At 37.0% G+C, this 1,153,433-nt stretch overlaps 3 protein-coding genes, 2 long non-coding RNA genes, 1 other non-coding gene and 1 pseudogene across 11 annotated transcripts; 5 read left to right on the top strand and 2 right to left on the bottom strand.

Annotated features, from left to right (window-relative positions):
• The first annotated feature begins 30,199 nt into the window (after positions 1 to 30,199).
• CREB3L2 (cAMP responsive element binding protein 3 like 2) lies at positions 30,200 to 195,524 on the top strand. Of its 2 annotated transcripts, none has more exons than XM_007504387.3 (12): positions 30,200 to 30,787; positions 116,790 to 117,006; positions 147,039 to 147,199; positions 151,214 to 151,301; positions 155,302 to 155,477; positions 159,816 to 159,962; positions 167,143 to 167,201; positions 170,596 to 170,664; positions 187,926 to 188,025; positions 188,334 to 188,460; positions 190,361 to 190,595; positions 192,397 to 195,524. In XM_007504387.3, the coding sequence occupies exons 1-12, from the start codon at positions 30,686 to 30,688 to the stop codon at positions 192,470 to 192,472; spliced, it is 1,557 nt and encodes a 518-aa protein (XP_007504449.1). In that variant the 5' UTR covers positions 30,200 to 30,685; the 3' UTR covers positions 192,473 to 195,524. The 2 variants fall into 2 exon arrangements, with proteins under 2 accessions (XP_007504449.1, XP_001367831.1); XM_001367794.4 differs by having other exon boundaries at positions 30,211 to 30,787; positions 155,299 to 155,477.
• LOC103102610 (calnexin-like) lies at positions 160,947 to 162,803 on the bottom strand (annotated as a pseudogene).
• Positions 195,525 to 249,403: 53,879 nt separating the features above from the next.
• On the top strand, positions 249,404 to 872,893 carry DGKI (diacylglycerol kinase iota). Of its 2 annotated transcripts, XM_003342025.4 has the most exons (34): positions 249,419 to 249,851; positions 422,091 to 422,199; positions 443,825 to 443,920; positions 493,922 to 493,996; positions 498,173 to 498,229; positions 512,239 to 512,304; positions 522,815 to 522,886; positions 526,797 to 526,913; positions 532,570 to 532,644; positions 532,933 to 533,031; positions 553,620 to 553,702; positions 558,336 to 558,396; positions 565,464 to 565,577; positions 567,310 to 567,447; positions 571,254 to 571,332; positions 594,222 to 594,277; positions 598,577 to 598,639; positions 599,953 to 600,026; positions 602,410 to 602,521; positions 617,075 to 617,274; positions 624,004 to 624,066; positions 667,634 to 667,734; positions 698,545 to 698,624; positions 704,412 to 704,456; positions 734,443 to 734,512; positions 738,706 to 738,746; positions 740,078 to 740,205; positions 740,787 to 740,909; positions 788,804 to 788,829; positions 815,433 to 815,470; positions 830,400 to 830,520; positions 847,268 to 847,304; positions 849,309 to 849,408; positions 860,778 to 872,893. In XM_003342025.4, exons 1-34 carry the CDS (start codon positions 249,430 to 249,432, stop codon positions 860,892 to 860,894), a joined length of 3,258 nt encoding a protein of 1,085 aa, XP_003342073.2. In that variant the 5' UTR covers positions 249,419 to 249,429; the 3' UTR covers positions 860,895 to 872,893. The 2 variants fall into 2 exon arrangements, with proteins under 2 accessions (XP_056655720.1, XP_003342073.2); XM_056799742.1 differs by lacking the exon at positions 624,004 to 624,066 and having other exon boundaries at positions 249,404 to 249,851.
• Positions 269,184 to 279,670, top strand: LOC103102069 (uncharacterized). Its single transcript, XR_473125.3, has 2 exons — positions 269,184 to 271,069; positions 279,431 to 279,670. It is a non-coding gene; the product is annotated as an uncharacterized LOC103102069 (long non-coding RNA).
• Positions 617,292 to 620,846, top strand: LOC130454598 (uncharacterized). The gene is made up of 2 exons (XR_008912314.1): positions 617,292 to 619,345; positions 620,012 to 620,846. It is a non-coding gene; the product is annotated as an uncharacterized LOC130454598 (long non-coding RNA).
• Positions 872,894 to 912,847: 39,954 nt separating the features above from the next.
• PTN (pleiotrophin) lies at positions 912,848 to 1,073,351 on the top strand. Of its 4 annotated transcripts, none has more exons than XM_056799741.1 (5): positions 912,848 to 913,726; positions 1,038,464 to 1,038,579; positions 1,039,116 to 1,039,289; positions 1,041,094 to 1,041,252; positions 1,068,664 to 1,073,351. In XM_056799741.1, exons 2-5 carry the CDS (start codon positions 1,038,465 to 1,038,467, stop codon positions 1,068,714 to 1,068,716), a joined length of 501 nt encoding a protein of 166 aa, XP_056655719.1. In that variant the 5' UTR covers positions 912,848 to 913,726; position 1,038,464; the 3' UTR covers positions 1,068,717 to 1,073,351. The 4 variants fall into 4 exon arrangements, with proteins under 4 accessions (XP_056655719.1, XP_056655718.1, XP_007504448.1 ...); XM_056799740.1 differs by having other exon boundaries at positions 912,889 to 913,726; positions 1,041,091 to 1,041,252; XM_007504386.3 differs by having other exon boundaries at positions 912,890 to 913,726; positions 1,068,661 to 1,073,351.
• A 53,732-nt stretch (positions 1,073,352 to 1,127,083) lies between these two features.
• On the bottom strand, positions 1,127,084 to 1,127,189 carry LOC130454881 (U6 spliceosomal RNA). The gene has a single exon (XR_008912667.1). It is a non-coding gene; the product is annotated as a U6 spliceosomal RNA (small nuclear RNA).
• Positions 1,127,190 to 1,153,433: the final 26,244 nt, after the last annotated feature.

Raw genomic sequence — 1,153,433 nt, 5'->3', positions numbered from 1 at the left:
CATTGTTTATAACCTTTAAATTAACTTGAAAATTTGGGGGGAGGGGGAAGTGGAAGTAGTGAATACAGAAAACTTTCTGGGAACTTGGAAAAGGATTGTTGTAGGATCAAGTAAAATTTTTTTCATAATAGAGATCTAGGGAATTAGAGTGGCCTGGCATTGTTTGGAGTATGTGATAGGGATGGCAATGGTGGCCAGGAATTTCAAGTGGCAAAGAATGTGTTTCTATGGGATTTTACTGAAGATGGGAGAAACTGAAGGATTATTTCTACTCTGGTTGTAGGGCAGAAAGCCCCATACAAAACTGATAGCATAAAAAAAATTTTTTTTTAAACTCTTACCTTCTTTCTTAGAATCAATACTTTGTATTGATTCCAAGGGGATAAAAGCAGTAAGGGCAAGGCATGGGGGTTAAGTGGCTTGCCTAGGGACACACATCTAGGAAGTGTATGAATCCAGATTTGAACCCAGGACATTTTATTTTTAGGCCTGACTCTCAATCCACTGAGCCACCTAGTTGCTCTCTAAAACTGATAGCATTTGTAAAGGATTTTGCATAATGTATGAGAATTTCTTCAAATCAGAACCTCTCTTATTTTTGAATCTTAATCACTCATGAAAATATTATTCTGGAACCATAGATAACTAGAAAATTCCCAAGGTAAATAAAAATGAAGATGGATGAGGGCCATTTAAATCAAGGAGAGCAGACTGTGAATTGGTTTAGCAATCCTGAAAAAAATTGGAACTATAACAATAAAAAACACTAAAATGTATATTTTCCTAGACCTTCAAGACTCCTCTTAAGCATATATCCCAAATAGATTAGGAACAAAAAGAAAAGAAATATTTATGCAAGAAGATTTATGGCTATACTTTTTGTTGTAGAGTTATGTCATATTTTCACTCCGATTACCACCAGCCCATAACACTGTTCTCCCATCATCTTCACACCGTTCTTATACTTGTCAACTTCTACTATCTTGGCATGACTCTGAAACTTCTCTGTATTTCATGTTTTTCTGGCTCTTTGTCTTCCTTTCCAAAAAGCCTGATAGCCAGCCTATAATGATATCTCCCCAAATGAATCAAGACTGAGGAGGAGCCAGTAGGATGAAAAACAGGAGAAAGGAATATTACAAAAGCAAAGGAGGAAAAGCTATAAAAGGATGAAGAGGTATTCAATGGCTTTCAGAATTCCAGAGTTCAAAGAAGATAAAGCCCCACAAAATTCATTAGATTTAGCAACCAATCAAGACTTAAAAAGACTGATGATGAAGTGTCTCTTATATCTCTTGGTAGAGGGGTGATGGACAGTCTCAGATATGTCAACTATTTGGATTTATTTTACTTGACTGTAGATATTTGTTATAACAAAGAGCTTTTACTTAGGAGAAAGGAAGAGGTAGGTGGTGGGCAGTGATAGATATGGAAAAAGAGTAACAATAAAGCATTTTAAAGTGGGAATGAAAGAGCGATATAGAATGAGTTAAAAAACAAAGTAAAATTTTACTCTCTGGTTAAGGTATATATACATATTTACATATATGTATATTTTAATTTCTATTATATATGTATGTATTTTTAAATCCTCAAACATTGTTTGAGGTTGAAATTTGTCATATCCTTTGAAGACTTAGTCTTTGATCTTTGTGTTTTGAGATGTTTATTATTGTTGATAATCATCAAATTTTTTTTAAATAAGAGATTTTTTAATTAATAGGGAAAAATACCTTCCTATGACTGTCTTTTGTTTAGAAGTAGGGTGACAGAATTAAAATAGCTATTGCTATTGTAACTCCACTATTGCTACACTCCACTATTGCTACCAGGGGGCAGTAGCGTATAAGGAACAGATTGATTTCCCTTCTAGAGAAGAATGCTAATTTTAAGGATCATTTCTCACTGCACTATTTTTCCAAGTTAAGCAAGAAGTTAACAAATATTTAAGCATTTGCTATGAGCCAGGCACTATGCTAATGTATAAGCATACAAACAAAGGCAAATCCAATCCCTGACCTCAAGGAATTCACAATCTAATGGGGGAGACTTAATAACTCTCTTTCCTTCTCTCTTTCTCTCTCATCTACTTATGTATCTATCTCTGCTGAGATTACATTCCATTTTGTAAAAATTAAAATTAATTTGTAATACTAAAAATAAAATTAATGTGTAATACTAAAAATAAAAATGTGTAATACTAAAAATAAAAATACTAAAAAAAACCTACATATATATATATATGTAGTCACTGCCACAAACACAACATAGACTTGGGGTATGATTTGCCAGAGGTAATTCACATCTAGATAATTCATTGGTAACTGTGTCCATCACATAGTCATATTGGTTAATGTTCCCAGAACATTGTCTATCATCCCTACCACTATATTATAAATTATACAGTAGGTAATACAAAGGGAATGACTAGCATGGAAAGAATAGGAAAAGGAAAGTGGGGAAAGGGGGTCCCTGTCTCTACCTAAACTCTTTCCCGTCCCTCCTTGAGTTTGGGGAGAACTCAGGCCTTGGTGGCCTGAGCTCCCTCAGAAAAAGACAGGTTGACTTGCCCCTGGGCAACAGGAACTGAGGTAAAGTCTGCTCAGGTTTCTCTTCAGAAAGTCCCTTCAGTTGGGAAGTGTTGGGGGAAAGATTTCCAGGCACCAGTAGGAAAAGTGGGTAATCCTCAGATGAAAGTCTTTCCCCAACTTCTCTCTTTGGCTGCTCAAGATTGAGAGACCAACTCCTCTACCAGCCAGAGTCTTCCCCTCCTCCAGATTCCAATCCCTTGAGGCCCCTCCCCCATCAAGGTGATCAGTTTCACACACTCTTCAGACTGGCACTTTTTCTTTAATGCCAGCCTCTGTCACAGAGGACAGTCACTGCAAAAGCATAAAGTCAAGAAATTGATTGTTTTGTGAGAGGAGCAATAAGAATATAGATATTAGTGAAGTATAAGAAAACTGGAAAGACAGGAAGGGACCACATTGTGAAGTGCTTTAAAAGCCAAATGAGATTTTTATTTCATTTTATTTTAGTCAATTTAGAACATTATTCTTTGGTTACAAGAATCATATTCTTTCCCTCCCTTCCTTCCCCCCACCCTTCCTGTAGCTGGCGTGCAATTCCACTGGGTATTACATTTATCCTTGATCAGAACATATTTCCATGTTGTTGATGTTTGCACTAGGATGTTCCAAATGAGATTTCATATGTTGTCCTTTAGATAATAGGGAGCCATTGGAATTCATTGAAGAGGCTGAAAGTTGACATAAGTAGACCTATGTTTTGGTAAAAATGACAAATGGCCATTAAGTTGAGGACAGAGTGGAATGGGGAGCAACTTGAAGCAAGAAGACTTACCAGAAAACTATTGACAATAGGCCAGGTGTGAGGTTAGCTTGAAACAGTGTCAGCTATGTGAATGAAAAGAAGTGAGGAATATTCTAGAAATGACAAGATTTAGAAACAGATTAGATATGTGGAGTGAGTGGAATTGATGGGTTGAGGATGTAAGCTCTTGTGACTGGGAGGATGGTAAACCCTTTACAGTAATAAGGAAGCTCAGAAGAAGAGAGGAGTTCTTAAGAGGAAAGATAATGAGTTCTGTTTTGGTCATATTGGATTTGAATTGTATAAACCTTAAAATTTCTTAGACTTATAAATGTTGGAAATTTCACCATTGGGAAATTTCATACTTGGAAAATTTCCTACTGATAGTCTATTGGAATGTGAACCCCATTGGCATGGGAGGGTCATTCTCCTCCCTTCTTAAGATTACTTTAGGACAGAAACCTTTTGCTGAACAATGGAAAGGGCTTTGACCTATGCTTAAGCATAGATCAAAATTTAATTATTCCAATCTCCACCCTACTCAGGGTAACAGGATTTAGGAAGGGCTGCAGCAAAGGATCAAAATTTAATTATTTGAGAATATGACCTTCAACAGACATGTGCAAAGCCACAGACCTCTGGGCGGTCCTGGGTTAAGCTAGAGCCACCATTGGCACAGGGAAGACATGGACAGTGATTGGTAGATGTGAGAACTGAGAGGAGGGAACTTGGATGGTTTCCTTAAAGATAGCAGGGTCTGAGGACTAGAGGAGGTTGGAGAGCTTTTGCTCTGAGAGGTTGTGCTCTGAGAAGCTTGCTCTGAAGGAAGCTGGAAGTGGAGGCCCCTGAGACTGTTCTCCATTTTGGTCACATGAGTGATAGGGACTGATCTCTTTTCTTTGCCTCAGCTATCTAAGGGCTTGGGCCTTTTGGCCCAGCCTAATCAGAGGGGGTATTTAAGCCCTATTCCCTTCTCTCCCCTTTCTCTCTCTCTCTCTCTCTAATACCTTTCTTCCTCCTGTTTGTAATTAAAACTCCATAAAGGGTTGATTGCTGACTTGAGTTTTCATTTAGGAATTACATAGCTGAATTCCTTGGTGACCTTAAATTAATATATATCAGTCTTTTAAAGTGATTTCCTTGTCACAATTGTCTGCAGTTTGAGATCTCAAAGTGGCAGTTGGTCATGCAAGACTGGAGCTTAGGAGAAAGGTTTGAGCTAAAATGGTTTTGAGACTCTTCTGCATAAATATAATAATTGAGGCTATGAAGGCTGATGAGATTATCAAGTGAGATAGTATAAAAAGAGAAGATCAGAGACAGACTTTTAGAGGATACCAATGGTTAGTGAGTATGAAGTAGATAATGGAGAAGCAAAGGAGACTGAGAGAGGTGAGACAAGTTATGAAGAAAAACAGGAGAGAATTGTGCCATCAAAATTTAGAGACAGAAAGTATTCAGGAAGTATTCTCATTGGCTATACTGTACCCAGTAATAGTTCATAGAGTTGGGGAAGGAGAAAAGATTTGGACCTGGTTACAACTATGATAAGAATATGTTAAAGTCATGATATTTTTTCAGCTTTTCTATTATTCTCAGATTGTCCAAATTATGAAAATGGATATAGGATGGGGTTTTCAGCAATAAATATACCTCCTTATCAGAGCCAATCAAATGTAAATAGATACTAGTTCCAAGAAATCCTCATTTGAACCTCCTTCTTTTCACTTTTTAGCCTTGCATACCTCTAATCTACTACAAGCCACTGCTTTCACATTGCCCTATGCATATACAGAATCCTCTACTCATATTCTCCCTACTTGTAAGGGCAGCACCTCATGGCATAGATTTCCCCTAATAATGGCTCTTTCTTTCCCCTAATAGCCATAAAAATTCTAATTCTAACACCTCATCTCTTTTTCTAAAACCCTTCTTCCTGGCTTTGTCAGGTGGCTGAAAAGGGTAATTCTTTTTTATCCTGATGAATATATAGTTGAACATTTATGATGCCACCCCACTGTGAAAAGATAAACATTTCTATCTCTGATATTTACTGTATTGATTTTACAATGTAATTTATTTTATGCTATGTTGATTTTTATAATTGAGTTAGTATCTGTTTGAACTCACCTTGTTCAGGAATGAAGTTTTCTTTCAGAGTCGGTTTAAAAGAGTGGTTAAAAAGAAAAGCTGATATTATTTATGCCATTAGTCCTAGGGATACCGGCTTATTGTTGTTAAGTTCTAACTGGCTTAACCCGGTGCCACTCTCCAAAAAAGATGTGCCATCTGTCCTTGTACAATTAGGGGAGGTTTGATTTTCCCTAAGGGGACAGCAAACCTGGTGGTAACATCCCCTAATATAGATTGCAGGAGGCAGATTCATCCTACAAAACAATTAACATTTCTCAGTTGTCAGAAAAGAGTATGATTAGCCACACCTAAATACCAATCCACTTTTCCCAGTATAGCCAATTATAATGTACCACAACTATCCAGACCCCCTTCTATACCTGTGTGTCAATAAAAAGGGCTCCTCCTATCCCTTTGTGGTCACTGACCTTACTGTGGTGGCCAGTCTGACCCACTTTGTTAACAGTTATATATGCCACTGTTAATAAAATGATTTTGCTTAGAGTATGTACTTCAGTTTACTTTGTTTGCCAGTTATACCACCAAGATCTGAATCTTAGCAACTAATCTGGCTAGCTAATTTTTTTTGAATACAGAAAAAATTATTTGAAATTTGACAGTTATCAGGAAATATATACCTTCAGAATGAAAATCTAATTGCTATCCTCCCCCAAAGATTGCATATCAAATCATAAACTTATATCACTTGTAAGTTGTAGAGTCAAATTTGTGTCTCAGAAAATGTGGCTCTTCTTCCTCCTCTGAATCACAAATGCTGAGAGGAGCTTCCCAACCCTTTTCAGTTGCCCCCAGGAGAATTGTGAGACTGAAAAGCAATAGGTAAAAAGATTCAGGAAGCTTTCCAAAATCCATAAAAATCATGAAGGGGTACTGACATAGGCATGTATGCCAAATAGGGCAGATGAACTCTAATCTGGCCAGGAGTAGGAAATGGAGATTTGAATATCTTAATCATTCTGCACTTACTGCTTCTATCTCAGCCTCTCCTCCATTCTTACCGCCTTACAATCTTGCTTCTGACCCCCTCCCTCCCTTTTCTATCAATAAGCATTTATCAAATTATCAATAAGTGATTATGCATCTACTTTGTGGTAGGTGATGGGGATACAAGACAAGAATGTAACAGTACCTGATCTCAAGGAATGACTTTCTTACCATCGCCACCTTACAACGGCTTTCTCTATGGTTATCAATAATCTCTTAATTAGAAAGTTAGATGAACTTTTTCTCAGTTCTTTTAGACTTTGAACTCTCTGTAACTTTTGACATGATTGGTCATTCCTTACTTCTCAATTTTATCTCCTTCATAGGCTTACCTGATTGTAGTCTCTGCTTTTTCTCTTATTGAACTGACAGATCCTTCTCAGCTCTAATGGGTACATTGATTACATCTATGCAGCTGACTTCCAAATTTTTATATCCAGTTTGAATCTTTTGATATCCAGCCTTATCCTGTCAGACGCCTGCTTGATAGTTGCTTATTTCCTCCTAATCTCTACCATCCCAAACTCAGTATGTTCAAAACAGAACTCTTCATCTCTCCCCATACTTAACTTCCTTCTAGTCTTATTAGTTTATTTGGCTGACATGATAATCATCCCAGTAGCCCAGATTTTCAATCTTAGAGTCATCCTCTACAGAGGCAGCTGGTGACACAGTGGATAAAGCCCCTGCACCTAGAGTCAGGAAGACCTGAGTTAAAAATCTAAATCTAGCCTCAGATCCTGACTATCTAGCTATACATGAAATTGAACCTACTTAAAATGGGGATGACAACAAAAACTTTGCAAGGTTGTGTGAATTTTAGATTTACTCCATCTTGCTTAGTCTTTATAATTCTAGCAACCAGGAATGTATACACCCCCCAGTTAAGGATTAAGTGTGGGGGAGGAAGGTCCATGACCCACATGTGCTAGCAAGTGACAAATCAGAAACAACTCACTGACCCCCTGGGTCATCCAAAGCCAAGTTTAAGCCACCATTGGTAAGACACATGTAAGACACAGGAAGTGATATAAAGAACTGTCTTGATATTTCACATCACTTCTTGTGAGAGGGTCTTGACCCTGGAACTCAACCACAGAGGAGCTTGAGCATGAGACCTGAGACTGCTTCCCTTAGATGATCACATGGTGAGTGATAAGGCTGACTGCCCTTTCCTTGGTTTTTCTGGAGGCAACAGCCTCTGGAAAGGCTCATCTCTTGGGACTCCCTTTCTCTTGGCTTTCTGGAGTCACTAGCCTCTGGAGAGACCCTTGGTTGAGGCCTCTGAACTCCTGCCAGGTTCAAACCAGGCCACAGCAGCTATCCTTCCCTTTTTCTTCTCTCTCTCTCTCTCTCTCTCATTCTTAATTTCTTCTTTCTAATTGTAAATAAACCACCATAAAATTCCATCTTGACTTGAGTATTTCATTGGGATTTAGAATTTAAATCCATGGAGACCAACTAAAAATTATATATATATGTATATATATATATTCAGTCCAACCATAAAATTTACCCTTTACAGTTGTTGTGAGGATCAATTGAGATAATATTTGTAAAGTGCTTAGCACAGTGCCTGACATACAAAAGGTGTTATAAAAATGTTTGTTTTCTTCTTCCCCCAGCTCTTCATGCTCATCTTCCCATATTTACACAGTTGCTGAATCTTATCAATGCTACATTCAAATCCTCCATATCTCTTTCCTTCTTTCTACTCACACAGCAAATGCCCTAGTTCAAAATATCATCTTTCTTGACTAGACAGAGTATCTTTATTGGTTTCCATCTCTGTCTCTATTTTTGAATGCATTTTCCATATAGCTACCAAAGTAATCTTCCTAAGGAATTGCCGTGATTAAGTACTATAATTTCCCTATTCAAAATCATTCCAAAGTTCCCCATAGCCTTCAGGATAAAATAAAATGGCTCTACATTTAAAGTAAATAGCAATCTGGATCCAACTTAATTTTTCTGTCTTATTTCACAGTCCTCAGACAAAAGGTTTACTAGATGCTGCATGAATTCAACATTCCATTGCCTCTATGTATGTAATTGCACAATTGATTGAATGAATAAATGTAAAAACTCTGTCCAACTGTAATAATCACACAAATTGCTAAGCCATCCCTTAATATGAGCATCTTTTGGCTCACTTTAAAATTTCCTAGACTATGCTTCTTCCTCCAATGGACTTCTTTTAGGATATATCTTTGTTCAAAGTCCATTTATTCATTTGAATTGGCAGCATATTATCAGAGGGACTTTCCTGTCTTTCCATAACCCCTCATCACTGACTCTATGGGATTTAGAGTTGTAGAAAGAACAATTAATGAGCTTGTATACCATATGCATCTTCAACCTTGGAGACTGAAGTTATATTTCCTGATCTGGATTTTTAAGAAGTTAGTACAGGATCCAACAAGTCCTGCCACAGAGTGTTAAGGGTAAATTTTAGGGTTGAGACTGAATATAATTTTAGTGGTCGCCAGGGATTTAATTCTAAATCCCAATGAAATACTCAAATCAGAATATGGTGGTTTATTTTTAATAGAAGGGAGAAATTAAGAATTAGGGAGAAAGACAGAAAAGGGAATTAGATCTATTCCGACCTAGTCTAAGCCGGGGGGATTCAGAGGCCTCTCAGCCAAGGGGCCTTCCCAGAAGATTAAATTTACCTCATCTCCCAGCCATGAGGCCTCTTCCAAGATGAGGGGCCTCCTTGGAGACTGGCGCCTTCAGAAAAGTCAAGGGAAAAGTGAGTCAGCCTTATCACTCACCATGCAGTCACCTAAGGGAAGCATACTGAGGTCCCATGCTAAAGCTCCAAGTCCTGTTCCACCACCAAAGTCCCTCTCACAGGAAGTGACACAAAATATAAAGGCAGTTCTTTATATCACTTTCTGTGATGTACCAATGGTGGTTTAAAGTTGGCTTAGGACAGCCCAGGGGGTCAGTTAGTTGTCTCTGATTTGTTGCTTGCTAGCACACTCAGGTCACAGACCATCCTCCCCCACACTTAATCCTTAAGTGGAGGGGAATACATTCCTGGTTGCTAGAATTCTAAAGACTAAGCAAGGTGGAGTAAATCTAAAATTCACAAAAGATAGGAGAGGGGAGGGAAAAGGGAGGTGAAGAGGTACAGGAAGAGTATGATATTTGATATTAAATGTCAAGATTATCTACCTGTAACTGCATGACTGACAATAGACCATGTCATAGATAGTGCTATAAGATTTGCACTCGAGCTTTAGACAAAATTCAATATTCATTCGTGTTAAAAACACCAGAGAACATTGGAATGAATGGAATATTCCTCAAAATGATAAATAACACTTATCTAAAATTCAGCAAACATTATCTACAATGGAGATAAACTAGAAGACTTCCCAATAAGATCAGGGATAAAACAAGGATACCCACTATCACCGCTCCTTTTCAGTATTGTACTAGAAATGGTAGTTATAGGAAAAAGGAAGTGTACAATTGAAAATCCATTACCCTAAAAAGAACTACATTTCCCAGGAGCCCACTGACTTCCTGTCATTATGTACTTCCTATAGACAGGGAATAAATTGAGTGGGTGGTGTGATAATTAAAATGTTTTGGGAGCAAGGGAAATATATAACAATTATGACCGCTGAAATATGTTTTCTACTGTGTCTTGGTTTTATATAAATATAAGATGGTCGCCAGGGAATATATTCCCAATTTATGAATATGCCCAAGCCAACTGGGTTTTATAGAGAAATTTAATTTATAATACACTGATTAATCAATAGAAAAAGAGAGAAAGGAAGAAAGGAATAAGAATGAATAAATCAGTCAGTTGGTTTTGTCACTTACCCCAGATCTCTCTAGGTAAGGCTTCTCATGCCAACCTCAGGCTCCACCTTCAAGAGAGCCTCCTTTCAAGAAATGTTCCAGAGAATTCTCCTCCTTCAGAGCCAGGCTTCTCTCCTGGTCCTCCAACAGAGCAACCTCCTCAGTCCTCCTTCAGAGCCACCTCGCTCAGAGCAAAACCTCCTCCTCCCTCTCCTCAGACCCCGCTATCTTTAAGGAAACCATCTAAGTTCCCTCCCCTCAGTTCTCACATCTACCAATCACTGTCGATGTCTCCCCTGTGCCAATAGTGGTTCTAGTTTAACCCAGGACCGCCCAAAGGTCTGTGGCTTTGCACGTCTGTTGAAGGTCATATTCTCAAATAATTAAATCTTGATCCTTTGCTGCAGCCCTTCCTAAATCCTGTTACTCTAAGTAGGGTGGAAATTGTATTTTCCAAGACCTGGTTCTGTCATTCCAAGTATCTCTATTGTATCAATTCTAAAATCAATCATGACTCAAAGAACTTCTTGTTCTATGCTTAAGCATAGGTCAAAGCCCTTTCCATTGTTTAGCAAAAGGTTTCTGACCTAAAATAGTCTTAAGTAGGGAGGAGAAGGATCCTCCCATGCCAAGGGGGTTCACATTCCAATAGAGTTCTTACTATCAGTAGGAAATTTTTTCCAAGTATGAAATTTTCCAATGGTGAAATTTCCAACATTCATAAGTCTAAGAAATTTTAAGGTTTACAGTGGTCCTGCTCAGGCTCTCTTTGGGCTTGATGTCACAAGCATGGTGGTGGTAAACATGGGGTTTTTTGAACAGGCTAATTAGCCATGGGCACGTGGTTTTATTTTGTATCTCTTTTATTCCTTTATTTTCTAATGATTATTAATAAATCTCCTAAAAATAATATTTTTATTATTTGAGATTAATTTTTACTTTTACAGAAGAAATTGAGGGAATTTGAATAGGCAAGGATGATATACTTGGAAAATCCAAGAGAATTAACTAAAAAAAACTTACTGAAACAATGAACAACTTTAGCAAAGTTGCAAGATATAAAATAAACACATAAATTACCAGTAATTTTCTATATTGCCAATAAAGTCCAACAGCAAGAGATAGGAAGAAAAATCCCATTAAAAATAACATTAGACAATATAAAATACCTGAGAGTCCACTTGCCAAGACAAACCCAGAAAACTATAGGATCAAAATTATAAAACACTTTTTACATAAAGTCAGATCTAAACAATTGGAAAAAACATTCATTAGTCATGGATAGGCTGGGCCAATATAATAAAATGAAAACTCTACCTAAATTAATTTAACTATTCAATGCCATACCAATTAAACTACACAAATTTTTTTTCATAGGCCTAGAAAAAATAATAAAAGTCATCTGGAAGAATAAAAGGCTAAGAATGTCAAGGTAATTAATGAAAAAAAAATATGAAGAAGGTAGTTTAGCTGCACTAGATCTCAAACTATTTAAAGGAGCAACCATCAGAACAATCTGGTATGAGATAAGAAATGCAGTGGTGAACCAATGGAATAGATTAAGCACTCAATACATAATTGTAAATGATCATAGTGGCCTAGTGTTTGTCAAACCCAAAGGCCTAAGCTTTTGGAAGAATTTACTATTTGACAAAAACTGTTGGGAAAAGTGGAAAACAATAAGGCAGAAACTAGATATAGAATAAAGCCTCACAACATATACTAAAGTAAAGTCAAAACATATATGATTTAGAAATAAAAAGTAAAACTGTTAAGATGAAAATTTTCTAGAGACTGTATATTTCTTCTCTTTTCCTCTTATCCTCAAATTGTTGCAATTTCAAAGTTGGTATGTTTATAACACCCACTAGAGAGACTAGTCTTCTGTGGGTCTCAGGGGGAATATATGATTGAAAAATCTGTTACCCTTAAAAAAGAACTACATATCCCAAGAGCCCACTAACTTCTTGTCATTATGTACTTCCTGTAGAGAAAGGAAAAAGGGCATGGGCTTTGGAGACTACCTCTCTTGGATGGAGAATCAGCATTGATGGTGGTGAGTGGAGTTGACTAAAAAAATGGCTAACCAGCCATGGGCATGTGGTCTTTATTTTGTATTTTTATTCCTTGATTTCTAATGAGCATTAATAAATCTCTTAAAATATAATATTATTATTGAAAGTTAATTTTAACTTTTACAATATGAATTTATAATTATTTATTAAATAGTGAAAAGTGGGTCCATTGTATGACCAGTCACACAGCTAACCTGAGATCGCCACTCACTTCATATCTCTGTTCACCAGGAAAGAGGAGTGCCAACTTCTCTGATGCATAACTTTCATTGTCCCCCACATCACTTTTTCTGGGTCACTCCTATTGAATGGACTTTGACCTCAGTCTAACTCAGAGGCTGGTCTTCAAGAGCCAGGAGGTTTCTGGTTGGAGTCCTCCTTATACAGATAAGCCTTAGCCCCTTTTCTTAATCCAATCAAAGGGTGGGAGGCTGAATGTGTGAGAATTAAAATTAATATATAATAACTCACATATTATATTTATAAGATTTATTAATAACAACTTGAAATAAAAAGCTAGAGTAAAAACCTGCCTAACTGGATTATGACCTCAAGAAAGAAGAGGAAGAAGGAGGAGCCACAGAAAGTTATAAACAAGCACTTAACAAATGCAAAAGTGAGGATGCAGGGAAAGGGATGCTGGGAGATGAAAAAGAATTCTGGGGAAAGTAGTCCTGGGGTTCAATATTTTCCTACTATACAAATGGAAACCCAATTCACTAGAGAAACATCCCAAGACTGATATTAGAATACCAAGAAAAGGGGTACAAACTTGGGTTTAATTCTCACAAAACTATAAACAAATTAGAGGAGCAGAGAATAGTTTACCTATCAGATCTAAAGAAAAAGGATGAATTTATGTCCAAACTAGACATATTATGTCTCTAGGTCTGAGACAACTTACATTTTCAAGTGGGGCTCTAAGAGTTAGAATTAGACTCTACTGAGTCTGTGGACCTTACCTGAAGTAGCATCTCAGGGTGAGTTGGTCCCTGCCCAAACCAGAGAAGATTAAAGAATCAGTTTTATATTTCTATTTCTGATAGTGATGGTGAGAGGAACTTTTTGGGGGGCAAGGAGTTCCAGTAGTGTTTGCATTTGCATCTACCAACCATATATATTTAGGCAACAAACCCTTTCCTCTACTTACTATTTGGGTGTCTATGGATGGATTACTTTTCTTAGCCTTGATTTCCTTAGCTATCAAATGCAAAGGTGTGACTAGAATGCCCTATGGATCTCTTCCAGCTCTGAATGATTGCTATTGAAAAAAGTCAAGAAGAAAAAGTTCAGGGCTCTGCATATCATATCCAGATTCTCACAGACCAGCTCCTTATTGCTAGTGTCCTTACCCCTTTGCTTCTTTCTCTTTTTCCACAGTGAGAATGGCTTGAATCCACTTTGTAGAGGGAACACTATCTTAACATCTGCCCCCATACAAATTAGCCTAATCTTCCTTAAAAGACATTGAAACTATCTTAGAGACTTGACTGGCTTAGTAAACTAGCTATTGACATTACTTACTGGTTACTTGAGCACAAAACAGTCATGATGAGTTCCAAGCACTCTCTGGTCTCTAATATTCCATGATAGGTAATTTAGGGAAGGGAGTTTCATTCAACGGAATCAGTTCAGAATGTGGTCAATGTATAAACTTGTTGAAAAGTCTTCTGTTATGGATAAATGCATCTCCTTTTGCTAACCCAATGAATTTCTCATTTTCCAGTATCATATATAATCTACCAGGGAACTGATCTCAGTCAGGCCAGGGGGTATCCTGGCAAATATTTAACAACTAACTGAAAAAAAAAAGAAAGAAAGGAAAATATGTGCAGAGTACTTTAAAGTTCATTTGAATTTTGTATTCACATTTTTTCCATGGTTTTCTTAAGTCTAGGAAATCATTGAAACAATAAGTCAAGGCATTATTTGTGGCATTTGACAAATTTCAGAGGTAGAAATGTTCACACTGAGAGTTTAGCAATTGACTGTCATGAACCAATTTGAGTTGGTTCTGGCACCCTAGCCTATGGCCTCAGCATCTTCTGCTTCTTTCATCCCATGTCTTGCTTTTCTAAATTGTTTAACACCTTTACCTGGCTGTCTTCCCAGTGAGGGTGCACTGAGAGTGGATGAGGTAAATTTCTAGTGGATTTGGGCAGCATTAATGTGATTTCCTTCATCTATGTTTAGCAGCAGGCCTTTAGGAAAAAAGGTGGTTGTAAAGGCGATCCAGTTTTTTAAGGTAGGAGAAGAGATTTGAGCAGAGAACAATCTCTGATGGAGACTAGCTGAAGAGAGAATGGGGGAGGAGCAAGAAGAAAAAATGGAAAATTCCAGGAGAGAATCAGAAGCTTGAAGGCCCAACTGGCTACTTCACTTCCAGCTGGGAGACTAAGGAGGGAGGTGGATCTCTGAGGCTAGGAAGAAGCCTGTCTCTTTGGAGATCAACTATCTCTTTCTGAACCCCTGGATACCTCTCACTCAACTCTCAATAACAGCCATCTAAAGTCATCAATGGATTTTGTGGACTGGGACTTTGAAGAGAGCCATCCACAGGTCCCTTCCAAGGATTTCCCTCTCTATCTTTCTCTCCCTTACCTGTCCCTGGATGCCTATATTCAAGTTAGTTAGCTTAGGAGTAGGGACTAACAGGCAGTTGGCAAGAAGAGAGATCAAGGCTGAGAAGCCTTGAACCCTTACACTTTGGAAGGCCAATCTGCCAGAGGGGACAAGTTGTAGAGCTTCCCTGTTTACCCATTTTCCTACTTGATACCCTTACCATCCCTTCCCTGCTTGAATCCAAATATATCACTTATTCAAGATTTAGGTCTGGGCCAGTTTCTAACAATAGTAAAGGGGATTGAAGATTTGGGGAGGGTCACACCTCTCCCCAAAAGGGAGGTTGACTTCTGGATCCCAGTCATCTAAGCCTGCCAGACCCAAGGAATAGACATCTCTCCTTGGCAGTGGAGTAGCCCTAAGATCCTGAAGGGGACTGACAGTTGATGTGCCCGGGGAAAACAGAGGCATAATAGTTCATCTTTCCTCTCAAGGATAGATTGGACCTCAAGGGGGACATCTTGTCATCTTACTAAGGCTTCCCTCTCTAGTCTCTTGCCCTCCATTTCCCCCAAAAATATACTCTGAGGAGACATACTCCCTCTTTCAAGGAGTCAGGCCTTGGCTATCTCCTCCCAGAAGGAAGGGAGGGGAAGAACAACAATCTCTTCACCCTCTCAATCCCATTCCCTCTTTCTCTCCATCATCCTTTCCCTTCCATTCCCTATATTACAGTTTGCTGTTTGGAAAGGGATGATGACAAAAAGACAAGAGGCCATGGAATCCAAAAGGACATTGAAAAGTAGAACTGGTTAAGACTTTGAAGACCAAGAGATTCTGAAGTGAGGCCAGCACAGGAGTGATGGCTCTGGAAAACAGGAAGGGGTAGAATGACTAGAAGTTGTCCAGACAATTAATAGGATTAGGAGAGATAAGGAACAGGGATATGGACCTGGAGGAACAGAGCTGTCATAGATGAATTGAGGGAGAGTAGGGAGTGGTGTCCAGTGAAGGAATCTTCATCCTATGATTCAGAATCTTAGAGATTCTAAATAGAGTTAGTAGGAATAGGTTGTCCTATCCTTCAGAGAAGCAATGATAATGTTGATTTAACAACCAAACAAGCAAACAGAAAGGAGCAGGATACAGTAGATGGCATGATCTCACTGGATCCTCACAACAACTCTGTAAAAAAAGTGTCATTATCATCCACATATTACAGAGTAGAAAATTTGAGGCTCAAAGAGTTTGTATGACTCATCTAGAATTAATTGGCTAACCAGGAACTAAAGCAAACATGCATTCAGACTTTCTATGTGCAAGACTCTCTCCCTAAATGCTTTTCTGAAATCTAGCTATACAATTTCGACGTCATTTTCCTAAGTTACTAGTTTAGTAAAATCACCCTTCTCCCCACCAAGAAAAAAGGAGATAGGGTTATTCTGGTATAACTAGAAATTGTCATGCTGTCAGGTTCTAGATTTCAAAGAACATTGAGAAGGCCTGCAAGTGGCGTTGTTAGAGAGTTTATTGAATAATATACAAACCACAAGGACATATTCACTTATAAGAAAAGATTATAAGAAAATATTCATATCCATTCCACTGCTACCTGCTGTGTTCTTGATCTAACCCAGCCCAATAAAACTGTGTACTTGACTACCACAGTGTTTACATCACATAGTCTAGATGATGGAGAAACAATTTAGAGAAGCAGGACATAGGATGAAAAAAGCAGAGGATGGTGAGGCCATGGGCTAGGGTGCTAGAGTCAGCTCAAATTGGTTCATGACAGTCAATTCCTAAACTCTCAGTGTGAATATTTCTACCTCTGAAATTTGTCAAATGCTACAAATAAGGTCTTGACTTATTGTTCCATTGCCTAGATTTAAGAAAGTCTTGGGGCAGCTGAGTGGCTCAGTGGATTGAGAGATGGGAGGTCTTGGGTTCAAATGTGAATCTCAGATACCTCCTAGCTGTGTGACCCTGGGCAAGTCACTTAACCCCATTGCCTAGCCCTTATCGCTCTTCTGCCTTGGAACCAATACATAGTATTGATTCTAAGATAGAAGGTAAGGATTAAAAAAAAAAAGTCCTAAGAAAGTCTTCCTTCTTTTTCATAGCCCATGCAGATTCTTAGAGGCTGAAAGGACTCCTTTAGTGGAACAGATATAAAAATTTCCTCTACTTAGAAAGAGAAGAGTTGCCTAATAGGAATGTATGTGTTGGAAACCATAATCATCAGTTCTACTAAAATGAACTTAATGAAGATATGTGGGAATGATAATAGCACCTACCTCATAGGGTTGTTATGAGGATCACCTGAGATAATGAGTAAAATGTTTTACTAACCTTAAAGAGCTACATAAATGCTAGCGGAAAAAAAATACTCTACTTTGTATCTGTTACTCTGCTTGGAAATTTCATGGTTGCCTATCTCAGGTTAAATGTATCCTATCTTTTTTTTTTTAATGTAAACTCTTACTGTCTGTCTTAGAATCAATACTAAGTATCAGTTCCAAGGCATAAGAGCAAAAAAGACTAGGTGATGGGGATTAAGTGACTTGCTCTGTCACACTGCTAGGAGCTGAGGCTAAATTTGAATCCAGGACCTCTCATCTATAGGCCTGGCAAGCTCATCACTTTTAATCCCATTTCTATAGGCTAACTCAAGCCTTGACTGACACCATCTTCCTCAGCCTCCTTTCCTCTTTGAAGAGCTGAGTACTAACCTCCTCCAAATGCCTTCCTTTATATTGTGAGATTTAAAATTGTTGAGGTCTTAAACTGTAGTGATTAAAATAGTGGAAGATATAAATTATGATAGATATAAGAGAGGGTGAGCAAATTTGACCGCAGAAATATGTTCACTACAGTGTCTTGGGTTTTAAAATCAAATATAAGGTGGTCGCCAGGGAAATATTCCCAATTATTCAAATACCCAAGTCAATTGGGTTTTATAGAGATTTTAATTAACAATACAATGAGTAATCAAAGAAAGAGAGAGAGAGTAAGAAAAGAATAAGTATGAAGGGCCTCAAGCCAATATGGCCTAGACCTGAGTCTTAAAAAGAGAAATTAGTCAGTTTTTTAACACTCACCACAAGGTCTGACTAAACAAGGATTTTAGTGACACCAGGCCAGCGTCCTTCCTCAAAGAGTCTTCCAGCCAGAGATTACTTCAAAGGGCCTCTCTCAAGAGCCTCCAGAGCTCCTACCCCAGAGGGACAGAGTCCCTCAGAGGAGCTCCTCAAGGAACTCTCCTTCAGAATGAGAGTCAGAAATCGAGAATCTCAGAATGAGTCTTCTCAAAATGAGCTCCCTCAGAATCTGCTCTCCAATCTGAATGTTTCAGAATGACTTCTTCAGATCTTCCCTGAGCTCTTATTTTTAAGGGCAAAATCTTCTCTGTCACCTCCCCTAAGTCCTTACATCTACCAATCACTGTAGATGTTTCTAAAGGACTGCCCATTCTTAGTCCACTCCTAAGAAGGTGTGGATTTTTGAGTAATCCACACCAGGAAAGCTCTGAGTAAGTTTTCCAGTTCTTTGTTCCTTGTAAATTCACAAGTTGTTTGACCTTTATAGGTACTTAGCTTAAGAAAAGTATGGGTTTAAGTACTTTTCATTGTTCAGAAAAGAGTTTACAACTTTATCTTTCCCTAGGTCGACCCAAGTAGGTAAAGTAGAATTCTCACATTCCTGCTTTAAGTAGAGTTCACTGCCCAAATGGGGAATGGTCTTAATCCAATCTTATAAAGTAGGGTCTGGGAAATTTTAAGGTTTACAATATAGGGCAGATACTGGACTCTGAGATCACTCTATTTTGCACCTATCATTCTATTTGGTTTCAATTCCATGGATCAAGAAGCTGTCTGTAACAGTTAAAATTCAACTGTTATGATTAAAATTTAAGGGAAACTGAGGCAGGTAAAATTAGTTTCTCTCTGCAAGGAGTATTATATTTTTAGAGTTTTATTAAAGGTTAAGAATTTAAGAATATACAAGTAAGAAAAGCACATGCTAGGTGGGCCAAGAGGCCCATTCACAACCTCACCTACATCATGAAAGAGACCCGTCTGCTTGCAAGCGGAAATAGGAAGAGCCCTTCAGTAGGCAGAGAACTCCTTTAAATAATAATTTGTGATCTTGCCCAGGTGAGAATTCAGTGTGATTACAAAGCATTCTGGGAAGTGAGCAAGGACTTCTGGGGACTGGAGTCCTGGGTTCAAGTCTCCATTTTTTTACAATACCCCATTTGATCCTCTGGGAAAAAGGGTTTTTCCCAAAGGATCATGAAAGTACAATCAACCTAAAGATTACAATAATTTGAGGATAAGAGGGAAAAAAAGAACAAAACCAATAATTGCTGGAGGCATTGACAAAAATCCAGTTAGGGGGCAGTCCCCTTTGGGATAAATGTGTACATTCAAAATAAATGTTCAATCAACTACACCCAAAGTTCATTCTTGATCTTCTTGTGCAGCTTGTGGTCTGGAGGCTTCTTCATGGTGTCTTCTCCAACAGTTCAGTTTCTGGATTCAGAGAGGTAGCATCTTTCTTTACCTAAAATTCTTCTCAAAAGGAATTTAAACTTTGCAATTTAAATAATAATATTTTTTACATGTCCTTCTGGGTATCCCCTGGTCTGCCTTCTTCCTTCACTCCACTTCCCTTCCTCCTTTCATGTATTATTTCACCCCCATTAGACTTCAAGCTCCTTGAGGGCAGGAGACATATTTTTATTAATTACATGTTCAGTGCTTAGTACAGTGCCTGGCACATAGTAGGCACTTAATAAATGTAGATTGGATTGGATCAAAATCTAAGAAGAGAATGTAAAATCCTTGGGAGCAAAGACCACTTTATTTTTTTCTTCATCTCTCTAGTACCTAGCACAAAGTACACTAAATAAATACTTGTTAATAATTGACTGATTGATGTACTTCAGGGATTGGATATGTTTTTTAGATCAACAGATTAGTTTTTGAAGAAAACACTAGGAAAAGAAAGGACTAGGTTATTGGAAGAACTTGATAGCAATTTTGTGAAATGGGCACAGGCTAAAGATGTTGCTCATTTTCCCCATAAATGAAAGAATGGCTATAAAAACACACAGGACAAGTAAAGGTGATAAACAAGTTTGATGTTGAGAGTAGATAACTTCAGTGTGAAATAAAGCAGTGGCGAGGAGAAATTGAGGCTTACCACCTGACAAATGCTTTTAGGGATAGAGAAAGGCTATATCTGAATGGCATAAGGAATATTGCCAAGGACATGCTATGGCTTTAACTTAAGAAGAACCCTTTAGAATGTATTGTATAGTTAGGAAAAGTGTATAGATGGCAAAGACATAAGAATGTCTCTTTTATAAATGGGGGAGAGGAGACAGGATCGTTTATAATCTTTGTAAATGGCCCAAAAGCATGATGGCTGAAGAGGAAGGCAGGTACAGCTGGAGCAAAGTCAAAAGTCAAGAAAGAAAAAGGAAATTGAAGCAATGAATTGATAACTTTGGCACCAAGTAGTCAAGGAAACCACCTGTGTTTTCTAAGAAAAGGACTACAGTGCCCAGAAGTTTCAGGAAGAAAGAGGGCAAAGGAATAAAGTAGCTAAGATTAATAGGATGTAGCAAGAAATCAACAGGGAGAAAGATTCCTGTTCTGAGGAGAAGAGACAAGTTAAACCTGCCATAGAAAACAGGTTTGACAGTAGAATTGAGGGAATGCAGGTATATTGCTGAAGAAAACCATTAACCACTGAGAGGTGGCATGGTGATAGGGGGTGGAAGGATGTTGGGTTTAGAGTCATACTATCTAAATTCAAACCAACTACAACTATTATGAGAAGACAGTTAACATTTATATAGCACCTACTGGGTTGCTGGCATGGTACTAAGCACTTTACTCATTTGATTCTCATAACAATCCTAAGAGGTTAGTGTTGTTATTATTTTTACCTTTGAGTTCACTGAGGCAAACAGAGATTATGTCACTTGTCTTGGATCATGCATCTAGTACATCTCTAAAGATAGATTTGAACTCAGGTCTTCCTGACTCTAGGCCCAGCACTCTATGCACTGTACCACCTCAGCTATTCTCTAACATTTATATGGCACTTTTAGATTTGCAAATCATTTAAAAATATCATCTCATTTTATCCTTGCAATAACCCTGGGAGGTAGGTGCTATTATTAGCACTATTTTACAGATGAGGAAACTGAGGCAGGCATTATTTAAGTGACTTCCCCTGGGCCACCAGGCTAGTAAGAACCAAAGAGTTCTATCTCTGTCATCTAGCCTAGGAGGTTATTTAGTCCCTTGGACAAGTCACTTAAGTTCTCTATTTCTGAATTTCCCCATATATGAAATGAGGACATTAGACCAGATGACATCTAGGCAGAGGTCCTTTACAGTCTATTAGCCTATGACTCAAACAGAATGACAAAGAGAAAGCCCATTGGGTGGATACTACTACTACTACTACTACTTAATAATAATAGTTAGCATTTATATGGTAGTTTAAGGTTCACAAATATTTTGTCTTTTTATCTCATCTTAGTAGGTAGGAACTATTATTAATCCCATTTTTCAGATATGGAAACTGAAGCAGATAGAAGTTAAATAAATTGTCAGTGGACCCAAAGTTATAAATGTCTTGGGCAGAATTTGAAATCAGGCCCTGCAGACTTCAAAATCCTGCCTCAGATGCTTACTAACTGTGTGACCCTAGGCAAGTCATTTACCCTCTCTCTGCCTCAGTTTGATCATCTATAGTATGAAGATAATAATGGCTCCTACTTACCAGGATTATTGTGAAGATCAGATGAGATAATAGTTGATCAGTATTTTTCAAGCTTTAAAGTGTATTGTATATGTATAACCCAGTTCAAATTGCTTACCAGCTCTGGGAAGGGGGAGGAAAAGAGGGAGGTAGACTGTTCAGATTCTTTAACTTCAAAAAACGTATGTGGAAAATTGTTATTACATGTCACTGGTAAAGTAAAACATCTTTACAAAAATAAAGTATATTGTCATTATAATTCAAATGTGAGTAAAGTAATTTTAAATAGGAATGTATATAGTACAAATACTATAAAAGCACATGAGACTAGAAATGTAATGTAAGAAGTTCTGAAAAAAGAAAAGTGAATAATTTTTTATCATAAGCCCGAATTAAAAAGAGAAATGTATTATATATGAGTGGGGCCTTGAGGCTCCAAATACTGGGCAGTAAAGGAAAGGAGCCATGAGAGGAGCATGGAAGGCAGAGTTTCTTTTGTTTTAACAGTCTGATTAAGTCTGTGTAAGTAGAGTATGATATTGGATTTGAAGTGGGAGGGAGAAAGGACAGATTTGTGACTATGTGACTCTCAGAAAATATGTGAAAGGTCAGTGTTGTTTAAGAATATGGTATGTTTAATAAATGTAATGGGTCATTTTGGATCACATTTAAAAACTGTTATTCGGATCCACAGCCCAGTGGGAATGTACTTGTAAAATAAAGGGGAATGGGCCAATATAATTGTTTATATGCAAGAAAGAATGTCATTTGGTAGATTGCTACTCATGCAATGTTAACTGGAACTTATTTCTAGAAGGCTTATAAATATGACAGAGGAATATGTAGGATGGCAAAATTCCTTTGAGAATAAGAAAAGTGTTAAATGCGGTAAGAGAGAAGACTGAAAGGGAGCATAGCCTGAGTAAGACTTTCAAGAGGTGAGGAAGGGTAAAGCTGAGTGGCTCAGTGGATTGAGAGCTGGGTCTCCAGCTGGGAGTCCTGGTTTCAAATCTTGACTGAGACACTTGCTGGCTGTGTGACCTGTGGCAAGTCACTTAACCCCCATTGCCTAGCCCTTATCACTCTTCTGTTTTGAAACCAATATGTAATATTGATTCTAAGAGAGAAGGTAAGGATTTAAAAAACACATATGTGAGGGAATGGGACATATTTTTAAGAAAATGATAAAAAACTTTCTCAGAGGAAGGACTAACGATAAAAATATAAGGAGAAAATTGTTACATCTATTGATAGAAGGAATTAATGAAAAATATCATTTTATCATTTGTTCAAGGGCTAATAATTTTTATCAGTATTATAGTGGTATTGAATTTAAGAGATATGAGATAATGGCCCCAAATTTAAAATAAAGTTATCGGAGGGACAATCATAGGATCATGGAGTTAGAGGAAGAAAAACCTTAGAAGTAATAAAGTTCAGCTATCTCATTTTACAGGTAAGAAAACTGAGGTTCAGTAATGTTAAGCAACTTGTCAAGAGAAATTGAGGATATAAGGTGAGATCTGAACCTAATCTTTATGATTTCAAGTTCAGTTTTATATATTATGCCAATTCATCATGGAGCTATTTCTGGCACAATAACTAGTATGGAAAATTCAGTAAAGATATAAGCTAAAATTATAAACTAAGATAGATATTAGAAAATAAAGCAAATTATTTCATAACAGAGAAAAGGACCAGTCAAGAAGGTTCAAAACCCTAGATGATTTATTTCCCATGGAATTGGCTTGTATGATGGTTGAGTTGCTCTCAGTGACATTGAAAAGTAGTTTAGAATTAGTAAGGTGCCATGGGATTAGAAACAGCAAATATTATTCCTATTCTTAGAAAACAAAAAGACATAAACCCTTTTAGAGATATAAATCTGGGTCATCAAGGTAGCTCAGGGGATTAAAAAGTCCATCCTGGAGATGGGACATCCCGAGTTCAAATTTGTCCTCAGACACTTCCTAGTTATGTGAACCCACGCAAATCACATAACTGCAATTGCTTAACCCCGTGATAGTGAACCTTTTAGAGACTGATTCCCCAGACTGTACCCTCATGCCACATGTGAGCTGCCCCCTTACCCCAGACAGGGGAAGGAGAAAGCATTCCCACTGGGCTGCTGGGCAGAGGGGCCTTAAATGGAAAGGCACTCCAGGCATTCCACATAGTGCTGACCAGCATATGGGAAGAGGAAGACATGCCCCCAGAATTCAGAGATGCCTCCATCGTAGCCCTATACAAGAACAAAGGCTCACAAATAGCCTGTGACAACTACAGAGGCATCTCACTACTCTCCACTGCTGGAAAGATCCTCGCCCGTGTTATACTCAACAGACTCCTGTCATCTATTTCAGAGCAGAACCTGCCTGAATCACAATGTGGCTTCCAACCAGATCGCAGCACCATCAACATGGTCTTCACGGTAAGGCAAATGCAGGAAAAATGCCTTGAGCAGAACCTGAGTGTCTACATTGTCTTCATAGACCTGACAAAGGCACTTGACACAGTGAACAGGGATGCATTGTGGGTGATCCTCAGCAAGCTCAGTTGCCCATCAAAATTTGTCAAACTGATTCAGCTCTTTCATGTCGACATGACAGGGGAAGTCCTATCTGGTGGAGAGACTTCCTATCGCTTCAACATCTCCAATGGCGTGAAACAAGGCTGTGCCCTCGCTCCGGTACTATTCAACCTATTTTTCACCCAAGTATTATGACATGCTGTGATGGATCTAGACCTGGGCATCTACATCAAATACTGACTGGACGGCTCACTATTCGACCTTCGCTGCCTGACTGCAAAAACAAAGACAACAGAGAGACTCATCCTGGAAGCTCTCTTTGCAGATGACTGTGCTCTCATGGCCCACCAAGAAAATCATCTCCAAACCATTGTGGACAGGTTCTCCACCGCAACAAAACTGTTTGGCCTGACTATCAGCCTCAGCAAAACAGAGGTGCTGTTCCAACCTGCACCAGGGAGGCCAACTAACCAGCCATGCATAACTATCGACAGCACGCAGCTTTCTAATGTCAACACTTTCAAGTACCTGGGCAGCACCATCGCCAACGACAGGCCCCTAGACCATAAGATTAATGCCAGGATCCAAAAGGCCAGCCAGGCACTCAGGCGGCTGCGCTGCAAAGTCCTCCAACACAGAGGTGTAAGCACTGCGATGAAGCTCAAAGTGTACAACGCAGTGGTCCTCAGCTCACTCCTGTACGGTTGTGAGACATGGACACTGTACTGGAAGCACATGAAACAGCTGGAGCAATTCCACCAACGCTCCCTCGGGTCAATCATGAGGATCCGATGGCAGGACTGAATCACCAACCAGGAAGTCCTCGACAGAGCCAACTCCACCAGCATCGAAGTCCTGGTCCTCAAAGCCCAGCTACGATGGTCTGGACATGTCATCCGCATGGACCCACAGTGAATACCAAGACAGGTATTCTAGGGTGAACTGTCAGCTGGACTCAGGAAACAAGGCTGACCAAAGAAAAGATTCAAGCATCAGCTAAAGTCCAACTTGAAGTGGGCTGGCATTACACCAAAGCAGCTAGAACTCGCTGCCTCTGACAGAAGCAGCTGGCGAGCCCACATTAACCATGCCGCCGCCACCTTTGAAGATGAGCGACGTCGACGTCTTGCCGCTGCATGTGAACGCCGACACCAGGCCACAACCGCACCTCCCGTAACAACTGGCGTCCCATGCCCCATGTGCCACACACTCTGCGCCTCAGCCTTTGGACTCCAAAGCCACATGAGGGCACACCGTAGATGATAATGCACAAAGACAATAGTCATTCTCGGCCACTGAGAGACTACCACTGATATATATATATAAATAAATAAAAACATCAAATTTGAGTAATGACTTGACTAAAGGTATAGATAGATGTCATGCTTATCAGATTTTCAGATATTCCAAAGCTTGGAGGGATGATGAGTATTTTTGATGATAAATGTATGAAAGACCAAATGGAATAAAGGAAAATTTAATATATATATATATATATATATATATATATATATATATATAAAGTAAAAAAATAAAGCCCCATAAGAACAGGATGTGGGAGGCATGGTAGAGAATACCTCCTATGAAAAAAATTAGAAAAGTTTTAGGTGACTGCTCAATATTAATCAATAGACATAGTATCCACAATAAGAGAGATAATAGTCCTTCATCATTCTGTCTTGATCAGGCTATATCTGGAATATTGTGCCACAGAAAAGACAACAAGCAGTTTAACTGCTTGCCAGACAAGGGGGATTAAGAGAGCGAAGGGACAGATTGGATACCATGTTATACACAGTTTGATTAAAGGAACTGGGTATATTTATCTTAGAGAGAAGCTAGCTAGTGCAGTGGATAGAGTTCCAGGCCCAAAGTTAGGAAGACTCATCTTTCTGAGTTCAAATGTGACCTCAAACACTTACTAGCTATTTGGCCCTGGGGAAGTTACTGAACCCTGCTTGTCTCAGTTTTCTCATATACAAAGTAAACTGGAGAAGGAAATGGCAAACCCTTCCAATATCTTTGCTGAGAAAAGTCCAAATGAAGTCATGAAGAGTCAGAAATGAGAGGTCAACAACAATAAATATTTCTCTTGGAAAAGAGAAAACTTTGGGGAAACTTAATTGCAATTGCTGTTTTCAAGTACCTGGAGGTCTAGGATTTAGAAGCCATATTAGATTTATTATGCTGGGCCCCAGGAGACAGAACTAGGCACAATGGGTAGAAGTCTCATAGTGGGTAAACTTCAGCTTATGGTGAGAAAAAACTTCCTAACAATTAGTGCCATTCCAATTCTTGGTCCTAGAATAATAAAGACGAAACTCTCCTCCTTCTTCAGCCAGAGAGGTAATAGACTATATACATGGTAACCTTGCAGGTACTCAGACTAACTTGTTGTGTCAGTTTGTTTTGCTTAACTTTTTTCTTTGTTACAAGGAAGCATTTTTATAAGAGTAAAGAAACTACTGAAAAATAGTCATGGATTTTAAAAAATCAAAAGGCAACAATAAAATATTTTTTAAAAATTCAAGTAATCCAAAATCATTTGACCAAGTATTTTATTATATTATTATATGTGCTAGACGCTGAAGATACACAAAGATAAAAATAAATCTGTATCTGCCCTCAAGAAGCTTACATTCTCTCAAAAATGGAATGGGAACTGCCTAGAAGGTAGTGGGTTCTAATTCAATAGGGATTTTCAAGTAGAAACTGGAAATTTGATTGTTGAAAATTTGTAGAGGGTTTTGGTCAGGTTTTGCCTAGTGAAGATGGCCCCTGAGGTTACTTTTAATTCAGATATTATGATAAGCTGATGTAAGGACCCTAGATGAGTTGAAGATTACAAGTTTTCCCAGTCTGGTGGTCTCATATTGAAATCTAAAAGACTTTTGAGGACTGAGGTTTGGTATAAATTTTGGGCTGCTATTTTATTGACCTTTGGGAGAAAAGTTTCATTAAGCTAATCATTACCCAGGGTGGAATAACAGTGATATTTTTAAAAAGATAAAAGTAGAAATGGATGAAGCTAGTATGCTTGTGACTACTATCCCAGAACCAGATGGCTAAGTCTTTCTCTAGGGTTCCTACGAGTACCAGGAAGAAACTTGGGGTATTTTTTTTTCCTAATACCATTGGATTAAGCCTCTACTGGTTGTATTTTCCTCATTGTTAGGTGCTGATGAGTAACATCCTAGTTCTATTTAACCATTTAATTTAATATCAATTAACATTTTTTTTAAAAAAGGTATTTATTTCAAAGATATCAAAGGAATAAAAGTTCAAATATTTCCCCCAACAGTTAAGGGGCATATTCTCTCTTACATTACCTCATACTCTAGGAAGAAAGGGTTTAAACTTAGCACAGCTTCCACAGGACATTGATCTCACCAAATTCATGCCCAGTTGTAACATCCATGATAGATGAATCTTCATTTTAGCTACTTCTGGCTTGGGTCTCAAGTTATTCCCAGCTTCTTAGGGCTTGGATGCTGAGTTGGGTTCAACAGCTAGATGCTCATAAGACCATAGACTCATTTTCCTGACCTTTTGAAATTCACTGGATTGGAGTTTCCAATTTTTTCACCTAAAATAGAAAATATAAGCATAGAGTCAAAGGACTAAGATCTGTTTCATGGAACTAGACATCAGACTGTGGGAGGAGGGCTCAAGGCATCTCCTCTTAAAGAACTATCTCTCACTAAATGTCATCAATGAAATTAGACCAAGACAGAGAAGCTGAAAAGAAAAGGCCAAGGCTAGTACACTTGGAAGGCAACCCCAGCTCCAGCTATGTAACCAATCAAAAAGGCTTCTTTTAATCACTTGCTTAGCAGACCAGGACCACTACAGAACATATACACATCTTCAAATCTTTCCATGGCACTTCCTTTATACATCATCAAGACTCTCCTAGATGCGAGTTCCCCAGGCTCACCTAAGCAGGGAATTACATCAGCAACTGTTATACTGATACCTCTAAACGCTGATTAAATGATTAATTCCAAATCCTTCTAGCAACTTTGATTAGAGCAGGGATTAGAGACACAAACTGCTGAAATATCTCATAAAGGTCAGGAACATAACTGCCTATTTGGGGGAACTCAAAAGAGCATTGTCTTGACAGACTATGACTTTCTCAAGGCTGAAGCAAATATAATGACCAGATAAATTGCTGAAATATGCTTTCCCAAACATTTTGTAATAATGTTCTTGGCATCTTCACCCTCTAGGGAGAAATAAGAAAGACCAGGCAAGTCATTTAACATTTCTTAGGGAGAAAGAGAGAGAGAAAAGAGATCACATTGGAAGTAAACTGCTAGAGAACATGGGAGAGATGGGCTCATTTAGAAAGCCTGGCTTTGGTAAGGAGAAATGAATTTAATGGCATCATCAGATTGAGTTGAAAGGGGATTTAATGGGCAATAATGTCAAGGGGATTTGAGATGGAAGGAGGGAAGAAAATGGAGCTCAAGAAAGATGAACTTTGTGTGTGTGAAATATGATATGAGGACCTTAGGTGAGAAGGTAAGGAGAGAGATTTTGTAGGGGGTTTGAAGAGAGAAAAAAAGGTCCAAAAATCAGTTCAAATTAAAGTGATAGGGAAATGAACAAAACAGTATATTTAACCATTAACTGTGTGTGTGGAATTGGACAACCGTTTCATCAGACATTAATCTAAAACATGCTGTATAGATTCTTGGGAGGGAGTATCTAGGAGAAGGTAGTTAGTTACAAGTGCTACAGAGAGTCCAAGAAGAAAAAAAAATAAAAAAGAGAAAAGGTCTTTGGACTTGGGAATTAGGAGATCATGTTAATCTTAGAGAGAAGAATTTCAAGGATGACCTCTTACTTATCCCAACCCAAATGCCCCTCTTCTGTGTAATCTCCCTGTCCCCACCACTTTCTAACTTCCCTTAATGCATTGTCTTCACCCATTATTCTATTGGGCAAAATCTTTGAGGACAGGGACTGTCTCTCTTGCTTATATTTATATCTCCAGTGCTTCATACAGTACCTGGAACACAGCAAGACTTAATAAATGTCTCTGTTTGTATCTCTTCTCTTTCTCTCTTCATCCATCTATCCATCTTGAATTCCCTGGTAGAAGGGAGCTATTATATTTCTCACACTCTTCTTAGTCATTTTTCATCTTTTAATTTGTATATATTTATTCACAAATTTTTATAACTCTTGCTGTATAGAATATAAGCTCTTTGAGGGCAAGGATCCAGAGCCTTATTAATTGTCCCCTTTCCTCACCCTATCTCCTTTCCCCATTGAATGAAGGGGAAAAGGTCCTGGAAGAGACAGAAGGAAATGAAAAGGATATTTGAAGGAGGGTGTTCACAATAAATTTCAGTTTATTGTGGATATTGTCTAACTCTGGGAACAAATTGCAAATGTATATTATTTTGATAAAATTTTAAAATAAAATAAAATATTTAATAAAATAAATTAATTTTAATAAAATATATGAGTTAAAGGGAGCCAAATGTCTTTGAAAACCATAAGATGTTAAAGAGGATATAAAATTAGGATGATTAAACTAATCTCAGACCCCTGTTGTTTCACAGCCATCCGCATTTTCTCTTACTGGATTAGTTTAATTCCAGCGGAAGCACAACTCGCCCCTGCTCTTTTAAAAAAATGTATTCTTGTCCCTATTTCATTGGCCGTAGACTCAAAGCTTTCCGATCTCCAGTGGCTTTCTTCCCTGCCAGTTACCTCTGGATCGGGTTATTCCATTGGCCCTCAGTGAAAAACTCCGCCCCTCAAATGGGCTTCCAGGAGAAGGAGTTACCCGGTGACGTCAAACCGGGACTCCCCTCCCACATTCCTAGGTCGGGGCGGAGGAGCGGCTTCACCCCCCGCCCATGTAGGCGGGCCGAGGAGAAGAAGTAGATCACTGATTGGATTATATCTACAAAGTGATCATCCGATTGGTTCTACTTGTAGGAGGGAGGAGAACCCTCAGCTAGGGTTTGGGGCTGGAGCAAAGTAAAGTAGGGAATTAATTTCGAGTTTGGACCAGCTGTGGAAAAGTTAAGGGGGGTGAGGAGAGAGGATGTTGCTGGGCGCAAAGGGAATCCTTTTGGGATGAGAACCCTACTCCTCACTGCATTTTGGATGGGAGTCCCCCCTTAAGTTCTTCCATCCTGCGTCCTGGGTTGAGGCAACCTGTCTCCAGCCCTTGGCACTTTTCTTTCTCGAGTGACCCCGAGAGGGACATTTTTCTTCTTTCTCCTCTGTCAGGGGGAAAAGGTTCTTTTTCTCTTCAAGGGTTAAAGCCCTCACCCCGCACCCCCACCCCAGGCAAGACACGCTCACGCTCGAATCTGGTATTCTTCGTGCTTGTCTGCCTCCAGTTGCGCCAGATCCCGTCCCTCCCCCGCCCCCCTTCCTCGCCGAAGCCTCGGCTCAGCAGGCTCCCCGTCCCACCATGGAGGTGCTGGAGAGCGGGGAGCAGAACCTGTTGCACTGGGATCGCAAACTCAGCGAGCTGTCAGAGCCCGTGGATTCCGACAACCTGATGTACAACACGGTGAGAAAGCAGACGAGGGCCCATGGAGAGATTCCACGGGGTCCCTGGGTGCCCACGGGGCCGACGGCGCAGGGACTGCTCGGGGAAGGAGGAGGATGCCTCTAAAGGGAACAGCTGGAAAGAGAACGAGTAGGGAGCAAGCTGGGCAAGGGTGCATTGCAAAGGGGGAAAGGGAAAAAACAACCTGGGAGAAGTGTGATTTTACTTATTTGAGTAAAATAAAGGTAACTGGCCTGCTCAATCACTATACCTTGCCTTTGTCAGACAGCTGATACTCTTCTTCTCAAATCACTTTCACATCTGGAATCTCACTTTACTGCTCTGGAAAACCCCTCAAAGGCAGGGATAGTCTGGAATTATTAACAGTGTTTTAAAAGTAATATTGCAACTTTGACGAATGTTGGTAATAGGAAAATAGGAAAGGAAAAGAAACAGTTCAACTATAACCAAATGAAAGCTTTACTAAGGCGGAAAAGTAGTACCACTCCGCGGTTCCTCTCATTCTTCCTCTCCGTCCCTCCTTTTAATATAATTTTCTGTGTTTGAAGAGCCTGCCTCGTTTTTTGGGCGAGGCTGTTCTACTTTTGGCTTTTGAGGTTCCATAGCCCAGAAAACTTCTTCCTACCCAAAGTGGAAAACCAGAGCAGAAGTATGGAAAATCTGAGGCAGCTGGAGAGTTCAGAAATGCTTTCCCCTAAGGTTTTGCCAGTTCCCTTACACTGGGGATTTTGTAGACCCTGTTAGGGATTGTCACTAGACATGGATTTTGTTTTGAAATTTATGAAATGAGGCTCTTTGAGCAGCTCACATAGAGGGCACTTGTGATCTCTTTGTTTCTTTCCTGGTAAATACAGAAGTTTGTAATTCAAGGGGAGGGGAAAATATAAAACACCAATAAGAAAATAAGAGATTTGGGCCACTTCCCCTTCATAGTTCTTTTAATAGGATCAGTGCCAGGATATTTGAAACTTTTTTTGCAAAATGACCCCACAGGCTCCACCTCTCTTGGGTCTCTGCCTCTATCTTAAGTTTCTTTGGAAAAAAAGATGAGGCCCTCCCAGCAGTTCTCACTAGTGTTTGTGGTGGATGAGTAAAGCCTTGTTTGAAAAATGTACAGTTCTGGGTTTCCACGGAAGAGTCAGTTTCAGATGGGGTGGTAGCCAGATGTGCAGAATAATCTGCTGAATTTATTGCCATATTCAGGTCCTGAGAAGACCACTCCAGATGCCTTTGTTTTTGGTCCCCTCTGCATTTATCATGTTCTAATTTACATTATAGTTGCTACTGTCTTTTCATTTTTCTCTACTAAGCTCCAGGAGTGTAAGCATTATCTTATTTTTGTATTCTGATTCTAGCACAATGATGGATCAGTTTTTTAGAATGAATGAATTTAGATGGGTAATTCATTATTTAAGCATTTAGGGAATTGTTGACTTTAAGTTATTTTATTTTGATCTCCTTAACTTCCTAGGGGCACATAGGGTGCTTCAGAGCACCTCTAATAGTATATTCTTCAGATAGAATTCCATTTTAGTCATCAAGGAGAGGCTGTTGAACAATTCTTAAATAGAGAATGTCCCAGACATTTGGGACTAAGACTTTGGGACACTCTGTGTGCCATTACCTCCTAAGAATGTAAAAATTTAGGGGCAGCTAGGTGGTCAGTGGATTGAGAGCAGGGCCTAAAGATGGAAGGTCCTGGATTCAAATTTGACTTTAGATTCTTCTTAACTGTGTGAGTCTGGGCAAGTCACTTAACCCAATTGCCTAGTTCTTACCACTCTTCTGCCTTGGAACCACTATGTAATATTAATTCTAAGATGGGAGAGGTAAGGATTAAAAAAAAGAATATAAAAATTTTTCAGCGTCTGTGTCTATAATTAGTGTCAAATGCTACTTTCAGGAACAGACCTTTTTAAAAGTTGCCATTCTAGATATTGTTAGGACCTTTCAGGTATTGGTTTGGCTTTCAGACAGTCAAGGAGAATGTGTGGTTAAAGTCTATAAAACCATGAAAGATATGAATATAATCAATATCAATCAAAGTCAGACATAAAATGAGCATTTCATTTACTCTCGTTTTGTTACTGCTTGACAAAAGTGTTTGCCCTTGCCTTGGAGAAGGTTCAGTGAAGAGGATGAATGGAATAAATTACTTATAGATATAAATAAATTACCTATAGATATACCCAGATCCTTCTTTTTGTGGATGAAATTGTACTGATTGCATCAAACCCTGGAACATTGAAGAGCCTCTTAAATAGTCATAGGATTATAGCATCAGAGCTGAATTGCACCTGAAGGTTCATCTAGCTCAACCTCCTCATTTTTTAAATAGATAAGAACACTGAAGCTTTTTTCTCTGGGCTTCAGGGTTCTCATCTAGTAGTGAGCAACAAAAACTTAGGTCTTTACCTCAAACAATTGAAAAAGATTTGGTTTGTCTACAGAGGAAGAACCAAATGGATAAAAAACACCTATTATCTAGGCTATGATATACATACACATATGATATGTATAAATATGTATGTGTATAGATATATCTTAGATAGTATATATATATTTATATGTATATAAACTCTGGCTATGATATAGATCATACATACATTTGTGTGTGTGTGTATATATACACAAATCAGCATGTCCATATGTATATATGTGTATATATATCGTTATTGATATCAATACATATACATGTATCAGCTCTTTGAGTTGTGCACCCAACTATACAAACCTGGGAGAGGAAATATATATGATCATATAGAATATATAAATATGATATGTATAAATATATAAACATTATACAGACACATTACACAGATGAATGGTGAACTAGATTCAGAAGAAGAGAGAGTGGTCTGATTGCATTTGGGAAATTGTGTGGTGCTTTTGATGATCTTGAGACTGTCCCTACAAAGGTGTATCTTTTTAATACCAATATTACATTGTATACTTGGTGTTTTTTTTAAAGCTTACATTTACAGCTCTTCAGGTTTTTCACAACCCTTTTTTACATTAAATCATTTGATTCTTACAATCTTTTGGGAGTAGGCATTATTATACGTAATTTTTAGATGAGGAAATTGGGACTCTAAGACAGCATTGGCAAACATTTCAAGTTTGAGTGCCCAAACTGCAACTTCAAGTTGCCTGTGAGTACCCCATAGAGCAGAAGTGCTTGATTTGGGTGGCTGGACAGAGGGGTGGGGAATGTAAAAAAAATGTCCTCAGGCACTGGGAAGAGGGGGACCAGAGCAGCTCCCTCATGCTGGCCTGGCAAGTGTGCTGATACTTCACCAATGCTGCTCTAAGAGGTTAAAGGACTTACCCAGGGACACATAGCTATTTAGTATGGAAGGTAGGATTCAAACCCAAGTCTTCCTAACTCCAAGTGTGGTTTTCTATGGGAACTATTCCTTCAAAAGGTATTAGTGGGGGGCAGCTGGGTGGCTCAGTGGATTGAGAGCCAGGCCTAGAGACGGGAGGTCCTAGGTTCAAACCTGGCCTCAGACACTTCCCAGCTGTGTGACCCTGGGCAAGTCACTTGACCCCCATTGCCTAGTCCTTACCACTCTTCTGCCTTGGAGCCAATACACAGTATTGACTCTAAGACAGAAGGTAAGGGTTTAAAAAAAAAAAAAGGTATTAGTGAACATATAGATAGATTCAAAGAGGTCTTAATTGTTGGTCTGCTTATGTGTCACCCCTAAATGTTGTGTGCTAATTTGTCTGAGATATGTAGGATTCCCATTGGTTTGGAATACATTATTAGTATTTTTTGGCTCAGAATTTGTTTCTCATGTTATAAGTTTAGGAGTGGGGTGATTGGAGTAAGGGAAGGGGAGGGAAAGCCAGTTTTACTTGATGCAGCCCTATTGGTTGAGAATTGAGCATGGAGAGAAGGTGTCATTTGTCATTTTCCCCATTAGCTTAAGATTTCCTGACTTGATCACCTCCTAGGAAATCTGAAAGCACTCATGTGTGGATGCTGATGTTACAATGAAACTGCTAGTATACACATACTTTTTAGTCATCCATGAATTAGTTGGATCTGCCCATGCTATTTATCTTGAAATAGCATGTCAGTGCTAATCCAACCATGAGGACACTGAGCCTCAGAGAAGGGAGGTGAGTTCCTCAAGATGTATATCAACTCATTGGCAGAACTGGAACTAGAATCTGAGTTTCCATAAAATGGCCTGATTACTTTCCTCCCAGAATTAGTTATGGACTAGACAATTGGGGTTAAGTGACTTGCCCAGGGTCATACAGCTAGGAATGGCATCTGATGATATTTGTTCTCATCAGAAAACTTTAGCTCATCCAAAGTGTTAAAAAACTCCAAAGTCCATCACAGTTTTAATAAAAACAATATTTAAAAAACAGCTAAATGTTGATTAATTGAAATGAACGACTTAGTCTAAGAGAACAGGTAATGAGGCCCACTTCCCTCTTAGTAGAACAATGGATGCAATGTACATACATATGTAGTGTACATAATTTTGTTTGATGTTCTTTCTTATGAGGGAATGTTCAGAGTAGGCCTATTTCTATGTAGAAATTACTGTAGCATTAAAAAAAAATCTGAAAACATAAGAATGTTAAATCAAGAATGGCTTTTCATGGAATGAAAGTTAGGTAGTACAGTAGATTAAGCTCAGCACTTAGAATTAAGAAGACCTGAGTTCTAGTCCTGCCTCAGATCCTGACTACCTTTGTGACCCTGGGCAAGTCACTTAGTGTCTCAGTGACTCAGTTTCCTCATCTGTAAAATGAGGATTAATAAAGAGTACCTGCCTCACAAAGTTATTGAGAGGATGTAAAGTGCTTTATAAACTTTCAAGTCCTATGAAAATGCTTTTTTATTATTATTAAACTCAAACACAATTTATCACTTGCCAGGCTCATCAAATAGTGCTGAGTTGTGCTAATAGAACCCAGGGGCAGGAGCCTTTTTATTAACAAACCAAGGTCAGATCTGGAAGTGGGGCAGGGAGGTGTTATAGGGAAAACCTGGCCGGCTGCGACATTCCAGTGAGGTCTTCACAAGACACTCATATATCCTGACACACTGAAGACATTGCCCTAGTTTACTAAAATATCTAGGCTTTCTGCTTCTGGATCAAATGGCAAAGCCTGAGGCAGCAAGCTGAGGCCACAAGCATGCACGCCATGATGGACAAGAATGACTTGTTCTGCTCAAAGCATCAAGGAAGGCAGATGCTCCTTTATCAGAGAAAGTTGATGAGGCCAGACATGCCTTCCTTTTTCTTGGTCCATTGGCTTTAGGCCTTTGGAATTGACTAGTGTGGCTAGTGACTTCCTCAAAACTATTCAGGTGTGTTCTTTTGGGGAGAAATGAATGTAGTTTTGCTACTAGAACACCTACATTCTTCTGTAGGGGCTTATGGGATATGAAGGGAGAGCCAGCATCTCTGATGGGAAGGCTTGACAAGGCTGTCCACCTATGGTGTCCACCTATCGCCCAGCTTTGTGGCTGCAAGAAACTGTAGTAGGCAAGAAAGTAGGTTTTCCCACCAAATACTGCAGGAGGGACTTTTTTTTTTCCTTTTGATTCTGACCACAGCTGCTTCATCAACAGAAAAGTTTGTTGTTGTTATGATTTGTCCTTCATTTTGGACCAACCACAGTACAAAATGATATCTTGACTTGCCAGTGAATTAGATTTAACTGAGGCAGAGTTGCAAAAAGTGACAGCCTCATTCTCTACCAGAAATTCAGTGGTAAGACAAAAGTCAGGACAACTGGCATTGGCCCAGGATGCAGTGGATGACTTTGGCACATCTTCTGTATTTCACCCAGAGCTCCACTATGGCTGCTTCAGCTGTCTTCAGCGGTCTCACCCGCCTTTTTTTATGTGTTTGGGGTACACAGCCCCCTCACTCCCAGACAAGTTTGAAGTCTGTTGGTTACCATTGTGTATGTACAGTTTCTTGCAGCCACAAAGCTTACCTTGATGCTTTGAGCAGAACAAGTCATTCTTGTCCATCATGGCGTGCATGCTTGTGGCCTCAGCTTGTTGCCTGAGACCTCCCACCTCTAGACCTGGCTTTCTATCCAATGAGAGCCATCTAGCTGCCCCTCTTTACCCTCTCTTACCTACTATGTATTAAAAGATTTGTGGGACTTCAGTCTTCTCAGGCAATCTGCATCTCTGTACCCATGAAATAAATGAGGAGTTATCTCCCCTTGGGAGGATTGAGGGAGAGAAGTTTTGTCTTTGATAGCAGGAGTTGTGCTTTTTGCTAATTTTTTTTTTCATTCTTATGGTGCTTAGAATAGGGTAGGACACACTGTGGTGCTTGAGAAATGCTTTTTGAAATGATTATAAAGGTCTACTAATTGTGAGTGCTATTGGTAGAAACCCAACTCATTCGATCAATAAGCATTTACTAAGCAAGTGCTTTGTGCTGGCAATACTAAGCCTTGGGGGTACCAAGAAAGACCTAACAACTACAACCAAATAGTCCCTGTCCTCGGGAGCTCACAGTCTAATAGAGAAGATGACAGGCAAACAGGCATGTACTATTAAGATAGAGATAAGCTCAGATGGAGGAAATCCATATGGGGGAAGCCTGAGCAATAAGGGGGATTGGCAAAGCTTTCCTAGAGAGGATTAGATCTCAGCTAGTTCTTAAAGTGTAGAGCTTGGTTTCTTCGTCTTTTAGGGGGTCATGGATGCCATTTGTTGTCTGGTAATCCCTTCTTAGTTTGTACACGTTATAAGATAAAATATATGTTTGGAAGTTATATTGCAATATAGCTCTCAAACTATTATGGGAAAAAGTTAATGGATCCTAGTTTAAGAACTCCTGAGCTAAGTAGCCTTTCATACTTTTTAAAAATGTGGTCTCTTATAGATAGATATTTGAATTTTGTGGATAGCTATGCAAATCTCATAGATGGATATGGTTAGTTTAAAATATGTTTGGGAAGGAGCAGATAGGTAGCTCTCAGTGGATAGAGTCAGACTTGGAGACAAGAGATACTAGATTCAAATTTGGCCTCAGATACTTCCTAGCTGTGTGACCCTGGGCAAGTCACTTAACCCCCATTGCCTATTCCTTACCACTCTTCTACCTTAGAATCAATACAGTATTGATTCTGAGACAGAAGGTAAGGGTTTTAAAAAAAAAGAAATATGCTTGGGAAAATTAAGTACAATCAAGCCTTTCTCATTTGGATTTGATCAGAAACAGAAACCTTCATCTTGACTTCTCTCCTTCACACCTGGCAGGTGACTTTGCCTCTTGCATAACTGAAAAGTAGAAGTTATTCAGTGCCTGCTTCCTCATCCACCCTTATATTCAGCTCAGAATCTCTCCCTGGTGTAATCTGGGACCTTGTACTCTTTACAGATCTGTCATTATAGGTAGTATTTTCCCAAACTTCTTTAGTTTCCCCCTCTCCACTGCCTCAAGTCTCCCTGACTTAAGCAAATAGATAGGACCCTTCTATATTGAAAACAAAACAAAATAAAACCCTTCACTTGACCAGGCTGTTTCTTCAAATCAATGTTCCATTTATCTTCTTTCCACTATCGAACTTCTAGAAACAAAGTCTACACCTTTTGTCTCCATTTCCTTATCACTCATTCTCTCATTCATTAACCCCCAGCAGGTTTGCCTTTGAGCCCCACTTCTCATGAAACTGCTCTATCAAAGGTCATAATGGGATTCCCTAATAATCAGGTATAAAAGGCCTTTACTGATCATTTTTTTTAACCTCATGGAAGCTTGTGACTCCATTGATCACCCTTTCTTTTTATTTCTCTTTCCTTTCTTGGCCACTGAATTTCCACTGTTAGTATTGCTTCCCAGGTTCCTCTTTCTCCTCTTACCCTCTAAATGTAGTTCGGCTTCTCAGTCCTGGCTCCTTTTTCCTGGTTCAACTCTTATGCCTTTGAAGAACTTATCCATTTTTGAGACTTCAGTGATTACCTCCATGCAGATGAAGTTTAAACCTGGGGATCCCTCCAATTCAACAAGAAGACCTTCCATAGTAGGTCTTGAAGCAAAGCCAGCTATACCATTTCTTCCCCCACTTTCCTTAGCTTAGCAGACCTTTCATTTGTCAAACTTATTATTCGTGTGGCTAATAAAAACTGAAGAAACTTTAAGCCATCTTTATCTTTGTAAGAAATTTATCTTGGGGATATTGACTCATTCAGAGTCTGTTATGTAAACATGCACACACACACACACACAGAGGGAGGAAGGGAGAGAGAGAGAGAGAGAGAGAGAGAGAGAGAGAGAGAGAGAGAGAGAGAGAGAGAGGGAGGGAGGGAGAGAGAGAGAGAGAGAGAGAGGGAGGGAGGAGAGAGAGAGAGAGAGAGAGAGAGAGAGAGAGAGAGAGAGAGAGAGAGAACGAACACGAACATGTAAGCTGGTTTAGTGCTTTGGTATTCCTGAAGCATCAGTGTGTCTAAGTTAAGGGTTTTTACTGGTTTCCCTGCCTAGCAAAGTTATCATTGTCCCATCTTCCCTTAGCAGAGGCTCTACCCTTTTACTAAAACAAGCCAGTTTAGTTTTGCTGGTACTTTTCAGAACATCTAGAATAATTCAATATATGTGCCCACAGGATTTATATTTCATCATGACAGGTGAACCAAACCTTTGAGCTATCTGGTATATGTAAAATCTCTTTGGTAATTTTGTTTTTCCTGACTCTCTAACATACTGTCTTTCATATATAAAGATGCTCCTGACTCACTAATAGTGGGAGACAACTCTTGAATTCTTTCCCCAAGATTTAGAATGGCTCAATCTAAGCTAGTCACACTTTCTTGCCTCCTTTCCCTGGTGGTAAGTACAGATTGTGACTTTTATTTAAATGGATAGTTTTATTTTTGGTTTTGTTTTGCCTCATGTGAAGTAAATTGGCCCCTAAAAGTATCATATCAAATCACATAGTTGGAAGGGGTCTAAGAGGCCATGCATACTTCTGCCCATTCCTAAACAGCTCCCACTAACATTCCAGACAAAAAGTCATCAAGTCTTTGCTTAAAAGGCATAAGTGATAGTGAATCTTTTGACCAGGCCATTTCATTTTTTGGAAAGTTTTAAGAGTTAGGAAATTTTTCCTTATGCTAAACTAATATCGAACTTTCTGGAATTTCTGTCCCTTGTTTCTGTTAAAGCTACATAACTTTCTTGTCTCCATCTAGATTCCCTGTTTATGTTAATGTAGCCTCTACTTATATTGATTTCTTAAAAACATATGTCATAAAGACATATCAACTTTTCAATAAAATATTTATCCATCCTCCTCTCTACAAACTAAAGACTTGCCATTCATCCTCATATTTGTGCGGTTGAGCATTTTTAATTGCATTTTATTTTTTTAATTTAAAATTTTGATTTTTTTATCACCCCATCTCCATCTTCCTTTCCTACCACTGAAAAAAGAAAAAGAAAAAAAGGGAAGGGCAAGGTCTCCTTGTAACAAACATACATGGTAAAACAAAACAAATTCTGGTGTTGACCATGTCCAAAAAAGACATGTCTCAATCTATATTTTTCATCTGATCACCTCTCAATCAGGAGGTGGGTGGCATGTTTCATCATGAATTTCTTGGAATTCTGGTTGGTCATTGCATTAATCACAGTTCTGATATCTTTCAAAGTTGTTTGTCTTGTCAGTGTCATTATTAGGAAAATTGCTGTTCTGATTGTATTCACTTTACATCAGCTTATGTCTTCCAAGTTTTCTCTGAGACCATCCCCTTCACTTTTTTTATTTTTTAAAACTTACATTCTGTTTTAGAATCAATACTAAGTATGAATTTGAAGGCAGAAGAGTGGTAAGGGCTAGGCAACTGGGGTTATGTGACTTGCCCAGGGTGACATAGCTAGAAAGTATCTGAGGTCACATTTGAACCCAGGACCTCCCATTTTTTGGCCTGGCTCTCTATCCATTGAGCCATCTAGCTGATACCTCCCCTTTCTTTTCTTATAACACAAAATTATTCTATTACATCTATATATCATAGTTTGGTCAGCTATTTCTCATTGATGGGTATCCCCTTAATTTCTAGGTCCTCTGGTGGTGGAAAAGAACTGGAAGCTAAGGTGGGGGTAGAACTAATTTTTCAAAATGGAAGTGTAGACTCAATACCTATTCACCATTGTCTTGTTATTAAAGAGGTCTCAGTTGTTCTAGACCATCTAGATTTTTTAAATTCTGATTCTGTGTTTCCGTAGATTAGCTATACTACCTAATTTACTGTCTGAAAATCTGGCAAAGATACTATCAATGCCTTTGTTCAGATCAAATGAAAATCGGATCAAGGACAGGTCCTTGAGACACATCTCTAGAGATTAATTTCCAGATTGACGTCAAGACTTTATAGACTATTTTTTTTTAAACCCCAAAGTGCTGGAGCACTTTTTATACCACATAGTTGTGTATTTGGTTTGTTCAACTCAACTGTCAGATATAGTTTTGGGATTTTGTAGTCTCTGCTCCCTAACCTACTAAATCTTTAAAAATCCAGACAAAACAAGGAACTAAAAAAGGCAGACACTGCAGTGGGAAGCCTTAAAAAAAATTTTTTTTATTTTTAACTTCAGAAAGAAATCTCTTTAAAGTTCTTGGCACATGAATGGAGACTGGGGGGGGGGGGCCTGGGGGGAGACAACTACCACTTCACCTTCCAGTAATTTGTGTGGAAAATCCTGGTCTTTTCATATTTCTCTATCTTGGAAATGTCTGAATAGCTTTATAAGGGGAATTCCTTTTGGCTGAGGACCCTATATTTATAACTTAGTTGATGGGGAAGAGTGCTTTTGAGAAAGTCTGGAGAAAATTAAATTGTCATCTCACTATTAAATTCATGTTTGGATTTTAGCCATGGTCTTATACCCTTTCCTCAACCTATTGTTCACAAATACATCTTACCTTCTGTGGTCTTCCAGGTTCTGCAAGCTTGTGTATTAGCTTACCTAGTCAGGAATAGTAGTAGGAACTCACTGGTTAGTGTGTGTGTGTGTGGTGTGTGTGTGTTTCTGTCTGTCTGTCTGTGTGTCTGTATGTAATGGGTCTTGTCTCAGTGAGACCATGGGTTCAATGAAGATGGGCTAGCTTGCCTCATGTATAATGTCCAGCATCCTGGAAGTATCTAAAAGTTTATCATAATAATCTAAATTGACTTATTGTTGAGTTTGTTTCAGCGATGTCCAATTCTTTATGATCCAATTTGGGTTCTTCTTGGTAAAGATCCTGGAATGGTTTGCCATTTCCTTCTCCAACTCATTTTACAGATAAGGAAACTGAGGCCAACAGGATTAAATGACATGCACAGGGTCATATAGTAATAGGTGTCTGAGGCTAGGTTTGAACTCAAGAAGTTGAATCTTGCTAGTTCCAAGCCTGGTGCTCTATCCACTGTGCCACTTAACTACTTCAAACAACAGCAACTGACATTTTTAATAGTACTTTAGAAGTAAGTAAAACACTTGAACCTTACAACAACCCTGTGAGATAGGTGGTATTCTACCTGAATTATACCACCATAAATAATTTAGGTACCAGACAGTTAAGAGATTTAATCATGGTCATTCCAGCAAATGGCACTTGAGCCCAGGTCTTTTGGATCCCAGGTTTAGCATTCTATTACATGAATTTATAACAAGTATTTTCATCAGTGTTAAATTTTTGTTGGAGACCCGGTCCTGGTGCTAAAGTGTGTGCTTAGGTAGGCTAACCCCTACTTCCTCTTAGTAGTTTATGCTAAGATTTTAGCATTTCATTCTTTCATCACTTCATTTAGTTGGAAGAATCTTGGACCTTTTCAGTTTCTGTTACATAAGGGCTTCTAGGCTGGAGAACTTGAGATAATCATGGAGGAAAACATTCCCCCTGACTTGCTTGACATAGATACAAGGAGCCTTGCAGAGTGTATAGAAAGAAGTCTCTAGTAGAATAGTTTAGAAATCCATGAGGGGAGGGCAGTTAGATAATGGATAGAGCACCAGGTCTGATATCAGGAAGTCCTGGGTTCAAATCTAGCCTTAGAAATTTCCTAGCTGTGCCGCCCTGGGCAAATCACTTAGCCCTGGATTACCTCACCTTGCAGTTCTTCTGTCTTAGATATTAAGACGGAAGGTAAGAGTTTAAAAAAACAACAACAAAGGAATCCATGATAGGACCTCTTTTGTTCAGCATTTTCTCCAAGTGATTTGGATCAAAGTGTAGATGGGATGCTTTTCAGACATGCGGGTGAAGCAGAGCTTGGAGAGGTCTAAGAGATTGGATGGGCAGGATCTGAGGCCAAAAACAATGGGCCAAAGCAATTAACATGAAACCTCTTCAGGGTAAGTGTAGATTTCCACACTTGGAATCCCCAAACCAATTTTACTAGCACAGGATGGAGGAGGTGAGGCTAGAGAATAGTTTATTTGTAAAAGGTCTTGGGGGGGGAGTGTTATTGAAGATTGTAAATTTCTCTTGAGTCAGGGCTATATGGTAGCCAATCTAATGCTAGGCTGAATTAAAAGAAGCATGGTACCTAGAACTACGAAGACAGGTGATAGAACTGTCATGCAATGCCCTGCCCTTATCATATCTGAACTACTGTGTTCATTTCTGGGTGCCAAATACAAGCCAGAGCATGTCCAGAAGAGGGTGACCAAGATGGCATGCCACAAGGGAGGTTGAAGGAAGTGAGAATGATTAGCCCAGAGAAGAGAAAACTTAGGGTGGGGATAGCTTTAGGGTATTTTAGTGTATTTGAATTGAGAGGATTAAAATATATTCTGAGTGCCCTTAGGTGCTGAGCTAGAGGCAATGGATAGAAGGTGCAAAGAAGCAGATTTATTATTGATTTAAGGAAAACATTCCATCAATTAGAATTATTCAGAGGTACAGAGGGGATGGTTGAATTCCTCTCTATGGAGGTCTTTAAGCAAAGAATGGATGATCAACCATTTGTTGGGGATATTGTAGAGGGGAACCTTGTTCTGGCAAAGGGTGGGAGTGGGCATCCTCTGAATTAATTTCCAACTCAGAGTCTTTGACTCTGTGACTATTTTTTTGAGACATATTTTTAACAAAACAATGATTTGGGGGTGGAGCCAGGTTGGGAGAATTATATGCAGTGATGATTATTTATCATTAGTTGTTCCCTTCAGGTACACAAGAGGAAACTGAAATAAACACAGGAAGTCAAGTCTTTGACCTTTTCTATCCTGTTCCTTCTGCTTCCTCCCACTGGGGCAGTGAGTGGTGGTTTGTTCAACTAAATACCTAAGATAGACTCAATCACAAGTGAATCATTGCTCTAGGGAAGCAGTAAAAGGGAACTGGTTCAGTTTTCATCTGAAGGATTTGCTTTCAAAGCAAGAAGAAGGAGGTCTTTGAGAGATGAAGCACTATGGATCCAGAAAGTTATATTCATTGTCAGATGTGAGGATTTCATTGGTCAATTTTGCTAGACTATTTTTTTTTTTGTTATACAAGAGGGCTCAGGGTGTATTGTGGGGGTCATTATTGAAAAATGATCTGTAAAATAACAAAGATATCAATAGAACTTTTAAAGAACATTATAGTCAGGAAGACACGAATAGAAAACACACACACACATATACACGTACATAAATACACATACAAGTCCCAAAGAAAATTACCCTTATGGTATGTGTAGATAATGGATCTCATTTAGCATCATCATCATCATTAGTATTTATAAATATATAACTTTTAAGATTTGTAAAATGCTTTATGTATATTATCCCACTTAATCCTTACAACAATCCTTGTGATATAAGTGCTGCTTTTATAACCCATTTGACAGATAGAGAAATTGAGGCCAGGAGAGGTTTTAAATAACTTACCTAAGGCCACACAGCTAGTAAATGTCTCAGTCAGGATTCAAGCTCAAGACTCCCCTAGCACTCTACACACCAACTTATTTTGCTCTAGTCATGTAGCATTACACTCTACAGTTTAAAAAGCTCTTCTCAATGAAAATGCTTCCAGGAAAGATGCTTAAGGGATATTTTTACAAAGGAGAAATTGAGCTTCAGGGAAGATAAACTGACTTACCCTAGGCCATGTGGCAAAATCCAGGTCCAGATCTTTCAATTCCAAGTCCTGTGTTCTTTCCACTTTTCAGGCTGTCAGACACAAGCATCTATCTGACTTACAGATTTCTCTTGCATCTAGATTGCTTCTGTCCTCTGTCTATACCTGAGGCAGTTTTTCATCACTGCCCTCTAACACAGGAATTGCTTCTTGCTGCTAATACTACAGGACAAGCAAGGAGAAATAGACTTGAAACTCAAGATGCACTAGTACTTCTATTTTGCAAATGAGGAGACTGAGACTCCAAGAGGCTAGGTGGCTTGCCAAAAGGCACATATCCATTCAATGGCAGAGCCTACCCTTGAACCTGGGCCTTCTGATTTCTGTTTTGACGTTATAAATTATCCAAGGTTTTGGTGGGCTAGCTTGGGAACCTAAGAACTATTTATACCAGTGTTTCTATGGGCAATTGTGTTTTGAGCTCAAGCAACTGTCAGATAAATGAATTTTTGGAGCCTCTCTCATTCAGGAGCTGGAGGCTACTTGTAGAAGGCCTGGATTTTCACATTTCTTCCTCAAGTGAAGTATCTGTTTCTCACTTGTGGCCCAGGAGGAAGATTGAATGCAATTACTGGTCATGCCTGCTTTATTATAGCTCCAGATTTTATGGGTGGCACAATATGGGGGTGTCATGGAAGAAGGGGGGGGGGAAGGAAGGGAAAGAGAACTGTGCTGAGTTGATAACATCTTAGTTATTTGTATTTTTTAAATTAAGAAACTATCTACCTGTTTCCCTCCCCAAACTGATTTCTGAACCCAAGCTAGATTTTTAGTTTCAAGTCTCACTTGAGAAAATATAATGCAAAATCTTAAAATATTTCCTGATTCCTCACTAATGGCTTAGGAAGAATTCTTGAGATGGAAAAAAAGGAGCAGGTCCAACATCTTGCTTCCGAATATGTAATGAAAGCAATTTTCTTGGCTATCACATTCAATTTGCATTTGCTCTTATTTGTACATGTATATGCCATGTCTCATCCATTGCCAATAAAACATCCTTTTAAAAATTGCTTTTCCATTTCAACACCTGTATTTGCATAGATTTGTCCTTATTCTCTTGGCAGTTCCTCTTGAGACCAAGGACGTACAATTTGGACACAGCTGGCTACAGTTAAGGGGGCCAGCCATCTGTGAATTTGGAACAGAACAAGACTAATTGTTCTCTACTTCCATATTTCAAGGATCTCTGATTTTTCTGATGTGAGTACTTTCTCCATAGCTAAGTTTGTCTTCAAAAGACAGATCTAGAGTCATACCACAGTCATAAGTTCAACACTTTCTTAGCTGGGGACAAACTTCCATAGCTTTTTCTCTGCAATCATAGCCTCCAAGAACACAGGATCCACTCCACCTACAATATGGCATCCAAAGAAGAGGCCCATGTGGAATCTGGGCCTCTTGAGACAATCTTGAGGATAGCAATTATAAAACCTATCTTGAAATTTTATTCCCAAATTGATATTTCAGGGTTCTCTCTCTCTCTCTCTCTCTCTCTCTCTCTCTCTCTCTCTCTCTCTCTCTCTCTCTCTCTCTCTCTCTCTCTCTCTCTCTCTCCCCCTCCCTCCCTCCCCCCCACAAGGTCTAGGCAATGGGGGGTAAGTAACTTGCCCAGGTTCACACAGGAAGTGTCTTGAGGGCACATTTGACCCAGGACCTTCAGTCTCTAGACCTGGCTCTCAAACCACTGACCCACCTAGATTCCCTTCCCCCTGCTCCCCCCACCCTCACTTTTGCAGTCTCTTTGTAACTCCCCTCTTCATATCTGGGTGCAGCAACCAGATGGGGAGTTTTGCCTAGAGGAAATGGCAGACATGGCTCTGGGGGTCTCCAGGCACCTAGGCTATAATGTTTTCTCTGAATATGTGCTATGGTTCTTCCTGATATTCTGGATATTTGGAGGGCCAAATGCCTGGGGTGGGAGGGGGGTGGAATTGAAGGAATGTCACAGTCAGCTTTCCCTTCTTATAGTAATTGTAAATTACCGTGGTTGTTGGGTAATTGAACTTCACTCCTAGATCCCTCCTCTCATAAAACCCTTCCCCTTCACTGGGGAGTCCTTATTTCTGTACTTATACCCTTTCTTTCTCTTGTTTTGTTAACCTCTCCATCCCCACTGACACCATTCAACTTTTAAATCTATGAAAGTAATCTTTTCATTGTGCTGCCTCTCCTGACTATGTATCATCCCCCTTTTTTGCTGCTCTTTTTTAGATGATTTATACTAATTTTTTATGTATTCTCTTCTTAAAGTCCTACTCTCTGACTTCTGTCCTGACTACTCTTTTGAAACTGATCTCTGGGCAACTTTCCGATTACCCAACTACAATAAATAGGCCATCCCCTGGTGAAAGATCCCTGGCTTTGGAGTTTAGGGAATATTACCTGTGTGACCCTGCACAACTCATCTCTCAAATTGAGATGTTTGGATTAGATCATCTCTAAGGTCCCTTCTAGTTCTAAATCTTATGATCCTATGGTCTCTTTTAGGTTATCATGGGAAACTCCTCCTCCTCCCTATATCTAGAGAGGCAGTGTTGCATGGTGAATGAAATGCTGGACTTGAAGTCAGAAACATCTAATTTCAGATCCAGCTCTTAATAAACTGTGTGTCCCTGGGCAAGTCACTTAAATTACCCAAGCCTCCATTTCCTTATTTATAAACTGAGGAGGTTGGAGTAGATGGCCAGTAAGAGCCCTTCCATCTCAAAATCTAATCTGATGATCCTATGACCTCCTTAGCTCAGTTCCATGTTAAACCAGTCTTATTACTGTATGAGTTTTGTTCTGTCTTCTGGATCATGAAGAGATAGATAAATCTCTTTTCTTTTTGCAGTAGTGCTATTAAAGTTCCCCATTGCTACTCTTCAGTATATGATTGTTGGTTCTTTATTTACCTCCATTTTGATGGGGAGGAGAAAGTGGGTAGGCAGGGAATAGGTTGTCAACCCATTCATTCATGAATATAGCTAGACCTGTCTTGAATAGGCAGAGGTGGGAGTAAAAGGATTTTTTTCTTCATTCATACCCAGGTCATACAGCAATTAAATCTATAGATAGCATAAACATTAGCAATGTTGACTTGTTTTCTTATCATTTTTACTTCTCTAGTACTCTGATTCTTATCTTTGGGCTAACTTCTTTCCACCTGTGGTCCTTTGCTAATTTACATGACTATATTAAAATATTTCTTTTTCTGTTATCTGCTTCCAAGAAACTGAAACCTTTATGATAAGATAGGGAAAGGAACTGGCAGATGTCAGGTGTTAAGGACTTCAGGACCTGAAATAGAAAACAAAAGTGGATTAGGACATCAGTTTTCATCAGTTTTTAATCTCTTCATTCCATGGGGGGGGGAGGGGGGAGGAGAGAGAGAGAATATTAACTTATAAATAACTGAATATAAGCATATAATTCCCAGGAAGACCAGCCTCTGGCTACAGCTTCTTTCCCCAGCTTGCTTGCAACCTGTCATTGTATGTCTGTGGTATTTAATTCCCCAAAAGGTATATAAGACCCCTATGTTCTATTATTCTTTGAAAAATCTTCTTTGGTGGTGGATTTTCCTAGAGACACTGCGACGAGAGTGCCAGAACTTTGACTCTATCTACTTAGTGGTTCTTTGTTTTTCCATGTTGACACTACCATAGAGTTATTTTATAGCTGGTTAAGAATAAGTAGTTGAGCTGAAATTCATACTGATTCCAACTGTTCTTACCAGAGGACTACAATGAAAAATCCAAAAATGTCAAAGCTGAAAGGGCCTGTGGAAATCATGTAGTCCAGGGATTCCTAACCTGGGGACTATGAACTTCAATGATTTTTTTAACATCTTTATTTCAAAATAATTGGTTTCCTTTGTAATCCTATGTATTTTATGCATTTAAAAACAGTCTATGAAGTGGCCCATAGACTTTACCAGATTGCCAAAGGCACAAAAATGGTTAAGAACCCTTACTCTAGTTTAATTTTACAGATAAAAGAAATGAGGGTTATAGGGATGTAGAACAGACTTAGCTAGTGAAAGTCCCTTCCTCTTCATAAATATGGGACATTCTGGTTCTAAGAAGGTACTATTATTTGGAATGAGACAAGGTTGGGCTATAAACCAATCCAGTAGTAGAGCTTCAAGGATCAAAGATGTGGCTGGCTGTTGACAGGTTTCATTATCCCCCCTTTTACTGCCTAGCTACATTATTTCTAGAGCATTTTCAAAATTTTGAGACTTTTTTTCCTTGGGTTGATGGCTAAGGATCCCTGCATGGATAAGACTGTTTTTAACATTTGCCGATGGAAAAGAAAAACTTGTAGGCATTTCCCCTCTTCCTGATGAGCAATCCAATATGCTTTTAGGAAAAAAAAAATCTCCCTAAATAATGTTTATGTACTTATTTTCACCACTTCTACCCTCAGTTCCATTGAGTGTCAGTGCAAAGGCTAGTGGTGCTGTACTAGTCTTCAAGCTATTTCTAAGATGTCCATGTGATCCTTTAAGAAGGGTGGGAGTTGGGAATGGAATGTAAGAGAGTCAGTAATATTATTGAGCACCTCATAAATTCAGAGCACTGTTTCAGGTACAGTGGAGTGATCTCTCTCTCTCATACACACACACACACACACTCTCTGTCTGTTTGTCTGTCTGTCTGTCTGTCTGTCTCTCTCTCTCTGTCTCTGTCTCTGCCTCTGTCTCTCTGGCTGGCTGGCACGATCTCACTTTCCAAGAACTCTTAAATCAACTGGGAGCAATTACATAAAAGAAATGTAACACAGAGAATAAACACATGCAGACTTACCAGGGTGGTGCTGGAGTGAATGGTGTGACAGAGTTGGTTGAGATTAATCTAGAAAAGGGTCATGGAGGAAGGTGAGTTTCAAACAGGAATTGAGAATGACTTGTGAGTGTCCACCTCCAGAGAATGAAATGAAAAATAGAAACATGAAAGGCACAATCTATATATGCATAGCTTTTTGTCAGATAATATCTCTATGGTGTAGGGAGGGGATGGAGGGTCTGAAATACCTGGGGATAAACTATTAAGTAAACAAAATTTTAAAATAAAAATAATGTTTTTTAAAGAAAAAAAGAAAATAGTTTAGAGTCCATGGGGTGGGGAGGGGATTCACTCTAGGTATTTGAGGAATGATAATAGAGAAAATTTAGCCTAGAGGCAAGCAGCTTCTGAGATTAAATGCCTCTAGTTATGGGTTTGAGTTTCTATAGATCTGGAGATCAGTTAGTCAGTCTTTCCCAATTACTTGCTGTGTGTAGACAATTCCTAAGATCCGAAATCTGGAGCTCCTGTAAAAAGATGACCTTAGGGGATCATCCAGCCCACAGGTATAAAATGCCCTGGCCACTTGTCAAAATTCCTGCCCTATTGCCCAAACCAGATTAAAGTATAATTGGGAAATATAAAATAAATAAAATACAATAAAACACCGATAAGATATTTTTTTTAAAAAAAAGTCAATATGCTGCCTGTGGGGCATATGTGGATTAGTGGCCTCCTTTTCTTTTCATTTATTTATTTTTAAACTCTTACTTCCTATCCTAGTAGCAACTCTTAAGACAGAAGGGCAAGGGCAAGGCAAACAGAGTTAAGTGACTTGCCCAGTTTGACACAGCTAGGAAGTGTCTGAGTCCAGCTTTGAACCCAAATCTTCCCAACTCCAAGCCTGACACTCTATTCTCAGAGCTATCTAGTTACCCCTAGTGCCCTCTTTTCTATTTGAGTTTGACATCCCTTATGTATTCCATTTATTCTAATTTTACTGATGAAGAAATCAAGATCTAAAGCCACAGCTAGGTAGGGTCAAGTTACATCCCTGACATATCCTGGCTATGTGACCATGAACCAGGCCCTTAACCTCTGTGCCTAGAGGCAACTCTCTAAGATTGTCTAAATCGGGGGGCTGATGATCTGCATTGGTAGAGGTAGTTTTCTCATCAGATTTACCCTATACCATGAAAGCTCAGGTTCAGTCCAGAAAGTCTGTGCTTTCACATTCAAGGTTCTTTACACATCAAGAGTATTGGACTAGGAAGAATGGAAAAGTGACAAAAGAGAGAAGACTCCTAATGGCAATTCTTTTCTTTCTCAATTGCGGAACTATTCTGACTTTGCAACTCCCATTATTGCTAGGTAACAAGGTGGCACCGTGGATAGCGCGTTGGACCCGAAGTTAGGAAGATCTGAGCAAAAAATCTGGCCTCAGTACTAGCTTGTGATAAGCAAGTCACTTAGCCTCTGCCCTGGTTTCTTTGTTTGAAAATGGGGATAATAATTATTTCTGCCTCCCCAAGTTGATGTGAGGATAAAATTAGATATTGTTTCTAAAGCACTTTGTAAATCTTACAGCACTTTGTAAATGCTAGCTTTTGTAGTTTTGCAGGGATTCTTAACCTTATTTTTGAGGCAGAGGCCCCTTCGACAGTCTGGTGGAACTATGGACCCCTTCTCCAAATTATGCTTTAAATGCATAAAATAAAATGCACAGGAATGAAACCAAAGATGAGTGAAAATAAAGATTTTAATTATTTTCCCATCCAAATTCGTGAAACCCTTAACATTTATCCACTGATTTCTTAGGGATCTGTCAACCCTAACCTCCTCTCTGCGTTGGTAAACTCTTGTCCCACATGCATCTGACTTTTCCTCTTTGAAGTCCCCCCCTCTGGGAACTAGACCATTCCAGCATCAGGCTTGATTCTTGCGACCTAGAGCAGATTTTCCTAGGTGTTCCTCAGGGTGAGGGTGACAATCTGGGTGGGAACGGAAAAGCTGAGGCTTCTCAAAGATTTTTAAAGGCCAAGCAGGATTAATCTGTATCTTGTCATTTACTCTCTTGGGGTCCCTCAAATTGTAGAATGTCGAAAACTGAAAGAGACTTTAGGGTTTAAGTAATCCAACCCCACCATTTAAAAAATGAAGAGTCCAAGGTCCAGGACAATGAAGCATCTTCCCCAAGCTCATACACTTTCTTAGTGGCAATGATGTGTAATTTGAAGTGCTTTGGACTAGGACCCAGGAGACCAGAGTTCTAGGCCTTTCTTGGCCACTAACTAGCTGACTTAGCGGAATTACAATGAAATGACTGGAAAGTGATTTCACTTCTCTGGGTCACAGTTAATTCATCCATAAATAGGGGGTGTTGAGTGAGTAGATTAGTTTGTATCTGATGTCTTTTCCAGTTCTGATATCTATGTCTTAGGCCTCATCCGACTAGAAGCATTTCATGGCATCCGTTAAATTCTAAGTGAAAAATCAGGCGAAGTTTGAGGGAATCTCTTCTGTCCAGTGAAATACAGGCCTCTGACTTGCAGAGCGTCTTGCCAAGTAATCATGCACTTGGCTGCATCACCTGGTGAGACATCGCTTCCAAAGCAGCCAGATTTCACACAGGGGATTGGGGGCCAGCTGCGTCTGGGTGGATGACTTTGGGAAGTGGAGGAGTTTCCCAGACACAGATTCCTTCCTCCATGTTCCTCCCCTCCCCTCCTCCCATTGCTCTGTGCACACCTCCCCAGAAGATGTGGGAATAAGTGCTCAGTATGACCCAGAGCTGGAGGGAGATCTCCCCAAAGACCATTCATCATTGGCTCCTGCCTTTTCTACCATACGCTTCTTTCTCTTTCTCCCTTTCTTTCCTCTTCATTTTTCTCCCTTCTCTTCCTTTCTCTTTTCTTTTTCCTTCTTTGTCCTCAACTCTAACTTTCCTGGTTCCCTCATCTGTACGATGGGAGCAGTAGGTAGAGATGGACTCTAAGGCCCCCGACAGCTAGCTGTGAACTGACAATGTTGCAAAACCGAGTGCCCTTCCTACAGCATCATGGGAGTGAATAAATAAATCATTTTGTAGATAATTTGGGGGAGGACTACCTGTGTCTGAAAGGAAGCATGCATAATGATAGGGAATTGTGTTTAGAGCCTGGGAGACCTGGGTTCAAATCCTGCCTCTGAGACACACTGTCTCTTTGACCCTGGGAAAGTCATTTTAACAAATTTCTAAGATGGGAAATTGCAGAGCAGCTGTAGAGGTTCCTGGATAAAGAGAATTCATGCCTGGAAGGCTCTAACACTGATGAAATGATTGATCTTTTAAAAAACAGAAATACCTGTCTCTTCTTTCTTTCTATTTTGGTATGTGTTAACCTAGAACAGTGTTACTTGCCTCCCACACTATAAAGTTGTCAGGGTTTGTTTGCGCCCAAGTTCCTAGATTTCATCCACTCCTTGAGCCTTGGGCTGATGGTAAAGTGATGTCTGAAGCTGGAATATTTCTCTATCTCCAAAGCACATTTTCACAGAATTTTTTAGGATGCATCAAGGGTGCCTCTACCTACTTCCCCTCTGCATGTATGTTGCTGGTGGCTGCTGGGGGAACAGACAGTTCTGTTCTTCCTGTGGTACCCCTATCTTGTTTGTCAGTGCTTTCTGGGGCCTTAGAGAAGCTCTTACACTCATTGGCCTGACCAGGGGCCTCTCTGAAGGACTAGTGTAAAAATGGAGAGTTGAACCCCAGACTTCAATCCCCAGAAGTCTTTGGCATTTCCCAGAATTCCCTATAATCTCACCCGAGTCTCCGCCTGGGTGAGATCACAATTAGTATTTAACAGGCTCTCTGCTTCCCAAGAGCGCTCTTCCTCTACTCGGGCATTGCAAGATGTAGTTAGTAAGCTGTGAATGGGCTAATCAGCTCTAGGCACGTGGTTTATTATTTTGTATCCTTGATTTCTAACAATCTTTAATAAACTTCATAAAATATAATACTTTTATTACTAGAAACTAATTTAATTGTTACACTAGTGAATGGAAATTCAGCTCAGGGGCCATCCAGAAGTCCCCAAAGCCTCAGTGATAGGTGCTGCTGCCCATGCATTAGAGGGGGGGATCTGAGGGGGGCCAGCTTGCTCTGATATAAACAAGAGAAAATAGGAACTTTTGGGGTAGGGGCTATGGAGAGGAAAAGCAGAAGGTCTTCACTGGCCAGAGGCATCTGACCCTGATCTGTGTATCCCCAGCACCTAGCAGAGACCCTGGCATATAGGAAGCTTGTAATGTGTGCTACATCAAAGGACTGAAAGTCTTTAATTAGCCCAGAGCCATTCTAGTCTTTACTGTTTTGTTCTGAAAAAGATGTAACAGTCTGGGAGAAGCTGACACACCACTCTGAGCAGGAGATGGAGCAGGGCAGCTGGGAGTTAAAGCAGCAAAGCCAAATGGAGGAACAATAATAGTAACAACAAACAATAATAATGTCCACAATTAGGCTTCATGTAGTCTTTTAAGGTAGGATTGGCAAAGCATTTTTCATGCGATCTCCTTTAACCCTCATGACAATATGGTAAGGTTGGTGCTCTGATTAGCCACATTTTTTGGATGAGGCTGAGTGAGGTTTAGTGACTCACCAAGAGTCATACAGCTAGTAAAGGGTCTCTTCATGCCAAGGCCAAGGAATACTTGGGCCACTTTTTTTACTGCCTCAAAAAATAAATAAAGCAGTTAAGAACAGTCACAATATTCACTGGGGAAAGGTGGACATCCTCCAAGAGTTGGAGAGAGGGGCCACAGTTCAGGAGTCAGAGCAGTGAAGCAGAGCTGGGACTAGTGAGAATGGTAGTGAGCATCCCTCAGAAGAGAACCAAACAGCAATGGACCGGTGGGGGTGGCAGGGAGAGGTCAGCATGACCAGGAGCCCTCGCAAGGTGGGGATGGCGCTGGAGCAGCAGAGAGCCTCTTGGAGCAGGAGGAGGAGACCTGCATCCCCTCTGAGCTTCATGGTGGGCAGCACTGCTCCACAGGGACAGGGGAGCTGTCTTATCAGGACCTCAACCCATGGTGGCACCATAAATCATAGACCGCCATCACAACTCAGTGTGTATAAGTGCCCGGACTGCACAAGAGAATGAATGGGACTGCTTCTCTTCCCTGACTTATCCAGGTGTTTTTTTTTCAGTGTTTGTTCAAAAAGAGTTTGGTGAAGACTTTTTTGGTATGCCGAGCACAGCACAGAGAGAAGACTTGAGGCCCTGGGAGAGAAAATATAGACTTGCTGTCCTTTTAGGTCTGTAGAAGATAATACGGCTATATGCAGGCTAGATTACACGCTACAGATAACCCATACGTGCTGGGAAACAGAGCCAAGTGTGTGATTTGTTGTGGGCTGAGCTTAGTTGGGGCATCAGAAGGAAGTGCACGATAAACGCCACTCCTTCGCTCATACAAGTACCTTGTCCAAACCAACTAACCAAATAAAAAAACCCACCCCAAAATGTAAAATCTTTTAGTGGCTTCTTTTCTAGTGTTTAGGGTTCAATTTCCTTAAGCTGGCATTCAAGGTCCTTCACATTCATTGCTATTTGCTTTTCCATCTGTCCCTCCTAATGAGTCTGCTCATTCTCTCTCTTTTTTAAACCCTTACCATCTGCTTTAGAATCAGCACTAAGTATCAGATCCAAGGTAGAAGAGGGGTCAGGGCTAGGGTTAAGTGAGTTGCCCAGGGTCACACAGCTGAGAAGTGTCTGAGGCCAGATTGGAACGGAGGACCTCCCGTCTCTAGGCCTGGCTCTCAATCCACTGAGCCTCCCTGGAAGGGATCTTGAAGGCCATCTCCCCCATCTTACAGTAAAAAAATTAGATAATGAGAGATTAATTGACTTGCCTTGAGTCACACAAGGCACAAGTATGTGAGGAAGAATTTGAATCCCCCTCTTTTTGATTCCAATTTTAGTTTCTTATCCACTTTGTTACAATAAGAAAAGGCAGAGAGGTGGGGCATAATTAATGCCTCTTTTTATATATGATGCCTTAATATGGTGACAGTCCTCTGAGTCCCTACCCCCACAACATTTTTGGTTTAGTGAAACTAAAGGGAAAAGGATAGGAACCACCTCCATATGAAAACTGGCAAAGAAATGGAGATTACTGCTGCCAGTGTTCACTACTTTGTTATTGGTCTGGAAAATGCAGTCAACTGTTGACTTCAAAAACAGCCCTCATCCCATTCCCAGACTTTGAGGAAGTCTGCTGGCTAGAATTCCAATTTCCATTTAGTTTAGGCCAGTGCTGGGAAGGTGGCAGTTTTATGGAGGAATGGAAAGGAATTGGGAGTGAAGGATGATGGGATAGATTGATATAGATATAGTTTTTGAAACCCCAGGGAACAATTTGGAACCTGCAATTTCTCTGCTGATGTCTCAGGTTCTAACAGATGAAGGAAAATATCTGCCTGCCCCTTTTTACCTCCTACAGTTTCTTAATGGAGATAGAGAACATTCAGTGTTCTTTTTTGATCCCCCTGCCTCTTCTTGGTAGGCAGTTAATTCTAAGAGGATTAATGGAAGAAAAGAAGTTTTGAAAAGATATTTGATTGTTTAATGGAAGACATGCAGAATAATTGGCTTCTCTGCATGGAGATAGATTCTCCTTACATCTTGTCTTTTGAAGGAAACAAAAAATCTCATATGATCTAATCTCAGCTTTTTTCCTCTAAGCTGAATATTCTTTTGTTTTGAGTAACTGAACTAAATGATTCAATAGACATATTTGAGGGAGCTGCAGGAAACTTCTAATCAAATTTATAATGGGTTAAAATGTGTTTTTAAAGTTGATTTGTTCATAGTCTGCCTCCCTTCTTCTGTCTATCTCCATTTAAGTTTGTGAGGTGGTGATATCTTTAAGGACGTGTGTATTTGTTAGTTGCCATGTTCATACTTCATTTTTCCTTCATCTTCTCCTCTGAGTCACAGAAACTCACTCTGAAATTTTTGAGAATGAAGCTTTCTCTTCTTCTCTGTTCTGAAATCCTTCCTGATCTCTTTAGGAGCTGAGAAGCAAAGGCCATTCTGTCTTCATCTGTGGGGCTAGAGAACAAATGACAAAAGGCCCTTTAGTGGGCAGGGTTTGGGGGGAGAGTGTGGAGAGGAGGAGGGTAGGAGTCAGGGCCAACAGGCGCCTGCAGAAGGCCTCCAGATGTGAGATTACATTGTGTTAGGCCAGCCCCTGGGATCTCCAGCCAGCTCATTTCATGGGCAAACTGAGAGCTTTACTCATTTGCGGGTGCTGGAAAAGAAATATCATACTTGTTGAGAATAACTTTGAGTCCTTTGTCAGAAGCCCTTGGGTCTCATGGTGAGATGCTAATGTGGAGTAGGGGAAAGAACTCTGGATGGCAGGACAGGAAAAAGCCGGTTCTGGTCTCCTTTCTTTTTAGCAGCCTTGCAGTCTTGGGTGAATCACTTCCCTTCTGGACCTTATCTCCCAAAGGAAGAGGAGGTGGACAGAACACTCTTACGGTCCCTTGAGCTCAGACTTCTGCTAAAACAGTCTGGCCAAAGCTGGCTGGGGACACTGGTGATCCCTAGATTCAAACTTCTCTTTTTAGAGATGAAGAGGCTGAGGACCAGTGATTTCCTGAAGTTCACAGAATAGGGTTCCTGACACCCAGGCTATATCACAATACCGTTTTCCTGATTCTTTGCGAGAAAGATGCATGCTTTTGTCTATTCTGTTTCTGCCTCTGCCCCTGCACTTAAATGGGAATGACTCCTAGATAGTTCACTGGTGGAAAATGGAAGTTATAAAATACTGTTTCTTGGCAGAACCCTGGCTCAGAAGTTACAGCCTCTAGGTTCAAATCCCAGCTCTTCCGCTTACTACTCATGTGATCCGTCTCTGAGAGCTAGTTTCCTCACGTATAAAATGAAAGGATGAGGCTACATGACCCTTAAGATTCCTTGAAGTTTTAAATATTCAAAAGAACTTGAGATACTTGAGTTGTGGGACTTAGATTTGAATACAAATGTTATTAGTTCTGTAACCTGAGGCAAATCCCCATACCTGTTGAGCCTCTAAACAGCTATTGTTTCCTGGCACAGGACTAAGCCTGGGACTCTGGGAAAGACAAAAACAAAAACATCCTAAACAGTCCAGGCTCCCAAGAAGTTCAGAGTCTAACAAAGGACACAGCATGCTAACAACTAGGTACAAGCAAGTCACCTACAAGACACTTGGGGGTAATCAGCAGAGGCAAGGCACCAAGATGAAAGAAGCCAAGACAGCTTCTTGCAGACAGTGAGATTTTAGCTTAGAATTTGAGGAAAGCCAGGAAAACTAGGAGGCAGTGAAAAGAAGGCTAGTTTTCCAGCCCTAGTGGGGGAATTGGGAGACATCTTATGTGAGAAAGAGCAAGAAGGCCAGTGTCACTGGATCCTAGAATAAGTGAAAGGAGTCAGGCATAAGAGTCCTGGAAAGGGAGGAAAAGGGCAGGTCATGAAGAGTGTTAAAAGCCAAATATTTGATTCTGGAGGCCATAGGAAACTACTTGCTCATTCTCTTTCTCTCTCTCTCTCTCTCTCTCTCTCTCTCTCTCTCTCTCTCTCTCTCTCTCTCTCTCTCTCTCTCTCTCTCTCTCTCTTTCTCTCTCTCTCTCTCTCTCTCTCTCTCCTTCCCTCTCACCCCCTCTCCCAAGAGGGTTCTTGCTCCCTCTCCCTTTCCTCTCTGTCCTCTTTTTCTTCTCTTTTTCTTCCCTCTCTCCTCCCTCTCCCAACACATGGCCAGACCTATGCTTTAGGAAGATTAGTTTGACAGCTGAGTAGAGGATAAATGGATGGAATGGGGTGAGACTTCAGGGAGGGGGACAAATCAGCATATTATTGCAATAATCCAGGCATATGGAAATGAAAGCAAAGGTGGTGGCACTGTCGGAAAAGAGAAGACTTGAGAGATGTAAAAAAGAGAAATGTCATGAAGGCAGAAATGACAAACTGATGGGCTATGAGCCTGAGAAAGAGTGAGGAGTTGAGGATAACCCTAGCTTGTGAATGACTGGGATGATGGTGGTACCCTCAATAGTAATAGCAAATTTAGGAAGAAGGGCAGAGTTTGAGGGGAAAAATAAAGAGTTCAGTTTTTGGACACATTGAGTTTAAGATGTCTATGAGGCATTCAGCTGAGATGTTCATAGGCAAATTGAGAATCATTTTTATAATTGAATTTGTTGGAGGTTATGAAACCATCAAGCAGGAGAACAGAAAAAAACTTAGGGTAAAAAGCCTTGATGAAGAGCCACCCAAGTGACATTAGTTACTGGATGAAGATCCAATAAAGGAAACTGAGAAGGAACAGTTGGATAGGTAGGACGGAAACCAGAGGAGAGTACTATCATGAATCATGGAGAAAATAGAATATCAAGGCAAGAGGGTTTTTGACATTTCAAATGCTGTGGAGGTCAAGAAAGATGAGAGAAAAGGCCATTAGATCTGACACTTAAAAGATCATTGTAACTTTGAAGGGAGCAGTTTTAGTTCTTTATTCCGTCAAATGAAGCTATTGGATAGATGTAAGATGTCTTCCACAGTCCCTTCTGGCTATGGATCCTCAGACTTTTTTGACTTGAGCTGGATCATTCATTCATCTTTAGTCGGTCATTAGTCATTGGACTAGAAATAACCTCTAAGCCAATGAAATATCTGCTCAGGGATGGTTTGGGGGCCAATCAGAATCCTGTATGTCAAGAATGTGCAAATTCACATATTTGAGAAATACAGTTAAGGGCCTGTGGGTATTTCTCAGACTTGGCTCTTTGTAGGTATTTCTGAGCAGTCTTGCTAGGCAGTGTCATGGCAGGATTTTGTGGCTAGTCTGCTTCAGCTAAACTTGAAAAGAGCTGATGACTCAAACTCAGTTTGCAATCCCTAATTGGTACCTCCTGGATTTTCAACTATCTGCCTGAAAGCTCTCTTGGTATAATTGCTTAACTGGGTTAATATTTCAACCAGGCTCCAATGCTCGTGGATCCAGTGTCCCAGTGGGTTCTTGCTGACATCTCTGGAGAGTACAGAAATGCCTATAACTTGCCTGCAGCTCAGAGCTTCTTAGCCTTTCTTGTGACTTGAGCCACTTTATCAGTCTGGGGACACTCATCCACCCCCTCTAGAATAATGGTTTTCAGTGTATAAAATAAAGTACATGGGATTACAAAGGAAATCCATTAAGCTGAGATAGGGTTATCAAAATACATTTTTAGAAAGTTCTTGAACTACAGGTTAACAACTCTGGCCATAGATATTTTCCCCCTGAGCCCAGTACCTTGCTAGTGGGGTTCTACTGATAGTCTTTGTTTTTATAGAATACTCCCTGAAGCCTCAGATATGCCTCTTGCTGCAGTTGTCCAACCTGTTTCATTATGGTTAATCTACCTTGAGAGTAAACCTGCTCTGGGTGTGATCCAGAGAATGCCCCAGGGCATTCCCTCCCCCCACTGTTCCTCTGCATTTGTATCAGTTGTGACCAAGTTAGCTCCCAAGGCTTTCAAATGACTTGTGGCACCCACAATTGTATACATGTGTACACACACACACACACACACACACACTCTCCCCTGTTGGGATTCTCTCTGTACAAATGGCTCCATCTAAGCTCTATTCATCACTGTGATTTCTCCCAGTGGGTATGTTAACCAAATCAAACAGAAGGGTTGTGTTGCCCAGGTGTGTTTACATTCGTGTGTATGTGTTAGGGGGAAGGGGAGGTTTCTGCCTGAAAGGATTCCCTGTGTGAGTTTATGCATAATTTACTTCTTGACGGATGCTACAGACACCTTGGTTTTTAGTTTCTTCACATGATTATTCAACCCCAAAGAGCAAAGCTGCCTTCCTGCTCAAGTTCAGGGTTTTTAAATATAGTTTAGAGATATACTTTTTATTTTGGATCTTACAGGGAATTAAATGTGAGAACTAAACACCATAAAATATATTTTAGTATTATGTTCAGGGCATAATCCTTTTTCCCATAGCTTTCTCTTATGACAGAGGAAAAAAATTAAGCAAATAGGTAGTTTTTAATTTGCCCAATGTATTCTCAATACAAGGAAGATCCATAGAGAAGCCTACAATAGCAGAGAGTTAGGTTGAGATCAGTAGATCTTTTGAACTTTGGGTATTCTGAACTGCAGCTGGGAGTAGCCTCTACACTTCCAGTCTGGTAGAGAAAGGGAAACTCAGTCTTTGAGAGAGAAAGACAGACACAGAGAATTATAGAGAGAAAATAAGAGACATGAAGAAAGAACGAGAGAGAGAGACAGAGAATAAAAATGACAGCCCTGTGACATACAGATCAAGGTAAGTTGGAAGTCTGCTCAGAGGCCAGTTAATTCCATGAACTGCCAACAAATTGAAGACTTCCAAAGAGTAAAGAAAAGAGGAATTCTGCAGAGATTGCAAACATACTTAAAATAGTTTTCAAAAAATTTGCACTATTGACATCAAATCGCTTTAAAGCTTAGAAGCCTCCCTAAGGCCTTTTGTCACAACTTTTGAAGTCACCCCAGCTGCAGCTATGGTGAACCTCAGAAAGCCTCAGACCTTATAGTTCGCCTGTCTTGATTTTTGAACAGGTTGGATAGACACTGCTTAGGTAGCCACAGAGGCAAATGGCGATGCCTTTTATCAACATTTAATATGAAGGATAGTGTGATATTAAGCAATGGTGAGTCTCAAACAGAAGTGTATTGAACAAGAGAAAAAACAATTCCCCATATGCCACAGTTCACAAGCTAGTTAGATTCCATACAATATCTTTAGGAGGCTTTGGGAAGACAAGACCGACATGTTTGATTTGTGCTCCTTTGTCAGGTTTCTATCTCTGTGCATACAAGGAAGTGGGATGCCAGAAATTCCAGCTTCCAAAAACACCTTACTCCTGTGGTGCAGTTACCTGTGAGAGAAGAGGGAGGGATCAATTCTATTTGTCTTCCTTGTTCTGAAATACCCTTTTGTGGGTGTGTATGTGGAGGGGGATCTGTTTATGGCTTAGCTGATGATAAATCAGAAAGGTTGCTTAAGCCCCATATTCAAGTGGAAACCAGCATTCAGAAATGGGTCAGCAAGAGGGACTCCAATGTTATGTGGCCTCAGTCCCTGAAAGTGAAGCAAGCAGTGGGTAATTGGGGGGTGTGAGTGGGTGAATGGATTTGGTAAATGGGAGGAAGTGAGAGGGTATATTGTGTAAGAGTTTTCAGGGACTGGGCAGCAAAATGATCAAAAGACACTAAGTAAGAATTCTACTTGAATGGAAAATTGGCATCTACAGTCTGAATTGCAAGGACAGAGCATGTTCCTAGAAGTGATTGTCCAAATTTAGTGACATCATTAAGCTTTTAAGAGTACATGAAGAACCTTAAGGGGGAAAAAAAAACACAACAAAAACCAAAGTCAACCAACCATCCACTTTTTTGAACAACACTTATTTGAATGGTAAAGAATTCTGGCTTTATTTTTGCTATTGACTTGGTGTTCATTGGAGCAAGACATTTCTGATTTGGGGGAGGGATGTACACACTGTGGTGAAAATAATTTGCATGTAGACAAACATTTAAGGATGAGAAAGAGATCAAGAGTTCTCCAGGAGAGAAGGCTGTCCATGACTGGACATGACTGTTTTCTCTTAAACTTCCATTAGTCTCTTTAAAACTCTCCATGTACTTGTTATCTTAATTCAGGCATTAGGTTAATGCTAAAGTTGGAAATCCCTGATGCTTGAGGCCTTTTCTGAGAAGACAGATATTATTATCAAGTCTCTCACAATTAGACACTGAGATATAAAAATGCAGGTAGATGTGCACTGTGTTTACTTTGTAGGCAGACAGGCAAGTAGCTGGGGGAGAAATCTGCTATTGGAACAAGGCTCATGCTGTTGCTCCCAGACATTCTTTCTTGCTGGAGGATACAAAAGTGGTGTTTAACTGCCACCTGGCCCCCTGCCATCTCTCCTGCCCAGTGGAATGCACTCTGTCTGGGCTTCTCACTTCCTCATCAGCATAGTCACAGCAGGGAGAGAGAAAGGGAGAGGGAGGGAGAGAGCCAGAGAGAGGGAAGAGACGGGAGAGAGATCATCCCAGGCCTTTATCTCTCTGAGTCTCTCCTGTCCAGGGAAGGAAGCTATTTTACAGATGCCTGAATTCCTTCCAGCCTCATAGTCCTTGTCCTACCATACTATTGAATTACCCTATGGAAAGGTGAAGTTTCTCTTCTGTCCCTTGCAAACTGCGTGATCTACAGATGCAAAACTGAGTTTCTTGGGAGTCATGTCTTCTCTGTTGTAGATAGATAATTTCTGTTTATTAATCTGCATTTGTTGGAATGCACTGCATTTATGAAACATATTTTATTATCATTTAGCAATCAGGAGAAGAGATATTCCTAGGAAAATTATGAAGACAAAATGAAGAAAAAAAAAGAAAATTTCTTTTCCTCCTTCCAGCTCAGGTTTGGGGTCGGTAACGTTTTCCCCACTTTTCTCCTAGCCTTGCAGTAAGGGTAATCTAATAAGGGACTGTGTACCCTGAGGTGCTATAGAAATACCAAATGACAAAATTGCATATACCTTTGAATGATTTTGTCCTTTTGATATATGCATTTTCTTTTCATGGCTTCAGAATAGTTTCTTTTGTCTTAACTAGGCTAACAAGAAATCTCCCTAGGTTTTAGGTTTTTAACTCCAACATACAACGAAATGGAGCAAACATTTTAATAAACAATCATTTATTACACATCTATTGTGTTCAAGACATATGACCCCAAATGTTTCTCAGTAATCCACTTCATTTTTATTCCTGTACCCACTTTCTTTTCTTCCTCATTTAAATAGGATACCTTTAAAAGGGTTTAAAAAACACAAAAGTAGTTTCTACATTTGTTCTGTCATTCCTTATGTTGCTCTTTTCTAGGATAATTTCATTGTTTGGCTTTGTCTTCCCATTAATTCTTCTCTCCCTAGACATACTCATATTTTCTTTTATTCTACTTACTTTTCCTGTGCTAGACTCTTAACACTTCCTAAAATTCCCAACTCTTCTGGTAAATAGTGATGATATAGAGGAACCCCTTTGTGGGTGCTTAGTCTGATCAATTGACAAGCATTTATTAACTACCTGCTACATGTCTGGCACTGTGCTGGGCACCAGGCATACAAATGAGAAAAAAAAATGAAACAACATTTATTGTTGCAGGGGAAAGCTTACAGGAATTAAAGTCAAAGCATCTAATCTGAATCCCAGCTCTATCACTTACTACTGAACTGTGTGGCCTTGGGCAGCTCACATTATCTCTCTGAGATTCATTTTCTCCGCTTGAAAAATGAAAAGGTTGGATTAAACCTGTAATGTCTTTCTAGGTCCAAATCTACAATCCTGATTCTGATACAAAGTTCTACGTTCAATTAATCAAAAAACATTTATTAAGCACTTACTGGGTGCCAGGCATTATGCTGAGTACTAGGGGTACAAAAAAAGACCAAAACCATGATTCTGCCAGCAAAGAGTTTGCAATTGAATGGAGGAGATAGCTTACCAATGAATATGTGTATATGATGCATGTAAATATGTACACAAAGCACATTCATGTAAATATGAATTATACACATTTTTATTGTATATTTGTTCTATAAGATGGCATATTCATATTTATATATATGTACATATTTCATAAATACACAGAGTAAATGGGAGATAATCTCAGAGGGAAGGCACTAACAAGATTTGGGGTGGGAAGAACACCTGGAAAGCACAAGGTAGGATTTGAGCTGAGGCTTGAAGGAAGCCAGGGAAGTGAAAGTTGGAGGTGAGGAGAGAGAACTGTAAAGATTAAAATTTAGGGGAGATGGGTGACTGAGGCAGATAGAAATTAGTTTCTCTCTGCAAGGAGTATTATATTTTTTAGAGGTTTATTAAAGGTCAAAGATTAAAGAATATACAAGAAACATGTGCCTAGGCCAGAGGCCTAGACAAAATAACCTCACATCACGCAAGAGACCGCCTGCTCCAAAACAGAAGTCCAAAAAGAGCCAAGAGAGCCCCTCAAAAGCCTTTGAATCAGCTTAAATACCTTCTCAATCTTGGCCCAGGTGAGATTACAAGGCATTCTGGGGAAGTGGAGCAAAGGCTCATGGGGATTGTAGTCCTGTATTCGAGTCTATTTTTCATAGAATTTCAGACAGGAGATAACTAGTGCAAAGGTATTATCAGCAGAAGTATCCTGTGTGTGAGCAATCAATCAGGCCAGCATGGCTAGATCATAGAGAACGTGGGAGGGAGCAAAGGGGAAGAAAATTGGAAAGATGGGAAGAAACCAAGTTGTGAATAGCTTTAAATGCTAAACAGAAGTGTCTATGCTCCATTCTGGGGGTAATAGGGAACAACTAAGAATTTATTGAGGAGATGGGGGCTCATGACATAGTCACACTTGCTTTTTTTTTTAAAACATTTACCTTCTGCTTTAGAATTGATGCTAAGTATTGATTATTTATCAGTTAGGAGAGGATATAGTCCTGGGAGTATTGTAAAGAAAAAATAATTTCAGGGTGGATTGTTCAGATGGAAGATCGATAAGAGCTAAGCAGTTGAGGTTAAATGCCTTGCCCAGGGTCACCCAGGTGGGAAGTGTCAGAGGCCAGTTTTGAACCCCTGAAGGACCCCCTGACTCCAGGCCTGGTGCTCTCTCCACTGAACTACCTTGATGTCCTGTCACACATGCTGTTTTGGAAAATCACTTTAGGAGCTGAGTGAAGGATAGATTGGAGAAGGAAGAGACTTGAAATAGGGATACCAAATTAGGAGACTATTATAATAGTTCAGGCAAGAGTTAATGGGAGTTTTTATTAGGCTGGTGACTGTGTGAGACAAGAAATTTCTGAAGGCAGAAATGTCAATATTTGACAATAGATTAAGTTGGATGAGTAAGAGAAGAGTAGAAAATCCCACTGAAGTTGTGAGACAGTAAATGGGAGGAGGGAAAGGGAAAGGTAATAAGAAAATTGGGAAGGGTGAACAGTTTGGGGTAAGAACTGTTTAGGACCTATCGAGTTTGAGGTTCTGTGGCACATCCAGTTTGAGATTTTGACAAGGCAGTTGGCGCTAAGGAATTGGAGTGTGGGGGAGAGGTTAGGTCTGAATTTATAGATGTGTAGAGAAGTGATAGGTAAACCACCATCTAGTGTCCTCACTGACATATTCATGATCCCCTTTCTTTAACCTTGTCTCTCCAATCTGATGCCTTTTAGTTAGTGCTTTCCAAGGCTTTTTATTTTTTATTTTTTTAGATTTTTGAGAATGACAGCCGTAGAGACAATTAAAGGACTCTCTGGTACACAGGGGTAACAGTAGCCTGGGTAATCTTCATACCATTTCTTTGCTCCAGATATTATTTGGATTCAGAAATCCCTAAATGTTTATGAATACTACTCTTGTTATTCTGCTGTTTTATTTTCAAGGAAATACCAAATGACCCAAATTTATGGTTCTCTGCACTCCCTTCTTTCCTCCCTTCACCCCCTTTAGAGATTGGAATTTAAGTTCTCCTGTGTTTACTCTGCTTTAACATGTGAGTGTGGAGAGAGAGAATAGGTGAGAGAAAGAAAAGTGTTCATGAGAGTGTGAGAGAATGTATGTCTGTGAGAGAGAAAAAGAGAAATTGTGAGAGATTGTGTGTTTGAGAAAGTGTATATGCATCTGTTTGTGTGTAAGAGAGAATGTATAGACAGAATATGTGTGCGAGTGTGTATTCATAGGTGAGAGAGAACATAAGCACAAACTAATTTGCTCCTTGGAAGAAAATTTCAAGGAATCTCAGAGAAGAAGGTTGTTCTTTCAGCTGGCAAAATAACTCTTGGACTGTTTTGAGTGAGGCCAATTGTCTTGTCCTGTGATCAGATCTTGTACTTTCCTTTGGAGGTGGTTGACCTAGGTTACCTGGACTATTTCTTCATTCTTTCTTAGACAGAGTGAATGTAGAATAAAGCTATATTGGATATTTGGAGTCTTAGAAAATGGAACTAGGGGCAGCTGAATGGCTCAGTGGATTGAGAATCAGGCCCAGAGATTCAAATCTGGCCTCAGACACGTCCTAGCTGTGTGACCCTGGGCAAGTCACTTAATCCCCATTGCCTAGCCCTTACCACTCTTCTGCCTTGGAACCAATACCCAGTATTGATTCTAAGATGGAAGGTAAGGGTTAAAAAAAAAGAAAGAAAAAAAAAGAAAAGAAACACAACTCTAGTCTCCATTTCCTGTTGGATTGCTTTCTTCTCAGAGACTGAAATAGATGATACACTTTGCTGGTAAATGTTTAACAACTGACCCTCCAGAGGAAAAAAAAAAGTACCTATAGGCCACAATTTTTAATTTAATTTCCATTTCTCTATCATTTTTCTAAATCTAGACAATCAATAAAAGAATCTGATTTGTAGCATTTGCCAATTTCCAAGGTATAAGTGCTGACCCTAAAACTTTCACATTGACTCTTGAATTGATTCTATCATACCCCTGGTCTTTTCCCACTTTGTGTCTTTGAAACAGTTTTAGTAATAGAATATATTACTTATGACAGCAAAATGGAGGTTTGTAATTAAATGAATTCAGAATTAAGCACACATCCAGTTCCAATAATTCAAAACAAATAAAACAAAACATTGATCTGCCTTTACTCATAAATATCCTATATCATACCTTGAATTGTTTGTTTGAGTATGTCTCACACACACACACACACACACACACACACAATTTTGCAGGGTAGGTTTAGGCTCATAGTGTTTCCAGTGAAAAAAAAAGTTGACTGTGTGGAAAAAATATAGTTTTCCTAAAAGCTATAGTGTTTTGGGGAGGTGCTTAGCCTGTCTGGAGCCAGGAGAGGGGAACTATAATTTTAAAGGCAGTTAGCATAAAAGAGGGTTTCTTTAACATATCTTCATGTTAAAGTCATAATGATTCAAGACTTCAGCGATCCTGACATTTGCTAGAAGCCTAATTTTGTTCAAAAGAAAGAATATTTGATAAATTCTTGACTTGCTTTGCAAGGCAGTTACACTTCTCAGAAGGAAGAAACAGCAAAGAAACAAACAACTACTCAGAACTTAATTCTGGTCAGCTGGAAAGATTTGGTGAGCGATATCAAAGTAGCAACAACCTTGAAAGATATGAGGGATGAGAAATGTTCTCTTTGTAGGGACAGAAAAGGGAATGTTGGGCATGCCAGATAGAATCATAGATATTAGAAAATAGGACTTTAATAATATTCAGAGGAAAGATTGGTATGATCTCATGCCAAGATGCTATAAAGCAGGAGCTCATACATTTTGTGTCACTGATCTTATTGGCAGTCTAGTGAAGAATTATGGACCCTTTCTCTGAATAATGTTACATAGGATTGCAGAGGAAAGTGAGAGTTGGTAAAAATGAAAATGTGTTTTTTTTCTATCAAGTTCAAGGATTCCCTTGAAATCCATGCATGGACTAAGGACCCCAGGTCCAGATCTTCTTCTTGAAAGGGAATATAGTTCAAGAAGGATTAGAAACTCTAAAAATTAAAATTCTTATTCTTAGAAAAATCATTTTGGCTGCACAGGAATGTTGGCTCAGTATTCAAAAAGGATGCATATGGAAGGTGGAAAGAGGGGCATACATTCAGGAGTAATTCTTTTTAAAGGAAAACAGTTTTACAAATAGTAACAGGAAGGTTGAAGTTCAAGGTGAGTGGAGGATTGTGAAAAACGTGAAAGGTAATGAAGAAAGCTTTTAAAGCTGTATTTAGAGCAGAAAAAACTAGGAAGGGAACCTATAATCTAGTTGGAGACACCAGACATAAACAAGAATAAAGGAAAATTACAATACAATTAAGAAATCCTATAGAAGTTTATTATAACAATAAAAGAAATGTCTGAAGGATGTGTGTGTACTCAATTCCATCATTCAATCAATAAGCAGGTATTGATTTTCTATTGTGCATCAGGCACACAAAGACAAAAGTGAAATAGCTCCAATTTTCATGGAGTTTCCTATATTAAGAGAGGTGACATATGCAGAAAGGAGGTAATTGGTAGAGGTTGATGTCACTATAACCTGGGGGTGATCCAAAAATGTCTCATATAGAAAAGAAGTGGCTTGGGTTGAGCATAGGGGGAAACCAAGTATTCTAATAGTTATGGGTGAGGAGGGGATGGATTCCAGATGTAAGGGGGACAACCTGCATAGAGATGGAAAGTAGATGTTAGATCATGAAAAATAGCATTATGCCCTGCTTTCCAGGCCACATTAGGAGTACTGCACTGTTTTATTCAGTGCCCCATGTTTTAAGAGGGATGGGGATAAACCATACTACATACAGATGAACAGGATGGTGAATTATCCAAGAATGATACTATGTTGAAGAAGGTGATAATGCTTAATCTAGAAAAGAAAATGCTAGGAGAGGCAAAGGGAAAGAACAGCTGTCTTCATTACTTGGTTCTACTCTTATTTAGAAGAGAGACTAGACTTGTTCATTGTGTTCTAAAAGTCAGAAGTTGAATTGGTGTACAAGACAAGAAGGTTGATTTAGCTCTGTTTGAAGGACTTTATAACACTAGAGCTATCTAACCGCAGAACATGCTGCTTTCAAAGTAGTGAACTCTCCATCACTGAAAATATTCAAGCAAATATTTGTTGCTCACCTGTGATGAATGCTACAGGAGGGATTTTTATAGAGAGAAGGAAATTTGAATAGATGGTCTTTTGGGTCAATTTCTTATCTAAGATTTGATTGTCCCACAGAGATAGAGAAAGGTGAGTTTTATTACCTCTCTCCACAACTCATCTAACTGGTGAGTGGGGGCCCTGGGGAAAAAATATGGTATTTTTAGTCCTCCTGGAAATGGATCATGGCATTTGAAAATGTGGGATGCATTAGGAGGTAGTCAAGAGTAGATATACCAAGGTAATCACCAGGCCAGGAAAATACTAAAAGAAAGGACAGAAAGGAGAAGAAAGAGAAAATTGGGAGGTATGGGGAAGACCTAGATTATTTGGGCTGAGATAGCTGAAAGGCTTTTTATTGTTGTTTAGCTATTCCAGTCTCTCTGACTCTTTGTGACTCCATTTGGAGTTTACTTGGCAGAGATATTAGAGGTTTGCCATTTCCTTCTCCAACTCATTTTGTAGATGAGAATTATTGTATAGGCTGCAGAGCTGGACCATCTGATCCATCCTCCCTCATTTTTACAAAAGAGGGAGCTGAGACCCTTGAGAGTCTCAGTGACATCAGACAGCTAATAAGAAGTAGGTCCAGGACTGGAGCCCAGGGCTCCCTGCTCCAAGTCCAGTTCTCTTTCAACTGATAATGCAGCCCTTCTCTTCCAGGAACTCCCAGCTTCCTTGTTCTTTCTAGCCCTTTAACTCTTGGTATCATCGCATTTTCCTATTATTTTGTCACATTTCCACACCTACGTCTAGACTGAAGCATTTCTCTCACTGACTCAGGGAAGCAAAATATTTTCTCCTGTTGGTCTTCACCTTGGCATTCAGTCAAAATTACCTTCTTCGTGGCCGCCTGAAACTTGTTTCCTTTGGTGTCCTCCAGATTCCACTATCTTGGATAGTAAATAGATAATGCCTTCTTCACGAGAGCTGATCAGCTCTTATAGCTGCTGACTCTTCATGAAGTTCTAGCAAGTAAATTAATTGCATTTTCCTCATCCTCCATAATTTTACTGGTTCTTAGATTTGGATTTGCACTGGGAGTGGTTTCCTCTTGCACACTTGACTTGTAATTAGGGTAAGTGCTCATCAGGGGGACAGTGGTACCTTGGCACCACCTCCAAGTCTGAAGAGGATTTTAGATGCAGATCTCAGACCTTCCATTGAAGGGGAATGCCAGGCCAGCCGTACTTCTCTGAACATCATGGTGGCTCTGAGGTGCCCCATACCTTCCTTTCTCCCATCTGGTATAGCTTTTTTTTTTTAACATGTTATTTTCTCCCATTAGTTTGTGAAATCCTTTAGGCTAAGGATCACCTTTTTCTTTGTACCCCTGGCATTTAGCACACTATCTAACACACAGTAGAGTCTTAATAAATACTTATTTTAAAAACTTAATACTAACTGACCAGAACTGGAAGGGATCTTGGGGATCTCTACATGTTACTTCAGCCTTTCTTTCCATAGAGGGAGAGAGATTGGAACTGTAATTTTATTGGCATGGGAACTTCCAGATGAGGAGACTCTCTCCAATAATGCATGTTGCCACCTCCTCTGCAATTTATAGTTTTAAGGGATTGCTTAGGACACTGAGAGAGCAAATGATTTGCCCAAAGTCCCACAATCAGCGTCAGAAGTGAGACTTGAATCCAAGTGTTCTTAGCTCTAAGGCAGCTCTCTATCCCATCCTGTTAGACTGCCTCTCTAGGTATAATTAACTCTCTAGACTGGTATACTTCCCCACTCAATTAGACTTTTTCCAAATTAAAAATAAGAAGCTATTAAAATGGTTGACTTGCCCCATTATAATTACCAAAAAGAAATGTTGAGGAAAATATTTATTAAAAGAATAAGCAATTAGAAAAAAAAAGTTAAGAAAGTACAATGTAGGCCCATTTTTTTTTTTAGAATTGAAAATTTTTAATTAATTGATTTAGAATATTTTTCCATGGTTACATGATTCATGGTCTTTCTCTCCCCTCCTCTTACCCCCCTCCCATAGCCAACAACCAATTCCACTGGGTTTTACATGTGTCATTGATCAAGACCTATTTCCATATTATTGATATTTGCATGAGCATGATTGTTTATAGTCTATATCCCCAATCATATCCCCATTGACTCATGTGATTGAGCAGTTGTTTTTCTTCTGTGTTTCTAATGTAGGCCCATTTCTTAATAAACCTTAATTATTGTGAGTCACCATTTAATTTAACTCTGATTTTATCCTAAGCTGGAGTTAGAACTACCCAACCCAGGGAAATCATGCCTAGAATACGTGCAAGGCCCCAGGAACAATAGCAGGGTGACTGAGCTCCAAATGCTTGGGTAGACCATTTCCTTCCAGATTTTGATATGTCTAGCAGGAGATAATAGACCTTTCTTTTTTTCTTACAGTTTATCAGAGGCATAGGCCCAACTGTTGGCCCAAAGCCCTTCCTCACAGTTTCTACTTCCTTTCTTGTTTCCTAAAACAGAAAATGAGAGAAAAACTTTAAAAATTCATCACACTGCTGGGCCCAGGGAAAACTCCATTCATTCTTTCCACATAGTTTCCTATCTCTCCTCTGACTGATTAGCCCTTGGCTTCCCTTTACCAGAAAGTAGCCGGCTGTCATTTTGTCCATTGATTCATAAAATACACAAATGCTGTGAAACGTGCATTCTCATAGAATTATTAACTATTAGAGCACAATGGAACCTTAGCCATCCTCTAGTTCAGAAGGTCTTAATTTGAGGTCCACAAAACCCTTTAGATTTAAGGGCATCGGTGAACTCTAGCATTACATCTTTATTTTTACTAACTTCTCACTGAAATATAGCATTTATTTAAAAACATGACTGAGAAGGGGTCCAGAGTTCATCATACACACACACACACCAAAGTTAAGAATTTCTGTTCTAGTCCAACCCCTTCATTTTTGGAGATGAGCAAAAATGAATTACCTAGTGAATGAGTGGTCGAGCCAATATATTTTTACTTTTTTTCTCTTTTTTCTCTTAAGAGGCTTAAAGCTAGAAAAAGACACCCCCCCCCCCACTAACTACACAATGCTTTTTAACCACCATTTCACAAACAAGGTTTCTGAACAGATAAAAGAAATTTCTCCACAGCCACCATTCAGAATTCTCAGTTTTCTAGTCTATGGCATCTCCTTCTCCCTCCTGGAGGGAGTTCGCATCCCCAGGTCCTTCCCTGGAGGGGGGACCAGCTTCTCTTCTCACACCACATTAATAGAATAATAAGGCTAGGCCCAGAATGAAATGTGGCTTCATAAGTTCTTCTGGTCCCAGACAGGCAACCCCCCAGGTCCACATCAATTTCAGAAAGTTTTGCTCTTGTCACAGAACAGTGGTGTGGTGGATTATTAAAAATGTTGACCAAGCCTTGGTTCTTTGCGATGTTGGGTATTCTGAATTCTGCACAGATCTTTATCTTTTCCTGCTTCAACCTCTCCTTTAGATGGGTTTTCTATCTGATGAATGTGTAACTGATACTGTCTTGTAGTCTTTTGTATGACAGAGAGTCTATTACTACCCAATTTCAATGATTTAAAAATATACAATAAAAATGCTATAGTTCCCTTTTGTTACATATTATATAATACAGAGAAACATTTATACTTTTCTCTCTTCCTTTCTTCTTCTGTTAACATAAGAAACTCCTGATGAGGAAATGTCTCCTGATGCTGGCGATCTCCCACCTGCTTCTCAGGTTATATCTTAGTTACCTGGGAACACTACAAGGTGGAGCGACAGAGGACCACATACTCTCAGGATCACACCAGCAACATCAATCAGTAAACACTTATTACGTGCCTGCTCTGCCTCATGCGGGCTGTTCAGCCCGGGGAATGCACAGAGAGACAAAAGATAGCCCCTGCCCTCATAGGAGCTTAAGACCTGCCTGGGAAGATAACAGGCAAAGAAATATGTACAAATAATCCATATACAGGATAAATAGGAAATACATCACCCAGGGAAGATGCTGGACTTAGAGGGTTGGCCAGAAACAGCAGGACTCGAGCCCAGGTCCTCTGGATTCCAAGGGCAGCCGTCTCTCCACGATGCTACAGGGCTTCTCCATGTTTATATAATGAGGAAAATACTCATAGAGGGTTCTTTATGGATGGTCTCACCATAATCCCCCCATTCGCCAGGGGGGAGCACCTGGAGGCTTGCTGTATTTCCCATCGAGCTCTATGCCATGGGACAGCTAGATAGGTGAAGCTGTTTTCATAATGAGGTTCTTTGGATAATTCAGTAAGCAAAGCCACCCAGAATGGTGATCCTGACTTCTGCCCAATTCTGTTCGAAAATAAACTCTGTTCTAGGGAAATTCTGGTGATCTGAGCTCAGAGGCCAGGCCATGGGGAGAGGCGAGTGTGGAGAAATAAAGAGTGTCTCTGAGGCCAGCGGGAATTAGGATTTTATTCTTGAGGTAAAGGGGAAGTGCTGAGGATTTTTAAGCAGGGAAGTGATATGATGGACATCTTATTTTTAGAAAGATTCATCTGGTGCTGATACACAGGATGATCTGAAGAAGGGAGAGATTAGAGGCGGGGAAACCTCTTAGGAAGTAGTGTAAAGATTAAAATTTAGGAGGGAACTGAGGCAGGTAGAAATTAGTTTCTCTCTGCAAGGAATATTATATTTTTTAGAGGTTTATTAAAGGTTAAGGATTAAAGAAAATACAGAATAAGAAAAACACGTGCCTAGGCCAGAGGCCTAGACAAGATAACCTCACATCATGAAGGAGACACATCTGCTCCAAAACGGAAGCCCAAAAAGGGACACAAAAGCCTTTGCAATCAGGTTAAATACCTTCTCGATCTTAGCCCATGTGAGAATTCAGTGAGATTACAAAGCATTTTGGGGAAGTGGAGCAAGGGCTTGTGGGGATTGAAGTCCTGGATTCAAGTCTATTTTTTACAGTAGTGATATTAATTCAAATATGATGTTTGGATTTGGGTGGTAGCAAAAGGGGGTAGGTGGGAATCAAAGAAGAAATAAGGCTTACTAAGGTAACTTGTAGAGCTTGAGATGCTGAGAATATTATGGAACAACTGACATTGATAGTTTCAAAAGATATAGTGATCCTGGGACAAGCTGGGTTCAGATTTGACCTCAGACACTTTCTAATTGTGTGATCTTGGGCAAGTCATTTAACCCTGGTTTCCTAGTTGTTGCCTTTCTTTCTTAGAGCTATTAGTAAGACAAAGGAGGGGGGGAGGGGAGAGAGAGAGAGAGAGAGAGAGAGAGAGAGAGAGAGAGAGAGAGAGAGAGAGAGAGAGAGAGAGGGAGAGTGCACTTTATCCAGGTAATTACGTTTAAGTTAGATTATCCAAATGAGTTAGTTCATTAGTGTAGGGGAATGACATTCACCTATCTTAAATTCTAGGAGTTTGGCAGATTGATTGAATCTATTTTTCATGGAGGAAGGCAGCCCAGAACAGGACACCAAGTAGAAAATAATACTTATTTGTGTTTTCTCACAAATAGTACAGTGACTCATGTTTAGAAGTGTAGACCAACATACTCTAGCCATGATGTTTGGGCAGTGTTCACATTTATAAGTAAATACTCCCTCCTTTCTATTAAATGTCTTTAAAAAAATACTCTAAACAGCTGTTTAGTAAATTAATTGCTCAGGGTAAAAGGACCAGGTCATGTGAGGCAGACTATAAACAAATTTGTGTTGCCCATAAGGAGAAGTGTATTCCAGATGTGAAATGATGAGGATCCTACTTGGTCTGTCCTTTGTTTGTGAAGTCACTATAAAACATTTTGTCTTGAGGCTGCCAAATCCCCATTCTTGGTTTTCTGGGGTTAAGAGTCCTGGCCTTGTTGTTGGCTAGCTCCTATTGCTTTATGAGAAGATTGCTTCCTTCAATCTCTGGGTCTACAGGCTCTTTCTCTGCTTTCTACAATCAAACCCATGCCTCCCTCATCCTTAAAAAACCCCAGCATTTGATATAACCATCCCTACTAGATATCTTTGTCCTCCTGAAAAAACTCTTCACTTCCTCTCCTCTCTCTTCTTACACCCTTTGTGGGCTCCCTTCTGACTTCATGTATCTGAAACTCCTTCTCATTAGCTACTCATGAGCTCTTCTTTGCCTTTTTTCAGTCCCCATTCCTCTTGACCTCTTTTGCAGCTTTTGACATGGTTAATCACCTCTTCCTCAATACCCACACTTCCCTAGCTTCTCAGGACTCTAAGCTCTCCTGGTTCTTCTATATGTCTGACAACTCCTCAGTCTCCTTTGCCAGGTCTTTATTTATATTATGTACACGGTGGATATAGGTATCCCAAGACTCCCTCCTGGGGCATGTTTTCTATTTCCTGTCTACTATCTTACTTGGTGACCTCATCAGCTCTCTTGGGTTCACTTATCTCTAGGTAGATGCTTTGTATATCCAAATATCCAGCACTAATCTCTCTCCTGAACTACAATCTTGCATTTTCATCTGCCTTTTTTTGGATGTCTGATATGTATCTCAAAGTTAACATGTCCAAAACAGAGCTCATTATCTTTCCCACTTCCAAATAAACCCATCCTTCTCTCTAGCTTCTCTGTTACTGGTAAGGGCATCACCATCTAGTCATCCAGGTTCCTGTCCTTGCACCTCACACATACAATACTTTGCCCTTTGTACCTTCACGACTTCTCTTGTATATGTCTCCTTTTCTACTCATACAGCTTCCACTCTGGTTAATAGCCTTCAAATGGGCATCCCTGCCTACAGTCTCTTCCAGCTCCAGGTTATCCTCCACTTAGTTGCCAAAGTAGTTGTGCTAAAGGCCAGATCTTGCCATGTAACCACCAGTACCCCTGAAACTCTGGTGGCTTCCTTTTACCTTCAGGATCAGTCCTTGTCATTGAGAGCACTTCCCAACTCGACCCTTCTTTCTTTCTTTCCAGTCTTCTTCCTCCTACACCAGCATCCTCCATGACTACAATGCTCTCCCATCTCACCTTTACTTTGGAGTAGTAGCTCACTGGACTTCTTTTATTAGTTGGCTCAAAGCCCCCCCTTCTGCTGGAGGACTTCTCCTGTCCCTACCACTCCACCCTCAGCTGCCTGTGCCTCCTGCCTAACATTAGCATCCTTTTTAGTCTCAAGGTAGCTTGTGTTTCTTTTGCTCTGCAAAGAGGCAAGGTTTTTTACCTTTCTTTGTATCTTTGGTGTTTTAGCATAGTGCCTGGCATCTAGGCTACTTTACTTAACAAATGGTTGTTGACTGACTGTTGATTATAAGTACATAGCTTCATCCTGCTTTGTGGAGGGGAATACATTCCACTAAATATTCAAAGTGGACCTTTGGATCAAATGCAAAAATCAAACTGTATTTTCCCCACAGTACTTTACTTAAACACTGTGCTAGGCACTGGAGAATAAAAAAAAAAAAACAAAAGCATGGGAGTCCTGACCCTAAAGGAACTTATGTTCAAACAGAGCAAATAATGTGTGTATATATGGGTAGAGTATATGCAAATCTGACTGGGAAAAAACCCCAAAACTATTACATAGTCAGAAGAACCACTCCTTAATCAAGGGAAAGGGGTTCAATGCGGTAGTAGGCCTCACACCACACAACTGCACAGAGTCCGAGGATTGAACTCTGGCCGCTTTGGACACTGACCCCTGGGAAAGCCAATCCTGCTAGATTGGACAATGGACAATTCTGCACTACTTGGGACTCAAACTCAGAACCCTGAGATTAAGAGTTTTATATTACACCCTCCCAACTGGGCTAGGGGATGCTTTGCCATGGACACAAAAGGGAAAGACCCAGCCCTGGGCTGGGCCACCTTGATAAAGGACTTTGGCCTAAGGGGAGAAACCATTGGGACCAAAGAGATACTTAACATCTCAAAGTCTATTGTTAGTTTGAGATCCCTGAAGTAGGACTTTCCCTCCAGGAGGAACTCATGTGACAAGGTCAAACCTGGGGTTTCTACCTCCAAACTAAACAAACTGGGGGTCACTAAATCCTTCTAAGCTACAAGTTTGGGGACTTCCACGTTGACCCAGATTAGGTACAGAGTGACCTGGAGGGGGAGTGGAAGAGGGAAAGCACTAGCAACTCTTGTGGGGGTCCCAGGAAAGGTCTCATGCAGAAGAGAGTCCTTGAGCGGATCCTTGAACAAGACCAAGGATTTCAAGGAACCAAATGAGAGAGAAAGCATTCCAACCTTGTGAGGAGGGTGATTAAAGGCACCGAAATGAAAAATAGTGTGTTTAAGGAACTGCAAGATGGCCAGTTGGGCTGGATTATGGAGTGAGTCAAGGGAAGTAATGTCTAATGAGGCAGGATAAATGAGTTGGGGATGGATTTCGAAGAGCTTTAAATGCTAGACAGAGGAGTTTTTATTTTATCCCAGAAGCACTGACTGGGGAGCCACTGGAGTTTATTGACTAGTAATGACATGGTCAGACCTGCACTTCAGGAAAATCGCTGTGTAGGCTTTAGAGTGGGGAGAGATGAGGCAGGGAGGCTGTATTAGAAGGCTGTTGCAGGGATCTAAATAAGAAGTGATGAAGGCCTGAAATAAGGTGGCTGCATCCATAAGTGGAGAGAGAGACTCATAGGAAGGCCATGTGGACACAAACAAGATTTGCCCACTGATTGCATATGTGGAATGAGTGAGAGATCAATGAGTAACCTTGTAAGTGACCTTTGTTTTCTGGCTTTGATAAATTTGTATTGTGCTCAGAAATACTCACTCCCCAAAGTAATCCTATCTAATAAGTTAGTGTGAAGTGAATGCTGCCTCAGTGGGCATTTAAATTCTGAGTTAGCTTGGATCTACTAATCTGTAGTCCTCCAGGATTATTTATTTGTTTCAGACATGTGATTTCCTTCTCATGTAGGAATAATTAATCTTCAAAAATCAACATTGCTGAACTTTCCTATAAACTATTTTAAACTTGGCTGGGAGGGTGAAGTTGTCCTTTATTTATGTATTTGGGAAAATGGGTGGGGAGGGTCTGCAGAATCAAATAGAGGCTTTGTGGGTTTAGAGGACTCAGCTCTTGGGGAAAAGGTTAATACAACATTGGGGTCCACTGGATGAGTGGGAAACAAATTCATATCTTAGGAGCATAGGCTGTTATAGCTGGAGGGTGTGCAGAGATTTTTATTCCAGGTCTCCCCATTTTACACATGAGGGAACTAAGGCTGTGTAAGTTTAAGCCATATGTTCAATGTATATAGTTAGCAAATGGCAGAACAAGGATCTGACACCAGGATCCCTGTGGCCCAGGCTTCTACTAGTAACTTGCACCCAAGCAAATTCCAAGAATCTAGCCCCTAATTTATTAGGGATGGAAAGGTGGTTTGGGGAGTGTGGATAGGGCAAGTAGGGAAAGAAGCAGCTCCTCTTTTGGCTTATTTTTTTAGATCACAAAAAGAACCACAAACATACAGTGAACTGTTTCTGAAATATAAATTCTAGACCTCTAAGTACCAGTGTTCTAATGCTTACATTTTAGAAGACCTCTTCGAAGTTAGCTGATAAACATCTAGCAAATTGATTGCTATTAGAAAAATAAAGTAAAAATAAAAATCAGGGGTTTGTAAGTTTATAGCTAGAAGGGATAAGAACTAGGGACTTTTTCTCTTTTCTTATATGCTCATTTAGTGATCTGGTAAAGCCTATGGACCTTTTCTCAGAATATTGTTTTTAAATAATTGGAGGAAATGCTAAAATTCAATTAGAGATTAGTGAAAGTAAAGGTGTAATTTTTTCCCATCCAAATTCAGAGACCTCCTTCAAATCTGTTCATAGACCCTAGAGCTGGGGTGGTCTACATACCTCAGATCAAGAGCCTCCGCTCTAGACCAATTCCTTCACTTTACAGAGGAGCTCACATAGGATAGGAAACATGCCTAAGATCTTTTAGGCATGAAATAAAAGAGCAACAATTTTAGTCCCAAGTCATCCTAGCTCTCGTCGGTGCTTTCCCCTACTTCACTATGAACCCTTCATCTTAATAGGAATGGTAGCATCAATCTTAACCTTCCACATTAAGTTCTAAATACTCAGGGCCTCTCCCTGATTCTATAAACTGGGATGTCTCCCAACTAAAGTAAGTCATGTGTGATGGCATGGTTGCTAAGATCACACAGAGACTTTGGATCTCTGAACTTGGGCATAGACAAAGTATTCATATTTAAACTGAGTGAAACAGGTCCTTTTTTTTTTAATCATGTAACTTGTTTGGAATTTCCTTATTCTTGGATTAATTTTCCTTTTCTTTCCTTTTCTTCCTAACTGCCAAGAGGCATGCGTTTGTAGGTGTGTTCATGTACAGATATCTCCGTAAGTTGTAACTCATATCTGGTGATGATTAGATAGCAGCAATCAGAGAATGTTGGAACTTAGAAAATCATCTGGTTCAAACTCCTCACTGTTTAGATAAGGACCTTCGCCAGCTACTCAACTTCAAATTCAGTGTTCTTTCCCATATTCCATCATTCCAAAACAAACAAACTTAGGTGGCCAGTTGCATGTAGCATTGTCCTGGGTGCAATACCAAGAAGCTATGCAGGCTCAGTACAGTTCCCTAAATTCCTACTCCAGTGTTTTGTGGTGGTACAGGTGTGAACCCAGTTTCTTGGAAGTGAGGCAGTAGAACACAAGCTCTGGCAGCTGCTGTTAAGCTGGGAAGACTTCAGGGCTGGACTCAGTGATGGACTTTGTCATCCATACACCAGTATTGCTAAATTTGGAAAGGGTGCTGGTCAGGTCCAGGATTTCAAGGAACAGAGTTTCTCAATCAATTACTCTAACTACAAGATTTGTTGATAGTACAAGTAGATTTGGTGACTTATACCCATTTGTTCTTGTCTGTCCTTCCTTTCAAAGGATTTGTCAACTGAATCTGGGAGATTAGGGAGAAAGAAGAGTCCCAGATTACTCCAACGTTTTGAGCCTGAATGACTAGAAGAATAGTGGTGTCTTTAAGAAAAGTAGGAAAATAAGGAGAACTGTGAGTGGTATATGGAGGAAGAGATAGATGTCCCATACATAGACAACTGGCAATAAAGGTTGGAGGCTCAGAAACTAGAGATTTGATTTTTTAAGGGACAATATAACTAGTTTGGCCATTGATTCCCTATGGGACAATGTTCTAAATTTATTACCTAGAGAATAGAAATCTTTTTTTTCACTCCAGGACTGAACCAGCAAGTCAAAGAACTTTTTGCCTTTATCATATACACAGTTATCCACAGGCATTTCTGTCTCCAGTCTGGAATGCCAGCCTTTGGCCAGAAAGTCTGATAACCAAATTCATAGCCAGTGATTCTCCTTGGCTGCTTTTCATACTGCTCTAAGAATGCCCTCCAGTGCATAGGTCTATGGGAACTGGAACTTGCTAGTGGTCAGTTTGCCATCAGTTAGCTTCTCAAGGTCAAAGAGAAGGATTTGTTTTGACAGTGGCCCCTGGAAATTAATATCTACTTGTTCATCTTTTGCTCACCAGGGCATCAAAACAGTTCCCAAATCTGCCCTGGTCACAGTCCTTCCCCCCTCCCCAAGTTATTACACTTGAATGTTTTCCTTGGCCTCTATTCCATAATGGACCAAATATATCAACCAATTTCTCCCACTTCTCTGCCCCAAATTCCAAATCAGTGATCTTTTTATCTTGATAGTAACAAAGTCAGCACCCTTTGGCCATCTTACTGGTCACTCACTCTGCTATTTTGCCCAGCCCTACCTTCCTCCTCTTTATGCATTTACCAAGTTTAATCTCATCTCATTTCTCTCTCTCTCTCTCTCTCTCTCTCTCTCTCTCTCTCTCTCTCTCTCTCTCTCTCTCTCTCTCTCTCTCTCTCTCTCTCTCTCTCTCTCTCTCTCTCTCTCTCTCTCTCTCTCTCTCTCTCTCTCTCTCTCTGTCTCCTCTCTCTCCTTCCCTTCCTCCCTCCCTATTCTCCTATTCCAGCTGTTCTTAGGATGGAAACAGTCAGGGGCTGCCCAGCTGTGTGAGGTCAGCCTGCACCAGAGCAACTTACTGGGCCCTGGCCAACAAGTCTACCTCAGCAGAGGCCAAAGAGCAGGGCCTGAAGGAAGAATGAGTCAGAATAATGAATTGTTTTCAGACTATCTTATTCCCCCAGGACTTTAGAATCTGGCCTGTACAACAGCTGGTTTCAGGCTCATAATAATAACAACAACGACTTGGATGTATTTTGAATTTAAAGGTTTCCAAAATGCTTTCTTCCCAAGTCTGTGAAGAAGATGGTGCAAATACTATTGTCCTTATTTTATAAATCAAGGAACTAAGACTTGGAGAGATTTAAGTGTCTTAATGGTCATACAGCTAATAAATGTTCAGACTAGACTCCAAGTTCAGGGCTCTTTCACCATACCACAATGCTTCCCTTTAATCTGGAAAGGACTTTTGTCCAACTTTCTCAATGAACACATTTGAGAACTAAGGCTTATCCAAGGCCATACAGAAAAATTAGTGGCTGAGTAGAGACATGGAACCCAGCTCCCAGTTTAGGGCACTCATTGCCCACGATAAAACATAGTATTTTGACTATTATCCAGGACTTCTTGAATTTCTCATGCATTTTTCCATTAAAATTATAGCCTTTCTTTTCACAAGAGAATGGAAACAACATTATGCCCTTATGCTGAGGTGTGTGTAATGGTTCCCTTAGGTTTTTCTACACAGAAGAAATTGTCTAGTTAACTCTATGTACTCTCAGAAGCGTGGGAACCAGAGCTGGAAGGGACCTCAGGGCTCATCTTGTCCAACTCCTTCATTTTACATATAGGAACCCCAGGCCTAGGAAGTAGTGACTTATTCTAGGCACTGAAGTAGAAAGCATCAAAGCCTTAATAGGAACTGAGGTCTCAGACTCCAAGGCCAGAGTGCTTCCCACCAGTACAGCCTTCAAATTTGATAAACTAGTTGTTCATTATTACTTAACTATTGCTATCATATTTCCTTGATAGTTTTCTAAAAGCTAATCTTCTTATTCCAACTGTTTCTTCTTACAACTAGGTCTTAGTATGTATATTTTAGCAGGAGTTTTTAGCCTTAGTTTAGTCCTAAAAAACCCATGTTAATGTTTCTAGTTATCGCTAAGAATGGAATAAAAATCATCCTGAACTTTCAAAACAAAATTGAAATTAATTCTCTTAAAATGTATGCCACATAAAACAATCTTTGGGAATTTGAGGTTGGTAGGTTATAAAATAGAAGGGATAAAAAATTAGGAATAATCTTCTAGTTAGAGTCTGGCTTCTGTAAGGGCTCCCAAAATTGTACTCTTTCAGGAAATGTCAAGACTTATTTTGCTTTTTTTTGTGTGAACTTGGGCAAAGTGTTTCTGATTAGCCCATTTTAATGCCTGGTCTCAGATCTAACACTTTTACTTTTCTGTTTTCTTGGAAAGGGATTCCAAAGTATTTCTTCCTTGACCCATATCTAGTTCAGATTTCTAGTGTATTAGAGGCAGCTAGCTGGCACAGTAGATAGAGCACTGGGCATGCAATCAAAAAGATTTGAGTTCAAATTCACATCTAGACATTTGTAGCTATGTGACCCTGGGCAAGTCACTTAATCTCTGTCTGACTATAAGTTTCCAGTGCAAAATATATATATATATTTTATATATATATATATATGTTTATATATATATATATATATATATATAATAGCACCTACTTTCCAGGGTTGTTGTGAGTCTCAAATGGGATATTATTTATAAAGTCCTTATCACAACAACTTAGCACTTAGTAGATGTGTGATAAATGCTTATTTTCTTTCCTTCTGAGATAATATTTATAAAGCATTTTATAAATGCAAATCTTTTCAAAGTGCTATAAAATGCTAGCTGTTACTATTTTCTTGGATAGCTCAGTCTTCTTTTAACTTTATTTCCATATTTCAGAATGTTACTTATCTTGCTAACCAGCCCAGGTTAGTAACGTGACTCAATCCAGGGTCACTGTTGTCTTGGAAAATCTGTTTGCATGGGAATGTACATATTAATCCTAACTCCTCACATACCCCAGATAGGTAGTTAAGATAGAGATTTTGCCCAGCCAGAGTGGATGTCTGTTTCCTTTATGTGGGATAGCATTTTGTCAGGAATTTTATTTTATTTTCATAATCAACCATGGCTTATGTGACTTTTTCCTCTACTAGACTGCAAGTGCCATTAGGGCAAGGATCATTATTCATTCATTCTTTGGAATCTTCCAGAACATCTTAAATATATTTATTGAAAAAATGAATACATTAGGTAGAATAGACAGAAAAGAGCGAAATCTGCTCTTGTCTCGGTATATAAAACTTTTTCTCTGCCTACTAACTCTCACATATCATGTCTTGGGAGCCAACTGTGGCTTTCTATTTTGCCTGGGCCACCTAGGGGGTCAGTCCAGGGGGCAGTGCAGGGGACATTCCTTCCTGTCTCTGCCTCCTGTCTCATTATCTCTTGATTCTATTGCTGCCTTTTTCTGGTTGCCATTCTATCCTTGTGACCCAATCCACTCAGTGATTCCCTTCACACAATCCTCACCTCCCGGTCAAGTTAGGGTATGCAGATAGCTGTGTGACCCCAGAAGGGGGGGTGGGTAAATTTCCTTTGTACAATGTATATTAGAATCAAACAATAATTGGCCATTGAATGGGACCTTGGAAATAATCTCCTCACTCACTTGAAACTGACCATAGTCTTCTTAGATTGCTAAACCTGATGGTCTAACTTTACAGAGGAAGAAACTGAGAGACAGAGAAACTCAACAACCTGCCCATTTATACATCTACTTGATAATAATATTATCTGGTGTGGAGGAGAGAGATTAGGATCCAGGACTCTCAGGCCATCCAGTCCCTCAAATATTTTCTGCCTCATAAACTTGGATCATTTAGACATTTTAGCTAGGAGCCTTAGGGAAGAGAAGGAGACATCAAAGAGGGTAAGAGTTCCTTTGCCTCAGAGGTAGGAGAAGAGCTGAGATTGATTTGATTTAAAGCTCTCCCATTTTTGAAACCCAGGCCTTCTAGTTCTCCCAGTTTGGTAGCCCAAGGGAAAACTGGATCTAGTTGGGTTAGGGGCTAGTGACCTAGTTTACTTGTTAATGATACATTCTCTGTATATGTAAATAGTAATAAGGGTGTCATGAAGAAGTCTTGAGCACTTTCCTCTCTATTCCAATAACATGGGGATCAGATGATCTCATTAATGCTTATAACATATTTGGATGGAAGGCAGAAGGCAGGTCTTCCAGTAAACAGAGAAACCCTTTAGAGCTCTTTGTTGCTTCAGTTTCAGGACTCTTCTACCTTCATACGCCTTGGGTGAGAAGGAATCTACTAAGAGGCAGAATACTCTTTCCCCATCTTGGACATTTGTGTGCTTGCTTGTTTATTTATTCATTCAATAAATATTTCCATGTCTTATGTGTTCAAGGCAGGGCAGATGGTGTCCTATTCAAAGAGGGAGGGGGTAGAGTGTCCTTAAGGGCTTTGTAAACTATCAAAAGCAAGAGAAATGGGAGTTATTTACCACCATTGTATTAGCATTACTCATGTCAGGGTTTTATGCTCCCTTATCAGAATTTTTTAGCTATGTAGTTGATAGCATGGGGGATGTTGTAAAAGGGCACTAGATTGATGGTCAGGATACCTGAGTTGCAGTCTTGATTTTTCTAATAAATAATCAATTAACCAACATTTATTAAGGCCCTATCTAAAGGAGGGAACAATATACAAACAAATATATTAAAGCAAACTATATACAGGATAATTGGGAAGTAATCAAAAGATGGAAAGCCCTAGAATTAAGAGGTATTGGGAAACACTTTCAGTAGAAGGTAGGATTTTTCAATGGGACTTAAAGGAAATCAGGAAGGTCAGTACTTGGAGCAGAGGAGGGAGAGTTTTCCAAGCATGAAGAACTGTCAGAGAGAGTTCCTGGAGCACAGAGATGGAGTGTTTTGTTCAAAGAGCAACAGCTACCTGGATCAAAGTATACATGGTGGGAAGTAAGGTATAAGAAGCCTGAAAGATAGGAGGGGACTAGGTTTGAAGGGTTTTGAATGACTAACAGAGCATTTTGTATTTTTTTACTGGAGGCAATAGAAAGGCACTGGAATTTCTTGAGTAGGAGAGCAATATCAGAGCTGTACTTCAGGAAAATCACTTTCGTGGTTGAATGGAGAATGGAATGGGAAGGAGAGGACTTAGGGCAGGTACATCCATGAGTGGGCTAATCATAGTTTAACCTTGGTGTATCCTTGACTTCTCTAGGCCTAAGCTCCTTTGAGGCAGCTGGGTAGTGCAGTGGATAGAGTGTTGGACTTGGAGTCAGGAAGTTAAAATGCTAAGTTTGAATGCTACCTCTGACATTTTATTGGTGAGTGATTCTGGACAAGTCATAAAACCTACCAGCCTTAGTTTCTTTGTCTATAAAATGGGAATAACAATAGTAACACTCACATCCTATGATGGCCATGAGGACCAATCAAAAAATTTTTAAACATTTACTATGTGCTGGGAAACTTGCTAAGCTTTGGGGATACAAAAAAGGCTAAAACATGGTCTCTTGCCATTTTTCTGCTCTTAAGGAGCTCCCATTCTAATGGAAGAGACAAGATGTAAATAATTGTGCATATGAAATGTGTACAGTATAAATGAAAGTTGACTATCAAATATATACAGTATCATAGAATATATGGTATTAAGATATTAAATATATAATATATGATATGTAGTATGAGATAACATGTAAAAATGAGATAATATGTATGTGAATTGCTTTGCAAACCTTAAAGCATTATACATGTATATAAAATAAACTTACAATGTCTGAAATTCTTAGTTCAAATTTTAGCTTTTTAACAGCTTAAAACTTTGGCTTTGGGGACAAGTTGTAGGCTAGCTATTATTAAATGAGAAGATTCAACTAGATGATCTCAAAGGTTCCTTCTTTAGGCTATTTTGTCCTATATTTGGATGTCACAAATATGAATGTTCCCAAGATGATTAATACAAAAAACCATATTGTAGACATTGAAGTTCAGGCTATGGTTAATGACCTTGTAAATCTTGTTTCCTCAGCCAGAGGAGTAGACAAGAGTACTTACCCCTAGATGCTCACTGATAGGGTAGGGAATGGGTAGGGTCTGCTTTGGAAAATGTAAATAGAGCCAGAAAGGTAGATATGGCCAAAGAGAGATGGATCAGATAGGAGGAGCTGACTGGATGAATCATAAGATTCTCTGGCAAAGTGGGAATTGGAAGAGGCTTGGCTTAATAAGAAAGCATGGTTCTTATGGAATAAAGAAAAATGGGCATGAGGGAGAGGAGAATGAAGAAGTCAGTAGAACTTAAGGTACTCTGTGTACCTGAACCAGAATCCCCTTCACAGTCTCCCTGACAAGTAGTCAATCCAGCTTTTGCTTTGCAATCTCAAGTGAAGATCTCTCCAGAGGGAGCTCATTCCACTTTTTTGTTAAAAAAAGAATTTTTCCTCACATTGTCAGAATTTACCTCTTTGAAACTGTCACTCCTTCATCTCAGCTCAAACAGAGCAAATTGAATTCACTTTCCACAGGACACACAGCCTTTCAGATATTGGAAGACAGTTATCATTCTTCACCCCAAAGCAATTCTCTTTTCTAGGCTAAACATCCCCAGTTCCCTAGAGTCATATGACCTGGCCTGTAAACTCTTCACTATTCTGGTTGAGTCTATTCTGATTGAGGTCTAAATGAGAGATGAAACCTAGAGTTTTCTTGCCTAAGAGAAGAAAATGATTATTTTAAGCTTAACCTTAGTCCAGGATTCTATTATAATACTTTCAAATTTAAGCTTTTTCTCTTCAGAAGTTTGCTTAAGCTGAGTTCTATAACTTATTTTATTCCTAACATGCTAAGGTGTTGGGCCATTTGGTTTATGGCTTCTTAGAAATTCTTTTCCTATAGAAATTAGTTATAGGAAAGGGAAAGGAGGGGAAACCATGTAGAAAAGTATAGGCAGAGTTGGGGATCATGGAGAGAGATTAAGTTTCAGAGAATCATAGCTGTTGATTTCCCCTTTGGCAGGTATTCTTACAACACATATACCCTTTGTGAAAATGAAGATTCAGTATATTTGACATCTTTTGGTAGAGGACTTTGGTAGGGAATTAATTGATTAAGAAGATTCTTTTGGAGTCCTATCATAATAAATTATAGATACTATGTGATCCTGAGCAAATCACTTAACCTCATTTGCCTCCGTTTCTTCATGTGTAAAATGGGTGAGAAATGAAAATGGTGAACTATTCCAGTATCATGACCCCAAACGAGATCATGAAGTCATACAACTGAAAAAATGACTGAACTACAATAAGATAATTAAAAAAATTATCCTCTTTATAAGTTGTTAAGATATTTAGAGAGGTAGTGTGACTTAGTGGAAAGAGAGTTGACCTTGAAGCCAGTTAGACTGGAATTTAAATATTGATTCTGATCTACACTGTGTGATCTCCAGTAAGTAATTTAATTTATCAGTGTTGTAAGCCAGTCTTAACCAGATTAAACAACATTGGGGAAATACTAAACAAAATAAGTAAAAATACAATAGAAAATAGCATATGTGAATGTGGTTTTCTAAGTCAATATGTGGTCCATGTGGATGCTTTTGTATAGTTTAGTAGCCCTGCTTCTAGTTGAGTTTTACACCACTATTCTAGACCATTTGCTAAGGTTTCAGAAAAGGACCTAACCCATTTTGATAAAAAGAATTTCTTCTTCTGGGAGTTCCTTAGAGCAATGAAATTGCAGTTATTCCTATTCCTATCCTTATCCCCAAGGGAGATGCAAGAACAAGGCTTTCTTCTTAAACAAAACTTTCTTTTAGAAAAGCTTGGCAAAAACCAAGTAATAATAATAATTTCAGCCCATGGCAAAAATATTTTGGGAATATATTTGTCTGGCTCTGGGCCTAGGCATAACCAGCTTTGTTGTTCATGTGGTAACTTATGAGGCTAATTTCTCTGGGCGAGAAGCCCCATTTACCCAAGGGGAGGTGAAGGGCTGAGTCTGTGATGCTCTAAGTGCCTACATCTACCAGGGCGAACTTCAGATTCTGAATCCTAAAGGGCTCAGCCTCAGGAAGGGGCCAGCCACATTCCAGGAGGAAATCACTGCCATACAAAGAGCTCTCTGAGACCTGATCTCCTGGGCATGTTCTTGCCAGGTCTACACTTGGACTAACAACAAGTGGCCATTGTCCAAGGCTTGGGGAGGGGCAGCAAAGAGGTGAGAAGCTAGAATAGCATTATAAACCCAGTACTGTCTCAGTTCTAAATGGCAGATTTGATTATGATTTTTGAGAATCTTAATTTGCTAGTGAGATTAGATGATTTATGATGGAAGGAGGAGAGGAGTAAAGTGTTAGGGAGAAGTATTTGAGTTTTTAAAAACCCCAAAGACAACCCTTTCATTTATTTTAGAATTTCATATAATGGATTAATTTTAGATTGGACCAGTTTTTCCTTGAAGGGAGGAGAGAGCAGATAAAGAAGAGAGATTGGGTTGAGTGGGGTAGAATGTGTGCACAAATATAAAGATCTCTTCCCATAATAAAAAGGAAATAATTTTTTTTAAAATGCAAGAGTCATTCAATAATTACTAATTCTTTGCTATCTCTACCTTGGTGTAATAAAAAGAATATTAGACTAAATTATGACAAAGTCTTGTGTTTTAGTTGTGGTTCCATAATTCTCTACCAACTAGAGCCAGAGAAGAAATGGGTATAACATTAAATTTACAGGAATAATCTTAAAGCTATAGGAATGCCCAAGCCAATCTTTTTTTTTTAAATCATTTTTTCTTTTGTTTTTACTTTGATTAGATATGTCCTTATATCCTCCTTCCTTCCCTTTCCCAATAAGCCAGTGTGTAAAAGAAGTTAGTGGGTACCAGAGAATCTGTCAGAAAAAAAGGTAGGACAGTACCTATCATAGCTCTCTTGAGGAAGAGAAATAATAATTATTGCCTCTGGCTCTTGGGAGAAACTGGTGTAGCAGAGAGAATGCTAGGCCTGGAATCAGGAAGACCTGGGTTTGAATCCAGCCTGAGGCATTTACTCACTGGGAAAAATCACCTTATGTCTTTGACCTCAGTTTTCTCAGCCATAAAATGAGGACTAACAGACATTAAAGGTTCTTTCTAGCTCTAAATTTGTAACTCTGTGATCTGTGTAACTTGCCTTAGCCTCGTTTTTTTCTCCTCTTGACAGAGTTGTAAAAATCAGATGAAATAATGATTTGAAAGAAATCTGTAAATCATAGTTTGCCATCTTTCTTGATTCCCTTTCCAGGGTTCTTTCTACTGGAAAAAGCCCTGGACAAATTACTCCTGAAATACAACTAGCTTTGTTGGGTAGTCATTTTCAGTCATGTCCAACTCTTCATGACCTTCTTTGGGGTTTTCTTGACAAAGATATTGGAATGGTTTGTCATTTCCTTCTCCAGCTCATTTTATAAATGAAGAAACTGAAGCCAATAAGGGTTAATTAAGTTCCTTGTCCAGAGTCTCACAGCTAAGTATCTGAGACTAGATTTGAACTCAGGAAAATGTCTTCCTGATTCCCTGATGAATCAAATGTAAGCTCCTTCAAAGTAGGATTCCCCACCTTTTTCCCCTTTTTGGTGTTTGTACCTTTGCACTTGCTATAAAATATGTGGAGGTGTAGTTCTGGCAGGCTACTGAGGCTGGTTATGGTCCAGAGAAAACCAGTGCCATGAACTTGTGTACTTCCAGCTATTTAAATAAGTCAAAAAATATGCAGATTGAATTACTCTGCAATCCCATTGACTTTGAATTTCCTGGCCTACATTTGTCTGTTGGGAACCTTTTTCATCTGTGAGATCATTTGTGTTATGAAGAATAAAAATATTCAGGTAGTTTTCTTGTTTGTTTTCTTTAAAATAAACAATCTATTTTCCACAATAAATAGTGAGGAATTTGTTTACTATTACTTTAAGGCTACATTATACTCTGAAGAAGACTATTTAAATAAGAATTGCATTTATTCTTCTTGATATGGGGTAGGAAGTTAAAAGAACTGATTGTAATGCATGTGACAGTTTAAGCAAATCAGTGAGGAGAAACTCCAGATTTATATTCGAATGATTTTAATGGCTTGGAGAAAGTCATGCTTGTGGTAATAACACAGAGCTAGGAAAGATGTTATTCCTCCTTTTTCCAAAAAGGACCAGTGACATCACAGGATGATGTCATGATTTTCCCTTGGATTGCATTTAAGTGAAGCAGGGTTGCACAAAGTCCTCAGCTTCATTCTCTCTCTTCCAATATCATCCAAGTTCAGAGGCAAGTCAAAAGTCAGGATGACTGGTGATGGGCTGGGATCCTGCGGATGACCTTAGTGTCTTGGATATCCAACCAAGCTCTAAGCACTTCAGCGCCTCCTTCAGAAGGTTGATGGAACAAATTGTTCTAATCTCTTTATTCTGCTAAGGGAAGTCTTCACCTTCTCAGAGTAAACATCCCCCTTAACTCACCTACTGGTTTGGGACCCATTGTTGACCCTGAACCTGGTTTAGCCCATCTGATGAGGGGATTTTACCAGGGTGTGGCTGCTGTGCATGCTACAGTTTCTTGGAGTCATAGGTGAGAGATAGGTGGATGAGTAGTTCAGAAAAGGGCTTGATGAGCCCTCACACCAGAGGTGTTTGTCCTCCCTGAACACATTGGATGACTGAACTAGGACTGAAAAATATCTCTGTGGTATAGTATTGTTCCAAATTTTTAACTTTTTTGCTGTTTTGTTTTTATATTGCACACATTTATAGATTACTCCCATTTCATGAGAGTTCTCTTATAATGAATTCAAACAGTCTCATAAAACTAATAATAGAGTGACCTTATCTGAAAGTGCATGGAACATTTCACATCTGTGATAAGACAAAATTTAACAGAGATAAATGTAAAGTCTTAGATGTGGGTTGCAAAATGAATTTTCCAAATACAATATGGGGGGGGGGGTGGGAGTGTAGTTAGCAATTTGGCTGAAAAAGATCTGGGAGTTTGAATAAACTGAAGGTTTAATATGAGTAAACAGTGTGATATTAGTACCAAACAAAGCTTATGTAATCTTATGCTATATTGAATGAGGCATAGGGTCTGTCTCGCATTAAGGAGATGACAGCACCACAATATTCTGTACTAATCGAGCATATATAGACTATTATGTTCATTTCTTTGTATTATAGTCTAAGAAACATATGGAGAAGTTGGAGAGAAGACAAAGGAGATCAACCAGGATATTGATAGGCCCTGAGATCATGCCATATAAAAATCAGTAAAAAGACATATTTAGTTTGAAGAGACGTGGTTGGGCAGAGGAGAAGGGTTAGAAAACGTGATATCGATCTTCTAGTATTTGAAGGGCTTTTATGTAGAAGAGAGAATAGATGTGGCCCCAAAGAGTAGAATGAGGAACATTTGTTAGAGTTAAAAAAAGGCAGATTCAAACTTTATAGGAAAAATTGCAAAAAACTAGAATTAATTAAAAGTGAAGGGTAAGCACTGTCTACGTAGTAGATTTCCTATTTGGAGAAATCTTTAAGCAAAAGCTGGATAACTACTTGTTGCTTAGGCTGTGCAGGGGATTTCTTTTCAGTTAGAAATTCTTCCAGATAGCTTCTGAGGTACCTTCCAACTCAGTTTCTGTGAGTTTCTAAAGGGTGGTTATTCTCCTTACAAAAAAATAATCTTAAACTACTTACTTTACGAAAGAATTTATTATACTATTCTTTTAAATGACAGAGTTACCTAGTGTATTAAAGAAACAAAACTCCAGTTCAGAGAAAATTAATATGCCTATTGTACAGAGTAAAGCCCACTTGTGTATGGAAAAGCAGGAGGGTAGTTGAGTTAGGAGGTTCCTTTAAATACATATACAATTTCAACTTCCTACATGTTCCAATCCTACACATATATTTTTGTAACAATAAATAGATTGTTAGGTCTCAAGTGAAAAGCAGCCTATGTAGAGCAGCATTTGATAAAAGCAAATTCCAGCACCACAAAATAATTTGGGCAGTCCTTTGAAGTCAGTTGTCATAATAGTAGAGCATTTTCTTCTTGTAATGAATTATCAGAGGTTGAAGAGAAAATATTTTGATGATAACCAGATAGTCTTATCTATGACGCATGGCCTTTTCAAGCTTAGAACATGATTTTATAATCTTGTTGATAGAGCAGAGTGAATTATACATAGGTTATATGTTCTTTATGTGACAGGATTTTAAATCATGTCTATTCTTTTTGATCCAGGAAAACTACCTTTGATCTGATAGAGTAGTATATGTATATAGTGTGTGTATAGACACATTTACATATATATGTATATATATGTGTATATATATGTATATATATATGCTATATATAGATAGAATACTATACACTCAAAGGGAAGGCACTAGAATTAGGACAGATGGGAGGAGACTTGCAGAAGTTGAGACTGTTTTTGTGGTGGCAAAGAACCAGAAAAGGAAGGAAGGAATGTCCATCCATACCACAAATTGTGGTATATGATGGTGATGGGATTCTATTGTGCTGTAAGGAATAAGCAGGATGATTTCAGTAAGAGCTGGAAAGCCCTACATGCAGAACTAGGAGAACATTGCACACAGAAAGAGCAATATTATACTTTGATCAACTCTGAAATTCGAAGGAAGCCAGTCGGCAGAGATGAGAAAGGAGAGCGTTCCCAGCATGGAGGGACAGCAAGTGAAAATGCACATGGTGTGTTATATTCAAGGAACAAGAGAGAAGCCAGTCCCTGGATTGTAGAGGGTCGTAGTAAGGTGTAAGAAAACTAGAAAAGTAGGAAGGAGCCAGGTTATGAAAGGCTTTAGAAGACCAACAACTTCCAGCTTTCAAAGTGTTTCCTTCATTGCATTCCAATAGGTAGACAGTTCAAGCTTTATGCTCCTGACTTTACAGAGGAAGAAACTGTCCCTTCTCCAGTCTGCCAAACGGGGCTGATGAGGACATCGCAGCAGCTCTCGCTGCCCATGTGCATCCACCTGGTGGGGACCGCACGGTTAGAGAGCAGTTGTGACCTGTGTGGTACATTTGAAGGACATTCTCTTCAGTTCCACCCCATCTTCCAGGCTTTTATGTCATTGTGCTTTCTTTGGCTACATCACCTCTGCTTTATCGGAATCTCTTACTTGTTGCCCTTGTCACACCGGGCTTAACTGACGCCTTTATTTCTCCAACCCAGAGGGAGCAGTTCTGCCATAGCCAGCGGAATGGAAAGATTTCCTTGAGGTTGCTAGTCTTGAGAAAAGAGCTTTGTTTGAGAAGAGCAGTGAGAGGCAGTAAGTTGAGAACTGCAGCCTGGGGCGCCCACTGGCCAGCAGCCAAGTTTTGCTTTCTAAGTTCCTTTCTCCACGTTCCCAAAGTGCTCCACACTGGCATGGGTGCTGGGTTTTAAGGGAGATTCAAACTGCTTCTTGAAGTGGGAGAGGGGTGTGTGGAGTCTTCTCTTTCTGGAACTCAGGATTTTCAGTCTCTTGGCAGGATATCATGGACTCTTAGAAGGTCAGAGCTGGAAAAGGGGAGATCACTGTGAGTCCTTTTTTAGGCTGTGGAGGATGAGACAGTCCTAGAGAAGGGAAGTAGTCTACCCAAAATAACGTTGCAAGTGAAGGAAGAAGAGGTAGTGCTAGACTTGACTTCAGGAAGATCTGGGTTTGGATCCTGCTCGGACACTTAGTAGATATGCGACTGGGCAAATCACTAACATTCTATTCAAGCCTTAATTTCCTTACCTCTGAAGTGAGCAGCTCAGATTTCATGACCTCCAAGGTCTCACCCAGTGCTAAATCCATGAGCCCATACACTAGCGCCTGTCACAGGCCTCCTGAGGACCATTCCTGTGCTTTCCTTTGAAGACATGTCACAACGTAAGGGAATTAATCATGACAATTGACATTTATAGAAAACATAAAGTTTGCAGGGCATTGTATACACATGATTTCATTTGGCTCTTCCAACATCCCTCTGACATTGGTATTGGAAGATTTATTCTTCTAAGAGTGCAGAACTTAGAAGACTTGAGACTGAATCTTTTCCTGCCTATTAGGCAATATGATGGACAATTCACTTCTCTTAAGGTATGATTTCTTCCCCTTGAAAGTGAGGCGCATCACACTTGCACTGTCTACCTTATAAGAATGTAATGAAGGAAATACTATGAAAGCTGTCATTGACACTTGTTGATGCTATTATGTATAGATGATAGTTATTGTGGGAAAAGGGAAGTACTTACATCTGATGCTAGGAGTCTCTTCTATGTGGTCCAACCTGGGTACCCAATACCCTTTTATCAACCAATTCACTGCAAATTCATTTTCCACATATAAAAGCATTGTCTTTTCCAGAAATCTTTTTGTCCTTATAGGACTTAGTCCAAGACCATCAGAGGGAGTAAATATTGAATACATATTTATTGAATGTAAAAATGAACTTTAGGGGAGATATATATATGGATAAGAGAAGTTGGTGAAAAGCCATTGATATTGAATAATGAATTCTCCTTTCTCCTCTCTCTATCTCAGTTTCCAAATTCAGCTTCCTGTTTTCCTTCTCTATTCTGTATAGGACATTTCTAGAGATCCACTTCAATTATGTAGGAGCAAATATCTCACTTTTGCCACTAAATAGTTGTGTCTCTAGGCAAATTACCAAACTTCTCTCAACCTTAGTTTCCTCATTTGTAAAATGGGGAAAATAGTAGCATCTACACCATGGAGGTGTTGTGAGCCTCCAGAGATAAGGTTTGCATTTTACAAACTTTGAAGCCCTATATAAACATCAATTGTTATTATTATCATTATAATTGTATATATAAAGATCATTCCCATATCTCAATAATAATTAAATGTTTACCAAGCAGTTTCCTAAAAGCTTTCCTGGGGGTGGGGTGGGGTGAATAGTTTTGGTATTCTTTCTCTGGGATTAGAGGTAAGGAAACTGAGTTTAGAGAGGGTCAGTAACTTCTGTATATTAGCCCTCCATGGTAAAGAAAATTCTGGGTACTTACCAAAGGTAGCCAGTATAAAGATGAAGTAAACAGAATGTTGGGATATATATATATATATATATATATATATATATATATATATATATATATATATATACACATATATAAAGGTATATATAAAGGTAAGCTGAAAGTATATGTAGATGGAAGACACCTAGGGATGTGAAATACACAATTTTGGAACCAGTTAGAGGTGCCATAATACAACAGAGCTCTAGGTCTGGACTCAAGAAATTGTGAGTTCAAATTTGGCTTCAGATACTTAATAGCTGTGTGATCCTGAGGTGACTTAAAATCTCTGTTTGATTCAGTTTCCTCATCTGTAAAATGGGGATAATTATGGAGATAATCCCTGGAGATAGGGCCTATTTTCCTGATTTTCAAAAGGAAAAAAATGGTATATTCTTCCACAAACTAAGTAGTAGTGAACTTTGACTTTAGGCAGAATTCTAGGAAAGATTATTAATATTAAACAGTAGACTCATGAACTGTTAGTAATAAAATCGAGGCTAAGATAGTGTAATGAAAACAAAGATAGGAACTTGGACAATCTTTGCGAGTTAGTGGAGGATAGAAGGATCTGGAGTATTATGGTCCATGGGATCATGAAGAGTCAGTCAGACATAACTAAACAACAACAACAATAGAAACAGCATAGATTCACTGAGAAGAAACCATGCCATATTTACCTGTTTCCTCCTTTGTGTAGGGCTACTTGACTATTAGTTCAGGATGCTGTTAGGCATCAGACAGCTGGATTTTGTCAAGGCATATATGTCTTATGAGAGAGAAAGCATTGTATTATGCATAGAGTTTTTGCCTTGGAGTCATAAAGTCCCAAGTTCAAGTCCTTCCTGCTGTTGACACATACGAGTTGTGTGACCATAGATCAATTTTCACAATTCTCAATGTTCCAGGCAATTCTAAGACTGTAAGTTACAAATGGGCTGTTCTGTATTAGTGTGTGTGTGTGTGTGGGGGGGGGGTTCTACTTCTCCACACTGATGAAATAGAGTCCAGATCTTTCCCTCTCCTTCCATCCTCCCCCACAAAATCTTTATGGTAAAGATAGAGAAATATGGGCCAGATGATTTTACTGTTTAGGTGGATTCATAATAGTTTGAATAACTATAAACAAAGTAGGGATGGTCAGTGGATTAAAGGTTGCCCCTAGTCATAAATTCTCCATGGGACTCTGTCTTTAGTCCCATTCCATGCAGCATTTTAATCAATGGACTTACATGAAGATATAGATGATATGCTTATCAAACCTTTGAATTATATGTTATAAGAGACAGATAATACTCTGAGTGACAAAACCAGATTCCCAAAAGAACTTAACAGGCCAGAACACATTTTAACAGCCTGGGTTGAACCCAATCAAATGAAATGTAATGAGAATAAATGTTAAGTTCCATACTTAGTGTTTAAGAAGGAAAAAAAAAGGAAACTATACAGGTCTAGGATAAGGAAGACTTTCTGCTAGATAACAGTTCATATTAAAAAGACTCAAGGATTTTAGTTGGCTACAGGCTCAGAGTGAGTCAACAGTGTGACTAATTGATGTTAGGTTGCACTAATGGAATTATAGCTTCCAAAACAAAATATGTGATAGCCCTATTTATTCTGTTTTTGTTAGATCCCATCTGGAGCATTGTTTAGAATTTTAGACCCCTCATTTTAGGAGAGACGTTGACTAAATAAAATGTGTCTAAAAAGATAGTGACTAATATAATGAGGGGGATCACTGTCATATGAGGATAGATTGAGGATCTGGGGATTTTTACCTTGGAAAAGAATAGATTTAGGAGACAGATGATCATTGCCTTTGAATATGTGAAAGGCTATTATGTGAATAAAAGACTAGTTGACTTCTTATTAGATCATTTGTTCATTCAGAAAGCTCTAGAGGAATTAAATAAGACCAAATATGTATAGCCAGGTTTATGTTTCATGTAGTTATGGCATGTTTTAGAACTCTGGTCAAGCCCTTATCAACTTACATCTAGACTATTACAATAACCTTCTAAATTGGTCTTCAAGTCTACTCTCTGCATTTTATCCATAAAGTTGCCAAGTGGTATACCTAAACTAAGGTCATAGACATAGGCTCAAAAGGGAAGAGAACTCCAAGTCTCTCTTCTGCCCAAAACATTCCTCTGGCTTTTTTTCCTCTAAGGATCAAATATAAACTTCTTAGTTGGACATTTAAAGCCCTTCACCACTTAGTACCCAGCTTGTATTCCAGTCTTATCATTCTTTACTCCACTTTGGTTACTCTATAGGTGAGTTGGACTAGCCTTGCTGCTATTCCTCACACATGAATTGTATCTCATATCTCTATATTTTTTATAATCCCTGGCTTCCTTCAAGGCTTAGCTCAAGTTCCACCTTTTGTAAGAAACCTTTTTTTGACTCTTCCAGACTCTTTGTCTCTTTCCTCCCTCCCCACCATTACCTGGCATTTACTTTGAATATATTCTCTATATACTTATATGTATATGTTGTTTCCCTCAATAGAATATAAGCTCCTTAAGGGAGCTAGGTGGCTAAGAGAACCAGTCCTGGAAATGGGAGGTCTGGGTTCAAATCTGACTTGAGATACTTTTTTTTCCCCCTCCATTTTATTTTATATTCTTTTAATTTTTTTTTAAATTTAGAATATTTTTCTATGGTTACATGCTTCATGATTTCCCCACTGTCTCTTCCCTCCCCCTCCTGGAGCTGAAAAGCAGTTCTATTGGGTTATACATGTATCATTGTTAAATCTATTTTCATGTTATTCATATTTATAGCAGAGTGATCTTTTAACATCAAAGCCCTAATCATATCTCCATCCAACCACATGATCAATCTCATGTTTTTCTTCTGTGTTTCTGCTCCCACAGTTCTTTCTCTGGATGTGGATAGTGTTCTTTCTCATAAGTGCCTCAGAATTGTCCTGGATCATTGCCTTGCTGCTAGTAGAGAAGTCCATCACATTCAATTGTACCACAGTGTATCAGTCTCTGTGTACAATGTTTTCCTGGTTCTGCTCCTTTCACTCTGCATCAATTCCTGGAGGTTGTTCCAGTTCACGTGGAATTCCCCTTGAGATACTGGGGAATTAAAGATTTTGATCTTGAATTAGGATCCTGATTCTGAAATTTCTGTCCAGAAATACAATGGCTGTTGTTGCCTGCATCTTGTGGTCCTGTGGTCAAGGTTAGAGATTCGCAGAGCCCAAAGTAGTCAAACTTTTCCAAAAGCAACACTATTCTGTCTCTTTACAGTTTACTGCTGACTTCACAAAGTACAAAAACAAGAGAATCAGCAAGTATAGAGCTGGTAGGGCCCTTCATCTAGAAGTCTTCACTACTCCAACCCTCATATTTTACAGATAAGAAAATAGCCCCAGAGGTGTCATATTATAGTTTAAATGAATTTCAACCCAGATCTGGTATGAAATTCAGGACCCATTCTTAACATTTTTTTCTGTCAGATATATGTGAATCTATCTTCTTCCACCCTCAGCAGTTAGGTAAACCAGTAAATAGAGTTCTGGGCCTGGATTCTTCCCGACTCATGAGTTCAAATCTACCCTCAGACATTTACTAGCTTTGTGACCCTGGGCAAGTCACTTAACTCTGTTTGCCTCAATTTCCTTATCTGTAAAACGATCTAGAGAAGAAAATGGCAAGCTACTTCTTATATTTTTGCCAAGAATTCCAAATGTGATCATGAAGAGTCAGACACAACTGAAAAACGACTGAACGACAACAATTCTACTTCTCCCCTTCTCATAATCAATACTGCATATTGGTTCCAAGGCAGAAGAGCAGTTAGGCTAAGCAATGGGGGTTAGGTGACTTGTCCAGGATCACACAGCTAGAAGTGTCTAAGGCTAAACTAGAACCCAATTACTACCACTACCACTACCACTACCACTACCACTACCACTACTACTACCACTACTACTACTACTACTACTACTACTACTACTACTACTACTACTACTACTACTACTACTAATTTACATTGGCATGATTTTTTAAAAAAGTAATGCCACACACACTCATGACATTTGATTTTCAAACAACTTTGGAAAGTAACATAAACATTATGATCCCAATTCAACAAATCAGAAGATTGGCATTCAAAGAGAAATTCTTATCAGAATAACTCTGAGAAACCAGTTTTTTGAAAATTCTAGTTTTAGCAGAAGGATTCATTTGGGTAATCAAAGCTTTGAGTGATCAAAAGCATGAACACTTTGAGAAAGTTGGACTGGTATGCCTGTCTCTGGGGTGACTCCAGGCAATATCTGTAGCCTAACCCTAGTGGTTAAGTCATCCAGAAGAGTCTGACTCTAGAATAACCACGAGTGTTGCCTATTCACAGGTTCACAGGCTTTTGTTTTGGGGTCATTTAGAGTGTTTGGACCAAGGTTCTTCTACTTGAGTCCAATGTATTTTCCATCATGGCCTAATGAGTGATCATCAGTTTAGCTCAGAGTAAACATCAGCATGGTCATTTCAAGATAATGAATTTAATAAGTAGATATCTTAAATCATTGGTCTTAGTAGCCCAGTCTTCATTTTCCTATAAGTTGATTTGATAGCAAATAGGTTATACAGGTACAAAGTGCTATGAAAGTTCTGAGAAGAGGGAGAAATGCATTGTGAATAGAGAAGATCAGAGAAAGCTTCAATGAGTTTATATTTGAACAGAGGTTTGGAGGAATGGTAGGATTTTAATAAACAAAAGTAAATTCTGGGCATGTCAGAGTTTGAACAAAAGGAGAGAGAGAAACAGTGAAGAGACAGTGAGAAAGACAGAGACATACTACATGATATGTTCAAACTGGGGTCCATGAGGGAGTTTATTAGATATAGGAAGCCATGAATTTGGATGGGCCAAAAAAAATTCATCTTTATTTTCATTAAGCCCTACAATGATTCCCTTAATTATTTAATAAAATTATTTTGAGGAGTCTGTAGATTTCACCAGACTGCTGATAGAGGTCAAGAACCCCCTGTATAAGGGCATGATTTAGGTACAAAGTAGTTTGGGAAGAAGCTGGGAAGGTAGGGTGAATTCAGATTGTGTAGAATGCCAGGCTAAGGAATTTGGACTTTATATGGTAGACTTTAGGGAGTTACTGGAGAGTTTGGAACTGGAAAATGATTCAATTATAGCTATGTGTAGGAAGATTGATCAGTTGGTAGAATGCAACTTGGTTGGGAATTGTTGTTATATAATCAATAAAGTTTATTTTGTGGACGTTAGATACTAGCTTTCATGTAGAAAATATATGTCTAGATGACATTTATGATGAGAAGATACCTAGTTGAGGCTTGCATGATGACATTCTTAGAGTGATGTTAAGCTTTCTTCTCCACCCCTGAAGCTAATAGCTGCTAAGGAGACCCAGCTGGAGCAAATTTTCCTGGCTGAGTCATGGTAAGAGACTAGGAGAGGGAGGAGACCCGTACTTTGGGCACAGTCAATAAGTACACAGGAGGCAATATCATGTAAGTTGAAAGAACACTGGATTTGGAGTCAGACCAAAATGACTTTAAATCTGGATTTTTATATATTTCTGTTTCAATATTGTCTGCTCCTGGGCAAGTCTCTTAAATCTCTCAGGACCTTAGTTTCCTTATCTATAAGATGAAAGAATTGAACTAAATGACCTCTAAGTTCCTTCTAGCTCTTTTATGAAAATCTTATGATGTTTTTTGAAGATCTGAAAAACCCCAATTCCAACTCTAAATTCTGTTATTTTTAATGTATATTCATTTGGTGTCCAGGCTGAGTGGAAGAGGATAACCCATGATACTTTCCCTTCCACAAAGAGTTTAGGAACTGGTAAAAAAAAAGACAAGCCTAACCCAAATAATGGAATTAAAGAACAACTCCAATCACTAAGACCTGCCTCTTTTTCAGATGTTGAGAGAAGGAAGGGACCAGTGAAGCCTAACTGATTCGGGAAGAGCTTCTTGGTTAGCCAGGGGCAGCTGATAAAAAAAACTCAACAACTTTATTTGTACTGCAGAGAGGGAACAGATGTTGCTCTGGAGAAAGGGAGAACCATGTCAACAAAACCAGCTCCGTTTATATAACCTCCTCACCATATCCCAGGCAGATAGATATAGCCTTGCATTGTAGCCCAACCCTTTCAAGCCCTTTCCCTCCATTACAGATAACACAGCAGTGTTCCTCAACCCCAGCAGTGAATGGAGAATATCAAATCACAGTGAAGTATTTCTAGAGGAGCTGCCTGATTAAGTGAAAGCTGCCTGTGTGACTAATACCAGTGGGACTGTGTTCTGGCTACTTCCTGCTGAACTGCCTGGGCTTGTTTTTAGTCAGGCGGGTGATGGTGGTTGTGTGGGTGGCTCAAGAGGATTAGTGGATGAGAATTGGAGAGCTAAAATATTGCTCTTACTATTTGTATTCTTTGTAGTTCCAGTTTCCCAAAGAATCATAAAATTCTAGAGAAAGGACTCTAAGATGCTGCTAGTGTTGAAAGAGACTATAGAAATCATCCAGTCTGATTCCCCCCATAATACAGATGTTGAGTTCAGAGAAATAAAAGTTCAGAGAAATAAAGAGACTTACTTGTTTAAGTGACACAGTTAGTTTCATTAATTTCCTCTGCCCTAATATAAAACTGACGAAACATTAAAGGAATATTTGAATCCAAGTGATGGATAGACCTGTTCCTTTGCGAGGAGGTTAGAGAAAGACAAGAGTTGAATGTCTGCAATGATGGAGAACTTTTCCTCATTTACTAATTTCCTATAGTAATGAAATTGCAGTTCCAGACCAAAAAAAAAAAAAGAATTAGTTTTTTTTTTAATGTATAAAAAACCTCATCTAACAGTATTATTAGGCAATGGAATTTAAATGGATTTCATTAGTATAGGGAACTCCCAGGTGAGGAAATTTCCTTTGCCAGGACAAGTTGAATTCAGTACCTTCTCTGAAATTTATGCCTATAAATTTATGACTTAGAGAATGGCCTAGGTAGAGGTGTCAAATTCCTGATATGTGACTGGCACAAAATCCTGAGTAAGGCCTAAAGCTTGTTAAAATATAATTGGGAGATGTTTAGTGAAATGAATAAATATACAATTCAATGTAAATGATATCTATTTGTCGTCTTGTGAGTCAGTTTGGGACTGGTACTCATTCCGATCAGAGTTTGATACCATTGACTTAGAGCACCAAGAAGTTAAGTAATTTCTATCAGTTTTTGATTACTATTTGTAGGACTTTAAATCACTTGAACTCCTTTGGGATCTATCTATAATAATGGAGTGTGCATGTTGTGTTACAGGGACAAAGGCACCTTAAGATATCTTCTGAACCTAGATCTGGGAACTGATTTCAAACTGTGCCAACACATCTATGATCCTATCTATATTGTGCTCAAAGTACTTTCTACACAATAGTCAGTAGTCAATCAGTAAACATTTTTTAAGTGCCTACTTCATGCCAAATACTAGAAGATGTATGGCTATATACTAGGATATATAAAAGAAAAGGCAAAGAATAGTCTCTGCTCTTAAGGAGCTCACAGCCTTATGGGAGAAACACTGTGCAGACAAGCTCTATATAGGAGAAATTAGAAATAATCATCAGGGAGAAGGTACTAGACTGGCATAGGCTTCATGTAGAAGATAGGATTTTATTCATGACTCACAGGAAGCTAGAAGGGAGAGATGAGAAGGGAGAGCATTTCAGGCATAGGAGATAATGAGTAAAAATGTCTGGGATCAAGAGATGGAATGTCTCGGTCGAGGAACTACAAAGAGGACACCATCACTGCATCCTGGAGTGAGGAGGGGGCAGGAGAAGGTGTAAGAAGCCTGGAAAGGTAGGGGAAGGGGCAGGTCATGATCAAATTTGAAGGACAGAGGATTTTATATATGATCCTGGAGGAGAAAGGGAGCCTAAGTGGGTAACATGGTTCAGCCTGTGCTTTAGGAAGCTGAATAGCAGATGGATTTAGAGTGGGGAGAAATTTGAGGCAAGGAGGTCAACCAGAATAAGACTGTAAAAATTGCAAGGATGGGGAGAGTGCCAGAGGAAAGGGGTGGTGGTGGTGGGGGGGGGGGGTAATAAGGGAGAGACATTGCAAAGGGGAAGTTGACAGGCCTTTGGCAACTGATTGGATCTGGGTGGGGAGAGGGAGCGAGCCCAACAACAATGTGGAGGAAGATAGTGTGAATGTTATGGAGCCAGCTATGGTGAGCTGTGTTGCTTCTTCATTGCATGTATGTGAAGTTGACACCTAGCTGGGATATTTGAGAGAGAAGGGAGGCAACTGCAGCTGTTGAATTATTAGATTGGCTGCATTTTAGGAAAATTTGGTCGGTTGCAAGGTAAGGTTCAGCCTCCAGGCTCAAAAAGGGCATGGCTACCCTGTCTGGGTTCTATTTCCATGGGTTTTTGCCATGTTGTTGCCTGGAGGGAAGGCAGCCAACAAAAGTGCGTTGTTTGCATTTTTTACCTGAATACTTTGTGTTGTGCCTGTCCTTGGTATCTTTTCAGATGAGAAGGGTTCTATTTTCCAGTGCAGATAAGGCAAGAGGGTTATAGATTTAGAGTTGGATACACTGGATCTTTTCATTTTATAGGAATGGGAGCTGACTCAGTTTCCTCAACTGTAAAATGGGGATAATAGTAGCATTTACCTCACAGGGTGTTATGAAAATTGAATGAAATAACATTTGTAAAAAGGGTTTATACAGTGCTTGTCATATAGTAGACATTATATAAATGCTTACTCCCTTTGCTCTCTTCTTTCATTATCTTTCCCCTCTTTCATTTCTTCTTTGGTCCCTCTTTCTCCAAGGCATCTACTTATTTTATTTTTTAAACCCTTACCTTCCATCTTAGAATCAATACTAGGTATTGGTGCTAAGGCAGAAGAGTGATAAGGGCTAGGCAATGGGGGTTAAGTGACTTGCCCAGGGTCACACAGCTGGGAAATATCTGAAGCCAAATTTGAGCCCAGGACCTCCCATCTCTGGGCCTGGCTCTCAATCCACTGAACTACCCAGCTGCCCCTATCAAGGCATCTACTTATAGAGATGACTAGCCAGATGTTTTCAACTGTAAAAACTATATATAATAGAGATAAATGGTAGGTATGGTCTTCCATGACTGAATTAATTTAATTTGGTTTAAAGTGTTATTCAATCTCTTCTAAATTCTGTTTTACTCTCCAGGTAAGCTGAATGATCTTTTAATCTGATATTTTGAATCTTTCATCTTTCTTTGTAGTTTTTGGTCAGAATTGTTTTCTTTCATCTACTCAGTCACAGGGAGAACAATGGAATGAATCCTAGACCCATTCCTCAATTTTAAGGATATTTAATTAGCAGCTTCCCCTAGATTTTGCTTACAGAAATACCCTACCTTAGCTCTGTCAGGTCCTACCAAGCTTGTAAAGCTCCAAGAATAGTCTAGTGACAGACTTGTCTAGGAATCAACCTAGCGAAGTCTGGAAATACTGGCAAGCAGGTAATATGTTGTTTTATTTGTTTTGTTGTTTTAGCCAAAGCAGTTTATGAAACTTTAAGGTACTGAGGAATTGCTTCGGGAATACCCACATAAATGATGTTTAATTCAGCAAATATTAAACACCTACTGCATATAGAACAACATCCTTTGATTTGGTTAAAAGGATATGTAGGAATTCGGTAGATAAGCTTGGGAAAGGAGAACTTTGCAGGCATCAAAAAGACATGAAGGGAAAAAACATACGTTCAAGGAATAGAGAGTAGTTTTGAAGGTAAGACTGGAGAGGAAGGTGACATAAGAATGTGGAGGCCTTTCTGTGCCAGGAAATGTACTTTGATCTTGACTAGGTAGGCAATAAGGAGCCAGTTTTGAATTCATATAACCAGCACAATGTGTTAGCATTATTGGTAAAGGATTTCTTGTGCTAATTTTTGGAATAATAAGGTAAGTGACATTAAAATCATATTATTTGCTCTCTTTAGTGCACACACATATGCTATAGATGGAGGACTCCCATTCTATGAGAAATAGATCTGATTTGTATGTCTTCTACTGTAAAGATTAAAATTTTGGGAAACTGATAGAGGTAGAAATTTAGTTTCTCTCTGCAAGGAGTATTATTTCTATGAGGTTTATTAAAAGTCAAGGGTTAAAGAAAATACAAGCAAGAGAAGCATGTGCTAGGTGGGCCATGAGGCCCACCCAAATTTCACTCACATCATGAGACCCGTCTGTTTGCCAGAGGAGCCAGGAAGAGAAGAGCCCTGCTGTGGGCAGAGACCATTTAAATAATGATTTTTCTCTCAGCCCAGGTGAGAATTCAGTGAGATTACAAAGCATTCTGGGGAAATGGAGCAAGGACTTTTGGGGATTGAAGTCCTGGATTCAAGTCTATTTTTAAACTACCTTGGAGGTAGGTGTAGAGGTAAGGTTAGTGGGAGACAGAAGGGAAATAGCAGAGCTCTAGTTAAGTTCTTCACAGTGTTTCACATTAAACAAATTCAACTCAAAGCATGCTTCTGTACCTCCAGCATACCAGAAAAAAAGCATCTAAGGCTCCAAATCATTCACCAGGAAAACAAGCAAATTTAGATGCCTTCCAGAAGCAAAAAAAGGGAATTGAGAGCCTTGGTCCAATAAACTGTGCTTTGGGACTCTGTGCAAATGGAAAACATGTATGAATTACCTACTCATTTCCCACTTGGGTTTATAGTCGCATGGAAGAGAAAACATGTTCAAATATAGGTATAGAGAATATGCATGTATCGTCATATAGAGTATATGCAAATATTAGAGAACTTTGGAAGGAAAGCTAGCAACCCAGGGAAACTGGGAATGGCCTTGTGCAGAAGGAAGTTCTGGAGCTGAAGATTAGAGGAAACCAGGATTCAAAAAGGTAGAGGTGAGGAGAGAGTGGATTCCAGACACAGAAGACAGATGGATGAAGACTGAAGATAGAATGTCATGTGTATGTATGTGTGTGTGTTGTTAATTATAACTTGGTATTAATTGGTTATTTAGTCTAATTAGGATCAGGGATATAGATCAGAAGAAAGGGTTTTTTTTACATTTTATCCTGTCCCCTTTAAGAAAGAGAGGAAAAAGGTACTGTGGGCTCTTTAAGAGATTAGCATAAAGGAGTATACCTTGGAAAGGCCGGGGCCTGTCTGTTGGACTTCCTCTCAAGAGCAGGGAGCTGATCTATTTTCTCTGACAGAAAAGAAGATTTGTTTTTGCTTTAGACTGCTTATTTGAGAGATGAGAAAAATACTGAGATTCATACTAAATTAAGAGATTTTTACTGGGTATTTTTCCCTTCTCGGCCACAGGGGGAGCTGAAGAGCAATTAAACTGTCTCTGATAACTTTGACAGGCTGGGAAATCTTTGAAGTGAGAAAGGAGACATAGGTGCTGCTTTCAGATTTGTGAAGATTTATATATATATATATATACATATATATATATATATATGCACACATATATATTTAAGGATTAAGAAGATTAATAAATTAGTAAATTATTAGATTATCATATTTAGACAGTGGAGAGTAGTTTAAGGAGACCTTTTTACATTCATGCCAGTTCAATATACAAGATTTAGAGTTACCCAATACCAATACTAGTTTAAATATTGACTATTATATCATCTAACCTAGTGTTATATTATACTGTTACATTTGAAAAACAAGTTTTAATTATATTATTACAATGTACACATATTTAATGGTACCCTAGAGGGAATAGCCATTGGAGTTAACCTAATAGAAGAGTGACATGTCCATCCAGCATTCAAAGAAAATCACTTTGGCCACAACTATACTTGGTCTTCTGAGAAGTCCTTTTTCACCTGTAGAATATTTTCTTTGCTATACTAAGACATAACAAAGTTGAACATTGCAAAGTATAAGGTTCATTGGGCCTAGTGGACTTTGAGATGTTCAGTGATTGCAGACATATTCCTATTTCTGGTGATCTATGAAGATATGTATTAGTTGTATTCATGACTCCTAGCATGGTACCTGGAGGATAGTCAATATTTAATGAATTTTTGTTGATTTATTGATCATCTGGCAGATATTTGTTTCACAGAGATTTGTGAAGACCAAAGCACACATTTTGTTCTGTAGGTGCCAGTCTTTCCTAAAGATGAAAGTGAAAAGACAGGAGGCATATTTTCCCATTCTAGGTTTTCAGGAAGAATGAAGGGTTCCTTACAAGAACAAAAAGGCAATCTTTAAGGGAGGAAACAAAGAAGAAAGAAGATATGAATGGACAGAGAGGAATTCTTACCTATATCAGGAGGTTAGAATATAAAAAGGCATGACAGAGAAGAGTAAAGGGAAGAAGACCACTAAACAGTTAGAGCCATGTAATTTGGATAAGGGTCTTCCAGAAGAGGTGGGAGTTGCTCCATCATAGGAAGAACCAATTTCTTGTATTTCAAGAAATGATATTATGGAATCATTGATGAGAGGTACCCAATAATAACCAGAAGACACTGTGTTATGTTAAAATGCACTAGTGGCAATGATTGTTGACTCTCTGCTAAGAAGTACTGAGGTAACTGGGATATGTCATTGGACAATGAAAAAGGTCTTCCTAAGACTTTTCAGTCTTGCTAGTGGTTATGTTTAGAAAGATGATACCACCAGAAGGAGGCAGAAGAATATTGTTAAGGATTATTAATTCATAATGATATTTTCATTCCTATTAATGATTTAAAAGGAGAATTCAGGACAAAAATCCATTATTTGATAAAAACTGCTGGGAAAATTGGAAGACAGTATGGGAAAGATTGGGTTTGGATCAACATCTTACACCCTACACCAAGATAAACTCAGAATGGATGAATGACTTGAATATAAAGAAGGAAACTATAAGTAAATTAGGTAAACACAGAATAGTATACATGTCAGATCTATGGGAAAGGAAAAAATTTAAGACCAAGCAAGAGTTAGAAAAAAATCACAAAATGTAAAATAAATAATTTTATTACATTAAATTAAAATTTTAATGTAATAAATTGTAAAATGTAAAATGTAAAAAATTATAAAACAAAACCAATGCAACCAAAATTAAACGGGAAGCAACAAATTGGGAAAAAAATCTTCATAACAAAAACCTCTGACAAAGGTCTAATTACTTACAAAGAGCTAAATCAATTGTACAAAAAAATCAAGCCATTCCCCAACTGATAAATAGACAAGGGACATGAATAGGCAATTTTCAGATAAAGAAATCAAAACTATTAATAAGCACATGAAAAAAAGTATTCTAAATCTCTTATAATTAGAGAGATACAAATCAAAACAACTCTGAGGTATCACTTCACATCTAGCAGATTGGCTAACATGACAGCAAAGGAGAGTAATGAACGTTGGAGGGGATGTGGCAAAGTTGGGACATTAATTCATTGCTGGTGGAGTTGTGAATTGATCCAACTATTCTGGAGGGTAATTTGGAACGATGCCCAAAGGGTAATAAAAGACTGTCTGCCCTTTGATCCAGCCATAGCACTGCTGGGTTTATATCCCAAAGAGATAATAGGGAAAAAGACCCGTACAAGAATATTCATAGCTGCACTGTTTGTGGTGACAAAAAATTGGAAAATGAGGGGATGCCCTTCAAATGGGAAATGACTGAACAAATTGTGGTATATGTTGGTGATGGAATACTATTGAGTTCAAAGGAATAATGAACTGGAAGAATTCCATGTGAACTGGAACGACCTCCAAGAATTGATGATGCAGAGCGAAAGGAGCAGAGCCAGGAGAACATTGTACACAGAGACTGATACACTGTGGCACAATCAAATGTAATGAACTTCTCCATTAGTGGCAATGCAGTGATCCTGAACAATTCAGAGGGATCTACAAGAAAGAACACTATCCACATTCAGAGGAAAAACTGTGGCAACAGAAACACTGAAGAAAAACAACTGCTTGATTACATGGGTCAATGGGGATATGATTGGGGATGTAGACTCTAAATGATCACCCTAGTTCAAACATCAGCAACATGAAAAAAAGTTTTTGACCAAAGACACATGTAATACCCAGTGGAATTATGAGTTGGTTATGGGAAGGGGTGGGGGGAGGGGAGGGAAAAGATATGATTCTTGTAACCAAGGAATAATGTTCTAAATTGACTAATTAAATAAAATATAAAAAAAAATAAAAAGAGAATTCAGAAAAATTAAGTGGGCTAGACTACTGAATTTGGCCCAAAAATAGTGTTTGAGAAAGAGAGTTGGGTTTCTAGACTACAATGTAGAATATGGGAATGAGGAACTCTGGATCAGGAATTATATGCCCCTAAGAAGAGCTAAGAAAAACACATATTTGTCTGAAATCTTGCAAGTCTAATCAGCAGATTCTTTTGACTGAAGATGTTAGTGGGGGAGGAGACAGAGAGAGAGAGAGAGAGAAAAACACATTTTGCTCAAGGCTACCTACCCAATTATTGGCAGAGCCAGGTATCTTGGACTCTGTCCAGTGTTCTTTCCTTTAGATTACAAAGCCTCTGCTGTCTTGTACACGATGTGATAAACCTTCAAAATACTGTACTTTTGTTCTAAGGTGTATTTTTTTTTTGAGTTTTACATCTAACTGATATTCTTTGAGGCCCTGTAGAAGGTGTTTTCAGGTAGCCTGAGGTGGGTGTATGGGGAGATCTGAGTCTTAAAATTATGAAGTAGTTGGGGGGATCTTCAGGTAATCTGAAAGAAAAATTTGCAGCCTCAAAGTATGCAGTGGTTGAGAAAAGTCTCTGAGGACATCATTACCATAGTGCTGAAAGATTGCTGGAATGTTACAGAACCTTCCATTCAAAGTATTCATATACTGCCTGGAAAAACGTTTTCTAATCAGGCCAGACTTGGGGGGGGGGGGGCTTGGAAACATGATTTTAAAAACCAGAAATTATAAATTTGGAGTTCTGAAGTCTCTACTTTGGGGGTCATGCAGTCGTCCACCCTCCTCATCTTACAAGTGAGCTACTATGGGAAGCAGGGGAGCAAAAGAGAGGACTAGTTAATTCATGGGAGATAATATCCAAAAAAGAGCCAATAGTAAATCTGTAGCTTTAGAGGTCTTTGTACAAACGTACAGGTCACAATTAGCATGAACTAGAGATCTTAATGAATGGAGACAAATTTGACCTTGAAGGTCTCTCTCTGAGCCTTCATGGGATGGGAATCATGACTAGAATAAGGGAACAAAATAAATAAAAGGAGCAGTAGAATAGCATTGTATATTAAGAAGATTGACTTAGAGGCAGAAAGGTAGCATAGTGGATGGAGCACCCGGGCTGGAGTCAGGAGGACTTGTGTTCAGATCTGGCTTTGTGACCCTGAGCAAGTTAATTAACCTCAATTGCCTAGCCCTTGTCACTCTTCTGGACAAAAAGTAAGAGTTTAAAAAAATAAGAAAAAGGATAGGCCCGAGTCAATGACCTAATAGTCTTCTTTTGTTGTTCAGTTATTTCAAACAATCATGTCCAACTCTACTTGACCCTACTTGGAGTTTTCTTCACAAAGCAATTGGAGTGGTCTGCAGTTTCCTTCTTCATATTCTGCAGAGGAGGTTGATGGGAAGTTCCTAAGAATGAAGTTACTCTAGATGATAAAAATAGGAGATTCTGGGGTAATGAAAGGCTAATATTAGAGAAAAAGGTACATATGATCCTGTAAGACTAAGGTCAAGGACTCTAAAGGTCATAATCAGCTGAGACTGGTGATAAACAACAAGGCATTATTTTAAAAAATTAAACAAGCTTTTAAAAGCAAGAGGAGAGGACCAAAGAAGTAATAGCATTGCCATTTAGGGTGAAAAGGATAAGGTACCAAGACGAGGATGGTCAGCTAAGTGGAACAGTGGATAGAGTGCTAGGCCTTGAATAAGGAAGACTCATTTTCTTGAGTTCAAATCTGGCCCTGGACATGTCACTTAACCCTCTTTGCCTTAGTTCCTCATCTGTAAAATGAGATGGACAAGGAAATGGCAAACCACTCAAGTATTTTTTATGAAGAAAATCCCAAATGATGTCAAAAAATCAGACATGATTAAACAACTGAAAAAGGATGAGGATAATTGGTGAGAAGAGTGAATTATTCAACTTTTTTTTTGTTTTGTTTTGTTCTCTTTTCCACTGAAAATGACCTTTCAACTAGGAAGAATGGTCGTAGGGTGTGGAAACTTGGAATCAGTGAAGCAGATAGCATTTAACCACTCTTAATGATTTCAAGTCACTAGTGCATCACAAACCATCAGTATCCTCTGAAACTGAAAAAATGGGCAGGTATGACTTTGAAACTGGGGCTAGTGATCCTTGAAGTGTTTTGGAGAATGGGAAAGATGTCACATGACTAGAAGAAAGCAAATGTTCTGACTTAAAAAAAGTGGGGGAAAGAAAAGAGCCCATTGATCTTAATTTCTATACTCAGCAAAATTCTAGAACATTATATTTAAAGAAATGGTTTGTGAGCATTTAGAAAGGGATACACTAAACCAGGGGTCTCCAAACTACCACCTGAGGGCCACATGCAGCCCCCTGAGGCCATTTATCCAGCCCCCATCTCACTTCCGGAAGGGGCACCTCTTTCATTGGTGGTCAGTGTATGTGGTCACGTACAGTATTACTTCCGGTGACATAATCCTTTGCGTGGCACCTTATTCTGAGAGTAACTGAACAAGAATAAGGAGCTGTGCAAAGGATTATGTGGCTGCACAGTGGAATTCGTCACTTTGGTGAGCGGCAATCTGTGGGGAGGGGATTCCGCACTGTGTATACTGATGCCCGGTATTTTGGTTGGCCATGAAGGCCTGTGCACGGTGTGACAGGACCATCACAGCCAGCCAGCGCTGCAGCCTCTGCTATCCCAGACAGCGGTATACAGATTTGTTCATAGTTTTTCTTATAGTCTGGCCCTCCAGTGGTCTGAGGAACAGTGAACTGGCCCCCTGTGTAAAAAGTTAGGGGACCCCTGCACTAAACACTAAAAGCTAGCATAATTTCAACAAGTCATGCTATACCCAATGTATTTCTTTGAGTGGGTAACTAGATTATAGCTCAGAGGGAATATTGTAAATATAATATAATTCAGTTTCAGCAAAGCATTTAACATAGTTTCTCCTGCTATCCTTGCATACAAGATAAATATGGGCTAGATGATAGGTGTATTCAAAACTGATTTCATGGCTAGATCCTAAAAGTAATTGTTGTAAATGAGGAGAAATTGCTCTAGTGAAGTACCTCGGAGATCTTTTGACTGAGCTTTTTGGCATTTTTATCAATTATTTTGATGAAGCTATAGTTGTTATATAGTAAAATGACATGAAAGTGGTAGGGATAGCTAGCAAATTTGGATTACAAAGTTAGCATTGTTAAAATTTCAGCTAGCCAGACTTATGAGCAAAATTGAATTGGAGGATGTTAATAGGATAAATATGACCTATACATGGATTAAAAATAAATTTCACAAATATAGAGTAGAACGAGATGTAACTAGATTAGAGCTCCTATGAAAAAGATCACAGCTTCATAGATACAAAGTTAAAAGGATTCTAAATATGCTGAAAAAGAAAGGACAATATGTCATTTGAGGATATGTTAAGAAATTGGGGCTGATTAGAGAAGAGATGGCTCAAAGCAATCTTTAAGGATCTGAAGGGCTCCACATGGAAGATGAGTTAAACTTATTCTGCTTGGCTCTATGAGCCTATGATCCTCTCTTTTTCTTGACAATATGTCTTTATTAACATAGCCTAAGAATTCATTAACTTTTTTGGCTCTGCCATGTCATACCATTGACTTATAATGAGCTTGTAATCCCCTAAGAGGCTTTGTGTAGAGTGGAAATAACTCTGGACTCACAGAACATAAGTTCAGGCTTCATCACTGACATTTACTGCCTGTGTGACCTTGGGCAGTGATCTTAATTTACTTCAGTCTCAATTTCCTTCCAAATAGTTAGAGCTAACAAAAAGAAGCATGGGTCATCTTACTAGTCGTTGAATTTCCTTTCACTGGAGGTCTTTCAAGTAGAGGCACCACATGGGGGAATCATGTTGAGATATCATCTGAAATAAATGATAGCTGAGATTCCTTCCAATGCTAGATTCTTTGATTGTCAGGAGTAGGAGGAGCATTGTGGTGCCAGTGCCTCTGGCTATAGGCATTTCCTTCCATTATAAATGATCAGATAATTATTTATCTAATGATTAATTATCTAACAATCTGTAATAACAATTGTTTTACAATCTAAAGATCCAACAGGAGATCAAGTTAAAGGCATTCTAAGTTGCCTTAAGGTGGCTTTGGTGTCCAGGATCTACAAAAAATAGCTTTTTTTTCCCCCCCAATAGACCTTTTAAGTTCCATCTTTGAAAAGAAACTATCTATAAAGTGACAATAGAAGTGGATGAATTTGATGAACTGTTCCCTACATACACAGATGGGTGATTTCAAGCCTCTTATATGATACCTCTAGAATCATAGAATGATTGCACTGGAAGGAACCCTAGAAATCATCAAATTTATATATGAAGAAACTGGAAACTCAGAAAATTGGAATGACTTGCTCAAGGTTATAGAGCTGATTATTGACAGAGTCAAGACTCAATCTAGGCCTCTCAGTCTAGTGTTCTTCTATATTACAAAGCCTTTCTGTTCTATGAATGATGTAATAAAAATCTCAAAATTCCACACTTTGCCTTCAGTGCATTTTCTTTTCTTTTCTCTTCTTTTTTAGAGTTTTGCATATAGTTGATGTAGTTGGAAATTTTGTGGAGGGTATTTTCTATTAGCTTAGGGAAAAAAAGATTTGTGTCAGAACTATGAAGTGGTTGAGAGTATTTTCCTGAAGCTTAGAGAAGTGTATTAAAGGTAGAGAAAACCATGGTGTCGGTAAGTTGTTAGGGCATTGCAGAATTTCTCATTCAAAATATCCACAAGGTGCATGGAAACAAAATTAGAGGCTTCATGGAAGACTAATTTATTAAATCACAGATCACAGAAATCTAGCTGAAAGGGACTTTTGACATTGTCTTGTCCAACTCCCTCATCTCTTTTAAAAATTAGGAACTTGAGGTCTAGAAAGGACGAATGACTAGCTACAGATCATGAAGGGAAGCAGTGGTAAAGTTAGGATTTGATTCCAAGGCTTCTTGACTCCCAGTCCAGCATATCATCCACAACACCACATTATCCCTAATTTTTACAAAGATTCTGAGAAGTTGGCGGGATTTAATGCTTATTTTTCATATTGAACTGATTGATGCAATCAATGCAGGGAAGACAATTTTCTATCGGTCTTTTTATTTTCTTTCTTTTTTTTTTTTAACCCTTACCTTCTGTCTTGGAGTCAATACTGTGTATTGGCTCCAAGGCAGAAGAGTGGTAAGGGCTAGGCAATGGGGGTTAAGTGACTTGCCCAGGGTCACACAGCTGGAAAGTGTCTGAGGCCAAATTTGAACCTAGGACCTCCTGTCTCTAGGCCTGGTTCTCAATCCACTGAGCTACCCAGCTGCCTCCAATTAAATGATTTTTAAATTTTAAACCAGCATTGAACATCAGTACAACTAATCACACTAAGTAACTATTGACAGCTTAACTACTTAGGACAAGTGAAGTGTAAAATAACTACTTTTTCATCACTCCCTTTAAGTTTTCCTCAGGATACTTTGTTTAATTAATCTCATTCAATTTTCCTCTCATATAGTCATTATAAGTATGTAATCCATTCTTATGTCTCTACTTTAGCCACTGAATTATTTTATAAAAATCTTTTGAAATTTATCTTATACTTATTGGTTTTACTGGTATTATAGAACTTCATTACATGAACATGCCACAATTTAACTCTCCCTTATTATATATTTAGGTTATTTCTGGTTTTTAACAATTTCTATTAGATATATATTTTTAAATTTTAAAAAAATTAAGAATAGTTTTCCTTGATTACTTGATTCATGATCTCTGCTCCCCCCCCCCCCCCACTGCTCTTTCTTGCCCCCACCTGAAGCTGACAAGCAGTTCCACTGGGTTATACATGTCTCATTATTCAAAACCTATTTCCATGTTATTCATATTTGTAGTAGAGCGATCATTTAACAAGAAAACCCTACTCATATCCCCACCAAACCATGTGATCAATCACATATTTTTCTTCTGTGTTTCTGCTCCCACAGTTCTTCCTTTGGATATGGATAGTGTTCTTTCTCATAAGTTCCTCTGGATTGTCCTGGGTCATTGCACTGCTACTAGTAGAGAAGTTCATTACATTTGATTGTGTCACAGTGTATCAGTCTCTGTGTACAATGTTCTCCTGGTTTTGCTACTCTCACTCTGCATATTAGATATTTTCTAAAAAGAAATAAAGTTTTATTTAGGATTGAGCTAGAGTTATTATAATTCTAAAATTATCTTTCTTCAGTCTGCTTTCTAGGACAATTGTTTTTCCCATGAGATATATCACATTTTCTTTTTTTGATTTTGATTATTTATTAATATCTTATGGATTCATTAGTATCTATTGGTCAATTCTAATTTTCAAGAAGTTGTTTTCTTCTTACATCACAGTGCATAAATATCAGGCAAGAGCTGTAACTAGGAATTTTAGTTCCTGGGAAAAATTTAGTTGAGGAGAAAGCTCATACTTTGGGACATAAAGTCCTTCAAGGAGAAAAGTCTAAGGCATTACTGTGGGTTGGAGGAAGAAAGAAATCCCCAGAATGGCTCCTTTGGGTAGAAAGTCTGGATACCATGGTTGGAAAGACTGTCAGAGAAAGGGAGAAGATGGACTTGTTGACAAAAGTTCATTCAGGGTTCAGGAAAATTCTTAATGGCATATCTTAACACTAATGGTAATCCTGAATAAACTCGTGAAAGATATAGTGTGTGTGTGTAGGCCCAACGGTATAACTCAGAGCAATGAAAAAATATCCTGCTAAATTGAATAATGGTGACACTAGGAAGAAGACTAGGTTGTTCTCCAGAATTTAGCCTGTGCCTTTGACCCCTGGTCCTTTTTGGAGAAGTCACAAATGTAGAGGAGAAAAATTGGAGTTGCAGTGGTTGATCTTGAGGGAGCAATGCTATGGCGGGGGACTCTGAGGGTGGCATCTGGATTGATAGGTTGGAGTCCTGTTGCAGTAGGAGTTATGTACCCTTGATGTCACTGACATGGGGCAAAGCCCCATTGCCCCACCCTAACTGTGGCTCTGCATAAAAGGATTGATTAATCAGAAACTGAGTTTTACCCTCCTTTGTTTCACAGCATTTCACAGAGCTTCTGGATGAGTTTTCCCAGAATGTCCTGGGCCAGCTTTTGAATGACCCCTTCCTCTCAGAGAAGAATGAGATGATGGAGGTGGAGCCATCCCCAGCCTCCCCTGCCCCTCTCATACAGGCTGAACACAGCTACTCCCTATGTGGGGACTCCCGGCCTCAGTCCCCACTCACTCACATCTCTACTGAGGATACATTCAATGAAGGTAAGGGAAAAACAGAAAAAAGCTTGTCTGTACTGAGGTATCTAGATGCAGTAAGTTTTGGGGAGAGTAATGATGAGTTGGGTTTTCTCATTGGCTATAGTTCCTTTGTTTTAGTAATCTTTTTGAAAGTGGGACCATATCTATTTATTACTATTTGTAGACTTACCTATAGACCCACTGTGTGTAAAATGACAGAACTGGATTATCCCATAGATATACCAGGAGTGTTTCCAGGGACCTTTAGGATCCGGGGACCTCAAAAATGAGAAGAGCCAAAGCTAGCCTGGAGTCCCTGTCCTTCTTCACAGGTAAAAGTCTGGGAACCCCAAGTTTGTGGCATAAGAACCAGAATAGAAGCATCTTCCTCCGCCTGACCCCTGAGGGTCTGGGATTATAATGAATGATGGATGGATCTTTGAGGTCCTATAATATTAGAAAAGGTGCATTTACTGTACCACTCAGTAGTGCCAGCTCTAGGTGGGAAATAGCAGCAACATACAGATAGAAATTTCCTATACCCTGATGAATTTCTAGAAATTTTCCAAGAATCTTTATTCAGCTGATTCTCCTGGTTAGTGTTGTATAATGTGCTAGGTAGGAGAGGAGAAGGAAAATGGAAGAGTTAGGGAGTAGATCTTAGGGTCTTCTGCCTAGGACTCCCTGAGCAAGGTCTAAATTCATCACTATAAGGATCCATTGAATATAGAGTCCTTATTTTTTTTTTGAAGGGCCAAAAGCATGATATTTTGAAGGGCTTATTTCCTTTTCTTATCCCCTTCTTGCACATAGTATGGCCTTACTGTAGAATTGATATATTTGATGCTTTTGCTAGTCTTGCTCCCTGTCTGGATATGCCTTGCTGTTCAGACTGTCACTTGTGTTTTTTGGCAATCAGGATATGTCACGTGGATTTTCTCAAGTTGAAATACTGTGCCTTTCAGATTCCTTTTCTGAACTCCCTTTCTACACTTGTCATATTTCTATAACTACTTATGAATCCTGCTTTCTCCTGTTCCCAGTATACCACAGCTGTTCCTTCTAACAGCATGGTATGGATTATTGGAAGAAAATATTTCCTCACAATCAGGGGTTGTCCAGAAGTGTAAACACCATCAGTTTATTATCATTAGACATCTTCATGTGAAAGTTGGATGACATCTTGGGGGAATCAGTGTGTTTTAGTGGAAGGAATACTGAAAGAAGAGGCTTAAATTCAAGCCATGACATTTAATAGTTGTGTGTCCTTGGACAAATCATTTCCTCACTCTGGGACCTAGTTTTATTATGTGTTAAAAGGAAAGATATAATTGGATTTGATGAGTATAACTCAAATACAATGCTTTCAGGATTTTTTGTTATTGTTCACTTGTTTCAGTTGTGTCTGGCTCTTTATGACTCCATTTGGAGTTTTCTTGGCAAGGATACTGGAGTGATTTGCCATATCCTTCTCCAGCTCATTTTACAGATGAGGAAACTGAGACAAAGAGGGGAAAGTGACTTGCTCAAGGTCACACAGCTAGTAAATATATCTAAGAAAACATTGAATTCAGGTCTTTCTGACTTCAGGCCCAGGCTCTATCCACTATACTACCTAGCAGTTCTTTCACATTTACCAAGTACTTTTCTCCAAGTAAGTAGTTCACATATTGTTATCCCCAGTAACAGTTGAAGAAGCTGAGTCTAAGAGATTAAATGAGTTGCTCATGATAACCTACACCTACTGAGTGTCCGAGGTCAGATTTCAAACCCAGATCTCTTGACCATAGGTCTACTTTATCCAGTGTACTGTGTGGTCTCTTGAATGATTTCTTAGTTATCATTAAAGTTCCTCCTAACAAAAATGCTTTGATTGTTTGCAAGGAAATTTGTAGAAACAGGTTCCTAATTTCATAAGAATGAATTCTGAGATCCTATAATAGGGGCTTAGCCTTTGTTCTGAAAGCAATAGGGAAACATAGGAGGGATAGAGCAGCGCTGATCAGGCATGATCAAAGCTGTGCTTTAGGCAGATTATTCGAGCACTGCTGTGCAGGTTTGGAGGGGTGGGACACTGGAGACTAGTATATCAGTTAAGGAATCACTGTAGTAATAATTCTAGGCAAAAGGTATTGACAATGTACATTTGAGAGATGGCAATTAGAATAGAAAGGATGCATATGATTTATTGCACTTGATTTTACACGATTTTGTATATGTGTATGCTTATATGTAAAGGCAGGATGGGTAGCTAACTAGGGCAGTGGAGAGAGAACTAGGACTGGAGACAGGAAGACCTAAGTTTTAATCTAGCCTTAGACACTTACTAGCTCTGTGACCCTGGACAAGTCATTTAATCCTATTTGCCAAATGAGCTGTAGAAGGAAATGGCAAACCATTCCAATATCTCTACCAAGAAAATCCTAAATGAGGTCACAAAAAATCAGACATAACTGAAAATGACTGAACATGCACACACATGGACAGGCAGAATGGCATAGAGTATCTGTAGGGCTGTCCATCGAGTCAGGAAAACCCAGGTCTCATTCCTACCTCTGATACTTCCTAGGTATGTGACTATGGGCAAGTCACTTAACTCCTCAGTGCCCCAGAACACCCCCTGCAGATTCTAAGTTACAGAGGAGTTGCCTATTTGCATTAGTGGAGGCCATTTCTACCCAGTTCCCTGCTGATAACATCTTAGGTTAAGACATGTCTAGAAGAAGATATAATACACAGGTACAAAAATATCTGTGATAAAGAGAAAGAACCAAGAAGCCTTTTCTGATCCCTCTAGTTGTTAATACAGTCCTGTCCCTGAACTTACTTCATATTTATTCTGCATAGATTCTATATTTACTTGTTTCTGGATATTTTATAATTCCCCACTAGAATATAAACTACTTGAGGAAAGAGACTAGCTAACATGTATTTGTATCCCAAGTACCTAGCACAGTGCCTGGTTCACATTACACAATACTCATTGATTGATCGGATAGAATGGATCATAGAGATATAGGACCTAGGAACTGAAAGGAACCTCAGAGCCCATCTAGTCCAACCCACTAATTTTTAAAACTGAGGAAACTCAGGTTCTGGGGACTTAAGGAACTTGCCCAAGGTCACACAGATCATGTCAGAGACAGGATTCGAATCTGGGTCCTCTGGTTCCAAATTTGGTGCTCTCTCTTGTATCAATATTGCCTCTCTTGGAAGATAGTTTAGAAGATTTTGTTTTAATCTTTAATCTTGCCTTTGGTGCTCTCTGGCTACATGACTGTGGACAAGTCACTAAACTTTTCTGGACTTCAATCAACTCTCTGAGAGCTACCAAGTCATAGATGGGTTTTGATATGTGTATGTGGAAGAAATGCCTATTCTGAGAATTTTGATTCTAAACTTCTGTCCTGATGAAATCACAGATCTTAAGCATTTGGCAGGAAGTATGTCTTTGAATTTCACTCCTATCACATGTCCAAGTTAGTATAGTGCTGGGCATGAATGAATAATTATCAACTTTAATAAATATAATGAGGAAGTGGATGGCTAGATATAAGGTTGGTGTTATATCAGGAGACAGATAGGTGGCAAAGTAAATAGACCCATGGGCCTGGAGTTACTAAGACCTGGGTTCAAATTCAGCTTCAGATACTTACTGGCTATCTGATCTTAGGTAAGTCACTTGACTGCTGTAAGATGGGGATAAAATAACTACCTACTTCTCAGGGCTGTTGTGAGAATCAAGTGGAACAATATTTGTGTAAGTGTTTAGCACAATGCTTGGCACACAGACATTTAATAAATGCTAGTTTCCTTCCTTCCTCTACTATATTTTAAGAGGTATAGGTAGCTCCTAGGAAAGTTAATGATTTAATTCAACAAAAATTTGTTAACTTCCTGCCATTTACAAGACACTCCATTAAGTACTGAGAGTAAAAAAGGTGGAGAGAGAAATAGCACTGCCCCAGCCCTCTGAGTGTTTACATTTTGTTGGAAATCAGGCAGATAGGGAACAAAACTTTAAAGCTTCAAAGTTCTGGGTCTATTGTGTTAGTTTTAGGTCTTCTAACTGCAAATGTAATATGAAATTGTTCAAGGGAATTTAGCCAAATATATGCAACTGGTCTATTCCAGTAAGAGTGTGTGTGTGTGTGTGTGTGTGTGTGTGTGTGTGTGTGTGTGTGTGTGTGTATGTACTTAATCTTATCAAGAGTCAGATGATTCTTTTTACAGGAAGTGGTTCACATCATCAATGCAAACAAAGCATATGCAGTTTAGTTGTCCCGAGTAGGTGTCCACCTCCACTTGGGATTCTTATGGGACAATGCTAGGGTGCAACAGATTTTAGTGATTCTTTCCAGAGGATAGTTGCAACATGTCAAATATTTAAGCAATTTGCTCCAGATTTAAAAAGATAACATAGAGTGGTAGAAAGAAGACTGGTCTCGGAAGCAAATCTTGTATCTGGCTGGTGGAAATGGATGTCTCATGTATTTGTTATGACCACTTGGCAAACCTTAAGAATATTCATAAGTGGAGGGTTGTTATTATCACTTTCTAAAACTCACAGCTCCCTATAATCCAAAATATTGTGTATCTGGAGTAGAAGCCTTTTACTTCTATATAAGTATGTCTACTTATAGGAGTCAGAGGCAGCTAGGTTGTGCAGTGGATAGAGTGCTAGATTCTGGCGTCAGAAAGACTTCTCTTCCTGAGTTCAAATGTAACCTCAGAAACTTACTAGCTGTGTGACCCTGAGCAAGTCACTTTACCCTGTGTGCTTCAGTTTTCTTATCAGGAAATTAAAAAAAAAACACTCCAGTATGTTTGCCAAGAAAACCTCAGAATGGGGCCATGAAAAAATCGGACACAACTGAAACAACTGACAGAATCTTATAGGATTTGGGAGAATAAAGCATAAAGAGAAGAACTGAGAAGGTATTTAATAAATTTGTGTTAAAAAGGTAGAAAAAGTCTGCCTAGGAGACTGAAGGTTCTTGTTAAGTTCTCAGATGAACCAATAGTTTTTTTGTGCCTGTACATGAACCAGTATTTGTAAGGTCATATCTCAGTGCCCCAAATCCACTTCCTTATAAAATGAGTGAAAATGCCTTCTCTTTTCCCCTCTCCTGTCTAAAATCAGAAAGAAAGCTTTTAATATGATAGTATTTTTATTGAGACAAATGCAGTTCTGGGAAAGAACACTCTAGTATCACATATAACCTCAAGACCCCCCCAAAAACCAAGCAGCCAGAGGAAGTCAAAGAGAATAAAAACCAACCAGTGCACCCGAGCACTCCCTTGGCATGGAGAACACAGCCTCAATGAGGATTTAGGAGTTCCAGTGTGAATGTTGTATCTGAACCTGAGCCTATTGGAAGAAATGGGTACCATGCATCCTAGAACTTGCTACCTTGTGTTTGGGTTTATTTCATCTTCCTTCTAGTCAGACCATTTTTTTTCTCATGCTATAATAGTCAGCATGTTATAGCACAAGAAGAAAAAATTGGTCTGAATATGTGAATCAGAAGGAAAGGTGATACACTGTGACTACTTTCTCTCCTATTCGGAAAAGCTTGGAATGCAGGGGATAGTATCTCCTTTTGGAAAGGTCATCATTATATGACCCCAGCACTGTCCCATAAGAATCCCAAGTGGAGGTGGACACCTACTCAGGACAACTAAACTTTGTTGTATGCTTTGTTTGAATTGATGATGTGAACCACTTCCTGTAAAAAAGATCATCTGACTCTTGATAAGATAAGCATCATGCTTTCTCTTTTCAGGCAGAGTGAACTGGCATTCACATTGGCAAACATTTGAAGTAACCAGACAGTTTGTTAAATTACACAACTGTTGATGAAATGTATATTTTGGTTTTGAGGAGAAATGAGCACAAAGAAATAAGGGATAGAGATTGCAACAAGGCCAGGCACACGTCCTCCTAACCTTGATCTTCTTTGCAAGGCATTCCTTTTCCATTCTCTGCCTGTTCAACCCTGTCCCCCTCTAACTCCCAGGCTACAATTCAGGGCAGGACCTTTCAGTAGGAAGAAGACACAAACCAGTAGTCATTTGCAGTTTGATGATGTGATGCTGCATTATTGGATGTTTGAAATCATTAAGCATTTATTATGCACCTACCCTGTGCCATCATCACACTGACTTTTGTCTTGCCACTGGACTTCTATGACTCTGTAAGAGACAGTGAGGCTGATGACTTTGTGCAACTTTACCTCACTTAAATTCGGTTCATCCTGCAATGTCATTGGTCTCTTTGAAACAAAGGATCTTTTAAAATATTTAAAATCAGTTTATTTTAATTTTTCCTGCTGAATTAAAAAAAGACTAGGAATATCATACGGTCAATATAATTTAGAAATGGAGAGAAAACTTCCAGACCAAACCATTTACAAACCCAACTGTATCCCTCCCCCCAAAAAAGTTCTGATAATAACAGTATTGTGTTTTGTAAAGTTGGTGGCAGCAGTGAATTAGGTTCAAATTCTGCCTCTGATATTTAGTAGTTGTGTGATTGTGGGGCAGCTTCTTAAGTTTTTAAGCTTCTCATTCCCCTCATTTATATGGGTAAAATGAGTTTCAGCACAAACTCAAGTCTTTAAGATTCTGAATCCATTAATATTGAGACAATAATTCTCCTATAATTGCACTACAGCCCTGAAAAGATATCCCAAGTAGTCCAAGAAAAAGGTATGCCCATCATAGAAGGATTTAAAAAGACTTTTCCCTTTATGGACCTATAAAAACTTACCAAAAAAACTGTCATAGAAACCAGACTCCTCTATATTTAGGGATGAATTGAGGCCACAAATTCTTCTAAAACATAAAAACCACAGAATTTGATGTGGCCAAGAAACCATGGGAGCCAACACTGGGAAGACAGACCCACCAAAAAACCACTAGGAGCCTGTGAGAAAGACATTAACCACATCGTGTCACTGTATCCATGACCACCAGCTAGTTTCTAGGTAAGCTTTCCCCTATAAGGAAGATCTAGAAAAAACCAGCAAGGGTCTAGGCTAAGATGATGTAGGTTTATATGAAATATTTTGCACTTTCTTTTTGCTTTGTATCAGAAAATGGATCAAGCAGATTCTCGCTGCTCAGCAAGTGTAGATTTACTTGTGGCACCACTATATAACTTACTCAAGCTTCAAACTGAACGTAGACTTTGGAGAAATTCTAGATTTTAGTCAGAATCAGAACCTTTCTTCTCAGTTAGTATTCTGTGGTGGTGCACATACTTATGGGTTAGCCTTGCCATTTTCAGAGTTTCTTGAAACTCATGCTCAGTAATCACCTTCCCTCCTCAGACCTCACATAGTACTCAGTTTTGCACCTCTCAAGTATACTATGTGTGCATTATTGTGTATGATAGTGATTAGTGCCTTTGTTTTTCAGTCATTTGTCACATATGACCCTTCACTATCTCATTTGGGGTTTTCTTGGCACAAGATACTGGAGGGGTTTGCCATTTCCTTCTCCTGCTCATTTTACAGATAAGGAAACTGAGGCAATCAGGGCTAAATGATTTGCCTACTTTGGGTGACTAATTTGAACTTAGGAAGATGAGTCTTCCTGATTCCAGGTCTGAAACTCTATCCACTGTGTCACCTAACTGCTCCAATTAGTGCTTCATCAGTCCACAAGCATTTATGAAGTGCTTACTGTGTACCAAGTTCTATAATCGGTACTGATAATAATAATAACTTGCTCCATGGTACTTTAAAGTTTACAAGACACTTTACAAATTTTATCTCATTTTAGCTTCACAATGATGGTGGGAGGTAGATACTATTATTTTGCCCATTTAGCAGCCATAGGTTAAAGAATTTTGGGGGGGCCATACAACTAATTAAGTTTCTGAGACCTGGTTTGAACTCAGGTCTTTTTGACTCTACATATGTTGCTCTATCCACTTCTACTAGCCAACTATCTCTCTCTCGTCTCTCTGTGTGTATACACATATGGGAGGGACAGATTTCAAATCATGATCTAGTTTTCAAAAACAAGAATGGAAAAATTACAATGTGATCCTGAGATGAGCAAGAGACAAGGGCTGGTGGGAGGTAGAAATGAACATTTATTAAGTCATACTATATGTTTGGCACAAAGGTGTCTAAGGCAGTTAGGTATCTCAATGGATTGAGCCCTGGTTCTGGAATCAGTAAGACCCAAGTTCAAATCTGGTCTCAGATACTAGCTGTGTGACCCTGAGCAAGTCATTTAATTTCTGTTTGCCTTAATCCATTGGAGAAGGAAATGGCAAATAACTCCAGAATCCTTGCCAAGAAAGCCTCAAGGACAGGAAAGGTAAGCTATGGTCCACAGGGTCATGAGGAATTGGATATGGCTAAATAATTGATCAACAACAGTGTGCCAGACACTGTGCTGAATGCTTTACAAATATCTCATTTGCTCCTCACAACAATTCTGTGAGAAGGAGGTGTAATTATTATCCCTATTTTATAGAGAAGGGAACTGAGGCAGACATAGTGACATAGCTAGGAAATATCTGAGGCTGGATTTGAGCCCAGATTTTCCTGATGACATGCCCAGTAATCAATCCACTGTGCTACTTGTAGCTGCCTATTTGGTATAGAGGGTGGCAGTTAAGAAGAAACAGAATTTTTAAAAAGGACAGAAGATCACTATGAATTTAGAGCTGGAAGGGAGCTGAGAAATCAGCTAGTCCAACTTTCTCTCATTTTACAGATGAGGTAACTGAGGTCCAAAGAGATTAAGTGACTTGTTGAGGTCACACAAATAGCAAGCTGTGGTTAGAATTCAAACTCAAATACCATGACAAGTTCAGCATTCTTCCCAGTACACCATGATTTCCTAGTGTAGCTTTTTCTAGCATTAAGCAAGGAAACTGATTTTTGATTAAAAGTATATTTAATTCAAGGCCCAAGCCAGTATTCTCAAAGGCTCTGCTACCAGAGAGTGAGCCCCAGAAGCCTATAGCTGGAAAAACTTTGATATGGAGCCAATTATCAATTGTATGTCATCCAAGGCCAGACCAGTTAAGTTTGGAGTGGTTCATTGCCAGAAAGTTGGCTACAAGGTAATGTGGATTTTGTTGTTGTTGTTTTGGCCATAACAAGTCATGAAGATAATCCACTAAAAGGAAAAAAGGCTGCATTTTGCCAAGAAAGGGAGTTCCTACACTGAAATCAAGTTTTAAAATATACATGATGGAAAATTACTAGAACCTATGTTCTGGGGGAATGGAAAATGGAAAAAACTTGGCAAATGGTGGTAAGGTGAGTGGAAGAGGTGGGGTGTTTAGGTGAGGTAAAATAGTCCAGATGACAGCAGCATGGATGTCAAAGGAATGAATGGCTATAGGAAGTGATCCAATTGTGATGCAAGCAGGATTTGACACTTGATGGAGTGTGCCCAGAAGAGAATAGAAGTGATTCATTGTATCCTCAATTTTTTAAACTTCTAGTAATGAAGAAATCTGGATTTTGCTGACATTACTTGGAGAGTAGGAGGAAAATATGGGTTAGGAGGAGGGAAGATGAACATCCAGGGCTAGTTTGACTTTTCCAGTCCAAGATGTTTGGCAGACAGAACAATGTGCAGGACTGAAAAAAGGCATTGGGGTGAGGATAGGGAGAGGGGGAAGGGAGAGAGAAGAGGGGAGGAGGGAGGATGTTGGGGAAGGAGGAGATGAGAATGATTCATCAGCCCAAGCATGGCAATTCAATCTCCTGGCACAGATGAACCAAAGGAAGAGCCTGATCAAATATCTACTGTGTTGAGTGATGACAGATTTCTGCCTTTGAATCTAGACATGGCCTTTCATCACTTGCTATTCCTTTTGTTTGTGCCCCACTTTCCTTTTCTATTAAGCAAGAGACCTACAATGTTTCTTCTCTAATAATGTCTCTTATCTGCTTAGAGCTCTGTGTTCTATTACTTTAAACAGCCTACAAAACAAAAACAAAGTCCCAAGCTGTACCATTACAGACACTGGACGTTTTCAGATGAAGCTCGCTTTTCCACTTTCTGCAGAGGCAAGGGAGAGAAGTCCTTTAGAAGAGGATATCTCGTACTGAAGATTCTGCTTATATGCCAATACCACTACAACTGATACTGTGTCAAATACTCAGTTAATGTTCAATAAATAGTTGGGGGATGAATGAATAAATTAACTTGAGGTTAATACAATTTAGTTGGAGAGATGTACCATAGATGCTGGAAACAGTACATCATCATAGACAAGCAAACATAATGTAGTATTTGCTATATGCTTAAGTACAGATGAGAGGAAGTCCTTTTTGATGAGATGAATCTGGGGGCAGCTGGTTAGCTCAGTGGATTGAGAGCCAGGCCTAGAGATAGGAGGTCCTAGGTTCAAATCTGTCTTTAGACACTTCCTAGCTGTGTGACCCTGGGCAAGTCACTTCACCCCCATTGTGGGTCTAACCCTTCCCACTCTTCTGCCTTGGAACCAATACACAATATTTATTCCAAGACAGAAGATAAGGGTTTAAAAAAAAAGAAGAAGAAAGAGATGAATCTCTAGGTAGGTCTTGAATTAAACATTCTCCTGCACAGAAAGAATGATGTGGAAAGGGATCCTATACCTGCATAGTTAAGTAATATTGTGTGTATCCTGTTTAATAAAAAGTAATCAGTGATGATCACAATGACCCAGGATTCAAAAAAACCTAAACAACTACTAGGGGAAAATCTACAAGTTTGGCAGAAAGTAGATTCAACATTCATTTATTCCATGTGGAACAATAAGTGCCTACTAGACGAGTAACCAGATATAAGAAGTAAAATCATTTTAAAAAATTAAAGTAAAATAAAAGGACATATTTTTCAGAAATTTGACTAATGGAAGAATTCATAACCAAACAAGTTAGAAATGATGACAGAAAAAAACAGCAATTTTTGTTATATTAAATTAGGAAAAATTTTGTATGAAGGAAATCAGTGCTTAAAATAAGAAACTGTTGGTTTGATCAAAAATCTTTATATCAAATATCTTTGATGAAAGTCTGGTATCCAAGATATATGGAATTGATACACATATATAAGAACAAGCGCCATTCCGCAGTAAATAAATGGGGCAAAGGATATTAACAGTTTTCAAAAAAGAAATATTAGGGGGAAGCTGGATAGCTCAGTGGATTGAGAGCTAGGCCTAGAGATGGGAGGTCCTGGGTTCAAATCTGGATTAAGACACTTCCTAGCTGTGTGACCTTGGGCAAGTCACTTAACCCCCATTGCCTAGACCTTACCACTCTTCTGCCTTGGAACCAATACACAGTATTGATTCCAAGAAGGAAAGTAAGGGTTTTACTAAAATAATAATAATAATAATAAATACATAAATATTTAACAAGTATATTAAAAATGTACCAAGTACTCTTTAGTTTGGCCATCAAGATAAAAGCCAAATAGTGTTGAAGAGACTGTGAGAAAATAGGAATATACTGTTGGCAAAATTTTGAATTGGTCTAAGAATTTTTAAAAAGTTGTTACATGAATTTTATTTTATTTTTTCTATTATCAAGCATTTTTTTCTCCCTCCCAAATCCCCTGTCCACTGGATTGTGGGAGGGGAAGAGAAATATAAAATTCTTGTATCAAAAGCATAGTCAAGCAAAATTAATGTTCATATTGGTTCCATACAAAAATGTGTTTCTCATTTTGCGTGTTTCTCTGTCACAAAGAGGCAAGTATTCATCATCAGTCCTCTGAAATCATGGTTGGAACATTGTGTTGATCGATATTATCTTTTTTATTTTTTCAATGTTAATATTATGGGGTAAATTCTAGTTCTGCTCACTTCATTCTGAGTCAGTTCATATAAGTATCTCTAGGTTTCTCTGAAGCCACTTCTTTTAAAAAAGATTTTTTTTATAGCACAATGTAAAAATGGAGATTTTGAACACCGGACTTCAATCCCCAGAAGTCCTTGTTACTTCCCAGATTGCCCTCTAATCTCCCTGAATCTCACTTGAGTTCGAGAACACAATGGCAATTTATACTGACTGTATCCGCCTACCCTCTCTCTCTTGGTTTCCGTATCTGGGCACACATGGCTCTACCAGGCAGGATGTAGAGTGAGTGATTGTGAATGGGCTCTCTGGGCCTAGACACATGCTTTCTTATTTTGTATTTTCCTTAATTCTTAATTTTAATAAACCTCATAAAAATATTATACTTCTAGCAGAGAAAGTAATTTTAACTGCTACAGTATGGCAAACCACATGGGTTGTAACGAAATACCCTCAATCTTTTTAACTTTCCTAAATCTTTGCTAAGTTCAACCTTTAATAGCTAGTGCCTAGTTTTTTGGGTTTTTTTTTGTTTTTTTTTAAGCCACGTTTCTCCAAGATGCTTTTTTAGAAAAGTCACTTGATCAGCTCTGGGCCTGTACTCTTGCAATCTGGACCTGTGCTCTCACTCACCTGGTCCCAGCCCAGCTGCTGCCTACCTGCTTATGCGCCCCAGCAATCTCCCAGCCCCGGCCCGCCCACCTGCTGCCTGAAATCTGGACCCAGATGAACCGCCCAGCCCAGCAATTTTGGCTCACTGCCCCAGGCCCAGTACTCATTTCTATCAGCTGGTAAAAATGGGGATAATTTTCCCTTAGGCTACAATTAGCCTCCACGTGGACTAGGGGCAAGGGATAACAGGAGGTGAGAAAGAAAGGGAAAGAAGGAAGAGACTTTTCCAAACAGGAACTTAAAAGCATGGCTACTTTAAGAGGATATCTTTTAGTGCACTGATTCTGTTACTTCAGGGGAAAAAATCAGCTCCCTGCAACTCTTTAGCCAATTTTGGAGGGGAAGCTGGGTGGCTCAGTGGATTGAGAGCCAGGCCTAGAGAAGGGAGGTCCTCAGTTGAAATCTGGCCTCAGATACTGCCCAGCTGTGTGGCCCTGGGTGGATCATTTAACCCCCATTGCCAACCCATTACCAATCTCTGTAAACCTCAAAATTTCTCAGACTTATGAATGTTAGGGGTTTCCCCCCATTGGAGAATCTTCTACTTAAAAAAAATTCCCTAGCAGATGGTGAGAACTCTACTTGAGTGTGGGGGCTCCTAGCTATGGGAGTGTCCCTGCTCCACCCTACTTAAGACTGCTTTAAGACAGAAAACTGTTTGATAAACAATGAAAGTACTTTGATCCATGCTTATGGAAGGGACAGGAAGTTCTTTGAGTCATGACTGTTTTAGAATTGATACAATGGGATACTAAGTACCTATAAAGGTGGGGAAACTTGTAAACTACTTAAACCTAAAAGGGGATAACTTATTCAGAGGTTTTTTCTTAATGAAATTTGTCAACACAGCAGCATTTTTTTCTGACTTACTAAAGAGATTAAAACTACTCAGCTGTGAATTCAAAATGGGCGGTCCTTTAGATATATCTACAGTGATTGGTAGATGTAAGGACTTAGGGGAGGTGACAGAGGAGATTTGCCCTTAAAAATAAGAGCTCAGAGAAGAGCAGGAGAAGGATCTTGATTTCTGACTCTCATTCTGGAGGAAAGCTCCTTGAGGAGCTCCTCTGAGGGGCTCTGTCCCTCTGGGGTAGGAGCTCTGGAGGCTCTTGAGAGAGACCCTTTGAAACAATCTCTGGCTGGAAGACTCTTTGAGGAAGGACGCTGGCCTGGTGTTACTAGAATCCTTGTTTAGTCAGACCTTGTGGTGAGTGTTAAAAAAATGACTGATTTCTCTTTTAAGACTCAGGTCTAGGCCATATTGGCTTGAGGCCCTTCATACTTATTCCTTTATTACTCTCTCTCTCTTTCTTTGATTACTCATTGTATTGTTAATTAAAATCTCTATAAAACCCAGTTGACTTGGGTATTTGAATAATTGGGAATATTTCCCTGGCGACCACCTTATATTTGATTTTAAAACCCAAGACACTGTAGTGAAACATATTTTTGCTGTCAAATTTACTCACCCTCTCTTATATCTATCACAATTTATATCTTCCACTATTTTAATCACTACAGTTTAAGACCTCAACCATTTTAAATCTCACATCTCCTGCCTTCTGACAATAGGCATTTAAATGGATAAAAGAACCCAAGGAATTTTAAAGAGACTGAAGGTTATATTTTTAAGACATTTCAGACTCCAATGTCTTATAAAAATCTCTGTATTTCATTGTATTCTGTTGATTTTTTTGTTTAAGGTTTAACTTTGTGATTTTAAGTTCATATATTACTGCATTCCATACTATTCTGTTACACTGAATCATTTTAATGTACTGAGTTTTAACTACTGTTAAATTCTGTTGCTTTTCCCCTATAACCATACTGAACAAACATTGAGTAGGTCCATATAAAAACAGATTTTCTATTTTAGACTTTGTAAATTGTCACATAGATGATGATGGTTGGACTTCATCGAAAGCTATATACAACTTAAATAAGCCAAGAATTTAATTGTAATTTTAAGCGTTCTTTAGACATGATTTTTAGAATTTTTCTTAACAATCTCTGGTCATTTTTGCCTGCCCCTAACATGTGGTAAGGCCCATTCTAGTAGCTGAAGTGAAATACAAATTTAACCCCCAACTCCTGCATTTCTAAAAATGTGAATGGAAGTTGGGCAGTTAATCCCAGGGCATGTATCCCTACAAGCCTCCAAAATAGGAGCACCCCTCATTTATAACTCTTCATCTCACTACTTAACTTCTACCAGAATGATATTTAGATTCTTGATGATTTTTTTCTAAACCCAAAATGAGTTTTACTTTGTTTAAAAATATGTTTACTAAGGTTGAAAGATTTTCTATGATTGTAAAAATTGTGACAAATATCCATCAGTTCATAGGCTTTTAAAAATGCCATACATCAACTTATGTGAAAAAATGATAGTGGTTTGTTTGTTATTGTAATTAATTGGATTGAGAATTTTGGGGATACTGATATCTATATATTTATACTATTGTTCTTTATAAAAAAAAAACTGTTACCTTGTGAAATTCACAGTGGATCATGGCCACATATGAAGAGGAAATGGATCTCATTTTTAGTGAGGAAGCCTTGTATTCTATATTTTCTTAGCCGACACAGTGTGTTAATGATTATAAGCTATATTTTTGAAATTTTAAAACTTTTTAAAGTTTTTTTTGGGGGATTTTAAAATCCCCAGGTCATTATATTTTCCTTGCATGTTCAATATACTATTTCAGTTTTTTATTTTTTTCTCTCATTTTTATATTTGAAGCACATGCCACCAGTATTAAGATTTTCTTTAACTTTTTTTTTTGTTTTACAGTACTGTAAGTTTAAAATACATTTGCTAATGCATGCCCTAAAAGCTTGAGACTATAAAAATGATGCCACTAATTGTTTAAAAAAAATTTATGGGACTTTACTTAATAATTCTGTCTGATTCCAGGACAAGATATACACAATAGAGCCATTGCATAGGGCCAAAGATAAGCCAATCCAGGACATATTGATGCACTACCAAGCCAATACAAAGAACTTGAAACTAGTGTGAAGAGTGTTAGATTTAAAATGGTTGAGGTCTTAAACTGTAGTGATTAAAATAGTGGAAGATATAAATTGTGATAGATATAAGAGAGGGTAAGTAAATTTGACCGCAGAAAGTATGTTTCACTACAGTGTCTTGGTTTTTAAATCAAATATAAGGTGGTCGCCAGGGAAATATTCCCAATTATTCAAATACCCAAGTCAACTGGGTTTTATAGAGATTTTAATTAATACAAATGTGGAATTAAAGAAAAGAGAGAGAGAAAAAGGAAATAAGTATGAAGGGCCTTAAGCCAACATGGCCTAGACCTGAGTCTTAAGAGAGAGAGATCAGTCTTTTTAACACTCACCACAGGGTCTGCCTAAGCAAAGATTCTAGTAACACCAGGCCAGCATCATCTCAGCTGCTTTCACCAGCTCTCTCCTCCATCTGAATATTTCAGAATTAGTCCTTCCTCAATCTGAATGTTTCAGAATGAGTCCTTCCCAATCTGAATGTTTCAGAATCACTCCTAAATCGGAATGTTTCAGAATGAATCCCAGCTCTTCTCTGAGTTGTTATTTTTAAGGGCAAAATCTCCTATGTCACCTCCCCTAAGTTCTTCCATCTACCAATCACTGTAGATGTTTTCCAAAAGACAGCCCATTTTGAATTCACAACTGAGTAGATTAATCTCTTTAGTAAATCAGAAAAAAAATGCTGCTGTGTCGACTAATTTCATTAAGAGAAAACCTCTGAGTAAGTTTTCACCTTTTAGGTCTAAGTAGTTTACAAGTTTCCCAACTTTATAGGCACTTAGCATCCCATTGTTTCAATTCCAAAAATAGGCATGGCTCAAAGAACTCCTTTCCTTTATAAGTATAGTTTTCAAGTACTTTCATTGTTTAGCAAGGAGTTTTCTGCCCTAAAGCATTCTTAAGTACGGGTGGAATAGAGGTCCTCCCATAGCAAGGAGTTTTCTCCCCTAAAGCAGTCCCAAGTAGGGATGGGGTAGAGATCCTTCCATAGCAAGGAGTTTTCACATTCAAGTAGAGTTCTCACTATCTGGTAGGGAATTATTTCAAGTAGGGAATTGGAGGATTCCTCAATGTGGAGTAAAATTTTTAACATTCATAAGTTTGTGAAATTTTAAGGTTTACAAGACTCAAGGTTGCTATGTTTAACATATGTTATGACATAGGCCTCCCTTGTATCCACACTCACTCTTTGTAAAAATACTTACAGATAAGTATTTCAAACTTGGCTCCTATAATCTAGTCCCTTTTCTGTCTTTCTTTCTGTAGTCCTGGCTACTGACTGGGTAAATGCTTACTTGGTTTAGATCATTTTAATTGCATCCTGATTCAAGGACATTTTATAGATTTACTTTTCCTTTACTTAGAATTTTTACTCATAAGACTTTGATAGTCTATATTTTCATCCAAGAATTTTCTTTTTTATTTGAATTTTTCTGATGTCTTGTTAATTTCTCTACCCAATTGATTCATATACCTCATAACTCAGCCATGCATCCCTAAATGATCCTGTGTTTTTCAATTACCCTTTTAACGGGGAAATGTAAAAATATTATTACTTTAAATTGCTAAGTGTAAATTCCTTTTAAGAAGAATTTTAGGTTAAGAAACAAGCTACCTCTCTGAATCCAGTAACTGAACTGTTTGGAGAAGACACCATGAAGAAGCCTCCAGACCACAAGCTGTACAAGAAGATCAAGAATGAACTTTGGGTGTGGTGGATTGAACATTTATTTGTATCTATACGTTCATGCCAAAGGGGACCATTGCATTTGTATGCCATAATTTCAGCCATTCTTCAATTGATGGGAGCTGCCTTATTTTCTAGTTCTTGAACACAGTTTGAAGTTATGTGAGATGTCACAACATAGTTCATAACTTTTGTCCAAGTAGTTCAGTTATTGGAAATTTACACTAAGGATTTCAAAAGTAGGAGGAAAAGTTCTACATGCAACAAAGTATTCATAGCATCACTTCCATGGTAGCATTTTTTTTAAAAGCTAGAAACAAAGTGAGTGTTCGTTGATTGTCTAAACAAATTGTAGTATATGAATGTAATGGAATGTTATTGTGTTATGAGAAATGATCAATGTGAAAAATTAATAGAATCATATTACTTGTATTACCTGAAACAGAGCAAAGAAAGTCGACCTAGAGAATAATATGTAAAATCACTTTAGTAAAGTTCATGAGACAACACCAAAAGGTTATTGTACTCAAATTGCTGTGGTAGTCTTTGTCTGTTCTTAAAGAACAGATAATGAGGCATATTTCTCTTAAGAACAAAAGAGGAAACTGTGAATGTAGGATGTGTTCTAATCCTGTTAAGCTTTGTTGCTTCCTTTAAATTTTTAATTATTCTTTTATTATTTCAGCATTTTTTACACAGCACTTGGGGCATGATAAGCATTTAAGAAATGCTTGTTTTATTGTTGGAATTGAGGATTCTGTGAAGGTAGAATATATTGGGATATGCCTATAGTATAAAAAAAATGAACAAAAGAGATTAATAATTTTTTTTTTTTTAGGAAGAAAATTAGCCAGTGAGTTTGTGCATTTTCAGGCAAAAGTAATCCTTTCTTCCTCTGGACTTAGACTTTCTCACTGAAAGGGCATTTTCTTATTTCCTTAAAAACTCTTTGAAGATAAGGACCTGGTCTTATTCATCTTTTTGTTTGTTTGTTTTTAGCCCTTGCCTTCTGTCTTAGAATCAAATCAATCAAAGGGCTGGGCAATGGAGGTTGTGACTTGTCCAGGGTCTTGCAACTAGGAAGTATCTGAGGTCAGATTTTAATCCAGGGCCTCTTATCTCCAGGCCTGCCTCTCTATCCCTGGAACCACCTAGCTGCCCCTAAAATGTTGATCAGTCATTTTTCAGTCATGCCTGACCCTTTGTCAGCCCATTTGGGGTTTTCTTCGCAACGATATTGGAATGGTTTGCCATTTCCTTCTCCATCTCATTTTACAGATTAGGAAACTGAGGTAAACAGAGTTCAGTGGTTTGCTCAATGTCATATAGCTATTAATTTCCTGAAGCCACATTTGAACTCAGATTATCCTGACTTTGGATCTAGTGCTTTATTCACTGCACCATTTGGCTGGCCCCATGTCATATCTATATTTGTATTCCCCATAGAGACTACCATAATAAGGATTCAATAGCTACTTGTTGAATAAATATTATTAAACACTATCAAACATTTTGGTAACCTATATAAAAAAGACTTCCATCACTGTCCTTAATTTCAGGCATTGATCTTAATAACTCAAAGATGTTTCCACTTTTTTATTTTTCCAAGTTAACAAAATTTAAATCCTGGAATAAGTCAAAGAACAAATGGAAGATCCATTTATCTATTTATGAGAGTCCCCTTGATTTTAAACTGATTAAAGCCAGTTTTTTTTTTAATCTGTCAACTTGTCTGAGAAAAGGGATATTTGTCTCCTACAAGTATGCAATGAATACACCCATTTTTTTTCTCATTTTGGTAAGCTGACTCCCAATTTGAAAGCCCATTAGTAGTGTAACAAATTTATCTTGGAAGTTTTTGAAGATGACAGATAACGTGGGACAAATAGCATTCATCTTTCCTCATACACACTTCCATTTCATGCCTTCTTTACCTTTTTTTGCTTATGTCTGGAATTCCTATTGGCCCATCAGTGCTCTCCTTTACTGAAACCAATTAAAAGTCTGTCTTCTTTAATATACTGCTCACATTCCTCTCTTGCCATGAAAACTTTCTGAATTCTCACTCATTTAATAATGGTCTTTCCCCATTTTAACTTCCAGTGATACTTAGCCTTTTGTCATGAACTTATCACGTCATTTTTTCTTTTTCTTTTTTCTTTAAAAAAAAAAACAAACCTTCTGTCTTGGAATCAACATTCAGCACAAATTGACTAAGCAGTGTGTCCCTGGAAAGACTACCTTTTGGCATTTGTTTATTCTTTTTTTTTTTTTATAAAAACCCTTGCCTTCTGTCTTAGAATCAATATTGTGTATTGGTTCCAAGGCAGAAGAGTGGTAAGGGCTAGTCAATGGGGGTTAAGTGATTTGCCCAGGGTCACACAGCTGATAAGTATCTGAGGTCAGATTTGAACCTAGGAACTCCCATCTCTAGGACTGGCTCTCAATTCACTGAGCTACTCAGCTGTCCCCTCACATTTTTTTTTTAAAGCCTTTGCCTTCCATCTTAGAATAAATTCTATGTATTTATTGGTTCTAAAGCAGAATTGTAGTAAGGACTGGGCAATGGGGATTAAGTGACTTGCCCAGGATCTCACAACTAGGAAGTGTCTCATGCCAAATTAGAATCCAGGATCTCCTATCTTCAAGTCTGGCTCTATCCACTGAGTCACCTAGCTGCCCTGCTCCATCAATGTCATATTGTACTACTTTTACTAATATATATCTGCTTATAAAATATCCAGATACTCTTTAACTCCCCAATTTAAGATTTCTCTAAATTCTTTATTCAGAAGGTTGGCATTTCTCCAATGTAATTATCCAACCAGTTTTCATGAGAATAGCAGAGGATGCATAGCCTGACTTTGTCTTTACTCTGGATTCAATTTCATTGGTAAATTTTATTTTATGTAGCCGCTGCACTTACCTCATTCCAATTTTCCTGCTTATTAGGGTTTTCATTGTGCTTATATATCATGATTGAATTGCCCACCAACAAGTTATTTTTAGCTTTAAAAGAAGATGAAAGACTGGCACTTTTGCTTAGAATTGATATATTCTTATGTAGATAGTTGAGTAATGTGGGGAAAAGGTGCTAATTAAGTCTGAATTTTGGCAAGAGATTTTGTTTAAGTATAAAATCAAACAAAGTAAATAGCATTTATTAAGTGCCTACTGAATATCAGGCATAGCACTAATTACTAGGAATACAAGAAAGGTGAAAAATAGTCTTTGCTCTTAAAGAACTCACTATCTAATGGGAGAGACAATTTGAAAAATGACACTGTACAAACAAGATATAAAGAGGATAAATCGAATATGATCAATAGTGGGAAGGTGCTAGCATTAAAGGTGATGGGGAAAGGAGAAAATTCTAGGCATGTGGACTGCCAATAAAAATGCACTGATTCAGGTGATGGAGTGTTAGAGGAATAACAAGGAGGTCAGTGTCACTTCATCATAGAGTACCTGGAGGAGAATAAGGTGTAAGAAGACTGAAAATGTAGGAAGGGGCCAGATGATGGACTTCAAAAGCCTAACTCTGATTTTTTTTTTTTTTTTGGATCCTGGAGGCAATAGGGAACCACCAAAGTTTATTGAATTGGAGGCAGGAGGTGACATGGTCAGACCTATGCTTCAGTTCTGTAATATAGGTGGTGGATGGAGATTTTAGTTCCATAATATAGTTAAGTCTTTAGTTCCATAATATGGTTTATGGAGGAAGACAAAAACAGAGATCAGAGTGAGATAAGATGAAAAAATGGGGGTAGTATGATGGTGAAGAAGGTCATTACATAAAATCTTAGGACAACTTGGGAATGAGACTAAATGGTGTTCATGAAAACAGAATTTTATATCTGAAGGGCACAGCAAGTATCCTATAGCTCTATCTCTCATTTTATATATTGAATTTTGAGAGGCAGCTGACCCAGAGAACTTCAATAACTTAGGAGACTGCATGAAATACTAGATATAGTGCTGTACTTGGAATCTGGAAAATTTTGGTTCAAATCCTTGCCTCAGACACTTTCTAATTATGCGACATTAGACACTTTCTGAACCCCAGTTTCCATGTGTGTAAAAAAAAAAAACAACCCCTAAGTTCCCATCAAGATCTAAATCTACAATACTATGAAAATACTATCAAGAGAAAATATGGCATAATGGACAAAAGTGTTGAATGGACCACTTATTGTCCATGAAGAATTGGAAAAGTTATTTAACTTCTCTGGCCTGATTTCCTTATTTATAAAATGGAGTTAATAATACTTGTATCAGACAGCTCACAGGGTTATTGTGGGGATCAACTGGGATGATGTATAACCATATATAGATGACCTTTGTTCATTTTCCAAAGTCAAACAGCTAGTGGCAGAGTGGAAAATAAGATTCAGCTCCCCTGACTGCCAAGATAGTATTCATTCCATTATACTAAACATTGCTTTTGACCCTTAAAACAATTGATCTAAAGCAACAGATGATGTCACCCCTAACCTCTTATAACAGCTTTATCAACATTATTATTGATTCAACAACTCAACCCAATTCAGCAAAGTTTTATTAAGTGCCTACAACATATGAGATACTGTAGATATAAAGATACACACACACAGAGTCTCTCTTCAGGAAGCTGATATCCTTTGGGAAGAAAAAGAAAGTTGAAAGTTTAAAAAAGTAAAGAAAGTAGATACACAGTATATATAACATAAGTGCAAGTAGGCAGTTCAGTAGATAGAATGCCAGGCCCTGGAGTTCAAATCTGGCCTTAGACTTTTGCTAGCTGTGTGACCCTGGGCAAGTCACATAACTGTTTGTTTTGGTTTCTTCATCTGTAAAACGAGCTGGTAAAAGAAATATTAAACTGCTCCAGTATCTTTGCCAAGAAAAACTCAAATAGGCTTATGAAGAGTCTGACATACCTGAAAAAACCTGACTGACAACATATACAATAGAACTTCAGGAAGGAGAGGGTTCTAATTCCTAGGAGAGATGAAGATAAAAATCATTATAAAAAGGACTCAAGTCTATGTAGCATTTCTAGTTTACAAAGTGCTTTTCTTATAAAAGCCCTGTGTGGTAAGTAGTACAAATTATTCAGAGGAAACTTAAGTTCAGAGAGATGATAACATGATGAGCAGCCATACTGGAAATTCCTACCATATCAGTGTCATTGGGTGGTAGTTTTTGTTTGGAAGGAAAGCAAAACAAAAGCATATTTTAAAAAAATATCCTCCTTTTATATTTTTAAAAGATGGTTCTTTTCCCTTTAATTCTGCCTCTTCCCAGATGTTTAGAAATGAGAAGGCCCTGTGCTGTGTTAAATACTTGATGTTTCTTGCTTTTGTAGGGCATCCAGGAATTTAAATCTCTAAGTGATAGTTCGCATTCAGAGCTATTATGGCTTTTTTGGTCTTTATGCCAGTAAAACTGAAAAAGAAAAAAGAAAAAAAGGGTTTGGGTAGAAAAATTATAGTTAAATGCAGGGTTCCTCCCTTTTCCTGCCCTCATCTCCCACTACCCCTAAAAGTTTCACCTCCCATCTTCTTTTCTCTAATTCCATATCTATTTGTATGGAAGCACAAAATGGAAACCAGCACCCAGTAGCTCAGCCAGAGAACTCATTTTCCAATTTTAGTTGCCAGTTTATTGCTATTTTCCTCAAACCACTCACCAGTCCTAGATTTCTGAGTCTAAAGTTAGAATCATAACACCATCGCATAATGCATAGATCTGGAAAGGAGCTTAGAGATCTTCTAGTGAATGAGTACCCTCATTTTACAGAAGAGGGACCTAAGATCCAGGGAGATTAAGTGACTCGTTCAGAATCACTAAGAAGGTTATCAGTAGAGTCAGGCCTAGAATACTTTATTTTGTGATATATTTGGTGGGATCAGTTAATTCAAGAATATTCATTTATAGTATCTTCAATGTAATGGCTTAAATGTGATAGTTTAGATTAGATGACATGGTTGAATTGGTGAATAATCAATCTGTAAATGGTCTGTGATGTGATCAACTTATATAAATTTAAAAACCCCAAAACAAACAGACTTTCAAAGCCATATCTTTTAGGGTACTAGTCATTTCCAGGAACCTGCTGCACTAAGACATGGTTCCCTTTGCCACTGTGCCCTTTCTAAACCCACCAACATTCTAGGGATTAAAGTAAAATGTGTTGGGTTTGGTTGTTTTTCAGTAATGCCTGACTCTTTGCAACCTCATTTTGGGGTTTTCTTGGCACAGATACTAGTGTGGTTGCCATTTCTTTCTCCAGCTTATTTGACAGATGAGGAAACTGAGGCACATAAGAAATTAGTGATTTGCCCAGGGTCACACAGCCAGTAAATGTCTGAGGATGGTATGACTAAAATTGATTGAATCAGGCAACTATTTCATGCTATAATCACATGAGATCAATCAAGGATATGCCCCATAAGGCATGATCCATGACAATCTTAATGCTGTGGCTTACTATGAATTAATTCCAGCTTAATTTCTCCAAGATTGACTGTGACTCTCATAGGCATCCTCCTTGTTTTTTGACCTGTAAAATCTTCATGATGATGATAATAGTAATAAGAGCTTACATTTATATAGTGCTTACTGTGTTCCAGAGACTATGCTAAACTTTAGACATTATTACCTCATTTGTACCTCACGACATCTTTGGGAGGTAGATGCTTTTATGATCCCCATTTTACTGATAAGGAAACTGAGGCTGACAGGGAGTAAGTGGCTTGTCCAGGGTTAAATAGCTAGGAAGTGTGAATCTGGATTTGAACTCAGGTCTTCTTGACTCCAGGCCCAGCACCCTACTGTACCACTTGGATGCCCTTATCCTCTGCTGTAATGCATTCCCCATACTCCTGTCATAAATGAGAAGTAAACTTTGATCACTATTTGCAGGTAAGCAGAACTTCTTAACAAATGTATGCATTGTGCTTCTTATATAGCTTTATATTCCCCTGGATGATTACTTGTAAGTAATAGTAAGAACAACAATAGTAATAATAGTAATAGTAATTATATGTTTCTTTAGAGTTTGCAAAGAATTTTGTGAATATCTGAAGAAACATATAATGCTAGCTATTTCATTTTTGAATATGCTATTATTATCATCCTCATTTTATAGGTAGATAAATGGAGGCAGACAATAGTTAAATGACTTGTCTAGGATCACATTGCCATCCAATGTCTGAGACCTAATTTTATATCAGATCTTTCTGATTCTATGTCCAGGGCTCTATTCACTGCACCATCTAGCTTTTGTATAATATGAAAATGAAATGTATTTTAAATTTTCTGAATGTGAAATATAAATGTGCAAGACTCCTAATTGGTACACACATAGAGATTTTTTTTTTTTGTTTTGTTTTTTTTAGGCATGGCATTGAATATTTCCATTCACTTTATTTTTATACTGCAATAATTTTCCCCTATTCTCTTTCGATTTCCTCCCTTGTAACAAGGGGAAACATTTTAAGTGGAGATTGCTTCTGTTAATTGATACTGAATTTTGAATCTAATCTCCCAGCTCTCTCCTGAGAGAAGGGCAGTATATTTCTCTTAGTTTTTTAATCTTTTCTTTTTTTAAACCCTACCCAACTGCTTTAGAATCAATACTAAGTATTAGTTCCAAGGCAGAAGAGCAGTTAGAGATGGGCAATTGGGAGTAAATTGGGAGTAAGTGACTTGCCTACAGTCACATAGCTAAGGAAATATCTCAGGCCAAATTTGAACCCAGGACTTCTTGTTTTCAGGTCTAGCTCTCAATCCACGGAGCCATCTAGCTGCCCCTCTTTATCAGTTTTCTAATATCATTATAGTTCTGACTTTGGTTTAGATACAACATTATAAGTGACAGTGGGTACAATGTACAGTGAACAATTGAATTCCCAAATCTTCTTTCCTGGGCTCTACATGGCACCAAAGGCCATAACCTGCCAGATATTCCCTCCAGAAAGAAACATATTAATGCACTTTATTTTTAATAGTGTTCCTCTGTGAAACAAATTCCAGTCTTTTAAAGGAATAGCACAAACCTTATGTCAAGGGTTCTTTACTAGTTGTGTGTGTGTTATGGACCCCTTTTGCAGTCAGGCAAAGTCTATGCCTTTTTTTATTAAGTGTTGAAATAGTTTTCAAACTAGTTAAACAAAACAAGTTCCTGTGTCTTAGCCTAAGAATTCCTTTTGCCCTGGAGAAAGGTTTGGACACAATGTTTGTAATATTAATGGTACTAGCTAAAAATCCTTAGTTCCATCAACTAGTCTTTATATGGCTTGGCCTCTGTTATCTCCAAAATCTTGGTTGCTCCTTCTCTGGATATACTCCAACCTATTAGTGGATCACCTCCATGTTTTGCGCATCCAGAAACATCTCCTCTTGCTGTTATATGGAGGAAGAAGTGGATTAGGGCTCCCCTAAAATGAGGCAGGTTTCTTTGGAAAACAAAAGAATAAACAAAAGCCTTCCAGAGCCACTCAGCCATGTGTTTGTATGGTGGAAAGAGTGAACCTCACTGGTTGGAATAATCAGTACATGACTTCTGGTTTGTCACATTGTTTCAGAGAAAGACTTTATTTTATTTTTTTTTAGTCAAGGAGAATTCTGGGATTCTGTTTCACACTATTCTGTCCCCTCAGGCACTAATGATCTTATCAGTATTTAAAGTTGACCCTAGGACATCTGGGCATTTAGAAAATAAATGCAAAGGCTTATAGGACCCCAAATTTAGAATGGAGAGCTTAGAGCTTATGGGTTTAAACTTCCACACATAGCAAATGACCAAGACAAGATTCTAAGGTCCCCAGATTCTAAATTCAAGTGCTCTTTCTACCGTTCTAGGATTTATCCTTCTGTGATTGCTACAACCTTTCTTCATGAGTCAGCTCTGTGGCTCAGTGGATAGCATGATGAACCTCAAATCAGGAAGACTTTGAGTTCAAAAAAGAATTTAAATCGTACTAGCTAGTGAGCCTGGATAAGTCATTTAACCTCCATTTGCCTCATTTCTTCAACTATAAAATAGGCATAACAGAATATATTTGGTAAAAATCAAATGAGGAAGTATTTGTGAGAGGCTTAGCACAGTGACTAACACATAGTTGGTTCTATATAAAGGATTATTCTCTTCCCTCCCTGTGCATGGCTAGGATAGATTAGAGGATCTAATTACAGGCTCTGTATTAATTTTCATCTTCAATTCTCCATTTATTCAAATTGCATCTCTTCTTGCCAGCCATTTAGATTAGGTTTCATCATTGTAACTTAACCAGCAGCAGAGGGGCCTGTCTTCATCTCGCTATCACAAAGGAATTGTGTTCAGGGCTGCTGCTTTATGTTTTAAATATGGAGGAAGGTTGTGTTTCATTCATCTTTCTTGCCGCATGATGGCTAAGCATATTGTTCCAGAAAATAAAATCCTGAAATGAGAACAGTAATGCTGCCTATGAACAGTGGGTGACATCACAGTTTTTTCATGAACAGAGAAATGGTTGTCCTGTTAAGCTTGAAAGGCAGAGGAATTCAGAGTTGGGCTTAACGTCAGAAGACTTGGGTTGGTGTCCTGACTCCACCCCTACACCCTGGTTGTGTGACTGTGGGCGAGTTAGTTAAGCTCGTTGGCTCTGTTTCCCCATATGCAATACAGGGGGTCTAAGAGTTATCGCAATCTGCAGATTCTTGTAAAAAATGCTTTATGAATGATGGAGTTTTGTGTAAGGGAGACTTGCTGCTTTGGGGTGTCTTCTTCTATCTTTCTGAACTTCCTATCCCTGGGACCTCTCTTCCAAACTTTACCCCTATGTCTTTGTAGCTTGTGGATTCATTTGCCAACAGAGAATTCAATGGACATTGCCCAAGTAGCTACATTGTACAAGGAACTGAGAAAGCTAGGGGTACAAAAATGAAACAATGGCACCAGAGAATCAAGAGGAAGATTGTTTCTAGCTGAGGGTTTCAGGGAAGATTTCATGGAAGAGATAGACATAAAGGAAGAGAATTCTAACATTTGGAGATATCTGGGGAGTCTGCTGTAGGCATAGAGGGAATGGAGCATCAAAAATTCACAAAGAAAATTTGTGACAGGACAGGTGTAGGGACTAGATCTCTGATTTCCACTGAAACAAGGACTTCTCATGTGAGGAATCTTCCTCTCTCTAAGTAGGTTGGCACTTTCACTATGACATAGTTTTAGAGAATTGCCTAGAGCACTTAGAGGTTTTGACTTGCCTAGGGCCCCACAGCCAGTATGTGTTGGAAGGAGGAATTTGAACCCAAGTTTTTCTAGCTTCAAGGCTGGCTTTAAGCCATGAGCAAATAATCATGCAGGTAGAATTGAAAGGTTTTGGCAATTTACTGAAGGTGGGGGAATGAAGGAGAAGAAACAAAGCTGACCCAAAGGTCATGATGCTCCATAGCAGAGAAGATAGTGGGCAAGTGGGCAGGTTTTATAGGAAAAATGATGAGATTTAGACAATTTGAGTTTGTGTTGTCAAGACAGCATTCAGATAAAAGTGTATATAGTATACAGCTGGAAGTTACTGGAGTTGGGGGAGAGACTGAAGGCAGGAGATATAGATTCAAGTATTTACAGAAGTGATAACTGAAGCTATTTAAGTAGATGAGGTCCCCAAAGACACTAGGATAGAGTCTTGAGTATACTAACCCTTAGAGAAAAATGGAAAGAAGGGAAAAAACAACATGAAAAGAGTTGGTTAAAAAAAAACGAGGAAGGAGGAAAAACAGGAGACAGTATAGTCATTAGAATTTAGGGAGGAGAAAAAATATCCAGAAGGGGAAAGGAAGGTAGTAGTATCAAAAGCTGCAAATGGGTTGATGATGGATTTGATGAGAAGATTTGGATATATATTTCCTAGGGAAACTCCTTGATTCCCTCTATTGGGAAAAAGAGAAAGGTATCAAGTTCTGCTTTGTCTTCTAGTGCTTCCCTAAACTAGAAACTTAAGTTTCTACTTGACTTAGAACTCAATTGGAGTATAGTGTGGACTGACTCTTCCAGTCTCCATCAAAAAGCCCTTTGTTTCTTGCCCCTCATCCCTCTGCCAGGTTGTGATGTATATTTTGTGCAAGTCAGTGGAAATACCCATGAAACACCAGGAGGTGCAACAGCTCCATAAACTTGGCTCTAAAAGTCCAGACCTTTCCAACCAACAAAACTCTGGCCCATGTTTTTGTTGCCTTAGAAAATAAAGTGGAGGAGAAGAAGTGCTAATTGAGGTAAGATACATTCCAAATTTATCTCAAGGAAGAAATCATCCACCTCCATTTATTCAGATGGACTTTGTTCTCAATAAAGTAGATTTAGAAAGCCTAGAGGCATACTTTATCATGTACACTGTAAAAAAAGGTGCATTGAAATTGAGTTTTTAAAAATTGAATGAAATCTTTGACCTAACAGGTCTTATTTCAGAGATGCTTTATTTCTGATTGGTTGCTAATTACTAGTGGTTCCTTGAGCATTTCCTTTTAAATTCCCAAGCAGTTCATCAGATATAAAAAGCAAAGGGTGGTTAATTGAAGAATAAAAAAATAATTCAATAATAGGACAACATTTACCAGAATCCTTCAATGAAACTATAGTGATAATATGAATGATTCCTTTTGTCTACTTAACCATCTCACTTTGTCCCCTCTCCATCTTTACTCCCAATGCTTCCCTTGCATTTAATTTATTTACCATTTTTATTTTTTCATTTTGTTCTTAAATTGAAATTTGGAATTTTTATCTCACTTTAAAACCAATTGTAACCAGTCTTAAGTTTGTCCCTGCCCAAAAGGTTGTTTTTTCTTGCTTGGAAGCTTATTTACTACTCTCCATGGTTTAATTGTTACCTTGTCTTTCTCCTTCCTCCTCCCTGTCCTCCCTGTTTCACCAAGACTTTGTTTAGGTCCTAGCTTTGAACTAACCAGGTAAGAAACAAGAGAAGCTTTCAAAATACATTACAAATAAAATGATGGTTCTTCCTATTTGCTTCCCATTGTTTTGTTGCAGGCTTTGGACTTTGGTGGAGACTGAGGGAGGCATTAGGGATGAATGACTCAGTTCTAGAAATCAGGGACAGTAAGGATCATGGCATCCTGATGCTTCGCCCAGCACTTTTCTGTGAGGAAAAGGGGGCCATGCTTTCTTGAGATCTTTAAGATTCTTATCATCTAAGGGATAGGTAGAAGAGGAGGAAAAACAGGGAGGAGAAAGGAAAGAAGAGAAAATGGGAAGAAGGGAAGCAAGAGAAACTGGGAAACTAAATGGTACAAGTGGCTGAGGGATCCACCAGCAGTTGACTGAGGCATATTTGAAAAGTGACAGTGTTTATTACACTTACTCTATTTTTCTTTCCTTCCTTCCTTCCTTCCTTCCTTCCTTCCTTCCTTCCTTCCTTCCTTCCTTCCTTCCTTCCTTCCTTCCTTCCTTCCTTCCTTCCTTCCTTCCTTCCTTCCTTCCTTCCTTCCTTCCTTCCTTCCTTCCTTCCTTCCTTCCTTCCTTCCTTCCTTCCTTCCTTCCTTCCTTCCTTCCTCCCTCCCTCCCTCCCTCCCTCCCTCCCTCCCTCCCTCCCTCCCTCCCTCCCTCCCTCCCTCCCTCCCTCTCTCTCTCTCTCTCTCTCTCTCTCTCTCTCTCTCTCTCTCTCTCTCTCTCTCTCTCTCTCTCTCTCTCTCTCTCCCTCCCTCCCTCCCTCCCTCCCTCCCTCCCTTCCTTTCTCCTCCTCCTCCTCCTCCGGAATATTTGTCTATGGAGTGGAAAGTTGGTAATCATGTTTGTTCATTTTATCTGGAACCCTCATTGATTCTAACTTTTGGGCATTATCTTTCTTTACCAGCTAATCTGGCAGGTGAGGAATGGTGCCTGACTTCAGCAACCATCAAGACAGAGCCCATCCTGTGTGAATCTCCTGGCCTTGTTCCATCTGTCACTCTGACCATCACTACAGCTTCTGCCCCTCTAGGCAGTGAGGATCCCCAACTGCAGAATGATGCTGAGGTACACTCTTTCCATTTCACAAGCTAAAATTTAAAAAAATGCAGATTATCTTTCTTCAACAAGACTTTTGATTTCCCTTTCCACCCAGATTTGAACCTAGAATATTCAAGACCCAAATTGTGTTGATTTGTCTTTTGTGATAAAGGTATCCATTTTCTGACACCCTTATGCCCCATAAAAGGTGATGGTTGGCAAATCCTATAGCCTCCATTAGTTTCCACTCTAAAACCAGAGATTTGTTACCATGGAGAAAAATGATGTCTCAATAGATTGGAATGAAAAACTTTTGGTGAGAGAAGGGTCCTAGTGGGGCAACCCCACAATACAAATGAATTCATTTCTATGATTGTTAGGAATTGTCACATTTCTGAAAAGAATTTTATTTTGTTAAACGTAGCACTTTGGAGGACTTTGTTGACTTGATGTTTCTATCACTGGCAACTGTCCTTCTGCTTTCATGAAAGCATAATTGATTTTCTACTATCTGACTCCATAACCATAGGTTCTTTTTTTTTCTTAATTCAGTTTTATTTTATTTTTGATTGCAATTTTCATAGCTTTAATAACTTAGCTCTTCTTGTTTCCCATCTAGGTAGTTACCATGTTTAATGGGGGTAGATTGCAGTGCCATACAAACAGAATCTTAGAATTGTATGAGATTATAGTAGAGATCACCAAATCGAGCTCTCTCTCTCTCTCTCTCTCTCTCTCTCTCTCTCTCTCTCTCTCTCTCTCTCTCTCTCTCTCTCTCTCTCTCTCTCTCTCTCTTTTTCTCTCTCTCTCTCTCTCTCTCTCCCCTCTTCTTGGGAGGAAGGGAGATGATTTGGATCTTATAATTTTTGAAAATGTATGTTGGAAATTATGATTATATGTAATTGGGAAAATAAAATATCTTTGAATAATTAAAAAAAAAAGAATGGCACTCAGTCCTATATAGATCTTTTCTGCTTCTGTAGTAATGGTAGTAGAATGCCAGAAAAGGGGGAAGAAGTTAGTAAGAATTACATAGCGTTTAGACCATCTATAAACATTAGCTTAGCTGTTGGCATCTAAATGTAAGCTCCTTGTCCCATAACCAATGAGTCAACATGCTACCGGAGAAATGGAATCTTATAAATATTGACATTTTGACTATAAATGTAATCAAATTCTAAAAGGGACCTGCAGATAAATGGATGGGTGGATCACAAGTTCTCTTTGGAAAGGCAGTTAGAAATGTTAGTGAAGTTGCTTTTATTTGGTTTCCAAAGGCAACAAGAAACATAATTTCATAGGCTATTTGGTTGTGTGCAATCAGTGCTCATGATGAACATTTGCAGAAAATGATAAAGATAATTGAAGCTTAGACAGCAATGTTTAACATCTGTTGCAGAGGATGAGGAAGGAAATAAGTTCTATGTGGAACACAGTAAGACCCTCAAAATGAAATGAGCATATACTTTCACCAGTAGGGACTTGGAGGGAAGGAAGGAAGGAGATAGCTTGGACCTTATAATTTTTGAGAATATGTGTTGAAAATTATTATTACATATAATTGAGAAAATAAAATATCTTTAAATTTAAAAAAAGAAATTGACAGTCACTTAAAAAAAAAACAGGCCTCATCTATTATGAATATTTTCTTCAAGAAAAGAGTTAGAGGGGGCAGCTGGATAGCTCAGTGGATTGAAAGCCAGGCCTAGAGACAGGAGGTCCTAGGTTCAAATATGGTCTTAGACATTTCCCAGCTGTGTGACCCTGGGCAAGTCACTTAACCCCCATTGCCTAGCCCTTACCACTCTTACCACAGTATTGATTCCAAGACAGAAGGTAAGCGTTTAAAAAAAAAAGAGAGTTAGAAGGTGCTGGCCATGGTGAGCATCACACACTTATGATGAATGAAATTGACAATGTCTTAAAAGGTAGGAATTGCCTCATTACCCAAGTAGGAGTCATTTCTAAACCAGCTGTCTGTAAATACCAAGACTATCACTTTCTTATCACAAACATGCCAAATTAGACGAAAGAATAAAAATGAGAAGAATATTTACTATACTTCCTCTGCCAATGAAGATCAGGACATTTTCTGCGACTGATAATCTTGCAGAATTGCTTGGAACATTGAAACATTCATTTACTTGCCTGCAGTCATATAGCCAGTATGTGGCAGAGGCAAGACTTGAACCAAGGTCATCCAGGATATGAAGCCAGCTTTCTATGCTGCTTCTGTGAGAAGAATTTATGGAGTGCAATTAAAATAGCTACAATATTATAATGTTGATTCTCAAAAGTTGGAAATGGATAAAAGAATTGACATCAGTGGAGACTATAACCATTTCCTGAGGAAATTTAATTTAAATCAATTGCCACTTTTAGGAAGCCAAAATAACCTATAAATTTCCTTAACCAATAAACTCTTGATTTCCTTGCCAAGCAAGGAAAGAGAGTCGCCAAGGTCAGCATGAGTTTCAGAATATAAATTCATTTGTAAAATATTGCAGAGGAGAGTAGTATAAGATTATGAGCAGTATCACCTCATAAAACAGAAAAAAAGAAATGGAAAGAGAGAGACAAGTTTATGAAAAGCCTAGCAAAAGAGCCAAATTACCCAAAGAACAGGAAAAGATGAACTCAAAGGAGGAAAACAAAACCAAAATGGAATGGATTTTAAAAGATTTCTTTGACCATTTTCTTTATCAGTGATAGTTTTTATTTTGGTCATCAATACATATTTACTTCTTCCAAGGCAATCAAGAAAATATTATCTACCTACTCATACCTATTTTCTTACTTTTACAAAAACTTTGAGAATTACACAAAATATTGTACAAAAAGCATAGAAATATTACAGAAATATGTGACTAGCAGCTGATCCTATCTTATATAGGATAATCACTTGTCCTAGAAGCTGATAATCAAGCAGGAGTAGAATTATAGTTTCACATTATCAGACAAAATAGCTTTAAATCTTTTTCTTCTACCTTGTTGGCACAGAAAAACATCATGAGAGGAAAAAAAATCTATGAATATCTTCATCTTAGGCAGCAAAGTGGCATGGTAGAGAGAGTTTTAGACTTGGAATTAGTAAGCTGTAGGTGCAACTCCTGTCTTGATCACTTGCAAGTGACCCTGGCCAAGTTATTTAACCTGTCTGGGCCTCTTTTCTCATTTGTAAAGTGAAGTAGGAAGACTTCATTCAGTTCTGTTAATCAATCAATCAATCAATACTTATGAAGTATCTGCTTATGACAGGCCCTGTGGTAGGTCTAGAGGCTACAAATATAATATATGGATATAAACTCTCAAGAGCTTATATTTTAATGGAGGAACTTACCTTCTCCAGCTTCAAATCTTTTATCCTAGGATCCTTTTTAGAGGTCTAGGTCTCTGACTTGTTTATAAGCTATTTCCTTGTTGTCATTGCTAAGGTGCTATTAGTTCAGGGTTGGTTTAGATCATGGTGCTTATAAGGCCAAGGACAAAAGCTTGATCCCTTGTTTGGGTCATTAGCTTGGTTCCATGACCACAGACCATTTCTTAACCTGCTGTTTCACCAATGCATGCCATTTATTATGTTGGAGAGACTGTGGATGGCTCAGTGCACACTTATCTCTGCTGCTGCTGGGTGGAAAGTCAGCTGTATTGTCTTATATAAAAGACAGCCACTAAAAGCTTTATTATACTTTCTCTGCAATAAAATTCTACTGCAATGTTGTACCTCGGGGGTGGGGGTGGGGAGGTGGCCCATTGGTAGGTGACCTTTAGCTTTCAAATTTTTCATTTGGGGGTTCCACCTACTTTTTAAGATTTTGTAAGGGATTAAGAAAAAGAATTTGTAGTGAATCAAATGGCTTTTGAAAGAAGCAGCTCAGTCTCTAATAGTCAGCTTTCAGTGGAAGTTGGGTGGGGTGTCCCCAGATAAAGAAAAAGTAGGACAAATAGCTCTTCTATGGCTATGCCCTATGTTGCTATTCTTTTGTTAAAAATGGAAAAAAAAAAACAAACTCAAAAATTTGTTTGAAATTCTTTCTTTAGGTCAAGTCCCCAAGTCTGAAAATTCTGCCCAAGATTAAACTGGAGCCTCATGAAGTGGATCAGTTCTTAAACTTCTCTTCCAAGGAAGGTCTGTTCATTCTCAGTGTTTCATTTGTGGTTGTAAGTTCAGGTTGCACAAGGGCTGGGGAATAAGGAGTTGGGACAATGTGTAATAGGCCTCATGGGGCAGTTTAGCTAAACCTGACCTTGTGCAATAGATGTTTTACTGAAGAGCTTCCTTTAAAATCCCATTTCTGAAAATCAAATCCCACCTTAGCATAGACTGACATAATGCCAGTATTATGTTCACTTTAATCTCTGTCTCCCCCCCTCCTTTCCCCAGTGGACAATGGCTTTTAATACCTTTACTTTTCTGATCCCCAGGGCTGTGAGAATAGTTAATCATCTATAAAACATCAGGGCATGAAGGTGAGAGGAGGCAAGAGTTTAGTTGGGTGAGGACACACAGCACATGGGAAGGAGATAGAATGACATATGGCTGAGAAGTTAGATTGGAATCAGATTGTTCTGTTTATCCTGGAGGCAATCAGGAGTCATCAAAGATCAGGTCAGATTATACATACTGTGTGAAGAATTAGATAGGGGTTAGCCTGGAGACAGGAAGACTAATTGAGAGATTATTAACATTAGTCTTCACAGGAGCTAATGAGAACTTGGAGCTGGGGAATGGCTTCAAATGATACTAGACAGGTAAGATCAGTAAGACTTGAGACCTGATTAGATATGTTGAAGGAAGAGACTAGAGTGGCTCCCAGGTCTGAAGACAGAGCAACTGGAAGGAGAGATCAAAATAAAGTCTTTCTTGTCTTCAACCTTCTACCACACTGCTGCAAAAGGGATTTGATGAGCACAGATAAATCTGACCATGTCTCTTAACTTTGAACCTGTTTCCTCATATATAAAATGAGGGTTATAATACTTGCATCCCATTTCTCATAAAAAATGTTGTATGAAATGACATGATGCATATAGAGAGTGATGTAAACTTTAAAGTACTATATAAATTTAAGTTGTTACTTTTTGTTGGATTAGACCTTTGATTTCACTGCTATAGGAAACACCTATTGAGGAAACTTTCTCTGTCTATACAAATAAGCACCTTTTCTTTTCCTATAGTTTTATAGGGCTGCCTGGGGCACTGGGAGATTTCGACTTGCCCAAGCTCACACAGCCAGTATGTATCAGAGGCTATACTTGGAGGCTTCCTGCCTCCAAGGCTCGTTCTCTGTTCACTATACCATGGACTGCTGAGCAGCCATTGTTGATATTGAGAACGTTAAACTTTGGGATCTATATATCCTAACAATAATATGATATAAAGTAGAATGTCAAAGGTGGTCTTGTAGGCAAGGCTGTTTGTAGCTCTTAAGGAGGTAGCAGAATTTACAATAAATCTTATCTTTTGAATTTGTTACGACACATTATACGAAATGTCAAATGTATCCCATGCTGACTGATAATTTAGGTGCTTTGGAGAGGAATGTTTCCAGGAGAAATAAAATGCATATAGTGAAAAATAAAGTACCTGAGCACCTCTTCATGCCTTGGAGCCTCTTCAGTAACCAGAGAACTACTTTTCTTTTCAAATGAGATTTAGAAACCTGATGCTGAGCCACCTGGGGGCCATTGGATGGCTTTCATCACACAGGAAACAGTGGAGTCACATTTGGCCCATGTTTTCCCTATTTCTCTTTCTAAGTGAATAAAGTGAGTGAAGCGTCTCTGTGTGGAAAGGAGAGTCATAGAGGAATGGTTTAGTAAGAGTCAAGTAGATAAAGCTGCTGGCCCTTGGCTGATTGTCCCAATTCAAATTGAGTGATATTTAGGGGAAATTGCAAGGAACTTGGTTGGGCTGATTGATTCTGTGTTTTTCATTACACAATATGATGAGTATTTATGATATTGTGAAAGCACTGAATAATGGTAAATCTCCCAGTAGTGCCTGAGTTCTGACCAAGTACTCCATTTTCTTTCTTGAGTGAAGGACTGTAGCCAGGATTGTAGGCTGCCTGGAATTAAAAGGCATAAAATGTTGTAGGAAATAATTTTAGTCTTGGGGGTCATTGGAAAACATAAGCAGAGGAGGCATAAAAGGAGAAGATAAAATAACAAAGAGAGTGTGATAAAGAAGGGACAACAAAGAGAGTAAGAGAGACTGAAGATAATAAGAAAAAGAAATAATGATGAGGGCTAGTGAAAGGAGAACCAAAAGATGACTGGGTGTACCTCAGCAAGGGTACCCAGACCATACAAGGCCAAAGACTGAATCACAACAGTTCACAGTTCAAAAAATGATTATGCAATAGGATAAGCTGCCTCCCTATCTCAACAGTGTTCTTAGAAATAAATAATCATGTGTCTCAACAGCTGGTGTTTGATAAGATGGAGAGAACATATTTAGGTACTCAATAAACTCCTGCTGAATGGATTGATGGATGGATGAATGAATGATGTCTCCTTTGCACATAGCATAGAACACTTAATAGGTTTTTGTTGAATGAAAATATGCTTTCCTTGGGAAATTTTATATTCATTGTAATATACCCCAGACACCTTGCTTCTTATTTGGGTGTACCAAGTTCTTGCCCTTAAGGAAGTCTGGCTTTCCCCCAATTCATGACTTAAATGTTTTAAATTTGGCTTTAGATTTTCAATTGTTGAGTCTTTTAAAAAATATTAAATGTGTATTTTGATTACTAGCTAAGATTATCACAATCCTTGAGGTTTTCCTTTAATTTTATTCTTCTGTATAGCTATCAAAATCCATCTTATTTATGTGGTCTCCCAGAATTTCAAATTTGTAAGGTCTATAATTCAGGCTAATAGCTCTTTTTTAAAATCACTTTTGGGTTTATAGATGCTCTCTTCATATACTATTTGAGCTGAAAGAGACCACAGAAACCACTGATTATGCCTTACCTTTATTTTTATAGATGAGGGAACTGGGAACCAGAGAGATTAGGTAACCTGTGCAAAATTGCATGATTGATGATGATGATGGTGATAATGATAATGATGATGATGATAGAGAGACAGCATAGCATAGTGGATGGAAAACTAACCTTGGAGTCAGGAAGACCTGAGGTCAATCCTTACCTCTGATATATCCTGGCAATTAGAGCTGATTAAAAACAGAATTTGTTGACTGGAAGGGTAATATGTTCCCATAACGAAGTCTTTAGCTAGGGGGTACAGCGCTTTGTTTTGGACATATTTTAGGAGAGCTTTATAAAATCCATGTGATAGGGGTTGAAGTAAATAACTTTTAAGGGTTCTTCTAACTCTTGTCTATTCATCTAACTTTTACTACTGTTTTGGCAGTGGAAATTTCAAAGTTGAGACTCTAACCTCAAGCCAGTCCAGTACTTTTCCTCTTCTGTCTGCTGCTTTGTTGCTTACAGGATTTGGATACATCGCTATTAACCCTAGCAGTTTCCAGCAGCCATGGTGTCAAACTCTGATAGATGAATTTGAGAGAAGTAATTTTGGAATTGTCAGAAGAAGCTCAATTGGCTTATTCTTTTACATTTCAGTCCCATTAGCAAAATTATTTCATGTTTCTTTTGTTCAAACAATAGCCCTGGTAGCATTATTCCCATTGAAACTAGTTGATAGAACATAAGACTTAGAATCAGGAAGACCTGAATTCAGATCTTGTCCCAGATGCTTACTTGATATGTGACCACAGGCAAGTCACTTTAACCATTTCAGACTTCAGTTTCCTCATCTGTAAAATGGGGATAATAATGATAATACCCATTTCAAAAGGTTATCATAAGGGTTAAAAGGAGATGTGTGTGAAGTGCTTGGAAAAACTTAAAACACTATAGAAATGATGATCATGATGGACCTCAAAGCTCAGAGAAGACAAACAATTGTTCATGGTCAAGTGATGACTAAATGACTGACAAAGGCTAGAACTCAAGAAATGTGAGCCAAGAATGCTCTAGACACCACCTTCTCCTTCTTCCTAACTGACTGTAGGGGAATGAATAAGGTCCTTTTTTTCACTATCATTTTTCTTGTTTCCTCCAAGAGAGAAACATCACTTTCTTTTCTTCCAGCAGTGGTGGAACACTTGCATCTACCCCCTACCCCTCCCAGCAGTCATGGCAGTGATTCTGAGGGGAGCCAGAGCCCTAGCCCATCCCTGACACCATCCAGTCCCACCCAGGGGCCAGGGAAGGTGACATCTCGTTCAGCTTCAGCCCTCTCCAATTCCCCTCTCCTGACAGCACCTCATGTAAGTAATAATGAGAAAACTGTGCATGTGAGTTTTTCTTATTTTTGTTCTTAGTATCCACATCAAATCAGGTCCCACTTAATACTTGTTTTTACATGTTGTACAAGTGATAAACATGAAATTTTTTTAAAAGTTAAAGTTTCAGTGAATTAAAAAAATTATCTACCTCATGAAAATGTTTTCATAAAGAATTTTATATCTTTTGTATCTTATATCTTTTATATCAAAGGGACCTTTGGGATCACCACTTTGATTTTCATTTTACAGATTATAAAACTGAGGTCCAGGGTGGAAAATGATTTGTCCTTTCACAAAGTGGTGGATGTAGAACTCTGCTCTCTTTATTTCAAGCTTAGTGCTCTTTTTTCCCTTTCTCTTCTGTGTGAACAAAGTCAAGTTCTAAAATATGTAAAAATCTCATTTCTGTTGGCCACCTAACCACAGTGTTGTTGTGATCCAGGACTGGGGCAGCTTGAGATAACTTCCACACCAACAACTATGGAACTGCCTCACAGAGCTTGAGTTAGTTTTGCCCCCAAGCAGATTGATCTGAATCTCAGTTGTAGGTCCATTGGGTATGGAATATATAAGGACTTCTGTGTAGTTCCTAAAGAGAAAGAGCTTTTGACGCCCAGGTGTGACATTCTTGCCAGCTGCTTTTGGGAGGAGGAAGGACTCCATTTACTTGAAGGTCATCCCATGTGTTTTTATTAAAAATAATTTCCTGGACCTTCAGTTCTATTTCCCTGGACTGCAGAGGAATGAAAAAGGTTCTTTTTTTCACTTATTATTATCAGGACACTCCATCTAAAAATCTTGAGTCATTCTGAGTTTTCTGTCTCCTTTGTCTCTTGTATCCAATTTGTTATTAAATTCGGCCCCCCCCTTTTGTTTTTTTTTTTTAAACTGTCCCCTTGGATTTGCCCGTCTGTCCCCTTGTCCAGAATAGGATTGCCTTACTCTTGGTTTTATTGCCACAGTTTTCTAGGTAGTCTTTTTATACTCAAAATCTCCCTTTCCCAGCCACCTTTCACTCCCACTCCCCCCAATTTTAATGTATTATCTTTTTTGATACAGACTTGTGATTTCTTTGGGATAAGGAGTAAGAAACACTTTCTACCAATACAGATCTTGAATTTAGTCTTTGAGAGGCACACGGGGTGCTGAGAGATTGTGACTTACTCAGTCATAAAGCCAGCATGTAACGGAGGTGGGATGAGTAGCCTGGGTCTTTCTGATTTCAAGGCTGTTCTCTATTCATTGTATCAAACCACTTCACATCATGCACCATTTGATACTTAATTATTCTTCTCTGAGAGAGGCAGCATGGCATGGATAGAGTTGCCCATAGATTCAGAAAGACTTAGATTTGAGTCCTTGCCAGGGTACTCTGACCAGGCAAATAATCCTATAAATTCCAAATGAGGAGCTGATCTGCATTGGCAGAGGTCCCAACATGGTCAGCATATACATGTACACATGTATATAAAAACACATCTACTTAGAGTATCTGTGCTTTTAATTGCACACATACATATAAGTGCACACATGCATATCTGTATATTTAAATCTAGGTATGTCATGCATATTAGTTGTTTCCTGACCTATATTGTGAGCACCTTTGAGGTAGTGACCACGTTTTACATTTGTGTAACCTCGTAAGATTCTTGGCACAGTATTACAGCTCAATAAAAAATTATTTTTTAAAAAAGTACTTTGTTAAACCACATACTTAGTTAAAATACAAGCCAACTCAATCATTTAATCAAAAAAACATGTTAAATGCCAGCTGTGAGCCAGGCATTGGGTTAAATGTCAGGGATACAAAAGAGGCAAAAAGCAGCCCCTGCCTCAAGGAACTTACAGTCTAATAGGGGAGATAACATGCAAATAAATATATAGAAATAAGCTATATGTAGGAGAAATAGGAAGTGATTACTGGAGGGAAGGCACTAGAATTAAATGGGGTTGGGGCAGGCTTCCTGTGGAAGGTGGGATTTTAGTTGGGATTTAAAGGAAGTCAAGTTAGTCATTCAGTTGTCAGATCAGAGGCAGGAGAGAGTTCCAGGCATGGGGAGCTTGAGAGAATGCCGAGAGCCATGAGATGGAATGTCTTGTCACTTTTAGTGGCTGAATTTAGGAGGTTGGATTGGAGTGGGGAGAAGGTTGAAACAGGCAGCCTCTCTGTAGGCTATTGGAACAATGGAGGCGTGAGATGATGAGGGCCTGCACCAGGGTGGTGACAGTGTCAGAGGAGAGAAGGGAGCGTATCAGAGAGAGGTTGCATAAGTAAAATTAGCAGATCTTGATGACAGACTGAAAAAGGCGTGGGGTGAGAAATCGTGAGGCTTCTAGGATAATTCCTAGATTTGACCTTGAGGGACTGAGAGGTTGTAGTTTTCTTCCAAAGCAATAGGCAAGAAAAATAAGTGTAATAGTTTAGGTAGAGAGTGGGGAGGGTGGTTTAGGGGGAAAGATAATAAATTTAAATGTCTACTGAATGTTTTGTCTGAAAGGCAGTTACAGATAAGAGATTGGAGGTCAGCAGAGAGGATGGAGCAGGAAAGACAGATATGATCATTATCAGTATAGAGGCAATCATTAAATCCATGGGAGCTGATGATATCCCCGAGTGAAGTAGAATAGAGGGGGAAGAGAAGAGGACCCAGGACAGGGCTCTTACTTTGTTTCCCCGTGGCCACACAGTAATACATGTTATGATTCTCACTCTTACACAGCCTATTGCATCCTGTGTTATATTTGTATTCTGCTGAATACAGATTCTACAGAACGTTTCTTGTCTAATATTTCCAGAAGTATTAAGCTAGGCATGACTATCACATGTCCATGAACTTGTTTCTGAGGTTGAAAAGAAGGGAAGGTGACCTGAAGCAGCAGAAAACTTGCTGGGTTCATCTTGCAAGGATGCATTTGGAAAAGTATAATAGTGTACTCCCTTGTGTTTGTGTGGTACAATATAGTTTACCAATTGCTTGCACACCCATTATTTCATCTGATTCACAGGGTCACACTGTAAAGTAGGGCAGGTATTATTGCCCCTTTTATAGATAAGGAAACTGAAGTTCAGAGAAAGTAAGTGAATTTGTCCTGGATCTTTAAACGTCCAGTCCAGTGTCCTTTCCAGGATCTCTCCTCTTTCCACCTCATCTTCTTCCTTCTCCCACAGCTATTTTTGTAAAAGAAGTTTCAGCTGAAACTTTCATTCATCCAAGGTCTTGAAAATCACTAGGAATTCTGGCTCTGCCCAAGATTCCACTCATTTACTTTTCATATTTTTCCTTTGTCCTTTAGGGGAAATGTTCATAAACACCCTATATTTTTAGAGATGGAAGGAACATCAGATCATTTTGTCCAGCCCACTGTTTTATAGATAAAGGAACTGAAGCCCAGTAAGTTAAATATTTTCTCCAAGGTCACACAAGAATAAAGGGCAGAGCTGGAATGTAAGCCATCTCAATGGATTCTGAATCTTCAGTGCTCTTTTTTATGAGTGGAAGGCCCTTTATTCCATTCTGTACTTATCAAGGAGGTAGAAAGAAATGATCTTCTCATCCATACCCCTAGTTAGGATAAAGCATGGTCTTCTTTTTTTCTGTTCAATTTTTGAGACAAAGTTGAAATCAGAGCAGTGCGTCGATTCTGAGGCAGAGCAAGAAATGATTGTAGTCTGGTGCTGACCACATGGACTGTGGAAGATTCGACTTCTTTCCTCCATGGTGGTTGGTTTCTCACAAGTCTTCAGATTTCTGTTATACTGATAGCCACATATTCACACAGCAACCACAAAAAGGAGCTGATCATTCCCCCCACACTGATTACTAGATATTTCCTCAATTCAGTTTGACAAATGCTCAGTTAAATATGCAGGATGTGTAAAGTGCTGGTATTCTTTAATACCCTGGGACTGGACTTGGGCTGGGTTGGCTCCTATTTATTTTTAAACATAAGAAAAATCAATGCAAAATAACATGTTTATTCCATGCTTTGAGGCTTAGAAGAGACCTGGAAGGAGAGAAGAGGAGACCCAAGTCCCTTCTTCCATTCAAGTACACAGGCATTGTACTCATCGTATACAAATAGGGGTCCATTTTGATTTTTCCTTTAAGTCAAGTGAACAATCACTTATTAAGCACTTGCTACACTCCAGGCACCATACTAAATGCTGGGGATACACAGGGGGAAAAAAAGTCCCTACTCTCAAGGAACTTATAGACTGATTGCAGCATCTATCACTTTCTTTGCTGACTAGTTCAAAGATATGATTTTGTGTGATCAATGAGTTTTGTTTGCCTCTTTTTTGTCCCTGGGCCTTCATAGAAACTCCAAGGGTCAGGCCCCCTGATCCTGACAGAGGAGGAGAAGAGGACACTGATTGCTGAGGGATACCCTATCCCCACAAAACTGCCCTTGACAAAAGCAGAGGAAAAAGCCTTGAAGAAAATCAGGAGGAAGATCAAGAACAAGGTGAGGGCCTGGGTTCAGAGTGACACCAGGAATATGGCTCTGTGGGCATTAAGATATTTGTATACATAGCCAGAAGAGGTCCTTTCCAACTTCTTCTCACTGATATGATTTAGATGATAATATAATTAGAAGGGCTTTGAACTGATTGGATGGCCAGATTCAAAAGAGTTATTGTCTGGGATCAATGGGGTGGAGAACTCTAGGGAATGTTCTTTTCCTTGTGCCAAGTGACTTGGATAGAGGCATAAAAGGTATTCTTATCCAATTTGCAGATGACAAAAATTGGGGAGAGATGGCTAACACACAAGGACAGAGTCAATATAATCAAAAAGCTTAGATTGTTGAGCTGAATCTAACTAGAAAAAAATTCAGTAGGGATAAATGTTATCTTAGAATTGGGTATAAAAGGTCAGTTCCATAAATATGTGATGGAGGAGGCATGTAAGGGTGGCATTTTCTTTTAAAAGATGTAGGGATTTTAATTGACTGCAAGTTTCTTTTTCTTTTCTTTTTCTTTTCTTTTTTTTGGAATATCAAAGTTTATTAAAAAAAAAAAACTATGTTATAAAAACTGCAATTCATCACCTAGCATTTTCTAAACTTTGCTATTATTTTTCCATGGATAGATTAATACATTAAATTAAGCTAAACCAAGGGTCTTGAAGATTGGCAATATTCTAGCATTCTAAACCAAAAACTATAAACAAAAAAACCCTACCAGGTTAGTTGCTTCATATTACATCCAGAATCCATACCCCATACATTAAATGCTTTCTTTCTACAAGAATGGGGTTCTTTATATCACAATTGCAATTAATTACTGCTAGATGCTCAAAATTTCAGTGGATAGTGTTTGACTGGAATCTGTTGATAGTGAAGTATTGAGTTTTTTCTGGGTTTCAACATATAAAGTGTATCCCAGGTCCTCTTCCTAGGATCACATCCAGGGGTAGGGGAAAAAAGGGAATCACAGAGCAAGTTCTTTCAATCTCTTCATGGCTTTCTGTTTCTGGGTGATGTGTTCAAAATTTCATCTTCCTCTGCTTTAGGTTTTCTATTTTCATCCTCTTGACTTAAAAGTACCTGCATCCTCTTCAGCATCACTTATTTGCTTCTCTTCAAGTTTCTCTTCAGTCTCTTTTTCTTCTTCATCTTTCTTCTCCTTTTCCTCCTCTTTCTCCTCTTCTTCCTTTTCTTCCTTCACATGTGGTTGAGGAGCATTTGTCTTCTTATACTCTGCAGCACTAGGTTGTTTCTTTCCAGAACAGCAGAAGAGGACCACAAGTAACAACGACAAGGCCACAGTGAGAATATAGACCACCCAAAGACATGGACGTTCTTCAGCTGCTTCAAGCATTTGCCCCATTACAACAGATTCTGCAGCCCCATCAGCAGCTTTCTTCAGACCCCAACCATCATTGACCCAATAGTCTTCAACTGCTCAGTCTGCACAAATAATAAAGTTGTCAAAAAAGATATCTGATGCCATGGACCACAGCTCCAGATCCACAGCACTGAAAGGAGTCATTTTGAAAGGCTCTAGATCTTCAAAGAAATCTGTGTTTGGAATCTTCCTTGGTTTCCAGATTCCCTGGTAGTTAGGATTATCAATCATAGGTGCTTTCCATTTGCCCTTGTAATTGGGATTGTCAATGGAAGGTTTTTGCCAGACGCCACAATCAGGGGCTGATTCATATTTGGGTTTTGCAATTTGGGGAGCTTCCCATTATCCATCCATATCTTCATCCCAATCCTCTGGCTTCTCTGCATCTGGGTCAGATACATATTCAGGCTCATCATCCAACCAGCCTTCAGGTTTTGTAGCATCCTCATCTGGAATCTTAGCAGGAGCAGTCTCATCCCAGTCATCTGGTTTGACAGCATCAGGATCTGGTATCTTTGGCCTCTCATCCCAGTCCTCAGGCTTCTGGTCATTTGGATCCTCAATTTCCCAGGGAAGATTCACAGGAGGAGTCATATTATTCAGAAGCTTCCATCTATTTACAACCATTTGATCAACTAATATTTCAAAGCTATTATCTGGATTCAAGACTATGTATACAGATGTGTTTTCTTATCAGTAAAGTAGGCCTTCAGAACCATATCTGGTCTCTTAGCATGCTTTTCCTCATAGATGCCTGTCTTTGGGTTTTTATGCCTGAAGATGAAGTGCAGCTTATAGTCCTCTCCACATTTATCTGCACCAAACATTATTGTGTAATGGAACTGATCCAGATTTAATTCTGGAGTTCTTGAAAGCAGTTTCACATAGGCTCCACCACATTCTATTCCACTTTGGAAATTTACCTCATACTGAGCAATGAGGGGATTAGTGTCAAATGTAAATGGCTTGTTCAACCTTGCAGATATGGCATGATGTTTGGCTCGTGACAGCAACACAAGCCCCTTATCTCCTGGAAGTTTAGATTCCTTCATTTCTTCCACTTCCCATTTACCATCATATTTGACAATTTCATCATCAGTATTATCCTTCTTGGCTTTGGATAAAACCCATCCAACTAGCATTCCCTTGTCGAAGGCATCAACAAAGTAAACGTCTCCTGTTGGAACTGGGGCTTTGTAGGTAACCTTTGGTGATGGAGGAAGAGTGGCACCATCTCCAGGCTTTGAGTCTTCTTCCTTAATGCCATCTTCTAGGTCTTCTTCTACATCAATTACATCATTGTCCTCCTCCTCCTCATCATCATCACCATCATCACCATCACCATCACCATCACCATCATCATCACCATCATCATCACCATCATCATGTTCATCACGTGCCTGAACCACTGTTTCAAGGAGCAGCAAAGTCATAAATAACCACCACTTTGGTTCCATGGTCTCATGCCTCAAGGCCGGCACCGGCGCCTCTTCCTACCCCCTCACCCCACATCCAGCACCTTGGCTGCAGCAGCAGATCAACCCAAAGCAAATGTCACATGCCTCAGGACTTGGACTGCAAGGTTCAACATGTGTCAGTAGTATGATGTAGCAGCTAAAAAAGCTAATGCAATCCTTGATTTTAGGATTATCAAGAAGAGGCATCCTTTCTAGGATAGTTACTGACTGTACCCTCAACAAGTCACCTAACCCTGTTTGCCTCAGTTTCCTCATCTGTAAAATGAGCTGAAAAAGGAAATTACAAACAAGTATCTCTGCCAAGAAAATCCTAAATGGGATCACAAAGAGTTGAACACCACTGAACACCAACACATTCTAGGAACAGGGAAATGATAAGCCCATTGTGCTCTTGTCAGATTTTATCTAGAGTTTGTGTTTAGTTCAGGGCGCACACTTTATGGACATTGGTAAGTAAGCTAGAAGGTGTCCAGTCAAGTGCAGCCATAGCAAAGGGCCTTTAATTTGTCTTATGAAGATTGATGAAAGGAACTGGATCTATTTATCCTGGATAAAGGAAGATTCATGATAATTACTTTCTTCAAGTGTTTAAGGGACTTGTTATTGAAAGAAGGATTAAACTTATTTGGTTTGGTTCCAAAAGGAAAAACCAGGAGCAAAGGGTAGAAATTTCAAGGGAGCCAATTTAAATTTGTTGTTGCAAAAAATTTCCCCCAACAGTTAGAGCTGTCCAAAAGTGGAATGGGTGGTTACATAGAGAGTTAGGAAGTTCTCCTTCTTTGGAGGTCTTCAGACAGAGGCTGGATGACCACTTATCAAATATGTTTTCATAGAGATTGCTTTTGTGTATGGGTTAAATTAGATGGCCACTGTAGTCCCTTCCAGCTCAAGTCCTGTAATTCCTTGATAGTGACTCCAGCTTCCCACTAAGACTGGCAGACTAACACTGACCTGACATTTAGGTGACTTGGTGGATAGAGAGTGCTAGGCTTAGAGTTGGAGCACATAGGTTCAAATCTGGCCTCAGATAGTTTCTAGCTGGTTCTGTTATTCTTCCCTAAGACATTACATTAGGAGCATTCTCAAGACTTCTCACTGTCCATCATCACTCTCTGATAGCCTATTTTCCATTTGTATTCAATCCTTCCTCTTGACTTCAGAAAACTCTTCAGCACTGAAGGTTGCCAGTGAGCCTCAGTGGTGCCCATGAAGGAGGAAAGAGCATAGACAGAGGAGAATCTGCAAAGGGAAAAGATAAAAGAAGGAAGGAGGAAGAGGAGAAAAAAGACATGCTGATCGTGAGGAGGAGAGGTTAAGAGAAAGCTGAGAACAGTACTCTTTAGGGGTTCTTCTCCTTCCCTCCCCTAGCATTGCTAGAGAGAATTTGATTATATCAGAGGGGATGGTAGAGAGCATCTTGTAGAGGAAACCAGAATCACTATTCCTAATTCCACAGGTAAGGACAGGATTGAAGAAGAAAAGACAGGATGGAAAGCCTATTTAGCCAGAGGTCTCTTCATATAGGAATAGGGCCAGATAGCTTCAAAATAGTTTTTTTAGGGGTTAAAGGTGAAGGAGTTAAGATAGGTCTCACTCTCTAGTCTGAAACTTATTAACAGAGTGCACGTACACCATAAACACATAACACCCATACTCAATAGCATGGATAAAAAAATTTAGTAGCATATAGAATTCTATGCCTCTATGAATAAATCACTTTATTGTTTTCTTAAACATCCTTATGTCTAAATGTGATTTTAAGATGTTTTATTTTTATGTAGGATTTTAACAACTTCAAATCCCATCAATAGAAACCTGTTTGTGTTAAATACTTGTATATAAAATTGGTATTAAACTTGACTACTAAGGAAAAAGTTTAATGAGTAAATTTAAATGACCTTTACGTTGGAAAGTTAGGAATATGCTGTAGAGAATTATAGCCCAAGTTAGGGTAGGAGATAATTAAAAGGAACACCTAGCTATTTTTAAGGTATTTCAAATCTTTAGGCCCAACAAATCAAAGAGGAACCTGAAAACAGTGAGAATTATGGTCTGTAAATCTTTGAGAAGTGACAAAGAATGTTGTAGGTGTTGCTGTTCAGTCATTTAATCATGTTTGACTTTTTGGGACCCCATTTGGGGTCTTCTTGGCAAAGATACTGGAGTGATCTGCTATTTCTCTTTCCAGTTCATTTTAGAGATTAGGAAATTATTTCAAACAGGGTTAAATGACTTTCCCAGGGTCACACAACTAGGGAGTGTCTAAGGTTTGATTTAAGCTTAGATCTTCTTGAATTTAGGCCCAGCACTCTATCCACTGACCAATCCATCTGGCTTCATGAGGAAGAATAGATGATGGGAAAATATTGTCTTGATTTTTAATAAGGAAAAAGTTCTGGAATCTGGAAACTATAGGTTAAGCAGTCTGATATTAACCCCAGCAAAATTCCAAAGTGATTTGTTAAACAAATGGTCCATGAGTATCCAAAAAAGGACAAACATAGGGTCAGTAATTCATCACATACTTTATTGATAAGTTTCTTTTTTTTGGTGAGGAGGGGGGGAATAGGAAGATGGAGAAAGGTACAGCCTCAAACTTACACATTCATCAATGCAGGAAACCTATTGTGAAATTCCCACTGAGGAATATCAGCAAGTATAACTTATTCTCTTAGAGAGTTACTTGGGACACAGAGGTAAAGTGTCCATGGAGGTCACACAGTGCCACAAATAGAATGTTTGTTAATCTATGTCTTTCTGGCTCCAACACCAGTCTTTTATTCACTCTATCTTGCTGATTCTTACAAATAGGTTTTCTAGGCTAGAAACATTAGAGAGATCTTTAGGGCATCTTCATTTCAGTAAAGCATCTGAACAGGTTATTTCTAAAATCTGTGTAGACAAATGACCAAATGTGGGAAGTCTGACAGTATTCATAAATGGGTTTGCAGCCAATTGAATAGCCATACTTATAATGTGTTGATTATTTGTACTTTGTCATCCTGGAAGGAAATTTCTGTATTCAACTGGAACACCACAAAACCTTGTAATTAATAGTTTAACCAGTGGCCTGGATAATGACACAAAATATTAATTCATTCTTTTGATACAAATTTATTAAAGTACCAAAATTCCAGATGAAAATAAAGCTTGAAATGATAAATAATGGTAATCTATGAACTCAAGAGTCATAGAACAAAGATATCAACAGTCTAGAATGATGGAACAAAGCCAACAAGATAGGATTTAGCAGAAATAAATGTAAAGATGTGAATTTAAGCTAAAAAAAAATCAGTTGCACAAATATAGGGAAAAAAGACCTGACTTGGACTTATTTTATATATGAAAAGAAATCTGGAGGTTTCAGTTTCCCACAAGCTTGATATGAGCTCAGTGATCCTAAAAAGTTAAGACATTCTCAGGCCATATTAACAGTAGTCTAGTGTCTAAATTACAAGAAGACAAAAATACTTCTGTGCTAATCAGCTCATATCTGAAGTACCAAGTACAATTCTGGATGTATATTAAAAAGAGATATTAATGAACTAGAATGATTAGAGGAAAACAACTAGAATTGTTAGTCTGAAAACCATGTAATTTGAGGAGCAGTTAAGATCCTGGTCATTCTTAGCTCAGAAAAGAGTAATTCAAGAGAAGAAATGCTAATTGCATTCTCATATCTGAAAGAATATCATAAAGGATGTCAAAGGAGGCAGAACTAGGTCTAGTTCAGTAATCATTTATTTAATATCTATTGTTTATAGGTGCTATAATAGGCACTTTACATAAGACAGCCATATAAGACCAATGCATGGAAATTATAGGAAAGTAAAAACCTACCTTGGCTCAAGATTCAGTAGAAGGAACATTGGACTTGGAATCACAGGATCTGAGTTGGAATCTCACCTTTTACTTATGACTAGTGCAACCTTGGACAAATCACTTTGTTTGAGTTTCCTCAGTTGTAAAACTAAGGGACGGAATGCTTCAGAAATAATTGACAGGAAAAGGATGTGAACCCAGGTCTTTTTGACTCATTTAGCATTTTAATTATTAGACCACCATGGGAGCTGGAGAAAAGAGCATTTTAATTATTAGACCACCGTAGAAGCTGGAGAAAAAAGAATAATTGTGTATAATTTAGGTTAGGGGTAGAAGAGTGGAGGTAGGCAAATTGCCACTGAAGTGTGATATTGAATTGAGAACTTGAGTAATCTCTTTGATTATGACATATAACCATTTCCCATATGTAGTATTGATTTTGTCATGAGTTCTTAATTCCATACATGCATTTTGTGTTTTTTTTCTTTTGTCTTAGATTTCTGCCCAAGAAAGTAGGAGAAAGAAGAAAGAATATATGGACAGTTTAGAGAAAAAGTAAGTCCAATGTGACACCATAGTGTTCTCACTAACAGCAGTTGGGATGGAAAGGAAGCCTGAAGTTTGGGTTTCTATTCTAGAAACCCTTATTTTGTCATTTTCTGTATTAAGTCACATATGCTATTCTTTGTGTCACTGTGCCAAGATCCTTGGATGGTTATCTGTGTTTTGCCTGACGCCTAGTGGTAGTTAGGAGAGGAAGCAGAAATCTATTCAGGAAAGAAGCAGAAATGCTGTCAAGTTTCTCCTTTATGCTTCCTCCAACCAAGCATCTCCTGGTCCTTGAAACCTTCCTCATCAACAAGCATGAAAAAAAATACTCATGAAAGCTCTGTATTTCTTTAGTCCTATAGATAACTGGTCTCCTCAGTTAGAATTTAAGTCCCAGTAAGGCAATTAGTGTGCACTTGCTGATTTATTGAACTCATCAATATAGATACTTCCACCAGTAAGGCTGATTTCAATCCATCTATGTCCTCTTTCCCTATGCAATTGATGTCATTATCTTGCTATCAGTCCCCCATATCAATGTTGGGGCCCCTCCTCTAGTTCTCATGACATGGAATGGGTAGGAGAGGAATAAATGGGTTATTAAACAGTTAACCTTCATTCTTGCCACATGATTGATTAATTTTCTTTTAGACTACCAGCAAATAGATCTTAGATGGGTGCTGAGTATGGACAATTAAAATTTTATGTCCAAAGTTGAATAAGAGGAGAGTCAGTTGGATCTTTTTTTTTTTTTTAGAAAAGAAGCAGTGCTTTTTATGACCTCATTTTTTCCTGAAACAAGGGGCTATTTTTTTATTTTAAATTTTTAAATAAACCATTATTTTCTTCCTTAAATATATATATATACATATATATACTCACTAAGTATTAATACCAAGGCAGATGAGTGGTAAGGGCTGGGGAATTGGGGTTAAGTGGTATGATTAATGTAATACCACCAAGGAGTGTCTGAGGCCAGATCTGAGGATTGTTGAGGGTAAATTTAGGGTTGAGACTGAATATAATATTTAATGGCCACCAGGGATTTAAATTCTAAATCCCAATGAAATACTCAAGTCAGAATAGAATTTTATGGTGGTTTATTTATAATAGAAGGAAGAAATTAAGAATGAGGGAGAGACCTCCTCAAAGATGAGGGGCCTACTTGGAGGCTGGTGCTTTCAGAAAGGCCAAGGGAAAGGAAAGTCAACCTTAACACTCACCACGTGGTCACCTAAGGGAAGCAGTCTCAGGACCCATGCTCCATCAAGTCAAGTTCCACAGCCAAAGACCACAAAAGCCCACAAAAGTCCCTCTCACGGGAAGTGTGCGAAATATATAGGCAGTTCTTTATATCACTTCCTGTGTCTCACATGTACCAATGGTGGCTTAAACTTGGTTTAGGACAGCCCAGGGGTCAGTCAGTTGTTTCTGATTTGTCACTTGCTAGCACACATGGGTCACAGACCATCCTCCCCCACACTTAATCCTTAAGTGGGGGTGTATACATTCCTGCTTGCTAGTATTCTAAAGACGAGGCAGGGTGGAGTAAATCTAAAATTCACAGCCCCTATCTTTTTAATAACAACATTCCAGTATTATTGTATCATGGTGAATTATGGAATAGTGTAGCCTCTGAAGAATTATAGCTGAGGTCACTAAAAGGGTACTGAAAAGGTCACAGCTATCATGTACCTCTTTTGTTTTTGCCAAACAAAAACTGCAGAGAGAAACAACATAAATCATGTTATCTGGATGATATACATTGAAAAGAAGGCGAAACACTTAAAAATGTATCACTTTGGTCATATAAGATTTGTTATTTCACCTGTTCTCATTTGTACCATTATCATACATAGATCCACAGAATATGTTAGAGGCACTATAGTTAGAAGGGAAATAAAAGATTGGCTACTAAAGTGATAACATCATTTATGATGAGTTTCTTTCTTGAAGTTCTTACTCTGGGTGAGTAGCTATTGATAAAACACCATTAAGATGTTTTCTTCTTGTGATATTAATTAATATCTGTGGCATAAGGCATCAGGGCAGTAATAAAAAAATAATCTAAAAAGAAGTTATGCCTAACAGACCTTCACAGTTTCACATATAAATTATCCTTTCTGTTCTACATTATATATATATATACATATATATGTGTGTGTGTGTGTGTGTATATGTATATGTATATTCCTTTTATAAAATGCTTGTTAAATTGAAAATTAAAAAAATAATAAATATCATCTAGTCTCTGTTGGACCTAAAGAGTATTTCTTTAGCTAGTTAGTGAAACTGAAGGTGGTGTTCCAGATCCTGGAAAGGAACTATTACATATTGCTAGAAATAGGAGTGGTTCTGGTATTCCTGTTGAAAACTGGTATTCCTGAGGCACATTAATACATTATTAATAGGGCTGGGATTTTGAACAAACATTCTGGTAAACAAATATGCAAGAAAACGCATAAACTATTCATATTTTTGACCCAGCAATCCTACCATTCAGCTCAATTTAAGATCACAAATATGCAAAAAATATTTATAACAACATTTTCTATAGTAACAAAAAATTGGTCACAATGTTGGTCACCCATCATATTGAGGACTGAATATATTATGACTTGGGGATTTGTGGAATATTATTGGACTAGGAGAAATAGTAAATTTAAATTAAAAAATGGGATTTGGGGAAGCATATGATGACTTATATGAACAGATGAAGACTGAAGCAAGGAGAACCAGGAGAGTAATATATACATGATGAAGAAACCACTGAAAAGGAGTTGACTTCTAATTCATTATTATAACCAATATTGGTTCAGGAGAACAGATAATAAAACACTTTCCTCTGAAAAAGTTGAGGACTATAGATACATAATGTTGAATACACTTTGTTAGTTGCAACCACTGGTTTGGTTGATTTTATTTCATTTCCCCTGCCACTCTCTCTTTTGCATTGGAGGTCAGGGTTCAGTGAGGGCAATATTTTTAGAAATGACTAATGTAAAAAAAAAATCCTTTTTTGAAAGCCATGAAATACAATACAACACTTTCCCTCCTTTAAACTTTTTAGTTTAGAAAAAATAAATATTCCAATCAAACAGTTTGAGTATTACTATTTTAATGGTGGGCTGCTATTTTATCCCTTTCATTGTCTTTCCTTACTCATGCCTAGGACCCAAATACATGTGAATGCCTTTTTCCTGATTCTTTGAGAGTGTGTATTTCTTCTGTGCTTCAGATCTCAAGGCTTTGTGATTCACTCCTCCTCATATTTGAATGTGACCTAGCTATAACCTTGTCCAAGTAGGAGTGAACAGTTGTCCTTCTTTAACAGACATGACAACTAAACTTGGTTTTCTCTGTAATAACTATTCTTGCCTTTCTTCCCCTTTCTCTGCAGGGTAGAATCTTGTTCAAATGAGAACATGGAGTTGAGGAAGAAGGTGGAGGTTCTGGAGAATACTAACAGGTAAGCAACTGAAGGGAGAACTGAGTTTTTCACCAGGTAGAAGAGATGGAGTAGGACTAATAACAACAACAAAAAAAGGAAGTGATGAGATTTTACTTGGGAATAGTGTGGGACAAAAGAAGGTCTAGACTGTTATCCTTCTACCACAACTCGGACTTCTAAGACCTTCAAGACTAAGTAATAGGCAGAGACCAAGTCTGGCTAGCAGAGGCAACTACAGGAGCTTAGGCTTAGGGAGGAGATATGGAGCAAAAAGCATGGAAAAAATGGGGGCAACTGATTTCCTTTTATGACTTGTTCATGAGTGGGAAAGGTGACACTAGCTATGTCACTATAGCTCAGTTTTTGTAATTGGAGGTCTGCTATGGAAGTAAGAAAAGTGTTTGTTGTTTCTGGAGATAGTTTTCTTTGACCCAGTTCCTAAATGTGCCCATTTCAGGAATTGTTAGGAGTGTCCCTTCATTATTTATCCATTTACTCTTCATTTAGCACATTCTAAGTAGAAGTTGGATTTCTTAGTCCCTAAAGGATTATTAAATCCTTTTTTAATATTTATATATATATTTATATTATATATATATATATTTATATTATATTATATTATATTATATTATATTTTATATTAAATAACCCATGATGACAAAGTCATTTTTAAAAATAGATTTTAGGTGGACAATTTTTCTTTAAATTCTATACTGTGGTCAAAAGTGAGAGAAACACTTCTTCTTTAACTTGGCATCTGGCACAGTACCATACACATGGTAGATAATACATATTTGTTGAAAGAATGAACCACTGAATCCCATCAACTACTATGTAGGAGAAAGAGCATTGGATTTGGAGTCAAGAGACCTAAGTTGGATTTTCAGTTTGGTCACTTACCTCAGGTGATTCTGGGCATTATTTAGCCTCGCTGTGCCTCAGTTTCCTTATATATATAAATTGGAAATATGAATACTTGCACTCTATGTCAACAGAGTTATTATGGTGATCAAATGAGATAAGGTAAATTACCCTCTTTGAAAGCCTGTGCTATAATAATAACTAATCTATATATGGTGCTTTAAGGTTTACAGCGTGCTTTCCAAATATTTAATGAAACCCAACCTCAAGCACAGACTAGCTATGTGACCCTAGACAAGCCATTTAGTCTGCCTAAGTTTCCTCAACTGTAAAATGAAGATGATAGCTTCCTACCCCACAGGGTTGTTTTGAGGATCAAATGAGATACTTGTAAAAATGGTTGGCATAGTGCCTGGCACATAGTGGACACTATATTAATGCATAGTTTCTTCCCCAATCATTATTACAATCCTACATTATTATCACTCCCATTTTACAAAGGTGGACACTGAGATTGAGAGAGCTTTAGTGGCTTTGTCCAGGGCCACACAACTAGTGTCTGACTCCAGGTCCAGGGCTCTATTATACCACCTAGCTGCACCTAGCTTGCAGTTGGGCAAGCTTTCTGGCTCTCAGTTTCCTCTGTTTTAAATACAAAAGGTTGAATTTGATAGTCATCGAGGTCCCTTCTAGCTCAAAATCTATAACCTTATGCTCTCTCCTTAATTTTTTCCAATGCTTGCTATCCTTTGGAATTTAAAAGGAGAGGAACAAGGTCTTTTTTCTTCCAATTTCAGTTAACCAGGTCCGTATCTGTCTTTCTCTGTTTCTCTCTTTGTCTCTATCTGTCTGTCTCTCTCATTTCTCTTTCTCTATTTGCCTAGCTGTCTTATCTCTCTGACTGGAGAAGTAATCACTTGGTCCCTCCCAAGGATATGGTTTTAATGAATGGGACATATTGTTCCTCTGTAAAATAAATCCAGTGTAGAAAAGGGAAAAGCTATTTTTAAAAAATGATTCTGAAATTTGCTCTAAATTTTAATCCCTACTAGATGCCATTGTTTAATTATCCTTCTTGCCACAGGGGGGCAGAAAGAGTGAAGCTATGAGCTGGGCATTGTCACACTGGACTAAGGAGGTTGCGTTTAGCCTGGATCTTAATACAAGCAATGGAATTTCATATGTAAGACCACAAGATTTAGAGATGAAAAAGACCTGTAATGATTACATAGCACAACTTTCTTATATAACCTCCTTCTATTATTACAAATGAGGTAATGGAGAGGTTGAGACTTGCTTAAGATCAAAGGGTAATAGACATAATTAATAATACTAGGAATAGGAATGAGGATTGAACCTGAGATTTCATTGCTACAGGCAATAAATCAATAAGCATTTTTTTTAGAATCTACTCTGTACCAAGCTCTATGCTGAGCACTGAGGACACAAAGAAAAGCAAAAGACAGCTCCTATTCTCTCAGGCTAATGGAACTCTACGGTGAGGAATCTCCCTCTACCAACACAAATAAAGAGCCTTTGCTACAATTTAGTCTTAGAGAACTAGTTGCCTAGAGCCCTTTGACATTAATTCATCTGCCTGGACAGAGCCAGTGTGTGTGTCAGAGATGAGACTTCAAACTTAAGTCTTCCTGTCTTCTAGGTCCCTTACCACTGTGCCATTCTTCCTCTCTAATACTAACTCATAATCATGTAGCACTTTTGAAGTTTCCAGAGAAGAAATGCCAACATATTCTCTCCACTTTATGAATGAGATCACCAGGGTTCTTCATTAAATTTCCTGAATAAGCCAAAGTAGGGAGTGAACATTTGCTCTTGTCTTAAAGTCGAGGAGGTAGCTAGGTTGGTGCAGTAAGTAAGAGTTCCAGGTTTGGTTAAGAAGATTTGAATTCAAATCCTGCCTCAGCCATTAACTGTTCTTCTGGACTGCCTCTCTGGTACTCAGTTTTAGACCTGATGGTCTCTAAATTCTCTTCCCACTCCAAATCTATGATCATTTGACACAGAACCCTTTCAACTTTACTACATTCATACAGGCAACCACTATGATATAACAAAACTGCTTTATAAGGCAGAAGAGGAACAACATCTCTATGTCGTAAACAGGGATTGTGTCTTCTTAGCTATTATTCCATATTATTGCTGTTGGGAAAACTGATTTGACCTAGGTTATATGCAGATCCATGCTTTATTAGGGAACATTCTTCTTATTGTCGTTTTCCAAAGCAGAATGATGCAGTGGCAGGAGGGCTAGATTTGAACTTGAAGGACTGAAATTTCAATGCTGGCTCTAACCCTTAACAAGCTGTATGACTCTGTGCAAATCCCTTAACCTTTCTTCCTCAGTTTCCTCATTTGTAAAATAACATGCATATATGAACACTAAGGTCCATTTCAGCTCTAAATACATGATCCTGTGAATGAACATTATCCTATAAGAAGTTATTAGTTCAGATAGAAACACAATTAATAGGAAAGTATTACTTATGTTGGCTTAGGGATTATGGTCTGTGAGGCGTATAGACTAGAATTTTAGACAAGAAGTCAATCTAGATTTTACTTTTGACTGTTACTGACTCGTGTAATGTCACACAGCACAAGCATTTCTTTTAAATCTGTTATATTCTTTTTGCATTACTTTCATTTCTTTTTTCCCATTTTTCTTTGACCTCTCTTATTTGATTCTTGAATTCCTTTATGAGTTCTTCCAGTGCTTCAGACCAATCTTCATTTTTCTTTGAAGTTTTGCATGTGATTACTTGGATCTCACAGTTTCCTACCAAACCTGTGTTTCACTCTTTGTCTCCATTAGAAATTTTCCAGGGTTAGATTTTTGTTTTGTTGTTTGCTCATTTCCCAGTCTTTTTTTTTTTTTGCCTATGGCATGGGAATTCTAAAAGCTGTTTATTCTGGCTCCTCTGCTGCTGACTTGCAGGGTTCTGCACTGTGACCTATTTTGCCCTGGAACTAAGTCTTCACCAGAGCAGTTTGAAAGGGCCAAGTGCTATGGATATCTGGGCATCACTGTGGGCTGGTACCAGGGCCTGCAACTTAAAGGAGTTGGGTATGAGGTTCTCTGTTGTTGGTGTAGCCTGGGAGGATCCCAGATTTGGCCTGTTCTCAGGCTTGGAACCTAATGCAATAGGTATATGTGCGTGATTGGTTTACCAGCATGCCTCTGTGTGCAGTTTTGCTTCCATTTTCCCCATATCCCATGAAAATTAACTCTCTTTGCCTACCTTTCAAGTTGTGTTCAACGGGAGAGCCCCCTCACTCCTCTTTGTTGGTTTTTGACTCCTGTCATTCATTGTGAGGTACTTTTTAAAAGATTGGTTTGGAAGGATTGTCAGTAATTTAAGCTTTTGCTGCTACTAAGCTGCCATCTTGGCTCTATCCCTCCAGTACAAGCATTTCTGAGTCTTGTTTTTTCCTTTGTATTCTGATAACGATTGTGTCAAAGCTTCTCTCAGTGACATTGGATTCTCTTAAGTCTTTGAAATCAGGGTCAGCTTAGGGCTAAAGTGAGATGTAAGAAAAAATTTTTCTTGGAGATTCTATTTCCCCTATGGCTATTTCTCTTCTTAACTCCAATGCCTATTGCCTATTTCCTTCTATCTCAAATGATTGGTCCCCAGTATCACTGGTACCACACTCCAGGTTTCCCTCCTCAACTATTTCTCCTATTATCAGACTTTTCTCAGTTCTTCTCCACATGAAAACTTACCTGTCCTGATAAGTAGTGTCTCTAAAGTATTAATGGCTGAGGAGGGGTGAATGGAATACCCATCTCAGAGGAGGTGTTTTTTTGTTTTTGTTTTTTGTGAAAGAGGGTTGGAGTGCTATCCAGTCTATGATTTCATGGTTATAGGGAATTCCTAATGGGGAAGTCAGAGGAGCTAAGTGGTATAGGTTTTAGAGTACTGGATTTGAAATTAGGAAGATGCATCCTCCCGAGCTCAAATCTGACCACAGACGTTATAGTAGCTGTGTGACCTTGGGCAAGTCACTTAATCCTAGTTGTCTCAGTTTCCTCATCTTTTAAATGAACTGGGGAAGGAAATGGCTAATCTCTCTAGTACCTTTGCCAAGAAAACCCTAAAATGGGGTCAAGAAGAGTTGGATGTAAATTGAATGGTGAATAATAAAAATAGTGAAATCAATCAATAAACATTTATTAAGCTGTTTAGCATCTTTAATATAATACTACTATGTGCTAAACACTGTGCTAAGTACTTTACAAATAATAATAAAGTATCTCAGGTAGGACTTGAACTCCTGTCTTCCTGATTCTGAAGCGGGCTCTCTATCAACTAGATCAGTGATGGCAAACCTTTTAGAGGCTGAGTGTCCAAACTGCACCCTCATACTGCTTGTGAGTCTCTCCTTTACCCCAGACAGGGGAGGGAGGAAGTGTTCCCATTGGACTGCTGGGCAGAGGGGCAGGTCATGTGAGAAATATCCTTAGGCATGTGTGGAAAGGGGGAGGGGAGCAGCCCCCTCAGGCATATGTGCCAGGTTTGACAACAAGGAACTAGATAATCCTTTTATTTACCTCAGCAATGTTGGGTTTAAACAAGGAACTCCTAGAGGATGGAATGCTTTCACTGAAAGGTCTCTGTTTGGATTCCTGGAAACTGAGGAATCCATAGTGGGCTAGTGTGAGGGAAGAGTGCCTGCTATATTTTTTCAGTGTTCCTCAGATTGCACAATCTGAATGGCTCCTCCTCTGCCTATGAGTGCTGATGCTTCTGAATGAGAATTATATCCATGTATTCTGTAATGGGGCAAGAAGAGGAAATTTCCTTAGGGTATTTTATTGTATGGCAGCATCGAAAGAAGAGTGGTTCTGGTGTCATAGGACATGGATTAGAATCCTGCCTCTGACCCTTATTACCTTCTTATGAATCTAAACAAGCTACTCATCTTCTCTTGGCCTCAGGTTCCTCTGCTTTAAATGGGGATAATAATAACAGCTACCTACCAGGATTGTTGAGAGGTTGTGAAAATCAAATGAGATGTTATTTGTAAAATGTTTAGTGCAGAAAATAGGTGCTTAATAAACGCTCATTCCCTCTTCTCCTTCTGTCTAGTATGTTTATGAGAGAGGGGTACAGGAAGAGAGAGGATAAGGAGGCAGGGAGAAAGAGTTCAGGAACAAGAGGTGGGTGAGGTCTGGAGGGCAAGATTGCAGTGATGGTGAGCCCTTTAGAGATGGAGTGCTGGGTTGCCCTGTCCCCTCCCCCTTAACCCCACACAGAAGAGGGAGGAAGCACTCCTATTGTGCTGCTGTGTGGAGGGGCAGGGGAAGTGAGGAATGTTCTCAGCATATGTAGAGAGGGGGAAAGGAGCAGTCCAAAGTTCTCTGCTCCCCTTCAGCTTGCCTCCTGTGAACTGCCCACCTTACCCCCTGTGCACTCCCATTGGTCTGCTAAGGCAGAGGGGAGGCGATTTGAAAAAATGTTGTCAGGCACAGTAGTGAGGGGGAAGGGAGCAGGGTCCTTCCCTTTCTAGTAATGAACTGGGGGTGGGTGGGGGAGGGAAGGGGCACACATGCCCACAGAAAGTACTCTGGGTGCCATCTTTGGCACCTGTGCCATGGGTTCACCATCACTACTCTATAGAATGGGACTGGGGGAAATGGATGGGCCAGAAGTATCAACCAACTGTCTTGGGGTTTGGCCACTGAACCAAACTTGCCATGTTGAGAATCTTACAAGCAGTGGTTTCTCAGTGTATCTGTCAGGGCAGTAGCCAATGAGCACGTTGATTCACGCCCAGGTGAGATCAGACTTCCCAGCTAAGCTTGAGAGATGTGGACTGTGGACAGTGCTGGGAACTTGGAGGAAAATGAGGGAGAAGCAAGGCAGGAAGGGGTGGGAGGAAGCTTTCTAACTCCTCCATTCCCGGCCCCAGAGGAGCTTCCCTCTGTAGAGAGAGTGTGAAATCACATTCACGCCTCTTCTGCTAAGGTGATCTACTAATTGAATGTCATCAGGAAATGTGTAAGATGGGAGGGAGGCAGCTCCCCAGGCCCCTTCCCCCTTTCCTGAAGGCTCTGCACTTTCTTTTGTCTTAATGTTGTCAGTGCCTAAGCTTGACTTCTATGACAAAACTCCCATCCTTGAATCATTCACTTCCATAAACCCTTAGTTTAGAGTCATCTTCTTCATCCCTGCCCCTGACTATCTTCTCTTGAAAGATTCCTTTTTTCTATTTTCATGTTCTCTCTTTCTTTCTCTGCTCCCATTCCACTATGTGGCCAAAATCTGAATGATGCACTCCCTCAGCTCAGAATGTTAGCCATTGAAGGGCAATTATTGAAAGACTTCAACAAGCTTATTTGAAAGTTGATGAAATCAGATGTGAGAGGTATATTGACTTCCCCAAAGTTATATAGCTTAATTGGTGGCAGAGCTAGGGTGAGAGACTTCATTTTTCTGCTTCCCAGTAGAGCCTTTTCCTATCATATCATATTGCCTCTCTGGCTTCAGTCCTGATATAATGGAAGGAGCACCAGATTTGACCCTGGCAGATCTGGGTTCAACCTGACTTTTTTGTATCTTGGATGTGAGCCTCAGTTTCCTCATTTCTAAAATGAGGATGTTGTAGTTGACCTTTAAATTCCTTTCTAAATTGAAATCTATAAAACCGTGTCTTCTTATCTCTTCCACTCTTCCACCCTCTTTACTTGAAAACTGATTCATCTGTCCCTTCTATGTTACCATTCTTCCCAGTGGATTCCCCCATTACATATCATGTTTTGAAGTTTTTCCAAGGCCAGTAACCTTTCCCCAACTTTTCTATTTGTTGTCAGAAATAAGAAGTGTTTGCTCAATTTTGCCTTTGTACCTTTGCCCACACCATTCTCACTACTCCAAATATACTCTCAGTGCTTCTCTTTAGCAAGCCTCTGTTCATTTGAGAGAACAGTTATGGAGGTGAGACTCAATGGGAGATCTGGGTTTTAGTTCTAACTGCCCCATGAACTTAGTTGTGTGATCTTATTTGTGGTGTTCACCTTCCCTAGACATGTGTTTCTTCAGCTGTAAAATTAGTAGGTCAAATTAAATGATACCTAAGGTCCCCTCTCTCTTTTGAGTTTCTAAAACTAGCTTACTTGTCTTGTCCTTTTCAGTGTAATGTAGTGGACAGAGGACTCTGTCCAAAGTCACAAAGACATTCTCATTTCACTGTTTTTCTCAGCAAAGAATGATCTTTTACACTGGAAATGACAAAACAAAATGACTAATAGTTATACCCAAACTAGGAATGAAGAGAGTTAGAGGATATATCTACCTACATTTAATGAATTCAAGTCACCTCACCCAGATGAACTATATCCTCAGGTCCTGAAAGAACTAGGATATGTATTAGTAGAGGTATTGTCAGTAAATATTTGAAAGATCTGGGAAAACAAGAAGTACTATAAGACTGAGAGAGGTCAAATATTGACCTTATTTTAAACAAAAAAGAACTGAATCTGCCAATCTTAAGCCAGTGAACTTGACTTGGATCCATGGGAAAATTCTTGAAAGGAAGGGAAGCAGTATTACGAAGAGCCATCCTGACTTCATCAGGAATAGGTCATGTAGGTCTAATCTCATTTCTCTTTTTTAAAACTAGTAGATCAAGGGAAAGCTACACATATAGTTTACTTAGATTCTAATGAGGTCTTTGATAAAGAATATGATATTATTCTTGTAAAGAAGATGGAGAAATATCTATTAGACCAGTCAGCTGAAATAAAAAAGGGAAGGGCCCTAAACCATACTTAGAGATCTTGGTATGTTGCATATTGACTTAGAAAACCAAATATTAATATTATCTTTTTTCAATTGCATTTTTATTTATTTTGTTAGATATTTCCCCATTACATTTGAATTTGGCTTGGGCCCAGTGTTTGACACCTATAGATTAAATGATGATAAAATCAGTTGGATACAGAACAGTTTGGATAGCCATACTTAATTGTAAATGATTTGATGCCAGCACAACAAGAAATCTCCAGATGACTATGCTGGAGGATCTATGCTTAGTGCTGTGCCATTTAATATTTTTATTGATGACTTAGATAAAGGCATAGGTGATATGCTCATCAAACTTAGTGAATGACACAATCTGGTAGGATTGGTAATATATAATAGATGATAGAGTCAGTATCCAGAAGGATCTTGATAGGCTAGAATATTGGATGGAATCTACCAAGATGAAATTCAGTAGGCATAAATAGAAAGTCTTAGACATGGATACCAAAAAGTCTTGATAAGGGAAGTATGAATAGATAGCATTTGTTCTGAAAACAATATGATGTGACAAAAAAGTTAATACTATCTCAGGCAGCATTAAGAGGGGCAGAGCTTCCTGAAAAGTGAGATGATGATCCCAGTATACTCGGCTGTTATCACACTTCATTGGGAGTACCCAGCTGAATTCTGGGCTTCATGGTTTAAGAAGGATATTGTAAGCAAGATAGTGTCTGCAGAGAGCAACCAGGAAGGTGAATAACTTTTAGTTCATGACATATGAAGATCAGATGAAGGAAAAGGGCATGTTTAGCCTGAAGGAAAGATTCAGAAGGAACATATTAGCTGTCTTCAGTTGTTTGATGAGCTATTGAGTGAAGGAAAGATTCTGTTTGGTCCCAGAGAACCAAACTGGGAATAGTGGGTGGGACTTCATTGCAAAGAGACTTCCATAGGCTCAATGTTAGGGGAGGGGGGGAGCTTTCTTTTCCCTCCTTGTAAGTCTTTAAGAAAAGAGTTGAATGACCTCTTGGGAAGGTTCCTTTGTATATGGGTCAGAATAGATGGTTTCTGAGGTTCCTTTTAGCTTTCAAATTTCTATGCCTTGGACACTTGGCAAGTCACATAATTTCTCTGAGCCTCCATTTTTCCATATGAATATGTGATACTACATATTTTTTAAACCCTAACCTTCCATCTTGGAATCAATACTGTGTATTGGTTCCAAGGCAGAAGAGTAGTAAAGGCTAGATAATGGGGGTTAAGTGACTTGACCTGAGTCACACAGCTAGGAAGTGTCTGAGGCCATATTTGAACCTAGGACCTCTGATCTCTAGGCCTAGCTCTCAATCCACTGAGAATGGAAAAAAAATAATAGAGTGCCCAGATATACCCTTACAGGAGCAAGCAATGAGACTCTAGTTGTTCACATAGCTATTATATTCACATATCAGATTGTGAGCTCCTTGAGGGCAAGGACTGTCTTGCCTCTTTTTTTATCCTTAAATTGCCTGGCACATGACAAGAGCTTAATAAATGCCTACTGACTGAGTGGTCTAGATAAAATAAAAGAAACTAAGTAGACAAAAAGGGTACTTAGCTCTATCTAGGGTGCGCAATGTGTACTTGATGGTTTATTGTTCAGTCTGGGACAAGGATCAGTCAGGGGGTTTCTTGAAGGCAAGTTTTCAAGGGACAAGGATAAATTTTAGGTTTCATAAAACAAGGTTGTCCTCTCTTTACCCTTTGTTAATTGCAAAATAAACAGATCTTCTGCAGTGGAAGATCTATGTGGGTGATAATTATATTTACAAATGGAAGATCATGACTATGCTTTCCACTTGAAGACCAAAGTCTCATGAGTAAAGAATCCTAAACAAATCAAGTAAATTTTTTAGCAATATTCTTTTTAGGTAAGATATGTTGACAAACCGAAGTCAGATAATAGGAGGGTGTCTATGATGGCGAAGAGACTCAAACATGTGTCATGGAAGAAAAAGTGAGGGACTTTGGAATTTTTAACACAGAGGAGAATTGAGTTCTGGGCACAATACCTAGCTTTGAAATGTTTGAAGAATTATTCTGTGGAATAGGGATTAGATTTGTTCCATTTCTCCCCAAAGAATTAAGGGAAAGAATTAGGACATATTGGTAGCATTGGGAGTGGGAGACAGATTTCCACTCTTAACTTAAGAAAAACTTTCTAACAATTAGAGCTGTCCAAAAATCACATGAGTTAGGGAGATTGAGGATTCCCCATTGCTAGACTGAGAAAGTGTAGGAAGCTGGATGACCACTTGTTGAAGAGATCACAGAGGACTCTTCTGCTTTGGTGGTGACAGACTAGATATGTGGCCTTTAGGGGGCCTTTACAAGGTCATCATTTTTCAAACAATTGTCTTTAAATGGAATGTCTACTACCAATTGATAGGGTTTAGATGGAGTAAGCATCCTCAGAAAAATGCCTTATTTAATGGAACTTCAGAGAGTTCTGATAGTGATAGGGATTGGACCTATGATTAGCAAAGGAAATTCCTTGATGAGGAAACTTAATTTACCTGAGTGCCTTTTGGCAGTGCTTATCTAGCCTTTGAAAGTTGTCTACAGTACTGAGAAACAAATTGGTTTGCCCAGAGCCATTGTGAGATGCTTTGAGGTTGCCACTTGGCAACTTCTATACTTAATTCTGTCCTCTGGGACCAAATGGAACAAATCTAGTCCCTCTTTCACATGATGATATTTCAAATATTTGAAGAGAGCTCTCATGATTGTCCTTTACCCTCCTGACCTCCGTCCAAGTCTCCTGTTCTGCAGGGTCAACATTTCTAGTTGCTTCATCAAATCCTCAGTGATATTAATGATATTAGGTCAAAGGGCTGCCATCGTACTCTTTTGCAAGCTCTCACACTTACTACTTATCCCCTCTTCCTCTGATTTTTCTTAGATGATGTTTTACATGTAGGCACCTATGGATCTTCTGTTTTAAGGACAAAGAGCTGCCTCTTTAGAGGGTCCAGCTCTCCTTTTGGCACAGTCTTTATCTGTTGGTTAGCTCCAATTGTTCAGTAGTCCTTTTTCCCCCTTTCTCTCCTTTGTTACTTTCATCCACTATCTCACTTCATGATATTTTCTTCAGATTCTTATTCTTCTTTGTTTCTACATTGAAACTTTTCTTCTATCACTTTTTTTTTAATGGAACACTTTGTTATCCCCAGTTCCTTGGAAAATAGAAAACTGCTCTTTAAGCCCTTTGTCTTCTCTTCTAAGAGGGATTCTAAACTGTTCTCTGAGCATAGATTAACAGTTATTTGATTGTAGGAAAGAGGCAGCAAACATCCTACATTCTCTTGGGGGACACTGCAGAAATTCTTCCTGCTTTCAGGGCTTACTGGAATCAAGATCCTCTTGCTAGTAGCTCTTGTGACAAATTTTCCTGGAGCACCTTGGTAGCCACCCAGCTTCCTTTCCCTCATTTCATCGACTTATTTCTCTCTCTTCTTACCCTTCAGCTCAATTCTGGGTCTTTTTTCTTCAGTTTTCTCTTTCTTCTTTTTCTTTTCCTCCCAGTGTCCCTTAAGCCCTTAATTAATAATTAAGAAATAACCATATTTATTGTCTTTGATAGATAAAGATTGCTGATATAATAGAAGCAACCATGGGTCAGCATTCATAGTGATTTCTCAAACTATAAACCAGGAAAAACATATCAAGTTCTGTACTATGTCTATTACTTAATATAGGATTAAAACTCACAATTTTTTTTTCTAATCTTGAATGTTTTACAAAATCTCTTTTGAAACATCTCCCAAGATATTGGATAATACTTTATTTTGAGCCAGAATGGCAGCTGGCTTTGACTGCTCTTTTGTAAGGACCTAAACAAGGAGAGCTACTTATTTATTTCTTTTATACCTCATCATGGAACAGCATTCATATTTTCTACAGAGTGCTGGACATCCCTCCTTAACAAGTTGTGGAAAATCTGCTTGAAAAACACGTGCTGGGATTGTTCTGAGAGCGTTCCTTATGCTAAATTAAGACCATGCTTCCGGAAGCTCATGAATTCATTAAGCCTTAATTAGTAATGATTGCTGATGATTAACAATACTATAATAAAGAAAAATAAGTATATATTGAGCTTTAAATGCACCATTTGGTCTGCCCTACAATTGGCTTTTAATAGCTTTACTTTAAAAAATAATTTTGTTCATTTTATCTGATCTTTTCCCATTCCTCAATCTTTCACTCAGGCAGGCTAATCTCATGGATCTCTTAGCTTCAGGGTATTACATATCTACTCTAGTGGCATCACCAAAACAATTATATCATCCTACACTTACTTAAGATATGTGGTCAGCAGCTCTCCATTACTGGATTAAGAAGCTTTTGTAATGGACAAACAATTCAATTCAACAAACATTTATTAATAACCACTCTGCAAATAATTGTGCCGATTGTAGTAGATTTTAAGATGGAACCTGATGCATGAGAATTTGATTCTAGATAGGGTCCCTGAAATATATCATTGGAAAAAGAGATGGCTAGTCAGTTAGCAAAGGTGAGACTTGAACAGACTTGTGTTCAATTTCTAAAGACCTAAAGGAAGATCTCCAGCCTGTTAGACAAATCTTTTGTAATGGATTTTTGAGATGTGGATCACAGTCACATGGGAGGAGAAAGTATGGATAAGTTACAATTTGCAGTGTTGGAGGAAATACACACATTGATTAGGTTTTGAGTACACAGAAATATTGAAGCATAAATGTGTTTTCTGCTACTCCATACACTAATCATTCTTTGAGATTGCCTGAGAAATTAGTCTTTACATGGAGTTTATTATTAACATGTGCATTAATAAATCCAGTTGGGTAGTGGTAGTAATGATGAAGCTATAGTTAATATTTGGTATCTATGTAGTCATTATGCCTCAGTAATTCAGAAGATTGTGATTTCATCAGTTTGGGTATTTATTTCACTAATATAGATGATAACCCTTCCATAACTTAATAGATAACTTCATGAGTTGCTAGGGTAAGAAGAAAGTCATCATTTGCTGGACAGCCTTCTGATAAACAAATTTCTTTGAATTTAGCCAGTAAAATCCTTATATGGGAGGCTCAAATTTGCCAGTAGCAGAGCTTTCCCTTTAATACCATGCTGCATTATTGTTTTGTTTAGTTTTTATTTATTTTTGCCTGGATCTCTGATTTCCTCAATGTTGGTAACTCCCTGGATGAAAACTCCCTTTACCATCAAAGACTGATAATTTGTCAGTAACTTGTAGTTTTGGAGAGTTTTTTAAACTCTTTCAGAACACAGAAAGGATTAAATACTTTGTCTTTGGTAAAAGAACTAGTTTGTATCATAGACAGGACTTGGAACTCAAATCTTTACCTCCCCTAAAATGGTTTTTATTCCATTATGCCATGATGCTTCTAGTCTTTGAGTGCCTAAGGTCAGTTCTTATATGAGATCAGAGTGGGAATTAGGTTGTCATCAGTGGGATATTTTGGCTAGTCTTTAGGCAGTTGTTCTTGGGCTGGTCAACACTAAGGTTGTTTGAGTGTATCATGCTAATGCTAGAGTTTCTGCTTCCCATATAACTGCTTAACCTGGGTTATAGCCCAGCTACATATAGGCACCTAAATAACATATGTCCTTTTTCAATGGGATCGGGGTGGAGGTTGGCAGGGAGAGTCATCTGCCCTTCTAGTAGAACAACTAAAAAGCACATTGTCTCTTGAGGGTGGATTATCAAAGCTACCTTATATATGAAATTTCATTAGGCTATTTTTAGTGTCAGTTCTCTTCAGATGCTTTCAGATTATTTTGTGTAGTGGTTATCATATTATTATCAATATTTTGATTATGTAATTGGATTTGGGGGGAATTACTGGTTAGCATTTGGGTTATTTCAAATTGATTTAGATCATTAGAAGGTTAGAGCTGGCAGGAACCATGGATATCAACTAGTCTAATTTCCTCATTTCTCAGATGAGAAAACTGAGGCTCTGTTAGTGCTATGGAGCCCTATTCCAGATCATGGCCAAAGTGAAAGCATTGCTATTTGTTCATGCTTTCCATTTCAGAGTTTGGATTTTGGGGCTCTGAAATGTGAATGTGACAGGATGAGAGTCCTTAATCAGAGCCAGAATACAAATGCCAAGACTTCTATTCCTAAGTTCAAGGAGCTTTTTATTGCTCTGTGTTGCCTTTTGAAGTATGGAAAGATGTTCAACATTGAGTTCCCTACTAAATATTGATCACATCTCATTTATGAAGCTTTCTTAGATCCTCCTGATTTGGAAATGAATAAAAATCTTTCCTACCTCTGAACTAAAGGGTGGGAGGGAGGAGGTAACAAATATTTATTAAGCACCTACTATGTGCCGGGCACTGTGCTGAGTGCTTTATAAATATTATCTCATTTGATCCTCAAAACAGCATTGTGAAGTAGGCACTGTTATTATTTACATTATACAGGTTAGGAAACCGAGGCAGATGAAGTTAAGTAACTTGCTCAGGTTCACACACTATGTCTGAGGCTACATTTGAACTTGGTTCTTTCTGACTTCAAGCCCTAGAGTTCTATTCACTTTACCACCCAGCTTCCTGAAAAGCTTTCTGTTTCAGTGGTAAATACCATGCCTCTAAGATTTTCAGAAGGGCATTCATTAAGTTCTTTAGAACTTTACTTTAACACTTTTTGTTTATGATCCTTCTAAATTTTTCCCTTTTCAGCATAATCTTAAGCAGAGGACACTAAATGAAACTTAATTTTTTTTAATGAATCAAGATAATTTTGAACATCTGTCATCAAGGGTGAATTGTAACTATAAAAGCAAATGTAGGTGGTGAAGTGTTCATAGATTTGAATGGGCACTAATTCCAGAAATGATCCTAGTGCTTGACTTCTTGAAAACCTGCAGATAACAGCTATTTTTTGTTCATTTGCCCATTTCTCAGAAAGGAAAATTAGTGAACTCGGGAACACTGTAATGTGACTGCCTTTCATCAAAATTAATTACTGAGTCAGAGACTAGAGAAACTTTCTCCCAAGTGATTTTCCTTCCCTCCAGAAAATGCATACTATCTTCACATGTATCATCATTAGCCAAAATAGTGTCTTTGATTTTGGCATCACTACTGTGAAGGACCACTAGGTACATCTTTGTCTTTGTGTACCTACTCCTCTCTCATGCTTTTTATGTGTGAAAGAACAGCTCTATTTGCCACATCAAAAATAAATTATAGAATGTTTTAAGGTAGGGACTTAGCTCAATTCAATTCAATGAATGTTTCTTAAATATCTACTGTGTAAAAAGTACCATATTGAGGCAGCATGGTAGCACAATGGTTAGAAAGCCAGGCTGGCCATAGACAACTTCCTAGCTATTTGACTCTGGGCAAGTCACTAAACCTCATTTGCCTTGTCCTTGCCCTTCTTGTCACTAAGTCAGAAAGTAAGGAATTTTTTTTAAGTACTATGCTACCCCAAAGCTCATTTTAATTTTTTTTATCAAAAGATGACTGCAAATAGACAGCTTGAAGAAATAAAAGCAAGGCCACAGTTTTCTACAGGCCTTTCTTTTAATATTTGACTTTTAACACAATTCCAGTTACGAGCAACATTTAAAATGCATCTTTATGTTAGATTGAAAGCCCTGTATGGACCCTGTGTCATGGATTAACTTTCACACAAAATCTTTTCTTTAATAGTTTCTTGTATTCAGAGCAGCATCCTGGTCCATAGGCTGACTTGGTGAATATATTCCCTGGGGGTCCCTGAGCTCCCTAGGGGTAGGCTTTATATATAATAGTTTTGTTATCCTTTGATAAACCTAACAGTCTGGAATGACCTTTATCTAAAAGTACAAAAAGATGATAGAATTAGTTACTGTAGAGATGCCTTATGTCTTCTGAGGTGCAAGGATGATACTGAGTTGCTGTTTCCCTACATATTCCTAACTAAATACATGGAAAATTTTGAGGTATAGGAAGCCCTGGTCTGTCATCATTGATGGCTTTTCTTTGCAGACACTGTCTATTGCTTACTACCAATATTCACAGCCATTATGGATCAATATCGTCTTTCTATTTGCTACAAAAAGGCTGACTTAAAAAAAAAAAACATATATTGCCCATCAGTTTTAGTTTGCCTTTCTGCCTAGGAATCAGTCCCTAAGCATGTCTACTCTGGGCTGTCCTGGTCATGTTTGCATGCTTCTATATGCCTAGGAGTGTCTCCTTTGTCTCAAGAAAGGGAACTATTACAGAAGACTCTCTGGATAGCTGAGGTTTTCCTAGACCATTATCATGATCCACAACTACCTTGGGTTATAGTTATTTGCATGCTGGTCTTATGTTACCTGCAGAATCATAAACTGTTGCACATAGGTGCTAGGTCTTCATTCCTATTCCCAGAACTCAATATCTGGGTGGCAGCTGAGCTGGAAGGTATTAGCTCTTCTAGAGCTTGCTTTTTAGGAAAGAAGGTTGTTTTTGTGTTTTCTTTGTCAGAATCACTATGTATTCTTTGTTAAAAACCAGGCACAAAACCATAGGGAACAATCATTTCCCTGAAGCACAGCAGGAAGGGTGCCTGCTTATCTTTGCAATTCCTTTTACAGTTCTTTTTCTTACATGTCACCCCTACAGAACTCTCTTACAACAGCTACAGAGGCTCCAGTCTATGGTTGTGGGCAAAGTTTCCCGTTCTTGCAAAGCAGCCAGCACTCAGACAGGCACTTGTCTCATGGTGAGTCCCAAGGGGTAAAGGCTTTTAAAAAAAAATCATAAAAACTCTCCTTGTCTTACTCTTACGGTCTAAATTTCCTCCACATGCACTATCTCAACACTAAGCGGATAGAGAAGAGGGAAAACCATCCTCAAGGTTGTTATTGTTTCTGTACATGTTTAATTGTCTGATCTTTGACCTCGAACCTATTAGCATCTAAGTATCTTGTTCTAAGGAGATGAGTCTCGTTTCCTCCTCCATGCATAAAATTTGCTCTGTGGATTTTCTTTTTATAATTATAAGCTCCCTATGTTTTCCTTCTCATTCAGGTCGTTGTGCTATGTTTTGCTGTTGTGTTTGGCAGCTTCTCTCAGAGCTATGGTCCCTATCCCTCTGCTACCAAGATGGTACTTCCAAGCCAGCATTCTACTCCAGAGTCATACACAGCCTCTATTGGTAAGGGAAGATACTGTGCCACTTCCTATTAGCTTTCTTCCTTCCTCTTTTCTCTTTCCCATTTTTCCTTCCCCTTCCACTTATTCTTTTTCTTTTCTTCTTAGAGGGTATCCATGGGCAAATCCTTAACTCTCCTTCCTGAGCTATGATGTGAATTTTCTGGTATTCTGGGGACCTTTCCTCTTTTCCTTGATCTTTGAAAGAGGAATTCCCACCTGAAGGCCCTAAAGTTAATAGGTATTTCTCCCTCCCCCCTTCACATGAAAAGATTCTTAAAATGGGAGTCTAAGAAGATTTGGGGCACATGGTAAGGTTCTCAGGTTTAAAGGGTGCTAGGTACAATATAGGGAGAAGATAGAAAGAACAGTGGCTCAAGAATATGGGTAAAATGAAGAAGCATGATAAGTTAAGGGATCTCCTGTATGAAGACCATAGATGAAGGGTGGTAGAACTAAAAGACAGGTTGAAGAATAAAGTTTCCTATTGAGTGGAGAAATGATTAATTTATTTTTTGGGTATCATATCAAAGACCAAGTAAAATACCTAATCCAGTCCATCAGAAAGAGGATTTGCTTCTGCTCATCCAGTTTTACACTGAAAGGAAAAGAAGTCCTAAGGGGAGGAGTAAGTGTTCCCACATTTTTCTTGTTCTTAAATCCCTAGTTTTGGGACCCCCAAACCTCCTCCAACTCCCCTCCAGGTGTTTTTCTGATTAGAAACTGAATATATGCAATAGTTTAAATTCAGAAAAGTTAAAAGCAAAATTAAAAAATCATTTTGTAGAATAAGAAGTTTGGGTCTTAAGGAATTTCCTATTCTGAATATATAGTGAATGTTAGAATGACCAGAGTTTAAGAACACATCAGAGGACCAAGATGCATCACTTGGCACAATGCATTTTTTTGTCAAAGAAAATAGAAATAGAAGAATGGAAATTTTTAAAGTAAAATTATAACACTTTTGCATCAACTAATGAGATTAGTCCTACCTAGAATTAAGTGGTTACATCTATTGGTAAAATGTGATATTCCAACCTGGTTATATTAGCCATTATAAATAACCATAAAAAGAATAGAAGGAGAAAAACCAAAGTGCTCATAAATGCAAGTGTGAAATTAGAAGATCTGGGGCTAGAAAAATGTACTTATTGTGAGGGAAAGGATCTTGGAGTCAGAGAAAGTGCTGTTAAGCTCTAAAAGTGACCAAAAGCCCTGCAAGCAAGAGTGCTGCTGTACCACCATGACAAGATTACCACAGGAAGGAGCAGCAGCTAAGCAACACATGTTAAGTGGTCTTTTGGGAAATTTTCACCATCACTGCTTCTATCCACTCACCATGAGAATGTTGCTACAAATTTGTAAGGGAAGTTAACAGGAAAAATCAGATGTCTTAGGGAAATATTGTTAATCAATTAAAAGTGATGGATGCTTGACCTGCAATTTATATAGCCTTAGCTCTTTGTCCCTTGGTCAACAGAGATGGCCCTGATAACTGTATTGTCATCTCTCTATCCTATTTTCCTCTTTGAAGTATAGAATAGAGGTGCCCTGACCTCTCTGGGTTTGGTCTTCCCCAAATCCATGGTTGTTCACTACCATCTACACAGTGCTCCCCAGAGTCAAGGATGAAGTAGACCGATGGGGGAGAAGAATTAAGAAGGTATTGGTTTGACAACTCCCTGTATTGATATGCTTTTTGCTTTTCAGTGGAGTATATAATTTGTACATACAGAAAACATTAGGATTTCAGGGTCTGTCTTGAATAGCAGTTGCCATTTTTTGAAAAAGGGGACAGTATCCAGCCCCAAGTTCTCTATTGCCTGTGGAGACCTGAATTGTGAGATTGACTTTGGCTGTGGTGCTTTTGGTCATTTTTTGTCTCTGTTCCCTTCTATCCTTAGTGAGATCCAGGAGTCTGCTGATTTATGAAGAACCTCTTCCACTAGAGGAGGCTCAGAGCCTAGCTTTACCTGGGGATCAAGGGGACCTTGAAGACAGAGAAAGAGGGCCCCCAATCCTTGAGACATCCATGTTGGAGCCAAGACCCAGGGCTGAAGAGGCCAGTGTCACTCAGTTCAGGATATCAAATGAGACGAGGTTAGAGAAGTCAGTGCTGTTGGAACTTGGGCAGCATCGGTGAGTGGAATGGAAACAGGTTTATTTTCTATTACTTTGGGGTTCGCAAGACCATTTCTTGGAGTGTAGCTGGAGACATCATTTTGTGACCTCTGATGACCATGTGAGCTCAGTCTGGTCCTGTTGCTGCTCTCCTTGTCTACTAATGGGCAATGGCTGTCCTAGACCCCTTTCTAGCTCAGTGATGCCAGGACTGAGGCTGCAGAGATCTCTGTTGCCTGTCACTTGCTGCTCTGAGTTGGGAATAGGAGCAAGGACTGCAATGAGGCCTCCACATTAGTAGCTACTTAAGTAACAGTGGGGAGCTGGAACATGGAGAACTCAGCTGCCCACATACCCAGCATATGTCAACCTCCAGCTTAAGAAGTTTCAGGATATTTTTTTTGAAACCTTAAAAGCTTGACTTTTTAATATCAAATTACATTGGAATTTGGTTTGGCCTAAGCTGGAACTTACCTTTTTTCCTGATTAAAAAAAAACAAATGGATGCTACGAATGCTGCTAATTTCATATGACTCATCTCAATAAAACAAATGTTCCAGGACCCTGTACTTGCTGGTGGTTTTTAAAGCAATTAATACAAGTTACAATAACAATCAATCAAAAGCCCTTGTGGGAAACTTGCAAGGCACTGTGGCAGATAGAGAGGAAATGAGGAATGAGAAAACGTGTGTGTGTGTGTGTGTGTGTGAGAGAGAGAGAGAGAGACAGAGATAGAGAGAGACAGAGACAGAGAAAGGAGAGAGAATGGAAGGGGAAGGGAGAGTAGAAAAAAAAGAGAGAGAAATAGAGTGGAGAGAGACACACACAGAGACAGATAAGACACCAGGGTGGGAGAGAGGAGAGAGAATACACATAATGTGAATGAAGCATTGAGTTTGAAGTCAGCCAGAACCAGCCTCAAATTCATGTTCTTTGACTAGCCATGTGACCTTAGGTATATCCTTAAGTCTCTCTGGGCTTTACTAATCTTTTTTCATCTGTAAAATGGGGATAAAATTCCTGCCTTGCTTACCTTACCCCACAGGGTTGTTGTGAGAACCAATTAAGTAATGTGACTATAAAATGCCTTAAAACCTATAATTCTGTATGGTTAATTTTCATTACTAGTTAAGGCAGAGTAGGGCAGTGGAAAGGACATCACTCTGAAGAGAGAGGAACTTAGATTTCTGCCAGTTATTACCCATGTGACCTTGGGCAAGGCAACATGGTGCAATGGGTAAAGAGCTGGGCTTGGAGTCAGGAAGACCTAGGTTCAAATACTGCCTCAGAATCTTACTAGTTGTGTAACCTCTGGGCAGCCTCAACTTCTGGGCCTTGATTTCCTCATCTATAAAACAAAAGGGTAGGACTAGATGGCCTCTAGATTCCATTCTAGCTCTCTGTCCTATCATCCTGGGCCACTTAATCTCCTTAAATATGCTTCCTTTAATGGTAAAAGCAAGGAGATGGGACTAGATGGCCTCTATGGAACTTTCCAGATGGAGATCTAGTGCCCTAGGAGTATTATTCTAGATACAGATATGTAAACAAATGTACCTGGATTCAAACTCTTAACAGAAGATCACTGGATAAAGAAATGTTTGGGCCAGAAGGAAGGTGCTAGATGTAGTGTATAAGCGGGTGGATGGGAGACTAGTAAAAAGTGGGAAAAGCCTCAAACATGACAGTAGCAGGGAAAATGCCTGGATTAGTCCACAAAGTTAACTGCCAAACCTTGAGTGCTAGAGGGCAGGGGAGGGAATTATAGCTGTTAGTAAGTAATGACTAATATAGAAATATATATATTTCCCCCTTACAGGATCAGCTCCAAACTGGAGGCAAATGAAACCCTCAAAGTCATTGAAATTGACAGAAGAGTCAATGCGACTTTTTAAGGAGCTTCTCCACCTCTTCCTCACCTCCTCCTTGCCCCGCAAATAGAGCCCGACCAACCAACTTCAACCAAAGCGATGAAAAGTGGTAGTTTGGGCCATGAAGAGAGGCTGAGAGACTTCCTCAGACATCCTGAGGGATCTTCATCTCCTTCTCAAATTCCCCCTCCTCCCCCACCGTCCCCGTGTTTCTCTTTCCCTCATTGCCACAGAAAATTATTTTAGAGTTAGGATCAGGGGGTGGGTCATGGGCCTCCTTCCAACCACAGTGCCAAGAAATTGTTCCCCAACCCTCATAATTGTGGCAAGATCAATGTTAGAGGAGGAGATGAGTCTCTTTGAGTAGAGTCCTTAGTCTTGGCAAAGAGAACCTCTTTTTGGGAGGTGACTGACCACCATCTGTCTGGTTTGTCTCAGTGTTTAACCTTGGTAGAGCTGGGTGGCAGGTCAAACTGAAGTCACCAAGAAGAAACCCCAATAGACTTTAAGAGAAGAACTGCCAGGAAAATCAGCCTTCATTTTCCAACCTGTTCTCTTTCTGCTCTCCCCATTGGGGCTCTCCTTTACCACCATCCCTTTCTTCTTCTCAAGACTCCAGGTAAAACACCCTAGGGAATGTTTATCCTCCTCCAGATCTCCTTGTCGTTGCTTATAGGTTCCCCCATTAGCCCCCCAACCCTCATCCATGTACTCAGAGTTCTACCTCCCAAACTCCTCCTTGTTGTAAATAGTATTTATTAGCTTTCTGAGGCTTCCCTCTGGCAGCCAAACTGAAGAGATTAGATGCCTCCCCCTCAATTTAGCCAAAGACTTGAACTGAGCTTTGGCATTGAGAGGTTGGGGGAGGCTTTAAATCTTGCCCCTTCCCCACTCTTCCTCCTACCCCTACTTCCCAGCCCTAGTTTCATTCCTTTTTTCTTTTTCTTAAAACTTTTTTAAAAACCCTAAGCCTGTAAGAAAATTACAGGTCATGAAAAGCCCCTACGCCTGTAACTTCCAGATACAAAACACCAAACTCTTGTCTTTGTCTAGGCAGACTCATCTGGGCTCCTGTGACCCAGCAATAGGGCTCCTTCACTCTTTCTTTATTCAGGAAGTTTAAAGCCTTATCCCTGGGACCAGGGACCCTGAGCATTGCCTTTCTGGACCCTTGCTTTTGACTTTTCTTGGACTTTCTGCTCTATTGATTTTACCTGTGCAATAAGGACTATTTTGAAGTTCCTTGTACTGGTGGGGCAGATAACTTTGGCACGTACATATTTGTTTGCTTTCCCTTGGGAGCCTTTGACTCCTTTTCCCCTCTAATCCAAAGAGACCTATTTTAATTGACCTTTGCAACTTTATTTTTTTATGATTTAAAATAAACTTTTTATAAAAGAAAAAAAATTCTGCCCCTTCTCATATGAATAGGCAGTGGAAATTGCCTTTTAAATTGTACAATGTAACAAGCTCTCCTTAATTTTTTCCCCCTAGCTTGTAAGATATTTTTGTAGGAAAAATGTTTTCATTTTGTATTTACATCTGTAATCGCTCTTTCTCTGCTTCTTTTGTCCCATCTGTCCATTCTATTATTGCATGCTTTATACTTAAGAGGGATTCTCAAAATGATCCATGGACCTCCAATCCAATAACAGGTAACAGGATTTGGCATCATTAACATTCCCTATTCTATCTTGCAAATGAATTCCTGTTTTGTCTGTTCTGATACATTTGGGGATCACAGGTGTATTTCCCCTGACCCTACTTTATTGCCCTAAGTTCCTGCATTCTAATATCAGAAGTCTGATTTTAGATCTTAGAATCAGAGATTGTTAGGCCTGAACAGGTTCTTAAAAATCATCTCCTTGGGCCCTGGGTGGTATTGGTAGGAATTGGAGAGAAGGGAAGAAGAAAGGTCACTTTTGAACATCTTTACTCTGAATTTTAATTGAACACATGGACTTTCAGAGCTTGGGAGTGATCTTAGACATTATCTTATCTAACCCCCCAATTTTTACAGATGAAGATATTGAGGTGAAGTTAACTAATAAGCCACATAAGTAGGACTGGAATTAGAACCTATGTTTCCTGGCTCCTGAACTAACATTCACTATGCCATATTACATCATTTGGGTGATAGAGTTAAACAAGATGAGGCTCAAGTGATTTTTGAAGGAGTAAAGTGAGAGGACAACCCAGTGCAATGATCTCCATCATTCCTGCACCATCTTGGATGTCAGTGATCACTAGACATGACTAACAGTGGAAGACTCATTACTTTGTGCAAAAAGAAGCAGATTTCCAGCAAAGACTGGCTTTAAGGATTTCCCCTATTCTCTGTTTTGACCCCACAATACCCTTCTCTCTCATATATCAGTATGAGGAAAGCCAGAGAACAGTCTTGCCGGCCATAAATTGGATGGACGGAATATGCTTTGAGTCTTAATCTGCTTCTGGGTGCCTTTAGGTGGCCTACCACATAGTGGTATCAGGGAAAAGACCTTCTACTTGGAGTCTGAAGACTGCTGATCAAGTAGGCTCTGCCACTTAATAGATGTGTGAGAATGGCAAGTTCCTTAATAGCTTTCTGGCCTCTGTTCCCTCATCTGTAAAATTCCTGCACTGCCTACCTCACAGGGTTGTTGTGAGGATCAAATGAAATAATGTATGTAAAGTGCTTTATAAACCTTTAAGTGTAATGTTGTAAATGTAAGCTATTATTATTATTGCTATTGCTATTGTTATTATTATTATTATTATTATTAAGTAGCTTAACAAGCATTTTATTAAGGGGCACCATGGACTTCATCAGAGCAGATGCAGAATGACCAGGCCAGAGAGAATGGATTGTGTAATTCTGCCTGTTCTTTAGCTTCACCCAGAACCACCAGTGGGTTTGATTTATGTTCATTTCCAGTAGCATAGTCAATGTCCAAGATGCCTGCTTTGCCCTGATGATTTCAGCAGCTCCCAAGTATTGGCAGGAGTTGGAGTCTAGGGAGTTTCAAGTGTTGATGAATCAGGATATTAGAGGAGCCATAAAATAAATAAATAAACTATATTTGTGGAAATCAAACATATGGCATGTGCTAGCTTCAATCATGTTTTCAGCATGTGGATAAGTTTTGTTTTGTTTTTTCTCTCCCAACCCCTTTGGCTACACTTGTGAGTGATATAGAATATCACACTGTAATTATCTAGGCTGTTACCAGTCAATCCTTTTATCATTGATGCCTTTCTGAAACACAGCCACCTCTTCTACTATCTTGCTTCCCCCCATTTCCTCCCCCCAGGCACTTCCACTCCCCAATCCATTTCTTCCACAGAGTTGGAGTGGTTTTTAGAGAAACCACTCACACTTCCAGTAATCAGTCTCTTCAGAGTAGCATTTCTTTTTATTGGAAAAGGAAGACCATAAATGAGAGGCATCTGTGCCATTTTAAAAGGGATTTTCATGGATCTTTTGGGTTCTTGCTAACATCAGAAAACTTGCCTTTCCTCCCCACCCAGATCCCCTCTACTACTAGAAATGGTGTGTGGGTTTGGTTGGTCTTGGTATTGGAGAGCTCCTTATTAGTGCCAAGCATCTTCATTGGTAAGGAACTAATTTTTTTTCCTTTCAAGGCAAAAAATTATAGATATTTGTAGTTCTCCCCACTAGGATGCCTACAGGCCCTGGCCACCCCTTTTCTACCTTCCCACCCCAACCTTCTCCCAGTCTGTTTAACTTGAATTCTAATAGATAACTGTGAATTAATCCTTTGTTCCTAGGAAGTCACTGTTTCAGGTGATATCTTTTTGACCCTGCATTTTATTGCCCAACTTTCTTTTTACTAAGATCCATCTGCTTCTCTACTTTGTCTCTGCCCTCCAAGCACCTAGGATCAATTTAGACCCCCAGCAGGGACAATCTGTTCTGTACAGAAGAATCCTGGTAAAATCAGTGTTTTGGTATCAGATATAGCACTGTATGGGAGTGACAATATCCTCTAGACTGAGGAAAAGACCAGTCTCAGGGCTGGACTTATAAATCAGACCGAGATGGGAGGAAGGTGAGGAATGGGTAGCTTCCTACATGTGTGACCTGAGGCTTCTCCTAATACCACCCCCTTCCACTTATCATGATATGTGAAATTGAGTCTGGGGAACTCATTTTATCTCCAAAAATCCTGTAATTCAAGTTAATAAATGTTTTTCTCTGGAAAGGATACTCCATGAAAGATAGTCCCTTCAACAGTTCAAAAGATTTGCAGTTTTATTGGTGTAGATTTCCAAACCTTAGTAGATATTTCCATGATTTGTTTTGCACCTCTTAAATTCATCACCTGGTCCCTGACTTTAGAGGCATTAATTTATCAGTGAGCTGCAAAGGAAAGAGATGCCAGGAAGGAGAAAAGAGGCACTACAATAGGAATTGGGAGGATGCCAAAAACAAAATGCCTAGTTCTAAGTTTTTTTGAAGAACAGCTTTGAGTAAGCTTCTAGAGGACAGAGAACATGAAAAAATAGCTCCCAAAGCTAAGAGCTGCCTGGCCTCAAAATATAAGGCAACTTGGTAACACCCATCTCCTAGCTTCACACAAACCCCTTTCTATCTTTCAAGACAAAAACTTGCCTGGATTTGCCTTGGCCCTGGCAGATCAGGACCCGCCGGGTTTCATGTCATTGCTCAGAAGTCACTCTAAAAATAGGGTAAGGAAGAAATTTTGTTTTTACTTTGTTGTGCTTGTGTGTTTTAGTTCATTTGTTTCAAAACAATTCCCTGAAAATGAGCTTGTAGCAGTTAGGAACATTAAGAGAAGAGTGGGATTTTTTTCCATCAGGAAAGATCCTTGTTGATGTGATCCAATTCTTAAAAAAGTTAAAAAGGCAGGGCAAGATAAAATGTGTCCATGACCTCACCACCGAATTTTTCTCTGGGCCAAATAAGGTGAATCACTTGGGGACCAAACTCAAAATCTGACCTTTCCCTCAGTCCTCCTGGTGACTAGGAACAGAGAAATGCCATTCTGTTGGCTCACCACAACTGATTATCTTATTGGAGTCCTGAGATGACTTCATTCTGAGGACAAAACCTTTCCTCAATTCCTCATTCCTCAATCTAAACAAACCTACCAGATCACATCCTTCCAATCCCAATGATTTTGCAACCTGATTGCTATCATTAAAATTGCATCTTCCCATCCCCTATTTGCCCACTCTGATCCCTTATTCCTATATTCTTCAACATAATGTCCTAATTTAAAGTTATAAACTCCTTCCACTCTGCTCTCTAGAATGCCTGCTCTGTTGGTAACAAGTTTGCACTTGTCTTAAGTTGTTTTCTTTTCCCATTTCTTCCATCTTTTGGGTCTTGTTGAGATGTGGTAACTCACTATTCAAGGTGGAGTCATTGTAATACTCCTTGCTCCCTATTGTCATTTCCAAGTTCTCCCTCTACTTTAATCTCTCAGTAATCTTTCTTCTTTTGAAGTTTACTCCATTCATATCTACCATCCAGTCAAAATTCTTAGAGCTATTAACTACAAGCCTCCAAAATTCTTCCCTCTTTTCATTAACGAGTTCAATGCCTGGTTCACAGTTTTACTCTCTTCCCCAGCCCCTCTCCTTTTACTAGAATGCTTCAGCATACTTACTCATATTCCCTTAATCTTCCAATTCTTCAACTTGTTTCCTATAGTTTTCTTCAACATATTTCAGCTACACATAGAAATAATCATATCCTTGACCTTGCCATCACTCACAAACACACCACTTTTATATTAATGAACTCTGAAATGAACTTATCTGATCACAATCTGTTATCATTCCATTTCTTCCTCTGCTTTTCACCCTCAAATTCCATTCTTTGTCCTCACCATGACCTCTAATAGTTAATTCCTTAGTTCTTTCTCATGCCATGATCCCTACATGCTTTTTCCTTTTCCACTTTGACCCTTTGGTGAAACACTTCAACTCTACACTGTTCTCTCAAATCCTTTGCCTTCTTATCCTATAACTGATAGAATAACTAACTTATCCACCCTTAGCCTTGAATTTCTTCCACCATCTCTCAGGAGCCTTCTACTCAATTGCTGTTGAATGAAGCTGGAGGAAAAAACACAAAACCACGCTGATTGGATTGACTACAGATTTGTGTTCCATAATCTCAAAAGGATCCTCATTATAATAAGGTAATCCTTTTATGTTTCCCTAATTAATTCACTATCTCACAGGTTGTAGGAGCTTTCCCAAGCTCTTATCTCTCCTCCAACCTCTCATAGCCCATCCATTCTGTCAAAAACTTTGCTTCAAATTGCACTGAAAAATTGAGGCCTTTCACTCTTCTCCCCTCCTCAGTTCACATCATTTAAACATCTTCTGCTACTATCTCCACCACCCCTTGATTTTTGCCAAAGAAAACCCTTCTACATGCATAAATGATCCCATTTTAGTTTCTTCTTATGCAGCATATTGCCCTCTATCATCCACAATCTTATTTGCCTTCAATCTCTCCCTATGTACAATCTGCTTCCTCTTGCCTGAAAACATGCCCATATGTTCCCCCTTCCCATTCCCCAAAATCTTTACCAGATCCATCTAGGCCTCCTAGCTATTGTCTGATATCTCTTTTCCTCTTTGTGAATAAAGTAATGACTAAGGGCTTCTAAAATCCATTTCTTTTCGTCTCACTTTCTTAAGTCTCTATAGTCGGACTGAATTCTTTATCAATCAACCACAATTTCTTTCTCCAAAGTTACTGATGATCTCTTAATTGCCAAATCTAATGACCTTTTTGCAGCCTTTATCCTTCTTAACTTCTCTACATCCTGTGACAACCCTGTGATAACCCTCTTCTCCTTTATGGTCTCTTCTTTTACTCCATCATGGTTCTCTTCTTATCTATTTCCCTGCCTGCTCTCAGCCTCCTTTGCTGGATTTTTCTCCAGGTCACATCCTTTAGTGTTGAGTGTCCATTAGGGACTTGTCTTAAACCTTGTCCCCTTTTCCCTCTAAACTATTTCAGTTGGTAATCTCATCAGCACTCATGGATTCCATTCTCATCACCATGCAGATGTTTCTTACAATCTATTTATCCAGCCCTAACCTTTCTTCTGACCTCCAGTCTCACATCTCCAACTGCTTTTTTGGACATCTTGAACTAGATTCCCTATAGATATATTAAACTTACATGTTCAAAACTGAACTGTGAAAATTGGATTTGGCTATCTCCTGATTATAACAATGAAGGTACTTAGCTCTTCCTTGAGAGTAAAGATAAAATTGTAATCCCTGGTCTATTTTTAGATTTTAATGCCCCAAAGTATTAACTCAGTATTTAAAGTAGATCTACCCATTTTTACTACAAGAAGGTGTGAACTAACTACAAAAAGGTGTGAACACCAATTTCATGCATTAAGTGGGAGGTCTGTGACCCACTTGTGAAAGAGTGGGCAGTCCTGGAGAGGAATGTTTGCTGTGATTGGTAGATGTAAAAATTTAGGGGAGGTGACACAAGAGAAAAAGGTCTTTAAATAGAGGAAACAGGCACACAAGGATATAACAAATCGATAGATCAACAGATCAATCAATATAGAGAATTCAGTCACTTGGAGTTGGACTGTAAGAATCAGTCACTAGAAGCTGAACTGGAAGACAGACACTCAGACTTGGAGTGAAGACACTTGGCTGTGGAACTGGACCCCAGGAGGAGACCATGCAGGACACCTCAGACTGCTTTCCTTTTAGATGGTCACCATGGTGAGTGTAAAGGCTGACTTAGTTCCTTGCCCTTTCTGGAGGTATGAACCTCCAAGAAAGGTTCGTCATCTTGAGACTCCTTTTTCCTGATTAAGGTTTTAGAATTTCTACCTGGCTCAGAGGAAGCTGGAGTTTTCTCCCCTTTTATCTCTTCCTTAATATCTTCCCTCTATTGTAAATAAACTACCATAAATTCCATTTATTTTAGTAATTCAATTTTGGATTTAGAAATTAAATCCCTGGCAACCACCAATTAAATCTATTCAGTCAAAACCATAATATAAATGTAACAGAACTCAATGTTTTTTCCCTCACATTCCTCTCTATCTTAATTTCTCTATTACTATTGATGGTGCCACTCTCCTTCAAGTCACCCAGGCTTGAAACCCAAGTATCATTCTGAATTCCTCATTCTATTGTCCTCTATATCCAATCTTTTGTCAAGACCTAGCATTATCTTCTCTTGTATATGTCACCTTCTCTCCTCTGACCTGCCACCACCTGGTATAGGCTTTCATTACCTAATGTCTGGACTACTACAATAGTCTTTGTCATTTGCTGTCCCTCATGCTTGGAATTCCCTCTGCATCTTTGCATCAGGTTTTCCTGATTTTCTTTAAGTCCTAGCTAGAACCCACCTTTTACAAGAAGCATTTCTATTCCCCCACAATATGAGTTCCTTCTTTCTGTTGTTTATCTCTAACATCCTGTAAATATCTTGTACATACACAGCAGTTTCCCCATTGTCTCCCTCCATTAGCTTGTGAGCTCCTTAAAGGTAGGGACTACATTTTACTTTTCTTGGTATCCAAAGTGCTTAACACAGTGCCTGTCACACAGTAAGTCCTCAATAAATGCTTATGACTATCTGACTGACTGAATGCTCTGTTCTGTCCACTAATCAATGGGAGACCAGAATCCTACCACAGAGTGCAACTCCCCTCTGGGCTTCATGTCATGGTAAAGTGCCAGAAATTTTAGGAAACCATTGTTTGGATTCTTCATTTTGGGGACTATAGAATCCAGGGCTGGTCTTTTTTGTCCCTTGGCCTGATTGTCTTTAGTTGGATAGGCTGCTCCATGTTCTTGCTTTTTTAGGGCAAATCGTGCCAACTTTCTATGATTAAATTTGAAACTATGTAATCATTTTAAATTAGAAAACTAAGTATACAAGAAAGTAATGAAGAAGCATTTATTAAGTGCTTACTATGTGCCAGGAAGTGTATTAAATGTTTTCTGAATATCTCATTTGTTATCATAGCAACCCATTGAGTATTATGATTCCCATTTTACAATTGAGGAAATTGAAGTAAAAAGAGATTAAGAGACTGATCCAAAAACTAGGTGTCTTAGGCTAGATTTGAATACGTGTTCCTGATGCCAGATTCATATTCCTAGTGACATCTAGCTGTATCTCTTTACATGTAAATATAAACTGCTTTCATTGTTAGACAGTGTAATGGATTGAGTTCTGGATCTGTGGTATCAGATACTATCAGTGTGACTCTTGGCAAGTCATTTAACCCTTTTGGTCTCAGTTTACTCATCACTAAAATGAGCTCCTTTACTTTACAGATCTTAGAACAGTGGAAAGATTTCCCTGAAGTTACAAAGGAGATTAGTGGTAGAGTTAAATAAGAGTGGTAACTTGGCAAGGAAGCATACTGGCTTCACAAAGACTCTGAATTGAAAACTTTGCCCTGATAATTACTCTCTGAATGATCTGGGGCAAGTTATTTAACATCTCTGGGTCTTAGTTTCCTTATCTGTAAAATGAGAATGATGACCTCTGAGCCATCTTCTAACTCAAAATCTCTGATCTTATGAACCCAATTCTCTTAACTGCTAATCCAGAGATCCTGACATGACATCATGATGTCACTCTGTGTCTTTTATTTTCATAAATTGGCACAAGGACTTCTCCTGGAGTAATGGATGGGGAGTCAGACACCTTAGATCTAATTTGTCTTCTTTGACCCAGGTTCAACTTAACTCAAGGTTACTCAAGAAACCAATCATAAGAAATATCATAAGAGTTGTTTTTTTGAGCACCCTTAAAATATTATCAAGATTAATATATGCCTGGACTGCCACACTAAATTACCTGGAAATTCTGGATACTATGGGCCTATTTGCCCATCCCTGACACAGAAGAGTTCCGTTGGTCTAGGAATTACAATGAACTGACATTTCATTGGTTTAGAGAGAATTCTCAAAAAGGAAGAAGTAACAATTGAGAATTACTCCTCCAAAAGCAGAAAAGAAAAATGAAGAACCCCCTCCCAAAACAGAGAGCTCATTATAGAGGAACAGGGGAAGAGAATGCCTAAGTAGCCCAGAGAAGGAAGAGAACAGTGGTTAAAGTGACTACCACAGTCAAATTTATGGAACACATCATGACTCTCTGCTCATCGAGAAAGAAATAACTGATTTCCTAGAGACCTGTTTTTCCCATTTGCTCTTCTGAATTCCTCACCCGCAGAGTCAGATTCATTGCAAGAGATTTCTCTTTTTTCCAGATAACCCTGCATCTTCCACCTCAGCTCAGGCCAGTAAAAAGTTAAATGATGTTCCAGGATAGAATAAATTGACATTGAGGCTCAGGATTGCAATAGGAATAAAGAAAATTAAATGGTATGAGTGTGTTGACCTTTATCAACAATTTTATCAGAATTTCTGGAGCATTAAACTATGCTGGGCACACTCCACAACTGTTCATATGAAGGATTGTTTCTTCTTGAATAAAGCATCAGCATCTAAAAGCAGAGGAAATGTAAAATCAAATGCAGGGAGAGGCAATATGTTAGAGGAGGGTGGGGGTTACAAAGCACTGAATTTGGAGTCAGAAGAGCTGGGCTCAGTTTCCAGTTCTACTTTTTATAACCCTTTGTCTTTGGGCATATCCCTTTCACTCCTTGAATCCAGATTTTCATGTATGAAATGAGGGATTCCATGACCTCTAAGATTTCTTTCATTCTTTCAAGTTTAAATTCTATGATCCTATGAAAACTAGTTAGAAATCCACTGCAGGAGATGACTAAAATAGCATCCAGCTTGCATAAATCCCTAGGATCATACTAATAGTTTTTTCCCATGACTGAGTAAAATAAATTCTATTTCTCAATACTCCTCAGACAGAGATTTAGACTTATAATACACCAATTGCTGGTTTTAGACTCCTTTTACAGTTCAGTAACCAAGAGAATCAGATATAATTTATTGGGTACTCAAAGAAACTTAAACACACTGTTTTCAGTAACCTGGGGAAAAGGACTGAAATACCTGAGCAGCATTTTTACCTTTTTAATGAAAAACATTTATCTGGGGAAAATGTAGCAGAAAATACTATTGTTAAGGTAGTTTTCCTTCAATCTAGCTAAAGTCATGCTACACATTCATTTATGCTGCCATTTACCTAGCTTTAATAACCCCTTTATTCTCCCAGAAAACAATTCATTATGATTGGACACATGATCAAGGGGCATCATGCTAGGATATGAGTAGCATAGTTTTTCAATCTATCACAAAGGAAAAAGGAGCCACAGATATTATGTATTTAAGAAACACAGAAAACCATGCACCATAAAAATGCTCATGAGCTATATTAGGCATTATTTCATAGAGGGTCACTCATAATTTACAAAGGTGGCACCACTTACAAACCCAATCTAGTTATGTCATTAATGTTAAAGGAGTATTCTGATTCATGCTACCTTTTGAAATAGACCATAATGGAGCAGTAACATTATTGAAAAAGTGGGAAAGAGGACTATAAAGTGTTCACAATGAACCTAGCTAGAATGCCCCAAAGGCAGAGCCAGAACCTATCTCTGGCACTGTGGATCCCATGTCCAAACTCTGGATTGCCTCAGGACGTTATCAGATAGCAGGAGAGGTCCAGAGAAGTAGTTAACAAAAGTCTCAATACACATAAACTGAAACCATTGGCTAGCTACCCCAAGGTCAAATGTTACTCATAATAACCCTTTAAAAATTCAACGGATAAGACATCATCTTTTAAGAAATTATCCAGGAAAGCTGACCTGATATTCTAGAACCAGAGGGCAAAATAGAAATAGAAGGAATCCACTGATCACTGACTGGCAGAGATCCCCAAAGGATAACTCCCCCAAATATTATAGCCAAATTCCAGAACTCCTAGGTCAAGGAGAAAATGCTGTAAGCAGCCAAAAAAAAAAAACCCAAAACAAACCACAATTTAAATATCAGGAAGCCACAATCATAATAACACAAGATTTAGTAGCTTCTACATTAAAGAATCAGAAAGCTTGGAATATATTCTAGAGGACAAAGGAGTAGGACTTCAACCAAGAATCATTTATCCAACAAAACTGAGCATATTCCTTCAGGTGAGAAAAAGAGCATTCAGTGAAATAGAGGACTTTCAAATATTTCTGATGAAAAGACCGTCACTGAATAGAAAATTTGGTGCTCAAATATAAGACTCAAGCAAAGCATAAAAAGGAAACAGGAAAGAGAAATCAAAAGACATTCAAAAAATAAAGCATGAGAGAGGAATGTATTGCAAGGAGGAGGAAGGGAAAATAGAATGGGGTAAATTACCAAACATAAAAGGCATGAAAGAGAATTTACAGTTGAGGGAAAGATGGAGGAAGAGGGGAGGAGAGCACATGAATCTACTCTCATCAGAACTGGTTCAGTGAAGGAAGAACATACACAATTAACTGGATATGGAAAGGAAAGTAGAAGGGGAATAGTGTAAGAGAAAGGATTGTAACTGATAGAAAAGAGGGCAGATTGGGGATGGTGGATGTCAGAAGCTAAACAAGAATAAATAGGATGCAAAATAATACACAGTAATCATGGTGCAAAAATCATTTTACAAGTCTCTAATAAAGGTATCATTTCTCAATACACAGAGAAATAAGTTGAATATATAAGAATACAAGACATTCCCCAATTGATAAATGGAAAAAGGATATGGATAGGCAGTTCTTCTCAAAGTAATTAAAGCTCTCTATAATCATGTAAAAAATGCTCTAAATCAATATTATTTAGAGAAATGTGAATTAAAACAAATTAAGTTACTACCCCACACCTATCAGATTGGCTATTATGTCAGAAAAAGAAAATGACAAAAAACTGGAGGGGATATGAGAAATGTGAGACAGGAAAGCACTGTTAGGGGAGCTGTGAACTGATTTAATCTAGAGAGTAATTTGAACCCATGCCCAATGTGCTATAAAACATTACATATCTTGTGACCCAGCAAAACCATCACTAGGTTTGTATCCCAAAGAGATTTCTTAAAAAGAAGTGGAAGAACATATATATATTCAGAAATATTTAAAACAGCTCTCTTTGGAGAGGAAAAGATTTGGAAAGTGAGGTGATACCTATCTCTGGAGAATGGCTGAGTAAGTTATAATATAAGACTGTAATGGGATACTATTGTGCTGTAAGAAGTGACAAGCAAAAGGAGCTCAGAAAAACCTGAAAAGATTTACTCAAAGTGAAACAGAGTAAGCAGAACCAGAACATTGTACACAGTGAAAGGAATACTTTATAATGAACAGCTTTGAATAACACAACAGTACAATGATCTAAAACTGTCCCAATGGACTTATGATAAAAAATGCTATCTACTTCTAGAAAAAAAGAATTGTATGAATCCAAACCAAAGCAAACTTTTTTCACTTAAATTTTTTTTCTATTTTAGTTTTGTTCCACAAAAGGATTAATATGGAAAAATGTACACATGTAAAATCTATATGAGATTTCTTATCATCTCAAGGGGAGTGAGGGTTGGGGTGAAGGGACGGAGGAAGAGAATTTGAGACTCGGTATTCTTTGAAAAACTTTGGAAACTGTTTTATATGTAATTGGGGGAAATTAAAATTTTTAAAAATATTGGGGGGCAGCTGGATAGCTCAGTGGATTGAGAGCCAGGCCTAGAGACAGGAGGTCCTAAATTCAAATCTGGCCTCAGACACTTTCCAGCTGTGTGACCCTGGGCAAGTCACTTGACCCCCATTGCCTAGCCCTTACCACTCTTCTGCCTTGGAGCCAATACACAGTACTTATTCCAAGACGAAAGGTAAGATTTTAAATAATAATTTTTTAAAAGACCACAGTTTCATAAAGCCTGTAAACCACAGAACATTATTGGAATATGGCTTATTATTGTTATTATTATTATCTTAATCTCCCTATAATGAAGGTAGGGCAAGAATATATCCTTGTCATCTCATTTGTAAAGTCAGGATGCTGAGAGGCTGTGACTCACTGAAGGTCATTTAGCTACTTAGAAACAGAACTGACACTCAAACCCAGGTCTTGTGTCTCCCATTCTTGTACTCTTTCCATTAGGTCATATGACACAGTACATACAATACCTGTCAAGTGTTGATAGATCTAGCATTCCATTGAATGGTCACTGTGAAAAAGATCTTGCTTTACAAGATGACAAAATAACAGTTTGTATTTCAAACCTCCTGTGGATTTGAGCACAAATTCCAACTAATTATCATGTGGTAATTTTATAATTTCACATTATTAATTTACATTAATCAATAATATATACTGTTGATCCAAATATAGGCTGACATTAACTATAGGCCACACCCCTTAAATATGATTTCTTTATGAAAGGAAAAAAATAAACACAGGAAACAATAGTTGCAATGAAATCATCAAATATATTTTAACCATGAAATTTTAAAATTCTTTTCAATTAAAATAATTATTATATTTACATTATGTCCCTTCATTTTTGTCACTTCTGTTCTCTTCTTCCCAGTTTTCCTATACTGGGCCAACCACTAGTGCTCAAGGAATGATTTGGGGTATCACTTAGATTTTGTATCAGCTGTATTTGAAAGGGGGGGAATGCACAGTTTATATTTGGACCAATGCAATAAATAAATTTTCAGTATGTATGAATAAAAATGAGATTTGGACCCTCTCTCTCAGCAATATCTATATAGCCACTAGAAGAATTCACATGTATTGTTTTAAAAATAATGAAGTGCTTTCTTCACAAAAAGCCTGTGATTTAGGTAATACAGAGTTTATCCTCATTTTTCAGAATGGAAAATCTGATACTCTGAAAGGTTGTAATCTTAATGTGATTAAGTTAGGATTTGAACTCACTTATAATTCCAAGTCTAGTATTCTTTGCTGTTTTCCTGGTATTCACTTTATTTTCAGGGATCAGAGATTTTGTTGGTATGGATACTGCTTCTGCCAAGGAAGACTATAATATCTCTATATGGCATTTTGTGATTAAAACGAAAGCAAAATAAAACAACCCTCCAAAACCTTGTTACTTAATAGTGAACCACTGAGGGGAAGAGCCTCTGTAAACTTAGGTATGTTCCTTTTAGGAAAGTGATAGTCAGTCACCAGACCCAGAGTCAAAATTAATAAGACCTTCCAGATCAGGTCATTCTCTGGAATAGCATTGGCTAGCTCTGTGTCTTCTTCACAATATGATGAGACATTAAGTTAGGGTCTTAGTGGAGTTTAGATGCTTGATACTTATGTTGAAATTTAAATATTCAACCAAGATTAAGCTAGTCTAGAAGTCATCTCTTTGCTGGTCTCATGTTATTAACAGTGCCTTGGAATGATGCCATAACTGAATAATAATTTGGCCAGTTATGCGAAGATTGTAGCATATGAAACATAGAAGATTCCATCCTTGGCTATAAAAACCACATATTAAATTTGAACTCTAGGCTCTGAAAACATGGCCCATATGGATCCACTCCTTCTTCAGAGGTAGGATGAGTGTCTTAACTTTGATGTACCTGGAAATGAAGCAAGTAGACTTTCTATAAGGGTGGTTTTGATGAATAGATCCAAGATCACTTGGCAATTCAACAATGAATGAGAATGTGGATGTAGAGTTCTGGAATCTGGAAGTTAAAGACTATTTTGTTCTACACCTATCAAGACCATGACTCCCCTCTACATCTTGACAAGTGATCCAGCTGGGTTATTTTTCTTCCTTTAAAAAAATACGAAGAGAAAAAAAAAACCCAATTGGATTTTCCATTTCTTGATGAGTTGACGGCTGACAACTTTACAGGAGATATGTGTCCCCACGAGAAGTCCATGTGTAAGTCTCTTCCCCCACTCTGCTGTTGCTTTTAGACAGTAGTACAAAAATAGTCTTTGTGGAATGCCATAAAAACTGCCAAGGGGCTGCTGGGCTGTTCTTCAAGAAGACTGTTTCAGAATGTTTCGTGTTTCTTAAAGCAAAGGATTTCAAAAGTGGATCAATCAAAATGATCCAAACTAATGTCCTCCCTTTTATCCACTATTGGATAGTCCATATGTCAACAAACATTAAGTTCTCATTATACAATAGATAATGTGTTAAGCACTGGGAATAGAAAGAAAGCCAAATCCTTAAGGAGCTTACAATAAAATTACATATGAAAATGACTATGTGCATACATGGTCATTACAGTGTAAATGAAAGGCTTTTTTCAGAAGGCAAGCATTGGATGGTTGCAGGGTGGGATTTGAACTCAGTCTAAAAGAAACCAGAGAATCTAGGAGGCACAAATTCAGTTTCCTGATAAAAACCCAAGGGGATGATATATGACAATACCAGCATGGGACCAAGGAAGAAAGCCATCCTGCTGAAAGTTTTTCCATTGCTACTTCTAGGATGTTCAAATTCAAATTCAGGTGAAATTAATAATAAAAGAGTTCTCTGCTATTTCTAAATATCTTCCACTCCCCCAATTTGCTCATGGATTTTATTAATTTCTTTAACTTTTCATGAGAGATAGAGAGATATTTTTGGGAGAGGTAACAAAAATACCTTTTAAAATATTTATAGTAGAAAATAAATGACTGTTTTTTTTTTTCTTTTCTTCAGAGAACAGGTTTTGATAAAGGAGAAAGAAGTAAGAAATGACATAGAGATGGGACACTTGAGGATCCAAAACCCAAACTTACTTGCTTCATAATTTGGCAGAAGGCAGGTTCACTGGTTAATAATCCACTTGTCAGAAGGCATTAAACTTTTTCATACCATGTGCTTGGTGGCCAGAGTTACTGAGAGGACAAGGAAGAGAGTAGTTGGTACAGATCACAGCATATATCAACTTCTTAAGATTATTCAACCTAACAGAGATATAACTAAGCAGGGACCAGGGGTTCAGTTTGCCAAAACCAATCCACTCATCTTAAAGCTTAGTTAGTCTTTTACTGAGCTCCTAAATTCCCCCTTGTGTCCTTATGTCAAATTCCTTCATAATAACAGAAAGACAGTAAGCATAGTGGAAAGAAACTTAGGCTCCAATCCTAGTTCTGCTATTATTATCTATGAGACCCTGGGTAAGTTGCTTAAACTGGTTAGAACTCATCTTTCTCTTCTTTTCCCCACACTTCACATAAATACAATTTTTAATAGTGTTTTTATGACATTTTGTAATTCCTGTTCTCTCCCTTCTTCCCACCTCTCTCTGCTTCCAAGATGACAGGTAATATGATAAAGATTGAACATGTGTTATCATATAATATGTACTTACATGTTTATTGTGTTGTAAAAAAATAAATACATATCACTTACAGTAGAGAAAAATTCATGGATGAAATAAAGTTAAGAATAGTATACTTAAATCTGCATTCAAACTCTGTCAGTTTCTTCCATGCTGGTGAATAGCCTTTCCTTTTTCACCATAAGTCTTTTGGAGTTCCAGATCCTTGCTTGTTGATAATACTTGCCACTCATAGTTGATCATGATACATTATTGCTGTTATTGTGGGTAATTTTCTCCTGGTTCTGCTCACTTCACTTTGCATCATTTCATTATAACTCAGTTTTATTGTTTCTAAAATGAAGAGACTGGGCTTAAAGATATCAGAGGTCACTATCAACACTAAATATATGATCCTGTAACTAGTGATTTGCCTGAAATCACAATCATTTAAAATTTTATTGATATTTCCTATAACCTGGTGAGGATGAAGGTAGAAGAAGAAGATAGAGGCAAAAGGTAAACACAGTTCTGAAAATCTGTACCAGGATTAGAAGTGCATAATTATGCCTCTGCCTCTTAGAAACATAACATTATTGATCCTGGAAGTTGGAGGGAATATTAGAGGCTATCTTACATATTACATGCAGAAGTCCCCCCATAACATCCCTGATAGATGGTCTTCCACCTAAATCAGCGGTTCTCAACCTCTCAATTTGTAGCAATGAGAACACATAATGCATATCAGGTATTTACATTCCGAATCATAACTGTAGCAAAATTACAGTTTTGAAGTAGCCACCAAAATAATTTTTTGGTTTGGGGTCATTGCAACATGAGGAACTGTATTGTGGGGTCACAGCATTAGAAAGGTTGAGAACCACTGCCCTAAATAATTCCAGTAATGAGCAACTCATTACCTCACATGAGGGTCCATTCCACTTTTAGTTATTCATAATTATCATAAAATTACCTGGCATATTAAATCCAAAACTACTTCCCCATCATTTTTGTATATGTCCGTTGTACTTCAATTCTCTCTAGTTGTCTCATAACTTGTCATAAGATAGCACTTCAAAGATTTGAAAACAGAAAAAAAGAAAATATATCTATGCTATCTTCTCCTTCTATTCCTACTCTCCACCACCCCTATGTGGAAGAGCTTTAGGAGTACTTTTCATGGTCTTCTTTAGCTTGTCCATGTGTCCTATATCCTTATTTCCTGCTTGTTTAGGCATTTGGATATATTGTCCCCATTTTGGGGGAAGCAATAGAGGAAAAGAGAAGGTCCCTAACCCTGGCAAAAATACCTCATCTCTTAAATATTATCTTTTCAGCCTAGACTTACATTAGTGGAATGGGTATTTATACACTTAGTGTAAATAAAGACTTCATTTCATCTTTCTCTCATATCATACAACAGTTTCTCAAATTCCACAATTAGACATAGAATGAGCACTGAACTTGGAATCACGGGACCTCATTCTAAATTTTGACTGTCCCTCACTGTACTTTTCTGTATCTCAGTTTCCTTATCGTAAAGTGAGAGGATAGATTAAATGGCCCCTATGGTGCCTTCTAGTAGCACTAGATCTCATGATCATTTGCCAGAGAACATTATTATATGGGATTGAAATCTAGTTTTTGAGTTAGAGGACCAGAAATTTAAGCCCAACTCTGCCATTTACCAAGACTGATTTTTACATAGTCACATCAGGTTTTTTGAGTGTCAGTTTCTTCAGTTGTAAAATAAATGAATTGTGATTCAATGACCACTAAGTTCATTGATTTAGAATTGAGAGGGACCTCAATGGCCATCTAGTTCAAAGCCTTCATTTTATAGATGAGGAAATTAATATCCAGAGTTGCTAGGTAGCTTGCTCAAGAAAGTGGCAGAACAAAGGTTCAAATCTGAGTCCACTTACTCCAGAAACAGGACTCCTTCCTCAGGGTTGCACCACCTTAATCTTCTTCCTTAGGAGATCACTTGTTTCCTCTTAGATTTCTTTAAAAATGCCAACACCTCAATATAACTGTATTTATCAGAAGATGTAGTCATTTGAGGTGTAAGAGGGATACAGAACCTAAGACAAAGCTTTGCCCCTTTCAGTGTTGTGGCCAGATATAACACACTTTAAGTACCAGTGAGTGGATTTAACCATATTTCTCACCATCCATTGGTAAGTTACTTTGTGAAGTGCATTACTGAGAGCAAAGAAAGGTGAACAAAGGGAATGATATTGTGCAGAGGGGATATTATCCCCTCCCCCTCCTGAGTATACTAAGTGGTCGCCCAGCAAACTTTAGCCTCGGAGCAGACCACTCATTGCCCCAGGCCCAGGACTCACTTCTACTAGCTGGTTAAAAAAACGGGGATGAATTTTTCCTTGGGCTACAATTAGCCTCCACGTGGACTGGGGGTAGGGGATCACAGGGAGGGAGAGAGAAAGAAAAGAAGAGGCTTTTCCAAACAGGAACTTACAAGCATGGGGTATTTAAGAGGATATCTTTTGACTGTATTGATAATTTCATTTGTTTTACCTGCGTGCCAGGGGAAAATTTTAATTCCCTGCAACTTTTTAGCCAAATTTGGGAAGGCAGCTCAGCGGTTCAGTGAATTGAGAGCTAGGTCTAGAGACAGGAAGTCCTTGGTTGAAATCTAGCCTCAGACACTTCCTGGCAGTGTGGCCCTGGACAGGTCATTTAACCCCCATTGCCTACCCCTTACCAATCTTCTGCCTTCTGACAATAGGCATCTAAATAGATAAAAAAAAACCAAGGAACTTTAAAGAGACTGGTGGTTATATTTTTAAGGCATTTCAGACTCCAATGATTTATAAAAATCTCTGTATTCTATTGCATTTTCTGATTGTTTTGTTTAAGGTTTAACTTTGGGGTTTTAAGTTCATATATTACTGCATTCAACACTATTCTGTTATACTGAATGATTTTAATGTACTGGGTTTTAACTACTGTTAAATTCTGTCGCTTTTCCCCTATAACTATACTGAACAAACATTATTGAGTAATCCCATATTAAAAAAAAAACAGCTTTTCTATTTTTGACTTTGTAAATTGTCACATAGAGGATAGATGGACTCCATCAGAAAATTACTATAACAACCTTTGGAAAATGTAATAAGCTAAATACCTCAAATTGATTTTAAGAGTTCTTTAGACATGATTTTCAGAATTTTTCTTAACAATCTCTGGTCATTTTGCCTGCCCCTAACATGAGGTAAGGCCTATTTTAGTAGCTGAAGTGAAATACAGTTATAAACCCCAACTCTCGCATTTATAAAAATGTCAATGGAAGTTGGGAAGTTAATCCCAGGGCATATAGAACCCTCTAAAAAGCCTCCCAAACAAAAAAAGGGAGAATCTCTCATTTATACTCTTCAGCTCATTTTACTTCCATCAGAATGATATCTAGATTTCTTGATGATGTTCAAAAACCCAAAATAAGTTTTACTTTGTTTAAAAATGTTTACCAAGGTTGAAAGGTTTGCTACATTTGTAAAAATTGTGACAAATATCCATCAGTTCATAGGCTTTTAAAAATGCCATACAGCAACTCGTGTAAAAATGATAGTGTGTTTGTTTGCTATTGTAATTAATTGGGCTATTGAGAATTTTGGGGATATTGATAACTACATATTTGTATTACTGTTCAACTCATTTGCTTGTACTCACAGTGGATCATGGCCAGATATGAAGAAGAAATAGATCTCATTTTTGGTGAGAAAACCTTGTATTCCATATTTTCTTGGCTGACACAGTGTGTCAATAATTATAAGCTACATTTTTGAATTTTTAAAACTTATATTTTTATTGCATGTGCAATATACTATTTCAGTATTTTTTCTCTCCTTTTTATATTTGAAGTGCATGTCACCAGTATTAAGTTTTCTTTAACTTTTTGATTTTACAGTAATATAAGTTTAAGATACATTTGCTAATGCATGCCCCAAAAGCTTGAGACTATAAAAATGATGGCACTAATTGTTTAAAAATTATGGGACTCTGCTTAATGATTCTGTCTGATTCCAGGACAAGATATACAAAAGTGCCATTGCACAGGGCCAAAGATAAACCAATCCAGGATGGATTGATGCACTTCCAAGTCAATACAAAGGATTTGAACCTAGTGTGAAGGCTCAAGGTTGATATGCTTAACATACATTAAGACATAGACCTTCCTTGTATCCACACTCACTCTGAAAATACTTACAGACGAGTATCCCAAACTTGGCTTCTAATCTGGCTCCTATAATCTAGTCCCTTTTCTGTCTTTCATAGTGTGGCAACTTTCTGTACCCCTGGCTACTGACTGGGTAAATGCATCATTGCTTATATCATTTTAATTGGGCCCTGATTCAAGGACTTGTTATATATTTACTTTTCCTTTACTTGGAATTTTTACACATAAGACTTTGATAGTCTATATTTTCATCCAGAAATTATCTTTTTTATTTGGACTTTTCTGATGTCTTTTTAATTTCTCTTACCAATTGATTCATATACCTCATAACTCTGCCATGCATCCTTAAGTGATCCTGTGTTTTTTCAATCACCCTCTTCATGGGGAAATGTAGAAATATGATTATTTTAAATTGCAAAGTTTAAATTCCTTTTAAGAAGAATTTTAGGTAAAGAAACATGATACCTCTCTGAATCCAGAAATTGAACTCTTTGGAGAAGACACCATGATGATGCCTCCACACCACAAGCTGCACAAGAAGATCAAGGATGAACTTTGGGTGTGGTTGATTGAACATTTTTTGTATGTCTACTTTCATGCCAAAGAGGACTGGCCCGTAACTGGCTTTTTGTCAATGTGTCTAGCAATTATTGGTTTTGTTCTTTTTTCCTCTTATCCTTCAATTACTGTAATCCTTAAGTTGATTATGTTTTCATGATCCTTTTGGGGAAAATCTTTTCCCAAATGATCAAACAAGGAAATGTAAAAATGGAGATTTGAACCCCGGACTTCAATCCCCAGAAATCCTTGGTCACTTCCCAGAATGCTCTGTAACCTCACCTGAACTCCCACCTGGGCCGATAACAAATTATTATTTAAACTGACTCCGCCTACTTCAGGCTCCCTCTCTCAGCTTCCGCTTCTAGGGACAGGTGGCTCTCTACCTAGCCAGTGAAATGTAGGTTGCACGTGCTTTCTTATTTTGTATTTTCTTTATTTCTTAATCTTTAACAAACCTCATGAAATATAATACTTTTATTACTAGAAACTAAAATTTTTAATCTTAACACTTCCACATTTAACCCCTCTCCCCCCATTCCTTTAGTGCAGAAATGGGTGGGATGGTAAAGAATGAAGTGCTAGCATTTTGCACACATGGAACCAGAGTCCTTCCCAGCCCCATGTCTGTCTGACTCCTGGTGTACCACACTGGGCAGAATACTGACTCAGGCTCCTAGCTTACATGAGGGTGGGGCAGTGGAAAACAGAGCCCAAGCCTTTTTGCACAGATTGGAGTAAGAAGTCCAAGCCTTTTGCACAGATGGGAACCAGCCCAGCCCCTGACTTCCCCTGGCATGCAAAACCAGGCAGAATGCCTAGCTGACATGAGCCCAGTGCCCGGGGAACTATGAGCTCAGCTCAGAGAGTGGATTGGAACTAGAAAGTCCCTGGGTTGGTAGAGAATGGGGAAGAAGCCTTTTGGACAGACAGGAACCAGCCCTGATTTTCCCCAGCAGAGAAAATGCAGGCTTTTAGCTGCCTGACACAAAGCCCTACCTGCTCCCACTGAACTCAGCACAGCATGACCCTCGTGGACTAGGGGAACAGTGGTGACCCCCTAGGACTTGGTGTAAGACCTTGTCCCACCCCCACCCCCACCCCCCACTTTAGAATCTGGCAGCTAGTGACTGAGGTGTTGGGGATGCCTGTGCTTCATTTTGAATCCTATTTTTACTTAGGGGTGGTTGGGGAATTCCCTAGCTCAGTACTTTAAGAGCCAAACCTGTAGATCCTGAATTAAAAATTTGGCACTGATTGAACAGGTCCCTGGCAGTTACCAGCACCCCCAATTTTTAAAAGAAACATGTGGCTTTTACCTCAGGGGGAAGGGAAGGACTAGACCCTTCTCTCTCCCTCCCCCCCCTCCACATTCCTTCAGACTGACTGCTTCCTCTAAGCACATCAAAAGCCACACCTTGTTTTTTTCTCTCTTCCTTATCTCCCTGTGAAAAAGAGATAAGGCTGAACCTCAAGTGTCTTACACTCTAAATGCAGTTGCAGCACCACTTTGTGGTGAGAATTAAAACTGCAGGAAATTTTAAAGAAAGTTCCTTTGCTACTATTAGTATTTTAAAATGATATTAAATTGAATACATTTAAATAAGAGGATTATTAATAGTTAAATATTAATAATATTGAATTAAAATTAAAAACAAAATTAATGAAATTGAACAAAGCCAAAATTAAATCAAATTAATTAAATGCAATATTAATAATTTAAGGACATAATATTAATAATACTACCAATAACAATAATTGTTAATTTTCAATAACTATTATTAGAAACTACCAACTATAATTAATTATTATTGATAATTGATATATATTTATGATTGTTTACTATTATTAATTATTAATGACAATAATTATAATAAATACACATTATTAGTACTATTACTGGGCAACAATAATTTAGTTCCTCATATTAGCTTATTTTTCTTTAAACCTACTCTCATTGACTTCCACAATAACACTGAAGAAATTTGTGTCTCCGTTTTTTTATGGTTTAGGAACTTTTCATTGTTTAAGTTGATCATTTAGCAATACTCATACTAGCTTTAAAAGGCAGATTAAGGCAGACAGACTTGACACTATGGGGAATACTGCAACAAATCAAGAGAAATCAGGAAATATTCCTCCAGATTCACTACTGCATAAACTTTTTAATTGTTGGGATGATCCTAATCTTTCTAAGGAGAATTGTACGACAAAGGAAGAAACTAGAAAGCTTTGTAAGGCATGGATGGAAAAGTCATTTACCTGGCCAAATTATGGCTCCTCTGACTTCAAGATCTTAAAAGATTTGAAATTAGCCATTAAAAAAGATTCCAAAGATTATGAATACTGGCTCTTCTGGGCATAACATGTTGATAAATCAACCATTCCCTCCAGTAAAGAAACCATTCTTTCTTTGGAACCATAACATTTTGGCTTAACTCCTCCAATTCTTCCTCCTGAACCCTTGATTAGATCTAGCAAGAAACATCCTATGTCACCTCATCTGGCCTGTGAGGAGGTTCATCTCGTACTGACCCAAAGTAGGACTTGAACCCTTCAGCTCCTTTCCCTATCATACATCACTCATTCCCTACACCTCCCATCCCCTTTCTTCCCAGTCCATCTCTCTACCCTTCCTTACCATCCTACTCACTACTCATACCCTTGAGAGTTTCCTTCTTCTCACTACCCAGTGCCCGCCCATCTACCCTATCCCCACCTGTACCATCTCTATCCTTATTCTCTTGGCTATTCTCTTCCCTCCCTTCCTCCCCCTGACCCATCCCACCCACAATTCTATGACTCCTCCTCTAGAATTCACCTATCCTATTCCATTCCTCCCCAGCCCCACCCTGGTTCCTCTCCACCACGCCCCTAGCCCCACCCCTGTTCCTCTACTCCCTGCCCTCAGCCCCACCCCCAGTCTTTTTACTCTGCCTCCACATCCCCTGACCAACCCCTCCTTCTCCATTCACCCATCCCACCCCCTATCCCTACTAGACTCACTACAATCTACTCCACTGAACTCTTGAAAACAGGCCAAGCAACAGTTACCACAGATGATTCAAATAAAGGTCTTTTTCCTCTAAGGGATGTCCCTACATATAACAGATGTGGAGATTTAGTAAACATTAGACATCATATACCTTTCTTTCCACAAGACATTGAGAGATTGAAAGAAAAATTACCTTCCTTTGAATCAGAGCCTGTGTTGCTCATAAATAAGGTTGAGAGCATTTTACTCATATAATCCCACATGGATTGATGTGGAAGATTTGCTCCAGGCCTTTCTCATGGAAAGGGAAAGAAATAGGATCTTTCTCTTGTTAATCAGACCCAGAAAGAGGGAACAATTCATTTGCCAGCTGAAGATCCCAAATAGGACCCAAATTCAGATCAAGATTAGTAACAACTATGCCAGGCTAGAAATGCATTGCTTTAAAGCTATGGTATACAGTATGACAGGCATGGTACATGGACTAAATTTGAGAATCTGAAACAAGAAGATAATGAAAACCCCTCTCACATTATGGAATAGGCTTATTGAACTGGGAGGAAGATACATAGAATTGAATCTTGCTAGGGAACGGGATATTAGACAAACCAGGATACAATTTGTAAAAAAAAACAAAAAAACAGTTGTAAGATAGTTAAGAATTATTTTATGACTAGCTGTCCAAACTGGCCTAATATGGACCTTGAAGAATTGAAAAGAGTGGCAGTTTATGCTTTTGAGGGACATAAGGAAAAGGAGGAGAATACTGATTTAATGGAAACATTAAGGAAGGAAATAAAGGAATTAACTACTAAACAGGTAGAGAATGATAAAGAGAACACTACTTTAGTAGAGACATTGAGGAAGGAAATAAAAGAATTAACCGAAACAGTTGGAAAGGCAAAGCAAGGAGAGGTCGTAGATCCCTTATGAGAATCCACAAAACAACTACTAACATGTTATTTTTGTGGAAAAGTGGATCATGTAATTATGAATTGTAAGAAGAGAAATCAGGAAAATAGGAATAGAAGTTTCAGCAATAATTATATTGATGGGAGGAATACTTATTTGGATGAGTCACATCAAAACTCGCACCCAAACATCTGTACTCTGTGTGGTAACCCCTCTTAGTATGGGGGATCCTAGAGGTGTGGACAAAGGAATCTAGATGACTGATGGTACTTGGGAGGTGTATTAAGGAAGAGAAAAGACTGCATTTTGATTGACAGAGACATGTGACACAGAATTATATGGGACTCTGGGTCAAGATTCCAAGCAAGAAGGTTGGGGGAGGTTTTGTTCCAATGGCCAATAGTCATTCTTTCTAGAGCAGAAATAGGAGCAGGAAGTTTGGCTGTTAGCTGCAATTTCAACCATACAAAGATACAACTAGCCCTGGAAGTCATCAGCTATTGAGAGACTACTTCAGCCAGACTGCAGGTCAGCTGGACTGGAGAATATAAGGAAGATTCATCTACTTGACTGGGAGCTGTTGTTATAAGCTCTTGGACCTTGACCCATCTTGGACTCAACCTTGTGAGATACTATTTATGTGGGACTTAACTTATTTAGTTTAGGAAGTTAGTTAATAGAATAGTTATTAGGGGATAAGATTTAGAAATTTCCCTCTCCTTGTTACCCTCATTCCTATCCCATTTCCCATTAATAAACTCAAAATATTTATACGTTTACCTCTTGTTTCTTCCCCTTAAACATTCCATAATAACAGAGGAAAAGGAACTTCAAAGAGTCTGGAGGTGAATTTTAAACCTTTACAGACCTCATTGCCTTATTGATGTTAACAGTTTCAGTTTATTCCCTTCCCCATAATGAAGAAGTCTCTGTAACACAATTCTAAATACAAGATGCATGTAATTTACTATTAATCATTTCATAAGTGATCAAAATAGAAATATTATGTTACACTGTTTTTCTTTATTTGTACCTCCTCTATGCTTGTACTGAGGAACATAGCATTGTAAAAAGTCCACAAAGAATCTTTTTTTGCCTTTGTTAATTGTTACACAGAGGTGGTGGATGGACTCCATTAAACTGGTTTCAAACTATATACAAGTTTTGGAGAATTTAATTACTTAATAATTACTCTGATTTTAATGAGTCTTCAAAAGTGATTTTCAGAGATCTGGAAGCATCCCTACCTCTGACTGATCATTTGCCTGCCTCTGAGTTGTTTGTAACAAGAGGTAGGGGTCCATTTGTAGCTGAAGTTAAATGCAATAGCACTGTTGTATTTTCCCATCTCTGCATTTATTGAGCATGTACTAGATGAGACATCTGAAGTGATTTTCACTCTTTAGTCCTCAGCCCTACATGAAAACAGGTGAGATATATTGGAGACAGTTATGTTACACTGTCATAGTCTTATACCAAGAGGGAGGGAGGTACCCAAGTGGCTTAGTTACCCTATGATGTGCTATAATCTCATCTGGGAGGTGGGAATGATTTTTCCTGTGAAGCCTAGTAGCTTTGAAATGGATTTATTATATTTGTAACTCTTCATCTTATTCTACCACTTCACCAGGTGTGGCAAGGAAATCACTTTTAAAAGACTGATATATATTAATTTAAGGTCGCCAAGGAATTCAGCTATGTAATTCCTAAATGAAAACTCAAGTCAGCCGTCAACCTTTTATGGAGTTTTAATTACAAACAGGAGGAAGAAAGGAATTAGAGATAGAGAGATAGAGGTAGAGAGAAAGGGGAGAGAAGGGAATAGGGCTTAAATACCCTTTCTGTTTAGGCTGAGCCAAAAGGCCCAAGCCCTTAGATAGCTGGGGCAAAGAAAGGAGATCAGTCCCTATTACTCACGTGACCAAAATGGAGAAACAGTCTCAGAGCCCCCACCTTCAGCTTCCTTCAGAGCAAGCTTCTCAGAGCACCACTGCAACCACTCCAACAAACTCCTAAAACCACCATCCTCAGTCTTCAGACCCCTCTCTATTTAAGGAAACCATCCAAGTTGCCTCCCCTCAGTTCTCACATCTACCAATCACTGTCCATCAATTTCCCTGTGCCAATGGAGGCTCTAGCTTAACCCAGGACCACCCAGAGGTCTCTGGCTTTGCACATGTCTGTTGAAGGTCATATTTTCAAATAATTAAATCTTTGATCCTTTGCTACAGCCCTTCCTAAATCCTGTTAACCTGAGTAGGGTAGAGATTGGAATAATTAAATTTTGATCTATGCTGCAGCCCTTCCTCAATCCTGTTAGGACTGAGTAGGGTGGAGATTGATTCCAAGTATCTCCATTGTATAAATTCTAAAATCAATCATGACTCAAAGAAATTCCTGTTCTATGCTTAAGCATAGGTCAAAGTCCTTTCCATTGTTCAGCAAAAAGTTTCTGTCCTAAAGTAATCTTAAGAAGGGAGGAGGGGGAAACTCTCATGCCAAAGGGGTTTACATTCCAATAGCCAAGACCCACTATCAATAGGGAATTTTTCAAGTATGAAATTTCCCAATGGTGAAATTTCCAACATTTATAAGTCTAAGAAATTTTGAGGTTTACACAGGATAATCTACACTCTTGGTGACAATTTTGGACCAAAAAGATTTTTATAAACAGTACAGAGGTTTTTTCTGGGTTTCTCTCCCACCAAATTTTGGAAAGATGGTAAAAATAGACTTTGTTAATATCTCATCCAAGGTTGAAAGATTGGCTAAATATGTAGAACTTGTGACAGGTATTCATATGTTCATAGGTTTTTTGAAAGTCATACAGCAAATGGCTATGTAAAAACCCATGTGAATCCTAACAACAGTGGGTTTGTTTGTTGTTGTCATTTAATGGGCTCTTATAATTTTGGGGATTTTGGTACTTCTTAGACTCTGTATTAGTTCTTGTACTACTGTTTTTAAAAGGCTTTTACCTGGTGAAAAAAAATTATGTACACTCACACTGTTGATCTTGGCCAAGTTAAGAGGGATATAAATCTCATTTTTGAGTGAGCACCTTTTGTGTTGTGCCTCTGCCTAGTTAACACATTGTTACATGGAATGTGAACTATGAAATTATGATTTTTATTTTTCTTTATTTTTACATAGGATATTTAATTTTTTTCTTTCTTTTTTCCTATACTTGGTATTACTTGAAGGACATGAAATCAGTATTAATATTGTTTTACTTGAATGTTAACATTTCCAGTATAAGTTTCCAGTATCTATTAGCCCTAGTAACTATGCATACCCCAAAGCTTTAGACTATGGAAACCTGCCCTTTATTGATAAATGTCATGGGACTGTGTTTAATGATTATGTCTCATTCCAGAAGAAGGGAACAAAAGAGCCACTATACAGAGCCAAGTAGCACTTATACCCTCCCCCTCCTGAGTAGCCTAACTGGTCCTTCAACATATTTTAAATACTAGAGTTATGTCTGTGAACGTGCTGTAGGTCAATATAAGAGAGGGGGCAGGTCTTGTCTGGGCCTTCTTGGACAGACACAGTGCTGGAGAGACAGGTAAAGGGAGAGAAAGGTTAATGAGGCTAGGATAAAAGTGGTCTGAACTTAGAGTAAGAATGGCATTTAAACTATGATTGTCTACCCTTTCTAATACACTTTATAAAAATTAATAACTGGGTAGATATATTAATTTTCACTTATAACAATGTTCACTATATCCTAAATAATGTATAGGAACGCAAGTCTAAAAAGGGCATCAGGATTTAACCTAACAATGATTAATCTCAATGCCAGAGAGGTGATAATGAAGTCTATTTCTGTCCCTCAATAGAGATGTGGGAGACTATAGGTAATAATAAAAATGATAATAAAGAACAATAACAATAACTATAATTTATGTAGCATTTACTAGATGCCAGTAACTTTACTAAGTGCTATAGAATCATTCTCATTTGATCCCTACAGCAATCCCAATAGGCAGATACTATTATTATACCCATTTTCCAGATAAGGAAACTGAGGCAAATGGATATTAGGTGACTTGTTCAAACTTTCACAGCTAGTAAGTGTCTGAGGCCAGACGTGATTTCAGGTCTTTCTGACTCCCAGTGAAGTCCTCTATCCACTTAACCACCCAGTAGCCTCATGAGAGTAGAATATTATTTGCCAGACATGTTTGACATTTTTGCTTTTCTTAATTGTTTGTTACAAAGGAGGGATCTGGAGGTATTCAAATAGATTTCTGGATATAGTGCTGAATGTCACCTTAGAAGTCGTTTAATCCAAACTCCTCACTTTATAGATGAAAAACTGAGCCCAAGCACTGTTAAGCAATTTTCTTCAAATCACTCACTCACACACTAGGTAGCAGAGCCAGGATGTGAACCCGGAATTTAAATAGAACCACCCAGAAGAAAGTGAAAATGATTAAAAAATATATCAATGAGACATTTTTTAAAGAAATGTATTGCATGGTGTGAAGGGTGAAATATGGTTGAGACTGAAAAAAATCTAAATTTAAGTGATCTCCAAGCAAAATCCCAAATAATAAAATACCCAAGTCAGTTGCCAAATTTTATGGTGGTTTAATTGATATAGTAGAGAAGATTTTAAGAAGGAGGAAGGAAGGGGCTAGTACTGGGTAGGATGATAGGAGATTTAGAAAGTAAGGGTTTGAGTGTGAAGGAGGAAAGAATCATCTTGACCTCCAAAGAGGCTTAGCTAAGATGCCCAAACCTGAAATCAGCTCCAGGGCAAACTCACCATGCTTAGCACGCTGCCAACCAGAGTTTTCTCTCCAGGGAAAAAAGAGAGGCAGAAACTGACATGTGTTATATGGACGTTTTAACATCACTTTTCTGCGTCTCATCTGTACCAATGAGGACTTAGCTTGACTTAGGACAGCCCAGAGGTCTGTCCTTTTTCTGCACATGTTTGTTGAAGGCCATCTCCTCAGATAATTCAATCTTGAGTTTGATGCAGACCTTTCAAAATCTTGTTAAACTGCGTAGGGTGGAGAATGTGGGTTTCCAAGACCTGATTCTGTTATTCCAAGTATCTCCATTGTTATTGACCAGGCAATAGCTAAATCAGATCTTCTAAAGAATAGTCTTATTAGGGTGCAATAGTTTTAAAATTCACAATGGATGCTATTGTCATTATCACAGAAGGATGAGTTATCTGTCCCTACTTGTATCCTTTTCTGTGCTTTCTGCAGGAAGTCGGTCATGTAACTACTGGGCCTGAAGCTTTTAAGCCAGTGACTAGTCTATTATCAATCAGTCAATAAATGACCTACAAGGATTTATTTAGCACTAACTGTGTGGCTAGGTGCCCAGCTGTGCTGTAAGTGTAAGGTCAGTGCCCATAATGAATGATAAACTATTGTCTCACCTTCCCCAAACTCCCATCCTGCTTTGATCTTCCCTAAACCCCTGAGGGGGATATCTGTCCTAATATGAGTGAGGAAACATTTTCTACTTATGTTTTTATATATGAAAAAAATAGATGTTAAGTCTACTCCTCAGAAGACTTGGAAATAGGTTTTTTTCCTTCTCTTTTTTATTTAGAATATTTTTCTATGATTACATGATTCATGAGCCTTCCCCCCTCCATTCTAGCCTTTTAGTTGATTTTCTGGGATTCTTTAAGTATATCGTCATATCACCTGCAAAGAGTGATAGTTTAGTTTCCTCTTTGCTTACTTTAATCCCTCCAATTTCTTTTTCTTCTCTAATTGCTATCACTAGTGATTCTAAAATAATATTAAATAATAGAGATGATAATGGGAATCCTTTCTTAACTCCTAATCTTATTGGGAAGGCTTCTAACTTGTCCCCATTGCACATGATGTTTGCTGATGGTTTTACTTGTTTGTTTGTTTGTTTATTTTTCTGATTAGAACTTTTATTAGTCAAACAAAACCCAATATAACAACTGAAAAGTAGTCCCCAAAGGTTTCAGTAAGCAGGATGACTTTAGAGAATTCATCTATCATCCTCTTGAAGTTTAGCTTTTCTTTATTTTTAGTGAAGGTAGTTTTCTATTTTATTATTTTTGAAATTTTTATTTAATTAGTCAATTTAGAACATTTTTCCTTGGTTACAAGAAACATACTCTTTTCCTCCCTTCCTCCCCACCTCTTCCCATAGCCAATGCATAATTCCACTGGGTTTTACACGTGTCTTTGATCAAAACATATTTCCATGTTGTTGATATTTGCACTAAGGTGATCATTTAGAGTCTACATCCCCAATCATATCCCCCTCAACTCATGTGATCAAGCAGTTGTTTTTTTTTCTGTGTTTCTACTCCCACAGTTTTTCCTCTGAATGTGGATAGTGTTCTTCCTCATCAATCCCTCTGAATTGTTCTGAATCACTGCATTGCTATTAATGGAGAAGTCCATTACATTCGATTGTACCACAGTGTATCAATCTCTGTATATAATGTTCTCCTGGTTTAGCTCTTTTCACTTTGCATCAATTCCTGAAGGTCACTTCAGGTCCCATGGAATTCCTCCAGTTCATTATACCTTTGAGTACATCACCACCATATACCACAATTTGTTCAGCCATTCCCCAATCAAAGGGTATCCCCTCATTTTCCATTTTTTTTGCCACCACAAAGAACACAGCTATGAATATTCTTGTACATGTCTTTTCCCTTATTATCTCTTTGGGGTACAAACCCAGCAGTGCTATGGCTGGATCAGAGGGCAGGCGATCTTTTATCGCCCTTTGGGAATAGTTCCAAATTGCCCTCCAGAATGGTTGGATCAATTCACAACTCCACCAGCAATGCATTAATGTCCCAATTTTGCCACATCCCCTCCAACATTCATTCCTTTCCTTTGCTGTCATTTTAGCCAATCTGCTAGGTGTGAGGTGGTATCTCAGAGTTGTTTTGATTTGCATTTCTCTGATTATAAAAGATTTAGAACACTTTTTCATGTGCTTATTAATAGTTTTGATTACTTTATCTGAAAATTGCCTATTCATGTCCCTTGCCTATTTTTTAATTGGGGAATGGCTTAATTTTTTTGTACAATTGATTTAGCTCTATATAAATTTGAGTAATTAGACCTTTGTCAGAGGTTTTTGTTGTGAAGATTTTTTCCCCCAATTTGTTGCTTCCCTTCTAATTTTGGTTGCATTGGTTTTGTTTGTACAAAACCTTTTAATTTAATGTAATCAAAATTACTTTTTTACATTTTTTATTTTTTTCTAACTCTTGCTTGGTCTTAAAATCTTTCCTTTCCCAATGATCTGACATGTATACTATTCTGTGTTCACCTAATTTATTTATAGTTTCCTTCTTTATATTAAATCCATTCACCCATTCAGAGTTTAGGGTGTGAGATACTGATCCAAACCCAATCTCTCCCATACTGTTTTCCAATTTTCCCAACAGTTTTTGTCAAATAGTGGATTTTTGTCCCCAAAGCTTGGATCTTTGGATTTATCATAAACTGTCTTGCTGAGGTCTCTTACCCTAAGTCTATTCCACTGATCCTCCTTTCTGTCTCTTAGCCATTACTATATTGTTTTGATGACTACTGCTTTATAGTATAGTTTGAGATCTGGTACTGCTAGGCCACTTTCCTTCATACTTTTTTTCATTATTTCCCTTGCTATCTTTGATCTTTTGTTCTTCCAAATGACCTTATTTTATGATTTTTTTCTCATGCAGTAAAAAAGTTTTTTGGTAGTTCTATGGGTATGGCAATAAATCGATAAATAAGGTTGGGTAGAATTATCATTTTATTATGTTAGCTTGTCCTACCCATGAGCAATTAATATTTTTCTAATTATTTAGATCTAGTTTTAATTGTGTGGAAAGTGTTTTGCAGTTGTGTTCATATAATTCCTGTGTTTGTCTTGGAAGATATATTTCCAAGTATTTTATATTGTCTAGGATGATTTTAAATGGAATTTTTATTTCTAATTCTTGCTGCTGATGTGTATTGGAAATGCATAGAAATGCTTTTAACTTATGTGAGTTTATTTTGTATCCTGCAGCTTTGTTAAGTTGTTGATTATTTCTACTAGCTTTTTAGTTGATTATCTAGGATTCATTAAGTAGGCCATCATATCATCTGCAAAGAGTGATAGCTTGGTCTGCTCATTGCCTATTTTAATACCTTCAATTTCTTTTTCTTCTCTAATTGCTAATGCTAGTGTTTCTAGTACAATGTTAAATAATAGAGGCGATAATGGGCATCCTTGTTTCACTCCCAAGCTTACTGGGAATGCTTCTTTTATCCCCATTGTAGATGATGTTTGCTGATGGTTTTATATATTTATATATAAATACACACACACACACACACACACACACACACATATATATATATAAGTATATATATATAGTTTATTATTTTGAGGAAAGACCCATTTATTCCTATACTTTCTCGTGTTTTCAATAGGAATATGTGTTGCATTTTGTCAAAGGTTTTTTCTTCATCTATTGATATAATCATGTGATTTATGTTGGTTTGATTATTTATATGGTCAGTTATGGTTTTCTTAATATTAAATCTTCCTTGGATTTCTGGTATAAATACCATCTGATCATAGTGAATAATCTTCATGATTACTTGCTGGAATCTTTTTGCTAGTGCTCTATTTAAAATTTTTGTATCTATATTCATTAAGGAGATTGGTCTGTAGTTTTCTTTCTTGGTTTTTGGTCAGCCTGGCTTTGGAATCAGTACCATATATGTGCCATAGAGGGATTTTGCAAAACTCCTTCTTTGCTTCTTTTGTAAAATAATTTGTATAATATTGGAATTAGTCATTCTTTAAATGTTTGATAGAATTCACTTGTGAATCCATCTGGCCCTGGGGATTTTTTCTTGATGGCTTGTTCAATTTCTTTTTCTGAGATGGGATTATTTAAGTATTCTATTTCTTCTTTTGTTAATCTAGGCAATTTATATTTTTGTAAAATTTCACCCATTTCACCTAGATTGTCATATTTATTGCCATATTATTGAGCAAAGTAGTTCTTGATAATTATTTTTATTTCCTCTTTATTAGAGATGAGATCACCCTATTCATCTTTGATACTGTTAATTTTATTTTCTTCTTTCTTTTTTCATTAGATTAACTACTACTTTATCTATTTTATTTGTTTTTTTTTCAAAATACCACCTCCTACTCTTCTTTATTAGTTCAATAGTTCTTTTACTTTCAGTTTGATTAATTTCTACTTTGATTTTAAGGATTTCCAATTTGGTTTTTATCTGAGGATTTTTAATTTGTTCTTTTTCTAATTTCTTAAGTTGCAAGCCCAATTCATTGATCTCCCTCTCTATTTTGTTGGTCTAAAAACTCAGTGATATAAATTTTCCCCTGAGTACTGCTTGCTTATCCCATAGTTTTTAATATGATGTCTCTTCATTGGGATTCTCTTTAATGAAGTCTGTATTTGTTTCTTTGGTTCCTATTTTGATCCACCAGTTTTGAAGAATTAGATTATTTAGCTTTGAATTAATTTTAAATTTGCCTTTCCATGGATCCTTGTTAATTATAACTTTTATCACATTGTGATCTAAAAAAGTGACATTTATAATTTCTGCTTTTATGCATTTGTTTGCAATATTTTTGTGCCCTAATACATGGTCAATCTTTGTATGTGTACCATGTATGGCTGAGAAGAAGGTATATTCCTTTTTATCCCTGTTCAGTTTTTTCCAGATATCTATTAGCTCTATTTTTTTTCTAGCATTTAATTTACTTCCCTGGCTTCTTTCTTATTTATATTTTGGTTCTTTTAATCTAGTTCTGAAAGGGGAAGGTTGAGACCCCTCACTAGTGTGATCTCATTATTTATTTCCTCCTTTAGTTCCTCAATTTTTACTTTAGAAATCTTGATGCCATACCATTTGGTGCATAAATATTTAGTAATTATATTACTTCATTGTTTATAGTACTTTTTAGCAAAATGTAATTTCTTTCCTTATCTCTTTTAATCAGATAAATTTTACTTTGGTTTTGTTTAGTATCATGATGCTACTTCTGCTTTTTTTTATTTTACTGCAGATGATGCATAATAAATTCTGCTTCAGTCTTTTACCTTGAATCTCTGTGTGTCACCCTGCCTCAAATGTATTTCTTGTAAACAACATATAGTAGGTTTCTTTTTTTTTTTTAATCCACTCTGCCATCCCCTTCTGTTTAATGGGTAAGTTTATTCCATTCACATTTAGTGTTATGATTACTAACTGTGTATTGCACTCCATAGTATTATCCCCTTTAGATCCTACTCTATTACTTTTCATTCTGTTCCTCCTCACCAGTATTGTGCTTTTTATCACCCCCTCCAGATCCCCCTCCCTTTAATTATCCTCCCTTTCCCTTGTCTTGTTCCCCTTCTACTTCTCTGTAGGGTGATAGAATTTTTTACCCCACTGAGTATACTCGTTTTCCCCTCTCTGGGCCAGTTACAATGAGAGTAAAGTTTAATCATTGCCTGTCACCACCCTTATCCTCCCCTCTTTGTATTGATTTTTCTTGCCTCTTTATGTTATATAATTTACCCCCTTTCTATCTCTCCCTTCCCTTTTCTCTCAGAACAACTCTCTCTTTTAGCCTTTAATTGTTTTTTTACATGTCATTCATATGCATACATATCATTCTATATCATTACATTTACATATATATCATATCATCATATATCAACATATGTATCATATTATCATAATCAGTTTACTTTTCCACCTTCCTTCTGGATAAATTTCTTCTATCTTCTCTACTACTGAGATTAATTTTTGCTGAGGGCTGAGAGCTCTGAGAGACCCCTCCCACTGATGATTCAATTGACCATTGAGATGCTGATAGCTTAAAGACTTCTCAGGCTTGGGTGTAAACTTTTGATCTCAGTCTGAACTTGATCAGGTCAGGTGATGATCAAGTTCTAGCCTCAGGTGTAGGTTCAAGTTTTTGGTCTCACTGTATACTTGATTCAATCAGGCACACCGTTGATTGCCCACCTAAACTGGGATTCCTGGCTTTTCCCTGGGCCCATGAAGATGGGCCCCCTCCAGTCCAGATTCCCCTGGGCTAGGACTCAGGACTTCTCCACAGGTTTGAAATTTCAAGGGATATGAGTTGGCTTGGACCACTACTTGCCCTGGAAGGATCTTAGGGTCTGACTTAGCTTTTACTTAAATTTAGAATCTATAAGAGTTGATTTAGGGTGGGTGGCGTAGATTGTGGTTTGCTCTTAACTTGCTTTTCACTTGCTGCTATGCCTCCTGATAGCTCTTCTCTCCTCTTACTCAGTTCTCCAGATGGTCTCTGCCTACCTTTTTGGTTTTACTTTTTTTAAACATTGTTTCACTTTGTCTCCTTGTTGGTTCTTTCACTTCCATATTTATTTTGTGTTGATATTTTACTCTTGGTCAGAGAGAATATTTGTGGAAGAAACGTCCTTTTGCTTCCCTAATTACTCCTCCATCTTGGTTCAACCCCTGGCAGTCTGGAAATTGTTTCAAACAGGTAACACAACTGATGAGAACCATCACTAGTAATTTCAGCATGTGGGGCAAAAAGATGTCCAGGTGGGAAGGTAGGAGAAATAGACTCATCTGGGTAGGTTCAGCAGTAGCCTGTCTTCAGGGAAAACAGCTTTCTGCTCCCTCATTGACTCAGTTGCCAGAATACATAGTGACTTTATATGAAGATGAACAATATCCAGTTCATATATCATTGAATGAAATGGCATTTGCAGACTTCGATGAATGATGTGTATTCTATATCATGCTGAGTACATGTGGAAGCCCAGCAGACCAGAAACATTTTATTTCTATTTAGAGCAGTTTAGGCTTATTTTTGTTTAGTTCTTCAACATGATAATTTTCATATACTGTATTTTGTTGGATTGTTAGTAATTCATTTTAAAGTTGCTAAAGAATAGACTTAATAAATGTTTGTTTGGATTCTTAGAAAAAAGAGGAGATATGGCCTGGGACACTGTAAGATTTCCAAACTGAAAACAGAGGAGGAAATGCCCCCAGGATGATATGACTATAATTCTCCTATAGCAGCAGAATGGGGAGGGAAGGAAGCATTCTGAAAGTGTTGCTTTTGGAACCCTCTAATTATTGTTGCCCTACCCAGTTACAGCTTTTGGCACTAAGAAAAGGTAGATTGAGCCTGCAGGGGTAGTAATGGGAAAGAACATGGAAGAGTTCTAGAAATGACTGCCCTTGTTTATGATCACGAGTTGTATTCCTTCAGAAAATTTACTCTAGTGCCTTCTCTTTCCAGGTTTTTGGGTTTTTTTGGCTACATGGAACAGTTGTGTCACAAGTAGGTAAATGGTATTGAAATGGGTGGGAGGCTGGGTTGGCAGGGTGACCACTTTGTTCCTGGTCACCTTAAATTAGCATCCTTCCTCTCCCTTGCCCCCTTCCATACCTGCTTAGGAGATCTGTTATGACAGGAACCTATGAGGCATAAAACACTAAGGGACTCAAAAGTAAAGCCCAGCTTGACAGTAGTTCAGATGGAAACTGATCTGGGTTTTGGTGGATTGCATGTTTAATATGAGTCAACAGAGCTCACAATAATATGGCTGCAAAACCTAAAAAGCTTGCACCATCCTGGACTACATTAAGGAAGGAACAATATCTATAACAAGGAAGACTGCAGTTGTGTTGTACTTTGCCATAGATTCAAAGTGTAAGATTGTGCTTACTTCTGGTAAATGCATTATAAGAGGAGAATTTACAAATGAGCATGGCCAGAGAAGGGTGACTAAATGCATGTGCTACCGGGTAGAAGGAAGTGGAAATGTTCATTTTGCAGAAGAAAAAATATTAATGGGAGATATATTGTCTTCAGGGGGTAGGGCAAAAAGTCCTGGATTGTTAGGGACTTGTTTAGGTCATGTATGTACATGTTCTAGCTCTAGAATTGCTCCTTGGGCACTCAGAAGATGTCTTTAATTTTAAACTAACATTTATTACCTCTTCCTTCCATTATACTCACTCTCTCTCCTAACTGAACAAAACAAAAAGAGAAGAAAGGAAGAGGGAGGAAAGAAGACTGGAAAGGAGGGAGGAAGAATAGAAGGAAGGAAAAATGGAAGGAAAGAAAGATACAACCAAGATCCTTATGCCAATATGGATAGTCCAGAAAAACAAATTTCCACATTGCCCATGTCTGAAAATCTATGTCTCATCCTACAATTTAAATCCATTACTCTTTGACAGGAGATGAATATTTATATTCAATCCCTTGGATTTGTGGTTTGTTATTGCATTGATCAGAGTTCTAAAGTCTTTCAAAATTTTATTTATAATGTGGTATAAATTGTTCTTATTCCACTTTCTTCATTCTGTGACAGTTCATAGAGATCTTCTCAGTTCTCACTGAAATGGTCCTTTTTGTTATTTCTTAAGGTGCAATAAAAGTCCATCACTCTTCTTAAACTGTAATTATTTAGTCATTCCCCAATGGATAGACATCACCTTGCTTTCCTGTTTACTCTAAAAAGAATTGCTATAAGTCTTTTGGTACATATTGGTCCTTTTCCTTTCTCTTTGATCTTTTTTTGTGTCTGTTGGCCCAGGTGTGATACAGCTAGGTCAAAGGATATGAATATTTTAGTGACTTTGGTGTCATAATTGCATAATTTCTAGAATATCTGGGCTAATTCATAGTTCCACTAACGTTTTATTAGTCTCAGGTATCCAGAATTGCCATAACAATTGGATATTGTAATAGATGATATTTGGAGGTATATTTGATGGATACTAGATAACTAATAGATCAGGAGTTATCTTCCTTTGCTTACTCTCCTCCCTCTATATCTCCCTTCCTCCCCTCTGCTTCCCCTTCCCTTTTCTTCTTCAGTCTCCTAAGTCACTCAGGGTGAGCTGTGAAGTTTCAGAGGAAATACTCCTTTCTCTTCTTTATCTCAAGTAAGGATTTATTGGAGAAAACAGGAAAGATAGAGGATGAAGAAAGAGGGATAGGGTTTTCCCTATTATCTACAGTGAGTGTTGGGTTGGAGGATATTGAGAGAAATGGTAATTCAGTCACTAGCATGAAACAGAGCCAGTCAAAGAGAAATATAAGGTCTATTGTCCTTCTTCTGCCTTCAGATCAGCCAGGCCACCTCCAACTTGATTATTGCAAGTCCCAGAGATAAACCCAGCTTCTTCCTTCAGGGTCAACACCATCAGCCCCAAAGACTCTCCAAAAGCAGTCAAGCAGTTGACTCTTGCCTCCAACTGTTTCCCAGTCACATTCCAAATGGAATCTTCCTTTGATTGACAGATGATCAATCTCCAGCTTCTGTCCTTTGCATGTATGCCTCTGCCACACTATCCAAGATCTCCTTAAGGATTCGTGTCAGCTTAGCATGGTTAATGCACTTCATGGTCCTTGCACCTTTAATTACCACCCGAAGAGTTTTCTCCCAGGCATCTAGGTGGCAGAGTGGATAGGACTACCTAAGGCCTGGAGTCAGGAAGGCTGATCTTCCTAAGTTCAAATCTAGCCTCAGGCATTTACCAGCTGTGTGACTCTGCACAAGTCACTTAACTCTGTTTGCCAGTTTTTTCATGTGTAAAATGATCTGGGGAAGGAAATGACAAATCATTCCAGTCATTCTTTGTCAAGAAAACCTCAATGGGGTAAGAAAAAGTCAGACACAACTGAAAACCAACTGAGCAACAACTTTCCCCATATCTCCAGCTTGAGACCTTTTTATCCTCTTAGGCTATAGTTAGGAATTCAACACAAATGGCTTCATCCACCTAGACATAGACACATATGTCCCTTTCTCTCAATATCATGAAGATACTAAAATATTTAAAAGAACAGAGAGGTAGGTGAGAGGATACAAGATATAATGCATAAAGGACCTGTCTTATAGTCAGGACAGCCTGGTTTTACCTCTGACTGGTTGAATCGTTGTTATGTGCCAGTAACTTGGTACTAAGTAACTTGGATTTAAATCTCTCAGATACATTTCAGAACTATTGCCTGTCTGCACTGGCAGAAATGGTTTTCTCAACAGGCACTCCCTATGCCAATAAAGTCAGAGGTCAAGACAAAACAAGCAAAAGGAAGGAGGATAGGTAGGAGGATACTTGGCTCAGTGATTGATAGGAGTGGAGAAAATGAGACCTGAAGGATTAAAGAGTTCTAAGGTAGGATGGTAAAATTTGGGGTGAGGAAGAAAGAAAGAAAATGGTCAAAGATGAGACCAAAGAATCTGTGCTCTTATTCAATCTCTCTGGATTTAATTTAAACTAACTTTTACTTGTTTTATATTCTGGAAATAGAGATCAAAGCTGAAGAGTTGAATGCAGTGGAAAGAACATTGAGCTGGGAATTTAAATCCTACTTTCCCTCCTTACTGTATGACCTTGATCAAATTTCCCAGAGCCTCAGTTTCTTTATCTGTAAAGAGGGGATAATAATAGTTATATCTTCAACACCAACCTCTCAGTTGCTCTGAGGCTCAAATGAGATAATATACATCAAGTACATGCAAACATCTTAAAGGTAAAAAAATTCAGTTATTGTTGTTGGTGGTGGTGGTCTTGCCTCTGCCTCTAATTAGCTGGCTGACTTTGGGCAATAATAATAATAACAACCAGTATTCATATGCTGTTTTAAGATTTGCAAAGCACTTTGAAAATTTTGCTTAATCCTTATAATAACCCTAGGAGACAAGTGCTATTACTACCTTTGTTTATAGATAAGGAAATTGATACAGACAGAAGTTAAATGACTTGCCAAAGGTCATATAGCTAGTAAGTATCTGAAACTGGATTTAAACTCAGGACTTTCTGATTCCGAATCTAACACTGTCTACTAAATCATCTAGCTACCTCTCAATATTTCACTTAACTTCTTACCTCCCCTTACTCCAACTAAAGTCCTCATTTATAAAATGATGGAATTGGGGGCTAGAAAAATACATGTCCTAGGTCTCTTTGAACTCTAACATTCTATGATTGGCATCCTTTTGTGTCTCTCCTGAACCTTTCTGTATGCTGATTACAGTGATCAAGTTACCCTTTTGCTTTGATCTTTCTAAGGCAAAACAACCTGAATGTCTTTCATCTTTTGCTATTTTCCCATTCCTTTATGAGGCCCTTTGTTCATCTCTTCCAAACTTTTACCATCCTCTCCATATCCTTTTAGAAGTTCAATGCCAGGCACTTGTCAAGGACAAACAACAATAACTGGACCCTTTCTGAGAGTATTGGTTGCTTCTCTGCCTTATTCTTTCTGTCTCCTCAACTATAAGTGAGAAACTTTGAACCTCATTTAGTGTCTGAAAATCCAGAGTATCTTTGCCTATAGCACCAAGTCAAGGTTATAAGCTGGGTCTACCAATGGCAAATGCCCCCCTCTCAGAACAAAATTTGAACTTCCTACATTATGTTCCCTCCACTCCTCCCTCCTCTGCCTGCCCTCCATCACCTCTATCACTGCAGAGTACTTTCTTAATATCATTGCTGTTATTGTTATTTAATGTTTATTGAGTGATGGGACAGGAACTACATCAATGAACTTTTGTCTTATGGATAACAACTCTCCATTAGTGTCAATAAAGCAGTCTCTTGGAAATGTTTCAAAGTCGGGGCTGGTAACTCAGAATTACTTTCTAAGACAGGAAGGCAACTTCAAAGTGACTCCTGGGAGTTCTTGAAAGGGGAGTATGTGTGAGGAAAAGGTATCACAATGGTAGGAGCAAAGACAGACTGTATATTCCTTCTCCATACTTTAGGAACTCCTGGAATTAGATGGGGGCCCCTGCCTTGACTTACACCAGAGATAGAAGAGATTAAAACACCACCACGGAATGTTCTGGTGTGATTACAAACAGGCAGGATGGCATTATATACCTTCCCTACATCCTCTCAGTTTAAGTCTTGATATGTACTACATATGATCTTAGAATATTAGAAAGGGTAGAGACTAAAAAGAGGAGCAAGATACATGAAGACCCCTTTGACTAGATGGCAAGTTACTTCATATCTCTAGGCCTCATTTTCCTCACCTCTAAAACAAAGGAGTTGGATTAAATAAGAAGTCATTTCACCTTTTTCTGGCTCAGCCTCCTTACCTGGAAAATGAGGGAATTTGACTAAGATACTTTCCATATCTACATCTGTGATGCCAGGATTTCCCAACTATCATCATCATCATCGTCATCATCATTGTCATCATCATCAACAACAATACTGTCAATGTCATCAACATCATCATCAACAACACAATTATCATCATCAACATCAACAGTGTTATCAACATCATCATCATCAACAACACCATCAATATCATCAACTTGTAATCAATATCACTGTAATCAACAACAATGTCATGAACACCAACATCATCATCCTCATCCTCATCTTCATCATCATGTCTGTTGATGTATCTCTCATTTTCATGCCTTAGTAGACTTTCTTCACAAAATGTCACTAAAAAGCTCATTATCCAGCCACCTCCATGAGTATGAGTTTTTCTGAAACTAACTAGGTTAGTCTTTAGATAATCCCCAATATGTTACTTAGACCCATAGAATCTTGGCTTGGTAAAAATTGCCAGAATCTGGATACAGCTAGCCTCAGAATTGAGAATCCAGGATGACCTCTATATCATGATGAAGCACCCAAAGAGGATTTAAATGTGTGTAGTTTTATATAATTAAAACCTTTCTTCTAGTTGTAAATCATCTTGTTGTGGAGGTGACCCTTCGTCCTTGAAGGCTATGGCAAAGGATCTCAGATTCAGCTTGGTCATTGCATATTGTAAAAGCAACCTTGCTTTTTGTTGTTAAAGGGACCAACCTATCTCCTGAGGAAGGGGCTGGGACTTGTGACAGGGGAAGGATTGATGAAGATACAGGTATTAAAAGAGCATTAAAATACAAAGAAGATGATAAAGTGCCTCCATGCACCCAGTCTAGTTCTCTTTTTACCCTTCGTACCCCTTTATCCACTTGTAGTGCTCTGGTCTATGCCCCTCACATTTTCTCAGATCACCATCACAGAATGGGAAGGCAGGACCAGACTAGATATATGCTTTCCTTAGTATGTATGGAACTACTAGTGAGGAAGCTCCCCTCTACCAATGGAGATTTGGACCTTTTTTTTTCTTTCTAAAAACAATAATTTTTCTTTTTTTTCCCCCCAAACCTTAATCTTCTTAGTATCAACCCTAAGACAGAAGAATGGCAAGGGTTAGGCAATCAGAGTTAAATGACTTTATCAAAGGTCATACAGATAGGAAGTATCTGAGACCATATTTGAACCCAGGTCCTCTTGACTCCAGCCTGGTGCTCTATCGACTGAGCCCCAAATCACTATTTTTTCAATGAACAAAAATCCATGTTACATTTCTCTCCTAGTTTCATGCTCTCTTTATATAGTTATATAGTTTTTCTGTTTCTGGGGTGGGGACTGAGAGATCATGACTTTCTTAAGGTCACAAAGTTACTATCTATCAGAAGAGGACATTGAATGTGTGCCTTTCTCTCTATTCACTACATTGTGCTGACCCTCCTCTCACCCCATTTTAAGAGCTGAAAGAGACCTTAAAGATTATCTAGTCCAATGCTTTTATTTTATGGCTGAGGAAACCAAGGTTCAGAGAGAGGGCAGGGTCACCCAAGTATTGAACATGTGAGTGGGAGTAGGCTCCAGGTCATCCCATTATTATTTGTGTCTTCTTATTACTATGTCCATCCCTCTGAAACCTGACCTTTGATTGTGTACAATTTGGTGGAACTCCTCTAATACCTGCCCATTTTATACCTCATTTCTTTCTTCTTAGCTGGACTTTTTGTTGAGGTGATGGAAGGAAAGGGGAAGGAAAGCTTGATGAGTGCTCAGATAATGCCCTGGTGTCCAATGAATTAATTAGTGATTATAAAATGGAGCTTTGGATTTGAGTTGGGCTAGGCTGAGTTGGGAAGCTCCCCAAGAGGAAGCTTGGAATAGGAGAAACAGTGATGGAGACAAAACACAAGATTCAAGTCATGTTTTGCCATTCTAAGACAAGGAGGTAACCTCAGAGTAGCTCAAGAAAGTTCTTGAAATGGGAGTATTGCAGTATGAGTGTTCTTGTCCTAACCATGGTGAATCTTATCCCTCACATCCTCTGCTTGAAATGGGAGCATTACATAAACGTTAGCTATTATTATTCTCACATGTACTAGTGTCCCCCCCTCCCTTCCCCACTATACTTGGTGTACAGTTTGAATCTACTTTTCTATGGGCATACAATTCCCCCCAAAAAGACTATAAGCTTTTAAGAGGGCCATGACTATTTGATTTTTATTACTTAGCATAATATATCTAGTACTTCGGTGTTTAATAAGTACTTGTAAGGAGCTTAATGGACTTTTACCTCATGAAACTTAGAGATCATTTAGTTCCCTGACTTCCTCCCCTCCCCATTTTTTAGATGAGGAATATGATGTACAAAGAGTTTAAATGATTTGCCAAAGGCTACAAAGTTAAGAACCAAGTCCAGAACCCCTTCCTCTACAATATTCTGCTCTCTCTATAATAGAGTTCTCTGGTTAATAGGTGTGAGAAACTCTACTTTCTGAAATCTTTTCATTTGCTCAAAAGAGGCTTCCATTTCGTGAAACAAAGTGCTGTCTTGATTGACTCTCTTAACCTTTATCCCCATTTTGAGGTAGCAAAGGTTCTTTTGCCTGGGAGATTTCTTTTCCCAAAGAACTAGCTTAGGTTCTGGATACCCCCAACCCAAAACATGGGGCTATCAGGTATTTTCCCCACTTGGCCACTTGCATTTTCAAATTTTCTGTAGCAGGTTTGGGGAATGGAAGCCCCTCTCTCTGACACCACTTCTGTTTTATGAAGGTAATGCCACCTTGAGGCCAACTATGCTCTTTGTAGGAAAGAATACAGAGCCCAGGAAGCTCAGTTGGTAGGAGTGGGAAGGAATGGTGGGATTATGCCAGGTGCACCTGACATTTCTCTCCCCTACTCTCCCTCTGCCCTTCCCTCTCTCTGTGTCTCATATATATATATATATGACATATATGTACACAAACATACACATATAATATAACATACACATGTACACGTACTTGATGGTGTGTGTGTATGTGTGTAAGGTGTATTGCCCCTTTAAGGCCTTTTTCTTATGGAACAATTTAATGAGAAAATGGCCAGAATAGGTATTTTTGTAAAAAGGGAAAATTTTTATAATCTGCCAAAGTATATTGATATTGTTATAGGTAAACATTTTAATGCCTAAAAGGATTAGGAAAAGAGCTTTAAATAAAATCTGAGGACATAGGGATACAAAGACACACAGATTTAAAATGGCATTTGAAAAGTTTTTGACAGAAAATGAACTCTGAAATAAATATAAAGACTCAAATCCCCTTGTAAACACTGTAGAATGATGAGAGAACAAAGGCCAAGAGAGTGAAAATTCTTTGAATTAAATTGGATTCCCCTTTCTCAGATTGTCTCTCATATCTGAAATATATTTTACTCCTTTTCCAAATTTCTATTTGTTTTGGCCCCACTTTTAATACCCAGCTGAGTTGACAGTTTCTCTATATCAGCTGATCCATCTTTGGTTCTACATAATTGAAAAAGCTCTTTCCCTTCTCAATTGTTTCATAGCATAAAAACAAATAACTCTTACTTTATATTTTAGTAGGAATTCCAAGACAGAAGAGAAGCAAGGGTTAGGCAATCAGGGTTAAATGACTTGCCCAGGATCACATAGTTAGGAAGTATCAGAGGTCAGAATTGATCCCAGGTCTTCCCAATGCCAGATCTGGTACTCCATCCACTGTGCTACCTAGCTGCCCTTTCATAGCATTTTAATTGAATCTTTTCTTTGTATTAGTTATAATCTCCCTCAGAGCTCATTTAGTTCTGTTTATGTTCCCTTTTTGTCCAGCTTTGCCTCAGTACTACCTCCAGTAGATTGGTTGCTTCTTGGGAGCAAGGTCTGGGACTGGTCTGTCTGATTCTCAGCATCTAGCATGCACATAGGAGGCAATGAATGAATATTGAATTCAATTGATCAAACATACCTAAGAAAACTGTCTCCTGGTAGATTCCAGGTCCTAACAGTTTAATGAACTCTTTGGGTCTCAGTTTCTTCACTTGTAAAATGAAAAAGACTAAATGTCCCACTTCAATGTCCCATAATTCTTTGATTCTATAATACTGTGGTTATAAGGTTTCTCATACATACTCCTTTGTATTTCCCTTACCTTTCCCCTATTGATTCCTCTTTTAACATCAAGTTTATTGTGTATAATAATACGCTTTATATTAGAAAAAAAACATACTTCTGACTGTCCATGGAACATGTTCTTTGAGTTAATTTTCTCCCAGGGGCTAAGAGAACTGGATATAGTTGAGTGCTAGTCCTTAGTCCACTAAAACTTTCTAAATGACCTTGAGCAAGTCATTTGCTCTCTATTTTTCCTCTTAAGGGCTCAGTTTCTCTAGGCCACCTATAAAGCAATCATCTTCATAGGGCTTAAGGGACCCCAAAAGTCACCTAGTCTAAAACTTTTACTTTACAATTGAGGACTCTCCAGGCCAGGGGGCAAAGTGATTTCTTAAACTTTTACAGGTAGCCAGTGACAGAGGAAGGATTTGGCTGATAGTCTATATCTGCCTGAGGAGCTTTGGGTGGTCAAGCAATCATTTTTTTTTCTATTTATGTAAATGTCTTATTCAGGAGTCCAACTCCATGACCTGGGATTATTTGAATCATGATCTGATAAAAAGTACCAAGGACTTAGATCTCAAAGGCAGTGCTTCATCAACCAAACAACCAACAACTTATTAAATTCCCAGCACTGTAATGGAGGGAGTGCTAGACTTGGATCCAAGAAGCATTGAATTCAAATTCTCCTATTCCTCACACTATCTATATGACCATGGGATAATCATTTGACTTATCTGAGCCTCAGGCAACTTTCTAATACCCATCGCTGTGCTAGAAACCATGGAGAACATAGAAATTATGTTGGAGAATATGTCAGAGATTATAGAATTCTGTATTGGAGACTATAGAAAAGTATTGAATAGGGCGTCTATTCTCTAGGAGGTCATAGTTTTGGTGGCAAAGATAATGTGAATGTTATTAAATGATTAGAGAGCAATAATAATGGCATAACATATTGACTTCTAAGGCTGACAAAACACTTAGAAAACTAAGTCTGAATATGGAAATATGTTTTGCATGATAGCATATGTATAATCTATATAAAATTGTTTATTGTCTCAAGGAGGGGGGGAAGAATTTGGAATTCCAAATGTTAGTGAACAAATATTAAAAATTGATTTTCTATGTAATTGGGTAAAAGAAAATATTATTGAACTAAAGAGAAGGCAATTAGACCTGTGAAGTAGTAGCATTTTTACTATTTTCAGTCCTAGACATTTAAGAACATCACATGTTACTGCTCAATCTCGAGAAGCTGAATGGATGTCATTTGTCCTTTTTAGGAATTTGACACTCTGACCACTCAGGAATCACAGAGCTGGTTAGGCAGAAATAAGAAATTTACTGTTATTTCCCCCCATTTCATAGAAGAAACCAAAGCTCAGTAAGAGGAAATGATGAAGCTACACATCCAGCTAATAATGCATTTTATGCCTCTAAAGGATAGAAAGAGGGTTTAGGCAATAGAACTTTAATATAAATGCAACAGGATTTGCTTTTGAGCTTTCTGGATGTGGTAAGCAATGGTTGCAGTCTTGAATTATAGCTGTCCAAGTAAAGATCCGACTCCCTTGAAGCAGAAGGGGAAATGCACACTAAGTATGTGCTTGTCTCTAGCAGGGGCTGGTCCAGCTGAGTGGGGCTAATTGAACTTGCCTTTCCCCGAGGAACTGTATAGAAAGAATTCTGAGCGCTGTTCTTCTCAACACACTTTTGACCTGGGAGCATGGGCGATGGTCCTTGGAGAATTTCCTTTATGCTGCAATCAGCAATATTTTAGCAAGGGAGAAAATGGAGGGTTCCTTAGTAAACAATAAGGTCCTTTATCTCTGATTAATGAAGAGGGAATGGCAAGCCTCTAAGCCCCCAGAATGCAGTGCAGTGATTGTCACCTACAAGCCTGAACCATCCAGTGGAAAATCATTTATCTCCATTGCCCTGCAATTGTCTTCTCTTTTCTTCTTGTCAATCAGCTCCAGCTATTTAAGAGGTTTTGAGATGCACAAAATATTGGAGCTGGGAGCGATTGTAGAAAGCATAGGATTGAGGGTTGGAAGGGGTCATAGAGATAATTTTATCTAGCCCCGTTATTTGACAGATAGGATACATTCAAGGTCACACCATTCATTCATGACAGAGCTTGCACTAGGACCCAGGTCTGCAGGATTGAACATAATTTATTTTTCTTGACTATTTTTTATGTATTTTCAATAAAGAGATGAATGCATTTTGAAAACTTTTTGGAATTAATGCAGTTTTATTATTTCCTGTAATATCTTTATTTAGTTTTGCTACAAAGACCAACTTATGCCACCCCCATCCTCCTCCTCCCAAACACTATTGTTGTCTTCATTCTCATTCTTCTTAAAATATACATGATATGGATAGCTGGGATTGACTCTGTTAAACCTGGTAGTTTTGCATGAATATTACTGAACCAACCACCAAGGTAGCATTAGTATTGCATTATGATTCTGTGCCCTTAGAAAACCTGTCTATATTTTTATTCTTTTTTCTAGAATTAACTTAGTATTTCTTTTGCATATTTAATTTTTTAAAAATTCATCTGTGTTGGGGGCAGCTGGGTGGCTCAGTGGATTGAGAGCCAGGTCAAGAGACAGGAGGTCCTAGGTTCAACTCTGGCCTCAGACACTTCCTAGGTGTGAGACTCTGGGCAAGTCACTTGACTCCCATGGCCTAGCCCTTAGCACTCTTCTCCCTTAGAACCAATACTTAGTATTGATTCCAAGACAGAAGGTAAGGGTTTAAAAAAAACAAACAAAAAAACTCATCTGTGTACATGATGCTTCCCTGTTTAGAATATAAGTTCCTTGAAGAATGGGACTATTTTGTTTTGTTTTATGACCCTGGGCAAGTTATTTCCCCACTCTTGGCCTAAAATTTATGCTTTGTCAAAATGGAGGTGTCTGGGGATGGTGGACTAAGTGATCTTCAAGGTGTCTTCCAATCAGACATTTCTATAATTACTTTTCTTCTTTTTTTCTTATAAAAGAATAAATAATAATTTTAATCATTCATTTAAGAGCCTGAATTACAAAATTAATGTGAAATCAAAACAATGGCCTGGAATGGCTTGTCAGCTCCAGGAGGGGAGAGGAAAAAGGAAGAGAAAGAACATACATTATGTAACCATGGAAAAATACTTATAAATAAATTAATTAATTAATAGTTAAAAACAATAAAGAATTACCATATGTTAAAAAATGGACTGTTGTAAGTCTACAAAATTTGAGGTTCATCTTCTTAGGAGTGTAGGGGAGAATTTAAGTATGAATGAATTATAAGAAAAAAGTGAGAGGTAACTATGATTATTTTTTTTCAAATTTGAGGGACTTTCTTGAAATTACTTTAGTTAATATTTGGGAGGAATATTACAATGCCTACTCAAAAAAGGAAAACATACTGAGATGTCATGAAACTAGAGTTAAGGGTCCCTGTGAACTTAAGAATGATTACACTGGGCCAGTCCTATTCTTGGTTCATCTAGTCCCATTTTCTATATCAGACAGTGACATTGAGTGATAGGGCAGGGTAGGGCATACTTTTGCAACCATTCCTCTTCATAACTCATTAGGTAGCTGCCATCCAAAAAAACTATCTAAGCCTTTTTCAGACTCCATTTTATTCAGCCTGCCATAGAGATTACATTTTCCAATGAACTTTTAACACTGAATATTTCTCACTCTTTGCCATTCTTTCTGTAGCCCTGAAAATGGCCAAGTATGATCTCACCCTCAAAATCCTCTTATTCCTTAAGCATGAAGACACTGGCCTAGCTGAGTCATCATTTACCTTTTTCTGGCTCATGGTTCTATAGTATCACATTTCTAATGATGGCTGACATTTATATAGTGTTACATAGTTTATCCAACTATCCATTATTTAATTTAATTCTTACAACATCTCTGTGAAATAAGTAGTTGAAGTTATTTTTATCCCCATTTTACAGATGAATGCCAAAGTTCTCTAGGGATTTGTCTATCCCCCTCTTGCTTTTTTTTTTTCTATTTGTCTGAACTCTAGATACCTATCTGCTCTGACATTTGTTATCATCTTCCTATGGATGATAACATAAACTTATCCTTTTACCCATTCATTCATTTATAATTCACTCATTCATATTCACAATAGAAGAAAGGAGAGATGCGCAGGAATTAAAAGGAAAAGGCAAAGAGAAGAAAGAAGAAAATGGGGGAAAAAAGGATTTATTATCCACTATATGCCAGGCACTGGAGACACAGCAACAAAAGAGGAAAACTAGCCCTGTCCTCAAGGAGGGTACCATTTACCTCTAAAACTAACTCTTTTTTTTTTCTAATTCCATGCAGTTCTCTAACCATGAGATATCTTGAGATTGGATGTTATAGACATGGGAATATGAAAATAGGAGTTAGTTTAAAGGAAGTTAGTATACCCCAATATTTCAATGTAAGCTCTCAAACAGAAGATGACAGCATCCAAGCCAGAGCTGCAGTATCTTCCCTTAAATACATTTTACCAGACCATGTCATTTCAAATAGCTAACTCCAAACTCCAAAGTCTGTCTCCTACTCATTCATCTAGTTTTTTCACTCCTGACTCTCCTTGTATCCTGCCTGCTTTTAACAAGACTATCAATGTAACTTCTCTGAGAATTGGTGTCAAGGAACCACACATATCTGTGAAAACTTTTGGCTTTGCTTAAAAAAAAATAACATTCAGAAGGAATAAAAAGTCTAACTCCTTTGAGAATATTTTTCTTGAAGTATTGAGTGTTCAGAAGGGAAAGAAAAAGCATAATCTCTTTAAAAAGCAGCTCATATCAGCAGTCTGTGACAGGACATAAAACTCCAGGCGGGAGGCAGCAAAGAAATATTTTATTAAATTTGTTGTCTGCAGGAAAAACTACAAATACCTCAGCCTGGCATTTAAGGTCCTTCTTTAACCGGAACTCAATTTCCTTTCCTATCCTATTTCACTTGATTTCCCTTCTTTTCAAGTCAGAGTGGCTTTATAATCAATTTGAATCTTTTTATAAAGCATTCTGGAAATACATGGTAAAAGTTATAAAAAATAATCATACCCTTTGACCCAATAATTCCATTGTTGGGAATATACCCAGAAAGTGGTATCCAAAATGATAAAAAAGGAGCTATTCAAAAATGTTCATAGCAACATTATATGTAATTACAAAAAAAATTATAAACAATGGAAATGCCCACAAATAGAGGAAATGGCTAAATTGTGATACATTAATATAATGGAGAGCTCTAATGTCAATAAGAACAACAAGTGTGAAAAATGCTAAGAAATTTGAAAAGGTTTTTATGAAATAATATGAAGCAGCAACAAATGGCACCAGAAGAATAGAGTAAACATTGTGACTAAATAAAAGGAAATGTGACTAAGACTGAATGGATGAACCTGATGGTGGGAGTGAATGAGAAACCATGATGATCCTTTTTTCATTGAAATTAATTTATTTAAAAGTAAATAGCTATGAAGTATATTTGTTTGGTTATATTAATGTTCAATGTCTAATTTTAATAAAATATTTAATATCTATATCTTTAAAAGAAACTGATCTGCTAGATAAGCTTGGCATATGATATTCCATCTTTGCACAAGTGTTTCTATATGTCTCAAGCATGTTACCCTTTTACTAGAATTCTTCCCTAGGAGCCTTGAATTTCCTTTAAGCAATAGCTGAAATGAGACTATGTTTGTAAAGCATGTTGTATACCTTAAAGTGCTATATAAATGCTATTATTATTATTATTTTTGGTAGTAGTGCAGTGACCACTACAAGGCATTTTATGCACCCAAATGTTAACACCATCTAACCCCTTGATATTTTGAATACACTTTTTATCTATATATTTCCTCTCCACCGTCCACTACTCTTAAAAAAAAACAAACAGCTTTTTGAGAGCAAGGAAGACTCTTTTGAGAGTCTTCCTTTTCTATTTGTATTCCCAGTGTTTAGTAAGCACTTAATAAATGTATTTTCCTTTATTCATTCATTCGAGTTACCTAGGACCTTGAAAAGGTAAGTCACTGACTTAGGATTATGCAGTCAGTATGTCTGAATAAGATTGGAACTCAGGTCATATTGACTGTAAGCTCATAACTCTATCTTCTGTGCCACCTAGTTGGGGCTTCAACTTCCTCATCTGTAAAATGGGGAGGCTGGAGTAGATAATTGCTAAGATCCTTTCCAGTTCCAAATCTATGAACCTATGAGAATCAACCCCTGCCATTGTCCCATCTGCTTGTAAGAGACATTTGATAAATATTAGCTTTTTGCCTTAGCAAAGTGCTTTGTTTAAAAAAAATGTTTATTGAATTTAGTTGTTTTAACACCAATTCCCATCTGTCCAAGAACCTTGAAGATATTTACACAAATTATGGGGTCATCAGAGAAATTTGTGAACAAATAGGAAGACAGAATAGTTATGAGGTAAGAAAGAAAAATGAATAGCCTGTAGATTTCACAGGCTGGGATTTTCACAGTGAAAAGAGAGAACAACTCCAGCATTTTGGGTGGACTCCCTTTGATGAGTTTATGGAGTGACATGGACAAGAAGTTGCATAGGTGATAGAGTTTCACTCTGCATCAGAGTAGGAAGTACCTACATGGATGAGATCATATCCATTTTGAGTACTTGAATTGAGATATTCAATAAATACTTGCTGATTGATTTTTTTTCTAATCCTTTTAGAAAACACCCCAAAGTGGTTTTCAAAGTTCCACCATCCACTTCATCAGGCCACTATGGAATAGAATATATCCTTTTCATTTTCCTCATCCCATTCCTTCCTCTCATCTCAGGCCAATTTAATTGAAGCTCCTTTCCTTTTATCAGGAATTCTCAAATGTTGTGACTTTCCTCAAAATGGTGTGCTTCTCTTTACTTAAGCAGGTCCTAAAACCCTACTTCCTCTGGAAAGTATGTTATGTGTTACTACATAGGTCAGAAAGCAGGTTTTCTCCAGTCAGGCTACTGGTAGATGAGTTAGGCAACTGCCTAAGAATATAACAAATAGTAATAGGGATGGGAGAGTGTATTGACAAGTACATTTCAAAACAATTCAAAGATATTTTTTTCCTAATTTCTCGTAAAAACAATTTTCAACATATTTTCCAAAATTATAAGATCCAAATTGTAGTCCCTCCCTCCCTTTCTTCCCTCATTCCAGAGATAATAAACAATTTAATCTCATTTATCATGCAAAACATAGACAATACATTTTTAAAAATTAATTTATTTAGTCAATTTAGAACATTATTCCTTGGTTACAAGAATCACATTATTTCCTTCCCTCCCCTCTCCCCCAGTTCTTCCCAGAGCCGATGTGAAATTTCATTGGGTATAACACGTGTCCTTGATCAGAACCTATTTCCATGTTGTTGGTGTTTGCATTAGGATGTTCATTTAGAGTCTATATCCCCAATCATATCCATCCTGACACATGTAATCAAGCAGTTGTTTTTCTTCCGTGTTTCTACTCCCACAGTTTTTCCTCTGGATGTGGATAGTGTTTTTTCTCATAAATCCCTCCAAATTGTTCAGGATCACTGCATTGCCAATAATGGAGAAGTCCATTACATTTGATTGTACCACAGTGTATCAGTCTCTGTGTACAATGTTCTGGCTCTGCTCCTTTTGTTCTGCATCAATTCCTGGAGGTCATTCCAGTTCCCATGGAATTCCTCCACTTTATTATTCCTTTGAGCACAATAGTATTCCATCACCAACATATACCACAATTTGTTTAGCCATTCCCCAATTGAAGGGCATCCCCTCGTTTTCCAATTTTTTGTCACCACAGAGAGCGCAGCTATGAATATTCTTGTACAAGTCTTTTTCCTTATTATCTCTTTGGGGTACAAACCCAGCCATGCTATGGCTGGATCAAAGGGCAGACAGTCTTTTATCGCCCTTTGGGCATAGTTCCAAGTTGCCCTCCAGAATGGTTGGATCAATTCACAACTCCACCAGCAATGCATTAATGTCTCAACTTTGCCACATCCCCTCCAGCTTTCATTACTTTCCATTGCTGTCATGTTAGCCAATCTGCTAGATGTGAGGTGATGCCTCAGAGTTGTTTTGATTTGCATTTCTCTGATTATAAGAGATTTAGAACACTTTTTCATATGCTTATTAATAGTTTTGATTTATTTAACTGTAAATTGCCTATTCATGTCCCTTGCCCATTTATCAATTGGAGAATGGCTGGCTTTTTTGTACAATTGGTTTAGCTTTTTATAAATTTGAGTAATTAGACCTTTGTCAGGGATTTTTGTTAAGAAAATTGTTTCCCAATTTGTTGCTTCCCTTCTAATTTTGGTTGCATTGGTTTTGTTTATACAAAACATTTTTAATTTCATGTAATCAAAATTATGACTACATTTTTAATGCATATATTTTTGCTATCAAAATTTCCTTTCTCCATGCTGGATAAGTATTTATCTTGGGAAAACCTCTGGTATAAAGTAACAAATAAGAGCACAAATTTCAACAGGAAAAATAAATACAATTATCAAACCTTCCTGGCCTTCTCTCATCTTCATGGAGGCTAGGGGGAAGCTCTAGCAATGACTGCCATTCTCTTTAACTTACCCAACCTTACACTTAGCCTTGGTTTGTATGAAATGTAAATATTTATTCTCTTCTGAGTCTTTGATGGATATTTATTATTATTCATCTCATATCTTCTTCACCTTTATCTGCAACTATATATATATATATATATATATATTGTTGTTGTTGTTGTTGTTCTTTTGTCTGAGATATAAGGTCATGGAAGATGTCTTTTTAAATCACTGCACATAGCTCCTTTCACATCATGGGCAACTTGTACTTAATTTTAAAAAAAATCTTTATTAAAAAAGAAGTTGGGGATGAAGTAAGCTATGAAATCCTATAAATTAATCAGTTCAAATTCTTGCTGAAATTAGTCTGATCCAGTTCACTATTTCTTGGGTTAAAGTCCCAACCTCCCCTTCTAGCCTGACTCTTAGTCAAATTTCACTTTGTATCTGATAACCCTCCCTGGATATTCTTTTTCTTCTGCTCAGTTGGAGGATGTGTGGGTTAACCTATGATATGCACATAACCAAACAAACAGGTGTGGAGGCAGAATAGGATCTTTGCCAAGTAGAGATGTTTTAAAATAGAGCTAAGGAGAAAAACAGTATTCTACACACACCTGAATTTCCCTACTGTTAATTAAGAAAAATCAAGGAAAGCCCCCAAAGTAAAAATTGCCTTAAAAAATGTTCCCAGATCTTACTCCCTACAAGTACTTCTCACTATACAGAGAAATCTTCATCTCTTACTCCAAATGTGTCACATTGACCACCTTAGCAAAAGAGCGCCCTGGACTTAGGAGTCAAGGAGATACGTGTTCTGTCTAGGGACGTTTTTCTAATTAGATTTGCAAGCTTGGAGAAATCACCTAGCTCTTTGGGGACTAGGTCTCTAAATCTGTAAAACGATGGGGCTGAGTATTTGATCTCTAAGGCCTTTTCCCAGGTCTAAAATTCTGAGGTTCTAGGATTCCCCCTTAATCCCGCCTTCACCCCGCCCCCCTATTCTTTTTTCCTTAGTTTCCCTGTCTCCTCTTAGGGAAGGGTTTATATTTACCTCCAAGGTTCTTTTTCTATCCTAGGGAAGACAGTGGGCTTGGGGCGTGTGTGTTTGTGTGTGTGTGTGTTTGTGTGTGTATCTGTGTGTATGGTGGGGGAGAGGTCGGTAGAAGGGGGGTGTCGGGGAGGGCTAAGGGAGGCGGCCCCTGATTGGCTGGGGAGGGGGAGTGGAGGCACGGAGTTTCCCACAATGCCCCGGTGCGGTGCAGCCGCGGATGGATGCTGCGGGAAGGGGCTGCCATTTGCTGCCCCAGCCAGCGGCGCGCTGACCTGCCTATTCTCCTGCAGTCGCTGCCGCCTGGCCCTGGCCCCGTTGCTTGCAATCACTCCAACCCAGCTCGGTCCGTGGTCCCTGGGTTCGCTGACATGAACACTAGCTCAGGGAGCGGAGAGGAGAAAGGGGCTGCCGGCAGCAGCAGCAGCGGAAGCGGCGGCGGCGGCGGTGGCGGGAGCTGCTGCCGCGGAGCCGAGGGCGGTGTACCGGACACGCGGAGCGCAGGAGCTGGAACAGCGGCGGCGGCGGCGGCGACTGCTGCAGCAGTTGCCCTGGAGGAGCCTCAGGCAGCCGGTCTGAAAGAGAAGGATGAGGCTCTGGAGGAGAAGCTGAGAAACTTAACTTTCCGGAAGCAGGTCTCTTACAGGTAGGAGAGGGAAGCCCAGGACACCCAGTGATCTCCGAGTCCCATTAAGGAGCCACCCAAACCTACTCCATTCTCTCTCCACCAAAACGAATGTCAGGAAGTTGGAGGCACCTGCCCAGCTTCCCTTCTCTTCCCCTCCCCCGCCTCCCCTTCCTGGAATCTTTACCCTCCGCACAGCTTCGATCCTGGAGTCTGAGGCTGTTCCTTTCCCACCCTGTCCTTGGGCTGAGTTTCTGATGCCAGACTGGAGAGAGGAAAGCATGCCTAGGTCCTTTAATTCAAAATTGGGGTGGTGGGAGAAAATCCAGGTAACTTGAAAGTCTTCCTTAAAGTTGCCCAGCAGTCATTGCCTCTCTCAGTCACCACTCCTTCAATCCCCCAGATTTCTCTAGATGGCACCTTGGCACCAACTTAGGAACTGAGATCACTCCGACAGGTAGAAATGAAGAACAGCTTTATACTTAAAAGGAAACACTTTGGTCACAAAACCTGCAACTACCAGATGCATATATACATATATCTACACATACATACATACATACATGTATCTGCCTAATAGAGACATATCCTTAGTATGCTGATCTACATACCTGCTTATTCTGTGCAACAGTATGGTATGTGCTCAGCAGTTTACTTTCTGTGTCACCCCGGGGAGACCCAATATCAAGGAGAAGTCCATCATAATCACTCCTAGAACTATATAATTGGGGTTGGGGGAGGCAGGGCAGGAGGAAATGCAGGCTACTCTAGCCTGAGTGGGGTGGAAGGGAAGCTCTCTACAGTAATGCATCACACAAAAGCCAAGAGCCATAACAGGGATAAATGTTATGCAGATAAGGTCAAGATTTTGTCTGGGTTGGGCAACTCACATGGAGGAATTAATAATTTATCTTATGATAGATCAAGGTTTAGGGAAGACTGGGGATGATAGATTATTTACTATTTCTATTTCTTATTGGGGTTTAATGTGTTACTTGAGAAAGGGTCTAAAAAAAGCAAACTTCTTTATTATTTTTTTAAAAAAGCTTACATGTTCCCTTCCAGAAAATCATAGTCTGAAGCCTGTTACCCCATGTACTGTTATGTAAGCAAAGGCAGATGACAAAGGTGTGTGGGTTTGAGAGAGAGAGAGAGAGACAGAGAGAGAGAGAGAGAGAGAGAGTATATGTATGTTGGGGGGGGGGAGTGGAATAGATAGGTGAATCACTAAGCCCTACAGAGATTGTCCCTGGCTGGGGTCCTCCAGATTTCAGACTCTGTTTGCTCTAGTCATTTATTGAGTGTAGATAAAGTGATTTTAACTTTTTTACTGTTGCAAAATTGCTGGTGAAATAGTTGCATTCCAGAATTCCTGGGTTGCATTTTTGTTCCCAGTAGGCTGAGGGAATTTCCCACCTGAGTTGCTCTTTCAGTTACTCACTTAGATGAGGACCAATCAGATTTCAATCTTTATATTTTGGGTTTCTAAAAATAGGATAGGAGGGGGTGGGAGTGATGGGGAGTGAAGGCTCTTGGAAGGCATGTTAGGACATAAAGCATGCTACTTCTTAGTCCTTGAGAAGCTGGAGCTGCTTGGCAATCCAATGTCGTAATGATCAGGAGTTAATTTATGTGAAGCAATACTGGCAGGTCTCTGTTTCCATGGTCCAAAGCACCTCCTGGCATGGAAGAATCCAACCTAGTCATTTGTATTAGCTGCTCTCTGGGTAGGTCTCAGACTAACATTTACAAGGGAAAGCAGGTCCAATCCCTAAGGGATTTTTCTGTCTGCTTCGGTTTTTTTTTTTCTGGGAATGTATTGGAGAAGATAGCCAGTGCCAGTGGGTCCTCACATCATTTTTATTTGAGTACATAACAGCAGGCTTTTGAATTCCATTTCAGTGAGGTGGGTGCTGCTCTTTAAGTTATATTTCACTTCAAAAATTTTATTTACTCATTTTCTGAAGTCCCTATTGTTTTGAGACTTGTGACCTTTAACCTCATGCTTTATGGCCCGCAAAGAAGGGTCATCAGTAGGTGGAAGATGTGGAAGCAGAAGAGTGAAGGCAAAAGACCGTTACAGCTCCTTCTTGCTCCAGGTAGCTTGGAAGGGTTACCATCTGCATCCGAGTCATGTACAGCTGGCCTGAGCCCTGAGCATGTTTACAGATGGTCTGAAAGGAAGGGAAAGCAAGCCTCTTTGGGAAGTTTGGGGTTTGCTTGCCTAGGAGGAACTCTTTACTTCTTTAGTACCTGTGGGAAGAGGATCACAACACTATACGATTATATATTTAGAGCTGGAAGGGGAGATTATTGAATTCATCCCTCTCATTTAACAGATGTAGAAATTGAGACCTAGAGAGTTTAAGTGATTTATCCAGGGCCACACAGCTGGTAACAGCTGAGGCAACTTTTGAACCTGTCTTCCTTTCTGAGTCTAAAGGTAGCACTCCATCTACTTTTTTCCCGAGGAAAAAAAAAATCTTTGAAGAAGCTCACAATATGGCTCCAACTTGAGATGGTTCAGTAGCTGTGTATGTGCTGTGGTTGGGGATAGGTGAGGTGGGAGACTATACAAGGATCCTAGATAGGGTTCTGAGTTTGAAGGAGAGAAGTAGAAACATACCTAAGGACAGAGCAAGCAGTGAGGAGTGGAGCTAGGCTAGGAACCTGAGTCTTCTGACTCCAAATTTAAGACTTTTCACAGCATCACTTACAATTGTTCAAGAATATCGATGTGGATGGAGGCTTCAGTTACAAAGTAGACTCTACCTTAGAGAAAGGTTGGTTTACTCAAATATAGACTGAGTCTTCTATTTTTAAACAAGTTAATAAACTTATGATTGTCAGAGCATTTAAAGTATGCGTGCCTTACCTGCTCTCTGGCTTTTCTGTGCTTTTTTGAAGAACACGAGCTTCTTGGGAAAAGGCACTTGACAGAGTGAGGGAAGGGGGTTATGTTTTGGGGGAGCTGTATGTGTGTGGGGGTCTCATCATCTATTTCTGTTGCTAAGGAACATATAAGCCAGAGTTTAAAAATAAATGAGGAGTGGGTGGGCATGCAGTGACTCCTGTCTTTTTAGAGACCAAAGCCCTTTTCAAAAGCCTTTAAATAGCCATTTCTGGAGGCAGATTATTCATTTTGCTCGACTTAGACTTTGTTAAGGAAAATAAACTCCTTTATACCCCCAGATTTCCCCTCATTATCTCTTCTTTCTTGAGTTTTTTTTTTTCCGGGGGAACCATTTTTCCATGAGGAATTTTCCTTTCTTTCAATTCTTGCTTCCCCAGAGCAAACAGGCTTTTTAGACAGCTGAGCTGAGGGTTTTATAAGGCAGTGTTAGTGAGCCAGTACTTTTCTCTTAAAATTAGTACCTTTTTTTCTTAACAAATTATGGTGCTGCAACAGATACATACATGCAAAGGACTATGTCAGTGTAGGAGACTATTTTTTCCTTCCATTTGGATTAGCATAATAGAAGTTATTCTCAGAAATACACCCTCTTTCAAGGGATTCATTTTGGGGTCTGCTCTGTGTGTATGTGTGTGTGTGTGTGTGTGTGTGTGTGTGTGAGAGAGAGAGAGAGAGAGAGTGTGTGTGTGTGTGTGTGTGTGAGAGAGAGAGAGAGAGGGAGGGAGAGAGATATTTTTTGTGTGTTCACTGCTTTTTCTCTTTTCTACCATTCCAAATGTGGTTCTGCATAACCTTTTATCTCTTTACAGATCACATTGACTCCAACACCTTTGGGTACCTGTACTCTTTACATTTTTAAGTTGAAAAAAACACCTTTGCTGATTTGCAGTCAAGCTTATACATTTTAACACATGGCAGGGAGAAAAATATAATCGTTCAGGACTGCTGAGAAACATTCTTTCACCCACATGGCACATGCCATCTCTATGAAGATACTCTTATGAGATTTTCATATGGTGATAAAAAAAATACTACCCAGGTGCAATGTGGGTGAGTATAGATTCCAATGAGAAATTCACACTTCTGCTATCATATGGGCAACCAAGTGTGAGAATAAAGTATGATTCTGAGATGGAAGAGTCCTGGGCTATACTTCTTGTGTTACCACCTACTTGTAAGGTGTTTCATTGCCCTTTACCTTGGTTTATCTATTTGTAAAATGAGAGTTGAAATACTTCTCTCTTGTTCTCTTTGGAGGGGCAAGAGGAAGGTGGATTAAAAACCATTTGCAGGTTGCTTTATACTGCTTAGACTAGGATATCGTTCATATACAAAGTACTTCAATGCCTACTTTGGTTTTACCTAACTTGGCAATAAAAGCATTATGTTAGCATTTCCTTTCTTTCTTTCTCTGTTTTTTAAAACCCTCACCTTCCACCCCAGAATCAATACTATATATTGGTTCCAAGGCAGAAGAGTGGTAAGGGCTAGGCAATGGAGGTTAAGTGAATTGTCCAGGGTCACACAGCTGGGAAGTATTGAGGCCAGATTTGAACCCTAGGACCTCCAATCTCTGCACCTGACTCTCAATCCACTGAGCTACCCAGTTTCCCCCAGCATTTTCTCTCTTCAGTCCCCCAAACAGGACCATAAAGATTGATAAAAGGCTAATGTAGATATAGAAAGAAGAAAGTGGACCCAGTTTTTACTTCTTCATTATTGTATGATACATATACAATGTATCACTTTCAGAAAGTCAAACGGGAAAATTGAGGATTTTCTGTTTTGTGCAGCATTTTGGAAAAGGGTTCCTTGGCTACCTATGAATTGCAGTTGTTTAGTTACTTGTAGGTAGTCCTATGGGAATAGCCACAGGCTAAGTTGAGAGACCTGGGTTCAAGATCTAGGTGTTGAACAAGTAACTTCCTTTCTCTAGGACAGTTTCTTTACCACTAACAGGACAGGACTAGGCTAGATGACTTTTGAAGTTCATTCTAGTTTTAGAATTCTATGTGGTGGGGGAAGCTGGGTAGCTCAGTGGATTGAGAGCCAGGCCTAGAGATGGGTGGTCCTAGGTTCAAATCTGGTCTCAGACACTTCCCAGCTGTGTGACCCTGGGCAAGTCACTTAAGCCCCATTACCTAGCCCCTACCACTCTTCTGCCTTGGAACCAATACATAGTATTAATTCCAAGATGGAAGGTTAAGGTTTTTTAAAAAAGGATTCTATGTGGTATTCAATAGCACATATTATGTAGCTAAACTTTTAAAAGTGCCTTCCTTATGAGATATTATTATGACTATGATTATTATTTTGGACTAGACCTGTGATTGCATTGGTTAAAGGGACTCCCTGTGAGGAAATTCCCTCTTCCAAGACAGATTCTTAACTATTTTACAACTTATAATAGTCACAGAATTGCCTAGGGACATTGAGAAGTTAAGACTTAACAATGGCCACATAGTTAGAATCTGTCCAAGGTTGGACTTGATCCCTGGAATTTCTGATTCCTGTCATCCTATTACAGATGAGGAAACTGTGTCTTTGAGGTGAAGGTCCTTGCCTTCAACCCAGATCTCAAGTTCAGTGTTCTTTCTACTGCACTATCTTGCCTCCTCATCTATGAGTCATCTGCTTTTCAGAGATGATATGAAATCTGATCAATTTAAACAAGCAGAAAAGGAGCCACTGCCAATGGAAGATATTTCAGAAATGAAGAAAAAGGAGATTTAAAATAAGATTCTAAGGCAATTGGAAAATTGTATTTGTTTTGCCAAATGATTGACTTGATTTTTCTAGACCCCAACTACTATGCAAAGTGAGGTTCATTTGGATAGTATGATAGAATATATTTAGGATAAGACTATCACCACTGATCTATTAAGAGTTTACTTGGCCCTAGCTAAGCCAGATAACTTACAACTATAAGACTTCCTTCTCTGGAAGATGAATATGCTCTTGTTTAGTCAGTTCAGGCATGTTTGACTCTTTGTGAACCCATTTGGGATTTTCTTTGCAAAGATACTGAAATGGTTTGCCATTTCCTTCTCCTGATTATTTTACAGATCAGGAAATTGAGGCAAACAGGGGTAAGTGACTTGTCCAGAGTAATATAGCTAGGCTGGATTTGAACTCAGGTTTTTCTGATTTCAGTCCCAAACCTCTTCCTACTGTGCCACCTAGCTGCCTCAGGAGTATTACTATGTAAGATTTCACAATTTTATACTTTACATCAAATAGGAGTTTCACTTAGAAAGAGAATATTGTTCTTCTGGTAATATGTTTTTTCCCCTCTAGGACTGCTTAGACCCTAGGTGAGTGTTGACTATTAAAGAACCACACACTTTTCCTGGGACATGCCCTCAAGTTCAGTGGGTATGGGAAAGGAGGTTCTGGAGGCCCTGAGACATTAGATTGAAATTATGTCTAGAGGCTGACATGAATGGGGGGGGGGTGAGAGAGAGAAGCCTGCCCCAGTCTGCCATCTGGAAGCTTCCTATTTTAATTACTTTTTTTTACTAAGTGCTACGCTTTGTTGTTTCAGTGCTGGTGAAGGACTTCAGCTGCTCTCAGGGCTGGATAGATTCAGCTCCCTAGGGCAAAGTCCCTTTATAGTTAAGGCAAGAGTGTTGATTTCCTTAATGTGAAATTTAAACAAACATTTTATTTTATCAGCTTTTAATAGTGCTTCCTTTAGTACTCATCTTCTGACCATTGCTTCTAAATGGGGTAGCTAAGGAAGCCTACTTGGGCAAGGGTAGTGGAAATGGGGAAGAGATGATTTTCAGGCATGCAAAGCTGTATCCAGGGGAGTTTATTCAACATGGATTTACTGTTAACAAGGCAGGATGATGTAATAGAAAAAGTACTGTATTGTCTAAAGACTTGTATTCAAACCCTACCATCTCCATTCATTAGTTATGACATTTCTGGTAAATCACTTAATCCCTCTTGGCCTCATTTTCTGTAAAATGAAGCCTCTGCCTATCCTCTCTGGCTGTGACAATCACATTGGATAATGTATATGAATTTTGTAAACTCTATAAAGTGGCTAATGTTGGGCATGATGAAGTCTGGTTGTTCTTTGCCCCTTTGAGGGGGTTTGCTTTGCTCTCACATTTTTGTTTTCATTATTCCAATGCATTTATTCATGCAATTGAAATTTATTTTTTTCTTCAGTAATATTTCATTGTATTTTTTCTCAATTACACATAGAAACAAAATTTAGCATTTGCTTTCTAACATTTTGCTGTCCAGATTCTTTCCTCTTCCTTTCCCCTCTCTGAGACAATAAGTGATATGATATAGGTTATACATGTGCTATCATGCAATACATATTTCCATGTTTGTCATGTTGTGATGGAAGGCATATATCACACCTACAAGAAGAAATTCATGAAGAAAAGAAATGCTTCAGTGTGCATTCAGACTCTATCAGTTCTTCCTTTGGTGGTGGGTAGCATTTTTCATCATGAATCCTTTGGAGTTGCTTGGATCATTGTATTGCTTACATAGCTAAGTCATTCACAGTTGATCATCATACAATATTGGTGTTACTGCATACAATGTTGTCTTGGTTCCATGCAGCAAACATTTATTTCATATCTGTCATGTCCCAGGTAATGTGCTAAGTGTTTGGAATATGAAATAAAAATGAGATAGTCTCTGCTCTCAAGGATCTGACATTCTCATGAAGGCATAGGCTAGCTGCTTTCTCAACTGTCCTTTCCAGGGCATATAGCTAGGGCATGGGCTCACTGAACAAATCTATTTTCTCAGATATTCAGAGGTACCTTGGGATGAGAGGTTGATGTAAAAAACATAGGCAAGTCCACAGAGATTTTGCTATTTATTGCCAAATTGATAGTTTACTTTTTAGTAGATAGTATTTATTTCCTGCTAAGCATTCATTGCCAACTATAGTGATTGCTATGGAGTGACATGGATTTTAGTAGCATGAATAGGCCACTTTCATCAGATCTAAATAAATGAGATATGGGGAAAGAAGAGAAAATGATATAGCTTATTATGCATTTTTCTAAAAAATGTAACTCATTAAAATAATGCTATATATAATTAGCCAATGTCTAATGGCTAGTTATTTCAAAGGGATACAATATAGAGCAAGATTAAAGAAATACAAACACATAGGTACAAGTTAAGTAAATTGGTAAAATTCTACCAATTTTCTTCTGTTATCAATCCCTGTGTAGTTTATCTCTTGTTTTCATTTGTACTTGAAAGAAAACCTCTAATTCTCTCCCACTTATAATTTTGGTGTCCTAATGCCTCTGGTCTTGTGTATGTTCATAGCTTCAGCTATTTTGCCAACCTCTTGGGGGCTTCAGAATGGTATCAAAAACCTTTAACTATCTATTTGTGCCTATCAAAGAGAAGGCATTAATTTGCCTCCAAACACTACCAATTAGCTCTGGAACACTTTAATCCAGCCAATCCTTCTCCAAGGGAGAATATTGATTTCCTACTGCATGTACTTTGTATTTAGTTTTTCTCTCATGGTTAGACTAGAAAGAGAGAGAGGGGAAAAGTCGTGGCTACTTAATTTTCCAGGAGACTGTGTAAATTCCTGCAACTGTCTTTTGTCCAATTCAGATAAGGTTGCTCTGACAATTGTGCTTCTGTACTAACTCCAGCTTTCTAACTGATCTAACAGCTTTAGTGTAAAAGTTCCTGTATAGAGTTGCTAAAGAGAATCCTTTAACCAGATCAGTAATTCTCAGTGGTTTTTAAAAATCTAGCTTCTTGCATCTTTTAAAATGGGACAAACCCTTTTTTCTTCTGAATGTTTTAAACACATTTAAACATAAATGGCAAACCACTCCTGTATCTTGGCCAAGAAAACCTCAAATGGGGTCATGAAGCATTGGGTATGACTGAAATGATGAATAAAAACAAATAGATCATACTTTAGTATTTAAATGGATTTATGAACTTATCCTCTTGTGTGTTCCCTCCAACAATTCAGATCATGGCTTTTCCATGCCTTCTCATTTTCCATAACTCTTGTCAAAGTCCTCCCATTAATCCTCCCCTGGGGATCTCTCCAGGATGCTAGATCTTTTGACATGTTGTGGGTACCAAAGTAGCACACAGGCTAGCTATCTGTTCTTTCTTACTCTTGCTATAGTATAGGCCCACCTTCTTTTTGGGGCATGCATCTCTTTGATAGTATTTTTGACTCAGCACTGAGTTGCCATTTGAGATTAGTAAATTCTATTGCCTATTTATACCCATCATATGTCTCTCCATTATCCTTTGGGTGATCAGCAATTTCTATTTCTCAGAGATTGTTTTATTTTATGATTCTCAGACATATAACACCACCAGAAGAATATTGGTTTGAAAAATATGAATTATTGTTTCAGGAAGAAGGTTAGGGTGAGAGAAAGTACTTCTTAACTCTGCAAATATAACCTAGCCCATTCTCTTCCTCCCATTCAATTCTGGGCCTAAGTCATTGTCTATCTGCAGACAACATAGATGACATACAATGTTAAAAAGAGGTTTGTTTTCTTTCAAGGAGACTGCTGGTTGCACAATGGATAGGGCACTGGGCCTGGAACCAGGAAGACCCAAGTTCAAATCTGCCTTGAGACAGTTACTATCTATATGATCCTGGACAAGTCACTTAATCTTTGCTTCAGTTTCCTCAACTGAAAAATGGGGATGGTAATAGCATTGCCTCCAAAGTTGTTGTGAGGATCAAATGAGATAATTATTTGTAAAAGCACTTAGCACAGTGCCTGGCATATAGTAGGTACTATATAAATGCTTAGTCCTTACTCTCCCTCTTCCCTTACAGGGTCTTATATAGCTTTTGCATTCAGGCCTATGTGATTTCCATAGAAAAGAAAATTCTTTGGGTCAAGATTAGCTGAGGACATTAATAGAGAGTGTTATGATATAGAACAAATCTTGATATTAGCAAAAAAAAGTCTAGCTACTGTTAAGCCTAAGAACAAACCAGGACTGGCAATGACTCTCACAAATTGATATTTTAAAAAGAATACTTCATATGGGTAGGCTCACTTTTTAAACCTAGTTAGTAAAGACATCTTCTACTTGTTCTTTGAAAGCTTTAAATTTTTTAAAAACTTAATTCCTTGAAATTTGTCATTTTTACCCATAGTTGGTAAAGTTTAAATAAACTATTTGTGCTGTTCAGAATCCTCGAAAAATAAAAGAATTGAAACCTTATTTTCCTATTTTTGAATACCTATAGAGAATCCCAATAACAATTTAAAAAAGTCAAATTCATTTTTAGATAGCTCTAACTGTTAGGAAATTCTCCCTTAGATTGAGTTGAAATCTACTTCCTATAACTTTTACCCATTTGCTTTTCATTCTTCCCTTTAATTTTAAGGATCCATGAGTTTGTAGCAAGTGGTTGAAAGAGTCCGGTTAGGAAGAACCAGGTCATTGTTCATGGGAGTAGGGAAGGTCAGGCAGCTGGAATCAAAAATTTAAGGTAGTATCCCAGGAAAAAGGAGAAGATAGTATTCAGACACATGGAGCTCTCACCTCTGAAAGACTGAGTAAAATAGTAAGAAACTGAAGAACAGAAGGTCTGGGTAACAAGTGTAAGAAAGGAATAAGCCACTAAATAGAAGTGGTTTGATCCAAAGTCTTCTATTTTACAAATCACATCAATTAGATCAGCAAAACTTATGGAAATTGCTGTAAAGAAACAAATCTCTTTCCAAATTATTCATGTTGATTCATTTTTTTGATGTTCAGGGGAGGTAAAAACCAAGTTCATCCCTTTAAAAAGTTTCTGTCAAGAACCTGGGATAGAACAAAATTACCTAGGGTTTTCCACAAAGGCATGAACATTGATCCAGGAGGAAAGAGCAGATACCTTCTTGTTTAGTTTGGAAGGGATAAGGGATGAGCAGGCATGTTTTTGCTATGAGAAGCAAGAATGACTCCAGGGGTCCAGCTGTCAGTTGGTTACTTAACTAAAACTTGTTAAATGCCTACTATGCACCAGGCAAATGCTCTAAGCATCAGGAATACAAAGAAAGGCAAAACAGTCCCTGCTTTCAAGGAACTCACTCTCTAATAAGAGAAACAACAAACTTTGAATAAACAAGACATGTGGATAAATTGGGGTAATCAATAGAGGCTTCTGGGAAATTCTACTTTTTAATAGAAACTCTGCAGGCCAAAAAGCTGAATTTTACCTTTTTTTTTTCTTTCTCCCAAACTGTATGCATAGATGCTTAGCAAATATTTGAGGGAGGGTTGAAGGAAGGCACTCCAAACAGTGAAATTAATGCTGGCTCTAACTGGTATCTTCAGACATTGTTGAATGAAGCAAACATAATCTCTCAAAGGAGGAAGATAAGGCAATCTGACAGGTTTTGAATGCCAAATGGACTTCTAGGCAGTAGCTAGGAAGCAGACAGGTTTCTAAAACCTGAATAATTCTTTCACACATGAGGACAACCTCCAAGATTGTACAGGAAAATAAAACTCAATTTCAAAAATAAACGTCGAGTCTATTTAAAAGTAAAAGAACTTTTTATGAGTCAATGCTGGAATAGTTATAAAGGACAACCAGCATTTTGGAATCAACTTTTGGAGAATTCTTCAGAATATTAAAGGATGTTGTTTTATTCCCTGTCTTTTTCTTGAAATAGCTTAGTTCCACTGGATGGAATTTTGCTTAAAGACTGTATTTGAAAACACTTTGGCTTAAATTTAGTGCTTTATTTTCTTTTTAGGCCTCCTTACACAGGCAGACCTGTAGCTTCCTAAATTCATACTTTAATCTCTCTGCCTTTAGGGTCAAGTCATATCAACCCAATAAGCTTTATTAAAAGTGTTTACTATGTGCTAATTACTATGCTAAGCACTGGCAGTACAAAGAAAGACAAAAAGAAATCATCCTTGCCTTAAGGAGCTCATATAATGAGGAGGCAACATGGAAACAACATGTACATATAGGATGTATACAATGTAAGCCTAGAGGTAAAAGTGTATCTTTCCTCTTTAACCTTCTCCATAGTGGAGTTTAAGACAGCAGAGGTTGCAGTGAGCTCTGTTTTATACACATCTAATTGGCCCCTGACCTGTCAAATCCCAAGGTATCCCCTTTTACTCTCCCAGTAGAATTTGCCTACTAAGGATGGGGACCATTTTGTTTATTCTTTGTATCTCTAATATCTAGTTCTGTGCCTTGACATGGTAGGTGCTTAATACATGTCTGTTGAATTGAATTCTCTTCATACTAAAGCATCCCTTGTAACTTCAAGTTCTTTGTTGGCAGCTTTGCAGAGAAGCTCATCTTTGTTAAGCTGATAGCTCAAGGGATCCTTAGACATCCCTACATCCCTACATGGTCCTGATAACATTCTTTTTTTGAAAATTTTATTTAATTAAGTCAATTCAGAACATTTTTATTTGGTTACAAGAATCATATTCTTTCCCTCCCCTATCCCCACCATTCCTGTAGCCAATGTGTAATTCCACTAGGTTTTACATGTGTCTTTGATCAAAACCCATTTCCGTGTTGTTGATATTTACACTAAGATGATCATTTAGAGTCTACATCCCCAACCATATCCCCCTTGACCCATGTAATCAAGCAGTTGTTTTTCTTCTGTGTTTCTACTGTCACAGTTTTTCCTCTGAATGTGGATAGTGTTCTTTCTCATAAGTCTCTCAGAATTGCCTGGGCTCATTGCATTGCTGCTAGTAGAGAGAGAAGTCCATTACATTCAATTATACCACAGTGTATCAGTCTCTGCATATAATGTTCTCCTGGTTCTGCTCCTTTCACTCTGCATCAATTCCTGGAGGTCGTTCCAGTTCCCATGGAATTCCTCCACCAATTCCTTTGAGCTCAATAGTATTCTATCACCAACATATACCACAATTTGTTCAGCCATTCCCCAATTGAAGGGCAGCCCCTCATTTTTCAATTTTTTTTTTGCCACCACAAAGAGCACAGCTATGAATATTCTTGTATAGGTCCTTTTCCTTATAATCCCTTTGGGGCACAAACCCAGCAGTGCTATGGCTGGATCAAAGGGCAGACAGTCTTTTAGTGCCCTTTGGGAATAGTTCCAAATTGCCCTCCAGAATGTTTGGATCAATTCACAACTCCACCAGCAATGCATTAATGTCCTGACTTTGCCACATCACCTCCAGCATTCATTGCTTTCCATTGCTGTCATGTTAGCTGATCTGCTAGGTATGAGGTGGTATCTCAGTTGTTTTAATTTGCATTTCTCTGATTATAAGAGATTTAGAACACTTTTTCATGTGTTTATTAATAGTTTTGATTTCTTTATCTGAAAATTGCCTATTCATGTCCCTTGCCTATTTATCAGTTGGGGAATGGCATAATTTTTTTGTACAATTGATTTAGCTCTTTATAAATTTGAGTAATTAGACCTTTGTCAGAGTCTTTTGTTATGAATATTTTTCCCCAATTTATTGCTTCCCTTCTAATTTTGGTTGCATTGGTTTTGTTTGTACAACAGCTTTTAAATTAAATGTAATTAAAATTATTTATTTTACATTTTGTAATTTTTTCTAACTCTTGCTTGGTCTTAAAATCTTTCCTTTCCCAAAGATCTGACACATATACTATTTTGTGTTCACCAAATTTACTTATAGTTTCCTTCTTTATATTCAAGTCACTCACCCATTCTGAGTTTATCTTGGTATAGAGTGTGAGATGTTGATCCAAACACAATTGCTCCCATACTGTCTTCCAATTTTCCCAGCAGTTTTTGTCAAATAGTGAATTTTTGCCCTCAAAGCTGGGATCTTTGGGTTTATCATAGACTGTCTTGCTGAGGTCACTCACCCTAAGTCTATTCCACTGATCCTCCTTTTTGTCGCTTAGCCAGTACCATATTGTTTTGATGACCACTGCTTTATAGTATAGTTTGAGATTGGGTACTGCTAGGCCACTTTCCTTCACACTTTTTTTCATGATTTCCCTTGCTATACTTGATCTTTTGTTCTTCCAAATGAACTTTGTTATGTTTTTTTTCTAATTCAATAAAAAAGAATTTTGGTAGTTCGATGGGAATGGTACTAAATAAGTAAATAAGTTTGGGTAGGATTGTCATTTTTATTATGTTAGCTTGTCCTACCCATGAGCAATTAATATTTTTCCAATTATTTAGATCTAGTTTTAATTGGGTGAAAAGTGTTTTGTAGTTGTGTTCATATAGTTCCTGTGTTTGTTTTGGCAGATAGATTCCTAAGTTCCTGATAACTTTTAAACCAGGTTTAATAGTGGTATTTCTAGGTCAAAAAGTAATCAAAAGGTACAAACTGTTTTGTGACTATGTATGACTCCTGATTGTTCTCCAAAATGATTGGATCAATTTGCAATTCCAACAAGAGTGCATTATTGTTGCCATTTTTTTATGTCCCCATCAACATTCTCATTTTGCTCTTTTATTATTTTAGACAACCTGATAGGTGTGAGATGATCAGAGTTGTTTTGATTTGCATTTCTTTAATCAATAATTTAGAAATTTTTTCCCTAGAGTTATAGATAACCTATAAGAACATAGTCATGTTCTTTGTTATTGAAGGTCCTTTTTGAGATTCCTCCCTCTGCTAGAAACACTCTTATTTTCAACCACCATAGGATTTTGGAGTTGGGAAAGGGTCTCAAAGACCATTTAAACCCATGCCCAAAAAAGAATCTTCACTCTAACATACCCCCAAAATGATCATCTAGCCTGTGCTTAAAGATAACTAATAAGAGACAATCTACTACTATTTCATAGGGTAGCCCATTCCACCCTTGGGAAGCTTTAATTAAAAAAAAATTGGTATCTTAAAAAAATATATTCTTCTTTTCTCCTCCCCAGAGATTTATCCCTCATAACAAAGAATGAGAGAATAGAAAAAGCAATTTACTGAGATTAACCTTCACATTAACCAAGTCTGAAAGTACATGTAATATTCCACACCCATAGTATCCCACCTCTGAAAAGCAGGGAGAAAAGTATCTTTTCTATTTTCTTCTTTAGGGTAAAAGTTGATGATTATACTAGCTTTTAGTGTTAGGAAGACTTCTTTTTTCTACCTTCTGAAACTAAATTTATATTTGCCGCTCTAAGATTTTAACCCACTACTCCTGCTTCTGCCTTTGGGGGGCCAAATGGAACAATTATAACTCATCCTTTATATGATAGTTTTTTAATTACTTAATGACAGCTATCATTTTTTCTCTGAGTCTTCTTTTCTCTAGGCTAAATACCCTAAGGTCTTTCAATCAAATTTCATATGACACGAACTCCAGACCTTTGACCATTCTGTTTAATAATAATAATGGCAAAGATTTATATATTAATTTAAGGTTTGCAAAATGCTTTGCATGAATTATCTTCTTTGACCTCTCCTCTGAACATTGTCCCGTTTATTAATTTCTTTTCTAAACTATGGTATCCAGGAACTAGACATGATTCTCTGAATGAGGTCTGATGAGGGCAGAATACAGTTAAAGTTTATTATTCCTTGGTTCCTGGATGCTATCAATACTGTAAATTGGTTCCAAGGCAAAAGAGCAGTAAGGGCTAGGCCATGGGGGTTAAGTGACTTGCCCAGGATCCCATTGCTAGGAAGTGTTTGAGGCCAAATTTGAACACAGGACCTCCTGTATCTCAATCCACTGAGCCATGTAGCTGCCCCCAGTGTAGATCTCTTAATGAAGCCTAAGGCTATTACCTTTTTTTGGGCAGCTACCTCACATTACTGATTAATATTGAGGTAGCATTCCAACAAAACCTTCATATTTTTTTCCCAACAAACTGGTGTCTAACCATACTTCCTCAATTTGGTATTTACAAAGTAGTTTTTCCAAACCAGTTGTAATATTCTAACATCTCAAGAATGTTATTGATCCTTGTTCTGTCATCCAGTGGCTTGTTATCAGTTTTATACCATCTGCCAATTTGATAAGAATGCTATCTATTCCTCTATCTGTGTCCTTCAAGAAGACACCTCCTTCTGAGCTGATATTGAACCATCAATGACTATCCTTTGGCCATTCAACTCATGAATCCATCTAGTTGTATTATCTTCTAATAGACTTTCTCTAGATCTTTTCCACCAGAATGGCATGAGTTACTTTGTCAAACCCTTGGCTAACATCTAGGTAAATGATAGCTACAACAACATCCCTTTCAGAAAAAAGGGATAGGGGTGGGAGAAGTTTTATTTGCCATGATTTTCTTGAAACCATGTCAACTTTTTATAATTATGACTTCTTTTTCTAGATGTTCATGAACATCTATTAATAATATATAATATTAATAAGTATTAATATTAATAAAATAATTAATAATATATAATTATATATTAATAATATAATAATAATTTTAGAATCTTACCAGAAATCAAAGTCAAGCATACCAGCCTATAGTTTTCAGATGCACCCTTCTCTTCATTTTTTTTTGTTGTTGTATTTGAAAATTGGGACAAAATTTTACCGTCTTCAGTCCTGAGGTAATTTCCTTATTCTATATATAGAGTCTTTCAAATTTCACAGACATAGGCTCAGAAGTCACATCACTTGGTATTTTTGGAAACAGAGGATGTAGTTTATCTGGCCCAGATGACTTGAATTCATCTAGGGTAACTAAGTGTTCTCTTGTTATTACTTGTCTTCGGTTTTAACTCCCCACTAGCCTCTTTGTTCTGTCTTTACCAATACAAAGGTCATTCTTTTGGACAGATAAATAGAAACAAGATTAGACTTGAGCATACTGAGAAGTCCAATCTCTTCTTTGAAAGTCTGTTTTTTCCTAATATAGATTAAAAAAAATACACACGTCTTTTTTGTTGTCTTTAGCTTTCTTTACCAGGCTCAGTTGATTTCTATCTTTTGCATTTATAAAACTGTTCTTAAAGTTCCAACCTATGCTTTTGCATTTATCCTTATACCTGTACTTGTTCCTATCTTCTGTGCAAATCCTTTAAAACTTCTAAGTTGCCTGAGGAGTTATTTTTTTCCAAGCATATTAGGCATGCATCTCCATCAATCTCTCCAAGCAACTCCCATTTCTTTTCATTGGAATTGTTTCTTTTTCTGTCTCATTTCCTTCCCTTATAGAATTTAGTCCATGGGGTCTTACCTATCCTTCTTTAGAGCTTTTTGAAGTATACTTTCGAAAATTCCAAGTTGAATATCAGGCAATGATCGACTTTCCTTTCCTTTTTTATCTAGACTCTAAGAAACAATGGTCACTTCCCATAGAAATCCTATTATTCTTACCCAAGCAACCATTTCCACCTAGCTGATGAATCAGATCCAGAACAGCATTGTTGGTTTTTAACCTTTCACCTTTAGAAAGATAAAATTATCATAAAGACAAATCAAAAACATATTACCTGCTCTGTTTTGGGCAGATAGAGGTGTAATTGATATCTGCGCAATTAGCAGTATGAGAATATTGCTCTAGCATGCTTCTGTACCATATTTGTAATGTTTTCTCAACTCCTTATCTATTTCTTCCTTCTGTCCAGGTGGTTTGTAGTATATTCAGATAGTTAAGTCTCTTCAATTTCTGCATCTATTGATTTTCACCAAAATGCTCTCCACCATGTTTCCCTCTTCTGTATTTTCTCACATGAAGATACAAGTTTTATCTTCCCTCCTCCCTCACCTAATCTATCTTATTTTTTTTTAATAAAGCACATCCCATCAGAACTATATTCTAATCATAAGTCTCATCCCATCAAGTCTCAACAATACTCAGGAGGTTAGGTTTACCTCTTTTGGATTAGGAACTCTAGCTCCTCTGGCTTACCTAACCTTTGAGCACTTATGTATAGATATTTCAGGTGGTAGGTTTTATTCCTGGCTCCCTTTTAAAAACAATTGTCTCCTGTCTCAGTTGCTATTCTTTCTGCATTGTAACTGTTCTCTATGGCTTCTAGGGTGGAAGATGAATGTACGAATATACATGACAAATTTCTTCCCTGACCATCTTTTTTGAGTTTAAAGTCCTTTTGATAGATTTGAAAAGCACCAGGCAAATAAAGTCATAGTAACTTTTATTAGGTACATCCTATCTCTCTGCCTGGGAAGCCATCAATCTAACATTTTATGGATCAGAAATTCAAATACCATTCTCAGAAATCTTCTAAGTCAGCTATATCAGTCAGTAGGGTAGGCATTTATTAAGTCCTGTTATGTGCCAGGAAATGTGAGGATACAAAAGGAGGCAAGACAGTCCCTGCCCTCAAGGAGCTCACAATCTGATATGTTATGTGAATATAATAGATATGTGAACAACTATAGTCTCATTGCCTGCTTCTGTAAGGGTATATATCTGGGTATTCTTATTTTTTCCATTCTTTGCGAGTGCTGGGCCTGAAGTCATGAAGACCTGAGCTCAAATCCCATCTGTGACATTCACTAGCTCTGTGAACCTGAGTGGGCAAATCACTGAACTGCTCCATTGCTTAGGTAACTCTTTAGGATTTATCTTCTCATCCACAGACAGTTGTGATTTGTATTGAGAGGATGTTTCCTTTCTGAGAGTTCCTTTACACTTAAAAAAATCACAGAACCTTTGTCTATTTGTGTGTGAGAGCTGAGAAGAGCATGTCTTGGGAGTTAGAGAATCACTATGTTTATGTTGTCTTGTCTATGGCTCGGCCCTGCTCCTTCTAATCTCTATGTTTTAGTGTGAATACTTGCCATATGTTAGGATCTGTGTGCAGCTAATGGATTCTCAAGGGGACTGGAGGAGTAGGTTGGTTTATAACAAGATGCATACATTTATGACTTTAGGACCCTAAAAGGGTATTACCAACCCTAATTGCTTTTTATCTTTCTAGAAGAAGAAGGCTCCCCAACATTAATTAAGGGGTGGTTGCAAATTAAGAGTATATCAATTATATAGTTACATATCAATATGCATATACATATTGTACATATGAACAATAATCCCTTGCATTTACAGAGCACTTTCCTTACAATGATCTTGTGAAGAAGGAAAGAGGTGAATAGAATTATGCTGATTTTACAGACAAGGAAGATGAGAATCAGAAAGGTTAGCATGATCTAAGGTCATAGATAGCAAGTGGTAAAGGCAGGATATCAACTCAGATCTGTTGATTTCCAATCTAGCACTTTACCCCTCATATTACTCTGCTTTATCTAGTACTATATGTCACAGCTGGTATATAAGAAAGGCTAAGAGCTACAGAATCAATGCTTCAAATTGTGGTATTGGAGAAGACTTAAAAAAAAGTTTATTTATTTAATTAATTTAGAATATTTTTCCATAGTTACATGAATTATGTTCTTTCCCTCCTCTCCTCGCACCCCCCCTCCCATAGCCAACAAGCATCTCCACTGGGTTTTACATGTGTCATTGATTAAGACCTTTTTCCATATTATTAATATTTGCACTAGGGTAATAATCATTTAGAGTCTGCATCCCCAATCATATCCCCATAGACCCATGTGATCAGGCAGTTGTTTTTCTTCTGTGTTTCTGCTCCCACAGTTATTCCTCTGAATGTGGATAGTGTTCTTTCTCATAAGTCCTTCAGAATTGTTCTGGATCACTTCATTGCCACTAATGAAGAAGTCCATTACATTTGATTGTACCACAGTGTTTCAGTCTCTGTGTACAATGTTCTCCTGGTTCTGCTCCGTTCACTCTGCATCAATTCCTAGAGATCATTCCAGTTCCCATGGAATTCCCTGGAGGAGACTTTTGGGAGTCCCTTGGACAGCAAGGAGATTAAATCAATTTAAAGAAATTAACTCACATTATTCACTAGAAGGTCAAATCCTGAAGCTGAAGTTTAAATATTTTGGCCACATAAAGAGAGGATAGAACACACTCATTGGAAAAGACCCTGATGTTGGGAGAGATTGAAGGCAAAAGTAAAAGGGGAGGGCAGAGGATGAGATGGATAGATAGTGTAATGGAAGTAATGAACATAAACTTGGACAGTCTTCAGGAGATAGTGGAGGAGAGAAGGCATTGGTGTGCTTTAGTCAATAAAGTCATGAAAAGTCAGATACTACTGAACAACACTGTGTGTTTGTGTAACATGTATTAACCGACTTACATGCTATTTTCAACTTTGTAAAGTACTTTATAAACCCTATCTCATGGGAATTCCAGAAACTTGATAAGCTACAGTCTCAAGGTGAACAAACATTTATTAAGCACTTACTATACATCTGGCTGGGTGATAAGTACTCAGGATGCAGATACAAGCAAAAAGAAAGACAATCTCTGCCCCCAAAGTATGTACATTCTAATAGAGAAGAGAGTACCTAAAACAGATAGAGAGACTGCAGTACCCATGAGTAGTCATGGTGACAAAATCCAGAGAATCAGAATCAGAGCTGGGATGGGAATGAAGGATGGGTAGACCCTTCCTCAAAATGGAGTTTCTGTAAGGAATTCATCAATGGGAGAAGGAAATCACAAGGGTAAGAGGATTGTAGGGGATAAGAGAATGCTTATTGATGCATAATAATAAAATCTGGAGAGTCATATAGTACACTTTCTTCAGTTTACAAAATTTAAATTACTTGCCCAAGGTGACAAAAGTCATGATTTGAATCCAGGTCTTCTGACTCCAATTTTAATCTTCTATCCTCTTTGAGATACTGCCAATCATATATCCATGTGACATGGGCATAGACACAAATATAGTTAGGGAGTGAATATTATAAGTGCATGCATATGCATTTACAGACATATAATTCTTCTCCATGGAAGTTATTTAGCAGTACTGTCACTCAAATAATTCAATTTAAATTACTTTATCTGGATTGAGAGGTTATAAGTTGGAACAAGGTTGAAACCAGGTATTTATTGTTCTACCCAGTTCAAACTGTAGGAAGACGAGCCACTTTATTGAATCTCCAACTTGATTACTCGAAGAATATAAGAAAGAGTGTAATTTAGGCTGTTTAAGTTTAGTCTTTTCCCTCTCAGAGAGCCGGAAGAAAGGAATGTTTCCCTTTTCCTTAGCTTTAGTTGCTAGGCAGCTGCAGTTTCATTGTAAGGTAGATTCAGTTAAGGTAATGACATCGCAGCTCTAAGAATAGCATGCTAGCTTTACAGGAATTGCGTTTTTAGCCTACATATAGCATATATTCATGTGTTCAGGGTATTCCAGGGGAAGAAATACTCATTTAACCAGATTTGATGAGTGTAGCGAGGCAATGGAAAATAGGCGAGCATCTTAGAGCCTCACCTCTGATCCAGCAGTGATTCCAACTGATAAGCAGGCTACTTTTGGTTTTAAGGATTTAGGAATGACGTCTGAACATACAGCTGGACAACAGGTAAGCAATGTTGGTTGAATCTCATTATAACAAAGGCCATTTCCATGGGGAAGGAAAAAAATCTCTGTTAATCAGATTGCTTAACCTCGATCGATTGTTCAATTATTTTGAGCCATATTTCATATGACACCACTGAAGGTCCTACTCTGGTATCTTGGAATAATAATAAAATAATGATAATACTAGCTAGAATTTAGATAGTGCTTTAAGATGTGCCAAATTCTTTAGCTATTTTATTTTAATAGATCCTTACAGCAACCTTATGAGTTAGAGATTATTCTTTTACTTTTTTTAGACATAAGGAAACTGAGGCTGATAGAAGTTAGGTAACTTGCCCAGGGCCACACACTGGTATGTCAGAAGCAGGATTTGAACTCAGACTACAAGGTCAGTTCTTTTGCCACTGAGTCACGTAAGTGTCTCACCTTAGTGTAGAGGAGACAATGGATTCTCAAAGATTCTGTCTGTAGGGGACAAGTTTTGTCAGGTCCTACCAAGCTGGAGAAGCTTTGAATATGGGCTCAGTGGTGAACTCTGTATGCCTTCTGAGTATCTACCTCGCTGAGTTCGTGGGAGAAAAGAAAGTTGGCTATGGGAGGGATAGATTTTTTTTCCCCCAGCTATTGCAAATAATTAAGCTAGTCAGCTAAGAGATGAATACTGTGAGCTGCTCTGGCAGAGAGAGAGTGAAAAAATCACAAATCTTCAAAATAAGGATTTGATACATCTAAATGTTGATGTTTGAAGATTTGGGCAGATATCCTGAATTTATTGTAGTGACATTTAGCCAGTTCTTAGATACCTTGAAGACTAAAAGTGCACTAGATCAGTTTACTTTGTACTTTTATCATATACAATTTATTAGGATATGCTTAAAAAAAAAAACCAAAACCTTTCCTTCTGCCCTAGAATGGGTACTAAGTATCAGTTCCAAAGCAGGAATGTTAAGTAGTAATTGGGGTTAAGTGATTTGCTCAGGGTCACAAAGCTAGGAAATGGCTGAGGTCAATTTGAACTTGGGACTTCCCATCTCCAGGATTGGTTCTCAATCTACTAAGCCAACTAACTGCCCCTAGCATATATATATATACTTTTATAAGTATACTTGGATTTTGGATAAATGGATATGAGTCTAAAGGAGTTCTTAACCTTTTTATGTTATGGGCCCCCTTGACAGTTTGGGAAAGCCTGTGAATCCTTTTGTAGGATAATATTTTTAATGGATAAAAATAAAGTGCATAGGATTATAAAGGAAACCTGTTATTAAACCACAAGGATCAAATGCTTGAAGAAAACAAGTTTATGGCTCTCGTTAAAAACTTCTAAACTAAACAGATAAAAGTATTACTTAGATTTGAAAGAGTGTAGAGGAGATAACAAAATTATGCAATTACTTATTGGCATAATCACAATATATACTACATAAATATCACCTAATCTGGCCAGAGAGGCTTAGATCTATCCTTTCAGAGAATCAGTCCCCTGGTGGAGAAGGCTTCCTCCTCTTCTGCTATAGTCCAAACTAATTGTCATAAAACTCACAGTTTGTTATGAAAATATATTTTGAGGAATGTTTGAGGGTAATGTTGATTGGGCAAACTCCATTCCCCCTTGGGAGGGCAAGAATCCCCCCATTTGAGATAGAATGCTTCTTTCTGGGAGCAGATGGTCTGCCTGGAAGAGGTCTTTTGCTTCCAGTAAATTTCCCTCCCAATTGAGGCAAAGTAATTCTTCCAGGAACTAAGCAGAATGCCTGGAAGAGGCAATTTGCCTCAAATGGGTGAACCCACAGAGGTCTGGCTCTTACTCCCACTGAGGCATTGGGCTTATGGTTTTCACTGTGATTGGTCCTCTCTATGGTGGGGTGCTGCTCTAGCCTTTTATTGTCCAAATATTTATTTCCAGTTCTTCACAGCATCGGTAAGGGAAGTGAGAGTCACAATGCCTGATATGTAAGTGGGAAAATTCAGTCATGGCAACACTGATGGGGCTCAAATATGTGACACAGACCTGGGACTAGGTTTTGAGTTTAGGTAAAATAATCAATGTCTCTCAGAGAAGGCGATTATGTTGGGAGGTAGAAGAAAGAAAGTTGCAGGTTAAGAACTTTCACCTCTTCTTTCTACCCTCTCAACTCCAGACATGGCACTCTATCTGTAGTGCTATCTAGTTGCCCCCATTCCCTTGGTTTTTAATATATGGATAGATAGTTAAATCAGATAACCAGACAATATGCATTTATTAAGCACCTGCTAAACACCAGGGGCTGATGTAGAGTCTAAAGACAGTTCCTGCTCTTGAGGAGCTCACAGTGTAATAGGGAAGACAAAATGCAACAACTGTGTCTAAATACAAGCTATATATAGGATAAATGGGAAGTAATCAATAAAAGGGAAGAAACTAGAGTGGCCTGTGGAAGATGGGATTCCATCTCCATCTTAAAGAAGCCAGAGAAGCCAGGAGGCAAAGATAAGAAGAGAGAGCATTCCACACATGGGGGACTCTTTTGAATGAAGTGTTCTGGGCTTTATTTTGAAGTTTCTTCAATATTCCAGAGCTTAATAGAGTTACTGCAATGTCATTCATAAACAAAAGCAACTGAAAGACCACATCATTTATATGCTGTGTGGTATTTCTAATAGAGTGCTGATTCTTGGATTCATAGAACCAAGGTAACCCTTCTATTTACTCTGTGTCACCTTGGGTAAGTCACTTAAATTTTCTGGGTTTCAATTTCCTCATTTGTAGAATGAGGCAGAATGGGATAGTGAGTGATAGCCTTACCTTGAAGTCAGGAAGATGTTGGAGTCTGGGTAGGCTAGATGATCTTTTATGACCCTTCCAGTTCTCAATCTATGTTCTTTCATATTGGCTCTGTATTACATATCTGATCATTTTTCTACATCATTTGATATTGATAAGCAGACAATTATGAAGCAAATCTTTGGAAATTTTTGAGGGTAAATTCAGGGATCAACTCCTCAATGAAGCCTTCCCTGGTCCTCACCATTGTTCATATTTTCTCTTGCCTCCCTATTTGACTCTAATATTCCCAAACACTAGAATTATTTTGTTTTTGTTTTTGCATTCTTATTGTCTTGAACATAAAAAAGTGCTTTTTATATGGCTGTTGCATTTTGAACTGAATGTCTGTTGAATGTCTTAATTGTTGAATCCGCTGAGGAGTCTTTCATGATTTTAACAAATGCATGAGAGGTGACTTGTTGGAGAAGAGCATTTAGGCTGATTTTGCTCTACTGAGTCAGATGCCTTTTTGATATTCAACATACAATAATCATGGTAGGAGCTGGTATTCTCTGCTCCTTTCATACAATTAATGACTGTGAAAATATGGTCTTCTGTAGAATATAATTTACAAAAATCTTTTTTCTTGTATTTTTATCAATTCTCATCCTTATGAAGATTTTTTATATTACCATTGTCACATGTGTCTATTATAATATTTTCTCTAGCATCCCATTGTTCCACATGTATACAGTGTGCAAACTGGAGAGGGAACTTCTTTCTCCTTGCTATAACATTTAATGCTTTTTAAAAAATCCTCAACTTCTATCTTAGAATTGATACTAAGCTTCAGTTCCAAGGCAGAAGAGCTGTAAGGACTAGGCAGTGGGGGTTAAGTGACTTGCCCAGGGTCGCACAGGTAGGAAGAGTCTGAGGTCAGATTTGAAACCAGGTTCTCCCTTCTCCAGGTCTGACTCTCTATCCATTAACCCTCCTAGCTGCCCCTATAGAATGCATTCTTCATTCAATATTCCTAATTAGTGTAAAACTTTGCCTACTACTTGTTATAATTACTATTCAGCCTAAAGGAGTTAGAATTATTTTATGGTCCATTATATCATTTCATTAATCTACTTCTCTTATAGACTGGTTATAATGTGGATGCAAAGAGTGGAGGAACCATATTTACTATTCTATCCTCTTATCACTATTCTTTGCTCATCACTCAGTATTTTGAAAATAGAAGCTTGAAAAGGCTAAGTAGCTAAAAAGAACAATTTTTTAAATTTTTTTTTTTATAAAAACCCTTACCTTCCATCTTGGAGTCAATACTGTGTATTGGCTCCAAGGCAGAAGAGTGGTAAGGGCTAGGCAATGGGGGTCAAGTGACTTGCCCAGGGTCACACAGCTGGGAAGTGTCTGAGGCCAGATTTGAACCTAGGATCTCCCGTCTCTAGGGCTGGCTCTCAATCCACTGAGCTACCCAGCTGCCCCCTAAAAAAGAACAATTTTAAAAAAATAACAGAGAAACCTTTTCCCCCTCTTGATTCCCACTCTGTAGTTCTGGACTCATAAAATAGTCAAGGTCTTCAGTACTTGATCTATTGTGGATTGATGATATGGGGAACAGTTATGAGATGTGATATATTTATATCTGACATCTCACAGGCTCTTACCCATCCTTGGAATGCATGCTTTTCTTATCTCCACTACTTAGCATCCTTAGCTTATTTCAAGGCTCAATTTAGGAGACACCTCCTACATGAAGTCTTTGCCAATCCTCATAGTCATTAATGCTCCATCCCTCCTCCAGTTGCCTTGTATTTACTTATGTAAGGTATGAGATTTATCCTCTTCACAGAAGCAACTGCCTTCTATGGACCCTAAAATTAGAAAGACAAGTAGGTGGGTAGGTGGGCTTAGAATTCTCTGAATAAGCTGAACTCAAGCTGCCCCAGCTCCTGTGCTCTCTTCAGACCCTCCAATACACGTGTGGACACAGGCTGCTTGCTTGGATCTTTGCACAAGTGGGAATAGATCATCCTACGTTCTTGTTTCCCAGTCCCTTACTATTTTAGAAACCAGGTTAAGGCCATGGTGGCAATCCTATGGCACACATGCCGGGGGGGGGGCACTCAGAGCCCTCTCTATGGGCATGCCAGCTATCACCCCAGCACAGAGTTTGCCATTAGAAAGCCAAAGGGACATAGAGCTGTGTTGTTCCTCTCCTCCTCTCCATGGGTGCCTGAGGACATCACCCACCCCTCCAAAAGGTTTGCCATCACTGGATTAGGGTCTATCTTGTCTTAATTGAGGGCAGAAAATTTGAACATTATCAACACTTCATGAATTTATTCAAGTGGCTCAGGAACCACCCCATCAAGATTCTCATCTTCCTTGTAGCTTAAATGACCCAAAATATTATGCATTATAGATTATTGCATTATATATTATAGATATTTATTATATATTAGTCACTTAATTAAAAGGAATAAAGGTAAAAGACCCAACTTTTGATGTATCCTGAGGGGTTAGCAGTTCTCCTCTTCTTGTGAGGTCTGAAATCTCAACACCACATCATTATGTTAAGATCTAGTTTTCAATTTCAGTTTCTCCAGAAGCTTTTTGTGGAGGATGTCATAAGATATATGTATACTCCCTTGCCTCCCAATCTCAAAATTACAAAGAGAAAAAAGCAGAACAATCTCACTAGAAGGTAGATATTGATTCTCCACCCTGATTTGATTCACATTCATTCATTCATTTATTCAGTAAAATTCCTAGATGAAGACAAAAATCTGAAATCCACTCATTATCACATCAGTCTGTCCTGCCCTAGGCTTACATTCCCCTTAAATTCACATTTTAATCTCACTTCCTATGCTGTATTTTATGGCATATAGAATCCATTTCCAGGTGGCTATAGTCTCACAACTATTTGAATATTACCTGTTCCAACATGTTATTTCCCTCCAATAGAATATAAACTCTTTGAGGGCAGGGTTTTTAATGTTTGAATTTATATCCCCTGTACTTTGTACAATGTATTGCACATAGCAGGTACTTGATAAAGGTTTGTTAAATAGTATTGTTTTTAAGAATCCCTTCAGCACTTTCTTTAGGGCTCTGTTCCAAAGGGATCCTCAGAAATATTGGACCATTCTAGTTTTGGAGCATTTTAATTTCTTCCATCCAAAGGTGGACAGTTCAGTGAGGGTACAGAGATTTTCTTAACAATGGTTTAGTTGTATAAATTTGAAATGGGGAGAGGGAGAAGAGGTGCAGGGAGATGTAGCTTTCAAAACTCACCTACAACTTAGAATTCCCTAGGTATGACCTATGCTTTATTCTTGGCATCGACCTTGCTATTTTCAATGATTGTTTGGGAGCCCTGGGAGATTAAAGAATTGAAAACAACTAAATAGACCTAGATATTCCAAACATTAATTACCTAGGGAATGGTCACAGTCAACATTGCAGAGGGCCCCAAAGTCAAAGACTGAGTCCTATGAGCATTCATTTGTGGTATTAGATCCCTTTGGTATGATCAGCTCTCCAAACTTCACATGAGTACCCTAAAAATCTGTGCATCCTCGACTGAAAAGGGAAGAGAAAATTCATTGGCATATTGATGGAATCCAGTTACATAGTTAAAAAAAAAAAAACAACCTTTATCCTCCATAATAGAATCAGTACTGGGTATTAGTTCCAAGGCAGAGGAGCAGTAAGCCTAGGCAATGGTGGTTAAGTGAATTGTCCAGGGTCACACAACTAGGACATGTCTGGGGCCAGATATTAACCCAGCATCTCTAGTCTCTAGCCCTGACTCTTAATACAGTGAGCCACTTGGCTTCTTCCAATCCAGTTACATCTTGATGAAAATAGAAGTTCTTTCCAGGCCTTGAGTACTTTTCTCAGATTAATGAGAACTGTATCACATGTAATCTAAATTTTAAAAATCTGCATTCTCTTGTATTTTCTTATACTTTTGTTCTACAATTTCATATGTCTGTCATCATGGATTTGTCAACATGGATTATTATCATGTGACATTTGCTGAGATAATAATAATAACTAATATTTATATAATGCTTTAAGGTTTGCAAAACACTTTACATATGCTCCTGTATTTTATCTCACAACAATTCTATGAGGCAAGTGCTATTATAATCCTTATTTTATTGATGAGGAAATTGAGGCTGAGAGCAGTTAAATGTCAGTTGTTTAGGGTTGTAGAGCTACAAAATTCCAGAGATAGAATTTGAACTTTGGTCTTCTTTGCCAGCCCTTTATCCACTATCAATGCTAGGGCTCCTTAGCTAGATCACACAAGTAGGAAAAGTTTCTATGCCCAGCCCCAGTTTCCCCCCTTCATACCCCCTTCAGTGATTGGACCTGTTTTTCCTCCCGCTCAGATGGAATTGCTATTGCATTAAGATATGCATGAGAGAGTTCCTGATTTCTGTACAAAGAGAGGGAAAATGGAAAGGGCAGATACTAATAACTAGACGAAGTTGCATGGATAATGAGTTCTTTGGTACCAAAGATCTTTTAGCAGAGACTGGATGATACAGAGCTATGATGTTATAGAGATTCATACTTTGAATAGGGAACCAATTAGACAACCTATTCAAATTCCCTTCCAACCTTGAGAATGCATATGCTTACCTCCTGAATGTATTTTTGTAGAGAAAGTATTATCAATGGTGGTTAGGCCCTGTAGGTGATTAACCACCAATTATAACTTGTTTCTATGTGGAAAATTCATTCTGAGTTTTTAAATTTACTAATAACTCACCATTTCTAAATTGGGGACTGGAAGTTATTTCTTTGTGGGGCTGCTTTTCCCTCAAAACTCACTTCTTTAGGGGCAGCTGGGTGGCTTAGTGGATTGAGAGCTTGGTCCATAGACAGGAGGTCCTGGGTTCCAATCTGCCCTCAGACACTTCCTAACTGTGTGACCCTGGGCAAGTCACTTAACCCCCATTGGCCTGCCCTTACAGTTCTTCTCCCTTGGAACCAATACTTAGTACTGATTCTAAGACAGAAGGTAAGGGTTTGTTTTTTCTTAGACTCACCTCATTAAAAATTTCCAAAACCCCCTCCCCAGTTCTGTTGAAAAGCCAGTTAAACCCATCAGGGAATTTATGAGGATTAATATCTATTCTGAATTTCTTGGGAGAATAAGAATGAATCATCTTAAATGTTTACTATTATCCCTGAGAAATGTGTTACTGATTAAGAAAGAAGTATATAGCCATTTATTTGGGATAGCACTGTGGGGAGACAAGGGAAAAAGAGGAAAGTCACACAGATAAAGCTTAGAGATGGAATGTAAACTCAAGTCCTCTGATCTTCAAGTCAATGAGTAATTCTGCTGTATCATACTGCCTTTATTTTGCCTTGGAAAAACCAATCTGGTTTAAAAAAAAACTGTTTTAGGACAAGTAAATTATTAAGAAAGCTGGTGTGTGTGTGTATTCCTTTGCATTATTATTATTATTTTCATAGTAGTTCAAGAAGAGGATAGGAGGACAGGGCTGAGAAAACTAGCTTAGACAAATACAATCAGAAATATTTTTTTTCTAATTAAAATTAATGACCATTAAATCCTAGATGATGAAGATGATGATGATTGGCCTCTAAGTGCAACTGGTCTCTGTTGGCTGACTCTTTCTTTTAGATTCTGCCCTTGGAAGTAGTAGGGAAGGAAGTTAATATGGTGATTTTCAAAAAGACTTGAACTAGACCAATGAAAAGAGAGATGATTCTTCAGCTATAAATGCTTTACTCTCATAAGCAAAGTCTGTGTTGTTCTCGATGAGTTTGAAATAAAGTCATCTTTGAAAAACTGAATGTGTACATTAATTATTATGGAAAATAATTTAAAAATTATATATATAATTATAAAATAAAAAATTATAAAAAATATAAAAACAAAATAGTTCCATAGCATATACCTCTGTAATTATCATGGAACTGGGATTTTGGAAGGGAGCTCCAGGGCCATCTAGCCCAGTCCCTGTAACTCAAACAATTTTCTCTACAATCTGCACAAGAAATGATCACTTGGACTTTTCTTGAAGATGTCTAGGTGGACAGATTTTCCTGGAAAGATATTCCTCATACCAACTCTGTTTACTTCCTTTCAACTTCTACCAATTGCTTATTAGTCTGCTTTCTAGGGCCAAGCAAACACATTCCCAAAAGTCAGATCAATCTTCCACATTCCAGCCCTACAAGTTCTTAAATATGCCTTTCATAATTCTATTGAGTCTTCACATTTCCAGGCTAACTATGCCCAGTTCTTTCTACTGATCCTCTGACCAGGGAAGACTATAGCATAACAGTCATATTCTTTATTACTGAGATGATATTCTTATTTTTGGAAACTATGTATATATGCTTTCCCACATATATTTCTATATACACATGTACATTTATATTCATATTTATGTAACCCCTGCCCTGGGCTACTCTCCCAAATTGTCATACTCATACTTGGAAGTGGTAAGGAATTCTCTAGGTTCCCAGAGGGTGGCTACTATTTTTGAGTCCAAGGGTCACCATTTCCTATAATTATAGTTGAAGAGCCCCCACTAGTGAGCTTTCCCTTAACTATCATACAGTAGATACAATGAACTCAAAGTAAACTATTTATTAGAATAGCATAGCAAGAAAAATAATTAAAAAGCATTCTTCCCCCAAATCTTGGGCATTTGCCCTCAAATACATGTAGCATGTATGGAGAAAATGAGAATAACCCCAGATTATGGCACACATATCCTCAAGGAACACATGTACTCTAATACTACAGGACCTCGATTTCCTTCCTTTCTCATACTGTTTCCCCTGGTTGTACTGTTTTGGTTAAGCAAGTCATCTCCATCTAAGATCTTGGGATCAGTTATCTGTCCTTTACTATCTGTGATTACATCCTGGACTAAGAGTTGGTAAGGGATCAATTCCATTCCTCTTTTACCAATACATAAAGATAATTAATTTAGGGCTCGAAAGTTATTTGAAGATAATGTCATTCAACTCTCTTATTTTATGTGTGAAGAAATGAAGAGCCAAAGAAGTTAGGCAGTTTGCCGAAGGTCAAAATTCACATGGTGAATTGTTGGAATATTTAGGATTCAGTTGTTCCTTTGACTCCAAATTCACAGCATTACATTGTTTTGTAGTACCTGACAGCTGTTTCAGTGGCTTACCATATGGAAAATTATCACATTTCCTAAGTGAATTCAAGATAGAAAAGGAGAGAGAGAGATAGAGAGACAGAAACAAAGAGGCATAGAGAGACTGAGAAGGAGGGAGAGAGTGTGGCAGAACTTTTAGATGAAAATAATATATAAGAAATTGAGACAACCTCCCCATTGTTAAAAAACACATAAAAAGTAGTGAAATTCACCAATTTGTTAAAACATGATGCTCCCAAGAATACTTAGGCTCTTTGTGTGTGTACACATGTGGATATGTATGTAAGGGAAGAAGAAACCTGACTCATGACCAAGACTCTTCTATTTAACATCTGCATAAGGATTGGTTCTTACTTTGCTACTATTTAACTGTTGGAGCCAGGCCACTGTTTGCTCTTGTGACCCTTCAGTTCATGGTCAGTCTGAAACCTGAGTTGAAGAGGAATGTTCCCTTTCTTCCACCTTCTGATCCTGATAGCAGCACTTTAGGATGCTCTATTTGCTTGTCATACTTTGTACTGTGCACAGATGTTCCAGGATGCTCCTTGTATTTGTCCATAGGTTTCCACATGTTTCAGTATCTCTTTGAAGGATTTCTTCTAAACACCTTGTTTATGACTATATCGCATGGATTTGACATAACACCAGCTGCTTGTGTATCATTCCTTCATCTATTATCAGTCAAGCCTAGGAGAGTTTCAGTTTTGCTTGAGTTCCAGCAGCTGGCTCTTATTGTTGAGGACCCTTTTTTATCATCTGACTTTGGCAGAACTGATGAAACTTTAGAAAGCCAGATAAATTACCTCTTTGGATTTATTTACTTATACATGTATTATATCCCTCTAAGACATTGTTAGTAACTTGAGATCAAGGACTTCTCAAATTTTTGTCTTTGTATCTCCAGCATCTAGCAAAGTGCCCTTCCCATATATATGCCTCTGTAATGGAGTGTTTAGCAAGCCGAGTCTCAGTACTTAGAACATGCACAGATTTTCTCTTCTTAGTGGATCATATAGAGAACAAAAAATATTTAACTTCGTTTCAATCTAACACATGAAGGCTTGGGAAATCTATTTCTAGCCATGACTGACTGGTACTGTGCTGAGAAGAATATTCTAATGGTCTGAGGAGCTTTAACTGATGGTATTTATAAAAGGTTCAATCAGCCAACCTTTCTGTTTCTTCCCTGGCAGCTTTTGAATGAAGATAACTGTGGGCTACCAGGCAGGGCACAGGAAAGCAGCCCTACGTCCTACCTGGTAACTCTGTGTCCTGAGCATGTGTTTGAAACAACTCCTTATCTTTTCCAGGTTCACATTTTCAATGTCATACTCAAACCCGGGTTACAAGAAGCTTATTATTGTTGTTGTTCAGTTTCAGTCATGGCCAACTCTTCACCACTTCATTTGGGATTTTCTTGGCAAAGATACTGGAGTGGTTTGCCATTTCATTCTCCAGCTCATTTAACAAACGAGAAAAGGGAGACAAACAGGATGAAGTGACTTGCTCAAGATCATATAGCTAGTAAATGTCTGGGGCTAGATTTGAATTCAGGAAGATAAATCTTCCCAACTCCAGGCCTGGTGTTTTATAATTGTTCCACTTAACTATAAGGAAATTCAAAAAAGGGAAGGGTTTAGGGGGAAGGATGATGGGTTCTGTTTGGAACATGTTGGGTATAAGATGACTAACAGACATTCATTTTAAGATGTCTAACTTATAGTCACTGATGTGGAACTGGAAATCAGGAAAGAGATTAGGGTTGGATAAATGAATTTGGCAATAATCTGAATAAAGATTGTTATTTAACCCATGGGAATTGATGAGATCACCAAGAAAGAAAAGAGAAGGCCCTGCAAAGAGCCTTGGGGACACCAATAGTAAATGGGTATGCTATGAGTGATCCAGCAAAAAAGACTGAAGAGATAATTTGGAAAAGAAGGAAAAGCAATGAGCCAATAATGGCAAATATTTTAGAGACTGAGTGCCCAAATTACAACCTTCATGCAGCATATGAACTGTCCCTTTATTCCAGACAGGGGGCAGAGGGGTGGATGGTGTAAAAAATGTCCTCAGGCTCAGTGGAGAGGGGAAGGGGAGCAGCCCCTTCTGGCACATGTGCCATAGATTCACCAACACAGGAATGAACATTTATATAGAGTCCATTATGTGCCAAGTACTGTGCTAAGAATCTTCTTGGGTTGTTAGGAGAGAAACCTGCCTCTGGTTCATTATATAAATATGAGCTGATATTATTACAAGGTCTCTCCCAACACAGACAGGCATATGATTTCATTTATATTCCACCTCATCACACTCTTCAGAGGAGCTCCCAGCAATTGCATCTCTCTTGTCTTGGGGGTATAGATGTTTCAAGAGTGTAGTACCAGCATAAACCAATTCTTGGATGACTCTCCCCAAGGCTTCATGGTATTAGCAGCTGATGGAGTTGGTTGAATTCTGTACTGAAGCACAAACTTATAGGCTCCTTATGTCTTCAAGCATAGTCTTTTAATAACCTAAACAGAACTATTTCACAACTATTTCACTTGCTATTTTCATACCTGTGTTTATGAGGAATGAATCAGGCACCATCCATTCTGGTCACTCTGGTGAACATCATGGAGTAATCTTGGTTAAAGCCATAATAAAGTCAATTCTGTATGGGTGAGGGTGAAGATAGTATAACTGTTGGTGTAATCATATTTGCATATCCCTCAGAGTCTGACCTTTGGCTCTGGAGAGTCAGATGAAGGGAAAGATAGATAGCACCAATAGGACCCTGGTGGTGGTAGCCCAAGGTCTGCTACAGGGTATATAATGCAGAGTGGTAGATGACCATGAAGTGCTAAGCAACAATAGTGATGACTGAAGAGAGGAAGCACATTTCCTTTCTTCTTGGCACCCTTGGTAAAGCTCTGGCCTTAGTGAATTATCAGATTAACAAAATTTACACAGTTCTGCTAGAGTACAGATATGTTATGGTCCCTTATCAATGGTCTTTACTTAGATTGGTCAAACTCTCCTTTCTTTCAAATAAGATGTTATTTTAAGCAAATTTGTATTTATAAAATTTTAGTTTTGACACATTTTGATTTTTTCTCTCTCTCTTCCCTTTCCAGAGAATTGTCCCTTTTGAAAGAATTATTTTAGACAAAAAAGGGAGAAAAAATCAGTACAACTGCTCAAGTTGAGAAAAATCTAACATATGCAATATTCCAAACTTGTAGTCTCCCCATCTCTGCAAAAGAGGAGGGAGAACAGTCTCTTCATATTTCTCTTCAGATACTGAACTTGTTCCTTGTAATTTTGCAATGTTTCCTTTTAATTATTTTGTGGTGATTGTTTCTTCCATTTCCATTTGGTTATCATTGTGTATTGTCTTCTGATGACTTCACCTTCATCAGTTCATATAAATCATTCCATACTTTTTTGTATTCACTATGTTCTTCATTTCTTTTAGCATAACAATATTCTATTACATTCTGTGCCACAATTTGACTATTTTCAAATTGAAGGCCATCTACTTTGAATTATCGATTTTCTTTTGAGAATATATGGTATCCTTATGTCTAGGCTGAAAGTGAAACGGCCACTCAGAAACTTGATGTCTAGGCTGAAAGTGAAATGGCCATCTAGAGACTTGATCTTACTATGGCTGGGCTTTCTAGACCCTAAGCATTGTAGTATTTCCTTTTGTCCCCCTTTTCCCATCATCATATTAGTGTTGAATTTAGTATAGATATCCATTTGACTTTAGATGTTGCATCTCAGAACTCCCAAACTCAAGCAATCCACCAGCCCCAGGCTTCCCAAGAGGAGGGATTACTACAGATGTATGCCACCTGGCTACTTCATTTATTCTCATTCAGTCTTTGTGAGGGTGGCAAAGTAAAAGTATTCCCCATATGCCATCACCATTTTACTTCCTTTTCTCTCACCTTCATCTTTACAAAGGAGGATACTAAGTTCAAGTCAACTAGTAGGATAGACAGTATGATAAAAGAAGAAATTTACTAAGAAATCACAACTTTCTTGCTGTTACTTGCAGCAATTCAGTGAAGGATTGTACAGTCTCATTTGTAGACATCATCTAAAGCCAAGTTGTTACCATTGGTTTTAAGATGCCACTCCCCAAGATTTAGTGCCTACCTCTCATGGGACTGTGCTTTTTTTGCCAGGCACAAGTGCTGGTCCTTGGACTTCTCCCATGCTCTGCCAGAGCTTGTGGAACACAATGAAATGGAAAAAAAAGCACTGACCCAAGAATTAAAAATTGTGGGTTCTAGACTCCACTCTGCCATTGACCTTAGATATTTACTTACTCTCCCTAAGCCTCAGTTTTCCCACCTGTAAAATCATATGTAGCATTCTTATAATGCTTTAAGGTTTGAAAAACTCTTTGCATCTCATTTGAGCCTTAGAACAAGACTAAGGTAAGTGCTATTATTATCATCATTTTACAGACTGGGAATCTGAGTCTGAGAGTGGTCAAATAACTCGCACAGGGACATAAAGCTAGCAAGTACCTAAGGCAGGATTTGGACTCAAGTCTTTGTGATTCAAATATTCTATCCAATGTACAACCTAGGCACTGGAAACATTTGAACCAGATGATCTCTAAGGCCCCATAAAGCTCTAACAATCAATGAGTATTTCAGATAATTATGGATTCTGCTTGCCATCCAGGTACCCCAGTCCATTTAGCACCAGCTGGTTACTCAAACTGTGATTTCTCATGGACATTCACAAGAGAGAAACTGTTACTAAGAAAGTACAAATTGGTAGCTATCAGGGAGGGGCTGCCCTCTCTTCACTTATTCTCTTGGAGGAGAGATTGAGACTGGCCTTCGATTGTGTGACAAGGCATCCCTCCTCATCCCAAGTCTAGCTCCTGTTGTGAGGCCAGTCTGGACACTAAACAGGCCGCACACAGCATCCCCCTGTGTGTTCCTTTCCTCTCTCTAATCTTTTGGCTGGATTTCCTGGAACTCTACCTTAATACAAGCATGAGAAACTAATGATCAAGTCACTGGATTCTTCCAGATATTGCAGGAACAGAGGTGAGAAACTGCCACTTGGGAGCCATGCTGTTGTAGGGACTGAGATGGCATGAAATTGAAGAGTGGAAGGGCAGGGAAATAACATCCCTTAGAGTATTTGTTCTTTACTCTTTGGTTAAAGAGACATATTAGCTCAATTACATTCTTCACCTGAGTTGCTCTCCATAATCAATTTTTTTAATGCTCTAGCAAGTTCACAATGTTCTTCCAGTATGTCCCCAGCAGGGTGGAGGAAAGGATAAAGTGGGAGGAAATGCAGAATGAAATCTACAAAGAAATCATGGAGGTGGGTGTGGGAAGTTTTCCACTTGGTTAGGTGATAAAGTCGCTTCTCTTTAGTAGCAGAGTGGGAAGAGATGGGGGCTTCTTCCTCTAAACTCAGAGTATGGTGTTGGTCCTACTGTCTACACACAACCAGTTCTATTTTCTCTTGTGCTTCTTTGTTCATACTTTTGATCCCTTCTTCCTTTCTCCTAGAGGTCTCTTGGTCATTTAATTATCATTTATAAGGTGGGCTCTGAGACACGGTCACCTCAGAGGAGCTTATTGTAGGGACACAACACATATGCAGAAAAGTAAATGAAAAGTTTATAAAAAGTTAATACAAAGTGATTTCTAGGAGTGAGGTGAGGTGAGGAGTACTGACATCTGGGGGAAGGAGGAGGGATCAGAAAAGGCCCTGTGTAGGAGAAGGCACCTGAGCTGAGACTTGGGAACAAGGGCTTTAGAGAGACAAAGAAAGAGCATCCTAGGCATAGCAGACTGGCCTTGTAAAGACACAGAGGCAGAAGATGGAAGGTCATGGACGAGAATTGGCAGGTAAGCCTATTTGCCTGGAACATTGAGTGTGTGAGGGAGTAAGGCACCTGGAATCCCAGGCCAGCTATCTTCTTCATAGTTGAATTTCAGCAACCATTTCCAGGCTCAACAGGCTGCCTCACTGTACCCACTCCCTGCTTTACTAAAGGGTCCTTCTACTCTGTGTCCAAACATAGTCAGATCAATCAGGTTGAGCTCCAAAGAAGCCAGAATTTCAATGGGAAGGACAAAGTTCCCCCTTTTTACTCTTTTGGTTGATTACATCAGCCACCCAGCACCCTAGAGAAAAATTATTTAAAGCACATATTTTTGCTCCTGTTTAATATCTCCCTGAAAGGGTCAGAGTACAAAGGTGATCACTCAATGCACAATATGAATTAAATATGGGACAGGTATTTATCTCATACACACAAAAGAAATGCTAGGCACAAAACACTTATGACTATGAATTGATAGAAAGAATTAAGGTAGAATTAAATGATAACTATTTTTGCAGGACGTTGAGCCATAAACAATGAATCATGAAACAGTTTGTGGGATTGCTGAATAGGCTTTCTTGTTTTCACCTTGACTTTGTACTGTCCCCAAAGCTCCAGATCTGTGTTTTCTAATTGTTAATTTTCTCTTATGAAGAATCTCCTTCCTGCCAGGTAGCTCCTCTCAGTGGATCCAGTCTTTTGAATTCAAGTTACCTCCAAGCCTGCTCACATTCATCTTAAAAACAAACATGGGGGTAGGTAGGTGGCTCAGTGGATTAGAGGGTCAGGCCTAGAGATGAGAGGTTCTGGGTTCAAATTTGACCTAAGACACATCTTAGTTGTGTGACCCTGGGCAAATCATTTGACCCCCATTGCCTAACACCATTCTTCTGCCTCAGAACCAATATACAGTATTGATTCTAAGAGGAAAGGGAAGGGTTTTATAAAAGCCCTTTATAAAAGGGTTTTATAAAAAACAAAAATCAAAACTCAACCAAACAAACAAAAAACAAAGTGGAAAAGGAAGCATGGGTACAAACTCAAATAGTTGAATCCATGCTCTGTGTGGGAGTGGCTATGTGTGCAGGATGAAGGCAATTCCTCCACCCCTTCATGAGAAGACTAGTGATAGTGCTATTTGCCAAATAGGAGGGTCAAAGGAAGAGTGAGAGCTGGAAAATGTCTGTCCTTTTAAAATGACAAAGCTCTGCAGGCTCCTGCCACTGTCACAGAGTGGGGAGAAGACTGAGGGACCACTCAGAGTTCACTGCATCATCCCAAAGTGCCAAGTCCTTTTGGTGCTGAGTCATACATGTCTGGCAGAAGCAGGCTTCGTCATCTCAGAGCTCCAAGCCCCCACAACACTGAGTCATCCACGTTTGGTTGGCCAGAAGCAGCCAGGGAACCTTTACCCATGTTCTCTGCAACCCTTGTCATAAAGGAATATTCTTCAGTTGGATCCTATTTTCATAGAAATACATTACCCCTATCTATTGTTGCTTCATGTATATGATGCCCCTGTTTGTGTCTATCTATACAAATATACTTAGGCAGGCTTAGCAGATGCCATAGGCAGGGTCCAGCCCCACCTGTGGCTTCAGGGGTTCTTGGCAGGTAGCGATAACTTCATTAAAAAAAAATTAAACCCTTTCCTTCTGTTTTAGAATCAATGCTGTGCATTGGTTCCTAGGCAGTAGGAGATCAGTAAGGGCTAGGCATTGGGGGGGGGGCGTAAATGACTTTCCCAGAGTCACACTAGGAAGTGTCTAAGGCTAGATTTGAACCCAGGATCTAGTCCTGGTGTGCTATTCACTGAGCCACCTTGCTGCCCCTAAATATGGACTTCTAATTCTGATTTTGATGAGGCAGTTAGTACTTAGAAGCATCATTTCTAGTCCCTTTTCCATTTAGAGTGGTTGGTGTTTTCTGAAATAGGGCTGTTTGTTAGACAGTAGGATGTGACTAAATGGAACTCTTGCCCTGGCCATAAATAAATGGCCAATATGTAGAACCACTGGCTTGATTTTAGCATAGACATAATCTATGTTGACTTGTCTAGGAAGAGAGATGGCTCGGTGAATTTAAGAGCCATCTGAAGCCTTGAGTGAGACTTTCTGTATATATTCTGCTTAATGCCAGATATTCACTATACTCTTACCTGCAAAAATATTCTATGGGGTTGATTGAGAAACTTATATACTAGGAGATTAATAAGAGTCTGTGCCACCACACAACTTGGAGCAAGAAGGGGATACAGTCTCTGGGTGAGCAGTGATTTTGTTTCTTTCCACAACTACACATTTCCCACTTAACCCCAACCACCAGTTTGGCTGGATAAGACCTAGCAGATATGAAATTGTAATGAGCCTTATTTGTCTTTGGTTACAAAGGGATGCTGGAAGAGAAAGTCAGGATGGAACAATACAAATTCATCCCTATCCTCACTCCTGGGGATTGAATGCCCTCCATTCAGGAGTCAGCAACATGATGTTCATTGATGAAGGGCAACATGCTATATTTCCTGGGTTTGCAACTGAACAAAATATTTTTATCTTGTGCTTATAGCAGAGTCATGGAAAATATGTTAAATGGCTTTCTCAAAACTGCAGGGGAAGTTAATTCTGTGATTAGAATCTGAGAGGCGCTTTGTCCTTGTGTCAGGATGTAAGGTTCACTTCATTTTTTCCCTATCCTATTAGATCTATGTCTGTTGGCCACCTCATTTTGCCTATCCTAGGTCTGGGCCAAATGACTATGAATGTATGGTGCTATGCAGAGGTCTTTAAAGAACACGTCTGCTTAAACTATAGTCTGTTAATATTGGAAGGAATTTTGGAAGGAAGTAAAGAAGGAACTGAAACCCAAGAGAAGTGAGAAGAGAGTAAGAGTACCTGTGGCTATCATCAGCAAATTCAAGAAATCTGACACTGGTGAACTATGCCCTAGCCAGGGTGCTGATTGAATTTTTAGATGTGATTATTGATGTTATATTGGAGAGATTATGGAGGAGAAGAGAGGCACTACATGGTTGGAGACTGGCAAACACAGCAGAATTTGAGAAAGGAATTCTCAAATTGTAGCCTGGGGAGCTTATTTCTTAGAAAAGTTGCAGAACAGATAAAGCATGTATGTGAAGCATTAGTAGTGGCAAGCACTGTGAGCCAGCAAGGATTGACTAAGAACAAGTCTTACCAATATAAGCTCATTTCGTTGTTTGGCAGGGTTATTAGGTTGAAAGACCATGGAAAACATTATGGGTGAGATATATCCAAATTTCTACAAAACTTGGACAGAGCATCTTATGACAGTCTCTTTGGATGAGACAGAAAGAGATATGGGCTGTACAATAATAGCATAGATGGATTTAGAGCTGGCTTAAAAATCAGATTTTGAGCGTATTGACTAACAGATTAATGTCAAGGTAGATTCAGCCTTTGGTTCTGTTGTGTTCAATGTTTTTGACAATGATTTGAAGACAAAACAACACACATATCAAACTTGCTAATGACACAAAGCTGGAATATTTAGCCAATCCAATGGATAAAAGATCAGGTATCCCAAAAGATCTCAACATATTGAAGTGGCGAGTTGAATTTATTCATGGGGAGATAAAAATTAGTAAGGTGAAATTTAATAGGAATAAAAATGTAAAGTTCTATCTGAGATCATAGAGCTAGAAGTTTGGTGGCAAATTGGATAGAGCACTGAACTTTTGAGTTATGAAGATGAGTTCAAATACTACCCTGAATAAGTCATTTAACTTCTTCTGCCCTAGTTTCCTTATCTGTAAAATGAGGGAAATAATAGTGCTTATATTTCAGGGTTATTGTGAGAATCAGATGAGATAGTATATGTAAAAGTTCTTTGTGAACTTTATAGCACTATATAAATACTAACTTCTTATTACAGATTATTGAACCCAGCACCTTCATTTTATAGATGAGTATACTGAGACACAGGATTTTCACTTAGGTCTGTTTGGCTCCAAGATCAGTGCTCTATCCTTTACTAGTCCTGTCCCTGCACTTAGATATGGCAGGCATAACCAGATGGAAGTTCATGTGGAAAAATCCCTGGAGGTTGGATGGACTACCTGCTTTGGGGAATCAACAGTATGAAGTGGCCACTGAAATTCAAATTTGACCTTATTTTCCATTTAATAGAAATAGATTGTCCAGAACACGCAGCTCATAATACAGTGTCCCGAACCAAGAACAGCAACAAAACAAAACAAAACTAAACTAACAATAGTTTGAACTGATAAAAATGTAGAATCTTCTAGAAGAAATCTGACAAAGTGTATATACACCTTGGGGGTAGAGAGGACTATATTCAAGTCTTGCTTCTGTCATCTACCTGTTGTGTGTACTTGATTTGTGTATGTCTTACACATACTCTTATATGAATGTGTTGTCTCTCTAGGTAGAGGCTTCTGTAGGGAGCTTGTTTTACTTTTGCAGCTGCAGAGACTGTTTTCTTTTGTCTTTAAAGCCACAGAACAAAACAATGTCTGGCAGTGAGTTGGTCAGTCACCAAGCATTTATTAAGGGTGTGCTATGTCCTAGATCCTAGGTTGCCAGGGATGCAAATACAAGCAAAGAGAAAAATGGTTGCTGCCCTGCTGAAGCTTACATTTTAATGGGGGTGCACAACACATAAAAGGGGAGGTGAAAAAACAAGATTGGGATGAGGTCTGTAGTATCAGAAAATCAGTGATGGTTCATCTGGTATCCTCCAAAATAGAGGTGCTAAGAAAAACACATCAGTGAAAGAAGGGGATGCAGGCAGGGGCACAATGGCTAGAGGACTAAGCTCAAATCTGGCCTCAGACATTTCTAACTATGAGATCACAGGCAAGTCACTTAACCCTGTATGCCTGGCCTTTGCACTTAAGTCTTAAGAATTGTTACTAAGGCAGAAAGCAAGGGTTTAGAAAAGGGTGGGGGGCGCTGTAGGAGAGAAATCAGGGGGAAACTGATGCATAGTGGCTAAGGCCAGAGAATAAGGAAGGGCAGATTTGAGGTCCTTCACCAAAGTGGAGGCTCTGGGAAGAACTCACCAATGGTGGAGAAGGGGTCCAATGAAGCTGGTAAGGTGCAAGCAGCTAAAGCATATCCTATTGTCTGGAGAATGAACACATACTCAATGCTTTAAAAATGCTTACTGATTGACTGGTTGACTGAGACAGTTTTGACTCAACATAAGGGAAAACTTCCTAACAATTTACTCTGTCTTAAACAACAATGTATTAGCTGTCACTGGATTTCAAGGAGGAATTGAGCAATCATTTGTTAGGGTTGTTATAGAAGGGCTTAATATTTTAGATAGAGGTTGAATAAGGTTAGATACCTATCAAGTTCCAATTATGAGATTTTGATGTTCTTATTCAGTCCTCTCCTTTTGTGGATGAGAGAAGTAAAGTACAGAGATGTTAAATGAGTTGCCCAAGATCACTTAGTTATTTAGTGGCTGAACTTGAGTTATAATCTAGGTCTCTAGACATTCAGGTTCAGTGGTTTCATACTATGCCCCACTGTCTCATCCCTGAGAACATTCATCCATATCTTCAGAGAGGCAGTGGGATGTAGTTGATAGAGTATGGAGCTTACAGTTCAAAAGACAATTCTTTTCAAATATTCCTTGATCATGTAGAAGTTGCATGATCACGGTCAAGCCATTTAATCTCTGATCCTCCATTTTTTTCATTTGTAAAATGGAATGAATAACATTGTATAAGGTAGCTGCCTCAATGATAATTTAGTTATTAGCTTCCAATGAAATAAAATATGCAGAACAATTAGCAAACTTGAAAGCATTGTCATTGTCAACTATTGTTTTATACTTCTGTATATGAGGTAAGATGTTCAATAACTCAAGCTGATGCTCGTTGTTCTTTTGCTAAAGCTTGGATACCTTCCCATCTTTGAGAGTGTAGGAGCCAGGAAGTACTTTTCTCTTGGGAAAATTGTATTTTAAGCCTAAATGTCTTTTTGAACTAAACATAGTATGACATTTTAATTTTTAAATAGCTCTTATATGTGAAGTTGGCCCTTTATCTGTGAATCCTTAGGCACAGGCTTCAAGGTCAGAGGTCTCTGAACAGAGATTGGTGCCACTTTAATAATGCCTGCATAGTGAGGATACTTGCTCATCCAATGCCAAACACTAAACAGAGATGATAAATGGGGACATGGTAGTGGAATTCAAGGACTTGAGACCTCTGACTTCTGAAGCCCCTATTGGATTTTGTGATTCTGGAAGTTTTAGGTTAGACAGTGACCATACTTGGAACCAAAGAAGAGAGAAATTGTCAAATATTTATGTCTACAGGATATTTGTCCCTTCAAAGGAGAGAACTGGCAATAATGATTCTGAGCAATCCTAGGCATTCCTCTTCTTTCTAAAGACGTTCCAGACAGAATAGTATACATGTCAGACCTTTGGGAAGGGAAAGATTTCAAAACCAAGCAAGACTTAGAAAGAGTCACAAAATGTAAAATAAATAATTTTGACTACATCAAATTAAAAGGTTTTTGTATAAACAAAACCAATGTAACTAAAATCAGAAAGGAAGCAACAAATTGGGAAATAATCTTCATAAAAACCTCTGACAAAGGTTTAATAACTCAAATTTACAAAGAGCTAAATCAATTGTACAAAAAATCAAGCCATTCTCCAATTGATAAATGGGCAAGGGACATGAATAGGCAGTTTTCAGATAAAGAAATCAAAACTATTAATAAGCACATGAAAAAGTGTTCTAAATCTCTTATAATCAGAGAGATGCAAATCAAAACAACTCTGAGGTATCACCTCACACCTAGCAGATTGGCTAATATGACAGCAAAGGAAAGTAATGAATGCTGGAGGGGATGTGGCAAAGTTGAAACATTAATGCATTGCTGGTGGAGTTGTGAATTGATCCAACCATTCTGGAGGGCAATTTGGAACTATGCCCAAAGGGTGATAAAAGAATGTCTGCCCTCTGATCCAGCCATAGCACCACTGGGTTTGTACCCCAAAGAGATAATAAGGAAAAAGACTTGCACAAGAATATTCATAGCTGCACTCTTTGTGGTGGCCAAAAATTGGAAAATGAGGGGATGCCCTTCAATTGGAGAATGGCTGAACAAATTGTGGTATATGTTGGTGATGGAATACTATTGTGCTCAAAGGAATAATAAAGTGGAGGAATTTCATGGAGACTAGAACAACCTCCAGGAAGTGATGCAGAGCGAAAGGAGCAGAACCAGGAAAACATTGTACACAGAGACTGATACACTGTGTGGTACAATCAAATGTAATGGACTTCTCCATTAGTGGCGGTGTAATGTCCCTGAACAATCTGCAGGGATCTAGGAGAAAAAACACTATCCACAAGCAGAGGATAAACTGTGGGAGTAAAAACACCGAGGAAAAGCAACTGCTTGACTACAGGGGTTGAGGGGATATAACTGAGGAGAGACTCTAAATGAACACTCTAATGCAAATACCAACAACATGGAAATGGGTTCGAATCAAGGACACATGTGATACCCAGTGGAATCGCGCGTTAGCTATGGGGGATGTGGGGGGGGGGAAGGAAAAGAAAATGATTTTTGTTTCCATTGAATAATGTTTGGAAATGACCAAGTAAAATAATGTTAAAAAAAAAAGATGTTCCAGAAAGAAAAGTCAATATCTTGCTTAGTAATTCCCAATACAAAATTATATGAAAATCTATTAATTCCTAATACAAAACAGTATTAAAAGTGTTTCTTGAAATCAAACCTAAACGTCTTCCATTGGTATTAAAGCTAATTAAGTTTTGTTCTTAGTGGATATGGAGAACATCTGGGTCACAGTTCTCCATTAGTTATGTGTTCTTATGGTTTCATCTTTTATTTGTCTCTCCTTTCTATCCCCTTTTATACTGTGATAGAAGCACAATCACAATACCCTGTAAGTCTGGAGCTCCATTAGCCAAGGAGAATTGAAAATAGGACCTATTGATTAAATAGGGGCTGAGAATATGGCATTTGAGGTTTCGCAAAATGTCCTGTGCTATTTTTGTGTTTCGAGAAACCCATTATACCCCATTATAAATACTTTCCCCCTTAAGCTTATAAAGCTTGTATTTGAAGGGATATTATGTCTCTATGTTAGATTAACTTGCTTTTATCTTAAACAATAATTATTTAGGGCTATTGGATATCCTGAAGCAGGAAATTGTGTTTTTCTAGCACCAAATACAGCTTACAAATGGCAAGATATGTTAAAACTTAAGTTAAAAAATCCTTAAATATGAGTGGATTTGAATTTGAAAAAAAAAAATCTTCCAAACTTGGTTTCAGAGGTCTTTTAAAGGACAAAGATTTTCAGATAGCCAGGAAATGGCAGGATGCTACATCCCTCAATATATGATATTTCCATCTATCCGTCCAACAAGTAATATTAAAGCATTTATTAAGTCCTTACTATGTGCCTGGTACTGTCCTAGGTTCCAAGGTTTAAAAAGACAGGAAATGAAATAGCTTTTGCTTCAAAAGAGTTTATAATCTATCAGGCGAGACATGTATGTAAATAAACACATGAAATATATACAAGATGAATAGGGGAGGAAGGCACTAACAGCTAGGGTTGTGAGGGAAGGAGAGAGTGGGATGTTGTTATTCAGTTGCGTCTGACTCTTTGTGACCCCATTTATTGGAGCGGTTTGCCATTTCCTTCTCTAGCTCATTTTGAGGAAGCCAAAGCAAATCGGGTTAAATAACTTTCCCAGGGTCACGCAGCTAATAAGTGTCTCAGGCTGAATTGGACCCAGGAAGATGAGTTTTCTTGAGTCCAGGTCCAGCACTCTGTTCCTTCTGTCAGGATGTAGTGGATTAAGTCCTGCTTTGAAAGTCACGAATACCTGCGATCTAATGCTGCTTCAAAATGTACTAGCTTTGTGATTATGGATGGAGAAGTCACATACTGAGATTCAATTTCCTCATCTGCAAAGTTGGGGATTCTAATATCTCTTGATGCTATCTACTACTATGAAGGGTCATTTTGAGCCTCAAAAGTACTTTGCAAACTTTAAAATGCTGTGTAAATGTCAGTGATCAATAATTTCCTCACAATCCAGAATGTTGCTAGATGGGCCATACGAACAGTTGTCCTGAAAGCAGTCTGATCTAAGAGATGCATGAGTGGATTTAGGAGGATGGGTCAGGAAATCCAGCCCACCCTTGACATGCTGAATGTCATTTCCTTGGCAACTAAACAAATATTGATGGAGAAATGTGTTATTACATCAACAATAATAAATGGATGTTAAGTTGTCCTTAGAGCAAGTCAGCATCCCCAGACCATGGAGATTCGAACACTTAATATTAGAGCAAAGAATTGGTAAAGACCATTCTACATCCAACCTCAGTTTTAGTCTTTGTAGCTACTCTCTCACTAAAAGCATCAGAGATAGGCTTGATGAACACCTTGACAGGGAACTCTGGCTATGGTATAGAGTGGCTAAACCCTCATGTGTTTTGATACTGTATGCCATAAGTAAGCAAACTATCCTACACCCCAATTGTTGCCAAGCTGTGATTTCTCTTCTGCTGCCAACACAATAAGAGAGCATTCCTTACAAGATCCAGCAAGCCAACACTGCCCCTTCTTAGTAATCATGTATACTAGCCTTACCTCCTCAGCATGCAGACTGATTTCTTCAGAGTGGATGTTCTAGGAAACAAGATTTCAAGAACGCCTATGTTGGAGAACCTCAACTCTGTAGTGTGGAGGGGTTGATCCCTCCTTTCTGATGCTTCCTCTTTGTGAATTCTGTACTTCCCACTCACAAATACAGCTGTTTCTCTGGGGATTGGCATGGCTTCTGCAGTCCTCTTTTAATCTCAGGGGACACTTTTTCTGGTATCAGAGAAGTGATCAATGTACGATGAGTGATGACTTTTAGGCCATTTCATTCTTAGTGCCCTTTGGAATTAGAGCATCACAAGACTTCACCATATTTCACTGGTAGAGGGAGTAAAATTGGGGAGAGATATCAGTGGTCAAGCAATGTCAATCATTTAACCCATTCTGGATCTCAGTGTAATCATCTGTAAAAATAAGATTAGATAAGCTCTAGGCTGCCTTTTGGAACTAACAGTTCTAATTTCATTTTGACCAAATTGGGAGAATTAGTGCCCGTCAAGATTTCAATTTGTGTCTACACCTGCAAGGACATGATGGTTCTTTATTTTAGATGTAATCTTTCTATCTGTATTTGAATATAGCTGTAAAGATGAGAGAGCCTGGAGGAAGCATGGTGGAAAGGCCTCTGTACTGAGAGTCAGAGGTTCCCGGTTCAAATTCTGCTCTTTCACTTGTGTTCACTTATCCCCTCAGGAGCTTCAATATCTTTGTGTAAAAAATGAGGGGGATAGACTAGGTAGACTATAAGGTCCCTCTAGCTTTAAATCCATGACCTAATAGCAAGACCCATTGGGGTGACTCTCTCTACCAATGCTATCACTTTTCCTAAACTCTAGTCCTGTGGATTAAGCAGAATCCCACAGGGAGTTAGTGGCTAAGGGAAGATTTAAATGTGTACACAGAAACAAAGAATTTTTCTTTGTTTTGAAGACAGTCAACCTCAACCTATTATGCTGCCTATAATGGAATGTAACTGTTCTGAGGAAGTGATAGAGGCAGTCCAGTATTGGGACACTGGAAAAATAATTAGTTCAGGAATCAGAGGTGGTTGTTGTTTCAGTCATATTTGACTCTTTGTGACCAAATTTGGAGTTTGCCATTTCCGTCTCCAACTTGTTTTACAGATGAAGAAACTGAGGCTAACAGGATTAAGTGACTCACCCTGTGTTAGACAGCCAATAGGTGTCTGAGGGTAAATTTGAATTTGGAAAGATGAGTCTCCCTGACTCCAGGCTCAGCATTCTACCCACTACACCACTCAGTGGTGGTCAGAGGATCTGGTTTCAAATCCCAGTTCTGCCTATGTGACTTTAGGTAAGTCCCTTAATGATCCTGGACTGCCTTGGAGATCCTTCCCCGCTTTAGATCTAGAATCCTGAGATCTGATTTGTCTCTTGATGAATGGCATAGTGTGGGGGGAAGAGGTTTGAATTTGGCATCAGTTAACTCAGGTTTGAAAATCATTGCTGCCATTCACTCTTTTTGTCATCTTGAGCAACTGACTTAATCTGTCTCCCTCGTATGTTGCACTACTGACTTTACAGGATGGTTGATAAAGTTCTCTATCTTTTACTGGAAGCCTTCCCCAACCCTTCTTAATTCCAGTGATTTCCCTTTTTAAATTATTTCCCAATAATCCTTGCTTGGTGTCTATTTGCATGAGGTCTCCTGTATTAGATTGTGAGCTCCCTAAGGGAAGGGACTTTCTTTTCCTTCTTTTTGTATCCCTAGTGCTTAGCACAGTGCCTGGCACATAGCAGGTGCTTACTCATTCTTATTGTTGTTTTATTAACATCAATAGTTCATGTTCAAAACACTTCTAGTGAGTTTCAATTCTCTTAAATATTTGGGTGACTGGTTCTTTCTTTAAAAAGAAAAAGTCTTAGGGGCAGCTAGGTGGCTCAGTGATTAAAAGCCAGGTCCAGAGATAGGAGATCCTGGGTTCAAATATGGCCTTGGACACTTTCTAGCTATGTGACCCTGAATAAGTCACTTAACAACATTGCTTAACATTTATTGCTCTTTACCTTGGAACCAATACTTAGTAAAAATTCTAAGACAGAAGGTAAGGTGTTTGTTGTTGTTGTTGTTATTTTAAACAGACAAAAACAAAACAAACACAGACCTCACTCTTCTTCATTCTTCTTATTGGGTCAATTGTCAAATCTTGACAATTTACCTCCACAACATCTCTCATATTCATCTCTCTTTTTCCCCAGTCACACACCATAAGCCCAGTTCAGTCCTGAGCCACTTCTCACCTATATTATATTGCAGTAGCCTCCTACTGGATCTTTTCCCCTCAAATCTCTTCCTTTCTGCATCCCTGATTCCTGGAATTTTCTCCATCATGATACAGAAAAGCACATCTTGGAAGTTCACTCTTCTAGACTTTTCACACTGAAATACCTTTCCCATCTGTGGCTTCTTCCTCTGATTAACTGGTTCCTCCCAGAGCTTCCATTTTAATGTGGATGCCAAGGCCAGTCACACCTTCAGTTCCATTCCAGGCTATGCTCCTAATTCTAAGGACTTTTCCAACCATATCCCATTAGTTTCTCCTTCCCCTAAGTTTTCAGCTTCCTCTTATATTGTCATCTCTTCCCACTGGAATAGAAGCTCATTGAGGACTGGGACTGTTTTTGTTTTCTGGTTGTTGTTATGCTTTTATCATTTAGCACAGTGCCTAGTCCATAGTAAACCACTTAGTCACTGCTTATTGGCTTGATCTTATAATTGCCAAGGTAATATTCTGAAAACATAGGTCTGATTGTGTTATTTTCTTGTTCAACAAATTATAGTGGCCCTAGAATCAGATACAAACTCATCATTGGGTATTTGAAACCCTTTACAGCTTTACTCCAATCTATTTTCCCATTTTTCCCCTAATTCCCCCCCTTTTAAATTTTAAATTTTTAAAAATTTTATGTCTATGATCATGCAAAACACACTTCCCCAAATAAAACCATAAATACCCTGATGTACAAGATAGTATGCTTTGATCTGCATCTGTCTGACATCAACAGTTCTTTCTGTGGAGGTGGATAGCATTGTTTGTCAAAAGCCCTTCAGAATTGTCTCAGATCATTGCATTGCTGAGAGTAGATTTTTATAGTTTTCACAGTTGATCATACAATATTGCTGTTACTGTGTACAAGGCTCTCCTGGTTCTGCCCATTTCACTGCGTTATTTCATGCAGATCTTTCCAGCCTTTTCTGAAATCATCCTGTTCTTATTCTTTATAGCACAATAGTATTCCATCACCAATGGGTACTGCGATTTGTTCAGCCATTCTCCAAATGATGGACATCCCCTCAAGTTCCAATTCTGAAAAGAGTTGCTATAAATAGTTTTGCACAAGTATGTTGTTCCCCTCCCCCCATTTTTTTTTTTGTCTCTTTGGGATACAGACCCTGTAGTGGTATTACCACATCAAAAGTTATGCACAGTTCATAGTTCCAAATTGCCCTCCAGAATGGTGGATCAGTTCCCAGCTTCACCAACACATCATTTCCTAGAGTCTAGCCAAATTGGCCTTCTTATCTTTCATTTTTTTAACCCTTCCCTTCTGTCTTAGGACTGATAGTTAGTGTTGGTTTTAAGGAGGAAGAGTGGTAAAGGCGAGGCAGGTGGGGGTAAGTGACTTGCCCAGGGTCACACACCAGGAAGTATCTGAGGTCATATTCCAACCCAGGTCTGACCCTCTCTATCCACTGAACTACATAGTTGCTCTACTTCTTGTCTTTCTTTATGCATGACATTCCACTTCCTGGCTTATTAGCATTTGTAATGACAGTGCCCTTTGTCTTAAATGCCATCCCTTCCTACTTTTGCTTCATGAATCCCAAATTTCCTTCAAAGCTGAGCTCAAAAGCTACCTCCTATATATGATCTCTCCTGATAAACCTAGTTGCATATTCCTCTTCCTCTTTCCAAAATTATATTGTATTTACTTCATTTATGATTTATATTTATTTGCATCTGCATACAGTTTCTCCTGATCAAATCTAAACTCCCTGAGGCCAGAAACCATTTCAGCTTTGTGTACCTAACTATAAGCACAGTGCCTGATAAATAGGTGGTACTTAATAAATTATTTTTTGGTTGTTTGAAGGGCTTTGTAAGAGCAAAATGCTATACCTAATTGAAAGAGATGGATAAATGAATGAATGAATAAATATATATTAAGTGCTTACTATATGCCAAGCACTGTGTTAAGGACAGCTCTTACTCTCAAGAAGTTCTCATTGGAGAGATACCAGATGGAAATCTTTAGCTGCAAGTCAAATGGAAAAGTCCCATGATTCCTAGGGTATGGCAAAACAGATGGTATTGACTCTTCAATACTATTTACACTAATAACATCATATCAGTTTCTGAGGTCGAACCATTTAACAGTGTCAAGGACTTTGGCGGCAAAGACTTTCTTTTCTGGGTCTAAACTAAACTGTAAGGTCCTTAAGGGCAGGAACTGTCTTTTGCTTTTTTTTTGTATTCCCAGCCCTTAAAAAATAGCTGTTGCTATAGAATCTGCAGGAACAATTGCCAGGTTCTTGGGTTTCGGGTTCTGGGCTATTTCTGTGAAAATCTGAGGGGAGATGATGATCAAGGTGGAGATGGCAGTGATTTGACTTGCAGGTACTTGCTGCCTTTTGTCTTTCCCTCAGGTGCCTTGCTGCTGCAGCTAGGCTAGTCTGCCTCTAGTGGGGTGGCAGTTGGTGGGGGTGGCTTATGCTTTCTCCATGGGAATTGCTTCCCTAGATGGCTCCCATGTTTATCTCCCTGTTGGTAGCGCTTGGTAGGCAATTGTTGCTGGCACAATTGAAGAAGGCAGGCCCCTTCTTCATGATGACTTATGCCCTTAATAGTTTATGTGGGGACTGGGCAGGAAGCAGGACTGATGGTTAATAAAGAATTTATTGAGTGCTTACTTTGTGCTAGATACCGAACTAATTGCTGGAGAAACAAATACAAGAAAACAAGATTGTCTCTACTCTAAGAAGCTTAAATTCTAAGAGGAATTCAATATATAAAGGGAAACTGGAAAGGGAGGATACAGAGGTAGGGGCAAGCTTGATGGCAACTAGGTAGAGAGAAAATCTGGAGAGAGATTTGGCCAGGAATGAAGAGATGGCCTGGGGTCTACATGAAATGATGACCTAGGAGAGGAACTCACCACTCAGGAGAATGCAATTTTCTTCTTATTAAGAGAAAGATATCAAGATAAGCTTTTCCTATCATTAAGAGAAAAGTCATCAAATCTGGCCTTAGATTATTCTTAACTGTGTAACCCTAATCAAGTCATTTAACCTCAATTGCCTAGCCTTTACTGCTTTTCTGCCTTAGAAGTGATACTAAGTAAGACAGAAGGTAAAGGCTTTTGTAGTTGTTATTAAAGATAAAGGTCTCTAGGTCCATCCCAAGTGTTGCTTATTCATGAGGCAGGTATAGGAATTCCATTAGATCAGTGAGGGTGAACCTATGGCACAGGTGCCAAAGAGGGCATGCAGAGCACTCTCTGTGGGCATGCAGCCACCCTTTCTCAACTGCTTCCCACCAAGAGTTTGTTACTAGAAAGGCCAAGGGACTTGGGTGGAGCTTCCCCTCTACCCCTCTCCACTATGCCTGATGACATTTTTTCACTGCCCAGCAGCACAATGGGAGTGCTTTCTACCTCCTCTGTGTGGGGTAAGGGGGGGCATGGCATGCCCAGCATGTGGTGGTGGGGAGGGACATAGCACTCCATCTCTAAAAGGTTCACCACTGCACTAGGTAGAGCACTACGCCTAGAGTCAGAAAGATAGTAGGTTCAAACCCAGCCTCAAATACTTGCTGCCTATGTGACCTTTAAGCAGGTTGTTTACTTTGCTTTATCTCAGTTTCCTTGACTGTAAAATGGGGATAATAATAATACCTATCCCTTGGGATTGAGGATAAATGAGATAATGTTTATAAAGCAATTAGAATAGCACCTGAGACATAGCAGCCACAATATAAATATTATCTAGTGCTATGATCATTTTTGGCCTGGAATCACAGATATTTGAATTGACTAGGAGCTTATCTTTCCCTGCCCATCAGAACCCAGAAAAATTAGTGATATGGAAGGGAAACTCAGAAGGATTAAAGAGAAACATATACAATAGCAGGAAGACTGACTTAAGTCATTTTAACTATTGAATATTGGCAAAATTTCTAGCAGGGCCTCCTGCTTATTCAACCAGCTGTATGCTTATAGGTTACCTTCATTCAGCCTTGAAGAACCTATTTTTCATCTTTGGCTTCAGTGGGGACATGTTCAAGCCTGAGCAAATGTATCTAGCCTAGGAACAATTAAATCAGGTCCCTGTTCAGGGAGTGGGGGAGCTGCTTCCCCCTAATTCCTCAGGGAGAATCTGCTTAGGCTCCTCCATGGTTAGGGCATCACTTCCTCCCTCCACCTTTCTTTCCCCCATTCCATTCCCAACCATTTAATCTCTGTTACCCAGGTAGGATTTTCCCCTCTAATCACTCCCTTGGCCCCAGGTGTATGGATCAACACTGCTGTTTAGGGATGGAGAGTAGGATTCAGCTTGATGGAGTTGTTGGGCCCATCACGAATCAGTGTTAACAGCTTTCCTCAAAGCACAGCTGTAAGACAAAGAGATGGATTTACCAGAGCTGCACACAAACCAGTTCCTATTATGTTGGAAAACATAAATAAAAGAAAGGAAAAAAAGCCTAAAAGAGAGAAATTATCTTATAAAGCACCTCAGCAAAATAGCATTCAGTGCACACCGACAGCACAATAGTGTAGTCATCCATGTGTGTCAACCTGTAGTTTTTAATGACAGAGATGTATAAACAAGGAGGCAACACACAAACCCAATGACTGTTTCTTTTTATTTTACTTAAAAAATTCATTCTCTTAGAGGCTGGGTTGATGGAATGACAAAGACAGGGCAAGAGGTTTTCAGGTTGAATAAGCAAGAGGAAAAAGAACATTGATATTTGGGAAGAATACTCTCTCCATCCCACCTCCCAATTGAGACATTTTCTATACATTGGGCAAAAGTAACCTTCTATTCCCCATTTCTAAGGATAATCATCACTCCCTGTTTCTCTGTGGATTTCTAATAGATATAGTACTGAGAGTTGGGTGTCTGAGGGCATCCTCAAGATTGCTGATCCTTTCATTTGACAGATGAGGAAACAGAGACTTGCAAATGAGAAGTGAGTTGCCTAAAACCCTTCCTAAGGACTTTCCCTACCCTACAGTCTTCTTACACCTTATTCCTTGATACTTACTTCATGCTCTGGAAACCCTAGTTTCCTTTCAGTTTCTCACACAAGTACCTCAGTGCCCACCTTCATTTATTTTCTTTGGTTGTCCTCCATGCCTAGAATGCTGTCTTTCTTGTCTCCATCTACCAGCTAACTTGGCTTCAAGTCTCAATTAAAATCCCTTCCACAAGAGGGGGTTCCCAGTTCCCCTTCATATCAATGCCTTCTCTCTGAGTGTGTCCAGTTTCTCCTTCACATATCCTGTTTGGAGGGCTGGAGTGTATTTTCATTTCTTTGTATCAATGCTTAGCAGACTTCCTCTTAGTGGATGCCTAATAAATGCTTGTTGACTTTTGCTTGATTCAGATTGCAAGTACTAAAGTGTTCAAACTCTACTGCAGAGGGCACAATTCTGATGGGCTGGCACATTGTTCAAATGTCTAACACACATTTACCTAAAAGACTATATTTTACAGAGAACATACATGAGGCAAGTGCTCCCATGGAGATCAGAGGAAGGGATTCGAGGACACTCCAAAGTTCTCTGAAGGACCTTGGTATCTGTCAGGTGTGGGGTGTATGAAACCAGCACAGTATTCAGCATGGTGTGCCTAAACCGAAGAAGGCACTGTGCTCTATAAGCAAAGCAGAACTGCAATAGCTCAGAAGCAATGTGTCCAAAGCCTTTTGATGCCCAGCCTGTGGCAGAGCCTTCCCAGATTATATTGGTCTGATTAGCCAGAGTTGGACACACTCACTGTACGTTGACTTTAATATAGTCATGTCGTTTTGGTCCTCTCCAAGTTTTCAAAATCATTCTATCTTTGAGACACGATAAGATTTCTAATATAGACTTAATATGGCATTTTCCTTTTCACCATACTCTCCCTTCCCCTACCCATCCACAAAAATCAGACATGTTTAGTGGAATGGAAAGATTGCTGGGTTTGGCATCAGAAGAACTGTTCTGATTCCTGGCTCTTCCATTTACTGGCTGTGTGATTTAGGTAAGTAACTTAATATCACTGGGACTGGGGTTTCTCGGTGAAAATCTAGCAGCATTTACTTGATGGCCATAGCCTTCTTCTGGCTCCAAATAGGATTCTGTAGCAATGCTACAGATTAAGCAGTTAACAAGCATTTATAGAATTCCTGCGATGTTCCAGAGATACAAAGATAGCAAAATGAAACAATCCCTGCTCTCAAGGAGCTTAAATTCTATCAGGCAAAGAAGTAGTAGTAGTAGTATGTATGTATGTATTTTAATTTAAAATCTAAGAATTTTTGAATTTTTTGTTTGAGATTGTAATTTTATAAAAATCCAAGAATTTTGATTTTTTGTTTAAGATTGTACTTTTATAAAAATTCAAGATTTTGATTTTGTTCGAGAAAAGATCTTCAAGAAAGAAGCTTGAAACTTTTATATCCAGAGAATGAACTGTTGCAGAAAGATGCCAGAAAACCTACACTTCATCAAGAAGATCAAGAATGAACTTTGGATATGATTGATTGAACTGAACTTTGATTGAACATTTATTGTAAATGTACACATTTATGCCAAAAGGGACTGCCCCTAATTTGGCTTTCTGTCAATGCGCCTAGCAAAACATTGGTTTTGAGTTCTTTTCTTTACTATTCTTCTCTCACTATTCTAATTCCTCTTAGAAATTTGAATATCGTGTATATCTATAGTTAGAAGTACATTTAGGATTACAAATTATGTTGAATGATCAATGGGGAGACTAGTCTCCCAATGATCATCAGGGGGGATTGTAAATCTTGAAATCTCTCAGACTTGTGAATGTTAAAAATTTCCCCATCAGGGAATTCTTAATTGGAACAAATTCCCTACTAAGAAACATTCCCCATTTTGATGTGAGAACTCGCCAGGATCAGAAATGGGAGGACCTCTACTCCAACCATACTTAGGACTGCTTTAGGGGAAAAAAACTCCTTGCTAAACAAAGAAAGTACTTGGATCCATGCTTATGGTGGGGCAAGGAGTTCTCTGAGCCAGGCCTGTTTTTAGAATTGATACAATGAGATGCTAGGTACCTAAAAGGGTTGGGCAAGTTTTGTCTTAATGAAATTAGTTGACTCAGCTGTGTTTTCACTGGTTCAGACTTACTGAGGAGATTTGTCGACTTAGCAGGAATTCAGATGGGCAGTCCTTTGGAAAGCATCTACAGTGATTGGTAGATGTAGGGACTTAGGGGAGGTGACATGGGAGAAAAACCCCTATATAAGAAAAAGCAGAATCTCTTGAGGATATATCCTTTTGGAGAAATCCTTTTGGAGGATCTCTGATGAGGATCCCTTGGGAAGAATCTCTTGAGAGAGGCTCTGGAGAAGGGAAGCTCTTGGAGGACAATCTCTAAGGAGGTCTCCCTGGAGCTCCTCTAAGGGGACTCTGTCCCTCTGGAGGCTCTGGAGAGGCCCTTGTAAACCTTAAAATTTCTTAGACTTATGAATGTTGGAAATTTCCCCATTGGGAAATTTCATACTTGAAAAATTTCCTACTGATAGTAAGAACTCTATTGGAATGTGAAACTCCTTGGCATGGGAGGATCCTTCTCCTCCCTACTTAAGACTACTTTAGGACAGAAACCTTTTGCTAAACAATGGAAAGGGTTTTGAACCTATGCTTAAGCATAGAACAGGAAGTTATTTGAGTCATGATTGATTTTAGAATTGATACAATAGAGATACTTGGAATGACAGAACCAGGTCTTGGAACTTCCAATCTCCACCCTACTCAGTCTAACAGGATTTAGGAAGGGCTGCAGCATTGATCAAGATTTAATTATTTGAGAATATGACCTTCAACAGACATGTGCAAAGGAAACAGACCTCTGGGCGGTCCTGGGTTAAGCTAGAGCCACCATTGGCACAGGGGAGACATTGACAGTGATTGGTAGATGTGAGACCTGAGGGGAGGGGACTTAGTTGTTTCCTTAAAGATATCGGGGTCTGAGGAGAAGAGGAGGAGGTTTTGCTCTGAGAGGTTTTGCTCTGAAGGAGTCTGAGAGGAGAGAGGTCCTGGAGGGAGAGCTCCTGGAGAGATGGGTGAGGAGGGCTTGCTCTGAAGGAGGCTAGAGGTGGAGGCCCCTGAGACTGTTTCTCCATTTTGGTCATGTGAGTGATAGGGACTGATCTCTTTTCTTTGCCTCAGCTATCTAAGGGCTTGGGCCTTTGGCCCAGCCTAAGCAGAGGGGGTATTTAAGCCCTATTCCCTTCTCTCCCCTTTCTCACTCTCTCTCTCTCTCTCTCTCTCTCTCTCTCTCTCTCTCTCTCTCTCTCTCTCTCTAATACCTTTCTTCCTCCTGTTTGTAATTAAAAACTCCATAAAAGGTTGACTGTTGACTTGAGTTTTCATTTAGGAATTACATAGCTGAATTCCTTGGCGACCTTAAATTAATATAAATCAGTCTTTTAAAGTGATTTCCATATCACACCCTTTGGAACAGTCTCTGGCTGGAAGGCTCTCTGGTGAAGTCAGCTGAGATGGAGCTGGCCTGGTGTCACTAGAATCCTTGTTTAGGCAGACCTTGTGGTGAGTATTAAAAGACTGACTGACTGATTCTCTCTCTTAAGACTCAGGTCTAGGCCATATTGGCTTGAGGCCCTTCATAATTATTCCTTTCCTACTCTTTCTCTAATTCCTCATTATATTATTAATTAAAAATCTCTATAAAACCCAGTTGACTTGGGTATTTGAATAATTGGGAATATTTCCCTGGCGACCACCTTATATTTGATTTAAAACCCAAGACACTGTAGTGAAACATATTTCTGTGGTCAAAAATTTACTCACCCTCATTTATATCTAACACAATTTATATCTTCCACCATTTTAACTCACTACAGTTTAAGGCCTCAACCATTTTAAATCTCACAAGTAGTAGTAGTAGTAGGAGGAGGAGGAGGAGGAGGAGAGAGAGAGAGGAATAGACCCTGGTAGGGAAGGAGGCCCAGTGGTGTTATTTAGGCTTAATGCAATCTCTCTGCCTTCACTCATGGTTTTGGATAAGCATAGAATGGCAGTCTTCCCTTCCTGTTCCAGGTTATTTCTAATTTGATTTCCAGTTCCAAGGTTTCTACCACTAACTATTCCAGACTCTATTGAACTCTGAATTCTAACAGCACTTGGTGGCTACAGCATACAAAACAATAGAGAACTTGAAAATTACAGAATTAGAATGAGAATGTAGATATGATCTTATCCAGTGGTTCCCAAACTTTTTGGCCTCAGGATGTCTTTACACTAAAAAATTATTGAGGATATCACTTACCACCCCAAGTTTTATTTATTAATTATATCTACAGACATTTACCATGTCATAAAATAAATATCTTAGTATTATTATAATAATTTTGACTTCTAAGACAGCTTGTAAGGATCTCAGAGTCCCCCAGGTGTCCCCAGACTGCACTTTGAGAACTATTGATCTAGTCCAATCTCATTTTACTGATGAAGAAACTGAGGTCATTGAGTACTTGAAACCTAGAACTAAGTGGGTCTTTAGAGGTCATTTAGTCCAGTGACCTTCCTTATTTTATAGATGTATAAACTGAGGTATAAAATGTGGGCAGCTAGATGGCACAGTGGATAAAGTGTCATCCCTGGAGTCAGGAAGATTCATCTTCCTGAGTTCAAATGACACTTACAAGCTGTGTGACCCTGAGCAAATCACTTAACCTTCCTCAGCTTCCTCATCTATCAAAAATGAGCTGAAGAAGAAAATGGCAAACCATTCCAGGATCTTTGCCAAGAAAACCCAAAAGGGGTCATGAAGAGTTGGACATGACTAAACAACAAACAGGTCCACATAGGTTAAGTGACTTCCTAAAGCTCACTGAGGCAAGTGGGCAGTAGAGCCAAAATTTAGTGCAGGAACAAATCTGGTGATGTCAAGGTACTTTCTCTTGGTGTAGGCAAGACAAAAGCCAGGTCTCTGGCTCCTTTTACTGAGTTCTTTCCATGATATTATACTGCCTCCTACTGTTATATGTTTATTAATTGTCTCATCATTTTGTAGCAAGCCTTACTCTACTCTAGTCTTGTTCTCCTCTGGCCTCACATTGCCTAGAGTGGTATTAAACATACAATCGGTGCTCATAGATACTCACTCATTAATTTTCTATTCTAAAACCTTTGAATGTAAAGGTTTGTATAAGCACAGTAGTAACCTATATGGTTGTCAGGGCCAGAGACCAAACCCTGCCCTGAATTCATTTGTCTTTTCTCTTCACCAATAAGACTTACCCATTCTTTGTTCTCTTCTGTCTGAGGGAGCTGAGCTGTCACAGTTGAAAAACAAACTGATGAATGAATATAATTTCAAATGGACTCCTAAGGATTGCTAAGGCTCTGTTGCCCCTAGGGAATATTTACCTTTTTAACTTAGGACCCCAGAAAGTCAAAGGACTTAGCCTTAAAGATGGAAATCTTTAAATATATATATATATATAACAATAATAATGACCTGAGGTCATTTGGGGGCATATTTGGGGATCTCTTGGCCTTTCTTTCACCACTCAAAATGTAGTTAATTGTGGATTTTGTCTAGGTATGATGATATTGGCCATAAATGGGACTGTGAAGGGAAAATGTTTTTAGGGTTTTTTTTGTTTTGTTTGTTTGTTGGTTTTTTTCATTGACTTGAAAAGAAGGAAAACTTTCAGACAACATAAAATGAGGGCAAAGCCATTGTGGAATGTGGCATGGCTAGGAGTCATCAAAGTGTCATTTAAGTAAAACTATAGGCTCATAGATTTAGGATTAGAAAGACCAACTCCTTCATTTTATAAGTGGGGAAACTGAGGTTCAGAGAAATGAAGGCACTTGCCCACAGTTACATATCTGGTGATTGACAAAGGGGCATTTAAACACACTTCTTCCAGGCTCCAAGGCCAATACTCTATTCACTCTGATATGCTGCCTATGAAGAGATATATGAGAATAAAAAGGTATAGGGCATCCCCAAAGTTTTAGATCAGTGTTAATCTTTAAAAACTCTTATAAAGAATTTCATAGTGCATGTAAAGAACCAGAAAGTCTAGGTGCTAGAAGCTCTTGACTTTCCATGACATCTAATAGGATAATACTCATGGATGATAGGAATGGACGTACAAAAAGGAGTTTTTGTCAGAAGGTGACATCAGGACTATTGGCATATAATTCTGTCTAAAAAGAGGAGGCAGCTTGGGGATAATGCATAGAACACTAGATTCATATTTGAAAGATCTAGATATTTTAATCCTGGCCCTGCTACTTATAAGCTGTATATTATCATAGCTGGACTTATTTGAGTCTTAATTTCCTCATCTGTAAAATGGGAAAATATAATGTTACCTACTGCAATGGAGTGTTAAATGGGAAAATATAATGTTACCTACTGCATTGGAGTGTTAAATGGGAAAATATAATGTTACCTACTGCATTGGAGTGTTGTAAAGAAATTATGTAGCAAATTACAAAGCACTAGGTAGATATGAGTTGTCATTATTTATTTTCAATCCTGGTTTAGCCTGAGGTCACTTGGGCTGATCTATTTACTTCTCTAGCTCTGATTTTCTTCTCCTCCAAAATGAAGGAGGTTGCCAAGTTGATTCAGTTCGAGGTCTCTCCAGCCCTCTTTGCCTCCTGTTCCCTAATGCTTCCTTTCCCCAACTAATGCATTTGGTTTAGGAGAATCTATATGGAATGAGATATCATCCTCTCCAAAGTGTCCTTTACAAACAGCAGCACGCCTGATTCTCTTAGGTCATAATCCCTTTTGCGACATCATATTAGTTTACGGTAGAAACAATCACGGTGTCACCAAGGATGGGTTATTTTGATATTGGGTGTGGGGAAACAGGCAGCTGGAACAAAGGGGCCCTTCTGTAACAAAGGGTCTGTTTTCCTACTGACACTGTTTGAAGTCAAGAACAAAGGGAGAGAGATGTGGCAAATACACAGTTGGAACAGGGATACTGCTAAAAAGGAATTATTTGTTAAAGTTTTCCATGAGGTGTCAGGCAGCTGCTCCCAGAGTCAAAGCTTCTCACCCAGAGGGAGGGAGCTGTGACCTGCCTTCTTCTTCCCGGCATTAAGTTTACCAGACCAAAAAAATCCATGCTTATTTCTTCTAGGACATTTTTTGTATCCACTTTTTGCTTTTGTATGTAGAATATTATCCCTCATCAAAGAAAATTATTTTCATTTTTGGCTATCTGAACCCCAAATGTTGCGTACAGTACCTTCTTGAAGAGATTAGGGCACACAATAACTCAAAGGCAGTGTGATGTAGTAGGAAGAATTCTACAGCTAGCTCATGTGGCTGCTAATTGGTGTGATGGAGTCAGGAAGACCTGAGTTCAAATCCAGCCTCAGACTCATACTAGCCCAGTGACCCTGGGCAAGTACTTACCCCCATTTGCCTCAGTATCCTTATCTATAAAATGAACTGGAAAAGGAAATAGAAAACTGCTCTAGTATCTTTGCTGAAGAAAACCCCAAGGAGGGCCTTGAAAAATAGGATGCAAATGAATCACAACATGACTTGTACTCTGCCTCCTGGTTGTGCTATTATTCAGTTGTTCAGTCTTGGCTAGAAGAATACTGGACTGCAGTTAGGAGAGCTGGATTGAAGTCCTGGCAGGCATTTTTGTGTGAATGACTTTCTACTCGGTTTCTTTATCCATATTCATTATGCAAATAGAGAGCATATATGAAGATATCCTTTTATTTATGGAACAGATGTTTTGGCTAGCAATACAGTATTGAAAATGGAATCATCCTTTAAATTAACTTCTGTTATGAAATTAGAGATATGTTACCATGTGTAGGGGGAAGGGAGGAGTGGTAATGTGACAAAAGACAGAGTTGAAAACTTTTGGTAAGGAAAGATTTTATTAAGAGTTTGATCTAAACCCTGGGAAGCAGGGTAGGGTACGGACAAGAATAGGTTGTCACTTTTAGAATTGTATATACTTTTTTTCCTGCCACCAGGATCTCTACTTTACTTTCACACACACATAAACATACCCACACCTATACTCTTCTCCCGCTACCCCTCAGTTTCCCTCATGTGAGAGTATCCCCTGATTCAGCCTTTCTGAAACTCAGTTCTCCTTCTACTGGATATAATATTGTGGGTTTAGTATACATTCAGGAAATGGTTATTAATTTCAGAAGATACCTGCACCATACTACCCAGAGTCATGTTCCCAGTGAAGGAGATCTCATTCCAGTTATGGAAGGTAGGGAGATTTGAAATCATAGTGAATGAGGATTGGTTGAATAAACTGATACTGAGTCAGAAGATTAACAGAAGGAAATTATTGCTGTCTTCTCCTATCTGAAGGAATTGAAGGTATACAGAAGGAGGTTCATTAGCCTCATAAGGCAGAACTAGAACTAACAAGTAGAAATTGTAATCTGCTTTGTCCATTTTTCTAGGTTCAATATAGGGGAAAAAATTCTTAATAATTAGAGCTGCCTACCATGCAGAGAGAATGGGCTTTCTGAGGAGGCAATAAATTCTGGGTTAATGGAACTCTTCAATAAATCAACCAACAGACATTTATTAAGTGCCTCCTGTGTGCCCAGGCACCATGCTCTGCATGGAGGATTCAAAGATCAAATTCTTTGCTTTCAAGGAGCATATACTCTATCTAACATGAAGCCAGTTAACCAATAAACATTTATTGTGTCTACTATGTGCCCAAGCATTACAAAAAATAAATACAAACTAAATTTGGGGTGAATTTAGTGGAAACTAAATGATGACCTGTCAGACATGCTATTTGTTGTTTGGAGACTAGACAACCTTGGAAGGTTCTTTCCAACTTGGCACTTCCTTGGTTCAAAGTTTTGTTTACTTAATAGTCTTTTAAACATATATCCCTTATGGAATGTTCGCTGGCGTGTTTGGTAGAACTATTACATTGGTATGTGGCTAACCTGCTATAGCCTAAGTATCTGTGAGGTACTAAAATAAAACTCAATGTGCGAGTGTGTCTGTTGTCTGAAAGTTTCATGACTAATTGGCAGAATAATTAACTGAGGGGGGAAAAGAAGTGAGTGGCTCATGATACACTAATATTTTTTCGCCCACTTCTGAAAAGAAATCTCCTTAAAGCCAAGAACCTTTTATCCACCCCGTCACATCGTGACATTAGATTAGAAAAGAGAAAAAAAATCAGGTATAAAGTTTAATAAGTGATTCTTGCCCCAAACTCCAAGTCCTCATTCATCATCATGACATTCCTGTGACAGAAAACAGATGTTCTCACCCTTATTTAGGGTGAGAAAGCTCAGTGAGTTATGTGGTTAGCATTAAAGATGTAAATTTCTCAGCATGTTCTGCTATTTTCTTGGGCACCCAGTAGCATCCTTTACATTAGAAAACAAGAATCAGGAGAAAAGGTCCAAATGGCCTAAATTTTTTTATAGCGGCTCTTTTTGTTGGCAAAGAACTAGAAATATTAAGGGAGGCCCATCAGTTGGAGAATGGCTAAACAAATTGTGGCATGTGATTGTGATGGAATACTACTATGCTGTAAGAAAAGATGAGCTGGCTAATTGGGAAAAATGTAGAAAGATCTATATGAAATAATGAAGAGTGAAACAGGCAGAACCCAGTGAATATATACAGAAATATTGTTCAAAGAATGACATGTGTATGCTCACCTCTGGAGTAAGAACTGATAAATAGAAAGAAACAAGACAACATTTTATATGTATTTATGTATACATATATGTATATATCTTAAAAATTTTTTTTTTACCTTCTGTTGTATAATCAATAGAATGTATATTGGTTCCAAGGCAGAAGAGCGATAAGGGCTAGGCAATGGGGGTTAAGTGACTTGCCCAGGTTCACACAGCTAAGAAGTATCTGAGGCCAGATTTGAGCCCAGGACCTCCTGTCTATAGCTTGGCTCTCAATCCACTGGCTCTCAATTCAGCCACTCAGCTGCCCACTATGTATATCTTTTTGTTAAATGATGCCTTCTCTAGTGCGGGGTAGGGAAGGGAGGAGGGAGATACCTGGGACTTTTAATGTAATAGAACTTAAAAAAATTAAAAATATAGAGAAATAAATTAAAATTACTTTATTATTCTTATAAAAAGAAAACAGTAATGTTCATCTCCTTGAGTTATAATTTTTTAAATGTAAAAACAGTTATGATTTCTCCAAATATGGGTAGAATAATATCAAGTTGGGGGAATAGGCACTGCCTATAAAACACTGATTAGTTGATTAACAGCTATGCCTTCTTCCATATGCCTTCTTCTTCTTTTCCCCAGATATCCATAGCATGCCCCATTTTGGGAATCTCTGGTTTATATTTATTTTCAGGGTTAGAGCAGCAGATGAATCTAAGCCAAAAGATGGACTTCATTTCCCAATCCAATTCAATTCTTTGAATAATGGAATGCTAAGGATTAGAAGGAATTGAGAAAATAATTTCATTCCTTGCAACTTGGATTCCACCCACCCTTCTCAGACAGATGGTTATCTATTTTATTTGCTAAGTTCCTTTAGGAGAGGAGTCCCACGGTGTCCCACAGTAGTTGGTTACAGCCATTTTCACCACATGCCATGAATTCTGATTTAGTCTCAGACAGGTCACTGTGTCCTTTGCCAGTTCTGTTGCTCTCTGCCTCCTCTACTTATTTTTCCCTTCTCCTTGCTTTGGGTTCACTGGTTTATGAAGGTCTTTCCTATGCTGGTGGTGATTAGACTTGACAGAGGATAACATATAGTCACAATCCATTGGTCCCCAGACCACTTGGAAGCTGAAAAATGTCATGGAAATCCTTTGGGTTCCAGATTCATTAGCAAATTAAGAAACTCAGAGGAAAAAGGGGGCATTTGCAGTGCCCAGATATGTCACTCCTTGCATGGTGCATTCTTGTTCTCTGTATGATTTTCCCTTAAGCAACTCCTGTGGATTTGGGAATGGGGTGGGGTATGTGAAACCTGAAAAAGTGCTTTTCCACCAGGATCTGTGTGAAAGTTTCTGGTATTAGAGGAAAATGATCCCTATGCAAATGTGGATTGATGACCCCAAATTCCAAATTGCACCATTGTGTTCTTCCTACAATTCTAATCTAGACCAGTTTGGAAAATTGTTACTTTCTAAAAAGGAAAAAAAAAATGAACCAAAGCCACTAAGCGTGCCAGCTGATGTTTGTGAGTTTTTCCTTCTTCTTTCAATAAACTTTGTAGAATCTTTTTTTAGCCCTGATTAAATATTCTGTTTTGAAACATTTAATTACCCAGGTTACTTAAATGGGAAGGCCTGATAATTGGTGCTATAAGAGCCTGTTATTTATTTCTTTGGCAAAATTTTATCTTTCATTAAGGGAAGGGTTGAGGGTGGTTGCTATAGGGACCCTCTCAAAACAGCAGTTCAATTATGGCTGCTAAAACTATTGCCATTCAGGTGGGAGGGAAGTAGGGGAAGTGGGTGGTAGCCTTAATATCTTGGCATTATTTTAGCAGAATGATTCCCCTGCCCCCCTCCCCCATCCCTACCCTCAACTTCTTTGCCATTATTTATTTTAAGTTCTGCAGCTTGGCCACATCTAGACCATCAGCTGATATGAGCTCTCTGATGGTGTGTGAATTCAATTTTAAATTGATCTTAATAGTTATTATTAGAAGAAGCAAGGTAGCTGAGTGAATAGAGAGACAGACCTGGAGTTGGGAGGTCCTGGGTTCAAAGATGACTTCACATATATACTAGTTGTATGACCCTGGGTGAGGCATTTGAGCCCAGTTGCCTAGCCCTTGCTGCTCTTCTACCTTGGTACAAATATTCAGCATTAAGTAACTCTAAGAAGGTAAGGATTTTTTAAAAAAGTTACTATTAATAAAACGTGTCTTTTTAGAACAAATATCATGCTATAGCCATCTATCTATGTGTAACCTGTGCTACTCTGCATCTATATAGGGCTAACTATGCAAAAATTGGACCATTTTTTCAGCCATTATTGTCCTAATACACCAGGTACACTAATCTTTCCATATTCCTTCACTGAGTCCTTCAAATCTTCTTCTGTCCTTCTTCCATAGCCTTTATCCAAGTATCACTCCTTTCTTGACTGAACTATTGAAACCTCCTTGCTAATAGGCACCTACCTCTGGGAAGATGACAATGACCAGAACACAATCTTCAAAGAGCTCATGATCTGGTAATTGCAAAATGAGAAGCAGAGATTCCAAATGAAGAGAATTGATACTTCTTGAAGTCAAAGAGGTTAGGTATTGAAGTGCTTTTAATAATGATATCTGCTACCATTTTTTCTCTTTTTCAAGGTTATATGTTGATACAACTTTCAACAATCATTTTCTGACAATTCAAGATCTATGTTCTCTACCCCATCCTATTCCTACCTCCATCCCAAGACAACAGATAATACAACCCAGGTTGTAAATGTGCTATTCTACAATACATATTTCCATGTTTATCATATTGTAAAAGAACACATATCACTTACACTAGAGAAAAAATTATGGAGAAAATAAAGTGAATAATGAAATGCTTCAATCAGCATTCAGACTCCTTCAGTTTCTTCTATAACCATGGATAGCCCTTTTCATCATGAGTTCCTTGGAGTTGTTCTAGATCCTTGGACTACTGATAATAGCTAAGCCATTCACAGTTGATCATCATACTTTATTGCTGTTACTCTGTGTAACGTTCTCCTGGTTCTATTTGCTTCACTTTGCAACACTTCATATAAGTGTTTCCAGGTTTTTTGTGTGATAATCTGGTTTGTCATTTCTTCTGGCACAATAGCAATCCATTATACCACAACTTTTTCAGTATTTTCCCAATTGATGGGCATCCCTTTATTTTCCAGTTTTTTACTACCACAAAAAAAGCTGTTATAAATATTTTTGTACAAGTAGGTCTTTTTCATTACAGACCTAGTAGTGCTGAGTCATAGGATATGTACAGCTTTATGGCTCTTTGAGCATGGTTCTGAATTGCCTTCCAGCATGATTATATTAGTTTACAGCTCCACCAATAGTGTATTAGTGTCCCAACTTTTACACATTCCTTCCAACGTTTGTCATTATCATTTTTTGTCATATTAGCCAGCTTGATAGATGTGAGGTGGTATCTCAGAGCTGTTTTAATTAGAATTTTCTCCAATCAGTAGTGATTTGGAGCATTTTTTTAAATGATTGAAGATAGTTTTAATTTCATCTGCGAATTGCCTGTTCAAATTCTTTGACTACTTGTGAATTGGGGAATGCTTTGTGTTCTTATAAATTTGACTCAGTTCTCTCTATATTTATGAATAATATCTGCCACCATTGTTGCTAATATATAATATGTGTGCTTTGTAAATTTCATATAGTGCTCCACTATTAAGATGCTGAGGGTAGTGGGAAGGCCTGTCCTCAGGGCAGTTCTGCCTTATTTGATATTGTAAATGGGAGGCATCAGGCAGGCAGTCAGTCAATAAGCATTTACTCTGTGTCAGGCACTATAGTAAAGGCTAGAGATACAAAGAAAGGTTAAAAGCATCTGCTGTAAAGAAGTTCACATTCTAATGAGGACACAAATGTAAATAACTAAGTATATCCAAGATGCCTAACACAGTGCCTGGCATGTAATAAATGCTTATTGATTGGTTAATTGATGTGTGTGGAAACCTTATAATTCATTATATCTGTGTCTCAGCTTTTGGGCAGGAACACTTGACCATTCCCTCATCCAGGCCCAGATTGCCTTACTTCAGTGGAAGCTCAAACATAAAATGATGAAGATGGAATTACAGTGATGCCTCTTGCTATCTAGAAGTCAACCTTTTAGAAACTCTGGAATAAAACTAAAACCCTGTTACAGTTTGGAGTTGTGCCCTCCTTCACCTCCAGAGTCTACTCTGTAGCTGTCTTTCCATGTACATGTTTAAAACATTTCCCAACTTCTCCTCTTCTTTACTGCCACAATAATCTCATTAGAAATGTGGCCATTTCTAATTTGTAATAACAGTTTCTCATGGACTCCCCACTTGCAGGGGAGTCTGGAGTCATTTTTTAATGTTACAAAGTTTTTTTCCCCTTTTACTTATAACTCCAGTTCTTCCACTCAGCTTCCTCTTGACCTATTGTGGCATCCTATGACAACCAACTCTAGTCCAAGTCTCTCACTCTCTATGTGTAAGTCCTTTAGCAGGACTTTATTTCTTCTGCTTCTCCTCTAACCTGTCTTTGATAGCCTTTCTGGATTGATCTGCTTGGTTTCTCCTTCCACATTTTACCTTAATTCTGCCTCAACTCCTTATTCCACATGTCAATTTGTCCCTGCAACGGTCACTCTTACATGGAGGTCTCTTCCTTTATTAAAACAACTCCTAAAATCCAACCTTCTCCATGAAGTCTTCCTGCATTATTTATAGACCCTAATAAGGTCTCCTAAGCTTTTACTTTCCAAAGTAGGAAATAGCTGTCTCCCACATGCTTAAATCTATGTACATACATATGCAATACAGGTATCATTGCTTTAATATGTTGAGAACACGTGAAGCATCACGTTTTACCTTGATTTGCTGCATTGAGTTGAATGCACATGGATTATCTACTCTCATTTGGGGGTAGTTGTTTTTACAACATTTATAGAATCTATATGAGCCATGGTGGCATAGGCGCAAAAGATTCGAGTAGCATGTAGGTTGGTAGAGATAAGGATTAATCAGTCACTATCAGAAATAGTCAGAGAGAGATAAGAGGCAACTGGCACCTCTAAGACTGACTGAACCCCACAATCCTTTGAATGGCAGAGTAGAAGAGAGTAAAGATGTTTAAACAAGTTATTTGTGGAGTTGTGGTGATGGCTGTCATTGCTTGTTTCTGGGTCTACAGCATACTTTACAGTAAAATGACCCACATGATCTTTGATTCTATTGACTACATAGGGAACATAACCATGTCTATTTTGCAGTTGCCATTCCAAACAGACCCTATACTCTGGCAGGTTTTAGTTCAAGTTTATGTGCTCTTAATGGCAGCCCTTCAGACTCTGACCCTACACGTGAGACCTAAAGCCACAGAGCAGAAATTCCTCCAAATATTGAGTGAAAATCTACTCACTATTCCTTTCCATCAACTAAGAAGATTTCCCTTTTATTTTTTATTTCGATTTACTAACTCTGAGTCTTCATCCCTATATTCTAGCTGCTCACTAATGTCCTAAGGACCCAATAAGCGATGACTCCTTTTTTCCTCTGGACTTTGTTCCTAATTCTTCTTATCTCTTTTTCATCTATCTCTTTGTGGATGATCGCAGATAGCTCTGTCCTTGATTCAAGGTGTCTTCTATGAACAATGCCTTGTTTCCCACAGAGACATGCAGAGGCTGAGTTTAGATATGTGTCATAACCAAGAGGGAACCTGTCTTTGTTAGTAGCAGGCCAGCAATGCATAGAGCAGATGGATTCCTCCAAAGGAGGTAAGCAGACCTTTAAGCATCTATGAAACTTGTGCACAGAAGTTTATCTTTGGGCATGACTTGCCAAAAACCTAGCCACACTCTTGCTGTTATCATTATTGAAGAAAGTTCTTTGATAAGAGACTGAGACATGATTGTTCCCACTCTTAATATATTCTTAATAGAATTTTCCTGAGCTCTTTGTAGTTTCCTGCTTCAGAAATCAACCACAGGGGGCAAGTCCTGTTTTTTTGTTCTCCAGGGGAGTAAAGAATACTGTCAAGCTTTCACTAGTCTATGCAAATAAGATATAGGAATAAACTAAGAACTAGGTCCAGGTTGTAATATGCCAGTGGGGAATACTTGCCCCATGATCAGCTGATGGGCACCTATATAAGAGTTTTATTTGACATGGTACCACCTATTAAGTCAAGGAGACATAGATGGAAGTAGAGTTCAGACATCCCGTGAAGCCCCCAACAACCTAGATGGCAAAATATGCACAAAGATAGCCCCATCCATGTATATAATATGCCAAGATAAACACAATAAAAAGCTCAGCTATGAGTAGAGGTCAAAGGGTATGTAGCTTGGTAAGAGAGTGAGTGAGTGAATACCTGGGTGGGACAATATAATATGATGAGATTTTGTGAGTGAGAGAGGAAAAGTAGCCAGTGAAATTCTGACGTTTTCTTAGCTTCCTGGCAGGTTTATAGTGGACAGAGGACTGGTCTTGGAGTCAAGAAGGCCTGAGTTCAAGTCTTGCCTCAGACACCTCTAATTGTGTGACCTTGGGAAAACCACAACCTCTCTGTGCTATAGGCTATTTTCTGAGACCTGAAGTTATTAACAAGTTGCCAATCTATCTTGGTGGTAGAAATAAATCTCCACACTAGGAGGTTTTTCACTCTGATGAAACCATTTATACCCACCCCCCACCCTGACAGCAAAGAAAAACCCCACCAATAAGTGTTGGATAAATTCTTCTGTTTATCCCGGAGTTTTCTCCAGTGACCCTGATATAACTTTTGCCATTCTTTTAACACTCAAACTTTTCAGTGCCTGGGGCAGCCTTGAATTGAAGTTTAAATCTCTTTAATGGGAAAGGAACTGACTCCTAGGAGAATCAATCTTCCAGGGGACAAATGGTTAAAAAAGAAAAGTGAGTCAGAGAACTCCTGCTTATGCAACTGAGTCAGCTTAGTGTTTTAAAAAAGGGAATCTTAGAGATCCTGCTTGGGAAAAAATGCTGCTGAATGGAAACATATCAGAATAGCTAACTGACTTCAATAGAAGATGAGAGATTTTCATTTTTTTTCCAGAAAGGTTAACAGACAGGAACAACACTTCCATCACAGGAGAATTCTCTTCCATTTCCCTTTTCATCATTATTTTTCAAAACCTCCCTATTCTCTCCTCTCCATTGTTGACTAAGAGGGCAGTCCAAAGAGAGAAATAGGGAGGACACAGGACACAAGACTTGCCCATGATTTTATCTGATGGCCACATACTTCACAGATAATGTGATCGTCTAGGAGAAGAAGCTGTCTGGTGAGACAAGTTCCTCCATTTTCAAGTCCTTCCAGTCCCTCAGGCATGTGGGACCGCTGGAAAGACAAGCACCCCTGGATGGGGAGAAGGTTGGGCTGGATTTTATCTTCTTTGCGTGTGTGTGTGTGTGTGTGTGTGTGTGTGTGTGTGTGTGTGTGTTTTGATGGATAGAAAGTTATCATTTGTTAAAATATATATACATATATATGTCTTATTAGCCATCTATCTACCATCTATCTGTCTATAGGGAGACACAAAAAATGAAAGAAAAATAATTTATTAAACTCTTACCATATGCCAGGCACTGGACCAAACATTGGAGAGAGAAACAAAAGAAAACAAGACAGTCTCTGCCCTCAAGGAGCTTACCAATAAAGAAGGATAACCCACAGAGGGAGGCTGAAAGAGGAGTGGAGTCCTTGATTGGTATCATAGTTAGGGTATTATTGGGACATTATATAGAAACTTTGTTCTGGACAAAGTATGGAGAAAACTGATCCATCAGAACCCAGGGTCTGAAATCTGAGTTTTGGTGGGAAGAGGATAAAGAGGATAGGTAGAATGAAGGGAATGTATGGAAAAAAGAAAAGGGGAAGGAGAGAGAATGAGAGAAAAAGGAAGAGTGAGGGGAGAGAGAGAGACAGAGAGAGTCAGAGACAGAGACAGAGACAGAGAGACAGACATACTGGGAAAGGGTCAGAAGCCATAGAATCAGTAATTAAGAAGGGAATCTCAGAGACCATCTTGTCTAATCATTTGATTTAACAAGGAGATCCAGAGATTAAGTGACTCACTTAAGGTAATCTAGATAGTAAATGGGAAAGACAGGTATTACTCATTCTATCTCAAGATTTGTTTCTGCCACTAAGTGGCTAAGTCACTTATCTTCTCTTGGTCTGTTTGCAAAATGGGGCTAAGAATACTTGTATTACTTTCATACCGAGTTGCTTTAGAAAAGCACTTTGTAAAATGCTCTGTAAATATGAACAATTATTATCAGAAAGTTATAGTGGAAAGTTACCAGAGGATCACAAAGTTGGCATACAGGAAAGTTCATGAAGAATATTAAATAGCTTCTCTTACAATTTTCCTTACCCCATTCTCCCCAACACCTAGCTTTCTAAAGTTTTTCTTTTTTGATTAAATCTTTCAAAGCTGGCTTAAAAAAGTTGTTTGGAAACCTGGAACTAAAATTCATATAACTTTTTTAAAGCAAACAAATCAGAGGATCATAACTTTAGAGCTAAAAGGTATTTCAGAGGCTAGTTCAGCACACTCACTAGAGCCTGGGTACTTTAAATCATATGGTTATGGGGACCAATAGCTTCAGAGGTAGAATTTGAACCCAGATCCTCTGACTCTAGAGGCACTCTTTTGTCTGTGATGCCACACAAAATTTGTTTTTTTAGGTTACCCAAAATACAAATTCCATTTTTGAAGATTTCAGGATCAAATTAGTTCTAGTTGAAGAGTTTGAATCTAGCAAGCTTAATGAATACTTTAAAGATAAATGAATTTGGGTTTTTAAAAACTAAAAGTTTACCTTCCCCAAGAGGATAAGGATTGCAACTTTTTAAGTAAATTTTTCTTAGTACATAGGGCTAGTACACAGTAAGTACTCCACACCACTTACTTTCAAAAAAGGTATGTGATAGAATAGTATTTGACACATAGTAGGCACTTAAATGTATGTTGCTTAGTGGAGTAGAGCTCTAACTAAAGTGGGGACTAATTGGGGCTTTACCCTGGGCATAGAAATTTGAAGGACACTGATAGCACTTGGGCTTGTTCAGCATCATAGAAACAACTGAGTTTAATAATTATTTATTAAGATTTTTTCTGATTCAGGTTCGTGATTTTATCACCATAATGAACTTTGGGTATAGAAACTTCTGCCATTACAGATCAGGAGTTAATATTCTTAACTAGTAGGGCCTTGGTCATATAGTTTGTAGCCAAAACAGGGCTTCTTGACAATGAAGTCAGTTCTCTATTATACCCAAGGTTGTTCAAAGGATCAGATGATATATATGTAAAGGCACATAATAGGTATCTAATAATTACTTGTTCCTTTCTCCATTTAACCCCATAGTATGACACACTGTCTCTCTGTTACCAATAATCTTTGGGCAGACCTTTGGTGTAGGGACTCCCAGTGAGGAAACTCTCTCTAGCATTGCTTGGCAATTTAGGGTGCTAAAGGGTTGCCTGGGTCTTACATGATTGGCTCGGATCACTCAGTCAGCATGTATCAGAGAAAGGACTTGAAACCAAGTTTTCCTGCCTCTGAGGCAACATCTCTCACAATAATACTATATTACCAAGAATAATTAGTTAAATTAAAAGGCTACCAGAGCGTGCACTTCTTTCCTCCATGGCTACATGCTAGATGATCTTCTGGAAGACCTCTCTGATCCTGCATTGCTTACACTGCATCTCTAGATTCTTCAGCTACAACCTTGAAATATCTGCTGACCTTTGCTTTATGGATGCTCTTGGTCTCCTATCCCAATTGAATTTGTATTAAAAATTCATTTAAGGCTATTTTTCATGCTGTTTGCTTCAAACACCAGAATTGCTAGTTTGGGTTCTACTATAGAACATCACATGGCAGAACCCCATGTCACATTCACACAGTGAATCTGAGTCACTAAGAGGTTGTGACCTATCTGATGTCACCTGATGGTCTGGCCACCATCCAGCTTTGTTATTATTTATATTATGTTTGTATGATATTGGATGGACAGTTGGATAATGATGCTGGATGCTAAATTTTAATTGAACCATATATTTATAGAATGTGAGAATTGGGAAGGGCCAAAGAAATCACTTAGTCTAAGCCACCTCACTTTCCAGTTGAGAAAACAGTGTTGTAAAAAGTCTGCATTTACCTAAGGTCACTGACTAAAAATCTACTTCTCCTGGTTCCCAGCCCATTGAATTCTGAGTACCTCTTAGAAAAAATCAATAGGATTTTAAAAGCATTGGCTAAAACATACACCCAGGAAAACGGAAATTAAATCAGACCGAAGAGAGATGAGGAAAATCTGCAATAAACAGTGTTCAGGAAATTGCAATGGAGGTAGAGCCAATGCACATCTGAATTGTTTTTTTTTTCCCAGAAAGATATTTTCTTCTAGGAATGACAAAAAAGAAGAAAAAACAAACCAACTAGCTTAGGGAATAGGAGCATATCTTTTCTCATTATAACTGTAGAAAGAAAGAAACTTGCTTAGCTACATCTGTGCCTTGTCTTAAAAAATTTCAGATTTTTTAAGTATCCCTGTGGCACACTCCTCCTCCCTGCTCAGCTGAACCATTTTCAGTAGACAAAATGGTCTTCTCATGGGCACCTGACCTTTTCCTTCCCCTCTTTCTGTTTCCTCAGCTTTAGTACCCTTCCTGGCTTCTTGACCCCCTCAGTCTTTCCAGTCTCTTTAGAGACTGTGATGGGGAAGTAAGAGACTTTGATTCATGTCTTAGTCTTGTCACGAGTTATAGAAGATGCTTTTTCAGAGACACACTCTGATGAGGGTAGTGTTTTTCCAGAGTAGTCCCCAAGGCCTGCATAACCCATAATGGAACTGAAATATTATACATTTGGGACATTTTCTATAATTTTCATTTCAAACGTATCACTAAGTTTGAGGATGTTACTATCTTTTCTGAGACAGAAATGACAAGAACTGTATCCTCTTTCCTTTTGAACTAATGGTCACATAAACTGGTCTTAACCAGAGTTGTTTAGGAACCTGTAGTTAACAGTTCCAACCCTCTTTGTTAGAGGTAGGAAGTTTGGGATTGCAAGGAGGGAGCGGGAGTTTGCAGAATTTGCCTGTGTGTGGCTTACCACAGGCCATCTCTAATGAAATGACCTTTTACTATGGGTGGAATTCTGTTTTTAACATTGTAAAACATTCTGAAGGTGGGTTTGGGGAAACTCTTCCATGGCATGGGAAGAAGGGCCATTTAAAGCTAACCTAGGAGGTGGCTTGAGTTGGCAGCCTGCACTAGGAAGGATGTCAACATTCACTGGGTCCAAGACACATTGGTCCTTTCACTTCCAGGCTACAGACTTCCTTTAGTCTGAAAACAGGAGTTGAGTGGGAGGTCTTGAGAGGGGCATGGGATTACATGGTGCTTTGCTTTTCTGCTGAGAGAGACAGGGAGAGATGTGTGCATGCACACATACACATCCAGACAGAAAGGACACAGAGAAGCAGAAAGAGAGACATGCAGAGAGATTGAGAGAGCTTCTATAGGGTCATGAAAGTGAGCAGTTAGCTGTAGAGGCTGCATGGATAGAAGGCTGGGTTTGGAGTCAAGAAGACCTAGATTTGGAGGCAGCTGGATGGCTTGGTGAATTGAGAGCCAGGCTAACAGATGGGCTTAGATTCAAATCTGACCTCAGACACTTCTCAGCTGTGTGACCCTGGGCAAGTCACTTAACCCCCATTGTCTATCCCTTACTGCTCTTCTGCCTTAGAACCAAAAGACAGTATTAATTCTAAGATGGGTTTTAAAAAGGGTTTAAAAAAAAAGACGTAGATTGAAGTCCTGACTCTCATACATATTAGCTATGTGTCCCTGGACAAGTCACTTGATCTCTCACAGGCAGTTATCCAAATTCTAGATGGGCTTTTGATATAAACTAGTGAAATCACAGGTCCCTCTCCCCCAATAACAATGAATATTATTATTAATAATTAAACTGTTAATTAGTACAACCAATTTGCATAATTTGCCATTTGCAAAGTTTTCCTCTTGGGGAGATTAAACATTGCTCTCCCTTTAGTCATCTTGTTTATATGCACATTCTTAAAACCTTTTCTTTATAGACAGCTAGCTATAGTATAGCTCTCATCATCATCCATTTAAAATCTATGCAGTCTGATTAGATGAAATATTAGTCTACAATAAAGTGGGTAAATAAAGTAAACATCTTCTTAGTGTGCAAAATTTTCTAATCTCATTAGGGTTATTCAGTCTGATTCTGTGACCCCATTTGGGGTTTTCTTGGCAAAGATACTGGAGTGGTTTGCTATTTCCTTCTCTAGCTCATTTTATAGATGAGGGAACTGTGGAAAATAGGGTTATGTAACTTGCCCACAGCCGGTAAGGTGTCCGAGTTCATATTTAAACCCAGGAAGGGGCATTTTCCTGACTTCACGCCTCGCACTCTATCCACTGGGCCACCTAGCTGCCTGCCATAAGTCAGGTCAACCTGACCTCAAAAAACAAAGCTTCATTGCTGTGGAATGTGAAACACTGGGGCATCTTTTGTCCCTTCCTAAATTTCCTACACTGTGTTTTTAAAAAATGGGTTTAAAGTGGTAAGAGTAATAAAATAGATGCACCTGGAATCAAAGAGTTAGCATGCTAGAGTTGGAAGGAGCCATAGAGGCCCAACCATCACATGCCAATTATTTTACATATGAGGAAAATGAGGTCTAGAAAGAATATAAGCTCCTGGAAGGTAGGAAATATTTCTTTTATGTCTTTTTCCCCCTCAAGTGCCTAGTATATAGAAGATTGTAATAAATGCTTTTGGAGTAGAATAGAATAGAAGGCAGTGACATTAAAATGACTTGCTCAAGGTTACACACCTAGAAAGTGAGAGAGTTCAGTGTTAGGACCCGGGTCTCCTGACTCCAGTCTAGTGTGTGTGTTTTTTTCCCCACATAAATCCATACACAGTACATTTTTGGCTTGATTACTTAGTGAGATTCTTTTTGCTTACTGCATGACAAAAATAGTTACTTTGGAAATGTGTTTTGTTTTTCAAGAAATATTTCTTTTACATCTGCTATGTGCAATCCAATGTGCTAGGTGCAAGGGATGCAGAGATGAAAAAGCAACTCAAGCCCTTTCTGCCCTCAAGGAGCTCACAGTCTAGTGAGAAGAAAAATGAAATGTATTCTAGTGCGATACAAATTGAAGGACATTTAAATGCATGGAAAAGGCCAGTGGCATGTGGTATTCAAGGAGGATTGGATTACTTTTGTCTGAGTGGCTCAGGGAGGCTTCTTTAAGGAGATGACACTTGAATTGATGTTTTAAAGAATGGAAAGATGCCACTAGGTAGTTAGAATGTATATGCCAGGTGGTGATTTCAGGAATTATCCTGTGGGTGTGGAGGGAGATTGGAGGGGGAGAGAGGACGCCTTCCTGAATACCCTAAAATCATCCCTCATACATAGGTACAGATAGGCCACTCTGCCCACTCATAAAGATCCCACCAGCCCCAAGAGCTGCTTGAGCTGTGTAGTATATTATTTCACTTTCATTCCTCTTTGTATGCAAGCAGGCTAACACTGTCATACTTCTCCAAGTAGGGAGAGCAGATAAATTTGACCATATTGTGTTGGCAGGACTTTTTTAAATTACTGAAAAAGAATTTGGAGAAGAAAGATCATGGTGTGGAACCAGTGACAAAAGTGAATATTCAATGCATTTAAAAACATTTTGAGGTCTCTAGCATAATGACTCAGGGGCCTTGGTGACCCTGTTTATCTAGTTTTCAGACATGAAAATTGGCAAGGATTGCTAATAGGACAGATGACAAAATTCAAAATAATTTCAAATGGTCAGAATGTTAGGACTACAAAAAAAGATAACCCTTAATAAAGACAAATGCAAGCCCTGTATTGAGGTAGGAAAATTATTTCCATCAGCACAGGGGAAGACTACTGATAGTTATTCACAGGAAAAAGTTCTGGAAGGTTAGTTGAACTTGCTCTAATGTTAACTGTTTTACAAGAGAGTGCACTTATTTTTTTTCATTTATTTTAAAATTTTTATTTATCTATTTAGAATATTTTTCCATGGTTACATGATTCATGTTCTTTCCCCCCTTTACCTCCCCCATTCCAGAGCTGACGAGCAAACCTACTGGGTTATACATGTATCATTGTTCATAACCTCTATATATATATTATTCATATTTGAAATAAAGTAATATTTTAACAACAATATTCCAAACGTATCCCCATTGAACCATGTAATCGATCACATATTTTTCTTCTGTGTTTCCGCTCCCACAGTTCTTTCTCTGGATGTGGATAGCATTCTTTCTCAAGAGTTCCTCTGGATTGTCCTGGATCATTGTATTGCTGCTAATAGTTCATTACATTCAATTGTGCCATATTGTATCAGTTTCTGTGTACAATGTTCTCCTGGTTTCTGTTCCTTTTGCTCTGCATCAATTCCTGGAGGTCTTTCCAGTTCACATGGAATTCCTCCAGTTTATTATTCCTTTGGGCACAATAGTATTCCATCACCAACATATACCACAATTTATTCAGCCATGAGGGCATCTCCTCATTTTCCATTTTTTTGCCATCACAAAGAATGCAGCTCTGAATATTTTTGTACCTCTTTTTCCTTACTATCTCTTTTTTTGTACAAACCCAACAGGTTGGATCAAAGGGCAGGCAGTCTTTTAAAGTCCTTTGGGCATAATTCCAAATTGCCTTCCAGAATGGTTGGATCAATTCACAACTCTACCAGCAGTGTATTAGTGTCCCAATTTTGCCACATCCCCTCCAACACTTATTATTTTCAAGGGAGTACATTTAAAGAAGTTTAGAATCTTTGATTCTGATCTTCTTTTTCTCAAACTCTTTATTCTTCCAAATTTTTGCTTTTCCTCTTCAGCTTATCAAAATCACTCAGCAGGCATTTGTTAAGTTCCAGGCAATAGGGTAAAATATGGCTACCCAGAGATAAAAATGAAATAATCCTGCTTTCAAGGAGTTTATGTTTCAGTGGAGACAACATGTGCATGCACTAGGTGCGCTTAAAGTCATAGTGTGTTTTAAAGCCTTATGAGTTTAAGAACACACTAAGACTTTTGGAATACCCTTTATATGTATGTATAGAATGTAGAAAAAATGAATACAATGGAGTTTGGGGAAGGAGAGAACTCCACTAGCAGCTATAGGGATCAGCTAAGGCATCCCAGAGGAAAGGAGGGATTTTAATGCATGTAGATGAGGAGAGGACATTACAGACATGGAGCAGGATAGGTGGTCAAATGCTTAGGCAAGTGGTGGAGCATCCTATGTGTAGATGAGTATCCTGAAATCAGAAGATGGGAAAGGACTTGCCCAAAGTCAAAAGGTGAAATTGAACTTGAAGAGCTGAACTTGAATCAACCCAAGATTCTCTGATTCCACATCAATTTTCTTAAAACCCTTACCTTCAGTCTTGGAATTGATACTAGTGTTGGTTCCAAGCCTGAAGAGAGGAAAGAGTTTGGTAATTGGGGTTAAGTGATTTGCCCAAAGTCACTAAGCTGGGAAGTTCTGAGGCTAGATTTGAATTCAGGACCCCCAAATTTGCAATCCAATGCTATTTTCCCTAAATAACTCTGCTTCCTGTTAGAGAACCAATTTCAGAAAGAATTTTCTAGGTGCTTTTGCTTTTATGCTTTATATAAGAATGAAAACATACATAATTTATAAAAATAAACTTTATAGCTAATGTTATATACATAGTATCATTTTCTTTTCTTTATAACTCTTATTTTCTAATATTTTATTTTTTATGAATTAAAGCTATTTCTAGAAATATGTGTTACCAACCTAGAAGCTTGACTTTTTTTTTTAAAGAAAGGAAGCACTAGGCAATTAGTGAGATCTTTGACTCTTTGAAATTTGTCTAAAAATCACTTTCCTTTTTTATCCATTTGCATTTCTGGAAATGGCACTTTAAAAGGAGGTTTCTGCATTTTTCTTCAGCTATTTGAAGTGAAATTGAAGTGAGAGTACAGGGTCAATTTGTTTTTATGCTTCTCTGTAATCATTTTTCACACATCTTTGTCCTTAAGAAGGATGCTTTTATCATCTATTTGTAGAACTGGGTAGTTGTAAATTCCCTGAAAGCCACATAGCTCTAATATTCCAAAAAAGGGGCCAAAACAGATATTAAAATTATGTGTTTTACCCAAAAGAGTATTTACGTACCATCATGCTTTAGGGTACAGGTTCTTAACTTAAGGTCATTCAATCTTCCTTTACCTAACCCACCAGAGTGTTTATGGATAGATTTCAGGTAGTTCATGAACCTGGAGGGAAACATTTTCCATCTTTATTTATTTGCCTTTGATTTTCCTTACAATCTCATGATTTTATTTTAGACATTTAAAAACATTATTCTAAGAAGAGGTCTATTGACATGCCAAAGGAGTCCATGATCTAAAAAAATGCTCAGGAACTCCTACTTAACTGGGGGGGGGGTGTTTCCAAAAGCTAACCATTACCAGATGCTACCTGAAAATCTAACCATCCAGCAGGGCAGTTTCCTAATGTGTTTTCCTGTGAATGTGAGACTAACTCCTTGCTCCCAACCATTTTGAGGGATTCTAGGTATTTCTAGCACAAAATATTCACCATTTACTTAAATTGTCAATGTGAAATCAACAATATGAAGACACAGCTGTGCCTTTCACATACAGTGTCAAAGACAACCTTTGCAATAAGTAGTGGCTCTGCCTAAGATCTCTATGATTTGGTCACCATTAACTGGGCTTGCCCTGGGAGAATGAGGAGAGACATGGGACTTAGACCTGGGGTGCCGTTAATTGCAGGAGAGCAGAGTTGAGTTGTAAACTATTGGACAATGTGTACCAAATTTTGCTGCAAGAGAGGGCAGATATGGTTTTGTTAGCAAACCTGTGAGATTGCTCCACAGAGGAGGCAAGCAGATGCTTCAAAGGATTCTGGATTATCTTGCTGTCATGTTCTTCTCATATAGGTGTAGGTGGCATCCCTCCTTTGCAACTTCTGGCAGCTGTAGCCTGGGAAGCAGGGGACATAAACTGACATGTTGCTGATTTGAACCAGCTGTCTTTTGGCAATATTAATAAAAGCGATGACTTTAGGGCCAGTGATAAAGAGACACCAGGGATGCAGTGGCCCCAGGAAGGCAGTGGCTCACCCTTGTGGGAGGGGGAGCTGGAGCCTTTCTGGGAGAAAGGCAATGGTAATATCTGATATTATCTGAGCCATTTAATTCCATGGAGTGCTAACCTGTTACTGGGGCAATTCAGATGCATATTGGGCTAATGTGACCCTTTTGGCACCTCTCTACTCTTTGGGAGCTGGTAGGATAGGTTAACTATAATACTATTCAGGTGGAAAATGGACTCTGATTATGCTTTAGTCATAAGGAGCTCAACAAACCATTAAATAATGGGGAGGTGTAATTAGGGAACATTTTCTTCCAGGCACCTGAAAATATGAATGGGAACAAATCCCTACTCTTGGCAATAAAGCTTAATTTTGAGAAACTAAGCACTCCTATCAAGCAGAAAGACCAGATGGTGAGTGGATCAAGCCCTGAATTTTGTTAGGTGACTAAAATTTGAATGTAGTCTGCCATTTGCAAGATGCATGAATTGGGACAAGTCACTTCTTTTGAGTCCCATTTCCTTCATCTGTAAAATGGGAGTGATACTTGCATATCTTACCTCTCAGGATGGTTGGGAAAGGAGTTGATAAAATTTAAGTGGTAACTATATGTTCTCCCAAACTTTATTCACTCTGCTTCATTGAACTTGGGAATTAGAAGAACCAAATTCAAATTGAGTCTTCTGTTCAGCTGCTATATTATCAGTGAATTAATTTGGCAGCTAGATAGCACAGTCATTATAGTGCTGGTCCTAGAATCAAGAAGATCTGAGTTCATATTCTGCCTCAGATGTTTACTAGTTGTGTTACCCTGGGCAAGTCACTTAACTTCTGACTGCTTTAGTTTCCTCATCTATAAAATGGGTATAATAATTAAAAAGCACCTTCTTTCTAAGGCTGTTGTGAGGATAAACTGAGAAAAACTTCACACAGTGCCTAGCTCATGGTAAGTACTATTTAAATATTAGCTATAAATTCTCTTGGAAAATGAGGTGCATACTTGTACTACTAACATACATATCATTGTGAAGAGATGTATTATCAACTGTAAAGAATTATATAAATATGAGCTAGCATTATCAGTGTCTTTGATTTTCTTAGGGATAATGCCAATGAGAAATTCAGTTAGAAAATGTTTTATTCACTCATTCTCAGTGGCAATTTCTCCATGTTAAGGGCCAAGCTTATAGGAAAAGAGAAATGTTTGCATCCCCCCTATTTTACTTCTTTTCCCCCCCACAAATCAAACAGCAAATTCTTTCTTTTTCAATGTCTAAAATCTCTTATGAGTACTAAATCCAAAAGAAATGGAAAGACGCATCAAATAATTATCATCTGTTCCAATGCTTCTCTTTTGCTCTAAGGTCTACTCCTTTCTCTATGAGTGTCCTTAGGCAGTTTACTTAAACTCTCTTGGCCTTAAATTCTTCCTCTGTTCCCTACCTCTGGGGGTTAAATATCCTGGTATAGTGGAATAAGCATTGGTTCTGAAATTAGTTACCAGTTTCAAGTTCCTGCTTTGTCTTTACTGCTTGTGACACCAGATAAGTCATCTTACCTCCAAGGGCCTCAGTTTCCTCATCCATAAAATGAAGGGATTGCATTAGAATATCTCTGAGCAACCTTCAAGCTCTAGACATGTGATTATGACCATCAGGGTTAGTATAATGCTAGGAGGTGCTTGCTTTTTAGCTCAGGGGCCACCATGCTTTAGAAGCTCACATTTTAAGAAAATTCTGCATCTTTTCTGTCTTGGGCTTTATTTGAAAGCATACTCTATAGTTGCCTTTTTACCTTTAAAAGAAACATTTTAGTAGAGGCACTTTTAAGCTGAAGTTCTTTCCTGGCTGATTTTTCCCTGTCTATTTGGATAAGAACCTAGAAATTGAAGAGTACAAGAATTGATGTTTTCCCTTTTGTCTTATGTCCTAGAGACCCGAGCTGCTGCCCTTTCCATTTTGGCTAATTAAGGAGTGAGGCCACTAAAGCATAAGTTATCTTGATGAGGACCAAGAAAAAGTAATCGTAGAAGAAGAAGAGAAGAAAGAGGGAGAGGGTCCATGTTCAGGAAGGAGTAAAGTCTGTCATGGAAAGGGCTGTTTGTTTAGAAGAGGCCAGGTGTCTTTGCGACTGGCAGCACAGTGGTCTTGACACATGATGAGATAAGAGGCTTCATACACACACGCTGTCCTTGAAGCATTGCCTGTTAACTTCAGGGTCTGGACATCATTTTCTTGCTCATTAAACCCTTGACTCCCAGCAGGCTGTGTCTGAAAGTCCCTAGACAGACCTGAACCCAACTGGCCTATTTCTGAAAGTGCCGGACTCTTTTCTATTCCAGCCATATCTCTCTTTCTTATCTATTACTCCACACAGTGATGTTTATTGAGGCAAATGGCAGGGAGAAGGGTTAGAATGAATGTAGTAAGACTTTCAACTGGGTTGAATTGAGCTGCTTGCCTTCACTGCTCTAGAAAGATAAGCAACCAATTTATTGAGCATTCAACAAATGCTAATAAGGATTGTGGGGAAAGCTGTGGTCTCTTTTCTTCAGGACCTGCCATTCAGATTGCATACACACAGTGACTGAGGAAATATCAGAAATGGTTGGTGATTAAAAGATATCATCTTACAGTATAGAACTTTTGTACCTTAGTCATTTACTCCATCATGGTAGTGTCATTGTCTTCTATTCTATTCCTGAAATTCCCCCCAGCAGGTTTGAATTAGGATGTGCCAGCAAAATACATCAATAGGCTCAAGATTACTTTGGAGAAATTCATAGGGCCCTAAGATTATAGATCTAGGCTTGTAAGAGGCCTCAGAGGCTATCTAATTCCACCACCTCATTTTATATATAAGAAAACTGAAGAAAAAGGACGTTAAATGATTACTTGAGAACACACAGGGAGTAAATATCAGGGCCGAAATCGGAACCTAAGCCCTCTCACTCTAGAGCTTCTTCTCTTTCCTCTATTCCACACCACTTCTGAATTTAATTCATAGATTCGTTTCAATTGAACCAACATTTATTAAACATTTAACTTACAGAATGGTATAATAGAGGGCTGGCCTCAAAGTCGAGAAGACTTGCTTTGGACTCATACTGTTATGTGACCCTAGACCCTCTTCCGGTAACCTTTCTATTTCCTAGGCAGATCCCTGAGACTTTAAATTTAAGAGCAAGTGCTGGTCTGCATTGGTTGAAGGAGTTACTCTGACCACTGAAATCACAGGATTTAGTCAAAGGAGAAAAGATATACAAGTTCTGGATCTGTCATTTCTTTAGTGTGGACACTGTATCCATTGATGTAGGTCTGAACCCTACTCTATTCTTGTCCAAAAGTGACTGGGAATCATGGACACAAAGATGAAAAGCAATATTGTCAAATACCGCAAGGAGAAATATACATGGATAAGTAGAATATAGAATGGAATCTGATGAAAGAGGGGCTCAGTGAAGTTCTATATGAAATTTGAGGGAGGAGAGATCAAATTCAACTGTTGAGGGAGAGCTGGAGAGATTAGGGAAGGTTTCATGAAGTGGCAATGGACCTGGACCTTGAAGAAAGAGAAAGATTTCAACAGAGGTGAGGGGTGGGTGAAACCAGGAAGTGACTAGTAGTTCAGTTTGTCTAGAATTGAGAATATGTGAAAGGGCAGATCAAATTCCAGGCTTCCTGACTTCCAATTTCAGGCTCCCTGTATTATCTATGTTTTATGTGTATATATATATATATATGTATATATATATATATATATTTATATATCTATGTATTATCTAATGATATGGTTAAAAGTAGTAACTTGTGATCTCTAAGAAAAACATGGATGTTTCTGAAAATTTAATTTTAATTTTGACTAATAATTCTAATATTAATAAGAGTTTCCAGTTAAACAGTTAGTTTGGATATAAAGTACTTTGCAAAAATCATATTTGAATTTTTCCACATATCCCTATTCTCACTATTTTACAGCTGTGGAAACTGAGGTTCAGGGCAATGAAGCAACTTAGTTATGTAACTACAAATTAATGTTTTGGGGGTACATGCATAATTTTTTGAAAATAACATCTGGGAGGACAACTATTGTTCATATTCTCTCCCAAACTATATCCATGAGTGTCACTTAGAAAGTTGGCCATTGGTGGCTCTTTTAAGTCATTTGGTACAAATGCACAATGATTATGGTAATGTGGATTTTTTCCACCTTCAAATGGATCATGGATTTAAAGCTGGAAAAAACCTCAAATTGAATCTAACTCTCTAATTTTAAAAATGAGGACCCGAGGCGCACAAAGATTAAACAGTTTGTCCAAGATCATATAAGTTATAAGTGGGATAATTGAATAATTAGAACCTAGTTTCTCAGATCCCAAATCCAGACTCTTTTTACTAAATCATGCTGTCAAATGCAAATTAGCAAAGAAGTCCAATATGATATCTGAGAAAATCCTATATAGGGCTAGAGATGTCTATATCCTGACCTGTGCTTTTATATCCTTGCATTTAAGTACCCACTAAAACCCTGTCCTCTCATATATACTCTCTCCTTGATAACTAGAACAATGTGTGTTGAAAATGGAGTGCTTGAAGGAAGTGGGGAGACTAGGGATTTGATTTGAAATTCTGTGGCATCCCAAGGTTTACAAAGTATTTTGCTTATATGTCATTTAAACCTTGCAAAAAACTTGTTGATTAAGAAACACAAATATTATTACTATTTGACAGAGAGGTAAACTGTGGCAGAAAGAGATTAAGGGTTTTGGTTGAGGTCACATAGTGAGCAAGTTGCAATTTGCCTTCCAATTTCAAGTGTAGTGCCCCTTCTGCCACTACCCTGGAATTGCCTAGGCTCCTTTCAGCATTAGCACAAAATGATGTTATGGTTGCCTCCTTAATCGTCAGAAGCTAGGCATAGCTTCTAAAATGACCTGACAGGATGTTCGAGTCAGTTCTCCACATATTTGGCTTTCTGTATATTCTCAGTTGACCAACCTGTTTCTCTCCTTCATCTTTTCTCCCCTTTTCTTATCTATAGAGCTCCCCCACCCCCACTGCTGCCTGTTGACACATCACTGCCAATACTAGTTGTTCCTATCAACCTTTTAGTTTGATTCAAGGAACCATAATAGAAAGCCTTGCTCTTTCAAAGTGGGTAGATTTGAGGGGAGGGAGTCCTGGCCAGTGATTGCCTCTTTTATCTCTCAGGAGAGAAGGAAATGGTGGAGGGGGAGGAGGAAGAGGAAAAGTGTTAGTGGGGAGGGATGCAGGCAAAAGAAGAGATAGGAGAATGGAACTGAGGTGAGGGAGCAAGGGAGGACTGGAGTCATGCCAGCTTGTTAAACAAGCAAAGCAGATAAAGATTTGGGTTTCCATGGTGACATGCTGCTGGAGGAGGCACTCTAGATTTGGGGTGGAGTGAGTTGGCTGAGTATAAGCCCAGAATTTGGGAAGAAGCTGTCTCTTTGCTCCAGGACTTCTGGCTGTCACAAAAGTACAGGTAGATACTAGGCTTGTTGGTAAGAAACAGAGAAGAACAGAGGTTAATAGGTTAAATAGACTCTCTCGAATGGTAGTAGGATGGATACAGGAAACTCAAAAATTTTCCAGAACATTTGGGGAAGCAGAATAACACTTCAGTTCTGAAATCTGAACTCCACAGCTGAATAAGGAGAAAGAGAAAAAGAATATTACAAGTGGAAACATGGAGTATCCATTGTTATAGAGCAATGATGGCAAACCTTTTAGGGAGTGGATGATATCCTCAGGCTAAGTGGAGATGGGGAGGGGGGCAGCCTGGCCCCACATCCCCCTGGATTTCTGGTAATAAGTTCTGTCAAACTCTGTGCTGGGGCGATGGCAGGCATGCCCACAGAGAGGTCTCTGAGTACCCCCTCTGGCACACATGCCATAGGTTTGCCACTATAGCTATAGAGGAAGGTGAAGAAGGACATAGCAACTATGCAGTGTTTTCCTTTTCCTTTCCTCCATCTGTTTTGACACATGTAGCTTCTAGCAGTCCCCATTTCTTCATTTGCTCTGTGATGATAGGGGCTATGTAAGCTCAGGGGTAGGACCAATATGGAGGAATTTAATTTTTATCATTTTTTGGTATCAGCAGATTCAACATAGGGCTGAACCCATTTCCCCCTCCTACCTAGAAACTTAGAGGAGAAGGACCTTTCTGCAACCATGATGTGTTAGCATGGAGTGATCATGTACCAAGAGAAATGAATAAAAGAGAGAGCCTGAATCGTGTCCACAAAATGATAGACCCAAGTAAGGCCTGTGGTGTATTGAGTATGTTGTTTAAAGAGGAATTATGGAGAGATGTGGATAAGAATTATACAGTTTGAGAAGGTCTAGAAAGGTAATGATGTGCAGTGGTAGATAGAGCATGGCAAAGGGGAAGGAGCACAGGCTCTGAAGTCAGAGGACCTGAGTTCAGTCCTGCCTCTGACATTTACCATTTGTGTGATTGTGAAAAGTTACTAAACCTCAATTTCTATATCTGTAAAATGTAAGGGTTGGCCTGGATGACCTCTGAGTTTTTTCCAGCTCTATATCTAATATCTTTTATCAATAAAATCATGGATCCACTGAAATTTCCATGTAAGTTGGATTATATGTGTTGACCCCATGATTGGTCAAGAATTTCTTAAGGAGAGACTTCATGAGTCATATTTATAAAGTTCAAGAAACTCAGTTTCCTTCAGCTTATCCTTCCTATTGCTGCTTTAGTTTGTCTGGATAGGGCCAAGAAGAAGGTGCTAATTTTCTGTTTTATTCTTAATGTCTCTTTTCTGAAGAAAGCCCAAGTATCAGAACAGAGAAGAGTGGAGGGAGGGGTGGTTCTGCAACAAATTCCCTCATACCTGTCCACCTAAGACACAACTAATGCCTTTTGCCCCTAACCTTTCCCTCTTGTACACCATTATCTTAACTAAGGAAAATGGAAGAAAGGGGATGGTGACCAAAAATAAGAATAAAAAAAGGAAATAGGGCCAAACCCCACTATGTGGCACAATCCCTTTATGTAGAAACAAAAGATTTTAAGAGGAACTTAAGAGTTAGAAGAGGTCTTAGAGATCATTTAGTTCAACTCCTTCATTTTACAGAGAAAGAAATTGAGGCCCCAAGAGCTGAGGTGACTTTTCTACTTGTTTTCATACAGGTCCTCTGATGACATAGTCAGGATTCTATCAACTCTATGACACAACTTCCATTGTATGATGCTGCCTCCAATCCTCTTTAGAATCTTACTCTTGAGAGAGAAGGGAACAAACTTTAAGGTGGTCCTTCCTGAGGCTTGATGATATAGCATACCACATTGCCCTCCTCTATATTTTACAAAGCCTATCTTCTTACCAGTATCCTCATAGTGGGTCTCATTCAAATCCACATTCACCCAATTATGTAGTAGACCTATAAACCCACACAAACACATATGGAGTGCATCCCCCAGCTGCATAAACCCAGATGCAAATTGAAACCATTCAAATGTACACCCCCAGGGAAACACTATCAAAAGCCTAGGTGGGTTGAAGGTAAGGGTACTTTGGTAAGTGGGAAGGATAGTGGGTAAAAGGATAGCTATCCAGAGAAGAGGACTGGAGGAGAGAGAGTGAATAGGTACATAGGTAAAGAGTTTGTGGGTGGGAAGGAGAGTGTGGGTGGTCCACAATATGGTCTCAGTTCCTAAATCTACATCAAGTTAATTTTTTTTTTTTTTGTGGCTAAGTATGCTACTTTATTTTCAAATTGGAGTTTCAAAGAAAAAAAAATCACATAAGCCTAAATGATTAGTCTTTCTGATCCTAGAGATGGATGAAGTTAAATAGCTCTTTTAAGAGCAACACTGCATGGAAAATAACTGGGTTTACTCAGCTAAGTTTAGTGTAGAAAGCTCACACTGAATAGCTTCTTTGTCATTCCTGGGCTGGAGGGGTTCAGTTCCTTTTGATTTGATGATTTCCTTAATTGGATTTTGTTTGCTGATCTTACTTTCTCACACTGTATACTTTTAATAAATCATTATAATCATTTCCTCATGTCTAGCAAAAATAGCTTTTGTGAAGGCTCCCAAATGCATTTTTTTGCCTTATCTTTGCATCATTGGTTTATTAGTGTAGCTTACAAATGAATAAAGGAAGAGCTGTGTAGTGAAAGGTAGGTTCCCAGTAGTTCTTGGGCCTCTGCCCCAGGATGCCCAGGAGCCTTGGAAACCAGGCTTAGTTTAGCAGGCACCACATAGCTTGGCAAGTGAGCTGGTGTCTATAGTAACTATTGACTTGTAAAATTTGAATTCAGGGATGGAGGGCACAACCCTGTAGGATATCAGTATCTCAGAATTGGCAAGGCAATGAACTTTATATATAAAGGGATGCTTCATGCTGCAGACATACTCATTCAAGTCCTATTTTGATCAGTTCAGGAAAAATCTTCATGACTTCTTTTTTTTTTTCCTACTTTCAAAATTTTAATGTCATTAAAAAAAACATCATAGCCACTTCTGGATATATCCCACCCCAGCCCTGTCTTTCTGTCATTTTTTTAATCATGTCTGACTCTTCAAGATCCTTTGTGAGGTTTTATTGACAGAGGTACTAGAATGTTTTGCCATTTTTTTTCTCCAGCTCATTTTACAGATAAGGAAACATCTTCCTTTTAGGACTAATTTGTAAAATTTTATTTGATTCAGCTTGGTCTATATAGAGGGTTCAATATTCACTTCTTCCAAGAAGTTTTCTTTGACCATCTCAATATATCTAAAGCTGAATTCATCACTCAGATCACTCCTCTAAGCTGTACAGAGTTGCTAGGGTAGGGTTGGTGAGTTAATGGGGCTGGAGATGAACAATTAAGACCTCCTGTGGGCCAGGAGTTTCTAAAGGTAAGGTTTGAATCAGCAACAATTGATAATGGTGGGAACAAGGAAACATACCAAAAGGAGACATGAATGAGAACTGAAACAGCAATCTGATTGCCCTGAGATACAATGAGACAAGCTGTTCAAACCAGTCGAAAAGGCATGAAACAACCAAGATGTAAGAGCCCAAAGTTTCTATCTTTTAACCTAGAGACATCCATGACAAGATGTTTTTTTTGATTGAGTGCTAGAGCATATTAAACTATACTATGACCCCTCAGGTCAAGAAATACCAATCCAGATGACCACAGCAAAGAAGTTAGCAATTTCTGAAAGAGGAACTTTATGTTATATATATCAAATTATAGTGCATAAATGATTATAAATAAGTCATGAATGAAGTCATAAGGAAGTCTTGGTGTCTAAGTCAGTTTCCATGAAAGAAAGTGAAGAAAATGATGATTAGGGAGAAAATCATGGAAGAAGAGAGGAAGATGAGCAAGATATGGTAATGCTAGCCTATATGCTGCTGCTGCTTATAGCAAGAATCTTTGCTTTCCTGCTTATCATCATCCAGGAAACAGTTCCCCTGGGTAGGCATCATGTAGTTTATACCGATTTCCTTCCATTTATATTACAGAAGAGTTGCAGCCTTGGTGTGGTGGATAGCAAGTTGGATTCAAGAATCCTAGGCTCAGATCTTGGCTCCAATACCCATTTCTTAGGTTTTTATGATATCACTTCTATACTCACACCTTGATTAAAGCAGCTTCCTCTAAGGTCTTTAATAATGTTTGTATTGCTATATCCAGAAATATTATTTTCTGTCCATATCCTCCTAGACTCCCTTGCGGCATTTACACTAGGAAATGCCTCATGCTTCTTGAAATTCTCTCTTCCCTTGGCTTCTGTGACATTGGTCTCTCATAGGTCTTCATATGCTTTTATGATTACTCCTTATCTGTATCTTGTTGTTTCTTTCTCATCTCCCTACCCATTAAGGACAGATTTCCCAAGATTCTGTTCTAGTTTCTCTTCCTTTTCTATACTCTCAGTCTTAGTGATTTCATTCAGTTCTGTGAAGGTAACCCTCAAATCTTTATCTCTACCTCCAATGATCCCTTGCCTACCTCATGATCCAGTCTCAATTTCCCAATTGCCTGTTAGATGTTTCTACAACAAGAACATTAAACTCAATAGCTTTAAAACAGAACTTCTCAGATTTGTCCCCCCACCTAATTCTGTCCCTCTTTCGAACTTGAATTTTTTCTTTCCTAACTTGAATATTTCTGTTAATGGTACTGTTGTCATCTCAATATCTCAGTCATAATATAACTTCTTTGACTCTTTTACAATTTATATTTAAGCAGTTGACAAGACATACTGTTTTTCCTTTTTCTTGCATCTTGACATTACAACCATAATAGTTTAAGATGTCTCTTTTTTATCTATGCTATCTAATGGCTTCCTAACCTGGCTTCCTGCCTCCAGTTTATGTTTCCAATCCATACTGTATATCATGGCCCCCCAAAATCCCAGCCTATTACATACTGTCAAATATTTCTTCAAAAGCCTTCAGAGACAAAGTATAAATTCTTGACCTTTTTTATCCAAGACCTAAATAATCTGGCTCAAATTTATCTCTCTAGATTTATTTACTACTACAATATTTCAACCAAACTGGACTATTCTATTTTTTTTTTAAATATATTTTATTTGATCATTTCCAAGCATTATTCGTTAAAGACATAGATCATTTTCTTTTCCTCCCCCCCACCCCCCATAGCCGACGCGTAAGTCCACTGGGCATTAGATGTTTTCTTGATTTGAACCCATTGCTTTGTTGATAGTATTTGCATTAGAGTGTTCATTTAAAGTCTATCCTCTGTCATGTCCCCTCAACCTCTGTATTCAGGCAGTTGCTTTTTCTCGGTGTTTCCACTCCCATAGTTTATCCTTTGCTTATGAATGGTGTTTTTTTTTCTCCTGGATCCCTGAAAGTTGTTCAGGGACATTACACCGCCCCTAATGGAGAAGTCCATTACGTTCGATTATACCACAGTGTATTAGTCTCTGTGTACAATGTTCTCCTGGTTCTGCTCCTCTCACTCTGCAAACTGGACTATTCTAAATTCCCTATCACATCCTTTCTTCACAGGAGGAGAGGGGGGTGCTAGGTAATGTAGTTCAAGGGTTCAAGATTTCTAATTACACATATACCTTTGTATTCCTCATGTCTAGATTTCTCTTTCCATACACATTTCTGAATTTGAAGTTCCTCCTTTCCCTAAAGACCCAACTCTGTTGCTTTTTACCTTTGTGAAACTTTCCCTGTATAGCTCCCCTTTCAGGTGAAAAGAATCTTCCTATCATTAAATTTCTCACAAGGTGTGGCCTGTATTTCTCACTTGAACTTCTTTCTTTCCTTTTTTTTAAATTTATCTGCATAATTATTCTTTCCTCATTAGATTATAAACCACTTGGGAGCAAGCTCTGAGTGGTTTCTTTGTTTCCCCAATGCCTACCAGAAAGCCTTATAGATACTTAGTAAATATTTGTTAAAGAAATTACTAGTTGTGTAAACAGAAAGCTCACTCTTTGAACCTCAAATTCCTCATCAATAAAATAGTAACAGGGCCTTGCTAAGGCATTATAAGAAAAGCCATGTATAAACCTTAAAGTATAATGGAAATGTGAATTGTTATTCAATGCTTCCTTTTAGAAATATTCTCTGCTTGTTTCAAATATGTATATTCCTTATTCCCAAATAGGTTGTAAACCTCTTGAAGGGAGAAACCAATTCTTCTTTGCCTTTAATATTTTTTCTCTATGCTCTGCCCCTCAACCTTCCCCTCCTCACTAGTAATTACCTTAAGGTTCTTTTTATATAGATATTTGGTAAATGTACATACAATTAATGAAGTGAATAAATTTTAGTGTTAATAGATAAAATAGAACTAATAGAAGTGCAGAGCTAGAAAAATATCTTGAAAGAGATGAGGCAAGAGAGAGAAGCAAAAGAAAGAACCCCTGGGGGAGGCAAGGCAAGAACTAGGCAAAAGATTTTACAATGTATTTATTTTAGCCAAAAAACAAAATAAAATAAACCCTAATGAAATCTTAGAGTGTCTTAAGAGAATCACCATGTCTAGGTGTAGAAGACAATTGTTTCGCTGTAATTTGCTCTGGATCAGACATCTAAAATAATTGTGTTTAGCCCTAAGCACCACATTTTAGGACATTTAGAAAGATAAGATGAAAATATCCAGAGGAAAGTGAATAGGATGGTGAAAGGCCTCAAGGTCATGCCATACAAAGCTCACAGAATTGCATCATATCATAGTTCCAAGGGATTTCTGCAATCTGTACCTAAACAGAAATCTCATCACAACATATATGACTAATGACTAACTAGCTTTTACTTGAAGAAATTAGGGAGAGAGAGCTCACTATCATCAGAGCAAACAATTCCACTTGTAGAAAGCTCGCCTGTCTTTGTGTCTGTATCCTTGTTGTCCCTCATGCCAGGGATGTTCTCCTGGCTCCTTAAAAGAAGCTCCAATACTTTCTTTAGCCAAAAGCCTTTTCTGTTTCCCTCCCTCTTCAGTAACTAGTGCCTTCCCCTCCAAGACTATAATATATTGGATTCATATGTCTTGAATATTCCTACATATGATTATCTTCTCTCACCTATTGCAGTGTAAACTCTCTGATGACAGAGACTGTTTCCCTGTTTGTAGTCCCAACACTTAGCACAGTACCTGGCACATATTAGTTGCTTAGTGAATGCTTATTGATTAATTTATTTATTCAGGTAACAATAATGAATTATACTAACTGGTATTAATAAACTAATTTGTTAGGAAGATTTTCCTGACACGAAGTCTAAATTTATGTACTTTTAACTTCTATCCTTGCATCCTGTGGGATTAAATAGAATATTGACAACCTTTCAAACACTCGGACAGGTATCCTCTCCCCTCTCCACCCAACTTTCTCTTCTTCACTCTGAACATATTGAAGAACTGATTCTCACATGGCATTCTTTCAAGACCCTTCTGTTGTTCTTTCCTGTATATTTTCATGTTTATGAATATCTTTCCTGAGTTATGGCATGTAGAACTGAACATAATTCTCCAAATGTAGTCTAAGTGGTACAAAATACAACAGGGCAATCATCACTCTAGCCTTGGACACTCTCAGTAGTGCAATGGATACAGTTTTGAGCTTACAGCCAGGAAGAACAGAATTCAAATCCAACCTCAAACATTTAGTAACTGTCTTACTCTGCGCAAGTCTCTTAATCTCTATGTGCCTGAGTGTCCTTATATGAAAAATGGGAATTCCTTCCAGGGTTGTTATGAGGATCAAATGAGGTAATTTTTGTAGAGTTCTTAGCACAGAGACTAACACACAGTAGGCACTTAATAAATTCTTCCTAATATCTCATTAGTAGTTTTGAACTTCATTTATCTTTAAGATGAATTTCTTACTCTCCCTATAGTCCTCACCTATCTTGTATATGTGAAATTGATTTTTGAAATCCAAGATTGATGGAAGGAACTGACGATGTTTGTTTTGGAGAAAAAAGCACTTGGGAGCAGGTGTTTTCATAGCTATGGGATGGATTATATTTATTCTTCTTCGCCTCAAAAGGTAAAAGTAGGGGAAAAGGGGGTACAGACCTGAGTTTGATGCAGGGAAATCTTCCTAACCACCAGAGGTTTCCCCAAACTGAATGGATGCCTTGGGTGGGAGTAAATTTCCTCTTCTGATATATTCAAGGAAAGACAGACTTGCCATTTCACTTTGTTATAGAAGGGATTCATGTTCAGATATGAATTAGTCTGGACAGCCTCTGAGATCCCCTCCAATTTGGAGATCCTGTGATCTGTCAAAGCAATTTTCCTGTCAGGATATTGTGATATTTCTCTCTCTCTCTCTCTCTCTCTCTCTCTCTCTCTCTCTCTCTCTCTCTCTCTCTCTCTCTCTCTCTCTCTCTCTCCCTCCCTCCCTCCCTCCCCCCTCCATCTCTCTCCCCTTCCAACCCCCCCCTCTCTCACACACACACAAACACACAAATGAGGGGAGCTCATTTTTTACAGTCCTGTGCATTAATAGAAGCAGCTTACACAGGCAAGCTCTCTCTAAAGCCAGCTCTCCCCAGGACCCAGGGGGATGCTACTGCTGCCTTTCTTTGCTAAGAAATTGGCAAATGCTGGTCATGTCGTGGGTCTATTTATAGTAGGCTCACGTCTAACCACCTTTTTCTTTTCTTAGCATTGCCTTGACATGCTATCAATTATCTATGAAGTGAATGACAACAGAAGGGAAATTATTTAAGACAGCTGCCCTGAGGTGAGAGAATAAAGGGGTTAAGGACAGATGGGGACTCAGCTGTGGAGGTGGAAAGGGCAATGAAGAGGTGCTGTTTTATTAAAACCTTCAGATCCAACATGTTGATCAAGTCCCCAAATCTGGTCAGTGGAGAAGACACAGCTTTTGGGTCACACTCCTTTCCCTGCATCCCATGGGCATTTCAAATGTTCACAAGCCACACACATGGAAAGGGACAAGGCTTTGGGGGTGGCTGGCATTTCTAGAATCCAGGAACTAGAGGTAGGGTTTGTGGATGAAGCCTGCTGGCAGGGGGATAGAATCCCATCCTATGTTCTCCTTGGGCATTTCCTGTGGGAGAGCAACATGACAGGAAGTCATTGAGGTTGAAATGCCAGATGCAGCCAGAAAACTGTGGTTTACCTGACAAGGTTTTCCTGCCAAATTTGGTTCCCTCTCCAAATACAACTTGTCTAGTTCTATCCAGTCCTCACATCCTCCTAGATCCCTTCCCCATGTCCTCAACCCTTCTCTTTCCTTGGACAGTCACAAAGTCACAAGGCTGTAGATGAATGGTTGAGTAAATTTTCCCAAAATGAATTGGGGATCATTTCTCCTATATGGTAATAATTTGTGTGTGTGGGAGCTGGGGGGGGGGAGATTATGTCATATCAATGTGGCAGATTCCGGCTATTGCTCTTTATTTCTTATTTATCAGATTTTAAGACTAATGCTTTATGGTTGACTTGTCCATTATATAACATTTTTTTTCTACTTGGTTTTTTTCTTTAAGCTTTAGGTCTTGGCTATTTTTGTTCACTGGTTCAGGTGAATACAAGCTGCCTTTGATCACAGAGACATGCTTTCTACCCTCCTCTGCCAACTTTCTTCTCCATTAAATCAACTCCAAAATCAGAGAATCATAGGAACATAAGATTTGAAGATGCCAAGGGGCCTCGGTAATTAAGTCAGTCATTACACTCCCTTATCATCCCCTCAAAAAGAGGAGGAAGGAGTAGAGAGAACTGAAGTGAGAAATCAGGTGGATGATTCAGTAAGATTTTTCTCAGTCTCGTCTCAAGTTGTAAACTAGCACAGAAGTCCCCATTTTCCATTTCCCTGAAGTGTGACATAATAGAAATAGCACTGAATTCTGAGCCACAAGAGCTAGGTTCAAATTTTGCCTCTGTTATTTGCAATTTGCACAACCTAGGGCAGTGATGGTGAACCCAAACTATAACCCTGAACAGGAGGGAGCAAGTGCTCCCATTGGGCTGCTGGGTGATGAGACAAATGTCCTCAGGTGCAGGTGGAGAAGGGCAAAGGAGCAGCACCTTCCAGCATGCAAGCCATAGGTTTGCCAACATGGACTTAGGGCAAGTCATTTGACTTGTCTCCCAGGTTTCCCACTGAAAAAATGAGGGTTCTGAATAAGATGGCTTTATTTTGCTTTCCATTTCTTTTTTTTTTTCATTTCTAAATATATAATCCCATGTTTTACCCCTTTCTCATGCAAAATTTTGACACCGAGGAGCTAAATTATCCATATTGAATAACTTTGTTCAGTCTTCCTACCTATATTGTAAGGTCCTTGAAGGCAGTGACCTTTGTGTGCTTGATGCCTCCCTACCCAGAAGACACCAAGGGAAGAACTCATGGTGGGGGCTCCATTTTTGTTGACTGACTGACTGATTGACTAGGATAAATCAGCTTTAGAGCAGCTCAAGGTTTGATACCATCTGCCAAGCTAATCCACTTTCCAAGAGAGTGTCCAGGATCAGAGAATGTCTCTGTCTGTAAGTGTCAGAGAATATATGTGTCTGAGAGTGCCTTTGTCAGTTCTTGCTTCCTAAGGATCAGCTTGCAGCTTCCATTATCTTGAAACAGATCAGCCTTCTCTTTTCCTTTCTCTTTTCCCGTGTGGTCAGACCACTCAAGTTCACCTTGGTTTATTATTTAGGGCCCTGATTATGGTGACTTGAGGTCTCCCTGGAGACAGAATGCCCATATGGCTGGCTGCTGCTGGGCGTGTGGCTTTCCCTTTTCTCTTCTCTTCCCCTCAAATACTCCCCTTCTCATAGCAAACATACACTTGGCTTTTCTTGAAAGGATGAGAGTAAAAGAAAGTCTTTTTCAGAAGGTTCTGGAAATGGATAAGATACAAATTGCTGGTGTCAGAATCCTCAGGTATCTGGTAAATGTGTGAAGAGGGTTGCTGTTTTGCTTTTACTTTGTGTAATGTGGTGATTAATCTTCTACCTCCTGTGTCTCTGTTCTCTCTTCTTGGATGAGTCTAACTAAATATGACCTGGCGACTGAACTAGGGTAGGATTTCTATCTTTCTATGAATTCATATAGAATCACAGAATGTCCAAGTTAGAAGGGTACTTAGAGATCATTCAGTTTAACAGCCATCAGGCAATCAATATTAAGGCATTGGACTAGGTACTGCACTGGGGATACAAAGACAAAGAAAAGAAATAGACTGGGCTTTCTAGGAATACTTTATCTAATCGATAAGGAAACTGAGGCCCACAGAAAGCAATTGACGTGCCCAAGGACATGGGTTGAGTTAGTGGCAGATCCAGGACAAAAGCCAAGTCTCTTGACTTCTGTGCCAGGGTTATTTCTACTACCTCTGAAAATGTGCTACTGCGAATGACAAATAATACAATATTTAGTGCAGAGGTGTTAAGCTCACAGCCTACTGCTATAGAAAGCCAAAATTCCCTAGTATAGTTCAAAACAGATTAAAATGTAGTTAGAAATGTTTAATAGGTTAAATGAAAATACAATATAATAAGAGCAGCTAGATTGCTCAGTGGCTAGAGAGACAGACTTGGCGACAAGAGGTCCTGGCTTCAGATTTGACCTCAGACATTTCCTAGCTGTATGATACTGGGCAAGTCATTTAACCCAGGTTGCCTAGATCTTATACTCACTTCTGCCTTGGAACTGGTTGAGTTTGAGACAAAAGGAAAGGGTTTTTAAAGAAAAAGAAAGAAAATATAATATAGATGATGTCAATCTGTGGTTTTCTCAACCATTACGCATCTCAAAGGACCCAAATGAGTTTGACACTGCAGCTGTAAAAGATCACAAAGAAAACCTGGTTTAATACTGGCTAAGATTGGTTAAATGAGTCATTCACCTCATGACATAAGGTGGGTTGTAACTTATGGAAGACTACAACTCATTGTACTTTGAAGGGAGATAAGGGGTGTTGTGAATTTTAAATCAGATAGTAGATGTAAAGTACTTTGCGAACCTGAGAGTATTATTTTATTATTATTTATCATCATCATCACTGTTATTATTCATCATCATTATTCTAGTCCCCAGTCCTTTGGCATTGACTTCAATTCCTGTGCCTTCTGCTTCATTCTTGTTGAATTCAAGCAGTGTTTATAGAGCAATATAGGGTTGTGATAGCAAATATTTAACAACCAAATTGGGTGTATGTGTGGGAACATGCACATACAATTTAAAGAAAAAAAACCCTTTACCTTCTGTCTTAGAATCAAAACTGTGTATTGGTTCCAAGGCAGAAGAGCAGTGAGGTTTAGGCAATGGAGGTTAAGTGACTTGCCCAGGATCAAACAGCTAGGAAGTGACAGAGGTCAGATTTTGAACCCAGGACCTCCCATCTCTAGGTCTAGCTTTCAATCCACTGAGCCACTTAACTGCCTACTGCACACACACTTTAAAGTTTGATCCCCATGATTACCCTTTTTTAGGTCAACCAAACAATAAATCAGACCCCAATTTACAAGATTGCTGATTTCTGAGATGTTAAAGCTCAGACTATTGATTCAACAATCAGTGTTTGAGTTAGTTCCAGCATATCCTTAGGAAGATCACTTGATTGGGAATAAAAAAACTTAATATAGGCCTAGATGATCAATTTGATGACTGAGAATCTACAAACAAATCACAGATAAAACAACAGATAGCTGAGAATGAGAGGACAGTAACAGTCGCCTTCCAGACTGATATAAGTTTTATTTATCCCATCATTACTAGATGAGTCTCTTAACTCCTAATTCAATTCCTGGTCTACAATGCCATCGACATTTTTTTCTCTTCCTTTCTTCTTTCATTTCCTGGAAGGTCTTGAGATCTGAAATCACCAGTGGTTTCTTCTGTTATATCAGGCTCTCTACTGTGTCTAGAATAAAATTCTCCACCCTGCATTTGAAGAGCTCCACAAAATATGGCCCTTGTCCATCTTTCTATGAATATTTCATTTTATTCCCTCTTTTACATTTTCTGTTATAGTTAAAGGAGCCTAGTAGCTAACTATTCCCCATACATTTCATTCTATCTTCCACTTCAGTGCCTTCCCATAAACCATTTTCATTTCTGGAAGATTTTCTTCCTTGATTCTGCTTCACTGAATCCGTGATTTCTTTTAAAGCTCAGCTCAGGTGTCACTGCTTATATTCAGGGCCTTTCCTGATTTGCCCAAATGTTAGTGCTTTCTTCATCATGAATTCTCTTTCATGTACTTTGCTTTTGCAATGCTTCTTTGTATTCCTGTTGTTTCCTCCAGAAGAATGTAAACTTCTGAAGGGCAGGGGCTGTTTCATTTTTGTCTTTGTGTCCTCAGCAGCTAGCACAATGCCTTGCCCAGAGCAGGTGCTTATTAATACATGTTTGTGGAATTGTGAATTGAATTGAGAGATCAATTCGAGGTAAATGAATAAGGGACAGAGAAGAGATGCTTGCTAATTTAGGGAGACTACAGGAACCTGGATACTTTGGTATTTTTGCTCCTGGTAGGTGATTCCATTAGAGATCAGAGGACACAAAGCTGCAGGGGAATTCAGTTTCCTGGGCTCTACCCCCCTTCACCAGTTGTCTTTGACAAATAACCCTTCTCTATTCCCCCATCCAGTTCCTTTATACACAAGAAGTCAACTGCATCAGTCACCACAAATAGGCCTACAATCTATTTCTAGAGGTAGGGAGGTCCAGGTCTCAGCCGGATCTTTTTTTTTTCCTTGGATGAGAAAGTGATGAATTCTCCTGATTTTTCATGCTTTTGCAGAACTTGAGGATGGTACCATCCCTTGTGTGGTATGAAAAAAATACTCATACTTTTTCAGTTTTATCATTTACCCCAATTCCCAAACCCTTCTGGCATAGTTAAAGGAGACTAGTAGCTATCTATTTTGTACTCTATTAGACCATAAAGTAGTGTTTCTAGGCTTTATAAATTACTAAAGGAAATTTTTTATATTCCCAATCATTCTTCAGACTTACATGTTTAAGCATTCACATATGTGTCCATGTATTAATGTTTGAGTAGGTCAAATGACAGATATCCATTTACAGACATCAAACTGATGGCTTGATCCTATATTGAACTTCTCTTCCTAATCTTGCATGTTATTTATTTAACTAATAACTGCCTTCCACATTGGGGGCTGTCAGCACATCAAATAATGTTTGCCAAGGCTGACAATGATGATTAAAAAATGTAAATTTGTTCATTCTCAAGTTCTCAAGTTTATCTGCTCATTTAATAAATAAGCAAACAAATATAACTTCCCTTCTGTCAATAGCACCACTGAAGGAAGAAGTAGATATTATACCTGCCCTAGGGGAATTCCTTAGAGAAAAGGAAGGATAGAAATTGGGAATCAGACAGCAGTTTCATGCTAACTGTGTAACCTAGATCAAGTCACTTTAATAATCATTCCTTACTTTCTCTCTCTATGAATTTCTATTAAAACATTCTAGTTGTATATGGCCACAGTGGGGATAAATAACCCAAAACTCCTTCTCAAAAGAAAAGTGACAAGTTTCCCATCTTGAAAAAATCCTTAATTGATGGGAAGACCAAAAAAAAATCTTAATTTGCATTACTACATCTTTTTTATTTTTTTGATTTCACTATCACATTTTTAAAAGCATATGGCTCTGAATTCTTCATTATTCATGTACTCTTTAGCCCTCTGCAACATGACTTGTATCCCAACCACTCTACTAAAATTGTCTTCTAAAAAGTTACTGGTGTGTAATTACCAAATTCAAAGGTCTTTTCTTCATTTTCACTCTCCTTCTTGTCCTTGAAATATTTGTGGTATGCTCTAGCTTCTAGAGCCATTATCAGGATCCACAAAGATCTGGATAGATTAGGATATCAGGTCATATTAACCAAATGATCATTTAGTAAGGATAACTGTAGCCTTGTCTTAGAGTTCCCAAAAGGACCCTAAAACCTGGAGGAGGCATGGTTAGAAAGAACTTCTGGGAAGGAACTGGAGTTTTCAGTGGACTTTGAATTCAACAACAAAAGAGTGTAAGAGGAGAGAAAGGAACAAGTATTTATTCAGAAATATTAATACATCTGATCCTCATATCAGCTTTGTGAGTTAGATGCTATTATTATCCTTACAGAGGAAACTGATGCAGACAGAGATTAAGGGACTCACCCAGAGTCATACAGTTAGCAAATATCTAAGCCCAGAATTGAATCTAAATCATTTTAATTCTAAGATTCACTTTATCGACTCTGACACCTAACTGCAAGAGTCATCCATGTGGGGTTGCCACACCAAAAGCTAATGGGATCTCAAACTTCATTAGGAGAAGCATGGGTAGTGTCCAGGTCCCTAGGGAATTCATAGTTCAGTTCTGATCTTTCTGGGTCAGATCACATCTTGAGTATTAAGTGCTGTTTTGGTTACCATATTTTAGAAAGAATTTTGCTCAGCTGCAGAGCTTCCTGAGGAGGGCTACCAGAGTGGTAAAGGACATAGATTTCTTCATCAGATCCTCGCATGGAGATCACTTAAAGGAAGTGGCGATTTTTAGCCAGAGAAGAAAAGACTCAGGAAGGATGGTAGGGAATTTATCTTTAAGAATTCAGTGGTTCATATAGAGAACAGAGATTAGATGTGTTCTGTCTGACCCCAGGAAGCAGAACTGAAAGCAATGCATAGAACTTGTAGAGGCAAATTAAAGCTCTATTTAAAGAAAAACTTCTGGAAAAAACTGGAACTGACTCAAAAGGGAACAAATTGCTTTGAGAGGTAATGAATTCCCTTTCATTAGAAGCCTTAATGAAAAAAACAACTTAATGGTCTGTCAGTTATATATTGGAGAATCCAATATGGATTCATCTAACCTTCCTTCCAATTCTGAGGTTTTGCAATTCTGTCTCCTTAATTTTGGTCAGATCCTGCCCTTTCCCCACACTCTTCTGTTACTCTTATAGAGTTCTCTTCTCTCAAGGAACTGAGGGCTGTTAAGGAGCAGTCCTAGCTTTGCTAAAGGTCTCTCTTGAATTTCAAGGTGTTGTCCTCTAGCTCATGTGGAAGGACTTCCTGACTCCCAGAATATATGTCAATTTTTGTTTGTTTTTAATATTACTTTCTGGGGGGGGGGGGCAGCTGGGTGGTTCAGTGGATTGAGAGCCAGGCCCAGAGATGAGAGATCCTAGGTTCAAATCTGGACTCAGACTCTTTCTAGCTGAGTGACCCTGGGCAAGTCACGTGACCATCATTTCTTAGCCCTAACTGCTCTTCTGCCTTAGAACCAATGCATAGTACTGATTCTAAGACAGAAGGTAAGGGTTTTAAAAAACTATAACTTTCTGTCTTAGTATCAATCCTAAGAGAGAATTCTGAAACCCAGGACTAGAATTTCTAGGCTGGCTGTGCTACCCACTATACTATCTAGTTGCCCCAGAATACTCCTTAAAGGTTTAGTGATATCATTCTTTGTATTCTTATCCCCAGTGCCTAACACAGTGTCAGATATACAGTTGGTATTTAATAGATGCTTCTTTGCTTGAGGATAAGAGAATGTTGTTTTCTCCTTTCTATTACCCTATACTTGACTCTGATTTATCAATGCTACTGAACCTTCCAGACCTGTGTGTCAGTCAGTCAAGCCAGTCAGCCAATTAGCATTTGTTAAGTGTTTACTATATGCCAGATATTCTGCTAAGTCCTGGTGGTGTTACATTCAGCTGCTCTCGTTTTCTGGGGCTATTAACTTGTGGTTTAAAAAAAAATATTTTCTGATATCTGTGTTTCAACATAATTAGTTTCCTTTGTGGTTGTATGTATTTTACTTCCTACATTTAAAAAATATTCTCCTAAGAATGACAACATTACCATTTTATTATACATTCAAAGGAGTTCATGAGATACTCAAAAAGCTTCAGAACTCCCGTTTGAGAGGAAGCATATCTCCATTCCACTGAACTCAATCTGGTCACTGTTCAGATCATCCATAGAGGTAGTGGTATGCCAGTGAATACTATTGTGCTATAAGAAAAGAGGATATAGATGATTTCTCCTCTCCCCCTTCCCAAACACTTACCTTCCGTTTTAGAATCAATACCAAGTACAGGTTCCAAGGCAGAAGAGCAGTTAAAGATTGGCAACTGGTGTTAATTGACTTGCTCTAGGAAGTATCTGAGGTCAAATTTAAACCCTGGACCTCCCACCTCCAGGTTTTGCTCTTTGTCTGGTATGCCACTTAACTCCTCCAAGGATATAGATGATTTCAAAGAGACATGGAAGATACATTTGAACAGATGCAGAGTAGAATTGGAACAATTAGTATTAGAACATCAATATCGTTTTTTAAAGGACAATTTGAGGATATCTGGAAACTAAAGAATGATATGGGCAGAACCAGCAATTTATACAATAACAACATTGTGAAAACAAACTTTGAAAAAGGTAGGAACTCTGATCAATATGATGACCATCCATGATTCCAGAGGACTTATGGCGAAGTATGTTATTTACCTACTAACAGAGAGGTGGTGGGGTCAGGTTGCAGAATGACACATATGTGTATAAACATATATATTTATACACACATGTATATGCACCAATGACAATTTGTTTGACTATGCATATTTATTATAAGTATTTTTTTTCTTTTAATCCCCCCCATGGTGTGGGGAATGGAAGAGATAATAGATTTCTATTAATTTAAAAAATACGTTTAAATTATAATATTACTAACAAAAGACCCATCAATGAGCTAAATATTCTCTCTCACCCCATTCAAATATATATTTTGGTTGACCTACTCTGGTTGTACCTTGGGGGTCAGTATATTTATGGTAGTGCCACGACTTTGTGGAAAGGAATTAGAGTATAGTTCAAGGGAATTTTTTAAGTATAGAGAATTAATATATGTGCAAAGTTTATAACTCTAGTAAGTGTGGTAGGACTCAGTGCAAATGAGAGTCTGTGTGTGGGGACTGGGGCTGTGTTCTAGTTCCAATGCCCCCCTAACACGGGTCTCAGCTTTGGGAAAAGGGGATGCATATCCCTTTCTTATTCTCTATTTTACCACACATTGGAATGACACATTTCTGAGCTCCCTTTATGTAATTTCTGCATGAGAAGAAAGATCCTTTTGGGAGGTAGGCAAGTGAATATGAGTGATCGCAGTGTGAGCATATAATAAGAGATGCCTAACAATAGAATTCCTCCATAGATTTAAAGATACTATCAGTAATGATGACAGTTTATTGAGCTAGTTTAAAGAAGGACATGCCAATTCCTAAAAGAAGGAACCAACCTAGGAAGAATTGAAATGTCCAGATTCAACCTATTCTTTCCTTTTCTCCACCTTCTATTCCTCACTTTGTCTATGGAGAAAATGTCATTTTAAACCAGGGCTAAGGAAAATTAGGAGAGAAATAGGTGAGAAGAGGGAAGACTCCAAGAAAATTGGAAAATTGGGATGGAGAAGAAAGATAAGAGGCTGAGAAATGGAAGTCCCTAGAGCACATAAGTAATTCCCACTATGGACAAGTCATTTGAGGAAAATCCATGATGGATCACAGCAATAATAGAAGAAATGGTTGGTAGGTAAAGGAGTAGAGAAAAGATGAAAGCATCTTATGTTCTATATTCCTTGGGTAATTAGTCTGTAGTTTCTCAATTATTGTTGAAAAATACAACACTCCCCACTCAACATTTATTTATTTATTTATCTACCTACCTATCTATTTATTTATTCATTCATTCATTTATTTATTATTAAAGCCTTACCTTCTGTCTTGGAGTGAATACTGTGTATTGGAGTCAATACTGTGTATTGGCTCCAAGGCAGAAGAGTGGTAAGGGCTAGGCAATGGGGGTTAAGTGACTTGCCCAGGGTCACACAGCCAGGAAGTGTTTAAGGGCAGATTTGAACCCAGGACCTCCCATCTCTAGACCTGGCTCTCAATCCACTGAGCCACCCAGCTTACCTCCCCCCCACTCATCATTTAGAAGACACTTGGATGGTGCAGTTTAAAGGACAAAGAAAAGTGCTACTCTTTGAGTTGAGCCGAGGTCATTTCTTCCAAGATTCATGTTTAAAATTGTCAGATAATAAAGGAACAGTTAAAAGTTCTGCAGAGTGGGGGCAGGGAGAGAGTTGAGAATGATCAAATAATGATTTCAGACCTTCTATGTGCCAGGAATTCTAAGTTATCTTTTCACCCAAGTGATTCTTCTCCAATTGTTGTTAGGTAATTCTATTGTGGGGGGAGGGGAAGGGAACTGATTGACCATAAAGGAGGAACAAATTACTTAAAAAGCAAAGCCTATAGATATGTATAAAGGAACATGCAACACATTTAAATTATGTCCAACCACCTACACATTTCCTTATATATACTCTTATACATGCTTTGCCCTTTAAGTAGTGTTCATCTTATGAAAAGCCCCCATTTGTCTATATTTCTTACATATGTATTTATATATACATATCTTACATATATGTGGATATAACACATGCACATACACACATATACATATGTACTCTTATTCACTGCCACAAATGTATGTGTGTTTATATATGTATATGTTTTTGTTTTTTGTCGAACTAGTCCTATGAACATTCCTCAAAATTTTGAATTTCTCTTCCTGAAAATTTTCACAAAATTAGTCCAACCAACATGTTTTGGGGCAGGAATGATAAGCAAGGAGCATGAATAATAGTTTTTGTTTCCATTTACAGTTTGTGGTTCCTTGGTTTCCACATTTGTAAAAAAGAGGACAATGATACATTTTTTGTGACAAATTTGTGCACAAAATTCTTGGCAAATTGTGACGCATTACGTAATTGTGAACTGTTATTATGTAAGGGATGGGGAAAGGGGGTAATTCCTCGGAATAGGGTTAGTTCAGTTCTGTTAACTCCATCATCTTTCATTAATGCTGGTAATCTGGAAATAGGGGTAGACATTGAGTAGAGAGGATGAGGAAATATGAAAGAAAGCTGTCACTCTACAAACATTCTGCCATTACAAAATGTCTTAAGCCCATAAAAAACAATGTCTTTTGTTTCTTGTTAGAAGGTGCAGATTGCTATAGTGGAAAGACTATTGGATTTGGAGTCAGGATACCAAGAATTGGATCCTACCTTAGATACTTAATATAATACCTATTGACAGAACTAACCTCTCAGAGACTCAATTTCCTCATCTCTACATTAGAAATAAAAATACTTTAACTTCCTGCCTTGAAGTATGGTAAGAAAAGTGCTTGGCAATCAATCAGTAAATATTTATTAAGTTCCTGTTATGGGACCTTGGTGTGAAGTGCTGGGCAGAATGTAAAACTCTATCCAAATGGGAGATATTTAGTGTTTTATAAATGTGATTTAGACAAGTGATAATTCCCAAGAAAGTTATTAATTCCTTCCTTCCTTTCATCCTTTCACTCTTCCTTCCCTTTCCCTCCTATCTTCCCCCCCTCCCACTGGGCCTGTTTATTGGTATAGTAGATTCTTTTGGGGGAAACTCATTTTATGTAGAAGCACATCTTCTAGGCTATTTTTAGGCTTAGAGAATTACCTAGGACATTAAGAAGGCAAATTGTCTTGATTATAGTAATAAAGTCAATGTGTGTCAGAGGCAAAACTTGAATCCAGGTCTTTGTGACTCTATGATTGGACCATTATCCATTTTTAAATGCTGTTTCTCACCCAACAAATGGTAGTTTTACAATGCAGAATTTGTTGAATTTGCTCTGGGATAATTTGTGGGAAAAGTCACCAGAAGCTTTGGGGAATAGAAACTTTTCTTGAATTATTTTTAGGGGGCAATATAAAGCCTTTATAGAAGATTTATTGTTAAGCAGCTTATAGATTGTTCTGCCTTGCTGGAAGAAGGAATTACTGGAAATCTAACCATTGAACGTGTTCTTCCAAATCTTAACCTAATCCTGCAAATTCGTTAAGTTTGAACGAGCATCCAAATTTGGGGAATTAGTGACCTCAGCCAAACCCTAGTGCCAAGCCTATAAAATATTACTGTCTCTGGCCATTCAAATCACTATTTGGGTACAGGTGGTGATGTTTAGAAAGCAGGTTTCTGTTCATCCATGGCACCTGGAGCTTGTTTAGTCAAATGGCTTCTCCTCACATTCCCCTCCTCCTCCTTCTTCTTCTTATTCAAGGCCCAGTGCATCCAGTTCCTTGCCACAGTTTCTGAAGAAGACTGTGTATAAGCAATCACCTCTTTAAGATCTAGGCAGAAAAGAGCCTGTGAAGAGAGGGTTAGGGCATACTAAACAAGAGAAGCAAGGATGAAGACCCTGGGAGCAACATGGGTTTCTATTTTTTAAAGGCGAGATCATATTTTCCATATATTCCATTTTACAACTCAGCATTTCCTTTGTCAATCTGTCTCCTCTCAATATAGCCAACAGCCAATGTGTGGGGAGGTCTCAGTGAAATTCTATGGGAATGAGTAATGCTTCTGGCAGTCAGGTATAAGAGAAAGCACAACCTACAGCCTTCAGTAAACTTTAGTTTTCTTATTTTAATTTAAATCACTTGGGTATTCATTGATACCTTGGGTTGATAGAATATTACAATGATCATTTTTTTCTGATAATTCCTCTGCATGGCACGGAGTGATCTTATTTCATACAGGGAGAGATAAAGCCTACAGAGGTAGAAGGACAATTTGCTTGGAAATAAGGAGATTTGGTTCATATCCCAGCATTTTCATTAACTAGGTATGTGACTTTGGACAAATCAATTTGTTTTTCTGGGCCTTAAAAAAGTTTATCTGTATGGGGTATCTGGGTGGCTCAGTGGATTGAGAGCTAGGCCTAGAGATGGGAGGTCCTGGGTTCAAATTTGACCTCAGATACTTCCTAGCTGTGTAACCCTGGGCAAGTCACTTAATCCCTGCTGCCTAACCCTTACTACTCTTCAGCCTTGGAACCAATACACAGTATTGATTCTATGACATAAGGTAAGGTTTTTTTTTTGGGGGGGGGTGTTAAGTTTATCTGTAAAATGAGAGAGTTGGATTAGCTGACTTCTTTGGGCCCTAGCTCTAACCCTTTATAAATCTACAAATATCTCACCTCAGGAACCACAGAAACAAATTATAGGACATTGGCCTAAAGGCAAGTTTCCTTCTTTTCAATTGAGTGATTGTTCTATTAGCCTGCCTGTCATTCACATGAACTATATATATATATTTACATATATTTTAAAAGAATCTGGCTCCTTAAATAGGGTAACACAGTAGGGAGAACATCAAACCTAGAGCCAGGAAAACCCGAGTTAAAATCCATCCTCAGACATTAATTTTGTGACCCTGGACAAGTAATTTAACTCTGTTTGCTTCAGATTCCTCATTTGCAAAATGAGCTGGCGCAGGGAATGATAAATCATTCTAGTATCTTTGCCAAGAAAACTCCAGAATGAGGTCATGGAGAGGTGGCTATGATTGAAAGACTGAACAATGGCAAAAGCTTCTTAATGATAAATTTATATCCTTGAATGCTTATATTTATAAAAGAGAAAAAAGTTAAGGATTTGTGAGGGCAATTAAGTAAATTAGAAAATACACAAATTAATATGCTGAATGCAAGCATAAAAGAAGAAATTGTCTGATTAAAAGAGAAATTTGTACAATAGAAGTATAAAGGTAAAAATTAATGTATGGACAATAATTTTATGAAATTATGTGGTCCCCCAAATTTATTATATTTTGAGTCAGAAATCTATTTACAAAATAGAGAGGAAACAATAAAGTAGAGAAATGTGAAGGGGATAGAAAAGTTATCTATCCCATCTTAATCCAGGCAGATATTAATTAACTCTCAACCAGGAAGGCCAGTAAGTTGTTAGATTTATATGGTTGGACCTGAATATTAAAATTGGTGGATGCCAGGGATTTAATTTTGAAATCCCAAAAATGAATTACTAAAGCAAAATGGAATTTATGGTAGTTTATTTTTACAATAGAGGGAAGATATTAAGGAAGAGAGAAAAAGGGGAGAGAGAGATCTGCTTCCTCAGAGCCAAGTAGAAACTCTAAGCCCCAGATAGTGGAAAGAAGTCTCAAGAAGATGTTTGTCTCAGAGGTTCACACCTCCAGAAAGGGCAAGGAAAGGAGTCAGCCTTTACACTCACCACAGTGATCATCTAAAAGGAAAGCAGTCTGAGGTCTCCTGTGCAATATCCTCCAGGGTCCAGTTCCACAGCCAAGTGTCTTCACTACAAGTCTTCCAATTTCTCCTCTGAGTGACTCTTCTTCACTCCAAGCCCAAGTCACTGATCTCCAGTCCAGCTCTGAGTGACTATTCCTTTGATCTATCTCTGCATGCCTTGGTTTCCTCTATTTAAAGTCCTTTTTCTCTTGTGTCAACTCCCCTAAATTTTATGTCTACCAATCATAGCAGATGATCATCTCCAGGACTGCCCACTTAATGTATGAAATGGGTGTTCACACCTTTTGTAGTTAGTTAACACCTTTTTGTGGTTAGTTAACATCATTTTTGGTTAGGTAACACCTTTTTGTAGTTAGTTAACATTTTTTGGGTTAGTTAATACATTTTTGTAGTTAAAAATGGGTAGATCTACTTTAAATACTGAGTTAACACTTTGGGGATTAAATTCTAAAAATAGGGGGTTATAATTTTATCTTCACTATCAAGGAAGAGCTAAGTACCTTTATTGTTACAATCAGGAGATAACCAAATCCAATCTTCACATAGTGAGTAATCATGAGGCCTCCTCCAAGATGGAAGCTAGTCTCTCCAGAAACTAGGAAAAAAGTCAGTCTTTCACTCATCCCACAAAGTAGTCCAGGAGTCAGAATCCAAGTTGATGCTGAGCTCCAAGCCCAGGATCCAAGCCATAGTCTCCAACTAAGCTCCCTTAAAGACTCTTTCCAGTCAGGAGACTATCTCCCCAAGACTGACCCAAACCACATGGCTTTTTATGGTGATTTCTTGTCCCTGCCCCTCTCCACAGGGGCAAATCACAGTTAATAAATTGTCTAGCATTGCCCAAGGGGTAGTGTTTGTGGGAACCAGTTCTCACCTTTTGGAAGATTGAATACTCATCCAAAAGGTTCACAGATTCCTGGCTGATTGAGTTTGAGTTTCTGAGGGTGTAAACTCTGATCATAGGATTCACAAGTTTGGGACTGAGTTAAAAGGGTGGAGTTCTCTAAGTGACTTGTGAGTTTTCTTAAGTACCTTGCTAGCTTTTCACTTAGTACTAAGTAAGGTGTTCCATCTTTTGCTGATTTAATTCAAAAATAGACAAAGGAGAGTTAATCCTGTCTTCACAATCTAAGTAGGGGTACTTAAGTCAGTGTTAACTCAAAATAGACAAAGGGAATAAAGAATTCCCTTTCACAAGTGTAAACTCAGAGAGAACAAAGAATTCCCTTTAACAGAAGATAAAACAACACAAACTGGTAAAGAAAACTCTAATATATATATATATATATATGTATATATATATATATATATATTTTGCTGAGGGTCTTAGTACAATACCTAATGGCCAAAGATATGAGAGACTAGATGGTCACCATTCAAACTTACCCAGTGAGATAGTAGAAGCAGTATAGTGACTGTTGATCAGTGGCTTGGGCAGTCATCCTTCTTAACCTTTGGTCTTGTAGCTTCTCTTTCTCTGCTCAGATACTGCAGCCATTGCTATTCTTTGATGGTCTGTAATGGAAAGGGCACAAGCCTAGAGCCAATTAGGTAGTACAGTAGATAAAAGTACTGGTCCTAGTCAGAAAGACCTGAGTTCAAATCCATCCTTATATACTTACTAGCTGTGTGACCCTGGAGAGGTCCGATTAGCTCAGGGCTGACCAAGACTTTGCACATGCTTATAAATTCATAAATGTCTTGGCCTTATGTGTCTAATTATATCATTAGTTACATTCATCATCTTTGTTTTTTAGCCCCTTATCTTCCATCTTAGAATCAATACTGTGTATTGGTTCCATGACAGAAGAGAGGTAAGGGCTAGGCAATGGGGCTTAAGTGACTTGCCTAGGGTCTCCCAGCCAGAAAGTGTCTGAGGCCAGATTTGAACCTAGGATTTCCCATCTCTGATCCTGGCACTCAATCCACTGAGCTACCCGCCTGCCCCTTATATTCATCTTCACTTACAAATGCTACTTGGTCCTAACCTGCCACTTCCATGCCTCAACTGTGGTGGTGGATACTATGGAATATCAATCCTTACATGATAGCTGATAAGGTTAAAATATTGCCAAAAACATTCTTTTTCTGTCATTTGTATATTGAAATCTGCATGTTTCTCAAGTCCATAATGAAAGAGAAAGTTTAAAAACATTGTTTAAAATACTCTCTTCCTGAGGTTCAAGTGGGTGACATTTCAGTGCCCAGCTATGGTTTGGATAGCACGAAATGAGCCTTAATGTCCCTTCCAGCTCTGACATTTCCTGGGTTCTGTGGGGGTAGGGGCAGAGACAGATTTGCAGTGGTTCCTTCCCCCTGGCAAGCTTTCTGACTCTTCTTTGTACTCTTTCTTCTCTACCTTCCCTCAGCCTCTACTGGCCTCTGGGGCCATAGATGGGTGTTCATGGATGGTCCCAGGAGCCTGGTGGCTAGCCAGAATTGGATGGGGGGAGTGAATTAGAATACAGTAATTTCCTGCTTTCTTAGTGAAGTTTGAGCATCTGGTGAGCTTGAGGTGCAGACCCTTAGTCATCTGTACAGCAGGACTTCAATAACAACCCCATTTCCTGTAGGCAACCTTACTTTGGGCTCCTTTAGACTGGTATAGAAGAAGGAAGCTGGTCCCAGCCTTGCTCCCAGCCCAATGGCATCTGAGCTCAGCTGAAGTAAATCTGTCTGCAAAGGAAGAAAATCTATTCAATTCAAGTCAATGAACATTTACTGGTGCTTGCTATGTGCCAAGAACTGTGCACAAAGCTTATTTCTTTCTATTTCTCACTGGTGAAACAGGAGATAGAAGTGATCTTGGTGATCTACAAATCCAAATCTTCAGCTGGCTGAACTGGAGTCTGTGCCCTCATCCCAGTGCTACTATTTACTTCTTGATTTACTTTAAGCAAGTCAGTAACTTCTGTGAGCCTCAGTTCGATCACCTGTGGATGGAAGGAGAGGACTGAGCCAGATGACCTCTGAGGTTCCTTCTGGCTCTAAACCCAAGATTATATGATTCTTAAATTGCCCCTATCTATCAAGTCTAAATCTCTCCATATGAACTTACTGAGGGGATATCTCTATTTGATTTCAAAATATTGAGAATAATTGTTTTCTTTAGGCCTGTTGGGAAGCAGCTATTCAGTTGGCAGCCTCTGAAAAAAAAATCCCATGTTTTATGGAATCTGTCTGTCTCTTAATCTGTTTTTCTTCCCTCCCCCATGCCTTGTGATTTCCTCACTTGGAGTCATGCTACAGCAGAGTCACTGAGAGTTTTGAGGTGGAAAAATTGAAACCTAGATCATTTTTTTCTGAAGAGCCAAACCCAAGTATCAATCTCCTCCTCACAGTTCCCTTTAATGCTCTTGAAAACACACTGCTAATTATCATGTGACTTATCAACAAGTAGAAAAAGGAAGAATAAAGACCTATAGGGCCATAGATTAAGAGCTGAAAGGCACCTTAGAAGCCAACTGGTCCATTTTACAGTTGAGAAATAGAGGTTCATGGTGATTAAATGATTTGCCCAAGATTTCCTGGATAGTAGGATCAGCTAGGTGGCTCAGTGAATAGAATAGAATCGGAAGACCTGCATTTATAACCAGCCTTAGACACTTGTTGTGTGACCCATAACAAGTCATTTAACCCTGCTTGCCTCAGTTTCCTCATCTGTAAATGAAGTATAGAAGGAAATGGCAAACCACTCCAGTATCTTTGCCAAGATAGCCCCAAAATAGAATCACAAGGAGTTGGACATGACTGAACAAAAATAAACTCGGATAGTAAAGAATAAAGCTAGGATGTGAATCCATTCTCTCCAATTTCTAAACTTATACTCTTTTCACTACACTCTGTAGGATGCCTCCCAAAGCCCTAGTGATTTAAAATTTTAAGAGTTTGAAACTTCAATAGGACTTTTGAGACTTAAAACTACTAAGTTTAATAGCTCTAAACCACCCACACTAAGACCTTCTGCTTTAATAGCTTAAAATTGGACTAGGACTCCTAGGATATAATCTGTTGTTCAGTTGGTTATTACAGCTGGAAGAAAATGGAATTAGTATACATTCAATCATATCGATGCTGGTTTGACTGAGGTTGAAAATGGCAAATGGTGTAGAGAGAAACAGAGACTGGAAGAAAAGTCTGACAAGTTTCAGTGAGGAACATGTGAAATAGCTGTAGAAAAGACTGGAAAATTTGGTGGTGTTATGTGCAAAGAAAAGAAAAAGAGAAGAGAGGAAGGAAGGGAAAGAGAGAAAAGGATGAAAGGCAGGGAGAAGAGGATGAGAGAAGAGAGGGGAGAGGAAGAGGAGAGGAGAAGAGAGGGAATGGAGGGTAGAGGAGATAAGGGAAGAGGAGAGGAAAGGAAATAGTTCATTAGAAATAAAGCTTGATAAAATACCATCTGGATTTTACCTACATAAGGATCAAAGGAAGTTTTCTCTTTGGGAACAAAAACAAATACTGATAAATTGGTATCATTTTTTGATCACTATATAACTTAGTGGCTAAGGAGTTTGAATTGGAGACAGAAAGATGTGGATCTTTTAACATCTCTGATCCTTGGTTTCCTTATCCATAAATCAAGGAGGTGGGACTATATGATCTCTGAGGTTCCTTCCAACTCTACATTTATGATACCATGGCTCTAGACCAGCTTGTTCAACTGCTCAATATACCCCTGGGCCACCTTCCCATGTTTCCATCTTGTAAAGCCTCCTACCTGCTTTTAGCCTCACTTGGCCTGAGGAAGGCAGTCTCAAACTGACCTGGGTGTTGCATGTGAAACTGATCCCACTGTGGCCAAAGTTAAGATGGAGTATGGCTAGTCCAGTTATGCCACTGTTAACTGGGAGGGGTGACCTACCCTGACCCAGGGATAGTAATCTATGGGAAACTGTAAAACCTTATTTTAAATAGAAAGCTTATTGCCTTATTTTAAATATTTTTAATTTAATTTAATATTAAATATTTTAAATAAATAAGTCAGTTTTGGGGGCAGCTGGGTTGCTCAGATTGAGAGTCAGGCCTATAGATGGGAGGTCTTTGGTTCAAATCTGGCCTCAGACACTTTCCAGCTGTGTGACCCTGGGCAAGTCACTTAACCCCCATTGCCTAGCCCTTACCACTCTTCTGCCTTAGAACCAATACACAGTATTGATTTTAAGACAGAAGGTAAGGGTTTAAAAAAAAAGAGAATAAATAAGTCAGTTTCTTTGGGCACCTTCAAAACTGTAGGACACAAAGGGAAACAGGTCTTTAAAAGAATCCTAGTATATTTAGCTCTCACTTTATGCAGATAAGTTCCCTAAGAGTTGCAAGTAAATTAAGACTTTGTAAACTAAGAGATACTTTAAATATCCTAAAGAGCATTCTAGTGAAAGGAATCCTGGGGTGAATATATATTGTAAATCTAGGAGCCCTTTTGTAATGCAGATCATCCCCAACCCCCAACAACCCTTCACAATTTTTTTTTTGCTTTGAATGTTTTCATTTTAGAAGCACACAATTTAAGAATTGGTAGGGCTTTGGAGAACATCTAGTACACTCTCCCATTTAAAAATTATGGAAATTGAGGACCAGAAAACCATAGCGATTTGCTCCAGGTGAGGTTCAGAGATAGCACCCGAGTTAATGACAGCTCATAATGGAACCATACTTCCTTACTTCCAGTTTACAGTTTTTTTCCTCCAAATTTTTTTGTATATCTGTTTTTTTTTTAACATGAGGTATTCACATTTCTGGTAATTAAAACCCCCCTCACTTTCTGGCAATATAAATTCTAAAAGAGAAGAGTGGCAAGGACCCATGCAATTGGAGTTAAATGACTTGCCCAGGGCCACATAGCTAGAAAGCGTTTGAGGTCACATTAGAACCCAGGTCTTCCTGACTCCAGCATTCTATCCACTGTGCCACCTTGTTGCCCCTCTGGCAAATAATTCTAATGAAACAAGTATGGGTATATCACAAGCATATGAGAAATATTAGGGAATTTGGGGTACTAACTGTTAAAAAATAGAAATATGACTCCTGGGATAATGTCACCACCCTGCTCAATAAATACAAGTGGCTCTCTGTCATCTCTAGGATTAAATTAAAATTCTTCTAATTAGCTTTGAAAGCCCTATACCATATGAAACCAGCTAACCTTTCCAGTCTTATTAGAAATTATTTTCCTTTTCACACATACTATAGCCCAAACTGGTTTTCTTGACATTCCTTATGTGTAACACTTAGTCTCTCACCTCTGTGTCTTTGCAAAATTTAGCCTCTTTGCTCTGAATGCACCTCCTGTTATACCTTCTTTGGTTAAAATTCCCATTTTTCTTCAAATCTTAGATGGTGTATACCACCTATTACATGAAATCTTTCTTGTTCCTACTATCCTTGATGATAGTACATTCCCATCATTATTCCTAATATAATGCCTATATATTTTATATATACCTTATATGTACCTATGGAAGCATATGTGTTTATGCAATTGAGCAATCAATCAACAAACATGTATTTGACACTTATGTGCTAAGTACTGTGCTAGGCACTGGACAAAGAAATGAGACAGTTCTGCCCTCAACGAGCTTACATTCTATTAATTATATTAGGGAAGTTATGTGATGTGTGTGTATGTGTATATTTCCGTGTATATGTGTATACATATATGCATGCTTGGCATATACTAGGTATTTAATAAATGCCTGTTGATTGATCCCTGTCTTCAAGAAGTTTATAGTTTACTGGAAAGACCTACCTGAATGGATGCAGATTGAAGTGAGCAGAATCAGTATCAACATTGCTCATGGTAACAGCAATGTACTGCAATGAACAACTATAAAGGATTTAGCTATTCTTAGCAGTGCAATCATTCAAAATAATCCCAACAGGCTTATGACGAAAAATGCCATCCATCTCCAGAGAAAGAACTAATGGAGTACGAATGCAGATTGAAGCAGACCAGTTTTGACTTTATTTTCTGCATGGTGATAGGTGTGAGGTAGTACCTCAGATATTTTAATTTGCATTTCTCTAATCAAGAATTATTTAGAACATTTTTTCATATGATAATCGATGGCTTTGATTTCTTCATCTGAAAATTGCTTGTTCATATCCTTTGAGCATTTGTCAGTTGAGAAATGATTTCAATTCTTATAATTTGACTTAGTTCTTTATAAATTTGAGAGATTAGACCTTTATCAGAGACATTTGTTATAAGTTTTTTTCCCAGTTTGTTGGTTCCCTTCTAATTTTGGTTGGATTAGTTTTGTTTGTACAAAAGGTTTTTAATGTAACATAATCAAAATTAATCCTTTTATATTGTATAATTCTATCTCTTATAAATTCTTCCCTTCTCCAGAGATCTGCCAGATAAACTATTCTGTGTTCCCTTAAATTAGTTATGGCATCACTCTTTATATCTAAATAATACATCCATATTTTGACCCTATCTTGGTATAGGCTATGAGAAATTGGTTTATACCTAACTTCTGCCATACTGTTTTCCAGTTTTCCCAGTAGGTTTTTTAGTAAGTTCTTATTCCAAAAGCTGGGATATTTGGGTTTATCAAACACTAGATTGCTAAGGTTATTCACCCCTGCATATTGTGTATCTAAACTGTTCCATTGATTTACCATTCTATTCTTTAATCAGTACCAGATTGTTTTGATTGTTGCTTTATAAGTACAGTTTTAGAGCTGATACTGCTAGGCCTCCTTCCTTCACATTTTTTTTTCATTAGTTCCCTTGATATTCTTGACCTTTTGTTCTTCCAGATGAATTTTGTCATTTTTTCTAGTTCTTTAAAATAATGATTTGGTAGTTTGGTATAGCACTGAATAAATAAATTAATTTAGGAAGAATTATCATCTTAATTATATTAGCTCAGCCTACTCACGAGCAATGAATATTTTCCCAGTTGTTTAGATCTGACTATATTTGTGTAAAAAGTTTTATAATTGTGTTCAAATAATTCCTGTGTTTGCTTTGACAAGTAAATTCCCTGGTATTTTATATTGTTTAGAGTGATTTTAAATGGAATTTCTCCTTCTAACTCTTGCTACTAGACTTTGTTGGTAATATATATAAATTCTGATGATTTATGTGGATTTATTTTGTATCCTAAAACTTTGCTGAAGTTGTTGATTATTTCCACTAGCTTTTTAGGATTCTCTAAGTATACCATCATATCATCTACAAAGAGTGATAGTTTAGTTTCCTCATTCTGCATGGCTTTTTAAAAAGTGTGTCTTCTACCACAACATGATGAATACGTAAATATATTTTGTATGATAACACATGTATAACCAATTGCAAATTGCTCACTGTTTCAGGAAGTGGGCAGGAAAGGGAGGAATAAAGAGAATGTGGATTTCAAAATTTTAGAAAATAAACACCAAAAGTTATTTTAGCATTTAAGTGGGAAAAATTAAGTAGGAAAAAATAAATAAAACAGAAAAAGTAGAATCTGGATCCCTATTTATAAATCTCTAGCTGTATGGCCATGGGAAAGTCACTTAACCTCTTGGATTCTCAATTTGCTCATGTAAAATAGTGACTATCATACTAATTGTACTATTTTCCTCTGGGGGTGCTAAAAGGAAAACACTTTGTATTGTGCTATATAAAAATGAATTATTACCTGCCTACAGCAAGCAATGAATTTTAGGATTAAAATTTTTTTGATTTAATTTGTTTTATAAGTGGAGAGAAAAGAGCTACCTGTGATTTCTGCAATCTTTGAAGGGTAGCAGACCTTGAACAGAGAGGACTTTCATCTCTTCCTATGATTGATGTGACCCAAGATTAATTTAGTTGATTTATGTTTCTGTAACTAATGTACAAGGGCTTCAACTTGGTCTGGATTGGAATAATCTGTTTGTCTTGGCTGCTTGTTTAAACCACTTTGGAGCTGGGGTTTTCTGATTAAATTAAGCTATTTTTGTGACATAAAGATGGTCTGTAAACACAAATTTTTTTGATCCCAATAGTTTCCTTTCCTCTCCTCTATTTTCCTTTTTTAAACCCTTACCTTCTATTTTGGAATCACTATTATTCATTGGTTCTAAGGCATAAGAATGGTAAAGATTAGGCAATGGAGATTAAGTGACTTCCCCAGTCACATAGCTAGGAAATATCTGAGGTCATATTTGAACCCAGGACCTTCCCTCTACAGGCCTGATTCACTAACCACTGAGAAAATTAGATTCCCCCCCAAATAGTTTTTGTTAATCAGAATCCTTTTTAAACATAGGATGTTCTTTGTGAGTTTTTTGCTTTGCCTTTCCTCATATAGAGGTACAAGGTGATTAAATATAACCAAATGACTTTTATTTTAGTCATTTTTTCCTTTTTAAAAAAAAATTCATGCATTTGGGTTGTTTTTAAAATCTCAGTCATTTTCCAATGTCATATTCCTTCTTCTACATTGAAACCTCTCTTGAAACAAAGGAAAATATTTAAGCAAAACCCAGTAAACAGTGTATACAACATTCCACACCTATAGATCCCATTGAAGATGTGGGGTAGATATTTACTTTTCTCTTTTCTGTAACTAAGATTGTTTTTTGGAATCAATCTGAGTTCAGCTGCATTTTAGTATTGCCTTTACTTACACTTTTGTAGTAATCTTGTATTTTGTTTACTTATGCTTTCTTTGGCTGTATCACTTCATAGAAATCTTCCTTTGTTTCTCTGACTTCCTCCTATTCATCATGTATCACACACAGTTCAGAAGAGAACATGGGACAAGAGCGATGCAGCCTAGAAGGAAAGAACTAGAAGGATTTAAAAATAGTATTATTTATTTTTAACATTTAAAAAATGTGAGTCCCAAATTCTTTTCCTCCTTCTAGTCTCCCTGAATACTTTGGGAAGGCTAGCAATATGATATCAATTATACTTGTAAAGCTATGCAAAACATATTTCCATATTAGCCATGTTGCAAAAAATAGAAGTAAGAAACACAAAGTGAAAAAAGTATACTTCAGTCTGCACTTAAAAGTTCATCAGATCTCTCAGGAGGGTAGATATTTTTTGTCATAGGTCTTTTGGAATTGTCTTGAATCATTGTATTGATTGAAATAACTAAGTTTTTCACAGATGATTATGTTGCTGTTACTATGTACAATGTTCTCCTGGTTCTGATCACTTCACTTTGCATCAATTTATATTAGTCTTTCCAGGTATTTCTGAGAGCATCCTGCTTGTCATTTCTTTTGGCACCACAGTATTCCATCACAATCACTTACCACAACTTGTTTAATCATTCCCTAACTGATGAGCATCCTCTCCAATTCCATTTTTTTTTTGCCACCACAAAAATGCTACTACAAATATATTTATACATATAGGTCCTTTATGTAAGGGTTTTGATCTGCATTATTGGCAGCTATATTCAAATTGATGAGATCACAGATCTCTTTGAAGAGGGTAGAGTGGTATTCCATTACATTTATACTGCACAATTTGTTCAGCCGTTTCCACTAATTGATGGGCACCTACTTTGCTTCTAGTTCCTTGCTACCACAAAGTACTGCTATGAATACAATATAAGCATTTGAAATAAGAGAGTGCTTTATTTTTATCCTTGTGAGGACCTACCACACTGACTGGAACATAGTAGGAACCCAATAAAATGCTCAGTGAACTGAGGTAATTCATACACGTACACTTAATTTCTGCCACCTATCTTCTTGTAAATCTAATGCTAGGTCAAAACTAAGTGGTTATTCTTCTAGGATCACCTAATAGGACTACAAATGAGGGTGTATGTGTGTGTGTGTGTGTGTGTGTATTGTTAACCTACATAATTTCCATTAGAATGGGAGCAGTGTCCATGCTCATTCAGAACTAGATGTTAGCCATTAACCAATGAATGATGTACTTTATCCTTTAATGTTTCTGGGTGAAAATCTGGGGAATATAGCCAATTGGGGAATGAGAGAGGGAAAAAGAAATCAACTGGTTGGGGGGTACCAATGACAAGACTCCCCAAACATAAATAACAGACAAGCTATATACAATATAAATAGAAGATAATTACAGAGGGAAGCGCTTAGCATTAAAGGAGAACAGAGAGACTTCTTGCAGAAGGTAAAATTTTAACTGAGACCTAAAGGAACCCGGAGAATCCAGACAGAGATGCAGGAGTGATTTTCTAGGCATCGGGGACAGAGAAGAGGGAATTGGAATGGGAAGAAAGATAAGAGGGCAAAGGAGAGAAATTTAAAAAAGCAAGAAAGTCAGAAAACCTTACAATAGGTTTGGCAAGGATGAGAATCATGATCTAATAAAGCTTCATTTTAAGATTCACTGTCCTCAGATACTTGACGTTCTGAAATAGGTCTCAAAGACCTTTCTTTATACTTGTCCAATGGCAAAGTGGCATGTCATTAGGTCTTTGTCTTTAGAAAATGAGGACTGAGGGTTCAACAAAATCGTTAATGAAAATGAGTTAGGTTAATTATTGGATTTCTTATAGCATTTCACTGTTTCATGGAGTCTTAGATTATGAGAGGCAGAGGGGACATTTGAGAGACTGAACTCCAAGTTCCTCATTTTACAAGTAAGGAAGCAGAGGCCCAAGAGACGGGGCAGTAATGTATCCAAATAGGTATGAACTTTTATTATAGAGTACACACACACACACACACACACACACACACACACATATACAGTCTGTTGATAAAGCATTTATAACTAGAGGTGTGAACACATTTTATGTGATGATTGCTGGTTGGTTTTGGTGAACAAGCCAGTGGCAGGGTAAGTTAAAAAATCAAAATGCTGAAATCTTATCTCATATTCAAACTAAGAAGGTTTTTACAGTATTGGAGACAAGAGTGAAAAACTTTGCCAGGAGCACATATCAACATTTTGGATTGACTAGATATATGCTACCTGCCTCTTCTGAGATATAAGGCAACCTGGGATAATAGAACAGTTGCTAGATTTGGAATCAGAGGTCCATGATTGAATTCTGGCCTCCTTCTTTCCTACATCTCTGACTTTCATAATTTAACATCTCTGGACCTTGGTTTCCTGTTTTGCAAGATGAGGTGATTGGAATTGAGCACTTCTGAGACCTTTTCTATCTCTACTTCTTTGGTCCTTAGATAGACTGTAATATTATGGAGTGAATTGATTTTAAACAGTTGCCTTTTTAGCTCCACTTAAAGATGTTGCTCTCAGTTTCTTGGAATTTTGAGTTCATACAAATCTGAAAAATCCTAAAATAACATTTCTGTAGTCAATTTCCTAAGTTATCTTCTCGTCTTTTAAATGGTCACAGTTTTTAAAAAAGCCCTTACCTTCCATCTTAAAACTGATACTCTTTATTTGTTCCAAGGCAGGAGAGTGGTAGGGGCTAGGCAATGGGGGTTAAGTGACTTGTCTAGGGTCACAAAGCTAGGAAGTGTCTGAGGTCATTTTTGACTCAGGACCTTCCATCTCTAGGCCTGGCTCTCAATCGTAGTCTCAGCGTTTTATTTTATTATTTATTTTAATAATTAAAAAAATCATTTAATTAATTTAGAGTATTTTCCCAGGATTATAAAAATCATATTCTTTCTCTCCCCTGCCCCCAACCCTCTCCCATAGCCAACACACAATTCCACTGGGTTTTACTCTCAGTGTTTTAAATGGAGTCATAGGATCATAAATTTAAAGGAATCTCAGAGGCCTTTTGTTTCAACTTCTTAAAATTTTTTTTTCACAGTTTAGTGACTTACCCAAGAACATATGGTAAGTGTCAAAAGTAAGATTTTCACTCAAGTTCTCTAACCCCAGACCTAGTATTCTTTCCACCTTATTTTGTCCTTAATAAGATTTCCAGAGAGGTAGAGGGAGAATGATATAGATGTCTGAATGGAACCAGAAAACTTCAGAGACACTAATTGTATCTACTTCCCTCTGATATCTATCCTAAACCCCTGCGCCAGTGGTTCTTCATCTTTCTTGTGTCATGGATCTTTTTAGTAATCTTGTGAAGCCTATGGAACCCTTTCCAGAATAATATTTGCAAATATATATGATCACAAAGGAAATAATTTATATTGAAATATAGTCATCAAAATATTAAAAGAAAAAGTTCAGTCAGTCATTCAAGACCCCCCTGGCGTAGATGCAGGAAGATAGTTCTAGTTTCTGAATGTAGACTTTCATTTATGAAGCCAAGATGAAAAGGTTATAGAACCCCAAGGTTCGTTCTCTCTCTCTCTCTCTCTCTCTCTCTCTCTCTCTCTCTCTCTCTCTCTCTCTCTCTCTCTCTCTCTCTCTCTCTCTCTCTCATAATTAGGCCTGATTGTTCATAGATTTACACCTGAAAGAGACCTAAGAAATCACCTAATCCAACTCTCTAATTTTATAGAAGAAAAATCAGAGGCCAAGAGAGATGAGGAGACTTGTCCAAAGTCAATCAGGATGACAGAGGTAGGATTTGAACCCAATTTCTCTGACTTTAGCTCCAGAGCTCTTTTTTACTGTACCATTTTAAATTGCTTATTCCTTACTCTTTTTATAGGGCAACTAGATGGTGAAGTGGCTAGAATGTCGGACCTGGAGTCAGGAAGACTCATTTTTATGTGTTCAAATCTGGCATCAGACCCTTACTACCTGTGTGACACTGGGCTAGTCACTTAACCTTGTCTGCCTCAGTTTCCTCATCTATAAAATGAGTTGGAGAAGTAATAAACTACTCTGTTATCTTGTCAAGAAAACCCCAAAGTCCCAAATAGTAGGGTATGACTGAAAGGTAACTGAACAGCAAACACAAAAGCTTTTTTTTTTTTTTTTTACAGAAATTGCAATTCCCTAGAGGAGCTCTGAAACCTTAGATAGTTTGGCTTCTGGATGCTCCCTTCCTCATATTTTTTGAATTAAGTTGGATTGACTTAAATTTAATTACTAAGACCCAAAGTTGTGTCAAATATGAGAAAAAAACATCTAGGTGGAAAATGAAAAATTCAGTCATACAAGTTTGATCTATAGAATGTCAACTGTTTAGCTATTTGGAAAGCTCCAGATTTTTGACATTTGTTTTTTTCTTTTCATCTGTTTGCTTGCCATCATCTAAACCCAGATTAAAAGAGATGAAAAGGGGAAGGTACTGCATCCCTCAAACACACTTTTCTTTTTTTATCCCAAGTATTTGATGGAAATGCTCTGATCTCTTTGCTTGACTATAAATGGTAATGCTGAGCTTGTGTGGACTTTAGAGTAGAACAGGAGGCTAGCCTAAGATTCTTTAATTTATATGAAATCATACCCTGTTGGATCTGGAAGGGACACAAGAGAATATTTAGTTTAACCCTTTCACTTGACAGATGAGCAAACAAGCTGAAGTGAAATGGGCCTTCTGGCTGGCCAGGGGCAGGACCAGGACATGAATGCATTTTTCTAACTCATGCTTTTCTAGCCTCCCTCATGGCCAGCCTGAGAAGTTTTCATTATAAAATTGTTAGCAATGCCAAGTTTTTCTTACCATTGGTTGGCAATGAGAGCGATTAGAAATAAAAGTCAAGTTAAGTGAGCAGAGCCCCTTTTCTATTCTGAAAACAAAAAGGGGCTCTTGAAGAACATTTACCCACATCCCACTTTGGATTCTCCTCCCTTGTATTCCCCAGTGACGTAAGAAGGAATAGCTGGTAATTTCTGTCCTTTTCCCTCCCCTTTGTGCGACTATAAACACCTGATTATTAATGTCATTTCTGTTTAGGAGCAAGGACCCGTTTCCATGGAAATAACAGGAAGTGGCACTAGGAGCTGAAAGAACCTCTATTTAGTAGATAAGTTTGTCTCCCTTCTGTAGATCTTTGAAAGAACAACAAAACCCTTCAAATTCAATATGTATAAAGGGATATTTTGGTGAATGAAACAAATAGAAATGAACTTTTGTTGGTAGATTTTTTCCCTTTCACTTCGTAATAAGAAAATAGGAACATAGGATCATATATTTAGAGCTGGCAATTGAGTTCAAACCGTTCATTTTACAGATGAGAAAGGAGGTATATAATTGATTAAATGACTTACTTGCTCAGGGTCATACAAATAGGAAATGTCTGAAGCAGGATTTGAACTAAGATCTTTCTGATTCCAAGTCCAGTGCCCTAACCACTTTAATGAGAAACTATCTTTTAGACAGCTATACCTGACTCACCATGCAATGAAGATATTTGCTTGGTTCTAAGGCAGGGGCATTGGAGGACTGTAGGCAATTTTCATGAATCTGTTACAGAAAGACTTGGAGAAAAGATATATATATTTTTTTCATTCTTAAGAATGTTTGGATGTCTAAGATATCTTACATCTGATATTTCAAATAAAAAATGTCAAATAAAAATGTTTGGCATAATCAAGAGATATTGAGACTGGGCTTTGTTTGAATGTGATTAATTTTTTAATGTGATCAATAGATCAATTAACTAAGCATTTTTAAAGCATTTACTATGTACCAGGAACTATGCTAAGTGCTGGGGACACAAAGGGTAAAAATGATCCCTGTCTTCAAAGAGCTGACATCCCATTGAGGGAGACAAAGTCTCTTTGTCTCTCTCATCAGGGAGAAGAGAAAAGATGAATTAAGGAGAACAAATAAATACCTAGTAGATGGGAAGGTAACCATACAGAGGATGGCCCTACCAGTAAGAGGAGACCAGGAAAGGTTTACTATAGAAGGTGAGATTTGATCTGCATCTTGAAGGAAACCAGGAATTCTTTTTTTTTTTTAACCCTTATCTTCTATCTTAGAATTAAGACAAGTATCTAGTCTAAGATAGAAGAGCAGTAAGGCCTAAGTAATTGGGGTTAAGTGATTTTCCCTGGGTCACATAGCTAGGACTTGTTTAAGGTCAGATTTGAACCCAAGTCCTCCTGACTCCAGGCCTGGCACTCTATCAACTGAGCCACTGATATGCCCCTGAAGCTAGGGATTCTAAGAGTTGGAGGTTGAGGAGGAGAGCATCCCAGACATGGGGGGAATAGCTATGTCTTGTGACCTTCTTTGGAAGCTTGGAAAGTGACTTATACATTATGATTTTAGCTGAGAAAGCTAAAGTAATGAAGAGGAAAGGACTACTTATGTAGCCAGAGAATTATCAGCATCTGGGATATTCTTCTTGAATGCTAAGATATTAAACACCCTCCTTGTCAGCTAACATTTTTGCAATGCTTTCTGTACATGGTAATACCTGAGCCATGACTTCCTCAACTTACAAGGTTGTCTTTGGAATTAAGGAAATTACTTTATCTGTTCAAATTGACATACTTTGGAATAGAACCAACAGGATGTGAAAGTAATGATGCTATCGTGATGTTGTGTATGTAGGCTTTTGGTTTTCCAAAATCATTTTGCATATGTAATAATATTCATCACCTCATGCCTGGACTATTAGAATAGACTGCTGGTGATCTTCCTGCCACAAACCTCTCCTCAACCCAGTCCATTTTCCACTCACTTGTCAAAGTGATCTTCCTCAAAACTGACTATGTTACTTTCCCCCCAACTCAATGAACTCTAGCAGTTCCCTATTGCTCCAGGAAAAATAAAATCTTTAGACTTTCAGTACTCTTTATAACCTGCCCCACAACTTTACAGTCTTCTTATACCTCCCTCCCCCCCTCTTCCTTCTCATTTCTGCCTTTGGATTCCCAGAAGTTCCAGGTAAAATCCTCCCTTCTACAACAAGCCATTCACAATCCTTCTTAATTCTTTTTTTAAAAAAAATGTATTTAATTAATTAATTTAGGATATTTTCCAAGGTTATATAATTCATATTCTTTCCCTCCCCTCCTCCCTCCCCCCTCTCATAGCTAATGAGCAATTCCATTGGGTTTTACATGTATCATTGATCAAGACTTATTTCCATATTATTAGTATTTGCAATAGAGTGATCCTTTAGAGTCTACATCTCCAAATCATATCCCCATTGAACCATGTGATCAAGCAGTTGTTTTTCTTCTGTGTTTCTACTCCCACAGTTCTTTCTCTGGATGTGGATAGAAGTCTCTCAGAATTGTCCTGGATCATTGTATTGCTGCTAGTAGAGGAGTCCATTATGTTTGATTGTGCCACAGTGTATCAGTATAATTCCTTCTTAATTCTAATGCTCTCTTTACATTTTTCTTATGTTCACCAGTCATCCCGACTTCTGTCTTGCTACTGAAATTGGATGGATTTGGAAGAGAGTGAAACCAACGATTTAGCACAACTCTTCCTCACTTAAATCGAATTTATGCATGAGTCCAAAGACATCATCAGTAATGTCATTTTGCTCCTCTTTGAGCACAAAGGATAACCAACCAATTCTAGTGTTTTCCATCTCTTGATTATTTCAAATTTATTTTAGGTATAATGGGTTTGGAAATTGTTTGCATGTTGTCTCCTCCATTAGAATTTGATCTCCTTAAAGGTAGGGACAATCTCTTTGCCTTTCATTTTTTTGTCTATTCCTTAGTATCATGATTGGCACATAGCATGTACTTAATATTTATTGACTGACTATTCATCACAATGACCCTATGTGATACATATGTGATACATAGGGTAGTTTTTGTTATCATCATCATTTTTTAACTCACAAGATTATAGTTTTAGGGTCCGAAAGTAAATCTTTTTTTTTTTTTATGGATGAAGAAAATGAGATCCAGAGAGAAATGAAGTAAATAGAATAAAATCATATGGGTAGAGGGAACCTCAGAGATCATCTAGCCCAATCCTCTAGTTTTACAGATAAGGAAACTGAGGACAAGGCAAGGAGTGTTCAGTGAATTGCCCACTATACCACATTACTTTGTGACTTTCACTGATAAAAAGTTTCAGAGCAAGGATTCTGATTCAGTACTCTGGCTCCAGAGCCCTCTATATAATATGAAGAAAAGCTTTTGTTATTGCCATTTAGAAACAAACAAATAATAGATTTAGAGCTAAAAGGGCTTTAGAAGCCATCTTTCAGAACATCTAAGTAATGCAGTGTCTAGAGCACCAAACCTGGAGTCAGGAAAATATGAATTAAAATCTGGCCTCAGACACATCCTAGCGGTATGACTTTGGACAAGTCATTTAATCCCTTTTGCCTAGCACTTGCCATTCTTCTATGTTAGAATTGATACTAAGACTGTGAGAACTTATTTTTTACATACTGTTTCAGAGTCCTGGATTAGAAAGAATTCCTGTGTTGGGGTCCTCGATCAGGATTCCATCCAGTCTATTGATTTTTATGTTTCCTTTGTTCTTAGGAATTCCAAGGAATGTTTTCATTTTAATAGATCTGGCTAACAGGTAAAGGAGACAACAATTCTCTGCTTGTGTATGTGATCTCCATAATCTGTGGGGTGAGTTTGATGGACTGTCTCCAGATTATACCAATTAGAGATCTCTTGGGCTAGTTATGGATGAGACTGAATAATAAGCTCCAAAACAGTATTTATAGATCTTTCTGGAGAATCTCTACAGTCTTCGGACATTGAGGGGGGCCATTGACCTATCAATCTATTGGTTGTATGTTAGTCTAAACAGTAAATTGATAATCTTAGCCCCATACAACAGTCTCTTGAATTGAAATGAGACAGAAGGTAAAGGTTTTAAAAATTATTGTTGTCTTGGGCATTCGTAATAGTAAGGGACTAGTAGATTTCTACATGGTATTGCTGAAGAACTGCACCAGGCAAAACAACTCCATCCCAGAAATCCTTGTAGTAGAAAGACTCAAGCACTAAGAAAAATAAAACAAACTCACTCACTTTTTCTGTGTGACCTTGGATGAGTTATTTAACTTCGCTGAGCCTCATTTTTCTCACTAAAATGGTATATCTTAGAGATTACTTTTAAAGTATACGTTTCAGCTCTCCACTCATGTTACTCTGTGCAATGATGGAAAGGAATAGAGAGGAGAAACAGTACTTCACAGTTCCCTACCACCTCAGCCACTGGTACATCAGTCTCAGCTAGAATATTTGGTTTTATCCTCAATTTCTCTCTCTGTGTATCTAATTTGCTTTTAAATCTTGCCAATTCTACCTGCCATCCACTCACAAAGCCACCACCTTGGAACAGGCTCTCAATATCACACTTCAGCATTCAGCACAGCCTCTGACAGATACATAGTAGAAGCTTAATACATGTCCATTGGCTGAAAAATTATGGGTGATTTTTTTTGTTCTGTGTATCATTTGACTCTCAAGGTAATGGTTCTCATATAGTTCTGGAATTCTCTGAGTGCAGAATGGAAGCTTTGGTAGATAGGTGTTGAATTGCAGCTATTCTGAAAAATTGCTTCTAAATAGATGATAATATAATATTCCTAACAACATTATTTGTGATTAAAAAAAAGAAACTAACCTGAAACAACCTAAGTATGCAGCAATAGGAGAATGGTTGACTTAATCCCAGTGTATTAATGTAAGGGATTAATATAATACAATTAATACTAATAATTATAAGGAAATACAAAGAAATATAGGAAATTTATAAAATGATACTAGGCAAGAAAAGAAGAACTAGAGAAAGAGAGAGGAAGAAAGAAAGGAAGGAAGGAAGAAGAGAAGGAAGAAGTATTACCATAAGAATAAAATATATACTAGCACTGTGCAAATCAAAAAGTGAATAGGAATAAATTATAATGAAGAATCCTGAAACTTGGAAATCATGCAAAGTTAGAGCATTTTATATGTCAAAATTAATTTCAGTATAATTATATGCAAAAACAAGTTAAATTTGCTATGTTGGCATTCAATATTATTTATAATATTTTGACAAGAAAATGATTAAAGATAAGATTCATTCTTTGTGAGATGTCTCATATCTCATCTCAGCTATAGCTTGAACAGGTTTGGTCACTCAAAGGAACATAACTATCCAGGGGCCACTAGGCCAACCCAGATCCTTATTTTACTAAACAGAGAATATGGGGTCACATTTACAAAATGTGGAGATAAGCTACCACTTGTATCCAGGATGAAGCTGCATTCCAAGAATATTGCTAGGCTCACATCTCCTTCCAGAAAGACAGCATCTACAAAGGATAGGCCACTGAACTTTTGCTCTCACTTAATAGGATTAAACTCTGGAGCTATTTTTGGACCTTCACAGATACCCCCAGCTAGAGGCTATCCCTCTGCTTCCTATCAGAGTCCTTCACTCTGTGTCTCTGTTTAATTTCTAAATCTACTTTTCTCCTTTTAATTGTTATGAGAGTACTGTGAATATTTCTCACCCCACCCCTACATTGTAGATTATCATGAGCCAGTACGACTTCTTGAACAACAGGTCCTCCCAGACTAACTTCATTTCCTAATTTGATGTCAGAGTGATCTGTCATCAGATCTATAGATCAGAGAAATGCTGTGGGTTTGGGTTGCAAATCCTTTGGTTGGTTTAGCAAAGCCTTTGGAAAAATGTCTCAGGCTAGCTTTGTGGGCTACTTCAAGACCTATAGATGATATGATAAAACAGGAGGATTTGGAACTAATTGAATAAATGGAACTTCAGAGTAGTTATCCATAGTATCCCTCTCAAAGGAAGATGTCTAGTGGAGTGCCCAAAGGATTTTTCATTATCTTGTGCTTTTAAATATCTTTCCCCCAAAAACTTGGATGATGACATTAGGTAGTATACTTATCAAATTTTCAGGTAATATAAAATTTTGGGGGGGGCATTAATATATGCCAGGGCCAGGATCCAAGAAGACTATGACAAAGTGCAAAGTTAAACTAAATACAGCAAGATTAACTTCAATAGTGATAAATGGAAAATATTTTACTTAGTGTTAAAAAATCAATTTTAGAAATATAAGATTGGGGAAGAATGACTAGATAGAAATTTGGCTGGAAAATATGTGGGGGGTGTAGGGAACTGCAGGAACAACAAGAATCAACAACAGTATGATATGGAAGCCAAAAAAGGCTACCGTTATCTTAAGCTTCATTAAGAGAGGCAGAGTGTCTAGGAGAGAGGGACGATATTTCTGCTATACTCTGCCCTGATAAGAACATGTCCAGAGTACTTTATTTAGTTCTTGGTGCTATACTTTAGGAATGTCTTCTCTATATTTCATGGGACATAAAGATTTACCCATATAAATTGGAGAGTGTCCTGAAGAGGATGACTACTAACATGATGAAAAGACTCAAGCTCATGTGGAGACTATTCAGTAGGAAGAAGAAAAGATGTAGAGGGAAAAAAAGAGTTGTCCTCAAGTATTTGAAGGGCTTTCATGGGGAATAATTAGATTTACTATTTGCTTCCAGAGTACAGAACTAGTAATGGGTGGAAGTTACAGAAGGGCAGATTTAGACCTCTTATAAGAAAATATTTCCTAATACTTAAGACTATTTAAAGGTGGACTGGGATATCTTAGAGGATAATAAGTTATTCCTACTTAAGGGTTTTTTAAAAATCCTTTCCTTCTGTCCTGGAATCAATACTATGTATTGGTTTCAAGGCAGAAGAGTGGTAAGGACTAGGCCATGGGGGTACAGTGACTTGCCCAGGGTCACATAGCTGGGAAGTGTCTGAGGCCAGATTGGAACCTAAGACCTCCTGTCTTTAGGTCTGGCTCTCAAACCACTGAGCTACCCAGCTGCCCCCCAAGGGCTTTAAGAAATGGATGGATGACCTTTTTATAAAGGGACTCTTGTTTAAGGCATAGGTTGAATTAGATGGTCTCTACAATCCTTTCTGTCTCTGAGATTTTGTGATTCTCCAGTTGGAAACTTCTAGATGGCAAAAAACTGATTTTTCTTCTGCATATTCAAAGTGACCAATACATTAGCCAGCAAATAATGAGAACTTAATGTTTGTTGAATCAAATTATGTGATGGAACTGCAAGTCTAAGGCAGAATTTAATTTACTCTGCAAGTGTAGTGTGTATGAATAGTGTGATATTTTGGTATATCACTGCTAAGGAAATCGAGACTTCTGGGATGATCATCCTGAAGTGTAAATAGAATGGAAGAGGTGAATCAGTTAATCACCCAGACATTTATTAAGAATTTACCAAGCACTGGGGATACAAAAGCCAAACAACAAGAAGCTATTCTCTAGGAATGTCTGTCCAACTTTGGTTAAGAATATCTAGAGCAGGAATAATATTTCATGCTTCTAATATGCTCAGAGATTCATTTGTGTGTTCATCATTTTGATTATTTCCTTCCATTGATGCAGATTCCAAACTCTTTTTCTTAGTAGACAGCTATGACCCCCTACCACAACAGAAAATTAGCACCTAGAAGCCAACCTCTCCAAATTTAGCTGAGCTAGCCACTGACAGATAGTTAGTGTATTTCCAGCTCAGCAGGAGCTGCCAGAGCTTGTGTGCCACTGATAAGGAAACTAGGGTCGCTTCTTGGCTAGGGAGTGAGGGGGGGCTCCTTCCTGAGACATTGTTTGATTCAGTGCAAATCCCCATAACGATTTCTTACTTCTGGTTTTCTCCTGGGTATTTTCCATGTTGTATATAACTTGTGCCTTGCACAGAACAGATGCTTAGCAAATGTTTGTTAAATTGAATTAAGACTGAGTTAACTTAAGAACACACTAGCCATGATTCTCCAGGCAAGCCTTAAGAGTGAGTGATGAGGGTGTGGAGGGGTTGACATATAGCAGCTTTGGATACTTCAGGGCTCGGAGGGGAGGACAAACAGAGGTGGTGCTTCTTCCATGGAAACATTTCCTCTCCATTTCTTGACATTGTGTGTGGGTGGGTGGAACATGAGGGACATTGAAATTCTAGGCTGAGGAAAGGGAAGGAGAATCACTTAGGGATGTCAGGAAGCAGCCAGATCCGAACTTGCTTTTTGGAGTGTTTGGAGGTCAGCTTGAGTTCTGTAAACACAGCAGTGGTTGTGGAGAGTTTGTTTTGATTGTGCATTCAACCTTACAGTAAAAGATGAGAAGAAACAGGTTGTATTGACCACGAATGAGTATTTTTTCATAATTTCATAATTCATGATTTCATAATTCATTCATTTTTCATTTTTCAAAGGAAGTATGTTTCCAGTAAGACTAGAGACTAAGTAAAAAGAAGAAGTAGTTGCCATAAGCGGGTATTTTCAGAATGGCTTAATGGGTGAAAGTGGTGCCTAGAGAAGGTAGAAGATAGGAGCCCTCAGCACCACAAGGATTGCTGTGGAGATCCTTTCTCTGGAGGGAGGTTGTTCTGTGCACATAAAGATAGGGCTTGAGGCCTAGTTGTTATTCTCAACACTCCCCCATTCCCAGCCTAGTGTCTACCAGTATGGAATGAGCAGCAATGAAAGCAAGATCATATTTTGTCTGCTCTAGTTGATATGACTCATGAATAGCTGAGCTGGCCTTTGGATATCTTTTTTTACCTGGCAATGGCTGAACAAGGGGAATTGGGCAAATGTACATATGGTTGCTAGAATTCTGGAATGGATAGAACTCAGTGGCCTGTAGGGACTGGTAGTGAGTCAAACCTGGCAGATTGTCTAAATTGGGGAAATTTGAAAGTCTCTAGAGGAGCATGTGATATGAGGAAAGGCACGCTGGACTGAGAGTCAGAAGACCCAAGTTTGGTTTCTAGCTCTGCCATCAGCTCCCGCTGTGGCCTTGTACATCTCTAGCCCAATCAGCATCTGCACAACGTGCCAGGAGAATGGCCACAAGTCATTTAACCTCCCTTGGGATCAGTTTTCTTGTCTACAAAACAAGGAATCTTCAAAGACTCTTCAATCCTAACTTCCTTCTATGACTTAGTATATGAAGGAATTCTAGTGATAGCAGGGACACCATCTATTCTTAATCTCCCTGCATATGGGAACAAGAGAAATAGGATAAAAACTTACTCAGGAAGGCATTTGGGCCAGACCCAAGGGTGAATTCCTCACAGTGAAGGGTGTGAAAACAGTTAGGTGTTACTAAATAATGTTTTAGTAGCTCTTTCTTCTGAGTTCTTTACAAACACTATTGACTCTCATCTTTTTTGCAGTGGTATTTAAGTTTGAATCTGCCTGAAGGCAAGGTCAGACTAAGTATCTCAAAATTAATTTCGTGGATGGAATATGATCTCATCCAACCTCTACTAGAATAAGGAACCCTTCATGTTAATGCAGGAGTCTTTGCTTAAAAAATGCACAATAAAAGAACCCTCTACCTTTGAAAGCAGCCTGCTCCACTTTTGGAGAATTCTAAATATTGAAAGATTTTTTTCCTTTTTTATTATGAAATTGATCATCAACAAACACAAAAATCTCCCAAAAAAGGAACAAAAAGGAAGATTGTATAAAAATCTATGATCTTATGTAGAAGTTTTTAAAACATGCATATAATTTAATAAGGCAGTGAATGTATTGCTTTATTTGGATCACCTTATGTACTTTTTGTTTTCTTTTGTGCATTAAAATTGTCTTATTGTTCTTCTTTCCCTCTCTCATATGAGAAACCCTCCATTCTACAAATGTGTTTGCCTAGCAAAACAAAATAATCCATTGGTCATGGAGACATCCGATTCTTAACAAGTTTTCCTTCATGTTGAACTCCTATTTTCCTCTCTGCAGTTTCTACCTGTTATTCTTAGTTACTCTTCTGAACCTAACCTCAATACATTTTATCTCTTTTAAAATATAATAGTCCTTTAAGAAATTGAAGACAGTTTTTTTCCTACAGGTCATTTCCATTCCAAACATTTCTATAAGATTTCCAAGTGAAATCAGTCAAGTTAACAAGAATTTTTAAAGCATTTATTATGTACCAGGCATGGAAATGGAGGGAGAATAAGCTTGTGGTGACAAGAATTGGGAGTAAGCTTAGAGAACATGTGAGCCATTCAGCTTCAGTAAAAAGCTCAGATGTTGTCCATTTTTAAGGAAGAATATATTTGTATATATGAGAGAATCTCTCTCTCTCTCTCTCTCTCTCTCTCTCTCTCTCTCTCTCTCTCTCTCTCTCTCTTTCTCTCTTTCTTGCCCTCCCCCCCCTCTCTCTCTATATATATACATATATATTTCCTTACATGTATTTATTCTTTCCTCTGTGTCCCAAAAACAAAAAAGAAACTAACTATATGGGTTTTATATACAGAGTTGGAGTGACATCATATTTCCTATATCCAGATGTTTAAAAATGATCAGAAAAATGCCTATGAAACCACCCTTGATCCCTTTTTCCACCCAGAGGCAAAGATCCAGGGAATAAGATAACCAGGGAAAGTGAACATGGTATTATCAAAATGGTCTTTGAACAGGGTTCGAAAAGGGCAGAGGTGTATGAGGAATAGATTTGGGCACTGGTTCGTAGGGGAAATTCTGAGTAAAAGGGGTGGTATTTGCAAAGGAAGAGAAATGAGAGCATCATAGGATTATTGATTTAAAGCTAAAATGGACCTTAGAGGCTATGTGATCTAGACTCAATAGAGATGTGCCGAGATGTACACATAACAACATGCACTGAGGTAGTAAGTTGCAAAATCAGGATTTTGAACATAGGTTGTCTGACACCAGAACCAGAACTCTAGAGATGTAACTACTTAGTAACAATATTGTTTTACAGGCATAACAGAATGCATAATTCCAAAAACATGTTTTTCCTTTCAAAGTAATTACCTTAGGAGTCTAAAGGTCCATTGCTCAAAATACTTTGGGGTCCCTACTACTGACATTGGTATAGTAAGTCCTATGTTTGCAAAGCATTCATTTGCATTATTTCATTTGAGCTTCATACCAAGCAACCCTCTGATGTAAGCAGGGCAGATGTTATGAGTAGCATTTTATGGATAAGGAAATCCTTTTGGAGAGAACATGTAGGCCTGCTCAAAGTTTTAGCCATTTGGGAGTGAAAAGTGCATCTTCTTACATTAAAGTTCTGCGTTCTTTCCATGCACCACTTTAAGCTCTCGAGGAGTAGTAATCATGTTAGAAAATCCTTTGCACTGCCACACACCCTAGCAAGACTTGTGTAGGAGAGATGAAACAAGGTAGTTTCCCTCAATCATAGTCAATTTGGGCACATACTGAGGAAGAAAGAATAAGGGGAGGTGTTGGGCAAATGAACTTTGAGGCCCAGACTAAAGAGTTTGGATTTGCTATTATAGACAATAGAAATCTTCTCGATTTCTAAGCAAGAGGGTGATGGATCAAAATGTTATTTCATTTGAACCCTACTATGTGTTGAACTGATCATGACCAAGGACACCTCCTCACAGGTTATCCCAGTGACCTAGAAGTGGTGTGATAAGGGTTGAGATTGGACCAATACTTGGGAAAAAAGAAATTATTTTTCTATATCTTGCTCTCTAAACTGACCTGACATGTTAGCCATCTTTCTCCTTTCCCCTGTAATTCCATGCAAGAAATTTTTGGTAAAGGGAATTTGTATCAGTAATTAAAAGTGGATATGAATAATGCAGATGAGAAAATGCACAAGTAAAGGGCCCTATAGCTCTTAGCACATGATCGCATAGGCACAGTTTACTTATAAATTAAGCATAAACAATTCAGAACAACACTTTGCTACATGATAGGATACAAGGATGGAAAATGTCATAGGCCTTATCCTCAGGGAGTTTACAATCTAATGAGTTGATAAGGCTATGTTGTTCATAATAGAATGCAATAAGGACAAAGAACCCCATGAACTTCCATGAGATACCATAAAAGAGAGAGATCACTTTCAAGGAAGGTAAAGAGGGAGACTGGGAAACTTTGTGAGAGAATGTGTTGAAGAGGTGATATTTAAATTAGACCTTCAAGGAAGTGGGGAGGGCACCATAACAAATGGAGATTTGAGGTGGGGCTCAGTGTGGGAGACAGCATGAATAAATATAATCACTCCTTTATTTCCATGTTTAAAATATAGATTATAATTCTGGGGACCTTACCTTCTTTTCCCTTTCTGTCTTCAGGTCAAATCCTACTAAGAGATAATAATATTTGCCTTAGAACTTTAAGGTTTTAAATATATTATCTTTTTTCCATATGTTATCTTTTTTGCCCTTGACAAAATTCCTGTGAGGTAGATGCTAGATGTTATTAGTAATATTTAAAATGGAAGCAAAGCCATGAGGAATTATATTCATTTTAATAAGAAGGTAGCAACCCCACAAGATATGGTGCTCCACTCTTTTAGAGGCATTGATTACTTCAAGACAGTAGGAAGAGCTTTGAATTCAAAGGTCTTGGTTTAAATCCTATCTTTGATACTTACGTGTGACCTTAAACAAATTACTTAATCTCTGTAGACCTCAGTTTCCTCATCTGTAAGAGATTATTGGATCAGTTGGCTCCTGAAGTTCTTTCCAGCTCTGTTTCTGTATTCTTTTATTTCCTTAATATAAAATAAGTGCTATTAAGCAACAAGTATCAATTCTCAGAAGGATTTTTTTTTAGTTGAAAGATAATTGTGGCAAAAAATGAGAAAACAGTATTTATAAGATGATAGAGACAAAGGACCAGGGCCATCCATTATGTCACCTTGATTGCCACATTCTCTAACCTTTCTTTTTTGGGGGAATGGAAGGCTTAGATGTGTGATTCCCTTTTTTGTATGGAATTCCTGAGAGATTGTTGTTCAGTTGTTTTAGTCATGTTTTTACTCTTTGTGACCTCATTTGGGGTCTTCTTTTTTAAAATGTTTTATTGTTGTGCAAAACACACTTCTATATTTGTAACTGTTGTAAAAGCAAATCCATACAAAACCCCAAAATAAAACAAAAATTACACTGATTTGAAAGATGATTCCAACAGTTCTCTTTTTGGAGGTGGATAGCATTCCTCATCATAACTCTTTCAGGATTGTCCTAGATCATGCATTGCTGAGAGTAGCCAGGTTTTCACTGATAATCATCATCCAATATTGCTTTTATTGTGTACAATGTTCTTCCAATTCTGTTTATTTTGGTCTGTATCAGTTCCTGCAGATCTTTCCATCTTTTTCTGGAATTGTCTTGCTTATCATTTCTTATACCACACTAAATACCATTGCCAATATGTACCACAACTTGTTCAGCCATTTCCTCACTTGATGGACATCCCCTCAGTTTCCAATTCTTTGCCACTACAAAAAGAGCTGCAATATTTTTGTACAAGTAGATCTTTTCCCCTTATTTGGGATTTCTTGGCAAGAATGGTAAAGTGATTTTACTATTTCCTTTTGAGGCAAACTGAGGCAAACAGCGGTAAGTGACTTGCCCAAGATCACATAGGACAGATTTGAACTCACGTAGATGAGTCCTTCTGACTGCAGGCTCAATCCACTGTGCTACCTGCCTGCCATGTATACTGTAAGGTATAATGGTGTGGAAAGCTCTTTTAGTGTTGCATATCAGTAATTTATCTATAATATACAGCCTTAAAGGGTTGCTTGGAAACCTTGAGGCATTAAGTGACTTGATTGATTACACATTAATATATGTCAGATTTAAGACTTGAACCTAAATCTTTCTTACTCTACTTCTATATATACTACCTTATGTTGTCCCCTTCCCCCTCTATTTTATTTTGAGCTAGTAATTCTATAGAATATTCGAACCCAAATCTATGAAGTTCTCATCTTTAGAAACTCCTTTGGAAGAAATAAAGGGCAGGAAATAGGTAATGTACATCATTAGAGATGATTTTTTGACTTTTCACTATGTCTCTTCTCAGTTTTATAACGTTCCCAGATCATTAATAAATATTGTTCTTTGCCTTCTATTTTTATTTCCACTTTCAGGAAAGTGGAACAGAAAGCTATTTTAGGTTTAAGATATTCTATTAGTAGCTTATATCTATTTATAGTTTTTAATTATAACTATGCAAGTCCTTATTTTAACAAAGGAAACTGAAATGTACACATGACTTCATTCACTGTGGGAAATAAGTTACAAAGGCAACATTTGAACCCAGGTCATCTGACACAAGATCCAGGGCTCTGTTCAGCAACAATATGATTTTATAAGCATAACAGAACATATATATATATATATATATATATGGATATATATATATATATATATTCTTTCAAAGTACTCACTTTAGGAGTCTCAAGTTTTATTGCTTGAAATATTTTGGAGTGTCTGCTGCTGGCATTTATACAATGCCTTATGTTTATAATGTAGTTTCACATATATTTCATTTGAGCTTCATAACAAATAGGCCTCTGATGTAAGCAGGGCAGATACTGTGACCACCATTTTATGGATAAAAAATACTCTTGAAGAGGTCACATAGGCTTGTTCAGAGTCACAGACATTTGGAACTGGAAACCCTATCTTCTTACATTAAGTCCTATGTTGTTTCCATGATAACATGTTAACCTTTCAAGTAGTGGTAATTGTGTTAGGAAAGTTGCAGCCCATAATGAACTCAGCCTCAGTACTTCCATCTGCAAAATGAAGGAGTTGGACAAAGTGACCTCTAAGATACTTGCCAACTCTAAATCTATGATCTTAAGATGAAGAAATATACATTTAAAGACAGAGTACCTAGGCTTTAGCTAGGTTCAGATTAGTGCAAATAATGAATCTGGTAAAGTGGTCAGATTTATTTGTACCATTAAAACTTATAATTAATATGTGAAATATGGTCATTGGTTCCAACCCAACAGAAATGTGCTTTGTGAATTCAAACAATGCAGCCTACTCCTTAGGATTCATTACTTGCTGAAATTGAAACCCAGCTGTTTTGGCTTTCCTTCTTCTTTGAGTATTTAATTAAATTAATTTTGTTAATAATTTAATTGATCAATTTCAGCTCTGTTTATTCCATTGTCAAATGCGTGGATTGTACTAGATGACCCCCAAGGTCCTTTTTAGTCCTAAATTCTATGACATGGCAGTTCTGAACACTTTAAAAAGCTATGTGTATGTCAACAACTATAGTAACTCAGGTTTATATAACTCGTTCAGGTTATACTTTCTTTAGAAAATATAAGTAAGTAGTATAAATATCATTATCTTCACTTTTTTAATTAGAAAACTGAAACTCAGAGAGATGAAATGATTTGCCCAGGGTTGTAAACCTGGTAAGAACTCAGTAATAGGTTCTTATCTTGGAAAAGATATTTTATTGGTAACAAACTACAGGTCAGCAGAACTATTCAACTCATGTTTTACTTCTATTTTTCTCTACCAAGGAGATTTGCCTTAAATTTGGGAAAGGGTATTGAGAAGAGCAAATTAAAATCAGATTTCCTAGCCCAGATAACTAAAGACCCAAGATGTTGAAAAAAATTGAATATGAAATCTCAGAAACACTTTTAATTTTTGAGAAACTGTAGCTAATGGATATTTCAGTTTTTTTAAACTTACTTAGGTTTATTATAATAAAAAGCAAGGAACTCCCATTTGAATCCCCATTAAGGAACTTGAAAAAAATGCATGCTAGTTGTTTACATACACAGACACTCACATATACACATATGTTTGTGAAAAAGGGATCAGAAGAAGAGAAGGCTCTCTTTCCCAATGTGCTGTATTCACTCAGTTAGGAAATGTACTTCTTATGAGGCTCAGGACACCAAGAACTAGGCTTAATGACAAGGGACTATGGCTTTGATGCCTTCAAAATACCATGCCATCAATGAGGGATTATTATCACAGAGAAGCTCATGAAAGGAAGGAAGTGTGAATAGAGCCATACAGGGTAGGATAGTGAAGGTTACCAACTCATGGAGACACCAAACATTGTCTTAAATGCACAGACTTCTAGTTGGACCTCAGAAAACATGGAGCCCTGAGAGCCCTGAGTTTTCTGAGTGTTCAAGATTCTTGGTCTGTTCATCTCTGTTGTTCCTGAATGTCTCTCAGGTCCTGACACTATCTGTTGCCCAACTAGCTCACCCCTTTATAATTTAGTTGACAGCCTACTTATCTATATAATTCTGGAGTCTGTCTCTGTGGTTAAACCATCTCTCTTTCCATCTCTCCTTATGTGGTTTGAAGTTATTATCTCTCTCTCTTATTCTTCAGTGTGATGACAACATTCCCTCATCAGCAAGAGTACCTTAAGTGATTTTGAAGTCTAGGCCAGTTGTCATCAGATTTGATGTCTGAGGCAATCCACAAGCCAGGTTTATTCTTGGTACACAGCCCATTGAGAAGTATTGGCTTCTTTTCTCTGACTCCTATTCTTCTATTTCACCCCTGAAATTATGTGGAATTTATTTTGTATATACTTGCTTAGGTACAATGCAGGGTCTTTGAGGGCAGGGACTATTTCATGATTGTTTTTGTGTTCTTGGCATGCAGAGTACTGGAACATCAAAGGTCATTAATAAAGGATTCTTGATTGATTGTTGTTGGATAGCTATCAATATGTCAAGGATGGGATATAGTTGTTTAAGAATAAAAGAGCCTGTAACATGGGAGGATACCAATTTCAGTTGGGTTGTAAGGTTGGGTGCCCATATGTCTAGAATAATGCTTACTTATTCTTGGCTGAAAATTCCTACACAGCCATCCTAGACTTCAGCCTGCTAGACTCTGGAAAATCCTTTGGATCAGTTGGGATTCTAGGGTAAGCATCATACAGGTTAGTGATGGAAAGCTGAATGGCTTTACCAGGCTGCTGTGGAGTTACATTTTTATAGTTCTGCTGCAGGCTATGGCAACATCTAATTAGTCCTTTCAAACATGGTAATTGACTCCTTAATCAACATCCTGAACTTGGAGAATATTCTAATGGTTGAAAAGCCAGCTAAGTGAACTCCTGGTGTTAGGCCTTTACCATTCCAATGGGTTGGGATTCAGGTAGGTGTTGGTGTGGGAGAAATGCTTGAGTGAAATTCTTCCACTGGCACTGCTGAATATTTTAATGTGCTGAGCACAAAATGGTAGAATGTAAGTGTGTCTGCATTGAATATATTGAAAAGCTCAAGGTTTGTTGTCCATTAGAATGGAAGAATTTTCCAGCTGAAGGCAAGTGCTGTTATAATTCACTGGGATGGTAAAAAAATGAAACCAGTAAATATGACATCAGTTTCCAGCAAAATTCACAGATTAATGGAATAGAAGAGTTAGAACCTATTAATTTTATAGGAAACTTGTGATTAGAGAATTTTAAAATATCTTGTCTAAGTACACATAGCTGGTCGATAGTTGAGTTGAGATTAGAACACAGCTTACCCCAAGTTGTCATCTAGTGCTTTTTCTAATGGAAGTATAAAATAGATTATTAAATAAAAAATATTAAAGTATAAAATAGATTATTACAAAGATGATCTGAGAATACTTATAAAAGAAAGCAGTGATTGATCACTTAAGCCAAGTTGTAAAGAGTTAAAAAAGCAAACACTAGGGGGCAGCTGGATGCCTTAGTGGATTGAGAGCAAGGCCTAGAGACAGGAGGTCCTAGGCTAAAATTTGGCCTCAGACACTTCCCAGCTGTGTGACCCTGGGCAAGTCACTTGACCCCCATTGCCTAGTCCTTACCACTCTTCTGCCTTGGAACCAATACACAGCATTGATTCCAAGACGGAAGGTAAGGGTTTAAAAAAAAAAGCAAACACTGTTGGTCAGTGGTGGAAAAACCACAAGATAACATAGTTTTTGTTTTCAACAAAACATTTGCTAAAGTCTTCCATGGTATTTATATAGACAAATTAGAGAAATTTGAGCCAGATGATAATATGCTTAAGTGAACTCATAGCTGATTAAACATTACCCAAGCACTGTTGATTAATGGATAAATGTCAACTTGGAGAAAAGCCCAGAGGGGTTCTGCCCTCTTCAACATTTACATCAATGACTTGGATAAAGACATAGAAGACATGATTTATTAAATTAGCTGGATAACAATTTTTTTTTGGATAGCAGAATGAGAATTCCAAAATCATGATAGTTTAGAATGGCCTACCAAATCAGTAACAAAATTAAATAAAAAAAAAATTAGAACCCTCTATTCACAATGAAAAAAAAATTATCAGTACTAACTTGACAAACAGTCCATAGGAGAAGAGTACTTTGTAGACTTTAGTTATAGAAATGTGAATGATCTGTAAAATGGGCTTAGTACTTTATACTATGTATCTCATAGGGTTGGGAGAAAAATACTTTGTAAATCTTAAAGCACTATACAGGATGTTCCAAAAGGTAACTAGTTATTAGTTAATTAGTAATTAGTTATATAAAAAGGTAATTAGTTATATAAAAAGTAACTAGTAATTAGTGCTTTAAGGTAAGCTATACTAAGACTTTGGTGAGCTATTATTATAAAATGTGAACTATTATCTTAATTTTTAGACACTGAAGCCTTAATAGATCTTATGACTTAGGATGCTTTCTGCATGCTAGCTTTTGAGGTGAAAACATAGAACAAGGCATTTTTTGGTACTTCAAAAACAAAATCCACTAAGATAAAATCTAATACCAACAAGTCTTTTGTGATTTCTTCTCTTTAGTGAATGAGATTCCATTGTATTTTATATTAACATAAAGTGAGGCCAAAGTCCCAAAATTTCCTTGGGCAGCAGAAATAATCCTCCTACCATGGAACTTTTCAAATGTGATTTGAAACTGTTTTTAAAATGATAGAAGAGAAAACAGGATCTTGGCAACAGGCAAGAGGATTCCTTAGTGGTCTTGATACCCTCCCTCATAGATACCCTGCTGGGGGTGCTAATTGTGTGTAAGAAAAGATGACAGTGATCCCTACAATACCTGCAGCTTTTAATTATACACCACCTTTCTTAAGAAAAAGGAAGTGTTTTTAAATGCTTGCTAAACTGCAGGGGTGATATTGCTAGTGTACTTAGGATTGTGTTCAGCTTGGCCATTACACTGGGTCATGGATGGCACCAAGCCAAAGGAGCCAGGCTAGATGTCTGGAGTGGAGGAGCAGGACCAACAAGAAATGCAGAGAGAGGTGTAGGCAGTCATGAGTCAGAGGCCAGATAGGCATCAGAAAGCAAGGATATTGCCAATATGAGAGGGCTGAGTTTGATGAGTTTTCTAGGTACAATTCTATGCAAATAGCCCATATAAATTGCTGATCTTTGCTCTATACAATAACAGATAGATGAGGATCTGTCCCAAAGGGGGAGATTTCACATCTTCTCTCCATGTCAAAGAACTCTTAATGTCTGGAAATTTTTCTTTATGACCTAAATTTGCTATACAGTAGCCTGCCCTCCAGTGAAATATCTCAGGGGCATGTTTTCTTTTATTAAGTCCTCTCAAGTAGCAAAGCCACAAAAGGAGGGTAAGATCACTCACACTGCGAAATTTTTGACCAGTCAGACATATTTTACATAGGGGCAATATTAATTTGAAGTATTCAGCTGAGCATGACACAATAAGGAATTCTAATAGGACTAATTCCATGGATTGTTTGAATATTTGGGAGATTTGGGGCATATCCATAGGGATGACTTTCCTTTTTTTTAAAAATATCCATTTTTGAAAGATAACATGAAAGGAGAAAGACAGGGTGGTGATGAATATGGATAGTCAGCCTTGTGTCAGGATGACCTGGGTTCTAGTCACCTCTGACATGTTTTGACTTTGAGCAAGTTATTTAAACTCTCAATGCCTCTAGATAATTCTCTAAGACTTTTTTGAAGTTTCTGAACAACTGCTTGTCTGCATTGTTAGAAGACATTTCTTATGACTTGATCTCTGTGATATCCCAGTTTTAGAAGCTAGATATTTAAATAAAGAAATTGATGGGTAGACACAAGAAGAAAGATAAATTGGGTTTTATTGGATAAGTGATAGAATGAATGCAAAATTTTCTGGATAGCTAAATTACACTGAGCCAAACCTAAATCTTCACAATGGATTCAGCTTGAAATTGTGAATGCTTTATTTCTTTTCCCCAAGTATCTATTCCTTTATGTTAAATGAACCCTTAGTAAGAATTCCTTTAACTATAACACAATATCATTTTAAGTATTTCTACTCATTCTTGTATAATGAATATCTTTCCATGTTCTAGCATGTATCCCATAATAATGTATTTCCCTGATGGCGTTTTTGTAATGAGTTATGGTTGAAGGAGAAATGTTGTTTAACAAATGGATGTACAAGTCCCTATCAGTTTAATTGTAAAGCCATTTAACAATATGTTGTTTTTGGTGTATGTTATTTATGTATCAGAAACAGTCACTATGTGACAGTGAACCAGTCAGTAAAGCTCTCAATGCCCTAGCCATCTGTCACAAAATATAAGTTACTGAAGGGTACTTATTTGCATTGATGGAAGAATTTGCTGCACTGACAATTCCCTATACAAGTGAAATCACAGATGCAGACTAAATCTATTTAAATACCATGCAGTAAACATATTTACTGTACAATAAAATTTAACGAATTTTTCAACATGTGTTGATAATTTGGCTGAGTAGGATAAAGTGGAAGTTTTCACGAAGTAGAAAGAGTTCTTTCCCTGTGAAGTAGAATGTCTTTGAGGAAGTTCTCATTCCCTTTGACAGGGTATCTGTTCTATCTGAATACTTTTTGATTGCTACAATATTTGTTGTTCCGTTGCTTTCAGTTGTGTTGGACTCTTTGTGACTACATTTGGAGTTTTCTTGGCAAAGACACTGGAGTGGCTTGCCATTTTCTTCTCCATTTTATTTTATAGATGAAGAATCTGAGCCAGCACAGGTAAGTGACTTGCCCAGGGCCACCCAGCTATTAAGTGTATGAGGCCAGATTTGAACTCAAGAAGATGAATCTTCCTTCAGGAAGTAAAGTACTTTATCTACTGTGACAACTAACTGCCTGATGGATCAATATTAGACAGCAACATATGGAGATTCAGGAGGATGGGGAAAGGGCATGCACTCAGAGTGAAATGAAATAAATACTTTGCAGACTTTGAAACACAATATAAATGAAGGCTTCTGTGACTTGGTGGTAAAATTCAGAGTATATAGCAATTCAACCCATCCTTTTTTCCCTCTGAATCAAGGGATGTGGGAGAAGGAGCAATGTCTATTAGAAATTGTTGCAAAAATTGTATTGCCATTAGCTGAGAACTGCTCAATCTTGGTGGTGGGAATATTACAGAAAGGTGAAGGATGATGGGAAATTGGTTTATAATGGAATGGGAATTCATTCAGCACAAAGGAAGGGAAGAAGAGTGGAGCAGAGAAGGGCCTTGTGGTCTTGATCCTTTTTTTAGTGACCAGAGTTGGTTAACTACCTATCCTTACCAACTCCTATTTCTTGGGGTTTAGTAATTTTATATTGAAAGAATATGAAAGGTTAACTTAACCTCCAAAGTCTAATAACTCTTTTTTGTCATCAAGCTCTGTAGGTAGCCTTTTTTTTTTGCTTTCAGCATTCACCTCCCCATTTCTCATTCTTCTCATACCCTCTTCTTTTTTTAATTGAAATTTTTTTATTTAGTTAATTTAGAATATTTTTCCATGGTTACATGATCCATGTAATCCATGCCCCCACCCATAACTGACATGCAATTACACTGGATTTTACATGTATCATTGATCAAGACCTATTTCCATATTATTGATATTTACATTAGGGTGATCTTTTAGAGTTTATATCCCCAATCCTACCCCATTGACCCATGTGATCAAGCAGTTGTTTTTTCTTGTGTTTCTACTCCTACAGTTCTTTCTCTGGATGTGGATTGTGCTCTTTCTTATAAATTCCTCTGGATTGTCCTGGGTCATTGCATTGCTGCCAGTAGAGAAGTCCATTACATTTGACTGTACCACAGTGTTTCAGTCCCTGTGTATAAGCTTCTCCTGGTTTTGTTCTTTGCATTCTGCATCAGTTCCTGGAGGTCATTCCAGTTCCCATGGAATTCCTCCAATTCATTATTCCTTTAAGCACAATAGTATTCCATCACCAACATGTACCACAATTTGTTCAGTCATTCCCCAATTGAAGGGCATCCCCTCATTTTCAATTTTTTGCTACCACAAAGAGCGCAGCTATGAATATTTTTGTACAAGTCTTTTTCCTTATGATTTCTTTGGGGTACAAACACAGGAGTGCTATAGCTGGATCAAAGGGCAGACAGTCTCATACCCCCTTCTTAACACATTGTTGTTATGTTGTTGGTTGTCTCTCGAACCGAGGATGACGATTGTCTTTGTGCGTTTTTGTGCACAAAGACACCTGTGCATGAAGATTTAAGTGGAAAAGTCGATGCACAGAGACAGTCCCACTCTCTCAGCATTGGAAGCCTGGGTCCATTGGCACGAAAAGTCATTACACCTGGAGACTTCCTCAGCTGCATTGGATGGCCATGTTGTCTTTTGTGCTCCATCATGCCCTAATCACTCCACAGTGCCTTGCTGCATCGCTATCTCAGCCATTGAACCTTCTTGTTGGTTTCTTCCGCCTGTTCCGCCGAAGCAGTCTTCACATGCTGGGTGAGCAAAGCCCTAGTTCACCAGGGGTCGACGTCGACCCGATGGCTACCCTCACAAGGTTTAGCCGGCCTGTGGAAGCCGTTGCCCGGGGTGTGGCCGCTGCCGCATGCTAGCAGCTACTAGGAGCCACATTGTTAAGAAGCAAGGATAGGGCCAGGGATGGGGGCTGTGATTTCATTGATATACTCACTTGACTAATACAAGTCAGCACCTGATCTTCAACTCATACACTTACAGAGTCTATGCCAAGGCAATAATCTGTGTAGAATACTGAAAAATTAAATGACTTGCTCAGGGCCACATTGTCTAGATGTGACAGGGGCAGCACTTGAATCTGGGTCTTCCTGGTTTTGAGACTTGTTCTCTATCCACTCAATAAGCCACATGGACTTTTTGGTCAGAAATATGGTCTTTTAATTTGGGGAGGCAGCTAAGGATAGTAATGTAGCCCTAGTTTGAGACTAGGAAACTTAACAGGTGAGTTAAATTAGGAATGAGGGAGAGAGTATATTCAGAGAAAAATGAAAGACTGCTTGGTAGTCTCAACCTCTCCTTTCTGTCCAGTTACATTAAAGTTGATTTTGAACAAGAATATAGGAAGGTGAAGAGAAAATATAGAATCAGAGGATTTTTAGTGTTGGAAGGGACTATGGAATACCAGAAAGATAAAGGGGTCTGAAACAAAGAGGACAGAAGTGACCTTTAAATTACAGAGCTCCTTATCATAGCTTTGAGCTTCTTTTGAAAGTGGGTTCTTTTGAATTCATGTACACTATCTGTAACCATCCCAGGTCATTTTAAGACCTTTGTTTTTCCAGGGTTTTTAATATTCCTAGCACTAAAGCATTGTCAGAAGACACTGATATAGGAGAGGAAATAGGATGGGAATGAGGAGCCAAAAGGTGAGGGGCCTCTGTGATCTTTTAGCTAAGTTGATATCATGGTAATAAATAATGTTTTATAGGTCCTTGTCATTCTGCTATTCTGTTGCAAAATATGAAATTTCCACCATCAGTTGATTTCTTGAGTCAGCAAGCAACCTGTACATTAGAAAAAAAGAAAGAAAAGGAAAAAAGTTCCACCCTAAGAATCACCAATCCCAAAGCATGTTGAGAATATCTTATAATAGATTCAAATACAGTTACAGCAGAAAGGATAAATATAGAAGCAGCTTTAGAACTAGCAAAAACGTTTCCTTTACTCCCCCATCAATTTGTTGCTATTTATAAATACAGTGTACAATGAACTTTCGCTTCATGTAAACCAATAAGCCATAAATGATACAGAACACCCTTTTTGGGTACTGTAGCAGCAATAAGCTTTTATTTTCAAGTGGGTTGGCTACAGTGTAGTCATTTTTAATGCCCCCTTCCAGCTGGTTAAAAACAGATTTTTCTCTGTGTTTGCCTTTTTCTACTGTGGGGATTTAGTAGGAGTTTTGTTCTTTGAACAGCTCTGTTGGAGGATTGATTTCTGGGCATCTGCTAGAAGAGAGAAGGTCATGGAAACGAAGTTCTGGGATAGAAACTAAATCTCCCTATTTAATTTTGCTTCCTTTGGCGAAATCATTAAGCCTTTATTGCTTGGATGAAGTTAATTCATCAATTCCCTAAGCTTTTATTGAATGCCTGTGTGTGCCCAGAAAGGTGCTTAGGGAGGGATAACTTAGGCCAAGTCAACAAATATTTATTATACACCCAGTCTCTTTCAGGCACTATGCTAAGAAGGAGCCCACAATCTAATGGGAGAGACAACATGCAAACATTTATGTCCTAAATTATATATGTGTGTGTGTGTGTGTGTGTGTGTGTGTGTGTGTGTGTGTGTGTGTGTGTGTAAACTAGAGATATTCTCAAAAGGCAGGTGTTAAAATTAGTAGGACTAGGAAAAATGTCTTGCAGAGTCAGGGGAGGGTCATAATGAAAATCAGACATAGGAAAATAAACCTGTAAGATCTACTGCTTCCTGTTTATCTTTTGACCAGAAGCTGGTCAACTATGTAGGACACTGAATCACAGCTCCTTACGTCTTGCATTACATAATTACTTGTATCAGTTTTCTCATCCTTTAAGTCTACATTGCCACAATATCCACTAGATGTGTTTGTTACAATAAAGCCTTGTTTAATTTCTATATGCAGTCTCTAGGGAACTAAAGCTGAGCTCCTCTTCCAGTTCTCCAATTTATCCCTGCCCCCAGGACTGTTAAACAAATTTTTCATTTGCTCATTAAGTCAACATGCAATTATTAAACAATTATAATGTGCTGGACACTGTGCTATGTATCAACCACTCAGTGGTCCTTGTTGCCACAAATGAAACATTTATCTCTTTCTGGAAAGATATTCTTACCCCTGAGATAAATTCTACCCCCCTCATTTTCAGTGTCCCAGTTGTCCAATTCTATATATAAAAAGAGAAATAGCAAGAAAAGTATAGATTCTAAGGAGGCAGTATAGTGGACACCCGGGGAAATAGAGATTCTGGCTGATTTGTGGAAAATTAAGCAACAAATAAATGGCTCTCATTGATATCACCTTCTAAGTTTTCAAACATTCTCCTTGTAACCACCCTGTGATATATATATATATATATATATATATATATATATATATATATAAATTCTGATTTTGAAGATGAAGAAACTGAGGTTCAAAGGGGAAGTATCCAAGGCTGCCCAGCCAGTAAATGACAGAGATAGAAGCTGGACCTGGTTTTACTCCAAATCCGGTACAGCACATTATGTCCCCTTTGTTCAATCCTTTTTTTTTTTTTACATCACCACAGTCCAAATAGCCTACTTCTAGTGTAAAAGAAAGATATTCCACACTTGAGAAAGCAGAAAGTATCTTTGCTCTTGAATAGCTTTACTATCCAACTCAGGGCCCTTTAAGATTTCTTGTGTTATGGACTCCTTTAGCAGTTTGATTAAGCTTCTGTAGTCCTTAGAATAATGTTTGTCCCTTCCCTCCTGTCTTAGAATTGATTTTAAATTTCAGTTCCAAGGCAGAAGAAGAGAAAGGACTAGGCAAGTGGGATTAAATGACTTGTCCAGAGTTATCCATCTTGGAAGTGTCTGAGGTCAGATGTGAACCCAGGTCCTCCTATCTCTAGGCCTGGTGCTCTATCCACTGTGCTATCCTGCTGCCCCAGAAAAATGTTTTCAAATAACTGAAGAGGAGTCTAATTTTCAGTTCAAAGTTAGTGAAATAAATGAGATAATTTTTTTTTCCCCATCCAGGTTCATGGACTCCTCAGATTAAAAAGAGCTCCCAGTCTACTGAAAAAAATAAGAAGAGAATAACATTTTTAAAATGCATAGATAAGGGACTTAGAAATTCAAGTCAAGATGATTTCATTGGTGAGGTTGGCATCAATCATAACTAGATCAAGACAGATTGATAAAGTGGATAGAGAGAAGAGGAAAGCAACTAGAACTTCACAGGGCCTTTATAAAGATCATGATTCTGTGAGGATCTATTGGAAGGAAACTGGGGTTTTTAGCCTGGGCAAGAGAAGACTCAGGAAGAACACGAAAGTTATCCTCAAATTGTTAAAAGGCTATCAAGTTGAAAAAGAGTTTAGATTTGTTTTACTTAACCCCAGAAGATAGTAGTATAAGCAAACAGATTTATTGAATTTATTGACAGTAATTATTATACTTAGTGTTTTTCTGGTTTGAATCAAAGGAAATGAGTCAGAGGAAAGGAATATAAAGAAAATATTCTTGTTTTAGTTTGTTTTACTTTTGAAGCAAATTGTAGTATAGACTTTCAGTATTCTTGAACATTTGGGTGTCATCTCTCATAAACAAGGGTAAACCCAATCAGAAAAAATAATTTGCATTTATTTTATTTCAGGCTCTGATTCATGAACACTTTTGGATGTATGTACATGCATACACTATTATAAAAAACAATTTAGATCCTAAAATTTAAATTAGAAGAAACTTTAGAGATTATTTAGACCACCCCACTCATTTTACAAACAAAGAAACTGAGACTTCCAGAGGTTAAGCAGTTACTCAAGATTAACTAGCTTGACTCTCAGCAATATACTGAATGAACTAGGATGATTGCGGAGGGTGGGGGGGTGGGGTGGGGAGGGACTTATGACCAAGAATGCTATCCACTTCCAAAGAAAGAAATGTTGGAGTTGGAATGCAGATCAAAGCATTTGATTTTTCCCTTCAGTTTATTTGAGTTTTAATTTTGTAGTTTTGGTTATATATGTATATGTATATGTATATGTATATCTACAAAAAATGAACAATTTGGAAATACTTTTGCATCATAATATATTTGTAATCCAGATCAAATTGTTTGTCAGCTCCAGGAGGGGAGAGGGAAGTGAGGGAAGGAGACAATTTGGATCATATAACATGTAGAAATTTGCTATTATATGTAATTGGTTCAATAAAATATTTTTATTAAAAAAAAGATTACCTAGCTTTTAAGTGACAACATGTGTGCTACTAACATTTACAGCACTGAGTTCTCTGATAGTCATTGGAAAGAACTTAGTCATGTTTATGGAAAGCCGTAATTAGTGTTTAATTATTCAGAAGTCTCCTCTAATTTCTTAGCTGTTACTTCTTCAACGTAATGATTTTTATGAGACATCCTTTGTTTAAATAAATAGTAGCACTGTGTTTAGAATTACTTGTTCATTTCCCCTGACTTGTTCACTAATTCAGAAGATCACTGGTTCCATGTTTGAGTTCTCTATTGAGCAGCACATATAAATGTATTCTAAATTAAATATATATGTATAAACCAAGGCAGAGTACTTTGAGTTGTAGGAGGAAGTATTCACTTCCAAATGAGACAATAAGAGAATGTTTCAAAGAGGAGGTGGCATTCAATTTAGCCATGATTTAATGGAAGCAGCATTGAACTAAGTAAGGGGTAGATCACCTAGATTCTAGTCCTACTTCTACCCCAAACTTGCTGACCTTTGGCAAGTCACACAGCCTGCTTCCTCATCTATAAAATGAGGTCTTTGAACCAGCTTCAATTGTCCTAATTCTTGTGATTTTGGATAGGTATAATAGAAGCCTGCAGGGCAGTGTGAGCAAAGACATAGGGGATAGAAAGAGTAATATATGTTTGGGAGACTGTAGAGTATGCATTAGTTAAGATGTAATATTTGAGAAATGGATGGGAACCAGATTATAGAGAGTTTTAATTCTAACCTAAGGGATTTCCCTATAATAGTATTCTTGTTCTTAATTTTTTCAATAAAAAGCATTTATTTTCTCTTCTTGCCATCCTTACTCCAAACGAGGGGGAAACACTCATAAAAATATGAAGAGTCAAGCAAAACAAATTCTACATTGGTTGTATCCAAAAATGTATGTTTCATTCTTTAACTTGAGTCTATCACTTTTCTGTCAGGAGGTGGGTAACCTTCTTTGTTCTCCCTCCTCCAAACTGTGAATTCGTCATTACACTGATAGAGTTTTTAAAGTATTTTGGAGTTCTTTTTTTTTTTAAAAGAATGATTTTGTTATTGCATAAATTTTCTCCTGGTTCTGCCTGCTTTACACTGAAGCAGTTCATGAAAGTTTTCTTAGGTTTCACTGAAACTATACCTTTTATCATTTCTCGTGACACAATATCATTCCATTTTAATAATATATCATGATTTATTCAGTTATTCCCCAATTGATGGGCACTCTTTAGTTTCCAGTTCTATGCCACTATTTGATTTAGAAATGCTATCTAGCTGTGGCAATGATAAGAAAAATAAACTGAGAGAATACACATGCAACAAGGAAGCACAGTTACCACCTTTGCAGATAGTTTGATAGTTTAGTTAGAGAACTCTTGAGCATCAATTAAAATTAATTGAAATAATAACTACAGAAAAGTGGCATAATATAAGATAAATATTCAGCATTTCTGAGTATTACCAACAAAACCATGAGAAGAGATAGGGAAGTTCCATTTAAAATAGCTACTAATGTATAAAGTATCTGGGGATTTTCCTACTAAGATATACACATGAATTATATGACTAGAATAACAAAATTCTTCATACAAATGATAGACCTAAGCAATTATAGAAATATTAATTATGGGTAAGATGAGTCAATATTATGGAAAAGACAGGGCAATATAAATTAATTTACTCATTCAGTGCCATACCAATTAAGCTACCAAAGGTTGCTTTATAGAGCTGGGAAAAAAATAATGAAATTTCTCTGGAGGAAAAGAAGGTCAAGAATGTTGAGAGGTTCTTCCAGTCAAGATGGCGGCTTAGACAGAGGTAAAGTTCAGATCTCCGAAAACCCTTCCTTACCGATCTCAAACTGTATGCTCCTAGGGCACTGAAATTCAAAACGAACAACAGGATAGACCCCGGGAACCCTCCTCCTGGACCTAGATCAAAAGGTATGGCCCCCCAAAAGCCAGAACCCTAGATCACTTGGATCTAAGGGGTAGGCAGAAGGAAGGTCCCAGGACCCATCCCCCCCAACCCAGAGCAATGAGTCCGAAGCAGCAGCGGGAACCTCAGAGATAACAAAAGGACCTCAGGGCCGGCTATTCTGAAGGCCACATCCTGGAAACAACCTGACCCAGTCGCAGGGGCACCCAACACAGACAGCAGGGGAACAGAGAGAGACGGGGGGGGGGAGCCTGTAGCCCCCTGGCTGGATCCTTTCATCTGAGTCTCACAAAAGGTCCCTGCGTCAGGGCATACTCAGTCCAACCCAGCTCAAGTTAATCCTATCAGGAGCCCTCGGAACTCCGGGAAGCCACTGCCCCTCCCCCCTCAGAGTGCAGGGTCTTCTGGCCGGCAAAGGTACTGAAATACCTTGCAGACAGTGCCAAGCCAGGTTCAGAGCTTGGAAGTAAGGTAACGGAGAAGCATCGGGAGGGAACTGAGGAGAGCAGTAACACCAAAACACGAGAAAATTCCTGGCTTCCCCAGGAAGACAGAACAGCTGCGGAGAACGGACAATTTGCCTAGGGCTAAAGCCTCTGAACACCAGACAGATATAAGAAGAGCTAGTCCTCCCCACTCAGATAGAGATGGCAAACAGCACAGAAGCACAAAAGCCTCAAAACACCAAGAAAAACAAAAAGAAGGGGGCAACTTTGGACACATTTTATGGAGCAAAAATACAAAATACAGAGGAGATAGAAGAGGAAACACAAGCAAATGCAACGAAACCTTCCAAAGGAAATGGAAACTCTCCACAAACTCTTGAAGAATTTGAATCGGAAATAATAAAAAAGATGGAAGCCTTCTGGCAGGGAAAGTGGGAAATAATGCAAAAGGAATTCACGCAACTACAAAACTGGTTTGACCAAACTGAAAAGGAGAACCAGGCTTTAAAAGTCAGAATCAGACAACTGGAAGACAATGATCTTGAAAAAGAGCAAGAATCAATAAAGCAAAGCCAAAAGATCAAGAAATTAGAAGAGAACATAAAATATCTCACTGATAGGTGACAGGCTTAGAAAATAGAGGAAGAAGAGATAATTTGAGAATAATTGGACTACCAGAAAAGCCAAAAATAAACAGCAAACTCGACATCGTAATACAAGATATAATCAAAGAAAATTGCCCAGAGATTCTAGAACAAAGGGGCAATACAGGCATTGAAAGAGCTCACAGAACACCCTCTACACTAAATGCCCAAAAGACAACTCCCAGGAATGTAATTGCCAAATTCCAAAGCTTTCAAACAAAAGAAAAAATCTTACAAGAAGCCAGAAAAAGACAATTTAGATATAAAGGAATGCCAATCAGGGTCACACAAGACCTTGCAAGTTCCACTCTGAATGATCGTAAGGCATGGAACATGATTTTCAGAAAGGCAAGAGAGCTGGGTCTTCAACCAAGAATCAGCTATCCAGCAAAACTGACTATATAGTTCCAAGGGAAAGTATGGGCATTCAACAAAATAGAAGATTTCCAAGTTTTTGCAAAGAAAAGACCAGAGCTCTGTGGAAAGTTTGATATCAAAAAACAAAGAGCATGGAATACCTGAAAAGGTAAATATGAAGGAAAGGGAAAAGGAGAAAATTGTTATCTCTTCTTTTATTCAAACTCTCTTCTATAAGGACTACATTTATGTCAATATATATATATATATGTATATATATATATATATTAATATGTGGAAAATGTAATGTGTAAATAGGGGGAAAAGAAAAACCAAATAGAATAATCTTTCTCACACAAAGATTCACATGGGAAGGGGAGGGGAAGAAAACTCCTTTAAGAAGGAGAGGAAGAGAGTTTTCACTTAAACCTTACTCTCAGGGAAATCAACTCTGAGAGGGAAGAACATCCAGATCCATTGGGATTGTGAATTCTATCTTACCCAACAAGGGTAGGGAGAAGGGAAAACCAAGGGGGTAGGGGGAGAGGGAACACAAAAAGGGAGGGAAGGAGAGGGGGTAGGGGGAGCAAACAAAAAGGGAGGAGCTAGAAAGGGAAGCATATCAAGGGAGGGGACAAGGGGGACTGATTTAAAGTAAATCACTGGAGTAAGGTTAGAGCTAAAGAAGAAAAGTTAGAATTAGGGAAGGATATCAAAATGCCAGGGAGTCCACAAGTGACAATCATAACTTTGAACTTGAATGGGATGAAATCATCCATAAAATGTAGATGAATAGCAGAATGGATTAGAATCCAAAACCCTACCATATGTTGTCTTCAAGAAACACATATGAGGCGGGTAGACACCCACAAGGTCAGAATTAAAGGGTGGAATAAGACCTTCTGGGCCTCAACTGACAGAAAGAAGGCAGGAGTTGCAATCATGATATCTGATAAAGCCAAAGCAAAAATAGACCTGATTAATAGGGATAGGGAAGGTAATTATTTTTGCTAAAAGGGACTTTAGATAATGAGGAAATATCACTAATTAACTTGTATGCACCAAATAGTATAGCACCCAAATTTCTAATGGAGAAACCAGGAGAATTGAAGGAAGAAATAGACAGTAAAACCATATTAGTGGGAGATTTGAACCAACCATTATCAAATTTAGATAAATCAAATGAAAAAATAAATAAGAAAGAGGTAAAAGAAGTGAATGAAATTTTAGAAAAATTAGAGTTAATAGACATATGGAGAAAAATAAATAGGGACAAAAAGGAATACACCTTCTTCTCAGCACCACATGGCATATTCACAAAGATTGACCATACACTAGGTCACAGAAACATGGCATACAAATGCAGAAAAGCAGAAATAATAATTGCAGCCTTTTCAGATCACAAGGCAATAAAAATAATGATCAGTAATGATACGTGGAAAACCAAATCAAAAATTAATTGGAAATTAAATAATATGATACTCCAAAATCGTTTAGTTAGAGAAGAAATCATAGAAACAATTAATAATTTCATCAAGGAAAATGACAATGGCGAGACATCCTTTCAAACCTTTTGGGATGCAGCCAAAGCAGTAATCAGAGATAAATTCATATCCCTAAGTGCATATATTAACAAACTAGGGAGAGCAGAGATCAATCAATTGGAAATGCAAATAAAAAAAAACTTGAAAGCAAACAAATTAAAAACTCCCAAAAGAAAACCAAACTAGAGATCCTAAAAATTAAGGGAGAAATCAATAAAATCGAAAGTGATAGAACTATTAAATTAATAAATAAGACAAGAAGCTGACACTTTGAAAAAACAAACAAAATAGACAAAGCACTGGTTATTCTAATTAAAAAAAGGAAAGAAGTAAAGCGAATTAACAGCATCAAAGATGAAAAGGGGGACATCACCTCCAATGAAGAAGAAATCAAGGCAATCATTAAAAATCACTTTGCCCAATTATATGGCAATAAATACACCAATCTAGGCAATATGGATGAATATATACAAAAATACAAACTGCATAGACTAACAGAAGAAGAAATAGAATTCTTAAATAATCCCATATCAGAAAATGAAATCCAACAGGCCATCAAAGAACTCCCTAAGAAAAAATCCCCAGGGCCCGACGGATTCACAAGTGAATTCTATCAAACATTCAGAGAACAGTTAATCCCAATACTATACAAACTATTTGACATAATAAGCAAAGAGGGAGTTCTACCAAACTCCTTTTATGACACAAACATGGTACTGATTCCAAAACCAGGGAGGTCAAAAACAGAGAAAGAAAATTATAGACCAATCTCCCTAATGAATATAGATGCAAAAATCTTAAATAGGATACTAGCAAAAAGACTCCAGCAAGTGATGAGAAGGGTCATCCACCATGATCAAGTAGGATTTATACCAGGGATGCAGGGCTGGTTCAATATTAGGAAAACCATCCACATAATCGACCATATCAACAAGCAAACCAAAAAAAAATCACATGATTATTTCAATAGATGCAGAAAAAGCCTTTGATAAAATACAACACCCATTCCTATCAAAAACACTAGAAAGCATAGGAATAGAAGGGTCTTTCCTAAAAATAATAAACAGTATATATCTAGAACCATCAGCTAATATCATCTGCAATGGGGATAAGCTAGATGCATTCCCAATAAGATCAGGAGTGAAACAAGGATGCCCATTATCACCTCTACTATTTGACATTGTACTAGAAACACTAGCAGTAGCAATTAGAGAAGAAAAAGAAATTGAAGGCATCAAAATAGGCAAGGAGGAGACCAAGTTATCACTCTTTGCAGATGACATGATGGTCTACTTAAAGAATCCCAGAGATTCAACCAAAAAGCTAATTGAAATAATCAACAACTATAGCAAAGTTGCAGGATACAAAATAAACCCGCATAAGTCGTCAGCATTTCTACACATCTCCAACACAGCTCAGCAGCAAAAACTAGAAAGAGAAATCCCATTCAAAATCACCTTAGACAAAATAAAATACCCAGGAATCTATCTCCTGAGACAAACACAGGAACTATATGAACACAACTACAAAACACTATCCACACAACTAAAACTAGACTTGAGCAATTGGAAGAACATTAACTGCTCATGGGTAGGATGAGCCGATATAGTAAAAATGACCATCCTACCCAAACTTATCTATTTACCCATTGAACTTCCAAAAATTTTCTTTACTGATTTAGAAAATACCATAGCAAAGTTCATTTGGAATAACAAAGGATCAAGGATATCCAGGGAAATAATGAAAAAAAAATTCAAAGGAAGGGGGCCTTGCAGTCCCAGATCTCAAACTATATTACAAAGCAGCAATCATCAAAACAATTTGGTACTGGCTAAGAGACAGAAAGGAGGATCAGTGGAATAGACTTGGGGCAAGTGACCTCAACAAGACAGTATATGATAAACCCAAGGATCCCAGCTTTTGGGTCAAAAATTCACTATTCCATAAAAACTGCTGGGAAAATTGGAAGACAGTGTGGGAGAGATTAGGTTTGTATCAACATCTCACACCCTATACCAAGATAAATTCAAAATGGGTGAATGACTTGAACATAAAGAAGGAAACTATAAGTAAATTAGGCAAACACAGAATAGTATACATGTTAGACCTTTGGGAAGGGTAAGACTTTAAAACCAAGCAAGACATAGAAAGAATCACAAAATGTAAAATAAATAATTTCGACTACATCAAATTAAAAAGCTTTTGTACAAACAAAACCAATATAACTAAAACCAGAAGGGAAGCAACAAATTGGGAAACAATCTTCATAAAAACCTCTGACAAAGGTTTAATTACTCAAATTTACAAAGAGCTAAATCAATTGTACAAAAAAGTCAAGCCATTCTCCAATTGATAAATGGGCAAGGGACATGAATAGGCAGTTTTCAGATAAAGAAATCAAAACTATTAATAAGCACATGAAAATGTGTTCTAAATCTCTTATCAGAGAGATGCAAATCAAAACAACTCTGAAGTATCACCTCACACCTAGCAGATTGGCTAACATGACAGCAGAGGAAAGCAGTGAATGCTGGAGGGGATGTGGCAAAGTCGGGACATTAATTCATTGCTGGTGGAGTTGTGAATTGATCCAACCATTCTGGAGGGTAATTTGGAACTATGCCCCAAGGGTGATAAAAGACTATCTGCCCTCTGATCCAGCCATAGCACTGCTGGGTTTGTACCCCAAAGAGATAATAAGGAAAAAGACTTGCACAAGAATATTCATAGCTGCACTCTTTGTGGTGGCCAAAAATTGGAAAATGAGGGGATGCCCTTCAATTGGGGAATGGCTGGACAAATTGTGATATATGTTGGTGATGGAATATTATTGTGCTAAAAGGAATAATAAGGTGGAGGAATTCCATGGAGACTGGAACAACCTCCAGGAAGTGATGCAGAGCGAAAGTATCAGAACCAGGAAAACATTATACACAGAGACTGATACATTGTGGTACAATAGAAGGTAATGGACTTCTTCATTAGGATCAATGCAATGTCCCTGAACAACTTGCAGGGATCTAAAAAACACTATCCACAAGCAGAGGATAAACTGTGGGAGTAAAAACACCGATGAAAAGCAACTGCTTGACTACAGGGGCTGAGGGGAAATGACTGAGGAGAGACTCTAGATGAACACTCTAGTGCAAGTACCAACAACATGGAAATGGGTTCGAATCAAGAACACATGTGATACCCAGTGGAATTGTGGGTCGGCTATGGGAGAGGTGGTGGGAGGGGGGCGGGAGGAGGAAAAGAAAATGATCTTTCTTTCCAATGACTAATGTTTGTAAATGACCAAATAAAATAATGTTTAAAAAAAAGAATGTTGAGAGAAATAATATGTATTTAAAACAGGAAATGAATCTAGATGTACCAGATCTCAAAGTATACCAAAAAGCAGTAATTATCAAAACTCTTTGGTCTAGGTTAAAAAATAGAGATGTCAGTCAGTGGACCAGATTTGGTATGCAACATATCGAAGAAGATGAACTTCATAGCCAAGTGTTCTTATCCTATTCTTATCTTGATTAAAAAACAATAACCAGGTTTCAACTGCAGGAGCACCACAGGGTGTAAGAATTATCCTCATTTGCCCTCTGGTGCTTTTTAATACTTGTAGATGTTCTTTTCTTTTGATTCCCATTTCTGGAAAATGTAACCTTTTCTTTGCCATGGATATCACTGCTGTGCCCTTAACCCCCCAAATTTTTACCATCTCTAATATTTTGCTCCATTGATCATTTTTTCTTTCATCTTCAATCTGTCTTCCTCCAACTGAATGCTTTTTTGCCTTTCCTCTATCGATTGTCTACAGTTTGTCTTGTATACATCTTGTTTGTAAGCAATTATTTTTTTATGTGTTCTTTCCTATTATACCATGAGAAGTTCTTAAGAACAAGGACTGTCTTTTGCCTTTCTTTATGGAACAGTGCCTGAAAGAACGTGGACTTAATAAATGTTTACTAAATGACTATTTCACAGCAACCTATAAATAAACACACTTCAGTTTTCCTTGCCCCCCAGAAAACCTTTATTGACTTACCATTCCCTCAAACTACCATTCTATATCTAGCCTATATTACCTATCAAATTCCTGGAAAGCAGCAAATACACTCACCTCCTCCAGTTGCTTTTTACCTACTTCTCTACTCTTCGTAGTATGAATTCCAATTCATTTGAAACTCATCTTTCCACAGTTACTAATCTGGGAGAGGAAGGTAGCTCAGGGGATACAGACCCAGACCAGGAGACAGGAGGTCCTAGGTTCAAATGTGGCCATAGACAATTCTTAGCTGTGTGACCCTGGATAAGTCACTTAACCCCAATTACCTAACCCTTATAGTTATTCTTTATTGGAATTGATACTTACTGTTGATTCTAATAAAAAGATAAGGTCTTTTTAAAAAACAAAAACAAATAAAAAGAAAGCAAAGTTACCAATGTTCTCTTAACTAACAAAGCTGATGGTCTTTTCTGATTCTGCATTTTTTCTTTTATCTTTATTTTATTTTGATAACAAATTTCCACATGTTTTCCAAAGTTATAGGATTCATGTTGACTCTCGCCCTTTTTCCTTCCACCATCCCAGAATTGACAAGTAATTAAATCTGTACTTGTATTATCACACAAAACATTTTCATAGTATTCATTTTTTTTAAAACCCTTACCTTCTGAAGTTTGAGTGAGACAAATACCTATACAGCCAAATCTTGAACTAATCTTGCAGAAATTAATAGACTGATTCTTGAGTGAAGCGAATTTTGCTTTTTGTCACTATAAAATGAGAGGGCAAGAAGCAAGTACATGGTAAAGTGGATGAAGGACTAGAAATCAAATTTAAAACCTGAGTTGGAATTCTGGCTTCTACTGTGTGAAATTAGAATCATAGTTGGAAGAGGTCATCTCATTTCTGGACAAGAATTCTTTCTTGAACATTTCCAAAAAGTTATCATCTAGGATTCAAACTATCGTGGAATTTCAAACTATCTACTCTATTGAGAAAAGTAGCTATCCATAGCTATCAAAACAGTATAGTCCAGTCCCAAGAATTCTGAGGTTCCTGACAGTAGATCCTTTAGATTCAGTTCTGAACTTTTAAAAATCCAAAGAGGCCTAATCTTAGGATGTGGAGGTCAATGCCAGAACACATGGGCTCCAAGATAAGACCCAACATAAGCAGTCAACATACCCAGAAGGTCTATCTGTGTCATAACTCAGTTCCAGGAGAAAATCCCATTTCAGGAACAAAACCTGGAGAGATGAATAAATTAAAGATGAAAATAACATCCAGAACCAAAACCAGAGATCCTCAAGATGAAGGAATGAGCAACTCTATAACAACTCTAACTAGAGACTTTAAGGAAAAAATAAATTTTCCACAAGAATTTCATCAATTCTTAGAACAAATGAAAGAAGAGATAAAAAGTGAAATACGAGTCCTAGAGGAAAGAATTGGAAGTAAGTTAAATAGCTTAGAAGAGAATGTGGAAAGCCTTGCCCAAAAAGTAGAGTTCTTGGAAGCAAGAATAGATCAAACAGAAATCAATGACTCCTCAAGACAGCAAGAAATATTGGAACAAAATCAAAAGATTGAAAAACTGGAAGAAGAAAATGTAAGATATCTGGTATCAAAAACAACTGATTTAGAAAACTGGTCAAGAAGAGATAATATTAAAATTATTGGGCTCCCTGAAAACACTGATCTAGTAAAAAACTTAGATGCTATTTTTCAAGAAATCATAACTGAAAACTGCCCAGATTTATTAGGACCAGAAGGAAGAGTAAAAATTGAAAGAATCCATAGATCACCTCCTATAAGAAATCTTCAAATGAAAACTGCCAGGAATGTCATAGTTAAGATTCAGAATTCCCATATCAAGGAGAAAATATTGCAAGAATCAAGAATGAAACAGTTCAAATACCAAGGAGTTACAATTAGGATCACACAAGACTTTGCAGCTTCAACAGTAAATGAGAGGAGATCTTGGAATACAATATTTAGAGAAGCAAAAGACCTGGGTTTACAACCTAGAATAATTTATCCTTCAAAACTCGGTATAATTCTGTATGGGAAAAAATGGACATTTGATTCAGTAGAAGATTTTCAGGCATTCTTGATGGAAAGACCAGAACTGAGTGTGAAGTTTGGAATAGAAACAAAGGAATCCAGAGAAATGTAGAAAGAATCCTGGTAGTGTGAACTGATGCTGAGTGAAATGAGCAGAATCAAGAATTAAAATCAACAATGTAAAGAGAAATAATGCTGAAAGTAATGAAAAAAACTGGACAACCAAGTTTTGAGACAGAAGAGATGGACTCGAATGGATAAAGAAACCTATATTTTTTTGACTACGGTGACTAATCCCAATATGGGGATTAATTTTGTTGGTGTTAGAAATCCTCTCAACACTGTTTTGGGTTTAGCAATAATGATGTCTTAATGGCCATTGCAATATTGTAAATTCACATAAAGGAAGAGAAGTTCAAATAGCATGACAAATATTTTGAAATGAAAGTAAAGAATTTTATACTTAAAGAAAATGGTATGAAGTTAGCATTCCTGGTTTCATATAAAGTCCACTTTTTTGTGTTTACATATTTTGTTTTAGGTTTGGAAGGGCTTTTTATGTTTATTAGTAATAAACAATAAACATTAAAAGTCCCCAACAAGGTGCAATTCACATTGCCTTTGAAGATGTTTTATGACTGACAACCTGCCTTCCAAACCATCATATTTTGTTATAGTAGAAATTTGGAAATTTTCATTACAATAACTTGTCTGATCTCCAAAACTTGGCTCACTGGTTCTAGTTCTTTTCTGTCCCTTCCAACCCACCTCTTTTAAGAAATAGAAGCCTGATTCTTACTCTTCCCCATGATCTTTCTTTACTGCTACTGTCAATCCTACTTCAATAGGTTTAGAGGTTTCCCCATTACCTTGAAGGAATAAGTTCAACCTGTTTACCTTGACTTTCATCTCCCTACATTTTGACACTAACTCAGTCACTCCAACTACTCTCATCCACTGAAGACCACCAGCATTCTTACCTTTATTCCTTTCTCTTGAGAAATTTGCTGCCCTCTCCTTCCTTCATTCATAGAAAAAAGTTCCTTGAGTGAGTTGAGGATCCTTAAGTATACCTTACCTTGTCTAAAAGCTTTTTTTATGCACATAATAAATATTTGTCAATAAAAAAAAATAAAACCCTTACCTTCCATCTTGGAGTCAATACTGTGTATTGGCTCCAAGGCAGAATAGTGGTAAGGGCTAGGCAATGGGGGTCAAGTGACTTGCCCAGGGTCACACAGCTAGGAAGTGGCTGAGGCCAGATTTGAACCTAGGACCTCCCATCTCTAGGCCTGGCTCTCAATCCACTGAGCTTCCCAGCTGCCCCCTCATAGTATTCATTTTTGTAAGTGAATAATCTCATAAAACCAAAATCCTAAATCATATACCCAAATAAACAAGTGGTAAAACATATTTTTATTTTCATTTATACTCTACCAGTTCTTCCTCTAAAGGTGATAGCATTCTTTTTCATAAGTCCCTCAGAATTCATAAGTCCCCCTGGATCATTATATTGCTATTAGTAGCAAAGTCTATCACATTTGATCTTTCCACAATATTTTAGTTACTGTGTATAATGTTCCCCTGGATCTGCTTATTTCACTCTGCATCAGTTCATGGAGGTCTTTCTAGTTCTTTCTGAAATCATGTTCATTATTCCTCATAGCACAATAGTATTCCATCACCATCATAAACTATATTTTGTTCAGCCAAATTGAAGGGCATTGCCGTGGTCAGGGTCCAGCCTCACTTGCAACTCCAGGGTTCCCGACAGGTGGCAAATGATCATTCAAAATAAATAAAATAAAATAAATAACAAACGGAAGACAGCTTAATCATAACAGCCATGGGATTGCTTTGCATCTCAGCTGCTCTGACATTCCCAGACCTGGGATTTATTTTTATACCCATTTTCTTGGCATGCAGATCACAATACCTAACACACATGTTCAAAGAGAGATAATTGGAAAAGTGATACATTAACTTTTAACAAATCACTTGATTAACATTCTATATTTTTGTATTGTGATTACAGACAGAATATAAGATACATGATTTCATCACAGGTGGCTTACTAGGGAGTTTGAGTTACTGATTTGTGTAATTGAGTCACTGAGGCATATTGAAGCTTAATGTACCTTTACTGTACCTGTACGTATTGTATGGGTCTCTATGATTGATTTGTGTGCTGGCTTCATGAGAAAGTTTTGGGCTTGGTCTGTAGCTGCAATTTTGCTGTATATTATGTACCTAAGTAAAAGTTAGCCCACAGTAGTCTTTTGGGATTGGGTTTGAGGGTCTGATCTTTTGGTGATGTTTTGGAGAATTGGGATACAGGTGTTTTGCTCTTGCATTATTTCTTTTGAGACTGGGGGGAATAATAATCATGTCTATTCATAGGTAAGGGGCATTGATGAAAGAAGTCATGCAAGGGGGATAGAGTGGGCAGTCACATCTCTCCAAGGACCGCTCTGTGGTCTCCCCAGCTACCATGTGTGACTCTGTCAAGGTGTCGTGGACTGATGGCCCCCAGCAGAGCATCCCTTTAGTTTCCAATTCTTTGCTACCACAAAAAGCCCAGCTATAAATATTTTTGTACAAATAGGTCTTTTCCTATTTTTTTTTATCTCTTTGGGATACAGTGCCAGATAAAAAAGTATGCATTCTTTTATAACCCTTAGAATATACTTCCAAATTTCCCTCCAGAATTATTGAAATAATTCTTGACTCCATCAGCAATGCACTAGTATTTCAATTTTGCCACATCTCCTCCCATAGTGATTATTTTCCTTTACTGTCATATTGGCTGATCTGGTAGGTGTAAGGGGTATCTCAGAGTTGTTTTAATTTGCATTTCTCTAATCAAGAGGGATTTGGGACATTTTTTCATATGAGTATTAATAGTTTTGATTACCTTACCAGAAAACTTCCTATTCATTGGTTTTGTTTGAACAAAACTTTTAAAATTTAATAGAATCAAAATGATTAATTTTACATCTTTCATATTCTCTGTCTCTTGTTTTCTCATAAATTCTTTCCTAGAAGGTTTTGCCAAATAATGAGTTCTTATCCCCCAAGGTGGGATCTTGGGTTTATAAAACATTGCTGAGGTCATTTACCCTTAGTGTATTCCATTGACCCACCCTTCTATTTCTTAGTCAGTAACAGATTGTTTTGTTGATTACTGTTCTATAGTACAGTTTAAGATCTGGTACTGCTAGGCCACCATCCTTCGCTTTTTTTTTTCATTAATTCCCTTGATATTGTTGACCTTTTGTTCTTTCAGATGAATTTTGCTATTATTTTTTCTAGTTCTATAAAATAGTTTTTTGGTAGATTGATTGGTATGGCACTGAATAAATAAATTAATTTAGGTAGGATTGTTATTTATATTATATTAGTTTGGCCTACTCATGAACAATTAATGCTTTTCTAATTGTTTACATCTAATCTTATTTGTGTGAAAAGTGTTTTTTAATTGTGTTTATATAATTCCTATATTTGTCTTGGCAAATAGATTCCCAAATATTTTATATTGTCTAAAGTGATTTTATTTATTTTTATTTTTACTTTATTTTTTTGAAAATTGTATTTAATCAATTTAGAACATTATTCCTTGGTTACAAGAATCATATTCTTTCCCTCTACTCCTCCCACCCCTTCCCATAGCCAATGCACAATTCCACTGGGTTTTACATGTGTCCTTGAACAGAACCAATTTCCATGTTTTTGATGTTTGCAATTAGGATGATCATTTAGAGTCTACATCCCCAATCATATCCCCTCGACCTGTGTAATCAAGCAGTTGTTTTTCTTCTGTGTTTCTACTCCTATGGTTTTTCCTCTGAATGTTCTTTCTCGTAGATCCTTCCGAGTTGTTCAGGATCACTGCATTGCCACTAATGGAGAAGTCCATCACATTGGATTGTACCACAGTATATCAGTCTCTGTGTACACTGTTCTCCTGGTTCTGCTCCTCTCACTCTGCATCAATTCCTGGAGGTCGTTCCAGTTCACATGGAATTCCTCCAGTTTATTATTCTCTAGAGTGATTTTAAATGGAGTTTCTCTTTCTAACTTTTGCTGCTGAGTTTTGCTAGAAAAAATAGAAATACTGATGATTTATGTGGGTTTATTTTGTATCCTGTAGCTTTGCTAAAGTTATCAATTATTTCAACTAGTTTTTTTAGCTGATTTTCTGTGATTCTTTAAGAATAACATCATATCTACAAAGAGTTATAGTTTAGTTTCCTGATTCTGATTTTTCTTCAGAATTCTGTAGCTTTTGATACTTTTGACCAATTATTTCCTCCTGGACACTTACTCTTCTCTTGGTTTCTTCTCTTATTTGAGTCTTCACCCACCTGTATGATTTTTGTTGTTATTCAGTCATTTTTCAGTTGTGTTTGACTGTTCATGACAGCATTTGGGGTTTTCTTGGCAAAGATACTGAAATGATTTCCTTCTCTAGATCATATTACAGAGAAGGAACTAAGGCCAATAGGGTTAAGTGACTTGCCCAGGGTTACACAGCTAATGTAAATGTCTGAGGCCAGATTTCAACTCAGGAAGATGAGTTTGTACTAGTACTCTATCCACCGTGCCACCTAGCTGTCCTATGTGTATGACTACTCTTTTTCAGTTTCCTTTGTTGGATTATCATCCATCTCTTGACCCCTTAGCAAGAATGATTCCTGAAAGGGCTTTATCATTAGCTCTGTCTCCTTGGTGTTCTAATCTACCTACACAATTTCAAATATAATGGCTTTGCAAATGACTCCTCAATTTGGATATGCAGCTATAATTTCTCCTTACCTAAAAGCAGTCCAATATCCCCAATTGAACATCCATTTAATAGCTCAAACTCAACCTCTCTAGAATACAATTCATTATCTTCCCCCTTAGTAAATTCTTCCTCCAAATTTTCCATATTTTTGTTGAGGGTACCTTGATTTATAAATTCAAAATTTATAAATTTTGAAATGATTCTCCTCCTCCTTCTCCTTTTCTTATTCCTTTTCTTCTTCTTCTTTCCTCTCATTCTCCTTTTTATACTAAGAGTAATAAGTATCCACTTTGGAACTTGGAGGAGATAGAGGATACTGTAAGGTGGCTACTAGGGAGGATACTGCTAAAGAAGCCACAGGAGGGAAAGCATCCTGGGAAATGTGGACTACTGAAGAGCTCACGCAGGGTGAAGTTGTGATGGGAGAAGATATGTGCCATTTTTTAATGAAATGGCATTCTATTTTTTTAATGAAATCTCACTAAGTAGATGCTTGGTTCAGTTATTTCTGTGCTATAAAATAAGTGCAAGGATTGTCAATACTTTCCATATGTCAGTACCTTTGGGGCAAAGCCCAGTCACTCTACCCAGTTTTCTGCTTTGACAATACTTATTTGTGTATATATATATATATATTGTGGAGATACACACACACATATTCTCCCATTTGTTTTTGTTGTATCCTCAGTGATTGATATAGTGTCTTACCCACAGTAGGTGCTGAGTAGATATTTATTGAATGCTCATAAAATGACAGAATCATAGTTTTAGAGCTAATCTGGACCTTACAGGCCATTTAATTTTTTATTTGGGTAAAGAGACTGAAATAGAGGAATGTTGTATAAGTTTCCCAAGGTCACACAGATTATATAGCAAGTAACAGAGCTAGAATTTGAACCCAGCTCCTCTGACTCCAAATTTGGCACATTTTCAACTAAACCATACTGTGCTACCTCTTTTTATTCCTAAAAAATCACTTCCTCTCTTTTTTTCATCTCCCTCCTTTCCATTTTATCAGAGTTTGATCAGCCTTTCTCAAGCTGAAAATATAGCTGTTACATCATATTTAATTTTGTCTGTTCAGCCATCCTAATTTAGGTTGAAGTAAAGTCTGTACAACTAATCCTGATATCTCCAGATTCTGATCCCATGGAGACGTGGCCCCTTGCCATGGATGGCATGGCACAATATAATTATATAGAGTTTATGCAAGTCAGCCAACTTGATGGTGTAACAGAAAAGATAAATGGGACAGCTTGGTGAGACATTGGCAAAAGAGAAGTGAGAAGAGGATCAGAAAATTTCATTCTTCTTTTCTTATTGCTCAGTCATCAGAAACCCTCCTCTGCCAGAGGGGACTGAAATGATTATTGTCAATGCTTCTACCTCTACTGAGGGTGAAGAACTAATGAATATTATCATGAAATCATCTTCATTAAGGTCTCACATCCATTTCAAAACTATTTGGGATCATTATAGAAATCAGGCTCAGTGAAATTATTGTGGCTCAAAAAGAAGCTAATAAAATAAGCCCAGTAGAAGCTTACAGCCTTTCAGTGAACTTAGTCCAGTCATACCCCAATAAGAAAGCCCATCTATTGCTCCTGTACTGCCCTTTGTGACCAGCCACGAAATGGTGTTAACGATAGCTGGGCTTTTTCATTAGATATGGCTCCAAATGGTATGACTATTTCAAAAATTGAATCCATTCTCATAAAAATCTAAGAAGATTTTAGAAAATATAGTAAAGGAAATTGCAAAAGAAGTTCCAAAATGTGTTGGTCAATGACAGCATAGACATATCATAGTTCATTGATTGCTGGAATTGTGAGAATTAAAATTAATATACAATAACTCAAGTATTATAAGATTTAGTAAGATAAAAAATAGAATTAAAAAGAGCTAACTAGCTCGACAGTGATCTCAAGAAAGAAGAGGAAGAGGGAGAAGCCACAGAAAGTTATATAAACGTGACCATGCAATGGTGGAGAGAGGAGAGGAATTCTGTGAAATACTGAAGGACTTCTGGGGGATGAAGTCCAAGGGTTCAAAATTCTAATCCCCCAAGCTAGGGATTTCATAGGATCATTGATTTCTAGGTTGAAGCTAGATGTTATCCAATCCAACTTTCTCATTTTATACATGAGGAAGCTGAGGCACAGAGAATTGAAATGACCACCTAAAGTCAGAGGGAGTAGATGGCAAGGATAGGATTTGAACAAATATCCTAAAATTCAGCACTTGAAGTGCGTACCGTACTTTTCTCTTAGATGTTAGCTTGTTTGCTATTCTTCCCTTTTTGTTCTCTATTTGAGGACATGGAGGCCTAGAGGTTAAATGTCCTATTAAAGGTCCTACAGATAGGAAGGAGGGGAAGTAAGTGTAGTAAGCATTTATATAGTGCCTACTAAATGCTAGGCACTATGCTAAGTGCTTTATAAATATTATGTCATTTGATTTTCACAACAACTTTGTGAGGTGGGTACTGTTATCTCCATTTTATAGTTGAGGAAACAGAGTAGACAGAAGTTTAGTGACTTGCCCTGGTCCTGAAGCAAGGAAGTGTCTGAGGCCAGATTTGATCTTGGGTTTTCCTTGCTGCCAGGCTCATCACTCTATCCTTGTACCACCTAACTGCCTCAATGTCAGTATCAGAGGTGTCATCTGAACTGAGGTGTTCTAACGCCAAGGCTATGATGGTTCCACAATAGCATGCTGTCCCTGTCCTCCCTGAAGTTAGTGTGAATCTTCTCACAGTGAGGTTTGTTTTGTTTTTAAAGGGACAGTCTTTATGTGGATAATTGTTTTAAAAAGCAAAAATCAGTCTCCACATGGTAGGGATCACTACTCTTGCTGTTAGAAGTTTTGAGTTTCAGTCCCCGCTTTGATATCTTTTATAATTCTTCTGCTCTTCTTGATACCTGAAGTGAATTCTGAGGAATTAACACCTCCAACCCCTGTTATGATGTAACTGTCAGGGCTGTCAAAGATAAGAGTTCTCATCTTCACTTTTACAATGACCAGATATGTTACACAGGGACAAAACTGTGAAGAAGGTTACGTTTGTTGTCAGTGACCCCAACCCCTTTGGGTTTGGTTCTTCTGGATCAATGCTTCATCTTTCTCCCATTCATTCACTCCTTTTCATGCTCATTGGGGGCTTTCTTGTCAATATGCACTCTACTGGGGCCAGGCTTTCCTGTGTCTTCTGAAGTAATCCTAATCTACTCTAATAATGTATTTGTCAGGAGATTGAGAGCACAGTTCTGGGTGCATATAAGCTTTAAAGAAATACTTTTTGTTCGACCCACTGCTTAATTTGTCCACTCTGCGTCCTACCTGGCTTTAATGTAAACTGCCTGTTTAGTTGGGGATTGCTCCATTAAATTTCATTTGCATGGCTGAGTATATGCATGTGGGGAGGGCACAGAGTGGCTCTAAAGAGGCCAATGAGACCTTTCTCTTATGGCATTTTTCTTTGAAAATCTTCTTAAGAGCCTCTAGCCTTCTTCTCTTATTCCCTTTCCCTTGGCAACTGCTGGCCCCTTTTCTCGGCTACCACCCTCCTACACTATTCCCATCTGTTACCTCCTCCTCACAGCCTCACACCTGACGCTGTCCCATATTCCTCTTGCCACTAGGCCCTTCTCTTTCCTATCACATTTGTAGTCACTGAAAAAATGGAATTCCCTTGCTCTCCTCAGTGTTCTGCCTACTGACACATCTGAGGAATTAACCTCACATTCCCCTAACCCTGTTCCCTGCTATAACTGGAAAATAGGTGAAATTGATTTTCATTGCTTTCTTCTAGATCAGTATTTTCTTCTCCTCCCTATTACTTTGCTCTCAATCTCCTTTCCCTCTAATTTGTACTGTTGATATTCCACCATATACTGGGGCCAGGCTTTCTAGATCTTCCAAGGTGAATTAGCTAATCTAATAATGAATTTGTCAGTTTGAAAATTAGACACTGATCCTTCTGAGTACTCAAGATTAGCTTGAATTTCAACCTTCTGTTTATTTGGGGTTGCACACATTTTGTGATGCTTATGGGGTTCAGCTTTTTCATTTTTCCCTTCTTCTTATTCTCCTTTGTGTTCCCTCCCTTTCTTTCTTCTCTGTCTTCCTTCTTTCCTTAGCAAATGTCATGTTTACTTTCTAAACCACAGACTTGTATTGATCTTCTCTCCATTTTATAAAGGCAATTTATCTTGGTCCCATATTCTATCCTGATGAATTACCTCTTCTTTTGCCCATCTCCTCTTAGATTCTGGCCACCAAACCAGAAACTAAGTTAGTTTATCTTTATTTTATCTTCTTCAGTGGAAGTTAGACAGGAGTTATCAAGGCATAAACGTTTCATATTAAGGTGATTAGACAGCCAATACTGTGGACAGAGTCTCAAAAAGGAGTCTGCATTCTAACATCAGCCATTTCTTGAGGTAGCAAATTGTCACAGGGAGTGAGTTACATAGAAGCTGGGAGCAGAGGCTCCCTCTGCATAAATTAAAGTGAACTAAAGTCAGATTTGGAGTTTCTGTTCATATGTGGAGTTGCAGGAGGACAGTTCTCAAACCTCACTTTGGAATCAGAGGACCTGGGTTCAAATGCTGGCCCTGACACTTAGTACCTATATGATCTTGGGCAAATCACCTGAACCTTTGGGAGCTTCAAATGTAAAACAAAGGGTCTATATGAGATGGCCTCTGAGGTCCATTCCAGTTTTAAATTATGATCCTGTGATCTTCTTTCCATTCCCTTCTTCTTGCTTGCTTCCATGTTTGTGAATACCATAGAGCTAACCACAGCATCGTGATCCACTAGGACTGGTAACTTGTAGCTTCATGCAAGTAGCTGTATATTCCTCTCCTACATTCCTGTTCAATGACTTACATTCACATCCACCCAACTCTTTCCCCCACCCCATTTGGTAACCACTGCCTCCCACCCCTTTACAATTTCTCACAAAATCATTCCTGGACACATGGGAGGTGTCTTTCTTTTCCTAGGACATTTACTCTGCCAAGGCAGCTTAACTGGAGGTGAAGTGTACCTATGCTTCTCCTGAATTCATCTCCTTTCCTAGATTTTCACCCTCCTCCCCCAAAGAAAAACAAGCAAACCTGTGGCAGCATCCATCCAACTGGAACCTATGAACTATGCAATGTCTTCTGATTTTCTTTTCTCTGTGTGTTTTCTCTTCTTGCTGCAGGAAGGCAATCTCTCGGTCAGGCCTCCAGCATTTGGCTCCAGTGCATTCCCTCAGCCTACCCATTGCCAATGGTCCAGCGAAGGAACCCAGAGCAACACTAGACTGGAGCGTAGGTGTTGGTTTTGACTTTTTTAAAATATTAAAATAGTTCTCCGTAATTAAATGCTTCTCCTATTTTCTAGACTGTGATACCTTTGGCCTGTATCCACTGCATATTTTTCAGGTGGTAATGAAGGTGATTGATGTTCCCTGACTCAGATCTATATATGCTATCTCACTTAATGAATCCCTTGGAAAAGATCATTTATATAAATTTAGCCCTGTTTAAAAAGGCTGACCAAAATAATTCCAAGCTCTCACATGGCCTTCACTTTATAAATCATTATGGCATTACAGAATTTAGTGCTGGAAGGGGTCTTAGAGATCATCTGAACCCACCCTTTCCCTACCATTTTGCCACTTAGGAACTCCTGAGAGTTCAGTGAGTGTTGGGAAGGGTTTCATTTCTTTAACACAACAACAAGGATAATAATAGTACCTATCTTCCAGGATTGTTACAAAGATGAGTTGAGATAATATCTCTAAGCCTAGTTCCTGACACCTAGTAGATGCTTAATACATACTAGATTCCTTCCTCTTCTTCAAAAGGAAACTGTTCTATTAATGATGCTAAAGGTCTTGACCTGAGTCACAAGTAGTAAGGGGCAGAGGCAAGACTTGAACAAGCCTTCTGACCACAGAGCCAGTGCTTTTTGCTGAGAGTAGGCTGCCTCTTTGGAAGACTTGCATATGTTTGCAGCTGCTGCTCAGAATCCACTGGGTGAAACTTATATTTGTTCCCATCCAGTGGAAGAGAAGTAGTGCTCACCAGGGCAAAATTGTGAACTGTTCTTTCTCGTTCTTACCCTTCTTTTTTGCTTACATTTTCCTTTTATTGGGCACCTCTTCCCCTAGCACTTTTTTGTCCTCTCTTCTGGCAAAACAGTCATTGATACTCGTTGACTGATAGACTGACTGATCATTTAGTGAACAAAGACTCCATCTTCTATAAAGAGATTTTAAGTAACATTATTGGAGACATAATAATTGGAGACATGTTTTTGGAGTGGGGAGGGCAAAAGACAAAATTGAAATCATGCCAACTCTACTCAGCTGGTACTGAAGATAAACTTGATTTAACCCATTTGGCTTGGGGATGAGAGATTTTCAGAAGGGATGGCTCCTTGACTCTTCATCAACAGAAACTTCCCTCCTTCTTTGGGGAGAATAAATGGGGAAGTAGCTTTTGCAAAGGCTGCTGTAGATTTAGTCTCAGGGTTGACTGAAAGGCAGGAAAGTTTTCTTCTAAGACCTAGAATGAATATGCCTTTCTACAAATCCTCTCTAGTCTAGACTGACCTACTTTCAGATTCTCCTTTTCCCCCTCACCTTTCCTTTTCTGATTGAGTTTCTCCTCCTTAACCTAGTCCTTTTCTTCCTTCCCTTTGTTCCCAGATAGAGCTTATAACATTATTTTAGTTAAGGTTCAGAGACTTTCCCTATTATGAGTCGTGCTTTTCTGATGTCCTGGAATACACAGTCAGCATTTTCTCTTAGCATTACCCCTGGTTATAAAAGTTCCTGGCAAAGGAAAAAGCATGTTGTAGAAAAGCTTGCTCTTTGTTAATGGAGTTGTTAGCAGTAGTGAGGCTCAAGAGAGCTCAGAGGCTGCTTGGCTTTTTCTGAGAGTTTTCAAGTAGGAAGTTGGCCCTTCCTCCTGTAGTTGTCCAGTATTTCAGGATTGTTATCTAATGAAAACTTAGATCATAATAACATGCATTTTGACTGGGGAGAATTTCAATTAAATTCAGTAAACATTTAATAAGCACATACTATGTACCTGGCATTGTGCTTGGTGCTAAGAAAAAGAGGCAGCCCCTGAAGGAGCTTAAAGTCTAATGGGGAAGACATCCCACAAAAAGAAGCTATAAAGGATATGATAGAGATATGAAGAGAGAGAGGTTTTGCAGGACTTGTGGACCAAGATGCAAGAACCAGGGTTCCAATGGAATGTCCCCAGTTGGTGGCAGTTTGAGCTGACTGGGGGGGAGGGGACTTTGTCTCTGACTGGAAGTCATACTCTCTCTCCCTAGAGGTTTGAAGCTGGCTGAAAGACCTTTGTGAGGCTGACTTGATTTTTTTTCTCAGTCAAGGGGTTTATTGGTATAACAGGATGGGAAACTGAGGTAAGAGGGATGAGGATTTCCCTTAACTATGGGGATAAATTTAGAAAGGTTTGAGGAACTATTCCAGTCACAAGCTGTGACTGAGACAGTTAGGGAGATGGAGGACAACAGCAGTTCAAAATCTTCTTTCTTCTTCTGCACAAATCCACCAGGTCTCTTAGCTTAACCCCAGAAAGAAACAAAGTTCAAAGTCTCTCCTTTTCTTCTGGTCAGCTCAACTCTCGAATAGATGACCTTTGAGGACTTTCCCAGTGTTAATAATCCACAATTCTGTAACTTTCTGCATGTAGATATTAGTGAATGTTTAGGTTAGCTTACCAAGATACAAGTAGGCAATGACTTCCAGACTCCACAGTGGCAGTTTGGTTCATTAAGGTTATCCTATGGTTTGCATGCCATGAGTAACAATTTCTCTATAGATCTAAAATCTTTAAGGTCTCAATAAGTACCAGATCTTGAGCTCCACCCTCTTCCATTCAATAATCTTTCCAGGTCATCACACTACCTATTAGTTTGTTGGTCAGTTGAAATTAGGAATATTTGGATCCTGAAAAGAACTATTTCTGACCATTAGGCATCTAAGTGGTATAGTGGAGGGCACTGGACTTAGAGTCAGGAAGATCCTTATTTAAATCTGGCCTCACATATTTCCTAACTTTGTGATGCTGGACAAGTCATCTAATCTCTGCCTGCCTAATTTTCATCAACTGTAAAGTGGGAAGGAATAATAGTAATAGCACCACTTCCCAGAATCATTGTGATCATTAAATGAGATAATATTTATATACAATGTCTATTACATAAGAGAAGCTTAAAAATGCTTATTCTCTTCCCCTTAGGTTAGAGTTATTTGCAAGTATGTATTTTGTTTTCTGAAAGTACAGTGGATGCTGCAGGAAGTGCATTTTTATTTGTTTCTGGAGTATAGGAGCATTGATTTAGAACTGACAGAGACCTTAATGGTCATCTTGTCAAACTGCTTAATTTTATAAATGAAGAAACTGAGACCTAATGAACTGATTTGTTCAATGTCATATAGGAAGAAAGTAGTAGATCTGGCATTTAAATCAAGATCTTGTACTGTTTCTACTACTGCTTCCCAAGACTTTCCCTGATTGAGAATGGGAAAGCCAGGCCAAGATAGTGAAATCTTCAAATCCTAGACTATATCCCTACAGAGAACAATCTTAGAGTCTAAGAAATGGATTCTTATATAATCTTTCCGGTCCTCTCACCAGTCTCTAAATGTACATAGCTAATGTGAATATTAAAATTACTCCACCCTATTCAGACAGAGCCTTAGGGGAAGATAAAGTTGTAAACTCCTGATTGAACAATGAAAGTCCCTAACTTATACCTTATAGTAAATCTAGAACCTTAAGCTAGGTCTATTTTTAGATCTAATTCAAAAAGGTGTTAAATACCTGTAAAGGTTAAATTAGTACCTAAAAAGGTCAAGTAACTTACAAAAGGCAAGCTTAACAAAGAGGTGTGAAGTACTCAGAAGATTTAATCTAACTAGAGAAGGTTAAAACCAAAGAAGGTGAAAACTAAGAATGGGCAGTCCTGGAAGCATCTACTGTGATTGGTAGATGTGAAAATTTGGGGGAGGTGACAAAAGAGAAAATTTCTTTAAAAGGAAGGGGTAAAAAGTCAGGAGTCAATTGAATTCAGTTTGGAGAGTAATTTCAGTTCGGAGTGGAAGAACCCAGCTTGGAGACAGTCTTGTGGTGAGTGATAAAGACTGACTCACTCTCCCATTAGGCTAGGCCATTTTGACCTAGGCCTTTTTCTACTGCTTGGCTCAGCCTGAGCCAGAGCAGTTTAAATTAACTCTCTCTCTCTCTCTCTCTCTCTCTCTCTCTCTCTCTCTCTCTCTCTCTCTCTCTCTCTCTCTCTCTCTCTCTCTCTCTCTCTCTCTCTCCCTCCCTCCTTCCCTTAATTCCTTCTTCCTTATTAATTAAAATCTCCATAAATCTCCGATGACTTGGGTATTTTCATATTTGGGTATTTCCCATGGCGACCACTTTGATTTTAAGTCAAAACACTAAAAATTATCCTTACAGTTTTGGCGTTTACACTAATCCATAGAAAATCAATGACTCCTGCTTCCTGTATTACACTAGCACCTCCAACTTTATCCTGAATGAATTAAAATTACTCAAATCCCAGTAATATCTCTTCTGGGAAGATCCTTATAATAAGAACTAATTGGATAGGAGTTGGAATTAAAATGCCAAGAAAATGGAAGAAATGGCTGATGCCTTTGACTTCAGGAAACATTTCCACAATTTTGCTAAAATAACACAAGTGAGGGTCATGATCTTAGTTAGGACATGGAACTACAGAAGTGTCTAAGTGACATTGTAGATAGTATACTAGACTTGGAATCAAGATGATCAGAGTTTGAATCTTGCTTTGGATATTTACTTTGGATCCTTGCTTTGGATAGCTGGCTGGGCAAGTCCTTTAAACTCTTTTCTGCAGTTTTCTAATCTGCAAAAAGAGGAACCTTACAGATTATTGTGAAAATAAAATGATATTTGACATTTGAAATACTTTCCAAACTTGGTCCTAGAGGACAATGGGTTCAAATAATGCCTCTATCACTTATTACTTGGTGACTTTAAGTTGGTTAATCTTTTGGAGTCTTACTTTACTCAACTGAAAAACTAGGGTCTAGACTGAATGATCAGATAGATGACTTCTGAGGTCTCTTCAGATGATCTGACTACAAGCTTGATTGGGGCTGGAAGCTGTTTTCATCACTAGGGGATGTAATACTATGGCACTATGGAAAGTGACATTCTTCCATCCTCAGTGAAGTGACAATAGTAATGCTATTTTAAAAAAATTATAGAGAATTTATTTTTTGTTGTTCTGTCATTTTCAATTGTGCCTCTTTGTGACTCCATTTGGGGTTTTCTTGGCTTCAAAGGTACTGGAATAGTATGCCTTTTTCTTCTCCAATTCATTTTATAGATTCGAAAACTAATACAGATTGAGGTTAATTGACTTACCCAGGGTCACACAGCTAGTAAATATCTAAGGCTGAATTTGAACTCATGAATATGAACCTCATCTGATTCCAAGCCCAGTCCACTGTGTGACTGAGACATGTATAAGATTTCATGCTGTCAGGTTGTCTTGACACATAAGAAAGCTATACTCAAAATAGTAGAAAGGGAATTAAACCTAAAGTCACTGAGATCTGGATTCAAGTCCTATATTTAACATTGACCAGATCTGTCAGTTCAGTAGGACATTTGGAAGCTCTGTGAGCCTCCTCTTTCTCATCTGTAAAAAGGGGATAATACTGACTTGGTACCATTTAATCTTAAATTTAATTGTGTAGAAAACAATTCTGAAACTAAAAAAAGCAATGTGTCAATATTTTTAGGCGTGACTAGATCCAGACTAAAATATAATTTGGAAATAAATAACAAAATAAGTTAAAATAAAATAAAGCATTGATAATATTAACATATCACTTTCTAAATCAATATTCAGCACACAGGGGTCATTACACAGTGCCCCTCTTTCTATTTGGGTTTGACACAGTTCTTTTAAAGTTCTACATAAATGTGAGTTATTTGTCTCTAAAAGGTTATTTTGGGGGTGTGATCTTCTCTGAACACTTGAATATAGAATTGGATTGTTAGTTTGTTTTAGGAAATCCAGAATGAGGATGGAAGGGAAATCCTGATTTCTTAGGCTCTGCAGGGCAGGGAGAATGTGAGAATGAACCTGTGGTTCCTAAGCCCATGTGTCTGTGCTTGCTGAATCATGAATACTTCTATCATTAGGAAGAGGACTTACTGAGATCATTAAAGCCAAGTCCCATAAGAATAGCAATTGCAGAATATTTCATGCATATTATTTCATTTGAGTCTCACAGCACTGCTCTGAGATAGGAAGTGTATTATAATGATTACAGCCTCTATTTTGCAAATAAGCAAACAGTGGTGGAGAGAGGTCAAATGATTTGTCCCAGCGTTAGAGCCAATGAATTCCTAGAATTTGAACCTCTGCCTTTTGACTCTGTCTAGTCCTATTTCCATTACATTACCCTGTTTCTCTATATGATGAATGAATGTATAATTTATTAAGTATTATTAATTTCCAGGTCCTGTGCAGATATCTGGTTAAACTCTAATATTGATATACTGAATATTGTTCCATTAGGTAAACCAATACCAAAAAAACCTTTTGACTAGACAAGTATTTTCACTGTTATAAGGCTACTATTATGAGATATGACTCATATGTCATTCTCAGATACATTTCTTCACTGCCCAGGGGTTGGGATGCAAGTCCACTAGGAGCAAGATATGCCAGAAATCAGGAGAATGCCAAAGCAAGTGAAATTCTGAGTTCTACAAAGGGCCTTTTCAGGGCATTTTGCCTGTGACCTAGTGCTTCTGATTGGGTTGGGGTAAGGAGTGGGATGTTGGTGGAGACCTCACTGCTTCTCTTAGTGCAATCTGTGTCCTAGCCAGACTTGACTCTTAGCTAGGAAATTGATCTCTTGCACTATCTGGCCGCCTTGAATCTGTGCGCCATGGCTTTGATTGTCATGCCACTTCTTTCTCATGTTGTTTTATGAAAACCCTTTTTTCTCTAGCTCACATGCCCCTTCCTCCATTAAAGAATGCAAATGCCAACTTTTATAAGAGCTTTTTCCCAATTCCCTCCACTCCTATCATCATCTGCTATAGCCTTTTCCCCTTGAGAGACCTTCCATCAATTCCAAATGTACCTTTTATTTACCTGCTTATTCAGTAGTTTTCTTCTTTAGCACTTAGCACAGAGCTTCACACCTAATACTTAGGGACTGATGAAGCCTGACCCAATCCCTTTCACTCCTCTTTAAATTTTCTTAGACCTCTTTGTCTTGACTTTCCTTTATATCTTCCTAAAGTAAAAGCATGGCTATAGCATTAAGCTTCTTAAGATATTTCATCGCCTCCCTATCATATCTAGTATAAAATATGAACTAGTTAGCTTAACTTTTAAAGCCTTCCCAGTCTGGCTCAAGGCTTATTTAATAGCATTGCCTATAATGACATCTCCCCATAAGCTGATCTTCAAGCTTAGTATCTGTTCCTGACTTCTGTGCTTTTCACAGACTCTCTCATGCCTGGAATGTAAGTCTTCCTCTCTTCCATCCACCTCTTAGAAGCCTTTGCTTCTTCTGGGATTTAACTCTGCTCACTTTTTTCAGGAGACTTTTCTCCATCTCCTTAATTGTCCTTATTTGCTCCCTTCCTAAATGTGCATGTATTTATCTATCTACATACATATTACATACTTCAGCCCACAGCCTTGTAAAATGTTAGCTTACAGTGGGCAGGAATTTGCATTTGTATCCCCATCATTCAGCATAGTGATTTTCATTGAATCATTTGGTGTTTTTGTTCACTCTCTTCATCTATATTATAAACTCTTAGAAGGGAAGAATTACATCTTTTGCTCCTTTTTTTCTTCCCTTAGATCTTAGTACAATACTGTGGCTCTACCTGATTCTAAGTAACTCATATTGACATATTGATGAAATCTATACCACTGAATCAGGCAAGAGGGAAATTCCTTGGAAGGTTGGCAGGTGGGACTTCAACACCTTTTATTCATGGCTTTACTTCCTGGTAATTTCATTCTTTAAAAAGTGGAGAAGATAATAAAAATAAATTTGATTCTAGATATCAATCTCACCAAAAGGAAATAGCTGATTTGGGTTGGCATTATTGAAAACTTGGGGAGAAGTAACCATCTTAGAGTTTATAATAAGAAAGGTAAGGTAATTGGGGAATTTCACATGGGAACTCTAGATTTTTGGAAAGCAGATTTCAAAAGGCTTAGAGGAAGGACAATCAGAGTTCAGGATCAGAATTCTATAGAGGAAGTTATTCCAGGAGGGATGGAAAGCAGTGAAGAATGGAATTTTGAAGATACAAAGGGAAATAATTCCAATGAGAAAAAGGGGGAATTTTCTGGAGACAGGTATAGATTCATAGAGAATCCACCAACCAACTTAGATTTGAAAGGGGCAAACATAAATGATGGGATCAAGGGCAAATTAGAGAATAAATACAAAAAACAAGTCATTCTTCTGTAGCAATAGTATTGGGAGTACAGAAGCATAGAATGAACTATTGAAGAAAGCTAAGGAGAACAAAAAGCTTTTAACTAAAGTTATACTGGGGAAAAGAAGAGGATCAAAGAAGGGATGACTGATAAGTAGTGTAAATGGAACTATGAAAAGAGATGATAAAAGAAACAGAGTTTTTGAACTCTCATTTTGTTTCTGCTTTCTCTGCCAGAGAGACTGATCTTTGGCATGGACAAAATAAAATGAAATTAGCTAATAGAAATTTGATAGCTGAGATGAGTATGGAGATAGAAGGAGAGCATCCAGCTCCCCTCACTGCATTCAACTCATTAGGTTCAGATGAACTGTATCCTTGGATACTCTTAGACCAGATAGATGTGACTGCAGAGTTTCTCTCTATAATCTTTGAATGATCATAGATGATAGGAGAGTTAACTGAGGATCAGAAGCCAGATGTCCTGATTTCCAAAAAAGTTTGGGGAAAAGAATAAAATTTATAAACTCTATGGCAGTAAGCTTGACTTTGATTCCTGGCAAAAACTCTAGAATATATTGTTTAAGGTATGCTTAATGCACATCTACAAAAGAAAGTGATGATTACCAGGAATTAGTGTGGTTTCATCAATATCAGGCCATACCATACTTGCTTTATTTCCTTTTTGAATAGGATCATTAACCAGACAGATAGATCAAGGAAATGCCATAAACCATAGGGTCATGAAACCAGAACTTAAAGGGATTATAGAGTTCAACTAGTTCAGCCCCTTTATTTTGTTAATAAGTAAACTGAGGTTCATAGAAATGAATTCCCTAAGGTCACATGAATAAAAAAAGGTGGTAAGTGGCAGAACTAGAATTCGAACCTAGTTCATTATCATCATCATCATCTTTTTTAAATCCTTACTTTCCATTTTAGAATCAATACCAGGGATTAGTTCTAAGGCAGAAGAGCAGTATGACTAGGCAACTGTGATTAAGTGACTTGCTCAGAGTCACAAAGGTAGGAAGTGTATGAGGCCAAATGTGAACTTATATCTGCCCATCTCTAGGTCTGGCTTTCTATTGAGCCACCTAACTGCCCCTCAACCCAGTTCTCCGAACTCCAAATATACCACACATATAAGGTTTATCTAGCTTTTAACAAGGCATTGACAGATTTTCTCATGCTACTTTTATGGAAAAGATGAAGATCTAGTATAGTTAGGTATATACAGAACTGGCCAAATGATTGAACCCAAATGATTCAATATCACCTTAAATGGAGTTCTACAGTGGAATTCCCCAGGGGTATGTGCTTGGTCTTGTGCCCTTTAACACTGTTATCAGGAACTTGAATCAAAACATGAATGACATGCTGATCTAATGTATAGATGACATAGCACTAGAAGGAATAGCTGACATACTGAAATGATAATCAGGATTAACCAAGGTTAGAATCAAATAAAATGAAACTTAATACCAATAAACATTTATACTTAGATTTAAAAGAGCATTTTGACAAGTATAAGATGAGGGATATGACAATTCACCTGAAAAAAGATGGTAAGCCTGATATAAGTAGAAAGGCTGAGAAGTCCACCATGCATTTTTATGTGATCATAGGGTATTAGAAGTTTAAGGCATCTAGAGGAAGGCAGCAACTAGATGGCTCAGTGGATAGAGAGTCAGGCCTAGAGATAAGAGGCCCTAAGTTTAAATCTGGGCTCTTCCTACCTATGTGACCCTGGGCAAGTTACTTAACCCCCATTGCCTAGCCCTTACCACTCTTCTACCTTGGAAACAATGCACAGTATTGATTCTCAGCTAGAAGATATGGGTTTAAAAAAAAAAAGACTACACAGAGGAGAGCTACTAGAATTGTGAAGGACTTTGAGTTTGTGCCAGATGAGGACTAATTATTTTTTTTGAAAAATTTATTTAATTAATTTAGAATATTTTTTTCCATGGTTGCAAGATTTATGTTCTTTCCCAGCCTCCCCCAACCCCCTTCCTATAGCCGACACTCAATTCCACTGGGTTTTACATGTGCTATTGATCAAGACCTATTTCCAAATGATTGATATTTTCACTAGGGTGATCATTTAGAGTCTACATCCCCAATCACATACCCATCAACCCTTGTGATTGAGCAGTTGTTTTTCTTCTGTGTTTCTATTCCCACAGTTCTTCCTCTGAATGTAGATAGCATTCTTTCTCCATATGAGGACTAATTAAAGAAAGTGGGTATGTTTGCTCTGGAAAATAGAAGATATTGGGAGATATAAACTATCTTTAAATATATGAAGAAATATCATTTTAAAAAGGGACTACATTTTATCCCTAGAAGGGAGAACTTGGATCAGTGGAATGAAATTTTGGAGGCAAATTTAGTATTTATGTAAAAAAAAGCCAACACCTATTACTACTGTCCAAAAAGGGAAATGAATTAATTGCCTATGCAGTGCACTCCCCATTCCTGGAGGTCATCAAGTAAAGATTGGATAACCATTCATCCAATGTTGGAGAAAGGATTCTTGTGAAAGGATTCATGAATGGGAGGAGAATGATTTCTGAAGTCCCTTCTAACCTAAAGATGCTATTCAAATGCATAGTAAAGTTTTTCTTTTCTAAATGGTACTTACTATATTTCTCTTTTGACAACATTTTATTTTCATTTAAAGATGAACATTCTTTTTTTTTTAAATGGTGACAAATTGGCATTCTGGGTTGATAAAACTCTTCCTCTCAAGTCACCTTCATTGTGACATTGACTTTGGTCTGAAGTAGTTAAAACAGGAAACTCTAGAGGAAACAGACCAAATTACCAGATGAAAAAGAGGCAATGCTCAAAGGGGAAACAAAAAGGATTATCTCCTACTTTGACTCTATGTATTCCTGGTTTGGAGTGTTTAACTACTTTATAATTATACCTGTTCTGCTGATACTATGTGTGCTAGTAAAGCTGATATGTTTCACCTTGGGAATGAAATTTGGACTGACAGTGTTTCGTTTGCTGTTTGAATAGTGTCGCAAGGTGTAGCAGATGGCTTTTGACTCCTTTCCCATTGTGTTTACTCATTAGCTTGCCTAAAAATGGAGTAAGACCATGGCAGTAACTACCAATGTCATTCCCAAAGAATTTTAATCCCAGCTTCCCACAATGTTACCTCATCTTCCCTTCCATATTAGAAAACCTCCTCAAGCCAGAGAACTGTGAAAAACACATCAACACCAAACAAAAAACCCTAGATTCTAAATCGAGACTCCCTTTGCTTTTCCTCCTCTCCCTCCTGTTGCTATTTCTAAAAAAAGGGGCCTCTCCCTGGCAGGTAGGAAGATAACATCATTTGGATGCTGCTACTCAGGTTAGTTCAGGAACAAGATTGGGGAAACAAAGTCTCAGTGCTGGGATTGGCTTAAAGTGGGTTATGAAACTAGGGCATCTTATCTTTAGAAACCTTGAATGAAAAGTCAGGAGGAGGAAGGGTTTTTTTAAACGTGTGTGTTCTCATTTCAGCTGTCTTTCAGGTGGCAAGCCCAAGGAGACCTGAGCTTGCTCTTCAGGCTCTGGGCCCTGTCTTTATTGTCCTTATAGCACTTTCCATATCAGAATGGATTACAAAACCAGCCAAGCAAATTCCTGGGATACTAGACCCTTGGGCAGAGCCATGATGAACAGACTTTCGAGGGATTGATGTAACTCTTGTAACCTAACTGAACTGACAGCTCTACTGGGGGTGGGCCATAAAGATAAGGGAGCAGCTATCAGTCTCTCTCTCTCTCTGTCTCTGTCTCTGTCTCTGTCTCTGTCTCTCTCTCTCTGTCTCTCTGTCTCTCTGTCTCTGTCTCTCTGTCTCTGTCTCTCTCTCTCTCTCTCTCTCCCCATCTCTCTCTCTCTTCCTTTCTCTCTCTCTTCCCCCTCCCCCCTCTCCCTCACACCTTGGTCTTCCTTCCATTCACTCAACACCATAAACTACAAGGGAAATCTCTAGATCCCAAAGCTGCAAAATTCCTCAAACAGATCCCTGGGTCCAATTTCCTGTTTTCAGGCATGTGAACTCCTAAGTACTTGCATTTTGAATTGAATCAACCAACCAATCAGCAGGCATTTATTAAATACACTAGGATAAGAAGACAATATTCTCTGCTCTTAAGTTTACATTTTTATTAGAATATTTTAGGATGCACTATTTGTTTGCTAGGAGAGAGTACAGGACCTGGAGTTAGGAAAACTCACCTTCCTGATTTCAAATCTGGCCTCAGATATTTTCTAGCTGTGCTATCCTGGGCAAGTCACTTAATTCTGTTTGCCTCAGTTTCTTCATGTGTATAATGAATTGGAGAAGGAAATGCTAAACCACTCTAGTGTCACTTCCAAGAAAACTCCAAATGGAGTCACAATTTGTTAAATACAACTGAAAAAACTTAATGAAAACTTGATTGCTAGAGTAAACATACACACATATATACACACACACACTCTATAAATATGTAAGCTCTGTAGCTATTATTTGTAATTAAAAATGGGTTCTTAAGTTGCATCAAGGTTGTGTCTAGAAAATAGACATGATATAGTGAGAAGAACATTGATTGACTTTTGAGCTTGAAGAGAACCTAAAGATACATTTTACAAGTGAGGAGACTGAGGTACAGAAGAGTAAAGTCTCTATCATGGTATATTGAGTAATGAGCAGAGTTGGCCTTCCAATAAGGTCCTTGGACACTCATTGGTGCACTGCCTATGATTGTGTGTCAATTCTCCAAAATCAAAAACTTCATCTGAAAAAACATTGTCAACATTTGTTTCCTACCAACAAACAAATAAAAACTATTTTCCCAAACCTTAAATTAGTCACACATATAAATATATACACATATATATTTCTTATGAACATCGTAAAGCCAAAATTTCACTCTCTTTTCTTCCATTTCTTGTTTTTGGTATGGTATCTTTAGGAGCAGCTGTTGCCACAGTATATAGTGTTGGTCTGGAACTCCGAAGACCTTAGTTTGAATCTTGTCTAAGATTTTAGCTGTATAACCTTGAATATGGCACTTATCCTCTCTCAGTCTTAACCTTTCTCATCTGTTGTGAGGATCAAATGAGATAACATATGTATAGTTCTCTGAAATCCTTGTGGTGCTATATAAAGTCCTGTATCTTCTGCTCCTACTAATATTGCTATTATCACTACCATTACTACTACCACTACCACCACCACCACCACCACCACCACCACTACTACTACTACTACTACTACTACTACTACTACTACTACTACTACTACTACTACTACTACTACCACTACCACTACCACCACCACTACCCCACCACCACCACTACTACTACTACTACTACTACTACTACTACTACTACTACTACTACTACTACTACTACCACTACCACCACCACTACCCCACCACCACCACTACTACTACTACTACTACTACTACTACTACTACTACTACTACTACTACTACTACTACTACTACTATTGCTACTACTACTACTACTACCACTACCACCACCACTACCCCACCACTACCCCACCACTACTACTACTACTACTACTACTACTACTACTACTACTACTACTACTACTACTACCACCACCACAACTACTACTACTATTGCTACTACTACAACTACACAGTAGTAAATATATATACATAGATATGTATTTTTTATTATTTATATAAGAATCTGTGGTTTACAAAGCATTTTTCTTCCCAGAGCTCTATTAGAAAGGCAGTGATTAATTCACATTTGGTATGCAAGTGACTGATATTATATTTCAATAAAACTTCTTGACTCTATTGCTTACCTATGCAGGTGGGCTTGGAAAAGTCAGTTAATTTCTATGGGCCTCAGGTTTCTCATCTGTAAAATGATAGAGTTGGACTTGATGATTTCCAAGGTTCCTTTCAGCTGGAGATTTTATCATTCAGTTATATAGCTCATGTTTATGTTGTTTATAAGTATTATCTTCACAACACTCTATAAAGCAGGTGTTTTCTCCAGTTTGTAGATGAAGAGATGGAGATTCAGAAAGTCAAGTGATTTGTGCAAGGTAACACAGCTTGGAAATCATAGAATAGTGAAAGAAATCTAGGTCTTCTAGCTCCAAGCTTAGGACTACACTCTACTGTTTCTCTGATATTGATTAATTCATATATCAGGAAACTGGACCTGCCTGGGTGCCTGCCCATGGTTTTGGGGTTTCCCCCTATTTTTTCTCTTCATCTTCTTTTGTTTCACAGTCCTTTTAGTTGTGTCTTACTTTTCATGACCCAATTTGGGATTTTTCTTTGAAAGATACTGGAGGGGTCTGCCATTTTCTTCTCCTACTCATTTTACAGATTAAAAAAGTAAGGCAAACAGGGTTAAGTGACTTGCCCAGGGTCACACAGCCAGTAAGTATCTGAGGCCATATTCAAACTCGGTTTCTGATTCCAGGCCTGGTGTTCCACCTACTACCACATAATATGCCCTTCATCTACTCAGGAATATATATATATATATATATATATATATATATATATATAATAATTGGAAAATGTGATAATTGTTCACACGACTCCCATAGCAGTGATAATAGGGACAGTGATACATGTGTAGGGAAGGGCAAGGATGTGTATGTATATGTGGACTTAGATGCATGAGTCTATAGCTACCTGTATATAAGAATCCCAAATAGACATATTAATGAAAGATGATTTTTCATGATAAAAAGATTCAGGACAAAGTCCTAGTAAGCTGGCCTAGATCTTTTAAGGGTTTCTTAATAAATCATCAATTGCCTGACTAAAATACTAGGGGTGCAGCCAAGAGGCAAGGAGATAAGAGATTTTTTTAAAGTTAAGATGTTAGGAACTAATTCTAATTGAAAGTCTGACTGGAAATGAAAATAAGGCACCTCTGATGTGAATTCTTCCTTTAAAACAAAAGAGAATCATAATTTAGTTACAAAGATATGACTTTACTCATGGGGGCAGCTGGGTGGCTCAGTGGATTGAAAGGTAAACCTAAAGACATGAGGTCCTGGGTTCAAATCTTCCAGTTGCATGACCCTGTACAAGTCACTTGACATTCATTGCCTAGCCCTTACTACTCTTCTGCCTTAGAACAGTATGCAGTATTGATTCTAAAATGGAAGGTTAGGGTTTAAAAAAAAAAAGAGAATCTCTTTTGTCTAACTCTAGGCTTAGTTATAGATCAGAGGTATCAAACACACTATGGCTTTAAAACTCCTTCAATGATGGCCTTACCAGATGAAAATACAATTGAGAAATATTTAATAAAATACAATATAACACAGATAATGTTTATATGTGATTTAAGAAATCAATACACAGTCATTGGTGATCCTTCTATAAGGTTTAGTAGTTGCTGTTTCTATTTGAGTTTGACATCACTGATATAGGTTATATCATTTCATCAAACAAAAGTTTTTAAAGAATGAGCTAAAGATGAAATAATATATTAAGTAAGGAGCCAGTGGCATTTACCGAGTAAGGGAGTGACATGGGCATGTCTGCTGGCTTTGGCAAATCACTGTGGTGGCTATGTGGGAAGCTAAATTAGAGAAGGGAGAGATTTGAAGAAAGGAGGAATTTAGGAAGTTTTGACAACAGTGAGAGGTGATGAGGGTGGTATTGTAAGGGTTAAAATAGGGGTTTTGACAAAAAAAATTTTTGTCAAAAATAAGGTTTTTTGACAAAAAAAATGTTTTAATGAGAATATAGTAGAGTTGTTAATTAATATTATCTCTTTAAGCCAGAGAAAAGAAAACTTCTAGCAGTTTTTCTGAACAATTTAGTTTAATTAAAATAGAGATAGTAAAAGAATATAATAAAGGAGGGAAAGATAGAATAGAGGAAAGAGAGATTACTAATCTTATACCCTATAAATATACCTAAAATTCCTAATAACTACCTCTAACTGCCTTCTGAGGACAGATTCTTCTTGCCTGACAAAAACCAGGCTTATCTAACCTACACTATCTATAAATGATTCACTAACTCCCTAACTCCCTAAAATAATGGATAGCCACCACTCACTCATTCACTCCTTCAATCAGTTTTCTATAGCAGCCCAATTGTCAGTAGTCTGATAGTTGGTCCTTGTCTCAGAGACAGACCTTATGCTCTCTAGAGATCCCAAAGACAAAAAGCCCTCTAAAGGCTGAAGCCAAAAGCCCTCTCAGTAAGCTCAGGCCCACCTTTATATTCCAGCAACTAAATGCCAATCCACACTACCAGCAATCAACCCCCAACCACCAACTCATGCCCTGCAACAAAAGCCAGCTTTAACTGTTGGCAACTGCCCAACTAGCTGTCAGTAACTGATGTTGGCACAGCAGGGGCCTCCCAGTTTCTACTTCCTGTAACTGTGGGCTGATTAATCCCTACACATCTCTATGGCAAGAGGACCACCACATTCCCTGTTAAATTAAAACAAAGAATAAGGAATTTCTTTTTATAATATCAATGTGAATAGAGTGAAGGAGTCTGATAAGAGAGAAATAGAGGGAAAGTAGGTAAGATTTAGCAATAGATTAGTCACAGGAGTGGGAGAGTGAAGAGTTAAAGGGATGCTGAAGTTGAGAAAACTTGGGTGATTGCAAAGATGGTGGTACCCTCAGCAATAAAAGAGAAGTTGGAAGATGGATGAATTTGAAAAGCAATGGCATCTGTGATCCAGATCACAATACATATAGGTTTCTCAATCTATAGACTTCATTCTGTCCCACCTAGAACAAAAAAGCTTCAGAGGGATAAGAACAAGTCCTAAAAAGATGACCTAGTACTTCTAAAGATTTCTTTTTAAGCCATCAATTGCTTGACTTAAATACTGGAGATGAGGACAAGAGGTAAGGAGGCAATGACCTATCTCTGATCCAATTATCATTCAATGGGAAAGGTAGGGGAGAAGGGCAAGAGACATCATCTTGGACACAATTACTCTATGACTAAGGTTCTATTAAAGTTATAGGAGAGTGCAATGGGTGAAAGATGAAATTATTGAGGAAACAAAGGCTTGAGATTCCAGGCATAGCAATTTATTAAGTAACACATGCCTCAGCTTTGGCACTGGACTCAAAATATAGGAGGAGACAGATTTTTATACATTAAAAACAATTTATCAAAGAAGATCAATTCATTAAAAAAATAAACATAATACAAAATTAGGTAATCTGGTTTCTTGAAAGATTAGAGACTTTCCAGTTATGAGAGGAAGAGTAAATTGGTATAATTTCCTGAAATCAGGAAAAGAGGTATCCTATTACACCCAAGAATCTATATTTAGTCAAGGACCATGGAAACAATAACTGATTAACCAGTTTTTAATAAGACAAATTGGATGCTTGAGGAGTATAATAGTGAGAAAACTGCTTGCATTAGTCTTTGGATCTGACTGAGTTTCTGGTTAGCATATTCTAGGTCCTTAGTTAAGGGTCTCTAAGTGGCAGATAGATAGTCCAACTTCCTAGCTGGGCAGGGATAGGTAAAAACAATGCAGTAAAGTTTTCTCACAATTCTCACAATTGATTACAGATTTCTCATTAGATAGAAATTGAACTAGACTCATAATTGAATGGAAAGGGTTCTGAGCTAGACCCAGAATTGAGTCACGAGATGAAGTCAATGTGGTTCATTCAGTTCAAACACTACAACTTACTGTTCTAATTTTCTCAAGAGAAACTTGTGAGCTAGATGACTTGTCTTCACCAACACAAGAAGCACAGAATATATATGTAATGATTATTAATAATGCTATCAAGGCTTCCATTATCATCACAGTCATCACCATCATCATCATCACTACCACACACCACCATCATTACAACCCATCATAGCATTGCATTAACTTTTTAAAGCTAGAATATTGGGACCCATTGCAGTGATAGTTGAATACCATTTGAAAGAAGAGCATGATTCTATGAGATGGAGGTAAGGAGAGAGTATATTCCAGGCATGAGGAATGACAATATAAAAGTATACAAATGGAAAATGAAGTTTTATGTTTGAGGGACAGAGACAAATCCAGTTTGGGTGGATCACAAAGTGATGGGGTGTGAATGATATGAGGAAGGTTAGTTGAGGACAAGTTGTGAAGGGCTTTAAAAGTTAAACAGAGAAACTTATATTTTACCCAGGAGATAATAGGGAGCTGCTAGAATTAATGGAGTAGAGAAATGACATGGTCAGATCCCAATGACACTTGCACAGCTGCTGTGATTAGCAATTAGCTTAGGTTATAAACATACTAAGAGGCTCATAAGGGGGCAACTGGGGAGTTTATACAGAAGAGAGAAAGATTGTTGGAGGATAAGGGTAACTATGCTTGTGTTGTGTTATATTTAAAATTAATATCTCTATCAGTTATTCTTTTTCATAAGGTTTATTAATAATTGCTTGAGATAGAAAGCATATATTTAAAGTCTCTTCCTTACTTTAACTTCTGACCATGTGTAACACATCCTCCAAGCATCCCTCTCCCTCACCTGTCCACTCCAGCCAAGAGTTCCATGCCAAAGACTCAGGTGGGCTCCACCCACCATAAATGTCAATATAAGAGAGTGGGTATGAGGACTGAAGGAAGAAGCTAGGTGATTTTTCATTTAAAGAACAAATGACTTCAGGGAATACATAATTGTTTTTAATTGTTTGAAATGCTATCAAATAGAGAAGAGATTAGACTCATTCTGCCTGGTTTCAGAGCCAACAGAATTGCAATACAGGTATTAAAGTTGCAGAAAATTGTCAATTCAATATAAGGAAGAACTCAAAAATTAGAGTTATCAAGATGTAGAATGGGTCTCCCTGGGAAGAAGAGTTCCCTATCCCTGTAATTGTTCAAGGAGAGGCCTGATGGCCTCTTGCAGTGCTGTTATAAATGGGGTCCCCGTTTGTGCATAGGTTTCACTAGATGATTTTTGAGGATCTTTGAAACTTTGAGATCTTACAATTCTGTGAAACTTAACAAACATCTATTGAGCATCAGTATGTCATTCTAGATTGGAAAGGGACTTCTTGTTTTTCAGTCATGTCTGACATTCCATGATCCATTTGGGGCTTTCTTGACTAAGATATTGAGTGGTTTACCATTTCCTTCTCCAGCTCATTTTACATTTTAATAAGATATGGGATGCTTGAGGAGTATAATAGTGAGAAAACTCCTTGGGGAACTGAAGCAAAAATGGTTGAGACTTGCCCAGGGTCACATGGCTAGTAAGTGTCTGAGGCTAGATTTTAAATTCAGGAAGGTAAAGTCTTCCTGACTCCAGACCGAATCCTCTAAGGAACTTCAGAAGGTATTTAGTTCTGCCTCTTAATTTATAGTTGAGAAAACTAAGACTCATATAAACTAAATGACCTGCTCATTATCACATAGGTTTTAGCAGAGGTGAGGAACCCAGGTGTTCAAATACCAGAGGCAGTGTTCTTTCTCTTATATGACATTGCTTCCACAATCCACTAGTCTTTCCAGAATGAATGTGATTTTGACAACTTGGTAATTACATGAGAATGAGACTAATGGCCCTACAACAGTATTTTAGTTCACTACTTGAATCTAGGAAGTGGGTTTGCTTAAAAATAAAGATAACTGTTTTCAGAAATTGAATTTGAGTTATGTTTTCACTTTTACCAGGTGAAAAATGGTTCACTCTTTACTAAACTAAACTTCTTGGAACCAGAATCAGAATGGGTTCTGCTAGGAAAACCACAGTGTTATCACTTGTACATTTTAGGGGTGGGATAGATTCAAAGTGGCTTAGGTAAAGTTGACTATATGATTTCATTCAAGCCTGTACAAGGTTTCCTACTATAACCATGCCAAAGGAGGAAAATAATGAAAAAAAAGAAAAAAGAAAAAGTGATCATCATGATGCTACAGAAAAAAAGTTTAATTTGGAGAATTAGGGCTTAGATTCAAATTCTGGCTCTGTTACTTATTACTATGAGAATTTGGGAAATATTTCTTGATCTCAGTTTGTAAAGGGAAGGATTTAGACCAGTTGACATTTTAGATTCTTTTCTGTTCTAAACCCACAATACTGTGACATGTTGTGGTAAAAAAGAAATGAGACTGATTTTCTTGCATGGTTTATAGAATCATTCCCATAATTTTAAGGTATATTTTATAGAATGCCTTTTGTTTTTGTTTTTGCCTGAGAAGCTGTTCTTTTTTTAGCTAGCAGGCCTGATTCAGCTGTCAAGCCAGAGCAAATAAATTGCTGATGTTTAGTAGCCATGACTAACTCTTTCATTGGCTTAGGTTTCCATTTAGCAAGTTGTAAGAGGAATTTATTTCAGTGAATCCCAGAACTTCAAAACAGTTCATGTGGCACTTCCAAGACCCTTCTCATGTATTTTGGACAGTAGAATCCCAGAGCTATAATTTCTTATTACTCTCCTTCTCTTCCAGTTGGAGGAGAGAAGTTTTTTTTGAAGAAGCAGTGAAAACACACAGTTTTGATTGAATCAAGGAAATTCCCATTTGACTTAGTAAAAAGTCTGAATTGCAGACCATTTCTAAGGACATGGAGTATTGTTGTCATTGTTTTGAATTAAAGGCCATGTGGTTAATCTGGTGGTTCAAAATTGCTTTGTCAAATAAATGCTTCATCTCTTCTTTGGGGAAGGGTTCTTTGTGTCATGAATGACCTTGAGCAGTCTGGTGAAATCTATGGAATTCTTTTTAGAAGAATGTTTTTAAAGCCATAAAATGTATAAGATTACAAAAGAAACCCTTGATACTGAAATACAGTTGTCAAAATAAGTTGAAAAGATGGTTCTAGGGTTGGGTCAAGAACCCTTGCCTTATGGCACTTGCTTTAATGGACGGCTAAGAACACTTGGTTATTCGCCAATATTTATACTTCTTAAAATTGAAATACTATCAAAGTGTTGAAAAGTCTCTTTCTCTCCAAGCAATTTAAACGTCATTTCTCTAAGATATTTTACATTATGCAGTCATATTTAACATCAGGAGTTTGCTAGGCAAAGGCAAATGAGTCCATCTGCTCTCTGAAGGGTGACAGATTCCGAATTAGTGAGGTCCACGTGAATGAGGTTTACTCTGCTAGTGACAGATTCCATTGTTTCTTGGTAATGTGGTTAAAAATACTACTTTTCCTGAAGAGAAACCATTTTAGGGACGTAGGGCTATTTCCATCCCAAAACAAACACAGCCCTGCAACTCAGAATTTTTGTATTTCTTCTTCCCACTTTTCAGAATTTTGGAAGAACCAAGTCTGAAAATTTTATAATGTGGTCAAAGCATTTTCCTATTCATTAACTTTTTTTCCAAATAAAGGTTAGATTTGAATTTTTTTACTCTTAGTTCTCATGCCTGTATCTCCCCTCATCCCCTGAAAGGAAAAACCAAAATAAAACTGGTCTTTTCTCTCCAGGAGAATGCTGTGAATGGAGAACACCTGTGGCTGGAGACGAATGTCTCAGGAGACCTGTGTTACCTCGGGGAGGAAAACTGTCAAGTCAAGTTTGCAGTGAGTGTTAGCCTCATACTTTTCTGACCTTTTTGTAACCTTTTTTCTCCCTGGAAGAATAGTTATGAGAGTGTTTGATTAGGTAGACATGAAGGGTTTTCTTTCCTTGTATTCCAAGAAGCATCTTAACAACCTTTTCTTGAAAAAGGAAGGCCACTTGTCTCTCGGAGTATCAAGGGTCAGGGTAAGAATACAGTTCCTCCCATCAAGAGGTCAACATAGTATTCAAGAGCTGAGGATAATATTTATGGTTTGATTATGCAATACCATGTTATGTACTGCTTTCTTTTTGGGACTAAATCAACTACATGTGATAAGGGCATGGGGCAGGACAAGAGAGTGGAATCACTGAGTTAGATGCCAACTCAAACCTTCCACATTAACAAACGCATACACATAATTTTTCTGTGGTTGGGTCCACAGTAGGATGGAATGTGAGTACTTGTCTGTGCCAGTAATCAGTTATTTTTGCAGAGAATTTTGTGAGATGGAGGGGAGAAAATGGCTCAGCTGGAACTGAGGAGGAACATTGAGTTACCAGAAGCTTTGTGACTCCTGATAGGCCAAGACATATGTGGTGACATTATCATATGAAAGAGGGGGGTGATATGCTTTGTAAAGTACAACAGCATGCACAGATGCTTGAGGTCAAATGAGTTTTAATTCTTTTCACATTCTATGGAAAAGGACATGGTCCTGTTAAAAGAAGGCTTTCGCTGTTGTCAACAGCTTATAAATGTTACAGGGGAGCTATAGCCCTTAATGTCTAATTAATTAAATAAAGAATTATGTATATTCAAATTATTGATAAAAAATGTGGAGGAACCTTTAACTAGTTTAGTCAGAGAGAGAGAAAAAGAGGGGGGGGAGGGCAACATTCCCTTCTGTATGGGAAGAAGACAATCCTGTGTAATAGGTGATATTTGGAGGTATATTTGATGGATACTAGATAACTAATACATCAGGTTATCTTTCTTTTGCCTACTCTCCTCCCTCTATGCCTCCCGTTTTCCTCCCTCTTCAGAAGCCTTTCAGCCTCCTCTCCCCCCTTCTTCAGTCTCCCTCAAGTCACTCAGCGTGAGCTGTGAGGTTTCAATGAAATAGTTCTTAATCTTCTTTGTGAAACAAGGGGTTTATTTGGAGAAAACAGGAAAAGGGTGGAGGATGGAGGTAAAAGGGGTGGGATATCCCTATTCTCTACAGTGAGTGTTAGATTGGAGGATATTGAGAGAAATAGTAATTTAGTCACTAGCATGAAACAGAGCCAGTCAGAGAGAGATATAAGGACTATTGTCCTTTTTTTCTGCCTTCCAATCATCCATGTCACCTCCAACTTGATTATCCCAAGTCCCAGAGATAAAACCAGCTTCTTCCTTCAGTCAGTCAGAAAGCCCAGAAAAAGTCCAGCATTTGGCTCTTGTCTCCAACTGTTTCCCATTCCCATTCCTATTCCAAATGGAATCTTCCTTTGATTGACAGATGACCCATCTCCAGGTTCTGCCCTTTGTGTGCATACTTCTTCCACACCTAGGATGTCTTGATACCTTCAAGAATGAGTGATATCATATTCTACATAATTGTTTTTTTCTCTCTTTATTCATGGCAACAAGGAGAGAAGAAAATGTGGGCATAGGGGTAAGGAGAGCAAAGCACTTTTTTACCCCAATTTGTAGGAAGAGCTTACGACCTTTTTTTTTTCCCAGAGGAGTTAAAGATTGCAGTACAAGAAAACTTACAAGTGTTTTTGATGTCTAAATACTCTGAAACTCTCAAATGTTGGGAGCTGGAGCCATAAACTGTATACATCTAGTAAAGACATTGATTTTTGTGTTAAAAGATTTGAGGGGAGAAGCAATTATGTGGCTCAGTGAATTGAAGCCTAAAGATGAGAGGTCTTGGATTCAAATGTGGCCTTAGATACCGTCTAGTTATGTGTCCTTGGACAAGACACTTAACCGCAAATTGCCTAGCCCTTATCACTCTTCTGCCTTATATTGATTCCAAGATGGGTTTAAAAAATTTGAGGGGATGTTAGAACTACTCAGGTCTTGTTGGGAGCCATCAAACCCCCACTGGTTGACAAAGTCACAGTTTGAGAAATGGAGGCTGCTTGCAGCCACCAGAAAATGAGGCCCCCACTGATTCCCCTCTGTGACTTCTCTCTCTTTAACTTCTCCCACTAATAGATGATTATCATTCTCTCTTCAATGTAAAAGAAATTATATAAGAGCAAAGATTTATAGAATAAATATATATCCCACCTTAATCCCCCCCCTGATTATTACCCTAAAAGATTACATTCACAGAATTAAAACTTAAAGATCATTACTTATTACCCCTCTCCTTTGCCTTTCCACAGAGTTACATTCACTCCCATTACAAGCCAGGCAAGCCAAGAATTTCAATCACCTTCAAGACACACTCCCCTGCAGACACAAACCAGGCAACCCTGCCAGGTTCTTTAAAGTAACATAAGAAAAATAGAACTTGTAAAATGAGGAAAACCCCAAATCTGATCTGTATCAAATTACCTTCTAACCCTGTACTTAGATACCAAATGTTTTGTTATCCATCTCCCAAGTAATTGTGATTGATTGTGAAAGCTGATCAAAAGTAACAACGATTCTTCTTAGGTCAGGGAGAACTAACCTCCAGATCACCCTGTTTTTGTCATTCATCTATAGCAACAATGTTTCACTGACTATCTCCTTAGGCTTCACATCTGTTGTTAAGTTCTATGGAAACACATATGTAAAAAATTGATTGTATGCCAGAAAAGCATATCAATGAACCTATAATATAAACCAGGGTCCATACCATGGCAGAAAACTATGTGATGCCTATGCATGTGGAACTGAACACATAGTGCTTCTCATACCATTATTCGACTGAAATAGTCACTCTTGGACAAAGTGGACCATGGATCCTCAGAGACCACTGGATGGATCTCTAAAAGGTCTGGGGAAGAATCACAATAAGTTTAAAGGCATCTTCTTAAGCTTAATAAATAATAAAGTCATCTGGGTGGCATGGAGTGAGAGAGACATTAGTTCAAATCCAGCTTGAGATGCTAGCTGTGTGACCCTGAGCAAGTCACTTAATCTCTGTTTGTCTCAGTTCCTTCTTCTTTAAATTAGGGATAATAATTTAGCACCTACCTCTCATGACTATTATAAGGATGAAATGAGATAATCGTTTTAAAGCTTTTACCACAGTCCCTAATTAGGTACTTAATAAATGCTTGTTTTCTTTCTTCCTTACATTTAAAGGCTACTAAATGTAATTTATTTAGAATCTTGTAAATCTTGCTTTAAGTGATGTGTTCTATTTAGATATGGTGTTCTTTCATGTTTGGTCTTTTTAATTCCGGAAAGCATTTAAATTTTTGTATTTGAAGAAGCACAACCAACTGGGGGAAAGTACAATTTTCAGTTAACCAGTTCTTTGGGAAATCTAGTCATTTGGACCACTTTCAAAACATTAAGAACTACCTGGCAATAGTTTATGCTAACTGGAAGATAAGTACCTGGGAGGAGTAAATCAGAGAGTTAGAAAATATTTGGTAAACCCTAAAGTACTATGAGAGTTAGTCAGGCATAATGGATAGGATTTTAGTGTTGGAGTCAGGAAGTCATGGGTTCAAGTTCTTTTTCTTTTGTATATAGTTCCTTGAGCAAGAGTATCCCTTCTAATACTTATAACCCCCTTTTAACCATTCCCAAGCTCAAACAAATCTCAGCTATGATTTGTAGACCAAGGTTTCTTTGAAACAGAGTCTTCTTAATTTTTTTCTTTCCACCCACTTTAGATTTGTTTCACAAAGAAAAAGAAAATGACAGATATGCTGTAGGGACAAGAGTACTGGTTAACTCAGGGCATTGGACTAATTCTATTTCTATCTTTACCACTAATTGGGCGACTTTTGAAAATCATTTCAACCTCATAGTTCCTCATTTTAATGGTTATCATATGAGGAGGATTGGACTAAGTTGTCCCTAAAATTCTTTATGATACTATGATCTCTTCCTTAAGGGACAGATCTTCTTTAATGGATTCATCAGAGAAGACTATTATTATTAAGCAAGTTTGTTTTAATCAGTTATATATTTGTGTTTCCCTTTCCTTCTCACAACTGTTATAGGATCATACATTGAGAGCTGAAAGGGATCATATTGACCATTAAATAAAACTGCCTCATTTTACAAATGAGGACACTGAGGTTACTTGTCCAGAATCACATAGCTCTCTGAGACAGGAGATAAACTCAGGACTTTCTGACTCCATATCCATTACTTCAACTACTATACCACCTAGCTCTCACTATATAAATTATAATTCTAGTAGAAGGATACAGTTTAAGTTTAAAAAATATTCTTTGAATGTAGAGGATTGTTACCTTTATTTTCTGGAACCCCCTTCAACAATTTGATTCCTTGACCTTCATTCCTTAAATATTGTGTAATTGTAACAACTGGTGATGTTCACCCAGAATTAGACATTTTTTGCACCAGGTTCAAGAGATAAGAAAGGTAATGATGGGGGAAAAGGCAGAAACTTCAAAAGTGTTGCTGGTGTGAGGGGGAAGCAGAGCTCAGCACTGAAGATCACTTGGTAGCTTTCAATTTAACAAGCATTCAAGTGTCTACTATTGGAAGGCACTGGCTAAGCTTCAGCAATACAAAGTCAATAATATCATAGATTTAGAGCTGCAGGAGACTTTAGAGGTTCCATAATTTACCTTCATCATTTTGTCCACAGGGAGCTTTTGTTCTGACAGTGATGATATGTCTGCAGATACATACTTAATATTTAGAGAATTAACAACTAGGAGAATGAGGAAAAGTTTTCCTGTTGAAGGTCTAGATGGTAAACTGATGCAACTTCAGGGTCAGAACTTAACATACTACTTGGAGTTTATGGTTTCACACAGCACTGGAGAAAGCATTGTAACCTGCTTATGCCCCATTAGAACTTGAACTCTTTAGAAGAAAAACATATGATTTATCACTTGTTTATATGCATATGTGATCTGGGGGTTTAGGTTTTAAAAGATTATTATATTAATGAATACTATTGTTATAAGGGTTATTGACCCTTATAGATTATTAGTATTGGTATAGTTATTTCCAGTACCTATGTTCTGAATGGTCAGGCTGTTGTTTTGACTTGAGAAAGATGGCTTCTCTAAACAGTACCTAGAGAATTCCAACTCAGGCCAGTTATATAAAAATATATTTATTCTAAGTATAAAATTTTAGAGGAAGGGATAGTAAAAGGAAAACAGGTAGAAAGGTAGGTCCCTATGCTAATAAATCTTAATTATAACCACTCAACCAACCTGGTCCATGAGGACCTTCTTCTCTTTCGACAGAGTTGAAGCTATCCTCTCTTCCTATTTATCTAAAAACCCCAAATCCTTATCTATCTATCCTAATCTAAATTATAAACAAGAAGAATAAGTCAGGTTTCTCTTTCCTGCTGCTCAGATGTGATTTCCAGCTGGTCAGAAATTCCATTGCCTTCTCCACTCTAACAGATTAGACTTTACTGCCACTTTCTGGAGCAGGTACAGGTACTGCACCCAACAATCTCCTCTTCTCTGGCCTGATAAGATGGTTTATTCTCAGGATATAAATTCACCAAGATTTTCCAAACTCACAGAGCTGCTCTTTGGATCACTATCCTTGTTCAGGTCAGCCCAAAGAGAGAACTGTTAGATCAACTGCCTTTTTCAAAGCTCATTGAGAAAATTCTCTCCCATCAATCATCCCTGAGATTCTGTTTAGATTTTTTTCACATTATTTTATTTGATCATTTTCAAACATTATTCATTAGAAACAAAGATCACCTTTTTTCCCTCCCCCCTCCCCCCACCCCTCCCATTGACAATGCATGATTCCTCTGGGTGTCACATGCATCCTCAATCCGAGCCCATTTCCATGCTATTGGTTTCTGTAGTAGGGTGTTCATTCAGAGTCTCTCCTCGATCATATCCCCATCCACCCCTGTAGTCAAGCTGTTGTCCTTCCTCGGTATTTTTACTCCCACCGTTTGTCCTCTGCTTGTGGGTGGTGTTTTTTTCTCCTTGGTCCCTGCAGGTTGTTCAGGGACATTGCATTGAGACTAATGGAGAAGTCCATTACCTTTGATTGTACCACAGTGTATCAGTCTCTGTGTACAATGTTTTCCTGGTTCTGCTCCTTTTGCTCTGCATCACTTCCTGGAGGTTGTTCCAGTCTCCATGGAATTCCTCACAATTTCTTCTATTTCATTAATTTTTTTGACTTTGCTTTATTAATTCTTGCTGTTTTGCAAGATCACTGTCTTCCAGTTGCTTAATTCTAGTCTTTAAGGACTGGTTTTGCTTTTCAGTTTGGTCTGCCCTTCTGTTAGTGGCTTCCAGCTCTTTCTCCAATTGTGAGATTTTGTCTGTCAGGCTGAAGACCTATTTTTGAATTTGTTCCCATTTTTCTTGCCAGAAGGTTTCCATCTTTTGGATAAGCTCCATTTTGAGTTCTTCCAGAGCTTGAATAGTTTCCATTTTGGGGGGGGGCATGATTTTGTTTGAATTTCATTCTCTTTTTCATCTGTAGCTTGGGTTTTCCCTCCATAAAACTTTTCAATAGTCACCTTTTTTCCCTTTCTTCTTGGAGGGTTGATCTTGGGCACTCTGAGCCATCCATTTGGTGGTTTTCCCTTTCCTTTTCAGTCAGAAATCTGAGTGAAATGGGCAGATTTTGATGTTTTTTGCCTCAGGCTGATTCTTCCCAGCCTCTGAAGTTTGTTAGCACACCAGCCCACGCAGTCAGTGGTCTCTTCTCTCCCTGGGGGCAGGCTTCCCTTGTAAATCCGCTCTTTGGGGTAGTTCCCTGGTAGTCTTATAGTGTGGAAGTGTTCAAACCCCATGTACCTTCATTGCTGTGGGCTGCTGGAGAGTCCCTCCAATCTTCTAAAGATGATTTTTATGCTCTTTTGAGGTAGTCTATTTTATTTGGTTGGGGGGAGAGGAAGCAATTTGTGTCTAGATTGCCGCCATGTTTACCCAGAAGTTCCCTCCATTTAGATTTAAAGGAACCCAATTTATTAATCTCTATTATGTATCTATCAATAAATTATGCTACTTAACTCTATTTCCTAACAAAATCCTAATTCATTAACAAATATTTCTCTACCCTATGGAAATGGTTGTGAGTTATAAGGTATACATAACCAAATGAATTGCTTGTCAGCTCCAGGAGGAGGGTGGGAAGAGGGGAGGGAGAAAACAGGAATCATGTAACAATGGAAAACATTTTTTAAAAAAGTTAGCTCCTTGAAGATAGGGAATGTTTTTATCTTTTTTTTTTATTGCACAGTACCTGACACATAGTAAGTACCTAATAAATATTTGTGGACTTGACTTATATTAGTTTGGCAACAGATGGTACCTTAGTTTGACTATAGTTCTTTTACAATTAGACATATGTAGTTCTTTTTAGGCTTGGAGTTACAAGTTGATATATGTGCAGTAGTTATGTTGATAGCCCTATGATGATACTATATCTATAACATTATTAGATGTCTTTTTTACCCCATGAGCCAAGTGCCCAGAGAACATGTTCCTGTAATGATCTCCAATTGTTAACTCACATGGACCAAGATTCTTCCTAGGGAAATGGACTACAAAGAAGGCAGTTAGGATTTTTGTCCATCTTTGATGCTTTTAACCTTGTTTTTTTCTGATGCTTTTACCTTTGAGTAATTCAGGTAAAAATCTCTAAAATAGAGCTCAGGTAATGGTTCCTATCTAAAGTTTATACTTAGGAGGGATACTCCCTTCACCTATGTCTCCTCATCCTCCCTTCTTCTTTCACTTACTATCCTCCCTCTCCCTCCCTTCCTCTTTCTTTCTTTCTTTCTTTCTTTCTTTCTTTCTTTCTTTCTTTCTTTCTTTCTTTCTTTCTTTCTTTTTTCCTCTTATTCTTAAAACACCTCTTATTAGGTATTTGGCACCAGACATGGGGCAAATGAGATTTTCTTTTCAAGGCTGGAAATTTCATCTTTCCAGGAATAATAGTCATAGACTTATGCAAGGCCCAAACCTAGAAAATTCTTGAAGAGAGTTCCAAATAGCTAGTTCAAAAGAAAGAGTGCTGTTTCCATAGTTCTTATGGTGAGTACACCATCCTGATTCACAAGCATTCACTGCCTTGACTTTCTTGCCAACCATCTTTGACATGAAGCCTTATAGAACCCAGTCAAATAAATCTGTGTCATCCCAGAAAGGATAGGTCTTGCTGTGTCATTAGAGCAAATTGCACCTCCTTTAGCCAGGATCCAGAGCTTCCTCCATGGGAAGTGAGCCTTTTGGCAAACCTTATATTTTCAGAAAGTAGATTGAGGGTACTCAATTGATCAGGAATCTCTCTGATTAACCCCCTTCTATATATCTGTACCATAAGGAGCTGCATGAGGGTGGATCATTTGAGAATGGGACATTGCTCCAAATTACTATTGGTCCTATGACAAACTGTTGGGTGTGCTCTCTTATTACTCTGTCCCATCAAGCTAATTAAATTGGAGCTGAGCGCTCTTATAAGTAAAAGTCCTAAACCTAGGTTCAGCAGCTATTTGCTCTTATCAAAAAGCCATCAGACTTAGCTCTTTTTACTAACTCTCTTTTTTGGTCCCAGCTTGCTTTCTTTTCACATTTAGGAATATAAAAGCCTTCTCTTTCCCACCTTAACAGAGCAATGCCTTCATCTTCATTTTGATGGCTTTTCAGAATACCAAGTAGCTGCCCATGATAACAAGTAAACAAACTACTTTTGGATAAGGTAGTTATAATGCAGCTATTTGTATAACTATTCTGATAAGACTCAGAAATAGATGCTCAGGCATTGGTCCCAAATTCCTTTGCTTATATTGCTTCTTATGCCTCAATTCCTTTACTCTGACTGTTCCACCAATTGAATTCGTGTCCATCCTTTAAAACCCAATTCCAAAAGCCATTTTCTCTTGGAAGTCTTTTATGATAATGATGTTTTCTCCATGGATCTCATTTAACACGAGTTTGCATCTCTCTTATATGCTTAGTATTTGTTTTGCTTTATTACAATTATTGGTGTGAAAGACAGCATAGTATACTGAATCAAGGTTAACTTTGGAATCAAGAAGGCTGATGCAAGTCCTTTCTTAAATTTATTCTGAAATTACTTAGCCTCTCAGTCCTCCAGGTAATTCTCCAAGACCCTAAATTATAGAGGAGTTACCAGTCTGAACCAGTGGAAGAAATTTGCACTCTGGGAGTTACCAACAGAAGTGAAATCACAGATCTGAACCCTACCCGCTAATGATATTTGTATATATGCATAATTCTTTACAGTATGGTTACTGTAAATTCCATGAGTATAGAGACAGTGGCATAGTGGATAGAGAGCCAGCCTCAAAGCTAGGAAGACTTGAATTCATACTCTGCTTCTGGCCCCTGCTGTTTTTGTGACTGGGCAAGTGACAACCTCTCATTGCTTTAGGCAGCTCTAAGAATATAAAATACAGGGAAAGGGCAGTCTGTGTTAGTAGAGGGAATTTTTTTTCATCTGGGAAATCAATGTACCAATGAAATCACTAGTCCCTATCCCCATCCCTAGTCTCCAAAGCTCCTAGCATAAAATATTGGTTTAGTGAGTGGATAAATAAAAATTGTTGTGTTCAGTGCTAGAGATGTAGTGAAGCTAGAAGCTAGCTCAAGTAGGTTATCATTAGTTGGTTTTTAGTATCTGGAAAGAGTAGGAGTTGATTGTTCTTGGTGGCAAGAGAAGGAAACACCAGCCATTGAGCTTCTTTCTCACCTCTGGGATAGTACAAAAAGAAACTCAAATATCAGATTAGGGGGATGAGAGTCCATTGGGCCATCTTGCATTAAGGGAAAGAAATGATTGAGGGAATGAATAGTAATTCTACACCATTTTTGCAAATTGCAAAAAAAAATAAAAAACATTTATTTCTTTGAATCCATATCTGATAACTTCCAAAGTAATTTAGGACTAAGGTTTTTCACTTTCTTGATTAGAATTACAGTTTTGTCAGCAGGGAAAAATAAAGTCCTATATCCAATCGCACATTTATTATTCACCTGTTGAACTCAAGGTGCAATGCTAGACCTCAGAATACTAAGCCAAAATAAGAACAATTCCCTACCAACAAGGGACTTACATTCTACTATTTCATCCTAGAAATGAAGTATTAAGCTTGAATTGATACTTGATATTGTCTAGACTGTTAATTTCAGGACCACAGCAGGGAATAATGGAGCTTAGTTTGTCCAAACCAATTAGGTCTTATTTTAACACAGCTGACCACTATTTTCCCATTGGCTGTAAGCACAAATACAGTCCTTTTAAATAAAATGACCCAGATGATAGATCCAAAGGGCATGAAAAAGTGGTAACCCTCCCTCTTCTATGCTACTTCCATCCAATTATTTTCTCTTCTGGATTTTTAGAGACATAACTGATATTGTTGACCAGGTAACAAAGGAATGAATTACTTCCTTTGTTTCCAAAATTTGTGATTTTTCCTAAAGGAAAGCCTCAATTTGCCCTTTTGCATCTTTAACTCTTTGTCCGTTGTTCCATCCTTAGAACTTAAATGCAAAAATCTAAATCCTCTTCCATCTGATAATACTTTAGATATTTGAAGACAGTTAACACATCACCTTTGAGTCTTTTCTTCTTGTATTCTAAATGTCACTAGTTCCTCTAACCAGTTCTTATATGGTATGACCTTAAGAACTTGGACCATATTAGTTGCTCTCTTCTGGAGGTTCTCCTGATTAGAAATGTCCTTCTTTAAGTGTATTGCCTGGAACTGAGTACAGTATCCCTGATGTGTTCTTACCAGGACAGACTACAGAGGAACCATTACTATATTCCTGAAAGCCATGTCACTCTTGTTGAAGTTGCAGATTATAACTACATTTTTTGGCTACACACTTCTGACTTGTTACAGTCCCCTAAATTTTTTTCAGAACAACTACTGCATAACTCCAACTAGTAACAGTGAAGTTGATTGTTTGAACTTAAGTACAAGACTCACTTTAGTGACTTTTTATTTGATTCAGACTTTCAAGTTCTTTTTGGTTGCTGACTCTTATCCAGACATTGGGAACATCCAGTACAAAGTCACAGAGATAGGAAATAGAGTGTTGTGTGGAATAGAGGAAATAATCAAGTAATCTTTATGACTGGGTAGCTAGATTTGACTGTTACTTCCATTAAGAGAGCTACTTGGGACAGTGGGTAGAATGCTGGGCTTAGACTAAGGAAGACCAATCTTCCTGAGTTCAGATCTGGCTTTAGACACTTAGCAACTGTGTGGTTCTGATTAACTTACTTAACCCTGTTTCCCTCAGTTTCCTCATATGTAAAATGAGCTAGAGAAGGAAATGGCAAACCATTCCAGCATCTTTGCCAAGAAATCCTCAATTGAGGGAACAGAATTGGACATAACTGAAAAATGGCTGAAAATCACCCACATAGATACAAAAGCTATACTTATTGCAGCTGATGCAATAAGAGTGAGAGAAAGAAAAGGAGTAGGATAGAGCCTTGGGAAACATCTACATTTAGGGGATATAATTTAGATGATGAACCAGAAAAGGAGACCAGAAAAGATTAGTTAGGCATGTAGAAGCAGAAGCAGTCACCCAGAGAAGAAAGACCATTCAAGGGAAAAGAGCATCCAAGAGGATAAGGGGGTTAATGGTGTCAAAAATTGTAGAGCAGTCAAGAAGGATAAAGATCCAGATGAGGCTATTAGATTTGACAATTAAAGGATTATTTTGGAGAAAAAATTTTCAACTGAATAATGATTCTAGAAGGTTCCATATTTCAGAAGTTTTTGTATCCTATGAGAGGAAAAAATGTGGAGTCTGATTGTAGATGTTGTTTGCAAGGCATTTAACTGAGAAGGGAAGAAAAGATATAAGATGATATCTGGAGAACATGGATGGACGGAGGGAGAGATTTTTAAGGATAGGGGAGACTTGGGTATGTTTTAGGCCACAGGAAAGGAATCAGTAGAGACACAGGGAGAGATTGAGGATTAAAGTTAGTGATGATGATGATGATGGGAACAATCTGCTGAAGAACATGGTGAGGATGTGATCAATGGTATTGTAGGGAGGTTGGCATTAGAACAGATTTCTTAGACATTGTAAGTGAAGAAATAGATAATGGGTGATGATTTCAAAGGGTTGTGAGATGAGGAAAAGGGAGAAAGAAGGAGCCTAGATTTTATTAGTGAAGTATGAATTAGCCCCTTAGCATGAATGTTCAAGAGAAAGACTGACCTAAGATGCTTGAGCAGAGAAGTTTGGGATAGCTGCTATGGAGTGACATAGAAAATCAATTAGGGGGTAGTAGTATAGTGAGCCCCAATTAAGATTATAGAGCATAAGTCATATTATTGTGTATGCATATTGCTTCCTTCCCATCCACCCCCAACTCCTACCCTGTCAAATAGTGAAAACTATCAAATGCTCTGGTGAAATCTAAGTGAATTATATCTATGGCATCTGCTTGACCTACCACTTTAGTAAGCTTGTTTAAAAAAGGAAATAAGGTTAGTTAGTTACAGATAGTAAGGACCTATTCTTTTTGTTGTTGTTTTAAACCCTTATCTTCTGCTTTAGAACCAATGTTCTATTTATTGGTTCTAAGGCAGAAGACTGGTAAGGGCTAGGGAATGGGGGCTAAGTGACTTGCCCAGGTTCACACACTTAGGAAGTGTCTGAGACCAGATTTGAACCTGGGACCTCCTATCTCTAGGCCAGGTTCTCAATCCACTGGGCCACCTAACTGCCCCCTGGACCTATTCTTGATGAAGCTGGGCTGGCTCTTTTTAGTCATCAATTTCTATCCCTTTAATGATCCTTTCTAAAACTTTCCCACTAATCAAAACCATTTGATTCTTTGCACTAGACAAATAGGATTCCAGCAGCGTTGAAGGCATAGTACTTACAGTTTAGGTACAAATTGTATTGACTGAAGAAAGTTTAAGAGTAGCTAAAGGATATATTCTCTGGGATATATTTATTGGTGATTTGAAAAAACCCTGGAGGAAAAGGTTGGGTGATGAGGGAATGTCAAGGACTTAAGAGGAGACAAGAGAGCTAAAAGGGAAACATTTGGAAAGAGTAAACAGTTTTCACCTAATTGACTTCTTTTGATTGTATTCAGTATCCAAAAGTTTAAAACAAATAAAAATGAAAAGATTGTGATTTTTTAATCATTTGTCAAGTTTGCTTAGTCAATGAGAACTTTTAAAGTGTTCATAAAGTGCAGAGAAGTGAACTGGACTTTGCTGTAGCTACTTACAATGAACAATCCTCCTTTCTTTTAAGCAATTTAGAATTCAACCATGTGTGCAATAGAAATATTTTAGTGGTGCCATATTTCATTTATATGGGATGCAGACACAGCATTCAGTGATGTATAACCCCTTTCCTCCATACTTTGGGAGACAGCATCATAATTTTTTGTGATCCCTCCCCCCTCCAGAAAAAAAACCCATCATATGATATCCAACTTTAGGGGAATAAGTCTTTCCAAAACTGACCAGCCGGTTACTTCCATGAGTCCGTGTAGTCAGTTCCTGAAACTTTTCCAGTTTGGTAAGACCTCATTGAGCTTTCTCTACACTGGTGTCACTTTCAAACTGCAGGTTACCACCATGCCATAATGAGGATTGTTGAGTAGAGATTTAATAGAAGAACTGGCAAAATTAGGTTCAGATAAAAAATAGTAATTTACAGGAATAAAAGGAGGCTAAAGAAGGGGATTATACTTTTTAATAATTGCTTCCTGAAGGAAATAGGCTCTCAGTTGCCATTTTAACAAAATGGAAAGGATGTGGACTTCACATTTTCCCTAGGCCAGGAGCCCTTCATCGTTTATGTCTTGGACTCCTTTGATAGGCTGCTGAAACTTGTGGACTTTTTAGAAGATACAAAAGCAGTTCAGTAGTATGATGGAGAGATTATTACTTGGAGGCAGAAAGATGTGAGTTCAAATCTGGACTCAGATAAAAGTTTCTTGATCCTAGAAAAGATCCTTAATCTCTGTCTGCATTAGAGTCCTCAACTGTCAAATGAAGAGAAATAGGACCTATCCTCCATGGTTGTAGTAGGGTACTTAAGTGACAAAATATTTGTAAATCACTTAGCCCAGTGGCTACAATACAGTAAGTGCTCAGAAAATGCTCATTCTTTTCTCTCTCCTCTCTACAAAGGAAACAGTGGTACTGAAATACATTCATCAAATTTTAAAAAAGTATGGATGTCAGGTTAAGAGTCTTCTGCATCAAGCTAATGTTCAGAAGGAGTTAGGAGTGGAGAATGAATGACTAAAATCAGAGAAGAGATGTTTTAAACTATAACTAAGAGCATATATAACTAATCTAGAAGGGTATAAGAAGGATCAGGATGCCTAGTAGAGCTCTTCAAAGGTTCACATTAAAAGAAAAAAGTTTATATTAGTGTCTAATCAATCCAAAGATATTTATTAAGTATCTAGTATTTGCCAGACACTACTAGGCACTGGGTGTACAATAAGAAAAAAAATTAAACTATCCCTGCTCTTCAGGAAATTATATCCTATTGAGAAGACAACCTGTACATATATGTGTGGACTACATCAAAAAAAATACAAGGCAAGTAGGTAATGAGAGTCCTAGCAAAGGCTTCCATTTCCTCATCTATTTTATCATTGGCTTCCTCAGCATTCCTATGATGGCCCTCTTCTCTCTTTCTCTATATATTTCTCTCTGCGTCTGTCTCTTTCTATCTTTCTCTGTTTCTCTCTTATTTCTTTTATTTTATAGCCAATAGATGCTATCCAAAGAGATCATGGTGCAGTGGAGGGAGCATTGTCTCTGGAGTCCCAGGACCTAGGTTCAGATCTTATTTCTGGTGCTTACCACTTGTGTGACTTTGAGTAAGCCTATTAACCTCACAGGCCTTAGTTTCTTCTTTAAAATGAAAAGTTGATTAGATGAGCCCTGAGTTTCCTTCAAGCCCTAAATCTCATGTTTTTCACCATCATGAAGAATCTCTAAGAGGGCATGGAGGAAATAAACTTTGTTGGTAAGAAAGCATTTTACATTTATGAAGCTCTGGACAATATGACTGATGGTCAAGATATCTAATCATTGATGCCTTGAGTATACATTTTAAGTTAGGCAAATAACATCTTATTTATATCCTTTTAGCCAAATTAACATTTATTAATTAACAAGATAAATGGTTCCTTTGGGTATTCTTGACTTTGTTACTTGGTAACAAAATATTCTAGTATGTAGTCTAACTACATTTTATTGAATGTAGCTTGGAAGAAGTGACCATTGGTATATACACACATATATGTTTATGTGTATATATATACACATGTATAAATATGTAATGTGTATGTTCATACACATGCAAATGCATATGTATTATAGCATGTGTGTAAGTGTATTTAACACAGGTAACCCTGACTTCAGTGGCTCAAGGCTAAGTAGATTATTCTTTCTCCCATTACCCTAGCATTCTCTGGTACCCTTAAGAGGTTTGGGAGTTTCTGAACCCTTTATCGTTGACTCTGGTACCAAATAATAGCATTCCCCAGAGTATAGGCAATGGTCATATACACTCCACTTCCATTTAGCCACAGAGTCACACTAGCTGTTTCATAGAAATATTTGCTTCAAAAGGTACAATAGGAGTAGAGTGAAGCTAAGATGGTGGATTAGATGCAGCAATCCATCCAAACTCTCCCAATATTGCCCTCCAAACATCTTTATAATTACTCTTTAAATCAAATTTTGGAGTAGCAGAGCCAGCAAAGGTTCAGAGTTAGCATTTTTCAAGTTTCAGACAGTTTAGGAAGTTAGCAAGAAAAGTGTGTGACACTGGGGTAGGGGCAGCCAGGAGCCCATTCGGCAGCAGAATGCACTAGAGAAGAGGAAGAGGGCCTTAGAAATGGCTACAACAGTAGCAGATTCAGGAGCTCTCAGCCTAGAGATGATAATGTGGTCAGATGACTGGTCAGAAAGAGATAACATGGGACCCTTTGTTGGCACTGATATAACTGGCATTAATTGACAATTCTGTGGTCCATAAGCAATTCTAGGCCATAGAGGAGTACTTGTAGTCTGTTGCAAGGCATCAGGAGCCCCAGTCACAGTTCCCAAGGAGAGAAGAGTGATAGTTCTTAGGGCTCTAGAGATGTAGGGCTTTAGGACCCTTCCTGAGTAAAGGCCAAAGCACATATTAGAACAGTTGGTCCAAATGAAAAAAGCCTGACATTTAGGACAGCTCCTAACTCCCAACTCCAGTAAACTTTTAAAGTTCAAAAGTCAGAAAAATGAGCAAGCAAAAGAAAATGAAGTTGACCATAAAAAGTTACTACTGAAACAGGAAATAACCAAGAAATGATCTAATTAGAAGACAAGAATGGTGAAAACAACTACAAGCAATGCTTCTAGAAACAATGTTCAAGAAAAAATCCTGGATGAGTTTAAGAAAGAAATGGATGGTAAGGGAAAAATTGGTAAAAGAAGTGAAAATGATGCAGAAAAAAATTAGGAAAAGACTATTAACAGGTTGGTAAATGAGACAAAAATACTGAAGAAAATAACATCTTTAAAAATAATTGGCTTAATGATAAAAGAGTAAAAAAAGGCACATACACAAACACAACCTCCTTAAAAAGCAGAATAGGTCAAATGGAGAAGAAGGTATAAAGAGATACAAGAATTCCTCAAAAAGCAGAAATGGCCAAATAGAAAAAGAGGTACAAAAGCTCGCTGATGAAAACAATAGATCGAGAAGAGAGAATTTAACAATTATTTGGAATACTTAATAGCTATAATCAAAGGAGCCTAGACATCATATTTCAAGACATTAACAAGGAAAATTACTCTGATATTCTGGAATCAAAGGGTAAAAATAGGAATTGAAAAAAATTATCAATCTCCTCCTGAAAGAGTTCCCCAAATGAAAACTTCCAGGAATATTATAGCCAAATTCCAGAACTCTCATGTAAAGGATAAAATATTTCATGCAGTCAGAAAGAAATAATTCAAGTTTTGTGGAAGCCCAGTCAACATCATATATATAATTTAGAAACTTCCATGTTAAAGAAGTGGAGGGTTTGAATTATGATGCTCCATTAGGCAAAAGAATTAGAAATACACCTCAGAATCATCATCCTTTGTCACCCCCAGAAAACTGAGTACAGTCCTTTAGGGGGGGAATGGATATTTAATGAAATAAACTTTGGTGAAAAAACTAGAGTTGAATAGAAAATTTGATATTCAAACACAAGATTCAAGAGAAGCATAAAAAGGTAAATATGAAAGAATAATCATAAGGACTTGATAAAGTTAAAGTGTTCATATTCTTGTACAGGAAGATGGTACAAAGAACTTTATCATTATTAAGGCAGTTAGAAGGAATCTACCTAGACAGAAGTAATGAGTATGGGTCAATTATTTGAGTTTTTAAAAAATGAATAGGTGGAAAAGAGGAGAAGGAGAAGGGGTACTGGAGAAGAAGAATGGGGAAAATTTTCTCACATAAAAGAAGTATGCAAGGAAGAGCTTTTATACTGGACCAAGAAATGGGGTGGTGGTGTGTAATATTTGAGCACCATTCACATTAGAAGTGGTTCAAAGAGAAAAGAATATGTGTGTGTGTGTGTGTGTGTGTGTGTGTGTGTGTGTGTGTGTGTATAAATTCAATTGGGTATAGAAATCTACCCAATCCAATAGTGAAATAGCAGAAAAACGGGGTGGATAATAAAGAAGAGGGCAGATTAAGGGAGGCAGTTGTCAGAAGCAAAACAGACTTTTGAGGAGAGTCAGAGCAAAAAGAGAGAAGTATAAACAGAAGAAAATAGAATGGAAGGAAATACACAGTAATCATAACTGCAAATGTGAATGGGATGAACTTACCCACAAAATGAAAGCAGAAAGCAGAATATATTAGAAACCAGAATTCAACAGTATACTATTTACAAGAGACACAATTGAAACAGAAAGGCACATAGTGTTAAAGTAAAGGTCTAGAGCAGAATTTATTATGCTTCAATTAAATAAAAAAGGCAGAGGTAATAATCATGATCTCAGCCAAAGTGAAAGCAACAATAGCCCCACAGTGGTACCTTGACACACAAGTTTAATTGGTTCCATGGCCAAGCTTGTAACTCAATAAATGAATGAAAATGCAATTAATCTTTTCAGGCCTCAAAAAACCACAGAAATTTTTTGTTTTGTATGCTTTTAAAAATGAAAATATATTTTATAAATAACAAATAAATATATTTATAGATAATTCGAAAGAATATAAAGAAATAAACTTGTTAATGAAATATTACCTTCAAGGTCAGGAGAAGATGCTAGTGGAGAAAGGTTTCATTTTGTACATTGTTGCTTAACATAACTTACTCTCTACACATGTAATGCTACATTTAAATGCAAAATTGACCTTACACATTACTTATAACATGTAACTTTGTTGCTAATCTTAATTGGTATTTTAAAATTTTACTTATGCAATGGAGGGGGGAAAATGGAGTCTCCCACTACTCAATTCAGTACTAGAGTGTGGTAGAGATGGAATGGAGCTAAAAGGTGAAGGGGGGGGGATAGATTGTTTCTCCCCTCTCTTTCTCTAGTAAAACCCACACTAGTTGTCTTCAGAATCACAACTATATTTCTTCAGAGCTGGGTTGAAGTAAAGTCCAGGACTGAACTGCTTCTCCCTCCCTGAGGAGAAAGGTGTAGCTTTCCTCCCCAACCTTCAGGTCTTTCTTCCTAGATATTATGAAGCAGGCACTTGATCTAATAAAATAGCTATTTATTCTTAAGGAACATACATAAGGTAGGGTAAGTAAGATTTGTGGGATAAGGTAATGGGAACATGGGAGTAGGAAGTCCCTAAAGACTAACAATTGCAGCCCTTCAACCCAAATTCTGCAGGGTCAGGCTTTGCCTGCCTGACTCTCTGGGGTCAATTGTAATAGCTGTCCTGACTTCTAATTGTCCTAGTTATGGTATGAAGTTCAAGGACTGCTTTAGAGGGATAGAGAGGAAATCTTCCTGGGATGGATAGCTTTATAACAAAGTCCTATCCACTCCTGTTGTCTTCTACTGGATTCAGGGGGTCTGGATTCACAGAAGGATGATTAAGACTCAGAGGTTCTCTCAGCCCAACTTCTCTGGAGGACTCCCCAAAGAGAGAAGTGAGATAACTTCTTGGATTTTCTCAGCTCTTCAGTTCCTTCTCTGGAATTCTATCCCTCTTGACCTTCTCCTGCTTGATTTGTTCTTCTGGCAGATTAGTCTGGGTTTCCTCTCTTATACTTAATTATCATTATTTTCTTCATTGTATTTCAGATGTTTTACCACTTTCCCTCAATTTCACTCAGAGGCTATTTTAATAAAAATCTTTCCATGGAAGTTTGTTTCTTCCTCCCTTTAAGAACATTTTGATAATGTGTGAAACAAGTGTTATTACACAGCTCCAACACAAGACCTGATACAACTTTTTCTGTGTGTGTCTTTTCAATAAACTTTAAATTTCCCCCCATATTTCCTTGTAGCTTGTACTGATTCACTCATCCACCTTGGGCTCCTCCCCACTAATTTCCTGCAAAACCTTCATATGCTGCTGCTGCTGCTGCTGTAACTCCTTCAATTCCTCTGTTGACAGGATCCATGGTTTAAAGTTAAAAAATTTGCCAAAAAAAACTGATAACAAAGACAAAAATAAAGAAGAAAGCAAAAACAATTCAATATGGATGCTTACATGGCCAGATAAACACTGAACTAAACTAGATAGCCTTGTGTAATTTGTGAAACCAAATGTTCAGCAGGCTATCTAATAGAGGGTGGCAGAAGCTCATGATTCAAATATCCACTCATGACTTAACACAAAAGAAAGAGCATGAGTCTTGTAACCATGGAAAAATATTCTAAATCATCTAATTAAATAAAATTTTAAAAATCCCAATCATGATTGCTCATGTCTCAAATTGCTCATGACTTAAGGTGCTTGTGTATCAAGGTACCACTGTACTTAAAAGAGATAATTAGGGAAATTACACATAAAAGGTATCAAAGAAAATGAAGTAATACAAAGATGTTCATTGCAAGTTTCTCTGCTAAAGGTCTAATTTCTTAAGTATATAGCAAAATGTGTCAAATTTATAAAAATAAGAGCCATTCCAGAGTTGAAAAATGGTCAAAAGCTTTTAACATGCAGTTTCCAGAAGAAGAAATCAAAACTATATGAAAAAATGGTTTAAATACCTGTTAATTCAAGAAATACAAATTAAAACAATTCTATGGTACCACTTTATATCTATCAGAAATGACAAATGCTGGAGGGAATTGGGGGATAATAGGCATACTAATAAACTGTTGGTGGAGTTGTCCAACAAGTGAACAAGAAATTATAGGGGTCTCTTTTCTAGGCCTGGGTCAAAACTCTCATAGCATGGCCCATACATATATCCAGGTAGCAGTTCTGGGTTCTGGGTCTCAGGGTGAGGAGGAGCACTAGCTCATACCAGGGCTTATGACCATAGGGGAGAAGGGATCCTGGTCATTGTTCCAAGGTGGAAAAGGCTGCCTGTAGTCACTCACAAAATAGAGTACAGGATGTCAGTGTATTAAATACACCTTTCCTTATATCATACTACTTTGGAAGAACCAAAAGCAGATAGATCTCCAAAAAGAATTAATGGAAGAACTCAAAAGGGATTTTAAAAATCAAATAATAGAAATTTGAAAAATTTGGAAAATGAAACAGGAAAATCATGAAAAAGGAGGCAATAGCTTGGTAAAGGAGGCAAAAAGGTACTGAATAAATTATTAATATATTAAAAATGGAATAGGTCAATAGGAATTGGCCTAAGAAGCACAAAATCCAATGTAGAGAAGAATTCCTTAAAAAACAGAATTGTCCAAATTAAAAAAGATATGCAAAAATGCACTGAAGAGAACTTAAAAGACCATATCGAAAAAGAGGTTCAAACTCACTCAAGAAAATCCTGTCTTAAAAATTAGAATTGATCAAGTGGAAGCTAATAATTCCATGAAACATCAAGAAACAATTAAGCAAAGTCAAAAAGAAATTGTAAAATATCATATGGAAAAGCAACTGACCTGGAATTCAGAGATAATGTAAGAATTATTGGACTACCTGAAAGCCATGGTAAAAAAAAAGAGCTTGAACATTAACTTTTAAGAAATTGAGGGGGCAGCTGGGTAGCTCAGTGGATTGAGAGCCAGGCCTAGAGATGGTAGGTCCTAGATTCAAATTTGACCTCAGACACTTCCCAGCTATGTGACCCTGGACAAGTCACTTGACTCCCATTGCCTAGCCCTTACCACTCTTCTGCCTTGGAGCCAATACACAGTATTGACTTCAAGACTGAAGGTAAGGGTTAAAAACAAAAAAGAAATTGAATAAACCTACTAATCATTTCCTGAAAGAGATACTAAAAGAATAACTCCTAGGAATATTATAGCCAAATTCCAGAACTCCCAGGTCAAGGAGAAAATATTGCACACAATCAAAAAGAAACAATTCAAATATAATGGAGCCACAGTTAGGATAACATAAAATTTAGCAGCTTCTACATCAAAGAAGGGCCTGGGATATTATATTCTGGAGAGCAAAAGAGCCAGAACTTCAAACAAGAATCACTTACGTAGAAAAACTGAGCAAAATTCTTCTGGGGAAAAATGGGTGTTCAGTGAAATAGAGGACTTTCAAAAATTTCTAATTACAGTACTGGAGCTGAATAGAAAAATTGACTCAAATACAGGACTCAAGAGAAGCATAAAAAGGTAACCAGGGAAGAGACATATTAAACAAAATTAAGGTTAAACTATACATACATGGGAAGATGATTCTTATAACTCATAAGAACTTTTTCATTATTAGGGCAGTTAGAAGGAGTATATATAGACAGAGGACAAGAGTATGAGTTGAATATGATAGAGGAATGCATTGGGAGAATAGGGAAGGGCAAAATTTAATTGAGATGAATTATTGCACAGAAAAGAGCCCTGAAGGAATTTTTACAGTGGAGGGAAAGATGGGAGAGTTGAAGAGAGCACATGAACCTTAATCTCATTGGAATTGGCTCAGTGAGGGAAGGACATATAAAATCATTTGGGTATAGAAATCTCTCTTAGCCTACAGGAAAGTAGGAGGGGAAGAATATAAGAGAAGTGGGGTAGGGTTCATAGAAAAGAGGGCAAATTGGTGGATGTGGTGGTCAGAAACTAAACGGGTAACAGGATGGAAAGTAATAAATAGTAATCACAATGACATTTTTTTTTACAAGTCTCTCTAATAAAGGCCTCATTTCTCAACTACATAGAGAAATGAGTCAAATGTATAAGAATTCAAGTCATTCCCCAACAAATAGATGGTCAGAGGATATTGACAAGCAGTTTTCAGACAAAGTAATTAAAGCTCTCAATAGTCATGGAAATAAAAAAGACCTAAATCACTATTAATTAGAGAAATGCAAGTTAAAACAACTCTGAGGTAACATTCCATAACTATCAGATTGGATACTATGACAGAAAAGGAAAATGACAAAACTTTGAGGGAATATAGGAAAATTGAGACATGAATGCACTGTTGGAGGACTTGCGAACTGATTCAATCATTCTAGAGAGCAATTTGGACCTATGCCCAAAGGACTGTAAAACAGTGCATACCCTTTGACCAAGCGGTTCCATTATGAGGTTAGTATCCCAAAGAGATAAAAAACCCAAAAGGAATAGGACATAACTGCACAAAAATATTTAAAATGTCTCTTTTTGTGGTGACAAAGATTTGAAAAGTGAGGGGATACCCATAAGTTGGGGAATGGTTGAGTAAGTTATAGTGTATAATTGTAATGGAATACTATTAGAAAAACCTGGAAAGACTTATAGGAAAGGAAGCAGATTGAAATAAGCAGAACCAGGAGAATATTGTACACAGTGACAGGAATACTATACAATGAACAGCTGTGAATAACGTAACTATTCTTAGCAATACAATGATCCAAAGCAATCCTAAAAGACTCATGATAAAAAAAAATGCTATCTACTTCCGGAGAGAGAATTGATAGAGTCTAAATTCAGGCTAAAGCAGACTTTTTTACTTGCTTGATTTTTTTGGTATGAATTTCCTTCTAAAAAGGATTAATATGGAAAAGTGTTTTACATGATTACACATGTAAAATCTATATGGGATTGCTTACCATCTTGGGGTAGGGTGGGAGAAAATTTAAGACTCAAAATTCTTTTTTTAAATGTTAGAAACTGTTTTTACATGTAATTGAGGGATAATATAATAATATAAAAGAATGAGTAGAACAATTAAAAAATCCCATTTGGCATCAAAGACAGAGGACATTCTCTTTTGTAGGACCTCAGCAAAGAAAGAATTTGAAAGAGGAGCATAGGAATGGTTTCACAAATGATGCTCCATGGAGTTCTACTCTTGGACACCAAATTCACATTGGTTTCTACACTTCAGTGTTTTCCTAAACCTTTTCATTCTGGTTTCCATCTTGGCCTCCTTTATGTTTTTATTTTATAAAATTCAATACTTTCTGATTTTGAATCAACATTAAGTATTGGTTCCAAGATAGGAGAGCTGTAAGGGATAGGCAATTAGGAGGAAGGAATTTACCCAGGAAGTAGGTGGGGTCAAATTTGAACCCAAGGACCATTGTCTCCAGGCCTGGATCTTTATTCACCAAGCCACCTCACTGCCCTGATCCCTTCTTTTGATGCCTCTCTATTTCTGCCCAATTTTCACTGAAAAAAAGTATATTTAAAAATTTGAGATGGAAAGGGTAATACTAGTAAACTGTAAGATTTTTAGAAATTATTGTACTTTCATCTGACCTATAAGTACTAAGTGTTAAGCACAGTTCCAATTCTACCATTTTCCTTGACTGGTTATGTGATTGATTGTGGGCAAATTGCTAACTCCTTCTAACTTTTGGTTTCTTCATATTTAAACCAAAGAGTAAAAAAAAATATGAACCCCATCTCTGAGATAATACTTTTCCCTACTCCATAGGGGTACAAAGTTTAAAAAAGATAATATATGTAAAGCAGTTTGCCAACTTTAAAATGCTATATAGATGTCAGTTAAGTGGAAAAAGAAAAGGGAAAGGTAATTGGATAATGTTTATAATTCAGTAATAATAACTCAAGGACAAATATGAGAAATATGAAAAAAACTCAAGGAATCATATGAAGAGATGAAGAGAGGAAAAGAGAATAAGAATAATATTATACATTAAAAAGCCCCCAAATCAAGATAAAAAGTGTCCAAGTAAAACAAATCCAAAGGGGGAAAATAACTCAAGAGAGGAGTATAAAGTGGGTTGAAAGAGGAAATTTCAATGCTGATAGGCCAGACAACAGAGTCTGTTTCTGGTGAGGACCACTGTTCCATATACAAGATAAATGAGGAGCTATGCACAAATAAAAAGCAATTTAATTTAGGAAGGGACTATGGGACATTCAAATAACCATTTCAAAATTAAAACAAAAAAATTAAATTTGATAAATAAAACAACATATACTTCATTTATACATTCTGAAATTTTTACATAAATAAAACAATTAAGAAAATAGTCACATTGTCCTCATTTTCATCACTTAACTGAATTAGGAGATCCCAATGGATCAAATGGTTTTCTATTTCTGTGATTTTTGAGCAAGTCACAACTTTTTCTCAGTTCAGTTTCCTATATCAAGAATGTAAGGAATAGAGTTCCATTCCATACCTCAGATAATGTAATTTCAGAAAGCTCAGAATAGGGAATTCCTTTCCCACTTCAACTGACACAATTATAAAATCCATCAGTCAATTAATCATTGACTGGAGAGAGTAAAATAGATATTAAGCTATCTTCTACAATTATAAAGACAATATATGAGCATATTCTTGATCAGTTTGAGAACATTTTAGGACTGTGTGTGTGTGTGTGTGTGTGTGTGTGTGTGTGTAAAAGATACTGAAATTACTTAAGAAACTTGTAATTGACTGAGAATCAGTCTTAGCCCTTGTGCCTGAATATAAAAACAAGTCAAGTCTGTGTTCTGTATTCCAGCACTGGAAGATTCCAGGTTGGGTGTTGAGAATCTAGATTTGAGAATTGGAGCCAGAAGCAGAAGTAAAAACAACCTCTGGAGAAGAAAATTTACTTTTGGGGAGAAGATGATGATTACCCCTCCCTTTTAACCTATTTGCTATTCTTTGGAGATTTTGCACTAAGAGGAGACAATGTATCTAGCCAGTGAACAAAAGTATTAAGGACAGACAGATGTAAAATGACAGTTACTTGAAGAAGGAAGCAACATTAAGGACCCAGACCCCCAGGACAAAGTGATTCAGCAGAGAGCTATACCAAAAGTATATGATTATCCAAAGCCTTAGGAGTACTGTAGGGCCCTCAGTATGAGAGTCTTGCAAAGGGAGAGAGTCCCCTGAGTTGTATTTTGTTGCCAAACATGATTCCTACATGAGTACTTTACTAGTATTCAAATATGAGTTGACTCTTCCTAGGGGCTTATAGGTAGTTGTGGGAGGGTTTGCCCCCAGGCTTTGGGGGTTAATATCACCTGAATCATTAAATATCTTTGCAAAAAGCTACTTCAGTCTACTGGCTGATTGCTAATTGGAAACACACCAGTGGTGCCCAGTGAAATGTAGTTTTAGTAGGATAGCCTTGGGTTACCCCTAGAACTTAAGGTGGAAGCTACTTTCTGGGATCCCAATTTATAAGTGTGAGGAGTTGCACTGAGAGTGATGTGAGTAATAATAGGCAGGGAATAATAATCTTTGCATTACTTAACTCATAAGCTAGTTATGAGGATGAAATGAGATAAGGGATATGGCATATTTTGTACCTTTAAAGCATGATGTTTCTGGAGGAGACCTATGATTCCATAGCTGTAGAGAGCTCTTTGCTGAGAAAAATTTCTCTATCATTGGTGATGGACAATGTTTTGTGGCTGGTTTATAGACTCAGAGAGTTCCTTGGGTGCACTGCTGGATTAAGTGACTTGATCAGAAGTACATAGTATGTGCCAGAGGCTGGAATTGAAACTTGACCATCCTTAATTCAAAGACATGTCTACTCTGCCTCACAGTCTGAGAGAAATGTGAACCATCATTATTATTATGATCAGCACTGTGAAATGATATAGAAAAGGTCAATGAAAGATGAGAACTGAGAAAATGGCATCATTTATATGAAGTAGGGCATTTAGTGGATATAGATAGTTTTATTGTTGTTGTTCATCCTTAATCTTCAAAGTTGACTGATGACATCACAGGGCCGATGTCTTGAGTGGGTGAATTCGATTTAAGTGAGGTAGTGTTGCTCAAAGTTGACAGTCTCAATCCCTTTCAGGGTCATTGAATTCAAGTGGCATGACAAAAATCAGCATGATTAGTGATGACCTTGAATGTCTGACCAAACTCTAAGCAGTGGTGCTTACTTCAGCTACTTTCATGGATTTTAGAAGAATCTTTCATGGATTTTAGAAGAATGGAAGTGAGGGTGGGGAAAAAGGCTATGAAGGAGTGGATATGAAGTGGAGGCAATAGGTATAGACTATATTTTGAAGAGCTTGGAAGTAAAAGCAAGGAAAGCTGTTACATTATTTTTAGATGGGCTAACAGAGTCATAAGATCAAGCAATAATAGATCTAGAGATAGAAGAGACCTTAGAGGTCACCTAATTTTACCGTCTCATTTTGCAGATAAAGAAACTTAGGGCCAGAAGAAATCAAATGACTTGACCAAAGTCACACAGTTAAGTAGTATGCAACAGAACCTGTATTCAAACTTTGATCCTATGTCTTTGAGTTCAGAACTCTTTCTGTTCTTTCCATTGCACAGAGTCAAGTAAAGGTTGTATCAATTTTTATTTTTCTAAGATATAAAATAACAATAAAATTTGTGGACAGATCATAAAGAGTTAGTAGAGAGGGATAGATTAAGAATAATGTAGAGGGAGTTGTTGTTTGAAAATAAGTTTTAAGAGAAATAGGAAGGATTAGAGTGCAAAGTATAGGTCAATGGGTTAGAGATGATGATCTGCCAAAATGAAGATTGATGTGTGTGTGAGTTCAGGTTTAATGATATTGATATGGAGTATGACATTTTAAGATTGAGGGTAGAACCAGTGAGTCAATCAACATTTATCAAGTCCCTTTTATGTTCTATTTACTTACTGAGTTAGTCACAGGGGACACAAAGAAAGGCAAAAGATAGTCCCTGCTCTCAAGCAGCTCACAATCTAATAACATGAAAATGACAATTATTATGAACAAAATATATAAAGAGGATAAAATGGAGATAATCAACAGAGGGAAGACAGCATTGAGATTAGGCATGCTAAAATTAGTGTTTTGATATTAAGTGAGTGGTATTTACATAGTATTTTAAGGTTTGTAAAGAGCTTTACAAACATAATCTCATTTGATCTTTAAAGCAGTCCTTTAAGGTAAGTACTCTGAATTTTAAAAAGAGTTGATCCTGAATTGTCACTTTGAGGAGTGTATCTGGGAGACAATGATAGTTGAATAAAAAGGTTGACAAATAGCAGTGAGGGCCAGGTTAAAGATGGAGGGTATAGATCTTTGATGTGCTGGGTCTTCAAGGCTCTCCTTTTCTCCCTCTCATTTCCAGAAGAAAAAATGAACCAAGGTGGTTCAAAGTGGTTATGGGACTGGGTTTGGTAGAGGGGAATGTGGTAAAAGGTTAGGGAAGTAGGTGATTAAAGGATACTAGGGAGAGTGGTATTGATGTATTTTATCATATAATCTTAGGTCATAAGGGAATTAGACATAGTCAGATGTTAATAATGGACTGGGTTTAGTGTAATCAGGTTTAGTATATATGATGAGAGATGAGGAGGGACGGTAGGGAAGGAGATCATGGTCACAGAGAAGGCCCAAGTTAGATGGTTCAGAAGTAGAGCCATATTTCATGATGCTCAAATGACATATAAAATAAAATTTAAAAAAGACCATAGTATGGAGGATTGGGATGGAGGAGAACATGAGCCAGAGGCTGAAGTCATCTAGCATGGTGGAAACTCACTCTGCTGATGTAGTATTTCAGAATGGGTTGGAGTATGCTAATTTACATTCACATTAGTTATGATTTAAGAAGGGTGAGGTAAATAAAAAGGACTTGAATTTCTAATGATAAAAAGTAGAGAAGGTCCTGGTTTAGTGTTTTGGCAAGTCATTGAACAATGACAACACTAACTCCCTTATTATTCCACTGAGATTAGAGGAAAGGCAGGTCAATTTCCATGAATGAGGCAATGGGGGATATGAGGTTTTCAGAGGAAAGTGAGGTTTTAGTTATAATAAGGACATGATTTTAGAATAAAAGGGAGTTTTTCCACAATAGAGTAAGAGATATACTGGGTAGAGCAGAATAATAGATTGAAAGAGAGGGGGCTTACTGGGATGGAATTGGATAGGTCCAAGTCAGGAATTCTTAAGCTGAATGGATCTATGAGCTTTAGAAAATATTTTGATAAATGTATTTAAAAATACTTGGCTTTTTTTGTAATCTTATATATTTGATGTCAAATTTCCAAAGGGATCCACAAAGAAGGTAAAGAACCATTGATCTAAGTAGATCCAGTAGAAATTAGAGATTTGTATACAGAGCAGTGGATGGTGAAAATGTTGAGTGGAGGACTGGATTGATAGAATGAGTCATAATTGCTAGTCAAAATCTTCTAGAAGACATGAAGGAGAAATGAAGGGGCTAGAACAGGAAGAATCAAAGGAAAAATATCAGGTTTCTTTAGGGGACTGGAGGAAAATAGCAAATGATGTCTAGTCATGTAATCATGACCTAAACAGACACATGGAATACTCTCACACAAATATACAGAATCCATTTGGGATGCTTACATTCAAAAGGTGTGCTCAAGTAATAGGTCTTCCAATATGTCTCTTTTCTGTTTATGGGAAATCTAGGTTTTAGTTAGAATGAGAAAATAAAGTGATAACATTTTAGAATAAAAGGTAGTTTTCCCACAATAGAGTAATTGTTATACTGGGTAGAACAGAATAATAGGTTGAAAGAGAGCAGGATTCCTGGGATGGAACTGGGTAAGCCTAAATCAGGAATTCTTAAACTAGATAGATCTATGAGCTTTTTTCAAAAATTTTTTGGCATCATTGGATTTAGTGATAGAAAAACAGACAAATAATTTTGCCATTTTTTCCCATCACCTAATCTAACCTCCTCACACCTAATTTTACAGATTAGGAAATAGGCCCAGAGAAGGTGAATTTCCCAAAGACATACATGTAGTTAGTAATAGAAATGTCTCAAACTCAGGAACTTAAACAATTTTTTTTATTATCATGCAAAACACACTTCCATATTGGTCATTTTTTTTTGTAAGAGCACACTTATACAAAATCAGAACCCCCCAATAAAACTGCAAATACACTTTAATCTGCATCCATCCAACCCCAACAGTTATTTCTCTGAAGGTGGATAGCATTTCCCATCATAAGTCTTTCAGGATTAACCCAGATCTTTGTACTGCTGAGAGTAGCCAAGTTTTCATGGATAATCATTGTACAGTATTGCTATTATTATGTACAATGATCTCCCAGTTCTGCTTATTTCACTCTTCATAAGTTCCCACAGATCTTTCCAGCTTCTTCTGAAATCATCTTATCATTCTTATAGCACAATAGTATTCCATCACCAACATATGCCACAGTTTGTTCAGCCATTCCCCAAATGATAGATAGCCCCTCAATTTCCAATTCTTTGCCACTACAAATAAATATTTTTGTACAAGTAGGTTCTTTGGCCTTTTAAAATTATCTCTTTCAGATAGATACCCAGTAGTGGTATTAGTGGATCAAGGGGCATGTATAGTTATTAGCCTTAGACATAGTTCTAAAATGCCCTTCATAATGGTTGGATCCATTTTCAACTCCACCAATAATGCATTAGTGCCTCAATTTTCTCACATCCCTTACATCCCTTACTACATTTATTATTTTCCTTTACTGTCATCTTGACAAATCTGACAGATGTGAGGTAAACACAGATCTTTTTACTTCATTCTCCCCTATACTACAGTGCTTCTGATGCTGTGTGCTAGACCAGCAGTCTGAGAGGAGGGATCAGTACCTGTTAGTAAAAGGAATGATTTTCCTATAAACTATAGGAAAATCTTTACAAATAAGACAGACTAAATTGTTGAACTTCCAGGGGGTCACATAGGGCTCCTATGCCTATGGTTTTCTAGGCTTTATGAGTACACAAAGGAAGGAGAAGACATGGTCTCTGTTCTCAAAGAGATTCAATGGTATAACTCTAGTAATTCTGAATGAGAGGGACTAATCAAAGGAAATTACTCCCCTCTTTCCATTTTTATCTTTCATTCAGCATGATATTAACCAGCCAATTTATGATCCTGGAGAATCTCCGTCTTCCTTTTAGGTATTTATTTTATTTCCCACTGTTCTTCAGAGCTATAGAAAACTGCAAAAAACAACTCACGTGAAGCACAGTGTCCTACTAATGCCATCTTGTTTAAATCCACCTGCTGATTTCCCCAGGGAATCCCACACTCTATAGTTTTGACAGAATTGTAGCCACCACCTTCCTTCCTTCCCTTTAGACTTCCTGCAGTTGCTGCCATAGCTGTCTTTAGTCAAGGAGAAAACACCATTGATTTCTCATCCTCCTGTCATCTGGTAATTATTTCTATTCCTTTTCCTACTCACTCCTAGTGTAGGGTCTGCAATATTTGCAAGTCCCTTTGTTCTCATTCTGTTTTTAAGTATGCAGTAGCACAAAAGGTTATTGAATTCTTTCCTCAAGGAATGTATTATCTTTATTATATTTATCTAATATACTTAATTGCCCATTCATGATACAGGATTCCCACTGGCCTGGGAAGAGTTGGTAAGCTTCTATTTCCTTGGTTTAGAGACTGTTCCCAACCAATGACTACCCCCCCCCAACCTCTTCTTTCCCTGTCAGGGGGTGGAATAAAAAATTAAGAATAACTACTTGGAAGCAGAAAAACCACTGTAACATAATCTACAAAGAAAGGAGAAATAGAACTAGCAAAACCTTTCTCAATAGGACTCTTCTATAGGGCAGCTGGGTAATAGACATTTGGATGGCCATAGGAATGAAAGGGTAGAGGCTAAATGTAAGTTTCAATACCAATTTGAAACTCACTTTAAAAACCCACAACTCTTATTAACTGATCTTATTCTTGTTCTCATGTCTCCTCTCTGTCTTCCTCGTCCTACATATACATGCACATCCTTATGCCTAATCTCATCCTTGAAAGAAACACAAACCCACATAAGTAAATATAATCAATAAGTATAATGCCACCACAGTTATAGCTTTAAAAGGTGCATAAATCTGGATGTGCCTACCCAGATAGCCCTACAAATAAACAATACTAAATGCAAATATATACATGGCTAACATTCACAAGAGTGGTGGGTAGCTGCCATAATGTGTGGTAATGGTATGTTTTGGGCGGAGATATGTGGCTTGCTGAGCAAGAGAATAGGCGAGTATATAGGGAGGGAGGAAGAAAATGGGACTCAGGAAAAGAATGGTAAGAAGGACTGAGTAGGTGGGTATAAAATAAAGGGAGCAGCCAAACTCCAGAATGCTAGTACCAGCTATGTTCCTTCTATTAATAGACTTAAATTGTCTACTTTTGAGGGCAGGATTTAGCTTTTATTTTGATTTCGTTATTATTTCATTCATGTGCTTTGCTTTAATTATTCTTTCAGAGTAAATTTGATTTGCGTATGTTTATCCAAAATTTGGGGAGGCATCACTAACCTTGCCTGCCTCCCTTGATTCTAGGAGCTTCCTATAAAATGCTTGTTTTGCATATCAATAAAATAAACTTCTTATTTAGTCAATTAGTTAATTGGATCATGGTGCTAATGAGGTAAAAGGACCTTGCTTTAATTTATAGCTATGACCAGTCTGCCAACTTTGGTGACTGAAAAGTTCAGCCATGGTTGAAGGAATGAATGCTCTTTAGCCTTAAAAAGGCTTGAAAGGAGATGTGATCCTCATCTTCAAATATTTTAAGGGTTGTCATGTGAAAAGAGATTAAATTTGTTTTACATGACCTAAGAAAGAAGAACTAAGATTAAAAGGAAGGAACAGGTCTGGGTTTTAAATCAAGTCAATGTGCTGACCTGAGTATTAAGTTCCCTTTGCTAGAATCCTTCAAGCTGGGGCTGCATAGCCATAGTGGTGTATGCTTTAAAGGAGATCTATCGGGAGGGAGGGGCTGTGCTAAATGAGTCTTGATGTCTTTTTTTTAACCCCTCACCGTCTATCTTAGAATCAATTATGTGTATTGGTTCCAAGAGAGAAGAGTGGTAAGGGCTGGGCAATGGGGGTTAAGTGACCTGCCCAGGGTAACCCAGTTAGGAAGTGTCTGAGGTCAGATTTGAACCCAGGACCTCCTGTCTCTAGGCCTGGATCTCAATCCACTGAACCAGCCAGATGCCCCCTTGAAGTCTTTTCTAACTTTAAGACTGTTAACCAAGATTTGATGTATGGATCAAAAAAGGAACCATATAAGTGTGAAGAAATAGTAATAACTGACACCTATATTGAGCTTTAGGGTTTGCAAAGTGCTTTGTATTAGCAATAAGAAGCACTAGTATAGTGGATTTCAAATTTAAGTTCTGATTCTGACACATTCTGGTTGAGGTGACCCTGTGTAGGTCATTTACCCTCTGAGTGCTCTAGACAATGCCACAAGACTAAAAGGTCTAGAGGAGGTCCTCACTTGTACTGCTAGAAAGAGTTTCTTCTCTTGGAAATCATAGATGGAGTCCCTTTCCCTTTTATATACCTGATCTCATTTCATTCTCATAACAGTTTTGTGAAGGAAATGTTCTTATCATGTCAGTTTTTTAGATGAGATACTTGAGAATCAGGTTAAGTGTCTTGCCTCGTGCCAGAGATAGAAAGTATTTAAGGAAGGATTGAAACTCATATCTTCCTGACTTTCAGCCTCGTGTTTGTCCTAGTACCATGCAGCTCATCCCTACTACTTGAGAAGATTCTCTGTGTGCATACCTTTTTGATGGTGTAAAATGGCCATATCCATACATGTGAAGGACAGGATATTTTCTGCTCTCAGGGATCCTGGCCATGTTTTTGAGCTCGTAGAAATGGCTTCTAGGAACTGTGCAGGGGCAGACTTCAGATCTATTTGAAGAAAACTCTCAACCACCTACAGTTTCTGAAAATAAACAAGTTCCAAAGCCTGGCTGGTATAGCACATTTTTCCCTCCCTGGGATCTGAACACTAGGCAGTAGCATGTGCAGATCCTGGGGTGTTTGTGAGGGAGAGAATAAATTCCCAGCATGCATTGCTTTGAAAGCTAGTTGGGGGCTTGCTGCCAATCTCTGTATTTAGTCCTGGCAGTTGGATACCATGGAGCACCAACATTGGACCCAGGCCCCAGAACATACCAAAACAAGACCCATGTGTGAACTCCCATTCTGTCAGCCTTGAATGCCAATTGTCCAGCATGGTAGACTGATGATCAACACACCCAGATGGCAGCTTTGCTAGGCTTGGGTGCTAATTGTCAGAGGTAGCAACATGTGTGTGTGTGTCAGTGAAGTCCAGGAGGCAAAGCCAGCTTTCTGAGCTGTTTGGGTGCCAGCTCAGAACTATAGCCTCTGGGAACTGCCAAAGATTTCCCACTGCCAGTGGACTCTTCCTACTGATGAGAGTCATCAGGGAAATTAATGAATCTAGACAATGACTTGGGGAAATGATAACCTTTAAAAACCAATAACAAACACTGTCTACAAAAAGATAAGTGGCATAACTGCCATCCCAACCTCTGGTTGTTTGGTTGATGACAAATAGAGAAGAGGTAATGTAAGCAGGAGCAATAGATGTGTTTCCCACAGGAAAAAGTAGAAAAGAACGGATTGTGAAGAGGGTGCAGTTTTGGTACTTCTCTTTCCTGATGGTAGAGAGAATATATAAACTCCTTGTGAATAAGGGTTTAAAAATGTGTATTCCTAGCACTTAGAACAGTGCCTGGCAAATAGATCTAGATTTACCAAGGTAAACGCTTGTTCATTTTTGTCATCTGATTAATTGTTTGATTTGGGGAGCCCAGACATTGCATCCTGCTACAGGACCTTGTCTGTTCGTTTCTATTGTCTGACCTTGACTTGGGGATTAAGTGAGTGACTGAAGAAATGATTAGAAGGAGTTCTTTTCTCATCCTGGGAATTTTTTACTAGGGATCAGCTTTAGGATGAAATTGTGTAGAATGTGGTGTGAGAATGTATGTGTATGTGTATCTGTATGTACACTGCAGAAGCTTAAATGACTTGAGTTGCTATAGAGTAATACTATGACATGATGGATAGAGGACTGGCCTCAATTTGGGGAAGATTTAGGTTCAAGTCCTGCCTCTGACATCATAAGTAAGTCACAACCTCTGCGTACTCAGGAAACCCTCAGTTACTGAGGTCCTGATCCCTTTTTTGGCTGGTTCTTAGGTCCCTTTGTTCAATTTAGCTTTGGATCTCTTATCAGAATTATGTTAAGTATCTAAAATAAAAGTATGTATTAAAAATAAAACCAATTATATTGAGAAATAGTCGTTATATTTTTTAAAAAGTTCATGGATCCCCAGGTTAAGAACTCCAGCTCTAAACCTTCCTTATAAATGATCAGTTAGGCTATTGTTGAAGGGAGTTTAGACAATGGGAGTTGGGGGGGTGATTTTATATTCCATTTTATATACCAATCCATTTATCAAAAAGGTATTAATTTGCATATTTTCTATCAACGAATTTATATATTATAGAATAGAATTCAAGATTCACATAAATTTTTTTCACCATCAGTGTTCTTCAGCCTTTGAAGTTCATTTTGATCTAAGTCAACTAGAAAAATTCGTTGCTTAGGTTAACCACCTTTTACACAACCTTGAACTCAATTTCCTCTCTGAAAAATGAAGGGGTTAGACTAAATGGCCCCTGGGGTACCTTCCAGCTCTAGTTCCAAGATCCTATGGAAATTTGCCTGGGGGAATTCATGAATATTTGGGGAATCAAGAAAAGGTCACATCTTCCTGTGTTTGCATATATGTCTTTTTGTGTAAATCTTGGTGTTTATATCAGTGTGAATATCTAATTGTGTACATGTGAAATACCTCAGTTAGCTGACTCTCAGCTATCTGGCAGTCTCAACCCACTGGAACAGCTGTGGGTCCAGAAGTAAGCAAAAAAGACTTTGGGAGTCAACAGTGACAGAAATAGCTGAGGACTGAAGATAGATTATACAGGGCGCTCTATTAAGTGAGCATGCTCATTGGTCACTACCTATGACTTTGAAAACTGAGTCCCATTGCTCCCAAATTTAATGATAGGTTATCTCTCTATCTATATTGATATATATAAACATATCTATATCCATATCTACATACACATATATGAATTTAAGTCTTAAAAAAGTGCTTTCCATGTTATCTTTTCTTGACATTTATTGAAAAAGTGACAAAGAAGATGGAACAAGAAAAAAAAAGACTATGATGAAGAGGCAACAATGGATGGCCAAAGACAGAGCTGGTTGTAGAAGCAGGATACAATATGAAGCCACCTTGCTGACACTTATAGGAAGTGGCATCAGAGCCCAGAGGTGACCCTGAGGGAGAAGACCAATGAAAAGTTATTTAGATTAGTACAACTTGTGGCATTCAGTGTAAGGGTGAGCTAATATATATGCCACTTTACAAAATACTTTAAATATGATCTCATTTGCTCTTCACAGCAACTCTAGGTAGTAGATATTATTATGCTCCCTATTCAGAGGTTCAGAAGCATTCAGAGGTTAACTGACTAGCTCAGGGTCACACACCTAGTATCTTAGGCTGGATTTGGACTAAGATATTCATGACTTGGGTCCAGTGCCACATCATCAACCTCTCATGGAAACACCCTATTCTAGTAGTACCAGAATGAAGGAATGACAGACACTATATAGAAAAGCAATGTGTGAAGAGGCAAGCTAAGCACTTCTCCTTTCAGTAGCTTTGATAGGGTTTCCTTGCCTTCTGGCAATGCCATGATGAAGGCAATATGGCACAAAATTGAATGGAAGTATTTGCTGCAGTTCTTATAAAAGTGCCGCCACACACTATTCAGCTGTATGAAGCTGCCCCCAAGATATAAGTGAACTTCTGTCAGTTGACAGTAGTATACTCCGGTCAAATGTCCCATCACCATCATGTGCACTTTCCCAGAGAATGTAATGGTGATTAAGGTATACATTTAACTGTCTTCAACCCTAATTTAATATATTAAAAAAACAACTTTAACTCAGTTAACATTCCTACCTTTGGAACTCATTCCAAATTTTTATTTGCTATCAGGACTATTTTGGCAATTTGTCCTATTACTTTCTAAGTCAGGCTAACTTCTTTTTCTATTCAGCTCACACCTACTGTTTCCTAGACATTCCAAAGGAAGGTTTTGGTTTATTTTTCTAGCACTCCTATTTAACTAGTAAAGTTCTTAACTTCCCCTCTCACTATCTACTCTTTGATGCTACCTTTCTCTCTGTATAAGGAAAAGTTTTGAATCCCTCCTTTTTTGTGAAGTCTAAAGTCCCAGGTATCTGAGACTAATCAGAAAATTTGTTTTTTAGGATTTTCCCCCTCAGGAGTAGATTTCATAATTAACACCTAATGCTAAGGATGCTTAGTTAATTCGTGATGTAGAAAGTACTTGGAAAACTATGTAAATGACTACATAAAAAAGAGCTATTGTTTTATTTCCTGAAGCTGTCTCTAGCATTGGTTTCATTTATAAATTATCTTATTTATAAATTTCTTGAAGTATCATAAGATTTAGTGCTGTCATTTACCTTCAAGATCATCTGGTCTGTCATCCATTTTCCCTATGAGAAGACTGAGGCTCATTGAAATTAATGACTTGCCCCAAATCTGACAGCTCTTAAGTGGGGGAGCTGGGATTCTAGCTAGGGTCTTCCAACTCCCTATTTAGCCCTCTTTCTTTTACATAGGTTTAGGTCAACTGCTCCCCAGAACAGAATAAAACGTAATATTTCAGTAGTATATCTAATAGGCATCAATGTGGTTGTATAGAGTCAAGTCAAACCATGCTACAGGTCAAGACCATAGTTGGTACACAAATAGCAGAATAGATTGAGGTATGTCTAAAGATAGACTCCTCTAGTGTAGTAGTTCTTAGAGTATGACAGTCTATGTGCTCCTGGGGGTCCCCAAGACCCTTTCAGGGTATTGAAAATGTAAAAACTATTTTCATAATAATATTAAGATATTATTTACCTATTAAAGGACAGTGCTATCTTATTCACTAGATAGTTTTGTTTTGGAAAACATAGTGACCTTTTAATTAAAATGTTATTAGGGTTAACACAGTGGATTTATTATTATATTAAAATAAATTAATAAATATTTTAAAAACATTTTAAATTTCTAATATGGTAAATATCAATAGATGTAACCCATATAAATAAAATTTCTTTGGAATCTTCAGTAATTTTTAAGAGTATAAAAGAATCCTGAGGTTAAAAAGTTTGAGAACCACTGTTCTAGTCAAAGGCAGAGTAAAAAATTACAAGAAAATTGGTGACCTATGTGTGACTTGAAAAGGGTTAATAAGGAATTAAAAAATGATCAACACAATATGAGTTCATTGATAGCATATGGCATCAAAGCTTAGTAAGGGGAGCTGATAATATCACTTGCAGTGCTGAATTGATGCTCACCACACCATGCAGATGGCTAAATAATACCATTTGGACCACATTCGATATTAGTGATTTCCAGTGAAAAGATCAATGTATTCCCATATGTGTGATCCAATGCTAAAAAATAATAATATTTTAAAGAGGAAATATAATTGAGACTTGGGTATTGGCATTCCAAAGTGATACAAAACAAGATGGATCTGTCTTAACATAATCAGTATGCTATGACACGACACATAAATGGGACTTTTACTAGAACTCAGTTATGAGTATAGTCAACTCCCAAACAATTTTATAAGGATGTGAAAGATGACTACAACAGTTATTTCTCTAGAGGTAGATAGCATTCCCTGTCATAAGTCTTTCAGGCTTGTCTCAGATCATTGCATTGCCAAGAGTAGCCAAGTTTTCACAGATCATCATGGTACAGTATTGCTGTTATTGTGTACAATGATCTCCCAGTTTTGCTTATTTTCCTCTGCATCAGTTCCTGTAGATCTTTCCAGCTTTTTCTGAAATCATCTTGCTTTTTATTTCTTATAGTACAATAGTATTCCATCACCAAAATGTACCAGTTTGTTCAGTCATTCCCTAACTGATGGACATTCCCCCAATTTGCAATTCTTTGCCACTACAAAAAGAACTGCTATAAATACTTTTGTACAAGTTGGTCCTTTCCCCATTTTTAGTTATCTCTTTGAGATACAGTGCCAGAAGTGGTATTACTAGATCAAAGGGTATGAACAGTTTTATAGCACTTTGGGTATATTTTCAAATTGCAAAAGTTAACATTTTAAAAAATAATTTATTTAGAATATTTTCCCATGGTTACATGATTCATGATTTTTCCCTCTCCACTCCCAGAGCAGACAAGCACTTCAACTGGTTTATACATGTATGATTGTTCAAAACCTATTTATATATTATTCATATTTTAAATAAAATAATCTTTTAATGGCAATACTTCAATCATATCCCCATTGAACCATGTGATTGATCATATGGTTTTCTTCTGTATTTTTACTCCTTTCTCTGGTTGTGGATAGCATTTTTTCTCCTAAATTCCTCTGGATTGTCCTGGATCTTTGCATTGCTGCTAATAGAGAAGTCTATTACATTTGATTGTACCACAGTGTATCAGTCTCTGTGTATAATGTTCTCCTAGTTCTGCTCATTTCACTCTGCATCAATTCTTGGAGGTCTTTTCAATTCATATAGAAATCCTCCAGTTCATTTTTCCTTTCAGCACAATAGTATTGAATCATCAGAAGATACCACAATTTGCTCAGCCATTCCCCAATTGATGGAAACCCCTTCATTTTCCATTTTTTTGCCATCACAAAGAATGTGGCTATAACTATTTTGGTACATATTTTTTTTCCTTATTATCTCTTTGGAGTATAAATCCAGCAGTGCTATGGCTGTATCAAAGGGCAAACATTTTTTTAAAGTCCTTTGCACATAATTCCAAATTGCCCTGCAGAAAGGTTGGATTAATTTATAACTCCACCAGCAGTGTATTAGTGTCCCAATTTTGTGTTGTGATATTTTAATCTTTATCAGAGAGGATTCTCATGGTGACAGAGCAGCTCTGGTTCATTCCTCCATCTTGACTCTGCCCCTAGAAGTTCAGTTAATGTTAAGATAGCTAGCTACCCATAGCTAGCTACTAGCTAGCTAGTTATGATAGCTACCCATGAGATAAAATACTTAGTGACTAGAAATTTTAATTGTTTTAGAGAAAGATACCACACACCTTCAGGGTGTTATACTTTTATCTATATCTTTATAATATCATAGTTTGTGTACTTAGAAAATCCATGGAGGGTACAAATACAGGAGGAATATATTACCAAACAAGTAACAAAGTTAGAATGAAAAAAATACCTTCACATAATTGAGCACTTGGCTAAACTGAATATGATAACTTTTAATAAGCATAAATTTAAAGTTTTACACTATTAAAAAATCAACTTTACAAGGTGAAGGAGAAGTGGCTATACAAGAATTCATCTGAAAAAAGGGCCTGTGGGTCTTAGTGAACTGTAAATTCAATGTGAATTGACTGATACAATAGCCAAGATAATTAATGAGATCTTAGGCTGTTGTAAGAGAAGTGCAGAGTCTAAATAAGAGGTAATGGTTATTTTGTACTCTGCTCATCAGAATACATCTGGAATTTTGTTTTCAGTTCTCTGAGTCATATTTTTGGAGGCAGCCATGTGTCACATTGGATAGAGCACTGGACCTAAAGTCAGAAAAACCCAAATTACAATCCATCTTCTGACAGTAGGTGTGTAAATGGCAAGTCACTGGGAAAGCCTTTGTCTCTGTTTCCTCACCTACAAAATGGGGATAATAATAGCACCTATCTCCCATTGTTGTTTGAGGATAAAATGAGGTAATATTTGACTGTATTTTGCAAAACTTAAAGCTATAGAAATGCTAGTTATTTCTATTTCTATTTGGTAGGACACCAATAAGATGAGGAATGTCTATAGGAGAGGGTGACCAGAATGATGAAGGCCCTTGAGAACATGCATATGAAAATCAAGTTAAAGGAAATGGTGTTTAATATAGTCTCAGAGAAAGACTTGAGATGATTGTGATGGCTAGCTTTAAGTATTTGATGAGTTAGCTCTGAAGCAAATTGGACTCACTCTGCTTGAGCCCAGAGGGCAGAACTGGGAACTAGGTAGAAGTTTCAAAGAAACAAATTTAGGCTGCAATAAGGAAAACTCAATAGGGCCATCCCAACAAAAATTAGCTGACTCAGGAATCATGAGTTGTCCTTTCCTGAAGGTATTCAGGACTATATGATGATTTGTTGTATAGATTGTTGAGGGGATTATTATTTGGGTATAAACTGGACTTCATGACCTTTGAGTTTCCATCTTACTCTGAGATTTTGCAATTTGTCTTTTTCTTAGAAAGAGAGAGAGAGAGAGAGAGAGAGAGAGAGAGAGAGAGAGAGAGAGAGAGAGAGAGAGTGTATACATTTATTTAAAATCAATGTGGTACTTTAGAAAGGCTTATCTGATGATGATGTGTAGGACATATTAGAGCAGCAGAAGTCCTAAAGACTTTGAGGAATTTGGTTTCTAATTTCAAGAACTATTATGCCTTTTGAACCATCCACTAAGTTCCTGTCTCCTCTGTAATAGATGTCTCTAGTTGTCAGTTTGTTTGCAGAGCAAAAATGACTGATGTGCCTTGAGAACAATGACCTTTCTTTTTATTTAGGTTATCAGATTGATTCACTTTCTATGTTTTCTTTAATAACTCATCATTCAGGTGTCTCTAAGGAAATGATGTTCCAGAATCTTATCATTACTGTTGTATAATTCTCAGATATACCAAATATGCTGTTAAAAATGCCATGCCTATAATCCTAGCCCTAGAATGAGAATGCATCTTATAGGTCATTTACCTATTTTCCATCTCAGAAGAGGACTGTTCCCTTATAGGAGGCCACCTGTAACTCCTGATACCTTTCTTCCCAAAGTTACCCTGTAGTTTGCTGGCATTCCTATATACAATGGACTTTTAAAGTTTTATTTCCTTCCCTTTGGGGGGTTTGGGTGAACCACATTTCCCAAATATCCCGATATTTTTCTATAAATGTTTTTTTTTGACTCAGGAATGCAAAAGGAAGGAGGGTGGTAGGGTGATATGAGAAGTAATTCAGCATTTGGAAACAATCTCAGGAGTTATACATAATGTCATCTTAGAGAATTTTCCTGGGTCAATAGGCATCCAGAGTCTTGTAGATGGAGAAAAAGACATATTAGAGAGAAAATAATGTAGGTACACAAGAACATCATTTATCTATGCCCCTGAAAACAAAAATTTACCTTTCATCCAAAGAAAATAGATGATATAAGCAGCCTATGACTGCTTTTCAGTTCTGAGAACACATTAATGTCAACTTCAACTGATTTTATTTTCATTTTTTCCAATTTTAGTTCACAGATCACACCCTAAATTCCCTCAAAGCTTCTGAACATGCCAGAGGATGCTCAGCATCTCCTTTGATGCAGTTTTTAATAAGCTAAGGGGCTTTTGCTCTCATTTGCCCTGAGTGTGGGAGCAAGAGCAATGTCTCATGTGTACATTGTACTCATCACATTAGAGCTCAAAGTACAGGCCGTTCTGGAGTTACAGGCAGCCCACTTACTTATGTCTCTTACATAGAAATGACTGAGCTAGCTCAGGAGCTCTCCTTCCTGCCTGCTAATGTTCCATCTCCCCCTCCTTCCTTTATCCATCAGTTATTTAATCAAATAACAAGCATTTATAAAATGCCTACTCTGTGCCAGATTCTGCTATAGGGAATAAAGATATAAGGAATGAAAGAGTCGCTACTCTATCATAAAGAATTTATGATAGAGTGATTAGAATCAGGAAGATACAGAATAAATGTAGTGAGAAAGAACATTCAAAAATACAGAGAACCAATATAAGGCAGTTAGGCAAAGAGGACACTACAAGGCACTCTAAATTAGAGGGACAAAGAAAGATGTCATGGAGAAATGTGGTGCTTGAGCTGAATCTTAAAGAAAGAGGGGGATTCTTTAAGGCCAATGTGAGGAGTAAGAGCCCTTCAGATATGATGGATGGCCAGTGCTAAGACATGGAGATAGGAGATGGAATATCACATCTGAAGTACCAAGAAAAAACTGGCTAGGTTGGACCAAAAGGTCTATAAGTGCAGGAGGAGACTTAATGTTCAAGAAAATTGGAAGGCTATGTTGGATGCTATTTATGAAGGGCTTCATTGTTTATCCTACAGGCAAGAAGGAGCTCCTGGAGCTTACTGATTAGCAAGTGATGTGGTTAGGTCTGCCCTTCGGGAAAACCACTTTGACAGTTATGGAAGATGGACAGGTAGACAAAGAAGGACTTGAGGCAGCACAGTCAATTGCAATAATCTAGGTGACAGGCAGTAATGGTCTGAGCTAGAGTGGTAGCTATGGAAGTACACAGAAGGAGTTTGATGTGAGAGATACCTCTATAGAAATGGTATGAATTGGCACTTGATTGAATATGTTGGGTTTAGAAGAGTAGAGAATTGAGCATAAAGCCAAGGTTAATAACATGGAAAACAAACTGGTAGTGCCTTTGGCAGAAATGAGGACACTAAGGAGAAGAGTGGATTTGTGGGGGAATAGTAATGATTTCTCTTCTGGACATGTTGAATTTGAGCTATCTATATGACCCACAACCCTGGTCCTCAGTTCTCATTTTGTACCAAGGTGGTAGAATTCCTGAGAACATCAACAAACTTCTACTGATGCCACAGCATAGCTGCTACTTCTCCATGACTGCCTGGTTTCTATCTTCTTCCCCCCACCCCATTCTTTCCTCCAATCCCTCCTCATTTCAATCCTGGTCTCCTCAGTGAGAGTGAGGAAAATGGTTTGGAGAAGAGGAATAAGGAGAAAGCAGGAGGAACAAATTTAACATTGACGATTTTTTTCATTATTCTCCTAGATCTTGCCTCCTATTTCACACCCTCCTCATCTGTATCCTCCATCTATTATTCCTACTCTACTTTAAATTCCAGAGTACCTGCCTAGTCCACTGTCCTTTAATCCCCTACTAAGATTGACTCCTCCATCCTGGTACTTGCTATACTGGAGTCTGCTCCAGGCCATGGGGGTGTGTGGGTGTGTGGGGAGACCCTGTAGGTTAGGAAATGGAGGAGATTTCTAATTCTACTACCTAATAACTATAGGTGTGAGGAGATAGCAGTTCAAAGGAAAATAGTACAATTTGCCACAGAAACATTGCTATAAAATAGTGTAATATGGGTGAACTAAGCCTATAGGAGCCATTCTTTGTAGTGTAGGCAGATATTTTCTGTTTTGGGACCTCATGAAATTTTGAGGAATGCTCATGTGGAACTCTAAGACCAGTTTACCCACATTACAATAGAATGTAAACTCCTTGAAGGCAAGGATTGTTTTATTTTTGATGTTGCTCCTACAATTATTATTAATGTCTTATTTTTTTTTAAGTCTTGCCTTTTGTCTTAGAATCAATATTGTGTATTAGTTCCAAGACAGAAGAGTGGTAAGGGCTGGATAATGGGGGTTAAGTGACTTGCCCAGGGTCACACAGCTAGGAAATGTATGAGGCCAGATTTGAGCTCAGGATCTCCTGTCTCTAGACCTGGCTCTCAAATCACTTACCCACCTAGTTGCCCCCATTCCTAATGTTAATGATGTATTTTTTTGAGAGAGAGAGAGAAAGAGAGAGAGAGAGAGAGAGAGAGAGAGAGAGAGAGAGAGAGAGAGAGAGAGAGAGAGAGAGAGAGAGAGAGGGAGAGGGAGAGGGAGAGGGAGAGGGAGAGGGAGAGGGAGAGGGAGAGGGAGAGGGAGAGGGAGAGGGAGAGGGAGAGGGAGAGAGAGAGAGAGAGAGAGGAGAGAGAGAGAGAGAGAGAGAGAGAGAGAGAGAGAGAGAGAGAGAGAGAGAGAGAGGAGAGAGAGAGAGAGAGAGAGAGAGAGAGAGAGAGAGAGAGAGAGAGAGAGAGAGAGAGAGAGAGAGAGAGAGAGAGAGAGAGAGAGAGAGAGAGAGAGAGAGAGAGAGAGAGAGAGAGAGAGTGGGGGAGGAACTGGCCAATGGGAGGCCCATACTTAGAGCCTGCACAGTGTTCTGCTGTTGCATCTCCAGCTAGGCAAGAGAGGGGCTTTCTTTGGTAAATTAGTACTTATACCCTGTTCTGGCTCAGCAGCCAGCCAAGAGACCAATAAGAGTCACGGAATATCTTCATGTTCCCTAAAGTGGAGCACGGGATTCTTCAGCAGGAAAGCCCTGAAGAAGGCTTCTAGAGCCTCTGCTCTGTTCATGCAGCATCGAGAATATTATGTTTATGCTCACATGTGATGGACCTCCCATTGGACAGTCCATATTCCCTCCAACCCTGCCCCCCTCTCCTTTTACACATGGACATCCCAGTGTGGAAACTCCCTCTTCTAGTAGCTCTGCTGCATTTTCTAGTTTTATTGTTACTTGGGAGTTGGCACTAACTCTACCAATATAAATGCAATAAATTTCTATCTACACCAAATCAAAAGTAAATGTAATGAATTTTTAAAGACCAAGGAGGAATGAAAATATATGAGAGGGCATCTCCAACCTGTGCCTTTTTCGAGGCTACACATGGCACATGTTTTTGGACTTTCTCAGTGTTTTGATCAATTGTGCTGATATTTTTTTTTCCTCCCTAAGAACAACTATTTTGTATATGGGATGGCTCTCTGGGAGGGACAGTAGTAGGAGGGGATACTTAGGATAACTATGTTGATATAAGGAACAGAAAATATCAATAAAATTATTATTAAAAATGTTTCCTAGGGGCCCTAAGAGTTGAGTGATGAGTTTTTATGACAAATAGCCTATATGAGTCAGAGGTGGAGCATGAATTAAGTGTTTGTTTTTTTACTTAGAGACCAGCTCTCTAGCCACTATACCCCTGTTGCTTCTCATCTGGAATATAGTAGGTGTCTGATAATTCTTGAATTATATGTGTGTTTACTGTTTAAAAGAATTTTCTCTAATGCTTGCTATTTCTGCTTGGCCTATGGTGATAGCTTGCCAAGATAATAGTAGTAACAACTGGCATTTACCTAGTACTTTAAGATTTTCAAAGTACTTTACCTATATTTTCTCAATGATCTTCACAATAATTCTGGGGGGAAGGTGCTCTCTATTTTATATATGAGGAAACTGAGGCAGACAAAGGTCAAGTTACTTGTTCACAGTCACGTAGCTAATATCTAAGGTAGGATATGAACTCAAGTCTGGATTCCAAGTGCTACACACACTATTCCACCTAATTTCTCTGCAAAGTATGAGGAGCTGATTATGATCCCTTCTGGTTTCCTGAGCTCTGCTAAAACAGTCACCACAAAGAATGGCTTCAGTGTCTATTTAGCTATCCCTCTCTATAAAGATGGTACTGGCTAATTACATTCTTTTCTTTGGGTCTTAAAAGAACTGGGCTTCATTAGAATTTCATAGAACTTCAGATTTAGAAAAAAAAAAACTTTAGAAACTACCTGTGCTAGCCTATTAGAAACTATTTATTCCAGATGCAACGAATAGCCGACATTTCTAGCTTTCACTTGCAGACTGTGTGTGTGTGTGTGTGTGTGTGTGTGTGTGTGTGTATGTGTGACTATCTGTCTGTCTGTCTGTGTCTGGGTGGGTGAGTGAATAAAGTGAGGGGAGGGATGATACCTACCATCTCTCATTGTAGCAGTCTTTGTTAATGAGATTTCCCCCTTACTCCAGTTTTTTTAGGCTGGACTAAAACATAACAAAGCAGACAGCTTCCTAAGGCACATGAGGGCAGAGTGAGAGGCACATTTCCATAATATTTTTTATAAATATGCAAAATAAAATTCCATTCTATAGGCTGTAGTTAGGCATTTGTTTCATGTTGTCACTTGTAATAAGTCACATTACAGTAAAGGCTCAAAGGCTCTGGTAGCTTAGTAGTATATTTTTCAAGCCTTGTGCAAAGTGGAAAAATGCCAAAAATGGGGCTCAGTGGATCATATTAGGTATGTGGATAATTTGAAGGACTAATTAAAATAATTTGTGTCTGCTCATGAAAATTACAGGCTCCCTTTGCAAGTAATTTCTAAATGAAAATTTTAATGTTTCTAATTTATTTGATTTTTCTCCCCTCTCTATTTAGACATTCCTAGAAACCCAGAGTCCCAAGGAATCATTTCAGAAAAGTAGGTTTGCCTATTGTAAATAGCAAAAATAAACAGAACAATCAATGTATTTTCCCCATGGTGATTGCATCTCATCATTCTGAGTAACCAAAATTTAGGAAAGGGATATTACCGGAAAGTCTGAAGGGTCTTGTTAAAACAATATTGTATGGGAATGTAGAGTCTTGGTGTCCTAATGATACCCTCCTAATGCCTTTGTTAAATGAATCCATCAGGCCTTTGAAGTAGAGAATTCTGTCCCATTTCTGACACAACTTCTAAGTTGTTGATTTGCCTACCTTTAGGTCTTCAGATCCTGCAGCTTGGTTGTGGCTGCTTGACTAGTTAGTCAGTCAATAAAGACTCATTAAGTGCCTGTTTTGTACTAGTAACCATGTTCTGCACTGGGGAGATAAATAGGAAAAAGAAAGGAAATCTCTGAACTCTAAGAACTTATAGTCAAATGAGGGGAGACATCATGTGAAAAGAAGCTGAAAAGGGGTATGTGTATGTGTATGACACGGGATTCTTCTCATCCAGTTTTGTATATACTTATATATATATAAATATAACTTGTTATACATATATATTAATATAGATATTTATTATATATACTAACCTATGTATATATGTATCTATCTACCCCCCTCTCTCTGTACCTACCTACCTACCTATCCATCCTTCCTCCCATATTTCTTTCTTTCTTTCTTTCTCTTTCTTTCTTTCTCTTTCTTTCTTTCTTTCTTTCTTTCTTTCTTTCTTTCTTTCTTTCTTTCTTTCTTTCTTTCTTTCTTTCTTTCTTTCTTTCTTTCTTTCTTTCTTTCTTTCTTTCTTTCTTTCTTTCTTTCTTTCTTTCTTTCTTTCTTTCTTTCTTTCTTTCTTTCTTTCTTTCTTTCTTTCTTTCTTTCTTTCTTTCTTTCTTTCTTTCTTTCTTTCTTTCTTTCCATCCTTGTTATACTAGCTTCAAATTGTTCTACAAAGGATGGAAACATGTGACCACCAGAAATCTATGCCAGGAGAACAAAACAGCCTTGAGAGTAACTGTTCTAGGGCTTTGCACACAGTAGAACTGAATATATAACTGTTAAGCTAGGCATAGGCATAGTGGATAGAATTTCAGGCTTGGAGTTAGGAAGGCCTAAGTTAAAATTGGCCTCAGATATTTAATAGTTGTGTGACCTTGGACAAGTCACTTAACACTGTTTGCCTCTATTTCCTCATCTGTAAAGTGAGCTGGAGTAATAAATGGCAAACCACTCCAGTATCTCTGCCAAGAATCCCAGTGTGATCACTAAGAGTCAGATATAGCTGAAACTACTTTAGAGTGAAAAAGACTGTTATGCCCTTATACAAGAATATATCATCAGAATTCAGAATAAATGCAAAGATCAATTTGAGTTTCAGAGAACTGATACATATTTTCTTTCTGTTAGTAGAAAGGTGATGGAATACTGTATATATTATTAGATGCAGTCATTGGGATGGCTTATTTTGCTTAACAGTTTTTCTTTGTCATTAGGGAGAGTTCTCTGGAGGAGTGAAGGTGGGGGATACTATTGGAAGTGACTGGAGGGGAAAAAAAGCATTATTATTACATTTTAAAAAAAGATTGAGCTTATATGCTTGCCTCAATTTTATCTTCTATAAAAAGCCAATTTCCTTTCTAGCTTAGGCCATAAGGGCCATTCTTAGTAGTAAATGTATGGTAAGCCTGATTCTTGGCTTTCCTTTGAATTGTCTTTTTCTTTAGGAGTCTTTAGTGAAACAGTGTATTAAAGAAAGTCAGGACTTTTGGAGTATTTAGTTTAAGTTTCTCTTATAAAGCCACATGCTAACTGGAGTCATATTCTCCCATATTGTAGGGGCTAAACTATAATTTATAATTGTCTATATATATGTGACATAATATAAATATGTTCTACATTATCTATGTAACTATATATGCTACAAGTAATATAATTTTATATACACAATATACAAACTTTCTCATTTCCTATATGGCTGTGGGATCATATTTTCCCACATTCTAGGGGCTAAATGAGATAATTTATAATTATCTAATAATATATGACTAAATAATTATGTATATAACACATACTATAAATGATCTATTATAGAAACATTATTGTGGTAATTACACACACAAACACACATTTATATAAAACTTCCCATTTTATGCTGACCCTAATACCTTCAGTGGCTTCCAAAGTATCGAGGAGTCTAAGATGCTCTAAGTGCTTCATTTACTTTGCTCTCCTTGCTGCTTCTGCTGCTGTTAATGAAACAGCTTTAGACAGTGAATGCTTTTTTGTTACTTAAAAAACTTAAATAAGCCTGCCTCTCCCTCCCCTCTTCAATTACATTCTTGGTTTGATTCCTGGCTATATGACAAGGCTTCTTTATTTCTGAAGCTATAAACAAGTTTCTGTAGTCTTCCTGATTCAGGGGCTTGTTTCTGTGGCCTGTTTTTGAGATTAATCCCTATTATGACTGGCTCCTGGGCAATGAGGATGCCCAAAACCATTTCAGGGGATTGTCCTTGAAGTCAAAACTATTTTTAAAACAACAATAATAAAATGTTATTTGCCTATTAATCTATTACTCTTTCCCAACTACCTATTTGTGTGATGTCAGAATTTCTTCATATACTTCAACCAGAATGACATATTGCAACAGATTGTATGCAGAAGCAGATCTGAGACTCCCACTGTCTTCTATTAAACTAGACAGTAAAGAGATTAATGTAAAACAATGCCTCCTTCAGGTGAGGGACTGGATTTTGCTTCTTTTTGAATCCCTAGTGTTTAGTACAGTGCTTGGCATATGGTAGGTGCTTAATAAATATATATGGATTAATTCTGAAAAATAGACTTTTTTTCAGAAAAATGTTACTTCTGTTAATATTTAATGAGTTTATTGTTATTTTTAAATGCATTCATAATGATTTTAAATTTTTATCACTTTTAATTTCCAGTATTGCAAATATCAATAGACATGAATGAGATTTGAACTTCTCAATGCTTTTTAAGTGTGTAAAGGAGTTCCAAGCCCAAAATAACCTCTGACTTGGGGGCATCGAGCCTTTGAATAGTTGAGGCATTTCACAGATGCAGATAGAGGTGACAGATTCGGCAGGCTTAAAGACTGACCTGCTGTAGAGTTTTAAAAATGTAAAAATGTTGAGCTCATACTTGTAAAGAATTTCTTACATGCTATTCCCATGTATAATGTCTGTTCGTTGATTTATAAAATAATTTCTATTTATCAGTATGTGTGGGGTCATAAGAATATTTTTTGTTCTTTATGGTACAAATGCTCTTCAACTTCAGAACCTGTTAGAGCAAATTACATTAACTTCTCTTTTAAATTAAATATTGTAGAAATCAGCTCTCAGGAGGAAGTGTGCAGTCTGTAAAATTGTGGTCCACACCGCCTGTATGGAGCAGCTAGAAAAGGTAAGATAGTGCCACCTGCTGCACAGCTTCTTACATTGCATGCAGTCTAGTTTCCCAAAGGCAATCCTCCATACCTTTTATGTATCTAATCCTGTTTCCAGGGGTTCCAAAGACATCTGCCCCGTAAAAACCAAGGAGAAAGAAGCATTATTATATAGAAGCTATAAAACAGCCCCAAACATGCACAACTTTAGTTTTACCCACCATATTGCTTCGTTAACCACTGATTTCATAAAATCTTCCATTTTGGTTCACTTTGATAGACAGCCATCGGTGCCAGGTTAATATCAGTTTGTTCATTTATTCTGTAGAGCTGATGTGATGAAATGCAGTTCACCCACCTGTATTGCTTTTATCTTCTACATGCGACTGATATATATTTTTCTACCACTGAAAGAAACTACTGTGGTTCTGAATTGTTTAAGATTATTTGAGAGGCTTAAAGATATAGCTAGACAGAGAGACAGACAGATAGATAGAAAGATAGAGAGATAATATTGGATTTTTAATTTGAGGACTTGAATTTGGATCCCACCTTTTCCACATGATACCTTTATGATCATGTGAAATTTGGCAATTTGTTTACCCTTTCTAGGTCTCAGTTTTCTCATCTGGAAAATCGGTGTCTGAATAGATAATTTGTAGACCTTCTCTAGCTTTAAATTTATGATTCAGATATTACTTTAGGATTCAACCAGCACTATTCAGGGGGGAACTCAGGCACATTTTTTCCATTTCAGACTACTCAGACTGTTATTAGACGGGCCTCTTGAATTTTTATTTTTTTATTTTTATTTTTTTATTTTATTTTTAACATTATTTTATTTGGTCATTTCCAAACATTATTCATTGGAAACAAAAATCATTTTCTTTTCCTCCCCCCCACCTCTCCCAAAGCAGACACATGATTCCACTGGGTATCACATGTGTTCTTGACTCAAACCCATTTCCGTGTTGTTGGTATTTGCACTAGAGTGTTCATTTAGAGTCTCTCCTCAGTCATTTCCTCTCAGCCCCTGTAGTCAAGCAGTTGCTTTTCATCCGTGTTTTTACTCCCATAGTTTATCCTCTGCTTGTGGATAGTGTTTTTTAGATCCCTGCAGATTGTTCAGGGACATTGAATTGTTCCTAATGGAGAAGTCCATTACCTTCGATTGTACCACAGTGTATCAGTCTCTGTGTATAATGATTTCCTGGTTCTGCACCTCTCACTCTGCATCACTTCCTGGAGGTTGTTCCAGACTCCATGGAATTCCTCCACTTTATTATTCCTTTTAGCCCAATAGTATTCCATCACCAACATATACCACAATTTGTTCAGCCATTCCCCAATTGAAGGGCATCTCCTCGTTTTCCAATTTTTGGCCACCACAAAGAGTGCAGCTATGAATATTCTTGTACAAGTCTTTTTACTTATTGTCTCTTTGAGGTGCAAAGCCAGCAGAGCTATGGCTGGATCAAAGGGCAGACAGTCTTTTATCGCCCTTTGGGCATAGTTCCAAAATGCCCTCCAGAATGGTTGGATCAATTCACAACTCCACCAGCAATGGATTAGTGTCCCTACTTTGCTACATCCCCTCCAGCATTCATTACTTTCCATAGCTGTCATGTTAGTCATGGCCTCTTGAATTTTTATATACCTTGCAATTCTTTCTATAACCTTATTAGTAGAACATTTTGCATACCACTCTCACTAGAGATTGTCAGTAAGAAAAGAAATAGAAGTCTGATAAACACCAGCTCTTTTCTTTTCCTTGTACAGATTCTCATTTCCCTTTGAATTTTCCTGTGAAACAGAAAAATAGGGGAAATTTTGATAACAGACTAAAAGTCCAAGATCCAGTTTTTCCTACCCATGATCCGCTTTGGAGCACTTGAATCTTCCAATAGATATTGGGAGTGGGTGGGATGGAGCAGGAACACACACACACACACACACACACACACACACACACACACACACACAGGCCAAGTATAAGGTCCAAGATCTCCTTTTGCACATTGTTATCTATTACTGCCATCTAAACTTGGGTGTAGATATGGCACCTCAAATACTAATTTAGGAAAATCTGGATTCTACACTGCCTTCTTTACTGCTGTGTAAGAGAGAAAACTCTGCAAAGATGGAGAAGCCTATGTAAAACATTTCTTTTTACCCTGTTCCCCTATCCTATGACCTCTATACTTCTAGTTCTCCATGTTAGATCTCATTCATTCTTCCTTCCCCATTACTATCTGATCTTCTAATACAGGAACACTTTCCTTTAGACAGTAATGTGTCCCTATGTATGAACTGAATTTTTGTAAGCCTAAATGCTGATTTTAAATATTGATTTTAATTTTATTCCAGTCATTCATTACACATTTCTAATTGGGCTTCACTTGGCAATGGCTCCTAATGTTAAGTTTCAGCAGTAAGTCCTGGAAAGAGCATTGGGTTCAGTCAGAGGAACTGGCTTCAAATCTAAACTTTGCTACTTACTATTGTGTGATCTTGGGTCAATAACTTCAACTCTCTGGGACTCCGTTTCCTAATTTTTAATATGAAGAGATTGCATTAGATGATTTGTAAAGTCCCTTCCAGTTCTCAATGCACACATTTTCTGCATTTGTTGGTGTTCAGTTGTCTCAGTTACATCAGACTCTTCATGATACCACTTGGGATTTTCTTGACAGAGGAGATACAGGAGTGGTTTGTCATTTTCTTCTCCAATTCATTTAACAGATGAAAAAACTGAGGCAAAGAGTTGTGACTTTCCCATGGTCACACAGTTATTAAATATCTGAGTCCAGATTTGAACTCAGGAAGATCAATCTTCCTGACTTTAAGCCTGAGGCTCTATGCCTCTTGCCTCCATGATGCTCCTATTCTATGCCAAGGTCCTATGATTTTTTTTTTGGCCTCTTTCTTCCTAGGTTTCCCACTATTGCTTCAATACCATCCCCATCCTCCCATACCATCCTTTCAAGTAACAGTGATGTATAACCAAATCATTTAAAATACTCCACATATTCAAAGAAACACTATGATGAATCTTGTTATAAGAAGAAAGAATTCATCTTTCTGAACCTTAGTCACTCCTTCTGTAAAATAAAGGAGTTGGAATGGGTGAACTGTAGTATTTTTTCCAGCTGTAAATCCTATGAGCCTTTTGTATTATGAACCTAAATTTCTCTAAGTTCCAGCTTATAGTTGATTAAAACTAGAGCCTTTCTTTGAATCATTTCAATTCCTGAAAGGTCACTGCATTGTCGCTTAGTAACTTCCCATTAGTTATCTCTTTCCTCTTCCACTTACTAGCTGTGTGATTTTGGACAAATGACTAACTGCGCTTCAGTTTCTTCCTCTGTAAAATGCCTGCTCTGCTACTTCACAAACTTGTAATGAGGATCAATTCAGATGTTGGAATGGCAGATGCCTTATAAAGTAAGGTTGCTATTTATTATTACCATTTCCATGGAGAATAGGACAGACTAGTGTCACCTTTCAGGAAAATGGCTCATTTGATATATTCATCCAGTATGCTGATCCTCAGAATCGAGCATTTCATAATGACAAAAATAGTTAATATCTCAGGGTCTAATACTTAGAACAAGTCTTTTCATCTCTTCGACTACTTTAGTTTACTCAATCTAGAAAGTGATAGGGTTGGCTCAGAACCAGGGATTCTTACCCTTTTTTGGGTTCACAGACTCTTTTATTTGGCAGTCTGATGAAGCTTGTGGCCCCACTTCTCAGGATCATGTTTTGTTGCCTGCATTCATAATTGAAGAGAATACTAAATTTCATTTAGGAGTCAGTGAAACTAAAAGTGTAATTGTTTTCCCTTCCACGTTCCTGGACACTCTAAAATCTATCTACAGACCTTGCAGTTCAAAGGTTAAGATCCACTAACCTAGATGATCTTTGCATTGTTCAGCCATTCAGTCCTGTACTCTTTGTGACCCCATGGACCATAGCTATCCATTGGGTTTTCTTGGCAAGGATACTAGAGTGGTTTGCCATTTCCTTCTCCAGTGGATTCTTTTGATCCACCTCTATAACCCTTTGATCCCAATGGCTTCATTTACTGCGTATTCTCAATGTTGACCACTGTTGATTCATTTCAAGTTCTATAGTGATACTTGTCTAAACTTATCCCTAATATTTCCTTCTATTTGTTTTTTCATTGACAGATTAATTTCAGATGCAAACCAACTTTCCGAGAAGGAGGCTCAAGATCTCCAAGAGAAGTGAGTAGCTTAAGAGTACAGTTCTAATCTCTGCTTCCCACCCTTGAGGTTCACTTAGTTTAGAGGTAAACATTCCTTACAATTGGATAAATTTTCCATTCATCAGAGTGAAGGGCATCAGCACTTGCTAGTGCATCTGGCATTCCTCCTGGAACTTGGCCCCTCTGCATGTCAGTATTCTCCCTGAAGGCTAGTGTGTTCTCAGTGAACATACAAGAATGGTGGAGGGAGATTAGGCAAAACAATATTTCAGGACATCTGGCCATTTTAATTCTATTCCTCACTTTGGAGAAGATGCATGATGCTTTCCCTAATTCTCTCTCTCTTTCCCCTCCCTTTCTTCCTGCCCTTATCACCTTTTTCCTTCCCTTCCTTCATTTCAAAATGATGAATGGATGCCACTAGGATCAGGGATACCTTTTCTAGGGGTGCCTTCTTCCCAAACACCCAAGGATAAAACATTTTCACTACTATGGAATGAAATTGAAAAATTGTTGATTTATTCACACTAAAACCTGAAACCAAAAATGCCTAAAGCTCTTTGAAATGTGAATACTAAGTCAGTCCACAGAGTATTGCACTTTGTGTCAGGAAGACCTGAGCTCAAATACTGCTTGAGATACTTACTAGCCTTGTGGCTCTAGGTAAGTAACTTAAAAGCTATCTGCCTCAGTTTCCTCATCTCCATAATAGAAATAAGAATAATGTCTATCTCATGAGGTTGTTGTGAGGATAAAATAAAATAAAATGGGATAATATCTGTAAACCCCTTGGCAAACTTCAAATGCTAGCTCTGTTATCATCATCATCATCATCATCATCATCATCACCATCATCACCATCACCACCACCACCACTCCCATCACCACCATCACCCTTTGCCCCCTCAATAGATTTAGGTTTGCAAATTCTCCTCTTAAATGTACTTTTCCTGCAGATAGATTATACAGTCATCAAGGTTTATGTGATCCTTTGGCTTTGGTCATGTAGTATAGTAACAAGAACTCTGAATTTGGGAATGTGGGTTCAAATACTGGACTTGCCACTCAATCCCTCCATGACCTTGGACAAGTCTTATAACAACCTCTCTGGCCCTCAGTTTTCCAGAGACAACTAGGGAGTGACGTGGATAGAATGCTTAGAATCAAATAGAAAATTTCCAGTCCTCCTTCAGAAATTTACTAGCTGTGCTACTTTGGGTAAATCATACCTTCTCAGGGCCTCAGTTGCCTAGAGACAATGTAGGTAACAGTGGATAGAATGCTGGGCTTGGAGTCAGGAAGAAGACTTGAGTTCAAATCCTGCCCCAGACATTTCCTGACTGGGACTATTGACAGATCACTTAACCTCTCTCATTTTTCTTTTCCTCATTTACAAAATGAGGGTGTTGGACTCAATGGTTTCTAAGATCCTTTCTATCTCTAAACCTATGATTCTACAAATATATAGTTATATATATATTCTATAAATTCTATAAATATATATATATATATATAATATATAAATATATAAGTCAAGCTTGTTCCCTAAGTGTGGTTTATCTAAGATGGGAATACATATACTTTTCTTTTTCATCTCTTTATTCAAGCAGGAAAAGTGTAGCAATAAAATAAAGCATAGTTTTTAAAGGCTGTTCTAGTAGACATTCCTTCTAGTCAGATGGGTCACAACCCCTCTATACCTTCTTTCCTCATGGGATGCTTTATCTGTAGCTTTATAAACATTCTCCACAAAGAGACTTCCTAAGTGCTTAGGCCCTTCTTCTTCATCTCTTGGCATTGTGGAGATACTAGTGGAATATACAAGCTGTCCATTGTTTCTCCTGTGAAATTTTCTCTGGTCCCACTCATTGGTCACTAACCAAGGATTTCATGTTTACAGTGGCCCACAGATAAATTGAGGCTTATAGACTGGAAGAAAGTGGATGATTTATGTCATCCTCTGCCCACTTTTTTTTTTATCACTAAAGCATTAGAAGGCAGCTACCCAGGACAGAGGACCATTTTGTATTTGTCTTTATTTTTCCATTTGCCATCCATCAGTTGGTTGGACTGCTGCTTTTGAACCTCTATTCTATAGTCAGATTGGTCTTTGGAAAACAACTGTAGCCTATTAGTGGCCTTTTTCAGAATGATAAAATCTGCTAGTTCAGGCATTCTGATGCTATAATCTTTGAGAATACAGGGTCCCTTCTATGCTATGGTGTGGCAAGAATAAGACACTGTTAGAGAAACCTTATAGATTGGGATTAAGCAAAGCAAAAAAACCAAAAAGCCAAAAAACAAAACTCAACAAAGTCAAATCCTTCCTATACTTTGGTTCTCCTCACTAATATTTAACTTTTTTACTTTATATTTCATTTGAATTTTCTTTAGGCCTTCTATTTTATAAAAAGAGATCCTTAGCACCTCCTGTCATATTTAATTTGACATTGAAATCATCAATGTGATTTCACTTCGCTTTGAAGTCCCTAAAACTTTTCAAAACTGGAGTCTATGACTTGTTCCTCAGCTCTTTTAGCTAGTTTAAAGAGACCTATTAAGTCATATCAGAAGGGAATTAAGAAAGACAGACCATTTATTGAAGCATTGCTCTTTCTTTCTTCTCTATGTGAGCAGAAATAGAGAGAAATTTCAGTTACCCAGGTGCATCTATCTATTGAACTACAGAAAAGAAGTCAGTAGAGTATGCTTATGGTGGAAATAGCTTTGGCTCTGGAGGGCCTGAATTCAGTCATACTTCTGACACCTAAACCCATGTGATCTTTTAGAAGTTATATAATTCCACAAAGGTCAGTTTCCATATGTGTAACATGAGGGTGTTGGGCTAGTTGGCCCCTTTCAACAGTAAATCTGTGAGCCAAGACCTTATATACTCTCTCTGCCCCCATGCCAACTCTCTTAGTTCCTTCATTTTAATCCTTTGCAGCTCTAAAATTCAAGGACTATGACTTTTCCCAGTCAAAAGGAGTAATTTTTCACATTCTTCTTAAGAAAGAAAGCCATGTCTCTTCCATAACTACTTTCCTAGTAGGTTGCTGACCTTGAATTGAAATGCTATAATAAGGTTTGGAAAATAAATGCTTTTATGTTAGTTCCCTAAATTCCAATGCAGTATCAAATACAACTTGTTTCTGATCCAACTGCTTTCTGAAAGAACTTGTTCAGAACATTATGTTTTAAAAAGAATATTTTAAAAGGAAATATAATAATGCTTTAAAATATAGATTTAAGGTGATTTTTTTCACAGTTGGAAAGAAGTAGATGGGGATACCCAATCCAGTAACAGTTCTGAACTCTTTAGTACTTTATATCAAAAACTAAGGTATAGAAGAAAAGGGCAACTGAGGGTAAGTGTTCAAATTTAGCCAAACTTTTGGTATTAGAGATTTAAAATGAAAGTAAAACTTTCTAAGCCCAGATTTTTGTCCTGGGGAAAATAGGATTTGCTATTTTGAAGAAATAAATAATTGAAGTGTTAATTTAGTTTCTCAATAGATAATAATTTATTATAAGATGGGGCTGAGGTGACCGTAAATGTCAAGATTTGGCTTCCCTTAAAAGTTGCTCTGAAAATTGAGTCTGAGTTAGTTTCAGACCTGTGTGAATGAATTAGGGACACATTTTCTCAACTGGATGTTTAAGGTTATAAATATCAGGAGCTTCTTAAAACAAATATCTTTTCTAATTTGGGGGAAGCTGTTGTGCAAGATTTGGCAGTATAATTCCTTACACCAAAAGAACAGAGAAGAGGAAAGGAGAAAAGAGGACAAGGGAGGACATGAGAGGAGAGAGGCTTCTCTTTTTATTTCAATCTGCTTTCAACTGTGGTGAAATCTAGGCTAAAAATGTTATAATAGTTTACACTCAACTCAATAAATCATACTAGTTGAAAGTTATTTTTGAGAATCAAGACTTTAAAACATAAAAATAAGTTATTAAAGCACTGAGGAGAGAAGTAAGATTATTACGTCCATACACAATAAATACAACTTTGTAAATAAGAGCAATGATATTTTGATGGAATAATCAATTAATCTCCCAGGCAACAATAGTAGCAACGAAACCCAGGTAAATACAGGGAAAAGAATTTTAGAAGAGGAAACTAGAATTAAGTGGGGAAATTTTGTTACTACTGATTTAATGTTTACTTCTTTTCTTTTTACCACTGTATGAAAAGAGGAAGTTACATTTATGGTTACATTTAAAACTTCTATAGTCACTGTTAAAGAGAAGAAAGGAAAAAAATCTTTCACACAGATCCTGATATCCAGGGGGTGCACTGTTTTACTTGGCTGGCTTAAATGGATGAGCTCCCTGTTCCCAAGCATCCATATCTCTCTACCTTTGTGCTGGTGCTGCTTCTGCTGGTCAGTTTGGCTCTGTATATGCTAGAAATAGTGTCCATAATCTTCTTTTCCCATATTATGCTAGCATCCTTTTTTTTTAAAACAACATATTCTCAGAAGGATATCCTTATCCTACACACCCTAGGGTGTTTACTCTCAAAGATTTATGGAATTGAGAGAGAATAATACAGTGGAATGAATATTAGACTTAGAATCAGAGGCTTGAAGTTCAGATCCTACCTCTGCTACTTGTTACTTGTTGTGACGCTGGACAAACTTCCAATTCTTGTAGGGCTTCAGCTTCCTCATCTATAAAACAAGAGACTTAAATTATATGACTTCAGAGATCCCTTTAAATCCTAAATTGTGGAACAGTACCAAAAAGGTTGCTTCCAATAATTTTATTGTCCATTTTGTTTTTCTCATTTGCATATTTGAATACATTTTTCTTTTTAATAATATTTTCTTTCCTCAATTATATATAAAAACTATGTTCAACATTCTTTAAAAAAATTCAAGGTTCAGATTTTCTTCCTTCTTCCCACCTTTTCTCCGCTCCCCTCCCCTTATCAGATTGATAAGCAATCTGATATAAATCTTACATGTACAATCATAAATACATGGGTTTTTCAAAGGCAGTTAAAATTACTTAGAATAAAATCAAATAACATAAAGGCATATACTATGCAATTATTATTCCTCTGATCCAATATTACTTGGAAAAAATAAATTTAGTCTAGAATGCTCTTCCTATTCCACTGGTTTTGCTTCCAAGCCTCACAGACATCTCAGGGAAGCAACACTTGTTAGAAAAGGGATGGATGTCACCTCCAAGGCAAGCAGGCCAGCCTAAATGAAGTGGTAAGGATCCCTGAGGGAGAAACAGTAGGCAGCAAATGCCAGGCAAGTCAAACCATGGATTTTACTACTGTCGTTTTGGGAATATTGGCTCTTATGAGTTTTTTGGGGGGGTTCTTTTCACTGACGTTCATCTGATAGGTTATGTGGATAGTTTTTCCCCCTCCATTTTTAGTGTAAAGCACCCTTGACAAGAATTGTGAGTCTCCACACAAATATATTTGCAGTTGCCCCCTTTTGGATGTACTCTTTCATTGGCTAAGAGTTTAGTATAGAATTTGTGTGTGTGTGTGTGTGTGTGTGTGTGTGTGTGTGTGTGTGTGTGTGCAAACACCACCTTTTTAACCAGCTTTTTGTTTCCTAAATGCAACTTTCTTTTTTGAATTGGCTACCTTCAATTGGTGGTAACAATAAAAATGTTTTTGTCTGTCTGTGAGGTCTTAAATTCCTATAAATACATACTAGGCTCCTTCTGATAGTATTTTCCCATTAAAGTCATTATAATGGAAGTAGTCTAAAGCTTAGTTAGCGACTGCATTAGGAAGGCACCAAGTGGCAATGATTTCAGTGTCTGGACTCAGTCAACTTCTTACAGTCTGTCTTTGTAAAAGCTGACTTTGCCCAAGCTCATCAGCAACTGATTGTTGATGCAGATGCCTAGGCAATCATCACACATTAGGAGACATTCTCAATTAAAACACCCCTCTTGCTTCTAGTATTTTCCTGTGCCTAGTGGATACTCTGCTTTCTAGGATTGCAAGTATGCTACTACATTTCACATGTGCTACCGTACTTCCATGATACATGAGAGTAAGATGGCGTCCACATCATGCTGAGCCATCAGGTATAAGTGAAAATAAGAGCAATGTGAAACTGAAATCTTAAGTTTCACCATCTTAGGAGAATGCTGATGATATCTGCTTGCTATGTCCTTAGGATAACCTACTTGCAATTCATGATGAGCCTGCTCTAAAAATAATATGAGTTTATTGGGATTACTCAAGATTATACCACATTTTCTTCCACAAAAGGCAACTATTCCTAAGCCTCTTTATTATTTGTTAGAAAATAGCATTGAATTTAAGAACACATTGCTTCATTTCACTGATATTTGACCTTATCATCTCTTCAGTGAAATCACTGGCCCTTATCTAGATTGACATCTTCACTTTTATAATTTATATATATCATGAATGTTTATAGAACTTTTAAAAATAATTCTATCCTTTAACTGTGGGTCCAAATATATGGTGCTTTGTATGTAGTAGGTACCTAATAAATATTTATTGAATTGAGCTGCTTCATGCTTATGATGACATATTTGTCTACAAGCATGGAAGAATAACATGGAAATATTATGGAACATGGAAATAACATGGAACAATATAGAAATAAGGATGCTTTGCACTATCTACCACTATGGACCCAAGATGACATTGTGTTACATCTACTAAAATTTTTGATATTAAATGACCCTGTTGATCCATTTCTCCAAATCACTCTAATTAGATCATTAGTTATACTGGAATACCAGGTTGGCTCATGCTTTGAACTGTATTTGACTGGAGCATCCAGAAAGGAAATTGTCTAAAGAATGTGATCTATTTAAAAGCTATCGACATGAATCATCTTCCAAGAAAAGAAATGCTTTCACATTATCTTGGCTATATAAAATGCAGCACACCTGGGAATTGTTCTTTTAAAAACATTGGTTTCAGGTTCTATGTCAGATAGCTGGAATTTATTCAGATATTTAAAAGTCTGAAATAAAGTATATGGCATGCCAGACTATTTGGCAGAACTCACAAATGGCACCTGTTTTCTGTGGAAAGTGATCAAGAAACTTGGGTTACAATTAATTTTCAAGGATTGTTTCAGGGATAGAACTTCTTGTGATGAAAAAAATTACATTTTAAAAGTGCTTTGGAATTATATTTATTACTTCATTTACTTCCTAGAGCAACCTAATGAGGTGGATGGTAGAATTACTTTAATGACCTTTTTATAGATTAGGAAACTGAGGCTCAGGTGGCTTCCCCAAAATCCTTCAGCTAATAAGTGTCCAAGCCAGGACTTGAATCTAGTGGTTTCCCCCAAATCACTCGACCAATAAGTAATAGAACCAGAACTGGAATCCAAGTCTTATATTTCCAAATTCAGTGTCCTTTCCAGTTGACCAGCAATTGTGGTAAACCCTTCAGAATGGCTCCATTTATTCCTAGACCCATCATAAAACTTTCATGTAATAATCATAACTCATCAGTAGCTTTCAGTCTACAAATAGATGTTATTCCAATAGCACATTTGCACATAATATCTTCCTTCTCTAAGCAATGATAGCATTTTATGTGTTTGCCATAGAGTATTATAGATCTAGAGCTAGAAGGGACCTCAGAGACCTTTTGGTCCAATTACTCTATTTTACTATTGAAGAAACTGAGGCCAGGGAATTTAAATGAACCTTTAATTCTTTTTTGTATAATAATTATTTGTTTACTTATATTTTCTTCCACACTAACTTAAATTGGTGTTGGAACAAACAACTAAACTGACTTTATATTCTTATATACTTATTTAATCACCTTTCATATAGTAGAGATAGGCAGCAAACCTTTGATTTCATTGCTATATATTTGATTTCATTGCTTCATCTTTGATGAAGAAACTCTCCCCAGCAATGCAGCCCAGGATCTCTTCTCCAATTTACAAAGTCTTAAAAGATTGCCTAAAACAGTGAGAACTAAAATGAATTGCCCAAGTTGATGCAGCCATGATAGATCTAAGATGGGTCTTGATCTCAGGTCTTCCTGGTTCTGAGGCCAACTCTCTAGACTCTATACTATGCTTGCTACCTTTCTTCATATAGTGGGCACTCAGTAACTATTTGTTAAATGGATGAATTAACCCCAGTTGAGTTTGAGGAATATGCATATAGGTACATTATCCAAGTTATCTCTATCATAGCTAATTGAAAAATCTAAAAATAAAGTTGCATAGACTGCTAAGGGTACCTTGAAAACAATTTTTAGCAGAGGCTGGCTATAAAGATCAGAGTCCTCATCGATCAGCTTCACTTCTTGTTCAACAGCATGAATGAGTCCTAATGAATTATTATTAAAACTCTTAAAATCAACTCTAAGACAGAAGAGTGGCAAGGGCTAGGCAATCATGGTTAAATTAAAAAAAAAATCCCCACATTCACACAGCTAGGAAGTGGCTGAGGCCAAATTTGAACCCATGTCCTCCCAATTCTAGGCCTACTGTTTTATTCCCTATACTATCCAGCCATCCCTCCTAATGAGTTATTAATCACATCCTTTGCGTCGGTTGCTACCATCTATATGTATCTTAGTACATAGAAGAAAAACAATAGCATATTTAGTTGTTTTTTTTTGCTGCTCCATTGATATCTATTCTCCCATTTTAAGCTACAAGACATTCTTTTGGTGTCACCATTTAATTAAACTACAAAAATATTCTTTCCCATGGGCCTTGAAAGCAGAAGAACTTTTAGAATCCTTCAGTGCTATTTGGGATTACATTTTTGACTATGCTTTTTGAAAACTCACCAGAGTAGAAGAAAAAATAATTCTTCTTTGGACAGCTCAGGTGTAGAAAAGATGTAGAAAGATTCCTGAATTTGGATGCAGAAGACCTAGGTCAAAATTTTGACTGCCATCTATTTTCTATGACTGTGGGAGAATCATTTTTATGTTTCTGGGTCTTTGTTTCTTTATCTATAAAATGAGGGTGTTGACCTAAAGGTTTCTGAATTTATTATGCTAGGAACTTGGCATTTCTATTGCTATTGCCTGTGGTACAACAGAGAAAGCTTTTCTAAAGAGTACCCTAGTAGTAGAACTCTTTATAAAGAGCTTAAAAAAACAATTCTTACTTTCTATCTCAGAATCAGTACTATATTTTGATTCTAAGGCAGTAGAGCAGTAAGCAATAGGAAGTAAGGGTTTAAGGGACTTGCCTAGGGTCACACAGCTAGAAAGTGTCTGAGGCCAAATTTGAACCTAGGACCTCCCATCTGACTCTCTATCCACTGAGCCACCTAACTATTCCCTCTAAAGAGATTTTCTGGTATAAGATTGTTAACTACAACTAGTCTTGGTTTCTTTTCTTTGAGAACTGCCTGTTCATAGCTTTAGACCAAATCTCAACTGAGAAATAGCTCTTATTCTTTGAAATCTGAATCTGTTTCTTATGTACCTTGAAATTGAAAACTTTGTTGGAGAAAATTACAAAGGTTTTCTCCCCAATCATTATTTCCCTTTTTTCCTTAGTTCTATTTGTTGGAGCAAAAAACCCCTCAGACCTTTTCTCCAACAATTTGCTCCAACAAATATAATAGAACTAAGGAAAAAAGGGAAATCCTGTCCAGTAGCAGTTATATATCAGTAGTAGAAAAAAGAAGAGAATTCTTATTTGGGAGGAAAAGGCCTCAAGTCCAGAAAAATGCATAGATTAGCCTGACCACCTACAGAAGAGGGAAGGTTCTATTTCCAAGAAGTCAAGAGAAGTTGGTTGAAGAAGGGCAGATAAGCTTTAGCTTTATACAAGGAATAAAGATCCAAAGTAGAAAAAAAGGAATGGAAAGAAATCAATTCCAGAATATAGAGTGAGTTGTAGGAATCTATCAATACATTCAGAATACAAGAGAATAACTGGCATTTGAATATTACAGTGGAGTTTTGTGGGACTAGGACTCATTTGGGCAATTTAAAGATGTTAAATAATTTGTTTGAATGAGGGAACAGTAGACTTACAGTGTTTGACCACTAACAGAATCTGGAAATGACTTCTATGTTCCCATTCACAAGGCATCTGAAATATGATACACTTGGTAATTATTCTACCCTCTACAGTAACAGACTTTCCCAGATGTATTCTCAGGCTACAACAAATTTACTAGGAGTGTAATAGGACTGTTACTTTACAAAGACTTAAAATATTACCATTAAAATGTTTTATTAAAATATTAATGTTGATTATCAATCTAAACAATGAGGAAAAACATCATGATATGGAGGATTAAGGGCTGGGCTTGACATCTGGAAGATTTGGGTTCAAGGTTCTGTTTCTGATATTTACTGGCTATGCAGCCATAAATTAAATTACTTAACCGCCAAAGCAGTCTTCTTAGAAGCAATAAATTGCAGACAAATTGCTTGTCTCTATTGGTGGCAGGGATTTCTGCAGCAGGAATACCCTTCATTGATAAAATTATTAGACCAGATTAAAAAAAAATTGAAACCAATACATACACATATATGCCCACTCACTCACCTACCCACCCACATATACAGCAATAAACACAGACACATATCTCACCAGCCTAGTTAATTATTTACATGTAAATTCATCTCAATAATAAAGTACCATCACAGTTTTCAGGTAACAGCCTCTAAGTCCCTATCAAGATTCTTCAGTCATTCATTTTTCCTGTTTATTTGGTCCTATTTAGTGTATATTTCATGGTATTTTTCATCACTTCATATTCCTTCAAAAAGTTTTCCAGCTTTTTGGTATTCCTCCTTGTTGATATTAATTACATTTTAATATTACATTACATAAATGCACTACAATTTATTTAACCATTCCTATATATTTACTTTCCTTTTTTTCAATTACATATAATATTGCTACAAAAAATCTTTGAACAGATAATTTGGGGGGGTTATTTTTTGATGATACTTTTAGAGAATATTCCCAGTGTTGGAATTTTGGTTCAGAACACTAATATCTCAAATGAAGCATATTGGGTAGGAATTGTCAGTTAAACATTTTATTGGAGAAGGACCTCAATTGTCATTTGATTTTAAAATCTGAGATATAAGGACAATACTCAGAAACAAGGGATGAAAGATTGCTCATGCTTGAAGGAAGGATGTAAGAAGACACAGAGGATATATAGTAACTGTTTTCACATTGACAAGAGAAACTCTTACCCCCTAGAATCATACAGCTATTCTAAAATCCAAAAAGAATAGGTTCAACACACAGGAGCTACCTGCATTTGATGTAAGCAGAGTCATCAGTAAGGTGGGCCAACTGGGTCTAGGGCATAGGCATTTAAAGGAGCTGACAATATTCATCCTTGACTACTGCATAAAATAAAGGTTATCACTTTGTTAACAAGACCACTATACCCTTTGATGACCTCTACCTTGCCCTTGGTGGAAAGGTTTACCTTTTCTGCTGTCTTCTACAATTGTGGCTAGTGTCTCAGGATTTCTTTCTCACCTGAATTTGTCTTAAAATTTGATCTGAGAAAGCTTTTTTGACATGTTTGACCTGGTTAGGAAATATGCTTATTATGCCTCTAGGCACAAATGTTGTTCAGTGTCATAAATGTCAGTATTCCCTCTCAATACATTTTTGTTCTGGCCCAAACCTGTGATTCCAGTAAATTCATAATAATAATAATAGTTAATATGCGTATAGTATTTACTAAGCGCTTTAGAATTATCATCTCATTTGATCTTAGCGAAAGTCCTGGGAGGTAGGTATTATCATTAACTCTTTTAACAGATGAGGAAACTGAGGCAGACACAGGTTAAGTGACTTGTCCAGAGTCATACAACTAGTAAATATTTGATCTCAAGTTTTCCTGTTTCCAGGCCCAGAGCTCTATCCACTTAGCCACCTAGCTGCCCAGGGAATGCTCAGTGAATAAATTCTCTATCAAGGCAATTTACAGTCATTGAGAAGTTAAGTGATGCTTCTGTAACTAGTGACAGAGAGACAGGACTTGAAATCTAGGTCTTCCTGACTTCAAGGCCAACTCTCTGTCTATCCATTTTATAGCACTACATTTTCTTATTAAATTATTTCTCCACTCATATTCAGCCCTTAATTAGAGACAATAGGGTTAGCAGTGGGGGGAAAGGGAAGGACTAACACTGAATGTACAGTTGTGAAACCTGAGTTAAAATCCTAGATATCTTTGGGCAGTGATTTCAATGAGTTGCTGTTTCCTCATCTGCAAAACAAAGGGGTTGGATTGAATGAACTTTGAAATCCCTGTCCAGCTTTATAATCATCTAGTCCCAGTTTTTTTCTCAGTATTCTTTTGCAGGAACCTTAGGACACTGGCTCCTTTCATCTGAATATGTCTAGCCTTTTAGACTTAAGTGAACCCTTTTTGTTGACTCCTGTCCTTGTTATTTACTACTCTAAATTAATTTGGAATTTTAGGAAGCCAGTATGTTTGCTTGCAGTATTAATGCACACTTTTAGATTTCTGTAATTCATGTTCTCATGGCATACCATTGCTTAATAATTCTGTCACCCTGTAGAACGTAGACATCTGACCATATTTTTATTTCTTCCCTGGAATTTTTAGCAACAGGATATGTTTCTATATTCCAGACAGATAGGGGAATGCACTCAATAAATCCTTGTGTTCCCCTCAATATGAGTGTTATTTTTATCCTTGTAACCTTTTTGCCACACAAGTAGGTGGATGGTCTTTTCCTTGAAGTACTGAGAAAGTTAGGGCAGTTAGATGGGTTGATAGAGTTCTGGACTTAGAGTCAGGAAAACCTGAGTTCAAATTGAGCCTCAGACACATAATAGCTATGTGACCCTGGCCAAGTTAGTCCCTGTTTGCCTTAATCCACTGGAGAAGGAAATGGCAGAGCACTCCAGTATCTTTGCCAAAAAAAACCCCAAACCAACACCAAACAAAACAAAAAACCTCATAAGTATGGTCCAGGGGAGTCACAAAGAGTCTTTATATGATTTAACAGCAATAAATTCCCAGGGCTTAGCACAGTGCCTGGCACATTATAGGTGCCCAATAAATGTTTATTGAATTGGATTTTCAAGGATTGCAAATTCCCTCCACTTTGCCCCTACTTATGTGTTTGGGCCACTCTATCATCTATCTCCTTTATCTTTTCTTTTTTCTCGCTTTCCTTCTCTTAACAGTGTTTTTTTTTTATCACTATCAGAGAATAATTCTCAGTTTTCATAAAGGATTGTAAGATTCCATGGGGTTTTCCAATCCAGTGTCCCACTGGCATAGTCATAAATCTGCAGTGAAAATAGTTAGGAAGCAACTATCTGTTAAACAAACTCTCCCCTCCACCCTTTACCATAAGGACTAGAATCATAAATTTACAGGGGACCTCAGTGGCCCTCTAATCTAACAATAACCACTGAACCCTGGTCCAGCGTGGGTGGGCATTCCAATAATTCTTGTTACCTGGGGAGACTGAGGGTGGCAGATTACTTGGATTTGGGAGTTCTGAGCTGCTGTAGGACTTAAATTCATCAGGAGTCAGCACGAATATGCCATGCCTCAGGTAGTAGAAGGGCAACAAGGCTACCTAGGGAGGTCAGAAAAGTGGAGCAGATTAAAGTTATTTTTCTGGTCAGTATTGTAATAGGACCATAAATGTCCTCTGTACTTCTAGCCTGTATGAGACAAGGAAACCCAATTTAAAAACCCCACCAAAAACAATAACAATAACAATAACAAAGATAAAACTCACTGAAACCTGACTTCATTTACACCTTTCCTGATATGAAACTCTCTTCTCAACTGGATGGAACAGATCTAATACTGAGGATCTTTGGGAGTGAAAATGCTACAGTTTTAGGGATTAGTCTGGTTTTCAACTATTAACCCATGTCTTTGTATATGTATGGGGGAGCTAGTGGTAGAGTTCTTTCCTTCATTTACAAGTTTGGAAAAATGCTATGGTAGAAATGGTTATCTTGAAGCATAGGGAAAAGTTACAATTGGTATTGTCTTTCGAAAAGATACTCATTTTTTTTTCTTCTGCAGAATTTTGTCCGTCATCATTGGGTACACAGACGGCGACAGGAGGGAAAATGTAAGCAGTGTGGTAAGGTAAGGGGTTCAGTTATCTCATGATTATTGCAGCAGGATTCTCTCTGGCTTTACCTGGGTTACCTGAGTATCTTCTCCCATGTTAAATAAGCCTGGGATTCATTCCAATTCTCACATGAAGCTTTAAGCCCCTCCTCTGGGAAAAGAGACTTAAGACTGGTAAGCATTCACCCATAGAAATCCTGGAACCAGACTCACTTCATTACTTTCTAGCTCTCTTCATGCATGCCATTAAACACTCAGCCCTTGGCAGAACTCCCTCTTATATTATTCTATTATATATATTACATATTCTATTATATTTTGGCTTCTCCCATTAGAATGTAAGTTTCCTGAGGCCAGCAGCTGTGTTAATTGCTTTTACTTTTGGACCCTAGAATAGTGCTAGAACACTTGTAGGCATTCCATTCCTTTCAGAGAGAATGCATTTCTCAAAACTCTTATGATGTTTGGTTTGTTCCAAAACATAGTCAGTTAAAATCCCAACTTCATTAGAGGGTATTATTACATTTAAGAAATGATAAATTAGCATCTTTCTTTAAGCCTGGTATTCAGTTGGAAAAATGACTCAAGTGGTTAAATCGTACTAATGAGAACTGCTAGCTCATAACATTTATTTGCTGAACAACCAACTATTGGGTTGCTCAGCAACAATGCTTGCCAATGAATGTCCAAAATAAATGGAGCTGAAGGGAAACCCAGCCAGAAGTTCTGAATGCAATGTTTTACTAGGACCTTATCCAGTGGCAGTAATATAAAGCTCACAACAGCCTTGTAGGGACCTGCCTTTTTGTGGGTTTTGGGCATCTGCTGTGCACACCTTGTTTTTACTAAACCCATAGAGGGACTAGGGAGTGGGATTGGGGGTCCAGAGGCCCTTGCAAAGTCAAGGAAGGAAAGGTGGGTAGAAACAAAGTTCTTTCTAGGTATTTTCCTTTTTAGCACCCTACTTGGGCAGGGAGAAAGCCACAGGATAGACTCCCTTTCATGTTCTTGTAACTGAAGATTCATTTTATTGATTTTTTTCATTTTTATTAAAAATCTTTACAATAGTTAAACATATCAGTCACTCACACTTTAGGGTTCATTGCTAGCAATTCCTAATTAAGACAGCTTCAGTGAATGAGAGTTTTGATTTGGGGAGGAAATAGAGATAGTTTTATAGAGTTTGAAGTAATTCAGGGAAGGGAAGACTGACTGGTGCTAATTGGGAAGATAGCATATGGGTACCATGTGCTTGAAGCACTTAGAAAGAAGAAGGAAGTAGCTCTGAATACTCTATATTTTAACATAAGAAATTATTTCTTTTGTGCTGTAGTTTTCCTGGACCTGAGTTCAGATGTCATGGCTAGTTTGGAAAGTTAGAAACCTCAATCTAATTTCAGTGTTAACTTGCCCAAAGTAGGCATTCAATTTTTTGTTCAATTCAATTATATTTGGCCTCCCTAATCTAAGCTGTTCTTTCTAAAGGTATATAGGTATGTTTTTATATTTATGGCTGTAAGTGCACACATATTTAGATAGATAAAATCTATAATTTAGAGGCAGTTTTGTGTAGTGATTAGAGCCAGTGTTCTAGTCAGAAGACCTTGGGTTAAGGTCCTGCTACTTACCACATAAAAGCCATGATACCATAGGCAAGTCAACTAGTTCAATGGTACAGACTCTGCTAAGGTTTTCAATTATCTTAAATTGTTTTTCTGTTTGGTAGAGGGAATTTCCATACAGGGAATTGCTTACATTGATGTGATCCCTAAGGTTCTAAACTGAAATAAAATTATATGTATTTTTCAAACATTTCCAATTTGATATGTGTATCAAATCTATCTTGCAGGTTTCTTTCTTTCTTTTTTTTTGCTAAGATAGGAATTAACATATATAAAGCACTTTATAAACTTAAAATTCTTTGCAAATGTCAGTTGGTAATTTTATTACTCTTGTTCCAGACTGAAATGAGATTGTATATATTCCCAAACATACCTGATTTGATAAATGTTTCAAACTCATCACATCTAGCTCACAGATTTGCTTTATAGATGAGTTATGAGATAATGTATATGAAGCACTTTAGAAACCTTAAAATTCTTTGGAAATGATATTTCATTTTTGTGGTTGCAGTTGCCACACAGACCACAAGTTCTCCCTACCTTCTCATCCTGTCAGAGTTTTGTGATCATTATCATACCAATCAGTCGTCCCAAGGAGATCTACCCTTTGCACAGAAGATTTCCTTTTATTCTTTTAGTATTCCAGAGGTATCAGCTTACCTCATGGGCTATCCATCTGTTGTCTCTCATTCTGACAGTAGAAGAGATCTTCCTCTTCTGTTTATACCTGTCACCTGAAATGTCTTAAATGACATCTTGAACAAAAGTTATCCTGAGAGAAATGCTTTAGCCTATTTAGATCCAACATAAACTTTCATTATCCTTTTGCTTCCTTGTCATTTTAATTCTTTTAAAGTTGTGTTAGTCAGGGAGCCACTGCCAAGTAGTATCATTGGTGGGCTATTGTTGGCCTTTTACAGATATTGTTTAGGACCATTGAAGGTACCACATGGATTTCCAAAAGCATTAAACATACATCTTTCTTCTGCCCAGCCTAGATTTAACTATTATCAATCTATGCTGATCACTTGAAATAGATATATTAATGTATTAAATCACTGGCCTTCCTGTCCAGCTTTATATTGTAACCCAGGCAGTATAAGTTATTTGTTTGTTTTTTGTCTTTCAGTTTATCATTAGAATCATTTTATGCACAGTCTCGGAACAATTAAAATGAAAAGAAAGGAATATAATGAGAGAAAGTGATAAAGAGAGAAAAGTACCATAGAAAGAAGAGAGATATAGGAAAAGGAATAAAACCAGATATTGAAAAATGGAAAGAATGGTATAGACAGAGTGAGAAAGGAGTAAACAAGAAAAGATAAAGAATGAGAAAGTCAGAAGTGATTGGAAATGGTATTTCACTGATATGTCTGTAGTCTCACAACATACCACAAGTCCCTCCTATCTTATCTTATGGGAGTCTTGTGTCCATTTTTATCCCAATAGGATTAGTGACAAGAATGGTTTATTAGAATGTGAAATTGATTAAGCCCTAATCATCTCATTTGTAGATAGAGTTTCCATGTGGCCAGTATTTGTTATTTTATTGAAAAAGCTGGTGGTACTTTATTGAAAGTTTTTTAAAAAAAAGATTTTATTTTGGTAGTCCTAGTAAAAGTCCTTGAAATTGTAATGAATGTAATTTAGGATCCATTTCTCTCAAGCTGTTAATCACAGAAATGTGATAGGCCAGACTCTAAATTAGTCAGATTATCTAGAGTTCCCTAGGCTCCTGTGGTTTTACTCTTAATCTTCAATGGACTTTTGAGAATGGCAGCCATTTGGAAGAAGTTGGGAAAGAGAGGAGAATAAATCATAACTGCATTTGAGACCATGAAAACAGAGAAGTGTTGATCACCTAAAAGAAAGGTATTGTTAACTGAATTGGTATTTCTCCTTGACCCTAGGACCTGTGAGTCAGTCATCATATTACTCCTTCTGCCTAATATATGATAATCACCTTGTTCCACTCAGATTTTATCTTTTTCTGTCTATGCTGTTCCTTCTATTCTACATGATATAGAGGCCATGACCTCCTCTGGTGGCCATCATGCAAGAAGCTACCCAGGTAGTTCTGGATGCAGTGCTGAATGAGGCTCCCTGCAGATTCTCCCTCTCCCCACCTCTGCCCAGTTTCCCTAGCATGTTGTGTCTACAATTCCAACCTCAGTTTCTCAGGAGTTGGTTGAATGTCAAGGGCAAAACCCAAAGAACTTAGGGAACACTGATTCATTTGCCCAGTCACAGATAGATACGTGATCCAAGTTCTCATGACAACAACGCAGAGTAGTAGAGGTGGGCAAGCCCATGGTACAAAGTATTTTATTTCCTATTACCAATATTATTTGACATTCTGATTGTTTTTTAAAAAATTAAATCTGGAAACTTCTTTTTTATTGGGAGCACCTTTGAAGACATGAGAAGGATTTATATTAGGAATCATTCTTTGGTATAGAGATCATATAGTCATGGAATGTTACAATATCAGAGAATGAGATGGGTAGATCGTGTCAGTTAAAGCAATGAATATGAGCTTCAGCAGACTATGGGAGACAGTGAAAGATAGAAGAACTTGGTGTGCTATTCTCTTTGGGGTCATGAAAAGTCAGACACAACTGAACAACAGCACAGCAAACCTAGTATGAATAGGACCTGTACACCTTGAATTAATCAAAGCCATTTCTTGGTCATGTCCTAAGAAACTTGTATTAAAAATTGCAGAGTGATTACAGAACTAGATAGAAGTTCTGAGGGTCTGGTTGTAGAGAGGAAGAAATGGGGACATGCATAACTGAAACAAAAAGATTTAGAAGCCCATGGGCAACCAGCAGAAGAAGAAAGAAAAGAGAGCAGGTTAAATTAAGTCAGAGAAGGAATATATATTGAGAAGAGCTATTATCCCTATAGGCATCTCATAGACCAAGAGTCAGGCTGCTGACATCAGCCTACCCATTTACTCAAAAACTAAGGAAAGTCCTAAGAAAAGGTTTATTTTTTTGCCTAGTTTTTATAGACAACAATAATCTGCAGTTTCATTACTTGGTTGTTTCCCATAATTGGAATTATGTTTCAACTATAAAGAAGCCAGGACCAAATAAAAAATAGGTATAGATATAGATTAATACTGGGAGCTCAACTTCTTTCAAAATATTGAGAATTTTTCTAGATGGAGGCTCAGAACAATTGTCATTCAATGTAAAACTTTCCACTTAAAATAAGCTTCCAAAGATCCAGGGGAAGGAACCACATGAATATTAAGGGTCATTATATTTCATTTAGTGTTAAAATGAATTAATTATTATAACAGGGTGTTGCATCAGTTTAGAAGATATATGGAAGCTAAATTAAAGAAGGTTAGGGGAGATATGAGTCAGGGAGATATATTAGGAGGCTATTGTAATAGTCCTTGTGAGAGGCAATGAGGGCCTTAACTAGAACATTGGTGATGTGAATAGAGAGCAGGAAATGAGTATGAAAGATTTTGTGGGGAATCTCTTAAGAACTGTATAAAATCAAAGTAACTATATAATTCAGCCCATGTCTTAACAACTTTCCATGCATATTTTAGTTAGAAAGTTTTAGTTATAATAACAGTTAACTAAATTAAAAATCACCAAAAGTCTAATCCCAACATTTTCTTGAGGAAAGTAAGCAATGTCATTGGAATCTATTCATTTTCTACACTATTATATGATATTATTGGCCACATATTTCAGGTTGTTGAAAGAATAGAGACAGTCAAAAGAACTCAAATAAATTCCATATGGTGATTTAAAAAATTATTTTCAATACTGTAGTAGTCTGAGAGAGACCTTTATTCTCTATCCCTCCTTTTCTCCCCTATTTCAGAAGGATATTGGTATTTGTAGTGCCCAAGTCATCTAATTTTAAACTTTTCCCCATGTTCATATTTTTAAAATTTGATTTTATAGTGCATAATTAAATCTTCCTTAACAATTGAATATTCAGTGTTCAAACAGCCATGGCATCTGCCACCACCCACAGTGGCAGATTTTTTTTTAGACAGACTCTTAAAATTGAGTAATTAAGAATCTGGATCTCTTTACAGCACTGAGATCCTAGCCAAGATAATTCCTCTACAGCAGGTGGTATGTGAGAACCACACTTATAGAGACTGTGATACGACTCTGTTTATGTTAACATGTTAGACAGTGACACCAAAACCAGCCTTGCTTGTGACTCCACTAGGCTGGAATCCCACGAAGCACAGACCTGAAAATACATGACTCAGATATTCATCACATTTTCAGAATAAACATGGCACACAGTGCCCCTTCTCCCCCTCCCACTGACATAATCATAGAAGAGACCTAGTCCAACTTATCCATTTTGAAGATGAGAGGTAGTACATCATAATGGATAGAATGTTGGACCTGGAATCAAGAAAACAAAAGTCTGAATTTTGCCTCAGACCCTTATTACCTCTTCAAAGTCTTCTCTTCTTTATCTATAATATGGAGATAATAATAATACTTCTTAGGGTTGGTATGAGAATCAAATCAGATAGCATATGTAAAGTGCTTCATAAAGCTAAATGGACTTTAAAACATGAATTATTGATTATGATGATGATTAGGATGAAGTGAATGAAAAAGATGATTACAAATTCAGAAAAGTTGAAGGAGTTGCCCAAGTTATTAAATTGCAGAGATGGATTCAAACCTGCATCCTCTGACTAGAGGTCTAGTGTTTTTCCATTGTGTTTGCTATTTCGTTTTGCTTCCTTTTTCTAGTGTTTATATAATTGTTTTTAAGGGAGGGAAAAAAAAAGACTTCTTGTTGGTAATTGGCTGGTGATTTGTGTTTGCTTTTATAATGATTGCTGGTGCTAACCTATCACCTTTATGGAGGAGGAAGTATGATATGGTGTAAGAGAATTGGTTAGAACTTGAAGATCTTATTTAGTGTTCTAGCTCACTCACTAGCTCTATGATTTTGACCAAATCAATAACTGTTTAGGACCTTAGGTTCTATGTTCATAGAATAGAGATATTAATGACTGCCCAAGTCTCTGGATTATTTTTAGCAAATGTTTCATAAACCTTAACATCCTATATAATTGTGAGTAATTAATTCTTAATTATAATTAATTCTTAATATATAATGTCAATTTTAGTCACTGCATTTGAGGAATTTAATCCTGCTGCCTACAAACATATCTATGTCTCTCTCACCTGTAAGAATCCTTTACTTGATGCTGTTATCTTTTCTCTTTATTTAGCTTCCCCCCCTCCCAAACCCCAATACTATATTCTATATGGCTCTTTCCCATATCCTAGGTGATCTCTATTCTCTTTCCCTGTGTTGTATTGCCAAATTATTGTTCAGCAAATCCATCTTGATGTCCCATTTCAAATTCAAAAAAGGCAAAATGGAATCCAATATTCTCTTTGTTCCACCAGCAAGATATTCCATTTCTCAGATTGGAGCATTTTCTTTGGTTGTTCTACATATCTGGAATATTCTCCCTCTCTAACTCCACCAACTAGATTCCCTGGCTTCCTTTAAGTACCAACTAAAATTCTGTCTCTTAAAAGATTATTTTCCTAATCCCACTTAATTCTAGTTCCTTCCCTCTTTATTTCCTATTTACTAACTCATTTGTGTATATTTATTGTCTTTCCCATTAGATTGTGAGTTCTTTGAAGGCAGAGACTGTCTTTGGGCTGTTTTTATATCACTAGTAGGCATCTAATACATTTTTATTGATTAAGCCTTAACTAAACCTACCCTTTCTCCACTTCCTATCTATTTATGTCAAGGCCATTTCTTGGTTTATAGTCACCTAGGTTAGTTCACAACCCAAGAGTTAATCTTGATACTTCTTTTTCCTCCACATCTCCCTACCAGGTGAATCAATTTTCAAGTTTTGTGAACTTTACCTTTATGAAATATTTCCTTTCTACTCTCTCCATTCACATGCTCACTGCTATAGTTCAGTTCTTTTATCATCTCACCTGGATTATTTTATATAGTCTTAATAGCCATCTCCCTGATTTTAGTCTCTCTTCTTTTCAATTCTTCTCTTTCACATAGCTGTCAAATTAATATTTATAATACACAGATCTGACTATATGACTCGTTTGCTAAAAATACTCAATGCTTCTTTATTACCTATAGAATTAAATGTAAACTCATCATCAGTCTGGTATTTAAAGTCTCCCACAGTCTGGCTCCCACCCACCTTTCTAGACTAATTTCACATTATGTGTTTCTGCTTTACAAATTCTTCAAATTGGCCTACAGTCTAGAGTTCTCTGAAATTAACCATTCCATTTCCTATCTCTTTGCTTTCACACACAGGCTGTCATCTATGCCTAGAATTCACTCACTCTCAACTGTGTTTGTTAGAATATCTGGACTTCTTCAAGGCTAAATTTAGGTTCTACTTCTTACTTAAAGTCTTTCCTGATTCCTATAGTTTGTGTTCTCCTCCTCTTCCTCCAATTATCTTACATATCCTTTTTTACCTCTTTACATTCTCTATTCTCCAATTAGAATATAAAACCCTTCAGGATACTTTGTTTTTTAAAAATTTGTATTTAATGCCTTGTTTAAATGCTTCATAAGTAGAAGGTTCATAAGTCGTGGTTTTAGTGAACCTGAATTCAGTTCAGAATTCATATCAGAGCCACACAATCTTCTCAGTACTTAGGCTTAGTCTACCTTCTTTAAAAAAATATTTTAAGTACTTCTCAATTACATATAAAGACAATTTTGACGTTCATTTTTAAAAATCATGAGTTCTGATTTCTCTTTCTCCCTCCTTTTACCCCCCCCCCTTTGAGAAGACAAGCAATTAGATATTGATTATACATGTGAAGTCATAAAAACTATTTGCATGTTACCCATGTTGCAAATGAAAACACAGACAAAAAAGAAGAAAAATAAAGTATGTTAAAAATATGTTCCATTTGCATTCAGAGTTATCAGTTCTGTCTTTGGAGGTAGAGAGCATTTTTCATCATGGGACCTTTGGAAGTGTCTTGATCCATGTAGCTAAGTTTTTCACAGTTGATCCTCTTTATAATATCCATGTAACTGTTTACAATGTTCTCCAGGTTCTGCTCACTTTATTTTACACCAGTCACATAAGTTTTTCCAGGTTTTTCTGAAACCATCCTGCTCATCCTTTCTTAAAGCACAATAATATTCCATCATAATCATATACCACAGCTTAATCAGCCATTCTCCAATTGATGGACATTACCTTGGTATCCAATTCTTTGCTCCCATAAAAGGAGATGCTATGAATATTTTTGTATAAATAGATCCTTTTCTTTGATACCTTTGGTATAACAGACCTAGTAGTACTATATCAAAGGCTTTACAGTTTTATAACTCTTTTTAGGGATAGTTCCAAATTTGACTTTCCAGGAATTCCCAGTCAAGCTATTCCATTTTTCTGTCTCTGGGACTTCAGACATTACTGAGGTTATAGGGAAAATTATTAATATGTGGCTTATTAGAAGCTCCACAACTACAATGCTAACATTCATTTACATGATAAAGTTCTCCAGAATCAATACCAAGGAATCTGATTTAGTTGAAAAATATACCCTAGTGATAAGGATTTGAAGAATTGTTAATGGTTTGGTTATCAACCACCCTTCTACTACTCCATTCAGTGGAAACATTTGAATATAACAAATATATGTATTATTAATATATTATATATAGACATATATGATAAAATAAAAAAATACAGTGACCATTGACTAATTTCCTAAAAGAGGGCACAGTGGATAATTTAATATGTAGTGTAGTACATGATCCTTAGGAGCAACTTAGTGGCACAGTGGAGAGAGTGCTGATCTGGAGTCAGGAGGACTGATCTTGAGTTCAAATCTGGCCTTAGATGCTTACTGTGTGATCCTGAGTAAGTCACTTAACACTGTTTACCTTAGTTGCTTCATCTATAATATAAGCTGGAGAAGGAAATGGCAAACCATTCCAGGATTGTTGCCTAGAAAATCCCAAAGAATTGTAAATGACTGAAAAACAACTGAACAATGACATGATCCTTAGTCCATACTGGTTTAGACACATGGTTAATTGTAACATTATAGTTCTTGTTTCCTTCTGGGCTCAGCTCAACTGCTACCTCCTGCATGAAGTCATTTCTGTTCCTTCACCCAATTTTTTTTTTAAAACCCTTACCTTCCATCTTGGAGTCAATACTGTGTATTGGCTCCAAGGCAGAAGAGTGGTAAGGGCTAGACAATGGGGGTCAAGTGACTTGCCCAGGGTCACACAGCTAGGAAGTGACTGAAGCCAGATATGAACCTAGGACCTCCCGTCTCTAGGCCTGGCTCTCAATCCACTGAGCTACCCAGCTGCCCCCCCTCACCCAATTTTTAAGGACAAGGGAATGAGCATTTTATATAGCTCCTACTATATACCAGACAATGAACTAAGTACTTTACAAATATCTCATTTGATTATTTTCAATAATTCTCTGAGGTGGGTACCATTATTATTGGCATTATACCATTGGAAGGAAATTGAGGGAAACAGAAGGTAAAATACTTGACCATGGTCACCCAAGTAGTAATATTTTAAGCTGTATTTGAACCCAGGTCTCCTTGACTCTAGCCTAATGCTCTTATCTGGTGCATTACCTGTCAGCATTATTAGTCCTACACCCCATACCCCACTTATTTTGCACTTAAATTGCATATATTTTGCATTGATTTATGTGTGTACACAGAATATAAGCTTTCAGAGGACAGAGATTATGCCATTTATGTCTTTGTATTCCCAAAAATTAGCATACAACTAATGACTAATAGATGCTAACTGAATAAATGAATGAGTTGTACAAAAGTAAGGGGAAAAATTCCGTTTACAGAAATATCTTTTTCCTTCTGAATTCCTAGGGATTCCAGCAGAAATTCTCCTTTCATAGTAAAGAGATTGTGGCCATCAGCTGTTCTTGGTGTAAGCAGGCGGTAAGTGCCAGGGACTCAAGGGGAGGGGAGGAACTGACAGCATTTAGTAGATTGATTTCATATTACAGATGAGGAAACAGGCACAGAGGGATTAAGTGACAGACTTAAAGTTGCTCTGGTAGGATTGGAACCCAAGTATTCAAGTATTTCCATGCTCTTTACACTATACCATGCTATGCTTGTGTTCCAGCTCCAGTTCACTGAAGATAAACATTGCTTCCAAGGGCCAACCTAGTTATTAATCCTTCCTGTTTCTCCTTTATTGACATGTAACCATTTAAATAGCTTTTGAGTACTCCTCCCATGTTGTACCAGGGACAATATATTATGTATCATATTGTTCTCTCACCATTAATGCTCATTTTCTTTGGCTTTAGGCACTTTTTGATGGGGTGGAAGGGTTTCTTTTTTTTTCCTTCTCCTGTATTTATTAATTCCCATAACATTTATTAAACACCTGAATTTGACACTTATTGTAATTTACTCATGAGGATCATGTCCAGGATCTGTCATTAGGATCCACAGGGTCTGACCAGCTGGGCTAACTAGTTTATTAAACAACTAGAAGACAATATTGCATGTTAAATATCAAACAGCCACCATCCATTAAATATGTCAGATATTTAATCATACCCTAATCATTGTAACTTTCAACATCAGTAGTCTAAAGCTGGAAGGGACCTTAAAAGTCATGTAGTCATTTTATATAAAGGTAGTTCAACTAATGACCAATAGATGTTTACTGAATAAATGAATGTGACCCAGACAAAGCCTCTGAAATTATCATATAGGATCATAACTGGAATAGATCTTAGAGCCTATAGAGGTCAATCACCTTATTTTACAGAGAAAATTGAATTAAAAAACTTAAAATGATTTGTTCAAAATCTCAAAGCTATTAAGTATAAGAGATGGGATTTGAATCTAGGTCTTACTCATTCTATTCCACTATTATTATGTTAAATAGGATTAAATTGGAAGGGCACTGAATTTGGAATCAGTGGATCCAGATTTGAATCAGACTTTCTACTTACTACCTCCATGAGCCTGTGTTTCACTTTCCTCACTTGTAATATGAAGGCGGTTTGGCTATATGACTTCTTAGGTCTCTTCTAACTCTAAATCTATGTAAATATATGAAAATGTAAATTTCTCTGCAAAGTGGAGTTCACTTGTACCAAACTCTAAAGGATCATCCCATTTTATGGTGATACACATTGAGAGGAAGATTGTGTGACTTCCCTGGAAGATTATACAATGAATCAGTGGCAGCAGTGGACATAGATACTAGGTCTTCTCTCTCTAGTCTATTTTATAATCATTCAAAGCAAGATTCCTTCCTTCCATTTGAAAGTTCAAAGTGCTTTAGAAATGCCAAGTACTATGCCTGTAGAGCATCATTATTTCAACACTAAAAGTTCAAATTAAAGGCCTTCTAGCAAAGAGAAGGCAAGAAGGCTGTTCACATTCTCTTTCCTGGTTAATGAACAGCTCTTTGGGGAGAGGGACCTGTGCCATTTTGTACTTTTCTGACCCATAGATTTCAGGCTCTGCTTGGGCAAGATTTCTGTATATCTGGAAAGGGGAGGCATCTTGAAGAGTTCACTTGCTTTGACTCTAGTTCCTTTTCTAGACTCTAGACTTTTCCCATCCCTAAAATGGGTAATTTTAGACATCTAAATAACCTTAGAAAAATAAGATAGTTTAACTGAATAGGCAACATATACATAGTGAATTCAGTACTGGATAGTCTCCTAGTATATACTCTTACTGCTACTGCTATACTACTGCTGCTGCTACTACCACTTCTATTGCTACTTCTCTTCTTCTTCTTGCTATTGTTTTTGCTATTGCTACTGCTATTGCTTCTGCTGCTGGCTCCACCTAGCACTTATGGTGCTTTAAGTTCTGCAAAGTGCTTGACACATTTTTTCATTTGATTCTCACAATAGTCTTTGAGAATGATACTTTTATTATACCCATTTTACAGATAAAGCAACTGACTAGATTAAATTATTGTGCAGGGTTACATATCTAGGAAGTCCTTTAAGTACTTTTTGAATTTAAGTCTAGTACTCTATTCATTTCACTGCTTTAGTGGCCAAAAATAATAATGTATTAGAGTTGTAAGATCCCTTAAAAATCTCCAAAGAGATAGTGTGCTATAGTCTCAAATTTAAGTAGAAATATATCCCTATGGGCTACACATTGAATTATTTATGGATTCATTAATTAAAATATTTTATTTTTCCAATTACATGAAAAATAATTTTCAGCATTCAATTTTTAAAATTTTGAGTTGTAAATTCTCTCTCTTCCTGCCCCTCCCCACTCTGTGAGAACAGGAATTTGATGTAGATATATATACATTGTACTTTGCTTTAGAAAATCACTATTGCATTATATTTTTATTTACTCTGTCAAATATTTCTGAACTCCATTTTAATCTGGTCCAAGCTGGCATTTATGGCAACAAGTTGGACCCCTCTGATGTAGTGGAATGAAAACTTGTTTCTAGAGTTTCTAGACAACTTGACTTTAAGTCTAAGATCTATTTCTTGGTGTCTGAGTAACTGAGCAAATCACCTTACTTCTCTGGGTTTTGATTTCTTTATCTGTACAAGGAAAGGTTTCTGTGTTGGCAAACCTATGATACACATACTGGAGAGGTCTGCTCCCTTCCTCCTCTCCACATGCTCCTGAGGACATTTCTCACTTCACTTACCCAGCAGCCCAATGGGAGCACTTCCTCCCTCTCTTATCCTGGGTAAGGAATGGGGGCTCACATATTGAGTGAAGGTTGCAGTTTGGGCACTGTCTCTAAAAGGTTCACCATCACTGGATTAGACTATGAGACCACTAAAGTCTCTTATGCCTCTAAATCTATAATTCTGAAATTATGATAGATCTCTAAATTTTCTTTAAGCTGTAAGTCTTATAACAATTAAATTTCTATCCCAGGATGATCTTTTATCATGGAATCTTGGATAATTAGCCAGTCAGCCAATTCTTGATAACTTAATTTAAAACTCTCTGGTTGACATAGCACAAATTCCAATATTACTGGATTGCTGCACCCCCTCTGACTGTGACTTCTAAATTGATCCCTTAGGCCCCTAGTTCCCCTAATCCAGGGGCTCTTCAGCTTTCTTATATAATGAGGCCCTTTAAGAGTTTGATAAGGCCTTTGAACCTCTTCTCAGAATAATGTCCTTGAATACATAACTGGCACATATAGTGCTTTAAACTTTGCAAAATGCTTTACAAATCTAATCTCATTTGATCCTCACAACAATCCTGAATACAGATACTATTATTCTCCCCACTTACAAATGTGAACACTGAGGCAGACTAAAGTTAAAAGTAGTTAGTGTCAAAGGACAAATTTGTATTCATGGCTTCTGACTAGGTTTTTTCCTGGTTCAAATCCAGCCACAGGTACTTCCTAGCTGTATGGGCTTGGACAAGTCTCTTGACCCTCTTTGCCTCAATTTCCTCAACTTTAAAATGAGCTAGAGAAGGAAATAGCAAACTACTGCAGTATCTCTGCTAGAAAGAACCCCAAAACAACCAAATGGAATCATGAAGAGCTAGACATGATGAAAATGATTAAACAATAATGATAACTTGCTGATTCCAGGTCCAGTAATCAATGTATTCTACCACCTATTAGCCTCATGAATAGGATTTCAAAGGAAATAAATTAAATTAAAATGCAGCTATCAAAATATTTTATAAAATACTTCACAGACCCCCTAAAGCCTCTTCAGATATACTCTGGATCCATGATCCCAAGGTTGATAACCTATGCTTCAGCAAGGTGATTTGCTTAAACAGTAGTCATACTCATATATGTCCTCTCCTGTACATCTGTTCTCATGCCATTTGTGACTCTTTTTTCTTTCTCCAGTTTCACAACAAGGTTACCTGCTTCATGATGCACCACATTGAGGAGCCATGTTCCCTGGGGGCTCATGCTGCTGTCATTGTCCCACCTACCTGGATCATTAAGGTGAAGAAACCTCAGGTAACTGCCTACTCACTATTAGTATGAATGCTTTCAGGCTAACTCAGAGCATAATAACTGCTGCTTTTTGCTGCTTCTCTCAACTAGCCTCTGGGTTCAGATAGTCCATGCTTATGTATCCACGTACCCCCATGCTTGGTTTCCATGACCAATTCCACTCCCTTTTCATGATGCTCTGGAGGACTCTGTCATGGGAAAAATATCCCCATTCTAATGAAATCAAGAACTCAAATTGAGGGAATCTCTTTCCTCTTTATATACTGGCTATGCCCTTTCTGGGTGGGTGGGATTTAGTCCTGGGTCTCTCTGGAGAGCCAGTGATGGGCATAGCAAGTCAGAAGCTATGGGTGTTGATATAGCTGTATAATATCCTTTGTTCTCAACTCTTAAGTGTTGTTACGGAGTAAGAGTAAGGGTATGGTATTCTGGTACCACTGAATAGTTAAGGTGATCTCTACTTCTGAGCTTCCTTCCATGTCCAGAGGGATAGATAGATAGATTTGAATTTGTTGCTTCTCAATATGTAGTCTACATAGAGGAAAATTATATTGATGGTCAGAATGACTTGAATATTTCCAAAACAATATCATTTTCAAAGCATATCCCCATTGGATTTTGGGTTGTAAGGAATGAACTGTTGTGGGAAAACTTCTAAAGCAATACCATGAGTTATAAAAGAAAAACCTAGAAAGTCTGACTGGAGCTAGAATATGTAATGCCAATCTGAAGAACTGATCTTTTACCCTAGAAGGAATAGAGAGTCAATTGTACCTTGGAAAAAATAATTTTGTCATATACCTTTGACAGAAAACTATGATGAGGATAAGAGAATCAGTATTCATTAACAGTGATTTTAAATAAGGTTTCAGTTATTTAACTTAAACCTTTAGATACAGATCACAGAGACTATAGCCAACGATCACATCATCACATAAAGTACCCTTGTGCTCCAATGGAACAGAAAATCAGTCAGTCTATCCATCTACCTACCTACCTACCTGCATACCTACTTATCTATCTATCTATCTATCTATCTATCTATCTATCTATCTATCTATCTATCTGTCTGTCCATCCATCTCTCTGTCTGTTTGTCTGTCTCTCTGTCTGTCCCCCCCCCTCCCTCTCTCTCTCTCTGTGCAGGGGGTTGGCATTGGACTGACTGTTCCACTTCAAAGGTGAATTTCTTTCTTAGAACCTTAGATATTGGTTGACCCTTGATTTTTGATGCATGGCTTTCAGCTTTATATTGAAGTATTTACCTAAAATAAACAGAGGTATAGTAATATCTGCATAGATTTATGAGATAAAATGAACAACTCAAAAAAGAGAAGATACTTTTTTTAGCTTAGGGTGGGATACTTGATCTATAGAGAAGCTCAGAAGAAGAGACCTACTTCAGAGGGAAGAAACACAAATGAAGTTTTGCTGTAAAATTGAGATCTTACTTTATGTCAAAAGTGATATCAAACTCTTCCAGAAAGAAAAGATAGGCAGTAACATTGAAGGAGTTCCTAGATTTAGTGTTGGAAGGAACTTCATAGGCCTTATAGCCTCCAACCGTAAAATCTCCCAGATGATAACACTATGGTTAAGAGAGGTTGAAGGACTTGCCCAAAGTTGTACAGATTGTTTGTATCTAAGGAAGTATTTAAACTCAGGTACTTTGACTCCATAGCCAGTGTTCTTCCCATCTTATGGCTCCTCTAATTGCACTGAAGTAGGAAAAACCTAATGTTATTTGTTGGATTTTGGCTAAGCATTAATAAAAGGTGGTGACTATATGAGAATCATTAGATCACAATAAAGTTGCTGTGAAACAAATACCAAGAAATGACATACTTCTTATTTTGACACACTCCCCTGCTCCCTATATTTTGGACCAGATTCATTTATGATTGATAAGTTGAACTGCCTTGCTTTGTCACTGTAAGGGTAGGGAATAGAGAATGGACTTGTAATTTCATTGTTATAAGGAATTCTAGGGGAAGAAATTGCCTCTACCAGTGTGGGCTGGCACCTATAATTTTTAGTTGTAGAGATTTGCCTATGGAAGTGAGGGTTTGTCACACAATCAGAATGTCAGACCTTGGCCTGGAACTCAGGCGTTCTCAATATCCTAGTCAACTCTCTATCCACTAAAGCACATTTCCTTTCTTTGTCCTAAACATAAAAGTACATGGGTATGCCAATTGTCAAGAGTTTTTAAATTGTTTGATCGTAAGAGTCAGGCTTATAATGCTGTACTGTTGTATTGGATATACTATCACAGAGAGCAGAGTTGATTTACCTACTCTCAGGGAACATATTAAAGTATAGAATTCTGAGCTCTGTAGAATGGTGGCAGTGTCTCTATAGTCTTTAGCAATGGTGTATATTATATTTAGGTTGTGAGGTTTAGATAGGCATGAATATGGGAAGGATGATGCTAATGCCCATTAAAAGAAGAGTTGGGTAAAATGGGATTAGTGCTTTGGAAAGGCAGTGTAGAAAAACAATGAATGATGAGGGAAAATTTTTACTTTCCCTCAGTTTCTTGACAAGGAGGTGGAATAGAAATGAGCCAGAGTTTTAGAAGCAAATGAAGAGCGAGTATGTGATCTTTTATTAAAATGGGTCAAATTACCAAAGTATATCCTCTCAAGAATAGTTATTAATTCCTGATAACTTGAAATTCAAATAGCTCTAACAGCAATTGTTGTAGAGTATGAACCAAGTGATAAAGTTCTTGTCAGGTAAGTGGTAGAGATGAAGTTCTTTTAAAGAAAACTATTAAATGATCAGTATGAAATAGTATGAGATGTATAAATTAAAAAATTGCAAACAAGATTTAAAGAATTAGAAAACCTAGGCACTTTTGAATTACTCTGTGAATCACTTTCTTATCATCACTTTTTGAGGTTTGAAGACACTTTTCAGAATTCACATAGAAACATCCAGTTACCTTCCTTACTGGTGTTTCCCTTTGTATGGTTGGCCCTGAAAGGGACCCCCTTTTTCATTTCTCAAACACTTTCCCCCTTGAGGAAAAAACACTCATCTTCCCAATATTCTTCTATGAGTTTTCCATCAGAGAAGGATGAAGTTCAATTCCCATTTGTTGTTTCCCAACGTCCATGAAGCTTTCTTTGTCTGTTTGCCCTAATTCTTTAGCCATGATTCTTTTCTGGATCTTGATTCTTTAGCTTCCAGAAAGGTTTTTTTTTTGGTTTTCTTCTTTAGCACTTTTTTTTTTGCCAGTCCAATTTAACTGATACCCTGGAGAAAGAAGATGGTTATTACTCCAAAGTTTCCCTGCTAGTGATGATTCTTTCTGTAGTCAGGAAATAATAATAATTCACCCTTACATTGCACTTAAAGGTTTTCAAAGTACTTCCTGCAACAACCTTGTGAGGTAAGTATTGCAAGTATTATAATCCCCGTTTTACAGGTGAAGAAATTTAGACTTAGAGAGGCTAAGTGACTTGCCTAAGGTTACAAACTTCTAAGCATCTAAGCCAGGATTTGAACTTACCTTTTTCCCGATTCCAACTCCAAAGGTCTGTCTTTCTGACCTGTGCTGCCTCTCAGTAACTACAATGTGTCGGACTTGTGATTTGTATGTGGCTGCTTACGTTGATGGGGATTGTTTCTGCTAGTCTCAAGGATTTAGCATGTTTCAAACTTGAGTCCCTTTTTCTGACAGTATTTTTAAGTGGGTTAAACATCTTTAACACATATTTTAAACATGACAAAGAGGACAAAATATGGTAAGCCATTTAAAAAATATATAAGAGGAATAAAAATGAGCCAGAAAGTTTACCCCTGAAAGCCATAGTGCTGTGCACATACCACTCAGGAACATGCACAGCAGTGAAGATGTTTGGGAGATCATATGGGGGATATGGCTTCCCAAGAGGACACAGTCCAAGATGGATAAATGGGGGAGCAACAGAGGGCAATATACTCAAATACTATTGTGCCAACATTATCAGAGGGAATCATTGACACTCTCCTGTAGTCTGCTGAAAGTAGAAAATTCTAGATCAGTTGAGAATCTAGCAAGAGTTTCTTTGGAACAAGAATTTTATGACTCATGGATAGTTGGGTAGCCCTGGGGAAAACAGAACCTTATTTTTCTTGGAATTTTTTTTAAGTGGAGATCCAAATCCATTAAAAGTTTATAAATTCAGAACTGCTGATTTGAAATTTGGACTAACTTAGAAAAGATTTTTAAACAAATAAATATTGTAAGTAAGAGTATATGATTAAATACTTTAGGAGTTCTATTTGCATATAGATGAACTGAGGTACTATTTATAAATTTTTCTTAAAAAGGCAGAACCTATTTAACAACACTTCGTTAGCTTGAGCCATATGATTATATATTAAACAATATTAACTATATCATGCTTTAAAAGAATATGTCAATCACACTTTAAATTTCATTTGTCAAATTCAGAACTCAGATAGAAATAAAAGTATGAGTTATTCCAGGCCATGTGAGAGTACAAAAGAGATAAGTAATATAGTTCTTAAGGGGACTGAACAGTTTGTTTTTCAGTTATAGACATTTTACTAATTCAATCTAAATTAGTCTGACAGTGAGAATTAATTTGTATTTTGAAAAAGATTCTTTGAAACTTCATTCTGTTACATGGAAATTTAAGAGCAGAGGAAACCCTTGGTGGAAGTGATCACAGAATGTTGGTCTAAATGGTCCTTAGTAAAAGAGAGAAAGCAAATAGATTTTTAAACAATCAAAGCAGATGGGCTCTGTGCAGATACATTTCAAGAGGCTTAGGGAACCTGTGCAGACTAGTTGCTATGGAAAAAACCAAAAATTTAGGAGAATTAAATAAGCTTCATAGCAAACAGTTCTGGAGGCACAGCAATCATATCCAGTGCTTCTTGTTCTTTTAGAATAAATAAGTGGTTCTGTTTGTGTGACCCTGGGTGAGCTATTTAACCTCACTGGGTCTGAGTTTCTTCATCTGTAAAATGAGGGGATAGGACTAGATGACCTTCTAAGGTCCCTTCTAGCGCTAAACCTCTGAGCCTATGAACTCAAGGTGAGTTTCTTGGCCATAGAAAAGGAAACCATTACAGATGCCAGGTTAGTTGGTTGTATTCTGTGAAGAAAAAAAAAGAGAAGGATTTTCTCCATATTGAGGCAAAAATTTCCAACATGGCTCCAGGATCCTCTAACTGAGTCGCTTTATCACCACCACTAAAACAGGTCTTAGAAAAAAAAAAAAAACATGAAAAATGTTACCTTTTATCATGTTTTTTTTTTTACATTTTTCACACAGGATGTCTCCATACCAGGAGACGACTTTGGTTGGGCGGGAGACTGGAGCCCCACAGAGAATATGGGAGTCTCCCACCTGTACTGGGAGGGTTGGCAGGTATAACATGTGTTGTCATGTGAGTCCATGAGAGCATCTGGGGTTTCTATTTCCCTGCCTTTCAATGTGGCAGGGGAAGTCTTTGACTCCAAAGCACTCTACTGGTTTCTGTCTGTGGCTTATCCATGAACAGTGGCTTGGAAATGTCAAAGCATGAGGAGCATGCATTTGAAAAGCATGTGCTGCTTATCATCCTCCACAGGAATATGCATGGGGGAACATCTGTACAGAGCCCACGTCTGACGCCAGCGATGTCTTTCTTTCTTACAGAATTCATTAAAGGCTTCAAATCGGAAGAAGAAGAGGACAAGCTTTAAAAGGAAAGCCAGCAAAAAAGGAACTGAAGTAAGTGGGGTTATGAAATGCTGAAGGGGGGCAGAGGATAACGAGTTCAGTCTGAGGAGCCAGAAGAGAGCCTGTTACAGGGTACAGGAGAGGAGAGAATTCATTGATCTGTTCTCTTTCCAAAGTCTTTAAACCCAGAAGGCTTGATGAGCTTGTTTAAGGAGGAAGAGAAAGACTCAGAGGCAGAGATGCCTAACTTCACTTTCTGAACTTGTACCTTTGGCATTTAAGCTAAGTTATAACGTTTAAAGTTTGATTGCCTCAATTACTGATGCTTTTTCATTTCAGCTGGAAAATAAAGGCCGGCCATTTGTGATCAAACCCATCTCCTCTCCACTCATGAAACCGCTGCTCATATTTGTGAATCCCAAGAGTGGAGGCAACCAGGTGAGAACCTAGTTCAGAAGCTTCACTGAGTTTGCAAAAACAAGGCTCTCCCCTTCAACCAAAATAAGCACCACCAGAGCCTGGAGCATCAGGGGAAAATCCACAGGTGACTGAATTAGGCTATTGTTCTGGTGAGGAATAGCATCACAGAGACCTTTAGCTACTTAACACAAACCTACCCCAACAAGGTAAGAGCAAAAGGCATTCTCTGGAGCAGCATGTTTGCGGCACATTTTTATTGATTTATAGAACTTGTACCACCTAAAGCCCATACTTCTCAAGACAGATTTAAGAAACAAAAAATAACAATAATAACAAAAAGTCAGAAGACTGTTCCTCATCTTTCCCATGGGTCCATCTTCTTTATAGGTCCTGGTCATTGCTTCCTGAATCACCCAGTCTTTGTATCGAGGATTTGGAGGGTGGTATACTGATCCACAGTGGACAATTTTAAATATTTTATTGAATCTTCAGTATTTTTGGATTTGGAAATAACTTCAATCTATTCTCTTGCTTCTAGGAAAGGTTATACCTAGATCATTCCATGATTTGTAATTTCCTTTTCCTGATAAATCTTCTGGACAAAGTTATGATACATTAGGAAGTACCCTGGTTTTAAATAAAAGGTCTGGGTTCAAATCACTTAGCCTTGTATAAGAAATCACTTTACTGCTCAGACCTGGTTTTCTTCACTTATAAAATGAGGTAGCTGTATTAGATCACCTCTAAGGCCTCTTCTCCTCACCCCCCCCCCCAACCCCTTACTTTCTGTCTTATATTTAAAATACTGGTTCCAAGGCAAGAGAGTGGTAAGGACTAGGAAAATGGGGTTGAGTGTCTTGCCCACGATCAGTCACTCAGCTAGGAATCTAAGGCATCTTCTAACTATGATCCTATAACCCTAAGAAAGTCAGCTCCTTAATTTCCTTTGATAAAATCATTCAAATTCTTAAAACTCTTATGGTTAAGAGGTTCCTCTTGAGATAATTTCCTCCTATTATATTTTAGACTCAGTTTCCTTCATCTCATCTTCACAAAAGGGAACAATGTATATACCTCCACACATTCTTACTGGTTTTTATTAAACTTTCTAGTTATTGTTCAATCATTTTTTGATCAAGCCCAACTTTTCATGACTCAATTTGGGGTTTTCTTGGCAAAGATACTGGAGTGGTTTGCTATTTTCTTTTCTAGCTCACTTTACAGAGAGGAATTGATGCAAACATGGTTAAGTGACTTGCCCAGGGTCACACAGCTAGTAAGTGTTTGAGGCTAGATTTAAACTCAGGTCTTCCTGACTTTAGACTTGGTGCTCTGTTCACTGTGCCAACTAGCTGCCCCCAATACTTTTACAATTATTGCTGAGTTGAGTCTCAGAAAAGCTCTGTGGGTTATAGGATAGTATTATCATTCCAGTTTTGTAAATAAGAAAATTAAAGCTCATCAAAGTGAATTAATATACCCAGAGGTCACATAACTAGTAAGTGAGTCAGGATTTGAAATTGGGACTTTTGATTTGCCCTTAATGATAAATTGTAACATGGTATATAGAGATAATATGGTATAGTGGATGGAGAACTGGTCTTAGTGTTAAAGATGATGGCTTTTTAAACCTTGCCTTTAAGTCACACTCATGGTATGACCTGACTTCTGAAGACCTTAGGCAACTCCAAGACTAAATTTCAGAGCTAATAGCCATCTCCTTTGGTAAGGGGATGTTACCTCATTGGAAGTACCCTATACCAATTCAATCAAAGGGCTGGCACCATCCCTACATCGAATATAATTGCTAGACACAGTTATTGGCATAACTGAAGAATTATTGAGATGTACTATTGCATAGTGGGGAAAAAACATTCTACTTATAATGGAAGAACTAGCTTCAAATCCCAGCTCTAATGCTTACAAGTTGTATATCCTTGCATATATTACCTTTCTGAGGCTCAGAGGTTTTACCTATAAAAGCAGGATAATAATAGAGCCCTATAAATTTCATTTGAATCTTTGCAGTGATCCTGTGAGGTAGTTGGAGCAGATATTGTTCCCATTTCAAGATAAGGAAACAGAGTTAAACAGAAGTTGTAACTTATCTAAGATGTCATGATTGTCAAGTGACAGAGCACAGGCTCAAAACATAGTATCCAGGCTCTTAGTCCAAGTTCAGGTTCCAAATTCTTCTTCAAGTATCCCCTACATTTTTATAAAGAGCCTTCAGTGAAATTTTTTCTACTTGGATGATCTATTTCCATGTAATTAGGGGTGTCAAAATGATCTTCCTGTTGACTTAGGAGCTGAGAGTTTAAAGGGTTTTATTGGCTTCAGCTCCCCTTATAACTGGAATTTGAGATAATTTAATCTCCAGATAGAGTCAGGAGAATCAGCCAAAAACTCAGTTAAGCTTGCTGTAGTACCCCAAGAATGAACAAATGATACAGCATTCATTAATTGCTTATTATGTTCCAAGAAAACTCTAAATGGAGTCACAAAGAGTCAGATATGACTGAAAAACAATTAAACCAATCATGTGCCAAGTTCTGAGCTAATCACCGGGTATACAAAAACCAGAAAACAAGTTCTTTGGTGGAACAAGATTAGAAAGAATAAATGTTCAACCAATTACTACAGATACAAGAAAACAAGATAATTGCTGCCTCTGAGAAGCTTTCATTCTAATGGGAGAAAACAGCTCATACAAGGGAGTCCTAAGTGGGGTAGAAATTAAGCAAGAGGCATTATGGGTAGGGAATGATTGGGAAGTGATGGAGACACCTGATTCTGGGCAAGATTAGGCAAAAGCTCTTCTTTCAGAGCCCAAGGTAGTCCCAGAGTCAGGTTCCAGTGGGAAAGGATAAGGTTAAGATGAATCAGAATTGAGGGTGGTATGAGATTTTTTTTAACCCTTATTCTTTCCTAAAATTAATACTAAGTATTGGTTCTTATACAGAAGAATGGTAAGGAGGAGGCAATTGGGGTTAAGTGACTTTCCCAGGGTCACACAGCTAGGAAGTGTCTGAGACCAGATCTGAATTTAGGACCTCCTATTCTCTAGGCCTGATCTTCTGTCTACTGAACCACCCAGCTACTCCCCCCACCCCCCAGTGTGAGATTATTGTTGCTAATGATGATAATGAATAACTACTAAGATAGTCACTTTAATGCTATATTTTGTTCCATTTTGATTTCCCATCTTTTAAAATGGTTTCTCAGAGAGTAAAAAATGTCAGTCTATCCTCTATATTGGCAAATTCTGATGCACCAAGAATAAAATGTACAATTGGGGTATTTTCCCCAGGGATGAGGATTAAATATATACTGACATCTCAATTCTCTTGTTTGGTCCATCTTGTGTCCAATAAAACCTATGCCTTGGCTGGGGTTAGGTGTGCAGTTGGAGATCATGGAGCAGAGTAAAAGTAACTGGAATTTAATTCATGACCATGACCCCTTGAGGACCTTTTTTCCCCCAGTTATTGCCAGATTGTCCATCATCCTGATCTGTATTAGGAGTATCAGGGCCAGTCAACATGGTATAGTGCCTATAATAAATTATAACCAGTCAAGAAATAAATATAAAATGCCACTTGTGAAATTTGACACTGCTCTACATCTTAGTGGGGAGGGTTTAGAAGAACTTGTTCCCTTCCCCTCTTGACAGAATGCAGCAAATATTTATTAAGCACTTAATTCTTTAAGCTTTGAAGCTTTAGCTGTGATCTATTTAAACTTAAAAACAATTCTTGAATTTACTCATTAAACACTATTCAAGGAAGGCACCTCCAGAACTTTTTATAGCTTAGCCTGTCATATAACTGACAAAATACTTTTCAAAAGGACTGTGTCCCTTTCCACAGCAAATATGACACTAAGACATTTCAATAAAAAAAAAAAACCACACATACACACACACGGGTTGTGTATTTTTTTAAGCACAATTATAAATTGCATTTTCCCACATGACTTTATTAGTACAGATGAGATAGTTTAAGCCATGAGTGTTGTTGAGATCTCTGGGTAAGAATAGTGAGAGGCACAGAGGGACTGAACCCGAGAGAATGTCTAAGAGGAGGAGAAGGAACAACCGAAGAGGATGGAGAAGAAACAGTTGGAGAATGAAGAAGAGAACCAGAATAATGCAATGTTATGGAAACCTTGGAGGAAAGTTTCAATTAGGAAAGAGTGATCAGTTAATCAGTCTTCAAGCACTTACCATGTTAAGTCCTGGTTCTACAAATGACAAAACATCATGCTTACCCTCCAGGAGCATACGTTCTAATGGAGGAGACAACACAGAAATAGCGAAGTACTCATAAATAACAAAATACACACACACACACACACACACACATACATATACACACATACCCATACACACACTTCACCTGGACATTCCAGACTTATCTGGTCTTGGCGGCTCTACATTCCTCCTCTAATTTTGTTGCCTATTGTTTACCAATATGTAGTTTTCATTCCATTTGAGTTTATCTCTTTGTTGGCTCATATACACTTTGATCATGCTGTTGTCTAGACTGCTCTTGAGTCAACTATGCCTGCTTTCTTCATCTTTGCTTGGCTAAATCCATTCCTTTCTTCAAGGCTCTCATCAAGTACCATCTCTTCCATGAGTGCTCTAGACTATATTCTTCCCGTTTCTTAATTTCTCCAGTATATAATGTTAAAGTTATCTAATGTACTTGCTAGCATATGGTCTTGTTTAATTCTCTTTGGGTTGCTTGTACCCCATTCTTGTCTGCCTGATCAGATTGTAGACCTTTGAGGACAGGGACTGTGCCTTACACTTTTCCTGTATTCTCCTTAACAATACTGTACATATAAGTAGGATGCAATGAATTTTTTATCACATTTCCAATTTTCAAATTAAAAATCATGTCTATTATTTGGGGTTCTACATCAGGTTACCATAGCTGACTTATCAGGCAGATGGTCCATTTGAAGTTTGCTGTTGTTCAGTTGTTTCAGTTAGGTCTGAATCTTCGTGATCCCATTTGGGATTTTCTTGCCAAAGACACTGTAATGGTTTGCCATTTCCTTCCTCAGACAATTGAGGTAAATAGGCTTAAGAATTACATAGCATCACACAGCCAGTAAGTATCTGAGGCCAGACTTGAACTCAGGAAGATGGCTTGTCCATTTGAAGAGAAAGGCTTAATAAGCAATAGGAAACAAGCAGTTTCTTCCTGGTCCTTTTGGGAGTTGCAACCTCATGTGAAGGTTACTGAACTGTTATGTTATGATAGAGCTTATATTGGGCAGAACTTGTGAGAAGAATGAAAATTGATATAGGAAATTCCCTTTTTCAGGGCAGCTCAGCTCTTGCTTTATACCTTATAGTCTTCAGTAGCTCACTAGGTCATTAAGAGTTAAGTGACTTGGCCACAGACATCCAGAGTCAGCATTTGGACATGAATTCAGGTATTCCTGATGCTGAGGTTGGCTCTCTACTCACTGTGCCATGTTGTGTCTCAGAACTTGGAATCACATGAATATTCCCTGAGCTTCTCCCTAATGACCTCTGTTGCTTTGAGCTCAGATATTAGTTCTGGGAAAAGAAATCAGAAGTCAATAAGCATTTTTCAAATGCCTCTAACCTGTCTTGTACTATGTTAGTCATTGGGCAGTCTGGTGGAGCAGTAGAGAGAATGTTAGACCTGGAGTCAAGAAGACTTATCAACCTGAGTTAACATTTAGCCTCAGACCTTCATATTTGTGACCTTGGGTAAGTCATGTAACCCTGTATGCCTCCACTTCCTTATTTGTAGTCGGAGAAGGAAATGGCAAAGCATTGCTGTATCTTTGCCAAGAAAACTAAGTGGGGGTCACAAAGAGTCAGGCATGCCTGAAAATAGTTGAATAATATGTTAGTCACTGGCATATGAATATGATGGAAGATGGAAAGGAGACCAGAGAAGTCTTCTTCATTTTTGCTTTAATTAACTTCACTTGGGGCATCTCCTAAGCCCAAAGGAGGAAGGATGTTTTGCCTGCTTCTTGTCCAGGTCATCTTAGCTTTCCCATGATTCACATTTCACTCCTTTTTTCATTTTTGATGCTCCTAAAACCCCCAGGCTTTGACTAGAATCTTACATGTGGAAGGAATCGCCTGGTCTTACTACTTTCACTATGGGATTTGGCCGCTGTCATACAGAGAGCTGGTGTTTGACCCAAGACTAAAACACTGACCCCACGATTCTTGGCATAATGTTCCACTACACCATGCAGCCATCACCTCATTTCTAGCTGGCTTCATGAGCTTATTCATCATTTTTCCTTGGAATCTGAAAGTGACTGAAATGTACTCAAGCATGAAATGAAGGGGTTAGCCTGGAGAATCTCAACTCCCCGCCAACATTCTGTACTTCTGGATAAAGTGGATCTGTTCTCTTAACTGATTCAGAGTTGCCATCTGGTGGTAAAAATAGGTAACTACTAATTTATTATGAATCCAAATTTTATGGGAGAGAAAACTATAATGCAAAAAATAAGACTTTTATGACTTTCCAATTTTTGACTCATTTTATAGGGATATATTATGGTGAAAACTAGGTAGGGGCTATCCATATATTTTGCTCCTTAAACATCCTGTTAATATGGAAAGTGTAGGATAACAGAATTTTAGAGTCCAAGAAAATTCTGGTGATCTTTTAACTCTCTTATTTAATCTATGAGCAAACTGAAACTCAGAAAGTAAGTAGATCTAGCTCTGGAAGGTACCTCAGATATTATCTAGACCACTTTTTTCTTTTTATAGTTGATAAAATTATAAAACTAGGCGCAGGTCAGTTAAGTTACTCCAGTTCCCAAGTGTCAGAGTCTGGACTAAAACCCAGATCTGCTGACTTCCAAGGCCACCTTTTTAGCTTATCTCAGATTGCTTTCTGAGAAATTGGTAAGAAATGATTGGTGAGACATAGGTTGTTTTTTTAAACAAAGCTACTGAGGGCCCACCCTAGGCATTTCATGCTTTTAGAATTTTATTTGATTCTCCTTGGAATATAAATGATAATCATCATCATCATCATCATCATCATCATATGTTTATATAGCACTCTAATTCAATTTATGGGGGACTTTGCTTACATAACCTTATGAGGTTGACAGTTTCAGTGTTGTGTACATTTTACTGATGAGAAAACTTGGCTCAGAGAGATTAAAGGACTTGCCCAGGATCACCTGGCTAATTAATATCCAATTCAGAATTTGAATCTAAGCTTTCTAACCCTAAGATCAGTGCTCTCTCTATCCTGTACATCATGCGGCCAGTGAAAATATTATTCTCTAGGTGAGGAAACTGGGGCTCAAAGGATATTGATGATGATAATTTAATTTAATTGCAAAAGGAGACATTTTATCCACCTACATAAAAATCTTCAGGATATTAAATATTAAAGAGTAATAATAGGATAGTGACTCATTACAGGACTGATGCTTGGAGGTTTGCAAAACACATAATTTTATTTTAAAAATCCCTTTCTGTATTAGTCTCTTAGTTCTAAGATAGAAGAGTGGCAAAAACTAGGCAATTTAGGGTTAAATGATTTGACCAGGACCACATAGCTAGGAAGTGTTGGGGGCCAGATTTGAACCTAAGTCCTTCTGGCTCCAGGATTGACAATCTATCTATCTATGTCTGTCTATCTATCCATGCTGTCCATCTATCCATCCTACCTAGCTGCCCTCAAAGCACTTTAATTACATATCTCATTTGAGTCTTACAACAACTCTGTGAACTAGAAGACAAGGGAAGGGAATAAACATTTATAAAACACCTAGTATGTTCCAGACATTATACTAAGTTCTTTTTATAAATAGCAGCTTGCTTGATTCTCATAACAACCCTGCAAGTGAGTTATTATTATTGTCCACAGTTGAGGAAACTGAGTCAATTGGAGGGTAAGTGATTTGCTCAAGGTCATACAACTTGTAAGTGTCAGACGTCACATTTGAACTGGGTTTTCCTGACTCCAAGCCTAATGCTGTGCCATTAACTACCTTGGGTGCTATTGGTATTATCTCTTTTAGTATGTAGGTGCTTTTGTTATCCCCATTTTACAGATGAGGACACTGAAACTCAGTTAAGGAATTTGCTTAAAGTTCTATGGCTAGTAAATATTGGAGCTGGAATTATAACCCTGATCTCCTGGCTTCAAGATTAGTGCTAGTTTTGCTGCACTATACTGCTTTCTTCACTATTGAAGCCATACACAAAAATCAGTTCATACCTTATATATGGCTGCTGTTGACATTCTACTTGATTGGTCCCATTATTACCATTTTCCTTTTTTCCACAGTTGGCTAGCATTTTCTAGATCATTCTTTCTTCTTTCTTTAGTCTTTGAAGAATTGCCTAAATAGTATGTTTGGCGATGTGTTATTTGAGAGTCATGCAATGGTTATTGTATTTGTTGGACAGCTTTCTCCACTCTCTTCATACAGGTCCCTCAAAAATACTCGCTTGTTGCTCCTTCTTTCCTCTGGCCTCGTATGTAATTGCAATTTCTAGAGCACATACATTGACTAGCTTCTCACTGTCACTAGCATTTAAATTCTTGCCTGCCCTCAAACTCTTTCACTTAATATTCTAAATAAAAGTTGAGCGAGAAAGCTTTTGGAAATGTGAGCTCACACCGGTGAGTGGGAGAACTCCATATATCCAGTTAGCTCTAGAAACCTATTTGTAGCCTTCTAGCCTTTATTATCCACTCTGTAGTTAGGTAGAATATGAAGTCATACTTAGATAACCTCAACTAAGATTCTTGAAGATATTCATTCACTCTAAAACTTACCATCCTACAGCATAATACATTTCTAATAGGAACCTATTGTAACATTATGTACATATGAGACTATTTATATGTATCACTCGCAGCATCCCTTCCCTGTTTAAGGATATTGTGACCTACATAAAATGCCAACAATAAATCAACTATATGAGTGAAAATATTACTTATAAATATCTGGCAAACCTTTTCTCTCAGATTCCCAGCTCAAACAAGTAATATCTTAGCATAAACACGAGGGATGTACAATTTTCTGAAGCTTGAAGACAAAGTAACATTTTCTCTTTTAAAGATAATTTATTCCAATTCTAGCTTTTTTTGTTTATTTTCCTTAAGTTATTCCAGGTCATCTATTACTTAACATTTTCTAACGCACTTCCTGTGAAAGGTGCTCTCTTACCCAATCATTCTATGGCTGATATAAACAACATTTCTCTGTGTGAAGAAGCCAGGTAGACTATTCTTTTTTTTTTCTTTCTTCTGAAGCCTATAAAAGTATGTTAATTTACAAGAATAGCAACAACCACTGAGAGATTTCTTGTCCCTTGATCTATAAATTATTAGGGGCTATGAGATGAAATCCAAGGCCCCTTGCCATATATAGGGTGGTCCAAGAGTCAGTGTAGGTTTTAGTTAACACACACACATATACCACTTACTTAATGCATATAAGGCATATGTGTATAGCTACATATATTCATATGTATATATATATATGGGCAAGTTTGTGTGTACTACACACATATAAATTAGCACCAAATATTGTGAGTTAATCTCGTTGTGCTAATTTAAATCTCAAGTCTGATTTTTGTTTCCAGAACTGTTTACCCAGAATTTATAACAACCATTTTGCATCTATCCACTTAAGAATAAATCTTTAAGGTAGTTCTTCTTTCTAGGTCATTTTGGTTTCTTTTACCAACTAGCATTACCTACTTATTAACTCTAATTTCCTCTGTCTTAATGCTGTTTGAAGGAGGTTTGGGATTCCAAAATGCAGTACAAGGTAAAGTGGCAATCTTCCTTACATGCCATGTACAGAGCCAAGGGAAAACTGCAAGGGCACATGATTAGGTAAGGGCCCCTAGTCACAGCCCCACAGTCACAGTCAGAGAGAAGCAGGGAGACCACACAGAGTTCCTAGTCTAGTCTTTGGTTTTACATAGCTAAAACAAAGCTTGGCTATGTAGGGATGACTACCAAAACCATTCATCTCAGCTCTGGGCAATGGCTGATGTTTCTAAGGAGAAAGTTGGCATGGCAAGGAGACAGAGAATCAGAAGACAAGACATGGCAAAGATAGGAGTGGGCAGAGAGAAAATGAAGCAAGCGAGCAAGCAAGCCTTTAGTGAGGGTACATACTCATGACATTAAGTGGTTTGTCAGAGAGGATGGACACAGGTCTGATCGGCTGAGTTCCTAGGTACAATTAAGGCGCCCTCCAAACGGGTAAAATCCATGGATTTTTTAGTGTTCCTATTTGGATCAAGCAAGACTAAACCTATGGGGAGGGAGCAAGAGGTGTGGACCTATGAATTGGTGCTTATTCATGTTAGGGGAGGGAGGAGGAGAGTGAACCAGTTGGGAATTGGTGGCTATTTGAAATGAAGACTTCCTATCAGTGGGCAAAGGAGCTTTCAGCTGTTACTGAAGTCTTATTTTGAAAGGAAGACTCAAGGGATTTGAGCTTCCCTGGTGACTTCTTTCTCTAGTGGGATGAGGAAGTAATTGAAGTCTTTACATCCTTTCCCTTACATCTTCATGAACATCTTGTATTCTTTCATAAGAGGTAGGATTTTCATTTTTTCACCTTTTTGCCCTTTTTGTCATCTAAGAAGGGCGATAATACAAAGAAACAGAAGAGAAAATTCCCAAATTCATATGCTCTACACAGTCTTACAATATAACAATGGCACTAATTCTTGAGGAATACACTGTAAAAGTCCTTATATTATTTGAGTAAAAACAATATTCATTTCAATAAATGACATTTAATGTTTTCATGCATATTCTCCTTTGAAACTCATAATAACCCAATAAGATAGTAGAAAAGGAGTCTCTTGAAATTTTAAACATTTTAGTTCTTTATAATAAATGAGTGAGGCTGCAGTATAATTTTTCTACTCTTTTACATAGAAATTATCCAAGACAACACACGAAATAGTACAGCATCTTCATATATATTTAAAAAAATTTTATTAAAGACTTATTCTTAAATGGAAGGATGTAAAATAGTTGTTGAAAATTCTAGGTAAATAGGTCTGGAAACAAAATTGATTTAAGATTTAAATTGCTACCAAGAGATTATCTTATAATATTGGGAGACATTTCACAAAGACACACTCTATATGTATATGTGTATATACACACGTACACACATATATAGTATTTATACAGATATACATTTTATACACAAATATATACTTGATTTTTATATATATATATATGCACATCACAATATTTCCCAGTCTTATACCTGTAATTGAAACTTTAAAATTATGAAACTGGATAAGAAATACTTTCCCAAAAATTAATCTGCAGGTTGGTATTAGAAAAAATAGAATTAAGGAAAGATTAAGAGAGAGAAGAAAATGTTGGAGAAACTTATGAAAGGATTGTATTGTTGCTTTCAGGAATTTTAGTGGTTGACAACACTGACTATTATGTCTAATAATAAACTTTAAGAATTATCAGGCAAGCAAGTAGAACTGTGCTAGTGAATGTAAAGAACAAAAAGCTCCCCAAAGGGAGAGTATATGAACTTTTAAGATTAATCTATATTGTTAACGTGAGCACTTTAATATACCACATAGCAGTTGATCCTCATAATAACCCAGTAAGGGTAAATATGAAGTGTGTGTGTGTGTGTGTGTGTGTGTGTGTGTGTGTAATATGTATATTCATACACACATTTTACAGATCAGGAAACCAAGGCACACAAGGTTAAGTGATTTGCCTAAGGTTACACAGGTGCTTGGATGACAGCCACACATGGCCTTGTAACAAATCTCTTACCCTTTCAATTTCTTTTTCTTTTTCTGTCCCAGTTCAGCAATTTCTAATTCTAAACTCTTTTTTACTTTGTTTTATTTTTTCTTTATTGTTCTCTTAAGTACCTTATTAAATTTGTATTGTTTATTATTGATTAAGTAATTTCTTTTTTTTTTTTAAACCTAGCTCACTAACATATTTCCTTCCTTCCCAGTTCTCCCCAAGGTTTCTATATTCTTGGCCCTAAGCACTGAGGAAAAATTGCTTTTACCTTCCTTTCCTTACTCAACTGATGTGTTTTGAATTTTTTTCAAGGTCTCTCACTCCTTTTTAATGTAGTTAGTGACTCATTCTATTCACTGCCTTGGGTACCTTCACGCTTACATGGTAATATAGTAGAAGGGGTCAGGCTTATTTTCATGATCCTATTCATGGTGGTGGCTATTTTGGAAGAACTTTCTTCACTATGATCTAGGCCAGGCTATTTCTTGTGCCTGAACATTGTTCTAAGTCAGGCTTGACTCAGTTCCATTTGATAGTTCACACATGGAACTGAAATGAAATGAAACACTTGTATACCATAAATATTTAATAAAAAATTACTTAGTAATAGCATGGAAGGGATCTCTAGCAAAAATACATCATTGGGTATGAGTTGTATGCAGCTCCCCATTTGCCTTCATTTTCCATGATAGCACACACCTGATCAGAAGAGTACGTGGAAGGTCAATGGCATGGACTCTCATCAAGCCTTTGGAATCCTAACTATGGAAATGTTAGACTTTTATGTCTTATACAACCAGGGAGCTACATCCTTAGAATTTTAATTTCTTGGTCCAATTAAGTCTCAAGTATGTTTTCATCACTGTTTTGGGGAAAACCCATCTTATATGGAAGGACATTTTAGTTTTCTTCTTTGTAATAGATATTGCTCCTCCAGCCTTGTAGGATTTTGGAAATCTTTAGATTGGGTGTTTTCTCTGCATTACAACCAAGAATTCTGTGCAGTTACATATATACATACAGAAACCCACATATGTATATTATGTGTGCATGTGTGTGTATATATATATATATCATATATGGCTAGGTGGAGATGTGTTTTGATATATATCACTGGAGGCAATATTCACCATCAGTAAAATCACAGTCTCATACAAATTGCATGTATATGTGTTTTGGGGAGGCATATTTATGATGACTCTGTGGTCTCATTGATGCGAATATTGTTCCCAGTGTATAAAAGAGAAATTGGGAAAGCATGCAAAAAGACAGGAAAAGCTGAGACTGATAACCTGTCATTCAAACTAGTGTTCTATTTGGAATGTTACTGAGAAAAGCAGTTGAAGAAAGGAAGAGACCAAATGAAGGGTTAGATCTTTAACCTTGAAGACAGAAAGGAGATGCAGTCTTTTGGCTTTGAAGACAGAAGAAAGAAGGACAAAGCCCAGCTTCCCCAAATAAACCCTTTACTTAAGATAAAGAAGAGAAAGAGTATTTCATTTGACATATCACAAAACTCACCCTGAGTTGATTTAGAAGAAGAGAGAAGAAGAGGAAAGAATGGAGGAAGGGAGGAAGAAAGTAGGTAACAGGCCGATCTGTTAGTTATCAATTATCAGTCAAAATAGTGCCTTATTACAATTTGGCACCCAGACTGACTGAATTCACAATTCCTAAAGGCAAAGATGTTCAAGCAAGTGATCTGTGGGGTAGTTGTGCTGGCAGCTATTACAGGATATTATATTTATATCCTGTATAGCAAAATGGCAAATATGTTTGTGGATTCTGCAGAATACATAAGCAACACCACAATGTTCATACTCCAGATGCCATTTTAAAAAGAAACCATTCTCTGGCAAATTCTGACAGATATACATCATTTCCATGGCTGCAATACAAACTGTGACCTACCTTAAAAAACATTTACAGATGTGTGATTCCTAGAACTACAGCACAGATCATGGTAGTGGATACAAACTTGGAGATTAGTTTGGGGTGCCAAATTGTAATAATAGACTATTTTGATTGGTAATTGATAACTTAAGATCAGACTGTTACCTACTTTCTTCCTCCCTCTGTTTTTCTCCCTCCCTTCAGCCTCTTTTTTCCTCCCCTCCCCCTTCCTTCTTCTTCTCTCTTCTTCTAAATCAACTCAGTGTGAATTTATGGGGTCTCAAATTAAATACTCTTTCTCTTCTTTATCTTAAGGAAAGGGTTTATTTGGGGAAGACAGGAAAGGATAAGAAATGGAGGTAAGAAGGTTGGGGATTTTCCTAATACTACAATGAGTCTTAGGTTGGAGGATGGTAAAATATAGTTCAATTGAGAGAAATGGCTGAGAAGTCTGGACATTCAGTCACTATCACAACAGAGCAACTCAGAGAGAGCTGGGCTTTGTCCTTCTTCCTTCTGTCTTCAAAGCTCAGAGACAACCTCTCCTTTCTGTCTTCAAGGTTAAAGACTTAACCCTTCAGTTGATCTGTTCCTTCCTCAACTGCTTCTCCAGGTAACATTCCAAAAAGAACACTATTGTTTGAATTACAGGTCATCAGTCTCAACTTTTCCTGTCTTTTTGCATGCTTTCCCAATTTCTCTTTTCCACAGTGACAGACATCACAAGCAATCTTTGCCTGTTCATTTTGTGAATCTTTTGCCCCTCTTCTTCCGTAAGTTTATTTTGTTTGGTAAATATACCCAGCATGCCACAACCCCTTCTTTGCTTTTGCTTGGCATCATGAGGGTCTCAGTGAAGCATGGGGGCTGTCCCCTGGTTATCTTTCACTTTTTCCAAGTGATCAGCTCTTTTTTGTATATGCATACACAAGTTCTTTTGTGTTCATACATTTCTTTCATAATAATTTTTACTCTTCCTCTGTAATTTTTGTCTGTGATCTGTTGTAGCTTACTCATATCCATTATGTGTTTTTACATTGCCTTCTGGGTGATTATACCCACAAATAAACACACACATAGCAGATACACACAGTCATCAGCTCTTGAAGAACTATATATTAAGCTTCATGTGTGTATGTAAGAATTTCAATCTTTGTCAGTAGAGGGAGTACAAGCACTGATTAAATCATAGTTTTCTTAAAGAGTTGAAGTATGTACTTACAACTCTCAATATTCCCATCATTGTTTATTTCCAAGAAATGCTTTCTGGATCATATTTAGTCAAGTTTCACAAGTGGATCCACTTCTATTCCCTCTTTCAGCCCAAGTTATAATAAAACTTCCAGAAGAATGAGAGAAAGATTCCCTCTAGTCCTACTAGACAGCTTGTGGCTAAAAGTTAATTTCCTTCTAAAAACCTCAGTTTCCTTATCTTTCAAATCGAGGGAGTTGTACTAGCTGTTGCTAAAGTCCTCTTCTAACCCTAGTGGTTTGTGATTCCATGTACACATATACTGGCTAGGAATTTTTTTAAATAGTCCCTAATACTTTGGCATTGCTGGTTCATGCTAACAGTAAAAAGAGAAAGGAAATATTTCATGCACTTTCCTATCATTTCCTCTTGGTGACCAGTGGGTTGCATTTATAGGATAATTTACTAGGGCCAAGGGTACATTCTTTGTGGAACAAACCTCTAACTTCTGTCTGCTTACTGGCTTGTTGGGGATTGAACACTTGACTTTGCTTTCAACAGCCCTATCTCTCAAATTTAGAACTGAGATCCTTAGAGCTGCAAAGGGCTCTATAGGTCATTTATTCCCAAACTTATCTTACTAATAAGGAATCTGATACCCAGAGACTTACCTCCAAGACACACCACTGGTCATTATAAAAGGGTATTCAAATTCAGGCCACATAAATCCAAATCTAGTGCCCTTTCCACCACACCACACTGCCTCTCAGTTGATTTTTCAGCTCTCCTACATTTTAGTCCTTACACTGATGCTTAGCAAGATAGCCTTCTTTGTCTTGTTCCTTTGCTCCCATTCAGAGATATAAAGTCTCTACTCTCCAAGTCCCTGTGTAGACTTACATGGACACAAACTGGCTCTTTGCCGGGTGTCTCCTGACTCAAGGTATTTTCATTTGCTGCCCCACCTGCCTATAATTTTCTCCCTTATCTTCTGTCTCCTACCTTCCCTTATTTCCTTCAAATCTCAACTAAAGCCCCACTTTCTTTTAAGAAACCTTTTTTTGACCCCTCCCCTCCTTAAGGCATCTGGGTGGCACAGTACATTTATTTTAATCTGGTTCAGGCACTCCGGAATATTTGGGTGCAAGTGGCCTGAGGACAGGTGTTCAACACTGGGCTGAGATGATTGCTAAGGTTTCTTTCAGCTCTAAGCTCTTTGATCATAGGAAGACATTATTGTCTCACTGCTGCTATTTTTGCATATTGCATACAGTTTTGGTTCTTTGGGATTTCACAATGAGTAGCAGCTGTGTAAATGGCTGAAACATTCAATTAAGCGCTTTCAATGAGAAAAAAGTGATTTCTCTTTCAGAGATGAATCAGTTGCATCTGAGGAAGTATTAAAATTGGGCACCTTAGAGATGAAGGAACTGTTACTGAAGTCATGTAGGTGTGAGTTAGAACTCTATCTTCTATTGGTTTAACACAATCCAGTGATTTTCTTCAGATATTGATTGCTTTTATAATTAAACATGTTGATTTGCAAAGATTTAGTCACATTATAGGAAAAAAGTAACAAAATAATGACTGAAATGTAAAGAGCTGGTCATGAAAAGCTGAGCCAATTAATTTGGTTATCTAAAACCACAGAATGATTCATTATCCTGAACAAAACCAATGTGTTGCAGTGGATAGAGTGCTGGGACTGAAGTCAGGAAGACCTGGGTTTGATTTTGATTTAGACACTGGCTGTTTGATGTTGGAGAACTCCTTTTGTCTCTCTTTAGTTCCCCACTCTTCATTTCTCTTTCATTAGATTCAGACCTGTGATTTCAACTATTTTAGAGAATTCCTGTGGGAAACTAGGTTGTACAGTAGATAGAGTTCTGGACCTGAAGTCAGGAAGACATCTTCCTGAATTCAAATCTAGCTTCAGGGATTTCTTGGCTATGTGACCGTGGGCAAGTCACTTAGGCTTCTTTACCTGAATTCCTGAAGAAATTACAAACCATTCCAGTATCTTTGCCAAGAAAACCCTAAATGGGGTCCCAAAGAGTCAGACATGAGTAAAATGGCTGAATAACAACAATAAAAAGAGAATTATTGCTGTAGGAAATTTCCTCTACTTTTGCAGATAACTAATTCCTCTTTCACTTGTAATCTTATAGAATTGACCAGGGACTTTGAGAAGTTGTGCACAACTGGTTGCACAACCTAGATTTTTCTGGATTCAAGTTTTGCCTTTGAAATATATTAGCCATGATTTCTCCTCATCTACTAAAAAAGGGATAATGCCAGCTAATACCTACCTCAGAAGATTATCATCTGGGTCAAATGAGATAGTGTCTTATAAAATGCTTTGTAAACCTTGGAGCACTATATAAATGGGAACTATTATCATTATTACCTACTAGAGAGTTTATAGGTTTATGAGCATAATTCTTCAGTGGTTTCAGATTTTTTTTACTCAGCTCATTTTTTATAAGGTGATCCTACAGGCGCGTAGAACCAGAATGTTAATGACTCACCCTGCATGTATTGCCAGAAAAACTGCAATTTCGAGGCTCACTGTACCGTAGCAAAAGGTGGAAAGGAATAACTTATAAGAACAATTGATACTGCTCCCAGATTGCAAAATTGGACCGCCTCTACACAAGTCAGATAGATGTGTATATAAATCAGTCATTAAAATGACTACAGTGTTACCCCATGAAAACTCCACAAGGCAGATTAGGAGCCAGCCAGACAATCGACAAATGACACAAAATAACAGATATGTAAATGGAACAGTGATGGCCTAATGGCTTCACTTCCCCACCTCCAATCATCAACTTAGCCATGATTGTTTAGATAAAACTGTCTGGAAAGGGCTGAAGCAATACATGCTGTTTGATGAGGTGGAACAATTAGTTGGATGTGATCCAGGACAATGGTGATGGCAGCTTAACATTGTTTTAGGCACATGACAGAGAGAACCTTGATTGTTGTGAGGTGTGGAAATAGTAGAAGCACTTTGGCTTCTGGGAAATGAACCAATATGATATATAAAATTATAAATGCATTCATATATTATTTGTGGGTATACATATATGTATACAGAAATATAATAAGTGGATGTGGATGTGTTCCATCCAGAGATAGTTATCACTACTCTTTCTTTTCTACCCTGTTTGTTTCTGGAAATTTAACCAGTCAGATCCCACTTTAACAATTAAGTTCCTCTCTGTAAAACCCAGGGGCAAGATAATGGTCCCTTCTAGTCCATGTGGTTCTCCTCAGTGGCTTTATGGAGTTTATATTAAACAGAAAGTTAGGAGTAAAATCAAAACCACCCAGTTGGGAAAATAACAAACATTCAGACATAGGATTTGCCTCTGCTTTAATTTAAATTTGGTGTATCTCTTGCTATTTCCTGGCTTCTTTATGGCTAAATTAAAGTTATCAGAATCATTCCAGTGAAGAAATGAATGAGCTTGTTGCATTTTCTGTAAATGTGCAGGTTCAGGGAGGAGTCTCAGTCTTTGAAGAGTCCCATAAAACCCTAACTTCATCCAGAGCCTTCTAGTCCAAGACGCCCTTAGAGTGGACTGGCTTCCTCAGCTTCTCCAAGGCTCTGTCAGAGCTCCACCCTGTTGCTACTGTGTTCCAAGTTTTTTCCAGCTCTATTCATTGGATTGAGGAGGCTGACCCTGTGACTACTATTGCTGTTTAGCAGTTGAGCTTCCTTCTACTCCCCCTCATATATGTTTCTTTAAGAACCCTAGTTGTGACTCCATTCATCTGTTGTCTCAAAGATCAGGACAGTCTAAAATCAGTTTTCAGTGTTGATAGTGGAACACTTGTCCCCGTGAGCTACAGATTCCAAGATACCAATCAGCTTCGAAACTCCTCTAATTATAAACCAGGACTTCATCTGGAAACAAAAATCAGTAAAAAGAATAACAAAATACTGTTTACAAGCATGAAATATTATTCTTGAGGAAAAGAATAGACATAATAGAAAGAAAGCCAAAATAAGACAGGAGTCTTAGTTCCAAGTTCAGCCACTTGTACATGCTTTAGAAGCTATGTGACTTAGAATTAAGCCATTTAACCAGGCAGTAGCCCAAGTAAATCTCTAAGATTATGAGTTATGGATGGAATGGCTGATCTGCACTGATAGCAGGACTTTCCTACATTATGGAATCACAGAATAACTTAAGAATGAATGTTTAAGAAAATAGCAACTATCAGGTATGCTCATAATGACAATGAAGGTATCCTGGCCAATAAATAAATATTGGTTGTTTGTTATTCCTGATCATAGGATCAGAACTAGAAAAGACTTTATAGGTCATCTAGTCCAACTACTTCATTTTGCAGGTAAGGAAACAGAGGCCCAAAACACTAACTGAGGATCCCATATGTATATTTTAGCAAAGAGGGGATTTGAACCTGGGACCAAATGCAGGAAAATTTTTTAACATGCATTTACCTTTTATCCCTTCACATTTCATTGCTCTTTCTGTTAGCATTGCTTCATAAAGACCTCTTCTTTTCTTCTTCAGCAAATCATAAATATTATAATATTTTAAAAATATTTTGATATTTTTTATTTTCATACAAATGGCATTTACCAATGTTACTCACATTCCCCACGACTGCTATAAAACCCTCTCTTTTAGCAACAAAAAATAATCAAGCAAAACAAATTTATCTGGCAACATATGAGCATATGTCACAGTCCTCACTGGTATTCTGTCACTTCTATGCCAAGATGAGGGATGTCAGTCAGTTAATAATAATTTATTAAGTATGTACTGTGTCCTAAGTATTATGCTTAGCCCTGGAGATACAGTGTTAGACAAAAGACAGTCCCTGCCCTAAAAGAGCTCACAGTCTACTGGGGGATGTTAACACATAAGCTGAAAAGGGCAAGAGAACTTTTAGAAAGATATCCATAATAGGGGCATGATAAAGTCCTGTATCTGGGTGGGGAATGATGAGATGACTGCCCTAGGTGTCCTCCTTAAAGGAAGGATCTGGGAGGAGCTGTCTGATATCTACCTTCCTCCATCTCCACTCAGAGGAAGGGAAGAAGCTAAGGGGCACAGATCATACTGAGGAACCATGAGTTTTAGATTTGATACCATCATGTAACATGAAAGTTCCTGGAGACAATTAAATCCAGAAGATCAATCAGGTGGGAAATTAGATGTCTTTCTTCATTAGTTCTCTGGTACTAAGATTGGCCATTGTTAAACTTGACTTCCCATTGCTTATAAGATACACATTTGATATTTTCTACCAGTACCCAAATAGATGAAGGTGGCATCTTATATAATCAGTATAGACTACCAATTTTTAAAGGGATATGATCCTGTGATATAATATATTTTATTGACTAATCATCTAAAGAAACTTGGGATTTATCCTACCTATGTATTAATTTAGTGGATAACTACACAAACAAGATTTTCTATTTGACTATTAGGGTCTATATGATTTAATATGAGAATGTTTAAAATGAGATATGTCTGAATGATAAAAAGAAAATTAATTGGTAATATCAAGGTACCTTTCCCCCCAGAGATATTAAACTCTTCAGCATTATATTTTCTAAACATATAAATATCTTAGACACAATATTTTAAATTATGATTTTATATGACTTACTATACTATTTTTTTTAAATAATGATATATCCTCTCCCTCCCTTTTGTTTTCTACTACAGGGGACCAAAATTCTCCAGATGTTCATGTGGTATCTGAATCCACGACAGGTCTTTGATCTTTCTCAGGAAGGGCCAAGAGATGCGTAAGTTCTAAAACATTTACCAGAATACACCTTGGCCAAAACTTTCCTTTATTCTCTTGTATGGTCAGAAGAATTCACAAGTTGTGTAAAAAGCTTTAATTTTAGATTGACTTAGGAATGAATGGCCCTATATCTTATCAGAGAAAAACCCCTTCCATCAGTAGATAGCATGCTTGCCTTGTAATTAGATTAAGATTTATGGCACAATGGATTGAGAGCTGGATCTAGTGTTAGGAAGACCTGAGCTCATACCTAATCTCAGGCACTTACTAGTTTTATGACCTTGGGTGAATTTAACTTCTATTTGTTTCAGTTTCCTCATCTATAAAATAATTATATCTACCTCAAAGGATTTTTTTTGGAGAAAATGAAATAATATTTATGAAGTACTTAATTCAGTGCCCAGGATATAGTAGGTGCTATATAAATGCTAGCTATTATTAATGATGATAAAAAATGTTAAATGATGATGACAGTAATGAATCCTTCCCTTGAAACATACTGGACCATGGACAAGTAATTTAAATTCTTAGTACTTCAGGCTCTTAAGTCTCTAAGCTTTTAAGTTGTTTTGTTGGTATGCATCAGAGGAGGCAATTTCCTTCTGTGGAGGTCCCCACATCAATGAGATTGCTGCTCTGGACCCTTAATATCTTGTGTCCACTTTGCTGATCACTCTTAACTGTCTTTGTATGCCTTACCTACCAATCTACTTACTCACCCACTTTCTTTTTTAATCCATTCCTACTTCAGATCACTTACCTATTTATTCATCAGGCTTACCTATTTATTGACAGACTCCTTTGAGTTACTACCTGACAGCTTATGCATATATTCAGATGTTAGTTAAATTTGAATGAGGGTCTGTGTGTTTGTCTTCAGTACACATGCATCCTTCAGTGTGTTTTGAGTGGCTGTCTTTGCATGTGCAGCAGCAGCAGTGAGTAGTTAATTATATGAGTGAGTGTATGTATCTGTTAGTATATCTGGATGTGGAAAATGCTGGAATGTGTGTGGTTATATCTGAGCATGTGCATGTTCAAGGACAATAGGGGATGTATGTATGCTCTTTCAATGGGTGATATGTGGGAAATTCATTCCCCTTCCAGAATTACTCCTGACTTCCTTTGGACTATTCATGTATAAAAATGGATTTCTATGATGAAAAGTTTTAATCCTGTTTCTTTATGCTTTTAGGGGGCATGAGAGGAGGGGAAGGTAAAAAGGGGAAAGGAAAAGACTGCCATCATCCAGCTATTTCTTACCTTGACCCCAGATAATGTTGACATTTCCCCATTAATACTGAGTGTATATAGGATTGGAACAAAGCAAAAACTGGTCTAATAATAGCTAAAATAGGTTTGGTAAGCTGTAAAATACTTTATATGATACAAATCACTATATCAATGTGAACAATTATTATTTTTAACAGAACTTTGGGGCAGGAAGAAAAGCAGCATGATATAGAGGATATAATAATAAAAGCATTTATAGAACACATTAAGTTTACATAGCATTGTCTCATTTTTATCCTCATGAGAATCCTAGGAAGTAGATGCTATTATTACTTCCATTTTATAGAGGAGGAAACTGAGGCAGACTTAAATGACCTGCCAAGGGTCAGAGAGCAACTGACTGGGGCAGGATTTGCCCTCAGGTCTTCCTTATTCTAGGCTCAATGCTCTATCCATTGTACCACTTAGCTTCTTTTTAAAAATGTGGAACTTGGAAGTCAGGAAGACTTGGAGTAGAATCCCATCTTAAACAGTAGTTGTGCGATGTTGGTCTAGTCACTTAACCTGTCTGAGTCTTAGCTTCTTTCTCTGAAAAAATGGGAATAATTTTGTACTACAGGATCATTGATATATATATATATATATTTGTATGTATGTATATATATATTTGTATGTATGTGAATATATATATATATATATATATATATACTGCAAAGGGGAAGATTTGGAGCCAAGCCCTAGATTCCAGTTCTGAGTGAGCCATCTACTTTGTGACTTGGATAAGTTACTTCACTTCTTTATAAAATGAGGAAGGCTTGATTACATCTGATGGTTGCTGTGAAGTTCAAATGAGAAAACTATGGAGAGCACTAGGCAGACCTTAAAGTGGTTTAAGAATGCTAACTATTATTAATTTATTCTGACATTTTGCACATGAAGAAACTGAGGTTCAATGGTTTTAACTGGTTTGCTAGTGAGTGGTCATGCTAAGACTTCAAACCCCAGTCAAATGGCATGTTCTTTGTAAAGCACTTAGCACAGGACCTGGAACCTAGTAGATGCTTAAAAATACATGTTCCTTTCCGTTGCCTTCCCTAATCCAGTCTTCTGTGCTAAACACCGGAAATATAAAGAAAGCTAAAAAACAGAGGCTGCTTTAAAGGCACTCAACATGAGAGAACAACACAAAAACAACTATGTACAAACAGGATCAATAGAAAATAATCATCAGAGGGGAGGCACTGAAATTAGGAAGGATCCTTGCTATTGGTGTCACTCGGGTTGTTTTTAGACCCATCTTGGACAAATTCTTAGTTTAATGGTTGCTAGAGAATACAGTATTTGAAAGATGGTTTCTGTTCCAATTCTCTTATTCTATTACATTTTGGACCACTAGAGTCCGCTACAGGATTTGTGAAAGCCTTTCTTTTCTGTGTTCAGCCTCTCCAAGGTTCATTCCTTGACTAAGCTGGTTTGTCATTTGTCTATTCTCTGTCCTGGCTATTTAATGCAAGTGTATATATTTCAGGGAACATTGAGAAAAATGTCAGTGCAAAAAGAGAATGTTTAATTGGGGGGAAATTGCTTCGCTGATGCTCAGTAGCATGAATCAGTATACATGAGAGCTTTACTCAAAGGGGATGGATCACTCACCTTCTCCAAAGTTCATGCAGTGCAGTTTTTGCATACCTGGTGAGAGACTTCTGAGACGTTAAAGATCAAAAGAATGAATTCCAAACATCAGGAACAGGAAAAACCCAAATCCAATGAAGCCCAAACCAGCATATTTTGCTGTATCTCAATATGTGTATATGTGTGTTTTCTCCCCACCTACATTCACTTTATAAATTTAGTAACTTTGATAGTGAAGAGTCAAGCCTAGAAAAAGCACTGCAAGCTAGGAAGAAAGCTCCTGAATTTCCTTCAGACGGTGATGTTTACATCCTTGCTCTCTTGTCCTTTTGCCTCTATGACCTAGCACAAAGGAGCTTAATCTCCCCACCATAGAAGAAGTTTCAGCTTCTTCTCTCCCTCATGCCACATATCTAATGAGTTGTCATATCATGCCATTTCTACTTCATTCATATCTCTTCCATCTGGCCCTTGCTCCCTACTCCCAGAGCTGCTATCTTAATTCAAGCTCTTAATACCTTTTACTAGATTATAATAATAATCTCCCCAATTGGTCTCCCTCCTTCAAATCTCTCGCCACTTCTGCCCATCGCAGACACAGCTACCAAAGTAATTTTCCATAAGCCCAGATGTGATCAGATGACTGCTACTCAGTCAGTTTCAGCGGCTTCCTATTGCCTCTAGAATAAAATATAAACTACTGCATCTAGCTTTTAAAAACCCTCACAACCCAGCCCCGATCTACCTCTCCAGACTTGCTATAAACCACTCACCCTTTCCCGCTCTGCAGTCGAGTCAAACTTGTCTTTTTTTTTCTTATAACTGACACTCCATTGCTGTGCCTTTGCTCTGGCCATAATTGTGCCTAAAGGCACTCCCTCCTCACTTCTGCTTCAAAGGCCCCATGGCAGATGGAGAATCAGGAAATCTTGAAAGAAGTGAGAGAATTCAAATCCTACCTTCCAAGGGAATCCTTTCTTATTCCCTCCAATTGCTAGTGTTCTTTCTCTCTAACAACCTTGTTTTAAATGACTTTTTATATATTTGTATTTATTTAGATTATATATGCCATATATACATATATGCAAATATACATATATTCTCATATGTAATTTTCTCTCCCACTGGAATGTACATTTCTTTCAGGTAGGGTTTGTTTCTTCCACTCTGTTTGTATCCTCCATGTCTAACACAGTACTCTGAATATGGTAGGCACTTAATAAATGCTTGTTAATCAATTGGCTGGCTAGTCTCTGAGGTCCTTTCTAGCTCTAAATTTTTGATCCTTTAATTACATGGGCTGGATGACAAGTCAGGAGAGATAACTAGAATCAATCAGGGCATCTCCCTGAGCAGAAGAAAAAGTAGAAATAGATTGTTTTCAACAAGTAAACATGGTTCTTACTGAGACAAGAAAGAAACATTGGGAGAAAGAGAGGAAAAGTGCTGAAAATAAAAAAAGAAGGATCAGGGCTGAGTGAAGAATAGACAGGGTTGAATGAAGAACAGATTGATGAATACAATAGTCATAATGAGAAGAGGTAGAAGTTTTGTACCCTTTTAAATCCCAGACATAGCAGATAATTGGATACCTTCATTCCCTTCCCACCTTTGATACTAATATTGGTGTTTCTGCTTCCTATTGTCACTCCAATGAGAACCCCCTGATGCCTCTGTTGTATGAGCCTCAAACTCTGTTTTGACAGAGCCAGCTTGTCATGTGGTCTTTCTTTTGTTAACACAGACTTTTTTCTTTCTTCTGCAAGGCTTGAGCTGTATAGAAAAGTGCCGAATCTTCGAATCCTGGCCTGTGGTGGAGATGGAACGGTAGGTACAAGGAATGTTTCCCATTTTAATTTCTGTTGCTGTTTTCCTTTGTGTTCCAAAGGATTTCAAAAATTCTTTTTTGCTACTCTTGTCTCGCATTCCCCTCCTATATCAAAGGTCTTCTCTCTCAAATGTTGATTTTTCCACAACCCATACAGCATTATGCTTAGCTCATTTCTATTATATCTAGTTCATTTAATGGGATATTAACTAGTTTAAAATATATAGTTAGTCATAACAACTAACACAGTCTATCATAATTACTCTTAGGAGGCTGAAATTGAATTTCTTAGAGGCAGAAAATGAATATTCTCATTACTCTTTTCCATTCCTATTACAACTACCCTATTCCAAAGCTTCATTCAATATCTTTATATTTTAGTAGCTTTTTAACCTAAAGTAGGAAGAGAATTTTCACATCCATTCCTTCATTCAAACATTTATAAAGTGCCCACTATGTGCAAAGGTATTTTACTGGCTACTGGGGATACAAAGACAAAGGAAAAAAACAACCTGACCTCAAGGAGTTAGTCTGCCATCAGTGTTTTCTTCCTTTATTTCTTTCTTTCTTTCTTACTTTCTTCCTTTCTTCCTTTCTTCCTTTCTTCCTTTCTTCCTTTCTTCCTTTCTTCCTTTCTTTCTTTCTTTCTTTCTTTCTTTCTTTCTTTCTTTCTTTCTTTCTTCCTTTCTTCCTTTCTTCCTTTCTTCCTTTCTTCCTTTCTTCCTTTCTTCCTTTCTTCCTTTCTTCCTTTCTTCCTTTCTTCCTTCCTTCCTTCCTTCCTTCCTTCCTTCCTTCCTTCCTTCCTTCCTTCCTTCCTTCCTTCCTTCCTTCCTTCCTTCCTTCCTTCCTTCCTTCCTTCCTTCCTTCCTTCCTTCCTTCCTTCCATCTTATTATTAGTTCTAAGACAGAAAAGTGGTAAGAACTAGGCAATTGGGGTTAAATGATTTGTCCAGGATCAAACAACTAAGAAGTGTCTGAGGCCAGATTTTAATTCAGACCCTCCTAACTTTAGACCAGGAAGTCTATCTACTGTGGCACCTTGCTGCTCTTAAATGTTCTTTCATCCTGTTCCCCCATGTCATCAATATATCTTTTATGTGTAGAATTAAGCCCTAATTTCTAGCATTCTAAACACCCTGAAATATGGGTCTAACCTGATGCATTGTTAGTGTCTACTTCATCAGCCAGATTGTACTTAGTATCTCCTAAGTCCACCATCTTTATTCTCATTTCTATACTTTTGCTCCTCTTCCTTTGCTACAGAAAAGCTCCTCACTGCACACTGAAACTTTAATAGCCTTCAAGACCATTTGCCCATTGCTCATTGCCTTACCTAGACCTTCAGTGATTTCTGCTTCTCTTCTGTACTTCTGTGATAGTAATTATTTGTATTGTTGTACCAGTCATTTGGCACCTATTCTGCCTTTGGAGACTACATTTTATATTACTGATAAGTTCTCACATCATTATTTAATTCTCTTGTCTCCTCGTCTAGCTAAGAAGCTTTTAGAGGGCCTTGATCATATATGTATTATCCACTTTTATATTCCATTACAATTTTCAGCAGTCATTTAGCAAAAATTTATCAAACACTTACTATGTGCCAAGTATTGTGCCAAGAGCTAGGGGTATAAAGGAGGACAAAAATATGGCCCTTGCCCTTAAGATGCTCACTGTGCACACAAAAGCTATACACATGTTTTTCTTAAAATTTTTAATCCATTAATTAGTTTGTTACATTAAAGTTCCCAAGTATCTCCCTATCTCCCCTCCCCACACTTAGAGGAAGAATCATTTGAAAGAAAGATATATATGTATGTATATTTATGAAAAACTATGCTTTGTTTGTTTCTCCTTATCAGTTCTTTCCCAGGAGGTGGACATACATGAATCATTTTTCAAACAATATGTTTGTTGCTGTGTATAATGTTCTTTTGTTCTACTCATATTTGTTGAAAGAATAAATGGATGAACAGATTAAATCTGTATTATCTTATTCCTAACTTAAATGGATTAAAAAAAAAGCCTTACCTTCTGACTTAGAATTGATACTAAGTATTGGTTCCGGGGTAGAAAAGCTTTAAGGGCTAAGCAATTGAGGTTAAGTCACTTGCACTGGGTCATACAGTTAGGAAGTCTCTGAGGTCAGTTTTGAGCCCAATACTTTCCATCTCTAGGTTATTGAGCTGCCTAGCTGCCCCCGAACTTAAATGTTAACACTAACATGGGTTTTTCTTGTGTTAAGTTTAAGGGATTTCGTTTAGCATTTTAAACTTGGCTGTAGTCTAACATCTAATAATTTTAATGAATTAAAATGACAGATGGAAGTATCACACAAAAGAGTATTGCTTAGCCTGCAGATGATTGGATGTATTATCTCAAACTTCTCTGTCTCTGTTATCTTCCTGAGCACAGATTCATTAGCTCTTGCTTTCCTTTAATTTCTCTGAACAAATTCCCTCCACTTTTCAGCACACACAGCAGAAGGCAGCACACTGGCTGTTGTGCAGAGCACACAAAGCTCTTACATTTGATGAAAATTAATGCTTCATTGTCTCCCCTAAAGCCATTATGTCTCAGAATGAAAATCTTACTCAAAACGCATCAGTCTGTGATAGCTTGTGCCAGAAACAAAGCCAGCAGCCGGATGCTGGATGGCTGCTGCCGCCATAGCTGTCTCTCTTCTGGCAAAAAGGGAGAACTTAGTGTTTAGGACTCAACTACCCTGCCTTTTCTAACACTAAGCAAAGAGATGGAAAAATTCTCCAGACTGGGAGATGTTGAAAATAGTCAGCCTACATCTGTTCATCTCTTGTGCCAAAAAAAGATTCACATCTTTGTATTGTAGTTTCTCAGATTATTAATTAACTGAGGAGGTTCTTTTGTCTCTCATATGTGCTCAGCACAGTATTGGGTGACTTGGGGTGAGAGACACCCAAGATGTTGTAAAATGTGGCTTCTTTCCTTTGAAGAACTTGCTATCCAACCACCAAATTGGAAAGTGGTACTTAACAAGGAAGACCTAGAAAGGGATATCATAGATTGAAAGCTAGATTTGGAGTATAGAAAGAAGATTTAGGTTTAAATCCTGTCCTTATGACCCTAGGCAAATTGCTTAATTTTCTGATGCTGTTTCCTCCTCTAAAATAAGAGCATGGGGCAAGATGGCCTCAAAGGTTTTTTTTTTTCCCAGCTTTATATTTATGACCCTTTGAGTGATTCTAGGGTAGCACTATAGTCTGACCTCTTTTTCTCTTGTTTTTTTCAGTTACTAGGAAATAATTCAGGGACTCATATACAAGATGCTTTAGGTCTTCTAACTGGACTTCTGGCTGGAGTTTGTTTTCATCTTGTCCTTTATTGCCTTTTCCCCCTTCTGCTGCAATGCAGGCTTATTTTACCTTTTCCTGCTGCTATTCTGAAGAAAGTAATCTTTAAAGTCTCTTGTTTGTTTAGGACTGCCTGGCAAATCTGGGTGGAAGAGCATTTTACCACCAAGGCCTTTCTGTTTCTCAGTGGAAGAGGAAGAAAGAGGGCAATAGAGGGACTTAGCAAATGCAGTAGGGAAGAAAGAATAATAAGGAAAGTTGTGGCCAGCCATGTAACTGTGGGGAGAATGACTGTTTAACAAGGACATTATTAAAGAATTGCAGGGGGAGGTCAGAGACTCACCTTGGCCAGAGGATTACTGTCTCTTAGTTGTCAATCATACAAACAGAGGAGTTTTCAGGACCTTGAAATTAATTGCACTGTGAGCCAGGAGGTCAGGTCATAGATGTCTCTGAAGTTTTTCTAGTGCCAAAAGGTAAAGGCTTAACTTTATGCTTCAGGGTCAGTTTCAAACTTTGCCCCACAGCTCACTGAAATGATGAGATTTCTGAACATCTGTATCTAGTTTAGAAAGCAAATCCCTTGATATGAATAGAGACTATCTTTTTCATTCCAACCAAATGTACTTTTCAGTTCCTTCTCAATTTTTAGCTGAACGGAGATGGTACTAGGGGATCAGAAAGACACAATTCACAGTCAGTGCCCTTCATAGAACATCCATAGATCACGACTACTGAGTATAGTTTTGATCTCCTTACCATTTTCATCAGTAGAGTCTGATAAAAGTCCAGAGGATAAATTAGGTGATCTTGGAAATGGTCTGTGTGTCCTTAGATGGGGCTACACCCAAAAGTAGATATTACTGACAGTGATTTGGAGTGATTTTGGATCTCTCCAAGAAATGGCATTCTAACAAGAGCTGTCCAATCATGGAATATGTTCCCTTGTGAAAGAATCAAATTTCCATTATTGGAGGTGTTAAAGCTTAGGATAGTCAGCCATTTCTCAGGGATCTTGGAGAAACGATTCATTTCTTTCAGAAGAGGGTTTGACTGGATGGTTTCCAAGATTCTTTCTAACCTAGATATTTGATTGTTAACATTCAGCAATACTTCATGAATTATTTGATATATGATTACTTCTCACTTTGATTAGCACCTGCTTTTTAAAAATTTGTTTTAGTCCTTACCTATTCTTATTAGGATTTTCTTTCTTTACTGTCCATGTCAATCTGTGAACTCTTATTTCCTATTGGTATTGCCAATCGATGTCATTGACAACAATTCTCATTTTGATGTAAACTTGTTAGCAGCCTGTTTAAATTGTATGGATGAATCTCACTCAGGACCTATGACTTTCTGATATTTATTTAAGCATTAGTTCATTTGCAGAAGATCTAGAATTTGAATTGATCACAAACTTAACATAAACCAATGCTACACTATGACCTTCAACGAAATGAAATCAACCTTTTTTCTCTTTCTTTTTTGGCATAAATATTGTTTTCCTCCTTTTGGTTACTCCACTTCAATTCATAAGCCTTCCTATGCTTTATATTCATGGAGGAAAAATTTTAAGGGAAAAGCCAGCAAACTCAGTTTGGGATGGATTGAGTTTCTGGTGCTGGTGGGATATCCTTGATGGAGCTGTAGATTAAGGTTACAGAATTGCATAAAGGAAGTAGCTAATTCTTGGGATGAGGACAGGAAATATTTGGTTGTTTTTTTCAGGGTATCCCCAGTACGTCTTAAAGTACCTGGCATAAAATAGTTGGTTAATAGGTGTTTTCTTTGAATTGAATTGAAATTAAGTTGACTAGAGATGAGGACCAAGATCTGGACTCTTGGGAAATATTCACAAGACTGGTGAGAGAGGTAGAAAAAGACCAGAATCAGTTAGAGAAATAGAAGAAGAACCAAAATCCAGTCATGGGTAAGGCAGAGGAAAGAAGGAAATGGTGATTGATGGTGGCAAAATCTGGTGTGGAAAGATTTCTTTTTGTGGTTGAGGGGAATGGAGAATCACTGAATGTGCTGTATGGTCATTTGAAAAGCTAGTTTAGGTAGTGATGGAAGCAGAAGCCAGAATGATCAGGGAAGAGCAGGTGGTGAAGCAGAAGCATTAAGACTATTGCCAACATTTTTGAATGTTGAATGAAATCAATCTTATACTGAATCAATAAAGGAATGAATCATAGAAGCTACTCTGTGTGACCTTGAGGAGTCACTTAACCTCTTTGAGCGTTTGTAAAATTAAAGGGTTGGATTGGATCATCTCTAAAGCACTTTCCTGTTCTAAATTTATAATTCTGTAAAGTAATTTTCATGTGATGGAAAGAACACTTAGCGTTAAGAGATTTGAGGTTAGTCCCAACTTTGCCATTATATAGTGCCATGATTTTGAGCAAGTAGCTTCTACTTCCTTTACTTCAGTTTTCTTATTTGTAATAAATGGGGCAGGGGGCTCTCAGATTCTGTGACACCATACTCTGTATTGATCAAATTATATCTGCACCTTTCTGTTCAATTCTTCATTTTTCTAATTAGATTTTACAGTTCTTGAGGGAAATGGATGAATCACAGGTCTTTTTTTTTTGTAGACAACAGTACTGTGTACTTCAAAGGTATTCATAAACATTCAATGGTGCTAATGGCAGAATAATCTTCATGAAAAAACAAACAAATACATAAAGAGTAAATAAAAGGACAACCCACATAGTAAATGAAAGAATTGGAAACAACAATATAGGGGACATTCCTGATGTAAAATATTGGACTATCATGTGGACAAGGAATGAATACAATATAGATCCAGGAATCTAAATTCTTGACCTTATTTCCATTTTCAGACTTTAGTTTTTTCTTGGGGGTAATGAATTACATTTGTTTACTGCAATTTGGGGTTGTCACATTCCTAACATTAGCCTCTATATCTTTTTGAATTTAGCTTACGTTTCAGTTTGCGCTTTTCATTGCCATATTTTTCCATTGGCTTCCATTCAGCTGGTTTTCCATTCCCAAATTCCAGATTTTTTTTGGGGGGGGGGAGCAAGTTGCTATTTAGCAGTCCCTCTCCAACTTCACTCTTTCAAAATTAATTTTTAAACCAAATTCTAAAATTTTTTATTTGTCCATATTCTGACTTGTCAAGATCAATTTTAAATATTGATTCTATCATTTAGTATATTAAGTATCATTCCAGCTTTGATCTGTCTGCAAATTTGATAACTATGCCATCTATACCTTTAGTTAAGCCTTTGACAGAAATGTCAAATTATAGACAAAATGGTTAAGGTATACAGCCATACTCTTTCAAAATGCTTTTTGCTTATAGACTAAATGTATAACATATTTCTCTATGGAAAAAATAGCTGAATAGGTTTGTACTGAATTATTTTGGACGATATTTTCTTTAAAAATGCTATCTTGTGAAGTCAGTCAAGAAGTAAATAAATGGATGATTGCATCTAGTTTTGTTTATGTAAGACATGCTCTAAATGTTGATTTCCATTTCAACATGATTGCTATTCTGGAGTGAGTTTAAAAGTTTAAAATAAAAAGCATTCTCTTCCAAAGACAGTTTTTGTTTTTACAAAAAGAGAAAAAAAAGGCCATCTATTCCACTTCCATATGATTATTATTAAAAGCTCCTTCTCCCTTTCCCAGTTCCCTGGGGTATGCTTCTCTCTCATTTATTTTTTTTTCTCTCTCTCTTTTGGTCCCCAATCTGTATGTAGGTCGGTTGGATCCTTTCCATCCTTGATGAACTTCAACTCAGCCCTCAGCCTCCTGTTGGGGTTCTTCCTCTGGGTACAGGGAATGACCTGGCTCGAACTCTCAACTGGGGAGGGGTAAGAACTGTGGTCTCTAAGTCCTGTAGTGATAGAAGATAGCTCATTTTGCCAAAAAATCATTTCTTTGTAACAAGCAGATGTTCTAACATGAGATCAGGATGTATCTCCATCTAAAATAATAATTTAGGTTAAGGTTCAAAGGGACATGATGAATGTCCAGGAATTACAAACTAATCCAAATGATTTTTCAGATTTTCCTATAATCAGGTATAAGTCATAAAATAGCTTGGTATGGAAAAACTAAGTACATGACAGGGATTTTTCAGATAATACTACTACTTTAATTAAGTCTTTTAAATAGACAGTATAAAGGATCTTGAAAAAAGAAGTGGAATCTTCTATTTTATCATTCTGTCCTACTTTGAACACTAATTAGAGGCCCAAATCCAGGTCAGAGTTATACCCTTCCCTTTGTAGAAGTCCTTCTTTCTTTGACTTGCTAATATACCTCACCATATTATAAACTGTTGTTTCCAAAATGGTGACCCTGGTAGAAGAACAATAGCCAGTAATGGGAGTTACGAAGTTTTTGTCATAAACCAGTTTTAAGATAACTCAGCAGAAAGTTGTGTAAGTTACTGACTTGCAACCTGTCTTGCCCTTTTTCAGAATGTAGATGGTGAGGAGGTGCTATTGAGGAGCAACATTATCACAGGAATAGTTCTGTCTCTAACAACACTGGACTCATGAAGCTTTCTTAGAAGCTATACTTTTTGGAGTCAGGAAAGAGAGTTTGATGTCATAAGTTGTAGTTTAATAACCCTCATTGGAAATAACCAATTTTCCCTTTTCTGGGGGGCAGAATTTGCCTTATCTATATCAACTCTTTGTTCTTTTTGAAAAATCTGTTTTTCCAAAGGAAAGGGTGACTAGGAAGTTGTTTCTTTGTTCTACTGTATCTCAGTTTACTTTTCTCCCAATAGCACAAGGAATAGAAAGGTGAGAAGGAAGACTGAGAGGAGCATGCAGTTCCCCTCTAGGTATTATTCACTCTATCTTCTAGCTCTGTGGCCTGATTCCCTTCTAAATTCTGCTTAGTCTATTTGGCTGAGTATGTTGTGGATAATGGGGAAAGAAATACTAGAGTCAAATCTGTCTACTAGGATTCTCAGCCTAAGGTTGATGAGAATAGGAAGGGTGATGCTCTGTAGTCAATTAGTCGATAAGCCTTTATAGAGTGACTTTTATGTGCCAGGCACTATGATTAGCCATGGGGATAAAAAAGAGGCAGAGGACATTTCCTGTCCTCAAGGAGTTCTTAATCTAATGATTATGACATCAGACAACAAACAAATGAGTACAAATAAACTAAATACATAGTAAAGGAAATAACAGATGAGACAAGGGATGATGGAAGCTGTAATGAGCTCTATAAATCCATCTGTTGTTATGTCTTATAATCATAAATGACAATATGTTTGATAGATAAAGTTACTGGCTTCAGGAAAAAAAAAGACTCAATTCACAGCTGTCCAGCCTTAGGCATTCCATTTGATTGTTCTTTTAAGCTAAATTCTAGGAACTCAAGTAAATATGTGAGAAAGAGTTCCACTTAGAATTAGTTATCTGTAAAATAAACAGTGCTCCATCAGAGAGAGGGCCTTCCTTTTATGACTATTTTTCAAAGAAAAGTATTTTTGCAATTTGAATCTCTTTACTTGAAGGAATAAAAGCTTGGTGCAACATAAAGCAGGATAGTAATTAATGCATATGTTTTCTGATCTCCTAGGGTTACACGGATGAACCTGTTTCCAAGATACTGTGCCATGTGGAAGATGGAACTATTGTACAGCTGGATCGATGGAATCTGCATGTAGAAAGAAACCCTGATTTACCCCCCGAAGAACTTGAAGATGGTGTATGCAAGGTTAGAGGGATCTTTCTTCAGTAGAGAACTGTAATATATATCAATCAGAGTGATAGGAAACAGGTCCTGCATTTCTAGTAGGGAAATCTCGTTGTTATTCCCTTTGGTGGGATTAAGAGTCCTATCTCAGTGGAGGGCTTAATATGATAGAATATTAGCCTAACGGAATACCCATTTTTCTTAGTCTTAGAAATGATTAAATCCCCTAGTAGCTTCCAAAGGTCAGCCAATTAATCTTCTTTCCCTTCTAGGCAGGATTGCATAATACTGTTACAAGAGATATGTTTATCAAGTTTCTGCTCCCTCAAGATAATTCTTATCCTCATATCCAGGATACTGGAATCCAGATATATCATCTGTAAACAGAAAGACAACTACTCTTACTACATTCAGTGCATTGAAATCAGAAAGATCTGCCTCATGACCAGCCTAAGGGAGACCCAATGGCAAATTAGTCCATTTTCACCATTTTCTCTGTCTTTACTGGATAGAGGGAATATCTAAGCACAATCTTTCTTCACCCTTAACTTTTGAGATGGTATTTTAGAATAACAAACTAGAGTGCATTTTCTCAAGACTGGCAGAACAAAGTTTTAAACAACAACAGAATTAGTTTTAGATTCTAGCCTTAATTTCAAAACTACATGGTAGATCATTCTGAATATGCAAATACTCAATATTATTCTTCCCCATTCCCATTTCACTCTATAGAGATGTGTGTTTACATATATATGCCTACATACACATATGCAGCAGTATACACACATTTTATAGGTACATATACATACATGTATCTTTACATACATGTTTATATTATACACAGACATACACACACACACATATATATATATAATGCAGTTCTCTGACTTTCATTAGGTTATACATCTTGAGTCATTCCATTAGTAGCAGAGATAGAGAAACAAGGGATGCATCTATATTCTCTTATCTCCACCCAGCCATTGCCCATGGTATGCATTCATTTAAAGTGGGCAGATGAGAAATTGTGGTTAGATATATTGTCTACAGACATAGAATAACTAATTTGTCTCATATTAGGTGCGTGGGGGAGAGAGAATAAGCATTTATATAGCACTCAGCATGTGTCAAGCGCTGTGCTTTATAAGGTATCATTCTTGTAAATTATCATCCCATATTTTACAGTTGAGGAAACTGATGTAGACAGAGGTTTAGTTAGTTGCTCAGGATCTCCTAACTGGTTAATATCTGGGGCTGGATTTGACCTTAGATCTTTCTGATTCCAGGCCTGCCCTCTATGTACTATTCAACTTAGCTGCCTCTAGGTTTGATCTGTAAATCTGACCTAGATTTCTAGTTGAAAGCACCTGTTTTCTTTTGCTCAGAGAAATCAAGGGAATTTTTTTTTTTGCCTTGTCCTCATCATTCCTTCACTTAGATCATGAACTAGAAGTTGAAAGATTTCCTCCGTTTCACAGTAGACCATCTGAACAGTCAGCAGCAGTAGAATGGTGCTGTTAAAATAGGAAGCATCCTCTTTGGACACCATGAAATTAGTGCTCATTATGAAGCATGTGACTTGAAAGAGCAGGACCCAAACTAAAATAAGTAATCCATGTGGCCATCATGAGGTAGTCTGTCTCCTACACATGGTTTTCATCAGACTATTATTAGACTATCCCATTCAGTTCTGGTATCTACAGTCTGAAGAAATGGAAGCCCCTTTAGTGGCAAGAGAAATAGCAAATCAAAGCAATTTAAAAAATATTTATTTGTTATTTTAAAATACCCAGTTAACTCCCTTTCTCCCAACTCTTCCTCACTTAGAGAAAACATAATTTGAAAAAAAATTTATGTCTATATTAAACCATGTTGTATTTATTTCTGTTTATCAGCATTTTCTCTGAAGGTGGACATACACAAGTCATTCTTTAAAGCTTTAAAAAAAGTTTTTGAAAAAGTTTAGAGGAATTCAGTTTTTTTTTTACTCCAGAGAAGCTAAAGAACAATTTAATCAGAGCCCTACAAGCCTAAGAAGGGCTATTATTTGGAAAATATTGATTTGATTTTCTTTTTAGCTTATTCACAGTGAATATTGGGAAAAGAAAGTTGTAGCCTAATGGACATAAAATGGTTTAGAAGGATAATGTTTGCACCATAGGCAAAATAGCTATACTATATTGTTTTTACATATTTTTAGTATTTTTGAAATTCTGGGGAAACAGTCATCTTTCAGACATCAATGGAGCAGCAGTTTCTGAGTTTTTGTCATTCTCTTCTGTTAGAACCCTTTGTAATCTTCTTCTGACCATTCTTGAGGATCAGTTCACCTGATGGGTGAGAATTGGTCCTCATCTATCAGTAAATCCTGTTAATTACATTTTTTCCATACAATTCAATAAACGTATTTAAAGTGTTCACTGTGTTCATAATACCTTATCAGAGGGAAGAAAACCATTACTGCCCTCAAAGAATTTACATTCTATTTTAGTTCCTACTCTTACATCAAAAGGGAAGGCTCCTATAATGAAAGATGCTTTTTCTGACCTTTGATGAAATAGAGAAAATTTTGGTGGTTAAAGGGAAAGTCAGACATTGCAATAATTTCTTTGATTGGGTATTTCTAATATCAAATGGCCTACTATGTGTCTTGCACTTATTTGTTAAATATATAAGCCTGAGGAACAATCCTGCTTCAGCAGAGAAATATTAACCTTCCTTCCAGCTTAGATGAATTAGCTCATTCAATTGTCATTTAACATGCCTTTCATGCTGGGATTATGATCAAAGAGGGAGTCCAGGAGAGATCTGTTGCCTATTGGCCATTTGCCATGCACTTTTCTAATTTTACTTGACTTTAGCAACAAGAGAAAGATTAACTCAGCAGTTGTATTTTGCTTTTAGCAACATGAAGCCTGTTTAAGTAAAGCATAGCTGGTTATTTTTCCTTCTGCTTTATCTAGGAGAAAAGGCTAAGGCTGGCCTTTAGGATTCTAGAATGTTAGAGCTGGATGGGCCTAATCCATTATAGTCCAGTCCAGTCCACTAATTTATCAGACTAAGGCTCTTGGTAATGAAAGGACCAATGCTGTTTTCACCCCACCCCACTTTTGGCCATCTGTCAATTAATCAGCCATCAAGGTTATATATCAAAGCAAACACACAAAGGAGAGGAATGATATTTTTAATGGGTTAATGATGTGCTCTGTACAATACAATATTAGTCATTCAGACTCTCTGGGAGTAGTTTGAATTTGTGAAATATTTAAATTAGACTTTTTCTGTTTGAAAATACAGATTATTATTACTTTTAAGTGGAGTAATTTTGGATTATAATCTTTTTACATGCCAGATAGTCTAATGCTTTTCCTCATAAAGAGATATTTTGTGCATTTATGCATATATACATAATGTGTGGCTTTGCATATTGCCTGGCACATAGTAGGTGTATAATAAATATTTGTTGACTGATACATATTCCCATATAGGCACACATAGGTTTGCCAAGTAAATTCAGTCTAAGCATAGTAGAAAGAAAAATTTTAGATTGTTTCAGGTCCTATCATCACAAAATCCAGGTCAGTGGGTACTGCATTGGTATTTGCATTTTGTTATTGGTTTTCTTGTACTATATTTGTTAACTATAATTTTCTTTCTTGAACTTATCTGGAAGAATTTCCAGTCTGAAACTCATTGCCTTTCCCCCTTATTTTTGGGTCTTCATTTGGAAGGAGTAAGCAAAGGACCAGCAGCAACTAGCTTCATAGAGTCTCTTTTCTTTTTTGCCTTTTTCAGTCAACTTTACATGGATCTCTATTTGGTTTTTTCAGCTTCCCCTAAATGTTTTCAATAATTACTTCAGCCTTGGATTTGATGCTCATGTTACACTGGAATTCCATGAATCCCGAGGTAAGAGACATCTTTTCCTTTTATCCTATGGTAGAATGATCTGGCAAGTAGTTTGATTGTTTCAACAAGGGATAAGCTTATTACTGCCATTCTTTTGTTGGAGACCTAAGATAGGAGACCTATCTGTGCACATCAGGCAGATATTGATAACCCTTATCTACAGAGGACATCCATGAGAGCATTGAAATGGCTCCTTCTCCTTCCCGCATATTCCTCTTCCTCATGTTGGGCAATGCAAAAGGATCCAAATAATGAAATTAGGATGAAAAGGTTTGAAGGAAGGAGAATCATTTATAAATGCCCAGAATGAGCTGAAGTAAACAGATTTGACTCCAATGTTTCTTTCCCTATTATCCACAACATACTCAGCCAAATAGATGAGGACAATGATTATTATGCTAACAGTAAGGTTTTTCCAACCCTCCATATTATTTCTGATTTGAGAGAGCCAACATGAAAAACAAAAATGCTCCATAAGGAAGTATTTCCTTTGTTAATATTAAATCTTAAAACTGCATTGAGACTTTTGGGGCAAGTATATATGTTGGGAGCCCTATGTTATGATATTAGTTTTTATGCCTTTGAGCTCCTTCAGATTTTGTGCCATATGGTTTTTTTTTTCATTTTACAATGATTTCTAAGAAAGGATTTTACAGGGAGTCATTTTACAACAGTAAACTTTGGTTATATTGAAGGCTTCCTTGTTACCTGCTACCCATCTCATCTCTTCTGATATCATGGTTGAGACACTGTTAAAAATGAGTAGTTTTGGGGCAGCTAGGTGGCTTAGTGGACAGAAAGCCAAACCTGGAGGTGGGAGGTCCTAGGTTTAAATTTGTCCCCAGACACTTCCCTTTTATCACCCTGGTCAAAGCCACTTAATCCCAATACTGCCTAGCCCTTACCACTCTTTTACCTTGAACTTGTACTTTGTATCCATTTTAAGACAGAAGGTAACATTTTAAAAATAGCCTTAGGCATTGTAACATTATTCTCAAATATTCTGGTAAATCGTTGAATACAGCTTTCAAATTGAAACCAGAATATACTCAGTGCTTAAAATAGCTTTTATAATATATATTGAAGAATTAAATGTATGCCCACATCCTTGGTTTCTTATGTAGAGAGACAAATTTATCTTTAAAAAAACAAAATACAATTTTTGGAATAGAAGTATGCTATATTTCTGATAACCTGCAGTCTATAAATTTTTCATAATGATATCCTAACTACAGTGATTCATTTAAGATGAGATATCTGGTGATCCAGTGTAATTACTGAAAACATATTGTTCAATGGCACTACTGTAGGTTGTTCAGAGATTTGAAGTGACATTCAGAATCAATAGCATTAACCGTCTAGTTGTAGGTAGGTCTGCGTGCCAAATGTAACCTGATGCAGCATGGCATTGGCGAGGGAAAGGGTCACAAAAACAGTCATTGGAATTTTGCCCCAGAGAGGAGGGCAATTAATTATTCTCAGAATGTTTTATATGGGACCCAGCAGCAAGATGATGAACGTGGAGTTCTGCTGACATGGAAATAGCTTTCATCATTCTGCAGAGGAAGGTATGGAGCAGAGGAGTCTAAATATGGCAGAGTTTAGAGAGTGCCTTTAAGTTGACTGTCTAATGCGTGGTAGTTCCACCTTTGGGTGTGAATGTTTCACTCTCAGGACAGTTATCTTTCCAAGAAAACATCTCAGGTGTATTTCTGTACTTAATTCTTTTTGTGAGAGTAAGTTTTGAGAGGTCCATTAGTCATGTCTCTCTGTGGCTTGGAGAGTGGTCAGTAAGGAGACCCCAGACTAGGAAAAATGCCTATGCGAAACATTTTGTTCCCAGATTTGTCTATTAAGGTATTCTAATTTGAAATTCTTTCCTTACTTGGGAGGGAAACACTCTAGGAGTAATTACTTCTCTACTGGGACAGACTTCTGAAGAGAGGAGTAGCATTTGCATCCAATGACATTCCTTCCTTTACTTGTCTTATGTTCTACATCATCATCTTCCTCACTACATGTTAAAGAAATAGTGTGACAGTAAATTTAGAACCTTGTGGAATGGCTAGATTAGCATCCCTGTCTTGTACATATTTTATGTTTTGGAGTAGAATTATTTTATTTTTCCTTGCCTTTGTCCAAACTCATCAACAACTGATGATTGATGTTGTAGTTTAATGATAGATGCCTAGCCATATTGAAGGGTCTTCCCAGGGAAACTGTTTAGGATTACTTTGTGCTTCATGAAGCCCCTGTTTTATAGAATTCTCATTATATAAGTATGTGTTGAATGGCACTGTATTTCAGTGGTATGCCAGCTATGATATCAGAGGAAAATGAACTTTTGGAAAGACTTCAGGAAGTTCAATTTGGTTTTGATTGATTATGTGTCTGAGTTAGAAAAAGAAAGAGAGAGAGAGGGAATGAGCTGAGGATCTGGAATTTCTAGTGACCCTTATTTGGGGCATTTAAACAATGCAAGGGATTTTAGCCTTTGAAGAACTACTCATATTTTATCCTGTTTTTCTTCCATAAAAGGTGACAGTTCTAAGTAACTTCATCATTTACTTGAAAAGAAGAATTTTCTGACCTGCATCTCAGTAGCATGAGCCTTCCAGAATTCTAAGCAGTTTTTTAATAGTCCATTATGCTGAACTTAAAACATTTTTTAAATAATAACAGTGTTTTAGCTTTGTTTCTGTTCTACTTAGACCAAAATATCATATGGCATTGAGGCACCCATTACTTATAACTTAAGACAAAAAACATTTGCAGAAGCAGAATCAATGCTTAAATGGACAATTATTGACTTATTATTGTGGAAGTAAAGAAAATTCACAATTTCTGACTCTTAAACTTTTTTGTGTAAATCTTGTGAAGCTTATGGATTCCAAAGAATAATATGTTGTTCACCTTCATGACTGAAGGAAAACTGATTTATCTTAGACCATGTAAGCAGCATGTATCAGAATTGGGACTTGTTCTTAGATTTTTGTGACATTTTTGTGACTATAGTAGCTATATATTACACCAGGTTGCTTCTCTTGTAATTTTCTGTTTCTTAATAGAAAGGAAGAAAACAGATTTTAACCTTATCTGGGGTTTTTCTTTTATATAATTTTAATACCTGCATGCATTATTCTGTTCATCTTATTTTCTTTATTCTCACTCTGTATGTGTGTGTGTGTGTGTGTGTGTGTGTGTATGTGTGTGTGTGTGTGTCCAAGTCTATACCGTGGTTCTATTAGGTGTTGTCTTGAAACCAAAGTTTAGTGATGCCAAAGGCTTTTGGTCCCTTGACTCTTGATTCAGTTAATATAACCCAGTCAATAAAAGCACAGGCAAGTTTGACTATGTAGACAGCTAAAGAATTTGAAATGAAGATTATTAAAAACTTGAGTTCAAGAATCACTTGTTCCAAATATAAGGAGTCTGTAGAGGAAACATTTCAGAGCAAAGCAAGCAGCAGTGTTAGAATGCAAAGATCTTGAGCTCTGAAGAGACCTTTGTAGATGGAAGGGATAAAGTGGAGATCTAACATCAACTTTGTTAGAGTACACCAAATCACTGTAATCAAACCCTAAGGTCCTGTTATTGAGGTAAACAAATCTGCTGTGAGCACAGCTCTGAGGCACATCAGCTAGGAGGAGGAGACAGGCTTTATGAAATCTCTAAGTTGCATTTGCAAGGAACCTGCTAACTGGAAGGAAGGCTAGGGTTTGTTAAGAGAGAAAGTTGGTACAAATGGAAGACTTGATCACTTGGCTTCTTGACAACTCTAAGGTTTTGTGTGTGTGTGTGTGTGTGTGTGTGTGTGTGTGTGTGTGTGTGTGTGTGTGTGTGTGTTTGTTCCATTCCAAGCTGGCAAATACCATGTTCCTTCCTTAAGAAGTGTCAGCTTTTTATATATCCAGACTTGTGATTTCACTGGTTTCAGAAATACCTATTAAGGTAAATCTTTCTAACATTAAAGATCAATAATTATTCTGCAGCCCATAATTTTGGAGACCTTCTTGGGGACACTGGGAGGCTAACTGACCTATCCAGGTGTGTCAGAGGTAGGCATGAACTTAGTAAGCCCTTTAAACTCCAAGGTTAGCTCTATTCAGTATGTCAGTTGGCTAGCTTAAATTAACATAGTCAAACTCTCATGATCTACTCATCATGCTATGGCATTAAGATTGATTGGATTTTGACATTAAAATGGAAGATTTCTTCTTTTTGATCACCTTTTTGTAGAACTGGTAGAAGTATTAGAGGCCATATAGTCCAATCCTCTGCACCGCACCCCCCATTTTATATATAGGGAAATTGAGACTCAGAGAAAAGAAATGGTTTGTTCACACTCATATTTCACAAATGGAAGATCTGGAATTTAAATTCAGGTGCCATAACTACAAAATCAATACCCTTTCAGGCCCAGCTCACTGGACTTCCTCTCTCCTCAAAAGCCTGCAGTTTCTTGACATTCTTAATAAAAATTCCAAATTTTTCAATGACAACTTTCAGATTCGATAATCTTTATGAGTGCCTAGGTAGAGATTCTGGCTTTTTGAAACCTGGGAAAAGCCTGACAAAAGGACTTTGTTACAAGCCTGGAAGGAGCCCAGGAATTGAATGAATTAAAATACAAATAAATGCCAAATGCCTACCTCTATAGGACTTTTTATTGCTAAATAGTATAAGTTGGGCTGATTTAGGACTCCAGCACTACCTGGATTCAAATCATCCCTCTGACACTTATAGCTGTGCAATCTTAAGCAGGCTATTGAACCTCTGTGGATCTCTAGCAACTCCCTAGAACTTATTTTAATACCAAGTCGTAGAAAGCTTTGAATCTGTGTCACTGGCTGGAATTCCTACACTGGACCTTCCCCACATATGATAAAATCACAGGTGCTTTATAATTCATATAATACAAAATTTTACTGATGACATTTTTCAGCATATGATTTATATCCAAGCATTCCCTAACATGGCAATAAAGTTGAGTGGCGTATATTATTTTGTTCTGTGTGTACTAGATGGCTATGGGTAGGGGAAATGATTAGAAAGTAGTATTGCAGAGAAGACAGATGTGAGAATGATAATCTTAACCCAGAGGTGTTTTGTTTGTTGTTTTTTAATTTAATTTTGACAGCATAAACAGGTTTAGCCAACAGTGGATAACATGAATGGATAATTCTTCTCTGATACTCCCAAGCAGCATCAGAAGTAGAGCTATTCAATTTACTTCTGAGGAGGAAGTACTTCTGAGTCTCAATTTCCCTATATATAAAATTGGGGGTGGGGTGGTGGTACAGATATTTTATAAAATATTGTGTTTTCCTCAGTTACATGTTACAGCTAAATTTTTGTGTTTTCCTCAGTTACATGTTACAGCTAAATTTTCTCCCTTCCTTTTTCTCTCCCTGAGACAGCAAGCAATATGATATAGATTTTTCATATACAGTTATGTACAACATTTTTCTATATTAGAGGAAATGAACCTTTAAAATCCCAAAACCAAGAAGAGCTTGTCTTGAACTCAGATCTTTAATGTTTTTCCCCTCTTTCTTAAACTTTGTGACAATTTAAGATGAAAACAAGTAAAGGGATTATTACCTCATGTGAAAAGAAGAATGGATTCAAAGATGCTTAATAGTATATTTAAACTTGAGTGCTATGAAGCTGGTGTTTAGTATTGAGCAGTTTCAATCATGAACCTCAAGAGAAGATTTGAACTGAGGCATAATACCTTTAGCAGTGTGATCAGATATTAAGGGAAGTTGAGCCAAAGAGTGCACAGACCTTGGCTTCAGAACAAAATTTTTAAATACAGATGATTATTATGGAGATAGAAAAAAAAAACAGTTCTTGAGGGGTTCTGAATAAAGGTCAAAGCTAAAGTGACCTAGCCTCAAAAACTTTTCTATTTGAGCCTGGAGGAGACCTTTGATTTCCTTTGAGAAAGCCACACAGCAGTGGGACTTGGCAGGAGATGAGCATATGGAATCTTTGCCTTTCTTGCTGACCGGAGTGCTGGCAGACCTTCTTGGCATCTATAACCAAAAGCCCCAAGGTGGTTTGACAATGTATTTAGAATGTAAGGATACACTTTATAAGAATTTCAGGCTGAGTCCAGCTTTCTCTTATAATAATTGGACCCAGAAGGCTGAAGTTAATACTAGAAAAAAGTTGGCACAATGAAGACTCCATCAATTCCACTTTCAGATCCGCTGGAAAATCAGGCATTTGGTGAAAGACCAAAATAGAAAAATTTCATTCCTGGCAGCTGAATTAACTGACCAGGGTTTATCAATAAGAAGAATCTTGGGAAGGCAAACAGCTAAAGAAGAGAAGTGCTGATCAGAAATGGCAGACACTTTTAGTAGGGAAAGTACTTCATGTACATTTTATCTCATTTGATATTTGCAACAAATTTAGTATTAATTTCATTTCACAAATGAAGATCTAAAGTCTGGAGAAATTAACGAGTAAGTCCCAGAGTTATTTAAGTTTAAACAGTGCACCTCTGCATTTTATCAGGTTACATGTTAGGTAAATCCCAGAGCCAGAGACCAAACTGTTATCATCTTAACTTGCATTTCAATGATTATCTCCACTCACATAACTACCATTTTAATTCAGGAATGAATTTTTAAAATAGCCTCCCAATTAGTCTTCCCTCATTTTTCACCCCTCAATCCATTCTATACAGAATTTCCACAGTAGTTTTCCTTAGATTCAGATCTGACTATATGACTCCTACCCATCCAACACCAATGGTTTTGTAGTGCCTCTGAATAAAATATAAAAAACTTCTTTTTTTGGACCCAGAAGGCTAAAGTTAATACTTTTTGAATTCCATCAGTTTCATTTTCAGATCCTCTGGAAAGTCAGGCAATAAACCCCCAAATAATCTAGCCCTAATTTACCTTTGTAGCCTCATTGGACATTATTAATTGTCCTGGATGATCCAGCCAAACTGGCCTCTCTCTGTTCATCAAAGTACAACCTCCATCTCTTATCTCTTCAACTGTTCTTCCCTCTGCCCTTTTAATTCTTTTTTTACCTTTTCCTTTTCCTTTTCCTTATCTTTTTTGTTTTTATTTTATTATTTGTTTATTATTTGTTATTTTTTTCTTTTTCCCCTTTATTATTATTTTTTTTCTCTGTTTACTTTCCCCACCCTTTTTCCCACCCTGAAAATATACAATCCCCAAGCCTGGAATGCATTTCCTCCTTAATGTCACCTCAAGGAAACTATCTTCTTTTAATATGCAACTCAGATAATATCTTCTACAGGAAGCCTTCCAGATCTGGCCAGTTGATAGTATCCTCCCTTGGAAATGAACTTCATTTAAATTATTTGCATGTATGTATTAATATGAATATGTATTTGCAAATTTTATATTCATACCAAATATATTTTCATGTGTACTTATTGTCTTCTCCATCAGAATATATGAGAATAGGTTGATTAATTTGTACTTGTTATCTCCAGTGCTTATTAGCCCAGTGCATGGTGCTTTGAAGGCACTTAAATACTTAATATCAACAAATTAAATGACTCCAAATGCAGCCCCATTCTGTTAAATCATGAGGTTTCTCAAATATGGTCATTTTCTTTTACCGTGGTCAGTAATTTGTTTTATGTAAGTTTCCCAATTTCCTTCTCTAATATAGAATGACAGTTTGTCTCGTCTTAGAGAATTGCTGTGGTCAATGACAGATTAAATGACTTAATTTTTTGTGATCCATAACTAGCATATGTAAGAACAGGAAATTAAACTCAGGTCATAATGAACTCTCTTGAATTCAGGTTTGACTTTTAACTCTGTTATTTATCCAATCAAGAAAGTCCGGTGCCTCAGTGTAATTGCCTATAGGATAAAATAAAAACTCCTCTTTAGTATTTAATGCACTTTAACAGTTTGGCTTCACCCTTTCTTTCTAGACTGATTTATACATTAAACAACCATTATATGTTCCAGCGCCATTTGTCTGATTGCTGTTCTCTGCTCCTGAAACCCCATCTTCTGCCTTCCGTAGGCTGTCTCCAAGCATTAGATTATATCTCTTTGCCTTCCGCATTCTTTTAAAGCTCAAATCAAAGATCATTTCCATTAAGAAATCTTTCCTGATTCCCTCAGTTATTAGAACTCTCCTAAATCACTTTGCATTTATTCTATATTGATATTATATTACTTACCTGTCAACATGCAGGAGACTTCTTTCCCCCTTTTCTCTCCAGTAGAATGCCAACTCCTTGCAGGTGGGGATGGCCCCACTTTTGTCTTTATGTTCTCAGATATTAGAACACTGACAAGGCAGATAATTAATACATGTTGATTGATTCCTGACTCCAATGTGATCACTCTAATAATAACAGTGGCTAGCATTTATTTAACACTTTAAGTTTTGCAAAGTGCTTTACAAATATCATCTCATTTTTATCCTGACAATCCTGGAAGGTAGGTATCATTATTATTCTCATTTTCAGATAAGGAAACTGAGGCAGACAGATGGCTAAGAAACTTGCCAAGGGCCACCTAGTAGTAAATATAAGAGGCAATATTTAAACATTAGTCTTCTTGATTCCAAGTCAAATGCACTATATCCTTTGCCAGCTAATTACCTCATAAATCATATTTTTTCTTCGCATGGCACTTTCATGATTAATAGAAAAATGAATCTGACATTTGATAAACATAATTTGTCAAAATATACATTCCCCCTTTTCATTGAATTGGCCTAGAAATCTTTATGTCATCATACTTGAAGATGAACTTTGTGACTGCCACCACAATTGGCAATAGTAAAAGTGGCAAAGATGTGCTTGCTGCCATTTTTAAGTAGAGGGCACCCTTTTTTGTTTGTGCATGGGTTGAGCTTTCTACAGTTTAAAACTTATGGTGAAAGACTACCAACACAAAAGTCAAATTTAGAATGTCATTTTATGAGAAAACATGTAGCATTTTTAACAGAAACAGCCTCAGGGTGACACATAGAGGGAAATGCCTCTGAGGAGTTATAGCAAAAAAAAAAAAAATCCACATTGGACACAATTGCCTGTTTGTATGGTAAACAAAAATAGTCAGTGGAAGATGAAACTCTGCAAGTATTGTTTAGTCTTTTCTGTTATGTCCAACTCTTCATGACCTTATTTGGAATTTTCTTGGCAAAGAAACTGGAGGGGGTTGCCATTTTGTTTTTTATCTCATTTTACAGATGAGGAAACTGAAGCAAACAGGAGTTAAGTGACTTGCCCAGGGTCATATAGCTAGTAAGTAGATAGATTCAAATAGCTATATTTGAGAAGTACTTCAGACTTTTAGGGGGTGCCACAATATATAGAGCAATTGACTTTGAGTCATGAAGATCAGAGTTTCAGTTTGGACTCACATAATGCCTAGTTGTGTGATCTTGAGTAAATCATCACTCAGTTTCCTCATCTGTAAAATCATAATAACACTTATCTCAAAGGTTGTTATGAAGATAAGATCTAGTGAGATAAAATTTGTAAAAAATAAAATATAAAAGCACTTTACACAGTTCCTGGCATATATACTCTATATGTACTATATAGATACTTATTTCTTTCCCCTTTCACCTCTAAAGATTATTGCAAATATTAAATATATATTGGCAAAATGAATAAATGATTTTTCTTTCTTGAATATGCATGTCCTTTACTTCTATTTTTAAATTTTTCTTTATTGTATTCCAGTAAAAATTTATACATAAGTTTTCCTGGTTACACGATTCATATTTTCTCCCTTCCCTTTTCCCTTCCCCACTCCCAGAGTTGACAAGCAATTCCACTGGGTAATACATCTATTATCACTAAAAACCTATTTCAATATTTGAATGAATGATTTTCCATGCCTAAATCCTATAATATGTGATGAATTCTGTAAGGACAAAATCCTCCAGAAAATTAATTATCAGCAATAATGAGGCACCAAGGGTATGAAAATAGCCTAGCCCAATGAGATGAAACTAATACAGACATTGTATCTGGCTGTTTCTTGCTGATTAGCCTTGGAGGAAACACTTGATTTATGTGATGTTACCAGCCAGTGCAATGTATTTTCAGAAATACTGTATGTGAAGAAATGTTTTCAGCATTTAGAGTGAAAACTTCAGCAGGAAACAGAAAGTATCTTTAAAACACAGTTGATTTTTATGTTTTATATCAAGATGAATTTATTTCTCTGTGCAGATGTTATGTTATCCAATTGTATAGAATCAGACTGCCAGAGGACTTTAGAGATGTTCTAGTCTAAAACACTGTTTTAATAAATGAAGATCCTAGTATACGAAATATCATCTCTCAATGACCCAAGAGACCTCAGAGGTTGTCTGGTCTAATCCATAGCTGAGTGGGAATAAATTTTTCTTTCATTTTGTTTTGTTTTGTTTTGTTGTATTTAAGTTCCTCCCTCCTTCCCCTTCTCACACTGGAGAGGGCATCATTTAACCCCCCCTGCCAAATGTGTATAAAACTATGTCTTGCTCTTTTCAACCCACATTGAAAGTCTTGTATCTCTGAAGGCTTCCCTACTCCTTAAGTATGTTTTACTCACCAACAACTGTAATGTTTAAGAAATTAATCCCCACATCAAGCTGAAATCTATCAGTACCAGAAACCGGCTCTACTGATTCCTATTTCTCTCTTCTTTCCACTATACTCCACCTTCTTTTTGTTTGTCTAACAAACAGTAAACCACTCATTTGTGGATTGATCTTGTGTCATACTTCAGGAGGAGCTTTGTGCCTACTGATGTGGCAGTGAACTTGGATACCTAGCTAATAGGATTGGTTCTCATCATTTTGCCAGTTGGGATGCTGCCCAGGACCTTAATCATCACTATTTTCTGTGACTGCTTAAAGAAGGAGCCATAACATCGTCTTCCACTCATGCCCAAGAGCGTTTCTGCTTATCTTGAAGCAAAGTCATCTTATTTTGCTTCCAGAACAAATAAGATTAAATTAGTTTGGGATATAAGGAGTATGAAATATATTAGTATTGCTTTTTAAGACCGTCACTGGCTGCATACATTTTATCTCATCATATTAAAAGTCATTTAGATTAATTTTAACTCAAGTTATAAGAGGGCCAAAATATAACTGGGTGTATAGATGGAAGGGAAGTGAATAAGCATTAATTAAGCAACTACTATGTGCCAGACACTGCTAAGCACTTTATTTATGTTATCTAATTTCATACAGCAACATCTCTGGGAGGAAGGTGCCATTATGATCCCTGGTTTACAGCGTGGGAAATGGTAGCAGATAGAGCCTGCTCAGAGTTATACAGGAAATGTCTGAGTCAGACAGGAAATATCTGTAGCAATCAGTATTTGTATTTGAATTCAAATTCATCATTTCTGTAAATGTATTGAGATGAATAGATTGGTGCATTTCAATTAAAATAAAAATATCAAATTACTCTTGTGTAGGGGCAACTATATGACACAGTGGATAGAGTGTCAGGTCTGGAGTTGGGAGGAGCTGGGTTCAAGTCTAATCTCAGATACTTCATAGCTGTGTGACCCTGGGCAAGTTATTTAAACTTGTTTGCCTGGCCATTACCTGAAACAGAAAGTAAGGGTTACAATGAAATTGCTTATCAGCTCCCAGAGCAGGGAACTAAAAGGAGAGATAGAGAACAAGAATCTTGTAAACAGAAAAATACTTAAAAATAAATAAATAATTGAAGAGGAAAAAAAACAACAAGTAGATGATATTTATATGAGCATACATATAATTTGCATATTTTAAATAATGTGAAAGTTTGTGGTTTGTAATTTTTATGCATTTGTTTATTTAAATTTTTTGTTGGAGGTGGTGATTACTAGGTATAGAATTAAAAAACTGAAAAAGTTGATAAAAAAGTAAGAGTTATAAAAATTACTCTGGTGTGCTAAAGATACAAAATGACACAGATTATGTCTTCAGGGAAATTGTAGTGTTCTGTAAAGATATTATACATACTTATGTGTAATACAAGGTAGGACATAAAGATGGCAAAGAAAAATAATTCAAATAAAATGCTGTAGGAAAATTTGAGGGGAGGGAACAAGTTCATTGGAAGGGATGAGAGATCAAAGGTTTATCAGGTCAGTTTAATTCTCAACCAAGTAACAAGTATTTATTAAATGCCTTCTATGTGTCAGACACTGTCTTGAGTACTGGATATATAAATAACAAAGGAGAAAACAAACTTGACTAATAGGGGAGACAATAATTACTTCTACCAATGTTTACAGAAGGAAAGAAGTCTAAATAAAAGTCTTGCTTAGGGTTGGGTTTTGTCAGATATCCTCTTCATCAGTCCTCACATCCCATTTCTTAACTATTTTCTTTGTCCTCTTTGTAAAAGGTTTTGTCAGGCTGTTGACAGTCTAGTTCATGGTGATCACAGGAGACAGGACATGTGTACTAAAAAATGAATAACAGAACCTGGGTTACCATGGGCAAGTCACTTAGCCCTTTTTGCTTTAGTTTCCTCATCTGTAAAATGAGGTAGAAAAGGAAATGGCAAACCACTCCAGCATTTTTGCCAAGAAAACCCCAATGTGGTCCTGAAGAGTTCAACACAACTGAAATGACTGAACAACAACAGACACCATTCAGTAAGTGCCATATGAGTTGTTTTGTTTTGGGGCAGAGTCAGGATTTAAATCTAGTTCTTTCCTAAGTTAAAGCCCTACAGTATATTCCCACCACATCATATTACTTTTATGTCTATTATAGGAAAGTTGATTGTTGATATAAGGAGAGTTTATACTTGAATGCCAAGAAAAGGAATTTGGACATCATTTTGTAGGTATGGGAGAGACATTGACAGTTTTCAACTGTTTTTTGATAGTACCCTCAGCCTCTCTGATTTGGAGAGTAGAATCAGGAACTCCAACATCTCCATTTGAGAAGGGGGTCCAGGCCAGCCATCTTTGTATTTCATACTTGTCTGCATCCTTTTGGACTTCTTTGGATTTCTCTATCATGACCCTGAGCTGAATGCCCTTTCCCCCCTATTTTTTAATTTCTTTTTGTTTTTTTTTCTCTAATTATATTGTAAGCTCCTTGAGGACAGGATTTGTCTTTCTTTTTTGTATTTATATTCATGTCCCTAACACTTAACAGTGTCTCACACATAATAAGTATTTAAAAAATAATGATTGCCTAAAACTCCAAGTGGTTGAAGGATATCAATTTTGTAGTTATGTGGAAGGTAGATTTGAAGGAAGTGAAATTGGAGGCAAGGAGGCTACTTAGGAGGCTAGATAGCGATAGTCTACATATAAAATGATGAAGATTTGAACTGGGGCATACAATTGGTCATAGAAAAGAAGGGTAAGTGTGAAAGATATTTTGAAAGAAGAACCAACTGATACCTGGCTCTATCTTGGTTGGGGGAGAGGTGACGTGAGGGAAAGAGCAGTTGACTTTATTCAGGATTTGAGTCTGAATATTGGAGAGATTTGCCATTATCAGAAATAATGAAGTCCCAAGAGCTGGAATGGGAAGGAAAATGATTAGTTTTACATGTACTGCATTTGACAGGGTATACGGTTGGAAACTTGGAAGTTAGAAATGTGGGATTGGAGCTCAAGAAAGTCATAAGGGCTAGACATATAGTCTGGGTAGTCATTTGTGTTGGGGTTATAGCCAAGAGTGGCTGAGTAAGTGCCAAAGGAGGAAATTTGAGCTGCTTATATTGTCCATGTCTCATTTTGCTGACTGTGGCCAATATGGTGTTCCGTTTAAGTTGAAGATTCGTTTCCATAGTGCCTGTTGAAAATTTGTCTCCATAATGACTGTTGAGGAACAGTGAATTGGAAATAGAAGTAACAGATTTCAAGCAGCCAGATACCTGGGTGGAAAAATTCATCAAGCTGAATTCTGTTGCTTGAGGCAGAACTGCACAAATGAGCTGATGTGAAGAAATTGGAGGCTGTGGATAATCTTATTCTGTAAGCTGCCATCATATATACCACCGTGCAGAATTTTTGCTGGCCTATAGTTTCAGTGTGGGTCTCAATTTGTATATGAGATCTAGTTTGGATTTACTTGTATCCTACCCAAGAGAATTTACATGCACAACTGAAAAAGAACAATCTGAAAGGAGGCATGAAATAGAACTTGGCAAGTTAATTCAATTTCATTCAATAAACACTTGTGAAGCACCTTCTCTCACCCTCCCTTCCCCCCTTTCCTTCTTTCTTTCTTTAAAACACTGTGCTAGGCATTGTGGGAAAGTTTAGTTAAGACAGTCATTGCTGCCATGGAAATTAGAGTCCTCTAAGGAATATGGCACAAATACAAATAATTATAATGCAAAAAAGCACACAATAGAGGCATAACAGAAGTTTAAAATAGACTTATGGGGGAGGGAAATTCCAAAATGGGAGGGGAGATCCAAGTATTGAGAACTGGACTTTATAATATTGATATTATTTTATGAAATATTCTCCTGGTTCTACTTCCTTCATTCAGCATCAGCTCATAAAAATCTTCCCAGGTTTCTTTCAAACTGTCCATTTGATAATTTTTATGGTATTATAGTATTCCATTATAGTTATATATTATATTTTGTTCAGCCATTACACAATTGCAGGGCTTCCCTTTGTTTCCAGTTCTTTGCTACCATGAAGTTGCCTTTTTGGACAAGGCCAAAGTAGGAATTTGTTTTGTTTGAATCTGTATACAAAGGTTCTTTTTTTTTTTTTTTTCTTTCTTGATGGAGTGAGGCTCAAAGAGAGAGAGAGAGAGAGAGAGACAGAGAGAGACAGAGAGAGACAGAGAGAGAGAGAGAGAGAGAGAGAGAGACAGAGAGAGACAGAGAGAGACAGAGAGAGAGAGAGAGAGAGAGAGAGAGAGAGAGAGAGAGAGAGAGAGAGAGAGAGAGAGAGAGAGAATAAAACCTCAGTAGTTGAAAAAGAGAAAATTTCATTAATAAACAATTGTACTTTGAAGGATGGAGATATTAAATAGTGAGCGGAGAAAGGGAAGGCAACACCTATTGCACCCATAAAAAACAGTCTCAGTAAAGGAAGGCAAAGAAATGCTACAAGGCATTTAGAAGAGCCGAATGAATGAATGAATGAAAAAATCTTTATTAAGGACTTAGCAACTGGGGTGGGGAGTGGGATGAGAACAAGGAGGACCTTAATTGGAACTATAGATTGCTTGGGCATAAAGTGTAGAGAAAAAAGAAAAGGCAGGTGGGAACAGAAACTTATAGAACCTCCACTACTGACAGGAAGAGGATGATGAGTCAGTGAAGGGGAGAGAATGATTGGAGAGGTAACTTGAGAATAAGGAATATATGTTGTCTCTGAAGGAAAACAAGGACGGAGAACTCCAGAGGAGAGGTAGTTACTAATGTCCAAAGTTACAAACAGATCAGTAAAGGGAGAAAGGTAACTGAAAAAAAGGTTATTTTAATAAAGTATTTATGAAGTCATTGGTGATGCTGGAGAGATCTGCTCCAGAAGCCAGCTTGTAAGAGGCTGAGGAAAGAAGAGGTGGAGGTTCTAGTGAAGTTATGCTTGGACAATAAAGGAAAGAAGAAAGATAGACCGGCATTTGCTTGAGGTAAAAAGACAAAATAAGCAGATGGTAGAAGATGAACTTGTCTATGGGCAGTTGGAAGTTTTCATTGGGAAGTTGGAGGTATAAAGTTATTTAAACTGAGTTTATGTGTACATGAGATAGAGGTGATGTTTATTGGACCAAGATCTTGGGCAAGGTGGGAGTGTACAAGATTATGGGTGTGTAAAAGGGTTAACATTATCAAGAACTAAGGTATATTTCATTCTCTGAAATCAGAGATAAAGAGAGAATAATAGTTGAGAAGAGAATAGACTTGAGGAAGTTCCCATCACATAGTCTTGATATTCTCATTGAAATTAGACACCAAATATAGTTGTGGTTAGAAACTTGAAAAGAGAGATTTTGAAATTGCTCCGGGGATTGTGATAGAGCAAACATCAAGGAAATAAAGTTATAGCAACAGAAGCCCAATTTAACTTATATTAAATAACAGAGTGCAAGGATAAGGTTTTGTTTATGTTTTATGACCAATTATAGTAAGTTGTTTACAATCAGTCCATTTGGACATCCTATATTTGTTTTTTTTTTGGAGAATATTAATTCTGCATTTTGATGTAATTTGGATCTTTGGCTTAACAAAGAGATGATATGGGTGATATAAAACTCCATTCACTGGGGCAGATCACAAAATCACTAAAGTTTAATCTTGGACTATTTCCTGAGTTTCAGAGAGATTAAGTGATTTGCCTCTGGACACAGAGATGGTAAGTGTTGGGTGCAGGATTTGTATACTACTTTATAGGATCATAAATCTAGGACTAGAAGTGAACTTAAGGGTCATCTAGTCTAATTATTTCATTTTATAGATGAGGAAATTGAGGCACAGAAAGAGTAAGTTCTTGCCTACGCATACAGTTAGTATTGGAGATAGTTTTGAAACCAAGGCTTTGCGACTCCAAATGCAACACTCTGTCTACTATTTCACATTGCCCTTCAGGTTCTTTTCCCAAGTTTCTTATGAAATGTATTAAGTTATATGAGTCACCGAATTTCCAAGAATATTCTGGCTTGAACTGTTGTCTGTGTATATATTTGAATGATGTACTTGATATGCATAGTTCCAAAGTACAATCTGTTTGTTTTCCTTGCCTGTCCTTTGGTACTTTAGCTGCCTTGTGATTTTGGCCAGCAGGCCTTCTTTGTCCTGATTTTTACAGTATCACAATGTTGGCTAAAAGTATTACAACTCAAGCACCCCGATAAACCAAGCTCCATAATATCTGTAAGATTGAACCCATACATATTTCATAGATGTTTAAATCTGAGAAGCTTGTACTGCATAGAATCTTAATTAGAAATGCCCTGAAACTCTGGGAATGCAGAAGTCAGAAATAAGCAGAAATTAGAAATAAAGAAATAGAATTCCTTTCCCAATTTCCCTGTACCCTTTGTCTCATTTTTCTTGTAAAGGATCTAATTATAAAGCTTGAGGTAATGGAGCAACTAATTGAGGTATAGCCTAGAAAAAGGGGTGTTGCAGGGATCTAATGCCTCTGAAGCCCCTTCATCATACTCTGATAACCAGTGAATATTCTCACCATTGGTACTGGAGGAATGAGAAAATGGTACATGCATGCAACATGTATGTGTTATGTGAATGTTCATGCCTCAGTTACTCCATACCTATGTCCCAGGGCCCTGGCAAACTCCTAGTAAGTCAACCATTCCTCAATTTCTTTTCTATTTTCCAGGTCACACATCATTCATTCTCTTGTCTCTAAGAGCCCATTTGGCTTTTGCTTTAAATTCTATATTGTTCCTGACCCTAGGGCGTAGGGAATGATGCCGGAGGTTCAAGCTTAACTCAGATCAATAAGTCAACAGCAGAACTCTTTGGGATTGAGGTAGGGGGCTTCTGCATGCATTTAGCTTCTCCTCTAACCAAGGAAGGAGTCTGGGAATCACCTGTATTGATATCAGTCCTATCTGAAATCTCTTCAAATATTACTATTCATCATATTTTTTTTTCTTTTCACTGAAATGTCACCTGGGCTGGAGAAGACTTCTTGCCAAAAGCTTGTCACTTTCCAAAGGCATCTCTCCTTCTTCAGTTCCTTCGTTCCTTTGTTAGTTCATTCGTTCCTTCATTCTTTCCTTCCTATGGAAAGGCAGAGATATAAGAAATTAAATGCTATTTTTGAGCATCAGGAAGTACACCAATGTTTTTACATTAAAGGGTACATGGAGAGGAGTAAGGTCAAAGATATTGGAATGACAGGAAGGGACCAAGCACTCTAAAGCTTTAAATGCTAAACAGAGAACTTTATATTTTATTCTAAAGGTAATAGGGAGCCATTGGTATTTAATGAGAAACTGAGAAGAGAAGGAGGAAGACATGTTAAGTCATGGATTTAGGAAAATCACTGTGGCAGATGAGTAGACAAAATGGATTAGAGTGAGGAGAGTCTTGTGGGAGGAAGAACAGTTGGAAAGATATTGCATTAATTCAAGTAAGAAAGGATGAGGGCTTGAATTAGAAGAGAGGTATCAAATATGGTAAGCGATTCCTCCCTAATTTGGTAGAACTAGACTGAAATTTAACTTGGATACATGTAACAAAATAAAATAAATATGCAATTGGACACAGAAAATGTTAATATGTGGTTTTCTATGATAATATGCTGTCCCTACAAATCCTTATAAATAGTTTAATGCCCTGTTTCTAATTGTGATTGACAACATTGGGTTAAAGTCATGGCAATGTGAATGGACAGAACAGGACTTATATATGAGATATGAGAAAAATTTTGGCAGCTGTTTGCATATGTGGGGTGAGTGAGTGTGAGGAGTCCAGGGTAATATTGAAGTTGTGAGTGATGGTATCCTTAATGGAAATAGGAAAGTTCAGAAAAGTAAAGGATTCAAAGATAGGAATGAAGGGGTTGGTGGAGTATAAATCCCATTTTGGACAGGTTGAGTTTGAACTGCCTAGCCTGAGATATCTAGTTTGATATATCCAAAGGGTAGCCAATGATGAGAGGAATTTTAGGAAAGCAGTTATTTTCAGGAAAAGCATCATTTTGGGGTGCCCTTTTTAGCAGGTAGTAACAATGTAAAAACTTTTTAAGAGTGGGCCATATGAGGGGACTAGACTTAGTTTTTCCATGATTTAGTGCAAAATATACAAAAGAATGCAATGAATAGGTATGTATATAGAGGCAATTCTATTATTAATAACCAATGTCTTTATTTTTCCTGGATTCAGGAATTTTTAATGAGAGTTCTATATACTTCATCAAACAATAAATTCATAGACTCCTAGAATATCTATGCCTGTAGGGTCCTTAGTCCAATCTACTTATTTTATAGATGAGAAAACTGAGGCCTGAAAAGGAAAAGTGACTTATTCAGGATCATACAAGTAGTAAATATTAGACTCAGAAATAGAACCCAAGGCTTCTGATTCTTAAGTCCAGTGCTTTTTCCAAAGTACCCTGCTTTCCTTGTCATGGCTGATTCTGTATTTAAAATCTTAAATAGAAAAATTTCAGCTTTTGCCCAATCATATTGCTTCTGTTCAGTTTGATATGATGTTTTAATAATGTCTTAACATTGGATAGAAGTGGTGACTTTCTTTCCTTCCTGTTGTTAAATAATGATAATGATGATGATGAAGATGATGGTGATGGTGATGTTGTAAGGAGACAAAGCAGAAACCAGAAGCTAGTTTTCTCTTCTCCATTCTGTTCCAGAGAAACAAAAGTTTTCTTTGGGATATTCACTGGCTTTAATAAAAATACTGCTCAAGCAGTCCTTCCATTCCAGGCAGGGATGGATGGACAGAAAAGAAGAGGGGAAGATTTGCTTATTTTCTAATTATGAAAGGGCAATTAAAGAAGGCTTAAATGCAACTCTAGCATGAGGGAGCCAGAATCTAATCATAAACTCTTGAAAAATTCCCACTTCCTTACAGCACTGGACCATAGTTTTACAAACTTCTGTTCTGATCTCTAATCATAAGAATCCCTTCATTAAATTATAAGTGAAGAAATTGAGACTCTTATTACTGGAAGGAACTACAGAAATGACCTATTTTAGAGCTTGCTTCTTACTGGATTACATGTAAAGCATGAGGAGGAGAAAAATGTTTATACTATTCACTGGCTTTAATGACACTGAGATATTGTCCTATGTCTCAGTCCTAGTAGGAAGCTCTCTCAGCCACCACCTTTAGTCATACTATTTACTTACATTTTTAGTTTTGCTGAGGCCATGTTACTATAAAATTTCAGTAGCCTCGAACCCATGATATCCTTGAACTGAAATTCAGAGGGGTCCTCTCTCCCTCAGTAACAGTTTTTATATGTACAATAGTCCTTTATTAGAACTAAATTTAAATTTTTGCCATAGTGTACATTATACTACTTGTCATTGCCTCCTGCTTGAACTAGAACTATGGCAATAGCCTCCTAAATGGTCACTTTGCCTCCACTTTCTTCCCTTTCCTATCCATCTCTTGCACAACTGCTAAACTGGTAGACTTAAAGCCAATGCTTAACCATGTATCTCCTCTACTCAAGAAGCTTCAGAAGTTTCTTATAGCCCCTAAGAAAAAATAACAAATAATTCCCCTTTTGGCCTCTAAATTTCTTCCCAGTCTATCTTGCCAGAATGATTTCTCTCTCTCTCTCTCTCTCTCTCTCTCTCTCTCTCTCTCTCTCTCTCTCCTCCTCTTGCCCCCTCTCTTTCCCCCTCCCTCCCTCTCAATCATTTACAGTTCTCATTTCCATGTTGTAGCCAAATTGACCTTTTTTGTTGTTGTTCCATTCACATGACACTACAATATTTTCTTCCATGGTCTCACACAAACTCTGTCCCCATGTATAAAATGCTATAAAATGCTCTCCCTCTTGAGAATCCCTAGCTTCCTTTAAAATGCAGATCAGTTTATGCTTCTTATAAAACACTTTTATTGATTCACCTAGTTGCTAATGCTCCTTTCTCACCCCTCCCCAAGATTCCTTTGTATTTAAATTATTATTATTTTTATGATTTACTTGTCTGGGTACATATCCTCCCTAATCAAATATAAACTTCATTAAAAAAAAAGAACCCTTACCTTCCGTCTTAGAATCAATACTATATATTGTTCTAAGGCAGAAGAACAGTAAGGGCTAGGGAATGGGGGTCAAGTGACTTGCCCAGGGTGACACAGCCAGGAATTATCTGAGGTCAAATTTGAACCCAGGACCTCCCGTCTCTGGACCTGGCTCTCAATCTACTGAGCCACCCCACTGACCCCCCCAAAAAATAAGCGGCATTATTTTATTTTTGTCTTTACATCCTCAGTGTTTCATATGGTACCTGGCATATAGTAATGACAATAAATTCTTGCTAAATTTTTTAATTACATTGAAATGGACTACAGACATGGAATGGGCAACATCTTATGATCATGAAGTCAAGACTTCATGAATCTGGACTGATTAGAAAGGCCAATCTGACTTACAGAATTTACATTTTTTGAAATTTAAACTATGTACAATAATATATTACCAAGTCAAATTGTTGCTTGACCTTAATTATTGAACAAATGAGAACTATTTATTATGGATGTTTTAAAATTATATATAAATGAGTACTGTTATACATCCATAGTTTGTTCTCTTGAGTCTGTTAAACATTTTCCTTCTAACTTTCTTTGCATGATTAATTTGATTAGCAAATTCTTTTTTCCTAGACAATACAAAATTTAACATCAGGTTCTTCATATTGAATTATTGCACATTTTGAAATAGTGGATCCTGAAACAACATCGTCTTGTTGTTCTTGAGACTAGCTTGAGACTAGGTCAGGCTATCACAGACAATGAGATCCAAGTCTTGCACCATTTATCCTCAGGCAGATGTAATTATTTGTATCTGTACCAATTATTGGAGAAGGAATATACTTAACCCGGATAGAGACCCTAAAAAAAATTCCCTTGTCCCTGGCCTTTCTATGACTCTTTTATCAGAGGTTACCTGACCCTATAGCTTCCTCTGTGGAAAGGACAAATAATGGAGATCATTCAAAGGTAACTGTAAACTCTACAACAAATTCCAGATAATGCTCCCTCTGACAATTTGCAGTTCTTTGTCATTTTCCAGGTCATGGGATAGTATTTCTATCCTAATGGTTTTGAATAGATATTGCCAGGAAGATTTCCTGAGGCCCTGTAGTTGAGTCCCTGCCAAGACCTAGTGAACTGACACCTGGGTGTTTCTCTTCATTTATCTGCCATTAAGAGGAAATAAACATTCAGAATAGCAACAAGCCCCCAATTGTGTTCAGCCAGTCAAATTACTAATGGGAACTGATTTGGAGAAAAGACCTAGCTCTCAGATTGGATTAGGGAGAGTAGGAGCCAAAATAGGGAGAGACAAACAGCTGGTAGATGTTTCTTTGGAAATGTCTTAGAGTTTTAGTTACTGGGAGAAAGCTCTTTAGCATTTCATTTAGTCATTTTATGTTGCCCTCAGTTAATGGGAATGTTCTTTGTTCCTGATACTGGCTTTGTCTCTTTCTGGTTCTCTTAGCAGAGAATATGAGAAAGTCTCAAAGCTCAGTAAATATCATATTGGAGTGAAAGGGATTCTTTCTAAACCTTTTTCAATTCATAAAATGTAACCAGCATTTTTCTTTTAAAAGTAAATTTTATTGATGTCTTTTGTTTTCCACAGTCATTTTTAAATCTGTCCACCCTTAGCATTTCTTGCAAAAAAGAAACATCAGTTAAACAAAAAAAAAAACTGTTAATAGTGATGCTATTTGACAGTGTATGAGACACTCTATCCCTGGGGTCCCCACCTCTATGCCAAGAAGAGGTAACTATTTCATTATTTCTTTCTACAGACAAGATTAGACTGAAACTTTTCAAGTAATTCTTTAATTATAATAAAAACCCCAGAGATCTGTTTATTAGACCATCTGCCTTCGAAGTGTGCACTAAACCAAAGAATGCTACAAATTCTATTACAAGCAAGAGAACAGATGGTACATCACAAATTCTTCATTATTGTCGTGCCTTGGATTTGTCACATTTCATTCTGTTTGGAAGCTGTATACATGGAATAGGGAAAACATCCCTGGGAGCAGTGCATATTTCTCCATTCCTTCTCCTCTGCCCAGTCCTCCTCTATTTCTTCTCTAGATTGATAACTACCAGAATTCCTATGTTGAATACTCAGCTTCCTGCCTAAGGGAAAGATGGCAGTGAAACTTCTGGAGCTGCAAGGAATATTAGTTGGGTAGCTGTCTTTGACAAGATTATTGTAACAAATCTTACTTTTCCTTCTCTACAGAAGCAAATCCAGAGAAATTCAACAGTCGCTTTAGAAATAAAATGTTTTATGCAGGGGTGAGTATGGACCTTCCTTCTTTTTATGCCATTTTCCCATTTAGCTCCTATAATAAAATGCTACTGAATCCACGGAGGAAGTTCTGTTTTGGTGGTTAATTGAACACATTGGAGAGAAGTAGAGCTAGGGGAGAACACCATGGCTATGAAATAGAGGACACTGGAGTACAAAGATTTAAGGAATCGGAAGCTTATGTAAATTAGAGATCTCATGACTTGGCTGGGAAAAATAGATACCATCATAATGTACATACATTTATATGCACATACATACATAAACCAATATATAATATAAACATACATAATTGTTTCAGAACTTTAAGAATTCATGATTTCTTTGGTGAGTAATCACCTCTACAACTCTTAATCACTTACTAGTCATCTTTTTAGTGATGGTCAAATCCAAATGCAGTTAGGTTGGTTCTGACCAAGGGACATACAATGTTTTTTTTTTTAAACACATATTTATTGCTCTCGTTTGTTCTTATTAGACCTATATTACCTGGCATTCTTCACCTCCCAGAGAACCACAACTTATAGCAAAGGAAAAAAAAACAATTTAACAAAACTAATCAGCACCTCAAAAAGGTTTCACATTTCATGGAGCATGTCACATCCATAGTTCACTTCTGCAAAGAAGTAGAAGGAGATGCTTTCTTGTATCTCTTAATTAGGAGAGGCATGGTGGATAGAATGCTAGACTTGGAGTCATGAAGACTTGAATTTTAATCCTGCCTCAGATATTTCCTAGCTATATGACCCCATAAGCCACTTAACTTCTCTCAGCCTCAGTTTCCTCATTTATAAATTAGGGATAATAGCACTTACTTCCCAAGATGGTCACATATTGTATATATTTACATGGATTCATAGCTACACACACATAAAATAATTTTTTATAAACCTTAAGTATCACATAAATGTCAATTATTATTATTATTATTATTAAATCTGATATCAGATACTAGCTGTGTGACCCTAGGTAAGTCACTTCACCCCTTTGTGCCTCAATTTCTTATGTGTTAAATGGGGACATGATGGAGAAGGAAACTATTTCAATATTTTTGTCAAGAAAACCCCATGGACATGTTCATGGGGGCATGAAGTTCATGAATGACTCAACAACAAATTGCTATTGTCTTTATTGACTGAGCATTCTTCCATTGGATTGTTACAAGTTTGTAAGTTTTCTTTAGAGAACTATTTGTTCCTTTGTATCCTTTGACTATTATTAGGGAGTGATTTAATAGAAATATATCACCAGGCTGATACTTTAGCTTTCAGAAGCTGAACTCTTTTCATATAGCCTTTGAGGTTCTAAGGTTCTAAGGTTATCTCCACAGAATATATATGTAATTTATCTTTATGAGTATGATGTTCCTATATATACACACAGAGACACACACACACATACACACACATATATATATATGTTCATAGGTTTTTGTAATTTCAACAGTTCTGGGAGTTTCTATTGTGGAAACTCCAGTGCTCATCTGTTAGAGATGGGGTAAGAGAATTTCTGAAGACATTGAAAAGCTTATTTACCATCATATGGCCAGTATGTGTCAGAACAAGGACTTGAACTCATGTCTTCCTTAGTCCAAAGCTGACTCTCTATCCACTAAACCACAGATTCTCATTCATGTATATTTTTTCTATTGTATGTATATATGTATGCATGTATGCAAATATATATATATATATATATATATTTACACACACACATACACACACACACACACACACACACACACACACATATATGAGTAAAGCAGCGTTGGCAATGAGTATGAAATCTTTGGGAGCCTGAGAGTTACTACAAGGAAGACTGAGTCAATTAGGACACTGAAAGTGAGATTGGACTGTATGGGCTATGGGCAGGAAGTCGGCTGCTAGAGAGGCATTCTGAGCTGGGTTGAGATTTTGTCTGCCAAGAGCAACTTACCACTTGTTGTCCCATCAAAAGTTCTCACTGTTCTTTTTTTGTTGTTGTTGTTCCTGGATACATGAAAGGAAGGAGAGGGCATGGAACATTGGTATGTCAAAAGAATGGGGAAGTTTTTCTCAAGGACAAAGCCATTTTCAGGTTACAAGGAAGAAGGATCACTTGTCCTCTGCGGGTAGCATGTAACCCTTCTTCCTGACTTCTTATGGGATTTCATCTTTGTTTCAACCCAAGTTCCTGCTTGAAATATTTGATGACTCAGTTTCTCTTGTAACAGTCTTCAAAACCCCTCAAATTCCTACCGAGATAAAATCATTATAAACCCTACTACTTATAGAAACACACATATGTGTAGATACTTATGTGGATGTACATACATGCACAATCAGTATACAAGCTGTACATATATGGTTTGTGTAAAAAGTAATCTAAAAGACATTATATAGAACAAAAAGTCAGAATGACCAGGACAGGCCTATGTTCACATCCTGCCTCTGATATTTACTGATTTGTGACTATGGACAACTCATTTAAACTCTCTAAGTCTTGGCTTTCTTTTGTATAAGAGGAGAATGACAAAAGCTTTGAAAAGCTTAAGTGCTATCTGCAGTTCAGCTATGATCACTATTCTTAGTAGTCTGAAAAAGAAAGACAGAAAGGAAAAAAAAAACCTCACCTTCCCTATCAAATCTAGCCTCAGAATCTTAATAGCTCTGTGACCCAACACAAGTCAATTGACTCCATTTGCCTCAGTTTCCTCATTCATAAAATGAGCTGGATAAAGAAATGGCAAACCAGTCCACTAGTTTTCCCAAGAAAACTCTAAATGGGGTCATGAAAAGTAGGACATGACTGAAAAGCGACTCAGCAACAATTCTTAAAAATTCTAGAATAATGAGAGCAGTCTTCAATCCATTAATAGTATCAACAACAAATAACATTCATATTTTCACTCACTGTATCCACTATGAAAAAGCATAGACAGGAAGAATGCAGGATGAAAAGATTTGGAAGTATTACTGTCTGAGCTGGTAAGAGTATTCTCAAAAAGGAATATGAATATCAAAATAGATCTTTTTAGTCTGGGAATAAAGGGTTGGGAAATATATGTTAGCTAGATAGGTGGAGGTGGACTAGTCTTAATTGTTACTTTTACTTTTTCCCATTTAAAAATTTAAAAGACCTTGAAAGTCTTATGGAGTGGCTTTAGAATTGCTTTAGAGAAGAGAAGAAATTCGAGGAGGGATTTGAGAGACAGAATGGGTGGCATGAAATGGGGACATAGCTATGAGTGAGTGACAGAGATTTAAGTAAAGACTGAACTAATATAATCTGCTGTTGGCTCCAGAATCTTGCCACAGTGTTTTTGAATAAAATGTTCTTGGAATGGGTTGACTGATTAATAAATCTTATGTGCTGGAAATGGGAATTCATGGTTGAGTAAGGAATAAATGAGATCCTCAGAGTTTTATATGACGTTTTTATTTTTGTTGTTGTTTAGTCATTCTTCAGGCCTGTTTCTTTGTGATCTTATTTGAGGTTTTCTTGGCAAAGATAATGGAGTGGTTTGCCTTTTCCTTTTCCAGCTCATTTTATAGATGAGGAAACAGAGTCAATGAGTTATATGACTTACCCAGGATCACACAGGTAGTAAGTGTCTGAAGCCGAATTTGAACTCTGGTTTTCCTGAATCTAGGCTTGATGATCTATCTGCTTCCCCCTGTGTGGAGTTATCTATTTGATTAAATATTCCAGGGGCCAGGGGCTAATAGTTAACACAATGTATAAAGTACCAGATCTGGAGTTGGTAGGACCTGGGCTTTCCTCACTGTATGACCCTGAGCAAGTCACTTAATGTCAATTGCCTGCCTCTTACTTTTTTTCTGTCTTGGAATTGATACTAAGACAGAAGATAAGGGCTTTAAAAAAAAACCCAAGTCCCTTTCCATAAAATATATGGTGAGGGCATTTCTGAGGGGAGATGGAGATTGAAGAGAGGAGGAAATTTATAAAGTATTGGAGGTCAATTCACTTTTCTCCTTTTAGCTGTCTTTAGTTTTAATAAGAGGAAACTTTGGTAATTTAACTCTAACTACTGTCATTCATATGTATTGTTTATAGGTCCAATGAGAAATATGCCTACTTAAAGCAAATAAGTTATGTTACATGTCATGGAAAACAATTTTATTTTTTGAGAATATTATAAGAAATATGAGATGAATATTAATTAATGAAGCTAGGGATGGAGTTAGTGATTTACTTAGTGACATATATAATTTATATACATACATGCATATATGTTATATATACTGGGTTTATTTGTTTTTCACTTTTCCTTCTTTGTGGTACAGGCAGCCTTTTCTGACTTCCTACAGAGAAGCTCCAGGGATTTATCCAAACATGTCAAGGTTGTGGTAAGTACAGAAGCTGGGGAATAGCCCCTCTTGACTGATGAGTGAGAACATTTCATAAAGTGAAACATTAACTTCACTATGTTAATAGAATTGAATTCACAGAATGCTGGAGCTATAAGAGAACTGAGGAACCAGTATAGTCTTCCTCTATCATGTTACAGATAAAGATAAAACTAACAATAACAGCTAACTTTATATGATGCTTACTATGTGCCAGATACCATGAAAGGCACTTTACAAGAATTCTCATTTGAGCCCCACAATAGCATTGAGAGGTAGATGCTATTATCATTCCCATTTTATTGCTGAAGAAACTGAGGCAAACAGATACTAACTGCCTCACATATCTAGTCGAAGTCTGAGTTCAGATTTGAACTCAGGACAACCTGATTCCAGGCCCAGTGTTCTACATACTGCACTACCTACCTGCCCTAATGGAAATGAGGTTGAGAAAGGTAACTTTAGGTAGACTATTTAAACTCTCAGGGCCACAGTCTCCTATAAAATGAGGGGGCTGCATAAATTAATCTCTGAGGTCCCATCTAGTGCCAACTTTCAGTGATTCTGTAAAGCAATTTGTTCAGGGTCTTACAGTGAGTTAGTGATGAAGGTGTCAAGTCAGGCTATTTGGTCAGAAACTTTCAATATTGCTTTTCATGTATCCTCATGATGACTAAATGACCCTGGGTTGTTAATCTTTTCTTTTTTTAACACCTACCTTCCATCTTGGAATTAATACTGTGTATTGACTACCCCCCAAATGCAGTTCTTTCAAATGGTGAAATCCTCTTAGAAATTGAATAGCAAAACAAAATGCATAAAACATGGTTATGGCAAATACAAAAACAACTAACTTTAGGGATAGGAGATTCTAGATATCCATAATGGAAATAAACCTGATTTTGAAATTGGAAGACCCAAATGTAAGTCCAAGCTCTGATACTTTATTATCTGAGCTTCCATTTTCCCATCAGTAAAATAGGGATTATAAAACTTACCCTGCCAGTCTCACATGATCATTATAAGGAAAGTACTTTTTAAACAGCAAAGTGCTCCATAAATGTGAGGTTTTTAAATAATGTTTAAAAATAACAACCAATGGTGACGATGTAGTGGAAATTCTAGTTAGTTTAGCATTTAAAGAATTAGAATTCTCAGTTTTAGTTCAGCCAGAACCATAGTACAATTCATTAAAATAGCTGTTATTCTAATTCATTAAGGACAAGGTCAGAAAAAAGGGGAAGAGGGTGGTATTTTTTCAACTCCAATATTTAGGTTATTTGAAAGCCTTTCTTTTATTATTTTGTTTGCAGTGCGATGGAACAGACCTCACCCCCAAAATTCAGGAGCTGAAGTTCCAATGTATAGTGTTTTTAAATATACCCAGGTAAGTTTGTGCTTTTTTGTTTTTGTTTTGTGTTCTTTTCATGCTAGGAATCTTCCAGTTGCCAAAGGGAGTCATTTATTTTCATGGTTAAAAAGTCATTAAGCTGCATGTTTTTTGCTCCTATATTAGGTTTCTCTGGTAAAGTACATTGTGTACTGTTTTCATATGGGAGAAATCATGGGACTCAGTAATATTTTATATGAGTTTAATATCTATTAGTTTTTAAAAACACATGCACATTTATTATCTCACTTCAATTTCAATAGCAACCCTGTGGGTAGCTGGGGCATGAGTTATCTTTATTTGCCAGATACAATAACTTAAGGTAATGCCATAAGATTATGACAGAGGTGACATGAGAAGCCAATTCTCCTGGATACTCAGTGCTTTTTCACTTCCCTTACTAAACAATGATTTTTACCAACTGTTCTCTACCATCCTTGGTAGAAATGTACAAAAATATCAATGATACATTTATCTGGTTTCCTAAAGCCCTGATTTTATTTTAAATTCATGGCTTTCAAAGAACAACACCAATACCAACACCAACAAACAACATTCAAATAGGGACTTCCCATCCTCCACTAAAAGCAAAATAAAGATCTTTTATTATAAATGGACCACATTTTATGCCATTCTACTCCTGCCCCTACAGTAACCAAGCTGCTTGGATGGAAATCAGTGTTATCTTCATGGAAAGAGGGCTGTATTTGGAGTCAGTAAATATAGGCTCAAATCCTGGTTCTGCCTTTTACTGCCTATGTGACTTAGTTAACTTGGTTAACTTCTTCTGGGTCTTAGTCACTCATCTGCAGAATGGGGAGGTTGACCAGATGGCTTCTCTAAGGTCCCTTCCAATTCTAAATTTTTATTCTTATATTAAGTTTCTTGACTGATTTTTATGCATGTTGATACATTAACTATGTGGGATAACTGCTTTCTCCTAAAAATGAAGATGTGCTCCTCTACACCATGAATTTGGAAGGATAAAATTCAAGTTGAATAATTCAAGAGAATTGCAATGCCAGATAAGATGATTTGGTTAAAAAATGTCTTTTTGCATTTGCAACTTTTGAACTGAGTTTATTCCATTTGACTCCTTTCTTATCTCCACAGTTCCCAACTCCAACTGTAGACCCTTTGACAGAGTCCTAGTATCACATTTCAGAATTAGAAGTCACTTCAGAGTCCAAGGGTGCCCTTAGAATGACTGCATTAGATAATTTATTACTCGTTTGTTTATTTTAAATGAAAGGACAACATGGAAAGCCTTGTCATTAAGTTCCCATTTCCATAATTTTAATAGGAAACCCCAAGGTCTAGACTTGGATTTTCAAACAATTCAAATGATCAACTTTTTTTTTATTGTTATAACTTTTTTTTTTTGGGTAGTGATTGTAGGGGAAAGGAGTCATTTAGATGGCCTTTTTTTTTTCTTTTCAATGAATGTTGAAACACAGTGGTGCCTCTTGAAGACTTCAAAGGAGGGAATTAGAAAACAAAACCTAAGTACCCCCAAAGTAGAACCAGAATAATGTTAACTACTGAACCTCTAGATTTTGAACCTAAAATTTCAAAAAGCAACAATGTAATTTGTTAATTGCAAGCTAAACAAATCCATACCCAAAATCCCTTTTATGTCTAGGAAACTTAGGCAATATTTAACTGAAGTGTACATTGCATAGAAACAGTGTTTGGAGAACATATGGATTCTCTTTTGTATTTCTTTTGTGGGTACTTGGGCTTCATATTGCCATTTTTACCATTAGCCAAGGGAGTGAGAACCTGATATTTTAAAAGATTGCTTAGGTTCTTCTACATTTTATTTCCCTTTCCATTGTTCTTCTTTTTACCTTCCTGTTCTTGCCATGCTTTTTCCTACTCTTTGTTTTCTTTTTCCCTCTGTTCTATTCCTTTTCCCTATATGTCTTCATCATTTTAGTAATCATCAATGCACAAGAAGAATTTAAATGCTTACTCTTAAGGAGTAAATGCTTCTCATAGTGCTTACCCGTTAGCTTTACTTTCTATCTTCACTAATATATCTACATATCCTTGCCTTAAAGAGAAATCCTATTCTGGTTACATCTTGAGTCCTATTAGTGTTCTAGTATCCATAAACAATTGTAGGTGAGCCACAGAATGAAGAACTTGGTCAAGAATGATCCTCTTTGATGGCAAGGATATGACCAGTTTTCTCAATTTGATTTTTTTTGTAAAATTCTGCTGAGATTATTCACTCCCAATCTCTACTCCCATGGAATCAAAACTGAAACCAGAGCCAGATAAGATGGTACTTTACTTAACTATTTTTATTTGTTTATTTTTGGTGGTGATTATCTATTATATTAAGTTTCACATAATTTCCATTCTTATCCTGCAGGTATTGTGCAGGCACAATGCCTTGGGGAAATCCAGGAGATCATCTGGATTTTGAACCTCAGCGCCATGATGATGGCTATATTGAGGTTATTGGGTTTACCATGGCTTCTTTGGTAAGCATCAAGACTATTTAATGGAAATGAAATATAATATTGTTGTGTGAATTATAATGTATTCATGTCATAAAGCTTAAATATTTTTCCCCTTTCCCAGAAGACTGCCATGTAAATTTTACTATAAACTCATCTCAGTATTTTAAGTTTCACACTCTCATAGATTAAAGTGCCCTCAAATGATTTGAGTGATCTGAGTAAAAAGTAGATGTTTATTAACATTAACATTTCCTTGGCCATTAAATATTGGTAATTCCCATCTTTCTCTTCTTTCCTAAAGAAATAAATAGAAAAAGTCTTACTAATTCAGGTCCTATTAATTTTGAATTCATGTTAACTTAGAGAAAGGAGAAATTTATCTGAGGGGGATGAGATGTTTGTAGTTAAACAAATGGGCTATTTAATTAACTTAAAATATGTCTTCCAAGCAATCAGTCCCACCTGATAGCTCATAATTACCGAAATTATTATTAAAGCATTTTAAATTCTATTTGGTAATACTTTAGTGGCTTTTAGCATATGTTACCATACACACAAATAAAATAAAATTTAGTATTTAAAAATCGATGACAGTATTCTTCTAATACCTGCCCAATTCCAGTTGAATTTTTCAATTTAACCCATAAAAGGTCAATTAAGTGCCTATTTGTATAGTAAACTGGGTGTATGAAGACAAGAACCAAAGAAACTCTCTCATCACGGAGCTTACATTTTACTGAGAGCATACATTTATCAGATAAATTAAATACAAGGTATTTTGAGGATGAAAAGAACACCAAAAAAGGGAGACATCAGTAAAGGCTAAATATAGGAAATGGAACCTGAGCAGATAAGGGAATAATTTCCCAGTGTGGGTAACAACCTGTGTGAAGGCATAGTGATGAGAGATACTGAAAAATGTTGTGAAATTCATTTAGGGCAAGTATAGGAGTGTGCAAACAAACTATCTCCAAATAGGATAGAACACATGTATTCAATACATAATGTATTGTAAAAATGCAATACTTTGAGGAGTGTGTAGATGGGTTGGGAGATTATTTTGAGGTGGGTTTGGGTAAACTCAGAGTGTTGCTTACGCTACCATTTTAGTTCCTGGAAGCAGAAGTCTCCCATAATATATTACTTAATAATACAAAGACAAATACAATAATGGGATGGTCCAATAATGGCAAATCAGAACTGTGAACTCACAGTAGAATATAAAACTTGGCATAGGTGGTCAAGGGGAAATTGGGGAATTCCATATTGGCATATTGGATCATTCTTTTCTGGAGACACATATTGTCAAGATGAAATCTTAAGATTCCTTCCAGTCTTGTATTTCTAGACATAATCTCAATTTCTTCAATCTTTAACCTGGAGAGGGAGGGAGAGAGGGATCATAATGCCTTCCAGGTACTTCATACATTCAAGGTGATTCTATTATTAGTGCCTAAAACATTTCCCCCTGCTTTACTCATAATTTCCTGCATCAGAAAAGGAGACATATTAGTAAATATAAGTTATTAAAGAGGAACTGCAATGTTTAAATGATAGCAATCATTTTTACCAACTTGCCTATTACGAATAATGAAATACATACAAAATAGCCAGCATCTAAAACTCTGGTTTCAGCTCAAATTCTGATGACTCAGGATTTGCTTTCAAGTTTTTAAAGCCTACCTCTAAAGTAACAAAGTTAAAAATATGGCTTATGTTGTACAGTTAAGTATAACCTATCATCTGTAAGTATAATCTTTCATATTTCTATATACTCAGACCAGATGTGTGTCACATCTCATTAGTTATATAATGTCTTCATATTTTTCCTTCCTTGATTCAGGCTGAAAGAACTCTCCTATCCTCAATCCCTCTTTTCTCTGAGTTATTTAAAAATTATTAGATGCTCTGGGATATTTCAAATGCTTTTTTTGAAATGGCAAAATGTATTTTAAAACATAAACATCTGTTGATAATACCTAAGCAGGGAAGTATACTAATACATGCTTTTGCTTTTAAAAATAGCTGCTATACAATTCCCCTTCTTTCTGTCCTCACCCCCAAAAATATCTAGTAGTTTAATACCCTTCAAAAATGAATTTATTTCACAGTACTTCAGTGTGGAAATGGAAAAGGCTTAAAGTCAGTCAAACCAGTTTGAGACTATGGATTTAGAATATGAAGGGTGCTTTGTAATTTCCCTACTGACTAAAGCAAAGGACAAAGATGAGGACAATCGAGGATTTTTCCTTATGAGAGATTTTAACGGCACTAGTCTTTTGGGTAAAGAATATTGCTTTTCAAATAATTACTTAGCATCCAGAATTTTCAAAGGACACATTCTCAGTGCATTCTTTCTAATTGAAGTGAGTTCCATACAAATTAAGATTATTCTTCCTTGAATGTTTACTTACCTGGTTAACTTTCTATAACCCTCACTGTCCATAAACAGATAATCAAGCTTTAAGATTTGTATTTCTTCTTGCTAGAATTCCATTTTCTGATGCCCTTCACTATAGCCAAGGACTTTTTTAGTGATATGATCTGAAACATTTTTGAGACAGCTCAACATGAGAATCAGTCTAAAAATTTGATTTCTTTCCTCATCTTCCTTCTGACCCCCATGCATGCTATTCCTTCACAGTAAAATCAAAGATTTTCCTTCTGTTTTATGAACATTTTAAGGAAAATACTCACTTTTTGGTTGATTAAAATTCTAAAATGTGGCTTAGATATTTATGTGTTCATAAATTAGTTGTAAAAGAAAGGCTGTAAAATGGGGAAAGAATGAAATTGAAGACATCGTGGGACTGGAATTTTAATTATACTAGTGTACTACAGCTATTCCATGGTTATAAGTCCTGGAATAGTCAGCCCATTTTCTAAAATACATTATAACAAGTATCTAATATATATTTATGCATTGGAAAGTCTCTGTTTTCAGAGAGCTGAGAATCTAATGGGAGAAGTCAACATGCAAATAACCATCAACAAACGAGATATCTATAGGATAAATTGGGGCTAATCTCAGAGGAAGTCACCAAGATTAAGGAGATCTGGGCTTCTTGTAAAAGTCAGACTTTAGCTGAGAGGGGAAGCTAACAAGTGATGATGAGGATGGATAGTTGTAGGACAGACAGGAAAATGCTCATGGTTGGGAAATGGAGGGTTGTATGTGAGGACTATCAAGGAGGTCAGGGTCACTGAATTGTAGAATATGTGGAGATAAATAAAATGTAAGTGTAAGAAGACTATATAGGAGCAACCAAACTTTTGAAAGCATGAAGAGCCCTTTTTATGACATCTTGCTGGCAATTAAACATGCCAAGGAAAAAGAAATAAATTCTCTCTCTCTCTCTCTCTCTCTCTCTCTCTCTCTCTCTCTCTCTCTTATCTATCTCCATTGAGTTATCATCTATCTCTTATCTTTCTATCAACATTCTATTAATCATTTCTCATCTATTTTCATTGATCTATCATTTATCCCTTATCTCTCTATTACCCTTTTATTATCTACCTCTGTATTATCTCTCTCTCTCTCTCTCTCTCTCTCTCTCTCTCTCTCTCTCTATCTCTATCTATATGTAATTTCTTGCTTTAGATTTGTGATTTCACTGGTATATGGAGAAATTTCTTCAAATCAAAGAACATTGAGCATCTAGATCTTAAGTGAACAGAGTGCTTGCCTGGAAGCCAGGAAGATATAAAACCAAATTCTGCCTCAGACATTTAACAGCTCTGTAATCCTGGGCAAGTCACTTAAGTCACTCTTTCAGCCTCAGTATTTTTTTTCCCTCATCTGTAAAATTGAATAATGATAGCATCTCTCTTGATGGGTGGCTATAGGAATCTGCTGAAAAAATATATGTAAAACACTTGGTAAACTTCAGGACATTATATAAATGCTAACCATTATTATAATTATTAGCACCTAAATAGGAAGTTATAGATTTAGAGAATTACCTGAGAGCACAAAGAGGTTTTAGTGATTTATTCAGGATCACACATCCAGTGTATATCAGAGATGGGATTTGAACCCAAACCTTTCTCACACCAATGTTAACTCTCTAACCTTTGTGTGTAAAAATATTATCATTCCAAAACAAGGAAACTGAGAGGATGTCAATAACTACCCACTCATTGAACCCATTTTCTCATTTTTATAAAATCTCCATGAGAATGCTCTAAATCAGTGGTTCTTTCAATAATAATGATGACAACAGTAGCTAACATTTAAATAGGGTTCATTATGTGGCATGTACTGTATTAAGCACTTTGCAATTATTATTTCCTCCATTTGAGCTTCCAATAACCCTGGAGGTAGGGGCTATTATTCTTATTTTATAGATGAGGAAAATGAGACAAGGTTATTTGACTTGCCCAGGATCACTCAACTAGTGTGTCCTTTTAAATTCTATGTACTTAATGTTTTATGCATTTGAAAATATTATTCTGGAAAGAGATTTACAAGATTCATCAGACTGCCAAAGGCATCCATGATACAAAAAAAGGTTAGGATCTATAGACATAATGATGGTATCTTTGATGTAAATGTTAGAAGGGAACAGAATTTTTTGAAAATTAAAGCAGGCTTTCACAAAAAATTTTTTCCACCACAGAAAATTGGCCAAAAGATGTAGAAAATACAAGCTTCTATTTGTTGATTTTTAAAAATGCATTTGTAGCACAGCCTTAGGCTTTTCTCTGACAGGGAGTCTACTTTATACATGTGTTAAGATAATTCAAGATTCCTTGATAAATACAACTACAGAGATAATTTTGTCTTTTTATTTTTCAGGTTAAGCAAAACATAGAATTAGCAGATACAGGATTTCCTAGCCAGAGATTTTTGTCACTGTTATAGAGCCATACCTATAACAGAGCCAAATGCAAGGCCATTAGGGAAAAACCAAAGGAATTAAAAATACCTATTATTCAATTGATAGCATGATGTTGATAGGATAGCCCAGCGATTTAGTACATTATTATGAGTAGGTCACACAGTGGATAGAGTGATGTGTCTAGAGTCAGGAAGACTTATCTTGATGAGTTCAAATCTGGCTTCAGACACCTACTAGTTGTGTGACACTTTGCAAGTCACTTAGCCTTTTTTGCTTCAGTTTTCTCACTGATAAAATGATCTGGTGAAGAAAATGGCAACCCATTCCAGTATCTTTGCCCAGAAAACCCCATCTGGGGTCATAAAGAGTTGGACAAGACTGAAGAGACTACATAACAAAATGAATATCTGCAACAGGCACAACAGTTGGACAGTGAGCTGAAGAAAGTGGGCTGGTTTACCTATGGGAAATTCTGCATTTCTTTAAAGTTCCTGATCTGCTAAAGCAAAAACAAACAAAAAAAAAGCAAAAAAACAAACCAAAACAATTTAAATCTTTTTAATATCAGTATTCTTAAGTGATGCTATATAGTTGTGAATCTTAAAATAACACAATTTCCAAAGAATTAGTTGTGTATGCCTCAAAGTCAATGGAGATATACATAGTACACATTAGTAGACTTAATATGTTTTTCCAATGATGATCTTTTTAAAGGACTTGTTATTGTTTGGTCCAAACCTTGATGCGTCTGAGAGAGCACATCCTGTTATTCTGAAACTTAGTCTTAGAAACTAGCCTTTTGGGTAAAACAGAAAAAAAATCTAATTATTCTTACATGACAGCCTTCAAATATTTGAAAACAGGTAAATTTTCTCTTCTCCAAGATAAATATGCCCACTTTCTTCAACCAGTCAGTCTTCTTATAAAATGGATTTTGATTCACTTCACCATCTTGGTTCCCCTTCTCTGGCTGCAGTCCAAGTTCAATGTGACAGCAGCCTTCCCATAAAAGGACACAGACAAATGAATTCAGTACTTCAGATGTGATCAGACCAAGTCAATTTCAAGCAGGACCTTCTCTCTTCTGCTCTGTTCTTCTCTTCATTGTTGAAAGTGGCTAGCTTTATCGCCTCTGTCACATATATAGAGGATAGCTATGGACAAAAAGATGGAGAATAAGAATCAAGAGGGAATATTTTAATGAGGTTAAAATATGTAATTATTTGCTGACTCTGATGCATTATGTGAATAATAAGACACATTCAATATTGTAATACTTCATTGAATCTGCAATTTCATTGATATGTATATTCCCTTCAGTGATGCAGAGTCATTCTATTTAATTTTCTATAACCTGGGTTCATGTTTTGTGAGCCTTTTGAAAAAACAATCCTCCTGTAACCATCTTAGACAATGCAGACAGAAGTAAAGCTTCAAAAATGTCAACAAACCCCAGCCCACAAACAGGATTTCTTGTTATCTGATTTTTAAAAAATGAACACAACTGAAATAGAAGTTGGTCAGCAGCAATAAGAAATGTGTGCTTGTCAGGAGATGACCAGGATATGGAAATGAGCTAGGCTCACTGAAATGGATCTGACAGGTGAGGCAGGTCTCAGCAATAGGCAACAGGAGGCAGCCAACAATCCAGGCAGCCAAGAAATGGGTGTCAGAGAAGCTCAGCAGTAGACAAAAGGCCTACCTTTACAGACTTGTAGGGAACATGATGCTTGAATACTCTGGCAGCAAGGAAGATAGGTGGTCATTGTTAAGAAGGTTCATCTGAGGGCATAAATTGCTTTCCCAGATGACAGATGGAGTTCAGCTCAAGGCAACAAGCATTTATTAATCTTACTATACTCTCTTATGTCCTGTGGCTATAAACATAGCTATCAGTAGTAACTAACAATCCTATAGTGCTTTAAAAGTTTTCAAAGTCCTTCATACTTTCTCTCATTTGATCCACACAATCCTTTGAGGATCTTATAATCCTTTAATAAAGTTATTAAAGCCATTTAAAAGCTGAAGAAACTGAGGCCATACAGGTTTAAATGACTTAGAAAGTGTTAGAAGCTAGATTTGAAACCAGGTATTTCTGACTCCAAGGCATTCTCTACATTATATGATTACTACCTAGGATACATGCCCACATTTCTAGGAGATTATAGTCTGGTAAGGGAGAGGGAAAGGAAGAAGGAAGGACAAGTGGTCAGATTACTATGGTGTAAGGAGTGTGAAATAAATGTATAGGAGAGAAAGTAATGTATAAATAAATGTTTTGGAGAACAAGTTTTCATTGAGTGATGGCTCTTTCACCTGGCATGGGGAGAAACTAGAGAAGGCTTCATGAATCTGAGGTGGGCAATACATTTAGGGACCTTCATACATGGAGATTCAGGGAGAGGGATTTTTTGGAGGGTGTGGGGGAAGGGTTTGAGTAAAGGCACAGAGATGAGAGAGGGCAAGATAAGAACAAGGGATGGAATATAGTACCGTGTGATTGGAATATAAAATACATAAATGGAAGAAGTATGAGATAAAGTTGCCTAAGAAGGTTGGGTCTGTATTGTGGAAATCTTAAAATGCTAGTCAGTGACAATTATTATTTAGTACATAGTGGGGAATCACTAGGCATTTTTGAGTAACATAATAACTATCATAGTTATGAATTGGGAAGATTATTTAAACTCCTATACTTGAGGAGAATGGATTGACCAGAGTGGAGGCAGGAAGACCAACTAAGAGGCAACTCCAATGGTGTAGGCAAGAAGAGTCAAAAGCCCAAATTAGGGTGGTAGCACTGGACATGATGAAGAAGCTGATGTGAGAAGTATTGTGAAAGTAGAAAATGGCAAATTTGTCAACAATAGGAGTGGGGGAACAGAGAAGGAAAAACAAAAGTCAAAGATGATTCAAGATTACAAGCCTTCTAAAGGGATTAAGAGGATGGTAGAGACATTAATAGTTAAAACATTAACAGTAAGGAGAGTTTTTAGGGGAAGATGATGAGTCCGATTCTAGAAATGTTTATTTGTGAAATGCTGGTAGGACATCTAGCATCATGCTAGACTGGTGATAGGTTATATACTCTAGATAGTTGGTTGGCATCAAAGAGGACTGGGCTTCTGTCATGTGAATTTAGGAATAAGACTTCTGCTCATTGTAATGTTTCATTGGAGGAGATAGCATGCTGGTCATAGAAGAATCAGGGAGTAGAACAGGAATCTTGGCAAGGTAGGGAATTGGTTACTAGGTGAGGTATAAGGCAAGGGGAATGAATGCTTGTCCCAAGTGGTAAACTCTTGGGCCAACCCACTTGAAAGGTAATCAGTTGTGTATTAGAAAGCAAAAGAGGCATTGGCATCATTGCTGTTTATAATTAGGCAGTGCCCCCTGGGCTGTAAGAAAGCTACAGGATGCTAGTAATCAGGATTATAAATTGTTTTGAAGCTGACCCCTGGAGAGCTGGTGGTAGAGTATAATAGAGGACAGAGTCTGTGGAATCACAGAGAGCAATTAGTTTTGAGTACAAGTAGCAAAAGTATGAGTCATTGTTCCCAGGGGGGTGTAAGCCAGTATGGTTCAATAGGACTATATGATTCAGATACATTGGGGGCCTTTCAGTACACAACCTTTGAGGTTTCAGCATGGGCAGATCCCCATTTAATACATGTAAGGATGACCAAAAAATTGAGGAAACATGAAGAAATGAGCATCTTAAATCTGCATCCATTGATGAAATGGAAAGTTCTTAGGGTCCTGGTTTCTTCTTGAAAGGGCACTTAATATGCTATATGATTGGATAAGTATTAGGTATAACACAGCACTTTATTTCCTCCACCAAGGAAAATGCTTAATCCAAAAAAGAACAGAGAAGTAGGCATTCTCAAAATGGAAACAGAACTATAATGCATCACCTTTCATTATACCCTCTTAGGAGTTATTCAACTTTGTGGAACTGCTGAACAGATATTTATGATATTCAAATTCATCTAAAACCTTTAGTATCCATGAAAAACACATGGTCTCGATCTCCTGCATAGCCAGGTCTTGGCTTGACTTTGTCTTTAATTAGTCCTTCACCTGAAGAATCATCCTGGTGGTGGTACTCTTCTCCTCTGAGAAGTCTTTGTATTTGTCCACTGGGCAATTGGCACCTGATTTTAGAACCCCTGAATTCTAACAAGGTAAGACACAGTTTCTCCTGGTGGCTTACACTAAAAGAGGTTTAGACCATCTCTGATATTCTATTTTTCATTTGATTAGACCAAGTTCTATTTTTGACCCCAGTTGTGAGGATATTCCCTTTTATCTATTAGTCCACATTAATTAGGTATGGAGACTGTTAACTTGTCAATTAGACTTGATCCCTTGTAAGTTATCATAGTTCTTGGAGTGATAACTACTTAACTGATCATATTAAGCAACTTTATCATGAGAAAGTATTGAGATACAAACTACCACTTTTGTTGCATTAAAGTCACTTAAATATCATTTCATCCTTTTAATTAAACTTGAAAAGAACTAAAATCATACCCATAAAGATAGGTGCTCTTTGCTTTAAAAAAGTCTGAAATTTCAAAATTATATATATATTTCTATATACATATAAATGTATACATATACATGTATATAGATATATAGAAAGTCATGATTTTACCAAAAGTTTTAGTAAAGGATTCCTTTACATGATGCGTATCACTAAAGTGATTGTTAACTATGTGATGGTGTTATCTGGGTATTTTCTATGCTTAGGAGAATAAAAAACATTAGGATCCATTGGCACCTGGAGGTCAATCACAAATAAACATAAAATGGCTCTGAAGTGATCATGTAAGCAACAGAGATGATGATAATTTAGCAAAATTTAATGCAACTTTTTCAGGGTTTTTTTTTTTACAGGTATTACATATACTTTTTTTAAAAGACAAAACAAACCATTACCTTCCGTCTTAGAATCAATATTGTTTATTGGTTCCAAGGCAGAAGAGCAGTAAGGGTGAGAGGCATTAAGTGAGATTAAGGGACCTGCCCAGGGTCACATAGCTAAGGTCATATTTGAAATCTGAACCTCCCATCTCTAGATCTGGCTTTTAATCTACTGAGACACCTAGCTGCTCCCTACTACATATAATTCTAAACACATATATATCTTTGGTTAATACATAAGAATGGAATGATTTTTCCTTAGCATGAAAAGTTTTTGAAAATAATGTCTATCACAATATTCTATGGAGAATTAGGCATTATTATATTTCTTTATGTAACTGTCACTGTAAAGCTTCTAAGTACATCTAATTCACATCAGGATTAGTCTACATTATGACTGTAGGGATTATCATCAATAGGATATCTTTTCTTGAGTCCAGAACATACCATTCAGAATAGCAAATACCATGACATTAAGCCAAAACAATGCCTTTCCTCCACTATTCTGAACTCAAAAGTATAGTGGCATGCATTATGGTAGAAAGAGAACTGAATTTGGAGTCAGAGGACCTGGATTTGAATTTTAGCTCCACTATTTACTATCTGTCGGCTCTTAGGCCAATCATATCCTCTCATTCTGGGCCTTGATTTCCTCATCTTTAAAATAAGATAATTGGAATATGATGGATTTAGATAAAAGGAGAGAAAGCATCCTTATCCTACTTGTAGATGACAGAACTGGGAAGAATCATTAAAATAATGGTTGACAGTCAGTACTCAGAAATATCTTGGTGGGCTAGAATGTAGGGCTAAATCTCATGAGATGAACTTTAATAAAGAGGCAGAGTAGTGTAGCTGAGAGAGAGAGAGCCAGCCTCAAAGTCAGGAAAATTTGGATTCAAGTACCACCTCTGATAAATAATGAGTGTGTGGCCCTAGGTGAATCATTTAACTTCTCATTGCTGTAGGGGATTCTCTGATACCATAAGATGCCAAGCTGTTTTGACAGAGGGGAGTTTCCTTACCCAGGAGTTCTCTATATCACTGAAATCCTTGGTCTTGACCCTATCCGTAAATGTAGAGAATTATATGTGGGTTTAAAAAAATCACAGGTTCAAGCTGGGGGAGGCATGGATAGATGATGGGATTCTTTTTTTTTTTTTAACAGGGTATTTGTGGATGTAAACTTAATATGAGTCCACAGTGTACAATAGGATAGACAAGAAAGCTAATGTAATTGTAAGTTTCATTAAAAGAGGCTTTGTTGGTGTTGTTTAATTGTTTCAATCATGTCTGATTATTCATGACCCCATTTGAAGTTTTCTCGGTAAAAATAAAAAAACACTGGAGTGGTTTACCATTTCCTTCTCCAAATGAGGAATGGCCTCTAGAAATAAGGAGAGGGCGGATACAATTCATTCTGCTTTTGCCAGACCACATCTGAAGTGCTGTGTTTGGAACTAGGCACCAGGTCTTGGGAAAATTACAGATTAGTTGGAGAGCAATCAGAGAAAGACAAGCAGGGAGCTGAGGGTATACTTGAGTTTATGCCATCTGAGAGTCCACTGAAGCAAATGGGGATGGTCAACCTGGTGGGGAGAAATCTGTTGCTATGACGTATTTAAAAGGTTGTCATATAGAAAATGACTTAGACTTTTTCTTCTTGACTCCAGGGTAGAACCATGTGAAATGGGTAGAAGTGTCAAAAAGGTAAATTTAGGTTTGATATAATAAAGAACTTAATGTGTCAAATTGAAGGAAAGTGGAATATATTGCTTTAGAAGTAGTGGGAACCAGTGTCTATTTTCCACAAGGGAGAGACTTGCTCATTTTGAAAGTATATGTAGGAGAATCCTTCATTACATGTCAAAACAACATTGCAGACTTTTACTATGTTATAAAACAATGTTGATATGGGAAAATGTGATCATAATCTCAGTATAAGATACCTATTCTCACACAGGTAAATAGTAGAACTAGGATTTGAACTTTTGTCTCCAGAATCCAAAGCCCACCATATGATGCCATCTCTCACTTGTATTATTGTTAATATTAAATAGCACCAGGTAGGGATGGGTAATGGAAAGAATACTAGATATGGCATCAGAGAACATGGGCTTTAATCCCAAATCTGATACTTATCACCTGTATGAACTTGGGTAAGTCACTTCATTTTTTTGAGCCTACATTTCTAAATCTATAAAATGAGGGAGGTGGACTAAATGACTTTTTGGCCACTTCTTGCTTCAAATACATAATTCTACAATCCTTTTGGCTCAAAATACTATTATCTCCTGTGGTAAAAATTAGAAAGATGGTTCTGAAATTCCTAGCTACGAGGACCTTTGTTGTTTAAAAAGTAGTAAGGCAGATCTGGGAAAAAAGACAATGATAGATATGTCTTCTGGCAAAAGCAAATTGTATTAGATAAGTACACACAGAGAAATATTCTTGTTTGTTCTGTGGAATCAGCTGAACTAATGGGCAAATTTTTTTTGTTTGTTTTTTAGTTCTCTGTATTGTGGGTCATGTATAATTGAATAACTAGAGACTGTTCCATTTCAGTAGCTGATGAGATGGCTTAATAATTGAACTTGTTATATATTTTCTTCATTCTCTTAAACATCAAAAGGTTAGGTGTAATTTTATAAACTATCTTTTGAATCAGCCTAAAAGTTAGAGAACAAGACCACTTACAGTCTTTTAGTCAAAGCATATACTATATGTTTATATTTTCTGATTTTTGAATATTCTTTGGTATTATCTAAGGCTATAAAGGAAATAGAATAAAATCATTTGCCTACTTAGCTATATTGAGCTCCTTTTATGTATGAGGAGGGTACCAATGAATTGAGACAATTGTATTTTACTTTTGTATTCTGTTCAGTGTTCTCCTGGAGAATGAAATTAATGTATTGCTCATTCTTGGTATATCTTGATTCATTCACACATAGTATTGAGATATAGAGGGTCATTGATATTTAAGGCTTAGCACAATTCCTTGTAACATAATAGGTTCTAAATAAATGTTTATTGACTGATTGAATACTTCATTCTTGTGTTCTAAGATCATACTATCTAGTAGAAGAAATGACATATACATATATAAAATAGAAAGCAGTAAACATAATTATAGACAAACACCTATACATAGATCTTATACACACATATCTATCTATCTATCTATCTATCTATCTATCTATCTATCTATCTATCTATCTATCTATCTGCCTGCCTGCCTGCCTGCCTGCTGTCTGTCTATCTATATCAGACATATATAGAAGCAAGTATTTCAGGAAACTAGAAGTCTTATGGGCAGAAAGTATTCTCCATGGTTCTAACACACAAATGTGGCTACATATATATTGACTTTAGCTAATGAGTGAATCATACCCCAGAGTGAGACAGAATTTAGAGGGAGAACTTAAAACATATGCATGGACTAGGGAATAGGTGTAGATATAACTGCTTATAGAGACTCATAAATTGATATTGCAAGTCTAGATTTCTCTCTCTCTCAAATGTTACTGACATTTATTTAATATTAATATTTATTTCTTATTTATTAAAATTATTATTTAAATGGCATTATTTCAATCAAAGGGAATAGGTTGAACAAAAGGAAGTAATTTCAACATCTATCATATCCATTCCCTTCACTCCATTCATACCACCAACATCTATTTCAGGCTTTCAGAAACTCTCACCTGGATTATTATAATAGTTTTAATGATGCTCTTTGACTGCATTTTCTTTCTGTCTCTACTACAGAACTACTAAGATTATAGATACAGAGCTGGCAGGGGCTTTCAAAAATTATTCAAATCAAATCCTCTCACTCTGAAGATGAAGAAACTTAGTACTAAAATGTTGGGTGACTTCTTCAGACCATAGAATGCTTATGTGAGGAAAGAATTAAACCCAGATGATCCTAAGTTCAGGAGCCTGTCCACTAATCCATGCTGCCCACATACAACTCCCAAAATAATCTTCATCGAGCCTAAGTCTAACATGTCAATCCCTTGAATAAACATTTTCAGTGACTTCCTATTACTTATAGGAACTTGTATTCAATGCCCTTCACACAGTGACTTCAACCTTCCTTTCCAGAATTGGTTTACCTTATTCCTCTTAATACATTGACTGGTGAAGGATAAAAAGCCTAGGTGTATACAAGTAAAAAGCAATGGCCAACTAATGGATAAAAACCAGCAATATATATGATCATCCTGTGGATTTTTGAGAGTTAAAATTTTATTATGTAGAACTGGATTTATGTTATTTATTTCATTTCTTTGTTCTCTTCTGTATTCTCTTTCCATTGATTTTTTTTTGGCTGGTGTACTGATTTGTACTGATGCCCAAGTTCTCTAGCCCAGTGGTATATAGCTAGAAATAAGAGGAAGTAAAAAGTGGCCAGCAAGAATTATAAGCAATCCTACCAATACATTATGAATTGGCAAATTTGTTTTAACTTAAAGTTATAGAATGTCACATTTAGAAGGCATCTCAGAAATTATCCATTCCAATCCCCTCTTTTTCAGATGAAGAAATTGAAATCCAGAAATGATAAGTAAATAGTTTGGGGTCACATGGCTAGTGAGTACTTGCAAGAACAAGAATAGAGTGATTTATGAAGTCATGGTACACATCTTTTCTTTTGCATTGTAAACAAATTATAACATGTTTTGTCAGGAAACTGTTGGGTTAAATAATGGCCTAACAAATTGTAGTTGTTCTGAGTGACTGATAAGACATGGATGGCATTTCCACCTTTTTTTTTTTCATTCTTTTGATTCTGTAGGCTGCTCTGCAAGTTGGAGGCCATGGAGAAAGGCTGCACCAGTGCCGGGAGGTAATGCTATTAACATATAAATCCATCCCCATGCAAGTGGACGGAGAGCCCTGTAAGTTGGCCCCTGCCCTGATTCGGATATCCCTGAGAAATCAGGCCAACATGGTGCAGAAGAGCAAGAGGAGAACATCCATGCCTTTACTTAATGAGTGAGTTATATTTTTGCTTTAAATTACTACTGTGAGGCAGAGCTTAGATAGGAAAATTCAGAGCATGTGCATGGATTGACTGGTCGTATGTGTATGTATGAGAAGGAAAGAAAATCCCAGGGACCCTAGTGGTTCCTTGCTTTTCAGCATATGGAAAATTGCATCATCTGTTTGTTTTATTGTGTGGAGTCCTGTATCCCCTTTTTTGGTAGAAAGTACTATCTTGTGCATGATAGGTGTTTTCGCTTGATGTTTAAGTGTGTTTAATTTGGGGGCAGAGTAATTTCAAATTATTCATCCTTAATGGAACAGTTTAGGTGAATATCTACTCATTTCACCAAAGTTTTTCACTAGTTTTTCACTAGTTTTTACTAGTCTTGGATTATTTAGAGAGAGGTGGTCTTATCCAGAGCTGATTCTATGCAAAATCATGAAGTAGCAAAAGTTCATCTTTGGCATATTATTCTCTGTTTTGTACAGTCTCCTCCCATCTTTCATTATATCTTCTAGGTATAGAATTGCTTCATGCTTCCCAATTTTATAACCCACCAACACTTGTCCTACTTTACACTTCCATATGTTTAAAACTTTTCCTGATCCCTACTATCCTGTAACAGGATTTGTCCATAATATACTTGGTGCCCTTGAGACCATGCTAATTGATTACATGACTAATCTTAAGGGGGAAAAGAAGAATTGAAGTAAATTTTTGTGGCTAATAATGTGTCTCTATTTACAGATAATATTTGATTTTAATGGTAGTCATAAATGCTTAAGCAAAAAAGGGAGAATAAGAATTTTTTTTCATTTAACAGCTGCTAAGACTAAGACTTTGTGGAGAAAATAGAAAATTAGATTTAAAAACCTCAGTGTTTTGATTTTTTTTTTTTCATTTCCTCATTGACTAGAGATAATTTGCTTGCCCTGAGTTTCAATAAAGGCATTTCCCTCTCAGCCCAGAATGCCTGTTTGTATACCTATCTTAATGTCATCCTGGAAATTCCTGAAACTGAAGTCAAAGCTAATTGCTCATAGAGATCCATCTATCTCATCTCTCTGTCATGGTCCATCTTTTATTATACTGTTAGTTTATGTTCATTGTTAGAATTGCATATTCCTGGGATGAAAATGAGTGTATGTCCTCTTTTAGAAGTGAGAGTGTTCACTGAAAATGAGGTTAGGAGGGCTTTCCTTTAACCTCTGTTTCCTTTCTTCTCAGAACTCTTCCTAAATTCCCTGGAACTCATCCAATGGAAGATGGTACTATTTGGGGGAGGTTATTTAGTATTCTTTCCACCTTCTCCTTTCTATTAGGGAAGATTTGATACTTAGTACCAATTACTCCCCCCTTCTATTCTGAATCCATGGCTGGTATTCATTTCTCCCCAGCTATATCAGAAGCAATCAGTAGTTCAAGAACAATATTAGAGTGAATGAAACTCATCTTGCACCAGTGGGGATCTTATCTATACCTAACCAACAGCTAAGCATAGTAATGAAATAGAATGCCATTCTGGGGTGGGGGGAGGGAGAGATGCTTAGGCAGAAGGATTACTGTCTGCTTCATGAATTGTTCTCCTGCTTTAGTAACCTTCTTAATTTACTAGTTGTTCTTCCTAGGCAATCAACATAGCCTGTCCATTATCTGAGATAGAATGTGAATTCTATAATAGTCAGTATTGTGCTGTTTCTTTGTTTTGTCTTTGTATTCCTAGAACCCTAGCATAGTGCCTTGCACATGAGAGGCACCTAATAAAAGATCATTGAATTGGATTGGGTTGGAGAGTTCATAGGATAACAGAATCATTAGGGGTAAAGGTATAAGGGAATTGGATATCAACATATTCACTTTCTAGAACAAGAACCTGATATCTAGTGAAACCAAACAACTTTGCCAAGGTGGCCCACAAGTGCCAGGTAGAAGAGCTGATATTTAAATGTTGTTAAGTCTTCTGACTAAATCCAATGTGCTTTTGCATTCACAGTTCTTTTTCTCCTCTAGTTTTCTTCAACTATATAAACCATTATCAGGAAGAGGAAATTAATATGCTCTCTTCAATTCCTACTGAGAGTAAGTGTACCACTGCTGTCACTTCAGAGAAGGATTACTTAACCTGGGATTTATAAAATTCCCATAATTATATAGTTGTATTTCAGGGGCTCTGTGAAGCTGGAGTGAAAAAAAATTATAACTTCAATTTTACTAGCCTTTTCTTAAAACATGGCATTTTTAAAATTCCAAATATATTATTCTGAGATGGACCACCAGACAGCCATAGATATCTATGACACACACACAATAAAACTCCATCAAGAATTTTTGCTAAGTTTGCAAATTTAGCACTCATAAAACTGAATTCAAAGGAACTGGATATGAAGTTATAGTAACCTGATAACATTTTATAATGTTTTTCCATTAAGCCAAATGATTAGAAAAAATACTTTTATCCAATGTTTTATATCAGAGGGACATGACAGTATATTTAACTTAAGAATTAAATGAAATTCTTTTATGAAAAAACTGACATATTATTACAAAAGATTATCTTTAGAAGATGCTATATATTTTGCTATTATCACTCCTTGTTTAATGTTCCTCTGGTTTTATTCACCAGAATGAATTAAAATTGTTCTTGCTAACTCAACTCCTTATTTTTGAGTCATATCCCTCTCAGGACAGCTCGGCTATTCAATTCAATAATCCAACAGACATTTATTCATATTGTATATTATGAAGATATACCCAAGAAGATATGCTCATATGAGGAAATCCAGGCAGCAGAAGAGTGAAGCATGGTGGAGAGACTTGAGATGAAGATCCATGGGGAAAAGAAGCAGACATAGTTTCGCAATTGGAATGTAACTGTTGATGGGCTACATGGACAAAGTAAATGAGAAATTGATCCCAAAATATGTTGAGAAATAGATCACAAGCTTAGGAGAGATGTGTGATATGATAGCAAGAAGAAACTTCAGCTGTTTTAAAAAAAAAGGCTGGCATCAAAAGTCAAGAAGCTATTGTTTCACTTCTCTTAATGATAATTTACTTTTCAAAAGGTAGAGGAACCACATGGGGAAATTCTCTTCTGGATCACATTCTTACCAATATGTGAACTGTTTTCTGGCATGTAAAAGATGAATTCTAGATGGAGTGAGGGAGGATAAGAGCAGGAGAAGAAATGACTCCCTCTTTGAATTTGTGTCAGAAGAGAAGAAAGCCAGATTTTAGTTTTATCTTTACCTTAGTTTTAGAGATAGCAGATTTTAAAGAGTTCAGAAGAATGAAAGGATTTCATGAAATAAAGTTTTTCAGTGGAAGTCAATTAATAGCAATGGTAGTATTTAAAGAATGGGATACTGAAGACACAAAGAAGTACTATATTAAACCTCAGAATAAGTGGAGGTTGCTAACAATTCCAGTGCCAACAGAAAAAGATTATTGAATCATAGCATCATAGAATTGTCAGGGACTTTAGAAGACAACTAGTTGAATATGTATCCTGGGCAGAAAACTTTTGCTTAATCACTTCCAGTGCTGGAATAGGTCACTGCCTGAAAAAAAGTGTCCCAATCCAATTTTAGGATAATTTTAATTGTTATAAAATGTGGGCAGTGGTATCGCATTGTTGCCCAGTGCTAGCCTTATACAAACCTCCACTTTCTTTTGTGTCTTTCAGGCATCTCATTTTGTGCTTAAGTAGTTGATTTTTTAACCCAGGCATGGGACTTTAATTTTATTTGTATTAGATCTGCCCTAGTAGAGAGAGTTCCCATACTGATGAGCTCTTGCACCCATCAAAGAATCAGAATAATTTAGATTCAGCAACTTGTTGCAGCCTTTTGAAATATTTTGTGGTCTTGATGATGATATTCAGTGTCCTTAGTGGAGAGGAGGAGAGAAACACATTACTTTCTGATTCCTGAATAGTCCTATCTATTTGAAAACTGTACAGATATATTCTGTCTACTTCAATGATACATGTGTACCATACAAGCTCTTGATTGCAGTACATGGACTTCTTCCTTGTCCAGCTGTCATAAATACCTATCACACAAGAGTGAAAGAAGAACATTATCTAGGCAGTCTTTCCTGTACCATTAATATGATGGCAGAATGAGTTATGATTACAGTGCTTTCTCTGAAAGGCAGCTGGTAAGGAGAGAGGAAGCCAAAAGGGCTTGATCTACTTTGTAGTACAGTCTAAGTTTGACTCTTAACTTGAGCCAATCTGTAATCAGTCATTAGGAAGGAGAACAAGAAGTGCTGACTTCTCCTTTTATACTCCCTCTATCTAAAGACTGATTGTTTCTATTATCTTGTGGCGTGGTTTGTAAATAAAAGACTTTGAACTGAGCACCTGGTTTCCATCCTCCTTGGGTGTACAAAAAGCTATTAGTTGGAACAGGCAGCCTTTTTCTAATGGCCAAGGGCAGAGAGATGTGAGATGGATTTAAACCAGACCTGCTTTAGGAATGGCAAACTACCAAGCCCATATACCAAGAGATATAACACCTTAGAGTTCTCAATATTTCTCAGTTTTTATTTCACCATGACTTCCCCACCTCCTCATTTTCCCTCTCTCCATAATTCTCATCTTTCTCTTCTCCATCTCACTCTATTTTTTCCCTTCTCTCTATTCCTTTCTCTCCTTTTCATCATTTCCTTCTTCTTTTCCTCCCTTCTCCATTACCCATAGTGAGTGAGAGTTGGAGTCAGAGGAGGAGCATAGTAAAATGACAAGTATTCTTATCATGGAGTAGGAAAGACCTGATTAGAGAATTATAAATTTAGACCTTGAAAGGATCTGAGAGGTCATCTTCAACACTTTTATTTTACTGGAGGCTAGAGATGGATTTAAACCCCATCTCAGACAATTATAGGTTTGTGACCTTAAAAAAGTAATTTAATCTTCCTCAGCTTTAGTTTCCTTTTTCTGTAAAATGGGACTAATGCTAAGATTTACCTCAATTGTTGTATCAGATGCTATAATATATGTAAAGCACGTTACAGACCTTAAAAGTGCTATATAAACATTACAGTTATCCTTTGTAAAGTCAAGAATAGTTCAAATCTCACAATTAACTAATAGTTTGACCTTCATCAAAATCCCTTAAGTCCTCAGTTTAAAGTCTTAACCCTAATTCAGTTTCCTTCACTGTAAATTAGGGGCAGTAATAATTGTCATTCTTGTCTCACTGAGCTCTTAAGAGGCTCAAACTATATAAGGTATGTAAAGGACTTGACAAATTTTAAAGCACTATATAAATGTGAACATTTCTTTTCCCCAAAAATTTCTATTTTATAATAATTAAAAAATTACCTTTATTACTAGAGAATTCAGACAAATTGGTAAAACTATCAGGGCACTTATCAAACCTAGTAGTTGTAGAAGTTGGGTAAGATAATGTTTAGGACTATCTGAAGTGACTTTTAGGAAAAGAGCAAAGTAAACAGTTTTGATAAAAGGAGAAATATTTTCTCTGGACTTTGGACCACATATCTTAGATCTTTTGGTCTGTATCACTGTGTCTATGTCTCTGTCTCATTCTCTCTCTCTCTCTCTCTCTCTCTCACTCTCTCTCTCGCTCTCTCTCTCACCTCTCTATGTCTTTCTCTGGTTTTTCTCCTTTCTCAGCCTTGTCTTCTTCTTCCTCTTTTTCCTCTTCCTTTCTTAGCATATTTATATTAGGAATAGGGATAGGGACTATGATTTCATTGGTATAGAGGAATCCTAGATGAGAAAGCTAAGCTGTCTCTACCCATGTAACTCAATACCTTCTCTGCAATAAATAATATAAGAGAATGGTGGTCTACAGTCTTGAGATCTTAAATTACTTGGCCAGAGGCACATAGACTCTATGTGTTAGAGGCAGAAATTGAACTCAAGTCTCCCTCTCAGAGCACTTCTATTCAAGAAGAAAGTAGCTTATCTTTTCTGGGTATCATATTCCTTTTCTTAAAAAAAAGGGCTTGGACCAGATGACATCAGCAGTCCCTGTGATTTCTTAATCTTTGATCTTATGAAAATAGTCTGTCCTCTGAAGTATTTTATATAATCATGAGAATGCCTGAATTTGTCTGGTGTTTGCTCTGAAATTGTGGTAATGACTTCTATCTGGACCTAAGGACATTTAAGGTACATTTGCAATATCAATTTACTGCCTCGTGTATAGGCTGAGCTTGAAAGATTACCTCTCATATAATGCTGTGGTATAATCCAAGAATGTAAGGGGGCTGTGTCCAAGGGCAACCTTCATCTAGATCATGCCTTGACACCCCAGAAACTCTCTTGGGATTTTGGGTATTAACTGAGACCAACCAGTATATAATATATATTTATCCCTCAATTGGTGTCCTTGAAAACTTAGAGGAAGAAGTGGTAACCATATTTTTCTCCCAGATATCACCTTCATCCTAGCATGGATGGATCATGGTACCATCCTTCCATTTGACCCATCACCATTAATTCTCCCAGTGCTCAGATGCTCATGGGCCTTGGAGACAGCCCCTTCCATTTGTTTCCCTGGCTTTATTCCTATCACCTGCTTCTTGGATGCTTCCATGCTTGGCATTATTTTCATTTTCTTTTTGTTCACCTTTTGGTGAGACACTCATTTAATTTCTGTTTAAATTTTGTGTGTCTTTTTCTCTCTCTCCTGGCTTGTTCCTTGTCTGTCCACGCTGTTGTGCTGACTCTGTCTTCGCTGCTCATTCCCTGCTGCCTCTAGTATCCATAAGGTGCAAACCACTGACCTGAGGAGAGTTTCTGCTCCCCCTGGCTCCTTCACCATGTGAGTATAAGGTTGTTTAGCTTTACATTTTCTTCCATTCTATAATAATCTTCTACTTGCGTCCTTGGATTTTTCTTCCACCCTCACAGGGCTGCTGCGCTGAAAATGTTTGGAGAATAGAAGACTTGTGGAGACATGACAACTTCCTTCAAGGATTTGAAAGGCTAGCCTTTAAAAGGAATCTTATTTAGAATTATTTTATTTGGTCCAAGAGAGTAGATGTATCAGCAATGACTGAAAGTTTCAGAGACAAATTTCTTTCAATACTCACATAAACTTCCTGACTATTAGAACTATTCCAAAGTAGAAAGGACTACATTGGGAAGGAATAAATTTTCTATTACTGGTGGCCTTCAAGAGAAGGCTGTAGGGGGCAGCTGGGTAGCTCAGTGGATTCAGAGCCAGGCCTAGAGATGGGAGGTCCTGGGTTCAAATATGGCCTCAGACACTTCCTAGCTATGTGACCCTGGGCAAGTCACTTAACCCTCATTGCCTAGTAGCCCTTACCACTCTTCTGCCTTGGAACCAAAACACAGTATTGATTCCAAGACAGAAAGTAAGGACTTAAAAAGAAAGGGAAGGCTGTATTAGAGCCATCATTAGGGGTTTTTCCTTCTGTGGTAAAGGGAGGAACTAACCTGAGGTGCTGTTTTTGGGCAGAGAAATACCCAGTATGTCCTACGAGTTTTTGATGTGGCTGGGTGGCTATGTCTTTGGCTATTGGAATGGTGCTTTTGTCTTCCTCTGAATTTCATCACTCTAGGGAAAAGCTCTAGCTTCCCCTTCCTAGTTATGGCCCTGGGCTGGGTGGTTGGTTATCAGGGATTTTGTAGATGAAATTTCCATTCAGGTTTGGTCTAAATGACCACTGTGGCTTTGAGATTCTATAAATTATAATTGAATCTTTTCCTCCTTTTGTTTTAGATTGATCTATAATGATCTTATCTTGCTTTTCCTTGCTTTCTCTCTTTTTAAAGGTAATAATATAATGTGGAGTTCACATTTCTAGGGGGAAGGAGGGGAGGGGATTTTTCTATCCATGCTACAATTGGGCCTTTTAGAGAAGATATAATAATAGCCCTAGACTGAGAGTTCTTAACCTCCTATGTGTCATGGACCCCTTGGGCAGCCTGGTAGATTCCACAGGCCCTTTCTCAAAAAATATTTTTAAATGCATAAAAACAAATACATGGTATTAAAAGGAAGCCAATCATATAAAGTTCAGTTATCAAAATATTACCCCCCAAAAACCAATCAAGTTCATCAACCCAAGTTTAAAAATCTGAACTTTAGATTTTCTCTTTCTCATTAGTCTTTTACTCATGGATATTGTTCAGAAGATCATATGCTCTTGAGGCTTATACAGCCAATGATTTCCTTTAAATTCACTTTCAATCCTGCTTAGATGATGATGCAGCTAGGTGGTACAATGCATAGAACAGAGGGCCTGGTATCTGAAAGCCCCAAGCTCAGATCCAGCCTCAGACAAATTACGTGTTCTGTGATCCAGAGCATATTACTTAGCCTCTGTCTGCTTCAGTTTCCTCAACTATAAAATGGAGATAATAGTAGCACTTACTTCCCAGGGTTGTTGTGAGGATCAAATTAGATCATATTTGTAAAATACTTAGCACAGTGCTTGGCACAAAGTAGATGCTAAAAACATCCTTAGTAGAAAGGACATCACAGGGGAAGGTGAACAGGAGAGGGGACAATGATTTTTTTTCTTCTAACTATGCTGCCCCACCCCAATCATTTCCCAGTGCTTAATCTTAGTACTTCTCAGCAAAATAATTTACAAATCTTGGTGATATGTGAAATTAATCTTCAAATTAGAAACCTACCCTTATTTATCCATTTCCTCCAGCCAAAGTCTACTGGAAGACTAAGAACTTGGGAGAAGTAGTAGACTGCAAAGAACAAAAAATAGTGGAGTCAAAAGATCTGAGGTTGAGCCCTGGTTTAGATGATGTTGGAGAAGTAATTTAATTTCTCAGCCTTAGTTGTTGTCATCTATAAAAGGAATAATGACACGTGTAATGATGTAAAAATTGAGCAATATGGAACACTAAAATTTGGAGCACTTTTTGAAAACATTTTGAAGCACTAAATTGATGGCCACACATAAGTATTGATAATGATTTTCGTCTGGGTTGAGGTACTTTCATTCAGTTAGAAAAGTCCAACATGATTGGTGTACTCCAAGAAATAGGACTAGAGCTAATGTGTAAGATCTCCATTGATATAGAAAAAATAATGGATAATAGCCTTGTCATCTCTATAGACAAAATTACTTGTGTTCCTCTTACTGTAGCTTTTGGGGGACTCTTTGGGGTTACTTCCTTAAAGAGGACATTCTATTTCCTTTCTTTTTTCTTTTTTTTTCTTTTTTTTGGTCTGATGGAGTTTTACTCCTCAGTGATGCTATGAAATGAATGTGATATTTTTGTTGCTGTAGTTTGGCTAATAAAGCAGATTAGACATGGGCAGCTTTAGGTTTGAAAACTTAAAACTCAATGGAAAACCATAAGTGTGTTTACATAAATATGAAAGACTTATTTAGAAAGATATAGAATAACAAAGCATGATAGTCAAGTAACTATGAAACATAAATAGATAAATCAAGTATGATCAAGTGAAGATGAGGAGATGTTTCAGGGAAGAAGCAGCCAATAGCAGAAGGCTGAAGCATTGCAGTGGAGAAACAGCCTAACATCAGCTCTTCAGGAGCTAAGATCCTTTACTTTCCCTAGATTCAATGTGGGACATCTTGGTCAATCATGGTTATATAAATAGGGCTCAAGCTCACATTTAAACCATTCTTTTCCAACAGATCATCAAAATAGATTATCTTTTAATTAAAAAAATTAGAAAAGAAATTATTAGGACAAAATCCTGCCATACTTAAAAGTGGTGGTCTCCCAGAGATTCATCACTGCTAGGAACAGGAAACTCCCTTCAATAGCTCATGAGATGTACAGCAGCTACAATAGCTCTCATGGTTCCCATTTTTCAGCTGTGACTTATTGCAATTCCATTCCATCTCTCTAACTATTATTACTCTCTGCCTGTGACATGCAGCTGTGTCTTGACTTTCCATTTTGCACTGAGCTGCTCCCATCTTCTGGAGCTGTCTTCAGTTACCAGGTCTTCAAAAGGGATATTTTCAATCTGTTTAAAATTGTCCAAAATTTAACTCACTTTCAGAACTTTCCTTGGATTGGACCCACAGTGACATTATGCTGGTACAAAAAAGAACTCAGGTCAAGATTTTTTTTTCTTTATCAGCCATTCTGGTAGTTCCCCAGCTTAAAGTCCAAGCAGCAATTCAGCCTTATTCAGCTTGATATTTAAGTTAGGGTAAGTAAATTCTTTTCTTTTTCAATTGTGCCCTAAGAATCTAGCAACAATGCCATGTAAATTACCCTGAAGCCTCCTAAAGAAGGCACTTGGCACCATTCAGAGGTGGGCAGGATTCTTGTGGCTACACTAAAATTTGTCATTTACATATACACAGAGTTTCCAAAATTCTTAATGCAGGGGATTAAAGCTTAAAGTTGCACTTAGACTTATGCAGCAGCATGTATTATTATCAATTCTCTATTTACTCCTCCCATCTTTTTTTAACATAAGTTTAGAAATGAAAAAAAGCACTTGATTTTAAGCTTTAGAGTTAGTGTTCCAAATCTAAGAGGCTTGAGTATTCATTTTTTACACTTTGACAGCCATTACTACAAAATCCTCTGCATTATATTCTTAGCTAATGGGGATAATATTCCTTTAAGATGTTTTTTTTTTTTAAATTCAACTAAAGAATTCTTAAATGACACCTTGGGATGGCATTAAGATTTAAATTGTAATAGAGTTTATCAGAGGTGGTTGTGCTTGCATTTATGACTCTTCTAGGTTTCCTGGTTGCTTTATTCTCTGAGGAGCAACATGAACATATTTTCTATTTTTCATAGTTTTAAAAAATTGTTATACAATTATGTATATATATAATACACACAATTATTTAAAAACAAAATAAATGTCCTACCTCTGACATAAAAAGATATCTCAAGTTGTTTTCCAAAATTGTTATTTTAAAAGATTAATCATTTCTGTGTAGGTTGAGAAACAAAATTAGGCATCATATGTTCCATATATCAAAAATTACCATGACAATAAGATGTCTATTTACTTTTAACTTTTGTGTTGGAGAGGTGACATCACGTAAAGAGTACTGGATCTGATTCAAGCAACCGAGGGTAAAATCTGTCTCTCTTACTTGTTGTTCATCCTTTGCTTTTTGAAGCAGACCAGTGGCATCACAGGGTAATGTCTTAACTCAAGCATGAATTGAATATTAATGAGCAGAGTTGCACAAAGTCTTGGTCTCTCTTCCAGAGTCATTGAAATCTAGTGGCAGGACAAAAGTCAAGACAGTTGGCGATGGACAGGGATGCAGTGAATGTCCTTGGAATCTTCAATGACTATATGACCAAATTTAAGGTACTCCACAATGCCTTCTTCTACTGCCTTCATGGCCATTGGAAAGAACTGTTCACAATCACCCATTCCATTCCCCCAGTAGAAGTTTTCACATGCTCCAATTCACCAGTGGATCATCTGTCAGTTACCCTTAACCTGGTTTATCCCATCTTCTACTACTATGTATGTGATGCACTTACTACAGCTTCTTGGAGCCACAAGGGAGAGTGATAGGTTGGTATATAAGGTGTGGAAGAAAAAGGAAGGGCATTAGTTTCAAGATTCCAAGCCTCAAAGACAGGTAAAAATGATGGTGCCATTGATAGTAATAGGAAAGTCAGAAATAGGAGCCATTTAGAATAAAAACATGATCAATGTGCATTGGAACAGCTTATATCTGTTGTGTTGACAGGACATCCAGTTATGTAGTCTTATGTCCACATCCAGCATCTATGGGAGAATAAGCACTTGTTAAATTACAAGCATATTTATTAATTACCCACTAGGTGCCAAGCACTGTGCAAAGTGCCTTTACAGCTGTTATCCCTTTTGATTCTCACAACAATCCTAGAAAGGATAAGTATTTAGGTAACATGGGTAGTAAGGGTCTGAGGTGGATTGAAGCTCAAGAATTTATGTCTCTAAGGCCAACCAATGCTTTTTCATTGCAAAACCTAACTGCTTTACTTAGAGAGTAAGTTCTTAATAATACAATAGTTATACTGCTCTATCTTATATATAGCATTCACTTTTAGTTAAAATAAATTAAATTGATCAAAGATCATAAGGTGCCAGGTCTGAATCTGGACAGGACTTCAGAGGCCATCTAATCTAACGCCTTCATTTTACACATTAAGAAACTGGAGAAAGTGAAGTGACTTACTTAAGATTACTCAGGTAGTAAACCCCAGAATCAGGATTTGAACCCAGCTTTCTTTGACATCAGTGACTGTGTTCTTTCCATTCTATCATGGTAGACATGAATTTCCACTTCAGTCCCCTTCTGATGCCTCATCTGTGGTGACGACTCTGGGTTTGTGATGTTGGTTCAAATGAAGAACAATCTCTATAAGGTTCGACACAAAACTGGAAAAGCTTTGAGAATGGAGCCCAAAAAGGACCAAAGTCTATCATCAAGATCCAGCCCAGCTAAACTAGTTGAGGCTCATCATCAATTTTGATCACACAAATTTGTTTTATCAGGCACATAGAGTTGCTATGTATATTGGTGCATCAATGGAAGTAGTATCCATACATATGAAATCATATATCTTTGAAAGTATTAAAATCAATGCATATTAAAGCATATAATAGCATAAAATTATATTTAAATTCAAACTATTCTAGTAATTATAATAAGAAGAATGCATTTTTCCTAATTAGGATACTCAGAATCACTTCTTTTCTTTCCCACTTTTTGCTATTTTTATTTCAGCATTTTTTTCTCTATAAAGAGGAAGGCTAATTGGTGGTTAAATAGCTGACTATTAACTCTGGAAGACTGGGCTTCAATTCTATCCTCTAATCCACATCATCTATGTGATCATAGAAGCTACTTAATAAATTAGTGCTCCAGGTAATTCTCTAACACTATAAAATTTTAGTCAAGTTTCTGATCTTCACTAGTGAATAGAATTTCCCATGTCAAGAAATCATATGTCTGTACAAAAATCATATGTCTGTACTAAATAAATGTACTCAGAGAATATTAGACCTGGAAGGAACGTGGAGATCATTTAATCCATACTCTTCTTTTAACAGAAGGCAAAGTAGAGGTCGAGAGTTTAAGAAAATAATCTTATCTATATAAACTAAGAATAGTCTTGAAATGAAAGAGATACTAATATCTCACCCACCATAATCTTCTCAACATTTGAAAAAATGGTATTATGGACACTAATGGGACCCACTCAGACTAAATATCACATGGACCATTAGTGATAGAGATGGGACAAGAAGTCATTCTCCTGAATGCTCACTGAAGAAGTGCTTACTGTAGAAGATGCCTTAGACATTACTACTACTGTTATTTTGCCTGAAACATTTGCTCCTTTTGAAAAGACAAACAGTCTTCTTATAAAAAATAGATACATTATTCAACTCTCAAAATTCCTTGGGTTTTTTTTTGGGGGGGGATGCTCAGGTTTTTCTCTTCTACCTATCCAAGACAATTCAACAAATACATATTAAGTCATCTTGTATGCAAGCTCTGTGTTGCTGCTCTATCTCCAGCTCATAGTAAGTACTTATTAAGGCCAGCTGATGACTGAATGACCAGGGTTAGGGATACAAAGATGAATGCATAATGGCCCCTACCTCCTACAGGTTTATAGTCCAATAAGGAAGACAGGATAGATGCATGAATGCTGTTGTTTAGTCTTCTCAGACTCTTCATGACCCTTTTTGGGGTTTTCTTGGCGGAGACACTAGAGTGGTCTGCCATTTCCCTCTTCAGCCCACTTTCCAGAGGAGGAGACTATGGCACACAGGGTGAAGGGATTTGCTCCAGGCCACACTGCTAGGAAATGGTTGAGGACAGATTTGAACTCAGAGAGATGAATTCTTCTGACTCCAGGCCTGGTGCTCTATTTACTGGGCCACTAGCAGCCCTACATACACAAATGACTATAATACAATGCAGAATACAAGTAAGATGAATTTAAAATGCTTCTAGAGGCTCTAAAATGAAAATAGCCCTTCCAGAAGCAGACAGGTCCACAGGGAGAAATTAGGGATATTTTCATGGCAATGACACCAGAACTAGGTCTTGCAGGCTGAAAAAAATTTTTTCAATGGATGGAGGCTGGGTGTGGGGCAGTATTTGACTGTATTTCTTTATTCAAACCTTTACCTTCTGTCTTAGAATCCAAAGTATGCATTGGTTTCAAGGCAGAAGAGTGGTAAGGGCTAGGCAATGGGGATAAGTGACTTGCTCAGAGTCACACCGCTAGAAATATCTGATGTCATATTTGAACCCAGGACCTCCTCTCTCCAGGTTGTGCCACTTAGCTGCCGCTATCTAGATGCATTCTCCTGGAAAAAATGGGATTTGGAGTCAAAAAGCCAGTAATGTTTTTAAACCCTTACTTTCTGTCTTGGTGAAAACTCCAAGACAGACAGGCAAGGGCCAGGCCGACAGGGTTAAGTGACTTGCTCAGAGTCTCAGCTAGGAAATGTCTGAGACCACATTGGAACCCAGATCCTCTTGACCTCAGGTCTGGCGCTCTATTCATTGTGCCACCTACATTCCCCCCAAACCTATATTTTAATATGGACTCTATCTTATCTTAACTATATGTCCCTAAGAAGGTCATTTGACTTCTCTAGGACAAGTATTGTTTTCCTCATTTTACCAATGAGGAAACTAAAGACAAGGCAAATTTAATGAAATCAGTCAGCCAACCAATCTTTCTTTATTAAGTACTTACTCTGTATGTAGAGGCAGCTAGATGGCCCAATAAGTGACTCTGAGCAAGTCACTTAACCTTTTGCCTCAGTTTCTTCATCTATAAAATGGGAATAATAACAGCACCTGTCTGTCAGAGTTGTGAGAACAAAATAAGGAAATATTTCTAATATATTTTGCAAGCCTGAAAGTGCTATATAAATGATAGCTATTATTATTGTTTCCCTTTTATTTTTAAAAATATATAACATTATATGACATGAAAATAATATAGTGCATGTGATTTGCTGTAAATATGTAATATGTATAATAATAAATATGTTTATCCAAAAGAAAAAATTTCTGACATTACTTATGTCCAAAAATCTGTCCCATTATTTTTCCCCTCCCTCCCACCGTTTTCCCGTCCCCAAGAAGAAGGCAGTTAATATGATATAGGTTGTACATAGCTATTATTAATGATGGTAGAAAGAAATACAACTAAGGGGAGTTTGAGCCAAAGTGAATATTGAGTTAAAAGTCAGCAATAATCTTTGTGAGAAAAGAGTACTTTCATAATAAAGAAATTTGGAGGTTTGGTTTGAGAGCGTTGTTAGTCTAAGTCATCTCTTTCGTGTTTACTTTGCTGAGGGGGTGGTAGACTGCAATGTGCCTTTCATCTGCACCCTATTCTTAATTTAATTATACTGCCACAATTGAGCCTTCCTGATCTGTCACAATATCCTGTAATGCACAAATGAAATGAGATGAAAAGAGAGCATTTAAAAAGTATAAAAGGGAAATCTTATTTAGCTAGGACAAAATTAATGTTGAAGACACATCATCGCTTTACAGAATTCACAGAAAGAATGCAGTGGGTTGAAAGCCTGGACAAAATATGTGCCTGGAAGGAGACGAGGAGCAGGGTCATAGTCACTCCACGCTTTCCACTGGTTCCTCCTGAGCTTGGACTGACCTCTCTTCTGGGAACGAGGCATTCTTCTAGGCTGACGAATCTAGCTTTACTGAGGTGGGGACTCTGGATTTTGAATTCTGTGTTAGAATTACTTCTCTAACACTCACCAGCCTTGTGTCCTGGAGAGCTTTACTTAACTTTGTAGACTTAGAATTTCTTCATCTTTAAAAATAGTGTGTTCTTCCATGACCTGCCTACCCCCAGGTTACCATGAGGATCTGAAGCAATGAAAATGATACAGGCATTTTGGGAATTTATAGGTGGCTCCCTGGATTGTGTGCTGGGTCTGGAGACAGGAAGACCCAAGTTCAAATATGGCCCCAGACATTTATGAGCTGTGTGACCTTAGGCAAGTTGATTATTCTCTGTTTGCCTTAATCCATTGCAGAAGGAAATAGCAAAACACTCTTGTATCTTTACCAAGAAATCCCATTGGAAAGCATTGGCTTGCCATGGGCTCATGAAAAGTCAGACATGACCGAATAATTAAACAATAACATATATTTAAAACATTAAGTGAAATTTAGTCTACATTGATTTAACTGTGTTGAGAAGGGCATAAAAACACAACTATGTGACACATGAAAGAAGCTTTGAAGGAAGAGGAGTGGGGAGGTAGAAGGCAAGGAAAGAATATCTTGGGAATGGAAGACAATTTAAGGAATGGAGAGCAATCTGTGCCAAGGCAAAGAGATGGGGAATGGCATAATAAATAGACCAGTTGGGCAAGATCCTTGAAAATGTGAAATAAATTTGGAAAGAAGTGGGAGGAAAACTGTGAGGGGTTCTAAATGCCAAGCTGATGTACAGTATTTTATTCTAGAGGTAGCAAGGAATTTCTGAAGAGAATGGGAAAGGAATTTTTATGACCACCCTTTGATGGATGAGTAGGAGAAGATCTGGAAGCAGGGAGAATAATTTAGAGGCTATTGCTCTAGGCTAAGAAAGATGTGATGGGTCTGATTTCAGCCAATGGCCATTTGAATGGTGAGGAGATAGAAGTAGGAGATATTGCGAAATTAGAAATGACAAGATTCCTCAAATGACTGGATGTTGGGGGAGCTGAGAAGGAGATTGGAGTTTGGTATATTGACTGCTCCAAGATTGTGAACCTGTATGAAGGGAAGGAGGGTAGTACCACAGAAAAGAAGCTGGCATGGGGAGGGTAGAGAGATAATTAGTTATGTTTTGGAAATGATGGCTTTGAGCTGCCCATGGAATATATGGTTGGAAGAATCCAATTAAAAATGTGAAAATGTACATCAGCAAAAATACAGGGGCTTACAAAGGTCTTTAAAAGACTGTCTGCCCTTTGATCCAGCTATAGCACTGCTGGGTTTATACTCTAAAGAGATCATAGGGAAAAAGATTTGTACAAAAATATTTATAACCACGCTCTTTGTGGTGGCAAAAATTGGAAAATGAGGGGATGTCCTTTGATTAGGGAATGACTGAACAAATTTTGGTATATGTTGGTGATGAAATACTATTGTGCTGAAAGGAATGATGAACTGGAGGGATTCCATGGACACTGGAACAACCTATAGGAATTGATGCAAAGCAAAAGGAGCAGAACCAGGAGAACATTGTACAGAAACTGATATACTGTGGTAGAATTGAACATAATGGACTTCTCTACTAGCAGTAAATCAATGATCCAGGAAAATTCTGAGGGTCTTAAGAGAAAGAATGCTATCCACACTCAAGGGAAGAACTGGAAGAATAGAAACACAGAAGAAAAACAACTGCTTGATCACGAGGGTCAGTGGGGATATGATTGGGGGTGTAGACTCTAAATGATCACCCTAGTGCAAATACTAATAATGTAGAAATAGGTCTTGATCAGTAACACGAGTAAAACCGAGTGGAATTGCATGTTGGCTATGGGGGGAGGGGAGAAGAGGAGGGAAAGATCATGAGTCATGTAACCATGGAAAAATATTCTTAATTAATTAATTAAATAAAAATTTTCAATTAAAATAAAGGGGCTTAATATAGAGATCTGGAATCCTTCTGCATAGAAATAATTATTGTTGCCATAGTGAAAGCAAAGCCATGAAGGCTGAGGGAGTACCCAAGAAGAAAACATGGTCAACAATGCCAAAACTAGGAAAAAAGCAAAGCAGAACAAAAACTGAAAAAAAGTCCTTGAAGACATCATTGTTAACATTAGAGAGAGAAGACTCAATAGAATGGTAGGATCAGCTACTATGTTGCAATGGCTTTTTAGTAGTATAGGAATTTGGGACATTTCTCTTGGCTAATGATTTATTTAGTAGGTTGGATTTAAGAAACAACTGATCTATTTTCATGTGTCAAGTGAGGTCAGAAATAAACTGTTTATACTAATGACCTCTCTTGCCTCCACCCCCCTCAAAAAGAAACAAAAAACTCTGACAATTTTTTGTGTATAGTTTCCAAATTGCTACTCCGGTTTCAACAGTAGGGTTAATTTCTTTTCCTCCTTTACTGTTTTCCTTTTAGTATTTCTAAGCAACAGAGCATATAATTAGTGTGTGTGTGTATGTGTGTAGTTCCTTTCTTCTCCAAGAGACAGGTAATTCATTAATCTGCCACTGCAAGCATGCCCTGAAGAAGCATTTCTTTCCCCCATCACTCGTATACCCTTATTAATTTTTTAGACAAATCATTTTAATAGAATTATTCACTGGTATGATATGATTGTAGGCTGAAGTTTGAAGGATCTGTCAAAGAAATTTGTCTTCATTCTGACAGTTCTCCTTACACAGACAAAAAGACTGAAGAACAATTCATGAAATCCCTTAATAATTGGAATGGGAATTAGGGCAGAGATAATGAAAAGTTTTCCTTTATTGGGCTGGATTGGCTAGGTTGAGCCAATCAGAGAGCGAGGTTCAAAGGACTCTGATTATCTTTTCCTCCCAAATAGCTGATGAGGAACATAGGGTATAAGGAGCACTGGAAGAAAGTCAGACCTTAACCAGACATCATTGATACCCCAACTTCCTCAGAGCCAAATGTTCCTCATTACTGACTGTTCCAGACCTTGGCAAACATTTGGATGTCTGAGAGTTAGGTAATATCTTTGACCTTCAAGCAGAACAAGGAAAAAATGTAATTCCTTATTATTATTATGTAATTCATTAAATTATGAGGCCCTTTAAAAAGGATCTTCCAGGTAGCCTTTTACCCATTCCCAAGACTTCTGAAACATTGATAAGTTATTTTGTAGTTAAACACACCTGGACAACTATTTCATAGACACTTTTAGAAGAGAAAATTTGATTTCTAGTTTCTTGATACAAAACAAATGATTACATTCTTTAAAAAACTCAGTTCCTGTGATGCAGATTAGTTCCAAGAGAACATTCATCATGGCAGGCATTGTACCTTCATTCCTTTGTCTGTCATCTTAATGAGATAACATTTGTTTTCTCTTATATTTCATAGTGAACTATATTCTTTTTGAGCCCATTCTTTCTTTATATATCCTGCCACTATTCTAGTTGGTGAATCTTGCTTTCAAATACCCATTTCTTAAAAATTTTCATTTCTTTGTTACACTTTTGCAATGACATTCTTTTTTTTTTTTTTGGAAATGCCTCTAAATATCAGGAACAAAATTAAAATATTGTTCAATGTGTTGTACCATCTGTCTGGTACTGCCTATAATATAAAGACAGTTGTTAATCATTATAATTGTGGGTATTGAGCATCTCCTTTAACTAGAATGCTCAGGGAATTATGGTATAACTTTTTATTCTAGACCCTCGCTTTCTTACTAAGGACTCATAAAATGGTCTGGTCTCTCTTTTCTTTATATCCTTCATGTTATCAAGGCTTCCACAGTATCTGTTCTAGACTTCCTCTTTTAGCTACTTTCTTTCACTTCCTTGTAGGGCATACCTCAAGTATTCCCCTTTTCCATTGCACCTCATTTTCAGAAGAAGAGTGTGAATTAACAAGATCAACAACATTTGTATAGTGCTTATTATATGCCAGGCCCTGTGCAAGACACTTTATAGTTCTCATTTGACCCTCACAACTACCTGGAAAGTAGGTGTTATTATTTCCCCCATTTTGCAAATGTAGAAACTGAGGCAAGCAGATGTTAAGTTACTTGCCCAAGGTACATAGTTAATAAGTATCTAAGGTCAGATTTGAACTGAGGTCTTCCTGACCCCAGGACTATAAATCTATCCACTGGGCCACCTATCATTGCCCTATGGGAAGGCCCTTTCTCCACTATATCCCTGATTATTCAGTCTAGCACTAATGTACAACCTATCTTTTCTGTTTTGTTTTTGTTTTTCAGAATAATATAGGTTTTAAAATCATGTTTTGAAATGCATGAAATGCATAAGGTTATAAAGCAAATCAATTACTGTAATGATAATTTTAGTGTTTTGACTTAAAATCTAAGTAAGTGGTCACCATGGGAAATTCCCAAATATGAAAAATATCCAAGTCATCTGGGGATTTATGGAGATTTTAATTAATAAAAAGCAAAGGAATTAAGGGAAGGGGAGAGAGAGAGAGAGAGAGAGAGAGAGAGAGAGAGAGAGAGAGAGAGAGAGAGAGAGAGAGAGAGAATTTAAACTGCTCTGGCTCAGGCTGAGCCAAGCAGTAATTAAAGGCCTTGGCCAAAGTGGCCTCCCTGAGCCTAAGGGAAAGAGGGGTCAGTCTTAGTACTCACCACGAAACTGCCTCCAAGGTGGGTTCCAGTTCTCCACTGAATCTCCTGAACTGAGTTCAGAATCCAACTCAATTCAGCTGCTGAACTCAATTGCCTCCTGACTTTTTACCCCTTCCTTTTAAAGAAATTTTCTCTTATGTCACCTCCCCTAAATTTTCACATCTACCAATCACAGTAGATGCTTTTTTTCCAGGACTGCCCATTCTTAGTTCTTACCTTCTTGGGTTCTCACCTTCTCTGGTTAGATTATATCTTCTGAGTACTTTACACCTCTTTGTTAAGCTTGCCTTCTGTAAGTTACTTGACCTTTGTAGGTAATTTAACCTTTACAGGAACTTAACACCTTTTTGTATTAGATCTAAAAATAGACCTAGCTTAAGGTTCTAGCTTCACTATAAGGTATGAGTTAACTACCATCATTGTTCAATCAGAAATTTACGACTTTATCTTCCCCTAAAGTATGTCTAATTAGGGTGGAGTAATTTTAAAAGTTCCCAATACATTCCTGATTCTTGTTAGACCAAGTATCTCCATTGTTACAATAAGGGAATAGCTAAATAAAATCTTCTAAAGTATAGTCTGAGTCATTTTTAAGATTCACATTACTTTGAAATCATTATCTATCCATATCTTTAAAATAATTTCACAAACCTCTGTTTAGTAATTTGTACAGAAATTAATGACTTTGGGGACTCTTCCAGCTCAGTTCTCAGAGGTATAGTCTCTCTAATTGATCTTTTTTCTATATTTGCTTGGAAAGTTCCTCCCTGTGTCCATGCTGAGTGTTACTTATCCAGGTGCCAGTTGCCTGCAGGAGTTCCAATTCTTCCCCTTTTAAAGGCAGATTTTTTTTAAGCAGAAATTCCAAGAGTTTTCATAGAATGGGTCTTTGTCTCCTTTCTGGTACAACCCTTTCCTTATAACTCATAGCAAAATTTGTCAATGGAACCTTGGAACTGCTGTAGGAAGACCTTCCTTTCTTCTTCCTGTTCAGTTTCTTCTTTCTTCCTCCCTCATCTCTGTAGGCTTTTCACTTTCTGAGACTACAGAAAACACCTTCTCATTTTGAATTCACTCTTTTCTATCCCTCTGCTCCCCTCTAGTCCTTATTTATATATTCTCCATATTGTAATAAACTCCATTATTTGGCAAGGTGTTGCCAATTTATGTTCGTAACACCATCTGTCTACCTCCTAAGGGTTACCTTTATCTGACTTCCACTTTCTCCTCTGTCTTCTTATGTAGAATTTAAAAAGGAAGTCTCTGACTGGTCTCTCTGCTGTCATTTTGTCATTATAATCCTCACCTGGAGTATTAATTAATTTGTTCTACATTTCTTTTTGGAGTATTTGAGAGGCAAATGATCTCTTGTAGTTCTGCTTTTCTCTTAGAAAATGTTTCATTAAATATTGATCTTTTATCTCTTTTGGTTAAACTCAGATTTGCAGGATAGATCACCCTTCACTATACTCTGAGTACCACTGATTTTCAAGAACATATTATTCCATTTCATTCTCCTTTTTCTAGTGGGTGCAGAATAGTCTTGCATTATTTAAATTTTATTTCCTTTGTATTTGGAAGTTTTTTATGTGATGGCTTATACAACTTGTTTCTGGACTGAATCATTTAACACTATATGTCTCAGAGTTCAAAGCCATAGTTTTGTTTCTGGAGGTATCTGTGAATATTTTTTTTCAATTGGAATTTTATTTTCTATGTTTAGAAGTCCTGGGTAGTATTATTCTATTATTTCCTTCATTATAGTATTATTTTCAAGGATCTGTTATATTTTTTGGTGAGACCTTTGATTCTTAGTTTGTTTCTAGGTTTCTTATCTTCAAGTTTAGTATGTTTTGCTTGCAGAGTGGACACACTTTTTTTTTTTTAAACCCTTACCTTCCATCTTGGAGTCAATACTGTGTATTGGCTCCAAGGCAGAAGAGTGGTAAGGGCTAGGCAATGGGGGTCAAGTGACTTGCCCAGGGTCACACAGCTGGGAAGTGGCTGAAGCCAGGTTTGAACCTAGGACCTCCCGTCTCTAGGACTGGTTCTCAATCCACTGTGCTACCCAGTTGCCCCCACTTTTTTTTAATATTATTGCTTTTGCCTTCTCTTATTCTATGTTGCCTTTTACTTTTGTTTATTTTTAATCCTTTCTTGTCTTTTGTTTCTTTGATAAAGTTTACCATTATAGATTCAAGTTTTTTCTAGTCTGTTCATTGTTTTTGCTGTGCAGGCCTTAAGATCTACTCTCATGATTCATGTTTCTCTTTCAATCCACTCAAGAACAGTGAGTTATAGTTACATGTTCTCAAATTCCAGAGTCAGCTGCTTCATCAAGCCCGGGATCATTTTCCTTTGTTGTTTTTTTCTTTATTCATTCATGTCTGAATTTATTTACTATATCTGGAGACAATACTTCTGTTGCTACCATTTTCCTGTTGATGTATCTGCTATATTCAATAGAGTTTTCTCTTCCTGTAATCTTATGTTCCTTATCAGTCACTTCCTGACTCTGTCCCTTCTCTTTATGATTTATTTAGGGGCTGGATCTCAAAATTTTGTCTCAGCCTCCTCCAATACTAAGCATTTTGCAGTTCATCAGCTTAATTTCTTTGGGGTAGTCAGAATTGGCCCCACATGGATTTTGTGCTCATTCCCTCAAGCTTTGTGGAGTGTTGCACAATCCCCAATATGCACAGCATCCTGAATCCCCGGTGCTCTTTATTCCTCACTTCTCTAGCCTGGCATTGACCATGTAGAGCCTCTTTTCCTTAGCACTAGTACTTCTGGGCTTTAGACTTTTGCTCATGAAGGGCTATGACCAAATTAGTTATTGAGGCATGAGCAAATTTCTGCTGAGTCTCCATGGCACTTGAAAGAGGAAAAAGATAATAGGGTATAGGGTTGGATTTGATGTAAGTTCTGACCCATGTCTCATATTTTAGTTCTGCTAAAGTAGTGGTAGTCACTGTTAGTGTGGAAGATGAAACACAGTACTGAGATTAGGGACAGTGTGTTAGTTAATGAATTTGAGGGTTTTTTTTTTCTTTTTTTGGGGGGAAATTTTATTTAATCAATTTTGAACATTTTCCCTTGGTTACAAGAATCATATTCTTTCTTTCCCCTCCCTCCCCATACCCCTTCCTGACCCATTGCGCAATTCCACTGGGTTTTACATGTGTCATTGATCAAAACCTATTTCCATGTTGTCAATGTTTGCACTAGGGGAATCAAAGTCTACATTCCCAATCATATCCCCCTTGACCCATGTAACCAAGCAGTTGTTTTTCTTCTGTGTTTCTACTCCCAGTTTTCCCTCTGAATGTGGATAGTGTTCTTTCCTATAAATCCCTCTGAGTTGTTCTGCATCACTGCATTGCCACTAATGGAGAAGTCCATTACATTTGATTCTACTACAGTGTATCAGTCTCTGTATATAATGTTCTCCTGATTCTGCTCCTCTCACTCTGCATTAATTCCTGGGATCATTCCAGTTCACATGGAATTCCTCCAGTTCATTATTCCTTTGAGCACAATAGTATTCCATCACCAACAGATACCACAATTTGTTCAGCCATTCCCCAATCAGAGGGCATCCCCTCATTTTCCAATTTTTTTGCCACCACAAAGAGTCCGGCTATGAATATTCTTATACAGGTGAAATTATAAATTGTTTCTATGATTTGTTCTTTAACTAACCAATTTTGGAGAATCATATTATTTAATTTCCAATGATTTTTGATTTGTCTCTCCATGTACCTTTACTAATTATTATTTTTATTGCATTGTGATCTGAAAAGGTTGCATTTATTATTTCTGCTCTTTTGTACTTGTTTGGAATGCTTCTATGCCCTAGTATGTGGTCAATCTTTGTGAATGTATCATGTGCTACTGAAAAGAAAGTGTCTTCTATTTTGTCCCAATGTATTTTTCTCCACATATCTTCTAACTCTAATTTTTCTAAGATTTCATTCACTCATCTTACCTCTTTCTTCTTTACTTTTTTCATTTGATATATTTAGTTCTCATAGAGGAAGGTTCAGGTCTATACTATTAGTATAGTTTTTCTATTTCATCCTTGAGCTTGACTAGTTTCTCCTTTAGAAATTTGGATGCTATGCCATTTGGTGCATACATGTTGAGTACTGATATTTCCTCATTGTCTATACTGCCTTTTATTAGGATGTAATTAGGATTACCTTCCCTATTCCTTTTAATCAGATCTGTTTTTACTTTGGCTTTGTCAGATATCATGACTGCAACTCTTGCCTTCTTTCTATCAGTTGAGGTCTAATAGGTTTTGCTCTATTTGCTTAACTTTACCCTATGTGTGTCTACCTTTCTCATGTGTGTTTCTTGTAGACAACATATGATAGGATTTTGGTTTCTAATCCACTCTACTATTTGCTTCTTTTTTATGGGTGAGTTCATTCCATTCAAATTCAGAGTTATGAGTGCCAACTGTGTATTTCCCAATCTTTTGATTTCCTCTCCTAGTCCTGCCCTTTCTTCTTTCACTATTTCCTTCTGCACCAGTGTTTTGTTTTTAATCAGACCCCCTAATTCCCACCCTTATTTTTCTTTACTTTCTACCCCTTTTCTCTTCTTATTCCCTACTTATTTTCTTTATGGTCTTTTTAAACTACTCTCCTACTTTCTTTCTCCCTTGTATTGCTCCCCTCCCCACCAGTCCATTTTTTAACCTTCTACTCCTCTATAGGCCATGAATCAATTCTATTCCCCAATGGATCTGATTATTCTTCCCTCTTTGAGTCAATTTCAATGCACATAAGAATTAAGTATTTCCTTTCTCTAACCTCTTTACCCTTCCAGTGTTTTCCCCCAGGCTCATCATGGACTTCTTTATGAAATATAAATTTACCCCATTTTGCCTCTTTCCCCATTTCTCTTCATATTAACCTCTTTTTTACCCCACCTCTCCTTCTCTCTCTCCATATATATATATATCTATATATATATATATGTACATATATATACACATATATATGTATATGTGTGTGTCTCTATTGACATTTCATCCTATACAGTTTGTCACTGTTCCCTCTAAGTATAATTCTTCTAGCTACCCAGGTAATAATAACCATTTTTAAAAGTTACCAATATCCTCTTTTCTTGTAGGGATATATATCATTTTAACTTATTGGATCCCTTAAAAAAGGTTTTTGTTTTGTTTTGTTTTTTCCCTCCTTTCTTAATTACCTTTTGGTGATTTTCTTGAGTTCTGTGTTTGGGCATCAACTTTTCTGTTCAAGTCTAGTCTTTTCTTTGTGAATCCTTGGAAGTTCTCTATTTTACTAAATGACCATACTTTCCCCTGCAAGAATATAGTCAGGTTTTTTGTTTTTTTTGGGGGGGGGAAGAGGAAATTTTATTAGGATTTAAGTAAAGGGAAAGAGAGACCTTCTGGCTCCTTGACATAATGCCTGGTTGGGATTCAGGAAGACATTTTCCTGAGTTCAAATCTGGGAAAGTCTCTCTTTTTTCTATATATATTTAATTTTATTTAGTCAATTTAGAACATTATTCCTTTGTTACAAGAATTGCATTCTTTCCCTCCCTCTGCTCCCCCCACCCTTCTCATAGATGATGCACAATTCCACTGGGTATTACATGTGTCCTTGATCAGAACCTATTTCCATGTTGTTGATGCTTGCATGAGAATGTTCATTTAGAGCCTATGTCCCCAATCATATCTCCAAGCAGTTGTTTTTCTTCTGTGTTTCTACTCTCAAAGTTTTTCCTCTGAATGTGGATAGCGTTCTTTCTTGTTAGATCCCTCTGGGTTGTTCAGGATCATTGCATTGCCATTAATGGAGTAGTCCATTACATTCAATTGTGCTACAATGTATCAGTCTCTGTGTATAATGTTTTCTTGGTTCTGCTCCTTTCACTCTGCATTAATTCCTGGAGGTAATTCCAGTTCCCATGGAATTCCTCCTCTTTATTATTCCTTTGAGCACAATAGTATTCCATCACCAACATATACCACACTTTGTTCAGGCATTCCCGAATTGAAGGGCATCCTCTCATTTTCCAATTTTTTGCCACCACAAAGATCACAGCTATGAATAATCTTATAAATGTCTTTTTCCTTATTATCTCTTTTGGGTACAAACCCAGCAGTGATATGGCTGGATCAAAGGGCACACAGTCTTATAGTGCCCTTTGGGCATAGTTCCAAGTTGCCCTCCAGAATGCTTGGATCAATTCATAACTCCACCAACAATGCATTAATGTCCCAACTTTGCCATATCCCCTCCAACATTCATTACTTTTCATTGCTGTCATGTTAGAATATAGTCAGTTTTTCTGGGTAGTTGATTCTTAATTATAGACCTAGTTTCCTTGCTTTCTGGAATATCATATTCCATGTCTTTTGGTCCTTCAGTATAGATGAAGCCAGATCCTGTGCTATCCTAACTGTGGTTCCATGGTATCTGAATGACTTCTTCTTAGCAGCTTGTAATATTTTTTTTTCCTTTTTCTGGTAGTTCTTGAATTTATATATAACATTCCTGGGTATCATCAATTGAGGATTAAGTACAGGAGGTGATCTGTGGATTCCTTCAATCTCTACTTTTCCCTGTTGCTCTAGAATGTCAGGGCAATTTTCTTGGTCAGTTTCTTATAGAATGATGTCCAGGCTTTTTCTTTTGTTAAGATTTTCTGGTAGTCCAGTGATTCTTAAGTTATCTCTCCTAGCCCTGTTTTCTCTATCTTCTGTTTTGTGGATGAGGTGTTTCATATTTTCCTCAAATTTTTTCAATCTTTTGATTTTGTTTTATAATTTCCTGCTGCCTTGTGAAGTCATTTGCTTCTACTTGTTGGATTCTAGTTTTTAAAGACTGAATTTCATCTCTGGCTTTTTCGTCATCCTTCTCCTTCTGATCTTTCATCTTCTTTGCCTCATTTTCTAACCTCATTAATTTTGGCTTTTAAGACATGGATTTCTCATTTTAGTTCAAGTGCCTCTGTTTCCAGATGACTTATCTTGCTTTTTAAGATCTTTTCCCAGTTGTTTTCAGCCTTTCTTAATTTTTTTAATTGTATTTTGATTTCTTCTAATGTCTGTGTCCAGTTTGCTGGAGTTTCTGTGTTTTTGCTTGGTGTTCATTCCTCTGTTCCAGTGATCTTTCTTTGTTCATTGCCTGAATAGAAGCTGTTGATTGTAATTACTTTTTTCTTTTTCTGTTGTTTACTCATATTTTCCCCTTCTTTCCCCCCTGTAGTTGCCTGTAGTCTTGCTCCTTTCATTATGTGCTGGATGTGTGGGTTTGGGCTATTCTGTCCTGAAGGGGCTTCTCTGTTCTACTGATTGATCAAGTTAGTTGGATCTTCCCCAGCTGATAGCAGAAGCTGAGAAGGAGCTGGGCTTACCACCCCATTATCAAAGTTATTGCCTGTAGTTTGTTTCTGCCTTTGACCCTTGAAACTTAGTCAGCAAGGCTCTCAGATCAGTCTGTGGGGGAGTGGTGTTGGAGTTTGAGCTTCCCTTCCCTCTGAAGGCTTCTTATCTGCCCTATTGATGAGATTGAGCCAGGGCAAGTTGATCTTTAAAGCTGGCTATGCCCTGAGGCCAAAACCTCAGGTTGGGTGGAAGATGGGGGGGGGTCTTGGCTGTGACTAGGCTGTCTGCTATTCACTTCTCCTCCAGCTGCCTCTATGGTGCCTGTGTTCAATGTCCTGAGCCTGGCACAGGTGTGACAGTAAGGTACTCCCTCTGGACTAGGCCCTTGCTTACCCAGAGATTCCAGCCCCTGCTGGAAGCTTAGCACTGTAGGTGGGGGAGGGGCCCTGGGACCTTCCTTCTTCCTTCCCCTTAAATACATGTCTTCTTGAATTCAGGCTTTTTGGGGGCATGTACCTTTTAAGTTGGCTTCAGGAGGAAGGTTCCATAGTTCTGTCCTGTTGTTAGATTTGTTTTTCAAGCATTCTGTTTTTTGATCTGTGAGGAAAGATTTGGCAGAGGTCTGAGCTGTTGCTCTCTCTAAACCACATCCTGACTCTGCCTCTTGAGGGGTTTTGTTAAGCCTTCTTTTAGATTCTGGGTATTCTAGATCATGGAAACAGCTGAAATTGTCTTGTCTTGGTGCACAATTTCTGTTTTGAAGAGGTTTGAGAGGTTGTGGGAATCAGAGAAAAAGTCCAGTTAGCCATCTTGTGGTTTTGTGTGATGCCAAAAATTTTAACTTTCAGTTTCTTTATTAGGAATATGAAGTTATAGAGTTTGTTAATTTAGGAAATGTTTCTTGATGTGGCTTCATGTATCTCCATGGAGATTTTATATAGATTATGAGGTTCTTAAACTCTAGGACGGGAAAAATTACATTTTTATTTCAGTAAATGGTTTATAGGCTTCTCTAGACTACTGAAAAGGTACATGACATGCCAGAAAACTTGAAGACCTTTACTCTAACAGGTGAGGTAGCTTAACTATGTTTGAACTATAGTAGTTATTAAGAATAGAGTAGTATTATATGACGGAAAAAGCAATAGGTATTAGTTAACCTTGTCCTATCAAATTTCTGTGTGGCCTTGGACAAATCACATCTTTGAATCTGTTTTTTAACCTCTAAAATGAGGGAGTTAAATTGTGTCAAGGGCTCTTTCAAGTCCTTAACAATTATAAGAAAAAATTTTGAGCAATTAAAAAGGAAAGTGAATTTATGATGCTATTGAACAGCCAGTAGGTCTTATTGGTACAACTTGCAATTCCATCCAAATGAAAGAGTTGTAACATACATTTCAAATTCTGTTTCTTGATGAGATGAAAATCATCCTCAAACTTCAGGCCAGTAGAAATGGGAGTCCAAATATAAGTTTGAATTCTGAGGATAGTGCATAGAATTTCAGTATCCCTGTCTTTTTTTCACATGAAACCTTTCTTGCCTTTGCTATATCCTCTCATCTTGATTGTTCATGCTTTCTCAATCCAGGAGAATGTAAATTCAGAGTTAACAGATTTGGAGACATTCATTTTGTGTGTTTGTGTTTGTGTGTGTGTGTGTGTGTGTGTGTGTGTGTTTTCTGCATTTGGTAGCATTTAATGCTTGACAGCTGAAAAATTGTCTCCAAATATAGCTGAAAAAAGTCTCCAAATATAATTTTTGGCTAACTACATTTTAAAATATCCTGATTCTAGGTTGTTGAGTCATTTTTCAATTGTGTCTGACTCTTTAAAACCCCATTTTTGGGTTTTCTTGGCAAAGAGACTTAAGTAGTTTCCCATTTCCTTTTATATCTCATTTTACAGATGAGGAAGTGAGACAAATAGGATTAAATGACTTGCCCAGGGTCCCAACATCTAGTAAATGTCTGAGGACCTTTTGTTTCTTAGAACCAATTTAAACTAAATGGTCCTTAGCTTTTTTGACAAAAATGCAATCTCTTTACATGCAGGGCACCAATAGCTTTGTTGGTTGATATTATTAAAGGGATGGCAAACTCAAATAGAAACAGATCTCTGTGGCAACATATTGACTTAGAAAATCACATATTAATATTATCTACATTGTATTATGTTTTTGTTTTGTTTTGTTAAATATTTCCAAGTTATATTTTATTCAGTTTTGAAGCTGTTCAAGTTTCACATCTCTGCTAGGTCACAATGTTCATAACTTCACAGACATAAATTCTGTTCTTCTGTGGTCCAGACATAGTCAGTGGTCAGCTCCACTGTATCAAAAATTTCTCTCATCAAGCCACTGACTCTACTTTGATGCCACTCTCTCTATCAATATATGGGATCGCATCCTAATTTTTTAGTTTACTTAAAGATATTTTATTTTACAAATTACATTTAATAATAATTTTCAACATATGTTTCCCAAAATTATGAGATCCAAATTGTTTCCTTCTTTTCCTTCTCTCCCTCCTCTCAGAGATGGTAACCAATTTGGTCTGTGTTATACATGTATTATCATGAAAAGCATACTTCCATATTGGTCATGGGTGTAAGAAAATACATATATAAAACCAAAATCCCCTAATATAATAAAATATGTAAAATTATACAAAATAAAATATACTAAAATAATAAAACAATGTGAAAAATAGTATCCTTTGATCTATGTTTAAACTCCAACAGTTCTTTCTCTGGAGGTAGATAGCATTATTTGTCATAAGTCCTTCAGAATTGTCCTGGATTATTGTATTGTTGAGAGTAGTTAAATCTTTCAGAACTGATGACTGCAAAATTTTGCTATTCTTTGTACAATGCTCTCCTGGTTCTACTTATTTTTCTTTGCATCATTTCATGGTTCACAACTCCACTAACAATGTGTTAGTACCTCAATTTTGCCACATCCCTTCTAGTATTTATCACTTTACTGTCATTTTGGCTGATCTGAGAATTTGAGGTGGTACCTCAGAATTGTTTTAATTTGTATTTCTCCTAATCAAGAGTGATTTAGAATATTTTCATATGATTATTGTTTTGCTTTCTTGTTCTGAAAAGTGCTTGTTCATATCCTTTAACCATTTGTCAATTGGGATTTGTATTCTTGTCAAATTGACGTGGTTCTCTATAAATTTGAGAAATTATACCCTAATCAGAGAAATTTGCTATAAAATTCTCCTCCTCCCAGTTTGTTGTTTCCCTTTAATCTTGGTTACATTAGATTGGTCTGCATAAAACCTTTTTTTTAATTAAATGTAATCAAAATTATTCATTTATATCTTATAATGCACTCTTTTTCTTGTGTGATCATATATTCTTCACTTCTCCATAGATCTGCCAGGTAAATTACCCCATCTCCCTAATTTACTTATGACATTACTCTTTATATCTAAATCATATACCCATTTTGACATCTTGATATAGGGAGTGAGATATTGGTCTCTACCTAGTTTCTGCCATATATTTTTTTTTTCTGGTTTTCCCAATAGTTTTTTTTTTTTCCAAATAATGAGTACTTATCCCAAAAGTAGACTCTTTGGGTTCATCAGACATTAGATTGGTAAAGTCATTTACTCTAATCTATTATGTATCTACTTTATTTCATTGATCCACTATTCTATTTCTTAGACAGTACCAGATGGTTCTGATGATTACAACTTTATAGTATAATTTGATATCTGACACTACTAGATTATTGTCCTTGACACTATTTTTCATTAGTTGTCTTTATATTCTTTACTTTTTATCCTTTTAGATGAGTTATTATTATTTTTCCTAGTGCTATGACATAATTTTTTGGTAGCTTGGTATGGTACTGAATAAGTAAGTTAATTTAGGTAGAATTGTCATTTTTATAATATTAGCTCAGCCTATCCACGATCAATTAATTTTTCAATTGTTTAGATCTCACTTTATTTGTATAAGAAGTGTTTTTTAATTGTGTTCATATAATTCTTTTGCTTGACTTGGCTAGTAGATTCACAGGTATTTTACATTGCCTAGACTTATTTTTAAATGGAATTTCTCTTTCTGTCTCGTGCTACTGGATTTTGTTGGTTACATCTAGAAATGCTGATGATTTATGTGGTTTATTTTGTATTCTGCAACTTTGATAAAGTTATTAATTATTTCAACTAATTTTTAACTGATTCTCCAGGATTCTCTCAGAATAGCATTATATCATCTGCAAAGAATGACAGTTGAGTTTCCTAATTCCCTATTTTAATTCCTTCAATTTCTTTTTCTTTGTTTACTGCTAAAGCTGTCATTTATAGAACATTGGTATAAATAATAGTCATGATAATGGACATCCTTGCTTCAGCTTAGATCTTATTGGAAAGGTTTCTAACTGAATGCCATTACAGATGATATTAACTGATGGTTTTAGATAAATACTACTTATTTTAAGGAATGACCCATTTATTCCTATAATTTCTAGTATTTTTAATTGAAATGGATGTTTAATCTTTTCAAAGATTTTTTCTGCATCTTTTGAGATAATCATGTGATTTCTGCTAGTTTGGTTATTGGTATGATCAATTGTGCTAATATATTTCCTAATATTAAACCAGCTGTGCATTCCTGGTATAACTCCCACCTGGTCATAGAGAATGATCCTCGTGATTTATTACTGTAGTCTCCTTATTAGTATTTTATTTATATTTTTCATCTATGTTTATTAAGGAAATTGGCCTATAATTTTTTTTTCTGTTTTTGGTCTTCCTGGATTGGGTATCAGCACCATATTTATGACATAAAAAGAATTTGATAGGATTCATTCTTTGCCTTTTTGCCCTGCTAGTTTATATAATATTAGGATTCTATCAAACATTTATAAAACAATTATAGGCTTAGCATTCAATCTACTGCCAGTAACTTAGCTGCTCTTAGAAATTGTGTTATTTTTCATTTTTGTAGCTCCAGTGCCATGTACATAAATTTGCGTTGAATTGAAATAAATTTAATTTCTAGGTCTCAACTTGGATTTGATTCTCAGTTAATTGTTTTTGAAATTTATATTATTGATTATGTTGGGAATAGTCAAAGTAGTTTGAATGTATCAGACCAAAGCCATTTTCATTAGTATAAATCTATCACTTTTCTGCAAAAATATTAATAATATAAGCATTATTGATGCTGAGTTAGTAATATTATATTTCTCTACATGACATTGCTATGTCCAGACACACACTTATTAGAATAAGAATGAAATTATGCTTAAAAAATTATGACCTCTTTCAAAAAAACATATTCACCAGCTTATATTTTTTTTTCAGTTTAGTAATTAGGATAAAAATATAGTCACAATGGCTGCTTCAGTGTTCAGTGAAATGAGAATATTATGAATTGTATGTAATATAAAAATGCTTTAAAATGCATATCTATACTTCTGTAGAACTAGATACACTGAATTCAAGTTACAAAGTCTCACAGTTAAGTTCAATGAAAGATAGGTGTTTTAAAAAAGTAGACCTTTTTAACAATGAAATTAACTGCTTTATTATGTAGTGAGTTCCGTTTCCCTCTAAGTATTTAAAGCAGAGGTTTTATGATTGCATGTAGATGAAGTAGGGAATGGATGAGTTATAGAGGATTCCTTACATTGGTATAAAGATAAAGAAGATGAACTCATTAATATTCACTCATGCTATATATCCATATTCATGCTTACAGGAATTATACTGAAGAATTAATAGAAGGTAGCTTATATATTGATCAAAGCTCAATATGCTGTGGAATAAATATGGAAGATTTTTAACTATACTTTTTAAAAAAAATTATGAGTTAAGATCCAAAGTCTCTATCCCCTTGTGATATTACATTTGTGGAAACTATCATAGAAATCAATGAGGAAATCTAATTAGTACACCATGACATATTCCCTCACTTGACACAAAAATATATATTTCAGAAAACATTGTAAATTTAATTACTGTAAAGCAAATCAATCAACAAACATTTACTAAATACCCATTTTATGCTAGGCACTATGATAAGCACTAATGGGACAAAGTAAGACAAAAAGATAATCCCTCCTCTCAAGGAGCTCATAGTCTAATGAGGGAGAAAAAAATTATTTACAAACAAGATCCATTTATCCATCCATCTATCTATCCATCTATCCAATCACCCACCTATCCACTCATCTTTTTGTCTGTCTGTCTATCTATCTATCTATCCACATATATTTATAATAAATTGCAAATAATCTGCAGAGAGAAAACTTGAAGGAAGTCAGGAAAGTCAAGAGAAAGTGATTGAAAAATACATATTGCTCAGATTGCAATTGTATTCACAACCTGTGTAATCAGTCCATTGGCATATATATCTTGGACAATTAATCTGACCCATACCTCAGTCAGAATATTAAAATGGAAAATAGTGCAGAACTTTCTGTAATTCCACAGGGTTGTCAGTTTCATAAATTCTTAGCATTAGCATTCTCCCAGCAATGCTGCTCATCTGGAAGTCCTTGGAGACTATCAAACACCAAGAATAGAGTGATGTTTGGTTATTTAGAGTCTTGAGTTGTTTAGAGTCTTCCCAAGCAAAGTGTTTTAAACTTGTTAGGTAGAGAATGAAGGTTTTAAACTACAAAGATGCCTAGAGTATCCACAGAAGTGTTGAACTAAATTATTTCAAAGGCTACCTGAGTTCACATCTTGGGCACTCAAGTTCTTATGCTTGACTTACTGTTTCACCTTAGGCAAATGACTGCACTTAATTGGTCCTCACCTTACTCATCTATAAAATGAATGGATTGTACCAGTGACCTCCAATGACCCCTCCAGATCTATAGCTTTACTCCTGTGATCCTCTTAGCACCAGCATCTTTATAATGATTAAATTCCAGATGGCAGAGATTAATTTGATTTCCTGAAACTTTTTTGTTAACATAAACAGCTATGCCCCAGTTTTCCAGCTAATAGCCCTCACTGACAAACCTTACCTTGGGTATGAATGAAATAAAGGATCTTAAGAGAGGTAATATGCATTAGTAGCAAGAGTTATATGGTGGGCTGAGATCAGAAAATTTGGCTTTCAATTCCACGTTAAGAATTGGGCAAATCTCTTAACCTAGCCTCTGAAACTCAGTTCCCTCATCTGCCAAATGGAGAATAATAAAATATCTCTTTCCTCTTGTCCAGTGTTGTTACAAGGGATGAATGAGATTATGAATATGAAAACACTTTATAAAAAGTACTCTTCAAAGGTAAATTTCTCCCTCGCTCTGGTTCTACTCTTTCCTGTAATATTTTTCCACTGCCACCAGATGGTAGTAGGGAAGCATGCCTGACTAGGCATATGCCAGGTGAGTACTCAGTTAATTAAATCACATTTAAAAAAAATAGGATCTGAGAAAACTTGATTATTAAGTAAGGCAAATCAGTTCAAGAGATGACACATGCAGAAGAAAAGCAAATGAACAGTTCAGCTTCAATGAGATACCTCTCCACATTACTCTGTGAAACAGTCTAACCTCCATTCTCAAATAGCACTCTTTATTTGTCCTAATAATTGCCTTTCCCCCAGTTTATTGTCTTTCCCAGAAATCCCATTTTGCTCAGATTGTCTCATGGCAATCTCTTTCTGAGTCAATCTTAACTAGAGGGCTTTGATTATTCCTTTCAATTGGAAACAGGCTTGTGTTCTATTATTTCCCTCAGGGAAGGCACTGGAGTTAACCCTTCACCTCTCTTTCATTTTTAACAAACAAAAACAACACAGGCTAACTTTTTTCTCGGCTCACATTTATGAATGAGCTTCACAGAAGCAGAAATGGGCTCTTTTACATTGCCCAGCATCTAGCTTATATACTCTGTGCATATATACTATAAAGAAATATGTGCTCATAGGATGATCATTCTAGAGAGGTCCCAGAGCCATCAGGTCAAAACCCCTTCTCATTTTCTGGGGTCTGAGGCCCAGGGAAGTTATGTGACTTGCCAGTCTGGGGGTCCAAATGGGTTCTGACTCAAGAGAAAATCTATTTTCCCATTATGATGTTTGATTAAAGAAGCTAATGACACAGCCATATTTGAGCAATCATTTTGGACCTAAACACTCAATACCATTATGGGTAGATTAGATGACCTCTGAGGATGTTTCTACTTCTGAGTTTCTTTTTCTGCCTTCATCACTGATAGGACCAAAATTGTTCCATATAAAAGACTCCTCTAGAGGTTTTGAAACTGTAACATATCACATAAATCATTACACAAAAGGAGATTGTAAGATCATTGTGAGCGAGGACTGTCATATTTGTTCTATCTCAGTGCAAAACATAGAACATTAAGGCATATAGACTATAATTCATGGAGGCAGAAGAGTGATAGGCTGGAAGTAAAGATGAATCTGGATACTAGAATGTCAAGAAATAAAACGAAAGGTTCTGAGAAGAAAGGAATGATTAAGAGTGATAGTAAATACTGAGAAGTCAAGAGGATGCAAACTTAGAAAAAAAATTTGATTTTGTCATTTAGGAGGCAATTAGTAACCTTCATGTGTACATCAGCAGTGTCAGAGGTGAAAATGAGTTTTTATGGGGAGGGAATGGCTGGTCATTAAATAGAAGAGTTGATTGTAAAAGACTTTTTATAGTGTTTAGAAGTAAAAGTAAAAAAATAATGAAGTAGGCTTTCATGAGATGGGACACTTATTCTTGTTTGAAGGGAAAGGGCAAAATGGGGGCAGATGGGAAGAAGGTTAAAGGAAGGGAGGGAGGCAGAAAGATGGAAAAGGAGGAGGAGGAAAAGAAAGGTCAAAGATAACTACAAGCCAGGGTAACTGGGATGATTCAAACACAGTTAAGCAATAAATGAAATTTGAGAGGAGAGACAGATTTACTGGGAAGGTGATGAGTTCATTTTAGACATGTTGAAATTCCATTGCATTATTGAGGTTCTTAAAGTAGTTAGAATTATGCAATAGGACAAGATCATAGCAGTGAAAGCTGGAAGGCTTCTTATAGGTCATCTAGTCTAATTTCCTCCCTTTACAGAGGTCAAAGTTGAGGTGCCTAGGAGAGAAATGATTTGTCTAGTGTCATACAATAAATCACAGTTGAGATTCAGATCTTGATTGTCAAACTTCAAATGCAGGACTTAGGAGAAAGGCTGGGACTAGATCAATAAATTTGGGAGAGGTAAAAAAAAGAGGTAAGGCATAAATTGATAATAGTTAAGATATTTCATACATATAAAATAAAATATATAGCTTATATATTATAGTAAAGTTAATTATAATGATAAATTATTATGTCCATAAGTAATTTCAAATAATACTGTGAACAGAGCTGGCAGTGTTTGTCAAGGGAAGACAATGGATGAGCAAGGTTGACTCTTAAGAAGGATTTGGAAGAAGGTACCCATGATTGTTGAATATGAACAGCAGGGACAAGAAAAGCTGTAGGTTTGGAGTCAGATAAACTTTATCCAAGGAAGTGGAAAGGGAAAGTTGGGATTAAGGTAAGATTTACCCACATGAAGAAGAAGGCCTAGTTTAATGGATAAGATTACATGCTGATGTGTAGGTTGGCTGCTATTCCTGTAGGTACTCTTACTTGGAATTCACAAAAGAATGCAAGAAGAAATCTTGGGGTCTAATCAGTACAGGAATAGTGCTCTATGTCAGGATAGCTACAAATCCACTTTCATCCCTCAAGTTTTTAATCTCTTCTCTACTAACTGCCCTAGTAAAAATTTAATTTCAGAAAACTCTGTTGTCTACTGCTAACTTGGCAATGCTATTCCTTTGACTCTTAAGAAATGGCTTTGTCACTTGTCCTTAGTGCTTAGCCAGTCAGCAATTGCCCTGACACTAACACACTTTGACATGAAGAGACAGAATTGAATTACATGGGTTTCATTTCTTCTGTCTGCATCTTCTTCTTCCCAGCTTCTCTTTAGCAGTTGTCCTCTTATTACTTAGCCTGTAAAGTGGTACATAGGGTGATTGAGATTTGAGGTGAATCTATAATGCTAGATGACCCAGAGAACTGTTACCTGAAGGGAGCTCCCTTTTTATAAAATGGTGTCCAAAAGAATAGGAAACCAGGAAACCAGAGTTTGAGTCTGACCTTTGCTATTCACTAGATGTATAACTTTAGGTAGGTCAGCTGATCTGGGGCTCAGTTTCCTCATCTGTAAAATCAGAGGGTTATAAGATTGTATATACATTTTTGATTGATCTTATATGACTCCCTTTTACACACTCTTTATGACTTACATTACCTGAGTAGACCTAAATCAAATTAAAATATAATTGGGAATGCTTAACAATTTTTAAAAAAATTTAATATAACATAGATGCTGTTTGTTAATTTGTGGGTTTCTAAATCAATATGTGAAAGTAGCTTGGTACCTGGTAGTGGATAGAGTACTGGACCTGGAGTCATTTAGGATTTGTAGGTCCTTTTAAAGTGTCCTCTTCTCACTCTCCTCCCTAATAATTCTGAATTTAATTAATATAGTCTGTACTATTTACCTGTGTACATATTTGTTTGTGCCAGTTTAATCTATGCTTTTTGAGGATAGGCACTTTTCTTTTTATCTTTTCATTTCCAGTGTCTACCACAGTGCCTTGTACATAGAAGTACTTAATAATTGCTTGTTGAAGGAATAAATGAAAACCAGATGGTTAGAAGAGCTTTCAATTAAGACTCAGAAGAACAGGGCTCTTTGCTTATCTGTATGTCCTTGGGCAAATGACTTTATTTCTCTGGAGCTCTTTTTCCTCCACTTTAAAATACCAGGGTTACAAAGATCTTAGATTTTGGGACCAAAATCCACTATTTGAAAAAAACTGCTGGGAAAATTGGAAGACAATATGAGAGAGATTAGGTGTGGATCAACATTTCATACCCTATATCAAGATAAACTCAGAATGGGTGAATGACTTGAATATAAAGAAGGAAACTGTAAGTAAATTAGGTGAACACAGAACAGTATACGTGTTAGATCTTTGGGAAAGGAAAGATTTTAAGACCAAGTAAGAGTTAGAAAATAATCACAAAATGTAAAATAAATAATTTTGATTACATTAAATTAAAAAGGTTTTGTACAAACAAAACCAATGCAATCAAAATTAGAAGGGTAGCAACAAATTGGGAAACAATCTTCATAACAAAAACCTCTGAAAAAGCTCTAATTACTCAAATTTATAAACAGCTAAACCAGTTGTACAAAAAATTAAGCCATTCTCCAATTGAAAAATGGGCAAGGGACATGAATAGGCAATTTTCAGTTAAAGAAATAAAAACTATTAATAAGCACATGAAAAAGTATTCTAAATCTCTTATAATCAGAGAGATGCAAATCAAAAAACTCTGAGGTATTACCTCATACCTAGCAGATTGGTTAACATGACAGCAAAGGAAAGTAATGAATGCTAGAGGGGATGTGGCAAGGTTGGGACATTAATGCATTCCTAGTGGAGTTATGAATTGATTCAACCATTCTGGAGGGCAATTTGGAATTATGCCCAAAGGGTGCTAAAAGACTGTCTGCCCTTTCATCCAGCCCTGCTGGGTTTATACCCCAAAGAGATAATAAGGAAAAAGACTTGTACAAGAATATTCATAGCTGCGTTCTTTATGGTGACAAAAAATTGGAAAATGAGTGGATGCCCTTTGATTGAGGAATGGCTGAACAAATTGTGGTATATGTTGGTGATGGAATACTATTGTGCTCAAAGAAATAATAAACTGGAGGAATTCCATGTGAACTGAAATGACCTCCAGTAATTTATGCAGAGTGAGAGGAGCAGAATCCGGAGAACATTATGCACAGAGACTGATACACTGTGGTACAACTGAATGTAATGGACTTCTACATTAGTGGCAATGCAGTAATCCTGAGCATCTCAGAGGAATCTAATGAGAAAGAGCACTATCCACATTCAGAGGAAAAACTTCAGGAGTAGAAACACAGAAGAAAAACAACTGCTTGATTACATGGGTCGATGGAGATATGATTGGGGATATAGACTCTAAATGAACATTCACGTGCAAGCATCAACAACATAGAAATGGGTTCTGATCAAGGACACATGTAAAACCCAGTGGAATTGCTGGTCAGCTACAGGAAGGGGGAAGGGGGGAGGGAGGGAAAGAATATGATTCTTGTAACCAAGGAATAATGTTCTAAATTGACTTAATAAAATTTTCAAAAAATAAATAAATAAAATAAAATAAAACATGAGATTTAGTCTAGACATTTAAGGGCTTTAATCTTTACCCCTTTAATCTTCTTATCCTGTGCTGACCTGCCTTAATTTCCAGTTCTTAATTTCTGGGATTTTATTACTTAGCTGTTACTGCTAGCCCCATTGATTTTCAAATTAGCTCAGGTAGTATATTGTTTATGCTAGTAATTTTTTATTTCCTTTGGCATAAGTAGGGATTGTCTCAAAATAATTTACATTTGCAGAAATGTAGCTTGCAGGCTTTAAGTAGAGGTTGCAAAAGTGCCTCTTCTCAGAAATATTCACTTAAAGGAAGATAAAAAGGAAGGATAAAAACCCAGTTTTCTGGTTCCTCTAGGCTCTTATTTATTATGAGCCAAGAAAGGAAGAAAGTGAGATGGTGGGGATCAGAAGGGACAAGTGATCAGATTAGAAATAGAAACAGGCCACCATAAGTGAAATCACTATGAGAAGCAAATAGCTCCATTAAAAACATTAAAAACAACAGCAAGAAAAAGCATGCCAAAGCCTATTTTGCCTCCTTCTCTCTCCTTTATCCTCTCTTTTCTTCTTTCTGTATGGTGTTTAATTTTTTATTATACATATGCCACTCTCCAATATCCTATTCTTTAAATAAGATGCTCCTTTATATGAAAAAGTGCAGGTAAGCAAAACAAGCAGAAACATAAACAGAATTTGTTTAAAAATTTGTGTCTCATTTCAAAGCTATGGACCATCACCCAAAGCTATGCAGTTGAAGAGAAGAGGAGACATATTATTTAGCACTGAATTAAAGAGGCTAACTGGCTAGCAGTTCTGGGTCAGTCAGCAACCCTAGATCCCTTCCTTGCTGATCAACTGATTGCCTTCCTTATTGACCCTGTGTTAAAATATACTTAATGCCTGTGTTATATTGGGCCAATAATTTCTTGTCACTGGACCTGGGCTGTCATCTGTAAAATGAAGGGGAATTGGTTAGTTGGCCTATTAAGTCCCTTTCCAGCAAGGATCCCATGGTATCCTATGATTCCTGCTCTAATCCTGTAAAGAAGAGTTTATTTGTTACGCAACAATGACCCCACACTCCCTTCAGCTACCATAACCTCACAGATCTTAGGGAGAATGCATTCTTATTCAGTCCACCAATCAGCATTTGTTAAGTAGCTAATGCATATAGATACTGTGCTAGTTATTGGAAATATAAATTTAAAAATGAATTAGTCTCTGCCCTGAAGGAGCTAATTTTTCATTAGGTAATGGACCAAGTACATATATAAAAATATACAAATATGTACTCTATATAAACAAAATAAATAAAAAATAAAATAAGTAAAATAAAAAATAAAAAGATAAAAAATAAAATTGAGTCCTTGTTGGTATATTCCATTTTAAAAGTTACCTTATAAAGCCAGAGGTATAGCAAGGAATTTCTTCACCTAGGACAAGTATTATATATCATACATGGAGTAAGCAGTTTGAATTATTCCTTCAGTTGGGGAGCATGGAATGGGGAAGCTCAACTTAGACTACCATCTGGAAACTTCTTGTTTAAATTAACTAATTTTTCTTGTTAACCAGATACTAAGATCATTTGTTTCTAGAAGGCTTAAGGACTTCACGTGTTGGTGTCCTCCAAATCTGGTCTACCTGAGCAAAATCCCACCCTAGTTATAGATTTGCATGAATAGCTAAAAGTTTGTATCTTTCCAATGACAAAGTGCCCCCCCCCCCAAGGTTGTGCTTTAATTAGCTTATCTTTCCAAGGTTCACTTTTTTTTCCGTGCTTCCATGGGTGATAGAAATGTCTATGGAGATGGAGCCAACAGATTTGATCAATTCAAGTAGAAATATTAGCTAATTTTTTGTCTTTCTAAGAGCACTGGGGGATGAGATGAAGAAGAGGACCAGATTTCTTTGATATCTCAGGAATTACTCTTTTGTTTTAACATTCTGTGGTCACTTGGTTGATCATTCATGTTCCCTACTATCCACCCACACTCTATTTCCCTTTTCTCAGTTTCCTTTTTACTCCTATTACATATCCACTCCCTTAGCTCCAGATCCTCTCTTCACTTATTTACTTGTTTAATTCTCTACTTCCCAACCTTCTCACCTCTAAGCTCACTGATCTCTTGGAATGTGCATCTGAATGTATGCTTTAATACCAGGGGTTTGCATTATCAGGAGAATCACTCTGAATGTAAGGTAGGGGTGTGTGTGTGTGTGTGTGTGTGTGTCCACATATGTGTGTTTGTGGGTGTATGCATGTGTGCAAATGTGCCTGTGCTAGATAGAGGTAATGCTTTACTTTTAGGTAGTCTAAATTTGGAGAATGAGAAAAACAACACTCTCTACAGAGATACTGTAAAATTCTGTGAAACACTTGTCTTATGGAGAGGAACCTGTGTAGAAAGAATTTTTAGTCATCTTTTTTTGTTCATGGAAAGGAAGGAGGGAATGAGGAAATGGTGACTCCATTTATATTTCTAATGTACCTTCCTCTACTTTCCTGACCAGTCCTAGTTTATCTTCAACAACCTAAGAAGTGTAAAGGGAGTTATTTATTGAGCAAAATGAGCTAATGAAATATCAGCATAATTTTTTGTGTTAGTAATGAATTAGAAACATCATATGTGGCTTCTCTATAGTAGGGAATTGATAAATAAATTGTGTGGTATGTGAATGTAATGGAACATTATTGTAATGTTAGAAAAAATATGTAATAGTCCTTCCAAAAAAGCTTCTTCCCAGGGACTTTTAGAGATTTACACCCTCTCACAAAATAGCCAAACCATGCCTTGACAAAAAGACTATTATAAATGAATATGAAGAATTTTGAAAATTATGGGAAGATATATATAAACAGATACAGAATGAAGCAGAATCAGGAAACACATACTGACAATGAAAAGGGAAAGAACAAAAACAATAAAATCAAACACTATGTAATTATAATAACTCAGAAGTTAAGCCGTATAGATTTCCTATCTTTGCTATACAGGTGAGAGACTATCAACATGTAATATTGCCAATAGTTAGTTATACTCTCCTTCCTTCCCCATCATAATCCCTGATGTTCCATTTCAACTCTACTTTTCTCTTTCTTTTTCTTGAATCTCTTCACTCTTCCCCTCATACTTTCATCAGTCTTGCCCTTCCAAGTTCTATCTTGGATTTTTTCCACCATCTACTATAATCAGTCCTATTCAGGTACTACTGAGTAAAGCGAGAGAAAAATTAGGAGATTGTGCTCATTTGGTCCACTACACAATTATGTTATTTAATTTCAAATGGGCCCTCATTGTAGCAAGGCAATCTTTTATTTTTTTTTTTTACCTTCCTAATCAGTTCAGTATCCCACTAACCCTCCAAACTTTTCTAAAACTTTTCATCATTTCTCCAATTTTCCATGGTTCCTTCTTTCCCCATTCTCTCAGCTGAAAAATTTTCCTCATATTTCACTGAAAAAATAAAATCCATTCAATTTTCCCCACTTTTTTGCAACCAGATGCTTTCTGCCATTGTCTCCTTTCTTCACCCTTGTCTAACATGAAGAGGTTCTTTTTTTACCAAGGCAAACCCTTCTAAGTGCACAATTGATCCCATTTGATCTTTTATTCTACAGATTATTCCCTCTATCATTTCCATTTTCTCACTTATGTTCAGTTTCTTTCCCTATCAGCTAGGTGGTTCCCTACATGCCCATGTGTGCTCCATCCTCAAAAATCCTAACTTGATCTGTCCATCTCTGATATCTTCTTTTTCACTCCTACTTTTCATGACTAAGCTCAAGAAAGTCATCTATAATTGGTGCCTCTATTGTCTTTCCTCACATTTTCTTAATACTATTGTCTAACTTCTAACTTCATCATTCACCTGAAAATTCCCTCTTGAAAGTAATTGTCTCTCTTTTTAAAAATATTTAATTGATTAATTTAGAGCATTTTCCCAGAATTACAAAAATCATGTTCTTTCTCTTCCCTTCCCCAAGCCCCCTCCCATAACCGATGCACAATTCCCTATTTCCCTATTATTGATATTTGAGCTAAGGTGATTACTTAGGGTCTATAACCCCAATCATATCCCCAATGACCCAATGTGATCAAGCAGTTGTTTTTCTTCTGTTTTTCTGCTACCCATGAACAATTAATGTTTTTTTCCCCCATCATTTAGATCTAGTTTTAATTGTGTTGATAGTGTTTCATAGTTGTTGAATGTTGAAATAGTTCCTGTGTTTGTCTTGGCAGATAGAATCCTAGGTATTTTATATTGTTTAGGGTGATTTTAAATGGAATTTCTCTTTCTAACTCTTGCTGCTAAGATATGTTAGAAATATATAGAAATGTTGATGATTTATGTGGGTTTATTTTGTAACCTGCAACTTTGCTAAAGTTGTTCTTATTTCCATTAGCTTTTTGGTGGATTCTTTAGGGTTCTTTAAGTAGACCATCATATCATCTGCAAAGAGTGATAGCTTGGTCTCTTCATTTCCTATTTTAATACCTTCAATTTATTTTTCTTCTCTAATTACTACTGCTAGTGTTTCTAGTACAATGTTACATAAAAGAGGTGATAATGGGCATCCTTCTTTCACTCATGATCTTATTGGGTAGACTTCTAGTCTATCCCTATTACAGATGATGTTTGCTGATGGTTTTAGATATATAGTATTTAGTATTTTTAGGAAAGGCCTTTCTATTCCTATACTTTATAGTGTTTTCAATAGGAATGAGTGTTGTATTTTGTCAAAGGCTTTTTCTGCATCTATTGAGATAATCATGTGATTTTTGTTAATTTGCTTGTTTATATGGTCAATTGTGTGGATGGTTTTCCTAATATTAAACCATCCTTGCATTCCTGGAATAAATGGCACCTGATCATAATGAATGACTCTTGTAGGAGTGTTTTTGCTGGTATATTATATAAAATTTTTGCATCTATGTTCGGTAAGGAGATTTGTTTATAGTTTTATTTCTTTGTTTTTGACCTGCCTAGCTTTGGAATCAGTACCATATTTGTTTCATAAAAGGAATTTGGTAAAACTCTATCTTTGCAAATAATGTCAAATAGTTTGTATAGTATTGGGATTAGTTGTTCTTTGAATGTTTAATAGAATTCATTTGTGAATCCATCAGGCCCTGGGGAATTTTTCTTAGGCAGTTCTTTGATGGCTTGTTCAATTTAATTTTCTAATATGGGATTATTTATGTATTCTATTTCATCTTCTGTTAATCTAGGCAATTTATATTTTTGCAAATATTCATCCACATCACCTAGTTTGGCATATTTATTGCCACATAATTGGGCAAAATAGTTCTTAATGATCGCCTTAATTTCCTCTTTATTGGAGGTGAGGCCTCCCTTTTCATCTTTGATACTGTTAAGTTGGTTTTCTTTTTTTTAATTAAATTGACCAGTACTTTGTCTATTTTAATTATTTTTTCAAAATACCAGCTTCTAGTCTTATTTATAGTTCAATAGTCCTTTCACTTTTCATTTTTATTAATTTTTCCTTTAATTTTTAGAATATCTAATTTAGTTTTCTTCTGGGGATTTTTAATTTGTTCTCTTTCAAGTTTTTTTGATTTGCATGCTTAATTCTTTGTCCTCTGCCCTCCCTAATTTGTTAATATATGAACTCAAGGATATAAATTTTCCCTTCATTACTGCTTTGGCTGCATCCCATAGTTTTTGAAAGTATGTCTCATCATTATCTTCTTCAATTAAATGATTAATTGTTTCTATGATATTATTTAATTTCCAATTAATTTTTTATTTGCCTCCATGTACCCTTATACATTATTGTTTTATTGCATTATGATCTGAAAAGGTCGCATTTATTATTTCTGCTTTTTTTAACTTGTTTGCCATATTTTTATGCCCTAGTATATGCGCAATCTTTGTGAATATACCATGTGTTGCTGACAAGAAGGTATATTCCTTTTTGTACCTATGAATTTTTCTCCACATATCTACTAACTCTAATTTTTCTAAGATTTCATTCACATCTCTTACCCCTTTTTTATTTATTTATTTTTTTGTTTGATTCATCTAGATCTGATAGAGGAACTTTCAGGTCTCCCACTAGTTTAGTTTTACTATCAATTTCCTCCTTCAACTCCACTAGTTTCTCCTTTAGAAATTTGGATGCTTTTTTACTATCACTTTTCTCCTTCAACTCCACTAGTTTCTCCTTTAGAAATGTGGATGCTATACCTTTTGGTGCATACATGTTGATTACTGATATTTCCTCATTGTCTATACTGCCTTTTATCAGGATTTAATTTCCTTCCCTATCTCTTTTAATCAGGTCTGTTTTTACTTTGGCTTTGTCATAAATCATTATTGAAACTCATGCCTTTTTTTCTCAGTTGAGGCCCAATAGTTTTTACTCCAGCCTTTGATCCATATTCTGTGAGTGTCTACCTGCCTTACGTGTGTTTCTTGTAGACAACATATAGTAGGATTTTGGTTTCTAATCCACTCTTCTATATGCTTTTGTTTTATGGATGAGTTCATTCCATTTACATTCAGAGTTATGATAACCACCTCTGTATTCCCCAACATTTTGATATCCTCTCCTACTTCTGCCCTTTCTTCTCTCACTATATCTTTTAAAACCAGTGTTTCACTTTTAATCAGCCCTCCTAATCCCCACCCTTATTATGATTATTTTTTCACTTCCTCCCTTTTTGTTCCCTTCTTATTTATTTTTCTGTCTATTAAGTTCTCTCACCTCTTCTCTCCTGTTTTGTATTCACTGCCACACTCCCCATTTTAGTCTTTCCCTTCTCACTTTCCCTGTAGGGTAAGATAGAATTCTATATCCCAATGAATCTAGATGCTCATCCCTCTCAGAACTGATTTCATTGAGAGTAAGGTTTAAGTATTACCTATTAGCACTATCTCTCTCTCCTTTTAATAGTATTCTTCCCCTCTCCTCCCATGTGCCTCTTCATGTGCTATAAATTATCCTTTTTTTCTCATTCCTTCATGTTTCTCTTGGTGCCATCTTTTATTTCTGCCCTTTCCTTTTTTTACATATCATCTTAAACCTCTTAGTACCCTAACCTGTAGCTATGAATAATTCTTCTAATTACTATAATAGTGAGAATTACAAATAACATTTTCCATATTTTGATATAAATAATTTGATGTCATTGAAGCCCTTAAAGAAGAAAAATTAAATAAAAAACATTTCCCCCTTTCCTCTCTCTTTCTTATTTACTTTTTCATGTTTCTCTTGTTCTTTGTTTTTGGATATCAGACTTTACAATTTGTTCTGGTCTTTTCTTTACAAATACTTGGAAATCTTCTATTTTGTTGAATGCCCATATTTTTCCCTGGAAGTATATAATCAGTTTTGATGGGTAGGTGATCCTTGGTTGAAGACCCAAATCTCGTGCCATTCTGAATATCATATTCCAAGCCTTCGGGTCCTTTAGTGTGGAAGCTAACAGATCTTGTGTGATCCGAATTGGTGCTCCTTGATATCTGAATTGTCTCTTTTTGACTTCTTTTAAAATTTTTTTCCTTAGCTTGGAAACTCTTAAATTTGGCACTTAGATTCCTGGGGGTTGTCTTTTGAGGATTTAGTGTAGAAGTTGTTCTATGAACTCTTTCAATGTCTATTTTGTCCTCTTGTTCAAGAATATCAGGGCAGTTTTCTTGGATAATTTCTTGTAGTATGGTGTCAATGCTTCTGTTTATTTCCAGGTTTTCAGGTAGACTAATGATTCTCAAATTGTCTCTCCTAGATGTTTATTCTTGGTCAGTCATCTTATCAGTGAGATATTTTATGTTTTCTTCTATTTTGTCAATCTTTTGATTTTGCTTTATGAATTCTTGGTGTTTTGAGAGATCATTGGCTTATATTTGTCCAATTTTGGTCTTTAAAAACTGGTTTTCTGCTATGATCTTTTGATTTTTTGCTATAATCTTTTGATTTTCCTTTTTGGTTTGGCCTATCTTGCTTTTCATGACTTCCAGCTGTTTAATTTTGGTCTCTAATTTATCATTTCATTTGATTTTTGGGCTTTTTTCTCCAATTGGGAATTCCTGTTTTTTAAACTGTTATTTTTTTGAACTATTTCCCACCTTTCTTGCCTAAATTCTTCCATCTTTTTTCATAAGCTCAGATTCAAATTCATCAAGAGCTTGTGGCCAATTTCTATTTTTTGGAAGATTTGGATGCATTTAATTGTTTGTCCTCTTCTGCTATTTCCTCTGTAGTTTGGATTTTTCCTCCATAAAAATTATCCAGGGTCAAAGCTTTCGTGTTGTTCTTGGTGTTGGCAAGTTGTTTTTCTTGGGCATTTTTTTTGCCATCACTATGCTGATTTTTTCTTCCCTTTCCAGTCAGAAGTCTGAGTGAGGAGGGCAGGCTCTCTGTGTATGGAGCTAAAGAACAAGATTTTTGTCTGAGGCTACCTCTCGAGCTTCTACTGTTTGCAGTGTTTCTCTGAGTTATCTCCTTGCTCAAGGTCTGTGCTCTTCAGCCTGTTGGGGTCTCAAGTTTAGCTGCTCTCCAGGGTAGGTCTTTGGTGGTCTTAGTCAGCTGCCAAGGACCTAGAGGTATCCCTCACTTACTCACTAATTGTAGCGGGCTGGGTCTGAGTCTAGTGCACTGGCTCTATAGGTGGAGTGGGGGAGGGTATATCAGCTTACATATTACTTGAAAATTTCATCATCTCCCATGGATTCAATCATCATCTTTATTGGGATGATTGGTAGATCTCTTTATCTCATCCTCATGCTCTAGATCTCAACTTTCCAACTTGCCTGTAGGACATCTTATTTTTAATATATTCATAATTAAACTCAATATCTTCCCTCCTACCATGCCTCTATTTCATTGCCCCCTTCTTCAAGTCTAACTTACTTATTACCACTGAAGTTACCATAATCTTCCCATTTTTTCTAAGTTACCAATTTCAAAAATCTACACATCATAACATACTCCTTGTTCTATTTTATCTTTATGTTTAATCTATTGCTTCTCTGACCCCTTATTCAATAAACTTGAATACCTCCCTATTAGCTCCAGCATCAAATATAAACATACTGTGGTTGGTTTTTTACAGACTTTCATCACCTGTATTCTTCCTACATTTTTGGTCTTATAATACTTTATTCTCCTACATTTATTCTGTGATTCAATGACACTAGCCTCTTTGTGATTCCTTGTATCTGACACTCTATCTCCATCTTTCAACTCCATGTTTTTGGAATAACTGTCTCATATGCCTGGAATAAACTCACTTCTTCTATCTGCTTCTTGACCCTCCTTAATAGTAGTGTGTTGCCTCTGTGATTATCTATAATTTATCCAGTATGCATCTCATTTGTACATACTAGTTTGCATGTTGTCTCCTTAGGACTCAGAACTTGAGAGCAAGGACTACTTTTTGACTTATTTTGTATCCCCAGTCCTTAGCATAATGACTGGAACAAAATAGGCTCAACTTGGTATTTATTGGCTGATTGATACTGTTCATAGTTATTTGACATGTTGCTTGATTTTGTTGAATTAATTTTTAAAAAATTATTATAGGAAATAGTTTGATGGAGAAATAAATTTTGGGGAAAAACAATAGTAAAACAAAAGATCATTAACCACATTTTTAAAGAACTATCATCAAAAGTATTCTTCCTATACCAGTGGGAATATACAAAAATATATTATAAAATGCATAATTTAAAGTATTAGTCATGCAACCTAAGCATCTCTCAATTGTACAATGATGGGGAAGCTATATTGGAATTGAGGTATAGAAAAATCTGAAAAGTCTAAGTCCAGAAATACTATGATGAATTATAGAGTCCATGAATTAATTCCTCATTTAACCGATCATTTTGGGTATTTCAGTAAACTTTTCTACGAACTATGTTGTATGATCTTTTGAACTTATATAAGTACATACTTTCCTACTTTCTTGAACAATATATTAAAAATAATTATTTTTTTTGTGATTCAGTATTATGTTCTTGGGAGCTAGAGATATAGATCTGGTTTTCCCTTCATTAAATGTCAGCAGAAGACTATACTTTTGGAGTTCCTACATTTCCTTTTTGTAGTTTGTTTGTTTTCATCTCCACTTTCATTATCCTGCTGTCAACTATAGTTTCTTGCCACAGTGGGTTGTCAAAACAGGTACCATTGTTAGAATTAAATGAAAAGCCAGAGTAAATAGGCTCTGCCTTCATTTTGGTTGATCAGAAATCCTTTATGCTTGCTTTCTGGTTATCAACAATGTCCAGATACCTGAGGTTGCTAGATAAGTGACTCCTATCCCACTCTAGATAAGTGAAATGTTATAATAAATAATTCTTGCAAAAACTTTCTCCTGCAGTCAGGAAGAAAAAGCTAACATGGATGTCTTGAGGCCCATGAATCCCCAATTCCAAATAATAATTTATTTCTGTCTAATTTCCTTTCTTGTTTTGCAGTCCCCACTCTGTCCCAGACCGCCTGCGGATCCGAGTGAACAGAATTAGTTTACAAGACTATGAAGGCTTTCACTATGACAAAGAAAAGCTCCGGGAAGCTTGTAAGTTAAGAGTATATCATTGAGTTTCATACAACTGTCTTAAAGCTTTATTTACCCTCCTTCGTTTTGTAGCTAGGTTCATTTTTCCTTGTATACCAAAATTTTAATGAGGAGAACAAACGAAGAGTAATATAGTCCTGAATAGTCTCATACACATATATATGCATGTATTATCTGTGTAGTATATCTACATATAACATATGTGTTTTTTTTGTGTGTGTGCTTATGTGTATACTTAAAGGTAAACTAGAGATCAATTACCATACACATGATAGCAGGATCTGTTTGGTTTAATTGCAGCCTTAGCCTCGCTTATGTTCCCCTATGAATAAGAAAACAAATGACTGATTATAATATAAAAAATAGCTAGATACCAGAAGTCCCAGGTGCAGTGCAAGACTACCTTCCTCTGCCACAACCCTACTTCCCTACCCTCATCCTTTGTCTCCAGCCTTGATGTCTGCAGACACTGTTATATGTAATATAATCTAAAAATTATGTATTGTTTTTATCCATATATTGGCAGTGAAATTGCATATGATATGGACCCTCTAGTATGTCTTTTACTTAAGTCTCATTAGGAAGGATCTAAAACATGTCCATTTTATCTTGAATTATGTGCTAAAGTGATATGCATTATATATATTCATTATATCTACTGATATTCAGTATATTGAGGTAGTAGAATGGATTCTATGTGCCATTTATTTATCATATTTTTTGAGAGTTACAGAACTGATTAATGAGATTAGAACCAGGACATTCATTTTGTATCCTCTCTAGACTTACTCCCCTCAACCTATCCTTTTACTCAAGGAATGATGATTCTCACAGGACCAATTGCCTTCTTCTCTTCTCATTCTTCTATGGTTAATCATGAGGGATTATTGCTTTTAAAGCTAGTAACTAACTTCAAAGATCTTGACCAGTGTGCTTCCCATTATTAACCAACCAGATGAAATTTATTCCCTTTGTTGAAATAATTTAATGAGCAGATATCACAAGAATAATTTTTACAAAAGATTTCTTTTCCTACAAATACACAAAGATCCATGAGAAAAATGGGTTCAGAATTAAATTATAATGATAGTGAGTTCCAAGTATAGAGATCACTTGCAGCAAAGGGATATCTTGAAAGCTCTGGCATTGGAAATACCTCCCTCCTTTTGTGTATTCATCATTTAAGCTCCATTTAGATATTCTCTACTGTGCTCTGAACATTGGTGTCTTCTAGAGTCCACACTCAGCATCTCTTTCATCTGTAAGAGGTCTCAATGCTTATACCTATTATTGGCCTGGGGTTGATGGAATAGGTTTTCTACATCTTTGAGCAGCTATTTCCCTTATCACCCTTCCTATCACTAGTAAGAATGTTCTTACACATCTGTCTACAATACTTTCTCTACCATTAGCTGCTCTAGTAGCAATGAAGGCCACTCCTAGTCAAAAGTGGGATGTCTGCAGGGGCTTTTGTATCTCTTGAACTCAGAAGGTTGGCTGCGTATTTCCATCTTGGAATACTCATCTACCTAAGATGAGTAAAGAATAACACAGAAGAAACAGACGTGTCATGGGCTCATGGACACATGGCAATAAGTTAGGTAATTCTACCAGATGTCCCTTCTCTACTTGGCAGCTCAAAACAAATCTCATCAAAAAAGAAAAAAAAAGTGAGAGATGAATGGATAGATCTCCCTTTTGGAGGTCCATTCAGCTAATCATTTGATAGGTAACTAATAGGTGTTAGATTTAAACTAGAGTCACGAGATGGTAGAAGTTGACCTACCATCAATTGCTGCAGAAAATGTGTGTGTGTGTGTGTGTGTGTGTGTGTGTCTGGAGGGAAGGAAGAGAGGGGAATATACTGGTAAATCTGTTTTCCAAGGTACTAATTATAAGGAAAATGCACCCATAATGGCAGAGGAGTGGGGTGGGGTGGGGGCTGTCATTTAATTCTTGCATTTAGGTTTTAATCTAGTTTTCTGTTCTTAAAAACAAAATGCCCTTGATGATGACCCAGGGAATGCAGCATACAGGCTGTTTGTGATAGCAGTCTAACACAGGCTTATTCTTGTGTCTGGACCATTATTCATATTAAATTACAAGCATGAATGTTTGTTGTATAACAAAGACCCTGTTCCCTCTCTAATGCTGGACTCCCTGGTAATTACAGGATGGCAAGCCTTTTAATTACTTTGCTTATTTTACTGTAGAGGGAGATGTGGATACTATGTCAATTCCTCCCTACCCCTCCTTCTTTCTAGCCCCTATTCCCTCTGGCTTTCCTCTCACAACAATAGAATTGAGATGGTGAGGCCTTGACATTCCCCTCTTTGGCTCCTGCTGCTAAATTTCAGACTTAATTAAAGCAATTAGAATCTTCATCACTAAGGCTGATGAGAATAACCACAAGATGATGGTTGCGAATTGCAGGAGGGGAAAGTCTATTAAACTTAAGCAGTAGAGCATAAACAAAGAGGGACCGATTTTTTCAAAAGCAAAAGCTGTAACAATGACAGTAGAAAATTGTTCCTTTCAACTGAATTATGTCTCCCAGCGTGTCTCTGCTGACCCAGCTTGAAATCATATATTCTAGGCAAAAAGGTAATCATTCTTTAGGTAAATCTGATTTCATTTTTTACTCCTTCCAAAGATTTATGGATATATGGAATAGTTCTCATGAAAAATCATCATTTTACTGGTTGCTATTTTACTCTATTACTTGGGAGCTGTGGTCAGTTTTCAATTCTGCCACTGAATTACTCTGTGACATTGAATGACTATCACAAATACCCTTAATGTAGGGTCTAATAGATTTAATCATTCTGCCTCTAATGAAAATTAGATCAAATGTCATAGTTGATTGGTTCCTCTGTTCTATCCCTATCTCTTCCTCATTATGGGTGGGATTTTAGATCACTGTACCTTGGGCAAGAGTCTGTGAGCCAATCCTCATCACAGTCTGGGAGCTGCTAGTGATCCCACTAACATAAGTCATCATGGGAGAACATTTTATGCTTAATGGAGAACAACATAGTTCTATAACAAGGCTATATTTTCAAAGGTAATAGACAAAACAACCTTGTTCTTAGCCAGTGATCAGAGCACCAAGTTAACCTTTGAAAATCATTTTTGTGCTAGGATGAAATGAACAAAATAATTAGTATCATATCCTCAGAAAAAAAGATCATCTTAGTGGTGGAATATGTTGAATACCTGTTTTGTTTAATTGCTTCCATTTCCACACTATGTGTTTAGACATACACACAGAACTGGGTCAAATAATATTTAGACTCACAGAATGACAAAACACAGACCTTGAAATAACTTTGGAGGTGGTATAGTCAAATCTAGCATTTGTATAGATGAAGAGACTGAAGACCAGAGTATTCATGACTTATCTAAAATCCTACAGATAGCAAGTATCAGAACCAAGATTCGAATCCATGGTTTTTGACACCACATCTAGTATTCCCTACTATACCTAAACAGATGAGGAATTGAATAAATTTTGTGAGTTTGAGAGACAAAATTAATATTTTTCATATATTTCATATCAAAAGACTAAAATGAATTTAGTGTCTTGCGTGTAATAGTAACAATGAACACATGATAATAAAATAACATCTTGTAATTTACTTACAACTTTCTGTGTTAACTGTTGCAAGTGTTAATATTATAAATAAGAAAGCACTCTCATTGTTCAAACAAATTATAATTCTGACAATTGTATAATATTCAGAAAAATTAACCTTCAAGCCAAATAAATAGAGTTATTGGGTTATATAAGTGGACATCTTCAGTTTCATTTCTGGCAACAACAAAAGGAAAGAGAATAATTCAGTCTCAAAAGATGCTTCTATCATATCAGACATTTCCTGTCAACACAGAATTCTGATAAAACAAAACACAGAAAACATTTTTCTATAGATTACAGTTAGTAACTCCTGTCACTCAAATAATTGTATATTTTCCCTCATTTCCTTTCTGTTCTGAGATGTTGCAGATTGGCTGTCTGCTCTAAGATAGCTTAGCTGTAAAATCCTGATCTAAGCCCCAAGAAACTAAATGTGGTAACAGGGAGCAGTCTATTTATTTATCTATCTATTTATACTATATATCATATAAATTTATATATATATACATAAAATATAAAAATAATAAATTTATTTTCTTTTCACTTGACCTCCAATCATGTGGACTTGCTAGTGGGTGAGGTTCTCCCTAAGCTCTTGAGGAATCTAGACTGAGAAACTCCCACAATTGTATCATAAAATTTTCACAAACGTTGCCTATCTGACTTTATAATAGTCCCATTACATAAAATGGGCAGGTGCTTTCCCCTTTTGCAAAATAAGGAAACTAAGGCTGAGGAAGCCCCTACACATTTTGCCAAATAAGAAAAAAAGAGGCAACAAGGAGTAAAACAGGTTTACTTTACTCCAGGTTCAGTACTTTATCTGTTATATTTTGCTGCCTTAAATTGGATGTTATTTGTACTTTTATTTTTAAAGCAACCAACTAGATCTTCTCATTTCATTATTGTCAGTAAATCAAAATATGCTTTTATTGCCATTATGTCAATGACTGTCACACAGCTTACATTTTCAAAGTAGGGATTTCAGGTTTGGTCAATATTTTTATACCTGTAATGAAGGTTTAACTTAGCTAAGAAGTGATTAGCCTCCACAGTTCAGCTATTGGCAGAAATTTGATGTGTGAAATTGGTAATTGGTTTTTTCTGCTACAAATATTTGGCTCTGGTCTTTATTTTATCTTTTGTAATAGATACTATAAAGAATGTTGGTGGGGGAAGCTGGTTAGCTCAGTGGATTGAGAGCCAGTCCTAGAGATGGGAGGTCCTAGGTTCAAATCTGGCCTCAGACACTTCCCAGCTGTGTGACCCTGGGCAAGTCACTTGACCCCCATTGCCTAGCCCTTACCACTCTTCTGCCTTGGAGCCAATACACAGTATTGACTCCAAGACAGAAGGTAAGGGTTTATATATATATATATATATATATATATATAATGTTGGTATTTGTTAATAGTGTGAAACATGATCTCTTTTGGCAACTTTATCTCAAAGTGGTGTTCCGAGTTCTCCTAGTACTAAAGAAAGGCAATGCTGCCAAAATCTTGTCATATTCCTCAAGTGAGTCTTTTCTCATTTTGGAAAAGGTATTGTGATGTTTCTGTAAGTAAATGAAGTTAATCTATGCAAAAGTAATCTTGTATGAGTGAATTAACTTCTAGGCACCAAGCTTTCACTTATAAAAATGTATAATTAATTATTAAGACATAGCATATTTATTTCTATTATATTTATGTATATACTCACACATAATACCTCAATTATACTAAGGGTTAAATTAATATTTTATATCCAAATACAAAACAAATGCATTTATTTCTATATTAAAATTATAATTATAAGTTATAAATATACCTTTTCTGACTTGCTTCATACTTTTCTTGACCCTTAGTGTTCTGCCTTTTCTCATCTCTCTCTCCAAGCTCTCTTGAAAACTTGTATCACCTCCATGAAGGCAGTTCTACAATCTGTACCTTTAATCTTTACCTGTCTTCTAAGCATTATACCTGTATTTTCCAACTGACTATATGGCATATTTAATTGGATATTCTACCACCAATTCTATATCATTCCCCCCTTCATCTTAATATTAAAAATAACTTTCTGCTAAATGGGTAGAATTTTATGAAGAAATATGGCATATCAGTTAAACTCTCAAGCTATAATATCCTTTTGCAAGGACCTCTCCCTTTCTATTCCTCTTGGGTCATCTATTTAGTGGAACCATACAGGCCAACTTCAGTGCCTGATAGGCCATGTTCATGAATTCCAATCCTTCATTTCTTCCCCCTTCCTTCTTCCTTTTTTGCATGTTTTCCTCATCCATTTTTATAAACTTCTTAGAGCCAGGATCATCTTTATACTTGCATGTATTTGTATTTTCAGTGCTTTGCACAGTACACAATTCAATGCTTTCCTTCCTTCCTTCCTTCCTTCCTTCCTTCCTTCCTTCCTTCCTTCCTTCCTTCCTTCCTTCCTTCCTTCCTTCCTTCCTTCCTTTTCCTTTTTTCCTTCCTTCCTTCCTTCCTTCCTTCCTTCCTTCCTTCCTTCCTTCCTTCCTTCCTTCCTTCCTTCCTTCCTTCCTTCCTTCCTTCCTTCCTTCCTTCCTTCCTTCCTTCCTTCCTTCCTTTTCCTTTTTTCCTTCCTTCCTTCCTTCCTTCCTTCCTTCCTTCCTTCCTTCCTTCCTTCCTTCCTTCCTTCCTTCCTTCCTTCCTTCCTTCCTTCCTTCCTTCCTTCCTTCCTTCCTTCCTTCCTTCCTTCCTTCCTTCCTTCCTTCCTTCTTTTCTTTAGAGTTTTATTTTAAAAAAGGATTCAGCATTATAAGTATATATGTTTGTACACACAGACACACACATTATATATCTGTGTCTATATCTATATATCTATATCTATGTCTATGTCTATGTCTATATCTATGTCTATGTCTGTCTCTATGTCTCTATGTCTCTATGTCTCTATGTCTCTATCTATCTATCTATCTATCTATCTATCTATCTATCTATCTATCTATCTACTTAGCTAGCTACCTACCTACCTCCCTACCTCCCTACCTAGCCAGCCAGCTAGCTAGCTAGCTAGCTAGCTATAGTTGCTGCCAAGAGATAACAGCTATATAATGGAACAGCTATATCATAATGATAGATTAGAGACATGTATATGGCAAATCAAGTATCACAGGAAACCCCAACACCATAATGAATCAGAGCTGGGGAACAAAGCTGCTGTGGAAGCTTCTGGTCACAATTGGAAGCTTAAAATGCCCTAAATAAGTAGGAGGTATTTTAAACAACCTGGTACCTTTTAACTGAACAAACAATAAAACATCACCATTAATCATCACTTCAATGTGCTTAATGGATGCTTCACCCCACAGAGCAGTTAAACACAAAATATATAAAAAGTAAACACAAAGAATTTAGGAGCCAGCTGAGGGCACTAGATAATATGTAATGATTATGGAATCTGATCATTTATCAACTGAGGAACAGCTCATATTCTAAAAAAATTGATAAAATTCTCTATGTATTTTAGCAATAACACTTCTATCTGAGAAACTGTCTGTAAAAATTTCGCCGTCTTACTGCTTTCCTTCCAATCTTGATTTCATTAGCTCTATTTGTACAAAACCTTTTTAATTTTACATATTCAAAATTATCCATTTTTCCATGTGTCCATGTAATTAAAAATTACAATTATAAAATCTTGCTTATTCATAAATTCTCCTATCCAAAAATATGATAGGTAATATGTTCCCCATCCTAATTTGCATTTGAAAGCTTCCTTTATGCCTAAGTCATGTAAACCAAACAGAATCTCTGGATAATGCCATTTTAGAACTAGTTTTTCCTAAACTTGCTAATTGTTTAAAATCTGGAAACTCTACTCACATCATCTATAGTGAACAAACCTCTCATTATAGAATCTTAGGTAATATGGGTTAGAACTGAAGAACTGTTTTAAAGACAATTAATTTCAGATAAATAAGTTCAAGGTCAGAAAGGTCCAAAGCCAAAGTAGCTACTTTGGATTTGAACCAAGGTCTTCTGACTACATGATTATAATTGTAAAACACTTTTGATACAAATAAAGTCAGATTTAGATAATTTGAAAAAAATATTAGTTTCTCATGGGCAGGCAGAGCCAATGTAATTAAAATGAGAATCCTACCTAAACGAATCCAATTATTCATTGCCATCCCAATTAAATGATTATTTTATAAAACTACAAAAAATGATAACAAACTTCATCTGGAAACACAAAAGGTCGAAAACATGAAAAGGATTAATTTTTTTTAATGTAAAGGAAAGATGTCCAACAGTACCAAGATTGAAATTATATCATGAAGCAGTAATTATCAAAGCTATCTGATACTGACTAAGAAATAGAAAAGTAGATCAATGAAACAGAACAGACATTCAAAAAACTCTTGTAAAAGATTATAGTAACCTTGTGTTTGACAAAAGTAAGTTTCAAATTTGGGGGGTAAGGATTCATTATTTGGTAAACATTGTTGGGAAAAGAAGAAAATATTCTGGCAAAAACTAGATGTAGACCACTATCTTATGCCATTTACCAAGATGAGATCAAGATGGATACATGACCTAGGCATAAAGGGAGATATTGTATGCAAATTAGGACAGGAAACATATTACCTATTAGACATTATTATGAGAAGAATTTCTTAGAAGGAAAGCAATAAATTGGAAAAAATTTTGCAGTCAGTTTCTCAGATAGAGATGCCATACCTAAAACATATTGAGAATTTGGTCCAGTTTATAGGAATATGAGCCTTTTATGAATTGATAATCTTTTCATCTTATCTAGTGCCTTCATCTGACTCCCAAATTCTTTGAATTTATAATTTAAATGTTTTGTGTTTAATTGTATATACATGTCACAGCCATTCTACTCCCTCCAATCCCAGTAGAGTATAAGTTGTTTGAGGGAAGAGACTATTTCATTTGTCTTTAGCACTTTTCTATAGTTCATGGCACATAGTAAGTACTTAGGAAATGTTTGCTGAATGAATTAATATCATGTTACCTCATGGTGCATATTGAAGAATTTTCATCAGAGAATTAGGGACCCAATGTGTGAAACTGCTCACTGTACAATTTAATGTTGACTCAGTAAAATAAAATAATGGCAATGTGAAAATTACCAAAATAAATCCCCTTTTAAAGAAATTCCAAATTGTGGTGATCTTTCTGTTGGACTGTGAACCTCCCCTAGGACAGTTCTTTTCCTCATTCTTTTTTCTATAGATTAAGAATGGGTATCTCTAAAGAGTACTACTTTACTCCAAAGAAGTGGCTCGGTAGCAGGGGAAACATCACATTATTTTTCAACTAACGGTATGACTTTGGACAAAGTACTTAAACCTTACTAGCTTTCAGTTCACCAATGCTAAAGTTGAGAATCTATTCAAAATTATTTATAATGTCCCCTTTCAGTAAGAAATTGATGTTAATAACCTGGATTGTGGGTGTTTCACATAAAGGGATATATTCTTGTTCTGCTAAAAACTTAGGTTCTCAAGCTTCCAGATCTTCTTTGTTTTGTGAAAGAGAAAAAAAAAAAGCAGTAGAATTACAGCTTAATGCCACAACCTGGAATGAATTGTAAGGGAATTAGTGAGATTCTCAATGTTGGAATAATTAGGAATTAATATTCCATTGAAGGACCCAATCATGATATTACTTTTGTATAGGGGGTTGGCCTTCTTTCCAGAAAGACCTTTGGGTTAAGACCCTGTCTTTAACACATACTGCATGGGTAAAACGGTTATTTCCTAGACAGAACTCAGCCGGAGTATGAATCTGCCCAGGTAGAATTTCCATACCTGTAAATTCCTTATACAAATGAAATTATAGGTTTAGACTCTTTCACTCACCCCCCACCAAAAATTATTACTTTCAAAAACATAAGTAAGTAAATTTTGGTTAGTTGTTAGCTAAATGTCCCTAAAGAGACATCCTGATGGGTCTACTTTAATGAGTAGCTAAACATCTATTATGATCATTAACACCATTAATAAGCAAAATTCCTTTTAAAAATGTTCTCCTAAATGGTTTTAATAAGCTCAAGAAAATATTTGTCTTCATAGCAAACTCATAGGACACAAAAAATTCTTTAGACCAGCCTACCTCTAATTATCCCACAATCTTAAATGAACATTAATCAAGTTTTATTGTATCAATTCCTTTATTTTTCAAATTTATTTTTATTTTCCATCTATTCCTTCACTTATATTAATGATCCAAAGAAAGAAAAAAATAGGGTCTCTCTCTCTCTCCTTTTCACCCTCTCTCCTCTTCATCCTCCCTTCCCCTTCTCTCCCTCTCCTCCTCCTCTTTTTCATCTCCCTCTCCTCCTCTTTCTCCCCCCTTCCTCCCTGTCTCTCTATATTTATCTAGTCTGCTTGAAGATAAACCAAGATGAAAAACAATGAAATTGTTTGGCATGAAACATGATGGAATGAAAAAGGAAAATTAAAATTTGAGCAAAGAGATTTGCTGATGACCAATTTGTTTGGCAAATGAAACCCTTGCCTGTGTACTTCTGCCACTTAATTTGTTACAGACATACATTTCATATCATATTAGTGAGACTTGAGGCAGGGAGACCAAAAGATTGTCCAGGAATAGAGTAAAGAGGGCATGTATTAGAGTGGCGGCAATATTAAAGGATAAATGGGGGCATCTACTCGAGATGTTATAAAGGTAAATGAACAGGTCTTGACAACAATTTAAATATGAGAATGAGTGGAGTGAGGTGTCCAGAATGACATGAAGACTGCCATGCTGAGTGAGTGGGAAGATGTTACTTCCAATTTAAGATATTAAATCTACAGCTGGAAGTGGGAATCTAGAGGCAAAGAGGGGTTAGGGATGGATAAATAGATCTGAGAATCACCAGCATAGAGATAATAATCAAAACTATGACTGCTGATGAGGTCACTAAGTGTAATCATGTGGAGGGATACATAGCCCTAGAGGACACTCACAATTAGTAAGTGTGAACTAAGTTAAAATATAGCAAAAGAGACTGAGAAGGATCAGTTAGACAGGAGAACCAGGAGAGAGTAATGCCACAGAAACTGAGACAGAAGAGAATATCAAGAAGACAGTGAAATTCTCAGGGTCAAGGCTACAGAGAGGTCATAAAAGGTGTGGAGGAGAAAAGATAATTATATTTGGCAATTAAAAGATCATTGGCAACTTTGGAGAGAGAAGTTTCAGTTGAATGATGGGGTCAGAAGCCAGACTGTAAAGAGTTAAGAAAAAGTATGAGAGGAAAGGAAGTAGAGATTTTGGTCTACAGATGGCCATTCCAAGGAATTTAACCACAAAGGAAAAAAAAATATGGGATAATAATGAGTAGAAGGATCAAGTGAGGATTTTTTGATGATGGCGAAGACATGGCCTTGCTTATAATTATCAGGGAAGCAACCAAAGGACAAGGAGTGACTGAAGAGAAGTGAGGGAATGGGGACTTAGAAGAGACAATCAACTGGAGAAGATAAGATTGGAATGGAATCACTTGTACAGGTTTGCCCTGGTAAGAAGGGTCATTTTTTTTTTCATTTGAGACAATAAAGAAATATAAGATAGTGAAGGAAGGCTTCTAAATGACATCAGATGAGGAGAAGGGTAGAGACCCTTAGTGAATGACCTTAATTTTTTTTTCAGTAAGATATGAAGAAAAGTTCTCAAAAGGCATGGAGGGGAGGGAATCATGGCAGGTTTGAGGATGGGACAGTGAATTAATTAGGGAGGTAGAAAAGGATTGGATTACCAAAGAGAGGGCCCAGTTGAGGTTGTATAATGTAAATTTGTAGTGGTTCCAATTAGCTTGGTATCATAATTTTCTTCAATTTTGTTGAGTAGCATATTTATAAAAGTGAAGGCAGATAGCAGGAGTGAAACATGGTTGAGTTTTGGCAGGACAAGATTGGTGAAAGTATAAGAGAGCAAGGGACTCATGAGAGGAGGGCAGAGAAAAGTTGAACTGGTTCACCAAGAGGTCAAGATGGTGAAGGAAAAGAATGTAGGTAGTGCAGATTACCTGTGAAAGTACTGAGATGCTAAGAGTTTGGTGGTCATGGTGAGGATAACTTCCAGGTGCTATCACCTCCCAGATCAAATATAAAATCTCTTTGGTTTAGCAGTAAAAGCCCTTCGTGACCTGTCCCCTTTCCATCCAGTCTTCTTACATCTTCCTCCCCACCATATAGCTTGAGATTGAGTAACAATGGCCTCCTTGCCATTTTTCTTTGCAAAATAGACTGTTTCCATACTGGACATTTTTTATAGTTTTTCATCGTGCCTGGAATACTGTCTCACCTCATCTTCATTTCTTGGCTTCCCTGGCTTCCTAAGAGTATAAACTAAAATTCCCATCTTCTACCAGAAGCTTTTCGCAATCCATCTAAATTCTACTGCCTGCCCCTAGCTGATTATTTCTAATTGGTCCTGTACATAGTTTGTTTCTACATTGTTGTCTCCTTTTATTAGTCTGAGTGTTTGAGAGTGGGCAATGTCTTTTGCCCCCTCCACCCCCACAATATGTTCAGTGCTTAGCCCAATGGCTGGAATATATAGTAGGTGCCTAATAAATGCTTATTGATTGAGAAAACACATTTGTGCTGAAGTACATTGCCTCAGGACACAAATTGCAAATTAAGAAAGCAAACACACCCACTTAATAACTCTGTAACCTTGGATAAGACTCTTACCTCTCTTGGTTACATTTTCCTCATCAATGAAATGTGGTACTTGGCCTAAATCATTTCTATAGATGTTTACAGTTGAAAAAGTCTGGGTTTCTCATAATTTTGTTAAATCATCTTTACAGGAATGCCACGGGGAAGCTATTAAGATATTTGTTCCTGACATATCTCTATAATGGAGTTTCTAAGGCTCTAACATCAAGTATGATAATCTGGATCATCCTAAAATTTTATAAATACATTTTCCTTTTCCTGTTTGCTTAAAGTGATGATTTCATTCTATCAATTGCTTCATCTAAAATTGAATTTTTCTCCCTCATTTAACAACTTGACATACAGAACTATTCAGTGAAGATTAGTCTTTGCTCTCCTGGAGGTAGGCATATCATTTTGGATGTCTTTTGGGGTGGTTAAGTGATGCAAGTCTGTCCTTTGAAGGGCAATGGCTATTTCTGCAACAGTCCAGCTTCCCCTCTCCTTTCTTTATTGCCATTATTTTCTTTGACTTGACAGTTAACCAGGATTTTTGTGTTCAGTAGTTTTGCTGTTTTTTCACTTCCCTTCCTCATCCATCATTTTTATTTCACCACATCTCCTATTTATTTCAGTGACTAGGGAGCTGGATTGCCTAAAGTCTTTATTCATAAGACCCAAGGCTAGATTTCACACTTTACTTACATAACAATGTCCTTGAGGACAGAGGTATTATCTTTCTCCTAGTCTCCTTCCATGCCATTAAACTCCAACATTGACTTTATAAGATTCCATACCCCACTGTAGTCAGTTTTATTCTTGAGTTAAGATTGAAAAAGTCATTTTAGATATTGCTCATTGAATTCAATTGGCTTTTTGAAAACCTGTGCAGATGTTTTCTTTGGGGAGGGAATAGGCAGTTTCTAGAAGTCACTGATTTCATAATGGAAATGTTCTAGTTCTTCTTGTTGCAAAAGACTGATTCAAAGTAACAATTGAAATTAAAAAGATGACTTTGTTGTTAAAAATCTCCTCCTCTTTATCTAAATAATTTTTAAATCCTTACCTTCTATCTTAGAATTAATACTAAGAATTGGTCCCAAGGCAGAAGAATCGTAAGGGTTTTGTGACTTATCCACGGTCATACAGTTAGAAAGTGTCTGAGGTCAAATTTGAATGCAGAATCTTCCATCTCTAGGCCTGGTTTTCTATCCGCTCTCTCCCTAATTCTCTCTCTCTCTCTCTTTTTTTTTTTATCATTCAACAGACTCATTTGGTTTATGATAAAGCAAGTCATCCTTCCAAAGGTGTCTCAGACACCTTTACTATCATATTCATAATCCATTAAGCATTTATGAAGGGTCCTATAATGCGCTTTGAACAAGACTAAGGTATTGGAAAAGTTAGAACAACAATTGAATTATCCCCATCCTTAAGCATGGATTCTTCATATTCAGAGATTTTCGCATAGATGGCATTACTTCTTGGTCATGAATCATTCACAAGGTATGCCCTGTCCTGTAGTATGTGAGAATAGTCAATTCAAGATAGATAAACTGTAGTCTTCTGACAATGTAAAGACATTTAACCCTTTAATTTTATTGTTAGCAGAACACTTTTAGTGAGTTCAGTATGTACCAGCTGGCTTCTTAGTGGACTTCAGATTTCCACTTCTTGAAACCTTGGTTCTCATAGGTGACCTTTCACCCCATCTTGCTTGGAATCTAGCCATGATGATGCTTTCAAGTCAGCTCCAAATCATTCTTGCAAGTCAACCTTCCTTTCTTTTTCTTTTCTGTCTCCTAATATGACTCCTCTAGTGTGTTGTCTTAGACAATTTAGATTATATGGAGCTTCCTTTTGAAAATATTCCTTGGGGGAATATAAGTTTATTTGTCCACTTACTTCAGTGACTTGCTGTCCAATATTGTAGAAATGTAATCAGACCAGCTCAGGAGTATATAAATTCCTTGAAGGTAGAAGAAACTCTCATTTTATTTTTGTATCTTGAACCTAGCACAATATGTAACAGTGGATGCTTAATAAAGACAATGCTTAATAGCAACAATTGGTCAGCCAATCAAAAACATTTATTAAACAGGAAGCATAAGGTAGGTGATGTGTTTAATTCTAAAGATGCCTTGTTTTTTTCTTACAAAGTATGAAAAAGATACTTATTGACTGAACTGGGAAGTTAAAGATCAATTATGAACCCTGAAAACCTTGAAAATCTAAACTTAGATCTGAGAGTCTCACACATCTATAACCTCAATCAGTTTGCTTGCCATCCCAGATAAAAGGAAGAGAAGGAAGGAAGGGAGAGATATTTTAGAATTTAAAAATTCTTAAAGAAAACAAATGTTAAAAATTATTTTATATGTGATTGAGAAAAATAAAATGTCAAAATTTAAAAATTTAAATAGAAGTTACTCTATAAGGATAATAGACAGCCAGCAGGCATTTATTAAGTACTTTCTATGTGTAAGGCACTATATCAAAGAGAAACAAAAAAGAATTCCTATTCCTCAGGGTCCTCACATTAGCATGGAGGAGACAAAATGTAAACAACTAAGAACACACCAGTTATATGTAGGGTAAGTTGGAGACAGGCTTCAGAAAAAGGAGGCACTCAATTGGATCTGAAAAAGGCTTCTTGTACAAGACAGGATTTGAGCTGAGACTTTAAGGAAGCAAGAGGTAGAGATGAGAACAGAGAACTAGTGAAAAGTCATAAGGTCTGAAGATGGTGTGTTGTTGGTAAGGAGCAACAAGAAGTCTAATGTTACTGGATCCTAAGGTATATGGAGGATAATAAAGGTAGGAATACTTGAGAGGTGGGAAGGGGCCCATGGTGAGAAAGACTTTAAAAGCCAAACAGAAGACTTTATTTTTCTTGAAATAATAAGGAACTATTATAGTTTGTTGAGTATAAGAGTGAGATGACCAGACCTACACTTTAGGATGATCACATTAACTAATTGGAGAATAGACTAGAGTGGAAAGAGACAGGTGGGAGGAAGAAAACTAAAAGGCTATTCCCAAATCCAGGTTTAAGTGATGAGTGTTTATGCTAGTCAACAAGCATTTTTTAAGGACCATATTTTGTGCTAAGTGTTGGAGAGACAAAGAAAGGCTAAAGACAATCCCAGTTCTCAAGAAGTCAACAGTCTAATAGGAAAGACAGCATATAAATGACTATATATAAAAATACATACATATATAAGATAAATTGGAGCTATGCAAAGGAGCAAAGACACTACCATTAACAGGAGACCAGGAAAATCTTCTCATAGAAGATGGGATTTTAGCTAGTACTTGAAGGAAGACAGAAGGTAGACATGCAGAAGGAGAGTTTTCCAAGAATGAATAATGGCTAGGAAAAATACCTTGACTCTAGAGATGGATGAGATAGTGGGAGGAACAGCAAAAAGGCCAGTGTCACTGCATCTTAGAGTACATTAAAGGAGGAGAGATAAGATATAAAGAAGACTAGAAAGAGAGGAGAAAACCAGGTTATGAAGGTCTTTGACTGCCAAACAGTCAATGTGGAGGTGACAGAGAACTACTGGAGTTGATTGAATGATTGGGCTGGGGGAGAGAGGGGTATAGGTCTTCACTTTTGGAAGGTCAATTTGAAAGTTGAATGGAGAATGTACTGGAATGGGAAGAGACCCGAGGCAGGGAAACCATGCAGCAGGCTCTTATAATGGTCTGTGCATGAGATGATATGAGATAAAATGGCCTTCATCAGTGTGGTTACAGTGTCGGAGAAGTGAAGGGGACATATACAAGATATGTTACTGTGATGTTTAATATCTTAGATAACTGAGGAAACAAAAGACATGCTTCCATGAATCTCAATTTATTAAGCAATGAATGCCAATTGCATAAGAAATCAGGACCAGGCCTCTTCAGCTTGGCACTGGACCACAAACACAGAGGGGGACAGATTTTTTGGACATTAAAAGAGCACAACAAACAGAGTGCAAATCAGGATGTGAGATTAGTTAGTCTGATTTCTAATTTGAGGAAGGATTAGGGGCTTTCTGAGTTGTGAGAGGGAAGAATGAATTTTGGGAATTTGGAAGTGGAAGAACAAGCAGATGAATTTTCCTAGATGTAAAGCAGTTTGTCACTCAATTCCCACAACTAGTAAGCAAGTGGAATTTGCAGGAAAATGAAATCAGCATCAATTTGGTTCCCACAATTCTCACAATTCTTGCATCCTTAAGGTAAGATTGACAGGCTTTGGTGAAAGATAGTATACAGGAATGGGGGTGGAGATGAGAGAGTCTAGTCAAGGATGAGACCTATGTAGAGAACCAGGCTGATTTGGACAGAAGTGATGCCCTGGACAATTATGGGGAAGTTTGGAAAGAGGTACAGTTTGTGAGGACAGATAATGATATCAATTGTGGACATGCTGAGTTTTAGATGTCTATGGGTCATTGAGTCTGAATTGACTAATAGGCAACTGGAAATGGGAGTCTGAAGGTCAGGGATGAATAGGCAGATCTGAGAATCAGCATCACAGAGATGATAATTGAAACAATGGAAAAGGATAAAATTACCAAGGGAATGTATGTCCAAGGCAAGAATGACACTAATAAAACAGTGCTGGGAAGGTAGAAACAATAGGAATTAGCAGAATATTGGATATGTAGGATGAGTGAGAGTGAAGAGTTAAGAATGGCACTAGGAAGGTGGTACCCTTTTTAATAATAGGGAACTTAGGAAGAGGAGCAAGTTAGGAATGTTGTATTACAGAAGACTTCTTTCCTTTTTATAACTTGCCTGAGTTGTTATTTTCCTAATCACTAATGTTCCCTGATATAGCATCTGTTTTCCCAGATAAAAAAGCAGTTATCTCTTCAAGTGCAGAAATGGCAATATGCATTGAGTGAACAGAATGGATAACAAAATGAATGATATCAAAAACATGAACTTGCTTATTAAATGGATAAATCTAAAATAGATAAAGCTTAAAAGTAATTTGGATTTTTTGGTGTGAGGTAACTGATTTTATATGTGTAGGAAACTCCTTTCATGGGCCATGGACATGTTAAGTGGCTTACCCACTTAATTAGTGGGCATCAGTGGCAGATCTTCCTTTCACCTGAATCTTTCTTACTTTAAGGCCAGCCATCTACCTATACTATACAGTTTCTCCATCATATGACTCTTTAGAACTGTCAAGGAAACAAATTTTACTGGACTTTTTGTTTAAAGTCTGTCAATCACTTTTTATTGTTATTGCAAGCAATTATAGGGAGAGCAGTTGCCTGACAGATTTCTTTCTATCAGCCAAGAAGCTCTGATTACAAGTTATTGCATCTACTCTTCATAGTTTAAAATTAAAAAGTAAGATGTAGTACATTTAGGCTAGATCACAAGCTTCTATTAAATGAATGAAAAACAACATTCCATACATGGATGGAGGTGCTCTTATATCTTATGCCATTTTGGGGGAGGGAGTTGTTTTTGCCACTGTGAAAAAAGGACACTGGTGACGTTAGGCACATACTGTAAAAGTTTAGATCATGTTTTTCGATTGGCAAGGAAATTTATATCCTTAATATGATAACTGTTTGTCTTAATTATTTACTTAGTGCTAGAGCCCCTGAGTATTTAGGTTTTAGGTAGTTTAAAAGCATTTCCTTCATCATCATGTTGAGTTTATAGTAAATATATTATCACCATTTTACAGATGGGAAAAGTGAGGATCACATATCTTCAGTGACTTTTCATCAGATAGTGTAGTTGATGCATGGTAGAGTCATTCAATATGTGAAAACAGGTTTTCTGATAAACTAAAATGTTGTTACAGTGACTAAAAACCTAAGTTTTTTCTGTTCTTTTAAAAACTAACTTAATAAAAGTAATGTACACTTGATTAATTTAATAAAATTTACAGGTAATCATTCTCTTTAGGGTTCTCTTCTCTTATTCTTTGAGATTTGCTGTATGTTACCACTTCATCTTTTGAAAATCTATTTTTAAATAACTTTTATTTGTGCTAAATTACCCCCTCTATTTTTCCCCAAAGTGGCAACCTTATTAAAGCCCCATCCTTTAACATTTTAAATTATGAACTGTAAATGCTAAGAACCCAGATCACATTTATTGCAATCCTTTGAATTTCTGTGAGACTTTTCCCCCAAGACTTCACACCTTCTTAATGATTTCACTGCAAGTTGTTTTGTTTAACATTTTAGGAAATAAATGCCACTGTTTAGCTATAAATTAGTTTTAACAGGATATACACAGCAATAGCCAATGTTGAAGATAATTGAATTAAAATAATACTTTTTACTCAGGCCTTTCTTATCTCAATACCTTCAAGGGTTTCTGCATCCTGGGGGTAGCAAAAGACTGCCAGAAGTTTTCTGCTTTCTATATTTCTCATTGCTGCTTTCACATGGACATTGTGTCAAATATTGATATTCTGGTGTTGGCATCAAATGTTGAGAAAAATCATTTTTAGAATTCTAAATCTCATAGATTGTTTAAACATGAAAGGGACCAAAAAGATCATTTTGCCAATCCATGTCATTTTCCAGATGACGATTCCAAGGAACAGAGAAGTTTAGGGATTTATGGAAGGTCATATAATGGCAAAGCCTTAAATGGAAACCAACTTTTCTGTTTTCTATGATTGTCCTATCAAAATTGGTTGGTCCTCTTCTCTCTTCTTTTTTTTTTCTTGGAGGGGTTGAGGGGGGATAGTGACTGATGTTACAGAACAGGAAAAGAATCTTTAGCAATTAATTTACATAATTATTGAGGTTTGGGACAATGAGGAATTATTTACAGTCATAGTCATGTGCCAATCTATATATTAATGAAGAAAAGCACTGGAGGGTCAGTAACTTCATCTACTAATAAAGATGGCAATGAAGTAGAGTAGAAGTAACACTAACTCTGGAGAAAAGAATTTTATTTAAATGGAATGGTAATTGTCATTTATGTGACTGGGTAAATGAATTTGTTCTTTCAACTTCAGTTTCTTCATCTGTAAAATGAGGGAGTTGGACTAGATGATGTCATGGAATCCAAGAACTGAAAAAGCACTTCAATAGTCATCCAGTCCAATCCATAAACAATAGGAATCTAAACTATACAATACCTGGCAAATCATCATCCAACCTCTGCTTTAAGATCTTTGAGGTGGGGAGAGCATTCCTTTTTGAGGTAGTCCATTTTATTTTTGAACAGCTCCCATTTGTAGGAAGGTTTTCCTGCCACCAGACCTAAATTTGTTTCTTCATAACTTCTAACATAAGTAACATGTATTTCTTTACCCAATTCTATGTGTGTATTCTTCCTTCTTTTTACCAATGCAGTTGAGAGTGAGGTTGAAGTATCAGTTGCTCCCCTCCCAAGTCCTCCTCCTTGTTTGTTTAGATATCAACTAATGTAGATACTTATTGTATGAGACAAGTCCATTACTTTCCTCTCCCCATCCTTCTTCTTATTCCTAAGATATTCTTCTTCTGCTTTCTTTCTATTATTAAAATCATTAAGATATAATATAAGCACTCAGTTCTTTTTTAATTGAACTCCCTCTGTGAATCTTGATGATAGAGGAGACACTGTATCATCTCCCACATTTAAAATTTTGCATTTGAAAGTAAACAGTTAATCTTTGTTTAGTGTTTCATTTTTTTTATTCATGTGTATCTTTTCATGTTTCTCTTCACTTCTTTCTTTGTATATCAAAATTTTCTGCAGCTTTGGTCTTTTTACCAGCAATGTTGGGAAGCCATTATTTCATTAAATATACATTTCCCCTATACCATTATACTCAACTTTGACAAGTAATTTATTCTTGGGTTTAAGCCCAAATCCATTTCCTTCTGGAATATATTGTAAGTTCTCCAGTCCTTTGTTTAAAAAAAAAAAGCTACTAAATCCTATGTGATATCAACTCTACACCCTCAGCACTTGAATTTTTTTTTTCCTGACTGCTTGCAGTATTTCTTTTTCTTTGACTTGAATGTTCTGGAATTTGGTTATGTATTTTCATTTGGGGATTTTGTTCAGGAAGTGATTGGTGTATTCTTTTTACTTTCTACTTTTCTCTGGTTCTAAGAGATCTAGGGAACTTTCTTTTAAGATTTCTTGAATATGATGTCTGAGATCTTTTTTTTTTGCCATGTCATTCAGATATCTAGTCCAAAGATTATTACATTTTCTCCTCAATCTGTTTCCAAAATTATTTTTCCCATGAAAGACCATTTAATTTTATTTTTTCAGCATTTCCACTTTGTTTTAATTTCTTGTTGTTACCTGAAATCCCTGGCTTCTATTTTATCCATTAGAATTTTCAGAGAATATGTTGAATGGGCAAGGACTTAAATCTCTTTATCCAAATTGTTACTTCAGTTGGTATTTTAAATTTCTTCCATAGTTCTCATTTCATTAAAGTTTTTTTTCTTAGAGATTCTCATTCTACTTACAAAAACATATTTTCAATTCCTAGAAAAGCTCTTGCTATAAGTTATATTTATTTGTACCTAATCTGTGTTTTACTTCAAGTTAATATTTGTAGGTGTTTTGGAGTAATACTCTTCTTCATTTGTATATTGAACATCCCTATCACCATGATAACTCATTATGGGGAACTTCCTTTTTTGCTTGTTTATTTCTTCTCAAGGACTATTTTTTGCCTTTGGACTTGATGTTAGTACTTAGTTCTATTACACTTCTGGAGGGAAGAACTAGATTGGTCTTATTATTGCTTTCTTTGGACATTGAGTATTGTGTTATGCTAAGATTTCAGGGACAACCTGGGGACCTGTAAGTTTTCAATGCTTTAAAAGTGGTAATGTTGAAGACAAAGTCTGATTGCTTCCCCTTTCCCAAGTGAACTCTGCAAATTTCTCCTCAATCTGTTTGGGATTGGATCTGAATAAGCCAGGCTGGGTCTTTGTAATCACTGCTTCTTTTTCTAAATGCTCACCAACAATCTAATGAGATACTCTATAATTTTTCTGAACATCAAAGTCAGATCCAATAGCCTCTAGTTTTCAGATTGTTCTCTTCCTCTTTTTATTTTCTTTTTTGAAAATTGATATAGAACTTAATGTTTTCCTACTTTTGTAGTACCTATTTTTAATTATCTTACTAATGTCACGAGAGTAGCTTTGTAGTTAAATCTTTTAGTACATGGAGGATGTACTTCATCAGGCCAGATGACTGAATTTTTTTCAAGTATAGCAAGATGCTCTCTTATTAGCTCCTAATTTATATGTTGACTCCAATCTTAGTAATTTTTGTTTTGTCGTTGCCAGCCTAAAGGACATTGTTTTTTACAGAGAAAATAAACAAAAGAAGGCTTGAGATAAGCTTTGTCTTCTCTCTATTTTCAGAGAGACCCACCTCAAGCAAAGGTCAATTCCTTCTTTGATTTTTCTTCTCACCAGTTTTCTTTTTTTTTTTTAAACCCTTACCTTCCGTCTTGGAGTCAATACTAAGTATTGGTTCTAAGGGAGAAGAGTGCTAAGGGCTAGGCAATGGGGGTCAAGTGACTTGCCCAGGGTCACACAACTGGGAAGTGTCTGAGGCCAGATTTGAACCTAGGACCTCCCATCTCTAGGCCTAGCTCTCAACACACTGAGCTACCCAGCTGCCCCCTCTTCTCACCAGTTTTAATTCATTTAGAGCTTTAGCATTTCTGATACTGTTTTTACGGGGCTGTGCCATTCTCTTATATTTATTTTATATAGCTGACCTTATATCCATTTTCTGCATATTTCTTTTAAATCTAGTAATTTGATGAGTTAGGGAGAAACTACATATACACAATGATCCCTTTGGGAAAACTCCATTTTCCTTCTCATTGGAATTTTTACCATTTGTGTCTTTAGGGTTTCACTTTTAAGCATTTTCCATACTTCCCGAGACTTTCCATACTTTCCATACTTCCAACCAAAGAAACAACATTTATTAAGCACTTAACTTATATTAGGCACTGGGGATGCAAAAAGAGGCAAAAGAAAGCCCCCCACCCAAACTTATAATTTAATAGTGACAACATGCAAACAAATATATATGCAACAAACTACAGAATAAGTAGGGAATGACGAATAGAAAGAATGAAGGGTTGAAGAAGGTTCTCTGTTGAAGGTATGGTTTTAGTTGCGACTTAAAGGCAGTCAAGGATGTTAGTAGGTAGAATTGAGGAAGAAGAGTGTTCCAGGCAATCCTGGGGAACAGCCAAAGGAAATGCTCAGTGTCAAGATATAAAGTGTCTTATTCCTGGAAAAGTTAGGAGGCTAGTGTAACTAGGTCAAAGGATATATGGTAGGGGATAAAGTGTAAGAATAGAAATATAGGACAGGCTAGGTTATACAGGGCTTTGAAAGCCACATAGAGCCTTTAAAAATTTTCACCTGGAGAGCTAGGATCACATTTGCTTTTGAGGAAAATCATTGTAGGGGAAGAATGGAGAATAGATTAGAGAGTAGAGATACTTGAGAAAGGTAGACCCACCAATAGACTATTGCAATAATATGGATGTGAGGTGATTTAGTTCTATAAGAGTGGTAGCAGAAAAGAGGAAAGAAAAATCTCTCTCCCTCTATCTGTCAGATGTCTCTCTCTCTTTCTGTCTGTCTCTCTGATGTTGCAAATGCAAAGTCAACATTTCTCAGCAACAGATTGGCTATGGTGATGAGAAACAGTGAAGAAACCAGGATGACTCCTAGATTTTGAGCTTGAGGGGCTAGTAAAATGACTTTACTTTCTATTGTAGTAGAGAAGGAGCAGAGTAGTGGAATAGTTGAAGGCAAAACATAATGAGTTCTGTTTTGAGTATATTGATTTTAAGATGTCTATTAGACATTCAGTTTGAAATGCCTGAAAGGTAGTTGGACATGCAAGATTAGAAGTTATCAGAGAGGTTGTTGGCAGAATAGGGAGATATGAGAATCACAGAAGCACAGAGAAGGTAATTAAATCTGTGGGAGCTGATGGTATCACTAAATGAAGTGGTATAGAGAGAAGAGGGGACAGGCTAGATACCTGTGGGACACCCATAGTTAGAAAGTATGATTTGGAAGAAAAAGGAAAAGGAGCCAGAGAAGAAGTTGTCTTGTAGATAGTAGGAGAACCAGGAGAGAGTCATATCCAGAAAATCTAGAGACAGAGTATGAAGGAAGAGTGAGAAATAGCGTCAAGGACTACAGAGAGGTCAAGGAAAATAAGGACTAAACAAAGACTACTGAATGTGACAATTAAGAGATGAGTGATTTTGCAGAGCAGTTTCAGTGGAATAATAAGATTGGAAGCCAAACTATAAGGAATCAAAGCATTTTAATCCATGGGATTTTACTCTATCTTTCCTCTACACTCTTTTAAACATGCTAAACAATTTCAGGTTCATGTTAGACATTTTCCAGATATCTTCTTCAATGCAAACTCTAGTATGGAGTATTAACTTCTTTCCAAGGACCCAATAATTTCTTCTGCAACAACCAGTCCCTCCCTGTTAGTGAGAATCAGAATAGTGAGATTCAGAATGAAGTTCCTTCTTGTTCATTCCTCCACCTTTTGAACAGTGAAATTATCACTAAGACAAGTGAAGAAATGATTAACTCTTGTGCTTTTGGCACTGAGAGCTCCAGAAGATGTTTGGATAATTGAAGTCCTCCATTATTACTATCTCATGCCTCTGTCCCAGACTTGTAATCTGTTTTACATACTCCTTATCTATTTCCTCTTTCTATCCAAGTCCATTATAATGTGCTCTAGTGACAAAATCATTATTTCCTCTCCCTTCAAACTTCACCTAAATATTGTTATTATTCTGCTCTCTGTTCCTAGATTTTCTCATACCTTCCTCATAGTTTTCTTCTACTTTTTATACATAGTTCTTTTTGAATAATGTATACCCATATAGAACTATAGTCCACTCATGGATTTTATCCCATCAAATCTCAATGATACTTGTGAAGTCTGATTTGATTCCACTGTATTAATCCACCTGTAGTCAATCTTCTTTGTGCCTACACTTTGGGCATTTGTGAATAGACAACTGAGAACATGTATTTTTTTTTTAGATTTTTGGAAAATTTTGTTTAGTTAGTTAATTTTAGATTATTTTTCCATCATTGCAAGATTTATGTTCTTTTCCTCCTCTCCTTCCATCCCCCTCCCATAGCCAACAAGCAATTCCACTGGGTTTTACATGTGTCATTGATCAAGACCTATTTCCATATTATTGATAATTATACTAGGGTGATCATTTAGAGTTTATATCCCCAATCATATCCCCATCAACCCATGTGATCAAGCAGTTGTTTTTCTTCTGTGTTTCTGCTCCCACAGTTCTTCCTCTGGATGTGGATAGTGTTCTTTCTCATAAGTCCCTCAGAATTGTACTGGATCATTGTGTTACTGCTAGTAGAGAAGTCCATTACATTCTTTACTATGAGCTTCTTTCTTAGGTTTGGTCCCTTATGTATTTCTGAGTATTTCAGCTGCCATCTTTCCTTATTTTGGCTACTCTCTGTTATATACAACAGAAGAAATACATAAAGTAGTCTCCTGGAATTTTAATTCTTTGTGTGAGATTTGTAAGACACTGGGTAATAAGACACTATAAGTAAGGAGATAGGAAGAGAAAACCGACCTGCACTTGAAGAATTCAAGTTATCTAGGCTAGTTAAACTTCATCCATAAGAGAAATATTAGCACTTGTTAATGTCATGGCAAGTAAATAAGTACTTATTAATTGTCTACTATGGGCCAAGCACTATTTTATTGTTGTTCAATCATTTTTCAGTTCTGTCCAACACTTCTTGGCAAAGATACTGGAGTGTTTTGTTATTTCCTTCTAATAGCTCATTTTATAGTTCAGGAAACTGAAGCAAACAGAGTTATTAAGTGACTTGCCCTCATAAGTGTCTGAGATTGGATTTGAACCCAGAAAGATGAATGGGGAACAGAGCAGGGCATATCACCTGAGCTAGTCAGGAGGTAATGCTAGTAGTGCTTTTATATACTTCATCTCTAGTCAAGACTCTCAACTCTCTATGTTAAGCCATGATACAGAATGCAATTTTCATTCTCAGGTACCATGTTGGCCAGTTGTTTACTTCTCAAAGTAATTTTATGCTTCAGAATTCATTACTTTTGGTGTGTAACATTGAGTAAGACTCAATATACCCCAAAGGTCTTCAGTTTCTGAACCAAGACATCATCATCACTGGTAATATGATTACTTGAAAAAAAAACACAATGATAAAACCTAAAAATGATTTAGGATTTTTCTATAAATGTCATTTGAATGCACATGAGTCATTAGAAGTGAATAGCTGTAATTCCTTTTGAGAAATATGTAGGCAAATTGCTCAAGTTAGGAACTACCCATGACACAAGTCCTCTTCTCACCCTCTGCCCCCTTTTTGGTGATCTTTCAAGAAATGGTTTCTATAGTTCTACTATATCTTCTTTAGGAGAAAAAGCAGCTTCTTTAATTTTATTTTTTATTTTTGTTAAACCTACACCTTCTGTCTTAAAATCAACACTGCTGTTTTGGTTCAAAGGCAGAAGAGTGATAAGGGTTAGGCAATGGGGGTTAAGGGGCTTACCCAGGGTCACACAGCTAGGAAGTATCTTGAGTCAGATTTGAACCTGGGACTTTCATCTCTAGGCCTGGCTCTCAATCTACACATTCCAACTTACAAAAAAACAACAACAACAAAAAAGAGTGCATAGGAAACTGTAAACAGTTGTTACACAGAGTTTGTTGTTTTTCAAGAGTATATGTAGATGACTTGGCAATTTAATGGATATAATGTTGAACATGAAGATCTGAATTCAAATCCAGCCTCATACACTTAGTAAATTTGTGACAATGGGAAAGTTGCTTCAGAATTTGCTTCCTCAATTTCCTCATTTATAAAATAGAAATAATAATGGCTTCTACCTCCAACAATGATTAGGAAAATCAAATCTGATAATATTTGTAAAGTGCTTTGTAAACATTAAAGCACCATAATAAATGCTAGCTATGATTGTTATATGACATATTAAATTTGAAATGATAGTAAGATAATCACTCAATTGGTATCTACTATCCTTTTTATTTTTATAATTTCAATGGGCTAAATAAGGAAATATACATAGTTTAAGATTGATTTTTATTAGAAAATTTGATAAAAAAAATCATATTGACCATTAGGATAATTCTATATGTTGACTTTAATTTTCATGGTAATGAAAAGGGTTTCAAAACAGAATTTGTACATCATGATTTTTTAGGATGTATGGTAGGTAAAAGATGGGTAAGAGAAGGGTGAAAAGATAGGAACTTCTGAGAAATTAAAGATATCACATAAAAATCATAGAATCTCCTGAGAGTCAGATCTCTGAGGTCATCTGGTCCAACCTGTGTCAGAAGAATTAATTGTGGCTCCTCCAAGAGTCATATATTATATCGGAAGTAATAAAATGAGAAGAAGAATGCTTAAAAACAATGAGACCATGTTTCATCTAATTCAAATATTTAAAAAATTATTTTTTCATTGAAATAACTTAAACTTGCTTTGGGCTTTATGGAAGTACTCATCCCATTTTCATCCAGTATACTTGCGTATGCACACACAATTTGGTTGGTTTATCAACTTTCAATGACTAGTTTTGGGAAAATCATATGGAAACTATTAAACTATTTAACTACAGCAGGAGATGATAATGCCTTTGGTTGGGTAAATAGTATGCAACAGCACACTATTATTTTAAATCTATTAAGTATTCATTAGATAGGAGGATCATGGAGTAGAAATGAATTTTTGTTGCTATTGTTCAGGTATAATTTTTTCTAGGACTTATTGTTAAAATTTGGAGAAAGAGCCCTGTCAGGGAGGTTATGGTATCCAGGCCTCCAATGGCAGCCAGGAGAAATGCAAGCATAAATGTGTAAGGAATTACTAGCTTCGTTGGAAGAGACGCACATCTTTCAAAACTCATCTCTTAGGATCTCTAGTATGGTTTTCTTCTGGGGGTTTTTAATTTGTTCATTCTCAAGTTTTTTGATTTGCATTTCCAATTCCTTGGTCTCTGTCCTCCCTAATTTGTTAATATATGCACTCAGGGATATGAATTTTCCTCTAAGTACTGCCTTGGCTGCATCCCATAAGGTTTGAAAGGATGTTTCGCCATTGTCATTTTCTTCAACGAAATTGTTAATTGTTTCTATGATTTCTTCTCTAACTATCCGATTTTGGAGTATCATGTTATTTAATTTCCAATTAATTTTTGATTTGGGTCTCCATGTACCCTTGCCAATCAATATTTTAATTGCCTTGTGATCTGAAAAGGCTGCAGTTAATATTTCTGCTTTTCTGCATTTGAGTGCCATGTTTCTATGACCTAGTGTATGATCTATTTTTGTGAATGTGCCATGTGGTGCTGAAAAGAAGGTGTATTCTTTTTTATCCCTATTTATTTTTCTCCATATGTCTATTAATTCTAATTTTTCTAAGATTTCATTCACCTCTTTTACCTCTTTCTTATTTATTTTTTGGTTTGATTTGTCTAAATTTGATAGTGGTTGGTTCAAGTCTCCCACTAATATGGTTTTACTGTCTATTTCCTCCTTCAATTCTCCTAGTTTCTCTATTAAAAATTTGGATGCTATACCATTTGGTGCATACATGTTGATTAGTGATATTTCCTCATTGTCTATACTTCCTTTTAGCAGAATATATTTACCTTCCCTATCCCTTTTGATCAGGTCTATTTGTACTTTGGCTTTGTCAGATATCATGATTGCAACTCCTGCCTTCTTTCTATCGGTTGAGGCCCAAAAGGTCTTACTCCAACCTTTAATTCTAACCTTGTGAGTGTCAACCCGTCTCATATGTGTTTCTTGAAGACAACATATGGTAGGGTTTTGGGTTCTAATCCAATCTGCTATTTGTCTACGTTTTATGGGTGAGTTCATCCCATTCACGTTCAAAGTTATGATTGTTATTTGTGGATTCGCTGGCATTTTCATATCTTCCCCTAGTTCTGACCTTTCTTCTTTAGCTTTCTCCTTTTGAACCAGTGATTTACTTTAGGTCAGTCCCCCTAGTCCCCTCCCTTGAGATGCTTCCCTTTCTATCCCCTCCCTTTTTATGCTCCCTTCCCCTCCCCCCTCTCCTTCCCTCCCTTTTTGTACTCCCTCCCCCCTCCCCCTCCTTGATTTTCCTTTCTTTCTTGCCCTAATGGATAAGATAGAATTCAGGATCCCACTGGATCTAGATGTTCTTCCCTCTCAGATTTGATTTCACTGAGAGTAAGGTTTAAGTAATTCCACTTCATGCTCTCTTCCTCTCCTTCTCATATGAGAGTTCTTCCCCTCCCCTTCCCTTGTGTATCTTTATATGGGAAAGATTATTCTATTGATTCCCCCCCTATTTCTTGAAGTTAATCTTAGTATTATCGCGGTTCTCCCCTCCCTTTTCCTTTCTTTGCCCCAACTTTCCCCAAATCTTCTTAATGCCCCAATCTTTCCCTATGCATGTTTCTTCTAACTACTCTTATGATGATACAATTTATGAGAGTTACACAAAACATTTTCCCCACATATTAATATATATAATTTGATGTAAATGTAGTCCTTATAGAAGAGAGTTTGACTTAAAGAAAAAGATAAGATTTATCTCCTTTTCCCTTTCTTTCATATTTACCTTTTCATGTTTCTCTTGCTTTCTGTGCTTGGATATCGAACTTTCCACAGAGCTCTGGTCTTTTCTTAGCAAATGCTTGGAAATCTTCTATTTTGTTGAATGCCCATATTTTCCCCTGGAAGTATATAGTCAGTTTTGCTGGGTAGTTGATTCTTGGTTGGAGACCCAGCTCTCTTGCCTTTCTAAATATTGTGTTCCATGCTTTGCGGTCTCTTAGTGTGTTAGCCGCTAAGTCGTGTGTGATCCTTATGGGAGCCCCCTTATATCTGAAGCTCTTCTTCTTGGCTTCTTGTAGGATTTTCTCCTTTACTTGGAAGCTCTTGAATTTGGCAATTACATTCCTAGGCGTTGTCTTTTGGGGATTTAGTATAGAAGGTGTTCTATGAATCCTTTCTATTTCTATTTTGCCCCCTTGCTCCAGAACGTGGGGGCAATTTTCTTTTATAATCTCCTGTAGAATAATATCCAATTTGTTGTTTACCTCTGGTTTTTCTGGGAGACCGATAATACGGAGATTTTCTCGTCTTCCTCTGTTCTCCAGGTCTGTGACCTTCTCAGTGAGATATTTTATGTTTTCTTCCAATTCATTAATTATTTGGGTTTGCTTTATTGATTCTTGCTGTTTTATCATCTCACTTTCTTCGAGGTGCTTAATTCTGGTCATTAGGGACTGGTTTTGCTTTTCAGCCTTGTCTGCCCTTCTATTGGATGCTTCGAGTTCTTTTTCCAATTGAGCATTCTTATCTGTCAGACAGCTGATCTCTTTCTCCCATTTTTCTTTCCAGGTTTCCATCTTTTGGATAAGTTCCAGTTTGAGATCTTCCAGAGCTTGTTGATAGTTTCCATTTTGGGAGGCGTGTTCTGAATTTTTTTGGATTTCCTCCTCATTCTCCTCTTTTCCTTGGGTACTTCCACCATAAAAGTTTTCAATAGTCACTTTTTTCCCTTTCTTCCTGGAGGCTTGATTTTGGGCCATGTGAGCCATGGTGATTTTATTCCCCTTTCCTTTTTGGTCTGGGGTCTGGGTTATATGAGCGGTTTTTCTGTGAATTTAGGTTGCTTCAGACTAGTTCTTCCCAGCCTCCGAGCCCAGGTATTCAGCTCCGCCCAGATAATCAGCCTGCGGTGTTCAGCACAGCCCACCCCAAGTACAGCTCCACTGGGTTCTCCAGTGAAAGCACCCTGAGACGTTTTTTCCTGGCAGTCCCCAGATCCCAAGGACCCTGGAGTGCCCCCCCAGACAGAGACGCTCCCCACTCACTCGCTGTCCCGGTGAGCGCTCAGGTAGCTCACTCTGGTTTAGTGGGGGAGGTGGGGTGGGGGAAGGGCGGCTCAGTTCACTTTTCTGTGCAAGCTTTTCCTTCTTATTTTAGTGTGGAAATGTTCAAGCCCCACGTACCTTTGCTTCTGTGGGGTACTGGGGAGTCCTTCTGTTCTTCCAAAGGTGATTTTATGCTCCTTTGATGTAGTCTATTTTGTTCGGTGCCGGGGAGAGGAAGCGTGTGGCGTCTAGATTGCAGCCATGATTACCCGGAAGTCTCTCAAAACTCATCTCTTGTAGTGATGTCAGACATGATGCACATTCAAAGAACTGTGTTAAATTGCAAACTGTGCTATGCAAGACATTATGTAAGGAAATAAATGATATACCAAAGCATGCAAGGACTAAATAGATGAGGAGGGTTGAGGAATGAAAATTTTAAAATTTTTTGCATTGTAAAAAATGGAATCCAATATTTTGAAACCTTTTGAGCACTAAAAGTACATTAATGTCTACATAGAAATGTCAAATAAGTTATTTTAGTTCTTTCTTTCCCCCCCATCCTCAGCTATACCTCTGGGTATTCTAGTTGTTCGAGGAGACTGCGATTTGGAAACTTGTCGTATGTACATTGACCGCCTACAGGAGGTGAGTTGATTCAGGCAACTGCTTATTCATAATGACCTCTTAATAAGTCGGGGGAGGGGGGTCTATAAACAACTTTGGACAACACAAATTCATTTAAAGAAAGAGCTTCAGTGGAAAGGAAGTCTATGGTATTGCCTTAAAATGTATAATGCAATTTGTTAACATAGTTTCCCTCAGTTTTAATAGTTACTTTACTGCTAAGATGAAATAGGATTAATCAATTCATCAAAAATTTAAAAATATTTAATGACTATTCATTACATATAAAGACCCATGTTTGGTGTCACTAAGTGATACAAAGTTGTAGAAGACATCCATTGTCCTTGTCCTCCAGGAGTTTACAATCTTACAGAAAAGACAGGTATACACAAAGCTATAAAATATGGTAGAGTACAGCAAATGTAATTAAGAGAGGTATAAATAACGTACTGTTAGATTTTAGAGTATGAAGAAATCACAGAATCTTATATTTGGAAGGAATCATAATTTCCAACTATACCTGGACAGGCTTGCTTCCTGAGATAGGTAAGACATTCCAATTTTGGATAGCTTTCATTTCATTTCATACCAGGAAGTTGTTTTTTGTTTTTAACATTAAATGCAATTTTCTTTTTTCATTTCTACTTATTTACACATAGTTTTGTCCTTTGGGGTCAGGTCAGATACATATAATCCTTTCATCCAACAGGCCTTTGACACACATATACTCTAGGAAAGTCATTTTGAAAGAATTGACATTTGAAATGGCTTTTAAGGATAGGCATATTTTTTCCAAGAATAAAGTGATAAAGAGTCAATTTCAAGAAGAAGAAAAATAGGATAAACAAAGGGAATAAAATGTGAGATGTGTACAATCTTTGAATAATCTAGTTTGACTATTGCATAGACTTTGCATAGAGGAGTAATGAGATATAAGCCTGGAAAAGTACATTAAAGTACCTAATAGGGAGCACTAAACACCAACCAAAAATGAGTTTATATTTTATTTGTAGGCAGAAGAATATTATTGAAGGTTTTGAGGCATGGAAATAACAAAGGATATACAATTTCAGAAGATTAAAAGGCAAAAAAGGCAATAAAGGCAACAATGTATATGATAGATATGATAGTCAGATTTCAAGACTGGGAGATTAATTAGGAGATTATTGTAACAATTTAGTCACATTTAAGTAGTGCTTTAAGTTTTGTAAATCTTTTTGACTCTGCTTTGATTTTTCACAAGAAACCCTACATGGCAGTGCTATTATTAGCCCCATTTTACAGATGCAAAGGTTGAAACTTAGAGAAATTAAATGACTTAAGTCTCACATCTGTTGTGACTAAAGGCAGGATTTGAATTCAGATGTTACTGTCTCCAAGTCCAGGGCTCCATATGCTGAACTCTTTAGCTTCTAAATCAAACCAAAGTGAGGGCAATGCTAAATTATGACAATGGTACTAGGATTTATAAGAGGGCAGAGGATATTCAAGATATGTTGCAAAGATAGAACTACAATACTTAGTGATTGCTTATATGTGAACTTTAAGAAGGAGAAGCAAAAACATGGTTTCAAGGGGAACTGTTGGTACTGAACAGAAACGGAGAAGTCAGGCTGGGTTTAGTAGGTTTGAGAGTTGGGGCTGATGAGTTCATTTCGGGACATAGAGTTTGAGGTGCTAATGGGCATCCAACTCTAGAAGTCTAGGAAGTAGTTGGAAATCCTACTCGATGACTAGAGAGATGGGTCAAAACTGGAGCTACAGAATCATGGATCATTTACATAGGGGTGATAATGAAAGCCAGGGGAGTGGGTGTTTTTTGTTGAGAGGGAGAGTAGACAGAAAAATGAGAACCGAGTTAAGGACGGATCACTTACATTAAGGGACTTGCAGGGGGAAGAAAAATCTTTAAATCAGACAAAGAACTGGTCAGAGAAGCAGGAGAAAGGGCAAGATCTTGTAGTGCCTTAGAAGTCAAAGGAACACAGAGTATTCGAAATTGGATGGTATAAGGCAGTGGTTTTCATGCTTCAGAGTAGTCAAAGTGAGTGAGGATATAGAAAGGACCCTTGAATTTGTCAATTATGAAGTCACTGAGAGAGCAGTTAAGTGCTAAAGGCAGAAGCCTTACCTCAGTAGATTGATGAGTCAGTGGATGGAAAGAAAATGCAGTAAGTTACTCTCCCAAAAAGTTTGAAGGGGAAATTGGATGGAGACTGATAGGATAGTGCTTTACATTAGTGGAACATTAAAGGGATTTTTTTTTCTAAGGGAAGGAAAAGAATGAGCCTGCTTATAGGACATAGCCAAGGGTATGTTGACTAGGGATATTGCTGTAGTCTCCATTCTGGTTAGAGCCTAATTAAACCGCTGGCACTGATAGCCAGTCATCTATCATTGTTTTCTTGATTGATTAGAAACTCAAAGGGTATTAAAAAACAATTAAAAAAGTAGGCTTTTGGGTTAATTATCCCTCTAGTAATCTGCCCAAACTTATTTTTAAAATTAGAGTAAGAAGGAGAATGAACTGGCAGAAATATTTGAGGAGCTATAACATATTTGTATTACTCACTACCAAACTCTCCCTGATGTCAGCAGTGAGTAAAAATAATTAGGAAATTCATATGTATTCTTTTAAAAATATTTTTATCTTTAAAATCTTTCCATGGTTACTTGATTCTTGTTGTCTCCCTCCCCAATTCTCTCCCTGGTCCTGGTCCTGGAGTTGACAAGCAATTTTATTGAATTATACATATATTATGACTCAAATCCTTCCATATTATTCATTTTTAAAATAATCTTTTAAAACCAAAACCCCAAATCATATACCCATATAAACAAATACTAAATCACATATTTTCTTCTGCATTTTTACTCCACACAGTTCTTTCTCTAGATGTCAATTGCATTTGAATTTCCCACAATGTTTCAGTTGTGTATGATGTTCTCCTGGTTGTACTTATTTCACTTAGCATCAGTTCATGTAGGTCTTTCTAGTTCTTATAGAAATCAAGCAGTTCCTCATTCTTTAAAGCACAGTAGTATTCCATCACCATCATATACCACAATTTGTTCAACCATTCCCCAATAAAGGGACATCCAATTATTTTCTAATTTTTTGACACCCATGTATATATTATTTTGAAAAACCTATTGGCAAGATTGATTGTTTCAGTATTCCTGATTTTATTAGGGCTATTAGCATATGTATATGTATTTTGTATTTCACTGACTTTGGGCAAAAACATCTTTTCTGGTCCATAGTCTCTCCAGCTATTCAATTGGGATGATAATATTTAATAGTCTACCTCATTGGGTTATGAGGAAAATCCTTGTTTTCTCTTTATATTTGTTTTCACCTGAAACAGAAAGCATATAAGAGAGCATTTAGTAACTATTAAAGAGTAATATAGATGAAAAGTATGCTTTTTATTAAGGAATCTGAAGCATTTTCAAGGATTCTAAGATTTCTTTCATATTTAACTTACTGTGAATCTATTAATCAACCTGGTACCCTCCTTTCAAAAATGTATGCACATGTATAATCTATGGCAAATTCCTTGCCTTTTTGAAACTAAGGGGTAGTGTTTGGAATTCAAAATTTTAGAAAATGAATGTTAAGAATTATTTTACATATAATTGGAAAAACAAAATATTTTTAAAGTACTAAAAGCCTGAATTAATGACAAGCTTTTATTAAACAAATTTTAGTTCTGTTTCAGAATAGAAGTCTATGTTGAAACACAAATCTATGTATAAACTTATTATTTGGGACTCATTTAAAACATAGAAGAACTTCTAATTTAATTGACAAATATTGCAAATTTGTGAGAAAAGACAATATGAAGGGTGACAGAATAACAAATCCTAACAGTTTATAATGCTGAATCAAAACCAATAAGATGAAATATAACAGGAGTAAATATAAAGGCCTAACTTTAGTTTTTCAGAAAGTATTTCAATTATGTTTTAAAATTGCATATGTACTAGAGAAGACCTAATGGGGTAGAAGAAAATATGAGTATATTGACTGGTAACAAGCCCAATATACATTAATAAAAATATAGTGCTCCAAGCATTGGAACTAATATTGCTTTAAATAGGCCAGGCTTTATCTGAAGTCTTATCCTGAATTCTGATTTTGGAAGCATCCAGAGGTAGGAAATGAGCATGGAGAGGGGTCAGGAGACTCTGTTGTATGACAGATAGTTGAAATAATTGAGGATGATTAAGTCAGAGATAACAAATCTTGAGGGAGACATGATAATTGTCAAATATTTGAAGCAGATTGATTCTAAGTTGATTCGAAGGGCAAACTGGAATGAATAGGAGGAAGTAAAAGAGAGAGAGACAAATTCTGGCTCTGTGTAGGAAAACATTGTGTAACAACAATAAGAGCTGTACAACAATGGGAACAGCTGCCACATGAAATGGTGGGCTTTCAGTCATAAAATCTCAGTTCAATCCTGTGATAACTTGGCAAAAGGGATTTTTACATTGACTGGGATGTTGAATGTGATGATCACTATGGTTTCTTCCAACTTCAAGATGCTATGATTTTTCCTTGTCTCTGACATCAGCTGAAATCAGGCATTAGACATAACTCAGTTGCTTTTTTCCCTAGGGCTATAGGCTAAAGAGGAAGCAGTGAAAAGAGGGATTGGATATGATCTTATTATAAGCCTACTAATTAAAGGGAGAAAACTTTATAACCTTCTCTGATGTGCTTACCAATGCTGCAAAGGCACAGAAATCATCAGGATTTGAGTCTATAAGTATCTCAACATTTTTTATAAATGCCACTATAATAAGAACCCATTTTTCTGGTGCAGCAAGTAGGGACATTGAGGAAAGTGGATATCCTTCTTGAAAAGAAAATTGAGTAAAATGACACTCAAAGGTAGGAAGTGACAAACAAAAAAGTTACTGAACAGATGCAGATAAGAATTCTAAGAAGGGGAAAGGAAAAAGAGAACTATTCTAAATAAAGAATATAGATTTTGAAAAAAATGAATTTCATTGGCTAAAGGAAGCAAACTTAAAAAAAAAAAGTTCTTTGGGAAGGAAATACCAGGCTAAAAGGACAAAGGCCTGAAGAATTGCTGACATTTGTGAATACGCTACACTAATTATCCCCAGAGTTACAGAATGTGACAAATATAACTATTTCAGTTATAAAAACTTTTTTTTAAGTGGGTCAAGTTTTTAGCAGCTCAGTAAATCTTCATTTATTGTGGCTCCATGAATTTAGAATTTTTATCCTTTAGACATTGAATAGCAGAAGCTAACTTTTTTTTTTTTTGGCTATCTCTCAAAAAGCAAATTGTTTCCTAAGCAAATTATTTATTTACAGGATAAGGAAAGGAAAGACATTTTAACCTTATAAGAACTCATTATTGAAAGTACTTTATTAGGTCATTAACATAGCAATGAATGTGTTAATTACATGATTCTTATCTGTTAATTAAACCTGGTTGGATAGGACTCCTAGCCATTACTTTGAGTTATATATCCATTTAAAATTAATTAAAGCATATCCTTTTAAAATATGTTCCTTGATTTGGATTTTTGAGTAGTTCAAATTGAACTTTCCTAACCAATTTGAAACTGTGAGTTTTTGCTGTACTTGACAATGATTTTGTTGTTGTTGTTTTTGCTTCTACTGTTTGTTTTTGTTTATCTGATCTAAATTATTGTTGTATTTGATTTAGTTGTTTTTAGGCTGGAATAACTAGTACCTTCATAAGGTTTTTTTGTTTTTGTTTTTTACTTTTAAAGTCATGAATATTTCTTTCTTTTTCTCACCAGGACCTGCAGTCAGTTCCTTCTACTACCCAGAGAGTTCATTACCAGGTAATTTATGATGAATTCTTCTTTCTTACCTTCAGGGTAAAAGAAGTTCATCTTTTTATTAATGTCATTTTTAAAAAGTCAAACCTTGTGCTGATATAATGATAACAATTCACTTACATAACACTTTAAATTTTAGAAAAGCACTTTTACACACTTGTGGGGGAGGCAGTTTAAGTACAATTACTACTCCCATTTTATTGATTTGAACCATGAGACTTGGAGATGTGAAGTGATTTGCTGATGGTCACACAGCTAGAGATGTCAGAGATGGACTATAAACCGAGATCTTCTGTCTAAAATAAATAAAGCCTCTTATATCCATTAGACTATGCTTTAAGAAAGTTGTGCATATTCTTATTCTTTGAAATGTCTTGATTTTATTGGAATAGTCATTAATCTAGAAAACAGTAGATAATTGATTTTCTCGCAGGACATTTAGATTGTGCACAGTTTCTTCATAGTGCAGTTTCAGCTCATCATTCTTTTGTCAGCTTTGAGTTCTGTTGATATAACATGTAATTAATAAGATCTATGATATAGGTTTGCTCCTTGTTTCCCTAGTTTCTGATTGCTCCCATGATCTCATCCAAATCTTCTCCAAATGTATCTCATTAGCTACAAAATGGACCAGTGGATAGAACACAAATGACTCAGTATAATGAGTGCCTGCACATGAGAAATAACTGGATCTACAACCTTCCAAGAGAGCATCATATTTGCCTGTCAAAAATATGTAGAAGTATAACTATATACTGAGTTATTTTTATAGGTAAATACAGGTGTGCTTGTTTGAAGAATTCTGTATGAACATTTTAGAATAATTCTTTGCTTTATAATAATAACTAACATTTTTGCATAAAACCTAGAGCCAGAGGTATCTCAAAGGCAATCTAATTCAGTCCTCTCATTTTATAAGTATGGGAAATGTAGAAAGGTAATATTTGAAACCAGGTTCTCTGATCCAAAATCAGTGTTCTTCTGGTTGTATCTCATTGAAAATCATCTCCCTAGCAAAAGACTTAAGAGATAGGTAATAAAATATTTTGACTTCTCTTCCATATTACAGATGAGGCCATTAAGTTTGAGGTTAAGCAATTTGACCAAGATCAAACAGCTAATAAGAGGCAAAGCTGAAATCCGCACTCATGGCTTCCTGACTCCTTATAAGTACTTTACAAAAGAATTCATTTTGGGATTCTTTTATTGAAAAGTGAAACTCTAAATTAGATTCATGTTCCAAAAACTTGATTCCTAAATAGCTTTCCAAGAGCAGAACTTTCACATATGGTATGACATGTCTTTATCTAGAAAGATCAAGGTATGCTAAAGTCACCCAAAAGATGGAACAGAATAGTATTCCACTTTCCATTGTCACTTAAGAATATCTTAATTTTGAATTATGAAGATTGAAGGACCTTGGCAGTCATGCAGATTCATTTGACAGATGTGGAAATTGTGAATTCCCTATTTATTTTGTTAAAGGCCTAATATGTGCAAAGTAAGTGGCAGCATGGCATCTGATATCTGTCTTCCCCTGACTTTTATGTGGGTGTCCTTTCTACTATACATTACCTTCTTTTTGACTTTAAAAACTGATTCAGAAATTCTACCATAGTCGTTTTAAACATGAGAATGCTAAGGCAATATGTTAATGAGAATATTCCTCAATAACCAATGTCTCAGTGAATTAATGTTCTGAGGACATGCGATACATGAGTGTATGAATGGACCAGGGCAAGACAAAATAATTTGTTTTATTAGGTTGGTAATGAAAATCTATTTTCTGCCACATTTTGCAAAAGTAGTTAGGGCTATTTCCTCAGAGTATTACACTTTGAATTATGGTGTTTGGCTAAGCTTAGTCTTTCTGATTTAGTATATCAATTCATCTGAAAAATTATTCAGTCTATTATGCCTAGGTAACTACTCCACAAGGAAGATGTCAAAGGAGGGGAAATTGATGATAGCCTTAGAGACTAGAGTTGTTAATATTGTTCTCCACGTCATATATAAAATGGGGAGCAAAGGAATAAGTATTTCTGTAGCACCTACTATGTGCAAGGTTCGGTACTAAGCACTTTACAATCATTATCTCACTTCAGCTTCACAATAGCAGATAATATAAGAAAATATGTGGTGGTATTTTTCAGGGGGAACAAAGATATGGTAGCAGTGGGAGAAGTAGAAATTGAGAGTAAAGAATGTTATAGTTAAAATAGAGGTTTTATAGTAGAGGAAGTGGAGAAAGGGACAGTTCTGCATAACCCATCTCAGAATTTACTTCACAATTTTAATAGTCCTCGTGTGTTAGAATAATAGGAACACCAAAGGAGTTTCTAATCCATTTACATTTTCTTCATCCTAGAGGATTCTTATCTTGTCTGTTTTTTTCTTATATATCTTTACTAAAAGTATAATTATTTTTCTTTCTTTGGGGACATTAAAATGTAGGGATTGCCCTACTACAATTTTTAGGGTAAGTTTGTGCAACTTATGCCCCAAATATAGGCACTGAAGGGTAATTGAGACAATTACTGTGATCCTTTCCTCAACACATTCCATGATAAGGACTTCTTTTCTTTTTAATTTTTTTTCCTATCCTGTCCTTATTTTTTCTTTCTCTTTCCTTTCCTCTATTTATTTTTCTCCCTTTTCCTTTCCTTTTCTCCTACCTTCTGGGATCCACTGATGATCCTCAGGATTAAAGACATTATTAAACTATATTATATATCCAGTGCCAATAAAACTAAAATGTACCCAAACTTAGGAAAATGACAAGCACCAGTGAGCTTGGTGTAGGAAGATGAAAGAGAAAGCATTACCTCCTCCATCCTGACATTTCCCTAACCTACCCCCCCCCCCCCACACACACACAGTATGTGACTACTTCCTTTGGGGAAGTTCCTTTGCTAATTGAAGTATGTAGCTCTAAAGCCCTTCTGCCTTCAGATTATATCGGCACAGTCCAGTGGTCATCTCAATAGCTGTACAAGCACCAGAATTTGCAAACTTAAGCTCACCAGGCACACACTAACCACATGTTGTGCCATTCTGATGCAAGGCAGACTATGTATTGGGTATTCTATGATTCTACAGGCAGGAGTTTTTAGCAGACTATAAATACCTAGCAAGTTCTTGCATAACCCCCCAATGTCTTATTAGGTTATTATGGGATGTCATTCTGTTAGCTCAAATACTTTGTTGGCATTCTATTATGAATTATGGAAAGGGAGAAACAAAAGCAATAAATGGCTTAAGTACATAGAGTCTGCTGTATAACTCACTAATAAGGTATCTGGGGCACTTACAGACTCATCTAAATGCTATGTTTTCCTCTTGAATTTGATCTGGATTTAGGATTAACTGATATTCCCAGCTACAAATTAGTGGGCTGCCTAGGGTTTCTAAAATTTTGAATGCCTTTCTGGAGTGTCTTTATTCCTTCACTAAGCCAGTTCTTCATGCATGTTTATTTCATCTAATGTCATTTCATTTATAAGGGAGATGTGTGTCAGCAAAGGCATTTTTAAAAACTGTTCCCAAACCTCCCATATTTTCCTGCCCTGCTCCACACCCTCCTCAGTAAGAAAATACATACAGCCTCTGCAAAAATTAAGGCATATTTATAACACCCAGTGATGAGAATTAAGGGTTTAATGTCTGCTCCTTAAAAAAAAAAGTTTCCTAATTAAGGAAAAGACAACCTGGGTTCAATTATCCTCTGGATCTCAGTTTTGTTCTCTATTAAAAATATCTATGGTATATACCGTCTGTCTTACTGCTTTATTATTTAGGTAAAAGAGTGATAATGTTATGTTGTGAATGTATCCAAAGAAAGACTCCACACATTAAAAGCTTTGGTGAAAAACCTCTTTGGCCCTCAAAGAAACATTCTCTTTCCCCAGGCTGAGGATGGGGGGTAGGAGAAGACACTCTTCAAAATGCCATGTTCTGTGATTCACACCACATAGAGGAAAAGACGCAACTGAGAAAGACAGTAACTTGGACTTCCCAGCTGTTTCAGAATGTTTGCTGGAAATTCATCCTAAGACCATCCCTTTAAATAAGTAGCAATTTAAGAATGAATAAACCAGCTGTACTGCTGTAAAATATGGAAAGTGACCAAGAATTCAGTTAGTCAATAAATATTGATTAAGCATCTACCATATACCAGGTATTGAGCTAAGCACTGATGATATTAAGAAAGGCAAAAAGACAATCCCTATTCTTGAGGAGCTCACCATCTCATTGGGGAGTGGCATGCCAACAGGGAGGCAGACTAAAGCCATAGATTAGAAATGATTAATGAAGGGAAGGCCCTGGAGCCTTTAAGCTATGTTCCAGTCATAAAAGGACTTGACACCAGCATAGGATTCAGACTAATTTAGAAAGGAACATTCTAAGTTCAGACATTAAAAAAAAATGAAAACCCTTACCTTCTGTCTTAGTATATACTTACTGAGTTTCCTAGTCCTGTGACCCTGGGTGAGTCACTTTACCTGGATTTCTTAGCTCTTATTGCTCTTCTGCCTCAGAACCAATACTTCAATTGATTCTAAGACAGAATGTAAAGATTAAAAAATAAATTAAATTTAAAAAGAATTTATTAAGCACTTATTATGTGCCACACATTGGGCTAAACTCTGGAGATAAAAAAATAGGCTTGAAATAGTCCCAGCTTTCAAGAAGCTTACAGAGGAAGACAGCCTGTAAACAACTATATCCTAGAGATAACCTGGCTAAGTGGTAGATCATCTCAGAGGGAAGGCACTACAGTGGGCTGGGAAAGGTGTCTATAGAAGGTAGGATTTTATCTGAGACTTAAAACAGGCTAGAGAAAAACTACAAGGCAGAACTAAGGTGGGGAATGGTGGAAGCTCCAGGGACAGTGGGGATAATCATGAAAATTTCAGTCACAACATGAAGAGGCTTGTTTGATGACTAGAAAGAAGGTCAGTGTCATGTGATGACAGAATATTTAGGGTTGAATAAGATGTAAGAAGACTGGAAAAGTAGGTACTGGAAAAGATCAGGTACCCAAGTAATTCATTTTAGGCAGTGAATAATTTTGTGGAGGACTTTTTTTGTAGGAGTCTTTCTTGAATAGCCAGATTGGACACTTAAAGCAATATGTGATCATGGCCAGGATTCTCAGGATTGCCCAAGGCAGTCACTGAAGAAGGCAATTCTACTCCTAAATACTGGGATTGCCTCCCTTGTAAAGAAAGCTGACTAGAATGACTAGAATAGAATGCTTGCTGGAAATTCATCCTAAGACCATCCCTTTAAATAAGTAGCAACTTAAGAATGAACAAACCAGCTGTGACTGAGAAGCACTGCTGTAAAATATGGAAAGTCACCTAGAAATGCTCCAAATTTTTGTTATTCCATGACCACTTCCTTATCTGTCCAATATTTATTCCAAGGACCACCATGCCACTCCAAGATTCCCTTTCTTCCATGCCATGATATAGATATTTCTCATTGATGGGAACTATTTCAGTTCAATATTTTGTATCTCCAAAGTCTACCATAGGGCTTTGTGTGTGTGTGTGTGTTGGGGGGGTTAATGAAGACTGTAATTTCATTGATAAAGAAGAGCTCTAGCTGGGCAAACTCCCTCTTCTAATGCTGGTAAGAATTCTGGAACTAATAATTCTAGGGAGTTGTTGGGGAGTGGGCAACTGAGAAATGAACTAATTTGTCTAGGTTATGTCTCAGAAACAGGATTGGAATTAAGGTCTTTTTGATTACCAAGACCATATTTTTATTCATTATACCCAGCTGTCGCTCACCTGCCACCTTCCACCTTAATAAATACTGGTTGGATTGAATTCAATCCCTCAGCATTCCTATACCATACTTCCCTCTTCACACAAATAATTCATTGTGAACCTACTTGGTTTTCCTCCCTCATCTTTGTATCCTCAGCACTTAATACCATGTCTGACACTTAGTAGGTACTTGGGTGCTACTTGACTAACTTGTCTGAAGTAGCTGTCCTGCATCTTTATCCCCAATCCCTTTCTCTTTCTTGGCTGGAAGAAAAAAAGGGTAAAATTAAAGACTTCTACTTTGGTTAGTAATTTGGCTGTATCCATTCTGAGCCACAGAAGGCTATGACTTGACTTTTGAAGGAGATGTATAGACCCACATATTCAGACCTATGCCCTAAAACACATCCATACCCATGTACATGTGAGGCATGGCGAGGGAAGACAAAGAAGTTGAGCAAATTCAAAAGATTTAGTGGGACAAGGTTCAGAAGTGAGGGAGATAAGTGGGTGAGATGTGTTGGTGGTTCCACGAGAGAGGGAAAGGTCAAGAAAGTTAAATTATATGTTAGTTACAAAGTAAAGCAAGAATATTAATGGAAAAGATGGGGAGCTACTTTATCACTACTCAAAGCTTGGTGAAATCAGAAATGTAGGTCCATTTCCAGAAAACATATAGCTAGATCCTAAATGGATATTGCTTAATTGTATAAACTACTGAAGTGCATAATGGAGTGGCTTTGCCCTCATTAAATCCCTGTGCATCCTTTATGGTTAATTGAATGCAGATTAAGTGCTCCATTTGGTTATTTGCATGCCAAATAGTAGTACTAATGCTTTCCTAATCAATAAAGAAATAACTCAAGCAAGCTGACTTTTAACCATGTGTGTGAGACACATGAGTAAAATAAGATTTTGTTTAAGCAAGTGGACAATTTTTTTTTGTTCAGGTTAATAGCTGCTGAGAAATAGATCCACCATAAAGATAAATCCTTTCATAGTAAAGGTAATATAAGTGTCAGGACTTTGGGGTGGCACATTTTCCTCAGCTATTTAAAAGAATTGAAAGTATGGTAGTTTAAAAATTAGAAGTACACATACAGTATTATGCTTCAAAAGGAATGTTGCAAACATCATTATTATTGCTAATCATAATAGCTAACATTAATAATATTTTTTAAAAAAGTTTTACCCATATTAACACATTTGATCCTACTGAGTTTTATAATGACCCCATGTTTTGTTGGTGAAAAAACTGAGATTCAGAGAGAGAGGAAGGAAGGAAGAACTTATTGAGTGCATAATGTTCCAGGTACTATGCTAAGAACTTTACAAATATTATATCATTTTATCCTCACAACAACGAGGGGATGTAAATATTCTTAGTCCCATTTTGCATTTGAGCAAACTGAGTCATATAGAGGTTAAATGACTTGCCCAGGGTCACATAATAAAAATTTGAGGTTAGATTTGAACTCAGGTCTTCCTGATTTTAGCCCAGTACTATTTCCTTGCACTTTATCCCTCTAACACCTGGCTGTGAGTGAGGTTAAATGATTTGCTTGTAATCCCACAACCAGCAAGTGTGATATCTGAGAATCCAGCCCGGATCCAATGACTTAAGATGAGAAACATTGTCATTGATTTAGGTAACTTTGTGGTATCATTGGGATGACTGTGGGTGTCACTTGAGTCCCAGATGACCAGCTATCAATTTGATCAAGTCTAGGTCAGTACTTGAACAGTCTTCTGGGCAGGTTATGTCCATGCCCAGTTTTGATATCCTACACGTGCATTTAAATACTTTCAAAATGCATATTTTCTTTCATTTTGAATTTAGTTTAAAGTATTCATTCAAAAATGGGTTACTGACAATGAGGTTTTAAAAATGTGCTTCATTCTCAAGGCACAGACACTTCTGGCCACTTTATCTTGCTTCTGTCATTTGGATTGCTTTGGATATCAAAGAATTATCATCATTTATTGAGTCTGATTATATAGACGCTCACAGTGATTTTCACTGTTTCTCACCTTATTGATATCTAAAATCTCTGTTCCAATTTGCCTAGTGCCCTATTATCAAATGGCATCATTTTTTCACAGAGAGTCTCAGACTTTTATGAGACCTTGGAAACAATCTAGTTCAGCCCAAACCTGAACAGGAATGCCCTTCATAAGAGACTCAAGAAGTGGTCATCCATCCTCTATGTGGTGACCTCCAGTGAAGGCAAAATTCCTAAACAATTTGAGTTTTGGTCTGAACCTAAGTCCTCATCTCCTTTATTGATTGCACATAATTCTTCACTGAAGAATGAAGTAGAAGAAATCTTTCTTCCATAAGACAGTCCTTTAAAAATAAATATAGATTAGTTTCTTTCATAATAACTTCCAGTACTTTTAAGGAATGAAATTATCATTAGAGTACCTTAGCAATTTATTAGCTGCTATATTTTTAACATAGATTGCTTTTGGGTATTTAGAAATGTTCTATCATGTCTTCATGCAGAGAATCACACAATGTTTTCCATTTTTATTTCCTCCTTTTGATTGTATATTTCCTTAAATAAATGTGTCTTCTGACTATATAGAAAATGCTATACTAGTATCTTTCTATTGTCTTCCTTTTCCATTAAAAGAAAGCATAAGTGATTAATACCAATTAAGTAAAATTTTATCTTCTGCCTGTTGATTACTTATACTTTGTACATTAATGTATCTCAGACTGGATTTTTTTCTTTTTCTTTATTTTGGGCTATCTTCTTAGGAACTGGTTCTGGTAAACTACTAACTTTATTTCTTTTTACTCTTCTTCCTATTATTTTGATTCTGACAATCCATGTGATTGGTTTTATATATTTATATTTGTATTTACAAACATATATGTACATATATGTGGGGTTTTTCTTTACTCACTGTTTTCATTCTAAAACATCCTTACACAAGTTTATAAGATCCTAAGCAAATATTTTTCCAAATTGTTATTTTCTATTGTGAACTTTAAAACAATAAACATGAACAATTTTCATATGCAAAGAAGTAAAAAAGATAATTGTGTATGAAACTGTGAATCTCTGTTATGCATAAACTTAAACATTATATCAAGAGAATAGACCCATACACGTGTGTGTGTGTGTGTTTGCATGTGTGTTTACCAGACACTTTAGAATCATGATAGACTATACATTTTGAGCTTGAAGGAAACTTAGAGGACATCTAGTTAAATCCATTTATTTGACTATTGATAAAATTGAGACCAAGAAAAGGTAAATGAGTTGCCCAGTGTCAGACAGTTATTAAGTAGTATAAATGGGATATTTTCTTCTGTATTACCTACTACTTTCAATCAGTAGTGGTGATAAACACCAACTGTGCCCAGGATTTCATAAATCTTCACAATGATTTCTAGTTTCCTTTTGGCGATCTAATTTGTCCTGGATCATCAAGAATGGGTACATATTTTTTAGCTTTGATAAGTTTCTCTTACATATTTTACATATGTATGTATGTGTGTGTGTGTGCATTTATATATGATAGTAGACATTTCCATTGTTCATGACAGGTTAACAGATAGTCTCCCTTCTAGGGGTGTTTGTGGAGCCATATTAGCTTTACCAAAATGGGAAGAGTTACATGTCTATTAACATACTCCCAAATGTGTAGGGGCTCTAAATCTTTTCATCTGCATCACATTCTTTTCTTCCTGACACAAGTTAAGTTTCACCCCATGCCTCTTCAAATTGTTTTACATGCCCTTTTATTCAATGAGAGACAGTGTCGTATAATGGATAGAGAGATAGCTGTAAATCCAGGAGAAGCTGGGTTCAAGTTTCACCTCTGACACATATTGGCTGTGTGACCCTGGACAATTCGCTTAATGTCTTAGTGCTCTAAACTACTTTCTGGGAGTATAAGTGTCAGAGAAAATATGGACTTTCATGGATGGAGGACATCTTCCCTAAATCCCTCACCTCTGACAGTTCCCTTCACCAATGAAGTAAGAATCCAGTCTCAATCCATCCATTTGCCACTCCAGTCAGGTACGCCCACTTCCCTGCTTTCTCCTGCAGGCTTTAGTCTGCCAGAGCCTTGGGACTGGTTCCTGCCCCGGCAGAATGTGCACAAGAAGCTTCCTCCCTGGGATAGAAGACTGCTTCAGATCTAAGGTCTCCTTGGTGCCAGTGCCCTCCCTTGCTCTATTGTCTTGATTGCTTTTGTCCTACCCTTTTGGATCCTGTGGTTCTTTTTGGCTTATGGCTGCCTGCTCAGTCTTTGAATGTATGCTTTGGCCTTTCGTTCTTGGATACTCCTGGTTCTCCCATCTGCCTCTCTGATTTTTGCCTCACTGTCTTGCCCCAACCCTCAAATTATGTGTGCTTTCAGAGATGATTTAATGTAGCAACAAATTAATCAACATATATTTATTAAGTACCTACTATGTGCCAGGCACTGAGAATACAAATACAGTGAAATACTCTCTACTTTCTAGGAACTAGTAGTTCATCAGACATTCATGAAGTTTATATCATGTTCAAGAGAGGCAGCTGTCACTCAGTGGTTAAGAACACTGGGCTCGAGGTCAGGAAGACCTGAATTCAAATCCAGCTTCAGATACTTCCTAGCTGTTTGACCCTGGGCAAGTGTGACCTTTGATTGCCTGACAAAAGGATCTACTGGAGGAGGAAATGGCAAACTACTTCAGTATCCTTGCCAAGAAAACCCCAGGCATAGCTGTGGTCCATGGGGTCATGAAGAGTCAGATGTGGCCAAAAACCAACATCAGGTTCAAGACAATAGGCAGGGTGGCAGAGACACTAAAGGAGGTATTCTTACTGTGGGTTCTTTGTGGGGATAATAATAGCAATCCCCTATAAAGGTTGTTCTAAGGATCAAATAAGATTATATATATATATATATATATATATATATATATATAAGGCATTTTGCAAACCATAAAGTGCTTTTTAAATGATATCTTTTTCATTATTATTGAAAATTTTTGATAGCTATATTCAATGTAATTTGGTTTCCTTTGTAATCCTATGTATTTTATGTTATGCATTTAAACGCATTATTCTGAGAAGGGATCCATAATCTTCACCAGGCTGCCAAGGGGATCCCAGAAAGGCTAAGAAGTTCTTATCCTAGAGTAGGGGGATTGAACATATGGCCATCTGGGGCTCACATTCTGGACTGTGATAGACCCCAGATTAAAATTGGAAAATATTTACCAAAATAAATTAAATATAATGGAACCAGGTGGCATCAATATTTGGTTTTATAGGTCCATGTGCTGACTGCTGAAATCCTTTATATAGTTTAAAGGCTGACATTTTCTATTTGAGTTTGACACCATTACTCTAGAGAATGGCAAGATAGCCTTTGAGTCAGCAAGACTTTACTTAGTCAATGTTGTCCAAATCTAGCCCAAATCCCCCAAATCTGGCAGGTCCTCAGGCTTCTCAGTTCTGGCTTCTCACCCTGTCCCTGCTATTCATGGTTGCCACCCAGAGATTTAGAGCTAGCTACTCTTAATGTGTAGTCCACATCATCTGAACATCAATAAATCCCCATTTATAAACCTCTCCTTTGTAAATATGATGTGTTCTGGGATATCTGTCAGATTTTTATTAAAGATCTTTTATTACATTCAAATACAATTGTAGTTGACAGACCAAATCCAGGTGTAGTTTCTGCTCTGTCAGGCACAGCTGCTTTGTAACTAGCAAAATATCCCTCTTTGTACAACATCCTCTGGCTCACTAATTTGTGATTGTTTCCTTGTAAGCACAATAAAAAGCAGGTAAGCAACACTAGATGATCACTAGTATTTTATCATAATTGGCTTCCATGTTAATAAGGTTTGGATAAATAGTTATTTCATGTCCTTTCAAGCTTATAAGAATTTTGTTTTTGATTTTTATAATCAGAACTATCATTTTCCCCAGTACATTTGGGGTTTCCTGGATTCTCAGCCCCAGGTCATGCCTCTGAGCTAGGGTTTCTGGTGATTTGTCCCTAGTACCCTTCCCCATCACAGAAGCTCAGAGTTAGAATAGGCTTCAAAGACTCTAGTCTTAATCAGGTCTAAAACATTGTTTAATCAGGTTCTTCCCTTTGAAAAACTGTCAACAACAGAAATCAGCTCATTCTGCTTTTTTTAAATCCTCACCTTACGTCTTAGAATCAGTATTAAGTTTTGATTCCAAAGTAGAAAAGTAGTTAGGGATAGGAATTGGGGTTATGAGACTTGCCCAGGGTCACATAGCTAAGAAATGTCTGAATTCCGATTTGAACCCAGGACCTCCCAACTCTAGGCCTGGCTCTCCATCCACTGAGCCACCTAGCTCTCTTGCCCATTCTGCTTTTGAAAAGTTGTAATGGTTAGGAAGTTTTTCCTCTTATCAAACAGAAATGTACCTCTCATTGTTCTACATTCATTCCTCTGAAACCAGCTTTAACTATGATTGGGCTACAACCTGTTCTAGTTCTAAAACTCTTATCACTTTGTCATTCTGCCATATACCTAGTACTGTTTTAGCCTCCCAAAGGGATTGAAAATTTCACATTTATATAGCATTTTAAGGTTTGCAAAGCATGTTTATCTTTTAAGGTGGATAGTACAAGCAGTAGGATTGCCCATTTTACACATAAGAAAACTGAAGCTTAGAGAATTGAAGTGAATTGCCCATAATCACACAATTAGTAACTACCAGAACTTAGATTCAAGTTGAGGTTTTCTGACTACAAATGAGATAACATTTGTAAAGTGCTTAGCACAGTGCCTAGCATACAGTAGGTGCTTTTCTCTTCCTTTCCTCCCTCCAACTCTAACATTCTTTCTACTGTGCCAACTCTCCATTAGCCCTCAGGAAATTATAGCTACTCTCCAGATGGTAAGACATGGCCAACATGATAGAAATAGGGACTAATATAAAATAGTATATTTCAGAGTATTAAATTGAATAATATAGCCAGTAATATTGAACAAGTAGATTGATTTAACTGCCCTTTATTCATGTGGTAAGGAATACAGAGAGATATAGAAGAAATTGAGAAGTTACCAAATAGATAGAGGCCAGACAAATGAACACATTTTCCAGTGATCTTCCAAATGGGAAGAAGAGAAAAAAATTTGGGGCACTTAGGAAGACCTAGGATTTTCATTCTGATCCACTTTTTTCCTTAATGAAGAAAAAGCACAAGTGATCCGTCTTCATTTCTACTTCCTCCTCCCCTCCCCCATTCCTAGAGAACTTCCAAAGGGATGGCCAGCAAAATAGCTTAAGTATTCTATTTTCTCTTTCCTTTAATGGAAAGTGTGTATATTTCTCTTGAATTCTCTTGAATGCCACAGATTCAAAAATACTCCATATTTGAGGCATTAAAATTCATGGTAAGGATAATAGGGCATTATGGGAGTCAGGAAAGACAAATGTCACTGCTAAAGAGTTGTGGGGCTTAAGCAGAACCCTGAAGAATGGATACAGTTTGAATAGGTGAGAGAAAATTGTTAGGATAAGCAGTGTGAACAAAGGTACTTGGGCAACAAAGACTATGATACTTAGGAAAAATTGAAACACTTATCTGGTGTGAAGAGTATATACCTTCATAAAGCAGTGAGAGAAAAGTTTGCTATATTTGGCACAGAGTTCAAAAAGGTTGGGCAAGCAGTTCAGACTTGATTCAGTGAAAAGCCACTATAGATTCTTTAGTAAGAAATCAGACTTGTGGGCGTCCTTGATAAATCTTCTATATCTCTTATTCATTTCTACTTTTAACTATAGCATTCTTATTGGCCTGAAATACCTTGGACTTTCTAGTTGAAAAACTTTCGTAGCAGTTATTTATCTTCACTCTAACCCCCAGCAAGACTGTAAAACCTTTTATATTGTCGTTAAGTTATTTGCAATTGTGTCTGAACCTTTATGACCTTATTTGAGGATTTTCTTGACAAAGATACTAGAACAGCTTTCCATTTCCTTATCTAGTTCATGCTACAGACACAAACAGGGTTAAATGATTTGCTCTGGGTCACACAGCTAGTAAGTGTCTGGTGCCATATTGGGACTGAGGAAAATGTGTTTTCCTGACTCCAACTCAGGCACTCTATGCATCACCTAACTGCAATCGCTTCATTTTATAGATGATAACAGGGAACCAAGAGAAGGTTAAGTAGCTTGCCCCAAGGTCACATACAGAGTAAGAGTTAGAAATTATTTTTATATCTTGCAACTATCACTCTTTAGCCAGCATTCTTATTGGTGTATTGAAACCTTAAAAATGTATCATGAAGATATGAAATCTTGTTATTATAGTGTGAAGAAGGGACCTACAATTAACAATGGAGCTAAAATGGAGGTTAGCCTTAGGGATAGGTAAGATAGGAGAACAGAGGAAGTCCATCCAAAGGTGAATAAAAGAACAGGGAATTTTTAAATCTGGATAGACTTTAAAAATGTGCCATGATAGGAAAACACAAGACAGATAGTGATGTAGACTTCCCTGGTTATCATTCAGGGATCATTCTGGCATTCCCTCTGCTGTTACCAAGCTTTTTTTTTTCAGCATCTGAGAGGTGTTTAACTGAAATATTGGCATCTCCTGCTTCTTATTTTCCATTCTGTAAAGATTTTATGCATTTTGTTCAATTTTTCTTCCCAGTTTTTATTCACTAGGTTGAAGATTCCTGAGCTTAGAATTTCCATGTTGATCCAGTTCAACTAAACTTTTTTTCTCATTTTAAAATACCGAAAATGATATTTGCATGGTTTACCTTACAGCATCTTGGGATCATAGCTCTAGAATTGGATATGCCTCAGAGGTCTCCAGCTCCAATCACTTCATTTTATAGATGAGAACACTAAACTCAGAGAAGGTTAAGCCAACCTGCTCAAAATCAGTTAGAAGTAGTATTTAAACCCTGTAATAATCACTTGAGACCTAGCATTCTTATCACTATAGCAAACTTTAAAAATGTTTTATGAAAATGTGAGATATTTTTATCATATTTTGGAAGAAGGACTTGCAATTAACAGTGGAACTAAAATAGAAGTCAAGCTTCCACTAAAATCAGGAGTAAACCAGGAAGATAACTTGAATCAAATCGAGACAGAGGTATAAAATTTGGTGAGAACCAACAACTAAATGAAAATGGGCTGAGAAAGGCAAAATAACAAGAACAAGATAGGGCTGAATATGGCACTGAAAGATTAGGTTTCAGCATAGTCTAGTTGGTCTGTGGATCATTAGGCTCCACATGCCAGAACTCAATTGCTTCATGGCCATATTTTGGCCAAAATCATTTGGATGGTGCTGAATAAATGCAGTGTCATTTATTCCTTAGATGGATTTGTTTTAGGATCTGTGTTCAAAGAGGAAAAGAAGAAATAGGAAAGCTTTTTGGGAAGAAGGATGAAGACACACCGATGGTGTCTTCATACCCTTTGTTGGTATGGTGTGTAAGAGCAGCATGCAAAGGTAAGGATGGAATGTTGGAAGAAGACATGATTGACAGACAGAGACCATTGGAAGAGAGGAGCATGACAGAAGAAAGATGACCTTGGAGAGCCCCAGGAGGAAGTCTGGGCTTTTGAGATTTGATCTTGAGGTGCAAGGAAGTTTCTTGCCTTGCTTCTAGGTCACAGTTCTTCTCTCACACTCCTCTCTTCTAACGATCTTTGTCCAATGTTCCATCCTTACCTTTGCATGCTGCTCCTACAGGTGATTACATTAGGATGAGGGAGGAGGGGTACTACTGGGATGACCAATGCCTGAGGACACAGGTGAGTGTCATTTGTATTGATTAGGAAGAATGCTCATAGATCAATTATCCTTACATCTTCACCCTGGAGGAAAGGTGATGGGGGGAGGGGGGTGTTGTCCCCACAGCAAAACCTTGCTTTATTCACTGTGGAGAAGGTCTGAGGCCAAGTTCCTTCAAGAATGACACCAATGAACACTGACCACATCAATGAGAATTTCTTAGGTTTCTTACTGAGAGCCTTGGCAACTGAGTGATTGTTTTAAATTCTGGTAAGTGACTTGAAGGCTAAGCCATTGTCTATCATTGCAACTGCACACAGTTGTTTCCTTTTGTTTTAATCAGCAGCCATATCCTGGTAAAGCTGCCTCAGCAGATGGGCCAACACATTTGACAGGTCTCAAACCTGTCCATGAGTTATAGTCATGTCTAGCCTCAGTGTGTGAAAAATGCCTTCAGCAGATTGGGTGACTGAGAACAATATTTTGCAAGTGCCATGAAGGCAGGCTGAAACAGGTGATGTGGAGGGCTTAGAGCTTGAGGAAACATTAAATATGCTAAGATCCATCTACTTCATCCTGAGTCATCACCAGTCATCCAGACATTTGTCTTCCCACTGGACTTGGATGACTTTGGAAGAGAGAGTGAGGCCACTGACTTCAGATAAACCTGTCTTACTTAAGTCCAATTCAATTGCAACTCAGAAATCCATCACTTGATGATGTCATTCTTCTTTGAAAATGAAAGAAGATGGGCAGTGAGAGGACTCTAAGGATAGTGAGCCAGGCTTTGAGAAAGGAGGCCCTGGGTTCAAATTTGGCCGCAGATACTTCCTAGTTTTGTGGCCTGGGGCAAATTACTTAACCCCAATTGTCTAGGCCATAACACTCCACTGCCTTGGAATCAATACTTACTTTTGATTATAAGAACAGAAGACAAGAGCTTAAAAAAATAAAACAAAGGAATGAAAAACAACAGCAATATCTCTCCTCCTCTTTTTCCCTAAAACTGGCCATGTTTGTCATCTGTGACCCAGTGGCATTACTGTTCAGACTTGGCTTCCTTATTACAACTCACTGGGTAGCTACTGCAGGGGTGAAGGGATTTACCTATTTTTGTCCCTTGTGCAGTGCTGAATTTAAGATATGGAGTAACATGATTGCTTTAAAACAAAGCAAAGGAATCTCCTCCTCCAATTCATCAGGCATGACATTCATCAGGAACTTTCTTTTTTTAATCAAAAGATTAATACAGGAATGAGTAGCCAAGCTACCCGCAGGTAAACACCATAGGATATAACCCAGAGACTAAATACACCAAGTAACAGATTACAGTGCAGCAAAGGCCTCTCACCATAGAAACACCTAATACATCTATACTCTATGCAGTTCCACAAAGCACTTTACATATATGATTTCAGAGCTTTACATTACTTATTATAGACATTATTTGCTATTTTGCTACTGAGAAACCTCATGTTCAGAGAGGTTATGAATTGTCCAATAGCACAGTCTTAGTATCAGAGGCAGGATTGGAATCCAGGGCTCTTTGACACCAAATATAGAATGATATCCTCTTTCAGGAGTTCTTAAACTTTTTTGTCTCATGATCCCTTGGGTAGTGTGATGAAATCTATGCAAACCATCTCAGAATTCTGTTTTTAAATGTAGGAAAGAAAATATATAGGATTTTAAATGAAACCAATTATATTGAAACATAGTTACTCAACATTTTAAAAATAAATCTGCAGAACTCCCTGCTCTATACTATGCTAGATACTGCTATTGGTCAGTGTCCAATAGTGTCCACTGTTATATTTGTGTCCATGTCTTCATGACCCCATTTGGGGTTTTCTTGGCAAAGATATTGGAGTGACTTGCCATTTCCTTCTCCAGTTCATTTTATAGATGAAGAAACTGAGGCAAAGAGGGCGAAGTGAATTGCCTAGGGTCACAAGTCTACTAATTGTCTATAGGCCATATTTGATCTCAGGAAGATGAGCCTTCCCAACTCCAGGCTCAATACTCTTCACACTTTATCCACCATGCCACCTAGCTACCCATGCTGGATGTAGAAGAACTTTTATTTTCTTAAATTTTTATGAAAGTGATAGTATTAATTATTTTGAATATAACACCTTAAGGACTAACAATAAACTTTACATACATTATCCTCAGTTGATCCTCATAACATGATCCTACCATTATCTTCATTTCATACAGGGAAATTAAAGCAGGTAATCAAGTGACTTTCCCAAGGTCACACTGCTATTAAGTATCTGAGTTGAGATTCAAACTGAAGTTTTGCTGATTCCAAATCCAATACATTACCCTCTACATTTGGATTACTTAGTAAATTGATAACAAGGTGACTATGCCTGCCCAATTGGTCTTTAAACTCTGTTGGGTAAGAATGATGCTATTCTGGGTCAGTTTTCTGGATGCTATCAGGATATATCTGGAAAAAGACATCCATTCCTCTTCCACAAAGGGCAAGAGTCTAGTGAAAGAAGTGTGGTGGAATGGGAATAGTTTACAAAGTTATTAAAAGGCGATATTTGCATTGAGAATTTCCTTGCCCTTTGAATTTGAGGCTTAAATAGATGCCTTTCAATGTAGTACTGGCAGGCATGCCCAGCTAAAATCTATTCATCTTGATCAGGATAGCCTTGAGCCATCAAATCCAGTTATGCAGAAACCAGTTGCCACAAACTATTTACAAAGCCAAACTGTGCAGAAGCCTGTCATCCATCCTTTCTTTGTTTTTTTCTCCTTTCCTGGGGCTCTTCTTCCTTTTATTGAGACTTATCTCTCCCATCAGGCATCCACTGATTTGAAATATGATCACCTTGATCTTAATGAGTTATCAGATCACCACTGGATGCTAGTGAGAGTGAGCTTAAGAATTCCTCCCAAGATTCTATGCTACATCTGACTTCAATTCTATGACATTGTCCTTTAATTTTTCATAATCACCTCTTAGTTTGTTGATATTGATTGATTTTTGCTTCTTCATTCATTTGACTGGAAACATATCCAAATTTGCTGAGAAGCTAAAATTTCTACAAAACTGACTTTTCAAATCTATAGTATCTATAGAGGATTAGCCACTATATAGAATTCTTTTGGGGGGAAAATATAAGGCCAGGCTGCTAGTTGGTGTGCAAACTATAAATTTTATATTTCAAGTAATTAGCCTGGCATTCAAAGTCTTCCCTTAGTTGTCCCTAACCTATGTTTCCAATCTAAGCTCCCAATTTTTCATTGCAGAAAGACACTTTAGCTTAACTGGCGTACTGATGGCACCTTTAGTAATCATAGGATCATATTTTTAAAAGAGGAAGGGACATCATCTAGTCCACTCTATTCAGTTTATAGATGAAAGCACTGAGGTCCAAAATGGTTTAGAAATGTCACAACTTACATAAGTGACCTACTTATGGAATCCAATACAAATGATCTGACACCAAATCTTGCAATTTTTCCACTGTAACAAAAGAGATTTATTCATGCCATCCTCTTTTCAGGAAATCCTGATCTTTTCTACTCTGCTTGTCTAGGTTCTAATTGTCCATCAACATCCATATCAAATCCTTTCTTATCCTTGAAACATTTCCACCTACCACCTTACCCCAGTCAAATAGTGAACATGTATTAAGCACCTGCTGTGTTCCAGTCATTGGGCTAAGTGACGGAGATACAAAAAAAGGCAAAAAGACAGTTCCTGTCTTTGAAAAGCTTACAATTTAATAGGGGAGGCACCATTCAAACAAATATAAATAAAGCAAGGAAAAATAGGAAATAATGAACAGAGAAAAGATCCTAGCTTAAAAGATTTGGGGGAAGGTTTCCTGTAGGAGGCAGGATTTTAGTTTATTCTTAAAAAAGAAGGCAAGAAGGTCAATAGTCTAAGTGGAAGAGGATGAGTATTCCAAGCATTGCAGATAGCCAAAGAAAATGCCCAGAACTAAGAGATGGAATGTTGTAACTGTGAAAGAACAAGGGAGGACAATGTTACTAGATCACAGAACATGTTAGGTAGTAAATAAAAAAGAAACAAAAATGGTAGCAGAGAGTTAGCTTTGAATGCCAAACAGATAATTTTATAAGTGAGGCTGGAAGCAATAGGAAACCACTAGAATTTATTGAGTAGGGGGTGGTGACTAGACCTGTGCTTTAGAAAAAATCACTTTAGTGGCTGAATGGAGGATTCAGTGGGGAGGGATCTAAAATGGGCAGAGCTACTAGCAGGCTACAACAATAGTTCAGAAGTGAGGTTATGTGGGTCTATACCAGAATGGTGGCAGTTTCAGAGGAAAGAAGGAAACATGTTGAAAGGAGAGATGCTGCAAAGGTGACGCTGAAAGACCTTTAGAACCAGTTAGATATGGGGGGGGGGGTGGAAAGTGATAATGAATAGTTAAACATGACTTCTAGGTTGTGAGACTGAGGAGCTAGAAAGATTGTGTTGCCTTCTAGAGTAACAGGGAAGGCAGTAGGTAGGGAGGGCAAAAGGGGAAAGGGGATAAGTTCGTTGAGTTTTAAGATATCTACTGGACATCCAGTTTGAGATATCTGAAAGGCAGTTGTGGATGCATGATTGGAGGTTATCAGAGATTTTAGATCAGGAGAAGTAGATTGTAGAATCACCAACATAGAGATAGTAATTAAGTCACTGGGAGCTCAGTGGAAAGATTAAGCAAACAGAACCTAGTGAGGGGAATTTTGGGAGAATCTAGTTTGGTGCATTTGGTGCTAGAAGGGACCTGAGAGGCCAATTCACCCTCTCTTTTTAAAAGTTAGGAAAGTGAGGCTCAGGAAGTTTAAGTGATTTCTCCAAGGTCACACAAGTAGTTAGTATCAGAAGTAGGATTTGAAACCAGCAATTAAATCCATGGCAGCTAATGTGGTTACTAAGTAAAGTAATATAGAGGGAGAAGAGGAGGGCCCAAGACAGAACCCTAAGTTGTTAGATGATGTGTTCTGGGAAGAACATCCAGCAAAAGAGATGGAGAAAGAGAAGTCATATGGGAAGGAGATAAACAAGGAAAGAAGGGTGTTCTGAACGCCTATAGAGAATAGAGTATCAAGGAGGAAACAGTGACCAGTAGTGACAAAAGTTGTAGAGAGGTCAAGGAGCATGAAGATTGAGAAAAGCCCATTGAATTCCTTAACTAAGATAAAATTATTAACTCTGCAGAGAGCAGTTTTGATGGAATGAAAATTCAGAAGATGGATTGTAAGGAGTTAAGAAGAAAGTAAGAGGAGCCACTTACTATAGAAAGCCTTTTTGAGGGATTGAAGTACAAAAGGCAGAAGATGATAGCAAGGATGGAATGATCAAGTGAGGCGAAGTAGGAAGATGTTTATATGTAGTTGGAAATGAGCCACAAGGGAGGAAGGGATTGAAGAGAGGTAAAAGAGTAGAATGACCAAAAGGGCAATCTGTTGGAGAAGATGGGATGGAATGGGATCATTCTACTTGAATAAGTAGAAGGTATTGACCTTCATAGGGAATAAACCCAGACCGATTTTTGTCCTTTCTTTGAATTCTTACTACACTCCTTGCTTGTGCCTTAAACACTCTCATTGTCATTTGTTATCTTATTATTGTTACCTTAAATCTTCAACTGGAATATAAGTTACTTGAAGGTGGAGATTGTGTTTTATGCTGCTTAGTATGCCCAATACTTTGCATGGAGCAGGAGTTAAATAAATGTTTGACATTCATATCTGGTAAATGTACAGATTGCTGCCAGAACATCCATTTGCACATTATAACATTCCCTTCCCTCAGCTTTTCAACTCTATTATAAATATGAGGGAAACATTAGTTATCCCTTATTTATTCTTTCTTCTCTCTTGTAGGGATTTAGCACTTTTCCTTCCTTCAAATAATCCCTTTTGTTATCATCCAGACATTCTTTCATTACTGAAATTTAAAAGCAATAAACACTACATCACAGCCCTTTTAAAATTCTGTCTCCCAATTTATCATTGAGTTTTTTTCTTAAAATATTTTATATTACTGAGATATAGGCATATTTCCCTCTCAAGGGTTGATTTGGTGGTTTATACAGCACAAATAAGAGTATAACAAGATTGTTGACATAGAACTGGATGAAACTTTTTGTTGTTCAATCATTCATTGTGTCTAACTCTTCATGACCTCATGGACCATAGTGCTGCAGGCCCTTCCCTCTTCTGTTTTCTTTCAAAGTCTGTCCAAGTTCATGTTTGTTATTTTCACAACACTATTTGTTCATCTCATCTTCTTAAGTCCCCTTCTCCTTTTGCCTTCAGTCTTTCTCAGCATCAAGGTCTTTTCCAATGTGTCTTGCCTTCTCATTATGTGGCCAATGAATTTAAGTTTCTGCTTCAGTATTTGTCCTGCTGGTGAATGATCTGAATTAATTTCTTTAAGTATTGACTGATTTGAGCTTTTTATTGTCCAGGGAATTCTGAAAAGTCTTCTCCAGCACCATAATTTCAAAATGTCAATTTTGAATAACTCAAATTTCCTTATAGTCCTTATACAGCATCTAATCCAACCCTTTCATTTTACAAATAAGAAACTGAAATTAGAAAGGTGACTATCACACAAATAATAAATAGAAGAGGCAAGATTTGAACCACAGTTCTCTGAGTCTATTTTCTAATGTTCAGTGCTCTACATCATAGGAACTAGCTTGAAGCCTCCCCTTACTGGTTTCTTACCCATTGTCAGCCTTATCAATGTGTCTGAGATCCCTTTCCTACAAAATTATGCACAAGCTTCTGTTTGTTCATAGGAATCGTGGAATAGGAATAACCGTGAATATGGGAACGAATCTGATCAGGATACATTTTCCAGGCATTTCTAACTGATTCTCTAACTAATAGCCTGGCATAATCAGAATTAACCCACTGTACTCACTCTGAGGAGGAGACATAAAAATAAGCCAGAGGCATTTACTTGAGTTATAAAAACCTGAGGCATCTGTTGTGGGCATAAATCCTGCACAAGAGTAAATGCTACCTTATCCCTGAAACCCCTAAATCTTACATATGACTCCAAGATTGTTCTGTGTATATAACATTCCAAATGGATGCTGAACATTTTCTGTTATATGAATTATATCTCCCTTAATTATTTGCTCCTCCTCAATTTTTTCAGGATTGGAGAAGTATATAAAAATAAATTTTAGACTTTTGGCAAGCTTATACTTATCTGGGCTCCTCCATATATGTGTGAATTCTTTCTAAGGAAATAAACGTAACTTCTATAGAAACTATTTTCTCTTTAAGTATTTTTTGAGAATTGACAAAATCATAGAATATTAGCCCTGAAAAGACTATTAGAGGCATTGCGTACAACTTAGTTTTTCAGATGGAGACTCTGAGGTCTAGTATTGAGACATACCTTACACAGGTTCACTAAAACAGACCTGATACTGAATTCATTTATCTCTGAACTCATGTGATCATAACTGTAAAACAAAGAAAGGACCTTAGTACTCATCACATCCAATCTTTTGATTGTATAAATGAGAAAACTGAAAGGCAGTACAATATATTCCTTTCCTTATTCTTTTCTGTCCTTAATAAAATCATCATTGGAGATATCTCCATTAGAGATTTTCCTGGAATTGCCATAATTACACACAATACTGAAGAATACTAAGATGCAGGGTATGCCAAAATATGCATATTGGGGGGATATCCAAAAAATTGCAACTGAGTCCAGAGCTGCCCAAGAGAATCCTAAAAAGACATTCTATATGTTAGATTCCCCCTCTGTCTATTTCATCACACAGACTCCCAGGGTCACAGAATACTTATGGAATAGCAATTAATATTTTTTCAAATAAGTACTTTGTTGATATTATTATTTTTGCATTGAATTGTCTTGTACCACCTGCTGTTTTTTCCATCCTGCTAGGTTTTAATCACATTTCTCAATTGAAATATAGTCTGCTACTTAGCATGGACTTGATTATGTTAATAGTCTTATCCTTAACAGATTACATACTATTTTATCACTTTCCTTTCAATTAGGAACAAAGATCAACAACCTTCAAACTTCTCACTACTGGGCAGCAATCCCAAAGGAGAGCAGACCACCAATGAGCCCATACTCCCCTTTCTCTTGGCTCCATCACACCCCTAAATAGCAAAACCAACAATAATAGCAACAACTATTCATTGAGCACTTAGTGTTAGGTATTTGGCAATCCAAAATAACAAGTGAAACTTGCCTCTCAGACTACCAGGAAATTGATTGACGCAACTTAAAACAGAATTTTAACCCTCTATAAGCTTGTATAGTTGGAGTTGTTGTAGTCCTGAAGATGAGACCATTTAATCCATTGTTCTTTCTCAATTATTTTAATAAGTAACGTTAGAATGGCCATACGGTTGATCTATTTTTGTCATCAAACCACCAACAACAGTGCCTGGACTCCTTTTTGTCTCTTTCTTCCAGCTGATGGGTTTTTTAAAAATCTTTTTTTAAGTACCTATCATTTTCAGATTAATTCTTTTGATTACAGATAATTAGAGTGATTCCTATATTTTTAATACTGTGATTGGTACCTTTTGGTCTGACTATATATTTTGCACTAATGTACTCTGGATGCTTGCTCTTAAGAAACTTCAGAAAGATAGAATGTGCTCACAAATGAATATGATACAAAATAGATGGAGCTAAGAACAAAGCAGAGGTCCTTATTATGCAGGGTAGGAAAAGAAAAGTTTCATCTGAGTATTAGGGAGGTTTTCATGGAAGAAGCCTGACCTTCAAGGAAGGGAAGAATTATAGCATGCAGAAATGAGGAGGAAACATGTTCCAGGCATTATAGTTTACAAATACACAGAAGTTAGAGAACACAAGACAGGGTCAGGGTACAAGTACTGGTCCAACTTATCTGGAATGTGGTGTATAAGAAGGGGAAAAGAGTTAAAAGAGTCTTGAAAGGTAAAATGGAACCAGATTTTGTAGGACCTTCACCAGTTTAAGAAGTTTGCATTTTATCCTTAAATCAATAATGAACTATTAAAAGTTTTTGAGCAGAGGAGTGATGGTATCTGCCCTGTGCTTTAGGAAGATTATTTTGGCTTGAGGTTGATTATACATCATTACACTTACATGTGCCCATCAGCACCATTTCTATGATTTTAGTACTCTAATTAAAGGTGTTATAGACATGCCAAGGTGACAATCTACTACTTTGTGATTCCATATTATTTATGGTTCCATATTACTAATACATATGTGCATGCTTTCTCTCTATCTCACTCACACATACATACATATACACAACACATACTTCACATCAGTGAAAGAAGGCTTTATGTATATATGCATATTCTGTCAAAGATTTTATGTCTCAATCTAAGGACATTACAGATTTAAACTCTGGAAATGTCCAGATTCCATACATCCAATTGGACTTTTTTGGGATGCATAAAGAGCTATTATTGCATCAAACAGCTTTATCTTAATATTGTTGCAATTTGTAAAAGGTAATGAGGTGCCACAGAGGAAATCTGAAATGGCCCAGAGCTCTGTTCATTATTTCATTTGTATATCATTGTTATTGTTGCTGATATCCAGACCTTCTTTTGGGGATTTGAGTTAGTGATGGAATTTAAGTGAGGGTGTGATGTAGGGAAAGAGTTCTCAGATCCATAAATTGGTTATTTTACCATGTTTGGCAGCAGTCCCCTTGGTACTTCATCCATATTAGTCCTCCAGGATCCAGGAAATTACCTGCAGCCACCATTTAGTCAGTTACCATTTGCCCTATATTCTCAGTCAATTTTCTGAATCAATAGAGGATAAAAACTCAATGTCCCAAGATTGTTAAGAACAGGCTAGTCCTATACTTGTCTTGGAGTGTTTAGGTACACTTTTTGCCTAGGGCTGGTGGAATAGTGTCAATCCTATTTAAGTTCATGATTCATTGAGTGTTATTGTGACTTTCCTTCTTCTTTGCTGAGCTACTTTCTTTTAACTACCCCATACTGTTTCTGAAACGCTGATCTCAACTTTCTTCCATTCTCTATACTTACTACTTGAATAATCTCATTCACATTCTTGGTTTTAGAAGTCATCTTTGAGATAAATACAGCCAAATCCAAATGGCCATCTCTGACCTCTTACTCACATCATATCAGTTTTATATTTCCAGTCACATATGTGGTATTTCCTCTTGGAAAGCCTATTTTATCCCAAATTCATTTTCTTATCATATATACCCCAAATTCTTTTTCTCTTAGGTTTCCTGCATCATTATCATTCTCTTAGGCTAGAAAGCTTGAGGTCATCTGTTTTCAGTTAAAGTTGCTGAAGCATCATGACCTCTACTTTTCAAAATTGTTCCTCCAAATCTAGACAGTTAGACAGATATGATTTGCTCAGAATGTGGATGTCTGACTGAATCATATCCTTTTCTGGGTTCTCCTCTCTTAAGAATTTTCATTTTTTTTAATGCATCCTGGATTTCCTGAAAGAAATAAAAGTCATAGAAAGATCAAAGGGGATGGGAAAAGGGGACTGAGTTTGCCATTTGGTGCTAGAATAGAGGAAGCAAGCAGGAATCTGGATAGCATAGCAATAAATAGAGTACCAGACAGAGAGGCAGGAAGTCCTGAGTTCATATCCTTAATACATGTCAACCTGTGACATGCATTAAGTATATGGTCCCTTGGTATGCCACTTAAAAGCTGTTTACCTCAATTTCCCCATTTGTGAAATGTTATAATAATATCTACCTCCAAAGGATGTTGTGAGTCAGTTAGCATATGTAAATCTTTATGCAAACCTTACAGTTGTGTCTGACCCTTTGTGATCCCATTTGGTGTTTTCTTTGTAAAAATACCAGAGTGGTTTGCCAATTGCTTCTATAGCTCATTTTACAGATGAAGAAATCGAGGCAAATATGTTTAGTGACTTGCCCAGGGTCACACAACTACTAAGTGTCTGAGGCTAGATTTGAACTCAGGACACTGAGTCTTTTTGACTGTAAGCCTGGCTAAAGCAGATTGGTAGGAAGTAGTATCTAAATATATTATTGAAGAATTACTTGATTGTTTTATTTTTCCCAACATCATTGTGATATTTTATATCTTCTGAATACTGCTTTCATTTAGGTGATATAATCAAAGGATCTGGGTTTGATGCTAGCTTTTAGCCTAGAGACTGGCCCACATTATAATGGTTATTTGTCAACTATTAGCTATGTCATATTGGGCAAGGTATTTGATCTCCTTGGCATAGTTCTTTATCTTGAAAATGAAGAGATTGGGATAAATGATCTCTAAGAACTTTTCCAACTCTAAATCTGTGAAATAGTTATCCACCCAGAGATTCTTAGTGACAAAGAAAATAATTTGGTATAGCTAATAGTAAGTCTGCCTGCTAGAATAATTCTGTTAGGCTAGGGAAACTTTAAATATTCTAATGTCCTTTAACATCTTGGGGAACAGGACATTACTACTTTTATTAGCTTGTATCCTCTCCTTAAAATGTTTTTTTCCCCCAGATTATCTTAAAAATGAATTGATTTTTTTTGGAAAAAACTTAAATTTTATCTGTTCTAATTACATGTAAAACAATTTTTAACATTTATTTTTTTTTTAATTTAGAGTTCCAATTCTCCATTCTTCCTTTCCTTTCTTGAGAATACAAGCAATTTGATATAGGCAGTCATATAAAACATTCCATATTAGCCATGTTATAAAAGAAATCAGAGACCAAACAAATAAAAAGTATTAAAAAGTATGTTTCAATCTGCATTTAGACTTCATCAGTTCTTCTTCTAGATATGGACAGCATTTTTCATCATAAGTTCTTCAGAATTGTCTTGAATTATTCTATTCCTGAGAATAGCTAAGCCATTCACAGTATCATCATATAATAATGCTGTTACTATGTACAAGGTCTTCCTATTCCTGCTCACATCACTTTGCATCAGTTCACAAAGACTTCCCAGATTTTTCTGAAACCATATGATTTGCCTTAATAATGAATTGTCGGTAAAGTATGTAAACCTTAAAATTTCACAGACTTATGAATGTTAAAAATTTTTACTCCACATTGAGGAATCCTCCAATTCCCTACTTGAAATAATTCCCTACCAGATAGTGAAAATTCTACTTGAATGTGAAAACTCCTTGCTATGGGAGGATCTCTACCCCATCCCTACTTGGGATTGCTTTTAGGGGAGAAAACTCCTTGCTATGGGAGGACCTCTATTCCACCCGTACTTAAGAATGCTTTAGGGCAGAAAACTCCTTGCTAAACAAAGAAAGTACTTGGATCCATGCTTATGGTGGGGCAAGGAGTTCTTTGAGCCAGGCCTGTTTTTAGAATTGATACAATGGGATGCTAGGTGCCTAAAAGGGTCGGGCAAGCTTTCTCTTGATGAGATTAGTTGACTCAGCTGTGTTTTCTCTCCTTCAGACTTACTGAGGAGATTGGTCGACTTAGCAGGAATTTAGATGGGCAGTCCTTTGGAAAGCTTCTACAGTGATTGGTAGATGTAGGGACTTAGGGAAGGTGACATGGGAGAAAAACCCCTATATAAGAAAAAGCAGAATCTCTTGAGGAGATATCCTTTTGGAGGATCTCTGATGAGGATCCCTTGGGAAGAATCTCTTGAGAGAGGCTCTGGAGAAAGGCCCTTTGGAACAGTCTCTGGCTGGAAGGCTCTCTGGTGAAGTCAGCTGAGATGGAGCTGGCTTGGTATCACTAGAATCCTTGTTTAGACAGACCTTGTGGTGAGTGTTAAAAAACTGACTGATTTCTCTCTTAAGACTCAGGTCTAGGCCATATTGGCTTGAGACCCTTCATACTTATTCCTTTCTTACTCTCTCTCTCTTTCTTTGATTACTCATTGTATTGTTAATTAAAATCTCTATAAAACCCAATTGACTTGGGTATTTGAATAATTGGGAATATTTCCCTGGCGACCACCTTATATTTGATTTAAAAACCAAGACACTGTAGTGAAACATATGTCTGCGGTCAAATTTACTCACCCTCTCTTATATCTATCACAATTTATATCTTCCATTATTTTAATCACTACAGTTTAAGACATCAACCATTTTAAATCTCACAAGTAATTGAACATCTCTTGATAATTATGTATGAAAACTGTATATAAAGGTTGACTTTTTTCTCTTCCTGCTTTCATTTCCTAATAGAGCTTTTCTTTTTTTTTTTCCTAAAAGGGCTCGTCACAATATTCTAACCTTTAACATGTGTTTAGGAAAGGATTAATGACTGCAATGATAGTAGTAGCATTTTCAGATATTCCTGTTGTCTCCCTCAATAGAATGAAAATTTACTTGAGAGAAGGGAATGTTTTATTTTTGTCTTTGATTCTCCAGTAGCTAGAACTGTGTCTCATATATAGGCAGTGCTTAATCAGAGCACATTAATGAGCATTTGATTAATATTCAGTGACTTAGAAGATGTGCTATGAGGAATTACAAAGAAAGCTGTCTCTAAATACTTGAAACATTAGATCTTAAAAAATCAGAGCAAAGATGAATTTTTTTACTTCCTTATCAGCTAGAAAGCATGAGACTAGAAAATCAAAAGAAACGGTTTGCGGTCTTGTCTGGGCTTCTAAATGTTTGAGGATCTTTTGATCCTCACTTGACCCCTCAGTAAACTGAATTTAAGTGAGAATGAGAATCTCTGTCTTGTCTTCTTTATTAAGTTAACATGAAATAAAATGCAATTTGTTGGTTCATTTAATATTGGAAGCATGTGGTTACCTGAAGTGAATTTCAGCACAAATAGTTCTATTAATTAGAAAGCAGAATGGTAAAGTGAAAAGAGCTGGTTTGCAGTCAGAGGTCCTGGATTCAAATTCAGACTTTTCCATTTACTACCCATATAACAATGGGAAAATCATTTAATTTTTCTAGGCCTCAGTTTCCTCAGCAATAAAAAAAAAAGAAAGAACTAAACTTAATCAGGGCTTATTTACCAGAAATCTGTAAACTTTTTTTTTTCTAGACTGTTTTAATTTTTAATTTGTTGTTCTTTTCATTCTCTTTGAGACACTATTTAGGGTTCCTTGACAAAGATACTGGAATTATTTATGATTTCTTTCTATTGTCATTTTACAGAAGAGGAAACTGAGGCAAACAGGGTTAAGGGACTTTGCCAGGGTTATTCAGCTAGTAAGTGTCTGAAATCAGACTTGAACTCAGGAAGATGATTTATTCCTGACTTGAGTCCTTACTTTATCTACTGTGCCACCTACTGCCCTTAAACTTGGGTTTTAAAAACAATTTTATAACTTTTTTTATATAATTGATTTCCTTTGTGATCCTATGCATTTTATTTTATGCATTTAAAAACATTATTCTGAGAAAAACTAATAATCCTAAAACTAGATGAATTTCAAAATTCTTCAAGCTCTAAATCAAGAACTCTTCATTTCTCTTTCTAGGATCAGGAAACCTCTTTCCCCAGGGCTCTTTCAGCTCAGAGACTTTCCCCCAGGTGGTGCTTCCTAGATGGTAAGTGTACCTACTTTTGTTTAAAGACTAGAGAGCTGGTCATAGATTACTAAAGAAATTTTATTATTCACCATCTCCCTCTCTCATCTTCCCCATTTTGCTTGAGGGTGACAGGAGTCTAGAAAGGGGAATGGTGGAGGTTTTTTAGAAGAAAAAAGTGCTATAAAAAGTGCTTTATTAAGATATAGAGTATTGATATATATGTGTGAATCTTGACTTGTGATTTAATTGGTGGTAAGAGCTCATGAAAATTAGCAACTTTTCTACAATTTATAGTTTCATGGTATAGACAGGCTACCTATTACACCCAGGATCCCATATCCAGGATTTGTTAGAGGCTGAACTTGAATATCCTGGCTTCTTTCCTAAAACTGGTTGTTGCTCTTTCTGGTAGAACAAGCCAGGACAGGCTATCTTCCAATTTAGGATTACTTCATTCTTTGTATTTCTAATGCTTAACACAAAGCCTAGCAAAAAGACTTGTTATAAATGCTTATTGATTGATCAACAAAAAATATAGAAGCGAATAAAAACAAAATGAAGAGATAGATAGGGAAATCTGGTGTTGGGGCTATGACCTGAAAAGAGCAAGAGACCTGGGAAGGTAAAAAAAGAAGGAATTAAATGTCTATTGATATGGCATTGGTAAAGAAATATACTTGATTACAATCCCATATAAATCACTGACTAGCTGACTTTTTAGACCTGTCTCTGAACCTCAGTTTTCTCATCTGGACTATAATTATGAGCTATTTGCTTTACCTATCACTTGAATCTATTGCAGGTTTTAATAAGGATAACATGAAAATACTTATAAACATTTTCCATGTTATAAATAAAAGCGGTGGTCTTCAATAGCTACGAAAGCCCAAGTTTTATATTGCAGAAGTATATGAGACAGACCCAATTTTTCAAGTGGAAGCCATTTCTGATGGGATTTGACTTCAGAACACTTGATTTGGAAACTGGACTCTAGTCTCTTTTTTGTATGTTTTCTTCTGTGTGTATATGTGGTCATTGTGTATGCATACATAACTGGAATGATGTTCAGTGTGGATAAAAGAGATTACAAAATATTTTATATCCAACCAAGATTAGACATAAATGAACATATGTGAGTATATGAAGTATGATCATAAAATAAAAAGCAATTTTATTTAGCTGATGAGATGTCTCTGCAGGCCATTCCAGAAGAGGATTTCTTTAAATAGCAATTCAGAAAGCAATATTTGCTTCTCAAAGTTATTTCCTTGAAGAACAGTGTTTATAGATTTTTTAACTGTTATTTCTAAACAAATCTCATTATTATAGTCTTTGTGATGGGGTAAAATTGAGGCTCAATAAATGTGGTATTTGCATGAGAAGAGGAAGTGACAGTATTGTATAAGCTGTGGACTCATGGGAGTAGCCTAATGCAGTACAGTTATAGCAAATACAAGAAGAAAATAATCCATCTGAGTAGCATACTACCTTAGAAAATATCAAATTAATACCATTTATGTTATCTATCTATCTATCTATCTATCTATCTATCTATCTATCTATCTATCTATCTATCTATCTATATTTTTAATTTTTAAAAATATTTTCCAATTATATTAGTTAAAGGGATTTTCTTAATACCTCCCTCTATCTCTTTAAGAGGCTAGAGAGCATGATTTCTAAGTAGATCAGAACTAACTGGAGTTAGTGATCCAGAGCTGAAGATTCCGTTACCAGGGAGACCAGAACTGAGGAAAGGAAGGAGCCTGCCCTCTGACAGGAAGTTAAGGGGGGGGGGCAGATGGTCAATGAGGGGATAAAGGAAGCAGCACAGACAGTTGAAGGATTTTTGCCTCTGGCATCTCAAGAGAGCAGGAGGTCTGTCTCTTAGGCAAGAGACTACTGACAGTTGGGCTGCCATAGAAAACAGATTGAAGGAGTGACTGAGTGGTGGCTATCCAGTATTTTAGGGAGTTTAGGGAGTAGGTAGTTACTGAATAATTTATAGATAGAATAGGTTAAGATAGGCCTGGCTTGCCAGGAAGAAGAAACTGTCCTCAGAAGACAGAGGTAGTTTTAGGAAATTTTAGGTAGTATTAGGAATTTTAGGTATTTTTATAGGGTATAAGATTAATAATCTCTCTTTCCTCTTTTCTATCTTTCTTTCTGTACTTCTTTCTCAAATTAAACAGAGTTTTTGTTAAATTGCTCTCCTCATTTTGTCAAACTCCTTAATTTAACCCTTACACATTTCAATCTGCTTTGGGAATTTTGTGTCTGCTTGTACCTGCCAGCCTCAAATTTGACACCACTAATGTAGTGGATATAGTTCTGAACTTTGAATCAGTAATACCTGAGTTTTCAAGTTTCATCTCAGATTCCTAAAAGCTATGGAATCTCAGATAATTTACTTAACAACTTTGAGCCTCATTTTTCTTATCTGAAAAATAGTGATAATTATATTTGGAACCACCTTACAGGGATACTCTGAATATCAAATGAAATGTTGTGTCAACAAAGTTCAAAGAAATGCTAAATATTATTGATAATATCACTCCATGATTATGTTTCAAAACAGGGTGAAGCTTATGCCCATATTATATATCTTAGGTTCCTTAAAGAGGAAATTAAATCTATTCAAAACAGTTCTCTTCCTTAAGAAAAACAGGAGAATAGGGTTAAATTCATAGACTTACCAAAGGCTGGGATGCATAGGGGAAGGTGAAAGAAAACATAGATTTGTGTTGGCAAACCCATGGCATGCATACTGAAGGGGCTGCTTCCCCTCCCTCTCTCCCCCTCTCCACATGTACCTGAGGACATTTCTCTCATCATTCCTGCCCCTCTGTCCAGCAGCCCAAAGGGAGCATTCCTTCCCTCCCCTGTCTGGGTTAAGGGGATGGCACACATGACACATGAGGGTGCCATTAGGGCACTCAGTCTCTAAAAGGTTCAGCATCACTGATATAGATTATTTCCAAACCACTGCTAATTCATTGATTGGCCAAAGAGGAACTACTAAGCATATTAGAAAAATGGCATTCATTTTTATGCCAGTATGTCTACTTTTGCTTATAAACAGAGAGAAAAAAAAAGATTGAATGTATGAGTGTTTAGCTTTAACACAGAATCTAATTCTGCTCGATTAAAAGTTTCATCATATCTGTTTCATTATGTGAATTTCTGTTATATTAAACAATGACACTATATTGGTTGTTAATGAGTTCAGGCCTTCCTAAGGTTGAATCTCCTCAGCCTGATCTTGAGTACTTCCCTTTGCCTCTATGTACTATAGTGGTAATGCTTGAGGCCCACTTAGATAGCAATGCAAATGAGGGAGGCTGTTATTCACTTTAGGAAATGGAGTCACCAACCAGAAGCCAGTAATATAACTTATAGAAACCTGAATCCTGTGACCCAGAGTCTGTCATGGAGCAAACCCTGGTCCCATGCCCTTTGTGTCTCACCATATGCTGGCTCTGTCCTCTATGGGAGATTTCTAAGAAGACAAGGGCAAGGTCCTTATAACATGAGAGATAGCAATAATATATTTGAAGTAATAATATATATGAAGCATTTTGTAGATATTATTTTATCCTCACTACAACCCTGTGAGATAGGGCAATAACTCCAGAATTAACTTATTTAACAGATCAGGAGAGAGAGAGAGAGAGAGAGAGAGAGAGAGAGAGAGAGAGAGAGAGAGAGAGAGAGAGAGAGAGAGAGAGAGAGAGAGAGAGAGAGAGAGAGAGATGAAGTGACTTACCAAGGGACATAGAGCTAGAAAGTGTCTGAGGAGAGATTTGAACTCAGGTCTTTCTCACTCTAAGTCTATCACTCTACACACTGCATCACCTAACTGTGTTACAACCATACTCCTGGGGGGACTTTCATAAAACTTTTGAAGTGTGGACATGTATAGGCCTCAGTAAAAATAACCCTAGAGTTTCAGGTTTAAAGAGGCCTCTTCCTTGTCTCATTCTACCTATAATATCAGAACTGTGGCTTATCCTCTCCAAATATATACTTATACTTCCAGCAACTGAGAATTACTTCCCCAGGACACAGAACCCTCCAACTAGATTGTCTGAGAGTCTCACTCTAAATGCAATGTACCTGTGATTCTGAAGCATTCTGAGTCTGTTAACTGGGTTTATTGGAGATCAGAGCATCCTTGTAATTTGGCTCTTCATTGTCTGTTTCTCTCTTAGCTACTTCTGCTGATCGCTTTTATCGAATAGACAGAGCTCAGGTGAGTTTCACTCAGTGTGCAAGTGACAACTCCTTATCTGAAAATAAATTTTATTGCCTTTTTCTATAGACTGTTCAGAAAATCTGCAGAGGTCTTGGAATGACATGCCAGGCAGAGCCATAAACCTCTAATTTCTTTGCAGGCTAGTTTTGCAGACATGTTAAAAGGCATTAGATTTGTAGGCTTTATAGTATGGCTTCAGCAGCTTCATCCAATTTAATGCTTTCCAGCAACTCCCCCCTTCTCTTAAGGTTTTCGTTGCTAGAACAAAAGAAGATCATCACCTATGTCCAAATTTCACCAATTCTCTATGAACCACAGATCCTTAAAATCTAATAAAAATTCAATATTAAAAATACTTGGAGCTTGGTTAATGAGGCTTTTAACAACCTGGTTTCTCATGAATAAGACTAACAAAGTTTACTTCAATATCTCAGACTTTCCTTTGCTATGAATTCTATACAAATTTTGTCTAATTGTAGTGTAATCCAGGGAGTGGTGCTCCACAATTACTTGGAGTGGGGCTAACCTAAATAGTGTTTCCTCTGACATCATTTGTAGAAGATCAAATGTTCAGACTAATGTATTCTCTCATTCTGGCAATACAGGCTAAATTGAACTAATTACAAGGTATTTGTAGCAGATATTTGTAGCAAACTACCTGTGGTTTCCCAAGAGATTCTGAAAGAGATAAAACCTTTATTATTTCTTGATCCTTCAGTCCTTTTACCCTAAATTCTCCCAGCAAAAAGCAACCAATGCCTCAGGGCAGGTTCCAGGACAATTCTATTACTCTGTAGCTCCTCAGGTCCAGGGTGATCATGTCCAGTTCACATGCCCAGTCCCACTCCTGAAGGGAAGGACCAGTCTTAGCTCGAGAACCCTATCCAGGTTCTCCTGGATCCAGTTAAAATCCAGCTACACTATGATTTAAATATCTATTTTTTAAACTATAGTCTACTACTTAGTGGTTTCTGCAAGGTCCTATGTAGTTATTTATGTCCTAATCTACATGATACTGCTGGGACACTCCATATCCATTCTGACAGATTAAGTTTTCTTCTTTGCCAGATTTTGAGTTAAAAAAAACCTTTCTCAGACACTTAGTAGCTAAATGGAAAAGTCCATAAGTTTCTCAGCCTCACTTTATTGAAATAAAAAATACGATATCTGTAGTATTTTCTACATAGGGTAGTTGTAAGGCTAAAAAATAAGATAATATGTCTAAAGTGCTTTGCAAACTTTAAGACACGATATAAATATGCATTTGGTTTTTTTTAAACATCAGCATCAGTATCATCATCAACAACAACAATAATAATATTCTCTAGGAACATTTGCACTTTGTGATGGAAATTTCTCAAGATGAGATTTTTATCCTGGATCCAGATATGGTGGTATCGCAGCAAGCAGGGACACCACCAGGGATGCCTGATCTGGTGGTTGAACAAGCTTCTGGGTGAGTGTATATTTCTTTACAAGTGAGGTTAGTGTGGAAAAACCAGGTCTGCTGGCTGGCATCTGGGGATTTGAGGCAAAAAAAAAACTTCAAGGACTGAAAGGGGAGATATAGTGCATCTAGAGAGTGATGTGATTTGGCACCTATTTCAGAAATGTGGCTACCTTGTAGCTTGGCTTAATTTGGCCAGGGAAGCACACATTTCTTTGATAAAGATGAGCTTCAGTCATGGTACAGAAAACGAAAGAAAAGTGAATGAGTAAAAATAATATCCCTTCTTAGGAATACAGAGAAGTAAGGGGATATAGGGTATGGATGGAGAAGAATGTGGTGAGAGATTTATTAAGAAGGCAGTTAGGATAGTGATAGAGATGAAATAAAGGAAGGAAAGAAGTAAGGGAGGAAGGGGAAGATGGAAGAATTTATTTTATTGGCTGCTTCTGACTTGAGTTCATTAGTTTCTAGCCTAGGTAATCAAGGCTAAGTTGCTTCAGCCTTGGAGATAGGGGGAAACAGATTAAGTGTTATAGAAGAGAAGCTAACTTTGAAGAAGTAACTGGTCTCCTTTTCTTCCCACCAAGGATGTCAGATTGGTGGAACCCTGCACTCCGAAAACGCATGCTGAGTGACAGTGGACTGGGAAAGATGTCACCACACTTTGATGTCTCTGAGAAGAAAGACTTCAGTCACTCACACATGTTGCCGTAAGGATTTTGTGAATCTCATTTAGATGTGGCATGGTCTTTGTTATCCCTTGGGATTCATAGACATTAACCAGTAGGAAATGATTCCCTTTAACCCCCTTCCCCTTCATATGTGTGTATGTACTCTAAACATAGGAGTAATTTTTAGTCTTTTTTTTTTGTATGAGTGGCAGTGTAGTTTAGTGACTGGAGAGTTAGCCTCCAAATTAGGAAGACTCAGTTTTAAGTCCTTTCTTTGTTATATATTGGCTGTGTTATCCAGGCAAGTTGTTCTCTAGGCAACTCACTAAGACTATAAGCTGCAGAGAAGGTATCCTTATGTTGGCAGAAGGAGCTCCCTCATGTGGGAGTTCCCCAAGTCAAATGAATTTGCAGATGTGAATCCCTGTCCTTTGTATCACTGGCCATCACTTTACTCTCCTTGTATCATTTTCAGGTAACTTAAATGTGAGTTGTGTGACTTACTCCTTCCTGGATGAATAATTGGTATTCTCTTCCCTTCTTTCTCTTGGCCATTTCATTCACTCTAATTTCTTCATCAATCACCTGCCTGATTCCCAGCTTCAATCCCATATCTCAACCTCACAGTTCCACCAGCACATAAAAGTTGATAGGTCCCAGGCCACACTTTTACCTTTCCTTCTGAACCTGCTCTTTTTTTTAATAGGAGAAGTATGCACATGCTTCTATTTTCAGTACAGTGGAAACACCTTGCCTCCTGTCATGGTGCCACACTTCCTTCCTGTGTGACCTTAGGCTTCAAGTCATTTGGGCCTTAGTTTCCTTGTCTGTAAAATGAAAAGAATGCCATGGACAACACTGGAAATATTTTCACCTTTAAATTTATGATCTCTGTCCAAATCATTTATGTTTGAATATTTTACACATATTCTACTAAATGCCATGGGGAAGGGAATTGGCTTAATTTGTAGCATTTATTCTTTCTTTTCCCTCATATCTGTAATCTGATTAGTTAGCAGCCCTGACAGCTCTACCTCTATATACAGGGGTTCTTAACCTGGGATCCATAAACCTGTTTTGTTTTTACATTTTGATTCATTATAATTGGTTTCCTTTGTAATCTTATGGATTTTCTTTCACATAATTAAAATCATTATTTTGAGAAGAGGTTTTAGCTTCTCTGGACAGCCATAGGGATTCTTGACCCAGAGAAAAGGTTAAGAACCCCTGAACACATTTTCATGTGTTCTCTCTTCTGCATTCACTTGGCCATAATCATAGTCATAGCACAAACCCCATTATTATCCACCTGAAATCCTTACAAGTCTTGTATTATCACTTCCTCTAATTCTAAACAGTTATCCAAAACTGTTCAAAACTCTTCAATGGCATGCTACTGCCACCCAAATCAATTTACTCTCCATTGTCTGGAAATTAGTCCTTCTACAACCTGATGACACCTTTCCTTTTCAGTTTTTTTCTTCCCCTATTACACTGCTCCATTCAGTGTTCAAGACAAAACAGACCAAAATCTCTACCAGGACACTGGGAACATGCCCTTCACTTTCCTCTCTGTTTTCTTCTGTTCACTCTGTCTCCATGTCTGGAACATCCTCTGTCTATTTCTGCCTATTGATTTTTTGTCTTGTCCTTCAAACCCAACTCAAACATTACCTTTTCAATGACACCTAACTTGATTCCCCCATTAGTAATTCATGTCCTTTTATATCATAATAGAATTTGGCTTTGCAGCTTTTTGTAGATTTGTATGTTTCTTATCATAGAGTTATGTTTGTCTTATACTTGAACTAGGCTAAAAGCTCCATGGATTTAACTAACTCTATGACCTTGGGCAAATCACTTAACTTTTCTCAACTGTTTTGATTGAAATAATGGTAAACTGAGGCAACAAATTTATGAGCATGATTATTATTTGTATTATTATTATTTTTAAGCAAATCTAGCAATTATGATTAAATGGGCCTGAGAAGTTCTCAGTAACCATGGATGCATTCAGTTGACAAAACATTCTATTAAGGTCATGCAGAGGAACCCTGAAATAGTCAGTGACATCAGTCTAGCATAACAGTGTTTTACCTCATTTCTGATTGATCATTGCCAAGTCAGTAAACCACAATTTACATCAATTTTTAACAAGATGGACTAACACCATGGAAAGTCCAGTGGTTGGCAATTTCTGAGAGAGAAAAGAGTCTGATAGGAATCATAAAAAGGAATTCTACCCTTATGAATCTTCTTCAATCAGAATATATTTTTACATGTGGTACTTTTTGATTAGTTTAGTGTAGGTAGATTAAGATTCGTGTAGAAATTTTATTAGGTTAAGAATTGTGACATGGAAATCACTTTAAAAGACTGATATATATTAATTTAAGGTTGCCAAGGAATTCAGCTATGTAATTCCTAAATGAAAAATCAAGCCAGCAGTCAACCTTTTATGGAGTTTTTAATTACAAACAGGAGGAAGAAAGGTATTAGAGGAGGGAGGGAGGGAGGGAGGGAGGGAGGGAGGGAGAGAGAGAGAGAGAGAGAGAGAGAGAGAGAGAGAGAGAGAGAGAGAGAGAGAGAGAGAGAGAGAGAGAGAGAGAGAGAGAGAGAGAGATAAAGGGGAGAGAAGGGAATAGGGTTTAAATACCCCCTTTGCTTAGGCTGGGCCAAAGGCCCAAGTCCTTAGATAGCTGAGGCAAAGAAAAGAGATCAGTCCCTATCACTCACGTGACCAAAATGGAGAAACAGTCTCAGGGGCCTCCACCTCCAGCCTCCTTCAGAGCAAGCCCTCCTCTCAGACCTCTCCAGGAGCTCTCCCTCCAGGACCTCTCTCCTCTCAGACTCCTTCAGAGCAAAACCTCTCAGAACAAAAACCTCTTCCTCCTCCTCTCCTCAGACCCCAATATCTTTAAGGAAACCATCTAAGGAAACCCTCCCCTCAGTTCTCACATCTACCAATCACTGTCAATGTCTCTCCTGTGCCAGTGGTGGCTCTAGCTTAACCCAGGAACGCCCAGAGGTCTGTTTCCTTTGCACATGTATGTTGAAGGTCATATTCTCAAATAATTACATCTTGATCTTTGCTGCAGCCCTTCCTAAATCCTGTTACTCTGAGTAGGGTGGAGACGGTAAGTTCCAAGACCTGGTTCTGTCATTCCAAGTATCTCTATTGTATCAATTCTAAAATCAATCATGACTCAAAGAACTTCCTGTTCTATGCTTAAGCATAGGTCAAAGCCCTTTCCATTGTTTAGCAAAAGGTTTCTGTCCTAAAGTAGTCTTAAGTAGGGAGTAGAAGGATCCTCCCATGCCAAGGAGTTTCACATTCCAATAGAGTTCTTACTATTAGTAGGAAATTTTTCAAGTATGAAATTTCCCAATGGTGAAATTTCCAACATTCATAAGTCTAAGAAATTTTAATGTTTACAGAATCTGGGTGGGAAAATAGTCAGATGGCCCATCCTTCCCTACAATTCCCTTCCCTCTGTTAATAAAATCATTTATTCACTTGTGTGTGTTCCCTTTCCTAAACCTTTTCCCCTTTCCCTTAAAATCCCATTATTACAGTTTTGGTGGAGCCAGTTAGGTAAAGGCTTAGAAAAATTAGGCTTTAGTATAAGAAAGGCAGTTAGAGACTGGAAAGGTTCCATTACCACACTCGGTAGTTGGCACACTGCAAAAAATGTGGGGGAAATGGAACTCTGGAACTCTAACTGGACTAGGAGAGACATTTACACTTTTAAAGTGCCTGGCACATGTGCTAGGGGGCCATCTTGGATTTTTTGGTTGAATTTTTTTTTTAATTTTTTTTCTTGTTCTTTAATTGTGTGTGGACAAATAGTAATCAAAGTGGATCATAATAGAACTGATTCTCTTTTGTATAACACTGTAATATTAAATGTAAACATGTCTGAGGACATGTTAAATGATTTGTTATACATATTTCAGGATTGTGTTTTACACATCCCTTAAATTATTTTTACCTTATTTACCAAAGGTTGTTATGTGTTGTTAAATTATCTGTATAAACTGCTTTATCCTATGTTCCCTTACTATGTATCTGTTTGGTTATTATATACAAGTGTAGAGTTGTGGTGTTTAATATTGGACATGGATATAAGGCTATAATCGTATGGATTACCAAAGACTCTGAACTGAAACAGATGATTGTACTAATGAAACAACAGCTAGATCACATGGAAATATGAATAAGGGAAAAAGATTTCTTAATAATGACTATGAATTTGACTTAAAGGGAAAAGATGAGAATGTTAAAAATTTAAATAGGCTGCAAAAAGAGGAGGCAGAATGCAAGGTTACCTTATTCCTTCTAAGAGAATTCCCAGTGGTTTCTCAGGATGAAATATTTAAAGTGAAAACCCATAAGAGATTTACCCCAGAGAATTTAGAGTCAATAAAAAGGAGAATTCCTTCCTTTGTGGAAGAACCAAACAAGGTGATCAGGGAAATACAGAGAGCCATTGATATTTTTGATCCAGACTATGATGATTTCTCTTTATTAATGAACTTTTAACTTAGAGGGAAAGGAATAAGTTTATTGAGTAGACAAGGAGTGACCCCTCAATAACACCATAGCCAGAAGATTACCAAGACACAGATATGAACAACAAAGAACAGTATGAATTAATAAAAGAATCTAGACAATCAATAATGGATGTTATGAAAAAATACACAAAAAAGGCCAAATGCATGGTCTCAGTTTGAAGGAATTAAACAAAAGAAAATGAAACACCTACTACCTTCCTTGATCATAATTGAAACATATTTAAACATAATCATGTGCCTGTTGCAAGACCATCAACACAAATACTGGAGACTGTCAAGAGATTTGCACCTTCACCAAGCTCACCTATGTCTTTGACAATGAGGGCACCATGAAATAATGTAACTATAATATTTGGGATTTTAAGGGAAAGGGGGAAAAGTTTAGGAAAGGTTTAGGAAATAAATAATTTTATTAATAGAGGGAAGGGAATTGTAGGGAAGGATGAACCATCTGACTATTTTCCTAACCAGATTCTTAACCCAATAAAGTTTCTCCAATAATCTTAATCTACCTAAACTAAACTAATCTAAAAGTAAAACAAAAGATAAAGTCCAAACAGGGAGTCCAGATTCCCACACTCTCCAGAGTCCTTGCTACAGTACTCATACCTGGAGCTACCCATTGCCTTTTTACAGAGTCCTTGGTGGGTTAGAGAGAAGAATTCCGTCAAAAGTCCTTTTATCCAGGAAGTAGAGGAATCCTCACCCAAATTACTGTCCACCAGAATGAATGGGAAAGTCACACTTGAGAATAATCCACGGCAGGCAGTTTAAGAGATGGTTATTTCAGGGAACCTCTCAGATTCACTGCTTCTGTGGTGAATCCAGCTTCAGAAAGAGAGACAGTTGAAAGCTGTCCATCCCTTTAGAATCTTGACCCAGCCAGCTTTTATAGAACCTAGGCTTGAAGGCTGTCAATCAATCTTTGCAACTTCCCTTGCTACAATCCTCCCTTTCACAAAGCTGAAATCATGTTTTGCCATTTGTGCACTAACTTATATATTACTTAAACTACAATATCTACCCAAAATAACTAACAACTTACACTTAACTATCTTTATCTAAAACTATCCTCTTTATCTGAAACTATCCTATTATAGGGATTCAATCAAGGAAAGGAAAAGGGGAATTAAATAAGAAACAATTACAAATTTCAAAATACAGATTAAATATATGCAAAAACACAACCACCATATAACATAAAAAGCAAGAGATAAACACAACTTTCATGCAAAAACATTAAACTCATAAAATACCACTCATCAACTAACACAGAAACTTCTACTACTATTATAATACATAAACATCAAGCTTAGAGAAAAACTTTTGAAAATTACAATAAACACATCACATAAATTTTACAAAGAAATTAAACCAAAACATCAAAATCACTTATGCAAACTACACTTAACAATAGATAAAATTAAACATGAGTTATCTATTTACATAAATTTTTACATATATACATGCAGAATACATACATACAATGTATGCTATACATATACACTTCATATTTATACATGCTATATATACATATACATATACCATAATACAATTAATTTTACAATCCTATTAAAAACACTATTTACATATGTATTTACAATTTTGTGTCATATGTGATGTTATATGTTATTTGTGCTGTGTAATTTATGTTGTAATGCAATTTTGTAGTGTAGTTCAGTATCTTACCTTATAGAATCTATCTTAAATTTTAATCTTATCTAACTAAATCCCTATCTTGAAGCCCTATCTCCTAAATCTCCTATCTACCTATATTCCTTATAGTAAACTAAGTATATAACTAATTTTTGTTAGTAGCTAATTAATTTATATCTAATTATAACATTGTTAGTAGCAATACATTGTTTCACTTATTCAGTTAGTGAATCAATGTAACCTAACCATGTTTATGTTTTGTGTTTACGTGTTTGTTATGTTGTTATTTTTGCTATGTTATGTTGTTCTGTTAGTGTTATATCAGTGTTACTGTTTTGTTAGTGTTTTGTTACTGTTGCATTTGTGTTACTACTGCATGCAACATACTTACCAAAACCCCAGAATTTCTTTTCTTTTCCAAACTTAATTGAAGAATTCTTCCTCTCCAAATACTTGATAGTAAATGTAATTGTTTGTTTGTTAATGTTATATTGTTTTGTGTTATATTACCCAAATTTTAATCCATTAGTCCATCAATTATTTGATCTTCGCCAATTTCCTCTAAAGTCTTTATCTTTATATGTTTTCCAGTCTTTTTCAATGTCTATAAATTTCCTGAATTCTCCTCTTCATCTGCATTGTCCTCTCTGTCCCCTTCCACTGGAATGGTCCTCTCCTTACTGATCTTTCTGACTGCAGACTCAATTTGGCTGATGATTCTCACTATCCACAATCTCTTCTTCATTTTCTTCCTCAATAATTTGTACACTTTCATTATTAATTCCATGAGCTAATTTGATATGTGAACAATGATATCATGAATCTCTAACTGATACTTCTACTGAAGACGGAAAAACTAACAAAATTGAATAAGGGCCTACCCATCTCTTTTGTGTTGCTGATGTTTTAGCAAAAATTTTCATACATACTATATCTCCTGGTTGGAAATTATGGAGAGAATAATCCAATGGACCAGATTGGATCAATACTCCCATATTTTGTAGATCTCTAAGCCATTCTTGTAAAGCACTTAAGTATGAAGCAAGTTGACAGTCTCCTCCTAAGAGAGATGTATAGGCTGTCTTACAAGTTTTTGCCTCTAATGGAGCATGTCCAAAGAGAATTTCAGAAGATGATTCATGCAAATCTGCTCTTGGTCTTGTATGAGTGTAAAACAAAGCTATGGGAAGAATATCTAGCCCTTTTAGATGAGTTTCAGCACATATTTTTTCCCACTATAGTCTTGAGTTCCCTATTTACATGCTCAACTTGACCTGAACGTTGTGGGTGATAAGGAACATGATATTTAGGTATTGTTCCTAGATTTTCATAGACTCTTTTCAGGATATCATGGGTGAAATGAGATCCTTTATTAGAGTCTATGGTAAGTGGTATGCAAAATCTAGGAATTATTTCCTTAATCAACACTTTTACCACAAAGCTAGCTATATTTGTATTTGATGGAAATGCTTCAGGCCATTTTGTTAATCTGTCCACAATTACCAGACAAAACTTGTATCTTCCAGCTTTTGGTATGTTGATGTAATCAATTTGCAGACTCTCAAATGGATAAAATGCTGAAAGTCTACCACCTAAATCTTTCTGTCTGAATGTCCCTTGGTTGAATTTTGGCAAACAGAACAACTTGTACAGATCTTATTTGATACAGTACTTATACCTAGAGCTACTCATTTCCTTTTTACAGAATCCTTAATGGGTCAGACTAAAGAATTCAGTTGCATTAAAAGATCTAGGAAGTAGAGAAATCCTCACTCAAATCACTCTCTCCACCAGAATGAATGGGGAAGTCATACTTGCTGATAATCCTAGGCAGGCAGTTTAAGAGATGATAATTTTAGGGAGCCTTTCAGATTCATAGCTTCTTTGTTGAATCCAGCTTGAGAGAGAGAGACAGTTGAAAAGCTGTCCAACCCTTTAGAATCTTGACCCAGTCAACTCTTAAAGAATCTAGGCTTGAGGGCTGTCAATCAATCTTTGAACTTCTTTGCAACTTCTCTTGCTACAGGTTAGGCTCAACATCATATTGAGTCTGGAATTCTCTCCCCATCATACCCCCTTGAGATGATAAATAATCTTAGATTTTACATGTACAATCATGTAATACATTTTCCCATATTAATATTTTCATGGAAGGAAATTCGAATAACACCCACCCCCTGGCAAAATAAAAAAAGAAAGGAATTGAAAAAAGTTTGCTTTGGTCTGGATTCAGGTGCCATTAGTTCTTTCTCTGGAAGCAGGTGGCATTTTTTATCAGGAGTATTTTGGAATTGTTTTGGATCATTATGTTGCTAAAAATTGCTATTATTCAAACTTTTTAATTGTATAGCATTCCTTTCACTGTGTACAATGTTCTACTGGTTCTGCTTTTTTCACTCTGCTTCAGTTTCTATAAGTCTCTCGAGGTTTTTCTAAGTTCCTTCTGGTCACCATTTCTTATAGCACAATAGTTTTCTTTTATAATTATATATTATAACATATGTAGCCATTCTTCAGTTTATGGGTATCCTCTCACTTTCCAATTCTTTGCCTCCCCAAAAAAGAGCTGCTTTGAACATTTTTGAACATATAGGTCCTTTCCCTTTTTAAAAAAAATCTATTTGAGATACATATCTGGTAATGGCATTAATGGATCAAAGGGCATATACTATTTTATAGTGTTTTGGGCATGAGTACAAATTACTCTCCAGAATGTTTGAATAATTTTACAACTTCCCTAACAGTGAAGTACTGTTAGAATTTTCCAACATCCCTTTCAAGTTTTGTCATTTTTCTTTTCTGTCATAATAGCCAATGTGATAAATGTAAAGTAATAACTCAGAATGTTTTAATTTGTATTTCTCATAATAATGATTTACAGCATTTTTGCATGACATATTCTTATATATTTGACTCATTTCTCTATGTATTTGAGAAATGTGCATTCCTCTGCATCCTGTTGAGTCCTGTTTAGTTTCTGACCTCAGTCTTCCCCAATTTGTCCTCTTTTCTATCAGTCCAGCATCTCCTTTCTCATATTCCTTTCACCTCCTACTTTCCAGTAGGATAAGATAGATTTTGATACCCTGTTGATTGTGCATGCTATTTCTACATTGAGCCAATTCTGATACAAGTAAAATTCATGTGCTTCCCCCCTCTTCTCCCATCCCCCATCTTTCCTTCACTGTAAAAGCTCTTTCATGCCTCTTTTATGAGGTAATTTACCTCATTATATTTTTTTCTTTCCATCTTCCCAATGTATTCCTTACTCCTGCCTTAATTTATTTCTATTTCATCTCATCATATTCAACTCACACCCTCACTCTCTTTCCATGTGTACTCTTTTTAACAATACTAATAATGGTGTAGGTGTGAAATATTTTAATTTCATTGAAGGCCTTTTGGTTTATCTTTCCTGTTTACCTGTCTGTGCTCTATGATTCTAGAATATGAGGGCACTTTTCCTTGATAATTTCTTGAAAGATGATGCCTAAGCTTTTTTTTTTTCTTCTCTTGGCTTTCAGGTAGTTTAGTAGTTCTTAAATTATCTCTCCTAGATTCATTTTCCATGTCAGTTGCTTTTCCAATGAGATATTTCACTTTTTCTTCTATATATTTTTTCATTCTTTTGACTGTTTTTTGAGGTCTCCCGGAGTCATTAGGTTCCATTTGCCCAATTCTAATTTTTGAGGTGTGATTTTTTTCTTAAGTGAGATTTTGTACCTCCTTTTCTATTTGTCCAATTCTACTTTTGATTCAAAGATATTTCATTTTCCTGTTTGCATGTAATAATAATTTTCAACATGTTTTCTAAAAGTATGAGATCCAAACCACTTCCCTTCCTTATTCCCTCCCTCTCTCCCCCCCCCCCAATTTGGAGATGGTAAATAATTTGATGTGGGCTATACATCAGCCAATTCTACTTTTAAAAGTTCTTTTCATCAGTCAATTTTTGTATCTTTTTTTCCTTAGGACCAATTCTGCCTTTTAGGAAGTTCTTTCCAGTGGGTTTTTTTTTTACCATTTGGCTTATTTTTTTAAGGCATTCATTTCTTCAGTACTTTTGTTGCCTCTTTTATCAAGTTGACTTTTCCCCATGATTTTCCTGTATCACTCTCATTTCTTTTTCTAACTTTTCTTCTACCTGTATTATTTGATTTTTAAAATCCTTTTTGAACTCCCCCAATAATTATTTTTACTTGAGAGCAATTCCTATTTTTTTTAAACTTTGGATACAGCAGTTTTGACTTTGTTGTCTTCTTCTGAGTTTGTGTTTTGAGTTTTCCTGTAACCAAAATAACTTTCTATGTTGAGTTTCTTTTTTTGTTGTTGTTGTTTACTCAGTTTCCATACTTTTTCTTTTCTTTTAATTTGAAACACTGCTAACATTAAATTCTCTAATTTGTGGTGAAGGAAGAACCATTCTAAGATTCAGGTTCTTTGTATAGCAATCTTGAGAACTAGGCCTGAGGCTCTATCTGATTTCAGTTCTTCCAGGGTGCTGTGATATAAAGAGAAGTATTAGCTGCTGAAAGAAGATCATATGTTGTAAATAAATGAAGACTCTAAATGATTCCATTGTGCCAAAATGGAGAGAGAGAAAAAAAGAGGAGAAAAATCTAAAACTAATTATTACTTTGGCACAGATACTACTCTCACACCCTTGAGGCAAAAAGATATTTCATTTTAATTATTCCTCTGCAAGGGGTCTTGGTGGGTCTTGGACAGCTAATCATACTTTTTTCAGTATCGTGCTGAGCCAATGTGTTAGTTTTCAGGTATTACTTTGATAACTTACATTTCAAGGTAATTTTCTCCCTCCCTTTGCAATAGGATTGATAATGAAATGTCAGGAAGAGGTTGGTAATTCTAAAACCTTTTTCCTTTAGCCTAAGTTCAATATGAACTTTAATTTGAAATGGCTGTAAAATAGTCATGGCTATATAAATTAGGCCAAACAATAAAAATACTGCTTTGGATTATTAGCATAATCCTAGATTTGATGTACGGAAATCTTTGGTCCCTGCCGCACCTCTGGCACGTAACCAGCTCTTAGCCACAGTAAAATCTTACCTCTGGAAAATGTCATGGATGAGGTAGATGATCTCTAAAATTTCTTCCACATTTCAAATTTTAGAATTCCATGAATCCTGCCTTGGGTAATACAATCTGGAAAAGTGACTAGAGTGATGATCTTGGAGTCAGGAAAGCTTGGATTAAAATGGCACTTTTGACACTTGTTAACTTTATGAATATGGACACATTGCTTAATCTCTCTGAGCCTCATCTTTTTATTAATAAAAACTATAATAATATATATTAATAATAATATTTGTGCTACCTATTTCAGAGGGCTGCTGTGACATTCAAATAAGATCATTTGTTAAAAGTGTCTTGAAAACCTTAAACACTATATAAGTGTTTTATATAAGGAAGCATATCAACCCTATTCATAATCAGGCACAATCCAAAAAATGAGACACTTCCTCTTCATGCAATTGTCTGGCTTTCTGATTTTTCTATTGATAGAAATGACAGCTAACATTTATATTTAACTTTGAGGTTTTTAAAGTGTTTTATTAATATTATCTGATTCATCTGATATTGTAAAGGTGTCCTTTAAGGTAGATACCATTGTGAAGTCCATTTTAGATGAAGAAACACAGGTTGAGTGTCATAAGCAAGTAAATGTTTAAAGCAGAATTTGAGCTTCCATCTTCCTGACTTCAAATTCATACTCTATTCACTGTGTTTCTTAATTGCCATAGTAATCTAATTTTGATTGTTACACATTCTCAGGAAGAGATTAATTCTCTTATATTCATTATACCTCTTATACATTGCTTTATACATTGCTGTGTTTCTGTGCTTGCAAAATAGTGTATAAATAAAAGCTTGGTAAATCAACTCTCATATTCCCACCTAAATGCTGTTTTATTTCAGAAAGAGTTTATCCTAATTCCTGACATCTCGTTCTCTGGCTATAGCTCCTGAAGCTTGAGCTTCCTTTCTGAGTCCTTCTCATCTGCCTCACCTTTCTCCTTATTCTCTTTGTCAAATAAATCACTTTCTATAAAGAAATCCTTTAGCATATTAGAAGAACTTACTATTTCTAGAGAAAATTTTCACAAAAGCAAGTTTCTTTAGTAAATGTAAATAATACATATCTGGCCACTTAGTTACTCCAGGAGTTTTTGAAGGAAAAAAACCATATTCAGTAACCTCAAAAGAAAATTTTAGGATCTTTGCTGTAGTTTGGAAAGGATTTAAGAGTCGAGCCAATCCAGCCTTCTCTTTTTTCAGATGATGAATTTAAGAACTGAAAGGTTAAGAGATTAGTTTTTTGTTATACAGATAATAAGAGTCAAAGATGAGCTTTGAGCTCCACTTCTGATTCCAAAGCCAGTATTCTTTCTTCCAAAGCATATGATTTCTATATCCAGACTAAAAAATTATGTCACGGAGAAATATAGAGGGCAAAACAATACTACTTTGATCATGAAAAGAAGGAATATTATATATATATATACATATGCATATATATATATATTTATAACACTTACCTTCTGTCTTAGTACTAGTTCTTAGAATGAAGAGTAGGAAGGGCTAGGTGATTGTTGTTAAGTGACTTGGTCAGGGTCACATAGCTAAGGAATGTCTGACTCCAGATTTGATCCCCAAACAAGCATTTATTAGGGGCCTGCTATGTACTAGGCACTATACTAAATGCTTTATAAATGTTATCTCATTTATTTCTCACAACAACTTTGGAAGGTAGGTGCTATTGTTATTTCATTTTATAGTTGAGGAAACTGAGACAGACAGAAGTTAAATGACTTGCTTAGGTTCACCTAGATAATAAATGTCTGAGGATGTATTTGCACTCTGGTCTTCCAGATTCCAGGCCCAGATCTCTATCTACTGGACCACCCATCTGCCTCATGGTGTTGGCCAGCACTGCTTGAATTTTGTCCAAAAGAAAGGTTGCATTAAAAAAAATAGTATGTATTGTAAACCATCTGCCCTGTATAGCAATAGGTCATGTTAAGTGTCTTGGATATAATAGCAAGAGTACTAGAGTCAAGAGTAAGCAATAGACTTAGGGCTGAGCCTCTCCTCTGGTAAAAGGCTGTGTGACTAATTAACATTATCTGAGCCTCGGTTCTCCCATATACAAAATGGTAATAACAGTATAGGGATGATAATACTCAGAATTGCTGTGAGTCTCAAATTGGACACAATGTGTTTACTGCATTATAAATACATAAGTTTTATTCACATGTTGGCTAATATAAGAAAAATTCCGATTTCTCTAGAGTATTTATTAGTATGTGGCTCATTCATTCTTAGGTGCTAGGCAGTACAAAAGAAGGTAGTCCCAGCCTTAGAGACAGTCTGGTGGGGGGAATAAAATACAAACAATAACAATACAGATGAAAAACAAACAATACTAATATACAGACAGTAACAATACAGGCAATAATATGCAAATCATAACAATATAGTGATAAGTACATAAGAGATTTATAGAAGAAGGGAGAACTCATCAGTGATTTTGGGCAAGCAGGATCAGGGATGGCTCAATGGAGGATGTAGTATTAGAGGGGGCTGTATAGGGAAAGATTAGAATCATTGCTTTTAATGTGACTCAGTAGTCACATTTATATACATTATTATTAACCAACAGGCTCTTATCTACAGAATATCAGAGCATAGAATAGGCTTAAAATTTTAGGTGAAATTTAGATTATATATTGAAGTAGAACTTCTAGAAGCTAAGACATGATGGTTGGTTAGTTATAAAAGGACCTTGTGGCATCCCTTTTCTTGAGTATTTTTTGAAGCCCTCACTTTCTGTCTTAAAATTTATACTGTGTATTGGTTCCAAGGCAGAAGAGGTGTAAGGGCTAAGCAATAGGGGTTAAGTGACTTGCCCAGGTCACACAGCTAGGAAGTGTCTGAGGCCAGATTTGAACCTAGGACATCCTGTCTCTAGGCTTGGCTCTAAATCCACTTAGTTGCCCAGTTATTGTTGAGTATTTTTAAGAGTGGAGACATATATGGTTAGGGTGATATGATGGAAAGAGCTACAAGGCTAGGAGTTAAAAGGCCTTGTTTCTATTCCTGGTACTGTATGTTATATGATGCTAGAAAACTTCCCAAGCTCTCTGGATCTCTACCCTCCTCCTCTGTAAAATAAGCAGCTTGAGTCAGATGTGCTGGTGCTCATCTGTAGTCTCTAAACTGCCAAGGTGGCTGACACTGAAGCTTGCCTGAGTTTAGGAGAATGGAACTGGGATAGGGCAAAGCCCATCAGTATCCACATAAGTCTGATACTAAACTGATGAACTCCTATCATGGGCATCTGGATCAATAAGAAGGGACAAACTAGTTTAGGTCAGAATGGAACAGTGTAAATGAACAAATGAGTGCTCCTGTTGTGATGATCCATAGTGGTGTCCGGCCCCTGAGTCATTGCATTTCCATCCTGAGATAAAAAGACCTACTCTCAAAAAAAAGTGCCATGAATTAGGTAATTTCTAAGGTCCCATCTAATTCCTAAATTTGAACCAATATGAATATGAATGTATGAATATACTATAAGCAGATAGGTGGTCAGATGGGATCTCGGGAAGGTATGTATAAATCTTTGAACCTGGATAAATTTTTCAAGCTTTAGGATTTAGTGGTTTCATTAGGGGTTTTAAAAGAATTTTTAAAAAAATTGAAAAACCCCTTTGTGACAATTGGTTATAAGTACAGAAGTTCTAAAGAGAAAGAAAGGACAGGAATAATAATAACAATACTAGCTAAAATTCATATAGCATTTTCTATTTCAGACATTGTGCTAAATGCTTTACAAATACAATCTCACTTGATTCTTACAACAACCCTGGGAGATAGGTGCTGTTATTATCTCCATTTTACAGATAAGAAAAATGGATCACACAGAATTTAAGTGACTTGCCCAGGGTCACGTAGCTAGTTAAGTTTCTGAAGTCAGATTTGAAGGTCAAATCTTCCTAACTCCAGGCCTGGCACCATCCAGCCACCCCTAGGAAGCTAGAACTGAATCACTCTCCAGGAATTGGGCTACTGAGAAAGCAGGGCATGGTCTGATTAAGGCACTCATTTGTTCAACATCTTTTTTTTTTAATAAGGGAAGTACATTTATTCTAATATAATGATAACTTTTTTAAAATTAAAATTCCCAAGCATCTCTTGCCCTACCTCCCTCACTACAATAGAGAAGGCATAATTTGCCCATATATATATATATGTATATATATATATGTAAATTATCTTTCAATTTTTACATATCATTTCTTTCTCTGTAGGTGGACATTCATAAGTCAGTCTTTAAATATTAATTCTATAGCTGTATATAATGTTCTCCTGGTTTTACTCATTTTGATTTTCATCATTTCATGTAGGTTTTTCTAACTTTTTTTCAAATTAATCTACTCATCATTTCTTACAGTGCAGTAGTATTCCATCATAATCATGAGCCACAACTTGTTCTGCCATTCCCTAATTGATGGACATCTGCTCAATTTTCCCTTCTTTAATACTACAAGGAGAGTTTTCATAAATATTTTGGAATACATAGGTTCTTTTCCTTTTCCCCTCCTCTCCTTGGGAAATAGGACCAACAGTGGTATTGTTGAGTCTAGCAGTATATACAGTTTTATAACTCTCTAGGCATAATTCCAGTTTGCTTTCCACAATGGTCGAATCAAATTGCAATTCCACCAACACTGTATAAGGGGTCCAATTTTTTCACATCTTGAAAATCTTTAAGACCAAATGTATAAGCTAACAGGTGAGAAAACATTGGTTTGCTAATGAGATTAAAATTACTTAGTATTTTGAAGCAAGTTGGGGTTGGTACAGTTTTAACTTCAATACAGCAAGAACTAATTTGGTTACAGACTGAAGTGTATTCTATTCTATCTAGTATGTGTTGACTTATATAGTGGTGACTTTTTGCTGTTCCCCCAAAGAGCAATATTACATCACTCATTCAGCGCCTTTGCACAAGTTGTTCCTTATTCCTCTAATGTTCTTATCTATGAAAATTTTTAGCTTACTTCAAGGCCAAGCTCAAGTGCCATCTCCTAAAATAGGTTTAAACTGATTCCCCAAGTTATACCCTTCCCATCCCAAAATTACTTTGAATGTATATTTATTTACTTATTTGAGCACGTGTGTCTCCTCTTTTGAGCACATATGTTGGATTGTTTCACACAACAGAATGGGATGTCTTTGAGAAGAATGACCGAGTCAGTTATCCTCACATTCCAGTATCGAAAACCATGCCTGGCACATAGAAGGGACTTAACAAAAGCTTGTTGAATTGAATTATATTGATGGTGCCCTTTTAGGGAACAGATTGAGATGAACCCAAATTTCCACCATTAAGATAGAGATTATCATTTTAGCAGTGAAGAAAGAATGTTTTAAAAAGCAAATTAATTAAATACAGCATGGGTAATATGTATAGAGAATGCATATCAACATGTAATTTTCTTTGACTCATTCTCTGCCTGGCATGTAGTAGGTGCTTCTTAAACATTTATTGCCTACTTGCTTGTTTGGGCTACAATTGCTATCTTGAATACTTAAATTATTCTTTTTGGTAGATACATGAATTTTTCATGGGGGGTAGTAGAAAATGGAAAAAAGACAATTTGGAAATTTATAATTGTAAAATTATTCTTTTCTTAGCAAATACTGTCTAATAACTTATCACAGATCTTCTATTCATCTTGAGCAACTTAGAGAGAAGCAGCTAAACAGGCTACCATGATATTCTACCTTCTACTTGAAGAATGTACTATTGTGTGATTTCATCCTTTTGGACGAACTATCCAAAGTTCATTTTCTTGTATCTCTTCCTTTCTTGGAGACTGGGAGTATTATAAGTACATAATGGTATATCCATTGTCAGGCACAGTTCCTTTGTATATCAAATCCCACCAAATACTTGTAAATAAGAAGGGGTTTTAGAAAACCATTTAGAAGGGTACCCAAAAGTAGAAACTTAGACCTTTGAATTTATCTTCCCTAATTTCACACATCTGTTTTTCTCTCATTAACTTTTTTAGCCCAACTCTCCTTTCAAAAAAATCCATGCTTGTATTGAAATCAAGTAATGGCTTTGCTACTAGTACTCTCTGCTTGATGATTTAGGCAGATAATGACACTTAAACCATACCTTGTAAATTCATTTAAGGTAAATTGGCATCCATAGAGAAACCTTTTTGCAAACTACTAACCCATGGTTTAAAATGTTCTTTACTCCCTTTTTTTCTTCTCCAAAATTTTTTTAATTTCTTCCTTTCTTCTCTTCCTGATTCATCCTTGTCTACTTTCTGTCTATTTGATAAAGAATTGATCCTAATGGGGAAAAAATCATTTTCATTGCAAAGGTATCAGATATCTTACCATGAACAGAGTCTATTTGGCTGTAGTTTGGTTGTGAAATGCCCTTTGAACATGGCAATCAGATAAGAACTGGAAAGTTAATCTTCTTAGTGGAATGCAACTTTTACTGGAATGTGTCTCAAAGATGAAATCAGTGCTGACAGGATAGAGATAACTCTGTGCATCTGTTTCTCTGAGATACTTTTCCTCCAGCCACAAATCTTCTTGCCTAATCACTCACACTGGCAAAATGCAGCTGAGCTGACTTGAATCTTCTTTTTTCTTCTTTTCTTCTTGCCTTCTCCCAGCTGTTGTTACAATCTTTGTTTATCCAAGCACATAATAACAATTTAGCCTGTTTACATTTGCAAATTCCTTTATGAAAATTCTTATTCTTTTTTCCAATCCTTTCCAACCCAGGTAAATGGATCAATACTGTAATCCTAACTGAGAAATAAAGGCATAGAACACTTGCACAACTGGGTCAAATTTCCATGGTAAATTAGTGGCAGAGCCAAATTTGGTATTGCTATATGTGACAAGCCATACTGTGAATGTCAGTGAATTCCATTGTATTAGTCATTTTGACTTTTCCTGCCACTGGACCCAGGCTTCCAACACCGAGGGAGTGGGACTGTCTCTGTGCATTGACTTTTCCACTTAAATCTCCTTCACGCACAAGTGTCTTTGTGCACACTCATCTATCATAGATGAAAACGTATAATCGTCATCCTCAGTTACTGAGAGACTACTAACAACAACAGTCATTTTGTTAAAGAAGGCTACAAAGCCAAATGACCCATAGGTACATGTTTTTTGTATCCTTAACCCAGTCAATTTGCTTTTCCCATCTTTCCTTTCTTCATTGTCATCTTTTTCTATAACCACAATGAGTACTGCAGTATTTGTGTCTAAATGTTGGAAGTTCACAATCCTTGATGGAGAAAATAATTTGATATAAAAATCATTTTACATCTTTTCCTTATTTCTTGTTTGTTGTCATCTTTTCAATTTCACCCTTAAAGACTTTTATGGTAAATATGCTTAATTGTGGATTCTCACAAAGTCTTCTCTAAGATGATTTTTCCCTCCACCATTTTAACTGTTTTTATAAAGCAATGCTGCTCATAATCATTCAATATCCTTCTCTATTAAGATTTTACAAATGAGTTTATAGTCTAAACTGTTATTGTCTTTGGCTGTCTTAACTCCATGGATGGCAAATAAGTGAAGTGTTTTTTTGACCAAAATATGTTTTGATCTTATGATCACTTCATGGCATCAGCTGATTTATGACAGTTAATTTTCTATATGAAAATGTTTTATTCAGTGTAGATATCCTTTCCTCCATCTGTTTCCCATTTTTGGCAACAACTTATTTAAGTAGGTCAGGCTGGAGTTAGCTTAATTGTCACCATACCTTTTTCTTATTTTTATCCTTTTAGCTTTCTATTGATGTTGCTATTAGTTACAAGCTGGTAGTATGACTACACACCAGCAGCAAATTTGGGACTAATTCCTATATCAATAATGCATTCTTAGCCTGTTAATTTCACAGTTTTGTGATATTATTCAGTTCTCAGAGAGGCAACATAGTATAATGCACACAAAGATGACTTCTTAGACCCATTAGCTTTAAGTATTTCCCCTAACAAATACTGGCTTTGTGCCCCTGGGCAAGTCATTTCACTTCTAAATGCCCATGGCAACTCTCTAAGACTGTAAATTATAAAGGGGATGTGTACTTCATTGGTAGAAGGAGTTTTTTTTTTTTACCTCAGAGTTCCCTATATCAATGACATCACGATTCACCATATCCAGTACTTTTAAAATTTATTTCCTCAAAGGAAATGTTCACAATGAAGAAGCATGAGATTTCTCTGAAGTATTTGCTTCCTATCTTTTCTTACTATTAAGTATGTTTCCCATCATATTTTTTTTTGTTGCTAAATTCACCCCTGTGTATCTTTTCAATAAAGTCACAAGCATCAATTAATGCATTGATTTAATTTGGAAGGTCTTATAAACATTATAAACATTTTCTATGTAGTCATCTTCTGCAATAGGTGATGTGGAACCTGCATTTTCATCATGATCTTTTTTTTTAATTACTGATTTCAAGTACTGCAACACAAGCTGATCAAATATCCGACAAACATTATTTTTATTGCCTTTGGATAAATAATAAAACTAAATTTTCCAATTCTTTTAATTGCCTCACCAAGGAAATACTATGAGACATCCTTCAATTTCATCTTATTTCATTTATAGTGAAAATGCCAAGGTTGAGAAGATTAAATTCCCCTAGTAGCACAACCACACATTAGTTGTTAGACAATAACCTCCCAAGTGAAGCACCAGTGGTTAAGATATAAGTTGTCTACTGACGGTTGTAAATGAAGCCACACACTACATATACTTTGTGACTAGCAAGTGAGAGAGATGGGATGGAGTCAGAAGATGGAGAGGGGGGAGAGATTAGTTCTCCCCTCTCTTTCCCTAGTGAGGACAGCTCAAGTTGTCTGTGGAAGGAACAGAATATGTCCCTTCAGAGACTGAGTTGAATATAAAGTCAAGGACTGAAGCTGATTCTCTCTCTCTGGATATTATGAGGCAGGCACTTGATCTAAAGAATAAATATTTATTCTAAAGAGGGATGCCCACAAGACAGGGTGAATAGGGTTGTTCAGAAAGGAAATGGGAAATGGGAAGTAGATGGTTGCTAAGAGCAAAGAACTGACCGCCTCCCCAAAATCTTGAAGAATCAGGCTGCTTGTCTGACCCTCGTAGGTCAGTTGTTAGAGCTGTTCTGACTTCTATCTATCCTGATTGTAGTAAACAGTTCAAAGACAAGTTTAGGGGATAGAGAAGAAAGTCTTCTTTGGGTGGATGGCTTTATAATAAAAGCCCTATCCACTCCTTTTCTCATAAGCTGGATCCAATGGGTTTTGGGTTCACAGAGAGAGATGGCCAATGTTCAGAAGGTCCTCTGCCTCAGAGATTTCTCTTAGACCAACCACCCTTGAGATGCTCTCAAAGAGAAGTGAAGTAACTGTTTTTAAATCTTCTCAGCTCTTCTGTTCTTTTCCAGAATTCTCTGTCTTCCGTTTCTCCTCCCCCACTTGGGTTGCTTTTCTTGCATGTTGAATCTCATTTTCCTCTCTTACATGGTACACTTATTAATACCTTCTGACCTACTTTCCAGCATTCTGCCTCTATCACTGCAAAAGTAGAAGGAGGCCATACAAGACTCAGTACCATTTGTTTCATAGGTTTCTATGACCAAGAAATTCATAACTAAGTGAATGATCTATTTGTATTGAGACTCTTTGTACTTAGCTAGGCTGGTCCTTAAAAAATCAAATGTAGTCTATTACTGGACTCATATTCAAAGACATTTTCTAGCATTGTAGAAACCATGAAAGCCTGTGCTCTGTTAGCATAATCCTTGAAAACCAGGGTTATTTTCACACCATTATGAGGCATTATAGATGGAATTTATGGACAACCTACATCTGGGTAGTCAATGGAGGATAAGCACTCAGCCTTCATGAGTATTTACACTTGAAATAAAGTCCCTTAAAATGTTAAAAATGTTATGATATAATCTGAAAAATTATATTAATGCTCACATCTACATTTTACACAAGCTAGTTTTCTTGGCAGTGTGCTGCTAGGGATGATAAAAAGATAATATGTCCCATTATAGCAACTTAGGAGTAAAGGCCACATACAAAAGGATTAGTACAAATGATCATTTTATACATTGAACTTTATGCTGATTATCCATGCTAGTGCACATATATAGTAATTTTAATATTCATATTTAGCTTCAGAATCTACTTCCATATTTCTCATTGAAATCTTTGCCTGATCTGAAAATTCTCTCAACATCAAACTAAGTAACTAAGCAAGACTCTGGTAGAAAATTGAAATTAGCTCCTTTAATGGCACCAGAACTAAATAGTCATCACTGAAGGGTAGGGGTAGACTCACCTAAAAATAAAGCAAGAGTTATTTTTTTCATTTTATATAAATGAATTAATTTCTTTGTATTTCCTTAAAGATTTGTGCTTTGGTAAGCATCAGTCTTTCTTGCCCCAAAGAACCCATAATATGTTTGGATGTCCTTTGAGTCTGAGGGTAAGGAAAACTTTGTTCTCAGCATATGGGAAGTGGGGAAAAGTCAAAGGATGAATAAATATGGACTTTTGGGAAAGACTACCATCCTTGGTTTTTCTTGGCCATTCTGGCTGTAAGGATAATTTTAGGTTTGTGACCTAAACTAAATTAATTTTCGTCACCAGGGGATATCCCAAATAAAAATACTCAAGTCAGCTGGAATTTTATGTGATTTTAATTTATATACAGGAAAGAAATTAAGGAGAAGGGAGAAGGAAAAGGTGTAGGATTTTTCCTGCCTGGTCTGTGCCAGGGGGAGTTCAAATTAGTGACTTTTTAAGAGGACAGTGTTAGAAGGTAAAGGAGAAAGGAATCAGCCTAAACTTCAAGAGAGCTCAGCTAAGAGCCTGAACCTGAACTAGCTACTCAACTTCTCCCAGGATAGTATCAAGGAAAACTCACCCCCAAACCGGACACTAGCTGTCTCCATGCCAAGTTGCCAGAACACTTAGCACACTGTCAGCCAGAGCCACCTCTCTGGAGAAAGAGGCCCAAGAGAGGAAGTGATGCCAAATATACAGACAGTTTTACATCACTTTCCTTAGTCTCATCTGTACCAATGGTAGCTTAAAGCTTGACTTAGGATAGAACAGGGGTCTGCCAGCTGTTTCTGATTTGTCATTTGCTAGCACATGCCTATCAAAGGCCATCCCCCTAAATACTTAATCCTTAAGTATGGGTGTAGACATTCCTGATTTTGTTAGACTAAGTAGGGTGGAGAAATCTAAAGTTCACAAGACATTCTTGATTTTGTTGGACTAAGTAGGGTGGAGTAATTTAAGTTCACATGGCACAGGTCAAGGCACAGGCTGGGCATTGTGAATTATCTAGAAGATTCATGCAGAAAGGCTCTCTTTGCCTGAATTACCTGATAACTGTCCTTAGCTTCTTGCTTTACTAGCTAGAAGGGCAACAAGGAAAACAAAAACATTAAGAGAATTACTGGAGTTCCTATAAACAACAAGCAAGAAAAGACTTGTCCTCTCTTCCTAACACATTCTATCACTTATCTGAAAGCTTTAAGAGAAGCTCAAAAGGAAGGTCAGGGAGTCTCATGTGACAAAACCACTTATATATCATTCTAAAGGAAATGGAAATATAATGTATGCATGTCTCTAGGCAGTTAGAAATCAGGGTGAATGATGTGAAATGGTAGAGTTGGGTGAGGAGGTGGCAACAAGAGTTTGATCTTGTTTTCATGTGGCTCAGCTGAAATCAAGGAAATTGCTTATAAGCTCTGTGTTTAAACCTTGTAATGTAGCCCTGAGAGAACCACCACATGTTGGCAGCAAAGGAGCTCACATGGAACAAGCTGTTTCTTCCTTGAACCAAACAAACAAGGGGCCTTCCTCCAGAGGCATTAAAATCCCATCAATTAGGTAAACATAGGAGGAGAATGGCGTATGTTGGAATAAAATAGCCTAAACAGGTAGTACTGCCAGAAGTGGATGGGTTGTGGCTTCTGGGAAAGGATGTACATTTCTTTCTTTGAGGATTTAGCCTCCTGACTATATGGACTTAAAATACAGTAAGGTACAAATAGACATCACACTAAATTTATAAGGGCTTTTAACCTGATGAAAGGCGAGATATAGGGCATTAGTTAGAAAACTGAACCTCAAGTCAGAAACTCCTGGCTTTGAATATTCTTCAGATACATATTAATTGTGGGACCCTGAGTAAGTTACTTATCCTCTTGGAGCCTTAGTTTCCTTATATATGAGAATTAGACTTAATGAACTCAAAGGCCTTTTCCATCCTAAGAGCATTTTTAAAAAAACTAGAGAGCAGAATGGGCAGTTCTCATGGGTCCCATTAAATTTCACACATCCATAAAGTACTTCATCCACACATACTTCTTTAATACAACATGCCATCTTTCTTTCATCTCTTAGTAGACCCCATACATAGCCCTTTTTTTCTAGCAGGTTATATTCATAGTCTAGAAGGCTTCTGTGTCCAGAATTTGGGCAGTGACCATTGGAAAGAGGAAGAGGAAAAACCTGTAACATTGAGGCCCCCCCAAAACATTTGTTCCTGAGGCTGCCATTGAAGAATTATATGAACCTCACTAGCCACTGCTACTGTTCTAACATATTGTAATGGAGAGGGAAAAATGGAGTCCCCCACCACTTAATTCAGGAATAGAGTGTGGTAGAGATGGAATAGATTTAAAAGGTGGAGAGAGGAGATAGTTTCTCCCCTCTCTTTCCCTAATAAAACCCTCACAGGCTGCCTTCAGATTCACAGACTATAATTTCTTCAGAGAATGGGTTGAAAGAAGATACAGGACTGAACTGCTTTTTCTTCCTTGGGGAGGAAGTATAGTACTCCCCAGAACTTCAGGTCCCTCTCCCTAAATATTGTGAGCAGGCTCTTGATCTATAGGAATAGCTATTTATTCTTGAGGAACACACAAAGGGTAGGGTAAGTGAGATTGTGAGATAAGGTAATGGGAAAGTAGGAAGTAGGAAGTCCCTAAAGATTAACAATTGCAGCCCTTCTCCCCAAATACTGCAGGATCAGGCGTTGCCTGCCTGACCCTCTGGGGTCAATTGTGATGACTATCCTGGCTTCTAACTGTCCTAGTTCAAGGACTGCTTTAGAGCTATGAAGAGGAAATCTTCCTTGGATTTAGTCCTATCCACTCCTGTTCTCTTCCACTGGATTCAGGGGGTCTGGACTCATAGAAGGATAATCAAGACTCAGAGGTTCTCTCAGCCCAAACTCTCTGGAGGGCTCCCCAAAGAGAGAAGTAAGTTAATTGCTTGGATCTTCTCATTTCCTCTGCTTGAGTTGGTTAAACAAATAGTGGAAGGGTTTTTTTGTTTGTTTGTTTATTTTTTTTGTTTGTTTGTTTTGTTTTTTGGTATTGGATGGAGATAGGATAGGAACATGGGCATACTTAACATCATACTCCTCAGCCAACTACCTGTGTGACTGACCATAGGGTAGAGGGGAAGAAAATAGAATTTTAGCATGTAGGTCCTTAACTCCATCTCAGAGGTTGCTGATAGGGGTTTGGGGTGTAGGGAACCTGGAGCAAGGAGGAAACCATTCTGTGGTTCTATCTGAAGAGCTCTTTGATCCATATTCCAGGGGAACTCCTGCTTGTGAGACTATTTTTGCAGCCTCGCCTGCGAGTGCCACAAGAAAAGAAAGAGAGAGAAAGGGTAGTAGTTTGGAATTCTGCAGGGGGCGTGATGGAGCCAGGTAAGAGATGATTGAATTGAGTCAGAAACCAGGCCATATTGATTTTAATGGAGCCCACAACAACTCCGATCTCTGGACAACTCAAAGGCAAGATCCATCCAGTGATCCAAATTTAACACTACACTGGTCAGAGGATGATATAGCTTAGCTGAGAGAATAAACAGAGTATAATAGGATGAATTAGAAAGAGCTAGGTATTAGTATTGGAAAAGAAAGGCACCTGGCCAGGTGAGATAGAGAGAGGAGAGAAAAAGAGAAGAGACAGTGTTAGGCAATCCCTGAGATCCCAGAGAGCTAGGTGACTGTGGGTGCTCCTTTTAATGTCTTTAATATGCAAATGTACCCAATACATATTGATGGATTACATAGTGTATTGCCATTGGTTAATTGTAAATTATGACAAGGTAAAGGTGGGGTTTATCCCAGTGTGGATAAGACAAAGGGATCTAAGTTTTCGCGCCTTAACCTTAGCAATGCTGGGATCAGAATTCATTGCCATGCGCAAGAATGACCATGTGCCCACACACAATCCTTGCATCTTAATTATACATGTGGCCTGGGCTGCTACAATTTTTCTTTTAGATGGTCTGGGAGTAGAGTCACAAATTCCCCTTTGCTCTTCCTATTTCCAGAATCCATCCTTCTCAGTCCTGTTTCCTATGGTGGGTGAATGCTAGAAGTCACTTTCTGTTCCAGTTCTCTCTCCCTGGCTAGCTCTTACTAGCTTTCTGAGTCTTTGGATATGTGTATGTTTTGAGGGAATAGCAGGGAACTCCACTCACCAGTATCTTTTTGGATTTCTGATCCAGAGATTGTCTTTGGCATGCCAGTTTCCTATCATGTCCAGTTCTGTCCTTCCCTTTTTCTAACCAGTGCAAGAAATGTTTGATTTTTCTGTATATAATAACAGCTGTTTTAAATCACCATGAAGGAAAATAAGGATTCTGAATAACATCATATATGTCAGAGTGATTTTATTGTAAGTTTTATTTGATTACAACACTAAGTTTTCATGTATATTTCTTAAGCTGCTGCTGCTGCTGCTGTAGCATGAGCATTCAGCAACTTTTAAAGGAAAAATTAAGAGAAAACATTGGCAGTAATCCTAATAGGCCCTGATGAGTCACCCTGAGGATATTTGGCTGGGGTTCCAATGATTCAATAGAGATCAGCTCAGTAGCTCAGCTTAATTATAAAGGGGTTACTCAGTGATTTCCTGCAGGTGATAGCTGTCAGCTATAATGTAAAATAACCCAATTTGTCTTTTCCCTCTCTTTCTCCCTTTTAAAAAAAGGTATTCTATTTTTCTCCAGTGAATAGTCGCTGCCTATATTTCCAGGCTGCTTTTTTCTCTCCATATTTCCCCCTCTGAAATGCTTTATTCTCTTCTTAAACCGCCATTATTTCTATAGTTGCAGTTGAAAAAAATAGTAGTAGAATTTTTTCTTTATTTTTTCTTCCCTTTTCTCTTTGCATCTTTTTTTTCCCCTGAGCCCCCAGACAATCCAATTCCTATTTACCTTTGGATTCCCTTAGTTATTCCCATTGTTATTTGAGGAAAGTCCTCTAGGTGGCAGTAAAATCCCAAATTCAGATTGTTTGTCTCAATCACTTTGATTTAAGGGGTGCCAGGGAGGTGAACAGAAGAAATCAAAATTTAAAAGCCAAGTGGTGGGAAAGTTGTGTTTTTGTATATTAAATACATTGAAAAAAATCACAGGATTTTGTTGTAAAGCAAAACTGAGGCAGATGATATTTGTTGTCTTATTTCTTGTTCCTGCTAGGTTTGTGTATGTATTGCAGTGAAGGGGTGGAATTTGGGCATCTAGGGAGTAGAAAATAAAGAGACATAAGTGAATCATCAAATATTTACATACTAGTAAGTATTTTTAAGGCAAAGTCAAAATTATTTACATAATCTGAAATCTGATGCTCCTTTCATTCTGTACCCCCAAAGATGCTAATAATCCTCTGTCTCTCCTGTTTCTTAGTTTTCTTTTCTCCTTTTTATTCCTCCTTTTTCCTCTTCTTACTGATATTGAATGTTACCTTTGAGCCTATTTGGCAGTCCCTGAATGGTTTCAGATCTTTGAATGGAGAAAGTGGTCTGTCTTTCTTTTGTTTGAATGGGACTTTGTGTGTGGTTGCTGTAACTTTTATTTTTTTTCTTTAACTGTACTGTTTTGTTCATTGTCTTAAGAGAAAAAGATTCATAGATAATTTGTAATTAGAACAGAAACAAACTAACAAAGAAAAGACTGTGTGGTTGATGAGAATTCTCAGCCCTAGGAGATCTCTCACAGAGCTTCCCCCAACTAGAAAAATCAGAAAGAATGGGGATATCTTTGAAGATACTACATGGCCCCTGGATTTCTGCTTCTGTTTTCACTCTTAAACATCTCCAAATGGTATCCTTGGTTTTATCTCATTGTTACTTTTGGGCCAGCTGTGTCAAGTAGTTATAGGAACAGAACACTTGCTCTGAGCAAATCTTGTAGAAAGAAAATAAGCCATAGTTATGCTTTCAATTCATTCAAAATCATTTAAGCTTCTGTCCCATTTGAATTGACTACAATTTTTCACCTATTATTAGTTTGTGAAAACCCATTTATTTACTTTAGCATTACTATTTCAAAGTAAAATGAAATTAAAATTTTCACTGATGTATAGGAAAGGTGAAGAATATAGGGAGAAAGCTGACAGAAAGAAAAAAATCTGAAGTGATTCCATTCCTCTGTATGAAAACTCAAGAAGTCCCATAGACTATACATGAAGGACCCTGAAATTCAGAGTCCAGTACTAGTACTGTTTACAGAGTCAAGAAGGAAAATATGGGATCTTCCTGGATGTCCAGGGTTTGGGAGAGTATGCAAAGCTTGGAAACACATGGGCTACATTAGAAAGGGGAGTCATGGTTGGAAAGAAGAGAACTCTCACTCCATTAACCCTGTGAAAAAATAGCCAGAAATAGCAGACCCATGGTTTAGTAAGTAACTGTGAGTTTCATTGAACAATGAAGGATACGAGTCAATAAGTACCTACTATGTGTCAGGTACGCAAAAAGATACAGAAGAGAATTTTTACCCTCAAGGAGATTACAATCTAATGGGAAAGGCAATAAGAAAATATGTACATATATATAGTGACTAAAAAGAAGTAAATAAGAGAGGAAAAATAGAATTGAGGGATTAAAAAAGGATTGCAGTAGAAAATGGAATTTTATTGGGAACTTAAAGGAAACCAATGAAGCTAGTAAGTAGAGATGAGGAAAGAGAATATTCTAGTCATAGGAGACAACCAGAGTGAATTTTGGAGCCAAGAGACAGAGTATCTTGATTTTGGAAAAGAAGGAGGTCAGTGCCATTGGAATGAAGAGTACCTGCTAGTGAGTAAGGTGGAGGAATACTAGAAAGATAGGAAGGGAGCAGCTTGTGAAGGGTTTTGAACACCAAATAGATTACCAAACAGATTGAGTAGAGGAGGAGATGTTATTGTCAGATCTGCTCTTTAGGAAAATCAATTTGGTGGCTGAATGGTGGGTAGATTGAAGTGAGGAGTAGTGGACCCACAGGGAGACTATTGCAATAGTCCAGGAATGAGGTGATTTGAAGGCCTGTACCAGAATGATGGCAATGTTAGAGGAGAAAAGGGAATTCGAGACATATTGCCAAGGTGATATTGACAGGTCTTTGCAACAGATTGGATAGAGGGGGAGAAAGATAATGAAGAATTGAGGATGACACATTGTGAAACCGAGGGACTAGAAGGATTATGTTGCCTTCAACAATAATTGGGAAGGTAGGAGATGTGGAGGATTTAAGGGGAAGGACAATGAGCTCAGTTTTAGGCATGTTGAGTTTTAAGATATCTACTGGATACCCAGTTTGAGATGTCAAAAAAAGCAGTTGGAGATGCAAGATTGTAGGTCATGAGATGTTAGGGCAGGGAGAAAGTAAGTAGATTTAATGTTTGTAGATTACAGGTGGTAATCAAATCTGGAAGAGCTCAGGAGAAAGAAAGACTAAGCAAACAGAACCCACGGAGAGGCATCTTTGAAGAACCTTAGAGTCATAGTTTTGTAGGTAAAAGGGGCCCTAAAGGTCAGTTAATTGAATCTTCTCATTTTAGAATTGAAGAAACTAAGACAGAGAGCTTAACAGATCTTCCCAAGGTCATGCTGGTAGTATTAGAAAGATGATTTGAACCCAGTTAATTCCTCAGTGTCCATTCCAAGGCAATGCACTCTGGATTCTTCAGCACTTCAAGGAATAGCAGCTGACATCTTTATTAGTATTTATCTGTCAGTCACTAAGCTATAGAGTTGAAGGTCCCCAATATATTAGGTAAATCCCTCTTGGACAATTTGTGGGAATGAATGAAAAGGAGGCATGTCCTATTAGAAAGGCATTAAGATATTCAGGTATCCATATTGCTTAAATCTCAGCTCCAACAGAGGAACACAGAATTGAAGTATTGAACTGTTCTGCCTAATGAAGGATGGCTGATTACCGTAGGCATACACAAGGCAGAGATGTGGTTGCAGACTTTGTCCCCGACTCTTTGGGAGTAAAGGGGAAAGAGCCAAAAAGAAGTTGGTACATTAGGTAATTTCTTTGCCATTGACAAAGAATAGTCTATTAAATCCTAGTGGAACTGATGATATGCCATTGTACCCAGACTATGGGGGGTGATATAGAAACTAGGCTGCTTTAAAATCATAATTATGCCCACTATTTCAGTACCAGGTTTATTGATTTTTAAAACAATACCAGCCAAGTTCACATATTCAGAAAAGCATTAAAGCCACTGAATATAGTGTATTTATGATGTTGGCAAGTCAGTAGGTAAAACTACTGCCAGAGGTACAGCTAGTTTTTGCCTGGATGAGCTAAATGAGCTTTCTATTTGAACCAGGCAGTGTTGAAGGTCGAAGAGGGAGAAAAAGGTGGACTTCTGTATAAATTCTCATCAGTGACTGCATAGCAGGGAGAGAACTCAGAAAAATTCTTTTAGTCTATAGGGATCCATGAATATTAGAGGACTAAAAAATTTCCCAGGACATTCATTAACAATATTATCTCATTTTAGTATTCCATCATCAACAGATACCACAATTTGTTCATCCATTCCCCAATCAAAGGGCATCTCTTCATTTTCCAATTCTTTTTGCCACCACAAAGAGCATGGCTATGAATATTCTTGTACAAATCTTTTTTCCTTATTATCTCTTTGGGGTACAAACCCAGCAGTGCTATGGCTGGATCAAAGGGCAGACAATCTCTTAGCGCCCTTTGGGCATAGTTCCAAATTGTCTTCAAGAATAGTTGGATCAATTCAGCAATGCATTAATGTCCCAATTTTGCCACATACTCACCAACATTTATGACATTCCTTTGCTATCATGTGAGCCAATCTGCTATCTGTGAGGTGGTACCTCAGAGTTGTTTTGATTTGCGTTTCTCTAGTTATAAAAGATTTAGAACACTTTTTCCTGTGCTTATTGATAGTTTTGATTTCTTCATCTGAAAACTGCCTATTTATGCCCCTTGCCCATTTATCATTTGGGGAATGGCTTGATTTATTGTACAGTTGATTTAGCTCTTTGTAAATTTGAGTAATTAGACCTTTGTCAATGTTATTTGTTATGAAGATTTCCCCCAATGTGTTGTTTCCTTTCTAATTTTAGTTGCATTGGTTTTGTTTGTATTTAATGTATCAAAATTATTTAATTTACATTTTGTAATTTTTTCTAACTCTTTCTTGGTCTTAAAGTCTTTCCTTTCCCAAAGGTCTGACAAGTATACTATTTTGTGTTCACCTAATTTACTTGTAGTTTCCTTCTTTATATTCAAGTCATTCACCCATTCTGAGTTTATCTTGGTGTAGGGTTTTAGATTTTGTCTAAATCTAATCTCTCCCATTCTGTCTTCCAATTTTCCCAGCTGTTTTTGTAGTGGATTTTTGTCCCCAAAGCTGAGATCTTTGGGTTTATCATAGACTGTTTTGCTGAGGTCACTTACCCCAAGCCTATTCCACTGATCCTCCCTTCTGTCTCTTAGCCAGTAGCATATTGTTTTGATGTACTCAAAGACTGATACACTGTGGTACAATCTAATGTAATGTACTTCTCTAGTAGCAGCAATGCAATGATCCAGGACATTTCTGAAGGGCTTATGAGAAAGAACACTATCCACATTCAGAGGAAAATCTGTGGGAGTAGAAACACAGAAGAAAAAACAATTGCTTGATCACATGTGTCAATGGGAATATGATTGGGGTTATAAACCCTAAATGATCACCCTAGTGCAAATATTAATAACATGGAAATAGGTCTTGACCAAAGACCAAAAACTCAGTGGAATTGTGCATTGGATATGGGAGGGTGTTGGGGGGAAGGGAGGGAAAGAACATGATTTTTGTAATCCTGGAAAAATGTTCTAATCAATTAAATAAAATTTAAAAAATATTATCTCATTTTCATTGATACCTTTTTGTTTTTATATCATTGCACATTTCAAGATATAGAGCTTCATCTTGTAGGAAGGAGGTATAGAGAAGAGAGAAAGTCAAACAAGAAGAGCTAGAAAAAGACAGAGATAGAGATAAACAAACAGAAAAAAGAGAGACAGACAGAAATAGAGACAAAGAGAGGAAAGAGTAAGAGAGGACAAATGGACAGAAAAAGAGAGAGCATCTTATCTGTATCTGGCAGTTTATGAAATTGTTCCATATTCAGTGTCACCCTTACCCCACTGCCCACCCAAATTTTCTTTTTTAAAATATATTTTTATTTATTTGTTATATTACCTAATAAAATACAAAATTTTTAATATTTTGAGTTCCAAATTCTTTCCCTTCCTCATGCCTCTCCTTGAAAACACAAGCAATTTGATATTGATTTTACATGAGATATCATGCAGAATATATTTCAATATTAGGAATATTAGAAAACACAGGCACGGAAAGGAAAAATAGAGGTTAAAATTATGTTTCAGTCTGTATTCAGAGTTCATCAGTTCTTTCTATGAAGATAGATAGGGTTTTTCCATCATTGTCTTGATTAGAGTAGAGTAGATAAGTCTTTCATAGTTGATCATCATTATAATATTTCTTTAACTATATAAAATATTATCCTGGTTTTTCTCACTTTACTTTGTATCAGTTCTTAGAATTCTTTGCAAGTTTTTCTGAAATCATTCTGCTTGTGATTTTTTAATAAAATATTTTATTATGATAAATACTTCCTAGTTACATGTACATTTTCATGTACATTTTTTAGCATTTTGCTATCGAGATTTTCTTCTTCCCTTCCATCACTCTCTCCTAGAGAAGGTTTGCAATTTGATATGAATTATATTTACATATATGTGTAGGCATTTGAATCATACTCCCATATTGACCATGTTGCAAAAGAAAACACACACCAAATAACTCCAAGAAAAATAAAGTTAAAAAAGCATGATTGAATATACATTCAGAGTTCATCAGTTTTCTCTTGGAGGTAGAGAGCAAAATTTTTTCATCATGCATCCATCTTTTGGTATTGTCTTGGAACATTGCCTTGATCAGTGATTAAGTTTTTCACACCTGATTATCCTTGCAATATTACTGTTACTATTTACAGCATTCTCCTAGTTTTTCTCTTGATTTTGCATGAATTCATATTAATATGTTTTATTAAAACCATCCTGCTTCTTATTTCTTATAGCACAAATTTATTATTATTTTTATTATTATTGCTTCATGATTATATAGCAGAACTTGTTCAACCATTCCTCAATTATTAGGCATCCCCTCAATTTCCAATTCTTTGCCACTACAAAAATAAAGGCTATACATATTTTTTCACAAATAAATACTTTTTTCCTTTTCTTACATCTCTTTCAGATGACAAATCCTGTAGTGGTATAACTAGGTCAAGAGCAATTGATATTTCTCTAATTGTTTGCATCTGTCTTTATTTGTGTGAAAAGTGTTTGTAATTCTGTTCATATGGTCCCTGGATTTGTCTTGGCAGGTAGACTCCCAAGTATTTCATATTGCCTACAATTATTTTAAATGAACTTTTTTCTTTATATCTCTCCCTGCAGAACTTTGTTAGTAATATGTAAAATGTTGATGATTCCTATGGGTTCATTTTATATTTGCAATTTTGCTAGTTATTATTTGCCTCAGTTAGTTTTTTAGTTGATTCTTTATGGTTTTTTTAAGTATACCATTATATCATCTAGTAAGAGTAATAGTTTTGTTTCCTCATTATCTATTCTGATTCTTTCAATTTCTTCTTCTTTGTCTTATTGCTAAATCTAACATTTCTAAAATAATACTGAATAATGATGATGATAATGGTCATCGTTGCTTCAACCCTGATTTTACTGAGAAGGTTTCAGGTTTTTGTCTTCCCATTAAGATAATGTTTACTATTGGTTTTAAATAAATGCTGTTTATTTTAAGGAAGGCTCCATTGATTCCCAGGCTAAGGCTTTTTCTATAACTATTGCTATAATCTTAAGATTTTTGTTATTTTTGTTAATATCTTTATCTATGATAGTTTTCCTAATATTAAACCAGCTGATCATAGTGTATGGCCTTAATGATATATTGCTATAATCACATTGCTATCATTATTTTTAAATTTTTGGCATCAATATTCATTAAGGAAATTTGTCTATAATTTTCTATTTTTGCTCTCCTTGGTTTAGGTATTAAAGCATGATCACATCAATAATTTGTAGTTCAATTTCTTTTTCTAATATAGGATTATTTAAGCATTCTACTTCTTTTGTTAATCTTAGCAGTGAATATTTTTGTTAATATAAACCTCTTTCACTTATATTTTGAGCTTTACTAGGAAATATTGGGCAAAATAAATTGTTGCTTTAATTTCATCTCTGTTGGTAGTATGTTAACCTGTTTCACTTTCTTCTTTCTTTTTAAAATCATATTGAAATGATTTATCTATTTTGTTGTTTTTCAAAAAACCAGTTCCTACTTTTATTTCTTATTTCAGCATAGTAAAATTTTTAATTTTATTAATCCCTCCTTTTATTTTCAGGATTTCCCTTTTCATATGCAACTAAGGATTTAGAATTTCTTCTTTTTCTCATTTAAAAAAATTACAAGTCCAATTCATTGATCTACTCTTTCTCTTATTGAGGTGAATGCTTAGGGATATAAATTTCATTGCAGTACTTCTTGGGCTGATACAAATTTTGGAATATTATCTAATTTTTGTCATTTTCTTTAAAGAAATTATTAGTTGTTTCTATGATTTGTTCTTTGACTCACTAATTCTTTAGGATTAGATTATTTAGTTTCCAATTATTTTTAAATTTATGTTTCCCACATCCATTTATTAAAAATAATATCATGCAGAATATTTACTACATAACATAAAAAAATCTGAACAATTCAGTGACTATAAATACAGAACATATTACAATCTAAGAAGAATTTATGTACATAGCAGGTCAAGGTAAGCTCTGATTTTTCTTCTTCCTCAATCTATATTCTCCTTTGCTACATACTCTTTGGACTTAGGAAATTGGTGGCAAAGCCTAGTTAATTAGAATAAACTGAGAGTATTAGTGAGGATTTATTAGAGGAAAGATACATATGTGGCTGGTAGAAATGCAAGTGAAGATTACTCTCTCTTAAAAGGAGGACTCCTTTACCCTATTTGGTCTTCTTGTCCTTTTCCTATGCCTGGGCCTCTTTACTGTCAACAATGATGAGAATACCAGATTGACAATGATGGATATGGATGGATTGGAACTCTGCACCATAATAGTCATCAACATGCATGCAAATCTCCAGGACAGACATAGGTTTTTTCAAAACTGAGCCTTTACGGAAAACCTCCCCAGCCATCTTTCCTCTAACCAGTGTTTTTCCAGTGGAAAATTCTGCAGAGAATGTCAAAGAAGGAGACAAAAAAGTGGAGAAGTACCAGGAGGAGGATCATTTTTAGGAACACTTGAAAGATAGGGATTCTTTTCCTTATTATGTATTTCTATGACCACTTGATCCCTGGACCCTTAAAGTTATGCCTGTCCCAGGAGTCTTAGTCTACCACCAGGTTTTTAATCAGTGAAATAGTAGAGTAAGATGATGGAAGTTTTACCTTCCTTACAGGGCCAAAGACATTATTGCTAGTTCTTTTATCCTTCCCAGATTGTTGGGTGGTAGCCTCTTGAATATATTTACTAGGATGAGAATATAAGTTTCCCAATTCAGGCCAAGGTACCATGGTCTGCCATCTGTGTAGTGATTCTCAGTCACATTGCCCAGGCAGAGTAGGGTAGAGCAAAGCAGAAAAGGCCAGCAACTAAATGAAAACTTCCCATCAACACTCATGCTTTCAGTTTTCAGTCATCTGAACCCCTTCTCATTCTAGGAGCTATGAACATAAGGATAGGCCACTAAGAATTCTCGAGGCTCTGGGTATTTTGTGGCTATCAGTATTCTTTCCCCAAGCCCTGGAAGTTCCTTCTAAAGAAGGAATGATGAATAGACTGTGGCTTTTAGCCTCTTCTATTTTTGCATTTGGCCAGTTCTACTTTTTAAGCAATTATTTTGATCAGGGTTTTTCCTGTCTCGTTTTTCAAGATGTTAATTGTCTTTTCCATAATAACCTCCCTTTCCTTTCATTTCTTTACCTAAATTTTCTTCTATCACTCATTTGATTTAAAGATTTTTATATACTTAGTAACCATGACCAAAAAACATTTAACTAAAACAAAGGCATAAAAATTATATACAAAATAAAAAACTCCACATTGTTTATGACTTGTTTAAATATGTAAATTAAATATTTATGTTATTATGGACATCTTTTGACTTCCCTATGGATTTGTTTACTTGAGTTCTTTTTTCTTTTGATATTGTGGCTATTTAATTTGATATGCATTATTCTTATTCTCTTTCCTTCTCATTTTGTCTCTTCATATAGTTCCTTTATTTTTTATATTTCCAATATTTGTCATGTCTAAGAACAGAATACAATCCATTTCATTTAACTATTACAATCTATTCATCCTTTTCTCCCATTCATTGCACTTGTGTTTTGTTATTTCTAGTTATTTTGTCATAACTAAGTTTCAATGAATATTTTCACACATACATTACTCTTTACCCTCTTAACAGTGCCCTTAGGGCCTAACCTTAGTAATGGGGTCTCTAAATCAAAGAGCATGAACAGCTTTATAATTCTTAATGTATCTTATTTCCTAAAAGAAAAAAATACCCACAGCTGCTATAACAATATAATATTAGACCTGTTCCTTCTGTATTTAATTTAATCATTTTAGCCCATCTGACTTTCAGGACCATATTTTGATAGATAGACTGCAGATACAATCTGTAGTCAGGACCATACTCTTTCCAAAATAAGTCTTTCCAGTTTGGTCATACTCAGTGGAACTTTTGTTCCATTGCTACAACCCCACAGGGACACAGAATTACTTTCGTAGTATGATAATTGGTGAAGTTAGACTTTCACAGAATATTCATGTTCTTTAAGCCATTGGTGTCCCACAAAAAACTATTTGGATTATATATATACTCATCCTTGAATCTGCTATTAACCTCCCACAGGTGTGTGTGGGCTCTCCAAATATCTATCTTGTTTAACTTATCTAAGGCCTTTAAATATCTCTTTATCTTCTTATTTATTTTTTGTTTAGATTTTTCTATTTTTGAGAGGGGAAAATTAAAGTCCATAACTATTATAATTTTGTGATCTGTTTCCATTTGTATCTCATTTAGTTTTTCCTTTAAAAATCTGGATGCAACAATTCATGGTGCATATAGGTCCAATATTGATAATACTTCATTATCATAGTATTACTCCAACATAATGTAGTTATCCTGTTCATCCCTTTCAGTTATAAACATTAGCCCAAATCTGTCAGGAGATCATGATTGCTATCCCTGTCTTCTTTGGGTCAACTGAGACATACTATGTTGTGCAACAGACCTCACTTCACTCTACGTTTGTCTCTCACTTTCATTATGTTTCTTGGAGATAACACATTGACAAGTCTTTTCTCCTATTCATTTTCTTCCCATGTGTAAATTCATCCCATTATACCTGGTGTCATAGTTACTTGTGCAATTCCATCTACTCTGACCCTCTTCCCTGTTTGTTCCCTTCTTCCTTTCTTTCTGTCATATCCCTCTTCAAATGTCCAATTTTCTTTGACCAATACTTCTATTCATATCCCTTCCCCAAAATATTCTCCCTTTTCCATCCTATTTCCAAATTGGCCCACTTTTCCAAAGATCATGCCCTTATCTCTTACCTTTTAATTCTTATTCTGTTCACCTTTCCAAAGATAACTTCCTTATCCCCAATCTGTGCACTCCTACTTTTTGATTTCATTATGCCTTCACTTTATCCACTCCCCTTAATATGTACTACCTGCTAGGTATTCTTCCCTTCTCTCCCTTTTTTATCCCCTTGTCTTCCTTTCTCTTAACTCATCCTTACTTCTCTTATTCCCTAAGTCCCCCAAAGGGGTGACTCCCAGTCCATTCCTTATCCCTTATACCTTATTCATTTCCTCCTATTTCTCTATACATCAAGAAAATGTTTACCCTTCTAATTTTGTACATTGTTCTCTCTTTATCCCAAATATGATGAAAGTTGAGTTCAAGTACTTCCAGCCCTCTACCAGCTCATCCTGTTCTCCATTGTAGTCCCTGTACTCATTCCTCTTCAATGTGAAATAGCCATTCCATCTTAGATACTTCTTATGTATCTTGCTACCATTTCAACTCCCTTTCAACTTAACAACCATTTCAACATTGCTTTCCATTCCTTGTCTCCCACCCATACTCGCCGCTTCAAAATATTCAGGCAACAATGCCATTCTTAGGGGCCATATATGACATTTTCATGTATTAGAATAAAAAAATCTGACCTGGGTTGCTTATGATTATTATTTAATTTCTATGTTTCTTAAAGGTCTCATTTTCTGTTGAGTTCTGGGTTTTTCTCCAGAAATAGTTGAAACTCCTTTAGTTTGTTAAATATCCATTTTTTCTTAATTATACTTATTTTTGCTGAATATGTCATTCTTGGTTATAAGCACAGTTCTTTTGTTCTGCAAAATGCTATGTTTCCTGTTTTGTGTTCTTTTAATGTTGTAGCTGCTGTTTTGTGTTATTCTGATTAGCTATGCACTCAGTGAACTTCAAAAATAATTTTTTAGCTCTCCCAGAAATTTTTACTGGGCTTCTGTCCAATTCACTATTTTTCTTTCTTTGTCATTTTGCTTTATAGCTGTTTTGTCTTCTGATTTTATGTCTTGATCTTTCCTACTCGCAAAGGAACAACTTATGGTCAAGTTGTTGTTTGCTCATTTTGTCTACCCTGTTTCTTGATTTTGAACATTTTGTTAATGATAGACTCTGTACTCCATCTGGTGGGTGGAAGGGCACTCACTGTTTCAGTCTTCAGGCTTTTTAATATTGCTTTTTCAAGCTAGTTCTGGGTATGTTGAAGATTTTGCTATTTCCAATGTCATATTATCTGGAAATAAATATGATCACCACTCTCCTGATCTGCATTCTAGTCTTTATCCAGAAAGGACCCTTGATTCCTTGAGGTTGTAATTTAATAGTACTCTTCAGGGTCCCTGTCCCCTTGGCATCCCAAGTGATACAGCTCCCTTTTGGCCGAAAGTCCTACTCTCAGTTCTTGATCTATGACCTAAAAGTGCATATAGATGATGGATATGCTAAGAACAGTGTCTTGTCTTGCATCCCGTGCTAACACAGGGGTCTCTTATAATCTTTCTGACCACTTATCAGATGCCCTCATTATTACTGAGTTAAGAGCTCTCATAATTTGCTATTTCAGGTGCCTTTGCTTACTTTCACCACTAGTGTTTCATCCACAAGAGTTCTCTAGGCTCCATTCCTGTGCTATAAGTTTCTCTTTCTGATCAGCTAAATTGACTTAGTATGGAATAATATCTCACTCTGACCTTTTGCTGACTCTTCCATTCCAGAATTTGATTTGAGGTATTATTTTAAAGATTTTTTAATGGGGGATGCTAGGAGAACTTGGCAGAATGCTTTCTGCTATGTTATGTTCATGCCCATAATTCTCCCTACCTCCTCTTTTCAAAGATGGAAGGAAGATGAATTTTCTTGATGTTTCTTCAGGATCAAACTTGATAATTATAATTATATAGATTTTAATTTCCTTTGATTTTCATTCATATTGTTGTGGCAAATTTGAACATCATTTTCCTGATTCTTTTTATTTCATTTTGTGATAGTTTGTAAAAATCTTTCTAGATTTCTCTAAATTCTTCATCATTGCCATTCCATATAGTATGTTATTTTGTATTAAATATGTAGTATATTTCTATAAGTATTTGGCAGCCCAGAAGACCCTTACAATACATTTGTGTATGGCAATTTTGGCTTTATAAAAATGTATGAGCATACAGTTTGCAGTTCTTTGATACCATAAAATGGCTGCTATTCATATTTTGCCATATATTGAAACATCTCTTCTATTTTAATCTCCTTGTGATAAGCCTGATATTTGAATTGCTAGGTCAACAGTTATGATCATTTTAATTGCTTTCTTAGCAGGATTTCAAATTGCTCTATAAAATAGTTGGGCCAAACCACAGCCCCACTGACAATGTGCTTGTTCCAGTCTTCTTACAATATCTCCAACATTGACTATTTTCATCTTTAATCATCTTCTCCAATTTACTGAAAATCTATTTGCTCATTTATCATCACTTCTGTCTTCCTTTAGATTCTACTTTTATTTCTGACTTAGTGCCTTTGACCAGAAAATAAAGGGATTTTCATTCTTGCTGTGAGTTTTTATAAAACTTCCAACATCAGTTATGAACACTCAGCTTGAAGAATTGGGTTAGCTGCAGCTTTGCTCTTATTGAGTCAAGCCCAAAGAACAGTGTTGATCCCTGGTACAGAAGCTTCTTGGATCTATCCACATAATGATTTTTCCGAGTTCATTCTGGGCTATACTTCAAGGTGACTGTCTTACCTTTTTTTGTTTTGTATTTCTAGATTGTGATACTATCGGAGTGATTCTAAGGAAAAGAATGATGAACCATAGGGATGATCTTGAGAATTAATTTGGTTCATTCCTATGCTCTAGGAAAGATTATATCTAAACTTCAATAAACAAAAGACTACTTGTCCTATTCTTTAAAATCTCCAAAAATGGATATTGTATAGAAATTTTATTGTTAACAAAGCCCAAAAGGAAATATTGCTAAATTATGCAGGATCCAAATTTTTTGGATTAAAATTAATCACAGGAAAAAAATATTAAATCCAAAAGACCAAGGAAGAAATGCTGAGATCTTTCTAAAAACTGGAATAGTTTTATTCTGCTAAAAGAAATTCTTTCAGTATGACAGATTTAGAGCTTGGCTATTACCAAAGAAAAGCATGTATCACAAATGAAACTGATGGCAAGGCACTACACTCAGAACTGAGGGCTGAAATAGTAACCAGTCTGCTTTAAATAGTCACAATGCCAACTGTTTCAGTGCGAGGTTTATTGATTTTTTTTCAAAGCCATGTTATAAAGAAGCACAGCCTTTCTCTTGGGGTTTTTGTCTTCATGAATAATGCACCTATTTGGCTGAATAGATTCAGAAATTCATGCTGGTAGGAAGCTAGGTGAATTTCTCTGTCCTCAGGCCCTAAGAACTGATCAATATTTTGTGACACCTCTTTTTTCCCCTTTTTGCTTTCAAAAGTTAAAAACTTGGTTTCATAGATCAAATGAAATTGTGTTTAAAAACCCTATATAAATGGCAGCAATTATTATTGTAGCAGTGGTAAGGTCTTGGTCTTGTCAACAGGAAGGAAGAATCCTGGGGCACCTAGCTATTAATCATTCTATCCTCCTATCCCCTCTGGCTCTTTACCTAAGAATATGTGTCATTTATGACAAAGACTCATCTGGCTCTGCCTCCATATACTGGATATGACTTTTCTTTCCCCAGACCCAGGATATTGCTGTAGTCATTCACTGCCCTTCAAATGCAGAATGAGCCTTTATCTAATTATATTGGATAAAAACATAGTAAAATTTAAAAACAATAGATAAACATTTGACAAATCACACCTTCCCATTTCCCTTCTTCTCCAACCCTCACAATAGTATTTTCTCTTCAAAGAGATTATTTTGTCCACATTTTCCGCTTATGCAATTTTTTCCCTCTTAATGCCACGTATGAGATTATCTTCCCTATATTCCATTCCCTTAGGTCCTGATCTTTTTAAGAGCTAGTACAATAATGGTATATTCAGAAGAGAACTATATTTAGAATGTGACCATCTTACTTGACTTTGAAATTGCTGACTACCTGTATGACCTTGGACAAGTTATTTTAAATCTCTGGCCTTTAGTTTCCTCATCTGTAAAATGAGGGAGCTGGATTTTATCTCTTACATAAACATATCCTTTGACCCATGATAAATTAATTCTCACTGAGAAATTTAATTTATTATTCCATTGTGGGATATGGAGTGAGGGAGAACTCAACAGTTATTCACCAATACTCCCTAACCTGAATTTTTTCCTCACTGATAGATCTATGCCTCTCTTTAGATTTATCCTTAATCTTCTGCTACCTGGCCCCTCTCTATTATCTACCCACTTAAATAATCCATTCTCTTCCCCAAATTCCCACTTAACTATTTACTGACTCTTTCTCTGTTTCCTGCAGAATCTAGAGCCTTTCCTTTATTTAGTAACTTCATTTGAATTTTGGGAAGGTACCTGCTTGTCTCCAAAGGTGATGTGGACATATCAGGACTGGGGGAAGGAAGAAGGTTATTGAATGAAGGGATGGGAAGGAAACTAATAATGATTCAATAACAATCAATTGAGCTATCATTTAGTTGTGGACTTTAAAGTTGTGCCTGCTGCACTGGAAGGCTGGTGTTTTGTGCTCACATCAATATATTATAGAAAGTCAACATACATTAATATGATTTTATTACTACTTTCACCAAAGCTTGACTATACAAATTCAGATATAGGTTTCAAATTGGTCATAAGAGATATAAAACAAAGCTCAATGATTACTGAGCAAAGGATACCACCCTACATTTTTATGTGCTGTATTCTGATATACTTTACCTTATCATAAAGTAAAGAAACTGTTTCGATAAAGCACAAATGAAAATAAGCCTCATCATTTTATATTAAATTGGTCAATAAATTGTTGTATTATGTTGAGGCCATTGTTATCCATAACCATCAGGTCTTTTCCTACAATGATTGTGGGAAAACATCTAGTCTCCCTTCTATTTTTGTAGTTTTTTTCCCCTCAAGGATTTCTAAAATATCTAAATTGGAATAGATATTGGACATTTTTCTTTCAAATGGAATTTCTTCCTTTTTATATCCAAAAGCTTTGGATTTTGAAATAATATAATGTAAAGAGAGACAAATAGTCAGAAAATTGAGTTTTTACTCAATTATTAGCTCCAAATATCCAGGCTTATCAAAACTATACTTTATAAAGGATGAGAAAAAAAAAAGACCAGCTGGAATAAAAGCCATTACTGAAAGTTATATATGCTTTATTTCCCAAAATTTTTTTCACACTTTTATTAAAATGTAGTTTTAAGACTCCTGAAAATGACTAGAAGAACCCTATGAATCCCTTCCAATTTCAGTTACTATTCCAAGAACTCAAGTTTGGATAAAGAGAAGAAGCATACTATTAGTAAAAATAGGGAAAACAAAAATCACATTTTAGGGAAAGAGTATGAGCTCAACATTAGATGTGTAGTATTTGTATTAACAGAAAGACAAGCAAGTAGATATTTTCTCTAAAAAGTTAGAGATGTAGAACTAAAATGAGGAAGAGATGCCACAGCTGAAGATCCTGTCTAGTAGAAGTGATAAAGATAGATTGGTAGATGAGCTTTCCAAGGAAGAGAGTAGAGGCAGTAGGAAAGAGTTAAAAACTAAACCCACTGTCTTATTTTCCTTCTCTATAAAATAAAAAGATTGAATTCAATGACCTCTTTGGTCCCTCCCAGTTCTAAATCTGTTATGCTATGATCCTAAGGAACGCTCACTCTAGGGGGCAGGAAAAGTTCTGAAACTTCATGGATTCTTAATCAGTTTAATTGGAGACCATTTAATGGCAGAATCCAAATTTCACCTTGGCTGGGAATTTTTTCTTTTTTTCCATTCTATAGCTGTACTTTCTCTTGCTCCCAATCCCATGTAATCTCTTCAATGTGCATTTGTAGCAATGGTACCTTATCCATATCTCTTGATAGTATCATCCATGTGTCATCCATCTTATGTTAGGGGTAAAATGATGAGTGACGGTTGAAAGGCTGCATCTGGGCTTACATTCCACTAGTCATAAGAGTGTGGAAGACATTCAACATAGAAACACACCACCACATTTGCCAAAACTCTGAAATTGATAGTTCTCTCTTAGTTGCTAGATGCAGACCAGAATATATCCCTCTGGGATATTAAAGGGACCATCTGGCATTTTTCAGAACAAATTAGAGTCCTTTGCATTTAAGTTTACAGAGGAAAATTCTGTTCTACTGCTTCTTTATTTTAATTGGAGAAACACAAACATTTGATTTTTCTTTCTTGTTCATAACCTTTGTGAGAAATTCTTCACTTCTTTCATTAATTTATTCACTAGTTTATCAAACATTTAATTGGCTCCCTACTATGTGTCACATAGTGTGATAGATGCTTGGAAAGAAACATCTTTTTGCTCAACTTTGTACACATGCAACATCTTTGAAGTTGGCATGCATCCATAGAGCTAGTCTAGTCTTAAATAATTAAATCAGTCCTGAACATCTCTCCCTTTAAGAACTTTACTTTCTAAAAGATAATAGAAATAGATAAGTATGTAAAGAAGTTCTATTTCCTTTTCAAAAGTGAAGACATTGCTTTTCAAGACCATTTCTGACTTTTCATTACAGTACAAAATATTTGGGAAAAGAAAGTTAACTGGCTTTAAGAGGTTCAGCACTCTAGGGAGCTTGAGGAGCTAAATCTCTTTTGTCAGTGACTTTCATCTCTCTTTGATTTTCACCTACTGTTATTCTAACCTCTTTCCTGTCCTCTTCCAACTCCAGGTCTTTACACTATTACATTGGACACTTTATGGGATGTTTTTGTTGCTTAAGCAAATTTAAGATGAGTACCTTGTGCCAAAAAAAAAAAATAGAAATAGAAAGCTTAGCAAGAGTTTAAATAAGAGTAGGGATTGAAAGTAGAGGGTTTTTCTGAGTATAACCTTCATGTAAGTATATGAGAATGGGTTGGGGGGGGGAGTCTCTAAAATAAACATGCCTAAATAGTACTTTAGAGCAAGAGAAATCCAATCTATTGCTAGATGCTAATATAAGTTTCTAATTTTATGGCATTAGCATCATTATATGATGTGACATTAATATTGACAACTCAATCCCAGAGCAACTGTAAATGGAGAATTTTCATGCTATTCACTCCCATCCTCCAAATCCTTTGCAATCTACACCAGCTCTGACTTTCTTCTGCAGTAAACAAACTATTCATCCCATTTGCTTTTTCCTTCAACATTGTCAAGGTTTCCCTACTTTCTTCTTCTTCTTTTTTTAATATTCACCTTCTCGGTATTAGTTCCAAGGAAGAAGAGTTGTAAGAGCTAGGCAATGGGGGTTAAGAATCTTGCTCAAGGTCACATATCTAGCAAGTGTCTGAGGCTCCATTTGAACCCAGGACCTCCCATTTCTTGACCTGGCTCTCAATCTAATGAGCCACCTAGCTGCCCCCTTCCCTACTTTCTAAGTTTCTAAAACAGTTATATCAAACTTAAATTGAAAGGGAAACCATTAACTCATACATAAGAATCCCTGTGATTTTAATATTTACTTAATTGAAATGTGTTTTCTGTATTTTATTATATTTTAGTAAGTATTTTCCATTTACATTTTCATCTAGTTTGGGCTGCACTTGAGAGCATTGTGGGCTTCATCAATCATCCATGTTTTTGGTGCTTCTGGTCTAAAGATCCAATGTCCACATGTGCCCATGAATGTAATTGAATTCAATATCCACTTATTAAACATCTACAGGGTATTGGGGACTAGAGAAAAAAGGCAAAAACAGAACTTTCAGTTTTTAAGAAGAGTCAGCATTGTGAAGTATGAGGTGTTTTCTGCTTTTATTTTTGACCCCAAGCTGCTACCTGAAACAAAGACATTTTTTAACCCCAAAGTTTTTCTGCCTATGTCATGTGGTAGCAAGTAATGGAACAGCATAATCTGAAGAATTGGAATCAAGAATCACCCAGAGCTCAATGTAGAGACAGATAAATGGGAGTCAAGAATATACTGCCACTCATTTAAATATCTTGCAAATGAGAAATTTAAACAGAGAAGTAGCATAAGAGATCTTATCAGGAAAAATCAGTCCACAAATATTTATAAAGTACCTATTATGTTCCAGGTTTATTTGAAGCACTAGAGAAACAAATACAAAGAATAAAATAATCCATTTTCCCAAAGAGTATACATTCTAATGGAGAAACAAGAAGTATGTTTATAAATGTTTACAGAATAAAGAAAATAATTGCAAATAAATTCAGAGTATCTAAATACAAAGTCTGGTTATGTCACAAAACCAAAATTTTGCTAATGGATAATTAGTGCTTTACTCGCAATGTAGAAATAACATTGGATGGTTTCCCTGAGTTGGATTTAGGAGAGCACTCATTAAGAGTTTATACAAAGGGACAGCTGGGTAGATCAGTGGATTGAGAGCCAGACCTAGAGACAGGAGGTCCTACGTTCAAAACCTGCCTCAGATACTTCCTAGCTGTGTGACCCTGGGCAAGTCATTTAACCCCCACTGCCTAGCCCTTACCAGTCTTCTGCCTTGGAATCAATACACTATATTGATTCTAAGAAAGAAGGCAAGAGTTTTTTTTAAAAAGAATTTGTACAAGATGAGAAAATTTGGTTGTCATTTACATTATTAGAGCAAGTAGCCATATCGATGAAATCACAAATCCATTGAAACATACATGTTTGTATATATGTGTATATATGTATATGTGTGTATGTACATATCTTTATATATAGACACAGTCAGATACACACACATAGACATGGATAAAAATATATAATTGCTCATGAGATAGAGGACTTGAGTTCAGATTCCATATCTGATGCTTCCTACTTCTATATCCTTGGGCCAATTATTTAACCTTTGGGGTCTTGATTTCTTAATCTGTATATAATGAGAAAGTTGAACTAGATAGTCTAGGAGGTCTTGATAGATGGCTAGTTACTGCACTATGGATCAGTTGTCAGTCATCTAAATATATATACATTATATGAACACATAAAAGTTTTTATTATTTATTATATGCTAGACACTGTACATATATATATACACATACAATGTACATATACATATCTATGTAAAATATATATGAATATAGCCAAAATAGAAATATTAGAATATGTGAGCTCATCTATCTGCAGTGGTTTAACATGAAACCTTCCAAAAATAAATTTTTAAATTGTAACTTACATTTATTTTGGATCTTTCATCGCTTCCCTAAACCCCCATAACAAATCCCAACTACTCCAGATTCTTATAGGGTGAGAAAATACAAACAAATACACAATCTTGCTCAGAGCTCCCTCCCAAATTATTGCCATAAAAAATGAATCTAAGGAGGAAAAGGTGGGAAGCAGAGTCATAGTCCTTTCCCTTATTTCTGCTGCTAATTTTTCCGCAAGCATTCCCTGATTTTTTCTAGCCTGAGGGCTTCTGAACCAGTGCATATTTTCATAACTGATAAGTATAACTTCTCTAGAGACTAAAGACTAGATTAGATAACTTCCCTAGGTTTCTTTCAAACCTTTAGTTTATAAATTCTCTTTTATATGAGAGACCTCATAGTGTTTTGGCATGTAGAGTAGATTTAGACTCAGAAGGTTGTGATTTAGGCTCAAACTCCACAACACTGAATCCATGTCACCGTAAGCAATTCACTTTACCATAATCTCTGTTTCTTCATCTAAAAAATGGGAATAATAGCACTTATGTTACCCATCCCAGTGGAATTATTACTAGGATTGCCCCATATAAAATTTTAATCCCTCTAAATAATGTGCTACATACTTTTTTGTGTGTAAATAAATACATAGCATTTGGACTTCTGATTATAGTGGTATGGAGAATACTTGCTACAGAAACTTCTTCCACTGATCTGCAGCTTCTCAGTAAGTAGGGTTGGTAAATAAAAGCTGAAAGGGATCAGTGAGACTATCTAGTTCACCTCTTCATTGTACAGATTAAGGAATCTCTGCCCAGAGTGGTTAAATAATTTGCCCAAAGATAAAAAAGTAGAAAATATTAGATATGAAATTTGAATGCAGGTTCTTTGCTGATTCGCCTGCGACAGCATTTCACCACAGGTCTTCCCATTCTTTATTCACTATATTGGGCTGCCTGTATACAGTATAAGACTTCTAAGAACTCCCAATAGTATATGAGCTGTTCTTCTCTATATGGCTCTCATATTTCATGGTTGTGAGCATTAAATTGTATTGGATATAATAGTAAATTCTTCTATAGTTCCTGCCCACAAACCCTAACTCCCTTGCCTTCCCTTCCTCCAGGTATATCTTCCTCCCAACCCTAGATAGATCATAGGGATATCTAAGGAATAACTAAGCAGTCAACAGTCATATCCCTATTGGGAGTCCTGCCATATATTCATTCATGGCTAAAAACAACAAAACCAACTATTAATAATATAACATTATTGTTATTGATATTGTTTATGAAGAATTTATCAAGCTTTGTTATCTTCTTCTAGGTCACCAGTATCTTCAGAAGATCAAGGTAAGAATCTGTTTTAACTAGTGTTGATATATGATTAAAAGGAATGACACTGATTTCGCTTTAGATCTCTACTACTGGATAGAGTCAGAGTGGGGGGTTCTGATTGGAGGGAAGGATAAAAAAATATAAGCCTTTTATTGTTCAGTTCAAGCTCCAAGATTTGTTCATTAAACAGTCTAGATTAAATTGTTTTGAATGTGTATATCCACAGTTTTATTATATATATATGTATATATATATATATATATAAAGTACTTTTCCCTTCCTTGTTTTATACCTATCAAATCTCTGTGTGACCTTCAGAAAGTAATTTTAAACTCTGAATTTTGCTTTCCTCGATTGTCAAGATAAAACCTATGGGGATTGCAGTGGAGATTGAAATTGAGGATCTGTTGTGGCTTTAACATTTGAGATTCATGAAGTCTATGGTTCTACAAACATTAGTGTCCAATTAATGGAGGGATGATGAGCTAAACTGTTTTGACAAATAGGTCTAATTTTTTTAGTTATGTTGAAAAGGAGTTCCAAAGATAGGAACTATACATTTTTAAGGGGATATTCTCAAGGAATAATAATTTATCAGCATGACTACCAGATAGTCCAGAATGTCTTTAGGGGGTTTTCCTCCATTAGTAGTTTGAAGTCAGATGTCTCACTTAAGTGCCAGAATATATCTATGATATTGATTGATAATAAGTTCCATGAATTAGCATTTGGTAGGAAGTGGGACCAGACTGTTTTTCTAAGTAGCTTAAGTAAGATTGGTTTCTATACAAAATTGGGAAGTAAACCTTCTATTTAGATGCTTTCCCCAACATTTAGTGGCCCTCCCAAGTGCTCTTTGTGCTTATATCCCAAGACCTATGACTTTCCTTTGGCTGAGGCCATCTCTCCCTTCCAAGTTTTATTAAATCTCTGGAGCCTTAGAGTTATAGAATCAAGTGTCCTTTCTCCTTAGGACCCTGATATTCTTTCAAATGTTCTTAACCCTTGTTTTGTGTGTCACTGACTCCTTTAGCAGTCTGGTAAATCCCACAGACCTCTTCAAAGCTAGTAAACAAGAATTTATTAATCATCTGTTAAATATTCTAGGCCTTATACTAAGTCCTTGGATTATGAAGAGAAACATTTCAAAATCCTTGCTCTCAATGTGCTCATATTCTAATGGGAACATTATGGTATCCTCTCTTACATCCAATATTCAACAAACAACACTGTACAAACAAAAACTATACTTTTAATCAGGGATAATATTAGGGAGAAGGCATTAGCCTTTAAATAATTATTTTGAATTGTAGTTTTATATATGGGTATGTATATACATATATATGCATCTCTATATACTATCATATAATAGTAGCTGCATAACTCAGGGACTAGAGCTTGGAGTCAGATGTACCTGATTTCAAATCCAGCCTCAAAGACTGATTAGCTGTGTGAGCCTACCCAAGTCACTTAACTATCTTAATCTACTGGAGAAGGAAATTACAAACCATCCCAGTATCTTTGCTAAGAAAATCCCATGTACACTATGGTCTGTGGGGTTACAAAGAATCAGATACAATTGAATTACTAAAAAACAACAATGAATAGAATATATATATATATATATATGTATATATATATATATATATATATATATATATATATATATATTTCAGTGACCCAAGAAAGAACCTTCTCAAGTTAAGAACCTTATGTTCCTTAGGTATGATGTTTACATTTTAAAGTGATTTATTAATTAGTATATTTAATCCTGGTAATTTCAGTCACTTAACTCCATCTATCTAACAGTTTCTATTGAGCATCTATTATAGGTAAGCAAAACTCTGTGCTGGATAGTCTAGGTGATAGAATATTAAAACCTGATCTCTGAGGAGATTTATATGCTCTAAGAATCAGATTGAGTGATGGAGAAAAGTCTGCCTATTTTCACCACTATATAGTCTTTTCTGTTTGTTTAAATCCTTACCTTCTGTCTTAGGATCAGTCCTAAAACAGAAGAGCAGCAAGAGTTAGGCAAACAAGATTAAGGGACTTGCCCAGGATCACACAGGTAAAGAGCACATGAGGGCAGATTTGAACCTATGTGTTTTTTCCCTTTTCCATAAATTCTGTCATCTTGTTATAAGTTTCATGAAACAAGTTTTTATTGCATAGCTCATACTGTGCAAAGTGCAGAGGAATCAACTGCCTGAACCATTATTTAAGGCCCTCTTTATTTTCATATTACTTTGTCTTTCTAGTCTTATCTTTTATCTTTCCTTGCTCCAGCTAAGCAGGACTACCGTGTGCAGACACAGTCATGTATCCTCCCAGCACTTTTTCACCAAGGTGGAAGGCCCTCCCCTCTTTACCCATTAAGTCCTTACCTCTCTTTAAAGCCCAGCTGAATGTCAGTGTGCCCCCAAACCTTTCTAGATACTTTTTGTAATGACTTTTCATTTAGACTTCAGAGAGTATTTGTTTAGCAGTTCTTTCTCTAGTCCTTAGCATATGCTGTTATATATCATTAACTATATGTGGTCAGAGCTTATCTCTCTACTCTGATACTTCCATTATGGCAGCAGGCATATCTTATCTCAACTTTGTAAAACCCTCTCAACTTCACACCAAGCAGAGTGTTCACTATCCAGTTGGTTCTCAGTAAATATTTACTGTATGTAATTATGTTTTGATGATAACCAGGAGAAAGATTAGATAGACCATTTGCTGCTAGCAACATTGGTCTTGTAACATTCCATGATAAACATATATTTAACATTAAAAAGCCCTTACCTTTCATCTCAGAATCAATACTGTGCATTGGTTCCAAGGCAGAAGAGTGGTAAGTGCTAGAACAGTGATGGTGAACCTTTTAGAAATGGAGTGTCATGCCTCCCCCCACCTCACCCCTAGCCCCCCTCCTTTCTTAAAACAGGGGAAGGAGGAAGTGCTCCCATTGGGCTGCTGGGCAGAGGGGTAGGTGATGTGAAAAAATGTCATCAGGTATGGTGGAGAGGGGGAAGGGAGCAGTTCCACCTCAATCCCTCTGTCTTTCTAGTAATGAACTCAGGGGATGGGGTGGCCACCTGCCCATAGGGAGCACTCTATATGGCATCTTTGGCACTTATGTCATAAGTTCACTATCACTGGGCTAGGCAATGGGAGTTAAGTGACTTGGCCAGGGTCACATAGTTAAGAACTATATGAGTCCACATTTGATGCCAGGACCTACTGTCTCTAGGATTGGCTCTTAATCCACCGAGCCACCTAGCTTCTCAATAACAATCTATTGGAGTTCATTTCCAAGACAACAACATGGTTATGGCTGAAAATACTTTTATTTGACATGTTCCTAGAAAGACTTTGAAATGACCTGACTTGAGACCCCACAGTAGCACCAAGAGTGAAGTAAGGGAATACTTAGAAAGAAAGGATACTATGGCAGTATCTCCTATATTCCTTCAAACTGGGGCAATGGCTGACACTTCCAAATTAGCACAGTTTGTGAATTCTTCACATCTGAGACAGGATTGACACCCCAAAATCAGGTGAGGGGAGTGGGGCTGATATTTCCAAATGGCGAAGAGACACAACTAGATATATTTTTAGATATGATGATCTTTCAAGTAAAGGGAATCTAGGAATCTCTCCCAAGAGTTTATTTCTAAGATTTGGTACATTGCTATACCATGATCCTCCTGGGCAGCTCTGGAGTTTTCAAAAAGTTCTGCCTGGTTTCCTACCTAAGGTGATATAGGCAGGCAGATGCCAATAAACTAGATAATGGGACATTTTGTGCTTTGAAGGTTCAAACCATAAACAGTTTCATGGGGAAGAGAACAGAAAAAAAAAGACCTAGAAATAGAAAAAGTGTTATTAGGCAAGAGGACAAAGTGAGGCTAGGGAATAGAAAGTTTGTTAAATAGAGACAGACTAGACCCTTGGAAACCAGATTTCCCCCCCAGATTATAGCACACCTATATTCAGCCATACTTCTGAACAGGACACAAGGAAAGTATTTTTTCTGCCTCCACAAATATGCCCTCTCCTTCATACAATGGAATTGTTCAGTTGTTTCAGCCATGTCCAACTCATGATCCATTTGGAGTTTTCTTGGCAATGATACTGTAGTGGTTTGCCATTTCCATTTCCAGTTTACTTTATAGATGAGTAAACTGAGGCAAAGATGGTTAAGTGACCTTTCCACAGTCACATAGCTAGTAAATGCCTGAGACCAATTTTAAATACATGAAGATGTCTTCCTGCCTGCAAGCCTGGCTCTTTACCTAACTGTGACACCCAGCTAGTCCCATACAGTGGAGAGAGCACTGAATTTGGAGTCAGAGAACCTCTTACTTCCCACTTATGAAGTCTTCTAAAAGTCACTTAACCTCCTTGTGCCTTAATTTTAAAATGAGGGGGTTGGAGTAGATGGCTTTTAGCCTATGATCTGATGATCTTGTGATCTAGGGCAGTGAAGTCATTTACAGATTCCCTTGTAACATGAGAGATTAGGTAACAAACTCATCACCAAATGCCTTCTTCCTCTTATGTAACACTTTTACTAGTAGAGGGAAACAGCTTTACTTGTTTCTTCATTCTTTCTGTCTTAGTATTACTTTTAAGAGACAGGAAATTGTGATTAAGTGACTTCCCTAGAATTGCACAGCTAGCAAGTATCCCAGGTCAAATTTGAACAGAGGTCTTCTGGCCTGCAGACCTGGTGCTAGAGCACCAAACTTAGCAGTACTCTGCTACCTTGTTGTCCTCAGAAATAACTTTTCAAAATGGTGTCCAGCCACCCAAAGTTCTTTCTAAAGAATTTCCAAGTCTGTAGCACTTCTTAGTCTGATGTAATTGTAAGTAACTTTTTGACAAACTCTCTCCTTTTCCTTTTTATCTTCTTTTCACAGAACAAAATGCTCGTGCTTCAGTTTATACTTTGTTGATTTCCTAAGTAGAAGATTTCATAGGATTGTTATTTTATACCCCTACTAGGATAGAATATTGCTTTAGAGGGAAAGCCTGAGTTTCATTAATTGCCCAAGGGGCATTATAATAAAGTGTATCTTAACATGCTACATTTCAGGGTTGATAAATGCAGTAACTGGTTTGTGTGTTTTATTGAAGCAACACTACCTCAAAAAATAACAGGTTTTCCAGCTGTTATATCATTTGATAATTGCAGTAACTGGTTTGTGTGTCTTATTGAAGCAGCACTACTGCAAAAAATAATAGGTTTTCCAGCTGTTATCTCATTTGACTTTGAACACTTTTCACTTAATTCCATTCTACTTTTTCAAAACATGCTTTAAATAGCTAATGTAAAATAATTTTATTCATCCGCATCTTCTTAAAATTTGATGGATACCATTTCCTTTTTCTATTTTCCCATGGAGAGAAGTTTTTCTTCCTTTATTATTATCATTATTTTTCACTTACCTTCTTCTTTCTTTATATTCATCTTATTTTCAAGTAATTCACAGTAAGTAGTTGGTTGTCATATAACATTCTTTTTTTTTAATACCCTTAACTTCCATCTTGCAGTCAATACTGTGTATTGGCTCCAAGGCAGAAGAGTAGTGAGTGGTAATGGGGGTTAAGTGACTTGCCCAGGGTCACACAGCTGCGAAGGGTCTGAGGCCAAATTTGAACCTAGGACCTCCTGTCTCTAGTACTGACTCTCAATCCACTAAGCCACCCAGCTGCCCCCTGTCATATAACATTCTGAATGGACTTCTCTAATTGTATTTAACCATTTCACATTTGTTATCATTCTTTCTCTAATAATGATAGCCTCTTTTTTACACACCAAATATGATTACTATATACTTGTTGGAGAATTATACAGTGGTCTTGTTTTTTCCCCATTTGTATTATTATTGTTATTTTCTACACCAGATATGGGATTTCATCAGTGTAGGGAACTACCCATGATAACTCTACCTACCAGAGTAGTTCAGCATTCACTATGCAACTTACTGCATTAGAATTGCCTGGGACACTACAATTATGCATCATGAGGCAGGACTTTATCCATCCCAGGTTTTCCTGACTCTACACTTTCAATCCACTGGGCCATATTGCCTTTCCAGTTCTTTCCAACTTACAGATGAAGAACTAAGACAGAGAAAAAGCAAGTCTTTTGACAATGGTTAGACAGAACAAATAATGAACTAGGATTCCTTATTCCTTCTTGTTGACTTTCTACTCTTAATGTTGTTTTTATCTGAAATTCATGGTCTCTTGGGTAGGCATAAGATTCCTTGGATAATCTAATTTTAAGATTAGATTTGAATTTCCTAAAAGCCCTAAAATTAAATAGTCTTAATTTATATTTCTATAACCTACTGCCATTAATAGAGAAAAACCTGGATAGTAAAAAGTGCATTCAATAGACATAAGATGTGAGTGGGAAAGGGCCTTTCATATCAACTAGTATAATCCCTTCATTTTGCCATTTAGAAAGCAGAGGCCTAGGTATGGACAGAGGAAGAAGCAAGTTAGCAGTATAGATCAGAGTTGCACGGGTATATTTTTTGCTTGCAAAGCATATGAGAAATTAAAAGAAGGAAAGGAAAATGTCTTCTGCAATGGAAATCATTGAATGTCAATATTGAATTGAGAGATTTGATGTTTCAGAATAAAGGAGTGTAGCTATAACTAATAATACCATTAACAATAACAACTAACTTAAATTGTACTTGAAGGTTTACAAAGTGCTCTACATGCAGTATCCAAATTGATTCATTCATACAATAACTCAGTGAGATGGATATAATTATTATTCTCATTTTACAGATGAGGATAGAGACTGAGAGAGGTGACATGATTTGCCCAATGTCACCCAGCTAGTAAGCATCTGTGGCAGCTGACTCCAATTCTGGTATTCTAAAACTATACTAAACTGTTCCTCTAAGAAGATAGCTGTATGACCAGATTCATGGTCAGGATAACATTATACATAAAATACAGTGAGATGATCTAGGCTCCTCCTATTTTTAGGCTAAGATCTTTGGTACCTCATCATGGTTCTTGAATGTGGAAGAGGGGTCTCTTGGACTTAAGGGACAATGACTGAACAACAGAGAGGGAGGTTTCTTGAACCAAATAGAAAGTTCTTAATATTACACTCTAAATAAATTCTCCCATGTTCTAAAAAAAAAGGCAAACAAATAAAATAACTTTCCCTGACCCAGGAAATTCTTTTCTCTATAGACTAATGAAACAACAACATTTCTAGTTTTTCAAGTTGAGTATAGTTGAAGCTGTTGGGAAACCCACCATGCTTTACCCCCCAAAAAAGTCACTGTAGAAACATTGTGTTTTAATAACATGTCTGAAATCTATTCTCATGCTCCTCCTCTAAAGATGTACGTTACTGATTTATGATACTGACACAGATTTCTCTTTTATTTATCCTCATTTTATCTCTTCTTTGAGTTGGAGTCAGTACATGGATATCTAGGCCTAATTCCATGAGCTCTCACCTCCTGACCTCTCATTCTTTGGTTACTTTGATTAGGTTGCTTTTCAGCTCTTCAGAATTCCTTCGCTACCTCCATCACCTGTGCTAATGTTCATGTAGCCATATTCTTCCTTGCCATTAATGTCCCCTGTCACTTTCAAATAAAAGGCATTTCATAAGCTTCTTTGAAATGAAGTGCTGAATCAGAAAGCACTAATGATCTGCTTACTTTATCACTGGGGTGTCTGAAGCAAGCATCCATTACTTGCTGCTTCCCAGACCTGTTAGTCATAAGAATTCAGTCTATGTCAAGTCATCTCAGCAGCACAGTGATGTACAGAATAAAGCCATAAAACAAGCAATTTGTAGCATTATAATAGGGGGCACAATGATGGAGCTACATTTAGATTTTGGTCCTGCTGCAATAGCATTAGGATTTTAAAGGATACTAACCTTGGTCTAAAATCTAACCTACTAGGTCATAGACTCTTAGAGTCCCTGATAATAAACCATTCTTCGATTATGAGTTAACCCCTTCTTCTGCCTAATAGCTTTTCAGGACTTTTGTATAGGAAAGCAGTCTAGTATGTTGGGAAGATAAAGACTGGGAGTCAGGAAACAGAGTCTGTTCCTATCTCTACCACCACCTGCTTCTATTGTCATAGAGGAATGCTACTCTTATCAATTTTTTTCATCTATAAGATATATGAATCAGATGCTCTCTAAGCCCCTACAAGTTCTAAAACCCATTGTATGAGACATCTATTATATCTATGTGAATTCAATATTTTTGTTTTTGTTTTTACAAAAATTCACACAACTTTTTTAAAAGATGTACAACAATCCTTGAGTGTTGCAAAAACAAGTGATTGGAAATCATTGATTATAGACCTCTGAATTTTAGCTAAATGATTCAAATTGTCCTCATTCCCAAACATCTTTTTCTCCTGCTTGCTGCCCCCTAACCACAGGATATGATGCATGATATCTTACAATTTCATTATTGGGTCTTCATTATTATATCTATTATTCTCAAGTGAAATCCACGAACAAGAAATTAAGCATCTCCTTTATTAACCAGACCTAGAGGTAAGTTAATAAAATAAGGGAGTTCTAATTTTCACTTTCACAGCCTTCTTGACCCAGTCCTTTCCCACATGTTCACATGTCCATCTCCTTCTAACAGTTCTGGCTTAAAATTTGCCATGTCACTATAAATCATCACTTTGTTTCTTTAGGATGATGTTCTACAGCATTAAAGTGATATTTTCTGAATTAGTTTTGGTGAATTCCTTTTTTTTTTTGCCTTCTTATTGTGGCTTTTTTTCCAGGGAAAGCTTTAATGGGTAGAGGAAGAATAAATTTGGAAATGAAGATTATTTCAAAAGAAAATATATCAATAAAAATTTAGATTTTTTTTCAAAAATATGTGTTATCCAAAATATACTATTACACAGAGGAAATCCCTTAGGGCAAGAATCAGCCAGTTATTCAACAAACATTTATAAACCATGCAGGATATGCTAGGCATACTTAGCACTAGGATACAAAGAAAAAAAGTGAAACTGCCCCACCTCCTTGTCATCAAGTAATAGATAAGTCAAATTACACACATGTAAATGCATACCTGTGAGTAAGCTTTAGAAGCCTGAAACTTTTGGGGCACCATGCATATGAAAAATAAATTAAAAATAGTTTACGAAGGGGAATACTAACAGCTGGGAAACCTGAAAGGGCTTCAAGTAGAAGGTCTGAATCTTGAAGAGATTTGATCTGAATATTGATAAAAACCAAAGATGAATGAACCAAAATGAATTTGGTACTTTTGTTTTTGTCCTTGATGTATTTAAAAATAAAATGTGATCAGGATACTTGTAGCCACCAGTAATGAGAGTAGGTCCCAGGAAAATTAAAGCCTTGGCCTGGTCAGTATCACTCCTCACATGAGGTCCCCAAAACCCCTCCCTGCCTGGTGTACTTGGTAAATGACTAGCTGTTCTATACAAATTCATTGAAGCCGAACATTTCCCTGAGAATCTGCATTAGATGGTTTCATATGAACTGTGTTTTATTATCTTATGGAAAACTCTGTTCAGAACCACTGAGGTAATCTAAATCCATTGTATCCATCTTATAAATCATTATTAACCATTGTCCCTGCAAAAGGCTTACATAATCCCCTTACCTACACCATTCACCCAATAAATTGTAGACCCCAACCCAATAAAATTTGCCACCACACTGAGAAGCTATCTGCATAGTTCTTAGTCAGCACAGACCCTCCGGAAAGCCCAATAAACATGCTTCTCACCTCGGCTCAATGACCCACAAAGCTATTTCCAGAGTCAGACTCTGTCTCTGCCTAGAGTCTGTCTCTGTCAGATGCTGGTCTGAAGAAGTACATGAGGATACCTGTAGACCTTTAATTAACATAGAAAAGAGAATTTTTAACACCTCTATTCCCAAGGACATGGCCGTTAAGCTCTTAGGATAACCTTAGGAGTGAAGGCTCTAGTGATTAAGGGAGAAGGAACCAGGAAAAATTTCTTATGGAAGGTAGCCCTTGAAGCCCTTAAGTCCTTGGCTTAAGGAAGCCAGAAGTTGTAAGAGGAAGAGCAGGCATAGGTCGCAGCCAATACAAAGTCAGGAAGATGGGAAAGAATGCCATGTTTGAATAAGAGCAAGTAAGCCAGCATGTTTGGACAATTGAGTGGATGGAGGGGAACAGTCTGTAAGAAAATTGGGAATATAGGAAGCTGAGAGGTTTTGAAGAATTTTATGTCCCTGAGGAGCTGGTATTTCATCTAAAAGCAATAAGGAACCATGGGACTTTATAAGAGTTGAAAATGATAGAGGAAAGGAATATCTGTCATTACTGCTTTCATAGTGGCTTTTGAACTAAATTAAAATTTCTCCTAACTCTGGAGGCTGTCTACCACTGTGGCACTACCACCATCACTTTACTCATAACTCTTCCCCAAAGATAGGTAGAATTCCAAAATTTTCCCTCCTTGTAGTCATTTAACCAAAAACTTCACATACCTTCATTATAACTCCTCCAAGTCTCTTCTCATGAATTATTAATTTTATGATATTCCCTACCACAAGTGAAATCCAAAGATAATCAGCAATAAATTTAATTAACGAATAAAAAAAAAAGCACACTAATCTCCCCTCTCCCCTTTCACTCACTACTTTTTTTTTATTATGTTCTATTCTTCCCCTTATGTAAGTTTTGCAGTTCTTTACTTAGTTTGTAGGCCTAATGAATAAGGAATTTTGACCAATTCTATTTCAGCATCTTAGCAAATAGTTGATATTTACTGCCCATCTTGGTTAAAACTGCCAATGTATGTGGCGTTGGCAAATAGATTTTAAAGCATCTTTTTGGGGAGAATACTAAGAATTCAGAGCTCATTTTCTTCCTAGAAAAAAAAAAAAAGATCTGCTGAGCATAGGCAGATGACTGTAAATGTTTACCCATGGGCTTTCAAATAATCCCACTTCCTCTGACTCCTTATATTTTAACTGATGACAACCTTGCTATTTTGTAATTTTTCTTGAGTGTCAATATTTTGAACACCAATCATGGGAAGACTTATATTTTATCTGTTGAAAAAAAAAGTTCTCCTATAAAAGTCAGCTCTGTCTTCATTGTAATAAGTTCTTTAACCTCAGAGGTAAGGTAGAATATCATAAGAGGCAAGGGAGAGATCTAAATAAAATGGCACAACAAAAATTTGAAGAAGCAGAGATTATTTTCAGCATTGATATCAGGGAAAACTTTTTGGAGAAAGACTTCTTGGAGTATTTGGGCTCGACCTTGAGAGAAGAATTTTTTATTCAGTAAAAGTGTGAAGGGACTGTGTTCTAGGCATTGGAAATTCTTGTGGGAATTAATAGAGGGGGAGGAGACTACTTGAGCTTGGGGATCAGCTCAAAACTCAATCTGACCAAAACACAAATTGTATGAAGAAGACTTATGTCTTAAAAGGCCATAAAAGTAGGTAAAATCTAAATTATGAAGAGCCTCTAATGTCTGGCCGAGTTGCTATTTTATAAATTAAGTACCAATGAAGGATTTTGAGCAGTGGTTTTGAACAATACCAGATCTACTCATTAGGAAGATAATTTTGGCAGCTATGTAAAAGATGAATTGATGAGAGGAGAGACTGGAGGCAAGATTACCAATTAGGAAACTATTAAAATAGTCCAGGTGAGGAACAATGAGGGCTTGAACTAGGGTAGTATTAATATAAATGGAGAAGAAACTAAAGACATTCCAGATATAATTTAGATTTCATGGACAGGATTTGGAAACCTATTTTATATAGAATACCAGGAACTAAGTGCATTTAGTCAGGGTAACTGAGAAAATTGTGGTACTATTAACAGAAATAGAGAAATTGGGAAGCAATATTATGTATTAGTGAGAAGAAAAGTTAAAATTCTGGGCATGTTCAGTTTGATATGACAAGATATTTGGATATAGATGTGCCTAAGCCAGTTGGAAATAATTGGGGAGATTAGGGACAGGATCTATAAGTTTGAGACTCCTTAGTTAAATTTTTATTATTTATGTATATATATATATATATATATATATATATATATATATATATATATATATATGGCAGCAATGGTGAATCTTTTAAAGGGGTGAGTTATTTAAGAAATGTCATTAAGTGAGGTAAAGTTGAGAAGCCTGACCCCACATCCTTCTGTTTTTCTAGTAAAATTTTTGGTGAACTTTGTGCTGGGGTAACAGTGTAAGAGCCCACAGAGAGGGCTCTGAGTGTCTCCTCTGGGATGTGTGCCATAAACTTGCCACCATGGTCATAGGCTGTATGATATTATCAAGGCAGAGAGAATAAAGAAACATGGAGCCAGATATTTAATGGGTACCCATGCATTGGACCACCAAAAGAGACAGAGAAAGAGCAGTCATAGAGGTAGGAGGAATTCTAAACAGAGGAATTATTATGGAAGCCCATTTTTTTTGGAATTTTGGAATATTGTGGAAGAGAAATTAACAGGATGTGGATGATCAAACATGTCATCTACTTCAGAGGATCATTAGGACTGGAAATAAGGACTTGCTATGTTGTGGAAAGTGATTCTCCCCTTCCCCCCTTATATCTATCAAAGTTCATGTAGTAGAGAAGTCATTTAAATTGCATTTATCACAATATCTTTCAATGGTTCTTTTGCTTTAGGTAATAAATACTTTTTTGTTTATTCATTCAGAAGTAGATGTTTCTTCCATATCACATTCACATAAAATTAGCTTATTAATCTTTGCTTGTAGCTGCCCCTTGCTGAGCTTAGTAGTACTTGTGACTTTATCTGATCTACTGTCCATGCTTAGGAAGAGTCATTCTGTTTCTCCAGTGCTTTTCTATGTGGACTGTTTCTCAGCAAACCTTTGTAGGGTTGTATACCTCACATCATATAGCTGTGGATCTTTGACCATTCTTCAGCCCAATCCACTTGTACCCACCTTTCTTCTTGCTATATGGAAGATACTTGCATTTCCATTAATTCTTTTACCCAATAGCTATTATAATTAATGTGTAAAAACCACAGGGAAAGATAATAAACTAGACAGTTCATCTATAGCAGCACATTCCCTTCTGGTGTCTATCCTGGGCATCTCCAACTTTTATGGTGTGTCCTGCCTGGCTGCATGTTCAATGGTCACCTAAGGCTGACTACTATATTCCTCCTTTTCTTTCTACTTACAAGGAAACTTGCCTTTACTGTATTTCAATGTCTTAAACCTACCTACTAGCTAATCTATAGTAATGGAAGATGAAAGAAGGAAGAAGGCCCTCTTACCCCCCAAAATTAGGATTCCTATTTCTTATATATGGTACAGGTGAAAACAGTAGATTTGAATATTTGAGTTTATATCTTGGTTTTGTCAAATATGAGTCCTTGGGCAAATAATTTCCTTTTCATGATTGGGTTCTGATATAGAAATAATATGGTCTTCCCTGTTTGCACATAAGCTCCTTGAGGACAAGGATTTTTTGTTCTTTTTCTTTGTATCTCCAGCACTTACCACAGCATCTTACACATAACAAGTCTTTAATAAATCTTTCTAATTGATCAATGCTTGATGAAGAAGCTAGACTCTATGATCTTTAAAGGGTTCTTTCTGACTCAAAATTTTATACTCATTAACAGTGGTCTTCTGGAGTTGTCTAACCTGACTCAGTTGTATAACCTGATAGAGTAGTTCAAGAGGACCAAATGAGATAATATTTGTAAAGCACTTAGAACTAAGCAGAGGGAATAGTGGGCATTTACTTAATAAATTCTGATTACCTTCTTTCCCCTAATGCCTTTTAGCCAAATTGGAAGAAGAAGGAGGTACGGCTGGCTGATGAGGGCAGTTTGGAGGAGTTATCAAGCTTCAAAACACAGTGCTCAAATTGCCACCTATTTTGTCTAGGAATTGTCTTGATTTGATTAAATAGCAAGTATCTAAATATTTTAGCTGATTTTAGGAAATCTACTGATAGCCTAAATTTAACACAATATGTCCCATTTGCATTGCAATATGAGGTTTTTATTTTAATGTTACATGCCTCAATAGGGGCAAGACATGTCTTTGGGGCTAACCACAAAGGTACACAGACTTGATTGCCTGATTCTGACAACTATTCTTTCATTTACTTGAACTACAATAATTTAATCCAATTCAACAAACAATTATTACAAATCAAGATTTTGTGCTAGGAACTAGAGATACCACTCCTGATCTTATGGAACTTATGATCTAATTGGAGGAAATATAAACAACTCAGAAAAAGAGTCCAATAAGCATATAAACCATTCTACTCTAATTGCTGTGACAAAGATCACAGCATTAGGTTGAAACTAGATTTTAAAACTTTCCAAAGGTATGTATATGTGTGGAAGAGCAGTCATTAATATTTTACTATCAAACCCTTTGCTAAGCAATGGAGATACAAATACAAAAGAGAGAGAGTTCCTGTTCCCTAGGAGCTTACATTTTAATGTGGTTAATACATATAGTTGGGTGTAGGTCAGAGAAGGGAGTTATGGTCTGGGAAGTCATAAGTCACTAAGACGGTAAGTGGAGCAATAGAGTAATTCATTAATGCTTTCTAGAGACAATGGTAGTGATGATCTGATTACTAGGAAGGAATATTTGAGTAATGAAATAAATGAGTGAATGACTGGAAATGTCATCTTCACCTTGGAGAAAAACCATGGAAAAATTTTACCACTGCAGGAACTTCACATTCAACTTGTTTGCATAGGTTTCCAAACATGTAATACCCCTTCTTTTATTTCTTCTTGTAGTGGCAAAAACTAGGGGACTCTCAGCAAACTCCAGCTACTAACATTTTGTGAAAAGAGAGGAAATCAGTTCTGTAAATGAGTAAATGCTGCGGGCAGCTTTCCAAACAGTTAGTTTGCTTTTAAAAACAAAACAGAACACATCATTGTTTAATTATGCTGCCTGGAGTTCTCTTCTAGCCAAAGCAAAGCCATGCTGCATGTTGATAAATTGCCTTAGGAGCCGCCAAAATCCTCCCATCCACATTCCCCCTCAGTCCAGTGACATTTTCTTCCACTCTATCACCTTGGAAAGTGACATTAATTACTCCTGCTTGTGTATTAAAAAAGAAAGACAGAAAGAATTGAGTTTTATGATACTGTAAAGATGTCAGGGAAAATGGTACGGTTTCTGTTACTATTTTCTCTGGTCCTCTGCTTCATGGTATCTCTATGTCACATCTTATTTCACAACAGTTGGAGCTTTTCCTTGACATCTTTGAAAATCTATCCTTTCCACTAGACACTCCAGAGTCTGTTCTCATTTAATCTTAGAAATAGTCACCCCCCAAAAAAAAACTCTCTCCTCCCAACCTTATTATTATTGTTGAGGTCACTACTGTCTTCCCAGACATACCTACTTGCTACCTGTTTCTCTCCTACAACTTCACTCTCTCAACTACCCCATATATCCAAATCAATTGTTAAATATTGTCATTTCTATCTTCATATCTCCTGTATGGAGCCCCTTTCTACTTGCATGGCTATGTCCATACTTCAGATCCTCATTGCTTCTTATCTGGACTATTGCAATAATGTTCTTAGGATAAAACAAGCAACTTTTGTCTTAGAACAAATTCTATTAGTACCAAGACAGAAGAGGAATAAAGGCTAAGCAACTGGGGTTAACTGCCCTGCCCAGGGTCACATAGGTAGGAAGTGTCTGAAATCAGATTTAAAGCCAGCACCAATCTCTAGGCCTAGCTTTCTTTCCTCTGAGACACTGAATTGTCCCTACAATAGTCTTCTAATTTGTTCTTTCCTCAGGTTTCTTCCATCTTGAATCCATGCTTCTTTCAGTTGCCAAAGTGATTTTTCTGAAGTGTGAGCCTGAATATATATTACTTTCCTACTCATTAAATTCCAGTAGCTCCCTACTATCTCCAAGATCAGATTGAACATCATCTCTTTGGCATTTCAAGTTGTTCAATCCTGACTCCTTCTTAACATTCCATTCTTCTTCCATTTTATTCCTCTTCAGGTACTCTACTATCCAGCTTCACTGATTCACTTGCTATATAATATTCCGTCTGAGTGCCTTTACACTGGTTATGCTCTGAGCCAAGAATATTCCATCTCCTCACCTCCACCTCTTAGCTTCTCTGGCTTGCTTTCAAATTTCAGCTAAAATCCCACCATTTTTAGATCTTTCCCATTCCTCCAAGTTTTTAGTGCCTTTCCCTCTGAAATTGCCTTCCATGTTCTTTCATTAAATATCACATATATTTCTTGATTTGTAACTTATCTCCCTCATTAGACTATATGCTCTTCGAGGACTGGGAAAGTTCTTACCTTTCTTTGTTACCTAGTGTTTACCATAGTGTAAACACTTGGTCAGTGCTTAATAAATGCTTGCTGACCAATTGGGTAATTTATTTCATTATTGCCAAGCATCCAAGGCTAACTTAGGTACAAATCATCTCAAAGTGATTCCTGGTCCCTGTTGTATTCTTTAAATTCTACAAAGTCAACAGAGTTTGCTTGTTTCTTTTTCTTTTTAATTTAAATGGTAAGAAGAGAGAGAGTATGAGGAATTTAAAGTAGGAGTTGGTGTTCTCATGTCCCATGCAGGAGGACCTTGCATTTTCCAAGTCTATACCAGCAGAGGGCAAACTCTGCCAGGTCCTATTGCAAACCTAGTACTAGATGGTCTCCCTAAGATCAGCTTGGCTAAATTTGGAAAGGCTCCTTTCCAAAATGTTGGCCAACAAATAGAGTCATTTATTTTAGCTTAAAGAAACTTAGAAAGATAGACCATTAAAAGACAGAGGGGATTATAATCTATTTTAGTGGAAGGAGTAAACACACTCATAAAATCACATATCTTAGAAGTATTGAACCATTAAAGTAGATGATAAGAATTTGAAGTAGGATTCCTTAGAGATAAACTGCAAGACACAACCTTCTCTACTCAAGTTATATTCATATTTTCATAGCAGTTACTAATTTTCTTTAAAATTTTAATATTTTTATTTACAATAATTTCTGCTTCTCTTTTGCCTGAACTGAGGAGGGAGAGAGAGAGGGGGGGGGGAGGGAGAGGGAGAGGGAGAGGGAGAGAGAGAGAGAGAGAGAGAGAGAGAGAGAGAGAGAGAGAGAGAGAGAGAGAGAGAGAGAGAGAGAGAGAGAGAGAGAGAGAGAAAGAAATGGGGATAGGGGAGAGGGAAGGGGGAAGAGAAACAGAGACAGAGACAGAGAGAGAAACAAGTCCTTATGCCAAATATGCAAATATTCATAGGTAAATTCTTACATTGTTTATGTCCACATTATGTATAAAATGGAGTTAATAATAGTACCTACCTTCAAGGGTATTTTGAGGAACAAATGAGATAAAGATTGTAAAGCACTTAGCACAATGCCCTGCACAGTGAGGCCTATTTAAATGTATTATTCCTTTGATTCAAATTCTTTGCTATCAAAATAAAAAGTTCTGCTCTAAGTATGTTTTTGTATATAGAGACTTTCTTCTTTTCCATGACTTCTTCGGGGTATAAGCTCAGTAATAGAATCATTGGTTCAAAGGATCTGGATATTTTAGTTACTTTGTTTTTAAAACACACAAAATGCTTTATAACTTCACCAACAATGTATTAGTTTATATATCATTCTACAACCCCTCCTTCTTTGAGTATTGCCATTTTTTGCATCTTCACCAATTTGCAGAGTGTAGGGTAAAACTTTAATGTTGTTTTAATTTACATTTCTCAAAGAAACTACATTTTTGGAATTCAAAGAGATTTGGATTCAAATGACACCTGCAACACTAAGCATTTAGTCCATCATTTTTTACTTTTGTAGGTTGACATTGGGCAGCTAGATGATGCAATGGATAGAAGATGGGTCCTGGAATCAGGGAGATCTTAGTTTAAATAGAATATTAAACACCAGCTGTGTGATTTTTGGCAAGTCTTCCTCTCTTTGACTCGATTTCCTCATTTGTAAATTTAGAATAATAGTACCTATCTTCCAGGTCTGTTATGGGGATGAAAAGATGTAATAATTTTAAAGTGTTGAGTACTTTATTACCTCTTCTTATAGCCTAACAGTGAAAACTATATATTCTTCCAGTTACTTAAGTTATTCTTTACTCCTTTAAGAAGCAGTTTGTAATAGAATCTATAAAAGTCTTTTCTGTGTTTTGGTAGATTGATGATCAGATATTGTATGTATTTTGTAGTTATTTGGAATGGGATTTTTCTTTCTATAATTGCTCTTTAGTTTTTGTTATTATTATATTATGATGCTGGTGGGTTTTGAGAGATCATTTTGTAGAATACAACATTTCTGAAACTATTTCAATTAGTATCCTTCTCCTATTTTATTACTATTGTCAGAATTTCTTGAACTATATTGAAAATTGATGGAGAGAAGAATCCTTGCTTCACTCCCATATTTATTGGAAAAGGTTACTGTATAACGTATAACTCCATTTCATATGATTCTTTCTTTTCAATTTAGAGAGATGATCTTTCGTAAAATAAAGATCTCTCTTTGCCCCTACTTTGAAGGATTTTTAGTATAAATGAATGCTGTACTTTGTTAAAGGTATTTAATCCCACACACACCTTTATTGAGATAATCATGTGGTTTTGGATGGTTTGGTTTCAATATAATTAGTTATGCTGTTAGTTTTCCTAATGATAAAAGATCCTTGAATTTTTGGTTTAACTCCCACCTAGTCATAATGAATGATATCTTGATTAAGTAGCTATAGTCTATTTGATGGCATTTTTTAAATGAACCAACATTCATTAATATTATATATATATATATATATTTATATATATATATATATATTGTTCCATCTATGTTTTTGCCTTCATTTAGGTAATAGAACTATATTTGACTCACAAAATTATATTATTAAAGTATTTTCTTTCTCAATTTTGAGAATAATTTGTGAAGTATGGGTGCTAATTTTTCTTAAAGTTTGATAAAATTCTCTTATGAATCCATCAAGATCAAGAGGGTTTCTTTTTTTTCAATTTGTCAGTTCCTTTATGGCTAACTCAATTTCCTTTTCTGAGATTGAGTTATATAAGATCCCCTTATGATCTTTTATACTTTTGATATTTTATGTTTTTGAAGATATTACTTGATTTATTTTGTGATCTTGATTTTGTTAGCATATTATTGTATGATATTTTCTGATGCCTTTTGTTTCTTATAGTTTACATTTCATTTTATAACTTTAACACATGGCTTTCAAATCTCTGCCCTTGAGAGATATTTAATACATATTGCGGTCTAAATAATAGTCTAACTTTAGCCCAATATACATTTTAGTTTCCAGAGAGTTTAAACTTACATATATTTTGCTAAACCCTTTACTAATGAAATGAGAAAGTAGTTGGTAGCGAACAGATCTGATTCTGGAAAGGTAAGGTGGGCTAATCATAGAATCACAGATGTAGAAATAACCATGAATTTCTTCTTTCCCAACCTCCCAATGTTACAGATAAGGAAAATGAGGCCCAGAGGGGTTAATTGACTTATCCAAGGTCAAGCAATGGAAGAATCAGGACTAAATCCATGTCCTGTCTCTGAATCCAACACTTTTGCTTTACTGTGCTTCATTGGTATGAGAGTCATGACATTTCTTAGTCCTGTTCTATGACCTGAAACTAATCACTTAGCCTTTCTCCATATTCAGCTGCTACCTGCCTTGCATGGACATTAGGAAGATTAATGAATTAGTGTTTTAAAATAGCTCGGGTTGTAAATACAAGTTTTTATTTCCCAAATATCTCTTTTCAAGTGAGACTATGAGTTTTTCTGTCCCTCCTCCACCTTCTCTGAATTTAACCATATTGCTAGAGGATAGATATGGCCATATATTCATTGAGATGACCTCTTCTATAATAACTCTTTAGGTTTGCTTGTTTTGGTCTTATTGAAAAGATTTTGTCCAACTCCATCTGCCCTCTGGGTTGAGCTACTATTGGTTGACAGTGGTTAATTCACTGCAATTCAAAGATAAGGCTGGTAATATGCCTTTTGATGACCAGATGACCTACACACTCATAATCTTCTTAAATATTAAGACCCACTTTTCACCACTATCTCATATCCTGTCCTTGGAAAATAAAATTCTTGCTACTTTGATTCAAAAACAGTTTCTATCCATTTTTTTTTTTGTAGGACAAACCAATCTAGCTGGGTTGTTACTATGTGAACTAAGGGTATATTTTCAACCTAGTTTATTTTTAGAGACCTCAAGAGCAGAAGCAAAACATATAAGAGAAATAAAAAAGGTATCCAGTTGTATGTCAATGCTTAGAGAAGAGTACTATGAAATAAGTTTGGGAGGCTACTATAGCTCACAGCCAGAATATGGAAAGTTTTATAAGCTAACCTTAGGAGTATTCAGGGTCTATCAGAAGACACAGAAGTTTTTGAACAGAGTAATGATATAGAACTGTGCATTAGGAATATTTTTGGCAGCTATGTGACTAAGGATGGATTGGAGATGGGAATAGGTAGAAAGATTAGGCTGTTAAAATAGGTTAGGTGAGAACAGACAAGAAATAGTGAGGAATTGAACTAGGATAATACTATTATGGATGGAAATAAGAGGAACATACTTTGCAACTGATTGAACATGGAGAATGAGGGGATAGGGAACAACAAAGGATCACAGGACAGATTTAAAAGTGACTGATTACAGATAAGATTTCCTGTGTGTGTGTGTGTGTTTCTTTTAAAATGTGTCTAAATTATAAGGATATATACAGAAGAAAAACAGCTGCTTGACTACTGCTTGGGTCAAGGGGGATATGATTAGGGATAGACTCTAAATGAACATCCCAGTGCAAACATCAACAACATGGAAATAGGTTCTGATCAAGGACACATGTCATACCCAGTGGAATTGCATGTGGGCTATGGGAAGGGTGCGGGTTAGGGGTAGGAAGAATAGAATATGATTCTTGTAACCAAGGAATAATGTTCCAAATTGGCTAAATAAAATAAAAAAGAATAAGTATAGGGAGAGACCTGTGATTTCATGGATACAGAGAACTCCTTAGTGAGGACATTCCCTCCATCATGCAGGTCAGCACCTCCTCTGTAACTTTAATTTTAGATATTTTCCTTGAACACTAAGAAGTTAAATGACTTGTCCAGGGCCACATAAACAAGAATATACCTGAAGTGTGACTTCAGCCAATGATTTCCTAGATCTAACTATTACATACATTTTTTAAAAATTATAAAAGTATCAATTATCAGTATTGACTAATATCTGAAGGCACCTGAATGTAGAGGGAACAATGTTAGCCTGGGAATAAAGAAACCTGGCCATTGATCTTGACTTTGCCACTAACCAGTTGTGTAACCTTGAACAAAACACAACCAACCTGAGTTTCAGTTTTCTCAACCAAGAAATGAAAGACTCAGTCTATATGATCATCAAATTGCCTTCTAACTCTGGGTTCTTAACCTGGAGTCCTCTCTCTCTCTCTCTCTCTCTCTCTCTCTCTCTCTCTCTCTCTCTCTCTCTCTCTCTCTCTCTCTCTCTCTGTCTCTCTCTGTCTCTCTCTGTCTCTCTTTCTCTCTCTCAGTCTCACTCTCTCTCTCTGTCTCTCTCTCTGTCTCTCTCTCCCTATCTCTTTCTCTTTCTCTCTCCACACACACACACACACACATATACTTGTAGTATATATTATCTGTAACATATAATGTTTCCCATACACATATATAATATACACATTGACAATAGTATTTTGATATAATTGTTTTCCTTTGTAAAACTATGCATTTAAAAACATTATTTTGACTGTCAATGGGGTCCAAAAACCAAAGAAAAAAGGTTAAGAATGCCTATTATGGCTTTGAGTTCCAAAATCCTCTTATTTTGCCTTTGTTGTATTTCAATAACTTCTTTAAATAGGAAGGGAAAAACAAATGGCCCCGTGTTTATCCATGGCCTCTTAATTACCCATAGTTGAAGAAAAAACCAGGAAACTGAAAAGTGTTTATCCATTGTTCACTAGTAGCACCTCCTGGATTTCCAAATAAGGGCCACAAAGGAAATGAATTACTTCTGAAATGCTACTAATCTTCACATCCTTAACCTATAAAGGATGCTATATCACCCTTTTCTTTTTTGTTGCTTTTTTTGGTAAACTTTTTCATACCTTCTGTATCTAGACTGCCCATTTTCCAGATTACAACTGGAGAATCAGACACTGTTTTCATTGCTCAATAATCTTCTCTTTATAAACAATTTTCTCTTATGAAATGTGTTTTCTGCCTTCTGGAAAGGTTTTGTAGCAGGCCAGACTCTAGAAAAAGAGTGCAAGAAATGGTTAAAAACATAATGCTGTAATCATAACAGCCTGTTCTTTCTTTGTTCTTAAGACTGTTTTTTCAGAAATTGTCTGGAGCAGAATACTGAGCAATTTAGATTTCTCTTTATTGGGAAGAAATCTAAAGCTTCAGTTCTCATAGGAAATAGCATTAGTCAGAAGAAGAGAAATGAGCTTTGTGCCAGTTAATGTTTGCATAATGGTTGCCCTGGGGCAATGTTCAATGTAAAAATAACCCTTCTTGCTTCCCATACTGAAGCTTGGCATTCAGAAATTATTCATGATTACATTTGCTGTTTGTCTCTTGTAGAACTGAGGCTGGGAGTGAGTGTATTCAAATAGAGGTGATTTAGAGATGCTTATACTGTGTTTAAGAAACTAGTATGGAGAGTAGGAAGAGTAGATATAATATTGTAGGGCATCTAGAGCTGCAAGAGTATCATCTCCTATTTCAGAATCCTTATTGGAACATATTTATAGGACTAAATTGGAAGTTATCCTTGTAGATTCTTATGGAAAATTCTATACCACCTGTATGGCATCTCTGAGCCCAATATAGTAATAAGCAGATTGAGCAACATGAGTTGGAGTCATTTTCTATGGAAAATAAAGTATAAGCTTTTTGTTATGTGGCTTGATGTAGGGAATAAATCTGAGATGATGAGAAGGAGTTATACTTCCCTGTATGACATCTATTATCATCCAAGGCTCAGAGTCTCCTGGGGACAAGAAAGAGGCAAAGGAACACATTACCTCAGAGATTCACTGAAAGGACAATGAATGTCTAAATATAGAATGTTTATGACTGATGGACTAGTGCTCACCCTCCACATCGCAAAGAAGAAAATAAAAGTAAAACACAAATGGGCTTATTATCTATAGGAAAATGCCTAGTTGTCTATTTTTTTCATACATACATTCTGTCATACATATATGCAACAATTGTGATGGTTTTCTTAAGTAAAAATGAAGAAAAAATAAAGGAAAGGAAAACAATAAAAGGCACTTAAAGGTCAAACTTCTATTAAAGTTTTTTAAGGTACTATCTTGGCGACAGAGAAATGTTTCTGCTTTTCTTTTTCATAGTCACATCATCATTAGAATGTGTATAATTATTTAAGGTTTACAAACACTTCCCTCATAGCCTCTCTTTGAGGATCTTTGAGTGTTGTTCTAGACAATTCAACAAGAATTTATTAAATATTCTTCTGTGCAAGTCATCATATTAGATACTAGATCCTACTCTCAAGGAGCTTATATTTTACTGGGAGTGGAAAGGAAATATGATATAGCAAGTCTACAGATAAGATTAAGAATGGTATCAATAATAATAGCTAGAATTTATATTATCACCTTTTTATGCCACACTTTTCAAAAGAGATATGATTGTTAAAGGAAAGATGACTTTAACAGCTGAGTAGAGGATGACTTGGAATGGATAGAAGACTTGTAGCACAAAACCCCACAATTAGGCTATTATAGTATTCGAGGTGTGAGGTGATAAGTGTCTCCACCCAAGTGATGGCAGTGTCAGATGAGGGGAATATATACATACATACATATGTATATATATATATACATATATATATATATATATATATATATATTCGATTTGATCCATATCTAGTTACTTGGAATCGAAAAAGCAAAGATGACACTTAAATTGTAAACCTAGGTGTAAAGATTAAATTTTAGGGAATATGGGGAGACTGAGGCAGGTAGAAATTAGTTTCTCTCTGCAAGAAGTATTATATTTTTAGAGGTTTATTAAAGATTAAAGAATATACAAGTAAGAAACATGTGCCTAGGCCAGAGGCCTAGACAAAATAACCTCACATCACGCAAGAGACTCGCCTGCTCCAAACGGAAGTCCAAAAGACCTGAGAGGGAGAATGCCAAAAGCCTTTGAATCAGCTTAAATACCTTCTCGATCTAGGCCCAGGTGAGATTACAAGGCATTCTGGGGAAGTGGAGCAAAGGCTCATGGGGATTGTAGTCCCTCGAGTCTATTTTTTACATAGGTGACTGAGAAGTGGGTGATTGTCTATACTTTTATAAGGACTTTGAGAACGGGGCCAAGAAGATCAGTTAACTGTTAGACATGTTGAGTTTGAGATGTATATAGATTACCCAGTTTTATATGTCCAATAGGCAATAGAAGATAAGTTTGGAGGTTAGTGTATATAAGTAAAACTAAGAATTATTAGCATAGAAATGATCATTTTATCCATGAGAGCTGATGAGATCGCCAAGCAAAAATGTACAGAGGAACAAAAGAAGGCTCAGAAAGAATTTTGGAGACACTCATATTTAGTGAGCATATTCCAGCAAAGGAGACTGAGGGGCAGTCAGATGTATCAGAGAAAATGAGGATAAAGTAGTGCCCTGGACACCTAAAGAGAAAAGAACATCAAGGATAAGAGAGTTATCAAATATGTCAAAAGCTGCTAGGAAGTCAAGAAGGATAAGGATTGTGAAAGGCTATTAGATTTGAAAAATAAAATACTATTGGTAACTTTAGAGAGAAAGCAATTTAAGTTAAATGATGAAATTATGATGAAATTGGAAGTCAAACTATAGAGAGTTAAACACAGAATGAGAGGAAGGGAACTGGAGGTATCAATTGCAGACAGGACAGTCTTCTGAAACTAAGCCTCAAAAAGCAGAGTTATAGGACAGTAACTGATAGGAGATGGTCAGATCAAGTAGGGATTTTTGAGGATTGGAGAGTCGTGTATATTTGTAAACAGAAGAGAAATAGCCAGTAGGCTGGAAAAAATATTGAAGATAAGTAAAAGAATGAAAATAAAGGGGAAGTCTAATGGAAAACTATGCAATGGAATCACTTGTGTTGGTTTTGTCTTGGCAGAGAGAGAAGCACTACTTGATCATTTGAGTCAGAAATGAAGAAAGAGATAGTGAAAGAAAGCATTTGAGTGATATCAAATGAGGAAAGGAGAATAGGAAGCTTTCAGCAAATGACCACAAAATTTTCAGTGAAATATGAAGCAAAAATAATATTCCTAAACCAAATATCTGTCTATGTCACTTACTTTCTCAAAGATCTTCAGAAATTCTGTATCACTTACAAAATGAAATAAAAACTGCTCAGGTTGGCATGTCAAGGTTTTCACAATCTCCTTCTAAATAACTTTCAAGACATATATTTTACATTTTATACTCTATGTAAAGTTAATCTAGACTAATGGCTCTGATAATTTAGCACTCCATCTCCCAGCCTAATGCCTTCTAACAGGCTGTTCTCCATCCCTCGCTTTCACTTAGCCTCTCTCTTAAGGTTTAGTTCTAAGACTGTTTTGGATAGTGACATTCTTCTACTTTCTCCACAAAGAGCAGTTACCTTATGTGAAGTTCTCATATGAGTGCATTTTGTATCCTACTCCCTAGAATATAAACTCTTTGAGAGTGAGTACTCTTATTTTAGTCTCACTATCCCAGACTTAGTTACATGGCTTCACATAGAACAGGTTCAATAAAATGTTTATTGGTTTGAAGACTATAGTTAAAATAAATCAAGTAAGTGGTATAGTGGACAGAGTAATAGACTAGTAGTATAGAAGTCTATGTTCAAATCCTGCCCCAGACAATTACTAGCTATTTTATCCTGATCAAGTCATTTAACATCCCTTAGCCATAGTATATTCATCTGTAAAATGGGGGTAATATTAGAACCTACTCCATGGGGTTATCATGAGGATCAAATGAGATGACAGAAGCAAAGCAGTTTGTCAACCAAAGAACTATATAAATATTAATTAATAATATGCTACAAAAACTATTACTACTACTTCCTACCACTCAACCACTACCACCATTATTGTGGCTGCCGCTACTATACTATACTATTATGTTCGGTTTCTAGATTTCTTCCCTTAGTCGAGATTAATTTTTTTTTTACCTAAGCTATTTTATACTTTGATTCCCAAGTGAGTGAAATACAAGACAAACATATCATTGGTACACATGGCAATGGCAAGCTCTGGATTTTTGTACATGAAGAGTACAAGGAAGTCAAATTTAGGGTGATTATGTGCCATAGGAAGGTAATTGGATGGTTTAGAAGTTAAGAGGAAACAACTTTGCTCTATTTATGTTGTTCTTTCACACATTTGCCTCCTTCCTGTCCTACATATTCATTGTATTGCCTGAGAATTAGGTCCCTGTATCTTGAAAATGTTTCAAAAAGAGCTCTTAGAACTAATAGAAGCTTTCTCTTTTGTCTCTTATAGCACTTGTGCAGGCTGTCATAGCTGGAGATCTGATGAAGGTAAGAAACTCTTCTAAGAACTATAAACCAATACCATCCCTCACCTCAACCAAGCTAGCTTGTCCAGAGTGAAGCCCATCTGCCATTATTCTTCTTTGGCTGAGCTTTTCCTGCATGCTAACAAAGAGGCCTGGACTGTTAAGATCAGAGGTCTGGCAGGGGAGAGAATTCTACTAGCTCTCACTTTTCTTATTGGGAGGAAAGGTAAGCATCCTCCCTAAGGCAACCACTTGGATCAATTAAAATAAATAGAATGTCTGCAGGAAACAGAGTAAGCAGTCAAATCTAGTCCCTGCCTTTTAAGTACTGATGCTCGAGTTACTGAGTTGTTGGGTTCTTTTTTGGGGTTGGGGGCTGTTTGGAGAGAATCATGATATGTTTCTACATTGCTCAGACAATCACTGAAATATAGTTACCAGTGGGAAGTTGAGCACTTTAGGATAATTCAGTATTTTATTTTTGAGGGGTGAACCTTTGAGAGACAGATCTTTCCTCCTGTGAGATTAAAGTTGAAACTTGGTTATTTGCTTAGTGCTTTTGGTACTGGCAAACTTACTTCACTGTAAAGTTAACTTTCACTTTTACCTTCAATGCAAAAAGGTTTGGGTTATGGGTTCATAAGAAGTTCTCTCCTTTGAGAGGATAGGAGGACTACTAAGACAGAATCCTGCATACATAACAATACACAGATTCTAGAACTATTGTCTTCACTTAACTGTTATTCTTATAAAGAAGAATTCAAATAAGAAATTATAGTATTTTCAGAAATTACAATGATAAAATAAAAAGGCAGCAATAAAACCTTTTTAAAATATAGTTGGGGGGGGCAGCTGGGTTGCTCAGTGGATTGAGAGCCAGGCCTAGAGACAGGAGGTCCTGGGTTCAAATCTGGCCTCAGACACTTCCCAGCTGTGTGACCTTGGGTACATCACTTAACCCCCATTGCCTAGCCCTTACCACTCTTCAGCCTTGGAGCCAATACACAGTATTGACTCCACGACGGAAGGTAAGGTTTAAAAAAAAAAGATAGTGAGTCAGTATTTATTTCCATTTTCAGCAATTAGTAATGAGAGGTCTGTGAACTTTGAGAATATGGTTCTGCTGAAAGCATGTTCTATGCCCCATACCACTTTCCACTATATAAGAATGTATACTGCTTTCTTCTCCTTTCATTATTTACCAGCTGTTATACTCTGGGTCAATGTGTGCCATCAGGCAGACACAAATACATAGCTTCTCCAAGATGATAGTTCTAATATATACTTATTTGAGTCTAGAGGGTAGAAAAATAAATTACTAATAGAAAAGGGACAGAATTATGACCAACAATCAAATCAGACAAGTGAAAATCACCGTTAGACCACATCCCCAAATCTACAATAGAAATGTTACATGCCATTTTCATCAGACTTGAACATTTCCCTTAAAACACTTGTGATGCATTCCATGAGGATCCTCTTCTAGAAGAACACTACCCATAATAACTAAACAGCCATACAGAACTTTTTTTTCCTTCACTGAATCTTCTGATTCTTCTAATTCTCTCCTTTCATTATTATACAAATTTATTTTTGAGCCATCTCTCTCCTGCCATCAGTTATCAATTCATGTAACCCCCTACCCATCCTGTGGATGATACAAATTTGAATAATTAGAGGTTGGTTTCAAAGTCAGGAAGACATAAATCTGTTTTTCTCTTAGATAGTCATAATGACCTAATGAAAAAAATAGGATTTAAAGTTAGCAGAAGCAAAGTTCAAATCCAGACACAGATACTTCTTAATTATAAGACCAGGGCAAGTCTCTTGACCTCTTTGAGTCTCCTCTGCAATTTTTTGGGGGGTATAGAGAATTGGACTGAGTGTTTCTAAGATCCCTTCCAACTTTCAGTCTATGCTTCTGTAAGTTCTGTTTATGAACTATGTGGCCAAAATCAAGGTCCTTAACCTTTCAATTGTTCAGGCTAATAAAAGATTATAAATGCAGATGAGATACACATCTTCATTGGTAAAGTAAACCAATAATTTCATATAGCAATGAAATTCTAAATCTTGGAGGCAAAAAAAAAGAATGCCAAAGAATAAAAGTTGGTAAGTATAATTCTGCTTTGGCATTGAAAAGGCATGATATCCAGAATTTAGCACCATACCTTGCATATAGCAGGTGCTTTAATAAGTGTTTTTATAATTAAAATAGCCTTTGAGGAATGTTTTTATTGTGTTAAACTGAGCATTTTTCCTCTTTGCAATCAATGCTTATTTTTTAAAATTCAATTATATTTTATTTGTAAGCCTACATTCTATCCTTCCCATTTATCCTTCATCCTCACTGAAAAAGCAAGGAAAACAAAATCTGTTACAAAGATGTATAATCAAGAAAAGCAAATTTCTTTATTGGTCTTGTCCAAAAAAGCTAGAGTCCATCTCTTGTCTTTCTGCAAGTGGGCAAAAAGCTGTTTTTTAAAAGGTACATTTAGAACAAGCTAAAGCACTTTATTTTTTTGTATATTTACACAATCCAGCAAACAGATTCCTTTCTATTGGCCTCTTAGCAGTTAATAGGGACATACTTCATAAAGATCATTCTCATTACCCAAGTTGTAGTACATTATTTACATTGAGCTTATAACACAAAATCCAAATGGAAAAGATAAAGCTTCAAAATTCTAAGGCATTTCTTCTTATTCCATTTTCTCCATGCTTTGGTTTGGATCATCAACTCTGTCTCATCAGTGATCATATTTCTGCTTTTCTTTTTAATACTGTTTTATTTAAAAGATAGATATAGATGTATAGACATACATATGTATCTATATGTATGTATGCACACATATATACATTTATACACAAACACACAAATGCACATACACACACTATATATATACTTGAGGATATACATATAAATATGTGTGCATACAATAGTTACATTGACCTTTCTTCATTGTAACCAAAGTATGCTACTAATGCTTGCAACTTGTCAGAAGTCTAAGATGAAAGAAAATGGATAATGGTTTTCTTTTTTTCTTTTCTTTCCTTGTTTTGTTCCCTATTTTCTTCTTCTTTCTTTTATTCTTCAGTGAATATAAGTTCAGAATATGGGTATTTCTTTCTAGCATCAGACAGCTATGTGTAATAATGGCTAAAGCACTGGACAGAGAGCCACAAAGACTCAAGTAATTTTTTTTCTCAGACAATGTTTAGCGATGTGATTCTGACCAAGTCATCTAATGACTCAGAGGTTTAGTTTCTTTATCTGTAAAAGGGGGAGAATAATAACACTTCCCTCACAGGGTTGGTTAGAAAATGGACCTGTGGTCATGAACACCTGAGTTAAAAATTTCAGATATTTACTATCTATGTGACCATAGGTAAAGCACTTAGCCTCTGTTTGCCTCACTTTCTTTAACTATAAAATGGAAATATTAATAGTATGTACATTACAGGGGTATTATCAGGATGAAATTAGGTAATATTTATAAAGACCTCTTTAATCTTTAAAACAATAGAATGTTAGCTGTTATTACTATGTAAACACTTGAACAGATAGTCATTTCAAAAATGAAATGACTGGGGGACTTCCGGTTAAGATGGCGGCTTAGAGAAAGCTGAAGTTCAGATCTCCGGAAAACCCTTCCCGACCGATCTCAAACTAGAAGCTCCTAAGGCGCCGAAATTCAAAATGATCAACAGCACAGACCCTGGGAACCCTCCTCCTGGACCTGGACCCGGTTCAAAAGGTACAGCTCCCCTTAAAAGCCAGAACCCGAGATCCCTCGGACCTCAGGGGTAGGAGCGCAGAGTCCAAGGCTCCCGGAAGCGGCAGCCGCGCCGGGCTCAGAGAGCAGGGTCTGAGGAACAACAACCCTCAGGGTCTTCTACCCAAGTCCCAGTCCGGGTGAAAGTTACTGCCTGGGGCTTCCGCTGCAGAGAGCCGGTCGGTCCGGGTGAAAGTTACTGCCTGGGGCCTCCGCTGCAAAGAGCTGGTCGGTCCGGGTGAAAGTTACTGCCTGGGGCCTCCGCTGCAGAGAGCTGGTCAAAACAACAGCAACCCTCAGGGCAGGCAAGACAGCCTCACGGGCTGGATCCTGATATCCAAGTCTCAGTGAAAGTCTGTGCTCTTGGAGCTTGGGGAAGCGGCAGCCCATCCCCCGCAGGCCGACGAAACAGCCTCACGGCCAGGGATTCTGAAGGCAACTTCCGGAAATCGAGCCAGGGGGAGAGTGTGGCCTCGTGGTCCGACCCTTCCATTCCAGTTCCAGTGAGGCATATTCAGTTTAACCCAGGGAACGCTCATAGAACCAACATCTGCCCAGGACTAAAGCCTCTGATCACCAGACAAAGACAAGAAAAGCCAATCCTCCACGTTCAGAGATGACAAACTCCACAGAAGCACAGAAGCCCCAAAATACCAAGAAAAATAAGAAGAAAGGGGCGACTCTGGACACATTCTATGGAGCCAAAATACAAAATACAGAGCAGATAGAAGAAGATATACAAGAAAATTCTCCAAAATCTTCCAAAGGAAATAGAAACTCTCCACAAACCCATGAAGAATTTGAATCAGAAAGGACCAAAAAGATGGAAGCCCTCTGGGAGGAAAAGTGGGAAATGATGCAAAAGAAATTCACGCATCTACAAAACCAGTTTGACCAAACTGTAAAAGAAAACCAGGCTTTAAAGCAAGAACTAATAAAGCAAAGCCAAAACACCAAGAAATTAGAAGAGAACATAAAATATCTCACCGACAAGGTGATAGATCTGGAAAACAGGGGGAGAAGAGAAAATTTAAGAATAATTGGACTCCCAGAAAAGCCAGAAATAAACACCAAACTGGACATGGTGATACAAGATATAATCAAAGAAAATTGCCCAGAGATTCTAGAACAAGGGGGCAATACAGCCACTGACAGAGCTCACAGAACACCTTCTACACTAAACCCCCAAAAGACAACTCCCAGGAATGTAATTGCCAAATTCCAAAGCTATCAAACAAAAGAAAAAATCCTACAGGAAGCCAGAAAAAGACAATTCAGATATAAAGGAATGCCAATCAGGGTCACACAAGACCTTGCAAGTTCTACGCTGAATGATCGTAAGGCATGGAACATGATCTTCAGAAAGGCAAGAGAGCTGGGTCTCCAACCAAGAATCAGCTACCCAGCAAAACTGACTATATACTTCCAAGGGAAAGTATGGGCATTCAACAAAATAGAAGACTTCCAACTTTTTGCAAAGAAAAGACCAGAGCTCTGTGGAAAGTTTGATACCGAAAATCAAAGAGCAAGGAATACCTGAAAAGGTAAATATTAAGGAAAGGGGAAAAATGTTATCTTCTTTTACTCAAACTCTCTTCTATAAGGACTACATTTATATCAACCTATGTATACTAATATGTGGGGAAAATGTAATGTATAAATAGGGGGTAAAGAAAGACCAAATAGAATAATGGTTCTCACACAAAGATTCACAGGGGAAGGGGAGGGGAAGAAAACTCCTATAAGAAGGAGAGGAAGAGGGGGGGGGTACTTAAACCTCAATCTCAGGGAAATCAACTCTGAGAGGGAAAAACATCCAGATCCATTGGGATCTTGAATTCTATCTTACCCAACAAGGGTAAGGAGAAGGGAAAACCAAGGGGGGGAGGGGGAGAGGGAGAACAAAAAGGGAGGGAAAGAGAGGGGGGAGGGGGAGGGAACAAAAAGGGAGGGACTAAAAAGGGAAACATCAAGGGAGGGGACAAGGGGGACTGATTCAAAGTAAATCACTGGACTAAAAGGTAGAGCCGAAGAAGAAAAGGTTAGAATTAGGGAAGGCAATCAAAATGCCAGGGAGTCCACAAATGACAATCATAACTTTGAACGTGAATGGGATGAACTCACCCATAAAACGTAGACGAATAGCTGAATGGATTAGAATCCAAAACCCTACCATATGTTGTCTTCAAGAAACACACATGAGGCGGGTTGACACCCACAAGGTCAGAATTAAAGGATGGAGTAAGACCTTCTGGGCCTCAACTGATAGAAAGAAGGCAGGAGTGGTAATCATGATATCTGATAAAGCCAATGCAAAAATAGACCTGATCAAAAGGGATAGGGAAGGTAATTATATTTTGTTAAAAGGGACTCTAGACAATGAGGAAATATCATTAATCAACATGTATGCACCAAATAATATAGCACCCAAATTTCTAATGGAGAAACTAGGAGAATTGAAGGAAGAAATAGACAATAAAACCATACTAGTGGGAGACTTAAACCAACCATTATCAAATTTAGATAAATCAAATCAAAAAATAAATAAGAAAGAGGTAAAAGAAGTGAATGAAATCTTAGAAAAATTAGAATTAATAGACATATGGAGAAAAATAAATAGGGATAAAAAGGAATACACCTTCTTCTCAGCACCACATGGCACACTCACAAAAATTGACCATACATTAGGTCACAGAAACATAGCACACAAATGCAAAAAAGCAGAAATAATGAATGCAGCCTTCTCAGATCACAAGGCAATAAAAATAATGATTAGTAATGGTACATGGAAAACCAAATCTAAAACCAATTGGAAATTAAACAATATGATACTCCAAAACCGTTTAGCTAAAGAAGAAATCATAGAAACAATTAATAATTTCATCAAGGAAAATGACAATGGCGAAACATCCTTTCAAACCTTTTGGGATGCAGCCAAAGCGGTAATCAGAGGCAAATTCATATCCCTGAAAGCTCATATTAACAAACAAGGGAGAGCAGAGATCAATCAATTGGAAATGCAATTGAAAAAACTCGAAAGCGATCAAATTAAAAACCCCCAGCAGAAAACCAAATTAGAAATCCTAAAAATTAAGGGAGAAATTAATAAAATCGAAAGTGATAGAACTATTGATTTAATAAATAAGACAAGAAGCTGGTACTTTGAAAAAACAAACAAAATAGACAAAGTACTGGTCAATCTAATTAAAAAAAGGAAGGAAGAAAAGCAAATTCACAGCATTAAAGATGAAAAGGGGGACAGCACCTCCAATGAGGAGGAAATTAAGGCAATCATTAGAAATTACTTTGCCCAATTATATGGCAATAAATACACCAATTTAGGAGAAATGGATGAATATATACAAAAATACAAACTGCCTAGACTAACAGAAGAGGAAATAGAATTCTTAAATAATCCCATATCAGAAATTGAAATCCATCAAGCCATCAAAGAACTTCCTAAGAAAAAATCCCCAGGGCCTGATGGATTCACCTGTGAATTCTATCAAACATTCAGAGAACAGTTAACCCCAATACTATACAAACTATTTGACATAATAAGCAAAGAGGGAATTCTACCAAACTCCTTTTACGACACAAACATGGTACTGATTCCAAAACCAGGCAGGTCAAAAACAGAGAAAGAAAACTATAGACCAATCTCCCTAATGAATATAGATGCAAAAATTTTAAATAGGATACTAGCAAAAAGACTCCAGCAAGTGATCAGAAGGATCATTCACCATGATCAAGTAGGATTCATACCAGGGATGCAGGGCTGGTTCAACATTAGGAAAACCATCCACATAATTGACCACATCAACAAGCAAACTAGCAAGAACCACATGATTATCTCAATAGATGCAGAAAAAGCCTTTGATAAAATACAACACCCATTCCTATTAAAAACACTAGAAAGCATAGGAATAGAAGGGTCATTCCTAAAAATAATAAACAGTATATATCTAAAACCAACAGCTAATATCATCTGCAATGGGGATAAACTAGATGCATTCCCAATAAGATCAGGAGTGAAACAAGGATGCCCATTATCACCTCTACTATTTGACATTGTACTAGAAACACTAGCAGTAGCAATTAGAGAAGATAAAGAAATTGAAGGCATCAGAATAGGCAAGGAGGAGACCAAGTTATCACTCTTTGCGGATGACATGATGGTCTACTTAAAGAATCCTAGAGATTCAACCAAAAAGCTAATTGAAATAATCAACAACTTTAGCAAAGTTGCAGGATACAAAATAAACCCACATAAATCATCAGCTTTTCTATATATCTCCAACACAGCTCAGCAGCAAGAACTAGAAAGAGAAATCCCATTCAAAATCACCTTAGACAAAATAAAATACCTAGGAATCTATCTCCCAAGACACACACAGGAACTATATGAACACAACTACAAAACACTCGCCACACAACTAAAACTAGACTTGAACAGTTGGAAAAACATTAACTGCTCATGGATAGGACGAGCCAATATAATAAAAATGACCATCCTACCCAAACTTATTTATCTATTTAGTGCCATACCCATTGAACTACCAAAATACTTCTTCACTGATTTAGAAAAAACCATAACAAAGTTCATTTGGAAGAACAAAAGATCAAGGATATCCAGGGAAATAATGAAAAAAAAACACATATGATGGGGGCCTTGCAGTCCCAGACCTCAAACTATATTACAAAGCAGCAGTCATCAAAACAATTTGGTACTGGCTAAGAAACAGAAAGGAAGATCAGTGGAATAGACTGGGGGAAAACGACCTCAGCAAGACAGTATACGATAAACCCAAAGATCCCAGCTTTTGGGACAAAAATCCACTATTCGATAAAAACTGCTGGGAAAATTGGAAGACAGTGTGGGAGAGACTAGGAATAGATCAACACCTCACACCCTACACCAAGATAAATTCAAAATGGGTGAGTGACTTAAACATAAAGAAGGAAACCATAAGTAAATTGGGTAAACACAGAATAGTATACATGTCAGACCTTTGGGAGGGGAAAGGCTTTAAAACCAAGCAAGATATAGAAAGAATCACAAAATGTAAAATAAATAATTTTGACTACATCAAACTAAAAAGCTTTTGTACAAACAAAACCAATATAACTAAAATCAGAAGGAAAACAACAAATTGGGAAAAAATCTTCATAGAAACCTCTGACAAAGGTTTAATTACTCATATTTATAATGAGCTAAATCAATTGTACAAAAAATCAAGCCATTCTCCAATTGATAAATGGGCAAGGGAAATGGATAGGCAGTTCTCAGATAAAGAAATCAAAACTATTAACAAGCACATGAAGAAGTGTTCTACATCTCTTATAATCAGAGAGATGCAAATCAAAACAACTCTGAGGTATCACCTCACACCTAGCAGATTGGCTAACATAACAGCAAAGGAAAGTAATGAATGCTGGAGGGGATGTGGCAAAGTAGGGACATTAATTCATTGCTGGTGGAGCTGTGAACTGATCCAACCATTCTGGAGGGCAATTTGGAACTATGCCCAAAGGGCGACAAAAGAATATCTACCCTTTGACCCAGCCATAGCACTGCTGGGTCTGTACCCCAAAGAGATAATGGACACAAAGACTTGTACAAAAATATTCATAGCTGCGCTCTTTGTGGTGGCCCAAAACTGGAAAACGAGGGGATGCCCATCAATTGGGGAATGGCTGAACAAACTGTGGTATATGTTGGTGATGGAATACTATTGTGCTCAAAGGAATAATAAAGTGGAGAAGTTCCATGGAGACTGGAACAACCTCCAGGAAGTGATGCAGAGCGAGAGGAGCAGAACCAGGAGAACATTGTACACAGAGACTAATACACTGTGGTATAATCGAACGTAATGGACTTCTCCATTAGGGGCGGTGTAATGTCCCTGAACAACTTTCAGGGATCCAGGAGAAAAAAAACACCATTCATAAGCAAAGGATAAACTATGGGAGTGGAAACACCGAGAAAAAGCAACTGCCTGAATACAGAGGTTGAGGGGACATGACAGAGGATAGACTTTAAATGAACACTCTAATGCAAATACTATCAACAAAGCAATGGGTTCAAATCAAGAAAACATCTAATGCCCAGTGGACTTACGCGTCGGCTATGGGGGGTGGGGGGGAGGAAAAGAAAATGATCTATGTCTTTAACGAATAATGCTTGGAAATGATCAAATAAAATATATTTAAAAAAAAATGAAATGACTGATTCATTTAATAGATTCAAAACTGAATCTATCTTCTATCCAAAACATGGGAGGTAGCTGGGTGGCTCAGTGGATTGAGAAATCTAGCCTCAGACACTCCCTAGCTGTGTGACCCTGGGCAAATCATTTGATCCCCATTGCCTAGCCTTTACCACTCTTCTGCTTTGAAACCAATACCCAGTATTGATTCTAAGATGGAAGTAAGTGTTTAAAAAATAAAACCTGTCATCTCTCCCATATTCCCATTTTGGTTGATGAGAATTAGATTAAAAATATCAAATGCTTTTTATCTTCTCCCTCTCCCTCACCTCATCCCATATCTAACTTGGAAAATCTTGTGCATTTGACTTTTACACATATTTGTACATTTGTGCATTTGAAATTTATACATAGATATATACTTTATATATGTACACATATATACACATATATTGTAGACACATAGACACCCTTGTCTCTATTCATACTTCCACTACACTATTTCAGAAGCTCACTATTTCCCTAGATTAACTTGTCTTTCTGCCTCCAATGTATCCTTCCCTCTAATCAGACATTTTCATAGCTGTCCAGATAATCTCCTTGAGGCACATCTCCCCATGATACTCTTTTAGCCTCAAATCTTTAGTGGTTATCTAGGATAAACCCGTTAGTCCTCTGTTGGCAAACCTATGGCATACCTGCCACAGTGGGCTGCTCTTTTCTTCCTCTTCACTGTGCTTAAGGACATTTTTCACATCACCCACCCCTTTGCTCAGTAGCTAAATGGGAGTGCTTCCTCCCTCCCCTGTGTTGGATAAGGGAGCGGCTCACATGCAGCATGAGGGTTGCAATTTGGGCACTCAATCTCTAAAAGGTTTACCATCACTACCTTAGGTCATTACTTAATTGCTTCTACAATCTAGTTCCAACATATCCTATATTCCTTACTTTATGTTACTCTCATTCATTCATTCTTTAAAGTCATTGATATTTAATATCTACTATGTGCCAGGCACTATTCTAAATGCTGAGCATACAGATATAAAAATAAAAGACAATGCACAAAAAGAAGTTAAAAAGCATGGAAGGGGTGATTCAGGGAAGGTACTTTTTTGGGAATAGCATAGTGGAGAAATCATAGAAGTCCCAAAATACTGTAGACTTGTTAGAGGTGAAGAGATGTTCTATGTTAATTTCCCTCCTTATATCGAGACTTTGGAGTTCATTTCTCCACCCTACTATCAGAGGGGTGGCAGGTAGTAAAGAGATAGAGTTCCAGGGCTGAAGAGATCTTACAGAATGATGAGATATCAAACATATGCAGCCAAGCTGCTCCCCAATCTCATCTAGTGGTGCTCTCTTATCTCTGTGCATTAAAGCAGGCCCATCTCATATCATGTGAATTTAGAAAACTACTCCACTCTATTTAGACAGTACTTTAGGGGATGATAAAGTTGCAATCTCCTGATTGAACAATGAAGGTACTTAACTCATACCTTATAGTGAAGCTAGAACTTTAAGCTAAGTCTATTTTTAGATCTAATACAAAAAGATGTTAAGTACCTATAAAGGTTAAATTAATCACAAAAAGGTCAAGTAACTCACAAAAGGTGAGCTTAACAAAGAAGTGTGAAGTAGCTCAAAAGATATAATCTAACTAGAGAAGGTGAGAACTAAAGAATGGGCAGTCCTGGAGAAAAGTGTCTGCTGTGATTGGTAGACAAGGGAATTTAGGGGAGGTGACATAAGAGAAAATATCTTTAAAAGGAGATCTAGATGAGCAGCAAAATGTGAGTTCAGAACTAGAACTCAGCCTGGAGGATCTCCCTCAGACAGCTTCCTTGAGACTGTCTTGTGGTGAGTGATAAGACAGACTCCCTTTCCCTTGGGCCAGAACAGTTCAAATTAACTCTTTCCTCTCTCTCTCTCTCTCTCTCTCTCTCTCTCTTTCTCTCTCTTCTCCTTAATTCCTTCTCTCTATATTTATTGAAATTACCATAATTTCTAGCTGATTTGGGTATTTTATTATTTTGGGATTTTCTGTGGTGACCATTTAATTTAGATTTTCAAGTCAATGCTAAAATTATCTTACAGTCCAAAACACCATGTCATCATCTATTGAAATCCTCTATCTTTAAGGAACAACTCAGGTACCACTTGCTCTCTAAAGACTATCTTCAGTTCTACAAACTGAATGTTTTCTCTTTCTCCTTAAATCCTCCCATGGCAGAACTTTCTCTATGTCTGTTTTTTATATTTTATCCCATTCTACCTCACATCATTCATATTTGTAAACCTGTCATATGCTCCTAATTGGATTATGAACTTCTTAGAGGTAAAGAAGATTTCATTTTTTCATCTTTATAAACCCATTTCCTAGCACAGTGTCTCACAGATCAGAAGAAGGTGCTTTTAAAGGTACCTATTGATATGAAATGAATTGAAAATGTGAGCCTACTCTTAAAAGTTAATTTATCCATGTTTTGGGGAATATACCTAGTAGAGTCACTGCAAAGTAGACTTACTATGCCAGGGGTATATAGAATATCCAATAACAGAAATGGCAGTTCCTTGAGGATAAGGACTTTGTTTCTATTTTGTCCCTGTATCCTCAGCTTCTAACATAGTGACTTGCACACAAAATAAACTTGATTATATTATCTTCCAGCTATATTGTGGAAAAATGTAAAACCTGCCCTACTTTCTTTTTAAGAATAAAAAAATTGCCTTTTTATTTTAAATTTTTTTCCATATTATTTAATTTACTTTTTAAAAGAATATTTTCCCATTGTTACATGATTCACATTCTTTCCCTACCCTCTTCCTTCCCTCTCCCAGAGCTGACAAGCAATTCCACTGGATTATACATGTATTATCACTCAGTTCCTATTTCCATATTATTCATTTTTGAAATAGGTAATCTTTTAAAACCAAAACCCCCAATACTATACCCATATAAACAACTGATAAATCATATGTTTTTCTTCTGCATTTTTACTCCCACAGTTCTTTCCCTCTATGTGGATAACATTCTTTCTCATAAATCCCTTGGGATTGTTCTGGTTCATTGCACTGCTATTAGTAGCAAAATCTATTACATTTGATTGTCCCACAATGTTTCAGTTACTATATACAATGTTCTCCTTGTTCTACTCATTTCACTCCACATCAGTTCATGGACTGCCCTACTTTCCATGGCCTAGGTATTAACAGAGTATATTATTTTTGCATGAGAACATAAGAAATATACTGAATTAATCTGAAGGCTCAACCAGCCTGGGATTTTATTTCTAGTCGTGATCTCAAACGATAGCATTATAGTTGCCCTTTTTTGTATGTTGAGATCAAGATTGTGCCAACCTTTCTTGCCTAATCCAAAATATCCATCACTTCTTTATACTTATCTGCTCTATTTCCATAATCAATGAACTTAGCCTTTTAATCTTAAAGATGTAAGTATATTTATCTTCATTAAATTATAGTTTCTCCAGATAAAAGAATTATAAGTGTTATCTATCTGCTGAGTTAAGCAATACTCAAAATTTCACTTTTCCAAATTTAAAGAGGGTTCCCTAATTTTAGTTATCTGATGTTTAATGAATGTTTGTTTGCCCTCCCTATATTTTCATTTATTAGATAGTATGTGATCATATCCCCACTTAGAACTTTCTTTCTAAATTTATAATTCCCATATAATATTCTTTTTATTATTAAAATGTCTCTCTTCATTCAGAAGTCACTCCATTCTCTGAATGGAAAAAGCCTTCTATAAACTGTTCCCTGATATTTTTCTTAGCTACAATTCCAAAAACAGCATCTTGTATTCTAGGTATTGATGGACCAGGGACACATCACAGTACACTCATGTTGGCATATGGCCTCTCATTCATTCCATATATAGGCAACTAATAATAATAGCACAGTTATCTACTCCTTTAAGTTTTGCAAGTGATTTCATACTTTATTTTTAATCCTCAGAATAATCTTGTAAGGTAGATATTATTATTTACATTATATTATTATATTCTCACTATTCCTTAAAAGACAACTCAAGCTCAATAACTGTTAAGTTATTTGCCCAGGTTCATACAGCTTGTCTGAGGCAGGGTAAGGTATGTTACCAGGTCTTCTTCACTCCAAATTTTCTTGGTCAAAGAGAACAGAACTCTCTTACATTATCCTGCCTCCTACTAAACATCTTTATGTTGAATAACTACTGTATAATGGAAATACTGCTGGACTTGGAGTTGGGAGTTAGGAAAATCTGGGTTCATATCTTGCCACTGACACAAGTTCTTTGACCATGTGTTGACCGCTCTAAGCCTGTTTTCTTTTCTGTAAGATGATTATAATGTCTGCCTCACAACATTATAAGAATCAACTAAAATAATGTCTAAAGGGACTATGTTAAACTTACAATACTATACATATTATTTGTACTTCATGTACATGCCATATATCAGAGTCTACAGAAAACAAGAAAGCTTTGCTCTTGGAACAATAGCTTGCCTATGGAAGTAAACGTAGGTTTCTACTCTTTCCACCCAGCCTTCTCTCTCCTTTTCCCATCCAGAGGGATATTAAACCTAGAATGGGGCAATAGATTTCTGTAGTGTTCATGTAAGTACATGTGCACACCCATACATACACATACCTTTTAGGATAGAAAAAAAGAGGACTATGGTTATAAAAGAAATAAAGAATACATCATTAGTCCTATGGCTATCAATTTTACTTTGCTTATATAATGGCTATAATTATCTCAGGGCTAGGTAAGGATGGCTGTGCATTCTGGTTACCTACTTGAAAAATGATACAACTGAGGAATGTGATTTCTGTTGGGTTTTGCCTCTGGGTCCTCTAAGGTAGAAAGCATTTGTGCTTTGTTGCTCTCACTCTTTTGCTTCACCACTTGATATTTTAGCTTCAAATGCTGCTTGAGGTTCTCTCTATTTGTGTTTTTCAGCTCATAGAATGCTATAAGAATGGAGGCAGCCTACTAATCCAGGGACCGGATCACTGTTCACTCCTTCACTACGCAGCTAAAACTGGGAATGGAGATATTGTGAAATACATCCTTGACCATGGTGAGTAAGCAGAATGAACCAAGAATTACTTACCTACAGAAGAAAGTAGTCAAAGCCAACTCTAATTCAGGTTATTTTTAGAGTGGGTCTAATTAGTTTTCTACATTCCTCAAAAGACTAAATGCATCTTACAGGATTCTGCTTATTCTTTTTAATATTTATAGTGTTTTAAAGCTCCCAAACACTTTCTAGTTATTGTCTTTATTTAATCTTGTTTCTCTCTGAAAATGGTATTTCTGGATAGATGTTTCAGGAAATAACATGCTACATGTTAATATATCTTAATTGTTATTTTCAGCTTTCACAGTTTATACAGTTTATGTAGATCACAGAAACCATCTGAATGATAATGATAGGATCAGAGTTTGAGTTACAAAAAACGCTTAAGCCCCTCTAGTACAAATCCCTTATTTTATAGTTGAGAAATGATAAATAACATGCTAGTGTGCACACAGCTCCTAGGTTGTAGATCCAGAAAAATCAAGTAATCTTTCCACTGAACCATGCTGACTTCCAAGTTTGACTTATTTCTAAGGGAGAAAAATGTCTTGATACAGATAGAAAGAGAACCATAGTCAAATCAGAGAATCTCAAAGTTGAAAGGTACACTGGGACTCCTTTAGTCCAAATCATATTTGACCAACACTACTTCATGGAAATTTAGTTGAAAACATCCAATGATAGAAAATCCATCAACTCCTGAGGCAGTCTATTACAATTTTCAACCACTGTAATTGTTATAATTTATTTTCCCTTAAATATCTTTGAATCCTTCCTCTGTTATTTCCACTCATTTCTTATGGTTGTATAGCATGTGCCCAAACAAAACAAATATAATGCCTCTAGACATGACAGATTCATTCTAGCCATCTAGCCATTCAGATCTTGAACACAGCTGTTTCCTTCTCTCTTGTTCTATAATCTTTTTGTGAACTTCCTATACAATTGCTACCTTCTTTACCTCTGCAATTTATATTTTAACCTATGTCTAGGATTTATATGTCTCCTTACTAAATATTATCTAATTTGATCTAGCTCATCATTCTTGCCATTAAAGGCTAGAATGTTTTTCATTTTGATTCTATACTTTGTAGCTATACCTCCCAAATTCATGTTTTTCTGACAATGTATCAAATATGCTATGTATGCTTTCTTATTCAAGTAATTGATAAAAGTGTTGAGCAGAAAAATAGTCAAAGGTAGAACCTTGTAGTACTTCACAGAGATCTATCCCAAATCTCACATTAATTTACAAATCATCAATATTTGCTCTTAGGCATTTAATTAGTTTTAAATTTATCTAAATGGCAGCTAGGTGATATAGTGGATAGAGTACTGGATTTGGAATCAGGAGGATTCATCTTTATGAGTTCAGATCTTGCCTCAGACACTTAGTAGCTGTGTGACCCCAGGTAAACCATGTAACCTTCTTTGCCTCAACCCCTCATCTAGAGAACTGAAAAAAGAAATGGTAAAACATTTCAGTATCTTTGCCAAGAAAACCCAAAATGAGGTCAAGAAGAGTAAAAAATGATTGACTATCAGCACCACTATTATCTAGCTCCTTTCTTTCCCTCTTACCCTGAAGTGAGAAACTTTCCCAGATGCCTGGCTAAAATCCAAGTATATCATATCATTCCTCTAAACTTTCAGTCTAGTGACTTTGTCACAAAAAGTAAATGAAGTTACTCTGGCATGAGGCATAGCTTGTCCTTAATAATTTCATCTTGGCTTGCATTCACTAATTTCATTTTCTCTTTCAATGTACTTATGATCCCATTAATAATTCATTCTAAGTTTTTGTTGAGTTTTCTACTAGTAGCAATGCAATGATCCAGAACAATTTGGAGAGACTTATGAGAAAGAACAGTATCCACATTCAGAAGAAGATCTGTGTGAGTAGAAACAGAATAAAAACAGCTGTTTGATCACATGGGTCAATGGGGATATGATTGGGGATATATAGACTCTAAATGATCACCCTAGTACAAATATCAATAATATGGAAATAGCTCTTGATGAATGACAGATGTAAAACCCAGTGGAATTGCATGTCAGCTACCAGAGGGGAGGGAAAGAACATGAATCTTATAACCATGGAAAAATATTCTAAGTTAAATAATTAAATAACATTTTAAAGAGAGTCCTAGTTAAACTTACTAGGTCTCAAGTTTGAAGAATATACGTTTTTGATAATTAAGACTATATTTCCCTTTCTCTTGTTCTGTAGATGCACTCTTCATGATCTTTTTGAGATAATTAAAAGCAATTAAACAATCATATCTCTGTAGAGAGATATTGTTCTTTTTAGATAATTCTTCATTTCTTCCTCATATATATTCTTTGTGTGTGTGTTTTCAGAATTATGTACTTAAAAGTAACTTATTCTTCTTCCCCTTGAGAATTTTAGACCATAGGATATGACAAGCTCTTCCTCTGACATCTTGTTTATGTCCTATTCCTCAAAGTCTTGATTAGATATTAGGCTATACATGGAATTCCTTTTCTTGCCTATCACAGCCTCTGCAGTACAATTGTCACTTTCATCAAAGACTGGTTATTTCTGTTCTGCATTATGTTGTTATTTATTAGTTAGAAAATGTTGAGAGGGAGAGCTCCCTTCACTACCTCTTTTGTCTTCTGAAGGATAAAATTAAGGTAAGTTAATTTTTCAGTTCTTTCCCTTTTATTAGAGAGACTGTTAATATAGATAAAATCCTCTATCACTGCTATATCAAGTCTTTTTGCCAGTTTTTATAACCTACTCCCAAAATTCATCATGGATAAAGCTCTTTCTGCTTAGCCAGTCTTTAATATACTCCCATGACAATATCACTTCTGTTTTTTCCTGTGTTGGTCTTTACCAAATATATTCCATTGTATTTGCCATTACTGGTTTTAGCTCCATCACCAAATTTATCTCTCTGTTAATTTCAAGTATGATATACATTTCATACATTCTAGTCCTAGTCATTTCCCACCAGACTTCAGTGATATGTTTGACACCAAATCTAGTTCCTTTACTTTTTCTAGACAGACTTACATCCCCACGTTCCTTTTCCTCAATGATCTTCATGCCATGTGGTTGTGGTGAGTTTCTTTCCTTCCCACAATTAGCCACTTTACCACTCTAGCTCAGGGAACAATAATCAAATTCAGTGCTGTTATTACTGAATAGGATATGCCAATCAATTACTCTGTTACTCTATTTACCATCCTAATGACTTCCTTGACTACTATTCCCATTTATGTGGTGTCTTTCCTTATGAGAATATAAATTCTTTCAGAACAGGGATTCTCTTGCTTTGTCTTTGTGTGTTCCCAGCACTCTACATAGTGGTAGGCATCTAGTAAGGACTCAATAAATGTATCATCAATTAATTCACTCATTGCATAAAGATCTTTAGGCCACTGTTTCTTATATTGTACATGTGTTTGCAGTCATAGGCATCTAAGACTTTGAATTTTATTACTGCCCTTCTTACTGGATATTGACCACTATGAATGATTAGACACATCCACTATTTTTATTCTTTATGTAATCTACTGCATTGGGTAGCCGTGTTGTCTTTTGTACTCCAACACACCCTGAGCACTCCACAGTGCTTTGCTGCATCGCCATCTCAGCCATTGAACCTTCTTGTTGGTTTCTTCTGCCTGTTTCACCAAAGCAGTCTTTACATGCTGGGTGAGGAAAGCCCTAGTTCACCAGGGGTCTATGACCCGATGGCTACCCTCACAAGATTTGGCTGGCCTGTCAAAGCCATTGCCCAGGGTGTAGCCGCTGCAGCATGCTAGCAGCTACTGGGAGCCACAAGTGAGAGCTGGGTGTCAGGTGGGGGTCAGAGGCTGGAGAGCTGCCCTAGGAGGGCATGACAAGCCCTCCATACCAAGGGTGCTACCCCTCCCTGAATACCCCATACACCCCAAATAAAAAGTCCAATTCAAGAACAAAGACACACGAGCAACCTGTGACAAATACAGAGGCATCTCACTACTCTCCACTGCTGGAAAGATCCTCGCCTGTGTTATAATCAACAGACTCCTGTCATCTGTTTCAGAGCAGAGCCTGCCTGAATCACAATGCGGCTTCCGACCAGATTGCAGCACCATCGACATGGTATTCACGGTGAGGCAAATGCAGGAAAAATGCCTTGAGCAGAACCTGAGTCTCTACATTGTCTTCATACACCTATCTAAGGCGTTCGACACAGTGAACAGGAACACGTGGGTGATCCTTAACAAGCTCGGTTGCCCAGCAAAATTCGTCAAACTGATCCAGCTCTTTCATGTCGATATGACAGGGGAAGTCCTATCTGGTGGAGAGACTTCCGACCACTTCAACATATCCAATGGCGTGAAACAAGGCTGCATCCTTGCTCCAGTGCTATTCAACCCATTTTTCACCCAAGTATTACGACATGCTGTGAAGGATCTAGACCTGGGTGTCTACATCAAATACTGACTGGATGGCTCACTATTCGACCTTCGCCGCCTGACCACAAAAACAAAGACAACAGAGAGACTCATCCTGAAAGCTCTCTTCACAGATGACTGTGCTCTCATGGCCCACCAAGAAAATCATCTTCAAACCATTGTGGACAGGTTCTCTACCACAACAAAATTGTTTGGCCTGACTATCAGCCTCAGCAAAACAGAGGTGCTGTTTCAACCTGCACCAGGAGGCCAACTAACCTGCCGTGCATTACAATTGATGGCACACAGCTTTCTAATGTCAACACTTTCAAGTACCTGGGCAGCACCATCGCCAAGGACAAGGTCCCTAGACCATGAGATCAATGCCAGGATCCAAAAAGCCAGCCAGTCACTTGGGTGGCTGCGCTCTAAAGTCCTCCAACTCAGAGGTGTAAGCACTGCGATGAATCTTAAAGTGTATAACACAGTGGTCCTCAGCTCGCTCCTGTATGGTTGTGAGACATGGACACTGTACCAGAAGCACATGAAACAGCTGGAGCCATTCCACCAATGCTCTTTCCGTTCAATCATGAGGATCTGATGGCAGGACAGAATCACCAATCAGGAAGTCCTCGACAGAGCCAACTCCACCAGCATCGAAGTAATGGTCCTCAAAATCCAGCTACCATGGTCTGGACACGTCATCCGCGTAGACCCACAGTGAATACCAAGACAGGTATTTTATGGTGAACTGTCAGCTGGACTCAGGAAACAAGGTCAACCAAAGAAAAGATACAAGGATCAGCTAAAGTCAAACTTGAAGTGGGCTGGCATTACACCAAAGCAACTAGAACTTGCTGCCTCTAACAGAAGCAGCTGGCTGTTAACCATGTCGCCACCATCTTTGAAGATGAACGACGTCGATGTCTTGCCGCTGCGCGTGACTGCGGACGCCAGGCCACAACCGCACCTCCTGTAACAGCTGGTGTCCCATGCCCCATATGCCACAAACTTTGTGCCTCAGTCTTTGGACTTCAAAGCCACATGAGAGTATGATGATGCACAGAGACAATAGTCATTCTCGGCTTCCGAGAGAGTACTACTATGTAACCTACTCTTTTTATTTAGATTTAAATGGTTTTCCCCACTTCACCCTTTATTTTTCTCAATCATACTCATAACAGAAAAACTACCTTTACCAGCCCTCACTTGGCACACTTTATCCCTGGTCCATAATTAGTATATCTTACCTCACTGTCCAGAAATTCAAATCCTATTCTCTGGCAACATGTTAATTGGTTATTGACTTCTCAGATGCTTTTTTCCTCATTAAATTCCTTATCTTCCTGTGGCCCTCATTATGAAAACATTTCTGGAGCTTCTAAGATCATCAGTTTCTCCTCTAGGACTTTATAATCTCTATATTATTTCAATACTTTAATGGATTCATGTTCTGATCAATGGGAAGATAACTCTTTCAAAATGTACAGATTACAGCTCATCCATTCCTTTTCCTTCTGAGCAATTTTTGTTCAAACCTTCTCATAAATATTCCATAGATAATTTACCTACATGTTAGAAGCCTTCCTCTGTTTTTTAAACATTTTCTATGAATCATTGAAACTCTCAGTTGGTCTACCTGTTATGCTTCATTCTTACTCCATAGCAGGGATTCCTCTTTTTCCACACATATATATTTTCCTGGATAATGGCCTATAATTTTCTTTTTCATATATTAGTAAGGGTGTAGCCCACTTATGTCAACAGTAACTCTCCATTCATTTCTAGGTCATAAGAATGTTTGTTTCCCTAGAAATTCTGCTGTTCTATTATTAACAACTATTTACCATCACCAGGAGAATATTAATACTATTAAAAATGTTTAATAAAAAGTTTTTTGTTTTTTTTTGGTCCGGTGGTAGCTTGTCGAAAATGCTTTGCAATTTTTGAAGTGTACTCTAGCCCATTTTCTTAATCCTTCTAAATTCTCCTCCCAACACATTGTCTACTGGCAGTGGCTGTCCAATATACTTGTACTACCAGCTGAAAGAATTCATATTTTAGTTTGGTCAACAGGCACAATTCTTCTGGGATCATGCCCACTTCTTTGAATAGTATGTAGTCAAGGCAGACAAACTCTTCATTGCATTTTTTTTTTCGCTTAAAATACAGGCATACATACAACTCAATTTTTAAATTTTATCATAGGCTCTCCATAATCTGGGGTTTTGTAGTGATTTGTGGATCTAAGAGTTAGGGGTAAGATGAACTGATAAGGGTTCTTCAATTAAATCTAGAGATGGTATAAGAAGAGGCAGAGAAACAGAGAATGATACAGAAACAGAAAAAGTGTTGAAATATGGCATTTTTTTTGAGGTTGGTGAATATTGTTAGTGTGGGCATAGCAATAATGAGGGCAAAATCTTGATTCCCATATGACCCAATTAGTTCCACACCAAGAAAAATAGCACTCCCAGGACTACCAACCACACCCTCAGCCCCTACCAGCCATCTCATTAATGTTAGTTCCATTCTTCACAAGGGGACTTGATAGAATGTGAATTGGATAGAATGATTCATTACCACTATTCAAACAAACCAATATGCCCTATTGACCAATGCTAATTAATAAAAAAAAATGAAATGCGACCATTATTGGTTTTAGATCAGCATCCTGCCAAGTTGGCACATATTACCGCTTTCACTTTTAACATCCATTCCACTGTATCATTTTTTTCATGAAGCTGGATATGAGAAAATCTGATTGTGTACAGATTTGCCACCATTTGATGGAAGCACAAATTTTCACTTTGACTCTTTCCTTTCCACTTGAGTCTACCCCCTGTAATCTACTCTATAAAGTCCATGTTAACTGTGACTTTGGTTTAAAACTGTTGAGGCCTCTTCCCTTCCATCCTAAGTAAATTATTTTCCCCTCTGGGGAGAGCACAAAGCTAGAACAAAGCTTTCTTTCTAGGCACCTCCTTGATACCATCTGTGATAAGTAAGAGTAGCACTTGTTTTCTAGATTGGATTATGGACAAAAACTGCTCTATTTCTTAAATGCAACAGTGAAAATGGCCTCTCTATTAAGCTGTCAGTGAGGATATAAAATATAGGTAGAAACTGAGATAATAATGGTGTAGTGACTAGAATGTTTTTGGACTTGGATCTTCCTTTTGCACTTTTTTAGTCATATTCACAATAGAAAAAAATATATATATATATAGCTTCACCAGCCTTTATTCTATGTACGTAGTTCCTGAATCACATACTGACACTAACTTTGGATCCCAAGGTAAATCGTTTAACCAGTTGATGTCAGAGGCTGCTCTCTAAGAATAAAGTTTCACAAAGTCATGTAAATGTGGAGAGGAGTTCCACACTGAGAGTTGACCAAAATGATGAGATTACCAGGACACATTCCACACAACCTCAAAAAATGACACTTCACAATTGCCATTAGCTCTACAAATTTTATTTCATTGGAATATGACTTGAAATCTGAAATTCATTCCCTTGGACTAAATAATTCAATGTTTTGCTTAATATACTCCAGAAAGAAAAAAATTGCTAGCTAGCTAGAGAAAGGTTAAAAATATGATCTTGAAACAAGTATCAAAATGGCATAGGTGGTACATTGGATTTAGAGTTAGAGAACATATATCTGAAGCTCTGCTCTGCTAATTGATGGCTGTGTAACAAGAGTAAATCATATGAAAACTCTGTGAGACTCAATTTCCCCATATGTAAAATTAATGGGCTGCAAGGTCCTTTCCAGCCCTAAATTTATATTCCTCTGATCCTACACTGGGAATTCTGAATCCTATGAAGGTTTTCTGGTTTGGCTCAAGTAACCATCATGCTTTTAATATGGTCTGATTCCAAGGTACACTGTGAGACTGCCTGACTTTTTGCAAAGGCCCCATTGATTACATTAACATTAAGAACTCAACAGAGCCCTTCAGCAGAGTGAATAAGTGACATGACATCTGGTTCTAACATTAACTACTTTTCTTCCCTTTTCCATTATTACTACCTCAAGCCTGCTTGTCTCTCCCACCCCTGAATTTTGGCATTTGTGGTTGGGGATCATGGTCCCAATCACGACTTCAGCTCCCTAAAATACTAAACCATTTCCAAAAGGCAGAAATGAGAGATTAGTAAGCCTCACAGACTAGTAATCAGTGATTAATTTCTCTTCCAAGGGCTCTTTTTAAAACCAGAGTTGGGAGCAGTGAGCAAAGGAAGGGGGCTCGGCATGGATTCCAGCTTGAAGGACATAATATACTGTGGAGAAGCCTATGAAATCTTGAATCTTTCTCCCTTCATCTTCTCCCAGACATCTCTCATAGACATGACATGTGGCTTTCCTTTATAAAAAACTCAAGTTTGGGTATTTGGAGGGTTGAAAAGGGAATCAAGGGAGAAGGAGAATTAACAATTCCTTCCAGACAGTGGTGAGAGACATTAAGGACGAGAGTCACTCCAGCTGAGTTTACCCCCAGTGGTTCCTGCTTTTCAGCTCCTTTCAACCATATTTTCCACCTCCCCCCTCCCTTTTCCTCCTCCCTGTTTGGCCCCTCTGAGGGACTTTTGTCTTGTTTTATTCTTTTACCTCCCCACACATTTTGGTCTTTTGTTTTTGTTGCCCCCCCTGGTCCCCTCCTGTTTTCCTTGATAGAAATCTCACTCATGCATTTCCTTTTGGATTTCTATGGGGTTATTCTGTTGCCTTGCTTTGCCTTCAGTCTCTTTTTTCTTTCTCTGCCTCTTGTCCCCAAGAGAAACAGCTACCTTCCCGCTGGGACAGGATGACAGTACTGTTAGCATTCCCAGTGCCAGCTTTCCCCACATCTGTGCAGCTTTTGTCCCATGGCAGAGAGGGATTTGGAATGGTCCGCTGGCAGCGTCAGGGAGACTAATGGACAATGAGAGCCAAAGAGGGAAAAGGGGTGGGAAGGTGGGAGAGAAAGCAAAGGGGATTTGCAGGAGTGGGTATTAGACACAGGAGAAAAACAGAGCTCAGGACAAAATTAAAGGGTGAACACTATAAAGACTTGGAGGTTCCGGTTTCACTGTTAAGAATTGAGCAGTTCAATGAATGTCCCCATACAAGAATTGTGAGATAGCTACTAGAGGGTGAGGACATCTAATGAGAAAAAATGAGGTTTAGAATTAGTGCACAAAAATTGTACTGGAGGAGAATTTCTAGGCCTTACTTTGTTTCTAATAATTCCTTACCTGGATGCCAATCTATTTTTAACTCACTCCACTTCATTTCTTCATCTGTAAATGAGGTGGAGAAGGACATGGCAAAGCACTCCAGTATCTTTGCCAAGAAAACCCCAAAATGGTGTCAAGAAGTGTTAGACACAATTGAAATGACTGAACAAGAGCAACAATATTGACCTGATTACCTTCCTTCATTTCTGTTTCTCTCATTTTCCAGGGATCAGTGTACTTTGACCCCATATTTCAAATATGCACTTGCTCTTGAAAAACATGATCTGGGCCATGTAATAAATGAACTGATCTATAGAATCTCATAATTGGAGATCCAATAATCTCTGTAATAGAATCTCTGACAAAGATTCTTTTAGGATCCAAATAGAAACCACAAGTGACAGGGAACTCTTTACATTCTAAAGTGGTCTATTTTACTTTTATAAAAAACTAATTGATGGGAAGTTAATTTATTTACTTTATTAGGACTTCACTTGCCTCTCTGCAACTATCAACCACAGGTAATAATTCTGGATTTTTTGCCCAGTCAAAAAGAAGTCTATTCTTTCTTCCAAATGACAACTCATGGAGACAGCTGGGTGGCTCAGTGGATTGAGAGTTAGGCCTAGAGATGGGAGGTGCTAGGTTCAAATCCAGCCTCAGATACTTCCCAGCTGTGTGACCGTGGGCAAGTCACTTGACCCCCTTGCCTAACCCTTACCACTCTTCTGCCTTGGAGCCAATACATAGTATTGACTCCAAGATGGAAGGTAAGGGTTTAAAAAAAAAAACAAATGACAACTCATCAAATATTTGAAAGCTGTCTTTAAGGCAACTCAGTTTGTCACTATCTTTTCTAACATGACTCTCAGAAGTGACTCAGTAATCTAGATGTGATATTAATAAGTTAGGTAGAGTAGACTTTCACCATCCTAATTCTGAAGACATTGTTCCTATTTTTACAGCCTATTTTGGATTGGCATGCTATATCTTGCTCAATAAATGCTGTCCTCTTAAATTCAAGGTCTTAAAAATGGAATTCTTTTGGGGGTAGCTGAATAGCTGGGTATCTCAGTGAATTGAGAGCCATGCCTAGAGATGGGAGGTCCTAGGTTCAAATCTGGCCTCAGACACTTCTTAGCTGTGTGACCCTGGTCAAGTCACTTAATATATGTATATATATTCTTCTATATAATTCTTTTTAAATATTTATCATACCTGTATAGTTAGTTATTGAAATATGACTGTAGGAGTTTATATTTATTTTAAATAAGTTTTATCTTCTTAATTTAAAATCTTCATTCTGTCCTATGTAATTTCAATGGATTTGTAAAACGACATTACATTAATGCAATTCAATCTAATTCAATATATATTTATTATGTTCCTACAATGTTGAAGGTACTGTGCACGTACAGGCAAAAATGAGTCATTTGTTCATTTATTCACCAAATATTTATTGAGCTCTGAATGTGAACCAAGAGAACTGTGCTGAGTGCTATGGAAGATTTAATGTATAAGAGATTATTCTCAACCTCTACAGGCCTACAGTTTAGTGGAAGAGATAAAATATTCACTTCTCAAACATCTTTATACTATGTTGTCTCTCCTCTGATAATCTTCCTCATCTTCACCCACTGGAGTCATGGATTCTGACCCTGTGGGATTTCAGGCTCTGTTAAATGAGCTGTCACTTTACCTTGCTGAGAACCAAGCCTCCACACCAGTTCTAAAAAATCTCTATACCATGCCATCTTTATCACCTACTTTTCTATGTCCCCTTTATGTAGTTTTTTTTCTCATTTGAATATAAGCTCCCCAAGACAGTGATTTTGCTGGCCTGTACTGACATTCCCTGAGCTTAGCATCATCCCTAGCACATAGGAAGCAACTTAAAACATACTCTATCTATCTTTTATCTATCTAAATAGCTACCTTAAAAGACCATAGGTTAGATCCCATGAGTGGTACAACAATGCTACATGGATTCAGAAGAACTGGTAAATTATTTCTGGGGCTGATAGGAAAGGTTTTATGGAACAGGTGAGATTTGTACCTTTATCTTCTGGATCAAATCATTTTAATAAGCCATCACAGGATTCTAGGAAAATATTAGGGATTCTATGTGCATCATTCAAATGACTTTTATGCCCTAAATTTATTATTATAAGTCTTGATTTTAAAATCCTTTGCTGACATCTTGCTCAGAATGTTTCTCACGGATACTTTGTCCTGTACAAATCCTTACTCCTTCCATCTTCCTTTCCTCCTCTCCATTCCTGATAAGAGAAAGAGAGTCGATTTGCCTCCCCAACCAAAATAGCTTCATTTATTTATTTTTTTTATATTTTCATGTTGTTCTCTCTTTGACTGCTGACTGGTCTACTCCTATCAAACCATGCATGTTTCTTCTTTGACACATTCCCTAAGCAAGACCACTTATACCATCTCTTTCCCATCCTAGGCAGAAAGATTTCAAGGCTCATTTTCATCTGTGTCTTTTATTAGAACCTCTAAGAATTGGACCTATAATGAATCAGTGAGGCTTTGATGCCCAGAGGGTGCTTAGAGAAGAAAAGAAAAAGAAAAAAAATTCCTCAAGCTTTAGGGCCCACAATTGCCCAATTTACAGCCAGAGGAAGGAAGTTTAGAAAATCCCCTTGAATTTTTGTAATCCAAGCCAAGTCTAATCATTTGATTTCTGTCTCCCTTGCTGATCTGCCTTCTTTTGCATATTTCTGCAGAGGAGAACATAAGGGTAATTTAAGTAAAATTCTTATTTTAGAACCTTAATCAGCCCCTGGTTTGAATGCCACAAAAAATTTAACTACATATACAAATCACTTCAATTTTCTCTCATTTCTGATGGAGATGCTAGGAGATACTGGAAAAAGTTAAACACTTAATTATAAAGAAAAAAATTTCCCTCATAATTGGTTAGAAAGAGCCCTCTGTTAGTAGTTCTTCCCCATTATTTCCCTGTCTTGCCTTTCTCCAGCATCAGACTACTGATATATAACATAAAAAATAAAATTTTAATCTCATCCCTCATGCTTGCTTTGAGATTTAAAACTTGGTGTGTGTGGCTTTGGGGATCTCATCTATTGAAGTAACCCCCATTGCCCAGAGTGATACAGCTGAATGAAGGGGAAAGCTTCAATAAGACACTGCTTCTGTTGCTCAAATATTTTTGTAATTAGCAGTAATGATGGGAACAGAACTACTGGAGAGATTGGATCTCTTGTTTCTGTGCCTTTCCTTTCGCGATGAATGGCTCCAGAGGTTAGCAAAGGGTGTCAATGGCTCTTTAAAAGACTGTTGGGCTTTGGAAATCTTCCTGCTCCTGGGTCATGTTGAGGCTGCCCTGTCAGCAATGAATAGAACTGGAGTGGCTAGTTCTCAGGGTCTCCTAATTTAAGGCACCAAGAGTCTTCAAGCATAGTAGAGAGGAAAGGGGCAAAGGGTTGGGGGTTGGAGAGGGCAAGAGTAAACCTTCTCTCAGGCTTTTCCTCACAATTTACTGCCAACTACCAAAATGAGCCATTATTGTATATGGGATAATCTTATTATTTGATGAAGTCCCTGTCAAATCTAGCTCAAAGGGTTCAAGTTGTGTCAGCACCTTCTCTATTCACATTGGCTTCACTGTAGTTCAGGTCCTTATAACCTCTCACCTGGACTATTATAGTCCCAGTTTTCTAACTTGTCTCTTGGCTATGGTATCTCCTAGCATCTCATGAAACATTCTTAATGTGGTAGTCAAATCACATTTTTCCTCTGCACAGAAATCTTCATTGGCTCTCATTGACTGAATAAAACACTGTTTGAAAATCTTTATTTAGCCTGTTCTTCAAGGCCCTCTATAATCTAGTACAATGCAGTGAAGAGCAAATTGGTTTTAGAGTCAGAAGAACTGGATTCAAGATCTGCTATTTACCAATTAGTGTGACTGTGGGAAAATCAGGTCACTAACAGCTCTGGGCCACAATTTTCTCATCTATAAAACAAGAGAGAGTAGGTGAGTAGTGTCAAAATCTAATTGAAACAGTAGACCTCAATCCATTAATGAGGATCCCTGCCAGCTGCATATTTTAAAATGTGATATTACCTCTATTTCATTGTGTTTTTATTTATTTCCATAAAAATTTCCCAATTACATTTTGATCTAGTTTGTTCAGTAATTGGGAGCATATTGAGTGTCATGTGGCCCATAGGCCATGTATGTCTGAGGTAGATGATCTCTAAGGTTCCTAAATTTATGATTTAAATTATTTCATTCCTTTCTAAAATTCCTCATTTTCATCCCTTAATTCTACTCCCACAATCCATAAATCAAGGTCTTATCATTTTATGCCTATTCTACTGAAATAGCCTGCTGATTGTTTTGTGTTTTGAACATGTTAGATACTTAATAAAATTTGTTGAATGAATAGCTATGGTATCTTGTTGACTTACCTTTTCAAATATTTTTGATAAAATACATCTGATTTTTAAGGCTAAATATAACTTTATTGCTTTCAAATTAATAATCTTTCAGTGGCTACCCATTGATGAAATATTTGTTAAGCAAATATTTGCATGTCATATCCACAGTCTCCAATTTACCTTCCCAGCTTTCTTACTCATTATTCCCCTGTATGAAAAAAGGGTTCTAGTGAGATTGTTCCCTCAGTGTTTCCTAGGAATACTTGATCCTTTCTCCCCTGTATATATTTGCTTATTTCATTCCCTAGTGTTCTTCCTCTTTATATATTATTATTATTATAATGATATTTTCAGTCACTTTGTCATGTCCCACTCATTATGACACTGTGGACCATTGCAAGACCAATCCTTTTCATGGGATTAAATCCAAAGGAAGAAGATATTAGAGTATACTAAATTGGCTTAAGAATGGATAAGGGGCGGGGGGGGGGGAGCAGCTGGGTAGCTCAATGGATTGAGAGCCAGGCCTAGAGATGGGAGGTCCTAGGTTCAAATCTTGCCTCAGGCACTTCCCAGTTGTGTGACCCTGGGCAAGTCACTTGACCCCCATTGCCTAGCCCTTACCATTCTTCTTCCTTAGAACCAATACACAGTATTGATTCCAAGATAGAAGGTAGGGGTTTAAAAAAATGGATGGGGATACTAAGTGTCCTCTTGAATAGAGTTGTAGTGTATGGAAGACCTACATTCAAATCCATCCTGAAATATGAACTAGCTGTGTGACCCTAGGCAAGTAGCTTAATAGTAATAATAGTTCACATATATGTAGTGCTTTAAGGTTTGCAAAACAATTTACAAATGTTATCTCATTTGAAACTCACAACAACCCTGAGATATAGGTAAGACTTATTATTATCCTAATTTTCCAAATGAAGAAACTGAGGCTAAAGGAGATTGAGTGACTTGTAAAATAAGCTGGAGAATGAAATGGCAAACCACTTCAGTATCTTTGCCAAGAAAACTGCAAATGGTACCACAGAGTCAGACGTGACTGCACAACAACAAAAAACTTGAATCCTAATGTCTGTCAATAATTTTTCCCTTTACATTATTATGCTCATGTAGCTTGTTCTCCTGCTCATTTTAGTATGCACTAAGCTATGCATTTCTTCCCAATTTTCTCAGAATCTCTGGTATTTATCTTTTCTTATAGTGCAATAATATTCCATTATAGTAATATACCAAAGGGATTTGGTTGTACCCTGGTTGATCAGCACCTTTTTTTTTTCTAGTTCTTTCCTATAATCCAAAAACACTGTTATAAATATTTTTGCATACATGGCCTTTTGCCCTGACTGTGAGGTATATATTTTGTAGTATTATAATTCAGTCAAATATATATTCATTTTATTCCTTTCAAATTTACTACATTCCAGCAACTGTTCTAAGGTCAATGGATACAAAGAAAGGCAAAAAATAGTCCCTGCCTACAAAGAGCTTACATGACAACGGGGGAGACAACATGTAAATAATTATGTATATGACATAAATTATGGATAAAATATAACTTGAGGGGAAAGCTGTAGTAACTGGGAAATTCAAGAAAAGCTTTCTGAAGAAGAAGGGAGCAAATCAGGGAACGTGGGCATATATCTAAATTATTGTCTGGTGAGGTTAGACCAATTCACAACTATATTCACAGTGTATGCTTGACCTCCCACAACTCTCCTGCAATTGACATTTTCTGTTTTTGACATCTTTGTCAATCTATGGCTTTGTGATGGAAGCTCATAGATACTTAACTTTTATCTTTGATAATTTGAAAGTTTTTTTTTTTCATATGGTTGTTCGCTTTCATCCCTGAATTGCTTGTTCATATCCTTTCAGAATTATCTATTGGGGAATGCTTATCATTTTTTTCTCCCTGCAAAGCAAATTCATTTCCTTTTGTTCCAATGTCCCTAGAAATGGAACAGAAATGATCACTGAGAGGAAGCCTCTTTAGAAAAGATAGGGCTGGCATTGTTCTTTCTATGATAAAATATTGCACATTCAAGGAAGACAAGTACTGGAAAGAATTCCCTTTGCTATGAAGCCTAGCAATTTCTCACATTCTCCAGAGGAGAATTCCTCCTACAATGTTTTCTATGTCTCTCTACACCTTAGTTTATTCATCTGTAAATGAGAGATTTGGGCTAAATGATCTCTGAGGTCTTCCAGGTCTAATAGTCCATAATGCTATATTATATTTTTCTAGGCAAGTTAGCTACTGGTGTGTTCAAAGCTTGCCATACAAACTTACTAGGTCACAGTGATTCCCTCCCTTCTTTGGATTTCTATTACACTTATAATCTAGTTATTTATAACTGAACTAATTCAACTAATTCATATGTATTATTTTTTATCTCTAATAAGAACATTAGCCGAAAGATACTGTATTTTATTTATACTTCTTTCACACAGAATCTATACCAGAGCTTGGAATATAGCAGGAATTCAGTAAATTCTTGTTGGGGACAGGTTTTGACTATTTGGACTTTCTAACCTACCCCTCTGTCACTCTTTGGTTTTCATTTCATTTCCCAAGCAATTCTATACTGGGCATTTCTATAATGTTTCCTGGATCTTACCAATTTTTTTCTTACTTCCTCATTACATAAATGCTTTATTTCTTTGACAGGTCCTTCTGAGTTGCTGGATATGACAGACAGTGAAACGTGAGTACTCATCCAGCATTCTATGGTTTATGAGTTTCTCTCTGGAAAATGGTTGGAAGAATGGAAAGAAGCACAGTCTGAAGGGTCTGAAAGTAATACTTGGAGACCATCCAAAAGTCTACTACCTCTCCTTTTTAAATTCCATATACAAATTCTACATTATGCTGTGAGAAGATAGTGTAGAAGATTTAAGGATATAGAGTTAAAATCTAGATACCTGGATTTAAATCCCACCCTGATACTTATTAGTAATGTGACCACAAGCAAGTCATTTGGCCTTTCTATGGCTCAGACAATTCTCTAAGACCTATGTACTAAGTTATGAATGGGTTGGAATGTTTATTGGTTGATAGAATTCCCTTAAAATCACACTTCCAAGACCTATTGATGTATAATTTTTCATTTTTCACCTATGATAAATACAAGTTTCCCTGTATATATGTACAATAATATAGTAATATACAAAAATGTTAGTACAGTATAGAGAAAAGTTCATTAGGCCAGAAATCCCATGCCATGACTGGTTCAAATATTAATCTTCTTTGCACCTTGATTTGTCACATGGTATCTTGGTCTTTCCATTTCAACTAGTCAAACATTATATACCTGACAGGAATAAAAAATTATTTTTGGTGGTTTCTATAGCTGAAATTGGGGACAAAGTAGATGCCAACAATGAGAAATTATGCAGAGGCATGAAAAAGAATGATGACCTAAGCTAAGCATTTTTCAAGGATAAAAATAAGATAAGAGGGACTCAAAGGAATATTTTCATCCCAGCAATCTCTGGGCCCCATAGTTGGATTTTCTATTATAAACCTCATCTGTCTGTCAGCACAAACCACAAGCATCCCAATAATTGAATCAATGAATCACAGAATTTTTAAAGCAGGAAAGAATCTCAGAGATATGTTTCAACACCTATATTTTAATAGAATAATAATGTGGTATAGTAAGAAATAGCATTGGTTTTGACTTTGGAATCAAGGGTATCTGGGTTTGAATCCTGTACTTACTAATTGTGTAATTTTGGAAAAGCCATTGAACCCTTGGGAGCCACAGTTGATTCATTTGCAAAATGTGGGTAATAATAGTTCATTCCTGAAGAATTTGAGCTGGAAGGAACTTAAGCCAAATAGTCTAAATTCCTTATTTTACAGATTAAAAAATAGCCCAGAGAAGAAAAGGTAAATATCCAGGATCAAACAGGCACTAAATGTTAGAGATGAGATTTGAACTCTGGCCCTTTAACTCTTGAAGCAAAGTTGTTTCCATTGTACTAAGCCAGAGCTACTTCACATTTAAAGTATACTTTCTCACTTTTGAAATGCTTTCACATGCATTATATCATTGAAACTTCAGAACAAATCTGATGTTTACAACATGGGAAGCCATGGGCAAGTCCTTTCTCCCCTTCAAGCCTCTGTTCCCTCATCTGTAAAATGAAGTCAAATCAAATGTCTCTTGAGGCCCCTTCCAGCTTGAAAGCTATGATCTATGATCCTCGTTTTATAGATGAAAATTCAGAGATTCAGAGAAGTCAGTTGATTTATTGAAGGCAGCCAAGCTAAAAAGATCTAGACTTATCTGACCCAGAGTCTTTCAATCTAATGTCTTTACACTCAGTTGCAGTGGCTTTTCTACAACACATTCCATCCCTAGAGAGCCTGGTGACTTGTTATTAATAAAGGAATAATAACAATAATAATGTTGATAAAGTAAATCTTTAAATTTTCAACCAGGGGGCCCAGTTGAGTTCTGCCATTATGAAAAAATGAAAAAGAAGAGAGAACCTAATGTCTGATACTGTAGTTGTTTGAGCTAGTCATTAATCTATGAATCTATGGCTCAACTGAATAAAATGATTATCACCCTTCTCCCAGTGTCATTTAACCATTTACAGTGAAGGAGCTAGCTGAGAACATACTGTGTAGAGAAAGGTGTGGTTTTTCCCTCCATGGTTAAAGTTCCTCACTGCTAGTTTCTTCTTTGGTCTTGATTTAGGGGAGAGACAGCATTGCATAAGGCTGCCTGCCAGAGGAACCGGGCTGTCTGCCAACTCCTGGTGGATGCAGGGGCATCTCTGAGAAAGACGGATTCCAAGGTAACCTGATGAGTGAGTGGAAACATTTTCCTAGCTAGGCATAGCCATTGGCACCATAGCCTTCACTTGTGCACATAGCTAGGGCATCTCTTCTATGCTCATGGCAGTGCCTGGGGCTTTGGGGGAAAAAAAGGAGGAAAAAATAAAGTACTTTATTTAGAGAAACTGCATTTTAAATGTATAACCACAAAGAAAGGGTGTGTATTTGCATAGGTACATTTATAAATCTCCATGTGTGCCCAACCTTAGTTTGGCTGGTCTGTCACTTTGGCTAAGCCCTGACAGTCAGGCTCTGGGGGGAGGAGATATCCAATGTACAAATATGGAAATCAGGGTCATTCTAATGGGGTGATGGCATGGGGATGGAGTACTATTATCCTTCAGGGTTGTTGAAGGGAGCATGGGAAGGAAGGCAGAGGAATGCGATTCATCATTCAACCTAATATTTATGTGCTACAGTGTTCCTGTTACCATACTATGTGGCAAGAAGTTATAAGTAACAAAGAATTCAAATCCATTCAACATGGTTTTATTAAGTGGCTGCTATTTGCAAGACGCTGCTACATGATGAAAAGATAATAGTCTTTACACTCAAGGATTTTTTATTCTGCTGGATTAGGAGGTGGGAATAGAAAATAGACATGGATAAAGAAATACAATGTAATTCATGGGTGGAAACTTGGGGTGGAAGAGTACTAATATTTGAGGGAGATCGAAATCGCAGACCAAGTGACCCAAGTAGGGAACATTAATATTAAATAATAATCCCTTACATGTATTAGTAGTTATTTTTTTCCAAGAGGCTTATCAATCTATTATCCCTTTTGATTTCTACATTAATTTTTGAGCTAGATAGGGCATAGATTATCATCACTCTTTTACAGATGAGGAAAATGAGATAGACAGAATTTAAAAAAAATTAAATTTTATTTAGTCAATTTCAAACATTATTCCTTGGTTACAAAAAATCCTATTTTATTACTCCCTTCCCTCCCCCTGCCATTCCTGTTGCTGACGCACAATTCCACTGGGTATTACATGTGTCCTTGATCAGAACCTATTTCCATGCTGTTGATTTTTGCACTGGGATGCTCATTTAGTGTCTATATCCCCAATCATATCCCCCTTGACCCATGTAACCAAGCAGTTGTCTTCTCTCTTTCTATTCCCAAAGTTTTCCTCTGAATGTGGATAGTGTTCTTTCTCGCAAATCCCTCTGAGTTGTTCAGGATCACTGCATTGCCACTAATGGAGAAGTCCATTACATTTGATTATACCACAGTGTATCACTCTCTGTGTTCAATATTCTCCTGGTTCTGCTCCTCTCACTCTACATCAATTCCTGGAGGTTGTTCCAGTTCCCATGGAATTCCTCCACTTTATTATTCCTTTGAGCACAATTTCCATCACTAACACATACCACAATTTGTTCAGCTATTCCCCAACTGAAGGGCAGGCCCTCATTTTCCAATTTTTTTGCCACCACAAAGAGCGTAGCTATGAATATTCTTATATAAGTATTTTTCCTAATTATCTCTTTGGGGTACAAACCCAGCAGTGCTATGGCTGAATCAAAGGGCAGACAGTCTTTTAGAACCCTTTGTTCATAATTCCAAGTTGCCCTCCAGAATAGTTGGATCAATTCACAACTCCACCAGCAATGCATTAATGTTCAGACTTTGCCACATCCCCTCCAGCATTCATTACTTTCCATTGCTGTCATCTTAGCCAATCTGCTAGATGTGAGGTGATAACTCAGAGTTGTTTTGATTTGCATCTCTCTGATTATAAGACATTTAGAACACTTTTTCATGTACTCATTAATAGTTTTGATTTCTTTATCTGAAAATTGCCTATTCATGTCCCTTGCCTATTTATCAGTTGGGGAATGGCATAATTTTTTTGTACAATTGATTTAGCTCTTTATAAATTTGAGTAATTAGACCTTTGTCAGAGGTTTTTATAAAGATTGTTTCTCAATTTGTTACTTCCCTTCTAATTTTGGTTACATTGGTTTTGTTTGTACAAAACCCTTTTAATTTAATGTAATCAAAATTATTTATTTTACATTTTGTTACTTTTTCTAAATTTTGCTTGGTTTTAAAATCTTTCCTTTCCCAAAGGTCTGACATATATACTATTCTGTGTTCACATAATTTACTTATAGTTTCCTTCTTCATGTTCAACTTTTTCACCCATTCTGAGTTTATCTTGGTGTAGGGTGTGAGGTGTTGATCCAAACCTAATCTCTACCACACTGTCTTCAAATTTTCGCAGCATTTTTTATCAAATAGTGGATTTTTGTCCCCAAAATTAGAATCTTTGGGCTTGTCATAAACTGTCTTGCTGAGGTCACTTTCCCCAAGTCTATTTCACTGATCCTCCATTCTGTCTCTTAGCCAATACTATATTGTTTTGATGACCACTGCTTTATAGTATAGTTTGAGATCTGGTACTGCAGGGCCACCCTCCTTTGCATTTTTTTCATTATTTCTCTGGATATCCTTTATCTTTTGTTCCTCCAAATGAACTTTGTTATGGCTTTTTTTAATTCAGTAAAAAAAAAAGGTTTTTGGTAGTTCAATGGGTATAGCACTAAATAAGTAAATAAGTTTGGGTAGGATGGTAATTTTTATTAGGTTAGCTCATCCTACCCATAAGCAGTTAATATTTTTCCAATTGTTTAGATCTAGTTTTAATTGTGTGGAAAGTGTTCTGAAGTTATATTCATATAGTTCCTGTTTTTGTCTTGGCGGATAGATTTCTAAGTATTTTATATTGTCTAGGGTGATTTTAAATCGAATTTATCTCTCTAATTTTTGCTGCTGAGATGAATTGGAGATATATAGAAATGCTGATGACTTATGTGGGTTTATTTTGTATCCTTTAAGATTGTTGCATCTATGTTCACTAGGGAGATTGGTTTGTAGTTTTCTTTCTCTGTTTTTGACATTCCTGGCATTGGAATCAGTACCATATTTGTGTCATAAAAGGAATTTGGTAGAGCTCCCTCTTTGTTTATTCTGTCAGATAGTTTGTATAGTGTTGGGATTACTTGTTCTTTGAATGTTTGATAGAATTCACTTGTGAATCCATCACGCCCTGGGGATTTGTTCTTAGAGAGTTCATTGATGGCTTGTTCAATTTCTTTTTCTCATATGGGATTATTTAAGATTTCTATATCTTTTTTCTGTCAATGTAGGTGATTTATATTTTTGTAAATATTCATCCATATCACCTAGGTTGGTATATTTATTGCCATTATTGCAAAATAGTTCTTAATGATTGCCTTAATTTCCTCTTCATTAGAGGTGAGGTCTCCCTTTTCATCTATGACACTATTAATGTGGTTTTCTACTATTCTTTTTTTTTCATTAGATTGACCAGTACTTTGTCTATTTTATTTGTTTTTTTTTCAAAATACCAGCTTCTAGTTCTATTATTAGTTCAATAGTTCTTTCACTTTTGATTTTATTAATTTCTCCCTTAATTTTAAGGATCTCTAATTTAGTTTTCTTCTGGGGATTTTTAATTTGTTTGCTTTCAAGGTTTTTGATTTGCATGTCCAATTCATTGACCTCTGCCTTCCCTAATTTGTTAATATATGATCTCAAGGATACAAATTCTCTCCTAAGTACTGCTTTGGTTTCATCCCATAGATTTTGAAAGGATGTCTCATCATGTCATTTTCTTCAATGAAATTATTCATTGTTTCTATGATTTGTTCTCTAACTAATCAATTTTGGAGAATCATATTATTTAATTTCCAATTAATTTTTTATTTGGCTCTCCATATACCCTTAATGATCATTATTTTTATTCCCTTATGGTCTGAAAAGGTTGCCTTTATTATTTCTCCTTTTCTGTATTTGTTTGCAATATATATATGACCTAGTACATGGTCAATCTTTGTGAATGTACCATGTGCTGATGAAAAGAAGGTGTATTCCTTTTTGTCCCTATTTATTTTTGTCCATATATATATTTATTTATTTATTTATTTAATTTTTACTTGGTCGTTTCCAAACATTATTCATTGGAAACAAAGATAATTTACTTTTCTTCCCTCCTCACCCTCCCACCACCTCTCCCATAGCCCACACGCGATTCCACTGGGTATCACATGTGTTCTTCATTCAAACCCATTTCCATGTTGTTGGTATTTGCATCAGAGTGTTCATTCAGAGTCTCTCCTCAGTCACATCCCCTCCACCCCTGTAGTCAAGCAGTTGCTTTTCATTGGTGTTTTTACTCCCACAGTTTATCTTCTGCTTCTGGATAGTGTTTTTTAGATCCCTACTGATTGTTCAGGGACATTGCATTGCCACTAATGGAGAAGTCCATTACCTTCGATTGTACACCTGTTCATGTCCCTTGCCCATTTATCAATTGGAGAATGGCTTGATTTTTTGTACAATTGATTTAGTGCTTTGTAAATTTGAGTAATTAAACCTTCGTCAGAGGTTTTTATAAAGATTGTTTCTCAATTTGTTGATTCCCTTCTGATTTTAGTTACATTGATTTTGTTTGTACAAAAAACTTTTTAATTTGATGTAGTCAAAATAATTTATTTTACATTTTGTGACTCTTTCTAAGTCTTGCTTGGTTTTAAAATCTTTCCCTTCCCAAAGGTCTGACATGTATACTATTCTGTGTTCACCTAATTTACTTATAGTTTCCTTCTTTATGTTCAAGTTATTCACCCATTCTGAATTTATCTTGGTGTAGGGTTTGAGGTGTTGATCCAAACCTAATCTCTCCCACACTGTCTTCCAATTTTCCCAGCAGTTTTTATCAAATAATGGATTTTTGTCCCAAAAGCTGGGGTCTTTGGGTTTGTCATAAATTGTCTTGCTGAGGTCATTTACGCCAAGTCTATTCCACTGATCCTCCTTTCTGTCTCTTAGCCAGTACCAAATTGTTTTGATAACCACTCCTTTATAGTATGTTTGAGATCTGGGACTGTAAGTCCTCCTTCCTTTGCATTTTTTTTCATGATTTCCCTGGATATCTTTGATCTTTTGTTCTTCCAAATGAACTTAGTTATGGTTTTTTCTAATTCAGTAAAGAAGTTTTTTGGTAGTTCAATGGGTATGGCACTAAATAAGTAAATTAATTTGGGTAGGATTGTCATTTTTATTATGTTAGCTCGTCCCACCCATGAGCAATCAATGTTTTTCCAATTGTTTAGATCTAGTTTTAGCTGTGTGGAAAGTGTTTTGTAGTTGTGTTCATATAGTTCCTGTGTTTGTCTCGGCAGATAGATTTCTAAGTATTTTATATTGTCTAGGGTGATTTTAAATGGTATTTTGCTTTCTAATTCTTGCTGCTGAGATGTGTTGGAGATATATAGAAATGCTGATGGCTTATGTGGGTTCATTTTGTATCCTGCAACTTTGCTAAAATTGTTGATTATTTCGAGTAACTTTTTGGTTGATTCTCTAGGATTCCTTAAGTAAACCATCATATCATCTGCAAAGAGTGATAGCTTGGTCTCCTCATTGCCAATTTTAATACCTTCAATTTCTTTTTCTTCTCTAATTGCTACTGCTAGTGTTTCTAGTACAATGTTAAATAATAGAGGTGATAATGGGCATCCTTGTTTTACTCCTGATCTTATCGGAAAGGCTTCTAGTTTATCCCCATTGCAGATGATGTTTGCTTATAGTTTTAGATATATACTGTTTATTATTTTTAGGAAAGGCCCTTCTATTCCTATACTTTCTATTGTTTTCAACAGGAATGGGTGTTGTATTTTATTAAAGGCTTTTTCTGCATGTATTGAGATAATCATGTGATTTTTGTCAGTTTGTTTGTTAATATGGTCATGTCCATATATTTATTAACTCTATTTTTTCTAAGATTTCATTCACATCTTTTACCTCTTTCTTACTTATTTTTTGATTTGATTTGTCTAAATTTGATAGTGGTAGGTTCAGGTCTCCCACTAGTATAGTTTTACTATCTATTTCCTCCTTCAATTCCACTAGTTTCTCTTTTAGAAATTTGGATGCTGTACCATTTGGTGCATACATGTTGATTACTGATATTTCCTCATTGTATATACTCCCTTTTGTCCAGATGTAATTACCTTCTATATGTGTTTTAACTAGATTTATTTTTACTTTGGCTTTGTCAGATATCATGATTGCAATGCCTGCCTTTTTTTCTATCAGTTGCGGCCCAATAGGTTTTGCTCCAACCTTTAATTCTAACCTTGTGAGTATCTACCCACCTCAGGTGTGTTTCTTGTAGACAACATATGATAGGATTTTTGATTCTTATCCACTCTCCTATTTGTTTTTGTTTTGTGGGTGAGTTCATCCCATTACTGATCAAAGTTATGATTGTCACTTATGTATTCCCCAGCATTTTGATATACTCTCCTAGTTCTGTCCTTTCTTCTTTTCCTATATCCTTTTAAACCAGTTGTTTACTTTTAATCAATCCCCCTAATTCCCTCCCTTAATATGCTTCCCTTTCTGGCTCCTCCCTTTTTATCCCCTTCTTGTATTTTAGAGTCTGTTAAGTTCCCTTCCCCCTCCTATTCCCTCCCTTTTTGTACTCCCTGCCCCCTATCCCCCTCAGTTTTACCTTCTCACTTTCCCTGTAGGATAAGATAGAATTCAGGACCCCAATGGATCTATATGCTCTTCCCTCTCAGAATTGATTTCACTGAGAGTAAGCTGATTTTTCTAATTACTATAACATTGAATAAAATTTTTGAGAGTTACAAATAACATTTATTTTCTGCATATATTAATATATATGTATATATATACATATATATACATAATTTGATCTAATTGTAGCCCTTAAAGAAGAGAGTTTGAATAAGAAAACACTTTTACCCTTTTCACTCTCTTTCGTATTTACCTTTTCATATTTCTCTTGATCTTTGTGTTTGGATATCAAACTTTCCACTTAGTTCTGTTAGTTTTTTTAAAAATACTTGGAAATCTATTTTGTTGCATGCCCATACTTTCCACTGGAAGTATAGAGTCAGTTTTGATGGATATGTGATCCTTGGTTGAAGACCCAATTTTCTTGCCTTTCTGAATATCATGTTCCAGGTCTTGCAGTCCTCTAGTGTGGAAGCTGCCAGGTCTTGTGTGATCCTGATTGGTGCTCTTTTGTATCTGAATTTTCTCTTCTTGGCTTCTTGTAGTATTTTCTCCTTAGCTTGAAAGCTCTGCAATTTGGCAATTACATTCCTGGGAGTTGTCTTTTGAGGATTTAGTGTAGAAGGTGTTCTATGAACTCTTTCAATGTCTATTTTGCCCCCTTGTTCAAGAATATCAGGGCAGTTTTCTTGGATAATTTTTTAAAGTATGATGTCAATATTTCTGTTTATTTCTGACTTTTCAGGTAGACCAATGATTCTCAAATTGTCTCTCCTTGCTCTGTTTTCCTGATCTGTCATCTTGTCAGTGAGATATTTTATGTTTTCTTCTATTTTGTCATTCTTTTGACTTTGTTTTATTAATTCTTGCTGTTTTGTAAGATTATTGGTTTCTAGTTGCCTAATTCTGGTCTTTAAAGATTAGTTTTCCTTTTCAGTTTGATCTATCCTGCTTTTCGTGGCTTCCAGCTGTTTCTCCAATTGGGAGATCTTGTCCTTTAAACTGTTATTTTCTTTTTGCACTATTTCCCACTTTTCTTGCCAGAAGACTTCCATCTTTTTGATAAGCTCCAATTTAAATTCTTCAGGAGCTTGTGGACAATTTCCATTTTTTGGAAGGTTTTGGGTTTATTTGAATTTCCTCCTCTATTTCCTTTGTAGCCTGTGTTTTTCCTCTGTAAAAAATTTCCCGGGTCAACCCCCTCTTCTTTTTTTGTGGAGGGAAGTTGTAGCTCCTGGGCACAATTTGCCATCATTGTGGAGGCTTTCCCTTCCCTTTTTGGTCAGAAATCTGAGTGACAAGGGCTGGTTCTCTGTGTATCGAGTTAAGGAGCAAGGATTTGGCCTGAAGCAAGCTCTCGAATCTCTGAAGCTTCTGCTGTTTGCTGCCATTCTCTGTGTTTTCTTCCAGTGAGAGCCCACAATCTGTTCTCTTCAGCCTGCTGGGGTTTCAGATGTAGCTGCTCTCAGGAGTAGGTTTTTGGTAGTCTTAGTCAGCTGTCAAGGACCTAGAGGTGCTCCTTACACACTCTAGAGGTGCCCCTCTCTCACTTGCTGATTCTGTCACACACTGGCTCTGACTCTGGCTTCATAGGTGGGATGGGAGAGGGTAAATCAGCTCGCATTTTGATGGGAGCTTTTACACCCCCTTATGGTGTGAAAATGCCCCAATCCCACATAACTTCAATGCTACACACTGCTGCAGAGTCCCTTCGTTCTTATAAATTTGTTTTTTTTTTTTTTTGGTATTTTGATGTAGTCTATATCGGTGGGTGCTGAGGAGAGGAAGAGTCTTGCATCTAGACTGCCGCCATGTTTACCCGGAAGTCCCTCTGCCAGATAGACAGAATTTTCAAAGTTACATGTATAACAGTGGTAGAGGTAGGACTAAAAGCTAATTTAGATATTCCCAACTAGCTTTCTAGATCCAGCAAAGTTGGTGTAGGGGGAAGAACACAGGATCTGAGGTCAGAAGACCTGAGTTCAAAGCCTATTTAAGCTGTTTACTACCTGTGTATTCTTAGGTAAGTCATGTGACCTCTTTGGGCTTCAAACAGTCATCTATAAAATGAGTTTGCTGGATAGATGACTCTTCTAGCTCTAAATCTATGATTCTATCAAGCTTTTGAGGGAACATTGCCTACCCCAAAATAAAATGATGTTGATTTTCTTATGTCTCATGACTATAAAATCATACCTCATATATTGTTGTCCCATTTAAAAAAAAGGTTTGTTCAGTTTTCAATTGTATTCAACTCTTTCTGACCCCATTTTCTTGGCAAAGGTATTGGAGTTGTTTGCCATTTCCTTCTCAATTCCATTTTACAGTCAAGGAAACTGAGGTAAACATTGTTAAGCAACTTTCCCAGGATCACATAGTTATTAAGTGTCTGAAACCAGATTTGAGCTCAGGAATATGAATTTTCCTTACTCCAGACTGGGTACTTTATTTACTGTTCCACCTACCTACCCTAAAAAAAATATTAAAATATAGAAGTAGTGTCCTTTTCTCTAAATATGTGTTTTGTATGTGCTTCTCTTTTACTGAAAGGTCTAGGTAAAGAAATATGAATATGACCTTAATGACATCTTTTGAGTAGAGAATTCCAAAGGGCAGGGATGAAGAGCCAATAAAAAAAGTTATATTGTAGACATGAGATGAAGATATTGGATGAACTAGTTAAGGCTGGGCTATCGTCAGAAAAGAAGAAATCCAGTAAATCCAACCTAGGAATTCTATGTCCAGAAAAGAAAGACACAGGTTCAAGCAGAAATACTTGAAGGATGGAAGTGGAAATTAGAGAGAGGGGAAAACACTCAGATGGGGTTCAGGTGATTACAGGAAGAGAAGATTTAACAGAAGGCAAATGGGAATCATCAAGAAGACACTAAGTAAGCACATTTTGGGCTGATAGCTGTTAGTTTATGGAAAGGAGAGAGAAATCCAGCAAAACTGAAATGAGTATAGGTAATAAGTCTGTGTCTTTGCTTTCTTGACAGAGATGTAATTTATACCTTGAGATTTCTATGTATCCACAGCAAAGGAATTTTGTAATCTGACAAATGAAGTATGTTATATTGAGGACATATTGAGTGGGACAGAAACACTAAAGAAGAGCCAAGGATAGAGGCAAAAAAGGGGGAAAAATCTCCTTTATAGATTGAAGTGTAGATAGAGGATACCCATAGTGATGATATTCAAGGAGTCCTCTAATTCAGTTACTTTGGACCCATTTTGTCAGCACAGCTTTAAGTTTCTCATTACCCAACATAAAAGTTTGGAATGGGGCATGCCTGCAAGAACTAAACTTTGTTGAAGGGGAAAAGATAAGAACTTGAAAGGATTACCACATGAGAAAAGTCCATTTCCAAGTAAGAATACTTGGGCAAGGGTGGCATAAAACAATATTAAGGACTTGTCTGAGATGGTTTCTGTTGCTGCTTTCCTTGGGTCTTCCTCATCCTCTTCCATTTTGGTACCAATTTCATGTAATGAAAAATGACTTAAGAGGCAAATGATCTAGATTCAGATCCCTGCTTTGTCACTCATCCTTTGTATAACTCTAGACAATTCACTTAATCTTCTTGGGTTTTACTTTTTTCCATTTTTAAGTTGAGAGAGTTGGACTAAGTGGCCACGAAGATCCCATTCAGATTTAGATCTATGATTCTTTTATTCTTTCTCTTTCTTTTTCTCTCTGGCCACCGACATGATTAGATCATCAATGTTATTTGATTTAGGTGATGTCCTCAGAGCTTTACTCCTTGTGTTCTGAATCTTTTTTTTTCCATATATGAAGTCATTAAGTCAAGTAGCATTCATTAATCTCCTACTGTGTGCCAAACAGTCTTTTCCCTCAGAGCTCTGCTAGGTCACTGATCCACCAATTTCAGGTAAGTCATTAATAGATAGATAGATAATGATAGATAATGAGATTATACCTGATATCTAACATTTCTATCCAGAGGTCTTCATCTATTATTATGTTTCTCTTTTGATTAATATGAAATAAGTAAAAAAGAATAATAAATAGACCTAGCCAACTACCTCCTTTTCCTGTAGATTCAAGCAGCTTAATTTAAAAAAAAAATCATGGAAAGACCTACATGAAATTTAAAGAGCAAAACAAACAGAACCAAGAGAACATTATATACAGCAAGAGAAATATTGTTTGGAGAATAACTTGTGTGTATGCCCACATTCAGAGAAAGAACTAATAAATAGAAACAAGCAAGACATCATCATATATACATATATCTTTTTGCCAAATGATACCTTCTTGAGTATGGGGAAGGGAGGGAAGGAAGGAGATATCAGGGAACTTTAATGTAACAAAAAAAACATAAATTTAAAACAACAAATAAACAAAAACTTCCCCAGGCAACCCCTGCATCTGGGACTGCTCTGGGACTATGCTCTCTTCATTTTTGCAGTTATCAAATCATAACAGGGGGATTCTTTTTTGGTTGAGGCACCAAATTATTAGCTATGGTCTTAACTTGGAATTGATTTTTAAAGAAATCCCTTTCAGGAACATAGAGTATCTGAGGAATATTCTAGAGAACTTTAAAATCAGCAGAGAAAACTGTTTTCTGGGCTTCTGTGATCCCCCTTAGCTTGTACTTGTTCTCTAAGAAAGATGCTAACATTCACTTTCTAAGCAACCACTATGAGTGATGGTCTGTCTTTGTGTGTGCATCTGATATTCTCCCTTTTGTTCTTATGTCTTTTTCTTTCCATCTACAGGGCAAGACCCCTCAAGACAGAGCCCAGCAGGCTGGGGACCCAGATCTAGCTTCCTACCTAGAGAGCCGTCAGAGTTACAAGATCCTTACCCATGAAGACCTAGAGACTGCAGTTTGACTCAGGTAGAAGGAAAAGAGAACTCTGGTGAGAATATCGACAATGCCCGTTGGCAATCCGGCAGCTCCTGTAGAAGAAACTGATGGAATCAATGTGTCTATCTTTATCATACAAGATATCTATCTGAGGACATGCCACCAGTTTCTAAGGGCTACTGAGATGTACCACGGAATACAATGGCCCCCAGGGAATGAGGCAGGATCCATGGAGGTTTGTGGAAGACATGGTCCACAAAATTTGATCCTTATTGCTTCCAGCAAGTAGCATGAACTTCTGTGTTCACCTGTATAATTTACTTTAAAGTCAGAAAGGATGTTCCTATAAATGGCACTGCTCCCTGTTCCCCTGCTGTGCAGAATGTTCCCTTACATCCACACAGACCTACTACTATAATCCATCACTTGGTTTTAAATTAAAAGGATGTCTATTCCCTTAATAGTCAGGCTTCAAAGCTAATGTGGCTTTTGGAAGGACATTTAAGAAGTTCTGGATGGCCCATTAATACACAACTCAGCTTCAGTTCCCTATGACTAAATTCATCTAAAATATTTAGTAACTAGGGAGTGTTCTCCCTTTTTTTGCATGGGTTCCTCTCTTACTTTTTCCATTTTATGGGAACTGGGAAGTACCTCATGGATGATGTCAAGTGGTATCAGAATTGTGTCCTGCTAAATCTCTGAGCTATGAGGTGGCATGGAAACATGTGGGTTTCATTATGTGGTCAGTGAGCAGGGCTCTGAGGTACCATGCTAAGGTATCCAATGTGGTAGATTGGGGTTCCTGGTCTCTACCCATGGCAAGAAAGTAATGATTCAGCTTGGGCTTTTTGTATAGCTGAGTACTGCCTATGTGTAGCCATGTTTGCCTTCTGGTGCAATGAAATTGAAGGATGGACAGAACAGAGGCAGTCAGACAGTTGATACAGCCACCTACTTCTAAGAGCTACAAGAAAAAAGAAAGCAGACAATCAGAAGTGGAAACTCTGGGAATAGGGAATGGAGTATTGTGGAAGAATTTATTTCCAAACATTTCTGAGAACAGAGAACAGACCTGTTCTGGAAAGGCTTGACATAAAATAGTGAAAGATAAAATGACAATTTCTAAGAAGACTCATTTAAGTAAAATAGCAATCATTGGTCTTCTAACCAATGTTACTCTAACCTACCATCTTGGGTACAACTGTATTAGGGAGCCTCCTCTGGCTTTTAGGGTTTGGCTTTAATCACTTCATTTCAAACAATGTCCCAACAGTGAGAAAATCCAGAGCCTCTGCACCATTTATTTCTCTTCTACTTAGATAATTTGGCAATATCCAAGGGTTTTTTTTCTGTTTGTATTTTTACAATTGACTACATCTACCACACTGCATGTCAGGTACCAAAGTTACACTTTAACTATCTTGGCTCAATTTTGGAACTATTAACAACCTAATTTTCCATGGAAAAAGAAGTATTTATATCCTCTTTTCTTCTTTCTCTATCCCACAACCTATAATTGGAGAGATCTTAGGAAGAAAGTGCATGACAGTTTTGCTTTCATCAGTGGAGTATGGCTGTTCCATCTTTACCACCTCAGCTCATGTGATTCTTGTGTGCACAGTTCTCTGTGGGTTTGTATTAACTAGGATCTTAGTGCTGATTGGAGCACAGGAAAAAACCTCTGGCTTTGGGACAAATGTTCTTGGCTTTGCTTCTGCAGAAGTTGCAAAGATGGAATGTTTATAGTTCCTCTACTGGCTGTGCAAAGTCTTTCCTACTGCCTAGAAGTGACCCTGTCTTAGTCTCCATCCCATCCCCTCTCATTGGACATGAATAAAGTGTTTTCCTAGTGTTTCTGCATGTGAACTTAAATTTTTGACTTTCTATTTTTAATTTATAGGTCCAGTTGTGATGCACTGATCTTCTGCTTATTTGTATCACATTGTGATGATGATGATATATATATATCAAGGATTTTAAGTACAGATTAGATACAGTATATAAAATAGAGGTTATCCCAAATTATTTAGGGATTCTGTCCACTGTTATATAAACCCCAATCATTTCTAGTTGCATCACTGACATTATTTCAATTGAGAGAGAAAAAGGCAGATTAAGATGATCTATTTCTATATAATCAACCTTCAGAAAATGAAGTATCCATTCAATTTCTCCTGGGAAGAGGTGAATGGGAGAGTGTAGTAGATTATTTCCAGAAACTAGAGAAATAGATTCCAGAAGAATTTAATTCCTGGTGCTTCTCTATTGTAAACATTTCAATGAGTAAACCTATCATGAAGAGGCTGTGGTGAAAAATTCAATCCAGTCATAAGGCCATATTTTAATCTGGCTTTAAAAGATGCACTTGACAGTTCAGTTGTTCCTAGAGATAGAAGTGTTGTGTTTGTGTGTGTGCATGTATGTGTGTGTGTGTGTGTGTAGGTCTGTGGTAATCAGACAACCTTCATTTATGATCCCGAGGGCCTTGAAATTTTCATTGAGGTACCCAAATAGCTCCTATGTAAGGAAAAGGTACAAGTAACAACAGGCTATTGACAACAACCCCAATTGTAGAAGGAATGAAATTACTGTTATAAAGACTGGAAGAACTGTTGACTGTAGGGAGGCCCTGGGGGCATTTTAGAAACTGTTCTCTATGCAAAAAAAAGGCCCTACTTATCTATCTTATATTTGAGGGAGTATAAGATCAGGATTTCTTTTCCCCCCAAAATTTCCAAACATACATGCAAGAAAGCTCCGGTTTTAATATGAGCATATCATAGAATTAACCTTCAGGAGCATGCTTTGGTTCATTTCATTGGTAGAAGTTCTGTATTGGGAACTGTGACTGCCATTATAAATTGGCACCTTTTCCGCAATATGTAATCTTAGATAGAGGCATATTGTTGAGGTGTTAAAACACTTGTCCAGAATTGCACAGACAGTATGTATCAGAGTCTGACATTGAATTCAGGTTTTCTTGACTCCAAAGCCATCTCTTGACTACACCATGCTGTCTCTAACCTTTTGTAACATTTGTTTGTTTGGACAAATAGGCATGGCACAGTACCAGATCCTCTATCCATCAAATGTTAAGATTCGAGAGCTTACCACTCACTGTTTAAGCATCAACTTTGTCTAGGTTGGGATATGAACCAAGTGAATGAGCAAAATAAACTGCACTTCCCTGGAAATGCATTTAAAGCTTCATTTAAAAGACAGAACTATGAAAATGACTTTCGCCCAGAAACACAGAGACAAGTCTATAGGACAGCTACATATGTTGGTGATGTCCCTTTGTGGTTTTTCCTTCTAAGAGTCTTTCCTGTGGTGGCCCTCATCAGCTCCTAAGTTCCATTTTTAGCTTGGACTGATGGAGAATTGAGAAATAGGCTGCTTTTGTTCAAACCCAACTTTATATAACCTTGAAGTGATGTTAGTTATTTTTACAGCTTTTTGTTCCAGTATTGCACATTTAAGAAATAGAACCCAATGACACTGTGCTTTTTCACATCTCTGGGGACATGATAAAGGCCAGAGCTGAGTGAGTAGGGAGACAAGCAGGAAATAGATACAACAAGCAGAGAATTTCCAACTGAAAGTTGTATTTACCTACATAATGGATGAAAAGCCTCAAGCAAAAGCCAGCCTTCAAGCTGCTAACTTAACTGGCCACACTGGAGCAAATTGAAAGTATCATTGCTTTAAAACTTTGCCTGATAACTAGGTTTAGTGCTGAGCCAAATCTGCTTGTGTTATGAGAACTTTAACATGTTATTTGGACCTGGAAAGGCTAGCTTTGCCTACAGCATTTCTGTAGCAGTATTCACTAGAAGCCTTGCAATACCCATATCTGGGGACATATGGGATTTCAGCTGGTACTAATTTAGAAAATAAATGAAAAGTTCATAATCAAGCCAAGATGTTACTAGTGGTGGATGGCATTGCCTTGGTTATGGTCTCAAAGCCAAATAGCTAAGCTTCTAATACGTGTGGCTGAATCAGACTTGCATACTTTTCCACTCAGTTGTGGCATTTTAAATAGATATAAAAATAACTAATTATTGCCATCATCTAGAACCATATATAGCATCATCTATATTTAAATAGAATATTAAAAATTTAGAGCAAGATATAGGGAAACAGAAATACTCAAGTACAAGTTGATACCTTTCTTGCTATGCACTGATTGTTCTGTATTGCAGTTTAATCCAATCTTCATCTTCCTCAAGCCTGAGCACAACCAAATCACCCTGAATCTCTACTTGAATTTAGAAGTACTTAGGGGTTGTGAACAGCTCGAGCACCCTTAGCTAACTAATTTTTCTCTGCTTCAAACCTCTTTTCAGGTGATTTCCCTTCAGTGTTTGATCTGTCTTCTGTGAGAATCCCAAATAGTTGCTTACAATTTCACATTTAGAGTCATGTCTCTTCATTTCAGCCAAAATTCTTCATACTCTTTAAGGGAGGGACAGGTCTCACTGACCTTTGTGATATTCTTGGTGAGATAGAATGTGCTTGTTAAGCTCTCTTACATCTTATCTTATCCCATAATAAAACAGAAAGATATCAAAGCTTTAGGATCCCATGATCTTTCTTTCCTCATTACCAGTTTCTCTATCACCCATCTCCTGAGTCTAGTTGCCTGCTCTCATCAATCATTTATCAAAGTATACTTTACCAATAAATAGATGACTAAATTATCCCATGAAAACTATCATTTACAAAATCCGATTTTTCTCAGTCCTCTTATGCATGTTACTCTGCTGAACCACGTAAGTTACTAACCAGCTCAGAATATATATTTTAAAAGCATATTTAAAATAAACACAATTTCCTAGAGATATTTTTCCTTATAAGTTACATCAGTACTTTAATGTCCAATCAGTTATCAATCAACAAAGATATGTTGAGTGTCTATGTGCCAGGCACAAGTTCAAGTGTCATTTATCTACATATTGTCTTTAGCTAAATGAAAGCAGTTGTTTTCAGTATCAATTACATTTCACACAAAGGCTTAATCTGGATGACTACCTGATTTGTCAATAATAATCTTTAATTGTAGCCAGAGCTTCCAAAGAAAACTCAGAGGGAATAAGGACAGTTTCTTTAACAACAACAAAACAACAAACAACTTCTCATTCTTCTTACTCCTTAAGTAAGATAATCCCCTTTGCTTTAAGAAGAAGATTGGCTACCATGTAATGAATATTTTGAGCTATAATTATTAATTAAATTAAAAACCACATCTAACTCTGCCCTTAGAAATCCCTGTGATATTACTAAATGCTTATTGAATTTAATTGAATCTCCTCTAACCCCAGATTAAATCCAACTCAAGCTGAACTAATCAACTTGTAATTGCCAAATGTCTAATATTTATTATACCACCATACCTAGATACTTCCAGTGAACCAGGAAAAAGTAGAAGTTCTAGTCCCTCTTTCCATGAGAGAGTTGGGGAGATTTGACCACACGTATAAAGATTCGCTGTTACAATTATCATTGGACAAACAAAGGTTTTCTTGAAGATGTAGCATTATAATTCCCAACAGCAGTTAATGATGATCATATGTCTTTCCTCAAAATACTTCTGTGGAGCATAGTATAACTGAAACTGGGTGCCATCTGTCATCATGTCATCACCATAATACTTCTCTCCCAGGCAACAGCCATCCTTCTAGCAAGAGTGCACCCTCAATGAAACTATCCTTCAAGCTATACCCTTCTATGTCTTTCAGGTCACAATGCTCCTCTCTCTATACCCTCTTTTCCCCCTAGTATGTCTGAGGGGAGACTTGAACTCAACTCTTCTTGGTAGCTTTTTATTCAGTACACCTCACTACCTCTCTATGATTGCTATACATACTACAAATGACAAGAGGAGGACATAACCACAAAGAATGTAGTAGTCACTGAAAGGAGTGGTCATTGTACAGTTTCTTAAAGGATTTGGATAAGTGATATAGAACTAAAATACTTTATGGTCTTTGATACTAAACAAAGAGTAGAACTGACAAGTTATGAAATAGGGAGCTCTTGAATGCTTCTGTGAAATAAATCAAGAGAGGTAGACAGGAATGGGAAATTATTCATACTGGAAACCATATAGAACTAAAACAAAGAGATAATGAAATCCTGGGCTGAGGAAGTAGCATTGAAAATGGAGAGGAAAAAATGGATATAAGATATATTTCATTGAAAAAAATGGAAACCCCAGCAGTATTCATGGACAAATCTTAAGAAGATGGAGAAAATAATGAGTCAAAGATGCTTGTCTAAGGATTTAAGCTTAGGTCCCTATGATTCTAGTTCCCTCTCATTCTGTGTCTGTGCACGTGTGCATGTGTGTATGTGTGTGTGTGTGTGTGTGTGTGTGTGTGAGAGAGAGAGAGAGAGAGAGAGAGAGAGAGAGAGAGAGAAAGAGAAAGAGAGAGAAAGAGAGAGAGAGGGGTGGGGAGGGGTGGGGCAGAAAGAAAGAGAAACTAAGGAGCAAATGTTAGTAGATAACCACAATCAGAACATGAAGAGAAAGGAATAATACAGAAGAAAATAGAATGGTAAACAGAGAAATAGCAAGAGAATAAGGAATAGGAAAGAGGAGGAGGAGGAGGAGGATATTCATTAGAAATGTCAAAGAAAATGAGTGTGAATTCTACTTATATTATAAAAATCATCCTATCATACCTTAAAACTTGAATAATTACCTCCTTCACCAAGCATTCACACAAACTGCAAATGTGTTATTATTATTTTTGAACCTCTGAGAGATCTGTGATCTCTTTAGTGCAAGCATTCTCTCCAGTGGTAGAAATTATGATTTATACACATCCACTTATGCTGTGTGATTTTCATCCATCTCTAATGTTATTCTATAACTTCTCCAGATAGAGCCCACTTATGTTGGAAGTGTTCCATTGGCTCTTTTATTTCATTATGTTTATCATATTATGGGAAGGAAGCCCTGAAATCCATTGGAAGTTGGAAGGTTTCTTAAATTTCCTAAATGTATTTTTAAAAATAGACTAAAATTGAATAAATATTTCTTCTAGAATTGACATCTCCACCACTGGAAGAAGATCAAGCATTGAGAATACTAACAGCTGTTTTGCTGAATGCATTATTCCCCTTCTGCCTTGATTCACTACATAAGAAACTGGGTTTCATAGGATTGAAAACTATTTTTAATGTCTATTTCATATATTACTATGGTCAATAAATGAACTATCCACTGCCCAACTCCTTGTTTATGAGATACTATACTCTTAGGAAGATTGTTCATTAGATAAGCAAGATATTTTAATTAATCTTTTAAAGACTTTCCAGCTTCATATGAACTGCTAGTCCCAGGGATTACTTAACATTGCAGGTCAAGTAGATGTCTGCTATCTCTTTGTCTGTCTGTCTGTCTGTCTGTCTGTCTGTCTATCTATCTATCCACCTACCTACCTACCTACCTACCTACCTACCTACCTACCTACCTCCCTACCTCCCTACCTCCCTACCTCCCTATTCCTGATGGTAAGGCAAGAATGCCCTGCTTTCTTGGTGGCTGAAACATAAGTAGTTTTACAAATATAAATTTTAAAGTTTTCACTCATCAACCTGTTATTTTAAAAAGAAAGAATGGCCTGTATCTGATATTATCCTCACTGGAAAGAGGATTGTAGAGCCATATTTTTCATAATCAAGGAAAGGAGTTCCAAAAACAGTAGATATTTGATGATTTGATTGTCAGGAATAATGTATAGGGAATTCCTCTTCAGGCATAGGTTTGATGACCTCTGAGGATAAATTCCAACTCTCAGATACCTGAGTTCTTTAAAAGCAATTCTTGTGTGATCAGATTGTCTTTGTTTCCCTAAGAGACAATCCAGTTCTCCACACATTTAAAAATTCAGTTAATGGAGAAGGTATTATCTTTTTCTTTAGAGAAAATTGACTGGGGACAGGGAACAAGAAATTTTATTTCAACTCTTCATCTTAATATATTTTGTAAGAGCCTGATGGACTTTAAAGGTAATCCAATCCAAACAACTTCTAATCAAGATAAGGAAAATGAGGTACACTTACATTTGGTGAATCATCTAAAGTCATTAGCTAGTTGGAGAGTTAGAACTTGAACTCTCATCTCTTAATGATTAAACCAAAACGACACCAAGTTGATTTGATGTTGATGTTTCTTATCAATTTTATGTTGTTTATAGAATAATTCATCTCAAAATAGGAATTTAAAAGGCCATATTTTGACTTCAATTATCTTTAGCATATGGAAAGGGGTTAGTGCCTTTTTGAAATTGTTCTCCACTTTTTTGTATGTACACACATCATTCATGGAGACCATTTAGCTTTAACCTTTTAAATCTTCCATATTATAAGAAGGATGTCCTGAAACCCAGGAGAAAAGGAAAGGATCCTGAAAATTGCTCATTGTACTTTGTAAAAAATGGCCCAAGAATGAACTAAATACTGCTGCTTACATTGTATTATGGGATGTCCACTCATACATGTCTTTGCAAAGCCAGAGATACATGTGCATTGCTCTCTTTCAATGATGGAAATTCCTCGCTTTATTTTCAGTCTTAAATTTAAACTTAATATGTAAATATACATGAAGTGGTAGAAAAAATTCAACCTGAAAGGAATTTGGGGCCAAAAAATGTAAATGTGAAATGGAAAACGCATTGTAACATATGCCAGCATCAGTCAACAACAATTCAATCCAAATAAAATCTGAGCAACAGAAACATACCATAAAAGGAGATATTCCCATCAATGCATTGGTTCAATCCACATTTTGTTTTCTCTGAATATAAAAGGATAAAGGATAGGTACTGGACCTATGATTTCATTGCTTCAGGGTTCTAAATGCTATTTACCAATGTAGGACAGCATCTTCTCTGCATTTTCTAGTTCTGTAGAGTTGCCTTTAGAAGTGACATCAAACACATAGAAATTGGGCTACCAAATGGTACCTAAGGATTTATGTATGTTGTGTGATGACTTATAATGTTAACACATTGACATTATCTGTGTTCTAGTGTTCTTAAATTAATTTTGTCAAATATTCCCCAATTATATTTTTATCTGGTCCAGGTCACACTGGACTTGTCTCCAATGTTCTATATGTGATACCTCTAGCATAGAGCAATGGGGGGTTAAGTTATTTATTTAGGAGCATATCTCCAAATATGTCAGAAACATGGATCAAAGACAGGACTTCCTGACTTCAAAGCCAACCTTCTAACCACTAAGCCACATTTCATACCTCTTACAAGTCTGAAATATCTTCTATAATGATCCACATTCTTAGTTCTAGAGAGCATGTATAGCACTGTAACCATCTACTTAACGATTCTCAGGAATTTTTTAGACATTGGCTGAGTGTTATTATGAGATGAACTACTTCTCTATTTGTGGTTAATAAATTTTTTTGCATTAGGATATTACTTGCCCAAGATTCCATGAATAACTGGTTAAAGCTGAGCAAGATGGTAGAATTACTTCTTGTGGATCAAGGTTACTTACTCTCTGAACAAGAATATGTGTCATCAAAGATGGAATGAGAAAGCCATATACAAGACACTAAACAAGAGTGCAGGGCAAGAGATGATTAAAATTTTAATTTGATTTATTGAATCTTCAGCTAGCTCATATACTAAAACTCATCACCTTCACAGGTTTTAGATTCTCCATTAGTCCTTTTGGTTAGTTATTCATATCCTGATCCATCTCAAATTGCTGAAGCAATTAGTTTTTTTTTCCCCTTCCTTAATGCCACAAATGTGGAAAGCCACAGGGATGGTTTTCTTTCTTTTCTTGCTACTCCTAAAGCTCTGAAGCTTGTGCTTTTATTCACGCCACTATTTCCCCTATCCAATGCATTTTGCCAAGAAAGCAAACACAATATTTCTAGAAATTATAACTTTCTGACCACAGAATTGTCTGCCTTTTGTGAGACACTGAGTTCCTTTGCAATTACAAAAAGGGGCTAAATGACCATTCAAAGAGATGCTATAATTTTTGTTGGACTAGAGGAGAAGATCCCTTTCACAGCTATCAAATTAAAAATTCTATGATTTTAGAAAGGTTTAGAATTCCATGATGATTTTTTACTTATACTGCAAGAATGTATGATTTTACTTATGTGAGCAATCCTCTCTCTAACACAGATTTGCTGCCCTTCTATGCCTTAATAGACTATCTTTATGAGTTTTCATAACCAGAAACATTTTTCTGAAAACAAACCTCCTATATGTGATGATGAAACATTAGAATAGAATTTTAGAGGAGGAGATAATGATGGTAACAAAGTTTTTAGTGCCTAGAATTTTAGAACTAGAAGATATTTCAGAAATCATCTAGTCCATCTCTCATTTTATGGGCTAGTAATTAAAGGCTCAGAGAGATGAAGACATTGCTCAAAGGTCTGACAGATAGTTAATAAAGTAACTGATATTAGAATTTAGTGACCCTGAACTCCCATGTAAAGTGATAAAAGTATAAGATTACAATTATTTCAGTTCCACTAAATATTTCACCAAATGTCCAGAAAAAACATTTCACAGGATCCACAAAACTTGAATTGATTCTCTCATCATATAGCGACTCTATCTAGATATTTTCCAATGCCACTCATTTCTACTCCTAGCCATTAATTCAATCCTCTACTCTTTATACTTTGATATAAATCATAACATTTGAAAAGGTAGTCATTGATGCAAAGCCTGAAAGGGGAAAAAGAGAAATTACAACTGCATCACCAATGTCTACGGTTCAATACTTTGGGGATGCTGGAGGAGATGGTAAGAAGGTTAAAGCAATTAAAGACATCAGAAGAGTGGGAATAGAAAAGAACTTTACCTCCCCTACCTTCTTGCCTACTCCATCAATTTTGTTTATGCCATCCATACACTCACCCACATATATTACACAGGCACTATAATCAACAATTTCAGATTCTTATGGAGTCTAAGCTCAAAATCACATAGAAAGGAAGTTGAGTCTAACATATTTCTCATTATCCCTCTGCCTGGTTTGCCTTAGTCCACAAGCAGATGCTCACTTATTTACCAGAGCTAACATTGAATCATGTTGCTCATAGAACTCATCAATGCAGCTCTGGGTAATTTCCTAGGAAAGAGAGTCTCTGTTAATAATACAGCTCCACAACATTGCCTCATGTTGTACAGTTCCTGGAATGTGGAACTGAATTTTGATCATGAGATTAATGCAAGTCCAAATTCAAGTTAAAGAAGGCAATCTTAAAGCTCAAGTAAGAATGCAAGGAACAAGGAGAAATTGAGAATTTGAATAATACATGAATGAAGATAAGGCCATAACCAAGCAAAGTCTTTATTTATTTATTTATTTTTTTGCTATTCTCGTTGTCTTTGTCTCTTTTTCTCTCCTCTTTAAGAAAAGAGGGACACAGAAAGATATTGGGCCCCTCAAAAAAGATATGTTGAATTTGATTGTCTGTGAATAAAATTTTATGGCCATCTAAAATTCTCAGGCTTTTTTTCAACAACTTCATTCTGAAAGAGTACATCTGTATCAGACATTGCAATGATATCTATACAGGGCTCTTTCATGTTTTCTGATCCTACTGTCTCACCCCCTTTTAGTCATGTCATTACAAGGCTGCCAGCTGGTAGGTAGAATCCAAAGAAGGTAGCAAGGAAGGAATAACCTATTCCAGAACAAAAGCAAGCAAACAAACAAGCCTCTCCAAGAATTTATGAAAACTGCAAGAGAGAAAGGGGATGGGATAAAGCAGGTGAAGGAGAGTGGATTTTTTTTTTGTATCAGAGTCATAAACTATTTTCTTCCCTAATTTTATTGCATTTCCTCTTTATACAAAGTATCTTGATCACTGTGTTGATGAACAAAGGTTTTAAATTTAACTCGATTGGGGGACTGAATAATCTCTAAACAAGGAAACAACTGGCTCTCGTTCCTTTTGGAAACTTGTGTATTGTGACTTGTGGAAATGTATAAAATAAAAATGAAACACAACTAGACCAGTCTATTTCTGTTACGTGCTGTTGAGTGTCTCTAGGTGTGAATATTACTTAAAATAGTGTTGCAAAGTTGAAACTATGGAAAGACTTGTTGGTCAGTGGATAGGATAATTCCAGTGATTTTATCCCAAAAGAAAATTCTACCACCCAGTAATATTGGAAATTGAGATCCAACAAAGTTAAGTGACTTAAATAAATTTGATTTGAGGGTTGACATTTTTTAAACTTATCAGCCAACTTCAGGATAGTGTAGTGGCAGTAGCACTGGATTTAAAGTTAAAAGATCTGAGTTCAGATTTTGTTTTTGGATTTTACTACCTATATGACAGCATCAAGGTCATACAATGTATACAATGCTGAACCTAGAGTCAGGAAGACTCATTTTTCTGAGTTCAAATCTGGTATCAGATATTACTAGCTGTATGACCCTGAGCAACTCACTTAAATCTGTCTCAATACCTTCATATATAAAATGATCAGAGAAGGAAATGGCAAACTTTGCCAAGAAAACTTCAAATGGAGTCACAGAGTCAGACACAGCTAAAAAGAATTTAACAACAACAACAACAACAACAACAGCAAGGTTACATGAATTGGAAAATTTCATTTAAACTCTGAATTTCATTTTCCCTACATGGAAAATTAAGATAATGCTTATAGCTGTATGAATATATGGAATCATATATTTAAAATGCTCTTTAAAAAGTAGAGATAAATATGATCTACCTTTACTCACTATAATAATGCAGATATTTAAGTTTCCTTAAAACCCTTCAGAAGCAAAAGCCAGATATGCTTAGGATGTGGATTGAAAGAATCCTTGAAGTTGAGCTAGTCAAACTTTTTTTTTTCTTTCAAACTTTTTGCCACACAAAAGGATGCCCTCTGCTACATCTACTCTTTCCTTACTGAACTCAAGAGATGAGAAATTGATCACATCCAGAGGTAACCCATTGTACTTTGGGATGACTGAAATTATTCGGTTGTTCCCCCCATCAACATCAAGCCTAAATGTTCCTTCTTGAAACTTAATGATAGTTAACTAGTTCAATATGAAAGGGCCAAACAGAAAAAAAATAGGGCTATTATGTATCCACTAAGTGTTCCCTTCTTCTAGTTATATATTTTCCTTTCCTTCAATTTATCCTGAAATGATGTGACATCCCCTGACCATCTAATTCAGCCTCCTCTGGAGAGTCAATGTCCTTTTTAACATATGGTATCTAGAATGGATCATTTAGTTTAATCATTCTTTTTTTCTTTAAACCCTTATCTTCCATTTTAAAAGCAATGCTGTGTATTGGTTCTAAGGCAGAAAAGCATTAAGGGCTAGGCAATGGGAGTTAAGTGACTTGCCCAGAGTCACACAGACAGGAAGTGTCTGAGGCCATATTGGAACCTAGGACCTCTCTTCTCTAGGCCTGGCTCTCAATCCACTGAGAAACCTAACTTCCCCCTAGTTTAATCATTCTTGAAACATGGATATGGGCTTCATTTAATGGTTGAGGAAGTAGATATAGACTATTACCTTTCCCTCAAAACAAGCCCTTCTCATACTTTTGTTTATTTATTTGGGATTTTTGGCTAATTTACTGATTAGGGCATCATCAGCCTGGCAGACTAGTAAGGACATATTAGATGGATAATCAGTGTTTGTTGAATTAAAATGAATATAATTTTAATCTATACAATGGCAGAACTACTTTGTTGGGTGTTTAGGACATGGACAGATATTCTCAGAGAGCTGAAAGCAACCTCATGCACAGGAGTCTCTTTAGCTGGATTATGCTTATAAAACTATATTATCGTAGACCTGGAGCTGGAAGGGAAATTAGAGGCCATGTAGTCTTACAGATGAGGAAATTGGTACTGAAAGAAATTAAGTAAAATGACCAGATCATACATGTACTAAAGTATAGGTAAGGTTTCAACCCAGGCTTTCTGATTCCAAAGCCAGTTCTCTTTTTGCTTAGGTGGCTAGATGGCATAATAGAATTCTGGGCTTCAAGTATGTAACCCTCTACTTAAATCCGGACTCAGATGCTTCTTAGTTGAGTGACCCTGAGTAAATCACCTGAAATATATTTGCTTCAGTTTTCTCTAGGGTCATTATGAGGATCAAATGAGATAATATTGGTAAAGTCCTTAGCTCAGTGCTTGACACATAGTCAGTGTTTAAAAATGTTCATTTCTGGCTTTCTCTTTTTATTTTACCACTGTGGTATTGAGAGATAAATGGACACATAGCCATCCAAGGAAACCTAAGGCATAAAATTGTAAGGATTGTAGATTAAGGTACAACAGTTTTGAAAGAATATTGAAGTAGGATCCCAGAGTCCTCAAATGTAGTCTTGACCTTGGCCCTAACTGGCTGTTTGACCCGATACAAGTCAAATTATTTTATCTTTCTGGAAAATGCAAGACTTTACCAGAGCTTTATACACAGGCTTTCAAGAGAAGTGTAACACTGGTAGGATTTTGCTCTAGGAATGGGACAATTTGCTCTGTTTTACTGCATAGTTGATATGGAAAAAGTGACTTCCTCTTTGTGGGTCTTAGTTTTGTGGAGATAGTGAGTGGATGACTTCCATCCATGAATGATAAAGATGTGATTTTCCTACCACTCTGATATAAAGAATAACCACAGTGATAACCAATAGAAACCAAAGTAGAGGCAGGTTTCAACTCCTGTTCATGTCAGGAGCACACCTATGCTCTGAGCACATTATGAGGAACATATAGAAAGTTAGAGTCCATTCAGCTTAGTGTTACCTGGATAAGTCTTGGAATGGCAACTAGGGTATCCAAAGCCCACTTGATGGAACTGGGCATATTTAACCTAGAAAGGAGAATTAATAGGACAGGGACAATCATTACTCTTTTCAAGTATATAGAGGACTGTCATAACTTCCAGTTATGAAAAAACAAACAAACTTCAGGTCAATGCAAAGAGAAATTAAAATTACCCCCAAAAGACCAATCCAATAATAGGATGTATAGTAGCAGTAGGTCCCTCATCACTGAAGATTTTCAAGCAGAATTTGATGACCACTAGTACTTGCTCAGTTATATGTTGAGCTGAATGATCTTGGATATCCCTTACAACTCTAACATTCATTGATCTGCATCAAAATCAATATGTATAATGGTAGTAAATTTGAACCATCGAGAAAACTGGGTCTTCTCATTCCCAAATCTATAAAGGAAAAGAATTCCTCTAGGGAAGGTTGTTAAAGACTATTTTCAGTGCTCCATTAATTGGGAACCAATGTGCTTGACTGTATTTTAGAGTGAAATTCTTTATGTAGAGAGTGAAAGGATATATAATTCTTATATAGAGAGAGAATGAAAAATCATTTATATAATTTTCTAGATGCCTAATTTTGTATGTACTGAAATTTTAATTCTATTATACTTTTATCCAACTATGTTTCTCCCTAAGTTGAAAAAAATGTTAGAATATGAGTTCCTTGAAGACAGATGATATTTCCTATTTTTTTTTTTTACTTTATACCCAATGTTTACTGGACATAGTAAGAAAGCAATAATAACCATCGACTGACATACACTGTAACAAATGCATCCATCTCCTTAGAAATTTAAATGGGAACTGGTATACACTGGCAAAAACAAAGTTGCTTCATGGTAATAAGAATGTCTAATATTTTTATTCCTACTGTCCAATATTGTGCACTGTTCAATAATGTTTGAATATCTATTTGTGTAATATGATAGTGATCTGGAAAGAATAAGTCCCATCATAATTTTTGTTATTTTCAGAGTTTTCTGAGTGACCTGTTTAGCCTGCCCAAATCCAGTCATTCAACAGTCATCATCACTTGTCAAATGTGTACCAAGCTGGGCACTCTCCTAGATACTGTGAAGAAGAGTACATTTATTCAATATTAAGTAAATGCCTGCTAAGGGCAGAGCTGTCTACTAAAGCCTTATTCCAATGCATTCTCATGATGTTGAGGTGAAGACCTGGGATTCTCAGCATCTGTTCTAGAGAATTATGCACTCTGACACGTGATCCAAATATATAAATACTTTGTAGAGGGACACAGTGATGGAGTGGATGTCTGTTATCCAAGGATCCACATAGGTAAATTCAAAGAGGTCCACTGTAATTATCAGAAGGTTGGCAGCAAGGTAGAAAAAAATTACAAATGGTCATGGCAATCAGTGGCATCTAACTAAGGCAATAAAAGGTGGCAATCTGTGGAAAAGGGTATCCCTACTAATGATATCATAGATCCTAGTTGCTGGGATATACAGTTAAACAGATCTTGATGTCTGCCTTCAAGGATGTTATAATTTGACAAGAATGAATACAACTTGTAAATAGAGGAAGATAATGGAAAATATGCCATGTACATGCTTGAGAAAAGTACAAAATGCTCTGAAGTCTATAAAGGGATCATTTTTAGCTGGAGGGACCAGAAAAGACTTTGGGTAACAGGTTATATTAGATCTAGACTTCATAGAATGTTAACAAATGATGAGAGATGAAAGAAAGGGGAAAATATAAACTAAGTTTGGAAATTGGTCAATTTTGCTTAGCCTTCTACTCTGCTCAAGCTGTGATTTGCTATTTAAACTTACCTCATCTGGGTAGCTAGGTGGCTGGGTGGATGGAGAGTCAGTCCTGGAGACTGGAGATCCTGAGTTCAAATTTGGCCTTAGATACTTCCTAACTGTGTGACCCTTGGCAAGCTGATTATCCCCCATTGCCTAGCCCTTACTGCTTTTCTGCCTTGGAATCAATACTTAATATTGCACTTAGTATTGATTCCAAGATAAGGTAAGGTTTTAAAAAGATAAAATAAATATTCATCCTTTTCTTCTTTAGTCTCTTAAAATAATTTCATCATAAACAACTGAGTGCCTCAACTGTGGCAATGATGAATAAGATACTGCTCTGAAAAATGAGACTAAAAGTGATTAGGGGATACATTTATAACTAACTATTACTAAACTGACACTCAAGCAGAGCTGATAATTTTTTAAAGCCATTTACATTTGTTACCTATACAATCTCGCTTCATATTTTGCCTTTCTGCGGTCACTGCTTGTTTAAAAGGAATCACTGTTATGATCTTTAGAAATAAACATACCATCAACCATTTGGATGAAATATCAGTGACATCATTCTTCTTCAGTATTTGACTCCTAATAAGATGTCTTCATTCTTAGAAGAATTAACTGTGTTCAGTTTTTATTTATTTATTTTTTATTTGGTCAATTTCAAACATTATTACTTGGTTACAAAAATCCTATTCTATTCCTCCCTCCCTCCCTCCCCTCCTCCTGCCCTTCCCGTAGTCATGTGTTCAGTTTTTAGAACCAAAGTTAAGACAGGTTTTAGAATATAGTGAGAACCTCTAGTTCTAGGTAGACAGTTGGCACAGTGGATAGAATGCTAAGTCTGGAGTAATAAGACCCGAGTTCAGATTTTTATTAACTGTAATTGTGGACAAATCACTTAATCTCAGTTTCTTCAGCTATAAAATGGAGATAATAATGGCAACTATATCATAAATTTGTTGCGAAGATCAAATGATCTATTTGTAAAATGCTTAACAAAATGCCTACCGCATCGCAAGCACCATATAAATGCTGATTCCTTTCTCCTCCCCCAGTACAGAAGTCATAATAATGTTCCCCATTCACTCATATAATATGCCATCAGTCCAGCATCTAGTGTTGCTGACAATTCCAGCTACCTGAAGTCTAACACATAAGAGATAGTGGGAATTTGATGGCTAGAATGCTTGATTTGGAGTCAGAGACATGGGCTCAAATACTGCTTTTGTCACTTGCTCTTTGGTGGCACTTACTCATGGGTGTCATTAAGTTTTCTGAGTCTTTATTTCATCATCTAAAAATGGGGATAATAATAGCTGTAGCACCAACCTTTCATTTAATTTCTGTTACTTTTACTCCAGGCACTTGATATAATCAAGCAACTCTCTAAGACTGCCAGCTATGGGGAAGGTGAGGATCTGCATTGATAGGAGTTTCCTCACCAATGGAATCATGTCTGGCCTAAAAATTAAAAAAAAAAAAAAACAAACAACTATCAGTGCCAACTTCATGACTTTGTTGTGAAGTCCAAAGGTGATAATGGATATAAAATTTTCTGCAGATTTTAAAGCACTATATGTGAATGTCAGTGAACATCACTGGCTTTGCATCCCTTTTGTTCTCAGCTCTTCTTTTCAAGAGCTCCATTCCACAATTTATTTATTAAGCAGTTCCTGTATGCATGGTGCTAAGGGCAGAAAGAAAGGGAAACACAAAATTGTCCTTGTCCTCAAGGAGCCTTCCTTCTCCTGGGGGATGAACACACATAGATATGCCTATGCAAATATATCCAGAATTAAATATTAATTTTGATGGGGTGTAGAGAAATAACAAGCAAGAATAAGGGTATTAGATAAAGTCTTCATGTAGGAAGAGGTAGGCACGTGGTCTGAGCCTGGAAGAAACTCAGGCATTTCAAAAGGCAAAATCAAGTAGGAAAATCTTTTCAAGTCTATGGGATGCTTTTGTCCAGAACATCCTTGTCTTTTTTCCATAAAAGAAAGCATCACCTCAGTTCAAATCCAGGTTTTACAGTGGGTATCATATTGAAGTCCCACTAGTTGAGCCTTTTCATTGCCACAGGTGATGGGTATGAGATATAGACATCAGAGTTGCTTTCAATTATCTGAATAGAAAAATCAATGGCCTGACTTTATGCTAGCTAAATGGTCTGTGCCAGGCCCTTGTATGGAGAAGCTACAGCTGCTCCCACTGCCAATGAGAGCTTCATTCTTTGGATAGAGGAAATCAGGAGGGAATTACTCAGCCTCTATAACTGCAATTTCCCCTTGTGTCTGTTCTCTTTCCTGCTTCTCTTCTTCTCCACTCAAATATTCCATTGCAAAAATGTAAAATAACTACTAGACTTGTCAGGTGGACTCAGCTCTTAAATTATGAGACTGAATATTTGGAACATCTGGCTATTTGACTTCATTTCCAGCTGAGATAATTAATAATTTAGCTACACTATTTTTCTCCTGTTTAAGAGGAGCAAGGATAAAGGTTGTTGCAGAAAACTGCCCTGGATGGTTGTTAGGTCATAATACAGTGGGAATCTTATTGGATTTGAAGTTTGGGGACCAAGGTTTGAATTCTGGTTCAGCTACTATTTGAGTGGTATTAAATAAATGACTTAACGTCTATGGATCTCAGTTTCCTTATCTGTAAAATGAGAGGTTTGAATTAGATGGTTTCAAATGTTTCTATCAGCTCAAAAACCTGCTATCCTGTGATCTGATGTGGCTCTTTTACTGCATAACAATTCCACCATCTAATCATTTTTCATATTGTGGAATATATCCTACAGGAAAGGAAGGAAAAAAATTACTGCACCAGGAGTTAGAAAACTTGGGTTCTTGTCCTGCCTTTTCATTTAACTCACATGTAACCCTAGGACTGTCACTTCATATACTTGATCACCTTCCTCACTTTTAACAGAGGGGACAATATTTACCCTACCTATCTCACCATAATGGTGTTGAGATTGATTGAGTTATTTAATGGGAAGGTGGTTGGTTAACTGTGGAAAGATATCTACCTGGAAAGTATTATCATCATCATTTTGGAGTTGGGAGTATGTATTTGAGTTCTCATTGTTACATGAGTTCTTTTTAAGGAATTGAAGAAACATCCTTCAAAACTACACATTTGAGGAAACCTGATTGGATCAGAGCAGATCAGATATCTGATCTAATCCCTTGGGATTTGCCCTTTTAAAAAAAAGAGAGCAGAGATAGGCCAAAGCTGGAGGGTTGCTGGATAGAGACATTAAGAAAAAGAAAGATAATGGACCCACAGTTAGAGACATTCTAAGTGGCTGTTCAACTTCTGCATCTCTCCATCTGTTGAGGTAACCCATTCCAATTTCAGAGTGCCATAATTTGACTAAGTTCTTCCTGTTAACAAGAATGTATTGACTTCTTTGCAATTTTTTATTGCTTCTGTTCCTGCCCTCTGTAGCCCAAAAGAATAAATGTAATTCCTCCTCAAGGCCAGTTAGGTGCAAGGTATAGTATACACTGGTATGGTGCAAATATATAGATCACTAGAACTGGAGTCAGGAAACCTGAGGTCGAATCAGGTTTGAGAAACTTGCTAGCTGTGTGACCCTAGGGAATTCACTTGAGTCTCTTTGCCTCAGTTTCCTTATCTGTAAAATGAGCTAGAGAAGTAAATAGTAAGCCATACCAGTCTGTGCAGAAATCCCTAAATGAGATTATAAGGAATTGGACATGACTATAATGACTAGACAATAGCTACAACAAGCCCTCCTCACACTTGTCTCCTGTCTTCTCTGGCCGTTAAGACTACACTTTAATCTCACTTTCTGCAGAGGACTCTTTTGGTTTCTCCTCATGGACACTGATTTTCCTCAGATATTAATCCACATTTCCATTGTATACACACACGTTTATGTTATCTCCTCCAGCAGACTGTGAGTTCCTCAAGAGCAGGGAACATGCTTTTTCCTTTTTTTCAATCCCTAGTGCTTAGCACAGTGTCTGGCTCATAAGCATTTCATAAATGTTTATTTTGTGACTGATATGACATCACTTAAAATACTCAACAACAGCTATCATGTCCCTGACTCCCCTAATCTTCTTTTGTCCAAGATAAATATCTTCAGTTCCTTCAACTGATCTTTACATGATGTGAACTCAAGGCCCTTTGCTATTCTGTTTGTCTTTCTCTGGAAAATAACTTGTCACTTTAAGGAAGAACTACAAGACATCCTTCCATTTAGGCCAACTTCTTTCTGACTTTTAGTTTCATTTGTATCAGAAATGCCAAAGTTGTTATCGTTTGCCTCATATGATAGCATATTCAGTCATTGGTAATTGAACAGGGATCCTAAGTTAATGCTTAAGGATCATCTAAAAACGTTGTGATCTTTAGCACTCTCTACTACATTTCTACCACCCTGCCTGACACAGTGTAGAAATGAAAAGATTATAAATTTGTGTCATCGGTTATTGTGGCCAAAAATATCATCATGAATTAACCTGATGATGAACCTTTCTGTGCTGAGTCAGTAAGGTTCTTAGAAAGTATTCACAATTTGTTGCCAGGATTGTATTCAAAGTTTTCCCAGATCTTTTGGGAGTCAAGATGGTGCCTTAGAAGCAGAAAAAATTGAGTCCTCTGTGAAAACTCTTCCACATCAATCAAAGGCACTTCAAGGGGGACACAAATCCAAATACAACAACAGGACAGAGCCAGGGGACTCTCCTGCTCAATTCAACTTAAAAAGTACTCAGAGAAGGAAGAATTTTTGGATTTAAGGAAAAGAAAGAAGGGAGGTCCCAGGACCCTCCCCCCACCTACTGTGCTGAGACTCTGGTAGTTGCTTGGATCTCATGTGAGGGCTCCAACATGGAGGGAGTGCCTTGTTACCACAGCTATAGGAAGCTCAGGACTTTGACCACAGCTGGCCGGGAGGCAGATGAAGGAGAGGGGCAGAGGGGAGGGCATCTGAGAAGCAGCCTTCAACCACTGTTCCTACATCTTGGGCCTTTGCTGCTGGATATTTTGGCCTCGGGGCACATCCAGCTCTGCAGATCAGCTCTCCAACCCCATCTACCATGCTGCGACTGGGATCCCGTGCCAAAGGCTGTAACCATGACAGAGTACCTTTGGAATACCATTGGAAGCTTGGGGCTCTTACTGGGGAGCTGGCACTGAGGTGGCTGGTGAAAAGGAACAGAGGAGGATAGAGGTAACTACCTTCTGCCTCCACACTTTCACCTTCACATTCAGCTGGCAGCTGGGGAAGATCTGACCTCAGAGCTCATTAATACAACAGGCCAGCTCCATCAGCCTAACCCAATTAATCAACAGAGCAGAGAAGAAGCTTCTTCAGGACAGAATATCTCAAACCCATAGATGCAGCAAATAAACAGAGGAGCTAAATTACAGCCAATGAGGGGGACAGGGAAGGAAAAAATATGAGTAAACTACAGAAAAAGAAAAAATAAATTACAATGGACAGATTCTATCCAGATAGTGAACAAAGAACAAACAGAACAGAGGATGACCAAGGAACACCAAGCAAACACTCAGGAACTCCAGAAAATTGGATATAGGCTTTGGAAGAACTCAAAACAAAGTTTCCCCACCATGGTAGAACCTGTGAGAGCTTGTACTATGCTGATATAATCTTCAGGGTAGAGTGTCATCTCCATAATACAATGATGTATTAGAATATGACTTTGAGAAGGCTTTAGAAGAAAAGAATAAAAATCCTTACCTGAAATACACCATGATATTTCGTATCTATGTAGACATTTTATATATAATTAAAAATGACCATTCATCAGTTTAAATTATTCCAATGTTTTGCTAAAATGTAACATATATATATATATATATGAGGAGTGTAAACTTTATTTTGATGTTAAAATTCCTTAAACATATGGGAGAAATTCCAGTCTATATTTCAAAGCTAAATAACAATAATCATTAGAATATACTCTATAATGAGTGAATGAAAAATTATGAATCACCAAGTATTTAAGTGGCTGACTCCATGGTAACTGTTTGGGATACAAATAGAAAAATCAAGAGAGTTACTTCTCTCAAGGAACTCACACTCTAATGGAGGAAGGAACACAAAAGAAAGGTCTAGAAATGGCAAGAATGCAGCAGATGGTCCTGCCAAATGTACTTTCTTGAAGTTCCTTATGTATTATACTCCATTTCTCATCTCTGTTTTGTGTCTTGGCAATGGTTCATCCTCTGTGCCTAAAATACATTCTCTCCTGTAAATTTCAGGTGCTTACACTGCCTGATATATAATAAATCCTTAATAAATACTTGATGACTTGTTAACTTCTTCCTTACATTTGTCTCTTGGCATCTATGATTTCCTTCTAAACTCAGCTCAAGTATCATTTTTATGAGGGTTTTCTTGGCCCCATCAGCTCCTAATACTTTTGCTCTCCCTTACTGCTGCTTCCAGACGACTTTGTATCACTTTTATGGGATTTTTAATATGTAAATGATGCCTCTCCAGTTAGAATGTAATATTCTTGCCAGAAAGGACTATTGTCCTTTTTGTCTTTGTATCCTGGGCACTTAGTATATTGCCTGGCAGAAAGTTGTCATTTAATGAATGCTTGTTGATTAATTGGATGATTGATTATATTTCCTTTCCATTGACCTGAGTTAGGTCTCCCTGACCAAATCAGCTATGTAGACCATCTATTCCTTCTTAAAGGTATCTGAGAGACTCTTGCATTAGGCTCAGGGCTTTTTCTCTTTCTATTTTCTAAGCCTCACTTATCTCTAACTCAAAGAAATTAGCCCCCTGAACTATTGGTCCTTGAATCTGCTTGGCCCTTGGGTTAGAGATCAGCTATCTAATTTCTGATCCTAGATTACCATGTCTTTTATCTTCTTTATTACTCATGCAGTCTCTTGGTGATTATTCCTAAAAGCTCATTGCTTCTTTCTACTAAATATAATCCAGGCTATAAGAGTATGCTTTCTGGAACTTACTTACAAATGAAAAGGGTTAAAATATCAAGGTTGAAATTTATGAAAATAAAACGTTCATGGAAAAAAGATTATCTAGCTTAGCTAGGATGGTGTCTTCATCTTGCCATTTATCTGTAGATAATATTTCCCTAGATCTATCCTAGTCTATCATCCCTTGTCCTAGAGCAGTAATGGCAAACCTATGGCATACAAGCCAAAAAGAGTACCCAGTCTTCTCTGTGGGCACACCTGTAGTCATCCACTAGAGCTCATTACTAGAAAGCCAGAGAGACTTGGATTGGAGCTGTTCCCCTACCCCACTCCACATGACTGAAGACATTCCTCACTTTACCTGCCCTTCTACTCAGCAGCCCAATGAGAGAGCTTCCTCCCTCCTCTGGTTCAGGCTTGGGGGGGTGGGTGCATCACATGCTGCATGAGGGTGTGGCACAGATGGAAGCCCTTTGAGTAAGTGGTAAAGGTGATTCCTTTGGTGGGTTGGAGAGGAGCTAGGTTTGAGAGGAGTACACTCTCCTCCCCCTCTCCATATGTGGCTCTCATTACCCACCCATCTGGCCAGTTGGGGTGCATCCTTCTTCTCCAGTCTGGGGTAATGGGGGGGCTGAGGGGATTAAATGGGGGGAGGGTCACAGCACTTGGTGTCTGGGGGAGTGGGCGTGGTACTGAGCTTGGAATGCTCTGTCCAGGCTCTTTATCTCTAAAAGGTTCATCACCACTGGCTTACAGTCTTCTCCATTACTGGCTACTTCCTCCTAGCTCCAAAATAAAGAGAGGAAATCTTACCCAGAGCATCCCAGTAATTTTGTAAAAGGGTACTCAGAGCTATTTGTTCCTTGAACTGCAATCAACATTTACTCTTAGTCTATTTTGGATGCTCTTAATTTATAGAAGGCATTTGTTATTTTGACCACAATCTGTTGTAATCATTTAGCTAACTGTTCCTTTCCATCATGACCCTAGGTGGAAAGTATCTTGGGGTCTGGTAGGAAGAACTGTGCCTGCCTAGAATCTATAGCACAGTTTGAAATTTCCTCAGTTTGGGCTAGAGGGAAAAGAAGAGTAGGAATTGTAGTGCAGATACAAGTCAGAATTGTAACAAGTCAGCATTAGGTATTGAGAACAATGATTAAGAAAGGTCAGGCAAGACCAATGATTAGGAAATGTTAGATGCCAGAAGTGTAGTTCCAAAGTAGCAGTAAAAAGAGATATTTACAGCTATGTCTAAAATATCAGGAAATAAGGTGCCATTTTTAAATGGCAAGTTATAAGTAAGGCATTGAGATAGACAAACAATGGGTCTAATTTGTCACATTCTATTTGTACATGGCCATGAGGGTTATTTAATCCTAGACCCTAGCTTCTAGTTTCATTGAAACTCACATAACAGCTCAGCTGAAATTTGGAGGATAAGGCAGAGAAAATCTAATGAACTAGTACATTAACTAAATTATTTCCTATCACTGAGAAAAACAAAATAAATCAATGCATCCCATTTCATCCCCATTTCCCCCCTCTCCTACTTGTCAAGGAAGAGTCATTGTGATCTCAAAGTATTTATGGAATGGAAAAGATAAAATTTTATATCCAGTTATATCATTTTATATACATACACAGAGAAACTACTCAAGGCTATGAATGCATTTAATAGTAAGGAATTCAGACAATTGTGTGTAGATGGGAACTGAATGAATGAATGAATGAAATTTTTTAAATTATTAAGTACTTATTATGTGGAAGCCATTGCTCTGAGCATTAGTGTTACAAATAAAAAAAATGAAATAGTTCTGCTCTCAAGGAGTTCTCATTCTAAAAGGGAGTGAACATTTATGGAGATTTCATCTGCAAGTCAAATGGAAAGGCTCAATGATTCTTACAGTGTAATGGCAAGGCAGATACTAATAAACTTCTGGAGTGTCATTCCCATTGATAAGATCAAATACATTGAACAAATTGATGGTACCAAGGGATTTGGAGGTGAGAATTTTGTTTCCGTAGTTTTCATATATTTCTTCAGTGCTGACAAAATACAGAATTCAGGATCCACACAGGCAGTTGCTAGATTATTGCTCCATAAGCATTGTTCCCCTGGATGATGTTTGTGAGGGTTAGCTGGCATTGCTATTCCCAGGGTTTTTGGGTGAGGGTCTTGGGTAGTCTTCACTGGACCCTAATATGTTTATTTGAATAAGAAGCACTAGTCTAAAACATGAAACCAAAGGGTGAAACCTGGAAAAAGAGATACAGATAGACAGAGAAAGAGAGAGACAGAAAGAGAGGTAGCGAGACAGGGACAGAGAGAAGTGATGGCAATAGGACTGGACAGAACGGGGAAAATGTTTCCTTAAGGCAAGGAGCTTATCAGAAACATAGGCTGGAGATACAAAGCTGGGTCCATAAATAAGAGTAGTCAGAGAAAAAAAAACAGAACTAGCATGTAGATTCAGGACTAGCATGTAATCAGGAAATGTCACAGAGAGAAAATCAAGAGTCATGGCAGTCTCCATGTATTTATGGACAGGAAAAGATAATGTTTTATATCCAGTAACATTATTTTGCAAGTGTGCACACACACATACACACACACACACACACACACACAGAAACTAAGCAAGGGTTGATGGATATATCTAGTAGCAAGGAATAAAGAATCATTTTTGATATGCTTAGTGCATGTTCTAGTAATTGTTATTTTAATGATAGGCTAGTGACCTCCATTTCTTCTTGTAGAGGGGAGGCACTTTCAGAGGCCCACTATCAAAAGCAAACACCTTGATTTCCCCCACATATGAATATTCAATACTTGTCTTTTAGGAATTACATGCCTTTAAAATATATTCCTAGAAGACAGACAAAAGGAATATATAGTAGGAAGGATTCTTCTTAACCTTGCAGCACTATATAAATATAAATAATTATTATGAATCCTCCTTATAGACATTCCCACAGAAATGGTGCATTCACCCAAAGAGAGGCAAGTTTATACAACTAAATGGTAGTAGTCTCTTGGTAACCGAGGATGACGATTGTCTTTGTGTGTTTTTGTGCACAAAGACACTTATGCATGAAGATTTAAGTGGAAAAGTCGATGCACAGAGACTCCCACTCTCTCGGCGTCGGAAGCCTGGGTCCAGTGGCATGAATAGTCGTTACACCTGGAGACTTCCTCAGCTGCATTGGATGGCCATGTTGTCTTTTGTGCTCCAACGCGCCCTAAGCACTCCACAGTGCCTTGCTGAGTCACCCTCTCAGCCATTGAACCTTCTTGTTGGTTTCTTCCACCTATTCCGCCTAAGCAGTCTTCACATGCTGGGTGAGCAAAGTCCTAGTTCACCAGGGGTCGACGTCGACCTGATGGCTACCCTCACAAGGCCTGTCTAAGCTGTTGCCCGGGGTGTGGCCCCTGCCGCATGCTAGCAGCTACTAGGAGCCACAAGTGAGAGCTGGGTGTCAGGTGAGGGTCAGAGGCTGGAGAGCTGCCCTAGGAGGGCACAACATGCCCTCCATACCAAAGATATTACTCCTCCCTGAGCACCCCATACACCCCTCAACTAAATGAGTTCTATGGATATATAGTAGTAATAATGGAGGCTTGGTCAGGAAAGGGCAATCAGGTTTAAACTAATGTCAAAATTCTTTTTAGTTCTTTTCCATTAAAGAAAAGTGTTCAAAAGTTTCAGAAAAGGGAAAAAAAAGCTTTGCCTCAATATATAGAGTTACAGGAAGATTCAAAATGAAAAATTTCAGATCACAGACTTTAGAAAGAAAATTGTAACCTAATCATGTTAGTTGAGATTGTTGTTAACCTAAATAGCATTGGAAAGAACTTAGAGGTCTAGTTCAATGTTCTTATTTTTTCAGAAGAGGAAATTAAAAGACTGAAAAGTTAAATCCCATACCCAAGGCCACTCAGATAATAGTGGAAAAGCTGAGATTTGAGCCCAACTTCTCTTAACTACAAATCTAATGGACTTTTCACTGTATGTGATTTCATTTCCATCTATTTCACAAATGTACCTAGAATGGCATGTATCTCCATTCTGGTGTCTTCATCTCCTGTCCCAATTTTAAAAAATCTTTTCTTGGACTCTTTCCATGTTTTTCTTTACCAGTGTCTTTTAAATATGCTAACCTTTCAGGATGAACATAATATTAAGTGGTTGTAATCTGAGTACTAAGAATGTAGTATCCTAAGATTTGCCTTGCCTACTTATTTTCATTTTTCAAAAGATGAAAGTAATATGCTAGAATTACTTTCTACAAAGAGCTGGGATTGGAAACAAGTTGTGATTTTGCATGGCCTTTATGAATGTCTGTTTCTTTAAATTTCTAATGTGCTGTATCTCATTTTGCATACGAGACAAGCATGTCTGCCAACCTTATTCTTGGAAAGTGGAGTTGGTATATTTTTCCTTCCTCAAACCATGCAAAATTAAAGCAAACATGTTGCAAATCATACATCCTTTGACTGTGCTCAAAAAAAGGTTCCTGATTCAACTCCAGTGTGAAAAGTACTAAGAAAAAAGTAGTTTTGAAAGCAACTGATTTGGGAGTTCAATATCCACTAAATAATTCAGACTCTTTAATGGAAATCAGATCCAATGTTTCCCCAGTAGAGAAAGAGCCAACCTGGTTCCTCAGTATGAGGGGATAGGAGCTCAATAGCTTTGGAGAACAACAATGGAAAGAAAGGTAAAAATCTTTAAATGGTGGTCGGCTTCTCTTGTATGCTTTCCTGGAATTAAGTTCCCAACTTCCCGGCAGCTGCTGCTGTTGGGAAGAGTCAAAGAGAATGATGGGGGGTGGGGGCAGGAATCAATATTCAAATCTGAAGCAAGAAAAAATGGTTCCTTGAGAGGTGCTTGTATTCACTTGCCTGGCAAAAGCAAGCAGGGTTTTTATGAGGAAAGAAGGCTTTCTAAGCAAATGACCACACAGGGCAAGGTTTGGTAATCTCATCAGAGGCATATTTCATTTAAATAAGAGGAATATTCATATGGCATCTTTTGTCTGGAAACCTCAATACTGAATGAACTGTAGCTGAAAATGACATGGTTTGTTGTGTTTTGTTTAAAGCATAGAAAATTAATTTTCCCCTCTTGGCCACTAGTTCTACCCACAAACTCACTGTAAGCATGGAGATTAATGAGATTGTGCCTCTAAAATCATAGTGGAGATTCTTAAGGGAGAACCACTGTATAAATAAAATAAGCATTATGAGTATCTGGGAGAAGTATTTGAGAGAAAGTTGGAGCCCTTATCAAAGGCTGTTGGTGCCCTGACATTCAGTGTCAGTTCTGAAAAAGTGGCTTTGAAATGCATTGTATCCAACCAGAGCTGGCTCCAGGCCCAGCATACAGTGGGACTTCTGGCCAATGGCCCCCATACAGTGGGACTGCTGGCTCCTGGCCCAGGGATTAGAGAGCTTTTATTTCTGTTCTCATTGATATTAGTCACAGAATCTCCCTCTTGATGCAAAATCCAATATGGCAGGGATGGCAGGGGCACAGGTTGCTACAAACTCAGAGCTTTGGGATCCCAGGAGAAAGAGGAAGGTCTCTATTCCCAGTAACTAATCTACCATCTGTAGTGTTACCCATGCAGGCAGTTATCAGGAAATGGATACTCTGGGTATACTCCTGAAAGTGAAAACTGCTCCATGGTCTTCAAACTCTTCCTCTTAGCTCTGAAGAAAAGCAAGGATTTGTTTCCCCTGAAAACTCTTTGCTTGTGGATTCTTTCAATTTCTTCATCTTAGTGGCCTTGTGCAATGCTTATGTCCCTAAGCCATCCTTGGTGAGTCTCAGAGAATTATCCACTCAACTCCTGAGGAAAACGCTTGAGACTTGCACCAATAATACTGTTTTATTAGATATTCCTCCCCAGAAGAGCCTAAAATCCATTAGTAGATTGTAACTGAGATGATGAATTACTGAAATGCTACTTTTATTAAGGTACATCCCAGACCCTAGACACCATTTAATGAGGCATTTCATGCCAATGCAACATAAGACCCACATATCCTTTGCCTGGTTTTATAAAAAAAAAAAGTAGTCAATTGCTTCTTCTTAAGTAAATCAGGCAATCAAAAGAAAACATTCACATCTCAGATTGGGCATTAATGGGACCAGGCCAGCCAGCAAATTATGTATAGAGATGTAATCTTGGGAGAGTCCTCAGACTCCACCTAGCTAAACCTCCTCATTTTACATATTTGGAAACTGATGCCCAGGAAGAATAAGTGATTTGGTCAAGCTCATAGGGTTAGGGTCTGAACCCAAGTACAATGATAAAAAAAAATCAGCATTTTTCTGGAGAATTTGGGGAGGAAGAAAGGAGGAAGAAAAAAGCAGAGTCTCTATTGACTCTACTAATTTTCCACAGAAAAGATGACCAGTAAAATCCTGAGGCAGAAAAAAATGAATTAAATATATGTATAAGAAAGGCAGGTATAAAATCCAAGAAATTTCAGTCATTCACTTCTGAGGATTTTGTACTTATATTTGTTAACATATAGTATATATGTAGATTTAAAGAGAAATTATTAATAATAATTCACGTTTCTTCCAATGGTTAGCCCTATTTTTAAGAGACAAGAATCCAGTTGATTTATCAAGTCAAAGATTTAGGAAAATAAAAGTTATTTTAGTTTGCTTTTAATTTTAGTAATTAACTCATGTAAATTAGAGAATGTCTGTGTTCATGAAATATGATATGATCATCATCTATTGAAAAGGATGTTGGACATGGAATCAACAGAACTTGTTTCAATTCTACCTCAGACAGTTATTAGCTATGTGACCATATATGAGGTCCTCATTAATTAATGCATGCATGAAATGCAGTAAAAATATTTGTATTATTTACCTCAGAAGTAGAGGAGAATAATTTGTGACTTAAATTTTTATGACAACTTTTTTTAGAATTATAAATGTCCAGGGAGGAGGTTCAGTTCCCATTTCTGACTCATAATGGTTATCTGCCCCAAACTCAAATACATAAGAACTGAAGAGCTGGTTCTGATCTATAAAGGTAGAGCGAATGTAGCATCCCAAGCATATTCACATCTATGAAATATAGATGACTGTATTACTACTGTGTCTCCAAGCATGAGGCTTTACCGATAAGCTTTGTGAAGGTAACCTTGACCTGATCACGAGACCTATTGCCCAACACAAGTCCATTAACATGTTCCGAGACTTGCCCGGGAAAGCGCGGTTATGTCCTACACGCCCAAAAGGTGTTCCCTCTACCTTGCCACCCAATCTTAATTGTCTATACTTTGTGATGTGGTTACTACGTCCTTGGGAGTACCGCCCAAGCAGGACATGAATAAATTCAGAGGCAATCCCATGAACTTCCTCTTGGCCTTTCTCCCTTCCATGGAGCCCCACTGGGCTCCTCTATGACTATGTCTCTCTCTTCTTGACCTTCTCCTTCCCCGAGGCTGTAACCATCTCGGCCTGCATTCTCTATCTTAATCTCCTCAACCACCTTGTATTCCATTATCCTCATTTTCCTCCTTAAGGAAAATCATAGGGGTTGCCTGCCCTATCCAATCACTGATTTGTCCGTGTCTTTCATTTCCACCCTGGTTCTCGGTTCCTACCTCTCCTCGGGTCCCATCACAAAGGTGAGCCCCTTCCCTTGTGGGACCCTGCTGGTCAGGGAAGTCCATTAAGGAAAACCCCACAGCGAATTTCTCACCTGGAGCTCTCTCTCCCAAAGAATTCCAGGTCCATTTCTTCAAAACAAATAAACAAAATTCTATATAAATATTAGTCATTATCAGTATCATAAAATCCATATTAAGCAAATTTTGTTGGCTAGTAATACAAAGACCTATGAGATGCACTCCCAAAACATGCCATACTTTAGAAAAAGGACAATAAAAATATAAGCCAGTATATGCTAAATACCAAATATGGGGCAATGCAATCTATAGAAAATATCCTAAGTCAAGAGTCAGTAGATTTGACTTGTCTGGTCCCCTCTTTGCCACAAACGAGGTGTATAACCTTGGTCAAATCTTATTACCTCCCTGGGTGTTAGTTTCTTCATCTATACAATTATAGGTTGGAACTTAATGATCATGACATTTTTGTAGTTACAGCATTTTATAGATTAAATAATATGTTCTTGAAGTTCAGAGGAGGGGTCATCACAGTCTTGAGAAGATAAAGACTTCATGGAGGAGGTAGGCTTAATTTGATTCTAGAAAAAAAGGTAGCATTTATGGAAGTAGAAATGATTAGGAAACCCATTTCAGACTGGAAGAACAATATGATCATAAGTGTTGGGGCAGAAATCTAGAAAAAAATAATCTTCACATAGAGGTAGCTAAGTGGGACAAAGGATAGAGCACAGAACTTCAGTTTAAATCATCTCTTCCAAAACCTATTACTATGTAAACTTTGGCAACCTCTCTGAGTCTTAATTTTCTTCATCCGTAAAATGAGGGATTTGAATTTGATGACCTCTAAAGTCTTTGAGTTCTAAATCTCTGGTCCTATAATCATTATGAACATAGTGAATCTATAGGGTAGCTTGACTAAAATGACCTGAAAAGAGAAGTTGGGGGCAATTTGTATAGAGGTTTGGAGGACAATGGGCTAAAGAATTTGGACTTCCTTCTGTAGGCAATAGAAACAAGTCCTAAAGTATTTGATTAGTGTGATAATTTAAAATGGGTTTAACAAATATAAGAATTTAAAAAAATATTGTGGTCACTGTTTATAGTTTATAGACTCTTAAGTCATGAGGCTGTTAGCAGCTTTAGTACCTTTATTACAGCAGGGTAGAGATAGTAAAATGGGAAATGTAGGAAACTGATAGGGGAATTGTCTAGCCTACCACTCTAAGTCTGCTCTGAAGAAATCTAGCTTGGTCCCTGACAAAGTTCCAGTCTCCAGCCTGAGGAGATGGAGAATTTCAGTCTCCAAAGTAGAAGTGCTCCAACACCTAAAATCATCTAAGGCAGAGACACCAATGCAGAGGTCCTCCCTCAGCAAGAGCCATTAGCACAGCAGAAGCAGAGCCACCAACATAGCAGAAGCAGAAGCAGAAGTGACCCAGAATGCTCTCTGTTGGCTTTTATAAGCAGCTTTCTCCATGTCACTTCCTGTCTCTCTGGTTCCTCCTTCCTTTCACTGTGGGTTGGTCTATCACATCTCAGGAACCAATCAAAGTCTCTCAATTTTTCTAGCACTGCCCAGGGGTCAGTGTCTGTGGGTTCCACCTCTCATCCTCTGAGGGTGTGAACTCTTATCAAAAGGATTCACAAGCTCTTAACTGATTAAGTTAAAAAGGGTGGAGCACTCTAAGAACTTGATTAAGTTAAGATAAAAAAATTTCTTAGGAATGGAGAAATATCCATATATTTAAATACTATCATTAACAAAAGAGAGAAAGAACAAATCAATGAATTGGTCATACAACTAAATATAAACTAGAAAAACAACCAGCTTTTTTATGTGAATTCAGAATCAATGGAATGTCCTTCCATTGTGGAATGGCTAAAAAGTTGTAGTACATGATTGTAATGGAGATTGCACCATAAGGAATGATGAATAGATAATTTTTTTTAAATAACTTGGAAAGAACCACACAAGATAATGAAGGGTGAAATAAGCAGAACCAAGAGAACATTATGTACAGCTATAAATTTGGCTTTTGAAGAAAAACTTATGAATGTTCACCGCCAAATAATGACCAATAGTATAGTAGTAGTCTCTTGGTAACTGAGGATGATGATTGTCTTTGGGAGCTTTCATCTGTGATGTAGATGAGTGTGCACAAAGACACTTGTGCATGAAGGAGATTTAAGTGGAAAAGTCGATGCACAGAGACAGTCCCACTCTCTAGGCGTTGGAAGCCTGGGTCCAGTGGCACGAAAAATCATTACACCTGGAGGCTTCCTCAGCTGCATTGAATGGCCATGTTGTCTTTTGTGCTCCAACACGCCCTAAGCACTCCACAGTGCTTTGATGAGTCACCCTCTCAGCCCTTGAACCTTCTTGTTGGTTTCTTCTGCCTGTTCCGCTGAAGCAGTCTTCACATACTGGGTGAGCAAAGCCCTGGTTCACCAGGTGTTGGTGATGACCTGATGGCTACCCTCACAAGGTTTAGCTGGCCTGTTGAAGCTGTTGCCTGGAGTGTGGCCGCTGCCGCATGCTAGCAGCTACTAGGAGCCACAAGTGAGAGCTGGGTGTCAGGTGAGGGTCAGAGGTTGGAGAGCTGCCCTAGGAAGGCACGACAAGCCCTCCATACCAGATATACTACTCCTCCCAGAGCACCCCATACACCCCAATGACCAATAAATGGAAATGCAAAAGACATAATCTACATATTTTGGTAGATGATGCCTTCTATGCTGGGGGAAAGGGAGGAAGAGGCTAAATTTAAAAGATTAAATTAATTTTTTTAACTAAATTTTTTAAATGATTCAAAAAAATTCTAAAAATTCAAGAGTGATTAAATTTAAATAAAACAAAACCCAACCTATTGAATCCACAAATAAATCTAGTGACTGTTTTAACTTGGGAGGAGGGAAGCTAATGACAGAAAAGAAGTTTTATTATTTTCATCCAAATAATTGTTTCCAAAATAAAGGAGAAAGATTATCAATTCCAATAATGAAAAAGAAGAATTCACAATGAAGAGAAAATAAAGAAATTTATTAGAAATTATTCTAGTTAATTACTTATCAACAAATATGATGTATAATAAAATGGATTGATATTTATTTTTTTTTTAAAGATAAGGATGACATATTCAGTGCATCAAAGTGCTGGTTTAGGGAGATTGATTAGACTATAATAGATATATTTAATAAAAGAGGGACTAAAGGTAAGGGAACCACTGGAGAGATAATTGCTATAGTCTTTTGTAAATATTGATGAGAGACTAATCTAGGAGTGTGGAAGTAGGAAATGAAGGGAAGTATGTTTATGAAACAACATTTTTAATAAGGAAGAAGTGACAACATTTGCTGCCATTGGATATAAAAGAGAAATATTTGAAGGGTAAATGTTTAACAATTAGCTCTTTGAAAAACTTTATGCACAACACATTAAAAAATTTAGACTGCATTATTAAACATTTTCTCTATTACTTATTTAAGTCTAGACAATTTGCAAAACAATAAATCAAGTTCTAATTTGTTGTGATTGCAAATTTCTGAAGTGTTAAATGTTCACGCTGAAAATTTAAGTCAGCTCCTATGAGTCACTATAAGCTGGATCCAGTGTACTCTAGCTTCTACACTGGGAGAATTATGGCCATTGACCAATTTAGGCACCAAGCATTTGGGGAAACGTACTGAAGAATAATGAATTCTGTTTTAGTAATACTGAATCTGATAGGGTAGCAAGATGCCAAATGCAGATAGATAGCTTGTAGTTAGAGATGTTGGACTAATGTACAAGAATGGGTCCATGAAAAAAGATGAGAAGAGATGAGTTTTCTGAGGGTAGAGAATATAAGGCTAAAGACCAAGCCCTGGCATTACTCTAGGGTTGGAAGATGTAAGTGGAACTAGCAAAGTTGACATAGATGGAGCAGTCAGAGGTATATGAAAAGAGTTAACATGATGTAACAGCATAGAAAACAAGGGAGAAAGAAAAACAACAGGTGTTAAATATTGCAGAGGTCAGGGAGAATAAGATTAAAAAAAAAACCTTTCCATTTGTAAGTTAGGAACTCATTGGTGCTTGTGTAGAGAACAATTCTATTAGAATTATAGGGATGGGAGAGAGATATCAAATGGTTAAGGAATGAATGGGTTGGAGGAAATGGAAGCTATGAGGATAGGAAATTCTTTTGAGAAAACCAGTTTTGAAAAGGTCAGAAAATGAGGTGGTTAGAGACATGGGGAATGCTTCTACAATCATTGCCTTATTCTTGTCCAAGGAGCCAGGCAACCTGTTACATGCTTGAAACTTTTATTTGAAACAGATAACCCTAGTGGAATAGAATTATTGCAACTAGAAACAGGCCTTCAAAGACTTTACAGTGCTTTTTTGAAGGTCCACACTACTCTGCCCAAGACCTAACAGAATTTTAAACTAAAATAATTGTCCACTTTCTTATCCCCCAGCTGCTAGGGTTTTATCCTCTATGGTCACCTGTCATTTACTTTGTATTTATCTTGTAAATATAAATTTATTTACATGTTTTCTTCCCTGATAGACTGTGAGTTCCTTGAAGGTATGATTGGTTTTGCCTAACTTTGTATCTCCAGAGCTTAATATATGATGATTGATTAATCAATTATTTAATTGATTGAAACCTCATCTAGACTGGTGGTGGGTCTTATTTTTTCTGACATTTTAACATTCTTTCTATAGTCAAGGATCCAAGAATGTTAAAGCAGATTCTCTGTTACACAATGATTAATCCACAAAGAAGGAAGGATAATTCATATTTTTTTCAGGGTGGTAATTTTGGACAAAAGTCTATAAACTCATCTACAAAGTTATCTATGGCCTCTGGAGCATTTAGTTAGCTGAGCTTCTCTTTAATAACTAATTTAAAGACCTGAAATAAATAGATGCAACGGACTACTTCATTCTTACCATCAGGATAATGTAATTTAGTTACATTATGAGACATGAATGGCAGAATGAGACATAAGGCACCTACCCTGTCATAGCGTTTAGACACTGACATCTTTGGGTTCTAGAACTGAAAAAGCCCTGGCCAAGGATGATTTGTGACTTTGGTAAAGTTAGTTCTTGGGAAACCAGTCAGTACAGTGGTTGGATTACTAAACCTGGAGTCAAAAAGACCTAAGAAGACCTTTGAATAATTGCTAGCTCTGTAATGCTGGACAAGTCACTTAATCTCTCTTTGCCTTTGTTTCTTCAGTTATCAAGTGGGGACAATAAAAGCATCTACATTCCAAAATTATTATGAGGATTACATGAGATAATATTTGTAAGGCACTTAGCCCAATGTGTGACAAATAGTAGATGCTTAATAAGTCTTATTTCCTACCTTTTTTTTTTCTGGACCATCTTTTTCTCATCTATTAAAAAATGGAGGAGTAGACAAGATGATTTCTACCTACCTTTGCAGATGTAGATTTATAGATCATATGGATTCCTGTTGCAAAGACGATATTCAACTACATACCTAAGAGTAGACAAATCTGAGAAGAAGAATGGTAAGACTGGTTCAGAAATCACTTCTGTTTCTCAGAGTTGCTATCAATGTGCTATGATTAGGGACAATTGGAAGGGAGAGAGAATAGGTATGTAATTGGGAGATTTTCTAATTAGGTCTTTATTGGTGTTTTGGATTACAGAACTCATATTTCTTCCTATAAGGAAGTCACGTTAGTTTTCAATGCTCTGACATTAATGCATTGTTGATGGTGAGGATATGGATTGTTTCAACCATCCTGGAAAGCAATTTGAAACTATGCCCCCAAGATCATTCAACTGTATTTACCTTTTGACACAATGATACTATTACTAGTTCTGTGATCCAAAGGAATCAAAGAACAAGGAAAATGATCCATGTGTTCAAAATTACTTTTAGCAACCCCTTTTGTAGTAACAAAGAACTAGAAGCTCAGAGTGCACCCACCAATTGGAGAATGACTGAATTAATGACAGTATATGAATAATGAAATATTGTTAGGCCAAAGAAATGATACAAAAGAGTAATGCTAGGAGGGTGGGGAGGACTGGGACACTTGTGGTTGAGATTTATTATGTAGATATGAAGAAAAGTAAGTAAAATATAAAAAAATGATAAAAAAGATCATCCCAGATCAATTAGGTTTTTAATCACACCTCCTGCTTCCCTCTCCCTTATATTACTTCCCTTCTCTCCACATCCTTTCTTATTCCCCTCTATAGAGTAAGACAGAGATTCTATACCCCATTGAATCTGGCTGTTCCTCCCTTTTTGAGTCAATTCCAGTGAAAGTAATGTTAAAGTATTACCCATCACCACCCTCATGCTCCCTCCATTGTAATACTATTCCTCTGCCCCACACCTCTTTATATGATATAATTTACCCCATTTTACTTCTCTCTTCCCATTTCTTAGTAAAATCCTCTTTTTCACTCCTAGTTTTTTAAAAAATATCCTAAACAGCTTATTATTATACCCTCTGTCTTACTATTATGATGAAAACAGTTTTCAAGAGTTACAGATATTATCTTTCCATATAGGAATATAAACAATTTCACTTTATTGAAGTCCCCAGAGGAATTTGGGAAGCATTTTTAAAACTAATTCAGAGTTAAACATGTAGAAACTGAAGAATCAATAATAATATTGATATTGCAAACACAGATAGCTTTGAAAGATTTAAGAACTCTAATCACTACAATGACCAACTATAATAACAAAACATGCTATAGACATTTTGACATAGAGGTGATAGGTTTAAGGTATAAAGGAAAACATACATACACATGTATCTATAGCTATAGCTATTTTTGGACATGGACACTATATGAAATTGTTTTGCTTGACTGTCCATATTTATAAGAAGGATTTTGTCTTACTTTACTTTTTACTCCAAAAACTTGGGAAGTGGGACAGGGATAGGGATAAAAGATTGATTAAAAACATTCAATTTACAAAAATAATTTACAATAATCAGAATTCAAAGACTTTGAATCCATTCAGGGCAAAAAGCAGCAAGCTAGGCAGCATAGAGAATAGAGGACTGAACAGGGAATCAAGAAGACTTTCATATCAAGTCCTGGATTTGTGTGATTTGTTGAAACACACTACTTAAGTGACCCTGGGCAAATCACTTAACCTCTTTATGTCTCATTTTCTCAACTGTAAATGAAGACTAGAGTACCTACTTCCTAGAGTAGTTCTGAATGTCAAATGAGATATTTGTAAACTTAAAACATTATATAAAATTTTCATCATCACCATCATCATGATTTTTAAAACATTCAGTAAATCTCTGATAAGTGCCCAAGTTACTATGAACATTATGGAATCCAGACAAATAAATTTGAATTAGAAGTCCAGGTATTATTTTTAAAAGTGACAAGACTAGATTTGATTTGTGTGATAGAATCCACAAAGTTTACAGGTACAGAAAGTTAGGAAAATCAGTGGGACAGAAATCAGGCAAGAACACAGGAAAAACAGAAACAAGAAGTCTAGGGCAAGGACACATTGAAATGAAGTTAATTCTGTCTCATCTAATTTATCCCATATCCTTCCTAGCACTGGAGAACAAAAGGCCAAGTTAAGACAGATCCTGATACTATGGCTCACAGCTCTCAAATTTTGTTAGCCCACTCTTGAAGGCAATTACAAAACATCTCTAAAATTGCAAATCATGTATCATCCAACACACATCTGTCTTTTGTTAAAACACTAATAAAACACAAAAAATTTTCTTAAGAATTCAACTAAAGGGAACTATATTTTGCATGACTTCATTTGTATTATTGATACATTGTTGTTTAACCTCCTCAATGGACCGGGGAACAGCATGAAGGAGGAAGAGAATAGGAAATTTAAATTTTTAATAAAAATAATTTAAAATAAATGAATAAAGTTAAGATAAATAAAATAAATTAAAATAAATAAAATAAAATAAATGAAGTTAAAATAAAATAAATAAAAATAAAATTACATAAAGTAAAATAAAAAACAAGTTAAAATAAAAAAGTAAATTATTAAATAAAAATAATCCAATGCAGTAGGTAACTTGTATTGATTCTACATGCCTAGACACCATAGAAACTTTAAAATTACAATTGTTTCAAGTTATTTTATTCATTTATTTTAGATTATTTTTCCATGGTTACATGATTCATGTTCTATGCCTCCCCTCTTCCCTTCCCCTCCTGGAGCTGAACTGTTTTATACATGTCTTATTACTCAAAACTTCTTTCCACATTTTTCTAGATATGAATAGTATTCTTTTTCATAAGTTCCATGGGGTTGTTCTTGATCATTAAATTACTATTAGTAGCAAAATCTATTATATCTGAATATCCCACAATGTTTCAGTTACTGTGTACAATGTTCTCCTGCTTCTGCTTATTTCACTCTGCATCAGTTCATGGAAGTCTTTCCAGTTCATATATAAATCAAGCAGTTCATTATTCCTTATAGCATAATAATATTCCATCACCATCATATACTGCAATTTGTTCAGCCATTCCTCAATTGAGGGACATCCCTTCACTTTCCAACTTTTTGCCCCACAAAAGGCACAGATAGAAATATTTTTGTACAATCCTTTTTTAATTATCTCTTTGGGTTACAAACCCAGCAGTGGTATGGCTGAATCAAAGGGCATGCATTCTTTTCAAGCCTTCTGGGCATAATTCCAAATTGCTTTCCAGAAAGGTTAGATCAGTCACAACTCTACTAGCAATGAATTAGTGCTCCAATTTTGCCACATCTCCATCAGCATTGATTATATTCCTTTACTGTCATGTTGGCCAATCTTCTAGGTATGAGGTGGTACCTCAGAGTTGTTTTGATTTGTACTTAAGATCTCACTTAGGGGGAGAGAAATAGCATGGAACAACAGAACAGACAGGGCTTTTTATATCGTAGTCCTTCCTAAATTTTCAATAAATGAATGAACCACTTAAATGCCAAAATACATAGTTGGGATGGAGTTTTCCTATGCAAATTTGAACCTAAAGAAAAGTCATCATTTGTTATTTACAATGAAAATATCTCTTACTCATCCTCCTACATAAATCTAATCAAACAAGGGAGACAACATAAAAGACAGTTACTATATAAGGTAAAACTTCATTAATGATTAAAGCTAGAATGAGCTACCTTGGAACAGAGCTAACTCCCCATCCATAGAAGTCAACAAGGGGAGGTTGAATGCATACTTATCAGAAATATTGTAGAGGAGATTCATGTTCATATACATAATGGTCACTCTGTCTGCTAAGATCTCTTCCAACTCTGAAATCCTGTGACTTTGTGGATTTTGGTAATAATATACAAATCACAATTTTAACTAATTAAAAAGGGAAAATGAATCTTCCTCTGGAAGATCAGAAAAGGGACAGATCAGTGTAAGTGGATTATATGAGGGAAAAAACCATGGAGGAAATGGGAACTGGACTTGATCAAAAAGGTAGGCAGGATTAGGATAAATGTCAAAGAAAGAGGTGGACATTGAAGAAATGGCATGTGGAGGAGGTACTACTTTGAATGATCTGCCTGAGAAGTAGTAGGAGATAACTGGTATAGGATAGGAAAATTTAGATTATGGAAGATTTTCAATCCTAAATTGAGGAATTTGGATTTGATATTATTGGAAATAATGAATCATTATGGATTTTGGAGCACAAGAATATGATGAAAGTCTCCTAACTCATTCTCTTCTATCTAACAACTCAATTCTTTTCATTTGCCCCATATGTCTCTTCATCTCTCCTGTTGAAGAACTTGTCTACTGCCTGGAGAATGATGTACAATCCAATCCAATCCAATCCAACAAGGATTTATTTAACAACTTTAAGGAAGGACTTCTAGTTAGCAGTGAGGATTCTTGAAAATAGATGTGTGTGTATCTGTGTGTGTGTGTGTATACACATAAACCCATAGGCACAGAGACATAGAAATATTATACATAAGAATATTATGTATAATATGTATTATATATTATACATAAGAATATTATGTATAATATGTATTATGTATTATACATAAGAATATTATGTATAATATTATATATATAATATTATACATAAGAAATATTATATGATGTAACATTATATATTATAACACAATATAACAACATAATATCAATATAAAATACTTTACTAGAGAGGTAATTTATTTGGATAACCTCTGAATCCTTTTCCAACAAAACATCTCTTGTTTTTTGAGTAGTGAGAAGAGTACCAACTGCTAGGGAGTTGTAGGAAGTGGTAAAGCCACACTACTCTCCACAAAATTCTTCCATATAGATCTAGAAAATATACCATTAAATCCTGATGGGAAAATCCAGAAAAAGTCACAATATGGCATTTTTTCAAAGTTCTTTGGACACTAAAGACAGACAAACCCAGGCACATGCTCCATGAAGAACTCTATCACTAAGGAAGAAGCTGTGCACTGATCAAGTAGTCTCCAACTATTTTGGGGGGCACTACCAGATCCATATTACTCCCTTTCCTGGTCGCTGATGCAGTTACTATTTTCTCTGTTCTTCACAAAGAGCACTTGATTCCTATCTCCACACTTCTGCTTAGAATACACTTATTCTTGGAATATAATCTATCCTTATCTCTGTTTTAAATAATCTCTCTCTTTCTTCAAGCTATGACTCAAGTACTATCTTCTACATGAAGACTCATGTATTTACCATGACTGCTAATGCCTTACCTACTTATTTACCTTATATTTGTTTTGTTTTTATTTGTGTTTATACTGTGCACATATTTATATACATACTTGCTGCCTCGTCTAATAGAAAGCTTAGGATTTGAATTCTTTTCATTTTTAGTGTTTGTATCCTAGGACCTAGAAAGTGTCTGGTGCAGAGTAGACAATTAATCAAAAAATGTTTTATTAGATTGAATGAGAAAGAATTCAACCTGATCTTAAAAGATGGATAGATTATGTGTTGTATTATTCCAGGATCTCAGGAAAAAAATGGAGAATTGTGAACTTGGTGCTTCCAAAGTGATCTGAACCAGGGAAATATCTCATTGATGCCAATTGAAGTTATGAAGTTTGGGCCTGGATCTGGGTCTGAAAAACAGTAGATTCTGCTGGACTCAGCCCTTACCAATCTGTTGGAAAATCTTTGTTTTCAGTAACAGAATTTCCATGATGCCCTTTAGAATGCAATTCTTGCTAGAGTAATTCCTCTACAGGCTAGGCTGAATTCTGGAACTGAGACCCCATTGTGGTGTTGGGGTCTAAGCCATTCTACTGTTGCTTGCTTCTGAACTTACTCATTTCTTAGAATGGGTCCAACAGCCTCTTTACCTAGGAATGCTACCCTCTGAACAGGTCCTATTCTGGATCTATGACCTAGAAATGGATGGTGGGAAACAATGCTGCCAGTTGGTACCTGTCCCCATTGTAGGAAATATATTACAACAACATGAGTTATTATCATTTGCTTGTTATTTATTCTTTAATTTTTTTCTTTTATTTTTCCCAAATACTTGTAAAAACAGTTTCCAATATTTTCCAAATAATATTGAGTCTCAAACTTTATTCCCATCTCTTATCCCCTGTTGAGATGCTAAGCAATTTCATATAGATATTACATGTACAATTTCAAAACTATTAAACATTTTTTGGAATAAAGTTGAATAAAAATTTGAGAAAAAAGTAAAAAAATTTCTTTGGTCTGGTTTCAGACTTGATCAGTTCTTTTTCTCTAGTAGCAGATGGCTTTTTTTTTTTATCATGAGTCCTTTGGAATAGTTGTTGGTTGTACAGTATTCCTGTCTATGTATAATGTTCTCCTGGTTATGCTTATTTCATTCTGCTTCCATTAATGTGAGTTTTTCCAGGTTTTTCTGATCTCCTGTTCTTCATTTCTTATAGCACAATAGCATTCCATTACATGTCTATCATATAACTTATTCAGCCATTGCCCAGTTGGTGGGTATACTCTCACTTTTCTGTTCTTTGTCCTCCACAAAAAGAGCTGCTTTAAATATTTTATATAGATCTCATGTCTTTCCATGTTTTATCTCTTTGGGATATAAAGCTGGTAATGGTATTGCTGAGTGAAAGAGTATGTACTGTTTTATAGCCCTTTGGGCTCTCCAGAATGATTGAATCATTTCACAAATCCTCCAACAGTGCATGAGTGTCTCAATTTTCCTACATCCCATCTAAGTTTTGTCATTTTTGTGGGAGATTGTGGGGACCAAGGGGTTAAATCCCCCCAAAATGTTTCCCCTCTTCTACTGACATTCTTATAAAAGGTCATGAAGAGGGCACAGTTAGAGAGAACAGAGCAACCATGAGATAATGATAGAAAGGCAGAGAGAAATCTCCTCCCTGGCTCCAGATGCCAGGCTCTGGTCAAAAGTATGTTTGTTGACTGTTTAATTCCAAGAATGGGATAGTTTGGTAAGGAGTTAAAATAGGGACTGCTTCTAGCTCAGAGAGCAAACAGAAGCTTGAAGCAGAAGCCTTTTGGAGGAGAGCATGATGGAATAAACCAGGATTGTTAGAAGCCTGATGATGCTAAATGTTGTTCTTTTAACCCTTTTGTGTTACAATTGCTCCTGTTCTTGAATAGGACACCTAGCAACACTCTGGCCTACAAAATATTGTAGTAAATCATAATAATTTTTCTTTTCTGTCATATTATGCAATGTAATAGGTATGGGGTAGTACTTCAGAGTTGTTTTAATTTACATTTCTCTAATTAATTGTGATTTTGAGTATTTTTACATTACTAAAGAGAGCTTTTATTACTTTGAGAATTGCCTGCTCATATCATTTTACCATTAATCAATTGAGGAATGACTTTTATTCTTTCATGATCAACTTGTTTCTTTATGTATGTGAAAAATGTAGACTTTATTAGAGACGTAAAAAAATTTCATCATTATGATCATTATGATTCATCATTATCTTTATCTTATTTTCCCCTCAATTTTCTGGCCACTTCCTCCCACAATTTGTACTCTTTTTTTATTGTCCCTACTTCTCACTCTCTTATCTTCTTCCTCTCATTCTATCTTGTAGGGTAAGATGAATTTCTATACCCAGTTTATTATATTCTTTCCTCACTGAGCCAATTGTGATGAAATTAAGGTTGATATACTTCCCTGCCCAGCTCTCTGATTGACTCCTCTACTCTAAAAGCTCTTTTATGTGAGATAATTTATCCCATTCTATTTTACCTTAACCCTCCTCTCAATACATTCCTCTTTCTCATTCTATCATTTTATATTTTTATAACATCACATCATATTAAACTCATAACCTTGCCCTCTGTCTGTGTATATCCCTTTTAACTACTCCAATTCTGATAAAGTTCTTAGGAGTTACAAAATCAATTCCCCATGGAGGGATATATACAGTTTAACCTTATTGAATGTCTTTCAATTTCTCTTTCTTTTTTGCCTTCATATGCTTCTCTTGAGTCTTGTATTTGAGAATTAAATTTTCCATTCAGCTCTTGTCTATTCATCAGAAATATTTTAAAATCTTTTATTTCATTGAATAGCCATTTTCCCTTCTTCCTGCTCAGATTTGATGGGTAAGTGATTCTTGGTTGAAGTCTGAGCTCTTTTACCTTTTTAAATATCATATTCCAGGCCTTCCAGGCCTTTAAGTCAGAAGAAGGCAAATTCTGTGGTATTCTAACTATGACTCCATGATATCAGAATTGTTTCTTTTTGGTGGCTTGCAATATTTTGTCCTTGACCTGAGAGCTCTGGAATTTGGTGATAATATTCTTAGGAGTTATCCTTTTGGGATCTCTTTCCGGAGGTGATATTTTATTCTTTTGATTTCTATTTTGCCTTCTGGTTCTAGAATATCAAGGTAGTTTTCTTGGATGGCTTCTTGAAAAATAATGTGTAAGCTCTTTTTTTGGATCATGGCTTTTAGGCAAATCAATAAATCTCAGATTATCTCTCCTAGTTTTATTTTCCAGGGTAGTTGTTTTTCCAATGAGATTTTTTCATATTTTCTTATATCTTTTCCATCCTTTTGACTTTGATTGTTTCTTGATGTCTTGTGTAGTCGTTAGATTCTGCTTGCCCAATTCTAACTTTTAAGGTCTGATTTTCTTTAGTAAACTCATACTTCCTTTTCCATTTGGTCAATTCTGCTTTGCAAAGAATTCTTTTCCTCAGTAAGTTTGTGTACCTCTTTTTCCATATACTAAATTCTACCTTTTTAAAAAAGTTGTTTTCTTTAGTGCATTCTTGTTTATCTTTTCCATTTGGCCAATTTTGCTTTTTAATAATTCCTTTATTAGATTTTTTTGCTTCTTTTACCAATGATCTTATTCTGTTTTTTCAAGATATTAATTTCTTCAGTATTTTTTGTGCCCCCTTTACCAAACTGCTGACTCTTTTTTCATGATGTTCCTGTATTACTCTTTTTCCTTTTTCCAATATTTCTTCTACATCTCTTATTTTATTTGTGAAATCCTTTTTGAGATCCTCCATTAATTCTTTTTGGACTTGAGAGCAATTTATATTTTTTTCTTGGAGGCAATAGATGCAGCAGTATTGATTTTGTTGTCTCCTTTTGGGTTTGTATTTTGGTCTTTCCTGTCACCAAAATAATTTCCATGTTGTTTCTTTTTTGTTGTTTCCAGCCTTATACTTTTCTTTTTAATTAAAAAAACACTGTTAAAGTTGGGCTCTGTGAAGGGAACATTGTTACATGCTTCATATTCTTTGGGCAGCTGCCTTCAGAGCTGGATCTGGGAATCTATCTGCTTTCATTTCTTCCAAGGTGGTACGATGTGAGAAGAGGTTTGTTTAGTACTCTCTAGGCCTATGCTCTGCACTGAAGTTAACCACAAGCACCATTTTTCACCTTGGAATTGTGACCAGGGTATTATCTTGCTGTGGCTTCAAGTGCCAGTCTGTACTAGTGCTTTTCTTCCCCTTGAGAGCATGCCCCAGGACTGCTTCATGGATCTGTATATAGTCAATGCAACAAGAATCTTACACTCTGAACCAGTAAAAGGACCACTATAATATCATTCTGAGCAGTTGTCTGATTCCCTCTCTCTTTGCCATCTGTGACTGAGAACTCTGGAAGATTTTGTTGTTGCATTGGCTGTATCCAAGGCCCATTCTGTGGTGGGGTCTGCCCTGGCATGCTGTTTTGTGCTACACTTCTACATCCATGAACTAAATCCCTTGTGTCAGACTTCTAAATTAGCTTGGGATGAAAAATTACTTCACGTCATCTTTTTGTGGGTTATGATCCTTCAAAATTCATTCCCAGGTGCTATCGTTTTTTTGGAGGGTAATTTGGTAGAGATCAAATGGGTCCCTGTAACTTCTCAACCATCTTGTCTCTGCCCCTCACCTCTTTATTTCATACTTAGGGTTATATGGATATTTAAAAGAATCCTTTTTTCCATTTTTTGTTTTCAAATATTCATTTTCTAGGGTATATAGATTGTATTGATATCAGTAATAGCATCAGAATTGGCCCTCAAACATTCTTTCATGGCAAGAAGTACAAGACTGATTCTTCCCATGAAAAGAGAAGCAGAATATGGTAGTGTCTTGTCAAAGGAGACTCAGCTAGTAAGCAGACTGAGTAAATACTCAGACTATAATAGGACTGCTGAGTACAGGTCTAGATTCTTTCCATGATAACTAGTAGTAGTCTCACAGTAACCGAGGATGACGATTTTCTTTGTGCATTTTCATCTATGATAGATGAGTGTGCACAAAGACACTTGTGCGTGAAGGAGATTTAAGTGGAAAAGTCGATGCACAGAGACAGTCCCACTCTCTAGGTGTTGGAAGCCTGGGTCCAGTGGCACAAAAAGTTGTTACACCTGGAGACTTCCTCAGCTGCATTGGATGGCCATGTTGTCTTTTGTGCTCCAACACACCCTAAGCACTCCACAGTGCCTTGCTGCATCTCCATCTCAGCCGCTGAACCTTCTTGTTGGTTTCTTCCGTCTGTTCAGCCAAAACAGTCTTCACATGCTGGGTGAGCAAGGCCCTGGTTCACCAGGGGTCTGCGATGACCCAATGGCTACCCTCACAAGGTTTAGCCAGCCTGTCGAAGCTGTTACCTGGGGTGTGGCCGCTGCTGCAAGCTAGCAGCTAGCTGGGTGTCAGGTGGGGGTCAGAAGCTGGAGAGCTGCCCTAGAAGGGCACGACAAGCCCTCCATACCAGAGATATTACTCCTCCCTAAACACCCCATACACCCCTTTAATTTCCATGATATGGAAATTACATTCCATTGGAGCTATATCCATATGAAAAAGATATTCCTATGGATTTCCTGGTCTCTTGCACTTTGACATTAACATTAAATGCATTCTGTCATGTGAGATCTTGATATTAAGTTATTTAGAAAACAAAATGTCTCAATTTGAAGACAAGAAACCCACCTGATTCAACTTACTTAAATAATAGGTGAGTAAATAATATATATGAGATATATTGAATTAAGAAAAGAATCATTATCATCACATTTTCAAGGTGTGAATATCTGATGATATCATTTAGCAGAAAAAGATAACAAACAATAGTACAAAGTAAATGACAGGTGAATTATAACAGTTCAGAAATGGTGCTACAAGAATTCAAATGCAGGAGCGGTGACTTTAGGTTAGAATGGACAGAAAAGGCTTTCCGTAATGGGTGGTGTCCAGAGTTCTGTCCTGCCCTATATATATATATATATATATATATATATATATCCGGCCTCAACTTCTTTCCCGAGCTTCATAACTTCATCAGTCAAGTGAAAATTGGATGTTTCAAACTTGGTATCCCAGATAAATTTGAAATGCAAATTTTCCAAAATGGTTTCATAGCAAAGTGATTGTTAGTAAATGACCAGTTTACCTTTCGGGAAAGGATAGACCTCACTCATTAAAGACACAAACATTTTAAGAGCCTTTACCACCAAAAGTATTGCATCCATGATTGTACCTCATTTGCCACTCTGCTGGTAAATGACTCAGACAGGATTTGAGCTCAGGTCATCTTGACTCCAAGTCTCTCCTGTGCCTGATCCTCTGTAGCACCCATCTGTAACCCTCTTTGATCCTATCTCTGAGAATCATTTATTGGTTCTTCTGGTCTTTCAGACATCCATTCATCTGGCCTCCTTTTTGATCTAAGTAGTTTCTGACAAAGATGACACTGGGGTTCAGTCTGATACACTAAAGTGGCTCGAAAAATATTTAAGAAGGATTGAATTGTTGGGTGAACTAGTAGGAACTGCAAGAGGGAGGAACAATGGTGGTGATGGCATAAAGAAAGTATTTGCTCACTCATCCCAACTCTCCCATCTCCACCTCCATCCTTCTTTCTACTTTGTCAGGAGAACAGGGAGTACACCAACGCTCATTTAATAAGCTCTGATCAATGATTGTTCAAATTGCTCTGACATTTAGTAGTGGTATGACTAGGAACAAATCTCTTTATGTCTAGCCACAGTCTCCTTAGCTGTAAAATGGGGATACTCATATTTGAATCAGAAACTTTACAGGGTGGTTATTAAGAAAGCACTTTACAACCAGTAAAAAAAAAAAAAAATATATATATATATATATATAAGCAAACTATTTTTTGGTTTATTTTATTTAGACAAACCATCAATCTAGGACATTTCTCTTGAGGAAGTTCACCTTTTCCTTAGGTTTTTAACTTCTTTGCAAGTTGAAGTACTGAAGAAATGCCAAGGGATGCTGAGAGGTCAAGCAACTTGGGTAGGTTCCAAAAGTCAGTAGATGTGTCTGAGTTTTTCAGGACCTGAAGGTAGTAAGCTTAGTGGTAGTCTCTTGGTGACCGAGAATGACAATTGTCTTTGTGCATTATCATCTATTTGATGTACCCTCATGTGGCTTTGAAGTCCAAAGACTGAGCCACAAAGTTTGTGGCACATGGGGCATGGGATGCCAGTTGTTACGGAAGGTGCGGTTGTGGGCTGGTGTTGGTGTTCACGAGCAGCAGCAAGACATCGACGTCGTTCATCTTCAAAGGTGGTGGCGGCATGGTTAATGTGGGTTAGCCAGCTGCTTCTGACAGAGGCAGCAAGTTCTAGTTGCTTTGGTGTAATGCCAGCCCACCTCAAGTTTGACTTTAGCTGATCCTTGAATCTTTTCTTTGGTCGACCTTGTTTCCTGAGTCCAGCTGACAGTTCACCATAGAATACCTGTCTTGGTATTCGCTGTGGGTCCATGCGGATGATGTGTCCGGACCATCGTAGCTGGGTTTTGAGGACCATTACTTCGATGCTGGTGGAGTTGGCTGTCGAGGACTTCCTGGTTGGTGATTCGGTCCTGCCATCGGATCCTCATGATTGACTGGAGGGAGCGTTGGTGGAATTGCTCCAACTGCTTCATGTGCTTCCGGTACAGTGTCCATGTCTCACAACCGTACAGGAGTGAGCTGAGGACAACTGCATTGTACACTTTGAGCTTCGTCACAGTGCTTACACCTCTGTGTTGGAGGACTTTGCAGCTCAGCCGCCCAAGTGCCTGGCTGGCCTTTTGGATCCTGGCATTAATCTCGTGGTCTAGGGATCCATCCTTAGTGATGGTGCTGCCCAGGTACTTGAAAGTGTTGACATTAGAAAGCTGTGTGCCATCGATTGTAATGCATGGCTGGTTAGTTGGCCTCCCTGGTGCAGGTTGGAACAAAGCCTCTGTTTTGCTGAGGCTGATAGGCCAAACAGTTTTGTTGAGGCAGAGAACCTGTCCACAATGGTTTGTAGATGATTTTCTTGGTGGGACATGAGAGCACAGTCATCTGCAAAGAGAGATTCCAGGATGAGTCTCTCTGTTGTCTTTGTTTTTGCAGTCAGGCGGTGAAGGTTGAATAGTGAGCCATCCAGAGGGTATTTGATGTAGATGCCCAGGTCTAGATCCATCACAGCATGTCATAATACTTGGGTGAAAAATAGGTTGAATAGTACCGGAGCGAGGACACAGCCTTGTTTCACTCCATTGGAGATGTTGAAGTGGTCGGAAGTCTCTCCACCAGATAGGATTTCCCCTATCATGTCGACATGAAAGAGCTGGATCAGTTTGATGAATTTTGCTGGGCAACCAAGCTTGCTGAGGATCACCCACAATGTGTCCCTGTTCACTGTGTCGAACACCTTTGTTAGGTCTATGAAGACAATGTAGAGCCTCAGGTTCTGCTCAAGGCATTTTTCCTGCATTTGCCCCACCGTGAAGACCATGTCGATGGTGCTAAGATCTGGTCGGAAGCCACATTGTGATTCAGGCAGGTTCTGCTCTGAAACAGATGACAGGAGTCTATTGAGTATAACATGGGCGAGGATCTTTCCAGCAGTGGAGAGTAGTGAGATGCCTCTGTAGTTGTTACAGGCTGCTCTTGAGCCTTTGTTCTTGTATAGGGCTATGATGGAGGCATCTCTGAGTTCTGGGGGCATGTCTTCCTCTTCCCATATGCTGGTCAGCACTATATGGAATGCCTGGAGTGCCTTTCCATTTAAGGCCTTGTACACCTCGGTTGGGATCCCGTCTTTACTGGGTGCCTTGCCTGCACTCATTTGTTTAATGGCTTTTTGAACTTCCTCTATTGAAGGAGGGACGTCAAGTTGTTCAATGGTGTGGTTTTGGGAGATCTGGTCAAGGGCACTTTGGTCGACTGAAGATGGTCGGATGAGAAGCTGACTGAAGTGTTCTTTCCACCTGTTGCTGATGCCTTTTTTATCTTTTATGAGAGTGTCACCATCAGAGAATAGCAAGGGAGTGGTGGTGTGTGTGTGTGTTTTTTTTTAACCCTTACCTTCCATCTTGGAGTCAGTACTGTGTATTGGCTCCAAGGCAGAAGAGTGATAAGGGCTAGGCAAGGGGGGTCAAGTGACTATGCCCAGGGTCATACAGCTGGGAAGTGTCTGAGGCCAGATTTGAACCTAGGACCCAAATGCCCCCTGGGGTGGGTTTTAATGGCCCATAGACAGTCTTGAGGGCACTGAAAAATTGTTTGTAGTTTTTTGTATCAGCAAAATGCTGGATTTCTTCTGTGTCAAACAGGGGACCCATAACACCTCTCAGAGCAGCCCTAACTAAAAAGATATATTGGAAATATTCAACAAAATAAAGAAAAATAGGGGGCAGCTGGGTAGCTCAGTGGATTGAGAGCCAGGCCTAGAGACCGGAGGTCCTAGGTTCAAATCTGGCCTCAGACACTTCCCAGCTGTATGACTGTGGGCAAGTCACTTGACCCCCAATGCCTAGCCCTTACCACTCTTCTGCCTTGGAACCAATACACTATATTGATTCCAAGATGAAAGGTAAGGGCTTAAAAAATAAAAAAAAATACATTAAAAAACAAATTGATATCAATATGTAGTTTCAAAAATTATATATTTTTCTAGACTACGTCATTGAAATTTTTTCAATATTCATTTTTGAAATTTAGCAATCCATGATCTTTCTCTCCCTCCCTCCCTCCCTTTCTCCTTCCCACTCTTCCCCTCCCCAAGAAGGCAAGAAATATGACATAGGTTATACATATATTGTCTTATATTTTCGTGGTCATCATCTTTTAAGAGAAGATATACATTGCTTATACTAGAGAAAAAGTTGTGGAGGACATAAAGAATAATATATTCCACTTTGCATTGGAACTTCCATAGCTTTCCATGGCAGTGAGTGTCCATTTTTTTGGTCATGAGTCTCTTGGAGTTGTCCTGAATTCTTGCCTTGTTGATAATAGTTGTCATTCACATCTGATCATCAAACATTATTGGTGTTACTGTGTACAAACCTTGTTCTGCTTGATAAGTGGTTTTTAAGTCAATGTGCTGCCATAGGGATCTTTATATACAGTTCAGTGACCCCTGTTTCTATTTGAGTTTGACACCACTGAAACACCCTTCCTCTCATACTACTACTATATGATGATATTGATTGCAATTAGAGATTCAGAGCCTTATCACTTTGAATTCCGATTTCTCCAAACCCAAGTATTCTTACTCCTCTGAACTGCACAAAGTTTCAGAAAAGAAATGTGATGACGAGACTTCCTTTTTGAAAGACTATTAGTCAAGCAGTCCAATTTGCTATCTCATCTGCTTTTTCCTTACAAGCCTCCCCCCTCCCTCCTTTCTTACTTCTAATGGGAGAGACTGTCCCTTGAGTGACCTGCTTTTAATAAGCTTTCCAATCAGCTCGCGAGTTAAAAGTGCCCTTAGTGGTGCTAGCTTCCTCACTTTGCCGGCTTGCCTCCCTCCCTCTTTCGTTCCCTCCTTCCATTCTCCGTTTTCTCTCTGGACTCGCTCCCTGTCAAGGCTTAATTGAGTCCAAGGGAGGATCAAGTTCCCTTGCCTTGGAGTCCAGAAATCTTTCAGAGCAAATCCCAGCAGACGAGGAAAACCACAGCTGGAAAGGGGGAAAGCAAGAGACAAGTGAGTGATCCTGTCCAGAAGGGAGAAGGAGCAGTGGCAGAAGCAGCTTCTTCGGCAACAGCAGCAGAGGCAGCAGAGGCAGCTAAGGTAGAGGCGCTGTTCCTGCTGGCTCCCTTCTCTAGAATTGAAGCAGCATCGAACCTCATCTCTCTCCATTGACAGTCAGAGCAAGAGAGCAGCGATTCACAACTCCAAGTAAGTAAGCGCAAATTGAAGAAGGCTTGTCTTCCTTAGGGTTCCTTTGGAATCATGCATTTCTACTACCTAGCTTTAAGGTTTTCTGATAACTGCGTGAGTATGGGTGTTGTGGCTCAATTTGGAACAGGGGCAATGAGAAGGGTCTTGCAGATGATGAAAGAGAACTGAGGCAGATAAGGGTAAAACTTACTGGTCCACCTGCTCTCTTTTCCAGTGTGCTTCATGGATATTTATGTAGTTTTATGGCCAGAGGCTGAGAACTGAGCAGGATTATGCCTCAAGATACCTCATTAGTCCTGGAAAAAGGCTAATACTTAGCAGGTGGGTGAGGGGTGGTAGATGAAGGGAAGGTAGCCAGGCTATCAGAAGGACTTTTTTTTTTCCCGTCCGAGTTCTTGTGTCTTCCCATCGCCCCAGTGTTCCCTAGAAGTTTATTCTGACAATCCTCAGTGGGGGCAGGGGTTGAGGGCTCCATCTTTTCTCAGCAGGCTGATGCTGGCTACTGCTCACACAGCAACTGCTGCTCTTTGGCGGGAGAGGGGCACTGAAAAATTTCAGGCAAGAGGAACAGTATACTTTCCTCATTCATAGAGTGATGGATATGGAATTCGAAAATCCAGGGGTTTCAGGACACTTAGAACTGTTATCATGAGCAAGTCTTGTACCTCTCTCATTTTCCTTATCTCTAAAGTGGGAATAGCAGTATTAGCCTCTTCCATCTTCCCAAGTTGTTATCAGAAAGACTTAGCAGAAAGAAAATTTATAGAGAAAATATAATGATGAAGCTTGGAAGCCACAAACTAGAAAGGGTTAAGTTCCAAACTTTGAGAGAGAGAGAGAGAGAGAGAGAGAGAGAGAGAGAGAGAGAGAGAGAGAGAGAGAGAGAGAGAGAGAGAGAGAGAGAGAGAGAGAGATGTACATTCCCTTTTAGCACCTTCTTTTTGGATTGGAGTTTTCAATAATTTTCACAAAGAGAGACTAAGTCTTCATTCTTAAATATATACCCTCCAAGACAGGACAGTTAGACAGACTCAACAAATACTTAGGGTGTTTTGTTCTGTTCTTTGAGTTGCTTTTGTTGGATTATTCTACAATAATTATAAAAGAAATGAAGGAAAAAAACACTCACTTTTGCCTCCCCTCAAATTGTCCCCTGACCATAGGAATTTTATACTGAAACTTGTATTGTTGTTCCCTTGGATTTAGTGATTGCTTTGAAAGTTTGGGCCTACCTGGGAGTGGGGGTGGGGTATTAATTAATGCTGGAGGATGTGGAGGAAAATAACATAAAATAAAGGATTTCAAAGTTCCATTGAAAGTTTTCCACCCTTTTGTTCTTTCTACCCCTCAATGGTTTCTTCTTACTAAATGAAAGCTGAGGGGATGTGAAGATTCATGAGATATCAAGGAGTTGCTTTGAACTAATAGGATAATGGAACAATCTCATAATCTCAGTTAAGTGTGGATTTGATGAAACAGTAATTCTTTTAAACCACTTACCATCTTCCAGTCTTAGCATTGATCTATACATAGAAATATAAATGGGTATTGGATGAAGAGGAAAAAAATGGAATTTTTATAATATAGAAAGTGAAACTTTTTTTTCCTTAAAAAAAAATCTCTGGTACTTTCCTTTCAGAACCATGTGAGCTACCATGACCAAAATAATTAACAACATGTACAAGCCTAAAGGACCCATAGGGCTATGGGTTAGACAAGGCCCCCCTATCTGCTTTGAATTTGCTTCCCTAGGATTTTAAGTTCTTTAAGGAAAGAAAGAAAGAAAGAAAGAAAGAAAGAAAGAAAGAAAGAAAGAAAGAAAGAAAGAAAGAAAAAGAAAAAGAAAGAAAAAGAAGGAAATGTTATTTTGCATGTGTTAGGGGCATGGGATTGTTATTTTAGGATTAACAAATCAATTTCAATGTGTTTTATTCAAAATCAGTAATAGTAGTTATATCATTGTTTATATATTCACATTGTTTATATATACACACATGCATTCATGCACAAGTGTTATATATGTACACATGAACACATGTAACATACATGTGGATAGTCTTCATACAAATATACACATTTATACAAAGCAACAGGTGCATATACACACTTTGTAGATGTATATATATATACATATATATTTATATATGGATGTGCATATATAAGAGATAGAATTTGAACCATGCAATATGTGTATATACATGCATGTATACATGCACACATATGCTTATATACATAGCTTTCTATCAAGAATAAAGTTCAAATTCTGCCTCTGATATTGACAAGCTTTGAAATTAAGGACATGTCATTTAACTTCTCTGTGTTAGGACTTATCTATTAAGAGAATTTCACAAGTTAATGAAATTGTATGGCTCTTTCCCATCCATTTGTGTGTATGTCCAAGTATATGTGTATATTTGGGTTTTGCCTTTTTCATTATGTAGAGAATTCTCAGAGAGGAATGTCTCTCTGCTTATGCAGATTCATAACTCTTGCAACTCAGTATCTTTGAGAATTGCTTGGGGACACTGTTAAGTAAAAAGATTGTCCTAAGTTCATATAGTATGTGTCAGAAGTAGAATTAAATGCTTTATCTCTGGATCCATAGCATTGACTCTCATCTATGTATTCAAAGACATCCTTCCTGTGCCATATAACAAAGAAATCTAGCTTTAAAATGGAGTTATAGTGAGCCTGAGAAGACAAAAGTTTACTGAGTTACTTTTGTTTGGAAATACTATATTTAGGCTTGCTAGTTTTTTGAAAGCTGAAGTTGGACTAGGATAGTTGGCCCTTTAGGTGAGATCTACCCTAGTTGATGCCAAAAAGTGGTTCAAAATTGAGAGATTTACTGGACATTCCAAAAGTTCTGGGAGAAATAATATCTGAAATGCTTTCAATGGAGGCAGTGCAATGCAATAGAAAGTGCCTTGGGATTGGAGCCAGGGGACCTTGGTTCCAATCTTGCTTCTTTTACTTAAAATCTAGATAATTTGGGGCAAGACCTTCAAACTCTCTGGCACTGAGATTCCTCAACAATAAGATGAGAGGGTTATGCCAAATAGTGTCTAAGACTCCATGCAGTTCTAAATCTATGATCATAATCTTCAGCAATATAACAAACCTCAGATATACCTGCTAGTCAAAAGCAGTTTTTTTCAATAACTCAACATGCATGGAACATACATTCTCCTGATCATGACCACATCCCTATTGATTTGTGGAACCTACACTGTCCTGAGTGTTTTCAGTGCAGGCAATTGGGTGAAAGATGATTAAACTGGCTTGTTTAAAGTCATATAGTGATTCAAAAGCAGGATCTGGTCCAAACCTTAGAATTCTAATTTATAGGTCTCAAACTTACCTCACTCTTCTGATAAGTTGATAGGGGCCTAAAGAATTAAAGTTGTCCCATTTAGTTGTTCTGAGGACTATCTTTATCTCACAGCTCACCTGACAGTTAACCTCTTTGGTTATTGAAGGTTAAAGTGATTCTACTTTTAGATAATGTAAATTCTTCTGAGTATCTGAATGAGAATTCCCCTGAACTATCCTGTTCATCTGGGTAGTGGCTCTAGTCTCCTAGTATTTTTCCAGCTGTCTTTTGTTCTTATGTACTTGATCATGAGGCCAAATGGGGATCAACTGTAGAGGAAAAAAAATCTCCCTCCTTTGACTGCTGTCCCAATGAATCAATCAACAGAAAGTCTTTAGTCTCCAGGTGGGTACCAGGTCACTGAACACATCCCCTGGGTAATAAGAAAGTTCTGAAATGGGCCAATCTAACTCTTTACTCTGGCAGTACAAGCCTTTTCCATCTGGAGCTGATTAATTTGCAAAGAATTTGGGCTGTGACCTCACCTTTTGGAGGCGATTCAGCATTCTTGATGTTTCTGGCAGTCTCAGACTTACCTATAAGCTTATTTTCTGTCTATTCAATGCCATTCTTGCATGTAGCAGATTTTCTACATATCATTTCATTTTTCTGAGGTAGTTGAATCTGATGCAAAAATTCTGTTTCTTTTGATATATAATTAGCATAAACATAGAGTTACTAGAGATTTGAATTTAAATGGTTGTTAGACATTATCTGTATGATGGAATTGTGCATTTTAATATGTATATGTACATATATGTTTATATTTATCTTCTTGACTCCTCACTCTTACTTTAATTTTCTATCTCCCTATTCATCATTTTCTCTCTTACTCCAGCCTCCTCCCTTTACCAAGTTACAAAATTTTTCATGCATTAACTATTCCCCTCATGATATAGTAACAAGTATCCTGGTTATGCAATCAAGCAATATGGGCTTGAGTTCCAGCTCTACCATATACTGCTCATATGACTCTCAGCAAGTCACTTAAGCTTTCTAGGTCTCAGTTTCATTATAATAAAATGAAGGAATCAGACTAAATGATCTCTATGCTTCCTCCCAAATTTTAAATCTAAATTCTTTGACTGATACGTATATCTCCCAAAAATGACTGATTCCTCATTCTCATGAGGACAGGCAAAGTAAGCAAATCTGGCTTGATTTCAGAAGAAACAGAAGTATAATTAGTTTAGGGCTTATATTCTATTTTGACATGATTTGAGAAATAATGATACTGTTTCTATTAGCCTTCAGTATAAAAGCTGCTACTTAGCGTTGTTGAACATTTAGCTAAAGAGAGATCTTAATCATGAATTCCCTAAAAGTGGGATTCATAGAACCATTATTTTTCCATCCAGAAAGCATTCCACTGTTGAATTACATCAACCTCCAAGGAAATGAGTCATAAGTAGAATTTTTATCTATCTTCCAGGAATATATCTGAGTAAAAACCCCAATGTATATAGAAGAAGAGAATATTATAATGTAACATATTACTGTCAATCAATAAAGCAACATGCATTTATTAAGTGCCTATTATGTACCAAATATAGGTGCATCTAGGTGATAAAGTGGATAGAGCACCAGATATTGAGAAAGGAAGACTCATCTCCTTGAGTTCAAATATGGCTTCAGATACTTCTCACCTATCTGACCCTGGGCAAGTCACTTAACCTTGTTTACCTCATCTATAGGTAATCTGGCAAAGGAATTGGCAAACCACTCTAGTATCTTTGCCAAGAAAACCCCAAATGGGGTCATGAAGAGTTGGACACAACTGAAACAACTGAACAACAACAAAAAAGTCCCAGACACTAGACTAGATATTGAGGATACAAAGATTGCTACCATCTTATTGATTATTAACCATTCTCCTTTGTTTTTGTCTTCTTGACCCTTAACTATTACTTTAATTTCCTATCTCCTTACTCATCCTTTCCCCCTCTTATACCATCTTCCTCCATTCACCAAGTTACACATCTTTCATTTATTATCTCTGCTTCTGTGTTTATAGGGTGTCCCAAAAGCCTTAGTGCAGTTTTAAATTTTAAACTTAAAATTATACTTTAATAGCTTAAAATTACACAAGACTTTTGGGACACCCTAACTATCTGGGAACACCTGCCTCTTTCTAGAGCATGTTGAAATGAGTTATTCTTATCAGTGAGACATTTTTATGTTTTGGCCCAGCTTTGCTTGTCTGAGGGTTCATGTAGCCTCTTTGACTCATCCTAGATTCCCCATCTAAATTAGATATTATTCCTCCTCATCTCTATATTTCAAGCAAACTGATCCTTTTGCTGTTCACTAAATGACTGCCATTTCATTTCTTACCTTTGTGCCTTCATAACTCATTGTTTGAATATTCCCCCTCTTCATCTTTAGCTTCAGTTCAAGGGCTACTTCCTCCATAATACCTCACTAGATCCCACGAGTTGTTTAATGCTTTGTCACACCCCAAGTGTTGGTGAATTTATTTTGTACATATTTTTATTTAATTATTTGTGAGCCTTTTGTGCCCCCTCCCCCATCTCACAGTAGATTGTTATCTCTTTAAGTACAGAGAATGTTTCACTGTCCTCACTGAGTGCCTAGCAGTCCTTGGCACATAGTAGGTGCTGAAACAATGCTTAATAGTATTTGTTTCCCATTTCAACCTAGGCATTATTACTGTGCAAAACATACTATCCACTTCAGCCCTAGATCTCAAGTTTAGCTAAGCTGAGCTTGTATTTATATCACCAGGAAAAATGTTGGATCCATCCGTACTCCTTTAGCTTACCTCCGCAGAATGTATATCAGACTAATTCATTTCCCTTTATACTCCTGTCTTCTGAATTTTGGGCCCAACCCAATAGTTTTCCTTGTGGTAAACTGAGAAATCAATATTTGTTATATACTTACTAAATGTGCAGAACTGTATGATATACTATGAGGTAAAAATAAATACAATACAAAAATCCCCTGCCCTCTAATCTGCTTATCATTTAACAGACTAACCCTCCCCTTTCCCCTATTCCCCCCTCCCTTGGCGAATCAAAACAAGAAATACTACTTGTCCAGAAGACATTTCTTGAAAATACAAGTATCCCTTCCACATCACAACTCCCCCATCTTGGTTTCAGTATGGCATGGGTTGGCATAAGAAATTAAATGGGAATTTGGAGGGACTTTTGTGAAAGCCACAGACATTACCACTAACCCCTGTGATATGGAAGGTGTATCTGTATATAAATTAAGACTTTTTACTGAAACTGTACTCTTGAAAATCATTAATGGTCTTCATAATTATACAGTACAATGACCTTTTGTCAATTCTCGTCTTCCTCAGCTTCTTAGCAACTTTTTACATGCCCTCCTTGATTTCTGTATCAACCTAGACAACATAGTTCTTTCAGAGCTTTAGAGAAAGAGAGCTCACTTGGAGACTCACTCCAATTGTTTGATGTTTGATAATTACAAACTGGAAATGGTAGACAGGGTGCAGACATTCCCATTCCCAATTGCTTGCTGGATGTATACATCTGTATAACTTGCTGACATCTCAGTATTTTTTTAACAACTTATTCAAAACTGAACTTTTCAACTTATTAATAGTCCTTCCTTGCTTTCTTCCTTTACCCTCACCTTGCTCCAACCAACTTAGTCCTCTTTACTCCACTCTTTATATTAATAACATCATAATATACTCAAGCTTGAAACTTTAGTATAATCTTTGACAAGTCCTTTAATTCCACATCCAGCATTTATGCTATATTCCTGGTCATCGTGTGCTAGTGAATAGGACAATGACCAGCTGAGGAAACTCCCTGGAAAAAGAGGGATCAGGTCTAAATCAGCATCCAGGTGAGATGATAAATCCAAAGACAGACCACCATGTCAGAAACTGAAATTCAAAATCTAAATGGATGAAATGAAAGCAGAAAGCCAAGGGTCAAAACAGAAGTATGAAACCAAAGAGATTTGCATGAAAATCTGGAGATGAGATCCTATGGATGTCTGCAGAATGACTCTTTGTCTGAAGAAATATGCCCTTGTATACTACTTTGTTCTTTTGTTGTGTTACTCAACCATTATTTGCTCTGACATGTCAGCATGGTCAGGAGCTAATAGATACATTGAATCCACTTCTTAGATGCTGTTCCAAAGTATCTTTCAGTTCCACCTCTTTCATTACATTTTTTCCAGTCCCATATTGATTTGTAACCTTATTAACTCATGTCTGGACTGTTACAATAACTAATTAATTGTTTTTTCACCTTTAGTCCCTCTCCTTTTTGACTCATTCTGCAAAGTAACACCAGATTACTCTTTTTCAGTTTCTTAATTTTTTTCCAGATGACATGCTGATAATTTTTAATAATTGTTTTTTGATTTTTTATGATTGACATTCTTTCCTTTCCTCCCTCTTCTTCCCACTTCCTGAGATGGCAGGTAATATGATATAAGTTACACATGAGCTATAATGCAATTTATATTTCCATGTTCATCATGTCATGAAAGAAGACATATATTGCCTATACAGGAAAAAACCTATGAAAGAGATAAAATGGAAAATGGTATGCTTAAGTTTGTATTCAGACTCCATCAGTTCCCTCTAGGGTAGTGGATAACTTTTTTCATCATGAGTCTCTTGGAACTGTCTTGGATCCTTGCATTGTTAATAATACTTGAGTTGTTCTCATTTGATCATTTTACATTATTGCCATTACTGTGAAAAACATTTACTTGGTTCTGCTCACTTCATTTTGTATCACTTCATGTAAGTCTAGTATTCCTCTAGAGTTCTATACCAAAACTTGTTTAGCCATTCCCTAATTGATGGACTTCCCATCAGTTCCCAATTTTTTCTCATCACAAAAAGAGCTTCTATAAATATTTCTGTACAAGTTGGCTCTTCCCACCTGTCTTTGAGATACAGTCCTAGTATTGGCATTTCTGGGTCAAAGGATATGGACAGTTTTATGGCCCTTTGGCCGTAGTTCCAAATTGTTCTTCAGAAAGGTTGTATCAAGAACTCCACCAACAATGTACTAGTGTCCCTTGACAGATTACTTTTGCTAAAGCATTATTCAATATCTTGCACCACTTCAGCTTGAAAACATGAATGTCTTATCATTTTACACCAAAGAAAGTAAGAAAGTTTTATCCTGGTATTTAAGGTCTTCCATAGTATGGCACCTTCCCTATAACCTCTTCTTCTAGGCTGTTCTTTCATTATCTTTTCATGAGTATGCTAGGATCTAACCAAACTAAAATATTTGATGTTACTGAATATATCTGGTGGTTTTTAACCACTGAATCTTAGCTTGCTATCTGTAATTTGTAGAATGCTGTATTCTAAAATGTTCATCTGTCAAAATTCCACGAATTCAGAAAGACCCAGCTCAGATATTACCTACTGCATGCAGCTTTCCCATGGACCCCAAACAAGACCTTCTGTAATTCATTGTTTGAAACACTCTCATTAGATTTATCCCATGCTATCTTGCATTCATCATCTGTATAATTACTGTATCTTCTCAATTATATTACTAATCCTGTGAAGAAAGGGACCACATCTAACTTATCTTTGTATGCTACATAATGTCTATAAAAACATATATTCAGTAGGCAATAGAATTTCTTTTGAATGAATGAATGAATGAAGAGAAAGTTTTCAATACAGGCTTCTGGAGGAAAGAGGATATAGTGAATGACTATTTGAAGTCCTTGGCTTCCCCATTATATGCTTTTTTCAAATAGACCAATCTGAATTTTGTATACTTTTAAGACTGATTACTGAAATGTAATGCATTTTGTCCTATAATTTCTTTTGACATTTGCCACAACAGGAAAAGAAGGCAAATATGAAAAGTAACTTTTGAAATTTACTCATGGCTCTGCAGGTTATTATTCATTTAAAGGTATCATCCTTAATTACCAGGTTTCTGGTCACTATTTGCTTCTTTTTATTTCTCTAATCATTTACTTTTTATTTTAAAATGAGACAAGAAACCTAGTTTTCTATCTTTAGTTTTGGATTTGGGAGTAACGTTTTATGGAGTGCTCATACACTCAAGATCTCCAGTAGAAAGTTTCCCAAAGTAAAATATCATGCACTTTACCCCTAATTCCCCAGCCCCCACCACCTGAGAGTTGGAGGGGATGTCAGAGATCATCCATTCTAGTCCAAACCTGAATAAACACCTCTTCTATGACATCTCTGATAAGTGATGGTCATAATGATTTTAAGACCTCCATTGATGGCACACTCAAATATTATTTGCCAATTTCATTTTAGGACAGTGCTGATTATTTTTGGTCTCCATTTTTCCTTTGCAACTCTCTCAGTCCTTAGTCTACTGAACAAAGTAGTCATTATTGATTCTGTGGTCTACACACTCTCATCTCCCTTCCCCACCAAGTGCTATTATAGGAATCTTGCCAGAATTCTCCTTACTCTCTAATCAGATCTGACTTTACAGCAAAGTCAGATGGGGCCTATTCCAGGACATGTAAATTTCCAAATATGCCAACAATTGAGTTCATTTTCATTCCCCACTTAGACCATTCTTAAGATTCCCTTGATTTTTTCCCAGATTCTCTATTACCATTCATAGGACTACTACTCTCTGTGTCCTCTAGTCTTGTAACTTTGGAGTCATTTTAAATTTCTTCTTCAATCTCTATGAATGGTACAATGTGGTGTGCTGCTCTTTCTGCAAAAAGTCATGCCCTTCATAGCTTCAGTTTCATCCATCATTTTAATACAGATTGGAATCACATCATTCCTACAGACTAGACCATCTCTGAATTAAAAGAAATTTCTCAGTTTCTATCACACATGGACTTGAAATTACATATTCTTTTGGTGGCATAATTTTAAGAACAGACTCCTAGGCAGGCAAAATATTTTACTTTTTAAAGTGCTTTCACTTTTTATTTTTACACAACCATTTCTGCATATATTATTTCCCTTTCTCACTCCCCACACCCATACATTTAGGATGAGTCCTTTCTTGTAACAATGAACAGTTGAGCCAAACATAGTGGATATATCTTACAGTATCTGATAAATAACTAGCGTTTATATAGTACTCTGCTGTTTACAAAGTACATTATGTATGTTGCCTTACTTATGCCTCACAGACCCTGGGAAGTAGCTGCCCTTTATTATCCATAGTTTACCAATGGGGAAGCTAAGATTGATAGAGGTTAATTGACTTGCTCATAGTCACACTGCTAGTAAGTTTCAGAGGTAGGATTTGAATGCATGTCTTCCTAACTCCAAATATCTAGCTTTCTATTTACAGAACAACGTAGCTGCCTGGAAAATATATGTCACATATAGTCCTTTATTTCTCTGGCTATGAGAGTGGAGTGAATTTTCTCAGCTGTTCCTCATTTGATCAATGAGATAATCTAGGCAAATCACTTTGTAAACCCTAAAGTAAAATAGAAATGTTAGCTATTTTCATCATCATCATCACCACCACCATCATCTGTTCTCTATAGGCAAGACTGGTCATTACAATCATTCATAATTTAGCCTCATTTTACCATTTTAATTAACTTTTTTGTAGTCACTGTGTATTTTGTCTGATTCTGACTACTTCCAAATCTTTACCAATTATTATGCCCTCTCATTTTTCTTTGAACTCTTCATATTCATTTCTTTTGGCACAGTATTCCATAACATTCAGCAATTTATTTAGTCATTTTCCAATAAATGGATATTAACTTTTTTCCTAGCTTTTATTTTGTTTCCTTATCTCATAATTTTTCCCATGAGTCTTTTGGTTTATATCATTAAGTGAGATAACACTTTTAGAAATCTTAGTACAATGCCTGGCATATAATAAGTGTGTAATAAATGCTTGTTCCTTTTCTTTCTCATGTGGAGGGAATTTTTCTTTTTTTTATACTAGGGTATATGCTGAATTGCTAAATCTCTGATAGAAAGGGTATGAACAGTTTAGTGACTTTGTTCTCATGATTTCAAATTATTTCCCAGAATTTTTAGATTAAGTTATTAGGCCATCATCAGCATGTTATGTCTTCCCACAGCACATCCAGCATTAACTTTCCTGAGCTGTTGTCATTTTCGGCAACTTGTACTGTTTATTTATTTCTCATTATAGGCTAGAAGTAGGGTAGAGAGTATTAATATTTTATAGATGAGTATGTTGAAGCCTAAATGGGTGAAGTAATTTACCTAATGTCATGTAATTAGTAAGTGGAACTGCTATAATCACACATGGATTGTTCTGATTTTTATTCTGGACTGTCACCTGATACCTCTGTAAAGAAATGTGTAGCAAATCCTAACTATTGTGGAAATCAAATCCAGATACTTTAGTTTGCCTTAATGGACTTCTAAGGTCATTGTCATTCATTAGGTCCCTTCCACTGTTTCCCAGCTTGGTTATTCCAATTAAGTCAAACAAAGTTGACAGCAGTTTCTCCCATATATTTCCTCTTGCCTCTGATACTTGAAATATATATTTTCATGAAATATATTCTCCCATTCTCCATAAAGTCTTTGCCAATCATTCTCACCTAATTATAGTAATGGCACTTATTCCAAGTTTTAAATAATCATCAAAGCTCTTAGACGGTAAGCTTCTTGTATTTTTCCCACATGGCCCATTTTGCAAACACAATATACACTTTGATTGATGAGGTAGCATTAGTGATCACAGCTGCTGAAGTGAGGGAGCTAACCTTTTTTTGGAGTCCTATTTGGACCCCAATCAGACAACTGCTATGGAATCTAAAGCCATTACAATAATGTCACTCTGTCCCATCCCCATGGAGTTCTATTCCTATTTGTGACTTTTCAGTCTTTCAGCTTACAAAGAAGTTAATTCCCAAGGCACTACCTGGCAACTTTGTCTTGTGCAACCTGGCTGTTATGAGAATCTATTCAGAGAAAATACATAAAGCACTTTGTAAACTTTAAAGTGCTATATACATGATAGCTATTGTTATTATTGCCATGATTATTATCAGTGTTATTATTATTTTTATTATTCAAAAAGTTGATTTGAGAAACCTTAGGCATCTGTGAACTGATTTATGCTCTATCTGCAGGACAATATTTAAACAAATTGGTATATAAGTGAGTTGGTGGTAGTGTTTCCCCTCTAACTTTATTACACTCACAGTGTCTTGACATTGCTCTTATATAATAAGAGATCCCTGTTGGACTTATATGAACTGATACAAAGTGAAGTGAGCAGAATAAAGATATCAATTTATATATTAGTAATAGTTTAAAAGGCAAGCAACTATGAAAGATTTAGGAATTCTGATCAATACAATGACTAACTATAATTCCAGAGGACTAGTGATGGGACATGCTTTGTACCTCCAGACAGAGAAGTAAAGAACTCAGAGTATAGATTGGCACACTTTTTTTTTTTGACATGGACAATGAGGGAACTAGATTTGTTTTACTATATGTTTGTAGGGGGGGATTCGGTCTCACAGAGACTTTTATTTTAGTGTTCTTTTTCTTCTTGTTGTTCTTCATCCTGTGAAAGATGGCAAGACTGACTCTTCTCTTCTTCTGCTTCCTTCTGCTGCCTTGCCCACTCAATGGGTTATTTCCTCATTCCTCTAATTTGAGTATGAATGCATAGGGACAATATGGTATATTAGGAAGGGTACTGAATTGAAAAGCAGAGTGGTAAATTTTAGCCTGCTATAAAGAAAATTTTTCAAAGAATTGCAGATAAATAAGAGTGGAATGCTCTGCTTTAAGAGGTAGCAGATTTGGGACCTCCAGAGTAATCTGACCCAACTCTTTCATTTCACAAATGAGGTAATCAAGACCCTTAGAAATTAAGTGATTGTAACCTGTAGTTAGATTGTTAGGAAGTGGCTCAAGCAGGATTTGAACTCTGATCTGTGATGTAAACTCCTACACCTCAGGAATGTCTTGTTATGTCTTTGTATCCAAACCAGCATCAAGCCCAGTGTTTGTACTAAAAATGGTAGTTGATGAATGTGTCTTGATTTATGGTTTATTATCGAATGAATGGATGAATGTGAAAAAATAGGTAGCAGGTTCCCTGTAACTGAGTTCTCTAAACTTATATTCAGGGATCACCTGTCAGGGATGTTATAGGGAGAATTCCTATTCAGAAAGGAGTTGAACCAAATCCTCTTAGAGGTCCATCTGCTTTAGAGATTCTGTGGGTTCAGTTTTGCCCCTAAGTAGCTATGACTTTAGGCATGTCATCAAATGTCTGAGGACTTCAGTTTTTTCACCTATTAACTGAGACCAGATTAATTACAGAAAGCTGAACTGGATTATTGGACTTAAGTGTCAGGAACATCTAGGTTCAGTCATTTTTCTGATGTTTATGAGTTCTTTGACAATAGGCAAATGTCACAATGTCAAAAGGCCTGCATCAGCTAATGCATGCAAACAACTCTGCAAACATCATGGAACTCTATACAGATTTCAATTATGAGCATTCTATTTTAGGTGATCTCAATGGTCCTTTCTGGTTTGAATATTCTATAGGTATATAATTCTTATTCTGTGAACCAAAGAATTGTTGTCTCAGTGTTTATTCTGGATAACAGGAATTCCAAGTATACACAGATTATTTATTATAGAGTGATCAAGTAAATGCATAACATCAGGAAATAAAGGGACAGTGAACAACTCATTTGGGATAATTAGAAATAATCTGAATCTGAGCTTTTGACGTGTCATCCAGAGCATTTGTTATCTCAATGACCATGTAAACTCACATGCACCCTTTTGGATGATAATCACCAAGACTTTCATTTAAAATAATATATTTTTTTGTTTTATATTATTACACATGTAAATCTATATCAGATTGTTTGCCACTTCAGTGAAGGAGGAGAGAGAAGATTTGGAATTAAAAAAAATCTTAAAAGTTTTTCATATGTAAATTGGGGAAAATAAAATATTATTTTAAAAATAATACAGTTCTATAAGTGAGGATGGAAGAGACCACATTATCCAAGGGTCAATTGAGGAAACTTTAGATATTCAATCTAGAGAAGATAAAACTTTGGAGAATGTGATAATTTATTCATATATTGACAGGAAACTCTGTTATATGGGGCAAATCTTGGAATTTGAGTTTGAAAAACTCAACTCTTCTACTTTCTAACTTTTTAACCTTAAAGAAGTCAATTAAATTTTAAGTTTTAGTTTCTCATCTTAAAAATGGAGAAAAATGTATCCATCAACCATCTAATTCATAGAATCATTTTGAGAGCCATAAGGTTTGATGTGGCAGAGAATAGAAGTATGTTGTCATTGATAGTCATAGATCTTAAAATCAAGATAGAACTGGATTCAAATCTCACATATTTACTAGCTTAATGATCACTATTAAGTGTTTTACTCTATTAGAGCAACAGTTTCCTCAGCTGTGGAACACTGGAACTGGACCAAATAGCTTCTGAATTCTCTCCTACCTCTAATTCTGTTGTCTAAAGGGCTCAGTAAATGTCATCTGTTATTACATTTGAGGGGCTGTCATGTGGAAGGATGATTTAGAGCTATGTGGTGCAGCCTTTCAAAAGCGCAAAAGTAGGAACAATGGAGAAAAGGTATTGATAGTGGCATATGATTTGCAAATTTTTTAAAACTTTCCAAATTAGAGCTTTCTACAAGTGAGAATAGAGGTATAGTACATGTCCCTGCAGGTCTTAAAGGAAGGATGTCTTTTGGAGGATATTGTAGAGGAGAGGAGATTCTTGCCCAGGGTAGAAATCTGGACTAAGTCACCTATGAGCTCTCTTCTAGCTCTAGAATACTATTACTATAACCACAGTATCTATTTTCTATATTGCTATAGGCATTCATCTTCTGTATTCAGAAACGTTATGCTTCAATTATCCAATTGAGTCTTCTGAGACACTGAAAGAGTGCCCTACAGTCATCATTAATAATTTTAACACTAGTTTACAGAGCTTTCTTGAATTCACAATGTGTATGTAAACTATAATAACACTTTGATTTGTTACTTTCCATTTATCCAAGTAGTTTCTTATACACTATATCATTTGATCCTAATATTACAGCTATATGTTTTGTTTTTGGCACCCTAGTACCATAATTCCCATTTTATCAATGAAGGAATCATGATCTTGAAATTGCTGCATCTCGCCCAGGTTCCTACAGGTAATTAACAAAAGATTTAGGACTAGAATTTAAGTTAATTGAATTTTTCTAACAGTCTTGCTTTTCACTGTCAACGAAAAACAGACATCAGAATTTTCAAAAACGTTCATTTTATTCTTCATGACTCAGAGTTGTCTCCACACATCCATTGACTTCTCCTTTCAGACACTATTAGAGTACCTGGAGTTTTATAAAATCAGATATTTTGTTTCATTAGCAGAGAAATTAAATGATGTTTTTCAATGATTACACATCGACTAGCAAACTCATCAACAGATTGGATTACAAATTTTCTTTGAAGTGCTCTGAAGCTTTGAGAATCTATGGGACTTTCCCAAATTTTCTTATTGTGAGGGAAAAAGCAAATTTATTAACTTCATAGAGATTTCAAAGTGTGTATGTGTGTGGTGTTAAAAGTGAGAGACAGAGTAGAATCATGGGGAAAATGCCAAAATTGGAGATATAATACTGGAATTCAATCCCAGTTGTGCAACCTTAGTGATATTGGCTAAGTCACTTAACATTCCTACATCTCAGATTCCTCATCTCTAAAATAAGGTCTATTAGACAAGATGACCTCTAAGGTTTCTTTCAGCTGTAAATCTGTGATCCTATGTAAACTTAGAGGGCCCAGAAGTGACCCTCCCTCACTTTCTTTGGTGGACCCCTGGCTTAAGAACTTAGTGGGGAAAAGTCCTTGGGTTAGCTGTGTACTCCTTAGTCCCTTTCTAGACCCATTTATCTCTTAGAGTCAACACTCCTTCCAGTTATTCTGAGCTGGGTGAACTGCCTCTATGCTACATTTTTTTCCCTCAGGGAACCTGACCATATTGGGCAGTTATTTCTTTCTTTGATTATCATAAGTGATGAATACAGTACAAATGGCCAGCCTGTGTATTTGACACCCACATTCATGACTACAGATAAAGTTTGAAATAAATTTCTGTTATTAACTATCTTTGGGATTTCCAGCAACATGAATAACTAACAAAGCAAAATTATCAGCCTTAGCTGGAAATGATTTTCAATGCAAAGCCTGACAGTCTATGAATACTGAGTTTCCATGCTTAGTGATGTCTCATATTAGAGAAACATCTGGAAAAGTTGGCTTTACCATTTCTTAGCTGCCCCTTTCTGAACCTCAGTTTCCTCTCTTGTCATGCCACTTACTGCCCATGTGACTTCTGGAAAACTAGTTCATCTTTTTAGATTTCATTTTCTTTGGTTGCAAAATGAGGGGTTTGGACAGACCAGATAGCTTCCAAGTCTCCTTCCAACTTTATATCTATGGTCTTAAGATAAGTACTTTGTCATATCTACACTTTGTATTTTACCAAGCTAGGTGGTATAGTAGGTAGAGTGCTGGCCCTAAAGTCAGTGGGATCTGAGTTCATAGTATAGTGAAAGGTTGGACTGAAGGAGTCTGAAGAGATCTTTGTCAGTTCAAATCCAACCTCTGATTTTTACTAACTTTGTGACCTTTGAAAAGAGAGAAAGAGAATTAGGATCTTGGGGGAAGTATGTGACATTTATAATGATGATTATATAGTAAAAATAATATATCAGATTTATATAATCAGAAATCCCTTTCTCTTTCTCATCTGATGTTGCTGTTCCTGTGTAACAGGTAGTACAAATACAAAAAAAAAACAGGTAGTACAAATATTATAAGGAGGAAACTGAAGTTAAATGACTTGCCTACAAAGCTACTAAGTATAGGCATTGAGATCCAAATGTAAGTTTTCTTGACTCCATGTTAAGTGTTAGAACTTTTTATATTATGTATTGTTGGGGGAAATAATCTAATTAGAAGGAAGACCCATCCAAAAAAGAGAAGAACCCTATAAATAAGGGACACTTTGGGATGGGATTCCTAATAGGGCTGATCTTTAGGCAAATGACACTGGCTCTTCATGCCATTCTCACCCAGAGGAGTAGGCTGACTTAGGCAGAGTTCATTAAGAGATTTCTCATAAGTGGATTTGTTTTGTTTGTTTTTTAAATCTCCCTTGGCTCCAGATGCCTCTTGGCATAATATTCCTGTGAAGCCAAGCCAGCACTGTGTGCTGCTTCCCTGCCCCCTGCCTTTTTCATTGCAAAGGAAGTGTTTGAAGACAAATCTTATTCAGCTGTTCTACTGAAATGCTCTTTTTCCCCCAAAAGAAGTGTGACCTGAGAAATCTCAGGCTTATTGGTGAAAATCTAGAAATCTGGGCCTTGAGCTAATTTTCCTGGAAGAGCCCTCCTCTTCTGGTCTATTGCTCCCCAGAAATAATGTCCTAACTATGAACTCTGGTGTGTGTGTGTATCTGTGTGTGTGTGTATATATGTGTGTGTATGTGACTGTGAGAGACACACACACACACACACACACACACACAGAGAGAGAGAGAGAGAGAGAGAGAGAGAGAGAGAGAGAGAGAGAGAGAGAGAGAGAGAGAGAGAGAGAGAGAGGAAGAGAGAGGGAGGATACTTTTAATTTAGAAGGCAGCCTAAACTAATTTTGTCACTTTCCTGAAACTATTATTCCTTCCACAGTTGTCTTCTTCTATTTTTTCTCCTTCCGGTTCTTCTTGTTGCTAGGATGGTAAGTCAAAAGGGATCTCAGAAACCCTTGAATTCAGCCTTCTCATTCTACAAGTGAAAAAACTGAGACCCAAGGGGGTTAAGTTTAAGCCCAAGGTTACACAGGTAGTATCAGAGGGGACATCCTCTTCCTTTTTTATGTGGTCCTTATTTTCCTCCTACAGTCAGGGCCAAGTTGACTTTGTGAATTGTTATAAACACTTCATAATTTTTTTGTTCTACCTTGGTTCCAATTCTTTTACTTGTGCTATACAATGCTGACATGAAGTCCAAACTAGGAAATTATTCTGTCAGTGCAAAGATAAGGATAGAGCACAACATTTATCATTAAAAAAACCTTAGTGACAAGGTGGAGCAATACAGGAAAAGAACCTTACTTCTAACACTTCTAGGCAGATGACTTCGAAGGTCCCTTCCACCTCTAAATCTGTGATCTTATAATTTTAGTAAAGTCTTGACTCTCCATATGATAGTTACATGACTTTGGATGAGTCACTTTTACCTCTCAGTCTCCTTATTTGTAAAGAGTGGTGCTGGTAATTATATCTTCCTTGACTAATTCACATACTTCTTAGATTCGTAGGTGAGTAGATGACTAGATTTTAAAAAAGCTTTGCAAACTGTACTGTCTAAAATGCATGGTATCTTGTAATGAATTCTGTTCCAAAGTAAGCCCATCTGTGTATCAGAAAATGAAGACTATATTTTTTCTAACCTTAGCATATCCTTACTCCATTCACTTCCTCAATCTATTCTTCCATTCATTCCAAGGGATCTTGGTTCATTACTGTCAATTAGAGTATGTGTTTATCATTAGAACAGGCCATATAGAAAATGTAATCTTTGATCTTAAGGAATTTCTTTTTGCCTTCCTTTCCACCCCAAATACTATCCTTTTCCTTGATGGCTTTCATATTAATGTTTCTCACCCTTCTAACACTTTCCCATTTTCTTCACCTCATCAAAACTGATGATCTCATCTCTATTTTACTTCAGCCACTTTTTCCCTTTAATATCTACAGGGCTTATTATCACTACAAACTATTCCATTTCAAGACATTCAATGATAAAAGTTTCCGATCTAACCACAATTTCCTATCCTTACAATTTTTCTATCACTTTATTCCCACAAATCTGATTTTTGTCTTCAATAGGACATCTATTCCTTCATTTTTACATAGTTGTCCCAGACCATCAGCATTCTTTTAGTTACATTATACCCCCTTCATAGTCTCTTGCACCAACTACAGTACCATTCACTGTGGTAAGCACTTCAGAAGTGGTTGCTATGTTGAATCATTTTGTTTTTTGTTTACTTCTCTTTGTTTACATTATTGTGGGCCCACCATACTTGGGGCTTTTCAAAGCCAATAAGATGGCTATGTTAAGATGGGGAGATATTACGAAACCTGAGAATAATCAGACACAAACTAAAACTTTACAATCTAGTTTCTTAAGAACGGAAATTGTTAGAAGGACATCAGATTTAATTGACCTATCTAGAGGACCATGAAATTCTTTGCTCCCACCCAAACAGCTGCTCAGGCATTATTTTGTTTAGTTTCAGTATTATACTTAATACTTTCAGAATGTTAAGACTTTTGGATTTATTCTGTCCTAAGAACTACAAGGAATGGTCAAATGTTTACTTCTTATGTATGTAAAGAGAAGAACCAATGTTCCAAAAATGCAATTACAATTTAAAATATTAATAAATGCTAACTAGAAATGATTTAGATTCTAGAGACAGAATATATATATGTATGTGCATGTGTGTGGGTGTGTGTCTGTATAAAGGCACACATACTTACCCAGTCTGTGACCTTGAAGAATTTGCTGTCTAAGGGAAGGAGGTATGATACTCACTAATTTATGTATGCAGTAGGATACTAAGAAAAGATAGATCCAGATAAACTATTCTCACAAAATTTGAGTAGAGAGGGAACAAGTCATCATTTCATGGGTTCTCCTTAGTCATATTGATTTGACTATCATTGCCTTGTACATATAGTTGATAATCCACAGATACTTTTGAATGATTTTAATAAGAAAAATGTTATCAAAATATAGTTTTCTAGAGTATCCCCTTCAATTTTTCTGCTTGCAAAAAGTCATCAGAAATTTAGACTTATCAAAAGAGTTTAGAGTCACTTTCTAGAAGATCTTTGTTAGAGAACTATGTACAATAGATAATTTTACTTCTGTCCTATAAAGGAATGAATGGAAAGACTAGAAGAATTATAAGCCATTTTTTTGTTTATACATTTTTGTTTTTTTTTTTAAATTACACTCTATCAATTAATAAGCAAAGGGAAAAGTTTTCCAAATCTACATGTTACATAATGACTCTGAATATATATATATATATATATATATATATATATATCAGAAAATTAATGTAAGATACAGAGGGAAAACCTAATGAAATAAGTTATATGTTCTATAATCATTTGTTGAGTATCTTATCTGAGTGAGATAATGGGCTAGGGACAGAATATGCCAAGATCCTACTTTCAAGAATCTTACCATCTACCTATGGGAAAATTCATGCATAAATAAAAATATGATGAGCAAAAAGGAGAAATTTACACAGATACAAACATAAATTTGGGGTGAGGATTTTGCTATGGAGAGGAGTCAGAGGAGACTTCTTGGTGATTCAAGGAAGGGAGGGACTTTAAAATACAGAAATGTGAGGCATTGGGGAATCAAGAAAAGCAATGTTATGCTATCATTATACTTAAGTGTACAATTTGTTAGATTTATGTCTGGAGAATGTTAAGTTTGGTTTACAGGGTGGCTACATGATAACTCCCTCACATAATATTTGTGAAATCATGTAGAAGATGAGTGTGGCCAAAGGAGAGAACAATTGGTAAAGCCTAATTTTTCCAGATGCAAAATTAATAATATTAGCTAATGTTTATAGAACTCTTTATGCTTTTCAATGATTGTTTTCCTTACCAGAATCCTGGGAGATATCACAGAAACTTAGTTGAAAGAAACCTCAAGGACCACCAAGTCCAAAATATCTCAATAGAAAATCGCCTAAATACATCTGAAAAATAAACATTCACATTATGAGGAAGCAAATTTCACTTTTAAAGAGCTTTAGTTACAACTAAGTATTTTTAAAAATTATATCAACTTTAACTCTATCTCTGCTATTTCTGAGCATTGCTGATAGTTTTGCCTTCCAAGACAAAAAGAAAAATCTAATCGGAATCTATTCCTCCATAAAAATTCTTTAAATACTTGAGGTCGTCATTATGTACCACCCACTGTCTTTGTTTTTCTATCTGAAATATCCCATTGAAAGATTGCCAAACTATAATATCCAGTTTGTTCACTATTTTGGACTCCCCTTTTCCTTCTTTAAATGTGAGACCCTAATGTGAGTGTGATTATGATGATGTTATCTGACCAGTGAAGAGTGCAGGAAACAATCCTATTAATCCCTTCATTCCTTAAACTGCTTCTCTGGCAGTATAAATCAGTCAATCAATAAACATTTATTAAGCACCTATCATTTGCTAAGCAAAGTGATAAGCACTGAGGATACAAAAAAAGGCAAAAGACAGTTTCTGCTCCCAGAGCTTACAGTCTAATGGGGGAGACAACATGTACACAACAATCTACCAATACGATTTTTGCAGGAGAAATAGGGGAAAATCAACAGAGGGAAGGCACCAGAACTGAAGGGGAATGGGGTCAGTTTAAAGCTAAATTAACTTTTTACCTATCATGTGTTACTATTGATTCAAACTGAGTTTGATATATGTGGAAATACAGAGATCTTTTCCCCATGAACTATAGTCTAGCTATGCCTCCCACATTATATAATTGTATAGTTGATTTTTAAAATGCTAGTTTATGACTTTACATCTCTTTTAGATTGCATTTGATTAGATTTGGCTTTTTATATGAGCCCAAAACATTTTTCAATGCTGATTCACTCTTTCATGCTATTAACTATCTCTATTAACTTTCATATGCAAATTTGACAAGCATGCCATTTATGCTTTTATCCAAATAATTGAATAAAATGTTGAATGTTAGAATTAAGAACTGACCATATCACAACAGATCTACCTCTAGGTCAAAAGTGATCTCCTAATGATTACTTTGGAGGTTTGGTCAATTTATCTCCAATCCCTCGGATTGTACTATAGCCTAGCCCTATGTTGGTTAACCTATGGCATGTGTGCCAAGGAGGAATGCTCCCATCCCCTCCCCCACTTGTGCCTAAGGACATTTCTCACTTTACTTACTCCTCTTCCCAGCAGCCCAATGGGAGTGCTTCTTCCCTCCCCTGTCTGGGATAAGATGGGGGGCTCACATGCAGTGTGAGGGCTACAGTTTGAGTGCTTGGTCTCTAAAAGTTTTGCCATCCCTGGTGTGGCCAATTCTTCTCTATCTTGCCACTAGGAATATATTCTGTCAAATATCTTGATACCACTGAAGTATATTACATCTATACCATTCCTCTTATCTGCAATCTACTAACCCTTTCATAAAAGGAAATAAGTTTGATTTAGTATACATTATTCTGGATAAAACCACATTTGTTCTTAGACATAACTACTTTGTTTTCTAAGTGCTGACAAAAAAATGTTATTAAACAGCACATCTAAGAATTTTGCCAGGAGTTTTCTAGTTGAATTGATGTTCATTGTTCTTTAGTCCATAGACACCATGCTCTTCTTTCCTTTTGAAAATCAGAATATTTACCTATCTCCAGTCCAGAGGTATCTTTCTTACTCTCTCTTTATTTTTCAGAGATCATTCAAAGTCCATTAACTTAATCAATTCTTTCATTATTCTGGAATGAAGTTTGACCAGGCCTCATGATTTGAATTTATTGAGACTAACTAATTGTTCTTATACTATGGACTCACGAAACTTTATTTCATTTATGGAACTTAAATTCAATAATAACCAACAATGAGTTCTTCACAGTACTCTAAAACTGTTACTTACTCTTCACACATTTTACTTGTTGACAAAGGTATTATAGATATTATTATGATTCCATGAATGATAAATATCAAGAGGAAGAATGAATTTATGGTTTATAAGCCCAATCCTCTCCCACAATTACTTTGAAAGATGAAATAGGGCCATTTGCTGCAATTTAAAAGTTAATAGTGTTCCCTGTAAATCAACACATGGGAGGAAAGTAGTAAATAAAAGAAATGTTTCAGTCACATTGAAAAGAAGGAATATTTCATTAAGAAGTATAGGGAAGGGTCATATAGAGAAGTTCTTTTTGGTATAAAGATATCTGATTAGCTTATTTAATTTTAGTAGAAGGTTCTCAAGCTGGCAAATCTTTCCCCATCTGCTTGTTCACACAGTAGTGCTTCAAGTCACTGAATTCTTTGAGAGCTAAGCTACTTGAAAATGAAATTAGCTTTACTTAAAATACTTTGTCAGCTTTGGAGATGCCATCATGTTAGGATCTTAGAGCTCAGTTATAAAGCTCTCATCAAGCTATGTGTCAGTGTGGCTTTTGGTATCATGTCAAGGAAGTTCATCCCCTCCCTCTCCTAAGTAGCTTGACCTGTCAATCAACATTCCAGATATAACACAGTTGTGCCAGTTTTTGCATCCTTGAACATGTTGTACATCAGTAAAAAGTGAGGGGGAGAGCTTGACTGGTTAGAAAGGACTCGGGAGCAGAGCAGGCAGGTGAAGAGAAAAGAGGAAGGGACTCGCAGGTCAGGCAACACATAGTCAGGTTACTTAGAGGAATGATGAGATTTAAACTGAGTCTACCCTTTCTAATAAACTTCATAAAATATATATCTGGGTCAAAATATTATTTCAATTCTTACATTATGAGCCCAAATAAGTTCTGCTTTTCTAAATAAAGTTGAGGTTTGTAGATATGATCCTAATCCAAAGTGTATGTTTGGCAAAGTTTTACTTTCAGCATCTCTAGCCTTATTTTGTCTTGATTTTTTTCTCTGAGATAATGGGGACTCCTGGTCTATCTTAAAATGACTTGGTACCCTCCAAAAGAATATTGACTTCATATATACAGAAACAATAAAGGCTTTTAGAGTGGTCATTTATACTATTATCTGATATCTTCACCCTAATCTTCCAAAGAGATGAGCTTGAGATTTAACCAGATGCAGTTGATGGAAGCCTAATCTTAGAAAGCACTGAAGCAGGTCATCTTGTTTCCTGTGTTATCTGGTAGTGGTGTCAAACACAAATAGAAAAAGGACCATTAAAGCATAATAGAGATGCTAGCGGGATACATATTGACTTAGAAATCACATATGAATATAGTTTATGTTCTATTATATTTTATTTATTTTGTTAAATATTCCCAATTACAATTTAATTTGCTTTGGGCTGTATTTTAGTAGTGTTGCAGGTCATTTTTGACATTTCTGGTATGGAAAGATGATACAGGTAACAAGTTGGCTGAACTAATGCTCTGAAATCTACTCTCTATTGACACTTGGCCGAATTCTTTTTACTCTATGAGCCTCAGAGAAAATTGATATGTCTCCTTATATTACACATAGAGAAACCTGGATTCCTTTCTTGCTTTATTTCCTATAACCTTCCAAAAGATAGAATCAAGGTATGAAGGCATGGCATGGTATATGTGTCCCTATACTCAAAATATGATTTTTTTTGTCTGATAAACTTTTTGATGAAGTATAGTTGGAATTTCTTCCCATCATTAATTTTGCTTGTTTCTCCTTTGTCTTTTCAAACACACAATTTGCTTATTCTAGTAGCTTCATCTTTATGTGCTGGTATAGAGATATGAAGGATTGAAATATCCAGATTCCTCAGAACAGCAGGAAAGATGCTCTGTTGGCCTCTCCAGCCTGATGTCACCTGACTAACTTGTTTGTTGGGACTGCTGTGTTCCAGTCCTGGGGGAGGTCACAATGATGCTTTTGTTTGTGTGTGAGAGTCTCTGGCTTTGATTAGCAGCAGGCTACAGTGCAGCTGAGCATACAATAGGGACCAAAGAGTAGAAGAGGAAAAAATCCTGCCACAGTTTCCTATTGGAAGGAGATTGATATCATTTTCAGTGATCCCACAGGCGTGCACAGGAGGACTCTGTTTAGTACAGTTTGGAGAGGTACTTGTTCTGACCAGGGACCAGCTCTAAATGATGACTTCATCTATTTCCAAAGAAGATCAAGATCAAATCTTCCCCTTGCCCCTGCCTGGGTGAATTTTCTATTAGTAGAATATTTGTTGCTTTCTGAGGGACTGAATTGTTGTAACGGGAAGAGAGAGATAATAGAGAAACAAAAAGCAGCAGTAATTCCCATGATATCAGGGGTCAGAGCAATTGGATCTGTTCATCTCTATTAATGGACCAGTCTCAGCATGGGAAAAAAGCATTGGTCGACTGGCAGAGGTTGAAAGGAAGCATGGATCCAGTTTGCTTCTTAAGATGATCCAATTTTATTACTTACTTAGCAGAGAAATAGAATTTCCCATTCTTTCATTCAATTAATAGATGTACTAGAGAAAAAGTCAAAGACCTGTGAGCAGGAGAGAAAGTAAAATTCTTTGTCATTCATCATCATAACTATATCTTAGTTGTTTCTGTAAGACAACTACCTTGTTAATCTAATAACAGTGATTGCACCCACATAAGGATCTACTGGTTCTTTATCACTCTTCTCTTGGAAGAGTCTTCCAACTTGACCCTGAATTATCTATCAATCAGCCTATATAAAATATTTGTTGAATTCCTTCTGTGTTCAAGGCACTGTACTAAGTATCTAGGGGCTACCTCAAGGCATGGTTCCAGCATCTTAGAAACTTATAATCGCATCAGAGATTCAAGACACACATGTAACAAGTTCAGTAATTACTAAATGGTACTTTGTTAAATGGGTGGGGCATTCAGTGTGCACTAAAGGAATTCAGGGGACCCCATTCTCAGTGTAGATTGGAATAATCACAAAAATCTTCCTTAAGGATATAAGATGTGACCAAGGTAATGCATAATGGGTTTAATTTAAGTATTCAGAGAAAGACGATTTATTCCAGAAAGGACACCCAACATGAAAACAGGCATGAATGTGAGAATGAATAAGGCAGGGTTAGATAAATAATGAGTAGATTGGCCTATCTAGAATGCAAAGTACCAGTTCTCAATGTGTGGCCCAGGTACCTCTGAAGATTTTCAACACCCTTTCAAAGTTCTAAGAGGTCAAAATATTTTTTCACAATGATACTAACACATTCTAATTTCAAATATGGTAAATGTTGATGGATGTAGCCCACATAAACCAAACTCAATGGACTGAAGCCTTGAAATTTTTTTGAGTATAAAGGGGTCCTGAGACCAAAAAGTTTGAGAACTTTTAGTATAGAGTACATGAAGAAAGAGTTAACTAGAAATGGGAAGTTGGATAAAACCTATAATACAAGTTGACTTTCATTTTGTATAAACAAGAGTGAATTTTGATGGTTTTGAATGAATGAATGAAGGGATGAAACAAATTATTTTTAGGATGGTTAAATTGGAAACTATGTGTATATACTAAAGAGGGTCTGGATTAGTTAGGTGATAGAGCATGGGGGGGAAGTATAATTCCAGAAGCATATTAATAATACTGTAATAAAATATTGCTTTTATATTTAAAAGGCATATTCCTTCACAATTACAATAATCTTATCAAATAGATAATTCAAGTAACATCCCAATTTATGGATAAGGAAACTGAGGCTCAACTTTTGAAGAAATAACATAGTATACAGACACTGGTTCTGAGGTGGCAAGCAATCAATGATGGCAAAGGGATCAAGGCCAAATGACTGAGAGAAATGCCATTGAGGATAGAGCGGGGAGCAGCTTGATTGAGGGACAGAAGAAATTATTAGTTATATACAAATCTTAAGGACATGTAGTGAGATTAACTGGTTCCAAAATTGACATAAAATTCCCCCACTAACCTTTGGCTTTTGGGACCAATGGATTAGATTTTCTCAAACTTCTTAATTTTTCCAAATAAGAAGAAAACACTTAAGCTACAGCTGGAGTCTAGAGATTTGGCAAGATCATGTATACTGTTTAACCCAAAGCAAGCCATTTTAGCTCTCTGGGGCCATTTTCCTAATCTATAAAATTAAGGGATTAGATCAATAGCTATCTAAGGGACTTCCTATTTCTACCGTTATATTTTATCCCATTCCATCCCATCCCATTCCATCCCATCCCATCCCATTCACCTTCTCTCCTCTACTCCCCTCCCCTCCCTTCCCCTCCTCTCCCCTCCCCTCCCCTCCCCTCCCCTCCCCTCCCCTCCCCTCCCCTCCCCTCCCCTCCCCTCCCCTCCCCTCCCCTCCCCTCCCCTCCCCTCCCCTCCCCTCCCCTCCCCTCTCCTCCCCTCCCCTCCCCTCCCCTCCCCTCCCCTCCCCTCCCCTCCCCTCCCCTCCCCTCTCCTCCCCTCCCCTCCCCTCCCCTCCCCTCCCCTCCCCTCCCCTCCCCTCCCCTCTCCTCCCCTCCCCTCCCCTCTCCTCTCCTCTCCTCTCCTCTCCTCTCCTCTCCTCTCCTCTCCTCTCCTCTCCTCTCCTCTCCTCTCCTCTCCTCTCCTCTCCTCTCCTCTCCTCTCCTCTCCTCTCCTCTCCTCTCCTCTCCTCTCCTCTCCTCTCCTCTCCTCTCCTCTCCTCTCCTCTCCTCTCCTCTCCTCTCCTCTCCTCTCCTCTCCTCTCCTCTCCTCTCCTCTCCTCTCCTCTCCTCTCCTCTCCTCTCCTCTCCTCTCCTCTCCTCTCCTCTCCTCTCCTCTCCTCTCCTCTCCTCTCCTCTCCTCTCCTCTCCTCTCCTCTCCTCTCCTCTCCTCTCCTCTCCTCTCCTCTCCTCTCCTCTCCTCTCCTCTCCTCTCCTCTCCTCTCCTCTCCTCTCCTCTCCTCTCCTCTCCTCTCCTCTCCTCTCCTCTCCTCTCCTCTCCTCTCCTCTCCTCTCCTCTCCTCTCCTCTCCTCTCCTCTCCTCTCCTCTCCTCTCCTCTCCTCTCCTCTCCTCTCCTCTCCTCTCCTCTCCTCTCCTCTCCTCTCCTCTCCTCTCCTCTCCTCTCCTCTCCTCTCCTCTCCTCTCCTCTCCTCTCCTCTCCTCTCCTCTCCTCTCCTCTCCTCTCCTCTCCTCTCCTCTCCTCTCCTCTCCTCTCCTCTCCTCTCCTCTCCTCTCCTCTCCTCTCCTCTCCTCTCCTCTCCTCTCCTCTCCTCTCCTCTCCTCTCCTCTCCTCTCCTCTCCTCTCCTCTCCTCTCCTCTCCTCTCCTCTCCTCTCCTCTCCTCTCCTCTCCTCTCCTCTCCTCTCCTCTCCTCTCCTCTCCTCTCCTCTCCTCTCCTCTCCTCTCCTCTCCTCTCCTCTCCTCTCCTCTCCTCTCCTCTCCTCTCCTCTCCTCTCCTCTCCTCTCCTCTCCTCTCCTCTCCTCTCCTCTCCTCTCCTCTCCTCTCCTCTCCTCTCCTCTCCTCTCCTCTCCTCTCCTCTCCTCTCCTCTCCTCTCCTCTCCTCTCCTCTCCTCTCCTCTCCTCTCCTCTCCTCTCCTCTCCTCTCCTCTCCTCTCCTCTCCTCTCCTCTCCTCTCCTCTCCTCTCCTCTCCTCTCCTCTCCTCTCCTCTCCTCTCCTCTCCTCTCCTCTCCTCTCCTCTCCTCTCCTCTCCTCTCCTCTCCTCTCCTCTCCTCTCCTCTCCTCTCCTCTCCTCTCCTCTCCTCTCCTCTCCTCTCCTCTCCTCTCCTCTCCTCTCCTCTCCTCTCCTCTCCTCTCCTCTCCTCTCCTCTCCTCTCCTCTCCTCTCCTCTCCTCTCCTCTCCTCTCCTCTCCTCTCCTCTCCTCTCCTCTCCTCTCCTCTCCTCTCCTCTCCTCTCCTCTCCTCTCCTCTCCTCTCCTCTCCTCTCCTCTCCTCTCCTCTCCTCTCCTCTCCTCTCCTCTCCTCTCCTCTCCTCTCCTCTCCTCTCCTCTCCTCTCCTCTCCTCTCCTCTCCTCTCCTCTCCTCTCCTCTCCTCTCCTCTCCTCTCCTCTCCTCTCCTCTCCTCTCCTCTCCTCTCCTCTCCTCTCCTCTCCTCTCCTCTCCTCTCCTCTCCTCTCCTCTCCTCTCCTCTCCTCTCCTCTCCTCTCCTCTCCTCTCCTCTCCTCTCCTCTCCTCTCCTCTCCTCTCCTCTCCTCTCCTCTCCTCTCCTCTCCTCTCCTCTCCTCTCCTCTCCTCTCCTCTCCTCTCCTCTCCTCTCCTCTCCTCTCCTCTCCTCTCCTCTCCTCTCCTCTCCTCTCCTCTCCTCTCCTCTCCTCTCCTCTCCTCTCCTCTCCTCTCCTCTCCTCTCCTCTCCTCTCCTCTCCTCTCCTCTCCTCTCCTCTCCTCTCCTCTCCTCTCCTCTCCTCTCCTCTCCTCTCCTCTCCTCTCCTCTCCTCTCCTCTCCTCTCCTCTCCTCTCCTCTCCTCTCCTCTCCTCTCCTCTCCTCTCCTCTCCTCTCCTCTCCTCTCCTCTCCTCTCCTCTCCTCTCCTCTCCTCTCCTCTCCTCTCCTCTCCTCTCCTCTCCTCTCCTCTCCTCTCCTCTCCTCTCCTCTCCTCTCCTCTCCTCTCCTCTCCTCTCCTCTCCTCTCCTCTCCTCTCCTCTCCTCTCCTCTCCTCTCCTCTCCTCTCCTCTCCTCTCCTCTCCTCTCCTCTCCTCTCCTCTCCTCTCCTCTCCTCTCCTCTCCTCTCCTCTCCTCTCCTCTCCTCTCCTCTCCTCTCCTCTCCTCTCCTCTCCTCTCCTCTCCTCTCCTCTCCTCTCCTCTCCTCTCCTCTCCTCTCCTCTCCTCTCCTCTCCTCTCCTCTCCTCTCCTCTCCTCTCCTCTCCTCTCCTCTCCTCTCCTCTCCTCTCCTCTCCTCTCCTCTCCTCTCCTCTCCTCTCCTCTCCTCTCCTCTCCTCTCCTCTCCTCTCCTCTCCTCTCCTCTCCTCTCCTCTCCTCTCCTCTCCTCTCCTCTCCTCTCCTCTCCTCTCCTCTCCTCTCCTCTCCTCTCCTCTCCTCTCCTCTCCTCTCCTCTCCTCTCCTCTCCTCTCCTCTCCTCTCCTCTCCTCTCCTCTCCTCTCCTCTCCTCTCCTCTCCTCTCCTCTCCTCTCCTCTCCTCTCCTCTCCTCTCCTCTCCTCTCCTCTCCTCTCCTCTCCTCTCCTCTCCTCTCCTCTCCTCTCCTCTCCTCTCCTCTCCTCTCCTCTCCTCTCCTCTCCTCTCCTCTCCTCTCCTCTCCTCTCCTCTCCTCTCCTCTCCTCTCCTCTCCTCTCCTCTCCTCTCCTCTCCTCTCCTCTCCTCTCCTCTCCTCTCCTCTCCTCTCCTCTCCTCTCCTCTCCTCTCCTCTCCTCTCCTCTCCTCTCCTCTCCTCTCCTCTCCTCTCCTCTCCTCTCCTCTCCTCTCCTCTCCTCTCCTCTCCTCTCCTCTCCTCTCCTCTCCTCTCCTCTCCTCTCCTCTCCTCTCCTCTCCTCTCCTCTCCTCTCCTCTCCTCTCCTCTCCTCTCCTCTCCTCTCCTCTCCTCTCCTCTCCTCTCCTCTCCTCTCCTCTCCTCTCCTCTCCTCTCCTCTCCTCTCCTCTCCTCTCCTCTCCTCTCCTCTCCTCTCCTCTCCTCTCCTCTCCTCTCCTCTCCTCTCCTCTCCTCTCCTCTCCTCTCCTCTCCTCTATAGGATATCCTATAGGATCTATAGTTACCTTGAAGTGTATTGGCTCTTTGTCAGAAACAGTGGCCAATCTAAACTATGTAAGCATTGAGGACACAAACTACAATCTCTTTCCCTAGACAGTTTCTTATTAGAATGAGCTATGGAAAATTTAAGATTGCCTTATCATAATATGGAAGACATTTTATTTCCTGCATCTTTACATTTTTGCTAATGCAAAACCTCCCTTCAGCTCTTGAGATCATGAGAACTATCAGCATATATACACTTAAAATAAAAATATCATTTACAGACTTACCAATTTAATTTGTAGGTAGAAAGGCTTGGGAGCCACATTTTTTTAAAAGCTACTAAAATTTGGCTTAGGAACATACCTGTTTTCCTAAAACTCTCTCCTTGGTCTCATGTAATTTTAGTAACTGCATGTAGATATACACATGTTGGCTCATATGATTGCTTGATTTGCCTGTAAAAACATTAATTTTCCCCACTCTAAAATGTGTTGCCAGAATTTATATATGTAGGCATTCTTTCAGGCACTCATATTCCACTGGAAAATTTGGCCACTCCTGAAACTCAATACTATAATGTATGAGACAGCCAGATTGTTACAGTTCAATAAATACCAAGTGATATTGATTAAAACATGTGGAGAAAAACAAAGTGCTGGCCCATGAAAGGAAGAAAAAATCCCATGTGGGTTCTGCTCAGTGGACTTCCAACCCTGAAAGGATATTTAATAACTCTGCTGTCTGTTCCTTATCCACATATCCTGCCAGAGTTTGAAGATGCAACCATCACTTACAATATGCCCATTGTCCATTGGAAAGATATTCATTCCCAAGGAAGATGGTGTTAAAATGAAACAGGATCATTTCCATTTTCATTTTCCAAAATTATCTTTCAATCTTGATAAAAGACAAGAAGATACTGGCAGTCATGATTCTCTGGCTTCTAATTCCCAAATCAGTTATGAGATAAAGGACATGGAAAATATCCTCAACATAAATTGTCTACAAGATATTTTGGTAGGAAACTTAAGATGCTGATATTATTTACTTATGGTCCAGAAAAGAGAAAGCAAAATAGCCTAGACAGGAGAAATGTGGGGCCTGTGCGGTTTAGATCTGATGTCTCTAGTGAAATTTTTACCTCAAAAAACAACATAGCATAGTAGAATCAACTCTGGACTTGGAATCAGAGGATATGGTTCAAATACCAGCTTTAGTACTAGATAATTTTGTTTCTGACAATTCATTTCACTTGTCTGGAGCTCAGTTTCTTTATATACAAAATAAGAGGACTGAACTACAATAGTTTGAGGTCTTTTGTTACTATACATCTATTGATCATTCTGTTGAAGTTGTAATTACTGATTCATCACTAGTTATTGGAAAGATAATTTATCCTCTATGATAACCTATATGAAGCCACATAGGTGACTTCAGTGACAGATTTACAAATCTTAGGTTTGGTATACTTTCAATTTTCCTTCTCCTTTGATTCCATTTCTGGTCTTTCATATTTCCATATCATTCACATCCATCCCCTTTTCTCCATTTCTTCTGTTCACAAATGTATACTTCTGGTTTGTTTTAGTGGGATATACTAAATGATTTTTGTGACTCCAGTTTTATTTCTCCTATCTGTTTTACACACCATCACCAGCTTAATTTTCCTAATGTATGTTTCTGTTCATCTCACCTGACTGATCAACATCTTCCAATTTCTCAGTCCTTATTATCTTTACAATGCAGTAAAAATTCTGAGATCATAGCTTTATATCAGGAAGACATGTTGGATATCACATATTTCATCTCCTTTATCTTATAGTTGAGGAATCTAAGGAAAAGAGAAATTAAATGGTTTTCCTAAAATCAAATGGGCAGTAAATAGCAAAAGCAGTATTTGAACTGATTCCTGATTACGTCTAATGTTTGTTTTGTCATTCTTTATAGTCTTATCGCACACTGATTCCTTTCAGTGATAGCAATTTCTTGAACACTAGCTGTTGAATAAGACGATCTGAAGTTGATTATTAATATTTACCACTTTGCGAAGCTAGGTGGCACAGTGAATAAGAATGCCAGAATTGGAGTTAGAAAGACCTGAGTTCAAATATGGCCTCAGACACCTACTAGTTTTATGACCCTTAGCAAATCACGTAACCCTGTTTACCTCAGTTCTTCATATTTAAAATGAACTACAGAAGGAAATGGCAAACCATTCCAGTATCTTTGCTCAGAAAACCCCTATTGGCAGGACAGCTCCAAGGAACTCATTATGAAAAATGTTATCTACCACCCTTGAAGGAACTGACAGAGTCTGAAAGCACATTGGAGTATGTCATTCTTAAGTTTATTTGCTTCATGCATTTTTTTTTCTCTAGTGTAAGTGATATGTGTCTTCTTTCACTATATAATGAAAATGGAATATGTATTGTATGATAATGCATGTATAATCTATATCATATTACCTGCCATCTTGGGGAAGGGAGAAGAGTGGGAGAAAGAGAGAGAACATGGATCACAAAATGTCAGAAAAGAATTATTAAAAATTATATTGACATGTAATCTGGAAAAAAATTAAAATTAAAAGAACATCTCAATGGGATTACAAAGAGTTGCACATGACTGAAAAATGAATGAAAAACAACACTCACTACCTTCAACTCTCTAGGTCACATTTTCAGCATCTATACAATGAATAGGTTTAACTAGATAATCTTTAAGGATTACTCCAGTTCTTGACCACGTGAAAGCCTAGAAATTCTTATTTTAAAAAATGTAGGACCAAAACTAAATACATATTTATGATGTTTCCAACTTAGCTTCCTCTGAATGAACAGATGCAAAAGCATACATATGTTATATGAAAACAGGTGGAAAATTGTTAATTCATTATTTAGCATTACAATCTCAGTTCTAACATAGAAAATATTTAAGCAACAACAACCAGTATAACAATCATATCTTTCAATTGTATGAAATGTTCTGTACTCCAGGGCCTCACCTTCCTTCATGGTGGAATAAAATATTAATATTTTATTGTCTAGGGCCAAGATCAATAACTTAAAATAATCTGAATTTAGTTTTCTCTTAGATTTCTAATTATTTACATGATTATATTTACTGTATACATCATTGCCCTAAGTCTAGTTACTTAACTTTGCATCAGTTCATGGAGTCAAATATTTTTCTCTGAAATTTCTCTCATGATTTCTTCCTTTAAAATATTATTCCATTAATTCAGGAAATACATTATTTCTTTCATTCTTCTATTGATTTTAACTCCATATGTTTCTAGTTCTTTGTTACTGTACACACTGCTGATATCAATATTGCAAATGAAATCACTAATTTTCTTCCATACTTCAAGCATTAGGCATTAAGTATTTGACCGTTACCTCCCACAATATTTGCCCTATAGTGAGTTGTCAGCCAGCATACTACTCAATAGAGAATTATATACACACATGCATATGTATATATATATGAATATACAGTATGAATACATGTGAATAATATTTTCCTACTCATAATTTTTAGAAGGAAAGTTAATAGTAAATCCCGATATTTGTTGAGGAGTATAACAATTCACTTTTAACTTTCAATGCCTAACAATAGTAGCATTTCCGTCAATCAATTAGGGACCTTCACATAAAACATTTTATGAGAGATAAATTTCAAAGAAGGGCTTCCCAGCTTAAAGTTTCCAATCTAAGATAGTTTCATGAATTCAATCCCATCATCAACTATTTACTAATCACCTACTCTGTGCTGGGCCATGGGAAAGTGATATTGTGAGATTCAGGTCAAGAGAGGAAGAGATAAACAACTAGGGGAAAACTGAGCAAATGCACTAAAAAAGACATGAATGGTCAGTAGTATGCTTTTCAAATGACAGAATAAGAAATGATGCACTCTGAGTATAGAAAAAATGTGAGAAAAGGTGTGTAGTTCCATCCTTGTAAAACCAAAAAAAAAAAAAAGCCATTGCTTTACTAGAGTGTGACATTGAGAGATTTTATTTGTGCAAACTTCTTTGAGTCTTTGCCAGGATGAGCTGACATAAATCCTGACCTAGGACCTCTCTGTCTACATTAGACAAATGGATTTTGTTGAATGTAATAAATACTGTATTACTTTTCCTGACTTGCTATGTGAGAAGACCATGGTGAATACAGAGATTTAGTGGTTGTTTAGTGGTATGTGCATGTGGTCTTCAGAACTAAGTATGGTAAAGAAGATTAATAGTAGCAGAGATGATAAATAGAGGTAATTGGCTTTGAGGATCTGCTTGTATTGGTCCTTCACTTTGGAATTCAGTGGAAAGCTCTGTGTGTCTCATCTGCCTGAATAGTATCTGTTGGTCAATGTCACAACCATAGAGAAAATTCTCCTTAATGGTGACATTCTAATTAAATTCCAGTTGTTTTTTTTTTTAATGGAAATAGGCAACCCAGAAGGTTTGCTAAACCCAGATTGCTCTGGAAGATGAATGAAAAGCTGTCTCTTTGAGTGGTTCAGAATGGAATAACAAGGTATCATGTGGGTAAGATTGATAGTGAGCTGGCACTACCACAGTAGAAAGAGCCCAAGGATAGATAGCACTTTTAGAGGAAGGAAGATAATTCATCAATAAGCTCATGTTTGAGGACTTCAAAGGAAAAAGACAAATACAATTCTAATGAAAATACATTTTAAACGCTTTGCTTGATTTTTGTAGGCAAAAAAAAAAAATAGGCAGCCATATTTCTTGGCATTCTTACTGTTGTATCTCACTTTAGCTCTCTTTTCTTAATCTCTAACACCAAATAAATTTGAGGTAATGCAATGCAATTTCAGAGAGCTGAAGTTTCTGTTCTGAAGAAGAGATTGTTTTTGCCTTTGTGGCTTGAAAGGGGGCATATAGGGCACAAAGAAAAAGCATAAGATAAAGCTCAATACCTATATCTATCTGTCTGCCTTTCTTTCTGTCTGTCTATCTCTCCATCTATCTGTCTCCCTAGTAACTCTCACCTATTGGTGCTACTTTACTGTAAGAATTATTTAGCATGGAGATAATCATGTAAGGGCCCAAAGGATTGTCTCCTGAAGAATACCAGTTAAAATATTAAATTTAATGATGACTAATTTTCCCATCAACCCTCCCCTCTTATTCTCTTTCTTGCCAGTCCCAGGAGATGTAAGACCATTATTCTTTTCTGAGCTGGATATTGCAGTAACATACATTCATGTCTATGAAATACAATATAACCTGACAAGCTTTATTAAATATATGCTATGTACATGTATGTATGAATAATATATATATATATATATATTTCTGCAATATGAGGTAGAAACAGATAAAATATTAGCTATACAATATGGTATTTATAGGTAAAAGAGTATATATATATATATAAATTTATCTGTTTGAGAAGCAGGCTGACCTAATGAATAAACAGCTGATCTCTGACTTCTGAAGATATGTTCATTCTTCTGACACATGCTGGTCGGTGGGTAGCCTTAACTAAATCACTTAAGTTCTCTATATGTGAGGAAGTATTTTTTAAGACAAGTTGTAGAAGCAAGTGCTGTGGAGATTGTTTCATATAGAGTCCTCTGCTTTCTATTGATATTTTGTGTGTTTGTGTTTGTGTGTGTGTGATTAAGTTCAGAACAAAAACAAATAAAAACAGATTGTAAGTTATAAAAGAATTGATGTTGATGATAGATAATGGAGTAAAGTTCCACTTCAGAAGAAACTCACATATGTAAAATCAAAGTTCTATACCTAGCTAAAACAATTTACTAGTTTGCATGTTGTTTGCACTCCACAAGTAGAAGGTCATCTCTTTGAAAACAGGAACTGTTTTTTAATTGCTTTTGCATCACTAGCTCTCAGCACAATGCCTTGAACTTAGCAAGTGCTTAATGTGAAAATTGGATTTAGCTATCTCCTGATTGTAACAATAAAGATACTTGGCTCTTCCTTTATAGTGAAGCTAGAATTTTAAGCTACAATCTATTTTTAGATTTTAACTACAAAAAGGTGGTAAGTAACCACAAAAGGTGAATTAACCACAAAAGGGTGTTAAGTAACTATAAAAGGTGAATTTACCAAAAGAGGTGTTAAGTAACCCCAAAAGATATAATCTAACTGCAAAAGGTGAGAACTAAAGAATGGACAGTCCTGGAGAAAAGTGTCTGCTCTGATTGGTAGACATAAAAATTTAGAGGAGGTGACACAAGAGAAAAAGGCCTTTAAATAAAGGGAAAAAAGACTGAATAAAACAGTCAGTCACTGGGGCTTGGAGTGAAGGATGGAGGATTGACTAGAAGACCAACACCCAGACTTCTTCTTTAGACTGTCACCATTGATTGGTTAGTGAAAGGCTGACTTAGTGGATTTGCTTTTCTCTTCCCTTGACTGGGACTTAGAGAATTTTAACTGACTTAGTGACCCCAACTTTCTGGAGTCATGAAGCCTCCAGGTAAGGCCCATCTTCTTGAGACTCTCTTCCCCTGGCTGGGACTTAGAAATTCTAACTGGTATAAGAAGAAGCCAGAGTTTTCTCTCTCTTGTACCTTAATATCTTCCTTCTATTGTAAATATTGTAAATAAACTACCATAAATTCCATTTACTTTAGTAATTAATTTTGGGATTTAGAAATTAAATCCCTGATGACCACCTAATAAAATCACCTAATTGATATATTATCAGTCCAACCACAATTAAATTTAACATTAATAAATCTTGTAATTTGATATTGTAGCTATGGACATAAATGCTTGCCACCACAATGTCTAGCTAAGAAAAAAAATAGTCTCACATTTTTGGATAAAGCAAGAAAGGAAAAAGGAGGGGACAATTGATTGGAAAATTAGTTGTCATTAAATTTAATCTTTTCAACTTCTTTAGGAGAGAATTCTTTGAGCCCACATGATTACTTCTATGCTAAACAATACTCATAGTAAGATGGCACCAGTAGATGAGAATTATTAAGGAAATACTCTATCTATTGATCAAACTTGCAATAGTTTTGAAAGCAAGTTGGGAGAGATGTGCCAACATGTTTATTCTAATATAGAAGTTAAATTTTCCATCTTCCTACATCTGTTTCCTTTCCTGATCATACTTCCCATGAGTTTTGCTCATCTTCAGCTTCTCTTCTTTGCCTATCTTTTATTAGATTCAATAGAGTCCAGTATTGTCTAAACCTTGTCTCACTCTTGGCACTTAGCAAAATGCTCCTCCCACAGTAGTAGTAGTCTCTCGGTAACTGAGGATGACGATTGTCTTTGTGCACTTTCATCTATGATGTAGATGAGTGTGCACAAAAACACTTGTGCGTGAAAGAGATTTAAGTGGAAAAGTCGATGCACAGAGACAGTCCCACTCTCTAGGCATTGGAAGCCTGGGTCCATTGGCACAAAAAGTCGTTATACCTGGAGACTTCCTCAGCTGCATTGGATGGTCATGTTGTCTTTTGTGTGTAAAATGGGGATAATAATAGCCTCTACATCCCAGGATTGTTGTGAGAATGAAATGAGATGATTTGTAAAGTATTTTGATAATTTTAAAGCATTCTAGAAATTCTAGCTATTGTAATCAACAATTAATCACTATATTTGTGCCTTGAGACAAGGATAATAGCTTCTTAGAGATGGGTTAAATGTTCAGGAGTGCAGGAACTCAAGGGAAACAAATCAAAAGTTAAGCAAATCTACCCTCCATCCCCCCCATGTTTTCCATGCTTCATAACCTCAGCATTCTTTTAGAACCAATTAAATTATGTGATGTACTCCACATAAGAGCTGCTACCTCCCCATGGAGGCCAAGGAGTGATGGAAGTGGTTTTCTTCAACCACATGGGCATTAATACATTATGTGGGTGTTGCACACAGCATTAGATCCTGAGATAATGGAAAAATAAAACCCAGTAAGGGAGAAAATTTAGGTTTTCAATTTTCATAACTACAGCAGAATCTATGTAGCCAAAAGAAGAAGTATGAGTCATGCCATATAAGAGGGAATGCAATGGAGTAAGAGTAGAAAAGTTTGCTTTTCGCATTTGTGGAATTGTCCAATTTCAATGTCAAAATGAATGAACCTCATAAAAAATGGCTCTGTGGACTGAACAATAAAATCCTCTCTATTGAGACAAAGCTCCCTGAGACCATCCATTTCTACTTTGAGAGAGCATTTGAGAAAGATGGAAAACCATAAGATTTGATGAAAGTAATCATGAAACCTAGTTGAGAAGATGATGATAATTATTTAATTCAATCCAAAAAACATGTATTTAGTACTCTTTGTATGTCAAGCACTATTTATTGGTAGGTATGAATAAATATACCCATAAGGAGCTTATGTTCTACAGGAATTGGGACTGCAGGGGTAGGGGAAATACAATAAGTATACATTTAAGTAAATGAAAAGTAGGTACAGAATAAACTTACAGAAATTTATTTGATTACTGTGGGAATATTTCTCATTATACTGACAATTGGAACCTTTGTAAGTAGCACATTTGTGTAAATCTTGTAATCATTGGGACCATCTTGTTGTTGGAGTAGATGAATGCCCATTGGTGGGATTTCAAGAATGCTAAAAAGTATTCCAAATGTATACACCCCAGTAGACTAAACCCTTTTGTTTACTGATGAAGTTAATGAGGACCAGAGAAGGTGAGGTATATGCCTAAGATTACACAGTGGCAGAACTGAGACTAGAACACAAATCCTGCCTTTCAATGAAGTATGTTTTTCATCAAAATTCCTTGAGGATTAATGCATTCATTCTAGGTAGCTATGATCTCTCCTCCTGGAAAGCCATGGAATTTGTCCTTATTAAATAAGGGTCATTGGGTAAAGAAGGGAAGGGAAAAGATTACCTGGCCCAATTCATTCTTCTTACAAATGGTTACAGTACCTAATACATAGTAATTACTTAAAATATGTTGTGACTGACTGAGGAAATTGGAACCCAGAAGGGGAAAATGACTTTCTCAAGGTCACAAAGGTAAAAAAAAAGTTGGAATATGAATGCAGTTCTCCTGTCTCCAAATCCAACACCCTTTCATTCCACTAGTCTACATTATCTCTGACTTATATATTTTTGAGGTGATAGAGGAAGGAAGAGAGAGGACTTATAAGGGTGCAGTTAACAATTTTGGCTCAGATATTTAAGGAATAAATAAGGTAGCATAAAGGAGTGCTCAAGGCACACTTTGTCAACTTTACAATTTTGGGAAGAGTTGGCCATTCCAGCATGTTATTATTAGAAATAGACTCAGAAATTAGAAAAGAGTATATGATGTTCTTCTCCCTTCCGCCAAATAATATCAATATACTCAAGGCACAACACATAGGTATTTGTCCTATTCTCAAAACTGACACAGAAATATTTTCTGGGGATATACTAGTGTACATGTAAATCTATCTTTAAGAGAAGATGGGGGAGTTAAATAGAATAAGAAAGAGATAAAGTTGGAGATGGAAGGAGAGAGAAACAGAGAGAGGGAGGGAGGAGAGAGAGAGAGAGAGAGAGAGAGAGAGAGAGAGAGAGAGAGAGAGAGAGAGAGAGAGAGAGAGAGAGAGAGAGAGAAGAGAGAGAGGGAGAGGGAGGGAGGGAGGGAGGGAGAAGGAGAGAAAGACAGAGAAGGAGGGAATGATACTGCTGAGAGCATCTAAGACTTATGTAAAACTTCAAGGTATGCAAGTGTGTCTTTGTCATTCATTCACTTCCTTTTTTGAACTCACTATGCATTCAGACTTCTAGCACCATCATGTTAACTTCTGACTTTGCAAAGACCACAAATTCTCTAATGTTCCCTTGTAAAATTCTCCTTTTCTTTCCACGTCATTCATAATTCCTATTCCATGAAAAAAAGTTATTTTTCCCAGGTTGGTTTTAATCCTATTATCTAAATAAAGGAACACATTAAAGTTTGAATTGGGCCTAACTCTCTCAGGGACCCTTTGAATTTTAAAAGAACTTTGAGTGGTCCTTCTTTCCAAATTACCTTGCTGCCACTAGTACTGTACTTACAATTTAAATAAACTTCCAGGCAATAAAATAAGCAAAAAATACCCCCCAAACAACAACAAAACCCCCCCAAATACCCCCTGAAGTCTCATTACACAGTGTTAAATAAAATAGAATTATGTTTCAAGAGAGAGAGAGAGAGAGAGAGCTTGAGCTGATACTGGAAGAAGGACTGTTGTGCTCTGCAGTGTTCTTACCATGTCAAGAGTACTGTTTCCAATTCCAGACATTACATTTTAGAAAGGACATTAGTCATCTGGACTACATTTAGATCAGGATGGAAAGAAAACTAAAAGCTGTGGCACGCAGGGTTAGGCTAAAGGAACTCAGGATGCATTACATGGAGAAGATAACTGTTCCACAGTAGTTATGTATAAAGAAGATTAACCATGTTTTCCACATACTAGAAGAGGATGAGTAGTCAAAAAAAGCAGAAATTGCAAAAAAAAGCAGATTATGATTTCACTTGACTACTTGTTGGAATATCATAAGTGGGATTGATGATTTAGGTAGGGCTTTACAAAATCCTAGAATGATAGAGACCTCTGATGTCATGCCACACAACTCATATCTCAACAGAAATGCTTTCTACAATATTTTGACAAGTTACCATCTAAAATTAGAGAACTCCCCATAGAACCTACGCTGGAGACCTACAATGATAGGTTACTGAGCATTTTGAGCTAGCCCATTTCACTTTTAGATATATAAGGATTTTTAGGTTTATATTAAATTTCAAACAGGCATCTATTTCTTTAAAGTTTTTACCCTTGTGGCAGTTGAGTAGCTCAATGGATTGAGAGCCAGGTCTAGAGATGGGAGGTCCTAGTTTCAAATCTGGTCTCAGACACTTCCTAGCTGGGTGACCCTGTGCAAGTCACTTAACTCCCCCCTCCTTGTCTAGCCCTTACCACTCTTCTGCATTGGAACCAATATGTAGTATTGATTCTGAGACTGAAGGTAAGGATTTAAAAAAATAAAATTTTTATCCTCATAAGAAGCCAGTCAGAAAAAAAAAAAACTGAATTCTTTTCAGCAGGGAAGTCATTGAAATGATTCAAGGTAGCTATTTTATCACCTTCTAGATTTTCTTTTCTCTGGCTTAAACATACTCAGTTTCTCTAATCAATCTGCATACATCATGGTCTCTAGAACCTCCCAATATTGTCTCAAATATATCTGTGCTCTCACTGAAGTGGAAGTGCCTCCCAACAATATAGATCAAAGTTCATCCATTCCTATTCCTCTATTGAAATTCTTGTTCATATCTTTCCACGTTTCGACTAACTTGGTGCTAGAAATGCTTGGGACCCTCCTCATCTATTCCCTACATTAGAAAAATTCTTGCATACATAATTTCCTTTTGTTAGCTTTACTTCTTTCTTGCCACATGATCAGCACATCTTTTTCTTTTCATTTCATTTTTTGGGCCACAATTTCTTTAAAAGTTAAACATGTCAACTTTAAAGCAAAAAAATCCTTAAATCATGAATTGACACTTCAGTTTAGAAAGCTCTTTATAAACACACTACAACTCATGCTCCTCAAGGGATTGGGCAGTTTGTCTTTATAAATTTGGAAATTAAAAACAGTGTGGAAATAACAAACTCAGGTTCACTTGAAGAAGGAATGAAAGAGAATCAGCAGAACCAGAGGTAGTAAATGAACAGAATGCATTTAGAACCTTTCTCCTCTATTAATTGTTAGTTATGTTCAGTGAGTTCAATGTATTATGTTATTTACTACCAATGTATTCTAGGGAAAAGCAAAATTTGCTTTCAGATTAATTTTGCTTTGTGTGTGTGTATGTGTATGTGTATGTGTATGTGTGTAAACTCAGTCTCAGGAAAACACTCTAGGGGAATCCTACCCTAAATTTCAGCAAGACCAGTTTAGTGACTGACAAAGCAATTCATTGTATGCATTCCCATTAAAGGCCTTGGGAAAATGGAACACAGAGGAGCCATTGTGACCCATTTGGCAAAGGCAGTGCTGGCCTTGCATATTTCAGCATTCTGGATGGTCCAACACCTGGATTACCTCATGAGTGCTGGTCCTGTTCTTAGAGATTTATGATATTTACCAGGCCTGGCAGCTGGTTAATTTGCAGGAAAGGTAATGCTTTGGAGGCCTACCTCTTGAAACCTTACACTCCCCATGAGAGCTTTATTCCCTCTGCCTTATCGTTCTCTTTCTATTAGGGAGCTGAATTGGACTCTCTCTGGAATATCAGTTCTAAAACAAAGAAAAGAGTCCTTTCCCTAGTCTTTATTATCTTCTAATATTTTGGATGGGCCACTTAAAATATTTTATGATCAAAAGAAATGAGGGTGCTATTTAAAATGAGAGGGGATTTGGGCCCATCTTGTACAACAGTCTTCTATTATATTATAGCAGCTTCTGCAATCATGAAAAATAGTTGATAGGATTTCATATGAACCTGTTTATACTCATGGGAGCTATTTTATAGGTTTTGTGTTTCTCTGAATTTAGAATATCAAGTGATATGACACTTACTTCCTGTGGTAGTTCTTCCCCTAACCTGCTATTTAATATAGAACAAATAAATTCACCTCTCCTGGGTCTTTTTGTTCTTAGTTGTAAAATAATGGACAAAACCAAAATTTTGGGGTCCTTTTTCAGCTTTCACAGTCTAAGGGTTTATCGGTATATTTATGTTTGTATTATGTCTCTCTATTGTTCTGCTTCTGTGTACATATGTGAATATATTTCCCAAAAGCCTTAATAGAGTTTTAAACTTTAGAATACTGTGAGTGAGTGTGTGTAGTTGTGTAGATAAATATACATGCATATATTGTATATGGGAATAGATGTAAATACTTTCAGAGGCCACGATGCTTCATTTTTCTTGATTTCATTACACATTTTTAAAAATCTATCTCTATTGACACAACAAACAAGTTACTGATCTGCATTAGTGGAGAGAGTTTTCATTTAAGAGTTCCTCACAGTTATGAAATCAAGGATATGAACAAAAATAATGAAAATTTTTGGAAAAAACCCACTAGTAACTAGTAAAGTGACTTAATCCCATTGGATATTTGATGAAAATCATTAAATTTGTTCTATCACAGATTATAAAAGCTAAAAGGAAATTTAATAATTATTGAATCCTATCACTTCATTTACATAGTCTAGTATGCAGTAGGTACCTAATCAATGCCTATTGATTATTGATTTATCCTTTGATTGATTTATGTGGAAGCTTCTTGGGCATTGTGCCTGCTGTCAGCTATTCTTCAGTGGAGGCAAGTCCTGCCCAGTTATATTGTGATAAATAGTTGCAAAGCTAATGAGAGAGCTGTGTCTTAATACCCCATTCTTGGCAGTAGGGCACTTAGACAAGGTTTTAGCATGAGCATAGGGAGCATTATTGAAATGGCTCAGTCATCTGGATATTGGCACTGCTAAAGTGCCAATGCAATGCCTCATTATATTATGGAGATGACCTAAGGATGCAGAAGGATATATCTGTGGAACAGAAGTTCTAGCAAATCTTACCAAACTGAGAAGGCATTTTTTGACTGATTCATTTTTGTGGCTCTCATTTTTCTTATTTTTTAAACGATAGACAAGACCAAGGGATCTTTTGGGCTTTTTCATTTCTCACAATCTATGAGTCTATGTACATATGCATATTTATGTATGTATTGTGTATACATATTTGTACAAATGCTGTCATCACAATTATAGAATAAATACATTTCTACACATCACTGAATTTGTGGTATCATTTTATCAACATCTTTATAGACTTGCTACACTTTTCTCACCACCATACACTCTATGATCCAGACATACTGGCCTATTTGTTTTTCTTCACACATAGAACTCCATGTCTAGGCTTTGTGTCTTTATGCTGGATATCTCTCATGCCTGGAATAACCACCATAATTACTTATGCTCTGGCTTCCTTCAAAACTCATCATAATCTCCCCTTTCTACAGTAAGGCAGGAGTTGTTTCTACCTTTCTTGGTATTCAATTTTTAGTAAGATGCTTGCTACATCTTAAGCATTTAGTAAATATTTGTTGATTGCCTAATTCCTTAGTTAATGGATAATGATTATAACTTGTTCGATATGATATGAAGTTTTCCCAAGATGTGGGGCTCCATCACTTTATTTTTATTTTAAAAATTCATTATTTATTTTTATTCTTTTTCTTTTTAAATATTTTTCCATGTTTACATGATTCGTTTTCTTTCCCACATTCTTCCCTCTCCCTTCCCAGGGGTTCCTTCACTTTAAAATAGTTCTCTTCTTCTGAAAGGTTGGGAACTACTGAGCAAGTCAAACCCTTTCAATTAGAAGTAAGGAAAGAAAATCCAGAGAAACAGATTCATATTATAAAAAATCAAAGAGACTTGAGGGGTCAATTAGTATAACTACTATATTACTGGACTTAACAATTTCCTCTACATTATCCTTGACAAATTCAATTTAATTCAATTAACATTTATTAGGTTCTTACTATGTGCCAAGCACTCAGTTAAGTCCTGGAGATACAAAGTAAAAAATGAAATTGTGCTAGGTCTTAAGCATGCAAAAAGAAAAAATATTCCTGTCCTTTAAGATTTGAAATTAAAGTTTGAAAAAATTAAAGTTTGAGTAGGAAAGCACAACATTTATTTTATTAAGGAAAAATAACATAATTAAAGAAGGAGAAGAATACTCTGGACAAGAGACTGGATTCAGGAGTTGTATAAGTAGTTCCCAGATGTGATTCATCATCTTCTATCAATGTAAAACTCAATCTTTATTCTCCAGCCCCCTGAACAAGGAAGCATCCAGTTCTTAGATAGTCCAATTTTCAAGAATTTGTTTATTTTAAAAATATTTATTTATTTTAGTGAGCTAGACACTGCCTCCTTGTTATTTCTGTCCACTGGCCTTAGTGCTGTCCTCTGGAATCACACAGAAAAAAACTAATTATTCTTCAACATGACAGGTTTTAACTATTTAAAGACTGCAGTTTGAAGAAAAGCAAACCATGTATTATAGAATTTTGTTATTTCATGTGCAATAATGCTTTGTTCTACTATGTATACGAAAATGGTTATTATATTTAGAGTTTGAGATTAGCATGCAAACACATATATCTAAAACTATATAGATATATCTATTAATATGTTTATATCTAACTATACATATATATATATAATATACATATTCATACATATATATGTGGGCAGTAAAGTGGTACAGTGGATATAATACCAGATCTGGAGACAGGAAGACCTGAGTTCAAATATGGATTTGGACACTGATTGGCTATGTGACCCTGGGCAAGTCAGGTAACCTTGTTGGCCTTAGTTTCTCTGTCTTTAAAATGAGGTGGAAAAGAAAGTGGCAAAGCACTCTAGCATTTTTGCCAAGGAAACTCCAAAAGAGGTAATGAAGATGAAGAATTGGATACAACAGAAAAATGACTAAACAACAACAAATATGTTTATGTATGTGTATATGCGTATAACTATAAAGATCTCAGTCATATTCACCCTTAGTCTTCTACAAGGTAAAAACTTCCCTTTAAAATTAGATTCACCACCCAGGTGCTCTTGACCATGGGCACTCTTCATTTGTTAAAGGTTGTTCAAAGATTTGCTAGCTAGTTTTATGCCAGTTCATTTATATACTTTTTTTTTGCTTCATTGTGGTCAGATTGTCAGTGTTAATCCTATTTTATCTGAAATACTAATTCTTAGATAATTAATATTGTGTCTTTAAGTGTAAATATATTCCTGTTCTGATGGTATACAAGCCTCCTCTTGGATAGTGATCTTCCCCTTGGACCTCATATTCTATTTTACTCTGCAACTGTTTAATGCAGGTAGGTAACATTTTGTATTCTAATGATCTACTTAGGCCCATTATACTTCTGAGAGTCTCATTTCCATTAAGGGAGAGACTGTTTCTTATCCAGATTTTATATCTTCTCCTTGTTTTCTTCCTTTCAGCAACTAGCAACAGCAGTCTACACATGGAAGACAATATTTGTTTAAGAAGTAACATTTCATAATTAAAAATAGGAACATGCTTTGGATTGTTTGGTTGTTTTTTTCCAGCTTTAGGATCATTACTTTTTAAATTTGTGAACTGTCCACTGTTCAGGTTTCCCTTGTAACCCAGAATCTGAACGTGTGAGATATTTCTCTCCAAGACTAAGAGCTTACTTGTGGCTGCAGAACTGAACACTTATGGTGTCTATTGATTTTGTCATTAACAATGGCCTTTGACCAGCCACCCAAACTGCCTTGTCCTCTATCCTCTACTTTGTTTATATGCTGAAGACAATGATGGCTATCACAGTTGTTGAAAAGTTCTTTTTTTCAGGAGGGAGAATCCCTTTATCTTCCTTTCTTGACTTCCTCAATCTTTTCTTTTTGAAAGTAGCCCAGGAAATAGGATGGACCATTTTCATTCTTACATATAGTTTCTTGTGAAGTGCTCCAGCAGCCAAAGAATAAGAACAGATGGAATAAGGACCTTCTTACAAGATACAGACATAACCTGAAGGCTTTCTGTCCTCTTTTTCACTGACACACACTTATGTAAAAACCAATATACATACAAATAAGGCAGTCTTGGACTTACAAACATGCTATTTGCCAGACACTCATCCAAACTTTGAGTCCCACTTCATTTTTCAAGGCCAAACTGACACAACCACTTGAAGCTTCTTTCAAGTGTTCCCTTCATTCTCTCTGTTCTGGTGGGAGTCATCCCATTATCTCTACTCATCCTCCCACTGCAGAACCATCATTGCTGTACCTTTATGCTCTAGCATCCATACCCCAGAGCCTGCCTTCTAGAATGTATGAGGAAAATTAATTCTCCCTACTGCATGGGGCCCATAGTCTCTCCCACTGTACTCTCTGCCTCTGGAGTCTCCAATATGTGAATAGTGAACTTTGCTTTTCACTACAAGTAGTGTGGGAAGGAAGCCATGCTTCCAACTACATGGAAAAGGAAAGATGTGTTCCAGATGATCTAGAACTCAGAACCTATTTATTTTTCCATACAGATAATTTTTATTTAATATATTTATATTTATTTTTTACTAGATTTGCATAAGGAACTTCCAGTAAGTAATTGTCTTTTTTACTTGTAAATAAACACTTTCACTATAATAATGGAAAATTGTTGAGAAGACAAGGACTAAATTTCCTACCTGGGGTCATATAGCAGGTGTCAGAGTGAGGACTTAAATAGGCAAGAGAGAATAAACATTCATGTAGATAATGATTCCTTGATAAATTCTTATGAAAGGATTGAATCCTACTTATATTTAAATTTTTTTCAGGTTCTTTTCTTCAAGTGATTATTCTTCAAGTGAAATTATAGGGAATATAGATTACATGGGTCTTAGGGAAGAAAGGAAGCCAGTTTCTTATTTTCAGGTTGTACAATAAAAAGAGCCCAGGATTTAGATTCAGAATAGGAATCCACATATTAGTCTTGCTGCCTGCTAGCTTTGTGACTCTGGATGTCACCCATTTTGTTTCTTAGTTTTCTCAACTGCAATATGGGGATTAATGGACCTGAACTCCTTAGTTCATAAAATTGTTGGTAACATCAAATTAGTAAAATATGCAAAGATATTTCACATTTATTTTGCATATTGTTATTTACAAAGCACTCTATTTCCAATATCTTGAATATCCTTTTTTGTATATAATTTAGTAGGTAGATACCAACAGCTGAAAAATGGGTGTGAAGGGGGTTCTGGAAAGACTTGACGTAGAAAGTTGAATTTGAGCGGAGTTGTGAAGAACACCAAGAATTCCAAGAGGTGGATGGATATAAGAAGAGAGTACACTCTAGACATGGGGGAAAGCCTGTATAAAGGCAAATAGATGATAAATGGAATATGTGATAAACAAAAAGGCCAGGGTATGTACATAACATCATTACTTCATGCAACCAGGGTTATGGACATTGGCATATGATAAAGAGGAGAAACTAGCAATGAAAATGAAAAAGGTTGGAGTAAATGAGCTCTTAACACACTCCAAAATCCTGGGGAACACTGAAACTTGGGAACTTTTGTCTTCTTGGGTTCACATTTTCTTTTTTGACATTAAAAAAATCATTGGGTTAAACTGTGTAACCATCAGCTCCGGCATGTTTTCAATAGGCATTTTGAAGTTTGCAAAGAGTCTCATTTATTCCCAGCTCTCTCTGCTCCCAGGAGGCTGGAGTCTGAGCCAGGGTATCTTATTTATATAATTAGCCTTTGCTGAGTATGGATGACCTTTCCCTCTTGAAGGAAGAGGAGGTGAATTGGGGGGGAAATCACTCTTCTTTTATCTGCCCACCCCCCTTCTCATTTGTAACCTGATTTCCTAAGGAAATAATGATTCTCAAATCCAATAGCTATCTTTCCCTTTAACTGCTTTCAAACAGAAAGACTTAGAGCCCATCAATTTCATAATAATGGGTCTCTAATAATGAGTCCCCTTGGTGTCACTCTCTCCCAAATCCCTATTTAGAGATGTAGATTGGGAGGACAAAGCCTAGTGTTTCAGGAAGGGCAGATTTAGGTTAGACCAGCCATGAAAATAAGCATTGGCTCACATGTCCAGGGCCTAATGAGGCTCTGGCTGAGGGCCTGAAAGGAGCTGAAAGATTGCCTCTACAATCTTTTTTTGGATTGTTTTGTTTTTTTCATGGGAATCTGTGAATCAGGGGGTATGGGATGAAAGGGAATCAGGATACTCAGATATGTTTATCACAAACAGATGCTTGTATTTTAGCTTAGTGACAAGGGTAAATGTGGGGTCATTTTGGTTGATGGGATTTTCACCCATGATGCTGAATTATTTCTTTGATCATCATAATAACCCTGGGCTGGAGTCTAAAAATAGGAAGTTGATGGGTTTCCTTTAGGAATTCACTTGTTTGTGAGAACTGAAGACTAGAAAGTTGTGGCGAATTCAGTGTTGGAGAAAATGGGATCAAATTCTGACATTGCCACATGTTGCCAGTGTAAACTTAGAGAGGTAAGTTTTCTACATCTCATAGTTTCCCCATGGTTAAAATTTTGAATTGCAATCCTCGTCTAATCTACTTCTAAAACTCTGATCTTATCCAACTTTTCTCAGTAGATCAATTAGACCCTGACCTCTATTCTCACTTCTAAAATCTGGAAACATTGGACTCAGGGGATGATGAGAAGTGAGAGGAACCAGTCGGTGTACTCAGTGTGGGGTTTTCTAAGTGAAGGTATGGAAATACTTATTCTGGGGTTGAGAAGGGTAGAATCATATTCTCTAAATAGGAACTATCCACAATAGCCATCCATTTGGAAGGTTAAAATGAGGTCATTTTGGTAGTAGGGAATAGAAATAGATGATCTGCAGAGTTATATAAATACCCCAGAGTCAATGATGTTTAGTATAAGAAACAATAGGATATAATTATAGAATTTGGGTCTAGGTGTGGGTTAGACTAGATAACTGTTAAGGATCATTCAACTTATACATATACATGCATATTAGTACATTTTTTCATCTGATAGATAATGAAAATTGCTGATGAAAGCTCTACTTTTTGTACCTGAGAGAGCTATGCCATTTGAATGCCATAAAATTATTAGAATCTATACATTTCTGATTTCCAACTATATCTTCAAGTCAGGCCCTTCTTTCTTACTTCGTGTTTACATTGAATAAAAGTATTTCATTAGATGCTTTATATAATGAAATGGAGATCTTGTTATCTGATTGATGACTATGAGGAGTCAAGTTCTGGACCACATCCATTTTGATAATGAGGTACAATATCATGCTAAGCCTCTAATAAACTGAAAAGGATTGTTTGTTGAAAGAGTGATTGAGTGGGTGAGCATCCTTTGACAAATAATACATCTGTCATGAGTTGCTCCTAGAAGCATAAATGGATTTTCCTGAGGTTTTTACCTTCTTGTGGTCCCATTCATTCTACGTTTTATTCAAGAAGCTATGTGAGAGAGTAGATGGTGAAAAAGCAAATGAGATTTATTTAAAGTAAAATTGGCTTAATATGGACAGCCAGGAGGTGATTTACTAGGAGTTTCTATTGACATAATTGAACTCTATTTCTACTCCCAAAAAGTTCTATTTCATCTCCCCAAGTTCCTCTTGGCTGGAATAAAATCAAATCAAGTATTCCAGTAACCCCTGTTGTTATAAGTAAAAATTATCTGGAGGTTTATTACCAGATTTATAAGGATTTATTATGAGAGAGAGAGAGAGAGAGAGAGAGAGAGAGAGAGAGAGAGAGAGAGAGAGAGAGAGAGAGAGAGAGAGAGAGAGAGAGAGGAGGGAGAGATTTCAGATCTCAGCCTTTCTAACTTAAGGTATGAAGTAGTTTCTGGATTCTAGCCCCTCATGGTCTCCTCTAAATTGTGGCTTGCCAAAGATCAAGATATAAGGAAAAACTCAAGGAAAATCCCCAGCCCAGAGACAGGTATAAAAGCCAAGAAAGAAGTAAAAAACTCAGTCTTTTCCTCCTGCTCACTTTTTAAACTCCACCAACTCCTCACTCCATGGTGATGTAGTGCTGTCTCTGAGATGTTGACACTTGGGATGCTCATGCTGACACCAGGAGATGCCAGTGTCATGTTGTCAGTTATGACATATGACTCTGTAACTCATCTGTCCTGCCACCTCCCCAAGCTGACCTTTAATTAGATAGGAAAAATGTGCAAACAACAAAAAATAGGACCTATGTCAAAAGAATTTTTATGGAGAAAAAGAGCAAGGTGTAGACACAGAAGGGGACAATGAAAGCAAAGAAAACACAAAGTCCAAAAGAAAAAATACAGATTAGACACAGATTCTGGAAGAATTAAAAAAGGACTTCAAAAACCAGTTAAGAGAGGCAGAGCAAGATTGGGAAAGAGAAATTAAAGTAATAAAATAAGAAATAGACCTATTGAAAAAGGAGAAACAAAAACTGACATAGGAAAATAAGATTTTAAAAATCAGAACTGACTATCTAGAAACTAATGATTTCATGAGAAATCAGGAAACAGTAAAGTAAATTAAAGGAATGAAAAAACAGATGAAAACATGAAATATCTTATTAAAAAAACAACTGACCTAGAAAGCAGATCTTGGATAGACAATTTGAGAATCATCAGTCTGCCTGAAAGCCATGATCAAGAAAAAATTTGGACATCATATTATGAGAAGGTTAGGACTGGGGGATTTAATGAGATCAATTCTGAGTTAGAGTGGACTGTAACTGATTAGGTACCTATACTAAGTCCAGTAATGATTATATTTACAAGTTGAGGTCACCAGGTTACCTGAAGAGAAGGGAATGAACATTTATATAGTCTACTCTGTGCCAGGAATTGTGCTAAATACTTTACAAATGTTATCACATTTGATCCTCACAACAACCTGCAAGGTAGGTGCTATTATGATCTTCATTTATAGTTGAGGAGACTCAAAAAAGTTTAGGTGGCTTGGCCAGGGTTATTCAATTAGTAAGTGTCTGAGTCTGAATTTGATCTCAGGTCTTTCTGTCTCGAATCCTCTCTCCACTGTGCCATCTAGCTTCCTGAAGTTAACCATTCCAGTTTGGAAGTTCCTTTGCCAACCATTGTGAGACTTAGCCTTTGGGTAGCTGCTGCACTTTCATCTCTGGTGAGTCACAGAGACTCAGTCAAAAAAAGAAAAAAAAAGACAAAGTCCATCAAAGAGCAAAGGGAAGACATAAAGCGAAATGAAACATTTGTTCTGGAACTCAATCTCAAAAGTGACCATGGTCATCTCTTTGAAATCATTACCATCTGAAATCCATAGGCTAACCAGCCCATGTAGGCAAAAGTTCTGAACAGCTGCCCTATATCCAAGCCTTCATTTTCCCTTCTGTGAGACACTACTAAACAGGGATATTAAGACAGAGAAAGCCCTGCCTTATTTTCTTTTTAATTCTCCCAATTTTCTTTATGAAGGTGATATTCTAGGGATGTGAATTCTCCTAATTCGCAGATTTTCTCCATATACTCCAGCTTTGGAAACTGGGTAATGCTACTCCTCACTTCTTTCATTTTTCTCTTTCAACTTGTATAACATTTTTCTCTACCATGCTTTCCTTTCCTGCTATCCTTTTACGTCTCACTATTTCTCTGGCTTTCGTTCTATCTCTCCCCCTCTGTTTCTCAGCTTGCTTTTCAGTGAGTAAAGCTTTCTCCATCTCCTGCTTGTTGATGAATGAGTTTCATTCATCTTTCTCTCAGGGGGCTCTGTGAATAGCTTTAGACTTCACTTGCTCCCATTTTTCCACTTGGCTATTCATTTCCATGGAGACAGAAAAAGGATGGGAGTGTCAGAGTGGGTGGCGGCAGGGTCAGAGGTCAAGAGTAGCCACTTTTTGAATTAAAGTTTCTGATTTCCACTAGGGATGACACATTGTAACCTCGAGTAACTGTTAGAACTTGGCTGTCAGGATGCAAAGCAGAGAGAGAGAAGAGAAGGATGGAGATCAGAGAAAGGGGAAAGGATGAAAGTCCTTCTTGTCAGGCAACAAGACTTGGAATGTCAAGATAATGTGTAGTGACTTAATATAAGAGTCATTATTTGTGTACATTGCACAAGAGGCCTTTCCCAGGCTTTAGGATGAAAGACTCCATGTTAAAGGAGTGTGTAGTCTATATAGAAATGACTTCAGTTTTTGTCTCTTATCAGGAACTTCCTTGAATAGTGTTAAATGAAAGTGCAAAACCCATTCCTAGTATTAGGGTATTCTTTTAATTGCATGTGGCACTTGCTTATACTTTATTATAGGTTTTCATATCAGATTATCCCATGCTCAGAAAGATATATGTGTGTGCATATTTCCATTTAAGCAATTATCATGCAAATTCAATGTGCTGCTGCCACCAGGCATGAGAGGAAGTCTTGTTTGTAGCCATACAGTCTACACAGTTTGTCTTCCTTAAGGTATAATTAACTAAAAGGAACTCTACCTGCTTTTCTGAATTAAAAAAAAAAAGCCCAAATTAAAAAAAAAACTACACAAAAGCAGCTAAACACACACATTAGTAAGCAAAGTAGACTAAATTAAAGAGTGAGTTGAAAATGAAATATGTATGATTTATTGCTATTCCCACTAATCCTCAACTGTTTACATTTCCTGATGAATCAGACTCTAATTGTCTCCTCAAGTTTCAGGACAAAACTTCTTTCAACTTGCTGTGAACCTTTTAACTTCTAGTCAAAATGTCCTTTGGATACATTGACAACTCAAGTATTATTTCAAAGAGATAAAGCTCCCATATACATGCTCTAATTCCCTGGTTGTTCAATAATATTTTTTTTCTGGGACAAAGATCCAAGCACTATTTCATTCTCCTCTTAGGCAAGGATTTAAACAACGTAATAACTTTGACATTCCTTCTGATTTATGGAAATTCTAGTTTTGAAACCTCCTTTTCTCAAAAACAGAGAGACGATTGTTACATATTGTCTTCCCTTTTCAACCATGTGAATCTATGAACCAACAACAAAGACTGTCTTTTCAGTCAAAAGAATTGTTGCCACTTACTGTTTTCTCAATTATTTTTTTCTTTCTGAGGGCATTTTTGGCCTATTTCCTTTTATTAAGTGGTTCCTTTTAATATACATTCAATGAGTCTCATAATGAATTAGTCTAATAAACTAAGATCAGGTAAAAATTTTATATTAAACAAACATTTTTATTGTTTGTTTTGAAATCTTTAAGAAGAAATGATTGTTAAAAGCACATTCAAACACAGTATACACAAATATTTTTATGGATCTGAGGTTGAATCAGTGTGAAGTCATTCTCCACAGAAGAAGATTACAATTTCCTTTTTGACTTTTCATCCTTGGCTGTTTCCTTTGTATATCTTTCCATAAGTCCTCTCTAGGGAATCTGCTCAATGCACTAGAGGATAGCCTCTAAATCTTTTAATATCTAGAGAATATGAATGCAACATGTATGCAATCTGTTTATTTCTCACAGTTGGTACATCACTGGTCCACCTCCTTAGTGGATCTATGTATCCTCTCTATTTTTAATCTTTTCAATTTTTAAAATTTATTTATCTCTTTTTATCTTTTACCACACTTCTCATTGCTAAGTCATAGTTGTAGCATATTACCTCCTACTTCTATCTCCCTGTCATCTTCCTGTTGCCCTCCAATTATAATTTTGATTATTCTGAGATTATAGTATTCTCTCATTTCCAGTTTTATAATGATTACCAGAAAAGATTAGTGTTAGAAATGTACATTTGTGGTAGGGAGCAACTTGGTATCACTAAACATGCTAATACATCATTAAGCAGTTTCCCAAGTATAATTCAGAATAAAATGGAAGTGAGGATGCCCTCATTTTAGATAAGAAAACTGAAAGCATCTGTGACTTGTCTAAGATAGTAAAATATCGGAATTACCTTTTGAATCATCCGGGTTCCTGATGCTAGATGTGGCTTCTTTTCTGTTATATCATAATTCCTCAAATTTTAAAAATGAGCTCCATTTTCATAAAGCCTTGCTCTGACTGTAACCGGTAAATCCATAAAAAAGATATTAACTTTTCCTCTTTTTCAGTAGTAAAATTGAGGCACAGAGAGAGTAAGGGTCATACCCAATACCCAGAGAGATAACAAGGTTGTGGTAATCAATACTTTGTTCCAGGTGATGAGTAGTAGAAGAAGAAGGAACTAATAGCTGTCAATCAATCAGCAGATATTTATTGAAGAAATGGAAAACTTGTAAAGAGCAACTGACTTAGTAAAAGAAGGAAAGTGATTAATTTTGGCCTCAAAATGTGGAATTTGAGATAGCAGAGACACACCCATGTATGCTGTAGAGGTGTCCTGTACCTTATTAGAAATAAGGTATTGGCATTCAAGTGAATGATAGAAATAGAACAGCACACATGAATATAGTTAGTATTTTGTAGCTGACAAGTTATTTTAATTTCATCTAGTTAATCTAGATTAGTTAGCTTCCTATTATTTATATTCATGAATTCAAGTTAGCAATATTTGCCATATGTCTGTTCTGGGCTGGTCATTGTACATGCTTCATTGCTATGGACAAAAAGACAAATGGAAAAGGATTTTTCCTAATAGTTCTTAAACTGGGACTCATAGAGTTTAAGTTACTTCCTCAATCAGTCTGAAGGCTAAAGAACAATCAAGATCAGAACTCAAACCTAGAATTTCTGATGCCAGCTCAGGTTCTTTCTAGTATATCAGTCTTCTTTAGGGAGTAGATAAAGCTATGGCAATGGATTTGGAAAGAAGAATATATAATGTCTGAGTACTTTATATCTAGGATTTTTTGTTCTTTTGCTAATTAACTATGTGATAATCACTATCCTAGGCATGTTAGAGAATACAAATTATAAGGGAGGGGTCAAAACCATCCCATTCCATTTTATCCTAATAATTTAACTAGTTGAAAGCATATGTCATTTATTCATTCAAAAGACCTTAGACATAGTACAGAAATATCTTTGAAAATCTTTAATGAAGTAAAGTGATGCCTAATAAGAAGTCTGTTGTTCCATTTGGCTTTAGGATTTCATTATACCCTCTAGCTCCAATATAAAAATATCTAGTTTGCTAGAATGGAAAGTTATTACAATAGCTGGAACATATGTGGCTTTCTAGAAGAAGATTGAGGATAAACCAATTTGTGTGGGGGGGGGGGAGAAAGAAGAATAGAATGAAGAGCTTTGTAAAGGTCTCCTTACCTGATCCCAGATTTTGACCTTTGAGCTTTAAAGAATTAGAGAGATAAGATGACTTGCTAGTTTATGATCATAGGGGATGTTTTGTTTCTCTTTTTTCCCATTGCTGTCTGAATTAGCATCCCAAGATAAGCTGGAAATACTATCTGCATCAGAAGCTAAAGACAAGCTGATTTCAGATTCACTAGACTTAAAAGGAATTTAAAAAATAGTACCCTATGAATAAGAGAAAAAAGACTTTCAGCAAACAAGATCTATGAGTTGCCCTTTTGCCATATGAACTCTCTAAACTTAAGCCCACTTGCATTTAACCTTTACATATAGTTGTAGGAGAAAGTATCACAAGTATTTGAGGGGATATTTTGTAAGAAATTTTATTATTTTTGGAACAACCTCCAGGAAGTGATGCAGAGCGAGAGGAGCAGAACCAGGAGAACATTGTACACAGAGACTAATACACTGTGGTATAATTGAACATAATGGACTTCTCCATTAGTGGCGGTGTAATGTCCCTGAACAATCTGCAGGGATCCAGGAGAAAAAAACACCATTCATAAGCAAAGGATAAACTATGGGAGTGGAAACACCGAGAAAAAGCAACTGCCTGAATACAGAGGTTGAGGGGACATGACAGAGGATAGACTCTAAATGAACACTCTAATACAAATACTATCAACAAAGCAATGGGTTCAAATCAAGAAAACATCTAATGCCCAGTGGACTTACGCGTCGGCTATGGGGGGTGGGGGGGAGGAAAAGAAAATGATCTATGTCTTTAACGAATAATGCTTGGAAATGATCAAATAAAATATATTAAAAAAAAAAGAAATTTTATTATTTTGACACCTTAGTAACCATTTCTCTTTCTAAACATTTCTCATGACTAATTGATTCAATTGATTCTCCAATGACCAACTTGTGAAGAAGCTCTCTAGGGGAAGCTTAAGCCAAGGTCATTAAAGAAAGACATCTGTCCCTTTTGTGAGTATTCCTAGAGCCCTTCTTTTTTTTGCCAATGGCACCAATGTAGTTGGAGTTATCATTTACTAGTTGAAAGACCACTTTCTCTTGAGTTGGCAGACCTGGATTCTAGTACTTGCTGTACTAGAAGTGTAATCCTCAACAATTCACTTAATTTTTCTGGATTTCAGGTTCTGAGGACAAGGCTCATCAGTGGGAGAGAGTTTGAGACAAGGGTCCTCAGAGTTCACTTGGGATACACAATAAAGAAAAATTATATGTTTTTTGTCCAATTTATAGACCATGTAGAAATATAAAGAATGGCATAACAAAAGAAGGAAAACAAGAACACAATATAATACAAAATGTATATGTATGTGCAGAGGGAGGTCATAATTAGAAAGTGGGTCAGTTCAAGAGAAAGCTCCCTAGAATAGAGTCTCTGAAGATGATTTTGAAGGGAGTGATAAAGAGGCCAACCTGGAAGAGAGGATTTGGGGTTTGTATCAGTTGAAGAGTATAATCAAAGGTAAGAAGCTAGAAATTAATTATACATGTGTAAGGAAGCAATTAGAAACCAGTTTATAGAACAAATGAACTATTTTGAGAAGTGTCTAAATTTCCTCAAGAACTGGAAAACTTTCACAAAGATATCAACAGGCTAGGTATATATAAATAGATTTTGGTATATTTTTACTCATGAAAGAAGACATAAGACTTAATGTGATATTAGGAGAAGGGCATGGGAGAAACTGGTCAAGAGAAGCGGGTCCAGGGCAAAGGATTCCTTAAAGTATTTTTTTTGAGAAGTAGGCAATGTTGAACATTTATTAATAGCTCATTTCCATATTGTAATCCTTATGATTGGGTATTTTTTAACAAGGTTAAGTACAATGAGAGTCATTTCTGTGTATTTTATAATTGCCCAGGAATGAAGGGAAAAGAGGTTTGAAGACAAAGGACACACTGAGTAAACGCCTGGGAAAGATTTATGGAAGAATATATATACTGTCCATTATCCTTCCCACTGTATGACAGTGCTTTCTCATTTCACTTATGCATTATGTCTTTGATCACCAGCATAGAAAACTTTACATTTCAGAGCTGTGACATAAATTGAAAATAATTAACATCTCACTCCAAATTCATATCAGTATTTTTTTTTATCAACACTGCCATTTTAGTGTGAGGTGAGCAGAGACTGAAAGTACTGAGAGAACTGCATAGTTTAGTTGATTCTTGGAGTTATTTGAAGATGAATTTCACTGTGAAACTTGGTTAGCAGTAGAATGAGAAATTGTGGGTTTAGTTCACTGCCCTCTCCTATTTTATTCCTTATTCCTTACTCCTTACTTAGTTTCTATAGGTTGAACATGATTGTAAGAGCTCCCTTCTTTATCATTCTCTCAGAGAATATGATTTCCAGGCAGGATGGAGAAAGCCACTCAGATAGTGAATGCTTTTCTTCTCACTGTTGTGTGCTCATGCCTCCTCTACAAAGATATATGATGGATGTCTTTGGAGACATACTACTGTAACCTTCTCTATTGGCTAAGCTATACCAAGGGGGCTATCATAAGTTCTTATTCTGAAACTTTAATAAAAAATGTTTGTGGAAAGAATTAATCTTTCCCCTCTATTGCCATTAGGATTCCAGCTCATGAAATCAACTGGAGTCCCCTTCAGTAATATACTATTTGCCTCCATTTTGGTGACCAAGGCTTCATTTCTCCCCTATGACAAGTGAGCTGTGGTTCATAGCACATAGAAGGAAAGGGCAATTACTTTGTAGAACTCTTACAAGCAATGCCCTTTGTTATTCTTAACCATGCCATCCTTGATACAGCTCCAGATTTTCAAGGAATTCACTGGCATCCATTACTTCTGAAAACCAAGGCCAGCAAGGCCTTTTAAAGGATTTCAATTAATACTAAGGGGACAGAAGTAGCCCATTACCATGAAATCAGGATGAAAAAGTTAGAATAAAAGAGGAAGGCATAATGAAGCTCATGAAATAGCAATCTGGGGAAACTTGTGGGAGAGTGGCATAAAATGCTGGATTCAAATTTTAAGTGAATGGAAGAAAAGGGAATTAGAGGAAATAGCCCCTCTATAGAGAAACCTGTACAATATTTCATGATGGTTAATAGACAGGACTGAAAGATCTTCATTTAATTTTGCCTGGTGGAGATTCCCTCTGCTTACACTTGATGGTGTGAAGATAGGTTGAGGTAATACTAAATGAGTACAAGCAAAGCCCAGTTGAGAAGAGAAATTGAGACCAGATGGTCCCAGCTGGTGAGGATGTGGCACCAGTGCAGAGCCAGCAAGAATTCTGGGAGCTGCTTTGTTCCCCCTCTTTCCAGTGCCCATGGACCATCCCTCTGTCTAGTTGCCCAAAGCAAGTACTTTCTCCCTTAGCTCTGTCAGGTAATAGGTGGGCTCACAGACAGTTTGAGTGCCCTCTGGGCACTCAAACTTGTTAAAGGTTCTCCAACTCCACCTATTGTTACTATGCCTGATCTAGGCACACTGTACTTGATGAAAAGACAAACAGCTAACTGGAATATCATAATTACAAAGTTTTTTCCTTCTACTAGATATTTATCCTTTTGATTGGAGAAAAAATAGAGAGAATATCTGCTTGGGAAGCTATTGAAATCTCAACAGGATTTAACTTGCCTATAGACAAAAAGGGGATATTAGAATATAAGTACCTAAACAGGGTCTTTTTCAGCTCTTGGGTTTGGATTTATTGGCTCTCAATTTAATGTACATGGATCTTCAGAATATTATGAATAAAAAACCATATTGTTCCAGTTGAGAGATAATGGGAGCAGAAATATGATTGGATATATGCACCTTATGTCTTTAGATCAATGAAATTAGTATTGCCACTCACAAAAGTGATGGGACATGGCAGGAAAGTAATCAGGTCCAGCCCAGCTTGGTGTTACCCTAGTGCACCCTCTGCTGTTGTGTGTATTGCACAACCACTGGGATAAGTGTTGGGTTAATAGCATGGTCCTGATTGGTAAATGGGTGGTGACCAGGTGCTTCCTCAAAAATAAGGTAATATGTACAAAGTTTTACATTCCCTCTTCATGTGAAGCAACCTCCACATTTTCTTTCATAGAATAGGGGGGGGGGGAAAGTATTCATATATGTAGTGTTTTCTATGTGCCAAGTGCTTTTTAGAAATATCTTATTTGAATCTGAAAACAATTCTGAAAAGCATATGCTATTATCATTCTCACTTAACAACTGAGGAAACTGAGGGAAGTATAAGTTAAATGACTTACTCAAGGTCACACAGCTAATAATTATCTGAGGCTAGATTTGAACTCAGGTCTTTTTTTTTTTTTTTACTCTGGAGTAGCTAGGTGGTATAGTGGATAGGGTGCAGGTCCTGGAGTCCGGAAGACATCATTCTGAATGATGGCCTTAGACACTTACTTGGTGAGCATGGGAAATCACTTAACTGAGTTGATTGCAGTTTCCTCATCTGTAAAATGAGCTAAAGAAGGAAGTAACAATTCATTCTAATATCTTTGCCATGAAAACCCCAAGTGGGGACATGAAAAGTTGGCCATGACTGAAAAACAACTGAACAAGAACTTTTAAAATTCCTTCACTTGGTTGCTTCTGAACCCTCAAGAACAAGGGTATTTGACTTTTAATATTCCTAAGGAACCAGCAGGGCTTTTATTTTTGTTATTTGTTCCTTCACAAATGTCAGGAAGGATTTCTGGCATAGACCACAGAGATCCCTGAAGCTGAGCTTAAATAGCTTTGACTATTACCAGTTTTAGGCATCTTTGTCTGTCAGAGTAACTGGATCTTGAGGGAACCATGGGAGCTTGGGGATTGTACCAAGTCAGCGCAGAGACTAACAATCACTAATATAATCTGCTAGCAAAGCACTTGGTCTGGCATATACTTGATCTTGCACCCCAACATGAAAAAAAAACATTTGGAACACTTTTAGGGTCACCCTTCTAGATCAGAAATTCTTCTTTCTTTGTTCCATTGACCCTTTTACAGTCTGGTGAAATCTATGGACCCTTTCTAAGAATAATATTTTTAAATTCACAAAGTTAAAATACATACACTAACAAAGGAAATTAATTATATTGAAATGAAGAATGAGGTTTTTTTTTTTAAATCAGTGGTTTACAGACACCCTTAAAGCTAACCACCAATCTGCCATAGTCCATATTAAGAATCCATGACATAAAATATCTGGAAACATTTTCTAGGTAGTTCCATGGTGTAATGGAGTTAGAGCTAGAAGGGCCTTTAGAGACTCTCAAATCTATCTCTTCATTTTAAAGTTAAGGAAACAGGATCAATGGTAAAGCCACTTTCCCAAGGCCACCTGCCCAGTAAGTGTCCACAATAGTAAGTGAATCCTGGTCTTTCTTGCTCCAAGTCCAGTGCCCTTTTTTTTTTGTCCCACACTGCCATTTTAGACTGAATAAGCTCCCTATTCTTTACCTTTATGCCAGTTTTGATTAGTCAGATGGTTTGGCAAATCCTGCAGAATTCTCTAGGGAACTGAACTTTCTAGAAAAGATAGAGGGATAGTGAAGGAGTGAATGGATTTTATCAGTGGTACATTATTAGTCTTTAGTTCCAAAGCCAACTTCTCTTCCTAGCTCCTCCTATGCACTACTACAAATCTTTTTGTTTTTGTTTCTTTTTGCTCACTAGTTTAGTTCTGTTTGAGAGCCTCAACTATGAGAGTTTTAGCTTTTCTCAATTCTTTGTAATGTAAGTCTACCCCCTACAGAGTGGTAGTATGCAGAATAAGGTGGATTAGACAAAGTGGGGATACTTAATGCTATGTCCTGCGGGGATGCAAGGTATTGTGATGCAAATCAGACCCCTTTAGAACAACCTAGGGCAAAAGAGCCCAGTGTTGTGTAGAGGAACCTTGCTTGGCTATGTGAAGTTCATATTGATTTGTTGAGCCATCAAACTGTGTCTACAGGATATTGCCAAGGGAACTTGGCATTAGGAACTGCATGAGGCATATGGAACTGCATTCAGCCTCACAAAATAGCTACCATGGCTGGGAATTTCCCAGTACTCCTCCATATGCAGTTCAAGACAGTTGTTATTTTGCTTCCTGAACAGCAGCCTGAGCTTTTCTCTCAAAAAACTTCCCAATGAACTACTGGTTAGAAGAGTTAGCACAGTTGGGACCAAGGAATTAGAAATGTTGAAAATAAAAATCTTCTTCCCATCCAAGTCTCAGAGACCTCTGTATGTCTGAGATGCCATCTCTTTCCAGGAAATACTTTCTTTTAGGAATGTCAAAGGGAGGGACCAAATGTGCAATACTGAAGGAGAGCCACATGTGGCTTTAAAGAGGTGAGTGAATGGAAGTTGGACCACCTTATGCTTCAGGAGATTAAAATTAGGATCCACTATTGCTTGTTATAGAGGCAAAAAAGGACCAGTCTTGCAAGTAGCTGATTCTCTCTCCTCAATAGATTCTGCCTATAGCTAATTCTCTGCATATTACCCAACCCTTATCCTAAGTAGTCTTAATGCCTGGAGGAATAAGGCTGAGAAGGGAATGGTGAGTCTGGCAGTTTATTTTTGGGTCTGAGACACAGGGAATTTAATGATAATATTACACATCCTTCTAGCATTTGGTATGTGCCTCTAATACACTATATTACATTTTGTACTACAGTTATTTGCTTTCATGGCCTATTTTTCCAACTAGATTTTAGAATCCCGAATCTAACTTTCAGTTAAAATAATATAATTGATGAATCAAGCAGGGTTAAATGACTTTCCCCAAGGTCATATAATTAGTATCTGAGACTGGATTTGAACTCAGGTCTTCCTGACTCCTGACTTGGCACTTTATCTATTGTACCACCTAGCTGCCTGATATTTATGTAATGTCTCCCTTATCAGAAATTAATATTCTTGTAGGGATGGACTGTTCATATGATCATGTGGTAATGAATTTTAAGCTGGAATGAATTGTTGGTGCTATCTAGTCTAATCATCTCATTTCAGTGAGGAAACTGAGGCATGAAAAGTTAAGTGACTTATCCAGTGTCATCCCAGCAGTAATGAACAGGGACTGGATTTTAACTCAAGTCCTTAGACTCCAAAATCATTGATATTTTCATGTCACCATGTGTTTCTCTACAACTCCAGCAATTGGTAGGGTTCATAGTAGATAGTAGGCCCTTAATAAATGCTTGTTGATTTATTGATTTTCTCTTCCTTCTTTTAGACCTTTACTTCCTTTTTATTAACTACAACTTTTATAAATAGGCAATCTGAAGATATAATAGTTATCTGAGAAATTGGAGCATTGGAAATGACCAACTTGGAATTAACTGCTAAAGATATTTGTGAGATGATTTGTGAAGTGATTTATTAACTTTCAAAACACCATTCCATATATTCAGTGGTGTATGGACAAATATTTAATAAGTGGATTTCCAAAGAAAAGTACCTAAGTTGCATTTTTAAGCTGCAATATTAACATTTTTCCATCGATTTCTTAGATATAGAAAATGCACAAAATCACTCAGACCCTGATCTGAATCAATAGATGATTTCAGAGGTATAATTTCTTATCCTGAAAATTTAAAAATGAAGCCAATATTATTTGGCTCTCTTGCATTGTTAGTTTTAATGGATATGTGAGTTTCAAAGGATAGATCAGACAGGGGAAGACAGATGCTATGATCCTCCATTTTCTGGTTAAAGAAATGAGGTTCAGAGAGGCAAGGTCACTTCCCTATTGTCACTAGCCCATTGGCTGGTAAATGGTTGTATTTTTGGATTATCTCCCTGGAAATATATACTGGAAGCTTGACACAAGCAGGTTTCATATCAATCTTATCTTTGGATTTTGCCCAGTAAAAAGCTCTCCACCCAGTAGATGTTTAACTATTTTTTATGCAAGTAACAAAAATAGCTGCTTAATTCTTTTTAATTGAATTGAAACCTATGTCTCTGGCTCCCTCCCAAGTCAGTAGTCTTTCCATCAGTTTCATATTCGTATCTATGGCTGCCCTAAGATGCTTAGGAGAACAACTCAAAGAATTTTTTCTTTTTCCTTTCAGGTCCTACATCGTCTAAATGAAGGGTTAATAGCTATATTTATATACAGAAACAAGTATGCATAAAGTATTTCCCTGCCCTCTTTCACCCCAAATACTCAATACTGATATCTTTTGTTTTCTATGCCAGATAGTTCACTTAAAATATTTCCCCTTCCTCACATGTTTTACTTATTAATCTAAAATAATATGAAAGTTGCTTTTGGTGTGGGGCATATATGCTTAAGAACTTAATTTCATTTTATGAGTAGTGTCATTGGGCATGAGATACTATCATTCAATATAGTTTACGGATTCAACCCTGAAAATAAGTTTCTTCATGTTTGAATGAACAGGGTGACCCTTTAACGTGATTTGAGCATGCAAGCTACACTTAAACAGTTGTAGGTATTTTGATCATGTGAACAAAGGTTAAAAAATAGTATTTGCCTAAAATTCATATGGTAAGTTTGTTCTTAATTTCCCACAGATTTATAATTATGGCATTTATATTTTATTTGTCCCCAGTGTGGTTGTTTATTAAAGCACAGAATTTACACATTGTAGACTATCTTCCTGTTTTTAAAGATAAAGATTTTAAAAACAAAGTTAGGGGTATAATGTTGTACTCTTTGCACTAATTCTTAATGTTTCTCTGACTAATTCTTCTCAAATTCTAATGCTACAATCAAAGCCCAAGATATGTTCTCAATATTTTCCTTGGCTTAACATGAAAGTACCAACTGGCTATCTTCTTAATCTCTCTGTCTCTCAGATGTCAGAGAATGAAATACTAGAGGTATTAGAGGGAAACATAGCATTCCTCCTTTGTTATCCAATTTCTCTTTGTCCTAAGTATTTTCTTCCTTATAAATCAAAAATAGGAAGAAAAGAAAAACTATTTAGGCCCAAGATGCCATCAAAATGCCTCTTGACATACTGTGGTGTAGTGAAAAGAATGCTAGATGTAAGGGTTGCACCAATTATTAATTTTGTGACCTTAGGTAAATCACTAAATCAGGACCCAAATTTCTTCATTTGTAATCTATGAGTGTTGGATTGGATGTATTTTCAAGGCTTTCCAGTCTAAATCTACAACCCTACAATTCTCTCCAATGGCAAACAATTTCTTAACCTCTTTTACTTTGTTCTGAGAAGTATGCTCATCTCCTCTTCTGCAGTTTACTTTTATTTTTAAAAGTGAAAATATAACCTTGATTAAATTCTGCAAGAGATCCTTCTACATCTGCCTATTATTATTGATATTTGTTTCATTAGAAAAAGTGTTGGCCCCTGGTAATGTGCTTTGCATGCAGTAAGTACATAACAAATGGTTGTCAAATGGAATTGAAATTAAAAAAAACACTTTTTTTGTTTTATTTTTTACAAAGATTGGTGAGTTGCATTAAACTAGTTTTATGAAAGGTGCCAGGAGATGGTATCATTGTAGGGCTGAGATATGGAGTGGGTGCTGATGCTGCCCTTTTCAAATGTACAAAAGAACTTGGCAGAGTTCTTTATTTGATGAGAAATAAACAGAAAGGGAAGGAAAAGGAAGAGAATGGAAGGGAAGGGAAAACAATGAGAATTTCCCTATTATTCATCAAATACTGTATTAAACATTTTACAAATCTTATTTGATCTTCACAATAATCCTTTGAGGTAGGTGCTATTATGGTCACCATTTTGCAGTTAAGGGACCTGAGGCAAATTGTTTAACTGAAATTAAATGAACTGTTCAGGGTCACAAAACTAGAAAGTGTCAGATGATGGTCTTCCTGAATCCAATCCTCTATCTACTGTTCTACCTAGCTGACTCATGTGCTAATGTGACTCTTCAAGTTGACACTTCAATCAGGGAATTCAAAGTCATGGAAAATTGAGATAGATGTTAGAATGTGGGTGCAATGAACAGAATGCTTAGCCAAGGATTGGGAGATCTGAGTTCAAATCTTGCTTTAGCCACATATTAGCTGTGTGACCTTGGACAAGTTACCTGACCCTCTGTCTCAGTTTCCTCATCTGTAAAAAAAAGCTGGAGAAAGAAATGGCAAACCACTCCAAAATCTTTGCCAAGAAAACCCCAAATGGGATCAAGAAGAGCAGATATGACTGAAATGACTGAACAACAACAAGGAAAAGTTATTGAGATTAGCTTTTATTTTGTGTTATAATAATATGGGTAAAGCAGAATCTATGTTTTTTGGCTACAGAAAATTAATTAATGTAGTACTCTGAAAGTGATGGAGAGATTTAATTGGAGGATAGGGCAGAGAACAGTAGTGACATAGAGATATGAGGTAACTGGAATAGCAATGCCTTTGGTGTCTAACCTTATAATTCCTGTCTTCTTCATTAAGATATAATCATTATTAATTGTGATAAATGCAAATAAAATAACTCAGAGGTTTGAATTCATACATATTAAATTGGCAAAATAAACAAAAAAGGAAAGTGAAAAATACTGGAGAGGTTATAGGAAATATGTGCATTAATGTACTCTTGGTAGAGTTGTCAATTGATCCAGCTATTTTGTAGAGTAATTTGGAACTTCATTCCAAAATTATTAAGCTCTAAATATTCTAGAAACCAGGAGTATGGTTATTAAGCTATTATCTGAAAGAGATAAAAGAAATAGGGAATGGATCTATATGTACAAGAGTATTTATAGTAACTCTTTTAGGTGGCAAAGAATCAGAAATTAAAGAAGTATTTAACAATTGCATAAAAACTGAACAAATTGTGCCACATATCTATGATGGAATATTATTATGCCATGTAAAATGATTAAAGAGACATTTTCAGAAAAGCTCAGAGAGATATGTAAACTGATATAGATTGAAGAGAGAACCAAGAGAATAATTTATATTAAAAGATCAACATTGCAAAGGCAAACAGTTTTGAAAGACTTAAAAATTCTCATCAACACAATGACCAATCATGATTTCAGATGAATGATGTTGAAGAATTCCACCTACATCCTTATAGAGTTATAATTATCTCACGATACAGAATGTGAGGGGGGGCAGCTGGGTGTCTCTGTGGATTGAGTGCCAGGCCTAGAGACAGGAGGTCCTAGATTCGAATCTAACCTCAGAGACTTCCTAGTTGTGTGACCCTGGGCAAATCACTTAGCCCCCATTGGCTAGTATTTTCTGCTCTTCTGCCTTAGAACTAATATTAGTTCTAAGACAAAAAGTAAGTATTTAAAAAAAATAAAAAAAGATTCAGAATGTGATACATATTTTTGGATATGACTAATATTTTGCTTGACCATCATGTTTTTTGTAAGTCTTGTTTTTCTTTCTTTCTTAGTGAGTGTGGGATAGTGTGAGGTAGAGCAAGCAATCCTTGTAAGCTGAAAAAATAAAGCATATATGAAAAAGAAAAGGAATGTCACTTAAGAATCAGGATAATTCTCTTATTTTTTAGCTTTAGAGCTTATGAAAGTTCCTGGAAATGATCTAGTAAATGATTGTTGATTGATTAATTGTGTCATCACTATTATAAGTGTGTGTATGAGAGAAAGGGAAAGGGGGGTGAAAGGGTGGGGAAGAGAAAGTGGAAAGCAAAGGTAGAAGGAAAGGAAAAGAGAGAGGAAGAAGAGAGAAGAAGGGAAGAAGGGAGGAGGAGAGAGAGGAAGAAAGAGAAAGAGCAGTGTATCAGAAGGACCATGGAATTTGTTAGGCAACGAACTTTTTCTCAAAAGTGGATTGGAAACCATCCCTTCTTCATCCTTATTAAGAACCATTAATGGGATAGCTCTTCCTCACTCAAATAAGTCATCTTTAGCCTAGCTTAGACATTTGCACATAAAGTAAAAGGACAAATTTGGATTGGGTGTACATGTTTTTAGCAAAGAATAGACATAAGGTCACATGCATGCACTCCATGGAATGTCTGCCTTAATGATATCAATAATTAAGTCAGACTCAGTTTTGTGATATCTATCTGAACTATGCAAGCTGATTTTCCTTCTGTCTTCTTGTCCCTAGAGACTTGTACTGAGGGAAACTCAGAAGCCTAACAATAGAAAGCAAGAATAGTCTCCAATACCATTGAAATAGTATTTGAGCTCAGTTATCTAGAGATGTGGTTTTCTTCTGCATTGAAATTCTTAAACAAATCCTATGACAATCTCAGAGAAGGTAGGGAATGGAATACAGGGCAAGACTCCTACCTTTCATCAGCCACTTGAACTGCTTGATAAGGTAGCCAGGAAATTATGTGACCCATACAACTGTGAACAGCTATATTGGCAAATGGTTGTATATATATATATATATATATATATATATATATATATATATATATATATATATATATATATATAACCAGGTTCGACTCTTGTAGCAATTACTATTTGATTCTCTAGAGACCATGCCAGGACCCTGATTGAAAAAGGACAAATGGGCTATGCAAAAATCATTCCAAATGAAATGAACTCCAGAGATCACACTTCACTTCTCTGGGGTCATAAATGTAAATTTCATTATTTTTTCCATTCTTTAAGTATAGCAAATGGAAGTAACACCTCCCCTTTTTGTTCTCCCCACACACCCATCCAATTCTTTTCCCATTCCACAAACTGTGAAAGTGCCAAATTCCTTTTAAGTATGACCTTCAATGAGTATGTTAATCTATCAAGATATATTTAGCAGCAGGGTCATAGAAATGGTCATTTTGCTTTTCATTGTTCTTGAGAAGGGTGTGACTTGGCTAATGTTCTTCTCTGTCCACTCTCTTTTTGGACTGTATTTTGACATTTCTCTCTTGTGCTCCACCGCTACTTTCTTTGTTTAGCCTTTATTTAAAACATAAGGAGGCAAAACCAAGATTCTAATAAAAGACATGAAGACCTGGGGAGTGAATAAAGTGAGCTTTAGGTGCCCCCAGAACCAAAGAAAATAAAAATGCCTTTTTTTACTCATCTTTCCCATTTGCCAGAGCAGTAGACTAGATATTCTTTTGTGATCACATATCTGATTTTAGTAATTAGTAGGGTTTCTTCCTTAAAGCAAGCAAACAAAGAAAAATAATTATCAACCCAATTTTGTAGAGTTCTTGCAAAACAAAACAAAACAAAACAAAAAACCTTTTGTAGCACTGTCCTAGATGCTGAAAAGTAAGGTAGGTAGAGAAGTTATGATCCCAGCATACTTATAACAAAGTATTCCTACAAAAATAGGACCACTGGGTTCATTTTCCTTTCTGGACCTATTTCTGGCTTTGCAAATAGGTTAGAATAAACTATGCACTTTTGTAGCCCTTAGCTTAATCACTAGGGCTTGTTTTGTCAGAAAGCTGCCTGAAAGCCCAGCTGAGAGGCAGAGGGGAAGGGGGAAGGGAGTGGGGGGTGGAAGAAGCCACAAATAGAGAGGATAGAACTAGGGTTCAGCATGCCACTGTCATGGGGTATGAACTAGGTATCAGAGAAATCCTTTTATGCTGACATATCCTCAGAATTCTTCAAGCACTTTCCTGAAGATGACACAAAACAATGCAACTGTGATACACTTTGCAAGTCATTCATTATCCAAAGAATGAATGTTTCTGGTATGACAGATTTTAAATTAATGAGAAACCTGGCTGTTCAGGCAGCAGGAGGAAAACAGAAAAAAAAATAACTTTTATTCTTTGGAAAAGCAGAGGTAGTAGATGGTTTAGTCTAACTCCATATCATTCAGATGATGCTTGTATTTATATTATTTATCAATATGTTCTATTATTCCAGTCATGTGATAAAGGACACTATAGGAGAATATGTTGTTTTGTGGTCGGGGGTAAAAAACACCCAGGATGACTAATTATAACTTAAATTTGATAGGAAAAGGTATAAAAAGAATTTCAATTGAGTATGTATGAGCTAGGGGTATATGAGTATATGTGTATGTCATAGATGGATATATTTGTCTAGTCTAGTTGGTTAAAGGCAAAGTACTAATGAATTCTAGCTTATAAGATCAACACCAGAGTTAGGCCATTAGCCCTAATTTTTTCCAGGTTGCATGTCAATACAATTTTTAATATTCTTTTTCTGACATTTTGTAGTCCTTGTTCTCTCCCTCCTTCCTGCTTTGCCCAGGTTATATGAAATTAGTTATGCATATATTATCATATATTAGATATTTTCACGTTGGACATTTGAAACAAGACGTATTGCTTACACTAGAGAAAAATTCATGAAGGAAATAAAGTCAAGAAGGACATGTTTCAATCTGAATTCAGAATTTGTCTGTTCCATCTATGGCAGTGGAGATCCTTTAAAATTTTTTTTTAATTTTAATTTTAAACATTATTTTATTTGGTCATTTCCAAACATTATTCACTGGAAACAAAGATCATTTTATTTTCCTCCCCGCCCCCCCTCCCACCACCTTTCCCTCTCCCATAGCCGACGCATGATTCCACTGGTTATCACATGTGTTCTTGACTCAAACCGATTTCCCTGTTTCTCGTATTTGCATTAGAGTGTTCATTTAGAGTCTCTCCTCAGTCATATCCCCACAATCCCTGTAGTCAACCAGTTGCTTTTCATTGGTGTTTTTACTCCCACAGTTTATCCTCTGCTTGAGGATAGTATTTTTTAGATCCCTGCAGATTGTTCAGGGACATTGCATTGACACTAATGGAGAAGTCCATTGCCTTCGATTGTACAACAATGTATCAGTCTCTGTGTACAATGTTTTCCTGGTTCTGCTCCTTTCGCTCTGCATCACTTCCTGGAGGTTCTTCCAGTCTCCATGGAATTCCTCTACTTTATTATTCCTTTTAGCACAATAGTATTCCATCACCAACATATACCACAATTTGTTCAGCCATTCCCCAATTGATGGGCATCCCCTCGTTTTCCAATTTTTGGCCACCACAAAGAGTGCAGCTATGAATATTCTTGTACAAATCTTTTTCCTTATTATCTCTTTGGGGTATAAACCCAGCAGTGCTATAGCTGGATCAAAGGGCAGACAGTCTTTTATCACCCTTTGGGCATAGTTCCAAATTGCCCTCCAGAATGGCTGGGTCAATTCACAACTCCACCAGCAATGAATTAGTGCCCCCACTTTGCCACATCCCCTCCAGCATTCATTACTTTCCATAGCTGTCATGTTAGCCAATCTGTTAGGTGTGAAGTGATACCTCAGAGTTGTTTAGATTTGCATCTCTCTGATTATAAGAGATGTAGAGCACTTTTTCATGTGCTTATTAATAGTTTTGATTTCTTTGGCTGAGAACTGCCTGTTCATGTCCCTTGCCCATTTATCAATTGGAGAATGGCTTGATTTTTTGTACAATTGATTTAGTTCTTTGTAAATTTGAGGAATTAAACCTTTGTCAGAAGTTTTTATGAAGATTGTTTCCCAATTTGTTGCTACCCTTCTGATTTTGGTTACATTGGTTTTGTTTGTACAAAACCTTTTTTTTAAATATATTTTATTTGATCATTTCCAAGCATTATTCGTTAAAGACATAGATCATTTTCTTTTCCTCCCCCCCACCCCCCATAGCCGACGCGTAAGTCCACTGGGCATTAGATGTTTTCTTGATTTGAACCCATTGCTTTGTTGATAGTATTTGCATTAGAGTGTTCATTTAGAGTCTATCCTCTGTCATGTCCCCTCAACCTCTGTATTCAGGCAGTTGCTTTTTCTCGGTGTTTCCACTCCCATAGTTTATCCTTTGCTTATGAATGGTGTTTTTTTCTCCTGGATCCCTGCAAGTTGTTCAGGGACATTAATGGAGAACTTTTTGAATTAATGGCCACTAATGGAGAAGTCCATTATGTTCGATTATACCACAGTGTATTAGTCTCTGTGTACAATGTTCTCCTGGTTCTGCTCCTCTCGCTCTGCATCACTTCCGGGAGGTTGTTCCAGTCTCCATGGAACTCCTCCACTTTATTATTCCTTTTAGCACAATAGTATTCCATCACCAACATATACTACAGTTTGTTCAGCCATTCCCCAATTGATGGGCATCCCCTCGTTTTCCAGTTTTGGGCCACCACAAAGAGCGCAGCTATGAATATTTTTTGTACAAAACCTTTTTAATTTGATGTACTCCAGATTATTTATTTTGCATTTTGTAACTCTTTCTAAGTCTTGCTTGGTTTTGAAGTCTTTCCGTTCCCAAAGGTCTGACATGTATGCTATTCTGTGTTCGCCTAATTTACTTATGGTTTCCTTCTTTATGTTCAAGTCATTCATCCATTTTGAATTTATCTTGGTGTAGGGTGTGGGGTGTTGATCTAAACCTAATCTTTCCCACACTGTCCTCCAATTTTCCCAGCAGTTTTTATGAAAGAGTGGATTTTTGTCCCAACAGCTGGGATCTTTGGGTTTGTCATATACTGTCTTGCTGAGGTCACTTGCCCCCAGTCTATTCCACTGATCCTCCTTTCTGTCTCTTAGCCAGTACCAGATTGTTTTGGTGACCCCTGCTTTATAATATAGTCTGAGATCTGGGACTGCAAGGCCCCGTTCCTTTGTATTTTTTTCATTATTTCCCTGGATATCCTTGATCTTTTGTTCTTCCAAGTGAACTTTGTTAAGGTTTTTTCTAAATCAGTAAAAAAATTTTTTTGAAGTTCCATAGGTATGGCACTAAATAGATAGATGAGTTTGGGTAGGATGGTCATTTTTATTATATTGGCTTGTCCTACCCATGAGCAGTTAATGTTCTTCCAATTGTTCAAGTCTAGTTTTAGTTGTGTAGAAAGTGTTTTGTAGTTGTGTTCATATCGTTCCTCTTTGTCTCGAGAGATAGATTCCTAAGTATTTTATTTTGACTAAGGTAATTTTGAATGGGATTTCTCTTTCTAGTTCTTGCTGCTGAGCTGTATTGGAATTATATAGAAATGCTGATGACTTATGTGGGTTTATTTTGTATCCTGCAACTTTGCTAAAGTTGTTGATTATTTCGATTAGCTTTTTGGTTGAATCTCTAGGATTCTTTAAGTAGACCATCATGTCATCTGCAAAGAGCGATAATTTGGTCTCCTCTTTGCCTATTTTAAAGCCTTCAATTTCTTTTTCTTCTCTAATTGCTACTGCTAGTGTTTCTAGTACTATGTCAAATAATAGAGGTGATAATGGGCATCCTTGTTTCACTTCTGATCTTAATGGGAAAGGATTTAGTTTATCCCCATTGCAGATGATATTAGTGGATGGTTTTAGATATGTACTGTTTATTATTTTTAGGAACAACCCTTCTATTCCTATGCTTTCTAGTGTTTTTAATAGGAATGGGTATTGTATTTTATCAAAGGCTTTTTCTGCATCTATTGAGATAATCAGTTGGTTCTTGTTGGTTTGCTTGTTGATGTGGTCAATTATGTGGATAGTTTTCCTAATATTGAACCAGCCCTGCATCCCTGGTATAAATCCTACTTGATCATGGTGGATGACTCTTCTGATCACTTGCTGGAGTCTTTTTGCTAGTATACTATTTAATATTTTTGCATCTATATTCATTAGGGAGATTGGTCTATAATTTTCTTTCTCTGTTTTTGGCCTACCCAACTTTGGAATTAGTACCATGTTTGTGTCATAAAAGGAGTTTGGTAGAACTCCCTCTTTGCTTATTATGCCAAATAGTTTGTATAGTATTGGAGTTAGCTGTTCTTTGAATGTTTGATAGAATTCACTGGTGAATCCGTCAGGCCCTGGGGATTTTTTCTTAGGAAGTTCTTTGATGGCCTGTTGGATTTCTTTTTCTGATATGGGATTATTTAAGAAAACTATTTCTTCTTCTGTTAGTCTAGGCAATTTATATTTTTGTAAATATTCATCCATATCACCTAGGTTGGTATATTTATTGCCATATAGTTGGGCAAAGTAGTTTTTAATGATTGCCTTAATTTCCTCTTCATTGGAGGTGATGTCCCCCTTTTCATCCTTGATTCTGTTAATTTGCCATTCTTCGTTCCTTTTTTTTTTAATTAGATTGACCAGTACTTTGTCTATTTTGTCTGTTTTTTCAAAGTACCAGTTTCTAGTCTTGTTTATTAGCTCAATAGTTCTGTCACTTTCGATTTTATTAATTTCTCCCTTAAATTTTAGGATCTCTAGTTTGGTTTTCTTTTGGGGGTTTTTAATTTGTTTGTTCTCAAGTTTTTTGATTTGCATTTCCAATTCCTTGATCTCTGTCCTCCCTAATTTGTTAATATATGCACTCAGGGATATGAATATTCCTCTAAGTACTGCCTTGGCTGCATCCCATAAGGTTTGAAAGGATGTCTCACCATTGTCATTTTCCTCAATGAAATTATTAATTGTTTCTATAATTTCTTCTCTAAACGATTTTGGAGTATCATATTATTTAATTTCCAATTAATTTTTGATTTGGCTCTCCATGTACCCTTACCGATCAATATTTTGATTGCCTTGTGATCTGAAAAGTCTGCATTTATTATTTCTGCTTTTCTGCATTTGAGTGCCATGTTTCTGTGACCTAGTGTATGATCTATTTTTGTGAATGTGCCATGTGGTGCAGAAAAGAAGGTGTATTCCTTTTTGTCCCTATTTATTTTTCTCCATAAGTCCTATTAACTCTAATTTTTCTAAGAGTTCATTCATTTCTTTTACCTCTTTCTTGTTTATTTTTTTGGTTTGATTTATCTAAATTTGATAGTGGTTTGTTCAAGTCTCCCACTAATATGGTTTTACTGTCTATTTCCTCCTTCAATTCTCCTAGTTTCTCTATTAAAAATTTGGATGCTATAACATTTGGTGCATACATGTTGATTAGTGATTTTCCTCATTGTCTATACTCCCTTTTAACAGAATATATTTACCTTCCCTATCCCTTTTGATCAGGTCTATTTTTGCTTTGGCTTTGTCAGATATCATGATTGCAACTCCTGCCTTCTTTCTATCAGTTGAGGCCCAAAAGGTCTTATTCCAACCTTTAATTCTCACCTTGTGAGTGTCAACCCACCTCATGTGTGTTTCTTGAAGACAATAAATGGGAGGGTTTTGGGTTCTAATCCAATCTGCTATTTGTCTATGTTTTATGGGTGAGTTCATCCCATTCACATTCAAAGTTATGATTGTCATTTGTGGATTCGCTGGCATTTTGATATCGTCCCCTAGTTCTGACCTTTCTTCTTTAGCTATCTCTTTTTGAACCAGTGATTTACTTTAGGTCTGTCCCCTTAGTCCCCTCCCTTGAGATGTTTCCCTTTCTAGCCCCTCCCTTTTTATTCTCCCTTCCCCTCCCACCTCTCCTTCCCTCCCTTTTTATATTCCCTCCCCCCTCCCCCTTCTTAATTTTCCTTTCTTTCTTGCCCTATTGGATAAGGTAGAATTCAGAATCCCACTGGACCTCAATGTTCTTCCCTCTCAGATTTGATTTCACTGAGAGTAAGGTTTAAGTAATTCCACTTCATGCTCTCTTCCTCTCCTTCTCATATGAGAGTCCTTCCCCTCCCCTTTCCATGTGTATCTTTATATGGGAAAGATTATTCTATTTTGTCCCCCCTATTTCTTGAAGTAAATCTTAGTGTTATCGATGGTTCCCCCCTCCCTTTTCCTTTCTTTGCCCCCACTTTCCCCAAATTTTCTTAATGCCCCAATCTTTCCCTATGCATGTTTCTTCTAACTACTCTTATGATGCATACAATTTTTGAGTTACACAAAACATTTTCCCCACATATTAATATATATAATTTGATGTCAATGTAGTCCTTATAGAAGAGAGTTTGACTTAAAGAAAAAGATAAAATTTATCTCCTTTTCCCTTTCTTTCATATTTCCCTTTTCATGTTTCTCTTGCTTTCTGTGCTTGGATATCAAATTTTCCACTATGTTATGGTCTTTTCTTAGCAAATGCTTGGAAATCTTCTATTTTGTTGAATGCCCATACTTTCCCCTGGAAGTATATAGTCAGTTTTGCTGGGTAGTTGATTCTTGTTGGAGACCCAGCTCTCTTGCCTTTCTAAATATCGTGTTCCATGCTTTGCGGTCTCTTAGTGTGTTAGCCACTAAGTCATGTGTGATCCTTATGGGAGCCCCCCTATATCTGAAGTTCATCTTCTTGACTTCTTGTAGGATTTTCTCCTTTTCTTGGAAGCTCTTGAATTTGGCAATTACATTCCTAGGGGTTGTCTTTTGGGGATTTAGTATAGAGGGTGTTCTATGAACCCTTTCTATTTCTATTTTGCCCCCTTGCTCCAGAACGTGTGGGCAATTTTCTTTTATAATCTCCTGTAGAATAACATTAAGTTTATTGTTTATCTCTGGTTTTCTGGGAGACCGATAATTTGGAGGTTGTCTCTTCTTCCTCTGTTTTCCAAGTCTGTGACCTTTTCAGTGAGTTATTTTATGTTTTCTTCTAATTCATTAATTTTTTAGCTTTTCTTTATTGATTTTTGCTCTTTTATGATCTCACTTTCTTTGAGTTGCTTAATTCTGGTCATTAAGGGCTGGTTTTGCTTTTCAGCTTTGTCTGCCCTTCTATTGGATGCTTTGAGCTCTTTTTCCAATTAAGCAGTCTTATCTGTAAGACTGCTGATCACTTTCTCCCATTTTTCTTTCCAGGTTTCCATCTTTTGGGTAAGTTCCAGTTTGAGAGCTTCCAGAGCTTGTTGATAATTTCCATTTGGGGAGGCATGTTCTGATTTTTTTTTTTTTTTTGGATTTCATCCTCATTCTCTTCTTTTCCTTGGGTACTTCCACTATAAAAGTTTTCAATAGTCACCTTTTTCCCTTTTTTCCTGGAGGCTTGATTTTGGGCCATGTGAGCCATCTCTTTGGTGGTTTTATTCCCCTTTCCTTTTTGGTCTGGTGTCTGGGTGATATGGGTGGGTTTTCTGTGAATTTAGGTTGCCTCAGACTAGTTCTTTCCAGCCTCCAAGGTTTCTTAGAGCACTGGGCCCCTGATCACAGCCAAACTGCCCTGGTATTTAGCTCCTCCCAGATGCTTAGTGCAACTGTCCCGAGTATGGTTCCCTGGGTCCCAGTGCTCAGTGCCGGGTTCTCCCGTGAAACCGCCCTGAGACTTTTTCCTGGCAGTCCCCAGATCCCAAGGATCCTGGAGTGGCCCCCCAGACAGAGATGTTCCCCACTAACTCACTGTTCTAGTGAGTGCTCCGGTAGCTCACTCTGGTTTGGTGGGGGAGGTGGGAGGGGAAGGGTGGTTCTGTTCACCTTTCTGTGCAAGCTTTTCTTCCTTCTTATTATAGTGTGGAAATGTTCAAACCCCACGTACCTTCGCCTCTGTGCGGTACTGGGGAGTACTGGGGAGTCCTTCTGTTCCTCCAAAGGTGATTTTTATGCTCCTTTGATGTAGTCTCTTTCGTTTGGTGCCGGGGAGAGGAAGCCTGTGGCATCTAGATTGCAGCCGTGATTACCCAGAAGTCCTGCACATCCTTTTTTCTTCATGAGTTCCTTGGAGTTGTTCTGGATCCTTCCCTTCTTAACAATCGTTAAGTCATTCATAGTTGATCATCATACATCATTGTTGTTACTGTATACATTTTTCTGATTCTATTCTCTTTATATAGCTTCATATAAGTCATTCCAGGTGTTATTGTGATAATCTTGTCTGTCATTTCTTATGGCACAATAGTATTCCATGAAATTCATATTCCAGAACTTATTCAGTCATTTCTAATTGATGGGCATCCCTTTAGTTTCCAGTTCTTTACTAACACAAAAAGTTGCTATAAATATTTTTGTCCAAGTAGATCCTTTCCCTCTATCTCTAATCCCTTTGGGATACAGACCTAGTAGTCATATTTCTGAGTCAAAGGGTATACACAGTTCAAGGGCTCTTTGTACATAGTTCCACAGTGCTCTCTAGAATCATTGTATAAGTTCATAGTTCTACCAACAGTATATTAAGGTCCCAATTTTTCCACATCTCCTCCAACTTTTACCATTTTCCATTTTTGTTATGTTAGCCAGTCTGGTGGCTGTGAAGTTGTACCTCAGAGTTGTTTTAATTACCATTTTTCTAATCAATAGTGATTTAGACCATTTTTTCACATTACTAATGCTAGTTTTAATTTCTTCATCTGAAAATTGCCTGTTCATATCCTTTGACCATTTACCAATTGGGAAATGCTTTGTATTTGTATAAATTAGTATAATTTGTATAAATCTCTCTATGTTTGAGAAATTAAGCCTTTATTATGGAGACTTGCCATGGAGTGCTTTTTTGTGGTTTGTTGTTTTCCTTTTTAATATCTGCTGCATTGATTATCTTCATGCAGAAACTTTTTAACTTAATGCAGTTCATTAGTGTTGAATAAGGAAGAAAACCTGCTCTGTTACCTTGCATATATGGATCCTTAATCACAAAAGATTGATAGAAGTAAGTAGTTCATTCAAATACCTCTCTATAATGCACAAGAGGAAAAACCAAGGCAGATTTCATGTCCTGCTGATTAATAAGTTGCTTGACATCCTTCCTCCTACTTTACTATTCCCTCTAAAATCTTCAGTCTCTCATGTAATACTAATAAGTCCCTCCAATTAATCATAATGATAACTATATTTCACATTTAAGGTCCTGCCAGGTTATAAAACATTATAAATTTTCTTCTGTATAACCCTTGTCTGCAAATATGGACGTTTTAATAAAAAAATGTTCTTTTAACCCTTGCTTGTCTCAATTTCTCATTCAACTTTTCTCCTTACAAATCTATACCTTGTGCTTCCATTATATCTTCTTTCCTTTAACCTGATGTGATCTTGTTATAACCTCCACATTACTGAAATTTCTATTTCTAGTGTTAGGAATAATCTTTTCCTGCCAACTACTATGATTTTTCTTAAATCTAGACAACTCTAGCTACTTGATAGTATTAAACATTTTTTCCATGAAATTCTCTCCCCTCTTAGCCTCCATACCAACACATAGTCTTTCTCTTTCTATCACTCTGATCACCCTCTCTCCCCCTCTTTTGTTAGATTCCTTTCCATCTTGTTTTTCAATTGTTCAGTCATGTACCACTCTTTATGACCCTGTGGACAATATCAGTATTATTTATAGAGTTTTCTTGGTGCAGATACTAGAGTGGTTTGCTATTTCCTTTTTGATTTGATTAAGGCAAAGAGAGGTTAAGTGACTTGCCCAGGGACACATAGCTAGTGAGTGCTTTAGACTGAATTTAAACTCAGGTCTTCCTGAATCCAGATCTAAAATTCTATCCTCTGAGTCACCTATCTATCCCTTCCATCTACAGCTCATTGAATGTGAGTTGACTCTAGAGTTCATCCTCTTGCTCATTGTTATTTATTACCCTTACTCTTTCTTTTAATTTTCCTATGTGGTCTCACATAATCAGCTTCCACCAAGGTAGGACTGATTCCCAGTCTACATATGCAGCTCTGGCTTCTTTGTGAAAAGTAGTCCAGCATCTCTAAATGTGTGTAGAGCATTTCTAGTTGGATAGCCCATCATCAATTCATATTTGTTCTGTCTAAAACTTATTTATCATCTTTAGCCACAAATATCCCAAATTAGCTTTGCTTCCTTATTTCCCTATTTGTTTAAATGTCATTTTGCAATTCCCTTATTTTCAAACGTGGGTGTCATCTTCTACTCCTTTCTGTCCCTTACTTTCTCTATATAATTACATTGTATTTATTCTTCATAATTTCTTTCTTTTTCAATTTTTTTGTTCAGCTGGCTTATGGTTCCCTTTTCCTCCCACTATCCTTTATGGAATAGTTCAAACCCTGACTCTTCTAAACTGACCAAGTCAACTTTGTGCACTAACTTCTCCTACATTGTTGGTACCATTCTTTTAGTTTTTAGCATACATTGCCCTATCCTATCCTGGCAGTTGCTTCTCAAATTCCATGAGGACAAATATGATTATATGTCTTTAAATTCCCCAAATTTGATCACATTCTGCTGTTCTTTTACTTCATTTTTCTTTACCTCTTTATTATTTACCATTATTCTACTAAGTTCCTCTATTCTCACCACTATTACTGAATAATAATAAGACTAATTTCAAACAATGTTACATTTGACAATATGTTATAAAATGGATTTAAAAGTCTCACTCTAGCTTTTAATTGCTTTATCTTCTTGGGCTAGTCAAGTAGTCTATTTATTGCCTTTCTACTACTGATTTTATATGCAATCAGATCTATAATACCCTCTTCTTCACCTGTGAATTGCTTAGTTCTTTCACATTCATCATAATTTCCTGATAATTCTTAACCTTGGGTAATTCTTTATAAAAACAACAACAAAAATTTTACCTTCTATCTTAGAACCAATACTGTGTATTGGTTCCAAGGTGGAAGAATGGTAAGGACTAGGCAATGGGGGTTACATGACTTGCCCTGGATCACACAGCTAAGAAGTGTTTGAGGCCAGATTTGAACCTAGGCCCTACCAACTCTAGGCCTGGCTCTCAATCCACTGAGCCACCTAGCTGCCACTCCCCAATCCTGGGTGATTCTTAAACCTTCTTTCTCCTCTGATTTTATTCTTATGTTGAAAAAGCTGTGCCAGGAGAAACCATAAAATGATACTGTCTGGGTCCACTATAAACAAATTCTAACTACAACTAGGCATTGTTGATGACAATAATTTCATTAATTTCTTACTGAATTTTTATCACATTATCCCAAATGGCTGTTCCAAATCTTCTTTGTGCTCCTTAACAGCCCAAATCCCCATATTCCTCCTCAATCCTCAAGCAAAAGATTGAGACAATTATGTTGAATGCCCCCTCTCCCACTGCTCTACTCCTCTGATGTCATCACCTATCCTTTCTTCTTTCCTGCTAGTCTCAAAGGATGAGATCATATTTCTCTTTGCTAAATCTAACTCCTTTATCTACCTCTTCCATGACACTGTTCCATCAATAAACCTCCCTTTCTAATGTATCTTCAGTGTAAATTTCAGGTATCTGATTTTTTGTTATTAATTATTTTAAAATAGTATGAGGGACATATACTGACAAACGAATTCAGAAATTTGGTTGAAGTTAGCTGATAAAAGAATCAGGGACATATAAAGGAAGGAAGGAAGGAAGGAAGGAAGGAAGAAAGAGAAAGAGAGAGAGAAAGAAAGAGAAAGAGAGAGGAAGAAATAAAAAAGAAAGAAAACGAAAGAAGGAAATAAGGAAAAAGAAAACATTTATTAACTGCATCTTTTATGTAAATTATTGAACTACTTGTTGGCAATTCTAATACAAAAGCAAAAGCAGATACAAGGATCAAAAAGGAAAAATAAAGAATTCTACTTTTAAGGAGCTTATATCTTAATTGATATGAAGGATTATCATTATTTTAGTCAAGGGGAGTTCGTGGATTTGTGTCCTTCCAGGGTCATCTTTACAAGTACAACTGCTCACTTCCTATTTAGAACTTTCTCTTAAAAAATAAATCTTCCTTTTTGTTGATTTTTTTTCATTCTACAAGCATTCTGTGATGTTGCTGGTTTATTAAAGTTTGTAAAAGAAAGCTTTTCCAAAGCTCTTAAGCTCTGAAAGAGTGCTTCTTTGAGTCAGTGTATTATTCTCTGTATGCATTTCAGCAACGGAATAGAAATATTATTTCCTGTAGAAAGTGCTATGTTGGTGGATATTAAAAACAACAACAAGAACAACAACAACAACAACAACAACAACAGCAGCAGCAGTAGCAACAACAACAACAGGATGATGCAGCCCCAAACTCCCAGGAACTAATAATATAAATCTTTCAGTGGAAAAAGAAGACTACTTCTGGAGTCTGAGAACCTATGTCCATATTCCAGTTTTGACACTTATCATCTGTATGACATTGGGAAAATCAATTAGCATCCAAGGGCCTTAGTTACCTCTTCTTTAAAATGAGGGAGGATTAGATGGATTAGATGGCCTCTGAATTCTCTTTTGTATTTGGAGCTATGACAATATGTACATAAATATTGCTAAGTTTGTAGAAGAGATCAAACAGAAAGGCATAAATCAGCATCAGAGGATTATAGATTTAGAATTTAAATAGATGTTTATCAAGAATTTTATTTCTCTTCAAATCTTTGCATCCCCAATTGGAGTTTTATGGCAAATATGTTAGAGTGGTTTGCCATTTCCTTCCCCAGGTCATTTTTGCAAATAAGATAAGTGACTTTTCTGGGATTTAATAGCTAGTGACATGCCAGATTTGAAATAAGGAAGAATTTTCCAGACTCCATACTCAGTTCTCTATCTTGGGCCCCAATTAGCTGCTCATCAAGAGATATTAGAAGGACCTGATGGGTTCAGAAGTGAATTCTATCAAACATTCAAAGAACAATTAATCCCAATATTATACCAACTGTTTGACATAATAAGCAAAGAGGAAGTTCTATCAAATTCCTTTTATGACACAAATATGGTACTGATTCCAAAGCCAGGCACGTCAAAAACAGAGAAAAAACTATAGACCAATTTCCTTAATGAAAATAGATGTAAAAATCTTAAATAGAATACTAGCAAAAAGACTCCAGCAAGTGATCAGGAGGGTTATTCACTATGATCAGGTGGGATTTATACCAGGAATGCAAGGATGGTCCAATATTAGGAAAACCATCCACATAATTGACCATATTAACAAGCAAACCAACAAAAATCACATGATTATCTCAATAGATGCAAAAAAAGCCTTTGACAAAAATCAACATTTATTCCTATTGAAAACACTAGAAAGTATAGGAAGATCCTTTCCTAAAAATAATAAACAATATTTATCTAAAACCATTAGCAAACATCATCTGCAATGGGGGTAAACTACATACATTCCCAGAAGATCAGGAGTGAAACAAGGAAGCCCATTATCACCTCTATTATTTAACATTGTATTAGGAACACTATCAGTAGCAATTAGAGAAGAAAAAGAAATTGAAGGTATTAAAATTGGCAATGAGGAGACCGAGCTATTACTCCTTGTGGATGATATGATGTTCTACTTAAAGAATCCTAGAGAATCAACTAACAATCTAGTGGAAATAATCAACAACTTTAGCAAAGTTGCAGGATACAAAATAAACTCACATAAGTCATCAGCATTTCTATATATCTCCAATTCATCTCAGCAGCAAGAATTAGAAAGAAAAATTCCATTTACAATCAACCTAGACAATATAAAATACTTGGGAATCTGTCTGCCGAGACAAACACAGGAACTATGTGAACACAACTACAATACACTTTCCACGCAATTAAAACTAGATCTAAACAATTTGAAAAAAGATTAACTGCTCATGGGTAGGAAGAGCTAACATAATACAAATGACCATCTTACCCAAACTTATTTACTTATTTAGTGCCATACCCATCAAACTACCAAAAAACTTTTTTACTGAATTAGAAAAAACCATAACAAAGTTCATTTGCAAGAACAAAAGATCAAGGATATCCAGGGAAATCATGAAAAAAAAATGCAAAGGAAGGTGGCTTTGCAGTACCAGATCTTAAACTATACTATAAAGCAGTGGTCATCAAAACAATATGATACTGGCTAAGAGACAGAAAGGAGGATCAGTGGAATAGATTTCAGGTAAATGACCTCAGCAAGACAGTCTATGATAAGCCCAAAGATCCCAGCTTTTGGGGCCAAAATCTACTATTTGATAAAAACTTCTGGGAAAATTTGAAGACAGTATGGGAGAGAATAGGTTTAGATAAACATCTCATACCCTACACCAAGATAAACTCAGAATAGGTGAATTACTTGAACATAAAGAAGGAAACTATAAGTAAATTAGGTGAACAGAGAATAGTATACATGTCAAATCTTTGGGAAAGGAAAGATTTTTAAAACCAAGGAAGAGCTAGAAAAAAAATCACAAAATGTAAAATAAGCAATTTTGATTACATAAAATTAAAAAAAGGTTTTATGCAAACAAAACCAATGCAACTAATATTAGAAGGAAAGTAACAAATTGGGAAATCATCTTCATAACAAAAACCTCTGACAAAGGTCTAGTTAGTCAAATTTATAAAGAGCTAAATCAATTGTGCAAAAAATCAAGCCATTCTCCAATTAATAAATGGGCAAGGGACATGAATAAGCAACTCAGTTAAAGAAATCAAAACTATTAATAAGCACATGATCCACTGGCTCCTCTGCTGTCAGTAAGAAAGGGATTAAAAAAAGAGAGATGGAGATGAACCTAAAAATCATTTGGAGCAGATATTGGGGGAAAGTAATTTTATTACTTCAAAAATGATTCCTTTTTGCTTACTGGAGATATGGAAAGGGTAAAACAAAAAAGTAATGAATAAAAAGAATCTTTATAAAAAAATAAGCACATGAAAAAGTATTCTAAATCTCTTATAATCAGAGACATGCAAATCAAAACAACTCTGAGGCATCACCTCACACCTAGCAGATTGGCTAACATGAGACCTATGGAAAGTTATGAATGCTGGAAGGGATGTGGCAAAGTTGGGAAAATAATACAATGCTGATGAAGTTGTGAATTGATCCAAACATTCTGTAGGGCAATTTGAAACTATGCCCAAAGGGCAATAAAAGGCTGTCTACCCATTGATCCAGCGATAGCACTGCTGTGTTTGTGACCCAGAGAGATAATAAGGAAAAAGACATGTACATGAATATTCATAGCTGCGCTCTTTGTGGTGGCAAAAATTTGGCAAATGAGCGGATGCCCTTCAATTGGGTAATGGCTGAACAAATTGTGGTATCTGTTGGTGATGGAATATTATTGTGCTAAAAGGAATAATAAAGTGGAGGAATTCCATGGAGCCTGGAACAACCTCCAGGAAGTGATGGAGAGTGAAAGGAGCAGAACCAGTAGAACATTGTACACAGAGATTGATACACTGTGGCACAATTGAATGTAATGGACTTCTCCATTAGTGACATTGCAGTGATCCTGAACAACTCAGAGGGATCTACGAGAAAGAACACTATCCACATTCAGAGGAAAAACTGTGGAAGTAGAAACACAGAAGAAAAATAACTGCTTGATTACATTGGTTTAGGGGGATATGATTGGGTATATAGACTCTAAATGAACATCCTAGTGCAAACATCAACAACATGGACATAGGTTCTGATCAGGGACACATGTAACATCCAGTGGAATTGCAGGTGGGCTATGGGAAGGGTGGGGATAGGAGAGAGAGGGATAGAATGATTCTTGTAACTAAGGAATAGTCTTCTATATTGACTAAATACAATCAAAAATAAAATAAAATGAAAAAGAGAGATGTTAAAGGTTATTTAATACAGTCTTCAAAATCTGATCATTTTTTCAAAGTAACTGCACATTACAGATAGCTCAGTTGAGAATGAGGTCCTTAAGTGACTTGCTTAATGTCACTTTTTATCAGTGGCTTGAAGGAGGGATGACTTTTACTTCAGAAACTAAATCAAAATTCTATAGAAAATATGGCACCTTGACATTATGGGGGGGTATTTCACTAGATAGATATTGAAAATATTCTTTTATAGAGGTAGGAAGATGACACAATGTGTTATGCCTGGTGTTAGGACAAACTAAGTTGAAATCTGATTAGCTATGTTATCTTGAGTAGGTCATTTAATTTCTTCTTTTCTGTTTCCTCAACTGTAAAATGGGAATAATAAAAGTGCTTATGTAAAAGGGCTGTGTTGTGGATTAAATGTACATTAAAGTACTTAGCATTGTGCCTTGCATATAGTAAGTCCTTTAAAATGTTTATTTACCTCCTTTTAGAGAAAGTGTATGTGAGTTCATGGACTTTGGAGAAGGTAAGGACTAGATTAGACAGTGATGAGGAATCCAGTTTTCCTAGAATGTAGAATGTCAAGAAAAGTTACAAATAGAGTTTGGAATATGTTCATGGATGTCTTTGAATGTAGGATTTTATTTATATGATGGGGAGCTACTTAAAGGACTTTAAGAAAGGGAATGATTTCATAAGATCTTACTGCTACTTTTAGGAAAACAAAAATAATCCTAGCATTCATCAATGAATAACATATGATCCATGACTTTCTTCATCAGATATCCAGATAGTCTTTGAATATCCTTTTAGGTATATAACAGCAATTGCAACAGCTACTTAACATTTAATAAAACTGAGAAGTTCTGATATACTCTGTGACAGAGCTGCACCTTAGGTCAAGATTGGCTGGTATTCAACTCATGGCACTATTGGAATTTCTCAGCCAATCATTAAAAAAGTATTTTGGGTGTCTGCTATGATGACCCCTGTACTTATATAGATACAATTCATATTAACAGCTTGAGTCTGGTTGCTTTGTACCTCATAAAGGTGATTGTATTTCCCTGACTGTTATCCCACTTCAAGAGAGAAGAATATACAGATTTTGGTTCTTTAATCTGTCAGTACAGCTATTATCTCAAAAATTGGGATAATAGGAGTCTGTCAGACAATCAGGGTCCAAATGAGATGGCGCTACTTGGGGGAGCAAATGAAATCATAGAACTGTCAACATGAGACTTTAGACAATTTGTAGTACAGGACCTAAGAATTTAGAGGTAGGAGAAATATTAAAAATTTCAGCTATGGACAAGCAATTAAATCCCATTTTCCTAGCTCTTGCCCTTCTTTCTTAAAGTTGTTATTTGGACAGAAGTTAGGTTTTTTATTTTAATTAATTTAATCCATTTCTGTTTTATGGATGAGGAAGTGTGTGGTAAGGCAGGGGTTCTTCTGCTCTTTTTGTGTCATGGAACTGTGTAATTAGAATTTTGTACCCCTGGACTTCATTTCCCAGAATCCTTTCATCCTCATGTTGCATCCTTCCTTTTGCAAATAGAAGTTTCTGTAACTCTCCCCTCCTCCCCCCAACCCTTGCTATTGTGACCGGGAAAAAGTTTTCTTTACTCAGATTTTTCTATTTCCTCAACTTCAAATGATTATTAATAAATCTTGTAAATGTAATATTTGGAGTTATTGTATATTAATTTTAATCTTATAAAAGGGAAATTATAATAGAATCCTTTGGCATTCTGTTAAAGCCTGTTGACCCTTTTCAGATAAATGGTAATGAATGGACAAAGTCAAATACATATGATTACCAAGGAAGAGAATTATATTGAAATATAGTTTTCAGACTTTTAAAAAAATAAGTTCATGGATGTCAATTAAGGACACTAAGTTTGGAGAGTTAGCTACATGGCTCAGTGGATTCAGATCCAGGACTAGAGATGGGAGATCCAGGGTTCAAATCTGGCCTCAGATACTTCCCAGATGTATGACATTGGGCAAGTCACTTAATTCCTATTGCCTAGCCCTCATGTCTCTTCTGCCTTAGAACCAATACACAGTATTAACTTTAAGATGGTAGGTAAGGGTTATAAAAAAGATTCTTTGGTTTAGTATTATGCAAAAGGTTATTCAGCAAGTAGCAAAAGTTGAAATCAAGTTCTCTTATGCTACATGAAGTACTCTTCCCTTGGCACTATAATGCTGAATCCCTACACACACACACACACACACACACACACACACACACACACACACACACACACACACACACACACACATATATATTTATTTATTTAAAATTAATTAATCAGTTAAGAATATTTTTCCATGGTTACATGATTCATGTTCTTTCTCTCCCCTCTTCCTCACTCCTGGAGCTGACAAGTAGTTCACTGGGTTATCCATGTATCACTGTTTGAAACCTATTTCCATATTATTAATGTTTGCAATAGAGTGATCATTTAAAGTAAAAACCCCCAACCATATACATGTTGAGCCATGTAATAGATGCCTACTTATATTTTTTCGAAAAAAAATCAGATGAGAAAACTAAGACGAAGGTAGGTAAGTAACTTGCTTAAGTTAACATAGCTAACTTGTAGAAAAACTTGGATTTGAACACAGAGATTCTTGCTTCCTCATTGTTATTATGAATACTACATTATTCCTAAAATTCAATGATGTATTGGTTTTGGTTATTAAGATATGCAATTATCAACTGACAATGTTTTCCCTTTTGCCTTATACATCTCCAACTCTTTTTTGTCATATAAACACTGTCAGAGTCACTACCAAAATCTGAAAGAAATTCAAGTTGAATACAATCAGTGACCTCTGCTATAAACATTTTGAAACTTTCGCCAAGGTTCATTTTTTCATTTGCTCAGTCTGAATCAAAGGTTCTGGTTTAGTTATTTTGGTCAAACTTTTTGATTGTCTGAAGTTGTTTTAGTCTTTACTTTTGCTTGGCTTTCTAAGTCCTTTCTCTAGTCTTTTAAATCAACTGTTCTGAAGTAAAACTTCTAAGAGAAGACTATAGCTAATTAAACATCACATTCCTACTATAGTGTTAATATATAAATCCGTGTAGGTGCACGCTATGCCCTTTGCATTCTCTCAATTGGTAGTTCAGTCCTGTAACATTGTGAAAAGCAAAGAAAGAAATTAAATTAGTCTGGCATGAATTGTTTCTTGGCATCTAGGTGACACTTTATTTATTTTTAGGCATGAAATCATGAAGATCTGAGTTTGAATCTAGTCTTAGTTGTTTATTAGTTGTGGACTAATGTACAAGTAACTTAAGTTTGACTTTAACTCAGTTTCTTCAGCTTTAAAATGGGAATAATATCAGTACTTACCTCATATTGTTTTGTGTGAATCATATGAGATAATATTTGTAAAGTGCTTTCTGAACTCTCTGGCACATAGTAAATACTACATGAATATTTATCCCCTTCTCTCTCATGAGCTTATCTTAAGTCATAGTGATTATTTTTCTTAAGTGCTCATAAACCATCCATTTAATAACAAATTTTAGAATTTTTGCCAGGAATTGAAGTTAAATTCATGGTCATATCTGTTAATAGATTATCCTTCTTATACTTTCTGAAAAGCAGTGTCATATTTGTTCATCTTTTATTCTGTAAAAATCCTCAAGGATTCAAGGATTGCCAGCCTCATCATCCTTTGCAATCACACACACGCACACACACACACACACACACACACACACACTATTTCAGTTCCCTTTGGATAAAGTTTGCATGGTCCTGGTTATTTAATTTTAGTGAGTGTAAGACTCTATGGCTTACAAGACTCATCCACAGGGTCGGCCAGTCCTGTGACATCCTGTTTGGGGTAACGAAAAATGAAGAGTAACAAAAGAAGAGATGGACACTATATGAAAGAGAGAAATAGTGCCAATTTTATTTGCTTCACACAGAACTTTTATAGGCAAAAACTACTTAGACAAAAAACCTACAGGAATGTACAACTCTACATTCCAGAAACCCTAATCTTGATCAAGGGATAGTCAGGTGTTTGAAGGTCAGCCTACATTCTTCCATTAATGCAAATACAAACAAAGGGGAAGGGGACAGACGAGGGGATAGGCGCCCACCTAATCGCAATTAGCCCTTCATAAATTTTATCCCGCAGCCTTCTTGTTTACATTCCATCCTTGGTCCCAAGATGGGCGAAGGTGTCAATCCTTATCTTTGTCTGAAGCAAAGATAAGTAAGTCCACAACTTTATCTTAGGCAAATACAAATAAAGAAAAGAGGAGGTATTCCTCGACTACAATTCCCCCTATTTGTTCTGCAAAAGACTTCTGTGGAGAGACAAGATTCGGCCAATTTTTCCCAAGCTGGACAAAAGGATTTGGAACAGACAGGGAAGAAGGACCGCTAAGATAACTATGAACAATATGAAGGTTAATATGGTTATACTCATTTGGGCCAAAGGAGACAGCCAACTTTGGCCTGACTTGATCCAATTGTATAACGAATCAGCGATATGTTCGGGGCGAAGGTCCTCAGCTAAAGAGTTATCCATCTCATCAATGATGTGGTTCAATTGTTGGATGTCCTCTGAGATGTTACTCTTTAACCAAAGACCTTGTAGATCATTTCTAATTTTTTCGAATGCATCAGACGTGTTAGCTTTAACAGGAAGAAGGCAAAAGGCTGAATAGCGATAATCACACCTTAATTTACCCTTGATAGCTAAAATTTCTACTTGATTGGTTAATAACAATACATCTTTAGATATTTGTTGTAAAGCATAAAAAAAACCCTTGTATTAATATCCTGCTGCAAGTGTAAAACCTGGGTTACATTCTGTGCTAGCCCATGTAAGTATTCTGCATCATGTTCCAGGGTCCGTACATTAGCTACATTTTGTGCTAGAGAAACACTACTGACAGTTGTAGCTGTTATGGCGGCTATAAGGGCTACAATTCCTAAAACTAAGCAAGAAATACATCTTCTTTTCTTAGGGCTGATTAGTTGAGACAATTTTTCCATTGCTCTATCTGCTGGTGAGTGATACCACCCCCCTGAGTGTTTACCTTGAATGCCTAATGTAACACTTCTAGTTACTGGATTTTGGACTTTTCCATTATAAGTAACATTAACATAATGAGACATATTTACTTTATCCAATGCCAGGGCTATCTTTCCATAATCAGTCAAAATCTGTGTGAAATTAGCAAAATGTAACCAATTAGCTCTGGGGGCATCATCCACAAAGGCGAGCTCTATCCTATAAAACAATCATGAAATTTATAAGAATCCAATTTCTTTCCAATACACCTTGTGTTGTTATGCCAATACATCCAAATCATATTTTTCCAATGAATACATGATGCCCTTTTAAATCTACATGACAGCAAGGGCAGAAACATATTAACAGTGTCTCTTTGTTCATATCCCATCACATATGGACAAATAGGTCTTTCTTGTCCCCAAATACTATCACAAGATTCCCCTAGCCAACCAACCTAGATATTGCAGTTGGCCATAATCTTCATATTTTTCCCTTTTATCTACATGATAAGGTCCTATCCAAAAAGAGTCTGACAGGTCAGGATGACCATAATAATGCACCTGCAGAGATCTGAGGGGCAGGCATGCAGGATGGTCTCTTGTGAGGCACACTGGGGGTGCCTCAACTAGTCCAGTCCAATTGAAAGGCACAAACAAATTGTTGGCCTGATTGTTGTCCTTAGCTTGTCTCTCAAAATGGTAAATGCCAGGAATATCAGTTAGTTTTTGTATATAAGATGACTTCCGGTAAAGTGTGTCCCATGCTGACATACTCTACCCAAGATGGTTGTTCCCCAAAGACCATCTCTTTACTCCAGTAGCTGCACTTAAAGTCTGGAATAGAAGCAGAAGAGTCAGTATCTAATGGAGACTTTGTCGAGTCTCCTCGTGAGGCTTCCTGCGTCCTCTCCTTGTCCTTCTCTTTATGGTCAATTTCTTGAACTCAGCAGGGAGGGAGCCATACTCTGTCTTTACCTGTGGAGACACAAACAGAACCTCGGCCTTGCAGGACCACTGGGTGGTCCTTGCCTCTTGCCAAGTTTGATTATCATCTTTCCACATGCCAAGTTTTTGTTCTGGGGCAGGGAGCACAGGAGTGGTGCCTGAATTTCATTCATAAGAAAATGCAGAGAAAAATTTTTCAGCTCTGGATATATTATTGGAAGTAAAGATCAAATTATTTATAGTATATATAGCTATTGCCAATCATCGATGTGGGGTGCTGTCTCCCCCTTTTTGTTTTAAAAGAAATGTTTTTTTAAGATCTGATACCTGTGAGGTGAATAGCCCAAGTGTGGCAAAAAAGAAAAAATTGTTTGGAAGTATAAGCAGGTCCATTATCTGTTTTAAATGTTCTGGGGGGACCAGCCATCTCAAAAGTCATTAAGCAGCGATTAATAACATGAGAAGTTCTTTCTCCCATCAAGCAGGAAGCCCATAAAAATCCTGAAAAAGTATCCACAGTGACATGGATATATTTAAGTCGTCCAAAGGACCATTCATGGGTCACATCCATTTGTACTATTTAAGCCTCTGGGATTCACAGCAATATGCATTGGGGGGTTGTTTGGAACACAATTAGGACACTTTTTATTTAGAGTAAAGGTTCCTGAAATAACCAAAAAGCTAGTCAAACAGCTGTTAATTCATTTTGTTGGGTAGAAGAATAAGGAGTGGTAAAAATGACAGGTGAACTACCTTCCTTCTATACTCCTGTCTTGTAATTAGCATTTGCATCAACACAAACATTAGGTCCTGATACTGGACAATCTCTTAGAATATTAGGAAAAAAAATAGGATGTTGTGACGAAAAAGAAAATAAGCCTTGTGGAGTGTAGGTGGTAATAGCAATGGGGTATGCTAACAGTAAAGACTAAATATTTCTGTAGTATATCTTTAGCAATGGGTACCTGGACTTCATGAGGATACTCTCCTAAACCTGAGACCACATGTTCTATGCCTTTCCATATTAATTGAGCCATAAGACAGTCATAACTCTGTAAAGCCTTTCCCATTTTTGCTTTTTAGATGTAACCATTCAATGACTCTTTGTTTCTCAGTTAAGGCACCTGTTGGTAACATTAAAGTTGCAAAAATAGTCACTTTCACAGCTAATTGAGGCTGATAATGGTTATCTTCTACTATCTCTAAAGCAAGAGAGGCCTCAGGTGTCAAAGTTCCAGGGGAATTCAAGTCAGAGCTCCCTTCCAGTATTATGAATAAAGGTTGTAATTCAGTTGTAGTAAGAAATGAATATTGCCTGACACAATTGATATCACCTAACAATTTCTGATAATCATTAAAGCAGTCCTTTCTTAATTGTATTTTTGAGGCATAACAGATGTTGCCTATAACTGAGCCCCTAGATAGAGTACGGGACTTGTTTTGTGAATCTTTTCTTGAGTAATAGCTAAATGGTATTTTTGCAAGGTAATTTCTAATTGACTATAGCACTTGCTTATTTGAGATTCATCTTCAGCCACAATAAGAATATCATCCATATAATGGACGATGTACAGAGCAGGAAGGTGTAGTCTTACAGAATGAAGGGCTGAAGCTACATCTTGTTGGCTGAATAATCTTATCATTCTGGACATGGAATGTTTGCACTAAAATTCACAGCTTCAAACAAGCTACTTGGTCAGACCAGGCCTGGCAAAGTTTGTTTGTTTGAGTGTCTTAAAACCTCTGAATCTACAATTAAAATACACTTATCTTAAGTTCTATCACACAGAGGTTGTTAACTCTTTGAGATCCCTATTTCAGTTCATAAGTATTAGTGTGGAACTTCTTTCATCTTCCTGTGTGCAAGGAAGGGGTTAATAGCTTCTGAGCAATTTATCGTAAGGCTCCTTGGCTCAATTTAGATTTATTACTTAACAGCTTTGTCCCATCCTTCTTTAACAAGTGAGCTTACTATAATGTTGAATTTATCAAACCTCTTTCATAATAATTTACTCTCAGTGGATTTTAAACTCCACAACTCCCAAATAACTTTGATTAAGTCCTTTAGCAATGTTTCAGTGTGTAACCAAACTGAAGCACAAAGCATTTACGTGCACTCCTCAAAACCTGTCTAAAGTAGAATAAAACCTACAGTTTGGTTTTCGTTTAGCCTAAAATATTGCTATATTCCTGATTAAATTCCATCAACATTATTACAATTATATCTAATTCATACTAGAATTTAAGAATATCAGTTAGTATCTCTATTCATTACTCTTATTGCAGTGGAGCACTTCATAAAACGAATCCAGACACCTCCAAATTCAATTATAAACTTATATAGATAGGTTATAAGATATAAAGATTCTTATTTGACAATCAAACATAGTTTGATCACAAACATAGTTATGTGAGGTCAGAGATCCTTAGGTTTGTCCTCAGAGGCTGGTTACTTTCACAGTTACTTAATCACATCCCTAGTTAGCTATATGTTACCTGGCATTCCAGCCGGACCTCTTTGATATTCCTAAAGTTCCTTTTGTTACCTGACCTTCCTAATTACTATCCTTCAGCTAATTAGAGTCTTTTTTGCAGCCTGCAAAAACTGTTTGACCTCCTGAGGGGGAGGGGGCTGGGTCTGTTTCCTAAAAAAAAACTTAGGAAGGGATAAATCTCCTTTATCTACTTCAATTAATTATTATCTCTTATTGGGACTACTTCATTATTTCTTCTGGCTTCCCCTCTTTACCATTATTGTAAGTGGAGGAAAGGCACTATATGGAATTGTATTCAATCTTCATGACAAGCCCTCTTGATTTCAGGGCTGGTTAAATTTGTCTTGTTAAGGACATACAGTTTGTATATCATATGCCCTTAACCTATTTAGGTGGAAAATTTAATTCTCTTCATAATACAAATGCATACATATTCTGTATTCACTCAGCATCACTAATTTCCAGCATTTGGTATCTGAATACATACATGTTCATCTCTAGATTACAAATTCCTTCCTATGCATTTTTCACATTTAAAAACAATTCATATAACCTTGATCAAAAACATCATTTAGAAATTCTCTCTTGCAAAATACCAAATTCTTAATACTAGTATTATAAAATTCCATGAACAGATTAATTACTTCAACTTCTTGTGTGTCATATGATTTCTTGTTACTATTCCTGACAGCACATGCATTAAAATAAATCTGATTTGAAAAAATCCCAAATTTAATTTCTAGAATAAGTTCTTCTCAACAACAGGATGACTTTTACATATATAAAGTAGCCAGTGCAATTTTTTGTCCTTATAGAATAAAATATTCCCTCTCTGTGTCAGTCTGGCTATCAGCCACATTTAGACAATTCTCAAATTCACTGAAACCATTATGCATAGCAATATTTAATAAAACAAACTTCTAACCAGGAGTTTTGTTGTGCTCAATAAAATCTGATTAATATTTCACATTTAACTGACAAATAGTTGCACGAAATTAAATTTAGATCATATCAAAATCATTAACAATCCTCCCAAATTGCTTACATCAAACCATAGGATTAATCTTAAGTGAAAAATAGCCTCTAATTGTGGAGTAAAAATCTCCCTTTTTCTGCTCTGAATTTTTCTCTTTTTCACTCCTTTGGGGGCCCATCCAAAGGAAGAAAGAGGAAAAAATCATTGAACAGGTATTTGCTTTTGTCCTCTGCTGAGGCTTTTTGACAGACAAGTTCAATCTTGAAACTATCCCATTTTACATTCTTTCTTTTTGTGTGTCCAATTTAAGAATACATAGAGATGAGACTTTGACAAAGACAACAAAAAACAGAAACACACAACATTGTGACAAGCATGCTTTGAGAAAAAAAAATCAGTGTTTTAGGATCCATTCTAAAGAAAAAATATAATTTCCCTCTCACCCTTAGAGTATCTCATATGCTCACCACCGAGGGGATCTCCGTAGCATTGAAACTGCATGACCAGCACACAGCGTCGGGGGTTCTCCAAAGAGAACCGAAGGAAGGGTTCCAAGAAAAGAAAAGAATGGGGGGAAGGGGGTCCCTAATAGGGGACAGTTTAAACTAAAAAGTGAAAGAGAGAAAAAGTTGGGGAACAGAGGAGGCCCACAAATACTGCACTCTCTCTGTTCGATTCTTCTGCCCATCCGAGCTGCAGTCTCGGGGCAAAAGCTGTTAACTCTTCGTCATCCTTTGACCAGCAAAGGAATCGGGGTTACGAATGAAAGTCCCTGTCCGGGCAGCCATTTGTAAGACTCTATGGCTTACAAGACTCATCCACAGGGTCGGCCAGTCCTGTGACATCCTGTTTGGGGTAACGAAAAATGAAGAGTAACAAAAGAAGAGATGGACACTATATGAAAGAGAGAAATAGTGCCAATTTTATTTGCTTCACACAGAACTTTTATAGGCAAAAACTACTTAGACAAAAAACCTACAGGAATGTACAACTCTACATTCCAGAAACCCTAATCTTGATCAAGGGATAGTCAGGTGTTTGAAGGTCAGCCTACATTCTTCCATTAATGCAAATACAAACAAAGGGGAAGGGGACAGACGAGGGGATAGGCGCCCACCTAATCGCAATTAGCCCTTCATAAATTTTATCCCGCAGCCTTCTTGTTTACATTCCATCCTTGGTCCCAAGATGGGCGAAGGTGTCAATCCTTATCTTTGTCTGAAGCAAAGATAAGTAAGTCCACAACTTTATCTTAGGCAAATACAAATAAAGAAAAGAGGAGGTATTCCTCGACTACAAGTGAGGACATCTACTCTTTGCTATCTTGGGGTAAATTTTCTGGTATGGAAATTCTATTTTTTCCTAGTAAACATGCATGATGAGAATTAAGCAGTTCTTGTCCCATTTCTAAACATCTTATTTATTATCATTGCCTCCTTTATTACTTGTCTTCATACTGTATATTTGGCAATCTCCATTGGTTTCTTTTCTCCTTACTTGACTGTAAATCCTTGAGGAAAGGAACCACATCTTATCTCAACTTTGTATTTCATGAAGAGTTTAGAAAGGAGCCCTGCAGACATTATATTAGGTGTATTTCTTCTAGGGACTAGCATGTACTTTATCCATTATTTGATACTTAATAAGTAGGACATAGAGATTGGATCTCTTTATTGGTATTAGGAAGACCCATGTAAGGGAACTCCCTCTACCAAAGCAGATCAGCATCTTCTGTGCAATACACAGTTTTAGAGAATTACCAACAGTCTTAAGCAGTTCAGCAGGCATTGTGGAGCACTTAGATTAGAGCTTGGTCAGACATGAAAGATGCTAATGTCATCCATTCCATCTTGGGCTATCACCAATCTTCTTGACTTATGTCCTCTTACTGAACTTTGATAATGCTACAAGAAAGAATGAGACTGATGACTTTATGCATCTTTGCTTCACTTAAGTCCAATTCTCCATCAAATCAAGGCATCTCCAACAACAGCTTGAACAGGGTCAGACAGTCACTAGATGTCAGAGACAGGACTTGAATGCAGGTCTTCTTAGGGCTTTTAGGCCAACTTTTTATTTACTCTGACACGCTGCTTCTCCCAGTGCTTATATTTACACTGGTAACCTGAATCCAACCTAAATTTAGTTATCATTTGGGAGAATAATTGGATCATCTCTACACCCATTTGAAGGTTGTTTCTGCTTCCACATTTTCAGTCTGATCAAAGTTAATCATTCATCCTCCCGGCTGCATTGGTATGATCCTTTCTATTTTTACCTTGAGTCCAACTACTGTTTCCAAGTCTGTCATTCTCCTCCTTCTCCTCCACTTTCAAATATAATAAAATTCAATCTTAGAATTGGAATAAATCATTTTTCAGTTTTCTTATTTGAGAAATGAGTTAATGCCTGAGAAATAAAGAACCTTGCCAAAGGTTATACAAAAATACCGGATAGCTAGTGGCACAGTGTTACTTCTAGTATTCTGTCCAGAAGTATCATATCAAGACCTTTTTTGTGGCTCAGAGTTCCTAGGAAACATGTCTTCATCTTACTTACATATATGGATGAGTCGAGGATCTGAAATCTCCCTTCTTGCTGAAATATGAGGTCCTGCTTTGGTACCTGGTGGATTTTTTGATACAAAATGAAAGGAGAATGAAGTATAATTTACGGTAAGGAGAGAACCAGTACCCTTTGAAGATACTTATCACTTATACTGCCCCTATCCTTCTTAAAGAGCCCCAGGGCATTGACTCCAAGAGCAGAAATTTGCAAGCAGCCAGCAGAGGGTGGTAGAGTACCATGTTAGCAATGAATTGAGCCTAAACTTAAGTCATTATAATGCTCATAGATTAAAACCTGGAAAAGATCATGGAGTCCATCTATTTCAGGTCCTTTCATATTACAGATGGTGAAACTGAGGCCTATATAGGTTTTTGCCCTTCTCCCAAGGTCATACGGGTAGTAAAGAGCAAAATTAGAATTTGAACCCAAGTCCTCTTGACTCCAAATTCAGCATCACCGCTATGAGGCTATGGTACATAAAGTATAACTCTCCCCTACACAATGCAAATTTTGTTTGCCATATATTTCAAGGCTACTAATTCCTTGACTTACTTTGGGAAAGGTTTTCTTTAATTTGACCTCAAGATGGCCCTTCATCCTTCTCAATATCTGGAGTGTTAATGCAGCAACTCACCGAGCTCTTCTTTTACATCTGGAAAAAGACTTATTTGAACTTTTATTCTGTGTGCCTTCACTTTATTTTGGGTCCCTATTTCTTATTATTTCATATCTTTGAAGTACTGAACTAGGAAATTTCACTAGGTAAAGAATGATGTAACTGATAACATTCTTCACATAGCAGAGCAGTCCCACATTGGCAGAAAGAGATTTATTCACATTCAGTGTTTCCCTATAGATATAGGCTTTAGAATATAGTCTGTGGAAGGGAATTTTTGTCAAATGTTCTGATCAGACCTAATACAGGGCTTCACAAAGGTTATACATCAAATTTTTGGTTAGAGAAGTGTTAGGCCTGTGTTCACATCAGAAAATTCCCCCTCAGGGCTTTGACAAGCTATAGGTGGTGTTAGCAGGAATTGAACTTTGAATCATGTTGCTGAACAGAAGATGCCTTTATAAAAATCGCAGAATCCCAGATTTAAGAAGGGGTCTCAGATATTATCTAGGTCATTCTCTGATTCCTAGTCAAGACTATGCTCAAACCAACTGACAGATTTCTTTCTGAATTGGTTTCAAGAACTGGGACTTCATTATCTACCTTGCATAGCATTCTTTCATCTTTCCAATCCCAATTTAACTCTGATGCTGCTATTTAACTGTGAACCATGAAATACCACAATTGCCCCCAAATAAAAATCATAAAAAAGGATTTATGGCCCCAAAGAGTGACCCTAATGATGATGGAAAGATGAATAGTGAGCATAAATGGGTTGCAATAGATGAACAATGATAACTTGTATATGTATAAAAAGTGAATTCTAGAGCTAAAGGGGGCAGCTGGGTGGTTCAGTGGATTGAGAGTCAGGCCTAGAGATGGGAGGTCCTAGGTTCAAATCTGGCCTCAGCCACTTCCCAGCTGTGTGATCCTGGACAAGTCACTTGACCCCCATTGCCTAGCCATTAACACTCTTCTGCCTTGGAGCCAATACACAGTATTGACTCTGAGATGGAAGGTAAGGGTTTAAAAAAAAGAAATAGAGCTAAAAGAGTCCTCAGAGATGATCTAATCTCTGATTAGATCTGATAAAACCAATCTCTGATTTTCTAGAAAGTAAAACTTAAGGGGTAAAGTGTCTTGTCCTAGGTCATAAAGAATAAACCATAAGAGAGAGGCAGGATGGGAACTCAAGCTCTCTGACTCCAGAAATAAATTTTTTTCACTTTACCTTGCTGCCTCACCTTCCCCTTAGTGAACATTAGTTTCAAGATGCTAAACTCCCTCTAACAGAAACCCTGCCAAAGCATGAGCTCAGGCTTCTGTTAGGTCATTGTTTTTCTTCCAGCTAAACCAAATCTTGGTTTCTCCCTCAATGGAAGAAGTCCCTAATATTTTGGGGAAGTTCATAGACCCCTTTTACAGTCTGGCAAAGTCTGTGGACTCTTTTCTGAAAATAAATTCTGTTGCCTATATTCATGCTAAATTTTAGTTAGAAGTGAATGAAACTAAGGATGTAATTTTTCACTATGAATCTGTGCAGATATATCTTGATGGTCTGTGGTCTCAAATTACAAATTCTTGCTCTAGAGATAACCAAGGAAATGTATAATTATTAGAATGATTAGATTAGTTGATTATTAGGAAACTGAAGTGTTCCAGCTATGCAGAAAGAGCATGAGAAATTCTCTTAAGTTCTGTGGGCAATGCTTTCTTCATTTACAGAAAAAGGGAGTTGGATTACCTGATAAGTTCAAATCCCTTTTGGCTCTCACAATTTTTTGGTATATTTGCATGCAGCTATCAGTCAGTTTCCTTCCTTCCTCCCTCCCTCCCTTCCTCTCCTTTCTTCTCTTTTTTTTTCCCCAACTTTTATGCTTCTCTTGAGTCATATTTGAGAGTCAAATTTTCTATTTTCTATTCAGCTTTTGTCTTTTCATCAGGAAATCTTGAAAGTCCTCCATTCCATTGAATACTGTTTTTCTCCAGAAGGAGTATACTGTTTGTTTCTTTTTTTTTAAGTCATTTTTTAATCAAGGTGGAAACAATTAGCAATGGAAACAATCTTACAGAATTTCATTAGGGATTTTAATTTAACCAGTATAGTATATTAGAATCAATTCAATTTGATTCAATACATCTATGTGCCAAGTGTATTACAAAGTGCTTAGGATACAAATAAAAAAAGAAAGAACATTTCTGACTTTAAGGAACTTATAAACTAATGGGGGAAACAACACATACACACAAAGCAGGAAAGCAGGGAAGATTGAACAGGGGCAGATGTATCTTTTTATATAGAGTTCAGAATAAGCAGAGCTGCTGATGGAAAGTATAGCTAATAGTATAATGTGCTAGAGATGGAATCACTAAGACATGTTAGAATTCTGCCTCATACACTCTCTGTGTGTCACTGGTCAAGTCACTTAGTCTCTTTTTGCCAGTTTTTTCATCTTTAAAATTGAGATAATAATAGCTTCTCCAATGTATTGTATCTAGTCCTAAACTCTTTCTAAATCTATTTTCCCTGTCCTAGGAGGGATATATTTATAACTGATACAAGAGCCTAGGGGTTCAGAAAAATTCTAAAAATTTCTCCCATTGGTAAATTCCTCTCATAACCTCCATATTCATGGTCAATTCATCCAACATTTATTCTTCAGAATGGGTCTCCATACATCAATTACCTTCTAATTCTACCCTCATTTCTCCCAGGGGATAGTTTCTCTTACAACTTCCAGTTGGATTAATTGAGATCCCTTTAAGTTCTATAAAGCATTATCTTGTGGAGATGATTTATATCATATTATATTATTTTATGTTATGTTGTTATGTTATATTATATTGTATTGTATTATATTATATTATTATCACTATCCTTCAACCAAATGCTCTTCATCGTGTTTTCCATAGTTATTCTTGTATTTCTTCATATGAATATAGCTCCTTATAATTCACACTCATTTTAATCTATTCAATTCCTTTTGAATACGGTATGCCGTTCAAGGGTCATATTCTAGGAATAAACCCTATCTCATCAAGTCTCAGTGCAACTAATGTTGTCAAATGTGTTTCCTTGTTTGGTAATATTTAGTTCATCATACTTTTTTCTTATGCTTTTAACATGAACTTATAGACCCTGAATCATGGGTTCTAATACTAGTACATTTCTTGGATTTTATATCCTGTAAATTAGTAGGTATCTACTCTTTTTTTCTGCCTGATAAGGTCATAGCATTCACGACTAAAAGCTATCTTAGAGATCTTTTTTAGAATCACAATTCATATTTTCCTATCATTATTTGCTAAATTTTAAAGGCTTCTCCCTAGTAATACTAAAAATTGGCATGGGACCATTAATGATATTTCTTTTGAAATGAATCATGGACTCAAATTCAAGAAGGAACTGTAATAGTCATAAAGACCAACCCCTAATCATAAATCATGAAACCTATTGACAATATCCCAATAAAAGTATCATTCAATCTTTGCTTGTGACTTGAGTATTAATGGTCTTAACCACTTCTTTAGGTAATCAATACATTTTTTGCACACATCTAAGTATGCAAATACTCCATATATTCAGTAAAAATATGCCTTTACATAGCTTCTTCTCATTGGTTCTCATAATCTGCCTTCTGATATCAGGCAGAATAAGTCTTTCTTCTATTTGATGTAGGTCAAATATGAAAAGGAATGTAGAATAGACAGGGTGAGTAACCAACAATATGACCTGAGTTTATAGTGATTCCAGGCAATAATCAGAATTTAACATTGAAGAATGTATGAGTTCTAATAATTCACCCTTATATCTATATTTGATCATAATTACTCATAATAAGGTTTTCAATTGTAGGGCAAATATAGTCTAAAAATAAATGGATAGAACTTAATGGTTGAACATAAAGTCTCTGAGTTCATAATCAGACAAGCTTGCCAGGTTTATAACAAGACTTGTCCCTTTCCTCAAAGCAACCCTTTGAATAAACAATCAAGTCTTTCCCTTGATCCCCCTGCCCCCCAGTCAATGAGCTCAGCCTTAAATAAAAGCTGGAGGTTGTATGAGCTGAATCCCTTGGAAATGGTGGGTGAAAGGCGTGCAAATCAAAATTGGCAAGTTTCACCTCTTCCGCTCCTGATAGAGAGGTTCTCTTTGATCCAAATAGCTTCCTGAGCAATTGTGTACAGGTTCCCCGGCTCTTTCCCTGAGACAGGCCAACGCATTAATAACCCAAGCCTTTCACCAAAAAACCCCAAAACAAAACACTTTTCTATGTCAGGTTTCCTTCGGACCTAATTTGGCCATTTTGTAGTGGTGTGGGAACCATGGGGGAGGGGATTCTTTACCTCCATGGAGTGGGCAGCAAGCACTGGACCCATGAGTACTTTGTGCTATGGATGGACAAATTAGCAGACAGCATTATATGAGAAAAATATGTGTCTGTAATTTTAAATTATCCTGTCCTTGTCTTGTAGTCCTATGACAATTTTAGGCTAAGGAAAATTAATCATAGGGACAAAGTACTGACTTTAAAAAGGAAGGATGATAGGTTATATAAAAACAGGATACACAAGAAATCAAGGAATATATAAAAATAAAGAACATGGTATATTTTGTCTTTCTGAGGAATGGGTTACTATTTGGGGGGACGAGAGAGGAATGGAATGAGTGTTAGGAATATATTCATATATATATGATATTTGTCACAATATATCAATATTTATATGCTATTTGCATATAGTGGAATGGGTGTTATAGGACTATATTCACATATATAATATATTTATCTCAGTATGTCCACATAGATAGACAGGCAGATAAACAGACAGGTAGATAGATAGATAGGACCAATACAGTTTGTGAACACAAAGATGTGAATTATATAGATATTTTAGAAAATGTTTTCATCTTAACTCTGCTACATCTTACTCTATGACTTTCTTTAAACTGCTAATAAAACCCTGGAGGTTGAGATCATTCTTCCTATCTATCCATCTTCATTGCACATTTAAAATAGTCCTAAAAAGAAGATGATATATGAATTGACTAATGACAAAAGCACTTGGAAAATTGTTAAATGCTATATGATAATGGTTATTGCTTTTCATTCCCTTCAGGCATTAAGCTACAGATGACAAAGTCAAAGATTAATAATAGAGATAGAGAAAGTACTGATGAAACTAATGTAGAAATATCACTTTTAACATTTATGAATAGAAATGTTTTAGCATTGTTTAAGCCTTTTTTTTAGTGAAATGGAGGGAGTAAAAGAGCAAAAGTGAGAGATTAAGGGAGAGACAAGAATGGGAGAGAGAGAAGATAGGACACAGGAGATGAGAAAATTGAGAAGTGCCAGAGAGGTGCTTTCTCTCCATAGTACTGAATGACTATATCATTCTAATTTTATTCTTCTCCAAAATGAAACAAAATGCTTTGAATTGTATTTTTTTATTTTACTTTTTAGTTTTGGGTTTATGTGAAAATCCAACTAATTGTTTTCCTGATGTATAAAGTAGAAAGAACACTTGATCTAGAGCTAAAAGACACGTGTTCAAATTTTGCCTCATCATTACTGACAATAGGACCCCAGGCAAATTATTCTAGAGATCTCAGTTTCCTCACCTATTTAAAAAGAGGAGTTAATATTCAGGAAGAGACAGAATATTCTCTTATTAATTATGTCATAATGGGAATTTCTTTTGTGTATAGGTTGGACTAGATCATTGAAGAAATTATTTCCACTTCTCAAATTACGTGATGCAATGATGACCTATGAGGTCCCTTATAATCATAGATCTATGCTATATCAATGTCTTATACATACAAATAAATGCCTTATGACAATTGAGGTCCTAGGGACTCTAAAAAGTGAAAGATATTCCCTCAAAAATCATATTCCTTTGGGACACTCTAGGTATAGGGAGAACCTATTTTAATATAAATACTAGTATAATTAACAAATATTTTTAAGCCCATAGTATATGCAAGGCATGAATGGAAATATATTACATGACCTCTACATCCCTGTCCCAAGGAGTTTACATTCTAATGGGAAGGAATATCATGTTAATAGATAAGTATAAAAAATCTAAAAATAAGGTTATCCCTCAAAATCACATGGATAAAGGAAGGCTACAATGTTAAACTTTATAGCAAAATTTGAATTGTTATCAACCACTTTTTGAGCTTTATCACCAGGGTAGCTGGGTTGCTAAATGGGTAAAGCCCTGGACCTGAAGTCAGAAAGACTTGAATTCAAATCCAGCCCCAGAAAACAGTTATGTGATCCAAGGCAAGTCACTTAACCTTGTTTGTCTCACTTTCTTTGTCTATAAAATGGGCTGGATAAGAAAATGGCCAAGCATTCAATTATCTTGTGCCAAGAAAACCCAAAATAGGGTCAGAAAGAGTAGGACTTGACTAAAAATCATTCAATAGTTGTATTACTAAGACTTTTTTTTGAAAATAATTAACTTCAAACTTTCCTTAGAGTCAGAAGTCTTTCAAGAAGAATGAATAATTTTGATTATATGTGGCATGTTGTTTTAGAGTATTCAATGTTGGATTTCTTTTGGTCAAAATTTTTTTAAACCCTTCCCCTCCATCTTACACTCAAATGTGTATTGATTCCAAGGCAGAAGAGTGGTAAGGGCTAGGTAGTGGGGGTTAAGTGACTTGCCCAGAGTCACACAGCTGGGAAGTGTCTGAGGCCAGATTTGAACCTGGGATCTCCCATCTCTAGATCTGGCTTTCAGTCCACTGAGACATCCAGCTTCCCTCCTCCACCCAAGTGTTTTTTAAGCCTCAGATAGACATTTACTCTCTCTTCTTTGCTCTCCTTCCATTTTTTTCCCCCTATTAGCTAGTCATCAAGATTCTTGCTACGTCATTAGTAATTACTTAAGGATTAGGTCTATTTCCTATTCCTAGCTTCCTCTTCTGCTCATGGCAAAAGCAGAAAATAGAGGAGGGAAAAATTCAAACCATCAACAAAGTGACACAAGTGTTTCCCACATCAAAAAAAACATGTAAAAATGTAATGATTTCTTTCCACTTAAGATAATATTTTTCTACAATGGATTCCTTCACCTTTATTTGAAGATAATGGTTGGTGTAAGTAGTAATTTGATAAGATTTTTTTTGTTGTTATTTCTCTTTCTTTTTAGAGTCAGTACTTTGTCTGTATGCTTAGTTTTCCTTAGACTACTTTGATACAATTATATCCCACTCCACCATTTGTCATCCTTAGCCTTGTCTTAGAATTTTATATAATTTATTGGGTTTTTTCTTTATTTTATATTTCCCTTTTCATCTCCATTTATTTAACTGGTTACTAAAATAACTCCTCATCTCTTCCCCTTTAATCTGTTTTGTTTCTTCATTTAAAATTTCCTCCACCATTTTCTGAGAATTAAAAAAATATTATATTCAATAATTCTCTACATTTTCAGCCTATTCTGAATTTTTATAATTTGATTTATCATCTATAAGTTTACTTTTTTCACTAAAATTTTTCATATTTATCATTTAATCAATGCCTCTGAAGCTCCAATTTTGAGGTCCCCTTCTAACCAATTCATTCTATTGCTTCTATACATCTTTTCCTCACCATCCTTTTTATCTGATGTCTAGAAGTATAAATTGATAAGTTAAATACTGAGAATAGAAGCATTGCCCCTGAGTAGGAATTATTCTATGGCTCAAATTGTCTGGTTCCTACTTAAGCCCTGCTATAATAATTCTTTTTCCCATTTATTATGTAATTAGGAGCTATGATGTCCATTCTTATGATGCAGAATGCTGTTCCTGTAGGAGCAATACCCTTTCAGATGAAATGTACCAACTCTCCACATAGGTGGTTCATTTTGAGATTCTCTGTCTTCCAGTATTGAACTCATCCAACCATTATGGAGGGCAATTTGGAACTATGCCCAAAGGGTTATGAAGCAATGCATACCCTTTGATCCAGTAACACCACGACTAGATCTGTATCCCAAAGAATTAAAAAAGAGATGGGGCAAGGACCTACTGCTACTAAAATGTTTGTAGCAACTCTTTGTGGTGGCAAAGAATTGGCAATTGAGGGGATGTCCATCAATTGAATGGCTGAACAAGTAGTGGTATATGATGTTGATGGAATGCTATTGTGATATAAGAAATGAACAGAATGATTTCAGAAAAAAATGGAAAGGAATTGATGCAGAATGAAGGAAGTAGAACCAGGAGAACATTGCAGAGTAACAGCAATATTGTGGAATGATCAACTGTGAAATACTTAGATATTCTCAGCAATACACTGATTCCAGGCAATTCTTAGGGACTCATGACAAAGAATGCTATTTACCTCCTGAGAAATAACTACTGGTGTCAAAATGCAAATAAAAGCATATGATTTCTTACTTTAGTCTATTTGGATTTTTAATTCAGAGTTTTTATTTTATATGATTATTCTTTTACAAAAATAAATAATATGGAAATATACTTTACATGATAATATGTGTATAACCAAGATTGAATTGCTTGCCAGCCTCAGGAAAGACTGGGAGTAAGGGAAAGAGGTAGACAATTTGGATCATATAACTTTTGAAAACTTGTGTGGGAACTTATTATATGTAATTGGTAAAATGAAATATCATTACAAAAAGATTCTTCATCTTCCATTACAGGCCTGTAATTCTTTTCTCGAAGGTCTGTTCTTCACTGTGTTTAACCATATTTGGTTCCCACCTTACTGCTTCATTCTTCCTATTTCAATCCCTTCCTTCTGCCACATTTCCTTTCTATTATTCTCTTCTTAATGAGAGTCTAAAATATTTCCTTTGGAGGATACATTATACAGTATCCTCTGTCCTTCATCTCCTTTCTCATCATCCTCCCATTTTGTAATTTTGTCTACAAAATACTGATTCACTGGTAAAAGAGTTGTCATCTTTTTTCTTTTCTTTTTATCCCATAGTCATTTCTTTCTTTCTTTCTTTCTTTCTTTCTTTCTTTCTTTCTTTCTTTCTTTCTTTCTTTCTTTCTTTCTTTCTTTCTTTCTTTCTTTCTTTCTTTCTTTCTTTCTTTCTTTCTTTCTTTCTTTCTTTCTTTCTTTCTTTCTTTCTTTCTTTCTTTCTTTCTTTCTTTCTTTCTTTCTTTCTTTCTTTCTTTCTTTCTTTCTTTCTTTCTTTCTTTCTTTCCAATTATATTTAGAGAAGAAACAATATTATTCTTTTTCTTTGTAGTTGTTTTGATTTACCAGTATAGGAAAAATGCCTGAATATTATCTCTTTGTTCCTCCTTCTGTTTTTAGGCAGAATCAGTAATTTCTGTTTGCCACACCAGGATAAGAAATGAGTAAAGGGTGAGATGTGCTGGTAAGGTGACTATATGAGGAGGAAAATCTTTGTGTAGATTCCAAGCACAAGTGTGTGGCACATTTGTGTACACTTCAGGAAAGTGGAAGCTGGTGAGAGAAGAGAATTGCTGAATGAATATATTTAGTTTGTTGCCTTGCTGGGCTTCTGATTTTCTTGTCTTGAGAATTCAGTTGCAGTTGTTCCACTTATGGCACATACTTCTTCTGGGGGAAAAGACTTTAAGAATGGGGACTGAACAAAAGTCTTCTCTGACATCTTGTTGATCCCATTACCCTCTACAACAGTAATTTAAATAAAATCCTTTTGTTCAGTCCTGTCTGACTCTTCCCACTTACTAGTTACTCATTTAGATTTCTATCTAGTTAAAATTCAACATTTATTTTCAAGAGAGAAGCTAGATTTACTTTCCTCTTAAAAATTACTTTTACAAAACTCATGTATATAATGCTGTACTGTCTTTAAGCAGAGACAACAGTAATTATTCCAAAATCTCAAAATTTATAATAACATCATCATTCTTTTTAATATATACATACATACATATTCCAAGGTGCTATTTTTAAAGTGACTTAGTTTTGTTTTCATTTAGCTCTATAATTAAAATCTGTGTATTTATGCTTGATAAGAGATTTTCCCCCTGGTACTGGGGGAAATAGAAGGAATATCCTTCTTGGTCATAAAAAGATGAGCTGCTTTTATGAATAGGAGTTGGCACATATACTATACTCCCTTGATAAGATTACATTTTTTACTGACAACCAAGAACATCTGCACAATATCGGTAAAGGCTCAAGTTTTTATCCCCCATCAATATTTCAAATAGCTTGTAAATGTACAATCATATAGGCACTCTTGGACTTTGTGTGCCATTGAGAATGATGTCACTCCTTTGGTGATTATATTTTTAATTGAATCAGTTTTTTCAAAAGGAATAAAATAGTCAGCTAGCTATATAAATGCCATAGAAAGAATCTTATTCATTTGTAAAATACTCTGCAATTTTGAACTAGTGGAGATGAATCCTTAATTTCATTTTTCAAGTTAAACTTTGACTTAAACATTGAAGATATTCCAGGCCTGGTATTATTGAGATCAGTGTCTGGATGATACTAGATGGTCTTGCTTTGAGTAACATGTTTGATCTACAGATCTTCTGTGTATTCTCTTTGTTATCAAACAAGGAAAGGAGGAAAGAAGGGAAGGAAGAAAAAATAAAGAAGGAAGAAATGAAGGAAGGAAGGAAAGAAGATAGGAAGAAAATAAACATTGGTACAATACCTACTTTGTGCCAGGCATTGTGCTAAGAGCTTTAAAAATATTTTCTCATTTTTTTCTAACAAACCTGGGGGATAGGAGCTATAATTTTTTCAGATCTGTGAATTACATCTTATATGTTTTAGTATATAAGTGCTACCTGAATAGTAAATTTTATTGGAAACAATTAAGTTATAGAAAATATCCATTCAAAAATTTCTTTTGCCATCATTTCCTTTCAAAATGGAGAACTGTCTCCAATTAAACTTAAATAGTACATTGAATTCCTTCACAAGTGAATCTAACTGGGTAAAAACATTCAAATACTTCAATAATTATCATGGAACAAATGCCAAAGGGAACCCTAGTGACTACGTTAAAATAGACTTTATTTCATTTATACAATGAAATACATAGCATCATTTACCATAAATCTACCAAAGTTCAGTTTTGTGCAAGGATAGACAATGTTGCTATTGCCCTGAAAAATAATAATGAAGAGGCATCAATATTGTTTTGTTTTTTTGAATTAAAAAAATTTAGTGAGGAAAATATGTCTTCTCTCTCTCCCTTCCCTTCATTGAGAACCCTCATTACAAACATGTAGAGTTAGAGATTGCTGGATGGCCTAGTAGATTGAGAGCCAGGCCTAATGATGAAAGGTACTGGGTTGAAACCTGACTTCAGATACTTCCTAGCTATGTGATTTTGAGCAATTCACTTAATCCCCATAGTCTAGCCCAGTGATGGTGAACCTATGGCATGCATTACCAAAAAGGGCTCATGGTGCTCTTTCTGTAGGCACACCTGCAGCTGCCCACCATAGTTCCTTACTAGAAAGCTAGAAGGAGTCGAGGCAGAACTCTTCCCTTCCTCATCTCCATGAGCCTGAAGACATTTTACTTCCCCTTCTTCACAGTAGCCCAGTGGGAGTGCTTCCTACTTCCCCTGTCTGGAGTAAGGTGCTGAGGGATCACATCCTGCATGAGAGTGCAGAGGAGATGGCATCCTGTTGAGTCTGGTGAAGGTTATTCCTTGGGTGGGGTGGGAGAGGAGCTAGGTTTGAGGGGAGCATAGCTCACAGAGTGGCACAAACTGGAGTGGATTAAAGTGCTTAGGCCACTCTCCTTCCCCTCCATGCCCACCTCTCATCATCTGCCCCTCTGCCAAGCAGTCAAATGGGAGCATGTTCTCCATCTCCTGTCTGGTTTAAGAGGGGGCCAAAGCAGGGGCTAGGAGGGAGGATGGGGGCACAGCACTCAGTTTCTGGTGGAGGTGGGCATGGCACTTGGTCTGGGGAGATAGAAGGAGGGGAAGGCCCAGTACTCTGTCTCTTAAAAGTTCTCTGTCACTGGCCTCACCCTTACTGCTCTTCTGCTTTGGAACCAATATATACTATTGATTCTAAGATGGAAGATAAGAGTTTAAAAAAATAAAACAATGCACAACAATGAGAAAACAAACATGTATTGTTAGGAAAAACAAATGTCCACATAGGCCATATGCAATGTGTTTGTGTACATATTCTTATATGTGGACATGCAGATATATACATATGTAGGTAAATGCACATATATATCATATCCACATTCACATATATGTATATATGTATATGTAATCAACATTGTTGTTATATAGCTTAATATAAGATGTCTGTTGCATTGACTTCCTATGCTAAACAATTATTTCTAAATATGACTTTGTGATGCACGGAAAGATAAGTGCAGTTTCTTGATTGTTTTGTAAAGGCAGAGGTCTACCTTTTAATGTGATCACAGGAAATACAAATATCCCAATTGAATCAATCAATAGATCATGTAATTTAAGTGTGACTAGGTCTTTATAGAACTTTGATACAAATGACATGACCAGAAGACTGGTGATGAAACATTCTGCCTACATCTTGACAGAAAGGTGAAAGATTCAAGGTACAGAAGGAGGCATCAGTTTATAGAAATGGCTGAGGTAGGAATATCTCTTTCTTGGCTATGCATATTTTTTTATGAAACATTTTTTCTTCTCCAGTTTGGGGAGGGAAGAGCGTAATAGTGAAAGTTATAACCTACTTACTTCCCTGTCCTCCCAGAATAGAGAACACAAATAATGACATAAAACATCACAAATAGCTCTAAAAATTATATATTTAATTTATTAAATACTTAATAAGGAAAAAAACCAAGGTCAACATAATAGAATTTCATGATGTCATGTAAAATCCTCTCCTTTTTCATCATGTAATAGAAATCCTTATTTTAGTTGATTGTCAATTTCAGAATTTTATAAAAATTAAAAATACTAAAAAAATTAAAAATAAATAAAAATAAAAAACACTAAGTTCTTAACATATGAAAGAAATATAGAATTTGGGATATTTAATTTAAGGCAGATAAACCTTAAAAAAAAAAGAAGGCATCTTTTGATTGGTTGATAAACTCTAGTCATTTTTTGAACCCTATATAAAAATGATAAACCAACTTGAAGTCGGTTGGTTACATGGTAAAATGATCTGGTAATGTCAGAAATATATTGTTACTAAGGATTCTAGCTTTAATTGTTGGAGACAAGCTCCTGAGAGAGAAGCATTTGAGGATAGAGGGACAAAAAGGTGAAGAAAATACTTCTCTCCTCTCACCCCTTGACTCTCATTCAAAAACCATTAAGAGGCTACTTCATTTCAGGCACTATGCTAAGTGTTGGGGATAAAAAGAAAGGTAAAATACAGTCCTTGATCTCAAGGAAATTATAGTCTAACAGATGCTGACAACATTGAAACTGAAACAACTATGAACAGTTGAGAAGGATAGTCACCTACAGAAAGATAGATTCAAGGATATGTTTATTTGTGAAAAATATGAATTTAGCTGAACTAATTTGTAGTCCATGTCCTAACCATATGGCAGAAAAATGAATACTGAGAAACATAGGATCTACTATATAGTCTGGGTAGGCAACCTAGCCAATTAGAAGTCTAATTCTAAGTGATCTATGTGCAATATAGTCTCAATTGCAAATTACTGGAAAAAGAAATTCTAGAACTACATGAGAGCTAATGCCATGTCAGCTGAGGTGCAAATGAAATGCAATTAAGTGGTAGTGGTATAGAATGTTGAAGTTTAACATACCAGATGGTGGGGGTTGGGGGGTTAAATACCTATGTAGCTGAAACAGATAACTTAACTACTCATCTGAATTTTGGTGATCTCCTTTTTATGGGGTCTTTTTCTTAAACAAATCCAAAGACCTCAATATATCACAGATATATAATCTGGGTAAATAGTTGAATTTTATTAGGAATATAATGATCTATTTTGGCTTTGGGTTTTTTTGGGGGGGGGGTAATGGGATAATTTGTACATTTTCTATACCCCAGGATCTTTTGCCTACTGAGATCCTTTTCTTTTTGACTTTGTCTCTTCCACTCTTTTCCATGCCTGAGGATCCTTAATATCACCTTCCTAGAAGTCCTAAAAAATAGTTTCCCTAACTCTTTTTTATAAGATTTCACAATGGCTAACAGGGTTGGGCTACACTATCTCACTTGACCAGCAGGTGCCCCTATAGTATAGAATATCCTTTTCATACTTCACCTGACAAGTTCTTTCAATTTGAGGCTTTGGTTTCTGTTGAATGAACTGGGTGCCCTACTTTACCAGTTCTGTAACCTTGAAAATATGAAAAGAAGTTTACTTAAAAAGAATGATGTTCATACATTGTCTAACTTCATATCTGTTCTATGCTGTCTGATTGTTTAAATGAAGCAGCTACATGATCCTATACACTAAAAGATGCTGATTGACTCATTGAGAAATTCCATTTCTAACTAAGACATAGGAGAATGAGAAGCTTTCCCTTCCACCTCTCCAGTGAAACAAGGGAACAGATAAACCTACAAATTGATAAGAATGTTGTATAAATGAGGAAGAAGCAATGAAAAGGTTGGGGTGGGAAGAATCAGCAAGCATTGGTATGCAGAGCATATTGTATTTCTAATGAATGAGATAGATGAAATGTAATAAGGAAATAAAAGAGTCTAGATTTGTTGGTCATTATTTCCTGTTTGATACTCCAGCTCCTGAGAAAATGTAGTTAAATTCAGATCCCATAGGGCCCTCTATCTCTTTTGTGTCAGAATTGGTTTTAAAATATTTTTTCTAAAAATTAAATCCTTTTCACTTAAAGAAATATATTTAGGTCACCACTAACATCTAAAACCTCTTTCCTAACTCAATTACCTACCCGCTCTCTCTACCCAAATGTACCATTCTTACACTTACTTTATCTCCCCATGATGCCCCACTCACCAAGATCCCTTATTAATTTCTCCTCTTATGTAGTGATGGCATGATCTCTCTTCTACTCTCAGAATTTTTGAGGCGAACAAGAGAGGGAAATAAGTACATATTTACTTATGTATGTACACACTGAGTCAAGAAAATCCAAGGCAATGTGAATTTGTTATTTAGCTATTTAGTTAAATTGTGAAGTTTTATTGGATTATCAAAAAATTTCTTTGATTTACCATAGATTTTAACCAAGCCAAAAATAGTCATTAGAAACATATTATTGACTTTTTATAAGATAGGAGTATACCTGGGTAAAAGTGAGAAATGGATGAATTTCTCATTTTCTTCTACTCCCCAGGGTAATGGCCACCCTCACTTTCTGTCAGCATCCTAAGCCTGTTCTTTAAGATCCTCATATCTTGTACTGCTACACAAACTCTCATATCTTAAGACAGAGTCTCCTGTTGGCCATCTGATATGTCAATTACCATGATAGATAGATAAAAGATTCTGTGATAAAGGAAGAAGGATTTCTAACCTCTTCTAACTCAATCCAAGTAATGTAGGTGCATTTTAACAAGGTAGATTGATGCAACCTATATTTTCTAACTTTAATGAGTAATTTCAGAGGTGGCTATGAAGGGAAGATGGAACCTTGAGGAAGACACTTTGAAGCAAACAGGCCTTGGTGACCCCTCAAATCTATATTTGAATTGGAAGATGTGCCCTCATAATAATGAGATCCTGCTCCTGCCCTGAAATAATACCAAACATTACATCATATATTTGAGCTAGTTGTTCTCCTTCCATTTAGGTGAATATAATTATATATTGATGGATAACATGAATTTTTATCCAGTGAGAACTATAACCAAGGCAGGAGAACTTACTAAAATTCAGAGGGGCATTGCTTGCATTTTTAATACTCCAGGAGCATAGAAACATCTGAGCTTAGCACTTAGTAAGGGGAAAAAACTTATTAGTTAGAATGGAAAGCTCAAGTATATATTCCCTTCCTTTCCTAGAACTGTGTATGAGAAATTGAACAGTCTTGTCCTGTTCTTCTCTTCATTTCTTCTGGCAATGCTCCCTTCTGAAAAAGCTCAAGATTGTTCTGGAATCTCTACTGTTCACTCAATTTCTTTAACTGTATCACAGTCAAGAAGATAAGCATTTATTACTATTATGTTTTTAAACTCTTAACTTCCATCTTAGAATCAATTTTATGTATTGGTTCTAAGGCAAAAGAGTAGTAAGGGCTAGGGAATGAGGGTTAAGTAACTTGCCCAAGGTCACATAGCTAGGAAATGACTGAGGACAGATTTGAACTTAGGACCTCCCAACTCTGGGCCTGGCTCTCAGTCCACTGAGCCACCCAGTTGGCCCCCAAGACAAGCATTTATTAAAAGCTTACTATATGCTAGACACTGTGCTAAGCAGTGGGCTACAAAGAGAGGTGTGACAATTGCAATTTCAAGAGATGGTATTTCTGGATATTAATTTACTAATTGACTGGTCAATGCTAATCTGATCAAATGATTCTATGATCATAGACCCCAACTTCCTGGTACAGCTTCCCAAATACAATTTTGTAAACTCATTATTCAGTCCCTTTCTTGAACAGGGAAATATAAAAGTCATTGGACAGATTGCGGCCTCTTATCCAGGGCCTACCTACAGAAAATACAGCATCACCCCTTATCTTCAAGGAGCTCACATCTATTGGAGAAGAAAAATTTAGTTCATTGTGCACATTTTCCCCTAGGCACAAGAATTGCTAGATAACTTACTGTGTTTGTTAGTTTGCTGGCTTGTGTGTAATAGGAGAAATAGTTTCTGTAACTGAAGTTTAGATGACAAATCAAAAGTACAGTCCAATCCATTGATCAAAAAGTATTTATTAAGTATCTTCAAATGGGCAGGCAGCACAAGGTGCTGTGTAGGATACAGCAATAAATGATATGCTTTTCCTCCTTGAGGAAAATATATGATCTTGCCTCTCCCAATTAGACAAGAGGAGGCATAATGGTTTAAGACAGCTCCATATGAAGACAATAGTAGCAAGGTTCAAGATTTAGATGGTCATCATTTTAATAATAAGGTGACTGAAATCAAGAAAACTCATTTGCTCAGGTCACCCTAGTAGCAGGTAGCAGGACCAAGTTTAAATCCAAGTTCTCTGACTCCAGACCCTGCATTCTTTCCCCTGCAATATTACCACCAATACAAGGGAAGATATGTGAGTGTGCATGATGACTATGAAATAAATGACAGATGCTTGATATGAATTCAAAGGAGAAAGGGAATGGGGCTAGAGTGAATGGACAGGAAAGGAAATGGGCCTTAAGATAGTCCTAAAAAGATACGGAAGTCTTAGGTAATTGCAAAGATGGTGAGAAGACATTTGCAAATTCCTCTATTCCTAAAGTTATCCCAGGACTGCTTTTGCTTTGAAATGAATCAAAGCTCCAAAGAGACATTCAGTCAAGCTCCATCCCTTTTAAACTAATTTTGCTTCCAGAAAAGGATTTAATAAACATACCTTTGCACCACAATCATCTCATGGATGGAAAACAAAATCCATTTACACAATATACTTGTTTCCCTCGATTTAATTTTCTTTCTTTCATTTCTTCATTCTCCCTGGGTGTTCAGAGACTTTCATTTGAAGTAGAGAGGCAATTTCCAAGAAAAATAAACAGAGGCCCACACATCTTTGCAAAGATTAATAGGGAGCAGAGGTAAAAAGGCCACATGCTTTCAGTCTAAACAGATTTCCTACTAAATTATAAACTCAGACAGCAAAGGGAACAAAAACGTGGGTGCTTTCTCTAAATGAAATAAAGAATTAGATTTATTTTTCTTAGAAAACATCTGACATTTTCTAAAGTTGAAAGTTTTTTTTTTAGTAATTTGAAATTGAGTTAATGATTCTAAGTCCATCTCTGGCTATGTCGAGGTTAAGAATAACATAATTAGTTCTGAAACATTCAAATCTTATATATGAGAATGAACATACTCATAGGATTTTGAGTTGGACACACACAGGGACACACACTCAGTTGGACATCCAGAGAAATGAGCATAACCAGGGAATAGAGGATTAATCAGGAGATGTGTAGAGATGCATCATGTTACACTAGATGGATGGACAGATGGATGGATAGAATAAGCATTTATTGAATATCTACTATAGGCCACATACTGTTCTAAGTGCTTTACAAAAATCATCTCATTCGATCCTCAATGAGCTAGATGCTGTTATTTTGATCCTCATTTTGCAGTAAAAAACAACAACAAAAAAAAACAACTTAGGAAGAAAGAAGTTAAATGACTTGCCAGCATTCTCACAGCTGTATTAAGTGTCTGAAGGTAAATTTGAATTCAAGTCTTCCTAACTCCAGGCCCAGGGCTCTATCCACTGCTTCAGGAATAATAGAAAGTTGAAATGAAGAGAAATCTTTGGGAGAAAGTATAATAATTCAAATTTCAAATCCAGAATGTTACTGAAGTATAAAATATGTGAAGTGACCTTTTTAAGGCAAGAATTGTAAAGCACTGGAGGATGGTAGAAGAAAAAGAAGTCACATGATTCTATGGATTAATGAACAAAGTAAAATTTGTCTCACATAGTTGAAAACAAGCGTAAGGTAATAGTTTTGTCAATATTTAATAATCATAAAGTTCTCTGTGGAAAGGACAATGAAAGCCTTTATGGTAGCAGAATTCTATTTTCAAATTAAATCAAGATTACAAAAGATAAAAGAAAGGATATATTTCTTATGATTAGAGGTAAATAAACAATGATAGGCTAGTAAGTTGGGTGCCTTATATGACATAAAACTATCAGCAGCTGCATCAAAAGACATTTATTGATTACCTACAGATTTCTCTATTAGATTTTTGCCTAATTGCCTTAGTCTACATAGAATTTCTGATACTACTACTACTACTACTACCATGAGTACTACTAACATGTTTACATAACACTTAGTAAAGGGCTGTAGAGTCCTTTATTTGCAATAACCCTATGAGGGAGGAAATATACTTTTGTCCCATTTTATTGCTCTTCTGGGAAGATTAAGAAATTTCATAGAAGAAAAATAATCAATAATGCTAGATAACCATGAACATTTATTATGGACACATTTAATCTCATCCAGTGAAAATTATTTGACTTTAAATAATTAGGAGATCATAAAGAGGGAAGGATGGTGGGGAAGAAGCAAAGGCTAAAAAGCACACTTAACAAGTGCACTCATTAAGAGAGAAGAGAATGGAGGAAGCAAGTCTCTAAGGGGCAGGATACACAAAATCCCAAATTTGGCATGATGATCTTTAGACCTAGATGGAAGGAGATAATGATTGGGAGTGGGAGTGTGAAGTCCTTTATTGCCCTGGCAACTAGATTATACTATGTTTTTAATCAATCCTCCAATTTTTCCATTTGAACTGGTCCTCCAATTTTTCCTATACAATCAAGTACTTTTGGGAGGGAAGGAGCTTTATTTAGGCATATCTAATTGGTCACCCATCTTTGATATCACAAGTAGAAAGGAATTTATACCTTCAAGAATATTGAAGGGGGCAGCTGGGTGGCTCAGTGGATTGAGAGCCAGGCCTAGAGGCAGGAGGTCCTAGGTTCAAATCCAGCCTCAGACACTTCCCAGCTGTGTGACCCTGGGCAAGTCACTTGACCCCCATTGCCTAGCCCTTACCACTCTTCTGCCTTGGAGCCAATACACAGTATTGACTCTGAGATGGAAGGTAAGGATTTAAAAAAAAAGAATATTGAAAAATATATCACTTTTCCTGAATAGAAATTTCAGAGTTTAGCATCAGATATTTAGTATTTTATTATGAAAGGTATTTATTGAATACTTATTGTATGCAAGAATGACACTATTTCTTCCTTCCTTCCTTCCTTCCTTCCTTCCTTCCTTCCTTCCTTCCTTCCTTCCTTCCTTCCTTCCTTCCTTCCTTCCTTCCTTCCTTCTCTCTCTTTGTTTCTTTGTTTGTTTCTTCTCTTCTTCCTCTTCATCCTCCTCTTAGCGAATAACTAATCCTACTTCTTTTTGAGAACTTTTAGAGGCACTGAGAGTTAAGTGTCATTCATGATATCCAAATAATTTGTGTTATAGATGGAATTGGTTCCTAAGTCTTCCTGAGTAATAAAGATAAGTTATTTATTAATTACACCATGTTCCCTCTGACTGCTATCACTACCATCACCAATTTCTGATTTTTTTTGTTTAAGGAGAATATGTATAGATTATCTCACTGCATAAAACTGTATTATACAATGATTTATAGCTTATGAAAAGTTTGTCATCTAGTTAAGAATATATATTTGGTGTCATTGTGAGTGTATCTGTGTGTTTATTTCTTTATGGCCATTAATAAATATCTACTATAATATTTTAAGTTTTTTGAGAACAGTTTGTTTTGCATTTGTAATTCTACACTCCCCTCCCCCACTCCAGTCTAGTACAGGACTTGCCACATAATAGACAACAGATGGATGCTGATTGTTATGTGCCTTAGGGATTATGTGCTAATGTTTGTATTGATTATCAGTAGATGGTACTCCTACTAACTGTTGACAACATTGGATCTATAATTCATCTCTTTTGTACAAAGGGATTTGGAGAATTCAGGCATATCAACCATTTTCTTAGGTAATTAAACTGTTGATTGGAAACATTTAACTTGATACATGCCATAAACCAATCTTAGAAGACAGAAGGAAAAGAAATAATCAGTTTAAAAGGGTCTTAAGAACACTGAAAACTTGACTGATACAGGAAAACAAACCAATAACCTTCATTTCAATAGTGGTATTATTCTCTAATCAATAAAATAAGATAATGAGTGGAATGACCATTAAATTTTTTTCAGCTGCTATGAGTCAATCATTCCCTGAAAGTACCTCCCATCTTTAGGCCTGGCTCTAAATCAACAGTCACCTTTCTTCCCCCTAATGATATATCTATATCTATATCTATATATATCTCCCTTCTTTCCCAAAATATCACCCATTCTCCTTCCCCCTCTCAGAAATCCATCCCTTAATTAATATATTTATATTATTATGTATAATATTATATTGCATAAACATTTCATAAAACTAAATTTAATAATAAAATTAAAGAGAAAGAGAAAATTGACAAGCTTAAAATTTATAGCAAAAACTCGGATATCATAGGTAATATTTCATATTATTGTCCCTCACTTCTTCAAAGCAAGTGATGAAAGATGTTTTTCATATTTCTTCTTTAAGGCAAAGATTGGTCACAATTTCATAGCTTTCAGTTTCGAGCACTTTGTTGTTGTTTTCTTTCCAATTATATTGTTATAGTCATTAAGAATACTTTGATCAATTCATCCAAGGTCCCCATCCCAACACCTCTATATTTACCATGTATATTATTTCTTATAGCACAGTAAAAATTCCATTGGAGCAGTTATGTGGTACAGCAGATAGACGGATGCCGTGGAGTCAGGAAGACTTATCTTTCTAAATTCAAAAAGAAAATAGTTTTTGCTCTACAGAAATTTTCTTCATAATATAGTAGAGGCAACAATCTACTCATGTTGTTGTCTTTTTGGTTCAGTTGTTTCAGTCATGTCTGACTCTTTGTGACCCCTTTTGTGGTTTTATTGGCCAAGATACTGGAGTCATTTGTCCTTTCCCTGGCCAAAATACTGGGTTGGCTTGTCATTTCCTTTTCCAGCTCATCAGAAATAAAGAAACAGGCAAACAAGGTTAAGTGACTTGCCCAGAGTCACACAACTAGTAAACACCTGAGGCTGGATTTGAACTCTTTCTGGCTGTAGGCCTGGCACTTTATCCACTTAGTCACCTTGCTGTCCTATATAGATCTATACAAAACAAACACAAAATGGATAAAAGGTAAACTTGGAGGAGAAGATAATTATAATTGCTATGTGACTGTGTAGTGTGTGTGCATATGTGTTTATGTGAAGATGTGGAAAAAAGCCTTAGTATGAATCTTGAAAGAGCTACAGAGGTAAAGATGGAGAGTGTTCTAGGAATGTAAGACATGGGAAGGCATAGAGAGGAGAGATGGAGCATTTTGTGTAAAGATCAATAAGGTTAGTAGCACTACATTATAAAGTATGTAGAAGGATATAGTAAGTCTATAAAAGAAGACCTGGGCCAGTTTGTGAAGAATTTTAGAAGCTAAATAGAAGAGTTTATGTTTGGTTCAAGAGGTGACTGGGAATCGAAATTTACTGTGAGGCACCTACGTGGTGCAATGAAGAGAGCACTGGGCTTGGAATCTGGAAGACTCATCTTCATGAAGTCCACATGACCTTGGAAAAGTCTCCTAATCCTATCTGCCTCTGTTCCTCATCTGGAAAATGATCTAGTGAAGCAAATAACAAACAACTTTGGTATCTTTGTCAAGAAAACATCAAATGTGGCCATGGAAAAATGGACATGATTGAACTGAACAATAAAAAGAATTTACTTGAGCAAAAAGACTGACTTGCTGTATAATGAGCATAATGTTTACATTAATTAACCTAAGAGAACTGGGACATCTTGAGAATGAGGGAACAGAAAATTAGGAGGAGAACAAAGAAAGGATCATGTAATGAAAACCCAGTGAGGGCAGTGGATACAGGAGTTGAAAGGGTCCTGAGAGTTGAGACTTTCTTAAGGTTCAGCAGATAGTAAGAATGCCAGTTGAATGATGATATTGTATATTTCTGCTGTGTTGAAAGTTAATGCCTTGGACCCCAAGTGTCCTCTAGCATCACTTCATTTGGAGAACAGGAGGGGTTAAGGCATATACAATGAGGTTCTTGCCTTCCCTTGGAGTAGGAGACAAACATGCAATCAACTATGCAAATATCCTTAGCAAAGGGAAGCATTATCTATAACTAAACTAATTACTCCTTTACTTAGTAGAACAGAGAAGCTTTGGGCCCCTTAATTGGGTATTGTTTTAGATCACTTGGTTTTTAAGGGATTTAAAAAATAATCATTCTGTTTTAAACCCTTCTTTTAAACTCCTTTCTTTTAAATAGGCTTCATTGCCAGAATTAATTTTCTTTACCTATAAAGATCACAAGGTAGGTTTATCCCAAGAGTGAGATAGTGAAGGATATAAAAGCTTTTACGACTCTCAAACATTGGCTGGCTGCTCACACCTATACTGACTAGAGTCCTGATGTTATGTAGGGTAACTGGGTGGAGCTATACTATATTTTATTACAGAATATAAATTTGTGATTCAATTCAACTTTTAAGAAACCTGTTCTTTCTGCAAAGTACTGAACTAGATCCTGGTGATGCAAAAATAGAGAAATATGACATTAGGTCCTGCTCTTAGTGTAGCTTACTCTGGTGAAGGGAGGTCCAAACTTGGCTTTTAAGTCTTAGTTCAAATTCTTCTACTGGTACTTCTTTGTCATTTGACCTCTCCAATTTTAAGTTTCTTCTTTTGTAAAAATTTTTTTTTTTCTCTTAAGGTAGTACTTAATCTCATGATATTGTGATCAGTGTTCTTGTTAAGTTAGTTCAGTCATGTCAGACTCTTTGGAATCTATTTGGGGTTTTCTTGGCAAGGATACTGGAGTGGTTTGACATTTCCTTTTGTTACTTATTTTATAGATGAGAAAACTGAGGCAAACAGGGTGAAGCATCGTCATAGATGCTTAGAGGGTCATAAAAATGGTAAATGTATGAGGCCAGATTTGAATTCCAGAAGACGAGTCTCCTTGATTTCAAATTGGGCACTCTATCCATTTATCTCTTAGCTGCCCATAATACTAATATAATCATGTCATCTATTGAAATGTAATTATTAGTCAAGAAGAACAAGACAAATTCATCATTTCATCAGATTCTGAAATATCCTGAAGCAATCCAAGGCTGCCATTGTCTTCAGAGGTAACATAGCTGATGTATGTCAGTTGTAGTATCTGAAATCATGTTTTTCACAGCCAAATCTGAATCCTATATCCACTATGCTAACTACCTTTCTGATCTATAAAAATTAAAAGAATAATTTTGTGTGACTAAACTGTTACAATTAAAGAATCAAATTGAGACCAAGGAATAATCTAGGTAGTATTTGGACAATTGGTAACCTCCAAACTTGATGTCAAATGTTTAAAATACCAAAAAATGAATAGCTGGGGAATAACATGTGACTAGATATCTATAACTTACCCTATCTCTGGAGGCAGCAGGTTATTTCACTAGCTCCAAGATAGTTGCAATAATTTCTTTTTATTCCTAGCATTTTATAGAGAGTAGATGATTCAAAAATTCTGGTTCGCTTATCAGATTATCTTGGTGTGGATTTGACTTTGACTGAACAGACCTTGTTGGAATTCAGCTGCTGCCCATAGTTTTAGGCCTTAAGAGAGGCTTCTGAATGAAGATAGCTTGGGACTTCAGGTCACTGAGATTTGGGACTCTTTCAAATTCTTCACATGTGTTAGAAATCTGCTGCTAGAACTCAAGAGATTTAGAGGATTCTCAGTACAGCCAGGTCTTTCAGTGTGTTTGCCTTTGTTGCATTGGAGAAAACTGATAAAAATGAGAGAGTAAACTGGGTTTTTCATAGGAAGTCTGAATAACTTTTCAAAATGGAATATATTTGAAGTCTACCTTTGATTTAGGGAAAAGTAAGAGCAAATGCTTAAATACACACAGTAGCTTTCTTGACTAAAGGAGTCAAAATGTTTCACCTATTTTACCGCAGGAAATCTCCTATGAAATTGGGGGGTGAGAATAAAGAATCTTGGGTTTAGAGCTGTAAGGCACTTCTGGAGACATATAGTCCAACTGTAAAGTTTGCAGTTTAGGAAACTGAGAACCCAAGAAGACAGCAATCATTCAGAAACCTTACCAGTAGGAAAACTGTGACTAGGTAGGTTGTGATTTGTCTATAATTCCCAAGACATGATAATGCCAAAGCTAGAATCTAAATCTCTTAAATTCCTTTCCTAATGCAAGATCAAATTTACTTATGGCAGCTTGATGGCATAATGAATAGAGTACTGGACTGGACTTACAGTTAGAAAAAGTTCTGATCCTGCCTCAGGCACATACTAATTGTGTAACTATGGGCAAGTTACTCATGATCAGTGTCCTCATCTATAATAATTTTCTCTTCATCTCAGGATTTTTGTGAGGATCAAATGTGATAACATATGAGAAGCATTTTGCAAATCAAAAAGCACTATAGAAATGTTTGCAATTATGGGTTGGCTCTTTTCTTACCTCTATCTTTGTCTTCTACTCTTTGGTAGCATGAGGTATTGATGATGCTCGTAATTCTAGAGGCTAAAGTCATGTCATCCCATGCAAAATAAACATGACATCCTTTACTGAGTCATATTTTTGCTCCTTAAAGACACATAATCAACATAAGTGTCAGAATTAACTTGGACCTGTAGAATTAGAAAGGACCATAAAGTTCATTTAGTCCAATGACATTAGTAGGTAGTGCAATAGATAGAGTACCTGGACTGGAGTCAGGAAGATTCATCTTGGTGAGTTTATATCTGGCCTCAAAAACTTCCTGGCTGTGTGACCTTGGCCAAGTCACTTCGACCTGTTGAACCCAGTTTCTTCATTTATAAAATGAACTGGACAAGGGAATGGCAAACCACTCTACAATCTTTGCCAATAAAACTCCAAATGGGTCATGAAGAGTCAGACACAAAACAACAATAACAATAACCCCATTTTATAATCAAATCCAGGTAACTTTAGATTACCCAAGCTCTTACAGGGAGTAAGTGTAGATTTTATTCTTTAAGTCTGAATTCAATGTACTATGGATGACATCATGTAGATGCTAATTTAGCATGGGATACAGTGTCTCCTGATCACACTGTTGTCTTGTTTAGTATACAGAAGGAGACATGACTGTACAAAGGGGCCCACAAAATGCCAGCTAGAGTGGATGTCATTGAAATCTTGGTGTTTCTTCCAGTAGAATGTAAGCTTCTTAAGGGCTGGAACACTTTGACTTTTTCTCTTTGTATTTCTAATGTCTAGTATATCACCTTGAACATACAATTAGCTAAACAATGAATATTGAATTGAATTGACTTCTATGGCAATGAACTAGCATGAGAGCAAGCAAGTCACAGGGAGAAAGCCTCTCCCATTAGCACCTCTACAATCTCTGAATGCTTTTTAGTCCATCATCATGTGGAAGAAGTCTATTACATTCTGCAAGAGAATACTTAGCTGATTGCAGAAGAGCTCTTGGTTCACTAGCTCTGAAAGAGAAAAAAGATGAAAATTGGGCAAATATAATTAATACCGATCTGGCTGGGATCTAATAGTCTAGAAATGGAGAGTGAGATTCTTTCATCATGGAGTTCAATCAGCTCTCCTGTCTGACTTAACTTGACACTGCTTTGTTCTTATTTCTTTGTTAATCTCCAGAATGCAGCCACAACAGCAGCAACAGCAGCGTCGAAAATTTGCAGCTGCCTTCCTGGCATTCATTTTCATTTTGGCAGCTGTGGACATTGCTGAAGCTGGCAAGAAAGAGAAACCAGGCAAGTAAAAGAGTTCCTTGGTTCTGATGGAGCTAGCCTCCTCCTCCAGTCTCTATTTCCAAGGACTTTTCACATCACAAAAGGACAGGGAACAACAGTCCCTTTTGCTATAACCCTATATCAAGTAAGAGCAAAGGTGTAGTGTTGAAGAGATTTTAGAGGTCTTCCAGTCTAATCTCTTTCTGAGATGAGGAAACCAAGATGCAGAATAATGGGATGATTTGCACAAATCCACACAGGCATTAAGAGCCAGGATTTGAATTCAGGTTCCTTGACAGTAGAACAAATGCTCTTTCAAGTAAATCATGATATTTTGCAGATAAAACTGAATCCTAGAAAAAGGGAGATAACTTGACTCTGACAATTAACTGACTGCAGGTACTTTCTTATTAACTTCTTTGGATCTCTAAATATTGACCACTCCCCACCCAATATACCTTTTTATGACACATTGCAGAGGGTCAGGAAGTTACTTGAGCTTTGTGCTGGAAGAAGCTTGCCTTGACTGCTGTTTATTTCCTTTCTGATGTTTTCAGAAAAAAAGGTGAAGAAATCAGACTGTGGAGAATGGCAGTGGAGTGTGTGTGTCCCAACCAGTGGGGATTGTGGACTGGGTACCCGGGAGGGCACTCGGACTGGTGCGGAATGCAAACAAACCATGAAGACCCAAAGATGTAAGATCCCATGCAACTGGAAGAAACAATTTGGAGGTAAATACAAATATAACTTTTTCATTTTCTTCCACTATTGAATTTTCTATTTTACTTCTTTTTTATAAGCAATTGAACATTTTAATATATTTTAATTAATTTGTTTATTTGTTTCATTGAAGTTCTACATTATCTCTCTTACTTCCTCCTCCCACACTAGAGAAGAATTTGAGTATTTTCCCATTCATCTCTTTAACCTTTTTTGTAGAGCTTCTTTAATGATACAGTAATTCATTGTATTAAGTTAATTTTTGATACATGTTGTTTTTATATCACAAGCATTTCTGAATGTACTTCTCTTGCTTCTCCCCCAACTAGGAAAAAAAAACACCTTTTTAGCAATAATTTAGAAAAGAAAAAATGCACTTAAACAAGCCAACACACTGATTGTATTTGGTAAATGTTGGTGACATCTAACATTTACAATCCCCAACCTCTTCCATTAAAGGAAGAGTATGCATTTTTTTTAATTTTTTTCCTTTAGGGACAACATAACAAAATAATGTATAGTTTCATTTTTTGTTTATTGTATTTGTTATACTAGTTATCATATATATAACTTCACTATGCCTCAATTCACATATCTTCCTATGTTTCTCTGTATTCTTTATATGTTTATATCTTATGGCAAGGTAACATTCCATTATAATCATATAATAATATTTTTGACTTTGCCTAATCAATGGGTACTTACTTTGTTTTCAGTGCTTTGCCACAACAACAAAACAAAACAAAAAAAAACAAACAAAAAAAATACACTATATTTGGGGCCTTTCCATCTTTGTATTCCTAATGGTCATGTTATAGAAGTAAGATCTTGGCACCACTGGTTGCATTTTAATCATTTTTTAAAACATAAGTTCAAACAGAATTCCAGAGTTATTTGGACCACTTTATAGGTACAGTAATGGTATTTTAGCATACCTATCTTTCCACAGCCCCTTACACCAGGAACTATTTTCATCTTTGTCACCTCTGTCAGACCAGTGTTTCTTTTAAAACATATCATAAATGTTACATGTAAGGCAATCAAAAATCTTTTATTAGTTGAGGTAGACTCATATTTCCATTTGTAAACAGGTACACCAAAAAGTATGTGTGTATGCAAGTGTGCATTTCTGTGTGATGATTTGATCCTGTTTTGTGCCATTCTTTCCTTCTTTTTACTTTTCATTTACCCTTTCTTCTTGCATTTCTCATTGGCCCTTTCATGCTTTTCTCTTTTCCTTTTTTCTTCCTTTCCCTTTCCTTTTTTATATATTTAGCTTTAATATTTATTTACTTTTGAAAGTTAATTGCTAAACAAAAAAAAATTACATCTGATTCTATCCACCAACTTTGAATGGCTTTTCTCAGTCTTCAATATCCATTGGTATTCGTACTCTCTCCTCTCTTTTCCATTAGGCTGAATTTCCCAGTCCTTATGTCCCTAACTTTAATGTTGAACTCCTAGTCAATGGTTCCTCTCTACCTCCAAAATCTGGAGTCCTTCTTAGCAGAGACATAAGATCAAACGATTTTTCTCTCTGGGCCCTTCTATAATGTATGATATCAAATCTCTTCCAAATGAGGCCTGCTAACCCTTAATAATGAAAATGTAGTATACAATTTGTGATTTATTGACATTGAGCACAAGGGAGAGGTATACTTGGTAGAGAAAGGTGAACCATCTTTGTATTTTAATTCCTTAAGAAGAGACCTACAGACTTTCTGTTAGAAATCTGAAATATTTCTTTATTTCTCTACTCTGTTATAGTAAGTCCATTCTGAAATGTCTTTTGGGTTCCTTTCCTGTTTTTAGCAGAGTGCAAATACCAGTTCCAGGCCTGGGGAGAATGTGATGCAAACACTGCCTTGAAGACACGAACAGGAAACCTGAAGAGAGCTCTTCATAATGCTGACTGTCAGAAGACTGTCACCATTTCCAAGCCATGTGGGAAACTTACCAAACCCAAACCACAAGGTAGATTCTGACTATGACAATATATCCTTCTGTATTTATTGGAATTCCATACAATATGAATCTTTAAAAATCTAGAAGAGTTAGAAGTCTTAGGAATCTTCTTACTTAAAGAAAGTGCTGGAGAAATTCCAAACTATAGATGTTGTTGACTGCTCAGATGACAATCTCATGCAGATGAAAACTCCTTAGGCTTCTTTATCCTTTGTGATTCTTGTCTACATATTTTTAGTCATAGTAGACAATATTGGCATATTTATAAATGTATTTATACTTAGAAGTTTATATGAATCCTTCATAGAAGACAGATACATAACATACTAAAGGTCTCTCTTTAACACTGTAGGGTTTAATAAAGTCCCATGTGGACTATCCAAATGGCCTGTTGATTGAAAATAATTAATGCACTTGCTTCTCTAATAATCATCCTCAATAATCTCTGCTCCATCACTTGTGATATGTAAGATGTTGATAACAATTATCAACCTGTTTATACCCATGACACAAAATACCCTTGACATTATCCATCCTTTTAACTCTTCTCAGATTATGGTATTCCATCACAAGCAGCTCCTAAAAAATGATTGTATAGGATTTTGCAAATAATTATTGCAAAAACAAAGCCAAAAACATCTCTGTGCTGAAAAATTAAACAAACCAAAACTTTCAATATTATGACTACTGTCCACTAATAGAGTATTTTACACCCTGAACTCATTTTCTCCAGGTGGGTTTGCCAAATTCATGCTGTTTCCCACCTAGATTTCATCAATTTTGAACATTCTAGACAAATGATGGCTTTACTTGTTTATATATGTTACTATATATATATATGTATATATATATATATGTTACATATATAGTGGTTGAGGAATTTTGAAATTGGTATTTTGAACCTCAGATCACTCCTGATAAACTTATGTGTGTCTGTCTTACAGTGAGCATTAAAAAAAATAAACTACATGTCACAATTAAAAGTCAAATGTATTTAAAGAAAACAAGACTATTCATTGCCTGGAATATATAAAATGTAAGAAACAGATTTTTAGAAAGATGCCAAAGGAAAAGTGATAGTGAAATATAGCTTATCTTTACTTTTTTTTTAAAATCCTTACCTTCCATCTTGGAGTCAATACTGTGTATGGCCTCCAAGGCAGAAGAGTGGTAAGGGCTAGGCAGTGGGGGTTAAGTGACTTGCCCAGGGTCAAATAGCTGAGAAGTGTCTGAGACCTGATTTGAACCCAGGACCTCCTGTCTCTATGCCTGGTTCTCAATCCACTGAGCCACTCAGCTTCCCCCCTTATCTTTACTTTTTAAGTGTTATCACTTTTTGTTACTAAATGTTAAAAGGGCTACTTTGTTGCTTTTCTAGGCTTGTATGAAAATAATTGTGATTCACGCAACAAGCATCTGCTATGTGTATCGTGTTGTGATAGGCATTAAGAGAATTTATAAATCAACATATTCCCATTGAGAGGACCAGTGATTGTGTTGGCAGATGTTAGATGGTGAATAAACTCTGAAAATTATTAAGTTAGAGAAGATGAGGATTTGATGACTGGGGGAGAGTGAATAGATGAGAGGCAGATGAGAGAAAGAAAGATTATAATCCAATGGGTCTGTGGATGGGAAAGAGGAAATCTAGTTAAAAAGAGAATTTTAGGGTAGAGACTCAATGAAGTGAGATCTCTAGTTTGAATGGACTGCTGAATATTTCCATTTTTCTTTTTTTTCCTGTAAATTTCAAAGAAGGCACTTTTTGACCATTAAAGGGCATAAAGGTATAACACAAATGATTTTGGTTCAGGCTACCATTTTGTAGGCAAACAATCTTTCAAATTAGCATATTTTGGTCATTTTCAAAATCTTTTGATGGACATACAGAAGTTTTTAATTAGAGTAACTGTACTGAATTAGTCCGAGAGTTTATAAAGTTTTATTGGTTATACTTGAAAGAGACAGGAGAGGGTACTGTGGCATCTCCAAATACATATAACAGTGCAGTTACCAATTTCATAGTCAGTTTTCTGAGCTCATAAAATAACTCTACTTTCTTTGTCACAGATGCTTGTTAATAGTAGATGCTCATTTTTCTCCTAATCAATTGAGCTTACTAATGAATTCTGTTACAGCATGAGGCACAAAGTACGGGGAATAATTTATACTAGGAGTAGAGACAGTGTAGTGTCTCAGATGATTTACTTCATGGGCATCAAACAGATTTCCCAACTGAGCCAGATGTTTCTAAGATTAAATAGAAGTCTAACATGAAAGATAGTAAAGATACATTGTGAGTGTTTATGATATTCTCATATCTGTGAATGAAATGGATGAAAACAAGTCTTTGCTTTCTTCTTTTTTAACCTTAGGATTAACTTAATTTTTTTCAATATATATTTTTCCTTATTCTCATCAATATTCAAGTAAAAACTAAATCAAACCTGGACACAAATTCTTCTTCATGGATTTTCTTGTGGCATAAAAATAATTTGGTTGTAAAACCCTTAGAATTTAAATATCAGAATAACCTGGTTGAACTTTCAGGCTTGACTTTAAGGGTAATGAACTAGGAAAGCCTCCATGGATTTTGGCAAAAATGATTTATTGTACTATTTGAGAAATTTTGTTATAGTGGTTTAAAAATCCAACCTTATTTGATTAAAGGTTATATAGTTTGATGACAGTAATTCTAACCATGCCAGAGATAGCTATAAAGAATTTCCAATTTCCCCAGGCCCAGATCCATCTAAAACATTCTTTTTTGAATTTCCACATTCAGAACCTCTTGAGGGGTTCTCACCAAGCTTCTATTTTGAGTTACTTATGATGTATGAGTCACTGATGAAGTAGCTCATTGAGTTACTTCTATATCAATCACTTTGCTCTCAGGCTGCCTGCCCTCTTGGCAAAATTGCTTAACTGCATACCTGAAATTAGTGGAGTTCTGGAATAGGAAACTTTTGCCAAAGTCCAATATAAAGTAAATCTTATAGAATTTGGGTAGAGAGAGCTCCTCCTTTTCTTGTTCAGCTCTCCTCTACAAAATGGCCTAATAAACTTCTCTCTGAAACTATTTCAGAGTTTGGTGTCTTTTCACAAAAATTAGGATTCTGGTCTTGACTCTGCCACTGGACTCTCTCACAGTATCTAATATAGGGGAAGTCTTTGAACTATTCTGGATCTTAATTTCTTCATCTTTTAAGCATAAGCAGTTGAACTGGGTCACCTCTAAGGTTTCTTACAATTCAATAATTCCATGACCTTGTACTTCTATGCATGTCAAAGTACTACATGTGTACCTTCTTTTTACTTGTGTCTGTGTGAGGCCTGTTTGAAAAGGATTGATGGCCACAAAACCATTTCTCAATCAACATATCTAGTAGCTAATGAAAACTAACTCTGTTCATAACAGCAGAGAATAGGAAATAATTTTATTGCTATTAAACCTTTCATAAGTAGAGTAGAAGCCCCCTTCCCAATTTAATGAATTGGGAGTCTATGGATAAGGAAAACTACATGCCAAGTTGGCTTTTATATATATATTCATTGGCTTGGCTGAATTTTGCTTTTTTCATTTTGCTCATTATTATAAGAGATGACTATCTGTAGAAAAATGGAGATGAATGTCTAGTTGGTGTAAAAACAAAGCAATTACTTTAAAAAATAAGTAGAGCATAGACATAGAGACTGAGCTTTTGGGGTGGTAGTATTAAAAAAAAACTATTCCAATATTCTTTAATTTCCACTCAAATCTAATATTTTTAAAAGCTCTACCATTTTCATTACTCTTTCTGGAACTTTACCAAGTTCCCTCTTTTGTCTGACTTTCCAACTGGAAAGATCAAATGAATAGCAAGTATTTGAGTTCAGGGGGCTGTGTCTCTCCAGTTGTTTATGGGACATAACATCTTGTGGACACGCTCTTAAATAACAATAAGGGATCATAAAAGTGATGGCTGATGTTCTCTCTTCATCAAGGGGTGTCTTTTCTTAAGTCTTTGAAAAAAAAAAAAACAACAGAAGAGTATCACTGGCTTCTGCTTGCATTACCTGTACTTTGACATCCTATAGGAATGTGCACAGTAGCCCAGCTTAGCTGATATCTGGCAACCTGGGAACACTCAAAGCCTCTTGAAGCTATGCTGACAATGTGAAGGAGACAAGCATTTTTGCCAGGCTATGATGGGCAGAAATTCCTGCAGATGAGCCCTCACATGCTACTCCCCTCCCTGGCCACTGTGGTTAGATTGATGATTGTTTCTCTTTCAACTGACAAAAGAGACAGGATGGGGCTTTCTCAGGGAACATTTTACTCTTCTCTGTCAGAGGATGACACTCATTTCTGGGCTTGCTCAGGTTTCTCTTTCTTGTTCTGATAGAAATAACTGGTTCAGCATCTCTGTGTTTTCTTGTTCATTTCAACTCCACAAGATATTTTCTCTTCTTTCCTTTTTCATTCTACTTTTATGTTTTGACAAAGTCCTTGATATGCTTTCTGCCTTTTCTCCCTAGACTACAGTGCTGAGGGGACCTGTATACCACCTACCACATTACTTTTTACTCTTTTCCTGCCTCTGGTGCCCTTACTTCTCCACTCTCTCTTTCTAAATTAATATATTTCTACAGAATTCATTTTACATTCTACCTTCTTATAGTCTTGCTTCAGAACTCTATCAATAATTGCTCCTCTTCCAGAACACCTGAAGACTTAGCATCAATCCTACAGAGCTAAATTGTAGGATTTTATTCTATTTGGCATTTTGACTATTAGATGCTATCTTATGTGTTTCTTAAAACATCCAATTCTGGTAAGTACCAACTCTCTAGTTAGATAGTCTTCATGGGAGTAGGAATTGTCTCATATTTCTGTTGTATTCTTCACAATATCTAACATACTTCTAGCACCCATTTAATCTTTATTGAGCTGAATAGAATTGTATTAAGACTAGAACAATGTCTCTGCCTCAACTAGGGAAAAGGAGTCTTCTGATGCTTTAATCCTTTATCCTATACCAGTGATGGTGAACCTATGGCACAAAAAGAGCTCTCTGTGGGCACATCCCCCCCCCCCAAACTTTGTTACGAGAAAGGCAGAGGGACTTGGGAAAAGCAGCTCCCTTCCCTCTCTCAACCATAACCTGATGACATTTTTTCACATCGTCCACCGCCTAGCAGCCCAATGGGGATGCTTCCTTCCTTCCCTATTGTAATAATTAAAATAGTGGAAGACATAAACTGTGGCAGTTAAAAGAGTGTTTTGTTAAATTGTGATCGCAGAAAATATGGTTTCAAGACAGTGTCTATTTTTTAAATCAAATATCAAGTGGTCTCCAGGGAAAGATTCCAATTATTAAATATACCCGTCAGCTGGGTTTTATAGAGATTTTAATTAATACAAATGAGGAATTAATGAAAGGGAGAGAGAGAGAAAAGGAAAATAATGAGAAAAAGATAGGCCGGCCCAGGCCGGCCCTGGCCAACCCAGGCCCAAGCCCTAAGAGAAAGATCAGTCAGTCTTTTATCCACTCACCACAAGATTTGTCCAAGCAAAGATTCTAGTGTTCAGAGAGACACCAGTTCAGTTTTGGCCACCTGCCATCTCCAGAAAGAGAATCTCTGAGACTCAGAGTCTCCTCAGAGGGAGTTCCAGCCAGAGTCGTCTTGCCCTCAGTTTCTCCTCTCCTTTTAAAGGGAATTTTCTCCTATGTCACTTCCCCTAAATTCTCACATCTACCAATCACAGTAGACATTTTCCATAGGACAGACCATTCTTAATTCACACCCAAGAAGGCTTGAACTTTTGATTAAATTCACACTTAAAAAACCTCTGAGTAAGTTTCTCACCTTTTTGCTCCTTGTAAATTCACAAGTTGCCTGACCTTTATAGGTACTTAGCACCCTTTTGTATTAGATCTAAAAATAGGCACAGCTTAAGAACTTTTGCCTTACTATAGGTATGGGTTTAAGTATTTTTCCTTGTTCAGCAAGGAGTTTCTTCTCCTAAAGCAGGCTTAAGTAGGGGGGGAGTAGAGGTCTTACATTCCTGATCTAAATTCCTTCATTGTTTAAATGGGGAATGGTCTTAACCAAACCTTATGAAGTAGGGTCTGAGAATTTTTAAGATTCACACTCTCTAGGGTAAGGGTAGTGAGGGCAAGGTGGAGAGGGGGTTGGTCTCAGCACTAGGTCTCTGAGTAGCAGGGTGTGGTACTTGGTCTCAAAAAGTTTTGCTATCTCTGTCCTATATCAATCCTTTTGTTCTGTGGAAATTATTTTTTCTCTTTTTTGCTTGAGAATTAAGTTAATTTTGAGGAATTATGCATGGAAAGGAAGACTAAAATCTCTCTATTTGCATAATATATATTTCAATTGGCTTTCTTATATTCATGTTTTCTTTTCCAAACAAGTAAGCATATTCTGATATTTGCATCAGACTTCTGAGGTCATAGTGGTGCATCAAACCTCCCAAAGCACTTTCCTCACAGAGAGGCCTGTAGGTCGAGAATATTAGACTTGGAATAAGGAACTCTAAGCTGAAATCCAAGCTTTGGCACTTTCTAATTAGTGAATCATTTATCTCAAGGGGGATTCAATGAAGGTACCTTATAAGAGTGTGTTATAAATTTATATTCATATATATATTATGTTGGTCATAAATTCATTCCTTTGTCATGGAGGTGGTTTCCAACTGACTATATTGTAGGCAAATCTGAGATCATTCTTTGGTATATTTCTATTTATGTGTGCTTGTTGGTATATTTGTGTGTGTGTGTGTGTGTGTGTGTGTGTGTGTGTGTGTGTGTGTGTGTGTGTGTTGGGGGTGGAAGACTTAGACCTATGATTTCATCTGGAGATAGATCTTCCAGTACGGAAACTCCATCCAAACAGAAAGACCAATAACTTACATATAACTTTATAGAATCACAAAATCTGAAAGTGAGATGGAACCTTAAGGGTCATTTAGTTTATAGCTCATAATTCACAAGGATGAAGATTCACTATAATATGTCTAACAAATATTTATCAATACTCTGCTTGAAAATCTCTAATAAAGAGATCATGTTACTTCCTGAGGTAGCTATTCTCCTTTTTTGGGAGTCATGTTGGATGTTTTTTCTTATGCCAATCCTAAAGTTTCTTCTTGACAAGTTTTACCAGTTTTTCGGGTTTTACTTTTAGCCTGTGTCTGAATTGCACTCATGATCACACATGGTTAAAAAAACAACATGCCATTTGCTGGAAAGTGAAAAACTCACTTTGAAGACTCTTTAGGATGCCATGTTCTCTCATCCTTATTAAAGAAGTCTTGGTTCTAATTGTTGAGACAGTTGCAAGAACCAGAAACTGCCCATGTCTATGGGGCTTATGTATCTGCCTTGTAGCCTGCCTTGATCTTCCGTGGTAAATTCCAGACTCTGAGCCTCATTAGCTATACACACATATGATTATGCAGTAATTAGTATTAAGGAAAGTTGTGTCATAGAACATTGATCAAACTCATTAGCTGTTGGATTGAGGGAAATTTTGGCTTCATAAGAACAGAGATAGGAATTCAATTGTATTATTCACTTTTAGGCTAAATCATCCCCTCAAAAAATATCTTGCTTCCTTTAGAAAGCACATTCTATTCATATTCTTTGGTTATATATGTTCATTAACTTCATATTGCCTTATTATTAACATCAGATGGATTACACAGTAGAGTGTTGGGCTTGAAGTCAAGAATACCTAAGTTCAAATTCCACTTCAGATACTTAATATCTGTGTGACCCTGGGCAAGTCACTGAACCTCTGTTTGATTCTATTCTCTCAACTATAAAAGGGGGTGCCAGAATAATAGAACCTACCTCATAGAGTTATAAAGCTCAAATAAGACAATATATTAAAATTCTTAGCACCATGTTTGAGATATAGTAGGCACCAAATAAATGTTTTTTTTCCTTCCTATGGCAGTGTGTGATCTCTACTTCCACATGTTTTAATTATATTAAGTCAAAATCTTTTTCTATGTAACTTCAAAGCATTGTCCTGTTTTGACCTGTGTGATAGAGATTGGTTCATCAACTTCATTGATATAGGAATATTCCACATGAGTAATAAGCTCATTTGATGAATGCAGATGGGCACCTTCTCTGCAATTTATGATCATAGTTACCTTCTGCCCAGATGAGTGGGGGCTTCTCCAGAGTCACATAAACAGGACATGTCAAAAGTAGAGAATGATTTCAGTTTTTTTTTCTCATTTGAAGATCAATTCTGCATCAACTCCATCATGTTTCTCTCATTTATAACTTAAATATCTTATCTTCTTTTATGTGGGCTAACATTGCCAAGTACACAGTACCTAGTTAATAAATGTCCATTGACTTGATTTGCTGATTTTTAATCCATCCTTCTATGAAATGCCTTTCATTCAGTTCTCTCATCATCCTTGTGACCCTGTTTTGTAAATGCATTCATTTCTTAGTGTATTTTCTAAAATATTTCTTTTCTAAAAATCTTCAAACTGAACACATCATGTGATTATTAAATTGAACTGGATTCAGTATATTATACCAGATTTTTTTCTTTGTCTATCACATTCTACCTTGTAGGACAAAATATTAATTTGTATGCATTTTGGTTCCCTTACATTGTATTAGAAAGTTAGGTCAATGCCTGTGTAATTTTTAAACTTTTTATTTCCTTCAGTGTATAGATTAATACCCTGCATGTTGTAGGTACTTAATAAATGTTTGGCCAATTTAGGATCATAAACTCTTAGCATTAAAAGTGAATTTAGAATTCACCCTGCTCAATTTTTCACTTGAAATAGGATGACTAGATAATATATTGATATGAGACTATTTAAAACAAAATGATGAACTATGGAGCCTTCCCTCCCTGCTGGGTCAGGATCAGAGTGAGGTAAAGATGAAGTAGTGTCAAGTAGAGACAGAGAATGGATAGTCTTCCCTCTCAGCTCTCCCTGACAATCCCCACTCTGGTTGCCTTTCAAGACCTTAACTTCTGTTCCCTCAGAGACCTTGACTAGACAGGCTCGATACAGTTAGCTTCTCTCTCAGAATGTCAACCACCCCCCCCCCCCAACTTCAAGTCTCTCTCTATATGTGATGGAGTTAGTCACTTGTTCTTATTAAAACTGTTTATTCTAAGGGAACAAGGCAAGGGATAGGGCAGATGAGTTTAGGAATGAGGCAGAAGGGAGTCCTTAGAATAACTGAAACCCCTTCTTCCCAAAAGTCTGGCAGATCAGGCAGGTCTGACTCCCTGGGGTCAGTTAGAAGTCCTGGTTCTCTAACTGCCTTGGAAATCTTTTTTCTAGTGAACAGCTTCCAGTTGATGTCCTATTCCCTTAGTTGTCTTCTTGTGGGTATTGGGTCAAGTTTTCACAGGAGAAAATGAGTGCTGGTTCAGAGATCCACCCAGTCCACCTTCCTGGTAGCTTTCCAGAGAGAAGAATCTTTCCAACTGTACAGATCAGCTCACTTTCTCTCCTTTTCCCAGAATTCTCTCTCATTCCTGCCCTTCTCCCATTCCTGAAGAATTCTCTAACTTGCCAGATCTGCTTCTCTCTCCAAATCTTACAAATCCTCTCTTACATTATATTTGTAAATATATATAGACATGATAGATTACTTTTTGTGAATCCTATTCTACTGGATTTTTCAATCACGTTAGTCCTCCTTCTTTGTGCACGTGTTTGGGCTAGATGATTTCTAATATCTAATAAACAAATATTATGTCTATGTATCTAATATATATATATATCATGAATATTACATATGTACATAGGGATTAAAATTTAAGATTTTTCAGGTAGGTAGTATTATTCATTATAAATCAAATCATATGTAATTTCATCAAATACTATTTTAGAAATATTTAATGCTCTTTGTTTCTTATAATGGTGGAGATTATAGAGAACTGAGTTAGAGGAAGATCCAGAAAGAAATCAGAAATTTGTCTGACAGTCAGTTAATATAATAATGTATTAAGCACTTATCATATGCCAGGCACTATGTCAAGTTTTATGGATATAAAGAAAGGCAAAACCACAGATTTGACTGTGTGTGTGTGTGTGTGTGTGTGTGTGTGTGTGTGTGTGTGAAGAGAGATAGGCAGACCCACAGAAAGAGACAGAGACACAGACAGAGAGACATAGAGGTAGAGATTTCCCTTTTCACATCAGCAGGCTTTCTCCATTATTAGGCTTAGCACCTAGACTCAGATGTGAAATGACATCTTCATGGTATTCTGCAATTCTTCTGAGGATAGCTCAGCATAGTAGCTCAGTTCCATATTCCTATTGGCCTATAGGCCAATAGAAAATATAGAAAATATTAGAGGGAGAGAGAGGGAGAGAAGGAAAGGAGTTTAACTCAAAACCTCTCTGGCTCAGGATGAGCCAAAGCGGGAGTTTAAGGCCCTGGAGAGCCAAGGCAGAGAAGGGAGTCAATCCTTATCACTCATGTGACCAATCTGAAGGAAAGCTGTCTGCGGGGCTCCTTCAAGCTCGAACTCCAGGATCAAACTCACATCTAACCTCTCCACAGGAAGTCATGAGAACTCCATAGGTTATTCTCTACCTCACTTCCTACGTTTCACATGTGCCAATGGTGGCTCAAGCTTGACTTAGGACAGCCCAGAGGTCTGTCCTCTTTTTGCACATCTCTGTTGAAGGCCATTTTCTCAGATAATTAAATCTTGAGTTTGATGCAGACCTTCCTAATCTTGTTAAACTGAGAAGGGTGGAGAATGTAGAGTTTCCAAGACCTGATTCTTTTATTCCAAGTATCTCTATTGTTATTGATCAGGAAATAGCTAAATCAGATCTTCTAAAGAATGGTCTGATTAGGGTGGAATAGTTTTAAAATTCACAGCAGGTAGGATCTTTTGCATGAATATCATTTTGTAGAAAAAATCCATACTATGATACAAGTGCAGATTGGTGTAGTGATGCACTTCTTTCTATATATAGATTTATAGACTAGTGTGCCCTAACATGCATATACAAGTACAGATAGCGAGAAATAAGAATAGCCTTGGAAAGAACAATAACTTATTTCCATAGCATCTTAAGGCTCATAATATATTTTCCTCAAAAATTATGGATAATTTTTATTATTGCACCAATTGACCTTTCATAGTGCTTTAACGTTTTCAGAGCACTTTACACACATTATCTGTTTCATCTTCACAAAAACACTGAGAAGTAGGTGCTATTAGTAACCTCATTTTGGTAGATGAGGACCTCTATCTTTCAGGTTATATGTTGTGACACATGTAGAGAAAGATGCAGAAAGAGAAAGAAGAAAAGCTGTATCAGAAGGGAAGAGAAAAGAAACAAGCAGTTATATAGTACCTCCTATGTGCCAATTAAAAATAAATATTATTAACTTGACACTCACAACAACTCTGCAAGTTAGATGCATTTATTATTCCCATTTTATAGTTGAGGAAACTGAGAAAGACAGATGTTGAGACACTTGCCTAGGGTACATAGCTAGAAAGTATTTGAGACTGGATTTGAAATCGTCTTCCTGATTCCAGGTCCTGTCTCTATCCATGGGACACTTAACTACCTAAGTAATATTATTGCCGATTTATAGATAAGGAAAGAGAACCTTAGAGAAGTTATATTATTTTCCTCTGTTCATAAAACTAGCAAGTCCTTGTAGATACATTCAGACATGCACATGCACATATATGCACAAGAACACCTGAGATGTACACAAGAGATTTATAGCCAGATCCACATTCACTTTGATATTTACATTTTTATTGACCTTGACTTTGGAAATCCACATTCCTACCTATACCTGTATCTATATACATCCATATGCTACCAGACCCAGGAATACCTGAGAGGTAGGTAGTTGATAAGGCTTCTAATTTTTCTGGTAAAAGAATGAAGGTGTAAAGATTGACAGATGGGAAAGGATGGCTTAGGAGAAAGAGTTAGTATGTAAATGGAGACAGTGGGTGAAGAAAAGAGAAGGGGAGTCATAAGCTAAGTGCCCCAAAAATGCTAACATTGCAAAACTTAGTTTTTCTGTTGAATAATGCATTCCATTTATTTTGTTACTGCTAGCCAAGATCACAAATGGGAGGTTGAAGTACAGCTGTGAATACATTAGCTCAAATAATAAAAAAAAGTGTTATACTCTCTATCTACAATGTAATACTTGTTAAGGTCAATGTTTTCTCCCTGAAGTTCAAATATTGGGCAATTCAAAGACTGGCATTATTTCATGAAACATAGTCATGTGATAAGAGTTTGTAGCACTCCATGATGGATTCAACAATCAATCAGCACTTACCAAACTCCTACCATGTGCAAAGTAGCACTGGCCTAGTCTGATAAGTTCTTCCTAGGTGAATTATTTGACTGGTTCTGAGGGGAATAGATTTTTATGGAAGTTCCAGAATTATATAGTTCTACTTATGGTCTGAGGTAACTAATGCCCTTGAACCTCAAACTAAGGGTTCCACCTCCCAGATATTTTCAATCTTAGAATAGCACATTCATTCCAACCATCCATTAATTGAGTGAGACTGAGAATCACAGAATCTCCATATTTTTTGGAACAGATCCCAATGTTTATTCCAATCCACACCCAAACATATATCTCTTCTAGAACTAGTTATACTGACCCCACTTTTGCATCTTTAGTGATAGAAAAGTAGTAAGGAATGCAATTTTGTCTTTTTTTTTTAAATGTTGATATCTTTTGTTGTTACATTGCATGAATTTCTGAATATACCTTATCTTTCTTCCCTTCTCCAGACAACCCAATTGAATCCTTGTGTATTTTTTCTAAGTGGTTCTTATAGGAATTTTTTTTTTTACTAATTACAACTTTCCACATAAGTTTCACAAAGTGACATAATCCAAATTTTCTCCCTTTCTCACTTCCCTCTCTTCTTCTGATTCTGGCAAGCAATTTAATCTGGGTTACACATATATCATCATGTAAAGCATATTTCCATATTTGAACCCTTTCTTGTAACTCTTTAAAACAGTTAACCAAAAACAACCAATATTGTGATAACCTCTGACATTGTATGTAATTATTTATAGTTCCTCACCTCTTTGTTGAGAAGAAAAAGGCACACTTCAGGATCTTAACTCTGCAGCCCAGATTCTATTCATTCAATTATAAAGAATATCTGATTAATTGAAGGCAACTAGGGAGTGCAGTAGGTAGAATGCCAGGTCTTGAATCAGGAGGACCTGAGTTCAAATTTAGCCTCAAATATTTATTAGATGCATGACCCTGGGCCAATAACGTAACTCCCTTTTGTAAGCCTCAGTTTCTTCATCTGTAAAATGAACTGGAAAAGGAGATGGCAAAGCACTCCAGTAACTTTTCCCAGAAAACCCCAAGTGGGCTTATAAAGAGTCAGACATGCCTGAAACACTAAACAACAATCATAATAGCAAAATGATCAGAGTACTTTATATTCTGCTCTTTTATAATTTCCACTACTGGGTCCAGATCTTCATTCTAGAGTGTCACAGAATAAATATAATTCTTCTTTTAGGAAGATAGCTGTTTAAGAAAGTTGACATGTTCAATCTAAGTTTTTTCCTCCAGTATTTTTGAACTTTTACCTTCTGTCTTAGTTCTAAGTTCTAAGATAGGAGTGCAAGAAGGGTTAAGCAATTGGGGTTAAATGACTTGCTCAGGGTTACACTGCTAGGAATCAACTGAGGCTAGATTTGAACCTAGGTCCCTTCAACTCCAGACTTAGCATTCTACCCACTGTGCTACCAAATTGCCCCTCTCCAGTTTTAATATACTTAGGACCTTCAGCGCCTCTTCAATTAACCTGATTTTCACTCTTGGTCACTGTTGTTTGGAAGTGATACACCTTATTTAGGTATTCTCAAAATCATGATATGCTCAATGTAGTCTTATTTATTCAATCAGAGACATTCATTATTCTAACAACTAATTCACAATCAAATATATATTGGGCACCTATTATGTGCAAGAAACAATCAGATGGTGATGTGAATATATGTTGGGTGTGTATATACATATGTGTGTGGCCAAAGGTGATATATTAAGTCTTTCTTTTTAGGGACACATTTTATCATAAGTTAGAGTTGGAAGGGACATTAAAAGTGACCTAGTCCATCTCTACTAGTAACAATGAAATGATCCAGGACTATTCAGAGGAATTTATAAGAAAGAATGCTATCTACATTCAGAGGAAGAACTGAGAAAATAGAAACACCAAAGAAAGACAACTTCTTGATCACATGGGTTGATGGGGATATTATTGAGGTTGTAAACTATAAATGATCACACTAGTGCAAATATTAATAATATGGACATAGGTTTTGATCAATGATACATGTTAAACCCAATAGAATTGTGTACTAGCTATAGAAGGGGATTAAGGGGAGGGAAAAGAAAGAACATGAACCTTGTAACCATGGAAAAATATTCTAAATCATCGAATTAAATAAAATTTAAAAAAGAAGTGACCTAGTCTAGCATACTTGTTTTAAAAATGAGGAAATGGTGACTCTGAATAATTAAATAAATTTTCCAAAGCACACAGATTAAGGGGCAGAGATAGGTTTCCAAAACAGGTCCTCTGATTCCAAATCCAGTTTACCACTTTGCTGCCTAAGCAGAGTATATGGCCTCTTATGTATTTCTTTTTAAACACCTAGCTGCATCTTTGCTGTCATGCTAAATTGCAATGATATTCCTTTTGAAAGCATAGATACCGTGTGCCTGGTTGTTCAGACACTGATTATTGAAATATCCAGAAAAAAATTCTATATCTAGTTTTAACTTTCTCAAAATATTCTTTTAGTGATGCTAATGTCAATATTGATTACTTACATGATATAGAAAGAATAAAGGAATTTTAATGTAACAAATAAATAAGTACACTTAAAAAATAAAATAATAATAAAAAACCACAATACCTATTTCAAATAAAAAATAACTCAGTCTTCATTAACATGTATTTCAACTGTCTTTCTCCACCTTGCTCTTAATGCTAGAATTAGAAGCTTAAGTTTTCCCCTTCCTTTCCTGAATAATTCTAATCTCCTTGAAGTCCAGTTTCTGTCCATAGGCTTTGCTGCTTTGTTGTTTGGTATTTCAGCAGTGTAAAACTCTTCATAACCCTATTTGGCATTTTGTTGGCAAAGATACTGGAGTGCCTTGCTATTTTCTTCACTAATTCATTTTTTTAAAACATTCTTTTATTTGGTCATGGTCATTTCCAAACATTATTCATTGGAAACAAAAACCATTTTATTTTCCTCCCCCCCCTCCTACCACCTCTCCCATAGCTGGTGCATGATTCCACTGGGTATTGTGACAAGGAAATCACTTTAAAAGACTGATATATATTAATTTAAGGTCACCAAGGAATTCAGCTATGTAATTCCTAAATGAAAACTCAAGTCAGCAGTCAACCTTTTATGGAGTTTTTAATTACAAACAGGAGGAAGAAAGGTAATAGAGGGAGAGAAAAAGAGAGAGAGAGAGAGAGAGAGAGAGAGAGAGAGAGAGAGAGAGAGAGAGAGAGAGAGAGAGAGAAAGGGGAGAGAAGGGAATAGGGTTTAAATACCCCTTCTGTTTAGGCTGGGCCAAAAGGCCCAAGCCCTTAGATAGCTGAGGCAAAGAAAAGAGATCAGTCCCTATCACTCACGTGACCAAAATGGAGAAACAGTCTCAGGGGACTCCACCTCCAGCCTCCTTCAGAGCAAGCCTTCTCAGAGCACCACCTCTCAGAGCCAAACCTCTTGAACCCCTCAGTCCTCAGACCCCTCTATCTTTAAGCAAACCATCTAAGTTCCCTCCCCTCAGTTCTCACATCTACCAATCACTGTCCATGTCTTCCCTGTGCCAATCAATGGAGGCTCTAGCTTAACCCAGGACCACCCAGAGGTCTGTGGCTTTGCACATGTCTGTTGAAGGTCATATTCTCAAATAATTAAATCTCGATCCTTTGCTCCAGCCCTTCCTAAATCCTTTTACTCTGAGTAGGGTGGAGATTGTAGTTTCAAACCTGGTTCTGTCATTCCAAGTATCTCTATTGTATCAATTCTAAAATCAATCATGACTCAAAGAACTTCCTGTTCTATGCTTAAGAATAGGTCAAAGCCCTTTCCATTGTTTAGCAAAAGGTTTCTGTCCTAAAGTAGTCTTAGGTAGGGAGGAGAAGGATCCTCCCATGCCTAGGGTTTCACATTCCAATAGAGTTTCTTACTATCAGTAGGGAATTTTTTCCAGTATGAAATTTCCCAATGGGGAAATTTCCAACATTCTTAAGTCTAAGAAATTTTAAGGTTTACAATCCCCCCTGATGATCATTGGGAGACTAGTCTCCCCATTGATCATTTAACATAATCATTTTGTAGTTCTAAATGCACTTCTAACTATAGATATACACAATATTCAATTTTCTAAGAGAAATTAGAATACTGAGAGAGGAAATAGAAAAGAAAAGAAAGAAAAACCAACGTTTTGCTAGGCGCATTGACAGAAAGCCAAATTAGGGGCAGTCCCTTTTGGCATAAATGTGTACAATTAGAATAAATGTTCAATCAAAAGTTCAGTCCAATCAATCATATCCAAAGTTCATTCTTGATCTTCTTGATGAAGTGTAGGTTTTTGGCATCTTTCTGCAGCAGTTCATTCTCTGGATATAAAAGTTTCAAGCTTCTTCCTTGAAGATCTTTTCTCAAACAGAATCAAAATCTTGAATTTTTATAACAGTAAAATCTTAAACAAAAATCAAAATTCCTGGATTTTTATGAAAATACAATCTTAAACAAAAAAAATTCAAAAATTCTTAGATTTTAAATTAAAATACAATCCCCCCTTAAGTAAGTATTAAAAAATATCGAGTTTAGCTCAAAATGCAATGTTCAGTTATGGGGGTGTATGTGTCAATTATCAAAAGAATAGAAAAATAATCAAAGACATAAGAAAAATTCAAAATAGGCCTTGTATAGGTCCAGGTTAAAGTAATTTCTATCCCACAAGTATGTAGGACAGAATGCAGTAATATTTCACTTAGCCATTTGTAGCCAAGACTACAGGAAGTTGCCATAATATAAGAAGAAAAGAATTAGAATTCTATTTTGATGGGGAAATGTCATTCCCTCATCTGATTTTTTTTGTCATTCTCAGGGATATAGGGAGCCAGCATGATAGTCAAGCTTTGTACTTGTTTGAGTACTTCGTAGAGTGTAGATACAAGGAAGTCCGACTTAAACATAAGTTAAGCGTCGCAAACTCGAGTCTCACTTTAATATTTCTTGTGTGCTCTATTGGCACTATTCAGGTTTAGTCTGTGCTCCTTGTTTTTATCCCTTTTCCTGGAATCAGACACAAACATTAATCACAGTCCTATAATATTTTATCAATAAATGGCAGGTTCCCATAGTTTAAAGCTTTTAGGCATATATTGATATTATAGCAAGAGTATATATAGTAACTTGTATTACTGCAGGAAAAAAATAATATTAATATTAATTATGTGTACCTTCAGTACAAAAAATGAGAAAAAAATCAAATATTCTGATCAAAAAGAAAAGAAATAAGAAAAATAAGAAAAAATCAGTAATTCAATATATTCTTGAAAAAACAGCATCCATTTGTCTATGGATTATTATCTCCAATTCATATGATAAGATAGAGTCACAATTCATATGATAGGATACAGTCAATCAGTCTCAGCAGAAGATGCTTTCTTCACATGTGTGCAGTGAATCCAAGAGTCTCTTTCTCCAATCTTTATAGATGTTGGAGTAGTTAATAATATTTGGAATGGTCCTTCCCATGAAGGTTGAGTTGCTCCAGTTCGCTTGAAATTCTTGATATAAACTTTATCTCCTGGGTTCAGGTCATGCAGAGAAAAGTCTAATGGTCCGGTTTGTATTGCAGCTCTGGATTCATGAAGTTCACGTAGTTTGTGCTGTAACTCCTATATATAGGAAGCAATAGTAATATCTCCCCCTAATAACGATGTATAAGCCGGGGAGAAAGGCTTAGCCTGTATAGGTGGATGTCCAAAAAGCATCTCAAATGGTGAAATATGTAAGTCTCCTCTAGGCCTGCTTCTAAGATAAAATAGGGCCAGCAGGAGAATTTCAGGCCATTTTAAATGGGTCTCAGTGCATAATTTGCCAATCATAATCTTAAGTTCTTTGTTCATTCTTTCCTACTATTTGGAGAGGAGAAAAAAACTGAAAAAGGTTAATTAATATCAACAAAATCAATACAATCTAAGAAGAATCATCTTCATTATATTGGGAATTTCCTTGGGCACCCTCCTGAAGGGCACCTCTCTGAGGTTCATTAGCACCTCAAGCATGTTTTGGACGAGCGCCATTTCTCATATATTATTGTTGAGTATTATCATTTTCTTCATTTGGAGCATTGTCATTATTTTCCCAACTCCTATTTCTATAATTCTGGTTTCTAAATTTCTTATTTCTATATTCATTATAGTTATTTCCATAGTCATTATTATAATTTCTAGAATTCTGGTTTCTATAACCATTATCATCATTTCTATAGTTATTATTTCTAAAGCTATTATTAAACTGTGTGTTCCTTACAATCATCTTAAGAAAGGTTCTACATTCCATCATTTTGTGGCCCTTCTCACAGAAGTGGCAAGTAATGGATTGATAATTGGATTTCTGGAGAGGGGCAATTGTCGTTGGTTCATTATCATGGCCACTTTCTAATTTAGTTATCCTATCTATTAAATATCTCATTTTTTTCTTCATTTCCTCCATATCATCATTATTTTCTTCCTCCTTTTCTTTGTTTCCCTTTAAAATGTATATAGCTGTTTTTCGCAATTCTTCAAGGTCCATATCTGACCATCTTGGACATTGTGTTCTAAAATAATTCTTAATTGCTTTGCAAGAGTTATTTACAAAGATTCTTCTAACTTGTCTTAAGCTACTCTCTTTAGTTAGGTCCCAATCTAAGTATCTGTCCCCAAACTTGATTATTCTATACATAAATCTGGAGGGTGTTTCTTCTTCCTTTTGCTTAATTTTTTCAAGTTCCATCCACTTATCTGTACTGTCTGCACATTCCTTCATTGCCATGAGGATGGCCTCTCTACAACGATATAGTTGTAGATAATCCTCAGGATTGTTATAGTCCCATTCGGGATCCTGAGATGGCCAATGTGCTGCATTACGCCCCCGGGTTTTGTTGACATGAGCAATTATTTTATTATTTTTCACGTTCAGTTAAAAAAGCCTTTAGCAAGTTCTCAACATCCTTGTAAGATGGATTATACTGAAAAAATATGTCTCCCATATTTTTTGCTACTAGAAAATGACCTTGTTCATATGTGGGGATATTTCGTGTAAATTCATTTGTTTCTTGGGGAGTAAACGGTATCCTATGTCTTAAAGTCACCACATCCCCATTCTGTCCTATTTCAGGTACTTCTCTTAGAGGAAACAGGCCTCTAGTTGAATTTTTTACCTTTGGGTCAGTTTGACAAGGACAGGTTTCTCTAGGAGGACAAGATCTCCTTTGCGTTGGAATTTGGTTTTCTGTAGGAGAGGGAACATGAGAAACTGGGATTGCAGGGGAAGGGTTTTGGGGATTAAATTCAGTCAAGATTTGTACTGCACGAGAGAAGCAGTCTGTTAACTGGGCTATAGGGAAGGTGTTTTCCATCTCTATTTCAGCAAAAGAAATTTCCTCATTCAAAGGTTCAGAAACAGGTCTGTTTCTGGTAGAGTGGGTGTTTTCCAATTGATCCTGTAAGAAACATTTTAGATCTTCTAATTGGGCTTGCATTTTATCCTCAATTTTTTTCTATTTTATCCTCAATATTTTTTATTTTAGCATCTCTAAATGTAGTATTGAGGAGTACAAAAATGATAGTACCTATTAATATAAAAATTTGGAGGTATCCTGCATTCCTCAATGCCCCTAATTATTCAGCTGCCATATAAATGTCAAAGAATGTAGTACTCATTATATATATATATATATATATATATATATATATATATATATATATATATATTTTGTAATTATTTCTCTAACAGTCTTCACAAAACACGTGAGGAGCAGGGCAAAACAACAAACTTTCCACAGGGTTTTTTTTTCTAATCTAGGAAGTTGTTCCTTAAGGGAAAGGATATTTAGAAACAGCTCTTCCAGCCAGGACTTTAGGGTCCTGTTGCTGAGATTTAAAACAGCTGTTTTCTATCTAACTATCAGAGTCACACAGCTGGGAAGTATCCAAGATCTGATTTGAACCCAGGACCTTCTGTCTCTAGGCCTGGCTCTCAATCCACTGAGCTACCCAGCTGTCCCTTAAGATTAAAGGGAAGAAAAAGAAAAACTGCTGATTCCATTTTAACATAAGGCGAAAAGAGAAGAGAGAAAAAGTTTTTTATACTCACGTGTTCTAGCAGATGTGTCTTTAAGCCAAGTTTGCTGTTAAAAGGGAATAAGTGCTGAGAAGGTAGAGTAAAAAGGCAAGGAAAATCAGAAGTTTATTGAGAGAATTCTTTAGACTCCCGTGTGGTCAGCCACAATGTGACAAGGAAATCACTTTAAAAGACTGATATATATTAATTTAAGGTCACCAAGGAATTCAGCTATGTAATTCCTAAATGAAAACTCAAGTCAGCAGTCAACCTTTTATGGAGTTTTTAATTACAAACAGGAGGAAGAAAGGTAATAGAGGGAGAGAAAAAGAGAGAGAGAGAGAGAGAGAGAGAGAGAGAGAGAGAGAGAGAGAGAGAGAGAGAGAGAGAGAGAGAGAGAGAGAGAGAGAGAGAGAGAGAGAGAGAGAGAGAGAGAAAGGGAATAGGGTTTAAATACCCCTTCTGTTTAGGCTGGGCCAAAAGGCCCAAGCCCTTAGATAGCTGAGGCAAAGAAAAGAGATCAGTCCCTATCACTCACGTGACCAAAATGGAGAAACAGTCTCAGGGGCCTCCACCTCCAGCCTCCTTCAGAGCAAGCCTTCTCAGAGCACCACCTCTCAAACCCCTCAGTCCTCAGACCCCACTATCTTTAAGCAAACCATCTAAGTTCCCTCCCCTCAGTTCTCACATCTACCAATCACTGTCCATGTCTTCCCTGTGCCAATGGTGGCTCTAGCTTAACCCAGGACCGCCCAGAGGTCTGTGGCTTTGCACATGTCTGTTGAAGGTCATATTCTCAAATTATTAAATCTTGATCCTTTGCTCCAGCCCTTCCTAAATCCTTTTACTCTGAGTAGGGTGGAGATTGTAGTTTCAAGACCTGGTTCTGTCATTCCAAGTATCTCTATTGTATCAATTCTAAAATCAATCATGACTCAAAGAACTTCCTGTTCTATGCTTAAGAATAGGTCAAAGCCCTTTCCATTGTTTAGCAAAAAGTTTCTGTCCTAAAGTAGTCTTAGGTAGGAAGGAGAAGGATCCTCCCATGCCTAGGGTTTCACATTCCAATAGAGTTTCTTGCTATCAGTAGGAAATTTTTTCCAGTATGAAATTTTCCAATGGTAAAATTTCCAACATTCATAAGTCTAAGAAATTTTAAGGTTTACAGTATCACATGTGTTCTTGACTCGAACCCTTTTCTGTGTTGTTGGTATTTGCTCTAGAGTGTTCATTTAGAGTCTCTCCTCAGTCATATCCACTCCACCCCTGTAGTCAAGCAGTTGCTTTTCTTCGGTGTTTTTACTCCCACAGTTTATCCTCTGCTTGTGGATAGTGTTTTTTAGATCCCTGCAGATTGTTCAGGGACATTGCATTGTCCCTAATGGAGAAGTCCATTACCTTGGATTGTACCACAGTGTATCAGTCTCTGTGTGTAATGATTTCCTGGTTCTGCTCCTTTCACTCTGCATTACTTCCTGGAGGTTGTTCCAGTCTCCATGGAATTCCTCCACTTTATTATTCCTTTGAGCACAATAGTATTCCGTCACCAACATATATCACAATTTGTCCAGCCATTCCCCAATTGAAGGGCATCTCCTCATTTTCAAACCTTTGGCCACCACAAAGAGTGCAACTATGAATATTCTTGTACAAGTTTTTTTTTCTTCCTTAATATCTCTTTGGGGTACAAACCCAGCAGTGATATGGCTGGATCAAAGGGCAGATAGTCTTTTATCGCCCTTTGGGCATAGTTCCAAATTGCCCTCCAGAATGGTTGGATCAATTCACAACTCCACCAGCAATGAATTAGTGTCCCTACTTTGCCGCATCCCCTCCAGCATTCATTACTTTCTATAGATGTCATGTTATCCAATCTGCTAGGTGTGAGGTGATACCTCAGAGTTGCTTTGATTTGCATCTCTCTGATTATAAGACATGTAGAGCACTTTTTCATGTGCTTATTAATAGTTTTGATTTCTTTGGCTGAGAACTGCCTGTTCATATCCCTTGTCCATTTATCATTTGGAGAATGGCTTGATTTTTTGTACAATTGATTTAGCTCTTTGTAAATTTGAGTAATTAAACCTTTGTCAGAGGTTTTTATGAAGATTGCTTCCCAATTTGTTGCTTTTCTTCTGATTTTAGTTACATTGGTTTTGTTTCTACAAAACTTTTTAATTTGATGTATTCCAAATTATTTATTTTGCATTTTGTGACTCTTTCTAAGTCTTGCTTGGTTCTTCTCCAGGAAAAGAAGGCAAAGAGAGCAAGTGACTTGCCTTATCTATATGGTTTTATGTCACTTTCCTGTGTCTCATCTGTACCAATGTTAGCTTAGCTTGACTGTCAGGACAGCCCAGGGGTCTGTCTGCTGTTTCTGCACATATCTGTTGAAGGCCATTTTCTCAAGTACTTAATCCTTGAGTATGGTGCAGACATTTCTGACCTTGTTAAACTAAGTAGAGTGGAGAAATGTAGAATTCCCAAGACTTGATTCTGTTAAACCAAGTATCTCCATTGTTACTACTCAGAAGATAGCTAAATCAGATCTTCTAAAGTATGGTCTGAGTAGGGTGGAGTAGTTTTAAAATTCACAATAAGAGCATTGGAATATCAATGTTCATATCTTGGCTAAGTTCTCCACAGTTTAATCTCCACAGTTTAATCTCTATGGTGACATTCTGGTTAATAAAAGTACAATAATAATCAAAACTTGAAGATCAATAAAGAACTATTTTCTCTCTTACCTTTCTTTACCCTTCCATTCACAATGTAATAGTAGGATTATATAACTGATGGCTTATACCCCCTTTAGTGGTGATTTTTGAACAGAGATACATTAGGGTTTTGAAAGAGTAATCCAAGAGGTTCATGAACTATCCAGGTCTTTCTCTCCTCTCTCCCATTCTTCCTTCTTTCCTTACTCCCACTCAATTCTCTCTCCTAGTAAATTAGATTACCCTCCTCCTGCTCATTCTACTGACTAAAGTCTTCGCATGCTTCGGGTAGGCATCTCTGTAGCTTACCAAAAGGTTTGAAGCCTGAAGTTACCCTCAACCTGTTTTATCTCATCTACCAAGATGGTTTTACTAGAGTGTAACCATTGAGAATGCTACAGCTTCTCAAATCCTCATATGAGAGTTGAGTGAAAGGTAGACATCAAAGGTGATTAAACCAGCCCTAAAAAGGGGCTTGGCAGGCCTTAACATCAGAGGTTATAGCCCTCTTTGAACACTCCATAAACCACTAATTCAGGGGCTAACCTAATTTTAGGATAACCATTAGGCCTCAGACTCACTGGTGAATTAGAGAAAATGTCTACTTCAAGCATGTGAATATTTCCTGATATGAAATGGGCAAATGAGAATAGTTTGTTCCAATTGACATAGAGGCAACTGAAGCATGCACCATGGAACACTTAAGAGCTTGCTCAGACATCGTGTTCCAAGGTTGTCCACTTTATACCTGGCCATCACCAATTGTCCTGACTTTTGTCTTGCCATTGAACTCTGAGAATGAGACTCATGATTTCTTGCAATTTTGCCTCACTTAAATCCAATTCAAGAGCCAGTCCTCACACCATGATGCCAGTGGTCCTCTTTAAATGATGAACAACACTATGTTGGAGTACCAACTATTCTGTGAATTTAACATTCTGCCTTCTGCCTCAATTCATTCAGAGAAACTATCCTTTATAGGCTTCTAGGTGGTCCAGTAGAAAGAGTATTGAACTTGGGATGAGGAAGACCTGAAGTCACATACAAGTTCAGACACTTACTAGCTGTATAGCCCTGGCAAATCACCTCAATCTGCCTTAGTTTCCATAAAATGGGCACAATAGCATCAACTTTTCATGTTTGTTGTGAGGATAAAATGAGATCATATTTGAAAAGAACATTGCAAACATTGGAGTTTTATGTAAATATATTTCTTTTGTCACTACTTCTGCTGCCATCACAATTACCACCACCACCACTCCTACTACTTCTACTGCTACTTCTATGACAATAATGACTACAACTATGACTACTTTGACTATTTATTCCTACTAGAGAGCCCTTCCTTCTTATCTCTTCCTTTCAGAATATTTGTCTTTAAAATTCTGCTGGGGTACCATCTCTTCCTTAGACCCTTCTCTGAATCTTCTTATTTATACTCTTCTCCCCTTAAAATACCCTTCTATTTACTTAATTAGGGAAATGTTGATGATATCAGTAGAACATAAGCTCCTGGAGTAGAGGAGAATTCTCTTTTTGTCTCCATATTTTCCTCTTCAAGGCAGGTAGGTGGTAGAATAAATAGGGTTCTTATAGGTGGAACCAGGAAGATTCAGGTTCAAATCCAGCTTCAGATTCAATTAGAAGCATGATATTGGACTACTAACTGAATCTATCTCCTTCAGTTTCCTCAACTGTAAAATGAGGATAATAATAGTGTTTATCTTCTAGTGTTTATCTTATCCATTTAAGCTTATAAGGAAACATCTATATAGTACTTAGTATAGTTTATGGCAGGTAGTATATATTAATTAATGCTTATTGCCTTCTTTCCTTCCTCCTCTCCTTTTCTTCCTTCCTTTTTCTTTCCATTCCTTTCTCTCTTTGACTCTCTCATCCCTTCCCACCTTTCCTCTCTCCCTCTATCCCTCCCTCCCTCCCTCCCTCCCTTCCTTCGTTCCTTTGTTCCTTCGTTCCTTCCTTCGTTCCTTCGTTCCTTCGTTCCTTCGTTCCTTCCTTCATTCGTTCGTTTGTTTGTTTGTTCGTTCGTTCGTTCGTTCCTTCCTTCCTTCCTTCCTTCCTTGTCTTTGAGGAGCATATAATTTACTTGATGGTGTGGGAGTAGGGGTGTGATAGAGATGCAATATTTATAGAAGAAAATACATATGGACATATCTTCCCTATCATTCCCATTCTGAATAGAATGTAAGTTTTTTGAAGGCAGCCACATTTATATTTTCTCTTTCTATTCCTGCAGTTATCACATAGTAAAAACATAGTTGTAAAAACATAGACTCATTGACTTAGATGTTGAAGGGATTGTAGAAGCAGTCTTGTCTGGCCCTCTTGTTTCATAGATGAGAAAACCAAGAATCATAGAGGTTAAATGATTTGCCCAGGGTTACACAATTCATAAGTATCAGATTTTGAATTTAAGCCCAAGTATTTCTGACTTCAAATCCTATACCACATCATCTCCATAGTCTTGCTTGATGGATGGGATCCGATTGCTGCCAGCTATTAGATTGTTGTAATTGATTTCTACATTTTGGTGGTACTGTCATTATTTTAGATGGCACATCTCCTGTAGCTTCACTTAGAATTCCTTATTTGAAAAACAAAATAGAAAATGATAATTAATGGTGCCCATTATTTCAGGCCTCTAGCATTGTGTCTCTAATATTGGCTATTTGTCTGTATTCTTGTATACCTGCACATCCATATAGGCATGCATATATCTTCCTGTCTTTGTAAGCTTCTCTATTCCATTGGATTCAACTTTCAGGTCTTTCTTTTCAGTCTATTACCATACTTGTAGTGTTGAAATAATATGAACTATTTTTTTTCATATCCTGAGCATGCAGCAGACTGGTAAATAGTATGTGCTTAATGGATACTTGTAAAAGGAATGAGTTAATGAATGAAAGAATGGGGTTCTAGCTGTTTATATCCTCTCCTTTGGGATTATCCCATTTACTCTTTTTACATCTTCTATTTACCTAGTTATTTACATGTTCATATTCCCATTACAATGTGAGCTGCTTGGAGGGAAAGGGCTATTTTTATCTTTCTTTGTACCCTTAGCTTTTAGCTCAGTGCATGGCACAGAGTGAGCACATAATGAATATTTGTTGATTGGATGATTGGTTGATTTTGACCTTTGGCTTTGAAGAGGTATGCATTTTCCTTTTGATAATATGCCTATGATATCAACTTCTGATGTCTGATGGACATAGTGACAACATGTAATAAGAATTCCTTGATAATATTTGTGTTAGTGGGTGAAAAATGCTGATGAGTTAAAGGTTCTCTCATTATTCAAGCCTTCAATTATTCATTACCTCTTGATTAAGGGACTTAAATTGTGGATGGAGTACAAAATCTCCATTGTCACGCTTTGGTTTGTGTATTCTGAGGGCCTAGAAAATAAGTTCTCAAGAATTATTTACTGATTGGTAACATTCCCTTTAACATCACAATTGTCCTGCCTACCATCAATATGTGCTAGTGTGGAGCCCCCAAACATGTCTGTCTTGACTTTGAGTTGGACATTTCTTAAGAAGAACCACATTTCACAATCAAAACAGAGGTCTTTGCATTAAAACAATCCATATCTGTGTTTTCCTTAGACAGTCTCAGCTGAACCAAAGTAGACACATTCCCTCTGCTTCCCCAAAGGTGTTCAAACCCCAGGAACTCAAAGTTCCAAATTGTTGGCTGCTTTGAACTGATAATCTCTTTATGGGTTTTCAGGGACCCAAAGGTATCTGAGAAAAACCAGAGAGTGAACAGGAGCCAAAACTGAGAGGAAGTCTAGGGTCTCAGTCCTCTGTTGTCCTCCTCTGGGACTTCATCCTGTTCATATAATGATTCATACCAGCAGATCTTCAGTAAAGGGAATGAGGGCAAGTAGGGTATGCTATGCTAGTCTTCAGTTTTCCACTGATCCATGGCCTGGGTTTTCTCCATTTCTAAACAGGCCCTCAATACAATGGCTGGCATGCCAAATAGGAGCAGCCAATTGGAGTGAAAGGATTTTCTTTCTCATTAAAATATCTATTTAGGCCTCCACCCACTACCTGAACACGCACAAAACACATGCACACAAATATAGCCATTTGCATTCACTTGACTTCAGACTTTTCCCTTTGCATTTAGGATAGTGAGACACACTCAGTTCTTCCCCTGAAATCCCCCCATCCTATTGCCTTTTTAGGGATTGGGCAGGGTTTTTATATTCATGTGGGTTAATAGTTTAATGTGTTTTTTTTTTCCTCTTTTTGCCTACCACAGCAGAATCTAAGAAGAAGAAAAAGGAAGGCAAGAAACAGGAGAAGATGTTGGACTAAAAGACAGCAAGTTCGGGAGAACATGAAAGGGACATCAGCAAACATGATCAGTTAACAGTTTTATTTACACCAATTGTAGGGGTTCTATCCTAAAGTTATTTATAGCTTAATTATACAATAGACAGAAAGAAAAAAATACTTTTTATAGTAGTATTTTTTCATGTATAACCATAACACTATTAGGTGCCTGTATGAAAAAACTCTATAATTCCATTTAGAAATCTATTTTCCTTATACAACAAACAATATACAAAAGCTTAAAGTCAATTTTTCAAAGCCATGCACAATTTAAGGTATAAAACCAACCATCGATGGTGGAGTTAAGATTTCATGATGACTGAGTAAACATATTCTCAGGTTAGGTGCCCTCTCCTATCCTCTTTCAAATTTGAACTTTTGTTTCCAGACAAAATAAAACTGAATTCGTCTGCCTATTAACCACTGGCAGACATCTCATCTTTTTAACCAATGAACTCTGCTTTTAGTCAGTTAAAAGAGGAAAGCTCAGTAATCTTAAACTTTCTCCTTTGCTCTGGATCAAGTGCTTTTTAAAAAAAACATATTATTTTGTATTAAAATGGTCTCCTATTTTGTCAGCTATATTTGTTTTCTAGACAAGAGAAAATTTCATCTGATAAACTACTAGGAGGAAAAATATGCTATTTTGTGAAATAATTCACATCTATAACCTTCCTTTTACCTCCAACAATACTGCCCAAAATCACATTCCAAACAGTCTGATCTATTAGCAATGAGGATTTTTCACTTAGATCTTGTTAGAAGGTTTCTGCGAATGAATATAATTTTTTAAATCAGGCTCTTTTCCTTTATATTACTTATTGGAAACTGTGGTTAGATTGGTGCTATTGGCCTCAAACAAGGCCACAAATAGAACTGGCTTTGGAGAATAGGAAAGGAAGAATTACATCTTTTTAATGGAAAGTTTTATAGTTACAAAGCACATACCACTCCTAGGCCAACAATGTGAGAAATTGAAGAGCATGAGCCCTATGTGTATGCCAGGGTATTTGGTTCCAATAGATATCATGTGAGTGCCAAAGAACATCTGTGTAGCACCTTTATCTCTTGGCCTTTCAAGGGACATTTATGAAGGATTCAGAGCTATAATTAGGAATTTAGGGACCCAGGGAAGATAAAAAAAAACTATATCCTTCCTCCTCTCAATAAACTTTGAAATTCTAGACTAAGTAATCAGGAAAAAATCAGGTAAAAAGAGGAGTTAGTTATTATAGTGGCTCACAGATGGGTGCTATTAACAATACCTGTGAACTTATAGCCTCCTATTTAAATTTTTTTCCTTATTGCTATCTATCTGGTATACATTCCTAGTTAGTAATTTCTTATTTCTAGTTTTAAGAGTGCATGTATTAAATCTTTGTACTCTCTAAATGTTAGTGCCCTTGTGAAAAGCTCCAATCATACCATCCTAGTTATATCTCTGAATGGAAGATTTCTTCGATTCTATGAGAGACAGAAAATTGTATTGTGTTGGCTAAATTCAAAGTATCAATCTTGTATAAAATAATCAATTATTTTCTGTATGCTAGAAGATTGAAATTATTATTATCATTTAAGGAAGGAACATATATCAGTAGTTCAGGAGATCCATTCCCGGAGTAGTTTCATCTGTTCTACTATTTGTCTGGTTCATTTCATGGTAAATCCTAGGCAAGTTCCTACCAGTAGTGTGGACTGTGCTCAGTTGTTCCTCTGAACTAAATGCCAACCTATAAAATCTGAAAGAGGTAAGAGAGAACAATTTCCATTTAATAAAATCAGAATGTATTAGAAAATATAAATAACAACCAGATGCATAGGTAATATCATTTTTTGTAAGCTGACAGTAATCAAAGGGAGGAAATAGGCATAGAGGGTAGAGAGATGAGGTGAAAGAAATATATTGGATCCAATTATTTGTTGGATGTCCAAGATATCACATACCAGAATTTTGGGAGTGATGGCAGGGGCTGTACCATATTCTCTTTGCTTGTCACTATCATTGCTTCTCCATTAGTATTTACTACTGGTTCTGGCCCAAAGCAACAGCCCATTAATCAGTAGTGAGTCAGAATAATATCTGTCAAGTGACAGCCTGGTAAATATCCATGCCACACTCCTATATTGACAGGACATTATGAGAAGCCAAAGAAATGCAGGAGATTTCTGTTGTATTATCTCCAGCCCTTAATGAACCATATAATTGACCCTCTGATTCTCTCCCTTGTTATAGAAAAAAAAAACAGTCATTTTGTATAGCATGGCTGTAATCTCAGTTGCATATGTGTGAAATTAGATTTCCTTTCAACTGCTAGAACTATCCTACTGAAAGTGGCTTCTATGACTTGTTAAATCCTAATGAGAAACGGAAGAGATGAAGATAAAAAAGACCAAGCTCATGTGGTGGGGGTGGGGGTAGGACGGAGAGAGAAAACAGATGATCTTCAGAGACCTGAGAGTCTCAGAAAACACCAGAGGAAACTTTTTCTCCAAAAATTTTTCATTTCAGGAGATCTTAAACCTGCTAACCCTAGAGTGAAGGAGTGGTGATATGGATAGAACTCCATTAGAATTCCTTATGTATCTCAAAGTTTTTCATTCAAGAATTTTCCAGTTGCAGGAGTAGAAGGATATAGTAGACCTAAGCCTTCCACACAAAATCTCCTGACAAGTTAGGAAGAGAATCTACACTAATGGGTTCCCAGTAACCATCTCTTGTGTTCAAGGGGGTGCTATTCCTTGACTACTTCCAGCACATATGCTTTTTTAGCTATTCTAATAAACCATGGGTAGATATGGCTATCCCTTACCAACCCGTATGCAGGTTGTGAAGAAGTAAAAGAAAAGATTTATTGACTTTGAAATGAGACATTTATATTAGGGCATGAGGTGGCAAATAATTCCAAAGGACCTGAGAGCTTGCACATTGAATTCCTATTTTCTGAAGCTTAATCAGAGGATGGTTAGTTAAGATACTTTCATCCTTGAAACCATTTCAGTCTACTGTCATATAGAGAGCTGGAAGACTGGTCCATGAAAGAAAGAATCCGACTACTTAAGAAGACGGGGAAAGTTCATTTTCAAGATGAGCTTTCTCTGGCCTCATTTCTAGGATAGCACATTAAGAAATAATAATAGGAAAACTCAATATCATTGCCCAAGTTCAGGACTACATGGATAAAGAGACACATTTGAGCTTGTTCTGGAACTGAAGGTTTGAAAGATATCTTTGTAGAAAACTTGGGTTGCTTTTAAACTAAGGAAAGATAAAGAAAAGCTGAAAATTCTGAACAGCTCTTAATTTCTTTATATATTTATTTGAAAACGATTGAAATTGCTCTTATTGTTGTTAATTTTGACCCAAAGTTGTTTTTAAGTCACTGGTAATGAATGAAAGCCTTAAAGTAAAGGCACAGATTTCTTATCCCTCTGTAAGTACTGATTTCTAAGTCACTTTCTATGTATTTTCTAGTCTTAGGAGACCCGGAATTGAATCAGCTTCTTGACTCCTTAATGTTTGAGTGGCTGGTAGTAAATGCCACATAATTTTTTCTCCATTAAAGAAAGACAATGAACCCAATTGATTTCCCCATTCTTAATTGAAGAGTGAAGGGCTTAAAGAGACTTTTTGGGGTGTGTGATAATTTATGTGGGAAAGAGAAAGGCATATTTCCTCTCAGATAATATAACTATTTCCAGGTCTGAAAAATCAAAAAGTTGTTAGAATGGAATACAGAATTCTGGTTTGCAAAATGGAATGGAGGCAAAGAATTACTCCATTTTTAGCCTTCTCTCATAATGACAAAGGCAGGAAATGAATCCTAAAAACAATTTATCAGGCCACTGACTCCAGTTTAAAAGAAACTATCAATCCTTTACAATGAGTTTGTTCAAGAGGGAAGAATGTCTGGAGCGTAAAGCAAGTAGTGCCTACCTCATACCTGTCTGGAGTGCTGGCTTCCAGGGGAAGGACAGTGTGAAGGACACTTCAAGTAGGGTGCCTAATGTCCCCTTGCTACAGTAATGTCTCCTTCTTACTGCTCCCAGTAACACATTATGCCAAGTAGAGACCAAAGTTAAAATATTCCTTCAGGGTGACCTGGCAGTGTCTGGGCATGGTAGCCAATGATAAATCTAAATTCAGGAATGTCTTCAAGTGAGAAAAATGGTGATCTAGGTGATTTTTCCATTTGAGAAGGAAAACTCAACAAATCTTCCACTCCCTGCTCCTACAACTTTGCTTTTATAGCTTAAAATAAGAAATCATGTTCACATAAAAACAGGCACAGAAGATTAAAGAATTTCATGTATATACCTATTAAACCTTATAGTACCAAGTTACTCATGGGGTGGGGTGAGGTGTTTTTTGTTTAATTTTTTTGTATATTGATTGTTAGAAGCATATTATCCTTTGGCCTTTGAAAATATGCACGAAAGCCATATATCTGCATAATAGAATAAATATGAATAATCCTGATATAAAATCCCTAATGGTTCCCCAGCCTCCTGGGATGCTGGGATGCCTTAGAAAATGTAAACATCTATTGATTGTATCTACCTACTTGACTTGCTCTTAGTGGAGATAAAAAAAATAAAAAAAATAAACTAATCAAAGAGTACATGGCTGTTGTCTTTTGACTATCAAAAATATTGGACAGAATACAATTTCTCTTCTAGTTTTCTAAAATCTTGAGATAATTATAATAATGCATCATTCATTTTGAATGTTCATGGGTTTCATAGTCAAGAATGGTCAATGATACTTAATTCTTTAAGTTTCAAAATAGTTTAATTTTACTCATTCTGTGATAAAAATTGAAGGGTGGTGATTATTACATAGCACCACATTTTCTCAAACATATTATCCTGAACCTGATTTAAAACTTTCTTTAAAGACTAACTGGCTTGATGATAGTTATTGTATTGGAAAATTAGGGGATCTGGATGGTATGGGGCATAAATTGAATACTTAATAGGTTTGGTTACCTGAAGATGCCATGAAATTTCAATCATTCCCTAAATTCATAACATTAGTCTCACTCATCAAGGAGATATGAAGAATGTGTAGCTGAATCACTTTCCATCCATTGTAATGCAGTTGCCCTTCTACAAAATCTGTACTTCTATAAAATCATCTCAGTTGCAAAAATATTTATCTTTGGATTTATTGGCTCCTTTCACAGTGGTAGCATGGGGTAAATGAAAGAGTAGGTTTTGTAGTAAGGAAACACCTATGTTCAGTTTCAGCCTTTGACACTTAGCTGTTTGACCATACACAAGTCACATCATCTCTCAGAAGTTGTTTCCTTGTTGGCAGAGTAGAGATGATTTCTTTTATGGTTTCCTCAGAACTTCTGTGAAGAACAAGACAGATAATATGTCCCATTTTAAAGTTGCACATTGGCTTTGAGGTAAACATGGCTATAGTTCAGTTGCAGAAACCTACCTCTCCTCAGCGCCTACAAATATAGACTACCTCAAAAGGCCAAAAAACCCAAATTCATATGAACAAAGGGATTTCACAGTAGTGCACAACATTGAAGCTACATGGTATTTGGGCATTTCCACACTATAAGGGGGTGAAATAGCTTCCACAAAAACATGAGTTGATTTACCCTCCCCCACCCCACCTATGGAGCCATTGTGCTAGACTCAGAAGCCAACACATGCTAGAATCAGTGAGGGAGTGAGGGGCAATTTTAGGTCCTTGGAAGCTGACTAATTCCACCAAACACCTACCCCTGAGAGCAGCTAGACTTGAGACCCCAACAGGTGGAAGAGTGCAGACCTTGGGCAAGGAGATAGCATAGAGAATGGCTGCAAACAGTAGAAGATCCAGAGAATGGAGAGGTGGCCTCAAGCAAAAACCACACTCCTTAGCTCCATACACAGAGAGTCTGGCCTTCTCATTAAGACTTATGACTGGAAAGGGAAGGAAAAGTCACCATAGTGACTACAAAAAACAACCAGGAAAAACAACTTCCCAATACCAAGAAAAACAAGAAGAAGGCATTGGCCCTGGATAATTTTATGGAGGAAAAATCCAGACTACAAAGGAAATAGCAGAAGAGAACAAATAAATAATGAATCCAAGCCTTAAAAAATGGAAATTGGCCACAAGCTCTTGAAGAACTTAAATTGGGATCAAAATATGGAAGAATATTGGCAAGAAAAGTGGGAAATAGTCAAAAAAGAAAATAACAGTTTAAAAGATAGGAACTCCCAATTGGAGAAAGAAGCCCAGAAATCAAATGAAATGATAAATTAATTAGAGACCAAAATTAAACAGCTGGAAGCCATGAAAAGCAGGATAGACCAATCTGAAAAGGAAAATCAAAAGATTATAGTGGAAAATCAAAAGTTTATAGCAGAAAACCAATCTTTATAGATCAGAAGTAGGCAATTAAAAGCCAATGATCTCGAAAAACACTAAGAATTAATAAAGCAAAACCAAAAGATTGAAAAAAATAGAAGGAAACACGAAATATCTCACTGAGAAGGTGACTGACCAAGAAAACAGGTCTAAAAGAGACAATTTGAGAATCATTTGATACCTGAAAACCCATAAATAAACAGAAACCTTGACATCATACCACAAGAAATTTTACAAGAAAACTGCCCTCATATTCCTCAACAAGAGGGCAAAATAGAAATTGAAAGAGTTCACAGAACACCCTCTCCACTAAATCCCCAAAAGACAACCCCTAGGAATATAATCACCAAATTTAGGAGCAACCAAGCTAAGGAAAGAAAAAAATTAAAAGAAGACAAAAAGAGACAATTCAGATATCAAGGAGCACCAATGATGATCACACAAGATCTGGCAGCTTCCACACTAAAGGACCTCAAGGCTTGGGATATGATATTCAGAAAGGCAAGAGACTTGGGTCTTCAACCAAGGATCACCTACCCATCAAAACTGACTATATATTTCCAGGGGAAAGAATGGGCTATTAACAAAATAGAAGATTTGCAAGTATTTGTAAAGAAAAGGCCAGAACTAAGTGAAAAGTTTGATATGCAAATACAAATATTGAGAGAAACATGAAAAGGTAAATAAGGAAGAGAGAAGAAAGGGGGGAAATGTTTTTATTTAAAATTTCTCCTGTAAGGGCTTCAATCAGATCAAATTGTTTATAGTAATATATGGAAAATGTTATTTGTAACTCTCAAAAATTATATTGAATATTATAGTAATCAGAAGATTCATTAATAGGTAAAGATTAGGGTAATACATAGTTTACTATGATATGCAAAAAAAAATAAAAATGGAGGGGAACAGAAGATGGCACCAAGAGAAACTTGAAGGAATGAGAAGAATAGCATAATTGATATCACACAAAGAGGCAGATGGGAAGGAAAGGAGAAGAATACTATTATAAGAAGGAGAGGAGGAGAGTACTAATAGGAAATACTTAAACCTTACTCTCAGTGAAATTAATTCTGAGATGCAAGAGCATCTAGATCCATTGGGGTATAGTATTCTATATTTCCCTACAGGGAAAGTGAGAAGGGAAAAACCAAGGGTGGGGGAGTGGGTCAGGGAGTACAAAAAAAGAGGGAAGGGGAGGAGGGAATTTAATAGATACTAAAAATGAGAAGGGAACAAAAACAGAGGGGGCAGAAAGAGAACTATAATAAGGGTGGGGATTAGAGGGACTGACTAAAAGCAAATAACTGGTCTAAAAAGATATAGTAAAAGAAGAAAGGGCAGAAATAAGAAAGGACATCAAAATGTTGGGGAATATAGAGTTGGTTATAATAATTCTGAATGTGAATGGAATGAACTCATCAATAAAACAAAAGCAAATACCAGAGTTAGAAACCAAAATCTTACCATATGTTTTCTACAAGAAACACACATGAGGCAGGTAGATACATAATAAGGATGAAAGGCTGGAGCAGGATTTATTGGCCTCAACTAAGAAAAAGAAGGCAGGAATTGCAACCATGATATCTGACAAAGCCAAAGGAAAAATAGATATAATCAAAATATAGGGAAGGTAATTACATACTGATAAAAATCAAGATAAAAAATGAGGAAATATCAGTGTTCAACATGTATGCACCAAATGGCATAGCATTAAAATTTCTAAAGGAGAAACTAGTGGAGATCAAGGATGAAAGAGATAGAAAAACTACACCAGTGGGAGACCTGAACCTTCCTCTATCAGATTGAGATAAATCAAACCAAAAAATTAATCAGAAGTGAATTAAATATTAGAAAAATTAGGGTTAGTACATATGTGGAGAAAAATGAATAGGGATAAAAAAGGAATACACCTTCTTTTCAGCAGCACATGATACAATCACAAAATTGACCATATAATAGGGTATTAAAAACATGGCAAATGAGTGCAAAAATTCAGAAATAATAAATGCAAATTTTTGAGGTCATAATACAATAAAAAGAATAATTAGTAAGGGTCCATGGAGAGGCAATGAAAAGGCAAGGAAAAATAATTGGAAATTAAATAATATGATTCTCCAAAACTGGTTAAAAACAAAACACAGAAACAATTAAAAACTGCATTGAAGAAAATGATAATTATCAGACGTCATTGCAAAATTTATGGGAAGAATCCAAAGCAGTACTGAGGGGGAAATTTATATCCTTGAGTTCATATATTAACAGATTATGGAGAGCAGAGGTCAAAGAATTGGGCATGCAAATCAAAAAACTCAAAAGGGAACAAATTAAAAATCCCCAAAAGAAAACCAAATTAGAGATCCTAAAAATTAAAGGAAAAATTAATAAAATCAAAAGTGAAAGAACTATTGTATTAACAAAGAAGACTAGAAGCTGGTACTTTGAAAAAAACAAATAAAATAGGCAAAGTGCTGATCAATCTAATGAAAAAGGAAAGAAGAACACCAAATTAATAGTATCCAAGGTGAAAAGTAAGACCTCACATCTAATTAAGAGGAAAATAAGACAATCATTAAAAACTATTTTGCCCAATTATATGGCAATAAATATGCCAATCTAGGTGATGTGTATGACTATTTACTTAAATATAAATTGCCTAGATTAACAGAAGAAGAAATAGAATACTTAAATCACCACATATCAGAAAAAGAAATTGAACAAACCATCAAAGAACTCCATAAGAAAAAATCCCCAGGACCAGATGGGTTCACAAATGAATTCTATCAAATATTCAAAGAACAATTAATCCCAATATTATACAAACTATTTGACAGAATAAGCAAAGAAGAAGTTGTATCAAATTCCTTTTACATCACAAATATGGTACTGATGCCAAAACCAGGCAGGTCAAAAAACAGAGAAAGAAAACTATAGACCAATCTCTTTAATGAACATAGATGAGAACATCTTAAATAGGATAATAGCAAAAAGATTCCAGAAAGTGATCATAAGGGTTATTCATTATCACCAGGTAGGATTTATACCAGGCATGCAAGGATGGTTCAATACTAGGAAAAGCATCCACATAATTGGTCATATTAACAAGCAAACCAACAAGAATCACATGATTATCTCAATAAATTCAGAAAAATCGTTTGACAAAATACAACACTCATTCCTATTGAAAACACTAGAAAGCATAGGAATAGATGGGTCTTTCCTAACAATAATAAACAGTATATATGTAAAACCATTAACCAACAGCATCTGCAATGGGGATAAAATAGAAGCCTTCCCCATAAGATCAGGAGTGAAACAAGGATGCCCATTATCACCTTCTTATTTAACATTGTAATATAAACACTAACAGTAGCAATTAGAGAATAAAAAGAAATTGAAGGTATTAAAATAGGCAATGAGAAGACCAAGCTATCACTCTTTGCAGATGTTTTGATGGTTTACTTAAAGAATCCTAGAGAATCAACCAAAAAGCTACTCGAAACAATTAACAATTTTAGCAAAAAATAAACCCACATAAGGCATCACCATTTCTATATATTTCCAACACATGTCTGCAGAAAAGATTAGAAAGAGAAATTCCATTTAAAATTATCCTAGACAATATGAAATACTTAGGAATCTATCTGCCAAGACAAACACAGGGACTATATGAACACAACTACCAAACACTATCCACACAATTAAACATAGATCTAAATGAAGAGAAAAACATCAATTGCTCATGGGTAGGACTTGCTAACATAATAAAAATGACAATACTACCCAAATTAATTTACATATTTAGTGCCATACCCATTGGACTGCCACAAAACTTTTTTACTGATTTAGAAAAAAAATAACAAAGTTCATTTGGAAGAACAAAACATCAAGGATATTTAGGGAAATAATGAAAAAAATATGAAGGAAGGTGGCCTATCAGTCCCAGGTCTCAAACTATACTATAAAGCAGTGGCCATCAAAATAATATGGTACTGCCTAAGAGACAAAAAGTAGGAGCAGTGGAATTGACGTGGGGTAAGTGACTTCAGCAAGACAGTCTATGATAAGCCCAAAGATCCCAGCTTTGTGATCCAATATCCAGTATTTGATAAAAACTTCTGGGAGAGTTGGAAGACAGTATGGGAGAGATTAGGTTTGGATCTATATCTCACAACCCACTCCAAGATAAACTCAGAATGGGTGAATGACTTGAATATTAGGAAGGATACTATAAGTAAATTAGGTGAGCACAGAAGAGTATACCTGTCAGATCATTGGGAAAGGAAATATTTTAAAACTTAGCAAGATTTAGAAAAGAATTACAAAATGTAAAATAAATAATTTTGATTATATCAAATTAAATTGCTTTTGTACAAACAAAACCATTTCAACCAAAATTAGAAATGAAGCAACAAATTGGAAAATAATCTTCATAACATAAAACTCTGATAAAAGTCTTATTACTCAAATATATAAAGAGCTAAAGCAATTGTACACAAAATCAAGTCATTCTTCAATTGGTAAATGGGTGAGGGACATAAATAGGCAATTTTTAGTTAAAGAAATAAAAACTATTTATAAACACATGAAAAATTGTTCTAAATCTCTTATAAGCAAAGAGATCCAAATGAAAACAGCTCGTAGTTACCACCTCACACCCAGCAGATTGGGTAACATGACAGCAACAGAAAGCAATTGATGCTGGAGAGTATGTGGCAAAGTTGGATCAATAATGTACTGCTGGCAGAGTTGTGAATTGATCCAACCATTGTGGAGGACAATTTGGAACTATACCCAGAGGGCACTAAATTACTGCCTACCCTTTGATCCAAACATAGCACTGTTGGGTTCGACTAGCTTTTTAGTTGATTCCCTAGGATCCTTTAAGTAGACCACCATATAATCCACAAAGAGTGAAAATTTGGACTCCTCATTGCCAATTGTAATATCTTCAATTTATTTTTCTTTAAATTGCTACAGCTAGTGTTTCTCAATGTTAAATAATTGAGGTGATAATGGTCATCCTTGTTTCACTCCTGATCTTATGGGGAAGGCTTCTAGTTTATCCCCATTGCCGATGATGTTGGCTGATGGTTTTACATATATACAGTTTATTACTTTTAGGAAAGGCCCATCTATTCCTATGCTTTCTAGTGTTTTCAATAGGAATGAGTGTTGTATATTGTCAAATGATTTTTCTGAATCTATTGAGATAATCATGTGATTCTTGTTGGTTTACTTGTTAATATGATCAATTATGTGGATGGTTTTCCTAGTATTGAACCATCCTTGCATGCCTGGTATAAATCCTACATGGTCATAATGAATAATCTTTGTGAGGACTTGCTGGAGTCTTTTTGCTAGTATTCTATTTAAGATTTTTGCATCTATGTTCATTAAGGAGATTGGTCTATAGTTTTTGTTCTCTGTTTTTGTCCTGTCTGGCTTTGGAATCAGTACCATATTTGTTTCATAAAAGTAGTTTGGTAGAATCCCCTCTGCTTATTCTGTCAAGCATTTTGTATAATTTTGGGATTAGTTGTTCTTTTAAAGTTAGATAGAATTCACTTGTGCATCCATCAGACCTTGGTAATTTTTTCTTATGGAGTTCTTTGATGGCTTGTTCAATTTCTTTTTCTGTTATGGGATTATTTAAGTATTATATTTCTTCTTCTGTTAACCTAGACAATTTATATTTTTGTAAATATTCATCCCTATCACCTAGATTGCCATATGTGTTGCCATATAATTGGGAAAATAGTTTTTAATGATTGCCTTAATTTCCTCTTCATTGGAGGTAAGGTCTTCCTTTTCAACCATGATAATGTTAATTTGGTTTTCTTCTTTCCTTTTTTATTAGATTGACCAGTATTTTGTCTATTTTGTTTTAATATCAGCTTCTAGTCTTATTTATTAGCTCAATAGTTATTTCACTCTCAATTGTATTAATTTCTTCCATAATTTTTAGGATCTATAATTTAGTTTTTATCTGGGGGGTTTTGATTTGTTTACTTCTAAGTTTTTTGATTTTAATGTCCAATTCATTGACCTCTGCCCCCCCCCTAATTTCTTAATATATGAACTCAAGGATATAAATTTCCCCCTGAGTGCTACATTGGCTGCATCCCATAGATTTTGAAAGAATGTCTCATCATTGTCATTTTCTTCAATGAAATTATTAATTATTTCTATGATTTGTTCTCTAACTGGTTTTGGAGAATCATATTGTTTAATTTCAAAATAATTTTTGATTTGCCTCTCCATGCACCCTTACTGATTATTATTTTTATTGCATTATGATCTAAAAAGTTTGCATTTATTATTTCTGCTTTTTTGCATTTGTTTACCATGTTTTTATTCTCTAGTACATCATCAATCTTTGTGAATGTAGCATGTGTTGCTGAAAAGGTGTATTCCTTTTTTCCCCATATCTCTAATAACTCTAATTTTTCCAAGATTTCATTCACATCTCTTACCTCTTTCTTATTTTTTTTATTTGATTTATCTAAATACGATAGTGGTAAGTTCAGGTCTCCCACTAGTATAGTTTTACTATTTGTTACCTCCTTCAACTCCATTAGCTTCTCCTTTAGAAATCTGAATGCTATACAATTTAGTGCATTTATGTTGATTACTGATATTTCCTCATTGGTTATACTGCCTTTTATCAGGATGTAATTACATTCCCTATCACTTTTAATCAGATCTATTTTTACTTTGGCTTTGTCAAATATCATGATTGCAACTCCTGCCTTCATTCTATCAGTTGAGGCCTAGTAGGTTTTGCCCCAACCTTTAATTATAACCTTCTGAGAGTCTACCTGCCTCAAGTGTGTTACTTGAAGACAACATATGGTAGGATTTTGATTTCTAATCCACTCTCCTATTTGTGATCATTTTATGGGTGAGTTTATCCCATTCATGTTCAAAGTTATGATTGCCAATTGTGTATTCCCCAGCATTTTGATATCCTCTCCTAGTTCTGTCCTTTCTTCTTTTGTTATATCCTTTTAAACCAGAGGTTTACTCACTACCTTTTTGTTTCCTTCTTATTTTTTCAGTGTCTGTTAAGTTCCCTCCCCCCTCTCTTTCCCTCCCCTTTTTCCTCCCTGCCCTCCTACCCCTCTTAGTTTCCCTTTCTTACTTTCTCTGTATGGTATAATAGAATTAAGGACCCCAATGGATCTAGATGCTCTTCCCTCTCAGAAATTATTTCACTGAGAAAAAGGTTTAAGTATTACCTATTAGCACTCTCTTCCTCTCCTTCTTATAAGAGTATTTCCCCCTCCACTTCCCATGTGTATCTTCGTGTGATAAAGAATATCCTATTTATTTTATTTCTTCAAGTATCTCTTAACGCCATCTTTTATTCCCCCTTGCCTTTTTACTATTTTGCATGTCATCTTATAGCTCTTATTACTCCAATCTCTTCCTGTGAATTATTCCTCTAATTACTATAATAGCGAATATAATTTTTGAGTGTTGCAAATAACATTTTCCCCACATACTAATGTAAGTAATTTGATCTTATTGAATCCCTTAAAGAAGAAAGTTTGAATAAAAAATAATTTTCCCCTTTTTCCTCTCCTTCTTACTTACCTTTTCACATTTCTCTTGATCTTTGTGTTTAGATATCAAACTTTCCAGTTACCTATGGGTTTTTCTTTACAAATACTTGGAAATTTTCTATTTTTTTAAATTCCCATACTTTCCCCTGAAAGAATATAGTTAGTTTGGATGGATAGGTGATTCTTGGTTTAAGACTCAATTCTCTTGCCTTTCTGAATATCATATTCTAAGCCTTATGGTCCTTTAGTGTGGAAGCTGCCAGGTCTTGTGTAATTGTGATTGGTGCTCCTTGATATCTGAATTGTCTTTTTTTGGTTTGTTAAATTTTCTCCTTAGCTTGGAAGCTCTTGAATTTGGCAGTTACATTCCTGGGAGTTGTCTATTGAGGATTTAGAGTAGAAGGTGTTCTATGAACTCTTTCAATGTTATTTTGCCCCCTTGTTCAAGAACATCAGGGCAGTTTTCTATGATGATTTCTTGAAGTATGATGTCAATATTTCTGTTTATTTCTGGGTTTTCAGGTAGACCAATGATTCTCAAATTGTCTCTTTGTGCTCTGTTTTCCTGATCCATTATCTTTTCAATGAGATGTTTTATGTTTTCTTCTATTTTGGCATTCTTTTGACTTTGCTTCATTAATCCTTGCGGTTTTGCAAGATCATTAACTTCCAGTTACCTAATTCTAGTCTTTAAGGACTCATTTTCCATTTTGGTTTGGTTTATCCTGCTTTTTGTGTGTTTCAGCTGTTTCTCCAATTGGGAGTTCTTATCCTTTAAACTGTTATTTTTCTTTTTGTACTATTTCCCACTTTTCTTGCCAGAAGGCTTCCATATTTTTGATAAGCTCCAATTTAAATTCTTCAAGAGCTTCTGGAGAATTTCCATTTTATTAAAGTTTTTGTGCATTTATTTGTATTTCCTCTTCTATTTCCTCTGTAGCCTCGGTTTTTCCTCCATAAAAATCATCTAGGTCAACTCCTACTTCTTGTTTTACTTCGTGTTGGGGAGTTGTTGTTCCTGGGCACTGTTTGCCATTACTGTGGTGGTTTTTCCTTCCCTTTCCAGTTAGAAATCTGAGTGAGATGGGCATGCTCTCTGTGTATGGAGCTAAGAAGCAAGGATTTTGGCTGAGGCCAGTTCTTGAGTCTCTGCACCTTTCTCTATTTGCTGCCCCTCTCTGTGCTTTGTGCTATCTCTCTGCCAGGGCCCACAGTCTGTGCTCCTCAACCTGCTAGGGCCTCAGATCTAGCTGCTCTCAGGGGTAGGTCTTTGGTGGTCTCAGTCAGCTGCCAAGGACCCAGAGGTGCCTCTCACTCGCTGCAAAGTTGCCCTTCACTCACTCACTGATTCTAGCATGTGCTGGCTCTTACTCTGGCTCCATAGTTAGGGTGGGGAATGGTGGATCAGCTTGTGTTTTGGTGAAAGCTTTTTCACCCCCTTATGGTGTGGAAATGCTCAAATCCCATGTAGATTCAATGATATGCCCTACTCTAGAGTCCCTTCATTCATATGAATTTTGTTTTATTTGGCTTTTTGAGGTAGCTTGTATCAGTAGGTGGTGAGGAGAGGATGAGTCCTGCATCTAGACTGCCTCCATGTTTACCTGGAAGTTTGGTCCAATCATTCTGCAGGGCAATTTGGAACTATGAGCAAAGGGCTTTAAAAGAATGCTTGCCCTTTGATCCAGTCATATCTTTACTGGATTTGTATAGAAAAGAGATAATTAGAAAAAAGACTTGTATAAAATTATTTATAGGAAAAAATTAGAAAATGAGGGGGTGTCTATCAATTAGGGAATGACTGAACAAATTTTGGTATCTGATGGTGATGACATACTACTCTGCTGAAAGGAATAATGAACTTGATAAATTCCACGTGAACTGGAAAGACCTCCAGTAATTGATGCAGTGTGAAAGGAATGGAACCAGGAGAACATTGTACCCAAAGACTGATACATTATGGCACAGTTGAATCTAATGAACATTTCTACTAGCAGTAATGAAATGATCCAGGACAATTCTGAGGAAGTCATGAGAAAAAAACACTATCCACATCCAGAGAAAGAACTGTGGGAGTAGAAATGCAGAAGAAAAACATGATTAATCATATGGTTCAATAGGGATATGATTAGAATTTTAATATTAAAAGATCACTCTACTGCAAATATGAATAAAATGGAAATAGGTTTTGAACAATGATGTATGTATAATCTAGTGGAATTACTTTTCAGCACCAAGATTAGGGAGGGTAAGGAAGGGATATCATGAATCATATAACCATGGAAAAATATTCTAAATTTTTAAAGAAGAATAAAAATTAAAAAACCTGTTAAGCACTACATAAAAGTGAATTGTTATGTTTATTAATGTCATGATTAATGTGAAGTTATAATATGAGAATAGCACATGAAGCTCATTATCATTCCATTAACACTTTTAACATTTCACCAAGAGCAATCCTTCCTTCATCCTTCATCCTTCATAAGCACTTAGTAATATGCACCATTTCAATAACTCCTACTGACTTAATGCTGTCTTAGTTTATAGTTATTTCTGTACATGTTTTATCTTGTTTTTAATCCTCTTTCCTTTTTTGAGTTTCTTCCTCTTTCCCTTTCAACCTATGACCAGTTAGTTCTGAGATTTGTTCTGGCCCTACTCTTTCTTACCTAGTCATTTCTTTCACTCCTCACAGATCTGACTGCTACAACTCCTCTCAGTAAAGACAAAGCAAGCCCATTCAGTCAGACCTGGATTTTAATCAAACTCATTCCAATTGGTAACCACCAAAGGAATCCTTATCTAAGGGAACCATTGAATATACAAAGAGTAAAAACTTTCCAAGCCCAGTGTCTGTTCAGTGTTATCACTGTATACCAGCCTTGCCTAAAATCCAGACATTATGCACTCAAAGGAATAGATCTGCTCACATTCACAATGTCTTTGAATAAGCCATATATCCAGCAGTAACATTAGAAACAAGGAGGCTGCACTAAAGGCTTCTTGCTTTAGATGCCAGCCTAAGCTCTCTGACAGGCTGAGCTCCCTGTTCCATCTTCCTGATGGTCACCAAGCCACTAATCCTTTTATATACCTTTTCCTTTCAATATGGCTTTGGATGGATCTCTTATGTCTGGGCTTTCAGACATGCATTTAGGATAATTGGAGAGAGTTTTAGAACAATCACCATAGTAGAAATACCACTAGCCTTATCTCTGAGAGGTTTTATTTTATTTTTTATCACAGATTCCATCCTTCCCAAAACATTGAACTCTTGTCACATGGAAATGATACCAAGGGTTTTCACAAGAAACCATGCACCAGGGGAAGATATATGTAGATAGAAATATTTTCCATGTAACATTTTCCACATTCTATTTTCCTGGAAGTTAGTGCATAAAAGAATGTCTCTTTCACGTATGTCTGGCATCCATCTCCTTCTCTCTATGTACATCTTAGTCACAACTGAATTCAAGCCCTCTTTATCTCTTGCCTATATTCTCTCCAAAATGTCCTAGTGCATACAGAAGACAAAGTGATTTTCCTTAAATTCAGGCTTGACCATATTACTTTCCTCATGCAATAATTTCCAATAAATATTTCTTCTTTTATTCAGTCACTTTTAGTCATATTTGGCTCTTTGTGATACCACTTAAGATTCACTTGGCCAAAACACCAGAGTTGTTTTCCATTAACTTTTCTACCTCAATTAACAGATGAAGAAACTGAGGCAAGCAGGGGTAAAGTATTTGCCCAAGGTCACATAACTACTATATTTTTGAGGCCAGATTTGAACTCAGATCTTCTTGATTCCAGTCTTGGTGCTCTATCCACTGTGCTCCCTAGCTACCCCATGTTTCTGACATGAAAGAAGTTCTCTTTAACCCATAAAAACCTTCATAATTTAGCTACAGCATATGTTCCCAAAATCATCATATATTGTATCCATTTTTTTTCATTCTTGGATCCAGGCAAAGTGGCCTTTTGGCTATTCCTTAAACATGACCTTTCATCTCCCATCTCCATATATTTGCAGTGACTGTTTTTATCATAACTCACATATATCTTCACCTTAGCTCTCCCTTTTAGATCTTTAGTTTTCCTCAATAACTTTTCTCAAGTGATGGCTTCAACACAAAGACATTCTTGAGTCCCTCAGTCTCTTGATGTTCCCTTCACTAAAATGTCCCTTGTATTCATTCTTATGTTTTGCATATATTTATTTATTCATATAGGGCAGCTATTCAGCATAGTTGATGGAATGCCTGGAGTTAAGAAAATTGAATGCAAAACTAACATCATATCCCCAGACTTTGCCTTAGTGACTTGCATATAAAAAGAACTTAAAAATATGTTTGGATTAGATAATTGAAGAAGAAACACAAAGTTTCACTCATTTCATGGAAGTTTCTTTTCATAGTACCTAGATATTTCAGTGATGGTCTTTTCCTTGTCCCAGAAACTCACATGTTGATACCTTTACTTTGTGGACAACCCAAGAAGTTCAAAGGCAGAATGGTGGTTAGTGTAATTAAATTTAGTCACAACATTTCTTCCGCCTAACTCTAACTGGCAATATGCCATCATAAAACAATAAAGTCTCACTCTGAGGGGTTCCAATACTATCCATCATCTTAGTGCTGAAACATTTAACTACTTTCATCTTCACCTCAGTAAGGGGCCATGGTCCTTACCACTTCTCTTATAGTTATATCATATATCAGAACCACCTTGAAGGCAAACAACAAAAGAGGGAATGCTGCGAACTTTCCTAGGAAGTAAATTAACACTAGACATTAGCTCTGAAACCTTCTCAATTAGAATCTTGGGTGGTTAGAATTATGGTGAAGTATTGTCCTGACGTTCCCATTACTCTGGAAATACTATAGGCAGTTTCAATCTCTTCCTAAATCTCAGTTACAATTTTACATCTGTCTTCTGAACACCAAACTGAACATATTCAAGATAAAATGTATGATTCTTCTTCCCCCCAAAAAATCCTATCCCTATTCCTAAAATTGTTTTTATCACATTAAGGATCAAAACTTGAGAGTCTTCTCTGACTTTTTTGCCTGTCTTAACTCCCATATCTAGTCACTTTCCACATTTTATTGATTCTACTTTGTAATATCTCTACCATTACGACTTTCACAAATCTATTATTACCAGTCTACCAGGACCTCTGTCTCTGATGATGGTAATGACAATCTATTGAAGCAAGTTAGTGTGCCACTATCATGGGAAAAAAAAATCTATTTTGAATATAAAGGTTGTCAAACAATGATCTCGCTGACTACTACTAGCCACTCTTACTGTTTTCTCCTTTACTCCATAATGACTTCCCCAGATTTAGTTTGTTCCTACAAACTGGTTTTATGGATCCTACCTTAATTCTTGGATGAATTTTTGTCTAAATAATATTAATAGTATCCTAACTGGTTTATCTGTCACCAGTCTCTCTCCTCTTCTGTATATCTTCCTCAGTACATCTAAAGTAGTTTTCATAATTCACTAGCCTAAGCATGTCACAATCTTGCTATATGTAAAAAAAAAATTCTGCATCTTCCTATTTCCTACAGGATGAGGGAAAAATTTCTTATTATAGGATGCAAAGTTTTCTGATTCAGTTTATTCAATTATAAACTGGGGATAATAATAGTATTTATCTCTCAAGTTGTAAATATCAAATGATATATTTGTAAAGGCAGTTGCTGGCACATAGTAGGAATTTAATAAATGTTTGTTTCCTGCCTTTAATTTTTTAAAATTTCTTTTATACCCTTCAGTTTCCTATTGATCACAATTAATAGCTATCCCCTTAATTCCTAGTGACTTCCCCCAGCCTTTACACATCATTTGCACACACAATATCTCATTTCTGGAAAAGAATACTTCTCCATCCTCGACAATTTAAATTCTCTGTTTTCTTCAATTCCATGAACAGGTACCAGCCACTCCTTGATGAATTCCTTGAAGATCATAGCTAGAAATGACCTTCAAATTTACTTAGTCCAAATTCTCCATCTTTCAGATGAGGAAACTAAGACTCAGAGAAATTATCAAATTTGTTTAAGGGTCAAATGATTATACCATTTTGAAGTAGAAGAGTTGAGATTTGAATCCTTTTTATTCTTTAATTCCAATGTCCTTTATACTATATTGTTTCTACTTCTCAATCTCTGTTCAAATGTTTTTATTCACTACACAATCCTGATTGAACTATAGTACAATATAGTATTATATGTTCCTTTGTATACATATAAAACAGAACTCAGTCACCATAAAGGTCCCTTATAGATCTAAATCTTTGATATATGATCCAGTGGTCCCAAGATCTTATTTGATCCCTTCCCATTTAAATCCTAAACTGTGAGGGCAGGTACTATATTTTTTCTTTATATTCTCTAGCTCCTTGAATAATACTTTGCCCATAAGTGCTTTGTAGCTAAATAATAAAAGTAATTGAATCTGCCTTACCAAATTTCAAGCCTCTGAAAGTCAAGGGCTATATCCCGAGTTTTTGTATCCCCCATGGCATGTAACACTATAATTTGCAAATAGCATTTACATCAGTAATACTTGTTGAATCAATAAGTTGTATGAATTTCATTTAGTAGATTAGCTAATAATATAAATTATTTGTGTGGGTATGTTTGCATGTGTGAAGGTCATTGAATGAGGGATAGGGAGAATGGGTAGGGATATAGGAAAAATTTGATGAAATGGAAGGTCAAATGAAAGAAGAAAAGCAAAATAATTTTACCCACTTCCCATGTCTCCTAAGGATCATTACTTAATACAAGAGATACCAATATATGCTTTTTTCCCTCACTTTATACAGGTGCTGAGCAGTAGTCATGTGTTTGATTAGTTATCTAAGTTTGGTTAATTATTGAGGTTGATAGAATGTCTAGGAAGAACAATAAATGTATCTCCAGATATCTTGAGCCCAACTGTGGAACAATATTTTTCACTTGGAATTCTTAAAAACTCTTTGCTATGCTATTGGAAAATGAACAATATTTGAACATTTTCAGTACAGTGACTAGAGTACTATATAGTTCTCTGTGTGATCTCATAGATCACTTATAATGAGTGACTCATCTGTCACATTCACCTTGCTCCCATCCCCATTCCCCTTACTTTTCAGGGAAATAGTCCATCTGAATATGATGACCTGAATTGTATTTGAGGAAAGGAGACACCTTTTTACTATTACTATCTCATTACTTATCTTTATTTTAAATTCCTCATTTGTCATTTCTGATGTAGACTTCCTCATACAAAAACAATTTTCTTTAACAGAAAAAAAGTACAATCTGAATTTTGCAGCTTTGCTTTCTTTTCATTTTAGTGATGTAGTCTTTTATCATCTGCCTTGGCTTCTATTTTCTGTATGTATTTTTATTTATTTTTGAGACTGGGTCTTCCTGTAACATCAAGGTAGAATTGGTGGTGACTCAGAGGACTGACTGTACTGTTGATCAGCACAGAAGCTTTAACCTTATTTTTCTTACCTGGACTGGTTTTTCCCTCCTTAGGCATGCTCTCCATTCCAAGGAGTTTACTATATTGATGTTTATCCTCCTGCAACTCAACACTCCTTAACTCAAGTGATCCACCAGTCTCAGTCACACTGGAAGACTAAAGGCCTATACTACCACATTGCCTCCAAAAGTCTTCTAAAAATCATGGTTAATGAATATCTTGTCAAAACCCAAATACTTATTGCATGCTTTCAAACATGCTAACTACCTCAAAAGGCTTTGCTGTGAGTTTAAAGCTAGTATCTGTGGAATCCTGTTGAAGATTTAGGAATACCAATTCAACTGGCTATTTTATTTAATATTTTTCTTTAGTATGAACTTATTCCTTAACAAACTCAGATATTTCAATATACAAAGAACAAAAAAAGGATTGCACATCCTTCTGTGGTACTGTTTATTTTAAACATGTTGAATTTTCCAAGATAGTAAAATAATAGCTCTTTTGAGCTATTCGAGCATACTTCCATTTACTAAAGTGAGAAACATCTCTAGAAGTGACTGACTGAAACACTGGGCAGTGTTAAGCAAATTTAAAGACTGCAATTGGTCCCATAAAGTGAAGGAAGGGACAAAAAGTAATGGAAAGAAAGGTACAGAAAAAGGGCCTAAACTTCCTGTCAGGGGGTCTTTGAGGTCTTTGAGGTCTTTGTCCTTAATCTTCAATATGAAGGACCTGGGTCTGGCTACTCGAACTGCTTCTGGTAAGACTGCTCTTGATTTTCCCCTTTTCACTGGGACTACAGCTTGGAGCTACAACATGAGTGAGTGATAAAAGCTGACTCTGCTTTCTGGATTTTGGAGAGATTATCACCAAAGAGACCTCACTCTCAGAGGAGGCCATGTAGGTGAAATTCTTATTCAATTCATCAGTAGGCCTTCTGACAGGAGTTAATGAGCCCTGTCAGAGTGGAGCCAGGTGCTCAAGAAAATACTTTGTGTGTTAGATTAGATATTTTTTCTACCCTCCTTTTACATTTCTCTATTTTCACTTTCTCTCTTTTTGTAAATAAAACTGCTAAAAAGTCATTTTGACTTGAGTTGTATTAATTTTTAAAATCAGAGAACACATTCTCTTATATATAGTTCAATCATAAATTTAATCCCTACAAAGCAAATGATTTTGTCTGTGTTTCTGCTCCAACTGTTCTTTCTCTAGTTGTGGATAGCATGATTTCCCATAAGTCCCTCAGGATTATTGCATTGCTGCTGGTAGAAAAGTCTATTATATTCGATTATGCCACAGTGTGTCAGTCTCTGTGTACAATATTCTTCTGGTTCTGCTCCTTTTACTCTGCATGAATTCTTGGAGATCATTCCAGTTCACATGGAATTCCTTCAGTTCATCATTCCTTTTACCACAATAGTACTCCATCATGAACAGATACCACAATTTGTTCAGTCATTCCCCAGTAGATGTACATAGCCTCATTTTCCAGTGTCTTGCCATCGCAGAGCCCAGCTATAAATATTTTCTTATAGGTCTTTTCCCTTATTATCTCTTTGGGGTATAAACCCAGCAGTGGTATGGCTGGATCAAATGGCAGGCAGTCTTTTAAGGCTCTTTGTGTATAATTCCAAATTACCTTCCAGAATGGTTGAATAAATTCACAACTCCACCAGCAATACATTAATGAACCAATTTGCCTCATCACCTGCAACAATTATTACTTAATCTTGCTGTCATATTTATTAGCCAACCTGCTAGGTGTGAGGTATGTAAAATAAAATTCTCAACAAGAATCAAGTTTAGACTCTGAGTCTTAACAGGGTCAGAGTCCAAATCAAAGACCAGTTCTCAGAGTTAAACAATCTATAAAAACCTGAATAGATATTAAATAGTGTTTCCCAAGTTGGGAAAGGAAAACACTAAGCTCATTCAGATCTTTCCTTCAGACAGAGAGAGAGACAAAGATGTTACCACCTCCAGCACTGAGAGAGAGTCTCTGAGTGTGTCTCTGTCACATACCAGAGACCAACTCCCAACTGCCAGAGAAAGTAATTGACATAGAAAACCAGTTCTAACTGTCACATCTGAAATTAACATGCTCTCTCAGCTCTGCTTCAAACTCCAGTTCTTTTCTCAAGCCATCCACTTTACTTCTTATCCCTAAACTAATAAATACTTCAGAGTTGTTTTGATTTGCATCTCTCTGATTATAAGAAATTTGGAATACTTTTTCAAGTGCTTATTAATAGTTTTGATTTCTTTTTTTAACAGTATTTTATTTGGTCATTTTCAAACATTATTCATTAGAAACAAAGATCATTTTCTTTATCTCTCCCACCCCTCCCACAACAACTCTCAATGGCAATGCGAGATTCCTCTGGGTATCACATGTGTCCTCATTCCGAACTCTTTTCCATGTTGTTGGTATTTTCATTAAGGTGTTCATTTAGACTCTCCTCAATCATATTTCCTCCACCCCTGTAGTCAAGCTGTTGCCTTTCCTCGGTGTTTTTACTCCCCCATTTGTCCTCTGCTTGAGGGTAGTGTTTTTATTTTCTCCTTGATCCCAGCGGATTGAGCAGGGACATTGTATTGCCACTAATGGAGAAGTCCATTACATTTGATTCTGCCACAGTCTACACAGTCTCTGTGTAAAAGGTTCTCCTGGCTCTGCTCCTTTCACTCTACATCACTTCCTGGAGGTTGTTCCAGGCTCCATGTAATTCCTCCACTTTATTATTCCTTTGAGCACAATAGTATTCCATCACCAACATTTACCACAATTTGTTCAGCCATTCCCCAATTGAAGGACATCCCTTCATTTTCCAATTTTTTGCCACCACAAAGAGCACAGCTATGAATATTCCTGTACATGTCTTTTTCCTTATTATATATTTTGAGTACAAACCCAGCTGTGCTATGGCTGGATCAAAGGGCAGGCAGTCTTTTGTCGCCCTTTGGGCATAGTTTCAAATTGCCCTCCATAATGATTGGATCAATTCACAACACCACCAGCAATGAATTAATCTCTCAACTTTGCCACATGCCCTGCAACATTCATTACTTTCCTTTGCTGTCATGATAGCCAATCTGCTAGGCTTGAGGTGATACCTCAGAGTTGTTTTGATTTGAATCTCTCTGATTATCAGAGATTTATAGCACTTTTTCATGTGCTTATTAATAGTTTTGTTTTCATTGGCTGAAAACTGCCTATTCATGTCCCTTGCCCATTTATCAATTGGAGAATGGCTTGATTTTTTGTACAATTGATATAGCTCTTTGTAAATTTGAGTAATTAAACCTTTGTCAGAGGTTTTTATGAAGGTTGCTTCCCAATTTGTTGCTTTCCTTCTGATTTTAGTTACATTGGTTTTGTTTGTACAAAAACTTTTTAATTTGATGTATTCCAAATTATTTATTTTGCATTTTGTGACTCTTTCTAAGTCTTGCTTGATTTAAAAACCTTTCCCTTCCCAAAGGTCTGACATGTATACTATTCTGTGTTCACCTAATTTACTTATAGTTTCCTTCTTTATGTTCAAGTCATTCATCCATTTTGAATTTATCTTGGTGTAGGGTGTGAGGTATAGAACCAAACCTAACCTCTCCCACACTGACTTCCATTTTTCCCAGCAGTTTTTGTCAAATAGTGGATTTTTGTCAAAAAATCTGGGGTCCTTGGGTTTGTCATGGACTGTCTTGCTGAGGTCATTTACCCCAAGTCTATTCCACTGATCCTTCTTTCTGTCCCTTAGCCATTTCCAAATTTTTTGATGACCACTGCTATATAATAGAGTTTGAGGTCTGGGACTGCAAGGCCACCTTCCTTTGTATTTTTTTTCCATTATTTCCCTGGATATTCTTTATCTTTTGTTCTTCCAAATGAACTTTATATTTTTTCTAATTCAGTAAAATTTTTTTGGAAGTTCAATGGGATTAGCACTAAATAGATAGACATGTTTTGGTAGAATGGTCATTTTTATTATATTAGCTCATACTGCCCATGAGAATTAATGTTTTTTTTTTCAATTGCTCAATTCTAGTTTTAGTTGTCTGGAGAGTGTTTTGTAGTTGTGTTCATATAGTTCCTGTGTTTGTCTTGGGAGATAGATTCCTATGTATTTTATTTTGTCTAAGGTGATTTTTAATGGGATTTCTTTTTCTAATTCTTGCTGCTGAGCTGTTTTGGAAATATATAGAAATGCTGATGACTTATGCAGGTTTATTTTGTATCTTGCAACTTTGATAAAGTTGTTGATTATTTCAAGTAGCTTTTTGGTTGATTCTCTCGGATTCATTAAGTAGACCATCATATCATCTGCAAAGTGTGATAACTTGGTCTCCTCATTGCCCTTTTTTAATGCCTTCAATTTCTTTTACTTCTCTAATTGCTACTGCTAGTGTTTCTAGTACAATGGTAAATAATAGATGTAATAATTGGCACTCTTGTTTCACTCCTGATCTTATTGGGAATGCATCTACTTCATCCCCATTGCAGATGATGTTAGCTGAAGGTTTTTGATATATACTGTTTATTATTTTTAGGAAAGACCCTTTTATTCCTATGCTTTCTAGTTTTTTTAATAGGAATGGGTGTTGTATTTTATCAAAGGCTTTTTCTGCATCTATTGAGATAATCATGTGATTTTTGTTGGTTTGCTTGTTGATATGGTCAATTATGTGAATGTTTTTCCTAATATTGAACCAGCCCTGCATTCCTGGTATGAATCCTACTTGATAATAGTGAATGACCCTGCTGATCACTTGCTGAAGTCTTTTTGCTAGTATCCTATTTAAGATTTTTACATCTATGTTCATTAGGGAGATCGTTCTATAGTTTTCTTTCTCTGTTTTTGACCTGCCTGGATTTGGGATCAGTACCATATTTGTGTCATAAAAGGATTTTGGTAGCACTCCCTCTTTGTATATTATGTCAAATAGTTTGTATAGTATTGGGATTAGCTGTTCTTTGAATGTTTGATAGAATTCACTAGTGAATCCATCAGGCCCTGGGAATTTTTTCTTAGGGAGTTCTTTGATGGCCTCTTGGATTTCTTTTTCTGATATGGGATTATTTAGGAAATATATTTCTTCTTCTGTTAGTCTAGGCAATTTGTATTTTTGTAAGTATTCATCTATATCATCTAGATTGGCATATTTAATACCATATAATTGGGCAAAAAAGTTTTGGATGATTGCTTTAATTTCCTCTTCATTGGAGGTAAGATCCCTTTTTCATCTATGATACTGTTAATTTGCTTTTCTTCTCTCCTTTTTAAAAATTAGATTGACCAGTATTTTGTCTATTTTTTCCAATGTACCAGCTTCTTGTCTTATTTATTAGTTCAATAATTCTATCACATTCAATTTTATTAATTTTTTCCTTAATTTTTAGGATTTCTAAATTGGTTTTCTTCTGGGGGTTTTAATTTGTCTGCTTTCAAGTTTTTTGATTTGCATGTCTAATATCTTGATCTCTGTGCTCCCTAATTTTTTAATATATGAGCTCAAGGATGTGAATTTTCCTCTGAGTACTGCTTTGGCTGCATCCTATGAGGTTGGAAAGGATGTCTCACCATTGTAATTTTCTTCAATGAAATTATTAATTGCTTCTATGATTTGTTCTTTAACTGATTTTGGAGCATCATATTATTTAATTTCCTATTGATTTTTTATTATCCTCTCAATTTGCTCTTACTGATCATTATTTTTATTGCCTTATGATCTGAAAAGGTTGCATTAATTATTTCTTCTTTTCTGCATTTGTATGCCATGTTTTTATGAGCTAGTGTATGGTCAATCTTTGTGAATGTGCCATGTGCTACCGAAAAGAAGGTATATTCCTTTTTGTCCCTATTTATTATTCTCCATATATCTATTAACTCTAATTTTTCTAAGATTTCATTCCCCTCTTTTATCTCTTTTATTTATTTTTTGATTTGATTTATCTAAGTTTGATAGTGGTTCTTTCAGATCTCCCACTAATATAATTTTATTATCTATTTCCTCCTGCAATTCTAGTAGTTTCTCCATTACAAATTTGGGTGCTATACCATTTGGTTCATACGTGTTGATTACTGATATTTCCTCGTTGTCTATACTCCCTTTTATCAGGATGTATTTGCTTTCCCTGTCCCTTTTAATTTGGTCTATTTTTGATTTGGCTTTGTTAGAAATCATGATTGCTGCTCCTGCCTTCTCTCTGTCAGTTGAGACCCAATAGGTCTTACTCCAACCTTTAATTCTGACCTTGTGAGTATCTACCTGCCTCAAGTCTATTTTTTGAAGTCAACATATGGTAGGGTTTTGGATTCTAATCAATTCTGCTATTTGTCTACATTTTATGGGTGGGTTCATTCAATTCACATTCAATGTAATGATTGTCTTTTGTGAATTCCCCAGAATTTTGATATCCTCCCCTAATTCTTACCTTTTTCTTTTGCTTTAACCTCTTAAACCAATGATTTACTTTAAATCAGTCCCTCTAGTCCCCTCCCTTTTTATGCTTCCTTTTCTGGCCCCTCCTTTTTGTTCCCTTCCCCTTCCAATTCTCCTTCCCTCCCTTTTTGTATACCTTCCCCCTACTCCCCCTAAGTTTCCCCTCTCCCTTACCCTGTTGGATAAGATAGAATTCAAGATCCCAATGGATCTAGATGTTCTTCCTTCTCAGAGTTGATTTCACTGAGAGTAAGGTTTAAGTAATAACAATTAACATTCTTTTCCTCTCCTTCTTATAAGAGGATTCTCCCCCTCCCCTTCCCGTCTTTATCTCTGTGTGACAGATTATTCTATTTAATTGATTTCTATTTCCTCAAGTGTATCTTAGTACCATCATTTATCTCCCCTTCCTTATTCTTTCTTTTTGTTTTTCCCCCTCCAAATCATGTTAATTCCCCTATCTTTCCCAATGAGTGATTCTTCTGATTAACATTTTTAAGTTACATATAACATTTCCCCTATATGTTAGTATATGTTTGATCTAATTATAGCCCTTATAGAAGAGAGTTTGAATTAAAAAAAAAAAAACTCTTTTCTCCTTTTCCCTTTCCTTCATATTTACCTTTTCATGTTTCTCTTGCTCTTTGTGTTTGGATGTCAAACTTTCCACAGGGCTCTTGTCTTTTCTTTGCAAATACTTGGGAATCTTCTATTTTGTTGAATGCCCATACTTTCCCCTCGAAGTATATAGTCAGTTTAGATGGGTAGCTGATTCTTGGTTGAAGACCCGGTTCTCCTCCCTTTCTGAATATCGTGTTCCAGGCTTTGTGGTCTCTTAGTGTGTTCTCTGCTAGGTCTTGTGTCATCCTTATGGGGGCTCCTCTGTATCTGAAGTTTCTCTTCCTAGCTTCTTGTAAGATTTTCTCCTTAGCCTGGAAGCTCTTGAATTTTGCGATTACATTCCTGGGGGTTGTCTTTTGTGGATTTATTTCTATTTTGCCCCCTTGCTTGAGAACATCAGGGCAATTTTCTTCGATGATTTCTTGTGGTATGGAATTGAGATTTTTGTTTATCTCTGGTTTTTCAAGTAGACCAATGACTCTCAAATTGTCTGTCCTACCTCTGTTTTCCTGGCCCTTTACCTTGTCAGTGAGATATTTTATGTTTTCTTCTAATTCATTAATTTTTTTTTATTTTGCTTTACTAATTCTTGCTGATTTGCAAGATCATTGTCTTCCAGTTCTTTAATTCTGATCTTTAAGGACTGATTTTGCTTTTCAGTCTGGTCAGCCCTTCTGTTTGAAGCTTCCAGTGTTCGCTCAAATTTTGAGTTCTTGTCTGTCAGGCTGTTGACCTCTTTCTGAATTTTTTCCCATTTTTCTTGACATAAAGTTTCCATCTTTTGGGTGAGCTCCATTTTGAGTTTTTCCAGGGCTTGTGTATAATTTCCATATTGGGGGTCATGTTTTGATTTTATTTGAATTTCATCCTCTTTTTCCTCTGTAGCTTGGGTTTTTCCTCCGTAAAAGTTTTCCATAGTCACTTTTTCCCTTTCTTCTTGGAGGTTCCTTGGAGGATCTTGGGCACTATTAGCCAACCCTTTGGTGGTTTTCCCTTTCCTTTTTGGTCAGAGGTCTGGGTGTTATGGACAGGTTTTCTGTGGATTTAATTGGCGATGATTTTTGGCTCAGGCTGGTTCTTCCCTGACTCTACAGTTTGTTAGTGCGCCGATCGGCCCCCATGTTCTGTGGTCTCTTCTCTCCTGTGCACAGGAGTCTCCTGTAATACTGCTCTGAGGGGTAGTTCCCTGGTAGCCCCTGTCAGTTTCCAAGGACCCTGGCATGCCCCCCCCTCACTACAGCGAGGAGCAGAGCTTTGGCCTCGGGCAGTTTCTACAGTGTCTAGGGTCTCCACAGTGTTTGCGGTTTGAAAGGGCCCCCGCTCTCTGTGTGTTCTCCAGTGTGCAGGTTTCTCTAGTGAAACTGCCCTGAGGAATAGTTCCCTGGCAGTCCTTGTTAGATCCCAATGACCCTGGTGTGCCCCCCCATACATATACGCTCCTCACTGACTCGCTAACTCTGGTGAGCATGCTGGCCCCTACTCTGGTTCCGTGGGGGAGGTGGGGGAGGGCAACTCAGTTCACATTTTTGTGCACGCTTTTTCTCCTTCTTATAGTGTGGAAATGTTCAAACCCCACATACCTTCACCGCTGTGGCCTTCTGGAGAGTCCCTCCATTCTTCCAAGGATAATTTTTATGCTCTTTTGAGATAGTCTATTTCGTGGGGTGTCGGGGGGGAGAGGAAGTGATTCACGTCTAGATTGCAGCCATGTTTACCCAGAAGTCAGTTTTGATTTCTTTAACTGAAAATTGTCTATTCATGTCCCTTGCTCATTTATCAATTGGAGAATGGCTTGATCTTTTTGTCCAATTGATTTAGCTTTTTATAATTTTGAGTCATTAGACCTTTGTTAGATGTTTTAATTATGAAGATTGTTTCCCAATTTGTTGCTTCCCTTCTAATTTTGGTTGCATTGATTTTGTTTGTACAAAACCATTTTAATTTGATGTAATCAAATTAATTTAATTTACATTTTGTGATTTTTTTTCTAGCTCTTGCTTGCTTTAAAAATCTTTCCTTTCCCAAAGATCTGACATGTATACTATTCACTGTTCACCTAATTTACTTATAGTTTCCTTTGTTATATGCAAGTCATTCACCCATTCTGAGTTTATCTTGGTGTAGGGTGTAAGATGGTAATTCAAACATAATCTCTCCCATACTGTCTTGCAATTTTCCCAGCAAATTTATCCAATACTGGATTTTGGTCCCAAAATCTGGGAACTTTGGGTTTGTCATAGACTGTCTTGCTTAGGTCACTTACCCCAATTCTATTCCACAGATCCTCCTTTCTGTCTTGCAGCCAGCAACATATTATTTTGATGTCCATGGCTGTATAGGACATTTTGAGATCTGGGACTGCAAGGCCACCTTCCTTTGCTTTTTTTTTTTCATAATTTTCCGGGATATACTTAATCTTTTGTTCTTCCAAATGAACTTTATTAAGTTTTTTTTTCTAAGTCAGTTAGAAAGTTTTTTGGTAGTTCTATGGGTATGTCACAAAATAAGTAAATGAATTTGGGTTGGATTGTCATTTTTATTGTTAGCTCATTCTCCCCATGAGCAATCAATGTTTTTATTTCCAATTACTTACATCTAGTTTTAATTGTGTGGAGAGTGATTTATAGTTGTGTTCATATAGTTTCTGTGTTTGTCTTGGCAGATAGTTTCCTAAGTATTTTCTTTTGTCTAGGGTGATTTTAAATGGAATTTCTCTTTCCAATTCTTGCTGCTGAAATGTATTGGAAATATATAGAGATGCTGATGACTTATGTGGGTTTATTTTGTACCCTGCAACTTTGCTAAAGTTATTGTTTATTTCGACTAGCTTTTTAGTTGATTCTATAGTTTTCTTTAAGTAGACCATCATATCATCTGCAAAGAGTTATAGCGTGGTCTCCTCATTGCCTATTCCAATACCTTTAATTTCTTTTTCTTCTTTAATTGCAATTGCTAGTGTTTCTAGTACAATGTTAAATAACAGAGGTGATAATGGGCATCCTTGTTTCACTCCTGATCTTATGGGGAAGGCTTCTAGTTTATCCCCATTGCAGATGACATTGGCTGATGGTTTTATATATATATATATATATATATATATATATATATATATATATACTGTTTATTATTTTTAGGAAAGGCCCTTCTTTTTAGTGTTTTCAATAGGAATGAGTGTTGTATTTTGTCAAAGGCTTTTCCTGTACATATTGAGGTAATCATGTGATTTTTGTCAGTTTGCTTGTTAATATGATAAATTATGTGGATGGTTTTCCTAGTATTGAACCATCCTAGCATGCCTGGTATAAATAAATCATACCTGGTCAACAATAATAACCTGGCTGATCACATGCTGGAGTCTTCTTGCAAGTATCCTATTTAAGATATTTGATCTATGTTCATTAAGAAGATTGGTCTGTAGTTTTCTTTCTCTGTTTTTGACCTGCCTGGCTTTGGAATCATTACCATATTTTTGTTGTAAAAGTGATTTGGTAGAACTCCTTCTAGGCTTATTCTGTCAAATAGTTTGTATACTATTGGGATTAGTTGTTCTTTGAATGTTTGATAGAATTTATTTTTGAATCCATCTGGTACTAGGGATTTTTTTTGGTATTTTTTTTGGTAGGGAGTTCTTTAATGCCTTGTTCAATTTTTTTTCTGATTTGGAGTTGTTTGGTTGTCTACTTCTTCCTCTATTAGTCTAGGCAATTTACATTTTTGTAAGTATTCATCCATATCACCTAGATTGCCATATTTATTGCCATATAATTGGGCATAATAATTTTTAAAGATTGCCTTAATTTCCTCTTCATTAGAGATGTGGTCTCCTTTTTCATCTTGGATACTGTCAATTTGATATTCTTCTTTCCTTTTTTTAAATTAGATTGACCAGTACTTTGTCTATTTTAATTGTTTATTCAAAGTACCAGGTACAAGTCTTATTTATTAAATCAATGGTTCTTTGACTTTCAATTTTATTTTCATTTTTATTGATTTCTCCTTTGATTTTTAGGATCCCTAATTTAGTCTTCATCTGAGGATTTATAATTTGTTCACTTTCTAGTTTTCTAATTGGCATGTCCAATTCATTGACCTCTGTCCTCCCTAATTTGTTAATACATGAACTCAAGGATATAAAATTTCCCCTGAGTACTGCTTTGGCTAAATCCCATACATATCATAAGGATGTCTCTTCATTGTCATTTTCTTCAATGAAATTATTAATTGTTTCTATGATTTGTTCTTTAATTAACCAGTTTTGGAGAACCATATTGTTTAATTTCCAATTAATTTTTATTTCCCTCTCCATATACCATTACTAATTATTATTATTTTCATTGCATTGTCGTCTGATATTTTGCACTTGTTTGCAATGTTATTATGCCCTAGTGCATAGTCAATCTTTATGAATGTAGCATGTGCTGCTGAAAAGAAGGCATATACCTTTTTGTCCCTATTTATTTTTCTCCACATATCTACTCACCTTAATTTTCCTATGATTTCATTCCTTTCTCTTACCTCTTTCCTATTTATATTTTGGTTTGATTTATCTAGTTCTGAAAGAGGAAGGTTCAGGTCTCCCACTAGTATAGTTTTTCTATCTATTTCATCCTATAGATCCACTAGTTTCTCCGTTAGAAATTTGGATGCTTTGCCATTTGGTGCATACATATTGAGTAGTGATATTTCCTCATTGTCTATACTGCCTTTTATCAGGATGTAATTACCTTCCCTATCTCTTTTGAGTACATCTATTTTTACTTTGGCTTTGTCAGATATCATGATTGTGACTCCTGACTTCTTTTTCTTAGTTGATACCTAATAGATTTGGCTCCATCCTTTTATTTTTACCCTATGGTGTCTACCTTCCTTATGTGAGATTCTTGTAGATAGCCTATGGTAGGATTTTGGTTTCTAATCCACTCTATTTGCTTGCATTTTATGGGTGAGTTCATTCCATTCACATTCAGAGTCATGATTACCAGCTATTTTTCCCCAGCATTTTTATTTCCACTCCTAGACCCACCCTTTCTTCTTTCACTATTTCTTTCTACACCATCGTTATTTTTTGTAATCAATTCCCCTAATTCCCACCTTTATTTTATTTCCCTTTATACCCCCCTTTTTATTCCCCTCTTATTTTCTTTACAGTCTTTTTCACCTATCCCTGCATCATCTCCCTCCTTTGTACTGCCTCCCACCCCACTAGTTACTTTTTACCCTTCTGCTTCCCTTTCGAGCACAAATCAATTCTCTGCCCCAATGTTTTTGATTATTCTTCCCTCTTTGAGTCAATTTCAATGCATGTAAGAATTGAATATTTCTTATCTCCAACCTCTATAATATTCCAGTGTATTGATGTTCTCCCCCTCTCCATCCATGTGCTAATTTGTGACATATAAATTTTCCCCATTTTGTTTCTTTTCCCACTTCAATATTAACATCTTTTTAAACTCTAGTTTCTCCTTTGATTTTTATGATTTTCAATTTAATTTTTATTAGGGTCTTTTAATTTGTTCTTTCTAGTATTTCAATTTGCATGCCCATTCCATTGACCTCTTCTCTCTCTAATTTGTATATATATACACACATAACTTTTCCCTTGAGTATTACTTTAACTGCATCCCATAGATTTTGATAAGGTGTTGTCTCTTCAATGAAGTCAGTAATTATTCCTTTGATTTGTTATTTAACCAACCAATTTTGAAGAATTTTATTATTTAGTTTCCAATTAGTTTTAAATCTTCCTTTCCACAAGACCTTATTGATTATGATTTTTATTGAATTAATTTGCTTGCAATGTTTTTATGACCTAGTACATGGTGAAACTTTGTATATGTGCAATGTGCTGCTGAAAAGCAGATATATTCCTTTTTATCCCTATGAATCTTCTTCAGATATCTATTAGCTGTAATTTTCCTTACATTTCATTCACTTCCCTTACATCTTTTTTATTTATTTTTTAAATTTGATTTACCTAGTTCTGATAGGGAAGGTTCAGGTCCACCATTATTTTGGTTTTACTATCTATTTCCTCCTTAAGTTCCTTTAGTTTCTCCTTTAGAAAACTGAATGCTGTACCTTTTGGTGCAAATATGTTGGGTATTGATAGTTCTTCATTATTTATAATGTCTTTCATCAAGATGTATTTCCCTTCCTTATCTCTTTTAATGAGACTTATTATAGCTTTAGCTTTGTCTGAGATCATGATTGCTACTCCTGCCTTCTTTGTCTCAGTTGCAGCCCAGTAAATTCTGCCCCAGACTCTTACCTTTACCCTGTTTTTGTCTACCTGCCTCAAGTGTGTTACTTGTAGACAACATATGGTAGGAATCTTGTTTTTTTATTATCAATTTTGCTATATGCTTCCTTTTTATTGGTGAGTTCATTTCATTCACATTCAAAATTATGATTACTATCTCTGTATTTCCTTTCATTTTTACTTCCTCTTTAGATTCTGCCTTTTTTCTTATACCTTTTACCCTCCCCTCCAACTTTTTGCTTCTAGTCAGTTTCCCCCCTTTCCCCTCCCTAATGTTATTTCCCTTCCCACCCCTGCCCCTCTTATTAATTCCTCTCTAACTCTAGAGCCTTTTAAATGACATTGCACCCTCTTCCTTCCTTCTATTACTCCCCTCCCCAGCAGTCCATTTCTTACCCTTATGTTTCTCTATAGGACACAATAAAATTCTCTCCCCCAATGGATCTGATTTTTCTGCTCTCTCTGATTCAACTTCAATATGTATAAGATTTAAGTATTACCTGCCCTCAACCACTTTAATTCTTCCATTGTATTAGTCTTCTCCCCTCTACCTCCCATGTGCTTCTTTATGAATTTTTAAATTCATCCCATTTAATTTATTTTCCCATTTCTCTTAGTATTATCTACATTTACCCCTATTATATATATATATATATATATATATATATGTGTGTGTGTGTGTGTGTGTGTGTGTGTGTGTGTGTGTGTGTGTACATATGTATATATACATGTATATATATGATATTTCATAGTATACAGTTTTTCACTGTTCCTTCTAAGTATAGAAATACAAATCATTTTAACTCATTGGACCCCTTTAAATGTTTCTTTTGTTTTGTTTTCACCCTTCTTAATTGCTTTTTGGTGATCTCTAGAGTTTTGTGTTTGGGCATCAAATTTTCTGTTTCTGTTTATGTCAGATCTTTCCTTTAGGGATGCTTAGAAGTCTTCTATTTTACTAAATGACCATACTTTCTCCTGAAAGAATATAGTCAATTTTTTTGAGTAGTTGATTCTTTGTTGTAGACTCAATTCCTTGAATTCTGGAATATCATATTCCATGCCTTCTGGTCCTTCAGTGTGGATGCAGTCAGATCCAGTGTTATACTAACTGTGGTTACATGGTATTTGAATGGTTTGTTCTTAGCAGCTTGTAGTAAATTTTCCTTGGTTTGGTTGTTCTTGAATTTGGCTATGGCATTCCTGGATGTTGTCAATTGGGGATTAAATGTAGGAGGTGATCTGTAGATTCTTTCAATCTCTACTTTTCCTTCTTGTTCAAGTATGCTAGGGGGGACTTCCGGGTAATCATGGCTGCAATCTAGATGCCACATGCTTCCTCTCCCCGGCACCAAATGACAATCATAACTTTGAACGTGAATGGGATGAACTCACCCATAAAAAGTAGACAAATAGCAGATTGGATTAGAACCCAAAACCCTACCATATGTTGTCTTCAAGAAACACATATGAGGTGGGTTGACACTCACAAGGTTAGAATTAAAGGTTGGAGTAAGACCTTTTGGGCCTCAACTGACAGAAAGAAGGCTGGAGTGGTAATCATGATACTAAATCCCCAAAAGACAACCCCTAGGAATGTAATTGCCAAATTCAAGAGCTTCCAAGAAAAGGAGAAAATCCTACAAGAAGCCAAGAAGAGGAGCTTCAGATATAAGGGGGCTCCCATAAGGATCACACACGACTTAGCAGCTAACACACTAAGAGACCACAAAGCATGGAACACGATATTTAGAAAGGCAAGAGAGCTGGGTCTCCAACCAAGAATCAACTACCCAGCAAAACTGACTGTATTCTTCCAGGGGAAAGTATGGGCATTCAACAAAATAGAATATTTCCAAGCATTTGCTAAGAAAAGACCAGAGCTCTGTGGAAAGTTTGATATCTAAGCACAGAAAGAAAAAGAAACATGAAAAGAAATTTCAGGAAAAGAAACTTCCCAACATCCTGAATCAAGAAAGAGGATCCTTTTGGAGAAGGTACTGAAAAGATGCCTGCAGAAGCCACACACTGCATCAAAAGATCCAGAATGAACTTTAGGATATAATGAACTGAACTAAAGAGGATTGAACATACTTATTCTTAATGTAAACTCTTATGCCAAAGGGGACTGCCTCCTAAGAAGCATTCTGTCAATGCGTCTATTAATCAGTTTTTGTGTTTTTCTTCTCATATTTCCCTCTCATCTCTATTATTGTAACTTCCTCTTAGAAAGTGCAATAGTGTATGTACTTTTAACTAGAAGGCATTTAGAGGTTTTAGAATATTTATGTTTAAATAATCAATTGGGCAGACTGGTCTCCCAAAGGATCACAGCAGGGATTGTGCCAAGGGGATTTTATTCCCTTGCCCTCCTGGCTTGCATAATGGGTCCATCAACATTTTTCAAATACTATAGTTATGTCTGTGAACATGAGGTACGTCAATAAAGAAAGGGGCAGATCTGACCTGGGGTTCTTGGACAGACACGGGGCTGGAGAGAGAGGTGAAGAAGAAAAAGAGAAATGCAGATAGAATAGGGATACATGGACTGGGAACTTAGAGTAAAGGATGATATTTAAATCTGTGCTGATCTACTTTTCTATTAATAAACTTCATGAAAATTAATAAATGGTAGTCATATTAATTTTAATTAATTATAACAAGTACTAACATTGGTCTGCTGGACAGAGGGGCAGGAAATGCAAAAAATGTCCTCAGGTAGGGTGAAGAGTGGGAATGGAAGCCCTCTCTGCCAAACCAGGGAAAGTGTTCCACATCTTTGCCAACATGGTCCTAGTACCTAATCAATCTTTGTATATGTACCATATACTACTAAAAAAAAGGTATATTCCTTTTTATTCCTATTTACTTTTCTCCAGATTTCTATTAAATCTAAACCTTCTTAAATTTTATTGTCTTCCCTTACTAATTTGATATTTATGTTTTGGCAAGATTAATCTAGTTCTGATAGAGGAAGATTGAGATTCCCCAATTAGTATAATTTTACTATTTCCCCCTTCAAGGTCCGATGCACATATGTTAAGTACTGATTTTTTTTTCATTGTTTATACTATCTTTTGTCAAGATCTAATAATCTTTCATATCTCTTTTAATCATATCTGTTTTGACTTTAGTTTTGTCTGAGATCAATGTTACTACTTCCCCTTTTTTTGTCTCATCTGAAGCCCAATAAATTCTGCTCCAACCTCCTAAAAAAAAAAAGAATATTCATAGCTGCACTCTTTGTGGTGGCAAAAAATTGGAAAACGAGGTGATGCCCATCAATTGGAGAATGGCTGAACAAATTGTGGTATGTGTTGGTGATGGAATACTATTGTGCTAAAAGGAATAATAAAGTAGAGGAATTCCATGGAGACTGGAAGAACCTTCAGGAAGTGATGCAGAGCGAAAGGAGCAGAACCAGGAAAACATTGTACACAGAGACTGATACATTGTGGTACAATCAAAGGTGATGGACTTCTCCATTAGTGTCAATGCAATGTCCCTGAACAATCTGCAGGGATCTAAAAAATACTATCCTCAAGCAGAGGATAAACTGTGGGAGTAAAAACACCGATGAAAAGCAACTGCTTGACTACAGGGGTGGAGGGGATATGACTGAGGAGAGACTCTAAATGAACACTCTAATGCAAATTACAACAACAGGGAAATGGGTTCGAGTCAAGAATAAATGTGATAACCAGTGGAATCGTGTGTAGGCTATGGGAGAGGGAAAGGTGGTGGGAGGGGGTGGTGGGAAGGAAAAGAAAATGATCTTTGTTTCCAGTGAATAATGTTTGGAAATGACCAAATAAAATAATTTTTAAAATTAAAAAAAAAAGGAATGCTGGGACAGTTTTCTGGGATAATTTCTTGTAGAATGATGTCCAGTCTTTTTCTTTTGTCATCATTTTCCAGTAGTCCAATAATTCTCCTAGATTTATTTTCTAGGTTTGTAGTTTTTTTCAATGAGGTGTTTAATATTTTCCTCAATTTTTTCATTCTTTGATTTTGTTTTATACATTCTTGATGCCTTGTGAAGTCATTTACTTCTAGTTGTTGGGTTCTAATTTTTTAAAGACACAAATTTCATTCTGGGCTTTTTGTCATCCTTCTCCTTCTGGTCCTATTTATTTTGTACATCATATTTCACTTTCTTTCCCTCATTTTCAAGCTGGTCAATTCTGGCTTTCAAGACACTATTTTCTTGTTTTAGCTCATATCCATCTGTTTCCAGATTACTTATTTTTGCTTTTTAAGTTCTTTTCCCAATTGTCTTCTACCTCTCTTCTTTTTTTAATTGTATTTTGAGTTCTTCCAAAACCTGTGTCCAAGTTGCTGATGTTGCTGTGTTTTTGCTTGGTGTTCCTTGGTCTTCTTTTATTACATTTGTTCTTTGATCATTACATGAATAGAAGCTGTCAATTGTAATTTCTTTTTACTTGTTTTTTTTGTTGTTGTTTGCTCATATTTTTCCTTCTTTCCCCTCTGTCATTGCTCCTCTGTTTTTGGGCTATTCTCTCCTTTAGGGGCTTCTACTTTGCTCTGATGACTGACTAGTTTAGACTAGTTTAGACTGATGGAGTATTAATGAGTCCTGAGGTCAGTTCTTCCCCAGTTTGCAGCAGAAGCTGAAAGTGTAGGTTAAGGTATGGAAGCTGAAGGGAGCTGGGCTTCCTACCTTGCTATTCTTTCAGCATTTGGCTGAGAATCCTAGTCAGCTAGATTCTTACAGCTACTCTTAGCATAGTCCATGGAATAGTGTTTTGGAGACTGAGCTTCCCTGCAATTTAAGGTTTCTTATCTGTCCTATTGATAGAATAAATAAAACTGGTATGGAGTTTATCTGTGGAGCTGGATGTGTTCCAAGGCCAAAACCTCATGAAGCTGTGGTCACCAAGATGGAGAGTGGCGGCTAGGACCAGGCTGTCCTCCTGTCTACATTTCTCCTCCAGCTGCCTCCCTGCCAGCTGTCATCAGCATGCTGAGTCTGGTCCAGCTGTGGCAGCAAGGCACTCCTTCCCAGCTAATCTTGGAGCCCCAAGATTCCAGTGATGGAGATTCCAGGTACTGCTGAGGACTCAGCATATTAGGTGGGGGAGGAGTCCTGGGACCCTCCTTCTTCCTTTTCTTTAAATCTGCAGACTTTTTAAGTTGAGTCAACTAGGAGGGTCCCCTGGCTCTGTCCTGTTTTTATATTTTGTTTTATGTCCCCTCAAAGCAATTTGGTTTTTATTGGTGTGGAATGGTTTTCACAGAGGATTCAGCTTTCGCTGCTTCTAAGTGGCCATCTTGACTCTGCCTCTCCACAATTTTTTGAAAGCTAATTAATCAATTAATTCATTCAATAAATATTTTTGGATCTTTGTTATTTACAATGCATTTAGTGTTCTATGTAGGTAAAACCATTATGATAATGTAATATTATAGGTCCTGTGAAGTTAGTTTTTCAGTATGGTAATCCAAACACACTAGTAGTATGGCACTTTGGCATAATAGTCATAAATCAGGAAAAACAGGATCTGTTCACAATTTATATTATATTTCTTCATTTTCTGTGTTATTTTGTGTGGGATTTTATGTAGGTCTTTACTTTAAGGTGACTTGATTTCCTCATCTACTAAATAGATTCAGTGACATTTTGAAAAGTGTCTTTGAATCCAGTTATGTAAATAATGAAATAAAAATATCAAATTCTGATATGTATTTTTTTAAAAAAGTGATATAGCTTAGCAGAATCTTTAGTGGCAATAATATTTTGATATTTCAAGGATCTCTATCTTTATTGGAATAGGAAAACCTCCCTGATAATGCAAGAATGTTAACCTTAGGTAACAGTATATAGTCTTTGTGAACCTGTATCTATTTTGATGGTGAGTCACTGTGAACTTAACCTGCTTTCCTTTCTTGCTGTGAAGACTGTTCTGTACATAGAAAACTGCATTACCAAATGCTTCCCCTCTGTGTGAAAGCAAATGCTAATAGGAAATAATTTGTGCTTTTCACTGCTCCCCAATCCCAAAATGGTGACTTTTTGAGTTCCCATCTTCTTGGAGGAACAAGACTTTCCCATGTCATTTCCATGCCAATGAACATAAGGACTTTAATCAGAGGATATATCTACGAATAGAGAAAATTTTCATCACAATCTTCCTTCAGTTTCTAACTTGTTGATTAATAAGAGGTCAGTGACTTGAATTGTCATGGATGTTTTCATTGTTGTAAACCTTAAAATTTCTTAGACTTATGAATGTTGGAAATTTCACCATTGGAAAATTTCATACTTGGAAAAAATTTCCTACTGATAGTAAGAACTCTATTGGAATGTGAACCCCCTTGGCATGGGAGGATCCTTCTCCTCCCTACCTAAGACTACTTTAGGACAGAAACCTTTTGCTAAACAATGGAAAGGGCTTTGACCTATGCTTAAGCATAGAACAGGAAGTTCTTTGAGTCATGATTGATTTTAGAATTGATACAATAGAGATACTTGGAATGACAGAACGAGGTCTTGAAACTACAATCTCCACCCTACTCAGAGTAAAAGGATTTAGGAAGGGCTGCAGCAAAGGATCAAGATTTAATAATTTGAGAATATGACCTTCAACAGACATGTGCAAAGGGGCAGACCTCTGGGCAGTCCTGGGTTAAGCTAGAGCCACCATTGGCACAGGGAAGACATGGACAGTGATTGGTAGATGTGAGAACTGAGGGGAGGGAACTTAGATGGTTTCTTTAAAGGGTCTGAGGACTGGAGCGGGGGAGAGGTTTTGCTCTGAGAGGTGGTGCTCTGAGAAGTTTTGCTCTGAAGGAGGCTGGAGGTGGAGGCCCCTGAGACTGGTTCTCCATTTTGGTCACGTGAGTGATAGGGACTGATCTCTTTACTTTGCCTCAGCTATCTAAGGGCTTGGTCCTTTTGGCCCAGCCTAAACAGAAGGGGTATTTAAACCCTATTCCCTTCTCTCCCCTTCTCTCTCTCTCTCTCTCTCTCTCTCTCTCTCTCTCTCTCTCTCTCTCTCTCTCTCTCTCATGCCTTTCTTCCTCCTGTTTGTAATTAAAAACTCCATAAAAGGTTGACTGCTGACTTGAGTTTCATTTAGGAATTACATAGCTGAATTTCTTGGCGACCTTAAATTAATATATATCAGTCTTTTAAAGTGATTTCCTTGTCACATTGTTCTAAATCTTTTAAGAAAATGAATTGCCTAATGAAAATAAGGTTTTTCTGAAAGAAAAAATTATATAGTTTGTGGCTAATGTTCAGGATCTTAACTCTATCACATTTTCTATGTTCTCTCTCCAAAGGGAAAAAAACATTTCTAACCTAAGACCATGAATATCATGAAGCTTGACATTTCTTTCTTCCCACTTTAATTTTTCCTTTTATTTGAAAAAAAAAACCCTAAAAACAAATATATCACATGTGAGAAACCTTAATTGGCTACCAAATGGAAAGACATCCATAAACCAAAACACTACCATAGAACTTTATACCACTTGCTTCTCAGAATATGGAAATCCCATAGCTAATAAATCTTCATAGTAACCTTTTCCTCCATTACAAAAATGATTTTTGTTTAAACAGTCCCTGGTATAATGTCTATTTTTTCCTATAACAAAATGAAGTTCATATCTTCTCTTTAAGTCTCCATTCCTTGCCTCTACTGCAATAATGTGATGCAGCAAAACTAGGTTCTTTATAAGAGAAAAGATAGACATTTAGAGTAGCTCAAGGAACAATAATAAGATCTTTCTTATAATTAAAAAAATCCTACTATTGTTGAGGATGCAGATATAGGAAAAGATTATCAGAAAATCATAGAATATTAGTTCAGAAGGAACTTTAGGCATAATTTTGTTTGACCTTATTTATTTTTTTAAACCCTTACCTTCCACCTTAGAATCAGTATTGTATACTGGTTCCAAGGCAGAAGATTGGTCAAGGATAGGCAATGGGAGTTAAATTACTTGCCCAGGTTCACACAGCTAAGAAGTCTCTAAAGCCAGATTAGAATGCAGGATCTCCTATCTCCAGGCATGGCTTCCTATCCACTGAGGCACCTAGCTGCCTTCTCAATTTTTTCATACATAAAAGGAAGACAAAGCCTAGAGAGGTCAGAAGACATACTCAATGTCACACAAGTACTTATTATTATATTATCATTATTTAGATAACTGAGACAGTGGTTATATAACGTAAAAAGTGCTAGACCTGAAATGAAATCTAACCTCACAATCTTACTAGTTGTGTGATACTGGCCAAGTCACTTAACTCAGTTTGTGCATTTTTCTTATCTGTAAAATGAGGATAATAATACCATCTACCTCCCAGGATTTTTGTTAGCATAGTGGGTTTTGAAATTTGGAAAATGTCTTGTAAATACTATAATTATTCATTGCCATTGTCCTAGAAATCAATGTGTCTATATATATTTATATAATATACATATACAAGTATATAGTTTATAGAACTAGAAAAAATAATAAAACTCTTCTGAAAGAACAAAAGATAAATAATATAAAAGGGATCAATGAAAAGGTGTGAAAGCAGCCATACCAGATCTCAAAGCATACTACAAAGCAGTAATTGATAAAAACCATTGGATGGATATCGGTTAAGAAATAGAGTGGTTGCTCAGTGGGAAAGATTAGGCACAGAAAACAGAGTAGCAAATGACCATAGTAAGTTAATGCCTGATAAATCCAAAGATCAAAGTTTTGGAGATAAGAACTCACCATGCAAAAAAAAATTGCTGGGAAGTCTGGAAAATAGTATGATAGAGACATGGTACACACCAGTATCTCACACCAAATATCAAGGTAAGGACAAAATGATCATCTGATTTAGGTATAAAGAGTGATATTGTAGGCAAATTATGGGGAGGATAGAATATTTTACCTGTCAGATTGATAGGTAGAGGAGGAACATATGACCAAACAAGAGACTGAGAACATTTTTAGATCTAAATGGATAATTTGTATTATATCTAATTAAATTTTTCATAAAATAAAATAATGCAATAAGACTATAAAGAAAGCAGGAAGCTGAGAAAAATTATCTCGAAGTCCTCATGTCAAATATGTTGGGAACTGGGTTAAATTTATAAGAATACAAATCACTCCCCAACTTATAAGTAGTCAAAGGATATTAACAATCAGTTTTCAGATGAAGAAATTAACCCTATGTATGGCCAGATGATAAAATGCTCTAAATCACTCTTGATTAGAGAAATGCAAATCAATGACAAATATTAGAAGGCATGTGGGAAAATTAGAACACTAATATTCTATAGATGGAGTTGTGAACTTATCCAACCATTCTGAAGAAGAGTTTGAAACTATGCTCTAGAGACTCTGAAACTATGAATACCTTTTCATTCAGCAATGCCTCTTATAGGTCTGTGTCCCAGAAAGATTTTTAAAAGGGTAAAGGGCATATTTATACAAATATGTTCATGGCAACTCTTTTTGTAGTAGTAAAATTTTGGAAAGTCATGTCATCAATTGGGAAATGGATGAACAAGTGGTGTATGATTGCAATGTAATATTATTGTGCTATAAAAATGATGAACAGGATGATTTCAGAAAACAAAACTGGGAAGACTTACATAAAACTGATGCAGAGCGAGGTAAGCAGAACCAAGAGAACTTTGAATGCAGTAATAGTGGTATTGTATGATAAACAAATGTGAGAGCTATTTTCAGCAATACAGTGATCCAAGACAATTCCAAAGCACTCATGATGAAAAATGCCATCTGCCTCCAGAGAGAGAAAAAAGCTGATGGAGTCTGATTGCAGACTGAAATATACTAAATTTCACTTTCTTGCTTTTTTTTTTTGCTTGAGCTCTCTTCCACCAAGTGACTAATGTGGAAAATGTTTCATATGATTGCTCATGTAAAATCTGTATCAGATTGCTTACCAGCTTAGGAGAGTGAGAGGAAGAGAAATTAGAACTCAAAATTTAAAATAATTGGGGAACATTATTAAATATTAAAATGAATCATGAGAACCATAATCTAAGTACCTTTAGATTTTGAGGAATTATGAACTTTTAGAAAATCTATTTTGGAAAGATTTTTTTTTCTTTTTATAGATCTGGGCTTCTATCATGATCCATTTATAGAACAAGAAAGGGAATAATCTTCACTCATGCCTGATAAGTCATAACTTTTTGTACACTCACTAGGATGTGAAGAAAAACCCTTGACATCTCCTAAGATTTTGTCAGATATTTATTGAACTGTTTGGCAACAGAGAAATACTAGGACAAATGTTAGCAACTAGGATCACTTTTTCTTTGAAGTTGGACAGAACTCGGTTTGTTATGAGTGATTCACTCAACAGTCTACTGTAATTTATTCATAGTCATAAGAAGATGAAAAATTCTGGCTTCACTTCACTCACTTTCAACCATACTATCAGATAACTAGTCTGAATTAGAAATGATTCCGGTGAAAATACATTAACCATTCCATGCCATTTATAGAAACACACTGTAATGAACTATCCCATAAAATGGACGTCATGAATACCATCCTAATCTCAAAACAATACTGTAAGATCATAGAGGGTCTATTGTTTAAGTGGTCAATGATATTCTAGGGTCATATAGAAGGTAATTCAGTTCTAAGGGGGGGGGGAGCAATGTCTCTATGTATCATAGTAATGTTCAGATGGGATTAACTCTTCCCTGCCCATTTTTAGGTTTAATGACCAAAAGTGTACACACCCCACTTAATTCTTAAGTGTGGGAGGTCTGTCACCCATATGTGCAATAGTAGGTGATGAATCAGAACCCAGTGACTGCTCCCTGGAAAATGCTAAGCAAAGCTTTAGAAGCATCTTTATAAAGGGAGCTACAACTTCCTGTGGGAGATCTTTCTTCTGAGTTCTGAGTTCAAGTTGGAGGCTGGTGAAGAATCTGCTTACTGGACTTGAGACCTTGGACTTGGTGAGATTGTTCTTAAATCTCTCCCTTTGAACGACCATGTGGGGTGAGTGAAAAAGGCTGACTCCTTTCCTGGATTTTTTGAAGGGACTAGCCTCAGGAGAGGCCTCCCCTCTTGGGAGATGCTTCCTGAGAGAAGTCCTTGTTTTATTCATCCCTGGATCCTCTGCTCATGGCTGAGGCCCCTCCAGCTGAGGACTAATTAGCCTTGCCTGGTTTAGTCTGGGGTCGGAGCAAAATACTTAGTGTGTTAGGTTAGATATCTTACCTTATCCTCTCTCTTATTTTCTTACTTTTACTCTTTATATATTTTATAAATGAATTGCTAAAGATCAATTGGAATTAATTAAATTCATGGTGATTACACTCTAATGAATTAAGTCCAACAATAATTTTACCCCTTACAGTAACCATAGTATAATAAAACAAACTCCATGAGTCTGTGCTTTTTTCTTTGAGCAATCACGATAGACAAAGTCACTCCAGAGTAATTCCTTTTAGGAATGTTCCTTCATTGAGTTGGAGGATGGATTCAGTGACTTCCAAGTTTGAATCTGCTTCTGTGATTTTATGATTCCCATCAATCAAGATAGTGAAGCTGAATTGATTGCCTAGGTTAAGCCAGGAACCCCAAATATAGTTAGAGACCAAATAAAATGTGAATTATTACACTGTCTGTTTGTGGATTGCCAGCTAAGTCGTATGTATCTCAAAATGGAGTAAAATCCTCTGAATCTCCCAGTGTAACTATGTCCATGATCATCTTTTTTTTAATATTTATTTATAATATTTTTCCATGGTTACATGATTCATGATTTTTCCCACTCCTTTTCCCACCACTCCCCTGAGCAGACAAACAACTACACTGGGTTATACAGGTATCATTGATCAAAACCTATTTCCATATTTTTCATATTTACAATACAGTAATCCATTAACGCCAAAACTCCAATCATATCCCACCGAACCATGTGATCAATCCATGTGATTTATCACATGTTTTTCCTCTACCACAGTTCTTTCTCTGGATGTGGATAGCATTCTCCTCATAAGTTCCTCAGGGTTATCCTGGATTATTGCATTGCTGATAGTAGAAAAGTCCATTATATTCAATTGTGCCATAATGTACAGTGTTCTTTTGGTTCTGCTCATTTTACTCTGCATCAATTCCTGAAGGTCTTTCCAGTTCACATAGAAACCCTCTAGTTCATCATTCCTTTCAGCACAATAGCATTACATAACCATCAGATAGCACAGTTTGATCAGCCATTCCCCAATCAATGTATACCAACTCAATTTCTAACTTTTTTAAACCACAAAGAATATGGCTGTAAATATTTTTGTACAAATATATTTTCCTCATTGTCTCTTTGGGGTATAAACCCAGCAGTGATATGGCTGGATCAAAGGGCAGACATTTTTTTAAAACCTTTTCGCATAATTCCAAATTGCCTTCCAGAATGATTGGATCAATTAACAACTCCAGCAGCAAAGCATTCATGTCCCAATTTTGCCATATCCTCTCCAACATTTATCACTTTCTTTGCTGCCGTATTGGCCAATCTGCTAGGTATAAGGTGGCATCTCAGAGTTGTTTTTATTTGCATTTATCTAATCAGAAGGGAGTTAGAATACTTTTTCATGTCTTTATTGATGGTTTTGATTTCTTCTTCTGAGAACTACCTACTCATGTCCCTTGACTATTTGTCAATTGGGGAAGGGCTTGTTTTTTGTAAATGTGACTTGGTTCCATATATATTTGGGAAATTAAACCTTTGTCAGAGAACTTTCTTATAAAATTTTCCTCCAGTTTGTTGCTTTCCTTCTAATCTTGGTTGTATTAGTTTTGTTTGTACAAAATCTTTTTAATTTGATGTAATAAAAATAATTCATTTTATATTTTGTAATGTTATCTGTCTCTTGCTTGATCTTAAATTACTTCCTTTCTCACAGATCTGACAGGTATACTATTCTATGTTCACCTAATTTATGATTTTATTCTTTTTATTTGAGTCATTTATCCACTTTGATTTATCTTGCTATAGTGTGTGAGATATTGATTTAGACCTGATTTTCCCCACACTGTTTTCCAATTTTCCCAACATTTTTTGTCAAATAGTGAGTTCTTGTCCCAAAACCTGGGAGTTTTGGGTTTATCGAACACTAACTTGCTGAGGTCATTCACTCCAAGTCTATTCCATTGATCCACCCTTCTACTTCTAAGCCAGGACCATATTGTTTTGATGACTACTGCTTTGTAGTACAGTATAAGATCTGGTACTGCCAGAATCCCCATCCGTCACATTTGTCCATGATGATACTGGGGGACTGGATATGATAGAGTATTTTCAAATATCCCTAGAGGAATTCTCCCTGAAGGAGAGGGACAAATGAAGAAATAACCTTTTTGGTTCTTAATACCATAGAGAAAAGGATAACTTTATTTCCTGTTCATTTAAGAAAAATTGTGCATGGTTGGGCTAGCAGCTGACTTAGATTCCTCTATGCACAGAGAAGCTTTTACAGCAAAAAAGAAAAGTAGAAAGGAAAAAATTGGCGAGAAAAGGTCAGAAAGATTGCAGAACTAAAGAGATGCATAAAGGACTGTGTATAAATAGTTATTGCTCTAGGTTCAATCTCTGCTACTATCAGAACATTTCCCTAAATAAGTAGGTGATCTACTCTATTCAAGGAGGTATACAGAGATTGAACCTGAACAACTTAGTCTTGGGTGTTAACCAAAGTATCCTGAGATTGCAGGTTCCCAGGCAAATAAAGGGTACCAGGGGAAAATGAGTATGATAGGAAACCAATGAAAGCTAGCTTTCCAGTGCATTAGCAGATTCTTGTATATTGCCTTGATGAACAACTTTATAGAATAAAAAGAGATTTCCCCATTTAAAAAAGAGGAAGAAAAATGGATTTCAATGCTCTACAGTACCGGGGGAATAAGAATTACATAATACTGCATCCTGCCCGATTCAGAAAACTTAGATTTGAATTTCAGCATTGCTATTTCCTCTGTGATTTTGAGCAATTCAGAAACTCTCTGGACTCCACATTTTTCATATAAAATAAAGGGATTTGACTGGTTGATTACTGACATCCTTTCTCTAAAATCCACAATAGTTCACATATATGGCATGTCTCAAGTTTTAGTGATGTTTATTAGCTTTACTAGCTTAAATATGTAGTTCATTTTCAAGCTCTACTTGCTTAAAGCTGCACTAAGATCTTTAGGTTACCTTATATATATATATATATATATATATACATATATGTATATATGTATATATATATATATATACACACACGTAGAGATATACACATACACCTATACATTAGGTAAAGAGATGATAGATAGTATTTTCATCCCAATAATGTTTCAGTTTAATGCAATCATCATCATTTTTTTGAGGATCAAACTGAGACTTAGAGTTTAATCACTTGATATCGTTACAAATCAAATCAATGTCCCAGCAAGGCTTTAAATTGAGTTCTCTCTAACTCCAAGTTCAATACCCTTCAACAAGATGAAACAAAACATTTTATTAATTTCTTCAAAAAAAAAAAAAACCTTGCAATCAATACCAAGGCACAAGAGTAATAAGGGCTAGGCAATTGGGATTAAGTGATTTGCCCAGGGTCACAAAGCAAACAAGGGTTTAAAGCCAAATTTGAAACCAGTACCTTCCCTCTTTTGGCCTGGCTTTCTATACACTGAAATACCTAGCAGACCTCAATGCCTTTTTTGATACCATTCCTCTACTCATACCCATAAAATTCTCTCTTATGACAAAAAAAAATTTAAACAAAACTAACTGAGAAATGATATTCCATATACACAATCTCTACCTCTTGACTTTTAGGAAAGATCTATTCCTTGTAACCAAAGGTAGACAATAAATTAATTTAGTTTGGCTGCCTTTATTCTTGCTTTCATTGGAATTATAGTGGTCATTGTGTCTCCTGTTTCCCTGCCCTTATTTCCATATTTGAAAAAAAATGAAATGACACAATTTTCAAGATCACTATAAGGGTCATATGCCTTTCATGATCTGATTTCAGAAACGGGGGGAAAGTGTCTTCTTGCCTACAACTATTCCCCTCTTCTGCCACCTGGCCCGGAAACCTGAAATTCCACTGCTACTGAATCATTCTTTTGAGAAAAGGGATAAGCCCTCAAAAAAAGAATGTTCCATTATGGCAGGAAAGAGGCTGCAGAATTCAGTTGAAAGGTTAACTAAATAAATCAGATACTGAAGATCTGTATTCAAATTCTATTTTTTATCTCAAGCTACATTGTTTTGAACAAGCTCCATAATCTTGATGATCCTCAAGTTCTTGTGGTAAAATAAGAGGATTATACTTGATTATTTCTGAAGTTCATTTTAATTCTACTTGATTCTATGAATAATTATCAAAATGTATGGCTTGGTAATGAGATGAGTGAGACGAGGATCAAAGCTGATTTGACTTGTGCTAGTCAGAGAACTGAAGATTTCTAGTAACAAAGGCAAAGATATATGCTGAGTTGATCTACAGGGTTTGTTAAAAGTATACAAATTGAATACATACACACGTAAAAAAAAGGATACAAGACATGTCGTTTTTCCATCTCATTTCCATTCTCAATCCTGCTTTGATCTGAAATGTTGAAACAATCTCCTGTGTAGTTAGTTAAATCCCAAGAATCTAGCTTGGTACAGGCAACCTTTAGATTCTATAATTCCACAGATGTTAAGGGACTGTGGGATTTTGTGTGTGAATAGATGGGAAATATGGAGACTTTTACAGGTACGTTAAATAATGTATCTGGAAGGTAAGAGGATAGAACTCAGTGCAGAGGTTAGCATAATTCCTTTTGAGTGCTGGCTCATCATTAATTACTTTAGCTGCCTCTATTTGCACACTCTCTCTCCAGACTGTGAGAGAAGGATCCTGAGCCAACACTGGAATGCTACCTTTTAACAAGTAGTACTATCTGAAAATGTCACGGACAGTCTACTCATTGTGAGTTCTCCATTGTTAGACATATTTAAGCTAAAGTTGGACAACTATTTGTTGGCATGTCATGGAGGGTAATTGCACTTTAAGTTGAGGCAGGAACAGATAACCCTTACATTTCTGAGACCCTGTAACTGGTCTTTTTATTCTGATCTATTACAGTCATTCTCCTGAGAGTATCTCCAATTTTATCTGTAGTTCTATCCTGTCAGAACTATCCCCATTATGTTCTGCTGCACACCTTGTTACACTCAGAAACACACCCTTTACAGCAGATAAACCCCTCTCCCTCCTCCAAACTCCTCTTAGTCTAACTAGTTCAGATGGAATATCTCTCTCAATTGGGATTAGTCACTCTAGAGATATTTCTTCTCTGCCTGCCCTGTCACTCCACTGATAGACTCAGCTGACAACCCTACTGCTTTACACAAAATTGAAGGTGTATATATATATATATATATATATATATATATATATATATATATACACACACTCTTATGTATCACATATAAATAGATATGGGTATATAGAGTGATATGCAAAAAATTGCATATCACTCTATATAAACATGTCTATATATACATGATATCACATATATATGAAGGTACATATATATTCTTTTAAAGATGTATAGACATGTTTTTCTTCTCTGTATTTCTATTCTGGCAAACACCACAAAGAAAACTACTAATAACAGAAATATTCAGGAGGTAACATTGAGCTTTACAACCCAGGCAAAATGCCAAGTACTATTCTCATATACCTGCTAAATTTAATTCAAATCAGGTAATAAGCTTTCACAGTGAGAACAATCCATCAAACAACTGATCCATCAACAAGCATTTATTCAATGCTTACAGTGTGCCAGGTACTGCTTTAAAGTCTGGTGTTCCAAAGAAGAGGCCTAAGCAGTCCTTGTCCTTCAAGTCTACTGGGAGAGATAACATTTACCTAAATAGATGAATACAAGGTATATACAGAGTAAATGTGCAAAGTAACCCTAGAGAGGAAGGAATTAGGACCCAATGTGTCTATGGAAAGTGCCATTTAATTTGAGGCCTGAAGGAAGTCTGGGATTCAAAGAAGCAGATATGGACAGGGAGAACATTCTAGCCATAGTGCAAAAGTACAGAGATGGGTGACTGAGCATCAGGTATGAAGAACATCATTTTGCCCAATATGGTTAGACAAAAATACAAACACATAAAAAAGGGATATCTGAAAAAGTTCATATATTCATTCTCTTTATGAGATTATGAGAAATCTCTTTAGAGATTCTCTCTATCTTAGATGCTTTAAAGGTCCTGGCTACAGGTAATACAAATGGAGGCAAGAACTTCAGCTAATAACTTATGTACTGATGAGAACCTGTAATAGAGAGGATTCTAAGGATTCTCATACACAGGCTTAAGTAGCATTCATGGAGATAAGGCTTCCATCCTGTGGAGTCTAGTGGCATTGCAGTCTATTTCACTTGGCTCTTTAAGGCACCAGAAGGTGCTAGTATGTCAACCAATGATACATCTGTAACTAAAATGTCTATTCATTTTGTGGGCCACTTACGTAGGAAGGCCATGTCAGAGCCAGAGATAAAGTAGTAAAAAAATCACTAAAGTGAAGGAAGGGATAGAAGGGCTTTTATACTTGAACAGATTAAAAATAAAATTCTCTATTCTCGAAAGATCATAAGAACATATAAGGAGAACTTGGAAGTCATTGAGTCCAGTCCATTCACTTTACATACGAGGAAACTAAGGTCAGAAGAAGCTCAGTAACATGCTCAGGATCATTCTATAACCAAAATATTCTATAGCCAAAGATCATATGATAAAACTTAAAGATCTAAATAAGTTGAGGATAAATTGAAGTCTTACTATTCAGGATAGGGAGAAGATTACTAGCAGAGGCAGCTAGGTAATACAGTGGACAGAACACCAGACCTAAAGTCAGGAAGACCTTAGTTCAAATTTTACCTCAGACATGTAACCTGGGAAAATTCACTTCATTTCTGTTTTCCTTAACTCACTGGAGAAGGAAATGGCAAACTACTCCAGAATTATTGCCTAGAAAACCTTAACAACAGTGGTCTGTGGGGTCATGAAGAGTCAGACACAACTGAACCAGTGAACAAGAAGACTTTTAGAACTCCTCAGAATAAGATATGACACAAGTTTAAAATGCATTTGAGTTCTTTAGGGTGAGAAGGGAGGTAGCTAATATAATGTATGCATATTTGAGGGAATACAGTTGATGCATCTATTTAAACTAAAGCAAGAAGTTGCCTAATTGTGTAATAACAATAGGTTTTTTTCAGAAGTAAGAATATGTTTCCTTTACAAAATTTCCCTTCATCTTTCTCTATGATGCCCAATAAGAAAGCAAGTCCTCCAATTAACTAATAAATCTCCAATTTCTTTGGACATTCCACAATTTTCTGAATAAAAGTCAACCAATTCTTAATTGCTGCTACCTGGTCCTATGTGTTTTCCTACTTAAGGCTTGGTTTGTTAAGGCAATAGATTTATATGACTTATAGGTGGATTTCATTGCTTCTAGAATGATATGGTAAACAGAAAGTAGTTTTGAAGCCAGACCTGAATTCAAGTGTTGCTTCTAATACATACAAAATCAGGAAAAAAGGTCAAAAATATAACTTCTTGTCATTATCCTAATAACTCATGAATGTTGAAACCATTTCTTATTAGCACATGATTTTTTTCTTAGCATCTGATTTTTTCACATACATTATATTTGTTTTTCTCCATGAGTGACAGGGATTAAGTTGCTCACTCCATGATTTGTTTAAAATTTTAAAAAGTAATATGTATAATAGGAGGCATTGCAGCAAATGTTTTAGAAAAATTTGCCCCTAGTTTTACCTCATGTAGTAGGGGAAAGAATCCTAAATTTGGAGCCAGAGGTCCTAAGTTTGGGTACAAATCATATATATATATATATATATATATCAAAAGATCTCCTAATTTATCCATATTTCACTGGAAGAGAAATAGACACCCTATTTTGTTTTAAAACTAGTTTTCTGATAACTAGAGGATAGTAAATTTGTTGCTTATTTCTGGAAAAATAAGGATGGATTATTAAACAGAAAGATGAAGAAAAATCAGCAAAGTGTTGATGCCTAGAAGATGGTATGTGATCACCAAAAAAAAGTCATGTTTAATTAGACTCATTTTATTTTTAATAGATTTATTGAGGTTGATATATGTGAATTTTAAAATTATTCCACCCTAATGAGACTGTAATTTAGAAGATCTGATTTAGCTATTTTTTGATCAGTAACAATGTAGATACTTGGAATAACAGAATCAGGTCTTGGAAACTCTACATTCTCCACCCTTCTTAGTTTAACAAGATTAGGTAGGTCTGCATCAAACTCAAGATTCAATTATCTGAGGAAATGACCTTCAACAGACATGTGCAGAAAAATGGACAGACCCCTGGGCTGTCCTAAGTCAAGCTAAGTGATCATTGGTACAGATGAGAGGCAGGAAAGTGATGTAAAACTGTCCATATAAGGCACGTCACTTCCTCTCTCTTTCTCTTTCCCTGGAGAGGCGACTCTGGCTGGTAGCATGTTAGGCGGAGTGGTGGCAGTTATTTGTCCGAGTTTGGCAGTGAGTTTTGCCTTTGAGCTGATTCAGGTTCGGGTATCTTAGCTGAGCCCCATTGGAGGTCAGGCTGATTCTTTCCTCCTTCACACTCAAAACCTTACTTTCTAGATCTCCTAATCTTCCCTTCCACTACTAGCCCCTTCCTTCTCCCTTCTTCTTAATCTCCTCCACTATATCAATTAAATCACCATAAAATTTCCAGCTGAGTTTGGGTGATTCATTAGGATTTTATGAGTAAAATCCTTGGTGACCAAATATAATTATTACATTCAGTCTCAACCATAATGTTAACCTTTACATATAGCAGGAAAATATAATTATATATCCTTTTAAAATTATAATTTTGTTGCATTTATTTTCCTGATTGCATAGAGAAAGAATTTTTAGCATTCATTTTTTGACATTTTGTAAGCCAATTTATGTTTCTGCTACATTCCCCTTCCACTTCCCTGAGGCAACAAGCAATGTCATATAAGATATGTGTGTACTATAATGCAAAATATATTTCCATATTAATAATATTGTGAAAGAAGACATATCACACATTCAAGAAAACATTCATGAAGTAAATAAATTGAAAGATGGAATGTTTTGTTCTGCATTCAAACTCTATCAGTTCCTTTGATGGTGGTAGACAGCCTGTCTTTTTCATCTTGAGTTCATTGGAATGTGTCTTGGATCCTCGCATTGTTGGTAATAATGATTCACAGTTGATCATTTTACAATATTGGTGTTACTGTGTACAGTGTTCTGGTGGTGTGCACTTCACTTTGCATCAGGTCATATATATATTTCCAGGCTTTTCTAAAATTGTATTGTTTGTCAGTATTCATAACACAATATTATTCCATTACAATCATATACCATAACTTATTAATTCATTTCCAAATTTATCGACCATCCCCAACTGTAATAGGTAAGATCAGATGGGATATCAATGGATTACTTTGGGCCAGTATCAGGGTTTCCAATTGTGGGTTGAAGGGCCTAACAGTTAGCCCTGACCAGGCCAGAGTCTGATATGGGACCAGTACATAGATTTACTTGGTCACAGAGCTGGATATGGTAAATAGAAGGTCTAATTTATTTCCAGAGAGAGAGAGGGAGGGAGAGGTTTGAAGGGTAAGGAAAATCTCTGTCACTAGTTCACTAGCTTTTAACCCAGATCTAAACCTCCTTGCGGAGGGTCTTCAAAAATTTAATAGTCTACAATTATCACCCTCTCCTCTCTAATCTATAAACCCAATCCCTATTCTACATAGCTTTCACTAAACCACTCTCTTGGTTATTACCAGAGGTGATGGCCTGTGACAGATTTGGCAGGGCCCATGGTAGATCCCAGGTCCAAATGGACCCAGACCTCTGCTTACTGACAGTACAGATCACAGAGTTCTTCTCCCAAGGAAACACAACAGATTAACAAGGACAGAAAGCAGTACAGGAAAGCAGGATAGGATCATCAAACTCAGGACAGGAAACCACTCTCCCCAGGTTACATCCAGAGACCCAGCCAACCACCCTTCAGTTTCAGCTTCACCCTTCCTTACAGCAATCCAGAATCTTTCTCTGCAGGTTTCATGTTTCTTTCCTCTGCAAACCTTTATTTTCCTACTCAACTTATCTCTTCCTCATAACACAACTCAAGGACATTCAATTCCTTGCTACAAAATTCCACTACAAAAAGAGCCTCTAGAAATACTTCTGTATAAGTAGGTCCATTCTCCATTTCTTTTGTCTCTTTGTGATACAGATCTAATAGAAGTATTACTGGGTAAAAGATATACTTTTTTTTTTTGCTCCTTTGGGTGTGGATCCAAATTGCTCGCCAGTATTAATTCACAACTCTGCCAATAGTGTATTCATGTCTTGATTTTCCCATATCCACATCAATATTTCTCATTTTTATTTGTTCATCATATTAGTCCATTTGATAGGTGTAAGCTGGTACTTCAGAATAGTTTGAATTCTCATTTCTCTAATCAAGAAGTATTTTTGGATATGACTATAGATAGTTGAAAATTTTTCATCATTTTTCAGCCTTTTCAAATCCTTTTACCATTTATCAACTGGAGATACACAAATATTCTTATAAATTTGTCTCAGTTCCTTCTCTATTTGATAAACAAGACCTTTGTCAGAGACAACTACTTTAAATTTTTTTCCATTTTGTTGTTTCCCTTCTAATATGGGCTTCATTGGTTTTGTTTCTGTAACCATTTTAATTTAATGTAATCAAAATTATTAATTTTATATCTCATAAAGTTCTCTTTGTCCTGTTTGGTCATAAATTCTTCCCTTTTACAAAAACCAGACAGGTAGATTATTATGCACTCCCTTCATTTGTTTATGGTTACACCCTTTATTTCTAAATCATGTATGTATTTTGACTTTATCTTGGTATATGATGTAAATGTTGGGCTATCCCTGGATTCTGCCATTCTTTTTTTCCAGTTTTTCAGCAATTTTTATCAAATAGTGAGTTTTTCTCCCCAAACCATGGTTCTTTAGATTTATCAAACATTATGTTGATAAGACCATTTTGTGTAGCGTATTAAGTACTTAACCTATTCCATTTAGTATATTTCTAGTATATTTCTTAGTTTCATATGATTTCCACTTTATCATATAGTTTGATATTAGTATATTTCTTAGCTAGTACCATATGATTACCACTTTATCATATAGTTTGATATCAGATACAGATAACCCACCTTCTTACAAATTTATTTTTCATTAAGTTTCTTGATATTCTTGAACTTTGTTCTTCCAGATGGAATTTATAATTATTTTTTCTAATTACATGAAATAAGTTTTTGGTAGAGTAATTGGTGTGTTACTGAATAGGTAAATTAATTTAGATAAAATTGACATTTTTATTATATTGTCTCTACCTACCCTTCTGCAATAAATGTGTTCCCAGTCATTTATATCTGACCTTATTTGTGTAAAAAGTGTTTTTTATTGTGTTCATATAGTTCCTGGGCTTGTCTCAACAATTATATTGACAGATGGCTAGAGTTATTTTAAGTGGAATTTGTCTTTCTGTATCCTGCTATTGAACTTATTCATCAATAGTATATAGAAATGCTTTTGATTTATCTGGGTTTATTTTATATACTGCAATTTTTCTAAAGTTATTATTTTGATTAGTTTTTTTATTGATTTTCCAGGATGTCCTAAACATACTATCATGTCATCTGAAAAGAGTAATAACTTTGTGAGATATACCATACATTGATGTTAGTAATACATTTTCTAAATTATGTCAGAATATCAAAGTTGATAAAATGGAGAAATATGAGCTGAGTTACAGTAGTACTAGACTGTTATATAAATGGTTAAATATGGAAAAGACACTGGAAAGGGTATTAATGTCATCATGGAGGTTGTTTTTAGAATATAAATTATTTTAGAGTAGGAACAATTCTTAATTTTGTTTTAATATCACAAGCATTGTTATGGTGTCTTGCAAACAGTAGATGCTTAATATATGTGTATTATATTAGTTTGAACTATAAAAAGGTGATTCTTTTGTTCTTTTCAAAATCTTAGTATCACTGGGAAGAAGATATAGAAGACAAGCTCATCAAATGTACATATGAAATTAGGCTTGGAGAGCTAGATGACAAAATCAAGATTCAAAAGTCTCTTGACAAGAGTAAAAACTGGGCTCAAACCAAAATAATGAAACTTAGAAGGAATAAATGCAAAGTCTTATTCTCAATTTAAAATTTCTAATAATTACACAAAGTAATTATTAGGGAAAAATTCTTCATAATAGCATTTTACATAGAAAAATTTAGCATCCCTAGCTGATCACAGTTTAATATAAATTGTGAGGTTTATTGATAATAATGCTTTCTCTGTTGACAAAAGAAAACAAAGGAAAGCTTATTTAAAATATAAAACACTATGAATTAACATGTTATTGTTCTATAAATACCATATTAATCTTCTCTATATCATTTCAGTTTTAGTATATCTGTTGCCAAAAAAAAGAAAGTTTACTAAAATGTGGAATATTTCATTAATTTTCATGTCATCTTCACATAGGGTTCATATTTATTTTCTCTTTATCATTTCAGTTTCAGTATATCTGCTGCAAAGTAAGCACACCCCAGTGCTTTCTTTTTTTTTTAAACAATATTTTATTTGGTTATTTCAAAACATTATTCATTGGAGACAAAGATCATTTTCTTTTCCTCCCCACCCACCTCTCCCATAGCCGACACGCGATTCCACTGGATTTCACATGTGTTCTTGATTCGAACCCATTTCCATGTTGTTGGTATTTGCATTAGAGCGTTCATTTAGAGTCTCTCCTCAGACATGTCACCTTAACCCTTATAGTCAAGCAGTTTCTTTTCCTTGGTGTTTTTACTCCCACAGTTTGTCTTCTACTTTTAGATAGTGTTTTTTCTCCTAGATCCCTGCAGATTGTTCAGGGACATTGCATTGACACTAATGGAGAAGTCTATTACATTCAATTGTACCACAGTGTAGCAGTCTCTGTGTACAATGTTTTCTGGTTCTGCCCCTTTAACTCTGCATCACCTCCTGGAGGTTGTTCCAGTCTCCATGGAATTCCTCCACTTTATTACTCCTTTTAGCACAATAGTATTCCATCACCAACATATACCACAATTTGTTAAGCCATTCTCCAATTGAAGGTCATCCCCTCATTTTCCAATTTTTGGCCACCACAAAGAGCATGGCTATGAGTATTCTTGTAAATGTATTGTTCCTTATTATCTCTTTGGGGTACAAACCCAGCAGTGCTATGGCTGGATCAAAGGGCAGGCAGTCTTTTGTCGCCCTATGGGTATAGTTCCAAATTGCCCTGCAGAATGGTTGGATCAATTCACAACCCCACCAGCAATGAATTAATGTCCCTACTTTGCTACATCACCTCCAGCATTCACTACTTTCCTTTGCTGTCATGTTAGCCAATCTGCTAGGTGTGAGGTGATACCTCAGAGTTGTTTTGATTTGCATCTCTCTTATGAGAGATTTAGAACACTTATTTATGTGCTTATTAATAGTTTTTATTACTTTGACTGAAAACTGCCTATTCATGTCCTTTGCCCATTTATCAATAGGAGAATGGCTTGATTTTTTGTACAATTGATATAGCTCTTTGTCAGAGGTTTTTATGAAGATTGCTTCCCAATTTGTTGTTTTCCTTCTGATTTTAGTTGCATTGGTTTTGTTTGGAGAAAAACTTTTTAGTTTGATGTAGTCAAAATTATTTATTTTGCATTTTGTGACTCTTTCTAAGTCTTGCTTGATTTAAAATCTTTCCCTTCCCAAAGGTCTGACATGTATACTATTCTGTGTCCACCTAATTTACTTATAGTTTCCTTCTTTATGTTCAAGTCATTCACCCATTTTGAATTTATCTTGGTGTAGGGTGTGAGGTATTGAACCAAACCTAACCTCTCCCACACTGCCTTCCATTTTTCCCAATAGTTTTGTCAAATAGTGGATTTTTGTCAAAAAGTCTGGGGTCCTTGGGTTTGTCATGGACTGTCTTGCTGAGGTCACTTGCCCCAAGTCTTTTCCACTGATCCTCCTTTCTGTCTCTTAGCCAGTAGCAAATTGTTTTGATGACTGCTGCTTTGTAATATACTTTGAGATCTAGGACTGCAAGGCCCCCTTCCTTTGTATTTTATTTTCATTATTTCCCTGGATATCCTTGATCCTTTGTTCTACCAAATGAACTTTGTTATGGTTTTTTTCTAAATCAGTAAAGAATTTTTTTGGAAGTTCAATGGGTATGGCACTAAACAGATAAATAAGTTTGGGTAGGATGGTCATTTTTATTATATTGGCTTGTCCTACCCGTGAGCAGTTAATGTTTTTCCAATTGTTCAAGTCTAGTTTTAGTTGTTTGGAGAGTGTTTTCTGGTTGCATTCACATAGTTCCTGTGTTTCTCTCTGGAGATAGATTCCTAGGTATTTTATTTTGTCTAAGGTGATTTTGAATGAGATTTCTCTTTCTAGTTTTTGCTGCTGAGTTGTGTTGGAAATATATAGAAATGCTTATGACTTATGTGGGTTTATTTTGTATCCTGCAACTTTGCTAATTTTGTTGATTATTTTTATTAGCTTTTTGGCTGAATCATTAGAATTCTTTAAGTAGACCATCATGTCATATGCAAAGAGCGATAATTTGGTCTCCTCCTTGCCTATTTTAATGCCTTCAATTTCTTTTTCTTCTCTAATTGCTACTGCTAGTGTTTCTAGTCCAATGTCAAATAACAGAAGTGATAATGGGCATCCTTGTTTCACTCCTGATCTTATAGGGAATGCATCTAGTTTATCCCCATTGCAGATAATATTAGCTGATGGTTTGAGATATAAACTGTTTATTATTTTTAGGAATGACCCTTCTATTCCAGTACTTTCTAGTGTTTTCAGTAGGAATGGGTGTTGTATTTTATCAAAGGCTTTTTCTGTGTCTATTTAAATAAACATGTGATTTTTGTTGGTTTGCTTGTTGATATGGTCAATTATGTGGATGGTTTTCCTAATATTGAACCAGCCCTGCATCCCTGGTATAAATCCTACTTGATCATGGTGGATGACCCTTCTGATCACTTGCTGGAGTCTTTTTGCTAGTATCCTATTTAAGATTTTTGCATCTATATTCATTAGGGAGATTGGTCTATAATTTTCTTTCTCTGTTTTTGACCTGCCTGGTTTTGGAATCAGTACCATGTTTGTGTCGTAAAAGGAGTTTGGTAGAACTCCCTCTTTGCTTATTATGTCAAATAGTTTGTATAGTATTGGGATTAGCTGATCTTTGAATGTTTGATCAAATTTACTTGTGAATCCTTCAGGCCTTGGGGATTTTTTCTTAGGGAGTTCTTTGATGGCCTGTTGGATTTCATTTTCTGATATGGGATTATTTAAGTAATCTATTTCTTCTTCTGTTAGTCTAGGCAGTTTGTATTTTTGTATATCTTCATCCATATCACCTAGATTGGTATATTTATTGCCATATAATTGGGCAAAGTAATTTTTAATGAATGCCTTAATTTACTCTTCATTGGAGGTGATGTCCCCCTTTTCATCTTTGATGCTGTTAATTTGCTTTTCTTCTTTCCTTTTTTAAATTAGATTGGCCAGTACTTTGTCTATTTTGTTTGTTTTTTCAAAGTACCAGCTTTTAGTCTTATTTATTAGTTTAATCGTTCTATCACTTTCAATTTTATTAATTTCTCCCTTAAGTTTTAGGACCTCTAGTTTGGTTTTCTTCTGGGGGTTTTTAATTTGTTCAATTTCAAGTTTTTTTATTTGCATTTCCAATTCATTGATCTCTGCCCTCCCTAGTTTGTTAATATATGCACTCAGGGATATAATTTTGTTCTAATTACTTCTTTGGCTGCATCCTATAATACTTGAAAGTATGTTTCACCATTGTCATTTTCCTTAATGAAATGATTAATTGTTTCTATGATCTGTTCTCTAACTGATTTTGGAGTATCATATTATTTAATTTCCAATTAATTTTTGATTTGGTTTTCCATGTACCCTTAAAGATCAATATTTTTATTGCCTTGTGATCTGAAAAGGCTGCGTTTATTATTTCTGCTTTTCTGCATTTGTATGCCATACTTCTGTGAACTAGTGTATGGTCAATCTTTGTGAATGTGCCATGTGGTACTGAAAAGAAGGTGTATTTCTTTTTGTCCCTATTTATTTTTCTCCATGTGTCTATTAACTCTAATTTTTCTATTCACTTCTGTTCATTCACTTCTGTTACCTTTTTCTTATTTATGTTTTGGTTTGATTTATCTAAATTTGAAAGTGGTTGGTTCAAGTCTCCCACTAATATGGTTTTATTGTCTATTTCCTCCTTCAATTCTCCTAGTTTCTCCATTAGAAATTTGGGTGCTATTCCGTTTGTTGCATACATGTTGATTAGTGATATTTCCTCATTGTCTATATTCCCTTTTAACAGAATATATTTACCTTCCCTATCCCTTTTGATCAGGTCCATTTGTGCTTTGGTTTTGTCAGATATCATGATTGCAACTCTGGCCTTTTTTCTATCAGTTGAGGCCCAGAAGGCCTTACTCCATCCTTTAATTCTGACCTTGTGAGTGTCTACCTTCCTCATGTGTGTTTCTTGAAGACAACATATGGTAGGGTTTTTGATTCTAATCCATTCTGCTATTCGTCTACTTTTTATGGGTAAGTTCAACCCATTCACATTCAAAGTTATGATTGTCACTTGTGGACTCCCTGGCATTTTGATATCCTCTTCTAATTCTGAGCTTTCTTCCTTAGCCAAAACCTTTTAAGCCAGTGATTTACTTTAAATCAACCCCCCCTTGTCCCCTCCCTTGATATATTTTTCTTTCTACCCCCTCCCTTTTTCCCCTCCCCCTACCCCCTCTACTTCCTTCACTTTTTTGTCCCCTATGCCCCTACCCCCTTTGGTTTTCCCTTCTCCATTACCCCTTTGGATAAGGTAGAATATTCAAGATCCCAGTGGATCTGGGTGCTCTTTCCTCTCAGAGTTGATTTCACTAAGAGTAAGGTTTAAGTAAAAACACTCTTCCTCTCCTTCTTATAGGACAATTCTTCCCCTCCCTTTCCCATGTGTATCTTTGTGTGAGAAACATTATTCTATTTAGTTTTTTCCCCCTATTTCTTGGAGTATATCTTAGTACCATCAACGATTCCCCCCTTACTTTTTCTTTCTATCCCCCCACTTTCTCCAGGTCATCTTGATGCCCCAAACATTCCCTATGCATGATTCTTCTTTCTACTCTAATGATGCATACAATTTTTGAGTTACACATTACATTTTCCCCACATATTAATATATATAAATTGATATCACTGTAGTCCTTATAGAGGAGAATTTGAATAAAAGTAAAAGATAAAGTTTTTCTCCTTTTCCCTTTCCTTCATATTTACCTTTTCAGGTATTCCTTGGTCTTTGTGTTTGGATGTCAAATTTTCCACAGAGCTCTGGTCTTTTCTTTGCAGAAAACTTGGAAATCTTTTATTTTGTTGAATGCCCATACTTTCTCCTGGAAGTAGATAATCAGTTTTGATGGATAGCTGATTCTTGGTTGAAGACGCAGCTCTTTTGCCTTTCTGAAAATCATGTTCCATGCCTTATGGTCATTCAGAGTGGAAATTGCTAAGTCTTGCGTCACCCTGATTGGCATTCCTTTATATCTAAATTGTCTTTTTCTGGCTTCTTGTAAGATTTTTTATTTTGCTTGAAAGTTTTGGAATTTGGCAATTACATTCCTGGGAGTTCTCTTTTGGGGATTTAGTATAGAGGGTGTTCTGTGAACTCTTTCAATGCCTGTATTGCCCCCTTGTTCTAGAATCTCTGGGCAGTTTTCTTTGATGATATCTTGTATTATGATGTCGAGATTACTATTTATTTCTGGCTTTTCTGGTAAGCCAATTATTCTCAGATTGTCTCTCCTTCCTCAATTTTCCAGGTCTATCACCTTGTCAGTGAGATATTTTATGTTCTCTTCTTATTTCTTGGTCTTTTGGCGTCATTTTATTAATTCTTGCTCTTTTGCAAGGTCATTGACTTTCGGTTGCATGATTATGACCTTTAAAGCCTGGTTTTCCTTTTCATTTTGTTCAAGCTGTTTCTGTAGTTGTTTTTTTTTTGTGCTTTAGATTCTTGAGTTCCTTTTGCATTATTTACCACTTTTCCTACCAGAAGGCTTCCATCTTTTTGATAATTTCCGATTTAAATGCTTCAAGAGTTTGTGGAGAGTTTCCATTTCCTTTGGAAGGTTTCGGGGCATTTTCTTGTGTTTCCTCTTCTATCTCCTCTGTATTTTGTATTTTTGCTCTATAAAATGTGTCCAAAGTCACCCCCTTCTTCTTGCTTTTCTTGGTGTTTGGAGGCTTTTGCACTTCTGTACTGTTTGCCATCTCTATCTGAGTGAGGAGGGCTGGCTCTTTGTTTATCTGTATGATGGTCTGAGACTTTAGCCTCAGGCAAATTGTCCATTCTCTGCAGCTGTGCTGTCTTCCCAGGGAAGCCCAGAGTCTGCCCTCCCCTGCATGCAGGTGTTTTGGGTGCTACTGCTCTGAGTTCCCTCCATTTGCTTCTCCTCTGCCTTACTTCCATGCTCTCAGCCTGGCACAGCACTGTCTGCAAGGTACATCAGTGCCTTTCTGGCCCTGATGTTTCTGTTCTTTCGGAATACCCTGTACTCTAAGGGGGGAGGGGTCCTGGCCTCCCTGAGCTCTGAGGGCTCCTTCTGGGATTAGGTTCAGTTAGGTTGGGCTGGATGTGCCTGGAAGCAAAAAAAAAAAAAAACCTCTGCTGCAGTCTGTGTTGGATACCTTGAGACTGGCCCAGGTTACTTTCAAGGTAAGCCCTTCTGAGCAACCCCTTTGAAGGCCCTGAGGTTTCTGTCCTTTCAGAAGCTCTTAGGGCTCCTGATGGGATTAGGTTCAGCTGGGTTGGACTAGATGTGCCCTGAGGCAGAAACCTCTGATGAGATTCAGATGGAAGGACCCAGCCAGGGGGCTACAGGCTACCCCTTCCCTCTATGTTTTCCTGCCTTCTGTGTTGGGCACCCCCGAGATTGGCTCAGGTTGCTTTCAAGATACACCCTTCAGAATAGACAGCCCTGAGGCCCTTTTGCCAGCCCTGAGGTTCCTGCTGATGCCTCGGCCTCAGTGCTCTGGGTTGGGTGGATGGGTTGTGGGATCTTCCTTCTGCCTTCCCCTTAGATCCGAGTGATCTAGGATTCTGGCTTTTGGGGGGCATACCTTTTGATTGGAGTCCAGAAGGAGGGTTCCCCGGGTCTATCCTGTTGTTCAGTTTGAATTTTGGTGCCCTAGGAGCATTCAGTTTGTGATCTGTAAGGAAGGGTTTTTAGGTGTCTGAACTTTTGCTGCCTCTAACTGCCATCTTGACCAGAAGTCCACGCCAGCGCTTTCTTAAGGACACCAATGTGTTTACAAATTCAATGTCTTAGTTGTCCAAAGTCCCACATATTTTATCTGTCAGAGGATATGCTGAAGCCTAGATTTCCCTTTTTCTTTTATCACTCTATAATAGAAATCAACCAGTACTAGTAGAGAACTCCTCACTACAAGTTTGCTTCCTCAGTGTAACAGGTCTAGACCCTCCATCCACTCTCTAAATAAGTTGTGTTAATACAATTATAGTATCAAGTTCATGGGGAAACAATATTTCTCTCCCTTATTTGCTCTGGACAGAAAGTATGGATTCAATTCAGGTTAATATATTTTAAGAGTTATTTGTGAGAGTTGAAAATAAAAAGTTAGGAAATCATGTGCTGTAGTAACAAATGAAGAAATTAAAGTTATATAACATGATGAAGACAAACTGATAACTGTCTTCTTTTATAGGAAATATTGTCATGTAGAAGACTGAGAACACTTGGTCTGGGATATGCAAGAAATCATAATTAAAACCAAAGAGTGAACTGGAAAAGTGGAATCTTTTGTTAAGTCTAAGACCTTTCTGATAATTAGAGGTTTACACCAATTAAAGGAGCTATTCTAGGGAATAGAGAATGTTTAATTAGGGAACTATTCAAATTGAGATTTTATGACTATATCTAAAGGATGATGTTTTGATTTCCTTATTTGAAATGGTCAGATTATATATATATATATATATATATATATATATATATATATATATATATATATATATATATATATATGTGTGTGTGTGTGTGTGTGTGTGTGTGTGTGTGTGTGTGTGACTGTGCTCTCAGAGTTTTCTGTAGAAAAATGAAGTAGTATGTAGTATGGGATAGTGATGAGTGCTGATGATCAGAAGTGATCCCATTTTCAATATATGACAAGAATGAGAACAATAATAAAACACAACTTACATTTATGTAGTTCTTTAAGATTTGATTCTATTGCATTGTAGACTTAAATCTAGTATATACATTAGAAATAATCTAGTTTGACCCCTTCATTTTACAGATGAGGAGATTGAAGTCCAGAGATGTGCATGCAGTGACTTGGCCAAAGCCAGTACTTGAGCTCAGTAATGCAATTTCATTACTCTTTTCATGGTCCTGCACAGATTGAGTTTGCTCGAACAATTCTATGATGTACAAGTATATTATCTAAATTTTTCAGAAAAGCAAACTGAGGTTCAGAGATTTTGTATGGCTCACCCAAAGTCACAGTCAGTAAGAGATACAATTGATCCTTGAATCTTAAGAGTTTCCTGACTTAGGTTATAATAAGTCTTCCTTCTTTTGTAGGGAGGTAACAAATACTTGCTAAGTACACTGATTTCAGGACTAATGTGATTGTGACTCTGTTGTTTGTCTTTTCTGTCCTAAAAATGAAGCACCTACTTTGTGTAGAATGAGTAGGAGAACCAAGAGACTTTTATGAATACTAAAGAAAGCAGAACTTACAATAAAAGCACATCTTATCCCAAATAATTGCACTTCTATTATGGTAGCCACTTTTTTTTGCCCATCCTTCTCTTGCCTATTGAATCTAGTCCATGTTCAGTTCACAGACTGATTAGTTAATGAGGGGGTAGAATCAACCACTAGTCTGGCAGAAAAACAGGGAAGATGTTCCAGTCACCACTGTCTGATCTTAATGGAAAGAAAATTTAATGTAACTGGTAGCTCGCCAGTTGTACATTTTCCTCTACCAAAGAACTTAAGATATATTTTCTTATTTGTGCCTTTCAGTTATCCTCAATTCCCCTTTAACTCATTGAAGTAGCAGATTTTAGATTCTAGGATCTCTTTTCCCCCAGATGCTTTCCACCCACCTCTATTCACTTCTTTCCCTGTGCCAATGACAAGTCTGACCAAGACAGAGATGATTGATCTCTTAAAATAGGGAGAGGGGGTAAATTCAGCATAATCATGAAAAAAAATAGAGTTAGAGCTAGAATTTTGGATTTGGATGCTAGCTCTGATACACACATGACAGATGGTAAATACCTACCTTATCTGTATCACAGTTTTCCTCATTTGTAAAATAAAAGTTGTATTATATTGCACTAGTTGCAAAAATTAGTGACTATTTCCAAAATATTTCTTATACATCCCCTTCTTTCAACTCATGATAACAATTATTTTAGGCTTGTATCCCACATGAACTATTGAAAAAGTTCCCTAATTGGGCTCTTTACCACAGGATTCTTAACTTTTCAACCCAAACTCTGTATACTTGGCAAAGTGATACTTTTAGGTCAGAATTCACTAATACAATAAGCTTCAATGCCTCCTATTATCTCAAGGACAACCAATAAACTCTGTCATTTAGAGTTCCTGGTACTTTGGTTCCAGCTTACCTATCCAGGTCTATCACACATCACTTCCATTCACAGACCTGTTTGTTACTCCTCATATAAGATATTTCATCTCTGATTCTCTATGATTTTGTATGACTGACTGTTGTCTTCCATGCCTATAATGGATTCCCTCTTCATTCTGCTTCATAGAATCTTTATCTGTTTTCAAAACTTACTTCAAGCATGACTTCCTACATCAGGACTTCACTAACTTCTCTCAGATGTCACTATCGCTCCCCATTACTTTGTTGTTTATTTGAGTGAATTTTGTATTTACTTTTTTATGTACATGTTTTCTCAGATAGAATGTAAACTCCACAAAAGCATGGAATATTCGATTTTTGTCTTTTCCCTCCAAACCCCCAGATTTGTACCTGGCACACAATATATTCAATAAATGCATGTTGCTTCATTAATTAACATCTAAAGTCACTCTAAAAACCAGATTTTTAGCAATACAAATTAAAGACGGTGCTGTATTACATTAACAGAGTCTCTTTCAAAATTCTAAAGTTCTCATTCCAGAGAATGAAATTATAGTTCCACTCCCTATCCCTAACCATATGTTCCTTTCTAATTTTTGCTCCTACTGTCCAGTCTATCTTTTCTTTTCTTTTCTTTTCTTTTCTTTTCTTTTCTTTTCTTTTCTTTTCTTTTCTTTTCTTTTCTTTTCTTTTCTTTTCTTTTCTTTTCTTTTCTTTTCTTTTCTTTTTCTGGTCATAGAAGAATGTATAATCTCTCTCTCTCTCTCTCTCCTTTTATGTGTATTACATTTCTTTAATGTAATATTTTGACATATAAGTTTTTAAAATAAGATTTAAACTCTATAAATGTCACTGTGCTAGTCACAAGATGGAAATGCAAAGATGAATGAAATATATATTTATCTTATCAAGTTTGTAATCTGTATATTCACTTTAGGCAACAGTCTGTTGGAAGGGAATTTCATATCTCCCCAATAGAATATATCAGCAAGACTTATTTCACTTTTGTTCATGTACCCAAAGTATTTAGATTTAGCATATGGTGGGCATTTAAAATGCATATTAATTGATTGATTATGAAGGAAAGAGAGCTGAATTTGAGATGGGGAAAATGAAGTATATGCTGCATTTCAAGGAACAAAACATAAGGAAAAACATGTTTGTCATAAAGTATGGCTATATTCTCTTATATAATCATATAAATTAAAATAACTCTAAGTGGCAATGGAATATGGATAAATGTGCCATTTCTTTAACCTTAAAATTCATACAAGCAAAATAATCCTTGCATCATATAGAGCAGTGGTTCTCAACCTTCCTAATGCCTGACCCCACAATAGAGATCCTCATGTTGCAGTGACCCCAAACCAAAAAATTATTTTGGTGGCTACTTCAAAATTGTAATTTTGCTACCATTATGATTCGGAATATAAATACCTGATATGCATTACGTATTCTCATTGCTACAAATTGAGAGGTTGAGAACCACTGATATAGAGTATCACATTCATATATTCTCATGAAATCAACAGTTCTGTTAATCTCTCTTACTCCTTTAGAATTTTACACATATTTCATTTTATTTGATGGTTCTATGACTAAGATGCAGTCTGATTAGTATTTCATTATTCAGTTAATTATATCTTCAGATGAATTCTCCATGAATGTATTGAAATATATTATCTATTCGTATGGATATGCTCTTTATGAACAAAATTTGACATGACCAACTGGGGGTAATTGATCTTTTTCATTTTTCAAAACTAATTCTAATTAATTCAATCATTGAAACCAACAAGAAACATGATCCCTGGAATATTAGATGCTCTAGGACTCCAGACAAAATCACAAAAAGAACAAAATCTCCTTTTTCTCTCCTTCCTATATCCTTTGATTAATCCTTCTCTCTACTATTTTTTTGACTGCACCCCATAGGTATTACCTGCTCTCGTGTTGTTTTCTTAATGAGAAAACTTCTTTAAAGCAACAAAACTTGTCTCTCCCTTTCAACTATTTCAAAAGTGAGATGTTATTACCAACTGGATATGAGTCTGGTAAAAAAAATAATGAAAACAAGGTAAAGATATCATAGCATGTTCTAAGGAACATCAACATTTTATTTGTTTGGAGGAGTATTTTTGTGGTGTGTGTAGGTAGATTTGGTGAGCTTGGACTGTTCCTAACTCTCCCATCTTGTCTCTTAGAAACCGAAGAAAATCTTCAACCTTTTCAAAATATGATTTAATGACTCAAATTATTCTTGGATTGTGCATCTACATTAGAAAACACTTTAAATCAGGCTTTTCTTTTCATATTTCTTTACTATTCTCACACCTCAAACTCCCTTAGTAATTTGCTAGGTATAATGTCAAGTCATGCAAAATGTAGCAGATGTGGGACATATTAGATAAACAGTTTATGTGAAGAAGATATAGGAAACTGTGTTCAAACTGTTAGCCATGTCTTATGACAACCAGAAAAGTTAATATGATCTTGTACATTAAAAGAAAGTCCAGAAAAGGGAAGCAATGCTCTCCCTTCTCAGTTTACATCACATTAGATACTGTGTTCCATTCCAGGCATAGCATGTTAAGTTCAGTGATGAGGTAGAGAAAAAATACAGAAGAGATCAATTAGGAAGATGGAGGGACAGAAGCCTGATTATAAAGTCATATGATGGGCAAGAACTAATAACATCTTCACTGGAGAAATGATGATTTTTATTTGAGTTAAAATTAAGAGGAAATATGGGGGAGACAAAATAGTGATAATAAATGTCTTTAAGTATTGGAAGGGTCATCATATAAAGGAACAATTGAATATATACACTATTTTATGGAGCAGAAATGAGAGCTTTAAGAAAAGGTTGTAAAGTTAAATTTTAACTCAGTAAAAGCAAAATAAAATAAAAGCCATTAGCAGTTAATTTTTTTCCATAGTCACCAATTTTTGAAGCACTGATAGAATTGGCCTGGCTAAGGAACATGGCAGCTTGACAGAACTGAAATGGCTCTTATTGTTCAGCTATCTTTTTCAGTTAGTGTTTCTGTCACTCTGAACTATTTTGTGACTGGCGGTAGTAGATCTCAGGGGAAGGTTAATGCAATGTAAGTTCCACCAGAAACAGTTGGCATTTAGTTAAGCCTAAGTCTAGATTCAGAAATGCCAAAGGCATGAGTTCTAAGCCAAACTCAAAGGTCTAATATTTAAGTGTAAGCATCAAGAAATCATGTATTTCATGATATCCTCAGCAAAACAAAAAACATTATTCCTCATATGTCTTCAACAATCTTTGCCAACATTCCTTTTTTTTTTTTTAACCCTTACCTTCAGTCTTGGAATCAATACTGTGTATTGGTTCAGAGGCAGAAAAGTGTTAAGGGCTGGGCAATGGGGGTTAAGTGATTTGCCCAAGGTCACCCAGCTGGGAAGTGTCTGAGGCCATATTTGAACCCAGGAGCTCCTATCTCTTGGCCTGGCTCTCAATCCACTGAGCTACCCAGCTGTCCTTGCCAAAAAATTTAAAATTTACTGCACACCAAAAGTTTTTGAAAGACTGTGCAAGGAATGAAATTGAGTATTAATCTTAAGTGTCCTTTAACTTTAGACATTCATTTCTCTAGGAATAAGATACATGGTTCACTTCGGGAACTACTTGGTCAATTTTACTATTTTTTCTTTTGCAACATTAGAATCTATTATTTCTATACATGGTCACAAAGACATTGTTCTTTCTGATTAATGCACACAATGCTGCTTTCCCCATAGAGTCAATGTCCTAAGATTATTGTGCCAGCTGATAAAACATAATTCTAGTCTGTGCCATGCAAATATTCTAATGGAACAAAAACAGAGTATAGGAAGTTCTATATAGAACTAATTCATAGAATGTTAACTTGCATCCCCTTTAATCTAATGCCCTAATTTTACAGACTGAAACCAGGCCTCCTGCATCTTTTCCTGCCAGGTTATATATTTATTATCATGTAAAACATTTCCATATTATTCATTTTTGTAAGTGAATTGCTTTATGAAACCAAAACCCCAAATCATATACCCACATAAACAAGTGAAAAATGATATGCTTTCACCTTCATTTCTACTCCAACAGTTCTTTTTCTAGAAGTTGATAGCATTCTTTTTCTAAGGTCCTCAGAATTGTCCCAGTTCATTTAATTACTATTAGTAGCAAAGTGTATCATATTTGATCATCCCCCAATATTTCAGTTACTGTGGAAAATATTCTCCTGGTTCCACTTATTTCAGTCTTTATCAGTTCACATAGGTCATTCCAGTTCTTTCTAAACTCATCCTGTTCATCATTCCTTTTAATACAATAGTATTCCATTACCATCCAATACCACATTTCATTCAGTCATTTCCCAACTGAGGGACATCCTTTAGTTTCAAATTCTTTGCCACCAAAAAAAGTGAAGCTACAAATATTTTTGTACAAACAGTTATAAAAATTAAAATTAATCTACAATAATTTCAATATTATATTTTATAATGTTTATTAATAATCACTAGAAGTAACAAAATAAAAAGGTAACAAAATAAAACCACATGCCCATGGCTAATCCTCCTGTTCAAACAAGCAGCTCTACCACATTCACCAACAGGAAGCAAAAAGAGAGCTAGCCATGGAGAACCACCATATTTATCTACTGTCAAAGTCAGAATGTAATGACAGAAAAGAAGTGGGCTCCTGGGAAATGTAGTTCAAAGGCACAAGATTTCCAATTACATATGCTAAAATACAAACTTTAAATTTTTTGAGAGAAATTTCAGGAAATTTATTATTATCCTATAAATGCAAAATTTAAATTCTTTTGAAAGTAATTTTGGGATAAGAAACATGCTACCTCTCCAAATCCAGAAAGCGAACTGTTTGGAGAAGGTGCCATGAAGATATCTGCACAAACCACACACTGCACCAGAAGATCCAGAGGGAACTTTGGGATGTGGTGATTTGAACTGTGTGGGGTTGAATGCATTTGTATTGTTTTTTTTTTTTTTAAATATATTTTATTTGATCATTTCCAAGCATTATTCGTTAAAGACATAGATCATTTTCTTTTCCTCCCCCCCACCCCCCATAGCCGACGCGTAAGTCCACTGGGCATTAGATGTTTTCTTGATTTGAACCCATTGCTTTGTTGATAGTATTTGCATTAGAGTGTTCATTTAAAGTCTATCCTCTGTCATGTCCCCTCAACCTCTGTATTCAGGCAGTTGCTTTTTCTCGGTGTTTCCACTCCCATAGTTTATCCTTTGCTTATGAATGGTGTTTTTTTTCTCCTGGATCCCTGAAAGTTGTTCAGGGACATTACACCGCCCCTAATGGAGAAGTCCATTACGTTCGATTATACCACAGTGTATTAGTCTCTGTGTACAATGTTCTCCTGGTTCTGCTCCTCTCGCTCTGCATCACTTCCTGGAGGTTGTTCCAGTCTCCATGGAACTTCTCCACTTTATTATTCCTTTGAGCACAATAGTATTCCATCACCAACATATACCACAGTTTGTTCAGCCATTCCCCAATTGATGGGCATCCCCTCGTTTTCCAGTTTTGGGCCACCACAAAGAGCGCAGCTATGAATATTTTTGTACAAGTCTTTGTGTCCATTATCTCTTTGGGGTACAGACCCAGCAGTGCTATGGCTGGGTCAAAGGGTAGATATTCTTTTGTCGCCCTTTGGGCATAGTTCCAAATTGCCCTCCAGAATGGTTGGATCAGTTCACAACTCCACCAGCAATGAATTAATGTCCCTACTTTGCCACATCCCCTCCAGCATTCATTACTTTCCTTTGCTGTTATGTTAGCCAATCTGCTAGGTGTGAGGTGATACCTCAGAGTTGTTTTGATTTGCATCTCTCTGATTATAAGAGATGTAGAACACTTCTTCATGTGCTTGTTAATAGTTTTGATTTCTTTATCTGAGAACTGCCTATCCATTTCCCTTGCCCATTTATCAATTGGAGAATGGCTTGATTTTTTGTACAATTGATTTAGCTCATTATAAATATGAGTAATTAAACCTTTGTCAGAGGTTTCTATGAAGATTTTTTCCCAATTTGTTGTTTCCCTTCTGATTTTAGTTATATTGGTTTTGTTTGTACAAAAGCTTTTTAGTTTGATGTAGTCAAAATTATTTATTTTACATTTTGTGATTCTTTCTATATCTTGCTTGGTTTTAAAGCCTTTCCCCTCCCAAAGGTCTGACATGTATACTATTCTGTGTTTACCCAATTTACTTATGGTTTCCTTCTTTATGTTTAAGTCACTCACCCATTTTGAATTTATCTTGGTGTAGGGTGTGAGGTGTTGATCTATTCCTAGTCTCTCCCACACTGTCTTCCAATTTTCCCAGCAGTTTTTATCGAATAGTGGATTTTTGTCCCAAAAGCTGGGATCTTTGGGTTTATCGTATACTGTCTTGCTGAGGTCGTTTTCCCCCAGTCTATTCCACTGATCTTCCTTTCTGTTTCTTAGCCAGTACCAAATTGTTTTGATGACTGCTGCTTTGTAATATAGTTTTAGGTCAGGGACTGCAAGGCCCCCATCATATGTGTTTTTTTTCATTAATTCCCTGGATATCCTTGATCTTTTGTTCTTCCAAATGAACTTTGTTATGGTTTTTTCTAAATCAGTGAAGAAGTATTTTGGTAGTTCAATGGGTATGGCACTAAATAGATAAATAAGTTTGGGTAGGATGGTCATTTTTATTATATTGGCTCGTCCTATCCATGAGCAGTTAATGTTTTTCCAATTGTTCAAGTCTAGTTTTAGTTGTGTGGCGAGTGTTTTGTAGTTGTGTTCATATAGTTCCTGTGTTTGTCTTGGGAGATAGATTCCTAGGTATTTTATTTTGTCTAAGGTGATTTTGAATGGGATTTCTCTTTCTAGTTTTTGCTGCTGAGCTGTGTTGGAGATATATAGAAAAGCTGATGATTTATGTGGGTTTATTTTGTATCCTGCAACTTTGCTAAAGTTGTTGATTATTTCAATTAGCTTTTTGGTTGAATCTCTAGGATTCTTTAAGTAGACCATCATGTCATCCGCAAAGAGTGATAACTTGGTCTCCTCCTTGCCTATTCTGATACCTTCAATTTCTTTATCTTCTCTAATTGCTACTGCTAGTGTTTCTAGTACAATGTCAAATAGTAGAGGTGATAATGGGCATCCTTGTTTCACTCCTGATCTTATTGGGAATGCCTCTAGTTTATCCCCATTGCAGATGATATTAGCTGTTGGTTTTAGATATATACTGTTTATTATTTTTAGGAATGACCCTTCTATTCCTATGCTTTCTAGTGTTTTTAATAGGAATGGGTGTTGTATTTTATCAAAGGCTTTTTCTGCATCTATTGAGATAATCATGTGGTTCTTGCTAGTTTGCTTGTTGATGTGGTCAATTATGTGGATGGTTTTCCTAATGTTGAACCAGCCCTGCATCCCTGGTATGAATCCTACTTGATCATGGTGAATGATCCTTCTGATCACTTGCTGGAGTCTTTTTGCTAGTATCCTATTTAAAATTTTTGCATCTATATTCATTAGGGAGATTGGTCTATAGTTTTCTTTCTCTGTTTTTGACCTGCCTGGTTTTGGAATCAGTACCATGTTTGTGTCGTAAAAGGAGTTTGGTAGAACTCCCTCTTTGCTTATTATGTCAAATAGTTTGTATAGTATTGGGGTTAACTGTTCTCTGAATGTTTGATAGAATTCACAGGTGAATCCATCAGGCCCTGGGGATTTTTTCTTAGGAAGTTCTTTGATGGCTTGATGGATTTCAATTTCTGATATGGGATTATTTAAGAATTCTATTTCCTCTTCTGTTAGTCTAGGCAGTTTGTATTTTTGTATATATTCATCCATTTCTCCTAAATTGGTGTATTTATTGCCATATAATTGGGCAAAGTAATTTCTAATGATTGCCTTAATTTCCTCCTCATTGGAGGTGCTGTCCCCCTTTTCATCTTTAATGCTGTGAATTTGCTTTTCTTCCTTCCTTTTTTTAATTAGATTGACCAGTACTTTGTCTATTTTGTTTGTTTTTTCAAAGTACCAGCTTCTTGTCTTATTTATTAAATCAATAGTTCTATCACTTTCGATTTTATTAATTTCTCCCTCAATTTTTAGGATTTCTAATTTGGTTTTCTGCTGGGGGTTTTTAATTTGATCGCTTTCGAGTTTTTTCAATTGCATTTCCAATTGATTGATCTCTGCTCTCCCTTGTTTGTTAATATGAGCTTTCAGGGCTATGAATTTGCCTCTGATTACCGCTTTGGCTGCATCCCAAAAGGTTTGAAAGGATGTTTCGCCATTGTCATTTTCCTTGATGAAATTATTAATTGTTTCTATGATTTCTTCTTTAGCTAAATGGTTTTGGAGTATCATATTGCTTAATTTCCAATTGGTTTTAGATTTGGTTTTCCATGTACCATTACTAATCATTATTTTTATTGCCTTGTGATCTGAGAAGGCTGCATTCATTATTTCTGCTTTTTTGCATTTGTGTGCTATGTTTCTGTGACCTAATGTATGGTCAATTTTTGTGAATGTGCCATGTGGTGCTGAGAAGAAGGTGTATTCCTTTTTATCCCTATTTATTTTTCTCCATATGTCTATTAATTCTAATTTTTCTAAGATTTCATTCACTTCTTTTACCTCTTTCTTATTTATTTTTTGATTTGATTTATCTAAATTTGATAATGGTTGGTTTAAGTCTCCCACTAGTATGGTTTTATTGTCTATTTCTTCCTTCAATTCTCCTAGTTTCTCCATTAGAAATTTGGGTGCTATATTATTTGGTGCATACATGTTGATTAATGATATTTCCTCATTGTCTAGAGTCCCTTTTAACAAAATATAATTACCTTCCCTATCCCTTTTGATCAGGTCTATTTTTGCATTGGCTTTATCAGATATCATGATTACCACTCCTGCCTTCTTTCTATCAGTTGAGGCCCAGAAGGTCTTACTCCATCCTTTAATTCTGACCTTGTGGGTGTCAACCCGCCTCATGTGTGTTTCTTGAAGACAACATATGGTAGGGTTTTGGATTCTAATCCATTCTGCTATTCGTCTACGTTTTATGGGTGAGTTCATCCCATTCACGTTCAAAGTTATGATTGTCATTTGTGGACTCCCTGGCATTTTGATTGCCTTCCCTAATTCTAACCTTTTCTTCTTCGGCTCTACCTTTTAGTCCAGTGATTTACTTTGAATCAGTCCCCCTTGTCCCCTCCCTTGATGTTTCCCTTTTTAGTCCCTCCCTTTTTGTTCCCTCCCCCTCCCCCCTCTCTTTCCCTCCCTTTTTGTTCTCCCTCTCCCCCTCCCCCCCTTGGTTTTCCCTTCTCCTTACCCTTGTTGGGTAAGATAGAATTCAAGATCCCAATGGATCTGGATGTTTTTCCCTCTCAGAGTTGATTTCCCTGAGATTGAGGTTTAAGTAAACCCCCCCCCTCTCTTCCTCTCCTTCTTATAGGAGTTTTCTTCCCCTCCCCTTCCCCTGTGAATCTTTGTGTGAGAACCATTATTCTATTTGGTCTTTCTTTACCCCCTATTTATACATTACATTTTCCCCACATATTAGTATACATAGGTTGATATAAATGTAGTCCTTATAGAAGAGAGTTTGAGTAAAAGAAGATAACATTTTTCCCCTTTCCTTAATATTTACCTTTTCAGGTATTCCTTGCTCTTTGATTTTCGGTATCAAACTTTCCACAGAGCTCTGGTCTTTTCTTTGCAAAAAGTTGGAAGTCTTCTATTTTGTTGAATGCCCATACTTTCCCTTGGAAGTATATAGTCAGTTTTGCTGGGTAGCTGATTCTTGGTTGGAGACCCAGCTCTCTGGCCTTTCTGAAGATCATGTTCCATGCCTTACGATCATTCAGAGTAGAACTTGCAAGGTCTTGGGTGACCCTGATTGGCATTCCTTTATATCTAAATTGTCTTTTTCTGGCTTCCTGTAGGATTTTTTCTTTTGTTTGATAGCTTTGGAATTTGGCAATTACATTCCTGGGAGTTGTCTTTTGGGGGTTTAGTGTAGAAGGTGTTCTGTGAGCTCTGTCAGTGGCTGTATTGCCCCCTTGTTCTAGAATCTCTGGGCAATTTTCTTTGATTATATCTTGTATCACCATGTCCAGTTTGGTGTTTATTTCTGGCTTATCTGGGAGTCCAATTATTCTTAAATTATCCCTTCTCCCCCTATTTTCCAGATCTATCACCTTGTCGGTGAGATATTTTATGTTCTCTTCTAATTTCTTGGTATTTTGGCTTTGCTTTATTGATTCTTGCTCTTTTACACGATCATTGTCTTCCAGCTGCCTGATTCTGGCCTTTAAAGCCTGGTTTTCTTTTACAGTTTGGTCAAACTGGTTTTGTAGATGCGTGAATTTCTTTTGCATTATTTCCAACTTTTCCTCCCAGAAGGCTTCCATCTTTTTGGTCATTTCTGATTCAAATTCTTCATAGGTTTGTGGAGAGTTTCCATTTCCTTTGGAAGGTTTTGGAGCATTTTCTTTTATATTATCTTCTGTCTGCTCTGTATTTTGTATTTTGGCTCCATAGAATGTGTCCAAAGTCGCCCCTTTCTTCTTATTTTTCTTGGTATTTTGGGGCTTCTGTGGTTCTGTGGAGTTTGCCATTTCTGAATGTGGAGGATTAGTTTTTCTTGTCTCTTTCTGGTGTTCAGGGGCTTTAGTCCTGGGCAGATAGTTCTATGAGCTTTCCCTGGGTTAAACTGAATATGCCTCACTGGAACTGGAATGGAAGGGTCGGACCACGAGGCCACACTCTCCCCCTGGCTCGATTTCCGGAAGTTGCCTTCAGAATCGCTGGCCGTGAGGCTGTTTCGTTGGCCTGCGGGGGGATGGGCTGCCGCTTCCCCAAGCTCCGAGAGCACAGACTTTCACTGAGACTTGGATAGCAGGATCCAGCCCGTGAGGCTGTCTTGCCCGCCCTGAGGGTTGCTGTTGTTTTGACCAGCTCTTTGCAGCGGAGGCCCCAGGCAGTAACTTTCACCCGGACCAACGGGCTCTCTGCAGCGGAAGCCCCAGGCAGTAACTTTCACCCGGACTGGGACTTGGGTAGAAGACCCTGAGGGTTGTTGTTCCTCAGACCCTGCTCTCTGAGCCCGGCGCGGCTGCCGCTTCCGGGAGCCTTGGACTCTGCGCTCCTACCCCTGAGGTCCGAGTGATCTCGGGTTCTGGCTTTTAAGGGGAGCCGTACCTTTTGAACCGGGTCCAGGTCCAGGAGGAGGGTTCCCAGGGTCTGTGCTGTTGATCGTTTTGAATTTCGGCGCCTTAGGAGCTTCTAGTTTGTGATCGGTCGGGAAGGGTTTTCCGGAGATCTGAACTTCAGCTTTCTCTAAGCCGCCATCTTAACCGGAAGTCGAATGCATTTGTATTGTATGTATACTCTTATGCCAAAGGGGACTGCTCCCTAATTGACTTTTTGTCAATGTGCCTAGCAATCATTGGTTTTGTTCTATGTTACTTTTATTCCCAAATTATTGTAATTTAAAAGTTAGTTATGCTTACAAGATCCATTGGCGAGACCAGTCTTCCAAGGGATGGGGGCCAGGGGAGATGTATAATTGGAAATCTTGTGCCTTTGAACTACATTTACCAGGAGGCCACTGATTTTCTGTTGTTATGTGCTGATATAGGCAGTAGATAAATGTGGTGGTCTTCCATGGCTAGCTCTTTTTCCTTGCTAGATCAGGAGATTAGTGGAGCGGGCAGTTTCAGCAGGTAAATTAGCCACGAGCACATGGTTTTATTTTGTTACCTTTTTATTTTGTTATGTCTAGAGAATATTAATAAATATTATAAAATATAATATTTGGAATTATTGTAGATTAATTTTAATTTTTATGCAGTTCATTTCCCTTTTTAAAAAACATCTATTTGGGATAGAGACCGAGTAGTGGAATTGATGGATCAAAAGATATGCATTATTTTACCCTTTTAGACATAATTCCAAATAGCTCTCCAGAATGATCAAATTAATTCACAAATCCATCAGCAATGCATTATGTTCCAATTTTACTACATCCCATGAAACATTTATTATCTTCCTTTACTGACATATTGGCTAATCTGCTAGGTATAAGGTGGTACCTCAGAGTTGTTTTAATTTACATTTCTCTAATCAGGAGGAATTTAGAACATATTTTCACATAATTTCATATCTTCATCTGGAAACTGCCTATTCATATCCTTTGACCATTTATCAATTTGGGAGATAATTTATATTTTTATACATTTAACTTACTTCTTTATATATTTGAGAAATGAGACTTTTCTCAGAAAAAAAAATTGATGATTCCCTTCTATAATGTTGGTTGCATTGGTTTCGTTTATACAAAACTTTTAATATAATGAAAATTATTCATTTTACATCTTAAAATATTCTCTGTCTCTTGTTTGGTTATAAATTCTTCCCTTATCCATAGATATGACAGGTAAACTATTCTACATTCACCTAATTTACTTATAATATCACTCTAAATTTTAAGTGAGATACTCATTTTGACCTTATCTTGGTATAGGGTGTGAGATGTTGATATCTTGGTATAGGGTGTGAGATGTCATCTTTGCTATACTGTTTTACAATTTTCTCTGCAGTTTTTGTCAAATAGAGAGTTCCTATCCCAATAGCTGCAAACTTTGTGATTACCCAACATCAGATTTACCACTAGTCTATTCCATTGATTCTACCTTTCTATTTTTTAGCCAGCACCACATTGTTTTGATGATTAGTGCTTTATAGTATAGTATATCTGGTACTGCTATGCCACCATCCTTCACATTTTTTTCATTAGTTCCCTTTTTGTTCTTCCAGATGAATTTTATTATTTCTTTGTTCTATGAAATAGTGTTTGGTTAGTTTTATTGGTATGACACTGAATGAGTCAACTAATTTGGGTAGAATTGTCATTTTTATTATATTCGCTCAAACTATCCATGAGCAATAAATAATATACCAATTGTTTAGATCTAATTTTATTGGTGTGAAAAGTGTTTTGTAATTGTGTTTATATAATTCTTGCATTTGTCTTGGCAAATAAATTCCCAACTATTTGATATTGTCTAGAATGATTTTAAATGAAGTTTCTCTTTCTAATTCTTGCTACTAAATTTTGTTGTGGTGAATTTCAAAACTATTCCACCTTAAAGAGACTGTACTTTAGAAGATCTGTTTTAGCTATTTTCTGATCAATAACAATAGAGATATTTGGAATAACAGAATCAGGTCTTAGAAACTACATTTCTCTTCCCTTCTTAGTTTAACAAGATTAGGAAAGTCTGCATCATACTCAAGATTTAATTATCTGAAAAAATGGCCTTCAACAGACATGTGCAAAAAAAGGACAGACTTCTGGGTGGTCCTAAGTCAAGCTTGAGCCACCATTGGCACATGTAAGATGCAGGAAGTGAGGTAGAGAACAGCCTCTGGAGTTCTCCTGACTTCCTGTGGAGAGGGCTAGAGTTCAGTTCGATCCTGGAGCTTGAGCTTGGAGGAGCCCCACAGACAGCTTTCCTTCAGACTGGTCACTTGAGTGATAAGGACTGACTCCCTTCTCTGCCTTGGCTCTCCAAGGCCTTAATGCCCACTTTGGCTCAGCCTGAGCCAGACTGGTTCTGAGTTAAGCTCCTTTCCTTCTCTCCCTCTTTCCTTCTCTCCCTCTTCCCTTCTCTCCCTCTCTCTCTCCCTATAATATTTTCTTCCTCCTGTTCTAATTAAATCACCATAAAATTTTGGAAGCTGACTTGTATATTTTATTATTTGTGATTCACCCTTTACAATGGAAATGGTAAAAATGCTGATGATTTCTGTGGGCTTATTTTGTATTTGTTTTATTTGTATTATTTGTACCTGGCAACTTTTCTAAAATTATTATTTCAACTAGATTTTTATCTGATTTTCTAGGATTCCCTAAGCATGCCATCATTTAATCTACAAAGAATGATAGTTTAATTCCTTTATTGTCTACTTTAATCCATTCTATTTTTTTCATCTCTAAACACTGAAACTAGCATTTCTAATACAATATTGAAGAATAGTGGTAATAATGGTCATTCTTGCTTCACTCCTGATCTTATTGGAAAGATTTATAACCTATCCCCATTGTAGATGATACTTGCTAATGCTCTTAAGTAAATATCACTTATTATTTTAAGGAAAGGCCATTTTATTCCTATACTTTCTAGTGTTTTCAATAGGAATGAGTGCTGTATTTTGTCAAAGGCTTTTTCTGTATCTATTGAGATAATCTGTGATTTCTGCTATTTTAATTATTGATATGGTCAATTATGGTGATGGTTTTCTTAATATTAAACCAGCCTTTAGTTCCAGGTATAAATACCACCTGTTCCTAGTGAATAATCCTTGTGATAAACTGCTGCAATCACTTTGCTAGTATTCTACCATATATTGTTTACAAGAAACATATTTAAGATAGGTCAACACACAGAGTAAAGGTAACCCTTTTGAACAGAATCAATTGGGCTTCAACTGAGATAAAAAAAAGAGGAGTAGCAATTATGATCTCAAATAAAGCTAAAGCAAAAATTGTTCAAGAAATAAGGAAGGTAATTATATATTTATTAAATGTAGTATAAACAAGGAAGAAATATTAATATTTAACACATATTTACCAAATGGAATCTCATCCATATTTTTAAGGGAAAAACTAAAGGAGCTTAAGAAAGAAATGGACAGTAAAACTATACTAGTAGGGAACCTCAACTTTTCCATATCAGAACTAGATCAATCTAACCAAAAAATAAATGAGAAAGAAGTAAGGAAAGTGAATGAAATTTTAGGAAAGTTAGATTTAATAGATATATGGAAAAAAAATTGAATAGGAATAAAAAGGAATATATCTTTTTTTTTCAGTAGCACTGGTATATATACAAATTTCTCTCTGAGCCAATTCCAATGAGAGTGAGTTTTAAGTATTACCTGTCACCACCATCATCCTCCCTTCCATTATCATAGATTCCCCTCACCCCCATGCCTGTTTTTATGTGATATATTTTACTTAGCTCTTCATGTTTCTTTTATTATAATCCTCTTTTTCACCCCTAGGTTTTTTTTTTTACTTATAATTCCAAATAGCTTACTACCACATCCTCTGTCTATGTATAGTTCTCCTGACTACTATAATAATGATAATAATTTTTCAGAGTTACAAATACCATCTTTACATAGAGTAATATAAAAAACTGTCCTTAATGAAGGCCTTATTTTCTTTCTTTTTCTTATATACCTTTTTATGTTTCACTTGTATTTCTTATTTGGATATACAAATTTCTCTATAATTCTGACCTTTTCTTCAAGAGTTCCTAGATATTTTCTTTTTATTAAATAACCATTCTGAAATATTCTGAAAGAATATTGTAATTTTTAAAGAAGAGGGGATTCTTGGTTGTAAAGCAAGTTGTAAAACACTAGTATCCATGGCAGAAAAGCTTAGAGATAATTTCTTGGACACTCCCTTAGACAATCCAGATCTGGTCTTATTTACTGATGGTTCCTCTTTTATGAGGGATGGCATATGCTACACTGGAGCTGCTATAGTCACAGAATTTGCCACTTAGTGATCAGCTTCACTGCCCTCTAATATTAGCGCTCAAGGTGCAGAACTCATAGTTCTGAAAAACACATATATAATGGCCAAGGATAAAAAGGCAACACTTTATATGGATTCTCGATATGCTTTTGGTATTTGTCACTCTTTTGCTATGGCTCCAGAGGGAATTTTTAACCTCAGCTGGAAAATCTATAGCTAATGCAGAAATTATTAATGAAGTTCTTTCTGCTCTCCAGCCGCCTGAAGCCCTAGCTGTACTTCAATGTGGAAGCTGCCAGACACTGTGTAATCTGGACCTAGACTCCATGATATTTAAATGTTTTTTTTTTCCTGGATGCTTAGAGTATTTTCTCCTTATCCTGGGAGCTCATAAACTTGGTTATAACATTCTGGGTAATTGTCATATGGGGATTTATTGGAAGAGGTGATCTGTAGATTCTTTTAATATCTATTTTAGTTTCTTTATCAAGAATATCAGGGCAATTTTCTTGGATAATTTCTTGTAATATGATGTCTACATATTTTTATTTATCAGGACTTTCAGGTAGTTCAATAATTTTTAAATTGTCTCTCCTGGATCTATTTTCCAGGTTGTTTTTCAGAGAGATATTTCATAGTTTTCCATTTTTTGATTCTTTTGATTTTGTTTTATTGTTTCATAGTGTCTTGTGAAGTCTTTAGCTTCTTTTTGCCCAATTCTAATTTTAAGGACTGAATTTATTTTCATGACCTTTTTATCATCCTTTTTCATTCAGTCCATTTTAGTTTTCATGGAACACATCTTAATTGGAATTTTTTGCCTCTGTACCAGTAGATCAATTCTATTTAAAAAACAAAACAAAACTTGTTTCTTCTTTGGATTTTCCCCCCTCTTTTTCCAGTTGACTAATTTTGCTTTTTAAGTTATTATTTTATCATTATGTTGCTTCTATTTCTTTTCCCATTTTTCTTTGACCTTTCTAATTTGATTTTTCAATTCCTTTTTCAGTTCTTTCAGAGCTTGAAACCAATTGAGAACAAAAATTCTGCCCCCCTCCCTTTTTTAAAGTTTTTCATATGGTTCCTTGGATCTCACCATACCCTGTTGGGTCTGTGATTTGGTATTTGTCTTTATCAAACTTTTTGATCATTAAATATTTCTTCTGCTATTTGCTCCTTTTCCTACTATTTTTTTTGTCTTTGAACTGGTAATTTTGAATCTTTCTACCATGCTGTTGCCTTGATGGGTTTGGCAGTATGAGCTATTGTACCCTGGGGCTAGGTTTATACTCTAGCAGGTAAGGCTTGAATGGGCCCAGTGCTATGATCTTCTGGGCCTCACTGCAGACTGGTGCCAGGGTCTGGACTTTGAAAGGTGCATTTGAGGTGCTCTTTTGCTGGTGGAGCCCTGTCCAGGGATCTCAGATTTAGTCTATACCCAATCACAGAACTAGAGCAGTAGGTGT

The sequence above is a fragment of the Monodelphis domestica genome, chromosome 5 (assembly GCF_027887165.1).
Source record: "Monodelphis domestica isolate mMonDom1 chromosome 5, mMonDom1.pri, whole genome shotgun sequence".
Lineage (NCBI taxonomy): Eukaryota > Metazoa > Chordata > Mammalia > Didelphimorphia > Didelphidae > Monodelphis > Monodelphis domestica.
The sequence above is the reverse complement of the archived record's forward strand: the minus strand, read 5'-3'. Positions and strand labels throughout refer to the sequence as shown.

Excerpts from the sequence above, each read along its gene's own strand:
- CREB3L2 (XM_001367794.4), top strand. The coding sequence starts at position 30,686 with ATGGAGGTGCTGGAGAGCGGGGAGCAGAACCTGTTGCACTGGGATCGC. Across the intron at positions 117,007-147,038 it reads TGAGGATACATTCAATGAAG|CTAATCTGGCAGGTGAGGAA; the intron begins GTAAGGGAAAAA and ends TTTCTTTACCAG. Across the intron at positions 159,963-167,142 it reads GGAGGAAGATCAAGAACAAG|ATTTCTGCCCAAGAAAGTAG; the intron begins GTGAGGGCCTGG and ends CTTTTGTCTTAG.
- DGKI (XM_003342025.4), top strand. The coding sequence starts at position 249,430 with ATGCTGCGGGAAGGGGCTGCCATTTGCTGCCCCAGCCAGCGGCGCGCT. Across the intron at positions 526,914-532,569 it reads TTAAGGTGAAGAAACCTCAG|AATTCATTAAAGGCTTCAAA; the intron begins GTAACTGCCTAC and ends TCTTTCTTACAG. Across the intron at positions 600,027-602,409 it reads GTGTTTTTAAATATACCCAG|GTATTGTGCAGGCACAATGC; the intron begins GTAAGTTTGTGC and ends CTTATCCTGCAG.
- PTN (XM_001374397.4), top strand. The coding sequence starts at position 1,038,465 with ATGCAGCCACAACAGCAGCAACAGCAGCGTCGAAAATTTGCAGCTGCC. Across the intron at positions 1,038,580-1,039,115 it reads TGGCAAGAAAGAGAAACCAG|AAAAAAAGGTGAAGAAATCA; the intron begins GCAAGTAAAAGA and ends TGATGTTTTCAG. Across the intron at positions 1,039,290-1,041,090 it reads CTGGAAGAAACAATTTGGAG|CAGAGTGCAAATACCAGTTC; the intron begins GTAAATACAAAT and ends TCCTGTTTTTAG.